Below are 1,153,433 nucleotides of genomic sequence, written 5' to 3' on the forward strand. Positions count from 1 at the left end.
ACTATTTTCATGGATATCGAGATGCGTGGGGTGCGCTAGTAAAATTAACGCTAGGGACCCACTGATGTTTAGTATGTGTTTGTATGTTTTTTCAACGCATTTGTGTCAACATTTCAGACTCAAACTGTGTTTGCGTGATTTTTCATTATTATCATACATGCAGCCTGTATCTAAGTGTAGATAGGATGGTATGGTCTGCAGTGTGTGTTATAGTGTTTGTCCACATGTGGTAGACCATGCAACCGCGGCCCACATTTATACTATCTTTTTTTTCTGATGCAAAAGCAGCGCACAGTTAGGAAATTCTATTGAAATTTGTAAGTTTGCGCTGATTTTGTGTCAATAAATGATGGCAATGCTGCGCTACAAAAGTATAAATCATGGCATGTGTGTTTTTGTGTGAATTGACTGTTACAACTATATGTGTGCTTCTGATGGAACCGCATGCAATAAATTTGGCATAATGGTCATGTATGAATGTGTTACAAATGGATATCAACATCATGTGACAATCAATGATGTACAACAGTCATGATATGTGTCTGTAATATGTGTCCATTCATTTGATGAGTGTAGTTGTTTGACTTTGGGGACATTACATTTCCCACCACAAACAATACACAGGGAAGCTCGAGGATGGCTGATGAGGGCTGTGTTGGATATGTTACCCCTCACATGTCATTAATTGTTGGCTACGACTTCAACGTGACTTGTGTGTAAACTACCCATATTTTGGGCATTTGTACATGTTTGTTAGGTACGGTGTTTACGACACTGGGCCTAATTTCCAATCATAAAATTGTTACGTACACGTCAGTTTGACTAATGTAAATTACCTATCTTCCTCCTGTGGCTGCGGTGGACCAGCAGCCCAGGCTGCATGTGATCACATATTTTCAGAGGTGCATTGCACAAAAGTGTCCAGTTCTTGTGGGTGGGCATGTGTACCCTGTGTCAGTATTGGGTTCCATGGTGTTACGGTTTCGTGCAGGTCCAGTCAGAAGTCTGTTGGGGCAACCTTTGAGTTCACAGAGTATCTTGCAAGGCAGATTTGTCCTAAGGCAGAAGATCAGTGTTGGAAATGGCCCTTCTGTAGGGTTATCCCCAGACTTTCTGCCTTCCTCCTTCTCTCTTTCTGACCTCATTTTTGCTGGCTTTTAGACGCTGCACACTTTACCACTGCTAACCAGTGCTAAAGTGCATATGCTCTCTCCTTTAAACATGGTAACATTGGATTATACCCAGTTGGACTATTTAATTTACCTAGAAGTCCCTAGTAATGTGCACTGTATGTGCCCAGGGCCTGTAGATTAAATGCTACTAGTGGGCCTGCAGCACTGGTTGTGCCACCCACTTAAGTAGCCCCTTAACCTTGTCTCAGGCCTGCCATTGCAAGGCCTGTGTGTGCAGTTTCACTGCCACCTCGACTTGGCATTTAAAAGTACTTGCCAAGCCTAAAACTCCCCTTTTTCTACATATAAGTCACCTCTGATGTGTGCCCTAGGTAACCCCTAGAGCAGGGTGCTGTGTGGGTAAAAGGCAGGACATGTACCTGTGTAGTTTACATGTCCTGGTAGTGTAAAACTCCTTAATTCGTTTTTACACTACTGTGAGGCCTGCTCCCTTCATAGGCTAACATTGGGGCTGCCCTCATACAGTATTGAAGTGGTAGCTGCTGATCTGAAAGGAGTAGGAAGGTCCTATTTAGTATGGCCAGAATGGTCATACAAAATCCTGCTGACTGGTGAAGTTGGATTTAATATTACTATTCTAGAAATGCCACTTTTAGAAAGTGAGCATTTCTTTGCACTTAAATCTTTCTGTGCCTTACAATCCACGTCTGGCTGGGTTTAGTTGACAGCTCCTTGTGCATTCACTCAGACACACCCCAAACACAGGATACTCAGACTCACTTGCATACATCTGCATTTTGAATGGGTCTTCCTGGGCTGGGAGGGTGGAGGGCCTGCTCTGACACAAAGACTGCCACACCCCCTACTGGGACCCTGGCAGACAGGATTGAATTGAAAGGGGATTTGGTGCACTTCTAAGCCACTCTTTGAAGTCTCCCCCACTTCAAAGGCACATTTGGGTATAAAACAGGGCCTCTGCCCTACCACATCAGACACTTGCTGGAGAAGAAACCTGAACCAGAGCCTGCATCCTGCCAAGAAGAACTGCCTGGCTGCCTAAAGGACTCACCTGACTGCTTTCTACAAAGGACTGCTGCCTTGCAGTTGCCCTGCTGCCTTGCTGAACTCTTGCCTTGCTGCTGAAGTGCTCTCTAAGGGCTTGGATAGAGCTTGCCTCCTGTTCCCTGAAGTCTCAGGACCAAAAAGACTTCTCTTTTTCATTTGGATGCCTTGTGCGCTGAAAAATTCGAAGCACAGCTTGCTCCGCGGTGAAGAATTCACTGCACGCCGATCCGGAAAGACGCCGCTCGACGCAACGCCTGCGGTGCGACCAGAACTTCGACGCACGCCCTCGCCTGGACAACACCGCCCGACTTCAGAGAGGAAATCGATGCGACGCCTGCCGTGAGGGAGAAGATTCCACGCACAGCCCACCAGAACAATGCGCAGCCTGAAAACAAGCCTAGGAATCCACGCACAGACCCTGGGCCATCTGGTAATCCTGCGATCCATAGAAGGAGACGGTCCGCGTGCCGGAAAATAACGCACGTCTTCCCCGAGTGAAAAATACTGACGCAAGTCCGTGTGTGAAGGGGCGCAACCGACGCACACACTATTTTTCCTTCCGTAGAACGACGCACGTCTCCCCGCGTGAAAAATAACGACGCAAGTCCGTGTGTGAAGGGGCGTATCCGACGCACACACCATTTTTCCATGCATCTCCTCTTCTGCGGCCCTCTGTGGAGATTTTCCACTCCAAACCAGGTACTTTGTGCTTGAAAGAGACTTTGTTTGCTTTTTAAAGACTTAAGACACTTCATATCACTTTTTAGTGATATCTTTACAAATTCATATTACATCTTTGATTGTTTTGACCTGCAAATACCCAGATAAATAGTATATATTTTTCTAAACACTGTGTAGTGTATTTTTGTGGTGCTATATTGTGTTATTGTATGATTTATTGCACAAACGCTTTACACATTGCCTTCTACGTTAAGCCTGACTGCTCGTGCCAAGCTACCAGAGGGTGGGCACAGGATAATTTGGATTGTGTGTGACTTACCCTGACTAGAGTGAGGGTTCTTGCTTGGATAGAGGGTAACCTGACTGCCAACCAAAAACCCAATTTCTAACAATCAGCTAAAGGTATACAAGGGTATAGCACAGCTATGGTACAGCAGATAATACAAAAGAGTGAATACAGAGCAACCTTAGTGTGGACAAATATGTTACGGGTCAGTAATGGACAAACATGCAGGGCTCATCACTACGTTTGTACACAGCGTAGGGATCAGAACTTCCCACAGCAACAGAGAACGTCAGTGCCTCTGTGCAGATTAACTTCACAGCCAGTCACCATGCAAGCCCCATCAAAAGGTGGCGGCAGAAGTGAATATGTGTCTGGACCCTCAGGGCACAAACATCGATTGTCCTTACATACACGAGACTAGCCCTTGTTTGTCGGGCTAGAGACACAGTAACAAATCCTGGAATACACCCATAGCACACTGTCACTGTTAGGCACTAATGAATACATGCAAAACAAGACAAAGGATGGGGGCTGGATTAGCCTCCTGGAAACCAAGTGCCAGAACAAATACAAAATTAAACAATTCTATAGAGTTGAAGACTGATAGTACACATACCAGACACAATACCCCAAGAGGAAACAGAGGGCAAGTGAACCAACTTGGAGACAAATGCAGGCACAGGGAACTGGTGCTGGTTGACGCAAAGACTGGAACAGGTCTGGGTAACAGAAAGCAGGCTCTGTCAGGAACAAACATGAACAAGGCTGTAAAACAGGGAGCAGAGTTTGACTGGAACAAGCAGGAACAGCACTGTGTAAACAGAGAGCAGTTTCAGGCATAATCAGGGCTGTAACACAATCTAACAAGGGGTCTGGTACACAGATAAATTGTACTCGAATGCACGATGTGGAGCTTCAGGGAATGGCAGCTTCTAAGCAGTTCCAGGCAGCAGCAAGGCCAGGGCAGAGTCATATGGCTGGGCTGCACGAGAGAGCTCACAGGTGTGTGCAGTTGCAGTCTCTCACAAGTCCTGGTGGAGAGAATCCAGTATAAGGGGACAACTGGACTTTTCCCATTGGAAGCTATGGACAGAAGAATACAGGTCTCACTGACTACCAGGCAGTGCATTATGGGACCTGAAGCCCATGCAGGCTAATGCAATTGTTCTGTAGCATGCCATATAGCAAAGGGAAGCAAACAGGAGTCAGAATGGGAGTCTGGGTGAGTGTTAATGATGATTCCCAGGGTGCAGATAGTCCATTTACTGCACACCCCTAGAGAAGGGAGGGCAGAGACTTAACACATGGCAGTGGCAGGACTTATTACCAGGGATGGACTGTGCAGGACATGTGTTGTGACCATTGCTTGTCATATCTGGGACACTCATGCTATCCATTTTCATGATTGATGCACCTCTTATCACACAAGCCCCTTGCAGACATGGCAAATGTCACACTTATTAATGTCCGGGGTCTGTTCATACATTCCTGTTACCAATGCTATTTCCCTGCCACTCCCTCATGTGTAATGCGCTTATTTACCTTATGATTGAAGATGACATAGTTGGGTGTCATGTGCTACAGTAGACCATATTGGCAACGTGGATGTCTGTCATATGCTGTGGTCCCATGATTACATCCTTCATATGTGAAATTGAAATGATGTTTTTTTAAAAACTGTGTGTGATGTTTGCTGTACAATCATACACATCACATGTGATGTTGCATCAGAAGTAGTCAGATTTGTCTTTGTGACATGCTCCCTGAGGTAATACTCACATTCCTAAACAACATGTGATGCAGAAATAAGTAACCAGAGCAGGAATGAGTGATGAAGTGAGGTGTTTAATTACATATCGTTACAATGTGTGTATAGTGAGTATTGTTGTAAAAAGTTTTGAACTATCTGCTGTCTGCGATGCATTCCTGCATCTGTGTTTGGATGTTCCCCCTCATTTTGCCTGGCACCATCCACCTCCTCCTCCTCCTCAGGCAGTTCTTGTTCGGGTTCACATAGGGGGATGGTCCTCCTAACACAAATGTTGTGCAGGATGGCACAATTCAATATGATCTTGCAGAGCATTTCTGGGAAATATATAGGAGGCTGCCTCCGGTGATGTCCAGGCACCTGAATCTGGACTTCAGGATGCCAAAGGTCCTTACCCCAATGGTGCGTGTCCTCCGATGTGCCTCATTAGAAGGCACGCTCTGCTTCTGTGCTTGGGTTGGGGAATGGGATCATGATCCATGGGTGGATCCCATAACACTGATCAGCTGAAAAAGAAAATAGGAGTAATTATTTTGTTGGTGCTTGCACCAGGAATGTCATGTAGCATGGCGGTTAATATCTTGTGTCGTCTGTGACTCATATGTGTTTGTGGCATTGTGTGAGATCCTGAGCTTCTGTGAGGTTCTTTCTGCATTGGGTTGTTTGACTTGACAACTTGTGTTTGGCCCATTGACCTGATATCTATGGTTTAGTTTCCAAACTGCAGTTCAGTATGTATGTACCATGCATTGTGTAGTGAGCAACATGTTTTAGTGTGCTTTCACTGGAGGGGACATGATATTTCCACACACACAATAGATTCCAATGTGGTGGTAACATGGTTGTACTACATGGCCTGGACATCCCATCTACTTAAACATATGTCATTGCAGATGAGAACCAGAAGTGACGCCCTTTGATTAGGTTTGGTGACACATCTCCCAGAATTGGCAGCACGGAGGTGTTCAGTATTGACAATGCACAATTGTCCCATGTGTGACTTGGTTCTATGTAGACCTTTGTGGTTCCCTCTGCCAGTGGCTCATGTGCAACTATGCACCAACACTACCAAACTTGCTCCAGGTAACCTGGCTAACTGCCTTGTGGAGGCGGATGTATCTGTGCAGGAAGGGCCATCTCCCTGTACATCTGTTATTTTGATGGACAATTGGCTCTTTCATTGTGTGCAATTTGCATTAGTGGCACATCAATATGTGCTCACAGCACAGTCCACTTCCCTATTGCTACCTGGCAACGTCACCCCAGGAGTGATGTGTGATGTTGGGACTGCCTCAGTATTTCCATGTCACCTACATGTGAGTCAGCATCATCATGCTATGTGTCTCATGGTGTTTGACCTGCAGCAACACACATTGCACACCCCTTCCACAGTACTTATTGCTTGGGACGTTGTGGGATTGACTATGTGGCCTAATGTAATAGTATATGGTCCATCTTCCAAATTGTACTTCCAGGGCAGGCCATGTCATTGTCACTGTGTGCTTTGACATTGGTCCCTTGTAGCTCTAGAGTGGCATCTATTGTTATTGGCAGCCGTAATTTGTCCATAGGTGTGTATCCCATTGTGTCCAACATAACTACCTGTGTCACACCTCAGTGTCTTCCTGCCCGAGTGTCAATGTAGTGGTGTATGTATTGTGTGTCCTACAGGGTTGCTGTGGTGTGTGTATATTGCTAGGTTTATGGACTTACCAACAAGAAGGCCATTGCCATATCATCTGTCCTGGAAGTGCAGATTGATAGTGCTGTGGAGGAAGATGAAGGAATCATGTACACTCCCAGGATACAAGATGTTGGTAAACAATCCCTGGTGGTCAACTACGGCTTGCCCATTTATGGAGTGGGTGTGCTTTCGGCTCCGGTATAGATGCTTGGTTGCAGCAGGTGGTACAATCCGGACATGGGTGCAGTCAATAGCACCAAGCACATGCGGGAAGCCATGTATTTGGTAAAACCCCTGTTTGGTCTCCTGCTGCTTCTGGTGTGTGTTGGGGAAGCTGATGTGCCGGGGTATGAGGGAGATGATGGCATCAAGGACCTTGGGAAGGAAGGCAGAAAATGAGGGCTGTGATATCCCAGCAACCAGGGTACCCATTGTTTGGAATGAGCCACATGCCAACATGTGCAGGACAGCTAGCAGCTTGGTCACTGGTGGAATATTGTGTTGGGTCTGATGGCTGGCTGTTATCTGTGGCTCAATCTGGCGCAGCAGCTGCTGTATGGCTTGCCAGTTGAGTCTGTACCTCCGGATGATATCCGGTTCCCTGAGGCCCAGGAGGGTTGTCCTGGTCCTGAAGACCCTCTCCTGCCTTCGGCGTTGCCTTTGAGGTCCATGTTAGTGTGTTGGTAGCTGCTGCTGCTGGTCCTGTGCTCTGTGTCGTCTGCAATGCTGCTTAAGTAGCACCTCCATGTTGTCCTTCTTGAGCAATGATGTTGCTTGTGTGTGTTTTCCTCAAGTAGTGGTGTGTTTGCCCCATTTTAATGCCTGCCCTGACCCGGGTGTTAAAATTTGACTCAAATCGGGCTTTGCGTAATTTTTTTGAATCAGCATCCCACCCGTCCGTCATTTTTGCCCAGGTGGAGAAATATGGCGCGCGGGTGTTTGAGTCAGTTTTTGGACGGGAACACCTACCTTGCATGTCATTGATGCAAGGCGGTTTCACGCATCCAAAAAATGATGCAAACTCAGGTATTTTGACGCTAGACAGATCTAGTGTCAAAATATAAATGTGGAGTTAAGTTTGCGCCAGATTTGCGTAAAAAAAATGATGCTAATCCAGCGCAAACAGAGTATAAATATGCCCCTAAAGGTCCCAGAATGAAACATGCTGTTGGTTGAAATCCAGGATTCACTGAAGGTGCTGCACGTTTGTTTGAGCTTGAGCATTTCATGATTTTTACATGTAGGCTAAACTAATATTAAACAGTTATGTGAAGAAGGGCAAACTAATATCTCTTTGAAACATTTAGAGACTTTAAGGGCCAGATGTAGGAAGCAGTTTGCACATCGCAAACAGCGAATTTCGCTGTTTGCGACGTGCAAACTGCACTTTGCAATGCACAAAACCCGTTTTGTGATTCGGTGATCTAGTTACCGAATCGCAAAACGGGTCTGCGAGTCGCAATTAGGAAGGGGTGTCACCTTCCTAATTGTGAGTCGCAGTGCAATGCAGGATTGCTTTGTGACAGCGTACCCATGGGACCCCTTCCCCTTTGTGAATGACATTAAAAACATTTTTCCAGAGCAGGCTGTGGTCCTATGGACCACTGCCTGCTCTGAAAAAATGAAACAAAAATGTTTAATTTTTTAGTTTTGTAATGCATCTCGTTTTACTTTAAGGAAACGAGCTGCATTAAAAAAAAAAAGTGCTTTATTTAAAAGCAGTCACAGACATGGTGGTCTGCTGTCTCCAGCAGGCCACCATCCCTGTGAGTGCCGCGAGTCTCAAGGGGGTCGCAAATTGCGACCCGCCTCATGAATATTCATGAGGTCGGCATTTGCGACCCCTTGCGAGTCGCAAACAGTGTCAGGGACACTGTTGTGCATAAGGTTTTGCGACTCGCAAATTGAGAGTCGCTCTGACTCGCAATTTGCGACTCGCAAAACCCAACATACCTACATCTGGCCCTAAGAAACTCTTGAAGAACACAATGTGAGCCTAGATGGGGGTTCCGTCCTAGGATTTAACCCCGCCTGCTACATCCACCTGCCCCTAGAGAGGGGCAAGTTTACAAATTAATAGGGAGAGCAAGGGTCTGGCTCCGATCTTAGAGCCCGTTCACGAGCCGAGCCCTGAAAATGGTTGCAGGTCCTCAAAGCATTTACCCCACTTTCATAATTCTGTCACTGGTAATAACGCCGCCTTCAGGATGTAAGATTATGGATCACGAATATACCATGCAGTGGACCTAATTGAGCCTTATTTGACCTTGAGACTGCCTTGGAATCTAAGGTTTCTCGTTAGCATTTTCTTTCGTCTGTGGCTGTGTGCCCTACACTAAAGGTGAATGTAGCATTTTAGAAGTGTTTTCCTTCCCCCAGCCGAGTATTTATTTAATGATATTAATGTCATCACTGTAAATTGCTAACCTCTTAGCAGTAAACAACCTCAGGAGCTCTAAATGGCATCTTGGACCAAGGAACAGAGTCCGATTGCAGACACCAGAGCAGCATATTTAGGTTATCTCACCCCATCTAAGAGTCTTGGCTCGGATGTCCCTCCTGCAGGAGCCAAAGCTGCTTCTGTGCTTTGTAGGTGTTGTATTTTCGGTCAAGTGGTTAGGGCATTAAGACACGCATGAAAGAGAGAGATGCTGTGCTCAAAGACCCTAATGTATGCACCTTCAAAGTGTGTGATTTGGCCTGCGCAAAATATGTGAATTTTGCCCAGGTGTGGTCTTGAGTGATTTCTTGCTTCTGTATCATCTCTTTCAGTGTTGACTATTCACACATGAAAAGGTGGATTCACGAGGGCCTGGCAGCTGATAAACTATTTTGTGCTAAAGTATGGTGTTTTTGACCAGTCTTTCTTCCAAACACGGTAGAATCTGAGAGGAAAATATGAAAGCACGCTAATAAATTGAAATGCCTATAACTGCCGATCATCCATAAACATTGCCTGTGCCGAATGAAAGTGCAAAAGAGGAATTATAAACGTTTTGCTTTGAACTTTTGATAATAATATTCTTGGCTAAGGTCATCTGGCACAGCAACACCAATTCTTGAATAAGCTCTTTCCACGTTCTAAAATAGAAATAGAAATATTTTGGTGCATTTTAAATATGTGTTAATTCCTTACATATTAGGCCTTCTCTTCAGATGTTTTTGACTATTCTATGTAGTGATAAGTGAGTTGTCTATTTGAACACAACAGTGAATAACTGTGTTCAAATAAAATGTTCAAGATACTGGATTACTATAGAAGCTATACACAAAATATGTAATGATAGATAATTGATATTTTCACTGGGGTTGTTTTCCACTGAGATGTTCCGTGTGATCAAATAAACAAAATGAGCAAAGCTATGATATGAGCTGGGAAACCCCATGTTAGTAACAGCTACCCATCTACATTTTTATGTTATATGTGTGTTAGACCTGGCATCTGTGGCGTGGTCCCCCCTGACTTTTTGCCGTCTGACCTCCTGTTTCTGCTGACTTTGTTTTTGCTGGTCCTAGGATTCTGCACACTTCACTTCTGCTGATCAGTGCTAAAGTGCTTGCGCTCTTCACCTAAAAACTAGGTTATGTTGACTCTTATTCCCAGTTGGCATAATCAATTTACTTATTAGTCCCTAATAAAGCGCACTCCATGTGCCCAGGTCATGTACATTAAATGCTACTAGGGGACCTGAAGTACTGGTTGTTCCACCCCCTGGAGTAACTCCTTAAACATGTCTCAGGCCCGTCATTGCAGAGCCTGTGTGTGACAAAGTAAGTCTTCTGCTAGGCCACACCTTCTTTTTTAATAGAAATAAATCACGCCTAAGATAGGCCCTAGGCAGCGCCAATAGGGGAGGATGCAGTGCAGTTGCAATTTATAAGTGGAGGGGCTGAAAAGTAATCATTTGTACCTACTGACAGGCACCGTGTAAAATCAGCTATGCTGTTAGAGTCAATGCCAAAGCAGTCAATCATGGCTCATTATAAACAGTGTTTATAATCAACCATAAGATTTTCTCACAGTGCCTGTCGGTGGGCCATAACCATAAAATTAAAAATAAAATGATTACCTACCTACTGGCTCACCACCTCAGGTCCTCAGTGTGCTTCCAGGCTGTGGGAGCTGCTGGCTTCAGAACTAACTCCCCTCTACCAGTCCAGACACATCTGTTATACAGCTGATAATGCTCAGCAGCATGAGAGAAGTGCCTGGATTGACTGGAGCATGCTGGCTCGTGCTCCCTCAGGCACTTGGGGCCCGCTCTCCACCCAGATATCTAAGACAGCTTGGGTTGGAGAGGATTAAAGTGCACATGTCAGGTTGGCCGTCACAAGTTATGTGGACTTTAAACAGGACTGGCCACCTCTCTTCTCCTGCTGCCAATCAGAAGCAAAGGCCCTGCCCCACTCTGCCTCTCGGCTCCAGCTAGGAGCAGTGAAAATTAAAAATAGTAATACATTTTTTTTATTACTATTTTATTTTTCACCTTTACAGTGATTTCAGCAGTGGGGCGACTCTCCTCCACCCTCATAAAGGAGCCTCGGCTGGTGCAGTGTATTTAAAAATGGGACATATATTGCATTGCAGTTGTACCACACATCTCAAAACCAATGCACTGCTTTCAGAACTAACATAGCAATATTTTCTCAGTGCAAGATCATTGCATCCCTGTCAACAGCAGCCTTGACAATTATGCCAAACCTGGGCATCATAGCCTTCTGCCCAAAGCATCCTTGACGTTGGTGCATTGGGGATTTACACTGCAGCCTCACTGCATCTCAGAACTAACACATTGGCCCTCATTATGACTTTGGCGGTCTCTAAGTGAGACTGCCAAAGCCATGGGTGCCAGAAGACCGACAAGTGCTGGCAGTCTTCCGCCCGCCATATAGTGGGTACTGCTGGATTTCCACCACACTTTGGGCGGAAGTCCGGCAGTAGTCATGCTGGTGAAAGGTGGTGCACTGGCATTGCTACCACCTTTACCACCCCGCCAAAAGGACACCGAAAATCATATTAAGACCATTAATATGGCCTGGCGGTGTCCTGCTGGCGGGGTGCTGCCTGTGGTAGCAGCATCCCTTCCCGTTCCCTGCCAGATGACCTCCTCGCCGGACAAGGTTAGTCGGGCGTCCAACAGGGTGGGGGAGTTGGAGGGTGGGGGGTGTTGTGTGTGAGTGTGAGGTGTCTGCTTGTGTGTATGAATGTGTGTGTGCGTGTGTGAATGCAACTGTGAGTGCTGTGGTGTATTTGTGGTCCTATGCGTGACAGGAAATGCGTGTGTGAATGTTGAAGTGAGTGTGTGTCTGCATGTCAGTGTGTAGGCCTGTGAGGATGCATGTTTCGATGTTTGTGTGTACGCATGCCTGAATGCGTGTATGTGTGAGTGAATGTGTGTATGGATGAGTGTGAGTGTAAGTGAATGGGTGTGTGTGTGGTGCATGTGGGTGTATATGTGCATGTGTGCGGGGATAGGGGTGGAGGCATCATGTCAGTAGGGGGATGAGGGATGTCATGTAATGGGGGCACTATGTGTGTAGGGGGTCAGGAGCTTGCTGAGTGGTGGGGGAGCCATCTACCGGTGACAGGAAAGGAATTGCCTGTCACTGGTAGCCCTACCCGCTACCACCGCGGAAACCATGGAGGTAGACCGGCTCATAATGCCGCCACCGGTCTTCTGTGGACCGCCAGATCGTAGATGTACTTCTCTGGCCCGGCGATTCATACCGGCATGGCGGTATGAGTGGAGATGTTGCGGGTTGGCAGCAGCCTACCTGCCACACTCATAATGTGGCAGTATACACTGCCAGCCTGTTGGCGGTGACACTGCCACATTAACCCTGGCGGCCAAAAGACCGCCAGGGTCTTAATGAGGGCCATTGTCTTGACTGCCCAGTGCATCCTCGATATCAACGCACCAGGAACTCATACCACAGCCTCACCGCATCTCGGAACCAAAGCATCACTGCTTTTGCATGGACAAAAGCAACACATCCTCTCTGCTGCATGGGTCAGAACCAATCCATTGTTCTGCAACTTGGGTTTTTGTTCAGTGGGCCCCACTGGTTTCCTGTAGCTGTCCTGCACTCCATTGCTTTTGGCCTGAAATTTTAACATTGTCCCGGTCCAGCATGACGAGATATCCCCGGTGGGCTCTTTTGGCTTTTAATGGCTGTTTTACAGTTTTTTTATTTTTATTCTTAGCTCAAGATATACTTATTGGATTTTTGTCATTTTGGTCTTCTTTTATTTATTAAATTGAGTTATATTTTTACAAACCCAGTGTGGGATCGTTTTGTGTGGAATTTTCACAGTTTTACTATTTGAAATGTTATACAAATACTCTACACCTTGCCTTCAAGTTAAACCTGACTGTGTGTGCCAAGCTATCAGAGTGAGCACAGGGTAAATTGGGGCTTGTTCATGCCTTACCCTGACAAAAAGTATGGTTGCTGCTCACAACCCCAGTCAACCAACCACCCAGGGTCTCACATTATGCCACTGAAATCCTTCTTGTTTGCTGTGATCATCTTTGAAAAGTAAGGGGAAGCCTTGCAAAACACAGTATCAGCTGCCTCAACCCCCCTATTGAGACACAGTGGGTGACTTGGCAAAATAGGAGCAGGGAAAACCGTGACTCCACCTTTCCAATGGGTACTGCCACAACATGCTGATTGGCTGGAAGTTTGTTGGAATGCGGGTTAGGCCAGGCAGAACAACTGCTGCCTATGAGTCTGGAGTCTTGCCCACAACAGGTAGTGGCAGATAAAATGTCCAAAAGAGCTCCCATAAAATCAACACTTTTTTATCCTTCACCTAATTTGATGGTTGGAACACCCTACTTCTAAAAGTCAGGTAGAGTCCTGTTCAGACATGGCAGTCAAACAGGGACCTGTGAGAATCTTGATTCATGTCCAAGCTAGCCAGTGGCAGATAGACTGTCCCACAGAGCCAATATTGGTTTTATTTCCAATTAATTGAGGTCAGCACTGTGCTCCTCTCTTTCCTGACTTTTAAGTCCAGTCCTGAGATAATAGCAGGACAGGAAGCCAGGTGGGGGCAGTAGCAGGCCAGATCTCCAATGAGGTACATCACCTATGAGAATTTGAAACTGCACCCATGCAAGCCAATCACCGTTAGAATATACAGGCTGTGGCCAATGTTTATGGTTGAAGGAGCTGTCTCTTTTATCTGAAAGAGCAAAGTGTATGAAGCTATGCACACATTGTTTGTATATTGGCAGGTTTCTTGTTACCTTGAACAGATTCCTATATCTTCTGTTTGTGTTGTCTTTTGACTTGACCACCAGCATACTTCCATATGGATTCACAATGAAAGCAGTGTAATTTTTTGGATCACAATTATATGACCATGATGTTCTAGGCGATGCCAGTTGAGCTTACTGCTGGTCTACCAAATTGAGCATTAAGTGCTTGAAGTAAATTGAGACTGACAGGAATTCATTGAGTCCTCAGGTAAGTATTGTACCATTGTCCTAATTATAATCAACGATACAGACTAATGGTGTGTGGATGGCTTGGACTGGCTAAGTGTGTTCAGGTCTCTAATAGGAACATGGAACGCTATGATACCAAGGAATGAGTTGACTGAAGTGATCAGTTACCCAGACTGGTAGACTGTGGAGCATTTGATCCAGCTTTGATGGCAGAGAGGTAACCTGCTGCAGGATGTAGCTGAATGGAGGACCCCTTCTCTATTTATATATAGATTGATTTGAGCAGTCTGCCAGGTTGCAGAGGTTGCTTTCTTCCTTGAAGGATGAAGTAGGACCTACTTTTTCACTGTTTGAGAAGGATGGCTCAGCAGCCCATGTCGTTAACACCAATTTTGTTGTCAGTGGCTTGATGAGGTGGAGGCTAGGTACTCTATCATGTGAGTGTCTGCGTTACTTAGCCGTCTAGGTTTTGTTGTGTACCCTATCTCCCATGTGTGACTGGAAGTCCTACATTTCTTCTGTCTTCTAATTAGACATATGCTCTATTACTGTCACTAGTGATGTGGCCAAGGATTACAGAACTGTCTCCACTTGGTCCACGTTTCGAAGTATTGCCTATCGTACTGCAGCTTGTAATGAGACTGGTATATCATTTTGATTATTTTGACTAGCAATAGCATCTGATGATCTTTGAAAGAGATATGGGGTGTAACAGTTGCCCTCAATCGAATTTTAATAGATTATGGAAATGAGACAATTCAGGAAAAATGGGTATAATGGTGCATTTTTAAGCCAAATTTTTGACAAAGTTGCTAAAAGACTAAAGGCTCGAAAATGCACCTCATTAAATATTCTATGTATGTCTATGGCAGTTTCCCCAGAAATTGACCCTTTTTTTTTTTAAACTATGCAAGGGGTACCTCTCCATATGTAGGCCTTAATTATTTTACCGGCTGCTACAGCCCTATGTTCGAGGTGTTTGGGTTGAAATCCCTTTTTGTAATGTAAAACAGTCTTGTCCTCATGTATTGTTTGCATTGGTTGATGTTGCGGACTACGATGTGCATCTAGAGGGATTATTTAATTCTAGTACATTTGTATACTGAAATGATATAATTGAATGGTGTATGAATGCTCATTCTTCCATGTAGAATAGAATTATACTCATTATCATTAGCTCTTGCTGCCGATTTTTTGAAGCAATGATTTAAGTTTGTGCACTGGTGTGTGTGTTAAAGGAAATGGAGCTTGGTGAACATGTGTGCTATTTGTGGTGGAGAGGCACACAACAAAGTACTGTTTATGTCCTTCTCTGAAAATGTATAATACATGTATACTGATGTAATCAATTATGTCATTTAACATGTCATGAGTAATGTAGTATGTGTGACCATAAACTGTGAATGACGGGGTGCAGGATATGATTATCTGGTGAATTGGAGTGGATTTCAGGTTTTGTTTTGTAACCCTAGGTGCATTTTAACTGTTTGTTTCAGTGAAATTCAAAGTCTTTTTTTTTAACATATGTTACGGTGTAATCAAAAGTCTGATAATACCTTCACCCCAGCCTTGGATTTTTGTAGTCAATAAATCAATAGGTTTTTTGGTAACACATGGGAAGTGGGTTAATCTGATGAAGGTTGGAGGTAAGGAAGGCATAGGTTTGAGGGAGGAGGCGGTCACCGATTCTGATGTTTGACTAATACAGTGCTTAGCACTTTTAGTGAAAGGAAGGGTTTGTCTACACTGCTAAAGAGACGTAAGTTTCGTGCAAAGTGTTCCTGTAGCAATCAAGTCATTTTTGTCGAAGCTGCTTTTTCTTTTTCTTGCCCCCTAGTGTCATCTAGTTATTCACACTGCACTGTCAACGTACAGCTAATGCGTAAATTAATGCTTCTCGCAGCAGGAAGAAATGGACCAGTGCTTAATTTGTGCTTGTTGTTTCCGGTGCTGAGAACCGGCACTTATTTTGGAGGGCCGGCGCTTAATCTTCTGCCCCAAGCATTTATTGCACATATGGGAAAGATGGAGGAAATGAAAAACGAAAAAGCGTCACAATGGGAGAAAGCAGAAAGCTGCAAAAGTGAGCTGAAGGGGCAGGGAGTGGCTTTGAATGGATTCAAGAGGCCCGAGATGGCTTCAGGATTAGGCTGCCACAGAATTCTGTCCTCGCACATTTAATTGCAGCATCCGCGTGTTTAAGAGGAGGTCTCTGAGCACCGGCACGTTTTTATTTACAAATTAAGTACTGCAATGGACTGTCTCCAGTCTGGACTAACCACAATAAAAGCACAATGAAGTGTGAGATCCCTGCACATGGCTTTCATCTACCTTCTTGTATCAGCAATAAGAGACACAACAGGACAGGCCCTGCCTAGGAACTTTCTCATATTGAACAATATAAATTGTTGTCCCACTCCTCGCGCTTACCATCTACTGAAACTGCTGTGCTTGGGAAAAACAACTACTCACCAGCCCGTTCCTAACAAGGAACACCTTGAATTTCTAAGTGGAGAACTGTCTCAATTCTTCCTCACCTGAATGCCTAGTCTCTACCCTCATGCTGCAGGTATGGAGGCAAACCACTTCCACTGTCTGGGGTCTGGGCTGTCCTCATCCCATCCTGCACCATGCTAAACCAGGGCATCCAAAATGGATCCCCATTTTCTTTTCTAATTTATGCAGTGACCAACATGTTGAATATCTTAAAAAATCCCATTTAGGATTTGCTGAATTTCCTTTTTCGATGTAGTATAATATGCTACCATGTATTTATTCTCTTGTTTATATGGTCATGAGGTTACTGCTTCTACACACTCTGGATAGTTTCCTTAAAAGTGTGACTAGTAATTACTTTACACTGAGCACATCAGCTGTACCTGTTGAAGCAATGATCTAACAGTAGCCTAGCTCTGGACAGATTGCTATTCTGGTTCTATTGCCTATCAGAAGTGCCTAATTGAGCACTATCTCACTATCTCACATGCTAATAGTGTTGATTCATTCTCTAGTTTTGCATCCTCAGATTGCATGCTTTCTCAAAACGCCTCCACAATATTTTTAGAAATCCTTCATGAAAATCGACATCCAATTGTCATTTTTTTCTGCAAATGACCCTCTCCTTCCTTCTCAGCCTTTGCATATATAAGAAAGAAATGCCTGGAACACTTCCAACACTGGCTGCACCTACGAGGGTGAAACACTTTTATATTTTTCTCTGCTGAAGAAAGGATTGACCTAGAAACACGTGTCCAGAGATGATTTTATAACCTAAGGCCTGGAATAATGAAACTGCTTAAAGAATTCACTGTGAGTTGCTGGCTTTGCTTTTTCTTCCTGTTTATATAACCTGTTGGGAGTGCGCTTTCACATGAGGACAACTTCGTTTCTGATAATTAACCGGCCTGTCCAGCCGGGAAAGCAGCACCACTGCACATCGAAGCAGGTCTGTGTGACTAAAAATGGATTGTCACATAAGAGCAATCAGGGTGGGATATTCACAGCAAATCTGACAATTTTACTTTGGATTCGCCTACAAAGGTTTTGCACTTTGGTTCATTATTTCGTTTGGCTCCAGCAACCCACTTGGGGCAAAATGAAAAAATTGCAGGACCACCACAACCAGCATGCACTGTTACTCACTTGAGAGGCCCACTGGGGCGGACTGGTATTTAAAGAGACTAATCAGGTGCCTGTAATTAGACAAGCTGAAGCCATGCCGGTCTTTTCAGTAAGAAAGAAATGCCTGGAACACTTCCAGCACTGGCTGCACCTACGAGGGTGAAACACTTTTATATTTTTCTCTGCTGAAGAAAGGATTGACCTAGAAACAGAGATGATTTTATAACCTAAGGCCTGGGATAATGAAACTGCTTAAAGAATTCACTGTGAGTTGCTGGCTTTGCTTTTTCTTCCCGTTTATATAACCTGTTGGGAGTGCGCTTTCACATGAGGACAACTTTGTTTCTGATATATATATATATATATATATATATATATATATTTCTATGTATACATATATATATATGTATTCCAAAAATAACCTCCGAAAAAGGGAGCCCCCGACTCTGCAGAGTGGCCTCATCATATGGGTACGGAGCAACCTATAAATCCAAGAACAAAAGAACAGAGATTATGAAGCCCAACTCCAGTGCTGCATAGCATTTTATTCCATCATGTTTAAGCAGCATTCTCTGTATCCTTTTATCAAACAGCACGTTTCATTTCCAATCTTATTTTCTTATTTCCTGACGCGTTTCAGCTCCGTAGAGCCTTGTTCACAGGTGATTCTATTTTTATAAAGTGATTGCGTGCTGGTAACCAAACTGTCACGTGATAGTAATATCAAAGCATACATCTCCCATAGTGCACTGCCAAGCATAATCCGATATACCTTTGAAGGCAGAATAGATTTTAAATACAACATGATTGCGTTTCAACATCCTGCATGATGTAAAAGTTTCATATTGTTCAGTGCACCAATATGTGGTAGCTGCATCTCGTGATTTCATAAATAAACAGTCCGGTTAAAACATTTTCTCAGTCTATTAGGTAAAATGCTGCAAATGTAATATCTCGGAATGCTAGCAGCCTGGAAAAATCGAAAAGAGAATATTCTCCTCTCGTTTCCTTTCTCACCTCCACGCTATCAATCACAGGGTAAATCCTTTTCACTGCTTGAAGGCAAGCGAGTCATGCTCCCAAAGTTAATTCCAAAAATAACCTCCGAAAAAGGGAGCCCCCAACTCTGCAGGGCGGCCTCATCATATGGGTACGGAGCAACCCATAAATCCAAGAACAAAAGAACAGAGATTATGAAGCCCAACTCCAGTGCTGCATAGCATTTTATTCCATCATGTTTAAGCAGCATTCTCTGTATCCTTTTATCAAACAGCACGTTTAATTTCCAATCTTATTTTCTTATTTCCTGACGCGTTTCAGCTCCGTAGAGCCTTGTTCACAGGTGATTCTATTTTTATAAAGTGATTGCGTGCTGGTAACCAAACTGTCACGTGATAGTAATATCAAAGCATACATCTCCCATAGTGCACTGCCAAGCATAATCCGATATACCTTTGAAGGCAGAATAGATTTTAAATACAGCATGATTGCGTTTCAACATCCTGCATGATGTAAAAGTTTCATATTGTTCAGTGCACCAATATGTGGTAGCTGCATCTCGTGATTTCATAAATAAACAGTCCGGTTAAAACATTTTCTCAGTCTATTAGGTAAAATGCTGCAAATGTAATATCTCGGAATGCTAGCAGCCTGGAAAAGTCGAAAAGAGAATTTTCTCCTCTCGTTCCCTTTCTCACCTCCACGCTATCAATCACAGGGTAAATCATTTTCACTGCGTGAAGGCAAGCGAGTCATGCTCCCAAAGTTAATTCCAAAAATAACCTCCTATATCTTTTCCACCATTTGACGAATCTTCATAAATTTTCCAATCAAAGTGCCCTGGTGATTCTTGTTGTGCACAGAAAGCTCTGGGGTGATCTGTCAGACGGGGTGGGGGGGAGTTGTGTTTCCCATGTTAATTCCTATAGGAACTTTACACATGACTACAGCCCGAACCACTGGATGGAATTAAATCAAATTTGGCAGAAAACTAGCGTTTAGTACACCGATTGTGCTTTTGCTTATTTGGTGTAAATCTGTTCAGAAGTTTTGGAAATATTAAAGTGAAAACAAATTTGTATATCTCTGGCTGCGACAACTGAGAGAAAAAAGAGGAGTTTGTGCAGGGAAATGTACAGCTCTGATTGACTGCCAACACTTCAAACCTGGAAGTGTTGGCAGCCATCTTGAGCCCAGTCCTACTAAAAAAGTAAAAAAGTAAAAAACAAAAACAAGGGGCCATGGTAGAGTCACCCTAACCCCTTAGCTCTGGTACTGGGGTCCCAAAGGGACACCCACCGAGCTAAAAAGCATTTTTAAAAATGTTTTCACTGCGATTCATCGCGGATCCGGTCAAAATAATAAAAATATAAATAAGTGCGGGCTCCGGTGCTTGTTCTCTATAGAGCCCCTGGGTGGGCCAGGTCCTGGGGCCTTGATTTATATATGCAACCGGGCACCCACCCCATCCCACAGCCCTGGGGACCATCACTTACCAGGGACACTTTTAACGTTGCAGGTGAGCAGTGCAGCCCCTCCTTCAGTCCTGGGGATTACCACCTCCCCGGGGCACTTTTTACATTGAGTGAGGGGGCGGTACAGCCCCCCCCCCCCACAGCCCTGCGGATCACCACCTCCCCAGAGCAGTTTATTTCAGGGGGGGCATGTGGCCCAACTGAGCCCCAGGGACCACCCCCTCCCGGGGATATTCATTGAATGGGGGCCTTGTAGCCCCCTCCAGCAGCCAGTGATGCTCTGGGGACCACCACCCCCCAGGGTCAGCTCCTGCTATGTCCCAGGATGCCGACCCCTGGGACATAGCTGTTTGCTGTGACTTGGCTGCAGCTTTGACAGCTGCCACCAGGTCACAGCAAACACTCTGCTCACAGCGAGGAAGAGCTGTCAAACATATATATACTTTCCAGTAAGTAGTTATAATTAGGATCTAGTTTCCATAGGAAAAGTGTTTTTTTGGTTTGCTTTGGCACCAAAAAAGTGCCCTCTACATGGAAAGTTTCAGGGTGATCTGTCAAGTGGGGGGCGAAAAAAAGAAGAGTAAAAAAATGTGTGTTTGTCATTTTATTTCATATACAGATTTAAGACCTGACTATAGCCCTTACCTCTGAACGGAATTATACCAAATTTAGCAGGTCCAGAAAGATCTCTTTTTGTGACTTGGTGTAAATCTGTTCATTATTTTCAGAGATATTGAAGGTAAAAGAAATGTAGATATCTAGGGATGTGGATCCTCTGCAGATCGGACCCAGCAGAGACCCAAGAAAATAGTTTTTAAAAAAAACAAAAGTGGGCAAGGTAGGCCTGGTGGTGGGGTCCACAGGGACCCTACCTGGGGCCAAAAATGATTTTTCTTCTAATTTATGAAGCAAAATTGCAGTGGATCCACAAATCCGCTGCAATAGTCCCAGCTCTCCCCATGTTGCTGCATTGCTCTTGCTCCTGCCTTTTTGTTGCGGTTTCCCCTGTTTTTTTGAGTGCCTTCTTGCTTTTCTCTCATTCTCACTGCTTGTTCCTTGCTTTTTCTCCTGTTATTTGTGTGCCCTCTCCTTGCTTTTTCCTCATTTTCAGTGCTTCCTCCTTGCTTTTCTCCCCATTTTTTGTGTGCCTTCTGCTTGCTTTTTCCTCATTTTCATGGCTTTCTACTTGCTCTCCTCCCATTTTTTGTGTGTCTTCTCCTTGTTTTTTTCTAGTTTTCACTGCTTGCTTTTGCCTCGTGGCAGGGGGTTGGATGCACACAGGGTTTGGCCACAGGGCCTGGCCTCAGGCCAAGTCCAGTGGGCAACTCCCTGCTTTGTTAAAAAAACATAGAAATTCACTGGAAAAACGAAGGATACAGGGACATTATAGTTAGGAGTTGGCATTTTAAAAAACCTTAGAAATTCATTAAAAAAACACAAAGGTTACAGGGACGTTATAGTTAGGGTCAGAATATGCACCCACAAAATCATACACAATTTAGCTGGTATAGTTAGAGGTATTTTAAGTAACTTTAACCTGTGCCCTAAGGTAACTATAACTTGTGCCCTTGCCATGCACTGCTAGTTACCTATGTATTACATCAGTAATTGCATCTTCTATGAAATCATTGATAATATCATTGCAACATTTGCAGTAAAATTATTGATCTGAATACTGTGCATGGCGGGGGCATGAGTCAAAGGTTGGATGGAGCATGGTCCGGCTACAGGGACTCATTTAGGCCAGCACCTAATCTAAGGTTGCAGAGTGGTATGTGGATTCGGGTCGAAGATGCATTGTGCAGCAGAGGCCATATGCTGGTTCTGAGATGCAACTAGGCTGTGGTACAGACCTTGATGCATTGATGTCAAGGATCTTGTTGGCGGGTCTTGCAATGCAACAACCGATGTTGAGGATGTGTTGTGGGGTTGAGAAGATACAACAGCTCTGATGAAGGGTGGATCTACGATGCAGAGTTTCAACATTGTCACCGAGGCTGCCGTCAATAGAGATGCATGAACCCTGCTCTGGGACAAACTGTCTTGCAGTGGTGGTTCTGAAGGCCATGCGTGAGATCCAATCCATGCTACAGTGATGATGCTCCGGTTCTGCTGGTAGATGTGCCGCTCAGCTAAGGTAATGCATCAGTTCAGCAGAGGATACGTCAGTTTCGCTGGAGCAAAAACCTTAGGCCCACTTTCAAGGGTAAATGACTTGGGAAGCACAACTTAGTGAGGCAGACTCGCAGAGGGCAGAGTCCAGATGTAGACGTAGGGTGGTTGGAAGGCTTTTATGTACCTGAGACTTCAGCTCAGGAGACCAGCTAGTTAGCCATTGGAGTCACTCTGCATTCAAGCGGTGCAGGTTTAGTCCTTTACACCCAGGCAGGGGAACAGTAGGGCACAGGGTACAGGGCAGATGTCCAGCAAAGCAGCAGTCCAGAAAAGTGGCAGTCCTTCAGCAGCATAGCAGTCCTTTTTCTTGGCATAGTATTTACAGGTCTGGAAGTGTACTGTAGTGGTGGTGTCAGAGGTCTAGCACTTATGCCCAGTTGAACCTTTGAAGTGGGGGAGACTTCGAAGATAGGCTTTGGAAGTGCACAGAGGTCCTGCCCCTTCTGCCCTGGCTCTGGACTCATTACAGGGGCTTATGCAGCCCTTTGTGTGTGGACAGGACAGAGTCTATTCAGGTATTAATGAGGCTGTGCCCATGTCTTTCAAGTCACACCTAAGTTCCCTTTGTTTGTGGCACTCTAGGGTAAAATAAACAAAGTCCAGCTGTCATCAGCCCCAGACATGTGATCAGAGACAGGCAGCAGGCACCAAATGGCAAATGTAAGAAAATTACAACCTTCTAAAAGTTGTATTTTCAGAACTGCAGTTTGAAATCCAACTTCACCATAAGTTGTGATTTAAAATTGTGATTTCAGACTATGGAACTGTCTATAGTACACTTATAAAATGTAATAAGTTAATCCCAATGTTATCCTATGGGACAGATAGACCTTGCTGTAGTGAAAAATGACATTGGTAGTTTTTCAATCAATCAATAAATCAATCATAGCATTTATAAGGGCAGCACTATCACCCCTAAGGGTATCTGGGTACTGAGGATGCTGTGTCTCCATCAAAAAGTCACATCTTGAGTCTCCTTCTGAAGTCTGCCAGGAAGGGAGCTGTTCGGAGGTAGAGGGGCAGGCTGTTCCAGCACTTGGCTGCTGTGTAGGAGTAGGAGTGGCCTCTGGGCAGTTGCGATTAATGTGGGGTGTTTGTGCAAGGTTTAGCGAGGTGGAGTGGAGTTGTCTTGATGGGACGTAGGAGCTTAGTTGAAGGTTGATGTAGAATGGCACTAGGTTGTGGAGAGCCTTGAATGTGAAGATTTTGAATTGGCATCTCTTCTGGATGGGGAGTCAGTGGAGGTTCTTGGGATGTGGGTGATGCTTGAGACCTTGGAGAGGTCAAGGATAAGTCTGGCTGCGGTGTTCTGTAGAGTCAGGAGTCTTTTAAGTAGCTGGGAGGACACTTCGGTGTAGAGAGGGTTGCCACAGTCGAGGCGGCTGGTGACCAGGTTGTACATGACTGTCATTCTGGTGCTGGTAGGGATTCATTTGAAGATTTGGCAGAACACACAGAGGCAACTGAGTTTACCTGTAAGTCATGACTATAGATGGCAGTCGAGGATGATGCCAAGGTTTTGTGCTTGGTCTGATGGAGAGGACATTGGTTAGAGTTCTTCTGGCCTCCAGCTGTGGCACACACAGAGGTGTTGTTCCCAGAGATCAGGACTTCCTTTTTGTCATGTTTAGTTTGACGCAGCTGTTTTTTGTCAACATTGCTATGTTGCTCATTGTGTTGTAGAAGCTGGCTTTGGCGTTGTGGGAGTCTTCAGTGAGTTAGAGGATTCATTGAGTGTCGTTGGCGTAGGGGACTATATTAAGTCTGTATGATCTGATGATTTCTGCGAGGGGGTCATGGAGACATTGAACAGGGACGCGCCCTCACCATGCGCTGCTAATTATCCCACAAATTATGGCACAAGTGATATCTTTGAGAACATAACTGATAATATCAATGTAATATTTGCAGTACAATTTTTGACAAAAAAACTCTGCATTATGTGAGATAACTATAACTATAACAGGTGAACTTCAATGGTTGTGTATGTTTAAAATGTGAGCCTAAGCCTAACTATAATGTCCCTGTAACCTTTGTTTTTTCAGTGAAGATACATATATATAATATATATATATATATACATATATATATATATATATATATATATATATATGATAATCTCGTTTAATCGCTTGATTCCAGCCACTTATTAGCGCCAAGCCAGTGGTAGGGTAGCGAACCCTAACAAATCAATATATGTATATATATATTGTAGAGTACGTCTTGCCAAACAAAGACAGTACACATGCACTCAAGGATAATCCAATTCCAGTTTTTTGAAGAGATTCCTGCCCCTGTGATGCGTTTCGGCACTAATCCTTGTACACGCACCATATATATATCTTCACTGAAGAAAACAAAGGTTAAAGTAACTTTATAGTTAGGTGAGTAAGCCAGTGGCAAAATTTACTTTTTGAAGTAAAAAAACACAGAAATTCACCAGCTATAATCAGCAGATCTAACTCTAACTTGCACCCCTGCCAGGCACTGCTTATGAACTCACATATTACATCTCTCATGACATGTTGTATGCCATCATTCATGACATCACTTTATACATCTCAAGTGGCATCAATGATGACACCACTGCTGGCATCATGAGTGTGTTAGTTTGTTTAATAGTTTACATAGTGGCGGGTAGCTACCTTATTACTTTTCTACTTAATTTTGTAAAGCCAGTGCCCAGCTTTTGAGTGTAAGTGTTTACAAAATGCACGTGCTACTAATGCATCATGGGTGTGCAGTGGTATTAAGCACTTTATAAACCTTTGCATTGAAGAGTACATCTGTGTGCAGATCACAGTTAACGACTAATGTCCAGTATGTTCAACCCCAGTTATTTCGTTCTCCAGAAAAGGTTTTTCAAAAGGGCACTGATTTCATACAGTAGATACTAAGGCGGTCATTCTGACCGCGGCGGGCGGCTACATGCGGTCCCCGCCATTTGGCCGCTCCGCGGTCAAAAGACCGCGGAGGCCATTCTGGCTTTCCCGCTGGGCCGGCGGGCGCCCACCAAAGGAGCGCCCGCCGGCCCAGCGGGAAAGGCCCTGCAACATAGAAGCCGGCTCCGAATGGAGCCGGCGGTGTTGCAGGGGTGCGACGGGTGCAGTTGCACCCGTCGCGATTTTCACTGTCTGCTATGCAGACAGTGAAAATCATGCTGGGGCCCTGTTAGGGGGCCCCTGCACTGTCCATGCCAGGGGCCCCACGACACCGGTTCCCGCCATCCTGTTCCTGGCAGTAAAAACCGCCAGAAACAGGGTGGCGGGAAGGGGGTCGGAATCTCCATGGCGGCGCTGCTTGCAGCGCCGCCATGGAGATTCAGCCCAGACAGGAGAAATCCGGCGGGAAACCGCCGGATCCCCTTTTCTGACCGCGGCTTTACCGCCGCGGTCAGAATGGGCAGGGAAGCACCGCCAGCCTGTTGGCGGTGCTTCCGTGGTCATCCACCCTGGCGGTCGATGACCGCCAGGGTTGGAATGACCCCCTAAGTATTGTAAACAGCCAAGAGTTATTAAACAGAATCGTCCTGTATGACAATTTCTATATAACATAGAAGACTGTGTTCATCGGGTGCTAACCCATGTACATGTGCTTGTTTAGCATCAAAAGGTGGACTATCTCTACCCTTTTCACCACAGTATAAAGGCTACAGGTAATATGATATTTTGCACCTTCAGGCTTTGGTAATTTTAAGAAGTAGTGTATTTTTACCAAGTAGGGAGTTTCACTGTCATCAAACAGGGTGGTACAAGGTAAACACTTCATAGATTAAACACAGTTTACAGTATACACTAGTCATTTTCCTACTCATATCAACTTGATTTCTCAATGTAGGTTCAGTGAACGTGAGGGGTCTAATACAGATAAAAGCTGTCTGGGGATTAATTTTGGAACAGACGTTGAGCATCTTGAGAAACATGGCTTTCTGTAAACAGTTGGATACATATTGAACACTGTGTACAATGATGGTTTCCCATATATCTGTGGTTGATGGTGAATGTAAACTAGGCTACCCGTGAAATGTATGGTATAGAGTCAATGTTGCACATAGCTCTAATGCCATACCTGTTTATAAAGCAATTTGTGCAAAAGAAGTTTGAATTATGTCATCAGTGATGTTATCAGTGATATCATCAGTGATGTCATTTGAGATATCATCAGTGATGTAGAAAATGATGTCATAGAACATGTCATGACTGAGGTCATAAGCAGTGTGTGGCATAGCACAGGCTATAGTTAGCTGTGCTAACTATAGCTGGTGATTTTTTGTGTTTTCTTTAGTTCAAAACATGAATGTTGTTACTGAAATATTCACCTAACGATAATGTTACCTTAACATTTGCATTTTTCAGTGAATTTCTATGTTTTTTTTTATACAAAAAAAAAGATTTTATTATACCTAACTATAAAGTTACTTTAACTGTTGTTTTTTTCAATGAATTTCTAGTTTTGTTTTCAATGTAAGGTATTATTTGATTACTAAACGTAAATATATATGTTAATTGAAAAAAAACTAAGGTTACAGGGATGTTATAGTTAGGAAACATAATTGAAAAAACTAAGTAATTCACTTAAAAAAATGAAAGTTACAGGGACGTTATAGCTAGGTTCTGAATTCACTCACCCAAAACCATAGAAATTCTGCAGTTATAGGTAGAGTTATTTCAAGTAACTATAACTCGCAGCCTAAGGTAACTATAACTCGTGCCCCTACCATGCTAAGTTGTTTCTTCAATAGGTCAACTGCTAATGTTTCATTGATATATTTATTGATGTTATAAAAGATGTCATGAGTGCTGTAATATCTGGGTTAATTAGCAGTGCATGCCAAGGATTTGCAGCAAAAATTAGAAAAAATGTACACCAGAGGTAAAGGTTGAGGGTGTCCCTACCCTGGCCCCTTTTCTTAGTTTTTAACCGTTGTCTGGGACTTGGCTGAAGTCAAGTCTCAAGATGGCTGCCAACACTTCCTGGTTGGAGTGTTAACAGCCAATCAGATCTCAGCACAAAATTGGGAGGGTTTGTGGAGCCTTCACATCCCTATATATACAAATGTGAATTTTATGTAACATCACAAAAAACTAATTAATGGATTTACACCAAATAACAAAAAGAGCTAGCTTTCTGCCAAATTTGGTGAAAATACGTCCATTTTTTCGGCCACCCTTCCTGTTCAAAATCCCTATGGGAATTAATATAGAGACAACACTTTTAGGCGCCCACCTCCCTTTTTCTTGGCACTCGCTTGACAGATCACCCTGAAACGTTCCAGACAGCAGCTGATGTGTGTGTCATATTTTTTGGGAACATTTTGTGAAGATTCGTCAATCGGTGCCAAAGATACAGGCAAGTAAAAAAAACACTTTTTCCATAGAAACTAGGTCCTAGCTATAACTACCTAGTGGTGACCACCACTTTACCTAACGGTGGTTGCCACTAGGTGGCTGTAGTTAGGACTTAGGGCCAGATGTATCAAGCTCCCGGTTTACATTTCTTAAATAGCGAATTTTAAGAAATCGCTATTTAAGAAATGCAAAATGAGATGTATCAAAATTGCGAGTCGGTAATAGCGATTTCTTAAAATTTGCAAACGCAATTTGCATTTAGCAAATACCGAATCGCAAATTAAATATCGATTCGATATTTGAAAATCTCAACTTGCGGAAACGGCAAACCAGAACAGCCTGATGACATCACAACCAGGAAGTGAGTCAGCCCATGCTGATTCCAGGAGCCACACCCACAGGAGCAGAAGGAGAGATACCGCCCAGCACCAGGGAGCCAGCTTTGTGAGCCAACCAGGACCAAACTGCCAATCAAAGGTCTAAGAACAAAACCCCAGTGGGAATGAAAACAAGGGGTAAAACAAAGGCACCATGAGTGTGGTAAACCTTTCTGATCATATTTTAACAGATGATGAAACTAATTTGTCAGATTGGTGACATTGAATTGTTACATACTTAATCGGCTCTGGAGGACAGCGATTCTCATCATGAGGATACTAATCTTAATTTACTTAATCTTGATATTGAACTGGGTATGAACTGCCCGAGCAATTTTCAGCCAAAATATACTTTTCTGCCTGTGATATCTTGTGATGCCATTAGTGTGTTTGAGAGCGGTGCAATCAAAGCCTTTAAAATCATGAGGTATACACACTCACACACACACAAAAAAACCTGACATGGAAACAATTTCAGGTAATGGAGGGGTTAAGATCTAATCCTGAGAAAGTGTTACGGGAATCAGATAAAGGTAGTAATATGATGGTCATGTCAAAATACATGTACTTGAAGGAGAGTAAAAAGCAATTGGCTGAAGAAACCTGCTTCAGTATCTCTAGTACGATGGAATTTAGGCAGGCAGAACTAACTTATATTGAACTACTGATGAATTGGAAAGACAAAGGGCTCCTAGAGTGGGAGGAATTTATTTTTCTTAAACCAGATAAATCTAAGATTACCATCTTGTATCTCCTCCCCAAATTGCATACTAATTCCAGAAATCCTGCAGGGAGACCGATTTTATCCTCTATAGGGTCCCCTCTAGAAAACAGATCCAGATGCATGGATCACTACCTTAGACCATTTGTCTTGGCATTGCCGGCCTTCTCGAAGGACACTAGACATTTTCTAACCACCATTGATGGCATACATTGGGAAAAATACTTTGTCCTTATGACACTGGACATTACCAGCCGTTATACTACCATAAAACATGACATAGGGCTCAGGGCTTGCAGTCACTCTTTACAAGCAAGATTTATGCACACTTTGTGCAATACAGAATATGGTGTATGTTGCTTAATGCGGCCCCCATTATGACATTCCCGCTGGGCCGGCGGGCGCAAACCAAGTTTGCGTCCGCCAGCCCAGCGGGAATGAGGCCACAACATAGGAGCCGGCTCCTAATGGAGCCGGCGGTGTTGCGGCCGTGCAACGGGTGCAGTTGCACCCGTCGCGCTTTTCACTGTCTGCTATGCAGACAGTGAAAAGCTGGCCGGGGCCCTGTTAGGGGGCCCCTGCACTGCCCATGCCCCCAGGGGCCCCAGGACACCCCTTACCGCAAGCCTCTTCCTTGCGGTGCAAACCGCCAGAAACAGGCTGGCGGTAAGGGGGTCGTAATCCCCAGGGCAGCGCTGCAAGCAGCGCTGCCCTGGCGAATTACATCCGCCGGGGCCATTGTGGCGGTAAACCGCCGGCCCCGGCGGTGCGACCGCGGCGTTACCGCCACGGTCAAAATACGCCGGGAGGCACCGCCAGCCTGTTGGCGGTGCTCCCGTCGTTTTGGCCCTGGCGGTCATAATACCGCCAGGGTCATAATGACCACCATTATGTTTCGGTATTTTTCATGTTTTTGTTTTAAGTGCCATCTCACATTATCTAGTCAGAATGATCATTGTTTATGTATTAGGAATGTATTATTCAATATGTTGTGTACATTATCTATTTTTTGACTAGCTGTCAGAGTCACCAGATCCTCGGGGTCTGTGCACGTTCCCAACACGTCCACCATAAGACAGCTCCAATACTCTGATTAGAATGTCACAGAGTCTAACAGAGTCCATGTGGGGAAAAGGGGATTAGGTAGGGAACAGCTGGGAAGGAGACCTGTAGGAAGCAAAAAGGTTAGAACACACAATATCAAGATTATATCATACTAATCATTACTAGGCTATGACTCTAAACATTGTCATACTGGAAACATGGATAATTTAAGCATGGACTTAAATAACAAGGCCTCAAAAATGTTTGAATACCTGTGAGGGAATCAAGAAAAATAATTACAACTTTCTAATGAACCACTCAATGAAATGTTCCACATGAATTAGAAACATCAGAATTTTCTAGAATTACGCTTTCAAATTCAAGCGTAGACTTTGGCATGAGGACAAGGAAATAATCTGAATGATTTCTATAACACCATATGAATTGTACTTGAAAGACTTGATATGCAGATACAATATAACATCTAGAATTTTAAAATACTTTTAGTTCTCTTAAACTGCAGGAACATGAATTGCTCACATTACAGATTTCCACAAAGGTTTGTAACTGCCATGAAATGATGGTGCACAAGGAGTAACATGAATTAGACACGAGAAATGAATTGCGTGTCTTGCCGATTCAAAGACCACCAAGTAAATGCCATGAAGTGGTAGCGCACAATGAACTTCGTGGTTTTAACACAAGAAATGAATTGCGCGTTCTGCCGTTTCGAATGTCACCACGGAAATGCCATGAAATGGTAACACACAATGAATATCATGAATTAAACACAAGAAATTAATCGCGCGTCTTGCCGATTCGAAGGCCACCATGTGAATCCCAAGAAATGGTAGCGCACATGGAATATCATGAACTGAGCACAAGAAATGAATTGCGCGTCTTTGCGATTCGAAGACCACCATGTGAATGACAAGAAATGGTAGCGCACACTGAATATCATGCATTTAGTACAAGAAATGAATTGCGTGTCTTGCCAATTCGAAGGCCACCATATGATTGCCAAGAAATGGTAGCGCACACTGAATATCATGAATTTAGTACAAGAAATGAATCACACGTCTTGCCGATTCAAAGGCCACCATGTGAATGCCAAGAAATGGTAGCGCACACTGAATATCATGAATTAAGCATGAGAAATGAATTGCGCGTCTTGCCGATTCGAATACCACCATATGAATGCCAAGAAATGGTAGCGTACAATGAATAACTTGAATTAAGCACGAGAAATGAATCACGCATCTTGCTGATTCGAATGCTACCTCGTAAATGCCATAAAATGGTAGCGCACAATGAATATCAAGATTTGTACTCGAGAAAAGAATTGCGCGTCTTGCCGATTCGAATGCCAGCATGTAAAATACCAATAAACATCAAGCGCACATTCACACGCACGAAAGCAAAATAGTTTTATCATGCTAATTAGGCCCAAGAACTCGAAATCCTTCGAAAACGGAATCGGGGGCCCAGCCCGACCTCCGTCTTACTGCCCTGATCAAGAATCACTGAGCAAAGTGAAAGGGCGAGGCCTGGAAGATCAAAGTAGGCCTCCGGAACAGGAGCTCAGGAAGTTGCTGCTGCTCTGCACTGGGACCTCTAAATAGTGAACATGTGGAGCTGGGCTGGCTCCCTTATATAGAGTCTTGGCCCAGCCCACAAACTACACCCAGGCATGCTGCAGGGAAAGCTTCTAGAAGACCCTGAAAAGGGACCACACCCTGACACACTCTGAAAGCCTGCAGCAGTACATTGCAAATGAACAGTATTTATATGCATCTTGAACATAAGTCTTCAGGATTAAACTCTGCAATGCAAAAGGTTAAACAACAGAATATCAGCACAATGCATGAATTACGTTATCTTGAGAGTGCTGGGTTTTTGCATTCTAGTCACCCGTAGAGAGCGCACTGCCCTGATGTTGACACTAGCATACAATCAAGATGAACCATACGGTGTATTTTATGTGACTCTAATGTATTTGTAACACTGCCCCAACATGGCAACCACAGTACTGGCACTTAATTCGTCCTTTCACTGTTTTTGTACACATATCTGTTCTGGTCACTTTACTCCTGTTACCTATAAGAAAGGTCAGGTGGGACCGAAACACATCGGGAGAGGCCAAAATTGCACCTACAGGATTGGCTTGAGGTTTTTTTGCTTTTTCATGCTTGCATGCCTGAATACCTAAATCATGTTGAATGCAAGGATACAAAGATACCACATCTATGGTCACCATGACATAACTGGATGCAAGCATATTTTTAGGGATAAGTCAATAAGGTTATATGAACATTCCAAACTACTTCTGAAAATGTTGTGATTTTGCTGGGAGAATAATTTTTTTCTGTTTGAGGATCAATGGTACAGACAGGTCACAGGGACTGCGATGGGAAGTTCCTTTGCTCCAAGTTATGCCTGTGATGTTGGACGAGAATGAAAAATGGTCTGAACACATTATTTTCACAACAAGGTATATTGATGATATCTTTGATATGGGATGGTCCCGAGGCAATGTTACATGATTTTTTGGTTCGGATATCCAATTATGAGTTTAATTTGAGTTTCACACACAAAACCCACAGGCAAACTGGAATTTTTGGACGTGTTGGTCACAGTGGAAAGAGGTACTCTTCAAACTAGTCTTTTCAGGAAAAGCACAGCAGGGAACAGTATCTTACATGCCCGCAGCCATCATCTACCTAAACTAAAGTGGAGTATCCCTTATGGGGAACTACTTAGAGGCAAAAGAAATTGTAGCTCGTCCCAGAGTTTCCAGCGGGAACACATGAATATGATTGGGAGATTCAAATACAGTTGATATCCAACAAAAGTTATTAAGGATGCCTGCCAGAAGGTGGCAATGGTACAAAGGGAGATTTTATTGGTCCCCAAAGGCAATAAGGGAAACAAGAACAATTTGAGATGTATTACTACTTATAGTGCCTATTCAGATCAAGTGAGAAATTTTTTAAAACAATATTGGCATCTAGTAAGAACAGATAGGGTGATTCGAAAAATTCTAAGTCCTTACTCGAGAATAACATACAGGAAAAGTAGCTCCCTGCGGGACATGTTGGTACACAGTTATTTGAACAAGAAAGAGACTTTTTTAGGTAGTCAACAGGGTTTTTACAAATGTGGCAGATGTAAGGCTTGCAAAAATAGTGTGAATTGCAAAACATATACGTTACCTATGGGGAAAGAAGTTAAGATCAATAAATTCTTAAATTGCATCTCTGATTTTCCTATATATGCAATTTGTTGCCTATGTGGGCTCCAATTTGTGGGGAGTAAAATCTTTCCAATGAAAAAACGAATTTTGGAACATTGGCAAGCAATTAGAAAGAATGATATGAACTATCCGGTGGCACGCCACTGTGGCCAGGTACATGGAGGGCAAATTGACAAAATGTTGTTTTTTGGAATCAACAGGGTGCTGCTGACCCCGAGAAGGGGGGATAGGGAACGTATCCTCAGCAAAATGGAATCAGAGTAAATAATTAGATTAAATAGTAAACATCTGTGGGGACTGAACCAGGATGAGGAACTTCATGTTCATATTGGATAAATTGGATAATTTTGCCAATATTGTCACAGTAACTTAATTATATTTAGTATTGGGGTTGCTGGAATCACATTATTACAGGTGGCTTGCATCAAAGTAGTTAGGTCGTACCCCCGAGAATATTGATAAAGTTAAGAGATTATTTTTAATGAAATGATTTTGTTAAATGAAATAATTTTGTTTATATTATGAAATGACATTACAACATTGATTGTTAGAAGTGATAATATATAATGAATGAATTATCAATTTTTATCATCATCATTATGGATTATATTATAGGATGGGATAATACAGTGCCACTTGGCATTTACTTTTTGAAATCAACAAGGGTATTTGAATTGATCCAATGCAAGGGTAATATCTATACTGCAACAATAGGATGGCACATAGCATTAATAGGTTAATTTGAATAGGAAATGGAGTAATGTAAAATCAGGTACAGCAACAAAATGAATTTGTTTATATTTGTTCATTTGTTTATATTCTGATTCAGTTATTTTGGTAAATTATAATGGATTGGCATAGTATTTCTTTGGCATTTAGATTTCTTTTATGTTTAGTAAACCAAAGAGTATATTTTCTAGGGGGGATGGGGCCTCTGTAAAAGAATTGGGCTAGAAAGAAGACTGTAATGGTTGAAACACGTAGCCATTGATGTAAGCTGAGACTTTGCTATTAAATAGCTATTAAAGAACTACTGCAGTCCTCTGGAGTGCTGGCATTCTATTTTCTACATGTTATAATATATATATATATATATAGATATACATATATATATATACATATATATATATGTATATCTATATATATATATATATATATATATGTAAATATATATTAATTGCAAAGATATCTCCTAGTCCAAGTGAAGAGATTGCCACTCCATCAGCGGTGTTAGAACGTAGAAAATGTTTAATAAGCTGAGGAACCGACCATGTCAGGAGTGCCACTCGCTTGTTTTCTTTTTTAAATATGCTACACCCATTGTGACAACCATTCTCCATGCTAATTAAAATAAAGGAAGGACAACACCACATTTACACAGTACTTCAGCCATCTTGGAGTGGTTTTTAGTTACTGCATAATCTTACTGGAATTATTAAATTGTGCTACCCCCAATACGCCTGAGCAGTTTCAATCATTTTTACTATTATTATTTTGTAACCTACAATGTAGTTGACTTTATTGTTCTTATTACAAACATATTATTCATGCCAACCCATTATAGTGTGCACTTTATTCAACAATTTGTAGTTCGCCCTTAGTTATCAATTCATACAACAATGACCCCTCTCCATATAATATAACAATTTCCACACTCCAAAAGGTGAATTCTGAAGATTACATAACTCCAACTTCATATTTATCTTCTCCAGTGGGTAATGTGTCTATCCTGTGCCTCGCCATTCCTAAAATGCTAAACACATTTTCTTTTTTTTGTGTTGTACTTTTTTTATTGTTTTCATAACTTTACATAATATACAAAGAACATTGTATACCATTCTTAGTCCTAATCTTAGCTCCTTTTGGTTTAATTGACATATAAATTCTGTGATCTGTTACAAACACATGTGTCAAATTACTAAGTAACTTGAGCAGATATTTACATTCCTAGCTTTCGATTGTCATCATCAATATTGTTTTGACAGTATAAAGGTAATTGTCGTAAAGTGATACAAGCGGGGTCTCAAACCGTGTCTTATTATAACAGATTTATAAAAGAAGAACCCGTTCGCTCTATGGTATTATTGTTGTGCAGCCTCATTGTACTGATAGTCGGGCTTAATAACAGTCAGATAATCTATTCACTACCCCATCCCGTATCTCCAGGGGTAATTAATGTACATGGTTTTCTTCCTTAATAGGGGATAATCCTCCCCCTGATGAAGAAAATAAATGTGGGGAGGGTGGATATAAACGTATGTTGTGGGAGAGCGACTGGTGAGAAGGGGAAAAAGGTAGCTTTGAGTGACCCCCGAGTGTGGTTAGAGGTTGAGGGCGAGGTAAGTTGATCCAACATAGCATGAGAGGGGATGGTGCCCTATTTATGATATAAGGGTGGTAGACCTTAGGGAAGACCTTGATGTAGCGATATGGGTATAAAAATCAAAGGTGTAACAAGAATGTTACTGCAAGTAATAGAGGTGTGTAACTCAAAGCCTCATATGGAGCAGATGTGAAATGAACAAGGGTGGGGGATGTATGATATCTAAAAAGGGGGGGAACTTTCAAATCAAATTAGGGGAAGGGGGAGGATAACGTTGTGGGCTAACTGAAGAGGATAAGAAAAGGGAGTGGAAGGGAAAGAATGAGGAATCAAAATAAAGAACAGAGGGGTAAGGAAGAACATGAATAGAAGCAGGTATGGGTGTAAAAATAAGATTGATGGTGATAGGGATGATAACAATATTAGCTGTAATGGTAGCAGTAATTGTAACAGTAGTGACCGAGGGGGGTAGGAAGAATCACACATAAGTAGAGAGGGAGATTGTGGTGATGGGGATAGAGTGGAGATGGTGGGGCAGACGGGGTGATAGCAGTGCAGGGAAGGGGATAGGGAAACTAATGGGAATGGGGATGAGGAAAGAGATGATGGAGTGAGTGGTGACTGACAGCTAAGGGTAAGAATGGGAGATCGATCTATCCGAGATAAACTGTATGACAGCATTCGGTCTGGGGTCGATATTGGATCATGGGGATACAATTCAATAGGGGCTGGCCGTGTATGTTTCGGTGTTGTGAGGGGTACGTTACAGCTGTATAGGTTGGTTGAAATTTCTCTGAAGAGGACTTACTCCGGTGGCCCGGAGAGAAAGGGTGACCAGGTCTGTAGGAACACTTCTGTTCTATCCTGTAAGCCGTAAATGAGTTGTTCGTGGGTGGCTGCTTGATACATTGCCACCAACCATTCTTCATGGGAGGGAGCGGCCGCTGCACGCCAGTGTCTAAGAATACATAATGTTGTTGTGGCCAGTGCAGTATGTAGTAGTTGACCTTGTGTTCGGGTAAGATTGTATAGCTCCCCAGTATCGTGCAGCAATAGGAGAGATGGGGTGAGGAGTGGTGGGAGGAGTAGGACTTCCCGAAGGGTGTTTCCTACTGACCGCCAAAAAGGTTGTACGGCCGGACAGTCATGTAGAATGTGGATTAGACTGCAGTGTGTGTGCGGGCATCTCTAGCAGGTTGCATGGGATAAAAGTCCTGCTGTGTGCAGTTTCTGTGGGGTCCAATATCAATCATGTAGGGTCTTAAAGAGACAGAACTTTAGGCAGGCCTCACGTGCTCCTTGGTCTCTGGCCTCGATCAAGTCAGCCCAGTCCTCTAGGTCATAGTCGGTCTGTAGGCGTGTCTGCCATTTATTCTTAAGGGAATTCAGGAGGGGAAGTGAAAAGAGGTGCCGGTTCAATAAAGCCTGCAGTCCAGATACGGCTCCCTTCAGTTGCCCCCAAGTTTCCAGGTAGTGTAATACTGGGGAGAGTTGGAGTCCTCGGGGGGAGGGCCCTAGCTGTTGTGTCAGACAATGTCGGAGTTGGAGATAGCGCCATGAGTAATGTTCCGGAAGATCGAATTCTGCCTGAAGCTCTCTGAATGTCATCCAGGTATCTCCCGATATGAGCTGGTCTACTCGCATGAAACCTCTTTGATGCCAGTCCCTCCAAACGATAGTCTTCCCCCAATCTGAAACCCCATATTGCCCCATAGTGAGGCTCTGTCATGTAGATGGGGGTCTATTTTAAGGGATCGGTGCGCCTGTCGCAAAGCTTTCCTCATGGCTCCTATCATGGGGTTGGTGGGTCGGTGGCCCATCTGACCTGTATCATAGAGCATCTGAAGGCCATAGGAGGCGCCTGTAAGTGTTCGTTCCACGTCCACCCAGAGTGGTGGGTCTCTTGCATTCGGGAGTAGGAAAACCAGTTGCGAGAGGTGTAGCGCGGAGGCATAGTGTTCAACCGAGGGGAGGTTCAGACCTCCACATTCATGTCGGGCTAGCAGTGTGGATCTGGGTAGTCGTGGGCGTATGGATCCCCAGGCGAAAGCGTGGATGCGGCGGTCTATCTCCTGTAGGATAGATAGGGGTACATGTAGGGTAGGGGGAGCATGCCTAGGACGTACAGAAATCTTGGTAAGGTCACCATTCACACCGCTTGCACTCTGCCCCACATAGAGAGACCCAACTGGTTCCACTTCTCAAAATCCCGCATCATATTACTGAGCAGTGGTTCTAAATTATCTGTCACTATGGGGCCAGATGTAGCAACCGTTTTGCATGACGCAAACTGTGAATGTCAGTACTGACTCGCAAAATGGGAAAGCGACTCTCAAATAGGAAGGGGTGTCCCCTTCCTATTTGCGATTTGCACCGCAATGCAGTATTGCTTTGTGACCGCGAACGCGGTCTCAAAGCAATTTGCAGTTAGCACCCATGTCAAGTGGGTGCTAACTCATTCGCAAAAGGGAAGGGGTCCCCATTGGACCCCTTCCCCTTTGTGAATGTTGCTAAAAATATTTTTTCAGAGCAGGCAGTGGTCCAATGGACCACTGCCTACTCTGAAAAAATGTAACCAAATGGTTGCATTTTTTCTTTTGTATTGCAACTCGTTTTCCTTTAAGGAAAACGGGCTGCAATACAAAAAAAAAACTGCTTTATTAATAAAGCAGTCACTGACATGGAGGTCTGCTGTCTCCAGCAGGCCACCATCCCTGTGAGTGCAGGGAATCGCAAGGGGGTCGCAAATTGCGGCCCACCTCATTAATATTAATGAGGTGGGTCTTTGTGACCCCCTTGCGATTCGCAGAAGGTGTCATGGACACCATTCTGCATATGATTTTTCGAATCACAAATTGCGAGTCGCACCTACTCGCAATTTCCGAGTCGCAAAATCATATCTTCCTACATCTGGCCCTATGTTATCCAACCCTGTGTTTATGTTGATGCCTAAGTAACGGAGACTGGATTGTTTCCATTTGACCAGAGTCCTTGTGCTGAGGTGCTGACTGTGACCGGGGATAGTGGTAGGGCTTCGCTTTTATCCCAGTTGATCCGATACCCCGAGAGCTGTTCGAATTCTGTTAGTATCTCTCTGAGGGCTGGGAGGGAGTTGGATAGATCTGTGAGGGTAAGTAGAATGTCATCTGCAAACAGATAGATGACGGAGTTTCCACCTGGGAGCGAGATTCCTGATACAAGATTGGAGCTATGGATAACCGCTGCTAAGGGTTCTACAGCTAGTAGTAATAGTAGGTGGGACAGCGGGCAGCCCTGACGTGTCCCTCTACGAATTGAGAAGGTGTCTGAGAGGAACCCTCCGCAGTTCACCTGGGCTGTCGGGGAATCATATAGTAGACGCACTTTATTGATGAAACTATCCCCTAACCCAAAACGTTTTAGGATTTCAAAAAGGTACCACCATTCTATTCGATCGAATGCCTTTTTGGCATCCAATGAGAGGGCTAGGGCTTCCTCTCGCTTATCTTGTGCTGTCCAGAGAGCATGAAAAAGTGTGTGGAGGTGATTCCTAAAGGAGCGGCCCGGTACAAAGCCTACTTGGGTGTGGTGAATTAGGGAGGGGATTACTTTTTTGAGACGTGAGGCCAATATCCCCGCCAATATCTTAACATCCCCATTGAGAAGGGAGATGGGGCGGTAGCTTCCGCTGAGAAGTGGGTCTTTTACAGGTTTTGGTAAGACTGTGATGGAGGCTTTATTAGAAAGGGGGTATAGAGAGCCCTCCTGGTCAGCCCCTTTGAATGCCTCGTATAAGACTTCCACTGTGTCGGTTCCCGTCCATTTATAGAATTCGGATGTAAACCCATCCTCTCCCGGTGCTTTGCGATGTGATAGGTTGGCTTCTAAAAGTGCCCTGCCGTCAGCCGAGAGACAGTGTATATGTGCTCTCTGCAGAAAAGCGTCTAGACGAGTAGTGTCCTCAACCATTTCTGGGGTATGTAGGGCTTGATAGTACCAGCCAAATTCATCCGCAATTGCCTAGAGGTGTGTGATAAGTGTGTTATCTTGGGTGCGTATTGCTGATATGGCTAGTGCTGCTTCTCGTTGGTGGAGTTGGGCTGCCAGCAGGCGACCAGCTTTCTCCCTGTGCTCATAGTGTCGGCCCTTCAACCTTTGTAATGCATATCCCGCTTGTGACGTATAGAGGGAGTTGAGCTCCATTGTGGCCTGTTCTAGATGGCAGCGGTTGGATGAGGTGGGGGTTCTCGTGTATTCCCTAGTGGCATGGGCTATTCTATCTTCTAGCGTGTTCTGTTGGTCCCTTCTATGGGCATTGGAAATGGCCGCGTCCCTCATTAGCTGCCCTCCAATAGTTGCCTTTGCCGCTGCCCAGAGAAGCTGGGGCTAGGGCACCGAGCCCTTGTTGTCTTTAAGGTATGTGGCTACGGGGAGTGATCTGCGGCCACAAGGATTTCTGCTGATCGAATCGATTGCACCATCCGGTGGTTGAGTAGGAAATAGTCGAGCCGTGATTGAGTCCTGTGGACCGAGGAGACAAAGGTGTATTCCTTATCGGAGGGGTGGGAAAGACCCCAGCAGTCTAGCAGGCCATGGTCTGAAAGGATATCTTGTAATAAGGCTCTGTCTGCGTTGTTGCCCGTATCAAGACCGCTTGAGCGGTCTAGGATAGCGTCTTGAACGATGTTCCAATCACCTCCTAGTATATATTGTGAGGTGCCAATCTGCGTTAGTAGGTGGTTGAGAGAGAGAAAGAAGGAGCGTTTGGAGCTGGTGGCTGGGGTATATAGAGCCTGTACAGATTGTGGAGGATCCTACCATAAGTTTGGTGAGGACGTAACGCCCTTCCGGATCGTGCCATGTCTTGAGTAACCGGAACTGTAGTGAGCGACGAAGAAGTATCGCCACCCCACATCTCCTTCCCGTTCCCTGTGTACCTTCCAGTATAAACGGTAGTCCGCTGAAAAGTACCTTGCCCACCCAGTCTCTACGGAGTTTTTCTGATTCTGACGAGGAAAGATGTGTTTCCTGTAATAAGGCAATGTCGGCATGTTTGGAGCGGAGATAAGACAGTACCTTTTGATGTTTAATATAGTGGGTCATACCGTGTACATTCCAGGAGAGGACTGTGAGTGGAGCCGTCGATCCCATGAGTGTGTGTAGTGGTTTGTGGTTTGTGGGATGTATAATATTCTGCGGTCAGTGATAAAGACCAAGAAGGGGGGGGGGAGAATAGAGGTGTAGGCGGGGAGAACCTTTGCCTGGGTGTGTGATGGGGAGGGAGTAAGAAAGGGGAAGAGGGTGAGAGTGATGAAAATAATACCCCTCGGTCACAGGGAGGGAAGGAGTCAGGTAAGTGGGAGGACCAGTCAGAGGGATAGATGATGTTGTAGGTAGAATGGTATGTAAAAGCAGTAGGGGGTGGGGGAGTGGAAAATAACACCCGGATGGTCGGGGAGTGACTGCTGCTCTAGTGGGCACAGGAATAGGGGTTGATAAAAAGGATCTGGGGATCAAAATAGGGAAGAAATAGGTGTAAATATAGGGAGGGGGATAAGAACCGTAGTGAGTAAACACTCGCTACTGGAGTCCTGCTAACCTGCGGGTCTTGGAACTCCAGTGGCGGCGAGAACTCTATACCAAAGTGGTCGATCAGAAGTGATCTGAGGAAGGCTTTGATGTCAGATCCTTCTTTTTGCTCCGGGACGCCAAAAAAGCATACATTGTCCCTGCGGCCCCGGTCTTCTAGGTCGGTGATCTTCGCTCAAAGTGTTCTTAGCTCCTCTTCTTGATCGGGTATTGCCGCTACTTGGTCTTCCACAGTGGTTAGGCGTTGATCCAGATTATGTACTGTCTCCTGGAAGCTGGCTATGTCAGCGCGGATGGAGGAGGAGGCCACAGTGAGATCTGTTATCTTTAGATCCATTACCTCTAGACGGCGTCCTACCGAGGTTATCTCTTGCAATGTGCGGTCTGTCGCGTCCAGCGGAGATGGGTCAGCTGAGGAAGGTGTGTGTCCGGGTGTGCCTCCTGTGTCGTCATGGTTTTTGGTTGTGCAATGGCTTCTGAGAACAGCAACTGATGGGAATGTTTGCCTGTAGCTTTTCTGTTTGGCATTTCCCCCACCGTATGAGAGTCTTACGAGAGGCGCATTCAATGAGTATATATATGTTGGGTCCAGGTCACGTTGCTCGTGTTTATTGGTTCAGTCACTCAGGTTTTTGGGGCTATAGCCGTAGTAGGGGGAGAGTTCGGTAGGTTGTGATTGTGTAGGTGGGGGGAGGAGGGATTTTACTTTTTTTCCCCCACCGGGGGTGAGTTGATCATTGAGTTGCATGATCTGTGGGTGATACTCCTACTTGGCCTTCTAGGCAGTCTGAACCATCGTAGGCCTCAGGTCCTGTATCATCTAAGGCATTCCATGATATATCGGAATCCGCTTCCGGGTTTCTACCAGGTGTTGAAGTAGATGATAAAAGAGGTGCGATCACTGGTAAGAGACCAGAGGAAGGGGAAGGTCTCTGCAGTTTCGGGCAAGCTCCGCTGTAGGCCAATGGAAGGTCTTTCCCCTATAGGCTGTCTCAAGGGGGTCGTCTGCCTCATCACCCGACGTGGGGTTCTCTGTAGGGACTGCTGTGGTAGGTGCCGGGTTAGCTCATGAAGAGGATTCTGGTTGGGGTTGTGTTACCCACTTTTTTCCTTTCTCTTTTTCTTTTTTCCCCTCCCACCTCGCTTCTTTTAGTTTTTTCCTTTTTCTTTTTTCCTTTTTTTTCCCCCTCCTCTCTCCTTCTCAAAAGGCCAGCGGTATGCTTAGGACCTCTTTTTCTTCCTCTTTCCCCCTTTCAAAAGTGAAGAACCAAAAGTCATGGTGTCTTTGGATTATAGGAGTTTTTCCTGATGTATTGGTGTGATGGCATCTAGATTCTAAATTCTCAGTGTCGTCTTACAGCTGGGCTGGGACTTGAGGCTTAATGGGTAGTCTTATTTATAATTATAGTGGAGTTCGTTTGTAGGGGTGGGGAGGCAGAAGGTATGCTCCTTGGCTTTCTTACTTGTGGGTTCTCCTGCAGCTTTTAAATTTGCGGTTCCGCTTGTTTGGCCTCGGGTGCTGGCATGGAGGGGACAGCGTCCCCAACCTCCCCTGTATGTGCCCCCACTCCTGGGTTTGCTCTGGATCGCAGCTCGGTCCACCTCCGTAGGTCGCCTCAGAGCCAATTCCCAGCAGCGCCGCAGGAACTGCTTTGGACCACGGCGCCCCGCTGCTCCCCGGGCCCGTGTCCTCCACGGCCCCGAGGGGATGCGCTGTGCGTTATTGGTGAGTGATGGCAGCGGGAGGGTTAACTCACTTGCTTGTGGTCTAAGTGATCTAGTGCGCGGCACTAGTGTCGCTGGGAGGGGCGGCGTTCTTTGTTTCCCTCTAACACGCTCTCACCCCTGGGTTTGCTTCATGCGTCAGTCCGCGGCTCCGTTGGTCTCGGTAGGCCGCGCCCGATCCAGTTTCCGTTGTTACGGCTGTTTTGGGCCGTGGAATCTCGCCTTTCTTCGGGCCCACCTCCTCTGCGGCACGGAGAGGTTGTAGGAGAGGTTGGAAGAAGGGGATAACTCCCCCGTTTCGTTTTTAAACCTGTCCGGCGCGTGGACCTTTCCTTTCAGGCGGCCCTTTTCTCTGGCGGCGAGACCACACCCCCGATAAACACATTTTCATTAAAACACAAAACAGACCTTCACACTTTTTAAATAATTTTTTGAGGGAATGACTGTCATTACATCTAAAAGGGAAACATGTGACTCTTCATCCACATTCAATCCATTAGGTACTTGGCTGTCCATCTCTTGAATGAGTTTCACTTCCAATTTCCGAAGAGTCAGTTCCCTATCTCCACCCCTAGTTGGTTTGGTACATGTATCAGCCCACAATAGTTTAGTAGTGGCTCATTCCCATCATGCCCTCTGGGAAAATGTTTCACCACTGCATAAGAGATGTCTGCACTCCTAATGGCCCTTAGATGTTGTAGAGTCCTTTTGTGTAGTGGAAGAATGGTACTGCCTATGTATTTGTTTTAAAACAAACAGAGTAACATATACAGCATAACTGGTCTTACATGTTATTCTCTCCTTTATAGGTATGTTGCATCTACACACTGTGTCATATTTCTCCATATTTACACCTTGCTTACATGCTTTGCACTGCATGCATTTCGTGAATCCCTTCTTGGGTTTTACCCAAGTTAAACCCTTGTTCTCCTCCCACACATCACTCCTCACCAAATTAACCCTCACTGATATGGCTCTTCTGTAGCTTACTAAGGGATGTTTGGATACTAAATATCCTATCACTGGGTCAGTCTGTGTTGCATGCCAATTCTTAATTAGGACAGCTCTCACTTCTCTGTGTTGCCTACTATAGGTAATAATAAATCTATGATCCAGCACATCATATCTCTCTTTCCCTTTACACCTTTTCATCTTCCTATCCCCAAACAAGGCATCTTCTCTTTTGCATGCTCTCATGCTCTAGCTCTCACAGAGGCTCGATGTAAGCTCTCTTTACTGTTTCCCTTTTGTTTGAACCTTGCAAGCATCTCTTTTTTGATTTTCTCATATTCCTTTTCTGTACTACATATCCACCCGCTCTGTACAGTTCCCCAAAATAAATATCCCTGATAAGAGGGCCTGGATGGAAACTGTGTGCATGAAGTGTACTGTTGCATGCTGTAGGTTTTCGGTAGACTGTTGTTATAACCTGATTATCCTCACTTTTCACACAGACATCTAAGAATTCCATTTCTATGTCACTTATTTTATGAGAGAATTCTAAATTTGGATCATTTGCATTAATTTCCCCCAAAAACTATTCAACAGATTCTACACTCCCCTTCCAGATGCAAAAGAGGTTGCCAATGTAACGCACCCATGACATTATGCTTTTAAACAATTTTTTAAACTGGGGACCCCCGATCACCTGCTTCTCCCACCAGCCCATATGCAAATTAGCATAGCTGGGGCAAAGCAGGTGCCCTTTGCCATCCCCCCATTTCTGCAGAAAGATTTCATTGTTAAACATTAAGATGTTACATCTCAGACAGTAATCAACCATGGACACTAGCATCTGATTATACTTAATATATGTGATCAGTTTCATTCTTAAAAAGTGCTGCACTGCTTTGCTACAATCCTCATGGTTTATACTAGTATATAGGAATGTTATATCCAATAGAACTAACAACAAGTCCTTATCCCACCCTATATCAAAGATTCTACGAAGGAAATCAGAAGTATCCTTCATAAAAGATGGCAGGCCACTTACAATTGGATTAACGGATTTGTCTGTATAGTTGGAAACATTCTCAAAGTTACTCCCTTGGGCAGAAATTATCGGCCTCCCAGGTGGATCCCTAATCTTGTTGTGAACCCTAGGAATAAGGTAAAATATAGGCGTTCTGGGGAAATCTCATTTCAGGAATTGTAGCTCATTAGCATTGATTAAACCTCTCTCATAACATTCTCTCAATAAGTCATCAAATCTGATCTTTATATCACAGAATTCTTCCATTGATGATCTTTGAAAACAGCTAGTATAATTTAAATGCCTGTATGCCACCTTGAAATACATTCTTTAGTCCATAATACTATGTTTTTCTGAAGACCTTATCACTAAAGTGTCTGACTTGCTCAATTTCTCAGTGGTATGCCTATACAACTGCATCTTGGCACTAGGCCTGGGTTTACTTTTGCACTTTCTAGGGCAAAAAAACATAAAGCCCTTAATAAGGATATCAGAGAAGGTATATTTATTATCATGTGGAGTTTGTGGAACAAACTTACATTTGAGTTTCCGTGTCTGTAGTTACCTTAGCTAGATATCTCCACACTAGTTCTGCAGATTCAGGTTGATCTCTTCCATATTCCAATTCCATCATATCTAGCATAAATTCAACATCAGATACCAACAAATTAGTTTCTGGTACATGCAATCAAATCATCAAATTTAAAATTAATTTTATGCTTGTTTTCTTCGAATACCTTCATTAATTCCAATTTCCTTATGAATTTATATAAATCCACTCTACTCTGGGCATAATCAAAATAAGATTCTGTGCAATAGGAGAGCCCCAAACTTAGAATCTGTAACTCTGCATTAGATTGATCCTCTGCAGATAAATTTACTACAGTTCTTACATCCATCATTGCTTTTTGCTGTTCCTCGTATTCCTCTTGTTCTGTCCTCCATGCTCTCCTTTTTCCTCCCCCCTTCTCTGATGCCTTCCTCTTTGTCTCTTTTCTCTATTTGCCTTGGTCTGTGGTTGGTCTTCTGATCTGTCCATAAAAAACGGAACTCATCTTTTACCAAGGTATGGGCCTCATCATAACCAAAACTTGACTTTCTTCCTGACTTATCTGATTCCAACTCTGAACCTGAACTCACATTACTTGTTGGTATATGCTTTTTGTTTTATTCCAATCTCCCATCCTCAGTTTTCTCAAGGTATCAAATCTTTTTGCAAAAGTGTAAATTTGACCCCTCTCGTATTCCAGCTGATCCTGCTGGAATTTCACAGCTTTCCTTGCCTTTCTGGAATCTTCATTTTATATAGTCTTTATTTCATCTCTCTTTTCTATTCATTCTATATTGAGTTTACTTATTTGTTGCAATAGGTCTTTCCTGTCCATTTCCGTATATTTTATCAAAATCTTAACCATTCTCACTGAACTGCTAACATTATGCTCTGCCCACTTTTTCAAGAGATCAGGGTGAGGGTATTCATAGCTGGACATAATCATTATACGCAGTCCTCTAGGGAACCCTCCTACTTCAATGTATTTCTCTAAAAAGGACAACTCCCACCACTTCAAAATCTCTCTTTTAGAAAGTCTTTCCAGTGTTTGCATTTTTACATTCCAATCTTGCTGTTGGCTAATCGTATCCATTCCACTCCTGGATCCCTTGGTCTGACTCTTAATACCACATTCTTCAGCCGCTCATTCCCTCACATGGCACTCATCCTCAGGAATAATGTCCTTACTTATTCACAATCGTCGCCTGGGTTGCTGTTGTCCACTTATATGTATTGAGCCTCTCTCTTCCCAGGTCCGACTCCCGACTGCTGGCTTTCCAAAATGCATACACTCGGGGAGGAACACTTCAGATCATAGAGCCCTCCGACTCCAATTGCCCTGCCTCTAACTTCTGTGTTGCTGTATCTCCGTATGGACGTAGTGTTGTCTAAGGGGGCACAATCAACAAATGAATTCCTGAGGTTTCTGAGGTACCAGTGTGCTCCTGAGCATTGGTGGTACTCGTAAATGCTCCGGACCATGCATATCACAATTCAAAAGAAAACTCTTACTCCAAATGAAGACATCCGCACTCAGGCAGCTGTCAGAATGTAGAAAATGTTCATTAAGCTGAGGAACCGACTACGCTTTTCAGCACAAGCTTTTATCCCGTCAGTAGTGCCACTTGCTTTTTTTCTTTTTTAAATACGCTACATCCATCATGACAACCATTCTCCATGCTCAATAAAGTAAAGGAAGGACAGCACCATATTTCCACAGTACTTCAGCCATCTTGGAGTGGTTTTTAGTTACTGCATAATCTTACTGAAATCATTAAATTGTATTATCCTCAATATGCATGGGCAGTTTCCGATCATTTTGACTATTAATATAACCCATAATGTATTTGACTTCATTGCTCCTATTACAAACACATTAGTCATACCAACCGATCAAGGTTTGCACCTTATTCAACAATTTGTAGTTCTCCCTTAGTTATCAATTCATACAACAATGACCACTCTTTATATAACAATTTCCACACTCCAAAAGGTAATTTCAGAAGATTCCATAACTCCATCTTTATATTTATCTTCCCCAGTAAGTAATGTGTCCATCCTGTACCTCACCATTTATAAAATGAAAATAATGTTTTAAATAAAATACAAAATCATTGAATTTTTGTGGGAAAGCTCTGAGCATGAGAAATTTAAAATTCACACCCAATGAAGGTCCCTTCGTGACTGGATATTGGTGACTTTCTGCGGTTTAACAAACTGAACCCATGTAGTCCACTTCTCAGTCCTGGGTGCACGTGGGAGCAGGTCCATCCCTTGGGGGGGGGGGGTCTTCTCACAGGTAAAACAGCAGGTGCTGTTCTTCTGTCTTCCATAACTCCAGAGGTGTTCTGAAGAGGATACTGGAGGTGCCACATTTCTGCCCAGGCCAAGCTTGTGAGTGGGGGAAAGTCCTGGCCACGTTTGCAGTAATTCTTGTGTGTTTTACTGTAAACAATGCCACAGTGTCCCTCTCTATCTAAAACCAACATGGTAGAATCTTTCTTCCTCTATGCGGTGCTCCCTGTGCCTACTCATAGGTCTGGGTATGATAATGTGAAAACCCTCCACTGTGGTCACTCAAAACCAGTTAGGGTGCAGTCCCTCTGCAACTGGGTTTGGTGCCTGGCTATCTAACAGAACAATGGAGGAGGTAGGCCCAAGCTTGAGCTACATCTGCCTGTGATAAGGTAAGCACCATTTAAAGATAATTAAGCCATGTAGTGAGGGAAAAACACCAACCCACACCCAACCCCTTTGCCCCTGGTCTGGGAGCAATACACATTTGACCATAGGGAAGTCATCAACAGTCAGATGACAGTGAACACTAACAGAAAGGCACATTTGGCTCACACAGTGAAATTACAATATTCTAAAAGCTTCATTTTCAACATAGTAATCTAAAATCTGACTTAACCATTAAGTTGGATTTAATATTGCCATTTAAGTCCTACAATAATTTTTCTAGCTATTCCAAAACTGAAACTATGCATTGTAAGGTCTTATAATGTAACCCAGTGGTTTTGTATGTGGAACATAGCAGCACCACAAAAAAAAATGATGGATGGAGTGTCGAAACTTTTCAAGCACTCACCCCGAGTCACAGATCTGAGTTTAATCTATTGTTATTGTGCTTGCCACGTCACCCCAGTTTGGACCCAGACATATGCAAATCAGTCTTGACCTTGCTCCCCATGGGAAAAGTCCAGCCTGAACAGCCAAGCCAGGTCCTTCCTGGACCGAAAACAAGCATCCTGGGACCAGTTTCGGGTATCACCCCCAATCAGCCGGGTTAGCTGGAATCCAGTGGTGCAGCGAGCCAGAGACCCATGTCTAGCCATAACCTAACCACTTAGGGTGCACATAGCAACACCACAAAATAAAATGATGGACAGAGTGTTGATACTTTTAAAACACTCACCTACTCCCATTCAGTTTAGTATGGGGGAGCCAGCTTTTCCATCATGAAGAATGGCTGTGAAGTTTTTTTACTGCCAGGACATGTCAAAACATAAATACCCATTCCCTACTTTTTAAACACCATGTTCCCACTCCTATGGCCATGTATGGCCTATTTTAGGGGTGCCTTGTATTAAAAAGAGATGATTAGGCCTGGCAAAAGGTTTAATTTTCCAAGTTGAATTGAAACTGGCAGTTTTACAACTGCCTATCCAGGCTACGGGGGCGGGCCTGGATCATTGCTTTGCATTGTCACTTTAGTGGTGACACTATATGTGTCACTGTCTTACCACTGATGGCTGAAGAACTTGAAGGAACACCCGGTCTTCTACTGGTTCTGGACTGGCCAAGATAGGGGCGACCCTTTCTAGTACCCACGGTACTGCTGACTGGAAAACATGCCAAGGCAGACCATACCCGCTCGAAGGAGTGCCAGAGGAAAAACTAAAAATGTTGGGAAAAAACCTCTATCACAGGAACTCCTGAAAAAGAGGAAAAAGAAACAATGAAAAAATAAAAAATTGAATAAATCTTGCAGGAAAAAACAGGAATGCGGAAAACACAGTAAAACTGGAGCGAGGATCACCACCAAGCGAAAGTGTTTGCAATGCAATGAAGAAAAGAACTGAAGTGCTTATATACCAGAAAACAGGAAGTGACACAACAGGAAGAAAGTGCAACACCATCTTGGACTGGGAAAGACCATATAGAAAAGAATAGGAAAAAAGACCAAGAAGAAAAGGAAAAGGAAAAAGGCATGCTGGGAAGAAGAACACCAAGGAGGAAGACAACATGGGTACCAAGAAAAAAGAAGAAACAAAGATGGAAGAAAAAAGAAGAAGAAAAAGGAGGAAAGAGAGGGAAAAACCAAAGGAGGTAAGTATAGGTGAATTCAGGGAGGCTGGCAGGGGCTGCAATGAGACCCAGAGCACGAAATGGGCCTCCTGGGCTGCACCGTGGAAACAGGTAGACAAAAAAAACCGGACCGTAGCAGTGTCGGTGTCCCGAAACTTGGACCGCTGGCCTCACCGCCGTTTGAGAAAGAGACACCGCGGTAGTGCGCGCCGACACAATATGTGCTGCAGTTCACTAGTGACATTTAAATTATAGGTCATGTGTACACTTTTGTTTCATCTACTAGAGACCTATAGGTAAGTTAGATATGCCAACCAAAGGTGCCCCAGTGGGTAAAGTCAACAATGACATCAGTACAGAAACCTTTGGGTTGACCACACAAAAAGTTGCATTTTCCTACCACTAGTATTCTTGGGAGAAGGACAAGGATCCAGTCCACTACGTGTACCAGCCATTGGATCGGCTCCATTACATTGACACAGCTTATACATCAATTACCACTACATCACAAGGTAAGTAACATATTTAAATTGTTAGAAAGGGTCCTTAAAAATAAACCACATTTAATTATGTAAATTGTTTAATGACCTTAAAATATAAATACGAATAAACAGGATTGGGCTGCTTCTCCTTGAGATATGTTGTTTACTGATTTTATTTTTTATTTAATTTAAAAGGATTTAAAATAATTAAGAAGTATGACTAGTAAGGATAAGAATCAATCAAAAACAAAAACACACTCAATAAAGATTGAATGATGAAATTTAAAAAATTGCAATAATTAAAATTAAGCTTAGTATTAGGGAAAAAGCACATTTAATAAAGTCAAATGAGTCATATAAGAAGAAATTAAGGGTTAGAGTTAGTATTAGGTTTAATAATAACTTGGATGTAGCCACAGAAGGGCTACTTAGATGTAGGCCTTGTGTGACTTTAAAGCACTGTATTATCTGCATTAATGGTACTTAATGTACTGACCTTCAAAAGTTTACAAGTCTGAGATGCCCTTCAAGGGAAATGAACTTGTGACAGGTCAATTGACATGTTATCCATTGGGAGAGTTTAACACTTCCCACCATCAAGCTGACTTTTAGAAACAAAATTAATTAATCTAATAGTAAAAGAAACAGAATGCATTTTAAATTTGTGTTAGGGATGGCATTTGAGTTAGGCTAAGGCCATTTATTATATTGCACAACTTTTAAAATACTTACGCTATTTTAAGGCAATGATTGTGCTATAGATAACAAATATAAGTAAATAGCACAAAAGAGAACATGCTTAGAATTAAAGTTAAGGAAGATGTAGAATTAATGATATATATTTTTTTTAAGTAATTTTAGATGTATGGTAGTGTTGATGTAGTGGGGTCAAAACACTGGAAAAATAAATTAAAAACTTGTATTTATGATGAAATGGTAGTAGGTGTAGTGGTAGCGACGTAGGTTGGTGTAATATTGGTCAGTGTTGTACCATGCAATCATGTTGGAAGTGGAGTTAGGTGTGGGACTATGATGGATTAGAAGGCCTATTAGATCAATGTAGTTAGCACTAATGAAAATCCTGAGGGCTGTCTGGACACTCCACAATCAATAATCTCCCACTATGAAAACAAAATAAACATCCAACTTCATGGTTAGGAAGAGGCAACAGGAGATGAAGTAGGTAAACAAAAATAGTGAAATCCTATTGGTTAGGATCAACCCACCTTCCAACTAATACAGCATAAACCATTTATTTCCCTCCCCTGACCCATTAATGACATGACAGAAGAGGACTTGTTCAGGCAGCATTAATAGCAATTATTAGCAAAGATGGTGACAAATCAGTATTTTGATCAGGTTAGGGGTAGTGCAACCCAGCTAGGGTGGGGGAGGGGATTTTAGCCTATAGCGGATGACATGAGTGGAGACCCAACAAGGCCCTCCTTATAGCAGAATATTACCAGTTTCAACAAACCTTGTTTTCAATATTATTAAAGCAGACTTCAAGTTTCTCAGGTACTTTCTATCATAAATAATTGTTGGTATCAAGTACCACGCTGGCTTCTAGATTGTAATTGATTAGTCTTTACAAATAAATTCACAGTTTAAAAAAGCAAAAGAGTGAATAGGCATGCAACTTCAAAGAAAAGGCTGATAATAAAAGTAAATGTAGTGTCTTCCCCAGCCCGGGAGCATATAATGACCACGCCACACAAGGAGCTCGTTAACAGATGGATTTATTCCTCAGCATAGGATTACACACTGCTCTTGGAATACGACCGTTAATAACCACACCTTAACACCTCTCAACAAGTTATACAATTCCTTTTGAGTCTGTCTAGACCCGCAAAGGTCCTAACACACAAAGTCTCACAATACTACAATAAACATCTCTATGAATAGGACGTTGACTGGAACATTGAAACTATTGTGACATTTGGTCTCCAGAAATCAAGTCCCATTCCAAATAAATGTTTTTGGCATCACGTTTCACACCTGCAATCAAGGCTTTCGAAAAAAAACTCCAATGCAGAACAGTCGCAAGGGGTGAAATAATGCAACATTTGGAGCATGCGATTTATATTATCCAATAAATCCATTAGATCTTCCTCCATCTGAAGAGTGCAGTAAGTGTTGATGCAGTGCCTCCGAGAGCACATTATTGACATTAAAAAGGCTGCACAGCCTTCTGTTCTACAGAACTTGAAGTTCAGCTTTCTCAGTCCCTCCAACTCCAAGCTACCTGAGTGACAGGGGCCCAAGTGAGCCCCCGCTCCCCATCCAGAGCCCCCATCAATGCCACCGCAGCTGTAGGTCAGGCTACGGCGAACAACAATATTTTTGTTTCAATAACTGTAACCCTTGTCAAACTAATATGTTAAGTGAAAGTAAAGAATGTTCATATTATGCTGCAGGTGGCATGGACTATGTATGTCAAGTCTTGAGACTAGGGTCAGGATTAAGGTTATAGTTTTATTGTGTAACAAGGTGTCAGAAAATATTCCACAAATAAACTGAATGTGACCAACTCAACACTTAGAATTTACAGAAAAGCTAAATTGGATTCCTAAGACAACAACAGCACTGCTCGCTTTTAGCCTGGAGTGAAAGCCAGGCTTCACTCTGAAGGAAGGCTCTCTCAAGCGCCAGGATCTTAAAAGGTAATTCAATCTGCTGTACTAACAGAAATATAACAGGCTGCTTATTGGGACATGTTTGAAGCGAGAACGTATAATGGTTTTCTGATCTCACTGATACATATTTCTACAAATAACACTCGAGACAAGTGAAACCTGTTTTGCGGTTCACCAGAAGTCAAACGAGCGAAACACGAGTTTCCAAGAGAGCTGTTCTACACATGCTCGAGTCCCAGCTGAATCTTAAAAAATAAACATATGTTTCCCCAATGACATCATATTCCTGTCATCTGCATTGTGCAGTGCTGTTACTTCTGAGGAAAACGAAGGTCGGGGGCGCTCCACGAATCTGACAGATTTCTTAATTAGGCGCTATACCCCTTTATTATATAAACAGTTAGTAGACGCTAACAATTAGTGAATATTAACAATTTAAACTTGCTTTTTTAAATAAAGTTGCAAGATGTGTGTGAAACATTCTAATTAAACAATAAGGTTAATAAAGGCCACGACAAATATTTTAAAAAAATAATAATAATTGGAATGACGTTGCGGTTTACAGTCCCACGAGGTATTTAGTAGCATTTTATACCAGATTTTGATAGGTATGCAATGCCATTTTATGCGCGGTTTGTATTTTAGTTATTTCTTTTATACACATTTCACATCTTACAAGTAGCAGAAAACTTGATAAGAAGGTGGGGAGCTCATCGGCGGCCCACTGGATGCAGTTGGATGAAGTGAAGTGATATTGTTTTGACAGGAGTGTAAAGGACTATGTTTCGAATATTCCTAGATGTATTGAAAGTTTATTTATTTTAGAGACAGTATGCAGAACTGACGAAGCAAGCAGGTTTCTTGAAGCCGGTCCTGGGCTAGGTATGGAAAGAGTTGGTCAATTTGCAGATGGGCTCAATGACGACTGCAGAGGTGGAAACCAGCAATGGAAAAGCCTCCAGCATTGACAAGCGTCTTTACATATATGTATAATAAAGTATACAAGTTCACTGAAAAAAATCAAAGGGATGTTCTAGTTAGGTTGGCGTTTTAACCATACGAAACTATAGAAATTCAGCAGTTATATTCTGCAGTTATATTTATACTTCTAGTTATACATATGTTAAGAAACTGTAACTCGAGCCTAAAGTTAGTGAAGGGCATGAGTTATAGTTTCTTCAGATAAGTATAACTATAAGTATAACTAGAACTGCTGAATTTCTCTGTTTTTGTGTGAATCCAATCCCTTCTGATAGATCAGAACTGGTAACACTGAGCACGAGGGTGCTGAATTGTTTTAGTGATCAGGCCTCTGGTTAAAGAAACTTTACAGCAACTTCTAAACCCTGACTGGCAGATTTAAGACAAGTGGCACTGCACCGAGTGCAGCGCCACTTCTCTTCCGCCCTTTAGTGCCCCCCTACCGCCAACATGTGTGCGTCGTAGTTAAAATACGGCGCACCATGGCGCAGGGTAGGGGGCAATAGCGTCAACATTTTTGATGCTATTAATGTATTGTTCAGGGTTGGCACCATAATGTTGGGGATAACCCTGAACAGTACATAGGGGCCCATTGTAACCAATGATGTGCCCCCTTTTAACGCCTGCTCTGAGCAAGCATTAAAAATGCTGAAAAAAATGGTAGAAAGAAATCTTTTAGATTTCTTTGCGCCATTTTTTTGGCCCCTCTTTGCATACATTATACTTGGAGCAGGCATAATGTGGCACAAGGGGTTACAAAGTGGTGCAATGCATGTATTGTGCCACTTTGTAAATCTGGTGCGGCAATTTTGGCCTCGGGCCACATTAGCATTAAAAAAAGTATGCTAATGTGGCGCAAAGAGGCGCTAGGGCCTCTTAAATCTGGGCCTTAGAATCTTGAAGTGAGATTCTCGATCAGGCAGACCTTCCAGCAGAAGTAGGTTGAAAAAGCACATGTGGATGAGATCAGGAAGCTGTCTCTTTTAGTTCTGAAAGTGCTGCTAAGAAAACAGGCACAAGCAACAGATAAGAACAAAATACTTGTATTGCCAACTTGGAAGGCAGTGGACTGTCTTCTTTCTGATGTGGAGGTGCTTCCTGCTTTTTCCATGTTCTAAGCTAGCTTGAAGCGCCAGTGTCTAGGCAAGCAAATTTAAAAGCAAGACTGACTTATCAGTAACCAGACATCACCTTCTACGTTAGAGTGCTGCAGTGTTTGTTCCTATTGACCCCACAATTCTCACAGGCTATTTTTTGTTCCAAAATTAAAGACGGCATGGAGCAAATCTAGTTTTAGGAGACCATCTGCACTACCCAGCACAACCCACCACCAAATAGGTCACGTTATTGGGATTACAGCACCATGTGCTATCACTAGCTCACTATCTCAGAACATCTTGCTGGGCAGCCATGTCGCTGGATCTAGTCAGCGCCCCCTCGGGACGAAGAAGGGGAATGACTTACTGTGTTCATTACAGATATCCAGGCAGTTCTCACAGTCACAAACACAATTGTTTGTTATCACCGCATTTGAAAAGATGCCTTGTACCCAGTGGATCTTACAATGCTGCGGTACACATCGAGAAGTACATAAGTGCAATAACATCACTCATGGGTGGTGTTTTATGATATACCGTTACGATTTTCAAAAAATAAACACAGCAGTTGGAAGCAAAATAAGCTGCAACAAATATAATCTCATATGGGTTTTGGTGCTGCTAACCTAATTTAAAAAATGACCAAGAAACTAAATGAAAATGAACAGTAACGTCGATGAAGCAACCAGTGCAAACTTTGATCTCAAGACTAACTTCTATTACAAGAGACAGTTGTGTCCATGATTTATATTACTCAGATTGCCATTAGGTATGTCATTATTGGTAGCAATACCAGGGCCATCGCTGTTGTTTTCCTGATACCATTACTTCACAAGTATCTATCACGTGCAATTATACTTTGTTAATTACAAACGCTATGCACTTCTAGGGAAATAAATATCCCTTCTGTTTATCACAATGTTCTACTGTGGCTATTTCGACTGCAATTGATCTACTAACGCAATTATGCTGCCAGCCAGCACTACTGGTGGCATGAACATATTTGAGTCGACTTCTCGGTAATCGATGCAGATATGACGAACAACTCATATTTCCACTAATATTTCAATGCACTATTGATCTTACCCAATATACCGATCTTTATATCTGGCATTGTAACTACTGTTATCAAAACAAAAGCTACCTTTACAGCCAAGAGTACAACTGAGTTCACTACCGTCACATGTGTCAACTCTCCTGCACCTGCGCCTGAAAATAACCAGTATTCACAGTGGTCATGTCTCAAGAATACAAATAAATCTGCGACAACAACCGAATGTGTATTAACGAGGTACAAAATACAGGCAAGCAATGTGGAGTGATAATTCATTAACAGGTGAAACCTGTCAAAGTTAATAGGTTGACGTAATGGCACAATAATGGGCCCCATGACAGACAATAGTAAAAAATCCACATCTGCTTGAGTGTGGTTGCAGGTGGAGGGGAGGCCATCACGTGTAGTCACTTTTATATCCTTTCTACATATGTGCACAAATGAGCCTTTGGTCTAGGCCTTCAATGGGGCCTCGCCAACATGGTAGTCTAATACATTCAAGATTGGTTTTACTTGGTGGCTTTGTTACATGCAGCCTACTGCAAAGTGCTACTACTGCTCGTAAGTGCTCCACGCAGTAGTGAAATGGAAATGACTGTTACGTGCTACTACTGCATCCTGTAATCTGCGCGGAATGCCTGTGCAAATGTGGCAACATGTAGCCATCTCTAAATCATTTACAAGAAACATAATGCACCAAATCCACTTAGTAGGAAGGTAACAGAACTAAACAATTTACGAGGAAGATAATACCACTCAACATCTCCTAGAAGGTGGTGCCACATCAATTCCTCAAATGCCACCATGCCAAGTAAATGAAACATATTGGTACCTGTGCCAGATATCACCCTCCAGATGCTCACTTTACTGTTTCTGCAGGATAAGTATTGTCCATGCTGCTGTCAGCAAGGCAACAACTATTACTACTATCACCACCACTGAGATTACAGAGACTACGAGGCTACTGCAGATATGCTCAGTCCTCCTATTTTCTTCCGGCATGGCACAATTGAAATAATTGCTGTTGTCAAGATCAGCCAACCAAACTCATGCAATGATTTTTTAACAAATCCAAGAAGTTACATTGATGATGCTATTTTCACGAAGTCTTGTGAAATTACCCTCATAGTCTGTAGAAAGGCCTAAACTGCAGGCTGGCATTGTAAAACGAACTCTGAAAAGGTTTCCTGCCTGCTCCATGCTCAGCTGCATTACAAGAGCATATTTAGGAGTGACCTTCTCAAATGACGTCAGTCTGCTATGAAGGAAAGAACGTCCTTAGGTTCTGCGGTGCTTATACCAACCAACACATTTATGGATGCTACCAATGGTTAATGCTTTATATAGGTGGCATTATGGACAGCCATTTCTACAGTGTGGTAACTTCTGAAGCGCACTTTGTGGTCTAGTATTCCAGTAAATATTGAAAGACACTCTCTTCTAAGAAGCATTACCAATGAATAACGTTTGTGTGGTCGAGGTATATAAGACGTTCACCTCCCTTCCCACAATCCAGCAGCTGCTCCGAGATCGCATCCGTGATAAAAAGGTGAATAAGGAGCGTAGCAGTGTGGTGGATGGCGCGGGTCTGGAAAGGACACCATCTCTAACCTGCGTTCCTCCAGCTTCTTATAATGCTCCTAAAATTGAAAGACTCGCGCTGCATTCATTGCAGCTACAATCTCAATTGCCCAGAACTGCCCCATTCTTACATTGTGAATTGATATTTTGCACTGGCAATTCCAAGCCAGTCCACACACTTGGACCAGTGACTTATCCTCAGGAGATAGACCATCGTGCTGCACATCTATTAATAAGAGAGAAACAACGCCAATTGCGGAGACATGCTTCAAAATAGATATTTTGTTTTATCCAAATTCTTAAACAATTGGGCTATATAGAATCCAGGCCAGATATTTCGTGTGAAATGGGTGGATTAATACTGTCTCGAAAGATGAAACAATTGAATGCTTGTCTGACTTGAAGACGTGCACTTTTAAGCCTGAGAATATTGAAAAAAAAGAAAAAAAAGCTCAGTTTGTATCTTCTCGACATATATGTCGAAAGAATGTTTATCTGGCCTGTACAACAGACGTAATAACCTTTACCGGTCGTGCACTTTTTATTAAGCAGTTTTTTATAAAGACTAATTACTTATTGCAGCATCTGCTTTTGTGAAAGTGTCCCATGTTTCAATGTAGGAACGCCGGTGCCAGTAAAAACATTCTAGGATATAGAGCTGTTTTCACCGTCATTTGAATCCGCATCTGTAAAGGTTATGGACGGGGTTTAGGAGCAGCCCCTTTGGAAGAAGATGCCTCAGCCTCCCTCTACTCTTCTTAGGCAATGATCACAGAAAAATGATAAAGTGTTGAAAGTGAAATTAATTAATTGAACAGAATTTAAAACACGTTAGAAACACCTGTGGTGCGTTTCTTCGTTGCCATAAGTAGATTTATAATATTCTTTATGTATTAGTTGAGGTCTGCCAACCTCTCCATCTTTCTGAGCTGGAAAATCGGCTGCCATGAAGTGTAAAGTCGATGTGCACAGCAGCATTTCATATTGTAGCACATAGAGAGGTTCATATTTCTGCTGCAAATTCTTGTTCACTTTGCAGGAACTTTGGAATATAAAGAGTCAATGCAGACTATATTACAGCTTGCATTGGTGATATAACTGTTTAGCTAACATCTCTCATAATTTAGGGGGTCATTCTGACCCTGGCGGTAAAATCCGCCAGGGCCAACGCCGCGGGAGCACCGCCAACAGGCTGGCGGTGCTCCCATGGGCATTCTGACCGCGGCGGTACAGCCGCGGTCAGAAACGGAAAACCGGCGGTGTACCGCCGGTTTCCCGCTGCCCTGGGGAATCCTCCATGGCGGCGCAGCTTGCTGCGCCGCCATGGGGATTCCGACCCCCATACCGCCATCCTGTTCCTGGCGGTTTTGGCCGCCAGGAACAGAATGGCAGTATGGGGTGTCGTGGGGCCCCTGGGGGCCTCTGCAGTGCCCATGCCAATGGCATGGGCACTGCAGGGGCCCCCATAACAGGGCCCCACAAAGATTTTCAGTGTCTGCCATGCAGACACTGAAAATCGCGACGGGTGCAACTGCACCCGTCGCACCCCTTCCACTCCGCCGGCTCCATTCGGAGCCGGCATCCTCATGGAAGGGTGTTTCCCGCTGGGCTGGCGGGCGGCCTTCTGGCGGTCGCCCACCAGCCCAGCGGGAAACCCAGAATACCCGCGGCGGTCTTTTGACCGCGCAGCGGTATTCTGGCGGTCCCAGCCAGGCCGGCGGCTTCCGCCGCCGGCCGGGGTCAGGATGACCCCCTTAGTCTTTAAGTGTTAGCACATGAACATTGGTATTCAAGATTAACGCAGCCAACTTTCATACTCTACTTTTGAAGTCCATCCTCCCTTTAAAACTCATCAGTGTCTCAGGCACCCCAACCTACTTATAGTTCAAACATCTTGGAAAGGTTGCAGTTCATAGCATTGCCTGATAGTAAACATAAGGCATGCATTATGATTTGATTGCAGCATGTACTTTGAAGAAGTCGGAGACAGAGGTGACAGTTAAGGGTAGAACAGGTACGGAGATTCTAGAAAGAGCACTCATCTAAACAGCCCGCAGTAGAGTGCAGAATGGTGACTAGAATGAGGAATAAAGAAGGGTATTGCCCATTTTTCTTGCAGATTTATGAATAAGGCACCATCAGTACATCCCGTCCACAACATTCAAATAAATCTAAGCTATCCAGAGAGTTGGAGCAGAATTTCTTTTTCGGGAGATCAGAATGAGGTATTAACCCCTTCGCTGCCAGGCCTTTTCCCCCTCCTGTGCCAGGCCTTTTTTTGGCTATTTGGGGCAGTATGCGCTTAGGCCCTCATAACTTTTTGTCCACATAAGCTAGCCAAGCCACATTTGCGTCCTTTTTTTCCAACATCCTAGGGATTCTAGAGGTACCCAGACTTTGTGGGTTCCCCTGAAGGAGGTCAAGAAATTAGCCAAAATACAGTCAAAAGTTCGTTTTTTTTTTAAAAATGGGAAAAAGTGGCTGCAGAAGAAGGCTTATGGGTTTTTCCCTGAAAATGGCATCAACAAAGGGTTTGCGGTGCTAAAATCACCAGTTTCCCAGCTTTCAGGAACAGGCAAACTTGAATCAGAAAACCCAATTTTTCAACACAAATTTGGCATTTTACTGGGACATACCCCATTTTTACAATTTTTTGTGCTTTCAGCCTCCTTCCAGTCAGTGACAGAAATGGGCGTGAAACCAATGCTGGATCAAAAAAACCTAAACATTTCTGAAAAGTAGACAAAATTTTGAATTCAGCAAGGGGTCATTTGTGTAGATCCTACACCAGTTTCCTACAGAAAATAACAACTGAAAAAAAGTAATATTGAAATTGAGGTGAAAAAAACAGCAATTTTTCTCTACGTTTTACTCTGTAACTTTTTCCTGCAATGTCAGATTTTTGAAAGCAATATACCGTTACGTCTGCTGGACTCCTCTGGTTGCAGGGATATTTAGGGCTTGTAGGTTTATCAAGAACCCTAGGTACCCAGAGCCAATAAATGATCTGCAACCTGCAGTGCATTTTCATTCTATACCGGGTATACAGCAATTCATTTGCTGAAATATAAACAGTGAAAAATAGCTATCAAGAAAACCTTTGTATTTCCAAAATGGGTACAAGATAAGGTGTTGAGGAGCAGTGGTTATTTGCACATCTCTGAATTCCGGGGTGACCATACTAGCATGTGAATTATAGGGCATTTCTTAAATAGATGTCTTTTTTACACACTCTCTTATATTTGGAAGGAAAAAATGTAGAAAAAGACAAGGGGCAATAACACTTGTTTTGCTAATCTATGTTCCCCCAAGTCTCCCGATAAAAATGATACCTCACTTGTGTGGGTAGGCCTAGCGCCCGTGACAGGAAACGCCCCAAAACGCAACGTGGACACATCACATTTTTTTAAAGAAAACAGAGGTGTTTTTTGCAAAGTGCCTACCTGTTGATTTTGGCCTCTAGCTCAGCCGGCACCTAGGGAAACCTACCAAACCTGTGCATTTTTTAAAACTAGAGACCTAGGGGAATCCAAGATGGGGTGACTTGTGGGGCTCTGACCAGGTTCTGTTACCCAGAATCCTTTGCAAACCTCAAAATTTGGCTAAAAAAACACATTTTCCTCAAATTTTGGTGACAGAAAGTTCTGGAATCAGAGAGGAGCCACAAATTTCCTTCCACCCAGCGTTCCCCCAAGTCTCCCGATAAAAATGATACCTCACTTGTGTGGGTAAGCCTAGCGCCCGCGACAGGAAATGCCCCAAAACGCAACGTGGACACATCACATTTTTTGAAAGAAAACAGAGGTGTTTTTTGCAAAGTGCCTACCTGTAGATTTTGGCCTCTAGCTCAGCCGGCACCTAGGGAAACCTACCAAACCTGTGCATGTTTGAAAACTAGAGACCTAGGGGAATCCAATATGGGGTGACTTGTGGGGCTCTGACCAGTTTCTGTTACCCAGCATCCTTTGCAAACCTCAAAATTTGGCTAAAAAAACAAATTTTCCTCACATTTCGGTGACAGAGAGTTCTGGAATCTGAGAGGAGCCACAAATTTGCTTCCACCCAGTGTTCCCCCATGTCTCCCGATAAAAATGATACCTCACTTGTGTGGGTAGGCCTAGCGCCCGCGACAGGAAATTCCCCAAAACACAATGTGGACACATCACAATTTTTGACAGAAAACAGAGGTGTTTTTTGCAAAGTGCCTACCTGTAGATTTTGGCCTCTAGCTCAGCCGGCACCTAGGGAAACCTACCAAACCTGTGCATGTTTGAAAACTAGAGACCTAGGGGAATCCAATATGGGGTGACTTGTGGGGCTCTGACCAGTTTCTGTTACCCAGCATCCTTTGCAAACCTCAAAATTTGGCTAAAAAAACAAATTTTCCTCACATTTCGGTGACAGAGAGTTCTGGAATCTGAGAGGAGCCACAAATTTGCTTCCACCCAGTGTTCCCCCATGTCTCCCGATAAAAATTATACCTCACTTGTGTGGGTAGGCCTAGCGCCCGCGACAGGAAATTCCCCAAAACACAATGTGGACACATCACAATTTTTGACAGAAAACAGAGGTGTTTTTTGCAAAGTGCCTACCTGTAGATTTTGGCCTCTAGCTCAGCCGGCACTTAGGGAAACCTACCAAACCTGTGCATTTTTGAAAACTAGAGACCTAGGGGAATCCAAGATGGGGTGACTTGTGGGGCTCTGACCAGGTTCTGTTACCCAGAATCCTTTGCAAACCTCAAAATTTGGCTAAAAAAAACACATTTTCCTCAAATTTTGGTGACAGAAAGTTCTGGAATCAGAGAGGAGCCACAAATTTCCTTCCACCCAGCGTTCCCCCAAGTCTCCCGATAAAAATGATACCTCACTTGTGTGGGTAAGCCTAGCGCCCGCGACAGGAAATGCCCCAAAACGCAACGTGGACACATCACATTTTTTGAAAGAAAACGGAGGTGTTTTTTGCAAAGTGCCTACCTGTTGATTTTGGCCTCTAGCTCAGCCGGCACCTAGAGAAACCTACCAAACCTGTGCATTTTTCAAAACTAGAGACCTAGGGGAATCCAAGATGGGGTGACGTGTGGGGCTCTGACCAGGTTCTGTTACCCAGAATTCTTTGCAAACCTCAAAATTTGGCTAAAAAAACACATTTTCCTCACATTTCGGTGACAGAAAGTTCTGGAATCTAAGAGGAGCCACAAATTTCCTTCCACCCAGTGTTCCCCCATGTCTCCCGATAAAAATGATACCTCACTTGTGTGGGTAGGCCTAGCGCCCGCGACAGGAAATTCCCCAAAACACAACGTGGACACATCACAATTTTTGACAGAAAACAGAGGTGTTTTTTGCAAAGTGCCTACCTGTAGATTTTGGCCTCTAGCTCAGCCGGCACCTAGGGAAACCTACCAAACCTGTGCATTTTTGAAAACTAGAGACCTAGGGGAATCCAAGATGGGGTGACTTGTGGGGCTCTGACCAGGTTCTGTTACCCAGAATCCTTTGCAAACTTCAAAATTTGGCTAAAATAACACATTTTCCTCTCATTTCGGTGACATAAAGTTGTGGAATCTGAGAGGAGCCACAAATTTCCTTCCACCCAGCGTTCCCCCAAGTCTCTTGATAAAAATGGTACCTCACTTGTGTGGGTAGGCCTAGCGCCCACAAAAGTAAATGGTCCAAAACACAACGTGGACACATCAAATTTTTTCACAGAAAACAGAGGTGTTTTTTGCAAAGTGCCTACCTGTGGATTTTGGCCTCTAGCTCAGCCGGCACCAGAGGGTGCAGAAATGGCCTAAAATAAATCCCCCCCCCTCCGGGAGCGACCCATGCCTACGGGGTTGCTCCCCCTGCGTGACATTGGCGCCAAAAAAAAATCCCCAGAGCCTAGTGGTTTCTGCCCCCTTCGGGGCAGATTGACCTAAAATCGGCCAATCTGCCCCCAAGGGAGGCAGAAATGGTCTAAATACAATTTGCCCCACAGGGGAGCGACCCTTGCCTAATGGGTCGCTCCCCATCTCTAAAAAAAAAAAAAAACCAAACAAAAAAAAAAAACACAAAAAAAGAATCTGCCCTGGCGCCTAGAGGTTTCTGCCCCCCCTGGGGCAGATCGGCCTAATAACAATAGGCCGATCTGCCCCCAGGGGGCAGAAATGGCCTAAAATAAATTCCCCCCCACACCCCCCCCAATTCCCCCCCTGGGAGCGACCCTTGCCTACGGGGTCGCTCCCCCTGCGTGACATTGGCGCCAAAAAAGAAATCCCCGGTGCCTAGTGCTTTCTGCCAGCCAATCTTCCCCCAAGGGGGGCCGAAATGGTCTAAATACAATTTGCCCCCCAGGGAAGCGAGCCTTGCCTAATGGGTCGCTCCCCAGCTCTAAAAAACGAACAAACAAAAAAATAATAATAATAATTGCCCTGGCGCCTAGAGGTTTCTGCCCCCCCTGGGGGCAGATCGGCCTAATAACAATAGGCCGATCTGCCCCCAGGGAGGGGAAGAAATGGCCTAAAATAAATTTACCCCCCCCCGGGAGCGACCCTTGCCTACGGGGTCGCGTCCCCTGCGTGACATTGGCGCCAAAAAAAAAATCCCCGGTGCCTAGTGGTTTGTGCCCCCTTCGGGGCAGATTGGCGTAGCAAAAATCGGCCGATCTGCCCCCAAAGGGGGCAGAAATGGCCTAAATACAATTTTCCCCTCCAGGGGAGCGACCCTTGTCCAAGGGGTCGCTCCCCATCTGTAAAACTAAAAAAAACAAAAAATCCCCAGTTCCTAGTGGTTTCTGCCCCCCTCGGGGGCAGATCGGCCAAATCAAAATAGGCTGATCTACCCCCCCCCCCAGGGGAGCGATCATTGCCTAAGGGGTCGCTCCCTTTGCGTGAAATTCACGAGAAAAAAAAAAACTCCCTGGTGTCTAGTGGTTTCTGCCCCCCTTGGGGGCAGATTGGCCTCATCAAAATAGGCCAATCTGCCCCCAAGGGGGGCAGAAATGGCCTAAATATAATTTGCCCCCAAGGGGAGCGACCCTTGCCTAAGGGGTCGCTCCCCACCTAAAAAAAAAACAAAAAAATGATCCCTGGTGCCTAGAGGTTTCTGCCCCAGGGGGGGCAGAAAAGGCCTTCCAAAAATATGCCCCCCCATTGGGAGCGACCCTTGGCCAAGGGGTCGCTCCCTTATGACCGTTTCAACAAAAAAAAAAATCCCTGGTGTCTAGTGGGCGTTTCAAAAGCCGGATTGCAAGCAATCCGTCTTTTGAAATGCTCTGAGAGACTTCAAAGGGAAGGAAATACATTTCCTTCCCTTTGAAGCCTCTCCGGGCCTCCCCCACGTGATCGAAAGAGAAATGCTGAGCATTTCTCTTTCGATCGCGCTGGAAGCTGAGCTTCCAGCACGATGGGGGAGGCCCTGTGACAAATCAGCGCGCGCTCACGCGCTGACGTCACAGGGGGGGTGGGGGGGTCGGGGGTGGAAGGGGAAGGGCTTCCCCTTCCATCCCTGCCTTGAGGGGGTGGGTGGGGTGCACCCGGGAACCGGTGCCTTGGACGAGGTGACCTCGTCCAAGGCACCCTAGTGGTTAAACATTATGGCCCTCCTTGGAGTAGGGCCACTGGAGACGATGTAAGATTCCCAACTTTTAAAATCTGATATCCTGGGGACCAGAATTAAAAAGGTGTCATCATTATCGCCTATCACAAATTGCACCTTTTAAAATGGGGTAAAACAGGCATGTTTTGGTGTGTTAGGCACCAAAGTTCACCTATACCAGTATTCACTGAGCATTTTCCCTCATACGTTTTAACTGGTTTGACCTGCTGATAGTTACTTGAGGTAAATTGCCAGGGAGTGGAAATTATCACAAACATTGTGATTCCAATACCAGGCCTTACAGCTTGATTACGAGTAGGCTGTGCCAGATGCAAGAATTATTGCGTCTGATAAAAATCATAACATGTTCCAGGGTTCTGGGGAACACAACACAGATTTTGATGCTTCCTGCACAACAATCCACACGTTCTGGGCCTTTCCCCTTTTTAAGTTCTGGCGTTTTTGACCAGTCAAAATTTAATGAGGGGTGCAATCTGTGTTGGACAAGTTGATTACCAGGTGATGAACTTGGCCCTTTTTGCAGGGTCATCCCCAAACTTTTTGCCTTTACCCTCCTGTTTTCTGAGCCCGTTTTTGTTGGCTTTTAGCACTCTGCCCTCTTAGCCACTGTTAACCTGTACTAAAGTGCTTGTATTCTCTCCTTTAAACATGATAAAATTGTCTTTCTCCAAATTGCCATATTTAATTTACTTGTAAGTCCCTAATAAGTGGTACTACCTTTACTCAGGGCCTGCAAATTAAAATGCTACTAGTGAGCCTGCAGCACTGATTGTGCCGCCCACTTTAGTAGCCCTTTAAACATGTTTCAGGCCTGTCATTGCTGCCTGTATGAACAGTTTTAAGCTGACATTTTGACCTGACAATTTGCAGGGCCTAAACCTGAGGGTATGGTGCTGTGTAATTTAAAATGTTGGACATGTCCTTTTAACCTTTACACATCCTGGTAGTGAAAAACCCTTAAATTCGTTTTTCACTACTGCAAGGCTTCCCTCTCCCATTGGATAGCATTGGGTTAACTTATTACATTTAATAAGTGATAACTTTCAAATGGGAGCAGGTAGGAATATCGAGCTTGGTGTGTAAACAGTTATAATTTAAAGCCCTCTTTAATGGTGAAGTTGGATGTCAAGTTGCAGTTTTGAAAATGCTACATTTAGAAAGTTGACCATTTTTTGCCCCAAACATTTGGTGCCTGCAGCCTGTTCCTGGGTACATGACTAGTTGTAGCTGGCAGTTGGTCCTTGTACATTGCTCTTAGACCATGAGACAAAATAAAGATAGGTCTTGGCAGGATGAGCCACTCTGACTTAATGAGGGGGCAAAGCTGTCACATAGTATACTTCCATATCACAAAAGCCCTGCCTGAACACACGCACAAAGGGTTTGTCACTAGTATTTTGTGTTCCCTGAGAAGCTGGGCCTAGAGCATGGACAAAGTGGATGCCTTAAACTTCAGGGGCATGGAAACCTCCAGAACCTTCTTGTACTTCAAAGTCGGCACCCGGCATAAAAATAAACCTTCATACCCTACTCTTCAGTACACATCTGGACCTGTGGCAGGCTTAAAAGGAGAGCTGCTGTACTGCTTTACTGCAAGAAGGACTGCCTTTTTGCTGCCCTCCTGTGCTACCTTCCTGCCTGAGTGAGAAGGACCTGCATCTTGGACCCGGGACCCCCAGAATGACTCCTGGGTCTAGTTGACTGGCCTCCCGATCAGAGCCTCAGGGACAGAACAGCTAAAACAACCTTGAACCCACCTCCTAGACCCTGCCAACTGTGAGTCCTGCCCTCTCAGGTTATGCCACTCCAGGCCTGGACCCTTGAAAATGGGTCTGAGGGTGCTCTGCAAGCTAAGCTGCAGTTCCAGCAGAACCGGCGCAGCGTGATGCATTACCTCACAAGACTCTGCATTGGAACCGCTGCAGGATGCATTCCTGATGTAGAACTTTGCACTGAAGCCCCGCAGCCCATCGGGACCACCACTGTGTGACACAGCTTCATTCAAGGACTTCACATTGCTCACCGCTGCTCCTCAGAACTGCTCTTGCATGCCTCATCTCAATGTAAGTACCTTGTATCTCCTCTGTTGTGCGATGCACCCTCAATACAGAGCTCCACAACCAGGACTTAAGGTGCTTTGTTCAGTGGGCCTCCATGAGTCACTGTAGCTGGCCTGCGAGCCATCACAGTCATCCTGAACTTGTGACTGTGTCCTGGCCTAGAGCGACCAGATAAACACAGTTGGCGCTTTGTACTTTTTGGCTCTATTTTCACTTAAATCTTTCAAATTGCATATTTCTGGTTCTACTGAATGGATGTTTGTCATTTTAGTCTCAGATTATTTATCACAAATTGCACTATTTGTCTAAATTGGTCTTGTGCTGTGTTCACTTTATTACTACTTGAATTGCTGCTGTGTTCACTTTATTACTACTTGAATTGCTGCATAAATACTTTACACATTGCCTCTAAATTAAGCCTGGCTGCTTAGTGCTAAGCTACCAGAGGGTTGGGAACAGGTTAATTTAGGTTTCACCGCCCTCAGCCAGTAACCCAATTTCTTACACAATGTGTGATAAATAACACTTATATTGCGATCCCTATGCAAATAAGTGTTTGCAAAAGAATCACAATTTAACAGGCCACTAGTAATCAAGCCCTTTGTGTTTGCCAATTATTTACTAGAAAAGTGAAGATTGGTAAACTAGGAATAAGATTTTTTCTGCTGCAACCTTGCTTATTTAGCCATTGCAAAGCTAAGCATGGCATCATTCAGAGCAGTATTACTGAGGTATAGTTGGCAAGCAGAACGTTTGTTGCATATAATGGAAGCTCTGTAAACATGACCTTTCAATAAATGCTTGGCATGTTCCTGTTCTGATATAGTGGGTCCTCCCATTTTACATGCCAACACGAATACTACTGTTAGACTGTCTTGATTCTAAAAAGGTACATCGACTTTGGAAGGGGTTTGGGCAGCATGTCAGGAACATTAGGAGACCAGTCTATGTACAAAGTCAAATTGGGATAATGTCCAACAAAAAATCAAATTGTTAAAAAAATACACAGTTACAAATTTCAAAAGTCCTAAACGAATATTAAATTGAAAACTAAAAGTCCAAAATAAATTTAAAGTCACTCAAACAAACTGGATGGATTGTCTGAAATGCTTTTTTGGGTTGATTATGACATTCCAGGCTGCATTTAAGAATCCTTTCCAATTTCATCTTTTATTAGATCACCACTACAGTACATGAACACAAAGCAGGTTAACATTAGAAATCCTAGAATGGTAGTTTGGAGAGCTTGACATTTCTGTGTGTGAGAATTAATTTCGCGGATGCCTTTAGCACAAAAAAGTAAGAGATGTGTACCCCTGACCTGAGTGCCAAATTCTACTGTTGTCTGGATTCCTAATTCATATTATTTGTCATAAGCAAACACGGATCATGATTGTGCACTATGACATACACCTGTCTCTCATATTGCTGTCATGCTGAATCAGGAGGGGCACCCAAAGCGCTACCCTCATAGTGGTGGAAGGCTACCATCTTCACCAAGAGTTAAGCAGCACAAGTGCAATGGTGGAAGCATACCATGAAGTGATTAGTAGTAGTGAGCAGGTCTTTGTTACCCTGTGCCATTGCAGTGAGGCCTACAGGAGCAATCACCTGTATAAAATTCTACTGCTGTGTGCTTAATTCATCCTTGATCTTCATCAGGTAGATGAGAAGTGCAGCACAGCACAGGAGTAGTGACTGTGCTGGATGTAAGTGTGCCTAGGAAGGATACAGTACAGGGATAGAACAGTACTGTGCAGTATATGTGTGGTTAGTGCATATACTTAGTGTATGTATGCCTGTGAGTAATATATTACATTAGAAATGTGGTGCTGTGTGGTGCGTCCACCTTGAAAGCATGTGCTGAGAGTATATTTGCTTGTGAGAAGTACAACACATGAAAGTTAAAGTGTTGTGCAGCACACACATGGTGAGTGTGTGTGCTGACAGGGTGTGTGCTTTTAGATAGCACATTCTGGTACAATACTGCTAAGCTACATCACTGAACAGTAAGCGCAGACTGTGTGTGCTAAATGTATGTGTGTCTGTAGTGGCATAATGCATGGAGGTAACTGCACTGGAGAGTATGTGTACTGTGAAAGTACACTGAATGCAAGAGTGCCTGAAATGGTACATTACATGGAGGACACTAAGGGCCATATGTACGAACACATTTTCCCATTGACACAGAATGGGAAAACCACTTGGTACATCTGGCCCTAAGTTCCATTTTGGAAAGCAAAGGTCTACCTGGTGAAGACACGAGGAGTAGAGGAATCCCTCCAGACAGATTTGGGTATTATTGCTTTCCTGTAACCTATGTGGGACACACTGGAGAATGAGAGAGAAAAAGACTCTTCCTTTACACTTCAAAAGGTTGCTCTTTGATTCAGTGCTAGATCACAAAGAAGGGGCTTGGACAAATCTCAGGACAAAGATGGGGCTGATAAGGGAATCATAACGAGCACTGCTGGGAGCCCAGGATTAGCCTTTTGATGCACATATCAATGTGGCTGGCATCCAGGTGTGAACTCTAGTCAATCCCATGGCCTGTTGTAGAAATTGGGTTTCTGGTTGGCAGAGGTATGCACCCTGTCCAAGCAGGAACCACAATCCTAGTCAGGGTAAGTGTGGCAGGATCCCCTATGAACACAACAAGAACTCCAAGATGGCAGACAAACTAGAATCACATGCACAAGGGAACGACACACTAGTTGTCAGTGGCACAAACTAATTGAGGGAGTCAAAGGCCGGAGGGAGGTGCAGCCCTGGGAAGGAGCATGCAGAACAACAGGAGATGAGGAGGAGGAGAGATGCAGATGATGCTGAGCCTGAGATGTGGATGGAGGGAGAGAAGAACAGAGACAGCACAGTGACCAAGACATGACCAGGAAAGAATGACAGAGAAGAAGAGAAAGCTGGGGAGGCAGCCATGACGGGAAGGAGCGCTGCCGGGTGGTAGGATGACGGTGTAGAGACCTGAGCATGGCATCGGGAAAGGAGCCCTGAGGACTTGACAGCCGTGGCTCGACCCTGGGGCCACAGCCTAAGGCAAGTCCTGCATTCCGTGTATTTGCATGTTTTGGGGGGTTGGTGAGGGTCAACAGGAGGGGAAGCGCAATGGGTGTTATTCCCCATGCTATGCCCTGGCTCCCTGGTAAAGACTGAAGAGATGCAGACACACCGCTTTAAGAGCACAAACCCTTGCTATATCATCGCGTGGATCCCAGAGGCGCTGGTGATGGGTTTATTTTCCACTGAGGTAGAACCTTAGATTCAGATTTATTTTTTCATTTTCCCAAGGGCCTTTCATTACAGTTCAAAGTGAGAAGAAGGCAGTTACAGCCCACAAGAGATGACAATCTGTCTGGAAGCATAATAACAGAGGACAACTCATTTTTTGCTTGGACACCATCCACACTAGTGCATAACTGTTATTGTTATGAAAATAAATGAAGATATATCTGAACTGCATCCTTCATGTCCTGTATTGTCTACCCAAACAAATCTACAGTAGGTTAGTTACACACCATAAATTAACCTGTTCTCAACTTCTGGTAGCTTGGCACGAAGCACACAGGCTTAACTTAAGAGGCAATGTGTAGAGTCTTTGTGCAATACTTAACACAGTAAAACAGTGAAAGCACCACATTGCATGATGCATGGATTTCAGAAGAAGAGAGCTGCAAAGCCAACATCCAAAGGTCCAGGAAAGGATTGGCATCACAGGGTAGAAATTACAGTTGACAGAGTCCAGAAGCTGTAGCAGCTTTGAATGAAGTATTTGATGTCCCTGAGACTTCAGAACAGGAGTCAAGTCAGCAAGCCCTTGGAGTCACTTTGGTTCCGGGGCTGTAGAATTGCAGGTACAGTCCTTCTCACTCCAAGCCGATGAGGGCAACAGGCAGTAGGGCAGGCACATAAAAGCAGGAGTCCAGAAGAGTTTCAGAAGAGCAACAGTCCCTTCAGCAGCACAGCAGTCCTTATTCCTGACAGAATGTCCTCAGGTCCAGAGTGTGCTGATTTGGTGGTGCCTGGGGTCCAATACTTTTATCCAGCTGTGTTGTTGAAGTGAGGGAGATGTAAAAGAGAGTCCTTTGAAGTACACAAAGCCTCTGCCCTTCCTTCTCTGACTCCAGGCACACTACAGGGGCCTATGTAACCCTTTGTGAGGGCTCAGGACCCAGCCTATTCAGGTATAACTGTCAGCTCCTCCCTCCTGTCCTGTCCAGGATGGCCCATCAAGATGTTAATGGCCCATCAGTATATGGTTGGCCTATCAGGCACACCTATGCTCCCTTTGTGTATGGCTGTCTAGAGGGAATGCACAAGAGCCCAGCTGTCACCCACCGCAGATGTGTGTATTCAGAGATCGGCTGAGGCACAGAACAGTTAAAGTAAGAAATTGCCAACCTTCTAAAAGTGTCAATTTCTCACTTGCAACTTAAAATCTGAGTTTACCATACTTTGAGATTTGAAATTGTGAGTCCAGAGACACCAAACTCAGAATATCTATCTTGTCTCAATTGGAAATTAGTTAAAGTGGGTTAACTTGCCAGGACGACATGGCAGTTAAAAACTGCACACACAGGTTCTGCAATAGTAGCCCTGAGAAATATTTAAAGGGCTGCTAAAGTAGTTGGCACAGTAGGTGGTGCAGGCCCACTAGTAACATTTAATTTATAGGGCCCCGGGCACATGCAGTGCACTTTATTAGTGGCTTATAAGTAAATTAAATATGTCAATTGTGGAGAGGCCAACGTTAGCATGTTTTAGGGTTGTGGGGTTATCAGCGTTGGAGTCTTTCTTGCTCTGACAGACAACCTTTCAAGAGGAAGGAAGAGAAAGTAAAGTGTATACTTCAAAAGAAGCAGAACCCCAACATAAAAATCCAAATATTTGAGTCCTAACTCACATCTGGAAATGGACTATAAGAAGGGGAGGTTGAGATCCAAAAATGTGTCATCTGCCAAGCAGCCATATGGGTTGTGTGAGTAGAGGAAGCTCTATAAGACTTCTGCCTGTGACCAGGACTCACGGCCAAGGCATGCTAGTCTCCCTGATGGGTGAGGAGACATCACCCAGGAACATCTAAACCACCTGCCCTGGAGTACCAGCACCAGCCTGCTGGCCAAGACAAGAGTCGCCGGTGAAGAAAGAGTTGGAGGGAGTGAGGTTCAGGGGGGAGTCCTAACATGACAACTCCCAGTGCAAGGTTTGAGGAGCTGGCTGTGCACCAATCAGGTCATTGTCCATGTGCAGGATTGTTTTGGTGACCCCTGTATGCCAGGAGAGCACCACCACGGAGTGAGCCATGTATTGAAAGCTGTGCAGGGAGCACCAAGAGTGGGCCACCATTGATTTAATTGTGTGATCCGCATGCCAGGATGCATGAATGTATTAACAGCAATCCTGTATGCCAGGAGTAGGCAATCTGGTGTAGGCTTGCACCATAGAAGTCTACGCTGTGTCTGGAAGTACTGTCACAACCGTGTATCCCTAGAGGGGATGCCAATACTATATTGCCAAAGGATTTAGGCCTTTGCCCTGGACTAGAGTGAGGCTGTGACCAGTGGGACAACAAGCTCTTTCCTGACTGACCCGCCCAAGGACTTTGGAGAGCACCAAGCAAAACAGATCAACCTTGGTTCCTCATCAGTGGGTGCCTTGGACCCACTAAAAAGACTGGTGACAGTTCTATAGTCTTTCTAGCCTTGGCACATGTCATCAACAATGAACCCCTAGGCCTTTTCCCACCTCAATCCATACAAACTGATTTATGTGCATTACTGATATGACTCCCTTGGCCTTTCCCACCTTGGCCCATATTGTATGTTCAGTAGAAGGAATCACAAAACAATAATCAGCCCGACATTCCATTGTGCTATTTGTAAGCCACATGCCCCGTCCCCATCCAAACTCACTTTCTCTCTCTGATTCCTGCTCCCAATGCCAAAATCTTGTGAACATTGCTTTTGCCCAGGGGATTTGGCGGCCATCTTGGGAGCGGTAGTATAAATACCCCCTCCATACACAAAGCCCCTGCTTGGCTTTGAATTTCCAACCCGAGAGGATCCAGTTCCTGCTACTTTCTTGACAAAACCACCTACCTCAGTAAGATTTGATTCCTCATATTCCTGGCTGGCTGTGGTGACTTTGCAGTCCCTCAGGATAGCTGACAGAACCTCTGCATCTCCTCCCCTGCAAAAAAATAAAAACAAGAACAAGCTCAACAGCTAACATGTAACCTTTTGGCTCCAATCTTTGAGCAAACGATTATATCTATAGACATTTGTTGTTTCTAAAGATGTTTGAACAAAGACCAATTCAAACAAAGGATCACATGAACACTTAGGTGCTCATCCGGCTTCGGCAGTCTTTTGCAATGACCGCTGTCGAAGCAGCATCAAAATACCACCAGTGTTGGCAATCCGAAGACCGCCATATCAGGAGTCACCTATGGATTTCCGCCCATAAACAGTCAGAAATCCGACACCATCGGCCTGACTGACGGCAGGTGAGAGGCAGTTCCACAGCCAGCACCGCCACGCCTCAGGGACTCCGCCCGCCATATTACGATCAGTAATCTGGCACAGTGGCCCTTGCATGGAAGGTGGTCCTTGGAACCGCCAACAGCCACCCCCTATCGGACAACCACCTCGATGTGGGTTGCTTTGTGGCCCAGACAGGTAGGTGGACCGACCAGACGGGGTGTGTGTGTGGTAGGTGTATGTGTGTGGTGTGTGTGTTTATGTGTGTGTGTGTTGGAATGGGTGTGCGTGCGTGTGTATGTGACTGTATGCATACACACCCCCACCCTGCGCATAGATATACACACACCCTTCACCCTCCTCATACATGCACACCCCAATCCCCACCCTCCACATCCTTGGCTGCCTGCTGTAAAGGAAAACGAAAAAAGATCATAAGTGCATAGGTCCACTACTTCATGTTAATCAATAGCTTTCAATATAATGGAAGCAAATGTGACAATGAATGACAATATCACATAAATCACTCACTTTTGATATATAAGACTACTTAATCATGTCACCACTTTTGACAGTGGGTGATTATGGTTATCAAAGATACAAAACAAGCAAATACTGTTTCATACTGTTTAAAAATAATTGTAGGTATGACCTCAGAAAAGAAATTTCACCTAAGCATATGAGTTGTACTAGGATATTACCATCTTATCATTAACTAATCAAAGCAAAAAGGAACTGCGGAGTGAAAAGAAAGCTGAAAACCTTGTATTGATTGTTATAGCATGCAAGTGTATTTTATGGCCATTCGACAGCTGCTAGCTGCTACTTATAACAGTATACTTTGGCATGCAATATGAGTAGTCTGTATGATTCCAATATGTGCATAATCTACTATCATCACATATATTGGAAATTTAAGTTATGCAGATTTCATTGCACCTGGTAAATAAGGATGCATTAAAATTTGCATCTTGAGATTACATTTCAGCCAGTCAAACCAGCTGATATATATGGGGGTAGCGTGTGGGTATATCTAGCTTTAGCTGTAGCAAAGACATGTTGCTTTATAGCAAATTACATTAAAAAGTTTTGTTATAATGTTATAACTTGGAGGATGAAGCACACAATCAATATATTCCTGCAATCACCCTTAGTGTTGTGGGTGTCTATTGTGATGGGGTGAAATTATGAGTGTGTTTGTGAGGTATTATGATTTGGTTTGTTGGTTGATGAGGGTGTGAGCCCGGTCAGGCAAAAGCCACAACTCGTTGCAGGGTGAACCACTAAAAGTCCCTAAATTAACCGGTGCTTAAACCTGGGTAGCTTGGCACAAAAACGAGTCAGGCTTAACTCAGAGGCATTGTATAAAATTTGTATACAGCACACAAACAGTAGTAAAGTAAAAACACAAGAAAATTCCCAAACCCATTTCGAAAAATAGATAAATTATTTGACACCAAAATCACAAACATCCACTCAGTAGAACTGGAGTTATGATTTTTAAAAGAGTTTAGTAAAAACAGTGCCAAAAAACACAAAGCGCCAACTACGGCTATCTGGTCCTCTGGACCATTGGGCTGACAGTGCTTCATGTTAAATTGCGGTGCAAGCCATGAGGTCTCAGTGTGAACAGGCCTGTTTGCGGTCATGAAGGACCCAAAAACATGAATATACCTCTTTGAGCCACACCAAGGGTCCAGGACCTAAGGGGCACAGCATGGAGATCAGGAACTCACTTCAGCTGGATCCAGGCCTGGTGCATGGTGTTGGGGAGCCTTTTATTTCCCTGAGGCTCAGATCAAGGGGCCAACGAACTAGCCATTGGGTTCACTCTGGTAGCCCTGGGTTCAAGATGAAGTTGAGGTCCAGTTCTCCTGCCTCAGGCAAGAGGACAGCAGGGCATAAAGGCAGCAATATAGCAAGGAAGCAGCAGATCGGCAGTCCACCAGAGAGGCAGTCCTTTCAGCAGCACAGCAGTCCTTCCTGACAAATTATCCACAGATCTAGAAATGCACTGAAGAGTTGGTGTCTGAGGCCCTTCTTTTATACCCTGATGCCCTGATTATTGAAGGTAGTAGAAGATTCTAGGCAGTGATTGTGAAGTGCATGGAATGTCCTGCCTCCCCTGCCCTGGCTCTAAGTGGGCTACAGTGACAATGTGAGATTGTTAGTACTTTCTCATGAAGGTAAAGCTATTCAGTTGTAAATGGGGCTGTGCTCAGCCCCCCCAACCTGCTAGCAGATGGCCTATTCAGGCCTATTCAGGTACACCTAATCCCGCTATTGTGTGATGGTCTGGGAGGAGTTCACACATTCTAACTGTCAGTTACACCCAGTCATGTGACCATCATGGCCAAGGCTCTAGGCAGAAAAGGACTACGGATAGAAAAATTGCACCTTTTTAAAAGTATACAAAAATGATGATGATGGAATGCCTGAAATAATTTCAGCCACTGGTAATCACTTCGGCAGCATCCCAATCCATCATTATTTTGCACACCATGCCACCTCAGTTTGGAGTCAGCTTTATGTAAATCAGCCTTGACCCTGCTCCTATAGGAAGAGTCTATCCCGAACTACTAAGTCAGGTCCTCCCTGTACAGGAACACAAACAATGCAGGACCGGATTTGCCATTGTTATGGGCTTATCAGCTGCCTATAGCTAGGTTCCAGTGACATAGTGTGCACCAGACCTACGTCTGGGCATACTCATTCCACTTCTGAAGTGCCATTTTTAAAATTGTAATAAAAACCCAACTTTACCATTATATGGTGTTTATCATTACAGTTCCAAGGACACCAAACATGCAATAGATATCAGTTCCCAATTGGAGATATAGCTTATTAAACGTAATAAGGAATCCTCAATGTTATCCTATGGGCGGGGTAGATCTCACAGTAGTGAAAAACACATTTGGGAGTTTTTAACTACCAGAACATGAAAAATGTAAAAGTGCATGGCCAGCCTTTTAATAAAACAGCACCTTGCTCTGTGGGCTACCTAGGGCCAACATTAGGGGTGACTTTTATGTTATAAAAGGGGAGTTTAAGGCTTCCCAAGGTGTTTTGAATGCCAAATCAACATGGCAGTTTAAAACTGTGGCAGTGGCAGACCTGGGACATGTTTGAAGGTGCTACTTAAGTGGATGACACAGTAAGTGCCCACTGGTAGAATTAAATTTACAGGACCCTGGGTATATGGTATACCAATCTACAAAGGACTTACAAGTAAATGAACTATGCCAAGCGGGTTATACACCAATTTAACTATGTTTTAGGGGAAGAAGCACAAGCACTTTAGCACTGGTTAGCAGTTGTAAAGTGCACTGATATCCAAGAAAAACACAGATAAGTGCAGAAAAATGGAGGAAGTGAGGCAAAATGTTTGTGGGAAGACTGACAGGTCTAACATGATGCCAATCCCGACATGTACATGCAGTGTCTGTGTGATTTGGTGAAACCTTCCTAGTAATGGCATCACTGAAATCCCCAGTAACCAATTGATGTGAAAACTGCTTAAAAAATCTTCGTGCAATGTGTTCATCCAGGAAAAGCTGTGTACACATCAGTGAAGTAGTCCGTGTTCTCGCAGACAGCTTACATGTTGATATGTTGATGGCATGCCATGAGTGTTTGTTGCAGAAATGGGTTTCCCTATGTTGAGGTGGCCTAAGTACTACCTGCATGTAATTGATAGCTCTTAATATACAGGAAGTGGGCAATGGCTTAAAATTCCTATTCCATTCATTGCCTTTCTGCCAGCGACTATTGCATTCAACTGATGATGTATCTGTGTACCTGTTGCAAGCAGTGTGATTTGCTTGCCTGTGAGATGCGTACCATGCTTCCACAAACGTTGACAGGAGGTCCACTGACCAGGAAATGGAGTGTAACCTGTATTTTGACATGTGAAAGGGTGGCCTGGGAGTGGGCAGTTGTTGCAGTGAGCTCCTGCTCCTTATCTGTAACCATGTCAAAGATCACATCTGGAAAGAAGAGGTATTGTGCAACGACTGATTTCCTGGTTATCCCAAATATGGTGTCCTCTGCCTGTAGATCCTAAGGGGGAAGGCAACAACGATTTTGATTGAGATGGTGAAAAATATTTTGTACCTGTGGCTTCCTTATTCATGTAAGCCAGCTCTTTCGGATTGATTGATGTTGTAATGACTTTCATCTGTTGATGGGTGCAGTTGTGTCCTGACTGTACACTCCCCCACTTACAGTAGCATATGCATATGCATTGAATGTGAATGAAGTCTTGCTGCAATATGTGCTCTCTAATTCATAATAATATATCTAATATTGTGTTACATTTTTTAAATCTAAATAATGAAATCAACATATAGGGGGTCATTCCGACCCTGGCGGTAAATACCGCCAGGGCCAGGGACCGTGGGAGCACCGCCAACAGGCTGGCGGTGCTCCCTAGGGCATTCTGACCGCGGCGGTTCGGCCGCGGTCAGAGCAGGAAAACCGGCGGTCTCCCGCCGGTTTTCCGCTGCCCTGGGAATCCCCCATGGCGGCGCAGCTTGCTGCGCCGCCATGGGGGATTCCGACCCCCTCACCGCCATCCTGTTCCTGGCGGTTCCGCCCGCCAGGAACAGGATGGCGGTGAGGGGTGTCGTGGGGCCCCTGGGGGCCCCTGCAGTGCCCATGCCAATGGCATGGGCACTGCAGGGGCCCCCGTAAGAGGGCCCCACTTTGTATTTCAGTGTCTGCATTGCAGACACTGAAATACGCGACGGGTGCCACTGCACCCGTCGCACATCCTCCACTCCGCCGGCTCCATTCGGAGCCGGCATCCTCATGGAGGGCTGTTTCCCACTGGGCTGGCGGGCGGCCTTTTGGCGGTCGCCCGCCAGCCCAGTGGGAAACCCTTGACCGCGGAACGGTCTTCTCGCGGTTCCCTCCAGGCGGGCGGCTCCCGCCGCCCGCCGGGGTCAGAATGACCCCCATAGTTTCAATGTAAACATTTCACTTTGTTTTCCTATCTCCCCGTATGTGTGTTAGTGGTACAAGTGATTGGCCATATGTTGAGGGTAATTTATTTCAGGTCCTAGCTGGAGTAGATCTAAATCGTTTAACTCAGTGGTACTACTGGAGTGAATTGGGGTTACATTTAGTGTATAGCAACTGGCTTGCCAGTTTGGGGGTGTGTTTTAGTATCTGGATGTTCCTCCCTGTACTTCTTGTTTATTTTCCCTTATTTCCCCTTATGTAGAAGGTGATATTCTCGATTTACATACCACTGACACTCAACTATCTCACATTTGCTCACATACACCTCCATGTGCAGAGGACTCCGCACTCTTGGCGGAGAGTTCTACACAGAAGTTATAGGGCAGGCATAGGTGGAGCTCTCCGCCCAGATGTTAGTGAATAGCGTGTGTGACTATGTAAGGAAGCACCATTTAAATACTACATTATGAGTCCAAAAATAATTTCATGAATAGATATTACGTTTACTCTTGAACTATAAAATACTACTTCCTTTTGATCTTTCACGGTCTTTTTTTGTTTCTGTTTTAATACTATGTTTTCCATTTTAGCATACTATACAAAAGAGCATCTAGCGGTTCAGAGGATAAACAGCAGTGTAACTTCCATAGTATTGAACTGAGTCATTGTTCTTGATTATTCTAACATAATTATAATATGGAAACTGAACCTAAAAGAGTTTAAAAGAGTTTTGATAACTCAGTGGAGTCATGAATAACGGTTCTCTGAAACACACTTTGTAGTTAACTTTCTTTAATTCTGCCTTTCATTAAGAGCAACAGCAACTGGTATTTGCATGAGAGTATTCCCGTCATGAAACCTGCACAGTTTTTCGGGAGGGGAGAGTCACACTCAGGAGACTTCCTAATTCCCCCATACACAACTTCTGCTTCTGTAGAATAAATAAAACTGACCAGTTGAATTGAAGTTACAGGGGTAACGGTGTGTTTATATTCAGATACGTCTCCTGAACCATCAGAATAAGTACATCCAAACCTCTGCATTATATAATATTTAGTATTTATTATGTGCTAATCAATGTGAATCATGTGAATATGAAAGGCATCATAATAGTACATAACTCGATACGAATATCATTGAAACAAATAAATGTCCCCAAACCAGTTACTCTAAAAATCATCATATCATTATGCAGTTTGTTGCTGCATTATGCAATATCAACGCATATCTGCTGGCAGGAAACTCCACTACACGTGAACCTAGTTCTGAAAATGATTTGTGTGGCCTGGGCCCATGACCCAGTTTTGACTATAAATTGGGTATCATTTCAGGCAGGGTGGGAGTGCATCCGGTATCTTCTTGTGAAAATGTAATCAACTGTATTCATTTTTTTAATTGCATTATTGGACAATGTTGTTGATTTCTTTGCTAAATATCCGCCTCTACCCACTTTGTGCACATGTTGCCCCTCTGCTCATACACTGCCCTCTATGTCCCAACCCCCTCTACTCATTAGTTGTGAGTGATATTTGTAAGATATAGGTAGCAAAATATGTCCTGAATTCCAGCAAGTGAGTGAAGTAAGCCAGATTTTAAGTTTTACCTACATTTGCAAAAGAACTATAGACTCTGAAAGGACACTCATGAAATATTGCAGTAATTTCATGGCATACCAAGGACGTCTGGCCTAGTCAGAAACTAATACAAATTTTTTCAAAATTTCTAATAGGTTCTCCCCATTTGTTAGAAATTACCTCCATTATACAAGGGTCAGAATTTTACCACTAGTGTCTCACATATGTTAAGAATTACTTCCAGTATGCCAGACCAACAATAATAATTTTGTAATGGTTCCCATACCAAATATGTCATGTGTGCCCACATGGCATGAATGCAAACATTATGCCAGTGCCACAATTTTGCAGTGCATCCTCTCATAAACCATGGTTGCCACTTATGTTAAAAACTGCCTCATAATGCAGGGTCCTAGTTTTTCCTCTGTGCCCTCTCCTATGCCAAGAATTTCCAAAAATATGTCAGCATCAGCATTGTGCCATTGTGTCACTGGTGTCCGCATTCATGCTATCAGTGCCATCTCCATAAGCCATGAATTACCTCTGGCATGTCAGTAGCATACTCTCACGCAGTATAACTCACACGTACAAACTCATAATGTCACATGCACTCACAGGCACTCAAACTACTGCTCATTCACATACACTCGCTCTCTCACAGTCACAGACTCATTCTCTTACACACACATTCAATCACACTCTCACCCATACAACCATGGACTCACATTCTCTTTCACACATACTGATATTTTCTCACATACACTCACTTTTATAATCTTCCACAGTAACAAACACACACTCTCACATGCTCGTCTCATCCTTCCAAACATACTCACAATGTCTCTCACTCTCTTACTCTCACAAGTTCCCTCATGCTCTCTGGCACACACTCATTTTCACATACACTCACATATACCTTCACTCTCACACACTTTGGGTCTGGTTATTACCTTGGCGGATGGGATACTCCGTCACAAATGTGATGGAAATCCCACATGCCATATTACAAGTTCCATTGTATCCTATAGAACTTGTAAAACAGTGGGCAGGATTTACCTCACGTTTGTGACAGAGTATCCCATCAGCCAAAGTTGTAATTAGGCTCTTTGTCAAACACTTTGTCAGCCACTCTCATTTTTCTGATCCGCTTAAGTTGTGTTAGAAACATTTTTACTGCTGCTGCCCGTGATGTACCCATCTTGCCTGTTAGGAAAGGTGGGTAAAAGCATTTTCTCCATACATTTTTTAAAAGCCAGAACAACTAACATTGTCCATGCTTGTTTCCATGTATGATGTGAATAAAATACTGCACTTCCATAAAATTGGTGAACAAGGTTTATATTTGGTTTTAAAAGTGGAACAAGACGAAACAGTTTGGAAATGGACTTGGCCACTTTGTATAATAGCGAACAAGTAATTTTATGTGATCCAATCCCTCTGACATTTAGCAAGCAACACTTCGTAGGTTGGTGTTTAGACAAAATGTTAAGTTCAAAATACTGGAACGCAGTAATATCAGAAAAAAATATTGAGATGCAAAAATATTGTGGTATGGAATATTGTCAAGAATATCCATTTTTGGATAAGTAACATTATTTTTAAAATACTGTATTTAAGATCGTGTTCAATAATATAGTTGTAAATATATCATCTTTTAATATTTAAATAGCTGTATTAGTTCTATGTGTTGCCATTGTTAGTATAATTGGTATTAATCTTTTTAAATATAGTTTGTAATTTTATGGGATTTAGGGTCTCATGAGTTTAGCAGTCCATGTACTGCCATGGCGGCGGCAGGGATCCATTCACCATCAGCTTGGTGGTTGGACCACTGTATTACGAAATTGGCAGTCCCAGAGAGTAAAGACTACCGCGGTCCCACCAGCACCGCCAAGCAGTGCAGACCGCGTGAGGCAGGACAAACAGGCCGGTAGAGCCAGTGTTTCCGTCTGACTCATTATGATGTTGCACACCGCCAATGTGACTGTGGCGGTCCAACCACCATGTCCCATCAGGCAGAAACAGAGGGGAGGGAGCAACTCACTGCAGGCTGGGTTACACATACTGTGCGACCATAGAGCCTATCACACATGTCCTGCTGTTGCTTATCGAAGGTGCCCAAAATCCATGCAACCATGGACGTAACTGACGGTAAGTACAGCAACAGATCGTCACACCGTCAGCCCCATGATATGAGATAATGCTATGGGCACGAAGTACATGTGTCATTGTGTCCACAGTCATAGTTATTCACAAAGAATGACACATTCATAGCTATTAAATGCCCCCTTTGGGCAGGTCACTGACACTGCACCGCAACTCTACACAAAAACACACATCTTCTCCTCTCAGGCACAGGGGCACTGAAGAGTACACAACATTGTGTCACACAAAAGCAACACCACAGCAACATCACATCTACCAATACAACTGACACTCTCACATTGCATACATGGCATGGGCTGTCATCAGATTGAACACACATATGTATGGATATGTCATAGAACACAAACACACCTCCCATGAACTATCCCTGCAATGGACCCACACATCACCCACATTGCAACACAATGGAAGGACAATTGGATGCACACTATTTTGAGAGACAAATATACAAAGTTCACTATGCAAACATTACCTGCATAGGAATGGGGACATCAGGAGCACTCATGGAAGGATTCTGCCCTGGGACACATTGCACTTTGCACATGCCCCTAAAACAACATTTACAGAGGAATTTACCCTTCAGTTCTCTCAGGGACAAACAATAGTAGAGCAAAGTGACATTTCTATCTGCATAATGTGGAAGTGCAAGTCAATAAAGCACTTACAAGAGCAACATCATGGGCCATACATCTAGATAAAGTAGTTACAAGGTACACACATCAAAATCAACACATATACATTTCAGTGCAATGGAAGACAGCACAATTTAACACCCTTCATGTCTGGACAAACAAACCTCAAGCTCCAACATATAAGACAAATGTACAATCCATATCAGGTGGAGGTCTAACAATACACATGCTGACATTGGACAACACAAGATGAAATACTTACAATACCAAACATAACACAATGCAATGACACCCCAAATGCATTAACACCTACACATCCATACAGACAACATCTACCCTTTTCTTGGGTGACAACAACACTGCCCACTAAGTCAGATATTGCAAACAACAGCAAATGAATCAGCAATCAGGCTGAAACACACACAACTGTAGGCATACCACACAAGTTACTCAGGAACAACATAAAGGTAGAAAAGGAATTGCAGGGCAAATCTGTACCCCACAGAACAACAGCGTGGGTTTACTAAAGGCAAAATAATGAGAATCAAAACCCATGGGCCAGTCCATTTGAAAGCCTCTGCACAGTACTGTGCCCACATTAGACTCCAATCACTGGCAGGGAATCCTCCACAGGAAGGGGCATCAAAATGGGCAGACAGGCACCTCAGGGATCATCCTTGGATGGGGTGGGTCATATTTGGGATGGGTGGGTTTGGGAGGGGGGTCTTTTTCTTTGGGGAGGTGGTCTTCTTCTTGTGGGAGGGGTATGGGTGCTTGCAGGGAAGGCAGGTGTGGGAGGGGAGGACTTGGATGTGGAAGGGATGGGTTGGGATGTGGTTGCAGGCCTCTTGGGTTTGGGAGGGAGGGTGGAGAGAGCAAAGGAAAGGGCAAGCTAAACAAATAAATTCTCCTTGGGAGACGGGGATGGCCTGCAGAAGAGGTTGGGGATTTGAAAGTTGAGGGAGTGGTTGCCTGGTGTTTGGGTGCATATGTCTAGGGTGGGTGCATGTGTGAGGTATGCTTCTGTTTGGCTGGTGTCTGTTGCATGTGTGAGTGTGGGCGTTTCTGTGTCTTCGAGGTGGAGGTGCCAGGTGATGGAGTAGTGAATGTGTGTATGTCTTTTGCGGTGGTGTCTGTGGGTATGTTGGATGTTGTGGATGCGTCTGTGTGTGTTGGGGTGGTGTCTGCAAGTATGCTGGATGTGGTGGATGTGTCTGTGGGTGTTGTGGTGGTGCCTGCTGGTATGGTGGGTGTGGTGATTGTATCTGTGTGTGTGTGTTATCAGTGTCTATGGGTATGGTGGGTGTGGTGGAGGTGTCACTGGCTGTTGTGGTGGTGACTGTGGGTATGCCTGATGTGGTGTGTGGGTCGGTGGGGGTGTCTTGTGAAGTGGTGGCTGATGTTGTGTTTGTGGGTGTATGTTGAGTGCATGAGTGTTGGTGTGTCTGATGGTCTTTCTGTCTATGTGTGCTGCTTGTGTGTTTTGAGGTGGGTGCGTGCAGATGTGTCTGTGTGCTTGGAGTGACAGGGGAACAGGGGTTTTGGATTGGGAAGAAGAAGGTGGAGAAGGGGAGAAATGTGCGGGTGACTGGATGCCATCATTGAAGAGGCCAGAGCCGCCTGAAAAGATCTCTGTAAGCTAGAAATGGCACTATGAATGTCTTCAAGGAAAGCATTAGTCTGCTGAAGCTGGGTGGCGAACCCCTGGATGGCATTCACAATGGCAGTCTGCCCCCCAGAGATGGTCCTCAGGAGGTCAATAGCCTCCTCGTCAGGGCAGCAGGGGTAATGGCTGCTGGGGCGCAAGTGCCTGCGGCAAAGGAGGTGCCCACCCTCTTGGGTGAGTGGGCATGGCAAACTGGGTGGGGAGCAAAAGGGGAGGGCGTGAGAGGACTTTGGAGTGGAAGGGATGGGTTGGGATGTGGGTGGGAGTGGTGGACATGGATGGAACAGGAGTACATCCTGCTGGATCTGCCACCACTAGGGAGTGTCCACTGGAGGCAGGATCTGATGATGAAGATGTTGATCCTGTCTTCTCTGTTGCACTCCCCTCACTCTCCCGGCCACTGGGTTCCTCCGTGTGGGTGGTGTCATGACTGGAGACACCATGGCCAGATGCTTCCCCACTTGGTTGTGCCCTGTCTCCTTCGCTTGCCTGGGCTGATGCTGCAGGCAGATACAAGGAGGAAAAGGGTCACCACATGTTCCTGAATGCACTTGAACAACAACTATGATTAGCAAAGTTTACCATGATGTCAAGTTTGCCCCAGCAACAAACTACATCAAAGCGCCTCCTATACCATGCCACATGCATGCCATCTGAACTGTAAACAGTTGCCCACAGGAAAATCAGGATCTCAGACAAGTACAGTTGCATAGCTGAAGTTGTGCACTCACAGTGACCATTGAACAAGTAGAAGACCTCATCACCTTCAATGCTTTGCCTCATGGAGCATGCCTCAGTTACCTGTTACAAGGTGGGCTCCTGGCCAGCGGGGATGATGGCGGTCTTCTCCGTCGTGCTGCTCTTCCCAGACCTGCTGACTTTCTTGTGGCCCTTCCCCAACTTGGAAGGTGTCGCAGCTGACTCCACACTCCCACCTGTACCTCTGGGAGCGGCTTTGGTGGCGGGAGTCTTCCCCCTCTCCCGCCGGGCACTGGCCAACTTTAGATACTTCACAGGTGGGGGACTGTCCATGCTGTGGCTCCGTGCCACACTGGCTGCCCTGGTGGCCGGTGCACTCCAGATTCCGGTGACTAAAGGCACCACTAGTCCCGGAGATGTTGTGGCTGAGGTGGTAGGTTGGGACCTGGAGAGTCGGGCCCTAGGAGGCAGACAGGGTGGGGGAGATGTGGGAAAGAGGTCAAAGTTGGACAGGAAAAGTTTTTGGGAAACAGTGGGACGGGTAGCTGGAGGGGGTTTGGGAGTGGAGGAAGAGGTTGTGGTTGTAGGAGGTGTTGGTTTGGTGACTTTGGGTGAAGGTGCATGCGCTGGAGGCTGTCGTGAGGTGGATGGCTGTTGGGTGGGTGTGTGCCTGCGTTTGTGTATCTTGGGAGGTGGCGTCACAGACACACTGGGAGAGGACACAGGGGACGTGTAAATGACAGTGGGGGTGGTGAGTGCACGTGAGCGGGGTGTGGTGGCGTGTGTGCTGGTGATAGCAGTAGTGGCTGTAGATGTAGTGCATGCAGGTGTGAGTGTAGACAAGACTGGGAGGGAGGAGGGAGACGAGGAGGAGGGGGACACAGTGGAGGCAGTGGATGTTGGTGTGTCTGCATGTGTGTGATGCTTGCGTGAGTGCCTGTGGGATGTGTGGTGCTTATGTTTGCCAGAGCTTCCATTGTGTGTTCACGTGTGTGCATGCTGGTCTGAAGGTGTGCTTGGGATAGGCTGAGGTACAGGGTATTGGGTCTGGGTGCAGGAAGTTGGAGGGGGAGGCTAGAGACAGGGACAATGGCTGCCATCAGTGCTGAGACCAGAGTCTGAAAAGCTCGCTGAAGGGCCGCCTGACCAGAATGAATGTCCTCCAGGAATGCATTGGTTTGTTGCAACTGCCTTTCTACACCCTGGATGGCATTCAAAATGGTAGATTGCCCAACAGTGAGGGACCTGAGGAGGTCAATGGCCTCCTCACTGAGGGCAGCAGGGGTGACTGGGGCAGGGCCTGAGGTGCTTGGGGCGAAGGTGATGCCCACCCTCCTGGGTGAGTGGGCACGGGGCAAAGGCTGAGGGGCTGCTGGGAGGGCGGTGCTGGTAGGGGGGGTGGCGGCTGTACCTGTAGATGCGGGGGGCACAGATGTTGCCGCCACCACAAGGGAGCTCCCATCAGAGGACAAGTCTGTGTCACTGGTTTCAGCTCCTGTCCCCGCCGTGGAGCTCCCCTCGCCCTCCGTCCAACTGGTGTACTCCGACTCCATTGTCTCGCCCTCCAGGGCCATGTGGGATGCAGCTCCCTCCTGCTCCGTTGCCACTGCTCCTCCGCCTGATGATGCTAATGCACACAAGAACAGGGAGACCACAAAAAGGGGGGGACGACAGAAGAAAGACATGTTGAGTGCATGCATTACCGCTACCGTTGGCGGACACAACAGACACAGAAGCCCCCTGCACTATGCCGCGCACTTGGCCTCCACTGTTCAATCCGTGGGACATGGCCTACAAGGCTATGGACGACATCTGCGCACATCGATTTCACAGGAGCCTGACTAGGTGTACTTGGTACTGTACACAAGTGGGGTGGGGTGCCACAGGCTCTGCCAGCACAAGGGGACCTTGCCTCCTAAACTCGCCCTGGCCTAGGGAAACCAACAGCCCACCTCCCAAACCCAGACACCTCCACTGCGCGCAAAATCAGCAGAATGAGAATGTACTCACCCCCTTGTGGCTGCTGTGATGCCCCCAAGCGCCCATCCAACTCCGGGTACGCCACCGCCAGGATCCTGAACATCAGGGGGGTCATGGTGCGAGGGGCCCCCCTTCCACGTTCGGAGGCCATCCCCAGCTGGGCCTCGGCCGTCTTCTTGCTCCAGCGGCGAATGTCCTCCCATCTTTTACGGCAGTGGGTGCTCCGTCTGTGGTAGACCCCCAGGGTCCGGACATCCTTGGCGATGGCACGCCAAATATCTTTTTTCTGGTGGGCGCTGACCTACATGAATTGTACAGGGGGAAAGAAAAGTTATTACCAACTGCACCGTCACAGTCATTGGCCACCATCCCTACCCTTGCCATGATGCACATGCACTCACCGTCATTTCATGCACGCCTCAATCCCCCCCCCCATCTTTCATCCACCACACTCCACACAGGCATAGCCCATACAGCATGCACCCAGTGTATTTACCTGTTTGTCTGGAGGACCGTAGAGTAGCGTGTACTGGGGGAGGACCCCGTCCACGAGTTTCTCCAACTCCTCCGATGTCTCCGCGATTTCCCCAGTCGCACAAGCCATTGTCTCTTCCAGACCGAGGTCACAGCATCACTTGCAGTGTAGGTCCTCTCCGATCGAAGATCAGGTATCGAGTGATTGAACAGATAGAAAATGGTGGTCACGTCCGCGGCGGTGCGTACCGTCTCCGCCGACGTACATCGTCATTCGCTCCTGGGACCCATAGGGTCTAATGTTAACCAATGCAGGATTGCGCCGCGGTCTTCGACCGCCTACCGCGACGGTGTACAACGCCAGCGCAGTTACCTCACATCCCATTGACCCACTTTACAGGTCAGACAGCTGCCATTTCAGGGGCCCACATGGCTTAATTTTTAACTGCGTCACAAATACCGAGGCCTAGCCTCAACACACATACAGGCCAAATATCGGATTATGATTCGTGTTCGGTGTAAGCCATGTTTACATACCTCTGAGTTGTTTGACTCTGTGCTCGCTGTTGTCCTTCATAGGCACCGTCCGCTGGGACATGTGAGGAGATGGCGGCATCCTCTGGTGTACAGATCGCTGGTGGACCTGTCGACAATGGAGGAAAGACATGTGATCATCACCTACAGGCTTGACCTTGCCACAATCCAGGAACTGTGTGCCCAGTTGGAGCCAGACCTGATGTCAGTTATCCGCCATCCCACAGGAATCCCCCCTCAAGTGCAGGTGCTGTCAGTACTCCATTTCCTTGCAAGTGTGTCATTTCAAACAACAGTGGCCATAGCATCAGGGATGTCCCAACCTATGTTTTCCAACGTGTTGTCCAGAGTGTTGTCTGCCCTGCTGAAACACATGCGGAGCTACATAGTTTTCCCTCAGGTGGAGGATTTGCCTACAGTGAAAGGAGACTTCTATGCCCTGGGACATATCCCCAACATCATAGGTGCCATTGATGGGACACATGAGGCTTTGGTCCCCCCGCAGGAGTGAACAGGTGTACAGAAACCGGAAGAGTTATCATTCCATTAATGTGCAGATGGTGTGTTTGGCTGACCAGTACATCTCCCATGTGAATGCCAAGTTCCCTGGCTCAGTGCATGACGCTTACATCCTGCGGAATAGCAGCATCCCTTATGTGATGGGTCAACTCCAGACGCACCGTGTGTGGCTATTAGGTGAGCACCTGGAAGCATGTCAGTGGGAATGGTTGTCTGGGTCTGGGGATATCACTCCAGGTTAGTGTGTATCTAACAGTTGTCCCTCGCCATTTGCAGGTGACTCTGGTTACCCCAACCTGTCATGGCTACTGACCCCAGTGAGGAATCCCAGGACATGGGCAGAGGAATGCTACAATGAGGCCCATGGGCGAACACGGCGGATAATAGAGTGGACCTTCGCCCTCCTGAAGGCCAGGTTCAGGTGCCTCCATATGACAGGTGGATCCCTATTCTACTCACCAAAGAAGGTGTGCCAGATCATCGTGGCCTGCTGTATGCTTCACAACTTAGCTTCGTGACGACAGGTGCCTTTTCTGCAGGAGGATGGTCCAGATGGCGGTGTTGTTGCAGCTGTGGAGCCTGTGGACAGTGAAGACGAGGAAGCAGAAGAAGAGGACATGGACAACAGGAACTCGGTGATCCTGCAATATTTCCAGTGAGACACAGGTAAGAATACAAACCTGCCTACTACATGTACTTTAACACTACTACCTCTCTACTGTCTGTCGTTTTCACCCAGTGTATGGTCACTGAGTTGTCACTTTCCCTTACGATTTCACAGATGTGGGTCCCACTGTGTGACATCTGCTTTGATTCCTCATGGACTAGAGCTGTGTGACAGAGGTATGTTGACATTACAATTGTAAGAGCATTTTGCCACAGTAATTGCTAATACACTATTGAGAAATCACAGACTGGCTCCAGATTGTTTTGTGCTTCAAGGGTGATTATTTAAGTGCTCAGTATTGGAGGGGGTTGCAAAATGGTGAGGGTTGATGGTGGAGGACTGTCCATGGCAGAGTGCAGTCTATTAGTCTCACAGGTGCATTGCTCAAATGGGCATAGGAAGTGGAGCTGGGGCAGGTTAAGGATGGACAGGATGACAAAGTGGGGCATAGGGATGACATTCAGGGGGGTCTCATTTCTTGGCGGGGGTCTTGGCATCATTCTCTGTCTTTGTCCTGGATCTCAGGGACCGTTTGGGGGGTGGTTCTCCCTCTGCAGGGGGTGGGGTGCTGGTGTGGTGGTCCTGTGGCGGTGCCTCCTGTCCATTAGCGCCGGCGGAGGTGGTGGGCAGTTCATCGTCCATGCTAGTGTCAGGGGCCCCTTGTAGTGCCACAGTGTCCCTCCTGGTGTTGAGTACTTCCTTCAGCACCCCTAAAATGGTGCCCAGGGTGGACTTGATGGTTCTGAGTTCCTCCCTGAACCCCAAATACAGTTCCTCCTGCAGGCGCTGGGTCTCCTGAAACTTGGCCGGTACCGTTGCCATCGTCTCCTGGGAGTGGTGGTAGGCTCCCATGATGGAGGCGAGGGCCTCGTGGAGAGTGGGTTCCCTGGGCCTGTCCTCCCCCTGTCGCACAGCAGCCCTCTCAGTTCCCCTGTGTTCCTGGGCCTCTGTCCCCTGGACCGTGTGCCCACTACCACTGCCCCCAGGTCCCTGTTGTTGTTGGGGTGGTGGGTTAGCCTGGGTTCCCTGTAGTGGTGGACACACTGCTGCTTGACGTGTCCTGGGGACAGAGGTATGGGCCCGCTGGGTGGGTGCTGTGCTGGTGTTTCCAGAGGGGGGAAGCTCTGTGGTGGCCTGTGACTGTGTCAGGGGAACCAACTGTCCCGAGGTCCCCGATGGGCCGGGCTGGTCATCTAGATCCAGTTGGGCAGAGCTGCTGTCATCACTGTGGGCCTCTTCTGTTGGTGGTGTGGACATGTGTGGACCCTCCTGTCCGGTGATGTTGGGTAGGGGTCCTGCAGGGGTATAAAAGGATGTTTATTACATCTGTGTGTGCCATGGTGTGCAGTGGGTGGGTGTCCATGTACCCCAGTGCTTGCATTCCTGTGTAGGACCTTGTGTGATGATGGTTTAGGGGGGTGTATGGGTATGTGCAGTGGCCATGCTTTGGTGATGGGTGTCCATGCTTTGTTGTTGCATGCAGGGCTTGGTGTTGGGATGCGTGGGTTGTGATAGTGGAACATTTGTGAGGAGTAGGAGTGATGGGGGTGAGGACGAGGGTGGGGGTATGTGATGGCAGGCAGGTAGGGTGGGGGATGTGATAGTTAAGATTTGACTTATCAGAGTCCATTCCTCCATGTACTCCTGCGAGGCCCTCAGGATGCAGAATCGCCAAGACCTACTCCTCCCATGTTGTTAGTTGTGGGGTAGGAGGTGGGGGTCCGCCGCCAGTCCGCTGAACCGCAATGTGGTGTCTTGCGACCACGGAACACACCTTCCCCTGTAGGTCGTTCCACCTCTTCCTGATGTCATCCCGATTTCTTGGGTGCTGTCCCACTGCGTTTACCCTGTCCACGATTCTTCGCCATAGCTCCATCTTCCTTGCAATGGAGGTGTGCTGCACCTGTGATCCGAATAGCTGTGGCTCTACCCAGACGATTTCCTCCACCATGACCCTGAGCTCCTCCTCCAAGAACCTGGGGTGTCTTTGCCGTGCCATGGGGTGGTGTGGGTGATGTGTGGGGTGGTGTGTGTGGTGATAGGTGGGGTGATATTTAGTGGTGTGTTGTGTGAGGTGCATGGAAGTTCTGTGGGTGATGGTATTGTGTGCCTGTGGATGCTTGTTAGTTGTTTGTGGTGTCATTTTCTGGCCTTCTTTCGTGATTTTTGGTCGTAGGGGTTTGTGGGTGATGTGGGTGTGTGTTTTATATTGTATTGAGTGTGTGGGAGTTGTGTGTGTATGTGTATCAGGTGTGTGTATTTCGAATTGTCCAATGTGGCTGTGTTTTGTATGTGTGTGTGTATTTTGAGCGCGGCGGTGTGTACCGCCAATGGAATATGGCAGTTGAAAGACCGCCGCGTGGATTCGTGTGTCGTGATAGTGCGGGATTATTTCTGTTGGCGTGACGGTGGAGGATTTGTTTTCACCAGTTTATCACTGACCTTTGGTGTGGCAGACTTGTGTGGGTGTCTGAATTTAGGCGGATTTTACCGCCAATGTTGTGTGTTAAAACTCTAAACCTACCCGTCATGTTCCTCATTGCTACTGCAATTCTACATGCCAAATGACATGCTTTGATGGGTGAGGGTATGTGTCAGCCACCAATCAATGGTGACATACTCCTGTCTGTTGCACCACATGAAATGTAGCCCCATTGCAAATGTCCTATTCCTATTCCAAACATATGTTGGCAAGCACATATATGTGAGGGAATACACACATTATCCCATGAACACAGGTAGACCATGCGTGAAACAATGCTGTACACAGTTTGTCAAAAGAGAAAGGGACATATGGTAACATGTAGGCACAAGGAGTGTTGGCAACAGCGATGGCACATAAACCATGTCAATGGACATTCCCCACTTACCATGGTGAACAATTTATGCTCTGTCACATGTATGATGACCATCTTCACATTACAGACAGTAGTGAGGTACCAGCACTTGTCACACACTGAAGACAAGAGGCCTCTGGGGGCAGATGCCAATTTACTCAGTTGACCAGACAGATGGCTGAGGACCCATCACTTCTTTTTCTTTGACCTTTAACATTGAAGAGTAGTGGTCTGTAGCGTGGAATTTACACCCACTATGACAACAAACATTACGTTATTGATCAGTGTACACAACCATTTCTTGTCCCTGGGGAGCAAATTGTTAGTGGATTGTACACAGTTGTGACCTAGGTTCCTAGGCCAATAGGCAAGGCACATCAGTATGTGCCACATTACGTATCCACACAGAGAGTTGCTCATTTACTGTGTCACACATGGTTCATCCCTAATCATCAGGGGTAGATGCCAGAACTTAAGACCTCAACTTAGGAATGTGACAGGCAGGAATATGCCCTGTACTCACCCCCTTGTGGCTGCTGTGCTCCCCTCAAATGCACATCAATGTCTGTGTATGCCACCACCAGAATGCTGGCTATTCTGGGGGTCATGGTCCACCGTGTGCTCCCCCCACATTAGGAGGACAGACCCAGCTGGACCTTCATGATCTTCCAGGCCCAGCGTCTCAGGCCCTCCCAACTCTTGTGAAAGTGGGCGCTCTGCTGGCCATATCTCCTTCTTGTAATGGGTGTTTACCTGTATGGGTGCAAGAGACAAATCAAGCAATTACAAACACAAGTTTTTGCCAAAATGGTTGTGCCACACACATGTCAGAAACACCAAGTAAAAACTGGTCAATTCGTCAACATACCACAAATGTAAAGCACATAAGCCAATCAGAACAGGGACATGACTACATACTTTTGTATCCATCTGCAGACTAACCCAATACTCTGCTCATGGCCTACAATAACTAAGCAAGCCTACTGACATTAGGCATCAGGCAGCCCAGGCTTCAGCAACATGTACTCTGATGTGAACCACAGTGAAACACTACATTAAGATTGACTCATTGCATATAGTCCCCACACTCAACTTCCATAGTTCAGAATTCAGCCTTGGCTGGAATGGTGGGTACAGAAAGTATCTTCCCTGTGCATGTGTGGACACGTAGCATACCAATATCAGGCTCATGCCACTCCCGGGGTGGGGGAGTGGGGGAAGGGTCTGTGGTAAGTACCTGTTCAACAGAACACTTCTTTGGACATATGTGTCTAAAGTGCAGAGATGGCATCCAACATACAAAGGTATATATTGTACAATTTCTGCTATTTGAACAAGCTACTGAGTCACATGTCATGGCCTCCCAGGAATCTATACACTGTCTGCACTGTGGGTCTGCCATTTGTGCAGTAAGCCAGTACAGGACAATTAAAAATAATGTCAAGGTGACAACAGAGCTGTGGGTGTATGGGACCTGTTATGAGTCACAGACACACATTGACAATGATGCTAAATGCACATATGAATTAGTTCAAAGATGTACCTCTGTACCCATTCCTGATCTAGTCAATGGACCGAGGCATACAGAATCTACTGGTGTACAGGGAGTGGTCACATGCCACAGTTGCATAGCCACAGTGACTCTCCCACAGCCTGGATTATGTTCCACACTAGGAGATACATTTGGCAGGCCCTGGTCTTTGCAGGCAGAGCATACAGAACCTACATGACACATTTCTATCACTTCCATGCATGACAGTACATCATGTGGCCATCATCAATGTGGTTTGTGGTTTGTGTGGCAACCTGAAGGGCACAGTGAGTCATGATATGACTTCCAGACAACAGTTTTGCAAGGTCAGATGTGCTGTAAAAGATCTGTGCTACTATATACATTACTTACAAGATCCTCAAATGACTCAGACAAGATGCATACACAGCTCCCATTGACATGCACATACATGTTGTCTAACATTTACAACCATCATAAACAAAGAAATGTCATTGTATGGCAGTAAAGTCTCCTTGCCTAGTTATGTACATCCAACATCCAACACTAGGAAGATCTAGGACCCATGAAACATCACACAGCACAATGTTAATGTCCACAACATACAGTCTGGCCACCAATACCCGAACCATGTACATCCCATTGAGGCCACACAGAGTGCAACAACAGGCACACAAGAAGTCCAACTGGCACAAGGGGCACATTGTAGCCTGTGAGGAGGGAAAGGATGGTGTTGAACAGAATCAATTGTGCACATGCGGTTCTGACCTGCTCTTCTGGTGAGCCATTGATATTTCCATACATTAGAAGGACTTCATATACAAGCCTATCCAGCTCCTCTGGATAGAAGTCAGGGGTCCTATCACCTGCTGGACGTGGCATGATTGCTCCCAGAGGCTGCACACAGTAGCTCAGGTAGTGGAAGTGCTGCTGGCAGCAGTGTCCGGTTGAAAAAAGTGAATTTGCATAACATGGTGGTCACGTACAACACGTGGATGGTCATCACCATCAAGGAACACTGCCATTGGGCCATGACCGCCAAAGGCAACGACGTTAGCCTATACCTGTGTTCACCACGGTTGGACCCACCTACCGCATGGACGACTTCTGCCAGCGGTCACAGGTGGTTCCTAATGTCCAGTGGAGTAGGTCAAGCATCTGCCATTTTGGCGGTTGAAGTACTGTTTATGGCTGTGTAAACTATGTCACACATACAATATATGTGTAGGATCATCACAAATTCTCTCATTCTGCCTTTTTATGTAGGTCCTACTACATAACCACCAGTGTAATGTGTTGCAGGGCACGGATGGTATATGACGGAGGTGGACAGGCCACCATCACCAACAGTAGTTTTTGGCAGTCGGAAAATACACTCACATTTCAAGGGGTAATTGTGTAGCAGATAGTTGGGTATCGCCCGAATCCATGTTGCGGATAGATGTGTGAACACCCATTGGGGTCAAATGTGACCCTCGTGTACGTGTCAGCTGGGATGTGTACTGTGTGTCATAACTATCAAGTCAGAAATGTTTTGTCACATGATATTGTTGTCATGCATCATGTATGTTTCTGTGGACACACTGACTAAATGTTACAAATCATGTCTTGCCACACATAGGTATCCTGGGAGAGGAAGGATGTAACAACCTCCTGTCTACCGTCCACTGCCACGATCTTCAGACCACGGAAGAACAACATATCATACAGTTCTACCATCTGAATAGGCAAACAATAGTAGACATGCTCTCAGTTGGAGCCAGATCTGATGCCAGCTAATAGTAATCCAACCTGCATACCACCCATTGTACAAGTCATGTCAGTATTGCACTTCCTGGCCACAGGGTCCTTACAGCATACAGTGTCCCTATCTTCTGCTATGTCCCAATCTATGTTCAGTCTTGTGTTGAAGGATTTCCTTTCTGCAGTGTTGAAACACTTTGACAGCTATATCAGGTTCCCCAACTTGAGGATTTAGTCAATGTGAAGGCGGACATTTATGGATTTGCCTGCTTCCGACATGTGATGGGGGCCATTAATGGCACACATGTTGGTTTGGTGCCACCGTAGGCCACTGAACAAGCCTATTGCAACAGAAAGAACTCCCATTCCATCAACATTCCAGTTATCAGTTTGGCAGACCTCTGCATCTCAAATGTGTGCGCCGGTTATCCTGGATCAGCCCATGATTCCTTCATAATGCGTAACAGCACCAAACACCAACTGATGGCACAACTGCACCCAAGGAAGGCCTGGCTGGTTGGTAAGTCACGCCTGTCCTGATTGTGTGTGAGCAATGTCAGGTGCTATAATCATGAAGTGAGTGACTCATTGTTGCACTTATGTCCCATTCCTTAACAGGAGACTCAGTATATCCAAACCGTCCTTGGTTGTTGACGGCGCTGAGGAATCCAACTATGCAGGGGAAGTCTGGTTCAATAATGCCCATGGAATAACATGTTGGCGAGTGGTGCATGCTTTTGGGCTCCTGAAGGCTAGATTTTGGTGCGTGAACCGGACCGGTGAAGCCCTCCTCTCCTGACCCAGGAAAGTGTGTCAGATCACTGTGGCATGCTGCACGCCCTACAACATTGCCCTGCGGAGGAATATCCCGTACATCCAAGAGGAGGGGGGACCTGCAGTGCTACCAGGTGAGATCCCTGAAATGCCAAGTGAGGATGACAGTGGTGAAGAGGGAGGAGCTGACTTGCAATAAGATTTCATCCACAGCTACTTCTCATGAGTGTAGGTAAGTCATGTTATGTCATGACTGTGATTGTACAATGAACTGTAGTTGTGAGAATGTGTGGAGTTGAGTGTTTTGGAAACTGCCAGGAATCTGATACTCTGCAATATTCAGCCAAAGGCTGCTTGACAAGATAGCTTTTGACACACACCCAACTTGATGATGTTGCTTTGTCAGTTTCCTTTCAATGTACTTTGTTTCCAGATGCTTGCTATGTAACTTGTGTCATATGTATGGTTTCCAGCGTATACTCCTTGTTTTGTTCTTTGTACAGGTACCTTCACCATGGCATTTTCATGTGGGCATTTTAGAGTTGTGACATTGGCAGGTATGTGATGCTGTTCAGATATATAAAGTGGACATAGATTGTTCCAGGTAATGTAGGTCATGGAGTTAGGGTGTATAAGACCTGTACCAACACAGTTTCCACAGTGTTTGGGTGGAGGTTCACGACAGCCCATTGCACTTATTTTGTGTGTTGTGGTGGGCCTGATGCATCATGTGTGTCATCATGTGGTCATCAAATATGTAGTCCTAGCTTGTGACCAAGTCATTTTCCATTTACATTGGCTAAACACTCCTTTTGTATTACCCGGATGTAGGTTTAGATGTGTTTAATCTGAAATATGTTTGTGTCATATCACCAGATGCATGCAAAAGTGGATTATGATGGCCCTGTGATCAGGAACTGTTGTAGTGCCATTTGCCTGTATCTTGGAGTATGTGATGTTGAATTACTTTGGTGTGGTATGTGATGAGGCTCAAGCTGCTGACATCAACCACATAAATGTTTGCCTATTCTGCAGGACAATGTCTGGCAAATCCCTTCCTTCTGTGGTAAGGGGGTCTGTACCTGTCCATATGTTCATTTACTCAGTATGAGTCAAAAGTTTTTGATTTCCAATCGTGCAGACATATTGACAGCAAATAAGCTGAACACTGTAATAAACATTTTTGTTTGAGCAGACCGATATGTATGTGTTTGTGTGGGAGTGTTGTAATCCTGAGCTGGACATTGTGTACATGCAACATATCTCATCTTGAACAAGTACCATGGATCATCATTGTATGGTTCACATGGTCTGACATATCTACATGGCTAAATAAGAAATCAAAACCAGCAGACAATGAGTCAGTAAAGGGTGATTGTATTGTGTAGCTATGAGTAATATAAAACATATGTGACATGACTCAACAAAACTTCAAATGTGAAGGAGTAAGTCCTGGTGAATAAAATCATTGGAGTAGATGACACACCACTGAAAGTCCAAGTCCAGAATACCTTCTCATTGGAGATGTTAGGTGGTTTAGGATCAGTCCACAGAGTGAATGTGTAACTCCCAATCTCCTTAAGGAAGAGGGTTCTTACGGGCAGTGGTGGGTGTCTTGTAATCTGTACCTCCAGGATTTCTTTGCTGGATGTCTGCGCTTGCATATGGGGTGATGTGCAGGTACAGAGGCAGGGGTGTTTGGGGCTTGTTGTTCCCCTGGCATGGCCTCCCTACCAGTGGCTGCAACCCATGTTGATGAGACTGCCATTGATGAACCAAAGGAAGGGGTGGACTGGTGTTGAAAAGCCCTGCTCAAGGTGATGTGTATGTTCCTCAACACCCCTGTTAGGGAGGCCACATTGCTATTGTCGGCCTCCATTTGTTCCCAAATGCCTCTATGCATGTCCCTCTTTAGCTGTTTGAGTTCGGGTCAACATCTGGCCCATCATGCCTTGGGACTCCTGATAGACCCCCAAGACGTGGTTGGTGGTGTCCTGGCCAAGAGCAGTCGCAGTGACCTCACCCCGCTGGCCCACAGCATTCCTCCCATGCACCCTACCCCTACAGGCCCGTGCCGTTGTCACAGGGTACCATCTCAAACTTGTTCCTGGACCCTCATTGTCCAAAATGTGGTTCTGCACCTGAGGATCCACAACTAGGGGACAGAATATGGTAGACACTGTGCTGGGGACACAGCTTAAGGGGCGAATGGTTGACGGGGATGTTGAGGCAACAGAGCTGGGAAGTGACGTTGTGGGCACAGTAAGACTCACTATTGCCCTCTGACCAGGTTGCCCAAATGGGCCAGAACCATCCTCCATGTCTAGACATCCAGGAGTGTTGTCGTCATTAAAGGCTTCATCCAGGGGGGTAGTGGCAGTCTGTTCCATGGCCTCTATGTGCCCAGATTCAGTTCCACCTGTTAATGTAAAAAGAACAAGGTTACTGGTTGTATTGTGACATATGCCTCAAATGGTTTAGAGATGCAGTAAGTAGAGACCTTGTACTAAGTACAGTTGTAGTTAATCCAGTTGCAGCATGTAACTGTGGTATTGGGTATATTGACATGCCATGTGTGAAGCATGCCAAATCATTCTGACTCAAGCTCCTGCTGAGCTGTGCAGATCAGTTGCACTAGGGAGGATGGCATGAAAATCCTCAGTCCTTGGGAGGATGAAGTACTCTGGGCACCAAGCACCCTCCAGAACCAGTGGAGAAAGGCATCCACTACCTCAGTCTTTGGCAGGATGAAGCACTCTGGGCACAAAGCCCCCTCCAGAACCAGTGGAGACTTATCCACTTGTGAGACTGTGGCTTTGCACTCCCCAGGATAAAGCAGTGGGCAAAGCACCCACTGACAAGACTTGAGAGACTGTGGCTTCGCACTCCCCAGGATAAAGCAGTGGGCAAACTACCCACTGAAAAGACTTGAGAGACTGTGGCTTTGCACTCCCCAAGATAAAGCAGTAGGCAAGCCACCCACTGAAAAGACTTGAGCGACTGTGGCTTTGCACTCCTCAGGATAAAGCAGTGGGCAAACCACCCACTGACAAGACTTGAGAAACTGTGGCTTTGCACTCACCAGGATAAAGCAGTGGGCAAACCACCCACTGACAAGACTTGAGAGACTGTGGCTTTGCCCTCTCCAGGATAAAGCAGTGGGCAAACCACCCACTGAAAGGACTTGAGAGACTGTGGCTTTGCACTCTCCAGGATACATCAATGGGCATGGAGCCCCCTCGTGGAGCAGTGGCGTTGTGCGTTCATCAGGCTGAGGTGCCCCCCTCCCCCGAGGTGTCTGTATATTTTCTATGTGATGCCCCTCCAGTGTTCTCTCTGTTTGGAGTCAGGTATCATATGTAGGCCTCGCCCATGCATTTTGGGCCCAGTGGTCCACGGACAATGATTGGTGCACTATCTGGACTTGTGTAGTTGGTGTACATAATTGTATATACTGGATTTTGACTTTTGAATAATGGATTTTTATTAATTACAATCGTTACAATCATTTTCTTTTGTCGTTGCGTTCTTCCAGGGGGGCTGGGGGGTGTATATGTTTTGTTGCAGCATGTATTTATGTGTATGGTGTTGTGGGTGGGGGTGGGGGTGTTGCATGTTGCATGTGTGTGTCACTCTCTTTTCCCTTCCTCCCTCCCCTGTGTTGTAGGTGCAGTACTCACCGTGGACGTCGTCGCCTTCGTTGGAGCTCCTGATAGAGGAGCAGGAAGCCCATCGCCAGCAGTATCTGCAATTCGGGCTCCATGGCGTCCTGCTTCCTCGTGGGGTGTGGAGAGGTGAGTGTTTTCCCTTCTGTGTACTGTTTCCGCCGTGTTTTTTTTCACGTTGGTTCCGCCCTGGAAAAGGTGGCGGATAGGCGTGTTGTGATAGGGTGGGCTGTACATTGTCTCCCGTCTGTCTGTTGGCGGTGTCCGCCGCGCTGTTCGTTTGTACCGCCGTGGCGGTCGGAGTGTTAAAGTGGCTGGCTATGATGTCGGTTTCCGCCACGGTTGTAATCCCATTTTTTTTCCGCCGGCCTGTTGGCAGTATTACTGCTGCTTTAACACCGACCGCCAGGGTTGTAATGAGGGCCTTTATGTTATTATATGTAATTTGATGTTTTACTTTTCATGTGTATATTAAATTATTATTGTTTTTAAACATATTTTATTCTTTTTCCAGAAAAACGAACAAAAAAGAAAAATTCAAGTCAGATAGTCAATGTACGATACAGTTGGAGTAACAGTGTACATGGGAAATAGCAGGAGGCAGTATCAAACATTATGCATATTATCCTATAGCAGGTATCCCATAAGGGTATATAAAAGAGTATCAGAGTGTAGGATTGTCTGCCACCATCTGCAATTGACATGACTATACAAATCTCTACAATGAACCATAGTAATTAACCATTGAACTATGAGCTAGACATCAGCAGATATTTGGTAGGGGAATTTCCATTTCACTGTCGGCAGTTATCATTTGCAGCATATAATACATCATGAACACAATTAACTATGTTAGTAAGAGGGACATACATATCAGCTCTGCACAGCTCTAATTATGGCAGTTTAGTGGTGATCACTAGTATCATTGTCTTCTTGTGTCCGGGACGAGAACACGTCTAGTAGCTCATCCCATTCCTGGGCTATGGGATAGGCCCTAACTCCTTTACTCTCCTCCCTTCTAAGGGCAGAACTCTCTGCCTTTCCCCAGTGCAATATATTTCCAGTACTCAGCAATATTAGGGCAGCTCCAAAACATATGTAAAAGCTGCTCTTCCTCCATTCTGCATCTGGGGCATGCCGAAGACAACCCTGGACACAAAATTGGAACCTGTGTGGAGTGAGGTATGCCCTGTGAAGTATAGCATATTGGATGAATTTAAATCTTGTATTGCGTGATATTTGGCTGGGGTACTTTAGTATACCGTTCCATTCCTCGTCTAGTAGCTCTCTCCCCATGTCTATTTCCCATTTAGTTTTGAGAGCTGTCAGAGGTCTGGGCAAGTGGGCTCTTATACTTTTATAAAGCCATTTGATCATGTGTGGGCCTTGACCTGTAGTGTATATAGCATGTACCAGTGAATGGGTAATGGGTTGAACGTTGTCCGGGGCCCAGTGCTTCCTAACATAGTGTACAATATTCGCGTGTAGGAGGAAGAGTGATGACGATAAGTTATGCTCCTGAATAAAGTCAGTGTATGTAGGTAAGTGCTGATCCTTAAACAAAGAATCAATAGAGTCAATCCCTTCATGAGCCCAGCTCCGCAGGTGTGTGCATGTTAATGTGCCTATCGTCACAGGCAGGCCCAGTAGTGGAACATTAGGAGAATAGGGAATCAAATTGGATGTGTATCGGAGCGCCAATTTCCAGTAATGCTATCCGTAATAGAAGGGAAACGGGCTCCGGAGATGGGGGTCTCGGCCAGAGCAGGGAATGCAGACCTCTCCTGTTCAGCATGTGCTGGGTATATTCTATATCTTGTAGGTTTCTCCCAGAGAGCCAGCATGCTAGCCATTGCAGTTGGCCCGCTATACAATAGGCTTTGAAATCCGGTGCACTCATGCCCCCCTGCTCCACTGGCATCTGTAGTTTAGCCAAGCTTATTCTGCGCATCCCTCATCCCCAAATAAGTTAAAGTAGCAGAGAATTAATCAGTTTGAAATAGAGTTCTGGTACTTTCACCGGAAAGTTTGTAAAATAATATAACAAATGGAGTAGCATTACCATCTTGGCCAGTGCTAGTCTGCCCGCAATCGAAATTGGCAACAATACCCAGAATTGGATTTGTGTCTTGAGTGCGGTGAGAGTTTTCTTTAAGTTACCTTCTAGTAGATCCGCAGTTTTGCGATAAACTTGGATACCAAGGTAGTGGAAGGTGTCAGCTGCTACTTGTAATTTGTGAACCCCAAATGGCATGGTGGTAGCATTAAGCTGTTCATAGAAGGAGAACGCTATAGACTTGTTAAAGTTTATGGCTAGACCGGATAAGGGCGTAAACTCCTCAAATATATGTGAAACTGTAACCCGGTTTTGTCTGAGATCACGTATGTATAATATGATATCGTCCGCATGTAGGGAAACTGCATGCGCAGTGTGGTCTATGTCAATTCCCCACATATTGCCCTCTTGCCTCAACAACTGTGCTAGGGGTTCTATCGCCAGGACAAACAGCAGGGGGAACAAGGTGCAGCCCTGCCTGGTGCCTCTATATATATGGTTCACATCAGATATATTTTGCCCTGTGCGTGCTCTGGCCGTTGGTGCTGTGTACAGTAGGCGGACCCACTGGATATAGGCCAGGGGGGCTCAAAACTTCGCTAAAACCATTATCATGTATTCCAAACTAAGGGAGTCAAAGGCCTGGCGGAGATCTAGCGAGAGGCATCCCGCATGTGGGAAGCGTATCCTCGCGGCGTCCATCACACGGTACAGTCTACGAATATTGAGGGAGGTGCTAAGATCTTCGCTAATATTTTATATTCTGTGTTTAGCAAAGACAACGGTCTGTACAATGACATATCCGTTGCATCGCTACCCGGTTTCAAAAGAGATGTGATTAATGCCTGCCTAGTAGTGTCCGGTAGGCGCCCCATGTTTAAGGAGGTCTGGTATAATTTTTCCAAGTGAGGAGCTAGTTGCAGACCATACAGCGAATAACATTCAGCTGGGAGACCGTCTAATCCCAGTGTTTTGTTGTGCGCCATTGTTTTAAGAATGTCACGTATTTGCCCTTGGGTGATCTGTGCGCCCAATTTCTGTCTAGCTTCGGGACACAATGTCGGCAGTGTGACCTTAGCCAAGAAGGAGGCAATTTGCTCCTTTGCCACCACGGGTGGCGCAGAGTATAGTATAGTGTAGTAATCTTTGAGGCAGTGTTAATGTCTAGTTGGGTATTTAGAACCACATGCTGTGGGGTGGTAATATGTAGGATAGGAGTAGGGGCCAATTCTTCACTTATAAGTCGTGCCAGAAGTGGACCTGCCTTGTCCTCCTCTTTATGTATCCTTTCTCGATATCGAGCATAGTCGAATTTCCGTAATCTTTCAACCAGCTGTGCATGTTCAGTTTGAGTTCTAGTAAAGCTTCCGCCTTAGAAGGGTGCAAGATAGCCTCCCTCTCCAGAGTACTCAATCTGTCTTCCGCCTGCGTAAGTTCCCTTACTAGTGTCTTTCGTACTCCTGATGCTGCACTCATTACTACTCCCCTTATCACTACCTTGAACGCCTCCCATTCTACCAATGGAGAGGACGCTGTACCTGCATTATTATGGAAGAAGTTTTTAATTACCTGAGTTAAATCTTCCTGTAAAACAGTGTCTTCTAAGATTGTGGGTTGCAATCGCCATGTGGGAATAGGTGTGGACGCCCTCCCCCATCTCACAGTTAGTTCCAGGGGGTTATGGTCTGACAACGTCATCCTCAGGTAGGTGGCCTTCGTCATTTGTGCCTGCAGCGATGCTGTACATACTATATGATCTAGCCTCATATGCACTTTGTGGGGGTATGAGTAGAAGGACTATTCTTTCATCCCTCTATTTTGGGCTCTCCAGATATCCGCCAGAGACCATCCCTGCAACCATCTCCGCAACGCATCAGCCTGTCTTCGTGCATTAGTAACCGACAGTGGTGGAGTGTTGCGGTCCACAGCCACGTCCAGCACCGCATTAAACTCCCCACCGATCACCCAGGGGATATGCGCCCACGGTAGTAATGCCCTTGATAGGCTCTCAAGGAAGACGCCCTGACCAGTGTTTGGGGCGTATATACTACCTAGTACTATAGATTTCCCATCTAAGTTGGCCTTAATTAAGACGAACCTTCCTTCATCATCAATTCTAGTGTCTGCTACTTCTAAGGGTACGCCAGCCCGGATCCTGATAGCTGCGCCTCGGGCAAATGCTGAATATGAGGTATGGATTATGCGGCCGCGCCATTTCCTTCGGAGTTTCGTTGCTTCGTGTGTGGTGAGGTGTGTTTCTTGGAGATAGGCAATGTGCGTTTTACGGCGATTTAGTTGAGATAAAATTCTGTGTCGTTTGTGAATCGACCCCATCCCCCTTACATTCCAGGTGATAATATTGTATTCACGTTGTGTAGACATGGTGGTATAAAATTAGAACTATCCGTAGTGTGCCCCATTTCAGCCAGCAGTTCCTACCATAAGGTGTAAGTGATATTAATGTAGATGTCTGACTCAAAAAAACAATAAACAATTCTAAACAATAATTGAAATACCAGGTAAAGCCTGAACCAGCTCTGCCAAACATTTATATAATATATACCCATCATGCTAGAACAAAAGCAAATGAATGTACAAACTAAAGGGGGCCTACGCAATGGGATTGTGGCCAATAGCTGTTAGCCCGCGGCTAGCGGGGCACCTATCTGTAATAAGAAAGAAAAGGTCTAGGTACAACAGGAAGCTCTACCGACCAAGCCAACCACATCATGGAAGGAGCGGAGGAAAACAATTATAGTAACAACGACAATGTGTAAACAAGCATTTTAGAAATACCTTGCGAGTTGTGGAGTTAGGGCAGGGAATAAAGCCAAGCTTCCCTCGGAGTCCGATGCCGCAGCGCTATCCATGGAAGAAGCGGCATCGCAAGGGGATGAGTTCACTTCCTGTATAGAATAGGCGGACTGGAGTGTGTCATTCTGACCTTCTAAGGCTTGCTGTGGTGTCGGGCCTGGTTTTTTCCACAGCAGTGAAGGTTTATTTTGCTTATCCCTGCGGGGTTGAGGATGTTGCCTCCTAGAAGAGACGTTATTTTGTTCACTAGTTTGCGAGTGTGGAAAATTTTCATCAAGCCACGTGCATACCTGTTTGGGTGTTTAAAAAAAAAGAGATTGTTGGTTGTGGGTGAGCTGGAGTTTTGCCGGGAACAGCAGGGCATATTGTATGCCTTCTGCACGTAGCCGTTGCTTTATTGATTGAAAAGATGCTCTATGTTTTTAGACTGCCAAGGTGTAATCAGGATATAATGAGATTCGGGCATTGTCTATTATAATAGGATCCATCTCTCTCGCCATCTGTAGAATAGCATCTCTATCTCTATAATTCAGTATCCGTGCTATCAAAGTTCGCGCCGGGGAACTCGGCACAGGTTTCCTGCCGGGGACACGATGGGCTCTTTCCACCGGAAAGTGCACCGATAGTCTGTCTGTAGCCAGGGTCTGTAGCCATGTCTCTGCATAACGTGTTGGGTCTCTTCCTTCTGTGCCCTCCGGAAGTCCAGGAATGCGGATATTATTGCGGCGTGATCACCCTTCCGCATCCTCAACCCTTTCTTGGAGAACTTCCACTTGCTGTTGCAGTTTTGCAATGGTAGCTTTGTGCGTGTTATGCATTGGGAGGATTTCTGTAATATCAGACTCCGTGTGCTTGATTCGTTCTGAGAGCTTCGCTTGATCATCCTTTAGGATATTCAGTTCTATTGTGATCGAGCTTGTTCTATTTTCCAAGGCTTGTCGGGAGTCTTTAATTTCTTGCAAAATAATGTCTAATTTGTCCACACTATCTTTTGCTGGCCGTCGGAGGACGTGGTCCTCGGGGGTCGGTAGGTCTCCACTCTCCATTTGTTTTCCTTTTGTGCGGCCCATGTCGCAGTTTCTATGCGTTGACCGCCCTCACAGCACAGAGGTCGTTGTTGCACAGTATTAGCAGGCAGGCTTTTGGGCCAAACGTGTGTGTTGAGCAGTAGTGGAGAGTGATTCAGAATACTTAGGTAATATATTATTGCACTGCTCTGTTTGCAGGACGAATTTGACTACCCACAGGGAGCCATGATGGGGAACCCAGTGTACATTTAGGAGGGGAGAGCCGTGTCAAACATTGGAGTGGGGAAGGGAAACCGCCAGTTCATACCACAGTGCGGTGCTTGACTATCAGAATACCGCCCATCAGAGTGTCTGTGAGTTAACAGCCCTCCTATCCATCTATGTCTGAGCAAACGTCGCTCACAAGGCATTTAGGGTGTACTGCGTGTTAGGACTGCTGTGCTGGGCCTTTCAGTAAACTGCGCAGTGTAGCCCACACCTCATCCCACTGCAGCGCCGTCGGCAGACCGGATGATTTATCGCTGCGCTGTGGACGTTACTTGCAGCATGAAAAGTCCCCACCTCTGCTCAAGGGTCGCCGATGTCTTCCTTCTCCATCCGTCGCTGTGCTGCGTGCTACCGCAAGCAGCCCGAGAGAGCCGCCCGCATTCGAGGGTGGTATCGGGTGCCCACGGCACTTCGTCGCCAGGAGGGAGTGAAGTGACAGGAGGGGGTCGGGAGCCAAGGCCCCACCGAGAGGCCTCACGAGACAGCTCCGGTCAGCCCACCGCAAACGTGCCGCCTCTGCGCCCCTGTCTACCGTCTTGCGGTCGGACCACAGCGCAGATCTCCTGCGTCATCTCTGGCCTGCTACCTCCTTGCTCAATGCGGACACACCGAGGGCACCTGAAAGGCGCGAAATCGCATATCACCGCCACTCATCGCTCCTAATTTCACGGTTGTCGTTCCAGGCGCATCCACATCCTAATTCTGAATTTCACTCTCGTGGTGAGCTCGGTCGGGAGCTCCGAGATTAAACGTCCGCCATGTTGGGCGGTTGGCCACGCCCCCCCTTAACTTGTTTTGTAATATTTATTAAATGTGTTTTATTTACTGCAATTTAGTTACATTGATATTACGATTTTCAAATGTTGTCTACATTAATAGGGTTAATCATACATGTAATGCTTTTGAAGTTAAATACTTTTGATACTGCTGCTTAGACTGGAATAGGATTAATAAATCTAACACCTTCATGGCCAACCTTTTAATCACATAGCACTCTGCCTTGTGGGCTTCCTAGGGCCTCCCTTAGGGATAACAGTTATGTAATAAAATGGGAGTTTAAGGCTTGGCATGGTGGTAGTCCAACACTTTTCATAATGTTGCTTAGAATGGGGTGGGAATAATACATCTAACCAATTCAAAGTCCAGCACTTTCTCTACTGTTGCTTAGAATGGAGTGGCAATAGTAATATTAACCCTCCAAAGGCCAACACTTTCACTACTAATGCTTAGTCTGGGGCAGGAATAGTAAATATAACTCCTCCAAAGTCAAGCACTTTCCCTACTGTTGATTAAACTGGAGTTGGAATAGTATATCTAACCCTTCTGAAGTGCAACACTTTCAATACTGTTGTTTTAACTGGAGTGGGAATAGTAAATCTAACCCCTCCAAAGTCCAACACTTTCTTTACTGTTGCATAGACTGGATTGGGAATAGAACATCTAGCCCCCTCCAAAGTCTAACACTTTTCCTAATGTTGCTTAGACTGGAGTAAGAATGGTACATTTTAAAACTCCCCAAAACAATGTTTTCCCTATTGTTGCATAGCATGGAGTGGGAATAGTAAATGTAACCCCTTCAAAGTCCAACACTTTCCCTACTCTTGGTTAAACTGGAGTGGGAATAGCATATGTTATATTATTGAAATAGAATGTATAATTTTTTTTTAAAATTATTGTTACAGCTTTCTATTATTTTAATGTTTATAATATTTTACCACATGCGTTTTTTTGGGTTCTAATATTTTAATACTTTATATATTGGTTACATTATTTAATATAATTGTTAATGATTTGTTTGTGTTTTTTTCTGTTGTTTTTACTTGCACAGACATGTGTGTGTGTTTATTTGCATTTATTAGTGGCTACGCCTTTTATAGTAGTAAATTGAAAATAAAATTGACATTAATATAATGTATAATAAATATTTATTATGTATGAAATTATACATATATATGTATATATATTGCATATTTAGGGCCTGATTACAACCTTGGTGGATGGGATGCTCATCACAAATGTGATGGATATCCCGCCCGCCGTTGTAATGGAACCTGTATTACAGCAGATGGGATATCCATCACGTTTGTGATGGAATATCTCATTCACCAAGGTTATAATCACGCCCATAATGTTTGTACAAACACACATACATATATATGTGGGTTTATATAAATATATATTTACATATGGTATTACAATATTAGTGGAATTTATTTTACATTATATTAATGTTATATATTAAAATGTTTACGATTTAGTATCACAAAAAATATATAAAATAAGGCATGCTAAAAAGATGCTGATGAGCAAATCCAGATACTTATCCCCATACATGGAATTTATTGATAAATTAGGTTACCAATAAGCATGTAAAAGTGTAAGTTATGGATGTGCATACATGGAAATACATATGTTTGCCAAGTTGTACAATGTTCGTGATCAAGCTTATCACAACTTGAGTTGCTGGTGTTCCTGTTCAGTGGGGCCGTGACCATGGACTGCTCATTTTGGGATGGGGCAAAGGCTGATTTACAGCGCCATGATACCCTCCTGAGTGATTGTTCACTCTACAAATCGGCATAACAATACATAGAATGTAATGTTCTGGAATAACAATGTTCCTCCTCTGCATTGGTACAAATAAGCAAACATTTAATGTAATGCTACACAGAAGAATTATGACTATGATGGGTTGAAGCATTTCTATCGATCATTTTTCTGCCACAATATTCAGTTAATCTAAAGTATAGCAAATAGAAAGCAAGACATGCACCTAGGAATATGCCATATCAGTGAAATTCAAAGAGATTGCACAAAGACAGCCAGTATATTCACAATGCACTTGTAGTCATGCAACATTAGAAATGTTTAGTGACGTGTTTAGTGACATCTGCAGGAGCTGAACTAATCTGAAATTAGAGGAACATATACATCTAAACAAATGACATGGGAATGTAGTGCTGCAGTAGAATTCTGCAGGCCATGAAACGAGAAGAGAAGTATTTTGGGTGCCACTTAAAATGTGCATTGATGAGCATGTGAAATAGTATTCCTGTAGTACTACTTCACATATTCATAAATGCATTTTTGATTTGGCCTCATAGTTTGGAATATAGACGTGTATGGAAAATGGTCTTCATATGTGCCAAAAGAGTGAGCATTAAAAAAAAGTAAGCCACCAAAACTGAAACATTAATTTAGAGTTAGTTTAAAGATTATGCGGCCAAGTAGTACCCCAGGGGGCCAGAACACATAAAGCAAGCATTGAGAGAGTTATGTTTAGACTCAGTTTCTGCCCAGTTTTGGCATGCCTGGTGTCCTAAGTAGTTGAAGAGAGGGAGCAGTGCTATTTTATTGCCTTAGACAGTGATGAATGGGTGCTTGCGTTCAGGATTTTAAAGTGACATGCTGCTTTTGACTGGAAATGTAGCAGAATTTGTTGATACATCTAAATGAAACAACAGAACATAACACATTAACATCCCCAAAGTAAAATAACGCTATTAGCAAACAGCAAGGCACTTGAAAATATAACAGAACAGAATGCAACAACCACAATAGAGAACAACAAAACAAACTCATATGACAATAATGCAGTAAAATAACACAGCAGCACAACAACATACAACAAAACACATTCCCACCAGAACAAAATTCCACAAAACAAGTATACCTATATGTACTTGTGAAACATTACCACCTTCAGAATTCTGTTTTCATAATACTGTGGTAACAGATGTATAGTGCAGACATTGCATTAACTTACCAAAAAGGACATGAAATGACACCAGTTAAAAATGTTTTGTGATCTGACCTTCCACGTTCTCATACATCATTTGTGAACTGGTCATATTGTGCCCAAATGCCCTCATCTGGGATTCCTGATTAAATGGTACTGCAAAAATGGCTCATATTTTCCCTACACATTATTAATAGTGAAGCACTTTCCTTGTCTTCTGAAGTTGCTTTCTAGAGTTGATTTACTACATCATGTGGGCTCTTTTACTGTGAGTTCCTGTAAAGTGCTAGAAGACTTGTGAGTTAGATTCACATATGTGGGGTAACCTGGTTAGTGCATGAATGCACATAGGCAATTACATTGCACACTTGTGAACAGTTTGTCATGCAGTACAGATTGCGAAATGGGGACAAGATTAAGAGGGCAACATATATATACATACAGTATATATATGCAGTGTTGAGAGCAGGAAAACTGCATTTGAACTGCCTTTGGCATTGTGAGGTTGCGTTCATGAAAGATAGGGCTGGCATCTTGCAACACACATGCTTGGTTGGTGGTAGGAGGAGAGTGGTGATTGGTCCGTTGAGAGTGGCAAATTACCAAATAGTTGGCTATGGTTCCATAAGAAAAGAGATGTAACAAGGCTGCAAGTCAAAGGTGCAGCATCAGGGTATTTTATTTGTTCTTAAGGCTCTACTTATTTATGGCATGTTTGTTTTAGTAGCTTATGGTATTACCTGGTACATGGGTCTTGAGCTGAGAAGGTGGACAGTCTGAATAGGTTTTATGTTGTTGAAGACCAACATGTTGCCATAGGTATCATTCTTGACACTGTTTTGGTTGCATGATAGTTTCATGTAAGTGTATTGTAAGTGCTGTTGGATTTGACATTTCATCTTAGCCAGAACTAGTGCAGATAATATGGCATTGGAGCTGCACTAATTGCACGAGAGTTTAGTGTTTTGTGTTTATACATCTAGCGTGTTCTGTTTAATTTGTTGATCACAGTTGGAGCATTGTATCTTGTCATATATATGTCAATTAGCACTGTGGTGATTCAATGAGATTATGGTGCTAGTGTGTCTATCAGGTCCAATTGTATTTGGTGAAGTAGGGTATAGATGTTTACCTAATATTTCAGTTGTGCATCATGTTTTAGCTAAAGCACAATCTGTAAATGGTTCCTATTATACCTTGTTTATAAATGAAACATTAAAATTGTGTTTGCTGGAGCCATTACATTTTAGGTCATCAATATGTTGCCACAAATGCTTTAAGTCAAATTAGCTACCGTACCTATATCTATGAATGATACTTTGCATCCAGTGACCATGTATATAATATGTAACTAGCACTGGTCATTGTTATAACAATATGTGGAAATATCCAGGGCAGACAGTAGTTAGTAAGCAGCATAGTGGAACAGTAAAACAAATTCGAACCGCTAAACTCCAGTTAAAGAATCAGAAATGTTTTTTGATATATGAACTAGCCTCTTAATATTTATGTGTAATTTATGGGTCTTGTTTGGTCTTAAGGGCATCTTTGAAAGATGCAGTGCAGGCTCCATTCTTTATTTGGGCCAACCACTGAAATTAAATGAGAAGTGATCATGGAGGCTTTCATCCAATGTCAAGAGCTGGGAAGGTGTCTTAAACTCAGAACTGGCCTCTTGTTTACATGCAAACGCTTTTTTTGGCACAATGACATCTCGCTATGATGCGCAACAGTCATTACTGTTCAATTAACCCAGTATTGAAATTCATTTTAAACAGCAAGTGAAACTTTCACCCTAGATTAGGAGTTTAGGAGTCAGAAGGTGGTTTAGAGTACGAATAGGACATTGGTGACAGGCACATGCTTTCTTTGGCACCAAAAGCCACATCACATTAAGATGGGCTGCATCCCTTGGTATACATTGAATCAGCTTCAGCTACACAAGTTAACCTAGATCCCAAAACATGATCTGGGATCAGCATTTCAGTACAATCTGTTTCTAGGTAGGAGCACAAACACTTTGAAAGGGTGTTTCCAGCTATGCAAATGTATCCACTTTCTTATAGGCCAGCTACGCTACAAGTACACTGGTTTGATACACTGCATTAGTATGCAGTATCACAATAAAGCACTTGCCCTAGCCCCAGACTCAGATACAGAAACTATTTAACAAAACAAGCAGGCAAATAGGTCAAGTGGCACCAGTTATGAGGGAGGCCCATCACAGCTAGAAGGCTTTAATGAAGTAATGCAATGAATTTGTCCATGCCATGCATCCATGCATGTCACGAATACCAATCTAACAGCTTCATACCCACAGTTGTTGTCTGAACCAGCAATCTGTATATTCATCAATTCACGGGCCATCATCTCCGAACAGCCAACTTTATTTGTGCAACACCCGCCTAGCTTAATCAAGGCCAACTTTCCATGAATAGCCAATTGCTGCTGTGTATGGCCTCTGACCATGCACAGCGTAACCTTGGTTATTGGGCCTGGCCTCTGGCCATCTCCTGAGCCCAACTCTCAAGGACAGCCAATACATGGCTTTCAACAGCACAAAGCCTGATTTGACCATGGGCCCTTGTCAATGTGTAGGCCCAGTGCCAAACACTCTGTAGGCAGCCAACCCCGATGTGCATGGCCATGTGCAGAGAGGTTTCCTGCACGGCCTGAACTCCAGCCCTTTGGCCCTGTGCTATGGGGTTTCCTGCACGGCCTGGTCTGTGGCCAGCTCCAGTGCTCAACTCTCTGCAGGTGGCCAGCGTCTGCAGGGCATGTCTTTGTAGAGAGCAAAGGTTGTTAGCCTCAGGGCCTTGCCTCCATTCAGATGCTGTGTTCTACACACTATTGGCAAGTAGCTTCCATTGTACACGGCATTTGGTAATGTGCAGCAGGGGATGGCCATTTGCCTCCACCTTTGACCAGCCCCTGCACACAAAACTTAAAAGAACCCTGCTTACAGCTTGGCTGCAGGTAAGCCCAACCCACTAGAGACTGCCAAGCCCTCCTGCTCCCACTGTTCGACCATGTGCAGCCGGGCTGGCTACAGTGCCTTGTCTTTTGCACGGGACAGTCCTTATGTGCCCAACTCCTACAGGCTGAAGGCCATGCACTTAGGGTGTTTGTTGCAGAACTTGGAATATAATGAGGCACTGTTCTCACACCATTGGATGCAGCTATTCTTTTGCTAGTTCAGAAGTCCTGCTCTGGATTCTCAAATCATGAGGTCCAGGTGAATCTGTGGGACCCAGAAAAGCATGGGGATCTGCAAATCAGCATAGAATTTCAAAATCCAGAGAATAAAAATAATATTAAATGTTTTTATTTTAACACCAGGGCTCCCTTCTGGCCCCCATGAAGGTCTGTGGGTCAGGGTATATCCACCTTACCTTCTTATGGCCATTTTATTTTTCCCAACACAATACTCAGTGAACCATGTTGGGAGATGGCTGACCCAACAGAAATGTTTCTGTGATGGCTAATCCATCCGATTGCAGACGATTCACAAATTCAGAGTTAATTTGAGAACACACAATGCAAAAAGGGAGAAAAATCTCTCTACTGCAATGGAGTGCCCCTATTTTCTTAAACGGTGTCAATAATCCTTTGTAGATCAGCAAATTAACATCCAGATATTTCTAAAACTGAACCTGTTCTTGTCCCACCAGAGCACCCTTTTAAACATTAAGGGCTAGATTTATACTCTTTGACACAAAACTGTGCTAATGCAGTTTTCAGTCAAAAATTTTAACGCTGACTAACGCCATTTCTGAACGCCACCTGTGCGTCAAATTTATACTTTGCCGCACAGTGGCGCTAAGAACAGGTTAGAGTCTTTTTTTTTTACGCCAACCATTGCGCCTTGTCGTAAGGCAAAATGACGTTAATGCAGGAAAAATTACTCTAATCCAGTTTGCGACATGGAAAACAACACTAAATGGATATGCGCAATTTTTCACAGCAATAGCATCAAAAAGCGACGCAAACGCAGAAAACAGTGCTAAGGAGCCCCAAAATGGATCTCAGAAGCCAGGAGAGACCCCAAGGAGACCTCAATCAACCAAGAACCAGCCAGTAGGACACAGACAAGACCCAGGGGAGAGACAAGATGAAGAGGAAGACTCGCTTTAGCACAGAGGAGCATGACATTCTGGTCAGAGAGGTGACAGAGCACCAGCATCAATTATTCATCACCTCAAAATTGCCAATTGGGAGGAGAGAGGCAAATTGGCAACAAATTGTGGACAAGATTAACAGTGTGGTAGAGGTCAGGAGAACTGTCACCGAGTGTAAGAAACACTGGCATGACTGCAAGCGAAGGACAAAGGTGAAAATGGCAGGGCACGGGAAGGCAGCACTGCAGACCGGAGGTGGGAGTCCAGCACCGCAAGAGGACCTGGACGAAATGGAGGAGATGGTTGCAGGCGTCATCCCGGAGGAGATCATCACAGAAATTGCAGGACAGCGCAGAGTACCAGGAAACAACACATAGACAGGGTAAGTTGCATGGGGGACATAAATGCCTAAATGTCAAGTGCAAGAAGGGGGAGGCACATACCTACTACACAATGCATGTCAGGCCTGAAAATCAAGCAGTGGAAAGGGCACAGGGGCACAGCACGGGTGCATGGGCTGTGCAGGGGCATCCAGGGACACAGCACCACACAACAACAACAAACTTTGCATGGGGGTACACCGCCATGCCAAGGCTGCTGGAAATGCAAAAGAAGATCAGGAGGGTAGGGAAGAACTTACAACCGGGCTGATGTCACAGGACAGCTGGTATTGTCAGAATGTAAGATAGGGGACAAAGCCCAGTCTCAGGCCATTGGCTCAAGCAGCATTAACCACTGGCAACACTAGTCACTACTACCTGTGCTGTGTGTGCTGGTCAAATAGGAAATGGCAGTTAGGTGCCCATGGCATAAACACACACAAAATGAGGGATCAGTATGACTACGTAGTCAATCCATATCAATCCATATCCAAGTGCAACTCCTGTCAACTGCTCATGTCCATAGACCCAATAAACATTAGCAATGTTACATACATTGTGAAGTACACAGCAGTAATCTCATACCCATGCTGTCCATTCCGGGGTCTACGCTTGTGCCTGTGCCACAATAGCTGCAATGCCACCAGGCAACATTTCAGGTGTCATAGTGCTTAGACAACTGCATTGAGGGGAGGACGTGTGTGTAGCTCAGAAAACACACCGGCATAGTCATAAGAGGAAAGGGAACTCTGCCATGGCCCATCAGTGCAATGTAACATAGCACACATATGCAAACATCAACTGTATTGTTTCATGGAAATGCAGTACATGGTATGGTGCTAGGTCTCAGCATTGTATAGGTGTATGTGAAAAATTAAAGATTGGGGCAGGGCCACATTTTTATGTGTGGTGCATGTGGCATCAGCATACCAACAAGCATTGCCAGGCCTCACCATGCTAATGGAAGCAGAGGGAGGGTTAGTTAGGACAAGAAGGTGGCAAGCCAGGAAAGCCTCCAAGATGTCCTGGGAACCCTCCAGATACCACCTCCAGTCGCAAGGAGGAGCACACATGTAGCAGGCATCCCAGAGGACACACCCACCACCCCAATTGTACGACCTGCCAGCTCAAACACTCCTGAGGACTCTGATGACACTGGGACCACCTTTGAGAGGACAGTTGTGGGAGTACAGCGGGAGATGGATACGGAGGTGCGGGTGGGGATGCAAACTATGGCAGCCAGGCTTGAGGGGATGCGCAAGTGCATGATGACATCCGCAGAACAGTCAGCAGCCATACAACTCACCCAATCACAACTGCAAGGAGTCCAACAGTGTGTGAGGGACCTCACTACTGTTGTGAGGGAGTTGCAACAACACCTGCCCTCCCAATAAGCTGGACTCCCTCAGGGCAGACATAGGTGCCTACCACAGAGATGTTGCTGCCATACTCAATAATTAGCAGCTCCTCCTTGCTGCAGTTATGCCATATCTAGTTATAAAGATGGCAGCTGCAGAGAATTTGGAGTTCACTTCACCACCACCACCATCAAGGGCAGAAGAGATGACACACACATCAGAGGATGAAGATGTGGAACAGATAACCTTCACCCGTAGGAGTACCCGGTAGCACCAGCCCATGTCACATGAGCACTGTTTTTCCTTTGTCCTGTGGTTGACAACATACCAGTGTTGGTACAGTTGGTGACATGCACTCTTCACCCACACACTGTTAACCTTACCACTACGGACTGCAATTGTCTCTCACTACCCAATTGGCAATTCATGTTCCTCTGCACTGAATGACACTTCATCTCAGCATGTCAAATGACATGTCTCTCAACCTTGCACTTGTGTTGCATCACAATAGAATGCTTTACACTAATGGGCTCACAAACCTGGACTATGTAAATTTTGCACTACAGCACTTTAAAATAAACAGTACCTACACAACCACTTTGTCTCTGTGTAATGTGATACATCTACTTTGCTGGAGATTTGTGATGCATGTATCATGTCAATGGTCACAGAGTGTCAATACCAGAGTGCAGAAATAATGTGGCGCAGATATTTATGCACAAGGGACAGGAGTTTTAAATCATCTGTGCTGCCTGTGCCTCATTTCTGAAGTAAAAGCAGCACAAACTTACAAAATATCATTGTAATTTGAAAGTTTGCGCTGCTGTTGGGTTAAAAAATGAGGCACATTCTGTGTAAAACTAGTATATTTCAGGACCAAGGTATCTACAAGATTAAACTCAGTGCTGGCCACATCCCCTACAAGACAACCATTGTGTATGTGACATTTGACTTAAAACATACATGCTATACCCGCAACATACAGCAGGAGCGGCTGGGTAAGAGTGTTTGGCCAATAACGTCAGCTGGGAGTACAATTAAAACCCATAGGCGTGAATTTTGTATACTTAACATCATCAGAAATTGACACCACTCATTTTATCAGGGTTCACATGAACATCAGCTACAGGCAGGTGTCCCACAGTGCCAAAAATTCCAACACAGGACCCAAACAATGATAGCTTTAAAATCACAGCTACCTGTGTAATACATGGGAACCATAGTCACCTTGAGTGGTGGGTACAGTGGATGGCAGATGCATGGAGATTTAGCTTTGTTGTAGCTGCCAATGTGACAGCTCAGTTGGAAGAGGAAATTAACATTGTCAAGAGTGGGATGTGGATGCAGGACGGAATACACAGGCGAACAGAAAATTGGCCATGTACACTCATGCAAAGACCCACATCCCCACTCATGTGAAACATGCCATAAAGGAGTACCTAAAACCTTAATAACTATGTATAAAAGAGAACTTAAAACTATGTCACACACATATCCTAACCTAACCTATCCTAACTATACATTACCCACAACTGGCCCTAACTACCCTATGCTAAACTTACTTACCACATTTAACTATACACTCTAAACATTTAACCCCTACCCTCCTTATATGATGGGACACATGTAGGACAATATATACTAACCAAACAGATTTGGTTACTAACTAATGTACTAACCTATGTAGATAACTAACCAATATATACTAACAAAAAGATACAAACTAATACTAAACAAATATATTTTTTTGTATTGTTTAAAATTGCTATATATATTGCTTTTTTATAACACACAAAAGCCCCAATGTCAACCCTCACCCACAAACTAACATGTAATAATATAACCCCCGCCCCCCCAAACCTAATTATCCAATCTAAACTACTAGCCTACTCTAACCTATCACTAAACCCCCTAAACCCACTAATAAACAGGATAAGGAAAGAGAAGGGAGGGGAAGGAATTAGGGGTGAGGCAATGCAGGACTTCATCGGTTTGCCCTCTTCAGAGTTTTTTTAATAGATCTTAGCCTCCGGCTATTCCTATCTACATCCCGCTGGAGGGAGTCAAGCTTCCTTAGGACCTTTCTCATGTCCCTCTGTACATGCTTGATTGCGCCCAGGTCCAAATCAGATGCTGTGGTGGTCTGTGTCCCTGATGTTGTCACTCCTGCAGGTGCTGTGGTCGGGGTGCTGGAAGTGAAGGTGCAGCAGGTGCTGTGGCTGTAGCTCCCGAAGTTGAGGGTGCAGCAGGTGGGGCTGATGTACTGGTAGCTACTGGCTGCAGTCATGCTGTGGCCAATGCCGGGCCTCCTTGGCTGAAAGCCCACCATGCTCCTGTGGCTCTCTCCCTACAATAGAGTCTTGCCATCATCCTGAACCTAGACTCCACTTCCAAGATTTGCCTGCATCTCACAGCCCGCCTCTGGAACTCCCTTATCTCAGCGGCATTCATGTTCACAGCTGTAAAAATGAAACAGGCAACTATTAGTGTCATCACTGTGTGATGCATTTACAGATGATAATCTAACACTCTCCCTCAACTTGCACATGCAGTCCAAATCACAGTACAGATGATACATTGTCCCTGAGGAATGACAATGCAACGCGACCTAACCATCAAGTATTTAACAGTACAGCAAAGCACAACAAGGTGTGTACCAAATAAACTGATCTATGCATTTATGTAGTGTAATGTGTCACAATGCAAACGCTGCAAGTACTTAATATGGGTCAGGCTGACTAATCCCTACAATCTGGATCAACTTCAAGGTACACAAGACCTGTGATTTGTATATGTAATTGGCAGGATAGGATGCCGTTGCTAATCGCAAGGGGTCAGTGTTGTTTGGGACACACACAAGCTTGAATTACATGTCTGTCATCTACACTGTGACCATCACACCTACCTACATATATGTTCTCCCCCTACCTCTGTGCCTCAGGGGGGATGAGAATGCAATACATCATCTCAACTGTCAAGGACAACCACAAAGCCATGTCCAGCAGTACATTGATTAGTGAGTGAAACACATGTGAGGAGGCCTGCCAACTAGGAGTGAGGTATCCATTGGTCAATCACATCTACATTCATGTTTCAATTTGTGGACAACCATCAACATCTGATCTACCAACACATTTCCCAAATCACCCACATTGATGCAAGCACACATCTGACCTTGACCTACATGCACGCCTGTAACATACTGCATAAGTGCCACGTAAATGGAGTACAACATTTGGGGCTAGATGCTGGGGGACAGTCACCCATAAAGTCCTACATGTACATTACAATACAGGGATGCACAATTTTGTGTGGAAAACATGCATCACTGTCTTGTGTAAATGAGGGTATGACTTGCTGTCAATATTCCGACACTGGACCACCTCCAAATCAAATGTGTGCCTACATGTGGCTAATAATCACCTTGTTCACATGCTGCTGCCTATTGCACAACACAAGACTCCCAAGATATGACTCTCTGCCTGTGAATGTCTAGCCCTTGCATGGAAAACTATGTCAAGCTCCAGTCAAGTTATATATCATATGACGTGCCAGCTCATCATATCTTGCAATGAGTGCAACACACAAGAGTCAATCACATAACAGCTGCAATCACAACACAGGACAGACATTTTCAAACTTACTGGATACATCTGGGTCCTCAAATTGAGCCACTTCCCCGATGGTATAGGGGGCCGGTCCACCTGTAAGACATGGAAAGGAGATATATGCTCAATGTCTGATCACTGTACAGATTTGGGGACAACATATCACAGTGTGTGACACTTTATATGAGTGAGCTGCAGATCAGGCATGTAGACACTCCAACAGACATACCACTGCAAACTTGCATTGACACTCACACTCCAGTGAATGATAGACACACATATGCACACATTTACTGGGCCTAACAATCATGTGGTGCTAAACCTGACTACAATGTTTTGTGGCTAATCCATTTCATATGGGACTCCATGTCATGATTTGTAATTGAGTGACAATTGCATTGGTACTTCTCTGATGCACTGCAATACAAGTGATTCAGGTATTGTGGCTTGTGCATCAAGGGACAATGATTAACTGTGTGATGGACATGTGAGTCGATTTTCAGTCAGCAATTATCGTGTATTCCGTGGTCCATAACAGATGTGGCATAGTAGGTAACAAGCGCCCATTGGCAGTGTCACCTAAGCCGTATATGTCCCCTAAGCCAACATGATGGCAGGGATCATGCGTGTGTAATGATGACAATGCAGCACTAAACATGGATAGCCCACTTTGCTGTCCAAAACTGAGAAATATGGTATACTGACAGTGTCTTAGCTGATCATCATTGACAGTATACATGGGCACAGATGTAGTAATTGCACCTGAAATGTGTCACTCAGGGCCATATGTACCTATATCAGGTTTTGTGATTCACACTTTGTGAGACTTAGCAATTAGCAAGTAGGATGATCAGAGGTAGAACACTCAAAATGACACTGTTTGCAATTCAAAAATGGTTTAGCAAATGACCAACCTCTTGAATAATGATGAGGTGGGTCTCATTTTGCAAACCCCTTGGGAATGGCGGCACTCACAGGGATGCTGGCCTGCTGGGCTCATATTGGGCTGTAAATATTCATTTAATTGTAGCCTTATTTCAGCAGGGGTGAACATAAAGTATTTTAAAAAACTATTTTATTACTGGTGATTTTTTCAGTCATTGGTCCATGGCACAACTTCTTCCTTGGAATTATTTTTGCCATGCATTCATAAAGAGGAAGGGATCCCATGGGGACCCCTCCCCTTTTGCAAATGGGTTATCACCAACTTGAAATGAATGGCAACTGCAATTGCTTAGTGCCAGCATTTGTGCCCAAGAAGAAAACAAATAGCCACCTGCGACTCGATAATAGGATACGAACGCCTATTCCTAAATGCCACTAGAAAACCCTGTTTTGTGATTGTGCATTGTGTTAGCAGAATGGCAAATTTTGGGTTGTGCATTTGAATGAATATTTGTCCTGACGTAAATACAAAAGTTCAGTAAACTATGCCGTTTGTGAAAATTATTAATAGCTTGGTACATATGGCCCTGAATAATAGTCGGACATGGCTCAACAAAACTATGGACTGCATTGTTAACTTGTATAAACATGTGTAATACATCTCAGTACTGGTACACTAACAGTTTTTTCAACTTGCATTCCACATGGCCACAAACATTGCATGCAGCACGTCAAGACATCTGCTACTGTCACTCAGGAGCATTCTACTGTTCATTTGTCAATGTGATACTCATCAACAGGGCCACTGATCACCACATCCAGGTGGCCCAGCAGGTCCTGTTCTTGTGCCACCAAGTCAACCCAGTGAAGCTTCAGCTGGTGCTCATTCCGGGAGGTGTTGAAGACTCGTTACAGGTGGAAGAGCACGATCCCCCAACACAGCCGCCTCCGTGTGATACCCCTGTATCACACGGCCCCCTGCCTCCAGCATTATTGGAAGAAAGTGGCACACCTGCCACACAAATGTCCCAAGCTCCTCCTCATCCATGCGGCTCAGCCTCGCCCTTCCTGACATGGTACAGTACAGTATTTTAACAAGAAAATGAAAAATAAAGGAAAAGAAATTTGAAAAAACAATACTTACAAACCCAAGTTACAGACCCCAACTAGCCCAACTAATCTAACCCCCAAACAGACACCCAGCTGTACAAATACAATTCAGACAACAATAACATACACAAAAACACTTACACAGGTACAATATACAATAAGGATACACCAAAAGACTAAATATAGACCACACAAGATACAATATACAGAATCCACAAGAGAGCAACACCAACACACAGCCACACAGTCAAGAAAAATCGCAGACTGCAAAGTGAAAGTGAAAGTGCACCCAGTGTACCATCTGTAAACAGGATTTCCTGTTACATCACTTCCTGTCCCCTTTGCGCCCCGTTTTCCATCTTGTGTGTATTTTTTGGATGCATACGTAGTTTGCGTGAATATATTTGATGCATAACCTACATGTGCGTCAAAATACCATGCATTACCGGGAAATTACTATTTTTATGGATATCTACAAGCGTGGGGTGTGCCCGTGGAATTAATGCTAGGGACCCATTGATGTTTAGTATGCATTTGCGTGTTTTTTTACACATTTGCGTCAACATTTCTAACTCAACTGTATTTGCGTGATTTTTAATTATTTAACATGCATGCAGCTCTTATCTAGACGAAGATAGAATGGTATGGCCTGCAGTGTGTGTTATAGTGTTTGGCCACACGTGGTATACCATGCAACTGTGGCCCACATTTCTACTATCTTTGTGCAGGATTTCCCATTTTTTTTATGACACAAAAGCAGCACAAAGTTATGAAATTGGAATGGAATTTGTAAGTTTGTGCTGATTTTGGGTCAATAGTTTACGGCAAGGGTGCACTACAAAAGTATAAATCATGGCCTACGTGTTTTGTGTGCGAATTGACTGTTACAACTATATGTGTGCTTCTGATGGAACGGCATGTAATACATTTGGCGTAATGTTCATGTATGAATCTGTTACAAATGGGTTCAACATTAGATGGATATCAATGATGTACAACAGTCATGATCTGTGTTTGCAATATGTGTCGACTCATTTGCTCTCTGTAGTTGTTTGACTTTGGGGACATTACATTTCTCACGATAAACAATACACAGGGAAGATCGAGTATGTCTGATGAGGGCTATGTCGGATATGTTACCCCTCACATGTCATTAATTGTTGGCTATAAAATTGTTATGTACACATCCATTTGACTAAGGTAAATTAACTATGTTCCTCCTGTGGCTGTGGTGGACCTGAAGCCCTGGCTGCATGTGTTCACATATTTTCAGAGGTGCATTGCACAAAGTGTTCAGTTCAAGTGTGTGGGCATGTGTACCCTGTGTCAGTATTGGGCTCCATGGTGTTACTGTTTCATGCAGGTCTAGTCAGGAGTCTGTTTGGGCAACCCTTGAGTTCACACAGTATCTTTCAAGGCAGGTTTGTCCTAAAGCAGAAAACCAGCTAAAGGCATTCAAGGGGGTAGGTCAGCTATGGTACGAAAGATAATACAGAAGAGTGAATACAGAGCAACCTTAGTGTGGACAAATTTGTAACGGGTCAGTAATGGACAAACACGCAGGGCTCATCACTACGTATGTACACAGGGTAGAGCTCAGAACTTTCCACAGCAACAGGTAAAGTCAGTGCCTCTGTGCAGATTAATCTCACAGCTAGTCACCACGCAAGCCCCATCGAAAGGTGGCGGCAGAAGTGAATCTGTGTCTGGATCCTCAGGGCACAAACATGAATTGTCCTTACATACATGAGACTAGCCCTGGTTTCTTGGGCTGGAGACACAGCAACAACTCCAGGAATACAGCCATAGCACACTGTCACTGTTAGGCACTAATGAATACATGCAAAACTAGACAAAGGATGGGGGGCTGGATTAGCCTCCTGGAAACCAGGTGGCAGAACAAATACAAAATTAAACAATTCTATGCAGTTGAGGACTGATAGTACACTTACCAGGCACAATACCCCAAGAGGAAACAGAGGGCAAGGGAACCAACTTGGAGGCAAATGCAGGCACAGGGAACAGGCTCTGGTTGACGCAAAGACTGGAACAGGTCTGGCTAACAGGAAGCAGGCTCTGTCAGGAATGAACATGAACAAAGCTGAAAAACAGGGAGCAGAGTCTGAGTGGAACAAGCAGGAACAGCACTGTGTAAACAGAAAGCAGTTTCAGGTGTAATCAGGACTGTAACACAATCCAACAAGAGCTCTGGTACACACATGAATTGTACTCCAATGTACGACGAGGAGCTTCAGGGAATGGCAGCTTCTAAGCAGTTCCAGGCAGCAGCAAGGCCAGGGAAGAGTCACATGGCTGGGCTGTACAATAGAAGTCACAGTTGTGTGCAGCTTCAGTCTCTCACAAGTCCTGGAGGAAGAATCCAGCATAAGGGGACAACCTGACTTTTCCCATAGGAAGCTGTGGACAGAAGATGACAGGTCTTACAGACTACCAGACAGTGCATTGTGGAACCTGAAGTCCAAGTAGGCTAATGTAGCTGTTCTATAGCATGCCAAATAGAAAAGGGAAGCATACAGGAGTCAGAATGGGAGTCTGGGTGAGTGTCAAAAATGATTCCCAGGGTACAGATAGTCCATTTACAGCGCCCCCTAGAGAAGGGAGGGCAGAAACTTAACACAAGGCAGTGGCAGGACTTATTACCAGGGATGGACTGGCCAGGGCATGTGTTGTGACCATTGCTTGTCATACCTGGGACACTCATGCTATCCATTTTCATGATTGATGCACCTCTTGTCACGCAAGCTCCTTGCAGAGATGGCAAATGTCACACTTACTGTCAGGGGTCTGTTCATACATTCCTTTTACCAAGGATATTTTACATTCACTGCCTCACATATGATGCGCTTATTTACCTTATGATTGAAGATGTCATAGTTGTGTGTCATGTGCTACAGTAGACCATGTTGGCAAGGTGGATGTCTGTCATATGCTGTGGTTTCACCCTTCATATGTGAAATTGAAAGATTTTTTTTTACAAACTGTGTGTGATGTTTGCTGTACAATCATTTGCATCATATGTGATGTTGCATCAGAAGTAGTCTGTTCGACAATGGTGCGTGTCCTCTGATGTGCCTCATTATAGGCACACTCTGCTGTTGTGCTTGGGTTGGGGAATGAGGTCATGATCCATGCCTGGATCCCGTAACCCTAATCAGCTGAAAAAGAAAATAGGAGTATTTTGTTGTTGCTTGCACCAGGAATGTCATGTAGTATGGCAGTTGATATCTTGTGTCGTCTCATATGTGTTTGTGGCATTGTGTGAGATCCTGGGCTTCTGTGAAGTTCTTTCTGCATTGGGTTATTTGACTTGACAACTTGTGTTAGGCTCATTGACCTGATATCTATGGTTTAGTTTCCAAACTGCAGTTCAGTGTGTATCTCCCAAGCATTGTATAGTGAGCTACATGTTTTAGTGTGCTTTCACTGGAGGGGACATGATACTTCCACACACACAATAGATTCCAATGTGGTGGTAACATGGTTGCACTACATGGCCTGGACATCCCATCCACTTAGACATATGTCATTGCAGATGAAAACCAAAGGTGAGGCCCTTTGATTATGCTTGGTGACAATGCCCAACACGTCTCCATAAGTTGGCATCACAGAGGTGTTCAGTATTGACAATACGCTGTTCCATGTGTGACTTGTTTCTGTGTAGACCTTTGTGGTTCCCTCTGCCAGTGTCTCATGCGCAACTGTGCACCTACATTACCGAACTTGCTCCAGGTAACCTGGCTAATTGCCTTGTGGAGGTGGATGGATCTGTGCAGGAAGGGCAGTCTCCCTGTACATCTGTTATTTTGATGGAGAATTGGCTCATTCAGTGTGTGGAGCAGTGTTCAGTTTGCATTAGTGGCACATCAATTTGTGTTCATAGCACAGTCCACTTCCTTATTTCTAGCTGGCAATGTCACCCCAGGAGTGATGTGTGATGTTGGGACTGTCTCTGTATTTCCATGTCACCTACATGTGAGTCACCATCATCATGCTATGTGTCTCATGGCGTTTGACCTGCAGAAACACACATTGCACACCCCTCCACAGTACTTATTGCTTGGGAGGGTGTGATATTGACCATGTGGCCTAATGTAATAGTAAATGGTTCATCTTCCAAGTTGTACTTCCAGTGCAGGGCATGTCATTGTCACTTTTTGCTTTGACATTGGTCCCTTGTAGCTCTAGAGTGGCATCTATTGATATTGGCAGCCGTCATTTGTCCAAAGGTGTGGATCCCATTTTGTCAGGGTGTCCGACATAACTACCTGTGTAACACCTCAGTGTCTTACTGCCCACGTGTCAATGTAGTGGTGTATGTATTGCGTGTCCTACAGGGTTGCTGTGGTGTGTGTATATTGCCAGGTTTATGGACTTACCGACAAGAAGGCCATTGTGTAGGAAGTTGGCTCTGTATGCACTATTTCAAAGTAAGGAATAGTATGCACAGAGTCCAAGGGTTCCCCTTAGAGGTAAGATAGTGGCAAAAAGAGATAATACTAATGCTCTATTTTGTGGTAGTGTGGTCGAGCAGTAGGCTTATCAAAGGAGTAGTGTTAAGCATTTGTTGTACATACACACAGGCAATAAATGAGGAACACACACTCAGAGACAAATCCAGCCAATAGGTTTTGTTATAGAAAAATATCTTTTCTTAGTTTATTTTAAGAACCACAGGTTCAAATTCTACATGTAATATCTCATTTGAAAGGTATTGCAGGTAAGTACTTTAGGAACTTTGAATAATCACAGTAGCATATATACTTTTTTCATAAAACACAATAAGCTGTTTTAAAAGTGGACACAGTGCAATTTTCACAGTTCCTGGGGGAGGTAAAGTATTGTTAGTTCTTGCAGGTAAGTAAACCACCTACGGGGTTAAGATTGGGGTCCAAGGTAGCCCACCGTTGGGGGTTCAGAGCAACCCCAAAGTCACCACACCAGCAGCTCAGGGCCGGTCAGGTGCAGAGTTCAAAGTGGTGCCCAAAACGCATAGGCTTCAATGGAGAGAAGGGGGTGCCCCGGTTCCAGTCTGCCAGCAGGTAAGTACCCGCGTCTTCGGAGGGCAGACCAGGGGGGTTTTGTAGGGCACCGGGGGGGACACAAGTCCACACAGAAAGTACACCCTCAGCAGCGCGGGGGTGGCCGGGTGCAGTGTGCAAACAAGCGTCGGGTTTGTAATAGGTTTCAATGGGAGACCAAGGGGTCTCTTCAGCGGTGCAGGCAGGCAAGGGGGGGGCTCCTCGGGGTAGCCACCACCTGGGCAAGGGAGAGGGCCTCCTGGGGGTCACTCCTGCACTGAAGTTCCGATTCTTCAGGTGCTGGGGGCTGCGGGTGCAGGGTCTTTTCTAGCCGTCGGGATTTTAGAGTCAGGCAGTCGCGGTCAGGGGGAGCCTCGGGATTCCCTCTGCAGGCGTCGCTGTGGGGGCTCAGGGGGGACAACTTTGGTTACTCACAGTCTCGGAGTCGCCGGAGGGTCCTCCCTGAGGGGTTGTTTCTCCACCAGTCGAGTCGGGGTCGCCGGGTGCAGTGTTGCAAGTCTCACACTTCTTGCGGGGATTGCAGGGGTCTTTAAATCTGCTCCTCTGAAACAAAGTTGCAGTCTTTTTGGAACAGGGCCGCTGTCCTCGGGAGTTTCTTGTTCCTTTTGAAGCAGGGCAGTCCTCTGAGGATTCAGAGGTCGCTGGTCCTGGAGAAAGCGTCGCTGGAGCAGGTTTCTTTAGAAGGCAGGAGACAGGCCGGTAGGACTGGGGCCAAAGCAGTTGGTGTCTTCTTTCTTCTTCTGCAGGGGTTTTCAGCTCAGAAGTCTTCTTCTTCGTTAAGTTGCAGGAATCTAAATTCTTAGGGTCAGGGAAGCCCTTAAATACTAAATTTAAGGGCGTGTTTAGGTCTGGGGGGTTAGTAGCCAATGGCTACTAGCCCTGAGGGTGGGTACACCCTCTTTGTGCCTCCTCCCAAGGGGAGGGGGTCACATTCCTATCCCTATTGGGGGAATCCTCCATCTGCAAGATGGAGGATTTCTAAAAGTTAGAGTCACTTCAGCTCAGGACACCTTAGGGGCTGTCCTGACTGGCCAGTGACTCCTCCTTGTTATTCTCATTATCTCCTCCGGCCTTGCCGCCAAAAGTGGGGCCGTGGCCGGAGGGGGCGGGCAACTCCACTAGCTGGAGTGCCCTGCGGTGCTGGAACAAAGGGGGTAAGCCTTTGAGGCTCACCGCCAGGTGTTACAGCTCCTGCCTGGGGGAGGTGATAGCATCTCCACCCAGTGCAGGCTTTGTTACAGGCCACAGAGTGACAAAGGCACTCTCCCCATGTGGCGAGCAACATGTCTCAAGTGTGGCAGGCTGCTAGAACCAGTCAGCCTACACGGGTAGTTGGATTAGGTTTCAGGGGGCACCTCTAAGGTGCCCTCTGGGGTGTATTTTGCAATAAAATGTACACTGGCATCAGTGTGCATTTATTGTGCTGAGAAGTTTGATACCAAACTTCCCAGTTTTCAGTGTAGCCATTATGGTGCTGTGGAGTCCGTGTTTGACCGACTCACAGACCATATACTCTTATGGCTACCGTGCACTTACAATGTCTAAGGTTTGGCTTAGACACTGTAGGGGCACAGTGCTCATGCACTGGTGCCCTCACCTATGGTATAGTGCCCCCTGCCTTAGAGCTGTAAGGCCTACTAGAGGGGTGACTTATCTATACTGCATAGGCAGTGTGAGGTTGGCATGGCACCCTGAGGGGAGTGCCATGTCGACTTACTCGTTTTGTTCTCACCAGCACACACAAGCTGGCAAGCAGTGTGTCTGTGCTGAGTGAGGGGTCCCCAGGGTGGCATAAGATATGCTGCAGCCCTTAGAGACCTTCCCTGGCATCAGGGCCCTTGGTAGCAGGGGTACCAGTTACAAGGGACTTACCTGGATGCCAGGGTGTGCCAATTGTGGAATCAAAAGTACAGGTTAGGGAAAGAACACTGGTGCTGGGGCCTGGTTGGCACACTTTCAATTCAAAACATAGCATCAGCAAAGGCAAAAAGTCAGGGGGTAACCATGCCAAGGAGGCATTTCCTTACACAACCCCCCCCCAAACGAAAGAGGATGAGACTAACCTTTCCCAAGAGAGTCTTCATTTTCTAAGTGGAAGAACCTGGAAAGGCCATCTGCATTGGCATGGGCAGTCCCAGGTCTGTGTTCCACTGTAAAGTCCATTCCCTGTAGGGAGATGGACCACCTCAACAGTTTTGGATTTTCACCTTTCATTTGCATCAGCCATCTGAGAGGTCTGTGGTCAGTCTGAACTAGGGAGTGAGTACCAAAGAGGTATGGTCTCAGATCTTCAGGGACCAAACCACAGCAAAGGCCTCCCTCTCAATGGCACTCCAACGCTGCTCCCTGGGGAGTAACCTCCTGCTAATGAAAGCAACAGGCTGGTCAAGGCCATCATCATTTGTTTGGGACAAAACTGCCCCTATCCCATGTTCAGAGGCATCTGTCTGCACAATGAACTGCTTGGAGTAATCTGGAGCTTTTAGAACTGGTGCTGTGCACATTGCTTGTTTCAGGGTGTCAAAGGCCTGTTGGCATTCTACAGTCCAGTTTACCTTCTTGGGCATTTTCTTGGAGGTGAGTTCTGTGAGGGCTGTCACAATGGATCCATATCCCTTCACAAACCTCCTATAGTACCTAGTCAAGCCAAGGAATGCCCTGACTTGAGTCTGGGTTTTTGGAGCTGCCCAGTCCAGAATAGTCTGGATCTTAGGCTGGAGTGGCTGAACTTGGCCTCCACCTACAAGGTGTCCCAAGTAAACCACAGTTCCCTGCCCTATCTGGCATTTGGATGCCTTGATAGAGAGCTCTGCAGATTGCAGAGCCTTCAAAACCTTCTTCAGGTGGACCAGGTGATCCTGCCAGTTGGAGCTAAAGACAGCAATATCGTCAAGATAAGCTGCACTAAAGGACTCCAAGCCAGCAAGGACTTGATTCACCAACCTTTGGAAGGTGGCAGGGGCATTCTTTAAACCAAAGGGCATAACAGTGAACTGATAATGCCCATCAGGTGTGGAGAATGCTGTCTTTTCTTTTGCTCCAGGTGCCATTTTGATTTGCCAGTACCCTGCTGTTAAGTCAAAAGTACTTAAGAATTTGGCAACACCTAATTTGTCTATCAGCTCATCAGCTCTAGGGATGGGATGGGCATCTGTCTTGGTGACAGAATTAAGTCCTCTGTAGTCCACACAAAACCTAATCTCTCTCTTTCCATCTTTGGTGTGAGGTTTGGGGACTAAGACCTCTGGGCTAGCCCAGGGGCTGTCAGAGTGCTCAATTACTCCCAATTCCAGCATCTTGTGGACTTCCACCTTGATGCTTTCCTTAACTTGATCAGACTGTCTGAATATTTTGTTTTTGACAGGCATGCTGTCCCCTGTGTCCACATCATGGGTACACAGGTGTGTCTGACCAGGGGTTAGGGAAAAGAGCTCAGCAAACTGTTGCAGGACTTTCCTACAGTCAGATTGCTGTTGGCCAGAGAGGGTGTCTGAATAGATCACTCCATCTACTGAGCCATCATTAGGGTTTGATGACAGAAGATCAGGGAGAGGCTCACTCTCAGCTTCCTGATCCTCATCTGTTACCATTAACAGATTCACATCAGCCCTGTCATGAAGTTAGAGTCACTTCAGCTCAGGACACCTTAGGGGCTGTCCTGACTGGCCAGTGACTCCTCCTTGTTATTCTGATTATCACCGCCGGCCTTGCCGCCAAAAGTGGGGCCGTGGCCGGAGGGGCGGGCAACTCCACTAGCTGGAGTGCCCTGCAGTGCTGGAACAAAGGGGGTAAGCCTTTGAGGCTCACCGCCAGGTGTTACAGCTCCTGCCTGGGGGAGGTGATAGCATCTCCACCCAGTGCAGGCTTTGTTACAGGCCACAGAGTGCCAGCAACATGTCTCGAGTGTGGCAGGCTGCTAGAACTAGTCAGCCTACACGGGTAGTTGGATTAGGTTTCAGGGGGCACCTCTAAGGTGCCCTCTGGGGTGTATTTTACAATAAAATTTACACTGGCATCAGTGTGCATTTATTGTGCTGAGAAGTTTGATACCAAACTTCCCAGTTTTCAGTGTAGCCATTATGGTGCTGTGGAGTCCGTGTTTTACCTACTCCCAGACCATATACTCTTATGGCTACCCTGCACTTACAATGTCTAAGGTTTGGCTTAGACACTGTAGGGGCACAGTGCTCATGCACTGGTGCCCTCACCTATGGCATAGTACACCCTGCCTTAGGGCTGTAAGGCCTACTAGAGGGGTGACTTATCTATACTGCATAGGCAGTGTGAGGTTGGCATGGCACCCTGAGGGGAGTGCCATGTCGACTTACTCGTTTTGTTCTCACCAGCACACACAAGCTGGCAAGCAGTGTGTCTGTGCTGAGTGAGGGGTCCCCAGGGTGGCATAAGATATGCTGCAGCCCTTAGAGACCTTCCCTGGCATCAGGGCCCTTGGTACCAGGGGTACCAGTTACAAGGGACTTACCTGGATGCCAGGGTGGGCCAATTGTGGAATCAAAAGTACAGGTTAGGAAAAGAACACTGGTGCTGGGGCCTGGTTGGCAGGCCTCAGCACACTTTCAATTCAAAACATAGCATCAGCAAAGGCAAAAAGTCAGGGGGTAACCATGCCAAGGAGGCATTTCCTTACACAATTGTCATAATGTTCATCCTGGAAGTGCTGATTGATGGTGCTGTGGCGAAAGATGAAGGAATCATGTACAGTCCCAGGATGCTTGGCCAATATGTTGGTAAACAACCCCTGGTGATCAACTATGGCCTACACATTTATGGAGTGGGTGTGCTTTCTGTTCCGGTATTGATGCTCTGTGCAGCAGGTGGTACAATCCAGACATGAGTGCAGGCGATAGCACCAAGCACATGTGGAAAGCCATGTATTTGGTAAAACCCTTGTTTGGTCTCCTGCTGCTTCTGCTGTGTGTTGGGGAAGCTGATGTGGTGGGGTGTGAGAGATGATGGCATCAAGGTCCTTGGGAAGAAAAGTGGAGAATGAGGGCTGTGATACCCCAGCAACCAGGGCACCAGTTGTTTGGAATGAGGCACTTGCCAACATATGCAGGACAGCTAGCAGCTTGGTCACCGGTGGAATATAGTGTACTGTCTGCAGGATGGCTGTTATCTGTGGCTCAGTTTGGCGCAACAGCTGCTGTGTGGCTTGAGTCTGTACCTCCTGATGATATTCTGTTCCCTGAGGCCCAGGAGGGTTGTGTGGTGATAGCTGCTGCTGTTGGTCCTGTGCTCTGCGTCATCTGGCATGCTGCATGAGTAGCACCTCCATGTCGTCCTTCTTCAGCAGTGATGTTGCTTGTGTGTGTTTTCCCTCAAGTAGTGGTGTGTTTGCCCCATTTTAACGCCTGCCCTGACCCAGGTGTTAAAATTTGACACAAATCGGGCTTTGCGTCATTTTTCGGGTCCGCATCCCAGCAGTGCGTCATTTTTGCCTGGGTGGATAAATATGACGCACTGGTGTTTGAGTCATTTTTTTGGACGGGAACTCCTACCTTGCATCTCATTGACGCAAGGATGTTTCACGCATCCTTAAAATGACGCAAACTTGAATATTTTGACGCTAGACGGGTCTAGTGTCATAATATAAATATGGAGTTATGTTTGCTCTGGATTTGTGTAAAAAAGAATTACACTAATCCAGCACAAACAGAGTATAAATGTGGACCTAATTCTTTAAAACCATCTGAATGTACGCAGCCCAAACCAACAAAAGCACCTGAAAGACAAATTTCAGTGTCATTCCTTTCAGCTTGTATCAAAGAGCAAAGAATCACATGAGAATAGATTGGAAATGGCACTTTTTGGAATCTTGCCCCTCACTCCCTTTTTATTGACCCCTGCTTGACGGATCTTCACAAAACGTCCCATGAACAACACAAAGTGAATGTAGTTTTATTGAAAAGATTCGTGGAGATTTGTGAAATGGTGACAAAGTTAAGAAAATAAAAAAATGCCTTTCTTTGCACCCCTTAGCACCCCCATACCACCACCATGTGTGTTCTGTACTTAAAATACCTTGCCTTATTACGACCTTGATGGAGGGATTTCCTTCACCGCAAATATGACGGATATCCCACCTGGTGTTTTACGATCTCTATTTAATAGAATGGGATGATAATACGGTGATGGAGGAAACCACAAAAATGCTGGCAGTTTTGCACCCAGTGACAGAAATCTCCATTTCTGTCACCGGCAGACACCCCCCCCCACATGACCACATACCTACATTCACACACCCCCACTCACCCACGCATTCACTTACATAAACCCCCACAAACTCGCACCCAAGCACGTACTCCGATACACCCATTTACTCGCACACACACACGAACACTCATTCATGTGCATGCATGCACACAGACACATACACTTGCATGCACGCACTAAAACAGAAACCTACGCTCGCATGCACACAGTTAAACTGACACCTCCTTCCCCCCTCCTCATTCACTCAAACATACACGCACCCACACACACAACACCCCCTCCTCCCCTCAGCATACACGCACTTACAAATGCACACACAGAAACCCCCTTCATTCATACACACACACAGGCACCACACACATTCACATAGCACCCCCTTCCCCCACCGATTTAGCACGATCAACTTGCCTGCTTCGGCGAGGTGGCCGTCCGGGAAGGGATGGGTCTCGGCGACTTCCATCTCCAGCACCGCACCGCCGGAAACTGCTGCACTGTATTATGGATTGTAATACAATGGGTGGTGTCCTGTTGGCGCATAGTGGTGCCAGCGGTGGAACCGCCAGGCCAGGCCAGGCCGACGGTGCCCGCGGCTTTAGCAGTCTTTCAAAAAGACCGCCGAAGTCGTAATGAGCCCATAAAACTGTGATGATGTGTGAGGCATTGTAGATGACCTGTATATTCATGGAATGGCTACAATTCCTATTTTTGTAGATAAACTCATTGTCAGATGGTGGACAGATTGCGACATTTGTCCGACCAATGTAGCCAATGATGTGTGGAAATTGGGTTACCTAATAGAATTTTTATTTTGCGAGCTGAAATTCCTGTGGGGTGTTGGGGAATTTGATGGGCTCACTGAGTTTAGATAACATTGCATTCAGGAATGCATGGAAGAAGCATGAGAGTGCACTTTGGTACACACCTTCAGCTGCTGTTTTTACCCCCTGATAGCTTCCTGAGGCTAAGAGGTGCAGGGAACATAACACCTGCACATGAGTGGATACCCCATTGGTTCATTGTGTGTGTGTGTGTGTGTGTGTTTGTTTGTGTGTGTGTGTGTGTGTGAAACTGCAGTTGTGGTTTCAAATCTGCTGTTAGGTCTAATATCATGGCAGAATTCAACTTATACCTCTCATAAATCTCCTCTCTTTGCTGAAAGAAAGTAAGGCACACTCAGAAAACGTGCTACTGTCTCCTCCTCCCTTTCCTCAAACCTGCCTGTATCCTTATCCTCCTCACCATGACGATGAGTGCAGCCATTCTTGAGTAGGGCTGATGCACTTTTGGGCCTCTTATATAGGTTGCACTGTTTACCACCTGATTTGAGTTAGTGGTAAATTGCACTTGCAAAATCCCCATTTTGCGACCATTCACAATTTGAAAATGGTTCATACATTGTTTTGGAGATTACCTATTTCAGATTCACAATTTGCGAATTGCAAAATGAGGTCGCAATTTTAGGGCATCACTGTTTTTGAGATTCTTTGAAATTGCCTTGCAAATGCCTTTCATACATTCAGAAAAGGTATGTTGCATTCACCAGGAGTGGCACTGGGCTTTCATAACTGGCCTCCAAGAGCTCCAGCCCAATAGGGACCGCAATAGCTTTGGTCGTTCAGCACCACATAACTTCCATTCGAAAGTACATGAAATGCTGATAGAATCAAAGGGACGGCAGTACCCTTCAGAAAACAGGCCAAGTTTGCGACCCCCGCATTGCAAAGGCCGTGAAGGGACACCTGCTTGCAGATCATTGAATGACTAACAGTAGTCTTACATTCGCTTCCGCTGATAAAGAACTATGTTTAGCCATTCTGACATTTGTATTCAATGGGCAACTGCCACTCTTTTTTAACATAGCTATCACCTAGCCGCTCGCACATGTCTACGGCAAGATGTTTCAGGCATTTCAAAAAAGGAAAAGTGGAAATGGGCAGATTAATAATGCCATGTAGGAGCCATACTGTTGATGGACTTTCTGCAACTATGAAAGGCAACTTCTCTAACTTCTCTATGTGAAGCATGATGAAACTGGCTTACCTTTTAGCCATTGTCTGCTGTTCCTTTGATAAACTAAAAGCAGTAAACAAGTCACTACAGTGAATGTACTTCCATGGAACGTGGCAATTTTTCAAAGTCTGTAATGTCCAACCTAACTGCATGATATAACGCAGCTGACTTTGCCCATGATATAAAAGGGACATGTCTGTCTGAATGATATCTATCGCAGATGTTACTATGTGTGTCAGGGAATAAATCCTGTTGGACAGAATGATCATACGGTAGTCGACAACAGCTAAAGCCGTTTCTAAATTGTTCTTGTCTATTTTCCTTAAACGTGCAGCAGCTTCTATCTGAGAAAGCTTCCAGATCTCATTATATATGGCATATATGAATCTTTTGGAGTGTGACTTTCTAGGACCGAACAAGAAGTCCTGCAAGGCTATATCTTCAGAAAGAGTGTTAAGATGTTCCCTAACTATGGCTAACATGCTAGTCTGTGCCCATTGTTGGCACAGTTTACCCACATTGTATGTTGTAACTATACCCGTGTGTTGACCCAAGACAAAGTGAGGGTCTGGAAACCCCCTAAAGAATTCACAAAACGTGCCTGACATCCATTGGTGACTATTGGCTAAATCAACCACCCGCCAGGACTGGAAAGTGAAGAGTTGTGGGTACCAGCCTGAACCTTTGCATCTAGTTCTTCCTCGGTGACATTCAGGAAGGATTGCCAATTATTAAACCTTGTTGGTGTGGGGATATTGGGCGTGTTCATTTCTTTCATTTTCACTAACCCCAGACAGGATGTCTGTTGAATGGTATCATTTAAAAGGATAATTTGCAGAGGAATCAAGCATGCTCTAGATAGAGCTTCCCTACCCTGTATTTGCCAATCTTGTGCTCCCCATACACTCTTTAAATCAATAGTGTTCTTCCAGTATTCATAACATTCAACTGCAAGACGGGAAACAAAGGCGTCTAAAAAAATCAGTTTTGTATCGGTTAGCAATACCTTCCTAATTTTATAATATGACTCTGGATGTTTTGTGTCATGCCCGGAATAATAAGTACATTTATCTGAATAACAGTTTCAGCTCCTCACAGGTGGTGTTGAACAGTGTTCCCACTGTGTGTAGTTAAATACTGATCTATGTCTAGTGGCATGGTGCAGGTAGTAATGTCCCCAGTTGTTATAGCAGAACATTTCCCCATAATTCTTTGTACTTGTGTATACATCATCACTTCCAAATACTGAATATTCGTTCATTTCAGTTAACATAGAATCAACTGTCTGGACATCCCAATCATCAGATACAACACCAGGTGTAATTATAGCAGTCGTAGAAATTTTTAAGACATATGGAATTTGAATGACCTCAGCAGGCCCGTATAAATCAAATGGAATGTTGTCCCACACAATCCATCAGGAATCGGTACAGCTGAAATGTTCACAAGGGACAATTCTCTGCTGACCTTACAGTATGTGAGGAATGATATGGAGGTAGGACTTCATCCATAGGCTCAACAGGGGAGCATTCAGGAAGGTAATGACCATTTATAAGTAAAAAGAAAACAGTCACGAAGCCAGTCCATAAAAATAATGCAAATAATGTCAAACAGATCCATAAATAGTTCCATGGGTGAATGAAATAGTTATTTTTAAGGCATAAATACAGCTCACTTGTCTTTGAAACATTTTCAATTACAGGCACGGATGAGTCTGAAGAAAAGTCATCAATGTCAATCAAGTAACCAGAAGCAGTCTCTGCAAATGCAGGAGCAGGTGCCTTACCGGTCGATGGATCCACTTCGGGTGGAGGCTCATAGTAGACAGTGTCATTAGTCTGTGTTGTGTTGATATAGAAAACAGCCAAATCTTGGAAAGGTGTTGTCATTGAAGTACTAACTGGAATCAGCAAGAGCTCATTTTCCACCCTCCCCGCAGTCAAGGAGGTATTTGTAGCATTGTTGGGCATGCTTGTGTATTTAGAAGTAGTGTTGTTATTTCTGCTTGGAAGAGGTATGTCCTGTTGGGTAGTGAGAGGGGACTGGTAACTACCCTAGGGACCTCTGGGTCTACTGTGCAGGATGGTAAAGTTTGATGTCATCAATGGAAACAAATCTATTTGCTTTGGAACCAAGCAGCTGTGGTTAGATTACAGTTCTGGTACCTTGTACTCACAGGACTGGGACCCGTGTTCTGAAGGATGGTCCGAATCCCTACTTCACAGTGATTTTCTCACAAACCAGATCACCGACTTTAGGAATCCAGCCAGTGGAGGTTGCTGGTAAATCCCTTATTCCGAAAGTGGCAGCACTGCTGGATGATTTATCATCACAACATTGCTGAAGCTCCTGTTAAACAGTGAGACGTTCATTTATGTCAAAAGGTGTGTCTGCTGCCACCAAACCAGGGCCATCAAGATCTGGGACATACATAGGTGTCCCAAAGAGAACCTCAAAAGGAGTGCATCCCCCCAAGGACCGTCTTGGCAGATTATTCAGTGCTCTCTGGACCCCGTATAGGTGAGGAAGCCAGCTGTGCCCAAAACCTAATACTCTACCTGTTAAGGACTGATTTAGATCACCATTCCTCCTCTCTATAACTGAATTTCCCTCTGGATGGTATGGTGAGGAGTAATGGAGTTCAACACCCATAGACCCTATGGTGTCCCTGAATGCCTTAGAGGCAAAGGCAAAGCCCTGGTCCGAGTGGAATGCTGCAACCGCATATGTACCAATAAAGATAAGCAAGTCTTTTATAACAGTTAGAGCATCAGCCGACTGCTGTTGCTATACCCACAGGAATCTAGAACAAGAATCTACAGTGACTAAGATGTATTTGTATGCATCATCAGATTGAAGGGGACCGCAATGGTCCAGGTACACACATTGTAGTGGCCTGCTGGACACTAAGAGGGATGTCGCGGTGAGCATTTGATGTTGGAGCCCTTAATTTGCTGGCAAATGTCACAACAGAGGACATACTGTTTTGTCTGTTTGTATAGACCTGACCACCTGAAGCGTTTCTGTAAGGGTGTTACTGTGGCCAAAATACCACCATGAGCAGAACTGACACCCTCATGCGCTGCTTTGATGAGATCTATTCTCTGGTCTTGGTTGGGGATCACTCGATCTCCAACCCCAGGAATTGTTCCATAAGCCACATTCTGTGCACTGATGTAGTAAGAATATTTTGTAGGGTATGCTTTTGGGAGAGACTTGCCTTCAGCCGAAGCTTTCATGGCAGTTAGAATTTAATTATCCAATCTCGTATGAAAACGAGTCACTGCAGCCACAGAAGCCAAGGCTACTGCAGATTTGGCTGTATCATCAGCCAAAGTGTTTCTGATAACGTGTACTCCTACACTTTGGTAGCCCAATGTATGTACTACATGGACACAAGGAAGCTTATCCTTAAGATCAGCCACCCTCTCCCACAGAGTTCTGTGTTTTATCGTGTTCCCTTTGGAGTCTCTAAGCCTGTTCGATTGCCAATGATTAAGATAATCATTGTAGGACTGGACGAAGTAGTATGAGTCACAGACAATTAACGTCAGCAATCCTAGCTCTGTGCGTTCTAGTGCTAAAATAAGGGCTTTGAGTTCAGCCAGCTGAGCTATGCAGTCCCCTGAGGTCTGTGTTTTGGTATTGTGAGGATGGAAGACTCCATCCTTCATCTCTCTGCTCAAGGCTGCGCAAGCAGCTATATATTTATGTTTGGTACCTACAGCTGGTTGTGCTGAACCATCAGTATAAATGACAGCATGGTATCTGTCAAGTGGCAAAATATCTAGAGGAGCTGGGTACTCCTGTTGATATTGGAGAAAGTCTTGTTTCTGAAGTTTTGGATCACAGATGTAATCAACATCGGTGGCAGTCAGGGAGGTTGCCCACAGGATCCAAGTGGATGTAATGCTTTAGTGTTAGGAACAATTGCTTTGGTGACAGCTTATAAGGCTGGCACCGGGGTAATGACAATGATGCATTTCCTTTAGGCAAGTGGCCTCTCCTTAATGACAGCCATCTGAACTGCAGTTAAAAAAATGTCTGTGGGTGCAAAACTTTGAAGTATACATACATTGGCGTATATTGTGATTTATATGCTATAGGCAACAGGTTGCCTTCTTTAAAGGTAACATAAGTGAACCCAATGGCACCAGCAATTATTCTGATGACCAAATTTGTTTTGTTGTCAAGGGTGTGCAAGTGTTTTGCTTCTAGCATGTCCTGTTGCAATTCCCTAATGATGAGTGTGTGTTCAACTGTCCAGTGTCTGCTAGAAAAATCAGGGCGTATTAAGTCATAAAGTGGCTTGATACGTTGTGCATAGTCAGGAATGTATGTTCTGCCAAAATTTAAAAAAACAAGTAAAGACTGTAGTTTCATGAGAGTGTTAGGTGAGTGGAGTTGAGCAATTTTTTCTAGAAAGTGCAGTGCCAAGCTTGTCCCTTCGTTTGATAGCTCATACCCCAGGAACAATACGCTGAGAAAGGCTATTTTAGTTTTTCTAAAATTAAATGTGTATCTAAGGGCTGCGAATCACAAAATTATCCGATCGACCATGGCAAGATGAATGTTGAGGTTGTCATATGTGAGATAGATGTCATCCATGTAAGACAATGCCTCAGGATCAATATCATGTAATATTGATGTCACACGAGCTGAGAACAGCCCTAGGCTGTTCTTGTAGCCTTGGGGCAAACGGCAAAACCGTGTTGTGAGCCAAATGAGAATGCACTCAGGTTCTGACTTTCGTGTGCTAAGTTCTGACAGAAAAAAACACTGGAAATATCCAAGGTTGTTTTGTATTTTTTGTGCACTATATTATTAATTAGTGCTGTGCTATGTGAATTTTGTATAGCGTATGTGCATGTATGACTGTTAAAGTGTCTGTAATTTAAGACTAGTCTGTAAGAACGGTCTGGTTTTGCAACAGGGAATAAAGGGTTATTCATTGCAGAGACACAGGGCTCAATTACTCCCTGGCACTCGAGCTGAGTGAGGATCTCCCTCACTGGAGCTTTTACTTCACGTTTAACAGGATATTGTGGCTGAGGTTGGTAGGTATTAAATGACAAGAAGAATCTCTGTCCCAACCTACATGATTGCGGCACAACGCAGGTGCCTGCGCTAAAGCCGAATTGACAGCGTAGGCTTGTTTTACCACCTCTGAAACAAGATCAGGGAAAGAAGGCAAAATTACATCTTACCCATGTGGAAGCTCACGGACGTTCTCGGGTGGCCAGTGCCTTTCGGCAAGTAGGATATCACAACTAAGTTCATCTCAGAATATCACACCAATGGTGCGCCCCATGTCACCCTCAATTTGGATATTTAAATCACAAGCCCTGTTCTGCGGGAGAACGTGCCCATCCGCAGTCTCAACTGCAATGGAATCGCTAGTTGCTGTCACATCCAGATGATCTTTCAGACTCTAGTGACATATCGTGACCTCTGCTGCGCTGTCTAACAGTGTCACTGTCCACGTCTTGTTCTTCAACAATGTTCTCAAGTGTACTGGCATTTATAATTGACAGTGCTATCACCTTTTTCTTTTTAAACTGTAGCTTTTGTTGTGGGGATTTGTCTTCTTTTTTGTCTGAAGACTGTGGTGAGTCTTTCTTCTAGTTCACATATTCTGGATGTTGATCAGGACGGCCCTCTCTCTCTCGCTACATCTATCCGGTGCATCCTGAAAGGAACGAGAGGGACTTGAATCAGCACATCTGTCAGGAGCTTTTATATTTTCTCTATTTCTGAGAGTATATCTCCTGTCGGAGTTCTCCGGGTGTGGAGAATCTGCTCTCTGAGTTTGTCTATCTTTAAATTGCTTTTGTTTAGCCCAGCACTTCTTCAAACTCTACTGTGCTTGTTTAGTACCTTCTTTCGGGGTGGTACTCTGTAGTTCAAGCTTGGCTCCCAAACTATCCCGTCCTAAACTGGTATAGGTGCCGGAAATAATTTTCAGTAGCTGTTTCTCCTGGTCCAAGTGTGGAATCTCCTAGAGGTGGTGGCGTATAGCCAGTGCTACCGCTTCCCCTTCAATATTACTGAGTATGATTGAGGAGACTGCGTTAAAATTATGCATTAATTTCAGCCCCAATTCTAGGGCTGGTGCAGCTCATGCTAATTTTTTATTTATTTTACCACTTCTGGTAAATTGGCAAGTGTCGAGGTACCATGTGTGGTAGAATAAATTGCAGCGAAGACTGTACCTGTGTGGCGCAGTCATCTACAGAGGGAACCATCCCGAACGGCAAGCACATTGTGAGAATTCTCTGTTTCTCCCTGGTCCCATATGGGGAAATACAGCTTCCAGCTGATTTGTTTTTTGGGCTATCCAGAACCGAATTTTCTCTCGTTCTGTGGGTACCTTACCAATGATAGTGTGTACTGTTTGCGGTTTAATCCTAGTAGCCAATTGGTATCCAGCAGGTGCTGGTGGTGCTGGACGTGCTGGTATAGTGTTCAGAGTTCACATTACGAACTGAACAAGTTGTCTGTAAAGTGCTACTAACTCAACGTATATGTTTTGCAGGTCTGCTGCCTGCGTGTTTTGTATAACTGGGTGGGGTGTGTATGTGGCAAACAGGCCACTTTGGTCCTTCATTACCTAAATGACCTAATCTCACAGGTTTTATTACGTGTGGTAGGGTGCCATTAAACCAGTTGTGATGCTCCTGATAGGTGAGCGGGATTTCATGATACTGGCATGCTTGGTACCATTGAGGTATGTTTGCAATTCTATATGTGTGGAATGTGAACTTAGTTTTGTCTTCCTCAGGAAAGTGAACCCAGGAATAAAATGTTTCTGTTTGATAAGCTTCACTAGCTTCTACTATGAATGTGACATCCCCACCGTCTTCTCTTAAACCATGAGCTCCTAAGTGTAGTGTTAATGCTTGCCTAGCATTCTCAGGAATGTCTATGGCGTTAGAAATATTAAAAATTGAGTAAAGAGATGAAACACCAAGTGGGGAGAAAAGTCCTTTTAATGGTTTGAACTCGAACAACCTACAGCCTAATTAGGTGCTCCCTATTCAGCTGAGAAGGATCTTCCCCAAGACCACGGACGTCTCCGTATAATGGTACTTAGGATACCTGTAGTATGTGAGACAGTGATGATCAGGGTATCCTTAAATTAGTGCCTAAACACCATTGTTGGTGGATCCATGTCATAGTTTGACTCTTGGTCTAGGCAAGACTGCTGGTTTAAGGATGACATTATTTATGTTTGTAGGTGACTATGCCAATCCTACAACAAATTGCAACTGTCGTCCCAACCCTCCTGGCTCACAAGCAGCACCTCACCAAAAACCCAAACAGCAAAAGGTGATTTGTGGGAGCCTTTACGCATGGACTCAAGAGTGTGACATCTCAGGGAATGTCGTGGTTAAACGGAGATTACCCCTTTCTCACAGGAACAATCCTGTTTCAATCAAACACAGGCAATGAAGAAGATGCAGTAAGGTTTCAATAGGTTTTATTTAACAGAACTGCAATCTACGATAAGTTGCATGGGCTGCAATGATTAGGATAATGAATAATGCAAGGAACAGAATGGTAAAGACAAGAGTGATTAAATTCAAAGACCCCCACCGTCTAGCAATGACATGAAATGACATGAGATATGAAATATGTCCTGGTACCCTAATAATGTGAACCTAATCTCTAACCTAAAGAGAGTTAGGTGTGTTAAACCTAATCTGCCAATGTCATGTCCATGAGAAGGGCCCCCAAACCTCGTTACCTTGGAATGAGGTCTCTAGCTCAGACTCCATAGGGACACGAAGACTGGGTCAGCTTCAAGGTGACGTGCAGCATCGATAGCAGCAATGGCATCTGGTCGAAATCCCTCTGACTATCTGTCTAAGTGAGGTACATTTATACAGATCTGCTCGGACCCCTGACGTAGGTCTGGTCCCAAAAAATAGATAACAAGACATGCTTGGGACGGCAATTTATGTAAACAATTCCCTCAAAGGGGTGAAGAGGGAAAGTACCTAATGTGAACACCTTCAGTTTGTTTATTTTTGTCGCTTGATATTGATGCCTTATCGCGGTGGCACTGATAACGTGAAACTAAAACATTGGCTTAACTAGAAACAAGGCAGCCATCTTAAAAGTTTAAAGATATAATTAAGTAAATGTGGTAAAACAGTGCAAACTAAGGGTAGGGTAAAAGCCTCTGGGTGACGGGGGCACGAGTCTGCAAGCCAAAGGCTGAGCTAACTCCTGTTTCCCATTAAAACAAGATAGGATTCACTACATGCCCAGTAGAATAAAAGGCCTGTCCAGCTCCAACTGCAGCAAGAGAAGACTTGCCACACCAGTGAGAGCTCCTGGTGATGAGTGGAAAAAAAGAGAGCATAGGGAGGAGGAAGCTTTCGGACTGGACACCTAATGTCAACAGGGGTAGAGGTAAAGTGAACAGAAGAAGTAAACAAATATTTATACTAAGAAAGAAATATTCTGAATATTCCGTTATTCTGTTCTAACTATTTCTATGCTTTGCTTTCTAGCACCAGAAAAAGTGAGAGCAGGAATATGAGAGAACTGCATTCTTCTGGGTGCGTGTCTTATTCTTTCCACAGAGTGACATTTGTGTCAGCTATCCTGTTTATCCTAAATTACAAGTGAAGTTAAGGTGGGTGAAAATCACACTGTTACCAACTGGAGGAGAAAAAACAACATGCTGCCTGTGAATGCAGGATTTCTTTATGATTAGTTTTATTTTTTTGCCTGTTTATAAATTGCACCATAACTATTATATGCTGTGCATCTTAAACTTGTATTACAAAGTACAAACGAAACCTACAACATGACATAGCTATACAAAATCAAGCATCCAAATAAGAACATATAATTATAAAACAATTAGCTCAGAATGCTGAAAAACTGAAAATGCACACAAATAGAATAATCAGCGCGGTTGTATGATGGAACCACACATGCATTTACCATGCATGCCTTTACAATACGGTCACTACAATGCATGCATCATTACTGCGTTTACAACTAAAGTTTTTACCACGCATATGCATTACCACGCAAATGTCATTGTATAGGCATGTTTGGTAAAAGCATGTGCGAGGTAAAAAGTAAAGTGGTAAGTATATCTCATATATGTAAATAAGGCAACTCTTTTGTTTCATTTGTAATGGGATGGTCATGTGACCCCTTTTAAATCACATTCACTAATGTACACTGTGGTTAGTAGAATGCCTGAGTGCTGAAACGCGTCACTGCGATTTGTCAGCACTTGCACTTTATAGAGATCTTGGTGAGATGAGATTGTAAAGACTGCACGTTTTCACTGACGTACATGGTTGTGCTGCCTTCTTTTCTCCATTGCCTGTTTACAAGGAGAAGCACAGTGGCATGGCGACCTGCTGGTTAACTGAATGCTGAGGCAGGACGAGAAGAGTTAACTTGTAGATATATATATATAATGACATTCTCAAAGATGTCATGAGTGGCATAATTTGTGGGGTAATTAGCAGTGGACGGTGAGGTCATGAGTTATAGTTACTTTAGGGCACAAGTAATAGTTACTTAAGATAACTCTAACTATAACTGTTGAATTTCTATAGTTTGGTACGTTTAAAATGTGAGCCTAACTATAACGTCCCTGTAACCTTTGGTCTTTGTAAGTGAATTTCTATGTTCTTTTTAACGTATAGTTATTTTCATTACTATACATTAATCTAACGACTGCCGCAATTGGCCGAAGTGATGGTTGGCCACAGTGAGTGGGTGCATGAGAGTGTCAGTGGGTCTGTGAGTGGATGTGTGAAAGTCTGCCGAGTGGATCTGTGAGTGGGTGTGTGAGTGCCTGAGTGGGTGTGTGAGTGGGTGCATGACGGTCTGTCTGGGGCTGGGAGTGGGTGCGTGAAGGTCTGACTGAGGCTGGGAGTGGGTGCAGAAGGGTCTGAGTGGCTGTGTGAGTGGGAGAAAGAGATTGAAAGGGAGAGGGAGAGAGATAGAGCGTTTTTTAGGCTTTGATGTGTGATATATTTAGAATGAGATATTTCTGCACACTTTGAAAAGAAAAATGTATTTGTGATTTAAAAATAGTAAGAACACCTTTCAGTATGAGCCTCAAACATTTGTAATTAAAATTAAATTAAAGGAGGGAAATGACTTCACCACTCCTCTAAATCTTTTTTTTAAATTTAGTTTTTCTTGCTCTTTACGAGCTATCTGGGATGATGGAAGTCGGACGGTGGGGAGCCTCAAGTCCTCCCCTGTGGTCACAGGTGATTTTTAAATTTATTCATTTGTAGCTCTTTACTGGCTATCTGGGACTGCGAGGGCAGCCTCAAGGCTTCCCCTGCGCGCCGAGCCAGCTCCCGACTCCGGCGAGAGGTGGCATTTTCTCCTGCAAGCAAGGAGCTGATTTAAGCAGCAGCTCTGTGGTTGCAGGAGCCATGCTTTCATCTCTATGTCCTGCATGCATATCTGCAAAACCTAAAAAACCCTTACCTCTTAAAACCCATATCCATCCTAAAATCAAAAAATGTCCCAACCACCCGAAAACCTATACCCACCCTAAAACCTGAAAATGCCCTTATCACCCAAAAACCTATACTCACCCTAAAACCTAAAAACCCCTTACCACGCAAAAGCCCATACCCACTCTAAAACCTAAAAACGCCCTTACCAACTAAAACCTAATAACTCTATATATAAAAATATATATTACCTATTGGCAGTCGCCACTAGGTAATTATAGTTGAGACCAAGTTTTTCTTGACTAACCTATATCTGTGACGAATTTTCATAAAACTTTCCCAAAAAAGTGCCCCGGTGATTCTTGTTGCACAAAGAAAGTTTCGGAGAGATCCATCAAGCAGGGCTCGAGAAAAAACGGGGTTAAAAAAAGTTGTGTTTCCCATGTTAATTCCCAGATGACCTTTAGACACGACTACAGCCTGAACCACTGGATGGAATTAAAAGCTAGCTTTCGATACGTAAATGTTGCTTTCGCTTATTTGGTGTAAATCTGTTCAGTAGATTTGGAGATATTAAAAGGAAACTATCTCTGGCCGAGAGAACTTCGCAAAAAAATACAAGCTTGTGCAGGGAACTGCACAGCTCTGACTGGCTGCCAACACTACAAATCAGGAAGCATTGGTAGCCGTCTTGGGACTTGGTTTCAGCCGAGTCCCACAAAAAAAATAAAAAAAAACAAGGGACCAGAATAGAAACACCCTGACCCCTTAGCTCTGGTCCCCCCCAGAACTAAAAAGCATTTAAAAAAAAAAAAAAATTGCAATGATTCGCAGCAGATATGTGAATACGGTGACATTTTTCAAAAATACAAGCACGGGCTCCTGCACTTGTTTTCTGAAGAGCCTCTGGGTGGGCCAGGTCCCTGGGGCATTGATTTATATATGCTACCTTCCCGGGACTTGGAAAAAATAAAATACTGGGGGCCGCCTCCCCAGGGCAAATTTAAAAACAAATTCTGTTTCAGACCCCCAGAAACCCTGGGGACTACCACCTCTGTGGAGCATTCATTACATTGTGTGCGGGGGGTGCGTGACCCACCCGCACTCCCAGGGGCCACCACCTCCCCGGGGTAGATTTTTTAAAAAGAGATTGGGGTTCGTTTCAGACCACCTGCATTCTCGGGACCACCACCGCCCCAGGGCTATGTATTGTGGAGGGAGGCCATGTGACCCCCCTCAAGGAGCCAAAGATGGCCCTGGGGACCGCCACCCTCTGGGTCGACTCCTACTGTGTCCCTGGACATATCTGTTTCCTGTGGCTTGGCAGCAGCTCAAACACTCCGGTCCGCTGAAGGGAGAGCTGTCAAACAGAACTCCCTTCATCGGAGCAGAGTTTCCTCTGTTTGCCTGCCCGCAGAGATGCAGACAGGCAGGCAGAGGAAACTGCTTTCTGCTTTAGCAGCTCCCTCTCTGTGACAGCAATACTGACTCCCATAGGAAGTCGGGAGCCAGCTGGGACCATGTGGGCCTTCAGGCTCCCCCCACGGTCAACAACATTGTGACTGGGTTCCTTGGGGGACACCCAGATCACATGGCCAAACACAGGGGTTGGGGTCCCCGGGGCCAAGATTGGCCTGGGTAGAGGCGCCACACAGACCTCACTCCACCCAAAAAATAATATTTAGGCCATACCCCGGGGGATGGGGACCTTAGGCCAAGATTGGCCTAGTGGGGGGACATAGTGCTCCCCTCCTGCCAAAACAAATTGTATAGGATGTGCCCCGGGGATGGGTTCACTGGGTCTGAGATCAGCCTGTGGGGGTAGGGGCTGCCCAGCACTCTCCCTCTCCAAATAAAATAAATGATGAGGCCACACCCTGGGGTATTGGGGTATTTGGGCCAAGATCTACCTGGGGGGGGCCACAAAAACATAAATGTTTAGGCTGGGTCCTAGGGGATGGTGTCCCCATGGCCAAGATTGGCCTGGGGAGAGGGGCTGTGCAGCCCTCTTCCCCCAAATAAATTAAATATTTAGGCTAAGCCCCTGGGTATGGGGTCCCCAGAGCTGAGATCGGTCAGGGGGGCACGTGGACTCCCTCCCCAAAAATTTAAATATTTAGGCTGGGCCCCAGGCGAAGGGGTCTCTGGTGCCGAGATTGGCCTGGGGAGGGGGGCTGCGCAGCCCTCACCTCACCAAAAAGATACATGATTAGGCCACACCCTGGGGTATTGGGGTCTCCAGGGCCAAGATAGTCTGGCGGGCATGGCCCCCCTCCCACAAAAATGAAATGTTTAGGCTGGGTCCCAGGGGATGGGATCCCTGTGGCTGAGATCAGCCTAGGGGTAAGGGCTGTGCAGCACCCCCTGCCCCTGAAAAAATGTAATATTTAGGGTGGGTGATGGGGTCCCTAGTGCTGACATCAGCCTGGAGAGGGAGGGGCCTTGCTGCCACCCACCCCAAAAAGAGAAAATAATTGTATAAGCTGAGCCCGGGTGATGGGGTCCACGGGGCGAAGATCGGCCTTGGGAGGGGGGCTGTGCAGCCCTCTACTCCCAAATAAATTAAATATTTAGGCTGAGCCCCAGGGGATGGGGTCCCCAGGGCTGAGATAGGGCGGGGGGCATGCGCCCCCCCAAAAAACTAAATATTTAGGCTGGGCCCCAGGGGAAGGGGCCCCTGGGGCCTAAATCGGCCTGAGGAGGGGGCCGTGTGGGGTTGGCCGCAGGGACTGGCTGCAGACCAGGCCCTGCGACCAACCTTTGCTGCAGTGGGACCCCACTGCCTAAGCTAAGGGGACAGGCTGTCCGTACCCTGGCCCCTTTTCTTATTTTTTACTTTTTTTGGGGACTCCGCTGATGCGGAGTCCCAACATGACTGCCAACACTTCCTTGATGAAGTATTTGCAGCCAATCAGATTGCTGCATGAGATCGGGAGAGGTCACAAATCCTTGGTGTCCCTATATATACTAATTTGGATTTTCTTTAATATGTCGAAAACTACTCAACAAATTTATACCAAACAACCAAAAGGGCTCTTTCTGGACCAGGAGCTTCCTTTCTGCCGAATTTGGTGTAATTCCGTCCTGTGGTTTTGGCGCTATCGCTGAACAAAATTTCTTATGGGATTTAATATTGGCAACACTCTAATTTTCACCCCCCTTCATCTCAGCCCCAGCTACACGCATCACCCTGAAACTTGCCAAACAGCGGGTCGTGTGACCGTCAAATGTTTTTAGAAAATTTTGTGAAGATTCGTCAAGCTGCACCCAAGATATAGGCAAGTAAAAACCAGCTTTTTCTAGAGAAATTAGGCCATGACTATAAGTATTTAGTAGCGACCTATATTTATATATAGCAACCCAGCACCCTCGAAATGTGCACATTCCGAGGGTGCTGAACAGGGGGACCCCCAGCAGTGGCTTACCACCAGCCTTTCCATGGTAGGATTCTTGTAATGGAAAGGCTGGCAGTAAGTAGGGCAGTGATCAGCATTGTGGTGCTTAGTTCAGTGCCACCGTGGCTGAGCACAACCCCGACTGGCGTCAATCCATCGGGAACCATGTTCCCGGCGGTGATGACGGTCACCTGGTGGTCCAATTGCAAGGGTCGTAATGTGGTGGTTGGACCACCTGGAGTGGGCTGTTACTGTCATCACTCGCAATGACCCCTTTAATGCTTACCTGTACTTACCTGCAAAACCTTTACCATGCATACACCTTTACTATTCATGTCTTTACAGAATTAAAAAAATAATACTTATCTTTAAAACCTTTACCACACATATGCTTTTACCATTCATGCCTTTAAAATGAAATTCGTTTTAAAAGGCATGCATAATAAAGGTATATTTGTGGTAATGGCATGTGTGGTAAACACATGCGTGGTAAAAGCATATGTGTGGTAATGACATCATGGTAACTGCACTGCGTTGTAATGGCATCACTGTAAATGATGATTCCCATCAGAAGGGTAGTTTCATGATTTTCACTTATTTGCATTTACACAATAGGTTAGGAGACTTTTTGGGTGCGTTACCACACCATAGAAGAGATGAGTGGTGCCACTTGGTGCGAGTTTTTGCATCTGCGAATGTGTCCACCACATAAAACACACAAGAGGAGTCGAGACAGACTACAAGCTCCTGGTTGCCATGGAACTCTCAAGAGATTTGCAATGGTGGCAGCTATCTTTCATTCATGATGAATAAGGGCTTCGAAGTTCAGAGCATTCTTTGCTAGGCACTCAAGATATTTTGTTGTTGTAGCCAGACCCTTGCTATGAGAGGTTTGGGACTCAAAGCACCACTTCTGATTTTATCAAAGGCTTACTGGACATACAGAGGTATTCTGAGATAGTACTTGAGTTGAAGGTTTACACTTTTGATATTTACACATTCTTACTGAAGTCATCCTTCGAAGGATGATAAGCTCTAGCTTGCACTTATTCTTTTATGACAGCAGTGAGAAAAATTCTCAAGGTTTGCAGACTTTATTTTTAGGTTGAGCATAGCAGCGTGCAAGCGCTGGTTTTCGGACTTGCTGTTATCTATTTGAGCTTGTAACCACGCCCACCTCACGCCCAACACCATCGCTTGTTTACGGGCTTGCCCTTCAAAAATTCTTTGTTATCATTGGTAAATGCATTACGTTTGTCCCTCCTTGGGGTGGTTTGGTTACCGCTTTGGCCATTGCCCCTGTTAGATGGCTAATTGCAGTTTTACTGATACGTTTATCTGCAAACAAACTTCTTTTTCTATTTGTGTGTCTCCTTCATGCTCATGGCGTGGCGCTTTGAATCGGCTCGCTTATGTGAAACTATTACTTTTCATTTTCAATTGGTATGGCAAGAAAAGTCTGGTAAGGAGTTTACAACGCTAAAAGCTCTAACTCGAGCAAATGCAAGACCCATTATATTGCAAATGCTTGCTTTAAATACTTATTGTACAAAGATATGGACGGTTGTGAGGGAAGTGATAATTTATTGTCAACAGTAAGAACACAATACTAAAGTGCTTTCATTATGTTACATCTGATTACCTTGTTACACTGTGAATCCTTCACAGCACATAATTAATATGAGTATTTCTAAAGAAGGCTATAGATATAGAAATGAGTATTAGGTTTCAGGTATTTCCTTGGATCTGGTATGGAGGTTTCATTTGCATTTCATCTCTAGGAAGTCAGAGTTTCAACCACCTATAGTCGGAAATACAGAGTTCCTCCCATTGTATGTCCTATGTCATGTTAGGGATCATGAACTAGAATTAAAATAATAAGAAATTAAGAGTAATTCCCTGTTTCAGATATCAATGCTTCTGCATTACAGGCTAAGAGAAGGTATCCAGTATCTCTATTTCTCTCTCTCGTCCCTCTCCCCTTTCCCGGTTCTACTGCTGACCAGCATATTGTCCTTTGCTTAGTTGTGCATGGGTTCACAGAAGTGAAGGGATTAGCATTGTTCCTATTATATCCCGATTACCAGGTTAGTGCAACCTTGCCATGGAGCTCCAAAGCAACACTCCTTCATCCTTCCTACATTTGTAACACATTCTAGATTTAAAATATTTAGACATCTGAAATTTAGAGTTTAATTTGAACCTTCAACAATCTCAGTCTTTGGGTTAACTCTCTCTAGTGGATATAGTAGACAAACTTGGTGAACTCATTCTTTGTTCAGCACAGGGCCAAGCGTCTGTATTTTTTCCAGTGAGCATCATAACCCTATTCTGAAGGAACTGCACCTTGCTAAAAACTTTGCCTAGGATTTTCAGGTTGATGGGCGTACAATGTTCTAGGAGAGATGAGGAATAAATGCCAGCTGTACCGAAAGGTAATGGGAGTTCACTGATTTTACCTGTGGTTAAAAAGACAAACTACTAATAAAAACAACAATCACAATTTATTCATGCAGCAGAGAAACTGCATCAGCCTCTGAAAATAGATATTCTGGAATGAGACTGACTCTGCCCAAGGCAGGATTTAGCATTATTTCCCATTAGATGCAATCGTTTTTTCTACATTCATAGCTGTCTCACTCACAAGCATTCCGTCAGTTCTCTTGTGCCTTTTGCATAATCATTTAGACTCAGGAAGATCTAAGTATCACTCCCATGTGATGGGCACCTCAGAACATGATCGCATAGCTATTACATCCAATTAATTTTGTTGATTCTACTTGGCGGATGTTAGAAATGGGGTCTCTGGTTGACAGTCAGGTTACCCCCTGTTCAAGCAAGGACCCTCACTCTAGTTAGGATAAAAGAGAATCACCCTCAGCTAACCCCTGCTTACCCCCTTGGTAGCTTGGCAGAGCAGTAGGCTTAACCTCAGAGTGCTGGGCGTAAAGTATTTGTACCAACACACACAGTAACTTAATGAAAACACTACAAAATGACACAACACCAGTTTAGAAAAATAGGAAATATTTATCTAGACAAAACAAGACCAAAACGACAAAAATCCAACATACACAAGTCAAGTTATAATTTTTTAAAGGTTTAAAATAAAAAGAGTCTTTAGGTAGTTGTAACACCACACTAGCGCTGCTAGCGTGAAAATGTACCTGGTTTGCGTCAAAAATAACCCCGCACGGGCGGTGTGCGTCGAAAATAACCCTGCACGGTTATATGCGTCGAAAACAACTCGGCACGGCGATGCGCGTCGAAAAAGCCAGCCACGCGACGGTCCGAAAGTCCCGCGGCGCAGGTTGCGATCTCTCAGCCTTCGTCAGCGATGCTGCGCGTCGTTTCTCCTGCTCCGGGCGTCGATTCTCCGGTCGCGTTTCCTGCGGTGTCGTTTCTCAGCTGCGGAGCCGGCGTCGCGTCGTTTTCTCAGCCGCGATCGGATTCGCGTCGATCTTTTCTCCGCACGGCGCTCGGTGCGTGTATTTTTGTCCTTAGGCTGCCAGCCTCTCCTTTCAGGGTCCCAGGAACTGGAAGGGCACCACAGAGCAGAGTAGGGGTCTCTCCAGAGACTCCAGGTGCTGGCAGGAAGAAGTCTTTGCTATCCCTGAGACTTCAATAACAGGAGGCAAGCTCTACATCAAGCCCTTGGAGATTTCTTCTTCAAGATGGAAGGCACACAAAGTCCAGTCTTTGCCCTCTTATTCTGGCAGAAGCAGCACTGCAGGAAAGCTCCACAAAGCAAAGTCACAGGCAGGGCAGCACGTTTTCCTCAGCTATCAGCTCTTCTCCAGGCAGAGGTTCCCCTTGGTTCCAGAAGTGTTTCTAAAGTTTGTAAGTTTGGGTGCCCTTCTTATACCCATTTTAGTCTTTGAAGTCACCTTCCTTCAAAGGGGACTCACACCTTCTTGTGAAATCCTGCCTTGCCCAGGCAAGGCCTCAGACACACACCAGGGGGCTGGAGACAGCATTGTCAGAGGCAGGCACAGTCCTTTCAGATGAGAGTGACCACTCCACCCCTCCCTCCTAGCAGAGATAGCTAATCAGGAAATGCAGATCACACCCCAGCTCCCTTTGTGTCACTGTCTGGTGTGAGGTGAAAAACAACCCAACTGTCAAACTGACCCAGACAGGGAATCCACAAACAAGGCAGAGTCACAGAATGGTTTAAGCAAGAAACTGCTCACTTTCTAAAAGTGGCATTTCCACACGCACAATCTTAAAATCAACTTTACTAAAAGATGTATTTTTAAATTGTGAGTTCAGGGATCCCAAACTCCACATGTCCATCTACTCTCTAGGGGAATCTACACTTTAATCATATTTAAAGGTAGCCCCCATATTATCCTATGAGAGAGAGACAGACCTTGCAACAGTGAAAACGAAATTGGCAGTATTTTCACTGTCAGGACATATAAACCACATTACTATATGTCCTACCTCATCCATACACTGCACCCTGCCCTTGGGGCTACCTAGGGCCTACCTTAGGGGTGCCTTACATGTAAGGAAAGGGAAGGTTTAGGCCTGGCAAGTGGGTACACTTGCCAAGTCGAATTTACAGTGTAAAAATACACATACAGACACTGCAGTGGCAGGTCTGAGACATGATTACAGAGCTACTTATGTGGGTGGCACAACCAGTGCTGCAGGCCCACTAGTAGCATTTGATTTACAGGCCCTGGCACCTCTAGTGCACCTTACTAGGGACTTACTAGTAATTCAAATATGCCAATCATGGATGAACCACTTACATACAATTTAAACAGGAGAGCATATGCACTTTAGCACTGGTTAGCAGTGGTAAAGTGCTCAGAGTTGAAAAGCCAACAGCAACAGGTCCGAAAAAATTAGGAGGCAGGAGGCAAAAAGACTGGGGATGACCCTGCATAAGCAAAAGTCCAACACGACCCCCTACCAGCCTAAAGCCAGGGGAGAACAATCAATACCTTGATGTACTTCCCTGATTGGGGCGATAGAACAAGGACCCAGGCCCACAACAGCAGGGGCATGTTCCAGTTCTACGCCTTCCTGACTCCAGTTGGATCCCTCTGTCCATACTCTCAGGGCCCACTAAGCTAACCCATGGGGAACCCTTCTCCACATCTACAGACACCATCTGTGCAGCACCTAACTTTACTTTGCTCACAGATGAATTGCAATGGGCAGATAGTACCACCAGGGCCAACACAGTGGTGTTGCCCACTCCACCCCCGGGGTGTGACTCTCGTCCTCCCCCCCCCAGGGGCAACTCTGTCCACCAGGACAGCAAGCCACAGTGGCCCCAGACAACTGTCAGGGATGAGAGCCCGACCTCAGGCCTCTCTAACCACTGTGACTGTGGAGAGTGGGGGGTGGTAGCCCCAGGTGCCTGGCACCCTTTGACCACTCTCTCTTCCACCAGGTCAGGGATGTTAACCTGACCCTGGTCCTCCCCTCTGGGGCTCTGTACCCTCCCTGCAGAAGCGGCACCCCCAGAGTCAAAAACTGTCAGGGTGCTTGTAGAAGCAGTCCTGCACAATTCTTCCATCAGTGCAGGGATGTTAACCTGCAACTGATCCTCCAACCTGGGGTCTGTACCTTCAGGTTGGACCAGGGCCAGGGGTGAGGCTTCCCTCCCCCTGCCCTCTCTTCTGGGGTCCTGAACCACCCAACTAGGAGTGGCCCCCCCAGAAGACAACATGGTAGGGGCACTGTTAGCAGTAGCCCCTTCCTCCAGGTCAGGGGGGACACCCTTAACCTGGCCTCCCAATCCAGGGTCTGTACCCACAGACTGGATCACTGCCTGGCAAACCAGGGCTTCCTGGGGGGCATACCTACCCCCCACCAGGTCAGAGTTTACCCTCTGAACCTGGTCATCCAACCCAGGGTCACCACCCTGCGGTTGAACCACTGCCTGGCACACCAGGACTTCCTTGGGAGCACACTTACCCCCCATCAGGTCAGAGTTTACCCCCTGAACCTGATTATTCAACCCAGAGTCACCACCCTGCGGTTGAACCATTGCCTGGCACACCAGGACTTCCAGGGGGGCACACTTACCCCCCTCAAGGGACACACTGTCCCGAAGGGCCACACAAGAGTCTGGCTGGCGCAGGTCTCCTGACCTCTGCCCATGTGACAGAGTCTGGATTCCCCCCAGCCCAGAAATGGTCTCACCAAGGTCATTCATGGGGGGCTCTGCTCTCAGAGCTGACCCCTGACCCTCCAGGTTCTCCACTGGGGTCCGCAACCCCCTCTCAACCCTCTGTCTGGACTTCTGCACCCCCTCACTAGGAGTGGTACTGCCAGACACCAGAACTGGTGGGACGCTGGCTACAGCCGCCCCCCCAAGTTCTCCTGACACTGTGGGGTCTCCCTCAACAGATGGCCCTATGGTACAGGCTAGGCTCCCCTCCTGGTGTTCCCGCAGGGAACCCTCCTGGACCTGGGACCGGATCTCGGGCACCTTGGGCCTCAACCCATCCCCATTCCCTCTCCTCTGAGACGGGACATGGGGTCCCTCACCCATCCCACTACACTGGGACCTACCTGGGACACTACAATCCTTCCCTACCTCACCTGGTTGGGAACTACCTAGACCACTCCTCTCAGGAGCACCCCCAAATGCCTCTTCAGACTCTCTGGTACTCACCCAGAAGTCTGCCTCCATTGTAAGCTCCCTGGGGTCAGAGAACTCACACTCCACCTGGTGTTGGCATAGCTCTGGAAAATAAGGACTAGACATATGCTCTCCAGCAATTACATCACTCAGCCCCTCACATGAATTAACCAAAGTACCCTTCACCCAACCATCCAGTGACTCTGCTTTGACAAAGCACCCCACATCACCCTCCTGAGACTGGTGAGACAGTACCTGACTGTCCCTGACACTCAACCCACACTCTTCTGGGATGTCTTCACACTCCATAACCAGGACTTCTACCTGGGGGGAACCCCTCTCCCTGTCACTCTCAACTAGAGTCAGTAGAGTGTCCCTCCCACCAGTAGGAATATGACTCCCCATGCCAGTTCCCCAATCCACCTCAGGGACCCTGTGCATCACTGGAGCTACCTCATACCCCTGAACCTCCTGGCGTGTGTTAACTCCCTCCTTCAAGTAGGGCACCACCTCTCTGGGCATGTGCACTTCTGCAGCATCACTGGATATACAATTGTTGCTGCCACCATTCCAGCTGGACTCAGCCCTCATGACTTCCAGCTCTTTCAATTTAAGCTCGTAAGCATAAATCATTTTTTTAATCTCTAAGTTCCTCCTCCTTTCTTCCAGCTCCCAATCGAGCTTTTTCAGCTCCCATTGGTACTCCCTCTCTGCCTGTCTGTCCTGTAACTCTTCAGGAGTCAGACCCTTGGGTGACACCCTGCCATCCCTCCTGGGGACCTTCCCCCCAGGCGTAACAGGTTCCTCCACTACACCACTGTGTATCCTCTGCACTTCCCCACCCATATTCTCCTCCTCTGTGTGCCCTCCAGCCTTCTTGATTGTCACCCAAGCCCTCTGTGCCTGTTGCAGCTCCCCCTCCCTGGTGGAGCTCTCAGTGGGACAGTCAAGATCTTTAAGGAACTGTTTCAATTGAGCAACTGGGTACTCCTTCAGTTTCTCCATTTCAAACACAGCTCCAGCTGTTGCATCTCCAGATTGAGACATGATGGTCACAAGTGCAAAGTTCCAAAAGGCAGAAAAAAAATAATTTCCCAATGAAGTAAAAAGAATCAGTCAAGGGATCAGCAAAATCATGGAAGTAGAATAAAAAGAGTCCTTAAGAGAAAAATCAAAAGATCACCAAACAAGTAGTATGTGGTCACGTAGTGGTCTGAGATCAAAACAGCAGTGTACACTTAATTACTGTATGTCAAGTACAAATACAAGTCCAATCCCGACCGCTGGTCACCAATGTTAGAAATGGGGTCTCTGGTTGACAGTCAGGTTACCCCCTGTTCAAGCAAGGACCCTCACTCTAGTTAGGATAAAAGAGAATCACCCTCAGCTAACCCCTGCTTACCCCCTTGGTAGCTTGGCAGAGCAGTAGGCTTAACCTCAGAGTGCTGGGCGTAAAGTATTTGTACCAACACACACAGTAACTTAATGAAAACACTACAAAATGACACAACACCAGTTTAGAAAAATAGGAAATATTTATCTAGACAAAACAAGACCAAAACGACAAAAATCCAACATACACAAGTCAAGTTATGATTTTTTAAAGGTTTAAAATAAAAAGAGTCTTTAGGTAGTTGTAACACCACACTAGCGCTGCTAGCGTGAAAATGTACCTGGTTTGCGTCAAAAATAACCCCGCACGGGCGGTGTGCGTCGAAAATAACCCTGCACGGTTATATGCGTCGAAAACAACTCGGCACGGCGATGCGCGTCGAAAAAGCCAGCCACGCGACGGTCCGAAAGTCCCGCGGCGCAGGTTGCGATCTCTCAGCCTTCGTCAGCGATGCTGCGCGTCGTTTCTCCTGCTCCGGGCGTCGATTCTCCGGTCGCGTTTCCTGCGGCGTCGTTTCTCAGCTGCGGAGCCGGCGTCGCGTCGTTTTCTCAGCCGCGATCGGATTCGCGTCGATCTTTTCTCCGCACGGCGCTCGGTGCGTGTATTTTTGTCCTTAGGCTGCCAGCCTCTCCTTTCAGGGTCCCAGGAACTGGAAGGGCACCACAGAGCAGAGTAGGGGTCTCTCCAGAGACTCCAGGTGCTGGCAGGAAGAAGTCTTTGCTATCCCTGAGACTTCAATAACAGGAGGCAAGCTCTACATCAAGCCCTTGGAGATTTCTTCTTCAAGATGGAAGGCACACAAAGTCCAGTCTTTGCCCTCTTATTCTGGCAGAAGCAGCACTGCAGGAAAGCTCCACAAAGCACAGTCACAGGCAGGGCAGCACGTTTTCCTCAGCTATCAGCTCTTCTCCAGGCAGAGGTTCCCCTTGGTTCCAGAAGTGTTTCTAAAGTTTGTAAGTTTGGGTGCCCTTCTTATACCCATTTTAGTCTTTGAAGTCACCTTCCTTCAAAGGGGACTCACACCTTCTTGTGAAATCCTGCCTTGCCCAGGCAAGGCCTCAGACACACACCAGGGGGCTGGAGACAGCATTGTCAGAGGCAGGCACAGTCCTTTCAGATGAGAGTGACCACTCCACCCCTCCCTCCTAGCAGAGATAGCTAATCAGGAAATGCAGATCACACCCCAGCTCCCTTTGTGTCACTGTCTGGTGTGAGGTGAAAAACAACCCAACTGTCAAACTGACCCAGACAGGGAATCCACAAACAAGGCAGAGTCACAGAATGGTTTAAGCAAGAAACTGCTCACTTTCTAAAAGTGGCATTTCCACACGCACAATCTTAAAATCAACTTTACTAAAAGATGTATTTTTAAATTGTGAGTTCAGGGATCCCAAACTCCACATGTCCATCTACTCTCTAGGGGAATCTACACTTTAATCATATTTAAAGGTAGCCCCCATATTATCCTATGAGAGAGAGACAGACCTTGCAACAGTGAAAACGAAATTGGCAGTATTTTCACTGTCAGGACATATAAACCACATTACTATATGTCCTACCTCATCCATACACTGCACCCTGCCCTTGGGGCTACCTAGGGCCTACCTTAGGGGTGCCTTACATGTAAGGAAAGGGAAGGTTTAGGCCTGGCAAGTGGGTACACTTGCCAAGTCGAATTTACAGTGTAAAAATACACATACAGACACTGCAGTGGCAGGTCTGAGACATGATTACAGAGCTACTTATGTGGGTGGCACAACCAGTGCTGCAGGCCCACTAGTAGCATTTGATTTACAGGCCCTGGCACCTCTAGTGCACCTTACTAGGGACTTACTAGTAATTCAAATATGCCAATCATGGATGAACCACTTACATACAATTTAAACAGGAGAGCATATGCACTTTAGCACTGGTTAGCAGTGGTAAAGTGCTCAGAGTTGAAAAGCCAACAGCAACAGGTCCGAAAAAATTAGGAGGCAGGAGGCAAAAAGACTGGGGATGACCCTGCATAAGCAAAAGTCCAACAGCGGAGTAGTAATTTTTCAAAGGCTCCTGAAAGCAGGTACTGTTTCATTGCCAACACAGCATATCCTTGATAAAACTTTCAGCGCTTCCTACAACATTATCATCTTGGGATAAAGGATTTCTTTATTCTACTACCTGAAGACTTTATAATCTACTACCTTAACACTTTGTCTGAAAATCAGATGAACACCAATGGTTATGTTTTATTCAATGAGCATTACGTTTTTCATGTCTCATCGGAGTCATGGAATTTACCACCAAATCTAACTTTGCCTTGACTTTATCTATGAAGACTGCTGGATATTTCTGAAGATACGCTCTAATGTGTGAATCACCATATTGTTAAAAGAATGTTCTGTAGAAGAATTAAAGTCATGCACCAAGCCATACCACTGCTTTGATTTTCTTACCTCCAGTCACTTACCTAAAACAGACAGCAAATAGCACACAACAGAACGATCATATTGTGAGATCAGAGCCCGTTTCAGATTTTCCAGGGTAATACTAAAGAATTAAATTAGGAAGATGGCTGCCTGATGTGTAGGGCCCTCGGATGTTGAAGGCTTCTAGAACACTCATGAAGTCCCTCTTATACTCATTAGTGAGATATAGCTTGATATCTCATGGGAAGTGATGTGAAAACAATGAGTCAGTAATAGTAAAATGTTTTGCCTAATCTTTTCCAGTTACAGGACTAGCATTTTTATTGCTCAATTCACATTTAAAAGTGGCATTGCCACATCAAAACAGGACGATCAGAGCTGCAATACGAATTATCACATCACAAAGAGGTTTTATTAACTAGACATCTGTCATACTCAATGGCTAGTTGTGAGCGTATATCCTTTTGCTCGCAAACAGTATCGAGACTGCCCTTCAGTTACATTAACTTCTTGTCAAAGTAATTTAAAAAGTAACGCTCTTCCTTCAGTAGGTTCTGATAATTATCCTCGTGTCATCCTCACCTCTTTTTCTTAAGGAAATGTGATTTCCGTTGCTCCAATCTCTGTATTTTGATCTCAGTGGAGCAGAACCCTTCTTTTGTGAGGCCTGCTGTTTCTTTTCTATTAGTTGATGTGGCATTTAGTACGAAATTACGCTAGAAGAATACTTTTCGTGTACTTTTGTGGTTTTCTAACTGTTGAGAAGATTTCTCTGCATTATATTTAGATTTCCAAATGCTATCTCATCCATTTTCGTCTAACTGATTTCTCAGTTGCTCCTAACCTTGGCCAGTCAGTAGCCAACATAGTTTCCAGTGGTAGTCAGCAGATCTCCCTTATGTCAGTTGCCTTAATTTATGCCGGAGGGGTGTGTGGACAAGGGACTGAACGACTCATGCAGACCTTGGCGGTCTAGCCCATTCCATACAATGCACCATATGCAAAGATCTCTACCTGCCTGGAGGATCCCTCTGCTTTCAAAGAAGCCACTATCTCAATGGCTTTTCTAAAATCACTGGAGGTTTGCTGAATGACCGCCAGGATGTATGCGACCGCTCAGTAGCACTTTTTGTTTTTCAAAAGCAATCTTCAAAAGTGGGAGTTTGTTTTTCTAAACAAAAACTATTGTCCCTTGCAGTTTTCTCCCAGAGCGTGGGGGTCGTTTTTCTTTTGGTCAGGAACGGCAGGCTTTTCCCGATCGTCCAGAACAGAAAAAGGTTAATCAGAACCTCTGCCCTAAGTAGGGTGAATGGTCCGAGGTACTTACCATAACTGCGCCTAGTCCTTTGGACATCGGTAAAAAGTTTCTGCGGGCCAAGCCAGCAAAGGCGTCACCGGCAGAAACATGACAGTCAACCCAAATCAAAAGAGTGTGCTCATCGTAATTTATATGGAAAAGATACTTCGCAATGTTTGGGGCGGAGTACAGGTCTGACAAACTTTATATTAGGGCATGAATTAAACAGAGGCAAATCTGAGATGTGGTATGCATAGAAGAGAAAGGTAATATAACTATTAATAATACAGAAAAACTTCTAGAAAGTCAGAGAACATAAAGGAAATCGTCTTAATATTATTTCTAAGCTCAAGAAGTTGAGTGCATTTTGTAGGTTTAGGCCATAGATTTAAGCCTCGATTGCGAGTTGCATCATTTTGCAAATTCTTCACCCATAATTGCCGGTACTGTGGGGTAACACCCCACTGGCACCACACAGTTATGAGTAAAACTCCACAGAATGGGTAGTCACTGTGATCACCCAATTTTGCCAGGTGGAAATGTGCACAGAATTCACAATTCTGTGGGGCTTAATGCTTCCATTTAGCACCTGTTTTTAGCTGAGATGGGGTGGAGAGGGAATCTGTAGCAGGTCACACTGTAGGCTGTCACGGGTGAGGAATCCTTGCTCCTTGTAGCACAGGAGGGGTATCTTGCAAGGGCCAGGTTGCATTTGTGATTTTGCTAGCCGGACATCCCAGCCAGTAAAATCAGGCCCAGTCTTCCCGCATCAAGTAAGTCTGGGTGCAAGAACCCTGAATCAGACTTGATCGGTTGGAGTATTATCTAGATAAGAGATACTTTTCCGACTGACTTGTTATCAGTGCCTTAGAGGTCAAAAGCTTTCTCAAATACTTTCAGAACATGGAAATCCATTGTATAGGGAACATGCCAAGTGCATTCTGTCTGACTATGATTTGTTCAAAGATTGGAACACTAACACTTGCTATTATCCCAAAAAGCAAACATCTACTCAAAACATATTGATTCTGGAAACATTACAACCACCCTGGCATAGTGTTGCTACGGACGCTGATGTGATCATCAGGAGAGGAGGGCAAGTTCAAAAGTTAGCACGGTGTCCAGCAAGGACTTGTTCAAGAAGGAAAGGTTTCAGCCATGTCTTATTTAAAATACTGACAAGCTGCATGGTCTTCCAGCTCCGCCATTGCCTGATCACATCTTATACAGACACTTGTGATGCCAGTAACTAATGTGCAGTTCTTTGCACTCTTGCCCTTTGAAGATTTTAAAAACAACACTATTACAGCTGTCACTGTCAACTAGACTGCAGTTTAAACATCACCCTTTGGCCTCTAGGTCATATTAGCTGGTGTTTTTTTATTCCTGCGCTGCTGTTGCGGACTTCAAAGTCAAACACGGTGACTCCTTGTGAAGGTACTGCTAGGAAATTCTACTATCGCAAAACTCAAAGCCAAAAAAACTCACCAGTTTGTGATGCACACAAAACAAAAGATTCCGTGATGCAGTTGTGCCCAAACAGTAAATAGGTGAGGATCAAGAAGTATTTGTGGGTGTTTTATGACTCTGTACTGCTGTTGAGAATTTCAGAACTTAATATGTCAAGCCTTATTTGGAGCACTAGAGGATACAGCCTACTCCGTCAGGACAGCAAAGAGAGTTGCTCTGCTTCCCTGCTGGACTATGGCACACCCTATGTTGAGATCTCCACTTGCCTGGCAGAGATCTTTGTGCCTTCACAGAAGCTGCCATCACAGAGACTCCACTGAAGACACTGTAGCTTTGCTTTCCCGGTGACAGGTTTAATGCCCTCCCCCAGCCCTCACAGCAATGCTTTCAGTTTGATATGAACAAACTTTGAAAGCAAATATTTTTGTAAAATATGAAACAGATGTCCCTGACATACTATAATTTTTCTTCCAGGGTGCTCACTCATGTGTTTTCCTGTTAGGGCATACCAGGCTTTTTTAGACTGTCCTCAGCAGGAAAAAAGTACACTGGGGCATCCACTCTCAGTAGGTCATGCAGTCTGAAATACTTTGACCAGTGGCGGAATGTCAGTCAAGCTGTCAGTCACAGGGTGCCACCAGTGGAGACAGTGAAGACTTTTTAAGGTAAATGAGCTTTATTAAAATCAAAATAGATATGGATCTCATTATAACAATATAAGTTATCTGTCACAACGATAATGAGATAAACTTGAAAGGAACAGTAAAAGCTGTTTAACATTTTAAAGTGTAAAATGGAGGAAAACAATAAAAAACTGAACAAGACCAATGAAAATAAGAATGATACAATGGGTATTTAAAAGCTAAAAAAAACAGTGATATTCAGTAAAGCATAAAATGAAGTAAAATTATATTCTATCAAAAACAGAGATAACAAACAATTCATGGCGGCTTACAATTCTCAGATAATGTACAATTAGTAGAACTGCAAGCAACAGCATTCAGATAATCAGTCAAAGGTAACCAGTACAGATCTCTATTTATGGAGGGGCAGCATAAATAGGTAAAATCAATGTCTAGTCTATGGTAGTGGCAGACATTATACCATCAAGCCTTGTAGGAAATGTTGGATGAATTTTTCCAATTAAGAGTAATTTGCTGAAAGGCTAAAGCTAACATGAGATCCAACAACTTTATATTATCATCATCTGAAACAATGTCAGCAGAGAGGATGCCTAGAAAAAGCACTGAGGGAGATAATTGGGATCGCAAATGAAAAATGGAGGTAAGCTGACGCCAAACTTTTCTCCAGAAGGAGGCAATGGGAGGACATTCAAAGAGGATATGCATAAGTTCTCCCTTTGGGCTATCGCAAGACCAACAATTTGAGGTTGATGATACAGAAAATGTAACTATATTAGAGGGGGTAAAATAAAGTCTGTGGTAAAGAAAAGTGACTGTGTGGTAGAAGCTGATCTAGATATTCTATAAGATCTATGCCATATCTTATTCCAGAAGGGAATAGTCCAGGAACATCCCAAATCCAATCCCCATTGAGATTCAATTTTAGATTTAGGCCATGTCAAAACAGGAGATTGAAAAAGTTTATAAATAATTGATGCCTTAGGAAATGAGGTAAGAAAGGAGGACAAAGAAAGGGGCAATTCTGAAAAAGAAGGAAGGGAAGGCAATGAAAAAAGTACATCAAGAATAACATTAATAAGACGAAGATATTTAGACATAAATGAATTAGGACAATGAAATAGAAGTTCGAATTGTGAAAATGAAAGAGGAGTATCATTGGAAAATAAATCTTTGACCCACGCTATACCTCTTTGTCGCCAGGATTTCCAAAATAAAGGTTTTTTATTGCTAGTGATGAGACGATTATGCCAAATAGGGGAATTCAGAAAAGAGGAATAAGTGACGGTTGGAGGTAAATAGTGAGAACGCAGAAGAGCACAAGTATGTTTAAGAAGCGGGGAGGAGATAAGCGAAATATTATAAGAAAAGGATACTGCCTCACAAGGAGAAAAAGGTAGAAGAAAGGAACATTCAATATCCAACCATAAGGGAGTAAACAGAGAGCTTGACAAGGAGATCCATCTAGAAGCTTGACGCAAACAAAAGGATTTATGATACAGTCTGAAATCAGGAAAATTGGTTCCCCCCTCCTGTTTAGAATGGCTGAGGTGACTAAGAGAAATTCTAGATTTCTTATTGTTCCAAAGGAATTTAGACAATCTGGAGTCCAGTTGTTTAAAAAAAGTAACAGGCAAAGGAATCGGAATCATGGATAGGATATATAAAATGTTGGGAGGACAGTGAAGTCTTAACCTATGGAACAAGCATTTGCGATGCAATGGGTCTCGCGTTTGCTCGAGTTAGAGCTATTAGCATTGTGAATTCCTAACTGAACTTTTCTCGCCACATACATTGAAAACGAAAAGTAAAACAGTTGACATAAGCAAGTCAATTCAAAGCACCACGGCAGTCATGAGCATGAGAGTTATTGGCTCCCTGCATGAATGTCTAGAAAGGATCACAGCAGGGATGAAAGGCAAAGCTAATCCAGAGGAGGAGCCCTCACACACTGTAACAGGAGGAAGCATGATGTAGTGTGATGGCCACCAAAAATGTTCGCTTAATGAAATTGCCTGGGAGGGAATTCAGCACACAAAGGAGGGACATTTCACAAAATGCATCAATAAAAATGAAGCATTTAACACAAGCACAACAAAGAATGAATAGCAGTAGTGGGCGTGGGTAAAAGCAGAGAGATTACAACAGGCCAGAGCTCTTGCGGCTCAACCCTAAAAATGACAGGTCACCCTACTCTTACTAGAGCAGACAAACCATGATTTTAAAGGACAAAGTACTCTACCACGTTTGTGGCAAAGTATCCTGTCTAATGCCAAACTCTTCATTGAAAAAACACTACCTCAAAATTCTGCAAAAGAAAAACTTAAAATACAAAAATGGTTTCCACTAAATAAATGATTCCTTCACAAAATATACCTCTTGCAGTCAAGCAGAAAAAGGGCAGTAATAGTCCCCTTGTTGAACAGCACAGAATAGATACCAGTCAAGCAGGAAGTACATTTGACTGCAATATAAAGGGATTACCCTCAACATGCTCACCTGCTGGTGAGAATCTGCTGCTTGTGTGATTCTGAAATCCTCATTTAGAGTAGGTTGGGACATGTGAAATGTCAGGATCAGCGCACATCTCTACTACAAATGCGCATTTCAAGAAAAGGTGCAACTACAGCTACATTTTGATGGCCTAATTTCCAAAGCCCTAGCAGCACACTGAGCCACTGTAGTGTCAATTTTTTATGCTCCCTGTGCCGCAGTGTGCTAGCCCATATTTACAAGTTCATGCAAAGCCACCTTGTGTGGCTTTTCATGGTCTTGTAAATATGGACCCTTCTGATGCATAACACTGCATGAAGGGGCATTCCATGGTTGTTGCTTGGGGTGTTCCCTCGCATCACTCATGGAACTGGGAAGAAGTTGACGCATTACTGGATTTACAAGTCTGGGAACGCATCAGATTCCTACACTACCTCAGGGTTGCCATAAGAATGGCAGCAGCATGAAGAAATATCTTTATTTCTCCCTGTTTTTTTCCTCTTTCTGTGTGCTGCATTCTGCAGCACACATAGAAAGAGGAAAACACCTTTTTTGATTGTTTTTGTGCAGGAAGGTTTCCCTTCCTGCACAAAAACAATCACCCCGACAATGCAAGCACCCTTGCACCCTGGAGAAGGGTGCCTGTGTTGGTGCTATGCAGCAATTTGTGCACCAGCACAGTGGGAAAGAACAGAAATGCATTATATCTTGTAGATACAGTGCATTTCTGCCCTTTCCTGGTGGTGAAGGACAGAGCAGCACAGCACTTGCTGCACCACCCTGTGCCAATGGCCTTATCAATGAGGCCCTGAGTGTCGAATCCACATGCTGTAAATCTTAGAAATTTACAGCCCCTTAAGTACCACTCGACTTCATGAAAACTGACAGTAACCACTCGTCTGATGAAAACTCGCTAAGGGGAAGGGCGCAAAACAAGTGCATGTACTTTGTGCCAGAATTTAACATTAATACCACAGCTGCTGTGTGTGAGCTAGAGGTTGTTAATATATGTGCTTCAGCCCTCTTGTCACTTGAGATGACCTCCATCCCAAAGCTAAATAATGCGGTACTTCATGCGGTAGTTGGGTGCAGGTCCCACCACATTAATGTAGCTCCTTCTGATGCAGGTCATGGCATTATGATCCTCACGTGCAGGAAACTAAGGGGCATATTTACAGGAAACTGGTGCATAAGTGCTGATGCACTGGTTTTCTTGTGTCACCCCTACCCCACCTAACAAAACCATGAGTGCCCTATATTTACAATATGGCACACCATGACACATGTTAGGCCAATAGCATCAACATTTTTGACGCTACTGTGGCGATTTGCTGCACTAGCGTCAAAACTTTTGATGCTAGTGCAGCAAAGTGCAAGAAGGTCCAATGATTAAAATGGGTGCATCACTTTAACACCTGCTTTCAGCAAACGTTAAAAATGACTCCAAAAATGACGCAGTGAAATCTTTTAAATTTCACTGCACCATTTTTGCGGGCCTTCTAACACCAGAACACTCCTTGCATACATTGCATGCATTGCGCCACTTTGTAAATATGGCACGGCGAAATTTGCCTCCTTGAGCCACAAGTATGGCCCAAGTAGGCGCAAGGCCCTTGTACATCTGGCCCTAAAAGTCACTTTGTGGTACTTTTGCTTGCAGTTTGTTTTAGGTCTGCATTTCGAATTGTCTAAAAATTGATGTCACTAGTTTGTTCATGGAAAACAATGACGATATAATACTCTCATACCAAGGTATCCGTATCAGTTGTACGTTCACTCTTCGAATGCTACAAGCTGTCAAAACTAATTACTGACATTAGTCTAATAGGCATGAATACTTTAGTAAATAGTGCGTAATTAGACTCAGGGCTACTCATATGGAAATTGGAACAAGCTGGCAAGTTTTTTAGACATTTGTGGAAACATAGCTGAAAGCAAAATTGCCTTAATACGACATATTGCCAGAACTAACTGCTTTGATTTCTTAAGACTAGATGATGTTTGTTTGATCATTTCATTAAATAAAATGTCCGAGGTGTCAAAGAGTTTCCTCATGTCTAAACAAGTGTTATTAACTTCAATTATAGCTGCCAGGTGAAGAACTGTGCACCTCTTTTTACCATGTTTGAAAATATTTCATTTAGAGCGTTTGGAAAAACATACATTCCTATTCATAACCTCGGTTACTGATTTATAAGTCCCCCTTCGCTGCAAATCACTCGCAAATTAAAATATTAAAACTTATGGCTCAAAGCTTATGTGGCAAATTGCCGGTGGCAGAGGCAACGGAATTTATTGTTCTGACTCAAAAATAAAAATACGTGCATGTTTTATGTGCGAACATGTATTTGATTTTGTATGTACATGTGCTCACACACAAATCTATACCTCTACATTTAAAATCATAGACTTAATAATGGCATAGCCGTCCTAAAAGACATATGCATAGATATTATTTCCGGCTATAGAGGTGCAGTAATGCATTCACTACAGGGATCTCTATTTAACACATAATACCACCCCCCACACACACACACAAACACACATCACCGGCTGTAATCATGATTATGGCGGATCCACGTAGCTTTTCTTGGTTCTGGAGTCGTACAAAACGGGTGCTACTGTGTTGGGTAATGCTTAACTCGATATCGAAGGTTGGCAAGTCTGGAACCGTTCCATTTCAACATTTTATATATTTTTTACAGAAATAGATCTTTTGTAAATAATTCTTAAATAATTCTTTACCCACCTATAAAAGAAGGGGGCCAGCTCAACTACTTGAACGTGTTCCCTCTGAAATGTGGGTGTCTGGTGCCCCAGGCACCTTATGGCTACCCTCCTGCTCCCTGCTCTCCTGCCTACCTGTTTCCCAGCGTTTCTGCGCTTGCTGTTCCTGATTTTCGCTGCTCCCTTTATTTTGTTTTTATTGTTTTTTTGTAACTTTATTATGCACTTTTGGTGTTGGGTGCTGCTCACACACCAAAGCGGCTTCCTGACATTTTCAATCCTGCCTCCAGAGCTCCACCCTCACTAGGACCAATTTAATGATGGCCGCAGTGGAACCACGCATCGCACCTGTGCATCGAGCATACTGCCCGCGCGCCTTTGTGCCTGGACCGCACCTAGCACCAGAAAACCTGGTTTCCCCACGACCCACACCTACTCCTCAGAATTCCATCTCCTGAACCCAGGACATAGATTTAAGCACTGCCTCCATGCCACAACCAACAACACAGTAGGGACTTTCTCATGCTCACACTGCCACTTCTCATCTCATCCACATTCCAGCCACCACCAGCCACCAGCCACCACGAGCACCCAGTTCCACTTCTGACCATCACACCCACACACCTAACATCCACCACCAACCATGGGCATGTATGCTACTCAATACCTACTCCCTTAACAAACATGCCATAGGGGTTTGAGACCTCGTCTATACACAAACACACACACACACACACACATACCTGACCTCACCTTCCTCATGGCAAGATAGTTCAACCTGTCATCCACCCCAGACATCGCCAACCCCATCCCAGCATGCTACAAATCCTGCACCAAGACTGAACTTCAAAACCTGAAGGAGGCAATTCAAAAATCCACAAAGACAATATAAAGTGCACCGCCACCAATGAACCGGAGACCACCTTCATTGAGTACCTCCACTTCAAGATCCAAATGGACAGCAATTCATGCACTGAGGGACTCTTCAGCCACAGACCACTGGGACCACAACAGAATTTCAGAAACTTCATCACTGACCTCATCACCCTGTTGCCCATCGCTCCAAGAACTTTTTCCTCTGCGGTGACCTCCATTTCCATCTGGACGATTCAACTAAACCCAACACCACCAACCTTCTGGACAGCCTCCTGAACATCAGCCTCAAGCAGCTTTGACTGTCCCCACACACTCAGCAGGCCACACCTTGAACTCCCTCTTCTACACTTGCAACACAGTCCCCTCATCATCCACTTCAACATCTTCACCCCTATAAGCACGCCAACAGCGACACCCTCCTTCCAGACACTGCAGAAGTGATGATCGGAAAGGAGAACTTTCCAGATCGTACCACCACAAGCTGATTGAGGCCAAGAAGAGGGACTTGTCCTAGAGCCTCGAAGCCAGGAGCAGCAACCCTAAATTGCTCTTCACAATCATCCAAGAATTGACTCATCCCTGAAGCCACATACCACTCCATCACTCCATCACAGGACCTCTGCAATTAACTTTCAGATTTCGTCCACAACAAAATCTCAAACATATACATGGACTTCAACCCTCCACCCCCTCCTACTACCCTCTGACATGCACCTCAGGCCCTCCTCTCAGGACCACCAAATCTCTCCAAATGGACACCGCTGACCACCGAAGAAACCATAAAGATCATGGCATCAACCTACTCAGGTACCCTTATGGATCCATGCCTGCACCACCTCTTTAACCTCAGCAACATCACATTAAGCCCCGTACTACAGCCCATCATCAACAAATCCATTGCTACAGACACTTTCCCAAAAGCCTGGAAACACACAGAGGTCACCACTCTCCTCAAGAAACCATCCACAGACCCAGAAGTCCTCAGTAACTATCGACCTATCATTCTGCATCTCAACCCTGGAAAAAAACATCAACTGACAGCTCTCCTGCTACATCAAACAGCACAAACTCCTTGACAGCTCACAATCGGGATATCACAACAACCATAGCACCAAATTGAACCTCATTCTGCAATGAATGGCATTTGCACCATCATGGACTGAGGACACTCCACAGCCCTAATTCTGCTTGACGTCTCCGCCTCTTTCAACATGATATCCTACCACACACTCCTCACCAGACTCTATGAAACAGGAATCCAAAGACCAACATTCCAATGTCCAGAAGAATGCAAAGTTTTAGGCTGCCGCCTTTCACCTCCATACTCAAATAAGTCATCTGCGGAGTCTAACATGGGTCATCCCTCAGCCACATCCCCTTCAACATTTACCTTATGACTCTTGCAAGATCACTCGCTCCCATGTGTAGTGTCTTGCAAGTTTTAGGATGGAACCTCTTTGGCTCCGATGGCCTCTAGCAGTGTGATGTAATTGTAGCTTGGTTTAATATGGGGAGTTCACAGGTACATGCAGAATAATAAAGACTTGTAATATTCAGCTTCATGTGTGGCGTAGTCAATGTCGGGTACCCAGGCTTAGGAGGGCACTACAGTTGGCAACAAGATAGGGGCTAAGTAACCTGAAGAATGCTTGTGCTCACCCATAGAGTTTGCCATAGACCAAGCAAACAGCTCATGCGTGCCACATGTACTTTCGTCAAAGTGCCAAACCGACTGCCAGTGCATGTGGAGTCAAAGCGCAACTCCAGCCAATGTAAAGCATTTGAAGATAAGGAAAGCTTTACTAAGAAGTCTACGCAACATTGGTCATGAAACTAAGAACAAGGCCATACATAAAGTTACTTTGCAAACAGGCAACATAAAATTATACATTGTATGGGGTGTTAACGCTGAAGGTAGATACAACCAGGTTTACAGAGTGCAGTCAAAGATAATCATAACTTGCCAAATGACGCTGAAAAAAGAAGTGCTGCAAGGCAGATATCAACGAGGTGTAAAAAAAAGAGACAAAACATGATCCATCATGTATATAAAAAGGTCATCTGCTTAACTGAACTAATTAAACAGAGTAATTATACTGCTGTAAGGGTGGCTCCAAGAGAAGTGCTTGGGGTTGTGTTGATGGAGATGTCCATAACTGCAGCAACAAGAAGTCTGGCAGAAAGCTGTTCTGTCGATGGAGCCCATCAAAGTTGACTCTGAGGCCAGGCTATTGTAGGGCCAGGCTTGGGGCATGAATGGAATAGATCCTGAATTCCAGGCAAGGAGAGCCGGGTAGAGCTCTAGTTGCAGCGTCAGCCAATCCTGGGAACAGTTACAACTATGCCACCTTCCTAAAACCACCACCACCTTTTGATCCCACCAAAAGCAAAATATTGGTAATAGCTGGACTGCTTGTATAGAGACATTTGATGATTTCATTCATGCATTTGAAGAGACTCATAACAGAAAGATTTTCAGGTACCTCAAAAATCTTGCTTGTGATGGTGTGAAAGAAGTCATTAAAAAATGCTGAGAACTGACGTTCATTCCAGTACCAAACATCAACTAAAAAAAGATACATTTTCAATCGAGAAAGCCAAAGAGTTTGTGCAACTATTGTTGGTGAGTTTTTGGAGAGACTAGATACACTCATAAATCACTGTAAGTTAAATGAATTTAAGGATAAAGAAGCAATGCTTCTTAGAGTTATTGATGGATGCCTGTCAGATTAATTCAGTCAACAAATGCTGATGAAACTTTTAGTCTGAGACAAGTGTTAATGGCTGCCAGAGCTGAAGAGCATGCTGAAAGACAAGTTCCTTACATGAATGCTAGAGGTCCCCAGATCAAATCAGTCATGAGTCTGAAAAGTAAGCCAAAGCAAAAAACTGAAGGACACAAAGTAATGTCATACATAAACAAGGAGTTATGTTTTAGATATGGATTTTTGTTTCCACATGAAAGTAAATGTCCTTCCATTGGACACATATATAAAGGATGTGTAAAAGAGACCCATTTTGTGATGGTGTGTAAAGTGAAGGGAAAAGTAAGTGTTTCACAGCGTGAAGACAAAATTATCAACAGAACATTCCAGAAGCAATGCTCAACACAAGCCCACAAGGCCAAGGGCCAACACCAGTTGAAGCAAATTGATACTAAACAAGTGAGATCATCATCGAAAGTCGTTGTCAAACAGTTCTTCTGCCTCAATATCAAGTGAAGGAGATGATTATGACATGTAGATGTTTACCTCAGAGAAACATGCACATTTTGGACAGACCGCGTGTGAAGAAAAATGTCAACTGAAGAGACATTGACGTGCCAAAGCAATTAAATCATACAAACACTGTCAAAAGATTACATTGAAAAAAAATGGTTGTTTGAAACCCTTCATTATCGAAGGGGTGCATAGACAATGAACTATCTCCCTTACAGCAGCATATGCCATTGAAAACCAAAGTGTAAACATGGGCTCCACTGAAGGCCATAAACAGGGCATGTCTGGCCTTAGCAGGCATCAGGCATTTCCCCATGAAGCTGGAAGGGTAGGGGCCGGTTTTGCAGTGGTGGGAGCTAGTTTTGTTACTAAGAATCAGTTTTGCAGCTCTTCTGGAATACTGGCCACCAGTAACAAAAGCAGAAGTTTTTTCACACTTGAAAACTAATTCTCCATCCCCCAACCCTGGGGCTGGTACGACAAAATTGCCAGGGCTGTTTTGCGCTCCCAGTCTGGCCCTGCCCATAAAAAGTCAAGGTTCATTTGTAGTGACAGCGAACGTAAGAAAACTAAGGTACAAACACCTATCAATGTGTTTCAGTGTACAGTGTCAAGTGCCTGTCTACTCAGGTTCAACACAGCTGCTGATATGGGACTGGTTTCTGTGAATTACAACATGAATACTCATCACAAAATAGAAAGTCAATTCCCTTTATTTTTTCATGGTTTAGGAAAGTGTAAGACTATGAAAGTAAAGCTGCATGTTAATGAGGAGTTCCATCCTGTTACTCAGAGACATAAACAAATTGTTTTCCATTACCAAGAGGCTGTTGAAAAAAACTTGAAATGTTACTTAAGCATGACATTATTGAGCGTTCCACTGGTCAAACTCCATGTGTTTCTCCCACAGTGGTAGTTCCCAAAAAGGACAGTGAAGGAGCTGTACACATCTGCGTTGACATGCATCAGGCAAACAAGACTACTGACCGAGAACAACATCCAGGTCAACACATTGCAGACATAACACAATTAAATGGTGCGAAGGCTTCTCTAGCCTTGATTTAAATAAAGGTTATCATCTGTTCGATGCTTAAGAAAACTGCAGGTACAATACAACCTTTTATGCACATCTTGGTCTGTTTCACTACAAAAGACTTAGGCCCTGATTTATACTTTTTCACGCAAAACTGCGCTAGTGCAGTTTTGTATGAAAAAGTATACTCCCGGCTAGCGCCATCCCAAGATGCCAGCTGAGTGTCATATTTATGGAATGACAGAAGCTGGCGGTAAGGCCCAGCTAGCATCATAAAAAAGGACGCTAGCTGGATGGGAAAGGTGTAGGGGGAACAGGAGGTTGTGCTTCAAAGGATGGCACTAGTATGGGCAGAGGCATAAAAATGCCTCTTACCAGACTAGTGTCATCATTTGACGCACAACCCCCATGGACATGACTCCTGTCTTAGTAAAGACAGGAGTCATACCCATCACCCCAACGGCCATGCCCATGGGACACATGTTCCCTTGGCATGGCCATTGGGCCCAGTGCCATGTAGAGGGACCCAAGTTAATCCCCCATGGCACTTTCTAATAAAAATACAAATACTTACCTGTACTTACCTTTCTCGCCAAAGGATGGGGTCCCCCCATCCTCTGGCATCCCTCTGGTGTGGTTGGGGGTGTCCCTAGGGCTAGGGAAGGGCACCTGTGGGCCCTTTCCATGGTCTCTGACCATGGAAATAGGCCGACAGGTCCCCTAATGCCTGCCCTGACCCAGATGTTAAATAATGGTGCTAAGGAAGCTAAGCGCCATTATTTAAGGCCCCCTTCCCCTGTGCTTCATTTTAGCATGGGAGGATAGATGTAGCGCTAAGACCAGATCACCATTTTTTGCCCGGGAACGCCTACCCTGCATTACATTGGTGCAAGATAGTTTGCCGCAAGCAAAAAATTACTTTAACTCCAAAACTTTGCCACTAGACTGGTCTTGTGCCAAAGTACAAATTTGGAGTACGGTTTGAACCAAATTTGCGTAAAAAAAAGACGCAAATTCTGCAAGTATAAATTGCGGCCTTATTACGAGTTTGGCGGTCTCAGGACCACCATTTTGGCGGTGTTGGTCACATCACCAACAAGCTGGCGGAGAAGACCGCCAAATTATGACCACGGTGGGATTCCCAAAGGAATACAGCCAAAACACCGCCGGCACCTCGACTGCGGAGAGAACGCAACGGATGATGGAAGCCACCTGTAGGCCAGTGGATACCCCGTCACCTCTGGACAGATTACGAGGCAGCACACCACCAGCGCTTCCGCTGCGGTTGCACTACCACAGCAAACCAGGTAGAAACAAACTGCATGAAAGGAGACACTCACCTTCAGGAAGCCATAGGAGTCCGGAGCCGCCATGGAACCAGAGCTACAGGTCATTCCTCTGCTCCTCAACAGAATCTTTGCTGACGAGGACGACACCACCATAAGTACACACACTTACATGTAACTGTTGTATATTGTCAATGTATTAACACACACACAATACAACATCTGGAAGGGGGTGGGAGGGCGACAACCACACCCTCCTACACGCTGACAAGGACACTCACATACAGCCATACTGACATACACAGTACACACACTACGGCCAACACACACACACACAGGTCAAAAACACACACTTACGCATGCAAACACAGCACAGGCCCCGTTACACACAATAACACACATACCACAACACGTTACAACAACACCACAACCATACCATTGTCAATATGTTGGCAAGCAGTCATTATAGACACTATCCAAGGACACTTCACAAATTCAACACAATTTACAATCCATAGGCAACGAACACACACAACAACACAACCGAACAACTGACCAATCGACAAACACATCACATACAGCACACTGTAACTCTCATACCATACACTAAACATGCACACGTTCACTGTCAAAATGCACAAAGCCACACAACACAGCAACAAACACATGTAAACACAGACACCACTCCATAGCATTACAACAAAAAGCATGAAAACATATGCCCATGACACAACACATACTATCACTGTGGGACACAAGCACAACACACAACCTCACATACTGCCCAAACAATACAGGTAGCACAAGCACCACACACGCACAAATAAAGACACACAACCAATGTCAGCCAGGAACAACTCCATACTAGGAAAAGAAATGCATGACAAAGGTGTAACCACAAAACCAACAACAAGTTAGTTGTAAATATATTAAAACATATCAAATTGGAAAGTCAAAGGACATAAGCCAGTCATGGACAGAATACAATGCACACAGTGCACATATGTGTGTCCCGAACTTGACTCCTGACTGCCATGTAACCTCACAGGTGGGGTATCAATGGGGTAGGCAGACACCTCAGGGCTTATTGTGGGGGTGCCAGAGAAGGGTTTAGGCTTAGGTTTGGGTGAGTGGGCCTTTGGGATGTTGCTTGGGAGGGGGCTTTAGGTTTAGGGGAGGGTTGGCTTTTTTTGGAGGTGTAGACTTCTTGGCAGGGGGAGGGGCATGGGTACTTGCAAGGGAGGCAGGGGAGGCCTCAGAAGGAGGAAGGAATTGAGGCAAAATGTTTAGGGGTTCTCACGGGGGAGAGGAGTAGGAAAAGGGCAAACTTTGAAAGGTAAGCTTTTTTAGACACAAAGGGACCGTCCTAGCAAAAGGGTTTGGTTGTGGAGGGAGAGGGAGCGGTTGTCTGAGGTGTTAGTGTGGATGTTTGTGGGAGGTGTGCTTGTGGGTGGTGGGTGTCTGTTGGGTGGGTGAGTGAAGGCATTTCTGTGTCTTGGGATGCAGAGTGGAAGTGCTGGGGGATGCCGTGGTGGGTGGGTAGGTGACTGTCTGTTGGGATGGTGACTGCAAGTATGGTGGATGTGCTGCATGTAGGAATCTCAGTGGTTGTGGTGTCTGTGGGTGTGGTGACTGGGGTGAACTGGGGTGAATGTATCTGCTGTGGTGCTGTCTGTGGGTAGGATATGTGTAATGGCTGGATTTGTGTGAATGTTAGTATGGTTTCTGCTGGTGTGTCAGGTATGCTGTTTGTGATGCTGGGGTGGTAGGGGTGTCAGGGCAGGTTGTGACTTTTGCTTGTGTGCATGCCAGTGGTGTGTCTTGTGGTGCTTATGCCTGCCTGACCTACACTTGGATATTAAGGTGGATCCATGGCTGTCTGTTTGTGAGCTTTGGCTGGGTCTGGAAAGATGAGTTTGGGATTGGGATGAAGAAAGTGAAGGGGCGATGGTAGACAAAGGGTGACTGGCTGCCGTCAGTGTGGAGGCCAGAGCCTGAAAGGATCTCTGTAGGCCAGCCAGTGCACTGTGAATTCCCTCCAGGAACCCATTACCCTGTTGGATTTGAGTTGCCAGTCCCTGGATGGCATTCACGATGGTCGAATGACCCACAGAGATTGACCTCAGGAGGTCAATAGACACCTCACTGAGGGCAGTAGGACTAACAGGGTCTGGGGCAGAGGTGCCTGAGGCAAAGGAGATGCCCACCCTCTTGGGTGAGTGGGCACAGTCAACTGGGTGGCGAGCTACAGGGAGGGCAGTGGTAGAAAGGAGGGTGGTGGACAGAGATGGTGCTGGGGTGGTCCCAGATGGGTCCGCTACCACCAGAGAGTGTCCACTGGGGGAGGATTCCGATGAAGAAGAACTGGATCCTGTCTCCCCATGGCACTCCCCTAACCCCCAAGGCCACTGGGTCCCTCGGTGACGGTTGTATCACGACTTGAGGTCTTGTGGCCAGCAGCTTCCCCACTCAGCTGTGCCCCGTCTCCCTCACCTGCAGAGGCTGATACTGGAAAACAGAAAGAGAAGTAGGGTCAGCATGCTCTTTACAAACACTTACATCACACTGTACACATAAATCACATTACCACCACTTGTACTACATCCCCCAGGTAGAACCAGACTAGTGCCATTATCATTTCACAACTAGATACCACCTACACCCCAACATTACAACAATGTCATACACCAGCTAAGCCACCTATCACACACCTATTATATCATCATATCTGTAGAGAACTCACAATAACCATTCCATGACAACCTGACTTGAAAACATTAATCTCAGTCCCTAACCACAGAAACATAGACAAACAACAACCAAGCAATGATATATGTTGCAAATATTCATTTCAACATATCACATACACAAAATCTAAACATACCTACATTTGTAGCTGAGGTCATGAACCTAGAAAAGAACCACATCATGTGCCAAACACCAGACAGCATGTGCATACAAGCCAAATCATTTCATTTCACTGAGTCCACAACCCTCACTAGTGACATATGCAAACATGCATCAACTATACCTGCCTTTCCAATAATTGGAGTATGATAGACACGTCAGCAACACATGGCCCAATAGTCATGTGGGAAAGATGATACACACTTTGTGGAGCTCATCTAAGTAATTCTCCACCTGTAAACAATGTCATGTACACTTATAAGGTCCAACGTAGCTCACAGGATTTACCCACAGACAAGGCCAGATACCATATTTCATTTTAAATACAAAGCACACCTGTCATGTGCATGAAGGCCACCTACGGTTCAACTAATCATGATGATTGCCATCATCAATAGCCCATTATTCAAGTGGCAAGATCACTATCCGCATTTCAGACATGAGCAATCTTACATCTGTACATGACCATAACAATGCCACAACACACTTCTGAGCTTAACATGACAGAGGCATACACCTAAAGGCAAGCCAAATGACTGGCTACACATGCCATTCCAACAACATGTGAAGATGAGGTACAACATCTTCAACATAATACAGTCAGTACTAACTATAGGATTCCATAACAAAAGCAATAAAAACATATCCACAATAGCAGAGGTAAGAATGTTGAAGTTGCATCGCAATGTTGATATATGTGTGAACCTAACAATGTACACATGGGGGGTTATTCTAACTTTGGAGGAGGTGTTAATCCGTCCCAAAAGTGACGGAAAAGTGACGGATTTACCACCAGCCGTATTACGAGTCCATTATATCCTATGGAACTCGTAATACGGCTGGTGGTATATCCGTCACTTTACCGTCACTTTTGGGACGGATTAACACTCCTCCAAAGTTAGAATAACCCCCATGATGTTGCCAAAAACCAGTTCAGATTGCACCAACTACCAAGATGTAGATTCCTATTTAGCATGCCCACAACACATTGGCATAGGAAATTGTTGTGTGGCCACTTATCATGCAAACTCTCATATCAGTTATATGAGTTGCACTAGGAGTCTAGTTATACCACCATGGATTAGTACATGCAGGATGTCCATTCTGAGGAAACATCACACATGCCAATGTATAGCCCTCACTCACCAACGGGGGCACCTCCTAACAAATTTGAGTATGTGCAGCAAGTGTGGAATGTGATATGTCATATTGAGATCACAGCCTCACAATAAGTTTACACTCATTGGAAACCTCAGGAATATTAGACATCAACTTGTCACACTCAATGTTGCACATGGAGGTGGATCAAGGGGCAACTAAATGGACAGAGGGTGTAGACAAGGACAACTTACCATCAGGATTTTCAGAGTATGGATCTGTAGATGGCAAGGAACAACCAGTAGGCTACTAAGAGCAGTATAGTGGTACACATATGACACAGTCACATCTGCATCCTCAATTGCTACTGTACAGGGGTGATGACATAGGTGAGTAATATGTCTCTATACACAATACATTGTGCACACCTCTGTGCCAATGTTGAGGACTCCACATATAGGTTTATATATATATATATATATATATATATATATATATATATATATATAGGTACATTTTGAACTTACCACATTGTCACAGCTTAGAGTCTTTCACATTATACATTGACCTTGCAGAGGCATGTAAATGAGTTTAGTCAGTACTCACCCCTTGTGGCTGCTGTGCTGCCCTCAAATGCCCATCCAACTCAGAGTAGGCCAACACCAATATACTGGACATTAGGGGGGTGAAGGTCCAATGGGCACCCATGGGAGGACATCTCCAGGTGGGCCTCAGCGGTGTTACGGGCCCAGCGTCTCAGGTCCTCCAACTGCTTTCGACAGTGGGTGCTCCGCCAGCTGTGGACCACAAGGGTCCACACTTTCTTAGCAATGGCATGCCAGATCCCCCTTTTATGTATAGACATTGACCTGCATGGATAACACATACAAGAGGTGAAAGTCATGTCCACAAGCTCCACTCTAAAACAAGTAGGGTGAAAAATCAAGTTTGTGGAAGTTGGCAAACATATCATTCCTCACACTTCAAACTCTTTTTCAAGTCACTTTCTGCAGTCAGGCCATATGTGAAGTGAAGTCAGGCATACAACATGCATACCCAGTACCAGTTTCTGGCAAGAAACATAGGACCAGACCACAAGTATGTGCTTAAAATAGTATCAGGAGTCAAGTGAGGGATTGTACAGGAGATGGTGGCCATGTCCACCACGTACAAGACCATCACTGCTGGAATACATCGCCATTGGCCCAAGTCCGCCAATAGAAGCAATGTGTTCCAATGGCAATGTCCACTGCGGTTGTAACCGCCTACCGCCATGACGACATCCGCCGGTGGAGTCAGATCACTTCCTGATGTCCAGTACAGTGGGTCAGACAGCTGCCATTTTAGGGCTCAAATATGTATGATGAAGTTATTAAATTTGTGTCATTTATTGAAACCTCATATCTATGACAATGTGTGAAGTGTAGGCCTACTGTTTCCAAGTATTTATGTACATGTCATTAGTAGAGGAAGTGAAATTAGTTTTTTTGGGTTTTGTACATGAAGATGGTAGAGGTGCGAAAAATATGTGTTACATTTCTACAGGGTTGATGTAACTGTCGCTGTCATGTGAGGGTTTAGGAGATTAGATTCCGGTATACTTTCATATTTTGGCTCGCTTTGTGCTGAATACCACATATTCACTGTTTCATGTGGCATGATTTCGATTTATGTGTGACGTTGTTGTGATCATACTTATGATGTGTGGATTGAGTCATTCATATACATTCTTGTGTTGTCCCACATAGTTACCCTGACCTGAGGAGAGCAAGGCAACCTTCAGTATACCGTCCACTACCAGATCTGCAGAGCATGGAGGCGCGACATGCAATCCAGATATAATGCCTTGATAGGCATGCCATTATGGATCTCTCTCGTCAGTTGGAGCCAGATCAGATACTTGCCATTCGCAGTCCCAATAGCACACCTCCCATCATTCAAGTCATGTCAGTGCTGCACTTCCTGGCCACTGGGTCCTTTCAGAATACAATGGCCCTAACTGCGGGGATTTCTCAGCCCATGTTCAGTCTGGTTTTAAACGCCATAGTTAAAACACCTGGACTGCTACATTAGATTTCCCCAATGTGGGGATCTGGCCCATGTGAAGACAGATTTCTATGCTTTGGGACACATTCCACATGTGGTTAGATCCATATATGGTTACCATGTTGCCTTGGTTCCCCCAAATGCAAATGTACAGGTATATAGGAACAGGAAAATCCTCCACTTCATAAACATCCAAGTGGTCTGTTCGACTGACCTCTACATATCACAAGTTTGTGCAAGGTATCCAAGATCAGTCCATGATTCCTTAATCACGTGGAACAGCAACATCCCACTGCTGCTGACACGACTATACAAAGAGAGGGCCTGGCTGGGAGGTAAGTCATGTATGTCATGTGTGTCAGTATCTTTTTCCCTGCTACCATAAATGTACCATGTTATAGTATGGATTGATTTACCTATACCTTTGAGAGAACTTTGGCTATGCAAACCATCCATGGTTATTGACACCAGTGAGGTACCCAACCATGTCAGGGCAAGTCCGCTTCAGTGAAGCCCACGGAAAAACAAGGCCATGTCATGGGGCGGACTTTCAGGATCCTGAAGGCAAGATTTCACTGCATAGACAAATCTGGAGGAGCCCTTTTCTACTCACCCTAAAAGGTATGTCAAATAATTGTTGCCTGCTGCCTGCTCCACAATATTGCTCTGAGATGTCAGATACCATTCATACTAGATGAGGGGGAGCCAGCAGATCCTGTGGGTGGAAATGCAGATATGCTAAGTGAGGATGAGCATGGTGAGGATGAAGCTGGAGACATCAGAGCAGATGTCGTCAATCAGTACTTCAACAGACTCAGGGTATGTGATGTGATGTTACAATAGAAATTCCATAGGGTATTGATGAGGTTATGCATGCCATGTAATGCTCTTTTTACCCCCATCAGTGCATGCTGAATGTTCCTTCAAGTTGTGTACAGAACTGTAATGTACATCGTTGATTGCTTACAAAATGCACAAAGTCACATTTGTAGTTAAGAATAGATAATGTGATGTTTGTGTTCCACTCTGGCCTATACCTTATCATTGTCACCCCCATTTGGCATTGTGAGATAGAGTCACAGGCAGATGGGAATTGCAGACTGGCATCAGTACTGGACATGGATTAGACCAGATACTGTTTTGCATGAGATTTGTGGTGTGTGAATTCTATGCCCAGACTGCCAGGACATTGGTTTGGAAGTGTCCTTTTTCAAACAATATAGATCTGTTTGGCATCCGAGGTAGCTCAAATGGTGGACACATGTGTCCATTTGTGTCTAATACATTTCATGATGTGGTGTGAAGACACTCTAACATCATTATGGTTTGTGTTGTATTTTACCTAACTGGTGCATAGCTGTCAGCATGTTTCTTCATTGCAGAGCAATGTGTATGTGTCTGATGACTGACAGGTGAGTGGCAAGCCTAAAGATACCTGGTCATGATAAGTGGAAGTTCCATGACTGGGGAGCTTAGTACCGACCACTGTCTGTTTCATGGAGTATGGCCATTTGGGAGGATAAGGTATTGGTATGTGATAAGGCTTTAGCTGATGATACAGTGACCCAATCTGTCTGCCTCATGGGATGGTGATAGACTGACATGTCCCTAATGTCTGCATTCTGTGGGTTGGCAGTGAATGACACCTAAGTGAAGTGCACAGCATGACTTCACAATGTGCTGTTTGCCATTCTCCAAATAAATATGTGAAGATGTACAATACAGGTAACTTGTGTAATGTGTATGTTACAATACCAATGCAATATGTCTCCTGGTTGACCAGTACATGTGGGGTGACCATAACAAATGTAAAAAATTGGAGAGGGACATTGTGGTGCAATGTCCCTTGTTAATGCTTGATACATCACACTTACAGAGGATTTGTGATTAAGTGGTATTTATCGGGGAGTGAACAACAAAATGAGTGAAGTGAAACAAAAATGAAATGAAATTAACTGTGAAGGGTTCAGTCATGGATGAAACCATCAGCATAGCTTCTACACCATTTGGAAAACACAAGTGCAGTGTCCTTGCACCATAGGATAATGGAGTTAGGTATCAGAAGAGTCAACAGGGTGTATCCGTCACACACAAGGGCAACCAATCAGGAGAGGTTCAGTTCTTGGCAGTGGGTTTGGTCTTGGCATCTGCTCCTCCTGCATGTCTGGATGGATGTCCACGTTTGGGGGTGTTCTTCTGCTACAGGGGGTGGGGTATCTGAGGCATTTCCATCACCTGGCAGGGCCTCAATTGCACTAGCAGCCACAGATGTCGAGGGGCCTCATGTCTCAGGGCTAGTGGAAGAGGGCTGATGCTGCATGCCAAAGCTACTTAAGGTAGAGTTGCTGTCCCTTAGCATCCCAGCAATGGAAGCCAGGATGGCATTTTGTGCCTACCACTGCTGCATGGTCTCCTGGAGGTTGTCTGCAGCTGTCTTATCTACCCCATCATGGTCAGTACCTGGCCTATCATGCCTTGGCAATTTTGGTAGGCTTCTAGGACTTGGGAGATGGTCTCCTGGTCAGTTGTGTCCCTTTTTAGCCCCCATCCTCTGGCCCACATCATACCTCCCATGCACCCTACCCCTATGTACCTGTGTCCTGGGCACACTGTGCCCACTCCCACTGGTGGCAGGGCCATCATTGTCAGGGGTGACATGAAGAGACTTAGGTACCTGTACTGGGGAGGAACACAATGGAAGAGACTGTCAGTGGGGCACAGGTTTGGGGGCAAATGGCTACCTGTGATGTAGTTGCAACAGGGCTGGGAGGAGTCATTGTGGTTTAGGGTGAGGCTGACAGTTGTTGACTGACCAGGTGTCCCTGATGGACCAGCTTCGTTCTCAGTGTTGAGACATCAAGAGCTGTTTTTCTCACTGGGGCCTTCATCCAGAGGGGCAGTGTTTGTCTCTGGTATCCTCTCAATGTTGGGGATGGCATGGTTACCTCTAGGAGAAGTGGAACACAGAGTTGTGGTAAGTGATGCAGCAAGTGTTGTATTAATTAGACAACTAAACATGGTATGTGAGATGCACATGCTGCCTTGACATGATCCCTTGACATTACAATGACAGCTGCTACCTAATCTGGGTTAGTGCAATGTGGGACATACAGATTTAGCAATTGCGTACAGCATGCTTCATGGTCTTGGAGTATGTTGGTGTTTAAATGGCTGTAAACACCCTCATATCTTGTCTGAGTGAAGACATGATAATATACATTTCTCTCCTAGTAAGGTGTATGGCATCTTTGAGCCAACTAGAAGCTGTACAATGCACAATGGAGCTAGCACATAAAATTGTTGTTACACTTTCCCCTGGGCCTCTGTCTGGTTGTATTGCAAGTGTGTGAAGTTTACCTTTTAGATGCCCACCCCAGGTGAGTATATGTCATTATTAGGGATGTATCCTCATAGTCCAGTTTGGTATGGGACACAGCTGTAGATGTTATTAGCTTGTAATGGTACTGGTAGTGGGAAGTAGCTGTCATTGCCATGAAGTGTTAAATGGTGGACCATTCAGGTTGGTTAACTTTAATTGTTAGTTTCACATGCAAACATTTCAAATTTGGTGCACAGTTTTGGCTTTGTTAATGTTGGAACAGTGGCTTCTGAGAGTTGTAGTGTTGTCAGTTGCCACGATTTCACATGCCCTTCCCAAACCATGTGGCCCAAGGTGAGTTTACTTGACATGTTGCATGGCAGTGCGGGGTATTTGGAGATTTGGACAGGGGGTGGTGAGTGGATTTGGTCATTGGAGTGGGGAAAGATGATGGGTGAGCATGCAAGACAAAACTGTTTGGTGACATGGATGTTGTTGTGACTTACACAAGTCCACTCCCCCCAGTATTCCTGTCAGGCCCTCAGGACGCAGGATGCCCTAGACCTTCTCTTCCCATGATGTGAACTGTGAGGGAAGAGGTGGGGGCCCACCACCAGTCTTGCGTACCGCCAGCTGATGCCTGGATGCCATGGAACAAACCTTCCTTCTGAGGTCGTTCCACCTCTTCCTGATGTCCTCCTTTGTGCATGGGTAACTGCTTCCTGCATTCACCCTGTTGACTATTCTTTGCCACAACTCCATTTTCCTGGCTATTGATGTTTGCTGTACCTGTGCTCTGAAGAAATGTGGCTCTACCATGACAATTTCATCCACCATGATCCTTAAATTATCATCAGTGAAACATGGGTGTTTTTGTGGGGACATGGTAGTGGTGGTAAAGATGGTGAGGTTGTGAATAAAAGGATGAATAATGTTTGCGATGAGGTGTGGGTGCTGTGATGTGAGTAGGTGACAGTTGCTGTGTATTGTGTGGTTTTGTAAATTGTGCGTTATGTATGTTGTGCAAATGTGGGATGTGTGCTGAGTGTTATGTGTAGGGGTGCCTATTGTCTGCTTGGCTGGTTATCTTGATTTTGGATAGTGTCTGGTTGTGAGGTTGCAAGGGATTCTGGGTTGTGAAGGGGTGTGTTTTATACTGCTGTGCATCAGGTGTGTGAATGTGTGCCAAGTGTGGGGTATTTGAACAATCCAAAGTGGTGTAGCACTCTGACTGATGTGAGTTCAGACCGTTGGGGTTTGCACCGCAAATGGTTTTCTTCCATGGAAGAACGACTCTTGTGATTTGTGGATTGTAGTTAGATCGGTTGAATTTTGTCAGGCTGGCAGTGCTGGTGGTCTGACCTTTTTTCCGTCTGCCAATGTCCTGGTAGTTTCGGAAAATTGGCTGTTTTTGGGCGGTCTGTGCGGTGTATCTCTTAATGCAGCGGTCAGAGGGCACCAAAGTTGTAATGAGGCCCTTTGTTTTGGTGTGTCATTGGCTGCAGAATTTTTCCAAGACATCATTTGACATATTATACAGCCTGGTGTGAATGTGCTTAATTATAGTGATGACATATTAGTTTTAAGAGCTACACAGAAGGAACACAATGTAGCTCTCATTCAAGTATGTCATTTACTTAGTGATGCAGGTTTGACTTTGAATGCAGACAACTTTGAGCTCAATAAGACAAAACTAAAATTCTTTGGCCATATTGTTTCTGATTGGGGCATGACACTCAATCCTGCAAAAGTACAAGCTCTGTCAAAAGATGTTTCTATAGTAGTGCTACGGTATACTATAGTTCATTTCTTAGCATGACCAGTTACTGTTAGAGGTACACACAGGACTTTGCCACTGTTAGTGTTGAATTTGGAGAGTTGATAAAGAAAAAGGTTTCATTTCAATGGTTCCAGAAATGTGAGAGAAGTTTCAAGAGAATCAAAAACACCATAAAAAATGTTACAGAACTGGCATACTTCAAACTGAAACTTCATACAGAGGTTTTTGTTGATGCTAGCCCAGTCGAGTGAGGTGCTATCCTTGCACAGCATTGTGGACACCAAAATTCTTGAAGGCATATTGTGGTCTATGCTAGTAGGAGTTTGTCCCATACAGAACGTGCTTACTCACAACCTGAGAAAGAAAGTTGTTAATGGCATGTAAAACTTTCCATGTATTCCTGTACGGAAAACTTTTTATGCTGTTAATTTAGCATCAAGCTTTACTGACCATCTTTGGCAATCCACAAGCCAAGGACTACGATTGCAAGAATACAATTATACAATTGTACATTGTCCAGGAAAGGATCAGAACCTTGCTGACTACTTTTCCTGAGTGCCTATACAATGTCATGGTACTCCATCAAAGACGGCTGAAGCCTGCATTAATTTAATTGTAAAACTAAATACATCAGCTGCTATCTTGTTAGCCCAGATTTATCACTGCCATGAGCCATGATAGTGACATGCTGACGTTAAAAGACATTGGGCCTGATTACAACTTTGGAGGAGGTGTTAATCCGTCACAAATGTGTCGGATATACCACCAGCCGTATTACAAGTTCCATAGGATATAATGGACTCGTAATACGGCTGGTTGTATATCCAGCACTTTACCGTCACTTTTGGGACAGATTAACACCTCCTCCAAAGTTGTAATCAGGCCCATAATTACACATCAGTCATGGAACCAACATGCTCGACCTCTGACCAATGATGGTGAATATCAAAAACACAGAAATTTCAAAGATTAATTATCCGTAACTCAGGAAGGAGTTATACTGTGAGGGGCAAGAATCCTGATTCCGGAGAGTCTGCAACAGAATTTTATTGAAGTGGTTCATGAAAGACATCATGGTATAGTTGCCACAAATACAAGCTCTCTTTTAGAAGAAAGGGTTGAAAAAGAACTCAAGGCCTGTTATATATGCTACTATCTTTCTATCAATGTTACTCACATACTCTGAATGGCAGAACTTCCTAAGCACGCAGGGGAGAAAATTGACTTCTTCATTCCGCACAATAATTGGCATCACCTGATGGTATCCGTAGATGAATACTCACATTTTCCTTTGGTTGAAGATCTCTTTCCACATCTCACAAATGAGTCATTGAAAAACTAGATGGCATCTTTGTGACTTGAGGAATTCCAGCTATTTTACAGTCTGATAATAGCCCCCCTTTTAACAGCCGAGAATTCAAAGTATTTCTAGGGCATCTGAACATAAGGCATCAAAAAAGTACACATTTATGGCTGCAGGCCAATGCACTTGGTGGGTGTTTTATGAGTATGCTGAAGAAAGCATTACATCATACAACACTTGAGAAGCTCAGTATGGAAACTGTATTAAAATTCTACTATACAAATTTATCGTTCAACACATTACTCGAACACAGGCGAAAGTCCTGCAACTTTAATGTTCAGTAGATCAATGACAACCAAGTTATCTCAATGAACCATGAAGACAGAGAACAGTGAGAACATAAATCATACGAGGGACTTGGATAACAAACAGAAAATGAAAGCTTATGCAGACAAGAGGTCACATGCAAAGAACATCACATTTAAGAGAGGAGATTTAGTTATCATCTGACAGATGTGCAGAAGGAAATCTGATGCTCCATATGATGCTGAACCTTTCCATGTGGTGTCTATCAAGGGACACTTGGTGACTGCCCAGCACCCTGGGAAGTTTATTACCAGAGACTCTTCTCACTTTAGGTCTTTGATTATTCAGTCTTCAAATCAAAATGGTGAAAGAGAGACTGAACCTGAAAACTCAGTGACTGTTGTTACCTCTTCACTGTCTTTAAAAATCTCTGGCACTGAATATAACAGCTCCAAGCTTCCTGTAACCAGATCATGTTGAATGATCAAAGTGCCAAAAAAGTTAATTGAAGAGATGTATGGTCTGATTTAGATGTTGACAGTGATGGTCCAGCCATCGACCTTTCAACTGAAAATCCGTCTGTCACTGTGATGGTCTGTCCATCTTATTTAGATGTTGGTGGTCCCATAGATGAAAGCCCACATTTGAACCACTGCCTCCATCAAGAAACACCGCCTGTGCTAATGGTGGGAAAGGGAAAAATAAATGCTGGTGCAACCCCTGCAATGCTTCCGGCCATGCCGATTTTGCCAAAAAAAAGCATTGATCTGACCTCCATGTCTATGTTGGCAAATTGGGGGGAGAAGAGGTGAAAACTCACCTTTTGTCCCATTCCACCCCTATCTTCAACAGTACATATCTGTACATCTGTACAACTCCTCCGCCAACCCGGGGGGAAACACGATCTCCCTGTTGCCAAGCTCGAAGGTAGGGATTCTGCATTGCCAGTGTATGTAGGGTGGGCACTACTTGGGTGGTAGGGACCACTGCAGGCATATACATTTTGTTGGAAATGGGGTCTCTTGTTGGCAGTCAAATTGCACTCTTTCCAAGCAGAGACCCTCACTCTAGTCAGGGTAAGGAAGTTTCACTCCTAAGACAACCCCTGCTCACCCCCTAAGCTTGTCACAAGCAATCAGGCTTATCTCAAATGCAATGTGTAATGTATTTGTACCAACACACATAGTAATACATTGAAAACACTACAAAATGGACACCACACCACTTAAATAGGCAATATTTATTCAAATCAAACAAGACCAGAACAACAAAAATCCAACATACACAAGTCAAGATATGAATTAAAAAAAAATTGCATTGATTCCTTACTTGCAAGCGAGGCTCTGCTTTATTTCTTCTCCAGTCAGGTAGGTGATGCTTCATTTTTCTCTCCCGTAAGAGAGCGATGCGTCGCTTTCTGGATGGGGCACCTTGGATCCGTGTGGGTTCACAATGACTTCGATGCCCAGCGACGATGCTTGAGAAATCCTGGTCGCACGGTGATGGTAAATCGCACTGAGAGTTTTGCGCCATTTTCACCAGCCACAAGCGGGTGTTGCATCATTTCTCTAGCCGCAATGCACGTGGTGCATCGATTTCAGCCACAAGGCAGGTGGCACATCCTTTTTACACCCGCTTTGCAGGTGATCCCTCAAACATTTCCCAGCACTGCTTCGAGTGCGTGGATTTTAGTCCTCTTTCTACCAGTTTCACCTTTAAAGGGCCCAGGTACTGGATAGAGCACCACTTGGCAGGGCAGGAGTCTCAGCATAGAGTCCAGGTGCTGGCAGAGGAGGTCTTTGATGGTCTTGAGACTTCAAAACAGGAGGCAAGCTCAGTCCAAGCCCTTGGAGATTTTACACAAACAGGAAAATACCATAAAATCCAGTCTTTGTCCTCTTTCAGGCAGAAGCAGAAACTGCAGGCCAACCAAGCAAAGCACAGTCACAGGCAAAGGGGCAGTACTCCTCCTCCAGCTCTTCAGCTCTTCTCCTTGGCAGAGGTTCCTCTTGGTTCCAGAAGTAATCTGAAAATCTGGGGTTTTGGGTACACTACTTATATACCTTCCTGCCTTTGAAGTAGGCAAACTTCAAAGGAAAGTCTCTGTTGGTCACAAGATCCTGCATTGCCCAGGCCTGCCCCCAGACACACACTAGGGGGTCGGAGACTGCATTATGTGAAGACAAGTACAGCCCATTCAGGTGTGAGTGTCAGCTGCTCCCTCTACTCTAGCCCAGATGATCCATCAGGACATGCAGGCTACACCCCAACTCCCTTTGTGTCACTGTCTAAAGGGGATTCACAAACAGCCCAACTGTCAGTCTGACCCAGACAGGGAATACACAAGCAGGCAGAGTCACAGAATGGTTTAAGCAAGAAAATGCCCATTTTCTGAAAGTGTCATTTTCAAACTGTCAATTTCAAAAACAACTTTACCAAAAGATGTATCTTTAAATGGTGAGTTCAAAGACTCCAAACTCCAAATGTGTATCTGCTCCTAAAGGGAACTTGCACTTAAAAGATATTCAAAGGCAGCCTCCATGTCAACATGTGAGAGGGATAGGCCTTGCAACAGTGAAAACCGAATTTGACAGTATTTCAATGTTAGGACATGTAAAACCCATCAGTACATGTTCCACCTTTAACATGCACTGCACCCTGCCCATGGGGCTACCTAGGGCCTACCTTAGGGGTACCTTACATGTAAAAAAGGCAAGGTTTGGGCCTGGCAAGTCGGTACAATTGCCAAGTCAAATTGGCGGGTTAACACTGCACATACAGACACTGCAGTGCTGATCTGAGCCATGTTTACAGGGCTACACATGTGGGTAGCACAATCAGTACTGCAGGCCCCCCTACTAGCTTGTGATTTACAGGCCCTGGGCACCTCTATTGCATCTTACTAGGGACTTACTAGTAAATCAGATATACCAATTATGGCACAGCCAATTACATACACAATTTACACAGTGATCACTAGCACTTTAGCACTGGTCAGCAGTAGTAAAGTGCCCAGAGTACCAAAAACAGAGTCCAGCACACTGTCAAAACATGGAAGCAGAGGCAAAAAGGACAGGGTAGACCATGCCAAGGATGCCAGGTTTAAAACATGTCACAATCATTTTTTTCAATTACTGTGAGATGCATATGTGGGGTAGACAATGGTGTCACATATAGCTGAGGACACACTGGCACAACACGCATATTGCACACAGACAAAACTGTGATTGTGGTGTCATCATTCATTGCCAAATGAATGCTGGCACCACAATGAAGGTACACTCACACTGGACAATAGTGTCCATGTGTGCGAATTGCAAGGGGACCAGTAAGGGTAGGTTTGTGCAATCTGTTATGTATGTGAGCCAGTACATGTATGTGTGTGGACCGGCTGGTTGAGGTGGAGGGAGCTGGAGTGGGTTGTGGGTTTGTGTCTGTATGTGTGTCACTTGCATGTGAGACAGATGAACTTGTGTATGTTGTGTTGCCATGTGACACATTCAGGTGAGTGTTGTTTTGTTACATGTCGTTGTTGTGATGTGTGTAGTTGTGTATGCATGTGAGTGTGTTTGTGTAGCCTTGTTGTTTGTGTCATGTGTGGGTGCAGTCAATGGTGTGTGTATGTTGTTTCATCGATGTATGTCACTGGGTGTTTTTGGTATGTATGGATTGTGTTGTTTTGGAATTGTAATGGATGTGTGTGTCTATGTGGTGTATTGTGTAGTAAAGAGAGATACCTTTGGCTAAGGGACACTGTGTGTGTGCATGTTTGTCACGTACCTCCTGCCATTGTACAAAGTCAATTGGGTCCTAATGCTATCTCCCTCCATCAGCAATCCGTCCACAGTCCTTCGCTTGCAGAGCTGTAACACCTAAATATGGCTGGCAGAACACCGTCAACTTGACGGTCTTCTCGGGTCCACCGTTGACGCGGTTTGGTGGTAACACCACCAAGATCTATATGAAGCCCATAGTTGTACATGTATATATATATATATATATATATATATATATATATATATATATATATATATATATATATAGATATACATATAAATACATATATATATATATATATATATATAATGTCATTAAAAATATAAACATTAGCAGTCAAACTATTGAAGTAAAAACTGTGCATGGCGGGGACATGAGTTATAGTCACCTTAGGGCACAAGTTATATTTACTTGAAAGAACTCTAACTATAACTGCTGAATTTCTATGGTTTTGTATGAGTAAATTCAGAATCTAACTATAACGTCCCTGTAACCTTTGAATGTATATGCTTTTTCAAATTCTATTTCCTAATTATAACATCCCTGTAACCTTTGTTTTTTTAGTGAATTTCTGTGGTTTTATTTGCGTATAGTCAGGCCAACTGTAGGAGGCTGGCCTGGCTTATAGTGGGTACCTTGTGGTACTTACACCTTGTGCCAGGTCCAGTTATCCCTTATTAGTAGAATAGAGGTGTTCTAGCAGCTTAGGCTGATAGAGGTAGCTATAGCAGTGCAGCTTAGGCTGAACTTGGAGACATGAAAAGCTCATACTCTACCACTTGTATCACTTAGCACTATACCATAAGAAAACACAATACTCAGAGTTACTAAAAAATAAAGGTGCTTTATTTTAGTGACAATATGCCAAAAGTATCTCAGAGGATATACTCCCTTAGGAGGTAAGTAATATACACAAATTATATGCACACAAACCAAAATCAGGTAAGTAACAGTTAGAAAAGTAGTGCAAACAATGTAGAACACAATAGAATGCAATAGGGAGAAATAGTCCTAGGGGCAACACAAACCATATACTCGAAAAGTGGAATGCGAACCACAAATGGACCCCAGGCCTAGTGTAGTGTGTAGAGGTTCACTGGGAGTGTAAGAAAACACTAAGGGTGTCCAAGATACCCCACCCCAAGACCCTGAAAAGTAGGAGTAAAGTTACCCTACTACCCCAGAAATAGAGCAAAGTCGAGATACGGGATTCTGCAAGGACAACAACTGACTGCAAAACACTGAAGACGGATTCCTGGACCTGAGGACCTGTGAAGGAAGGGGACCAAGTCCAAGAGTCACGCAAGTGTCCAGGTGGGGCAGGACCCACTAAACCCCGGAAGAAGGTGCAAAAGGGCTGCCTCCGGGTGGAAGAAACCAAAGATTCTGCAACAACAGAAGGTGCCAGGAACCTCTCCTTTGGTCAGAAGATGTCCCACGGCGTGCTGGAGGATGCAGAGTTGTTTCTACGCAGAAAGACCGCAAACAAGCCTTGCTAGCTGCAAGAGTCACGATTGAGGATTTTGGGTGCTGCCAGGGCCGAGGAAAGACCAGGAGGTCGCCCCTTGGAGGAAGAGACAGAGGGGGCGCTTAGCAACACAGAGAGCCCATGCAGAAGCAGGCAGCACCTGTAGAAGCACCTGAACAGGCACTTAGAAGATCTGAGGACAGCAGTTGACTCAGAGTCACAAAAGAGGGTCCCACAACGTCGGAGTCTAACTCAGCGAGTTAGGCAATGCAAGACAGAGTGCTGGGGACCTGGGCTATGCTGTGCATGAAGGAAGTCTTGCAAAAGTGCACAGAAGCCCGAGCAGCTGCAGTTCACGCAGTACACAGGATTACTGTCTGGGGTGGGGAGGCAAGGACTTACCTCCACCAAATTTAGAAAGAAGGGCCACTGAACAGTCGAAGACACTTGGACCCAGCTCCTGTGTTCCAGGGACCACGCTCATCAGGATGAGAGGGGACCCAGAGGACAGGTGATGCAGAAGTTTGGTGCCTGCGTTGGCAGGGGGAAGATTCCGTCGACCTACGGGAGATTTCTTCTTGGCTTCCAGTGCAGGGTGAAGGCAGACAGCCCTCAGAGCATGCGCCACCAGGAAACAGTTTAGAAAGCTGTCAGGATGAGGTGCTACAATGTTGCTGGTAGTCTTTTTGATACTTTGTTGTGGTTATGCAGTCATCCTGGAGCAGTCAGTGGTCGATCCTTGGCAGAAGTCAAAGAGGGAAGTGCAGAGGAACTCTGGTGAGCTCTTGCATTCGTTATCTGGTGAGATGCCCACAGGAGAGACCCTAAATAGCCCACAGAGGAGGATTGGCTACAGAGAAAGGTAAGCAACTATCAGGAGGGGTCTCTGACGTCACCTGCTGGCACTGGCCACTCAGAGCTGTCCATTGTGCCCTCACACCTCTGCATCCAAGATGGCAGAGGTCTGGGACACACTGGAGGAGCTCTGGGCACCTCCCCTGGGAGGTGCTGGTCAGGGGAGTGGTCACTCCCCTTTCCTTTGTCCAGTTTCACGCCAAAGCAGGGCAGGGGGATCCCTGAACTGGTGTAGACTGGCTTATGCAGAGGGGGCACCATCTGTACCCTTCAAAGCATTTCCAGAGGCCAGGGGAGGCTACTCCTCCCAGGCCCTTCACACCTATTTCCAAAAGGAGAGGGTGTAACACCCTCTCTCAGAGGTAATCCTTTGTTCTGCCTTCCTGGGACCAGGCTGCCCAGGCCCCAGGGGGGCAGAAACCTGTCTGAGGGGTTGGCAGCAGCAGTAGCTGCAGTGGAGACCCCGGAAAGTAAGTTTGGCAGTACCCGGGCTCTGTGCTGGAGACCCGGGGATGCATGGAATTGTCCCCCCAATACCAGAATGGTATTGGGGTGACAATTCCATGATCCTAGACATGTTACACGGCCATGTTCAGAGTTACCATTGTGACGCTACATATAGGTATTGACCTATATGTAGTGCACATGTGTAATGGTGTCCCCGCACTCACAAAGTCCGGCAAATTTGCCCTGAACAATGTGGGGGAACCTTGGCTAGTGCCAGGGTGCCAACACACTAAGTAACTTTGCACCTAACCTTCACCAAGTGAGGGTTATACATATAGGTGACTTATAAGTTACTTATGTGCAGTGTAAAATGGCTGTGAAATAACGTGGATGTTATTTCACTCAGGCTGAAGTGGCAGTCCTGTGTAAGAATTGTCTGAGCTCCCTATGGGTGGCAAAAGAAATGCTGCAGCCCATAGGGATCTCCTGGAACCTAGGTATCATATACAAGGGAATTACAAGGGTGTTCCAGTGTTCCAATGATAATTGGTCAAATTAGTCACTAGCCTGCAGTGACAATTTTAAAAGCAGAGAAGGCATAAACACTGATGGCCTGGTTAGCAGAGCCTCAGTGATACAGTTAGGCACCACACAGGAAACCCACACAGGGTATACTTTATGAGCACTGGGGTCCTGACTAGCAGGATCCCAGTGACACATATGCAAAAACAAACATACATACAGTAAAAATGGGGGTAACATGCCAGGCAAAATGGTACTTTCCTACACCAACCACCTATAAGCATTAAACTTTGTACCACACATGGCCTTCACCTCTGTGCATCAGAGGTTGCCTGCAAGACCTGGCCTACAGCCAGACCCTGAGGCCAATACCCCTAACCACCCAACACTTTTCTGCACACAGACCTTTGTCCGTGTGCTGCGGGAGTTGGCCAAGGCCTCTTTGGGTGTCATTAGAGGTGTGAGAGGCTTAGCTGGGGGTGAGAGTGGCAGTGAGAGTGTCTGTCTAGGTGTGAGTGTGTACATCAGTGTTTTAGTGGGTGTGTCAGTCTGTGAGCGGGTCTGTGAGTGGGTGCATCAGGGTGTCCGTGGCTAGGTGAGTCGGTTTGTGACAGTGGGTGTGTGAGTGGGTGCGTAACTGAGAGTGTGTCTGAGTGGGGACGTGAGGGTCTGATCAGGGATCTGAGTGAGTGCATGAGGGTCTGAGTGGGTCTGTGAGTGGGTGCATGAGTGTCTGAGTGGGTCTGTGAGTGAGTGCTTGAGTGTCTGAGATGGTCTTTAAGTGGGTGAGTAAGTGGGTGCATAAGTGATTGAGCGTGTGAGTGGGAGAATTGATTGAAAGAGTTAGAATGACCCATAAATTATGCAAAAAAGAAGAGAGAACTCTTTTAGGTGGAGAGCAGCTCCAGTAAGGAGCACCCTGCAACACCAGCGACACTCTACATTTGCTCACCTCAAATGTCTGAGACCTCTTTTAAAAAAAAAAAATCAGAAAAATCAGCAGATGGATCAACTGATTTTGCCAACGTTTTTGAAAAAAAAGCTTTTTAGCCAAGGCGTGGTTCTGCAGGGACCCTAGCACCAGAGCTAAGGGTGACTCTACTTTTGTTTTTTTTTGTCTTTTTTCTGGGACTCAGCTAAGGCTGAGTCCCAAGATGGCTGCCAACACTTCCTTGCTGAAGTGTTCTGAGCCAATCAGATATGAGCACAGGGACAGTTGGATCCGCGGAGAATGCGCATCCCTGTATATCTATATTTTTTGCCTTGAATTTCTCCAAATCTACTGAAATGATTCACTCCAAATCACAAAAAGTGTGACCTGTGGAACAGAATCTAGCTTTTTGCCAAATTTGGTGTAATTCCGTTTAGGGGTTCAAGCTGTGGGCGGGTCTAAAAGTCCTACAGAAAAATAAATGGGAAAATGCGTTTTGGTGCCCCCCTTTTATTCAGCCCCCACTTGACAAATAACCCTGAAACTTTCAAGACAGAAGTTGAACTTAGCAAAGTATAAGATTTAAAAATTTGGTGAAGATTTGTCAAGCAGTGGCAAAGTTATAGGCAAAACAAAAATGCTCTTTCTATAGAAACTAGATCCTACCTATAACTACGTTGTGGTGTCCGCCACTAGGTTATAGATATATATACATATATATAAATATATATATATATATATATATATATATATATATATATATATATATATGTATACAGATTTTGTAAAAACAAAATATTTTCAATTTAACAGAGGGGGAGATGTAGTGTCTTGCAAGTTGTATGATGGAACCCTTTTGGCTCCAAACGGTCTCCATAGCAATATGACATAATTGTTAGAGTGGAATGTAACGAAAGCTTAGTTTAGAATGAGAAGTTCACAGGCACCTTCAGAAGAATAAAGACATGTAATATTCAGCTCCGTGTGTGACATAGTTAGTCAGTCAAAACTCACTTTATTTGGTTGATTAAAATCATAAAGGAGTACCAAATAAAAACAATCTTAACATTAAAAACAATAATATAAAAGCAAATTACAGAAAGAATCACAAAAACATGCACAGTAAAAGACACTGCTTGGAAATAATGAATCCATCTTATCCAGGAGCAGATCAAACTTAAAACCATTATACCACTCTTACATACCACGCCTTTTCCTATTTCTAACTGCAGCAACTCAATAACGTTCAACATGAAAAGGCTCCAGAGAACTCTGTACCATCTGGAGATACATCAGCGCCAGTCTAGCTTGCGCAAAACCCTTCCCTTTTTATAATGACACAATAAAATGCTGTCTTAAAAACAATAGTGCTCACAGACTATCATGAAGTGCATTGTATTCCACAGGGAAAAGTTGTCACACGTGCAGGGGCCAAGATCCTCCACCTTGTGTTTTCCCTGGAGTACAGTGAGCAACCAGTGTGACAGATTAAATCTAAAACTAGTTAAAAGGAATGAATGGTAGGTTAACATGGTCCCAATTAAATAGGGCTCTATTGAGGGGCACATTTTTAATAAAATGTATGCCTTACAGTGGGCTTAATTCTCCACACACGTAATATACAAAAAATTTCTCCTAACCCAGTTTAGATCTCCTCTAGAGAGTTCATTAAGGGATGCAAACAGAGATGAGCATCCCAGTTTCTCCGCTAACATCTTAATTTGGCAAAGCCAAGGGATACTATTTGCTCTTTCTAAGGATAAACAGTCTTTGACTGTTTTCTGATTTAGGTCCAGGACGGGGTTAGTCTAGATCCTGATCCAGAGCAACAGAGGAGAGAGTGGCACCTGGTCTGAAATGTTCCCTATCCCCAATTCTTCATGAGCAATGTAAGAGGCTAAAGACTGATGGACTGAAAGCAAACTTTGAAAAAATGTGTTCTCCATTATTTGTAGGTCCACAGAGTCCTTATATTGACCAATACTCACTCCCATAACAGGCTATAAAGATGCATTTTACCTTATATGCTTTCAACAGGGCTTGCACTGGTTGGCTTCCAATCTTTTGGCAAAGTAATTAACTGCAGCTGCAGCTCTTGACATGCAATTTATTTTAGCTTTTCCTAGCATAGTCCATAAACCTCTCATCGAACATAGCTCCCAGGTAGGAAAGGCAGGATCCCCCAGTTATTTCAGCACCTTCTAATATATTGCCTTTTGTGAGTTCTGTTTCTCGGGCCCATTACGATAGTGTGAGACTGAGAAAAATTGGTGCTCAAATCCAGTGAATATAAAGGATTTCAACAAGCTTTGCAGCACAACTGCAGTCCTGGCCAGCAACGCAGCATTATCTATGTAAAGAAGCAGAAGGTAAAGCTGGGGATGACACTACACCACTCTGCACTCTGTATCATCTCGTACACCGATGACATGCAACTCATCCTGTTCGTCTCAGAAGACCCCATCAACATCAAAAATAATTTCAAACACTGCATGATGGAAGTGGCCACCTAGATGCACACCAACTGCCTGAAACTCAGTACCGAGGAAACAGATGTTCTGACCCATCGAACTGGGACCTACCCAACGCCCCCAACCGTGCCCAAAACCTGGGCATCATCCTGTAAAACAAACTCTCCATGAGACCCCAAATCAATGCTATCACTTCCATCTGCTTCAACATCCTCTGCATGCTCACAAAAATGTTCAAATGGCTCCCCCAGACAACAGAAAGACCATCACCTGGGCTTTGATCACAATCAGGTTAAAGTACGGCAATGCCCTCTACTATGGAATACCGACCCACTTTACCCAAAAAATCCAAACCATCCAAATTGCCATGGCAGGACTTGTGCTCAACTTTCCCCAACACACCTACATCATGTCTCACTTCAGGGAACTCCACTGGGTCCTAATCCAGCAACACTGCCACTTGAAGATACTCAACCTTGTGTGCAAAATGCTACTTCAAACGCCTACTATAACTGCTGCCAGCAATGCTACCGGCCAACCCACAACTTCCCATCGGCCTTGCTATCACTTGTACACATTCCCCCCATTTGCAGAAGCAAGGCAGTAGGCCTCTCATATACGTATATAACAGCTAAGACCTGGAATGCGTTCCCACAGGATATCACAACAGCCTCTATGCTCACACTATTCCACAGGAAACTGAAGACCTGGCTTTTTGTCTGATGCTCCAAATCTTATGCACATACTCAGATCATGAACACCTTCATGGGTGATTAGTCCATGCTCTGCAAATCCTTCTTACAATACATTACAAATGGTTCAGATACTAAAATGATGGAATGTAATCATTCAAAGAGGAAGTCCAAGAGTTCAAGTATTTCATTCATAACATCCTAACTTAAAGTTCATGGGCACATATTGTACTGCTGAAAGCAATGCTTATGTGAGCACTATTTATGTATGGTGTGCGTAGTCACATCCTGAAGTGATACTTAACCTTTCAAATTGTCTTTATCTTTTAATAACTCCAGGAAGCTAAAAGGTTGGTAGAACAAAAGGGGGCATTGTTCCTGATGTAAGGTACCTGAACAGTGAACTATAATAATCTGTCTTTGATTTTGTGTTTTGTATGGCATTTAATGAGAAAATATGTCCATCTTTACCTGCTCACCAACACAAAGTAACATAGAATGCAACAGGTGCAGCAGGAGACTCAGTAACATATACCATGTAAGACAGTTTGGAGAGAGAATCAGTGAATTAGATGAAAGAGAGATCTAAGGAACGAGTCAGTGAGAGAACTAGAAAGAAAGAGTCATAGTGGACGTGGGACAGAGAAGCAGAGGGAGCGAGAACTGATAACAGAACAAGAGAGAGAGAACTTAGGGAGAAAGAACTAGAGCCAAACACAAGAGAAATAACTAAAGAGAGATCTATAGAGAGGGTAAGAACTAGAAAAAGCTATAAGGAGAGATACAATTGGTATTAGAGAGAGAGAAAACTAAAAATGCAGAATTCAAGAGAAATAACCGAATAGAAAGAACATGAGAGAGGCCCAGAGAAAGAAGAAAATCGAAAAGAACTAGACAGAGAACTAGAGAATAAGAACTAGGAACAGAGAAGTAGATTAAGAGAAATAATAATATAATAAGAGGCTAGAGAGAGAGATAAGAAGGATGAGCACTAAAGAAAAGTAGAGTGAGGGGGAGAGAGAAAGAGGGAACGAGTCAGAGAGAAAGTGAACAATAGAGAGTGAACCAGAAAGAGAGAGAGAACTAGAGAGTCAGACAGAGGACTAGAGAAAAAGTTAGAAGGAGAGAGAACTAGGAAGGGAATTAAAAATAGACACTTATAGAGCAAGCCAGAGGGGCAAGAGGGAGTACTACAGAGAAGCAGAGAAGTGGCAAGAGGGTTATAGAAAGAAAGAAAACAGTGAAATGGGAAACCAAAAATAGTGAACTAAAAAGCAAGGATTAGAAGCAGAGAGAAATAGAGAAATATGACTTGAGAGAGTGGACTAGAGAGAGAAACACAACTGGAGAAAGAGGAAACTAAGGAGAGGTATCTGGAGAGAGAACTAGAAAAGGAAAGCTAGAGAGAACTAGACATAAAATTAACAAGAGACAGCTGGGGAGAGAATTATGAGTAGCACAAGAAATAGAGGGTACTAGAGAGAGAGAGAATGGACTGAGAAAGTGGTAAAAAGGGAGAACTAGATAGAAAGCAAGTGTAAACAAAGTAGTGGGAATGAGAGAGTCCTAGTAAGAGAGAATTAGAAAGAGAACTTGAGAAAAAGAACTAGAGGGAGAGAACTAGAGAGGACGTGAATATTAGAGACAGAGCAAAAGAGACCTAGACAGTCAGAATGCGATGTGGAAAGTGTTTACCTCCATTCTTCGGGCCTGCATGATGCACTACTCTAAAGCTCCTGAACTTGTACATCTTCAGGAGCAGAAGAGGATGGAAGCGGGCAGGTAATGTGGGTCACATCTGGACTAAAGACTAATTTCTCATAGTAATGCACTTGGTTAAGCACTTGAAGACAAGCAAGAAAGACTACATGTTCCTTGGAGGCACATGATCACATGAAACTTGCCAGTGGTGATAGACAGAGTATAAACTCCACAGAATCCTCCCTAAGCAGTTGTGATACTTAATTACAATAGCAGGCACTTCTTGCTGGAAATTAGAATTGTTCAAACCTGGTATCCTGAGAAGTAGCTGAAAGACGTCCTTGAATTCTCGTGTCAAACTTTGCACTTTATTTTTATCTTGAATCATCTCTTAGGATTTCAAAGTCTATCTTGAAAAATATTGTTTTCACCAGAAATCATTCCTTATGATTACAAACCTATTTCAGTAGATCTTTCTGCAAGGACTCATTCATTTTGATTACAAACTCTATCTTGCACTACATTATTTTTTAGAATAGTTATCTTTAACAAACAATATCTAGTAACTATGAGTGTTGTTCAGAGTGAAAAGTTAACTTTTAGGTTAACACTAGATCCATATTAACGTCTTCCAGCTGTTCAATCAGGCAGTAGGATGATCTACAGTGTCTCTATCTCTCTATTGTGTCTGATTACCTTTACCCAGGTCCACTGTTAGTAGTGTAAGGTTGGCTGTGCTATTGGTCAAGGGGGTAAACTCTCATTGCTTTGACTCAGGAATCCCATTTTAGAGAAGCTCCACTGGAAATAAATAGATCAGTTTATTTCTCTTAAAAATCAGCAGCAGACAGAGGTGTAACAGCATTTTCTATTAGAAACAATGTACCATGGGCCAACAGAGGATACCCAGACATTCTATTTGTGCTATTGTGAGATTTGGTGCACCACAGAAATCAACAACACAGCACCTATAGAACTGCTAACGCGTCCCTTTCTAGTTATTTTATGTACTCTGGGACTCGTTTTAGGCCAATGAATCATTTGACCCTGATTGAAGACACCTTAGGATGAGATAACTGATCAACATGTCAATCAATAAGTCAATGACGTCGTCAATAAGATTCAGAAACCACCATGACCTTTCAATCATGAATAACCACACCAGTTTAGTACGATTTTGTGATATTTATTCCCTATTGATTACAATTCTACTAGCAAGTTTATTAGTCTCAAAACCATGAAACACATTAGCATTGTCATAATATGGCAACTCGAATAAGATTTCATCAAAGCAAAGATCACAAACATTGGAACATAGCACGACGTCAACATGAATTAACCTTAGCAGAGTATCATTAGAGCATTATTCAACAAAGCATTGAACCAGTCATTTGTCTATTTGCGTCCGTTTCAGTGAACCCCTTAACTAACCTTGAATTAGCATTGGCATGTTGGGCTTCATGCAAAACAATTTGGTAACACGAATTTGGAAAACATCTAACTATGGTCTCTGTCAAAAGAAGCAGTTGGTACCTAGAAAGGAAAGGCAATCAGTCAATTACAATTTCATCATCATATAGTTACCCTCCGTAATGGGTCAGCATACAGATTCAGTCTTCGTCCTCAGGACATCAGTTGATTCGCCATCAGCCAGGGAATTCAGCAAGTCGGGTTAAGTAGGGACACTTACCTCATAAGGAGGAGAAGTATAGGACGGGCAAGATAAGGCAAGGATGGTTTGAAGAACCAAACAGCAAAGTCTCTGTGCAGAGTGACAAAGGGGGTCATTCCGACCCTGGCGGTCCAAGACCGCCAGGGCCGGGGACCACGGAAGCACCGCCAACAGGCTGGCGGTGCTTCCCAGCCCATTCTGACCGCGGCGGTAAAGCCGCGGTCAGAAAAGGGAATCCGGCGGTTTCCCGCCAGATTTCCCCTGCATGGGCTGAATCTCCATGGCGGCGCTGCAAGCAGCGCCGCCATGGAGATTCCGACCCCCTTCCCGCCACCCTGTTTCTGGCGGTTTTTACCGGCAGGAACAGGATGGCGGGAACGGGTGTCGCGGGGCCCCTGGGGGCCCCTGCACTGCCCATGCCACTGGCATGGGCAGTGCAGGGTCCCCCTAACAGGGCCCCATAAAGATTTTCACTGTCTGCATTGCAGACAGTGAAAATCGTGACGGGTGCAACAGCACCCGTCGCACCCCTGCAACTCCGCCGGCTCCATTCGGAGCCGGCTTCATTGTTGCAGGGCCTTTCCCGCTGGGCCGGCGGGCGCTCCTTTGGCGGGCGCCCGCCGGCCCAGCGGGAAAGCCAGAATGGCCGCCGCGGTCTTTTGACCGTGGAGCTGTCTTTCGGCGGCCTGATTTTGGCAGGCGGCGACCGCCGCCCGCCAAAGTCAGAATGAGGGCCAAAGTGTCTGGGTCATAACAAAAGTTTGCAATAGCATCTCCCTAATGGTTACTTGTGTCAAAGGTTTTTATCCCTTTTCTGTTGTACAGTCCCCTAATTCTTGATTGGTTAGGGTTGGCACCCCATTATCTCCATCCAATAAGTTTTCAATGATCTCATCAAAATTGTCACCCCATAACAGTTCTCACGTATTTTATTGGTTCTTATGATTGACGTCTCCAGCGGGCAGAATGTCCGGTATGATTTCATACTCTCGTGGTCCTCTCACATCTTCAGTCAGTAGGTCCATTGTCTGTACCGGTTCAGGCGACCTTGTACCTGTAACTAGTCTACAGTGTTGCATTCAGCAAAAATGTTTCTCTGAGCAAGTCGAATTTCATGAGAACGGATCTACTACGGTTACATTCATCCTTTAGCTTTGGAAAAATACGAGTACATGTCCTTCAGCAAGTCAGCACACTGCACGTTAGAAAAACCCATTTAATATGAAAACCGGGCAGCTAGGCCTCGACTCATGCTAACTAAGGTCTAATGATTTATTAGCAAAACCTTAACATATAACTCTTAATATTAGTGTAAAATCATACTTTAACACCTCATTTTCATTATTATTAGTCAGTTTCATTAGTCATTGTATACATTGGTGGCCACTCCCTGTGGGTACATTTCAAGCGCACGTTTAGCAAAAGCACATTAATACATTTGCTATGCGGCATTATTATGCATTAGTTCATAAACATTTCATGTTAATTTTGAGTAGAAGAGCTATGCTCTCTCACACCCAAACAACCACCACACAAGTCACACACACAACACACCACCCAAAACACAAGGGAGCTGAGGACCATGGTGTACGAAATACTCAGGGTCGAGCCACAGCTATTTGGGGCACAGGTGCAGCAGCCCTTGGTCAAGAAGATGGAACTATGGCAGAGGATTGTCACAAGGTCAATGCAGTGGGAATCCATCCACGCACAATGGATGACATCAGGAAAAGATGGAAGGACCTGCGGGGGAAGGTGCGTTTCATGGCATCACGACACAACATCTATCAATATATATGAAAGGATGATCTTAAGTGCATTCTGCTTCCAGGACAGAACAGAAAACAGCAGAGGTCCATCAAAACTCAAACCTATGAGGCTTTAAAATATCTTTAATAGAGATTAGGTATGATTGATCTATCTAAGAAAAATGATCCCTAATGCTCTAATTTCACTTACTTATACCAATTACCAAATATAATACTTAAGATTAAATTTGTTTCTTGTGTAACCAAACTCCCCGGTTGTTTTTCAGACCATGAAGCCTTTGTGCTACAATATATGTCACAAGGTTATGGATTAAAGCTCAAACATGGGTGTTGGATAAAGATCTATTACAAGATCCATATTTTCTTGTTAATATACATAGATATATACCACAGTTTGTTCTTTGTAATAATGACTCAGCCAAGATCCAGGTTGCTCGGTAAGCATTCAAGGTTACAATGCGAGAGAAGATTATTTCATATGTTCAGTGATGCATAGGGGAAATAGTCAATGCTTAGAAGAATTAAAATCTTCTTTATATTATCCTGAGCAAAAATATATTCAGTATTATAGTCAGGGGGAATAAGCACCGTAGGAAAAAGCCAAATGTGAACTGAAAGATCAATATATACAGCAAAATATTGTGAATGAGATTATAAAAAGGCAAACACTTTATGAAGAAGGGGGGTGACAAATAGTTACATTACTTGCCTGGATTGCAAAATCTACTCCATATAAACTTCTCAAGCATGTTGTGTTCAATCAATTATTGATTTATGTGGAATCCCAAACGTTTTTTGCACCCATCACAATCAGGTTTTAGGGCACGTGGTAGTGAGAAATCTATTTAATTGAGATTCTACATGACCTTAGAACAGGTGCTGATCAAAACATCCCAATGGCACTAATTCCCCTGAACTTATCAGTGGTATTCGACACCATGGCCCACCAGATTTGTTTAAACCCGATATAGCCTCTTGATGTTGCAGGTGTAGTGTTTAACTGGTTTCAAACGTGCCTGTCCAAGCGATCTGCTCAAGTGGAATTGAATGGGCAGCTTTGGATAAAAAAACAACTAGAGTGTGGCAGTCCACACAGATCCATCCTTTACCCCTTGGTATTTAGCTTATATATGATTCCACTGGCTAAAATGATTCAATCGTCAGGACTGTTGACAATTATCTATGTAGATGATACACAGATTCCTTTTAGAATTTGTGACAATCTAGGCCTGAGTGCGCATACTTTTAGGTTTTGCTCAGCTAATGTGCAAACTTGGATGACCTCTAACAGACTAAAGCTAATGAAGAGAAAACTGACATTCTCAAATTTGGGAGCACAACGATTGGCCATCTTCAATTAACAAACATCTTTTGCCCATCCAAAAACTAAAAACATTTTCTGGATTGTAATGGAATTCAAGTGAGAAGATCAATTACTGTCTTGGTGAGAAGCTGTTTTTCCCATTTTCTAACTTAGAAAATACGTTTTCATTTCATGCAAGTTAGCTCAGCTTAGCTGTTAATTCCTTCAAGAAATTGAAGCTAGTTCAGAATAATGTGATCAGATTAATTTTTAACATCAAAACAACATCAACATTTCACAATCTATTCCTTTATGCTTGGTCAAACCACTTTCACTGGCAGTTGCCCAAAGGGAAAAATGTAAAGCTTTATGCCCAGTCCATAGATCTGTATATAGAAGAATGCTGAGCCGTCAATATGGAAGATTATCTTTTCATGAACTGGTGGTACTAACTAAATATGAAAATGCCTGTTGGCTCAATGTCCTCAAGTTCAAATGAGTAACTTTTGATCCTTCCTTTTGACACAGTCAAGTTCTGGAATTCTCTTGCTCTTTCACTTAAAGGAGAATCAATATTACTGGAATTTAGAAGTGTTAAAAATGTGGCTGTTTTTCTACCCATAACTAATGTCGTGAAACGGATTTCCATCAGCAATTTGAATACCTCACTTGTGACCTCTTTAGCACCAAGCTATCCACAGGTGTATATGCATCTTAAAACTACCATAAACACATTAAAAAATCACTATACGATCTGCAGCGATCCTATTATACAATGCAGAGAAAGCTTTTAACTTTTTGTGGTGGGATAGTCTCTTTACCACCCTGAAAATTTTGGGCCTTCCATCCCTTCTGACAAGGTTATTAACACCACTCTATACAGGTTGACCTTCTTCAATTAGAGTAAACTCAGAGTTGCATGATCCATGTCAATCACTAGAGGTATGGAGCACGGGTGCTCTGTCTCGCTCACCAATTCATTTTGATAAGTTTTTATAGGTATTGTTGATAGCATTGTGAACATCTCAGAAGATAAAGCTACCAACTACATGGATGGCTAAATTTAATACTGTATGCTGATGATATGGTGCTATTTCTACAAATGGAGCTGGACAATATAAGCCAGGCTTTAGACTTAGGCCCTCATTATGAACTTGGCGGTAATCATTGTGGTGACGGTGAACAAAAGACAGACAGTGGTGGATGACTGCACACTGCCGAGTAAAGATGCCAAAACATATACCCCCAAAAAATTGTCAACTTCCACTCACCACCAGGGCCACTGATGGCAGAAAGGCAGGACGCAGCACCCCGCCACCGTCATTCCTACAAACCCCCTCCCACCAAATAATGATGCACAAATCAGCGCGTCGGACAGTGGATGATGAGCGACCATTGGCAGTAACAACCGCCGCGGACAGGATTGTCAACAAGGTCAACGCAGTGGGAATCCATCCACACACAATGGATGACATCAGGAAAAGTTGGAAGGACCTGCGGGGAATGGTGCTTTCCATGGCATCACAACACAACACAACACAACATCGCCATACAGAAGACAGGCCCCACCTCCTCCCGCCGAATACACCGACTGGGAGGAGAGGGTCTTGGCTATCCTGCAGCCAGAGGGCCTCACTAGACTCCCTGGAGGACTGGACTTGGGTAAGTCAACTACACCTGGAATGCATGTATCACCCCATCCCTCTCACTACCAACATGCCCCCATCCTCTACCCAGCCCACAACACCCAGACACTCATACCCATGTTCCCTGCATGCCCACAGCCACCCCCACAGATCACCATCCTGCCCCCTGTGCACTGTCACCAACCCATGCATGAAATAGCAGGAGCAATATGACACCCAGAATGCAACACCCCCCTCACTAAATGCATCCAAATGAACACCAAGAGACCCTGCATGCTACCACATGGGAATGGAACCACCAATGTAAGCAGTGCTGCAAGGGACGAGTAAGTGCAGGACACCCACATCTCTATTCTCTCACACACAGGCACCACCACCCATGCCACTCGGATGGAGACATCAAGGAGTGCCAGTACTCCACCTGAAGATGAAGGCCCTTCTTAGGAGAGTGCAGACGGATGTCTGGACACAGAGGAAATCTCTAGCCCATCCCGAAGCCCTGGAAAGTCACCCTTCAGAAGCCCCACCCAGGACACCACTGACACCCCTACCACTCAGCCACCACCATCATCTCTGGCCCAACGCCCCCACACCAATGTCTCCAGGCCACAGACTGGCTGCCCACATGTACAGATGTCTGAGTCTCCATCCACCACCAGGCAGGATGATGAAAGGCCCAGTGCAACTGGGACTGCCAGACCTGTGCAGGGGACACAGGTACAGGGCGCTAGGGCCAGTTGGTGGGGAGCAGTGGGTCAGGGGGTTGGCCCAAGGAGGGATGCTGCTGTCCAGGATGCCATTGCTGCTGTCCTGGAAGCATACCACCATTTCCAGACAGGATAGGCCAGATCCTGGCCACGCTGGAGGAGAATCAGAGGCTGTAGGTAGCACACCATCAGGAGGCCATGGAGCATTAGAAACAACTCAATTCTACCATGGCCACCATTGCAGGGCTGCTGCAGTGCCAGTACCACAGCCAGCCTGAGTCCTCCACCCACCTGCAGGCCCCTTCCTTTTGCCAGGACAATGTCCTGCCATCCACATCTGCTAGTTGACTGGTGGCACTTCCAGAGTGCACACAGGGCACCAGCACCTCTTCCACTGCAGCCCAGCTTCCCCCTCGCAAACATGGCCTCAAACCCAGACATCCCTGTGAAACATCAGCCAAAACCAAGACCACTGCCATGAAGTGACTCTGCCCTGAACTGTCTCCTTTGTGTGCCACTGAGCTACCTTGTCGACATGCCATTGCCATTTCACCATCTTCCAATGGGCCCATGGACTATGTCGCTGTGCTACCAACAGCTGTGGAAATGTACCTGAGTATATTGTTTGTGTCCACTCCCTTTCAGTGTCCCATCGCTCATGGATGTTTTGACTTTTAATGAATACACTAGTGCACTAAAAATATCTGTCCTTCATCAATATGAGCAATCAAATGTAAATATGGATATATTTGCCTGTTTCCATCATATTGCCATTTTTATGACATGAGGAGGTCTAACAGACTGAAGTATGTCACACTGTACATTCCATTGCTGTAACACATCTCCTTCTTCATTCATGAAGATTACACATCACTGGTAAAGGACACCACAGCACTTGTCACATAAGTCACCCTGAAACAATGCAGGAAACCCATCTTAGAACAGTACCTGAGAGTCACTGGAAGTATAGACGGATTAACTGGGTCCTGGAGTTGATGTCTTCACCCTCCTCTTCCCCATCACTCTCATCCATCCTCTGAGGTGACAGGGGTGGTTGGACAGCATCCTCCTCATCCAGTAGTGGGAGAGCTTTCCTCAAAGCCAAGTTGTGCAGCATGCAGCAGGCTACCACTACCTGACACACCTTGTCAGGGACATAGCACAGGGATCCTCCAGAGAAATGGAGGCAACAGAATCTTACCTTCAGGAGTCCTGTGGTCCTCTCTATCACCCTCCTAGTGCGACCATGTGCCTCATTATAATGGATCTCTGCATCTGTCCTGGGATTCCTTACAGGTGTCAGGAGCCATTGCATGTTTGGGTAGAAGAATACTCTGGAAAAGTGGGCGAAAGAGGGTTGAAACACACACTATCTATATGTATACAGGCTGCCTGTCAGCTATGAAACTGATCGAGTGTCATACACACTCACCTATGAGCCAAGCTCTTTTCCCCTGTAGTTGTCTCATCATGTGTGGCACACTGCTGTTTCTCAGGATGAAGGAGTCATGGACTGATCCTGGGAACCTTGCATTGACATGAGTAATGGACTGATCAGCAGTACACACCAATTGGACATTCATGGAGTGAAAGCTTTTACAATTTCTGAACACCTGTCCATTTACTCCTGGGTGTATGAGGGCTATGTGGGTACCATCAATGGCACCTATCACACGAGGATATTAGCAAACGCATAGAATCCAGATTGGATGGAGGTGAGATCAGCCCTTTTGGGGAAACTGGATATAACTTTGCAGGTGTTGCACGAAGGAACTGAGCAAATTAGACAGGATGTGGCTGAACATTGGCTGAGATACACCGGCTGCCATGTCCACTGTCACTTGGAATGAGCCTGTAGCCAGAAAATGTATCACAGATAGTACGTGCACAGTTGTATGGATGGCATGGGGATTCCCATTAGCTGGCATCAGAATAGGCTCCATTTGTGCACAGAGTCCCAGGATTGTGGCTCGATTCAGGCGGTAAGTGATGATGATGTGACATTCCTCCATGGTGGCCAGATCAACTAGGGGTCTGTAAACAGATGGGGCCCTCCCTCGTCACATGGATCTGTACCTATGGGGGTGGAAGAGGGACACATTGAGTTGCAACAAACATTTCAATTACAATATTCCACCATTCATCTTGTACATGCAGCACTATTGTCCCTCACACAGATGCAGAGAACTTGGTAATCCTGTCAGGCTAATGTCTGGTGAGGTGTGTATATTTTAGTGCATCACAGTGTAGCCACACTTCCCACTATGATTCCATGAGGAGGATCACTGATCATACCTGTACTCGACAAAGGACAGAGGGAATGGAGCCATGGATTAGAATCCCGTACCGACTATGAAGGTGTGGTGGATGCAAAATGGTAGCGCTCTGCCCTACAGGTAGTGTAGTGTAAGAAGTGACTTCATTTTGGTGGCGTTAGTCGTCATGTCAGTAGGCAGTGTTCACCGCAGTGCACCTCGTCAATGGATAACATTGGCTTCTATGAGGAAGCAGGGCCAATCACGATCAGCGCCGGAGGTGACAGTGCACACCGCTGCGGTAAGTACCGCCATTTTGCAATGCCCTTGCACTTGACTCCTGCACCTTGAGAAGGACAGAACCCCACTGCGTGAGCTGCTGTGTCCTGACTCTGGTCCTTAGGACAGCCTTCACTGCGGAGGAGTTGGAGAAGCAGGTGGACGGTGTCCTACCCCTGTGTGCGAAGCTGTATTGGTGACCAGAGGATCAGGTAACTTGCTATTTGACCTCAATTAATGTGTGAGGATGTGGCAGATGCCAGTAGGCATTTTTTGTTGGCTGTGTGGATGCTTACCCATGATGTGTCTGGCAGTTGTCTTGGCTATTGTCAAAATGTTTGTCTCCATGGGCCATGTTAGGTTGAACTGGTATGGCATTTGTATATGGGGCACCCACAGTGACATCTGTTTATTTACCCTGTGTGTCCCATGCAAGTCAGCGCCCATCAGAAGAAAGGATTGTGACAAGCCATCGCCAAGGAAGTGCGGGAAGTACGGACCCTGGGTGTCTACAACTGGCAGAGCACCCACTGCAGCACGCGGTGGAAGGACCTGCGGCGCTGGGCCCGGAAGACCGGAGAGGCCCAGCTGGGGACAGCCTCCCAACATTGGAGAGGGGCCCGTCGGACCCTGACCCCCCCCTAATAGCCCGCATTCTGGTGGTGGCCTATCCTGATTTGCATGGACACTTGAAGGCAGCACAGCAGCCACAAGGGGGTGAGTACTAACTCTATTGTAATGCTACTATTCTGAGTGTAGTTCGGTGCCATGGGGTGTATGCAGTGTAGTGCCATGCCCACAGACAGGTGTGTCCCTGCAGTCCTGCCCCCTCTACATCCTTAGGTAGATATGGCTGGGAATATAGGCCGTGAGGGGTCCTGTGTTTGGGCTATTGGTTTGGATGTAGCCTCATGAATTAGCAGATTTGTTGTCTTGGCATCGTCTCTCATTGTATCCCATTGCAAAGTGTATCAGAGTGGAGGGCCAGGATGGTCATGTAGTATACTGTGGGATCATGGCTAGCAGTCAGGGGCACATTCATGTGAAATATTGTGTCTGCTGGGGGTTAGTGCCTGAGATGGGTGGGTGTGTATGTGTGCCAACAGGTATGTTTGATATTGATTTGAAATACTTCTTTCCTGTTTTGTCCCCCCAAGCTCTTGTGTCCTTTTGTGCTTTAGCATCATCTGGTGAGGGAGCTGAGGCACCGGTGAGTGGGGATGCTGCAACCCACGGTTCCCAGGAGGCAGAGTCCACTGACGCCAAGGGGACCAGTTGGTTGGAGGGCGAGGGTAGTACCACAGGGGAGGCAACTACCACTGGAGGTAGTGACTACGACACCTCCTTTGATGGCAGCTCCCTAATGGTAGTGGAGCCTACTGGGCCCAGACATCTTACGCCACCCCCCTACCATCACCGCCCTCCCAGTGGCTCCCCATCGAGTAGCCCGATCCACTCACCTTGGAGGGTGGGCGTCTCCTTCGCCCCAGGCACCTCATCTCCTGCCCCTGTTACCACTGCTGCCCTCACTGAGGAGGCTATTGACCTCCTGAGAAGCATCTCTGTAGGTCAGACCACCATTGTGAATGCCATTCAGGGGCTGGCATCAGAGATGCAGCAATGCAATGCGTTCCTGGAAGGCATTCACAGTGCCATGTCTGGCCCAACAGAGATCTTTTCAGGCTCTGGCCTCCTCTTTGACGACAGCCAGTGTCCCTGGTTTTTCTTTCCCCCCTCCCACCACCCCTACCCCTTCCAGCACCCCACTCCCTTCTCCCATCCCAAGCACACATCCAGACAGCCATGCACCCAAATCAACACCCAAGTAGCAGGAAGACAAACACAACCACCACATGTCCCACCACATGCAGGCACACACCCAACATTCCAATCAGACACAGCAACAAACCACCTCCCCCACTGTGTACACCCACCTCCTCCCAGGACACAGACACACTCCCAGACATCCACTCCACACACATCCACCAAACATGGGCATTCTGTACAGCACCTGCATCCAAGCACAGCAGACCGACACCTCGTACCACCACTCCCTCAACCTCCACTCCCAAACCTGTCTCCAAGACCCCTCCAGCTGCTCCTTGAAAGCTTTTCCTCTCCTGTGTTGACCTGTTCAAACCTACTGGCCCACCATGTCTTGGACCTAAACATTCCCTTGGCCTCCAGAAACCCACTCCTTTCTCATCCCAGTCCTCCCCAGTCCGCCCTACCCATTCCTGTGCCCCTTCCCCAGAGAAGAAAAAGGCCTGTGTAACCCCTGGTCTCCCTGCCACCCTCCAGTCCAGGCCCACTCCTTCTCCTCCCAAGGGAAAGCCCAAACCTTCTCCACCTCCAGAGCCTATGCCCCAGACCCCCCACCTTCCAAACCTGAGTCCCCACCGCCGCCACCCACTTACCCTGAACCCCAACGTGCCTGGCTGCCCCATTGAAGCCAGTTCTCAGTGGAGTGTTCCTTTCCGTCGTGGGAGTCAAGTGTGGGCCATATTTGCCCTTGCAGGACCTGTAAATGGACTGGCAATGGCCTTTTTTGGACAGTTATGGATCACTTTAAAAAATAAATTGTGTTGCTCAGCAGACGCGTTGTTGATATTTTGTGCCATTGTGCAGTGTTTTACTGTGGGGATGTGGTGTGCACAGGTGTGTATTGGTGCAGGTATTTGTTGGCTTTTGTCTGGTAAGTACACTTTGTTAGGGTCTGTATGGCTTGGGGTGTTGGGAGGGGTTGGGTGTGCATTGCGTTGTGGGTCTGTAATTGTGCCCTTTCCTCCCTTGTGTGCTAGACTGCAGTACTTACTGTCACGTCTTCGTCAGCGGTCACGGTCCTGGAGAAATGTGGCAAGAAGAAGCACTGGCATTATTTCCAAGCCTCGCTCCATGTCGGCATTGGCGTGTTTTGTGTGCCTCTGGTGACTATTTCCCTTTATGTGTCTCATTTCCGCCAGGCTTTGAGTGGCTGTGGTTCCCGCCCCAAAACTGATGACGGTGTGGTGTTCATAATGTGGTGGTCAGGTTGGGCCTTTCCACCGGGGTGAGGATGGCCTCTGCCGTCTTCGGCTGTGCTTCCAAGATGGCGGTGGGTGGATGGGCGGCTGCCTCTTTCTCCTATACTTCATTACCTGGCGGTCTGCACCGCCGGCCTGGTGGCAGAAGTTACTGCTGCCGCCGGCGGTGCACTGATTACCACCAGGTTCATAATGACCACCTTAATTTCCAACTTCACTGATTTGAAGGGTTATCAATTAAATGCAAGTAAACTGAGGCCCTATTATACAATATTAAAGTTACTGTTCTTCCAGATACTCTACATTTGAGTTACATCAGACTCTCTAAAAATTATCTAGGAATGTAGCTACAGGTATATTTTTTATGAATTATATGAACATAATTTTCTTTCACTACTTAGAGAACAAATACACTAGAGGTCAAAAAGAAACATCTGCCATTATCTATGATCAGAAAAAAGCCCTTGCTGAAATATCCATTCTCCTATTTTTTATTTTCTACTTTACTGCACCACTTGCAAGCTAAATACCAACATACAAAACAGGATCAGCAGCTTTGTCTGGCCCTCTAAGAAGCCTGTTGTTGCATTAAACATTTATAGAGTTATAGAAAGGAGTGTGGGCTCACACTCCCAAGTCCTAGATGCTTATTATTAAGCTGCTTCAGCAACATAAAGCACCTATTGATTTTATTACTGGATAAACTCAACATTCTAGTTCTCTGCTTTCTCAAATACCCTCAGAATCTGAAAACATGTCAGATATAAGATTTTAATACATTCACTAGTACACAAAAGTTCATTTAAAATAATATAGCAATTTGCTACACTCTAAGATACATTTAAGAGAATGTTGTGATTCAGGCCTTCAAATAAATCAAAGGTACCTAACAGTTTTGGAAAATGCAGATATTGTATGAAATAATATTTCATACTATCTAATAAAATTATGGATTGGAGCTACATAAACAATATGGCCAAACAAATTGTTTGTTTTTTGTGTCCTTTTTTGTGAAGGAGAAAAAAGAATCTACTGAAGGTACTCAAGAAATCTTTCAAACAGGAGAATTTTTTTCTATGGACTGGACAATATGCTGATGACATTGCCACCAAAGACAATAACTTAAACAGGCTAAACCATTCCTCAACCCTATATATCCTGTCATCGCGTGTGAACAAAAGTTGCATTCTCTCAAAAGAGGACGCTGACCCACAGTGCCTTATACTTACTATTAGAACAATAATAATAATAATAATAATAATAATAATAATAATAATAACAATAATATCATTATAAGAGACTGGCAGACCGGAAATGTGATCCAAAAGTAGTCATGACAAAAAGAAGGACTGACAAAATTGAAGGTCTGCCAAGAAGTTTATTCCGAAGAACTGGACAAATGACAAAGGAAATGGTCACTACTTTTGGTAAACATAAAAGACTGACTCTTGCTGATCTATCTGAGGACAATCGGTCACGTGTACATTACAAAATGGATGTCCCACCCTTCCTTGCAGTCGCTGCCATTCTCTCACCAGCCAAATATTTTTTTACTGACTGGTGTGACGCAGTGGAGGACAGGGATCACACCCCCACTTCATCATGTGGCAGTTACCTCAGGGTAAGCCTGGTGAGACTGAGGGTTTATCTGGGCAAGGTGGGTAAGGGATTTAAGCAAGTTACAGTTTCCCTATACCATGCTTTTTATGTTTTCAAACTGAACCTACAGAAATATTTGAGATATATTTGCCATTTAAGTGTAAGCTATATATCAACTCAACCAAGATGGACTATATTTGGAAGATTTTATAATCTGGACTGCTCAACTTAATTTTAACTCAAGGCGAGACCTGGACAGAGGGGAGGGCACTGCTCTCTCCATTCTGGAATATTTGGAGGGGGAATAGTGAGGTCATAGTGATGCAGCATGCCTACATTACCTTAGAAACTGTCACGGTGAAGAGAGCAAAGAGGGTGGATGTGTCTGGCACTGCACCCATGTTGTCTGTATCATCTATGCTATCGCCACCCTCAGTGCTGGAAGTTGAAGCCACCCGCCCTACACTAAGGACAGTGGGCATTAAATAAGTTTGTGCTCCACAGGACAGAATTTATCGACCTTGTAGGTCTACAACAGCTGCCACATCAGTTGTTTCAGCTGCAGTAATAGCATGCACCACACCTCCCAAGCAGGGCAAAAGTGTGAATGCAGTTAATTTGCCATCTCCATTGGTAAGGGAGAGAGTAAGCAGTGCTTGTCCTTTGGGCAGGGTCTGTGGTCAGATCAAGGAGGCAGGTGGCAAAAGAAGACCAGGCAAAAGGGAAGATAGCCCACATAGTGTGGGAAAACAGGAAGAAATGTCCGCAACCCATAGCAAGGGTGGGAGGCTTGCATCTTTGGTGAAGAAGGGCACCCCCTACTTAGGATTGCAGAGGCAATAATACAAGTGGTGCCCGAGTGGAGGTAAAGGTAAATTGTCCCCTGGGTAGAGACAACGTGCCTCCAACTGGAAAGTTGGTGGGAAAGTATTGATGAGAGTTTAGGGCACTAGGGGTGGTGAGCCTCGACAAGAAGCATGAAACCCTATGAAGTTCACTGTCCTGCCTAAATATGCTCATAACTTTTCTTCTTTTGTGGGGGTCACTGATGCATGTGTCTTTTGAGATGTATGTGGTCGTACACTCAATGTGCTTCGTGGTACAGTCATTGTATGCCGTGGTGTCTCCATCTGAATCTGAGCTATTGTGAGGTCACTAAGGCAGGTGATTCTGCTGCACTGCTGGGGTCAGGGCTGCTTTGTGTGAGGATATCACCCTCTTCTTCCTCACCTTCCACCATGATTTGACCAGTTGTAGGTGATGTTTCCTGGCTCACCTTCATTACCGCAACCACCTGCAGCAATTGTTTTAAGGTGCTCCTTCCACTGGATTGCATGATGTTTTTTCATTTGGGTTGTCAGGCCTCCAGTACCATAGTGTGAACCAGGCTTACCTCAATGAGCACTTGCGTGGCAAGTGCTAATCATAAAAGAGTACCAAACTGGGGAGAAGTACTATCTTATTGGGCCAATGCCAATGCCTGAAGAAGACCTGGAGGTAGGAGGGTGTGTCGATTGCCTCTCTGCAGTGCATACTTCTACTGAGGTACGGGTTGGTGCAGGTCTCTGCTGAGGCCTTACAAATATGGGAGCTGGTGGTGGTGCCTGTGCCACATCCCTTGGAGCAGGTTGGATGGTAATGTCGGATTCCTATGTGCCAGCTTCCATAATGACTGGCTTGTCATCATCAACCCCTTCCATGATTCTAAGGCTTTCTGGAACTTTTCTTTCACTTACCTCTCCTGGAGTCTCGCGGACTCTGCTGCGGTCCACTCTATGTACCTATCATTGTTGTCAGAAGTGGAGCTTAGAGAAGAAGGTGGAGTAGTACCCTTTCTTTCTATTGCTGGAGATCTGAGAGCCATTGATTCTAAAAGAGGAGGTTCTTGTTCAGCAGGAAGCTCGACCTCCTGTTATGTTCCAACTTTGGGAAGATCTACTATTGTTGACTGTGGCTGCGGTCCACTTTGCTCTGTTTACTGTAACAGCTGGGTACTACTTTGCAGAGGGGACAAATCCAAATCAACATCACTCCTCGTTGGCGTTGCCATGATTGCAGTGGCTGCCTCACTGACAGGCGTGGTCTTGGGCTTAATTTGCGGTGGTGCTGTTGATGATGGAGCGCTGTTCCCAGGTTCCTCCCCAGGGGCTGGTGTGTCAGGCACACATCTCCCAAAAAAGGTTGTGGTTGACATCCACTTGTGGAAAGCTGTTTCTTCTCAATGGCCATGGCCACTTTCTTGAGAGCAACTTTCTTTGAGGCCTTCTTAAGCTTTATGTTGACAGTGGTACTAAGATGCACAAGCGGAATAGTTTGGAGGACTGAAGTAACTGTAAGGACTAAAATCAACCAAGCAAGAAAAACAAATAGTTAGGGAAATGTGGCATTGTTGCAGACTGAAATAGTACAGACAAATGCAATCTTAGTGCAGTTGGTCACTAATGTAATAAATACCAATTCAATCAAACATTGTAAAGTCAAACCACACCATAACATTTTATTTCAAATCAGGCAGCACAACACTAAGATTAGAGGCCAGATGTATGAAGCTTTTTTCTGTTCGCAAACGCCCAACTCAAAGAATCAGACCGTTTACGAACAGAAAAAAGCATTTTGGGATGCACAGATGCAAATTTGTGATTCGGTAAGCTATTATGGAATCACTAAAAAGGTTTGCAAGTTTGTATTAGGAAAGGGCATGTCAAGGCGGTCCCTTCCTTACAGTGAGTCACAGGGGGATGTAAGAATGTTTTGCGACCAGGAAGGCAGTCGCAAAATATTTGCAGATACCACTAATTTCAAGTTGGCTGGTAACCCATTTACAAAAGGGAAGGGTTTCCCAGGGGACCCCTTCCCCTTTGTGAATGTGGGTGCAAACATGGACCCTTGCCTCCTTTTAAAAAAAGAAAAGAAAAAAGTTCAGTTTTCTTTTTGTAATGCGTCCCATTTTCCTTTAAGGAAAACGGGCTGCATTACAAAACAAACTTCTTTATTAAAATAGCAACCACATGCATGGTGGTCTGCTGACCCCAGCAGGCCACCATCCCTGTGATTGTGGCCATTCCTAAATGGATCACAAATTGTGACCTTCCTCATGAATATTATTAAGGCAGGTCTCTTGCAACCCATTTCGGAATCGCAAACAGTGTTAAACACACTGTACTACATAGCAGTTTGCGATTTCCTAATAGCGAATAGCACATATTCACTATTAGGAAATCGCAAACCTACAGGTACATACATCTGGCCCATAGCTCTTTTTCCCCATCTGTTTCAAAGGGGACACCTGGGGTAGTCAGAGAGAGGTGCATGGGTATAGGAAATAATCTTTAAAAAAACCTATGGCCGCAAGGTAGTCCTTGGAAAATGGAAAAATCATAAAGAAATTAATTATGCTGCTGATTTGTCTGCAGTGCTCCGCAGCCAGGGAATCCAGGAGGAAATTGAATTATTATGCACCTAAAGAAACCAAATGCTGTAGCGTGGCTGTGCATCTTTGGTGGATGAATGGAAGAATGGATGTGGATGGATGGCTGAAGGCAAAATGCAGAATTAAATAAAATTAGAATTAAAAATTAAAACATATTAAAACAATGTAAAAACTAAACTAAGAATTTCAAAAAACAAGAAATTCAACAGTAAAATATAAAATAAAAATGAACACTTAAAATAAAAAATTCATATAAAAAACTAAAATGAAAATTAAAAAAAAGAATGGAATAAACAATTGAACTAAAACATAATACAATAAAAAAATTAAATTAAAAATTAAAATAGAAAATACAAGTAAAAATTAAAATTAGTTTTAAAACTAAGAATTTTAAAAAACAAGAAATTCAAAAAGTAAAATATAAAATGAAAATGACCACTTAAAAAAAAAAAATTATATAAAAAATAAAAATTAAAATTAAAATTAAAATTAAATAAACAATTGAACTAAAACATAATACAAGAAAAAAATAAATAAAAAATTAACATTGGAAATACAAGTAAAAATTAAAGTAGAAAAGTAAAATAAACAAATAATTAATTATGTTTGTATGTAAGCCTATTGCAAAGACTCACTGGCTGGATGCACAAATTGGCTGCCAGCCCCACGTTAAAACAACAAAAAGATCAAGGAGGCATGGCAAACAAAGAACACATGCAAGCATATGGCAAAGGGACTCCCACTGGATGAGCAAAATGGCTGTCAGCCACATGGTCAAACAACAACAAGAAGGAGCAAGGAGGCATGGGGAACAAAGAAAGAACACATACACGCCTATGGCAAAGGAACATCGGCTGCATGCACAAAATGGCTGCCAGCCACATGCTCAAACAACAACAAGGATGAAAAAGGTATGGGGAACAAAGATTACATGCAAGTGTATGGCAAAGGGACACTGGCTGGGTGCTCAAAAATGCTGCCAGCCACATGGTCAAACAATAACAACAAGGAGCAAGGAGCCATGGGGAACAAAGAAAAAACACATGGAAGCCTATGGCAGAGGAATACTGGCTGCCTGCCCAAATGGCTGCCAGCCACATGGTCAAACAAGAAGATGTGAGGAGGCATAGCAAACAAAGAACACATGCAAGAATATGGCAAAAGGACACTGGCTGGATGGAGAAAATGGCTACCAGCCACATAGTCTAAGAACAACAAGAAGGAGCAAGGAGGCATGGGGACCAGAGAATACATGCAAGCCTATGGCAAAGGGACACTGACTGGATTGGCAAAATGACTGCCAGTCACATGGTCAAACAACAACAAAGAACAAATAGCCATGGGGAATGAATAAAAGAACACATGCAAGCCTATGGCAAAGGTACAGTGGCTGTATGCACAAAATGGCTTCCAGCCACATGGTCAAACAACAACAACAAGGAGCAAGGAGGCATGGGGAAAAAAGAAAGAACACATGCAAGTCCATGGCAAATGAACACCGGATGCATGCACAAAATGGCTGCCAGCCACATGGTGAAACAATAGCAACAAGGAACAAGCAGAAGAAAGAAGAACACATGCAAGCCTATAACAAAGACACACTGGCTAGATGCACAAAATGGCTGTGAGCCACATGGTCAAACTACAACTGCGAACAAGGAGGCATGGAGAACAAAGAACACATGCAAGCCTCTTGACATAGACTACACAAAATACCCCCTCACCACACAGCATGGAGAACAAAGACAAATGGAGGACTATGACAAATACACACACATGCACTGACCATAAGGGGGCATAGTGATAACACTGGAGAAAACACTAACCTTAATTCAGCAATGCAAAGCACAAAAATTAACTGAGCTATAAAAAATTCACAACAGTAGACACTCTCTCCTGTGTCATCAAATATTACCACACAACATATACCCTTTTTGTAAAAAAAATGAAATGTAACAAATAGCTAACATTTGTAATTTAATTCAGTGCCATTCCTGCCCTAAATGAAGTTTTAAAAACTTCTACCACTGAAATATTTATTTCATGCACTGATGACTACTAGTAAAATAATATTGCGAATGTTATAAACATGTAGAAAAGGATATTGAGCTGGGCAACAATTTTGCTTTACAAAAGATGTAAACCAATGAAATGCAAAATAAATAATAACTAGGCCCCTACTTAAACTCCAGGCAACCCACCACTATCGAAAATGTTAAAATCAAATTAAAGTACAAAGGAATACTGGTGCATGCCCAAGATAACAAACACCACCCTTATTCAATAGTTTTTTAACTTACTTGTGTGATTTCACAAAAACAAATTCCTTAAATCCAAAGGTATACCCAGGAGACAAATAGAGTGATCCTTCTACCTTGAAATCCAAGTGAAAAGTGACCAGGACACGGACAAAGCACTAGGAGAAGCCTGCTGTACAGGAACAGGAAGTTGGAGTCTCTGCAGCACTTCCTTCCTGTTTGAAAAAAAGGCTTCTCAATCTAAAAAAACAACTTGAAGGGTCCAATAGAAAAAGAAATTCACTCCAAAAACACTTTTTGACTATATTTAGATATATCTGGAGTAGAAAATCTACTCCAAGTGCATTTGCGCTTGTGAGCGGGGCTATTTTGGCTGCTGTCACTGTCAGAAGCAGCATAAATAAATGCAAAGTCTTGTGAGTGTGGCCGGAAACAGAACGATTGAACGCAAAGATTTGTGGGTGCTCGCTAGCATCTCAGGAGTATTGTGACACTCACAAGAGAGAACCAAAACCCAACCACGCATGCGCAAGTGAACTCCGCTCCGTGACGGATTGCGGAATTCAGGAACTCCATGCTACTCTGCGTAGAGTGAAGTGCATGAATTCCACAAACTCCACCAGTGGAGCGGATTTCTATGCCTGGGCCTAGCACCAATGAAAATGGACACGTAGGCGGCAACTTTCAAAATCTATGCAAACATTAGATGAGAAAGAAGCCTGAAAAGAGTGTAGGATTATGGAAGTGCATGGATGTAATAAGAACAATGAGCACATGTTTTGAGGTCACACAGTTGTGGTATGACAAGGATTTTAGATCAAGATGTAGCTTTTGTAATGGCTCCAACTAATGACGCACACCAGACTCTTCCCCATGTTGCATACTGTGAGTTGCCTCCTACTCCCCCTACAAACGTCTGAAGGATGTTCCATCCCAGTGTGTTGGTCCAGCAGAAAAGGCATGGCAGATCGACATATACTGGAACTATAATAAGAAGGCCTGTTACAAGTACCCCTGAAAATTTCAACACACATGCCAAAAATTATCAAACATACACCCAATTGTTGAATGCAGGGGTGGGCATGGGGGCAGCAGGGGGGTAGAGAAAGGGGGATGGACAAATGGCAATTACACCAGTTAAGATAAAAGTACTGTGAACAATAGATTATCCGGAAAAGGGTTCCAGTGAGGGTTTTAGAACGCCCTACATGGGCCCGACAGCAGAACTGTGGGCGAACAATTTAAAATGCTTCTGGGGGAGGAGAACATGACATAGGAAACCTTTTTGAAAGAAGAGATGGGTAAATGGATGGAGGGACTGGTCCCGGACCCCCAAATGAATGACCCCATAGTATCACCAAAAGGACTGGCTCTGAAAAAGAAATCAGAAGTATTCTACCTAATTTACCATCTATTGTGGGTGGGGGACAGTGGGCAATAAATGACCATATTGCTGAAAGCAAACACGTGGTGATATAATTGAGCGTAGGTGAAGTGGGTGGGATGTTGAGGGAGCATGGAGGAGGGGCACAATAGCAAAATCTGACATAAAATTGGCATTTCAATTATTGCCAGTACATCAGAACATCATGTTCCTACTGGGTTTTCAATTAGACAACAGAATTTCTGTGAACATAGTAATGCCTAAGAGGTGTTCTGTTGCCTCTGTAGCATTTGAAAAATACAGCAGCTTTGTGAATGAGGGGAGTTGGTGACATCTGGGCAAGTGCTGCACTACCTCGATGATTTCTTGATAGTAGAGCAAATGGGTGGACAGATAAATTGCTAGGTTGTTGAAAACAATTCAAATAGTTTGTGAGTTCTGTGACATTCCCTTGGTGAAGAAAAAAGAAATGGAGGAACAGCAACATGCCGGAACGTCTTAGATGTGGAGCTAGCCTCGGTGGCCAGGGAATTCTGCCAGAAAGGAAAGGTGGCAACATTGCTTGATATTTTGAATGAGGCATTGAGCAAACACACATGTGAGAATTATGTTATGCAACTGTTGGAACATCTGAACTTTGCTTGCCAGGCAAGGGGGTTGTGGAGGAAAATGATTTGCAGATGTATGGCCAGTCATGTGGTATGACAGACGGTACTGCATAGCAGTATTGACATTTTTCCACTGGCGTGGTGGTATAGCGTGGGAGACAGAAAAGTGACATTAAGGCCCAAATATAAGGATGGCCTTGCGCCATCTAACAGCACATTAGTGTAATTTTTCTGACGCCAATGTGGAGTTAGATTGGCAAAAACGCTGTGCCATCTCTACAAGGTGGCACAATGCATGCATTGGGCCACTTTGAGACCCTTTGCACCACATCATGCATGCACCATGCATAATGTATGCAAAGGGGGCATTCTGGTCAAGGAGGCCTGTAAACATGGTGCAATGAAATTTACAAGATTTCATTGTGTCATTTTTACATCATTTTTAATGCCTGCTGAAAGCAGACTTTAAAAAGACGCACCCATTGGAATCAATGGGCCTCCTTGCACTTTGCTCTACTAACATCTGCCTTGTAAGACCACCTATTTAGGGTGGCATATGCCCTGGTATCTTATAGAGTTTTGAGGGTGGGATCTAAATATTTTGAGGGGTTGTGGTGTGAGGACATGAGGGTGGATGTACACAAATTGTGTAAATGTGTGTGTGACTCTGGAGGAGCAAAAGGGATTAAAGGAAGAGGGGTTGGGTTCTAAATGTGCAAGCATGACAAGGATCAGGATTCCTGCCTTGTGCCCGTGTGGGAAAGATGGATGTAAATGAGTGACAGGAGGCAAGGCCCCATGTTTTATCACGCATATGGAGTTTGGTGACTGCTTGAGATGACAATGCTCTGAATATGCTGGTAGTAGGATGGGATGCATACAAGGGACTTTGGCACTCATTCATTTTGCATTGGAGTGGCAAAAGAGATGTTTAGTAGAGGTTTGGGATATGGGTAGCTCCAAAGGTCCAGACAGTAGAAAATCAATTGTGTGTGGGTATATGTTGGGCTGTGAAGTGGGAGATTCAGGCATTGAAGGATTGTTTTTTACCTGACAGTGGGGATGCTTGGGTAAGGCATGAGAAAGGCATTTGGATCTGCAGCCTCTTGATCACTAAGTGAGCTGGAGTAGAAGAAGACAGGATGAGAGATGGTGCACAGCTGGGTTTGGACAGGGGCTAGATAGAGGTTTGCTGCTATGGGGGCAGTTGATGCTCACACTGTAGGAACTGAGAGCCAGGTGTTCACAGATGAGGAAAAAATTATGTGGTTCAAACAGGACTGCAGCTGATCAAAATGATGAAACATGACTTAGGCACAATAGAAGAGTTATGGCCAGGAAAAGAGGATTTTGTGGATCCAGTTACTACCTGGGAGAGTACAAAGTGGGCCTTAAAGCTTTTGGTGATCAATAGAAACAGGGAAGAAGTCATATTTGAGCTCGCTGGGTACAGCAGAGTGTATAGAATTGATGTCGTGAGGCATGTGTGCATAGTATAAGGATGCCCACAGATGTTCAGGCACAATGAGTTAATCGGTCACAGAAGAGGACCATGATGTACATGACAAAGTTGAAGACATCTCTGGACAAATGGCGGCATAAGGAGAAGGAGGACAGAATAGTATGGGAGGACAGTAGTACAACCCAGTGGGAAGGCATCTTCTGGTGGCAGCTCGAACAGTGCTAAGGAAAAGTGTTGGGGGTAACAGGAAAGACAGTAATGGTAAGTGAATGCAGAAGGAAGGAAGGTGTGCTTGGTCCATGGGTTGGCAACCCACTGAGGGGTAAAAGCATGGTGGGCAGGAAAAGGCCAGAGGGCATGAGTAAGATATAAACAGAAAACAGTTAAAGGTAAAGTTAAAAGGTTAATGGGGGACAGGAACAGCTTAGGGGTGAATGGATGTGTTAGTTGAATTGTCAGAATGCTGTGAACACATTTTAGCATGTGCAAGAAGAGGCAGAAGAATGTACTTATATGATTTCCCAGCCTGCATCCGAATAAAGTGGCCTTTTGACATAAAAGAGAATCTGTCATGATTTTCTTCCTAAGGGCAATGTGGATGGATAGGAGGGCACCACCGTCTCTGTCTAGGGAGATTTGGGAGGGAGTAGATTAAGGGCATGATGACAAGCTAGCCATGCAGCCACCATACTTACATCATCTCCCAAGCTCTCAGGGGTGAGCTAATTGCCTAAAGATAGTGAAGCCCACCTCCCTCTCCTGTAAGGCAATTCAGAATCAGGCTAAGAGGGCAACAGTTGGGTGGTAGAAAAAGGGAGGGTGGGGACAGGAGAAAGGTTTGGCACGGTGGATCAACAGCTCAAAAAGCTCAAAGGTTGAGAGCAGGGGAAACAAGGAAGAGAATAGTTGAAAGTGATGGCAGGAAGGAATGAAAGGACAGAGGGTTTGGTCAACGTGTGGGCATACCACTGGGAAGAAAAACAGATGCAGGCAGGAAAAGTCAAAGGGGCCTGAGTAAGTGTCATGGCCATCCTGAAAATTCCATCAGGGACCCTGCAATGGGGTGTCTTACCCACAGATTGGCTTTAAAATGCAAACAGACTACTTGATTACTTCCAACAGACCCTCATTAACTTACACAAAATAACCTGAGTCACGCATTCAATGATTGGTTTAACAAGGGAAGACATGGAGGAAGCGTTATCAGTAAAACAAGCCAAAACAATTATGTCTGTAGTATCAGAAAGATTAAACTCCCTATTTGAAACAAGGATCTGATAATTTAAAAGATACTAAACAGTATATTAATGGTAAATGACAGACACGCCAATGGACCAATGCCCTATGGTATCTGGGCAACTTTCTGAACTCGAACATTCCTCTAGAGGTTGTGTGGATTTCTAAATGTCATGGCCATCTTGGTGTCAAGACCCTATAAAAGGCACACCCTAACTGCCACACCCTGCTTGGCAGTCGCTGCTTCTGAAGAAAGAAGCAGCTGTATGCCATCCTGTATACCTTAATGGCGCTTAACCCACTCTGCTTTGAACTTGTCCTTCCTTCATCAGTGTTCTGCAAACGCAGATCCCGAAAAGAGATTCCTGAAAAAACACAAAAGAACAGAGGATTGGGACAACGTCTTATCAACCACAGATGAGTAAGACTAAAGCATACACCCATTGCTAATTGAACTTAACGAAAGTCCACTACCTTCCAGACCAGCAAACCCATCCTCTCCAGCAACCTTGAACAAGAGGCCGGCAATCTCTCTGAATGGATCATCAACAGTGCCAACAAAGTGACCCACACAAGGAACTCTGCCTCCAGAAGATCCAACAAGACCACAAGGTGGCTCACCATCGAACTACTCACACTCAAAAGAGAAAGCAAAAGGCTAGAAAAGATGGTGGTGAGGCAGCAAGGACCCCGCAGACTAGACCACCTTCAAAGTTGCGCTGAACAAATATCATCTCCGCCTCAAAGAACAAAAAAAGATTACCCTACTTTGCAGCATCGAGGAGAGCACCAACCGCCCAAAAGAAACTTGTCAGGATCATCAAAGAGTTATCTTGTCTATCAGCCACTGAAAACACTATCCAACCCACCCAGGCCCTCTGCGATTCTCTAGCCAGCTACTTCCATGACAAAATCACAACCATCTACAGTAACTTTCCACCATACCCCATCAGCATCGAACACTTTCTGACCCGTACGAGGACTCCCCCAGCCACCTCATCACAGGCAGGACCACTCCACTCCAGTAAACCAATGACCCTTTCCCACACTACATCTTGAACCTGGGCCAGAAGGAAATAAGCAGCATCCTCTCTCCCATCATCAACAGCAGGTCCTGAGGGGTCCATCACCACTAGGGAGTGGCCACTGGAGGTAGAATCAGAAGATGACGAAGTTGATCATGTGACCTCCATGACACTCCCTTAACACTCCGCTCTACTGGGTCCCTCCATGTCGGTGCTGTCATACCTGGAGGTACCATGGTCAGATGCTTCCCCACTTGGTTCCGCCCTTTCTTCTTCACTTGCCTGGGATGATGCTGTAATTACAAACAGAAATAAAGTCACTACATGGTCCTGATCACACATGAACAACAGCTTTGATTAGCAAGCATTACCATGACATACATTAGCCCTCAGCTACACTCTCCACCAAAGTGGCTCCCACACTTGCCACACCATATCCATGCATGCTACATGAACTGTCAACTATTGGACACAAGCAATTCAGAATCACCGACATCTCCTATTGCATGGGTGAAGTTGTGCATTCACAGTATTCATTGAACAAGTAGCTGACTTTATCACCTTCAATGGTTTGCCTCATGTAGCATTCCTCAGTGACCTATTGTCATACAATGGCAGGGCAATGTCAAGTTCATTTACACAGATCCCACATAAGGTCGTGCATCCAGCTAATCTTCACACAACCAATACCATATCATGAAGAAATTATCGGGGCCATTCTGACCGAGGCGGCCGGTGGCCGCCAGGGCCACCGACCACGGGAGCACCGCCAACAGGCTGGCGGTGCTCCCACGAGCATTCTGACCGCGGCGGTTCAGCCGCGGTCAGAAGCGGAAAGTCGGCGGTCTCCCGCCGACTTTCCGCTGCTCGGGGGAATCCTCCATGGCTGCGGAGCGCGCTCCGCAGCCATGGGGATTCTGACACCCCCTACCGCCATCCTGTTCCTGGCGGGTCTCCCGCCAGGAACAGGATGGCGGTAGGGGGTGCCGCGGGGCCCCTGGGGGCCCCTGCAGTGCCCATGCCATTGGCATGGGCACTGCAGGGGCCCCCGTAAGAGGGCCCCGCAAAGTATTTCAGTGTCTGCCATGCAGACACTGAAATATGCGACGGGTGCAACTGCACCCGTCGCACCCCTGCACTACTTCAATTCTGAGCCGGCATCCTCGTTGCAGGGGCATTTCCTCTGGGCCGGCGGGCGCTCTTTTGGAGAGCGCCCGCTGGCCCAGAGGAAATGTTAGAATGGCCGCTGCGGTCTTGTGACCGCGGTGCGGTCATTTGGCGGCGGAACCTTGGCGGACGGCCTCCGCCGTCCGCCAAGGTTAGAATCAGGCCCTATGTCTAAACTCCTGCCTTGTTGTTGACAGGAGTACAGTAGACTGAAGAAGGTGACATGGAAATACCCATGTCACACTGGAAACAAATTAACAATCCTCACTTCACTATGTGTAACTTGTCCTAATGGAGTGATGGAGGGTGTTCTAATGTTGCTCAGATAGATAACACATCTTGCACAGAAATGTACACTGGAGACAAATTGTGCAAAATGTCAGGGTGATGTCTCCACAATCCACAGCACAATGAATCAGCAAGCCCCAGTGATTACACCTCTCTTGATTGGTACCCCTGACAATAACATACTCTTACTGCAAGTACTTGTAGAAGGCCCTCTAAATGTTGCCCAGTGGGAAGCCATACCACTGTCTCCATTTTTGTCACGCAAACACAGATTCCCTTGGATGAATGGTTGCACAGAGCCACATGTGATTCCCACATAATTGCAAGTCACTCCATGATACATGCCAATACTTAGGTAATGAACCTTCACCATTTCACATGTGCAAAGCACTTTGCTACATGATTCCACATCAATGGCATTGAAATGCACATTGTGTGTAAAAACTGTAGTCCTACCTGACATGTACTTCATTGCTACTGTAATTGTACATGCCAAATAACATGCAATAACGGCTGAGGGTATTTCTGGGCCACCAATCAATGGTGACACACTCCTGTCTGTGGCACCATGTGAAATGTAGCCCCATGACATTGTTTAATTCCAAACACGTGTTGGCATGCACACATATGTGAGAGAATACAGACATCATCCCATGAAAACAAGTAAACTGTGCCTGAAAAAGCAGTGAAAATGATTTGACACAAGTGAAAGGTATATATGCTAACATGTAGGCACAATGAATGATAGCAACAGTGATGTCATTAATGTCAATGGACATTCCCCACTTACCAAAGGAAAGTATTGCTCTGTGACTGTACCTAAAGAGCCATATATGCTCTGTCACATGTATGATGGTTACCTTCACATGACAGACAGTAGTGAGGCACCATCGTTCGTGACACACTGAAGGCAAGTGGCCTCTGGGGGACAGATGCCAATATACTCACTTGAGCAGACACATAGCTGAGGACAGGGATATATTATCTCATGATGTTTGGGCTGTCACACCGAAGAGGATTGGACTGTTATATACAAATTACACCCACAAAAGCAAACAACGTGACCTGATTGATCACTGTATTCAGTCATGTGTTGGCCCTGGAGAGTAAATTTGGTTGTGGACTGTACTTGGTTGTGTTCTCCGTCACTGGACTAACAGGCAGGGCACATCGTCATGCACCAGCTTCCATACCTACACAAACAGTTACTGATCTTGTCTATCACACATAGCTCATCTCCAATCATCGGAGGGAGATGGTCAAACCTAACACATCAACTTGGCAATGTTACAGGCAGGAATATGCCCTGTAGTCACCCCCTTGTAGCTGCTGTGTTCCTCTCTAATGCCCATTAAGCTCCATTAGGGGGGCCAGGCTCCGATGTGTACCCCGCCCACATTGAGAGGACAGCCCCAGCTGGACCTCAGTGATCTCAAGGGCTCAGGTCATCCTACCTCTTGCAACAGTGATCGCTCTGTGGCTATGGAACCCCTGGGTCCGCACCTTCCAGGCGATGGCTTTCCAAATCCCCTAATTCTGATGGATGGTCACCTATATGGATGTAAGAGCTAAATCAAAAGGTAACAAACACACGTTTTTGCCCAAATTGTTTTGTCACACACATTAGAAACGCCAAGCACAAAATATTCAACTTTTCAGCACACCGCTAGTATAATGCACACATGCTGATAAGTACATGGAGATAACCACGTACTTTTGGAGTCATCTGCAGACCATTCCATTACCCTGTTCATGGCCTACACTAACTAAGCAAGGCTACTGACACAAGTAGTCCAGGCTCAAGCAACATGTACTGTGATGAGAGCCACAATGAAACACTACACACCATTGTGGCTTCTGAAGGGTAAACTCCTTGGGCCTGACCGGACGGATACATTTAAACTCTACAGAGTTGATTCAATGTATACAGACCCTACAGGCTACTACCATAGTACCGACTTTACCCTTTGACTTAAATGACAATGAAAGTGCTGCCATGGTAGGCATGGAAAGTCTCTTCCCTATGCATGTGTGGACATGTGGCCTACCCAGTGTAGACTCAGGCCACTTCAGGGTGGGTTTCTGTGGTATGTACCTGCACTATAGAACACACTTTTGAGCATATGTGGCAAACCTACAGAGATGGAATCCAACATACAAAGGTATGTTTCTTCTAATTTCTTCCATGTAAACAAGCTACTGAGTCACGTCATGGCCTCCCTCGAATCAATACACTATCTGCACCGTGAGTTTGTCAATTCTGCAATGCAATTGTACTGGGCAAATATGACTTACGTGATGGTGATAGTGACAACAGAGCTATGGGAGTAAGGGACCTATCATAAGTCAATGACACACATTGACAATGATGCAAAATGCACATATATACTAGTTCAGGGATTTACCTCAGTACCCATTCCTAATCTAGGCATTTGCACCACGTTTTGCCACTAGAGACTCATATTGGCCACATGCCAGGATCTGCAGGTCTACAGGGAGAGGGCACAGTGCCACAGTTGAACAGCCACGGTAACTCTACCCCAGTCTGGACTATGTTCCATATTGGGGGATACAATTGACAGTCCCTGGACTCTACAGGCTGAGCATACAGCACCTACATGACACACATTTCTATCACTTCCATGCATAACAATACATCATGTTGCCATCATCAATGTGGCTTTGGCTTTTGTAGCGCTCTGAAGGGCACAGTGAGTAATTATATGCCTCTCATACAACAGTTTGGCCATATGTGGGATTAATGATCTGTCCCACTATACACATTGCTTACAAGATCCTCAAATGACTCCAACAGTATGCCTAAACAGCTCATGCTGTCATGCACATAGATGTTGTTTAACATATCCATTGATGTGTCCTTGTATGGCTGTAAAGTCTCCTTGTCTAGATATATGAATGTAATAAAAAGGATGATCTAGGCCTCAAAATTCATAACACAATTCACAATGTGAATGAGCAATACCTGGAGTACCTTTCACCACTACCTGCACCATGTACATCCCATTGATGCCACAAAAAATGTATCAACAGCCAAACAAGAAGTCTGACTGGCACAAAGGAGCACATTGTAGCCTGTGATGAGGGAAACGGGTGGAGCAATCGGAGTCAAATGTGTCTGTGAGATTCTGGTGAGCCATTGATTTGACCATACAGTCAAATCATTCATGCTCATTCATGAGCTTCTCCAGCTCATATGGAGAGAAGGCAGGGACCCTTTCACCTGCTTGGCATGGCATGATTGCTCCAGGAGGTGGCACACAGCAGCTGAAGAGGTGGAGGTGTTCCTGGCAGCAGGGTCAGGAGTCAAGTGACAGATTTTGCAAAACACAGCACACACATACGCCATGTACGTGGTCGTCACCCCTGATGGGGACAGTCATTGGCCCGCGACTGAGACAGGCAACAACGATAACCTATGGCTGTGTCCGCAGCAGTTGGTTCTGCCAACTACGCAGATGACTTCTGTTGGTGGCTGTGGGCAGTTCCTAATGTCCAGTAAAGTAGGTCAGGCATCCACCATTTCGGCAGTTGGAAATTAAGTATTAGGCCCTGTTAAATGCATCACAACACCAATATATGTGTTGGAATATCTTGTTGTCTAGGATGTTCTACATAATCACCAGTGTAGTATGTTGCTGGGCACAGATGGCATATAACAGCAGTGCTCTGTACACCGCCGATGATGGTATTTTTGGCGGTCAGAAAAGACTGTTACATTTCAAAGGGCAACTGAGTAGCAGATAGTTGGGTGTTGCCCAAATTCATGTCATGGACCCATGTTTTGTCAACTATGAGGGTCACATTTGACAATGGTGTAGTTGACAGTCGTGATGTTTACTGAGGATAATGTATTTCCAGTCAGAAATGCTTTGTCATGTGATTCTGTTGGTATACATCATGTATGTTGGTGTGGACACAGTGACGAATGCTCCAACTCATGTATTTTCACACATAGCTACCATGAGAGAGGGAGGAGGTGAAAATCTTCAGTGTACCGTCCATTGCCAGACCTTCAAACCATGGAGGAATGCAACATCATAAAAATGTACCATCTGAGTATGCAAACAATAGTGGATTTATGTCATCTGTTGGAGCCAGATCTGATGCCAGCAAACAGTAATCCAACCTGCATTCCACCCATTGTTCATATCATGGTAGTATTGCACTTCCTGGCCACAGGGTCCTTCCAAAATACAGTGGCAATATCTGATGGTATGTTCCAACCTATGTTCAGTCTTGTGTTGAGCGATTTCCTATTAGCAATGATGAAACATTAACAGTTATATCAGGTTCCCCTGACGTGAGGATTTAGCCAATATGAAGGCTGACTTCTATTGTTTTGCTTACCTCCCACATGTGATGGGAGCCACTAAAGGCATACATGTTACCTTGGTGCCACTGCAGGCCAGTGAACAAGTCTATCACAGCAGGAAAAACTTCCATTGTATCAACATGCAAGTTGTCTGTTTGCTAGATCTCTACATCTCAAACTTATGTGTCTATTTCCCTGATTCTGCCCATGATTCATTTATAATGCTGAACAGCACCATACCTCAGCTAATGTCACAACTGCAACCAGAGAAAGCCTTGCTGGTTGGTAAGTCACCTCTGTCCTGATTGTGTGTGAGCAATGTAAGGTGCTACAATCATAAAGTGAGTGACTCATCTTTGCACTTTTGTCTCATTCCTAAACAGGAAACTCAGCATATCTAATTCATTCTTGGCTATTGATGCCCCTGAGGAATATAACTACGCCACGGGAAGTCTGCTTCTTTGAGGCCCATGGAAAAACACGTTGGGCAGTGGAGCAGGCTTTTGAACTCCTGAAGGTCAGATTTCGACTTCTGGACATGACTCGGGGAGCCCTCCTTTAATCACCTAGGAAAGGGTGTCAGATCACTGTGGCATGCTGGGTGCTCCACAACATTGCCATGGTGAGTAATATCCCTTACATTCGAGAGGAGGTGAAGCCTGCAGTGCCGGAGAATCCTGAAATGCCAAATGAAGATGACAGTGGTGAAGAGAAGGAAGCTGACTAGTGACAAGATCTCATCTACATCTTCTTCTCATGAGTGTAAGTATGTCATGTGATGTCATGATTTTGATTCTACAATGTACTGTAGTTGTGATGATGTGTGTAGTAAATGTTTAGAAATAGGGAGCTGACAATCAGCCAAAATCAGCCAAAGGCTGTTTGATGAGGTAGCTTTTGACTCATCCCCACCTTGATAATGTTGCTTTGTTTGTTTCAGATTTATTACAATGTATTTTGCTTTCCAGATACTTGCTATTTGACTTGTGCCATATGTAAGGTTTCATGCCTATAATCCTTGTTTGTTGTTTTTTCAGGTCAACTGGGCATTTCAAAGTTGTGACGTTGGCAGGTATGTGATGCTGTTCTGGCATATGAAGTAGACAATAATGGTTCCAGGAAACGAAGGTCAGCTTGCACAGTCATAGTATGGAAGTTTAGAAGACTCCATTGCACTTGTTGCGTGCCGTGAGGTGGCCCTTATGCATCATGAGCATCATCAGGTGGTCAGAAAATATGTATTTGTATGCCAAAATCATATTAGTTACCCTTCACATTGGCTAAACACTCTTCTTGCATGACCTGAGGTGTTTCATCATTGAAGGCCAAAGTGCCTGTGCCAAATCACTGACATTTGTTTGTGTCATACCACCAGATGAATAAGTAGTGAATTGTAATGATCCTGTGATCAGAAACGGTTGTACTGCCATCTGTCTGAGTCATGCATAATAGGATGTTAGATTACTTTGGTGTGGTAGGTGATATGGCTCCAGCTGATGACATCAACCACTTTAATGTTAGTCTATTCTACAGGACAATGTCTGACAAATCCCTTCCATCCAAGGTCTGGAGGTCTGTATATCCACATATACTCATTTATCCAGTATGACTCAATCATGCATGATTGACAGCCTAGGTGCTGAACGAAGTAATAACATTTCTTCTTTGACAAGACACTTCTATGTATGTGTTTGTGTTGAATGGCTGTAATACTGAGTTGGACACTGCACATGCAACGTATCCCATCTTGAACAAGTACCTTGGATCATCATCGTATGGTTCACATGCTCTGACATATCTAGATGACAAAATGTGAACTTAAAGACAGAGATAATGAGTTAGCGATGAGTTAATTTATTAGGGAGGTACAGCTAACAGAAAATATTTGTGACATAAATTAACAAAAATTGAAATGTAAAGGGGTCAGTCATGGTGAATGAACTCATTGGAGTAAATGCTACACTATTGGAAGTCCAAAGTCTATTGTACTCTTCCCATTGGAAATGGAAAGTGGTTCAGGATGTCATCAGAGTGAATGTGTGTCACACAAAGGAGTACATTAAGGAAGAAGATTATTGCTGGCAATGGTGGGCGTCTTGCCATCTGCACCTCTTGGATTCATCATGGACATCCCTGCTTGTGAGCTGGGATCAGCTGCTGCAGAGCCAGGGGGGTTGTGGCTGTTTGTGCCTCTGGCAGGGCCTTCTTGTCCTCTGTTTGCCACAGATGTAGTGTGGCATGATGTACTTGCCACACAGGAAGGTATAGATGATGAAAGTAAAGCCCTGTTCAGTGTGGTGTTAATTTCTCTCAGCACCCCTGCCCATTTCATTATTCTGGGCATTGATTTTGTCGATCATGACCCTCTGCAGCTGCGTAATGTCCCAGAGTTTAAACAACACCTCTCCCATCACGCCATGGGATTCCTCATAGACCCCCAAGATGTGGCTGAGGGTGTCCTGGCCAACAGCAGCCTCAGTGTCCTCACTCTGCTGGCCCACAGCATCACTCCCAAGCAACCTATCCCCACAAGCCTATGCCCTTTGCACGCGGTGCCCTCTAAAACTGGGTCCTGGACACTCAGGCCCTCATTATGACATTGACGGCAGGTGCCGCTTACCACCATGCTGATTGCCGCCACCATACCGCGGCGGTATACCGCTACTCGTATTATGACCCACACATAGAAATCTGCCAATATATGGCCACACACACAAGTCCGCCAGCCCAAAGGCCAGTGATAAACTGGCAGTACCAAAACCCACACTGTTACGCCAACAGAAATACGCCCACAGCATTATGACCCACGAATCACCGTGGCGGACATTCAACCGTGGTAAACCATTGGCGGTACATACCGCTGCGCTCAAAATACACACAACCTACAACAAAACTACATTGGACAATTCAAACTACACACACCTGACACGCAAAAACACACCACACCCTCATCAATATAGAACACACGCCCACATTACCCACAACCCCTTACAACTCAAGAAGAATGACAACTGAGGGAGAGACACGCCACGAGCACCCACAGAATCAGAGCCACTGAACACCATCACCCATACACCATCCACACACCTCACAGCACACACCCCAACACATCACCCTCACACACACCACTCACACTACACCCATGGCACCACAAAGACACCCCAGGTTCTCTGAGGAGGAGCTAAGGGTCATGGTGGAGGAAATCATAAGGGTAGAGCCACAGCTATTTGGATCACAGGTGCAGCAGACGTCCATTGCTAGGAAGATGGAGCTATGGCGGAGAGTCGTGGACAGGGTGAACGCCGTGGGAAAGCACCGCAGAACAAGGGATAACATCGGGAAGAGGTGGAACGACCGACGGGGAAGTTACGTTCCGTGGTTGAAAGACACCAGATAGCTGTACAGAGGACTGGCGGTGGACCTCCACCTCCTTCCCCACAACTAACAACATAGGAGGAGCAAGTCTTGGTGATCATGCATCCTGAGGGTCTGGCAGGAGTAGCAGGAGGCACAGGAAAACAGGGAAGCTAGGAGGACTGCTGTGCGACGGTTGGACAGGCCCAGGGAACCGACTCTCCACAAGGCACTTCCCAACATCCTGGGAGCAAACCACCATTCCCAGGAGACGATGGGCCAGATACTGGACAAGTTGCAGGAGACCCAGCGGCTGCAGGAGGGACAATACTTGGGGATCAGGGAGGACCTGAGGGACATCCACACCACCCTGGTCACCATTGCAAGGGTGCTGGAAGACATGGCTAACACCATGAGGGAGGCAGTGGCACACCAACGGGCCCCTGACACTAGCCACACTGATGAACAGGAATAGTTGTTCTGTTGTCCACATCCTCTTCTTCTGCCTCCTCTTCGTCACTGTCCGCAGGCTCCACCGCTTCCACACGACCATCTCCAGCCTCATCCTTCTGCAGAAAAGGCACCTGGCGTCTCAAGGCCAGGTTGTGCAACATGCAACATGCAACGATGATCTGGCACACCTTCTTGGGTGAGTAGCACAGGGATCCACCTGTCAGATGGAGGCACCGGAATCTGGCCTTCAGGAGGCCAAAGGTGCGCTCAATGATCCTCCTTGTACGCCCATGTGCCTCACTGTAACGTTTCTCTGGCATTCCTCACTGGGGTCAGTAGCCATGAGAGGTTGGGGTAACCAGAGTCACCTGTAAATGTCGAGGGATACCTGTTAGCCAGACACTCACCCTTAGGGCCAAACCCACACCCATATACCAACAGACACTGGGTGGGGACCATGAGATCACCTATTAGCCACACCCTGTGCCTCTGGAGTTGAGACATCACATATGGGATGCTGCTACTCCTAAAGATAAAGGCATCATGAACAGATACTTTGCATTGACATGGGAGATGTACTGGTCCAGGCACACTATCTGCACATTCAATGAGTGAAAGCTCTTTCATTTTCTGAACACCTGTTCATTTCTTCAGTGGGGGACAAAGGCAATATGTGTACCATCAATACCACCAATGATGTTAGGGATTTGTCCCAGTGCATAGAAGTCAGCCTTCACTGTGGCCAAATCCTCCACCTGGGGGAATACGATGTAGCTGTGCATGTGTTTCATCAGGGCAGACAACATCCTGGTCAGCACGTTTGAGAACATAGGCTGTAACATCCCTGCTTCCATGGCCACTCTCGCTTGGAAGGACCAACTTGCCAAGAAATGAAGCACTGACAGGACCTGAACAAGAGTGGGGATACCAGTGGGGTGGCAGATAGCTGAGATCCTTGTCTGGCTCCAATTATTCACACAGCTCATGGATTATGGCCCTATCAAGTCTGTAGGTTAGGATAATGTGCCTGTCCTCCATTCTTGACAGGTCCACCAGTTGTCTGTACATGGGGTTATGTCTCCATCTCCTATTCATCCTCACCGGTTGAACTCTAGGGTGAAAACGATGAGCAGATGGTCATATTCAAACATATACTTAGATTAATATGCCTTGCATTTTTTTACAGAAACAGTATGTGAACGTGTAGGTGCGTTGATGTGCCTATGTCTGCTGTCACACGGTTAGGTGCCATGGCCTGTTCCCCCCTGAAATGGCGGCCGTCTGACCTGTGAGGAGGGACAAATGGAAATTAGGTAATTCTGCTGACGTTGCATGCCGTTGCTGGAAGCGGTCAACGACCGCCAAGCAACACATCATTGGTTATCATTGGGGCCTATGGGTTCCAGGAGCCAATGGTGATGTACGCCGGCGGTGACGGTATGCACCGCCGCGGACGTGACCGCCATTTTCTATCTGTTCACTCACTTGCTACCTGACCTTCAACAGCAGAGGACCTACACTGCAAGTGCTGCTGTGACCTGTGTCTGGAACCGACCATGGCTCGAGTGTCTGGGGAAAGAGCCTCTGCCTTCACTTCTGAGGAGTTGTAGAGACTAGTGGATTGGGTCATACCCCAGTACCCGCTACTTTATGGTCTTCCAGACAAACTGGTGAGTGCACTGTGAGCACAATGCATGGGGCATGAATGCATGGAGTGCTGTGTGTGTAAGCCTCGTGTGGGGGGGATGAGGGGTCCAGGGCAGAGTGCTGCATGTTTGGTGGGCAATGTCTATGCGTAAGGGGATGGGAGGGATATGGTGGGCCATGAGTATAACAGTCCGGACGGTATAACTAATACCTTTTCTTATGTATCTTTTTCTGCAGGCCCATCAGAAAAAGGGTATTTGGCGTGCCATCGCCAAGGAGGTGCGGACCCTGGGGGTCTTTGAAAGGCAGAGCACCCACTGTCGAAAACGGTGGGAGGACCTGCGCCACTGGGCAAGGAAGACGGCGGAGACCCAGATGGGGATGGCCTCCCAACGAGGAAGATACCTCGATGCCTGTCGTACCCTGACCCCCCTGATGTTCCGCATCCTGGAGGTGGCCTATCCTGAGTTGGATGGGCGCTTGAAGGCATCACAGCAGCCACAAGGGGGTGAGTACGGATTCTGAATCATGAAGTTGCGTGTGTTAAGGTGTTACCTGGGTGGGGAATGTGGGTCTGTGGGTGCCCCTAAGCCAGTGCGAACATGGCAGGGTAGGTTCCATGATGGGCAAACTCAGGTGCACTCCAACCCCAATAATGCTAGTAGGCATCTACTACTGGGCAGGGTCCTGTGGGTTTCAGGTATGCAGCTAATGGCGTTAGGCATCGTACCCCATGGCCTGGTGACTAGCATTGTAACTGGTATTGTATGGCCTAATGCATAGGACTGTTCCTAGTGAGTTGTGTACACCAACGTTAGTGTTGTTGCTGGCACTGACCAAGTGTATCCTCTGTCTCTCCCCCCACCTTTTTGTTTTGTCACCCTGTCCTTGTGTGCATTAGCATAATCTGGTGGAGGAGCAGAGGCACCGGCGACAGAGGGAGCTGCATCCCACATGGGCCTGGAGGCCCAATCCACTGACGGTCAGGGCACCAGTGGGACAGAGGGCGAGGGGAGCACCACGACAGAGACAGGAGGGGACAGTTCTGACAGCAACATCTCCTCCAATTGAAGCTCCTTGGTGGTTGCGGACGCCTCTGTGGCCACCCCAACTACAGGTACAGCCGCCACCTACGTACCAGCACCACCCTCCCAGCAGCCAATCAACGAGTTTTCAGTGCCCGCTCACCAAGGAGGGTTGGCATCTCCTTCACCCCAGGCACCTCAGGCCCTCCCCAGTCAGCCCTGTTGCCCTCAGTGAGGAGGCTATTGACCTCCTGCGATCCCTCTCTGTTGGGCAGTCAACCATACTGAATGCCATCCAGGGTCTAGCAGGGCATTTGCAACAAACAAATGCATTCCTGGAGGGCATTCACTCTGGCATGGCAGCCCAACAGAGATCATTCCAGGCTCTGGCCAACTCACTGATGGCAGACATTGTCCCTGTCTCTAGCCTCCCCCTTCCAACTCCCTCTACCTAGTCCCATTCCCCTCAACCCCAGCCCATCCCAAGCACTCCTTCAGACCTGCATGCACCCAAATCAACACACAGAAGTGGCTCAGGCAAACACAAGCACCAAACTTCATCCCACAGGCAGTCACACAAGCACCATCCAGATGCAGACACACCAACATCCACTGACTCCACTGTGTCCCCCTTCTCCTCCTCATCATCTTCCCTCCCAGTTGCGTCTCCACTCACACCTGCATGTACTACATCCTCTTTCACTACCTCCATCACCAGCACGCCTATCACTACACACCCCTCACTGGCAGTCACCATCCCCACATCCATGCAGATGTCCCCTGTGACCTCTCCCACTGTGTCTGTGCCCCCCCTCCCAAACTACATAAATGCAAGCACTCAGACACCCAACAGCCATCCACCTCACGACAGCATCCAGCATGCACCTGCACCCCAACACAGCAGATAGACACCTCCTAAAACCACTCCCTCTTCATCCACTCCCAAACCTTCACCCTCTTCCAGCCCCAGTGTCCCTAAAAGGCTTTTCCTCTCCACCCTTGACCTATTCCCTGCCCTTGACCCCCTGTCCTTCACATCGGGCCAGGGTGGGCAGAGCCCAGGCCAGCACCTCAGCTACCCAGTCCACGGCCACTGTAGTTCTGCAGCTCCTGCATGTGTGAGAGGCTCCAAGGAGGCACCCGTCAGCACAGCCAGTGTGCCTGCACCACCTGCCATGGGCACGAAGGGGCCACCAGCTAGCAAGTGCAGGGAGGGAACACCAGCTAGCAAGGGGAGGATGCACCACCAGCCAGCAAGGGCAAGGATACACCACCAGCCAGCAAGAAGGCAACACCAGCTAGCAAGGGCAAGGAGGCACCACCAGCTAGCAAGGGCAGGAAGGGAACACCAACTGGCATAAGCAAGGAGGCACCACCAGCTGCTAAGGGCAGGAAGGGAACAACGCATGCAAGGCCAATCTAAAAGGAACAGATGCTACAGGCAGGATGGATCTTGTGTCTGGGTCTGGAGCAGCATCTGGGCAAACAACACCAGCCATGGCACTTTAGCCGTCCGAGGCTGCAGGGGAAGGGCTGGAGCCTCCTCCCACCACTGACAGCACTGCCACCTGCACCACTGCCAGCATCACCACTGCAGCAGCAGCCCCAGTGAGCAGCTGTCCGAGGCTGCAGGGGAAGGGCTTCAGCTTCCCCCCACCACTCACAGCACTGCCACCAGCACTGCCACCTGCACTGCCACCTGCACCGCCACCTGCACCACTGCCAGCAACAGCAGCCCCAGTGGGCAGCCGTCTGAGGCTGCAGGGGAAGGGCTGGAGCTTTCCCCCCACCACTGACAGCACTGCCGCCAGCACTGCCACCTGCTGGCGAGCAGTTGTAGTCATGCCTACATGGGCTGTAGTGCGTCCTGGCCCCTGAAGCAACTGTAGGTGTGACACCCAGGTGAGGGACTGTGACCTTGCACCATCCAGGATCTGCATCCCAGGACACAAGGCCCCCTCCAGAACCAGTGGACGAAGGCATCCACTCACCCCCTCCTTGCCAGGATGAAGCACAATGGGAACAAGGCCCCCTCCAGAACCAGTGGAAGAAGGCATACACTCACCCCCTTCTTGCCAGGATGAAGCACACTGGGCACAAGGCTCCCTCCAGAACCAGTGGAAGAAGGCACCCACTTGAGAGACTGTGGCTTTGCACTCCCCAGGACCAAGAAGTGGGCAAACCACCCACTAGAGAGACTGTGGCTTACCACTCCCCAGGACCAAGCATTGGGCAAACCACCCACTAGAGAGACTGTGGCTTTGCATTCCCCAGGACATCGCAGAGGGCATGTAGCTCCCTCCAGGAGCAGTGACATTGTACCATCTTCCGGCTGAGGTGCCCCCAGCTCCCCTTCCCCCTGAGGTGCCTGTGTATCTTCGACCTGATGCCCCAGCAGTGTTCTCTCCGTATTGAGGCAGGAGTCAAGTGTGGCCTTAGCCTAAGTGTTATGGCCCTGTGGGCCATGGACATTTTGGAGTGGGCATAGTCCCTCCATTTGTATATATTGTAGATACTGTTTTGTGCTTTAAGGACTTATTTATCTACATTTTTAATATTACACTCACTTTCATCAATTCCTTTTGTCCTTGCGTTATTCCTGAGGGTTACGGGGTGGATATGTAATGTTGTTGCATCTGTTTGTGTGTACGGTGTTGGGGCTGGGGATGTTGCATGTTGCGTGTGTGTGTCACTCTCTTTTTCCTCCCTCCTCCCTTGTGTGCTAGGTGCGGTACTCACCGTGGTCGTCTTCGCCGCCGTTCGTGTTCCTGGTGTAGGAGGAGGTAGACCAGCATTTTAAATATGTGCAACTTGGGCTCCATGGCATTGTGGTTCTTCCTTGAGTGTCGCAAGGTGAGTTGTTTCCCTTCTGTGTACTGTTTCCGCCGTGCTTTGGATGGCATTGGTACCACCCCGGAAAAGGTGGCGGACTGGCCTCTCATAATACAGTGGGCGGTACACTGTCTTCCGCCTGGCTGTTGGCAGTTACAGCTGCGGTGCTTGTTGCTACCACTGTGTCGGTCGGAGTGTTAAAGTGGCTGTCTGTGTTGGCGATTTCAGCCTGTTGCGGTATTACTGCCATTTTATCACCAACCACCAGGGTTGTAATGAGGGCCTCAGTGTCCAGAGTGTTGATTTGCACCTCAGGATCAAGGACTAGGGGGGGACAAGATGGTGGAAACTGTGCTAAGGTACACAGGTTGGAGGTGCATGGTTGCCTTTGACGTTGAAGCAACAGGGCTGCTGGGTGATGTGGCCACAGTGAGAATAACTGATGCCGTCTGACCAAGTTTCCCGGATGGGCTAGGACCTTCCTCCACATCCACAAGTCCAGGAGTGTTCTAATCAATGACAGCTTCATACAGGTAGGTAGTGGTAGTCTGTTCAGTGGCCTCCGACTGCCCATGGCAGCTTGACCTTTTGATGAAGGACATACATTGTTATTGGTTGAAGTGTAACATCTACCTCCAAAGGTTTTGTGCTGCAGCAAGCAGAGGCATTGGACATTCTTACATTGTAGGTTATCCTATTGTGCATGTTCCCATGGTACTGGGGTATTTAACATGACATGTGTGAAGTTTTTCTAAATTATTTGACTGAAGCAGCTCATGAGATGTGCAGATCAGTTGCAATTTGGATGATGGAATGAAGATTATATATTACCAACAGTGAAGCTAACACAGTTGAGAGGCAACATATGCCTTTGCCCAGTTGAGTGAAATACACTGCAAACACATGACATTGTTGTATATGTGACTGCAGCCATCATATGTGCTGTGGTGTATCAATGTGTTTGCTGCTGATGCCAATGTGGTGATGCAGCTTGGGGCCTTAGGAATATCTTTTGTACGCACTTGGTAAGGTGTCATTCCTGTCCTCAATAGTTTCATCTTGGGTTAGCAGGTCAAAATAGAGCTAGGTAGGCAGACATGTCTCTGGGTTGATCATGATCAGTAATTTGTTCACTCCCAGGTGAGTACACATCAATTGAGAGTTATTAAATAGGGGTGTATGGGCAAGTAAACACTGGGCTGGTGGTTGGAGCTGGCAAAATAGGGCCTACTGGGCTTTGCAGTCAGGTTATTCCCTCCACTTCCCAATACTTGACAAATGGTATCCTCACAGGTGAATAAACTTCATTAGAGAGTCAACAAACAGGGGTAAATGAGCAAGTGAACACTGGGCTGGTGGTTGGAATTACAGAAACAGGGCCTCCTGGGAGTTGTAGTCAGGTCACTCCCTCTACTTCCCAACACTTGACAAATGTCTGTAGGTAGACTGCATTTAGGTTTGAACATACATTTACATGTTGAGACAACCCATGATTCCTGGGATGACTTTTTGATATTGAATTACTTACAGACACCATTTTAACTTATGGCATGTGATAGACATCGGTAGATGTGCTGTTGGGTCCAACAGTATACACATTGACAATGTTATATCTCAGATACTCTGGGTACTGAATGTTGGTGAATTACATGAACAACACAGTGGTAAAAGCTCAGCTGTTGGCATGCAGGACCTTGCAATTTTGTGACAATACCTTCTCCTTCCATGGAATGAGTCTTAATGGGTCACTGGAAGGGCCACCACCAGTCTTGTTGGCCTCCATCTGTTTCCTGGAGGCCAGGGAATTGACCTTGCCCCTCAGGTCTTTCTACCTCTTCCTAAAGTGCACAGGGTGGTGCCTACAGCATTCCCTCTGTCCACGATCCTTTGCCACAGTTCCATTTTCCTTCTGAGAGGAGTATGTTGGGCTTGGGCCCCCAACAATTGTGGCTCTACTCTTATGATTTCCTACACCATGACTCTCAACTCATCTTTTGAAAAATGGGGATTTTTGGGATGTGACATGGTGGACAACTAAAGTGGGTGACAGAGACTTAATTAACAGGGGAAGTGCAATAGGGAGTGCATGGCCAAAAGTGCGTATCAGGTGTTTTATGGGATGGTGAAGAAAGGGGTGCCTACTATTTCAATAATAATAAGAAATGGTGGTTGGGGTTCTTTGGCTTTGGAAGTTGGACTGCCTAGATATGAGACCTCTGTGCCACTGGTGGTGGTCCTTTTTGCTTAGCGGGCGGAGGTTCTGCCTATTTGCATCTTAATACGTCAGGCTAGGGATTGTCAGCTCAGCGGTCTTTTGGGGACCTTACCATGGTGGTCTGACAGCCAGACTCAGCCTTAGGGCCTGATTACTAATTCAGCAGACAGGATGACCCGCCCGCCGAACATCTGAAGGGAAGGTTGCTGCCTTACTGGTTACCTCCCCGCTGGGCCCATTATGACTTTCTCGCTGGGCTGAGGTTTCCACCCATCAGGCCAGTGGGAAAGACTTGGCAACATTGTCACTGCCTCGTAATTGAGCCAGCAGCAATGCTGCCACCCGCAGGAGGCACCAGCACCCTTGTAAAGCACGCTGTCTTCACAGCACCACAGCACACCAAATCCCCTTTTTCTGTAGGACGTTGACCTGCATGGATGACATAGATAAAAATTATGTCATGTCCACATGTACCATACTACAACATGCAGGGTTAGCACTAGCTGGTACAACAAGCCAAACACAGACTGTCATTAACATCCCCTCCACTGATAGATGAGCATATGCAGTCAGGCCAGATGTGAGGTGGAAACAGGCAGACAACATGCATCTCTAGCACCAGCTGTCATGTCATCACATATGACCAGATAGCAAACATATTTGCAAGTATGCTATTTAAGGCGGATTCTGGTATACCAACTCCACTACCATTGTGCAAAATTTACAAGGTGGGTCAGGGAACATACATCAAACTCTCTCCACAATGTCTCAGGACCCACAATCTGTCACCAGACGTAAGTACATGACCAGGTACTCCTCCCATTCTATCACAGCTTTTGCACCCTACAGACATTAAGCACACATTCGGAAACGTGGCCTTTGCTTAGTTTCACAAAGTATAGTTGGGCTAAAGAAATATTTGTGCACATGGTGCACTTACCTGGTCCTCTGGTGCACCATAGAGCTGTTCATATAGAGGTAAGACCTCCTATACCAGCTTCTCAAGCTCCTCAGGTGAGAAGGCAGGGGCCCTATCACCTATAGAATGTGGCATGATTGCTCTCAGAGACAGGGCACAGCAGCTCAAGTTGAGGAGGTCTTGCTGGCAGCATTATCAGGAGTCAAGTGAGAGATGAAGTATGAAATGGCAGTCACATTCACCACATAAGATACTGTCAACAAAGGCGGACATCGTCATTGACCAAGACCGCCAAAGGCAGCAATATGTTTGAATGGCAATATCCACTGTGGTAGTATCCGCCTACCGCCATAATGACTTCCGCCGGTGGACTTAGGTCATTTACTGATGTCCAGTCCTGTAGGTCAGGCAGCTGCCATTTTAAGGACCTTAGATGGTTAGAAAAGCTAATACTGAGATGTGTCACGGGATCTCAAACATATTTAAACCATGTTTTTCAGTGTGGGCTATCAGCAACTTTGTTACTGAAATCCGAGTTTAATATATTTTGTGATATTCATGGGATGTGAGTAATGTATCATTTGTGGCATAGTCTGCACCCTCATGGTAATTGTTTAGGTTGTATTTGTGTCTAGAATAGGTGAAACATGGTAATAATGTGATTGCCACTGAAACTTTCATTGACATGCTTATGCATTTCCAAGTCACAATTGAGGAAAGGGGATGACACACAGCAATAAGCCATTATTTCCCTAGGTATCTATTGTGTGTCAGGTTCTTACTATTTCATAAAGTATGTCCAAACATCATGTGTGACATATGCATTTTCACACTTACAATGAACACAATGACTTATAAACACACCTCCTTATTCCCTTCATCTAGTTACCCTGGTATGAGAAGAGTCAGACAACCTCCAGTGTATGGTTTAATAGCAGACCTGCAGACCATGGAGGATCAGCATATCATCCAGATCTACTTCTGTGCAAGGCAGACAATCATGGATCTCTGTCGTTAGTTGGAGCCTGATCTGCTGCCTGCCATTCATCACCCCAATAGAAATCCACCCATTGTACAAGTCATGTCAGTGCTGCACTTCCTGTCCACAGGCTCCTTTCAAAATACTGTGGCCCTAAGTGCAGGGATGTCACAGCCTGTGTTCAGTTTGGTCTTGAAGGATGTCCTCTCAGCCCTGTGAAAACACCTGGACAGCTACATCCAATTTCCACAACGTGAGGATTTGGCAAATGTGAAGACAGATGTGTATGCTTTGGCACACATCCCATATGTGGCGGGAGCCACTGATGGTACCCATACTACCTTGTTTCCCCTAAGTGGCAATGAACAGGGGTATCGGAACATGAAGAACTTCCACTCCATAAATGTCCAAGTAGTCTTTTTTGCAGACCTCTATATTTCCCAAGTATATGCAAAGTGCCCGGGTTCAGTTCATGATGCCATCATCATGTTGAATAGCAATATCCCACAGGTGATGACATGACAGTACACACAGAGGGCCTGGCTGGTTGGTCAGTCACATAGGTTATAAGTGTCAGTATCTAATGTCTGCTGCCAAGTGTAGGATGCCTAATATTAATGTTTGCACACATGTAATGGTACCTTACAGGGGATTCTGGCTACCCAAAGTGTCCCTGTTTGTTGACACCAGTGAGGTACCCAACCACACCAGGGGAAGTTCGCTTCAGTGAGGCCCACGGAAGTACAAGGCATGTCTGGAGCGGACTTTCAGGCTCCTAAAGGCTAGATTTTGTTGCTTTGATAAGTCAGGTGGAGCTCTCCTCTACTCACCTGCCAAAGTATATCAAATCATTGTTGCCCGCTGCATGCTCCACAGCCTCGCTCTGAGATGTCAGAACGCATATATACCAGATGAGGGGAAGCCAGCAGTTCCAGCATGTGAGAATGCAGAATAACCAAGTGAGAATGACACTGATGAGGATGAAGGTGGAGACAGCCATGCAGAACTCATACATCAGTACTTCAACAGTCTGTAGGTATGCATTGTTCAGTAAGTTACTTGATTCAGTGGGTATTTGAGGGGCTTAGAGATGTTTGTGAAGGGTCTTTGAATGACCATCAGACAGCTCAATAGTTGCTTAGCAGTATAGTGCTCAGGTGTGCATGCAAAATTGTATATGAAGTTGTGACTATCGTGATGATCTCATTTGTTACTGTTTGTCACACAGCACACTCAGTGTAACTATTGTATATAGAACATGTACTTATGGGTCTGCATTACCTGCCTATACCTTTTGTATTACATTTGCACTTTTCAGATTTCTTCACAAGGGCATCCTCATGTGGTCAAATCTGATTTATGTTACAGGCAGGTGGGATTTGCAGATTTGATGTGTTGAGTGAACACAGATTGATCCATTTACTATATGGCATCATATTGGTGGTGTCTGAGTTCCATGCCCAGACTGTCAGGATAGTAGGATGGTAGTGTACCCTTCCACACAATAGAACTGTGTGTCATTTTGTCTGGGTCCAATGGTGTCATATGTATGGTCTTGTGTCTCTGACATGTCATCCTATGTACTCCATCACCTCAAACTTCTCAATGGTTTGATGATGATACTATTTGACTTGTATGTAGCTGTCATTGTGTTTCCTGATTGCAGGCCACTGACATAGGTGAGTAGCATGCCTACAGATACCTGACCATGGTAAGTGGAAGGTTCCATGACTGGGGACAGTAGTTCTGACCTCTGTCAGTAATATGGGGTATGGTAATTTGGGAGGTATGAAATAGGTATGTGATAAGGCTGTAGCTGATGAGACAATGAACCAATATGTTTACCTATTTGGATAGACAAACACTGACATGCATCTAACTTGGGTAGTCTGTCGGGTGCCTGTTATTCACACCTATGCTGAAGCTTTACATTATAAAGCTATACTGGCTTGTGTGAAATTTGACAAGTAATCAACCTATGTGCTGGAAAGTGCACTAAATGGAAAAAGGAGTGTGTCCATTTATACAATGATATATATATATATATCAGACCCACAGTACATATGAGATGGGACTTAACTGATTTGGAACATATGTGAATATCATGTGTTTTCAACATTTTTCATAGTTAACTGTTCAACATAGATAGGAAATGACTCTCAAGCATGATATGTGTTTTAATTGTGTTTATTCACAAGTGCACAGGTAAGTATAAGGATTGGGATGAAATAATAAAATGCTAACAGTGAACAGTGAAGGGTTATGTCATAGTGTATGTAATCATCAGGGTAGCTGCAACAACATTTGAAACCTCTAGTCCAGTGTCCTTGTGCCTTTGGAAAATGGAGAGTGGTTGAATAACAGTCAATAGGGTGTATCTGTCACATATAAGAGGAACCAATGAGTAGAGGATCACTTCATGGCAGCGGTTGAGGTCTTGGCATCTGCTCCTCCTGGATGTTTAAGTGGACATTCACGTTTGCGGGGGGTTCTTCAGCTATAGAGGCATGGGTGTCTAAGGCATGTTCTTTCCCTTGCAGAGCCTCCATTTCACTGGCTTTCACATATGTAGATAGGCCTGATGAAACATGGCAAATGGAAGGATTCTGCTGTAGGGGGCATAACCTACTCAAGGTGGTATTGATGTCTCTCAGCACCCCTGCTAGGGAGGCCATGTTGGCATTTTGGGCCTCCCACTTTTGCATGACTTCCTGGTAGTTGTCCCTCTGCATTTGCTTTATCTCCCCCATAATGGTAAGTACATGGCCCATCATGCCTTGTGACTGTTGGTAAGCTCCCAAGACTTGGGAGATTATGTCCTGCCCAGTTTGCTCACTCCAACTGGCGCCAGGTCCTTCATTGTCTGGGTTCTCTAGTGGTGACTCTTGTACCTGTACTGGAGGGGGGGAAACATGATGGTATTACCTGTCTTGGGACAGAGGTTTGGGGGTTAATGGTTGCCTGGGATATCAAAGCAACAGGGCTGGGAGGAGAAGTTGTGGGCAGGGTGAGGCTGACCGGTGTAGACTGATCAGGTATGCAAGATGGGCCAGAGTCGTCTTCAGTGTCCTCTCATCCAGGGGTATTGCCCTAACTGAGAGCTTCATCTACGGGGGAGATGGCTGCCTCAGGTGTCCTCTCCATGGTCACATGGGTTGATGACCTGTGCAAGAAGTGGAACAGACTGTTACAGATTGCAATGCAATATGTTATCATCCATTGACAGGTAGATATGTTTTGAGCCTTGTATAGAAAGGCTTTACTTGATCCCCTGACATGACAGTGACATCTGCTTTCAAATCTGGGGTACACCTATATGGGATACAGGGTATTCATATGTCATACAGCTTGCTACAGCATATCAATTCAGCTTGGCAGTTGAAGGGCTGTTGATAGAGTCATATCTTGTCTGCTGTGTAGCTTGATATTGTTCATGTTACCTCAAAGTTAGCAGTACTTCAGTATTGAGTCACCAGACAGCTGATGAATGTAATTGTACACTGACCTGTCCATCAGCTTTGGAGTGACCATTCTACCTGGCTATATGTATCTGGCTACATCTAGTACAGCACTCTGCCGATATGTGAGTTTGCTCCAGGTGAGTATCTGTCAGTGGGTGGTGGGAGGTAAAAAGGCCATTTTAGCAGAGGACACAGCAGTAGCAGTGTGTTGGTGGTATTGTACTGGCAGATGCCCATAGCATTGCTGTCATTGCCCTAGACTATGAAATTGTGGATCAATCAGGTGGGTTGACTGAATTGTGTACTTGACATACCAGACTACTTTCATTATGGTACACTGTTCTGGTTTTCTTAATAGTAGAACAGTGCCTGCTGGCAATTGCAGTGCTATCAGTCCATGTACTACGCATGCCATACACAGACACTGTGCCCCAGGTGAGTTTTGTTGACATGGTGTGGCAGAGCGGGCTATTTAGACAGTTGGACACAGGGATGGTGAGGGTGTTGGCTGTTAAGATGTCAAAAGGTGATCAGTGAGCATGCAAGACAGAACTTTAGGGTGACATTGCCAGTGTTGTGACTTACCCGACTCCACTTCCCATGAATTCCTGTCAAGTCCTCAGAATGCAGGATGTCCAAGACCTTCTCTTCTTATGATGTGAACGTTGGGGGAGGAGGTGGGAGCCCACCGCCAGTCTTGCGGATCACCAGCTGGTGCCTGGCAGCCATGAAATGTATCTTCCCCCTGAGGTCATTACACCTCTTCCTGATATCCTCCCTTGTATGTGGATAGCTCCCTACAGAATTCACCCTGTCAACAATGTTTTGCCATATCTCCATTTTCCTGGCAATTGTGGTTTGTTGCACTTGGGTTCCAAATAGGTGTGACTCTACTCTGATGATTTTATCCACCATGGCCCCAACTCGTCGTCTGTGAAGCGGGGATCTTTTTGTGGTGACATAGTAGTGGTGGATGACACAAAAAGGTATATTAACAGGCAATGAGATGTGTTGTGAGTGAGTGACAAGTGGGTTGTGATGTGTGGCGACGATCTGTGTGATATGTATGATGTGCAGGTGTGGGATGGGTGATATTTGGAGTGGTGAGAGGTACCTATTCTATGGTTCCTAAATTCGGTGTGTGTTCTCTGTCTAGCTTTGTATGGTGTTTTTTATGCAAAGGATTGTGGGGTGTTAAGGGGTGTGTTTTAAAGTCCAGTTTGTAGGTGTGTTGGTGTGTGGATGTGTGTCAAGTGTGTGGAATCCAAAATATCCAATGTGGTGTAGTGTATTACTCTGTAGACCGTTGTGGTTTGCACTGCCATTGGTTTTCCGCCATGTGAGTACTGCTATCGTGATTTGGGGGTCGTAATTGGTTGGGAGGATTTTTTATGGGCTGGTGGTGCTGGTGGGGAAAATGCAATTTTTCCTGCCCTCCAGTGACCTGGCGATGTCGAAATTTTGGTGGGGTTTTGGTGGTCCTTAATGTGTAACTCACAAGAATACGGTCTGGATGACTACTATCATGGAGTCTTTTGGCGGCCAAGACTGCAGCGGTCTTGTAACTGTTCACACACTCCAAACAGCCCATAAAAGTTCTCTGTACCTCAACATCTAAGCCTGGACACTTGAAATGTAACTTGAGTCACTCTTTTGTTTTACTAATACCAAATGACCTTGGTGTGCCAAGTTATTTAAAGAATCTCTCACAAAAACTGGAGGAATCAGTTTTGTGCTTCTCCACACTAGTTCTTTTTGCACATACAATTTGTTTCTTACTTTGAAATGTTTCTTACATCCAGGACTAACTACATGTTTGACCTTCCATCCATTATTAATTATACCAGAAATCTCTGATTCATTATATTCATCCAAATCCCATATATTGTCACAAGAATCATCCACTAATAGAGATTCGGAACTCGCTAACCTTGAAAGACAATCTGCAACACCACTCTTAGCACAAGGAATATACCTTACCTCAAAATCAAACCCTTGTAGGGATATGACACACTTTCAAATCGTACTTGAGACAACATCAATCCCTTTTTCTGTCGAATATGTCCTCAAGGGACTTGTGATCAGTTCTGACTGATCAATTACTACCCCACAAGGATTTTCTGAGCTTGTTAATGGCCCAGTGGATACTAAGACCCTCTCTCTAAATTATGAAACATCTTGTTTCAGGAGTTTTCAGACTATGTAAAGTAAGCATAATAGTTCTCACATCACCACTCTCACCTTATTTTAAAACAGCTCCTAATGCTGGCATCTGTAATGCGGATTGATTTTTCATTAGGGTCAAAATTCTGTAAAGTGGGAGCACTGGAAAGAGATTTCTTGATATCTTAGAATACTAAATCACAGACAAGAGACCACACAAAGGGACGTACCATTTTCAGAAGCCATCGCATACAAAACGTGTGACCGGGAAAACAGAGAACAAACTTGTTACAGTACTCAGCCATAATATGAAGTTTACCAATTAATCTCTGCTTTCTATCAAGATTATTGAAGGCATGCAGTTGGTATTCACCATCAAACTCATATCGTTCTGGTGAAATCGACTGATAATGCTGTCCCCTTTCCAAGAAACATCTATCTTACCTGCAGTTGCCCTGTCCTCATACTCTAAATCACCCAGAAACTAGCCAACCAGCTTGATTGGTTGGCCACCTTAAACTACAATTCTGATGTTTGGCTTCAACATCTTTAAGTCTATGTTCATAGAATGCTGTGGATCTAAGAGACATTTTGTAACCAGAATCAAATAGCATATTGCTTTTACACAATGATTTAACTTTATTTTAACTTTCCCTCCATATAACCATCAATTTCTATCTCTTTTGTATTGCTTTTCTTTCCATGCAATCTAAAACACCTCCATTAGTGTCCTCTTTTCCACAATTCTCACAAGTACCACTTCACACTGCATAGTTCTTATCATTTTCCATACAACCAACTGTGTCACCTCTGAAACAATACCAAATAATGTATTCTTAGTGGTGACAGAAGTAGCCACATTTTCTTCTATATGATATTTTGTTCCTTCTCCAATGTAGAACTTGAATCACCATATTTACATTAGATTACATCTTTTCACGCAAAAGAGTGTTAAATTTTTGTAGCATCATTTAAAACTTTGTCAAGATTGGGATCACCCTTTTGCCAAATTTCCTCCCTAACTTTCTCTATGTTACATCCCAACATATATTGATCTCTAATGCGTTCTTCAAAGGAACTTCCACATTCACATGTTCAGGCCAACTTGTGCAAATATGTAACATCATTTTTTGAATGTCTCGTGTGATCTCTGTACCCTCTTACCAAAGTGGTATCGCTCAAGAACGGTGCTGACCTTAGGGAAACAGTAAAGTGTTTAGCTAACTTTTTATGCAAACCTCAAATCCATTTGACCCTTCAGCTTCATCAACATTGAGATTCACAAGGTGATCAACTGACTCTTCCCTTTCTGGACTCAAACAATGAAGAAGTAAAGAGGTTTACCTCTCAGTGCTCAGTGATGTGCCACAAACTCTGACCTTTTGACATGTTGCCCACTGAATAACAGCAACACCAGGGGGCGTTAGAAACTATGGAGGTGCTTTACCATTCTGCATTTTGAAATAGTAGCAACCCTCTTTTTTTAACAACCTGTAACTGGATAAACAAATGTCACCAAACTGCATCCAGGGGGAGGATGGGCACAAAAGAATAAAAGCCCCCCCAACCCCTAAAAAAACCAACATAATATATATATATATTTAAACATCAAAAAAATAAAAAAGAATAGCAAATGTGAATATAAGAAATTACTACTATTTCTTAATATTATTCCATAAAAAGAAATAAAATCCTAATTCAAAATTAACAACCATACATAAAAAAAATATTTACAATTTCTTTTATTTTTTAATATTATAAAAAAAAAATATTGTTATAATTTTAAAACAATATAAGTGTACATTTTTTGTATTATTAAGACTTTTTTCAGAAAAAAATTCACATTTTGGAAAGTTTATATAAAAATGATTTCTAATAATCGTACTTAAAAAAAAAAAACAGGGCCTCATTCACAAAGGTAAACTTACATCAAAATTCTAAGGGCCTTATTACGAGCCTGACTCGCAGTGGTGGTCAGGACCGCCGCTGCTGTGTCAGTCCAACCACCACATTACATCCATGGTGGTCAGACCACCAGGGTTTCACCATTTCCGCAGGGATTGGTGATCCCGACAGGTTGACTGCGGGTGCAGATCACAATCAGCCAGGCAAGCACTGCATGCAGCCCTGCCCTGCTGATTACGACCTGGTTCTCCGCCATGAAAAGTCTGCAGGGGCAAGTGGCCACAGGGGGCCACGGGCAGTGCATGGGTCCCACTGCCCAGCACCCTCGTAATGCTCATTATCTGCTGTGTGAACAGTGTGCATTATGAGGGTGCTGGTGCCCTCTTTGGGCAGCAGCATTACAGCTGGCTCGATTACGAGCCAGCAACAATGCTGCCGCCACTTTCCTGCTGGGCTGACAGGCAGAAACCTTGATTTCCGTCTGTCAGCCCAGCAGGAAAGTCATAATAGGTCCGGTGGGGAAGTCGCCAGTACAGTGCCGGCCACTCTGTCAGGATTTCGGTGGATGGGTGTTTCTATCTGCCAAACTCATATTTAGACGCTAAGTTTAGACCAAAAGTTTAAGTTTAGACCTAAAGTCTAACTTTACTTGTAGTAAAGTTAGACTTTTGGCGTAATTTTAGACTGTTGGTATAAGTTTATGTGAATCAGGCCCATAGACCTTTAAATATTGTTTTTACATTTACTTTAGTCATGTACAGTTTTTCATACTTAACAATTTTTTTAATTTATTATCATTAATGGATGTGTTATTTAACCATAAGTTAACATTTATAAAAATGTTAAACTACAAAGAAAATGTAAAATCCGCTTTCAATTAAAAAATACTTTCTAGAACATATTTACATTTTGAAACTTCTATTTAAAAATAATTTCTAAATATTTTACATTTATTACAGTAATTTATGAATAATTGTTTTTAATTTAAAGATATGTACACTTAGTAGCATTAATATATATTTTAAGTAATACATTAAATTTAACTCAACAAATTGCATTTAAAAATTGCAAAATATTAATTAGCATATCATTAAAATTATTACCATAAATTTGACTTTAAAATATGCATTTTGTGAAAACCTCATCATCTTTATTTCCCTAAAAACTAATATCCTGCTACTAAAAAAAGTATAATACCATTATTTATATACATTAGTATAGCTAAAAACACAAATTACAATTTCAACACAAATAAACAATTAAGAAACATATGAACACACTACAATAGTTTACATACAAATTAACACTCACAAACAATAGTACATACAAATATTTTATACACTGATACTTGTTTACAATATTACAGAATTACAATATTTTTACATGTGGCGCTATTTCAGTAATCCCAATATTCTTGACACAATATTTTTGTATTACAATATTTTTTTCTGATATTTTGTCCAAATACCCTCCTTATTTTCAGTTTTTTTTGTTTTCTGCTTAATGCTAATATCTTTTTTGGTGCCACTCACTCAGATTATAAAGTTTTATTTTTTGATACAGTTGCAATAACCTCCCGTTGTGATTTAGTCATTATGGGCCTGATTACGACATTGGCAGTCTGAGGACTGCCTATGCAGCGGTGGAGGTCGGACCACCCGGGTTGCGGCAGTCTGACCACTACATTAAGAGGTTGGCGGCAGACCCGCCAATCTACTGCAGTTCCTGCCAGGATCTTCAATCCTGATGGGCTGATGCATGTCCAGGTTGTAATCACCCAGGGTGGAGCAAATGACAGCGCCACCCTGCTGATTATAACCTTGTTCCCCACCAGCCTTTTCATGGTGGTACCACTGCCATGAAAAAACTGGCAGAGAACAGTTGCAGGGGTCCTCCTACCCAGCACCCTCAAAATGTGCACTGTCTGCTTTGCACACAGTAAGCATTTAAAGGGTGCTGGAACCCCTGCGTGGGGCAGCATTGCATATGTCTCGATTACAAGCCGGTGATAATGCTGCCACCACTTTTTTACTTGGCTGGCCAGTGGAAACCTTGGTTTCTGCTGGTCAGCCCAGTGGGAAGGTCCTAATGGGGCTGGTGGGGAGGTCACCAGATCAGCGACGACCACCTTGTCAGGAGTTCCCTTCGCCAAACTCATAATCGGACCCTATGTCTAGAATTTGGGATAGAGTAGCACTAGAATCAACCACTAAGGTTTGTTGATAATATGGGCTACGTAATCTGTCTGAATGCACTAACCTGGAAGTAATTGGAGAACTACACAGTTCTGCACCTCACTGTATCCACCGCATATCACACACAGTAGGAATAGCACGGCTAGCTCTAGACCTGGGAAAGGGAAATGGGGTAAGAAAGAAAACAGAGAGGCTGGAAATAACCAGTCTAATTCTTCACTCTGATGCATGTTATCATAGTAATAGATCCAAAACCATGACTGCACATTCTAATCCTGTCTCTATAAATACTCATTTGTATCACTTTCTATGTATTTGATAAACCTCCTGTTGTCTTTGGAATTGATGAAACTCTTTTATTCCTAGAACTGAAGCATAAAACAAATTCCATGAGATTGCTGCAGCACCTGTCAGGTTGTTTCTCAAACTGAAACACAACCAAACATTTGTCAGGATGGTTTAGTTCATGGTTACAATTGTGAAATACTCTCAAGATATACTACTGACCTAAATACCAATATATGCATCCTGAAGCACCAATGTCCTCTAAATATGTTTTAGGAATTCATTTTTATTTCTCAAGTAGCTTTAGAATCCACAAAGGTACACAGAATTCATAATCCGTCAAGTTTTTCTCTGAAACGTACACTTAAAAAATTCAAGTTAGTTTTTCAAAAACACAAGTTTATTTCCTAGAATACTTCAGTATATTCAGCTATAAACTTTCTCTAGTGTGTCCAAGAGAAAAACAGTCTCCAAACCTTTCAAAACAGGATGTCTTTTAGCCAGCACCCTGGCTACAACACCATCATATACATTTCCTAGCCAGGACTCTCTGGACCACACAGATTTAGTCATTGATATTTTCAAAATGTCTATCTATATTGCCAAAGCACTTTGAGAGGCCTAGTAGTGCGTTCTCCAGAGACGCACAGCATCTCTCCAAGGGGTGCCAGACTTTTAATTGTCCCACCAAGATTACCTTTCCATGAATAAATGTAACACTTGTGGTTTCAGAATATTATGCTCACTCGTACGATAATACGGAAAGGTGAGTTGAACTTTTGCACCAAAGTTAAAATACAGCAGTAATATTAATTGAAGCTGCAGATATTAGTATGCATTAATGGCTTCTGACGCCGATAACACAAAAATATTCATGATCACCTGGTCAACAACAGATTCACATACACAAATCAATGAGGGATCAGCAGACACTTTACTATATGTGTTTGGTTGTAAGTACTCAAAAATCAGTACGTATCTTTGCATGAACTAATACAACACTGCAGACACTTTTATCAGAAGACATGCAGCCACATTATTAAATCACAGTTAGGGCCTCTTAATGAGGCTGGAGGGCTGACCACCTGCCCGCCAGCCCCATGGAGAGAAGACCACTGCTGAGCTGGCGGTCTCCCCCCAGCCCTATTACAATGTTTCCACTGGGCTTTTCGGTGGAAACCTCCATATTTGGAGGTTTTCCACTGGTCGGCCCAGTGGAAACAGTGCGGCGGCATTGGCCTTGGCCCACATAGAGCTGAGGCCACTCCTTTCATACAAAGGGGTCCTTCAGCACCCTCAGAATGTACATTATCTGCTGTTGCAAACAGTGTGCATTCTGAGGGTGCTGGGCAGGGGGGCCCCTGCACTGCTCACGACATAATCATGGGCAGAGCAGGGGCCACCATGTGGCCCCCAGCAAGGCTTTTCTGCCAGCCCTTTCATAGTGGGGAATTCAGCATTGCCGTGGCTGATCACAACTCCAACAACCGCTACCCCATCAGAAACCATGTTCCTGGAGTTGGTGGCAGTCCCCTGGTGGTCTGACCGCCAGGGTGGTAATATGGCGGTCAAACTGCTAGGAGTGCGGTGGTCCAACACCACAAGTCTGTTAGTCTTAAGACTGCGAGACTCATAATGAGGCCTTTAGTGTTAGAAACAGATTTAATGAATAAAAAATAGAATAAACACAGTATAACTATACAAACAATAACAAGGCTAAAAGACTCCATGGGCCTTATTACAAGTTTGGTGGCTGGCTTTGCCAAAGGCCAGACCCATGGTGAGGAGACCACAGTCGCAGTGGCGGACTCCCCAACAGCCCTATTATGACTTTCTCACTGGGCTGGTGGGTGGGAACCAAGGTTCCAGCCTGTCAGCCCAGTGGGAAAGGTGCAGCAGCACCCTCGAAATGCGCACTGCCTGCAAAGCAGACAGTGGGCATTTTGAGTGTGCTAGGAAGGTTGTAATCAGCAGGGTGACGCTGATCTCAGGTGCACCGCCGTCATTCCGTTGGGATCGGAGATCCGGGTGGAAACAGTGGTTGGTTGGCAGGTCTTCCCGTTAACCTCATAATGTAGAGGTCGGACTGCCACAACCATGGTGGTCTGACTGCCACCGCTAGTCTGGCACTCTGTTGACCTCTAGACTCATGATAAGTCCCTATATTTTTATGTTTTAGGCAAATGTATGGAATCAATCCATTAATCAAGAAACAAAAAACAGAACACATCATCACCATACACACAACCGTTCTTGTCACACCTTGCCAACTCCAAAATCCTTTTTACATTATATAGAGGGAAAAGATGTTTGTAGAAAGTACTGCCTTAAGTTACTAATCAATGCCATGAAAAAGTGCCAGTCAAAAATGTTTTGTGGTCCTGTCCCAGGTCTTCAAATGTTTAGGAAAAAGTCCAGCCAAAACAGTGGCATACATCTGTTTTAAATTTGCACTTCCAGTGTTCACTTATGGGCATATTTAAGAGCCCCTAGTGCCATTCTAATGCCACATTAGCATCATTTATTTATGCTAATGTGGTATTAGAAGGCCAAAAACACTGTGCAATATTTACAAAGTGATGCAATGCATGCATTGTGCCACTTTGTAAACCTTTGCATTACATCATGCCTGCGCCAGGCATAATGTATGCAAATGGGGCGTTCCCCCATTAGTGGGGGCCAAGAAAATAGCACAAAGAAATCTAACAGATTTCTTTGTGTCATTTTTTCCCAGTACTTTTAACTGCTGCTCAGAGCATACAATAAAAGGAGGCTTCCATTGGTTACAATGGGCCTCTGGGTGCTTTGCAGGTTAATTTATTCTCTCCACAGGAGAGCGATGCATCGATCCGGTCAGCACTCTCGGGTCCGGGCAGGCCTTGCATCGTTTTAACACACCCAGTGGTGTTTGCGTCAGAAATCCAGCCGCACGATGATCCGCAAACCATGCAGCGCAGGTTGCAATTTCACCAGCCTCCGTCAGCACTGCTGTGCATCGTTTCTCCAGCTGGGGGTGTCAATCTTTCGGTCGAGTTGCAGGCGAGCATCCATTTTCAGCCACGCAGCCACTGGCGTGTCAATTTTTCAGCCACAGATCGGAGTTGTGTCGATCTTTTCCCCGCACACCGGTCAGTGCGTCGATTTCTCACTCTTGGGCTGCCAGCTTCTCCTTTCACGGTCCAGGAACTGGATGGGCACCACTTGGCAGGATAGGAGTTTCAGCAGAGGCTCCAGGTGCTGGCAGAGAGAAGTCTTTGCTGTACCTGGAACTTCATGCAACAGGAGGCAAGCTCTAAATCAAGCTCTTGGAGAGTTATTCACAAGAAGGAAGGCAACACAAAGTTCAGTCTTTGTCCTCTAGCACAGGCAGAAGCAGCAACTGCAGGAGGGCTCCACAAAGCACAGTCACAGGCAGGGTAGCTCTTCTTCCTCAACTCTTCAGCTCTTGTCCAGGCAGAGGTTCCTCTTGCTTTCCAGAAGTATTCTAAAGTCTGTGGTTTGGGGTGCCCTTCTTATACCCATTTTGCCCTTTGAAGTAGGCCTGCTTCAAAGGAAAGCCTCTCTTATTTGTGAAATCCTGCCTTGCCCAGGCCAGGCACCAGACACACACCAGGGGGTTGAAGACTGCACTGTGTAAGGGCAGGCACAGCCCTTTTAGGTGTGAGTGACCACTCCTCCCCTCACTCCTAGCACAGGTGGCTCGTCAGGAAATTCAGACTACACCCCGGCTCCCTTTTTGTCACTGTCTAGTGAGAGGTGCAACCAGCCCAACTGTCAAACTGACCCAGACAGGCAGAGTCACAGAAATGGTTTAAGCAAGAAAACATTTACTTTCTAAAAGTGCCATTTTCAAACACACTTAAAATCATCTTTACTAAAAGATGTATTTTTAAATTGTGAGCTCAGAGACCCCACACTCCATATATCTATCTGCTCCCAAATGGAATCTACACTTTAATCATCTTTAAAGGTAGCCCCCATGTTAACCTATGAGAGGAACAGGCCTTGCAACAGTGAAAAATAAATTTAGCAGTATTTCACTGTCAGGACTTATAAAACACATTACTATGGTCCTCATTACAACCCTGGCGGTCGGTGATAAAGCAGCGGTAATACCCCCACCAAGCCAGCGGAAACAAAAATGGAATTATGACTACGGCGGTAACCGCCAACAGCCAGGCGGAAGACAAGGTACCACCCACCGTATTATAAGAGGCCTATCCGCCACCTTTTCGGGGCGGTACAAACGACAACAAAAGCACTGCGGAAACAGAACACAGAAGTCAAAGGACTCATCTCTGGACACTCAGGGAACAACCACAACGTCATGGAGCCCGAACTGCAGATCTTCCCCATGCTGGTCTACCTCCTCCTACACCAGGAATACCAACACCGGCTACGATGACCGCAGTGAGTACTGCCGCCTAGCACACAGGGGAGGGGGGTAAAAAAGAGTGACACACACACGCAACATGCAACACCCCCATCCCCATCACCATACACACAAACAGATGCAGTAACATTACATATTCACCCCCTACCCCTCTGGAATAATAAAGGACAAAGCAAAGTGATTAAATTAGTGTAATAAGATAAAAATACATAAATACGTCCTCAAAATTCAAAACAGTATTTACAGATATACAAATGGAGGGACACTGCCCAGTACATAATGTTGGTGGGCCACGGGGCCTCATCACATAGGCCAAGGCCCCATCTTACTCCTGCATCAACATGGAGAGAACACTGCTGGGGCATCAGGTTGAAAATCGACAGACACCTCAGGGGGACGCGGAATGGGGGGGCACTTCAGCCGGAAGATGGTACAATGCCACTTGTCCTGGAGGGGGCAACATGCCCACTGCTTGGTCCTGGGGAGTGCAAGGCCACAGTCTCTCTAGTGGTGGTTTGCCCACTGCTTGGTCCTGGGGAGTGCAAAGCCACAGTCTCTCTAATGGGTGATTTGCCCACTGCTTGGTCCTGTGGAGTGCAAAGCCACAGTCTCTCAAGTGGGTGGTTTGCCCACTACTTGGTCCTGGGGAGTGAAAAGCCACAGTCTCTCTAGTGGGTGGTTTGACCACTGGTTCTGGAGGGGGCCTTGTGCCCAGTGTGCTCATCCTGGCAAGGAGGGGGTGGGTGGATGCCTTCTTCCACTGGTTCTGGATGGCACCTTGTGCCCAGTGTGCTTCATCCTGGCAAGGATGCGGTGAGTGGATTTCTTCTTCCACTGGTTCTGGAGGGGGCCTTGTGCCCAGTGTACTTCATCCTGGCAAGGATGTGGTGAGTGGGTGCCTTCTTCCACTGGTTCTGGCGGGGGCTTGTGCCCTGTGATGCAGATCTTTGGGAGTGCAAGGTCACAGTCTCTCACACCCACAGGATTTGTAGGGGCCAGGGCGCACTACAGTCCATGGAGGCAGGACTACACACTGCCCACTACCCTGGGACAGCTGCCCACTGGGCCTGCTGGTGGTGGTAGCAGTGGTAGGGGGAGGCTCCTGCCCATCCCCTGCAGCCTTGGACGGCTGCCCACTGGGGCTGCTGCTGCTGGCAGTGGTGCTGGTGGCGGTTCAGGTGGCGTTGCTGATGGCAGTGCAGGTGGCGGTACTGATGGCGGTGCAGGTGGAGGTGTTGGCAGTGATGCAGGTGTCGGTGCTGCCAGTGATGGGGGGAGGCTCCAGCCCTTCCCCTGAAGCCTCCGACGGATGAAGCGCCATGGTTGGTTTTGTGGGCTCAGATTCTGTCACAGCACCAGGCCTCCTGTCCCTCCTGCCGGCAGGCCCTTTGCCCTTGCCGTGTGGTGGTGCCTCCTTGCCCTTGTCCGTATGGTGATGCCTCCTTGCCCTTGTCGTGTGGTGCTGCCTCCTTGTCCTGGCCCTGGCCGTGTGGTGGTGCCCCCTTGCCATCTGGTAGTGCGTCCTTGCCCTTGCCGTCTGGTGGTGCCACCTTGCCCTTCCCCTTGTAAGCTGGTGGTGCCTCCTTGCCCTTCCCCTTGGCAGCTGGTGCAGGCACACTGCCAGTGCTGATGGGTGTCTCCTTGGAGCCTCTCACACCTGCAGCAGCTGCTGTAACTACAGTGGCCGTGGACTGGGTGGCTGAGGTGCTGGCCTGGGTTCTGCCCACCCTGGCCCAACGTGAAGGACAGAGCGAGGGGTAGGGAAGAGGTCAACGGTAGAGAGGAAAAGCTTTTAGGGACACTGGGGTTGAAAGAGGGTGAAGGTTTGGGAGTGGATGAAGAGGGAGTGGTTGATAGGAGGTGTCTGTCTGCTGTGTTTGGGTGCAGGTGCATGGCTGGATGCTGTTGTGACGTGGATGGCTGTTGGGTGTCTGATTGCTTGCAGTTGTGTACTTTGGGAGGAGGGGGCACAGACACAGTGGGAGAGGACACAGGGGACGTGTGCATGGATGTGGGGGTGGTGACTGCCAGTGAGGGGCGTGTAGTGATAGGTGTGATGGTGATGGAGGCAGTGGGTGTGGATGTGGTGCATGCAGGTGTAAGTGGAGACCCTACTGGGAGGGAGGTGGACAAGGAGGAGAAGGGGGACACTGGAGACAGTGGATGTTGTCATGTCAGCATCTGGATGGTGTTTATGTGAGTGCCTGTGGGATGATGTGTGGTGCTTGTGTTTGCCTGAGCCACTCCTGTGTGTTGTCTTGGGTGCATGTTGGTATGAATGTGTGCTTGGGATAGGTTGGTGTTCAGGGGCATGGGACTGGGCAGAGGAAGTTGGAGGGGGAAACTAGAGACAGGAACAATGGCTGCCATCAGGGAGGAGGCCAGAGTATGGAAGGATCTCTGTTGGGCCGCCATGGCAGACTGAATGCTCAGCAGGAATGCATTTGTATGTTGCAAATGCCCTGCCAGGCCCTGGATGGCATTCACTATGGTTGACTGCCTAACAGAGATGGATCGCAGGAGGTCAATAGCCTCCTCACTCAGGGAAGCAGGGCTAACTGGGGCAGGGCCTAAGGTGCCTGGGTCAAAGGAGATGCCCACACTCCTGGCTGAGTGGGCATGGGAAACTCGCTGAGGGGCTGCTGGGAGGGCGGTGATGGTACGGGGGTTGGGGTTGGTGGCTGTACCTGTAGTTGGGGTGGCCACAGAGCTGACTGCCACCACTAGGGAGCATCAATCGGAGGAGGTATCACTTTTAGAACTGTCCCCTCCTGTCTCCGCCATGGTGCTCCCCTCGCCCACCGTCCGACTGGTGCCCTCACTGTCAGTGGATTCGGCCTCCTGGGCCCTGTGGGTTCAGCTCTCTCCCTTGCCGGTGCCTCTGCTCTTCTGCCAGATGATGCTAATGCACATAAGGACAGGATGACAAAACAAAAATGGGGGAAGAGACAGAGGATACACTTGGTCAATGGTAGCAACAACACCACCTTTGGCTTACACAGAACACAGGGGACAGCCCTACGCACTAGGCAATGCACTACCAGTCACAATGCTAGTCACCAGACCATGGACAGTAATACCTAACGCCAGTTGCAGCATACCTGAGACCCACAGAGCCTTGCCCAGTAGTGGATGCCCACTAGCTTGTTTGGAGGTGAAGTTCATCAGTCCCTGGCCAACATGGAACCTACCCTGCAATGTCCGGCCTGGCCTAGGGGCACCAACAGGTGCAAATCCCCCACTCAGAGACCACCCCACCATGTACAAGTAGTATATTAGGAAATGTACTCACCCCCTTGTGGCTGCTGTGATGCCCTCAAGCGTCCATCCAGCTCTGGATAGGCCACCGCCAGTATGCGGAACATCAGGGGGGGTCAGGGTTCGACTGGCACCCCTTCCTCATTGGGAGGCCATCCTCAGCTGGGCCTCCGCCATCTTCCTTGCCCAGCATCTCAGGTCCTCCCACCGTTTGCGGCAGTGGGTGCTCCGCCTGCCCGTAGACCCGCAGGGTCCGCACGTCCTTGACGATGGCACGCCATATACCCTTTTTCTGATGGGCATTGAACTGCAGAAAAATAAACATAGAAAAAGGAATCAGTCATACCATCCGGCCTGTTACACTCATGGCCCACCATAGCCCTCCCATCCCCTCACGCACTGACATTGCCCACCATACATGCAGCACGCTGCCCAGGACCCCTCAACCACCCCCCCTTATACGAGGCCCTCACATACGGCACTCCATGCATTCATGCCACATACATCGTGCTCACAGTGTACTTACCTGTTGGTGTGGAGGCCCATATAGCATTCGGTATTGGGGTAGGACCCCATCCACTAGTCTCTCCAACTCCGCAGTGGTGAAGGCAGGGGCCCTTTCCCCAGTGACACGAGCCAGGGTCGGTTCCAGACACAGGTCACAGCAGCACTTGCAGTGTAGGTCCTGTCCTGTTGAAGGTCAGGTAGCAAGTGAGTGAACAGATAGAAAATGGTGGTCACGTCCACGGTGGTGCGTACCGTCACCGCCGGCGTACATCACCATTGGCCACTATAACCCATAGGGCCCAATGTTAATCAATGAATAGTTGCATGGCGGTACTCGACCACCTCCCGCAACGGCACACAACGTCAGCGTCATTACCTCAATTTCCACCTGTCCATCCACACAGGACAGGCGGCCGCCATTTCCGGGTGGGGGGCAGGCCATTGCACCTAACTGTGTCCCAGCACACATAGGCACATTTTGGGGCTAAACATCAACATACTATTTCTGACACAACATGAAATGCACTGTACATTTAGGAAATGTTGAAAACTGACCAGATGCTCATCGTTTTGCCCCCTAGATTACAACCGCTGCGGATGAATAGGAGATGGAGGCATCCCCCCATATACAGGCCCCTGGTGGACTTGGCAACAATGGAGGACAGGCACATTATCCTCACCTACAGACTCGGTAGGGCCACAATCCAAGAGCTGTGTGCCCAATTGGAGTCAGACCTGATCTCAGTTATCCTTCACCCCACTGGGATACCCCTCTTGTGCAAGTCCTATTTGTGCTCCATTTCTTGGCAACTGGCTCCTTCCAAGTGACAGTGGGCTTGGTAGCAGGAATGTCACAGCCAATGTTCTCAAACGTGCTGGCCAGAGTGTTGTCTGCCCTGATGAAACACATGCGCACCTGCATTGTTTTTCCCCAGGTGAAGGATTTGGCCACAGTGAAAGCTGATTTCTATGCAATGGGACATATCCCCAACATAATTGGAGCAATAGATGGTACACATAATAACTTTGTCCCCCCCCCCGGAGAAATGAACATGTTTTCAGAAATCGAAAGAGCTTTCACTCTATGAATTTTCAGATAGTGTGCCTGGCGGACCAGTGCATCTCCCATGTGAATGTAAAGTATCCTGGGTCTGTGCATGATGCCTTTATCCTGGGGAACAGCAGCATCCCATATGTGATGGTTCAACTCCAGATTCACCGGGTGCGGCTAATAGGTGAGCCCATGGTCGCCACCCAGTGGATGTTGGTATATGGGTGTGGGGTTGGCCCTAAGGGTTAGTGTCTGGCTAACTGGTATCCCTCGATATTTGCAGGTGACTCTGGTTAACCCAACCTCTCATGGCTACTGACCCCAGTGCGAAATGCCAGGACAAGGGCAGAGGAAATTTACAATGAGGCACATGGGCGAACAAGAAGAATTATAGAACAAACCTTTGGTCTCCTGAAGGCCATGTTTCGGTGCCTCCATCTAACAGGTGGTTCTCTGTGCTACTCACCCAAGAAGGTGTGCCAGATCATTGTGGCATGCTGTATGTAGCATAACCTTGCCTTGAGACGCCAGGTGCCTTTTCTGCAGGAGGATGAGGCTGGAGATGGGCGTGTGGCAGCAATGGAGCATGTGGACAGTGACGAAGATGAGGCAGAGGATGTGGACAACAGAACAGCAATCATTCGACAGTGCTTCCAGTGACACACATGTAAGACACTGTAACTTCACCTACCATTGCAGTTTTATGTTGTAAGTTATCACTGGCAGGCTAATGTTCCCACTATATGGCCACTTACTGTACCCTTTGACATGTCTATTCACAGATATCTGGGCCCCACTCTGGCTTCTGGTGTACTGACTGCAGCAAACTACAGGTCATACCTAAGTATACATGACTGTACAGTTGAATTGCAATGTCTACAGACTGTGAAACGAATACATAGTTCAATCACTTGACAGACTCAATACTTTTATTTTTTACAAGAATGTTTATTCATGTGTTAATAAGTGGATGGGGTATTGCTATAGGCTGGTTGGGTGGTGGAGGAGAGTCCAGGATAGAGTCCAGTCTATTTGTATCACAGGTGCATTGTCCAAGGGGGTATAGGAAGTGGAGCAATGGCAGTTCAAGGTGGACATGGTGACAGAGTGGGACACCAGCGTGACAATCAGGAGGGTCTTATTTCCTGGCAGGGGTCTTAGCAATGTTCTCTGGCTTCTGCCAGGATTGCAGGGACCGTATGCATGGTGGTTCTCCTTCTGCAGGGGGTGGGGTGCTGGTAGCCTGTTGTTCCTATGGCAGGGCCTCCTGTCCACTAGCGTCAGCAGAGGTGGAGGGCCGTTCATTGGTGTGGCTAGCGTCATTGGCCTGTTGATGTGCCACTGCCTCCCTCATGGTGTTGGCCATGTCTGCCAGCACCCCTGCAATGGTGACCAGGGTGATGTAGATGTCCCTCAGGTCCTCCCTGATCCCCAGGTACTGTTCCTCCTGCAGCCGCTGGGTCTCCTGCAACTTTTCCAGTATCTGGTCCATCGTCTCCTAGGAATGGTGGTATGCTCCCAGGATGTTGGAAAGTGCCTCGTGGAAAGTCGGCTTCCTGGGCCTGTCCTCCCCTTGTCACACAGCAGTTCTCCCAGCTTCCCTGTTGTCCTGCGCCTCTGTCCCCAGAACCGTGTGCCCACTGCCACTGACCACAGGTCCCTGATCGTCCAGTGTTTGTGGGGTTGCCTGGGGCCACTGCTGAGTGACGTGTCCTGGGGACAGAGTTATGGGCTTGCTGGGTGGGTGCTGTGGTGATGTTTCCTGAGGGGGGAGGCTCTGTGGTGGTATGGGACTGTGCCTGGGTAACTGACTGTCCGGACGTCCCTGATGAGCCAGGTAGTTCATCTAGATCCAGGCGAGCAGAGCTGCTGTCATCACTGTGGGACTCTTCTGTGGGGGGACTGGAGGTTGCTGGCACCTCCTTTCCGGTGATGTTGGGTGTGGGAATGTAAATGCAGTGTTATTGTTTCTGTGTGTGTCATCTTGTGCATGGGTGTGTTGCCCTGTATGGTTGTGATAGCCCTGTCAGCTTTGCCTTGTGTGAGTAGTTTTTTTGTGGGCTGGGTGATTTGCTCTAATGTGCATGCTTTAGTAATGGGTGTCCATGCAGGGCTGTGAGTGACGTCCATGCATTGGTGGTTCATGCAGGGCTTGGTATTGGGATGGGTGGGGTGTATGTGAGGTGGTGGTGTGATGGGGTGAGGGTAAGGGTGGGGGTATGTGATGGCATGCAGGTAGGGGGGTGATAGTAATGGAGATTTGACTTACCAGTCCAGTCCTCCTGCTACTCCTGCCAGGCCCTCAGGATGCATGATTGCTAAGACTTGCTCCTCCCATGTTGTTAGTTGTGTGGGTCTACCGCCAGTCCTCTCTACTGCTATCTGGTGTCTTGCTACCACGGAACGTACCTTCCCCTGTAGGTCATTCCACTTCTTCCTGATGTCATCCCTTGTTCTTGGGTGCAGTCCCACTGTGTTGACGCTGTCCACGATTCTCCGCCATAGCTCCATCTTCCTAGCAATGGATATCTGCTGCACCTGTGATCCGAACAGCTGTGGCTCTACCCGGATGATTTCCTCCACCATGACCCTTAGCTCCTCCTCTGAGAACCTAGGGTGTCTTTGTGGTGCATGGGTGTAGTGTGAGTGGTGTGTGTGAGGGTGTGTGGGGTGATGTGTTGGGGTGTGTGCTGTGAGGTGCGTGGATAGTGTATGGGTGCTGGTGTTCTGTGGCTCTGGTTGTGTGGGTGCTCCTGCTGAATCTCTCTCTAGTGCCAATTTTTGTTAATCGTAAAGGCGGTATGTAGCACCAATGGTTTACCACCATTGAATGTCCGCCACGGTGATTCGTGGGTCATAATGCTGTGGGTGTAGTTCTGTTCGCTTAACAGTGTGGGTTTTGATACTGCCAGTTTATCACTGACCTTTGGGCTGGTGGACTTGTGTGTGTGGCTTTATAGTGACAGATTGCTATGTGTGTGTCATAATATGGGCAGCGGTATACTGCCGCGTCGCGGTATGTTGGCGGCAGTCGGCATTGCGGCAGTCGGCATGACGGTAAGTGGACTTACCCCCAATGTCATAATAAGGGCCTATTTGTCCTACCTCAACCATACACTGCACCCTCCCTTGGGGCTACCTAGGGCCTACCTTAGGGGTGTCTTACATGTAAGAAAAGGGAAGGTTTAGGCCTGGCAAGTGGGTACACTTGCCAAGTCGAATTGGCAGTTTAAAACTGCACACACAGACACTACATTGGCAGGTCAAAGACATGATTTCAGAGCTACTTAGGAGGGCGGGACCACCAGTGTTGCAGGCCAACTAGTAGCATTTGGTTTACAGGCTCTGGGCACCTCTAGTGTACTTTACTAGGGACCTACTAGTAAATCAAATATGCCAATCATGGATAAACCAAATTAGATACACATTTTGTATCGGAGCACTTGCACTTTAGCACTGGTTAGCAGTGGTAAAGTGCCCAGAGTAACAAAAACAGTAAAAACAGAGTCCAGCACACATCACCAACCTGGGAAACAGAGGCAAAAATTTAAGGGAGACCATGCCAAGGATGAAAAGTCTAACACGTGTCCCCCCCAGATGAAAGTGGGGAGAAACTACCCAACCTCATGGGAGGAACCTGAACAGACCATCAGCATTGGCGTGTTCTGTAACAGGACGGTGTTCCACCGTAAAGTCCAACCCCAGTAGGGAAATGGACCACCGCAACAGTTTTGAATTCTCACTCCTCATCTGCATTAACCATCTGAGGGGCCTGTGGTTGGTCTGAACCCGGAAGTGAGTCCCAAACTAGCAGGGTCTTAGCTTCTTCAGTGTCCAGACCACAGCAAATGCTTCACGTTCTATGGCACTCCACCTACATTCCCTGGGAAGTAACCTCCTGCTAATGACGGTTTGATCTAGGCACTCTTCATTAAGCTGTGAGAATACTGCTCCAATACCATGCTCTGAGGCATCTGTTTGCACAACAAACTTCTTGGAGTAGTCAGGTGCCCTCAGCACAGGTGCTGTGCACATGGCAGTCTTCAGGGCATCAAAAGCGGTCTGGCAAGCCTCTGTCCAGATCACCTTCCTGGATTGCTTCTTAGAAGTCAACTCAGTCAAGGGGGTAACAATGGTAGCATATTCCTTGCCAAACTTCCTGTAGTATCCTGTGAGGCCTAAGAAGGCTCTCACTTCAGTCTGGATCTTTGGAGGCTTCCAAGCCAGAATGGTATCAATCTTTGGCTGTAGGGGTGCCACCTGGCCTCCCCCCACCTGGTGTCTCAAGTACACCACAGAACCCTGCCCTATTTGGCGCTTGCTTGCCTTAATAGTGAGGTCTGCCTTCTACAGGGCCTCTAACACTTTCCAGAGGTGTGGCTGATGTTCCTCCCATGTGGAACTAAACACAGCAATATCATCCAGGTAGGTGGCACTGAACTCATCCAACCTGGTTGACCTCCCTTTGAAAGGTGGCAGGGGCATTCTTCATCCCAAATGGCATCACTTTAAATTCAAAGTGTCCATCTCGGGTAGAAACTGCTGACCTCTCCTAGGCCTCCTAAGTTAAGGCAATCTGCCAGTACCCAGACGTCAAGTCAGACGTGCTGAGGTACTTGGCAGCTCCCATCCGGTGTATGAGCTCATCAGCTCAGGGGATGGGGTGTGCGTCAGTCTTGCTGACTGCATTGAGTCCCCGGTAGTCCACACAGGACCTGAGTTCTGGAGTGGCATCAGGTACAGAAGCCTTTGGGGCCAATACCACTGGGCTGGCCCAGGGACTGCTGGAATGCTCAATAACCCCTAGGTTTAACATTTTGGATACTTCATCCTTAATGCAAGCCCTGACCCTGTCAGTCACCCTGTAAACCTTCTGTTTAATGGGTGGACTGTTCCCAGTTTCCACATCATGTGTGCACAAGTGTGTGATCCCTGGGATCAGGAAAAACAGTGAGGTGAACTGCCCCAACGCATGGCGACAGTCACTCTGCTGCTCTTCAGTCACGGAGGGGGAGAGGATCACTCCCTCCACAGACCCATCTTTCTCTCCTGCAGACAGAAAGTCAGGAAGAGGCCCACTCTCCTCCTCCACCCCATCATCTGTTGCAAGGAGATTGGACACGTCAGTCCGCTCAAAATGCGGCTTGAGGCTGTTGAAATGCAGGACCCTTAAAGGGTTCCTTGGAGACTACAAGTCCATCAGGTAGGTGACTTCACTCTTGGGCTCCACCACCTCAAATGGCCCAGTCCACTTGTCCTGGAGCACCCTAGGCTCCACTGGTGCCATCACCCACACTTTTTGTCCAGGTTAAGCCTTGACCAGAGTGGCATTCTAGTCATACCAGCGTTTCATGTCCTCCTAGCTTGCTTCCAGGTTCTCCTGTGCGAGACTCCTGAAGCGGGCAGTCTGGTTTCTCAGAGCCAGCATGTAACTGAATACATCCTGGGGGGTTTACTAAGAGCTTTTTCTAGAGCCTCCTTGACCAGGCTTAAATGTCCCCTCACAGGGTGGCCATAGATGAGCTCAAAGGGACTAAACCCAAATCCCTTTTGAGGCACCTCCTTGTAAGCGAACAGAAGGCATGGCAAGAGGATGTCCCACTTCTTCCTCAATGGCTCTAACAGTACCATGATCATGCCTTTCAGGGTGCGGTTGAATCTCTCAACCAGACCATTACCTTGGGGGTAGTAAGGGGCGGTGAACTTGTAGGTTATCCCACACTCCTTCCACAGAGACTTCATATATGTGGATATGAAGTTGGTACCCCTATCAGATACCACTTCCTTGGGGAACCCCATGCGGGTACCAAATCCCCATCACAGCACAACCCGCCCACAGGGGAAGTGATTGAAATCAGAGGAATGGCTTCTGGGTACCGGTTAGCATGGTCAACCAAGACTAAGATGAACCTGTTCCCAATGGCTGTCTTGGGATCCAGAGGCACCACAATGTCAATACCTATCCTTTCAAAGGGAGTACTGACAACAGGTAAAGGCTGGAGGCGAGTCTTACATTTCCCCCCACTCTCGCAACTTGACTGACAAGTCTGGCAAGACCTGCAATGTGCAGCCGAGTACCTGCGCATTAGGGGCCAGTAAAAGTTGGTGACAAGCCTCTCAAAGGTCTTGTCCTGCCCCAAATGTCCAGCTAAAGGCACATCATGAGCCTACCCTAGTAGGAAGGCCCTGAAGCACTGGGGTACCACCAGCACATGGGCTGACCCAGGCTCAGGAACCTTAGGCCCACTACACAGAAGGTCATCCTCCCAATGCATTAGGTTCAATCTTGGTTCCTTGCCAGCTGCCTGGTCTGCAGCCTACTGCCACATACCCTCCTGAGTAGGGCATGCCCTCTGTGCTGCACAGAATGCTTCCCTGGTGGCCCCCCTTCCTGCTGCCACTGCAACAGCTCAGGGAACTCACCCAGTTCAGCCACCTGCTCCGCTGTAGGCTCTGGAGTGTCACCCTCAGACTCTGCCTTTTCCGGGACCGTGGGAACTTCTGGGGCTGGTTTCCCATGCCCCCTACCCTTCCTCTTTTTGGCGGTACCCTGGGCCGCTGTTTCAGGCTTCAGGGGCTCTTGACCACTCTGATGGACTGCCATTGACCAGGTGGATACACATACCCACCCAGGCAGACCCAACAACTCCAAGTGAGACCTGTGTTCCACCTCCTTCCAAGGGAAATCCTCCAGGTCATTAAAAAGCAAACAATCTACAGGCATGGTTGGACTCACAGCTACCTTCAAGGAACCTGAGACCCCCTCATTCAAAGGGAACCTGCGCCACTCTGCAGAGGTGCTCTGGCTTGTCCACTGCAACTGCTTGGTGAAGCACCCGGGGATCAATCTGCTCTTCAGGCACCAGCTGACTCCTCACTGTAGTCACACTGGCTCCTGTGTCTCTCAGAGCCTCCACCCTCTGTCCATTGATCGTCACCCACTGCCTGTACTTTTAAGTGTTCTCAGGCACGAGGGTTCTCTGGACCATCTCTCTGTCCCCTAGTGAGACAACGGTCATCTCAGCTGGCTCCCACCTACCTGGAACCAACTCCTCCCCAAGCGCTACACTAGCCAAACCCTGGGACGGTGCACCAGTGGGTGCCGGTGTTCTCTTGGGGTATTTGGGGTCCCCCCTCAAATGACCCCCTGGTCCCATGCATAACACTTACATGGGGGTCCCCCTGCCACTGGCTTCCCTTTGGAGAACCATGGCTTCTTCTCATTGGGGGGTTGGGAATCATTACCCTGGGAATCAGTTTGGGGCCCATTAGAGAACTCCCCCTGTTTACCCTTACCCCCCTTCCTTCTGAGAGGGACCCTGCCACCCTTGGTGTGGTCTTTCCCATACCTCTTTTGGACCCTTGTGCTCTCCCAGCGGTCTGCTTCCTGCGCAAGCTTCCTGGGATCAGTCAGCTTGCTGTCAATCAGGTGCTGGCGCAGCTCTGGAAAATATAAACTGTACAAGTGCTCCCAAGCAATCAGATTGTAAAGCCCCTCATATGTAGTTACCTTACTGCCCTTCACCCAACCAACCAGTGACCTACAATAAGAATCAACACATTCCAACCATGTTTGGGATTCCTTCTTCTTATAGGACCTAAACTTATTCTTATACTGCTCATGGGTGAGACCATACCTTGTGAGCAGTGCATCCTTCATGATAGTGTAGGTGAGATTCTGAGCATCCCATAATGCTGTCAGTGTATCCCTCCCCTTTACCTCAAAGTGCTTCCACAGACCCACCACCGAATGAGCTTCGGGGACCAGATTCATGTGGAGAGCAGGCTCATACCCCTTGAACTACAGGTATATGTCATCCTCCCTCTTCTAATCCTTCACTAGGTCTTTTGGAATGTGTACCCTTCATTCAGGCTGCACTGTGCTGTTGCTGCCACCATCTCTACTGGACTGGCTCTTATGATCTAACTCCTTTAAGCTAAGCTCATGAGCCAGCAGTATCTTCCTTTCCTTAATGACCATCCTTCTCTCTTCCATCTCTAGACTGAGTTTCTTCAGCTCCAATTGGTATTCTCTCTCTGCCCTGTCTATCCTGTAACTCTTCAGGTGTCAGACCCTTGGAGGACACACTGCTACCTGCCTAGGAGACTCTCTCCCTAGACATAACAGTCCCACCCACAACATCATTGTGAGTGACTTGCACCTCTTCCTCTCCTTCCTGCTCAACATCTGTGTGCCCCTCAGCTTATTTGGCTGTCACCCAGGCCCTCAGCGCCTTTTGCAGGCCCTCCTTCTTGGATGAGCTGTTAATGGGACTGGCAAAATCCTTGCAGAATTGCTTCAACTGAGCCACTGTGTAGCTCTCCACTTTCTCTGTCAAAAGCAACTCCAGCTGATGCATCTCCAAATTGAGAAATTATGAAGATTAAAAAATTGCAAAGTTCGAAAGGCAGAAAAACAAGTTCCCAAATAAAGTTTTTTAAAAAAAGTCAATCAAGGGATCAGCAAGAAGTAGAACAAAAAGAAGTTCCAAAAAGAAAAGCAAAAATCACAAGACAAGCAGTATGTGGCAATGTAGTGGTCTGAACTCAAACAGTAGTGTACACTTAATCACTGCAAGTCAAGTACAAATACAAGTCCAATCCCAACTGCTGATCACCAATGTTAGAAATGGGGTCTTTGGTTGGCAGTCTGGTTATCCCCTATCCAAGCAAGGACCCTCACTCTAGCCAGGGTAAAAGAGAATCACCCTCAGCTAACCCCTGCTTACCCCCTTGGTAGCTTGGCACGAGCAGTAGGCTTAACTTCAGAGTGCTAGGTGTAAAGTATTTGTACCAACACACATAGTAATTCAATGAAAACACTACAAAATGACACAACACAGGTTTAGAAAAATAGAAACATATTTCTCTAAACAAAACAAGACCAAAATGACAAAAATCCACAATACACAAGTCAAATTATCAATAAAAATGCAAAAAGAGTCTTCATGTAATTTTAAACACAACGCTAACAATGTTAGCGTGAAAATGTACCTTGGGTGTGTCAAAAATAACCCTGCACGGGCGAGTGTGTGTCAAAAAGGGCTTGTGATGCGTCAATATCACTCACGAGCGAGGCCATGCGTCATTTCTCCTCCAGTCTGGTTGGCGTGTGTCGTTTCTTCTCTCCACAGGAGAGCGATGCGTCGATCCGGTCAGCACTCTCGGGTCCGGGCAGGCCTTGCATTATTTTTACATGCCCAGCGGTGTTTATGTCAGAAATCCAGCCGCACGATGATCCAAAAACTACGCAGCGTGGGTTGGGATCTCAACAGCCTCCGTCAGCGATGCTGTGCATCTTTTCTCCAACTCTGGGCGTCGATCTTCTGGTCGTGCTGCAGGCGAGCTTCGATTTTCAGCCGCAGATTGGAGTTGTGTCGATCCTTACCCGCACGGCGGTCGGTGTGTGGATTTCTCACTCTTGGGTTGCCAGCTTCTCCTTTCATGGTCCCAGGAACTGGATGGGCGCCACTTGGCAGGATAGAAGTCTCAGCAGAGGTTCAAGGTGCTGGCAAAGAGAAGTCTTTGCTGTTCCTGAGACTTCATGTAACAGGAGGGAAGCTCTAAATCAAGCCCTCGGAGAGTTCTTCACAAGAAGAAGGGCAACACAAAGTACAGTCTTTGTCCTCTAGCACAGGCAGAAGCAGCAATCGCAGGAGGGCTCCACAAAACACAGTCACAGGCAGGGCAGGGCAGCTGTTCTTCCTCAGCTCTTCAGCTCTTCTCTAGGCAGAGGTTCCTCTTGGTTTCCAGAAGTGTTCTGGTTTTCAGAAGTCTGTGGTTTTGGGTGCCCTTCTTATACCCATTTTATCCTTTGAAGTAGGCCTACTTCAAAGTAAAGTCTCTCTTGAATGTGAACTCCTGCCTTGCCCAGGCCAGGCCACAGTCACACACCAGGGGGTTGATGACTGCATTGTGTGAGGGCAGGCACAGTCCTTTCAGGTGCGAGTGACCACTCCTCCCCTCCCTCCTAGCGCAGATGGCTCATCAGGAAAAGCAGACTACATCCCAGCTCCCTTTGCGTCATTGTCTAGTGAGCGGTGCAACCAGCTCAACTGTCAAACTGACCCTGACAGGGAATCCACAAACAGGCAGAGTCACAGAAATGGTTTAAGCAAGAAAATGCTCACTTTCTAAAAGTGGCATTTTCAAACACACAATCTTAAAATCAACTTCACTAAAAGATGTATTTTTAAATTTTGAGCTCAGAGACCCCACACTCCACCTATCTATCCGCTCCCAAAGGGAATCTACACTTTAATCATCTTTAAAGGTAGCCCCCATGTTAACATGTGAGAGGGACCGGCCTTGCAACAGTGAAAAACGAATTTAGCACTTTTTCACTGTCAGGACATATAAAACACATTACTATGGCGGTCATTATGAACACGGTGGTAAACACTGCTGACCGCCGTGGCGACGGTGAACAGAAGACCGCCATTGGCAGTAAACAGAAACACATCATATAATGAACCAAAAATCTGATTCTGACAAAAATCACCAGTCAACCAGTCTCTGCCAGGACACTGTCAGTGGAAACGCTGGACCTCCCACCCCGCCACCCACATCCCGCCCTCCAAATAATGATGCACAAATCACCTTGGCGTTCAGTGGAAAACGAACGACCATTGGCAGTGCAGACTGCCACGGGCGACAAGTGGACCCAACAGTAAGAAGTGCACACATTAGATAAGTTAGAAACCCACACACCTGACACACATCCACAACACCATAAAACACTCACAGACACACCCCACAATCCTTTGAAACAAAAGTAGGCCAACGAAGGCAGAGATCACCAGAAGCAGACACCGAATGCCAAAATCCACAAGACTTACTCCCAATCACAGAAGAGCACCCTAACAGAGATTCCACCCCAGACTCCATTCACCTCACTCACCATGGCACCCCCCAAACACCCACGCTTCACAGAAAGGGAGCTAAGGACCATGGCTGGACGAGATCCTGAAGATCGAGCCACAACTATTCGGGGCTCAGGTGCAGAACACACCCATCACCAGGAAGATGGAGCTATGGCAGACCATTGTCAACAGGGTCAATGCAGTGGGACACCATCCACACACCAGGGACGACATCCACAAGAGATGGAACGACCTGTGGGGGAAGGTCAGGGCCATGGCATCCAGGCACCACATTGCAGTCCAGAAGACTGGGGGAGGACCTCCACCAACACCCCCCGACTACACTGACTGGGAGGAAAAGGTACTGGCCATCCTGCACCCTAAGGGCCTCACTGGACTCACTGGAGTAATGGACTTGGGTAAGTCGTCTACATTTTCCCCATATCCATCACACCTGTAATGCATGCACCACCCCACCCCTCCAACACCCACCAGGACCAACACCCCACCCAGCCCACAGGCACTGAATCCACCACCCCTGCATACTCACAAACCCACTAACAGGCCCACATCCCTTCCCCTGTGCACAGCCACCCACCCCTGCAAGGAAACACAATGGCCTATAACACCCACAATGCACCTCCACATACAAAGCTAAAAGCAATGATAACCCCACTAAAGCATCCTGCATGGCCCCAAAGTTTGTAAGCTGCACAAACCCGCCCAGGCCTCTGCACCTCATTCGACCACGCTAATGTAACAGACATGTCCCCCCCCCCCAACAGGCACCACCACCCATGCCACCCTGACGGACAGGAAAAGGAGTGGCAGTGTCCCCCAGGGAGACAGAGATACCTCATAGGACACTGGTGATGGAACCCTGGGCACTAATGAGCAGGCTGGCCCCTCACACAGTCCTGGACTGTCACCATCCAGCAGGATACCACTGACACCCCAACCACCCAGGCAATAACATCAGCCGGGGCAACCATCCACACACCTGTGTATTCAAGCCACAGACTGGTGGAACACAGGTACAGGGGCCACAGTCACCCCCTACCAACAGGCTGGAAGACAATGGCCCCAGTACAAGTGGCACCACCAGAACTGTCCGGGGGACACAGGCACAGGGGACTAGGCCCAGTGGGAGGGCATCACTGGCCCAGGGGGAGGTCACAGGATGGATGCTGCAGCCCAGGACGTGATCTCTGAGGTCCTGGGGGCCTACCACCCTACCCATGACAGATTGGCCCAGATAGTATCCACCCTGGAGCAGAGTCAGAGGATGCAGCAAGCACACCACCAAGAGGCCATGGAGAGTGGAAACTGCACAACGCCACAATGGCCAGCGTAGCAGGTGCGCTGCAGCAGCTTGTCCAAACCCAGCCTGAGGCCCACACAGTACAGGGAGCCCCCACTACAGCCCAGGAGACAGACCAGACAATAAGAGCTTCAGCAGCAACTTCACACAAACTACCCTCTGAGGAAACACCAGGGACCTCCATCTCATCCCCTACAGCCCAACAACGGGCACCCAAACGGACCCTCAGGCCAAGATATGGGACTGGAACACCTGCCAAGAACAAGGCCCTCTCAAAGAAGTGACTCTGCAAAAATCTGTCCACCAACTATCCCACTCAATCAACCACCAAACAGTGCTAACAATAATTAAGAACTCATGTAAGCAATGATGGACCTACCAATACTGACAACAATGCTGCCACCATGTTGGCATTTAGGATAACCACCACTGACCCACTGCCATCACTGTAATTTGCATGATTTAATCCCTGCTCCAAATAAAACACATATCACACCTGTAACAATGTTCCCTGTCATAATGTGTGAACAAAGTGAAGTATGGATGCAACTGGTTGATAACTACTTTATTTGTACCTGCGTAGCATGAAATGATCCACTCGCCTTACATGTTATTGTGCCTAAATATGTTAAGAAAAATAAACACTAAATTGTATTCTGTCCTATGCAGACCTGGAGACACTGGCAGTTAGTACATTCCACCCCCCCCCCCTAGATGACAAGGCACACTGACAGTATTATGCACAGACACAGTCTCAGCCCTTAGTTCCACATAGTTACTGGAAGTAGAGTTGTATCAGTTGGGTCCTGGAATTTACATCTTCCCCTTCCTCATCATCACCATCATTCTCGTCGCTCTCTGAGGAAGCTGGTCTGGATATACAGCACCCTCCACCTCCAAGAGGGGGATAGAATTCCACACAGCCACGTTGTGCAGGATGCAGCAGGCCACCACTATTCTACACACCTTTTCAGGCCCATAGGCCAGAGAACCACCAGAGATATGTAGACAACTAAATCTAGCCTCCAGGAGACCTATTGTGCGCTCTATCACCCTTCTAGTACATCCATGGGCCTCATTGTAATTCCTTTCTGCATCTGGTCCAGGATTCAGGAGCCAACGCAAGTTGGGATAGCCAGAATCACCTAGAAAGAGGTGCAAAACAGAACTTTCATTGACAAGCCTCCGAGGCAGACTGCTAGGTGGCAATAAGTGATGGAAACACCTATCTATGATCCACCCTTTGTCCTCTTGTAGTTGTTCCATCTTGTGTAGCACACTGCTGTTCCTCAGCACAAATTAATCATGGACTGAACCAGGGAACATGGCATTCACATGTGTGATGTACTGGTCTGCAGTACACACCAATCCAATGTTCATGGAGTGAAAGTTTTTCCAGTTTCTGTACACCTGTTCACTTACTCTTGAGGGGATTATAGGTATGTGGGTGCCATTGATGGCACCTATCACATGGGGTATGTTGGCAAAGGCATAGAAGTCCGACTTGATGGCAGGGAGGACAGTACTTTGGGGAAACCTCACATAGGACTGCAGGTGTCATACAAATGCATTCATGAATCTTGTCAGCATAATGCTAAACATTGGCTGTGAAATTTCAGCACCCATGCCCACTGTCACTTGAAATGAGCCTGTCACCAGGAAATGGAGTGCAGAGAGCACCTGCACTTCAGTAGGGATGGCATGCTGATCACGATTTGCCTGAGTCAGTGCAGGATCCAGTAATGCACAAAGTTCAAGAATAGTTGCACGGGTCAGTCGGTAATTGATAAAGATGTGACGCTCCACCATGGTCCACAAATCCACAAGTGGTCTGTACACCGATGGGGCCCTTCCTCACCACAAGGGTCGGTACCTAGGAGGAGTTGGAAACACGTGTGAGGAACACACATACATGGGCACACATTGTCAGTCATTGGGCACAGCTGACTTGATTGCAGTGACAGAAATGCGCAATGTTTGACATAACATCAACTTGACCACAATTATAGATCAGGGCTTGTCAGGTGAGGTAATGTTAATAGTCACATGCCTATGTGTGTTTGGGTAACATTAGGGCCTGCATTGTGCAGATGGCAGTTTTATAAATGCGGAGTTATTGCCAAAAAGTCTGACCCCTGTAATCCAGAACTGTTGTTGTAGAAGTGACCTCATGCTGCTAGCGGTTGACGTAACAGTGTAAGGCGGTGTTTACCGCCGTGCACAAAATCATTGGTTAACATGGATGTCAATGGAGAATCCTAGCGTATCATGAACGCCGCCAGCGGTGACAGTGCATATCGCTGCGGTGCATACACGAAGACATCACCCCAACTTCACTTGACTACCTGATCTCGTGCAAGCAGGTACTCCACTGTGTGTTCCTCTGTGTCCTGCCTCTGGTCATGGAAGTGGCTTGTGTTGCAGGGGAAAGGGCCCCGGCCTTCACCCAAGAGGAATTGGAGAGGCTCGTGGACCAGGTCCTGCCCCTGTACGCCAAGCTCTACGGACAGCCAGAGGTACAGGTGAGTTGGGGAATTGTGGGCCATGGTGGTGTGTAATGGATGGTGTTGGCAGCATATATGTGTGCACCTCTGACCCTGGATGGGCCGTGGTTCCTGACATGCTGCGTGTGTATGTGCTGTTAGTCCGTTTGTACTGTCCGTCCCATAGTGGACGTATAGCCAGCTGTATATGTTTGCCAAGTGCCTGACCTCTGTGTTACATTTCTGTGTGTCCCTTTTAGGTAAGCGCCCACCAGAAGAGGGCACTTTGGCATGCCATTGCTAAGGAGGTGCGGACCCTGGGGGTCTACAACCGGCAGAGCACCCACTGCAGGAAGAGATGGGAGGACCTGCGGCGCTGGGTGCGAAAAATCTGCGAGGCCCAGCTGGGGAAGTCCTCCCAACGGGAAGGGGTGCCCGTCGGGCACTCACCCCCCTTATGCTACACATCCTGCTGGTGGTGTACCCAGACCTGGATGGGCGCTTGAAGGCTGCACAGCAGTCACAAGGGGTGAGTACACATACCATATATTTGACCCTTGATGGATGTCTGTGTGTGCATTTGGGTTTATCTTGCTTAGTTGAAGGGACTCTGACTGATGTCCATCTACATGATGGCCCCCGTAGGGAGTAGGGGTGTTTTGGTTAGGTCTCCTACACGTCAGGTCCTTAAGTTGTTTAGGGAATGGCTGTAGAGCAGGGTTCTGGGCACTAGTCAGGGGCATAGCCATGGATATAGTGGAAGGTGCTGCCTGTTGGAGGGTCTTCTGGGTGGGTGTATGTATGAACCATATGTTCACTCCATTCAGCTATTTACAAGTGTCTCTACTGTTTTGTCTCCCCATCCCTGTTCTCTTGTGTTGTCTGTGTACATCAGCATCATCTGGCGAGGGATCTGAGGCACCGGCAAGTGGGGATGCAGTGGCCCACGGATCCTTGGAGGCAGAGTCGTTCGACGCCAAGGGGACCAGTAGGTTGGAGGGCGAGGGGAGTACCACAGGGGAAGCAACTACCACTGGAGGTAGTGACTCTGATACCTCCTCTGATGGGGGCTCCTGGCGGTGGCGGACCCCACCCCTACTGTGTCATCTTCCGCCACTCCCATGCCATCACCGCCCTCCCATTTGCTCCCCACCAAGTTGCCCGTGCCCGCTCACCCAGAAGGGTGGGCATCTCCTTTGCCCCAGGCACCTCTTCCCCTGCCCCAGTCAGCCATGCTGCCCTCACGGAGGAGGCTATTGACCTCCTGAGAACCATCTCAATGCCTTCCAGGGGCTAGCATCAGAGATGCAGCAGACCAATGCCTATCTGGATGGCATTCACGGTGCCGTGTCTGGCCTACAGAGATCTTTTCAGGCTCTTCTCTCCTCTTTGACAGCAGCCAGTTTCCCTGGTCATTCCGTCCCCCCTCCAACCTCCTCTAACCCTTCCAGCACCCCACTCCTTTCACCCGTCCAAAGCACACATTCTGACATGCAGAAACACACCTCAACACACAAGAAGCACACTTCTAAACACAAGCACCACACCTCCCACCACAAGCATTCACACAGCCAACATACACATGCACACACAGCAACATCCACTTCCCTCAGTGTGCCCACCTCTACTGCCTCCCTGTCTGTCCCCTCTACATGCACACCCCCAGGCACTGCACTTTCATTCACTGTTGCTGACACTATTCCTGCAGTCACCACAATAGCACACATCCATACATGCACCCCAGACACCACACCTGCACTCACCACAACTACTTTAGTTGACACATGCAACACACTCACCAGACTTGCAGACACCCAAATAACATACATTCACACTGGCAGCCTATCTTCTCCCACTGTGTCCACCCCCCCTCCTCCAAAAACACACAAACGCACCAAAACACCCACCCATCACACATCCACCACACTTCAGCATACTGTCCAGTCACCTGCACCCACAACATGCACACCTACACCACTTACGACCACACCCTCTACCTCCACTCCCACGCCCTCCTCCAGGTCCAACCCAATTGCTCCGAAGAAACTTTTCCTCTCCCATGAGGACCTATTCCAACCCACTGGCCCACCCCGTCTTGTCCCTAAACGTGCACACCTCCTTGCCCTTTCCACTTCTTCCACTTCACAGCCCGCCCCTGTCCGCCCTTCACATTCCCATGCCCCTTCCCCAGAGAGGAAGAAGACCTGTGCTGAGCCAATTCCATCTGGCTCTACCCGGTCCAAGCACACTCCCCCACCTTCCAAGGCCAAACCCCCTCCACCTCCCGAACGCAAATCCAAGGCCCAAACCCGTCATAAATCCCCACCCAGCCACCCCCACCACTCCCTGCCCCTGTTCCCTGAGGTGCCTGGATGCCCCATTGTTTCCCCTATAAGGTGGAGTACCGTAGCACTTGTGGGAGTCAGGTTGGGGCCATTGTAGCCCATGGGACTCATGACAGTATGGACTGGCCATTGGCCTTACTTACAAATCATTTGCTCAGAGAGCTGAATTAAACTTTTATGTGTGGCCTGTGTTTTGGGCGGCACACTCTGGATCCCTGGTCTCTCGTTTCATTGTTTGTGGGTGTGGGGCACATGCATGTACTAATGTCAGGTTGGATTTGCCTTGTGTCGGGTAAGTACCACTTGTTGTGGGGTGTATGGCTTGTGCTGCTGTGAAGGGTTGGGGGAGCGTTGCTGGGTGGGTGGAGTGGGTGGGTATGCAACTGTGCCGTTTCTTGCCCTATTTCATAGGTTGCGATACTTACCTTCATCGCCTTCGTCTGTGGTCTCGGTCGTGGAGGCATATAGCAAGGAGCAGGGCTGGCATGATCTGCAGCTCTCTATCCATGTCTGTTTTGGCATGTTGTGTTAGCCTCTGGTGAGCGTTTCCTTATATTTGGTTTGTTTCCGCCTGGCTTTGCATGGCAGTGGTTCCCGCCCCGGAACTTATGGCGGTCTAGTGGTTCATTATTTGATGGGCGGTTTGGTCCTTTCCGTCGGCCTGTGGGCGGGCTCTGCCGTTATTGTTGGCACTCCTCTTCTGGCGGTGTGTGGTTTTCAGGATGCCTGTGTTTCAGTTGCTTCATTATTTGGCGGTCCGGACCGCTCCTCTGTTGGCGGTTTTTACCGCTGGCAGTGCGGTGTTTACCACTGTGTTCATAATGACCGCCTATATGTCCTACCTGAAGCATACACTGCACCATGCCCTTGGGGCTACCTAGGGCCTACTTTAGGGGTGTCTTACATGTAAGAAAAGGGAAGGTTTAGTTGCCAAGTCGAATTGGCAGTTTAAAACTGCACACACAGACAATGCAGTGGCAGGTCTGAGACACGATTTCAGAGCTACTTAGGTGGGTGGCACAACCAGTGCTGCAGGCCCACTAGTAGCATTTGGTTTACAGGTCCTGGGCACCTCTAGTGTACTTTGCTAGGGACTTACTAATAAATCAAATATGCCAATCATGGATAAACCAATTACATAAGCCATTTGTAGAAAAGCACTTGCACTTTAGCACTGGTTAGCAGTGGTAAAGTGCCCAGAGTAACAAAAACAGTAATAACAGAGTCCAGCACACATCAACAACCTGGGAAACAAAGGCAAAAAGTTAAGGGAGACCACGCCAAGGATGAAAAGTCTAACGTGGAGCATATAGCTTTGACCCTATTGTTACCTCAATTACTGAGTGAGAAAGGAAGAAATTAGACGTTCTCCAATTTCAAGTGAGTAATCAGGTATAAATATATCAAATGCTGAACAGTGACTACCCAACCAGTTTCATCCATTTCTGCCAAAGGGGATATACATTTGCGACCAATCTATATCACAGGGGTTTGAGTCAGAAATCAATTTGAGTAAAGAAGACATTGCCTGCTACAAACTGCTTTTTCCACTGTTTTATAATAGATTTCTGGAGGTGGCAATGTGTAACCAGAATGTTTGTGCATAGTTGTTATCTTGTATTTATTTCGGTGTTAATATGCTGTGTTATTGTTATGCTGTTGTGCTTAGGTGCTGAATTAATTGTCTTTGTGTTGTGTTGCACTGTGGTTCTGGTGTATTATGTTTTGAGTTGTGCTATGTTATGTTTCTGCTTTGTTGGTATTGTTGTTTGTGCCATGTCATTGTGCTGTGTTCTGCTGTTTATTTTAGGTAGTTCCGGGGTCTGCAACCTTTTCTGAAGTAAGGGATAGTTATGCATCAATTAAAACCCTCCAGCGCTAGTAATTATTAGTATTGTAGTAGCTACCACATCATGCAAGGTTACATTAGTGGCCAGCATCTGCAAAGATTATCAACAGTGATAATTTCAGTGCATCAGGCAAGGCTTACAGTAATATATCTGTTTTTAACATATTCTAGAAGTTCAACAATTTTTCTCCAAACATCAGCTTATGAGTTTTGAAATTTCACCCAATTTTGTTTCTAATGTATGCTTTTCAATTTTGGTATACTTATATTAATTCAAACAAGCAAAAGCGTCTGGTTTAATAGGTTTGGCTGCGCACAGGAGCTATTCGTTGGAAAAGCCTGAGATAGATCAACACATCCTTCTAGACTTCCAAATACAACTGGCAGAGATCCATCTTAAATTATAAGCTTTCACTGCTCATTATATGTGATTTAGTGAAAATAGAACAAATGGATGTGGCGTGTGTTGGCAGTGGCGCACGTTTTCTATAATATAGCCACGAAGCTAAAATATTGGTGTTGCCGACTGAGAGTAGGTATTGCCAAAACCTTTCACCTGTACTTTGATTTTGGGGTGCAGGCTCTGGATGAAGGATAGTTTGTCTCAGTGTATTTACTTCCCATATCACAGATATGTGCGGTCACAAAAATGTAGAATACTGCTGGAAGCAACACCAGGGGAGAGCAGCCATCTTTTACAAGGGAATAGGATTTGTGAAAAGCAATATAAAAATAATACCAATTACTATTTTGCACAAGACTTTAATACTTATAAAAAAATACCCCCAAAGAGACCTTTAAAAAGCTTATGTCAAACTAATTGATTGTTTTTTTAATTAAAAAAAACGATGGAACATTGAATAAAAAGCAAGTGTGAAAAAAAATAATGATATCCTGAAACATACTTTTGAGGAACACATCTATACTTTCCACTAGGTTGGTAACAGAATGCAATGTGGGACTAATAACTGAGTGCACCTGTGCTTAAACTGAAATATGATTTAATTGGTTAACAGAGACTTAACAAAGCCAGGAAACAGGCTTGGATTGTAAAACACTGTCGGACCTACCTTTTATGGAAAAGGAGCTCTCAATTGGACACCAGAGATATGGCTACGTGGGAGAGTTAGGACATTAAGCAAGGACAGGAATGGTTTGTTTTAATTATGTGCGCAGTGTACTGCAGCACGCACAGACGGCACAGGGGTGAAACTGTGAGCACAGGAAGCTATTAAAAACCTACGAGGAATAGGGACAGCGCAGACCTCAAAATACTATTACAGACACGGCAAGCCCATGGGAAGCATTAAATGTAGTATTGGTCAAGAGGATATTAGTTACTGTTTAATTTACGTAGAAGAGCATTTGCTAAATCAATAACGACGTGTGTATGCCCAGAAGGTAATAGTGCTTCAGCGCTGTAAGCAGTTTAAGTTTTTTACATGAGTTCTGTATTCTGAACCAAACAGCCAAGCAATAAATAGAAAACAGTACAAATTGATACATGATTGCTTAAGTGCAAGAAAAGCACACCAGGCAATACTGTTGAGAATGTGTCAAAGCAAAAGGCAATAAAGTGTGAGTCAAAGCACTTTAGGACTTGAACGATGGATGAGCTGTTCAAGGGTCTTAACCAGACTCGACTGAAACCTGCAAACTTGGACAGGAGAGGGTAGTCATGTCACTAACAGTGTTGTTAGTGATTCTTCTACAAATGGCCTCATTACGAGTTTGGGAGGCCGTGCACTGCCATAGTGGCGGTTTGACTGCCATCGGCTGGGCGGTCGGACCTCTGTATTACGAGTTTGGTGGTCCCGTAGAGCAAAGACTGCCCTGGTCTTGCTGGCACCACCAGGCACAGCAGATCGCTGCAGTCACGAGGCAGCACAAACAAGTGGGCAGAACCTGTGTTTCCGCCGGACACTTTATGTGGTTGCACTCTGCCGATGTGACCATGGAGGTTCAACAACCACATCTCAGCGGGCGGATACGGAGAGTATAAAGGTAGCAACTCACCTGTAGGCAGCCTTACAAGTCCAGTGCCTCCATGGATCCCATCACATGCATCCTGCTGCTGCACATTGAAGGAGCCCAAAATCCATCCCACCATGGACGCAACCGACCGTAAGTCTTGTCTTGTCTATGCCTGTGTCTTTAACCTTAACAACAGATCATCGCGCTGTCATCCAAGTGATATGGGGGTCAGGTTACAGGCACCAAATACACATGTCAGTGTGTACACAGCTAGAGTCATTCACAAAAAAGGACACATTCACAGCCACAAAACGTCCCCTTTCGACAGGTCACTCACACTTCACCGCAAAACTATACAAAAACACACATCTGACCATCTCAGGCACAGGGACAGTGAACTGTACACAACATTGTGTCACAAAACACCAACAACACAGCAACATCACATCTACAAATACAACTGACACACTTACATTGCACACATGCCCTTGACTGCCGTCACATTCAACACACATATGTATGGATGCGTCATTTACCACAAACATCCCTCCCATTAAACAGCCCTGGTATGGACATGCACATCAACCTTATTGCAATACAATGGAAGGACAATGGGATGCACAACAGTCAGAGAGACAAACATACAAAGATCACTATGCAAACAATCCCTGCACAATAGGGATGGGGCATCAGGAGCACTCAGGGAAGGATGCTGCACTGTGACACATTACACTTTGCACATGCCCCTAAAACAAAATTTGCACAGAAACAGGGCCTTCAGGCATCTCTTGGACAAACAATACTAGAGCCAAATTACATGCTTATCTGCACAATGTGGAAGTGCAAGTCAAGAAAGCACATACAACTCAGACCTAGTCAGTGAACTGCTCTGCCACCTCGTAGCTCCACCGCAACTGAAGCCCTTCTGTTCCTCTAAACTTTGACCTCTGTCAAGAGTACGAGGCCCTCTCCCCCACCCGCAGGCTTCTGCCTGCACCTCACTCCTGGTGTCTAGTGGGAAATCTCTGCTCTTCTACTGGACTGCCCTAAGCCTCTTTTATCTTTTTTCCTCTTTTTCCTCTGTTTACTCTTTGTGTGCTTTTCCTTCCGAGTTCTGTTCCTTTTGTGTCTTTCGCTTTCTGCCTTTCACACTCTCCTCCTTGATCTCTCTCCCTCCCCTGCCTTTGCTGCCCTGCAGGCCAACCCCTCTCCTCTCTCTCACACTCTATCCCCACCGCTGCTGCCCCCGTGGCCCGCCCCCTTTTTTCACACCGTTTTCCGCTCTTGCTCCCTCCTCCCAGCTGTCCTCTCCTCCTCCCCTCCCTACTTAATGGCGGCCGCATGCAGCAGGCGCACCGCTAGTGCACCAAAAGCAAGCCCATATGTGCCCGCGACCAGCGCCAGGACCCCTGGTCCTGCCACCCGCCACCTCTACACAGCAGATGAACTCATCGCACTCAACCCAGGACGCAACAACAACTGGAAGCAAGCAGCTCCAGGCAACACACACAGTCCTATCAACTGCTTCCGCTGGCATCAAACCTGCACCACCACCAAGACCCGCGACCCAGCACAACCCACCTGCAACAACTCACCGAGCCCGAAACCCCTGAAGTGCATCCTCCTCAACGTCCGCTCCCTCCATAAACATGCCACTGAAATCTGGGACCTCCTCGACAGCTTCACCTGGGACATTGCATTCCTTACTGAGACCTGGACCAACAACACCTCAGGCCCAGACCTCAGCATCACCATCCCCCAGGGGTACAAGATCGCCCAGAAAGATCACCCCAGCTACCCTGGGGGGGAATCGTCATCGTCCACAGGTCCAACCTCCACCTGAACACACACTCTGAAGGCTCCAAAGAAGCCACTAACCTGATGGAATACCTCCACTTCAAGCTACACACCAGCCCGACATCCACCATCAGGGGAACTATCATCTACCGCCCTTCCAGACCCCGCACACCTTTCGCTGACTCCATCACGGTCTTCATCTCCGCAGAAGCCATCGCAGCCACCAACTACACCCTGGGAGACCTCCACTTCCACCTCAAGAAACCACAAGACCCCAACACTGCATCCCTCCTAGACAACCTCCACAACATAGGACTTCGACAGATCGTGACAGAGCCAACACAATCAGAAGGACACACCCTCAATCCTATCTTCACTACAGGAACCTCTGCTACTTTTAGCCACACCACAGAACTCCCATAGACAGATCACTGATGCATCCACTTCACCTTCAACTCACTGACCATCACCAGACCCCAACTCCAGCTATTGCATAGAAACTGGACCAGAATAACCAACGATCAGCTCACCGCCGCCCTTGCCATCGCCGCACCCACCATCAAGGAGTTTGCCCAACCCAACAGCGAGACAACGGACATCCCACCCTCACAGGATCTATGTGACAGACTCAACACCTACGTCCACCACAAAATCAAGACCATCTACAACAGTTTCAGGACAACCCCACATAGAACCCCCCCGTCCAACCACCGAGACCAAAAAACCCACAGTCTCCACCTGGACACCCCTCTCCACCGAAGATACATTGAAAATCATGAAGTCTATACACTCTGGGGTCCCCACAGACCCATGCCCCCATCACGTCTTCAACAGAGCTGCAGATGCCATCATCCCCAAGCTCCGCCTCACCATCAACTGGTCACTAGCTGCCGCCACCTTCCCCGACGACTGGAAACACGCCGAGATCAAGCCTCTCCTCAAGAAACCCTCGGCTAACCCCACTGACCTCAAAAACTTCAGGCCTATCTCCCTACTTCCATTTCCTACGAAAGTCATAGAAAAAGCAGTTAACAGCCAACTCATCACATTTTTGGAAAGCCACAACATCCTTGACATCTCCCAATCCAGATTCAGGTCAAACCACAGCACCGAAACGGCCCTTCTTTTCGCAACAGATGACATCCGCTCCCTAATGGACAAGGGAGAGATGGCGGCACTCATCCTACTTGACCTCTCTGCAGCATTCGACACAGTCTCACATCACACCCTGATAAGAAGACTCCACAAAGCCGGTATTAGAGACAAGGCCCTCAACTGGATCCAATCCTTCCTCTCCAGCAGAACACAATGAGTGAGACTCGCCCCCTTCCTCACAGAACCCACACCCACCACCTGCGAAATGCCCGAAGGATCCTCCCTCAGCCCCACGCTGTTCAACATCTACATGGCCCCGCTAGCCACCATCGTCAGAAGCTACGGAATGAACATCATCTCCTACGCCGACGACACCCAACTCATCCTCTCTCTCCAGTGAACCAGACAGGGCCAGACACAACTTCCACGAAGGCATGAAAGCAGCTGCCAACAGGATGAGTGATAGCTGCCTTCAACTCAACACAAACAAGACCGAGGTAATTATCCTGGGTCCTCAACCCAATGCATGGAGTGACTCCTGGTGGCCACCCACCCTCGTAAAACCACCCACCAACCCCCACCAGCCAAGCCCGCAACTTCGGAATCATCCTGGACCTGGACCTCAGCATGAACCATCAGATCAACTCAGTCACCTCCAGCTGCTTCCGCACCCTCCGCCTCCTACGCAAGACCTTCAAATAGACCCCCCTCAAGCATAGAAAGACTGCCACACACACCATCATCTCCAGCAGACTGCACTACGGCAATGCACTCTACACTGGAATCAACAAAAAACTCACCTGCAAAATGCAAAACATCCAGAACGCTGCCGCCAGATTGATCCTCGACCTACCCCGACACTGCCACATCTTACAACACACATGCGCACTGCACTGGCTCCCCATTGAGAAAAGAATCATTTTCAAAATCCTCAGCTACGCACACAAAGCCCTCACAACACCGGACCTGCCTACCTTAACCAGCAAATTAATTTCCACATACCCCACAGGACCCTACGCTCAGCCCAGCTCTCTCTCGCAGAAGTACCCTGCATCAGGAAAACCAGAACATGAGGACACTCCTTCTCCTACCTCGCCGCCACCACCTGGAACGCCCTACCCATCCACATCAGACAAACCACCTCCCTCCCCAGCTTCACGAAGGAACTGAAGACATGCCGTTTTTAATCCACCTATGGTACACGCTACACCCCCCCCAGCGCCTTGAGACCCTAACGGGTGAGTAGCTGCGCTTTATAAACTTTGATTGATTGATTAATTGAACTGCATGGGCCATGCATCGAGATGAAGTAGCTGCAAGGTACACACAGCAAAATGGACACATGCTCAGTCAAATGCAAACAAAGGTAGCACAATTGAACACCCTCCATATCTGCACAAAGAAAACTCAAGCTCCAAAACATGAGACAAATGTACAACCATATCAGGGAGACAAGTCTCACACCATATATGCCAATGGCTCCAATTTGACCAAACAAGATGAAATACTTATGATACCAAACAGAGCACAACTCAATGACACCCCAGTTGTATTAACACTCACATATCTATACATTCAACATCTACTTTTGTCTTGGGTTGCACCAGCTCTTGGGTGGCACCAGCACTGCCCACAAAGTCAGATATTACAAAAAACAGCAAATGGATCAGGAAGCAGACTCAAAAACACCCAACTGTAGTCAGGCAACACAGGTTACCCAGGAACAACATAAAGGTATGAAAGAAATTGCCGGACAAATGTGTACCCAAAATAACAACTGTTTGGGTTTATTAACAACCAAATGCAAAATGTCAAAGGCCATTGGCCAGTCCAGCAATGTACAGTATTGTGCCCACACTCAACTCCTATTTCAGCCAGGCAACTTCCTCAGGAGTGGGCATCAAGTTGGCAGGGAGGCATGTCAGGGATCGTCCTTGGGAGGGTTGGGGTTTGGATTCGGGATGGGTGGGTTTGGGAGAGGTGAACTGTTTCTTAGGAGGTGTAGGCTTGTTTTTGGGGAGAGGGGTATGGGTGCTTGCAGAGGGGCAGGTGTAACAGGGGAGGACTTGAAGGTGGAAGGGATTTGGGTCAGGGCCTCTTGGGCTTGATATTGGGGGTGAAAGGGGCAGGGGAAAGGGCAAGTTCAAACAAAAAACTTTTCTTGGGAATATGTGGACAGTCATCAGAAGTGAATGGGGATTTGGAGGTTGAGGGAGTGGTTATCTGGTAAGCCGGTGTGGATGTCTTGAGTGTGCACATGTGTGAGGTATGCTTATGTTTGGGTGGTGTCTGTTGTGATTGTGGGTGTTTGCATGTCATGGGGGCTGGGAGGTAGAAGTTCTAGGTGAAGTAGGAGTGGTGGATGTGTCTGTGTGTCTGTGCGGTAGTGTCTGTGGCTATGCTTGTAGTGATGGATGTGTGTGTCTGTTGAGGTTGTATCTACAGGTATGGTAGAAGTAGTTGATGTCTGGGTGTCTTTTTGGTTGGTGTTTGTAGGTATGGTGGGTGTGGTGGATGTCTGTGTGTCTGTTGGGGTGGTGTCTGTGGATATGGTGGGTTTGTTACTGCCTGTTGTTGTAGTGCCTGTGGGTATGCTGGATGTGGTGAGTGGGCCAGCGGGACTGGTGGGGGTGTCTGGGGAAGTAGTGGCTGATGTGTGTGTGGGTGTCTGTTGAGTGCTTGCATGCAGATGTGTCTTGTGGTTTTTGTGCTTATGTGTGCTGCTTTTGTGTGTTGAAGTGGGTGTGTCTGGATCTGTCTGTGGGCTTGGGATAGGTAGTGGAATCAGCAAGTCCCTGGGAAATCACCACTAATGTCTGGCACCGGTTGCAATTACATACTCTGATTGCGTCAGTAGACGCCATTGGTCCATTGGATGTCATTAGTTCAGAGATTTGCAAGTACTTGTAGATGGCCCTCAACATGTTGCCCAATGGGAAGCTACATCTTGGTCTCCATTTTGGTCATGCAAACTCAGATATCTGTAGATTAATGGGTGTATCCAAACATGTCATTTAAACATAACTACAAGTCATTTGATGGTGTATGCCAACAGTCAGGGTACAATCCTTCCCTATTACACATGTGGAGTGCAGTTTGCCAGAGGATGCCACATGAATGGCATGGAAATGCATATTGTGGCTAAATAATCTAGTCATACACATCTTGTCCCTCATTGCTGTATGTGGCACCACATGAAATGTAGCCCCATTGTACATGTCCTATTCCACATACAGGGTGGCATGCACAGATATGTGAGGGTATACAGAGATTATTTCATTAGCACAGGTATACCATGCATGAAACAGCAGCTTACAAATGGTTTCCAAAAGAGAAAGGGACACATGCTGACATGTAGGCACAAGGAATGTTAGCAACAGTGATGGCACATAAATCATGTCAATGGGCATTCCCAACTTAGCAAGGGAAAGTAGTGATCTGTAGCTGCTCCCCCTTAAAATGTATGGTTTGTCACATGCATGATGGCCATCTTCATATTACAGACAGTAGTGAGTCACCAGCAGCCACCACATGCTGAAGACAAGTAGTCTCTGGGTGGAAGATGCCAATATACTCATTTCACCAGACACATAGCTGAGGGCAGTGATCCATTACTACCTTTCCTTTGGCCTGCAACACTGTGGAGTAGTGATCTGTTGCAAAGAATATACACCCACTACAACAGCAAACAGTACTTGATTGATCAATGTACACAGCCATATGTTATCCCTGGAGAGCTAATTGTTTGTGGATTGTACACAGTTGTATCCTAGGGCCCTGGGCCAATAGGCAAAGCACATCAGTATGCACCACATGACATGTCTACACAAGCAATCACTCATCTACTGTGTTACACATGGCTCATCCCTAATCGTCAGGAGGAGCTGTCAGAATCTAACACATTCACTTGGCAAAGTGATAGGCTGGAGCATACCCTGTACTCACCCCCCTATGGCTGCTGTGCTATCCTCAAACGCTCATATAGGCCTGGGTAGGCGAAACCAGAATGCATGCCATTAAGCGGGTCATGGTACGATGCACGCCCCGCCCACGTTGGGAGGACAGCCCCAGCTGGACCTCTGCAGTCTTCTGGGGCCATCATTTCAGGTCCTCCCATCTGTTCCAAAAGTAGGTGCTCTGCCGGCTGTGTGGTCCACACCTTCTGGGCAATGGCTCTCCAGAACTCCTACTTCTGATGGGTGTTAACCTGTATGAATGCAAAAGACAAATCAAGAAATTACAATCACAAGCTTTTACCCAAATGGTTGAGTCACACACATGCCAGAAACACCAAGCTAGAACCTTTCAATTTGTTAACCCTCCACAAGTGTGAAACACACAAGCCAATAAGTACAGGGATATTACTACAGACATGTATATTTACATCTGCAGACTAACTTACTACACTGCTCATGGCCTACAATGACTAAGCAAGCTTACTGACCTCAGGTAGCCCATGCTCCAGCAACATGTACTGTGATTTGAGTCACCATTAAACACTACACATATATGTGGCTTCTGAAAGGTACACTCCTTAGCCCTGAATGGACCAACACATCCACACTCTGTGAGATTCATTCACTGCATACAGTCCCACAGGCAACTAACATAGTACAGACTTCACCATTACATTTGAGTGACAATGAAGCAGCTGGCATGGTGGGTACAGAAAGTGACTTCCTTGTCCATGTGTAGACATGTGGCCTACCACATGCAGACTCATGACACTTCAGGGGGTGGGTTCTGTGGTATGTACCTGTACCACAGAACACTCCTTTTGACATATGCGTCCATCCTACACATGTGACATACAACGTTATGCATTGTACAATTATTGCTGTGTGACCAAGCTAATGACTAGCATATCGTGGGCTCCTCTGGTAAGCCATAAAGCTGTTCATACAGGGGTAGGACCTCATAGACAAGCCTCTCCAGCTCCTTTGGAGAGAAGGCAGATGCCCTATCACCGGCTGGATGTGGCATTATTGCTTCCAGAGGCAGCACACAGCAGCTCAGGTCATGGAGGTGTCACTGGCAACAGTGTCTAGGGGCAAGTAAGTGAATCTGCAGTCACGTCCGCCACATATGCGGTCGTCACTGTTGGCCGACACAGCCATTCCTTATGTCCAGTGGAGTAGGTCAGGCATCTGCCATTTTGGTGTCCTGAAATGCTGTAATGGACTTTCTAAAATGCATCATACCTACAATATATGTTTTGTTGCATCACAAACATCCTTATCATGTCTTGTCATTTAGGTCTTTCTACTAAACCACCATTGTAGTGTGTTGCTGCAGGGATGGCATTTTACAGTGGTGCATGGTCTACCACAGCCGACAGTCATTTTGGCAGTCAGAATATACACTTACATTTTGAGAGGCAATTGTGAAGCACATCTATGAATTTTGTTCAAATCCATGTTTTGGGCACATATGTTGAAAATCACACATGTGACCCTGGTGCAGTTTGCAGCTGTGATGTGTACTGTGTGTCATGTCCATCTAGTCAGAAATGCTTTGTCAGATAATATTGTTGGTATTCATCATGTATGTTGCAGTGGACATACTGGCCCTCATTATGAATTTGGCGGTAATCACCGCCGACCATCGTGCTGATGGTGAACAAAAGACCACCAGTGCCGGTGGACTGCACACTGCTGAATAATGATGTTAAAAACACAGTCCACCCAAAAATTGACAACCTCCACTCACCGCCAGAGCCAACGACAGCTGAAAGGCAAGACACAGCACCCCACCACTAGCCATCCCCACAAACCCTCTGCCCACCAAATAATGATGCACAAATCAGCGTGGATGTCAAAATGGCCATTGGTGGTAATGACTGCCACGCTCAGAAATGGGAACCGCCAACAACAGAAGCACACATTGGCAAAATTGAAAACCACACACTCACACACAACCCACAATCCTTTGCAACGCCAACAGCACCACAGAAAACCGCACCACAACAAAAATACAAACAACCACTACACACATCACACACACAACACACCGCCCACAACACACACTATGACACTCCTGAGCACCCCTGATTCACCAACAGGGAGCTGAGGACGATGGTGGACGAAATACTCAGGGTTGAGCCGCAGCTATTTGGGGCACAGGTGCAGCAGACACCTATGGTAAAGAAGATGGAGTTATGGCAGAGGATAGTCAACAAGGTCAATGCAGTAGGAATCCATCCACACACAAGGGAAGACATCAGGAAGAGATGGAACGACCTGCGGGGGATAGTGCATTCCATGGCATCACGACACAACATCACCGTACAGAAGACAGGCGGTGGGCCCCCACTTCCTGCCCCTGAATACACTGACTGGGAGGAAAGGGTCATGGCTATCCTGCACCCAGAGGGCCTCACTGGACTTCCTGGAGGACTGGACTCGGGCAAGTCAACTAAACCTGCAATTAATGTATCACCTCATCACTCTCATTACCACCATGCCTCCATCCCCTACCCAGCACACAACACCCACATACTCCTACACATGCCCCCTGCATGCCCACAGCCCCCATACAAATCACTATCCAGCCCCCTGTGCACAGTCACCAACCCATGCATGAACAGGCAGGAGCACCACAACACCTAGAATGCACTACTCCCCCCTCACCAAATGCATCCAAAAGAACATCAAGGGACCTTGCATGCTACCACATGGGAATGGAACCACCAATAATTCCTAAGCAGTGCTGCAAGGGGCATGAAAGTGCAGGACACCCACATCTCTGTTCTCACACACACAGACACCACCACCCATTCCACCCAGACTGAGACATCAAGGAATGCCAGTATTCCACCTGAAGATGAAATCCCCACTCAGGAGAGTGCAGAGGGATATCTGGACACAGAGGAGAACCCTGAGATATAAAGTCCTAGGTATTGACCAAGTCATTTTACCTTCACATTTTCTAAACACTCTTTTTCCTCTGACCTCAGTATAGGTGTAGATGTGTGTCATCATTGCCACAGGGTGATTCAACACTGCTTAGAGGAAATCCTTCAACACCAAATTGAACTTAGGTTGGGACATACCAGCAGATAGGGCCACTGTATGTTGGAAGGACCCTGTGGATAGGTGTGAGAAAGTAGCCTCTTTCTAGCATGGTTACCCCCATTTCTGCCTGTTTGTCAGTGTGGTTTTACTGTCTGATTAGGATCATTCTAGCCAGGGCCCCAGTGCTCATAGTTTGTGGCCTATACGTCAGTATGTTTTACTGTGTTGTCAGTATGCTTAACTGTGTCACTGGAGTACTGCTAACCACAACTCCAGTGCTTATGTGCTCTCTGATTCCAAATTTGTTCTTACATACTGGTAACCCAGTATTCCACTCCAAATTGGCATACTGGACCCCCCTTATGAGTCCCTAGTATATGATACCTAAGTACCCAGGGCATTGGAGTTCCAGGAGATCCTTATGGGCTGCAGCATTTCTTTTGCCACCCATGAGGAGATCATACAACCACTTCTTCAGGACTGCCAGGGCAGCCTAATGAAATAGTGCAAGCACTATTTCCCAGCCATTTTCACCGCACCAGGTAACTTATAAGTCACCTATATGTCCAACCTTCAGCTCCTGAAGGCTAGGTGCAAAGTTGCTGTATGTGAGGGCACTCTGCACTAGCAGAGGTGCCCCCACATTGTCCATGACCAATTTCCTGGACTTCGTGAGTGTGGGGATGCCATAATAAGTGTGCGCTACATTTAGGTGAATACATATATGTGGCTTCACAATGGTAACCTGGAATATGGCCATGTGAGGTGTCTAAGATTGAGGAGTTGTACCCCCAATCTGATTCTGGCATTGGGGGGCCAATTCCATGCACCCTGGGGGCCCCACCATGGACCCCCAGGACTGCCAAACCAGCTCTCTGAGGTTTCCACTGCAGCCCCAGCAGCTGCCACCTCACAGACAGGCTTCAGCCCTCCTGTGGCTTGAGCAGCTCAATTCCAGGAAGGCAGAACAATGTATTCCCTTTAAGATAGGGGTGTTACACCCTCTCCCATTGGAAATAGGTGTTACATGCATGGGAGGGGTATCCTCCCAGAGCCCCATGAAATGCGTTGAAGGGCACAAACGGTGCTCTCCTTGCATATTCCAGTCTACACCAGTTCAGGGACCCCCAGTCTCTGCTCTGGGGCGAAACTGGACAAAGGTCTTAGGGAGTGACCACTCCCCCGTCCATCACCACCCCATGGGTGATGCCCAGAGTTCTTCCAGAGTGTCCCTTGGTTCTGCCATTTTGTTTTCAGGATGCTCAGGGAACTCTGGGAGCATCTGAGTGGCCAGTGCCAGCAGGTGACGTCAGAGACCCCTCCTGATAGGTGCTTACCTGGTTAGGTGACCAATTCCCCTCTCAGGGCTATTCAGGGTCTCTCCTCTGGGTGTTTCCTCAGATTCATTTTGCAAGATTCCAGCAGGACTCCTTTGCAACCTCTGCTTCACCTTCTACCATCGGATCAACCGCAGACCTGCTCCAGGAACTCTACAACTGCAACAAAGTGTCCAAGACGGCTACTGCAACTCTGTAATTCAGCTCCTGCCAGCAACTGCAACAGCTTCCAGGTTGTGCACGCTCCGAGGACTGCATGTCTTCAGCCTGCACCAGAAGGACCAAAGGAATCTCCTGTGAAGTGCCTTCCCTGCTTCAGCAGGCAACTCTCTGCAGCAACGACCGGTTCTTCTGGGTCCCTTCTCCTGACAATGAGCATGGATCCTGGAACCCAGGTGGTGGACTGAAGTGACCCAGACTATCCAAAGCTCCAACTGTCCAAATTTGGTGGAGTCAAGAGCTTGACTTCCCGAGCCAGACAGTACCCCTGTGCACTGCATGTTTTGCATCTCCTAGGGCTTCTGTGCACTTCTCTAAGCAATCCTTTGTGCACAGCAAAGCTCAGGTCCCCAGCACTGTATCCTGTGACGCTCAGCTCCCTGAGTTGTTCTCCGGAGGCGTGGGATCCCTTTGTGTAGTACTGCAATGACTGCGATTTGCAACTCCTTTGTCCCCATTTCCTGGGACTCCTGTGGGTGCTTCCAGGTCTTCTGAGGGCTCTCTGAAGTGCTGGGAGCCCCCTCTGTCTCCTCAGTGCAAGTTGAGACCCCCAGGTCCCTCCTGGGTCCAGGTAGCACCTTTTTCCACCAACCATGTCTTTTGCGTGAACCAAGGCTTGTTGGTGGATACAATGATGAAAAACAGCTTGCATTCTTCTACTCAACGTGGGACATCTCTTGCACCAAGCAGGAACCCACAGCTGTCTTCTTTGGTGCATCTCTGTCTTTTTCTTCTAACCAGAGAATCCACTTTTGCACCTTCATCCGGGTTAGCAGGGGCTCCTGTTCTTCCTAGACTCTTCATCTGTTCTTGGACTTGGTCTTCTCTCTTCACAGGTCTTCAGGTCCAGGAATCCATTGTTGGTGTCTTGCAGTCTTGCTTGTTTTTTTGCATAATCCTTCATCACGACTCCTAGTGTGTTCTGAGGAAACTTGCTAGACTTTACTCCTGTTTTCCTGGGCTTTGGGTTGGGGTACTTTACTTAGCTTTGGTGTTTTCTTACACTCCTAGCGCCCCTCTACACACTACTCTTGCCTTGGGGGGAACCAAGTTTCGCATTCCACTATTTTAGCATGTGGTTTGTGTTGCCCCTAGGCCCATTCCAGCCTATGGTGAATTTCACTATTTACACTATTTTATAACTGTGTACTTACCTGATTTTGGTTATTAGTGTATATTTTATGTGTATTACTTACCTCCTAAGGGAGTATAGCCTCTAAGATATTTTTGGCCGTGTGTCACTAAAATAAAGTTTCTTTATTTTTGGTAACACTGAGTATTGTCTTTCTTGTGTGTGAGAACTGTGTGACTACAGTGGTATTGCAAGAGCTTTGCATGTCTCCTAGTTCAGCCTTGGCTGCCCTGTCTACAGCTACCTCTAGACAGCCTGGCTTTTAGAGACTACCTACATTTCACTAATAAGGGATAACTGGACTTGGTATAAGGTGTAATTATCTTAGGTACCCACTACAAACCAGGCCAGCCTCCTACAATAGGAAGTGCAATATTGACATGATTTGTACAATGGGTGATATGCAGGTAGGATAAATAATAATTGGCATCGAATCTGGCTCCAACTGATGGCATAGGTTCACTATTGTTTGCCTATTCAGACGGCACAGCTGTATGATGTGGCATTCTTCCATTGTCTGAAGGCCTGGCTGGAGATGGTAGACAGGAGTTTGTTGCATCCTCCCTCTCCCAGCGTACCCATGTGTGACAAGACATAATTTGTAGCATTAGTCAGTGTGTTCACAGAAACATACATGATGCAAGCCAATATTATCATGTGGTGAAGCATTTCGGACTGGATAGCCATTACACCCAGCACACATCATAGCTGGCAACTATAGAAGGGTAACATGTGACTCCAATGGTTGTCACCACATGTGTCCACAACATGGATTTGGAAACAGCTCAAAGATGTGCTATACATTTGCCCCTCAAAATGTGACTGTATATTCTGACCGCCAAAAAGATCGTTGACAGTGGTGGATCACGCACCACCTTCAAATGCCATCTTGCCCTGCAACACATTACACTGGTTGTTGTATAGAAGGACCTACTCGACAAGACAGAATGAGGATGCTTGTGATGCTACAACACAAATATTGTGTGACACAGTTTACAGAGCCAAATACAGCATTTCAGGCTGCTGAAATGTTGGATGCCTGACCTATTCCACTGGACATTAGGAACTGCCTGCGACCACAGGCGGAAGTCATCAGGGGGGTAGGCAATTGCAAAGCGGCAGACACAGCCTTAGGCTAAAGTTGTTGCCTGTGGCAGTCGTGGCCCAATGGCTGTGTCTGCCAGCGGTGAAGACCAGGTGCATGGCAGACGTGACTGCCATGTTGTGCAGATTCACTCACTTGACTCCTGACACTGCTGCCAGCAACACCTCCATGACCTGAGCTGCTGTGTGCCACCTCTGGGAGCAATCATGCCATGTCCAGTAGGTGAAAGGGCTCCTGTCTTCTCTCCAGGTGAGCTGTAGAGGCTTGTTGATGAGGTCCTACCCCTGTATGAACAGCTCTATGGCACACCAGAATGCAAAATCTCATAGGCACAACTGATTCTGTTCAACACCATCCTTTCCCTTCCACAGGATAAAATGTGCCCCTGTGTGCCAGTTAGACTTTGTGTGTGACTGTGTGACATCAATGGTATGCTCATTTTGCAAGTGGCCACTACTATATGATAAGTTCAGTCACATTGTGTTGTGAGGTTTTTGGGGTCCTAGATTCTCTTTGTAGTGGATGCACATAACTAGATAAGGATACTTTATTGCCATCCAATGATATCTCTTTCTTGATTGTTGTAAATGTTGGACAATATGTATTTGCATGACAGCATGAGCTGTGTATGCATCTTGTATGAGACATTTCATGATGTTGTAAACAATGTGTATAGTACCACAGATCTCAACCCACATCTGACCTTGCCAAACTGTAGTCTGGAATCCATATCCTGAATCATACTGCCTTTCAGGTTGCCACACACACCAGATGCCAAATTGCTAATGGCCCCATGATGTACTGTCATAAATGGAAGTGATGGAAATGGAGTGTCATGTAGGTACTGTATGCTCAGCCTGCATAGACCAGAGCCTGTCAAATATATCTCCCAGTATGGAACATAGTCCAGGGTGGGGAAGAGTCACTGTGGCTGTTCAACTGTGGTACTGTGCCCTCTCCTTGTACACCAGTAGATCGTCATGTGGACAATATAATGCTTTAATGGCAAAACATTCCCTGAATGCCTAGGTGCAATCAATAAATTAGGAATGGGCACTGAGGTACATCCCAGAAGTAGTCCATATGTGCATTATGAATCATTGTCAATGTGTGAATTTGACTCATGACAGGTTTCTTACTCCCACAGCTCTGTTGTCAACTTCAAGTAAGTCATGTGTGTCCTGTACAGGGTTATTGCATATTGACAATACCATAGTGCAGATAGTGTGTTGATTCTTGGCAGGCCCGGATATGTGAGTCAGTACCTTGGTCACATAGCAGTAACTATCCAATGCATGTCTCTGTATGTTGGATGCCATCTCTGTAGGATAGGCACAAATGTCCAAAGGAGTGTTCTGTGGTACATACCACAGAACTCACTCCTTGAAGTGGCATGAGTCTGCATTTTGTAGGCCACATGTCCACATATGCACAAGGAAACACTTTCTGTATCCAGCATGCAATGGATACAAAGTCTGTAGTTATGTCCCTGCACGTATTGACCTGCGTGCTTTACACTTTTGGTGTGTTGACAAATTGAGCATTTCTAGCTAGGTGTTTCTGACTCAACCATTTGTGCCATAAGTTGTGATTGTAATCTCTTGCATCCATGCAGGTAAATGCCCATCAGAATAAGGAGCTATGGAGAGCTATCACCTGGAAGGTGCGGACCCCGGGGGCCCACAGCCGATGGAGTGCCCACTGTTGCAAGAGGTGAGAGGTCCTGAGATGCTTCCTCTGAAGATCGCGGAGGTGCAGCTGGGACTCTCCTTCCAAAGTGAGCAGGGCATACATCAGACCATGACCCCCCCCTAATGTCCCGCATCCTGGCAGTTGTGTACCTAGACATTGATGGGTGTTTGAGGGTTGAGGGAAGCAAAGCAGCCCCAAGGGGGTGAGTAAAGGACACATTTCCGCCTGTAACTTAGCCAAGTTAATGTGTTAGGTTTTGGCTTCTCCCCCTGAGGATTAGGTATGAGCCATGTGTGACACAGGGGATGAGTGACCTTATGTGTAGATAAGGCATGTGGTGCATATTGATGTGCCTTGCCTATTGGCCCAGGAACTTAGGACACAACCGTGTACAATCCACAAACAATTTGCTCTACAGGGACAGCACAATGCAGTGCACACTGATTCATCAAGTAATGTTTGTTGTTGTGGGTGTAAATTCTATGCAACAGACCACTGCTCCTCAGTGTTACAGGCCAAAGGTAAGAAAAGGATGGATCACTGCCCTAGCCATGTGTCTGGTCAAATAAGTATATGCCACCCAGAGGCCACTTGCCTTCACCGTGTGATGGGTGCTGGTGCCTCATTACTGTCTGTAATATGAAGATGGCTATCATACATGTAACAGAGCATACATTTTGTTGGTGGGGTGCAGCTACAGATCACTACTTTTCCTTGGTAAGTGGGGAACGTCCATTGACAGGATTTATGTGCCATCACTGTTGCCAACATTTCTTGTGCCTACATGTCAGCATGTGTCCCTTTCTCTCTTGGAAAACATTTGTTAGCTGCTGTTTCATGCATGGTCTTCCTGTGTTAATGGGATGATTTCTGTATTCATTCACATAGATGTGCATGCCAACCTGTGTTTGGAATATATGCAATGTCCCATTCCACACACAGGTTGGCATTTCATGTGGTGCCACAGACAGAAGTGTGTCACCATTGATTGTTGGCTGACACATGTACTCAACCCTCATTGCTTGTCATTTGGGATATACAACTGCAGCATCAATGACGGACAAGACATGTATGACTGGATTTATTATCCACAATGTGCATTTCCATGCCATTGATGTAGCATCATGTGGCAAAGTACACAGCACATGTGTAATGGGGAAGGTTTGCACCATGACTGTTGGCATGCATTCTGGAGTGACTTGCAGTTATGTGGAAATCACATGTGGCTGCGTTCAACCATTCATCCATAGACATCTTGGTTTGCAGGTCCAAAATGGAGGCAGTGATGTAGCTTCCCACTGGGCAACATGTTGAGGGCCTTCTACTAGAACTTGCAAATCTCTGAGCCTCTCCCCCATACAAAGGACTATTGATGGCTACTGATGCAATCAGAATATTTCACTGTAAGGGGTGCCATACAGTTGAGGTGTTTTCCGTGGAGCTTGTTAATTCATTGTGTTGTGGATTTTAGGAACATGTCTCACTTTCAATCTTCACATGATGTCTACAATGTACATTTCCATGCCAAATGTGTGGCATATCTGAGCAACATTAGTACTACCTCCATGACTCCATTTCACTTGGTGAAGTGTGCATTGTTGATATGTTTCAAGTCTGACATGGGTCATTCCATGTCACATTCTCCATGTCACTGTACTGTTGTCAGCAACATAGCATGTTCTGGGTGCATCATTTCTCATTGTTGTGTTATTATGTATGTGACAAATGAATGTGTGCATGACCTTATGTGGGATTTGTGGGAATGAAGTTGGCATTGAGCTACTATTGTATGGCAAAGAGAAAAAAAGGGTCACCGTATGTTCCTCATCATACTTGAAAAACAGCTATGATTAGCAAACATTACCACGACGTCAGGTACAGCCCAGCTACAACCCCCCACCAACGTGGCCCCTACATTTACCATACAATATGCATGCATGCCATCTGAATTGTTAACAGTTGTCCACACAAGGATCTCAGACAATCAGGATTTGAGACAACTATCATTGCATGGCTGAAGTTGTACAATCACAGTAACCACTGAACAAGTTGGAGACCACATCACCTTTGATGCTTTGCCTCATGGAGCATACCTCTGATACCTGTTCATAAATCTCAACAACAACTCTTCACGCCATCACCCTCATGATATGGGGGTCACACTACAGGCACCAAGTACACTTGTCATCGTGTACACAGTCAGAGTCATTAACAAAGAAGGACATACTTACAGCCACAAAATGCTCCCTTTGGGCAGGTTACTCAAACTACACTGCAACACTACACGAAAACACGTCTGCACATCTTAGGCACAGGGACAGTGAAGTATACACAACATTGTGTCACACAACACCATAAACACAGCAGCATCAGTCAATAACGGTCAGTTGCATCCATTGTAACGTGGATTTGAGCACCTTTGATGAGAAGCAGCAGTAGCAGGGCATGTGTGATGGGCTCAATGGTGGCACAAGATGGGTAAAGCTATCTGCAGGTGAGTTGCTCCCTTTATACTCTTTGTTTATGCCTCCTGAGATTTGGTGGTTGGACCACCACAATCACATTGGTGGGGTGCAACCTTATAATGTGTCCAGCAGAAACACTGTCTCCACAGGACTGTTTGTGCTGCCTTGTTACTGCAGTGGTCTGCGCTGCCTGGTAATGCCGGAGGGACTGTGGCAGTTTTTGCTCCATTGGCCCGCATGACTAATAATACTGTTGGACTGCCACCACCATCATGGTGGTGCACGGACAGCCAAACTCGTAATTAAGTCCTATCTTCTTCTCACCCAGAGACATTAGATTAGCCTCTGTACTCTCCCAATGCTAACTGGGATGACCTCTTTCCCCAGTTCTACACTAGCAATTCCTTGATTAGACCCACCAGTAGAGGGCTGCTACCTGTAGGTGCAGATGTCATCCCCTTTAAAGTGCCCATGCTGGTAACACTCAGGGCACTTACAGAGACAGAAGTAGCCTGGGGATTTTTTCCCATTAAATCCACCCTTCTTCTGCTCAGGACTGGACTAGGAATCAGCGGTACCTTCTTTGACACTCTGGTACTAATCAAGAGGGTAGCTTGCTTTGCAAGCTCTCTGTGTACAGTGAGCTTTGAATCAATCAGCTGTTGACGCAGCTCTGCAAATCAAATAACGAACATATGCTCTCTTAGATTTAGATTGTACATCCCATCAATGTCACTCACTTTGATGCTTTTCACCTAACTATTTAATGCCTTACAGAAGAAATTATTGAGTAAAAGAATGCAGCATTTGACAGGAAAGTGAGGTAAGCATTCGCAAGAATATAAGCAAAACAGGCAGCTTTGCAACCCCCCGTCTGGTTTTTCTCCTCTCATTGATAGCTCACGTTTCGAGACTCAAGTTCTAGATTCTCTATATATCACCATCAACCAAAAAGGCAGCCCACAGCCCACAAGAATACACAATGCACATTGCTTCCTTCAATTTGTAATGAGAAAAAAATAAGAAAACAATATAAACACATAAACAAAATGTGAAACATTTATATAAAGTGCTATTGCAAGTCAATACAAACTTGTACAACTTCATAATACAATAAATCATTTGACTGTTCTTCTTTCAGCAAACAAAAAAATAAAACAATAACTTCAAAAAAATACTAGAGATGATATATACTGCTACTACAAGATTACAAGTAAAACAATACCTGTTCATCCTAAAATAAAATAATTCTACTTGTCCGGATGTTTACTCTTCCTCTTACTGTGATCATTAACAGAATCATTGTCAGATGGTTCGATGACAACATTGTTAAATGTTGTTATCACTTGAACCACACACTGGCAATTCTACCATTGCCCATTAGGCAACTTGAGAGTACAAATATCATAACTAATACCTTCTAATCTGCAAAGTTGACTGAATCTTGGCTTCCCTTTCACTGCCTTAGACTCAGGTAACTTAACACGAACCCAATCAGGATCCACAAGTTCATTATGTGACATATCTTTTGTATATGTCATGAAAAATGTATTCAGTATATGTAATTTTCTTGAGAGAACTAAACCACACATGCCATAAAAGATCACACAAGTTCCCCCCCATCAAAGTTTTAAAGGGTGTAATCCCTATGGCAGTATGAGGTGTCATGATAAGACAACAACTTTGCTCAAATCGCATCACACACATCACCGCACTCTATTAGCCCTCCTCTGACACATTCAGTAATTACTCTGTTTGCTCTTTTCACTTGACCATTGGGTAGTGGTCATACAAACTACACTGCATTTGTTTTTATCTCTGCCTCCTCCAAGAATTTTTTCATGTCCATGGATGTGAAGTGCAAAGCATTATCAGACACAGGTTCTGATGGAAACCCTTCTCTGGCAAAAATATCAGTAAAAAAAATCTTGCACAAACTTAACTTCTAACCATTCTGACATACTATCAGTCATAACAATGGCAAAATGTTGAGTGGCTGGGAAAAGGTAGAAAGGACCAAGAAAATCATTATGCAACTTACCCCACACCCCTCACAGTGTCTAACGTTTCTGATAGTAGGATTGCACCACTTAATGCCGTTGTATTTTTGTGCACATATCCATTTCTGCACTCAATTCAGTTTGAACTTTGCTGTGCATTTGCAATTCTGTGGGAAGACTACCTTACTTAGGCCATCCTCTAATGGAATGGTCAATGATTTTCTTCAATATCACATCTTCTGTAAGGGCCTTCCGTTCACTCTCTTGTTACCAAAATTATACCAAAACACGCTTGGCACCAAACAATCAACATCTTGTTGTTCCTCAACTATTTTCTCCAAATCAGAATATGGTTGTTGGAGACAAGAAAGGATATTAGCCTGCTTGGTTTTGCACCAGGAATGAAAACTTTAAAATTATGTTCTAAAAGTTTTACCATCAATCTTACCAGATTAACAGTGGCTTTAGTTTGAGTGTATGTTAGTGCCTTTAAAAATTGTAACCAGGGGTTTGTGGTCAGTACGTAACAGAAATGTGGCACCCCACACATAAGCTTTAAAACACTCAAGAGCCCAAGTACAGGCAAGCATCTTTCACTCAATAACAGTGTATGACTGTTACTGTGCCTTAAGGGTACATAAAGAAAATGTCACAAAACACTCTGAGTAGCCTTTTCATGAACACTAATGCACACAATTCTACTAAGAGAGGGTGGACTGAAATGCAATGCACTAGGCTATTCTGCCTTAGCATGCTGAACGCTTGATCCTGTGCTTGATCCCCACATGAAATTCACTTTCTTTTTCAGCATCGAATGAAGTGGTTCAGCTTTTGTTGAAAATCTTTTTAATGAACTTCTAATTACACCTGATGCTGCTCATGAACCTTTGAGACTGACACCTCCGCTATAGCTTTCAACAACCTTGGATGTGGAGCAACACCTTTGCTTGAAACCACATGCCCCAGATATGCCATAATGCACTTTGTATACACACTTGTATTTTTCTAATTTCAGTCCCCTACGTCTCTGGTAGTTAGAACGCCATCTAATCTCTGTCTGTGTTCCAAGCAATCCTTGATATAATCAAGTATATCATTCTGGATAATTAGACCCTCAGAAAGACCCTTCAACACATCACTGATGACCCACTGAAATTGAAATACTCCATAGGGAGTGGCAAAAGTGGTGAGATGACTAGACTCTTTACCTAACTCCATTTGATGGTAAGTCGAATGCAAATCAAGTTTGGAAATTAAGCTTGTCCCTGTCATTTCATCAATGTTAGGAAAGGGATGACCATCTATCCAAATAGCCTAATTTAGGCTCCTGGGATCATTGCTCATCATTAATTCATTGTTCTTCTGTGCATCCAGAATTGGTGACAACTACAATAAAAATTCTGTGGGCTCAATGACACCCTCAGAGCACGATTGCTAAATACATTTCTCTAGCCCCCTCTTGATTCTCATGGGCACACACTCTGAAGTTTTCAGAGATGTTCACCAAAAACTTCAGTATTATTTTCTAAATTACTTTGCAAATCCGTTGACTACTTCATCACAATTACATTATCAAGCCACACAATCTGCGGAGCCCATCCAGGTTTAAGAGCTATAGCAAAACACCATTGATGATGCCAATCAAGGATGTCAGGACCAGAACAAGAAACATAGGCCCTCAATATGACTATGACGGTCCGAAGACGCCAGGGCCACAGTGGCGGTCTCACCGCCGATGGGCCGACAGTGAAGACTGACACATTATGAGTGTGACTGGTTGGCCTCTGACAACCCACCACATCCCTGACTGTACCGCCAGGGCTTTTGGACAGGGGTCCATTGAAGACTGCCAGCGGTATCATGAGTCGGCTTTCCACCAGGGTTTCCGCAGTGATAGCCCGGCACGAAAACCCTGGTAAAAAGGCTACCAGTGACAGGAAATCTCTTTCCAGTCACCAACAGATGACTCCCCGATCCACCTGCAATCCCAATACCCCCACGCTCCCTTCCATACCAGAAATCCCTCTCCCCACTCTCTTCAAGTACAGCACCCTTTCACCCCCCCACCCCCTTCCCCTCATACACACGTATATACACATTCACTCAAACATTCCAACACGCATTCACTCAAACATTTCAACAGTCACTCACTCCAACAATCATACATGCATTCAAACACCCATACACACACGCATTCAAACATGCATTCGGACACCCATACACACAGGCATACACACTTACATTCACACACGCAGACTACACCCACTCAGACACACACACAACACCCCTCACACTCCCACCCCTTGCCCTGTCGGACGATCGACTTACCCTGTCTGGCAAGGATGTCATCCGGCAGGGAACAGGTGCTTCCGCTGCCGGCAGCAGCCCGCCAGGCTGTATTACAGGTTGTAATACGGCTGGTGGCGTCCTTTTGGCAGGGCGGGCCGGTGGTAGTACCGCCCATGTGCCTCTGACCTCCAGCACAACTACTGGAGGATTTCTACCCAAATTGTGGTCGAAGTCCTTCATTACTCGTAATATGGTGGTTGGAAAAACACCAGCACTGGTGGTCTTCTGGCGCCCATGGCTTTGGCGGTCTTATGCAAAGACGGCCAAAGCTATAATGAGGGCCATAAACTTTTCCTAAAACTTCTTGCTTTTCGAATTTAACTGTAGTTTCAAAATACCATTCAAAGTCAATCCTTATACCATCATAACCTCAAGGACAAATGTTAGGAGAACATAACACTTTTTGCAAACCCTGTTGTTCAAAAGTGCTCCTGAATATAATGATAATATTTTACCAGAATGCATGAGAATCCACACATTGCCCAGAAGGAATTCAGGGTGGTAGGATATTTGTGTCCCCTTGCAGTTTACAGAACTTTCTGTCACAGAAATGTGAAGAAATGAGTGGTTTAAGCCAAAGTCTGAGGTTTTCAAGGGCTTCTTGGTTAGAATTACCTGGTGAGAGCCACGCCAGTCATGCCATCCTGGACTCTGCTCATGTCTAGTTTTCGGAAATGAGTAAGTATGGTAGGATTCTGTGGGTGCCAGCTGAGCTGTCACCCAAAATCCACAGTTACCCAAATTGCAAAACAAGGGTCAGTTTTCAGTGGAAAAAGGAGTCATGTCCCTGTTGCATTCTGGGCCCTTCCCTGTCACAAAGCTAGTCCCAACCACGCAAGTGAGGGACCACATATAATGGGAAACTTGGGGGAATTCTGAGTTGTAGGAAATATGGAGCTCTCCACAGATTCCAGAATTTTCCATCACAGAAATGTTAGGAAAATATGGGCCTCAGTTACAAGGTACCCTGCACCATTGGAGTGTTATTTTTTTTTTTCAATGCTTTGTTGGCGCAGTGTGCCATCCCACATAATTATAAGGCCATGCATAGCCATCCTGTGTCGCTTTTAATGGCCTTGTAAATATTGCCCCCTTTGAAGCATAATTCTGCATGAAAGGGGCATTCCATGGGTGTTGCTGTGGATGATCCCATGCAACTCCCATTGAATCTGATAGAATCTGATGCATTCCCAGTTTTACAATTCTCATCAGATTCCTACAACATCTCAGGGGTGGCGTTAAAGTTGCACAATGGGGACAAATACCATTATTTCTCCATGTTTTTCCTCTTTACGTATGTGCTGCATGCTTCAGCCCACATAGAAAGAGGAAAATGCCATTAATAATTATTAATGTGCAGGAAGGTATCCTTGGTGCAGATCAAAAGCTCACCCATGAGGGTCTCAAGGTGTCGAGGAGGGGAGGAGGGAGAAGGTGGGGGTGCTGCTACTGCTCGAACAGCCAGGTCTTGAGAAGTTTCCAGAAGGTATAGATGTCTTTGGTCTGGCGCAGGTGGGTGGGAAGAGTGTGCCACTTTTTGGCAGCGAGGTGCTAGAATGATCTACTTCCGGTTGTAATTCTGCGGACGCATGGGACGGTTGCGAGGGCGAGGTCGGCGGAGCAGAAATGCTGGATCGGGGTGTAGAAGGAGAGTCGTCTGTTGAGACATTCTGGTCAGGTGTTGTGCAGTGCTTCGTGAGCATGGGTGAGAAGTTTGAAGGTGATTCTCTTGTTGACTGGGAGCCAGTGCAGGTTTTTCAGGTGGTCTATGATGTGGCAGTGGGGAGGGATGTCCAGGATGAGGCATGTTGAGGCGTTCTGGATGCGTTGCAGCCTCTTCTGGAGTTTGGCCCTGGTTCCTGCATAGAGGGCATTGCCGTAGTCCAGCTTGCTGCTTACGAGGGCTTGGGTGACTGTTCTTCTGGTTTCGGTGGGTATCCTTTTGTAAATATTTCAGCGCATGTGGAGGGTGTTGAAGCAGGAGGAGGAGATGGAAATGACTTGCTGGGTCATAGATAGTGAGGAGTCCAAGATGAACCCTAGGTTGCGTGCGTGGTCGGTGGGAGTCAGAACGGTTCAGAGAGTGGCAGGCCACCAGGAGTCATCCCATGCGGGAGGAGTGGAGCCGAAAATGAGGACTTCCGACTACCTCTCTGTGTAAATTGTATGTGTTATCAGCTTTTTCATTATTGGCATCTTTGATTTACTAGTAAGTCCCTAATAAAGTGCACTTGAGGTGCCCAGGGCCTGAAAATCAAATGCTATTAGTGGGTCTGCAGCACTGATTGTGCCATCCAAATGAGTAGCCCTGTAAACATGCCTCAGACCTGCCACTGCAGTGTCTGTGTGTGTAGTTTTAAACTGCCAATTCGACCTGGCAAGTGTATCCACTTGCCAGGCCAGAACCTTTCCTTTTTGTACACGTAAGGCACCCCTAAGGTAGGCCCTAGGTAGCCCCATGGGCAGGGTACAGTGTATGTTAAAGATAGGACATGTACTGATGTGTTTTACATGTCCTGACAGTGATATACTGCCAAAATTGTTTTTCACTGTTGCAAGGCCTATCTCTCTCATAGGTTAACATGGGCATTTCCTTTAAATATCTTTTAAGTGTAGTTTGCCATTGGGAGCAGATAGAGATATACAGTTTGGGGCCTCTGAACTGACAATTTCAAAATACATCTTTTGGTAAAGGTGGTTTTGATATTGTCAGTTTGAAAATGCCACTTTTAGAAAGTGAGCATTTTCTTGCTTAGCCACTCTGTGCCTCTGTCTGCTTGTGGAATCCATGTCTGGGTCAGACTGTTAGTTGGGCTGGTTGTGAATTCCCTCTAGACAGTGACATAAAGGGAGCTGAAGAGTGGCATACTATGTAGTCTCCATGTCTGGGGCCAGGCCTGGGCAAGGCAGGATCCTGTGAACAACAGAGACTTTGCTTTGAAGTTTGCCTACTTCAAAGGCCAGAACTAGTATAAGTAGTGGACCCAAAACCCCAGACTTTTAGAACACCTCCGGATCAAGAGGAACCTCTGTCAAAGAGAAGAGCTGAAGAGCTGGAGGTGGAGTACTGCCCCTTTGCTGTGTGTGCTTTGCTGGGATGGCCTGCAGTTTCTGCTTCGGCCTTGGACTTTGCTGTGTATCCTCCATGTGAAGTTTCTCCAAGGGCTTGAAGTAGAGCTTGCCTCCTGTTGGAAGTCTCAGGGATATAAGAAAACTTCAGCTTCATCTGCCTACAGCACTGGGAACTGTGTGTTTTGTGCTGCAACAGAAGGAGAACCACTGTGACGCTGTCAACAACGCCGCTGACTGCACTGTGACTTGACGACGACGCACGGAGCTGTGCTTCGCATCGCACCACAACCCTGGTCACACCGACGCTGCCACCTGATGCCATCACGAACCGCTGCTTGCACCGTGACCCATGGGTCCCACACTCCACATCGCACTGCTCACACTGCAGCCTTCGCATACCCGATGACGATGCTCCACGCTGACATGGATGCTGCTGCCTGCTCCGTAGCCTGAGGACCCCACTTGTGAGGTACACGAAGCACTGTCCCACACCGCAGCCTCGGTCCACCGACGCTAACGCCATCGACTCCAGCATCGTCAACAGATGCCCCTGTCTGCACTATGACCCGTGGGTGCCTCACAGAGCCCGCCCTGTGCCGCACTGCCTTTTTGGGCCTACTGATGACAGCTCTACAGCAAGAACACCACTGCTGCCTGCACCATGACCTGGAAACACCGCACATCACACCGCCCCACTTTACACCGCAGCCCTGGTCTCACCGATGCTGTAGAATGCCTTCATCGAGCCACTGCCTGAACTGTATTTTTAAGTTAATCCTTGCAAAAATCATATCTTTAGTACTGTTTGTTGGATTTTTCCAATTTTGGTCTTGTTTTACATAGTTAGATATTGGTTATTTTTTCTAACACTGGTGTGGTGTCCTTTTACAGTGCTTTTACTGTATTACTGTGTGCTTTACACATTGCTTCTGAGATAAGCCTGACTGGTCTACTAAGCTATCAAGGGGGTGAACTGGGGTTATCTGAGTTGGGTATCTCCCTTGCCCTGACTAGAGTGAGGGTCCCTACTTGCACAGGGTGTGAACTGACTGATAACTAGAGACCCCATTTTTAACATAAACGTATCGTACAGCACAAATTGTGGTTTGGATGCAAAACTATAAACGCACCCAAAGATCAACACTACTTGGAAAAAAATCATTGCAGTGAGATGAAATGGACAGTACTGAGACAAGTTAAAGCAGGAAACCTTGAGCCCATCTTGTTGAGACTTGAAGCACAAATTAGGCTAAGTTCACGCTCCACAGAAAATTGACTAAACGAACTATCTGAGATAGGAATCTTTTTTGCACAATAGAAGTTTATTGCCATCAGGTTGTAGAGGTCGATTATTAAGATCAGCATAGGAACCTTGAGTAGATCCTACCTTAAGCACCTCACATGAGCCAGCTGAGCTATGGTTCAAAATCTAAAGCCACCCACATTATAAAAAAGGGCCAGTTTCCTGTAGAAAAATGCATTGTGCCCATGTTGCATTTTGGGCCATTTCCTGTCACGGGCACTAAGGGCTAGATGTATCAAAACTTTTTGCAGTTGCAAACGGTGTGAATCGCAAAATTCGACCGTTTACGAATGCAAAAAAGCCTTTCAAGATTTATGAAAGGCATTCACCGTGCAATTTTTAGGAATCACTAAAATAGCTTTTCCCTGAAATTGCGACTCCATTTAGGGAATCGCAAATTGTGATTCTCTAAATAGGATATCGCGAATAGGAAATTCCTTTTTGCGATTTCCAAAGCACATGTATCATGCATTCCCTAAATGTGAATTGGGCATTTAGGAAATGCAATTACCACCAAATCGAATTTGGTGGTGACCATGTGCAATTTTAAACAAGCATTAAAAATGCATTTTTAAAAATGACATGTAGCGCACACATGCCCCTATGGCATGTGTGCGCTTCACATGTCTACTGGTATTTTTTTGGGGTGCCTCAAAGGGGGCCTCAGGCCCCCAGCACCCTGGGATTTGCATTACCTGTTAGGAATTTGCAAATTCGGAAATGCAAAACCATTCGCACCTATGGGTCTACAGGCCCATAGGGATGAATGGAGTCCTATTCCACAATTGCGATTCGGTAATAGTGATTGCGTCTTTTAAGAAATCGCTATTAACGAATCGCAATTTTCATACATCCCATTTTGCATTTCTTAAAAGGCGATTTCTTAAATATCGCTATTTAGGAAATGCAAACCGGGATAATGATACATCTAGCCCTAAGTCTACCCACATAAATGAGGTACCATTTCTGTTGAGAGATTTGGGGGAATGCCGAGTGGAAGGATGTTTATGGCTCCCCACAGATTTTAGACCTTCCCATCACAGAAATGTGAGGAAAATGTGTTTCTTAGCCAGAGTTCTAGATTTGCAAGGGCCTCTGGGTAAACAAACCTGGGAGAGGCATGCAATACAGCCCACCCTGGTTACCCCTAGATGTATAGTTTTCAAAAAAGCGCAGGTTGGCTAGGTTTACCAATATGCTGGCTGAGCTAGGGTCCTAAATCTAGACCTATCGAGAAGTGTACATTATCGGTGGAAAAATACAATGCATCCATGTTGCACTTTGGGCCATTTCCTGCCATGTCCACTAGGTCTATCCACACAAGTGAGGTACCATTTTTATCGGGAGGCTTGTGGGAGCAAAGAAGTTTAGAACATTTGCTGCTGATTTTGCTACCTTTCAAATGTAAGCCAGTTTAGAAAAAAGATGAAAGTTAGAAAAATACCCTCTAAATCATTCGCTAGTATGGGTACCCACCAGTTCAGAGATGTACAAATAACCATTGCTCCTAAACTCCATATGTTGTGCCCATTTGAGAAATCATAGGTTTTCTTCATACCCATTTTTCACTCTGCCTATTTTGCTATATGAATTGGTCAATGCTCGGTATTCAATGATAAAACATTGTACTGTTCAGCTTAGTTATTTGCTCTGGGTACCTTGGGTTCTTGAACAGCCTACAAACCCTATATATCCCCACAACCAGAAGGGATTAGCAGACGTAATGGTATATTGCTTTTGTAAATCAGCCATCATGACAAAAAGTTACTGACTCATTTTCAATATTTCTATATTTTAATAGTTATTTGTGCTTGGGGAAAACCTTGAGGGATCTACACATATGACTCCTTGCTGAATTCAGACTTTTGTCTATTTTGTGGATAACCCATGGGTTTCACACTGCTTTTAAGGGGAAAAAACACTTTTATCTAGAGCACTTTTTCCCTATTTCAGTTAAAAACTCAACATTTTGCATATTTTGACTATTTTCTCTGTCCACTCCAGGGGAATCCACAACTCCTGGGCACCTTGAGAATCCCTAGGATGTTGGGAAAAAAAGACACAAATCTGGTGTGGATACCTTGTCTGGAAAAAAGGTATGGAGACCCTTACGCAAACTACCCAAATATAACCAAAAATGGGCTCAGCACTGGGGAAAGAGCCCAGCAGTTAAGGGGTTAATTATGCCAGTCACTCCTAAAGTTGGCCTCCTGAGCCCAGGATGCAACGTGCATTATATTAAACGTGTAGTGATATATGTGCACGTACATATGTCCCCACAGTAGCCTTTTCGATTACAGACTTGTTAGAAATAGGGTCTCTGGTCAGCTGTCAGTTTGCACTCTGTTCAAGCGGGGACCCTCACTCTAGTCAGGGTAATGGAGATACACAGCTCAGATAACCCCTGCTCACCCCCTTGGTAGCTTGGCGCAAGCAGCCAGGCTCATCTCAGAGGCAATGTGTAAAGTATTTGTACCAACACATACAGTAATACAGTGAAAACACTACAAAAGGGACACCATACCAGTTTAGACGAATAGCCAATATTTATCTAAATCAAACAAGACCAGAATGACAAAAATCCAACATACACAAGCAAACATATGAATTTTTAAAGTAAAAAGAGTCTTACTCCATAGAAATCAATGGATGCATTGCTTTTACACAAAGTACCTAGTATGGGTGAAAAATAAAGCCGCACGCGCAAGCATGCATCGGAAAAGTCAGTGATGGGTCGACTCTTTACTCGCAACTGAGGCTGTGAGTCGTTTCTTCTCCGGTCGGGTAGGCGATGTGTCATTTGTCTCTCCTGCAGAAGAGTGATGCATTGATTTCCGGATGGGCAACGTTGGGTCCGCGCAGGTTCACAGTGGTTTTGTCACCCAGCCATGATGCATATAAAATACTAGTACACAGTGGTGAAGAGCTGCTCTGCATGGGTGATGCATCAAATTTGGCAGCTGCTAGTGGGTGTTGTGGTGATTTTTTAGCTGTGATACAGGTGGTGCATCGATTTCTTTGCTGCAAAGCAGGTGCTGTGTTGATTTTTCTCCCGCTCAGCTCCTGTGCATGGATTTCAGTCTTGGTTCCATCAGCTTTTCCTTTCAAGAGCCCCGGGACTGGATTGGGCACTACTTGGCAGGGTAGGAATCTCAGCAAGAGAGTCCAGGTACGGGCAGAGGAAGTCTTTGATGGCCTTGGGACTTCGGAACAGGAGGCAAGCTGAGTCCAAACCCTTGGATACACCCAGACGTGTATTCCAAAGGCAGGCAGAGGCACAGAATGGTTAAGCAAGAAAATGCCCACTTTCTAAAAGTGGCATTTTCAAACAGACAATCTAAACAACAACTGTACCAAAACATCTATTTTTAAATTGTGAGTTCAGAGACCCCAAACTCTATTTCTTTATCTGCTCCCAATGGGAAACTGAAATTAAAAGATATTTAAAGGCAGTCCCCATTTTAACCTATGGGAGAGACAGGCCTTACAATAGTGAAAAATGAATTTGGCAGTATTTCAGGACATGTAAAACACACCAGTACATATCCCACCTTTTAAATATATTGCACCCTGCCCATGGGACTACTTAGGACCTACCTTAGGGGTGCCTTACATGTAGTAAAAGGGGGGTTTGGGCACTCGTGGGTACACTTGCGAGGTCGAATTGACAGTGCCAGACTGCACACACCGACACTGCGGTGGTAGGTCTGAGCCATGTTTACAGGGCTACTCATGTTGGTGGCACAATCAGTGCTGCAGGCCCACTAGGATCATTTAATTTACAGGCCCTGGGCACACATAGTGCATTTTACTAGGGACTTACTAGTAAATCAAATATACCAAATATAGAAAATGCACTAATACAATTTACACAGGGAACACTTGTACTTTAGCACTGATCAGCAGTGGTAAAATGTGCAGAGACAATAAACCAGCATACCAGAAGGCAAAAAGACAGGGGAAACACGCCAGAAGATGCCAGGTCTAGCAGTTTACATATCTCTTGGTTCGTTTTGAAAATATTTACTTTCTGACATGAGCATATGATACAAAAAAACAACATTCTTTGTTTTGAAATTAGTGAATTCTGTGTGTCTGATCCTAATCTGATTATACATGAGTTCTTCTCCTTCTATAGTATTTTCAAAAGAGTAACAGTTACTACACTTATGATGCCCATTCACCAGTGGCAGATTCAGTATAGTGCATAAGGAGGGAACTTGTGTTTTAAGGGTGGTACTTGATCTAACAAGGGTGTCTCGAATATTTTTGTTCCACTTGAGTGCAGGGGCATTTCCTTAAAAGGTTGCAAAGTATGCACAATTTTCCATTTCTTTTTGATTGAGGATTTCACCCAATTCATTGCCCCAGAGAAAGTTGCCACACATACCATCAAATTGCTCTGGGGTCTATTTCCTGGTTGCAGTAGGTATTCACATGGAATATACAAAGCACGCTTCATTGCACATCTTAGAAGCATCCTCTGGAAATTAGGTTGAATATTAGGACAGTCAAAGAGCATGTGTTTCAAATCAGCGCATGAGGAGTTGCAAGACCAACAAGATGGATTTCAGTCTGGGAAGAATCAGTGTACGGTGGCAGGAGTGAGCATTAACTGATGGTAAATGAAAAAAGGGATTGTAATGTATTGGCAGATCTGGTATATTTATGAATCGTAGTTCACATTTTGTCCAACGATCCAGTAAATCTGCTTTCCATGTTTGTTGAACTTTTGATGTAGATTTGTTGGTATAGGGGATTAGTGCTTTGTAGATTGTGGAGGCTTTGGGATTAGTAATGGAAGTAGTGAAACTGAAAATATTATGAGAGAAGGTTGCTGAGAGATGTTAGAGATGAGATGTATTAAGGATTTATGAAGTCACTCAGGTTGTTTCTTAAATGAGGAAGGTAGGAAGAAAGTAATTCTAACCTCTGAGAAGGATAGATGTTGACCATTTGCAAAACTTTGAATCTCCCAGTATATACCTTTGTTTCCAATAGGTGGAACAGTTATTAACTTGAATGTTATGATTGTGCCAGATAGAGTGGTGAAGAAGATTGGGAAGAGGTGTGTGAGTAAAAGAATGTAGGGATGACAAAACATGATGTGAGTGGGTGATGACAGGTGTGCACAATTGAGAAACGTGGGTTGTAAATTACAATATTTCTTGAAAATTAAAAAGTTCTATAAGGGATTTTCCAGCTGGATCCATAATGGAGTATGGGAGGAGTGAGAGGTATTAAGCCAATGGGCAGATTGTTCTAACGAAAAGGCATAATAATAGTGTTTGAAATTAGGGATATTGAGGCCTCATTCAGATTTGATTTTCTTTAAAGTGGATAATGCTAGTTGAGATTTCTTACCCTTCCATAAGAATTTGGAGGTCAAAGAGTATTGTTTTTAATATGACATTGAAATTTGAGTTGGAATTATTAAGATTGTGTAAAAAATAATGAGGAGTAATATTATCTTAATACAATCGAAACTACCACACCAAGAGAGAAATAATGGCTTCCACCTGGTCATGGTGTCATTGAAAGTTTTAGTGACACAATCATCATTTAATGTAATAGTGTATTTAATGCTACTTGTGAACCACAATTCCAAATTGTACAGAGCTGCCATGTGAAGTATTTTCGATTTGCCAGTATTCAACTTATATTCTGACACATAAAAGGAAGATGAAACCTGATTCCTGAATCTTGTCTGCATAAACGGATCATTTAATGTGGCTTTTATTGAGTTGAAGGCCGGAAATGAGGAGAGAGGTTGTTTTAATGTAACTAAAGCATTGTGTAGTAGTGAACTATCATTTACAGCCAGCACATTTTTCCAATAAAACATATGCACAGACATACAGTGTTACTGATAAAACGGTATTGATAATGTGTGCATCACCATGTAAAGTGTCTTGATTTACTTTGATTATATTAAAATATTTGTGGACATCACACTTGAGAAATACAAAATATTTGTGTCACTTTTGCAGTCCTAACTGCTGAATGTGTATAGTTCAAACTAAACAGGCATTTACATTTTGTTGTGTTACATAAAAAAGACATCCTACGGCCCCTCCTTTTACTCTCCCTGTACCCTAGCAAGATTGTCACATAATCGACTTTACTTTTAATTTTCTGACTGAAAAGTGAGAGAAGTTTGTAATTATCAATCCCCATGATAAAAAAGTAAGCAGCTATTTGTCAGAAGATATAGCCTAACATTCGACCTTCCTCCTTAAATCACAGCAAATGTGAGAAGATAAATACAGAATTTAAAAGCATTATTTACTTATTGCTTGGACTTCTGCAACCCACCAGAAATCAGCTGGTGACCCACCAGTAGGTTGCGACCCACAGTTTGGGAAATATAGATATGTACTGTTAGCTATTTCCATTGCCTCTTCAAAAGGATTTTTACATGTCGATAGTCTCTTCTTTTACCTATTTATTGAACCACATTGTATCTTACTGATCTGTAATTTGCTGATCAGTGAATTAATAAAATTCACATTTCATTGCCAAAACTGGTAGGGAGGGGACATAAATATTAATAGTTTCAGTGGCAGATTGTTCTCTTGAAAAAAGATACTTTTGCCTTCTGACCATCATATTGGATAGTTTAGAGAGGTGTTCTTCCAAATGATAAAAGCTTCATCATTTCATCAAGTTGTTCATCTTCATCCTCTGGAACATAGGCAGGTAAATGTTGAAACATTTTCTGACTTTCAGTGTCTGAAGTGTGTTCATGCAACCATCTTTTCCTGTCCAGTTTAAACTTGAAACCATGTATGGCACGTAGAAAAGCACTGAAGGCTATCAAGTGCGCCTTCAAAGGAATGGGCAGTTCTCCAGGTGATCCTAAAAAAAGGTGGGGGAGGATTGCTTGCATGATCAACACTGCAGAATAGTGAGGTAAGTATATATTTAAACATTGGAATGTTGGAAGCTCAATGAAAGCAATGAAGTGCTCCAGGCTTCTAATGGCTGGTAGAAGCCAGGAGCTCCAACATTCCAATGTTTTTGTTCACAGCTGTTGCTGTGAGCAAAGGCCTCATGGAGCCCTAGCGGATTTCAATACCCTCAGGCTCTCTGAGGCCTTTTTTATGTATTAGAACATTCTGCCCTCTAGTGGCAGAATGTTCTAATACCCTTATATAGCCCTCCATAGCTGAGCTATACTGGCATTAAAGTCCAGCTCCATTATTAAAGGCCCTCTCCTTTCGCTCAGGCCTTTAACGCTGGAGCTGGCCTTCAATTGCCGGTATAGCTGGCGGGCTATAAGGCAATATTTGTCTACACCTCTCACCCTGAATGTATTAATTAATGAAAATATACAAGTACAAATATATAATGTACAAACATGAATTATTTTGAAAAGTTAACCCAAAGTAATCTACTACTCGTCCAAATAAATAGATTATCTTCGTCTAAAAATCAGCCACAAGGATCAGTAATGAAACTGCAGAAAGTCAGGTACAAATTAATGTGACAAGATGGCTGCTGTTTTAACAAGACGACCAGGCACTGAAATCCTACTCAGACTGCAGACAGTCAGGTGTTTGCAGAAAATATGGCTCCAGGATGTATGCACACTGGCATGCATATGTGCAATGTTACATTGTTGGGAAAGATGGCAAATCAACTTCAGTGGTGGAACAGAATATAGCCACACTTGCCGTTAAAATCTCTGATGGTCTCTGATGGTCTAATGGGAGTCAATAGCTGCTCGTGTGCAAAATGTCATAGAGAATCTGGTTGAACTCACCTATTGAGTATGGTTGTGACACCTCCACCATTAGTAGATAAAGAAGGCTGCATTGGATAAATGAAGGTTGCAAACCAGCAGTACCACGGAAGTGAAATGGAGCTACGTTACACAAATTTTCTCCAGTGTTGGTGTGAAGAATATGGCAGGTAATTGAGTTAACTATTCATTCACAACAAGTAGATAAGTAACAGGCAGCTGTGTAACCACCTCTTGTCCATTCTTCCTCCTCTGGTTCATGGCTCACATCTCAAGACTCGTGCTCTAGAATCTTGAAACGTAAACATTAAACCAAAAGGCCGCCCACAGTCCAGCAAGAGTACACAACAGTAATCCATGAAATCAATTCAAGGCTGTTTAGACAGTTTCTGACTGCCCTTGAACTTTAAATGGTATCTCTCTGATGTAAGACCAAACTTGACACAAAAGGCTTCCTTAATGGGGGTCATACCTCAACTTGTTAGCTGATGCCGGGCCAGTAGGGTATCCCTTCGAGTGACTAGCATATGCTACCAATCCACCTCCAAGGTCTCAAACCATGTGTTTATGTCAACATCCAGTATTAAGCTACCTACCAGATCTTTAGGGATGAGGACCCTTTCACCACGTCTAGGCATTTCTGTGTTGCTGTTGCCATTTTCACTGGACTCTGTGAATCTCCTGGCTTTTTCTCTTCCTTCAGAACCAGCCTCTTTCCCTCCAAGGCTCTCTTAGGTTCTTCCTCTTTCTCCTCCAGGGCCCATTTGGCATCTGTCTCAACTTTCCTTTCTTCAAAGGACAGGGTGGACAGTTGTGGCCTCAGGGACCTCCCTGTTTGTTGGCTCTCTATCTGTTCTGGGGTCAGATTTCAAGAGGTCGCACTCCTTAATGCTCTGGACAAGGAGGGGACATCACTCCTGTGGGTACATCTCTCTCCTCTGGTGCCATTTTCAGGATGTTCTCTCCCGTCTCCACTACTTGATCCTCCTTCACTGAACCATCATTCTATTGCCCTTATGGTTCCCAGGCTCTGAGGGTTATCAGGTACTCCAGCTTCTTGTAGCTCTTATCTATCTTCAGACTTCCTATCCTTACACAACTTTTACAGCTGCGTGGTGAAGCTTTCAGTGTTGCTGAGATTCACCTCCATTCTTGCAAAAATAAATCACATGTGCAAAATATGAAGTTATGGGTGAAAAGTAGGGAAAAGGAAAACATGCCCAATTAAAAATAAAGGAGATTCTAATGACAGGTTATCACAAGGGATTTTTATGTGCAACTCTGAGTGACACAAGTCCTGAATCCCACAGCTGAAACCCAATGTGAGAATTAGATTATTTGTTGATAGGAGTGAATACCTAATTAAAAAAATAATCACAATCTTTGTCTAGGTGAAACACAAACATCACTACTATAAACCTGTGATTAACCCTCCGGCAGCTTGCCACAAATACAATTAGGCTTAACGTGGTGGCAATGTGTAAAGTATTTATGCAGCACTCAAACAGTAATAAAGTGAAAACACAACACAAGAAAATCTCCTAACCAATTTAGAAACATAAGGAATATATTAATAAATAAAATGACAGAAATGACAAAAATCCAATAAATAGAATTGGAGAATTGACGTTTTAAAATTTTAAAAGAGCACCAAAAAGCACAAAGGGCCAATCACAGATATCTGTCACACTAGACTGGGACAAAGTCAGAAATTAAGGCAGATGACAATGGAGCCCGAGTAAGACACACGGATTGGGTTCAAGAACTTCAGACTTTGAACATTTTATGGGGAAAAGTGGTCATCGATGAGTTGCTGATGGGGCAGGCTGTGAGATGGATCCAAAACAGGTCTCGACAATGGTGGGTTGCTGAAGAGTGTGGTCCCAGTGCGACCTTGATGAAGGTGTCAAAGCTCAGAGTGGGTTAATTCCAAACTCTGTGCCCAGGAAGGCCATGATGTGGATGGGCTGCTGCTCAGCATCGGTCCTGAAAAAGTCTTCAATATTCAGACCTAGAAACTTTTCTGGAAGTCAGATCTCCTTCAGGGCTGAAATCCGCCAAGGTTAATTTGACTGACAATTCAACTGTGAGGACTTTGATTCGATGATGGTCTCGGTCCCCCACTGGTTCTCTGAGGAAAACATTGACTAAAGGATCTAAGTTCGAGCTTTTACAGTTTGGGCATAAGAAGTACACTCTAACAGTAGCAAAGGGTTTAAAACTCGAGGGGAACTATTTGGAGGTTAGGACAGGGACAGTTGTAACTGGTCAGGTGGGCAGTACCAGGAAAAGGTCTCTAGAAGCTTGACCCTTTGAGTCAGTTCTGGGTTCAAGGTAAACAGGCCTATTCTTTCTTTAGGATTCGGACAGCAGGGTGGTTCTTCTTTTGATCTTCATAGTCCCAGGCGTGGTCTGAGAGGGATACTGAGGATCCCTCTTTTACTCCCAGTGACAGCCGGTGTGTGGGGGGGAACCCCTGTCTACTCCCTAACCAATTGGTAAACATTCTCAAGGGTGACACAATATCCTCTTACAGTACTTTCTGTGTGTTTTACTGTAATCTTCTTCACAGTGCCCTTATTTACCTAAATCCAGCATGGCAGAACACTTTTCCCTCAGGTTAGATCTCCCTGTGCCCAACTAGAGGTATGGCTGTGAGAATGGGCAAACCCTCCCTTGTGGTCACTCCAAAACAGTTCTGTGGCAGATCCCCATGACTGATTTTGGAGCCAAGCAGACTAGGAAGACAAAGGGAGGCAGACCTAGGTGCAAGCTACATCTGCCAGTGACAGGGTACGTACTCATTGAACTTCAGACAGGGGCTGGACATGCCCCCAACTATCCTGCTCAAGGAAGAAAATATCTCTCCACACCCAAGCATTTTGTCCACTGTTTAGGACCGATCTACATCTCAACACAGGAAGGTCATTCACAAGTCAGGTGACATTGTACTGGCAGAGAGGCATATTTGTCTTCAGCATGGAAACGTTCTAAAAGTATCACTTTAAAAAAAACTAGCTACTTCCAAACTGAAATTAAGCATTATACGGTGTTATAGTGCAACCCAGTGATTTCCTATGGGAGTGTTGCCCTGCTACAGTGAAGATTGGCTTTGGGGTTTTGTTGACTGCCAGGAAAGGTAAAGTTTTAAATACCTTTAAATAAAGCCATTTAAATACCATGCACCTGCCATATGGACATTTTAGGTCTACCCGAGGGCTGACCTATAAGTATAAAACAGGCAGGTTTGGGCCTGGCAACAGATTGGCTTTGCCAGGACAAAATGGGAGTTTTAAAACTGCACACCCAGGCTCCATTGACAGACATGTAGACATGTTTTAAAATGCTACTTTAGTGGCTGGTACAATGAGTGCTGCAGCCCACTAGCAGCTTTTAGTTTACAGTCCCTGGGCACATTTGTTTCCATATACTTGGGCCTTACAAGTAAATTAAGTCTGCCGATCAGGTAAGTGACAATTTTAACATGTGTAGAAGAGAAAAACACAAGAACTTTACCATGGGTTAATAAGAGTAAAGTCTTCAGAGTGCTATAGCCAACAAAACCAGTTTTAGCTGGAGAAGGCAAATAATTGGGGGAATGGCACGCATAGATGGTGATTTCCAAATTGGGGCTGAGGGAAATGTATTTCTATATATGGCTTCATTTGGAAAGTGATTTAATATTAAAATGTCTGCACCACTATTTTCGACTCCATGACTCTTCCCATGGGACAAAGGCTCAGAGAGCGAGAGGAAGTCCCTTAAGGGATTTAGGGGGTGATTCTAACCCTGGCGGTCGGTGATAAAGCGGCGGCCAACCCGCCAACAGGCTGGCGGTCCAAAAAATGGAATTCTGACCCTGGCGGGAACCGCCAACACAGCCCGCCACATTAACACTCCGCCCGCCACGGCGGTACAGACAAACAGCGCGGCGGTCACCGCCAACAGACAGGCGGCAGACAATGTACCGCCCACACTATCATAACTCACCAATCCGCCACCTTTTCCGGGGCGGGAGCACCGCCGATAAAAACACGGCGGAAACAGACCACGAACGGGAAAACGCTCACCTCTACGCACTCCACGAGGAAGGAGGACAGCATGGAACCCGAATTAAACATCCTACCTGCTCTCGTCTACCTGCTCATCTACCACGAGTACGAACGACGGCGCAGACGACAACGGTGAGTACTGCACCTACGACACAGGGGAGGGGGGAGGAGGAAAGGTTACGGTCACACACATATGCGACCCCCACCCCCCCAAACTATGTACACACCAATGCAGAGCAACAAGTCACAGTGACACCACCCAAACCCCCCTGAAAAATGCAAAGACATAATTAAATTGTGAATAAAAATTTATGTACAAAATAGGCTCTGAAAAGTATTGGTCAACTAGCCAAAAAATCAAAATAATTCTATATACAGTGCAATGGATAACCGAGGCAATTAGTCCTGCACATCAAAAGAAAATCGAAGTGTCCGTGGGCCAAAGTGTAACAACACAAGGGCAAAGCCCACACAGGAGACCTGAGTCCTTTGGAGAGAACACTGCAGGGGCATCTGATGAAAAAACTACAGCACCTCAGGGGGAAGGGAAGGGGGGGCACCACAGCCACATGAGTCCACGATGCCAGATCCACGAAGGGGCCACCATGCCTACTGTGCCATCCTGGGGAGTGCAAAGCCACAGTCTCTCAAGTCTCTACAGTAGGTGGGTTGCCCACTGTGCCATCCTGGGGAGTGCAAAGCCACAGTCTCTCAAGTCTCTACAGTAGGTGGGTTGCCCACTGTACCATCCTGGGGAGTGCAAAGCCACAGTCTCTCAAGTCTCTACAGTAGGTGGGTTGCCCACTGTACCATCCTGGGGAGTGCAAAGCCACAGTCTCTCAAGTCTCTACAGTAGGTGGGTTGCCCACTGTACCATCCTGGGGAGTGCAAAGCCACAGTCTCTCAAGTCTCTACAGTAGGTGGGTTGCCCACTGTACCATCCTGGGGAGTGCAAAGCCACAGTCTCTCAAGTCTCTACAGTAGGTGGGTTGCTCACTGTACCATCCTGGGGAGTGCAAAGCCACAGTCTCTCAAGTCTATACAGTTGGTGGGTTGCCCACTGTGCCATCCTGGGGAGTGCAAAGCCACAGTCCATCAGGTGGATTACAGTCTCCACTGGTCAAGGAGGAGGCATGGTGGGCACAGTGAACCGTTAACAGTGCTTGACAGGAAGGGCCCAGCGGAGGGGTGCTTGAGACGGCGGTGCCCAGCGGAGCGGTGCTTGACAGGAAGGGCCCAGCGGAGCGGTGCTTGAGACGGCGGGGCCCGGCGGGGCCCAGCGGAGCGGTGCTTGACAGGAAGGGCCCAGCGGAGCGGTGCTTGACAGGAAGGGCCCAGCGGAGCGGTGCTTGAGACGGCGGTGCCCAGCGGAGCGGTGCTTGAGACGCACGGCGGGGCCCTGTTCAGCGGTGCTCTTCTGCACGGCGGGGCCCTGTTCAGCGGTGCTCTTCTTCACGGCGGGGCCCTCTTCAGCGGTGCTCTTCTTCACGGCGGGGCCCTGTTCAGCGGTGCTCTTCTTCACGGCGGGGCCCTGTTCAGCGGTGCTCTTCTGCACGGCGGGGCCCTGTTCAGCGGTGCTCTTCTTCACGGCGGGGCCCTGCTCAGCGGTGCTCTTCTGCACGGCGGGGCCCTGTTCAGCGGTGCTCTTCTGCACGGCGGGGCCCTGTTCAGCGGTGCTCTTCTGCACGGCGGGGCCCTGTTCAGCGGTGCTCTTCTTTACGGCGGGGCCCTGTTCAGCGGTGCTCTTCTGCACGGCTGGGCCCTCTTCAGCGGTGCTCTTCTGCACGGCGGGGCCCTGTTCAGCGGTGCTCTTCTTCACGGCGGGGCCCTGTTCAGCGGTGCTCTTCTGCACGGCGGGCCCTGTTCAGCGGTGCTCTTCTGCACGGCGGGGCCCTGTTCAGCGATGCTCTTCTGCACGGCGGGGCCCTGTTCAGCGGTGCTCGTCCAGTAAGTCAAGGGAGCCAGACCTGGCCTGGACTCCCTGCTCAGTCGCCCTCCGACCGTGCTGTTGCTGGACCCTTCGGTGACGGAGTCCTGGGCCCTTTGGTGTCCTCCCTAACACCCGGGATGGGGCTTGTGGGGCCCACCTGCTCCGCGCTCCTGCTGGCTGACTTCTCCGCCCTGCTGCCCTTTCGCTCCTTAGATGGGGCTCTCGGGCCCTTGCCTCCCCTAGATGTTGTGGCTGGTGAAGTGGGCGTACTTTGCTCCTTGGGGGCAGCCGTGTCAGTCCTCTCACGGCGGCCCTTTAGTTTCCTGGTCCTCTTGCCTGGGGGGGAGGGCTGGCTGTCCCCTTGCTGCTGATTGAAGTGTCACTGCTGGCAAAGGGTGGACTCCAGAACCCATGCACCACAGTGACACTCGAAGCTGGGCTGGTGGTGGCTGAGGTGCTCTTGGGACTCTTTGCAGATGGAGGGGGTGGGTCATGGGAGGGAAAGAGGTTAAGATTAGCGAGGAAATGTTTTTTAGGACCAAGGTAAAGGGTAGGAGAAGTGGTAATGGGAGTGGAGGAAGAGGATGTGGTTGTAGGAGAGTCAGGTGTGCTGTCTTTGGGTGCAGGTGCTTGTGCTGGAGGCTGTCGTGAGGTGGATGGCTGTTGGGTGGGTGGCTGCCTGCGTTTGTGTGTCTTGGAAGAGGGGGTGACAGACACAGTGGGAGAGGACACAGGGGACGTGTAAATGGTAGTGGGGGTGGTGACTGCACGTGTGCGGACTGTACTGGAGGGTGTGCTGGTGATGGAAGCACTGGCTGATGGTGGTGTGCATGCAGGTGTGAGTGTAGAAGTCACAGCGAGGGAGGAGGGAGACGAGGAGGAGGGGGACACAGAGGTGGTAGTGACTGTTGGAATGTCTGCATCTGGGTGTTGCTTGGGTGAATGCTTGTGGGTTCTGTGGTGCTTGTGTCTGGATGAGCTGCCCTTGGGTGTTGAGGTGTGTGCAGGCTGGTCTGATGGTGTGGATGGGATAGGCTGAGGAACAGGAGACAGAGACAGGGTGGAGGCAGTCAGAAGAGGGAGGCTGGAAACAGGGACAATGGCTGCCGTCAGTGCTGAGGCCAGAGCATTGAACGATCGTTGATGGGCAGCCTGACCCGAATGAATGCCCTCCAGGTAGGCATTGCTCCGATGCACCTCCCTTTCTACCCCCTGGATGGCATTCAAAAGGGTAGTCTGCCCAACAATGATGGTCTGAAGGAGGTCAATGACCTCCTCACTGAGGGCAGCAGGGGTGACAGGGGCAGGGGCTGAGGTGCCTGGGGCGAAGGAGACGCCCGCCTTCCTGGGCGAGCGGGCACGGAGCGTAGGCTGAGGGGCTGCTGGGAGGGCGGGGCTGGTGCGCTGGGTGGCGGCTGTACCTGTAGAGGCGGGGGGCCCGGATGTTGCCGCCACCGCTAGGGAGCTCCCATCCGAGGACGTGTCGGTGTCGCTGGTGTCACCACCGGTCCCTGTTGTGGTGCTCCCCTCGCCCTCCGGATCACTGGTGCCCTCAGTGTCTGTTCCTGGGCCCACCGGGGCCTTGTGACTTGCAGCTCCCTCGTGCTCCGATGCCAATTCTCCTCCGCCTGATGATGCTAATGCACACATGCACAAGAAGATGAAGAAGAAGGGTGGGGGGAGAAAAACGAAGACCAGGTTGAGTGCATGCAATGTCAACACCGTTGGCGGAGAGGACAGACACAGGAGTCTCATGCACTAAGCCGCGCATTCGGGGTACACTACTCAGTACTTCAGACTAGGACAACAGGTCTAGAGACGACAAACGCGTACATGTGTGATGCTGGACCATCAATAGCTGTACTTGTCACCCTACAGATGTGGGGGCCGGGAGCACAGGGCCATGCCTAAAGGAGAGGACTACACTACAGAAAGCGCCCTGGCCTAATGTCACCCACAACCCTCCTCCCCCACCCAGACGCCTCCACTGCGCAGAAAGATGGCAGAATGTGCTGATACTCACCCCCTTGTGTCTGCTGTGATGTCCTCAAGCACCCATCCAAATCAGGGTAGGCCACCGCCAGGATCCGGGACATCAGGGGGGTCAGGGTACGACTGGCACGCCTCCTAGGTTGGGAGGCCATCCCCAGCAGTGACTCGGCGGTCTTCCTGGTCCCGCGGCGGATGTCCTCCCACCTCTTGCGGCAGTGGGTGCCCCGTCTGACGTGGACCCCCAGGGCCCGGACTTCCTTGGCCATGGCACGCCAAATGTCCACTTTCTGATGGGCGCTGACCTATTTGACATGTACAGGGTGGGAAGGAAAAATTCATCAATTTACTGCATCTTAGATGTGATTGGCCCCCCCTCCCCAACCTTGCCATATGGCACATGCTCTCATCTGTCGTGCGTTGCACTCCTCATTCGCCCCCCACCCCACCAACTTACATCCACCCCACTCCACACAGGCATAGCCCATTCAATGTGCACCCAGTGTACTTACCTGTTGGTCTGGAGGATACTGGGGGAGGACCCCATCCACGAGCTTCTCCAACTCTTCGGAACTGAAGGCAGGGGCCCTTTCCCCAGTCGCAGCAGCCATTGTCACTTCCAGACCGAGGTCACAGCAGCACTTGCAGTATAGGTCCTCTCCTGTGGATAATCAGGTCTCGAGTGATTAAGCAGATAGAAAATGGCGGTCACGCCCGCGGCGGTGCGTACCGCGGCGGTGCGTACTGCGACCGCCGGCGCACCTCGTCATTGGCTCCTGAAACCCATAGTCTTCAATGTTAACCAATGCGGCTTCGTATAGCGGTGTGCCACGCCAGCGCATTGATCTCACATCCCATTGTCCCACTTCACAGGTCAGGCAGCTGCCATTTCAAGGGCCCACATGGCATAATTTGTACTGCGTCACACAGGCCTAGGCCTTGCATTGACACACATACACGCCTTTCAATACATAGATAACCATGTGCTATGCAAGCTGTGGTGAACGTACCTGTGATTTGCTTGACTCTCTGCTCCATGTTGTCCTTCCTAGGCACCGTCCGCTGGGACTTGCGAGGAGAAGGATGAATCCTCGTGTGTACCGACCGCTGGTGGACCTGTCGACAATGGAAGAACGCCATATCATACTACGATACCGACTTGACCGTGCCACTATACATGAACTGTGTGCCCAGCTGGAGCCAGCCCTGATGTCCCCCATCCGCCAACCCACAGGAATTCCCCCTCTAGTGCAGTTTCTGTCAGTCCTCCATTTTTTGGCAAGTGGCTCATTCCAGACAACAGTGGCCATGTCATCTGGAATGTCTCAGCCTATGTTTTTAAAAATTTTGTCTAGAGTGTTGTCTGCCCTGACGAAACACATGCGGAGCTACATTGTATTCCCTGAGGAGGTTGATTTGGCCACTGTGAAGGGTGATTTTTATGCCCTTGGACATATCCCCAACATAATTGGTGCCATTGATGGGACCCATGTGGCTTTAGTACCCCCAAAAGATGATGAGCAGGTGTACAGAAACAGGAAAAATTACCATTCTATGAACGTCCAGGTGGTCTGTTTGGCTGACCAGTACATCTCCCATGTGAATGCCAAGTTCCCTGGGTCAGTGCATGATGCGTATGTGATGCGTAATAGCAGCATCCCTTATGTGATGGAACAGCTACAGAGACAACGTGTGTGGCTAATTGGTGACTCTGGTTAACCCAACCTGCCTTGGCTATTGACCCCAGTGAGGAATCCCCGGACCAGGGCAGAGGAACGGTACAATGAGGCCCATGGGCAAACTAGGAGGATCATAGAAAGAACCTTTGGCCTCCTGAAGGCCAGGTTTAGGTGCCTGCATATGACAGGGGGATCCCTGATGTACTCACCAAAGAAGGTGTGCCAGATCATCGTGGCCTGCTGTATGCTTCACAATCTGGCATTGCGACATCAGGTGCCTTTCCTGCAGGAGGATGGTCCAGATGGTGGTGTTGAAACAGCTGTGGAGCCTGCGGAGAGTGAAGAGGAGGAAGACGAAGAGGAGGACACAGACAACAGGGACAGAGTTATCCAACAGTATTTTCAGTAGCACACAGGTAAGAATCACCCACGCCATTTAACATTTACTGAAAGCCCCCTGCATCTTTACTTTGTGTATTTCCCCCCAGTTCTTTTAAACTGATGTTTGATTTTCCCTTCCCTTTTCAGTGCTGTATGACCCACTGCGTGACTTCTGCTTGGTTAGCCCATGGACTAATGCTTATTGACATCGGTATGTTGTCATCACAAAAATAACAGAACATTATTGATCAGTAATGTGTTATACATTTGTAAATAATACAGGCTGACTCCTGAATGATTTCAGTGCAATGAGTGATTTATTTTTAGTGCTAGATATTGGTACATGATATTAAAACGGTGATGGGTGAGGGTGGAGTTATGTCCATGGCAGAGCCCAGTTCTCAGTTTCACAGGTGCATTTTCCATATGCCTGTGGAAGGATGGAGCAGGGGCAGTTCAAGGTTGGACAGGGTGACACTGTGGGACAGTGGGATGACATCAGGGGGTATCTTATGCTGGCGGGGGTCTTGGCATCCTACTCTGTCTTCCTGTGAGATCTCAGGTTCCTCTTGCGGGGTGGTTGTTCTTCAGCAGGAGGTGGGGTTCTGGTGGGCCGTCGTTCTGTGGGGGCCTCCTGACCACTAGCGCCGGCGGAGGTGGTAGGCTGTTCCTGGCTAGTGTCAGGGGCCCTTTGTGGTGCCACATGGTCCCGCAATGTGGTTTCTATCCGGTTGAGGGCCTGGACTATGGTCCCCATAGCGGTAGCGATGTTCCTGAGTTCATTGCTGAACCCCATGTACCGTTCCTCCTGCTGTGCCTGGATCTCGGTGAACATGGCCAGTACCGTCGCCATCGTCTCCTGGGAGTGATGGTATGCTCCCATGATGGAGGTGAGGGCCTCTTGGAGAGTCGGTTCCCTGGGCCTGTCCTCCCCCCCTTGTCGCACAGCAGCCCTCCCAGTTGCCCTGTTTCCCCGGGCCTCTGTCCCCTGGACGGTGTGCCCACTACCACTGCCCCCAGGTCCCTGTTGTTGTTGGGGTGTTGGGTCAGCCTGGGTGCCCTGTAGTGGCGGACACACCGCTGCTTGACGCGTCCTGGAGACAGAGGCATGGGCCGCTGGGTGGGAGCTGTGCTGGGGTTCCCAGAGGGGGTTAGGTCTGCTGTGGCCTGTGTCTGTGTGTGGGGAACCGACTGTCCAGAGGTCCCCGATGGTCCGGGCTGGTCATCAGGTTCTAGGTCGACAGAGCTGCTGTCCTTGCTGGGGGCCTGTTCTGGGCGTGGGATGGACAAATCTGGACCCTCCGTGGCGGTGTGTTGGCGTTCGGGCCCTGCAGGGGTAAAGGAGTATGGTTATTGTTTTTGTGTGTGCCATGGCGTGCATTTTGAGTGCCCTTGTCCCCCAGTGCTGGCATTCCCTTGTGGGAGGTGTTGTGAGGGTGGGGGGGGGGGGGTGTATGGGTATGTGCAATGGTCATGATTTGGTGGTGGCTGTCTCTGGTTTGTGTTGGCATTCAGGGGTTGGTGTTGTTTAGGGTGGGTTGTGCTGGTGAGACATTGGCAGGGAGGTTGTGTGCTGGGGGGTTGAGATTGGGGGTGGGGGGGTTGGCATGCTGGTGGTTGGGGGGGGGTGAAGTAGTTGAGATTCAACTTACCAGAGTCCATTCCCCCGCCTACTCCAGCGAGGCCATCAGGATGCAGGATGTTTACTACCTCTTGCTCCCATGCTGTGAATTGGGGTGGAGTGGGTGGGGGTCAGCCGCCAGTCTTCTGCACAGCGATGTTGTGTCGCGACACCATCGAGCGCACCTTCCCCCGTAGGTCGTTCCATCGCTTTCTGATATCTTCCCGATTTCTGGGATGCTGTCCCACAGCGTTGACCCTGTCTACGATCCTTTGCCATAGCTCAGCCTTCCTTGCTATAGTGGTGTGCTGCACCTGTGTGCCGAAGAGCTGGGGCTCAACCCTTATAATTTCCTCCACCATGACCCTGAGTTCTTGGTCCGAGAACCTGGGGTGTCTTTGGGGTGCCATGGGGTGGTGTGGATGAGGTGTGGGGTGGTGTTTGTGGTGATGTGCGTGGTGATATGTGGTGATGTGTGCGTAAATGTGGTGTGGGTGATGAAGTTGGGTTCCTGTGTGTGTTGGGGTTTTCAATTGCTGTGCTCGCTCTCTCTATCTCTATCTCTATCGCCTTCTCTCCGATTTCCAACTAGTGGGGGTTTGTGGGTGATGTGGGTGTGTGTTTTATAGTTGATTGGATGTGTGGGAGTGTTGTTTGTATGTGTGTCAGGTGTGTGTATTTCAAATTGTCCAATGTGGCTGTGTTTTGTATATGTGCGTGGATTCGTGGGTCAGAATGGCATGGGCGTGTTTGTGTTGGCGTGGCGGTGGAGGTTTGGTCATCTCCAGTTTTCCGCGGCCCGCTGATGAGGCGGCCTTCCTTGAATGTCGGGTTTTTGGCGGTTTCACAGTTGGTGGTCAGAATGACCGTGGCGGTTTACCGCGGCCGCGGCGGTAGAATGGCAGACTTCTGACCGGCGGTATGGGCCTTTTACCGCCGAGGTCAGAATGAACCCCTTAGTGTGCAGTTTCTCTCACCTTGCACACAGCAGTACATTGGCCACTGCAGAGCAGTAAGAGAGCTAGAAGTACCTTATTCATGGGAAGAATGGTAAATGGGGGCCCACGCTGCAGGCTAGCAGACCACGGGAGAGGTGTGAGCCAGATTTGACTAGTCCAGACCTGCGGCTGCACTGCTGATGTTTTGCGGTCTTGACCCGCGATCACCATTGGTTGCCCATGGGCTGGCAGATTCGCCTGGTCACCCTGCAGGGGCAGTCGGGGGGTAAATACAGAGATAACTGTACTGGGGTCACCTCACCCCTGGGTTGCCCCCAACAGCCACTGACAGGGCCCCCCTTGCCTGCTGCCGCCAGGTCGCCTTGCCTTCTTTTCCCAATTGGATGTCTTCCTACCTTCTGCATCTTCTAGTCCCTTCTACATATTTCTGCTTTCAGCAGTGTGTTTGGAAGCAAAAGAACACCCTCCCTTCTCCACTGGGTTTGCGATGGCAGCAAGCACAGACCTTTTTAGAGCCTCATGTTGGGACCTCTATGGGCTGCTGACTGTTGTTGCCGGAACCTCCTGGGAAGAGGTTGGAAACCCGTTCGAACTGGAGGTAAGGTGGAGGTGAATGGTAGGTTGTCGTGCCCCGGGTGTTTTTTTACCCTAGCTGGTTGGCAGTGCAGGGAGGCATTTTGCAAGTGATGTTTAGGGCTGGGGCAAGAAATGACTGGGTACCTTCAGGAATTGTTGCTTGGGGTCCTCTATGTGTGCTGGGTACTTGGCAAATCCAAGCCCAGCTTAGATACATTTGGGGACTTCTATTCTATTTTGCTCTCCAGAATTTATATTGTGCATGACATCCCAACCAGCCTTCCAGATGCTCTCAAATGATGAATGTCTGCTTATCACTAGAATAGATCTCTCCTGTCTAATGTGCATAGGGAGCATGTTTAAAAATTTGGAGGCTAAAAATATTAAAGAGCTTCAGCCACCTCTTACTTTCTTGATGCTTGGGACAAGAAGAAGGTTATGACCTCGGATCTTATTCCATTCCATTTATTGACGTAGGAAGTTAACAGACATTTGATGAGCTGGGGTTCTTTTCTGTGTACAGCCTGATGAACTAGGAAGAGAGACTTACACTGTATTCTCTTCTGGATAGGCAGCCAAAGAAGTACTGCCAATGCAGTGGCTGCTAAAGTACCCTTGGGGAGTTTGAAAAGCATATGTGTTGCTGTGTTCTGGATTACCTGCAGTCGAATTGCTACATATTTGGGACTGCTTAGGTCAAAGGAGTTCCCATAATCAAAGCGAGAGCTGATAAGACCCTGTACTAATAGTCTAGGAAGATGAGCTGGGAGCCAACTTAGAAGTTTTCTTAGGCTGCAAAGAAGTTCAAAGTAGCATGCCACCAACTTCTTGGCCTGGACTTCCATGGATAGCCTATGACCTATCCAGAACCCTAAGCTTTTGACTTATTGAGCAGATGTTGGATGAGGTCCTAACTCAAGTGGCCAGTTAAGTTCTTTCCAGAGGGAGGGATGGTTTCCTATAACCAGAAACTCTGTCTATCTCTGTACAGTTTTAAATAACTGTCTGACATCAGTTTGTTACACACTTAAGGCATGCGTTCAGCTGATACCAGGTGCTTTTGGTGTCTGTGGAGAGCGAAATGACAAGCTGATTGTTGTCTTGGTAAGAGACAAGAGCAAATCCATGGGCTTGTGTTACTTCTACCAGCGGACGTACCTAGAGATCAAAAGACCTACGACTCGGGGAGGATCCCTGAGGTACCCCACAGCTTAATGCATAGATGTGGAGAGGGAGGAGTCCACCTGGATTTGAAAGCTTTTCTTTCTGCTCTAGGGAGCTGGTTAGCCATTTAAGGTCAATTCCATCTATTCCTGTCTCCTTTAGACTTTGAATGAGAACTGGGTAAGATACGGTGTCAAAGGCTGCGCTCGGGTCTAGCAAAATCATTACTGCTTAGCTGTCTTGATCCGGATTCACCCTTAGCTCTTCACTTGCCACTAGGAAGGCTGTCTCTGTACTACTACCTGGTCTAAACCCAGTTTAATTTGAATGCAAGATGGAGTGTGCTTCCAGGAAGGTGGATAGATGTTTATTCACATTTTTCAAGAGTTTTACTCACCCTAGGGAAAAGTGATATGGGGTGGTAGTTTTCCACCAATAAAAGATTGGTGGAGGACTTATTCAGGAGGAGTTTTATCACTGCATGTTTCCATGCCTGAGGTACTGTACAACTATCTAATGAATAGTTAAGGAGGTCTGTCAAATTGACTAGAATAGTGTTTCCTTCTTTTCTTAGAATATTTGAAGGGACTGAGTCAAGTGGTGAGCTTAATTTAATTGTCTTGAGGATCTCCTCGTTATCTCAGTACACAGCTTGGAAAATGTTGATAATGTAAATTTTACTGTTTCACCAATAATACTGATGGAGTGTTGAATAGTGTTTTCGGAAGGGTGAGCAAGATGTTATTTAACTTTCCTAGAAAGAAATTACCTAACGTTGCAACTGAGGATATGGGTCCATTTTGAGTCCTGGCTGACTTCTTAAGACCGTTTAACAGTTTAAACAATTCCTTTGAGGACTTTGGAGCATTCATTTTTTAGTGATGAAATACAATACCCTGTCTTCTGTTATGGCATACTGACATTTTTGTGTTGCTTTTTTGTATACTTGGCCCATCAAATTATGTTCTCTGTTGTCCTTCTACTTTTTTTGCTTCTTTGGCCGAGAACCAGGGGGCACGACCTGACAGATGGCATGGGCCTATTCATAGGGACCAAGGCATCCAAGGACCCTGTAAGTCAATTCTCACTTTTTTTATGTTTCTCCTCAAATTCTCCTTCCCTTTTTGGGATTAAATCTGCTAAGGTGTTTTCCCAGATTTTAGGGCCATATGTACGAACACTTTTTCCCAAAGACACAGAATGGGTAAAAACCTTTGCTACATCTGGCCCTTAGTGTCTTATTTAGATGAACAGCATTTTTGTTTCGTGGAGTGAGGCTGTTTTTCTGTTGTAAACTCCTCAATATCAGAGAAAATAGGATCTAATATATGGCCTAATTTGTGGGTAGGGTGTTTTACTATTTGAACCATTTGAATTGTTGCCATATCCTTCGGGAGACTTTTTATGCTTTCAATGCTGTCCTTTTCATAATGTATGTTGAGATCTCCTATTACTGTAAAGATGGACCTCTTTAAACTAAGTTCTGCTACTAGTTCAGGGGGAGCTGAACTAAATTCAGATGTGGGACCTGGAGAGCGATATACTGAAATCCCAGAGAAGGTGAAGGAAGTTGAGAGCTCCAGAGCAAACACCAGTCATTCACTTCCAGGAAGCTTTGTGGGGATGAACTGATTTTTTAGGTTCTCCTTAAAAACGATTTTTCCCCCTCCCCTCCTGTTTTCGTAGTTGCACCTTTTGATGATAACCTTGGGGAAGGGCCATGGCTACGTCATACATGGGTTCCTCACACAACAGGTCTCCGCAACAAAAATAGCATCTGGTTGTTTGTCTTCTAAGAAAATGAACAGTTCTATATTATGTCTAGGCATGGATTTGCAGTAAAGCAGCATTATACGTCACTCGTGAGAACTATGAGAACTGTTCTCAGAGAGGATTTCTTTGTGCTACTGGGTGCAGACTTAGGCCCATATTTAAACTTCTTTAGCTCCGCATTTGTGTCGCTTTTTGACACAAAAGCGGCGCAAACTTACAAAATACAATTGTATTTTCTAAGTTTGTGCCGCTTTTGTGTAAACAAATGACGCAAATGCAGCGCTAAAGAAGTATAGATATCGGCCCTTAGTGTTTCTTGCCTCCTATTTGGAATACTTGCACACGCAGTGAATCCCATCCAAGGACACAGGGGGCCTAATTACGAGTGTGGTGGTCCGACCGCTACATTAAGACTCAAAGATTCCGACTGGCTGATGGTGGGGCAGGTTGGAATCAGCCAGTCCCGCGCTTAACTCAGCACCACCCTGCTGATTACAACCTGGTTCTCCGCCAGCCTTTTCATGGCAATTTCACTGCCATGAAAAGGCTGGTAGAGAACAGATGGAGGGGCTGCAGGGGGGCCTATGGCATGGGCAGTGCAGGGTTATCCCTGCCCATTACCCTCATAATACACACTTTCTGCTATGCAGACTGTGTGTATTACGAGGTTGATGGTGCCCCCTGTGGGCTGCAGCCTTTCTGACTGCTCGATTATGAGCTGGCGACAATGCTTCCACCACTTTTCCACTGGGCTGACTGGCGGAAAACTTGTCAGCCCAGCTGGAAAGTCTTAATGGGGCCAGAGGAGAGGTAGCCAGCACAGTGGCAACCACTCCGTCTGGAGTTTGGCGGACAGGGGTTTCCATCTGCCAAACTCATAATCGGAGCCAGAGCTCTCCTATTGTTGACTTAAATGCTTGTAGTTGTGTGGGGCTGAAGATGATTCAGGCTGTCAGTGAACAGGCAGGGTTTCTAACCCCTGTCTGGGTGCGGACTACCTCAGGCGGGCTTGCCTTTGGCAAGCTTTCGGTGCGCTATCGGCGTGTCCACACCCTGGGCTCCATTAAATACTGGTGTAGTCTGTTAAAAAAATGAGTAGGCCGCCAACACGGCACACAGAAGAAATATTACAAGAGGTAAGAATGAATTAGTGGCCCACCCTCCCACTCATCAGATTCAATTCAGTAATAGTTTTTGTAGTTTTCAGTCAGAACAAAAGTACGATAATGTGAACAATAAAATGCAGTGATATGCAATGTTCAATTAAAACAATTCTGCCGTTCCATCAGTTTCTGCTTTCACTGGCTTTAAAATATCTATTTTGCTGATGTTAGTTTGAGGCGTGATACTAAGCAGGGACCGAGAGTTGGTCTTACCTTTGTGGTGTATTTGTGGGGTATTTTCTTTCTTTCCCTGGAAATTTCCATACCTTTACATGCTTCGGTTGGCATAGTGCACGGAGGGAAGAGGGCTATTCTCGATCACTTTCAATTCAACATATGGTTCATTTTAAACAAAGTCATGCCTTCTGGTGGCACTCCTGCTTCAGTTGTCATTAATACTGTTTCTAGTTTCCTTTAGGTTTGCTCCTGTTATTTATTTTTCACATTATTCCTTTCTTCATAGTACCTGTACTTGTGTTTTATTGTTACTTGGTATTAGTGGCTTGATTGTGTGTCCATCACTATCATACATTAATACACACCATTCATTTTGATTGTAGGGGCATATTTTTACATATCCACTGCTACAAAATCATTTTTGAGGGGCCATGCCACCAAAGCAGGTCAAACATAAATTGGATATTACTGCTATCATGTGATGGTTAGACGTCACAGACCAGGTCTTGACCTTATTGCAACCCACACTGTCCTCCTTGGTTCAAAAGGAGACAGTCACACAGCCGAGCCTCAGGGATGGGGAAGATGCAGTTAGTGGGGTAGTTACTAGGGAGTGCCCTAGAAGATCTGTGGTCCCCTAAGGGAACCATTTCCCCCTGTCAATAAGAGATCAAGGAAGGGGTGTGTGAAATCAAGTTAAAAGCCAAAGAAAGGGAGAAGTCCAGAGAGAAGGATGACAGAGTGAGGAAAGACAAGAGATCCAGAACACCTCCCAGAGGCTCTGGTTCTCGCAGGAGCTCTCGCAGCACTTGCAGGTTTGATATTTCCCCCCTAATGTTTTTGCTCAATTTATTAATACATTTAATCAATAGAGTATCTGCATAACCGTCATGTAATACAAATGTCCTTGGTGTTCATGGTAAATAGGATGGGTGTATGGATATGTATTGTAGTTTGTTCACACGTATGGAAATAGACAAAGGTGTACCATTTAATTCTTTTTGTGCTGGGGCAAGAAGTAGCCCTGGTGCTTGCACCATAGAGATTCCTTTTCTTGTGTTTCTGCGCGGGCCGATGGGGGAAGCTTCCTTAGCAGCCCATGCCTGTTGTTGTATTTTTGTCCTCTCCAGCGATGTGAACAGGTGGAAACTGAGACCATATGGTTTAAATTGTGCTCCATTGATCACTTAGTTCTTGTGTTAGGTAATAGGCTTAACCACACAATTGGGGTACTATTTTTTGGGAGAAGAATGGCAATTGAATTTCTCTCCATTCTGTGGCTTCCAAATTAAGCAGTTGTGCAAGAAACAGTACTTAAGCGGTGTGAATCTTCTTGATTTACATACTGTACATTTTACCGCGATCTAGTGATTGGGTCTAGAGCTCTCCTTTTGTAGTCACCTCTCTCTTCTCTTTTTTTCCAGCAAAAATTGTTGCCTCTGTTAAGTGCCTGGTCCATCCTTCTCCTGATGTCAGACTCCAACCCAGGAAGCACATGTGCGTCATCTTCAGTTGTTTTTTCCACCGCTGGATCTAGCAGCACATCTGACAATTCACTTAACACTGAGAAGGAAGAAGGAAAATAATGGTTTGTTGAAGAAAATTTAATTTTGCTCAGTAACACTGTAGGAGGCTGGCTCATTTATGGTGTACACCTATGGTGTGGTGCCCTTTACTCAGTCCAGGCAACCCTTAGTAATAGTGAATAGGTGTCCAGATAGCAAAATCTCACTAGAGGTAGCTGAGGCAGGTATCTGAAGCTTATCCAGGAGGAATGTAAAGCACTTGGAATACCACAGTTGTCGGACAGTAACTCACTCCAAAGAAAGAACCACACAAATGTTGCACAAATAAAGGATTATTTATTACAACACTACTACTAGACTAGGATTGGTATGTCTCCCTTTGGAAATATCTACACACAATATACACACAAGATAAGTTTTGATTTTTTAAATTTAGTTTTTGCCATGACTGTGTTAATTACCTTGCTAGTTTGTGGCACGTGACTTCCTAACTCCCCCCCCCCTTTTTCTAAGTAAAAATGCTACATACATCTTGCAGAGTGAGTTTTAGGAGACTGTTTTAATCTGTTTCTGTGATTTAAATTATGTTTAGAAACTGTCTGCTCCCCCTGTTTTTTGCCTTAAAAAAAGCCACTTTTCTGAGCGCGCGACCAGCAGTATGCCAGTGTTTGTTTTTTAAACAATCTCTCCCTTACCTGTAAAGTAGACTCTGCTAGCTTGGAAGTGTGGATTCAGCCTGTCTGTATCCAAGGAGATTCTGAATAGAGCAGCAGCTGCCTCCTCCCTGGCCACAGGGACTGGACTTCAGTTAACTTGCTCCTTATATACGTTCCTATTGGTTGTTGTATATGTTGTTGTGATAGGTTGTTGGGAGCTGGCCTTTCCATTGGTTGCTGACTCTAGGGCTGGGGCTGCGATTGGTGGATAGGGCTGAGAATGTGATTGGCTGTTGGTTCTAGGGCTGTGATTGGTGGATAGGGTTGAGAATGTGATTGGCTGTTGGTTCTAGGTCTGTGATTGGTGGATAGGGCTGAGAATCTGATTGGCTGTTGGTTCTAGGGCTGTGATTGGTGGATAGGGCTGGGAATGTGATTGGCTGTTGGTTCTAGGGCTGTGATTGGTGGATAGGGCTGAGAATCTGATTGGCTGCTGCTTCTAGGGCTGTGATTGGTGGATAGGGCTAAGAATATGATTGGATGTTGGTTCTAGGGCTGTGATTGGTAGATAGGGCTTGAAAGCCGATTGGTTGCTGGTTCTAGGGCTGGGGCTGTGATTGGTGGTCAGGATTAGGGGTATGATTGGTGATTAGGGCTGGGTCTCCCATTAGTTGTTTGAATCAGGGTTAGAAGTTGGATTGGTTAGGGTTAGGGCCAGGTTCCTATTGGCCAGTGGGGCTATTTAAGTCTAGGACTCATGGTGTCTCAGCCCGGGCGTCGAGGCGAAGGGCGGAGACGACAAGGGCAGTTGCCTGTTTGGGCCTGTTCGGGACAGCTAGGGACTACGGCCAGAAATGCTGCCCAATTCACTATGGACCAGGATTGATTTGAGTCCCTACACATCCATCAACATGCAAACACATTATCTGCAAAGACATACAACTCATGCATCACAAACTGACTGCAGACAGATTGGAATGTCCCATCATCCAAAACAATACCCATTATCCAACACATATACACATATCCTCCACAACTACAACAGTTAAACACCTGCATTCTCACAACAAACACTACTCTGTCCACTCCCACTAACACAACCTGCCATCACCCACACAACACAAAACCACACTATACATTTCTCTCAGTCTCAGCCTTCCAGATACACACTCCCTGTTCATACTAACCAACAACACTATCCTCTGTTTGTTCCACACAGACCACCTTTCATCATAACAATGCCCAAACCCAGCCTTCCAATACACCATCTACAAACAACCTTCCCCTCCCTTCACCAATTACACACAACCATACAATCCCCACACTTCACTCCACCACACATATGACCTCTTCCATTCATCACAACTAACACTAACTCCCCTGACACACATCCATCGCCTCTTACACACCTCGCACATTCATCCCCAAAACACATCAACACCCTATATAACACTCTAATTCCACTCACCAGCACTATCTCACATACAAATCCCTCACCAAAAACAACAACATATATCCCCTCTCACTATTCCACAAAAACAATACAGACCACACACATCAGCACATTAAATCAACACAAACTTTCATTACACTTATCATCACACCCACTCCCACCCTCAGGACTACATAAAGGATACAAGTCCCGTCCTATCTTTACCCCTACTTTCTCACTCTTCACAAACACCTACCACAAGTACCCCAACCCAGCAACTTTCATTCACTCGCCTCTCCTCCACTGCACAATTTAGAGCCTTACATCATGATCCACATGCTCCTCCACCACCCCTAATCCATACTCTATCCACACTAAACAGACGCAAATAAAATAAACAACATGCCACTCTGAACAACCTCTCATCCCCTTGTCTATTACATAATAAGACTACCCTACAAAAAACAGTACACTCTTCATGTCTCTCTCTGCCACCAAGTCCACCACCCACACACACAGACCCAACAAAATGCCTCCTTAACATGCTGGAAGAGGAACACTATATTGAAAAGCAAGACTATGGTGAGCCTCACACAGTTATCACAACTAACAACTTCAGCTTCAAGCTTATATAATACTACTTACCCTTCTCCTAAAAAAATAACACAACCACTAACACACCTTTTCTAAACTGCCAGCTCATAAATGCTCGATCACTCTAAAAAAACAACCACCACATCTACGACCTGCTCACAGACACACAACCTGACTTACCATTGGTAACGGAATCCTGGTTGGGAGATGACATGGCCCCAGTGTTGCACGAAGCCCTTCATGCGGGCTATCAAACCATCACACAAAACGGTATAGGCAAGAGAAGAGGTGGACTAGCTATTATATTCAAACAGGCAATAAACCTCAGAAAAACAGACAACATTAACATACAAGGTTGTGAAGCCCTCCTCACCAGATGCCACCCTACTCCAACTTCCTCCTGTAACTTTCTCCTCCTTTACAGGCCTCCACCTAACAACTCCACATTCCCACATGCTTTTCTAGATACAGTCTCAAACCATAACCATAACCCAGCGGCCGCCATATGAGGTAAGGGGGGGGGAGGGGTCAGGTGGGGGCGAATGGGAGCTGGGGGCGGGGGTGTGCAGGAGGTCGCGGCGGGAAAGCGCGAGGGGGTGGGACAGGTAGAGTGAGAAGAGCTGGGGGAGGGGGGTTTAAGGGTGGAGGGGGGTGAGTGTTAGGAGGTTTAGGAGATAGGGGAGAAAGATAGGAGTAGGGTTGAGAAGATAGGGGAGGGGGGGTTGTAGAGGTGGGTGAGGGTGAGAGGTAGAGTGAGAGGATAGGAAGATAGGTAATAGAGGAGGTGAGGGAGGGGGGGGAGATAGAGAAATAGATAGAGAAAATAGATAGGAAAATCGATAGATAGGGAAATAGATAGAGAGATAGGAAGATAGGAGGAGGTGGAGAGTGAGGGAGTTAGATAGTGGGATAGAGAGATAGGTAGATAGGAGGAGTGGGGGAGGTAGATAGTGAACGGGTTAGATAGGGGAGATAGAGAGGGGGATGCGAGTGGGGGAGGGGGATGAGGCAGGAGGGCAGGCGCGGGGAGAAGAGGACGGAGGAGGCAGAAGAGCCGAAGTCAGAAGACAAGAAGAACAGAAGACAAGAAGAACAGAAGAACAGAAGACCGGAAGGAGAGAAGAAAGGAAGATCAGAAGACCGGAAGGAGAGAAGAAAGGAAGACCGGAAGAACACAGAAGAACACAGAAGAAGATACAGAAGAAGATACAGAAAACGAAGAACAGAGGGCAGAAGACCACAGAAGAAGATGAGGAAGAAGAGAAGTAGAGTGAAGACGGGGGAAAGACGAGTACAGAAGAAGATTACAGACGAGGAGGAAGAACAGAAGAGCAGAGAAGAAGAAAAGAAGAAAAGAAGCAGGAGAGAGGGTGAGTAGCGCAGGGCAGAGCGAGGGTCTGGGAGGTGGGGGGTACTTACTGTGAGGTGGGTCTCAGGAACTCAGGAACCTGGAGTAGCTGCAGCGGCAGGGGGAGCGACCTACCCTTGGGTCAAGGGTCGCTACCACTGTCGCGCAGCGGCCGCCATATGAGGTAGGAGGGGGGGAGGGGTCAGGTGGGGGCGAATGGGAGCTGGGGGGCGGGGGCGTGCAGGAGGTCGCGGCGGGAAAGCGCGAGGGAGGGGGGGACAGGTAGAGTGAGAAGAGCTGGGGGAGGGGGGTTTAAGGGTGGAGGGGGGTGAGTGTTAGGAGGTTTAGGAGATAGGGGAGAAAGATAGGAGTAGGGTTGAGAAGATAGGGGAGGGGGGGTTGTAGAGGTGGGTGAGGGTGAGAGGTAGAGTGAGAGGATAGGATGATAGGTAATAGAGGGGGTGAGGGAGGGGGGGAGAGATAGAGAAATAGATAGAGAAAATAGATAGGGAAATCGATAGATAGGGAAATAGATAGAGAGATAGGAAGATAGGAGGAGGTGGAGAGTGAGGGAGTTAGATAGTGGGATTGAGAGATAGAGAGATAGGTAGATAGGAGGAGTGGGGGAGGTAGATAGTGAACGGGTTAGATAGGGGAGATAGAGAGGGGGATGCGAGTGGGGGAGGGGGATGAGGCAGGAGCAGGAGGGCAGGCGCGGGGAGAAGAGGACGGAGGAGGCAGAAGAGCCGAAGTCAGAAGACAAGAAGAACAGAAGACAAGAAGACAAGAAGAACAGAAGACAAGAAGAACAGAAGAACAGAAGAACAGAAGACCGGAAGGAGAGAAGAAAGGAAGATCAGAAGACCGGAAGGAGAGAAGAAAGGAAGACCGGAAGAACACAGAAGAACACAGAAGAACACAGAAGAAGATACAGAAGAAGATACAGAAGAAGATACAGAAAACGAAGAACAGAGGGCAGAAGACCACAGAAGAAGATGAGGAAGAAGAGAAGTAGAGTGAAGACGGGGGAAAGAAGAGTACAGAAGAAGATTACAGACGAGGAGCGAGGAGGAAGAACAGAAGAGCAGAGAAGAAGAAAAGAAGAAAAGAAGCAGGAGAGAGGGTGAGTAGCGCAGGGCAGAGCGAGGGGCTGGGAGGTGGGGGGTACTTACTGTGAGGTGGGTCTCAGGAACTCAGGAACCTGGAGGAGCTGCACCGGCAGGGGGAGCGACCTACCCTTGGGTCAAGGGTCGCTACCACTGTCGCGCAGCGGCCGCCATATGAGGTAGGAGGGGGGGGAGGGGTCAGGTGGGGGCGAATGGGAGCTGGGGGGCGGGGCGTGCAGGAGGTCGCGGCGGGAAAGCGCGAGGGAGGGGGGGACAGGTAGAGTGAGAAGAGCTGGGGGAGGGGGGTTTAAGGGTGGAGGGGGGTGAGTGTTAGGAGGTTTAGGAGATAGGGGAGAAAGATAGGAGTAGGGTTGAGAAGATAGGGGAGGGGGGGTTGTAGAGGTGGGTGAGGGTGAGAGGTAGAGTGAGAGGATAGGAAGATAGGTAATAGAGGGGGTGAGGGAGGGGGGAGAGATAGAGAAATAGATAGAGAAAATAGATAGGGAAATCGATAGATAGGGAAATAGATAGAGAGATAGGAAGATAGGAGGAGGTGGAGAGTGAGGGAGTTAGATAGTGGGATAGAGAGATAGAGAGATAGGTAGATAGGAGGAGTGGGGGAGGTAGATAGTGAACAGGTTAGATAGGGGAGATAGAGAGGGGGATGCGAGTGGGGGAGGGGGATGAGGCAGGAGCAGGAGGGCAGGCGCGGGGAGAAGAGGACGGAGGAGGCAGAAGAGCCGAAGTCAGAAGACAAGAAGAACAGAAGACAAGAAGAACAGAAGAACAGAAGACCGGAAGGAGAGAAGAAAGGAAGATCAGAAGACCGGAAGGAGAGAAGAAAGGAAGACCGGAAGAACACAGAAGAACACAGAAGAAGATACAGAAGAAGATACAGAAGAAGATACAGAAAACGAAGAACAGAGGGCAGAAGACCACAGAAGAAGATGAGGAAGAAGAGAAGTAGAGTGAAGACGGGGGAAAGAAGAGTACAGAAGAAGATTACAGACGAGGAGCGAGGAGGAAGAACAGAAGAGCAGAGAAGAAGAAAAGAAGAAAAGAAGCAGGAGCAGGAGAGAGGGTGAGTAGCGCAGGGCAGAGCGAGGGGCTGGGAGGTGGGGGGTACTTACTGTGAGGTGGGTCTCAGGAACTCAGGAACCTGGAGGAGCTGCAGCGGCAGGGGGAGCGACCTACCCTTGGAAACTGGATTCCGCCCAAGCAGAGGCACTGAATCGGCACTCATAGCAATCTGGGATGATCTTAAAAACACAGTCGACCGCAATGGAGTTGCTGCACTACTTCTCTTGGACCTCTCAGCTGCCTTTGATACGGTTGACCATGACACCCTAATTCAAAGACTCCACGAAGCCGGCATACAAGGGACTGCTCTCAACTGGATTACTTCCTATCTTCAAAAAAGATCTAATATCATCAACTCGCCCCCTTCTCGTCCAAACCTTACCTCACAAAAGCAGGGTAGCCCAAGAATCAATCATCTCACCTTTGCTTTTCTACATCTACATGATATCATTACCAGAACTGATCAATGATGTCCATCTCACATGCTACAACTATGCAGATGACACACAAATACTACTTAAATTAGAATGCCCTAAAACATTGAAAACTCAGAAATCTTCAGTTGCCTCAGAGCCGTTGATCAGTGGATGAACTGGAGCCATCTCAAACTAAATACCTCCAAAACAGAAATACTCATATGTGGTGACTGGAAAAGATATGACCCTCTGTGTGTCTGGCCTGATGATTTCAGACCACCTCCCCAATTATCCAAAGAAGTTAAAAACCTTGGAATAACCATGGATTTCAAGTCTACTATGAATGCCCAAGTGGACAAATTAGCACGAACAAGCTTCATCACCCTGTAGACTATACGATGCATCTTCCCCCACCTCGTATTTCCACACAAGGTGCAAGCTACTATCTCGCTTGTACTATCCAAACTGGATTATGCCAATGGCCTCTACCATGGATCATCTCTATCTATTATGAAAAAACGGCAACGTATTCAGAATCCGCAGCCAGGCTACTATTACATGTAAAGCCGCAAGCCCACATCTCCCCTGCCTTGAGAGCACTACACTGGTTACCCATTGCCAGAAGGTGCACTTTCAAGCTGCTTTGTATCACACACAAAGCTATACATGGAGCAGGACCACTTTTTATAAGAAACAAAATAACCAAATACATTCAACGAAGAAACCTCCGCTCAAGATTGGCACCCCGCCTTAGAACACCACCATACAAGAAAAAGACTAAAGGTGGTACATCCTTTTCCGTTCAAGCAGCCAACCTATGGAATTCATTACACCCAATTATAAGAGCCACAGATAACTTTCTTGTCTTCAGAAAACTACTCAAGAGTTGGCTCTTTCCTTCATAACCACCATATTCAAACAACTATGGACTGCATATGCCTATGTTGATAAATATTTTTTCTGATTATGTGTCTATTTCTAGTTAAGTATAGCTCTTTAGAAAATATGTATTGCTACTATGCCATAACAATAAAATACACACACACTCTTTAAACCTGTTTGACTAATTTTTTTTCCCCATGGTTCTAATTATGTATTTTATGTACATATATGTGTGCATATGTGTGTGCATTCATGTGTGTATGTATATGTGTGTGTGTATGTGTGTATGTGTATATATATATATATATGTTGTTCTGTGCTTGACATGTTCGTGGGTCATTACATGGCTCCTGAGTAGGTTGTCATACTAGATATCTATGAATCCCTGCTCTCATCTTATCACATTTATGTACCCATCATCATATGTCATGTCTCTATCAATCTATCTTCCAGTCCCACTCTGACTCATTCCAAATCCATTCTACTACTTTCATCTCCTAAATAACTCTGCCTAAGCTCTTCCCTCTGCTTCCACATCTAACTCACCAAACCTCACTCTACTACTATGACCTCCCAAACAACCCTACTAAAAAAAATTCTCCCTCATTCATCTCACCCTGCTACTATAAACTCCCTAACCCTTCCACAGACTCTTCCCTCCTCCATCCCCCTTTACTCATCCCAAGCCTTTGGGATGAGTAAATGAGGGATATACTCCCAATTAACACTTCTGGATTCTTTCCTCCTCCACCCCTCCATTACTCCAGTCAATCTAACTAACAAACTCTCATATCCGCGGCTCAAAAATACTAAAAGTGTACTCATATTTCACGATACTAATCCATCACTAATTCTTGTTGGATTCCAGAGTAGCGTGCTACTCGCCGAAAAGCGCTTTGACGCCTTGTCAGAGGTAGTAAGCGCTATATAAATACTATTACAATACAGCAAAGTCCCCAGCATCAACCCTCACACCTAGTCAGGAGCAGTCGGGAGTCATTACAGGGGAGGAGACCAGGGTACAGGAATGTATCTGCTTAATGTATTCTTTGAATGTATTATTTGCTTAACATGCAGTTGTTTTAAAAAATAATGTGAATATTCCCCTTACATTGCTCTATAATTCTCTAATGTTATGCTGAGATGGACAATGTTCTTGTGTCATGTTTACAATGGTTATGGCCTGAGAATGGCATGAATTCTCTAATGCACGAATGGTATAGTGTCTTGGCTTCTCGCTGTAACAAGAGGTTACAACTTATAGGTTGGTTTTCAATTGGAGGAGGGTGGGAGACCAGACTAGTCTTAACCAAGTCCCCCACCTGTGGGCTCACAACACAGGCTGGCAGGCCTTCGAGGACAGGTGCGGGCCAGATTTGACAAATCCAAACCTGTGGCCAGCCGTGGCCACACCTTTGATTTTTCACAGGGTTGACCTGCGACCACCATTGGTTGCCTGTGGGCTAACGGGGTCACATTGGCACCCGACAGTGGTGGTCAGTGGGGTTAAATACAGGGACAACCCTACTGGTGGTCACCTTGTTTCCTACACAGCCCTGACGGACACTGACACAGCCCGTCTCGTCTGCAGCAGCCAGGTCTCCCTGCGTTTACTCCAACCCACCCATTCCCTTAAGTCATCAAAATAGGCGGAGGGGGAGTTATGTTTGGCTACAAGACAGGTGGACAACCTTGGCATCAGGTATAAGTGCAGGCAAACCCAAGAGGGAATTGCGTTTAGCTGTTGCCCCAACGTGAGGCAGGGATACACAAACTCAAGGGAAGGGCTTGTGGCATCTGCTACAGCTAGTGCCCTTAGCCTTATATTACACTGCCACAGGGGATATTGCAGGGATTGGGAGGTTGAGGTATGGCCCATTCCAAATGGTGGCCAAGGGGATACCTTATTGAGTGACTCTGGCATGGTGATTTATGATGCTGGGGGACCAGTTTGATGCTAGCCCATGTTTCCTTCATCCTTAGGGAAGAGGTGGATTCACCTTGTCGGGACTAAAAATGTTGTAATGCCACAGAGAGTTGGACCTGAGGGGTGGTCAGATATGACTCTGCAAATGTATTTGTTTAAAGCTGTCTTTGAATATATCAGTTGCTGTTGTTTTTAAAAAAAACTATGTGAATATTCACCTTTCATTGCTCTCTAATTCTTTAATGTTACGTTGATGTGTACTGTCATTGTGTCATGCTTACGATGGTTAAGAAAAACAGTCTGAGAATGGCATGAACTCTCTAACACAAGAGTGACATAGTGTCTCAGCTTCTTTCAGTAACAAGATTGGAACGTTTAGAATGTGTAGGTTGGTGGGAGCGGCGAGTTTGGTAGACCAGACTGGTCTTATTCTTGTCCTCCACCTGTTTTTCGCTGTTCACTACGCAATGCAGATGTTTTCTCAGCTGTGTGAAGCTGAACCACTGGTACATCAGCGTATGCAAGGTGTGTAGTTTTGTTGTCTGTGAAAGCATGTACCTTTCACATTATCGATGAAATGTGCCAAGACAACAGGTTGTGACTGAAAAAACCAACAGAGTTATTTAGGGTTTTACCCTGCTCTATTTAGAGTTGGGGAAATGGTCGGCAACCGCTAGCGGAGTCTCCACTTGCTCTGCTGGCTGTAATCATTGATCCAGGGCCATCCCATCCAATTTAAAGTGGAATGATAATCACTCTTTTCCCTTACCCATGCCTGCATACTATGGTACATGTGGGCAGAGAAAAGGCCTAGTGCGCATTAGTGCCTAAACCATTCAATTTTTTAGGGTCGAGCGTGCAAAGCACTCTGTCCCTGTTGTAATCTCTCTATGGGCTTGTAACCACGTCCATGTCACACCCATCAGTTTGTGTGGTTCGTAGGCTTGCCTTTTAAACTTTTAAAATTTGCTTGATTTCATTAGTGAAAGGCATGCATATGCCATGCCTTTTCTGATGTTTAGCCCTCCCCGAGCGCACCGGCCAACTTCTGAAAACATGCGAGGCTCCATGTTTTCCATATGGTTTCTGGACTACTTTTTCTCTTTATTTTGTAGGCAGCGCAATCTCGCTGGGCAGTAGTCGAGCGCTTTGCATGACATCGACCCTGTTACATAGATAATTGCACTTTTGCCTGTCACAACAATAATGGCACTTTGGCAATACGTTTGACTGCAAGTAAACTTCTGTTTCCTTTTGTGTGTCTCCTTCGCGTACATGGCGGCCATCGACTCGTTATGTGAAACTGTTTTACTTTTCATTTTCAGTTTATGTGGAAGAGAAGTCCGGTTAGGAGTTTACAACGCTAATAGCACTATCGCTAGCAAATGCAAGACCCGTTGCATTGCAAATGCTTGTTTTTTTGTTTTCAAGAACAAACTCCCGATTCAAGAGTTTGTTTCTAAAAAATTAGAAATGTTTGGCACCAGTTCACAGCAATGATATGCCACCTAGACGGGGGTGATCTTAATATACCGGGGCCTCCACATGCCAGGTCGGCAAAGGCATGACATTTACCCCCGTAGAGGCATCCTCAAAGCCGTTAAGGGACAAATTAGGCCACAAATTCCTCCACTGCTCATCTATTTACCCTAGTGCACTAAACACCCAAGACATGAGACGGTGAATACATTCTTGAAGACACTGTGCTGCATATTTATGAGCCCCTAACACCACCGGAGTTTCATTTTTGTGACACTCCGGTGGCGCTATGCCCTGCGCCGTATTTGCAAGGTGGCGTTAAGCTTAACACCACCTTGTAAACATGACCCCTTCAAATGCAGCCCTTTGCATGGAAGGGGCGTGCAATGGGTGTTGCTGTGGGCATTCCACAGAAACCCCATTCCTTTTTAACGCTGCCTCAGATTTACATGTTTTCGTAAACCTGAGGCAGCGCCAAAATCTAACACCTCCCCAAAGGCGCAAAGAGGAGGAATACTTTTATTCCTCCTTCTTTTTTGCTTTTTCTATGTGTGCTCTATTCTCCAGCATGCATATAAAGAGCAAAATGCAAGACATGATTGTTTATGTGTGGGAAGGTGTCCCTTCCTGCACATAAACAATCATTTCAAAATGACGCTTTGGCACTTCTGTGTGAACTGCTGATTGTTTATGTGCAGGAAGGGACACCCTCCAACACATAAATAATCTAGCCCCTCAGTGCAGACATCCTTGCACGATGGTGCAAAGATGCCTGCATTGGCGCTAGGCACCCCAATTTAGCACCAGTGCAGGGGACAACACAGGGGTGCGTCCTATTCAATTTAATATGACCCATCCCTGCATTGTGAAAATGATGGAGCACTGCACTGTCACTTTTGGAGCAGCGTTGCTCTCCATCATTTTCCTTTAAATATGGGCCTGTGTGCCCTGATGTTTTGATTTTATTTGGTATGAAGTATATGCTAAAGCCTATATACAGTCAGTTTTGCAAGTGATGTTTAGGGCTGGGGCAAGAGATTGCTCGGTACCTTAAGCGATTGATGCTGGGGGTCCTCTAAGTGTGCGGGGTACTTGGCAAATCCAAGCCCAGCTTAGGTAAATTTGGGGATTTTTATTCTATTTTATTCTCCAGAATTTATATAGTGCATAGCAACCCAACTGGCCTCCCAGATGCTCTCAAATGCTGAATGTCTGCTAACCACTAGAAAAGGTCTCTCCTGTCTAATGTGCACAGGGAGCATGTTCCAAAATTAGGTGGCTAAAAATATAAAAGAGCTTCCGCCACCTCTTACTTTCTTGAAGCTTGGGACGAGAAGAAGGTTATGACCTCGGATCTTAGAGTCCATTTAGAGACGTAGGAAGTTAAGAGACATTGAATGAGGTGGGTTTCCTTTCTGTGTACAGCCTGATGAACTAGGAAGAGAGACTTACACTGTATTCTCTTCTGGATAGGCAGCCAATGAAGTGCTGCCAATGCAGTAGCTGCTGAAGTACGCTTGGGGAGGTTGAAAAGCGTATGTGTTGCTGCGTTCTGGATTACCTGCAGTCGACTTGCAACATATTAGGGACTGCCTAGATAAAAGGAGTTCCCATGATCAAGGCGAGAGCTGATAAAACCCTGTACTAATAGTCTAGGAAGATGAGCTGGGAGCCAACTTAGAAGTTTTCTTAGGGTGCAAAGAAGTCCAAAGTAGCATGCCACCAACTTCTTGGCCTGGACTTCCATGGATAGCCTAAGATCTATCCAGAACCCTAAGCTTTAGACTTATGGAGCAGGTGTTGGAAGAGGTCCTAATTTAAGTGGCCAGTTAAGTTCTTTCCAGAGGGAGGGATTTTTTCCTACAACCAGAACCTCTGTTTATCTCCATTCAGTTTTAGATAACTGTCTGACATCCAGTTTGTTACACGCTTAAGGCATGCGTTCAGCTGATACGAGGTGCTCTTGGTGTCTGTGGAGAGTGAGATGACAAGCTGACTGTCGTCTTGGTAAGAGACAAGAGCTTGTACTACTTCCACCAATGGACGTACATAGAGATCAAAAAACCTAGGACTTGGGGAGGATACCTGAGGTACCCCACAGCTTAATGCATAGGTTGTGGAATAGCCGAATAGCTGTGGCTCTACCCGGATAATTTCCTCCACCATGACCCTGAGCTCCTCCTCAGAAAACCTGGTGTATCTTTGAGGTGCCATGACAGGTGAGTGATGTGTGCTGTGATGTGTGGGGTGATGTTTTGGGGTGTGTGGTGTTTTGTGTATGGATGGTGTTGTGTACCTCTGGATGCTGGTGTGGTCTTTGCTTTTCTGTCTCTCTTCTTCTTCAAACTTTTTCATTGTAAGGGGTTATTGGTTATGTGGGTGTGGGTTTTATATTGGATTGGGTGTGTGGGTGTGGTGTTTGTCTGTGTATCAGGTGTTTGTATTTTGAATTGTCCAATGTGGTTGTGTTTTGTAAGTGTGTGTGTATTTTGAGCGCGTAGTGTGTACCGCCAATGGTTTACTGACTGGTTGAATGACCGCCGCGTTGATTCGTGGGTTGTGATAGTGTGGGCGTATTTCCTGTTGGCGTAACGGTGTGGGTTTTGTTACCGCCAATTTATCACTGACCTTTGGTGTGGCGGACTTTTGTGGGTATCTGTATTGTGGAGGATTTCGAACTGTGAGTCATAATACCCATAGCGGATTTCCAATGCAGACATGGTATGTTGGCGGCCATCGGCACGGCGGTCAGCGGACTTTACCATCAGGGTTGTAATGAGGGCCTAAGTCTACACCCAGTGGTACAACAAATTCCTCTCTGAGAAACAGTTCTCATGAGTGGTGTATGATGCGGCTTTACTGCAAATCCATGCCTAGACATAATTTAGAACTGTTCATTTTATTAGAAGACAAACAACCAGATGCTATTTTTGTTACGGAGACCTGTTGTGTGAGGAATCCATGCCTGACGTAGCAATGGCCCTTCCCCAAGGTTATCATCAAAAGGCTCAACTGCAAAAACAGAAGGGGAGGGGTAAAAATTATTTTCAAGGAGAACCTAAAAAATAAGTTCGTCCGCACAAAGCTTCTTAGAAGTGAATGATTGGTGTTTGCTCTGGAGCTCTCAACTTCCTTCACCTTCTCTGGGATTTCAGTATATCACTCCCCAGGTCCCATATCTGAATTCAGTTCAGCTCTCCCTGAACTAGTAGCAGAACTTAGTTTAAAGAGATCCATCTTTACAGTACTAGGAGATCTTAACATACATTGTGATAAGGACAGCATTGAAAACATAAAAAGTCTCAAGAAGGATATGGCAACAATTCAAATGGTTCAAATAGTAAAGCACCCTACCCACAAATTAGGCCATATATTAGATCCTATTTTCTCCAATATTGAGAAGCTTACAACAGATATCCCCACCCCCATGCAATAGTCTGACCATTAACTAATACCCGTTTCCCTTAACATTGTCAGGGACACAGAAAAACAGCCTCACTCCACAAAACTAAAACGCTGTTTATCTAAATAAGACACTAAAATCTGGGGAAACACCTTAGCAGATTTAATCCCAAAAAGGGAAGGAGAAGTTGAGGAGAGACCTAAAAAATGTGAGAATTGACTTACAGGGTCCTTGGATGCCTTGGTCCCCATGAATGGGCATATTCCGTCTGTCATGGCCTCAAGTTCTCGGCAAATGAAGCAAAAAAGTAGAAGGACAATGGAGAAAATCAATTGATGAGCCAAGTATACAAAAAAGCAACACAAAAATGCCAGTATGCCATAACAGAAGACAGGGTATTGTATTTCAGCACTAAGGGGGTCATTCTGACCCTGGCGGTCATTGACCGCCAGGGTCAACGACCGCAGGAGCACCGCCAACAGGCTGGCGGTGCTCCCAAGGGCATTCTGACCGCGGCGGTATGGCCGCGGTCAGAAACGGAAAACCGGCGGTCTCCCGCCGGTTTTCCGCTGCCCTGAGGAATCCTCCATGGCGGCGCAGCTTGCTGCGCCGCCATGGGGATTCCGACCCCCTCACCGCCATCCTGTTCCTGGCGGTTTTGACCGCCAGGAACAGGATGGCGGTGAGGGGTGTCGTGGGGCCCCTGGGGGCACCTGCAGTGCCCATGCCAATGGCATGGGCACTGCAGGGGCCCCCGTAAGAGGGCCCCTAAAAGATTTTCAGTGTCTGCCATGCAGACACTGAAAATCGCGACGGGTGCTACTGCACCCGTCGCACCCTTCCCACTCCGCCGGCTCCATTCGGAGCCGGCTTCCTCGTGGGAAGGGGTTTCCCGCTGGGCTGGCGGGCGGCCTTCTGGCGGTCGCCCGCCAGCCCAGCGAGAAACACAGAATAACCGCGGCGGTCTTCTGACCGCGTAGCGGTATTCTGTTGGGGGAACTTTGGCGGGCGGCCTCCGCCTCCCGCCAAAGTTAGAATCACCCCCTAAGTCTAAAGTCCTCAAAGGAATTGTTTAAAATGTTAAACAGTCTTATGAGGTTAGCCAGGACTCAAAATGGGCCCATACCCTCAGTTGAGCTGTGCAAAATTAGCTAATTTCTTTCTAGGAAATTTGAATAACATCTTGTTCACCCTTCCCAAAACACTATTCAATACTCTTGTGGTCATTACAACCCTGGCGGTCGGTGTTAAAGTGGCGGTAAAACCGCCAACAGGCCGGCGGAAAACAAATGGAATTACGACGTGGCAGAAACCGCCAACATAGACAGCCACTTTAACACTCCGACCGCCAAGGCGGTACAAACAAACACCGCAGCGGTAACCGCCAACAGACAGGCGGAGGACAATATACCGCCCACAGAATTACAACAGTCCAATCTGCCACCTTTTCCGGGGCGGATCCACCGCGAACAAAAACACAGCGGAAACAGGACTTGGAAGTGGAAACGCTCACCTCTACACACCCCACGAGGAACCAGGACGCCATGAACCCGAGCTCAAGATTCTTCCAGCCTTTATCTTCCTGCTCCTCTACCAGGAGCACGAATGCCGGCGGCGAAGACCACGGTGAGTACTGCACCTACGACACAGGGGAGGGAAAAAACAGTGACACACACACGCAACACGCAAAACCGCCACCCCCACCCTCACCCACGACAACACACTCACTAATACATCATGATACATTACAGTTAAACCCCCCAAGCCCCCCTGGAAGAATGCAAGGACCAAAGGAAATGAGTCCAATGATTGGAATATATTCAAATACAGTAATCAAAAATATATACATATATAAGATATGTACACTATAAACAAATATATACACCAAGAATACAAGTCCAAGGGATTCTACTATCATAGTCCGTTGACGACTGGGCCCAAAAGGCATGGGCGAGGCCCATACAAGATACCTGAACAAGACAGAGAGAACACTGCAGGGGCATCAGATAGAAAAAAAACAGGCACCTCAGGGGGAAGGGAAGGGGGGCACCTCAATGGATGAGTGCACAACGCCAGACACCACAAGGGGGCTCCATACCCACTGTTCAATCTTGGGGAGTGCAAAGACACAGTCTCTCAAGTCTCGACAGTGGGTGGTTTGCCCACTGTTCAATCCTGGGGAGTGCAAAGCCACAGTCTCTCAAGTGGATAACATTCTCCACTGGTTCTGGAGGGGGCTTTGTGCCCAGAGTGCTTCATCCTGCCAAGGACAGAGGTAGTGGATGCCATTCTCCACTGGTTCTGGAGGGGGCTTTGAGTCCAGAGTGCTTCATCCTGCCAAGGACAGAGGTAGTGGATGCCTTTCTCCACTGGTTCTGGAGGGGGCATTCTGCCCAGAGTGCTTCATCCTGTGAAGGACTGAGGTAGTGGAAGACTTTCTCCACTGGTTCTGGAGGGGGCTTTGTGCCCAGAGTGCTTCATCCTGCCAAGGACTGAGGTAGTGCATGCCTTTCTTCACTGGTTCTGGAGGAGGCTTTGTGCCCAGAGTGCTTCATCCTGCTCGTGGCGGCCTCAGTAGCGTCGGAATCTTTGGCGCTCACTGGCCTGCGGTGCTTGTTGCAGCGGTGTCCTGGGCAGGTGCGCTTCTTGCGGTGGTGTCCTGGGCAGCGGTGCTGGTGGCGGTGGTGTCCTGGGCAGCGGTGCTGGTGGCGGGGGTGTCCTGGGCAGTGGTGCTGGTGGCAGCAGTGTCCTGGGCAGCGGGGCTGGTGGCGGCGGTGTCCTGGGCAGCGTTGCTGGTGGCGTGGGTGTCCTGGGCAGCGGGGCTGGTCTTGTCCGCCGTGCAGATTTTCCCAGACTTGCTGGTTTTACTGTGCCCCTTCCCCACCTTTGATGGTGGCGCAGCTGTCTCCACACTCCCAACTGTACCCCTGGGAGCGACTTTCGTGGCTGATTTCTTTCCTCTCTCCCGCCGGCAGCTGGCCAACTTTTTGTGCTTTACAGGTGGGGGACTGTCCGTGCTCTGGCTCCTTGCCACACTGGCTGCCCTGCTGTCTGGCGCACTCCAGAAGCCGGTTACTACTGGCACCACTGGTCCTGCAGATGTTGTGGCTGAGGTGCTGGGTTGTGACGTGGAGAGGCAGGCCCTAGGAGACTGAAGGGGTGGGGGAGGTGAGGGGAAGAGGTGAAGGTTGGACAGGAAAAGTTTTTTCGGAACACTGGGACAGGTAGATGGAGGGGGTTTGGGAGTGGAGGAAGAGGTAGTGGTTGTAGGAGGTGCACGTTTGGTGACTTTGGGTGAAGGTGCATGGGCTGGAGGCTGTCGTGGGGTGGATGGCTGTTGGGTGGGTGTGTGGCTGTGTTTGTGTACCTTGGGAGGTGGGCTCACAGACACACTGGGAGAGGACACAGGGGATGTGTGAATGGTAGTGGGGGTGGTGACTGCACGTGAGCGGGGTATGGTGGTGGGTGTGCTGGTGATGGACATAGTGGCTGAGGATGTAGTGCATGCAGGTGTGAGTGGAGATGAGACAGGGAGGGAGGAGGGAGACGAGGAGGAGGGGGACACAGTGGAGGCAGTGGATGTAGGTGTGTCTGCATGTGTATGATGCTTGCGTGAGTGCCTGTGGGATGTGTGGTGCTTATGTTTGCCAGAGCTTCCCTTGTGTGTTGAGGTGTGTGCATGCTGGTCTGATGGTGTGCTTGGGATAGGCTGAGATACAGGGGTTTGGGTCTGGGTGGAGGAAGTTGGAGGGGGGAGGCTAGAGACAGGGACAATGGCTACCATCAGTGCTGAGGCCAGAGTCTGAAAAGCTCGCTGATGGGCTGCCTGACCAGAATGAATGCCCTCCAGGTATGCATTGGTTTGTTGCAACTGCCTCTCTAAACCCTGGATGGCATTCTAAATGGTAGACTGCCCAACAGTGAGGGACCTGAGGAGGTCAATGGCCTCCTCACTGAGGGCAGCAGGGGTGACAGGGGCAGGGGCTGAGGTGCCTGGGGTGAAAGAGATGCCCACCCTCCTGGGTGAGCGAGCACGGGACACATGCTGAGGGGCTGCTGGGAGGGAGGTGCTGGTAGGGGGGTGGCAGCTGTACTTGAAGATGCGGGGGCACAGATGGGCCCGCCACCGCAAAGGAGCCCCCATCAGAGGAGGAGTCCGTATCGCTGGTACAAACTCCAGACAAACAGGTGAGTACACTGTGAGCATGATGCCTGGGCCATGAATGTATGGAGTGGTGTGGATGGAAGATACATGTGTGGGGGGCTGAGGCCTGCATGTGAAGATGGTGAGTGTATGTGCGTCAGGCCATGGGTGGAAACTTGTGGGCAATGAGTATGACGGTCTGGACGGGAGAGTAATTTCCTTTCATCCTGTACCTTTCCTCTAGGTCAGCGCCCACCAGAAGAAGGGTATTTGGCGTGCCATCGTCAAGGAAGTGCGGACCCTGGGGGTCTATCATAGACGGAGCACCCACTGCCGCAAGAGATGGGAGGACCTGCACCGCTGGAGCAAGAGGACGGTCGAGGCCCAGCTGGGAGTGGCCTCCCAACGTGGAAGGGGTGCCCATCGCACCATGACCCCCCTGATGTTCCGGTTCTTGGTGGTGGCATATCTGGAGTTGGATGGGCGCTTGAGGGCTTCACAGCAGCCACAAGGGGGTGAGTACAGTCTCATTCAGCTGACTCTGCACGCTTTACGAGGTGTCTGGGTGGGGATGTGGGCTGTGGGTTCCGCTAGGCCAGGGCGAACTTGGTAGGGTAGGTCCCTTGTTAGGCAGGCTCTGAGGCACTCCAACCCCAATAGTGGTAGTGGACATTTACAACTAGTCAGGCTCCTGTGAGTTCTAGGTGTCCAGCAAATGGTATTAGGCATAGTCCCCCATGGGCAGGTGATTTTCCTACTAACTGCTAGTGCATGGCCTAATGCATAGGGCTGCTCCCTGTGTGTTGTGTCTGCCAACGGTAGTGGTGTTGCTGGCATTGACCTTGTGTCTCCTCTGTCTCCCCCCTTCTTGTTTTGTCACCCTGTCCGTGTGTGCATTAGCATCATCTGGTGGAGGAGCAGAGGCACCGGAGACGGAGGGAGCTGCATCCCACATGGCCCAGTAGGGTGAATCCATGGAGGGTGAAGGCACCAGTGGGACGGAGGGCGAGGGGAGCTCCACAACGGGGACAGGAAGGGACACCAGCGACAGCGACTCCTCCTCTGATGGGAGCTCCCTTGCAGTGGGGGGCACCTCTGTGCCTACAACAACAACAGGTACAGCCGCCATCCCCCATACCAGCACCGCCCTCCCAGCAGCCCCTCAGCGTGTTTCCCGTGCCCGTGCACCTCAGGCCCTGCCCCAGTCAGCCCTGCTGCCCTCAGTGAGGAGGCTATTGACCTCCTGAGATCCCTCACTGTTGGGCAGTCAACCATTCTGAATACCATACAGGGTGTCGAGAAGCATTTGCAGAAAACAAATGCATACCTGGAGGGCATTCATTCTGGCGTGACTACCCAACAGAGAGCATTTCAGGCTCTGGCCTCAGCACTGATGGCAGCCATTGTCCCTGTGTCCAGCCTCCCCCTGCAACTTCCACTACCCAGACCCAATCCCCTCTACCTCAGCCTATCCCAAGCACTCCATCAGACCAGCATGCACACACATCAACACACAAAAGTGGCTCAGGAAAACATAAGCACCACACATCCCACAGGCACTCAGACAATCACGATACCCATGCAGACACACCAACCTCCACTGCCTCCACTGTGTCCCCCTCCTCCACATCCTCCACCTACCTCCCAGTCTCATCTCCACTCACACCTGCATGCACTACATCCTCAGCCACTACCTCCATCACCAGCATGCCAATCACTACACACCACTCACGTGCAATCACCACCCCCACTACCATTCACACGTCCCCTGTGTCCTCTCCCAGTGTGTCTGTGAGCCCTCCTCCCAAAGTACACAGACACAGGCACACACCCACTCAACAGCCATCCACCTCACAACAGCCTCCAACCGATGCACCTTCACCCAAACTCAGCAGACGTACACCTCCTACAACCACTACCTCTTCCTCCATTCACAAACCCCCTCCATCTTCCCGTCCCAGTGTGTCCAAAAACATTTACCTTGCTAACCCGGAGCTCTTCCCTACACCTCCCCCCATCCTTCTCCTAGGGCCAGGATGTCTAGATCCCAGCCCAGCACCTCAGCCACCAAATCTGCATCCGCTGTGCTCCCTGCTACTCCAGTACGGTCAAAGGGGGCACTCGTCAGAGCTGCCAGTGTGCCACCGACAGAAAAGAAGGACCACCCCATTCCACCACCTGCAAAGCTCAAAAAGGGACCGGCTTCCAGCAGGGGACAGTCACACCACCCACCCAGCAAGGCCTCGCACAAACACAGAGTGGACAGTGCCAAGGTCCCTGCAGCGGCTGTCAAGATGGGGAAGGGCCACAAGCCAAAGGGCACATCATCTCTGGGCACAATTTCACCTGGGGAGGGGCTGGTGACCACCAAATCATCAGGGATCGCAGCCACATGCACCCCAGTCACCACTGCCGCTCCGACCGCCACCTGCACCGCCACCTGTACTGCCGCTGCCACAATGTCAGTCTATAGCATTCTCCCCAAGGATCAGCCATCGGAGGCTACTGGAGACGGTATGGTGTCTCCATCCACCCCAACAGTCACTTGCACCATGGCCAGCACTGGCAGCATCTCCGCCGCAGCCACCGCCGCCTGCACCACCATCAGCACCGCCACGTGCACAGTCGATCCCACTCTGTCAGACGTCAGCCCTATCCCCAGTGTGCAGCCGTCAGAGTCTGCAGGTGACGTCCTGGACCCTGGTCATGCCACTTGAGACACCACTTCCAGCACTGACACGAACCAGCAATTGGCAGCAATTGGCAGCCTAAGTCGCCGCAGGATGGGGTGTGGGTCTGCCTCCATGGAGTATCATGCTACCTGTTCCAGGTACATCGCATGGTTGTGACACCGAGGTGAGACGAAGTCAACATGCCACACCCCAGGTGTAGCATCACTGGGCACAAAGCCCCCTCTAGAACCAGTGGAGAAAAGCATCCACTAACACAGTCCTTGGCAGGATAAAGCACTCTGGGCACAAAGCTCCCTTCAGAGCCAGTGGAGAAAAGCATCCACTAACACAGTCCTTGGCAGGATGAAGCACTCTGGGCACAAAGCCCCCTCCAGAACCAGTGGAACATGTTACCGACTTGAGAGACTGTGGTGTTGCACTCCCCAGGAGCAAGCAGTGGACAAACCACCCACTTGAGAGACTAGAGAGACTGTGGCTTTGCACTCCCCAGGACCAAGCAGTGGACAGTGCACACACTTGAGAGACTTGAGAGACTTGAGAGACTGTAGCTTTGCACTCCCCAGGACAAAGCAGTGGGCTCAGCACCCACTTGGGAGACTGTGGCTTTGCACTCCCCAGGACCAAGCAGTGGGCATGCAGCCCCCTCGAGGAGCAGTGGCGCCGTACCATCATCCGGCTGAGGTGCCCTCCCTCCCCTTCCCCTTGAGGTGCCTGTTTTTTTATCACCCTAATGCCCCTGCAGTGTTCTCTCGGTTTTAAGGCAGGTGTCATGTGTGGGCTTCTCCCATGCTTTTTGGGACCACTGGTCCACGGACATTTGATGGGACAGTGTATGGACTTGTGTACTTGCTGTCATTATTTGTGTATACTGCTTATTTGCTGTTCTCTTGGGCTATCTGATTGATCGAATATTACACTAGTTAAACTTATTTCGTTTGGTCCTTGCGTTCTTCCAGGGGGTGACAGGGTGTATCTGTGATGTTATTGGATATGTGTGTGTGTGTGTGTGTCTTGTTGTGGGTGGGGGTGTTGCATTTTGCGTGTGTGTGTCACTCTCTTTTCCTTCCTCTCCTCCCCTGTGTGCTAGGTGCAGTACTCACCGTGGTTGTCGCCGCCGCCACCTTCTTTCCACTTCGTGGTGTATTAAGAGATACAGCAACATGGGCAGGACCTGAAGTTCGGGCTCCATGGCGTCCTGGTTCTTCGTTGAGTGTCGTGAGGTGAGTGATTTCCCTCCAAAGACTGTTTCTGCTGTGCTTTTGATGGCGTTGGTACCGCCCCAGAAAAGCTGGCGGATCGGTGCCTTGTAATAGTGTGGGTGGTACATAGCCTTCCGCCTGTCTGTTGGCGGTGTCCGCCGGGGTGTTTGTTGCTACCGCTGTGGCGGTCGGAGTCTTAAAGTGGCTGTCTGTGTTGGCAGTTTCCGCCATGGTCGTGATTCCATTTTTTGGACCGCCGGCCTGTTAGCGGTATTCCCGCGCTTTATCACCGACCGCCAGGGTTGTAATGAGGGCCTTAGGGTTTCTTGCCTCCTATTTGGAATACTTGCATGCCCAGTAAATCCCATCCAAGGACACAGAGGGCCTACGAGTGTGGTGGTCCGACCGCTACATTAAGACCTACTGCCGTCTCCACCGGGTTCAGAGATTCTGACAGGCTGATGGAGGCGCAGGATCGAATCAGCCAGTCCTGCGCTGAACTCAGCACCGCCCTACTGATAACAGCCTAGTTCTCCACCAGCCTTTTCATGGCAATTTCACTGCCATGAAAAGGCTGGCAGAGAACAGATGGAGTGGTCGCAGGGGGACCTGTGGCATGGGCATTGCAGGGTTCTTCCTGCCTATCACCCTCATGATGCATACTTACTGCTATGCAGACATTGCGGATTATGTGGGTGCTGGTGTCCCCGGAAGGCTGTAGCATTTCCGACGGCTTGATTATGAGCTGGCGACAATGCTTCTGCCGATTTTCCACTGGGCTGATTGGCGGAAAACTTGGTCAGCCCACCAGGAAAATCTTAATGGTGCAGGAGGAGAGGTAGCCAGCACGGTGGCAACCACTCCATCTGGAGTTTGGCAGACAGGGGTTTCCATCCGCCAAACTCATATTTGGGGCCAGAGCTCTCCTATCGTTGACTTAAATGCTTGTAGTTGTGTGGGGCTGAAGATGATTTGGGCTGACAGTGAACAATCAGGGGTTCTAGCCCCTAGCTGGCTGCGGTCTACCTCAGGCAGGCTTGCCTTTGGCAAGCTTTCAGTGCGCCAGCGGCGTGTCCACACCCTGGGCTCCATTAAATACTAGGGTAGACTATGAAAAAATGAGTAGACCGCCAACCAAAAATGGCAGTTTTAGTTTAGTAATGGCACTGAACACAGCAAACAGAAGAAATAATACAAGAGGTAAGAATTAATTAGTGGCCCACCCTCCCACTCATCAGATTCAATTCAGTAATAGTTTTTGTAGTTTTCAGTCAGGACAAAAGTACGATAGTGTGAACAATAAAATGTGGTGATGTGCAATGTTCAATTAAAACAATTCTGCCTTTCCATCAGTTTCTGCTTTCATTAGCTGTAAAAGCTCTATTTCGCTGATGTTAGTTTGAGGCATGATACTAAGCAGGGACCGAAAGTTGGTCTTACCATTGTGGAGTATTTGTGGGGTATTTTATTTCTTTCCCTGAGAAATGCCATACCTTTACATGCTTTGGTTGGCATAGTGCACGGAGGGGAGAGGGCAATTTTCGATGACTTTTAATTTGACGTATGGTTCATTTTATACAAAGTCATGTCTTCTGGTGGCACTCCTGCTTCAGTTGTCATTAATACTGTTTCTAATTTCCTTTAGGTTTGCTCCTGTTATTTATTTTTCACAATATTCCTTTCTTCATAGTACCTGTACTTCTGTTTTATTGTTACTTAGCATTAGTGGCTTGATTGTGTGTCCATCACTATCATACATTAATACACACCATTGATTTTGATTGTTGGGGCATTTTTTACATATCCAATGCTACAAAGCATTTTTGCGTGGCCATGCCACCAAAGCAGGTTAAACGTAAATTGGATATTACTGCTATTATGGGATGGTTAGAAGCCACAGACCAGGTCTTGACCTTATTGTAACCCACACTGTCCTTCTTGGCTCAAAAGGAGACAGTCTCACAGCCCAGCCCCAAGGATGGGCAGATGCAGGTAGTGGGGTAGTTACTGGGGAGTGCCCTAGAAGATCTGTGGTCCCCTAAGGGCACCATTTCCCCCTGTCAATAAGAGATTAAGGAAGGGGTGTGTGAAATCAAGTACAGCAAAGTCCCCAACACTAACCCTCACACCATCAGGAGCAGTCGGAAGTCATTACAGGGGAGGAGACCAAAGTACAGGAATGTATTTGTTTAATGTATTCTTTGAATATATTATTTGCTTAACATACTGTTGTTTTACAAAATAATGTGAATATTCCCCTTACATTGCTCTCCAATTCTCTAATGTTATGCTGAGATGTACAATGTTGTTGTGTCATGTTTACAATGGTTATGGCCTGAGAATGGCATGGATTCTCGAATGCACGAATGGCATAGTGTCTTGGCTTCTCTCCGTAACCAGAGGTTACAACGTATAGGTTGGTTTTCCATTGGAGGAGGGTAGGAGACCAGATTGGTCTTATCGCAGTCCCCCACCTGTGGTAAACGGGGGCACACAATACAGGCCAGCAGGCCTCAGGGACAGGTGCAGGCCAGATTTGACTAATCCAAACCTGTGGCCAGCTGTGGCCACACCTTTCAATTTTGACAGGGTTGACCTGAGATCGCCATTGGTTGCCTGTGGGCTGGCGGGGTCACATTGGCACGCAGCGGTGGTGGTGGTCAGCGGGGTTAAAAACAGGGACAACCCTGCGGGTGGTAACCTTGCTTCCTACACACCCCTGCCGTACACTGAAGCAGCCCGTCTCGTCTGCAGCAGCCAGGTCTCCCTGCCTTTTCTCCCACCCACCCATCCCCTTAAGTCATCAAAATAGGCGGAGGTGGAGTTACGTTTGGCTACAAGACAGGTGGACAACCTTGGCATCAGGCATAAGTGCAGGCAAACCCAAGAGGGAATTGGGTTTAGCTGCTGCCCCAACTTGAGGCAGGGATACCCGGACTCAAAGGAAGGGCTTGTGGCATCTGGTACAGCAAGTGCCCCTAGCCTTATATTACACTGCCACAGGGGATAGTGCATAGATTGGGAGGTTGAGGTATGGCCCATCCCAAATGGTGGCCAGGAGGATACCTTAGTGAGTGACTCTGGCATGGTGATCTATGATGCTGGGGGACCAGTTTGATGCTAGCCCATGTTTCCTTCATCCTCAGGGAAGAGTTGGACCCGAGGGGTGGTCAAACATGACTCTGCGAATGTATTTGTTTTAAGCATTCCTTGAATATATCAGTTGCTCACAATGCTGTTGTTTTGAAAAAAATTATGTGAATAGTCACCTTTCATTGCTCTCTAATTCTTTAATGTTACATTGATGTGTACTGTCATTGTGTCATGCTTACGATGGTTAATAAAAACCGTCTGAGAATGGCATGAACTCTCTCACACAAGAGTGACATAGTGCCTCAGCTTCTTTCAGTAACGAGATTAGAACGTCTAGAATGTGTAGGTTGATGGGGGTGGGAAGTCTGGTAGACCAGACTGGTCTTATTCTTGTCCTACACCTGTTTTTTGCTGTTCACTAGGTAATGTAGATGTTTTCTCAGCTGTGTGAAGCTGAACCACCGGTTCGTCAACGTATGCAAGGTGTGTAGTTTTGTTGTCTGTGAAAGGATGTGCCTTTCACATTATCCAGGAAGTGTGCCAAGACAACAGGTTGTGACTGAAAAGATCAAGGGAGTTATTTAGTGTTTTACCATGCTCTATTTAGAGTTTAGGAAATTGTCGGCAACCGCTAGCGGAGCCTCCTGTGCTGGCTGTAACCCTTGAGCCAGGGCCATCCCATCCTATTTAAAGTGGAATGATAATCACTCTTTTCCCCTACCCATGCCTGCATACTATGCATGGTATATGCGGGCAGGGAAAAGACCCAGTGTGAATTAGCACCAGAACCATTCATTTTTTAGGGTCGAGCGCGCAAAGCGCTCTGTCTCTGTTGTAATCTCTCTATGGGCTTGTAACCACGCCCATGTCACAGCCATCATGGTTTGTTTGGTTCGTGTGCTTGACTTTTAAACTTTTAAAATTTGCTTGATTTCATTAGTGAAAGGCATGCATACGTCATGCCTTTTCCGATGTTTTGCCCTCCCTGAGCGAACCCGCCAACTACTGAAAACATGCGAGGCTCCATGTTTTCCGTATGGTTTCTGGACTACTTTTTCTCTTATTTTGTAGGCAACGCAATCTTGCTGGGCAGTAGTCGAGCGCATTGCATGACAATGACCATGTTACATAGATAATTGCACTTTTGCCTGTTACAACAAAAATTGCACTTTTGCCGATACGTTTGACTGCAAATGAACTTGTGTGTCTCCTTTGCGCACATGACGGCCATCGGCTCATTATGTGAAACTGTTTAACTTTTCATTTTCAGTTCATGTGGCAAGAAAATTCCAGTTAGGAGTTTACAACACTAATAGCACTAACTCGAGCAAATGCAAGACACGTTGCATTGCAAATGCTTGTTTTTTTGTTTTCAAGAACAAACTCCTGTTTCAAGAGTTTGTTTCTAAAAATTTAGAAAAGTTTGCCAAGGGGACGATTTGGCACCAGTTCACAGCAATGATATGCCACCTAGGCAGGTGGGGGATCTTAATATATCGGGCGTCCACATGCCAGGTCAGCAAAGGCATGACATTTACCCCCAAAACGACATACTAAAAGCTGTTAAGGGCCAAATTAGGCCACATATTCCTCCACTGGTAATCTATTTACCCTAGTGAACTTAACACTCAAGAAATGGGACGTTGAATACATTCTTGAGGACACTTTAGTGCATATTTATGAGCCCCTAGTGCCACCAGCGCATCACTTTTTGTGACGCTCCGGTGGCACTATGCCCTGCGCCGTATTTACAAGGTGGCGTTAAGCTTAACACCACCTTGTAAACATGATCCCTTCATGCAGCCCTTTGCATGGCTGGGGCGTCCAATGGGTGTTGCTGTGATCATGCCACAGCAACCCCATTGCATTTTGACACTGCCTCAGATTTACGAGTTTTGGTACACCTGAGGCAGTGCCAAAATCCAACGCCACCCCAAGGCGCAACGAGGAGGAATACTTTTATTCCTCCTTGATTTATCTTTTTCTATGTGTGCTCCATTCTGCAGCACGCATATAAAGAGCAAAATGCGAGACATGATTGTTTATGTGTGGGAAGGTGTCCCTTCCTGCACATAAACAATCATTTCAAAATGACGCTTTGGCACTTCTGTGTGAACTGCTGATTGTTTATGTGCAGGAAGGAACACCTTCCCACAGATAAACAATCAAATCCATCAATGCAGACATCCTTGCACAATGGTACAAAGATGCCTGCGTTGGCGCTAGGTAGCTCAATTTAGCACCAGCACAGGGGACAACACAGGGGTGCGTTGTATTCAATTTATTATGACGCATCCCTGCATTGTGAAAATGACAGAGCACTGCACTGTCACTTTTGGCGCAGCGTCGTTCTCCATCATTTTCTTTAAATATGGGCCTGTGTGTCCTGATGTTTTGATTTTATTTGGTAAGAAGTATATGCTTAAACCTATATACAGTCAGGAAGGACCTACTTTTGCACTTGCTTCATGCAAGATTGCATAAAGAATGAGGCAACGGAAATTGACTTTGTAAGTAGTTATACTATGTTCGAAATATATACGTGTGTATGAATTACACACATTTACCTCTATGTCTACGTACAGTATAAACATATATAAATATATAAAACATATATACCAGAGTCGTAAGGACCCTCCCACTTTAGCAGCTCAGGCAGAGTCGTAAGCACCCTCCCACTTTAGCAGCTCAGGCAGGCGCTATCGGTAAGCCCGATGGTCTGGGGTTGTAGTTCACACTCAAACATTAATTAGTTGTTTACGAGCCTCTTCTGGATGCAGGCAAATGCTCATAAATAAGATTGTTAGGGAGTACCATAAAAGATGGTCTGGCACTTACAGTGAAAGAAACGGAAAAAGAGACATAATTAAAATGGATGAAAAGACGTGGGTGGACAAATAAAAAAATGAGCGGGAAAGAAGAAGGAGGGGTGAGAGAAAAAAGATGGATATTTAGAAAAGGCTGTAGGAACGCAGGAGGAAGGGAAGATGATAAGAAGCAATAAATATGAAAGAATTTTTTTAACAGTAAATAGCAAGATAAAAGAATGAATGGATGGAAAGGTGAACGGATAATGGATGTGAGGGTGAAATGTTGACTGCTGTAATAAAAGGTGAAGGGTGTTGGAAAGAAGGACACAAGGATGGATGAAAAAAGTACAACTGGAGAGGGATGGGTGGTAGGATAGAAAGATGAAAGGACGAAAACATGGGTGAACGAATAGATGCAAGGGTAAATGATCGATGGAAGGTGGATGAGAGAGGTAAGGGAAGTCTTCTAAATTGGAGCGAGTTTGCTTGCTTACATGCACGGTGTCATTAGTGGCATTTTTCAAGTGGCTAAGTTTTTACTTTTCTGTCTATTCACCTGGAATATACACATCTAAAAACGTACATTATACTAACTGGAGACAGTACACAGAGAAGGAAAAATATGGACTTTGGTATTGCCAGCAATCCCATTGCACTTTGTAATGTTTAAGTGGGTTTTTTCAGCATAAACATTTGGGGCATTTAAAGCATCAAACTCAAATAAAAATGACACGCAGATCACTTTCTTCTGAGGCTGCCTTGTGCTCGTTTAATGGAACACTCCATCCTTGTGGTTTTCCGAAATCTTATAAGTATATACTCCAGATTAAGCTTTCTATTTTCCTCCAGGTAGGGCTGCGTTTCCTCTCTCAATGGTTTGGTTTCTGCCGAAAGACGTGGTCCCTATCAGCGAAATCAAAGGCGATTACACAGCTCAGCAGTCATTTAGGATTTCTGCGGCTCAATTAAGCATGTATAGCATGCCACAGCCACTGAGACTCTGTTTATTCAGCCAAAGTGCTCTGTAATTTATTTAAAATAATCTATCTTTAACAAATAAAGAGGCCATTGAGAGCGCATTGCTGCAGGCGCCCATTTAAAGGCTGGCTCAGGGCGACATGTTTTTCTGGTTAAAATGAAACGCCTGACAAAAATGATCACATTTTTTTTTTAAATAAATGCAATTCGTGCATTTGCTGCTTGGTTTCTTTGACACCCGTAATCGATAAGAACGTGATTTGAATAGATTAGCCATTAAGAATGATTAATGTAGATCTAGTCTTTTGAGAGGTGCGCGTGTCATTGAGGGATACTCGCATTTGTGCCTGACGCTTTCCGAATTTGTGGTTGATTATGAATAGGAAAGCAGGCCCCGAAAGGATCCCTCTTTGCTAATTACTTATTTTCAGCATGGTGGATGAATTGGTAAACAAAAACAACTTTAAAGGTACCATATGAGGACTAAAACACTTTTGTTCAGTTTCTTCCTAGACTTCCTAGACACACATACAACTCGGTTTTGTTGGAAGTTTTAGCAAGAATCCACTTATTGAGGAGGGCAAGGAAGTACTGGTGCTTCTTAATTGGCTCTCTGGTGCAAACGGCCATCTCCAAACATCAAGAAATAACAGAGAACTCCCTTCTAAGTGCTGTTACTTATTTTGCTGGCATGCTGCCACGCTTAGAAGAAAGACTCGTTCTCCGATGAGGAGCAGCAATTAAAGTTCCTCCGGGGATAGAGAGGAATTGATAAAAACACTCTTTTTTTTTATACATTTGGAAATTTTCTACATAAATAAAGGGCCACCAATGTAATGCTTGAGGGGCGTAGGGGTGTGTGATCCTTATAGTCAAAGAAATGATGGTGACGAGCTCATTGATTTTCTATAATTGAGCAATTTGATTTTTTCAATGAGAGCTATCTACGGTTTTATAAAGGTGAAAATTGCTGCCACCTGGATCCTTCTGCATCCATTTCTGAAGAAGGCCTCTGGCCACATTACTAGGCCCCCCGGATGGGATTCATTGGGAACACAAGTATTCCAAATAGGAGGCAAGAAACACAAAGGGGCAGATTTAAGAGCCCCTACTGTCTCCTTGTGACACATTAGCGTAATTTTTTTTTACGCTAATGTGGCCCAACAAGGCCAAAATCTCTGCGCCAAATTTACAAAGTGGCCCAATGCATACTAGGAGTGTGTGCTGATCTTTGATCCACCAAAACCAGCCATCTGCATAATGATGGAGCATTCCCTTCTTGTGCCACGGAAACTTGATTGGTGGTTCAGTACTCCAGCAACATTCTGGTGTAATGGGGAATGATCTGACAATCATTATTCATGAATCATTCCCTGTGAATTTGTAAAAATTGATCTGCATGAGTGAGTGTCAAGTCCATAACAAACCAGTACCTGTGAAAAAGTAGCAGGTGCAATTTTACATCACTGCTAAACAATTGTTAGATATCATTGAAAACCAAAAAAATAGGGGTTTAATTAGAGAAATGATGTCCATAAACAGTTCCTCATACCCACCCCCTTGAATATTTGCCCCATCACAAATGATGACTTCTTCAGTGTGATAGCAGTAACACACAAGTGTGTTTAGATGTCAAAGCACAGTCTTCCTTTCATGACACAATTCGGAATGAGACTGGCCTACTCAGTGTCAACTACTACTGACTTTCCTCTCCTAAAGAACATGGTTGAAAGGAGAGGGAAGAAAAGATGAATGAAAACAAAGCAATATTCTAACGATCTGATTATTCCTGTTATTCAATCAAATAAACTAAACAAATGTCTCTATCAAACAGAGCAAATTACAAGGCTAGGAAACCTCTAAGCAGGCACATATCTTAATTTATCCAAAAGTTAGTTCAAGTCAATGTCCATCAACATTGAACTGGTGCTTCAAGAGCGAAATAACGGCCATCATAACACTCCACTATGGAATATTTCACAATTTTAAAGGGAACGCTGGAGCTTTTGAACAACAGTCCAAGAAAGGTCGACGTAGATACTCTTTTATTCCTTAATTTACATTATAGCCAACACATATTGTGTTTTTTACAAACTTCTTCAGGGGTAGAAATCATATAGGACAGAAAGCTATTTTAAAGTAATTTTTGTAGAACATAAATAAAATAATTTGTGTATATCAAACCACTTAATGAGAAATACACTAATAGTTTGAAACTTTCTCCTGAAATACATAGTTCAGGGGCTTAAAGGCAAGACTCACATGAACACAATATCCAATAAAGTGGCACAAGTAAATAAAAAAGGCTGATCCCATTTCAGACTTATTGCTACCACTAGTGACCTGGACACCAATAATAAACAGATGTAGTGAAAGGGAAAAAGCCATAACAAACAAAACCACAGTCTTATGCTCACCAAATGAAAAATCACTCTGTACTGTTTCAACTGAATGACAGTTGTTAAATGTAAAATTGTATCCGTAGATAAAAACAGGAAAAATCGGAGTCATTTATAGTGAATAGGTAAGACAGGACTAAACTGCATCTAGATATCCTCACTGTGTCTTCCCATTCACGTCATCAGCATGAGAACTTCCACATATACAAATACTTCATTGCCAAACACATCAATTAATGACAACTTACTAGGCAGAAGATATCCCTTATAGACAATGGCCATGATATGAGTTCTAATACTCATAATAGTAAAGAGACCCCTGTGGGTTTTGTTTCACCGATCCATTGGTAAAAAAAGATATAACTGTATATAAAAATAGGACTTTCTCAGAATTAGCCATGGTGCCTGATAGTAGAAATAAGGAATAATGAGCAGAGTCCCTCTCTTAAAATCATTCTCACTTGATGTTTAACAATTGTTGGCTTTATAGTACTAGAGATTGAAAACTTAAATGGGGAAAGAGTAAAGAGGAGTCAGCTATTTTTTATACACGAATATTGGAAAGGGATTACAAATCTGGCAATCTTTCAAAATCAAAGAGGAAGATAAAAGTTAGCTAAATCAGTCCTATAATTATAGTAGATACCATTCTTTCATTTTTTCCAGTTGATGTATTCTGTTCAATTGCAAAAAACAAATGTATTAATTTCCCTTTCGTTATTATCTCATTCCAATCTGCATCATTAGTGTGTTCAATGCCATTAACAGAGTTTCAAAACTGGATCCAAAAACATAAAAACATGTACCTGGGTACAGTGACATAACATATAAAGCAAAAAGCTAGTAGCCCCATACACCAGCAACAACCTTCTTATCAAGGACCATTAGATATGTGTAATAAAATAGGGGCTATAAAGAGCCTATATAGCAGAAAAACACATGTTTTTGTGAGAGAACTAGTTTCCCACCTTGAATGGATTTAGACTACATTTGATCCCCTACTGAGATAGTCCAGTTGATGTTTAAATCATGCTCCCACATTTTGCCAGGCATGCTTTGTCTCTAGAATGTTTCAGACAGAATATGTGTATAAATCATAGAAAGCCTAGGACTTATAGAAGTCTGAACCAATAACGTGTGAATATAATGAACTGGATTCATTGATAAATCATATCCATATTATCCATACAAGTAACCAATTTCAAAGAAATGTATCCAGTTCATTTAATTGAACAAATGTAACCATCTGTTATTGTCAAATTATTGATGGATCAAGAAAACACGCTTGGCTTTCCAGTTAGCCCAAAAATTCCTCCACTATTTCAATATGTTTATTGTTCCCAATTGAGATTCCCACAAGTTCTTTCCTCTTTGAATTCACATTTCAAAATTAGGGAAACAATTCTACATGTAATAGAAAAGGATTGTAGCAATGACAATTTAGGATTATGTAACATATACAAACTTTCTTTAAGGACAAAGAAGATACAAAAGATGTTTTTCAGCTCAGCCTTCATTGGAATACCCAGTAATTGTTTTCTATGTAATTAAATCAGTTGCACAGGGAAAGCCATATCATAGGAATAACAATCATGAATCCCCCCTCCTACTACTTTAAAAATATTTAATTTAGATGCTGCCATTCTATGTTTTGTGTGATGTCACAGACATTTAGATAAGTATATATCAACAAGCAAAAAGGAATATTCAGTTAAAACAACTGAACACATGTAAATACCACACTGGATATTTTGGGAGTCTGTGTCCAGTCTACCACTACCAGGTATGATTTAAAGAATACAACTTGGTTAACAAGTTATTTATCCCATGTTTAATGTATTCCTATTCTATTGATTTTCTGTTGTTTTCAGCTGATATAAATCGGCGACTGTCAGATTTTCAAGTTTTTAACAATTTTTTGTTTATGTGACAGTAATTTATTGATACTTTATTTTTGTGTCGGCCATCTCTCGACGATTCTACCCAAATCCTACTGGAAGTTGGGAGACAAAGCGGAATTTTGATGAAATGCGATCACGTTGAGAAATCACACTTACTGACTGGTCTGTTAAAAAAGTAGAGTTCTTTACCTGTATAAATGATGAGACAGACGCAGGAGAAATCGTTTGTTGTTCTGGGATCCTGTGTAAGTGAGTCGGGAAGTTACAAACAGTATCTACAGCCAGACACAAGCCCGCTAAATTGTTTGATTTTCAATGTTGCAAGACTCATAGAGACCTGCTAACTGCTCTTAAAACAGAGCTGAGGAGCATGGAAGTTCTCCCTTTACGTAGAAGGGATTATAAAAGGGCGATAGAAAGTAGATAAAAGGTTATAAGAGAAACAAGTGTTATTCATTATTAGCAGCTAGTTCCCAAAATAGCTGTTTGTATTGATAGGTGATAAATACACCATTTTGTTTGGGATGATGTGGTGTCTCGTCTTGATGCTGTTATTCTCCCTGCCCCAGAGAAGTGGGCATGCCCCAGAGAAGTGGGCATGCCATTTTATTGTGGTCTATCACAACCTATTGTTTAACAACGAAATACTCACAGTGACTAGAGAGCAGTTTATGACAGACCCTGCAAGTATAGTCTTGGAAAATACAAAAGCGGTGGAAGCCTTTGATAGGTGCCCCAACTGTAAGGCCCCTGGCATAGATGGGGTGCCAATAGACGTATTCAAAGATAATATATCATTATGGGCCCCCATTGATATATGCGCTGCAGACCTGTGCAAGTGTGGACTGCATCAGTCCTGGTCCCATTGGTTATAGTGCATATCTTTTAAGAAAAAACAACAAGGTGATGGATGGAATGCTTGAATTAATCTAAGACACTGGCAATTGCTCTGGGACACATCCAAATCCATCATTTTTGCCCACCATGCCATCTCAGTTTGGAACCAGCCCTAGGCAAATCAGTCTTGACCCAGCTCCAATGGAAAAAATCCAGCCCAAACTGCCCAGCCAGGACCTCCCAGAATTGGAATACTAGCAACGCCGGACGGTTTTCACCATGATAACGGCTCATCAGCCAGGTAAATATTTCAGTGGCACAATGCGCACAGGACCCATGTCTGGCATACCTGTTGCACTTACTGAGGCAGCATGGTGTGAAAAATAATGATGGAATGGGTTGTGGCCCTAGTAATTACCAGTGGTTGAGATTATTTCAAGCATTCCATCCATCACTTTTTGTATACTTTATTGTGTAGCCCAAGCGGGACAGGTATGCCCAGACATGGGTCCAATGCACAATGTGTCACTAGAACAATGCTGTACCCAGTTGATGACCCCACAATAAGGGCAAAACCAGTTCTGTTTTGCTTGTGTTCCAGTTCAGGGAGGATCTGCTTTGGCAGTTCAAGCTGAACTGTTCCCACTGGAGCAGTGTTATGACTGATCTGCATGTAGATGAGTCCAAACTGAGATGGCATGTTATGCAAAATAATGATGGATTGGGATGTGGCCCCAAGTAATTACCAGTGACTGAGAAGAATTCAAGCATTCCATCCAACACTTTTTGTATACTTTAGTGTATCTTTCAATATGGGTAGCAAAAGTGACCCAAACTGCCATCGCTCAATATTTCTCATCAATTGCACAGTGAAAATAGTGCACAGAGTTGTCTTTGATTGTTTGGAAGTCTGGGCCCAGGTTAATAATATCCTTTCAGATCTTCAATTTGGATTTTGGTAGGTGTTGGTACTCTAGATCCATGCCTTAACCTCTACCTATTGTTAAATGAGTGCACTGTCAACAAGCAGAGCAATACATACTTGGGATTTATGGCCTTAAATTTACTTTTCGATTTGGTAAGTCTGTCAAAATTGTGGAGCATTATGTCCAAGAAGGGGGTCAAGGATAACATCATTAGTTTCTTAAGGCATCATACAGCGATGTGACAGTCAGCGTAAGATGTAGCCGTCAGGTGAAACCACTGATCTATTCTAAATATCAAGAGGAGCAGGGCAAGGCTGTGTGTTTCCCCATGTTTCTTTTCGCTATATATCAACAAGCTCAAAAAACGTTTGGGGTCATATTTACATGCCCTTTGCACCGCCTGCTCAAGGAAGGCGTTAACATTTTGCGCCGCCTGCTCAAGGAAGGTGTTAAAATGACACACCCATTAAAATCAATGGGCCTTCCTGTGCTTTGCTGCACTAGCATCAGAATGTTTGATGCAAGTGCAGCAAAGCGTCCCAACAGTGTAAAAAATTCTGACACTGGTAATGACCGCTATGGTGCGCCACTTTCTCATGAATATGCCCCTTGGCCTGTTTGAACTTTGATCTTCCACATGTTAGGTCACATCCAATACCAGTGTTGCTCTGTGGTATTGATATGGTGCTTATAGCCATTTCTCCATTTTCCCTTCAGTGACTGTTTGGAATAGTTTTCGTGGTTATGGGTTTTGGGGGGTTATGTTGCGTTATTTAGGTGGAGACCGTTTGTACATGCAAGGTCCTCTGTCTTTGCTAGGCTCATCGAGGTGCTATAACTTTTGTCTCTAAATTGGGTATCAAACCACCCAAGGAATTGGTTGTGGTATATAAAATGAAAAGTCAATGGGGTCATGGCCAAGATGGTGATAGGCTGAGTCGCATCTGAGGCAAGCTCCCCTACATTACTCTTTTCATTCAGTATGTTGCAAGTGATCCCACTCTTGGCAGGGCTGACTCAGATCGACGAGCCCACAGCCCCCATAGGTGGAGGGGTCTCCATGGCAGATAGATGGTGTGCTTGTTGCCCCAGAGCCCTTCTCCCATATGCGTCACTTGCAAGCAGGGAGAGCCAAACCTGGACGTAATGCAGAGAGCTAGGGCAGGTTAGCCCGAGGACCAAGGGTGCCTCCACCTGTGATGCAGGGGGGCCCAAAAGGAAGGAACACTGCAAGATCAGGTATTGCACTCCAAAGCTAATCGGGAGAGCAGCATGTGAGCATCTTTGAGACTGCTGTCTTGAGTGGACAGAGCTGCGTGGGACTATGGCAGGCACTTCCAGGCAGAGACAGGGCCTATTATGGTGCTTCACCTTCTCCAACCGCTGGTGAATGGTTGCTGGGGCACCCTTTCTGGTGTCAAGGCTTTGAACGTATTGATGTGACAGGATCATTGCACACAGCTGGACCCCCTAACCTATCTGAAAGGAGTGCCATCCTAAAGATCTGGCAGAGTGGGTTGTTGAAGCATATTGGGAAAGTGAGGCGACCCAGTCATCATGCAAGTGGTGTAGAGGCCCTAGAAATCTACCTTGTACCTCAATGGACTCTGTTCTGTTAACTCAACATTAACCTAAATGATTGCACAGTTGTTTTGTTATGTTATGTGGATCTGTAGAGCAAGGCTAATCACCAGTGAGGGTATCCAGGTGCTGAGTAGTGTGGGCATGAGGGGGTATGAGGAGATAATTCCTGTTTCGTGTAGAAGAGCCATGCTTTGAGGTTCCTTCAGAAGTCCATGAGGGAAGGGGAGGTTCTGTGTTGTTGCAGTCATTCCAAGTGAGGTTGTTCCAAGTCTTACCTGCAAGGTATGCTAAGGAGAATCCTTTGCTTCAAATCTTAATGCAAGGGAAGTGTGCTCTTGCCTGGAATGAAGATCGGAGGTGTCTGGTGGGTTGGTAGAAGTTGAAGCAGTGGTTGAGGTGAGCTGGATCAGTGTTGTGGAGAGCTTTGTAGGCATGGATGAGTAGCTTGAACTTGCATCTTTTCTGAACTGGGGGCCAGTGGATATAGTTGAGGTGTGGATATCTGTGGTTGTTTTTTTCTGGATGTTCAGGATGAGTCCAGCAGCGGCATTCTGGATGGCTTGGAGTAGGTGTAGAACAATTCCAATGTAGAGGGTGTTTCCGTAGTCAAGTGTACTTGTGATAAGAACCTGGGTGACTGTTCGTCTGGTGTTCAGTGAAATCCACATGAAAATCTTGTGTAGCATTCACAGGATGTGAAAGCATGATGAAGCGATGGCATTGATCTATCTGCTCATGAAGAGGTTGGTGGCCAGGATGATCCTGAGGTTCTTGCCATGGTCTGCAGGGGTCGGTAAGGGGCCAAGTTCCGAGGGCCACCAAGAAGTGTCCCAGGGGAAGTAGTTGTTGCCAAAGATAAGGCCTTTGTTTTTTTCTGTTTTGAGCTGCAGGCAGTTTTTTAAATCCAAGCAGCGAAGTTACTCAAGCTGTTGGCAAAGTTTGAGTCGGCGGTGCTGGTTGAGTCACTAAGTGAGAGGATGCGCTGTGTGTCAATGGAGTAGGATATTATGTTGATGCCATGGGCTCTGACTATGTCTGTGAGGGGCATCATTTAGATGTTGAAGAGCATTGGACTGAGCAACGATCCTTGTGGAATGGATGAGTTTCTTGGGTTCTGAGGTGTAAGTGGGAGTCTAGCTCATTGAAGTCTGTGAGTGAAGAAGGAGGATATCCACTTGGGGGCTGGTCCACACATACTCAAGCTTCTTGATGAGTGAGTTGTGGGAGACTGTATCGGAAGCTGCAGAAAGGTTGAGGAGGATGAGTGCGGCCATTTCTCCTCAGTCAAGATGCTTTGAATGTCATTGGTGGACAAAATAAGGGCTGTTTCTGTGCTGTGGTTGGTGTGAAATCCAGATTAAGAGCTGTCTAGAACTTGATGGAGTTGTGGTTGGTATGCAAGTTTGGTATTGATGGCTTTCTCCATGATGTTAGCTGGAAAAGACAGGAGCAAGATGGGTCTGTAGCTGCTGGGGGTGTTGGGGTCAGCTATTGGTTTCTTCAATTGAGCTAACCTCTGCATTTTAGCAGCAAGACGGGAAGGTGGCATGGTTTTGGAGGTATCAGCAGATGTGGCTGTGTAAGAATGTTGCGCACTTCCAATATGTCTGCCAAAATAGATGGTTGAAGTTTATGCTGAGAAAGTCATTATTCGTGAGGAAGAGTGCTCCAGTGGTACCACACCCAGCCACAAGGTGTGAGGGTCGTTACCTATGTAGGTCACAGTCCATTTAAGTAAAACAGAAAACCACGGCACATCTCAAGGTCACAGTATAAGCCATTTATTCCTTGGTGATTGTAGCAAGAGAGTTGGTGACCTGATCCAACGAAGTACACTATATCAAGCGTTAGAAGGGAGTCCGGAGACCATGATACGTCTGTTGCCGGTCTCCCGTTGCCCCTGCTTATGGATCGCGTCGCATCTGATATACCACACATATCTGGTCTATATTCATGACCACTGGAGTATAATAACACATTCAATACCTCTAATCTGCGAAAGCCTTGAAAAAGTCCAGTGTGACGAAACACGTGTCGGCTGTTTTCTTTCAATCACAAAAAAAATCTGTATTGGACCAACAATTACTTGGTTGTTCTCTTATGAGTACGAAAAACTGTATTTGACCTAGAAATCACCTACGGTGTTGTTTTTTATTCATATCACACTGTTTTGCCTACTTCAGCACTGGAGTTCTTCATAACATATTCACTCTGTTCTTCAGTCAAGGATACAGTCTGGTACATTGCCGATAGACGTGCTAGACGCTGCAGATGCTGAACCAGATCACAGGCCTTTGCTCAGGTATGAGGGCTTATGTCTCCCCGGTGATTCGGAAAGGCAAGCTAGAAGCTTAACAAGCTGTGCTCTAAATAGACCAAGCAGAGGGAGAGTAGAAACTGTTAGGAAATATGATAGCTTTGTTCTTATGTTTTACTCTCCTGGTGACTATTTCAATCCTACTATGTTGTATTGTTCTGGTTATTGCGGCTCACGCCTTATTATCTAAAATACAGTCGTTTTATTAAAACATTATATAAAACCTATACTGTCTTTGTCATTTGTATATGAGACCATATTGTAAATGAGAGAGTTGGTTTGGATCTGAGTGACCACGACTTCCCTGAGAAGATCCAAAGATGTCATGCGCTCAGCTGCCTAATCATTTCTTCCCTGTGGGAGAAATGAGGCACTGCTAGTTAGCCGGAGCAAAAACCGGATTTAGGGTGACAGAGTTCCTTACACGTGGGTCAGACTCAGTCCCCCACACCGTTATCGATCCTGCTGCCTAGAAATCCAGTAGTCTCATTTAGGATAATGAGAGCCCACGCGACATGGCTTCGCCAACGATTGGTCTGGCTCTAATGTTTAGGTCTGACTGACTCTCTCGGTCTCATATATATTTTGACTCCTCGGTTCCGTACGTGGAGACGTCCGTGGGACTGAGGGTTTCCGCCACCACGGGATAGGTACGTCCTATTGCTTAGTGGTTGGTTGTTCAAGCTTGAACTTTGAAAGGAAAAACCCCGATATTGGTGTGCCTTCTCTGACCTAGAGCTATTTTTTGCAAATGGCGAATCCTAATGTAGTGAATATAGCAATCAATATGCGTCACCCGCTCACAGGACATCTGATAGCACATGGACTAACAGTCCAGGGGGGTCCAGTCACTTTTGTGGTGGACGCCCATGCAGACTATAGGACAGAACTTTTTTATTCTTGGGTCGCATTTCCAGCAGTTGATGGGGGTACAAATACTTTTCACGAATACAATGTTGCGAATGCCCCTGTAAAATACAGGGCTTACGCTTATTTAGAGATACCTCTATCTTATCAAGAACACCATAATTGGCTTGATGGCGCCCTCCCACATACAGTAGCACAAGTGAGGGTAGGTCCGTTGAGTAATGATGGTCCGACCTGGCCTTTATTGGCTACTTACACACCATATCCTGCGGTTGCAAATTTGGCAGTGGCTGATGTGCGTCGTTTATATATAGACTTAGCTACAACATACAGAAGACTGGTTCAGTTTGTGATGCAGACATTAAATACTAATGCAGCGCGTACTGCTCCGGCGCACCCACAAGCAGTGGTTCCGGGAATCAATCCGGCCGCTGTACACTCAGTTATGGGCAAGGTACCGGCTAAACGTGAGGAGACTCCATTTTGGCTGGCACAAAAAATTAATACGCTGGAAGCAGTATTTCCCCATACGGGATCTCAGGATAAACATAGAATTTTGACGATGTGTTTGCCGTATGGGATGGTTCCTCCGGTGGACCTTTGTAATACCTGGGGCACGTTGTTTGCCGCACTCTACACCGACTTTAGCTAATTTACCGGAAGTGCTTAAACAAATTCAAGATGAATATGGGGCTGCCCCTGCCTTAGATTTGGGCATGCAGTTAATGGGCAATTTTGCCACAGTTTCTTCTATTATTTTGAGTAATCTCAAGGGAGAGGCAGTAGCACTAGCCGTGCAAATGCGTCTTCGGGATGTTCCGCAGATTGATCAAGAGCGGGAACTTCCGCGAATAATAGCTGAGACATATTCAAGTATTGGTCGCAATAGCCTAGTGGCTAGACTGCAGAAACCCCAATTGCAGGGTAAAAATAATAAAGATAATGCTAAGCAACAGCAACCTGAGGGTACAAAAAAGCGCAGGGAAAAGAAACAGCAAACACCTAAAAAAGATGGGGGAAAGTCTCCGCAACCGGAGACCCCGCAGAATAGGTATAATCTCAGGAATAGGGATAATTTGAAGACGCCTGATAGATATCAATATACTGATACACGCCAATCTCGTTCCTTTCAGGACTCCTCAGAGAAGAGAAGTGAGAGAGGTGGGCGGTCAGAGCGGAGGACAGAGTACGTGAAACCGAGACAGGATTCACAACGTTCAGCGGAGGTTTCTGTTAAACAAGAAGAGAAACCGCTGCAACAAAAACAGCAATTTAAAAAGAAAAAAGTGGCAGCAGTCTCAGTTAGACATGCCGCTCAAGAAGAGAGTTCTCTTGACGAACAAGACATGGGCGTTAGCACTGTTAGACAGCGCGGAAGAGGTCACAATAGTTCGCCGGAGTCTTCTAGAGCATCTGGAGGTGAAAGGAACTGATGACTTCATACAAGTCGAAACGGCGGACATGCGAGTCTCTAAACCTGATAGAGTATATCAAGTGACTCTACGATTAGAAGGGGACATTGACCGCATTGTACACGCCATCTTTTGGGACCATGTGGTAAAATCATATGATGTTCTGTTGGCCGAACAGGATTGGCCACCTGACTTTGTTCGCAACTGTCCGGTTGGGGAGGATGTTATTGTACCTTCCTTCTCACCACTTGTTCCGAGAGAGCTAGCGGAGTCCTATGGTAAAACATGGGCTCTAGCACAGGCTCCTGCCCTATATAGACATAATGTGGGGTGGGATAGACAATCACCTTATCATGTAATTCCAATAAAGGGCACACCTCAGCCACAGCCGCAGTATCCTATCAAATTTGAGGCAAGGGCATCGGTTCGGAAAATTCTTACACAATTGGAGTACCAGGGTGTAATTGAGCCCTGTGTCTCGCCGATGAATAATCCCTTATTTCCGGTTGCTAAACCGGACCATTCATATAGGATAGTGGTGGATTACAGACATTTGAATAGTCACACACGCACATATGCAATACAGAATTCACATAGCGCAGCACTTATGAACAATATAGTGCGTAAGAAATACAAAACAACGTTGGATATCTCGAATGAATTTTTCTGCCAAAATATAGCGCCCGAAAGTCGGGACTATACCAGTTTCAGTGCGTTTGGCTCTCAGAATTTTTTTTGTCGTTTGCTCAGTGGTATAAAAATAGCCCAGGACTGTTTTCGGCTCGTGTGACTGAAATGCTGCACGAGTTGGACCCTGAAGCGTTATCATATGTTGATGACATATATCTGACAGACGATGAGATTCTGCAACATCTAAGGTGCGTATCGCGCATTGTTGTGGGGTTTTCTGATATTGGCTATAAGTTTAATTTTAAGAAATCAAAGATTGCCTTCCTCAGCGTCATTTTCCTGGGATATGAGTTGTCGAGTGAGGGCAAGAGCCTAGCGCCACATTTTTTGGAGAAATGTGCTTTATTACAGCCTCCTAATACGGTTCGGAAGCTCCAGTCATTGTTGGGGTTTCTGAATTTTTGCAGAACTTACATTCCTGATTATGCTACGCGTATAAAACCCTTATACGAACTGATTCGCCCGAATTTTTCGAGTAGATTTTGGACGATTGAGCATACACACATACTGCGAGAGTTACAGACTGATCTCTTAGCAGTTAAACACTTACACACACGGGCCAATAAGACACATTTAGTCATCAGGGTGATACCTGGGGCTGTTGGGTTTACGTATGTCACCTTTAATGAGGGTGAGACAGTCCCGATTGCATACAAGTCCCACTTGTATTCTGCTGCAGAACAACGATTTGCACAGACTGAGAAAATACTCACTGCAGTACAGATGGCTGTAATTAAAGAAAGACCGCTTGCCCAGGGCCAACGCATCATTGTCATTTCCCCGATTCCGGCCTTAGAGGCTGTTACAAAAGCGAGTGTTCCTAATTCGAAAGCTTTACACCTGCGATGGATACAATGGGCTACGTCTTTGACAGCCACTGATGTAGATTACATATTTGACCCTAAACTGCAGACTCAAGAATTTCTTCAATATGAAATAGAGTACCCAGTTCCTGCTGGCACATTGCCTATTGACCAATATCAAGTGGTCATGTATACCGATGGCTCTGCGCAACCAGCGGTTGGGACTAAACAACAGTATTCTGCTGCATGTGCGGTGGTGAGCGGCACTATGGAGGGGGAAGTGTTCTGCCCCGACATACTTATACTAAAACCTTGGGAGATTGCACGGCGCAACTGGCTGAGCTCAAAGCTCTATTGTTAGCGTTGGAGCACGCGGATCCGGCGATTTTGACCTTGCTGGTCTGTGACTCCAACTACTGTGTTCAGTCTTTCAATGAATATCTGCACTATTGGAAGTTGAATGGGTTCAGAGATTCTAAAGGCAATACCATTAAACATAAATTGTTGTGGGGTAAGGTTGCGGATCTGAAAGAAACGCTTCCTAAGGTCCATGTTGTGCATACACTTGGACACCAGTGAGTTGGAATACACGTTGCTGGGAATACTTTGGCTGATGAAGCCGCAAAGTCGGCAGTGGCTGTCGCCACTGTGGCCGCAGTGACTCGTTCGAGTTCCAAACCAGACACAGAGATTTCGGCTGCCATAAAAGCTACGGCTGATGGCATGCCGTTTCCTAAAGGATTTCCTTCTAAATATAGTTACTGCTTGAGTAGTGCGCTAAATGCTGTTGTTCATATTCTAGGCATTGGTGTACGTGAACTTCCCAATAGAATTGAGAGACCTCGATTAATTTCTGCAGCACATGAAGGGGTGGCATCTGCACATGCTGGTGTGGCTGCCACAATTTCACTTTTACAGGCTTGTTACTGGTGGCCTGGTCTCTATAAAGAGACGAAGCAGTATGTCCTTTGTTGTGACGTCTGTCAACAAATTAAAGCATCGTCGGCTAGACGCCCGCAGCAGACGCCCCTTCTGATTTCAAACAAACCGTTACAGTGTGTGTACTTGGACCATTGTGGTCCGCTGACACCAGATAGTGCATACAAATATATATTGGTTGCTGTAGATTCGTGCTCCAGATTTGTGTGGGTATGGCCTCAACGCTCGGCTGATGCTCGGACTGTTATTAAAGATTTGCGCATCTTTGTCGATACATTTGCAGTTGCGGCTTTTCATTCGGACCAGGGCCCTGCTTTCGCCTCTAAGGCATTCAGGGACACCATGGCTTCGTTGGGGGTCCAACTCCAATTCTCGTCTCCATTTCATCCTGAGGGAAATTCTGTCGTGGAGCGTTTAAATCGTGATTTAAAGCAATCCTTAACGGCCAGGATTATAGGTACGGGTCGTAGTTGGCTAGCCCACCTATATGGAGTACAGAGAGCACTTAATAACTTGCCTAGACGGTCACTGGGGGGTCGTACTTCATATGAGTGCCTGTTTGGAACACGAATGTATGTTCCTGATCTAGATGGTCCTGGTGTGGAGGCGGCAGTTACGCCCTTTGACATAAATGATTGTGTCACTGTTTTGCAGGATTTACAACAATTCCGTGAAGATAACTCTTCTGCAAGTGCTGCCTCCTCAGGAATTAAGGATGAGCCAGTAACACCTACTGGTTGGATACCCAGGATTGGGGATCTAGTGCGTGAAAAGGTCGCAGTAAAGAAAGAATTTGGTCCTTCTTATCGAGCACCTGTCCCTGTGTTAGGGGTGAGCGGCACGAGAACTGTGATTTTACCGCCGCTGCAAGGGGCCAAAGGAAATCGCTTTGTTTCTATTGATAATGTCAAGTTACAACATGTGGCCGATTCTGCACAGCAGACCAAGAGGGACACCCAGTAGTTCTGCCATCCCTCTCACTACTGGGGAAGAAGTCCCGCTGCAGGTGATTTACACCGACGCTGTTTCCTCTCCGAGCTTGGGGAGGGTGGAAGATGATCTTGCGATTGTTCCACAGACAACGATTAATATGGAATCTTTTGATCAAGTTGCTGTACGTTCTACTGATGTTTCTGAACATGTGGTTTATAGCGTGCCTAGGAGAGAGCCTCCATCTGCTTCTTTGTTCACAATTGCACCTTCTGCAAGAACTGCCTCTGGCTGCTTCAACGACGCTGATGAAGCAGTGTCCAGCTCCTCGTCCTCGATGTCTTCTGTCCGAGGTCCACGTAAGCTGCTGAGTTGGCTTAAACGCACATATTTTGTTTTTCCTTGGAACTATTTGTGGCTTTTTATGACTGTAATGACTCTTTTTTTATGGTTGGGATTTGTGGTTACTTTTTTTCTAGTAATACATGGTCATTTTCTTCCTGATCGATCTGACATTGAGCACGTGGAGACTGTGTTGAGACCACATTTTTCGTCTCATATGGTTCGAAGAGACTTGTCCAATGTGAACATTTCTGCAATACCAATTCCGGATGGGATTGTGTGGGATAAAGTAATGTTTGATATATATGGTCCCACTGAATTGATTCAAATACCGTATGTCCTCAAGTTATCAATGAATGATATTGTTATACCAGGCATTGTTTCTGATGATTGGGATGTGAAGACAGTAAATTCTATGCTAACAGATTTGCAATATTATACTGTCTATGACGATGAAGATGCTTACCAATTTAGAGATAATCATGGTGACATGTTTTGCTACAACTATTATGGACACCACTTTATTCATAAAGCTAGTAGCCCTAAGTCCATATTTAATTATGTGCAATGGGAACATTGCTCAACTCCTCCACAAGGGAGTTCGAAAACGTATTATGATAAATTTGCATATTTTTCTGGGCATGATCAGCGGAATGCTAAGTCTTACTATTTTAAAGTTGCACCGTATTCTAATAAGCAAATTTTATTGACGATACTAAATTACTATATTCAAATTTGTTTGTATCTAAACTTTTGGTCGAGGGATATGAATACTGGTTAAAGACTGTTGACTTGAAAAGTGTTTAGAGAACGAAAAATTGGCAAATGCAAGGCAGGGATACATTATTTAGAGCATGTCTTATCCCTGTGCAGATGATTTTCCTCAATGACACGGTACAACAGACTAGCTTTTTGGGCTTGGCGACGATTAGAGAGTTGACTTTGCCTAGTATACCTGTCCCTTCCAAATTAAACAACTGGCAGCACTATGTGAATGCTACTTTTAGTGAATTTATGCATTGGGTCCAGAATGGTACGCTTAACACTTCATCGTTACATCCGGGCGGGTGGTTATTATGGCCTGTAGACACTAATCAGTGTCATCAACGTTTTGTCACCTCTTCAGGGGGGTTCAGGACTAGTAGGGCAGACCCTCGTTACATTTCACCAGAACATGCTGATATTATAACTACGTACAGCGTACAGCGTGGGGAAGCTTTGTCAACAATGGTTGAAGTCATCCACGCTGGATGTAGTTAAGTCACATCTCAAGTTACTGTCTAATGGTACTGATTTACAAGATTTTTTGTCAGGTCCCAAGGTACCACGGAAGAAAAGGTTTTTATATGAAGTTTATAATGAGATTTGGAAACTTTCACAACAGGAGGCTGCAGCCCGGTTGAGGCAGATTGATCAGGAAAATCTGCTGCAGACTTTGTCTGTTGTTGATAATGGCATGCATACCCTTTCTGACCATGTTTACACGATTGACAGCATTGTTTCCTCTGCTATTGACATTATTAAATCGGACATGTCTTCTTTATATCATGGGCAGAGTCAGACGTGGTCCATCATGCAGCTGGGTTGGACTCTTCAGACCTTGAAGGCGGGTCACGTTCCATGGCAGCACATTCGTGCCAGAGAGATCTTTATCTCCTTTAATTTGACTCGTCAACAACAGTTGATGGCTAAAAAGGAAGCGACGTATGTTATGTTGAATATTGAGAAATTGGAGAAACTGCCTTTCACGGTGGCTGAGATTCCGTCAGCTGAGTGGTTGATTCATGGGGTTATTAATTTGCCTATCTCCACTCTGCAATTTACTTCTTGTTTGAAGCACATTCCGGTGGGTAGATATGAACTATTGGGAGACAGTTACATACACGAGGTGTGGGAGCTTCCCTTTCAATACAGATGTGTTAATGGTTTGAGGGAGGTTTTTCTTAGCGGTAGCGAATGCGAAGCTTCTGTCAGCCATTCCATGGTTTGTAAACAGCTGTCCTTGCACGGAGCGTGTAACGCTTCGATTGCTAACTTAGCTTGTTATTTAAAGGGTGTTCCAGTCCCGGTTATTAAAAACACTTTCCAGGTGCTTTCTAACGGCAGTTACGTTGTTCTTAACAGCGAACGCTGCTGCGTCATGCGTGCCGGAATAGTTTACGTTGTCGTTGTCAACAAGGCCGTTACGTGCTGCGGGAATGTGTTGTTTCCCCCCACTCAAATTAGGGAGGTAGCGGACATCTGGCCTCATATTGCTACTTCCAAGGTTGATTTCGACAAGTTGAGTCGGCTGAAAGCTTTATTGTTTCAAAAGCATGTGGCCCTTACATCTGCTAGCGAGACCTACGCACTTCAGGTGGCAAGGTCATCGGCGGAGATACAGTCCCTTTTGAATACTAACTTTCCAAGTCACTTCGGTGAACTTGTGGGACGTATATTTAATGCATCCAGCACTGCTGGTATTGCTCATTTTTTCAAAGCCGTTGGTGTTGGTTTCGCTCACACCTTCTCTTCCATATTCGGTTTGATACCTTCGGCTATACACTCTATTTTCGGAAGCATTTTTGGGGGTTTCCCGATTACTTTGGCTTTGTTGGCTGGAGTCTTGCTATTGTTGCTATTTTTTCGCAATGGCTGTCCCACCATGACGAGATCCTATATTGCTGCTCCCGTCAGCGCAGCTGTGTCGTGAACGCATGATGCAGCATTTTGGAGCTACACTCCTGGGCCATTTGGAGTGTGACTGGTCTCTGTCTTTCAGACCGGTTTTGGATTGTGTGCAACCCGTGTTTCGGTGCCTTTGGTGCTCATTTGAACATGCACTGGCTTTCTGTCTCTCACTGCAGCGCCCTCCAGTGGTCGATCCTGATCTGTTGATGTTCCCGATTAGGGCTCATTCCCAGACTTGTGCACTACGGTTGCGTTTGCTTCGTGAGGCGGTTTATGAGATTCCCTTCCTGGAGGAAGATGGTATTGTCTCTTTCATTGGCCCTGCACGGGGTGCCGCCCTGAATGGTTTTGGGGCTTTGGAACACACCTGCTCCATGGTACTTTGTGGCATGGATCTTCTGATATTAACATATATCGAAGTTGAGGAGCTCCTACGTTCTATTGCTTCTGTCTGACAATTGGATTTTTTTCTCTTCGGCAAAATTGACACTATATTGAATTTGGCCTTATCGTCACATGTTTCCTAAATTTATGACTTTATTGTCTTCTTACCTTGTCGAAATATATTGTTTATGTTTGGGGCATGTTTTTATGTTATTGGAACCACTTGCTACCGACAAGGGGAGGGTGTAGTGTGGTTAGTTTTACGTATACTTTGCGCATTAGCTTCAGGCTTTAGGCTTTTGTGCACTTTGCCCTGAATGTATTTTATTAATTTGCTGACAGCTTAGAGCCTCTGTGCACTTTGCTCTACATGCTTTTTATTAGGCTTCGTACTGTTATTTTTCAAATAGCCAGTTCTACGGTGTTGTTTTTTATTCATATCACACTGTTTTGCCTACTTCAGCACTGGAGTTCTTCATAACATATTCACTCTGTTCTTCAGTCAAGGATACAGTCTGGTACATTGCCGATAGACGTGGTAGGAGTTTAGATTTGGCATTCCTGCGTAGGGACATTTTGTGATCACGATGACATGTTAGTTATAAAATCACTTCCTTGTCCCAATACATGCAAGAGGGAGATTCCGACCAGAGACCCACAGCTAGACGCTGACTGCCTCGTTGCAGATGCTGAACCAGATCACAGGCCTTTGCTCAGGTATGAGGGCTTATGTCTCCCCGGTGATTCGGAAAGGCAAGCTAGAAGCTTAACATGCTGTGCTCTAAATAGAACAAGCAGTGGGAGAGTAGAAACTGTTAGGAAATATGATAGCTTTGTTCTTATGTTTTACTCTCCTGGTGACTATTTCAATCCTACTATGTTGTATTGTTCTGGTTATTGCGGCTCACGCCTTATTATCTAAAATTCAGTTGTTTTATTAAAACATTATATAAAACCTATACTGTCTTTGTCATTTGTATATGAGACCATATTGTAAATGAGAGAGTTGGTTTGGATCTGAGTGACCACGACTTCCCTGAGAAGTTCCAAAGATGTCATGCGCTCAGCTGCCTAATCATTTCTTCCCCGTGGGAGAAATGAGGCACTGCTAGTTAGCCGGAGCAAAAAACGGATTTAGGGTGACAGATTTCCTTACACGTGGGTCAGACTCAGTCCCCCACACCGTTTTTGATCCTGCTGCCTAGAAATCCAGTAGTCTCATTTAGGATAATGAGAGCCCACGCGACAGTTGAAAGCAGTGAATATGGGGGAGATGATGGTTCCTCTAAGGTTGTATATAAAGGGGCGGCCATAGGTCTGAGGGGGCTCCTGAGTGGATGGTATTTATCAGGACAATGGGATCTTCATTGAAAGGGGCTAAAAGTTGCTTAGCTGCTGTTTGGCAGTGAGGGAGGTGGGCCTGCTGGGCATTTGTATAGGTGCTTTAAGTTGAATGTGTTGTAGATCTTGGCAGTCTTCTGTTTGAAGAAGTTTGAGAGGTCATTGCAAAGTGCTTAAGATGGGATGATGCTGTTGTTAGTAGCTGTGGGGGTGCTGAAGAGTGCTTTGCCATTCTTGGAGCTGGCTTCAAGTCAGAAAGTAAGTTTTATTTTTGCATTCGTGGCAGACTTTGAGGGAGGCTTTTATGTGGAACTTGTGGTAGTGTTTTTGTAGTCTCCATTTTCTCGTTCGCTGGTTGAAGTAGCGCTTTGACTCCCTGAGGTAGTTTGTGACCAGCTGCGTTCTTTGTTGTGTTTGGATGTCTTGAGTCTGGTGGGATCAGTACAATGTGTTCAGTCAGTGATGCATGTATTGAAGAGGTCGGTGTTGACATTGAGGTTCCCAGTGTGGTTAGGTTGGTGCTCCTGGAGGTTATTGATCCAGTTTTGTTCAGATATTTCGCTCAGTGTCTTGATGGTGCTCTCAGTTTTTCTGCTGGGGTGGCTTGGTGAGTGGGTATCCTGAAATGTATGATGTAGTGGTCAGACTATGTGAGCAGGGTCGTGTGGGTGGTGGTGATCCTGTTGTTGGGACGAGGGTGTGGCCTGCTGTGTTTGTTGGATCTTGGATGAGCTGTGTGAGTCTGATGTTCCTGGGGCAGTTGAGCAAGGCCATCAAGTTGGGAGTCTGTGATGGATGTCTTCCAGCTAGAAATTAAAGTTCTGAGGAGGATGTAGTTGGTTAATCTGATGGAGTGGGGAGCGATAAAATCTTCAATATGGTTGCAAAATTCCCCTTGGGAACCTAGAGGATGGTAGGAGAGAGTTCCTTTCAGGGTGGGATTGTAGTTCTTTAGTATTTTAAAGTAGAGGTGTTCCATGAGGTTGGTGTCTGGGTCTCTGGAGGTTGTAAAGGCAATTGTGTTTTTGTAGATAATTGCCTGGTTTGTGGGTTTGGTCCTGGTGTATGATTTCGTAGGTGGGCGAGATGGCTGTGATGATGTCCGGGTTGGAGGCTGCATTGAGTCATGTTTCGGTCAGGAAGTGAAGGTTGGGTGTGTTGCTGTTGAGGAGGTCCCAGATTTTGGTGGAGTGTTTCCCAAGGGATCAGACATTGAGGAGCATAATGGATAGTTGGTGTGTGGTGGTGGCGTGCATTGGTTGTTTGGAGGTAGTGGTGTCAGCTCCTAAGGTGTAACATGTGAAAAAGCAAAGGGTGCAGGAGAAAGGTCCTATTGTAGTGCTGGGTGATGCACGACAGCAGTGTGTTCGCTGGTGTGTTTTGTTGAGGTCACATAGAATGGCGAAGGAGTAGTGGCAGCATTCATTGGCTCCTGTGGCAGCTGCAACTGTGGTTGTGTTGTTGAGTTGGATGGCCCTGGGGCCAGGATTCCTGTTTCTAGGCAGGATCTAGGCACAGACGGGTGCATTGATTTTTTACTTTGGCAAGCCTTTGGTGATCCAGCTGTGCACTCGCTAAGCGCATCACTGCATGGTGGCGCTGTACCCTGCATTAGGTAGGTCCTGGGGTGGGGAGGGCTTGTTGGTGGAATGAATGGTGAGCAGAAAAACCAAAACAGTTGGTGCTTGTTTTCTGTATGGGAATGTTAAGAGAATAAAGGCAGAGGGCGCTGTATGAGAACACCCTACTGAGCAGGGACATTCTTTATGTGATCGGGGAGCTGGGACATCCAGTGTGCTACAATAGTGAAACCAAATGTGAATAAGCTGGCAGCTGTGGAAGTGACAGAGGAGAATAAAGGCATTGAGGACAGTGAAATCATGGGCATCAATGAATTGATGGATCAGACACTTAGGGACATACTCGAAAATTTGATGAAATTCTGAGAGCAATACTCAACATTAAGGCTGCGTTGGAACTCAAAATACACGCCCTAAGGAAATATGTGGGATTTCTCAGAAATAATTACAAAAAGTTGAAAGATAGGGTGGCTGACACTGAACCCATGCAACCAGCAGTTAGACCCTCGCTGAAGGAGGCCCATTTAGAAATCGAAACATTATAGGATGAAGTGCAGTAGCTCAAATTTAAAGTGGATTATGCAGGAGGTTGCTTGTGCTGCAACACAGTTAGAAAGATGTGCCTACCAGAAGGTTTTGATGGGTTCAGCATGGAACTTCTTCTTGAGAATTGGTTATCATCAATTATGTTCACTCTGGAATGGGTCCATAGGGTATCTAGCAGAGGGCTGCCCCAGCGGTCCCTCTCATGGGATTAAAAGGCCCATGGCAATAGAGAAATTGCAGTTGAAACATATTCCCTGACTACACAGTGAAGGTTCAGTGGACGACGCCTTGTTCCTTGAGGTAAAGGCAAGGATTGAGAAAATGAAATGTCCAGTAATGTTCCCTGGTGAGTCCGGTGAGATCGGAGGATGGACAGCTGGGGGCCTCAGATGCATTAGATATTGAAGATTTTGAAAGGGAGCTCTAACACTGTCCAAATTAACCCCAATGACTGCAGAACTTAATATTTGAAAGCTGCCCTGTGGGTTCTACAAAAAATGATTATCTTGTTACATGTGAATGACCTGGAGGGGAAGTCCTAGTGGCGCTAACGAGCCCTGGGTGGGGAAGCACATGTGAAGTGTGCAGATGTGAGCGATGTAGTAAGGATCACAGCCATAGCAGGGTTGCCATACCAGGCGACACACAGTTGTCTGAGTGGACTGGAGAGGTTGCACAAAGATGCAATGATGTGTGACAGGCTGAGTTCAGTCTGGTTAGTTGGCCTCGATGAGGGAGTTGGAATACTCTTTGTTTTTCACAAGTTTTTTTTTTTTGTTGGAATGTTCAGTCTGAAAAGTCAAGCAGAATTTTGGTTTTAAAAATGGGGGGATGGGGAGCAGGAAGGGCACCAAATGCCGAAGCAGGGACACAGGTAGAGCCTCAACCATCTATAACATTTTTACCTAAAATGTCAGTGGAATGGCCCAACACATCCGATGAAATTACACCCATGCACACTAAGTGGTATATTATACACTGTGCTTGCATGCGGGAGACCCATCTCACACAGGAAGAATTGATGCAGCTCTGTAAATGCTGGAGAGCACAGTAGTTTGGGCTACATACTCTGGGGTTTGCTACAGACATGTTTGTTTGGGTTGCCCTACAGGTCCCCTTTACGAAACACACTAAGATGGTAGGAACGTAGTGGAGGAAGGGGAACCGGATGGGGAACCACTAACGTTAGCAGCAATATATGCTCAAGACACCAATCAAGGATCAGGCAATTCCTGCTGATGCCTTGTTTCAAAAAGCACAAGCCCCATGTATTTGGAGTGAAATGTGAACTGCATCTCAGGTGTGTCTGCAGATAGGTCCACACCACCTATACGGTGCGGGAGGGGGGCACATATATAATGTGGGTGATGAACCCAAGATTGAGGGAATTCTCATTTACTCAGGTTTGCTTACACTACACATCAGAAGTGAGCATTGCTACTTCTCGAAAGAAGGTGATGCAAGTGTAACAAATAATGAATACTTCGGTTGCACACTATCTGACCACAATCCCTTCGAAATGTGCAGGACTTGAGAGGTTGGAGGGCTATCATACCGGCCTGGCACTTTTGGGTGGAGGCTTTCAAAGACAGGCAGTTACAAATGACCATCGTTGAACACATAGGCCAGGAAGAACTTCCTGAAAGCCTTGAGCAGCACTAAACAGAAACAGGAGATCTTGGGAGCTAGGAAAATCCATGCAGCAACTGTCAAGTTGAGTAAAGCCCAACGGGAGGCAGATAGTTGGGAAGAGATAGTTTTGCAAGTAGTAAGGGAGTAATATTCATTTATTATATAAAGAAACCCTGCATCTGTGAAGAATTGGCTGTTATAGAGGTTTTGTCAATTTTTAGTCATAGTTTGTCCCACAAAGTAGAGGAGCAGCTAAGATCAATACCCTTCTCCCATTAGAGTTCTTATATTTTGGTATGAACAAAGGAGAAGAGGTGGGAGTACTATTCAAAGAATAAAGAGCATCTAGTGCTAAGTTTAATGAAAGGAAGAACTTAGATTGAAATGAGATACAGCAATAAAAATGTGACGCAAACTGAGAAAAGGAAAAGAATCGCTCTCTAGAAAGAGATCCAAAACACATATGGTCTCTCCATGCTTTCTAATATTAAATGTTCTGTTATGAAGTTTAAAAATGTTGTTGTACTAGGGCATCTGAAGAAAAGCTGCATGAGAAAGGGATTCAGAAGGAAAGTAGGAGGCTTAGAGCAAACATGTGAACACTGAGTGATGAACAATCCTGAGATTTCAAGAAAAAGAAAGGGAGTGAGTAACGTCCCTTCTTTGTTCAGCCACAAATGGGAAAAAACAGAAGTACCCTGTCGTAAACATAGAGAGGCCTGACTTTTGGAGAGTTGATTATTGATAAAGTCAGGTGAGTACCTACACTTAGCAATGGGCTACAAACCCCCACTAGGTCCAGTCAAGGTCTTAATAAATTTATCCTGTCTCAACCTTTGGTAGCTTGCCAACAAGCAGTTCGGCTTAACTTACACAGGTGTGTAAAGCATTAAATATCAACAAAGTAGTAAATACGTAAAACACAAAACACATAACACAATAAAAATCCAACAATTGATAAAAATAGACTATATTTTTATCTTTAAAATAACACTAAAATAGCAAACATCCAATAAAGAAAACCGAAGATATGAATTTCTAAATTTACATTTTTTTCTACCACTTAGAAATCAAAAGCGCTACTCTGGACACCTGGTAGTACTTGACCAAGACAAAGTCAAAAGTTGAGGCCAAACGGAATGGAGCCCTGCTTGGCTACACTGAGCGGGAGGCCTCGGTTAAAGTTTACCTTCACACTTCGTTGTTTTCTTTAAAAAAAATTCCTCAACCGGGACGAATGCACAAGTTAAGTCCGACTACATTGGAGTCCTCTTCGGATACGCTGCACAGGAGGCCTCAGTCAAGTTCTCTACATTCGGACTTAGAAAGGTTTTAGGGACAGAAACCTTTACTGGGACCAAGTTGAAAGTTGAAGCCAACCTCACTGGAGCCCTCTTCAGATACACATTGCGCTGGAAGCCCCAGTCAAACTTTTACCTTTGGACTTAGAAATGTTTCTGGAGCTTTTCTTTTCTGATGTTGTAGGACCCTCCTCAGAAAGCCGAGTTCCATGCAATGTCATCGGAATGCCTTTCCACAAGCCCCCTGTCAAATCCTGTAAGTCTGGGACTCTGGAGCTTTTTAGCAGGACAAACCTGCAAGTCAGGCCGGGTCACGCTTTATGTTGGCCGGCTTGACTCATGATGTCGGTCGGTCTGCTCATGGAGATTTTTTTCCAAAGTTGCTCCAAACTTCTCCAGATTTCTGGATCTTCTTCCAAAAGTACTTTTAACGTCCTTTGGGTATCCACAACTCACCCCAAGTTTCCAGAAGCTCTGAGTTGCTCCTTGGGGGTTAGGACTCCAAATCCCAGAATGCACCTAGTTCAAATCCTTAAATGACCACTGGACAGCTGGTTTATTTTTAAAGTGCTTGATGCAGGGGACTCTGATTGGCTCTTTTCTACCTGTAGCCTACAGGGAGTCCCTTCTTGGAGTAGTAGAAGCGAGGCAAAGTCATTTTCTTGGTGAAGCTCAAGTGTGCAGCTGGTGCAGTCCTTCTGAGCGCAGTATCCAGTTGCAGGTCAGGGGTGGGTCCAGCAGGGCAGTCATTCTTCTTCTTGTCTTGTTCCAGTATAGATCTGAAGTGTGGTGCAGCTCCGCCATATTTATCATTGCTCTTGGGGTGACAAGCCGAGGGGTGCTCCTGTCCAATCATGTGCAGGCCACCACCCTCTTGAGTGACTTCCTGGGAAAAATCAATCACAGGGAGCGCCATTCCTCCAAAATCCAAGATAGCAAAAATTCAATTTTAGAGTTTAGATTTGGCTGAGTCCACCCACTTTTGTGGCTGTTTCCCTGAACACACTCCTTTCTATCCCTCTCCTAATCTAATCAGGGGGCACCTGGTTGTCTAGGGCTACCGAAAATGGGGGAGGTCTAGTTGCTGTCCCAAATTTCTTTCCCTCCTTTCAAGTCCAGTTTGGCTGCTCTTCCCCAATCCTGTTCTACCATGTACTGAGGCAGATCTCCTCCCACCAAATGCTTCCATTGTTTCAGCCCAGGCCACTTCACACTTCATCAAGGCAGTCTGGGGAGGTCTAGTTGCTGTCCCAAATGTCTTTCCCTCCTTTGGAGTCCAGTTTGGCTGCTCTCCCCCCATCCTGTTCTACCATCTACTGAGGCAGATCTCCTCCCACCAGATGCTTCCGTTGTTTCAGCCGGACCGTGCGTGGTATAGGACTCCGGAATATTGAGTATTGTACAAGTCTATGAAACAATTGGTTGTTGTTGTTGTAATTTGTCTGTTTAGTTGGTCAATTCGGCGTGAATGACAAATAGTATTCTTAGACTGTGTGGTAAAGGGAGTGTTGGTTTGCCTGATATTGGTGATTCCTGAGTGCACAAGAAGGATCTAGTATTAGTCAAGGGTAGAATTTGCTGGTCGAATTTTACTTGTGAATCTGAGAAACCCAAAGTCGAACAAGTAGTTGTCAGAGCTTAAAGTTGAAAATTCCTTAAGGCTTCCGAAGTGATTGTGTTCCCTACCTGTAGTAGGCAGACAAGTTAGTGTGTTGATTTTTCTTTGGTGCTCACAATATTTTGCATTAGATTTTGTGAGAATTGAGTTTTGCAGGACAAGCTGCAAGACTTTGTCAGCCGGTGTGTGTATGTGACATCACTTAGGTCCATGCTGGGATAGGTCGATTGGCGAAAGGAACTGTGAACGGATTGGTGGACACCCTTGAAGGGCTATTGGTTGAGATAGGCAAGCTAAAAGGATCTTGTGATTGAATTACTTCCTGTATTGAATTTAAATTGTAGTTTTAAGCCCGATTGAAGTAAAAATGAAATTTGTCAAAGCGTTAAAGAGTGCGCTTAAGGGAGATGCTTTTATTCCAGTTAGTGTAGGAGAAATTGCCCCACCAGAAGGTACACCTGCATACATTGTGATTGAAGAGAAAGGTACCGCAGCATGTATTTGGTTAAAACAAAGGTGCAAAATTATAGAGAAGGAAGGGAGCTTAGCATTTCCAGCCTATGGAACTTTTAACATGAGAATTTTAGAAAATTTGAGAACAGTGCTGTATGAATTAAAACCTCCTCCAAGACGGTCACAATTGGAAAATTTTGTCATTTGGGAGTTAGTGGCCAGACAACAGGAGAAATCAAAATTTTAGATGAAAATGAGAAAAGACGAGAAGACATTATTATAGGCAAGATGTGACAATAGGCAAAAATGTTGGAGAACTTAAACTTTACAGGGCATTGGAATGTTTCCTGCTATCACACAAGAATAGGAGAGCAGTGTCAGACAAAAGAACAAGAAGAAGAATAAGGACTTTTCTGAAGATGAGTTGAAGTCAGGTGAAGCTAGGTAATCATTGGCTTATGATGATGACCCAGCTGATGATGAAGTTATAGTGCAGTTACTGAGAAGTCGCCCTTCATCATATGCAGCACAAGAGACAAGTCCAACTACTAGTACTGGTCCAAGTGTTCCAGTACCAGTTGTAGTACAGGTTGCAACTAGCGTACCTGCTTTCACAGTTAGTCAGACATTTGTGACTCAGGTTGAGTTACCTGTAGTCTATCCTTCAATTCCTGTTATAAGTTCTGCACAGAGCACGGCAGTACCAGTGGTGCAATCATCACAGATATCACAGGTTTACCAGAAACCAATGATGGTTAAGGTGGAGTCTACACCAAATTCAATGGCTCCAGTGCAGGTTCAGACTATGCCGAGATATACACCTGTAACAATATCAACGTCAAATTCTTCAATGTTGCGAACTCAGAATTCAGGGGTAATTAACTTGAGAAACCAGAATGTTCAATCAAGTCTAGAAACATTAACAGTAACCTGTTACTATTGGTCCTTTTGTACTATTGTTTGCCCAGGGAAGTAATGAGAGCAATGTACAAAATATTTGTAATTCAAATGCAGAGATGGAGAGACTCAAAGTTACTCTGAGTTATGTCTCCAATGAATCAGACTTTTGACAAGACAGGTCCACTGATTGATTTGAGTTACTCCAGGACTTCACAGAATTTGGGAAAGTCAGATTTGAATTCAATTTTTTTTCTGATGACTCCAGAGACTCCACTTATTACTCAACAGGGCATACCCAATGTAAATAATAATGTTTTATTACAAGGTTCGACAGCTCAACAGGTAACAGGCTGGTTAGAAAAAATGAGTGGAGTAAAAACAAATGCTGAAGGGGGAAAATAATCGAACCTGGCAAGACTTAAATTAGAATTAAATTAAATGATTGAGTGTACACTTGAGTTAAATAGGATTTCTCATAAAATGAGATCGAGCTATGCTTCATATCTAAACATGTTACAGAGCAGGATTGGTACACCAGAAAATAACAGGTCTTGCAGAGAAATATGAAATAGAAATTGAGAAATCAAATCCATTGAGAAGTTACAGATTAGAACTTGAGTCAAAAGATATTGAGAGCATGTGAATACCGGGAATGAAAATTCATGTTAAGGAATTAATTCATAATATTCAAACATGGGGAGCTTTAAACAAATGGGAAGGCAGAAGGTTAAAGAAAAGAGATCAGAAGAAAAGGGAGTCTTTGAACTCAAATGCTAATGTGCAGAAGACTCATAATACGGTAAAGATATTACCAATGAGAGAAATTCCTGGAGGGAATTATGTACATGTTTCTTGGAGTAGAAGTGATATTTTGTAATTTACAAATGACTACCCGAGATTAGGAGAGAAAACAGTGCAATGCTATCAGCAGACAGATAGGTTTGTGAAGCTTGCAAAATGCTTGTGGGAAGAATTGAATACCCTGTTAGAAATAGTGGTTCCAGCCGATTTGTGGGTTGAATGCAAGAGGAATGTTGACTGGCCAGCAAGAGAGCCCCCACGAGATCCAGTTACAGGTGCACCATCTCCTGATGTAATGAAGTACTATTACAAAGTGATTGAATTTTTGAAAATGAGAATTTCACCTAAAAATATTAATTGGCAGAGAATCGATAGGACAGCACAGGAAGCGAAGGAGTCAATACATGCATATTATGAGAGACTGTTAAAAGCAATTAATTATTACAGTGGTAAAGAAACAATTAAGCCCAAAGACATGATTCATTTTGTGTTCAGATTTGTTGAAGGGTTGAGACCTGAAATTATTCAGATGCTTAAGAGTTGTTTCATTTGCTGACAAGCAAAACCGGTTGATGAAGTATTACAGTTTGCTAAAAAATGTAGTGATGAGATTGAAATGAAACAGAAGAAACTGAAGGAAAAGGCAATGGTGATGCAGAGTCAAGTGGCACAATCAGGAATGCAGTAATTTGCTCCACAGCAGCAGGGAAACAATTGAATGTTGTTTCACAATCAGAATCAGGCAAGAGGTAGAGATCATGGCCGTAATGGAAATGGAAATGGAAATGGAAATTGTGGTATCGATTTGAATACTGTGGTTAACACAGGTGATATGCAGACAATGAAAAGGATGTTACCTTGTCACGCTTGCAAAAATGTAGGGAATTGGAAACAGGAGTGTCCAATGATGGTACAGGAAGGTGCTATTACACAGATGAATGAAAACAATCTTTTTCCAAATTTGAGAGGACCGAGAATGAGGGGTCCTAATTTAAATGTCCAGAACAATAATAATGAGATGCAGTTTCCTTAGCAACTGCAATTTCCCCAACCGATGCAACAGATAAAGGTGCCACTTGTTCAGGTACCACAGTCACAGCAAATACAGCCCCAAGTGCATATGATACCAAAACCACAAATGCAGATACCTCAAGCTCCAATAGTGCAGCAGCAGATGACGCTTCCTCAGCAGAACACAGGTCAAAAGTTAAATCACAGTAATCAAACAGTGCACTAATTCACACTCCATTGTGAGGATGAATCGAATGATGAAGTGATGGGTGAGAGTTTGGAGAAAGAAGAATGTGTGTTAGCAGCTTCATTAGAAGTGGATAAAAAAGGGTCCTTACATAAGTGGAAAAGGAATGGGTCATGATATTTCATTTCTAGTTGTTTCAGGAGCTATACGCTATACAGTGAGAACTGCAGACGTTCCCAATGTGTCACTTTCTGAGAAAACAGTGCAGATTGTAGGAGTTGCAAATCGGTTCCTGACAAACCTGATTACTGAACCGGTTCCTGTTAAAATTGGCAATTTTGAAGGAGTACATAAATTTGTAGTCTGTTACTCATGTCCAGTTTCCTTATTGTGAAGAGTTCTATTGTGCAAAACAACATGTTTGATTACCTGTACACATGCTGGAATTGCTATTCAGATGAATAGTGATGATGGTGATGATTCATTTATGGAAGCTGAATGTGATTCACTTAATGATGAATTTCCACTGATTCATTTCTATCCTGCATTTACAGTACAAGACCTGCTAACTGACTTACATAGCACAGTTACTTTAAAAGATCCCAAACAATTGTTCTGGGAAAGATATTGGTCTGATCAAAGGAGTTGAACCAGTTCAACTCATAGTCAAGCCCAATGTAGTTTTTCTGCAAATTCTGCAATATCATATGGCACCAGATGTAATTATAGGAGTTCCTCCTGTAATTGCAGATTTTGTGAAACAGGGAGTTCTAAAAGACATCCTGAGCAGTTCATATAATTTTATTTCTATTTTGCAAATGAATTCTCCAGTCACACATAGAGATGTCAGGATGTTTCTGGGAATGGTGAGTTACTGTCGCCAATGGAGTCCCAATTTTTAATCCTGTGCCCTTTGATGAAGCTTGTATGAAAGCTTTTACTGAGTTGAGAGAGAGTTTGTGCAGAATACTGGCTTTGGGAATGCCTGACTACACAAAACCATTTATGTTGTTTTGTCATTAACATGGTTTTTGTGCTCTTTCTGTTCTTAAACAGGTACATGGTGATGTAAATCGCCCTGTAGCATATTTTTCTGCTACTTTGGATCCAGTCGCAGCAGCTTTACCTGGCTGTTTGCGAGCTGTGGCAGCGGTTGGTTTGTCACTCGCCCAATGTGAAAGTATTATGATGGGACATTTTTTAATTCTTTTGGTCCCTCACTCACACTAGAAATCAAATTAATTTGTTTCAATGGGAAATGCTTAAGCAGATCAAGTAGCAAGGTTTTGCACACTGTACTGAATTTCTTTTAATAAGCAATGTAAAAAAATAAAATATAATGACGTAAATGCAAATTACATGTTAACTGTGATTGATACATGGGAGGAAATCAAACGTTTGCAAGAAAATGTTTTTGAGATGAAAAGAAATGTTGGATACAATTGAAATGTTTTCAAAGGGATGTTGATGAAATCTGGGTCACAAGTGACGGGCAGGTGGTGTTGGCAAACTGTCTACTGACGCAAATGGCAAAATATTACCATGGTCAAGCACACATTTGCAGAGCTGCAATGATTTGAACATTTAAACAGTCCTTGTTCAATCCAAAGTTTAGACAGGTTGCTGAAGCAATTTGGAACAGATGTGTTACCAGCCAACAAATGAATGTGGGGAAAAGAACAAGTGTCAATTTGAGACACATTGGAAGAACAGGAGGTCCATTTAACAGAATGCAAATGGATTTCATTGAGATGTCTATATGTGGTGGTCTGAGATATGTGCTGGTGTTTGTCTGTATTTTTAGTCACTGGATTGAAGCTTAACATACACATAGAAATGATAGTCTGACAGTAGCAAAGCTTTTACTTAGTGACTTAATACCTTGATTTGGGTTCCCGGCCTTTTTAGTATCAGATAGAGAAAGTCACTTCAATAACAAGGTGATAAAAGTATTATGTTCAGCTTTTAACATTGAGCAGAAGTTGCACTGTAGCTATCGTCCTGAAGCATCTGGATTAGCAGAGCAAATGAATGGTACTCTGAAGACACGACTTACAAAAATATGTGCATCTACGAATCTGAAATGGCCTGATGCATTGCCTGTGGTTTTGATGAGCATGAGAAATACACCTGATAGAAAGACTGGACTTAATCCCACAAAATCTTAATGGGTATAGCAATGAGGTTGGTAGCTGTTCCTGCAAATGGTCTTGTAAATATAAGAGATGATACGGTGCTGGATTACTGCAAGAGTCTGGCTGATGGAGTTTGCTCTTTCGCTCACCAGGTGAAATCTACTACCGTACAACCATCGCAAGACCAGTGTCATAGTCTGTGAGCTGGTGACTAGGTGGTCGTCAAGAAGCACGTGATGAAAACTTGTCTGGAACCTAGGTGGAAGGGACCTTCTCAGGTCGTACTGGCTATGACAACTGCTGTGAAGTGTGCTGGGATTCCTAACTGGATTCACGCCAGCCATACTCGAAAAGTGCCCTATCCTCTGGAAGATAAAGAAGAGTTGTTGAGAGTACCAACAACTATTCTACCGTCTCAAGGAGCAAAAAGAGAGACTGTGGAAACAGAAACAGAGACAGTGCAAATTGGTGAAGATATAGGTAATCCTGTAAGAGACGAGATAAACACACTTCTAAGAGATAAAATAAAGGTACCCGAAGTTGCTCAAGCATCAGCAAATGTAGCAGGAGAGTTAAGTCAGAGAACTCTCCCAGAAGTAGACGATTGGTAAGATCAGTTGAAACAAATTACATTTCCTGAAGCAGCTGAGGGCGGAGCTGTGTTGAATCAAAGTCATACAGATTTGACTCTTCCTTAGCTAGTGGTGCAGGTACATCAAGTCAAGATTAAAATCCTACTGAATCAAGAAGAGTTGTAAGTTCAGATTTGCAAACAACACTCTCAAAGGAGGCTGTAAAAAAAGACATGTGGTTTAAAGTGCAAACAAGAGAAAGGGTTCCAGATGTACTGTCAACCATAAATGAAGAGCCAGACACAACAATAAGAGCAGATACAGATGAAGATCTAAGTGAAGGAGAAATAGTAAATCGGAGATCAAAGAGAAAAAGAGTCGCAAGACGAAGATACTCAGATCCTGAATGGGTGTCTGTTACAATAGATGAGTGGCAACTTGAATTTTTGTCTTTTTGTTTTGATCGTGAATTTCCAGATCAATATTTTGGAACTTGGAAGTGTTTTTTAAATGAAATTGTAAACTACATTGCCAGCTGAACAAGAGAGACATTGCATGCTACAAGTGATAATCATTGTCCAATAGACTATGATCTACTGAAAGAAAGTTTGAAAACCTGATTTTTGACAAGTTGCTAACCGATTTAAGACAAAGTTCTGGAGAAAAGTCTGAAAGCTGTTCTAAATTATTGCAAAAGAAGACAGAAGATTATTTTTGTTTTTGATTTTTGCCTGCATAGTTAAATCATTTTCTTTTTCTTATACTTTTTGATTTTTTATTGGTCATGGATAACAATCACAATCACTTTAAAAACAATAGGTGGTGTAAGTGTATGTGTGTTGGTTTGGAAAGTGTATGTGTGATAGCATGTTCATTGTTGATTGTGAGTATGAGTATTCATACACCTGAAAATAGTTACATTAGTTCTTTAGAGACTACTACACTTTTGAAGTTAGTTAAGTTTAACAGGGATGAGAAATATCTACACTTAGACAACTCGCAAGGAGCTCTTTCCTCTAAAGTTTTTTATTGCTTGCTGTATGAATCTGTTGAGACGATGAATGTGTGAAAATGTTTGTTTGCATCAGTGCAAGAAGGAGTTACTTACCATAGCTTGCCAGTAACATATGGAATTAGTTGTAGTCATTTACTAGCAAAGCTTTATAACCAAGAGTGCATACAATATTTCTACTCTAACCCAGATGTTGTGTTTTCTATTGTTCCGATTAACCAACACTTGAGTAACATAGCTAAAGAGAGAAATATTGATATTGTATGAGGTTTCTTTGAGCCTATACTAACATTTGGTACGGCATATATAAACTGTAATAACCTTACATGCTTGCTTTCACCAGTAGAAAAATCTTTTCTAGATCAAACTGATGACAGGAGAAAAGCATTAAAGGAGAAAAGAGAGAATGGCTCAGTGAACAGGAATTTTAAAAATGTCTATATGCATTTAGTGAAACTAAAACATAAGGGAAGCTTGCTCTAAACTTTAAACATGTAGGAAAGCTATGTATTTTTCGACCTCAAGCCAGAACTGATACTAATTTTGTGGGAACAAGTGAGTGTAAGAATACATGGGAATTTATATTAAATGGACAGAATTCTGTGATTCCTGGGGTATATTACATCTGTAGAAAAAATGCTTAGTGTCATCTCCCAAGGGGCTGGTATGGGACTTGCTAGTTGGGAGTTGTATTCCCGAAGATTTATCATTTTGATAGTACAGATGACACACATAACTCAAATGAATTGCAGAGACCAAGATCAAAAAGATAAACTTATTCTGAAATAATTGGGGATATATTTGGAGCAATTGTTCATTCTGTATGAGTTGTCTACTATTGTGTATAACATGTTAACTTATTTTTCTGGAGCTATAATTTTAATGGATACTGAAATGGCTGCAGTCCATATAATATTTTTGCAGAACAGACTTGCATTAGACATCCTTTTAGCAAAGGAGGGCGGAGTCTGCCAAATACTGAAAACAAAATATTGTTGTACTTGTATTCCTGACAATAGTAAAGGAATGTGAAAATGTATTAAGAACCTGACAGATTCAAATTCAGACTTAAAATATCTGAAAGAGCTAGGGTTATGGGAAAATGTTGACAAAGGTCTTACAAAGGTGAAAAAGTGGCTGGGTAATCTTGGTAAGGGTATTGTGGGAAAAAAGATTGAAATCATTATTAATTGTAGTTGTATGTGTGATCTTTATGACTGGGTTTCATAAATTGTTCATACTGATTAAAAGACAAAAGATGAAAAATGAACCGAGGAGGGAAGAAATTAAACTAGAGTAAATGAGAAGCAGATATTTTCATGATTTGAGACAAACTGATAACTGGAGAAAACAAAAAAACAATAGATATTGTAGACAGACTCAATTTTGAACTGACATAAGTATTAACACAAGTATTAATAAGTATATTTTGTGATGACACATATAGTCGTCAGAGGAAGGATTGTTGGAGCGCAAACATTATTAACAAAAGTGTGTTACTAAAACAAAATGAAATAATGTGTTTAAAATGTGAAGTACAGAAAATGTGTGTTTTGGAGCACTCTGATGGCAGCCATAATCTAGTTCAACATATTAATAATAATAATAATAATAATAATAATAATAATAATAATAAAAAATAACTAATGACATGTGTTTTGTGTATTCATAATTAAATGTACTGAAAAAGAAATTTTAAAATGTACTAAAGGGATTAATGTTTAAATATTATGAAATGTTTAATGGTTCATGTTTTAGCATTCATTTTAAAAAGGGGTCATGTTAGAAAAATGCAGTAGCAATGTTTAAAATGCTAACACTTTGAATTGATTTTCTAAGCATTCTGTGTGACTTGCTCACTGTGGAAGGCTATGTTCTTATGTTGCAACATTTATTTGCCTTCCTGTGAGATAGTGTGTTTGCAAGAACAATAGTCTTATTGTTTTCAGTGCAGTCTGCAACAAATGTATTGTACTGCAGAAATGGTTGATGGCAGTGAGACAATATGAACCAATTATGAATGAAGAAAATGAAGAAAGGAGACTTGGGAAATGTGGAATAGATGCAATAGTTTAATGTAACAGAATTAGGTGATGTAAGTTCAGTTGCTCTTCTGTTCCTGTGTGCCTTGCAGCTCTCAGCCAGCTGTTTACAGATTTCTTTTATTTCTGCTGGTGTAATAATGTGTTGTGTTTTTAGCTTTCTGCCACTGACAGTAAAGCATGAAGTGGTTGTGCTTGGTTGCTAGGTGTGGGCCTGCTCTATATGAAAGCATTTAGGGCCTCATTTAGAAGGCTTGTGGCACATGGCGGTGCAGCAAGTGCCTTGCTGTGCCACCCTGCGCCACTGGGAACAGCAGAAATATTCTGTATCTACAAAATAGGGCACATTTCTGTCCTCTCCCCCTGCCCTGGTGCACAAATTGATGCCTAGCGTCAACAGAGGCACTCTTGCACCATGGTCAAGGATGCTTGCATTGTTGGAATGATTGTTTTTCACAAGAAGTGTTTTCCTCTTTCTATGTGTGCTGCAGAAAGTAGAATAAAGATATTTCTCCCCATTGCATCATTCTTATGCCACCTCCTTATGTCTAGAAATCTGGTTACAACATCGGTCAAGCTGAAATATGTTTGGAATTTGGCCTTCAAAGACAAATTTTAGTGAGGCGGGGATTGTTCTTGAAAAGCATGCATTCACTGTTCCTATCAGAAGCTGGCTCCCAAGCTAACAATTGCTGGCATGAAATAAACCATTCAGAATACGCTGGTGCTTGGAGATCCTACTTGGAGTGCTTTCAAATTTTTGATTTTCAGCCTGGGTTTCCTGATATGAGTAAGCTCTGTTTTAAACAGCTTTTAGACAGAAAAATAAAAGTTAATTTGTTCATTGCTGATAAGGATGCTTTAGCTGCAAAGAAGCATGCTTGGGCTGTGATAAATTTGTACAAGTACCTGTAAATTCAGCATTTTGACTTCTCATTTTCCATCACTTATGAGAGATAAATTGCTAAAATTGCGATTTGGTAGATAGCCTTCTAATGATGGCATTTTACAATGGATCCACCAATGGTAATCTAGTGCATGTAGAGTATGTGGGTACCCGCAAGAAGCCTTCTTGCATATCATATGTGTCTGCCCAAATTTGCTTACTGCTTGCCGCACATTGTTAAAGCCTTCATTTCTTGATGCTGAGGTGGTGCCCCAATACCACTGACTTGTCAGTTGATAACGTTTTTGACCACGGTAGAAAGAATGCTTGCATCCCTACCATCATGAAGTTTAATAGTCTAAGAATGTTTCTCCAACCTGGATTAATCCCATACAGCTAAAGTTTAAATGCATGTGGCACTTTGAAGTATTTGGTATGGTACTAGGTGGAATAAGGCAAATGTAGTACGTACAGTACTTTGATGGCAATTTTAATTCTAAAGTTTTTTTATGTATAAAGTACTCACAAGCACTTGGCACTTTTGTGGCAATTCAGGGGGATGTCTGAAGAATGTTTTTCTAACCCGGATGAATCTCATACAGCTAAAGTTTACAACATGTGGCACTTTGAAGTATTTAGTATGGTACTGGGTGGGATAAGATAAATGTAGTCCATACTGTACTTTATGGAAATTCTAATTTTGAAGCTCTTTTTTGGCAACTCGTGGAGCTGTCTGCAGCTATGGTTAAATACAACATTGTTTTTGTTTCTAATTTAGTTTGCCTTAAGTGTCTGATTGAACAGGATATTCAGATATAGCTTTTAACTTTGATTAATTTTATGTATATAATGTTTATACGCACTTGGCACTTTGAAGTAATCTATATGGCTTGTATGGGCTAAAAAAATGCAGGCTTTATGGTATTCTGATGGGCATTTTAAATCCAGAAGCCTTTATGTATACATTTTCCATTAGCATTTGGTGCTTCCAAAACAACCTGTTATCTGTGGGCCAAGACAAGTGTAGCTTTGTTATTAACCTTGATGAGTTTTATATGCATAGTTTTATTCAAAGTTGTCACAGATGCACCGGTTTTACAGAAAATGTAAAATAACCAATGGTTGAAAATGTATTGCACTGTATTTTTTGTGATGATTTTAATTAATCAAGCAATAAAGTTTCATTACTATTCTTAATTTAGCTTAATTCATGCTCTTACATTTGTGTATACTTTTTGCACATTTGTATAGATACCTACTTTTGTATAGATACCTACTTTCAAATTCTTCATACACGTTTCTGCCACTTTCCTACAGCCCCAGTATAAGATGAACACCACCCTTCCACAGTCTGTCCTTTTTTGTTCATGTCCATTAAATAAAGACCTCCTTCACACTATTTATCTGGTCACCAGTCAAATAGTACATAATCGGTGGTATTTAGCTGATGGTCAGATAAAAAGTGAAGTTTTAGCTATGTAGCTACCTGCTGTCTGAATAGAAAACAATATGTACTATTTTGCCAGCTACTGCATAATTAGTGATGATTATATTCTGTTTGACTGGTAGCCGGTACTCAGTCCCAATAGAACCAGTTCACAAACATATTACCATATAGTTCTAACTCAGTTGCTCAATTCATAGGAATTGCACGGCCTTGCTAGCAAATTGTGAATTGTTTATTAAATGTCAAAGACCCAACACACAGAGCGGTTAATACAATTTACCTAGTATTCATCACACACATTATGTAACTAACTTCAAAGTGTGAAGTTGCACTATGGTTTTAGGAGAAACTGTGTAGCAAACTGGGTCTTAATTTGTGGTCCAGAGACCACTGGGTATTTGTAAAGCCTACACCGGGGATCCACACCAGCTTACAAAATTGAATAATATTAACAGATTACTAAAGTATATATGAATAGAGAAGCAATATATTAAATTGGATGCTAAAATATAAGTTTGGTTCCTCAGATTGATTCATGGGAGCAGTGCATCAAACAAGATATAGGGCCTTATTACAACCTTGGTGGAAAGGATTACTCTGTCACAAACGTGACGGATATCTCGTCCACCATATTACAAGTTCCGATCTATCCTATGGAACTTGTAAAATGGCGGACGGGATATCAGTCATATTTGTGACAGAATAATCCCCTCCGCAAAGGTTGGAATTAGGCCCATAGTATGGATGATGAGTGGCCGCAAGTGGATTTGAAAAAGCTCCAACCTTAAAATTAAAAAATTATTTTTTAAATAAACATTTTTTGGATTAGGTAAAATATTCCATCATTTGTGTATCTGATGAATTATTGTTTATGTATGTTTGTGCTTTATTTTGCAGTTTAATAATCAAAAATGCTTAGGTCAGGATCCCGGCTTGCTGTAATGGTTCAGTGGTGGTCCCTGGATTCCGATAAGGATTCAGTGGTGGTCACTGGGTTTCAGTAGTGAATAAGTGGAGGGTCCACAGAAGTCAAAAAGTTAAGAACCACTAATATAGTGTGCTGGTCCAGTCAGATCATTCTCCCATTACCCTTTAGTTGTAAACATTTAATATCTCCTATGCCCCCAAACACAGCTCATTTGAGACTCCTAAAAAATCAAATGCTGTGAAATTCAATGAACTATTTAAAACGTTTACTGCAAATCCAGCAAGCACCTATGACTTTCTCAAGAGTTGCATGGAAGGGGGAAGCTTACCCATTCCATCTGCTTCCCCCACCGAGAAACCTTGCTCACTTGTTAACCAGCTGCAGCACAGTAACCGGGTCCCTTTCTCTACTAGATTGCCCATAAGGAAGCTACCAGGGATGCAGCAGAGGGGTCAGTAGTGGGATAATTAACACCAAGAACCCATTCTGATAGTGAGAAGTCCCTGGAACTAACAAAGAGTTATATGGAACCACCCCTGGCCTTGCATGCCCTGCAAGTGCCTCCAGCTCCAACTCCAACTAGACTCATTACTCAGTATTTCCACGTCTCACATGATTCAGTCACAGTGTGCAATAAAGTGCTGAATCCCTTATCAACAGTCTTAACAACACTTTGGCTCTGGGCCTCTATAGAACTTTAGAGGCAGAATTTGGTGCTCTCTGATACACTTACCAGCTACTCCATCCAGCATTCTTCACAAATCTGTTCCTAGAACTGACAAATTAGAAGGCTTAGGCAGTGGATGTAAGGAAGGTTTAACACCCATGACCAAGAATTATGCACATAACAGGAATAACACCACCAGAGAAATGAGCACAAGCCAATGATCTACAGCTTAGCAAGGAAGGGTAAAAGTCGCTCAGCTCCACTCTACCTCAAATACAGACAGTACTGCAGGTTTTAACCACAATCCAGGCAAGCTTTCAACAACATTTCTCAACAATAGTGAAACCCATATTGAAAAAACATTGGATCTCACCCCAAAGCCATTCAGAATATCGGAGGCAACAAAGCATGAATCTTTTAAGCCTTCTCAATCTGTAGATTTGTTCATGGTCTCCATTAGTGCCTCTCAAGATGTAATGGCCAGAGCATTGCTAAGACAGTCATCCAAAATGGAGCTTTAAATCGATTTACTGCAGTCATTGGCCCTCTGCCTAGCAGACTTGAACACCAAAGTGGATTTCATAGAAGCCAAAATCCAGGGCAAAGTGGAAGGAGGAACCTGTTTGTGTGCCCTTATCACTGATAAATTGAGATCACTCCCAGAAGTCTTATTGGATTTGGTTGGCACTGTCAAAGGTACAGCCAGAACATCCACAAGAAACAAGAACTCCAGGAGCTAACTTTGCATCTATGGAAGAGAGAGAAAAATCTGAGCCAAGCTCTAGCTTAATAATGGAGATATGGGAGGGCTCTCAAGAGTAATGGTGGGTAGATAGCCAGAAATCGCCCTTAAACCAGTCAGCCTTCTATACGTTCGGCAATGGAACACAGCATTCGTCCCAGGACAGTCGCAGCTGGAGTGCCACTCTGCCCCTTCTGGGTCAGTTCATTGTTTATTTAATCGAAGCAACAGTGTATTAGATGCACAGGCCTGACCCAATGATATGTTTAAGTATTATAAGCTGTCTCCGAATGGGCAATGCAAGCATTAGCATATTGTGAACTGTGTTCCTACCCTTAAACAGAATGTATTGATAATATGTTGAGAAAAGGCTAACTAAAAAAACAACTCATATTGGGCCAGATGTATCAAGATTTTTTGCATTCGCAAACGGTGCGAATGCCCGTTTGCGAATGCAAAAAGCCAGTTCAGAATGTATGAAAGACATTCTGAACGCAATTTTAAGGAATCACAAAAATAGCGATTCCTTAAAATTGCGACCCTGTTTAGAGAGTCGCAAATTGCGACTCTCTAAATAAGAAATCGCAAATAAGGATTCCTTATTTGCGATTTCTTAGCACATGTAAGAAGCCATTCCTAAATGCGATTTGGGCATTTAGGAATCGCTATTTACCACCAGGTTGAACCTGGTGGTAACCATGTGCAAAATGTAAAAATGCATTTAAAATGCATTTTTAAAATGTACATGTAAAACACACATACCCTTTTGGCATGTGTGCACCTTACATGTCCCAAAAGTTGGGACATGTAAGGCCTTAGGCCCCCAGCACCCTGAGGTTTTCCATTTCCAAAATTGCGATTTCTGGTTAAGAAATCACAATTTTGGAAATGCAAAAAATTCGCAGATATGGGCCAACAGGCCCATAGGTGCGAATGGGGACAGATTCTCTATTTGCGATTCGGTAATAGCATTTGCGATTTTTATGACCGAATCGCAAAAATCATACATACCTGTTTGCATTTCTGAAATAGCGATTTCTTAAAAATCGCTATTTGAGAATCGCAAATCGGTTGTATGATACATCTGGCCCATAATATATTCCTATAATAATATCATGCAAGAAAAGTGTCTAAAATGTCACCCTAAAAAGCCCTGCAGATAAAATGCATAAAATATGAAACTTAAAACAAGGCTAAAAATGGGGAACCAACGTAGGTTCAAGAAGGATTCAATACACAGCCAATTCATCCTGAAAGCAGCATAGACATTATCGTTCCACCAGTTGAGGGCAGCAACAAGGAGGTAGAACTCCCCCCAAATCAAAACACTCACCCACTTTCACAAAGAGAGAAATAAAATAAGGAAACAACTTAAAGAATAGCTCAACAGAGTAAAGGACGACACTAGGGCTAAATGCATGCAAACCCCTAAAACCCTCAGCCAAGTGTGAAGCCACTACCCTGTATCGAAAGTTTGGCCAAAAGGAGAGCCTAGAGTTCAAACAAGGAGTTTCTTCATCAAACCAAAAGCACAAGACTGATAACTCACTCACCTCTACCAAGGGAAAGGTGGACCCAAGCACTCAAGTTGAAACCAACAAGGAGCCAAGCACAGACTTCCCTGGGTCCACTGGGCCAGAAATAACATTATGCCTCCACCTCTAAATGGACAGCGACCCCTCCATACTAATGTCTTGTGAGCACCACCCGTGCACTAACTCAGGGACCCATAACATACAGCACCCCAATGGGACCCAGCACATGACCATCAAAAGAAAAGCTCACAGAGCCTCCAGCAGACATCTTTGAGCTAGTGTTAAACTCACATTTTTGCATAAGTGGCCATCAAGACGTACTTAAAAGGGGTAACATCCTACGCCTGCTAAAGTAAATTCCATCACTAGTCCACTTGCTTACTGAAGATCTCACCTGGGTCAGGATCCAAAGATGAACCGAAGATACTCACAGTGATTCAACTATTGTAGGACTGTGGCAAGAACTCCATTGGGACATAATGCTAGAGGAAGGGACCCTATTCACTGAATAGAGGATAGGAGTGAAGAAAAATCAACCTGAGAAATAGCTTTATGTGCTTACGACTCAGCATACAAAGAATGGGGGTTACACCATAAGAGGAACAAATAGTATTGAGCCGACCTACAAATACCAGCTAGGCCACAGCAAAGAAAAAACTCTAATGTGTCAACAAGCAGAGAGTGGTGCATTCTAAGGTAGCAGCAAGTGACTGGGCATGGTTGGCACGATGTTTAGCAAACCCAAAGCACCAGCACTCCTAGTGTTTGAAATAACCACAAGCCTTAACTCTCACTTCACAATAAGTTCATGGAACATCACTAGCCTAAAAAAAAAAGGAAGAAGAATCTGTATTAGCCTACTTAAACACAGAAAATATCTTATGTCCTGGGCCACAGGTTTGATTTTGTTTCCAGGATTTTATGAATTTCTGACTCCAGACATTAAATGTGCTGGCCAGCAAGCAGTCTCTCAATCTATATAAAGCACAAGTCACACTAGAAGTAATCCCAGTCAGTATCAACTTGCCCTCATTGCAAGCCTAACTCATCAAGGGCTTAAGATGTATTCAAAAACCACTCTCACTTCTTATACTATATTGCTATCTCAATGCTGGTCGGAAACAAAAGCGTCTGACCATGGAGAAATTGTGTGAGACAATTGAAGAACTGCTAAACCACTATCCAACCCAAGAGAACATCCTATTGGGCAAAATTAACATTCAGGACCTTGGCCATCTGATCTCAACTAGTTGTACGTTGCCAGACGGAGCCTTGCTCCAAAGTTTCATTAATACCTACAAGCTTGTTTCCGTGCAAAATCTCAAGGAAACAAGTGAGCCTCACTACATTTTTAGCCCAATATTTGGGGATGTTTTGACCATTGATTACATTTTTATCAGTGACACACTGACTCCAAGCCGTGGTTCTTTTGAAGTCAATGACTGAACGGAAATTGACCCTGGAGTATCTAAGCAATCTGCCCAACCACTTTCCCTGGGAGAACCACTGGGTGAAGAACTACATAAAGCCCTGCCAAGGATTAAATGGAATGAAAACTCATACATAAGGGTGAAGGACTGGATTATGAAAAACAGACTTCGCTATATTCGAAGCTCAAACCTTATCACAAAACTGGGATGAGATCATGGCAGACCTCCGTGTTACTCTCTGTGACAGGCCAGGGGCAGGCCCACAAATAAGGCAAATCGGCCAACCATAGGTCCCTTTGACAAACTCCAACAAACTAGTTGTCAGCAAGCGTCATGTCCGGTGAGCACTGGTGGCCCATAAATGAGCAAAAAGCCAAAGATCCACATTAACCACTAGCACAAACAGAGCACCTTCATAGAATGAAGGTATGGCAACTAAAATGAGAGGAAAGACAAGGAAGAATGTATTAAGATCTTTCACTGCTGCAACAGAGAAACCAATCATTTTTGGGTGTACTTAAACATTCTAAACAATTTCTCTCAGACCAGGGAAAAATGGAGTGGCAGAGAGGACCTAGATAGTTCACATAAAAAGATTATATACGGACGAAGAAGCAAGTGAGCAAAATACCAAGCTGTCTGAGATTGTCTCTGACCAATCAGATCAGTAAGTAGACTTCATTGCAAAAGTTGACACCATATCTGTAATAGGGAAAATGAAGAACAACGGCATACCCGGCTCTAGCAGCCTTGCCACAGCAGTATTCAAGTCTGGGTGAGATTTCTGAGCAAGGTTACTGGTTCCACTCTAATATTTCTCATTTACAAAAGCAACATCCCCTGACTCCTGGAGGATTTCCATACTCTTTCCAATACACAAAAAGGGAGACTGCTCAAACCCCATGAACTATCAGCTCATTGCCCTATTTGACATGGAAGCTAAGGCCTATGACTGAATACTGCATGAGGAATTAGAGACCTAGACAAAAGAGAATGGCATCTCCCCTTTTTTCAATCAGGGTTCAAGGCCACTGCTTCTAAAGCCAATAACATGATAGCGCTTGCCTATTTGACACATTACGGCACTAGAAAACACAGCCACTGCTGTTCTGTTGTTCTGTTCTTTGATTGATTATAGCACCACATTCAACAAGCTGGACAAAGGGATCCTGTGGACTACATTGCAGGCATGGGGCACCCCACCACTGCTTTTAAAGGAAATAATATGTTTACATCAGGGGACTTGTGTTTGCAGAAAAAATGGTCTCTCCACAACCACCTTTAAAGTTTCAACCAACAGCAACCTAAAACCGCGGTGTGTTTTGCCCCTCCTCCTTTTTAAATTGTACACAGCCAACCTCTGAAAATTCCTAGGATGTGCTAGCTTAATTACACTGCAGCTGGGAACATCAAGACTCCCCATCTGAGATAATGCAGATGACATTGTTATTGTGGACCACAGTACACCAGACCTACAGAGATCACTAAATGCAATCCATAGGCATAATGATGACAATAAACTTCAAGTAAATCAAGATAAGACAGAAGTCATCATCTTTGGCAAACATCAGCAAAAACATGCACATTGGCTTCTTGAGGAGATGCATATCACTACAACTGCAAAATATAACTACCTAGGTGTATGGTTTACAGGGGGGGCAAATCTATGGTAAATTCAAAGCATCTAAGATCTAAGGTAGGTGATGTAGCCTATGGTCTGAACATCTAAATGCCTGACTAATGAGCCCTACAGCTGAATCCAATTTAAGACATCATAACTAAAATACGGCCACCAGGCCTTACCAGGTGTGCTGGACCCATTGCTGGACTCCATCCAATGGGCAGCATATAAGAAAATGCTGCACATAGGTCAGCACATCCTAAGGATGCATAGAGTTAGGCCTCATGAGTCTAAAATTAGAATACCAAGGAGTATTCCTGAAAGATTACATCAGGATTATACATGCACTAGAGAACTCCCTTAAGGCCCATCTAAAACACTATTTGACACTGCCAACAACTTGCAGCATGATTATCTCGCTCAAGCTATTAAAAACCTACAAATTATAGCTAGTAACCCTGAGCACACTGAAACTTTATTTTCTGCATGGAAAAAAGAGTTAATGCACAGGCAAAAAACACTTTGGTGCATATTTAGGAAAAGTGATGCTGCACACAGTGCTGGCACTTTGCAGGATTAGCATAAAAAATATTACGCTAATTCTGCAAAGAACCCAGAGGCCCACTGTAACCATTGCTCTAAGCAAGCATTAAAAGTGAAGAAAAAACAAATCTTAGATTTCCTTGCGACATTTTTTCAGCTCCCCCTAACGCGGTAACACCCTCTTTACATACATTATGCTTAGCACAGGTATAATGTAGGGCAAAGGGGTAGAAAGTGGAGCAATGCATGCATTGTGCCACGTTGTAAATATGGCACTGAATTTTTGGCCTTCTAACGCCACATTAGCGTAAAAAAAAACAATGTTAATGTGGCGTTTGAATGGCACAAGGGTCTCTTAAATATGTCCCTTTATTTGAGCAACATTTGCATAACTTATGTAGCTCTATGGTAACGAAGGCATGTGGCCACTCCTTTACAGAAGAGCCCTACTTGTACCAAGCAATAGGTATCCAGCAAAATTTTGCACACGAGTTTCCTTCAGTGGAGGCTGGCGACTTAAGAAAGTAGAGGGGCTTAAGTCACCAGGCAAGCTGAACTTTATATAACTTCACATTATTTCAATGCTTTGTGATGATGGATTGTGCACATGCATAAACACCTACATTTCAAACCCAGTCAGTCGTCCAATTCACTGCGACAGAGCCTGTTCTTGTTGTTTGTTTTATATAGTGCAAACTCAACCTGAAGGCACAGGAGTGCTTTGCATGTGCACAAGTTACATTACAAAAGAGTGCATTAATTTTTTAGGTTAGAGCGATTAGAGTGATTTGCTTTTAATTACAAGATGTTGAGGCAATGCAGAGACTGCAGAAGCACAGAGCGCAATGCCAGAGATTCCACTGTTTAGTGCTACCCCATTGCATTCAGTGTTGCATTTCTCTGGGGAAAGAGAACCTGTTATGCCGGCCTGAACTGGATAACTGTCTTGGGCGGAGCACTGTCGTACAGATAGTTTAATGGATGTGCTTGAAGCGACCCCAGAGCAATCAAGCATTTGCAATGCAATAGGTCTCTCATTTGCTTGAGTTAGAGCTATTGGCATTGTAAATTCATAATTTGACTTTTCTTCCCACATAAATTGGGCAACCCTGCCTCATAACTGTGTCTTTTCCTGCCATATAATTCCATTGTCTCTGTATATAACTAAAACACTTCCATTTACCTACTTCTTCTATCTGCAGCAAAACATGAACATGTTATCATTTAGCATTCTAATTCAAAACTGCCATGCCAAATCCAATGGAATACCACTTTTACCACACAACCATCAGAGTTTGTGGCTGGCTAGCACAATTCCCCCAAAAAAGACACAAGACAGCCACAGAGAAGAATTAAACTAGAAGGGCCATCCAAACATGTCAAGAGTTTTGAAACAGTCATGGTGTAATAAGGATGTTAAGTTGGCTTGAATCCTTATGAAAACATATACAATTATCATATAAACCTTTATCAGAAATAAACGTTTAGCATTAGACTGTAATGTTCAAAACAGCCCCTAGAGGGTGCCATAACAACAATAACATTTGTAATAAACATGGTCATGTACCCATATTGTTAGCCCTTAGAGGGCATAACACCATGAAAAAAACAGGAAAAAGTAATGCAGTGTACCCATATACTTAGCCCATAAAGGGCATTTTTAGGGTTGGCAGGTCTACTGCAATGATATTACAAACAAGGTATTTAAAAAAAAACTTCTCCTAGTTGTAAAACAAAAGTTCTAGCCGTAAGAAAGCTTAAAAGACACTGACCTCACTGATGGGAGGGGTTATTATTTCGGGGTCCCCACTAACCTAGTGTGGGGACCCAGAGATGATGTAGCCAAAAATAACCTTTTGAAGGTGGTCCCATTGTCTTACAACCACCACAGGCTGAGTTATGAGCAAACGTGTTTTGTAAAAGTAATGCCCTGCAAAGCGGTATGGGGTGAGTTTTCGTGCTGCTAATATTTTAATATGTTGACTGCAATGCTCAGAAAAAGCCCTTATAGCACACTACAATAAATATAAGCATTTGGAGAAAACATGGCCATAGAACTATACAGTCTGCCCCTAGAAAGCATAACCACATGGAAAAATAGTGGGCGAAAGTAATGCAGTGTAACCATATATGTAACCCCCAGAGAATGTAGTGCATTATACATTTCAAGACTAGCAGGCCTATTGCAATGATATTGCAAATAAGACACAGAAAACATAACTTTTCCCAGCTATAAAAAAACAAAGGTTTCAGACATGAGAGAGCTTAAAAAGATAGGAATGGTGGTTGGGGGTTATTGGGGGCTTTTCTTTTGGAGTCCCTACTAACATAGTGTGGGGACCCATAGAAGATGTAGACAGAAAGAACACATCATGGTGAGTGTTATCCGGGTGGTCCCATTGTCCTTGAACCACCACAGGCTGATGTTTTGTATAAGTAATGCCCTGCAAAGCATTATGGGGCACGTTTCCGTGCCACAAGCATTTTAGTATGTTGATATGACTGTAATGCTTAAAACAGCCCCTAGAGGGCACCACAATAAAAATAGCATTTTTAAGAAACATTCTCATGTAACTATATAGCTAGTCCCTAGAGTGCATAATCAGACAAAAAATGGCAATAAATAATGCAGTGTAACCATGTATTTAGCCCTTAGAGAGCATAGTGCATTTCACATTTTCATGGGGTAACAGGCCTATAACAATGATATTAAAAACAAGGCCCTTAAAACACACACTTTTCCCAGCTGTAAAACAAAAGTTCCAGCCATTAGAGCACTTAAAAAGGCACTGAATGGTGGATAGGGTTATTATTTTTAGGTCCCCATTAGCCAAATGTGGGGCCCAGAGATGACCTAAACAGAAATAGTGCATTGTGCTGAACATTTTGGCGGTAGTCACATTGTCCTAGGACCACCAGTGGTTGAGTTATGATCACAAATGTTATGCAAAAGTAATGCCCTGCAAAGCATGATGATGAAAGGTTCCCGAGTACAGTGAGTATTGGCTCTCCTGCTGTGGCGGGAGAGCCACTTTTTCTTTAAGGATTTCTGTTTTACATAAAGCATTTACCTATTTGAAGGGCCTGATTTAAGGAAAGTGGCACTGCACCCAGGGCAGTGCCACTTTCCTTGCACCGCTTAGCTCCCCCCTAATGCCACCATGTAAGCGCCGTATCTAAGATATAGCATACCATGGCAGTTGTTAGGGAAACTAGCATCAACATTTTTTACGCTAGTTCGAAGCTTTGCAGGACTAGGGTAAAAATGCTGACACTAATCCTGCAAAGCCCATTGAGGCCCATTGTAAACAATGGTATGCCTCCTTTTAACACCTGCTCTGACTACGCATTAAAAGTGCCGAAATAATTGACACAAAGAAATCACTTACATTTCTTTGCACCATTTTTTTGTCCCCCGCTAATGAGGGAACGCCCCCTTTGAATACATTATGCCTGGCGCAGGCATAATGTAGCACAAAGGGTTACAAGGTGGCACAAAGCATGCATAGTGCCACTTTGCAAATCTGGCGTGGCGATTTTGGCCTTGTTGGGACACATTAGTGTAAAAAAATGATGTTATTATGTTACAAGGAGGTGCTAGGCCTCCTAAATCAACCCCCAAGTGTTTTAAGGGGAGAGCAACAAGAAATGACTAGGTAACTGTGAGCAATGTGACCAGCGCTCCAATACAGCAGAGTTCACGCTGTTATGTCTGTTCAAACTGTGAGCACCACAGCAGCCATGCAAAACGGAGGGGAGAGACAAAAGAAAAAAATTGTTTGCCCATGCTAAAGTATATCAGCAATTGTGCAATAATCCATGAACAGGGGTAGTCTGCAAGGTGTGACAAAAACAGCCTCAAGGCAGGACAAATGTAAAGCATTTACCAATGGCATCAAGTGATTTTTGAAACGGAAGCCCATGAACAAGTGAAAGTGATGGGTGTGAGATGGTCATGGTTAAAAGCCCACACTACTTACAACAGGTCAAACCGCATGCGCTCAACCTAAAAAGGTAATGGAGAGAAGGCCCTGCAAGACTTCTGTCCCTGAGAAGCGGCTGACCGAAGGGCCGTCCACAGCAGGGAGAGCAGACAGAGGAACACACCTACTGCAGCCCTGTTTAAAGTGAGAGCTGAGAGCCACGTACCAACACATGGGATGTCTAGGGAGGTGCTGTATGGGATGTGATGCTAAGAGGTAGCTTGGGCCTATAGAGTGGAGATGAGCACAAGGGTCTGGTTCTGGCTGAAATAATAACAGACAGGCCCAGAGGGAAAGGACTGCATCTGCATTGAAAGCTTTATTTCATGCCATAAAGAAGATGTGTTAGAAAGGAGTCTGGAAGCCTGTAAAGGAACGAGGGGTCTGGTTAAATATAAACAAACCAGCCTGTGGTTCTCCCCGCCCCTTTATTTCCTTTCTCAGCCCCCGGACACCACCTCTCCTCTTTAGAAGAAATATTGAGGCTTTCACAGCATACAACTGGGCCAAGTGGTGAATCAGGACAAGAGAACCAAACAGGAACTTCTGTCTTGCTGCAGAGAACATGGACCCTACATAGACTGGACTGCAATTGGGGCATTGGGAATACTGTAGAAGCTAGTGCCGTAGGAGGGCTGTGAATGTTTCAGGCTAAGATAAACTGCAGCAATCAGGGGGAGGGGTTCCAAAACAAAGTAGCTGGGGCTACCCAACAGGCAAGACCCTTATTAATCACTCTCTATATCAGGAAATGGTTATGAAGCAATACAGAGGGAATGGATAAACCGGACACTATTTTGCCGGCATTGCTTCTACAAGAGACTCCATAGGGAGTAAAATTGACAATATAGCGTAAGATCTGAAATTACAGCCAAAATCTAAAGAAAGCAGTTGAAAAAATGTTGAGCCACCGGAAAGCTAGGGGGCAGCAGAGGCAGCTGTGTGACAGTTGCTGTGGTGTGGTGCTCGGTTTCAGCTTGGCTGTGGCCGTGGAGGTACAGCTGTGGAGGTGCAGGAGCGAGGCAAGGAGCAAGGGAGCTGAGTCATTGCCACATAGAGACTCTCCCGAAGTCCCAGAAGCCAGGATCCTGGGAAGGGAACACAGAGGTACGCGGGGGCGTGACAAGAGACAAGAAGACAAGGACAAGGAGAACGGTAGGGGGAGAAGGTGGGCTGCCAAGCCATAGCCCTGAAGGGGTCTCAATTGCACTGCTGAGGCGCATATTTTACTTTACCTCTCCCTCTGTTTTAACTATCAGCCTCTTTAACTATCAGCCTCCTCACCTACCTGCCTACACCATCAACAGGCCTGCCTACTTACCTATCAGCCTGTCTATCAGCCTACTTGCCTGTTACTCCTTCTAGTGCAACCAGCTGTTCCATCCTCTATTTTCCATTCTCTGCTATGCTCCGTCCAGTCTGTTTTGCCGTTGAAAGCTGAGTTTATTGCCTTTAGTGGAGACCTCACCTCACGCAGCCTTGGTCTTTCATCATGTTGTATAAAATAGGGAGTAAAAACTGGCTCCTCAACTCTAGGACTCCTTACATCTCTCCTGTCCTTTTAGTGTATAGCCTCCAAGATTAAGAGTTCCCACTGGCACCCAGCTCACGTTACTAGTAACTAGTTAAAGGAGGAGGTCTAAATGAGTTTCAAAGGAGATCTAAGGTCTGTGGATATCCAATGACGAAAGGTGCAACAGCCCTTGTTGAAAGTTCCAACTGAGTAGCAGAGCGTCTTGTCCCCTTGGAGCTTGGGGCCTAGAGTCTGGGGCCTAGAGCTTCGTGTTCAGTGCACCTGTAGTGAGCGAGATGCACTAGACAGCAGGCAGCCTGTTAGGAGCTGAAGGGGCTGGCATTAGGCCAGTGCGGCTTGTCACGCTGGGCTGTCCTGCTCCGCTCAACCGGTACCTTGACGATCATAACCACTGGACTCAACACAGTGGAGCGATTTGGAAGTGCCCTGGAAGCACCCTGAAAGTATATTGTCTGTGGTTGTTCTGGTCAGTGAGTTAGTAAGAAGAAAACTGGGCGTACAGGTCCCTTAAGCCCCTACTGGAATTATTGTCTTCTAATAAGTGGGAGCACACGCCCTCTCACCTCTGCCACAATCTGGTTCCAGTGGTTCGTCAAAGGGGGAAATTGTGACCTTAAAGAAATTTCGTCCAGGGCATTTGCTCCCAGGAATGTGTAAAATCTAACCCACTTCAGAATAAGATCAATCCGGCCTTTCAGTTGAAAGGCCAGAATCAAATATTCTCTTTATTGGGAAAAGAAAAAAATTCTTATGATGAATCAAAGCGAGACCCCCCCTCTGGCATGACAGATGGTGCAGAGCTAAGTGGAACCTTTTCCAAAGAGGTCTCAAAAGAAGCCTACTTAGCAGAGAAAAGTCAAGGGGGGGGGGGAGTAGAGGAATTAGCTTTTCTGGAATCTCCTCTAGAAAACATAGAAAAAAATTGAATACCCAGAATATTCAGAGTACGTCCAGGACACAGTCTCTTCACCTTTCTACTTCCTTACCCCGCGTGTTAGTTAACTCCTACCCGCGAGGAGAGTCTATTGAATGCCATCTTAAGATGGCCAAAACGCCTCAAGAATCCTACGTCCATATGAGGATTACAGAGACGCCGGTTATCGACCCCCAAGACTTTACCTTGCATGATTTGGACCTAGATCTTTGTAGGAAATATGGGTATCTTGCTAAAGATCATCCTCCGCCCCCTGGGGAATTCATGCCTTTGCTTCCTCCCACAGGCCTCCACTTGTTTAATAGTACCCCATCTTTACAAGAATCTGTGTATTCTCATTTATCTGTGACTCCAGTCCAAGAAGTAAGTGGCACCCTGGCTAGTCAACCTCTGAACTAGAGAGACCTCTCTGAACAGTTTGTAAAATTTACTTTCATCAATTTTAAAACTTCTGGAGAAATTCGTAGGAGGATCTGACTGTATTCTTGACTGTGTGACCGCTATTTTAAAGGAATTGATCAAAGATAATAAAAACAGGAGTCTGATCCTAGGCCCTGCGGGGACACGGACCACTTCATCATTGTTATTAAAGTATCAGGTGACCCCCAGGGTATGCTCTGAAGCCAAGGTGAGCACTCAAGCTGGTAAACCTCAGTGTACCAAGATCTGAGATAAAAGGGCACCGCTGAACAGCCCAGTGGATTTTATTCAATTTATCTTTGACACCCCTCCGGTCAAACGTAATTGACTAGATAAGTTTAATCAGCCTGCACAGGAGGAATTCCAATTTTTCGAATCTTGTCTAATCAAAAGACTATCCCCATGGAGTTGCCTGCTCCCTTTCTATTAGTAGAAGAAACAAATAAGAAATATAAGAGGAAAAAATCTAAAAGTGCGAAAAGATCGAAAAGATCAACTTGAAGGATCAATAACAAAAGGCAGAAGAAAAGTACATTTTCCTGAGATGACAAATTCCACACAATTATGTCTGGAGTCTCCAATTTTGACTTCTCATCCTACCTTGATGCTACAGTCTATACCTGGGTCAATTGGTGTATTTTCTAAGAAGTCTGGAAGGGATCACAAGAGTGAGCTTCTCCCCACCTGTTCCCCTGGGTCGTCCCCAGCCTTGAACCCAACATCTCTGGTATTTTTGCCTCCCAGGCCATTGGGAGACTCTACCACCCTCCTACAATTGGAGGGCATTTCTATCATAGGATACAATGTTGATACTCATACAGTAGGCTTTATCCCACTCTTTGATGCAGATTTAATTCTGAACAGATCTATCTTGTTAAACTGCTTTTCAGATTCTAGTCTATTGAAGTCAATTAAAAATTATGACATTGTTTTGGTTTCTTTATTGGATTCAAATGTAGGTTTCAAGTCAAGGATCACATTTCGCTGTTAGCATTTGTCAAACCTGCTCCTTCAAAATGTTGACATCCTGCAATGTTGGGGTATTGATGTGGTTACTCTCTTGGGTTCTAATCAGGCCGGTGTGGGTGGTGAGAGGGGAGGGGAAAAGTTTACAGATTGTCAGACATTTTCGGAGCCCTCTAATTACACTGACCAGTATGAGCTTAGGCCTAGGATGGATTTGCAGGCACTTAAAGTTTCCCTAATAGGGAATGATAGGCAGGTACTATTGGGGGAGATACGATTTGCCCCTGAGCAAAAAAACATTAATGATTTGGATGGGTGGGGTTGACTTCTAAGTGCCCTAAACCAGGCGCAGGGGTCCAGATTCCTGTATCAGTTCTTCAACTAGCACAGGCCTAAAAATTATTTCATGGAATGTAGCAGGGGTGAAATATAGTAGGGAAAAATTATCCTCTCTTAATCCTTAAAATCCTGATTTGATTTATCTTCAGGAGACTTGGTCCGGTAGGGATCTATTGTGGGACGACTATTATGTTATTGACTGTAAGGCCACCCCTTCTAGATGGGGGCATGCCAAGGGGGGAGTTGCTTGTTTGTTGTCAACCAAACTTAAGTGGAATTATGATTGCTATAAAGACCCTAGCAACCTCTTTATGGCCCTATCTTTACAGATGCATAATAGTTCTTTGGTTTCCCCTGCTACTGGTTAATGTGTATATACCTTCTGAATCAATTTACGATGCCTTGTTACAAAAGGTCTTTGCTTATATAAAAACGCTCTAGATAATGAGTTCCCTCCCTTTATAGTATTGGTAGGTGACCTAAATTGTAAGGTATCCAACAATGCTTTGTTGCAAGTTTGCAAGGCTGAGTGAGAGGCAACCTTGCAAATTCCAGCCTGTGTCCCCCCCCCCATCGATAAGAACAAATAAAAGAGGGAATCTCCTGCTTAATCTTCTTAAGGAAAGTGATTGTATGATTGTGAATGGAAGGTCTCTAACCCGCCTCCTTTACGCATGTTTTTCCAGGGGGAAAGGCGATATTAGATTATTTGGTGCTATCAATCAATCTATCCAAAAAAGTTATTAAGCACACTACTCACCTGATAGGGTCTCAAGGTGCTGTGCGGGGGGAGAGGATTGCCGTTTACTGCTCAAAAAGCCATGTCTTGAGCTGCTTTCTGAAAGTTAGGAGGTCCTGGGTCTTGTGTAGGTTGGTGGGGAGGGAGTTCCAGGTCTTGGAGGCGAGGTGTGAGAAGGATCTGCAGTCAGAGGTGGTGCATTGGATGCGGGGGACTGTGGTGAGGGCGAGGTCAGCGGAGCGGAGAAGTCAAGTAGGTGCATGGAAGTTTACTCGTTCGTTGAGGTAGGCTGGTCCAGTGTTGTGGAGGGATTTGTGAGCGTGGATAAGGACTTTGAAGATGATCCTTTTGCTGATGGAGAGCCAGTGAAGGGATCTGAGGTGAGCAGAGATGTGTTCGTAGCGTGGGAGGTTGAGGATGAGACGTGCGGCTGCGTTCTGGATTCGCTGGAGTTTTTGCTGAAGTTTGGCTGTGGTACCAGCAAAGAGGGTGTTGCCGTATTCCAATCTGCTTCTGATGAGTGCATGGGTGACTGTTTTTTGGGTTTCCAAGGGAATCCATTTGAAGGTCTTCCATAGCATGCAAAGGGTGTTGAAACAGGAGGACAATATGGTGTTGATTTGCTGGGCCATGGAGAGAGATGAGTCTAAGATGATGCCGAGGTTGCGTGCGTGGGTGGAGGGTATTGGGGGTGGTCCTAGGGTGGTGGGCCACCAGGAGTCATCCCATACTGTCTTGTTGGGGCCGAAGATGATGATTTCGGTTTTGTTGGAATTGAGGCTGAGGTGGCTTGCTGTCATCCATTTGGCGATGTCGAGGAGTCCGGCGTGGAGGTTTGTCTTGCCGGTGGAAGGGTTCCTGGTGAGGGAGATGGTGAGCTGGGTGTCGTCTACTTACGATATGATGGTGATTCCGTGGGGGCGGAGGATGTTGGCGAGTGGGGCCATGTAAATGTTGAAGAGGGTAGGGCTGAGGGAGGATCCTTGTGGGACCTCGCAGATGATCTTGGTTGCTGGGTACTGGAAGGGAGGGAGGCGGAAGGATGTGAGCTAGTCTAGGGCCTTGTGTCCGATTCATGAGTCAAAAAGGCGTGCACAGAGAATTTGGTGGCATACAGTGTCGAAAGCTGCGGAGAGGTCCAGGAGGATGAGGGCTAAGGTCTCGCCCTTGTCCACTCTAGTTCTGCAGGCTGAGAGGGCGGTGTCAGTGCTGTGGTTCTTGTGGAATCCAGACTGGGAGGCGTCAAGTGTGTTGTTTTCATCTAGGAAGTGAGACAGTCGGGCTTTCACTGTCTTCTCAGCTGGTGCTAGGGTACACTGCCTAATTTCTGTTAGATGATTTAAAGATTTTAAATACTTCTCTTAGTGACCATCTCCCGCTCTTCTTCACTTTAGAAATTGACTTGTCAATAATGGGGTTTTGGGAATTGGGAAGGTCAATCCCGATCTTCGACAAAATGTCGCGCCGTGTACTGCAGCGCGAGCCGAACATTCGGCTCGGGCCGCACAACGCGTCTACAGGACGCGGCGCGCCCCCAGTCTGCTGTGTACCTTGCGAGGCACCAGATTGGGCATGGGGCCTCGCTCTGTTTATGTGCACTGTGTTTTTCGTTCCCCCTGACCCCTCTTACCTGTTCTTTCCTTTTCTGTTCTTTTCTTCTTTTTCTGGGACATCTGGTTGTACCTTCCTTTATGTTTTTTCCCCTTTCCCATGTTACCTTTTTCTTCCCAGCATTCCTTGTTCCCTATTCTCTATGGTTCCTAGTCTATTCTATTCTATGTACTTTTCCCTATCTAAGATGGTGTCCTTTAACTTCCTGTTGGTCGTTTCTTGTTTAGTGGTATTTAAGGGATGTGTTTTCTTTCTTTCCTTGCGCTGCTACACTTTCTGTTTTGATGGTGTCTTCGCTCCTGATTCTTAGCCTATCGGTTCTGGATCTCGTCAATTCTGTGTATTACTTATATTTTGCCTCTGTTGATTCCTGTTCTTTTGTTCCTGTTTCAGGAATCTGTCTGTTTGGAGTTTTTTTCCCCTTTTCAGGTTTTTTTTCCCTCTGGCGCTATTTCTGAAGGGCACGGTCTGTTCTTGGCGTTTCCATTGCCTACAGCACCGTGGCTACCAGAAAGAGTCGCCCCTTTCTGGGTCAAAGCCGAACATTCAAGACCCACGCCACTCGATCTGCGGATTACAGGCGTAAGCAGCACGTGAGTCGTGACAGATTGCAGCGCCAAATTCTCCCGACGTCCTCTAACACCATGGATGATACGGTGGCGGCTGCTGCAGATCCTGATCAATCTCTTCTGACAACTATTCAGCAACAAGCTCAGGAATTGCAACAAATACGCAATGAAAATGCTGCGTTACGACAGGCTTTGGCTTTCCGCAGTGGGGATGTTCCGACTATCTCCGCCTCTACTCCTCGTTTCTCCGGTGAAGCAACTAAACTACGTGAATTCCTTGATGCATTAACGGTGTATTTCGCCTTCCGACCTACCCAATTCTCCCATGACAGGACAAAGGTGGGTTATCTTATCAGTGCATTATCCGGTCCTGCCTTGGCCTGGGCAACCCCGATGGTATCATCCAACGACCCGGTATTGTCGGACTATTCCGCCTTTGTGAATCGCTTCAAACAAATGTTTAGTCATCCAGGATTGGAGGCCTCTGCGGAAGAAGCCTTATGTGACATCCAACAAGGCTCACAAGATGTCCTTCAATATATTACGCGTTTTCGTCAGCTAGCGGCAGAGACCACCTGGGTGGAACGTACTCTGGTGACTTTGTTTCGCAGAGGACTTAAAGAAGAAATAAAAGATGAGTTAGTACACTCCACCAGAGTTGAAGATCTTCGTCGTCTGATGGATCAAGAACTTTCCAACGAGTACCGTCTTCAAGATCGACGATTGGAGAAGAGAAAGAATAGAGGATCTTCCCAGCCAAGCACCTCACGGGTTTATCTGCATCGTTCTGAGGAACCTCGCCCTCCTGCTAGAGACATAGAGGGAGAACCCATGCAAGTGGATACTACTCGAGGCCCGCTCTCCGTTAGCGAGCGGGAAGACAGACGTAAGAAAGGATTGTGTCTGTACTGTGGTGCTGCTGGCCACATGCTTCGTACCTGCCCTGTACGTCCTCAAAGGCCATCGGGAAATGCCACTTCCCGTCCTCTGTAAGAAGGGAGGGGACGGGATCATCGGCTATACCTTCCATCAGTTCATTTAAGGACAATACCATGTCCTTGTTCATGTTACCTGTCATGTTACAGCTACCTGACGGCCGTCAAGAAGGAACTATGGCCTTACTAGATTGTGGTGCTAGTGGTATTTACATGGATAAGACTTGGGCCACTACTCAACAAATTCCAACACAACCCAAAGAAATTCCAGAACAAATGCACACAGTGGATGGATCCTTGATATCCTCTGGTCCAGTCGATACTACTACCCTGTCGTTAAGTTTACAGTATGGTAACCATCAAGAACACATCTCCTTTGATCTCATATCATCCCCCAACCATACCATCATTCTAGGAATTCCGTGGTTCATAAGACATAATCCGTATGTGAATTGGGAAACCCGGACTTTTTCCTTGTCTTCACAGTTTTGTCATGAGAACTGTTTTGCTTCCGACAAATATTGGTCACCTAAAAGATTGACACCTACTGAAAGTACTACCGGATATTCCATCAATACTGCCAAGGAGTCCCTGAACACTATTTAGAATTTCAAGATGTGTTCCAAAAACCATCCAGACCTGTGTTACCTCCACATCGAGATTACGATTGTGCTATTCCCTTGGAACCTGGAACTGTCGTTCCCTTTGGGAGGATGTATTCCCTCACGGAACCCGAAAAGGAAGTTCTCAAGGAGTATCTGGAAGAGAATTTACAGAGTGGTCTTATTGTTCCATCGTCTTCTCCGGCAGGGGCTCCCCTCTTTTTTGTACCCAAGAAGACAAAGGATCTTCGTCCTTGCCTGGATTTTCGAGGCCTGAATAAGATAACTATAAAGGATCGTTATCCTTTGCCTCTCATCAAGGATATTCTAGAGGCAGTCAGAGGGGCTCAACGTTTTACCAAACTGGATCTACGGGGAGCCTACCACCTTTTACGTATTAAAGAAGGAGACGAGTGGAAAACAGCTTTCAGGACCCCATTTGGTCACTTTGAGTACAAGGTTATGCCTTTTGGTCTCACTAATGCCCCCCCTATCTTCCAAAGATTTATGGACTCTGTGTTTTCTGACCTTTTGAACCAGACAGTTGTAATCTACTTAGACGATATTCTTATTTATTCTAGACGTCCCGAACTCCATTCTTCTCACGTGAAACAAGTCCTTCAAAGACTCCGGGAACATCAACTATCTTGCAAACCAGAAAAGTGTGAGTTTGACAAGACGGAAGTCAAATATCTGGGTTACCATTTAAGTCCCACCGGCATAGCTATGGACCAAGAAAAGGTACAAGCCATCCTAGATTGGCCTTCTCCTTCTTCTATTAAGGAAACACAATGTTTTCTAGGATTAGCAAATTTTTATCGGCAGTTTATCTTAGACTTTGCGAAACATACCAGCCACATAACCCACACTTTAAAGAAGGAAAATTTAACGAAAGGTTTTGTCTGGACTAAGGCGGCTGAAACAGCTTTTCAAGGTTTAAAGAAGGCTTTCACTCAAGCTCCCATCTTGAGACACCCAGATACCAACAAACAATTTATTGTAGTTACCGATGCTTCCGAAAGAGCCATCGGAGATGTCTTAGTCCAACAACAAGAAGATGATGGTCTTGAACATCCTGTTTTCTATTTGTCCCATGTACTCTCTACATCGGAACAACATTACTCAGTACTAGAAAGGGAGTTATTAGCTCTGAAAACAGCCTGCCTAGAATGGAGACAGTTTCTTATGGGTTCCAAGGAGCCTTTTGAGGTGAGAACAGACCATCGTAATCTACAATGTTTACGTAATTTTGTATGCCAGAATAGTCGCCAGGCTCGTTGGGCCTTTTTCTTCAGTCAGTATGATTTTTACATCACCTATATTCCTGGATCCCAAAACATTCTGGCTGATGCTCTGTCTCGCCGTTATCCAGATTGTACTCCTACCCCATCTCAGTATCTACTTGAACCTAGTAAGATCATCGGAGTAGCTCAGTCTTTCCTGGATGAGGTACAACTGGAATACTCCAGCCTGTCTGACCAAGAAGTAGAGAAACTAAAACCCCTTATATAAGCAAGGATATTATTATTATCAGAATCTGTTGTTCCTTCCTACTAACAGAGTTAGAGAAAAGGCATTACAAATGTGCCATGATTCGCCGGTTGCTGGTCATAGAGGCATCAAGGCCACACAAGAACTTCTCTCGTGATTTTTCTGGTGGCCTACCTGGAAATCGGATGTTGAAAGATACGTTCAGGCTTGTCCCATTTGTGCCCAAGTCAAGATTCCCCGTACCAGACCTGCAGGATTACTACAGCCATTGCCTGTTCCACCAGCTCCCTGGCACACCATTTCTACTGACTTCATGTGTTCGCTCCCTCCATCAGCAGGAAACAGGGTTATCATGGTCACTGTTAATTCCTTTACTAAGATGGCTCACTTTACTGCCCTGAAAAGATTACCTACGTCCCAAGAACCAAGCCAGATATTTATCTATCATATTTTCCGTCTCCATGGACTTCCACATACCATTGTCTCTGACAGAGGACGTCAGTACATTTCCCGGTTTTGGAAATATTTTTGTAGGATACTAAATATCAATATAGTACTGTCATTGGGTTTCCATCCTCAGACCAATGGACAGACCGAGCGTCTGAACCAAGGATTAGAGCAATACCTTTGTTGTTTTTGTAATTCTACCCAGAGCAACTGGAACACTTATCTCCCTATTGCTGAATTCTCCTACAATAATACTGTCCATAGTGCCTCCAAGGTCACTCCTTTTTTCTGTTCTTATGGCTATCATCCTACTTCTTTTCCTACTTCTCCTCAGTCTACCTCTCCTCTGCCTGCGGTTACTTCCCTTTCTAGACGACTTCTACAAATCCATAGACTAATTCGATCCAATTTGTTGAACACCAAGAGATATATGAAGAAAATAGCAGACAAGAAACGTAGGAACATTCCAGACTATCACCTTCAGGATAAAGTCTGGCTTTCATCCAATTTCTTGCCCTTACGCCTTTCTCAGAATAAGTTCACACCCCGCTACTACGGGCCTTTCCGTATCCTTCAGCTGATTAATCCTGTCACTGTCCGTCTTCACTTGCCTCGTACATGGAAAACTCATCCAGTCTTTCATGTTTCCCAGCTCAAACCTTATGTACCTGACCCTTACTCTAGTCAGTTTCCTTGTCGTCATCCTGTGTTAGTGGATGATGTACCGGAATATGAGGTACAAGAAATGTGTGACTCTCGTATTTTTCACAAACGTCTTCAGTATCTGATTCATTGGAAGGGTTATCCTCTCAGTGAATGCTCTTGGGAAGATGCATCTTCTGCTCACGCACCTCTTCTGATTCGTCGTTTTCACCGCTTATTTCCACACAAACCTGGTCCTTCGGGGGGGGACCTACTGTCGTGCCGCGTACTGCAGCGCGAGCCGAACATTCGGCTCGGGCCGCACAACGCATCTACAGGACGCGGCGCGCCCCCAGTCTGCTGTGTACCTTGCGAGGCCCCAGATTGGGCATGGGGCCTCGCTCTGTTTATGTGCACCTTGTTTTTCGTGCCCCCTGACCCCTCTTACCTGTTGTTTCCTTTTCTGTTCTTTTTTTTCTTTTTCTGGGACATCTGGTTGTACCTTCCTTTATGTTTTTTCCCCTTTCCCATGTTACCTTTTTCTTCCCAGCATTCCTTGTTCCCTATTCTCTATGGTTCCTAGTCTATTCTATTCCGTACTTTTCCCTATCTAAGATGGTGTCCTTTAACTTCCTGTTGGTCGTTTCCTGTTTAGTGGTATTTAAGGGATGTGTTTTCTTTCTTTCCTTGCGCTGCAACACTTTCTGTTTTGATGGTGTCTTCGCTCCTGATTCTTAGCCTATCGGTTCTGGATCTCGTCAATTCTGTGTATTACTTCTATTTTGCCTCTGTTGATTCCTGTTCTTTTGTTCCTGTTTCAGGAATCTGTCTGTTTGGAGGTTTTTTCCCCTTTTCAGGTTTTTTCTCCCTCTGGCGCTATTTCTGAAGGGCACGGTCTGTTCTTGGCGTTTCCATTGCCTACAGCACCGTGGCTACCAGAAAGAGTCGCCCCTTTCTGGGCCAAAGCCGAACATTCAAGACCCACGCCATTCGATCTGCGGATTCCAGGCGTAAGCAGCACGTGAGTCGTGAAACAAAAAGACAGAGAGGTCCCAGTGGATTTCAGGTGTCCTGGAGACTTTGGAGACCGCAGTCGCAGTTTTGGATACCTGGGAGGAATATGAAATTTATGAAGCAGCTGTTAATTGATTCTTCTTCCAGTGTTCCTAAAAGTAGTCAGAAGGCAATTCCTCACCCATTACTTGCTCTGAATAGGGAAATAAACAGCTTGGTTATGATCCAGTATTTAGACTAAGGAATTCCAGGGTGGCTTTATTAAAAAGGAGAAGGAAGCGCTTGAATGCCCGTATAGCAAGAGATTCCTGCGATAGGCTTTGGATCCTCCTTAAGGAAGAAGCGGTAACGGGTCAGTGTAGAAACTTTAGGGCATTGTTGGGTGAAGGCTGTGGGTCTAGAGTTCCATTGTCCCCCATTGTCATAACTGAATAGCTTGGTGGTCTGAATTTACCACTTCCCTGTATGCCTCAAATCGGGTAGAATTCTTTTGGCCATTGGAAAGAAATGAGATGCATTCCATTACCTACTCATCAGTAAAAGAGATAGAACTGGCCATTCGCTCTATGCATCTCTCTGCCGCAATGGGTCCTGACGAAGTTCCCATTTCTGTAATAAAACAAGATATCTGGAGTACGATCTTATTTGTGGTCTTCAGAAGGTGCTTCCTCACCAGAAACATCCCTCCCTCTTGGGTTGGCAGTATTATTGTGCCTTTATTTAAGAAGGGCGACTGCAACTGTCCTGCCAACTATCGGCAGATCGCCCTTCTAGTTGCAGTTGGGAAAATCTTTATTAAATGGCTGCTTTCCAGACTTATTGACTGGGCAGAGGAGAACAATATTATTCCAGTGGAGAAAGCTGGGTTTAGACATAATCATAGCACTTTGGATGATATTGCAGTGTTACAAGTTATTACTGAAAAGTATGTGAAACTAAGAGGTGGAGTGGTACACGCCGCTTTCATTGACTTTTCAATGGCGTTTGATAAAGTAGATAGAGATTTGTTGTAAAAAAAACTGGCTAATTTGGGTGTATCTTCTATGGTTCTTGAGTTAGTGATAGTTCTCCACTCCTCTCCTTGGTGTAAAATTCTTCTGGGGGGGATAAAGGCCTGTCACAAGAGATATCCATTTTGAATGGATTAAAGTAGGGAGGTCTTTTGGCACCTTTGCTTTTCTCCTTATACTTTTCAGATTTTCCCTCTTTTCTCTCTCGGGGGAAGGGTTTCTCCCCACAATTAGGCAGATACTCTGTTTGTTGTCTACTGTATGCTGATGACATCATTATCCGTGACGTAACCCCCAAAGACTTACAGAACCGTCTCCAGTCTTTGTTAAAGTACTGTGAGTCTCATTTTCTAAAGGTTAATGTAATGAAAAGCAAGATTCTATGTTTCCATGGTAACAGAAAAATGAAATTCCCTAATTTCCATTGGTCATTAGGTAATCAAAAATTGGAAATCATGAACTCGTATACCTTTTTAGGGAAAATAGTCTGCAGGAATCTTAGTGACATAGCCCATATTACTTCTAATAAATCTAAAGTCAGTAGTCAAGCAAGAGGCTCAGGGGCTCTGTATATGGCCACGGGAAAAAGGCATTTTGCACATCTGTTAGCGGTCTACCGAGCCAAAATCCCTGCATCCCTTATTTACGGCTTGGAATTCATTGACTCCTTTAAATGGGGGTTTCTGAATCTGTTGGAAGGTAAGATCCTTAGAAAGCTTTTGTCTGTTAATACAGATTTTCTGCCGGCGGTCTTAAGGTTTAAATAGGGCTTAAGAAGTGTGTTTATCCTAGGATTAGCTGGGGTTATACGTTGGGCCACCTCCCTCACAAGGGGCGAGGAAAATACCCTAAGGCAGTGTTCTGCAAAGTCGGTCCTGGAGAGCCGGGTCCATGCCAGGTTTTTCGCATATCCATATTGAGAAAAAAGATGATTCAGAAATCTGCATTTTTCTAAATGTGGATATGCTAAAAATCTGGCATGGACCCGGCTCTCTAGGACCGCCTTTGCAGAACACTGCCCTAAGGGCTTTGGTAAGGAAATACATTTTTGCGAATTACAATACATCAGGTATTCTTTTTGCAATAACCTTTCTTATGCACTAGAAATGCTAGATTCAGATTGTAATCAGGTCTTGGCTATATCCCCATTGCAATTGAAAACTGTCCTAAAACAGGCAACGTGGTCCTTAAACTTTTGACTGAACTTTGAGACTTGTACAAAAAAGAGATCCTTTTCGAATTTAGCTAATGCCATAGTAGTGAAAAAAGCACAACCTCATATTATATGGAATATACGATATGGGGTTAGGCATTTTTCGATGCCCCTTCACCAGGGATTGTTACCTTGGAATATGCTTTTGGTGAAATCGCATGGTTCAGCTAAAGAGTGTAATCTTTGCGTTGACGAAACCCAAGACTTAAACCATGTTTTATTTGTTTGTCTATCCGTTGCCCTACATCAGTGGAAATGGTTAAAAACCTATCTGTCTTCAGCTCTCTTTGCTGTTGGTACCCAAGTTTCTTCAAGCTCTGTATGATCCTCCAAATGAATTGTTCTGTTTTAGAATTTTTTGTTTTTGTAAATCTTTTTTAAATTTATTCTAAGGATAGGTACGCAAAGATGATGTGTTATTTTTAAGAAAATGTGGGCGGTCTCTTTGTAATGATGCACTCTATGATTATTGCACTTTATAGGCGGACGGGCAAAGATTTGTGTGTGCTTTTTACATCTCCAATTCTATGCCTTTATGAGCAGATGTGTAAAGTAGTTGACTTCTTATGTTTAAATTTAGTCTTTTTTTCTTTTATAGGAGGATCTCGCTCTGATGCTCTTTATTACAATGATGTTTAGTCGCTTAGGAAGAAGGTGGGTGGTTTTCTTACAATGATGCACTTTACTATATTTCCACTTTATGGGCAGACGGGCAAAGACATGTGAGTGCATTTTTATATTTTTAATCTTATGCTTTTATGGGTTGATGAGTAAAGTACTTGACTGCTATTTGTCTATATTTAGCCCTGTTCTCTTTCATAGGTGGATCTTGCTTTGACGCACTTTATTACAATGCACTTTATGGAGTGGAGGGGTTGGTATGGGAGGGCTTTCCTATATACTTGATACTATTTTTTTAATTATGATTAGGTAAAGTCTTTGTTTGTTTATGTGTATATTTTTTTGTCTTTTATATGTGGACCATGTTTTGAGTTCCTTATCATAAATAAATAAAACTGAAACTGACACGTAGAGAAAAAGCTTGCATAGGGGACGGTCGGGAATCTTTACAAAGTTAGCGCATTGGAAAACTTAAAGTCTACGCTAAACCACGCCAGTGTAAAAGAAACAAGTTAATTTTAATTTTTCGATTAGAGCACCCACGAGCAAAAACAAAAGAAAACATGAGAAGAAACTGAGAAAAAGAGGGCTTGGCACAATAAAATAAAGTTACCTTTAAAAAATAAAAACTTTGCAATTTTGTGCCTGCTGGGCACCTTTTTGCCAGTCACAAGCCTTCTGTTTGCGGGGCACTCGAAGTTAAAAACAACAAAAAGTACCTCAATCACATCGGGAGCAGTGGACAGGCACTAATTAAGTTGCACCAATTAGTGCTTGATCCCTGCTCTAAATAGAGAAACAGAAGTGATGCCAGGTGTGCCTTGGTGAGTTACGAGGCTGTAAAGAAGAGTGCCATGCAAACCAAAAAACGGTGAGAGTCAGGCGGGCTCCAAGCCCTGTAAGGAAACACAACAGAGTCTTGCAAGCGAGACACATGTGCAAGTGCATGTACTAGCAGGTTTGGCCCTCAAAAGGACTGGAGCAAGCAAGTTTAGAGCACTCACCGGGAACGAAGTGACTTTGCACTGCAGAATGACACGAAAGTATGAGAGTCATAGATTGACTTTCCTGTTGACTCCTCCCTCCTAACCCTTGATGAAAACGTAGGGATCGGAGGAGCCAATTACCAAAACCACCCACTCCTACCTGACTCAGCCTGTCCATCCTGCCCCAGCTCTTGAATCTTAATGGAGCCCTGGGCCAGATAAATGTGCACCTGAGGCAATTAAGATTCTATGTCAGGACTGGACAGGAGGATTATGCATTTCTTTCTTCACTTTAACAAAACAGCATTTTCAAATTAGTTAATAAAGAAAAAATACATAACAACGGCAGAACTACAAGTCCCATGAAGCCTAGGCATGTATGCATTCATAGTAACCAATAACAATGCAGTCTCAGGTATGTATAATCATGTGATATCCCTTTTTGTTCCTCTTTCTTCACTGCTCGTCAGTTAAGTAATTCCTTTATTAACTTCTCCTCACATCATTTATTCATACCTTTATTAAAATATTTTAACTGTTATAGTATTTATTCATTGCTTCCTGGGACTTGTATTTTTTTCCATTGCCCGGTAGGCTTTTCTGGCCCAGTGTGTATTTTCTCATATCACCCAAGGTCCTGAGGAGTGTTTTGTGCGCCGATATGGTCCTGTTGGTCGCGTCGCAGCTTGTACAGCAGCATTATTGTGCTCTGCTTGCCATGCTTGCGCATGTTGGGGAATTACTGTGAGGATTTCCCTTTGGGTTTTTCCTTCACAGTTTTTCCCTGCCAGCCCTCGCTCATACACCAATACAGTGGTTGTTGACATTTCTGGAATTCAAGGCTAGTTATATTTTTTCATTACTTTTTGCACCACCTTGTGGCCAAGACATTATTTTTCAATACAACTATATTTGTACTTGGTTGTGACCACCTGCAAGGGGGCTGCCCTTATTTGTTCTTGGGCATATTTTTATTGGTGCTACCACCCTCTTAGCCATGGATCAGTCTACTGATCATAAATATACATCCTTTCAGGATGCGAAAGAAGAATGGCCCCCCAAAATATTACCGGCAAGTGTAGATCAGGCACTTTCTTTGGCAATTTCCATGACATTAGTCCCCCTTAAAGGCTAGGTTGATGAGCTTGCCAAAAGCATTCAATTTTTTTTTCTCAACCTAATTCTTCTAAAAAAGGCCCTAGCACTTCTAGTAAAAGGGGAAAGAAGGCCTATAAGCGTTACGCGGGGCACCTGGACGTTTTCGATAAGTTATCAGAAAACTTCTGTAATAGTTTGCGCACATTTAAACACTCACTTTGCCAGGAGGATGTTAAACCTGGAGACAATAGCCATATACGAGTATGAGGTCCCCTTTAGGGGTGAGGGTGATTGAGATGGAGATGTTTTCTCTGATGACGATCAGGACCCTAAGAGACTATGGCGTCCTGGATCCACTTCTTCGGAATCCCCTGAATGGTGCATAATTCAATCAGACATGTTTGACCCATCCACTATATCTTACCCCCATTCTTCTGAGTGGATTCCTGACTGAAAAGTGGCTGACTATTTTTCCAGCAAATTATGACAACCTTTAGAAAAAGAGGTCATGGCTAGGCTTGGGGCACAATACCCCAGACTTTCTTTACAAGGGGAAATTGCGGTCATACCTGACATAGATCCAAAGGTATGTACTTTCTTTAATAAATATATGAGGGAGACCAAAAAAGGCATAGATCACTCCTGGGGGAATTGCCACGATAAACTACTTGATATTGTGGCCCTCTCACCCAGATATTTTAATTGGCCAAGCAATTTAAACAAACAGGCACTCCTTTAGCTCCTAAGATTATTACTGGTTGGGCACAAAGAGCTTTCTGCTTGCTAGGTAATGCAAATTGTGCACTGGCAACCGAACAAAGGAGATCCCTCTTCATAAAAGTTGACCCTAAATATGGGAAATTGGCATCTTCTGAGGCAGGATAGGTTGCACAGGGTTACCTATTGGGAGAAACCCCTTGCTAAGGAATTAGGAAGCTTGTGGCAACATTTTCCACCCTTTTACAAGGCGCAATACTCTATTAAGGAAATATTCCCTGAAAAGGTTTTTGCAGGGGCCGGAAGAGGCAGGGGCGTCTCCTCTGGCTGTTTCTCCCAACAAGGTCCCTCTAGAGCTCACTTTAAAAGGAACAATAGATGGAATGATGGAAGAGAGGGGACTTCTACCCCAGCAGAGGTTCAGGAAAAGGAAGAAACAACTGTGCTGCCAGAGCAGGCACTAACATACCTTGAGGAATTTACGGTAAGCAATACCCTTTTTTCCCCTCAAAAACTGGGAGGGAGAATTCAGAACTTTGCTCACAAAGGGGGGAAGATTACACTGGATCATTGGGTCTTTCAAACTGTTCAGGGTTTTCACATCAAATTTTATGGATCCCCAATCCATAAAATTCATCCGAGACCTCTAATGTTCTCCAGCAACGAATCAATCAATTGATTGAGAGGTGCAAGATCTATTACAGTAAGGAGCCATTTACTGGTCAGTACTTCACCTGCATAGGTTCTTAGGCAATATATTTCTGATACAAAAGAAGGACAAAGACTTCTGGCCTGTTATAAACTTAAAAGAATTCAATGAGTGGTTAATCTATCGCCATTTCAAAATGGAAAGTATACATCTCGGGAGAGACATTCTTCTGACAGGAGATTGGATGGTCAGGTTGGATCTCAAAGATGCTTACCTCACCTTTCCTATCTTCCCTCCTCACTGGAGATTTCTCCAGTTTTTATGGAAGGATCAGATGAACGAATTTCAAGCTCTCCCCCTCGGTCCATCCTCAGCTCCATGATGCTTTTCCAAGCTCCTAAAACCGGTGGTGGAGACTCTCTGCACAAGGGGGGTTCGGATGATCATCTATTTAGACGACATTCTTCTGATCGACCAATCCCCTCAACAACTCAAATCCAATTTTATGATTATTTCTCTCCTCTAGGACCTAGGTTTTATTATCAACAAACAGAAATCAGAACTCATTTCTGCTCAACAGAATACTTTCCTGGGATTCCTTTTCGAATCACTGAAATCTTCCCTGAGTATTTCTACATTGAAGGTCACAACAATTCAAAAAGAACTCCGGACATTCCTTCGGCAAGACAGAATACACCTACGTCAACTGGCCTTAATAGTGGGTCTTTTCTCATCGTCCATCCAGGACATCTTTCAGTGATCCCTACACTATTGAGCCCTTCAAAGGCTAAAAGTCACTCACTTACACAAGGGCCTAACATACTCACAACTGATCTCATTGACTTTGGCAGCCAGAAAGGAACTCCACTGTTGGATAGCCTGGAATGTAGGAGCGATCTTCAGGACAACCCTGGACATAGTCATAGGGTCAGATGCCAGTCGCCTGGGCTGGGAAACCACATGTGGGATCATTTCACTGGGAGGCAGATGGAAACGGAAGAATTTCAACTTCACATAAATTGCCTGGTACTCTTAGCCGAGTCTTTTGCAATAAAATCCCTCCCCAAGGACAAAGGGGGTCATTCTGACCCTGGTGGTCCATGACCGCCATGGCGGAGGGCGGCGGAAGCACCGCCAACAGGCTGGCGGTGCTTCCTGGGCTATTCTGACCGCGGCGGTAAAGCCGCGGTCAGAAAAGGGAAACCGGCGGTTTCCCGCCGGTTTTCCCCTGGCCCAGGGAATCCTCCATGGCGGCGCTGCTTGCAGCACTGCCATGGGGATTCCGACCCCCTTCCTGCCAGCCTGTTTCTGGCGGTGTCCACCGCCAGAACCAGGATGGCGGGAACGGGTGCCGTGGGGCCCCTGGGGGCCCCTGCACTGCCCATGCCACTGGCATGGGCAGTGCAGGGGCCCCCTAACAGGGCCCCACAAAGATTTTCACTGTCTGCTTTGCAGACAGTGAAAATCGCGACGGGTGCCACTGCACCCGTCGCACCCCTGCAACTCCGCCGGCTCCATTCGGAGCCGGCTTCCTCGTTGCAGGGGCTTTCCCGCTGGGCCGGCGGGCGGCCTTTTGGCGGTCGCCCGCCGGCCCAGCGGGAAAGTTGGAATGACCGACGCGGTCTTTTGACCGCGGTGCAGTCATTCAGCGGTAACCGCATGGCGGTCAGAATGACCGCCAAAGTGTCATGCAGTATCCTGTTGCGGATTGACAACATCTCGGCGATTCAATACACCAATCACCTGGGAGGACCTCAGTCAAAAATATTAGCAGACCCAACCAAGGATTTCAGTCATTATTGCCTACAGAAACAGATTTTGGTAATGGCGGAATATCTACCGTGGACCCAGAACACAACAGTGGACTGGAACTCCAGGAAAGTTTTGGACAGCAGTGGCTGGTAATTAAACCGGTCTGTTTTCCAAGCCCTCATGGAGAGGTGCGGTCCTTGCGATCTGGACTTTTTTGCCTCTCACGTGAATCATCAACTCCCTCAATATGTGATCTGGAGACCACACCTGGATGCTGCAGCAGTGGATGCTTTCCTTCAGGATTAGTGGAAAAATCACCCATATGCCTTCCCACCTTTTCTAATGATTCCCAGGGTGGCGGCTCAGGTCAGATGTCAAGCAGCATCTCTAGAACTAGTAATGCCGATCTGGAAATCACAAGCTTGGTTCCTGATGCTAATGGAACTCTCCTGGGATCTCCCACTAGAACTGCCCTTATTCCCTTCGATTCTTCCGGGTCACCTGGGTTGCTTGCACCCAATGGTCCTTCAAGATAATCTTTCTCGGATGGCATGGAGAATTTTCATGGACGTCGGAAAAACTAACAACTGTCAGCGGAAGCTGCTAACTTCATGGAACAAGCTTCGGCTTCGGGCACCACCAAGAGGTATTGATCGGCTTGGAGATGATGGAATGGTGGTGTGTGGAAAAACATCTGCAGTCCCTTGGGAGCAGAAGTTACTCATATAATACATTTCGTGGCAGAATTAGCCCAATCTGGATTAGCCTACTGTGCAATAAATCCCTCAGATCAGCTATTTCTTTAAGACATAATCCGGTTGACAACAACCTATTGGTGAGTATCCTTATAATTGTATATTAATGAGAGGTATTTGACTGGCTAGACCTCTTGAATCCAGATATTCTGGTTTATGGGATGTTAATATAGTATTACAATTTTAATTAAATTGGCAAGATAATCAATATTTATCTCAAAAGGAACTAACAGCTAAATTAGCCACCTTACTTTGTCTTATATCATGTAACAGAGTCTCTGATATACGAGCATTCATAATTTCTGCCAGAATTGTCACTCCCGAAGGGGTCAGGTTCACTATACCTAGACGAATTAAGACTTAATATAAGGTTGGTATCCTATCCAGTATTTCCTGATCAACCTAAATTAGGTGTGGCAAGATGAATTAAAGCATATGAAGACATGACAATGGGGTAAGGCCTTTAGGGGAAAAACAACTGCTAATTGCATTGCAGAAACCATTAAAGGCAGTTTCTTCATCCTTCAATTGCTAGATGGGTATGATGGATCATGGTGGAAGCCGGTGTTGATATTCATAAATTTAGTTTTCCAAGACTCTCCAGGTCCGTGGCAGATTGGAGGTAATCATTAATGCAGCAGATTGGTCATCAGAGTCAACTTTAAAAAAATTATATTTTAAACCTATCTCAGAAGCTGCATCTCTAGTCGTAAGTAAGCTTTGAACATGGACCTGCCATAGAATGAAAAACTTCCTAGCTAACAAGAAGAAAAGTTAAAATTCTATTAAGGACAAGGGACTATCAACCCTCATGCATCAAAACTTGATTCCCTCGCCTTCCCTATAACTGCGTAATCAGTAGGGTTCCTAATGAATATTATTCAATAATGTTTTTTCTTGCAAGATATACAGCTATACATGTATCCTATATTTATCAATATAGTTATGTAACATACTTTTCTTGGTGTGGCAATAAGTTGTTCTTCTACGATAGCTTTATAACATGAATATTTTTTTATTGCAGAGGGAATGATCAAAGGTTTGAATAGGATCGTAACTAAAGGCTGAACTTCCTCCAGTAAAGAAGAGGAACAGGAAGGGACATCACAAGATTAAATGCAAGAGACTATGGCCCTCATAATGACATTGGTAGTAAATCCTGCTTACCGTCACAATGACGGCCACCAACATACGGCGACGGTGGCAGATATCCATTCGCCATTTTATGACACACACACACCAAACCAACAGAATACAGCCACATACACAAATCCGCCAGCCCAAAGGTCAGTGGTCAACTGTCAGTACCGTTACACCAACAAAACAACGCCTACCACATCATGACTCACGACTCACCATGGCGGACATTCAACGGCGGTAAACCATTGGCGGGACACACCTTGAATAAAAATCATTGGCACCAGACAGATATCAAGACCACTGCGTCAACTACACATACACACCCATACATCCCTCACGCACTCCACTACACACACCCAATCACACTACCCAACACCCACATACTTATACACACCACACAACACCCCTGGCCCCACAAAGGCACCCCAGTTTCACAGATGGGGAGTTGCGGGTCATGGTGGAGGAAATAGTCAAGGTAGAGCCAGAGCTGTTTGGAGCACAGATACAGCAGATATCCATTGCAAGGAAGATGGAGCTATGGCGGAGAATCGTGGACAGGGTAAACGCCGTGGGACAGCACCCAAGAACAAGGAACAACATTAGGAAGAGGTGGAACGACCTACGGGGGAAGGTACGTCCTGTGGCAGCAAGGCACCAGCTTGCCATACAGAAGACTGGCAGTGGACCCCCACCTCCTCCCCCACAGCTCACAGCATGGGAGGAGTAAGTCTTGGCATTACTGCATCCTGAGGGACTCACTGGAGTAGCCGGAGGACTGGACACTGGTAAGTCAACATTTACCACTTATCACCCCTATACCTGCATGCCATCTCACCCCCTCACCCTCACCCCATCAATCCACTCCATCCCACACACTGCACCAACGCAGATAACAAACCCCAATGCCAAACCCTGCATGCTATACCAATGCATGAACAGCCCTCCCAGCCCTGATTGGACACCCATCACCAAAGCATGCACAGCATAGGGGTACTAACAATCCCACAATACATCACCATACACATTCAAAGGTGGCAGGGTAACAGCAATGATAGAGGAGAAGATAGGGATGTACAATATCTCACAGATATAAAGCATAATACATCACTCACATCCCCACAAGTGTTCCAGCCAATCTCAGTGGAGAGGAGGTGCCATGACTATCCAGTCCCCCAACAGAAGACGCCCCGAGTGATGACAGTAACTCTGGACTTCAGGATCTGGATCAACTACCTGGCCCATCAGGGACGACTGGTCAGTTGGTCACCCCGGCCCACTCATAGTCCACCACAGAGCCTCCCCATCAGTCTCCAACACCACAGCACCCACCCAGCGTACCCACACCTCTGTCCTCAGGACACATCAATCAGCAGTGTGCCCACCTGTACAGGGACCCCAGTCCACACCTCGCCCCCAAGATAATCAGGGACCTTGGGTCAGTGGCAGAGGGCACACCATTCAGGGGACAGTGGCACATGGCAACAGGGACACTGGGAGGACCGCTGTGCGCGAGGGAGAGGAGAGGCTCAGGCAACCAACATTCCGCGAGGCACTCACTAATGTCCTGGGGGCTTACCAACAATCCCAGGACACGATTGGCCAGATCCTGAACAACAGGCAAGAGAACAAGCGGCTGCAGGAGGAACACATCAGGCGATCAGGGAGGACTTGCAGGCCCTCAACACCACCATGATCTCCATAGCAGGGGTGCTGGCAGACATGGCCAATATCATGAGGGAATGGACTGCACAGCAGGGGCCCCTACCACTAGCCAGTCTATTGCTCAGCCCACCACATCCATTGCAGATAGTGGGCAGGAGACCCTGCCACAGGACCCACAGGCCACCAGCACCCCTCCCCCAGCAGAAGGTAAACCACCCCACAAATGTTCCCTGTGACCCAGACATACGCCAGAGACACTTGCCAAGACCAAGACCACCGTCAGGAAATTACAGTCTCCTGATTGTCCCCCTTGTGTCCCACCCTGTCACCTTCTCCACTTTGAACTGCCTTTGCTCCCCTTCCTATAGCCCCATGGACACTAGACCTGTGCTACAGAGAGACTGGAACAATACCCTGGACTTTCCTCCCCATCACCCCATCCTATTGCACTTTTCAGTATCTCATTTGCACTACAATAAACAGCCTTGAACACAATTTGAGTGACAGTTTTATGTTTTGAAAATGTGTATGTAATGGGTTCTTTATCCCGAAACAAATGAAAGGGATATTGGAATAAGGTGACAGGCGCAGAAGGTGAGGGTTTAGTTAATTTATTTGTGCTTCGGTTTTATGGGTGTCGCCTTTTATCCTATGTTCCTGGTTCACAAGGATAAAGCACCTGTAGTCCAAATGAAAATTAACAAAGTTCCCTTTTTCTTTTCTTTCAGGGTTGTGAGTGATAGTCCACAAGTGGCCGGGTCCAGCTTTGGGAAGGTCTCCGATCTTCCTCTACGTCAGTGGGCCAGGCTCTCCGAAACAAAAATAGAAGAAGGACAACAAAACAGGTAAGTGGGATATATATATTGTAAGGATATAAGGTTAGTAGGGTGGTGGGGGAATAGGCATAAGTGAAGGGAGGTGAGGATACACCAGTTCTCTAGTTTGTGGTTCTATTTATAGGTGTTCTCCGGCATTCCTTTCTGTCTAGAAGTCTTCTGGCTGTCGGTACCTTGGTGCGGTTAGGTTTACTTTTAGGATCTTCTGCTAGATGGTCTCCCCTTCCTTGCAGGATCTCCCTCTCTTTCCCTTGTCCCCCCCTGTTCCCAACAGCCACCCTCTCGTAATACCCCAGCTGTGGTACGAATGTACCTGAGTTGGCCACGCCCCTCCGGGGACGCGGCCGGCGCTTTCGCAGTCTCCCGGCTTCTCACTGACGGGGGCGGGAGGGCCCCTGAGGCTTTTCTTCTCCTTCCGATCCTCTGCTCTTTCGACGATTTCCTTCCTCTCGGTCTCCGGCGTCCGAGCGTCCTTTTCTCCTGGTCGCGTTCGGCGAGAGTCTTCTTCCGTCTTCTTTTCCCCGTTTCCTCTTGGTCCGTCTTTTCTTTCAGTTTCCGCCCAGACGCCGAAGGCGTCTGACGTCATAGGGTGGCGTCTCCCTCGAGTGTGTTGGGGGCCGTCAATCGCGGCCGTCGTGGTATTTTGTATATCGGCGTCCGGAACCGTCCGGTTACAGTGTATTTGTGGGAACAGTCACATCTAGTGCAAATGATTTGAACACTGAGCATACAAATAATGACCTGTATCTGTCTGTAGTGATAACATCAGGACATTGTTGTCATATCACCAACATCTGGAAAATGAGAAGCCATAGGTGACAGTAAGTTGAGATGCAAAGGAAGTGATTGCCATCATGCTACAGCCACACAGAAAACATCAATAGTCAGAGTAATGGTCAGTTCCACTGTCTCACCTGTGAGTCATTGGAAGTATTGATGTATAACTGATGGTCTGTTGTCCTCATCCTCATCCTTTGCCTCCTCATCCTCACTGTCCTCAGGGTCCACTGCTGCCACAGGGGCATCTCCGGTCTCCTCCTCCTTCAGAAAAGGCACACGTTGTCTGAGGGCCAGGTTGTTCAACATACAGAATGCCACTACTATCTGGCAGACCTTTCCGGGTGAGTAGCACAGGGATCCACCTGTCAGATGGAGACACCTGAACCTGGCCTTCAATAGCCCGAAGGTCCTCTTAAATATTCTTCTGGTCTGTCTATGTGCCTCATTATAACGGTCCTCAGCCCCTGTCCCGGCATTTCTCACAGGGGTCAGGAGCCATGATAGGTCTGAGTAGCCAGAGTCACCTGCAGGTAATGAGGGACAAGATTGAGCCTTACACAAAGCTATGGGATAACAGCTGAAGGCATACAATGACATACAGTGGGTGGGGGCTCTGGCTCACCTATTAGCCAAACCCTGTGCCTCTGTAGTTGGGCCATCACATTAGGGGTGCTGCTATTCCTCAGGACAAAGGCGTCATGCACCAACCTAGGATACTTGGCAGTGATGTGGGGGATGTACTGATCTGCCAGGCACACCATTTGCACATTCAGTGAGGGGAAACTCTTACGATTCCTGAACACCTATTCATTCTGGCAGGGGGGACAAATGCTATATGTGTACCATCAATCACCCCAATAATATTTGGGATATGCCCCATTGCATAGAATCCTGCCTTCACAGTGGCCAAATCAGCCACCTGGGGAAAAGCAATGTAGATGCACATATGTTTAACCAGAGCAGACGAAACCCTTGACAGCACGATTGAAAACATTGGCTGTGACATTCCTGCTGCCAAGCCCACTGTCACTTGGAAAGAACCAGTTGCCAGGAAATGGAGCACTGTTAGCACCTGCAAAAGACTGGGGAATCCCAGTGGGATGACGGATAGCTGATATCAAGTCAGGCTCCAATTGGGCACACAGTTCTGTGATCGTGGCCCTGTCCAGTCTATAAGTCAGTATAAGGTGTCTGTCCTCCAGTGTAGCTAAGTCCACAACGGGTCTGTACACAGGGGTTTGTCTTCTCCTCCCATTCATCCGTAGCGGTAGGTATCTAAGGAACACAAGAGTGAGTAGGCTGTCACAATTTGAACAATGGAACCCTCACCTCGGAGTACATAGTGCATTTATGTGATGGGACAGTGGGAATTGCAAGGTATGAGCAAATCTAGGCAGTGACACAGGTAAGGTTAATCTGATCGTTGTCCACCACCATAAAATGGCAACCACCTGTCCTGTATGTAGGGACAGGTGGAACTGAGGTAACTCCGCCGATGTTGGGAGTTGTTGCGAAAGGCAGTCTCACCGCCGTGCAATTCCTCATTGGATAATATGGAGCTCTATGAAGTACAGTTGCCAATGGGGATCAGCGCCGGAGGTGACAGTATACACCACTGCAGAAGCGACCACCATTTTCTATCTGATTCCTCACTTGTTTCCTGACCTTCAACAGGAGAACACCTACACTGCGAGTGCTGCTGTGATCTGTTTCTGGAACCTACCATGGCCCGTGTGACCAGGGAAAGGGCCCCTACCTTCACTGTGGAGGAGTTGGAGCGCTTGGTGGATAGGTCCTACCCAGTACAGACTGCTGTATGGGCCTCCTGACCAACAGGTAAGTACACCTTGGGCATGATGCATGTGTGAAGGATGCATGCAGATGTGTGTGCAAGCAATGTGTCATTGTGGGAGATGTCTAGTGGTGATGTACATGGTGTGCGCCGGGCGATATGTGTGCCAAGTGAGATGGAAACGGGATTGGTGGGCCATATGTGTTACAGGCTGGATTGTATGTGTAATGCTGTCTTCCCATCTGTATTGCCTCTGCAGGTCAGCGCCCATCAAAAGAAGAGATTATGGCGTGCCATTGGCAAGGATATGCGGACCCTGGGGGTCTATGGCAGGTAGAGCACCCACTTCTGGAAACGTTTAGAGGACCTGAGGCGCTAGGCACGGAAGACCGCGGAGGCCCAGCTCGGGATGGCCTCCCAATGAGGAAGGGGTGCCCGTCGGAACCTGACCCCCCTGATTGCCCGCATACTAGCGGTGGCCTACCCAGAGCTGGATGGGCGCTTGAGGGCATCACAGCAACCACAAGGGGGTGAGTACAGTGGCCATCACAACAATAATTTGCAGGTGACATGAGATCCGGGTGCTGGGTGTCAGTTAGTGGGTGCCTCTTTATGCCAGGCCAGACATTGCAGCGTGATCTAGCTCAAGGGAAATGGTTGAAAGGGAAAACAAGGTGACCTAGCTAGGTTACATTCCATGTCAGACAGGACTTAGTGGGTCGCGGGGGTGCAGTTGGCGGTGGTTGGCCCTCATCTTGCTGTGGCATCTAGTCAATTGTTTGGTAGTGCAATGCATAGTGCTCATTCCTTATCCCTGTCTGTGACGATACTGTGTATGCTTTCTGTCGTGTTGGTGCAGTAATTGACATAGTGCTCTATTTCTCTCTCTCCCCTTTTTTCTTCTGTAATCCTGTCCATGTGTGCATTATCATCATCTGGTGGAGGAGCAGGGGCACTGGTGACAGAGGGAGCTGCATCCCATAGGACTCAGGAGGCAGAGTCCACCGACACTGAGGGAACCAGTGGGACGGAGGGCGATGCGAGCACCACAGCAGAGACAGAAGGTGACAACACAGACTCAGAAACCTCCTCCGATGGAACCTCCCTGGTGGTGGCGGACACCTCTGTGACCACCCCAGCTGCAGGTACAGCTGCCACCCCCGTACCAGCACCGCCCTCCGAGTAGTAGCTCAGTGAGTTGCCCGTGCCTGCTCAGCCAGGAGGGTGGGCATCTCCTTCGCCCCAGGCACCTCAGGCCCTGCTGCCCTGAGTGAGGAGTCTATTGATCTCCTGAGATCCACCTCTGTAGGGCAGTCAACCATTGTGAATGCCATCCAAGAGCTGGAATCCAAGATGCAGCAATGCAATGCATTCCTGGAGGGCATCCACAGTGGATTGGCATCCCAACAGAGATCGATTCAGGCTCTCACCTCCTCTCTGATGGCAACCATTGTCCCTGTTCCTACCATCCCCCCTCCAAATACCACTTCTCAGTCCCAGTCTCCTGAACCCCAACCCATCCTAGGCACACATACAGACGAGCATGCACACAAGACATCACACAAGAGTGGCACAGTCAAACACAGGCACCACACTTCAGCCTACAAGCACTCATGCAAACACCAGACTGTTGCACATACAACCACATCCACTGCCTCCACTGTCTCCCCCTCCTCATCCTCCTCCACCTCCTTTACAGTCACATCCACACTCACCTGCATGCACTGCATCAACATCCACCACCAGCATCACCACACCCAGCAGCACACACACCTCACTAGCAGACAACTCCACAACATCCATCCACACGTCTCCTGTGTCCTCTCCCACCCTGTCTGTCCCCTCTCCTAAAGGACACAAACGCAAACACTCAGACACCCAACAGCCATCCACCTGACAAACACACTGCCCCATGCACCTGCACCCAAGTCCAGCAGACATACACCTACAACAACCACTCCCTCAACCTCCACTACCATACGTCCTCCCTCTTCCCACCCAACCGTCCCTAGGAAGCTTTCCTTGCCCAACTTGACCTCTTTCCTCCCCCCAGTCCTGCCCGTAAGAGCAGGGTCCCAAGGACCCAGCCCAGCACCTCAGCCAAACAGTCCACGCGGAGAGTGGAGGCACCTCCTAGTTGTGGAGGCAAGACAGTGAAGGATCCCACTCCACCAACCAGGAAGGGAAAGGATCCCACACCTCCTGCCATGAAGGGGAAGAAGCCCTTAACTCCTGCCCTGAAGGTGAAGGAGCCCACACCTCCTGCCATGAAGGGGAAGAAGCCCTGGACTCCTGCCATAAAGGGAAGAAGCCCTGGACTCCTGCCATGAAGGGGAAGAAGCCCTCGACTCCAGCAGAGGCTGGCAGGGTGACAACACCACCACCAGTGGTCACAGAGCCCTCATCTCCAGCTGTGGCAGTGCAGCCCACTCCTCCTGCACCTTCACCTCCTGAGACAGTGCAGCCCTCACCTCCAGCAGAGCCTTCCCAGGAGGCACTTTCACCTGCTCACACAGTGCAGCCTTTAACTCCAGCAGAGGCTGGCAGGGTGACACCACCACCACCACCACCACCAGTGGTCACGGAGCCCTCACCTCCAGCTGAGGCAGTGCAGCCCTCACCTCCAGCAGAGGCTGCCAGGAGGCACCTTCACCTGCTGACACAGTGCAGTCCTCACCTCCAGATGAGACAGTGCAGCCCTCACCTCCAGAACGAGTGGGCAAGTCACCCACCTGAGAGACTGCAACCTTGCTCTCCCCAGCACAGAGAAATGGGCATGGAGCCCCTCCACAACCAGTGCGCAATTCACCCACCTGAAAGACGGTGACCTTGCTCTCCCCAGCACAGAGAAATGGGCATGTAGCCCCCTCCAGAACCAGTGGGCAAGTCACCCACCTGAGAGACTGTGACCTTGCTCTCCTCAGCAACGGATAATGGGCATGGCAAGTAGTCAAGTTCCCGACTTCAGTGAGGTGCCCCACATCCCCTATCCCCCTGAGGTGTCTGCCCACTTGCAAACTGATGCCCTTGCAGAATTCTGTGCAGATGATGTTCCCTGTGGCCATGTGGGCCCTTTGTACTGTAGACTGGGCATTGGCCCTTTGTGGACATTTTTACATATCTCTTTTTTATCCAATTGGTTCATTTGGTGACTGTTCCTATTCAATACATTCTCATTATTGCCTTCTTGTTGTCCTTGCATTATTTTGCCGATGTGTCCTGTACCATTGTTTTTCGTCTGCAGCTTGTTGTGTGTATGGTGCGTGTGTCTGGTGTGTGTTGTGCATGTGCGTGGCACTCTCCTTTTCCTCCTTCCCTTCCTTGTGTGCTAGGCGGCTGTACTCACCATCGTCATCTTGGTCGGCATTAGTATTCCAGGTGGAGCATGGCGCTGAAGAGCATCGGGAAGACTTGCAGTTCCGGCTCCATGGTGGAGTTGTCCTTCTCTGTGTCACTGATGGTGTCTTTCGTCTTCTGTGCAGTGTTTCTGCCAGGCTTTTGATGGTGTTGGTTCTGCCCCGGAAATCTTGGCTGTGTGCTGTGTTGTGATATGGTGGGCGGTGCTTTGTCTTCCACCTGGCTGTTGATGGTGACCCGCCGGCGTGCGTGGTGTTAACGCCCTGGCGGTTGGTGTGGTACATTGGCTCTCTATGGGAGTTCTCACCGTCCTGGTCATAATTTGGCGGTAATTACCGCTGGCCTGTTGGCGGTATTTCCACCACTTTATCACTTACTGCCAATGTCATAATGAGGGCCTTGGTCTCTTGTGTTTAACCTTTAAAATGGAGTTTTGCTCGAGTTGCAATATTCTTTCTTTGCAGGTGCATTCGTGCAAATCTACAGTTAATGCCAGGCATGTTGTGCATTAGAGATAGTGAGGTCCAGGAGTATTCTTCGGCAGGGACAAGGAGCGCTAATGGAGTGAGAAGAAAAGACTTCTTCCTGTTTGTGTACCGGACAGTGAGAAAGATTCAAGGTCATCCTGGTGTTTAGTTTGTGAGATGAGAGTTTGAGTGGAGTTGTCAATTTCAACTGTGCAAGGAAGATGGAAAACTGCTTGTGTGGATGAATGGTTTTATAGAAGGTTCTGTACGTTTAATCCATATTCACCTAGTTAGATGAGAGCAGATTCCCTTGAGACTTGGAGGAGTACAGACCTCTCTACTTTTTATTCCTTTACGTGGCTTTATGCTATGCAACACCTCTCTATCAGAACTCCCCCTCCCCTCTCCTCCTGCCCCTCCCCTTGAGATTTGCGGCGGCGGCCGCTGAAGAGACAGGCATAGTTTGGGTGCCATTGACCCCTCACACCATTTGCCTAGGTTCCACTGCACCTGCTGCACCATTGAATAATGGCTAAATGTGTCTGAGTAGACATTTTTCACTGCAGACTTTGGGCCTGATTACAACTTTGGCGGAGGGGGTTAATCCACCCACAGTATTACGAGTTCCATAGGCTATAATGGACTCATAATTCGGCGGGTGGGATATCCATCATATTTAGGACGGATTAACCCCCTCTGCCAAAGTTGTAATCAGGCCCTCTGTGTTAAGCTTAATGTTTTTCAGGAAAAACAATATTTTCTCCAGTAAGTTAGATCTACTAGAAGACCTGAAAACTGTACTGTATTGTATTTTAGCATCTTTATAGCACTTTCCTACCCATGATGAGGCCCCAAACCTCCTTTGGGTGAACAAGTGAGAGACTATTATTTCTTAAGCCTGGTTTGTAGAGTCTATTTCTTTAGCGTGGCAATGTAGGAAGGATTTGGTAGCTAGAGATAAACAGGACATGTAGTAAAGAATTGTGTGTGAAACAGAGGTTATTTCTGGGTGCTTACTTACCATTATTAAGTTACAAAATCTACTGTTCGCTAGGGACTGTGTGGACAATGTTGAGGCCCAGGAGAACAAATCACCTCATGTATTTGGGACCATGATAGGAGCTCGTCAGGCAGTGAAGACACTACTCAATTAATTTCCCTGATATTAATGTAGAGGGTCTCTGGGGATCTCCCAGAAGTATTGAAGGCACAGCACCAGATACTACACTGTGTGTATGGGGGTCCACAAGAGATGTAGAGGCAGAACCCAAGGAAATGTCCTACCTTCAACCCCGTAGACAATGTGGCTCCTACATGTGATAGGCCAGAAAAAACTGCAGAACTAGAAGGGTCTTCATATGAACTCATAGTCATAATGTCTCAAAGAAATAGTTTTAGCTTGATTGTAACTTCTAACTTGACCGTGTGATATGTGACAAAGCTAAATACGTTTTGCAACTTCTCCAGTACCTATCGGGACTAGTTGAGATATTAACATTTAAAATAAATGAATAAAACAATTAAATAGAACAAGGCAAGTGAATAGACATACACTCTATGTGCATCTGAGAGGCTGCTATAAAGAAAAAGGAAATTACTGACCCAAAAGTTCAGAAAAAACATACTCTGTGGAATCCAGAAACACTGTAAAACTTGCAGTTTTTGTTGGAAAGAACCACACAGCTGCTCGTAGTTCTTCAATATGTAGTTTATTTAAGCACTGAGATCAAGCGTGACTCCTCTGCTTGACAACTCCTTACAACTGTTCAAGATTGGAATGTCAGTACACCAATGACAGTATAAGAACTTTCACGTTTTCGGAAGCCCCTCAAAGGAGCACATTACTGATGCATGACTACATTACTTATGCACGTCTTAATGATAATAATAACCCCATTCCAACATATCCTCCTCCTTTCACATAACAAGATAAACATATAAAGCATATACCAAGTTATTTATAAATTATTATAGTGAAAGAATAATCCTAAACAAATTAATTTGCAAAGAAAACTAATGGGTTATCACAGTATCTAAATTCAATCCTCCCCACCCACCAATCTTTTAACAAACCACAAATGATTACATTGACTTCAAACACCTGCCTTATCCTACATAATCCGGCAAATACATTGGAGAACTTTTACGTCTTTGAGCTCTTGTAAGCACACAAATTATATCTTTACTTTTTTTAATTATTTGAATTTCACCTTCACTCTCCTTAGGCGGAGAAGTTCCTTCATCTGACTGTGAAGCAGCAGTGGTCTGATTCTTTTCCTCCATCAACATGAACCTGCTGCACTTGTCTTCTTTCTCACCACTTTCAACCCTGCATTCATGCGATCCAAACTTTGCCATTGTCCTGCAGCTCCACTTTTCACCAATATCAAACATTATATGCCACCAATGTACTTTTTGGACTCAAAACAGTACAAAAAACGTACTAAACCCTTTGACTATCGGTCCTGTCTTTACTTTCACCCAGGTATAATCTTGCTTCTGTTGTTCACTTTTAGTTTGAGCGCGCAAGCGCTTTGACCAATTGTAAGTATTGTGGGCTTTTATCCACACCCACAGCACGCCCATCACTTTCACCTATTCGTGGGCTTGCCTTTCAAAAATGCTTTTTCATCAGTGGTAAATGCTTTAAGTTTATCCCTCCTTGGGGTGGTTTTGTTTCGCCTTGTAGACTGCCCCATTTACGTGGATAATTGCACAATTGATGATACGTTTGACTGTGACTGAACTTATTTTACCTGTTATGTATCTCCTTCGCGCTCATGGCGCTTTGAATTGTTTCACTCATGTCAACTATTTTACTTTTCATTTCAATTGATGTGGCAAGGAAAGTCCTGTTATCCTGTTTGGAATTTACAACGGTAAAAGCTCTAACTCGGGGAAATGCAATACCCATTGCATTGCAAATGCTTGTTCTGGTTGTGTCCTTTGCTCCTTCTGCAATACCATTTTCTTGTGGAGTCTTCTCACCCTTAATTAATTCCTTCAACCCGGATGGTATCAATTTGGTGCTGGGCTTCCTGCCCTGAATCAAAAAGAAAGTAAAGCATTTACTGTGGAATTTGTTGTGCAATGTGTCCAGACTAGGTCAGTAATTGCCCTTTTTTATGCTCAGTTTGTTCACTAACGACAATTGAATCACCCCTTTGACCATTCTGTCGGCCTTTACACGATTCCATTTGCTTGGGGATTGTACAGAGCAGTGAGTGAATGTTTTACTCCACATGACAACAAAAAATCTCTCATTTTATTTGAACTTACTTGTGTGCCATTGTCTGTTATCTGGCACTATGGAAATACCTCACCTTTGAAGATTGCTACTAAGACTCCTATTGTGGATTGTGAATTTCACAACCAACCACCTTGAATGCACATCCACCAAGACAAAGGCAAATCTGAACTCATGTCTAACCCCACACATGGGACCAAAAAAGTCTCCACACATAGTATGCAATATTTGACCCAGATCACGTATAGTATCAAAGTCCGTCTAATTCCCCACTTTCAACCTCTTTTCACTCTCCATACATACTTCACATTGCTCCACCCACTGCACCATGTCCTCATCTATTCTTGGCCACCAAAATTCTGGTCTAAGCCTTTTCTTAGTTAATGTTTGTCCAAGATATCCCTCTTGAGCTATGCCAAATAATTTCTTCCTAATTCCAACAGGTGGTATTATCTTTTCATCGCATACTAGAATATTGTCACCTACTAATGACAAGTCATCCAATATTTTTCCATGACTTAATGCTTTTGGCAACATACTTTCCCTTTGCCCACTTATAAATATCATTTTAACTACTCCTCTCATGACTTCAATGTGCAACATAGCGTCATTCCATTCTTCATTGCTCACTGCACCCAAGGTCCACTGCACTACGTCGTTCACACTTGCCACCGCACCTTAATTTTTACACCTGATTACTGTTTCCTTGTCCACGGATTCCCAATCCATTGGCAATTGTGAGAGACAGTCTGTTTGAACATTTCTTCCACCCTGGTATGTACTCAATCGTACAGTTAATCTTATAACCAGGCTGCCAAACTGGGTAGTCTGGCTGAACCTTTGCCAGCACCACCTGGAGACAAGATTTTCTCCAAAAGCTTGTGATCTGTATGAAGTTTGATTTGACATCCCCAAATGTATGTTCTGAAGTGCTCCCTTGCCCATGCTATTGCCAACACCTCCCTCTCTATAACTGGATAATGGTGTTCAGTAGAAGTCAAGGACCTTGATGCAAATGCTACAGTTTTCTATGTGGACCCCTTAAAATGAAATAGAACCGCTCCTATACCCCCTGTACTTGCATCCACCATGACCACAGACCTACTCCTGGTGTCAAATGAGACCAAAATACCTGTCTCACACACTTATTTTTTATGTTTTCAATACACTTTTTTTGTGGAGCATCCCAAGTAAAGTTTATAACTTTTCTTTGTAGACACAACATTTTTTACAAATTTAGAATAGTACTCAATGAAACTTAAGAAAGATCTTAATTGGTCCTTTTCTTTAGATGCTGGTGCCATCTTGATAGCAGCCAACAGATCTGTCTGCGGTTTGACCCCATCTGTCTACAAGGTGTGACCAAAATATTTAATTTCCTTAGCCATAGAAATGCATTTTCTTTCCTCAATGTCAAACTAGATTTTGAAATCCTATCTAGAACCTGCTTCAACATGAAATTGTGATTCTCTACCGGGTCTCCAAAAACCAATATGTCACCCTGAAAATAAATGACATTACTCATGCCTTTGAACACATCCATCCTAGCCTTTGGAAAACACTTGCCGCTGAACACAGCCCAGAAGGCAACCTTGTAAATTGGAAAGTACCCTCCATGGTTATGAATGCTGTTAAGGATTTGGAATCATCATGGAGCTTTACTTGGTGGCAGGCATCTTTTAAGTCCAAGCCAGACGCTTCCTCCTTTAAGCATTGACACAGCTCAGTAATATTGGGAAGTGGAAAACTGTCCATGATCACAGTTTGATTCAGACTTCTCAAGTCTACATAAAATCTGAGTTTGCCATCTGCTTTGAGCGTGATGACTACTGGAGAGATCCAGTTTGACACTCCCATAGGTATTAATTATCCCACTCTCCAACATGTCTTCTAATAATTTTTTCACTTCATCCTTGTCTATTATGGGTACTCTCCTAACCTTCTGGTGCACAGGATTTACCCTTAGTTTCAATCTAATCCTATGTGTTTAGCCTTTCAACTCTCCCATAGAATCACAAAATACATTCTCAGCACCCCTGATGATACCTTCTAGTGTTACTTCTTCAAACACCATAATTTTATTTGGGGTTTAAGTGTTCATTACAATATGCAAATCATAAACGTGGACCCACCCTAAAATTTGCAGGCCTGATTCTGCTACATACACCTTGTCCTTAATGCTTCTACCTTCAAAAGCAATGTCAGCAACCATATATCCTATAATGTCATTTCATCTCCCATGTGGCCATTCTGACATAAACATGTTTTAAGGAACAATAGTGTACAAGGACCCTGAATCAATCATCAATTCACTTTGTTTTCCTTCATGCTACAAATTCTGCTTTTAGCCTTTGTTTTCTGACAAGACAGCTTCCTCAACATATAGCACCCCATTTATCCCCACACTAATGGTCTCTAGAATCACCTGTCCTGACTACAAAGCTATTTTTCCATTTGCTGGGCCATAACACATTTGGGCACAATGCACCTTCTGCCCACATTTTCTGCACTCTTTCCCTATAGCAAAACAATGTTTTGCCTCTGAAGTATGTTTGTAACTACCACACCTCCTATACATCCTACTTGAAGATTTGCAATTTGACAGCCCTTTCCCTGGCTTGAAGTTGGTGCGCCCTACTTTGGCCATTAATGCTATCTCATTTGTTGGTGTCGCCTGCTGATACTTCCCCTTTCACTTCCCGTTTATCCATTTTTTCCTGCAGTATTCAGATTCCTCTACTCTCTTTGCTATTTTTACAGCATCCTTCAATGTTGGATTTTTCATAACTCAAAGTCTCGCTTGCATTTTCCTGCTTCTGCTCTGTACTATAGATTGATCTGGAATCATCTCATCTGTCACGGGCCCAAATTGACATTTTATTGACAACTCCCTTAGCCTGGAAATAAAGTTAGCAATGTTGAGGTTGGGTATAAAATGCATGCTGCTTCATTACCACATTTATAACCTTTGCAAATCTCAGCTCTAGTTTCCTTTGTGTTTCACTGTTAACATCAGTGTCAGGCTGACCCTCCTGAATTGGCAACACTGGTAAGTACTTAAATATATGGTGCCCTTCTTTCCCTAAGGCATTCAGCAAAATTGCCCTTTTCCTATTAGGGCAAAAATCCTGATCATCGAATGCATCAAGACAGCTATCAAATACATTTAACCATTCCTCCCATTCAATAAGTGCATCTCCCAGGTGAGTCAAAAATTGAGGTGATGGTTTTATTGAAGTGACATCCATTGTGAGTTGTGAACACAAAATGTGAAAGCTGATCCCATCCTGTACTAACAGTACTGCTAATATTGTGACTAAAGAGTTAATCACTTTCTTTATATACTGTAGTAATCCTAAGGATCTTTCCATTAATAAATTTCCTTTGACCTGGAAGTTTTTTTCCCAAACCCTTGGGAAATGTGAAAGTCTTCACTTTATTTTCTCTATTGACCCAGAAGTGTTTCCACAAACGGTCTATCCTCTAACTTAATAGTGAACAGCCACACTCCTAAACAGACAACAACAGCTCACACTAGGCTTTCTTCATGTGAGTGATCCTATATCCTTTATTGAATAACTCCTTCAGTAAATTACCAGGCTTATTCCCTGGGTTTTAATATCAATGTATGTGCAGTCAGGTACGCATGTTCAGACTCAGTTCTAGTCAAACATTTTGTTGTGTCACTTGTGCTGCCTCACTTACGCTTTGTATGAGGTTGAGACTTCATTTGCCACTCTGATCCTGAAAGCAACGTTTCTTCTGCACGGCAGAGCACGAGGTTTCATTATCCCCTTAGCTGCTGAGCCTTTCCGCCCCGTGCCGGGCCCTTTTTTGGCTATTTGGGGTAGTTTGCCCTTAGGCTTTCATAACTTTTTGTCCACATAAGCTATCCATGCTATTTTGTGTCCTTTTTTCCAACATCCTAGGGATTCTAAAGGTACTGTTCCCCTGGAGGAGACCAAGAAATTAGCTAAAATACAGCTAAAAGGTTTTTTTTTTCAAACAAATGGGAAACAAGGGCTGCAGAAGAAAGCACATGGTTTCTTCCCTAAAAATGGCATCAACAAAGGGTTTGCAGTGCTAAAATCACCATCTTCCCAGCTTTCAGGGACAGGCAGAACTGAATCAGAAAACCACATTTTTCAACACAATTTTGGCATTTTACTGGGACATACCCAATTTTTACTATTTTTGTGCTTTTAGCCTCAATCCAGTTAGTGACAGAAATGGGTGTGAAACCAATGCTAGATCCAGGGCTGCTAACATTTCTGAAAAGTAGACAAAATTATAAAATCAGCAAGGGGTCATTTGTGTAGACCCTACAAGGTTTTTCTACAGAAAATAACAGCTGAGATGAAAAATTATTGAAATTGAGGTGAAAAAAAAACAGCAATTTTTCTCCACGTTTTACTCTGTAACTTTTTCCTGAGATGCCATATTTTCAAAAGTAATATACCGTTATGTCTGCTGGACTCTTCTTGTTGCGGGGATATATAGGGCTTATAGGTTCATCAAGAATTCTAGGTACCCAGAGCCAATAAATGAGCTACACCTTGCAATGGGTTTTCATTGTATACAGAGTGTACAACAATTTATTTGGTGAAATATAAAGAGTGAAAAATAGGTATCAAGGAAACCTTTGTACTTCCAAAATGGGCCCAAGATAAGGTGTGGAGAAGCAGTGGTTATTTACACATTTCTGCATTCTGTGGTGCCCATACTAGCATGTGAATTATAGGCCATATCTCAAATAGATGTATTTTTTACACACTGTCTTACATTTGGAAGGAGAAAATGTAGAGAAAGACAAGGGGTAATAACACTTGTTCTGCTATTCTGTATTCCCCCAAGTCTTCCGATAAAAATGGTACCTCACTTGCGAGGGTAGGCCTAATGCCCGTGACAGGAAAAGCAACATGGACACTTCACATTCTTACATTGAAATCTGACATGTTTTTTGGAAAGTGCTGAGCTGTGGATTTTGGCCTCTAGGTCAGCCGGCACCTAGGGAAACCTACCAAACCTGTGCATTTTTAAAAACTAGACACGTAGAGGAACCCAGGATGGGGTTACTTGTGGCACTCTCAACAGGTTCTGTTACCCAGAATCCTTTGCAAACCTCAATATTTGGCAAAAAAAAAAAAATTCTCACATTTTGGTGATAGAAAGTTCTGAAATCTGAGAGGAGCCACAAATTTCCTTCCACCTAACATTTCCCCAAATCTCCTGATAAAAATGGTACCTCACTTGTGTGGGTAGGCCTAGTGCCCGCAACAGGAATAGATCACACAACGGTCAATGTTGGTCCTTACATGAGGGCAACTGTTGACCCTGGGGTGATCCATTCCTGACGCAGGCACTAGGTAAAGGCACTCAACTGGTGTAGTGTTTTTATCAGGACAGGTGGGAAAACACTGGGTGGTAGGAATTCTGTAGATCCCGGCATATTCATGTAGTTTGTGTGACAGAAATGCAAGAAAAAACTGAGTTTTTATTCAACATTTGACATTTGCAGAGTATTCTGGGTAAGAAAACTTTGAGGAATCCACACAAGTCACACCTCTGTGGACTCCCCGGATGTCTAGTTTCTAGAAATGTCTGGGTTTGGTAGGCTTCCCTATAAGGCCGCCGAGCCCAGGACCAAAAACCCAGGTGCCTGCCTTACAAAAACCATTTTTGTTTTTGTGATAGATAATTTTAATGTCTCCACAATACGATTTGGGCAGAGGAATATGGGGCTGAACTAAATTGGAGAGCTCCCAAGAGAGCACTCTCTCTGTGCTTGCCGCCGCATGCACCTGTTCTCTGGGTTGGGCTAACCCGCTATTGTCCCGCTGCACAGACTGTGCTTGCGAAGGAACAGCAGGACTGTCCTCATCACCTACCTGGTAATCAATGGGACTCCTCCGACTGAAAAATCACTCCCAGAGTCTGCTCCATTGTACTATCCCTCAGATGCTGTCTCAGTATCTGCTGTCTCGAATCCTACGTCAGAGCTGTCCTCTATAACCCGAGTGAGGGCTTGAGCAGCAGTCATCCAACGAGATGCCATCTCTGCTACTAGCTAAACTGTTGCTCTAAAACACTAGCCTACATAGTCAGTCACAAAATTGCTGGTGTGTGTGTGTGTGATACGTGCAACAGTAGAAGTCACCTTACCTTCGCTTCTTCCCTCAATCACAACGTTCTTTCAAGACACTCAAAAAAAGACACACTGGTACTTCACCTTGTCACATACCAATCGACACAGTCTTTAGCACCTCTAGCGCCCAGTTCAACAATCATTATTGGTGCTCCCACTCCCATGACCTCCTCCTTGGATTCCCTCACTACCACCCAGCAAAAGTGCCCTTCATCTCTTTATAGCCCCCCTGCACATACATTTAATTTGTATTACAGCGCAGGTAATGGCTGACTTTACTAATGTACTCAGCTATTTACATAAAATACAGATTTGATGTTTGCAGTAGGAATATAAACCTTCTGCGCTACTTTACGGCATAAAAACTGCCACTAGACAAAAGCCTGATCCTTTTGTAGCAGAAACATAGGGCCAGATGTAGGAAGCCTTTTGCGCCTCGCAAACGGTGAAAAATGCAGTTTGCGAGGCGCAAATGGACTTGCGCAACGCAGAGTCACATTTTGCGAGTCGGTACCGACTCGCAAAATGTGATTCCGACTCGCAAATAGGAAGGGGTGTTCCCTTCCTATCTGAGACCGCATCGTGATGTTGAGTTGCTTTGTGACCGCGAAAGCGGTCGCAAACCAACTCTCAGTTACCATCCAACTCATTCGCAAAAGGGAAGGGGTCCCCATGGGACCCCTTCCCTTTGTGAATGCCACAAAAAATATTTTTCAGAGCAGGCAGTGGTCCTACGGACCACAGCCTACACTGAAAAAACTAAATGGTTTCGGTATTTTTTCTTTTTGCAGCTCGTTTTCCTTTAAGGAAAACGGACTGCAAAAAGAAAAAAAAAACCTGCTTTATTTAAAAGCAGTCACAGACATGGTGGTCTGCTGTCTCCAGCAGGCCACCATCCCTGTGAGTGCCTAGACTCGTTATGGGGTCGCAAACTGCGACCCACCTCATAAATATTCATGAGGTGGGTCTTTGCGACCCCATAGCGAGTCGCAGAAGGTGTCTGAGACACCTTTCTGCATTTGATATTGCGAGTTGCAATTTGCGAGTCGCTATGACTCGCAAATTGCAAGTCGCAATATGAAACCTACCTACATCTGGCCCATAATCACAAGACTTACTTGACTTTTTTATTGCTGCCTAAAAGCTCCAGTTGAAACATGTCAGCCTAAGTATGTACATTGCTTTGAAGACGCAAGCTGCAATTTCAAGACAACTGGTGGCGAATATATATATGGATCATTTTTATATGTGGGTGTGGTTTTCCTGGGGGCCGATCGCAGCCCCCAGGGAAACCACACACTCGTAGACAAAAGTGATCGCTATACCATATATAAATATATCTATATCTATATCTCTATCTATATCTCTAGCTATCTCTATCTCTGTTTCTCTCTGTCTCTGTCTCTCTCTCTTTATATATATATATATATATATAATATATATATATATATATATCTATCTACATAGATAGATATATCTATCTATCTACATATATATATATATATATATATATATATATATATATATATATATATATATATATATTTTTTTTTTTATCTCTGTATGGTTTCCTTGGGGACCATAGTGGCCCCCAGGGATACCATACAACTATTAAAAAAATGATTGACCCCCTGTCAATTTCATTTTTTTTTTTAATTTTTTTTTAAAAACAAGTTTTAAATCCCTGGGGGGCGCGATCGGGCAGGATCGTGCCCCCCAGGGGTAATCCTACCTTGTTAAAAAAAAAAGAAAATATGCCCCCAGGTGAGAGGGGGGCGTTTGCCGAGGGGGATAACCCCCCAAGTGAAATCCCTGGTGTCTAATGGGGTTTTCTGGCCCTCAATCACAGGAACTGGTTCAGGAAGGCCTAATTTGCAAGGGAAAGTCTCCCCTTCCAAATGAGGCCTTCCCGAATGTCGGGAAGGCCATTTGGAGCTGTTTTCCCCACCAGAGCAGGAAGCAGCAACAAGGCCACTTCCTGCTCCAATGGAGAAAACAGATAGTGACGTGCTGACGCCACAAAGGGGTGGGTGGGGGAGCGGGAGGAAACACGGAAGACCTTCTGTGTGTCTTTCGGGGTATTTTTAACAAAAAAACAACAAAATCCTTGGGTGCAATGTACCTGAGGATTTTTTAACCCCCTCCCTGGTGTCGGCCACTGGTCGTGACCCACACCACAGAGGTAGTGTGGGCGTTGGCCAGTGGCCGATGCCTGCACTGTAGGGGTTAATGCGAGCAGAGAGCAAGGCTTCTCTGTTGCCAAATGATTGCTAGGCACACAAGGCTTCTTTAGCATGTGCAGGGCACGAGCATGTGCACATGGCTTTGAACAATGCTTCAGCATGAGTGGAGCATGAACAGATGGAGCATGAGCTGAGCGCATGGCTTTGAAGCAACTGTCACTTATGCATGTTATACATTAATTAACTTTTAATGTGTTGCTATGTTTGTATATGTGTAGCTTCCTATTTGTATAAATGTACCTTCCTACAATATTGTCCAATGTTTCTGTGGCTGCTTTTACGAGATGCACTTAGTCATTAACTTTATATATATATATATAAACAGAGTAAACGGGGGGCAACAGAGAACATATGTTGAGGATAAAGGAGTCATGCTACACCATAGACTTTGAGACATTGGACCCTATGGGGCTGAATTCTAATGAGGAATTAAGCACACATTTGGGATGAACAATCTATGTTGTAGGTGTATTTAATTTAATTTTGAAATTTTGATGTGGGTTGAGTTTTATTTCTTTCTCTTTATATTGTTTTCAGTTTCTTGGTTCGTACAAGATGAGGACTATATTAGATCTGAGAATAAGAGGAAGGCTAATATTGTGCATGAATCATTAGGTACAGAACAGTAGCATGGTAAAGTAATCCTGCCCACTTGGGTAGCACTATATCGTTGGTATGTGTGTATGTTTATATAGGTCTTGTATGTAATAAACATAAGTTTGATGCAACGGGAGAAGTATTATGTAGGAGATTGCCAGCAAGTGAAAGATTTTTTATAATAATTTTGTTGAAAACGATCAAACTATAAAGATACAGTGTATAAATGAAGCTGCTATGTAGGTAAACATAGGCACATCAAGATGGCCGCCACTGATATGGACCAAGTTAGTCCTTCTTTTATGTTATTGTATTATGATATTTAAATGAGATGAGGAAATTATGCTCTATCCGTGATCAAGGCTGAGTGGCGAAACGTGTTGGATTTGTTTGATTTGCTGTGAATAAACTCTGGAAAGTGCATACGGAGATGTCCTGGTTCTCTTTGGAACAAGGAAAGAGTGTTGGCAATATATGTCTGGGTGTCCCTGAGCCCGACCAGGACCGCTGTGATGTAGCGGCTGCATTACAGGGGCAATCTGTGTTGAACTATATATATATATATATATATACACACATTTATATACCATTGACTGTGTATACAGTATATATTTTTTTCAACTAAGCTGATTGGAACAGTCCGTTCCCATTAACAAAGTTGTCTGCTAATAGAATCTTCCTGCACGGGCTCAGTTGAGTTTGCAGAGCTGATCAGATCCCAACCTTTCAGACTATTGACAAAATGCTTTTACTGCTTTCTTGTGGGCACCTCACTTGTGCAGCACTTAACTTCTTTTCTTTGTTACAGCTTCATAACAGAATTTGTAACAGCGCACTACACCAGATCATGTTTTCTTACCAAGAATGTTCATAATAAATGCTCTGGGCTATAGCCTTTTTGGGGCCTTGGCCAGTGCTGCTCACTTCACTCTGTCTCCGTCTCCGTCTCCTTCACTGAAGTTGATTTTGAGTATCATGCTTTGACCTCTCTGTTGTAGGAAAGAGCTTACACCTCATCCCCCAAAAAACATGTTGTGAAGATATAGTATAAAAGCAGTTGATATGTAAGTAAGTGTTTAGGGGCATATTTATAAACCCCTAGCGCCACCTTGCACCACATTAACATCATTGTTTTATATGATAATGTGGCCCAACTAGGCCAAAATCCTCGCGCTATATTTATAAAGTAAGTGGTGCAATGCATGCATTGCGTCACTTTGTAACCCCTTGCGTTACATTATGGCTGTGCCAGCCATAATGTGTGCAAAGGGGACATTCCCCCATTATGGGGGAAGGGGTGACAAAATGGTGCAAGGAAACCTAACATATTTCCTTTTGCCATTTTTTAACAGCACTTTTAATGCCTGCTCAAAGTAGGTATTAAAAGGGGGCTTCCATTAATCACAATGGACCCCTATGTACTCTGCAGGAGTAACATAAATATTTTGGCGGTACACCAGCAGAGTACATCAATAGCATAACTAAAAATGACGCTATTGTCCCCTACCCTGCACCAAAGTGCACTGTATCTTAGAGAGCGCAAACATGGTGGCAGTAGGGGGGCACTAAAGGGTGCAAGGAAAGTGGGGCTGCACTAGGTGCAGCGCCCCTTTACGTAAATTTCCCCCTTATTGTATTGTACTTCTTTCTATGTTCTATAGCACTATTATGTGATTGGAACCTTGTGTTTGGAACAATCAGTGAGTTCTTGGAATTGCAAAAGGCAGTTACTTGATGCCCCTGGAACTGACCAGATGCTCCCCTGTCATGGATTCAATGTTTCTTTGAAACAAAAAATAAAGAAACATCTACAGAAGAGTGTAACAGTGGATTATTTCATGTCATTATCACACACTTCATCTGGTACCAGGAGTGGGGCGATCTGCCAGTGAACTCACTGAGAAAGCCAAGCAGCACTGAGAAACATATGTTCTATTTGGGTTTTTACCTTTCTTCTGTTGGCGACACCACATGGTGAGACTCTTTGGCCCTCATTACAACCTTGGCGGTAAATGCCGCCTACCACCTTGCTGACGGCTGCCAACATACCGTGACCGGGCGGTATACCGCTACAGGTATTATGACCCACACATAGAAATCCGCCACTGTACAGACACCCACACAAGTCCGCCAGACCAAAGGTCAGTGATAAACTGGCGGTATCAAAACCCACACCGTTACGCCAACAGGAATACGCCTTGGTATCAGGACCCACGAATCACCGTGGCGGTCTTTCAACCGCGGTAAACCATTGGCGGTACACACCACCGTGCTCAAAATACACACACACTAACAAAACTCCGCCACATTGGACAATTCAAATTACACACACCTGACACACATACACACACCACACGCACAAACTCTCACCACTATAAAACACACACCCACATTACCCACAACCCTTTCAATAAAAAAAAGATTACCAACAAAGAGAGAGACAAGCCCGGAGCACTCATTCAATCTGAGCCACAGACCACCATCACCCATACACCATCATGTACCTCACAGCACACACCACAACACATCACCCCACACATCCTCACACATACCACTCACACCACATCCATGGCACCTGAAAGACACCCCAGGTTTTCAGAGGAGGAGCTAAGGGTCATGGTGGAGGAAATCATCCGGGTAGAGCCACAGCTATTCGGATCACAGGTGCAGCAGACGTCCATTGCAAGGAAGATGGAGCTATGGCGGAGAGTCATGGACAGGGTCAACGCCGTGGGACAGCACCCCAGAACAAGGGATGACATCAGGAAGAGGTGGAACGATCTATGGGGGAAGGTGCATTCCGTGGTTGCAAGACAAAAGGTAGCCATACAGAGGACTGGCAGTGGACTCCCACCTCCTCCCCCACAACTAACAACATGGGAGGAGCAAGTCTTGGCAATAATACATCCTGAGGGCCTAGCAGGAGTAGCAGGAGGACTAGACACTTGTAAGTCAAATCTTTACTACTATATCCCCCAACCTACCTGCATGCCATCACAAACTCCTACCCTTACCCTCACCCCCATCACTCCACCACCTCACAAATACCCCACTATCACAACCCACCCATCCCAATACCAAGCCCTGCATGCAACACTTATGCATGGACACCCATCACAGACTTGCATGGACACCCATCACTTAAGCATGCCCATCATAGAGAATCACCTAGCCCACAAAATCACCACGCACACAAGGCAAAGCCGACAGGGCTATCACAACCATACACAGAAACACACCCATGTGCAAGATGGCACATGCAGATACAATAACACTGCATTTTCATCCCCACAGGACCCCCACTCAACGTCTCCAGAGACGAGGTGCCACCAACATCCAGTCCTCCCACAGAAGAGGCCCACAGTGATGACAGCAGCTCTGCACGCCTGGATCACGATGACCAACCTGGCCCATCAGGGACCTCTGGACATTCGGTTACCCTGCCAAAGTCCCATACCACCACAGAGCCTCCCACCTCAGGAAACACCAGCACAGCACCCACCCAGAGGGCCCATACTACTGTCCCCAGGACATGTCAATCAGCAGTGTGTCCACCACTACAGGGCAACCCCACAAACCCAAGAAAATCAGGGACCTGGGGTCAGTGGCAGTGGGCACACGGTTTAGGGGACAGAGCCACAGGACAACATGGAAGCTGAGAGGACTGCTTGCGACAGGGGGAGGACAGGCCCAGGGAACCCACTCTTCACAAGGCACTTGCAGGGATTTTACCCTTATCCCCATGCTTATCCTGAGAATTCTCACCATCTTTCTTCTTGCCATCCTTGTCACCCCCTTTATGAACTTTTCTGTTCACTCTTGTTCTGAACCATTTGTTTGCCTTCTTTCCCAATTCTTGGGGAGAGGTCAGATCTGAGTCCACTAGATATTGGTGTAACAAATCAGACACACAGTTATTCAGAATATGCTCTCTCAGAATTAGATTTTACAGGCTTTCATAGTCAGAAACTTTACTGCCATGTAACCACCCCTCCAAGGCCTTCACTGAATAGTCAACAAAGTCTACCCAGTCTTGTGAGGACTCTTTTCCGGTTTCTCTGAACTTAATCCTGTATTGTTCAGTGGTTAAGCCAAAACCATCCAAGAGTGCATCCTTCAAAACTGTAACATTATTGGCATCACTTTCTCTAACAGTAAGGAGCCTATCCCTACCCTTTCCACTGAAAGATAGCCATAGGATAGCAGCCCACTGCCTTTGAGGGACCCCCTGTACCATACAGGCCCTCTCAAGTGCAGCAAACCTCTTGTTAATGTCATCCCCCTCCTTGTAAGGGGGAACTATCTTGTGCAGATTCCTGGAATCATGCTCTCTCACAGGATTGCTATCAGGAATATTGCTGCTGCCACCATGGGGTCCAAACCCCAACCTCTGTCTCACCTTCTCTAAGTCTAGGGATTCCCTGTCTAGAGCCAGCTGTTGCTGTTTAAGCTTCAGCCTGGTCTCTTCCACTCTCAACTTATTGAGTTCCCTTTCTAACATTTTGTCTTGAGGGTGGGTGGGTTGGGAATGCTTGGACACAGAAGAAATATTGGATTCAACAGAGGGAGACCTGCCCCTAACAGCCTGCACTCTAACAACCTGGCCTTCAGGAACAAAACCCTCCCTACTATGATGGGAGCTTCTATTACTACCAGCAATGCTAGGTGGTCTGCTTAGGGGCAGATTAGGAAGGGAACCCTGTACCACTCTCTCAAGTGGCTCCCCTGAGTCAGAGTGTGAGCTATCTCCTAACTTCTCAATTGAACTGCCAGCAAGGCCTTATCATTCTCAATGAGCATGTTAGACAGTAATTCTCTAGAAGGGTTCTTTCCTACCACTAAACCTCTATCAATGCAGAGACTCCTTAGGCTCTTAAAGTTAAGATTGTGATATGTTGTATTGACCAAATTAAGAGGAGTTCCTACACCAGACATGATAGAAGAAGGTTTAGAGACAGATAAAAGAGAGAACAAGTTTCAGGACTTTTTAAAGAACAGGAAAAAAAACTTTTTGAAACTTTTTGAAAGTTTAGGAGTACTCTTCAGCACTTAGCAGAAAGTGTAAGAGAAGAAAAGCAAAACTTTTTGGTTAGGTGTACATACACTGAACTTGTTTTGTATATTTTTCTCTTATGAAAAGTACAAAATGACAAAGTGGTAAGTAGTTGCAAGTACTTATCCCACTGCTGCCACCAATGTAGGAGGCTGGCCTGGCTTGTAGTGGGTACCAAGGGGTACTTACACTCTGTACCAGGTCCAGTTATCCCTTATTAGTGTAGAATGGGTTTTTCTAGCAGCTTAGGCTGATAGAAGGTAGCTATAGCAGAGCAGCTTAGGCTGAACTAGGAGACATGCAAAGCTCCTACTATACCACTGGTGTCATATGCACAATATCATAAGAAAACACAATACACAGATATACTAAAAATAAAGGTACTTTATTTTTATGACAATATGCCAAAAGTATCTCAGTGAGTATCCTCAGTATGAGGATGCCAAATATACACAAGATATATGTACACAATACCAAAAATATGCGGTAATAGCAAAAGGAAGTAATGCAAGCAGTGTAAAGTTACAATAGATTGCAATAGGAGCACATAGGTATAGGGGCAACACAAACCATATACTCCAAAAGTGGAATGCGAACCACGAATGGACCCTAAACCTATGTGAGCTTGTAGAGGGTGGCTGGGACTGTAAGAAAACAGTGAGGGTTAGAAAAATAGCCCACCCCAAGCCCCTGAAAAGTAGGTGTAAAGTGCACCTATAACCCCCAGAGAACACAGAAGTCGTGATAGGGGGATTCTGCAAGGAAGACCAACACCAGCAATGCAACAACAGTGGATTTCCGGACCTGAGTACCTGTGAAACAAGGGGACCAAGTCCAAGAGTCGCGACAATGTCGAGATAGGGCAGATGCCCAGGAAATGCCAGCTGAGGGTGCAAAGAAGCTGTCACCGGATGGTAGAAGCTGTGGATTCTGCAAGAACGAAGAGGGCTAGAAACTTCCCCTTTGGAGGATGGATGTCCCACATCGTGAAGAAGCTTTCCACACAGAAAAACCGCAAACAAGCCTTGCTAGCTGCAAGGGTCGCGGTTAGGGTTTTTGGATGCTGCTGTGGCCCAGGAGGGACCAGGATGTCGCCACTTGGATGAGGAGACAGAGGGGACGCCCAGCAAGTCAGGGATCCCTCACAGAAGCAGGCAGCACCCGCAGAAGTACCAGAACAGGCACTTAGAAGAGGAGTGAACCGGAGTCCACCCGAAGTCAGAAAAGGGAGTCCCACGACGCCGGAGGACAACTCAGAAGGTTGTGCACTGCAGGTTAGAGTGCCGGGGACCCAGGCTTGGCTGTGCTTGAAGGAAATCCTGGAAGAGTGCACAGGAGCCGGAGCAGCTGCAAATCACGCGGTACCCAGCAATGCAGTCTAGCGTGGGGAGGCAAGGACTTACCTCCTCCAAACTTGGACTGAAGAGTCACTGGACTGTGGGAGTCACTTGGACAGAGTTGCTGAGTTCCAGGGACCACGCTCGTCATTCTGAGAGGGGACCCAGAGGACCGGTGATGCAGTCTTTTGTTGCCTGCGGTTGCAGGGGGAAGATTCCGTCGACCCACAGGAGATTTCTTCAGAGCTCCTGGTGCAAGAAGGAGGCAGGCTACCCCCAGAGCATGCACCACCAGGAAACAGTCGAGAAAGCCAGCAGGATGAAGCGATACAAGGTTGCAGTAGTCGTCTTTGCTACTTTGTTGCGGTTTTGCAGGCGTCCTGAGCAGTCAGCAGTCGATCCTTTGGCAGAAGGTGAAGAGAGAAGTGCAGAGGAACTCTGGTGAGCTCTTGCATTCGGTATCTGAAGAATTCCCCAAAGCAGAGACCCTAAATAGCCAGAAAAGGAGGTTTGGCTACCTAGGAAGGAGGATAGGCTAGTAAGAAAGGTAGGAGCCTATCAGAAGGAGTCTCTGATGTCACCTGCTGGCCCTGGCCACTCAAAGCAGTCCAGTGTGCCAGCACACCTCTAAATCCAAGATGGCAGAGGTCTGGGGCACGCTGGAGGAGCTCTGGGCACCTCCCCTGGGAGGTGCTGGTCAGGGGAGTGGTCACTCCCCTTTCCTTTGTCCAGTTTCGCGCCAGAGCAGAGCTGGGGGATCCCTGAACCGGTGTAGACTGGCTTATGCAGAGATAGGCACCATCTGTGCCCATCAAAGCATTTCCAGAGGCTGGGGGAGGCTACTCCTCCCCAGCCCTGACACCTTTTTCCAAAGGGAGAGAGTGTAACACCCTCTCTCTGAGGAAGTCCTTTGTTCTGCCTTCCTGGGCCAGGCCTGGCTGGACCCCAGGAGGGCAGAAACCTGTCTGAGGGGTTGGCAGCAGCTGCAGTGAAACCCCGGGAAAGGGAGTTTGGCAGTACCCGGGTCTGTGCTACGGACTCAGGGGATCATGGAATTGTCTCCCCAATGCCTGAATGGCATTGGGGTGACAATTCCATGATCTTAGACATGTAACATGGCCATGTTCGGAGTTACCATTGTGACGCTATACATAGGTAGTGACCTATGTATAATGCACGCGTGAAATGGTGTCCCCGCACTCACAAAGTCCGGGGAATTTGCCCTGAACGATGTGGGGGCACCTTGGCTAGTGCCAGGGTGCCCACACACTAAGTAACTTTGCACCCAACCTTCACCAGGTGAAGGTTAGACATATAGGTGACTTATAAGTTACTTATGTGCAGTGTAAAGTGGCTGTGAAATAATGTGGGCATTATTTCACGCAAGCTGCAGTGGCAGGCCTGTGTAAGAATTGTCAGAGCTCCCTATGGGTGGCAAAAGAAATGCTGCAGCCCATAGGGATCTCCTGGAACCCCAATACCCTGGGTACCTCAGTACCATATACTAGGGAATTATATGGGTGTACCAGTATGCCAATGTGAATTGGTAAAATTGGTCACTAGCCTGTTAGTGACAATTTGTAAAGCAGAGAGAGCATATCCACTGAGGTTCTGGTTAGCAGAGCCTCAGTGAGACAGTTAGGCATCACACAGGGAACACATACATATAGGCCACAAACATATGAGCACTGGGGTCCTGGTTAGCAGGATCCCAGTGACACATAACAACCACACTTACAACATAGGGTTTTCACTATGAGCACTAGGCCCTGGCTAGCAGGATCCCAGTGAGACAGTGAAAACACCCTGACATATACTCACAAACAGGCCAAAAGTGGGGAAACAAGGCTAGAAAGAGGCTACATTCTCACAAGGTGCCCCCCACTTTCCCATCCCCCAGAGGTGCCTGTGTGTTTTTGACCTGATGCCCCTGCAGTGTTCTCTCCGTTTTGAGGCAGGAGTCAAGTGTGGGCTTGGCCTATGTGTTATGGCCCAGTGGGCCACGGACTATTTTTGTGTGGACATTGTCCCTCATGTTGTATATATTGTACATATTGTACATACTGTTTATTTATTTATGAATGTATTTCTCTAAAATTCTAATATTACACTGTTGGAAAATGGGTTATTGGTAGGGCAGGTAGGTACCTACACCTAGCAACAAGCCACAAACCTCCACAAAAGTACAGTTAGGTCTCAGTAAATTAATCCCAGCTCTACCCTTGGTAGCTTGGCATCGAGCGTCAAGGCTTAACTTAGGAGACAAAGTGTAAAGCATTCAAATATCACACAACAGTAATTAAATAAAACACAGGAAACAGTTTAAAAATCCAAAACCAATTTATAAAAATAGCTTATATTTTTATCTTTAAAATGACACAAAAACGATTAAAATCGGTTCAGGGGAACCGGAGATATGAATTTTTAAAGTATTATTATTTTCTAGCGCATAGAAACAAAAAGCGCCAATCGGGTCATCTGGTTGCACCAGGACCGGGACAAAGTCAAACTTTCAGGCCGACCGCGATGGAGCCCTGCTCGGATACAGGTCGCGGGAAGCCTCGGTTAAAAAGTTACCTTCTGACTTAGTCTTTATTTTGAAGTTTTTCTTCACCGGGACGAACCTGCCAGTTGGATCCGACCTCCTGGAGCCCTTGTCCGGATACGCGAAGTCGGTTTCCTCGGTGGTGATTTCTACCTTCGGACTTAGTCGTTTTTTCGAGATGAAAATCCTTCGACCGGGGTAAACCTGGATCTTGATCCGACGTCCGTGGAGCCCTTCTCGGATACGATGGCTGGAAGGTCCCGGTCAACTTTTTACGTTCGGACTTAGTCTTTTTTTCGGATGTTTTTCTTTACCGGGACGAACCACGAAGTCAGGCCGGGTCGCGGTTGAGGCAAGCCGGCTAGAATTTCCGCGTCGGGTCGGTCACTTTATGGAGCTTTTTTTCCAAAATTTCTCCAATCTTTTCCAAACTTCTGGGGCTTCACCCAGATGTTCTTTTAAGGTTCTTTTGGGGTCCACAGCTCACCCCAAGGGTCCAGAAGTTCTGTGATGGTCCTTGGGAAGTGCGGACTTCAACTCCCAGAGTGCACCTGGCGCAAACTCCTTTTTGCCCACTGGGCAGTGGTCAGCTGGTCACTTTTTCAGGAGTTGATGCAAGGGACTCTGGTTAGCAATTTTTCACCTGTAGCAAACAGGGAGTCCCTCCTTGAACCAGTGGAAGCCAGGCAAAGTCCTTCTTGTGGTGAAGCCCAAGTGTGCAGCTGGTGCAGTCTTTCTGAGTGCAGGGTCCAGGTGCAGGCCAGGGGTCCAGCAGGGCAGTCCTTCTTCTCCTTGTAGTTCTTTCTTCTTGAAATTTGGTGGGGATCTGAGGCGTGGGTGCAGGTCTGCCAGTTTTATCCTTGCTCCTGGGTGAAAAGCAGGGGGGCCCTGATTCTCCAATCAGGGACAGGGTCGTCCCCCTGTGATGACCACTTCCTGGGAAGTGTGGCAAAAATCCATCCCAGAAGGCAACAGTCTCTAAAAATCCAAAATGGATGAATCTGATTTTTGGAGGAGAGATCTGGCTGAGCCCACCCACTGGTGTGGCTAAAAATCATAAACACACCCCTCTCCTGCCCTCTCCTAATCTAATCAAGGGGGCACCTAGCTGTCTGGGGTTGCAGGATGTGGGGGTGTTGCTGGGTGCTCCAGATGTCCTTCTCTGCCTTTGAAGACCAGTTTGGCAGCCCTCCCCCTTCCTGCTTCCCCATCTACTGAGGGGAGATTCTCTCCCCCAAGCACATTCCTTTGTGTAAAGCCAGGCCACTTCACACCTCATTAAAGTGGCCTGGCAGAAGCTGCTGCAGGCTGGCCAATCAGAGCACAGCAGCAAAAACAATGCAGAGCTGAAATTGGCAACTTTTTAGGTAAAGTCTAAACTTTTTACCTGCATTAGTTATATTAAATCCAACAACTGGAAGTTGTGGGATTTATTATAACAATCAATTTGATACCAAATTCTTGGTATGTAACATTTAAGGAGACTTTAAAATTTAAAATAAAGTCTGCCCATTCTAGCCTATGAAGGCCATTTACTTCAATGAGGGAAAAACGAATTTGGCTGTTTTTACCTCACCAGGGCTTATAAATCTATTTTTATAAAGTCCCTGCTTATAGTTACATGGCACCCAGCCCTAGGGGCACATAGGGCACACCTTAGGGGTGACTTATATGTAAAAATAAGGTAGTTTAAAACTTTGGAAGTACCTTTAATTCCAAAGTCGAATTTGCATATAACTTTAATTTAAAAGCAGCCAGCAAGGCAGGCTTGCTTTTAAAATGACACTGGGCACCTCAGCAATGCACCTAGGTGTGCACCACCTATGCTGTGGTCCCTAAACCTACATGCCCTACCATATACTAGGGACTTATAGGTAGGTTAACTTAGCCAATTATAATTAGCCTAATTTGCATATCCATTTTACACAGAGCACAGGCCCTGGGACTGGTTAGCAGTACCCAGGGCACCATCAGAGTCAGGAAAACACCAGCATAAAGTGGAAAATGGGGGCAAAAAGTTAGGGGGCCTCTGCAATCAGCCCCAGTTTCTCACACAACCCCCCCCCAGCCCACACGCCCAGGAGACTCAGCCCAACCCTGGGAGAGTCTTCCTGGCTTGTTAGGCGAGGAAGACAGTGAAGAAAACTGGCTGTCCCTTTGCAGGGCCTACTCTGCTTTATATCCTCCGGTCAGGGTCACTCCCTCTGGGTAGTGAAGCCATCCCAACAGTAAAAGGACCCAACCCAAACTGAAACTTCCCTCTAGGGGGGTCTTCCTCCTCTCTCTCTGCCAACTTGGGTAGTGAGGTGCCCACCTCCCCTACTCCTAACTTTGCTAGGGCAACACCTAGCTTACCCAAAGAGGTCACCCAACACTTGAGCAACCCCACCATGACCAACAGGGTCAGGGGGCCTACTTTGCTATTGGCCTTGGGGTCTGCCTCCCAGGCCAAGTACAGTGCTGCCAGGAAGGCTAGCACCCAGCAGAGGCTACTGACAGCTGTCAGTACCCAGAACCACACCCTAAGCTCTCCACTGACAGGTGGCTGAGCTGCTTTAGGGGCATCTTTGGGGTCCTGGCACCCCTCTTGCTGTCTAGAGTGGGGGGCTACCACCTCCTGTGGCAGACACCCTCCTTCCACTCTCCCTTCTGTCAGTGCAGGGGCAACACCTTGCATCTGGACAGCTGCCTGACTACTCAGGACTTCCTTGGGGTCAGGTGAGGCCTCACCAGTGCCAACTCTGGGCTCCCCCCTTACTGGGGCAGAAGGCCTTTGGCTCCCTGGAACTCTCTTTAAGAGTGGCCTACCCTTCCTTTTCTTCTTTCCTTTTCTTGGGGACCCCTGTCTCCTAACTGTGGGGACTGACTCCCCAGGACTTTGGGTTGGGGGGGCGCCCTGGGCGACCACCCCATCTGTGTCCAGACTCACCTCTGGGAGGTCATTGCCCAGGATACAATCTAGGGGAAGGTCAGCACTGACTACCACCCTAATCCAGTCAAGGATACCCTCCCTCTCTAAGGGCACTATGGCTACAGGTTTGGAGGTGACCTCCCCTGTGGCTATCCTGACTTTCTTTGTCTTTCCTGGGACATACATGTCTGGGGTCACTAACCGGTCACTCACTACAGTGTGACTGGCACAGGTGTCTCTCAGGCCAGTGGTAGGGATCCCATTCACTTGAATGTGGTGGAAGTGCCTACTCCCACCCTCAGGGATCACCAGCTTACCATCTGGTCCTGTCTCCCAGCACAATGCTAGGAGGACTTCATCATCTGAGGAATCCTCCTCTATGGCTACACTGGACAGCCCAGTGCTAACCACCTTCTTTGGACAGGCTGCATCTCCTCTGAAGTGACCTGTCTGCTGACAGTCAAAGCAAGCCCTACTGTCCAAGAGCTTTTTTAACACTGGGTCTCCCTGTCTCTGCATGTCAGAGTGGGAGTGGGATTTACTCTCCTCCTTCTTAGGGTTCTGGGGTACAGAGGGAGTCTCTGTGGTGGGCTTACCACCTCCCTCCTTAGGTTTTTGGGGACCTGTCCCCCCCTTCTTGGAGTCTCCCCCCTGGGACTTGACAACCACCCTGGTTCTCAACCACTCATCAGCTGCCTCCCCTAGCTCTCTAGGGTTGGTCTGCTTAGAGTCCACTAGATGCTGGCGTAACCTTTCTTGGATACAATTGGTCAAGATGTGCTCTCTCATGATCAGATTGTATAACCCCTCATAAGTATTAACTTTGTTGCCAATAATCCAGCCCTCCAGTGCCTTTAGTGAGGTGTCCACAAAGTCAACCCAAGACTGGGTACTGACCTTCTGGGTGTCCCTGAACTTCATTCTATATTGCTCTGGGGTCAGACCAAACTTCTTGACTAAGCACCTCTTCATACTAGGGTATGAATCTGCCTCCTCCCCCCTTAAGGTCAGAAGCCTATCCCTCCCTGAGTTGGGGACCAACTCCCACAAAAGGGAACCCCAGTATTGAGGCTTAACCCTTCTCATTTGGAGTGCCCTCTCAAAGGCCCCTAGCCACTTATCTATGTCATCCCCCTCTACATAAGCAGGAACCACCCCCTTGGGTAATCTGGGGCAAACTCCCCCACCCATGGACACCTCAGCTTCTTTATCGCTGCTTCCATCTCTTTTCTCTTTGTATGCCCACTTTTTCTTTTCTAGGGCCAGCTTCTCTGCTTCCAAAGCTATGTAGGCTAGCTGGGCTTCCAGCTCTCTTTCCCTGATGGATGGGTTCTCTCCTCCTGAAAGGACCCTCTTCCTACCACTAGCTTTGGGTCTGCCCCTAGTGACTGTATTTACTGAGGACCGTTCTTCCTCATCCTCACTTGGGCTCAGATGCCTTCCCTCCCCTGAGTGGTTAGAGCTAGCATCCTCCCTTCTTTCTCCCTCCTCTGGAGCTTCTTCTGACTCTACCTCTTGGGCCTCAGCCCATGCTGTCAGGGATGTGATCAGGATTTGCTTCCTGAGGTCTGTGGTTGCAGGCAACCCTCTTTCAGTACACAACCCCCTAAGCTGGACTACTGTCAGTGTGGGTAGGCTAGCCAGATCAAGCTCCATGGTTCCCTAGTTTTGTGTCACAAAAACTTTTTGCAAAAATTGGAAACAATAATTTAGAAAAATTACAAAAATTCAATAATTGAAATTAATCCAAATTTAAAAATTAAAAACAATTTTTGCACTAGGACAATTTAAAGGATTTTTAATTTGTTTTACCTAAAACTGTAACGTGATATTGAACACAAGTACAGGATCCCGTCGCTGCTTCCAATTATGTTGGAAAATGGGTTATTGGTAGGGCAGGTAGGTACCTACACCTAGCAACAAGCCACAAACCTCCACAAAAGTACAGTTAGGTCTCAGTAAATTAATCCCAGCTCTACCCTTGGTAGCTTGGCATCGAGCGTCAAGGCTTAACTTAGGAGACAAAGTGTAAAGCATTCAAATATCACACAACAGTAATTAAATAAAACACAGGAAACAGTTTAAAAATCCAAAACCAATTTATAAAAATAGATTATATTTGTATCTTTAAAATGACACAAAAACGATTAAAATCGGTTCAGGGGAACCGGAGATATGAATTTTTAAAGTATTATTATTTTCTAGCGTATAGAAACAAAAAGCGCCAATCGGGTCATCTGGTTGCACCAGGACCGGGACAAAGTCAAACTTTCAGGCCGACCGCAATGGAGCCCTGCTCGGATACAGGTCGCGGGAAGCCTCGGTTAAAAAGTTACCTTCTGACTTAGTCTTTATTTTGAAGTTTTTCTTCACCGGGACGAACCTGCCAGTTGGATCCGACCTCCTGGAGCCCTTGTCCGGATACGCGAAGTCGGTTTCCTCGGTGGTGATTTCTACCTTCGGACTTAGTCGTTTTTTCGAGATGAAAATCCTTCGACCGGGGTAAACCTGGATCTTGATCCGACGTCCGTGGAGCCCTTCTCAGATACGATGGCTGGAAGGTCCCGGTCAACTTTTTACGTTCGGACTTAGTCTTTTTTTCGGATGTTTTTCTTTACCGGGACGAACCACGAAGTCAGGCCGGGTCGCGGTTGAGGCAAGCCGGCTAGAATTTCCGCGTCGGGTCGGTCACTTTATGGAGCTTTTTTTCCAAAATTTCTCCAATCTTTTCCAAACTTCTGGGGCTTCACCCAGATGTTCTTTTAAGGTTCTTTTGGGGTCCACAGCTCACCCCAAGGGTCCAGAAGTTCTGTGATGGTCCTTGGGAAGTGCGGACTTCAACTCCCAGAGTGCACCTGGCGCAAACTCCTTTTTGGCCACTGGGCAGTGGTCAGCTGGTCACTTTTTCAGGAGTTGATGCAGGGGACTCTGGTTAGCAATTTTTCACCTGTAGCAAACAGGGAGTCCCTCCTTGAACCAGTGGAAGCCAGGCAAAGTCCTTCTTGTGGTGAAGCCCAAGTGTGCAGCTGGTGCAGTCTTTCTGAGTGCAGGGTCCAGGTGCAGGCCAGGGGTCCAGCAGGGCAGTCCTTCTTCTCCTTGTAGTTCTTTCTTCTTGAAATTTGGTGGGGATCTGAGGCGTGGGTGCAGGTCTGCCAGTTTTATCCTTGCTCCTGGGTGAAAAGCAGGGGGGCCCTGATTCTCCAATCAGGGACAGGGTCGTCCCCCTGTGATGACCACTTCCTGGGAAGTGTGGCAAAAATCCATCCCAGAAGGCAACAGTCTCTAAAAATCCAAAATGGATGAATCTGATTTTTGGAGGAGAGATCTGGCTGAGCCCACCCACTGGTGTGGCTAAAAATCATAAACACACCCCTCTCCTGCCCTCTCCTAATCTAATCAAGGGGGCACCTAGCTGTCTGGGGTTGCAGGATGTGGGGGTGTTGCTGGGTGCTCCAGATGTCCTTCTCTGCCTTTGAAGACCAGTTTGGCAGCCCTCCCCCTTCCTGCTTCCCCATCTGCTGAGGGGAGATTCTCTCCCCCAAGCACATTCCTTTGTGTAAAGCCAGGCCACTTCACACCTCATTAAAGTGGCCTGGCAGAAGCTGCTGCAGGCTGGCCAATCAGAGCACAGCAGCAAAAACAATGCAGAGCTGAAATTGGCAACTTTTTAGGTAAAGTCTAAACTTTTTACCTGCACTAGTTATATTAAATCCAACAACTGGAAGTTGTGGGATTTATTATAACAATCAATTTGATACCAAATTCTTGGTATGTAACATTTAAGGAGACTTTAAAATTTAAAATAAAGTCTGCCCATTCTAGCCTATGAAGGCCATTTACTTCAATGAGGGAAAAACGAATTTGGCTGTTTTTACCTCACCAGGGCTTATAAATCTATTTTTATAAAGTCCCTGCTTATAGTTACATGGCACCCAGCCCTAGGGGCACATAGGGCACACCTTAGGGGTGACTTATATGTAAAAATAAGGTAGTTTAAAACTTTGGAAGTACCTTTAATTCCAAAGTCGAATTTGCATATAACTTTAATTTAAAAGCAGCCAGCAAGGCAGGCTTGCTTTTAAAATGACACTGGGCACCTCAGCAATGCACCTAGGTGTGCACCACCTATGCTGTGGTCCCTAAACCTACATGCCCTACCATATACTAGGGACTTATAGGTAGGTTAACTTAGCCAATTATAATTAGCCTAATTTGCATATCCATTTTACACAGAGCACAGGCCCTGGGACTGGTTAGCAGTACCCAGGGCACCATCAGAGTCAGGAAAACACCAGCATAAAGTGGAAAATGGGGGCAAAAAGTTAGGGGGCCTCTGCAATCAGCCCCAGTTTCTCACATACACTAATTTGACTCAATTCCTTTTGTCCTTGCGTTATTCCAGAGGATTACGGGGTGTATATGTAATGTTGTTGGATGTGTTTGTGTGTATGGTGTTGGGGGTGAGGGTGGGGGTGGGGATGTTGCGTGTTGCGTGTGTGTGTCACTCTCTTTTTCCTACCCCCCTCCCCTGTCTACTAGGTGCTGTAAACACCGTGGTCGTCGCCGCCGCCGTTGGTACTCTTGATATATGAGAAGATACACCTGCATGGTCAGGACGTGCAGCTCGGGCTTCATGGTGTCCTGGTTCTTCCTTGAGTGTTGAGAGGTGAGTGGTTTCCCTTCCAAGTACTGTTTCCGCCGTGCTTTTGATGGCGTTAGTACTGCCCCAGAAAAGCTGGTGGATGGGTGGGTTTTAATGGGGTGGGTGGTACATTGTCTTCCGCCTGGCTGTTGGCAGTTACCGCCACGGTGTTTGTTGCTACCGCCGTGGCGGTCGGAGTGTTAAAGTGGCTGTATGTGTTGGCGGTTTCCGCCATGGTCGTGATTCCATTTTTTTTACCGCCGGCCTGTTGGCGGTATTACCGCCGCTTTGACACCGACCGCCAGGGTTGTAATGAGGCCTTTATCTCTTGTGTAGCTTTTACTTCACCACATCATCCCTGTGCATTTTTTAAGCTGCTGACGTGTTTTGGGGTGACTTGTTGACGTTTAAGTGGCACACCTCACCCACAGAAACTGTTGTTCTGTTTCCTGAGGAGGGCTCCTGTAAGCTTGTTCTCTGACGTGTCTGACATCAGAAAGTGTGCCTTCATCCTGCAGTGGAGCACGTCTTCCTGGTTCCATTGACCTCTATGTTCTTCATCTACATTCAGCGGCCATTTTGGATCAGGATAATTACAGTGTAAACACAGGTGCTTTTAAGTGCACTGTGATTCTGTGTACTTCAACACTCCGTCTTAGTGCCCAACATCACCATAACTGAAAATTAAAGAAAAAATAAGGAAAAAAATATATCTACTAAAAGCTGTTGGTCCATTTATCTGCACAACTTCAAAAACCTGGTAAACCCAAATTAAATGGAAGGAATGGCTACCCATATTTTAGAACCATATTACTGCCATTGATGCAATTGATTATTCACCGGTCAGGAAGATGACACTACTGTTTAATCATTTAGGCATTGATGGTCAGAAAGTTTTGGGCAATCTATCACTGATACCTGTATCTTATGCTGAAATTACACCAGGAACATCTACCTAGAAGCAGAAGAACGCATGCACTGGAAGTACTCGGAAGAACCAAGGCCTGTATTTATAGGCCCCTAGCACCACAGGAGCGTGTCACGGTTTCGGGCGGGTCTGATCAGGACTTTGGTTGGGACACCCCTTGAGGTCACTGAATATCCTAAAGAGGTAGTACACTGGGGCAGAGGAGCAGCTAAAGGCATACACGGAAAGGACAGCTATGGATAGGCACAGGAAACAGGAAAGTAAAAGCAGAGCAACCCTTGTGTGAACAAACGGATTACCAGTGGACAAACACGCTGGGGTTGTACACAGAGTAAGGCGCAGAACCTCCCACAGTGACAGGGAATCTCAATGCCTCTGTGCAGTTTGCTCTTACAGATAGTCACCCTGCCAGCCCCATAGAAAGGAGGCAGCAGAAGTGATTCTGCCTCTGGACCCTAGAGCACAAACAAGGATAGTACTTACATACACAGGACACGCTCTTGTGGGTCCAGCTGGAAACACAGTGGCGATTCCTGAGAAAACAGCAATAGCACACTGTCACTGTTAGGCACGAAATACAACGTATAACACTGGACAAGGATGGTGGCTGGAATTGCCTCCTGGAAACCAGGAGCCAACCCCAGTACACAGGAGGACACGTATACACTGGTGAAGACTGACAGAACACTTACCAGACACAAAGAACCAAGAAGAAACAGAAACAGAAGGGAACAAACAAAGAGGCAGAGGCAAGAACTAGGAACAGGCTCAGGCTGAAGCAAAGGCGGATCTAGGACTTGAAAACAGGGCGCAAACTTCTGGCTGGGACAGACAGAGACAGGACTGGGAAACTGAGAACAGGCTCTGGCTGGAACAGGCAAGGACAGGACTGGAATACAGGGAGTAGGAAATGAGCAGTAAACAGGACTGGGAAACAGAGAGAAGGTTCAGGCTGAAACGAGGCAGGAGCAGGGCAGAGAAACAGGGAGCAGGCTTTGGAAGAAACAAACAGGTACAAGGCTAAGAAGTAGGGAGCAGACTCTGGCTGGAACAATCAGGAGCAGGGCAGAGAAACAGGAAACAGGATCAGGCTGGAACAGAAAAGGAACAAAACTAGAACACCATCCGACAAGGGGTCTGTAACACAAAGGAATTGAAGTCCGATGCACAACGGGGAGCTTGAGGAAATGGCTGCTTATAAGCAGTTCCAAGCTGGGCTGCACAGGAGAGGTTTCAGGTGTGTGTGGTTTCGGACACTTGCAAGTCCTGGAGGAGAGGATCCAGTGAAAAGGAGCAACTGGACTTCTCCCATTGAAAACAATGGGAAACAGAATCTGGGTTTTCCTGACTACCAAGCTGTGCATTATGGGATTTGCAGTCCCAAGAAGCAAATGTAGTCCTACACAAGAGTACCATGGAGAAAAGAGAAACAAACAGGAGTCAACAAGGGACTCTAGATAGGTGTTCAAGGTGATTCCCAGGCTTCTGACAGTCCCCTTACAGCGCCCCCTGGAAATGGGACGACCGAGTCGTAACAGTATACCCCCTCCCACCAGTCTGCTCAAGAAGAGAAGGCGATCCTTTGGCTGAAAAAAGTTGAAGAGGAAAAGCCAAAGCAAGAAAATCCAACACAAACCTTGGTTGATAAGTTTACAGTCCTGCCACAGATGAATCATCCAATGAGCAAAGCATGTATTAATACCCATATGGGCTCCGATGTCTTTCCTCTTTATTGCTCGAGTGATACGGGAGGAGTGCATGGAGTTGATTTCTGGTGAAGTGGATTCAGGAGCAAGGAGATCTGGAATGGCATTATGGGCGGTATTCTTTAGGACTTTAGTTTCCTGTTCAGTACTGTCTTCTTTAGAGGAGATAATTGGCGTGTTAGTGACTGTAAGGTCTGTAACTCCTTCCAACAAGCAGGATATGTCTGTTTCTGCAGCAATATTTGCATTGATTGTGGTCTGAGGCTTGCAAAGCATAGAGACTTGGGAGACATGGGTAACTGGTGTTCTCAAGGTAAACATGAAAAAGCCAGAATTGTCTTTCATCTTGGATGACATTGGAGTATCAAATTCAGGAGCAACAGGGGTTTTCATGTCTTTAGAGACTGGATTAACATATGAAAATGTAGAAGTTCCACAAACTAATTCTTTAGGGTGATCTTCAGACAAGACTGGGATTTCTTCATTGCAAGTGCTCTGTGGTGTGTTCGTGGTATCAGAAATGGTTTCTTTGCAAAGCGTTTCTACTACAGGTAGTTGATCTTCAACTCTGTTAACACTGAAAGGTTGTTCTTTGGATTGAAATAGAACTGGAGTCTCTTCAGAAATCACCTTTACACTGTTACCTAAATTTTCAGCTCTAGCCTTTGAATTGATGATGGTTTCTTGCAATAAAACACTAAGAACAGTACTTATCATCAGATCTTCGAATACAAGATTCAAATTCAAGTCTTTAGTTTTAGTGGGAAATATTACATCTTTCAGCACTTGAGCTTCGGTTTCAGATTGCTGGTTTTCAGGAGTCTTTAGTTTCAGGGACACAGCAGGTGATGTTGGTGTGGCTGATTTTACATCAAGATCAGATACCGGTAGCTCAGAGATCTTGTCTTCACTAATCGTGGAGCTGGAAACAGGATACACATTGGCAGGGATCAGCAGGTCAGGATCAGTGGTTGAGGCTGCAACTGTGTCCAGTTCTAGGAGAAGGCTCTCATTTCTTATGACTGTCTGTTTAGTTTCAGATTGCTGGCTTTCTTCCTTTTCTGAAATCTCCATGGTTTGCTTTGACACAGAAGAGATTTTTAATCTTTCTGAGAAGTCCATTACATTCTTAGTAATTGTGGGTATTTCTTCACGGTCAGAAAAATCCATTAGTTCATTTGAAACATGAACTGTCTCTTCATTATCTGAAAATTCTATGATATTGTTTGAAAGGTCAGGAGTATCCCCACAATCTGAAAATTCTGGTGTGTGCGCCATTTGAACAGCACTATCTGCAGGTTTGTTTAAGGCAAGGCAGGAACCACTGTCATCACTAGATTCAGATTCTTCAACACTATGGCACCAATTGCCATTAATCTCCAGAAAAGTCATATCTTGGTTTCTTAAGGTGCAGCTATTGGAGTCTGTATCATGACTCTCTTCTTCCTTTGGCTTTATTTGTTCTGATAGAGGGGCTGAGACACTTCCTTCTGAAGACTCTGATCCATCCTTTGAATCAAGAGGTGTCAAATCTCTCAGAGATGTCAGAGATTCAGTCAACTGCACAGGGATATTCTCTGGAAAACTACAAGCTGAGAGAGAGTCTGAAGAAGAGGCTGATATATTTATAACTGGAGCAGTCTTTTGACATTCATTCATAGCAGGGAAAATCTGCTTTATAGCAGTCTTTGGAGAGGCACATGAGGTAGCATACTGTTCTTTAAGCGAAAGCTGGTGATCATTTTCTTTTTTCAGGTTTTCAAATTGCCTTGCAGTAGTTTCCATCAGCTGCTCTGTTACTTCTTCTACCTTACAGATAAACAGAATGTCTGGTTCTGCCAACAGTGAAATATGCATTGATGAAAAGAGCCCATGTGCAAGATTTCTTGTGTATGTTACAACATATTCATCATAGAAGTCTGATATCTGCCTTTTAATCTGCCAAAACTGCTCTTTTAGTGTGTGTATGTCCATGTTGTTATCAAACCCACTCAGAATAGAAAAGGGTTTAGCAGAGCTTTTAGGGATTGAGACTGGTATATTATCATCCAGTTTGGGAAGAGCACAAGCTTTTTGAATTGAACTAAGGAATCCCACAGTCTTTACTGATCCATTTGACACAGGTTCTATCCTACTGACTTGAAAGCACTGAGTGACTGGTAGAGCTTTACAAGAGTCAGCACAACACTTGAAATTCTGAGAAACTGGGTTAGATGGGCTGAAGCACTCAACAGAAAACAAGGGAATCCCTAGTGTGGCTTCTTGGACAGTATCAGATTTCTTTGTTGTGGCAGAGTCCTGGAAGTGAACTTGGGATGCACTAGCATGAGGTGAGGAATTAACCGTCTTTTCTTGAGAGTAAATGTCTTGTGCAGAGGTAGCAAGAGCGCTTCCACGGTTATGAACATTCTTACTGGCTTCAGCTAATAGATACTGCAAAAACTCATTACGTCCTTGTAATTCTTCTACAGACAGGGACTGGGGGTCATAGTCACAAATAACATAATAGTCTATCATTGAAAGATTAGCAAGCCACTCAGTATAGTACTGAACTTGCAAGTTATGGTTTTCTTTAACAAGTCTATCCTTTAAACTAAGGTCTTTTTTAGAGGATTTCAGAGAATGTATAGGCTTAGAAAGGGGTGTCTTAACATGATAGGAAAGCCCTTTAGGTTTGTGTGTGCCTTTACTGCCAGGGGAGCTTGAAATGTTTGGTTCGTGCATTCTGTCACGGTTTCGGGCGGGTCTGATCAGGACTTTGGTTGGGACACCCCTTGAGGTCACTGAATATCCTAAAGAGGTAGTACACTGGGGCAGAGGAGCAGCTAAAGGCATACACGGAAAGGACAGCTATGGATAGGCACAGGAAATAGGAAAGTAAAAGCAGAGCAACCCTTGTGTGAACAAACGGATTACCAGTGGACAAACACGCTGGGGTTGTACACAGAGTAAGGCGCAGAACCTCCCACAGTGACAGGGAATCTCAATGCCTCTGTGCAGTTTGCTCTTACAGATAGTCACCCTGCCAGCCCCATAGAAAGGAGGCAGCAGAAGTGATTCTGCCTCTGGACCCTAGAGCACAAACAAGGATAGTACTTACATACACAGGACACGCTCTTGTGGGTCCAGCTGGAAACACAGTGGCGATTCCTGAGAAAACAGCAATAGCACACTGTCACTGTTAGGCACGAAATACAACGTATAACACTGGACAAGGATGGGGGCTGGAATTGCCTCCTGGAAACCAGGAGCCAACCCCAGTACACAGGAGGACACGTATACACTGGTGAAGACTGATAGAACACTTACCAGACACAAAGAACCAAGAAGAAACAGAAACAGAAGGGAACAAACAAAGAGGCAGAGGCAAGAACTAGGAACAGGCTCAGGCTGAAGCAAAGGCGGATCTAGGACTTGAAAACAGGGCGCAAACTTCTGGCTGGGACAGACAGAGACAGGACTGGGAAACTGAGAACAGGCTCTGGCTGGAACAGGCAAGGACAGGACTGGAATACAGGGAGTAGGAAATGAGCAGTAAACAGGACTGGGAAACAGAGAGAAGGTTCAGGCTGAAACAAGGCAGGACCTGGGCAGAGAAACAGGGAGCAGGCTTTGGAAGAAACAAACAGGTACAAGGCTAAGAAGTAGGGAGCAGACTCTGGCTGGAACAATCAGGAGCAGGGCAGAGAAACAGGAAACAGGATCAGGCTGGAACAGAACAGAAACAAAACTAGAACACCATCCGACAAGGGGTCTGTAACACAAAGGAATTGAAGTCCGATGCACAACGGGGAGCTTGAGGAAATGGCTGCTTATAAGCAGTTCCAAGCTGGGCTGCACAGGAGAGGTTTCAGGTGTGTGTGGTTTCGGACACTTGCAAGTCCTGGAGGAGAGGATCCAGTGAAAAGGAGCAACTGGACTTCTCCCATTGAAAATAATGGGAAACAGAATCCGGGTTTTCCTGACTACCAAGCTGTGCATTATGGGATTTGCAGTCCCAAGAAGCAAATGTAGTCCTACACAAGTGTACCATGGAGAAAAGAGAAACAAACAGGAGTCAACAAGGGACTCTAGATAGGTGTTCAAGGTGATTCCCAGGCTTCTGAAAGTCCCCTTACAGCGCCCCCTGGAAATGGGACGACCGAGTCGTAACAGAGCGTCACTTTTAGTGATGCTCCTGTGGTGCTAAGCACAGCGCTGTACTTGCAAGGTGGCGTAAAGCCACTTTTTGTGGCTTAACGCCACCTTGTAAATACGGCACCTTCCCACACAGCACTGTGCTTGGAAGCGGTGTGCAATGGGTGTTGCTGCGGGTGTGCCACACCAACACCCATTGCATTTTGACGGTGCCTTAGATTTACAAAATCTCATAAACCTGAGGCAGCAACAAAATCTAGCGCCACCCCCAGTGGTGGCATTAGCAGGGCACAATGAGGAGGAATACTTTTATTCCTCCTCGTTTTTTGCTTTTTCTATGCATGCTGCATTCTGCCGCACGCATAGAAAAAACAAAATGCTAGAAATTATTGTTTATGTGCGGAAAGGTTTCCCTTCCTGCACATAAACAGTCATTTGAAAATTACGCTTTGGCACTTGGCTGCATTGTGCAGCACACACAGAAGTGCCAAAGCGCCATTAGTGATTGTTTATGTGCAGGAAGGGACACCTTGCCACACATAAACAATCACACCCCTCAACACAGACATCCTTGCACGATGGTGCAAGGATGCCTGCATTGGCGCTGGCAGCTAAATTTAGCGCCAGCGCAGGGGGAAATGCAGGGGTGCGCCATATTCCCTTAAATAAGGTGCATCCCTGTGTTTCTAAAGTGATACAGTACGGTGCTGCCAATTTTGGCTCAGCATCGCACTGCGCCACTTTCCTTTAAATCTGGCCCCAAGTGTTCTTCTGGAGAGAGACAACTTCTTTAAATGCAAACAATCTAATGATGAGATTGTTTAGGAGCGCATTGCAACATTGAGACTCTTAGGCCCTCATTACAACCCTGGCGGTAAATCCTGCTTACCGCTGTGCTGAAGGCCGCCAACATACCGTGGCGGCGGCAGAATTCCGCTACAGGTATTACGACCCACATCTCGTAATCCGGCACAATACAGACACCCACACAAGTCCGCCACACCAAAGGTCAGTGATAAACTGGCAATACCAAAACCTACACCGTCATGCCAACAAGAATATGCCCACACTATCACGACCCACGAATCAACGCGGCGGTCTTTCAACAGCGGTAATCCATTGGCGGTACACACCGCCGCGTTCAAAATACACACACAATTACAAAACACAACCACATTGGACAATTTGAAATACACACACCTGATACACATACACACACCACACCCACACACTCACAACACTATAAAACACACACCCACATTACCCACAAACCCTTACAACAATTTTTTTTTGAAAAAGCTGATAGAGAGAATAGCAAACACAACACCAGCATCCACAGGCACACAGCACCATCACTCATACAACATCCACGCACCTCAAACAACACACCCCAACACAACACATCACACAGCACAACATACAGCACCTCACACATCACCCCCACAACATCATGGCACCTCAAAGCCACCCCAGGTTTTCAGAGGAGGAGCTCAGGGTCATGGTGGAGGAAATCATCCGGTTGGAGCCACAACTTTTCAGATCACAGGTGCAGCACACCTCCATTGCTAGGAAGATGGTGCTATGGCGGAGAATCGTCAACAGGGTCAATGCAGTGGGACAGCATCCAAGAACACGGGATGACATCAGGAAGAGGGGGAACAACATACGGAGGAGGGTGTGTTCAGTGGTATCCAGACACCAGATTGCTGTACGGAGGACTGGCGGTGGACCCCCAACTCCTCCCCCACAACTAACAACATGGGAGGAGCAAGTCTTGGCAATAATGCATCCTGAGGGCCTCACAGGAGTAGCAGGAGGACTGGACTCTGGTAAGTCAGATCTTATTTACCATATCCCCCCACCCCACCTGCATGCCATCACATACCCCCACCCTTACCCACATCACTCCAATTCCTCACAGATGCCCCACTATCATTATCCAGCCATCCCAATACCAAGGCCCTGCATGCAACACATATGCATGGACCCCCATCACCAAAGCATGTCCAGTACAGATACCCACACCCGCCCCAAACCAACTATCACAAAAGGGCAAACACAAGAATGCAAGCACAGGAGTAGAGGGTACCTCACCCAATGCAGAAGAAGGCACACACAGATATTAAAACTATCCATTTATACTCCAACAGGACCCATACCCAACATCACCGGACAGGAAGTGCCAGACATATCCAGTCCCCCACAGAAGAGGCCCACAGTGATGACAGCAGCTCTGCACGCCTGGATCAAGATGACCAGCCCGGCCCATCAGGGACCTCTGGACAGTCGGTTCCCCTGCCACTCTCACAAGCCACCACAGACCCTCCCCCCTCAGGAAACACCACCACCGCACCCACCCAGCGGGCCCATGCCACTGTCCCCAGGACACGTCAATCAGCAGTGTGTCCACCACTACAGGGACCCCAGGCAAACCCACCAACCCAAGACAATCAGGGACCTGGGGTCAGTGGCAGTGGGCACACGATTCAGGGGACAGAGGCACAGGACAACAGGGAAGATGGGGGACTGTTCTGCGACAGGGGGAAGACAAGCTCAGGGAACCCACTCTCCACAAGGCACTCTCCAACATTCATGGGAGCATATCACCATTCCCAGGAGACCATGGAGGACTTGAAGTCCATTAGCACCACCCTGGTCACCATTGCAGGGGTGATGGCAGACCTGGCCAACAGCATGCGGGACACAGTGGGACACAAACGGGCCCCTGACACTAGCCTGGAGGATAAACAGCCCTCCACCTCCGCCGGTGCTAGTGGACAGGAGGCACCGTCACAGGAACAACAGGCCACCAGCACCCCACCCCCTGCAGAAGGAGAACCACCCTGCAAACGGTCCCTGGGATCCATGAACAAGACAGAGAACATTGCAAGACCCCCGCCAGGAAATAAGACCCTCCTGAATGTCACCCTTCTGTCCCACTTTGTCATCCTGTCCACCTTAAACTGCCATTTCTCCACTTCCTATGCCCCCATGGACAATGCACCTGTGAGACCAAGAGACTGAACTCCACCATGGACATTCCTCCACCATCACCCCATTGAACACCCCCCTCCACTTATTAGTACAGATATAAACACCCTTTAATCACAAATCAATCTGAAGTCAGTCTGTACTTTCACAAATGTGTTTGCAACCTCTCAGAAATATAGCAATGTCAATGTACATGTTCACATGCCAATGTTACACAGTTGTTGGCCAGCAGTAAACATAGCAGAGGGCACAAAATGGGACCCAGATCTGTGAAATGGAAAGCCAAAGTGACATGTCCGGGTCCATACATAGAGCTAAAAAGGCAGATTCATGCTAGGTCCTACAATAGTATGAGATGTGGGAAGCAGTTCCATCCTCTTACCTGTGTCTCACTGGAAGTATTGCATGATGATGTTGTTACGGTTGTCTACATCTTCTTCTTCTGCCTCCTCTTCTTCACTGTCCACAGGCTCCACAGCTGCCACAAGACCAGCATCAGGCCCATCTCCTGCAGAAAAGGCACACGGCGTTGCAAAGCCAGGTTGTGCAACATCCAGCATGCCACGATTATCTGGCACACCTTCTTCGGTGAATAGTATAGGGAGCCACCTGTCAGATGGAGGCACCGGAATCTGGCCTTCAGGAGGCCGAAGGTGCGCTCTATTATCCACCTAGTTCGCTCATGTGCCTCATTGTAGCGTTCCTCTGCCCTTGTCCTGGGATTCCTGACTGGGGTCAGTAGCCATGACAGGTTGGGGCAACCAGAGTCACCTTCAAATTTCGAGGGCCAACTGTTAGACATCCTCCAAACATTAGGGAATCTCCCATACCCAGACACCTAATTAAACTGTGTGGGGACCTTGGGCTCACCTATTAGCCACACAGTTCCTCTGGATTTGCCCCATCACATAAGGGATGCTGCTATTCCTCAAAATGTAAGCGTCATGCACAGAGCCTGGATACTTGGCATTCACGTGGGAGATGTACTGGTCAGCCAAACACACCATCTGCACATTCATTGAATGGCATCTTTTCTGGTTTCTGTACACCTGTTCATTCCTGCGGGGGGGTCAAATGCCACATGTGTACCATCAATGGCACCAATGATGTTGGGGATATGTCCCAGGGCATAGAAGTCAGCTTTCACTGTGGGCAAATCCTCCACCTGAGGGAAAACGATGTAGCTGTGCATGTGTTTCAGCAGGGCAGATAACACTCTGGACAACACGTTAGAGAACATTGGCTGTGACATCCCTGATGCCATGGCTACTGTTGTTTGAAAAGACCCACTGGCCAGGAAATGTAGTACAGACAGGACCTGCACTAAAGGGGGTATTCCTGTGGGATGGTGGATAGCTGACATCAGGACAGGCTCCAACTGGGCACACAGTTCCTGGATTGTTGCACGATCAAGTCTGTAAGTGATAATTATGTGTATGTCTTCCATGGTCGACAGGTCCACCAGGGGTCTGTACACCAGAGGATGCCGCCGTCTCATCACCTGCCCTATCAGACATTAGAGAACATTGGCTGTGACATCCCTGATGCCATGGCTAATGTTGTTTGAAAAGACCCACTTGCCAGGAAATGGAGCACTGACAGGACCTGCACTAGAGGGGGGATTCTGGTGGGATGGCGGATAGCTGACATCAGGTCTGGCTCCAACTGGGGACAGAGTTCCTGGATTGTTGCACGATCAAGTCTGTAAGTGATAATGATGTGTCTGTCTTCCATTGTCGACAGGTCCACCAGGGGTCTGTACACCGGAGGATGCCGCCATCTCATCACCTGCCCCAGCGGACGTGCCCTATGGAGGAGAACGGTGAGCAGAGGGTCATACACCACATAGGTTGCACAAGGCAGCATAGCCCAATCCTTAAATTATCTCCATGTGCCTTTGTCTGTCCGTGTTCCTGGCCTAAATAGGTGTGACGCAGTTAGTTGGCCTACCATGTGTCCCCCTGAAATGGCAGCTGCCTGACCTGTAAGGTGGGACAAGGGGAAATAGGGTAACTGCGCTGGCGTTGTGCAGCGTCGCAGTAGGCGGTCAAAGACTGCTGTGCAATTCAGCATTGGTTATCAATGGGCCCTAGGGTTCCAGGAGCCAATGACGACGTACGCCGGCGGTAACGGTACGCACCGCCATGGACGTGACCGCCATTTTCTATCAGTTCCCTCACTTGATACCTGACCTTCAACAGGAGAGGACCTACACTGCAAGTGCTGCTGTGACCTGGGTCTGGAAGCGACAATGGCTACAGTGTCTGGGGAAAGGGCCCCTGCCTTCACTGCGGAGGAGTTGGAGAAACTGGTGGATGGGGTCTTCCCCCAGTACACGCTACTCTTCGGTCCTCCAGACAAACAGGTGAGTGAGCTGTGTGCATGGTGGATGGGACATGATTGTATGGAGTGTCATGGATGGAAGAGATGGGGGGTGACAGGCCAACATGTGAGGATGGTGAGTGTATGTTTTTATGGGACAGGATGGGAGGTTTGTGTCCAATGTGTGAGAAGAACTGTACGGGAAAGTAACATCCTTTTTAACTGCACTATTCCTCTAGGTCAGCGCCCACCAGAAGAAGGGTATTTGGCGTGCCATCGCCAAGGGAGTGCGGACCCTGGGGGTTTACCATAGACGGAGCACCCACTGCCAGAAAAGATGGGAGGACCTGCACCGCTGGACAAAGAAGACAGCGGAGGCCCAGCCGGAGATGGCCTCCCAATGTGGAAGGGGTGCCCATCACACTATGACCCCCCTGATGTACCGGATCCTAGCAGTGGCATATCCTGAGTTGGATGGGCGCTTGAGGGCATCACAGCAGCCACAAGGGGGTGAGTACACTCTCATTCAGTTGACTCTGCGCGCTTGACGAGGTGTCTCAGTGGGGGAGGTGGGCTGTGGGTTTCCCTAGGCCAGGACGAACTTGGTAGGGTAGGTCCCTTGTTAGGCAGGCTCTGTGGTACTCCAAACCCCAATAGTGGTAGTGACCATCTACAACATTGATTTGCAGGCTCATTCCCACTCCAACCCCAAAGGTGGTATTTGCCCTCTACACCTAGTCAGGCTCCCATAGGTTCCAGCTGTGCATGAAATGGGTCTAGACAGAGTCCCCCATTGGCATGTGCTTTTCCCCTGACCTGTTAGTGCATGGCTTAGTGAATAGGGCTGTTCCCTCTGTGTTCTGTCCGCCAACGGTAGTGGTGTTGCCGGCATTGACCATGTGTCTCCTCTGTCTTTCCCCCCCTTTTTGTTTTGTCACCCTGTCCTTGTGTGCATTTGCATCATTTGGTGGAGGAGCAGTGGCACTGAAGCAGAAGGGAGCTACATCCCACATGGCCCTGGAGGGTGAAGTGACGGAGTCAGAAGGCACCAGTGGGACGGAGGGCGAGGGGAGCTCCACGACGGGGACAGAAGGAGACACCAACGACAACGACTCCTCCTCTGATGGGAGCTCCCTTGTGGTGGCGGGCACCTCTGTGCCCTGTGCATCAACAGGTACAGCAGCCACCCCTCTACCAGCACCGCCCTCCCATCAGCCCCTCATTGAGATTCCGGTGCCAGCTCACCCAGGAGGGTGGGCATCTCCTTCGCCCCAGGCACCTCAGGCCCTGCCCCAGTCAGCCCTGCTGCCCTCAGTGAGGAGGCTATTGACCTCCTGAGATCCTTCACTGTTGGGCAATCAACCATTTTGAATGCCATCCAGGGTGTTGAGAGGCATTTGCAGCAAACAACTGCATACCTGGAGGGCATTCATTCTGGCGTGGCGGCCCAAGAGAGAGTATTTCAGGCTCTGGCCTCAGCACTGATGGCAGCCATTGTCCCTGTGTCCAGCCTCCCCCCTCCAACTTCCTCTACCCAGACCCAATCCCCTGAACCTCAACCTGTCCCAAGCACACCATCAGACCAGCATGCACACTCATCAACACACAAGAGTGGACATGGCAAACATAAGCACCACACATCCCACAGGCACTCACACAAGCACAATCCCCATGCAGAAACACCAACATCTACTGCCTCCACTGTCTCCCCCTCTTCCACATCCTCCACCTCCCTCCCTGTCTCGTCTCCACTCACACCTGCATGCACTACATCTTCAGCCACTACCTCCATCACCAGCACTCCCATCACCACACACTGCTCACGTGCAATCACCACCCCCACTACCATTCACACATCCCCTTTGTCCTTTCCCAGTGTGTCTTTGAGCCTTCCTCCCAAACTACACAAACGCAGGCAAACACCCACCCAACAGCCATCCACCTCACAACAGCCTCCGGCCCATGCACCTTCACCCAAATTCAGCAGAGGTATACCTCCTACAACCACTACCTCTTCCTCCACTCCCAAACCCCCTCCATCTTCCTGTCCCAGTGTGTCTAAGAAACTCTTCCTGGCCAACATTGACCTCTTCCCTACACCCGCCCCCCTCCTTCTCCTAGGGTCAGGCGGTCCTGGTCCCAGCCCAGTACCTCAGCCACCAAATCATCCAGCACAGTGGTCTCAGCAAGTCTGGTCAGATTGCGGGGGGCCCCCATCAGGGCTGCCAGTGTGCCACCTAGCGAGGCCAAGGATCAGCCCATTCCGCCACCTGCCAAGGTGAAGAAGGTGGCCACATGCCGGAGGGAGAAGCCGCACCAACCACCAAGCAAGGGCTCCTCTAAGCCAAAAGGGGACAGTGCCAAGGGACCAGCAGTGACATCAAAGGTGGGGAAGGGACACAAGGCGAAGAGCAATTCAGGACAGGGCACGGAGGCTCCGGCAGAGGGACCAGAGTCACCCCTTCTGTCAACCAGAACATCAACTTGTATGGTGGTGGACACCGCCACCTGCACCGTCAACTGCACCGCCACCTGCACCGCCACCTGCACGTCTGCTGCCTCAGCAACAGTCCCCAGCGTCATCCCCAGTGGGCAGCCGTTCGAGGCTGCAGGAGACGTCCTGCTGTGTCCCTCCACAGGTGCTGACACATGCACCACCGCTAGCACCTCTGCCACAGACACCGCCGCAACCACCTCCACCAGCCCCGTGACGTGCTCAGACAGTGCCACCATAGCTGACATGGCTATCATCGCCAGTGGGCAGCCGTCCGAGGCTGCAGGAGACGTCCTGGACCCTGCACACACTACATGAGGCAACACAACCAGCACTGGCAGTACCAGCAGTTGGCAGGCGAAGTCGCAGCAGGGTGGAATGTGTCTCTGCCTCCATGGAGTATCATGCTACCTGTTCACAGGCAATCTCGTGGCACGCACACCCAGGTGAGGGAATGGGACCTGCCACACTGCATGTGAAGCACTCTGGGCACAAAGCTCCCTCCAGAACCAGTGGAGAATCACATCCACTACCTCAGTCCTTGGCAGGATGAAGCACTCTGGGCACAATGCCCCCTCCAGAACCACTGGAGAATCACATCCACTACCTCAGTCCTTGGCAGGATGAAGCACTCTGGGCACAAAGCCCCCTCCAGAACCAGTGGAGAATCACATCCACTATATCAGTCCTTGGCAGGATAAAGCACTTGGGGCACAAAGCCCCCTCCAGAACCAGTGGAGAATCACATCCACTACCTCAGTCCTTGGCAGGATGAAGCACTCTGGGCACAATGCCCCCTCCAGAACCAGTGGAGAATCACATCCACTACCTCAGTCCTTGGCAGTATGAAGCACTCTGGGCACAAAGCCCCCTCCAGAACCAGTGGAGAATCACATACACTACCTCAGTCCTTGGCAGTATGAAGCACTCGGAACAAAGCCCCCTCCAGAACCAGTGGAGAATCACATCCACTTGAGAGACTGTGGCTTTGCACTCCCCAGGATAAAGCAGTGGGCAAACCACCCACTTGAGAGACTTGAGAGACTGTGGCTTAGCACTCCCCAGGACCAAACTGTGGGCATGGAGCCCCCTCGTGGAGCAGTGGCGTCATCCGTTCATCCGTCTGAGATGCCCCCCCTCCCCCTCCCCTTTAGGTGCCTGTTTATTTACAATCTGATGCCCCTGCAGTGTTCTCTCCATTTCGAGTCAGGTATCTTGTTTGGGCTTCGCCCATGCATTTTGGGACCACTGGTCCACGGACAATGATTTCATTACTATCCGGACTTGTGTAGTTGGTGTACATATTTGTATATACTGATATTTTAATTTGGCCTATCTGATTTTTCAGTTATTACACTTGTTACAATCATTTAATTTGGTCCTTGCGTTCTTCAAGGGGGTTACAGGGTGTATATGTAATGTTGCTGCATGCATTTGTGCGTATGGTGTTGTGGGTGAGGGTGGGGGTGATGAATGTTGCGTGTTGCGTGTGTGTGTCACTCTCTTTCCCCCCTCCCCTGTGTGCTAGGTGCAGTACTCACCGTGGTTGTCACCGGCGTCTTTCCTGCTCCTGATACAAGAGGAGGTAAAGCAACATGGGCAGGACCTGTAACTCGGGCTCTATGGTGTCCTGGTTCCTCATTGGGTATTGAAAGGTGAGTGGTTTCCGTTCCAAGTACTGTTTCCGCCGTGCTTTTGATGGAGTTGGTACCGCCCCGGAAAAGGTGGCAGATAGGCCTCTTGTAATACAGTGGGCGGAACCTGGTCTTCCGCCTGTCTGTTGGCGGTGACTGCCGCGGTGTTTGTTTCTACCGTCGTGGCGGTCGGAGTGTTAAAGTGGCTGTCTATGTTGGCGGTTTCGGCCATGGTCGTGATGTCATTTTTTTTACCGCCGGCCTGTTGGCGATATTACTGCCGCTTTAACACTGACCGCCAGGGTTGTAATGAGGGCCTTAGTTTCTAAGTGTAAATTTGAGAACAATGTAGATAGCTACCTAAGAGATCAATTTGTTTTTAATTGCCACTCTAAAAATAAATAAAAGAAAGACTCCTAACAGACAGAAATCCCTCACTATCAAAGACCATAGACATAGCCAGATGTACAGTATAGAGAGGTCTATTGTTACCACACAAGTGATGTCAAACTATGGGGGGGATCATAATTTTAGTCAAGTGGGTTTGCCACCTGTTAATTATGTTTCTGATGAGTCTTCTATCTGTGCCTTTAGTAAAGTGAACAAGTCCTGAAAAAACAATGGTAGTTCTTACAGATGTGGATCTAAGAATCACATTGGAAATTATTTGTCATATCCAGCGCTAGGGAAAAGGTGCAAACAATGCCGTAAGATTGGTTATTTTCAAATTGTAGATAGGGTGTCTGCTGGACTTCCAGGGCTTATAAACAGAATGAAGATCAACAATGTCTGTGTAACTGATGAGGAAGGGGAATTGCAAGAGTGTGTGAACAGGTTTACTGATGTATTACTGACAATAGATGCAGAGGAGGATCATTTGTTAAATGTTGCTGAAGGTAAAAATATTATGGGACCTGATTGTCAAGGAATACTTGATGGTAAAGCTGTAACTGTGATGGCAGATTTAGGTGTGCCAGACACAATTTTAGTAGATAGTATTTTTTACAAAATGTGGCCATAGGATACTGAATTGATATCTGCTGATATTAACCCCAAAGCATTCAGAGAACAAGATGCAGATTTGCTAGGATTTTTCACGTCTTCCCTTGGATGTCTTGGTAAGAAAACACATACGTAAATGTATGTTGCTGTTAAAGGATGGGACATTGTGGGATGGAAGGATTTAGCAAAGTTAGGTGTATACCTGCATCTCGGGCACAATGTACCAATTGTGCTTGGAGAAATTCTGAACCTAAACACTAATGGCAATTTGAAGGAATTGATGTCACAGAAATTTCCTAGAGTGTTCACCAATGCTATGTGGAAGGTGAAAGGGTTTGAACATAGCATAAAACTAAGAAATTAAGCTATCCCTATCGTACATAAAGTGAGACCCGTGCCCATGAGTGTGAGAGATTATTTGAAGTTACTCCTTCAAAAACTCACATCTGAAGATTTGATTGCGATCACATATTCTTCTGAATGGGTATCACTGATTGTTCTAACTAAGAAAAGGTTTTGCAATTTGAGGCCTTATGTGGATCTTAAATTGTGAAATTAAAACATAGTAGTGCATTGTCATCCTCTGCCATGCATTCAAGAAATGGTAGCAAATATTGGAGATGCTTAATTCTTCACTACCATCGATTTATCCACTTAGCCTACCACCAAATTGCACTTAGCCCTGAGTCGCAGTCTCTGGCAACATTTGAAACACCTTTTGATGCATACAAATATCTCAGGCTATCTTTTGGCCTTACCTCAGCTGCAAGTGTCTTTCAAAAACTAATGGACTAATTGTTTAGAAATGAAACACAAGTACAAGCTTTCCAAGATGATATTCTGGTTTTCTCCAGACCTAAAGAAGAACAAATCATCATTTTGGAAAGGGTTTTCAAAATATTGGAGCAGTATGGAATGACAGTGAAGACAGATAAATGCAACTTCTTGGCTAAACAAGTAGACTATTTAGGGAATACAATTTCTGGATCTGGGATAAAATCTAAAGCTTCTAAAGTTAAAGCCATAGTTCCTGGTCCCCCACCTACAGATAAGAACTCACTTAAGTCATTTCTGGGTCTTTGTGAATATTCTGCAAGACTTTTTCCCAGTTACACCTTATTGGCGCAACCATTATGCTCTCTCCTCAAGAAAGAATCAAAATTTGTTTGGTCTGAGCAGACTGACCAAGCTTTCAAGGAAATTAAGAAATTAGTCATATCTGCTCCTCCATTACAGCCATATGAACCAGGAAGTAAGGGCCTGAATCTGAGTTTGGCAGGCCGACCATTGGCCATCGCAGAGCTGGCAGGCACACCCGGCCCTATTGCAAGGTTTCCATTGGGATGACCGGCAGAAACTTCTGAATCAAGAGGTTTCCGTCGGTCATATATTTAATATAGGGACCTCTGCTATGAACAATGGCTCCTAGACAGGGAAAGCATGTTATGGCTCAAACAGAGATGCTTTTAATCACAAAAACTGTATTATTACACAGAAAATATGTAAGGAATCTATATGAAACCTCTTTCAGCTACAATATCATAAATATCAAAACTTCAAACCAAATCACAATACATTCCACAATCGCTACTACAACCATACCATCAAACATTAAATTTTTCATCTTAACCAACATTCATCACTAAAACAGGTAAAGTTTTCAATGTTTTTGACATTACACTGATGTGTTTGCAGCTTCTATTGAGAATAATACACAGTAATGATTTATATCGGGCATATGTTCCAGTCCATCATATTCTATACATAACACTTAATTACATTCCTACAGGAGACCTACTTTTGTATCAAAGACACTCTGGGAAACTGTTATAACATCCGTCAATATATAGTCATGATTTTTAATCTTCAATACAATGACTGGAACAGATTTACTTTCCATCCTTAATATTGTGGCTTATGCATTCTTCTACGTGGGTTTCAGCTTGTTCAGCCTTCCTCAGGAAAGCAACTTCACAGAATGTGTTGAATCTGGTCACTCTACAATAGAAAAATATATTCTGCTGAGCCACAACAAATAGCTTTGCTGAATACAAATATATAGAGTCAAGACTACCACTAAAAGCACTGTGCACTTCCCAAAAGGGACCTTTCATTACAACCGTGAAAGTTCCATGCATTATATATTTGTGGTGATCCCATGCTTCTACATGTCAGTAATTCATCTTAAGTTGTCATAGATGGTGGAATGTTAATAATTGGCCATCCGCACCATCAACCCTCTGAACTAAAGTGGAAACCAGTGTACACCATATATGTTTTCTTAGCTAATCCTTTATCACGGGCTGCTGTCGGTCAGCCAGTGGAAAATGTGCAGCAGCATTGGCCTTAGCTTCTCAGAGAGCGGAATCCAATGATATAGCAGACAGTGCGCATTACAAGAGTGTTGGGCAGGGGGGGCCCTGCACTGTCCACGACATGATGGTGGGCAGATCAGGGGCCCCCATGTGGCCACCAGCAATTTCTTTTTGCCAGCTTTTCCATGGCGGGGACCCTGCCATGAAAAGGCTGGCAACAAGTGGTTACGTGATCAGCATGGTGGCTGATCATGACTATGACCACCCCAACCAGTCAGGATCCCTGATCCTGGCGGTGGCGGCGGTCCTCTGGTGTAATATGGTGGTCGGACCGCCAGGAGTGGTGGGGGCCGACCACCATCCGTGGGTATGGCGGTCCTCAGACTGCCGTACTCGTAATGAGGCCCTAAGTCTTTTGTTATTGTGGATGCTAGTTTGAAGGGCATAGGTGCAGTCTTTGAACAATGGGTACGACAAAAAGAAAGCACCATAACCTTTGCTATAAGAACCTTTACAGAAGAAGAGGCAAATTGTAGCACCATAAAAGCACTATAAAAGCCCTGGCCTGTGTCTGGGCAGTGGAGAAATTTAAAACATACATTTGAGAAACACCATTTGAACCACACACTGATCCCAAGCCACTGGTATACCTCTTGAGTGGTAATGGTCTTGGCGACGCTTCTGCATGTTTGATTAGATGACTAGCCCAACTTCAAGAATACAATTTTGTCATCAAATTATTATGCAGATTGCTTGTCCAGGTTGCCTCTATCTGAGTCTGATGAGATGAAAAACGATGATAAAGAGTGTGCGGTAGCAGTAATGGATGTAATTGCAGTGTGAAATTGTGCCATTTCTGAAAATTAATGATTGTCGGCCATGCAAAAAGATGATACTTCACATAAGGTCTTTTATTATCTTAAAACTGGGTGGCCATCCACTAAGTCATTGTCAAGGGATTTGAGATACTTTGCACAAGTTTCTGTGGAAGTATCATGTGAGAAGCAAATATGCACATGCAATAATATACCACCTACTGCTTTACCTGAAAGCATTACAGAGATAGCACATGTTGGGCACTCAGGCATTTCAGCTACATCTAAAAAACTTAAACAGTATTTGTGGTGGCTGGGTTTGGACAAATCTGTGTCAGTATTAATAAAAAAATGTCCACAATGCATTGCTATAGACAAGTATTGGAAAGCTATTTACAAACCTGTTTCCCACTAGTCCATGGATTAAAGTAGCAATGGACTTCTCAGGTCCTTTCCATTTTTAGTTGAATATTTTTCAAAATGGATATATTATAAGTGTGTTGAATCACTGTGCACTAAATCAGCCATTGACTTTCATGAGAGAATATTTTTGATTGAAGGGAGTCCACAATTTATTGTTACTGACAATACAACAAATTTTGTATCTGAAGAAATGAACAATTGTATGACCAAGCATGAAATTACTCACTTGCAGGTAGCACTATATAGCCCATCTTCCAATGGACTAGTTGAGAGGGCAATGTTGATGTGAATGATTTTCGGAAAGAAAAGATATGGGCATATCTCACAACACCACATACGATGACTGAGGTAACTCCCTTTCATAGTTTACGAGTTAGAAAAGCCAGAACAAGACTTACAGCTGGGTGGTTATAAAAAACTCAGGATCAAATGTTCAGCGATACCAGGGTATTCCTAATGGGAGCATATTCAGAGACAATGTATTGTCAAATCAAATTAAACAAACAAAATATTATCATTCTAAACACAGAGCACACAATGTTCAAATACAAGTTAATGATCAGATTCTGATTAAGAAATCCAATAGGGCTTTGAGGGGAGAATCCACATTTACTTTACCTGTACCAGTGATTAAAACAAGAAAAGCTTCAGTACTTCTAGATAATAAAGGATGGTGGAATAGAGACATTGTCATACCAATTTCTAAAACACAAGCTGAAATCTATTAAAAAATGTATTAATAATAGCAAGAATGATTCTATGTCGTTCACTGATACGATACGGGGTAACCTACACATTTTAAAAAGGAAGATTTGGCACCTACAAAAGGTTTATTTTTACAGGTCGAAATGGCAGTTTAAAACTGCACAACATGCTTTAGGGGCAGGCCTGAGACATGCTTTAAAGTGTTACCTTAGTGGATGGAATGTCAAGTGCTGCAGGACCACTAGTAGCACTTAATTTACAGGTCCTGGGTTTATGTGGTATCATTTGTAAAGGACTTACAAGTAGGGCTCCCAGTTTTTAATTTTTACTGATTTTTACAGATGCAAATGTAGAAAAAATCAAAGTGTTTTTGGTATATATATATTTATTTTTCAATATAGAAAAATATTTTTAAAAAAGGTCTTCTTTGGATGTCTCACTACTGTTGATCACTAATAGCATGTCAGTAGGTGTGCAGATTGACAGGTAGGGAAGTCAAAAAAATTAAGGGCCTCATTATGAGTTTGCCGGTCCACAGACTGCCATGGTGGTGAGGGAGGTCAGACCGCTGTCGGGAAGGCAGTTGAACCTCTGTTAGAAAGGCAGACCACCACATTACAAGTCATGCTGGTTTATGGAGGAAAGAGTGATGCGGTTCTGCCGGCACTGCCAGGCAGCATAGACCACCACGGTCACGGGCCAGCACAAACAGGCCGGTGGAGCCTGTGTTGCCGCCTGACACATTACAAGTTTGCATACCGCCAATGTTACTGTGGCAGGTCAATCACCACATTTCAGCAGGCGAAAACGGACAGTGTAAAGGGAGACACTCACCTGCAGGCAGTCTCACTCATCCAATGCCACCATGGTGCCCATCACACATGTCTTGCTGCTGCTATGGTCCTCAAAGCTGCACAAAACCATTGCTGCCGTTGGTGCCACCGACTGTAACTACACACACACCTACCTGTATCAGAATGCTCAATAACAGATGGTATTACCATTGTAAACATCATAGAAAGGACACCCCACAGGCACTAAGTATATGTCAGATTCCATACACAGTCTGAAACATACACCAAGATGGACATGTCCACAGTCACAGAACACCGCCTTTGGGCAACTCAATCACACTGCACTGTCAAACTACACACAAATACACAGCAACACAACTCTGCAACAGGGACAGTGAAGTCTACACAACATTCACCCACACATCACCAAAAACACACAAACATCACATATACAAAAACAACCCAGACTCTCACATTCCACACAGGCCAGAGACTGTTGTTACATACTACACACAAATGTATCAATGTGTCATGAAACACAAACAACACCACTGTTAAACAGCCCAACAATGGATACACACATCACAGCACAACTGAAGCACAATGGTACACACAATATACAGAGAGACAAATAGATGAAGAGCACCATGCACACAATACTTGCCCAATTAGGATGGGGGTACCAAGAACACTCAGGGAAGGAGGCTGCATGGGACACATATCACCATGCAACTGCCCATAAAACAATACCTGCACAGAAAAGGGACCTACATGTGTCTGAAGGACAAACAGTACTAGACACAAATCTCACGTCCATCTGCACAACGTGTTGCAAGTGCACACCAACAAGGACAAACAAATCCAACTGCATAGGACATACCTCCACAGGAACTAGCTGCAAGGGACACACAGTTGAATGGACACATGCACAGTCAACTGCAAACAAAGCTAACACAACTGACAACACTCCATGTCTGCACTAACAAATCTCAAGCTGACACACATAAGATGTATACATAAGCCATATCAGGGGACATGTCTGACACCTTATATGCTCACATTGGACACACACAAGATGAAATACTTACCATGACAAACAGTATACAATGCCATGATTCCACAATTGTATTCATGCCCACATATACAAACATTTCAACACATATCCTTGTCTTGGGGGACACCAGCACTGCCCGCAAAGTCAGATATTGCAAACAACAGTAGATGGAGCAACAAGCAGGCCCAAACACATGGAACTCTAGGCAGCCAACACAAGTCACTCAGTAACAACATACAGGTAGAAAAGGGATTGCAGGACAAATGTATACCAAAAGCAAAAAAACAACTTGGGCTTATTATATGTAAAATTGTGAGAGTCCAAAGACCTCAACTTGACTCCCAACTACTATGTAACTTCCACAGGAAGGGACATCAAGAGGCAGGCAGGCACCTCAGGGATTATCTGGGCGGAGGAGGGGTGGGTCGAATTTGGGAGGGGAGTTTGGGCTAGGGATTGGGAGGGGTGGTCACCTTCTTTGGAGAGCAAGGCTTCTTCTTGGAATGGTTGGACTTCTACTTAGGGGGTACAGGTATAGGTGCTTGTAGGGTGGCTGGTGAGACCTTAGAGGTGAAGGGGACAGACTCGGGAGGGGGGTAGAGACCTCTTGGGTTTGTTGCCGGGGGTGGAGGCAACAGGGAAAAGGTCAAAGTCTAACACTAGCATAAAAAGTATTTTAGGGACATGGGGATGATCCTCAGAAGGGGGTCGGGATTAGGAGGCCAAGAGAGAGGTCGTAGGCTGTGTCGGTGTGGATGTTGTTGGTGCGTGCTCAAGTCTGCTTATTTTTGGTGGGTGTCTGTTGGGTGGGTGAGTGTGGGTGCTTGTGTGTCTTGTTTGGCTGGGAGGTGGAGGGGCTGGGGGATGCATTGGTGGGTGGGTGTGTAGCTGTTGGGGTGGTGACTGCAGGTATAGTGGATGTAGTGAATGTCTGTGTGTATGTAGTTGTGGTGTCTGCGGGTGTGGTGCTTGTGGTAGATGTCTAAGGGTCTTCTGGGGTTGTGTCTGTGGGTTTTATGGATGTGGTGGGTGTGTCAGTGACTGTTGGTGTGGTGCCTGTGGATATGCTAGATGTGATGTCTGTGATGCTGGGGGTAGTGGTAGTGTCAAGGTAAGTTGTGGCTGTTGCAGTGTCTGGGTGGGTATTGTTTGAGTGCATGCTGGTGTGCCTTTGTGCTTCTTGTGTTTCTGTGTGCTCCTCTAGGATGTTGCCGTGGATGTCTGCGGATTGATCTGTGTGCTTTGGGTATGTAGGGGAAGGGAGGATTTGGAGTGGGAAGAGGAAGGTGGAGGGGGGACGGAAGGTGGGGAGTGACTGGCTGCCATCTGTGAGGAGGCCAGAGCATGAAAAGATCTCTGTAGACCAGCCATTGCACCATAAATGCCATCCAGGAATGCATTGGTTTGCTGGAGTTGTGATGCCAATCCCTGGGTTGCATTCAGAATTGCTGTCTGACCCACAGCGTTACTTCTCAGGAGATCAATAGCCTCCTCACTGAGGGCAGAAGGGCTAGAAGGGGCTGAGGTGCCTGCTGTGAAGGAGAGGCCAGCCCTCTTGGGTGAGTGTGCACAGCCAACGTGCTGGGTAGCAACAGTGTGGGAGGTGATAGAACCTGTGTGGCAGACAAGGATGGTACAGAGGGATGACCTGATGGGTCCGCGACCCCTAAGGAGTGGCACTGGAGGAGGAATCCGATGACAAGGTTGTTACAGTCTTACCCGTGGCATTTCCCTTGCCCTCCGGGCCACTGTGTCCCTCTGTGTCCATGGAATCTTGACCCAAGGTCCCATGGCCAGATACTTCCCCACTTGGCTCAGCCCTGTTTACTTTGCTTGCCGGTGCTGATGCTGCACATACAAAGAGAAATAGGATCATCAGATGTCCATAAACACATTTGAACAACAGCTCTGATTAGCAAACATTATCATGATGTCAAGTAGGCCCCAGCAAGAAACTCCACCTAAGTGGACCATACATGTGTAGTAACAAATGCATGCATACCATCTGAACTGGCAACAGGTGCCCACAGGAAAATCAGGATCTCACAACACTACAATTGTATGGCTGAAGTTGTGCAATCACTATGACCAGTCAAACATTTGGAGACAACATCACCCACAAAGCGCTGGCCCATGGAGCAGACCAAAGTCACCTGCTGGCATACAAATGTAGAACAGTGCAAAGTCCACCCCCACAGATCTCACACAAGGCCATACACACATCCATTTGTCACATACATCATGACCTAACAATAAGAAATGATGGTCCAAACTTAGACATGTTGATGGCAAAAGTACAGTAGCAGGAGGTGACATGGAAATATATATGTCACACTGGTAAACTATCGACATTTTACACCTCACCAAGTGATAGTTGTCCCAATAGAGACAAGGAGGTAGTATCAATGTTGTACAGATAGGCCACACATGTGGCACGTAAATGAACATTGCGCACATCATGTCCAATATGTCAGGGAGAGATGTCCCCAAAATGCACAACACAATGAATCAGCAAGCCCCAGGGTCATAACCACTAATGTGTGGCACCCCTTACAATTACATACTCTGAGTGCTTCAGTAGAAGCCATCAGTCCTTTGCATATTGGAGAGACACAGAAGTAGCACAGACTTCTAGGAGGCCCACAACATATTGCCAAATGGGAAGCCTCATCACCATCCCCATCATGGTCATGCAAACCAAGATGTCTGTTTGTTGATGTATGCCAGTACCCAAACAAGTGTCTAAAACATAACTGCAAGTCACTTCATGATGCATGCCAACAGTAAGGACTCATACCTTATCCTTCAGACATGTGCAGTACATTTGTAAAGATGATGCCACATCAAGCTCAGAGATATTCACATTGTGGCTCTGAACTCCAGGCCTACCTGCCATGTCCCTCATTGCTTCAGGAGCCCCACATGCTAAATAACATTCTATGACACATGAGGGGAGTTGCCAGCCAATGACCAGTGGTGACACACTCCTGTATGCGGCAAAACATTAAATGTAACCCCCTTGAAATGTACTATTACAGAAACAGTTTGACATGCACATATAATTAAGAGACTACAGACATCAACCCTTTAACATAGGTACACCATCCATGAAACCTCAGCTTACAAATGTCTCCTAAAGAGAAATGGACACATTCTGACATGTTGGCACAAGGAATGTTGGCAACAGTGATGGCACATAAATCATGTCTATGGACATTCCTCACTTACCAAGGGAAAGTAGTGAACCATAGCTGCATCCAAAGAACAATGTAAGCCTTGTCACATGTATGTTGGAAACCTCCACATTACAGACTGCATTGAGGCACCAACAACCTTCATACACTGAGAAAACAAGATTCTGGGTGGTGGATGCCAACCTATACATTTATGCAAACACATGGCCGAGGGCAGTGATCCACCACCTACTTACCTGTGGATTGGAACACTGAGGAGTGGTAGTCTGTTGCTTAGAAATTACACACACTACAACAAGAATCAGTACTTGATTGATCAATGTACACAGCCATATGTGTTCTTTACATAGTAAGTGGTGTGAGGATTCCACCTACAATTTTTCCTACTTCATGTTCCAATAGGCAAGGTGCAGCAGTATAAAATACATGATATGTCAACACAAACAATCTCTCCTCCACTGTGTGGCACATGACTCATCCATAATAGTCAGGGGAAGCAGTCCGAACCTCATTATGTCCTGTACTCACCCACTTGTGGCTGCTCTGCTGCACTCAAATGCCCATCAAGCTCCAGATAGGCCACCGCCAGAATATGGGCCATTAGGGGGATCATTGTATGACAGACACCGTCACCCATGTTGGCAGGACAGCCACAGCTGGGCCTCCATGATCTTCCGGGCTCAGCGTCTCAGGTCCTCCCACTTATTTCTGCATTGGGCGCTCCGCCGACTGTGGACCTTCAGGCTTTGCACTTTCTTGGTGATGGCTCTCAATATCCCTTTCTTTTGATGAGCGTTGACCTGCATGGATGCAAAAGACAAATAAAGGGATCATGATCACAAGTCTCATCACAAATGGTTCAGTCAGCTACTTGTCAGTTACATCAAGATATAACTTTCCCACAACATCAGCACTCCCCAGTTGTGACACATACAAACCAAAAAGTACATGGACATGACTCAAGGCATACAATTCCCAATCTGCAGATTAACACTACCCTGTTCATGCCCTACAATGGATAGGCAGGCTTAATGAAATTTTGTGGGACGTGCCCTAGCAACCTGACTGAGTTGTGAGCCACTATGAGACACATCACACCTCTGTGGCTACTGCAAGGTAGACTCATTAGGCATGAATGAACCAACACATTCACATTCTGTGATGATGACTCTCTGCATACCGTCCCTGCAGGCTACTGTCAGAATACACACTCCAAAATCGGAAATAGGGAACAATGAAAGGACTGGCCTGGTGGGCACAGAAAGTGTTTATCTTGTTTATGTATGGACATTAGCAATAAACAATGCGACTAATGCCTCTTCAGGGGGTGGGGTTCTGTGGTACGTACCTGTACCACAGAACATGCTTTTGGACATTTGTGTCTATCCTACTGTGATGACATGCAAATAACTAAGGCATGCATTGACCAGCTTCTGCTATGTGACCAAGCTACTGCATCCCACATTATGGTTTCCCTGGAATCAACACACTGGGGGTGATTCTGAGACTGGCGGGCGGCGGAGGCCGCCCGCCAGTCTTCCCCCGACAAAATACCGCTCCGCGGTCGCAAGACCGCTGAGGGTATTTTGAGATTTGCCTTGGGCTGGCGGGCGGCCACCAAAAGGCCGCCCACCAGCCCAGGGCAAATCTACCTTCCCACGAGGACGCCGGCTACGAATGGAGCCGGCGTAGTGGGAAAGTGCGACGGGTGCTTTTGCACCCGTCGCGTATTTCAGTGTCTGCTTTGCAGACACTGAAATACTTTGTGGGGCCCCCAGGGGCCCCGCGGCACCCTCTACCGCCATCCTGTTCCTGGCGGGAGACCCACCAGGAACAGGATGGCGGTAGGGGGTGTCAGAATCCCCATGGCGGCGGAGCGGGCTCCGCCGCCAAGGAGGATTCTCCCGAGCAGTGGAAAGTCGGCGGGAGACCGCAGACTTTCCGTTTCTGACCGCGGCTGAACTGCCGCGGTCAGAATGCTCGACGGAGCACCGCCAGCCTGTTGGCGGTGCTCCCGTGGTCGGTGACCCTGGCGGTCACCGACCGCCAGGGTCAGAATGACCCCCACTGTCTGCACTGTGGGGCTGTCATTTGTTCTATGAGCCTGCACAGGACAGATGTGACCTGTATGAAGGAGACAACAGGGATATGGGAGTAAGGGATCTGTCACAAGTCCGAGTCAGGGACACATATTGACAATGATACCAAGTGCACATGTGGACTAGATCAGTAACTTACCTCTGCACCCATTCCCAACCTGAACAAAGGAATGAGGCATTTTTGACAGCATTTAACCATAGAGCCTCATATTTGCAATATCACAGGAGCCGCTGGTGTACAGGGAGTGGGCACAGTGCTACAGTTGCATAGCCACAGAGTCCTCCACCCCAGCCTACATTATGGCTCATGCTGAAAGATACATGCAACAGGGCCTGGCCTCTGCAGGCTGAACATGCATGACATCCGATTTCCATCACCTCCATACATAACAGTACATCATGTAGGCACCAGCAAATTGGCATTTAGGGGGTGATTCTAACCCTGGCGGTCGGTGATAAAGCGGCGGCCAACCCGCCAACAGGCCGGCGGTCCAAAAAATGGAATTCTGACCCTGGCGGCAACCGCCAACACAGCCCGCCACATTAACACTCCGACCGCCACCGCGGTACAGACAAACAGCGCGGCGGTCACCGCCAACAGGCAGGCGGCAGACAATGTACCGCCCACAGTATTACAACTCACCAATCCGCCACCTTTTCCGGGGCGGGAGCCCCGCCGATAAAAACACGGCGGAAACAGACTACGGACGGGAAAACGCTCACCAAAACACACTCCACGAGTACGGAGGACAGCATGGAACCCGAATTAAACATCCTACCTGCACTCGTCTACCTGCACATCTACCACGAGTACGAACTCCGGCGCAGACGATAACGGTGAGTACTGCACCTACGACACACGGGAGGGGGGAGGAGGAAAGGTTACGGGCACACACATATGCGACCCCCACCCCCCCAAACTATGTACACACCAATGCAGAGCAACAATGCACAGTGACACCACCCAAACCCCCCTGAAAAATGCAAAGACATAATTAAATTGTGAACCAAAATTTTATATAAAAAATAGACTCTGATATGTATCGGCAACTATGCAAAATATCCATAACAAAATAATACTATACACACTGCCATGGAGAACCGAGGCAATTAGTCCGCTACATCAAAGTCAAATGGAACAGTCCGTGGGCTGCAGTGTAGCGACACAAGGGCAAAGCCCACACAGGAGACCTGAGTCCTTTGGAGAGAACACTGCAGGGGCATCTGATGAAAATACTACAGGCACCTCAGGGGGAAGGGAAGGGGGGGGCACCACAGCCACATGAGTCCACGACGCAAGATCCACGAAGGGGCCTCCATGCCCACTGTGCCATACTGGGGAGTGCAAAGCCACAGTCTCTCAAGTCTCTACAGTGGGTGGGTTGCCCACTCTGCCATCCTGGGGAGTGCAAAGCCACAGTCTCTCAAGTCTCTACAGTGGGTGGGTTGCCCACTCTGCCATCCTGGGGAGTGCAAAGCCACAGTCTCTCAAGTCTCTACAGTGGGTGGGTTGCCCACTGTACCATCCTGGGGAGTGCAAAGCCACAGTCTCTCAAGTCTCTACAGTGAGTGGGTTGCCCACTGTGCCATCCTGGGGAGTGCAAAGCCACAGTCTCTCAAGTGGATAACAGTCTCCACTGGTCAAGGAGGAGGCATGGTGGGCACAGTGAACCATAAACAGTGCTTGAGATGAAGGGGCCCAGCGGAGCGGTGCTTGACAGGAAGGGCCCAGCGGAGCGGTGCTTGAGACGGCGGGGCCCAGCGGAGCGGTGCTTGACAGGAAGGGCCCAGCGGAGCGGTGCTTGAGACGGCGGGGCCCAGCGGAGCGGGGCTTGAGATGGCGGGGCCCAGCGGAGCGGTGCTTGAGACGGCGGGGCCCAGCGGAGCGGGGCTTGAGATGGCGGGGCCCAGCGGAGCGGTGCTTGAGACGGCGGGGCCCAGCGGAGCGGTGCTTGACAGGAAGGGCCCAGCGGAGCGATGCTTGAGACGGCAGGGCCCAGCGGAGCGGTGCTTGAGATGAAGGGGCCCAGCGGAGCGGTGCTTGAGACGGCGGGGCCCAGCGGAGCGGTGCTTCAGACGGCGGGGCCCAGCGGAGCGGTGCTTGACAGGAAGGGCCCAGCGGAGCAGTGCTTGAGACGGCGGGGCCCAGCTGAGCGGTGCTTGAGATGAAGGGGCCCAGAGGAGCGGTGCTTGAAACGGCGGGGCCCAGCGGAGCGGTGCTTGACAGGAAGGGCCCAGCGGAGCGGTGCTTGACAGGAAGGGCCCAGCGGAGCGGTGCTTGAGACGGCGGGGACCAGCGGAGCGGTGCTTGAGACGGCGGGGCCCAGCGGAGCAGTGCTTGACAGGAAGGGCCCAGCGGAGCGGTGCTTGACAGGAAGGGCCCAGCGGAGCGGTGCTTGAGACGGCGGGGCCCAGCGGAGCGGTGCTTGAGACGGCGGGGCTCAGCGGAGCGGTGCTTGAGATGAAGGGGCCCAGCCGAGCGGTGCTTGAGACGGCGGGGCCCAGCGGAGCGGTGCTTGAGACGGCGGGGCCCAGCGGAGCGGTGCTTGACAGGAAGGGCCCAGCGGAGCAGTGCTTGACAGGAAGGGCCCAGCGGAGCGGTGCTTGAGACGGCGGGGCCCAGCGGAGCGGTGCTTGAGATGAAGGGGCCCAGCGGAGCGGTGCTTGAGACGGCGGGGCCCAGCGGAGCGGTGCTTGACAGGAAGGGCCCAGCGGAGCAGTGCTTGAGACGGCGGGACCCAGCGGAGCGGTGCTTGAGATGAAGGGGCCCAGCGGAGCGGTGCTTGAGACGGCGGGGCCCAGCGGAGCGGTGCTTGACAGGAAGGGCCCAGCAGAGCGGTGCTTGAGACGGCGGGGCCCAGCGGAGCGGTGCTTGACAGGAAGGGCCCAGCGGAGCGGTGCTCTTCTGCACGGCGGGCCCTGTTCAGCGGTGCTCTTCTGCACGGCGGGCACTGTCCAGCGGTGCTCTTCTGCACGGCGGGCCCTGTTCAGCGGTGCTCCTCTTCACGGCGGGCCCTGTTCAGCGGTGCCTATCTTCACGGCGGGGCCTGTTCAGCGGTGCTCTTCTGCACGGCAGGCCCTGTTCAGCGGTGCTCTTCTGCACGGCGGGCCCTGTTCAGCGGTGCTCTTCTGCACGGCGGGCCCTGTTCAGCGGTGCCTATCTTCACGGCGGGCCCTGTTCAGCGGTGCCTATCTTCACGGCGGGCCCTGTTCAGCGGTGCTCTTCTGCACGGCGGGCCCTGTTCAGCGGTGCCTATCTTTACGGCGGGCCCTGTTCAGCGGTGCTCTTCTGCACGGCGGGCCCTGTTCAGCGGTGCCTATCTTCACGGCGGGCCCTGTTCAGCGGTGCTCTTCTGCACGGCGGGCCCTGTTCAGCGGTGCCTATCTTCACGGCGGGCCCTGTTCAGCGGTGCTCTTCTGCACGGCGGGCCCTGTTCAGCGGTGCCTATCTTCACGGCGGGCCCTGTTCAGCGGTGCTCTTCTGCACTGCGGGCCCTGTTCAGCGGTGCTCATCTTCACGGCGGGCCCTGTTCAGCGGTGCCTATCTTCACGGCGGGGCCTGTTCAGCGGTGCTCTTCTGCACAGCGGGCCCTGTTCAGCGGTGCACATCCAGTAGGTTCAAGGGAGCCAGACCTGGCCTGGACTCCGTGCTCAGACGCCCTCCGACCGTGATGTTCCTGGGCCCTTCGGTGACGGAGTCCTGGGCCCTTTGGTGTCCTCCTTTACAGCTGGGATGTGGCATGTGGGGCCCACCTGCTCCGCGCTCCTGCTGGCTGACGTCTCTGCCCTGCTGCCCTTACGCTCCTTAGATGGGGCTCTCGGGCCCTTGCCTCCCCTAGACGTTGTGGATGGTGAAGTGGGCGAACTCTGCTCCTTGGGGGCAGCCGTGTCAGTCTTCGCACGGCGGCCCTTGTGTTTCCTGGTCCTCTTGCCGGGGGGGGGCTGGATGTGTCCTTGCTGCTGATGGAGGTGTCACTGCTGGCAAAGGGTGGACTCCAGAACCCATGCACAACAGTGACACCCGAAGTTGGGCTGGTGGTGGCTGTGGTGCTCTTGGGACTCTTTGCAGATGGAGGGGGTAGGTCATCGGAGGGGAAGAGGTCAAGATTAGCCAGGAAAACTTTTTTAGGGCCAAGATAAAAGGTAGGAGAAGTGGAGATGGAAGTGGAGGAAGAGGATGTGGTTGTAGGAGAGTCAGGTGTGCTGTCATTGGGTGAAGGTGCAGGTGCTGTAGGCTGTTGTGAGGTGGATGTCTGTTGGGTGGGTGTCTGCCTGCGTTTGTGTGTCTTGGAAGGGGTGGTGACAGACACAGTGGGAGAGGACACAGGGGACGTGTAAATGGCAGTGGGGGTGGTGACTGCACGCGTGCGGACTGTACAGGAGGGTGTGGTGGTGATGGAAGCACTGGCTGATGTTGGTGTGCATGCAGGTGTGAGTGGAGACGTCACAGGGAGGGAGGAGGGAGACGAGGAGGAGGGAGACACAGGGGTGGTAGTGACTGTTGGGATGTCTGCATCTGTGTGTTGCTTGGGTGAGTTTTTGTGGGATCTGTGGTGCTTGTGTCTGGATGAGCTGCCCTTGGGTGTTGAGGTGTGTGCAGGCTGGTCAGATGGTGTGGATGGGATAGGCTGAGGAACAGGAGACAGAGACAGGGTGGAGGCAGTCAGAAGAGGGAGGCTGGAAACAGGGACAATGGCTGCCGTCAGTGCTGAGGCCAGAGCATTGAACGATCGTTGATGGGCAGCCTGACCCGAATGAATGCCCTCCAGGTAGGCATTGCTCCGATGCACCTCCCTTTCTACCCCCTGGATGGCATTCAAAAGGGTAGTCTGCCCAACAATAAGTGTCCTGAGGAGATCAATGACCTCCTCACTGAGGGCAGCAGGGGTACAGGGGCAGGGGCTGAGGTGCCTGGGGCGAAGGAGACGTCCGCCTTCCTGGGTGAGCGGGCACGGAGCGTAGGCTGAGGGGCTGCTGGGAGGGCGGGGCTGGTGCGCTGGGTGGCGGCTGTACCTGTAGAGGCGGGGGGCCCGGATGTTGCCGCCACCGCTAGGGAGCTCCCATCCGAGGACGTGTCGCTGTCGCTGCTCTCACCAGCGGTCCCCGTCGTGGTGCTCCCCTCGCCCTCCGGCTCACTTGGGCCCTCGGTGTCTGTTCCTGTGCCCACCGGGGCCTTGTGGCTTGCAGCTCCCTCGTGCTCCGATGCCAAATCTCCTCCGCCTGATGATGCTAATGCACACATGCACAAGAAGATGAAGAAGAAGGGTGGGGGGAGAAAGAGAAGACCTGGTTGAGTGCATGCAATGTCAACACCGTTGGCGGAGAGGACAGACACAGGAGCCGCATGCACTAAGCCGCGCATTCGGGGCACACTACTCAGTACTTCTGACTCGGACAACAGGTCAGGAGACGACAAACGCGCACATGTGTGAGGCTGGACCATCAATAGCTGGACTTGTCACCCTACGGAGGTGGGGGCCGGGAGCACAGGGCCATGCCTAAGGGAGAGGACTACACTACAGAAAGCGCCCTGGCCTAATGTCACCCCCAACCCTCCTCCCCCACCCAGACGCCACCACTGCACAGAAAGATAGCTGAATGTGCTGATACTCACCCCCTTGTGTCTGCTGTGATGCTCTCAAGCGCCCATCCAAATCAGGGTAGGCCACCGCCAGGATCCGGGACATCAGGGGGGTCAGGGTACGACTGGCACCCCTCCTAGGTTGGGAGGCCATCCCCAGCAGTGACTCAGCGGTCTTCCTGGTTCCGCGGCGGATGTCCTCCCACCTCTTGCGGCAGTGGGTGCCCCGTCTGACGTGGACCCCCAGGGCCCGGACTTCCTTGGCGATGGCACGCCAAATCCCGACTTTCTGATGGGCGCTGATCTATGTGACATGTACAGGGTGGGAAGGAAACATTCATCAACTTACTGCATGTTAGATGTGATTGGCCCCCCCTCCCCAACCTTGCAATATAGCACATGCTCTCATCTGTCGTGCGTTGCACTCCTCATTCGCCCCCCACCCCACCAACTTACATCCACCCCACTCCACACAGGCATCGCCCATTCCATGTGCACCCGGTGTACTCACCTGTTGGTCTGGAGGACCGTAGAGTAACGCATACTGGGGGAGGACCCCATCCACGAGCTTCTCCAACTCTTCAGACGTGAAGGCAGGGGCCCTTTCCCCAGTCGCAGCAGCCATTGTCACTTCCAGACCGAGTTCACAGCAGCACTTGCAGTATAGGTCCTCTCCTGTGGATGATCAGGTCTCGAGTGATTAAGCAGATAGAAAATGGCGGTCACGCCCGCGGCGGTGCATACCGCGGCGGTGCGTACCGCGACCGCCGGCGCACATCGTCATTGGCTCCTGAAACCCATAGGCTTCAATGTTATCCAATGCGGCTCCGTATAGCGGTCTTCCACCGCGTACCGCCACGGTGTGCTTCGCCAGCGCAGTGACCTCACATCCCATTGTCCCACTTCACAGGTCAGGCAGCCGCCATTTCAAGGGCCCACATGGCATAATCTCTACTGCGACACACAGGCCTAGGCCTGGCATTGCCACACATACACGCCTTTCAATACCTAGATAACCGTGTGCCATGCAAGCAGTGGTGAACATACCAGTGATTATCTTGACTCTGTGCTCCATGTTGTCCTTCCTAGGCACCGTCCGCTGGGATTTGCGAGGAGAAGGATGAATCCTCACGTGTACCGACCGCTGGTGGACCTGTCGACAATGGAAGAACGCCACATCATACTACGATACCGACTTGACCGTGCCACTATCCATGAACTGTGTGCCCAGCTGGAGCCAGCCCTGATGTCCCCCATCCGCCAACCCACAGGAATTCCCCCTCTGGTGCAGGTGCTGTCAGTCCTCCATTTTCTTGCAAGTGGCTCATTCCAGACAACAGTGGCCATGTCATCTGGAATGTCTCAGCCAATGTTTTCTAAGGTTTTGTCTAGAGTGTTGTCTGCCCTGACGAAACACATGCGGAGTTACATTATATTCCCTGAGGAGGTTGATTTGCCCACTGTGAAGGGTGATTTTTATGTCCTTGGACATATTCCCAACATAATTGGTGCCATTGATGGGACCCATGTAGCCTTAGTCCCCCCAAAAGACGATGAGCAGGTGTACAGAAACAGGAAGAGTTACCATTCTATGAAGGTCCAGGTGGTCTGTTTGGCTGACCAGTACATCTCCCATGTGAATGCAATGTTCCCTGGTTCAGTGCATGACGCGTATGTGATGCGTAATAGCAGCATCCCTTATGTGATGGAACAGCTACAGAGACAACGTGTGTGGCTAATAGGTGACTCTGGTTACCCCAACCTGCCTTGGCTATTGACCCCAGTGAGGAATCCCCGGACCAGGGCTGAGGAACGGTACAATGAGGCCCATGGGCGAACTAGGAGGATCATAGAAAGGACCTTTGGGGTTCTGAAGGCCAGGTTTAGGTGTCTGCGTATGACAGGGGGATCCCTGATGTACTCACCAAAGAAGGTGTGCCAAATCATCGTGGCCTGCTGTATGCTTCACAATCTGGCATTGCGACGTCAGGTGCCTTTCCTGCAGGAGGATGGTCCAGATGGTGGTGTTGAAGCAGCTGTGGAGCCTGTGGAGAGTGAAGAGGAGGAAGACTCAGAGGACGACCCAGACAACAGGGACAGAGTTATCCAACAGTATTTTCAGTAGCACACAGGTAAGAATCACACACGCCATTTTAATTTTCCTGAATGCCTCGTGCTTCTCAACTTTGTCTATGACCCCACAGTTATTTGAAACTGATGTTTGATTCTCCCTTCCCTTTTCAGTGCTGTATGACCCACTCCGTGACTTCTGCTTGGTTAGCCCATGGACTAATGCTTATTGATCTCGGTATGTGTTCAGCACAAAGTTTACAGAACATAATTGATCGGTAATGTGTTTTACATTTGTAAATAATACAGCCTGACTCCAGCATGATTTCAGTGCATTGCGTGATTTATTTTTGGTGCTAGATGATGGTACATGATATTCACACGGTGATGGGTGGGGGTGGAGTAATGTCCATGGCAGAGTCCAGTTCTCAGTCTCACAGGTGCATTGTCCATATGCCTGTGGAAGGATGGAGCAGGGGCAGTTCAAGGTTGGACAGGGTGGCAATGTGGGACAGTGGGATGACTTCAGGGGGTATCTCATGCTGGCGGAGGTCTTGACATCCTACTCTGTCATTTTTTTGGATCTCAGGCTCCTCTTGCAGGGTGGTTGTTCTTCAGCAGGAGGTGGGGTTCTGGTGGCCTGTCGTTGTGGTGGGGCCTCCTGTCCACTAGCGCCGGCGGAGGTGGTAGGCTGTTCCTGGTCCGGGCTAGTGACAGGGGCCCTGTGTGGTGCCACATGGTCCCGCAACGTGTCTTCTATCCGGTGGAGGGCCTGGACTATGCTCCCCATGGCGGTAGAGATGTTGGTGAGATGATTGTTGAACCCCATGTAGCGTTCCTCCTGCTGTACCTGGATCTCCTGGAACCTGGCCAGTACCGTCGCCATCGTCTCTCGTGAGCGGTGGTAGGCTGTCATGATGGTGGTGAGGGCCTCTTGGAGAGTCGGTTCCCTGGGCCTCTCCTCCCCCCCCTGTTGCACAGCAGCCCTCCGAGTTGCCCTGTTTCCCCCGGACTCTGTCCCCTGGACGGTGTGCCCACTACCACTGCCCCCAGGTCCCTGTTGTTGTTGGGGTGGTGGGTTAGCCTGGGGGCCCTGTAGTGGCAGACCCACCGCTGATTGACCTGTCCTAGAGACAGAGCAATGGGCCCGCTGGGTGGGAGCTGTGCTGTTGTTCCCAGAGGGGGTTGGGTCTGCTGTGGCCTGTGTGTGGGGAACCGACTGTCCAGAGGTCCCCGATGGTCCGGGCTGGTCATCAGGTTCCAGGTCGACAGAGCTGCTGTCATCACTGGGTGCCTCTTCCGGGGGGGGGATGGACATTTCTGGACCCTCCTGGCCGGTGTGTAGGCGTTCGGGTCCTGCATGGGGTAAGAGAGTATGGTTATTGTTTCTGTGTGTGCTATTGTGTGCGATTTATGGATGCCCTTGTCCCCCAGTGCTGTCATTCCCTTGGGGGAGGTGTTGTGGGGGTGTTTGGGGGGGGGTATGTGCAGTGGTCATGCTTAGGTGATGGGTGTCCATAGTTTGTGGTGGCATGCAGGGGTTGGTGTTGGGTGGGTTGTGCTGGGGAGACATTCTCAGGGAGGATGTGTGATGGGGGGTTGGGGGTGAGGGTGGTGGTGGGGGTTGGCATGCTGGGGGGGGGTGAAGTAGTTGAGATTGTACTTACCAGAGTCCATTCCTCCGTGTACTCCAGCGAGGCCATCAGGATGCAGGATGTTTAGTACCTCTTGCTCCCATGCTGTGAATTCGGGTGGTGTGGGTGGGGGTCCCCCGCCAGTCTTCTGCACTGCGATGTTGTGTCGCGAGACCATCGAGCGCACCTTTCCCCGTAAGTCGTTCCAACGTTTGCGGATGTCCTCTCGATTTCTGGGATGCTGTCCCACCGCGTTTACCCTGTCCACGATCCGCTGCCATAGCTCCGCCTTCCTGGCTATAGTGGTGTGCTGCACCTGTGAGCCGAAGAGCTGGGGTTCGACTCTTATGATCTCCTCCACCATGACCCGGAGTTCTTGGTCCGAAAAGCGTGGGTGCCTTTGGGGTGCCATGGGGTGGTGTGGATGAGGTGTGGGGTGGTGTGTATGGTGAAGAGTGTGTTGGTGTGTGGTGCTTTGTGCTTCTATGTGGTGTGTGTGATGGTGTAGTGTGCCTCTGTGTGATGTAGCTCTCTATTCTGTGATGTGTCTCTCTCTCCTTCGTCTATGATCTTCGGTCGTAGGGGTTTGTGGGTGATGTGGGTGTGTGTTTTATAGTTGGTTGGATGTGTGGGAGTGTTGTTTGTATGTGTGTCAGGTGTGTGTATTTCAAATTGTCCAATGTGGCTGTGTTTTGGAGCTGTGTGTGTATTTTGAGCGCGGCGGTGTCCCGCCAATGGAATACCGCGGTTGAAAGACCGCCGCGTGGATTCGTGGGTCAGAATGGCATGGGCGTGTTTGTGTTGGCGTGACGGTGGAGGTTTGGTCATCTCCAGTTTTCCGCGGCCCGCTGATGAGGCGGCCTTCCTTGGATGTCGGGATTTTGGCGGTTTCGCCGTTGTGGGTCAGAATGACCGTGGCGGTTTACCGCGGCCGCGGCGGTAGAATGGTGGTCTTCTGACCGGCGGTAAGGGCCTTTTACCGCCGAGGTCAGAATGACCCCCTTAGTGTGTATGGCAACTGGAGGGCAGATACAGCGTTGACATGACTTACAATCAAGAGTCTGGCAAGAGCAGATGTGCTAAGAAATCTCTGTTGCAAAATACTCATAGCTCACATTACTCACAACAGACACATACAAGATGCATACTCAGCTCATGCTGTCATACACATACATGTAGACTCATATGAAACAGGAAAGAGATGTCAGTGGATGGCTGTGATGCCACCTCAAGTAGTTATGTGCATCCAACACAAATTGGATCATGGAACACAATGAACACAAAGACTACATTGTGACTGAAGTCAGCATGTGGAACTGGCCACCAACACATACACATTGACTCTCCCACTGATGGCACACAGACCGCTCCTACAGGTGCATGAGTACATGCCTTGCCATACATGGGCACATTCTAGCCTATGAGGAGGGAAAGGTTGGTTTGGTACATTGTAAACTGTGCACAGGTGACACTTACCTGCTCTTCTGGTGCACCATAGAGCTGTTCATACAGGGGTAGGATCTCAGTCACCAGCTTCTCCAACTCCTCTTGTGATAAGGCAGGGGCCATATTATCTGCTGGATGTGGTATGTTTGCTCCCAGAGGTGGTACACAGCAGCTCGGTAGTGGAGGTCTTGCTGTTAGCAGTGTCAGAAGTCAAGTGAGGGATTTTGTCGAACATGGACATCAAGTCCACCACGTACGGAGTCGTCACCACCGGTGGACACAGCCATTGGCCCGCAACTGCCATTGGCAACAATGTTAGCCTATGCTGTGTCAGCGCCTTGAGACCCTCACGGGTGAGTAGTGCACTTTACAAATCCCTGATAGATTGATTGTGTCCACTGCGGTTGCAACCGCAACTGGCATTGGGAACAACGTTAGCCTATGCTGTGTCTGCTGTGGTTACAACCGCTTATCGCCATGACAACTTCTGCTGGTGGTCGGGGGCAGTCCCTAATGTCCAGTAGAGTAGGTCAGGCAGCCGCAATTTTAGAGGCCTGAAATGTGGGATTGGGACATTAACACTGCATCACACATCTGAAATCCCATTTCTTTGCACAAATACCTGCTCATCTTGTCTTGTCATGTAGGTCCTACTACTCAGACACCATTGTTGTATGTTGTAGGGCATAGATGTAAGTTCACAGTGGGGCACAATCTACCCCTGTTAATGGTCATTTATGTGCTCGGTACATTCCGAAACACACCAAGGGACATGTCTAATGCACATTTTGGTATTATGTACACTTGCATGTGGTCTACACGTGTGGAAAAGCAAAGGCCTAACATATGAACCTTGTGTCATTGACAGCTGTGATGTGTACTGTTTTCCATGACCATCCCTAATAATTTTTCATGTCAGTGTTGCACTTCCTAGCCACAGAGTCCTTCTAACATACAGTGGCCCAAACTGGTGGTATGTCCCAAACTATGTGCAGTGTGTTATTGAGGGATGTCCTCTCAGCAATGTTGAAACACCTGTAGAGCTACATCTACTTTCCCCAATGTCAGAATTTAGCCCATGTGAAGGCTGACTTTTAAGATTTTGCATGTATCCCACATGTGGTGGGGGCTATTGATGGAACACGTTGCCTTGATTGCACCACATGCCAATGAACAAGTACAGGGAGTGCAGAATTATTAGGCAAGTTGTATTTTTGAGGATTAATTTTATTATTGAACAACAACCATGTTCTCAATGAACCCAAAAAACTCATTAATATCAAAGCTGAATATTTTTGGAAGTAGTTTTTAGTTTGTTTTTAGTTTTAGCTATGTTAGGGGGATATCTGTGTGTGCAGGTGACTATTACTGTGCATAATTATTAGGCAACTTAACAAAAAAAAATATATACCCATTTCAATTATTTATAATTACCAGTGAAACCAATATAACATCTCAACATTCACAAATATAAATTTCTGACATTCAAAAACAAAACAAAAACAAATCAGTGACCAATATAGCCACCTTTCTTTGCAAGGACACTCAAAAGCCTGCCATCCATGGATTCTGTCAGTGTTTTGATCTGTTCACCATCAACATTGCGTGCAGCAGCAACCACAGCCTCCCAGACACTGTTCAGAGAGGTGTACTGTTTTCCCTCCTTGTAAACCTCACATTTGATGATGGACCACAGGTTCTCAATGGGGTTCAGATCAGGTGAACAAGGAGGCCATGTCATTAGATTTCCTTTTTTTATACCCTTTCTTGCCAGCCACGCTGTGGAGTACTTGGACGCGTGTGATGGAGCATTGTCCTGCATGAAAATCATGTTTTTCTTGAAGGATGCAGACTTCTTCCTGTACCACTGCTTGAAGAAGGTGTCTTCCAGGAACTGGCAGTAGGACTGGGAGTTGAGCTTGACCCCATCCTCAACCCGAAAAGGCCCCACAAGCTCATCTTTGATGATACCAGCCCAAACCAGTACTCCACCTCCACCTTGCTGGCGTCTGAGTCGGACTGGAGCTCTCTGCCCTTTACCAATCCAGCCACGGGCCCATCCATCTGGCCCATCAAGACTCACTCTCATTTCATCAGTCCATAAAACCTTAGAAAAATCAGTCTTGAGATATTTCTTGGCCCAGTCTTGACGTTTCAGCTTGTGTGTCTTGTTCAGTGGTGGTCGTCTTTCAGCCTTTCTAACCTTGGCCATGTCTCTGAGTATTGCACACCTTGTGTTTTTGGGCACTCCAGTGATGTTGCAGCTCTGAAATATGGCCAAACTGGTGGCAAGTGGCATCGTGGCAGCTGCACGCTTGACTTTTCTCAGTTCAAGGGCAGTTATTTTGCGCCTTGGTTTTTCCACACGCTTCTTGCGACCCTGATGACTATTTTGAATGAAACGCTTGATTGTTCGATGATCACGCTTCAGAAGCTTTGCAATTTTAAGAGTGCTGCATCCCTCTGCAAGATATCTCACTATTTTTGACTTTTCTGAGCCTGTCAAGTCCTTCTTTTGACCCATTTTGCCAAAGGAAAGGAAGTTGCCTAATAATTATGCACACCTGATATAGGGTGTTGATGTCATTAGACCACACCCCTTCTCATTACAGAGATGCACATCACCTAATATGCTTAATTGGTAGTAGGCTTTCGAGCCTATACAGCTTGGAGTAAGACAACATGCATAAAGAGGATGATGTGGTCAAAATACTCATTTGCCTAATAATTCTGCACTCCCTGTATACCATAACTGAAAGAATTTCCATTCCATCAACGCCCAAATTGAATGTTTGGCGGACCTCTACATCTCACATGCCTGTGCCCAGTCCCCATGTTCCGTCCATGATGCCTTCATTTTGCGAAACAGCACAATCCACCAGCTGATGTCACAACTGTACCCAGGGAGGGCATGGCTGGTTGGGAAGTAACATCTCTAATGTTCATGTGTATGCAATGTCTGCTGAGGATTTACTGATATGACTGACTCATAGTTGCACATATGTCCCATTCCTTAACAGGAGACTCAGCATATCTAAACCATCATTTGGCTATTGATGCTGCTGAGGAATTCAACAACACTAGGGGAAGTCCGCTTCAATGAGGCCCATGTAGGAACAAGATGGGTAGTTTTAGCAGGTTCTTCGGCTCTTGAAGGCCATATTTAGGTGTCTGGACCAGACTTGTGGAGCCCCCCCTCTACTCACCCCGATAAGTGTGTAAGATCATTGTGGCCTGCTGCATGCTCCACAACACAGTCCTGAGGAGGACCATCCCATACAAACCAAAGGAGGGGGACCCTGCAGTGGGGTTAGCCTCCTGAAAAGCCAAGTGAGGATGAAAGTGGTGAAGAGGAAGGAGTAGACTTGAGCAGGATCTCACTAATAACTACTTCTCATGAGCGTAAGTATGCCTGTATGCAGGACTGTAATTGTCTGAATGTGTCAAGTTGAGTGTCTTGCCATTACACTTTGATGTTCAGCAATACTGAGCTAATAGGCGCTTGAAAAGTTAGTCTCTGACATATCTCCACCATAATGATGTTGCTTTGTTTGTGTCAATCTCATTGCATTGTCACTTCATGTCCAGATGCTTGCTATATGATTTGTGTAATAGTTATGTTTCCAAAACTATGCCCCTTTTTGATGTATTTGTGCAGGTACCTTCACTCTCACATCCTCATGTGGGCATTATAGAGTTGCAACATTGGCAGGTATCTGATGCCGTTCTGACATAGGAAGTTGACATGGATTGTTCCAGGTAATGTGGGTCACAGATCTGGGATGTAAGAGACCTGTGCCAAATTGGACAGTGTGTGGGTGGAAAGATTGAAGTGCACATTGTACTTGTCTAGTGTGCTGTGGGGGTCCCATTGCTACATGTGTGTGAACATATGGCCATGAAATATGCTGCCTGCAAGTGCACGCCAGGCATTTACCCTTTTCACAGGCTAAACACTATTCTTGCATGACCTGTATGTGGCCGTAGATGTGTTTCATCATTGCAGGCCAGATTGCCTGTGCCACAACTCTGACATATGTCTGTATCATGCCACTATATGCATGGTCATTGGATGATGGGGGACTTGTGATCAGGGACTGTTGTACTGCCATCTCTCTGTATCTTGGATTATGTGACGTTGGATTATTTGGTTTTGGTATGTTATAAGGCTCAAGGAGGTGACACCATTCACATCTCTGTTTGCCTATTCAACAGGACAATGTTTGACAAGGCTCTTCCTGTCTGTGTTCTGGGGTACTGTACCTCCATATATCTACCTCGACCCAATATGAGTCAGCCCTTCTTGGATCTGACAGTCCAGACATATGGACAGCCTATGTGCTGTATCGTGCAATAAAATGTTTGGTGTGACTAGACACTTATAGCAATGTGTTTGTGTGTATTGGTAATAATTCTGAGCAGGACACTGTACCTGTGACACATCCCTCCTTGCACTATTATCTTGTGTCTTCATCATTTGCTTCACATGCTCTCACATCTCTATACAGCAACTATTGGTACAGTAGCAAACAGACACAAACTTTGTGATAGGTGGCTTTATTGAACATTTGTGCATAAACTGACATTGGGGCATGATGGAAAAGGAAACTGAAGGGTTCAGTCATGGTTGATGAAGTCATTGGAGTAGATGCCATGGTACTGTAAGTTCAAAGTCCAGTTCACTGCTCCCATAGAAAATGGAAGATGGTTGAAGAACAGTCACCAGAGTGAGAAATATGGCACACAAAGGAGTTCCTTCAGGAAGAGTTCACTTGTTGGCAGTGGTTGGTGTCTGGCCATATGCACTTCCTGAATATTTTGCTGGACATCCCCGCTTGCATGGGGGTTGAGTCGTAGCTACTGAAACAGGGCTGTCTGTGGTGGGTTCTTCCCCTGACAGGGCCTCACTTCCAGTGTGTTTCACCAATGACAAAAGGCCTGATGTTGCTGTGCCAAATGAAGGAGTAGATTGTGGCTGATGATCCCTGATCAGGGTACTGTTAATGTCTCTTGATACCCCTGTTAGGGAGGCCAGGTTGGCATTGGTGACCTCCCACTGTTGAAGCATATCCCTATGGATGTCCCTCTACAGCTGCTTGATCTTGGGAATCTAGATAGACCCCTAGGACTTGGCTGATGATGTCCTGGCCTGCAGAATCCCCAGTGGCCTCACCCTAGTTGCCAACAACATTCCTCCCACGCACCTTACCCCATGGGCCTGTGCCCATGCTACAGGGTTCCCCCTCCCACTGATTCCAGGACCATCATTTTCCAAGGTATTGGGCTGTAACTCTGACTCCTGAACTAGGGGGCACAAGATTGTGGGCACTGTCCTAGGGACACAGGTTGGGTGGCAAATGGTTGCCTGTTATGTCGGAGTAACGGCACTGGGAGGTCTTGATGTTGTGAGACTCACTGTTGGGGTCTGTCCAGGTTGCCCAGATGGGTCAGATCTATCCTCCACGTTTAGACGTTCAGGAGTGTCATGTTCATTGAGAGCTTCATCCGGGGGGATGGCGGCAGTCTAGTCTGCGGGTTCTGTCTGGCCAGTGGAAGGTCCACCTGTTGATGTGACAGATACAATGTTACTGGTGGTATTGTGACATCTATCTCCAAAAGTTAACAGGGACATTTTGCACAGCTGGTGTACATAGTTGATTTGCAGGTGATTTTATTGTGAAAGGTACTCATGTTATTGGTTGCAATGAGCTGACATTTGTGAAGCATTATGGCTTTGACAATTTTGAGGCCTAGTAGAATGTCATGCAGGCCGAAGCAAGAGTTTTTTGTATAGTGTCTAGAGTCATCTTGTGGTCAGTGCATTGTGAATGTGTCTGCACCCAATACTATTCAGGTGATACATCTTGAGGCCTAGTTGATCATTCATGTTACACACTGGGCAGGGTGTCCTTCCTGTCCTCAATAGTTTAATCTTGTCTTAGCATTTCAAGATGGAGCTAGGTGGCCAGCCACATGTCTACGTTGAGCATGATCTGTATCTTGTTCCCTCGCAGGTGAGTAAACTTCAATTGAGAGTTAGCAGGCAAGGGTTTCTGGACAAGTGAGCACTGTTGTGCTATTTGGAGTCACTTGAACAGTGCATGTTATTTGCAGTCAGGTCACTCCCTCTAATTCTCAACACTTGACAATTGGTATCCCCCCAAGTGAGTAAACCTCCTTTGGGAGTTCACTGACAGATGCATTGGGGCAGGTGTACACTGGGCTGGTGATTGGAGTTAGCAAAACAGGGCCCATTGGGCTTTACATTTCATTCAGGTCACTCCCCTAGTTCCCAATAACAGCCAAATATTATTCTCCCAGGTGAGTAAACTTCCTTGGTGAGTTAACAAACAGGGATAGTTGCACAAGAGTGCACTGGGGTTAGGCTTAGAATTTGTGATAGAGAGTTTCCTGGTCTTAGCAGTCGTATCACTCCTTCTACTTCATACACTTGAGACATGTCATTTGCCCAGGTGAGTACACTTAGGGCCTGATTACAACTTTGGAGGAGGTGTTAATCCGTCCCAAAAGTGACGGTAAAGTGACGGATATACCACCAGCCGTATTACGAGTCCATTATATCCTATGGAACTCGTAATACGGCTGGTGGTATATCCGTCACTTTACCGTCACTTTTGGAACGGATTAACACCTCCTCCAAAGTTGTAATAACCCCCTTAATGTGTGATTTCCCAAACAAAGGTCTTTGGAGAAGAGGACTCTGGACTGGTGGTAAAAGACCCAACTGTGGGTAACAGTTGTGTAGCTCCCTGTACAATACACACTGTACAAATGGTATCCTCACAGGTCGATTTCAATTGAGGGTTGATACACAGGGGTGCAACAGACACTGTATTGTTTTGTTTTCCAGAAACAGGGCCTCCTGGCATTAGCAGTCAGGTCACTTCCTGTACTAGACACACTTTACTAGTGCTTTCCTCCCAGGTGAGTAGAATTTAATGGAGAATTAAGAGGCAGGAGCCTTTTGAGGAGAGAATACTGGCCTAGTGTTGGGAGTTGGAGGAACAGTGCCTGCTGGGAGTTTTAGTCCTGCAACTCTCACTGCTCCCCATTACTTGACAAATGTTATCCCCCCAGGTGAGTTACCTACATTTGGGAATTGATAAGCAGTGGTCTTTTGAGAGGAGAACACTTTGCTTGTATATGAAGATACAGAAACAGGGCCTGCTGTGAGTTGCCATCATGTCACTCACTCTGGTACACAAACTTGACCAATGTTCTCCCTCTAGTGAGCATACTTCAATTGGGAGTTACCTAACAAATGCTTTTTGTGCAAGTGGTCACTGGCCTGGGTTTTAGAGTTACGGAAACAGTTCCTGCTGTGAGTTGTAGTCCTGTCAGTCCATGCACTACACCAACTGTACAAATGTTACCCCCCACCCCACCCCCAGCAGAGTTCACTTCAATTGGGAGTTGCCAAACAGGGGTCTTTGTTGCATGGGACACAGGGCTGGCTGAATGGAGTAACAGTGACAGAGTTGCCTTGCCTTGGCAGTCCTGCCAATCCCTGTAGTACACTCACTGTACAAATGTCATCCTCCAGGTGAGTACAAGTCCACAGAGAATAGAGACACATGAGCCTTTGGAGAAGAAGACACTGTGTTGGTGTTTGCTTTTCTAGAAACAGTGCCTTCTGTGAGTTGTAGTCCAGCCAATCCCTATACTACAACCACTGTACAAAAAGGTATCTCCCCAGATGAGTACGCTTCAATTGGGAGACAGACAGAGGTATTTCTTACAGGCAACACAGGCATGGCTGAGTGGAGTAACTGTGACAGAGCCCCTGGCCTTGGCAGTCCTGTCAGTCCCTGTACTACACCCACTGTACAAATGTTATCCCCCAGGTGGGTACATTTCCACAGACAGTTGAGACACAGGGGTCTTTGGACAAGAGGGCACTGTGTTGGTGTTTGGTTTTCTAGGAACATGCCTGCTGTGAGTTGCAGTCCTGTCAGTCCCTGTACTACGCCCACTGTACAAATGTTATCCCCCCCAGGTGAGTACACTTCAATTGGGAGCTGGCAAACAGTGGTCTTTGGGGCAGAGAGCACAGGGCTGGCTGAGTGGAGGGACAGTGAAGGTGGCACAAGGTGGGCAGTGTGCATGCATGACATTGCATGTTGGTGACATCTGTATTGTTGTGACTTACCAGACTCGACCCCCACAGGAATTCCCGTCAAGCCCTCATAATGCAGGATGGCCAAGACCTTCTCCTTTCAGGGAAAAAGTTGTAATGAGGCACTGGGAGGGTCACTAACAGTCTTCTTGGCCTGCAGATAGTGTTTGGAGACCAGGGTTCAGACTTAACCCCTGAAATCATTCCACCCCTTTCTGGTGTCCTCCCTTGTGTCCAGGGTGGTGCCTACAGCATTCACTCTGCCAACTATCCTGTCCCACATTTACATTTTCCTACTGAGAGTAGTGGGCTGCAGAGAGTTGTGGCTCTAATCTTATGATTTCATCCACCAAGACTCTTAACTCCTCATCTGTGAAACAGGGATTCTTTGATTGTGACATGGTGGGCAAAAAAGTGTTGAGTAGTGAAAGTGACTTACTATGTGGGGTAGTGCAAAAAGGTGTGACTGGACAAGTGTGTGCAGGGTGTTGTATGGAATGGTTAAAAAAATTGTGCCTAGTATCTGTGCAGTGTGAGAAAAGAGTTGCTCTGTCTTGCTGGGTCTTGCTGTGTAAATGAAAAGGATTGTGTTGTGTGAAGGGGTGTGTTTTATAGTGTGGTATGCAAGTGTGTTGAGTGTGGAAATGTGTGGCAGCTGTGTTGTTTTCAAATATGTCCAATGTTGTGTTGTGTATTAATTTGGTGACGGTGGGCCACTGTTTTTCAGACCGCCATTAGCTGACCACCATGTGTTCCCGCCACTGCGACTTAGGATTTGTAATACAGTCTGTGGTTGGTTGCAGGGCTGTCAGTGGTGAATGTCGGACCGCCTGTTTCCAGGCCTCTGTGCCGTTGCTTGTCTGGGTTTTTTGGTTGATGGTCGGCTGTCCGGCCTGTATAACTTGTAATCGGCAAGCCTACACCAATCCTCTGAAAACACCATTCTCTCATCAAGTTCAGTATCCTTGTCCCAGTCCACTGCACATACACCACCACTAGACCAGCCCACCGAAACCTGAACAGCATCATGAACAAGGACTGGAACACCACTCTTAACAACCACCAACTCAAACACCTTAACAACCTTCCCAAAGCAGTCAAGAATTTCAACCATTGGATCACCTCCTGCACCAACTCCCTGGCCCCCCTCAAATACAGAAATTCAAAATGCTAGGCCAGTTGGTACACAGAGGAACTCAAACTGGTGAAACACCACTGCATGCATCTGTAGCGTAAATGGACAATGAGCCAGGGCAAGGCAGACAGGAGAATATTCAAATCTGCCGTAAGATGCTACCACCAAATTATCTAGACCACCAAAACAACCCCTGTAGTGGACCACGTTGATGCCAGCACCAACAGGAGCAAATAAATATTTCCCATTGCAACAGATTTCACCTCCCCATTTGCCATTTCCAACTCAATTACCCCCTCGCAGGACCTCTACACAATCTCTCTCAATTCAACAGCAATCATTTCCTCACCATTTACAGCAACTTCAGCCCCACAACCACATCTGAACGACTTCACCAAGCATCTCACAATCTTATCCAAGGAGCCAATGCTAATCAAAGGGCCCGTCATCACCTCAGATGAAGCTGCCAACACCATAAAATCCATGCATTTAAGGGCCCTATTGAACCCTTGCCCCCACTATACTTACTCCAGAGGGCTGCAACCCATCAGTGCCATGCTCACACACATTCTGAGTGCCTCCACCACTTCTGCAACTTTCCCAGATGCTTGGAAACACACAACAGTCCTCTCACTATTGAACTCTGAAGAAACCCTCTGCAGACCTTCAACACTCACAGTCAACTACAAACCAATAACCCTGCTATCATTCTCAGCTGAGGTCTTACAGAAAATCATTAACAGACACCTCACCAAATACATCAATGACCGCCAACTCCTCAACACCACTCAGTCTGGTTTCAGACCGAAACAAAGCACCCACATGACTCTGGACAGAAATGACAAAGCAGCCTTTATCCTCTTGGACCTTTCTGCAGCATATGACATAGTCTTCCACCCCATTCTCACCCAATGCCTACATGACATTGGATCCCCGCCTGAGTGCGGACGTAAAGAAACTACTCGTACATTCCACATTAGGCAGTGGCCATTGGGAGGGTGCTGGGCAGGGGGACCCTACACTGCCCATGCCACGTGCATGGGCAGGGGAATCCCTTTGATCCCCTGCACCTGTTCTCCGCCAGCCTTTTCATAACAATGAATCTGCCATGAAAAGGCTGGCAGAGAACTAGGTCATAATCAGCACGACAGTGCTGCTTACAGCCCCTCACTGGCCGAGTGAGACCTGCACCCGCCGTCAACCCGTTGTGATCACAGGGTCATAATTCCGGAGTCAGACTGCCACTGTGAGCACATTACAGCTCATATGATAGAGACCTTTTATGCCACTGAAGCCATTACTGCAACACTGTACTGTGGCCTTAATTAATTAAAGGTTAGCCAAGCCAATTGTAATTAGCTACTCTGTTACCATGTCTATGGGCCAGTGTACATGCACTGGGTGACTGCATGGTCAAAAAATCCTGTAGTTCTATTCCGAAAAAACAGAAAACACTGTAGAGAGTGCACAAAAACCTAAATTCCTTACAGTGACCCTTACCCACAATTCTAGCATTGAGATACACTCATGGCATGATTGATGAAACAAAGAATTTAAGTGAAACTTCTGTGCATCTTCCATTAGATGTTTGGGAATTTCCCTGACCTACCTTAGCTCCGTATCCCTCTTACACCCTTTCAGAAATGAAAGAACTAGCTGCTCTATTCTGATTTGTTCAGGGAAGGTAATCTGGGTGATATCCAGAGAGAATACATTAAATAAATTCCCAAAGCATAGGCCAACCACTTAAGGACCAAAAGGTACTAAGCATTCAGAAAAGAGCTGAAATTATTTCTGGCCAACTGTAAACCCCTTCTAGCCATGGATTGGGCTGCTATGCCTTTCATGTTGGTTAGAATGGTTAAGCAAAGCCATACCTGGCAGCAGTTGGTGCCAAGTATTTTGTTAATTCAATCTAATGATAATAGTCACTCTGGTTTACCAAAATTCATTCTACCTTGTTCTGAGCCCTACAGAATATCCAAGCAACGCGATGACCCGGAGACTTTCTGAAATTGATGAGAAGTGATGTGTGAGCACAAAACAATGTTTGACATGTATAAATATTAGACATTATTTGCTAAAAGAACAGCTTAGACAGAAACTAATGGTGTTATATGGTATGTGAAATTAGCATATAAGTGATCCTCAGGTGAAGATTTAATAGAAATATTAATTTGGCAACGTTAACAAAGTAGTATTACTTGTAATGTATTGTGAGTTTTATGACGGAACTCTTTTGGCTCAGAATCGACTCTGGACCAGTGTGATGTAATCGTTATAGTTGAATGCAATAAAGGTTTGCTTTAAAATGTTGAGTTCACAGGTACACGCAGAAGAATAAAGACATGTAATATTCACCTCTGTATGTGGCATAATCATTGATGGGTACCCAGTCAGAGGAGGATTCTACAACTGGCGATGAAATAGCAGATGAGTAACCCGAAGAACGATCATGCTCTTCCACAGAGTTTGCTGTGGTCCAAGCAAACTGCTGGTGCATGCCACGTTTGTCGCTGTCAAAGTACAGAATCAGCACTTCATGCTCTGTAAAGATGCTGAAGATAAAAAAAAAAGCATTGCAAAGAATTTATGCATCGTTGCCTGAGAACCTTCTGGTCAGGCCATACATAGAGGTACCAGGCTGCCACACAAGATAAAATTGTACATTGTACAGAGTGTTAATGCTGAAGGTGGATACAACTATGTTTATAAAGCGCAGTCAAGGATAATAATAACTTGCAAATAACGCTGTGAACAGAGGTGTTGCAGGGCAAAGGTCAACCAGGTGTGGAAAGAGAGACTAGCAACACGGTCTCTGAAGTACATAAATGGGTTATCTGCTTAACTGAACTAATTAAACAGGATCATCATATTGTTGCTGAGGGTAGCTCCAAGAAAAATGCCTGGGGTTGTGTTTACAGAGCTGTCCCTATGCAGTTATGCCAATGGAGCCCATCAAAGATGCCCCTGAGGCCAGCCCATCAAAGAATCATGGTAGTGGCATGAATGAAACTGATCCTGATTTCCCGCAAGAAAAGCCAGAGAAAGATCCATTTGCAGTGTCAGCTAATCCTGTGGACAGTTACAATGTTGCCGCCTGAAACCACCATCACCTTTCAATACCACCAAAAAGAAAAATATTGGCGATACATGAACTGCTTGGTTATGGACATTTGATGATTTCATTGATGCACTTGAAGAGACTGGTAACAGAAAGATTATCAAGTACCTCAAAAATCTTGCTGGTGATGGTGTGAAAGAAGTAAAAAAGAGAGTGCTGAGAACTGACACAGATGTCACATACAGCCAGATTAAAGAAATGTTGAATCCCAAGTTCAATCCAGTACCAAACTTCGATTACAAAAGATACATGTTCAGTCAAAAACATGAAAAAGTTAGGTGAAACTATTGATGAGTTTGAGAGACTTTATGCTCTCCTCAAACACTGTAAATTCAATGAATGTAATGATTAAGAAGATATAGGCCAGATTTACAAGACACCGGTGCATCAGTACTGATACACCAGTTTTTTTGCATCGCCCCTGGCTCACCTCACTAGGGTCATCAATTTTGACGCTAGTGAAGCAAAGTGCAAGGAGGCCCATAGGGTAATATGAGTGCAATATTTTAACACCGGCGCTGAGTAAGCGTTAAAAATGACACCAAAAATGGTGAAGTGAAATCTTGTAGATTTCACTGCACCATTTTTGCAGGTCTCCTAATGCCGGAACGCCCCCCTTGCATACATCATGCCTGATGCAGACATAATGTGGCGCAAGGGGTCACAAAGTGGCACAATGCATACATTGCTCCACTTTGTAAATATGGCACAGCAAAAATTGCCTCCTTGAGCTACATTAACATAAAAAAATGATGTTAGTGTGGTGCAAGTACGCTCTAGGGTCTTGTAAACCTGGCCCTATGTGTCTTAGAGTTATTGATGAATGCTTGTCAGATTCATTCAGAAGACGAATGACCAGAGAAACCTTTAGCCTGGAGTTAGTGTTAATGGCTGCTAGAGCTGAAGAGCATGCTGAAAGACAAGTTGCTGACATGAAAACCAGAGGTGCCCATAGCGAATCAGTCATGCGTTTGAAAAGTAAGCCAAAGCAAAAGACTGAAGGATGCAAAGTGATGTCTAACCTTAAAAAGAAGCTATGTTTTAGGTGTGGATTTTTGTTTCCAAATAAAGGTAAATGTCCTGCCATTGGACAGATATGTAAAGGCTGTGGAAAAGAGAACCATTTTGTGAGTGCATGTAAAGGGAAGGAAAAAGTAAGTGAGTCACAGAGCAAAGACAAACTGGCCCCAGAATGTTCCAGAAGCAACACTCATCGCACGCCAACGAGGCCAATCAGCAAAATCAGGTGAAGCAAATTGACACTAAATAAAGTTGATTGTCATCAAAATCATCCTCTAACAGTTCTTCCGCCTCAATATCAAGTCAAAGTGCAGAAGGTGATTGTGCTATTTCAGTGTTTCCCTTGGAAAAGTGTGCATGTTGGACTGGCCACATGTGAAGAAAAATGTCAAAGAAAAGTCGACATGACAAAGCAATGAAATGACACAAACACTGTCCAAAGATTATATTTAAAATATATATATTTTTTTTATACCCTTACTTATTGAGAGTAGTGCATCGATGAACATATTGCCTGAAGAGAAATAAAATTAATTATCTCCTTTACCACAGCTTACGCCATCAAAATCCAAAGTGTATACATGGCTGCATTAATGCCCATAAAAAGTCAATGTTAATTTGTAGTGACAGTGAAACATAAGAAAACAAGAGTACAAGCACCTATCCATGTGCTTCAAGGCCCAGCGTGAAGTGCCTGTCTACTCAGTTTCAACACAGCTGCAAATATGGGACTCATTTCTGTGAATTACAATATGAATGCTCATCATGAAATAGTAAGTCAATTCCCTTAATTATTTCATGGTTTAGGAAAGCTTAAGACTATGAAAGTAAAACTGCATATTATTGAGGATGTCCATCATGGACAAATTGCTCTTTATTTGCAAGAAGCTGTTGAAAAAGAACTTGAATTGTTAGTTAAGCATGACATTGTTGAGCGTCTCACTGGTCCAACCCCATGGGTTTCTCCCATAGTGCGAGTCCCCAAAGAGGACAGTAAAGAAGCTGCATGCATCTGCATTGATATGCGTCAGACAAACAAGGCAATTGAAAGAGAACAACATCCAGTTCCCCACATTGCTGACATGATAACACAATTAAATGGTGCAAAAAGTATTTTCTCACCTTAATTTAAATAAAGGTTATCATCAGCTGGAAAATTTTAGAAAAATTACAACGTTTTCTAAACATGTTGGCCTCTTTCAACACAAAAGACGTAGGCCTATATTTTTACTCTGTTTGCGCTGAATTTGCTTAATTTTGTTTTTAACACAAATCCAGCATAAACTTACCTCCATATTTATATTTTGACGCTAGACGTGTCTAGCGCCAAAATATTGGAGTTAACGTAATTTCTTGCCTGCGGAAAACGACCTTGCATCAATAAGATGCAAGGTAGGCATTCCCGGGCAAAAAATGCCTCAAAGACGCTAGCACCTTATTTATCCTCTTGTGCAAAAATCACACATGGGAGGAGGGCCTTAAATAATGGCGTTAAGCCTGCATAGCGCCATTATTTAACGCCTGGGTATGGGCAGGTGTAAGGGGACCTTGAGGCAGACTTCCATGGCCAGAGACCATGGAAATTGCCCACAGGTGCCCTTCCCTGTCCCCAGGGACAACCCCACTCACCCCTACCCACATCAGGAGGTCACCCACAGATGGGGGACCCATCCGAAGGTAAGTCCGGGTAGGTATTTTTTTTTTCTGTCCAACGCCGCCCAGGGGCCCTGACTTGGGGGCCCCTGCACGGCGCTGGCCCCAATGGCCTTGCCCAGGGGACTTTTGTTCCCTGGTCATGGACATTGTGGTGGTGGGCATGGCTCCTGTCTTTACTAAGACAGGAGCCATGTCCATGGGGCTTGTGTGCCAGAAAATGTTGCTACACTGGTTAGAGGCAATTCTTTTGCCTCTAAACAGTGTAGCGCCATAAATTGGCACACAAGTCCCGGATCCCCCTATGCCTCCCAAGCCCTGCTAGCGTCCTTTCTAAGGACACTAACAGGGCCTTAGCGCCAGCTAGCGCCATTCCTTAATATGGCGCCTGGCCAACGTCTAGGAATGGCGCTAGCCGGCACTATACTTTTTACAGCAAATCTGTGCAAACGCAGATTTGCGGTAAAAAGTATAAATCTGCCCCTTAAGGCCTCATTACAAGTTTGGCAGTCGGACCGTGAGACCACCATGCTGGCGGTACAAAGAGGACCTCCATGATGGCGGTCTTTCAGACCACAATATTATGAGTTACACAGGCAGGACCGCTGACCACCAACTAAAAAAGGCAGACATGTAGTGGCGTGGAGGGCCAGAAATAGGCATTCCAACCTCTAGAACTGACAGCCCAGCGACCAACCACTGACTGTACTATAAGTCCAAAGTTGCAGTGGTGGACACCCATGGCGGTCGGAACCACTGCAGTTCACGGTCACCAAAGCAATATATAACACCACATTGGATGCAGTTTAATACAACACAGCTGACACACATTGCCACACTAGACACACCTGCAAAGGTCACTATAAAATACACCCCTCCACAGACCACACTCCTTTGCATCTACACTGCAACACACTGAAGCCAGAGCACATTTCAAAAAAAGAAAAACACAGAATAGGCACGGCTACATTTTTCAAATGACACATATCGCAACCTGCACTCACTTTTTCAAGTTACATACATGTGCACTTCCCCTGGTTAGTAAGATACTGTCACCTGTCACTGGTCTCAATTTTATTTTTTGGGATTACCACCATGTCACCTATGAAAAATCCACATTTCACTGATGATGAGTTAAGAGTCATGGTGGCTTAAATCATAAAAGTTGAGCCTCAATTGTCTGGTGCACAAGTCCAGCACACTTGTCTCAGTAGAAAAATGGAAATGTGGAAGAGGTTAATCGACAGAGTCAAATCTGTAGGCACCACCCTCCACACAAGGGTGGACATTAGGAAGAGGTGGAACAACCTCAGAGGTAAGTTATGTTCCATAGGCTCCAGGCACCATCTGCCAGCCAAGACGACTGGCAGTGGCCCTCCCAGTGATCTATTACAACTCCCTACCTGGGAGGAGAAGGTCTTGGCCATCCTACATCCTGAAGGCTCTACAGGAATACCTGGTGGAGTGGAGTCTGGTAAGTCATTAATGCTATGTGAAGAATTCTCCCTGCTTACCTTTTTCCACTTTTAGTGTGACTCCACTCACCAGTCCAGTGTCCACCAGTCCAAAGACCTCTATTGGCAATTCACATTTGAAGTGTACTCACTTGGGGAAATTACATTTATATAGTGTTAGAAATGGGGTCTTTGGTTGGCAGTCAGGTTACCCCCCGTCCAAGCAAGGACCCTCACTCTAGTCAGGGTAAGTCACACACAATCCAAATTATCCTGTGCCCACCCTCTGGTAGCTTGCACTGAGCAGTCAGGCTTAACTTAGAAGGCAAAGTATAAAGTATTTTTGCAATACATCATGCAATAACACAGTATAACACCACAAAAATACACCACCCAGTTTTTAGAAAAATATATAATATTTATCTGGTTAAATGCAGGTCAAAACGATCAAGTACACTTTAAGTTATCACTGTAGGAAATGATAAAAGAAGTCTTTAGTCTTTAAAAAGCACAAAGTACCTGGTTTGCGTTCAAATTCTCCACAGGGGGCCGCAGAGGGGGAGATGCGTGGAAAACAGGGGGGTGTGCTTTGATTTTTCTGGGACACACAGACGATGCATCAGTAAGTTTTCATGCAGGGCAGGCTTTGTGTTGATTTCCGGTGCATAGACCAGGATCCTCTTCTGGTTGTGGGGTTTTTGGATGCCCCCCGGACGATGCGTTGAAATCCTGGGCATGCAGGACGGAGTCAAAGTAGTTGCGTTGATCTGGTGAGAAATGCATGGAAATTTCTGCTGCAGGGGTGGGGCCTGCGTCGATTCCTCTCAGGAAGTCGGGCTGTGTCGTTCTGGCTTGGCTATGCGTCGATTCCGTTGGACATGCGTCGAAGTCCTGGTTGCAGCGTTGGCGCTGTGTTGATCTCCACTTCTGGGAGCCAGGCTGCATCATTCCGGTTCGGCGTGCAGTGATTTTCTCACAGCGATTCAGGCTGTGCATCGTTTCTTGCAGGCTGTGTGTTGAATTTTTGCCACACAAGGAGTTCCTTGCAGGATGAAATCTTTTTGGTCCTGAGACTTCAAGGAAGAGGAGGCAAGCTCTATCCAAGCCCTTGGAGAGCACTTCTCAGCAGAGCCAGAGGGCAGCAAGGCAGCAGGGCAACAGCAGGGCAGCAATCCTTTGCAGAAAAGCAGTCAGGTGAGTCCTTTGGGCAGCTAGGCAGTTCCTCTTGGCAGGTTGCAGGTTCTAGAACAGGGATTCTTCTCCAGTGATATCTTGTCCAGAAGTGTCTGAGTTGGTGGGGTCAGAGACCCTGCTTAAATACCCAAATGTGCCATTGAAGTGGGGGAGACTTCAAAGAGTAGCTTAGAACAAGGTCCCCTTTCAGTTCCATCCTGTCTGCCAGGGTCCCAGTCGGGGATGCAGCAGTTCTTTGTGTGAGGGCAGGCTACTGTCCTTTGACATGTAAGTGTCAGACCCTCCACCCTCCCAGCCCAGGAAGACCAGTTTAATATGCAGATGTGTGCAAGTGTGACTGAGCATCCTGTGTTTGGAGTTGTCTCAGTGAATGCACAATGGAGCTGTCAACTAAACCTAGCCAGACGTGGATTGTAAGGAACAGAAGGATGTAAGTGCAGAGAAATGCTCACTTTCTGAATGTGGCATTTCTTAAACAGTAATATTAAATCCAGCTTCACCAGTCAGCAGGATTTTGTATTAGCATTCTGGCCATACTAAATATTACCTTGTTACTCCTTTCAGATCAGAATCTACCACTCAAACAGTATAAGAGGGTAGCCCTAATGTGAGCCTATGAAAGAAGCAGGACTCACAGCAGAGTAAAACTAATTTAGAAGTTTTACACTACCAGGACAAATAAACTACATATGTACATGTCCAGCGTTTCATCTACATAGCACCCTGCCCTATGGGTTACCTAGGGCCTACCTCAGTGGTGAATTATATGCAGAAAAAGGGGAATTTAAGGCTTGGAAAGTACTTTTAAATGCCAAGTCGAAGTGACAGTGAAACTGCACACAGGCCTTGCAATGGCATGTCTGAGACATGGTTAAGGAGCTGCTTATGTGGGTGGCACAAGTAGTGCTGCAGGCCCACTAGTAGCATTTAATTTACAGGCCCGGGGCAAATGCAGTGCACTTTACTAGGGACTTACAAGTAAATTAAATATGCCAATTGGGTGTGCGCCAACGTCATCATGTTGTAAGGGAGAGAGCATATGCACTTTAGCACTGGTTAGCAGTGGTAAAGTGTGCAGAGTCCTAAAACCAGCAAAAACAGTGTCAAAAAGTGGAGGGAGGCAGTCAAAAATTTGAGGGTGACCACCCTAAGGCTGTCAGGTCTGACAATTATGCACATTGTATTCCACCTGTTCCAACTGTAGTTGCTGAAACGTGCTTTTCACAATGTGATCTGTATTGAACATGTGCCATAATCAGGCGGATAACTGCTCATTCCCTTAACAAGCAACCAACTGCCTTTCAAACTGTTCCAACTGTAACTGCCGAAACATGTGCTCTCCACAATGTGATTTGTGCTGAACATGTGGCACAATCAGGAGGATAATTGCTAATTTCCTTAACAAGCAATCAACGGCCAAAAGGCACATGTGCACATTTGCTTATTTAAGAATTCTTGTGAGCCTGAGGCCTTGCTTGGCTTTGTACCTATTGCTCTGTTCACTTGTTTTCAGTCAAGTCAGGCTCCTTGTACTCCAGTCTGCCTCCAATCGAGTTCCAGTGCAAGTCAAGTTCCTTGTTCTCCATCCTGCTTCCAGTCATGTTCTAGTGTTCCACGTTCTCCGACCACTTTCATTCAAGTTCCAGCATTTCTCATTCTTCGGACAGCCTCCACTTGAGTTATGGCGATCCTTGCCCTCCGTAGACTTCCTGTTGAGTCCCAGCTCTCCTCTTCTGTCTTCTACTGATGATCCTATACTTCTTGTAAAAGGGAGAAAAAAAGAAAGGTGAAAAATCCCAGTTTGGGTTATTCTGAAATTTTCAAGCAAGTAACTTCATTTCAAGGCAAAGATAGCTTAAGCACTTAAAAGAAAAAAAACAGAGCTCTGTCTTTTTAACAATTTATGATAATAAGAACTAGTGTGATTTATCGTTTGGGTGGGAATCCAAGATACCACAAAACAGACATGAAGGAAAGATGTATTTCCTGTAACAGGCACTCCCCTGAGAATTAGGAGATTGGAAATAGAGCAAGTTTATCAAAACTATTATTGGCAAAAGATTACTCCAGAACACAAAGAAGCCCTTTATTCAAGTTGATTGTTTTTGATTTTGGACATTGTTTCAGAGACTCTGAAAGTATTGTAAAAAGAGGAAGAGACTTGTTCAGCTCTGCAGCTACATATGCACAATGTGTCAATAATGTATAATTTTGCAGTAGTTAATGCAAGTTCAATGTATTAATGAAATAATTATTTTGCAGCTCAGAATCTTAAAAACCAAGAACTCAGTATTTTGAGAAATCAGAAGTCCTGACCACCAACACAACATTCAGCCCAGGGCCCAGCAGTCTGATTCTGCAGTCCACTAAGCAGAAACTGGTATTTTCTCTTTTTCCCTTCCCCTTGAGGACTTCCGAGAGGGCAATGTACTCATCATCACGGTCACATTAGTCTTCACTGGTATTGGGAAATTGTCATAACCCTAGCGGAATGCCCAGAATTCAGGTGAGTGACTTGCACAGAACAATGCACCCATATGTGCCAGAATGTACACTAATGTGCCTGTTGTTGCAGGCTGTGTGGCATCAATGGGAGAGTCAATGTGCAGGGACTGGTGGCCAGTGTCATATGGTAAGTCTGGTCACATTTTGTAGGTTCTGTGTACTGTGCTCCCTGAATCAACTTGGGTTGGGTGCGCATTGTTGAAGACTCCTTCAGAGCAGGAACAAAATCAGAGGCCAGCCAGCCCTTAGAGTATAACGAAAGACAATTCAATATGGGCAGGGGAACTGATGGCGTGAGAGGCCAAGTCCAAGCAGTCTGAATTGCAGAACTCCAATACAACCTTTTATGCATGAAGGCCACAAAAATGTGAAAATACATCATCTAATCAGAACAAACAGAGAGATAATTTCTTCATCAAGTATATGGTGTGATGTTGATAAAGTGATGCATGGTGTTACATATATATTAGGCATCTATCCAATCACAGTAGAACAGCATTTCATGATGGCAGCGTGATACAAGATGATCACAAGTGTGACCTGCACATTCTCAGACGGTTGGGACTTTCCAAGGTGTCATCAAACCAGTTTCTTCATAACCTCTCCTCAGACCTATGTGGACATTCAGATGCCTGTGTGTTGCTGGGTGAATGAAGCAATGTATGTTGTGTGAGGTGTCTCTTTGAAGCAAGCCTTGCATTCAAAGCTGTCTGTCAGGGTTAATTTAGTAAAGGTCATCCAACCTTTTGCATATGTTTTTCAGACCTGTTCAGCATTGATTATTACATGAGGAATTCAGGCTTGGAGAAATAATAAAATGGACTCATTAGCCAGTTTTGACAGCGTGACTAGGTAAGGTTACATCACAGCCTCCACTTACATCCATTTAATCAAGATTTTTTATATGTGAGACAATATATATGTGCATGTCAGCATCAGATGAGTATGAATATTGTATGAATTACCTGTGAGGAATGTGAGATATGTGTATGTTGCCACAAGATTACTTCAGACGTCTGCCCCTGCTAGTCATTTTTTGGAAGGTATGGCATTACTCTCTCTGCCCTTCTGGTTGCCACACACATCACATGCCAAATTGCTGTTGGCTACATGTTGTACTGTTATGCATGTAAGTGATGGGAATGTAGTGTCATGTAGGTTCAGTCTTCTCAGCCTGCAGGGACCAGGACTTGTCACATGTATCTCCCAGTATGTGTTCCAGTGGAGGTTAGGGTGTAATCAATGTGGCTACAAAACTTTGGCACAGTGTCCGCTTCCTGTACCACAGCAGACCTTGTCCTGTGACAAATTTGAGGCTATGTTTGGATATGGTGCACAGAATGTCTTATTCCTTTGATGAGATTTGTAATGTGTATAGGGTGGGTTACTGCTCTGTCACAGATGTGCCCTTACTATAATTGTCAATGTGTCTCTCTGCCTTCTAACAGGTCCCTTACTCCATAGCCCTGTTGTCACCTTCCCACAGGTCATATGTCTTGTGCAATCTCATTGCATGACTGACATTTCCACAGTGCAGAGAGTGTGTTGATTCCTGAGAGGCCATGAGATGTGACTCAGTAGCTTGGACACATAGTGGAAACTGCACAATACATGCCTTTGTTTGTAGGATGCCATCTCAGTAGGATCAACACATATGTCCAAAAGAGTGCTCTGTGGTACAGGTACATAGCACCGAACACCAACCCTGCTTAAGTGGCATGAGTCTCCAATTGTCATTGGGAGCCTCCACACAGGGACTGGCTATACACTTTTTGTACCCACCTTGGCAGTTCCCTCATTATTACCTCTGTGTGTTATATGACTCTGTACTCTGCCAGTGGCCTGTAGGAAATGTAATCCAAAAGTAATTCTCATAGTGTGTGTATGTGTAGTTCCTTTTATGTCTAAGGAGTTTACCTTTCAGAAACCACCAAGGTGTGAAGTGCCTCATGGTGGCTCACATCACACCCAGGTTGCTAGAGAATGCCCCTAAAGATGTCAGTAAGCATGCCTAGTCATTTTAGAGCCTGAGCATGGTGGTGGGTTGTCCTTCAGATTGGCAAATGTATCTCTGTAGTCATGGCCCAGTATTTACTGAATTGTATATTTCGCACTTGGGGAGTATATACAAAATGTATGTGACTCTGCCATTTGTGATGGGACAGGTGTACATTATCTTTTGATCTGTCTTTGGCATCCATACAGGTCAACGTCCATCAAAAGAAACGGATTTGGAGAGCCATCACCTTGAAAGAGAGGACCCTGGGGGTCCACAGCCGGTGGAGCACCCACTGCAGAAAAAGGTGGGAAGACCTGAAAAGATAGGCCTGGAAGATTGCAGAGACCCACTGTGGGATGTCCCCCCAACCTGGGTGGGGTGGCCATCGAATCATGATCCCACATATGGCCCTCATCCTGGTAGTGGACAATCCGGAGCTTGATGGGCATTTGAGGGCAGCTCAGCAGCCACAAGGGGGTGAGTACACAGCATATTCCTGCCTGTCGCATTGCCAAGTGAATGAATGAGGGTCTGATAGCTCCCCTGACATGTAGGGTTGGGCCATGTGTCACACAGTAGATGAGAGATTCTTTTTGTTGACATGTCATGTTTTTTATACTAATGAGCCTTGGCCTATTGAACCAGGGACCTAGAACTGCACTGGGTGGGAATCTCAAACCACTAGCTTTGACAGGACCACATATGGCTGTGTACAATTATCAATCATGTACTGCTTGCTGTAGTGGTGTGTGTATTTTCTGTGCAACAGACCACTACTCCTCAGTGTTCCAGGCCAAAGGTAAGTAGTTGATGGATCACTGTCTTTAGCCATATGTGTTCGGAAATGTGTATGTTGGCATCTGCCACTTAGAAGCTTATTTTCATCAGTGTCTGATGGGTTCTGGTACCTCACTGCAGCCTGAAATGTGAATTTATTCAACATACATGTGTCAGGGCATATATTTTAATTTGTATTGAGCTTTGGATTACTGTCCATTGACATGATTTATGTGCCATTCCTGTTGCCAACATTTCATGTGCCTACATGTCAGCACGTGTCGCTTTTTCTTCAGTGTACAACCGTGAGCTGCAGTTTTATGCATGGTGATAGTATATTGAAGGGATGATGTCTTTATTCCCACAAATATATAGGTGCATGGCAACCTGTATGTGGAATAAGCCATTTATAATGGGGTACATATCATGTTGTGCCACATACAGGATTGTGTCGTCATTTTATATTGGCTGAACCTCAAGCATCTTAGCATGTCATTTGGTATGCACAACCGCAGTAGCAATGAGGGACATGACAGGTAGGCCTAGAGTTTAGTGACACAATGTGATTATCTATTCCCTTGATGTGGCATCATGTGAATGAGTGAACTGCACATATGTCATGGTTAAGGTTTATACCGTGACTGTTAGCATGCATTATGGAGTGACTTGCAACTATGTCTCAGTCACATGTTTGGGTACATGCATTTATCCACACACAGACATCTGGGTTGGCATGAGCAAATTGGGGATAGTGGTGTAGCTTCCCATTGGGCAACCAGTTGAGGACCGTCTACAAGTCTTTACAACTTCTGTGTCTCTCCAACATGTCAAGGACTTTACTGAAGCACTCAGAGCATGCAATTGTAAGGAGTGCTAGACAATAGTTGCCATCACCCTGTGGCTTGTTAATTCATAGTTGTTAGAAATTGGGTCTTTGGTTGGCAGTCAGGTTACCCCCTGTCCAATCAAGGCCCCTAACTCTAGTCAGGGTAAAGGACAATCACCCTCATTTAACCCCCACACACCCACTTGGTAGCTTGGCATGATCAGGCAGGCTTAACTTAAGAAGCAATGTGTAAAGTATTTGTACCAACACACACAGTAAGCCAGTGAACCCACTACAAAATGACTCAAAACAGGTTTAGAAGTATAAGTAATATTTATCTCAACAAAGCAAGACCACAATGACAAAAATCCAACATGCACAAGTCAAGATATGAAATTTGGAAAGAATAAGAGTCTTAATCCTTAGAAAACAGTGAGAACGCTGTTATTGCACAAAATCACCTGGGTAGTGTCAAAATGAAGCAGCATGGGCAAGTGTGCATCAAAAAAGGCCAGGTATGTGTTGATTTCTTACTTTCAAGAAATACCGTGCGTCATTCCTCCTCTGGTCGGGTCGGCGTGTGTCATTTCCTCTCTCCCACAAGAGAGCGGTGCGACAATTCCAAATGGGCACCTCGGGTCCGGGCAAGCTTTGCATTGATTTTCCTCTCTCAGCAATGTTGCTTTGAAATCCGGTCACACGGTGTCAAGAAACCATGCTGTGTGGGGGCTTGCGTCATTAACAGAAGCTGCTGCGGGTGTTGCGCATTGTTTCTCCATGCATATTGAGTCGATATCCCAGCCGCAATGCAGGTGGAGCATCTATTTTAGCTGCGGGCCGGCAGAGCATCGTTTATCAGCCACGGGGCAGGTAGTGTGTAGAAAGTTTCCCCGCACAGCGGTCCTTGCGTGGATTTTTGTCCTTTTCCAACAGCTGCATCTTTCAAGGGCCCAGAGACAGGTTAGGGCACCACTTGGCGGGCAGGACTCTCGGCAGAAACCCAAGTGCTGGCAGAGAGAAGTCTTTGGTGTCCCTTATACTTCAACAACAGAAAGCAAGCTCAGTACAAGCCCTTGGAGATTCTTCACCAGTGGGAAGTCAGACAAAAGTCAGTCTTTGTCCTCTCTCAGGCAGAAACAGCTACTGCAGGCCACCTCAGCAAAGTCACAGTCCAAAGGGGCAGCATTCCTCCTCCGGCTTCTCCAGCTCTTCTCTTGAGCAGAGGTTCCTCTTGGCTCCAGAAGTAATCAGATTTTCATGGTTTTGGGTCCTCTTCTTATAACCTCTTTTGTCTTTAAAGTAGGCCTACTTCAAAGAGAAGTCTCTGTTGTTTTCAAGATCCTACCTTGCCCAGGCCAAGCCCCAGACACACACTAAAAACTAACTTCACTAAAAGATGTTTTTTTAAATTGTGGGTTCAATGGCCCTAAACTCCTTTTTCTATCTGCTTCCAAAGGGAATCTGCTCTTTAAGGATATTTAAAGGCAGCCCTCATGTAAACCTATGAGAGAGATAGGCCTTGCAACAGTGAAAACTGAATTTGGCAGTATTTCACTGTTAGGACATGTAAAACACATCAGAACATGTCTCACCATTAACATACACTGCACCCTACCCAGGGGCTACCTAGGACCTAACTTAGGGGTGCCTTACATGCATAAAAAGGGAAGGTGTAGGCCTGGTAAGTGGGTACACTTGCCAAGTCGAACTGACAGTTTAAACTGCTCACACAGACACTGCAGTGGCAAGTCTCGGATATGATTACAGGGTTGCTCATGTGGGTGGCACAAACAGTGCTGCAGGCCCACTAGCAGCATTTGATTTACAGGCCCTGGGCACTTCTAGTGTACTTTGCTAGGGACTTTCTAGTAAATCAAATATGCCAATCATGGATAAGCCAATGTACACATATAATTTGCATGGGTGTTGGAAAATGGGTTATTGGTAAGGGCAGGTAGGTACCTACACCTAGCAACAAGCCACTAACCTCCACTTAGGTCCAGTTAGGTCTCAGTAAATTAACCCCAGCTCAACCCTTGGTAGCTTGGCAACGAGCGTCAAGGCTTAACTTAGGAGACAGTGTGTAAAGCATTCAAATATCACAAAACAGTAATTAAATAAAACACAGGAAACAGTTTAAAAATCCAAAACCAATTTATAAAAATAGTTTATATTTTTATCTTTAAAATGACACCAAAGCGAATAAAATCGGAGAAAGGGAACCGGAGATATGAATTTTTAAAGAATTATTATTTTTCTAGCGCTGAGAAACAAAAAGCGCCAATCGGGTCATCTGGTTGCACCTCGACCGGGGCAAAGTCAAACTTTCAGGCCGACCGCGATGGAGCCCTGCTCGGCTACAGGTCGCGGGAGGCCTCGGTTAAAAAGTTACCTTCTGACTTAGTCTTTATTTTGAAGATTTTCTTCAGCGGGACGAACCTGCCAGTCCTATCCGACCTCCTGGAGTCCTTCTCCGGATACGCGATGCTGGATTCCTCGGTGGAGATTTTTACCTTCGAACTTAGTCGTTTTTTCGAAGTGAAAATCCTTCGACCTGGGTAAACATGGATCTTGATCCGACGTCCATGGAGCCCTTCTCGGAAACGATGGCTGGGCGGTCCCGGTCAACTTTTTACCTTCGGACTTAGTCTCTTTTTCGGAGATTTTTCTTTACCGGGACGAACCACCAAATCAGGCCGGGTCGCGGTTGAGGCAAGCCGGCTAGAATTTCCGCCGCGGGTTGGTCCCTCTATGTAGCTTTTTAAAAAAAATTCTCAAATCTTCTCCAAACTTCTGGGGCTTCACCCAGATGTTCTTTTAAGGTTCTTTTGGGGTCCACAGCTCACCCCAAGGGTCCAGAAGTTCTGAGATGGTCCTTGGGGGATGCGGACTTCAACTCCCAGAATGCACCTGGCGCAAACTCCTTTTTGGCCACTGGACAGTGGTCAGCTGGTCACTTTTCAGGAGTTGGTGCAGGGGGACTCTGGATAGCAATTTTTCACCTGTAGCAAACAGGGAGTCCCTCCTTGAACCAGTTGAAGCCAGGCAAAGTCCTTCTTGTGGTGAAGCCCAAGTGTGCAGCTGGTGCAGTCCTTCTGAGTGCAGGTTCCAGGTGCAGGCCAGTGGTCCGGCAGGGCAGTCCTTCTTCTCCTTTAGTTCTTTTCTTCTTGAAATCTGGCGGGGATCTGAGGTGTGGGTGCAGGTCTGCCAGTTTTATCCTTGCTCCTGGGTGAAAAGCAGGGGGGTCCTGGTTCTCCAATCAGGTACAGGGTCGTCCCCCTGTGATGACCACTTCCTGGGAAGTGTGGCAAAAATCCATCCCAGAAGGCAACATTCTCTAAATATCCAACATGGCTGAATCTGATTTTTGGAGGTTACATCTGGCTGAGCCCACCCACTGGTGTGGCTAAAAATCATAAACACACCCCTCTCCTGCCCTCTCCTAATCTAATCAAGGGGGCACCTACTTGTCTGGGGTTGCAGGATGTGGGGGTGTTGCTGGTTGCTCCAAATGTCTTTCTCTGCCTTTGAAGACCAGTTTGGCAGCCCTCCCCCTTCCTGCCTCACCATCTGCTGAGGGGAGATTCTCTCCCACAAGCACATTCCTTTGTGTGAAGCCAGGCCACTTCACACCTCATCAAGGCAGCTTGGCTAAGCTGCTGCAGGCTGGCCAATCAGAGCACAGCAGCAAAAACAATGCAGGGCTGAAATTGGCAACTTTTTAGGTAAAGTCTAAAACTTTTTACCTGAACAAGTTATATTAAATCCAACAACTGGAAGTTGTGGGATTTATTACAACAATTAATTTGATACCAAATTCTTGGCATGCATCTTTTAAGGAGACTTTAAAATTTAAAACAAAGTCTCCCCATTCTAGCCTATGAAGGCCATTTACTACAATGAGGGAAACACGAATTTGGCTGTTTTTACCTCACCAGGGCTTATAAAACTATTTTTATAAAGTCCCTGCTTATAGTTACATGGCACCCAGCCCTAGGGGCACATAGGGCACACCTTAGGGGTGACTTATATGTAACAATAAGGTAGTTTAAGACTTTGGAACTACTTTTAATTCCAAAGTCGAATTTGCATATAACTTTAATTTAAAAGCAGCCAGCAAGGCAGGCAGGCCTTTAAAATGACACTGGGCACCTCAGCAGTGCACCTATGGGTGCACTACCTATGCTGTGGTCCCTAAACCTACATGCCCTACCATATACTAGGGACTTATAGGTAGGTTAACTTAGCCAATTATAATTAGCCTAATTTGCATATTGATTTTACACAGAGCACAGGCCCTGGGACTGGTTAGCAGTACCCAGGGCACCATCAGAGTCAGGAAAACACCAGCATAAAGTGGAAAATGGGGGCAAAAAGTTAGGGGGCCTCTGCAATCAGCCCTGTTTTCTCACAATGGGAAACATGCACACTTTAGCACTGGTCAGCAGTGGTAAAGTGTCCAGAGCAAACAAAACAGCAAAAAGAGAGCCCAGCACACAAAACCAACCTGCGAAAGAGGAGGCAAAAAGTTTGGGGACACCACACCAAGGATGCCAAGTATAAAAATAGTGTTGTGTTCTTACTGGACACCTCTACCTGACATCTTGCACATGATGTCCATAGTATTGATTTCCATGCTTCCTGTGTAGCCTATCTGAGCAACATCAATGATACCTCCTTGACTCTATTGGGACAGATGTCACTTGTTGAAGTGTGCATAGTGGAGCTGCATCCAGTGTGACATGACTATTTTCTGTCACCTTCTACCAGGCTATTGTACTTTTGTCATCAACATTGCTGAATTTGCGAGCATCATTTCTTTCTTTTAAGTCCTGGTGTATGTGACAAATAGATGTGTGCATGCCCTTGTGTGGGAAATGTGGGGATACATTTGACATTGGCCTATTATTATGTGACAATAGGTAGCTAAGGTCTGCTACATGGGAAAAACATTGTGAATAAAGAGGTCTCCTACTAGTTCAATATTTACAATGATTGCAATCAATCAATCATATGTTTTAAAGTGCACTACTCACTCATAGGGTCTCAAGGCGCTGAGGGGTGTGTCCTCAGAGATCAGTTGAAGAGACAGGTCTTGAGGTCCTTCCTGGAGAGAATGGTAACTGTCTGAGATGAAGGGGTAAGGTTTTTCAACCTTCTGCTGCCAGGTATGTGAAAGATCTTCCTGCAGCCAAGGACTTCCTTATGCGGGGTACGTTGGCAAATGACTGCTGAGATGAACGTAGAGGTCTGGAAGGAGAGTACCAGGTGATGCAGTGGTTGAGGTAGCTGAGTCTGCTGTCATGGAGGGCTCTGTAGGCGTGCACAAGGAGTTTGACATTGATCCTCTTCTGGGTGGTGAGCAAGTGGAGGTTTTTCAGGTGTTCTGTGATGTGCTCACGATGGGGAATGTTTAGGATGAGTCTGGCTGCGGCATTCTGAATTTGTTGCAGCTTGCTCAGGTTCTTCTTGGCGGTTCCTGCATAGAGGGTGTTGCCGTAGTCAAGTCTACTCATGATTCATTAGTCTGTCACTGTTTTTCGGCAGACGGTTGGTATCCAGCTGAAGAGAGCTCGGAATCGGAGTAGGAGTTGGAGGTTGTGGAAGCAGGGGAGGCGACAGAGTTGACCTGTCTGGTCATGGTGAGCATTGAGTCAAGGATGATGCCGAGGTTACGTAGGTGGTCTGTGGGCTGGGGGAACCCACCAAGTGTTGAGGGCCACCAGGAGTCATCCCAGGCTGAGGAGGAAGGCCCCATGATGAGGATCTTAGTTTTGTTGGAGTTCAGCTTAAGGCATCTCTCCTTCATCCAAGGAGCGACTGCTTCCATCCCGTTCCTGAAATTCTTCTTGGCTGTTGAAGAGTTCTTGGACAGGGAGGTGATCAGCTGGGTGTTATCTGCATAGGAGACGATTTTCATGCCGTCTAGACGGTAAACAGCGTCGGACTCAGCAATGATCCTTGGGGCACTCCACAGCTGATGTCTGTAGGTTCTGATAGGTGTGGTGGTAGTCTGACTTTCTGTCTGTCAGGAAGGAGAGTATCTATCAAAGGGCCTTGCTGAGTATACCTGCTGTGTGGAGTCTAGCGCATAGGGTACAGTGGGATACTGTATCAAAGACGGCTGAATGATCAAGTAGGATGAAGACTGCTGTATGTCTGCGGTCGTGGAGGGAGCGGATGTCATCTGTGGTGCTGAGCAGGGCTGTTTCTGTGCTGTGGTTAGTTCTGAATCCTGATTGGGAGATGTCCAGGACGTTGTCAATGTTTTGTCATAGCTGAGTGTTGACTGCTTTCTCAGTGACCTTAGCTGGAAGGGCAGCAACGAGATGGGGCGGTAGTTTTTGAGATCCGTTGGGTCGGCTGTGGGTTTCTTCAGGAGTGGTCAGATCTCGGCGTGCTTCAAGTCTTCTGGGTAGGTTGCTGCCTCTAGGGAATAGTTGATGGTCTTGCAGAGTTCGAGTGTGATTGAGGTGCTGTCCTTGTTGAAGATGTAGTGGGGGTAGGGGTTGGAAGGGGCTCCAGAGTAGGTGCTACTCATAATAAGGGGTGTCCAGGTGTGCAGAAGTCTTTGGGGTTTGGAGGGTCTAGGCAGGGGTGTCTTTGGTGAGCTCAACAAGTCTTGGGGTTCGAAGCTGTTGTAGATGTCTTTGATCTTCTGATGGAAGAAGGTGGCAAGTCTGTCGTAGAGATCCTGAGACAGTGGGATGTTGGTAGTCTCAGCTTGTGGTTTGGCAAATTCTTTGATGACGTTAAAGAGTTCTTTAGTGTTGTGTGTTGTGGTGTTGATGCAGTCCAGTAGTGTGGTTTTCCTGGTGGACCTGATGAAAACATGGTGGGATCCATTGGGGCATTTGGACAGTGCAAGTTCCTCCAGGGATTTGCTGTTCCTCCACTTCTTCTCCAGCCTTCTGCATGAGGGCTTTGATTCCTGGAGTGAGGGGTAAATCTGCTGGCTTTCTTGGTGGAGTCTTTCCCTGTGGTCGTCCGGAGGGAAGCTAGGGTGTCAGTGTAGACGGTAATCGATTTGTGGAGGTTGCGTGCTGAGTGGTTGGCATCTGATGTAACGGGGTGGTGAGTTGGTGAGGCTGTTGATGAGTTGCTTCTCTAAGGTCTGGTTCCATTTTCAGTAGGAGGGGCGCATTGTGTGAGTGTGCGCTATGGGTTTGGAGATGGAGAAGTGGATGCAGTGGTGGTCGGTCCAGTGTAGCAGGGTTGAGTCAGCGATGATGACGTTGCAGCTGGCAGAAAAAATTGGGTTGAGGGTGTGTCCGGCAGTGTGCAATGCTGAGGTGACCAGTTGCTTGAGCTCGATTGTGTCCAAGTTCTCGAGTAGTGATATGGTGTTGTGGTCGCCAAGGTCATTGAAATGGAGTTTGAGGTCACTGAGGAGAATGTTGTTGCTGGAGGCGAGTGCATGGGGGGCTTTGATGTCGGTGATGGTGTCACTGAATGCTGGGAGTGGTCCCGGTGGTCTGTAGATGAGGGTACAGCGGGTGGTGGTCTTTGGAATGGTGTGCACCTGGAAGTGGAGGTGCTCCCTGAGGGGGTGAATTTCTGTGTGTTGATTGTCAGATGGTGGTCTTGTGCCCAATGGCTATGCCATCTCCTGGTCTGGATAGATGATCATTGCGGAGCAGCTTGTAGTCGCTGGAGATGGCAATGGCGATGTCTGATTCAGATGACGTGTTAGTCCATGTCTCGATGAGGAAAGTGATATCTGGGCGGGTGGTGTCTATCAGGTCCCAAATCTTCATGGCGTTTTTGTGTAGTCAGTCACCACCCATCTTCTGTCCCCCCTCCAACTCCTTCTTCCCATTACAAATCTCCTTTTTCTACCTACCCTAAGCACACAAACAGATCTGCAGACATCCACCTCAACAGACAAAAGGAACACACACAAACACAAGCACCACAAAACACACCAGTATGCACACCAATAACATCCACCCACAGACACATCAACACTCACAATTTTCAGGCACCCCAATAACACCCAGCATCACACACATGACATCAAGCATACCAATAGACACCACCACAACAGTCACTGATACATCCATCTCACCCATTCTACCTGCAGACACCACCCCAGTAGATCCCTAGACATGCACCAAAAGCACCAACAGACACCACAACTACAGACACACATACATCTACCTTATCAAGCATACCTGCAGTCATCACCCCAACAGACACCCACCCAACACCTTTACCCCCAGCCCAACACACATAAATGCCCTCACTCACTCACCCAATAGATACCAACCACACACAAACATACCTCCTAAAAGTACATACCCATGACATCTACACCTACATAGCTGACGACCACTCCTTCAACCTCCAAATCCTGACCCCCCTCCTGCTGACCATCCCTGTGGCCCTAAAAAATGTTTTTTATTTGACCTTGAACACCGCCCTGTTTCTTCCACCCCTGCTCCCTGCCTGTCTCTTCCACCTTCAAGGCCTCCCCTGAGCCCCCGCAAGCACCCATACCTCTCCCCCCACCAAAAAGAAGCCCACCCCTCCCAAGAAGAAAACCACCCCTCCCCAGCCCAAGCCCCTTCCTAAACCCAGCCCACCCCAAATTTACCAGATAATCCATTAGGTGCCTGCTTGCCCCATTGATGTCCCTTTCTGTGGAGGTTCCATGGTAGTTGGAAGTCAGGTTTGGCACAAAACTGTGCTACTTTAGTACTATATATATGAACTGGCCACCAGACGTTTTTTTGGGTATACATGTTTCCTGCAATTCCATTTCTACCTTAATGTTGTTCCTGAGTGACTTGTGTTGTCTGCCTACAGTTGTATGTGTTTGAGCCTGCTTGCTGCTCCATTTCCTATTGTTTGCAGTTTGTGACTTTGTGGACATTACTGGTGTCCCCCAAGGGAAGGGTATATGTTGAGTGTATGGATATTTGTGTGCAAATGCAATGGTGGTGTCATGGTGTTTGCCAAGCTCTCATTATTCTAATGAGACTACTGGATTTGAGCGGCAGAGTCGCCTGCGGTGGGAGACGAGTCTTAACCCACTACAGGTGACACCTGTCACCCCAATCCAGGTTTTGCCGCGGCTAACTAGCAGTGCCTCCTCTCTACCCAAGAGAAGGGATGATTGGGCAGCTCAGCGCATGACACAATTGACACCTCAGGGAAATTGTGGTCACTCAGATCTCATCCATTTCTCTCAGTTACATTAGTCTCACATATACAAGGACAGGGCAGAGACAGTATATATTTCAATAAGGTTTTAATGAAGCAACTGCATCTTAGACAATATAGCATGTACTGCAATAACCAGGACGATAAAGCTTGACAGGATTAAAATTGTGACAAGGAGAGTAAAGCATAGAAATAACGCTACCATATTATCACTGGAGTCAATAAACTAATTTCTACCTAGGCTATATTAGAGCACAGCATGTTAAGCTCTAGTTCTGCACTTCAGGTTCCCCTGGGAATACATCATCCCCATACCTGAGCACAGGCCTGAAGTCTGCATAAGCAGCTGTAGTGAAGCTTTCAGCAACCAGCATACAGTCATGGTCATCTGGCTGGAATCTCCCTCTAACGTATATGGGACAGGGAAGTGTTTTTACAATAAAACAGCTGATGTTCTGAGAAAATGGCCCTATGTAAGGATGTGTATGTTTCTATGAATACCAGAGACAAAACGTTACCACGTTTACCGGCAACCTATCTTACTGCAGCCTTGAGAGAAGCACAGAGTGAAAGAAATGTTTCATTTAAGAACACAGTGCTGGCCTAGGCAAAGAACAGCTAGACAGAGAGAAATAAAACAAGACCGCAAATGTGGCTATTGTTAAAATAATAAACAAAGCTGAAAAAATATTTCTACGTTAAAGTGCAAAGCAGCAGGCCTAGTGTGCTAAAATAACATGCATGGCACTATAACTAAAATGGCTTCACAACACTGGCATTGGAGTATTTCATCTTGTGTTGTCTATTGTGAACATGCATGGCGTTGGACGTGTCCCCCAGATATGGTTTAAATATTGATCTAATGTGTGTCAACTTGAGTTTTGTTAGTGCAGACATGGAGTGTGTTCAGTTGTGCTAGCTTTGCTTGTAGATTCCTGTGCATGTGTCCATTTCTCTGTGTGTCACGTGCAGCTAGTTCCTGTAGAGGTATGTCCCATGCAGTTGCAGCTATATGTGCTTTGTTAAGTTGCACTTTCACATTGTGCAGATGGGGATATCATTTGGGTCTAGTACTGTTTGTCCCTGACACACATGTAGGACCCCTTCTGGTGCACATGTTGTTTTAGGGGTGTGTGCAAAGTGATATGTGTCACAGTGCACCCTCCTTCCCTGGGTGTACCTGATGCCCCCCTCCCAATTGTGTAGGTATTGTGTTGATATTGCCCTTTGTCTATGTGTCTCTTTGTATTTTGTGCATGCCATTGTCCTTCCATTGTACTGTGATGTGTGTGTCTATTGCACGGTTGTTTGATGGTGTTGTTGTTTGTGTTTGATGCCACATTGATACATATGTGTGTTGTATGTAATGACAGTCCCCGGTCTGTGTGGAATTTTAGTGTGTGAGTTGTATTTATATGTGTGATGTTGGTGTGTTGTTGCTGATGTGTGAGGGAATGTTGTGTATCCTTTACTGTCCCTGTGCCTGAGATGTGGGGCAGTGTGTTTTTGTTTTGTATTGCAGTGCAGTGTGAAGGAGCTGCCTAAAGGGGGCATATTGTGATTGTGCATGTATCGGTCATGGCATGTGGTTCTGACACGGGACACAATTCCAAGTGTACTTGGTGCCCGTAGCACCCCCATGATGTGGCAGACGGCGCTACGATCTGTTATCAAGATGAATCTCACAGGTAGATGTATGTACTTACGGTCGGTGGGGCCACAACGACTGTGATTTGGGTTCCATGGCTGCTCCAGATGTGTGAATCTGCCTAGAGGTGAGTGCCTCCCTTCACAGTGTCCGTTTCCACCTTCTAAGATGTGGTGGTTTGCCTGCCATGGTAACATTGGCAGTGTGCAACCTTGTAATGTGTCCGGCGGAAACACTGCCTCCACCAGCCTGTTTGTACTGCCTCGTTACCATGGTGGTCTGTGTTTCTTGGTGGTGCCAGCTGAACTGTGGCGGTCTTTGCTCCATAGTCCAACATGACTCGTAATATGGCAGGTCGACCACCATCCTCACGGCGGTAGGACCACAACCATGTCAGTTGTAGGACATCAAACTCATAATGAGACCCTTAATTTTGGTGTGTCATCGGCTTCAGAACTTTTCCAAGATGTCATTTAACGTATCATATAGCCTGTTGTGAATGCTCTGAATTATAGCAATGTCATATTCATTTTTGGAGCTGCACAGAAGGAGCACAATAGAGCACTCACACAATTACGTTGTTTACTCAGTGATGCAGGTTTGACTTTGAAAGCAGACATGTGTTACCTCAACAAGACAAAACAAAAACTCTTTGACCATATCTTTTCTGATCAGGGTATGACACCTGGTTCTACAAAAGTACAAGCTCTGTCAAATGCTGATCCCCCACAAGATGTTTCTAAGGTATGTTCATTTCTTGACTTGGTTATACAAGACTTTGCCACTGTTAGGGCTCCATTATGAGAGTTGACAAAGAAAAATGCTTCATTTTAATAGTTACAAGAATGTAAGAGAAGTTTCAAGAGAATCACACAAGCCATTGAAAATGCTATTTCAATCCAAAACATCATACAGAAGCTGTTGTTGGTGCTAGTCCATTCGGATTAGGTGCTATCATTGCACACCACAGTGGACACTCAAATTCTAGCCTATGCTAGTAGACGCTTCTCCCAAACAGAATTTTCTTACTCACAACCTGAGAAAGAAAGCTTAGACGTGATATGGGCTTGCAAAAATTTCCATGTATTCCTGTTTATTTCTGTTCCTTGTATGTTGGTAACTCATCATCAAGCTTTACTGACCATCTAGGGCAATCCACAAACCAAGATGCCTCTTTGCATTAAACAATGGGGACTAAGATTGAAAGAATACGATTTTACCATTGTGCATCATCCAGTAAAGGACCAGAATCCTGCTAACTACTTTACCAGCTTACCTATACAAGGTCACGGTATTCCATTCAAGACGGCTAAAGTGTACATTAATTTCATTGTAAAAACAAATACAGCATCTGCTTTCTTGGTAGCCCAGATTATCACTGCCATGAGTCATTACAGTGACATGCTGAAGTTAAAATACATAATTACACATCAGTTGAGGAATCAACACACTTGATCTCTCACCAATAATGGTAAATATCAAAAATATAGAAATATCAAAGGTGATTTGTCCTTGCCTTAGGAAGGAGTTATACCGTAAGGGTCAAGATTCCTGATTCCAAAGAGTTGGGGACAGAAGGTAATTGAAGTAGCTCAAGAAGAACATTGAGGTATTGTTGCAACCAAAAGATTTCTACGAGACTGAATTTGGTTTTCATACTTGATAAAGGGTTAAAAAAGAAATCTAGCCCTGTCCTTGGTGTAAATGCCTTTTTACCAATGTTACTCCACATTCTCTGAACATGTCAGAACTCCCTAATCATTCATGCGAGACAGTAGCCATCAAGTCTATGGTCCACTCGTTAATGGACATCATCTGATGGTGATTGTAGATGAATATTCAAGTTTTCCTTTGATCGAAGATCTTTCATCCACTACTCATGAACGAGTCTTTAAAAAAACTAGATTGCGTCTTTGCGACATGGGGTATTCCAGCCATTTTGCAGACTGATAATGGCTCGCCTTTGAACAGTCAAGAATTCAGAGAATTCCCGGAACATCTGAACATAAAGCATCAAAAGAGTACACCTTTGTGGCTGCAGGCCAATGGACTTTTCCAGTATTTTGTGAGTACATTAATGAAAGCAGTACAGCGTGCAACCCCTGAAAAGGTCAGTTGAAACTGTACTAAATTCTAATCTACAAGCTTATTGTTCAACATCTCATTTGACCAAAGGCAAAAATCCTGTGTCTTTGATGTTCAGGGGAGCAATTACAACCAAGTTGCCTCAATGGACCACCAAGAGAAAAAAACGTGAGATCAGGATTCATGCAAGGGACTTGGGTAACAAGCAGAAAATGAAAGCTTATGCAGACAATCGGTGACACATTTAAGATAGGAGATTTAGTGATCGGCCAACAATGTGCAGAAGGAAATCTGATGCTCCATATGAACATTTCCTTTTGTATACCAAGGGGTACATGGTAACTGCACAGCACCCTGAGAAGTCTGTTACCGGAGACTCTTCTCACTTTAGGCCTTTGATTCATCTGTCTTCAAATCGAGATGGTGAAGGAAAGACTGAACCTGAAAATTCAATGATTGCTGTTACCTCTTCACTGTTTCTATGACAGCTCTTAGCTTCCAGTAACAAAGCGCCAAGAAGGTTGATCGAAGTATATACAAGTACATTTATAAGATATATATACAGTATATATTATTTAGTGGCGGTTGCCATAAAGTAGTTATAATTAGGACCAAGTTTCCATAGAAAAAATATTTTTTTTTGACTTGCCTATATCTTTGGCACCGTTTGCCGAAACTTAACTAAATGTTCCAAAAAAAAAGTGTCATAGTGATTCTTGTTGCGCATTGGAAAGTTTCGGGCTGGTCCGTCAAGCAGGGGCCGAGAAAAAGGGGGCTTAGAACAGGTTGCATTTGCCATGTTACAATCCATGGGATTTTTTAGACACAACTACAGGCCGAATCACTGGACAGAATTACACCAAATTTGGCAGAAAGCTAGTTGTCAGTACGCAGTTCTTGCTTTTGGTTATTTGGAGTAAATCTGTTCAGTAGTTTTTGAGAAATCTAGGGACACTCCAATTTGTATATCTCTGGCCACGAAGTATTTGTGAATAAAGACAAGCTCATACAGGGAAATGCACAGCCAGGACGTGTGGGCAGCCATCTTGGGACTCTGCTTGAGCCGAGTCCCAGAAAAAAGTAAAAATAAAATAAAAGTGGCCAGGGTAGAGACACCCTGACCTCTTAGCACTGGTGGGGAGGGGGGGGATCCCAGAGGATCATCCATTTAAAAATATCCATGGGAGCCCGTGGCCCCTTGCACTCCAGGGACCACCAAGTGTTGAAAAAAAGAAAGGAGGTCCCTATGGGACCCCTATGCCCGGTGACCACAAACCCCACCAGGCCGGCACCTGATATGTCTCGGGGAGTGTCAACCCCCAGGATATGCTGTGGCTTGGCTGCAGCTATGCAACAGCAAACACGTTGGGTTTTGACAACGGGACCTTTAAAGCAGGTCCCGCTGCCAAAAGCCGAAGCTTCATCTCCGTCCTCTGCACGTGTGCAGGGGACAGAGATGAAATGCTTCAGCAAGTAGGGATCTGCTTTCAAAGCAGCTCTGTGCTTGCTGAAGCACTGGCACTGCGATGTCATGAGTGATGTCACTGACCATGTCATGAGCGATGTTATATGTTAGGTCAAAAGCAGTGCATTACGGGAGTGCAAGTTATAGTTAGCTCAGATAACTATAACTGATGAATCTCTATGGTTTTGTACGAGTAAATTCGGAAACTATCTATAACGTCCATGTAGCCTTTGTTTTTTTGAGTTAATTTCTGAGGTTTTTTTATTCTATTTCCTAACTATAACATCCTTGCAACCTTAGGTTTTTCCAGTGAATTTCTAAGTTTTTTTTATTGTATTTGCTAACTATAAAGTCCCTGTAAACTTTGTTTTTTTCAGTGAATTTCTATATTTTTTTAACATATAGTAATTTTAATTTCTAAATGTTAATCTAACAACGCCACACATGGCCTTCCCCCGTGCGCGGCAGTGGTTGGCCACAGGGATGTTGAATTTCTATGGTTTTGCACAAGTAAATTCAGAACCTAACTATAACCTCCCTGTAACCTTTGTTTTTTTTCAGTGAATTTCCATGTTTTTTTAACATGGGGCCCAGCCCTTACAACTGCCCAAGCTTGTGCCTTTGGCCATGAGCAACGAAGGTTGGCCTGTCTCTGTCAATTGATCTGTGAGTGGGTGAGTAAGTGTCTGAGTGGGTCTGAAAGTGGGTCTGAAAGTGGGTGTGTGAGTCTATGAGTGGGGCTGACTGGGTGCATGAGAGTCTGAGTGGGTGTGTGAGTGGGCGCCTGAGTCTCTGAGTGCATGTATTAGTGAATGAATTAGTGTATGAATGAGTCTGTGGTCTTTCAATTTTTTTTCATATTCACAAATATTTTGTGAAATTTGTGAAAATGTGTGAATTTCATGAATACGCGCATGGCGTTGAAAAATTATTTCAAACCCATAATTGCACCTAAAACACACCTCCATCACAACCCTGGGGCCAGGCTTCCTTTACCATGATCCCTCACACCACTTTCAATATGGAATTTCATCCCCAAGGACTGTGTCCTGTGAAATTAAATATCAGCAGTAACTTTCTAGTCAGGTTGCAGTCAGCCAATTACAGTACTTCTTTTCGCATGCATATTTGCGAAAATTCCTGAATTTTTGCAAATTATTCGCAAAATAATTGCGAAGTCACCACAACCAGAGATATACACATTTAGATTTCCCTAAATTTCTCAAAAACTACTGAACTAAATAAGTGACAGCAAGATCTGCATACCAAAAGCTACTTTTCTGCCAAATTTGGTGTAATTCCCTTCAGTGATTCGTGAAACGGCGCCAATGATATAGGCAAGTCAAAAAATGCCTTTTCTATGGAAACGGGATCCTAATTATTACTGCCTGGTGGTGACCACAACTAGGTAATATATCTACATATATATATATATATATATATATATATATATATATATATATATATATATATTTATGTATATATATATACATATATATATATGCTTGTTCTGTAAAAACGTGTCATTTTGTTTTTAATAGAGGGGAGATGTAGGCCCTGATTTATACTTTTTTGTGCAAAACTGCACTAACACAGTTTTGCACCAAAAAGTTTAGCACCGGCTTGCACGATTTCTGTGCACCAGCCAGGCAACCTTTTTTATGGAATGGTGCAAGCCGGTGCAAAGGGTGGGCTAGCGGTAAAAAAATGATATTAGTCGCGTGGAGCTGGCGCTATGGAAGAAGGGGGGCTTGCACCACAAATTATGTTTTAGGCAGGTTAGAATAAAAAGAAATTACTCTAACCTGCCTAGAGTCATTTTCTTACACAAAACCATCCATACCTTAAAAAAGACAGGAGTCATGCCCACCACCCCAATGGCCATTTCAGGGCCCCCTTTGGCACTTTAAAAAATAAAATGCAATACTTACCTGTACTTACCTGGGATGGGGTCCGCCATCGTCCGCAGTCTCTCTGGTGTGGGGGGGTGTCCACACCAGAGAGACTCCCCAGGGCTTATAATTGACATGCAGAGGCTGCAAGCTTCCCTGTCCCTGGGGCCTGGGGAGGGCACCTGTGAGCTTATTCCTTGGTGTTCTACCATGGAAATAGGCCCACAGGCCCCCTAACGCCTGCCCTCACCCAGGCCTTAAAAAATGGGGCAAAGCAAGCTTTGCACCATTTTTGACCCCTCCTCCCTCCCGTGAACCATTTTTGCACAGGAGTGTAAATATGGCGTTAAGGCCATAGAGTAATTTTTTGCACGGGAACGCCTACCTTGCATCTCATTAAGGCAAGGTAGGTTTCCACTTCCAAAAAATGACTTTAACTCCATAAATTTGGTGCTAGACGGGTCTAGCGCCAAAGTATAACTATGGAGTTAGTTTTGCACTGAATTAGAGTAAAAACAAAATGACACTAATTCGGTGCAAACAGAGTATAAATATGCCCCATAGTGTCTTGTGAGTTTTATTACGGAACCTTCTTTTTGGTCCCGAACGGTACATTACCAAATCACTATTTTCAAAATACAAAACAATTATATATAAAATAACATATTTTTGAAGTGTCTGAGTGAGGAGATTCTGTTAAATCCTAAAAGTGTTTGTTTATAGCTAGCACAATCCTTTTCACGATTACATTTGTTCCGTAAATAAACGCACTAAACTGAAGTGTGAAACACCTTTTCAAATATGTCTCGTTGGCCTTTCTGGGTTGCATAACATGTAAACTGGCTCTAAACATAGAACTTCATTCATCACCACATAGGAGAAGGCTGCCAGAGGAAGTCTCCTCTTCCTGAGCTGAAAGTGGCAACACTCCAATAGTGGCAGAAATTAAATGAATCATTTCCTGCTTTTAGTTTTAGACAAATAATCAAGAAAATGTCTGGACTCTTACCCAAAATAATTTTTTCTTACATGAAATGAAACAGCCTACCATTAATAAAGATAAGCGAATACTAATGAAAAATGATAAGACCTGTTTTTCACACTCAAATGAAGTTTCTGAACAAATTCCGCTCAATCACAAGACATCAAAGGTGGGCACACCAAAGTACCTCCAGCACTCTATTCACATTCAGGAGCAAACATTAAAAGGTCACATTCCAGCATTGGGTGCAAACCTGAAATCACAGCAAAGCTATGCAGAAAAGCTGTGCATTACTCAGTAAAAGGGGCTGAAATGTTATACACAGGCCACCATTGTGTTGGTATACGTGTAGCATACACACATTAAAACAGAGGTACAGCATATAGAGTAATGGGTGACCATTACGTTATGAATGCAACGACAGAATACCGAGTAACCAAAAGTTCAAGAAAAAAATCAATAGGTTACCTGGATCACAAATGTTTTTCATGCTTCAGAAAAAAATCCACACTTTTTTGCACACCACTATTAGTTTAATATGAAAACTCACACAGATTGAGCTTAAGTCCGTTTTGTGCATATATATATATATATATATATATATATATATATATATATATATATATATATGTATATATATATATATATATATATATATATATATATATATATATATATATATATATATATATATATTACCTAGTTTGCCACTAGGTAGTTATAGTTAAGACCTAGTTTCTATATAAAAAGCGTTTTTTTACTTGCCTATATCTTTGGCAGCGCTTGACAATTGTTTATGAACCTTTCCCAAAAATCTTGCCAGTCCCATCAGCCGCTGCCTGGAAAGTATCGGGGTGATCCGTCCAGGGGGGCTGAGGAAAAGAGGAGATCCCTCATTTATCCATAGGGATTTCAAACAGTGATAGCTCAAAAACTACTGGACGGAATTACACCGAATTTGGCAGAAAGGTAGGTCCTGGTCCAGAAAGCGACCTTGACTGTTTTGGCATAATTCTGTTTAATGGTTTTAGAGAAATTAAGCTGAAGCGGAGTCCCAAAATAAAGTAAAAAGGAAAGGAAAGGGGTCAGGGTACGAACAACCTGACCCCTTAACTCTGGTGCTGGGGTCTCAGAGGGACCCCCTAGGGCTAAAAGGCATTTTTCTTTGATATTATAAATCAAGTTGCGGTGAATCCGTGACTCGGCCATTTAAAAACAAACAAAAAACAAAGCACAGGCTTCTGTGCTTCATTATCAAAAAGTCCCCTGGTGGGCCAAGTCCGGAGGGCAATTCTTTACAATTGCGGGGGGCTTCCTGGCCCCCCTCCTGCTGCCCGAGGACTGCCAACTCCCCGGGGCTTATAATTGATATGCAGGGGCCGCAAGCCCTCCCTGCCCTAGGGACCACCACCTACCCAGGGCTTTGATTAAATAAGTGGGGGGGGGTCACATGCCTCCAAGCTGCCCTGAAAGAGGGTCTCTTTGGGACCCCAAGCCCTGGATACCACCAACTTCTTGGGGCTATGTCCTCGTTGGAGGGGGGCCTCCATGAGGGTGCCCCACGGTCCCAGATACCCCATAAAGGGCTGGACAAAAAGTAAAAAATAGCTCAGTGTGAAGGTCGCTATACCTTCACACTGAGTAATCAAGGTTTGAGTCCAGCCAGGCTCACTTCCCTTCTTTGAAAAAAAAAAAAAAGTAGAAATTATTTTTATTTTTAAAAATGATATACATTTTGTATTTTAAATTGTAGATCAATATCTCATTCTGAGTATATCACTCTCTATCTCTCTCCCTCTCACATTTTTTCTCTCTCTCTGACTCTCTTTCAATCAATTTCTCCCACTCACGTATCCACTCAGACACTTACGCACCCACTCACGGACCCACTCAGACACTCACGCACCCACTCACAGATCCACTCAGACCTTCTTGCACCCACTCACAGCCCCGCTCGGACCCCTATGCACCCACCCAAAGACCCACTCAGACACTCATGCACCCACTCACAGACCCAATCAGACCCTCTTGCACCCACTCACAGCCCCACTCAGACCCCTACACACCCACTCACAGACCCATTCAGACAGTTACGCACCCACTCACAGACCCACTCAAATTCTCACACACCCACTCACAGATCCACTGACAGCCTAATGCACCCACTCACAGACCAGCGCACACCCTGACACACCCACTAAAACATTGATGAATGCACTCTCACACCTAATAAGACACTCTCCCAGCCACTCTGACCCCAAGATAACCCTCTCAAACCTATTCTGACACCCAGAGAGGCTGTGGCAAACTTCCGCTGTGCACGGCCAAAGGGCTATGTACAGCTTGGGGTTGGATGGTTAGGGGAGTTGGCTGCAGGGTCAGGCTGCAGGCCAGGTCTTGGAGGCAAACTCCATTGCGCACAGGCAAAGGCTGTGCATGGTGCAAAGTTGGGTGCGTACAGGGGGACTGGCCTCAGGGCCTGGCTGCAGGCCAGGCCCTGAGGACAACTGCTCTTGCGCACGTTGCTGAAACCTGTGCGGAGCAGACTTTGGATTAACATATAGTAGTGAAAATCACTATATACTTTTAAAAAAACACCGAAATTTACTGAAAAAACAAAGGTTACAAGGACGTTATAGTTAGCAAAAAGGATTTTAAAAAACCTAAAAATTCACTTAAAAAACAAAGGTTACAGGGACGTTATAGTTAGGCTCACATTTGAAATGTACAAAACCATGGAAATTCACCAGTTATAGTTAGTTACCTCAAACAACTATCACTCGTGCCCTAAGGTAACTATAATTACCTGACAAATTACAGCCCTCATTACATCTTTGATAACATAATTGATAAAGTCACTGTAACATCTGCAGTAAAATTATTAATCACATACCTGTGCATGGTGAGGGTGTGAGTTATAGTTACCTTAGGGCATTAATTATAGTTACTTGAGGTAACTCTAAAGGTAACTGTGAATTTCTTTGCTTTTCTACATTTAGATTGTGAGCCTAACTATAACGTCCCTGTAACCTTTGTTTTTTTTAAAGTGAATATATTTATATAAAACAACAGCAAAATGTATGGCGTGTTTTGTTTTGAAATTATTTGCATTTACAATGTAGCTATTAAGCAAGTAAATACCAGGAACAATTAACACTTTTTTTTTGCCTCAAACGTATTTTCTTTCTTTTTTTGGGTCAGATTTTAGAAAAGTGGTGCTGCACCCAGCGCAGCGCCACTTTTCTTGCACCCCTTAGCATCCCCCCAATGCCACAATGTGTGTGCCATATCTGAGATATGGTGCACCATGGCGGTAGTAAGGGGACTAGCGTGAAAAATGTTGACGTTAGTTCGGAGCATTGCAGGATTAGCATAAAAAAAAAATCCGCTAATTCTGCAAAGCCCATTTAGGCCAACAAAGCCCATTGAGGTAAACAATGGTGTGCCTCCTCTAAAATGCGGGCACTGAGCAGGTGCTAAAAGTGCTGAAAAAAATGACGTGAGAAAATATCCCCTTTGCATATGTTACGCCTGGTGCAGGCAAAATGTAGTGCAAAGGTTTGCAAAGTGGTGTAATGCATGCATTGAGCCACTTTGTAAATATGGCGCAGGGAAAAGGCCACCTTAGTGCCTCCATAGCTTCAAAACAATTTCACTGCTCCTTATTTTTAGGAACAAAGCAAAATATCACGCATTCAACCCTTTTTCAATGCATTTTCTCTGTGATTCTTACTGGCCAAATACCCACATTGTGAAGGCAGTAAAGTAGTGCTTAAGAGTGTGTGCACCATGTCTGCCCCATTTTAAGTATATGCCGCTTGTTTCACTATGATTGTGATGTCCATGAAATAGTTACGTTAAAATAGAAAAGTTTGGAGGCATGGGTGACGTCTCCAAACTAATATTTTGGAAATTTGAAAACAGTGGAGACTCAAATCTGTTTTTAGCACATATGTTAATTTGAAAGCCATCTAAATCGTGTACTACTTTTAAACTACTCAGCATCTGTTTTGAAATGCCACTTGCTGAGTAATATATTGGCACTCTATAATTCTGTCTAAGAAGAACCAAATAAATTATTTGTTAAGAAAATGGCACACTAAAGATAACAAGCAGAAGGACTAAGGGGCATATTTATACTCCGTCTGCGCCGATTGTGCGTCAAAAAGTTTGACGCACAATCAGCGCAAACGTTGCCCCGTATTCAAACTTTGACGCCCGAGCACGTGGACGACAAAATTCCGCCGTGTGAGTCATTTTTTGGATGTGGCAACCCGCCTTGCGTTACTTATATGCAAGGTAGGCGTTCCCGTCCAAAAAATGGCTTAAACACCCGTGCGTCGTATTCATGCTTTCATGCAAAAATAACGCACGGCTGGGAGGCGGAGCCAGAAAATGACGCACAGCCCGATTTGCGTCAAAAATTAACGCCTGGGTCAGGGCAGGCGTTAAAATGGGGCAAACACACTTGTATTTAATCAGAACACACAGAACAAATAGCAGAGCAGCAGAGCAGCAACAGGGAGCCATGGAGGTGATACTAATCCAGCGTGCACGCAGACGCAGAGCCCAGCAGCAACAACAGCAGCTACAACAACACCAGCAGGGACCCCAAAGGCAGCGCAGAAGGCTGGAGAGGATATTCCGCCCAAGAACCACCCTGCAGGGCCTCAGGGAACACGACATCATACAGAGGTACCGGTTGAACTGGCAGGCCATTCAGCAGCTGCTGCGCAACATTGAACAGCAGTTGGTCCCCACTTTGGTGACACCCCGCACCATCCCAACAGAAACAAAGCTGCTTGCTGTGCTTCATATGCTGGCAAGTGGCTCTTTCCAAACAACTGGTGCCTTGGTTGGCGGAATATCACAAACATCATTCTCTGCCTTTTTGCCCAAAGTACTGGATGCCATCATTGGACTGACACCCCGCCACATCTGCTTCCCTAGCACACTGCAGAAGCAGCAGGAAACAAAACAGGGGTTCTACCTCATCAGTGGCTTCCCACACGTCCTTGGTGCAATCGACTGCACACATGTGCGCCTTGTGCCACCTGCTGCAACTGAACACCTCTACCGCAACAAGAAGCACACACATTACATCAACGTGCAGGCCATAGTCGATCACCAGGGATTGATCACCAACATCGTGGCTAAATATTCTGGGAGTGTACATGACTCATACATCTTCCGTCACTGCACCATCAATGAACACTTCCAGGACGGACGGTATGGAAATGGACTACTTGTTGGTAAGTACAAAAACCTACTTATATACACACTGCACAGCAACCCTCTAGGACACACAACACATACACCACAACAGCAACATGTCAACAGGAACACACTGAGGTCATGACATCACCAGCCATGTTTCTTAAGTCACCATTGAACCTGTCACACATCGGAAATTACAGTACAGCCTAATGTTAAGACGTTAATGAGTGTGGTTGCCTAAATGTCACCTTGCAAATTGTAAGTGTCCCAATGACCTTTACATTAATACATTGCATAAGTTTCAAGGTATAAGATGTCCAGGGTACTTTGATATGAACGTGTTAATAACACTTTCAATTTTAACTGTGCCTGGAACTATCATCTCACCCCCAGTGAAGACACACAGACACCTGTATCACAAGTCACAATGCTAGGGAGGGCACACTGTACTGCAAATCCCAAAACATACAGCTGACAAACGGTTAGCAAACAGACACTCGTTCAGCCAAGGAAACAACACAATGCAGATGGTACAGCCTACAAGCATAGGATGCCACATTAGTACACAAAAGAGTCACAGACAACACAAGACAACTACTGCCATGAAAGGTCTTTTCAATAGTGCCAGCTACATCAACATGATCCCATTCATTTTCTCTTGCAGCTGATCAGGGGTATGGCATCCAGCCATGGATTATGACGCCATTTGGCAACCCAAGTACTGCTGCAGAGCGTGCATACAACGACGCCCATAGGAGGACACGCAGCATTGTCGAGCGGACCTTCGGCATCCTCAAGTCAAGGTACCGCTGCCTCGACATCACTGGTGGTAGCCTCCTATATTCCCCCGAGATGGTCTGTAGGATCATCCTCACATGTGCAATATTGCACAACATTTGTATCAAAAGAAACATTCCCCTCCTGCAACCAGAGCCACACATGCCTGAAGAGGAGGATGCTGGCCTGCAACAGGAGGGGGAACTACAGAACACGGCCGCTGGTATACGCAGGCAGCAACAGATTGTAAATAATTTCTTCTGAATATGATCACCTTCACCACTTTAGTTAACAAATTTAAATAAACACCTATTATAATCACCATATCATGGTCTGGCTATTCCTTTTTGCACACCTTCATCTCTACTATCAGAATAAGAGTGTTGCCTCATGGAGCATTGCTGAGATACTGAGTAGGACACGGAACATCCCAGAGCTAATGTGATGCCTAACATACAATGGTCACATACACACACACTCTTAATGACATATATCATGTACATATCTCCTTTGAAGGCCAATAGCAGAGGACCACAACTATTTCACACATACATGTTGAAAGCAAGGTCCAACCCAGCATATGGCACACAACTATGACACCATCACTCAATAAGGGGAAAACAAGCCTCATACATGAGGCAGTCAATGTGCTTTGGCATCAGTAACAGGAATGCCTGACCAGACCCTTGACAGCAGTTAGTCCAACTGCATCCAATATTTGCAAGGACTATCTGTGACTAGAGGTCCATAGAAGCAGAACATAGACAGCACAAGTTCCACACATATGACATGCATTGCGCACATGACATTCCATGTACATGTCAGGCCATTTCCTAACTCATTACACACCCATGCACCTGGTCACAACCCACCTGTCGGAAGACGTCCCTGGAATACTAAGATGTGTACCCTGATAATACCTCCTCTACACACACAGACCAACATTAGCAAACCAGTGTGCTACACCCTTTCCTATGGTATGCCATTGTCATAGAACATCTGACTGCAAGGACGTCAGGTCAATTTATACACTGTCTTCTAGTTTCAAAGTCCTGTTAGCACATGTAGATTGCTTCCCCTTGTGAAAATGTCTGTTGGCCCTTAGAATGCAAGTCTCACCTACAGGACTGGTGAGAAACAGATGGAGCCCACACCTATGATCACCTCCATGCACACCACACATTTCAAAAAGCACTGCCCCTGATGATGCCTGGAACAGCATAGGAGTTGCCATTATGTCAAATACACCGTCAAGCATTGATACTAATTAAGCCGTGTAACACAGCCACTGGGTTCATTTGTCACCTTCAAAAACACAGGACGTACACAGTTTGACATGTCAACTGTCTACTTTGTCCTCAAAACAGTCTCAGTCAGACCACTGATTACGTAACTTGTCAAGTAACTGGATCCTGAATCACCTTGCATTCTGTCAGCCTGACTGGCAACTGTCTGTGCGTCACACTAAAGTATCCCTGTGTCTACATATGTACCACACTTGCGTTAGCAAACCTGCCATTCATCAGGGGGCATTGGGCATGGGCTTCTTCCATGCATACCCAAATACATTGTATAGCATCATCTGCCTTTTAACTGTACCATTTGAGTTACATTCTCTTGGAAAAGCGAAATTCATGCCCATCCCTTGTCTGGGTTGCATTTATGCACGAATGACAAAGTGTGACAGTGTCCCAGGGCCGTAGGCAGGGATTGGGTACGGGGCTTTCAGCACAACCAGCAACCTCTGATAATGTCCATGAATAATACCCAAATGTCAGGACCATGACAGTTCACACACAGCATCACAGTGCGCACAACAGAGTGATGGGCCGTGTGTGGTGAATAGCTGCGAGAATAATCAGCACAGAGGCTATGATATTCCCAGATGCAGTGGGAAGTGCAGAGGCCAACCTGTGTACAAATGTTGTAATGACACCTGCCGGAACATGACACCTGAGACATTATCTCACTCAGCACACCAAGGTTGCCCTGTTGACTGTCTCATTACACGTCTTTAATGACAGGGTGGGACTATCCACATGTTGGTTCACATGTCCACATCTACTTTGCTCACATTGATCAACCAAGGATACTGAGTAGTTACAGGAATAGCTGCCACTGACTCATGATGAGTCCTGGACCGAACTGTGACAAATTACACCCCAAACAATCTACAGGATCATCATTGGACCACACACATGAACAAGACACCTATGTGCAATTGATCACTGGAAATATGTGGACACGTGCTGTCTTGTATGCTGGTCCACCACAGCCACTTGATAGTTGGGGCTCACTTCTATGGCCTCAACTGTGGTGTCATCATACAAATGAGATTCACCCTTGTCTGTCTGTGCAAACAACATGGTACCCACTTCCTCAATGCATGTGTATGACTCACTGTGGGATTCACCAACTAGTGCATAGGAAGCTCTTACCAATACTCTAGGACATAGGATGTAGAAAATGTTGACCATTGACATGAACAAGTGTCTGCCATCCATCTGGTGCATGCTATGTCACATGTGGTGTCTACGTGACCCTAAAACTTGGAAGTACACTATACGGGTGTTGTTACATGTATGACTAACACATGCCCTTGCTCATTTTCAATTTTACTTGCATCTAAGGATTGGACGAATGGACGTCACATTCATACAACCATATCTACAATTATGATTTATGTGATACACACACACTTGGTCAACCAACACATTACTTGTCAAAGCACACACTTTGAGCCAAAGGCATTTAGGTATTGTACATATGTGCGTCACATTGCTATCCTCTCGTTATGCCAAACATGCACAATTTGTGCAACACATATATGTAGGCCACACTTATGACCATCTATTGCGTCAGCCAACTGTAAAAATACTGTGAAGGGTGTAGTGGATGATGTTCCACTGCAGTATGATGTCACACATGTGAACATACACCATCAACACCATACTGTCTTCAATTAGCCAATCTCTGATGTGTTCCAAATGTAAAATAACCAAAAAACAAGTAAAAATGCCCCAAACCAGTTAATGCACTGTAATTTTGACGTCCCTAGCGGTGTGCGTCATTTTTTGTTTACCAAACCTGTATTTGTGTCATTTTTTTTGACGCACAGGAGTGAAATTTAGCCCGCATCCAGATATTTGTACAGTCCATGTACCTTTATGTGGATGCGGGTTAATATTCACGTCTGTGCGTCAAAAAAAATGACGCAAATACAGTTTTGGTAAACAAAAAATGACGCATAACGCGAAAAAGGCGGGACTTTTCATACAGGAAGTGATGTAATAGGATATCCTGTTTACAGATCATGTACAGTGGGTGTACTTTCACTTTCACTTTGCAGTCTATGATCCTATTAGACTGTGTGGCTGTGTAGAGAGTGTTTTCCAGAGATTTTGTGCTGTTTTTGTCCTGTGTGCTATCTGTAAAGTCCTTTTGTGAAATAAATATTGTTTGTGTATACTGTAGTACTGTGTTTTGTCTACATTTGTCCATTTATCTTGTGTTTTTCTTGTTAGTGGGAGTCTGTTGTTGGTAGTGTTAGTTTGGGGATAGTTGGGCTCTTTTAGTGTTTAGGTTTACTTTTTTTCTGTCTTTGTACCCCTACTTTCACCCTTTTCCCCTTTCTATTTCTTTTACCCCTATTCCTTATCATCACTTATAAGTATGTCTGGTAGGCCACGTCTTGGCAGGATGGGGGAAGAGGAGTTGGGGGGCTTCATCTGGCTGGTGATGCATTTCTTGCCACTCATGATCCAGGCAGGGGGCAGGGTCATACAGGGGTATCTGACAGAGGCGTGCAGAATCCGGTGGGGAAAGGTGCTGCATCACCTGCAGTGTGTGTATGCCAGCCAGAGGAGTGACCACCAGCTGAAGCACCGGTGGACTGACCTCATCACCAAGGAGCAGGATCTCTTGGACCACCTGGGAATCATGATTGGTGGCACTGTTGGTGAGTACGACTTATGTTAATGTGCACAATTAAATGCTCTGTAGTGACATCAGGGGATTAGTGCAATGTCTGCCAGCTAACTTGCTGACTGTGTGTAATGCTGGGGAAATATAAGGGGATCATTGATGCACTATGGCAAGGATCACAATTGCTAGCTGTCAGGTAGCACGTGCTCAGCAAACTTACAGGTTACTTTTCCATGAAGGAAATTGGTGCAGCCTTTTTGTCAGAACAGCTAACAAAATAGGAGCCAATCATGTCTATATAGGGTACTATTGACAGAGAAGTACAGATGTACCAACATTTAGGCCAAATATGTTGACGCAATTGCTAGACTGACTTTAGAATCACTACATGATGCAGAAAATGAGTGCTGCCTTCACGTCAATTGATAATAGCAAAGTGGCTCAGACATATGTCTCATGTGAGTCTGGTGAGTGTGGAAGGAAAGCGTTCACAGAAGTACTATGAATGTGTGGGATTATTGTGTTCCTTGGTCTTTTTGGATACATGTCAGTTCTTGATTTGAAAACATTGTGAAAAGGTGTAAGGTGCCCTCAGCTAACATCTTAAGATGTTTGTTGGAATTAGTTGAGCCACAATCCAAATATGGATGGCATTCCAAGTGTATGCACATGGCTTCACATCTCCATGGTTGGTGCAAATCACCATAGCTGGGCCACATCAATTGACTATACTGTAACAACAGGATGGCTTACAAAAGTCCCTGCCCCTCCCTCTGTACATTGGGCCTATGTGCAATAAATGTGTCATGGCCACAAGGCATGTTTGACTGGTAATGCAGTCCTCAAGTAACCAGGCTTTGGATGTCTCTCTTGGATGCACATGATGAGACAATTACACTCCATATTTCTTAGTGCTCACCAATTATGGGGCATGTTTGCAACCACATGATAGTTAGGGCCAATGTATGTGTGCAGATATGTGTGTAACTGTCACAGGAGACCCATGCTATGTACAAGTTGGCCGTGATATATCAGATCCAGTACCATCATGTCTGAATGGCTGCCATTTCATTATTAAGCCTACACATTGTAAATGTTTATGAAATTGTTGCACTGTGCACAGATTTTGAGCACATTTCTTCCTTCCATACCTTACAGGTGGACCGGCACCCTACACTGTGGGAGAGGTGGCGACATTTGAGGACCCCGACCACTCCAGTAAGTGTTGATATGTCTGTTATGTGTTGTGTTTGCTGGTTATGGACTCTTGTGAGTTGGACGCATAGCAAGGTGTGATGCGTTGGGCAAGCTTTTCACTTGTTCCATGAGTGGGAATGCAGTTCTCACATGTTTTGAGTTTGCCAATGCGTATCCAATGGTATCATGTAGGGATTGTAGGACATCCCTGTAGGCCTCACTGTGAGTACAGGGGATAGTCATGTGTATGACACTTGTATCACCAAGAGTCGCAATGGAAGTCAGCCCCAATTTAGTCAGCCTGTCAGACCCACATTCTCTAAGATTGGTAGAGCTAATAGCTTTCCAATAGACATCTGCTTCCCTATTTACCTATGTAAGTTTGAAACAGTAGATAGAACCTCCTAGCAGCATGTACTTCCACATGCAGTGCATCAAGTCTGTGGAACCTGAGTGCAATGGCCTAGGTGTGCATGCAATTCATGATCATGGGTGTTCTAGCAACTCTGTGTCTGATGTAAGTCAGGCCTCACTGGAAGTATATGTTGTGTACTAAGTTCTGCATTTCCTGACATGTCTGACCCTATGAGTGCTCTAGGGTTTGCTGACTCCTAATTGTAGATAGACCTTACCTGTGGTGTGTCTGTAGAGACAAACATGTGTGGAGTTTCCTATACACTCCTCGGTGTACATGTTGTTGGCAAATTATAGTTGTGTATCCACCGCCCCCTCTCAAACACGCCCATGGATTTGTGAATAGGGTACCTAGTACTGATGCTACCAGTATGTTACACATACATGTGAATAAGTGACGGTTTGGTTGCATACTAGTATACACACTCAGGTTTGGCACTTGGTACTATACTGGCAAGTCCAGTTACAACTTGCAGACCAAGTGGCTTTAGTTTTGCTTTCCGTACACTGACATTTGTAGCCTAGCTCTTGGCGGAGGATATGCAGCATGATTCTTAGATGATAACTGTCAGAACTCAGATTGCAAGTCAAAGCCAGTTATTACCCATCTTGTAGGTTATGGATGTGCTTTGTGTGATGTGACCTTTGTAGTCTGGCCTGCCATATACTTCCTCAGGGACATTCAATGCTCTGTATTGTGATATGAGCTGTTACAAGTCCAGTAGATGTAATGTCTGATTAACTTGCTGTGCTGTTTCACACAATGCAGTTACTAATGTAGCATATCTGCATTTGTCTTCACAGCTGCTAACATGACTCCAGACCAGGTCCGTGAATTTCAGCGCCGGGCCATGCGATACCAGCACATCCTGCTGGTGGAGTCGGGGTTCCGGAGGATGGCCCGGCAATATCGCTATGAATGGGCCTCCGGGGCATGGCGAGCCTTCCCACAGGGTGGGCCTACTTTGCCCACCACAGCCACCACCAGCACAACCACCAATCAGAGCCAGGTTGCCCCACCCACAGCTGCCACTGTTGGTCCAACATCTGCTGGACTTCCTGGCCCCAGCATTGCCACCGGTGCAGGACAGCCCACACAGACCTCCTCCACCGGTACCCAGACTGCCACTGCTCCATCTGTTGACCCTGCAGCCTTCAACAGAATGGAACAGAAGATGGACAAAGTGCTGCGCACGTTGAGCCACCTGAGCCGGGACGTGCGGCACATTAAACGGTGGGTCAAGGACATTAAGAGGACCCTCCGGAGGGCCAACCACTAGACACTTTTTTTGATGAACATGATTCCCTCCCCTCCCTCCTCTTTCCTTGTTCTTATAGTTAGTGGGTTTAGGGGGCTGTACGATTGGCAGCTAGCCCAGAGCTACCTTGCAAAGAGTCGACCCTTTGTTGCAACCACCAATCACAGTTAATATGGATCCCAATGTGTTTCTGTTGATAAGTGTGCTTTCAAAGTCACTAACAGTGCTTCCAGACTTGATATTGGGGAAACAGTTTTAGGTCTGACTGCAGTGTGATGATCATGCACACCCTTATAAGATGAGTTCTCATTGGCAATATTGTATTTCTTGTCTTCATGACCCTCATACATCATTTGTGACACAGTTCGGCATGATTATCTATTTGTATGTTAACTCAGACACCTTCATTTATGCAGTTTTTTTAGTGTTTACTTAGATTAGTGTGGCATGTTTATTGTGTTATTTTTGCATGTTGACAACATTTTGCTAACACTATTTGATGACTTAGTTATCCCCTGAGGAAGCATTCTTCTGTCCAACACAGCATGATGGTGCATGGTTTCTCACTTCATGAGATTTGTCCCTAAGGATGGGCAGAGTATGATGCAATCATGGGCACTGTGCAAATTTCTCTGACTACATATTATCAGGACAGTTGTATTGACAAGCTACGTAATTTGACAGTAGGCACATTTCAGTTATCTACTGCACAGTTGATATGTCACATTACCCAGAGACAGATTTGTTGTGTAAGTGCTATTTATTGAAAAGTGCTGTAGTGCTATCTGTACATTGTCCATGATTGTGAGTCCATTATAGTGACATCTTACATTGTGATCCAACACAAGGGTTTACCAAAATGCCTTGACATGCTGGGGTTGCTGTTTCAGACAGTGCAGAGGGACAGACTTAGCCAATGAGTAGGAGAGAGACAATTACTGGGCTGGGTTGCAAGATATACAGTGGTTTGCAGAACAGTGCTTGAGTACAGTTGTTTCAAGACTGGCAAGTTACAAAGCACAGGGCCTTGGTAATAGTTGGCCATGTGGCAGGGACTAGTGCTTCCGGGTCATTTTCCTTGTGAATGTGATCTGTTCCATGTCTTCTTCTGATGTGTGTGTTGCCTGCTTTGTCCTTGTTGTTGTTGGTTGTGAAGGGGCAACACACACTTCAGTGTTAGAAGACGTGGAGTCAGACATCCCGGTCGCTGCTACCTGCGAAGGTCTTAAGGGCAGTACTGCAGCAAGGAGGATCTGCTGGTTCTTGAGAATAGCAGCCACATCACGATGGTAGGCAGCCAGGTCGGTTCTGAGGGGTTCAATGTTGCATTCGTGCACGCGTTGACAGGATTGCTGTTGTAGGTGTTGGGTCAACTGTATTACAGCTGTGCTGATTTCCTTCTGGGTTTTCTGCAGTTCCTACAACATAGATGTTAGGGCTTGCATAGCTGCTGCCTGATCTGCAGATGACATCATGCACGAACGCATCCCCTCAAGGCTGGCTGCCTTATTTTGCATCCCCACCCACACCTCCTTGGCCAGCTCCCGCTGTACTCCAACTACAGTTCTCTCAAAGCTGGTGCCAGTGTCGTCTGAGTCCTCAGCTGTATTGGAGCTGGCAGGTCTTACAATTGGGGTGGTGGGTGGTTCCTCTGCGATGGCTGCTTGTTCTGTGCTCCTCCTTGTGACAGAAGGTGGGGTCTGGAGGGTTTCAAGGACCTTTTGGATGGTCTCCTGGGGAATGTTTATCGGCTCGTCATCCATGTCATCAGGGAAATCTGGGACAGGCATATCGGCAGGAGATCAATCTTCCTCTGCAATGAAACAGTGTACAATTAGTCTGTCTGTGTTGTGGCAATTTTTATATGACGTGCCTGCCTTTTGATGAATTCACTTTGTAATCTTGTTTTGTGTTAATTTCTCCAGTCCTTCAGATGGGCATTCTTCCAGGCCTATGGCCCACCTGTGTGTCACATGTATGTTATTGAGTTATCAGACTTGTCAGCCTCATCGCCTCTAGGTGTTGATTTATGCCAAATAGAGAATTGCCACCTTCTTTTCCTACTCGACCCTCCGTGTACATCCATTCTCATGGTGAGACCTTTCACTGGCTGTGGGTGTACTGATGGCCCTGGCAGCACACTTAACAATCTGGACCTGCCCCAATCTCTGATCTTTCACATCCACTTAAATGTCATTGACATGTGGCATATCCTATGCATGGCAATGTTATGATCCGATATGGATGTTGACATTGTGAATGTGTCCTGCTGATGTTGGGGAATGTGTGTTACATTGGATTGCCCTGATAGTCGTATCAGTGTCCTATTTCATCCTCTGACTGTGCAGGTGTATTTCAGTGACCAGTTACATGTGTCCCCTCCTCAATGCTGTTGTCTGAGCAGTATGACATTTGGGATGTTGCCTTGTTACCCAGACACAGGAAGGACCCTGACATATGCAGCATGGGTGTGTCCTTAGTGCTGTGTAGCTCCTATTGTTGTTTACATTGGCTGATGTTTGCGACAACTATGGGCATTGACATTTGAGAGTACTGGGGCCTTTGTCTTGTTTCTGGGGATTGTTGCAGTTGTCATTCTCACCCCCTAATTTAGGTGTGTATGATCCATGGGGAGGTTACTGCCATTGGCTACTTGAGCTGCACACAGAGCAGAGGTGGTAGTGGCAACTGTTGTCGCAGCTACATTGCAGTTGTCGGTATGGCTAGAGGATTGCTAATAGGGCCCTAGTTAATGTAGGGGGTATGTTGGCTGACGTGAGCCAGGATGTCAGTTTGACGTAGTGGCCTTCCCTCATGTTGTGGCTTTCCCTTTGCTCCATCGTTGGCATGACAGCATGCCCCCATGGGACTGTTGTTGGTGTTGTCTAATGGTGTGCCCCAGGTCTTCTCAGAACGGGCCATGCCCCCCTGCCGTGCCCCTTTACCCATGCCACTCCATGTATTAGATGACTTCCATGCATTTAGTAGTCGGTATCCCCCCCCGGTTGTAGATGGCATTATTGCATTTTAATTCCCCATGCGACTTACCCTGCATGTGCGTTGTCTCGTGGTAGTCTACGCTGTCCTGTCCTTGAATCCCTGTGACGATCTCCTCAGGGATGATGGCTGCGACCATCTCCTCCATGTGGTCCAGGGCCTCCTGGTGTGCTGGACTCCCACCTCCAGTCTGCAGTGCTGCCTTCCTGTTCCTGGCCATCTTTTCCTTGGTTCTGCGCTTGCAGTCATGCCAGCGTTTCTTGCACTCGATGACTGTTCTGCGTACTTCAGCCACACTGTTAATCTTGTCGACAATTTGTTGCCATATGGCCTCTCTCCTACTGATTGGCAACTTTGATGTGGCAAACAGTTGGTGCTGGTGTTCCGTCACCTCTTTAACAAGAATTTCCTGCTCCTCTGCACTAAAGCGACACTTTCTTTTCTTCTTAAATGTGTCCTGGTTCTTGTGTGGGTACTCCTGGCTAGTTCCTGGTCTGCTGTCATCTTCCTGGGGTCTGTAGTGGCATCTGGGATCCATTTTGGCTCTCCTCTGGTGAAATGGCTGTGTTCGCTGTTTTTTTTTACGTAAAAAAAAACAGCGCATATCCGGTTTGCGGTGTCGTAAATCGACCCACAGTCATTTCCGCAGCGTTAACGTCGTTTTCCTTTACGACTTGACACGGCGGTGTGCGTCAAAAATAATGACTCCCACCTGTTGTTTGCGCCGCCGTGCGTCAAAGTATAAATATGACGCCCGCACGGTGCACCAAAATGGCGTTAGCCGGCGGTAATATTTTTGACGCAAAACTGCGCAAAAAGTATAAATATGGGCCTAAGAGTCTACAGGCTAAAGTTATTAGTGCTAGTTTGCATTTTTCTTCAACACTCTTCCTTCAGTGAAAGGTGTGGGTGTAACATAAATGGAAACTACAGTACAATACAGGCAATTTTTCTGAATGCAGTATAGCAAAAAAGCTTTACCCGTGAGATCCCACATTGATTCTGGTATCCAAAACATGTTTGTAACTTGGCATTTTTAGGAATGGCTAGAGATAACGTTAGTTGGCTGCAAGAGCTCATGTCATCAACAGCAAAGTAGACAAAGAGGGCCTGTTCATCAGCCCACTTTAGCCATTGCTTATTTGTTAGTGTTGTTTGCATTTGCATGACAGCCAATTAGTGTTGGAAATGAAGTTTAGCTTCTTTATGGTAGCAGTCCATTGGACTTGGCCAGTAAGCTCATCTAGGAAAAGTTGCACTTTTTCCCTTACTGTTGTGTAGCAGCGTTACTTGGGTTTCTCAACCTGAGATGCCAATCCCGACACTGCTGCTGCACCCCACCACACAGAAGGAGTATTCTGTGGCATCCATTACCGCTTCACCCACCACCCATGCACTGCCAACACGCACCCAGCCTGCACACAACTTGGCACCAACTAGTGAACATGCACCCCAAGAAGTACTATCAATCATGCTCCTCAACACCCACTCGCTCAGCAAGCACAGCTGCCCTTTATGTCAGTACTCAATATCACCATGGCCATCCCTGTAGGATAAAAGATCAGACAGCGAGACCACAACAACAAGTCCGGAGGAGGAATCCCAATCATTTCCAAGGACACCATCAACAGCACCACAGTTACAGAGATCATGAACCCTTTCATGAACTACCTGCATTTCAAACTCTGAATCTAGGTTTACTTCACCCTGAATAGAACCTTGATCTACCAACCAGTCTGACCACAAGCAAACGTCACCAACAATATCCAGACTTTGCCGATCCCCTCACTAACTCCAAAGTCTATATCTACCAAGCTAACCCTAAACCAAATGTCCATCTGGAAGATCGAACAACCCCAACTCAGCTGCACTTCTTGAAAGCCTAGGAAAACCTGGATTGGTTTAACACATCATCAGACCTAAACACTCCACCGGACACACCCTCAACACCACCTTTGCCTCCTTCAACAGCATCATGGGTACCACAGCTACACCTCTCACACGGACTAACCACGCCATTGTCAACTTCCAGATCAACATCCTCCAAGTCTGGCCAGTCACAGGTGGAACAGCATCACAAAATCAGACTGGTTCCACACCCTACTCATGAAACAGCTCAAACCATACCATTCGATAAGTACATCGTAGGCAGCACTAACTCTCTGGTACCCTACAAACATAACCACCAGAATACAACCCAAAAGTAGGCCAGTTGGTACACAGATGAGCTGATGAATTCTGATTATCTAAGCCATACTGCAAACAGCTGGAACAGGAATAGAGAACCAGTCTAAAAGAAACTGACAAGACCATCTTGAAAGCAGCAAAAATATATTTTCCCAGCAAAAAATCAGAGAAACCATGAAGAAGATCGTAGCCGAATACATTGAGTGCAGCTCCAACAGTGGCAAAGAGATCTTTGTTATTGTCAAGGACTTCACTGTACTGGCATCCACCACCAACAGCATCATCCCTCCCAAGACCTATGTGACAACCTATCGGAATTTTTCAGCAGCAAATTCAAAACTTTCTACAACAAATTTGACTCTCAACCAATCCCCAGCACCCTCAAGCCTACCCACAGAAAGCTCAGGAAATGTCATGATTACTTGGAAAACAATCATCATGGAAGAAACAGCTAACATCATGAGAACATCCACTCAGGGGCTCTGCAGGACACTTATCCCCACCACATCTACAACACTGGTGCCTCCCTGATCAGTGAAGCACTCAACAGCATCCTGAACACATACACTACCACCTTCCAAGGAAGCCTGGAAACGTGCAGCAGTCAATGCACTACTTAAAAAACCTTTGGCAGACTTCCACACAGGTAGCAAAGTAACACCCGATCCTCCTACTACCACAACAACTGACTCACTGACCATCCTAACCTTTGCCATCAACTGAAAAAATGTTTTATTGAAATTGAGGTGAAAAAATCTGCAATTTTTCTCTACGTTTTACTCTGTAACTTTTTCCTGCAATGTCAGATTTTTTAAAGCAATATACCGTTACGTCTGCTGGACTCTTCTGGTTGCGGGGATATATAGGGCTTGTAGGTTCATCAAGAACTCAAAGTACCCAGAGCCAATAAATGACCTGCACCCTGCAGTGGGTTTTCATTCTATCCCGGGTATACAGCAATTAATTTGCTGAAATATAAAGAGTAAAAAATAGCTATCAAGAAAACCTTTGTATTTCCAAAATGGGCACAAGATAAGGTGTTGAGGAGCAGTGGTTATTTGCACATCTCTGAATTTCGGGGTGCCCATACTAGCATGTGAATTACAGGGCATTTCTCAAATAGACGTCTTTTTTACACACTCTCTTATATTTGGAAGGAAAAAATGTAGAGAAAGACAAGGAGCAATAACACTTGTTTTGCTATTCTATGTTCCCCCAAGTCTCCCGATAAAAATGATACCTCACTTGTGTGGGTAGGCCTAGCACCCGCGACAGGAAATGCCCCAAAACACAACTTGGACACATCCCATTTTTTTGACAGAAAACAGAGGTGTTTTTTGCAAAGTGCCTACCTGTAGATTTTGGCCCCTAGCTCAGCCGGCACCTAGGGAAACCCACCAAACCTGTGCAATTTTTGAAAACTAGAAACCTAGGGGAATCCAAGATGGGGTGACTTGTGGGGCTCTGACCAGGTTCTGTTACCCAGAATCCTTTGCAAACCTCAAAATGTGGCTAAAAAAACACATTTTCCTCACATTTCGGTGACAGAAAGTTTTGGAATCTGAGAGGAGCCACAAATTTCCTTCCACCCAACGTTCCCCCAAGTGTCCCGATAAAAATGGTACCTCACTTGTGCGGGTAGGCCTAGCGCCCACAAAAGGAAATGGCCCAAAACACAACGTGGACACATCCATTTTTTTTTACAGAAAACAGAGGTGTTTTTTGCAAAGTGCCTACCTGTAGATTTTGGCCCCTAGCTCAGCCGGCACCTAGGGAAACCTACCAAACCTGTGCATTTTTGAAAACTAGAGACCTAGGGGAATCCAAGATGGGGTGACTTGTAGGGCTCTGACCAGGTTCAGTTACCCAGAATCCTTTGCAAACCTCAAAATTTGGCTAAAAAAACACATTTTCCTCACATTTCGGTGACAGAAAGTTCTGGAATCTGAGAGGAGCCACAAATTTCCTTCCACCCAGCGTTCCCCCAAGTCTCCCAATAAAAATGGTACCTCACTTGTGTGGGTAGGCCTAGCGCCTACGAAAGGAAATGACCCAAAACACAACATGGACACATCACATTTTTTCACAGAAAACAAAGCCTACCTGTGGATTTTGGCCTCTAGCTCAGCCGGCACCTGGGGAAACCTAGCAAACCAGCACATTTCTGAAAACTAGACACCTATGGGAATCAAAGATGGGGTGACTTGTGGGGCTCTGACCAGGTTCTGTTACCCAGAATCCTTTGCAAACCTCAAAATGTGGCCAAAAAAACACTTTTTCCTCTCATTTCGGTGACAGAAAGTTCTGGAACCCTGGTGCCTAGAGGTTTCTGCCCCCAGGGGGGGGCAGAAAAGGCTTTAAAAAAAAATGCCCACCCTGGGAGCGACCCTTGCCCAAGGGGTCGCTCCCTTATGCCAGTTTCTTTTTTTCAAAAGACATCACTGGTGTCTACTGGGCGTTTTGACAGCCGGATTGCTTTCAATCCGGCTGCCAAAACGCAGAGAGAGACTTCAAAGGGAAGGAAATACATTTCCTTCCCTTTGAAGCCTCTTTCGGCCTCCCCCACGTGATCGGAAGAGAAATACAAAGCATTTCTCTTCCGATGCGATGGGGGAGGCTCTGTGATTGTCCGCTCGCGCGCTGACGTCACAGGGAGTGTGGGGGGGGTCGGGTGGAAGGGGAAGGGCTCCCTCTGGGCTGGGTGCCCAGGACGTAATGGTTATGTCCTGGGCACAGCAGCACTGTGCCACAGAACGTAACTATTACGTCCACGGCACAGAACCGGTTAAAGGGCTCCAAAGCAAAAAGATTGTAAGAAAATGAAACATAAAACTACATTCCACTGTAGAGATGTCATGGTAGTTTACAGTGGCATTGAATTGTTCCCCCTGTGATATCATTTTAGTTTTTAGTGTAACCGAAAAAAAATGCTAAAAACCTGACCTACACATAGGGTATTATTAAATGCAAGAACAACCCCAAAAGTATTTTTGATTGTGCTGCATTTTTTGAATGCAAAAGAACAGATGATGGCAGAATGCTAAACAATGCAAACATTCACCCCCAGTCACAAAGATCTGGGTTTAATCCATCGTTTTTTCACCCTCCATGCCACCCCATTTTGGCCCCAGCTTGAATCCAGTGGTGCAGTGAGAATGGGACCCATGTCTTGGCATAACCTTCCCACTTAGGGCGACAAAAGCAAAAAGAACAGATGATGGACTGCATTCACCCCCACATTCACAGAGCTCTCTGTTTCATCCAACATTTTTTTGCCCACTACGCCACCCCAGTTTGGACCCAGCCATTTGCAATCAGTCTTGAATCTGCTCCCCATGGGAACAGTCCAGCCGGGACTGCCATGCTGTGCTCCCTAGACCAGAAACAAGCATCCTTGGACCGGTTTCAGAGTACATCTCTCATCAGCCTGAGTAGCTTGAATCGGGTGGTGTAGTGAGCACCGGACCTACGTCTGGGCATACCCTTTCCACTTAGGGTGACAAAAGCACAAAAAGAATAGAGGATGGACAGAATGCTGAAGAATGCAACAATTCACCCCAGTCACAAAGATCTGGGTTTAATCCATCAACACCCCAGTTTGGACCCAGCCATATGCAAATCAGTCTTGATCCATGGTAACAGTCCAGCCCGAACTGCCAAGCCAGGTCCTCCCTTAACCAGAAACAAGCACCCTTGGGCCAGTTTCAGAATATCACCCCTCATCAGCCAGGCTAGCTTGAATTCAGTGGCACATTGAGCACGGGACCCACGTCTGGGCATACACTTCCCATATAGGGAAACAAAAGCAAAAAAAACAGAAGATGGACGGAATGCCGAACAACGCAAACATTCCCCCTAGTTACAAAGATCTGGGTTTAATCCAGGTTTTTTTTGCCTACCACACCACCTCAGTTTGGACCCAGCATTAAGCAAATCAATCTTGACCCTGCTCCCTATGGGGACAGTCTAGCTCGAACTGCCAAGCCAGGTCCTTCCTGGACCCGAAACAAGCACCCTGGGGCCGGTTTCAGGATATCACCCCTCATCAGCCAAGCTAGCTTGAATCCAGTGGCGTAGTGAGCACAGGACCTACGTCTGAGCATACACTTCCCACTTAGAGCAACAAAACCAAAAAGAACAGACGATGGACGGAATGCCAAACAACGCAAACATTCACCTCAGTCACAAAGATCTGGGTTTAATCCAGTTTTTTTTGCCCACCACACCACCTCAGTTTGGACCCAGCCATAAGCAAATCAGTCTTGACCCTGCTTCCCATGGGAACAGTCTAGCTCGAACTACCAAGCCAAGTATACCGTAGACCAAAAACAAGCATCCTGGGACCAGTTTCATGGAATTGCCCCTTATCAGCCTGGCTAGCTTGAATCCAGTGGTGCAGTGAGCACGGGACCTATGTCTGGGCATAACCTTCCCACTTAGGGTGACAAAAGCAAAAAGAACAGATGATGGACCGCATTCACCCCCAGTAACAGAGATCTGTGTTTCATTCATTACATTTCTGCCCCCATTCCACCTCAGTTTGGATCCGTCCATATGCAATCAGTCTTGACCCAGCTCCATATAGGAACAGTGCAGCACAAACTGCCAAGCCAGGTCCTCCCTGGACCAGAAACAAGCATCCTCGGACCAATTTCAGAGTATCACGCCTCATCAACCAAGCTATCTTGAATCCAGTGGTGCAGTGATGACGGGACCCACATCTAGGCACACCCTTCACACTTAGGGCAGCAAAAGCAATGATGAATGTAATGCTGAACGATGCAAACATTCACCACAGTCACAAAGATCTGGGTTTAATCTATTGCTTTTTTGACCACCACGCCACCCCTGTTTGGACGCAGCCATATGCAAATCAGTCTTGACCCTGCTCCCCATGGGATCAGTGTAACCCAAACTGTCAAAACAGGTCCTCCCTGGCCCAGAAACTAGCATCCTGGGACCAGTTTCAAGATATTACCACTCATCAGCCAGGATAACTTGAATGCATTGTCGCAGTGAGCACAGGACCCATGTCTGGGCCTACCCTTCCCAATTAAGGCAAGAAAAGCAAAAAAGAACAGATGATGGATGGAATGCTGAACAATGCAAACAATCGTCCCCAGTCTCAAAGATCTGGGTTTAATCCATCATTTTTTGTCCAACTGACTAGTTTGGACCCAGCCGGTTGCAATCACTGTTGGCCCTGCTCCCTTTGGGAACAGTGCAGCCCGAACTACCAAACCAGGTCCTCCCTGGGTCAGGAACAAGCTTCCTGAGACCAGTTTCAGAGTGTCACCCCTCATCAACCAAGCTAGCTTGAATCCAATGGCACAGTGATCACGGGACCGACATCTGGGCACACCCTTCACACTTAGGGTGGCAAAAGCAAAAAGAACAAATGATGAATGGAATGCTGAACAATGCAAACATTCACCCCCAGTCACAAAGGTCTGGGTTTAATCTATTGCTTTTTTGTCCACTACGCCACCCCTGCTTGGACGCAGCCATATGCAAATCAGTTTTGACCCTGCTCCCCATTGGATCAGTCCGTCCTGAACTGCCAACCCAAGTCCTCCCTGGACCAGAAACAAGCATCCTGGACAGGTTTCAAGGTATCACCACTCATCAACCAGGCTAACTTGAATGCATTGGCTCAGTGAGCACAGGACCCAAGTCTGGACATAACCTTTCTACTTACGATGATAAAAGCAAAAATAACAGATGATGGACGGAATGCTGAACAATGTAAACATTGATCATAAGTCACAGAGATCTCAATTAAATCCATTACTTTTTTGCCCACCACGGCACACCCAAGTTGAACCCAGCCATGTGCAAATCAGTCTTATCCCTGCTCCCCATAGGAACAGTGCAGCCCAAACTACCAAACCAAGTCCTCCCTGAACCAGAAGCTAGCATCCTGGGACCTATTTGAAGATATCACCACTCATCAGCCAGGCTAACTTGAATACATTGTTGCAGTAAGCACAGGACCCGTGTCCAGGCCTACCCTTCCCACTTAAGATGAGAATAGCAAAAAGAACAGATGATGGACAGAATGCTGAACAATGTAAACATTCACCCCCAGCCACAAAGCTCTAGGCTTAATCCATAATTTTTGTGCCCACAACGGCAACCCAGTTTGAACCCTGCCATACGCAAATTAGTCTTGACCCTGCTCCCCATGGGAACAGTGTAGCCTGAACTACCAAGACAGGTCCTCCCCGGATCAGAAACAATCATCCTGGGACCGGTTTCAAACTATCACCCCTCATCAGCCAAGCTACCTTGAATCCAGTGGCGCAGTGAGCATGGGACCCACAACTGGGAATACCCTACCCGTCCAAGTGGGCTTTGCAGCTGTTTTCTGATAAAACCAACACATCATCAAAACTGAAGTGATGCATCACCCTTCAACACCAAGGCTGCTCGACAACAGCAGATCTACTGCCTGTGTGACCCAACGATGACATACTGCGCAGCTCGATGACAACGCATTGCATTCATCTCAACAACGTGGATGCCGGACTTGACTGTGAGGCTTGATGATGACCGGACTGCATGGAAAGATCGACGTATCGCTTATGCATTTGCTCCTCGATGATGACGATTGTTCCATCCAGGGTACTGTTTCAGCAAACCCTGCATGGGTTCTGTAGCTGACCAACCATCGTGGTCAGCCTAAACTTTGGATTCGCACCAGTCCCTGGCTACCTCAAGTAACCTTTTGACTTCTAAGGTCTATTTTTAGTGTTATCTTTAAAAATTCATATCTCGACTTCTAATTTTTGAATTTTTTAAGCTTTGTTATTGATGAAGGAGAGTACTTTGGATAATGTTTATCAATTTAAAAAATATAACTTAAAGCTGAGGATGATAGAAACACTTACGAGAATTACTGAAGAAAGAAGTGGAATTTAGTTGACTAAAAAAACATATGGCAGTTGTTCAATAAATAAAGAAGAATACAACTAATTCAGATGATTTTAAAGTATTTGACCAAGAGAGTTTAGACAATTATTGTGCCAGACACTCGTCCACATGCCATATGGATTTGGATGGCTGCAGTGAGAAATCGAGAGGAATTAGTTATAGTTTTTGCATCATGGATATAAGGAGAAGTGGATAGCAGTGCAGTGATTGAAAAATAAAAAAAAACCTTTGCTGGAGCAGATTTCAACAGCTCCATATGTATACATAGGAAACTGAGTTTGACCTGAGAGAGAAGCATGTTTGCTAAGTGGTTATACAGAATATAAGAATATTGTTTTTTTCAGCAGTGTTCAAAGTTAATGCAGACTATTTAGCTTTGATGTCTGTTGGCAATAAGCTTGAAAAGACAATGAAGAAGGGTTGTTAAGTTGCATTATAATGAGTGGGATTGTGAATGTTTCAAGAAGAATAGTTAAAGGGATTGGAGCAATATGAGAAATTACTAGAGCTGAGGGAGTGAAATATAACTGGATGGACACGGAAGATGGAAATGGAAGTTGTTCTTAAGAATTAAAAGAATTAAAAGAGATGATTTGTTCAGAATTTTCAGAAGACACTGGTATAATTAGCATATTAGAGGGCATGATTTAGAGTTTGGCCAGTGGAGTGTAATCCACTGTGAAAGTGGAGGACTTTGCCTGAGTGACCTCCGCCTGCCAAATCTTGAGATGTCCACCAGTCCAAAAGACATATCTCTAAATTGACAAGAACCACCATTGTGGAGGTCCCTGCCAAAGCAGGAAAAGTTTTCTCCAAGGCTGCAGGGGTCATTTTATTTTTTTTCCCTGTCCCTCACAGACAGGTTTTTTTCTAAAGGTGATGGAAGGATATAAAAGGCAATACACCCTCCATACTAAATAGGGAAGATGGTCTTGCTTCAATGGCTCCTATTCCATTGGACTGTCAAAGGAAATATTCCATCAGGAGCTCCGGCAAGGAAATATTTATGGTCCGTCTGGTGACAGGCAGACCAAGGGTTCGGCAGACATGGTTCTCTGTTGCATTTGCAACAGAATACCCTGTCTGCCAAACTCTAAACAAGACCTAAAGTTATGTTACCAACGTCTCTGAAAACAAGTCTGCTTGCATTTCTAGATGGAGTTAGTGTATGAATCATGTGTATGAATGAGAACCAAATGTGTCTTCTGGTGCCCAGGTTTGGAACATGATTATGGAAAATATGTCTGGCCCTGCATTTTTTGTCAGATGAGTAATAAATCACATGTGATTTAGGAGTCACCTTTAAAACTAGTATTATTTCCCAAAGAGCCATACGACCCCAGTTTTTCGGAGGTGGATCCCAGTATGCAATAGTAAAGGTTGATCATTATTTGAAGTGGGTAGAGCATAAGTTGCATACATTTGCAAATGAGGTAAAGATAATGGATGAAAGATCTTTCCCTTTGGGATATATTTAAGAGAAAAGGATGTCTAAAAGGACAATGCTGTGAAATTAACATGAGACAATACGAGAATGTTTATGAAGAATTACGGTATTGTTCATTTACCACATGGCATTGTTCATGAGTTAGCTCTTATCCAAGAGCAAAAGGTTTAGTGGAGCACTTTAATGAATGAATAATTCCATTGTGAAGGAGTTGGCCCTCATCCTACTCTCCCGCTTGGAGACCTGGGCAGAGAAGAGTGGCTCTCTTTCGGATATTCAGTACTTGTTCAGGAGAGTGATAGGGACAAAAGACCAATGCACTAACCTCTGTTTCTTTCTGGGGAAACATAGAAACGTTAAGTGCAGTGCATCCCACTTGGTCTTCACAGGCCAGTCAAGTGCCTTCAGCCCCGTATACCACAAAACTGTGGGGCAACATGGAAGGTCTGGAGCTCGATAGATCAGTCATCAACACCATTAGGGAAATTTACTGTGACTCAAGTGCTGCTGTTCAGGATGGGTTGGAGTGCTCTGAAATGTTTAGGGTGCGCCGGGGCGTCAAGCAAGAGTTTGTCCTTGCACCTCTCTTATTCTCCCTCTATATTAACCACCTAGAGGGGGACTTAGTCTTAAGGTGGGGAAGCTTTCTCCAGATTGGAAAGTGGCCACTACCAGTCCTATTGTACGCTGACGATGCTTCATGATGTGTCATTCACTGGTAGCATTCACCTGGAGCACTGCAGTGTCTTTTGGATTCCTTTGCATCCTTCATGGAGGGGCTAGACATGAAGATCAACACCACTAAACCTTTTTAATGTCCTGTGGTTACAGGTTGGGCTGGTGACCTCTCTTTATTTCAGCTTCAGCCATGCCTGTTAAACACATGACTAACCTCTACTATTTGGGGTAACCTACAATTGCAGGGGATCCTGACACCCACAGGTAGACAATAGAAGCTTTCAGATACCAAGGAGTATCAACGCAATTATTTCCCCTGCCCTTAAACTGGACAAAAGGTTGCTTGGCCTCATGCTGGCTATTTATCATGCTAAATATGTAGGTTTGGCCACTTATGGTCAAAGGTTCATGGGCTCACAGGCGCCATCACCATTACAAATCACCGAAAACAAATTCACACATAGCCTATTGAGCTTACCACTGTCCATCACCCCTTTCATGACTCATAGGGAGCTAAGGCTTACCCATCTCGAGGATATGTTACAAACCCATCCACTACTGCTATGGTGAAGGATTTGGGTTAATGAGGCCCTCTCCTTAAACAGATTGTTAATCAAGGACTGCCTGTCCCTCTCACGGTCCCTAGATATTCCCTGAGTGGCGTATGGTACATGGCACCAGCCCCGGGCAGGTGGGACATATTTGAAGATCCGTCACGCTCTTTGCCCACAATGCCCAAAAAACACTTAAGGACACATGCCATACATTCTGGGAGGAAGAGCGATGGGCTAAGGTGTCTGCACTTCCTTCAGCCACCCGTTATTTATAGCTTAACCACCTTACGAGCATTCAGCCATTCCTAATGTATGATGCACAGCACTATCATCAATTTATCTTGTTCAGGTTTCATCCTAACATATTGTATGGACTGGTTACTTTTCCTCAGTGCAATGGCTGGTTGTGTAAACCTGTGCTTTGCCCATGTGATCCAATGTCAGCACAAAGCACTTTACATATAGGCCCTCATTACAACCCTGGTGTCGGTGTTAAAGCAGCAGTAATACCGCCAACAGGCCGGCAGAAAAAAAATTTAATCATGACCATGTCAGAAACCGCCAACATAGACAGCCACTTCAACACTCCGACTGCCACGGCAGTAGAAACAAACACTGCGACGGTAACTGCCAACAGGCAGGCAGAACACAAGGTTCCTCCCACTGTATTACAACACGCCTACACGACACCTTTTCCGGGGCGGTACCAATGCCATCAAAAGCACAGCAGAAACAGGACTTGGAACGGAAACCATTCACCTTTCGACACTTTACGAACAACCAGGACACCATGGAGCCCGAACTACAGGTCCTGCCCATGCTGGTCTACCTCCTCTTGTATCAGGAGCAGCAAAGACACCGGCGACAACCACAGTGGGTACTGCACCTAGCACACAGGGGAGTGGGGGGAGGGAAAAGAGAGTGACACACACATGCAACACGCAACACCACCACCCTCCACCCTCACCCACAACACCACACACACAAAAACATGCAGCAACATTACATATACACCCCATCACCCCCTGGAAGAACGTAAGGACAAAAGGAAATTATTGTAACAAGCGTAATCAATTAAATATCAGATAGGCCAAATTCAAAATTCAGTATATACAAATATGTACACCAACTACACAAGTCCGGATATTAATGAAATCATTGTCTGTGGATCAGTGTCCCAAAATGCATGGGCAAAGCCCACACAAGATACCTGACTCGAAACGGAGAGAACACTGCAGGGGAATCAGATGGAAAATAAACAGGCACCTCAGGGGTAGGGGGAGGGGGGGCACTTTAGCTGGATGAATGGATGATGCCACTGCTCCATGAGGGGGCTCCATGCCCACTGATTGGTCCTTGGGAGTGCAAAGCCACAGTCTCACAAGTCTCTCCAGTGGGTGGTTTGCCCACTGCTTTATCTTAGGGAGTGCAAAGCCACAGTCTCTTAAGTCTCTCCAGTGGGTGGGTTGCCCACTGTTTTATCCTGGGGAGTGCAAAGCCACAGTCTCTCAAGTCTCCAGTGGGTGGGTTGCCCACTGCTTTATCCTGGGGAGTGCAAAGCCACAGTCTCTCAAGTCTCTCCAGTAGATGGTTTGCCCACTGCTTTATCCTGGGGAGTGCAAAGCCACAGTCTCTCAAGTATCGCCAGTAGGTGGTTTGCCCACTGCTTTATCCTGGGGAGTGCAAAGCCACAGTCTCTCAAGTGGATACCAGTCTCCACTGGTTCTGGAGGGGGCATTGTGCCCAGAGTGCTTCAACCTGCCAAGGACTGAGGTAGTGGATGTGAATCTCCACTGGTTCTGAAGGGGGCTTTGTGCCCAGAGTGCTTCATCCTGCCAAGGACTGAGGTGGTGGATGTGAATCTCCACTGGTTCTGGAAGGGGCATTGTGCCCAGAGTGCTTCATCCTGCCAAGGACTGAGGTAGTGGGTGTGAATCTCCACTGGTTCTGGAGGGGGCATTGTGCCCAGAGTGCTTCATCCTGCCAAGGACTGAGGTAGTGGATGTGAATCTCCACTGGTTCTGGAGGGGGCATTGTGCCCAGAGTGCTTCATCCTGCCAAGGACTGAGGTAGTGGATGTGAATCGCCACTGGTTCTGGAGGGGGATTTGTGCCTAGAGTGCTTCACATGCAGTGTGGCAGGTCCCATTCCATCACCTGGGTGTGTGTGCCACGAGATTGCCTGGGAACAGGTAGCATGATACTCCATGGAGGCAGAGACACACTCCACCCTGCTGCGACTTCGCCTGGCACCTGCTGGTACAAACAGTGCTGGGAGTCATGCCTCATGTACGCTGGGCAGGGACCAGGACGTCTCCTGCAGCCTCGTACGGCTGCCCACTGGGGATGATTGCCATGTCAGCTGTGGTGACACTGTCTGAGCACATTGCGGGCTGGTGGCGGTGGTTGCAGCGGTGTCTGTGGCAGAGGTGCTAGCGGTGGTGCGTGTCTGCACCTGTTGAGGGACACAGCAGGATGTCTCCTGCAGCCTTGTACGGCTGCCCACTGGGGATGATGCTGGGGACTGTTGGTGAGGCAGCCCACGTGCAGGTGGTGGTGCTGGTGGCGGAGCTGGTGTCGGTGCAGGTGGCAGTGCAGGTGGCGGTGTCGACCGCCATAGAGGTTGGTGTTGTGGTTGACAGAAGGGGTCGATCTGGTCCCTCAGCCGGAGCCTCCGTGTCCTGACCTGCCCTTCGGCTTGTGTCCCTTCCCCACCTTTGAGGTCGCTTCTGGTGCCTTGCCGCTGTCCCCTTTTGGCTTGGAGGAGCCCTTGCTTGCTGGTAGGTGCGGCTTCTCCCTCTGGCATGTGGGCACCTTCTTCACCTTGGCAGGTGGCGGAATGGCCTGCTCCTTGGCCTCGCTAGGTGGCACACTGGCAGCCCTGATGGGTGGTGGCCACGATGTGACCGGACTTGCTGAGACCACTGTGCTGGAGGATTTGCTGGCTGAGGTGGTGGGCAGGGACTTGGACAGCCTGGCCCTAGGGGAAGTACGGGGGGGAGGTGTAGGGAAGCGGTCAATGTTAGCCAGGAAAGGTTTCTTAGACACACTGGGATGGGAAGATGGAGGGCGTTTGGGAGTGGAGGAAGAGGTGGTGGTTGTAGGAGGTGTACGTTTGCTGAATTTGGGTGAAGGTGCATGGGCCGGAGGCTGTTGTGAGGTGGATGGCTGTTGGGTGGGTGTATGCCTGAGTTTGTGTAGTTTGGGAGGAGGGCTCACAGACACACTGGGAGAGGACACAGGGGATGTGTGAATGGTAGTGGGGTGGTGAGTGCACATGAGCGGTGTGTGGTGATGGGCGTGATGGTGATGGAGGTAGTGGATGAACATGTAGTGCATGCAGGTGTGAGTGGAGACGAGACAGGGAGGGAGGAGGAGGACATGGAGGAGTGGGACACAGTGGAGGCAGTGGATGTTGGTGTGTCTGCATGGGGATGGTGCTTGTGTGAGTGCCTGTGGGATGTGTGGTGCTTATGTTTGCCATGTCCACTCTTGTGTGTTGATGAGTGTGCATGCTGGTCAGATGGTGTGCTTGGGATAGGCTGAGGTACAGGGGATTGGGTCTGGGTAGTGGAAGTTGGAGGAGGGAGTCTGGACATAGGGACAATGGTTGCCATCAGTGCTGAGGCCAGAGCCTGAAATGCTCTCTATTGGGCCACCACGCCAGAATGAATGCCCTCCAGGTATGCAGTTGTTTGCTGCAAATGCCTCTCAACACCCTGGATGGCATTCAAAATGGTAGATTGCTCAACAGTGAAGGATCTCAGGAGGTCATTAGCCTCCTCACTGAGAGCAGCAGGGCTGACTGGGGCAGGGGCTGAGGTGCCTGGTGCGAAGGAGATGCTAACCTACCTGGGTGTGCAGGCACGGAATTTCAATGAGGGGCTGCTGGGAGGGCGGTGCAGGTAGGGGGGGGTGGCGGCTGTACCTGTTGATGTGGTGGGCACAGAGGTGCCCACCACCGTAAGGGAGCTCCCATAGGAGGAGGAGTCACTGTCGCTGGTGTCTGCTCCTGTCCCCGTCGTGGAGCTCCCCTCGCCCTCTGTCCCACTGGTGCCTTCTGACTCCGTTACTGCACCCTCCAGGGCCATGTGGGATGCAGCTCCCTCCTGCTCCGGTGCCACTGCTCCTCCACCAGATGATGCTAATGCCCGCAAGGACAGGGTGGCAAAGCAAAAGGGGGGGAGACAGAGGAGACACATGGTCAATGCATGCAACACCACTACCATTGTCGGACACAACACACAGGGAGCAGCCCTATGCATTAAGCCATGCACTGACAGGGCAGGGGAAAAGCACATGCCCATAGGGGACTCTGTCAAGAACCATATTATGCACAGCTGGAAGCCATAGGAGCCTGACTAGGTGTAGAGGACAAATACTACCTTTGGGGTTGGACAGGGAATGAGGCTGCAATTCAATGGATCTACATTTGCACTTCTGCCCTTGCCTAGGGGAACCCAGAGCCCACCTCCCCCACCCAGACACCTCATAATGCACGCAGAGTCAGCTGAAATGAGAGTGCACTCACCCCCTTGTGGTTGCTGTGATGCTCTCAAGCACCCATCCAACTCCAGATATGCCACAGCCAGGATCCGGTACATCAGGGGGGTCATGGTGCGACGGGCACCCCTTACGCGTTGGGAGGCCATCCCCAGCTGGGCCTCCGCGGTCTTCTTGCTCCAGCGGCGCAGGTCCTCCCCTCTTTTCCGGCAGTGGGTGCTCCGTCTATGGTAGACCCCCAGGGTCCGCACTTCCTTGGCGATGGCATGCCAAATCCCCTTCTTCTGGTGGGCGCTGACCTAGAGGAAAAGTGAAGTTATAATAGATGTTACTCTCCCGAACAGTTCTTCTCACACATTGCACACAAACCTCCCACCCTGGCCCAGACATACATACACACACCATGACTCAACTGTTTGTCTGGAGGACTGTACATTTGCTTGTACTGGAGGAGAACCCCATCCACCAGTTTCTCCAACTCCTACGCAGTGAAGGCAGGGCTCATTCCCCAGACACTGTAGCCATTGTCGCTTCCAGACACAGGTCACAGCAGCAATTGCAGTGTAGGTCCCCTCCTGTTGAATGTCAGGTATCAAGTGAGGGAACTGATAGAAAATGGCGGTCACATCCCCGGCGGTGCGTACCGTCACCGCCGGCGTACATCGTCATTGGCTCCTGGAACCCATATGGCCCAATGATAACCAATGCTGAATGGCACAGCGGTCTTTGACCGCCTATCGCGACGGTGTACAACGCCAACGCAGTTACCTCATTTCCCCTTGTCCCACTTTACAGGTCAGGCAGCCGCCATTCAAGGGGGCCACATGGCAGGCCAAATAACTGTGTCACACCTATTTAGGCCAGGAATACAGACAGACAAAGGCGCATAGAGAAATGTTAACGTTTGTGCTAAACAGCCTTGTGAAACCTAAGTGTTGTATGACCCTCTGCTCACCGTTCTCCTCCATAGGGCATGTCTGGTAGGGCAGGTGATGAGACGGTGGCATCCTCCGGTGTACAGACCCCTGGTGGACCTGTCGACAATGGAAGACATACACATAATTATCAGTTACAGACTTGATCGTGCAACAATCCGGGAACTGTGTGCCCAGTTGGAGCCTGTCCTGATGTCAGCTATCCACCATCCCACAGGAATACCCCCTCTAGTGCAGGTCCTGTCTGTACTACATTTCCTGGCCAGTGGGTCTTTTCAAACAACAGTAGCCATGGCATCAGGGATGTCCCAGCCAATGTTCTCTAACGTGTTGTCCAGAGTGTTATCTGCCCTGCTGAAACACATGCACAGCTACATCGTTTTCCCTCAGGTGGAGGATTTGCCCACAGTGAAAGGTGACTTCTATGCCCTGGGACATATCCCCAACATCATTGGTGCTATTGATGGTACACATGTGGCATTTGTCCCCCCCGCAGGAATGAACAAGTGTACAGAAACCAGAAAAGGTACCATACTATGAATGTGCAGATGGTGTGTTTGGCAGACCAGTACCTCTCCCATGTGAATGCCAAGTATCCTGGCTCAGTGCATGATGCTTACATTTTGAGGAATAGCAGCATTCCTTATGTGATGGGGCAACTACAGAGTCACCTTGTGTGGCTAATAGGTGAGCCTAAAGTCCCCACACAGTTTCATTTGCTGTCTCGGTATGGGATATTCCCTAATGTTTAGAGGATGTCTAACTGTTGTCCCTCGATATTTGCAGGTGACTCTTGTTACCCCAACCTGTCATGGCTACTGACCCCAGTGAGGAATCCCAGGACAAGGGCAAAGGAACGCTACAATGAGGCTCATGGGCGAACAAGGAGGATAATAGATTGCACCTTCGGCCTCCTGAAGGCCAGATTCCGGTGCCTCCATCTGACAGGTGGCTCGCTATACTACTCACCGAAGAAAGTGTACCAGATAATCGTGGCCTGCTGTATGTTGCACAACCTGGTTTTGCGATGCCAGGTGCCTTTTCTGCAGGAGGATGGGCCTGATGGTGGTCTTGTGGCAGCTGTGGAGCCTGTGGACAGTGAAGAAGAGGAGGCAGGAGAAGAAGATGTAGACAACCGAAACATCATCATCGTGCAATACTTCCAGTGAGACACAGGTAAGAGGATGGAACTGCTTCCCACATCTCATACTACTGTAGGACCTAGCATAAGTCTGCATTTTAACTCTGTGTATGGACCCTGACTTGTCACTTTGGCCTTCCACTTCACAGATCTGGGTCCCAATTTGTACCCTCAGCTATGTTTACTCCTGGCCTACAGCTGTGTAACATTGGTATGTGAACAAGTACATTTACATTGCTATATTTGAGAGATGTTGTAATTACACATTTGTGAAAGCACAGACTGACTCCAGATTGTTTGGTGATTCAAGGGTGTTTATTTCTGTGCTATAAGTGGAGGGGGGTGTGAGATGGGCTAGTGTGATGGTGGAGGAATGTCCATGGCAGAGTCCAGTCTCTTGGTCTCACAGGTGCATTGTCCAATGAGGCATAGGAAGGGGAGCAAAGGCAGTTTAAGGTGGACAGGGTGACAAAGTGGGACAGAAGGGTGACATTCAGGAGGGTCTTATTGCCTGGCCGGGGTCTTGGCAATGTTCTCTGTCTTGCTCCTGGATCTCAGGGACCGTTCGCGGGGTGGTTCTCCTTCTGCAGGGGGTGGGGTGCTGGTGGCCTGTTGGTCCTGTGGCAGTACCTCCTGTCCACTAGCGCCGGTGTAGGTGGAGGGCTGTTCATCGTCCAGGCTAGTGTCAGGGGCCCGTTTGTGTCCCACTGTGTCCCTCATGGTGTTGACAACGTCTGCCAGCACCCCTGCAATGGTGACCAGGGTGGTGTTAATGGACTTCAAGTCCTCCCTGATCCCCAGGTACTGTTCCTCCTGCAGCTGCTGGGTCTCCTGAAACTTGGCCAGTGCCGTGCCCATGGTCTCCTGGGAATGGTGGTATGGTCCCATGATGTTGGAGAGTGCCTCGTGGAGTGTCGGTTCCCTGGGCCTGTCCTCCTCCTGTCTCACAGCAGTCCTCCCAGCTTCCCTGTTATCCTGTGCCTCTGTCCCCTGAACCCTGTGCCCACTGCCACTGACCCCAGGTCCCTGATTTTCTTGGGTTGGTGAGTTTGCCTGGGTTCCCTGTAGTGGTGGACACACTGCTGAATGACGTGTCCTGGGGACAGAGGGATGGGCCCGCTGGGTGGGTGCTGTGCTGGTGTTTCCTGAGGGGGGAGGGTCTGTGGTCACTAGTGACAGTGGCAGGGGAACCGACTGTTCAGAGGTCCCTGATGGGCCATGCTGGTCATCTTGATCCAGGCGTGCAGAGCTGCTGTCATCCCTGTGGGCCTCTTCTGTGGGGGGACTGGATATGTCTGGCACCTCCTGTCCGGTTACGTTGGGTATGGGTCCTGTTGGGGTGTCAATGCATAGTTTTAGTATCTGCATGTGCCATCTTGTGCATTGGGTTAGGTACCCTCTACTCCTTTGCTTGCATCATTGTGTTTACCCTTTTGTGGTAGTTGGTTTGGGGTCTGTGTTGGTATCGGTACTGGACATGCTTTGGTGACGGTGGTCCATGCATAGTGTGTGTTGTGATAGTGGCACATATGTGAGATGATGGAGTGATGGAGTGATGGGAGTGAGGGTAAGGGTGGGGGTATGTGATGGCATGCAGGTGGGGTGTAGGGGACATGGTAATAAAGATATGACTTACCAGAGTCCTGTCCTCCTGCTACTCCTGCGAGAGCCTCAGGATGCAGTGTTGCCAAGACTTGCTCCTCCCATGTTGTTAGTTGTGGGGGAGAAGGTGGGGGTCCACCGCCTGTCCTCTGTACAGCAATCTGGTGTCTTGAAACCACAGAACGCACCTTCCCCCGTAGGTCGTTCCACCTCTTTCTGATGTCATCCCGTGTTCTTGGATGCTGTCCCACTGCGTTGAACCTTCTCCGTCATAGCTCCATCTTCCTAGCAATGGAGGTGTGCTGCACCTGTGATCTGAAAAGCTGTGGCTCTACCCAGATGAATTCCTCCACCATGACCCTGAGCTCCTCCTCAGAAAAACTGGGGTGTCTTTGAGGTGCCATGATGTGGTGTGGGTGATGTGTGAGATGCTGTCTGTTGTGATGTGTTGGGGGATGTGTTGGTGTGTGTTGTTTGAGGTGCGTGGCTGTTGTATGGGTGATGGTGTTGTGTGTTTGTGGATGCTGGTGTTGTGTTTGCTAATCTCTCTCTCTGTGCTTCTTCCCAAAAATTTGTTGTAAGGGTTTGTGGGTAATGTGGGTGTGTGTTTTATAGTGTTGTGGGTGTGTGGGTGTGGTGTGTGTATGTGTATCAGGTGTGTGTATTTTGAATTGTGGGTCGTAATACCTGTAGCGGAATTCCGCCGCCGCAACAGTATGTTGGCAGTCTTCAGCACGGCGGAAAGCAGGATTTATCGCCAGGGTTGTAATGAGGGCCATAATGTTTTTCCATGTCTTTACTCTGTTCACAGATTCATGGTACTAAAACCTCTTTTAACTAAATACTCCCTGCGTCACTTTACAGGAGCGTTGCTCTGTTTAAAATCTCCGAGTTCAGAGGAGATTGTTCTTACTGTTTATGCTTTTTTGAGGCTGGTGCTCAATGCAAGGATATCACATGGGTAGTTCTATACATAAGGATGACACCTCTGTGCATCTTCGCCTCAGATCCATTTAATCCTATTTCCCATATTGATCAAATAATTTTTACTGTCGTGCTCTATTTTAATCTTTGTATCTCTAGCACTTTAATGGTAGATATTTTATCCTTGCCTTACTGCATCGTGTATTGAACTCAGTGGCTGCACCTTGTTTTGCACCTTGATTTTATCTATGTGGGTGCTGCTTGAATTCGCTATGTTTTATTTTGTTATGTATTGCTTCTAATATTTTACTTGTTTGATCTATTTTTTTAAAAAATAACCGAATAATAATGTTTTGACTTGATTTGATTGAGTGATTATCTTCTACTTGCCATCAGTAATATGCCGCTTTGAAAAGGGATGTGAAAGAGATGTTGTGGTGCTGTAGAACTGCACTTCCTTGTGCTCTGGTTGAAGTGCCTTTTGCTTTTTGGGAAGGATTCCATGTTCTGGGATGTATCCTTCTTAGATGGGTTAACTTTTGTGCAAGCATAAGCAAGGCATGTAATTTGGTAAACCTTTCTTTACAGCTAACATTACCATAACTCTCAGTATTCCAACCCCTGGGGCGCTCAGTTCTTCATAACAGTCAGTATGTAACATAGATCTCCAAAGAAAATAATGCATTACTCTACCTTTCAGAACACACATACAGAAATTCACGTATCCAATTTCGTTTCCTTGGGTCATTTGAATCTTAATAATGTGATATGACATGTGGAATACCACGCAATTCATCCTTATTGTGCCTTTTTCAATGTGGCTATCTTCCCTTGAGCACAGTTTCTCTCGCAGTATCAGTAATGAAGGAGCGGATATGTTAATTAAGGACATTTACTAATGATTAATGTGTGATTAATATTGAGAAAAACATGTAGAGAAATTAATATTAGAAAATAACACGAATAATCGAAAATGTGCCCACGTGGAGTGGTCACCATGTGTATTAACAGATGTTCAATAATGAGAAAATCTATATAAAACATATTAATATATCATAACTGGATGTATAACCTATGCTTTATGTTAATCCATGTTCTTAAATTAGCTCGACCAAAGGCCTGGTTTCTCTGGGCCCTGCTTGCTCATAAAGTGGAGACTTTGAAAAACCTTGCGAGGACTGGTTAATAAAAGCAAAATTAACTTTTGATTAGAATTGTAATCAATAGGGAATAAAAACTGTTAACCTTTTCTGTGAGTGATGGTTATTTTGACTAATGTGGTTTTTAATTGATTCTTTAAGTTGTTGATATTATCTTCTGATGTTGATTATTGGTTCAATAATCACTGCATGATTAGGATACTCCATGCGATTCAAAAGATTCATGACTATACGCATCCCCTTGTAAGTTTACTTACTAAGGACCAGGTACGCTATCAGTAAAAACCACAAATGCACCCTGAAAACACACAAATATACTTCCATTTGTACAGAACCAGATTAACATTACCACTTGTCTGACCCAAATTTTCCCTTGAAAGAAAGAGAAACGTCTTCTGTTTAAATGAAGCAAAAACAGAAGTCCTGATGTTGAGCGGAACAGACCCTAGCCAAACTCATCCATTATTGGTTTTGCACCATGCACCACACTGAAAGTATAAAACCTAGGGAGTGTCATATTTGGTTCCAAGATTGCCTGTATTCTCCTAATCAATGCAGTGGTTAAGAATATCTACCTACAGCTCATCCTACCACTTCTGCGCACCAGCCACTAGAACTAACAAAATCACCATCAATGGCATATCCTTACTACTGAAAAATCATCTACACCGGGCTCCAGACAAAGCCCATTAACAGTCTGAAAAGACTCATCATTCAGGGACCCATAATATGCTTGAGCTTGCACACATGCAACCATGTCAAACCATCCTTAAAAGTGCCAAAATGACTTCATGTGAACACGAGGATCAAGCTGAAAACCCTCCAACCTGTCCAAAGGCCCTACTGTGTAAACTCCAAGAAGGTGGATGAATGCTTGAAGTCCATGATCTTAGGAAGGAATGTGCTGAGTTCAAAGGTGAATACTGGCCTCTAATTATTGGACAACACTGTCCAGACTTTCATTCACCTGCAGTGTCCCGAAGGCAATGTGCAACACTATGTGAATCTGCAAAATATCTGAATTATAAAACATTTCACCAATCTTTTATGACTATAAAACAAAGCTCCAAAGTGTAAATAAGAATTATCCAATGCGGCATCATGTGTGTCATAACCATTAATTAGTTCCATGAACCTTTTCATAGTTAGTAGATCAAAAGGATAGACATTTACTCTCAGATCATAAAACCACTTAAGTGGCAATATGTTTTCTATGCTTTGCAAACAATCTTACCACTTTAAATAGTGGTCACCATATTTATTGGTTGATGTCTGTGTGGAACTATCCTTATTCACTTGGATTTGATTACTGTGTGGTTTAGGAGACCTTGCTTACATTTTCATACACTTAAATCTCTCCAAACAGCCTACTCAACTCAACTCAACGTGTAATCACTCACCGTACTGGACACAAAACATCTAACAGTATCCACTTCCACTGAAACATGAAGGGAGTCATTTTCTGGAGTTTGTTGGTACCATAACCCACAATAAATTAATTTTCGTTTTGGCAGTTAAGTCTGGGGATGTTGAGTGAACTGCAGCATTGTCTGTGTCAAATTTCAGCAGCACACGTGTCACAGAGACTTAAATGTTCTCCTGGACCTTTGAAGCTTTGTCCCCAACCGACCCCTTAGTATTCTTTCAGACAACACAACTGGACACAAATATGTCATTAACATTCTCTAGGAATACATGTCCAAACAAACACCACAGGTCTGCCATACTTTCCATTTTTCTTTTTTCTCTAGCTACTCCCCTAGATTTTGGCAGAGTTGTGGGGATCCTAAGAATACTGACCGTCTAAATGGCAAGTTGGTGACAGCCCTGGAGTGCTCTGGGAAAGGAGTTGCCTCAATTGGTCTTGTCTCCTTGTAGAGCCCAGAAGGTAGCACCCTCTTCATTATGACTGCACATACCCTGACTGATGGCAAATGATTATTAAAGGTTTTTGAGCGCACAGATGCACCCAGTAGCATTGCCTACTGGCCTTCCTGTGTGCTTTCTTAATTAATTTGCAAACTTGGGCCAGTGTTGTGCTTCAACTCACTAAACATCATTTGGAATTTGGCCCTCTAGTAGACCCATGCTATGTATTACTTTATTTGACCACAACCTTGCCTTCTGGTTAATTTAGAGTACTTATGATGAAACAGTATACATTACTGAAGAAGAAAGAAGGGAAAACTATGGTTCTTTATAGAAAAAGAACTATTGTCGTCTGATGGTTTTCAAAAGCACCCTCTGATTTTCCACAGTTTAATTAGAACTCAAGTCACAACTGTACCATTTTTAAATGATTCCTGAGCCACACATAGTTGGGTTCAAATGGTAGGTAAATCTGAGATCATTCCTCAGTCAGAAAGTTGGAGGCCTTGCACTCCTAGGAGTTTTATCTTTTTGAATGTCCAACAGTGGATCAGAGTGGTAATGCAGAGCAGAAGATTCTACCTGGTATATATGTTTAGGGTTAATGCCCCAGAAGTCTTTAAAGAAGGTATAGAGGATCTTGTATTTGATCCTAGTTTGTAATGGAAGTTAGTGGAAATATTTCATAGCAGGCTGATGTGGATGTGTATTCTGGCTGCCTTGTTCTAAAGCCTAACCTGCCAACGAGTTTCTTGGGGGGGCACGTTAGATTATGTTGTAATATTTCAGAGTGACATGACAATGATTCTTCTCAATTACACCCTGGGGCCAGTTTGCAATCCCTCTCCATTACAGAAAAGAAAGAAAGAAAAGAAAATGCATGTCAAACATGAGACCCCTGATCTGTCAGAAAAAGGGTAGACTGGTTGCAAAAGACTCATGAGGCATTCAAGTCCATTGGATACTATTGTGACGCCGCATGCTGTCCACTTCTTCATATCAAAAGAAAAAACAAACAAGAGGCACTTGTTAAATCAACAAAAAAGACAGTATTAGGTTGTGCTAAAAATTATTGCATATTTATCACATACGGTGTATCTAAATAACAAGTCCCAATAATGAAGTATCAGTATGCAAAAAGTAAGAGGCTAGGTAGTCACTATTGTACTCCAGAAAGATTTGAGTTTACTGGCAATATCTCCATCCAACAAAAAGGGGATCAGTTCGAACAAAAAGTTTGGTGCCAGGAGTAATATTCCACTTCGAACACCACAATCAGGTGTCAATGTCCAAATCCATTGCAATAGATTATTTTAGTTTCCGATAAGATAACCAAAGATGTTGAGCCAATCTGATTCTGCAGTCTAGATTCAAATCTTTGTGGAGTATTTTAGTGACTACCTCGCCTCTTACTTTTTGCATACTGATACTTCACTTATTGGGACTTGTTATTTAGATACACTGTATGTGATAAATTTGCAATAATTTTTAGCACAACCTAATACTGTCTTTTTTGTTGATTTAACGAGCTTTGTATTAATAATTGCCTTACTGTCTAGAGCGCCACTTTATCCCATAGTAACACCCACATAAGACATAAGCAACACTTCCTCATATCAGCATGTATATTTTGGGAACCTCCAGGTAACCGATTTTAATTATTTTTTCTAGTCAATGGTAGATGAGGCAAAACATAAATTAAATGTAAAAAGTTTCACTGCAATAAGCTATTACAACTATGAAATCTTAACCCTGTGTCAGGTCCAGCAGCAGGAACCACTGAGCTCAGGGAATAGGAAGAGAGGAGCTGTGCCCCTGCTAGTCAGTCTCGACAGACCAGACTGCAACAGAGTGCTTCGTGCCCTGGTTGACAATGCTGCTGTTAATTGAAATAAACTACATAGTGTGGATATGAGCCACGGTCCGTCGTCTAGTTTGCGTTTTATTTTCGCATGGAGGTGACGAACGAGTGTTGGATGTTTTGAAGGGTTCGCTACCCTGCTGTGAGCTCGCCGCGTTCAAGTGGCTGGGATACAGCAACGAGTTGTTCATTGTTTCATATATATATACATACATTACCTAGTGGTGGTCGCCACTACGTAGTTATATTTAGGACCTAATTTCTATAGAAAAAGCAGTTTTTTACATGCCTATATCTTTGGTGCCACTTGATGAATCTTCACAAAATATTCCCCACAAATTCGATAGTTATGTCAGTTGCTGTCTGGAAAATTTTCAGGTGGTCCATCAAGCAGTGGCCAAAAAAAAGGGGGGGTCAAAAAAGGAGCGTTTCGAATGTTAACTCCCATCTGGATTTTGAACAGTAATAGAGCCAGAACCACTGGACGGAATTACACCAAATTTTACAGAAAGGTAGCTATTGGTACAGAAAGCACCCTTTTTTAGGGTCGAGTCTGTGTTGCATGCGCTCACGCATGCGTATCGCTGCGAGGCGCTTTAGTTATCAGAAAAGGGCTCGGAGCCCTGTCGACGTCACGTCAGTGTGTTTCATTGGTTTGTGGGCTTGCCTAGTAAAATCTGCTTGCTTTCATTAGTTGAAGGCATGCACACGTCATGCCTTTCCAGGTGGTTAGCCCTCCTCGAGCGCAGTGACCAAGTACAGAAAACATGCGAGGCTCGCTGTTTTCTGTTCGATCATGGACTACTTTTTCTCTATTTTCCAAGCGCGATTTCGCTTGGCAGAAGTCGAGCGCTTTACACAGTTAATTTCACTTTTTCGGGTTAAGTACATAAAAACACTTTTGCAGATAGATGAAAAGTCGGGTTAGGAGTTTACAACACGATCAGCTCTAACATGAGCAAAGGCGAGACCCGTTGCATTGCAAATGCTTGTGTTATTTGGTGTAACTCCATTCAGTAGTTTTAGAGAAATTAAAATCCCAATTTTTATATATAGGAGTGAGAAGGATTTGCGACCCCTTCTCATCTTGAGCTGAGATCTGATTGGCTGCCAAAACTTCAACAAGGAAGTGTTGGCAGCCATGTTGGGACTTGGCTTCAGCCAAGTCCTACAAAAAAGTGTAAAAAATAAATAAAAGGGGCCAGGGTAGAGTCACCTTAACCCTTAGCTTGGTGCTGGGGTCACATAGAACAAAAAAGCTTTTTTTTTCACCATTATTTGTGGCAGATCTGGCAAAAACTAAAAAACGAAGCATGGACTCTCATGATGCATCATTCTCAAGCCCCTGGGTGGGCCAAGTCCTGGGGGCCTTGCGGTTTTAATGTGGAAGGGGCTGCCTTCCCCCCTCCACTACCCCAGGGACCACTACCTCCCAGGGGCTAAACATATTATGTGTGTGAGGGACCACCCAGCCCCCCTCACAGTCCTGGGGATCACCACCTTGCCAGGGCTACTATTAAATTCAATGTGGGGGACCATGTGGTCCACCCACAGCCCCGGGGACCACCACCTCCCTAGGACTTAAATGCAATTTAATATGGGGCAGACGTGTGCCCCCCCCCTGCAGTCCCAGGGACCACCACCTCCCTGGGTACTGATTATAAACAGCGTGGTGGGGCTGTCATGTACTGTTAATTACACTCATGACATCTTTTATAACATCATTGATAATATCAATGTAATATTTGCAGTAACATTTTTGATGAAATAACTGTGCATGGTGTAGGTGCGAGTTATAGTTACCTTAGGGCACAAGTTATAGTTACTTGAGATAGCTATAACTATAACAGGTGAATTTCTATGGTTTTGTACATTTAAAATATGACCCTGACTAAAACATCCCTGCACCATTTGTTTTTTTCAGTCTATCTGTCTATCTATCTATCTATCTATCTATCTATCTATCTATCTATCTATCTATCTATCTATCTATCTATCTATCTATTTATCTAAATACCCTACTGGCTATTGCCAGTAGGTTTAGTTAGGACCACTTTTCCATAGACAGAGTTTTTTTAATTTTGCCAATAACTTTGTCGCTGCTTGAAAAATATTCACCATATTCTCAAAACGAGTACTTTGGTCGGTCCAGCTGCTTTTTTAAAAGTTTTGGGTGATCCATCAAGGGGGAGCTGAGAAAAAAGCAGGGAACCTAAAACAGTTCTCTCCCATTCTATGTCAAAAGGATTTTTCAATTTTTTTTTAACACAACTATGGCCCGAACTATTGGACAGAATTACACCAAATTTGGCAGAATGGTTGCTGATGTTCCAGAGAGTGTGCTTTTTGTGATATGGTGTAAGTCTGTTCAGTGGGTTTAGAGATATTTAAGGAAAAAGATAGAGCTTTCTAGAGCCGCGGATCATCTGTGGATCCATGAGCCATAGGAGGATTTAATTGGTTGGCCGCAACCTGACAGGGAATTTGCAGTAAACATTTTTTTTCATCAGGGACTGGTCTCCGAGCCTGAAATATGGGCTGCAATTCACATAAAGGGGCCAGAGTAGAGGCCAGAGTGAAGGTTCTCTGACCCTAGGGGATCATGTAAATATGCCTGGAAATAAATAATTTATAAAAAAATGACCTACTTCATGAATATTCATGAGGTAGGTCGCAATTTGCGACCCCATTGGGAATGGCCGCCCTCACAGGGATGGTGGCCTGCTGGTGACAGCAGACCACCATGTCTGTGACTGCTTTTTAAATAAAGCATTTTTTTTTTAAATGCAGCCTGTTTTCCTGAAAGGAAAAGGAGATGCCTTTCAAAAACAAAAAATGAAAAGTTTTATTTTTATTTTTTCAGAGCAGGCAGTGGCCCATAGGACCACTGCCTGCCCTGAAAAAATATTTTTGCTGCCATTCACAAAGGAAAAGGGGTCCCCTGGGGACCCCTTCCCGTTTGCAAATGGGTTAGCACCAGTTTGAAACTGGTGCTAACTGTGAATGCGGTCTCAAACCTATCATACATGGGACTGTGACTCGCAATTAGGAAGGGAACACCCCTTCCTAATTGCGACTCACAAACCCTTTTTGCAATTCGGTAAATAGATTACAGAATCGCAAATACAGGTCTGTACACCCCAAATTGTATTTTGCATATCACAAACGGCCCGATTCGCCGTTTACGATGTGCAAAATGCTTCGTACACGTGGCCCTTAGATCTTGTTCTGCAGGCTGCGCTTTTTGCGATTTGGTGTAAATCCGTTCAGTAGTTTTTGAGAAATTAAGGGTCAGATATATTTGTATTTTTGGGCAGTTGGGCTCGCAAGAGTCCCACTGGTCTCCTGCGAGAGCATGAAATTCAAAAACTGAAGTCCTGTGATCGGTCGAGAGATCCATTTTTCTTGTGAGCCTTCACGCCTTTGCGGGAGCAAGAGGCACGTGCGAGGCTTGCAACAGTAGTGCTCTGATTGACTGCCTGTTGGAATGTTCAAATGAAATGGCTGCTATTACTGTTTACTGTGAAAGGTGTTGTGATAATGAAGTAAAAGAGCTATATAAGTGGGCAGCACAAAGGAATTATGTCCCCCTAGATTTAAAGAGGAGAAGAGGAGGTGTCTAAGGGATAACTACTGTGATAAAAAATTGACATTGTTTTTAACTAATCTTCATGATCTTGTAGTACTCTTGCAGGATAAGAGATCCTAATACACTCCCTTAGTAGGAACGCATATTGTGGTCATTGTTTTTGAGAGTCATTGTATAAGAGATAAATTCTGTGATGAGTAGATGGTTAATTCCTATTTTCCAAAGAAGTTACTATCTCATAAGACTCTTGCGGAACTGTGAACAATAGAGTGGAGTTGGTGATCTTTGAATACACTGTAATATGCACACTTGGCACTGTAGAAAGGAATATTACTGGAGGTGGTGTTTGTCATAGTGTACTATTTACCCTCATCATCTTTGTAAGAGTTGTGAGTAGGGTATAGTCTCTTCCCACACCTTACTATTCACATCCATTATCATAAAGAGGGGTGTTAGCAGGGAGAACAGTCCCTGGACAGAGCATACTATGCACACCTGTCATCCAAGAGAGGGGTCACAGCAGAGAGGCCAGTCTCTCTCCACTCACCCTACTAAGCACACCCGTCATATGGGAAAGATCTGTGACAGACAAGGTCACTTCATGTACTCGGCCTAATACGCACACCTGTCATCTGAAAGACATGTCTGACAGGAGAGGCTAGACCATGTACATTGCCTAATATGTACAGCCATCATCTGAGAAAGATAGCTGATAGAAGAGGCTAGTCCATGTATGGACCTTATTAGGCATTCTGTCACCTGAGATAGAGGTCCCACTGGAGAGTCCAGTCTTTCTCCACTCATCCTACTATGTACCCCCATCATCAGAGAGAGAGGTCTGGAAGGAGAGAGTAGTTAATGAACACACTCTGCTAGGCACAGCTATTGCCTGGGATAGAGGTCTGACAGGAGAGACCAGTCCATGTACACACCTTATTAGAAACCCATCATCTGAGAGACAGAACTTAGGTGAGATGTACTCTCTCTCCATGCACCCTACTATACAAAACTGTCATCTGAGAGAGGGTTCTGGAAGGAGCAAACAGTCCATGTACATACCTTTCTACGCAGTCCTTTTATCTGAGAAAGAGGTGTGAAATGTGAGGGCACCCTACTACACACCTTTTATGTAAGAGAGAGGTCTGACGGAAGAGGCCAGTCTCGTTCTCGCACCCTACTATGCACACCCTTCATCCAAGAGAGGGGTCTAATTGGAGAGTGCAGTCCCTCCATACACACTACTATGTACACCTGTCAGCTGAGACAAAGGTCTGTAAGGAGAGGCCAGTCTCTTCCTTCACCTTACTACACACCTGTCATGTAAGAGAGAGGTCTCAGTGGAGAGAATGCTCCAGCCACATATTACTATTTCCCTACAATGTTTTTTTGATTCCACAAAACTCTTGCGAGAGTAGCTTACAAGCTTCAGGGAGTGAAGCTTGCTGCATGGACACATGCAATCTCACGAGAGGTTAGTGAGACCTTAGGGGATATTACTGAGCCTGCCACAAGGTGTTTTACAATCATGCAGGCCTCTCCCGAGACCCGCATGGAAGATTACTTGGCCTGCCACAAAGTGTTTTTTACAATCCCTCAAGAGTCTCACAAGATCGTATGGTGTAAGTAAATTGCCTAAGCCCATGGCGTTGAGGGTGGATAGCTCTCAAATGTTGCCACAGCCTAGTTTGTTCCAGCTGCCCCTATTGAACTCTTCTTTGCATGCCTCACAAATTACATTTTTGGTAGATGCTTTTTTCCCACCAGGCCTCATCTGAGCACATTTTCAGATCAAGGGCTCTTTGGGGGGGATAAGGTGGCTGACTTGCAGGAACAGGAGTAGGGTTCTCGACTGAATCAGAGGTTGATATTCTAATCATAGAAAATCAGCAATCGGGTAGCCAAAAAGGTGTAATCACAGGACAGCCCAATAGGCAAATGATACAACATGGAAGTAAACTTTCTCTGCTAAATAAAGACATCCATATGTACCAATAACATTCCTTCCTAGGGATGTCTTTCCTCTACCGGATTCCTCATGTTTATCTCACGCAAGGCCTGTGAGATTGTAAAAAACAGAGAACATTCTTAATATCTGAAATGCAACAATACATCAAATGTTTTTCTACGTCAAGCAACACATCTCATGGGTTACTTTCTTCAGAACTGCAGAAATAAAGTGTTATGAACTTAGGGCCAGATGTAGCAAGCCGTTTGCATGTCGCAAACTGCGAAAAACGCAGTTTGCGCCATGCAAACGGCCTCCTGCGATGCTCATTCCCAAATTGCGAGTCGGTACCGACTCGCAATTTGGGAATGCGACTCGCAAATAGGTAGAGGCGTTCCCTTCATATTTGCGACTCGCATTGCAATTCAGACTTGCTTTGTGACCGCGAATGCGGTCGCAAAGCAACTCGCAGTTACCACCAGTGTCACACTGGTGGTAACTCATTCGCAAAAGGGAAGGGGTCCCCATGGGACCCCTTCCCCTTTGTGAATGTCGACAAAAATATTTTTTCAGAGCAGGCAGTGGTCCTATTTTTTTCATTTTGAAACTGGTTTTCCTTTAAGGAAAACAGGCTGCAAAATGAAAAAAAAAAAACTGCTTTATTTAAAAAGCTGTCACAGACATGGAGGTCTGCTGACTTCAGCAGGCCACCATCCCTGTGAGTGCAGGGACTCGCTATGGGGTCTCAAAAAGCGACCCACCTCATTAATATTAATGAGGTGGGTCTTTGCGACCCCATAGCGAGTCGCAGAAGGTGTCTGAGACACCATTCTGCACATGCTTTTGCGAGTCTGAAATTGCGAGTCGCACGACTCGCAATTTCAGACTCGCAAAAGCACATCTTGCTACATCTGGCCCTTAATTCCAAATGTACGATCTTGCGAGTGGATTGCAAGGGCCGGAGAGGAAGCACAGCCCCTTGTAGTCCATGTAGGGGATTGTGTGTTCAGCTCCCACAATCGTCTCGCGAAAGCTATGAGTTTGCAAAGAAAATAATTGATACAATATATATACTGTACAGACTTTGTTAATCAATATTAGGCCCCAATGATCAACTCTGCTCTGCTCGCAGAGCTTTTGGAATTTGGACACTTCCCACTACTCTGAGTAGCTCGAGGTTCCTGTATTCCACCAGTGAAGTTCTTTATTTCAGTTCGCCCAAGCAAGATTTGTTTTTGGGGCCCGCTTGCGAGCACCACAATATTCTCAGGCTGCTAGCGAGCGTGTGGAATATTTGGTGCCCGCTGGTGCCGCTTCCGGTCACAACGGCACCAATATAGTGCCACGCGTGAGTGCACCTCCAGATGCAGCTAAATCTACTTGAAAAGAGGTTTTTGAGTAGATTTTCTGATCCAATGGAGTGTTCAAGTTGGTTTTTAGGGAGAAAATACTTTTTTCTTACTTTTTGTCCAACAGGAAGCAAGTGCCCAAGAGACTCTAACTTCCTGTTCCTGTCCAACATCTCCTCCCAGGGCTTTGTCCATCTCCTGGTCACTCTTCCCTTGGATTTTGAGGTGGGAGGATCAATCTCTTCGTCTGCTTTGGATTAAGGACTTTGTTTTGTGATATTACACAAGTATGTTAAAAAATATTTTGTATTGTTTGTTTGATAGGGCATTTCTTTGCACTTTTATTCGATTTTTAAATGTCATTATGGTGGGTCGCCTAGAGTTTAAGTAGGAGCCTAGTTATTTTTTGCATTTCATTTTTTGCTTTTCTGCAAAGTAAAGTAAAAATGTTGCGCACTTCAGTACCTTTTTCTCCATGTTTGTTAAATGTGCATCATTTATTTTACTATGTGGCCTGATTTTACAATGGGCCACACTAAATTATATTGCCTTTGTCTGTTCTAATGCAAACTGCGACAATGCCACATTTCACTAAATATTTTTCTTGCTTGCTTGCTTTTAGGTGCACAAGAGAAGAAGAGACATCACCCACATTATTACCAAACATAAGGCCTGCACAGTGACGTCACTCCTCCAATCTTTTATGTTTGTACAGCTTAGTGCCACTGCCACCTGAGAGTTTTAAGGTGGCCCAAAGACAGTTGCTGTCAGGAAAGTGGCCAATGAGAAGAAGCAGCTTTCCACCACTGGCATGGCACAATCTTTTTCAGGAGATGTGTGCCTGCCAAACTGGCATCTAAGGAGGAACCTGGGAGCCTCACTCCCACATCAACAGCACCACCCCAACCGAAGCCCAAGCCCATGTCTGTCAGCAAGGCAATCACTGTAATCATGGCGACGCCAATGAGCAGTAATGTGGAATTTGATTTGTCCCTTTCGCAAAGTGCTATCCAATCATTTCAGGAAACAGAGAAAAGTAGACAGCAACCACAGCCAGCAATAGTAGATCTTCCTGAAGTTGGAGCAGAGCAGGAGGTTGAGCCTCCTGCTGATCAAGAATCTCCTCTTTTAGAATCATTGGCTTCCAGATCACCAGGAAGAAAATGGAAGTGTACTCGACCATCATCTCCAAGTACCACTTCTGATGATAGGGACATGCAGTGGACCCCTGCAGAGTCCAGGAGATGCCAGGAGAGGCAAGGGAAAAGAAAAGTTCCTGAAAACCTTAGAATTATGGAAAGGGATGATGAGGAGAATGACTACGGCAAGTCAGTAATTGTGGAATTTGGCACAGAGGAGTCCAACATTACTTCTATTCAACCTGCTCCGAGGGATATGTCAGAAGTAACACCACCAGGTCTGATATTTGTAAAGCCCCAGCTAAGACCTGTATCAACTCCTACCTCTGTAGAAGTATGCTCTGCAGAGAGGCAATCAATGACACATCCACCTACCTTTAGTTCCTTTTCAGCCATTGACACTGGCCCACTAAGAAAGTACTCCTGCCCAGTTTGGGAGCTTTTTACGCTTAGCAAACAGGAGGAGAAAATAGCAATATGCTCCATTTGCCACATAAATGTCCATCCAGGTAGACCTGCTTCACATTATGGAGGCCAAATGACCCAAATGAAAAAAACTTCATTTAATCCGGTGGGAGGAGCGTCATAAAAAACTGCTGGATGTGGTCGTGGTGAAGGTGAAGAGAGCTGGGATTAATCAGCTACAAGTCCAATCATGGTGGGAGGTCATGAGAAGAAGAGGGTGACATCTTTATGCAAAGCAACCCTGTCCCCAGCAGTGAACCAGAATCACCAGCCTCAGTGACTTCAAACTGTCACAAGACTCTGAGTCAGAAGGCGACACCAGGGCATACAGTAACTGCCCCATAACTCACAATAAGCCTACCATCACCTACTTTGCGAAACCTGCCTGCATCATTGGCCCTAGAAAAAAAGAAAATCCTGACTACTATTATGGACATGTTTAGACAGGAGGTGCTCTACGACCACAACCACCCAATGGCACTTTTGTACAATGGGAAGCTGACAAAATTGTTCAGTCTGGACCTCCTTGTGAGAGATCGGCCACTCACCTGAAAAGCAGGTCGTCTACAGGTGCGATGGCGGTTTCCAGTCTTCCAAGGACACCTCTCGGCACTGTCGATCTTAACACAGGAGTCCCAGCAGGTGTCCCCAGAGGAAGGGGGATTTGGATGACACAGAGAGAGAGAGAGAGAGAGAGATACTGCCACTGCTGGCTGGTCCAGCCGGGTCCCTACTCTTGAGGGTGCAGGTGGTCGGTGTCACTGCATTGTTGAGCAATCAGGTTCTATATGGGAAATGAACAGGTATGAATGACGTGCTGCCCACTAAGCAACTAAAGCTGGTGTACTCACTCAGACCCCCAAATAATCACCTGTCACTCAACTCGCTTCCTTGTACTTTCTCTCCACTCCATAGGGCTAGCAGGAATGCGCCACTATTGCCTGAGAGTGCTCTCTGTCTTATGTCATGTTAAGTCCTGACGTTGTTTTGCACACTAAACATGTCACTTAACTAAAACAAACAAAACAGGAATAGTTTCTTCCCACAAGCAAATATGCATAAGCTCTAGTTGAACAATAAAGTTCAGAAGACTTTCAAAACATGATTGCCCCATGTTCATTTTTGTGACAATCACTGACATTGAGTATGGATATTCGTTGAAAATGATTTGTAGGAATTTGAGATTTTGTTAGTAACAGGCGGCACACATACATTAATGAGGGTTATATTCTTAGAGCACGGTTTTAGGTGTGTCGCTTGCTTTCACAGGTCACAAGTTAAAGACAACAAGCGATTGGATAAGAGTAATAATAAAAATAATCAAGGCTAACTAGTCTTTCAGACATTCTTGCTAACTACCTTGAATGTCTCTCATTCTGAAATTAAAGTCACCAAAGTCTTTTTTTAAATAAACAAAGGATTAGTTCAAAAGCATTCAAAAGCATTCATACTACTGCCAGTGCCTTTTATTTTGTTACTTAACTTTACTGGAAGAAGTCCTGGATCCTGGTTGCCGAGCAACAGTGAGAAGGCCTTGGGGAATTCTCTTCTGGGATGGCTCTCAAACTCAACTTAAACCTTTCCCTAATTCCCTGGCAACAGTGAAGAAGCTTGAAAGAGCTGGCTGACCCTCTTGACCTCAGCTCTGCAGAAACAGGAAACAAAACCAAGCACTGCCTGACCTGTGTGAGGCTATTTATAGTCTTTCTTGGAAGAATTCACGTGTAGCACATGGCAAACAGAAGAGCAGGAGGGTGTTGCCTAGCATTTATTATTTAATGTAACATGATTGAGCCAGCACCCCTGGGGTAGCTGGCTGCACACAACACAAAAACTAGACCTAGACGAGGGAATCACAACACTCCTCCCTTTTTCTTTTGTGGAAGGAGTGAAATTTTTCAAATTTGTGGTAGCCATCTGCATGAAACAGAAGGATCCACTGTTCCAGCACTGCATCACAATGTGCTTCAATTGGTTGGACAAGCTTTGCAGCAAAGTGCTGTTCACACTATCCACTTGATAACAGACATGTGGACCAGTTGTCAGGTGACTGATTACACGTGCATCACTGAACACTGGATCTCTTTGTGGGGGTAAGGCAACAAAATCTACATCTCTTATCCCTGAGGAATGTTTTAAGAGTATTCGGCAGCATGTAACAGTAGCCTTGTCCACCATGTAGAAATTGCAGATTGGACAAATTTAACAGTGAGGTGTCTGAATGGCTGCAACCCAGAGGTCTCTGAATTGTATTTGTTACCACAGTGAATGGCAGTAATATAGTTAAGGCCATGTCAGATGATGGTTATTTCAGGGTCCTGTATTTGGTGCATTGCATCAACCTGGTTGTGCAAGACTTTCTAAAAAAGACTACACAGTCAGCAGTATGATGACCACTTGTAGAAGAATCTGCACTCATTTCAGACATTCTCTTTTAAAGCCGGGAAGCAGTTGTTGGTTATTCATCATGCTAATAGAATACCAGATAAAGCCCTGATACATGAGGTGCCACCAAGTTGGAACTCGACTTATAATATGTTGCAACATCTGTTTTTTACAGTACAGATAGCGGAGGGGTTGCAATTAGAAAATCTATACCTACAGATATGGACAAATGGGACCTAGTCAATTTCCTGACAGAGATGCTACTCCCTTTTGAGGTTTTCACACAGGAAGTTAGCAAGGAGGACAGTACGCTGGACCAAGCTATTCCATTGTTCAGAAGGTTTTGCAGTTGCAGGTGTGAATGAAAACCCAGAAGCACATGCCTTGGTTGAGAGCTTAATTCTTACTTGGCTTGTAATGAAAGGCTGCAAAATGACATCATCACACCCAAAGAGTACATCTGTGCCACAGTACTTCATCAACGATACAAAACAAATTCTGCCCACTTTCACTCCTTTTTCTTAAGGGAATGTAAAAAAATATAAGGGGTGGATTGTTGAGAAAGCCTGAGACCTGGAAGAAGAACATCTGGAGTTTAGAGTCCCACTCCACTGTTCTGGGGTGTCACCTTCAACTTCCAGAGAGGGTTGTCTTGGCTTATAGCAGCCAACACTAGCAACAAGAAGACCTGCAATAATAGCAACAGAAGAATCATACTCAGCCTCTGCATTGGCTTGTTTTCAAGTCGCAGGTCTTAAGTCCAGTGCAGAGGCAAAGGCAAAAGAGGTTGAGAAGTGGCAGCATCAATACCCATTCAGAGGACGTTCCAGGAGTATCTGGATGACCCAAAAGAGGTCTATGTGGACCAAAACCCATTGGTATATTGGCATGGGAAGATGCTCCAATGGCTACAGCTTAGCAGGCTGGCAATAAAGTATCCGTCTTGTCCTGTAGCCAGTCTGTCTGCTGAGCATGTGTTCAGTGCAGCTGGTGCAGTTGTCACAGTGAGAAGAATCAGTCTCTTGCCTCAAAAATGGAGAAATTAACCATATTCAAAATGAACCAAAATTTCACACCACTCGATTACACAGTTCCTGAAACAGCACAGGAAGACGAGGAGGATGCTTGGTCCGAATCAAGTATGTTATCTGACCAACCTCTCAGTGAACTTTAGTTCCCTGAGTATGCCAGTGCCACCACAGTACTTTCTAATTATTTATCCTTGATTTTCTTTCTTTGCATACCAAAGAAAAGATAGATTGTGGAACTTTATGATTGTGTCTAATGTATCCTGCCCCACCATATTTTAGTCACATGCATGACCAGATTGCAGTTGGACCAGTGTGCAGTGAAGAAGCCTCTGCAATTCCTTCATGACTTTGGACACAATGCCTGCCTCCCTCACATGCCTATCCATTTGTTGCATCACTTAGCAGCACTGCCCCAGAAGATCATTGATTCACAAGGCTGCCAATACCAAATTCCAATGTGTTGTTTGCATCAAGATACAATTGTTTACATGCAACAGTGTTTGGATTGGAAGAGGTAACTACAACTATTGCACCAATGAGTGAGTGATGATTGATGGTTTATGTAGTGGCAGACAGTGAGCGTTAGTGTTCAACTAATAGTAAGTGGTTGGCCTTTATAAATTAACTCAGCAAAAAATGTACCTGAAGGACCCACTCCTTTTTTCTGGTTCTTCAGAAACCATACCAGTCACTTTAGTTAACAAACATATACAAAATACTGCAATTCTGTTTCTTTACTTGATCTTCAACAGCAATGCACTACAGGTCCATCTTTCTCGGATTGGGACTGCGACGGAGTTACTCAGAGTCACGAGGAGGATGGAAGGGTGGGACTACCTCAACAGCTAAAAGAAGGAAATTATTGACTTCAAAAGGAAACCATGATAATGGGGACTCTGAGGCCTAGTACTCAGCTACGTGGAATGGAGACAGGTACATCGATTTGGGAAATACTGCTGAGTCTGTGTGTTACACTAGTGGCAAACATGAAAATCCTCTTGTTTTTGCTCTGCCTCTGGGTCTTCTTGGTATACTCCTCATGAAGCTTACCTTCGTTCTGTTCTTCTCCTTGATTCTACAATATGGTTTCTGTTTTACAATCTGCAGGCCTTCTCTCCTGTACAAATGAAAGGTGAAAGAGGAGCTCAACACTCCTGCTTACCTACTGGACCAGCTCTGACAGGCACCCAAGAGTGATGGACATTCCAGAGGAGAGGTGGGTTCAATTCACTCCTCCATAATTTTATTTTTTCAAACCTGGATGACAGAACATTTAGAGATCTAATTATGCGGTTCTATGGAGCAGATGCATTTACTGAACTGTGTCATAGTCATTACTTTGATTCCTTCCACAACAGTTGATGATTATGTGCTTTCCATCACTCTATTGAATACTGTTCTTGTGTTGTCTTTGCCTTTGTCACACGTTCCCCAAGTTCCTTTTCCAATCCATTCATCAAACCGATAACCCTCGTTCCCCAGGCTGTGTGTTTTTTTTGGAATGTTTCTTAATTTACACCAAATAGATCACACAGTTGGTGGTGCGGATGTGGTTAAATGCAACACTATCTCACTGTGGGATCTTATCTGAGCAATAGCCCACACCTGCCCCACTTACCCAACCTTGCATAACTAAGAAGAACATAATTCCTCAACATCGACATCATCATTCAGGGTTTTGTTATACCTAAATAAATTCTTAACCTTAGTGGCTATAGTGTACAGACGTTGAGCATACTTTTCCGTACTTGAGGATTTCATACCTTTGGTTTTTATTAAATTCCATGCTCACTATTCATCAGAATAATTTACTATTGCTAGTGCTTGAATCTTTGCTGCATCATGGTGGTAGTAGCCTGTCCTCAGTCTTTCTAAAGCTATAATATAAATGTACATGTATAGCTTACTAACTCTCTGTTTTTCTTTCAATTTAGTGGCCGGTGATGGATAATCCTTTTGATTAATCTTAAAGTTGGAGATCTCCTAGGTGGGAGTGGGACTTTGCTTGTTGTGATGCCTTCCCTGATAGGGCATACTACTATCATAAAGAAGGCACCTTAGGAAACCCTCAAGTAAGGAGTTTAGCTGGGTTTCTGTAGGGAATTACATCATATCCTCCTAACTGGCATACCCTTTGAGAAGTAGATTAAAAAGACAGGCAGCGCAAAAAGGCATCAGTGTAAAGTTAAAGTAAAACACAAAACAATTTCTTTTTACATAACGTTTAGAAGGTTTTTGCTTTACTAACTTAAAAAACTAAACCCACCCTCTCCACCCACAACAGGCCCACCCCTCCTCCACATCTCTCCTCATTCCCAACCAATGTCCAAAATAAATATAAATGTCAAAAACAACAATTGAACTGTCCAAATTCCCACCTTCCTCACCCACAAAAACTCCTTCACACCTTACAATATTTTAAACAATCTAGAAGAGGGCATTCTCAATGAGCGTTGAGGTGTTGCATCTGGGCCGAGCGCATGCCATCCTATGGCCCAGGTGTGCCAGCTTGCGCAGCACTCGGCAATGGTGTAGCAGGACTGAAGAGGAGGGCAGCAAAGGGTTATGGGTTCTAGGATAGGCAGCCCCAAGCTGCCGGTGACGCTGGCAAGGCCTGCAAGCTAGAGGTGTAGGCATTTGGCTGGTGGGACTGGGCCCTGGAGCAGGGGCATATGCCTTGCCCTCCTCATCCACCAGCTGCTGGGACTGGGTCCTGGTGGCCTCCAACATCTGCCATGTGTCAGGCCAATATTTCCTGCCACATAGTTGGTGGTGGACTAGCAGGAGTTGCTATATCAAGAAAGAAGAAAATGTAAAAAAACAAATTGTGAAGAATGCTCTGTGCAAACACTTGTTTTTTTAAATTATATAGTGCACAGTTTAAGTACATTTCTGGTTCTCTAGGGCCATTGGAATTTTGATGTGATTAGAAAAGTCACAGGGACATGATTTGACCAGCACTGACTGGTTGAAAGAAGGCAGCATAAGGTTAAAAAAAAACAGTGATGTTTTTGTCTTGTAAAGGATTTCCTAGGAAAAGTAAATGTCACAGACACTTGACTGCTCTTCTCCAAATGCCTTTCAATTCTACCCTAACTCCAAAGAGGCAGATGATTAATATGTCACACACATCTTATATAACATGTGAATAATAGATAGCCTGTAAGTAGACAGTGGGAAAAATGCTGCATTACAGCAATTGGAAACGAACAGGATTTATAGATTTTATTGGACGTGTTAGTCACAGAGTATCCCACCTACATAACACAAAATCACAGACACCATATCCACCTTTACTACCTGGCCTGGCACTCAAACACAAATTATTTCAATCAAACACATTCATTTGGCAATAAAGGAAGAAAACTAGACTTAAGTGGTCATTACAACCCTGGCCGTCGGTGTTAAAGCAGCGGTAAGACCGCCAACAGGTCGGCGGTAAACAAATTGCAATTACGACCGTGGCGGAAACCGCCAACAAAGAAAGCCACTTTAACACTCCGACCGCCACGGCGGTACAGACAAACAGCTTGGCGGTCACCGCCAACAGACAGGCGGAACACAAAGTAACGCCCACAGTATCACAACCTACCAATCCGCCACCTTTTCCGGGGCGGATTCACCAGGGATAAAAACGCAGCGGAAACGGGATTTAGAAGGGAAAACGCTCACCTCTACACACCCCACGAGGAACCAGGACACCATGGAGCCGGAACTCCAAATTCTCCCTGCGATAGTCTTCCTGCTCCTCTACCAGGAGCACGAACGCCGGCGGCGAAGACCACAGTGGGTACTGCACCTACGACACAGGGGAGGGGGGATGGAAAAAAACAGGGACACACACACACAACACCCCCGCCCCCACCCCCACTCTCACCCACTACAACACACTAATACATATTTATACATGATAGTTACACCCCCCAACCCTCCTGGAAGAATGCAAAGACAAAAGAAAATCAGTGTGACCATTGTAATATATTAAAATCAAGTAGGCAAAAATATATATATACACCATAAACAAAATATACACCAAGCTTAGTAGTCCAGGTAGTGCTCCAATGAAGTCCGTGGAACACTGGGCCCACACGGTATGGGCGAGGCCCACACAAGACCCCCGACCATGATGGAGAGAACACTGCAGGGGCATTAGGGAGCAAGAAAACAGGCACCTCAGGGGGAGGGAAAGGGGGGCACCTCAACCGGTTGAGTGCACGACTACAAATACACGAGAGGGCCACATGCCCACTGTTACATCCTGGGGAGTGCAAAGCCACAGTCTCTCAAGTCTCTACAGTGGGTGGGTTGCCCACTGTTCAATCCTGGGGAGTGCAAAGCCACAGTCTCTCAAGTCTCTACAGTGGGTGGGTTGCCCACTGTTCCATCCTGGGGAGTGCAAAGCCACAATCTCTCAAGTCTATACACTGGGTGGGTTGCCCACTGTTCAATCCTGGGGAGTGCAAAGCCACAGTCTCTCAAGTCTCTACAGTGGGTGGGTTGCCCACTGTTCAATCCTGGGGAGTGCAAAGCCACAGTCTCTCAGGTCTATACAGTGGGTGGGTTGCCCACTGTTCCATCCTGGGGAGTGCAAAGCCACAGTCTCTCAGGTCTCTACAGTGGGTGGGTTGCCCACTGTTCCATCCTGGGGAGTGCAAAGCCACAGTCTCTCAAGTGGATGACAGTCTCCACTGGTTCTGGAGGGGGCTCTGTGCCCAGAGTGCTTCATCCTGCTAAGGACAGAGGTAGTGGATGTATCTCTCCACTGGTTCTGGAGGGGGCGCTGTGCCCAGAGTGCTTCATCCTGCTAAGGACAGAGGTAGTGGATGTATCTCTCCACTGGTTCTGGAGGGGGCATGGTGCCCAGAGTGCTTCATCCTGCTAAGGACAGAGGTAGTGGATGTATCTCTCCACTGGTTCTGGAGGGGGCATGGTGCCCAGAGTGCTTCATCCTGCTTGTGACGGACTCAGTAGCGCCAGTGCTCTTGGCGCTCATGGGCCAGCGGTGCTTGAGGCGGTGGTGCCCTGTTCAGCGGTGCTTGGAGCGGTGGTGCCCTGTTCAGCGGTGCTTGAGGCGGCGGTGCCCTGTTCAGCGGTGCTTGATGCGGCGGTGCCCTGTTCAGCGGGGCTTGAGGCGGCAGTGCCCTGTTCAGCGGTTCTTGGAGCGGCGGTGCCCTGTTCAGCGGTGCTTGAGGCGGCGGTGCCCTGTTCAGCGGTGCTTGAGGCAGCGGTGCCCTGTTCAGTGGTGCTTGGAGCGGCGGTGCCCTGTTCAGCAGTGCTTGAGGCGGCGGTGCCCTGTTCAGCGGTGCTTGAGGCGGCGGGCTCCTTTGCAGTGACTCAGCTGCTGGCGGTCCTCTCTGTCCCAGCGGGCCTGTGCTGGCGGTCCTCTCTGTCCCAGCGGGGCTTGTGCTGGCGGTCCTCTCTAGCCCAGCGGGGCTCGTGCTGGTGGTCCTCTCTGTCCCAGCAGGGATGATGGCGGTGGCCTCCTGGCCAGCGGGGATGATGGCTGTGGCCTCCTGGGCAGCGGGGATGATGGCGGTCTCCTCAGCCGTGCTGCTCTTCCCAGACTTTCCTGGTTTCTTGTGGCCCTACACCACTTTGGAAGGTGTCGCAGCTGACTCCACACTCCCACCGGGACTCCTGGGAGCAGCTTTGGTGGCTGGAGTCTTCCCCCTCTCCCGCCGGGCACTGGCCAACTTTTGATGCTTCACAGCTGTGCTGTGGCTCCGTGCCACACTGGCTGTCCTGGTGGCTGGTGCACTCCAGATTCCGGTGACTACAGGCACCACTGGTCCCGGAGATGTTGTGGCTGAGGTGCTAGTTCGGGACCTAGGTGACGGACGGGGTGGGGGAGGCGTGGGAAAGAGGTCAAGGTTGGACAGGAAAAGTTTTTGGGAGACACTGGTACGGGTAGCTGGAGGGGGTTTGGGAGTGGAGGAAGAGGTTGTGGTTGTAGGAGGTGTTTGTTTGCTGACTTTGGGTGAAGGTGCATGGGCTGGAGGCTGTCGTGAGGTGGATGGCTGTTGGGTGGGTGTGTGCCTGCGTTTGTGTATCTTGGGAGGTGGCGTCACAGACACACTGGGAGAGGACACAGGGGACGTGTGAATGGTAGTGGGGGTGGTGACTGCACGTGAGCGGGGTGTGGTGGTGGGTGTGCTGGTGATGGCAGTGGTGACTGTAGATGTAGTGCATGCAGGTGTGAGTGTGGACGAGACTGGGAGGGAGGAGGGAGACGAGGAGAAGGGGGACACAGTGGAGGCAGTGGATGTTGGTATGTCTTCATGTGTCTGATGCTTGCGTGAGTGCCTGTGGGATGTGTGGTGCTTATGTTTGCCAGAGCTTCCCTTGTGTGTTGACGTGTGTGCATGCTGGTCTGTAGGTGTGCTTGTGATAGGCTGGGGTACAGGGGATTGGGTCTGGGTGGAGGAAGTTGGAGGGGGGAGGCTAGAGACAGGAACAATGGCTGCGATCAGTGCTGAGGCCAGAGTCTGAAAAGCTTGCTGAAGGGCCGCCTGACCAGAATGAATGCCCTCCAGGAATGCATTTGTTTGTTGCAACTGCCTTTCTATACCCTGGATGGCATTCAAAATGGTAGTCTTCCCAACAGTGAGGGACCTGAGGAGGTCAATGGCCTCCTCACTGAGGGCAGCAGGGGTGACTCTGGCAGGTCCTGAGGTGCCTGGGGCGAAGGTGATGCCCACCCTCCCGGGTGAGCGGGCACAGGGCAAAAGGCTGCGGGGCTGCTGGGAGGGCAGTGCTGGTAGGGGGGGGTGGTGGCTGTACCTGTAGATGGGGGGGGCACAGATGTTGCCACCACCACAAGGGAGCTCCCATCAGAGGACGAGTCCGTGTCGCTGGTCTCAGCTCCTGTCCCCGCCGTGGAGCTCCCCTCGCCCTCCGTCCCACTGGTGAAGTCCGAGTCCGTAGTGTGGCCCTCCATGGCCATGTGGGATGCAGCCCCCTCGTGCTCCGGTGCCACTGCTCCTCGGCCTGATAATGCTAATGCACACAAGAACTGGGAGAAAACAAAAAGGGGGAGGACGACAGAAGAAAGACATGTTGAGTGCATGCATTACCGCTACCGTTGGTGGACACGACAGACACAGAAGCTCCCTGCACTACGCCGCACTCTTGGGCTCCACTGTTCAATCCCTGGGAAATGGCCTACTAGGCTATTGACGACATCTGCACACATGGATGCCACAGTGGCATGACTAGGTGTATTTGGCACTCTACAGAGGTGGGGTGGGGTGCCACATGGCCTAGCTTACGGAGGGACTTTGTCTACAAAACTCGCCCTGGCCTAGGGAAACCCACAGCCCACCTCCCCCACCCAGACACCTTCACTGCGCACAAAATCAGCAGGATGAGAGTGTACTCACCCCCTTGTGGCTGCTGTGATGCCCTCAAGTGCCCATCCAACTCGGGGTACGCCACTGCCAGGATCCTGAACATCAGGGGGTTCATGGTGTGACGGGCACCCCACCCACATTGGGAGGCCAACCCCAGCTGAGCCTCCGCCGTCTTCTTGCTCCAGCGGCGAATATCCTCCCATCTTTTCTGGCAGTGGGTGCTCCGTCTGTGGTAGACCCCCAGGGTCCGGACGTCCTTGGCGATGGCACGCCAAATATATTTTTTCTGGTGGGCGCTGACCTACATGAATTGTACAGGGGGAAGAGAAAGTTATTACCAACTGCACCGTCACAGTCATTGGCCCCCATCCCTACCCTTGCCATGTGGCACATGCACTCACCATCGTTTCATGCACGCCGCAATCTCCCCCCCCTTCTTACATCCACCCCACTCCACACAGGCATACCCCATACAGCATGCTCCCAGTGTACTTACCTGGTTGTCTGGAGGACCGTAGAGTAGCGTATACTGGGGGAGGACCCTGTCCACTAGTTTCTCCAACTCCTCTGATGTGAAGGCACGGGCCCTTTCCCCAGACACTCGAACCATTGTCTTTTCCAGACCGAGGTCACAGCAGCTCTTGCATTGTAGGTCCTCTCCTGTCGAAGATCAGGTATCGAGTGATTGAACAGATAGAAAATGGCGGTCACGTCCGCGGCGGTGCGTACCGTCACCGCCGGCGTACATCGTCATTGGCTCATGGGACCCATAGGGTCCAATGTTAACCAATGCAGCATTGCACCGCGGTCTTCGACCGCCTACTGCGACGGTGTACAACGCCAGCGCAGTTACCTCACATCCCATTGTCCCACTTTAGAGGTCAGGCAGCTGCCATTTCAGGGGCCCACATGGCTTCATTTTTAACTGCGTCACACATACCTAGGCCTAGACTCAACACACATACAGGCCACTTTTTGGATTATGATTCGTGTTCTGTGTAAGCTGTGGGTATGTACCTCTGAGTTGGTTGAATCTGTGCTCGCTGTTGTCCTTCATAGGCACCGTCCGCTGGGAGATGTGAGGAGATGGCGGCATCCTCCGGTGTACTGACCGTTGGTGGACCTGTCGACAATGGAGGAAAGACATGTGATCATCACCTACAGGCTTGACCGTGCCACAATCCAGGAACTGTGTACCCAGCTGGAGCCAGACCTGATGTCAGCTATCCGCCATCCCACAGGAATCCCCCCTCAGGTGCAGGTGCTGTCAGTGCTCCATTTCCTTGCAAGTGGGTCATTTCAAACAACTGTGGCCATAGCATCAGGGATGTCCCAGCCTATGTTTTCCAACGTGTTGTCCAGAGTGTTGTCTGCCCTGCTGAAACACATGCGGAGCTACATCGTTTTCCCTCAGGTGGAGGATTTGCCTACAGTGAAAGGTGATTTCTATGTATGCCCTGGGACATATCCCCAACATCATAGGTGCCATTGATGGGACCCATGTGGCTTTGGTCCCCCCCGGAGTGAACAGGTGTACAGAAACCGGAAGATTTACCATTTCATGAATGTACAGATGGTATGTTTGGCAGACCAGTACATCTCCCATGTTAATGCCAAGTTCCCTGGCTCAGTGCATGACGCCTACATCCTGCGGAAAAGCAGCATTCCTTATGTGATGGCACCGTGTGTGGCTATTAGGCGAGCACCTGGAAGCAAGACAGTGGGAATGGTTGCCTGGGTCTGTGGATGTCCCTATGAGTTAGTGTGTGTCTAACAGTTGTCCCTCGCCATTTGCAGGTGACTCTGGTTACCCCAACCTGTCATGGCTACTGACCCCAGTGAGGAATCCCAGGACAAGGGCAGAGGAACGCTACAATGAGGCCCATGGGCGTACACAGCGGATAATCAAGCGGACCTTCGTCCTTCTGAAGGCCAGGTTTCAGTGCCTCCATATGACATGTGGATCCCTATTCTACTCACCAAAGAAGGTGTTCCAGATCATCGTGGCCTGCTGTATGCTTCACAACTTAGCTTTGCGACGACAGGTGCCTATTCTGCAGGAGGATGGTCCAGATGGCGGTGTTGTTGCAGCTGTGGAGCCTGTGGGCAGTGAAGATGAGGAAGCAGAAGAAGAAGACATGGACAACAGGGACTCAGTGATCCTGCAATATTTCCAGTGAAACACAGGTAAGAATACAAACCTGCCTACTACATGTACTTTAACACTACTACCTCTCTACTGTCTGTCGTTTTCACCCAGTGTATGGTCACTGAGTTGTCACTTTCCCTTACGATTTCACAGATCTGGGTCCCACAGTGTGACATCTGCTTTGATTCCTCATGGACTACAGCTGTGTGACATAGGTATGTTGACATTACAAATGAAAGAGCTTTTTGACACTGTAATTGCTAATACACTATTCCAAAATTACAGACTGACTCCAGATTGTTTTGTGCTTTAAGGGTGTTTATTTTAGTGCTCAATATTGGAGGGGGTAGCAAAATGGTGAGGGGTGATGGTGGAGGAATGTCCATGGCGGAATCCAGTCTATTAGTCTCACATGTGCATTGCCCAAATGGGCATAGGAAGTGGAGCTGGGGCAGTTTAAGGATGGACAGGGTGACAAAGTGGGACAGAAGGATGACATTCAGGAAGGTAGCATTTCTTGGCAGGGGTCTTGGTATCGTTCTCTGTCTTTGTCCTGGATCTCAGGGACCGTTTGCGAGGTGGTTCTCCCTCTGCGGGGGTGGGGTGCTGGTGTGGTAGTCCTGTGGTGGTGCCTCCTGTCCACTAGCGCCGGCGGAGGTGGTGGGCAGTTCATCGTCCAGGCTAGTGTCAGGGGCCCCTTGTAGTGCCACAGTGTCCCTCCTGGTGTTGAGTACTTCCTTCAGCACCCCTATGATGGTGCCCAGGGTGGAATTGATGGCTCTGAGTTCCTCCTTGAAGCCCAAATACTGTTCCTCCTGCAGGCGCTGGGTCTCCGGAAACTTGGCCAGTACCGTTGCCATCGTCTCCTGGGAGTGGTGGTAGGCTCCCATGATGTTGGAGAGGGCCTCGTGGAGAGTGGGTTCCCTTGGCCTGTCCCCCCCCTGTCGCACAGCAGCCCTCCCAGTTTCCCTGTGTTCCTGGGCCTCCGTCCCCTGGACCGTGTGCCCACTGCCACTGCCCCCAGGTCCCTGTTGCTGTTGGGGTGGTGGGTTAGCCTGGGTTCCCTGTAGTGGTGGACACACTGCTGATTGACGTGTCCTGGGGATGGAGGTATGGGCCTGCTGGGTGGGTGCTGTGCTGGTGTTTTCAGAGGGGGGAAGCTCTGTAGTGGCCTGTGACTGTGTGATGGGAACCGACTGTCCCAAGGTCCCCGATGGGCCGGGCTGGTCATCTAGATCGAGTTGGACAGAGGTGCTGTCATCACTGTGGGCCCCTTCTGTTGGTGGTGTGGACATGTGTGGAACCTCCTGTCCGGTGACGTTGGGTAGGGGTCCTTCAGGGGTATAAAAGGATGTTTATTACATCTGTGTGTGCCATGGTGTGCAATGGGTGGGTGACCGTGTACCCCAGTGCTTGCATTCCTGTGTGGGACCTTGTGTGATGATGGTTTAGGGGGGTGTATGGGTATGTGCAGTGGACATGCTTTAGTGATGGGTGTCCATGCTTTGTTGTTGCATGCAGGGCTTGGTGTTAGGATGTGTGGTTTGTGATGTTGGGACATTTGTGAGGAGTTAGAGTGAGGGGGGTGAGGGTGAGGGTGGGGGTATGTGATGGCAGGCAGGTAGGGTGGGGGATGTAATAGTTAAGATTTGACTTACCAGAGTCCATTCCTCCACCTACTCATGTGAGGCCCCCAGGATGCAGAATCGCCAAGACCTGCTCCTCCCATGTTGTTAGTTGTGGGGGAGGAGGTGGGGGTCCGCCGCCAGTCCGCTGAACCGCAAGGTGGTGTCTTGGGACCACGGAACGCACCTTCCCCCGTAGGTCGTTCCACCTCTTCCTGATGTCATCCCTATTTCTTGGGTGCTGTCCCGCTACATTGACCCTGTCCACTATTCTTCGCCATAGCTCCATCTTCCTTGCAATGGAGGTGTGCTGCACCTGTGATCCCAATAGCTGTGGCTCTACCCGGACGATTTCCTCCACCATGACCCTGAGCTCCTCCTCCGAGAACCTGGGGTGTCTTTGCCGTGCCATGGGGTGGTGTGGGTGACGTGTGGGGTGGTGTGTGGGGTGATAAGTGTGCTGATATGTAGTGGGGTGTTGTGTGAGGTGCATGGAAGTTATGTTTGTGATGGTGTTGTGTGCCTGTGGATGCTAGTATTGTTGATGGTGGTGTCTCTCTCTGTGCTTCTTTCTCAATTGTGGTTGTAGGTGTTTGTGGGTACTGTGGGTGTGTGTTTTATATTGTATTGGGTGTGTGGGAGTGGTGTGTGTATGTGTATCAATTGTGTGTATTTCGAATTGTCCAATGTGGCTGTGTTTTGTAAGTGTGTGTGTATTTTGAGCGTGGCGTTGTGTACCGCCAATGGAATACCGCGGTTGAAAGACCGCCGCGTGGATTTGTGTGTCGTGATAGTGTGGCCATATTTCTGTTGGCGTGACGGTGGAGGTTTTGTTTTCGCCAGTTTATCACTGACCTTTGGTGTGGCGGACTTGTGTGGGTGTCTGAATATTGGCGGATTCCGTGCTGTGGGTCATAATAGCTGTGGCGGAATTCCACGGCCGCGGCGGTGTGTTGGCGGTCTAATGCACAGCGGTAAGCGGCTTTTACCGCCAATGTTGTAATGACCGCCTTAGTCTACTGCAGCAGGGTAAGTTACAGGGAAAAGGCCAGGTAGGTACGGTAGATGTTTTTCTATAGAATAGCGGGGTCCCTGATGATGTGGCCAAAAAATTGTTCAGACATAAGTCCATTATGGAAGCCATGTGAACCACTTGCTCCGTAACGTGGCACATGCCAAAAAAAAATGTTCCAATGTTTTTGCAGGCTGGGACAGAACTTAGGAATGAATAAAGGAGTGCCATACTACTAGGTTGCTGAGGGGGCCCTGGGAGGGAAGGGAAATACACCTTGTTTTAGTTTTAGTTTGCAATTCACTGAATGTTTTGTATGCCATATCAACAGAAGGAGATACACATTGCACAGCCAACACTGTAGTGCCGAATCCCATCTTAAATATCACTTCAGGCATTTTGATGGTTGACAATGTTGGAAAAGCCAGTAGTCAAGCCAACCATAATGAAGTGACAGAGATATTATGATGACTGTGAGTCATTTGAATGGAATAAAGGGGTAGACTATATTGGTCAGTGTAGGACATATGGTTTTCGTTGAAAAATGTAATAAGGCCATCCTCATTCTACTTTCCAGCTATGCTGCACTGTCATCGAAACTGCTGGGATGCTGAATAATTAAAACGACATAACACAACAATGGGTGGCTCACCATAACTACAGCCACTCTCTCGGCATTTGAGCATGAGCAAGAAATAGAAAGCCTTCTCAACAAACAAGCATAGAACAGCTTGCTGGGCTCTACAAATTCTGGAATCTTTACAGTAGACTACCTAATCTATTGTCTTAGTCTTACAGTACCAGTCTGCAGGCTATATACGTTAGAGGAGAGGGATAGCTTAATAAACAAGCAGAAGAAAGCTTACACCACAGATTAGTACAGACAGGAGGAAGTCAGACACAGGAAAAGGAAATATCGAAAAACAAAAATGGAATGCAGGGAGGGATAACAAGAAAAAACATTTTTGATTTGAAAAAAGTCATAGTACAAGAGAAAGGAGAAATAATTATTCTAATGGGGAGGTGACTGTAAAAGAAATAAATAATATTAATGATCGATCAGCCACAGAGCTGGTGGTGGTACTTCCACTCGCCTCAATACTGGTTGTGGCATCCTCCACGTCCCGACCCTAATGCATTGTAATGAATTATCTTGACTTTGGAAATAGCAACCCCCTTTGATGGATCAATTCAGTCAGTTTCCGTTTTCAATGCCTACATGCATACTACACATCAATGGGAGATTGTTTGAGAATGTACGAGCTACATAAGAAAAAGACACAGAGGGGGTGATTCTGACCTTGGCGGTCTTTTCGCAAGACCGCCGAGTTACCGCCGCGGTAAAGACCGCCGACCGCGGCGGTATGCCGCGGCGCGTATTCCGACCGCTGGGAGTGTTCCACCGGAAAACCGCCAGCAGCCACACTGGCGGTCGGCGGGAAAGTGGAGACTGGTCAACCTCCACCGCCACGCCATCAGAACACCGCCCACAGAATTACGACCCACATTTCTGTGTGGCGGTCTTCTGTTGGCGGTCTTCTGTTGGCGGTCACGTCCCTATGGCTCCCGTCGCCTCCCGGAGGACCAACGCAAGGTAAGTTGATCGTCCGTGAGGGGAGGGGGTGGGGGGGGTGTTGTGTGATGTGTGCGTGCATGGGGGTGTGTAGAGGGGGTGTGTGAGTGCGTGCATGCAGGCGGGGGGTGCTGCTGTGCCTATGGGCAATGTGTGTAGTTCGGCGGGTGCGCATGTTGGCATGTATGTGTGCGGGTATGTGCCCCCGTTGTGTATGTGTGTGTGTAGGGGGTGTGCATATGTGCATGTTGGGGGTGCGTGCATGTCGGGGTGCGTGTATGTGCATGTCGGGGTGGGGGGGCAGGGGGTTTGTAACATCTCTGGGGGGTGGCAGGGGGTGGAGGGTGTGGGGGGGGACTCGTGGGGGGCAGTGGGGGGTGGGGGAGACCCCTATCAGTGCCAGGGATGGAATTCCCTGGCCCCGATAGTGCCTACCGCCATGGTTCGCATGGCGGTTCCCGACCGCCAAAAACCGCGGCGGTAAGCAGGGTCATGATGCGGTTGGCGGTCTTGGGTCGACCGCCGGGTCGGAGTGCGCAAACTCCAGCCCGTCGGTCATGACCGCCGTGGCGGTCGGAGTGGGAAAGTGGCGGTCGATCGCGGCGGTGACCGCCGCGGTCAGAATGCCATTTTTTGGACCGCCGGTCTGTTCGCGGTCCGACCGCCGCCTCTCCGCCGACCGCCGGGGTTAGAATCACCCCCAGAGATTGCTAACTCACTAATATTATATTACTACTACTACCACAGCACCACTATCTTAGTACCTACAGCAACGAGCAGAAGTAGGTAGCATCATGCACCTGGCTTGCTCAGATTGGATCACACAAAATTTGTAATGTTACGTCAACTAAACTTACGTCTGAGTATGAGCAGCATGGTATTTGAAAATAAAGTAGCATTGTAGGACAAAACAGAATGGTCACACGTGCGGGTGCTGCAGAGTTAGGCAGAGTTTTCAGAGTGTTCTTGCCACTCTGCGGAATTCCATCAACGGTCATAGCGGCAGAAGGTGCTAAGGTGGCACTGCTGCCAGCAGCAGTGCCAAGCCAGCAAAACACCGCCTACCGTATCATGTTCCATGATACGGCCTGGTGGTGTTTTGCTGGTGGATGCTGCTGCTGGCAGCAGCGCCGAGTCCCGTCTACTGCCGCAGGTCCCGCTCACAACAGGTAACTCGGGATCTCCGACAGGAGAGGTTGGTGGGGGGTGGTGTGTGCGTGTGTTATGTGTGTGGGGGGGTGTGTGTGTCTGTTATTGTATGCGTGCATGCGGGTGTGAGTCGCTTGGAATGCATGCATGAATGACTGAATGTGAGAGTACATGTGTGTTGTGTGTTGGGAATACATGTGTGCAACAATGTATGTTAGTGTGTGTTGCGGTGTCTGGGTATGTATGTGTGCATGCGTGGGTGAATGTGTGTATGCGTGTGTGTATGAGTGTGTATGTGTGAGCATGTGGGTGTGTAAATGTGCGGGCGGGAGAGGGAGTGGGAGGGTGGGGGAGGACTCTGGGGTAGGGTAGGGGAGGTGGGGGCATAGGAGATCCCTATCAGTGCCAAGGAAGGAATTCCACCAAAACCATGGCAGTTGGCGGGGTCACAAACCTGAGGGTGAGACTGTGACGACCACCTGGCTGGAGACCGAAGTCTCCAGCCCAGCAGCCATTACCACCCTGGAAGATGGAGTGGTACATTTGCGATTTGGCTTGAGCCAAACTGCCAATGTCATAATTTTGGAACAGGTACTGCCAGCCTGTTGGCAGTACCTTTCTCCAAATTACCACTGTCCGCCAGGGTCGTAATGACCCCCATAGTTTACAGTATATGAAAGACTGATCAATATCTTTTTGAAATTTAAATATGATAGTTATGTAAAGATAGATACAAAGATTATGAAAAGTATGTTAAGAATATTTATGATAAGAAGTTGATTATTCTCAGCAGAAACATTCTTGGAGTATTAGTATTTATAAATATATTTACATTTTAAAAAACCCTAGAAATCCACTAAAAAAAGGTTAAAGTAACTTTATAGTTAGGTGTAATAAAAATTTGACTTTTCATTTAAAAGCCTTAGAAATTCACTGAAAACCACCAAAGGCTAAAGTAAAGTTAAAGTTAGGTAAAATATCTCAGGGCCAATGTTAACTTTTCGAACTAAAAACAAAAAAACCACAGAAATTCACCAGTTATATTTGACAGCGCTAACTATAACTTGCGCCCCATCATGCACTGCTTTTCACCTCACATATGACATCACTCATGACATGCTCTATGACATAATGTATGACATCATTGATTAAATCTCAAACAACATAATTGATGACATCACTGATTACATCTTCTAAGCTTTGTTTTCCTGCATGTTGCTGTATACATTTCCATGGCTTTACACATAGTATAGTTCACAGTCACAATCAACCACAGATAAATGGAAAACCCTAATTGAATCTGGTGTCCAATCTGTATACAACTGTTCAGAGAAAGACAAAATAGTGAATGCATAGTTCCATAACAAATGCCCTACTACGGTCAGCTTTTATCTGTATCAAACCTCTGGCACACACCGAACCTGCATTAAAAAATTAGGATGATGTCAGTAGAGAACTGAGTACTATAGACAGCGTTTACTATATGGATAGAGTTCTCTCTAGACCACACTGCAAACAGTGAAACTCTCATGAGAAATACACCACAGAGTATTGAAAAGAATGTACTAAAAACAGTATACATTCTCAGGGACAACGTTAATGTTTAAAACAAAAAAAACACAGTATATATATATATATATATATATTACAGTTAGATGAAAATATCAGTTAAAACTTACTGTTATAAGTGACTGAAAGTCACCAGTTATAGCTTTTTCAAATAACTCTTGCCCTAAAGTAATGTTACAGTAATATTATCATTGATTTCATAGAACATGCATGTCATAGAAAATGTAATGAATTATGTAATATGTGAAGTATTAGCAGTGCATAGCGAGGGTGCGAGGTACAGTTATTTTAAGTCAAAATAGCAAAATATAAAAAGTAGGGAGCCTATTGACATTAATTAAGGGGTCCGCACATCAACAGAAACAAAGCAGACCTATTAGTTTTGCGAAACATTCACCAATACCTTTGATAAAATGTATATTTCATGACAAATTTTCAATAAAACATTTGAAATAAAAACATTAAACATGTTCTTATGTCTTTTTTCAAACATTGTTCAGGCCATGAAGTGCAGTACACCCATAGACCCGACCACAAGGAGTCCCTTCAATCCATCTGAAGAGCATGCAGTCCAGCTCCAGGTGCTTTTAAAAATATGGAAGCGCTCCTGGGTTCATGGATTTAATGACCAAGGTGACTTACTATGTTTTTTTGATATTGCTGAGAGGATGCTGTACTCCCTGCAACCCTCCAGAACATCACAAAAAGGTTAGTGGTTCCCATGCCCCTTCTAGGGGCACCTCCAGAATAGAAAAACTATGACAAAAAAAGTTCTTGCATGGCACTAAGAGGCCTCCTTGCTGGACCAGTGAATAATAAATAGGCAGGTACTGCTACTAATTTATTATTTGTTTATCCTTTTTTTTAAATTATTTTGGGTGTCCTGGGTCACTCAGGACACAGGTCGAACCACGAGGGAAGCCCCAAAGCACCCACATCCCCTGCCGGCTACCCAGCAGCACCATTTGTGGGTGCTGAAAGGTGCAGACATTGAACTCATGCTTTGGGTGCCCCAATGCCTTCCAAGGGGGATGCAACACATTTTTTTTATCAATGTGTACAAGTTGAGAGCCACAAGGCTGCTGTTTTATTACCGTGGGTGCCCTGGTGCCTACCAAGGTGACCCAGAATGTGCCTATCATTGGGGGCTGCAACAGAGCTCCTAGGCCTCTGGGACCCCTGCCATCTCCCTAGCCAGAAGCCTTTGTGGGTTCTGGTGGGACCTGGCTTCTTTCCTTTGCTTCCACCTGGGCAGAAGTGGAATTTCCTCTGCTCCTGTCCAGGTGGGAGCAAAGTAGTGGTCCCTGGCTCCTGGGCAGGGGGTGCCAGCACGCTCCTGGGCTTGATATTGTGTCCCGGGATATGGTCCCCTGGACACTGCTCGTTTCAGGCCTCAGGGGATGGTACCCCCAGAGCCAATGTAAGGCTCAGACTTGGAAGCCCAACAACAACTACCCTAACAAATACTGGCTATAGCTTGGGGTGCTGCTAAGGCTCCCCTTAATTTCAAAACAACCCTGGGGATAGGGGTTTGCAGGTTTACAAAAAGGCTTGGGGGCGGGGGGTTCCCTCACCCACTTCTAATGTTTAAAAAGTCCCTGGGGATTGGATCCCTGTGGTCTCATAAAGGCTCGAGGAGTGGGGATGAATGCTTCTCTCCACAAAAATGAAGGTGGTCATTATGACATTGGCGGTGAGTAATAAAGTGGTGGTAATACCGCCAACAGGCTGGCTGTAATTACCGCCAAATTATGACCATGAGGGTGATACCTCACATAGACAGCCAATGTACCACACCAACCACCAGGGTGTTAACACCACTGACCACGGCGGTAGCCATCAACAGCCAGGCGTAAGCCAAGGTACCGCCCACCATATTATGACATAGCAAACCACCAAGATTTCAGGGGCAGTACCAATGCCATCAAAAGCCTGGTGGAAACATAACACAGAAAATGAAAGACTCACCAACAAGTACACAGAGGCTCCGCCGCTGCCATGGGACTGGAATTTCAAGACTACCTGATGCTCTTCTATGCCATGGTCCTCCTAGAACACTAACGCCAATGAAGACGACGACTGTGAGTACAGCCACCGAGCACACAAGGGAGGGAGGGAGGAAAAGGAAAGTGATACACACACACACAACACACACCATTCACACACACACACCATACACAGAACCAGCTGCAGACTTAAACCAATGTCACAGGACACATGTTAAAACAAAACAAGGACCAGAATGAGAATCAACTAACACTGTCATTTGATGCCAACAGCCAGCATATTGTCCATTTGAATCCAAATGCAGGTGACAATGTCCAGAATGGGCCAATGGCCAGTCCAAAGTACAAAAGGGTCACATGGCCACAGGGCACAGTCCAAGGCCCAACTTGACTCCTTTCACAATTCAGAATCCACTGTTCAGGGGCATCATGTTGGAAATGGGCAGGCACCTCCTGGGGGGATGGGGTCACCTCAGCTCAAGTGGGGAACTTGCCCAATGGTTCTGGATGGGGCTCCATGCCCAATTGTCTTTGGTGGGGAGTGCAAGGCCACAGTCTCTAAAGTGGGGAACTTGCCCACTGGTTCTGGAGGGGGCTCCATGCCCAATTTGCCTATGGTGGGGAGTACAAGGCCACAGTCTCTGAAGTGGGGAACTTTCCCACTGGTTCTGGAGGGGGCTACTTGCACAACAGCCCCTGGAGGGTGGCCTACATACCCCCTGCTTGAGGTGGGGGCTCCTTGCCCTCTGCTGAAGGTGGGGGCTGCTGTTCCTTTACTGGAGGTGAGGGCTGCTGTGTCTGTGCTGGAGGTTAGGCCTCCTTGCTCTCTGCTGGAGGTGAGGGCTGCTGTGCCTGTGCTGGAGGTGAGGGCTGCTGTGCCTGTGTTTGAGGTGAGTGCTGCTGTGACTCTGCTGGAAGTGGAGGCTCCTTGCCCTCTGCTGGAGGTGAGGGCTGCTGTGCCTCTGCTGGAGGTGGGGGCTCCTTGCCCACTGATGGAGGTGGGGGCTGCTGTGCCTGTTCTGGAGGTGAGGGCAGCTGTGCTTTTGCTGGAGGTGGGGCTCCTTGCCCTCTGCTGGAGGTGAGGGCTGCTGTGCCTGTGCTGGAGGTGAGGACTGCTGTGCCTGTACTGGAGGTGAGGGCTGCCGTGTCTCTGCTGGAGATGGGGGCTCCTTGCCCTCTGCTGGAGGTGAGGGCTGCTGTGCCTGTGCTGAAGGTGAGGGCTGCTGTGCCTGTGCTGCAGGTGGGGGCTCCTTGCCCCCTGCTTGAGGTGAGGGCTGCTGTGCCTGTGCTTGTGACGGGTTCCCTTGGCCTTTTATATGTCACTTGTGTCCTTGCCTCTAGGACTAGGAGTTGCCTCCACTGTCCCCATCTCCTGTCCCTTGCTTTTCATCACCCTAGTCCTCCCTTTCTGAGCCAGAGGTGTGCTCTCAGTAGGAGTGGCAACCATCATACTCTGGGGCCCCTTTGTGCCAGCAGCTGATGATTTGATGGGAGCAGTGGCAGACTGTTTGGCTGAGGTGCTGGGCTGGGTCGTTAGGACCCTGCTCTTGGTGGCAGGACAGGGGTTGGAGGGGGAGGAAAGAGGTCAAGACATGCAAGGAAAAGCTTCTTAGGGGCGTTGGGGCCGGATGTTGGAGGAGTGATGGGAGTGTAGATTGAGGGAGTGGTTGTCGGAGGTGTACATCTGCTGGACTTGGGTGCAGGTGTCTGGACAGTGTGCGTGTGTGAGATGGAGGGCTGTTGGGTGTCTGAGTGCATGCGTTTGTGTCTCTTAGGAAGAGGGGGCAGACAGGGTGGGAGAGGACAAGGGGGTGCGTGGATGGATGTTGTGGAGGTGACTGCAAGTGAGGTGTGTGCTACTTGATGTGGGGATGGTGGTGGTGGCTGTTGATGCAGTGCATGCAGGTGTGAGTGCGGATTTGACTGTGAGGGGGGAGGAGGAGGAGGAGGAGGGGAGACAGTGGAAGCAATGGATGTTGTTGTGTGTGCAACTGTCTGTTGTTTGTGTGAGTTTTTGTGGCCTGAAGTGTGCTGCCTGTGTTGGACTGCGCTACTCTTGTGTGATGTTTTGTGTGCATGCTTGTCTGTATCTGTGCATGGGATGGGTTCGGGTTGAGGAGACTGGAACTGGGAAGTGGTAGTTAGAGGGGGGACGGTAGGAACAGGGGCACTGGCTGCCATCAGAGAGGAGGCCAGAGCCTGAAATGATCTCTGTAGGGCTGCCACCCCACCGTGGATGCCCTCCAGGTATGCATTGCATTTCTGCATCTGGGATGCCAACCCCTGGATGGCATTCACAATGGTTGACTGCCATACAGAGATGGATCTCAGGAGGTCAATAGCCTCTTCACTGAGGGCAGCAGAGATGACTGGGGCAGGGCCTGAGGTTCCTGGGGCAAAGAGATGCCCACCCTCCAGGGCAACTTGGTGGGGGGCTACTGGGAGGGCGGTCCTGGTACAGGGGGTGGCGGCTGTACCAGTAGCTAGGGTGGTTCCAGAGGTGTCCGCCACCACATATCGTAAGTGATTTAATATGCGAGAGCATATGCAGTGCATGGCCAGAGCTTGAGTAATAGTTACTTCACTTAACTACAACTGGTAAATTCAAGTGTTTTTTTCGATTTTAAAAATTAAACATTTTACATGACATTTTGTCCTAACTATAACATCACTTTAACCTTTGCTTTTTCAGTTACTTTCTAAGGTTTTTGTAACATAAGGTAATTACATAAGGAGTTGTAATTTTAAGTAAGGCAGACTTACAGACTTTGCCAAAGAGTCAGAGCGCCAAAATATTATAAAAGCTGGTCAGTACAGCAATCTTTAAAAAACTGATATATAAACTTTGTCAAAAAAGTAATCTCAATAATTTATCAATAACCATGTTCCAAATTAATCCTTATAAATAAACTTAAGACAAAAATATTTAAAACAAAGCATTTTTACACTAAACAACTATCAATGTGAGTTTGAGTCTTTCTTTCCCACTTTTCCGGCCGCACAGTGTAGCCATAGAACCAACCAAAAGGGGTCCTCATCCTCCAGCTGAAGAGCATGCAAGTCTAGCTTAAAGTGTTTTAAAATCAAATGGTAAGTTATCATCGGGGCATGCATTTAGTGAGCCTGGCGACTTACTATTTTAAAACAAAACTTTCGGGGAGGCTATTGAGTGCTTTTCAGACCCTCTACAACACATTTTACAATTGTAGGTGGTGCCCCTGTCCCTCTTTGGGGCACCATGATAACACAATTGTAACCAAAAACCCCAAGTAGGGAATTATAGGCTGCTCCTGAGAGGGACAGTGAAAATTTTGTTAGCAGCCTCACCTCTTCAATAATGAGGCTGCAAGGATGCTTTTCTTTTTTTTATATAAAAAATGCAGAGCAGGAAGCCCACTTCTGCCCCCCTCATGTCTTTTTTTTTATTTCCCACTTGGGGCATCCACAACATATGTGATAGTTGGGAGTAACAGCTTGCCCACCAGCTTCCCTGCCAGCACCCCTCCTTGATGACAGCAGGAGTTGGCTCTATTGCTTTGCAGCTTTTGTTTCTGATCATGCCAGGCAGAAGCAAATCTATGTTCCTTGCCCTGGAGACTGCGGTCTGGGAGTTAGATTTATATTTCTTGCCTGCACTCTCTCAAGTAGGAAACAAGGCAGAGTCCTTGGAGATGGGGACCCAAGGACTTTGTACCTCATCAGGCCCTGATGGATGGGTCCTGGAGTAGTTGTATGGCTGGGATGTTGAGCTCCACACCCTTTTCTCAAAAAATGATATTGATGCAAGGGGATGGGGTCCCCGGGCCTTAAAATGGCTTAGGGATGGGGGCACCCCCCATAAAAATAAATTAAACCCCAGGAGGATGGGGTCCTCGGACCTTCAAATGGCTCAGGGAGGGGGCTCACTTGCCTCAGCCCCCAAAAATACCCAGTGCTGTGAGCAGTTATCAACACCTTGTGCTGGCTATAGAGGAGCACAGCCACACCACAAGATGAAGACCATTCAATACTGCTGGCACTAGCAGGAGTGGAGGCTGAACATTCCAACTTGTTGTCTGCCATAATTTCTGTGGCCAATCCCCATTGCTCTACCAGGTACAGCATCATGCACACTGCTGGCTAAGAGCCTTTTCTACAGCCACTGATGGATCCAGGAAATACAGTGAAGATGTGGTCCAGCATCCCCAAGTTAAAGCTGTTCCCCGCCCCATAACCGTGATGGAGGCATAATAGAAATTAGGAGGCAAAATAGGTGATACAGGGGAACATGTGGGATGGTGACAATGCATGGCGATGGTCACATGAAAGTATGCGATGATGACATGAGAGGAGTGAGAAAATTATAGTGGACACACAGCTGGAGGGACCGTGAGTGGGTGAGAGAGAATGGCAATGCTCACACAGGGCAGATGAGCAGTAAGCAGTGAGGACCATGATGCTCTGAGAGAGCATGGCAGGGGTACACCACGAGAAATAAGCAGAAGGGCACAGAGAAAAAGAGAGAGCGTGAGAGAGCATGGCAGGTGAGGCATGTGACTCAAGTCAGAATGAGATGTTTGGTGCACAATGTACGGCAGTTAAGATCTTGAGTATGTGGAATGGAATGTTGTATGAATTGTGGAATATGTGCATTTGGTGGTTCCAGGATTGTGGAGTTGACTGCTTCCATTGGCATTAGAAAGAAGGTTGAAGAATATAAATGTGAAAATGTCCTTTTGGCTAGAGCAAGAAGCTCTCCACAAACAACAATGTAATAGACATTGAGAAGAACGGCTTGGTGACTGCTCTTCTAAAAAGGGAAAAGTGGGTACCTAGGAATTTCTCTATAATAATATCTGTCACTCATTTGGAAAACCTCATGAATCAGGTCAATAGGTAACATTTCTCCAGGATGGGTTTCCTTAAGTAATAATTTTTTCCAGACAAATGTACAACTGACATGCCTCTGGATGCTCACTGTTGATTCACTCTTATTGTTCACTTTCACAGTTTCTCTTTCTCAACTTCATGATGCTTACTTTTGCTGCTTTATTCTCGGCAAGGCTTTAGACCGACAACAAAATATGCTGGAACATAAGAAATAGCCATGGCACAATTAAATAGTATTTCAGCAGTCTAAGGGCCTAGTTAGGAGTCTGGTGGTCAAGAGACCTCCAGAGTTGTGGTGGCCGTCAGGCCGCTACAGTTGTGGCAGTCTGACTACCACATTACGAGGTTGGTGGGCAGACCTCACCAACCTACCACCATCTCAGATTCCAATGATATAACAGTGGTGCAGGTTGTAATCTGCTGGGGCAGCGCTGAAGTCAGTGCCACCCTGCTGATTACAACCTTATTCTCCACCCACCTTTTCATGGCCACCTTGTGGCCCCCTGCCCAGCACCCTCAAAATGCGCACTGTCTGCTGTACAGACAGTGCACATTTCAAGGGTGCTGGTGCCCCCTGCATGCAGCAGCATTGCTGCCGACTCTATTATGAACCTGCTAACAATACTGCTGCACCTTTCCCACTAGGCTTGGTTCCTACCTTGGTTCCCACCCGTCAGTGGGAAAGTCGTAATAGGGCTAGTGGAGAGACTGCCACCTCGCTGGCTGTCTCCTCACAAAACTCGTAATCAGGCCCTATGTGTTTCTAACATTCTATTTAGATCAAGAAATTGTGCTGATTTAAATGTTTATGGTATAAAGTGACTGCATGGGGAAAATGTATCCTTTTATTGCAAACCATCTAAATCTTGTTTACAGATCTATTGTGTTAGTTGTAAATGCTCATTGATTGCTGTTTGGTAGCCTTTGGAGATTTTGGCAAATGTAGGTGATGTATAGAAAGTTATGGTACATAGTTACTCATTGTCTATTAAACGCCATCTAATGTACCCGAGCCTTAATTCACTACATTTAAATAGTCTGATTGTACTTTTTGGAGAGGGACACATTTGCATACATGTCATTCTACAATTATGTATTTCTATATTAGCGCAGCTATTACTAACAAATGGTATCATAGTGCTAGGCCACTACATATACTAGCTAAAAACAGGCTGGCATAGAAAAAAAGGGTTCAAAGCTTTCTGAAAGCATTCAGAGATGAGATTAAGGTAAAGTGCAAGTACTTTGTATATTTGAGGTCCAATGCCCCTAAATACTCTACTTCCAATGCAGACTCTTGAAATGAGGAATCCTCATCAGATAATAAGATCCTGCACTCACAGCTCTCTTGGGGAAATAAATGACTAGGCCTGGGCAAAACTGTAAATACACTGGAATAATTGAAATAATTTTGGTAAATTTGGCATTACTCTCGACATGTAATGACAGAGAATTAGTTGTTCGTATAATTATGAGTAGTATGCCGCAACAATACTACAGCAGCAGCACAGGAAGAACAAACTTAGGCCCATATTTATACTTTTTTATGGCCGCATTTGCGCCGCTTTTTGACACATAAGCGGCGCAAACTTGCAAAATACAATTGTATTTTGTACATTTGCGCCACTTTTGCATCAAAAAGCAGCGCAAATGCGGTGCTAAAAAAGTATAAATATGGGCCTTGGTGGTGATCAGCTGCCACTGGCTGCTGCTGTTTGTGTTTTGTTGCATTTAGAGCTATTTTCTTCACGTAAAATGCTTCAGCAGGTACATTTTGGACACAAGGGTTCATTTTGTACTAAGAAAATAGTGCTAAATGATGAGTTACCCTCCGCACATAAATCCACATGATGTTGTGCAATTTTGCCGCAATTCGACATAATTACACTACAGAAAATTACACAAGTTATGCCCACCCATAGATTCAATACAGGATGGACACAGGCTTGAGCAGTGCTGTAATATGCCTACTGCACCTTAAAATTAAATAGGCTGCTGTATCAGCAGCAAGTGAAGGAAGTGGCATGCAATGGACATACAACCTTACTTGTGTAGCCCACATGCAAGAGAAAACACCATGTTTTTCACTCTCTGTGGCTTCCTTAATACACTATCTGGGAGAGCCATGCACACATCATTCCAGCAGTCAAGGCAGAATTGGATCATGGCCCCAGTAATTGAGGTTGGATGTCCATGTCCTTTTCAACAAGCATAACATCATGTAATGAGAATATCAGACTTTCTGAAACTGAAGGACAAAGTTCAGACCTTGATCGAACCATAGTCCCATGTTTTCAGCTTGGGAAAGTGGACTTGCAACCTTCCAAGAGCATTAGGCCAGAGCCTCTCAGTCCGGTCAAAGAAGTTTTCTGTGATGACCATTCAGCTTTATATCGTTCCAAGTCATCCAATCATGGAATACAGTGAAACACTCTTCACCATATGTAATGCCGTCAAAGCCTTAACATCAGGTGGGTATCACTGTAGTAGGAAGAAGCCTAAAAGCTGGAAGACTCAATAAACTCCCTCAGCCTTATTATATAGATGCAACATTTTATGGGAAAAGTGCTAATCCTCTCAGAATGTCAGTGCCACCAGACTTCCCAACAGATGAGACCGGGGAGAGCAATGTAACCTGGGCCATATTTTCAACAAGTACTGGCAAAGCTATAAGGTCTTACCTTTGTAAAGCTTTAGTCAAGTATTTGGTTGTGCCAATGCTGAACACCATTGGCAAAAAGACAAAAAAAGTCAAAAGGCTGTTGCTGACCAGCATTGGCAACAGTAAAATAAAATGACACCAGTGTGATGACATATGCATGCGTGTCTATCACCACACAAGCACATGACACTGCAGAGCAGATCTGTATTTTTTTAGTTCTAATTTATCATTTCAAAATGGTAGACACCAATCTTGGAGTCTTAAATTTAAGAAACAAAAAGTGTTTGAAAGCGCTTTACTGAGAAAGAGGGACTGGGTAGCAAATTACAACTGCTGGGTCCCCCAATAAACTAATCAAAAAAGAAAAAATGAGTAAGAAAGGGTGGGGGCAACGGAGGAGCAGGGAGTGTGAACTCCTCCATAAAGGCCGATTGGGATGGGTAGAAGCAGGTAAAGCAGCAGACTAGCTGAGTGGGGTGGTGGTGGTGAGGGAGCAACTCAAACAGCACGGGTGCCTGGATATGAAGAGGAAGAAACAGACAGGTGAGAGGGTAAGATAACATGTGCACTCGCATTGACTCCTCATAGAAAAATAAAAAGTTTTTTTCTGAATGCAAGCAGTGGACGGATACAGCTCATTCATTAAGAAGGATGGTAAGGGGAGGGACAAACACTAGAAGAGGAAAGCAAGTGGAAGAAAAAGTAGCAAGCAAAAGAGACCAATAAAATTACAGCAAAAAATAAGAAATAGGCTGACCCAAAGCCCACTGTTTTTGTTGATACTGTACACAATAGACGATTCAACAAGAAACAGCTAAAGCTATCTGCAGGCAAGACCTAAAAATTACCTGAAAGAATAAAATTTGAGTCCGCCCAAGCTAAATTAACCTCCTCAGTCCATCCGTATGGCATGATTCACTTAGTTAAGTGCAGCCAAGTGGTCAAATACCAGTAGACCTGCTGGGTTGCCCTGGTGCCATATATTCCTCAGTTCATCAAGTAGACCTCTAAACCCACTCCTGTGTTCTGCCTCGTCGAGACCTAACCTTTTAGTTGTCCAGAGTCCCTATACTATCCAGTGGAATGGATAACCACGTACCCACCTACTGCCCTTTGGAAATAATCTGTTATTTAAAATGGCTTCTTACAAAAAAGTAAACATTCTGACTACGCAGGCAAGATCGCATATTTCTCTTCTCCAGTATTATTTTTAATTAGTGAAGTGATGAGAAAAATAAATGTCTGGAGAAAATATTGTATGGCTTTATTTAATTGGCTTGGCAAATTGACAAATGTGTTCCTAAGTAGTGCTGGAAGAGGGAAAGGTATGTGCTCACAGATGTTTATTAGTTTTGGATTATAAGTGCTGTTCTGCAATTTCTTTTCCTGAATTCTAAAACTTAGAAAATAGAGACGAGTGGAGTGGAACTAAGGTCAGGCAGAAAGCCCATGACAAGAAAGAAGCCATTAAGTAATTGCGGAATAGACCCATCTGAGATTCGGAGCAGATATGTGCACAGCAATATATAAATAAATATTAGGAGGGTGCCAGGTTTTGAGCTAGGGAGTGATCAGTAAGTGGGTTTTGATTCAATCTTGTATTTTCAATACATTGCTGTGGTTACAAGCATTAGACCGGATTTAAGTGGAACTGGGGTAGGTGAATATGAAAAACTCTGAAAATATAAATGAACGGAGTTGATAATGGATTTGATTGTTGCCATAAATAAAGTAACTTTAACTAATGGCATGTTCTTTCTGTTAGAAAGGAAGTCTGTTCTTGTGTTCAGTCAGCGGCGCAATTGTGAAAACATCAGCAATGCAGAAGCCGATGATGAGGTGATGGGCAATAGTGACAGCAGCTCGGAGCCACCAATGCTAATTATAGGTTAGTTAGAAGTTCTCTCTTTTACGGCAGGCGCCATATCTTGCAGCATGGTGTCCATCCATTGATGGAGAAGTTAGACGTTGCCAAAAAGGACTAATGAAGGTTCATGAACAGAAGACAATAGTGAAGAATACAGGAAATACCTAAGGACACCTTCTTTAGCAAAGAGATGTAACTCAATCCACCAATGCATCTAGTAGCAAATGAAGAAATCCAAAAGACATTAGTCGTAGACTGAACTCGAAATTCAAAGGACCTTACCCATACACTAGTGTCGAAATCTAGAGGCCCTTACCCCTAGACTGGGCTCGAAATCTAGAGGATCTCACCCCTAAACTGGACTCAGAATGCTATACAAATGTTATATGCAAATTACCCTTTCTCATTCGAGACCTTGCTCTCAACTATATCTAGTTGATCAAAACTATTGGATTAAGTCTCACCAACATTTATAATGCTATTTATTGCTCGTATAGTCATAACCTGTGAGTCACCCTCATATACATTGTAAATAGGTTTGCAGAAGTTGATTCAAAGTGAAGTGACATGAAATACTTAAGAAGAACTGCCCAGGTCATAATTAGTGGTTGGTGTTTCAATTAGTGCTTCTCAAGTATGCCACAAAAAAATATGGGGCAGATCTGAGAAAAGTGGTACTGCATCCAATGCAGTGCCACTTTTCTTGTGCCCCTTAGCGCCCCCCTAATGCCACCATGCGTGAGCCGCATTAAAATATGACACACCATGGCAATAGTTAGGGAACTCGTGTCAAAATGTTTCACGGTTGTTTGATGCTTTGCAGGATTAGGGTCAAACATTTTGATGCTAATCCAGCAAAGCACAATGAGGCCCATTATAAAAAATGGTGTGCCTTTTTTTAATGCCTGCTCTGTGCAGGTGCTAAAACTGCTGCAAAAAAATGGGACAAAGAAATCTTTTAGAATTCTTTGTGCCATTTTTCCAGCCCCCCCCCCCCCAACGGGAAAACTCCTCCTCTGCATACATTATGCCTGGCACAGGCATAATGTGGTGCAAGGTGTTACAAAGTGCCGTAATGCATGCATTGCAGCACTTTTTAAATCTGACATGGCATTTTTGGCCTTGTTGGGCCACATTAACGTAAAGAAAATGACACTAATGTGGAGCAAGGAGACGCTAGGTCTCTTAAATCCGGGCCTATAACTGTCACAACATCAGCATTACAAGCAGTGGCGTAACAAAACTGGAAGGGGGGGGGCCTGCAAAACACAGATAGGGGGCCCTGTCTGGACTCACTCAGGCCGAGTGCTGTGCTGTGGGCCCCCCTGCACCACGGGGACTGCGTGGGCCTTTGTTACGCCACTGATTACAAGAGGAAGTATGTTTCCATCAAGGGACAGGTTAACCACTGTTAAAGTCGAACACAATGTGAAAGAAAGGGTCAGGACAAAACTGCTTCTGGTGTTGTTAGAAATTGCTAAATTGTCTCTTTCAATCATGTCAAAACCACGATTTGGAATCTCTACTTAGTAACACATTAGTGCTTCCGTTGCATAATCGACGTGCAACTTCAAATATAGCCAGTAATTTTACAAGAAGAAGTCCTATTAGCTAAAGTGCCCTGGTGTTTTGATACTACAGAAGGAGCTACTTGCATGGCTCCTTCTGTAATATAGATTGTGCCGGTGCACACATAGCCCTGGCACTTTCCTATAGGATCATTACCTAATCTGCATGGTGTGACAGCATGCAAATAGGAAGACACTTTGCCTCTTACTCTGAGCCTGCAACATATTATGGATACAGGAGCCTCTAGAAATCCTTTGCAGGCAGGTTCAGTTACTGTTCACTGTCTGCAGGATAGCTGTGAGTTTGCAGCTACATTGGGGCAGTGCATTATCTCTCATAGAGCACCCTGTCCCTGTTTTCACATAACACATCTAGTTATAGGTGCTCTGCAAACCAAACATAGACAGTGCTCTGTAGCAAAATGGGTTAAACTCATTTAGTCCAGTCAGATTTATTGTTTTTTGACACTGTGGTTTTAGACCTTTACCATGGGTGAGTCACCCTACTTGAGTCTCAACCACAGTAACTTCTCAGTCATTGGACTAAATGTGTTTATCTCCATTGTCTGCCTTTTAATTGCGGTGCAGCTAAGGTAAGGGGCACTGAGCTGGTTACACATGAACAAGCTGCACAAGTGAGACTGCAGTTGGTAATTGCCCACAGGTAGCCTGAAAGAAAAGAGAACCTGCCAGGGTAGGGGCTGACCTGGGGTAAGCCTTATGATATTAGTGGGCACTCATAGATTGAACAGTATGGTGTACTGGATTATATGTATTGTCACAGGTGACATAGGTGAAATCTGCCTTAAGGTATAGTTGTGCTCCACTTAGGCCTAAACAGTCCAGAAAGCTATGGGGTGAAACATGCATGCCAGGTCTTAAGATGCAGGTCCAAACAACCTGCCTTTTCATCCTATAGGGCACCCAAAATTGCCATATTTGAGTGGCTCAGCTCAGATTTAGATTCCATTCCTTTTGTTCCCTTGCTGGGCCAAGTTAATTACTCTGCTCTCCAGCAGAGGGAACAAAGGCTTCCCCACACAAAAGGAGCCATAGGCAGTGCTTGACTTAGTTCCTGATAAAAAAAGAGGTGGGGAGAAAAATCTGCATCTAATAATTAGCTATCACACTGCACCTGGGCTGGCACCTCGGGGAAAAAAGGAATTTGGAGCCAACACAGGAAGGTTTCCCCCTTTGAAGTTTTGTGGGTAGAGCTGAGGCCCTCAGTGAAGTTCTGCACATAGACAACTTGATGGTACCATATTGGAGTGTCCCAGAATGCTGTGGAGGTAGGTTGGGAAAGTGGTGGAGGGATAATGAGGCATCCTAAGATTAGCTCACAGTGCCCGGCAGCTAAGACTTTCCAGCCATGCCTAAAAACCCCTGCACAAGGCAAAGGAAATGTACAAGAACCTGGACCTGGACAGCGGTGAAAGGAATACCATAGAGAGCTGGGAAAATAAGCCAATTAATGCCCCTCAGGGAAAAAGGACTCTATAGACAATTCTTTTTAACAATTCTGCTACAAAACACAGAAAGAGAAGTAGTTCTGATAGAGACTTCTAGTCGCTGATTGGTCACCTTTTGAATATTCCCCAGGCATCATGCAGGACCTGGAAGATGTTTCAGCAGTACCTCAATGTGTTGATAGGTGGTGGCGTGCAGCTCCATTCTGACACCTGTTCCACTCCCGAAATGGCATGCATAGTCTGTATGTATAAGCCCTACCGCTGCCTGCTGATGTCAGTTTCTTTCTTTCCGTACTACAAAACATGGATCTGGAGCTCCTCTTCCCTCTGAGATTTACCTTCCTATTTCTTTAGAATGTCTCAGTCTGCAAAGGAGGTCAACTGCTAGAAGGACAGGTTTCAAGCCCAATAGGGACTGCTGTGAACAAATGCCTGTGACAGATCCCCAACAGGTGTGCCCGTGGTGCTTGGAGTTGAGCCACGACTCCAAGGCCTACGAAGAATGTGCATTGATGAGCCCCAAGCCCATCAGGAAAGAAAAGGCAAAACTCTTCTCCAATAACAAGAAACCTCATTGGAAATGCTCCAATTAACACTCTTTGTCCAAGGTTCATTCTCAGTCCTGTTTTTGTAGTCAACAAAGTTGCTCCATAGGTGAGGCTTCATCGAGCACCAAGTCTTCAGGTAAGCATAAAAAAATATAAGCAGTCCAAGTGGGGCTCCGCTCCTTCACACAACTCGTACTTGACTGATCAGGCATGGGGGAAGCACCTTCTTTCTTGACCTTACTCCTGAAGTTGGCCAACTTTAAAGACAATTCTTCAGCTTATTCCAGCACAACCCGAGTTTCCAGGTACGTCAGCCATGCTGACCCCGATGGAGAAGCTCCGTGTAGCCATGCTCTTGCTGTTGGGATCTCTGCTGACTTTCTATGGCCTGCCTTTGGGCCCTCAGGAACTGAGAGGTCATTCACTTGGGATACTGGTGGTGGGTTTGCCCTCAGTGCTAGTTGGAGCCGCTGAGGCCATCTTGCATCTCTCCCGACCTCACTTCCAGGCCCATGACCCACTCTAGTCCCAAGGATCTGGTTGTTCTTTCCAATGCTGAGTCGACGCTTGTCCGACCTTGTTCAAAGATGCGCCCAAATCCAGTCGAGGAGACACTCCCCCTTTGATCTTCATCCCCTTGAGCATCCCCAGGGTCGTCAACACTTTCCACATCCCCTTTTTAGAACCATTTGAGACAATGAGTATGAGCTAGGAGATCCGTTTTCTGAGCCCTATCAAGACGACCACTGATACCAAGACTTGCAAGAGAATAGTGTCCTTAATACCTCTCCAGAGACTGCACTATTCCCCAGCCACAGAAGAATCTGCTTCCTAGGTCATGGCAATGCATAGGGCAGAAAAAGTTTCTCGACCTGCAAAGTCCCCCTGTGGTCAAAACCAAAGTTTTAACCAAAGTTATCCATCATGGGCAGACATCCTCAGAATTTCTCCTGCCCTTTAATGGGGCGCTGACAGAGAGCTTATTAAATGTGTTCTGATCTGCTGGTCAAATGTCAGGCTGCCTGCTGCCATCACCTTGCTCCTGGCGACTCAGCTTTCCTTTCTCAGCACCCCTCAATGAACAACCTCATGGTGCAGGCCTCCGAAAGTCATTCCAATCCCAATACATTTTTGTCCACTCCCCCTGACAGGGAATTTAGGAGTTGAAATGTTCAGAAAACATGTCAACTCTTTTATTAGCATCAGCTGCTTGTTGGACCATTATCCCCAAGCCCTTTGGGACTCAGTAGCACAAGTCCTCTCTGGTGTGCCTGACAACCTTTGTACTAGCTTGTCTCAGCCTATTCAAGATCATGGGGAATCAGCCAAGTTCACAATTTGTTGTGGCTTGAACCCCACTGATTCCATTGGGTGGGTTATTGGCACCAGTGTTGTGCCATTTACCTCTAAGCATTAGTGTACTTACCTGGATTCTCCCATGATGCCCAGTCCCCCCTGATAGACAGGCCCTTTGATGGGACTCCTCTATATGGCGACAAGGCTGTCTCCACTCTTAAGCTGTTTTAGAAAAATAGAAATACAGCTTGCTCACTGGGCCTCTCTACCCCACCTCACCAACCTCAGCAGATGCACCATTAATTTTGTAGCTTTGGTCGAGGTGTCCCATACTGGCAGCCTGTCCAACCTGGCAGATTTGCAGTCAGGCCAAGTTTCCCATTGACTCCACAGCCAAGGTCAGCAGGCTGCCCAGTTGACTGCACCCCTGCAGTCCCACCTGCCAAGCCTTTTATCCTATTGTTCCAAGAGCACAGCAACCAGGTTAGAGGCAGAGTCCACCGATTCAACACAGGCTGGCAGGCCATCACCTCGAACATGTGGGTTCTGCAGATCATCTACAAAGGCTACACCCTTTATTTTCTCTCTTTCCTGCTGCATCTTCCACCATCCTCCCAGCAGGGGAACTGCACTTTTTTTGGCAAAAGGAGTTTTTTGGCCAAAGGCGTTATTGAGACTGTGCCAGCTCCAGAAGTGATTATTCCTACTACTTTCTGGTGCCCAAGAAGGACAGAGTCCTTTGTCCAATTTTAGACGTGTGCCCTCTCAATGACTTTCTCCAGAAGGAGATATTCAATACGCTCACCCGAGCCCAGGTCTTGCCTGCCCTCGACCCTAAAGGTTGGATGGTTGTGTTGGACCTGCAGGACACCTATTACCATACCCTTAGTGCAAAGGACATGCTCAGATTCAGGCCCCTTGTTCATTGTGCCATCAGATCCAAGCTTCACCTAACTAATAAGGTCTCAACAAGGTTGGAACTAGTCTGTGTTGCTTGTGTTCCCTTTGAGGAGAATTGTGGCCTTGCGGGGCAAGCTTGACTATTCCTACTGAAGCAAGACCAAGACTTGTTTACCTGTTTGCTGCCTGTCCAGAGTAGCACATTGACCAAAAGCTCCATGGACTGGATTGTGACCCTAAAGGATTGCAGTGGCGGAGACTTTTCCAAGCATTTCGCAATCATCTTTTCTATTTTTAACATCAATGGTCCAGACATAACATAGCTTTCCAGTTAACAAAACAACTACGTAGTAAACTTAAAAAACAAATACCCCATGTATTTTATTCCTTTAAAATCAAGGAAACTGGTGTTACTGTTGTTACTTTTCTTTTAAATACATAATCTGCTATATTTCCCATATTTTGAGTTTTTCTAATAAAGTAGACCTCTCATATGTGTGCTGATACCTGTTTTGTTCAATTAATATAACTAACTTTGTATCAATAAATCAACTATTTTTACCATATGTATATATGTTCGAGGTTTTAGCTTCCATTTTGATCATCTTAAAATGTATTCTCGCTCATTAATGCACACAGAGGAAAACCTAGGCATTTACGATTCCAATCAGATGTTAAACAAGAAGCCCATCCGTAGTAAGCAAGCTTCAGTTTTAACATTTTTAGAGCAGCTCTCTTGCAGTCTTTCAGTTGGAAAGGAGTTTCTTACAGTCTTTGAGCCTTGACCTTCATTCATATAACCCATTCAACATCATACCCCTTCATGTGTGTCTCAAAGGAGAATCGAGTTCATACTTCCTCCCAAGCCAAGCTGCACCGGTAGCCAAACAGGCGATAATATACCCTTGTACTTAGCATGAACTTCTCACGTTTGAAGATTGCATCATATAATCATATACACGTGCGTCTGCATTGTATTGCCCTCCTAGCCAAAGTACAAAAAGGGTTGCCAGCAGATTTTCAAGAATATTACATTGGGAAATGCATATTGCTTATGTGAATAGGACAAGTATCCTTGGAGCGGCAAAGGATTAACTCAGATAGGTACTTAGCAGCAGAAACGCTGAACTGTTATGTATTTTTGAACTTCCTGGTCAAGTCAATAGCTCCTTGAAGTCGTTTCATTACCCTATTCAGCGCTAGCGAGCAGGTGCAAGGGAGAGCCTTGCTCCTTCTTGAAAGGAAGTTACACTTTCTTTAACACATGCGCTATAGCACTATCTCCATCAGGTATGGGTCATATCATTAACTGCTGCGCTGGCTCAGCCAAAGGCGAGCACCACTTTTTATGCGTTTGCAGTGCCTAAAACTGCTTACATGTAGCATCCCATTTCTTTCACTTCATGCATGAACAGAGAGTGGCAATCATTACTCACTGTTTCCACGCTGCGCTGTCTATAGCGCATGTACTAACTTGGAAATATTCCTAGGTGAATGAATGCAGCACGTTAGTAAGTGCAAACACAAAAAGCAGACCCTTGACTCTAGGCTAACTAGGGGCAGCTGTTCATGGTCAGCACAGGTAGTGCCTACGTTCCACCCAGCTCAAACCGCAAAAACGCAGTAGTGCAGTGTTGAAGACAGGACACTTTCATGTAAGGCCGTATGTTTTTCATGTACCCGCAAGCGTAGATTCGGAGCATGATGCAGACAGAGGATAGATACCCCCTCACCGTACATCCTCTTCTGTCCACGATACAGTTGCTGTTGAAATTGTGATGCTGGCTTATTCACTGCTATGCAGTGCTTAATTTGTAAATAAAAACGTTCCCTTGCCGAAAGCTCTCCTCTGAAACAAGCAGCGGCTGAATTCTGAGGCAGCGTAATTCTGAAGCAAACTCGGGCCTCTTTAATCCATTTACGACCACTCCCTACCCCTGCAGCTCATTCTTGCTGCTTTCTCCTTTCTCCCTTTGTGGTGCTTTTTCGTTTTTCTCATCCTCCGTATTTCCATATGAGTGTTTTGCTCGCAGTAAATGCTCGAGGCAGAAAAATAAGCCCCGGCCCTCAAAAATAAGTGCTAGTGCTCTGCACTGGAATCAACAAACACAGATTAAGCACTGCCTGCTATGTATTAGAGTGGTAGTCCTTATGCTCTACAGTACACCTCATCTCCATCCTTATGAAGCATTACGAAATCATCTGCAGCGTACCCCAGGGTTCGTCCCTCAGCCCGACCCTCTTCAACATCTACATGGCCCGCTCGCTAACATTGCTCGATTCCACAACCTCAACATCATCTCATATGTTGACAACACCCAGCTGATCCTCTCACTCACCAAGGACTCCGCCAAGACCAACCTCCACAAAGGAATAAAGGCCATCGCCGAATGGATGAAGAGTAGCTGCCTCAAACTCAATTCCGGCAAGATGGAAGTCCTCATCTTTGGCTCCACCCCCTCCTCATGGGATGACTCCTGATGGCCTGCCATTCTCAGAGCCGCTCCGACTCCCACTAACCATGCACCAACCTAGGATTCATCTTGGACTCCTCTTTATCCATGACCCAGCAAGTCAACCTCATCTCTTCCTCCTGCTTCAACACCCTCTGCATGCTCTGTAAGATCTACAAATGGATACCCACTGAAACCAGAACAGTCACCCAAGCCCTTGTAAGCAGCAAACTGGACTACGGCACTGCCCTCTACGCAGGTACCACGGCCAAACTCCAGAATAGGCTGCAACATATCCAGAATGCCTTTGCACGCCTCATCCTAGACATCCCCCGCTACTGCCACATCACAGACCCCCTGAGAAACCTGCACTGGCTCCCAATCAACAAGAGAATCACCTTCAAACTCCTCACCCACGCTCACAAAGCATTGTACAACACCTGACCAGAATACCTCAACAGACGGCTCTCCTTCTACACCCCGACCCGGCATCTCCGCTCTGCCGACCTCGCCCTCGCAACCATCCCACGTGTCCACAGAACTACAACCGGCAGTAGATCATTCTCGCAACTTGCCGCTAAAACGTGGAACACTCTTCCCACCCACCTGCGCCAGACCAAAGACCTCCTTACCTTCAGGAAACTTCTCAAGACCTGGCTGTTTGAGCAGTAGCAGCACCTCCCCTTCCCTCCCTTCTCCCCCCCCTTCAGCACCTTATGACCCTCACGGGTGAGTAGCGCTTCACAAATTCCTGATTGATTGATTGATTGAGTGAAGCACATCCAGCGGCATGATTTATGTGCCAGCGTTTAACCTCTTTTGTACAGTACAATCGGTTTGTTGTTGACCCTCACTCCATTTACTAACCCATTCAGCCCGCTGCTGCAGCCTACATATATGTCCACTCTGAGCCTGTCCCTGATGAGGTCATTAAAGCCTTGTGCCTGCATTTACTTTTAATCTCCCTGACATTAAAACAAACATTGGCTGTAGCAAATTCAGATCTACGCAGTCTTCCTTACCTCATAAATTACTTGTACAGTGTGTCTTTAAGCTACCCAAATTTGGAAATATTGGCCATTGTTTGCTATCTAATTAATTAATGGGAGCCACGTTTAGTTTGTTGCCTGTGACTTATTTCTATCCCGGTGCGACTCTGATACCCAGTCAATAAAGAAAAAATCCTCCACAGTCTAATGCGTTCTTATTACCTCAGTTATTGTACAGCAGACTTTCTATTAAGGTAAATGGAATTCAAGGTTTCTTCTAGCCTTTGAAGATCTCTATTACAGGGGTCTGCTATGACCTATCCCTTCAAATGAGCAGGTGGCAAAACGTTTTGGGCTTATGTTTTTGTAAATATGAATTCTTTACAACTGGGTAACCAAAGCAATATAATTGATTTTTACAGTGACATGTGGAACATGTTATCTGCCTTTGATACTACTGTTTCTGGTAGAAAGTCTACCTTGCTGCAGATTCCTCACCTTTTGAATATTTCCCAGCCATCAGATTGGATCTGGGACAATTTTCAGCAGTACCTCAGCCCACTGATAGGTTGGCCTATGCAAATCCACACTAATGCCATTCCATTCCACAAATCACATGAGGAGCCCACATAGACACCACACGCTGGTGTCAGTAGGTTTCAAGCTGTCCACATCACCAGATTCAGAGCACAAAAAACAATACTGATCGAAAGCGTTGTGCAGATTCCTAAACTTGAGATCATATTACCATGTTGAGTCCCATCACAGAAAGTGGAGGGTGGAAGGGTCGGTGAGGAAGCTGTGGCTAGAAAGAGTCTCTACTAGAAAGAGTGTTACTGAAGGTAAGTAACTTGTTCTTCTGATAGACACTTCTAGCTGCAGATTCCTCACCCTTTGATAAAATGCCAAAACAGCACCTATTGGGAGGTGGGTCTGTGAGTCAATTCAAACCAGAAAGTCCTACAGGACCAAGTAGGGGAAATGCTTCGCCCGGAAAACCTGACAATCCAGAAAATAATGCTTCCTTACCATATGGAGGGGCACCCACAGAGCTTCCTGGTAGATTTCTAAGACAAGGACTCCACATGCCAATGCAGTTGTAGCAGCCTTGACCCTGGTGGAATGTGCATGTAGGCCTTCTAGAGGCTGCTTCTTGACCAATGTGTAGCAGATCTTAATGAAGAATCCAGCAGAAGATGGTTCTCTTCTGCACAGCCTTGCTTTTTTTTGCTCCAGCAAACCCTACAACAATCTGATCATTAACCCGGTGGTCTTTGGTACAATCAATGTAAAAACACAATGCTGTTTTGGCAACCAAGTGATGGAGCCAATCCTCCTCCTTAAAGGGGTTGGGTTGAGCACATAAGGTCAGCAGAGTGATGATTCAACAGACTTGAAATTGCATCACTACATTCAGCAGAATGGAGCCCCAAGTTCATAGAATCAGCTTATGTGTTAAGAAGGCGGAGTATAGCAGATTAACACAAGGTACACATTATTGATAGTAAAGAACTGTAAAGAAAAGCTATGAAGAGGCTCAAATGAAGTGCACATTGATAAGTCAGGGCCAATCAGGAATATGGTCACATTGAGGCATTACAACCTGAGAATGTGCCTCATGTGCTGCAGCCCTTTCAAAATTGCATGACAACTGGTGACTTAAACAATGAAGGCTGATTTGAGAATCGTAAGAAGACCACAAAGGCTGAACCGTGCCCAGAGCCAAACAATGCTGCTCAAGAGAAGGAACAAATAACTGAACAACAGATAACTAAACATTTAACTGGCAGGTGCTGCAACAAGTCACAAAACATGTTGGATGACCGGCATCTGCAGTTTTTTTCGAGGGACATCTGGCTGGCAAGATGACATCAACCATCTCTGGAAGAAGGTGTTCAACTGTTGCTGCTCAATCTCAACATACATAGGTGGCAATTATAAATGCCTGGGTGCAGACACATGCATTGTTTCTATGACAGGAGGTCTTTCAATAGGGAGAGCCTGATCAGAGGATATATGCTCAAGCCCATGGGATCTAGATACCATACTTTCCATGCCCAATTTGATCCACTAGGATCACTTGCACTCAGTCGTTCCTAATCTTCTTGGGAACTCAGGGCAGGAGTAGTATCAGAAGAAGGGCATTCAGGAGTCTCGAGTTCCACTCAATGGGGAACATGTTTCAGAGGGAGAGATGCCTTGTAAACTCCAACATGCAGTAGTGCTGACATTGCATGTTCTCAGTAGTGGCAAACAGATTGAGCAAAGGTTCTGTCCATTTGGGAAAGAGACCTTGCATCACCTCTGGCTGTAACTGCAATTGGTGATCCTCTAAATGTTTACGCATGAGCATGCCCGCCCTGACATTCAGGATCCTGCCAGGTGGTTCACCACCAGGAAAATTCCTTGGTGGTCCAACCATATCCAGAGGTGCAAGGCCTTCTGGCACAGGATCCATGACCCCACACACCATGTTTGTTGTAGTACCACATGACAGTGGTGTTGTCTGTGAGCACCTGTACCGGCTTCCCTTTGATGGATGGAAGGAAGACCAAGCGGATGGCCCTCAGCTCCAGAAGGTTGTTGTGGAGCTGTGAGTCTGCTGTAGTTGAGAGGCCTTTGATTTCCACCTGTCCCACATGGTCGCCCTAAACCAGAAGCTATGCATCAGTCACCTCTGTCAGCTCTGTATAAGGAAGGGAGAGGGGCCTGCAGATGACCCAACTGTGGTCCATCAACCACTACTGCAGATCTTTTGCAGTCTCCTCCAAAATGAGAATGTGGTTGGAGAAGTGAGCTTGATACTGCTCCCACTGGAACTTCAGATCCCACTGCACATGCTTCCTGGCATGCTCAATCGGCAAGAAGCAGGAGGCCATCAGTTCCAGAAGCTCTAAAATCCATGAATGAGGTTGAAATATTGGGATCATAGCCTGGATGTCCTAGGCTCTCTACCCTGGGGAAAAGGCACAGAAACTAACCATGTCCGGCATGGCCCAAATGAAGGGAAGTGTCTGAGTAGTCATCAAGTGTAACATTTGCATGCTGAGAGTAAAGCCCAAAGTTGCCAGTAGATTTGCATCAGTCTAGATGTGATAAAGGATTGCCTGGGGTGTGCCAGTCTTCAACAGCCAGTCATTGAGGTGGGGGAAGAATGGCACCCCTAACCACTAAAGGTGCACTGCTACCATCACCATCACTTTCATGAACTCCTGAGGGGCATTGGCAAGGGTAAAGGGAGCCCCTTGAACTGAAAATACTCCTATCCTCCCATGAACAGGTAGTGCAGATGGGCTTATAGAATGGAGTAACCCCAACCGCCAACCTCTAAATCAGACCCTAAGTCATCAAAGTCTCAAGCTCTGTATGTTCTCATGAAACTCAATAGAAATTCATGTATTGATCAAGAAAGGGTGGCAGGCTAAGTCTGCAGTGACAACATTAAAGGGAGTTAGTTTGAGTACCTCCCCTAAGGCCAAGAATTGTTATCCATTATATCATGTGCACGGTGGGCCAGTTTAGCTATATTGGTTTCCACATTCATTCCATCTGATTTAAAGGTATGGACAATTTTCATGGTACTGCACCCATTCTATGTAATTATTTTTCTGGTTAGTTGCATCCCAAGTAAGGTTCAGCTTCCTCAGTTCAGGTAGTACGGTGTGCATCCTGCAGAAGCTGTTGTAAAATGACCAACTGAAGTTCAACTTCAGTGCAGCACCTTACATCTTCAGTCTTTTAGCACAACAGAAACATAAATCATCATAGGGTGTCCTACATGGTATACAATAAAAAAAAAAACATTATGTGAACAATAAATACATAGGGGGTCATTCCAACCCTGGCGGTCGGTGATAAAGATGCGGCCAACCCGCCAACAGGCAGGCGGTCAAAAAAATGGAATTCTAACCCTGGCGGGAACCGCCAACACAGGCCGCCACTTTAACACTCCGACCTCCACGGCGGGACAGACAAACAGCGCAGCGGTCACCGCCAACAGGCAGGCGGCAGACAATGTACCGCCCACCCTATCACAACTCACCAATCCGCCACCTTTTCCGGGGCGGGAGCCCCGCCGATAAAAACACGGCGGAAACAGACTACGAACGGGAAAACGCTCACCTCTACACATTCCACGAGGAAGGAGGACAGCATGGAACCCGAATTAAACATCCTACCAGCTATTGTCTACCTGCTCATCTACCAGGAGTACGAACGCCGGCGCAGACAACAACGGTGAGTACTGCACCTACGACACAGGGGAGGGGGGAGGAGGAAAGCTTACGGGCACACACATGCGCCATACACCCACCCCCCACCCCAAATACCTACACCCCAATGCAGAGCAACAAGTCAGAGTGACACCCCACAAACCCACCGGAATAATGCAAAGACACAATTAAAATGATCTATAAAATATATGTATAAATAGCTCCATTGAAGGTATGGGAAATATGCAATATGAAAGATACAAAATAAGGAATGAACATAGTCAAAAATATATACATAGGCAATAAGTCCTGCCCATTCTGTCAAAGTTCCATAGTCCGTGGGCCAATGTGCACAAACACATGGGCAAAGCCCACACAGGAGACCAGATACCATTGGAGAGAACACTGCTGGGGCATCAGATGATAAAACTACAGGCACCTCAGGGGGAAGGGAAGGGGGGGCACCTCAGCCACATGAGTCCACGACGCCAGATCCACGAGGGGCCTCCATGCCCACTGTCCCATCCTGGGGAGTGCAAAGACACAGTCTCACGAGTCTCTACAGTGGGTGGCTTGCCCACTGTGCCATCCTGGGGAGTGCAAAGCCACAGTCTCACAAGTCTCTACAGTGGGTGGCTTGCCCACTGTGCCATCCTGGGGAGTGCAAAGCGACAGTCTCTCAAGTCTCTACAGTGTGTGGCTTGCCCACTGTTCCATCCTGGGAAGTGCCAAGCCACAGTCCATCAGATGGATTACCGACTCCACTGTTAATGGAGGAGGCATGGTGCCCAGAGTGCTTCGTGAAGCCCTGCTCGACACAGAACCGGCACTGTCAATGGGCCAGCGGTGCTTGAGACAGCGTTGCCCAGCGGAGCGGTGCTTGACAGGAAGGGCCCAGCGGAGCGGTGCTTAAGATGAAGGGCCCAGCGGAGCGGTGCTTGACAGGAAGGGCCCAGCGGAGCGGTGCAGAGACGGCGGTGGCCAGCGGAGCGGTGCTTGACAGGAAGGCCCCAGCGGAGCGGTGCTTGAGATGAAGGGCCCAGCGGAGCGGTGCTTGACAGGAAGGGCCCAGCGGTGCAGAGACGGCGGGGCCCAGCGGAGCGGTGCTTGAGATGAAGGGCCCAGCGGAGCGGTGCTTGAGATGAAGGGCCCAGCGGAGCGGTGCTTGAAAGGAAGGGCCCAGCGGAGCGGTGCTTGAGATGAAGGGCCCAGCGGAGCGGTGCTTGACAGGAAGGGCCCAGCGGAGCGGTGTTTGACAGGAAGGGCCCAGTGGAGCGGTGCTTGACAGGAAGGGCCCAGCGGAGCGGTGCAGAGACGGCGGTGGCCAGCGGAGCGGTGCTTAACAGGAAGGCCCCAGCGGAGCGGTGCTTGAGATGAAGGGCCCAGCGGAGTGGTGCTTGACAGGAGGGGCCCAGCGGAGCGGTGCAGAGACGGCGGGGCCCAGCGGAGCGGTGCTTGAAAGGAAGGGCCCAGCGGAGCGGTGCTTGAGATGAAGGGCCCAGCGAAGCGGTGCTTGACAGGAAGGGCCCAGCGGAGCGGTGCTCGAGATGAAGGGCCCAGCGGAGCAGTTCTTGTCACGGCGGGCCCCTGTTCAGCGGTGCTTCTCACGGCGGGGCCCTGTTCAGCGGTTCTTCTCATGGCGGGCCCCTGTTCAGCGGTGCTTCTCACGGCGGGGCCCTGTTCAGCGGTTCTTCTCACGACGGGCCCCTGTTCAGCGGTTCTTGTCACGGCGGGCCCTGTTCAGCGGTTCTTGTCACGGCGGGCCCCTGTTCAGCGGTTCTTGTCACGGCGGGCCCCTGTTCAGCGGTTCTTGTCACGGCGGGCCCCTGTTCAGCGGTTCTTGTCACGGCGGGCCCCTGTTCAGCGGTGCTTCTCACGGCGGGCCCCTGTTCAGCGGTTCTTGTCACGGCGGGCCCCTGTTCAGCGGTTCTTGTCACGGCGGGCCCCTGTTCAGCGGTGCTTCTCACGGCGGGCCCCTGTTCAGTGGTTCTTGTCACAGCGGGCCCCTGTTCAGCGGTTCTTGTCACAGCGGGCCCCTGTTCAGCAGTGATTCTCCCGGCGGGGCCCTGTTCAGCGGTGCTTCTCCCGGCGGGGCCCTGTTCAGCGGTGCTTCTCCCGGCGGGGCCCTGTTCAGCAGTGCTTCTCCGGGCGGGGCCCTGTTCAGCGGTGCTTCTCCCGGCGGGGCCCTGTTCAGCGGTGCTTGTCCTGTGTTTCTAGGGAGCCAGACCTGGCCAAGACTTCCCGCTCAGTCGCCATCCGACCTTGCGGTCGCGGGGCCCTCCTGTGATGGAGTCCTGGGCCCGTGGGTGTCGTCCGTCACAACCGGAATGGGGCTGGTGGGGCCCTCCTGGGCAGCTCGCCTGCTGCCTGACTTCTCCGCCCTGCTGCCCTTGCCCTCCTTCGCTGAAGCTCTGTGGCCCTTGCCTCCCTTTGATGATGTGGCAGGTGACGGGGCAAGGCTACTGTCCTTGGTGGCAGCAGTCTCAGGCTTGTCGCACCGGCCCTTATTTTTTTTCTACTCTTCCCAGGGGGTGGGCTGGCTGTCCCCTTGCTGCTGGCCGATGTTCCTGCCCTAGGAGCTGGTGGACTCCAATAGCCCTGCACTATGGTCACAGTAGATGCAGGGCTGGTGGTGGCTGAGGTGCTTTTTTTACTCTTACCAGATGGAGGGGGTGGGTCAGTGGTTGGAACGAGGTCAAGGTTGGAAAGGAAAAGCACTTTGGAAGGACAGGGACGGGTAGGTGTAGTGGGTATGGGAGTGGAGGAAGAGGATGTGGTTGTAGGAGAGTCAAGTGTGCTGTCTTTGGGTGCAGGTGCTTGTGACGGAGGCTGTCGTGAGGTGGATGGCTGTTGGGTGGGTGGCTGCCTGCGTTTGTGTGGTTTGGAAGAGGGGGTGACAGACACACTGGGAGAGGACACAGGGGACGTGTAAATGGCAGTGGGGGTGGTGACTGCACGTGTGCGGACTGTAATGGAGGGTGTGCTGGTGATGGAAGTACTGGCTGATGGTGGTGTGCATGCAGGTGTGAGTGGAGACGTCACAGGGAGGGAGGAGGGAGATGAGGAGGTGGGGGACACAGAGGTGGTAGTGATTGTTGGCATGTCTGCATCTGGATGTTGCTTGGGTGAATGCTTGTGGGATCTGTGGTGCTTATGTCTGGATGAGCTGCCCTTGGGTGTAGAGGTGTGTGCAGGCTGGTCTGATGGTGTGGATGCGATAGGCAGAGGAACAGGAGACTGGGACTGGGTGGAGGGAGTCAGAAGAGGGAGGCTGGAGACAGGGACAATGGCTGCCGTCAGTGCTGAGGCCAGAGCGTTGAACGATCGCTGATGGGCAGCCTGACCCGAATGAATGCCCACCAGGTATGCATTGCTCCGATGCACCTCCCTTTCTACACCCTGGATGGCATTCAAAAGGGTAGACTGCCTAACAATGAGTGTCCTGAGGAGGTCAATGACCTCCTCACTGAGGGTAGCAGGTGTAACTGGGGCAGGGGTAACTGGGGCAGGGCCTGAGGTGCCTGGGGCGAAGGAGATGGCCGCCTTCCTGGGCGAGCGGGCACGGAGCGAAGGCTGAGGGGCTGCTGGGAGGGCGGGGCTGGTGCGCTGAGTGGCGGCTGTACCTGTTGTGGCGGTGGGCACGGATGTTGCCGCCACCGCAAGGGAGCTCCCTTCCAAGGACGTGTCGGTGTCGCTGATGTCTCCACGGGTCCCCGTTGTGGAGCTCCACTCGCCCTCCGTCTCACTGGTGTACTCGGAGTCTGTTGCATGGCCCTCCGGGGCCATGTGAGATGCAGCTCCCTCGTGCGCCGATGCCACTTCTCCTCCGCCTGATGATGCTAATGCACACATGAACAGGAAGACAAAGAAAATGGGGGGGGGAGAAATGAAGACAGGTTGAGTGCATGCATTGGCAACACCGTTGTCGGAGAGGACAGACACAGAAGCCCCCTGCACTAGGCCGCGCAATCGGGGTACACTACTCAGTTATTGTGACTAGGCCTACAGGTCTATGGACAACAAATGCACACATGGGTGAGGCCGGACCATGGATAGCTGTACTTGGCACCCTACAGAGGTGGGGGGCGGGTGCACAGGGCCGTGTCTAACGGAGGGGCCTAGCCTACAGAATGCGCCCTGGCCTAGAGATAGCCACAGCCCTCCTCCCCCGCCCTTTCCCCAGTCGCAGCAGCCATTGTATCTCCCAGACCGAGGTCATAGCAGCACTTGCAGTATCGGTCCTCTCCTGTGGATGATCAGGTCTCGAGTGATTAATCAGATAGAAAATGGGGGTCATGCCTGCGGCGGTGCGTACCGCCGCGGTGCGTACCGCGACCGCAGGCGCCCATCCTCATTGGCTACTGAAACCCATAGGGTGCTATGTTAAACAATGCGGCTTAGCACCGCGGTCTTCGACCGCCTACCGCCACGGTGTGCCACGCCAGCGCAGTGACCTCACATCCCACTGTCACACTTCACAGGTCAGGCAGCCGCCATTTCAAGGGCCCACATGGCATAATTTCTACTGCGTCACACAGGCCTAGGCCTTGCATTGCCACTCATACAAGCCTTTCAATGCATAGCGATTCGTGTACTGTGCAAGCTGTGTGAACGAACCTGTGGGTTGCTTGACTCTGTGCTCCATGTTGTCCTTCCTAGGCACCGTCCGCTGGGACTTGCGAGGAGAAGGATGAATCCTCCTGTGTACCGACCGCTGGTGGACCTGTCGACAATGGAAGAACGACATATCATACTTACATACAGGCTTGACAGAGCAACTATACATGAACTATGTGCCCAGCTGGAGCCAGACCTGATGTCCCCCATCCGCCAACCCACAGGGATTCCCCCTCTGGTGCAGGTTCTGTCAGTACTCCATTTTTTGGCAAGTGGGTCTTTTCAGACAACAGTGGCCATATCATCTGGGATGTCTCAGCCTATGTTTTCTAAGGTTTTGTCCAGAGTGTTGTCTGCCCTGATGAAATACATGCGGAGCTACATTATTTTCCCTGAGGTGGGCGAATTGGCTACAGTGAAGGGTGATTTCTATGCCCTTGGACATATCCCCAACATCATTGGTGCCATTGATGGGACCCATGTGGCTTTGGTTCCCCCCAAAGAAAGTGAGCAGGTGTACAGAAACAGAAAAAGTTATCATTCGATGAATGTCCAGGTGGTCTGTTTGGCTGACCAGTACATCTCCCATGTAAATGCCAAGTTCCCTGGGTCAGTGCATGACGCGTATGTCATGCGAAATAGCAGCATCCCTTATGTGATGGAACAGCTACAGAGACACCGTGTGTGGCTAATTGGTGACTCTGGTTACCCCAACCTGTCGTGGCTACTGACCCCAGTGAGGAATCCCCGGACCAGGGCAGAGGAACGGTACAATGAGGCCCATGGGCGAACTAGGAGGATCATAGAAAGGACCTTCGGGGTCCTGAAGGCCAGGTTTAGGTGCCTGCATATGACAGAGGGATCCCTAATGTACTCACCAAAGAAGGTGTGCCATATCATCGTGGCCTGCTGTATGCTTCACAATCTTGCTTTGCGACGCCAGGTGCCTTTTCTGCAGGAGGAAGGTCCAGATGGTGGTGTTGTAGCAGCTGTGGAGCCTGTGGAGAGTGAAGAGGAGGAAGACAACGGGGACGACACGGACAACAGGGATACAGTCATACAACAATATTTTCAGTAGCACACAGGTAAGAATCACCCACGCCATTTTACATTTACTTAAGGCCTCATGCGTCTCCACTGTCTGTGTTTCCCCCCAGTTCCTGTTAACTGATTTGTGACTTTCCCTTCGCTTTTCAGAGCTGTATGACCCACTGCGTGACTTCTGCTTTGTTTGCCCATGGACTAAAGCTTATTGAAATTGGTATGTTGTCATCACAAAGTAACTGGACATTATTGCACCGTTATGTGTAATACATTTGTTAAGAATACAAGCAGACTCCTGTTATTTTAAGTGCAATAAGTGATTTATTTTAAGTGCTACATATAGGTACATGATTGTAAAACGGTGATGGGTGGGGGTGGAGTAATGTCCATGGCAGAGTCCAGTTCTCAGTCGCACAGGTGCATTGTCCATATGCCTGTGGAAGGATGGAGCAGGGGCAGTTAAAGGTTGGACAGGGTGACAATGTGGGACAGTGGGATGACATCAGAGGGTATCTTTGGCTGGCGGGGGTCTTGCAATCCTACTCTGTCTTCTTGTGAGATCTCAGGTTCCGCTTGCGGGGTGGTTCTTCTTCTGCAGGAGGTGGGGTTCTGGTGGCCTGTTGTTGTGTGGGGGCCTCCTGTCCACTAGCGCCGGCAGAGGTGGTAGGTTGTTCCTGGCCTGGTCTAGTGACAGGGGCCCTTTGGGGTGCCACATGGTCCTGCAATGTGGTGACTATCTGGGTAAGGGCCACGACGATGGTCCCCATTGCGGAACCGATGTTCCTCAGTTCCTCTCTGAACCCCATGTACCGTTCCTCCTGCAGTGCCTGGATCTCCTGGAACCGGGCCAGTACCGTCGCCATCGTCTCCTGGGAGTGGTGGTAAGCTCCCATGATGGAGGAGAGGGCCTCTTGGAGAGTCGGTTCCCTGGGCCTGTCCCCCCCCTGTCGCACAGCAGCCCTCCCAGTTCCCCTGTGTTCCTGGGCCTCTGTCCCCTGGACGGTGTGCCCACTACCACTGCCCCCAGGTCCCTGTTGTTGTTGGGGTGGTGGGTCAACCTGGGTGCCCTGTAGTGGTGGACACACCGCTGATTGACATGTCCTGGAGACAGAGGCATGGGCCCGCTGGGTGGGAGCTGTGCTGGTGTTCCCAGAGGGGGTTGGGTCTGGTGTAGCCTGTGGCTGTCTGTGGGGAACCGACTGCCCAGAGGTCCCCGATGGGCCGGGCTGGTCATCTGGGTCCAGGGAGACAGAGCTGCTGTCATCGCTGGGGGCCTCTTCTGGGGGTGGGATGGACATCTCTGGACCCTCCGTGGCGGTGTGGTGGCGTTCGGGTCCTGCAGGGGTATAAAGGTATGGTTATTGCTTCTGTGTGTGGCATTTCATGTGATGGGTGGGTGTCCGTGTACCCAAGTGCAGGCATTCGCTTGTGGGGGCTTTTGTGAGGGTGGCTTGTGGGGGTGATGTGTGTGTGCAGTGGGCATGCTTTGGTGATGGGTGTCCATGCTTTGTGGTCACATGCAGGGCTTGGTGTTGGGATGGGTGGGTTGTGATGGTGAGCCTTTTGCTAGGAGTTGGTGTGATGGGGGTGGGGGTGAGGGTGGGGGTATGATTTGGCATGCAGGTGGGGTGGGGGTGGGAAGCAGTAGTGAAGATTTGACTTACCAGAGTCCATTCCTCCGCCTTCTCCTGCGAGGCCCTCAGGATGCAGGATGTGCAAGACTTCCTCCTCCCATGCTGTAAATTCTGGGGGAGTAGGTGGGGGTCCGCCGCCAGTCTTCTGCACCGCAATGTTGTGCCTTGATACCATGGAACGCACCTTCCCCCGTAGGTCGTTCCAGCGCTTCCTTATGTCATCCCGATTGCGTGGATGCTGTCCCACCGCGTTGACCCTGTCCACTATCCTTTGCCATAGCTCCATCTTCCTGGCAATTGTGGTGTGCTGCACCTGTGCCCCGAAGAGCTGGGGCTCTACACGGACTATTTCCTCCACCATAACCCTGAGTTCTGCGTCAGTGATCCTGGGGTGTCTTTGGGGTGCCATGGGGTGGTGTGGATGAGGTGTGGGGTGGCGTTTGTGGTGATGAGTGTGGTGCGTGTGGTGGTGTGTGGTGTTTGCTGCGTGGATTCTGTGTGGGTGATGGTGTTGTGTGCCTCTGTGTTGTGGGATTGTCTATTCTGTGCTCTCTCTCTAGCCTTCGTCAATAATTTCGGGTCGTAGGGGTTTGTGGGTAATGTGGGTGTGTGTTTTATATTGTGTTGGGTGTGTGGGAGTGGTGTTAGTATGTGTATCAGGTGTGCGTGTTTCAAACTGACCAATGTGGCTGAGTTTTCTATGTGTGTGTGTATTTTGACCGCGGCAGTGTGTACCGCCAATGGAATACTGCGTTTGAAAGACCGCCGCGTGGATTTGTGGGTCGGAATGGTATGGGCGCATTTCTGTTGGCGTGACGGTGGAGGTTTGGTCATCGCCATTTTTTCGCTGACCTTTGGTGTGGCGGACTTTTGTGGATGTCGGGTTTTTGGCAGTTTGCAAGTTGCAGGTCAGAATGACCAAGGCGGTTTACTGCGGCCGCAGCGGTGTTATGGCGGTCTTCTGACCGGCAGTAAGCGCCTTTTACCGCCGAGGTCAGAATGACCCCCATAGTATTATTGAAGGAAAAAGAAGGAGTCTGACAAATTAAAACTTCTCCGATGCCCTCAAAGATCTAGATTTAGGGAAAAGGTCTACATTTAAATATTGCTCCAAATTGGCCAGGGTAAATTTTTTGTCAGCACCATCTTTGACAGTTGAAAGCAACTTTCTTGTTGTTGATTGAATGAGGAGCCCTCCTCCACTTCATTAGACTTTTCATATGGCTGGGTGAGGGGGTGAAGGGCCTCATGCAGGGTCCCTGTGACATACAGTTGGTTTTGCATTTCCACTACTTCAAGATTGTTTACCACAAGCTTCTAGTTGGTGTCCACTGATCTGAAGACTTTTCATCAGTTCTGAACATCCAGACAGTTCTTAGGTTTTGAGATCTAATCAGGCCATGGACAACTTTGACCTGGAGTTAGATCCTTGCTTTGATTTTTTTAGGGTGCCCGCAAATTCTCTTGACAGTTGCCAATATTGGCAATAATTGAGTAAACTTTCCTGTCTTCTTACAGTTCATTTCTGGCATCTCATGCATGTCATTTAATAGAGGACTTATTTTTTCAGTGCGTGAGCAACCCCTGATATTCGAATGTGGCCTGTTCATCTTTACGTAGGATTTTGCTTTAGAGATGATGGATTTCCCGATTGACTTGCAATAATTTTACACTTAGAGACCTGTTGCTCATTGGACTGGCCAAGGTGAGAGGTATCTCTGGTTCAACAGTTTTTTCTAATAATTTACATTGGCTGGATGCATGAACTACCACAGTTGAAGGACAAGTATTATCCTATTCAAAATGGGCTTTGGCTATTGTAAACATGAACTCCAGGAACTCATTTTCAAAATTTCCCGTATTGATGTTTACTTACTCAGAATATCAAAATTAATTTCTCCAAAGATCATTCCTGGTACTTGGTGGCCTGACTGAGTCATTTGTCTTAAGAATTATTATTTGCTTGCAGAGTGCCTGAGTCTTCATACCACTGATTTCCAAAGGTACCAGAGCACCTACAAGATTTTAAGTTGGCTTGTGGTTAGGCAGAAATTTATTTTTTATGTTACGTTTTGATACTAGTTGATCTCTCTTAGCTGAATTTATAATTAATTTGCTTGAGCATATCTTGCAAAATGTGAAAATGGGCCATCTGAAGGGCTCTACCTAGCCTTCATACAGCCAAGATCCATGGTAGACTGCATCATTTTCTCTCTGTATGGAAGCCTCAGTTCTGGTGAGAATTAATAAGTTCATAACTAGTGTTCACTACTTAAGTTTGCACTATCGGGATTAAAGACATTTTTCTTGTAGATGATCTTCATATCTGCTTTGATCTTGGCTGCACACAGGCATATTTCCGCCCTCCATTGTTTATTATAAGGAACATTTTAAAGCACTATCATAATTGTGTAATTGATACCTAAAGGTGTTTTGTGGATGAATGGATGCACTTTGAGATTTCTAAGTAATCTGCTTCATGGTCAGTGCTTCATACCTCTTTGAAAGATCACCTCCATTTTCTTTGGACTAGTGCTGCTATTGTTTTACTCTGTGCACTAGGACTCTGCTACCCAGGCCACACTGCATGTACTCTGATTCCTAAAGATGTTGAAAATGATTATACACCTAACTGGTATATTTAACTTACCCATAATTCTGTAGTATATGGTACAAGTATACCTAGCACTTTTATGATAAATGATAACCAGGGTCCACTGAACGTATGGGATTCTGCAGCCATGGCATTTTCCACATGATTATAAATTTACCAATACATTTCAGTAGGCGAGTAGACCCCCAATAGTACTAATTCTTATGCTCACACATGGTATTCATGAATCCCAGAACTTCAGCCACATCACCTAAAGTAACACACTTTGTGCAAAAGACACTGTTGGCACTCCATCAACATACAAGGCCTCTGCGATGCCAGGGTCTGCTTCTGTGATATGTATAACAGGGCACATACACGAACATGAGCAATAATTAAACATACATTTCGCAGTCCCAAGTCACATGTCTTGATCATATGAGAAAGGGATTTCCAGTACTCCCCAGAACATGTGTACAAGATTAATGTAGCCTGTTGCATATAGTAGAACATCGCCATGCAACAGGTTGTACATGTAGCACAACAACATCCAGGTTTCTGAGGTGGAATATAGAGCAGAGGTCAGGCTCTGCAGCTGTGTTCAGCTAGTGATCTCATTTACACCAGAGCTGCAAACAAGACAATCTCTTTGTGATGTTTCTGAAGTAACACATCACTTTCTCACTCATTCATTCACAAATTGCAAATTATGAATACAAACATTTCATACTATGTATATTCACATACTACAACATTGAGTGCATACTACATTGCTCTGCCTTTGCTGTATACATGAAAATGTCTGCCTATGGTAACACATAAAATGGCATTGAGGAACAGGAAGTAGGCAATTCCTTAGCCATCAATTCATCACAGCACAATCCTCCTCCATCAAGTTTCTGTTTTTGTTGAATGTTCCTCCAAAATGGCTGAGCATTAATGGCGTGCCCCCTGCATTGATTTTTGATGCAAAAATAAATGTATTTTTCAATAGGGTCTTCCAACATTATCTTCAGTTTTATGTGGGTCTTGACAACCAGCCCAGTAATGCAACATGGTCCCAGCTATGCAAGGACATTGCCATGCACAGCAATGCAGTGGGCTGGGGGAACCTCTGGTTCTGTGCATGCCATAAAGCAGATGATGTGCTGAGGGTATCCTCCCAGTCACGTTTGCGGCACCCCAGCATGAAAGTGCAGAGGAGGGCAGACTGACTCTCCATATTCCATGCTCATTTGGAGGCAATATAGCAGCAGAAAGGTGGTAAGTCAGATTTGTTATTACAAATCAAAGTACATATATGTTTTGAAAGTGTTTATTCATGTGCATTGTTCAGTTGTCTTTGTTTATATGACTATTGGCTTTAATATTCAACCCGTTGCCTTTATAATGTGTTGTGAAATTAATGTTCTTTACATTGTTTAATATTTGTTCTTTGAAGGACATGTTAATTATGTTATACTCAGATGCTGGCACACAGAATTATACTATGACAAAACTTTATTACTATGAGGTAATATTTAAGTAACACTTAACCAATGGTCTTCCTTGATAAGTTAAAACAATATTACAGGAAATTGGATTGTTGATTGATGGTGGGTGAAGGTCCTTCTCAAACAACAACCACAATCTTTGTCAGGGGAACCACAGAAGTTATTAAATTAACCTGTTCTTATCCAAACGGTAACTTGCCGCAAAAGTAGTGGGAATTATATCAGAGGAACTGTGTTAATTATTTATGGAGCACAAACAAATATAAAGTGAAAACACAACACAAGACAAATCCCACACCCATTTAGAAACATAGAGCAAATGTGAACAATGTGAACAAACAAAATGACCCCACAATAATTTAAATGCAATCAGTCTAACCAGAGTTATGAACTTTGAAAGTCATTAGTGAAAACTAGTGCTTGAACGATCAAAGGTCACACGAGAGCCGGGCAAAGTCAAAATTTAAGACTGACTGAGATGGAGTATGGTTCGGCCACCATGATGTATACTGGGCCCGGTGTTGGGTTACCATGGGATGGTGGAGAAAAGTTCCTGAGAAGGTAAAGTTCAGAGGCGTAAGGATGCTGTTGGTATCCGAGAAGGAGGTGAAACATACATTATGGAAGGGCCCCTCATTGCTTTTGCGGAGGGGAGCAGTTCAGCAGCAACAGCATTTTTCCATACACTAAAAGATCTCCTTAAAATTGTTCCATTATGTGCATTCTCTCAGCACATTGAAATAGAACTTTATGAATTTTGAACAGGCCATGTTCATTTTATTTATTACATGCTGTTTGTACTGATAAAATGACACCACTTCATTTTCGATACTTCAAGAGCTGCATGAATGATTTAAAATGTATTTTTGGTTAAAAAAAAAAGAACACCTCTCTTTTTCGTAAGGAATTTTGAATGAAGCCAAAGATTTGCCTATCAACAACAAAAGCAATTGAAATATATGTACTGACAACATTTAAACAGAATAATACTCGTGGGAACACTTATTTTGTCTGACTAAAATGTTTTTGTAGCATTCATAACACACAAAATCTATCAATGTCACAAAATAATCGAAAGCGAATCCCGGTGTATTTATATGTATTTATATTTTAAACTCCATAAACATAGATGTAAAAAATATTGTATATTGACTAAATACTTTGATACGACCATTTTAAGTGATTGGGGAATTTTGGAGGTACTTCAGCCAGCAGCAGAGTCTGAACCTGATTCAAACTTCTACTGACCAAGTGCTTTATGCTTTCAATTACCTGTACCCCTTCCTGATTTCACAGAACCAGAGATTCCAGTAACAGACTAATGGCTTTACCTGAAGCTCTCAGTGCAGGAACCGTATCTGAGTGTCTACCGAGACCCAAGAGCATGTAAGCTCTCTTGACCACTTACACACACCTTTCATGACCAGTCCATGGGGCAGACATTGCACTAAGAACTCCTGGCAGCGCTGCATTTTTTTCTTTTAACTCATTTTAACAATTCGCTTTTTTTAATCTGCCTGAATCTCTTTCACACCATTTCAGATTTGTGGTTGTCAAACGTGGTGTAATGGTTAATTTATTAGACTGGGCACTGTAAAATAATGATCTCATTCAGGAATCACATTTTAGTCTGTATTGTGTCACGATTCATCCTCTACTAAGCATGAGATGCACTAAAAGGCCAGATAGAGGATTATAATTTAGAACGAGGAGACATGCCCATCATATGTCAATTTAGTTCAAATAAAGTTAAGGAAAACCCAATGGTCAAGACTAATATGGGCAGTTATGCATCAACATTGTTACATTCAATTGCTCAAGTTTAGATAAATACCCTGAAAACACAGATGTACAACGAGATTTGTTGGTTGCAAATGTTGAAAATCACAATTTGGGACTGATCTTGTACAATGTACCATCCCTATTTTGTGAGTCGGTATCCAATTAATGACTTGCAAAATAGGGATTGTGACTAGCAATTAGGAAGGGCCATCCCGAGGGTGTCCCTTCCTAATTGTGACTCACAGGGGTTTGTTTGATTGTTTTGTGACCATGAATGGGTTCACAAAACAATCACAGTTAACACCTATTTTAAATTGGTGCTAACCCATTCACAAATGGGAAGGAGTCCCCTACCCCTTCCCCTTTGTGAATGGGAGCGAAAATGTTTTTTCAGAGCAGGTAGTGGTCCACTGACCACTGCCTATTCTGAAAAAATAAAAATAAAACTTTTCATTTTTATTTTTGCAATGCATCCCGTTTTCCTTTAAGAAAAACTGGCTGCATTTCCCAAAGAAAAAAATGCTTTATTGAGAAGCAGTCACAGACATGGTGGTCTGCTATCCCCAGCAGGCCACCATTCCTGTGAGTGTGGTCGTTCCCAAATGGGTCTCAAATTGCAACCTGTCTCATGAACATTCTTGAGACAGGTCCCTTGCAACCCATTTGGGAATCACAAACAGAGTGGTTAAGATTGTTGTACATTTTGTTTGCAACTCACAAATTGCGATTTGCCAACGAATCGCAAACTGCGAGTCTCAAAACAAAATGTCATACATCTGTCCCAGTATGTCTTACCACAGGCAGTTTCTGTGTCCAGTTTGGAGTTAACAAGTAGGGGATCATAAGTAATTTGCAGCACTGGTCTTTCTGACCAGATAAAAAACATGAAACTCTGTACTCCGTTCTAGCTGCACAAAATCCTGCAGGTAAGGAGGGACGTGCATGGTCAGTACCCACGGGCAAGGCAATTTGTACCGACTTGGATTTGAAATCATGTCAGATTGCAAATGTAGGGCTGCATTCAGAATGAGGCTGTCAATGTTTGCTCTCTCTTCTTCCTTTCGCATGATATACTCTGAAGGGTGAGCCTTAGGGTCTAACGTTTACCAGTTATCCATCCCTTGTCACATTGCGATGATGTTAGAATCTGTCAGAATCTATAATTGATTTCTATGATAACCAGGCATGCAGTCTGTTCTCAAAGCCAACCGAGCTATTGACAGTTAGAGCAATACGCTTGCTTTTCATTACCTCACGGTATGATTTGCTTTTCATGAATTTGCTTCCAAATTATAGAACTATTTTGTGCACATTTTATTACCCAGATGTTCTCAGTCAGACTGAAACATTTATACTAAACCTTAACAACTCAACAAAATAGAAATTGAGTTTTCCTTCTTGCCGTATAAACAAATTACTCCCATTTAGTGAGCATCTGTGAAATATGAAATTGATCTCGAAAGCTAGAAAAGCCTTCACAACTCTCTTGAGGCCTTGTCACACTTGAATTACGAGGTCTTCCTCAACCTTCTGGGATTAATCCCAAATCCCAAAGAAACCCATTATAGGTACACGTTTTTTTTTTTTATAAATGCACTACTCAAGGAAAGCTCCCATGAATCACGGAGTGGGTAAAAAATATATGTTATTTAAGCACGAGTGTTAATCTTCATCACAGCTGCAGACAGTTAAAACATTAGCTTTTTCCAATGTTTGAAAATAGACACTCGTTACTTATAATGAGTTTTTTTTCCATACATTACTTTCCATCATATGGTGCTCCTATACATATACATAGAGTAGCTAGGAGTACTCCTGGGAAGTTGTGCCTGCCAGAGTTTTCTCAGTTGTACTACTGAAATCGCTTTGTGAATTACATTTGCGAATGTGCGAATGTGAACACTTGCTTTTGCATAAGAGAAATGTTCCCCCATTGTGAACCCCATTATCCTAAACCTTCACCAATTTTGGAGGTGCTCAATTTCCATTCTTACCCTAATAACACAGATCCCCTTAGTAGGGGAAAATCTGTGACTGTTTCTAGGGCTGGATGGGTCAAGAAAACGTTTGTGAATCTCCACAAACTCACAAATTTGCAAGTGTGAATTACAAACGTGGTGTACATTTGTAAAAAAAAACCCATCCCTTTTCACCTGTAAGTTAACTTTGAACAAACATATTGCTTTATTACTGGAGTTTGTGCTTTTCTAAGGTATTCCTACTGTTTTGCCTTGAGGAGGGCAGCACATTCGCCAATGCAAAAATACTACTTTTTAATCGTTTCGAGTGTTGAAATTTCACCAAAACATTGGAAGAGTGGAGTCAACATATGAGATAAGCCTTCTGTACTATGTTGGAAAGAGTTTCACTTTCCCAAATATTCTACAACTGGAGTTAGGACAGTCAATTTGAACTACTAGTGTCCGACATCCCGACTGCCCCCCTCAGAGAGCCCCTCTTAAATTACACCAGTCGCTGTTTCATGGGAGTTTCACAGGAATGGCCATGAAAGTACTAACCCACTCAATATTACGTTCACGTTTATGCATTTTGGTTACTTTTTGTAACATTATGGTTACACATGGAAGACCCATGGATAATTGTTACTGAACGTGTGCGAAAGTGAACCAAGTTTTATAAAAGTCAGTGAATGAATGCAATAAGTTTAAATATCATTTGATAAATAAGTGGTTAAGAAGGTAAGCAAACTCTGTGACCATCTTGTAAATTGCCTATCTACGTTTGTGTAGAGTCAGGGTTAGGAAAATAGCTGTAGCTCAGTTTTTACCGTGGATCTCGTTCTCTTATGTTTGATCATCTTAAAACCCATACGTCCTGCATGTATAAATTGCAAAACCGCATAAACCAGCTTAAAACACTGAATCACCTCTATGCGCTGACATAACTTATGCATGTTGTAATTTGATCTTGTGAGCCATGCCCATTGATTTTCTTTTGTTCTGTGGACCTCTAATATTTTACAAATATGCAGAAGAAGAAGGCGCTTCGTCAGTGCTAACCAATAAAGCAGAACTGCAGAACATGGGTAATGAAAATATGGTCAATCTAGTCCCCAAGAAAGACGGAGGCCACCCACTTAGGTCGATCCAAAAGAGCATTACTTGTCAAACTATTTCACATGTGCATTTTTATAGAACAGAATTTGTTAAGGATTCACAGTCATTTCTTAGGAAATGCAAAAACATAAAGGACAGTACCCCTAATGCACACTTCATCACAGGGTGCCTTCACCAGCACCCTATTAGTGCATGATGGGCTCATCCTGGATTATTCATTGATAATTTTTTTAATGATTTCTGTCCAGAGGCTTAAGGTGCTAAAATTATATTAGTGCAAAATACTGTATTCAATTTTGTTTGGAATCCCTGCCCTACACAAAATTAAAAACAATAGGGACAACACAGAGATCCAACTCATCTCCCCATGAATGCACCACCACTGGGGCAGCGACTTGGACCTAACACTTGGCCACAGAGAAAGAAATCCTTAGCAGAGTTGAAAGGCAAACTGCTGAAATGGGCATCTGGCAGGACAGAAACATGAAAATTGAATACAGCCATGAAAAAGCTCAAGCCAGATAGTGCTAAGGGGCGAAACATGTGCTAGCATTACAATGAAAAAAATGACAAAGATCTAGAATAACTGCTAAATAAGCTACTATTCTACGTCACACTTAGCCCCTTCCTAACCAATAGGGTAAAAGTTCCCAAGGGTAACCTTGCCCACGTTTGCAGAATTTCCTGTGTGTCCTCCTGCAAATAATCCAACAGTGCCTCTCTATTCCTAAATCTAAGGTGTTGAAATTCTCCTTCCGTTGTACTGAGGCTATGAACCCACCCCAGAGAGGTGTGGTCAGGAAAAGGAGCAACCCTCTTTTGTGGTACCTTTAAATGAGTTATCTTCTGAGGACAGCTACCTACCCACTGGGATTGGTGCTTCCTGACTGTGGAACAAAGTAGGGGCCCTGTTCAGGTGTCATTTCACATCTGCCAGTGAAAGGGGAGGCCCTTGAAAGTAAACTGAGGTCCTGGGCACTTCCCAAGTGGTCATTCTTAATATGTATTAAACATCCGAATTGACCAGTGAACTGGGCTTTTCATACATATTACAAAGAGTCTGAGAATCCACGAAATAAAATTGTAGGTATTTTCTAGGCACAGATAGTGCATCCTATGTTTCTGTATGGAACAACCAGGATTCGTACAGTTAAAATAGGTTTTAGGTGCTTGTAAGGGGGTGGGATCTCATTAATACCAGACTACTAAGATACTTCTGTTTAATGAAGGTGAAGTTTATTTTTTTAAAGTAAAGTGTCTTAGGGGGTTATTCTAACTTTGGAGGAGTGTTAATCCGTCCCAAAAGTGACGGTAAAGTGACGGATATACCACCAGCCGTATTACGAGTTCCATAGGATATAATGGACTCGTAATACGGCTGGTGGTAAATCCGTCACTTTTCCGTCACTTTTGGGACGGATTAACACCTCCTCCAAAGTTAGAATAACCCCCTTAGTCTCTTGAATATGTATTATTGTCTCTCAGAGTCCAGTTTCTTCTTGTCTCTTTCTTTGTTTTCTTTTCTCGTCTACAGCTTGGCACACTGAAGCTCTAGGTTTCTACCCTGGATTATGGAGTCCTGTCCGGATCGGGTGGAGGTTCCTCAGGTTTAGAAAAACAAAAACAAAACAAAGGACAAATTCAGGTGAGTGAATCTTGGGGATTGGAGGGGGATTTGGACACCGGAGAGATGTAGGTGGAAGGCCAGTGAGGGTGGGGCAATTCACACTTCTCCCTTTTTCCAAAGGTATACACAAAAGAATAGACACAATGTTATGTGTGACTCATGCAGGGTGGGTGTATCATCTATACACTTTTCACCAGGGTTACCACTCATTCATCAGGAAGGGTCTTTTCATTTTCAATTACCCCAGCCTTCCCTTCTCTTAAGGGTTCCCTACTGTCTCTCTCCCTCCTATCCTTCCTCCCCTCTCCCCTTTACCATACTCCTGTCCCTCTTTGGAAATGAGCCCGTACCTTGTGAATCCATGTCCCTCCTGGAACGTGGCTGGGCTGTTCAGTGGATATCGGTAGAAGGTGGGGCTCAACGTGGCTCCTTGGCTTCTGTTCACCGGTTTGTTGGTTCTGCTTCCCTCTGACCGGCTGTTCCTGTTCAGATTCGGGTCCTGCGTCTTCCGCTCTCGAAGGGAGGCCCACTGGTTCCTTCTCTTTCATCGAGGGAGACACTCGTGTTTCCCTCCCCTCTGTCCCTGCCTCCAGCGTCCTTCACTTCCAATGAGGTTCACGCCAAGAGGTCGCAACCCAGGAAGTTATACGTGACGTTGTTGCTCTCTTCCGTGACCCCGGGGAACACCTTAGGAGTTCCATTCATAGACGTGCCCCCTGGGCACTTCTCAGTTGGATCCATAAGCGGGTCACGGTCCGGAATAAGGGCCAACCTGTGACAGTGCTAGACACTGTAAGGATACATTTAACATTAACTTTCTACATGTCGGGCTTTTAAATACCATGCATGCTGCCCAATTAACTTTAAGGCATAACATGGAGTGACATTAATATTTAAAAGGAAGTTTTAGACCTGTCGAAAAGGGTTTGGTTTGACAGGTCAAATTGCAGTTTAAAAAATACTTCAATCAGGTTAAAATGGTAAGCATTGAATCATGTTTATACTGCCACTAAAAGTGGATGGCACAGTAGGTGCTGTAGTCCACTAAGGTCATTTATATTATAGGCCCTGAGTACACCCTGTACAATATACTAGGGACTTATAGGTAAATTAATATGCCAATTGGGACTGTGCCAATTCTACCATGTTAAAAAAGGGGGAGCACAGGCATGTTACTGATAGCAGGTGCAAAGTGCACAGTATTTTACAGCCCGCAAGACATATAGGACAAAAAACTGGGGGTATACTAATCAAACAATGGTTATTTCTTATAGGAATGAGTAACATGTTCTTGGAGTGTGTGACTGCTACTTCTGTGACTCTAAAACACTACTCTCATAGTCAGGAGAGCAGACCTTTTATTAACCCAAAACTCTAAGAGGCTTCAGGATCTGTTAAAATGAAATCTGTCTGCTATTGAATGTAGACGATATGAGGAACAAAGATATCTCAATTCCGTGAATAGCAATCAGCAAGAATACCTAGAACAAGCTTTAGGCTATGGCTCTCACTTGAAGTGGGAAAAAAACCCTACTAGCTTAAATCCATCACCTCATGTCGAAGGAAGATTCCCAAGAAGTTTTATTTATAAAATCTGTTAATCCTGTCAGCCTTAGTATGGTCTTCCCCCAGACATTTTGCCTCCCCTCCTCCTGTTTTGCTGAATTCACACCAGGTCCTTGGGAATGTGGACCCTCCTTTTTCCAGTGGCCACTTGGGTATCACTGCCAACATTGCTGCTGGACTCTGATGCTTGCTTAGCTGTGAGGTCTAGCTCCTTCAGACTGATCCCATGAGCCATTCTCCTCTCTTTGAGGGACAGTTTCTTTTCCCTCAGGGCCTTCTGGACTGCTTGCCTCCAACATCGTGAGTTTGGCCAGCTACAACATGAGCTTTCTCTCAGCCTTCCAGTCTACCAACTCTTCATGAGAATGGCAGACACACTCCACTCTGGCTTGGCAGGGGACTGCTTACCGATGAATCCATAGTCCTTCTAATCCTCAAGCTACTGCAGCTCAGGGTCTGTCCCCAGGTACATGTCCTCCTCCAAGTCCAGCTTCTCATGCTCTGCCTGCACTGGAGCTGTTTCCTCGGTCTAGTGCACCTTCTCCCAAGCATTCAGGGCCTTCTGAAGCTCCTGCATCTCAAAGCCCTTGGTTACTCTCATCCCCCTCAATTCAGAATTCCTTGAGCTCAGCCACCGTGTGGTTCTCCAGATTGTTGAACACAAACTCCATCTTAGCAGCGGGTAGAGTCTCACAAAGGGAGGTGGAATGGGAGTGAATTTGGAAAAAGCAAAAAGAGTTCAATCAAGGAGAACTGAAAGAAATCAAATTGGTATCAAATTATTTAGAATGGGATTTTAGTGATACACAAATAAGTACTGAATCCCTGCGCTGAGCAGCAATATGAGAAATTGGGCTATTGGTTTAGTGGGTGAAACCTTTCTCAAGCAACAATCACAGTCCTTGTCAGGGTGAACAACAAAAAGTCACTAATTTAACCTGTGCTTAACCCTCTGATAGCTTGGCACCAAACTAATCAGGCGTAATTTAGGGGCAATGTGCACAGTATTTATGCTGCGCTCAAACAGTAAAAAAGTGAAAACATGACACAAGGAAAATCCCAAACAATCTGGAATAATCTTCAATAAATAAAATGATACCAGAATGAAAAAATATCCAATCAAAAGAACTAGAGATATGCAATTTCAAACTCCTAAGTGAAAATTGCACCAAAAAGCACCAGGTGCCAACTGTGGTTATCTGGTCATGCCAGATCGGGACAAAGTCCCAAGTTCAAGATGACTGCGATAGAGCATGGGCGGGGTATAGGACTCAGTTAAGCCCACTGGACAGTGTTCCTGGTGGCCTTTGGAGTGATATGTGAGGTCCTGCATCTTGCTGCATAAAGTTGCTTGAGTTCCGGTGGAGCCACCTATCAGAAGCTGCGAGGTGCTGCATCCAGTCGTATTATGCTGAATTGGTTCTGATGCGGGAGCTGATCAAGAGCCTTGGCATGCTGTGGTGTGAGGTCTTGCAGTGAGGTGCATCGCGCTGCATCAATTCAAATGAAGCTGCTGATCAGGAGCTTTGAGATGCTGTGATGAGAGTTTCTGTCTCACACTGCATTGGTTTCCTATGAGGCCCATAACCTGGAACTGCAAGGTGGTGCGATGCATGGTCCTCTGTCTCACTGCATTAAGTTGCGCCGTGCTGCGTCAGTGCTGAGGGAGCCCACATTTGGGCCAGGAGGAGTACACTCTGATGTCAGCCAAAGGTCCAGGACCTGGTAGCACCTCTTGGGGATCAGAACTCACTCCAGCAGAGGTTATCAGCAGGGCACAAGCAGGTCCAGTTGAGTTTCACAAGTGGGCAGATGAGGGACAGGTCTAGCTCTTGTGGACACTCAGGTGGTTATGGGTTCAAGGACCAGGTCTAGTCTTGCTTTTGCAGACTGCAGGGCAGTCCTTATTGCAGCAAGACAGCAAGGCAGTCCTTCCAGGGGCAGGGCAACAGAGCAATCCTTCTTCGTCCTTCATCGTACACCTGGTGCCAGCTTTGAAGTGGAAGAAGCTTCTAAAGTTTTTCCCACAGATGGCCCTGGAATTTCCTGCCTCCCTTCCCTGGTTCCAGAATGTCTGCCTTTGAAGAATGGCAGTGCCTTTGAAGTGCAAGTGGGGATGTGCACAGTTTCCACCCTCCATCCTGATAAGATGGCCCATCCTGCCAACACACAGTCCCCCTATTGTGTGGCTATCTGGGAGGAATACACAATGGCCAACTGCTGACTACACCTAGTCATGTGACCCAGGATACAGGCACCAAATAGTTAGGACAAGAAAATGCTACCTTTCTAAAAGTGGCATTTTCTGAATCCTGACTTAAAATACAAATTTACCATTATAGAGGATTTTAAATTACAACCTCTGAAACACTGAACATGACATTTCTACTTGTTCTCAAACAAAAGTTATGTAATAAGATAACCCAAAGTTATCCTATGGGAGAGGTAGGCCTCACAGTAGTGAATTTAGGAGTTTTTCACTACCAGGGCATGTAAAACTTTAAATTACATGTCACACTTTTCAAATAGACTGAACCCTGCTCTGTAGCCTGTATAAGGCCTACTCTTCATAGTGATATATATAATAGAAAATGAGTTTTATGCTTGGCAAATTGTTTGTTTTGCCAGATTGATTTGGCTGTTTAAAACCACAAACAAGCTGGTATATCAGGCCTGAGAAAAGTTTTGAGGGGCACAATTAGTGCTGCAGGTCCATTACCTGCATTTAAATACAAATATTGGGTATATGGTACACCATTTTACTAGGAACTTACAAGTACATTAGTTATGCCAATCAGTTGTAAGTCAAATGTACCATATTTTAGGGAGCGAGCACAGGCAATTTAGCACTGGTTGTCAGTGTTAAACAGCTCAGAGTCCTAAAGCCAACAGAAAGAACTCAGCCAACAAGAGAAGAAAGGGCAACAGGTTTGAGGAAAGACTACCATTAGGCTGACAGGTCTATCAGAATGTAACAACTTCTGAAGATTTTGACCTTTTCTTTCATTAAGTACATTTCATAACAGAACATTTGCTACATGTGAGTGGAACTGTGTTTTAAATGGATAGCGAGTTACTAGAAATCATTTACTTTTTGAGCAGGGAGTGGCGATGCTTCGTTCTAGTGTCAAAAATGAACGCAAAGCATGCCGCAGTTGCCTATTTTGAAAATCACCGCCCCGTCATTGATGCATTCAAACTAATACTTCCAAAGACTGCTTTTGATGCAACAAGTGTCCCAACTTGTCCTCCCACACTAGATTTAATTAATGTTTGTGTTATATAAATCAGCACTTTGTTTCCTTTTAAACTACATTGGTTTGGGGATTAAAATATTTATTTCTCAATGCTAATGTTATTAAGGTGTTCCAGTACATATTCTACATTGACCGCTTTTCTCCAAGGAAGACATTACTGTTCATGCCAAGCTATCGAAGATCACTTCAGGATTCCTCACAGCATCCTGCTGTATCTTTTACCACTAGATTGTTTTGACTGTGTAGAACTACAGCCACAGCTCATACCTAGAATGAGGGATCACTGTAGGAGGCTGGCCTGGCTTGTAGTGGGTACCAGAGGTACTTACACCTTGTGCCAGGTCCAGTTATCCCTTATTAGTGTAGAAGAGGTGTTTCTAGCAGCTTAGGCTGATAGAAGGTAGCTATGGCAAAGCAGCTTAGGCTGAACTAGGAGACATGTAAAGCTCCTCATATGTGCAATATCTTAAGAAAACACAATACACAGAAGTACTAAAAATAAAGGTACTATATGACAATATGCCAAAAGTATCTCAGTGAGTACCCTCAGTATGAGGATAAGTTATATACACAAGATATATGTACACAAACCAAACCATCTGTGCCCATCAAAGCATTTCCAGAGGCTGGGGGAGGCTACTCCTCCCCAGCCCTCACACCTATTTCCAAAGGGAGAGGGTGTTACACCCTCTCTCAGAGGAAGTCCTTTGTTCTGCCTTCCTGGGCCAGGACTGCCTGGACCCCAGGAGCGCAGAAACCTGTCTGAGGGTTTGGCAGCAGCAGCAGCTGCAGTGGAGACCCCGGAAAGGCAGTTTGGCAGTACCCGGGTACTATGCTAGTTGCCCCGGGGGATCATGGAATTGTCACCCCAATGCCAAAATGGCATTGGGGTGACAATTCCATGATCTTAGACATGTTACATGGCCATGTTCGGAGTTACCATTGTGACGCTATGCATAGGTAGTGACCTATGTATAGTGCACACGTGTAATGGTGTCCCCGCACTCACAAAGTCCGGGGAATTTGCCCTGAACGATGTGGAGGCACCTTGGCTAGTGCCAGGGTGCCCACACACTAAGTAACTTTGCACCCAACCTACACCATGTGAAGGTTAGACATATAGCTGACTCATAAGTTACTTAAGTGCAGTGGTAAATGCCAGTGAAATAACGTGGACGTTATTTCACGCAGGCTGCAGTGGCAGGCCTGTGTAAGAATTGTCAGAGCTCCCTATGGGTGGCAAAAGAAATGCTGCAGCCCATAGGGATCTCCTGGAACCCCAATACCCTGGGTACCTCAGTACCATATACTAGGGAATTATATGGGTGTACCAGTATGCCAATGTGAATTGGTAAATTTAGACACTAGCCTGTTAGTGACAAATTTGGAAAGCAGAGAGAGCATAACCACTGAGGTTCTGGTTAGCAGAGCCTCAGTGAGACAGTTAGGCATCACACAGGGAACACATATAGGCCACAAACTTATTAGCACTGGGGTCCTGGCTAGCAGGGTCCCAGTGACACATAACAAACATACTGACAACATAGGGTTTTCACTATGAACACTGGGCCCTGGCTAGCAGGGTCCCAGTGAGACAGTGAAAACACCCTGACATATACTCACAAACAGGCCAAAAGTGGGGGTAACAAGGCTAGAAAGAGGCTACTTTCTCACAATCACTCTTCCATATGTTAACTATCTAGTTTCCTTAATTGTTGATGAGGGGTGTAGATAAGGAATGGTTTGATCTATTCGCTGCTTACAAGGGTGTGGGATGCCTCATAGTTGTGCTCAACTTAACCACTGTGTTTGACACGGTGAACCATCAGATTTTGCTAAAAAATCTGTCCTCAGTTGTACATGCTAGTCCCATTGACATTAGATGTTTAGACTCTTTTTTAGATCTTGGAACAGATGGCTTTAGCTATATGGGACACCTCACGGCCTGCATACATTTAAAAAAGTGCAAAAAAAGAAGTATAGAGAGAATGGTCTTTGTTCCATGATGAGGACTTTGTGTTGTCAGAGTTAAGCTTGAGGCAGCTGCCCTTCATCCAGGTGGCAACTGCCTTCATTTGTCGTTCTTGGCAGTCTTGGGTTTGTTGGTGAGGGAGAGGATCAGCTGTGTGTCATGAGCATAAGAGACAATGTTCAGTATGTGTTCTCTGATAATGGTTGTGAGCGGGCCATGTAAATGTTGAAGAAGGTGTGGCTCAGGGAGGAGCCCTGCAGCACTCCACAGCTGATTTTGGTGGGATCTGACAGAAATGATGGCAGTCTGACACTTTGATTTCTGCTGTGAGAAAGGAGTTGATCCAGGCTAGGGCTTTGTTGTGGATGCCAGCGTTGTGCAGTCTTGCGCAGAGTGTGTGGTGGGAGACGGTGTTGAAAGCAGCCGAGTTGTCCAGGAGTATGAAGGCAGCGGTTTCTCCTTGGTCGAGTAGGGTGCAGATGTCATCTGTGACAGATAGGAGAGCAGTCTTGGTGCTAGGGTTGCTTCTGAATCCTGATTGGGAGGGGTCCAGAATGTGGTTTGTCTCAATAAATTCAGAGAGTTGCTAGTTGATGGCCTTCTCGATGACTTTTGCTGGGAAGGGGAGTAGTGAGATTGGCCTGTAGTTCTTGAGGTCCATAGGTTCTGCAAATGTTTTCTTCAACAGGGGATTCACTTCTGCGTGTTTCCAGTCTTTGGGCAGGGTGGCACACTGGATGAAACAGTTGATGGTGTGACAGAGTTCGGGTGCGATGGAGGCGCTTGCTCTATTGAAGATGTGGTGAGGGAAAGGATTCAAGGGGGCTCTGGAGTGGATGTTCTTCATGATCCTCAGGCTGTCATCCGTGGTGAGCGTGGTCCATTCATGCAGACTCTGCTGGGGTCTGGCGCGGTCGGGTTTGGTGGTTGTGGGTGGGAAGGGTGGGTCTTGGGTGGTGAAGCTGTCATAGATGTCCTTTATCTTGAGGTGAAAGAAGGTGACGAGCTGGTCACACAGATCCTGAGAGAGGGATGTCTGCTGACTTCGAGCTAGGTTTAGCAAATTCCTTGACTACTGCAAAGGGTTCTTTTGATGTTGTGTGCATTGGCGAGGTTCCTTTCCTGAATTGAGGTTCCCTTTGTTGATCTGATGAGGTGGTGGTGTATGGTGACTGCGGATTTGAAGGCTGTGTGATTGTCTGCGGTCTTGTTGTTCCTCCATCTTTTCTCTAGTTGTCTGCAGTAGCATCTGTTTTTTTTTTAGGGTGTGGGAGAACCAGCTGGCTTTCTTTATCAGTTGCTTCCTGGGTTGTTTCTTGAGTGGGGCCAGAGCATTGGCACAGTTGGAAATCCATTGGTGGAGGTTACGAGCTGAGGTGTTGGCATTCGTGGATGTTGCTGTGGGGCTGTTCCTGAAGGTGTTGGTGAGCTGATCATCGGTGCCCTTGTTCCAGCTTCTGTGATGGAGGTGGTGGGCGTGGTGGAGTGAGGTGGGTTTGGAGTAGTCAAAGTGGACGCATCGGTCGTCGGTCCATTGTAGCTTGGTGGTGGGGCTGATGACTTGTGGGGAAAACGGGGTTGAGTGTGTGTCCTGCTGCATGCATTGGAGAGGTGACCAATTGCATAAGTCCGATGGTGATAAGGTTCTCTAGGAGGGCTGTGGTGGTGATGTTGTTGGGGATGATGTATGCCGTGTATGTCTTATACGGACAGGGCAACAAATACTCTTTTAGGAGTTGCATATTATGCACTTTAATGTTGTTTTCATCTATGATATATGTATAGGATTGGGATCCTATGCTCAATACTTATGAGATGGGTTGTTGAGATGCACTTACAATATAAGAATCTTATTTGTATATAACTTTGTGGAGTCTCTTTTGTGGTGTATTTATTGTGTCACTGGTGTGAGTGTGTTATGCGAACGCTTTACACATGACCTCTGGGGATGCGCCTGACTGCTCTGTGCTAAGCTACCTAGGGGTGAGCACAGATAATTTTTTGTAGGAAACCGCCTTACCCTGACTGGAGTGGTAGGTTCTGCCTGGCTGAGGCGCATGCCCTTGTCAACTAGAAACCCCATTTCTAACAGTGACCATTAGAGTGAAACATATGAACAATTCCAACATAATCATGCGATCCAATAATTCCTACTTACTCCCTAATTGTCTAACATGAGAGTAAAGCAATGTTAGCCCTTCTGTTCGTCTGGGTCTATGGAAGGAGCCTAGACCCCATAACTGAAAGAAGGCAAGGGCCTGTCTATGGTTCTGCTGGCAGTCCTCTCTGTTGCTTAGAAAGACAAGGCCAAGATCAGCTAAGCTATCAACAAAGTGATGCACAGCGTAAAATGGCTGGCTGGAGTGTCCCCGCTACCCTTCCTTGGCCTATGTGGTGTTTACATTACAAAACATGTTGTGTTCTGAGAACAGACCTGACATGATAGTATGTCTATGGTTAGAAGGTTAACTCCATAAATCTTATCCCGGCAATACTCAGTAATCTATTGTATATAATTATGACAGCCTTGAGCAGGGCACAGAGTGAAATGTATGCAACGGACAGACAAATGACCATGAACAAGCATGTTTTCTAAGAAAGGCAGCTGATAAAATATACAACAAATAAGATAAAAGCTAGCTGTGCTTAATTGTAATAAAATGAATAAAAGTAAATAAAATGTGTATGCTTCTTAAAGGCACAGACTATGGGTCTAAGAGCAAAAATATGGCTGCCCAATATAAGCGCTAAAAGGAACACACAACAGTGCCTGCATTATGGGCATAAAACAATCTGTAGCAGCATTTTGCTCTTTCTATGCTTGTTGCAGAAAGGGCCTTTTTCTTGTCTTCAAAATCAGAAATCGAGGCTGTGAATTTAAAGAAGATGTGGCAATTAACTAGCAGGTTCAGATGGTCATAGTTATTGCATTTTCCTTTGGGCTGGTCTTCTTTCCATCTATTTTCGTAGGACTCAGAAGGCTACAAGCTATCACAATCTTACTTGAGTAAGTATCTCTATTTACACCAGTCTTCCAAAAATATAGGTGCCAAGATAATGTTTTTTTTTATCCCATGGATAAAACCTATGGATGGATGTGTATGAAAGTATTTGATATGGGACTGAGGCAGAGGAGAGGGGGTACTGCTTGTTTCAGTGCCAGCAACAAGGTCATTCCTGCTGTCCTAGTTGTTGTTGACGATCACAGCTGGGAATTTGGTGTGTTTAAAATAATTCCACCAAATACAGTTTTTAATGCAATAGCATCTGAAGGAAAGTGGGTTATTAGAAGGTAGGGGTATTCACCCTTAACTAGTAATTGCTAATAGGTCCAGTCAAGTCTCAGTAAATTAATCTTTGCTCAATCCTTGGTTGCTTGGAAAATGAGCAGTCAGGCCTATTTAGGAGATTTACACGTGTAAAATATTTAATACCACCGAAACAGTAAATAAGAAAAAAACACAACACAATAAAAAATCCAACATCAATTTATATTGGTATCTTTAAAATGACACCAAAACGACAAAAATTCATTGTAGGGAATCAGAGATACGCATTTCTAACCATTTATTAAAACATAGTGATAAAAGTTGCAAAGCGCCAACTGAGGGTATCTGGTTGTGCTGGACTGGGACAAAGTCACAAGTTCAGGCTGACCATGAAGGAGAGCAGGCCAGGCACAGGATGAAGTTAGATCTGCTGAATATTGTACTTTATGTCATTGGGGCCCGATCTGCGCGGTGTTGCTTTGAGAGGCTTCATGTAGTCCGGCGTTTCTTCTAATGAGCTGAAAGGGTTGCAATGTGAGGTCCTGTGTTGAGTTGCGTCATGCCGTGTTGGTTCTGATGAAGCTGTGTGGTGAAGCTTTGTGCAGCTTTGTATCAACTTGCATCGATTTGATGACGTTGGCAGGTGAGCAGCGAGGATTTGTGAGGCTTTGGTTCTAATCAAGTCGCTTCCAATGAGGCTACCACCTGTTTCTTGGTTCCTTTGACACCTACATCAGAATTATTTCATTTTTTATGTTATTTGTTTTAGTTTATTTTCATTTCATTTAATTTCATGACAAGACCTCATACAATGTCCACCTGCAGGACTACCAGTCTGGGTCTAAGCCATACTGCTATACAGAGATGGATACTTTCAGCTAACAGACTTCTATGTTCCAATCACATATAGTAGCTTCTCCTCCTATTTGACATTTCCCCAATCTCTGATGTCATGGATCCTCAAGCTATATCCACTACTCACACATCCTGAATTGACTTTGGTGGCATCAACTTCCAGTGAAGTGGTTCATACCTGAAGAACAAAGCCAAGTTGAGTTAGATGAATGGTAACATAATGGAGCCATCATAACATGTAGCATGCCCAAGGCTCCAAAACACTGCTGGTAAATTTTAGCTTGTTTATGAAGCCTTTGCTAAAAAAGTACATCGGAAATTCATCAGTAATGCAAATCACAACTTGCTTAATCTGAGGATGCCATCTGAAACAACATTTGTCTGTTGAAAGATTGCCCTATAAACATTCATACTGGATGTCCATGGGCTTATTTCAAACTGAGCTTATTCAAAACTGCGTTTATTCTAATCACCAATGTCAGCAAGCAAATAAGCTCCAGGAGAAGCTCTATGAGTACTATCTGGGTGTCATGTATCATAATGCTTTAAAAGTACAAAATCACTGTGCTTGTTTGTTGATATTAGTCTTAGCTTCAGGGTGCACAATGCATATAACCTTAAGGTTTCTGAGTGGCTTTACAAGATAGGAAGCTGCAACATTACCATACAGGAATCCAGAAAATGCAAGGAGAAAAAAATCAGATGCCAGACCGGGTCCAACCAAGGGTGTGGAGCTCCATCCTAATCAAAATGCGGCAGATATCATTATTCCTGCACTTTTTGTATTTTTGTCATTTTGGTGTCATTTTTCAGATAAAAATATGATGTTGGATTATGTTAGACGTGGCATCATTGGCATAGTCTCCCCTAGCTTTTTGCCTTTACCTCCCAGGTTGTTTCTGTGTGCTGGACTACATTTTTGCTGTTTTGTTTGCTCTGGACACTTTACCACTACTGACCAGTGCTAAAGTGTAAGTGTTCCTTGAATAAATTATGTGTGCACATTGGCTTATCCATAATTGGCATATTCGATTTGCTAGTAAGTCCCTAGTAAAGTGCACTAGAAGTACCCTGCGCCTGTAAATCAAATGCTACTAGTGGGCCTGCAGCACTGGTTGTGCCACCCACCTTAGTAGCCCTGTAACCATTCCTCAGATCTTCCACTGCAGTGTCTGTGAGTGCAGTTTTAAACTGCCAAATCGACTTGGCAAGTGTGCCCACTTGCCAGGCCTAACCCTTCCCTTTTTATGCATGTAAGGCACCCCTAAGGTAGACCCTACGTAGCCCAATGGGCAGGGTGCAGTGTATGTTAAAGGTGGGACATGTACTTATGTGTTTTACATGCCCTGACCGTCAAATACTTTTTCACTGTTGCAAGGCCTGTCTCTCTCATAGGTTATCATGGGGGCTGCCTTTAAATATTGTTAAAGCTTAGATTCCCTTTGGGAGCAGATAGACATATGGAGTTTGGGGTCTCTTAACTCACAATTTAAACATACATCTTTTAGTGAAGTTAGTTTTTAGATTGTGTGTTTGAAAATGCTACTTTTAGAAAGTAGGCATTTTCTTGCTTAAACTATTCTGTGACTCTGCTTGTTTGTGGATTCCCTGTCTTGGTCAGTTTGACAGTTGGGCTGTTTGCAACTCTCCTCAAGACAGTGACACAAAAAGAGCTGGGGGGTAGCTTGCATACCCTGATGGGCCATCTGGGCTGATGGGAGGGGAGGAGTGGTCACTTACACCTGAAAGAGCTGTGCCTGCCCTTACACAATGCAGTCTCCAACCCCCTGGTGTGTGTCTGGGGCCTGGCCTGGGCAAGGCAGGATCTTGAAAACAACAGAGACCTCTCTTTGGAGTAGGTCTACTTCAAAGGCAAAAGAGGGATAAGAAGAGCACCCAAACCCCTGAAAAGCAGATTACTTTTGGAACCAAGAGGAACCTCTGCCAAGGAGAAGAGCAGGAGAGCTGAAGAGCTGGAGGAGGATTACTGCCCCTTTTACTGTGACTGTGCTTTGTTGGGTTGGCCTGCAGTAGCTGCTTCTACCTGAGAGAGGACAAAGACTGATTTCTTTGTGTGACTTCCCATTGGTGAAGAATCTCCAAGGACTTGAACTGAGCTTGCCTCCTGTTGTTGAAGTCTCAGGGACAACAAAGACTTCCCTCTGCCAGCACTTGGGCTTTCTCCTGAGAGTCCTGTCTGCCAAATGGTCCCCTAACCTGTCTCTGGGCCCTTGAAAGGTGCAGCTGGTGGAAAAGGACAGAAATCCACGCAAAGACCGCCGTGCCGGGAAACTTTCAACGCACCACTGGCCTCGCAGCTCAAAAACGATGCGCCACAGGCCTCGTGGCTAAAATCGATGCTCCACCTGCATTGCGGCTAGAAGATTGAAGCAACGCAGCTGGAGAAACAATGTGCACCACCCACGGTAGCTGCTGTTAGCGACGCAAGATCCCATGCAGTGCAATTTCTGGACACTGTGTGACCGGATTTCGAAGCAACATCACTAGGGACAGAAAATCAACACAAAGCCTGCCTGGACCCGAGGTGCTTGTGCGATCGACGCATCGCTCTCTTGCAGGAGAGAAGAAACGACGCACGCCGACCCGCCTTGAGAAGGAACAACTCACGTTCTCGATTGCGGGTGAGAAATCGTCACATCGTTGGCCTTTTTTGGCACACACTCGCCAGTGCGGCTTTATACGCTAACAACGTTCTCACTGTTTTCTAACTGATTTAAGACTCTTTAGCTTTTTAAGTAGTTCATAACTTGGCTTGTTTATGTTGGATTTTTGCAGTTTTTGTCTTGTTTTGTTTAGATAAATATTATCTATTCTTCTAAACCTGTGTGGTGCAATTTTTTTGTGTTTTTACTGAGTTACTGTGTGTGTTGATACAAATACTTTACACCTTGCTTCAGAAGTTAAGCCTGCCTGCTCATGCCAAGTTACTAAGGGGGTGAACGGGGGTTAACTGAGGGCGATTCTCCTTTACCCTGACTAGAGTGAGGGTCCTTGCTTGTACAGGGGGTAACCTGACTGCCAACCAAAGACCCCATTTCTAACAAATTATTATTGGTTTTTTTTATGGGCGAGCGCACAGCGCTCCGTCCATTCTGTAATCTCTCTTTGGGCTTCAAACCACACCCATGTCACGTCAGTCACTTACATTGGTTCATGGGCTTGCCTTTTAAAATCCGCGTGCTTTCATTTGTGAAAGGCATGCACACGTCATGCCTTTTCTGGTGTTTAGCCCATCTACACAGCACCGGTAAACTACTAAAAACATACGAGGCTCGATGTTTTCAGCCTGGGATCCGGACTACTTTATCTGTTTATTTTCCACACAGCGAGATTGCGCTGCATTTTACATTTTTTTCTTTACAACGCTAATAGCTCTAACTCAAGCAAATGCGAGACCCGGTGCATTGAAAATGCTTGTTCTTATTTACTGTTTTTGTGGTATTGAATACTTTACACATGTAAATCTTCTAAACTGGGCCTGACTGCTCATTTGCCAAGCAACCAAAGATTGAGCAGGGATTAATTTACTGAGAAATAACCTACTGATTACCAGGCACTTTGAAAAAGTGTGCCTACATTGTAGACAGACCAATCCGCTTAGACCAGCTTGCTGTGTCCCAGCCAATGATTTTCTTGACCTAGCCCCTCTTTACCCCTACTATTACTAGCAACTCGTTGGTCCAGTCTCCTAACCTCCCTTGACACCCTGATTTCAGATACAGAGCTAAATGCTGTTTTGCTTCCAAGCTTCTATATGTGGCCAAAAAGGTTTCTGCAGGTTGGGTGGCGTTTACCCATGCATTAATGCATGTGCTATTAGGCCATTTAGAAATATGTAGCATGCACTGTTTGCCCACAAGTTTGCTGCATGAAATTCCTGTTTGCTCACACTTGATTGCACTTAGGGTGCAAAACTCCCTATTTTCACTCCCATGTGTGCAAAACCAGATATAGTGTTAATTGACAAAAAGATTCTCTCGAAGTGTTACCTGCCATAAATTTGCGATTAAATGCCACCATACTCTGGATCCTGTTTATGGTGCAAGTGGGGATTTGCACGTGAAGCAGAACTAGACTGTAGTAAGTAAGACCTCTATGTCCTGGTGCCTAGTAGAAAGATTTGCGCTAGAAAACGCAACGTACACAGACACACACATACATCGATAATGGATGGAATTATGAAAATGAATGACGTCCAGTCTTAATACCACATTGAGTTGTCACTTAAAGATTTATCCCACCAAAAAGTAAAAGGTGAGCAATATTCTAAAGCATAATTTTATGTGCGGTACAAGTAGATTTTTTGGTGGGTGTGATAGAGCGTTCCGTACTAATAATTTACCTGTATTTGGACGCTCTTTAGGCCGATGAATCTTTTGGCTAAGTGGGACTCTCCTTACTCTATATCGGTCAATTTAATCAAATCAATAATCAATAACGAACATAAGCAATACCCTGATCAACATAACACTTAACAATTAATCCAGAATACATTTCGGCGAACCCTGACCTTTCAGTCAGGAATAACCACACCAGTTTATTCAAAGTTAGTAAATTTATTTCCCTATATTAACAAAGCTAGCACAATATAGATGTGTCTCAACACCAGATGATAAACGTAAATGAACATTAATAGCTGTCCATAACGGCGAAACAGATGCAATCTATGCAGCATTTGAATAACAAGGCATTCGATAATAGCAATGCAAATCACTAAAACTATAATCTGTAATGAGCTAATTGCATACATTTAGTCAGCATAACAAGGTCTCAAATTGCATCGTGCAACAAAAGGAATCCTCATCTAACCTCAAATTAGCATCGGCATGTGGGACTTCATGCAAAACAATTTAGCAACATTCATTTAGAAAACTCCTAGCTAGGGCTCTTATCAAAAATCAGCAGTTGTTTACTTAAAAGAAACACAATGCAATTGTACAATTTCTTTTCATATTTACCAATTACAATCAGCATTCAAGGAAGTCTTCGTCTCACAGGTACCGTTTCTCGATCAGCATGGGTACCGTTTCGATCAGCATGGGACGGGGCAAAGGGGCAGGGGTGGACGGGGCAATTGCCTCACGGCGGCAAAATAAAACTACTACTTCATGTAAAGGGATCAAAGTTAAAGTCTCTAGGGCAAGAATCATTAAAGTCTCTTTCTCTCGATTAGAGAAAGCATCAAAGTCTCTTTCAAAATGGCGTCGCAGCAAGGTGGGCCATAATAGCTGCATTGTCCTGCAAAATGGCGGGTATCGAGCTGGTAATGGCAATAATGGCTGTAATGGCTACTTTCTTCTCGTGCACCTGGTTTAAATAGACAACAGTTCAAATCCAGTAGGGTCTTCCATTGGAGGGTTCATAGGTTGGCTTCAAATTGTCCAATCAAAAACAACAGTTCTCAGGCTTTTACTTAAGCATACATTATCCTTGGAGACGAGTACGCAAGTTGCAACATTTTATACCAATTAACTCACTTTCAGAGCTTCCATTGTCCGCACCTGCAGATTGACCTTGGAGTAAAGAGAGAAATATGCCAGGCTGGCACGAAACCTTAAGATAAGCATGTGAACGATCTCTTTGGAAAAGTACAGCTTCAAGCAAAAATACACGTTTAATAGCACATTGGAAAAACACGAGCATCTAAACCGTGAGACCAGGCAACTAGGCCAAAGCCTCCACTAAAGTTATGCTAAGCTAAAACATTTCAAGCAAGCAAATCGTAGCACACGTTTATGATTATGTCAGATTAGTGCAATTCTAATACATCACGTTATATAAAGCACGCTTATAAATGTTGGCGAACTACTCTAAGGGCACATTTTGTCCCCGTACAATCTTTATTAGTTCGGTTAAAGCCACACATGATTATTGCAGTACTACGTTTAAGCTCTAATAAATGTAAAACCTTCATTTCTGCGTCATCAATCCCTCCTCTGATGACTACTTGTCATCACACAAACTATTCCCACAAATTTTATTCCATTAAAATTCTGTCAGTTCTCTTTTCCTTTTAATTCCCCTAGTTTTCGCTTTGTATTCTTCTGCCATTCTTCTCATCATTTTCTCTTCCTTCCTTCTTTTAATCCTTGCCATAATCATTATTATTCCCCTTTTTATTCCCCAAATTCCAAATATGCAAATCAATACTATTAAAATTCCCTGTATTATTTTTAGTAATATTCCATTCCAAATTCCCCCAATCCAATTTCCCACTGAAGCAAGTCCTTTTCCAACCTTCTCCCACACTCCTGGTTCTTTCAATTCCTTCAAATCTGCACTCTCTTTTGTTAGATTAGCAAGCATAGTTTTAATTTTCACACTGTTGTCGGGAATATACGTACAACAGTGGCGCGCACCAAGCATTTTGCAAACGCCGCCATCCTTTGCTAAAAGAATGTCTAAAGCAAGCCTATTTTGAAGAGTCATAGCTCTTTCCGCTGCAAGTTCAGCATCTATCAGGATTATAGCACCTGAAAACTTTGTCAACATGTTATCCACTATAGTAGACAACTTTCTTATTTTGATGGAATTCAACACGACTCCCAATGAAGGAATCATGGCTCCAAATATATCTCCTACCACAGCAGCTGCGGTCTCTCTTTTCTGGATACGATGGGATCCAGATGTCTTTTGAATCATCGATAGGTCATCCAGTTGATAAACTTTTGGGAACACTATACCCAAATAACATCTCCCCCACCATCCCTTTGGAAGACGATAATAGGCATTATACCAACAAATGTAATATACACCTGGTATGACAGGGTCAAGTCCGTTCATCATGAATGTCCATTTGGCCTTAAAGATAAACTTATGTTTACACTCACTCGCTCCTACAAAAATGTTGTCATAATAAGATTCACCTCGATATATACAAAATTTCCCTACATGCCAAGCATCTAAAGCTATTCTCCCTTGTGTCTTTATTGCGGCAAAATCATAATTGTCTACTGAAGTCCTCTTATGTAGCTCTTTTTCTAATTTCGCCTTCATTTGTGCCCTTCTATCATCTGTGCGATCTAAAAAGCTTATTTCTACTGCAGAGAGCGAGCAGGTAAGGTTTTCCCTATGAGCGTGAGCCGTTTCAAAAGGTTGCATTGGCTCGAAAAATTCCCTCATTATTTTAGCATCCCAATCTTTAGCAATCTGGCTTAGCTGCGCTATTATAGGAACATATGCAAAGGTAACATCATCATTTGAGTAAAAATACTGTATGTTAGTTTGACCATAAAATCTAGACATTACTATACTACATGTAATCCCGTATGTAAGAGGCATGTGGTGATAAGTCACCCCTTCCTTTACTGATGTCGGTATCTGTGTACACACATAACAATCTTTCGCATCCATAGTCTCAACATATTCTGTTAGCAAGCGATAGAAAACGTTATACGAAAGCTCCTTCTTATCATGCAAGTGTCTCTCATCTAATTCTAGTCTTTTCAATGCGGTTAGTTCAGTGACAGTAACTGGAGCAAAAGTAGAAGCATCGATTTTCTCATTCTCACAATTTCCATGCATTGCAAGCACTATTGCCATTATTATTAGTACACATGCAATTATCAAGCCTATACACGCATATTTACAATATTTCTTTCTACTGTTTTGCGTCATGATCTGTATAGAATCAGAGAGCTAGAAGCACCTATAAGAAAACTATTTAGTAATTCAGTTACAAAGCTGAACGAGCGCAATGTTCACACAGTTTTCTTCAAGAGGCCAGTCACTTTTCGGTTAGCAGCATTTGTCTCAATTCGGCAATAACTCCCCCCAATTTTTTTTTTTTTTTTTTTTTCAGTTGGCACGTTGTCTCAAATCGTGTTTAAAAGTCAATCAGGTTTTCAAAAAGTCTTATCAGGTTAGCAAATGTCTCATCCGGTTTAGCAATGTCTTAACTAGTTGTTTGTATCACGTTAGATTGTAGCAAGCAATGTCATTTATTACCCTTTTAATCAACACTGTCCATAAAACTTTTCTTTTCTATTGGTATCTCTTCTTCTTCGTTCTCGAGGCTTAGAGATACAAATTCGTCAGTCCAATCGTCATGAACTACATATGCCCATTCAGGACCGGAATATCTTCTGTTCGGTATCCTTTTCCTTTTCAATTTTGCTTCTCTTTTCGATTCTGCTTCGCTGGTACTTTCCACTTTTGTCAAGTCTTTTTCTTCACTCGGGGATGGTACCACGACAGTTACTTCTTTTCTTTTCTCTTTCACTTTTGGCCTTTCTCCGTCGTTCAAACTTTCTTTAGTCCTTTGTTTTATTGGTGATATACTTAGTCTCCTCTTTGCACCATGTCCATTTGATGGACCTGCGATCTTTTCTGTGGAAGCTTGAACTGTTTCGTTCTGTTCTACCTTGTCCCCTCCTTCTGGGGAATCAATCACGTTCTCTTTTTCTTTTTCTGTGTCGTCTTCTTCTGGGAAAACCCTCCTCTGATCAGGCTCTCCTGCTTTTTCACTTCTTTCGAGCCCTTCATCACCTTTACTTTCGTCAGGCTCTTTATCACTTTCAGCTGCTTCAGGCTCTTTGTCACCTTCAGCTGCTTCAGGCTCTTTGCTACCCTCAGCTGCTTCAGGTTCTTTGTCACCTTCAGCTTCTTCGTCGCTGTCTGAACTTTCTCCTTGGTCTTCCCCAAGTGAGTTGGTCTCTTCGTCCTCAGAGAATGTCTCTCTCTCTTCCATTCCTGCCTGTTCACTTTCAGTTCGGTTTTGCTCTGTCTCAGCACTCAGCACTGTTTTATCAGGCACTGGCAGTTTCAGCGCTTCAACTTCCTCATCTGTGGGACACAACACTTTCTTTGTGTGACTGGCGTGAATCCAGTTGGGAACCCCCGCACACTTCACAGCGGTAGTGGTCGTCAGAATCACTTGGAAAGGACCTTTCCAACGGGGTTCCAGACACGACTTCCTCACGTGCTTCTTTACCACGACCCAGTCACCTCCTTTCAGTGCGTGTCCTGGACCTTGGATCGGTGGCAAGGTGGTTGCTTCCACCTGGTGAGAGAAAGAGCGAACCACGTCAGCCAGACCCTTGCAGTAGTCTAACACCATATCATCTGTAATATTCAAAAGCGCATTTGCGGGAACTGCAGGAAGTCTCATAGCCCTGCCCATGAGAATTTCGTGCGGAGACAATCCAGTCTTTCTATCAGGGGTGTTTCTCATTGACATTAGCACCAAGGGCAATGCGTCAGGCCATTTCAAATTTGTCGATGCACATATCTTCGCCATTCTTGATTTCAGTGTACCATTCATCTGCTCCACCAGTCCTGAGGCTTCAGGGCGATAGCTACAATGCAGTTTTTGCTCAATGTTCAGCGCTTCGCAAAGTAACTTTATCACCTCGTTATTGAAGTGACTTCCCCTATCTGATTCTAAAGAGATCGGGAATCCGAAACGTGGTATCAACTCCCTCAACAATAGTTTCGCAACTGTAAGGCTGTCATTTCTACGTGTGGGGTATGCCTCAATCCAGTGACTAAAAATGCACACAATCACCAACACATACTTTAGACCTCCATGCACAGGCATCTCAATGAAGTCCATCTGCATCCTACTAAATGGGCCACTGGCCCTGCCAATGTGGCTCGCGTTCACAACTGTTCCCTTTCCTGGGTTCATCTGCTGGCAAGTGACACATCGATGGCAAACTGCTTCTGCAGCTTGACGAAATCTGGGGTTAAACCAATCAGTTTTGAACAATCTTATCATGGCATCTCTCCCTAGGTGAGCCTGCCCATGATAGAACCGCGCAAGCTGCGATAAGAGACTATTTGGCAAAACAAATTTTCCCTCATTTGAAACCCATAACTCATCTGGTCTCTTTATACATTGTGATTTAATCCAGGAATCTCTTTCATCCTCCCTGACGTTATTCTGTAATGCTTTTAGTTCATCTATTGTATCTACGACCTTCAAGGCAAATGCTTCAGCTGGTTCGAGTTCTGGTTCACTTATCGAATTCCATTCATCCCTGAGTAATATACAGTTCAAGGCACAAAATCTTGCGACTTGATCCGCATATGCATTTCCCAGAGAGACATAGTCCTGTCCTTTTGTATGAGCACTACACTTTACCACTGCAACTTCGGCTGGCATTTGAATGGCGTGTAACAATTCCCTTATTCTCTCCCCGTTTTTCACTGGGGATCCTGAAGAAGTCAGGAAACCTCTCTGTGACCATAGTTGGCCAAAGTCATGCACAATTCCAAACCCGTACTGACTATCAGTGTAAATGGTGACTTTCATCAATGTAGACAGTTGACATGCTCTTGTAAGGGCTACAAGTTCTGCTACTTGTGCAGAATAGACTCCTTGGAGCCAGGCCGCTTCCAAGACACCTGTTACAGTACATACAGCATATCCTGCTTTCAAAATTCCCATCCCATCTCTTAGACAGGAACCATCTACGAAAACAATTTGGTCATTTTCATCAAGCTTAGTATCCTTAATGTCAGGTCGAGGTTTTGTGCAAAATTCAGTCACCTGAAGGCAGTCATGCTCGACGTCTTCAGCGTTCTCAATTTCAGCATTTTCACCAGGAAGCAAGGTTGCTGGATTCAACGTAGTGCACCTTTTCAGCTGCACATTCGGTGAGCCCAGAATTATCGTTTCATACCTTGTGAGTCTTGCTCCAGTCATGTGTTGCGTTCGGGAGCGGGTCAAAAGTATCTCAACTGAGTGAGGGACCATGACTGTTACTGGGTGTCCCATCACTATTCCTTCACTCTGGGTGAGGCTGATACCAACTGCTGCTACGGCGCGCAAACACCCTGGAAGTGCTGCTGCGACCGGATCCAAAGTTGCTGAAAAATACGCTACTGGTCTGTTTATGCCACCATGGGCTTGAGTCAAGACAGACAAAGAACATGCATCACGTTCATGACAAAACAATGTGAAAGGCTTTGTGTAATCAGGCATACCTAAAGCTGGAGCCCTACACATGCATTCTTTCAACTCAATGAAAGCATCCATCTCATCTCCTTTCAACTCAATTTGATCCAAGGCATCCTTCTGGGTCAGCTTCAGTAAAGGCTTTGCTAGAGTCGAGAAGTTGGGAATCCACTGGCGACAGTAGCCCACCATTCCCAAAAACTTCCTCACCTCCCTCCTTGTCTTTGGTGGACTCATTTGAAGTACACTCGTTATTCTTTCCTTCATTATTTTCCTTGACCCTTTCTCTATCTGGTGACCCAAGTATTTCACTTTCTTCTGACAGAACTGCAATTTGGAAGGAGACACCTTGTGCCCATTCCTTCCCAAATGGTTCAACAGAGCAATGGTGTCGGCTGTGCAGCCACTTTCTGTCTTTGATGCAATCAGTAAGTCATCAATGTACTGTACTAGGGTTGACTCGAATGGCAATTCTAATGCTTCCAAATCTTTCTTTAGAATCTGATTGAAAATTGACGGCGACTCAGAAAACCCTTGAGGAATTCGACACCAACTGTAAACTCTATCTAGGAATTTGAAACAAAAGAGAAATTGGCTGTCCTCATGAAGAGGCACAGAAAAGAATGCTTGTGACAAGTCGATGACTGAGAACCACTCGGCATCGCAAGGGACTTGAAACATTATCACAGCTGGATTCGGTACGACAGGGCAGCATTTAATTATGATGTCATTTATTTTCCTCAAGTCCTGTACAATTCGGACCTTTCCACTCGGCTTTATTAGTCCCATGATTGGTGAATTACATGGACTGCTTAACACTTCTTTCAGTACTCCCTGCTTTACAAATTCGTCAATGAGTTGGGCAACTTTCATGAGGGTGTCTTGTGCCATGTGGTATTGTGGGGTCTGGGGAAAGGTTGCATTGGGCTTTACAGTCACTTTCACTGGTTCCACTCCTTTCATCAATCCCACCTCTTTCCCTGTCATATCCCACACTTCCTTTCCGACTGTTTCCCGTAATTCGGCTGGAATATCTTCTTCAGTTATCATCGGGAAAAGACAAATCAAAGGATACTCTTCATCGACAGTTTCCATCTCATCCCCCTCTACACTGTCCTCTTCTTCCCCATCACTGCTCGTCTGAATTTTAATTCCCTCGTTCGAACACATAATCGAACATCCCAACTTGCACAATAGGTCTCTCCCTAACAGTGCTATCAGGCTTGAGTCACATACTACAAATTTATGTAACCCTTGATAGTTACCAATGCTGACTGGTACCGGATCTGTAATTGGGTTTGTCAGGTGCCTGTTTGCTACTCCCACCACTTGAACTGTCCTCCCCGAGAGTGACAAATTTGGTACTTCAATGCTCTTAACAGTTGAACGTGTGGCTCCTGTGTCAACCAAGAATGAAACACGATGACCCATTACTCTTCCCTCCACGTACGGACCCTTTTGATCAACTTCCAAGGATGCTGCAAGCACACAATCTCCTTCCTCTCCTGAACTTTCACTCTCCCATACATTGTTTATTCCACTCTCACTGCGTAATGGGAACTGTTGTACGGTGCCATTTGTATTCATTACCTGACCCGAGACCTGTGGAGGAACCATCACTTGCTGCTGACTCATTGGTGCCAAAGGTATTTGCATTTGCTGATTAGGTACCATGGGTAACTGCTGTTGCATTGGCTGCATTTGCGTCATCTGCATACGGGGCATCTGCATTTGCTGCGGCTGCATGGGCTGTAATCCCTGCAACTGATTTATGGTCTGAAAATTTGGGTTTGGACCTCTCGTTTTCGGTCCCCTCATTGTCTGAAATGCATTGACATCATTGTTTTGCTGACCAACACCTGCACCTTCCTGCACCACCATCGGGCACTCGCGTTTCCAATGTCCGACAATCCCGCTCACGTGACACGGCATCACCTTTTTCAATGCCTGCACACCATTCTGAGTCACAACGGTGTTCAAATCCGGACCATTATTCCCAAAACCTCCTCTGCCTCTGCCTCTGGCCTGTGGCTGAAACATCATATTTCCCTGCAACTGCGGCTGCGGTTGCGGTACCTGCTGTTGGAACCCTTGCAACCCTTGCAAACCTTGCAGACCTGTCTGAGCTGCTTTAAGTTGCATCATCATCACTTTCTCCTTCAACTTTTTCTGTTTCACTTCAATTTCGTCGCTACAGTATTTCGCATAATTCAACACCTCATCAATCGGTTTCGACTGCCAACAAATCAAATGCGACTTTATCATCTGACTTATCTCTGGTCTCAGCCCTTCCACAAATCTGAACACAAAATGAAGCATGTCCTTCGCCTCTATTGTTTCCGTGCCACTGTAGTTCTTGAACGCCTTCAACAACCTCTCATAGTAACTATGAATCGACTCTTTAGCCTCTTGGGCAGTTCGATCAATCTTCTGCCAATCCACATTTTTCGCGGCAACTTTCGTCTTCAAATGCTCAATCACCTTGTAGTACAAGCTCATCACCATAGGTGATGGTGCACCCGTATCCCTGTCTCTCTCTGGTTCACTTGTCGGCCAACCTACAGCTCTTTTGCAATCCTCCCACAAATCTGCCGGAACCACAATCTCAAAGAGAGTGTTCAGGTCTTCCCAGAGACATTTTGCAAGCTTCACAAACCTATCAGTCTGTTGATACCATTCAATCGGTTTCTCTCTTAGTTTGGGAAAATCATCTGTAAAAGACTGAATGTCGCTTCTGTGCCATGGTACATGTATTAATTTTCCCCCTGCTGTCTCCCTCATTGGTAACATGGTTACTGCATCACTACTCTGCCGTCTTTTCTCGTTGGGCTCTGAGACACTGTCTTTCCTCTTTTCCTTTCTCTTTACCCATCTGCTTTCCCATTTGTCTAAGCACCTCCACACTTGTGCACTCTGCAACAACTCTCTAAGGTGGGCCTTCATGCCTGCTGACCTCATGTGTTCAAAATCTGTGGTCCCGAAATCCAACCTATAGCTCCTGCTCAAGTGTTTTGTCTTGTCTATATCAACCCCGTTTTTGTCAGCTATTTCTTGCAAGCTTCTATGTACCTTGTTCACTTCTTTCGTAATCCTTGGACATAGATACCTCAACTCTTCTTCCGAGTAGGACTCTAACCTATTCACACCCATAGTCCCTTCCACCAATTCTTGTGCTTCCATGTTCAACCTGACCCTATTCAGATAGTCTTCTCCCTTCCCACTGGCTGAGCTTTGTGTGGAATTCAGACTGTTGAACCACTGTGTCAGCTGTTGCGCATTCAACCCCATCAGTGTAGCGTTCACATCGACTGCCATTGATGGTTGCGGCAACTTTTCAGTATTCGATGACAGCGGTATCACCAGTGGGGGACTTGACCTCACCAGTGTTGACTGAGCACATATGGGACTAAACTCCATCAAGGACCCAGATCCATTTGGCTGAGCCGCTTTAGGGGTTATCCCTGGAGTGTTTTCTATGCACCTCCTTTCGGTCCCATTCTGCAGCATTGATCCCTGACCGCTCATACCTAAGTTAGGCTGACTGTACAGAGGTACCGGTGGACCTACAGTAATGGGTAGCGATATCGCATCTGGGTTTTGTCTATTTCCCATGTTCTGAGGCATGTTCATTCCCACACTATGGGTCATCATTGCCGGCATGCCCATCTGACTCCCCATCATCTGAGCATGTGCTGTCCCCCCCTGCATCTGCTTTTGAGGCATCAAAAACTGGGTTGATTCGACTTGTGCCAATGTCGGGTTGTGACCATTCTGTTCTCCCCTTACGGTTGGATCTAGAATCATTCCTGCACTGTTGTCACTGCTGTAGTACCCTGGCATCTGCGGCTGATAATTTTCTGCTGGTTTCAACATGGGCACATCTGGATATATTCTCCTAACCTGCGGTATCTGCAGGGTGAACAGTAAACTCGGGTCCTTAGACCCCGATGATGCTCCTGAACTCTGAGTTTCACTGTTCTGTACCGGTGCCGGAGGGGCAGAACTGGTACTTGGACCTTGTCCACTCTCAGCATAAGGTGGTGGACGGTCGTTCAGCAATTGCATTATTAACTCCTCATCCTCTAACTCCTCTTCTCTTCTCAACTTTTCCTCGTCCTCTCTATCCTTGGAACACCTCCTGTTTGTCTTACAGGTAGCTTTCTTACCTGTCTCCTCTTCTTCCTTAGTAATTGCGGGAAACAATTTTATCCCCTGCAATACATCTGACCTCCACACCTTCTGTGCATTATCCCACCTAGCGTCCGCTAGTGTCTTTTCTACCTTCCTTATCCTGGTCTCGAACTTATTTTGCTGTTGCTGTCTAGCCATCAGTTCCCAAATCGCTAGAGCCTCAAACTGGGCTGGCCTTGGAGGCACCTTCATGTCGTACATCGCGAATCTCAAATTCTCTAGGATCCTTATATTGAATGTCCCGTGGATCGGGAATGCTACGCTCCCATGTTTCTCTGTCAGCTTGTGCCATTGCTTTAGCCAAAGGCACGGAGCTACCCCCTTTTCCTCCATTACAATGTAAGCTGGTGTACCTTCGGGCGGCGTCTCCTCTCCTACGCTCGCTTTAATGTAAGACTCCCCCTTCATCGCACTCCTTAATGCTTTAAAAAATTTCATTTTCTCGTCTTTTATTTCACAAAATATGTAATCAATAGGTGACTTTAATTCCCGGAATACTCTTCGCTTGCCTTTCCCCTTCCAATCGAGCCCCACGGACTGCGTCCAATCCGTGCGCGATCCTTCTCTGCAACCAACCTATCCCAGTGCGGCTCCCAGTGACGTCACACTCACACACACTGCGGCTGACAAAGCCTCGCGGCTAATCGTCCTTCACTCAGCTCCTCTCGTAACCACTTCTGGCATGTATCGCGAGCTACCAAAAATTATAAAACAGATCTGTCGGTTTACTACAGGAAGGGTAACACAATCGCTTCAGGACCTTAGGGATTTTTCACTAGCCTCGGCAGTTATTCCATCTTTCTCGGTCCCCACTTTCGCAAGCAAATCTGACCCGCAGACCTACTCTCAACTTGTCAATGATCTATTCTAGTGCACTTAGAATTTTTGTCAAAGCCCGAAGTCGAAGTTTCTTTCACTCCCTTAACACACGTACCGACTCGTTGACCACGCCCGATCAACCTACTAAACCGCCCAGACCACAACATAAAACAACATACTCCGGAGTCTCTTGACCTCGCAGGGCCCGTCTCAACAACAACAACCACGTGGACCTTTTTCTGCACAAAGCGCCACATACACGTGAAGTTCGACGACTTCCCTACTCTCACACTCGGAGTCGCACCTCCGCTATTTCTATGAAGTTCGACGACTTCCCTACTTCTACACCCGGAGTCGCACCTCCGCTATTCTCTAAAATCCTCGCAACCTTTTCACACAATCTGCGGCAATAAGCTGTGCAAGCGCAAAATCCTAACTTCACTCATACCGTCACTAGTACCACCAACGCCGATCTCACACCTCCATTCTCTCCATCCGCAAGCTCCGAGATCCCGGGAAAGTCGCGGTGGACCTAGCCCATCATCATTTTCTCAATCAGTTTTATCCAAGAAAATCTAATTCAACTTCTCGAGTGGGATCTCAAAGGGTGTAACCGTCAATTCAACACCATGTACTTTAAGAGTACGGGGTCCCAAAAGACGAAACCGTCCTCTGCTACCATCTACTGATAGAGCGTTCCGTACTAATAATTTACCTGTATTTGGACGCTCTTTAGGCCGATGAATCTTTTGGCTAAGTGGGACTCTCCTTACTCTATATCGGTCAATTTAATCAAATCAATAATCAATAACGAACATAAGCAATACCCTGATCAACATAACACTTAACAATTAATCCAGAATACATTTCGGTGAACCCTGACCTTTCAGTCAGGAATAACCACACCAGTTTATTCAAAGTTAGTAAATTTATTTCCCTATATTAACAAAGCTAGCACAATATAGATGTGTCTCAACACCAGATGATAAACGTAAATGAACATTAATAGCTGTCCATAACGGCGAAACAGATGCAATCTATGCAGCATTTGAATAACAAGGCATTCGATAATAGCAATGCAAATCACTAAAACTATAATCTGTAATGAGCTAATTGCATACATTTAGTCAGCATAACAAGGTCTCAAATTGCATCGTGCAACAAAAGGAATCCTCATCTAACCTCAAATTAGCATCGGCATGTGGGACTTCATGCAAAACAATTTAGCAACATTAATTTAGAAAACTCCTAGCTAGGGCTCTTATCAAAAATCAGCAGTTGGTTACCTAAAAAAAACACAATGCAATTGTACAATTTCCTTTCATATTTACCAATTACAATCAGCATTCAAGGAAGTCTTTGTCTCACAGGTACCGTTTCTCGATCAGCATGGGTACCGTTTCGATCAGCATGGGACGGGGCAAAGGGGCAGGGGTGGACGGGGCAATTGCCTCACGGCGGCAAAATAAAACTACTACTTCATGTAAAGGGATCAAAGTTAAAGTCTCTAGGGCAAGAATCATTAAAGTCTCTTTCTCTCAATTAGAGAAAGCATCAAAGTCTCTTTCAAAATGGCGTCGCAGCAAGGTGGGCCATAATAGCTGCAATGTCCTGCAAAATGGCGGGTATCGAGCTGGTAATGGCAATAATGGCTGTAATGGCTACTTTCTTCTCGTGCACCTGGTTTAAATAGACAACAGTTCAAATCCAGTAGGGTCTTCCATTGGAGGGTTCATAGGTTGGCTTCAAATTGTCCAATCAAAAACAACAGTTCTCAGGCTTTTACTTAAGCATACATTATCCTTGGAGACGAGTACGCAAGTTGCAACATTTTATACCAATTAACTCACTTTCAGAGCTTCCATTGTCCGCACCTGCAGATTGACCTTGGAGTAAAGAGAGAAATATGCCAGGCTGGCACGAAACCTTAAGATAAGCATGTGAACGATCTCAGTGGAAAAGTACAGCTTCAAGCAAAAATACACGTTTAATAGCACATTGGAAAAACACGAGCATCTAAACCGTGAGACCAGGCAACTAGGCCAAAGCCTCCACTAAAGTTATGCTAAGCTAAAACATTTCAAGCAAGCAAATCGTAGCACACGTTTATGATTATGTCGGATTAGTGCAATTCTAATACATCACGTTATATAAAGCACGCTTATAAATGTTGGCGAACTACTCTAAGGGCACATTTTGTCCCCGTACAATCTTTATTAGTTCGGTTAAAGCCACACATGATTATTGCAGTACTACGTTTAAGCGCTAATAAATGTAAAACCTTCATTTCTGCGTCATCAGGTGCCACTTACCAGAGATTTCCTGTGACAGCACTGAAGTTAAAGCATGGTGAACATGTGGTGTCATTGATGCATTTAGAAACATTTTCAGTCTGGCTCCTGTTAGTGTTAAATGAATGCAGTGATGAGGAAACATAAGCAAGCCTATGTAAGCAGCAGGAAGGAGAAAAGGTGAAGAGACTTAATCGAGAACGTAAATCAAGTTTTTTATGAGTGACCACCCAGGTGACAGAATGCAGGAGCAAGATGAGTTGTTGTGAGAAATAACAATGAAACGAGGACGCGTCATAGTCCAAACATCTTCCAGAGGAGAGAGAAAGAAAATCTCGAAGCGTCTTCTTATGTTACTCTGTGCCTGCGGAGCTCGCACTCCTCCCCCGTTATTTTAACAAGGCCCCCCTCTGGCCGCGATGGTGCAGTCCATCCCGTCGAACAACAAACCCCGATGCCCACGGTGGTCCTGTCAGCCTTGAATCTTTGTAAAATAACCAGTGACCCAAAACATTTTCTGGAAGTGAGTTCATGGCTCTGAAAACATCTTCTTTTGACAGGCGAACCCACTTTCCAAGTACGGCAAATTCTTTGCTGCTGCCCGTCCTGTTGAAAATAGCACTGGCCAAGTTCCAATAGACTAACAAATCAAACATCATACTTAGAGCTGCTTACATTTTGAGTATAACACTTCTCAACTGTTGAATATGCATGCATGGCAAACACTTGAATCCTGTGAGTTATCCAAACCTTATAAATTACGGGAACATATACATTTTGGACCATAGTGGTCTACGATTTTATAGACTTCATAAATCCAGCAAATACTTATTTGGACCGCTAGTCTCTTTCAATAAAAGCATGTTTTCATTGGGATTTCCACATTCATAATTATCCCCCTCATTTCTCCTCTGCGAAAAGACAAGTTGCTATTTCATTGCATTGGAGAAGTTAATAATATGGTGGGCAAACCGTCAGGAAAAATTATACTGAATGAAGCTATACAGGTCTTTGGGAAACACATGTTTCTGTTATAAAATGTTCTCATCGTAAATCGAGCAGTTTTCACTATACTCAGAAGTGACTGTCTGTTTCATGCACAGACCCTTAATGGATTTAATGGGAGTATGAAATGTAGGTTCTAACACCACCACAACGGGAACAGAATGCACATATTCAGGTTAAAAGGGAGACGAAGTGACATACAATGTCACTTCTGTTTCCCTGGGGTCCACTAGCCGCATAATTACCCACATATAGTGCAATGCTTAGTGGCTTGATTGAGTCAACTGACTTGACTATCGTACAAAAGTGGCACCTCGACTATCTGCCACAATAAAAAATTGTCATTTTCATTTTGTAAGTTGGCGAAATGTACGCTAGAATTGCACGTTTTTAAAACGGGTAATGTGTAGGGGCACAGTGAGCGTCTCTGCAGCCTCCCGGTTGCAAAGGATTAGGCGATTGGGAGGAGGGCTGCCGAGTAAGATTCACGAGAGCCCACTCTAGGGGGGTGCAAACCTGCAAAGAGTTTCTCTTGCAAACTTGCTGCAATTCTGTAAACAGATACTGAATTTACTACCGGGATTTCACGACATTTTCTCCATGCGAATTTCTACCTTAAAATCTTACCTATAAAGACTCAATCAAATACAAAGGGAACACATTTGCATTCTTCTTCTTTGACAGTATTATACAATTAGCGATTAATTCACCAATATCTTCCTCTTTATCGCCCCAAAGAGTTATGGCACGCCCTGCTCCCTCACTGATTCTTGCTGGAATCGTTTTCTCTCTTAACTGGCCTTCTTCCTGAATTTCTAAAAATAGGTCAAACCAATCCACTCTGAAAAAAACACACATGGACTCTAACTTGATTAATAACCACTGACCAATCTTAAAAGAGTGTCCCTTTCTTGGAAAATGAGTAACTTCACATCTGAAGGCCATGCCCATAATCATGACAAACTTTAACCACAGCAGTACGGTCATAGCATGGAAACCATCTCCCTACAGATAATTGACAAAGATTCCCTAGCTCGCTAATTCTGTTAGGTCCAATACTAGCTGTTCGTACCATAGATCTAAATGTTCAAGTTGACACATTGAAAAAACAAGGTGGGAATAGATGGGATTCTTCCCAAGTGGCTTAAATCTTACTTATTGAACAGATCTCAAAATGCAGAAATTGGAAGCTCTCTCTCTGACACAATTCATATGTCAAACGGCATTCCACAGAGGTTCTACCTTTCACCCTTACTTTTTCACCTGTATAATGAACCCCTGAGTGATGTAGGTGTGTGCATGTCGGGGAGGTGTAGGAAGGGTGAGGGGGAGAGGGAGGGTGGAGGAGAACTCTGGGAAGGGGGAGCGGGGCGGGGGAGACCCCTATCAGTGCCAGGGAAGGAATTCTCTGGCACTGATAGTGCCTACCGCCATGGTTTTCATGGCAGTAAAAAAGCCACGGAAACCATGGCGGTTGGCGGGGTCACATTACCGTGGGCGGCCTAGTGACGGCTGACGGGCTGGATACTGTAGTCTCCAGCCCGGCGGTTATTACCGCCGTAGCGGTCGGTGTGGTACATTGGCGGTTTGGCTTTTGCCAAACCACCAATGTCATAATATGGTGGTATGTACCACCAGCCTGTTGGCGGTACTCCCACCACTTTAACACCGACCGCCAGCAGTGGGCTCAGAAGTACAATTTTGTGCACTTGCCCTTAAATATATATATTTTGCTAGCAAGTTAACCGGTTCTGTGCCGCGGACGTAATGGTTACGTCCTGCGGCACAGTGCTGCTGTGCCGAGGACGTAACCATTACGTCCTCGGCACACAGCCCAGAGGGAGTGCTCTCGCTCCCTCTGTGTGCTTCCCCCCACCCCCCCAAAGGCAGGGATGGAAGGGGAAGCCCTTCCCCTTTCACCCCCGATCACCCCCCACCCCCCCTGTGACATCAGCGCGCGAGCGCACGCTGTTTGTCACAGAGCCTCCCCCATCGCGCTGGAAGCTCAGCTTCCAGCGCGATCGGAAGAGAAATGCTTTGCATTTCTTTTCCGATCACGTGGGGGAGGCCCGGAGAGGCTTCAAAGGGAAGGAAATGTATTTCCTTCTCTTTGAAGTCTCTCTCTGCGTTTTGGCAGCTGGATTGAAAGCAATCCGGCTGTCAAAACGCCCACTAGACACCAGGATTTTTTTTTAAACAAATGAAACTGGCATAAGGGAGCGACCCCTTGGGCAAGGGTCGCTCCCAGGGGGGGGCATTTTTTTGAAGGCCTTTTCTGCCCCCCCTGGGGGCAGATCGGACAATTGTTTTTTTTGTGTGTTTTTTTTTTTGTTTGTTTGTTTTTTTAGAGATGGGGAGTGACCCCTTGGGGGCAGATCAGCCGATTTTAGGTCAATCTGCCCCTAAGGGGTGCAGAAACCACTAGGCACCAGGGATCTTTTTTTTGCGCCGTCATGCAATGGGAGCGGCCTTGTAGGCAAGGGTTGCTCCCTGGGGGGTGTGGGGGGGCAAATGTATTTTAGGCCATTTCTGCCCATCTTGGATTCCCCTAGGTGTCTAGTTTTCAGAAATGTGCTGGTTTGCTAGGTTTCCCCAGGTGCCGGCTGAGCTAGAGGCCAAAATCCATAGGTAAGCACTTTGCAAAAAACACCTCTGTTTTCTGTGAAAAAATGTGATGTGTCCACGTTGTGTTTTGGGCCCTTTGGTTTTGTGGGCGCTAGGCCCACCCACACAAGTGAGGTACCATTTTTATCGGGAGACTTGGGGGAACGCTGGGTGGAAGGACATTTGTGGCTTCTCTCAGATTCCATAACTTTCTGTCACCGAAATGAGAGGAAAAAGTGTTTTTTTGGCCAAAGTTTGAGGTTTGCAAAGGATTGTGGGTAACAGAACCTGATCAGAGCCCCACAAGTCACCCCATCTTGGATTCCCCTAGGTGTCTAGTTTTCAGAAATGTGCTGGTTTGCTAGGTTTCCCCAGGTGCCGGCTGAGCTAGAGGCCAAAATCCACAGGTAGGCACTGTTTTCTGTGAACAAATGTGATGTGTCCATATTGTATTTTGGGCCATTTCCTTTTGTGGGCGCTAGGCCTACCCACACAAGTGAGGTACCATTTTTATTGGGAGACTTGGGAGAACACTGGGTGGAAGGAAATTTGTGGCTCCTCTCAGATTCCAAGACTTTCTGTCACCGAAATGTGAGGAAAATTTGTTTTTTTGGCCACATTTTGAGGTTTGCAAAGGATTCTGGGTAACAGAACCTGGTCAGAGCCCCACAAGTCACCCCATCTTGGATTCCCCTAGGTCCCTAGTTAAAAAAAATGCACAGGTTTGGTAGGTTTCCCTAGGTGCCGGCTGAGCTAGGGGCCAAAATCTACAGGTAGGCACTTTGCAAAAAACACCTCTGTTTTCTGTAAAAAAAATGGGATGTGTCCAAGTTGTGTTTCGGGCCATTTCCTTTTGTGGGCGCTAGACCTACCCAAACAAGTGAGGTACCATTTGTATCAGGAGACTTGGGGGAACGCTGGGTTGAAGGAAATTTGTGGCTCCTCTCAGATTCCAGAACTTTCTGTCACCGAAATGTGACGAAAATTGTTTTTTTTATCCAAATTTTGATGTTTGCAAAGGATTCTGGGAAACAGAACCTGGTCAGAGCCCCACAAGTCACCCCATCTTGGATTCCCCTAAGTCTCTAGTTTTAAAAAATGCACAGGTTTGGTAGGTTTCCCTAGGTCCCGCCTGAGCTAGGGGCCAAAATCTACAGGTAGGCACTTGCCAAAAAACACCTCTGTTTTCTGTAAAAAAATTGGGATGTGTCCACGTTTGGTATTTTGGGCCATTTCCTTTCGTGGTCGCTAGGCCTACCCACACAAGTGAGGTACCATTTTTATCGGGAGACTTGGGGGAACGCTGGGTGGAAGGAAATTTGTGGCTCCTCTCTGATTCCAGAACTTTCTGTCACCAAAATGTGTGGAAAATGTGTTTTTTTAGCCAAAGTTTGAGGTTTGCAAAGGATTCTGGGTAACAGAACCTGGTCGGAGCCCCACAAGTCACCCCATCTTGGATTCCCCTAGGTCTCTAGTTTTAAAAAATGCACAGGTTTGGTAGGTTTCCCTAGGTGCCGGCTGAGCTAGGGGCCAAAATCTACAGGTAGACACTTGGCAAAAAACACCTCTGTTTTCTGTCAAAAAATGGGATGTGTCCACGTTGTGTTTTGGGGCATTTTCTGTCGTGGGTGCTAGGCCTACCCACACAAGTGAGGTATCATTTTTATCGGGAGACTTGGGGGAACATAGAATAGCAAAACAATTGTTATTGCTCCTTGTTTTTCTCTACATTTTTTCCTTCCAAATATAAGAGAGTGTGTAAAAAAGACGTCTATTTGAGAAATGCCCTGTAATTCACATGCTAGTATGGGCACCCCGGAATTCAGAGATGTGCAAATAACCACTGCTCCTCAACACCTTAGCTTGTGCCCATTTTGGAAATACAAAGGTTTTCTTGATAGCTATTTTTTACTCTTTATATTTTAGCAAATTAATTGCTGTATACCCGGTATAGAATGAAAACCCACTGCAGGGTGCAGGTCATTTATTGGCTCTGGGTACCTAGAGTTCTTGATGAACCTACAAGCCCTATATATCCCCGCAACCAGCAGTCCAGAAGACGTAACAGTATATTGCTTTCAAAAATCTGACATTGCAGGAAAAAGTTACAGAGTAAAACGTAGAGAAAAATTGCAGATTTTTTCACCTCAATTTCCCCAAAAAAAATTCAGTTGTTATTTTCTGTAGGAAACCCTTGTAGGATCTACACAAATTACCCCTTGCTGAATTCAGAATTTTGTCTACTTTTCAGAAATGTTGCGGTTTCTGGGATCCAGCATTGGTTTCATGCCCATTTCTGTCACTGACTGGAAGGAGGCTGAAAGCACAAAAAATAGTAAAAATGAGGTATGTCCCAGTAAAATGCCACAATTGTGTTGAAAAATTGGGTTTTCTGATTCAAGTCTGCCTGTTCCTGAAAGCTGGGAAGCTGGTGATGTTAGCACCGCAAACCGTTTGTTGATGCCATTTTCAGGGAAAAACCACAAGCCTTCTTCTGCAGCCCCTTTTTCCCATTTATTTTAAAAAAAACTAAATTTTCACTGTATTTTGGCTAATTTCTTGGCCTCCTTCTGGAGAACCCACAAAATCTGGGTACCTCTAGAATCCCTATGATGTTGGGAAAAAAGGACGCAAATTTGGCATGGGTAGCTTATGTGAACAAAAAGTATGAGGGCCTAAGCGCGAACTGCCCCAAATAATCAAAAACAGGCTCGGCACAGGAGGGGGAAAAGGCCTGGCAGCGAAGGGGTTAAGCAGTGGATGACTGTGAGAAATTGTGTTACTTGTTGGGGGGTTTTGAAACCTTACTCAAGCAGCAACCATCATTCTCTTCAGGATGAAACACAAGCAACCCCCAAATTAACATGTGCTAAACCCTCTGGTAGCCTGGCACAAAAGAACTTAGAGGCAATATGTAAAATATGTATGCAGCACAGAAATAGCAATAAAGTAAAAACCCAACACAAGTAAGATTCCACACCAATTTAGAAAACTAAAGCAAAATATAATACATTATTTGACACCAAAACAACTAAAGTCCGTCAGTGAAACTGGAGATGTGCAATTTCAAAGGTTTAGGTAAAAATAGTGCTTAAAAGCACAAGGAGTCAACTGTGATTATCTTGTCACACTGAACCAGGGAAGAGACATATCATTTTGGTTGACAGGGATCATGGAGTGTGGGCCGTATACAGGGACCAATTTAGTTCAGCTGAGAAATGTACCCTAAATCCTGGTTGCAGAATACTGTGCTTCTCAGTAGTGATCCCGAGGATCACTGCGAGGTTTGCATTGAGTATGTGTCGTACAGTGGCAGTTCTGATGAGATGCAAGGAATTAAATGTGTACTTGTGTCGTGGCTGAATCGTGTTGCATTGATTCCAATGATCAGCTGTGAGGTCCGCATTAAGGATGCGTCACACAGCTATCGTTCTAATAAGGTGCGAGGGCTGCAGTGCAGGTCTGCACCGTAGCTGCATCACGCCTCTTCTGATGAAACTCTGCGAAGTTGTGTTCAGTTTGCATCATTCTGGTAGGGACCAGCTGGGCTGGCAGAGCACCTCTAGCCCCACTTTCAAGAGTCCAAAACTGCGGGGGCACCACTTAGGGGGATATCACTCATAGCAGGCAGATTCCAGGTGCAGAGGTCAACATGTTTGGAGCCTTTTCTGTCCCTGTGGCTCTGATCAGGAGGCCAGCCAACTGCCCCTTGTAATCAATCTGGTGGTCCTAGATTCAAGATGCGGATCCATTACTTCTCACTCAGGCAGCAAGACAGCAAGGCAGCAGAGTAGCCGAGCAGCAGGGAACCCTTCCTCCAGCAGGGCAGTACAGCAGCCCTTCTGAGTCTTCCATAGGCCCCGAAGTCTACCGAAAGTTGGGTCTGGGAGTCTATTACTTATACCTAGAGCCCACTTTGAAGTGGGAGAAGTTTCTAGAGTCCTCCCTTTAGAAAGATAACTAGAATGTCCTGCCTCTGTGTGCTAGCCCAAGGTTGTCAGGGGCACAAAAATCAAGTGAGAAACACTGTGAGTTTGCTAGGGCAGAACAAGAATTGTGAATTATGATCCGACTTAACCATTAACAATGGTTTAAATTACACCTCTTTTGACACCAAAGTCAACAGTCCTACCTGCTCCTCATTGAAAGCTATCACTTACTAAATGTAATAATGTAACCCAATGCTATCCTATGGCAGAGGTAGGTTTTGAAGTTGTGAAGAAGTGACATTAAGAGTTTAAAATTTAAAAGGTAAGTCCAACTTCATAACTACACTGCACCCTGTCCTATTAAGGCCTACCCAAAGGGTAACTTATATGTATTAAAATGGAAGATTTAGACCTGACAAAAGTTTTATTTTGCCAGGTCGAAAATGCCAATTTCAAACCTCACAAACAAGCTGCAATGGCAGGCCTAAGGCATGTTTAAAACGCCACTTAAGTGGGTGACACAATCAATGCTGCAGGCCCACTAGTAACATATCAATTAACAGGCCCTGGGTAGAGACGTACAAGTAACTTAAATGTGCCAGGAGGGCATAAGCCAATCTCACTATGTTTAAAGGAAAGAGAAGAATCACTTCCTAGGGTAAACAAATTGAGCAAAAACAGGAGGAGTAGACAAAACATTTGGAGGAGTAAAACAAAATGTTTGGAGGGAAGACCACCCTAAGGCTGGCAATTCTAACATATGACCCCTCAGCTAAAAGTGGGGAGAACTACCGAAGCTCTCATTACTAAGACAGAAGAACCTGGAGGGAACATCAGCATTGGCGACAGCGACCCAGGGCAGTGTTCCACTGTAAAGTCCATTCCCACCAAAACAGCCACCTGGGAGGGTTGTGGTCATGTTTGAACCTAAAAGTGAGTCCCAAACAAGTATGATCTCAGATTCTTCAGTGCCCAAACCACAGATAACACCTCCTTTTCACTATCACTCCATATCTGCTTCTGAGGAAATAACCGCCTACTACTGACAGCTGCAGATTGGTCTAGGCTCTCCCCAATTAACAATGCTAAGGCAGCCCCTCTGCCATGCTCTGAAGTGTCTGTCTGCATAAGAAATTCCTTGAAGAAGCCAGGAGCCTTGAGTACAAGTGCTGTACACATGGCCTCCCTGAGGACAGATATACCACAGTACTGTGCCCTATATGGCACTTCATGGCCTTGATAGTCAGGCCCCCCTGTGCAGTGCCTGAAGCTCCTCCCAGTTCGAACTGAAAACAGCTATGTCATCTAAGTAGGCAACATAGAATGCCCCCTTCCCAGCCAGGACCCTGTTCACTAACCTTTGGAAGGTGACAGGGGGTTTCTCTAGGCCATAAAGCATAACACAATATTGCAAGTGGCCCTGTAGGGTTGGGAATGCAGACCTCTCTTTTGGCCCCTTAGTCAGAACGAACTTCCAGTATCTTGAAGTAAGATCAAAAGTACTGACAAACTTTGTAGAATCAGCTTGCTGATAAACTCATCAGCTTGGGGGACGGCGTCGGCATCAGCCTTAGTGACTAAATTGAGTCCTCTGTAGTCCACACAGAATCTAAGTTCTGGAGTGGTATCTGGTGTGGCAGCCTTGGGCACTAGCACAAAACACTGAACCAGGAACTGTTGGTGGGCTTCATCAACCTTGATGTTAGAATCTTGGAGACTTCCTTCTTGATAATAGCATTCACCTTGTCCAATAATCTGTACATTTTGTTTTTAACAGGCATACAAGATTCCACAGTTTGCTCAAGTAGGAAAGCCAGGATCTTTCCTCCTCTCTCCCTTTACATTTTTTGTGACCTCAATTAATACAATAAGCAAAATAAATACAAGTATCAATCTGACATGCTATATGTATAAAATGTCAAACTACATTTTTTGAAAAAGTACACTAACTTTAAGATAAATGCAGGAGATGGTTTTCATGTTATTATGACTCACGTCCCCAGATTTAAACACGCTGTAAAACAGAGACAGTGACACCCTTTATATCGACTATCAAAACAAAGAGAACTCTTACATACTGCAGAGTTTGCTTTTTATTACAGGTCTTCAGTGAAAAACATGCAAATCGTAGCTCAGCTGACAAAAGGCACACGCACTCCAAAGAAGCACCCACTGTCCTGCGCGCAGATAATTTGACAGTTGATACTGTGTTAGAAAGGGAAAGGTGTAGTGTCTGAGATGTTTGGATCAACTCAAATTTTCTTCTACAGTTCCCACGTCAAAAGGACCAAGACAAAGTCAGGGGTACAGGCCCTCCCACATGCTTGGCTTGCCCACCTCTGCTCTACTTTGCTGTCAGGTCGACTCACAGATCTACAAAGGCCTTCACCAAGGAATAGGCTGCGATCTTTCAAAGGTTATTAGAAGTCTTGCATAGTGAGACATTATTTGCTTACTCATAGATTACGAAATGGGGTATGTTTCTTACGTTTCTACTGATGTAGTTTATCTCCACATACTAGCAATATTTCCTTATGAGAGGTTATTAGTGCTAAAATCGATGTGTAATTTTGTTGTGAATTAGCTTTAAAACGATTTCCTTATGTTAACACAGTATTTTTAATGAGTTTAATAATGAATATTTATGTATTTGAGTGTTGGATTTGCGTAGAAAATGTAATAACTTAGATAAAAAATAATGCATTCATTTGAAGGTGCGACTACGTGAGTGGCCGCCAATGTTCACAAAGTGTACTTATTAATGGCTTATTAATATGAAATGTTGAGCTTATGTTTGATTAATGTAGTAATATGTCATTTTAAGGGTTATGCATTATGTATTAGCTTTATTAATCGTAGGCCTTAACTTAGCGAGGGCCTAGTTGCACTGCCTCATGTCAAGCTGCATTTCTTAGGAATTTAATAAAATGCTTGCTTAGAGAATTAAATTGTGATTTTCCACTGTACTCTCCATGTGCTCATAGCTGAAGCTAGTTCTCATGAAAACTGCTTGCTAGAAGATGCTGTACTTGCTAATGCAACAATGTTTAATGAAGTATGTGTGAGACTGACTTTCCCAGGAGAAAACAATGTAGACTCTGACTGGAGTATGAGCTACAACAATATTGTTACCTGATGAGCCGAATGACGGGAGCGGGACAAGAGGAGCCAATCACTGACATCTGATCCATGAAATAGTAGAAATGTAGATTTGAAGTTTTAGTTTTATTGGACAAAGTGTGAACATGCAATCCCCTGACCAATTAGGATGTGGTAACTAGTTTTAGAAAATCTAACTTAACCAGACTGCACCAAGGGAAGATCTACTATTAGCTCTTGTCTTTTGAACTGTCCAGAAGCTATTTTCCTGTCTCTTCTTGAGAGACATGCCACTTCTTTCGAACTGCCCAAAGAGCCACGTTAGCCATTACTTTCTTGAACGTCATGAAAAGAGACATGCTTAACTTTACTGTTTCAAGACTTTGCTTTTTCTGAACTTTGATGCTGTATCCTGATGTTTTGCTGACCAGACTGATGTCCTGATGATGAAGACTGTCACAGCTTGCTGATCCTTACTGAGGAGAGGTATACTGATTATGATATTGTTTGCTATGCCTATTTGCTTTTGTTTCTAGGTACCAACCGCTATATTTTCATAGAGCCATAGCTAGATGTTTTTCCAAATTTGTGTTGACTAAATTGTTTTGCATGAAGTCCAAACATACTAATTCTAATCTGGTGTTAGTTAGGGTTCTCACTGATGAAGTTTGCTATATATAATAACAACTGATGTCTTTTCATTGCTGGATCTAAATGTATGTAATATCGTTTGTGCAGCTATTCTTGCTATTAATTTGTACTGTAACCTTGGAGTTTGTAGTTGCTTAAGCCTTGATTAGATTGAGATTCTTTCGCCACTTTAGACAGCCAGTATTGTTTCTGTATGTTTATCATTTGATTTTGAGATTAACCTATGTTACATTGGTGTTGTTGATATAAGGAAATAAATATTCTAACTTTCATACAAGGTGTGGTTATTCATGACTGCGAGGTCATGGTGTGTGACAATTATTGACTCCTATTGATTTCCTAATTTTATTGATTGTTATTGGTTATTGATCTGTGCATGTACGGGATATATGGTGGGCAAACCTCGAAGTGAGTCAAAAGGTTCATCAACCTATTCGCGTCTTCCTTGTAAGTTTACTTAATAAGGTCTGACAAGCTAACACTTGCAAATGTGAAAGTGGATAGAAATCGGATATCTTTTCTAGAACAACTACTTAAAAGTGCAGTAAAAATTCAGCCTTTTGTATTTAATAATTAACACGTTTACACACTTTATGAATCTGTTTTTATTGGGTAGCTAGGGAAGGGAGTTTTGGCTGCTAGGAAAGTACTTTTGAGTGCCTTTCTTTCTTTTTTTTATGCAATTAGGTGAAGAAGTAGATTTATTTTTCAGGTTCTCTCTTCTCTCCCTAGTTTCTTTCTACCTTGACTGAGATTGGGAGAAGCTATTTTGAGGACTTGATGAACTCTCAAAGGCAGACTCTCTTCTCTAAGGATAACGTCCAGCAACTCTCACCCCTTAACAGGCAGCCCTCCTTCCTACGGGCAGTCCAGTAGTGTAGAAAAGGGATGCTTTGGAGGTTGTAATGAAGGTTGGAAAGGATCATCGTACTGTAATGTGGACTTTAAGGGCAGCAGTATGGGACAATATTATTGTGGTCATTGTTGGTAGTGGTGAGGACAGTGGCAGGACGTGGAACTGTAGTGCATTGTTGTTGAGTGCCAGTGCCAGCTAGTGGGATTGAAGTGGCTGACCATATTGCTGTGCTGAAGATCTTCGCTAGATAATGGTGACTGTCCTGCTGTATTCCTTCATGCAAAGATGAAGGAATAGAGACTCTTCACATCGTTGCCTTTCCACTTTCAATCTTTGTTTTGTTTTACACCATAATTTTGTCCAAGATCAATCTTTTCTATTTTGCAATAGTCCTCTGAAATTAGCAGAAAAACAAAGAGGGCAGAACTGCAACATGAAGTCTAGCAAAGTTATACATTCTTTGAAGCCCAATAATTAATTTTGAATTCTCTTAAGTAATCAATCAAGTTGACTATTGGTCAAAACAGAATGCTTAATCTGTGTTATCTCTCAATTCTCTTCTCATCATCAGTATTTTCTAAGACAGCACATGAAGAAGCGTAATGGCATGGTTCATGATAGCATTCCCTTTTGCTGTTTAATTTATTTTAAAAAGTTGTGGGTGTCTGTAATGTCTGCATGGTTGGCGGCTAAGATATTGAGCTACATTGGATACGGGGTTATTTATCGTTTGGCAGATTCAAGACTTTCACTAAAAATTGACATTAATCCCATTCATGCATTTTAGACTGTAAAGCCATGTATATAGATAGAGTGACAGGACAGCTGGTTATTTTTGGAGGATGACAGATAAATACAAAACGCTAAGTAGCCCTCAAGGTCACCAATCACCTTTCTTTCTGCAAACAGGTGAAGGAGTGTATACAGGACAGCGATTCCAACATTCCAGGACATTATTCCCCCACAATGGCTCCTCTCTTACAGGCAATCAGCGTGTTAGGGGGACTATTGAAGGCAGGGAATTTAAAAATGTGTATTATGCACTTAAGCTCACATCAGTAGCAAAGAAGAGTTCACTCTACTTCTTTCCTCACCAAAGAAAAACGGACACTGAACATGTTCTAGTGAGTGTGACGAGGAGTTTAGAAACTGGACATAAGTAAACTGATCAGCATAGGCCAGTTTACAGATTGCATCTATTACCTATGCCACTAGCGGGGCCCCAACAGATATTCCAAGGCAGTGGCTGTTTACCTCCTTTAAGAATAGTTGGGGTAGGTAGGGCTATCATGACTCACAAGATAATTTAGCAATTTCAAAGAGAATGCATTCAAGGAGGTCAATATCAATGAAAGGTAACTAGATGGAACGTCATTGGTTCGGAAGGTGTGAGGGTGAATATGTTAAACAGACTTAAGAAACAGGTGGGATACATGGCCAGAGCAACATTCAGGAAAAAACGCCTGCATACAGTGGGCTTGGTTGCCAATGTTGTGGAGGGTGGCAGCATAGGAGGCGCTGTCGAGTAATAATCTAAACAGGTGGCCTTGAGATCCCTAAATTGTTAGAGGAACAGTCAGAGTCTTCGATATGTAAGAAACTATTGTGATGACATTCAGAAAGACATCGAACGTTCATACTCCCTTTTTGTGTGCCTTTTGAATTTCATACCTTGTTACTGTGATTCTCTTTTTTATTCAGAGAAGTCAGAATGTAGGAAGGTTTCTATAAGAACGTTTGTTATCACAGGCATTGCACTTCAAATATTAGAAAGGAGATGCTGCAAAAAAAAGAAAAACGGATTCCTGCAAGGTTTCATCCCTTATCCCACCCTTGTAATTCTTAATGCCCACAGTGTCAAGTATTCCAAATTAATAATCAATTAAATAATTATGAATAAATGTATAATTAAAAGTTAATGATCACTTGATTAACTTCCCACCCTTTACCCCTGCAAACTCAGAAGCCCACATCTAATATATAACTTAGCAAATATGATGATTACACAATTTACATAATTAAAAAATAAATAACTAATAATAATGCAATACTTAATTGTTAATTAATTATTACTTAATCAATTTCCAACCAAATAATCATACAAACCCAGCAGCCTGGGCCTAATAGAAAAATAAAAATATAATGATTGCACATTTAAAAAAAAATGAATAATCAATTAAAATAAATACTACATTAAGTATTCACTAATTAATTATTGCTTAGTTAACTTCCCACCTATACCCCTACAAACCCAACAGCCCATACCTAAAATATGACTTACTAAATATAATGATTGCATAATGTACATAATCAACAATCAAATAATAATTACTTGTGAATTCACTATTACTTTCCACCCTATATTCCTACAAACCCATCAACCCATTACAACACTATAAGTTACTATTAGCAAGTAAATTCAAATTGAATCACTTAAAATGACAAACTATTTTACAAATTATTTTTGACAATTATACAAACAATATAACTTGGAAAATGAATATATGAACTAAAACACTTAAAATAATTTAAAAACAATATGTGTTACCAATATATTATTGAAAACGATTTTAATATTCTTGTCAACGATATTACTTACCTAAAAAATCGATATTCTTGACAATGCTTCTGCTTTGCAATATTTATCAAGATATGTTTTTCTGATATTTCTGTGCCTCAATATTTAAAATGCAACATTTCGTCCAAACACCCCAAATTATAAACCCACTTGCAATGTGCGCCCATCTCTTTGATTGTGCTGTTTCCACAGCTTCTTCCAACATCTCTTGGTATCTTATCAGCTAAGGTATCCATACACAAATATGCCTATTGAATGATTTTCCAAAAGGTGACAATTGGTTAACATAATTTGACAGTATAGTAATGAAAAAAAATCATAAATAACATGGACCCTTTGATTCACAAGTCTTTATAGCCTCTTGTTTTTCAATTCAACCGTTGCGGAGCACATTAAACATTTATAATATAAGCCCAGTACAGTTTTGAGAAGTCATGAGCTTCGTTCTGCACGTAAAAAAGTGATGTCATTTCAAGAAAATAATAAATGTGTTTGTCCCTATTGTCAACTAAAGTACTTATGCTGTCCAGTGTAAAATGTATTGCAATACAGTCCATGTTATGTTATTACCAATTTTGCAGTATTGGTAATATAAAAGACTGCTTCGACAGTTAGTGATTGTTGCTTATCAGCATTTGCAGCGTTTTCAGAAAAAAAGGTCATAGAACTATCCAGGTAAGCCTGCAAGACACCTGATGACGCAGAAATTAAGGTTTTACATTTATTAGCGCATAAACGTAGTGTAGCAATAATCAAGTGTGACTTTAACCGAACTAATAAAGATTGTACGGGGACAAATGTGCCCTCAGAGTAGTTCGCCAACATTTATAAGCGTGCTTTATATAACGTGATGTATTAGAATTGTACGAATCTGACATAATCGTAAACGTGTGCCATGATTTGCTTGTTTGAAATGTTTTAGCTTAGCATAACTTTAGTGGAGGCTTCGGCCTAGTTGCCTTGTCTCACGGTTTAGATGCTCGTGTTTTTCTAATGTGCTAATAAAACGTGTATTCTTGCTTGAAGCTGTACTTTTCCAGTGAGATCGGTTCACATGCTTATCTTTAAGGTTTCGTGCCAGCCTGGCATCTTCTTCTTTGCTCCAAGGTCAATCTGCAGGTGCAGACAATGGAAGCTCTGAAAGTGAGTTAATTGGTAAAATATGTTGCAACTTACGTTCCCGACTCCAAGGATAATGTATGCCTAGGTAGAAGCTTGTGAACTGTAGTTTTTGATTGGACAATTTGAAGCCAACCTAAGAACTCTCCAATGGAAGACCCTACTGGATTTGAACTGTTGTCTATTTAAACCAGGTGCACAAGAAGAAAGCAGCCCATTACGAACTTCACCAGCCATTTGCCAGCCATTCAGCTATTATGGCCCATCTTGCTGCGACGCCATTTTGAAAGAGACTTTGATGCTTTCTCTAATCGAGAGAAAGAGACTTTAAGTAATTCTCGCCCTAGAGACTTTAACTTTGATTTGCCCCTTTGCATGAAGTAATAGTTTTGTCCTTTATCTTGCCGATGTGAGGCAATTGCCCCGTCCACCCTGCCCCTTTGCCCCTGTCCCATGCTGATGGAAACCGGTACCTGTGAGACGAAGACTTCCTTGAATGCTGATTGAATTTGGTAATTATGAAAGGAAATTGTACAATTGCATTGTGTTTCTTTTAGGTAACCAACTGCTGATTTTTGATAAGAGCCCTAGATAGGAGTTTTCCAAATTAATGTTGCTAAATTGTTTTTCTGCATGAAGTCCCACATGCAGATGCTAATTTGAGGTTAGATGAGGATTCATCTGTCGCACGATGCAATTTGAGACCTTGTTATGCTGACCAATGTATGCAATTAGCTCATTACAGATTATAGTTTTAGTGATTTGTATTGCTATTATCGAAGGCATTGTTATTCAAATGCTGCATAGATTGCATCTGTTTCGTCGTTATGGACAGCTATTAATGTTCATTTACATATATCATTTGGTGTTGAGACACGTTTATATCGTGCTAGCTTTGTTAATATAGGGAAATAAATTCATTAACTTTGAATAAACTGGTGTGGTTATTCATGGCCGAAAGGTCATGGTTCGCCGAAATGTTTTCTGGATTAATTGTGAAGTGTTATGTTGATCAGGGTATTGCTTATGTTCGTTATTGATTATTGATTTGATTAAATTGATTACTCTCGGGTGAAGAGTGCCCCACTTGGTCAAAAGATTCATCGACCCAAGAGCGTCCCAATACAGGTAATTTATTAGGTCGGAACGCTCTATCAGTAGATGGTAGCAGAGGACGGTTTCGCCCTTTGGGACCCCATTCGAGAGGTATATGGTGTTGAATTAACGGTTTCGCCCTTTGGGACCCCACTCGAGAAGTTGAATTCGATTTTTCTTGGGTAAAACAGATTGAGAGAATGATGATGGGCTAAGTCCCCCGCGACTTTCCCGGGATCTCGGAGCTTGCGAATGGAGGAAATGGAGGTGTGAGATCGGCGTTGGCGGTACTAGTGACGGTATGAGTGAAGTTAGAATTTTGCGCTTGCACAGCTTATTGCCGCAGATTGTTTGAAAAGGTTGCGAGGATTTTAGAGAATAGCGGAGGTGCGACTCCGAGTGTGAGAGTAGGGAAGTCGTCGAACTTCATGTGCATGTGGCGCTTTGTGCAGAAAAAGGTCCACGTGGTTGTTGTTGTTGAGACGGGCCCTGCGAGGTCAAGAGACTCCGGAGTATGTTGAAAAGTGTATGAGACACTTGTTTTATGTTGTGGTCTGGTCGGTTTAATAGGTTGACCGGGTGTGGTCAACGAGTCGGTACGTGCGTTAAGGGAGTGAAAGAAACTTCGACTTCGGGCTTTGACAAATTCTAAGTGCACTAGAATAGATCACTGACAAGTTGAGAGCAGAGTCTGCGGGTCAGATTTGCTTGCGAAAGTGGGGACCGAGAAAGATGGAATAACTGCAGAGGCTAGTGAAAAATCCCTAAGGTCCTGAAGCGATTGTGTTACCCTTCCTGTAGTAAACCGACAGATCTGTTTTATTATTATTTGGTTGCTCGCAATACATGCTAGAAGTTGTTACGAGAGGAGCTGAGTGAAGAAGGACTAGCCGCGAGGCTTTGTCAGCCGCAGAGTGTGTGAGTGTGACGTCACTAGGAGCCGCGCTGGGATAGGTTGGTTGCAGAGAAGGGTCGCGCACGGATTGGACGCAGTCCGTGGGGCTCGATTGGAAGGGGAAAGGCAAGCGAAGAGTATTCCGGGAATTAAAGTCACTTATTGATTACAAATTTTGTGAAATAAAAGACGAGAAAATGAAATTTTTGAAAGCATTAAAGAGTGCGATGAAGGGGGAGTCTTACATTAAAGCGAGTGTAGGAGAGGAGACGCCACCCGAAGGTACACCAGCTTACATTGTAATGGAGGAAAGGGGGGTAGCTCCGTGCCTTTGGCTAAAGCAATGGCACAAGCTGACAGAGAAACATGGGAGCGTAGCGTTCCCGATCCATGGGACATTCAATATAAGGATCCTAGAGAATTTGAGATTCGCGATGTACGACATGAAGGTACCTCCAAGGCCAGCACAGTTTGAGGCTCTAGCGATTTGGGAACTAATGGCTAGACAGCAACAGCAAAAGAAGTTCGAGACCAGGATAAGAAAGGCAGAAAAGACACTAGCGGACGCTAGGTGGGATAATGCACAGAAGGTGTGGAGGTCAGATATATTGCAGGGGATAAAATTGTTTCCCGCAATTGCTAAGGAAGAAGAGGCGACAGGCAAGAAAGCTACCTGTAAGACAAACAGGAGGTGTTCCAAAGATAGAGAAGACGAGTCAGATGATGAGGAGTTCATCATGCAATTGCTGAACGATTGTCCACCACCTTATGTAGAGAGTGAACAAGGTCCAAGTACCAGTTCTGCCCCTCCGGCACCGGTACAGAATAATGAAACTCTGAATTCAGAAACGCCATCGGGATCTAAGGACCCGAGTTTACTGTTCACCCCGCAGATACCGCGGGTTAGGAGAATATATCCAGATGTGCCTATATTGAAAACAGCAGAAAATTATCAGCCGCAGGTCCCAAGGTATTACAGCAGTGACAACGGTACGGGAATGATTCTAGATCCAACCGTAATGGGAGTACAGAATGGTCGCAACCTAACATTGGCACAGGCTGAATCAACCCAGTTTTTGATGCCTCAAAAGCAGATGCAGGGGGGAACCGCACATGCTCAGATGACGGGGAGTCAGACGGGCATGCCGGCAATGATGACCCATAGTGTAGGAATGAACATGCCTCAGAACCTGGGGAATGGACAGAACCCAGATGCGATATCCCTACCTATTACTGTAGGTCCACCGGTACCTTTGTACGTTCAGCCTAACTCAGGTATGAGCGGTCAGGGATTAATGGTGCAGAATGGGACGGAAAGGAGGTGCATAGAAAACACTCCAGAGACAACTCCGATAGTGGCTCAGCCAACTGGATCTGGGTCCTTGATGGAGTTTAGTCCCATATGTGCTCAGTCAACAGTGGTGAGGTCGAGTCCCCCACTGATGATACCGCTATCATCGAACACTGAAAAGTTGCCGCAACCATCAATGGCAGTCGATGTGAATGCTACACTGATGGGGTTGAATGCGCAACAGCTAACACAGTGGTTCAACAGTCTCAATTCCACACAAAGCTCAGCCAGTGGGAAGGAAGAAGAGGACTATCTGAATAGGGTCAGGTTGAACATGGAAGCAGAAGAATTGGTGGAAGGGACTATGGGTGTGAATAGGTTAGAGTCCTACTCGGAAGAAGAGCTGAGGTATCTATGTCCCAGGATTACGAGAGAAGTGAACAAGGTACATAGAAGCTTGCAAGAAATAGCTGACAAAAACGGGGTTGAGATAGACAAGACAAAACACTTGAGCAGGAGCTACAGATTGGATTTCAGGTCCACAGACTTTGAACACATGAGGTCAGCCGGCATGAAAACGCACCTTAGAGAATTGCTGCAGAGTGCACAAGTGTGGAGGTGCTTAGACAAATGGGAGAGCAGATGGGCAAAGAAAAAGGAAAAGAAGAAAGACAGTGTCCCAGAGCACAACGAGAAAAGACCACAGAGTAGTGATGCAATAACCATGTTACCAATGAGGGAGACAGCAGGGGGAAAATTAATACATGTACCGTGGCACAGAAGCGACATTCAGTCTTTTACGGATGATTTTCCCAAACTGAGAGAGAAACCGATTGAGTGGTATCAACAGACTGATAGGTTTGTGAAGCTTGCAAAATGTCTTTGGGAGGACCTGAACACCCTCTTTGAGATTGTGGTCCCGGCAGATTTGTGGGAAGACTGCAAAAGGGCTGTAGGTTGGCCGACAAGTGAACCAGAGAGAGACAGGGATACGGGTGCACCATCACCTATGGTAATGAGCTTGTACTATAAGGTGATTGAGCATTTGAAGACGAAGGTTGCCGCGAAAAATGTGGATTGGCAGAAGATTGATCGAACTGCCCAAGAGGCTAAAGAGTCGATTCATGGTTACTATGAGAGGTTGTTGAAGGCGTTCAAGAACTACAGTGGCACGGAAACAATAGAGGCGAAGGACATGCTTCATTTTGTGTTTAGATTTGTGGAAGGGCTGAGACCAGAGATAAGTCAGATGATAAAGACGCATTTGATTTGTTGGCAGTCGAAACCGATTGATGAGGTGTTGAATTATGCGAAATACTGTAGCGACGAAATTGAGGTGAAACAGAAAAGGTTGAAAGAGAAAGTGATGGTGATGCAACTTAAAGCAGCTCAGACAGGTCTGCAAGGGTTGCAAGGGTTGCAAGGGTTCCAACAGCAGATACCGCAGCCGCAGCCGCAGGGAAATATGGTGTTTCAGCCACAGGCGAGAGGCAGAGGAGGTTTTGGGAGTAATGGTCCGGATTTGAACACTGTTGCGATTCCGAATGGTGTGCAGGCAATGAAAAGGGTGATGCCGTTTCACGTGTGCGGAATCGTCGGACATTGGAAACGCGAGTGCCCGATGGTGGTGCAGGAAGGTGCAGGTGTTGGTCAGCAGAACAATGATGTCAATGCATTCCAGACAATGAGGGGACCGAAAATGAGAGGTCCAAACCCAAATTTTCAGACCATAAATCAGCTGCAAGGATTACAGCCCATGCAGCCGCAGCAGATGCAGATGCCCCGTATGCAGATGACGCAAATGCAGCCAATGCAACAGCAGTTACCCATGGTACCTAATCAGCAAATGCAAATACCCTTGGCACCAGTGAGTCAGCAGCAAGTGATGGTTCCTCGACAGGTCTCGGGTCAGGTGATGAGTACAAATGGCACAGTACAACAGTTCCCATTACACAGTGAGAATGGAATAAACAATGTATGGGAGAGTGAAAGTTCAGATGAGGAGGGAAATTGTGTGCTTGCAGCATCCTTGGAAGTTGATCAAAAGGGTCCATATGTGGAGGGAAGAGTCATGGGTCATCGTGTTTCATTCTTGGTTGACACAGGAGCCACACGTTCAACTGTTAGGAGCATTGAAGTACCAAATTTGCCACTCTCAGGGAGGACAGTTCAAGTAGTGGGAGTAGCAAACAGGCACCTGACGAACCCAATCACAGACCCAGTACCAGTCAGCATTGGTAACTATCAAGGGTTACATAATTTTGTGGTATGTGACTCAAGCCCGATAGCACTGTTAGGGAGAGACCTATTGTGCAAATTAGGATGTCCAATTATGTGTTCGCACGATGGAATTAGAATTCAGACGAGCAGTGATGGGGAAGAAGAGGACAGTGTAGAAGGGGATGAGATGGAAACTGTCGATGAAGAATATCCTCTGATTAACCTTTTTCCGATGATAACTGAAGAGGATATTCCAGCTGAATTACGGGAAACAGTCGGAAAGGAAGTGTGGGATATGACAGGAAAAGAGGTGGGATTGGTGAAAGGAGTGGAACCAGTGAAAGTGACCGTAAAACCCAATGTAACCTTTCCCCAGACCCCACAATACCACATGGCACACGACACCCTCATGAAAGTCGCCCAACTCATTGACGAGTTTGTAAAACAGGGAGTATTGAAAGAAGTGTTAAGCAGTCCATGTAATTCACCAATCATGGGACTAATAAAACCGAGTGGAAAGGTCCGAATTGTGCAGGACTTGAGAAAAATAAATGACATCGTAATTAAATGCTGCCCCGTAGTACCGAATCCAGCTGTGATAATGTTTCAAATTCCTTGCGATGCCGAGTGGTTCTCAGTCATCGACTTGTCACAAGCATTCTTTTCGGTGCCTCTTCACGAGGACAGCCAATTTCTCTTTTGTTTCAAATTCTTAGACAGAGTTTACAGTTGGTGTCGAATTCCTCAAGGGTTTTCGGAGTCACCGTCAATTTTCAATCAGATTCTAAAGAAAGACTTGGAAGCGTTAGAATTGCCATTCGAGTCAACCCTAGTACAGTACATTGATGACTTACTGATTGCATCTAAGACAGAAAGTGGCTGCACAGCCGACACCATTGCTCTGTTGAACCATTTGGGAGGGAATGGACACAAGGTGTCTCCTTCAAAGTTGCAGTTCTGTCAGAAGAAAGTGAAATACTTGGGTCATCAAATAGAGAAAGGGTCACGGAGAATAATGAAGGAAAGAATAACAAGTGTACTTCAAATGAGTCCACCAAAGACGAGGAGGGAGGTGAGGAAGTTTCTGGGGATGGTGAGCTACTGTCGCCAGTGGATTCCCAACTTCTCAACTCTAGCAAAGCCTTTACTGAAACTGACCCAGAAGGATGCCTTGGATGAAATTGAGCTGAAAGGAGATGAGATGGATGCTTTTATTGAATTGAAAGAATGCATGTGTAGGGCTCCAGCTTTAGGTATGCCTGATTACACAAAGCCTTTCACATTGTTTTGTCATGAACGTGATGCATGTTCTTTGTCTGTCTTGACTCAAGTCCATGGTGGCATAAACAGAGCAGTAGCGTATTTTTCAGCTACTTTGGATCCGGTCGCAGCAGCACTTCCTGGGTGTTTGCGCGCCGTAGCAGCAGTTGGTATCAGCCTCACTCAGAGTGAAGGAATAGTGATGGGACACCCATTAACAGTCATGGTCCCTCACTCAGTTGAGATACTTTTGACCCGCTCCCGAACGCAACACATGACTGGAGCAAGACTCACAAGGTATGAAACAATAATTCTGGGCTCACCGAATGTGCAGCTGAAAAGGTGCACTACGTTGAATCCAGCAACCTTGCTTCCCGGTGAAAACGCTGAAATTGAGAACGCTGAGGACGTCGAGCATGACTGCCTTCAGGTGACTGAATTTTGCACAAAACCTCGACCTGACATTAAGGATACTAAGCTTGATGAAAATGACCAAATTGTTTTTGTTGATGGGTCATGTTTAAGAGATGCATTGGGAATATTGAAAGCAGGATATGCTGTATGTACTGTAACAGGTGTCTTGGAAGCGTCCTGGCTTCAAGGAGTCTATTCCGCACAAGTAGCAGAGCTTGTAGCCCTTACAAGAGCATGCCAACTGTCTACATTGATGAAGGTTACCATTTACACTGATAGTCAGTACAGGTTTGGAATTGTGCACGACTTTGGGCAACTATGGTCACAGAGAGGTTTCCTGACCTCTTCAGGGTCCCCAGTGAAAAACGGGGAGAGGATAAGGGAATTGTTACATGCCATTCAGATGCCAGCCGAAATTGCAGTGGTAAAGTGTAGTGCTCATACAAAAGGACAGGACTATGTTTCCCTGGGAAATGCATATGCGGATCAAGTCGCAAGATTTTGTGCCTTGAACTGTATATTGCTCAGGGATGAATGGAATTCGATAAATGAGCCAGAGCTCGAACCAGCTGAAGCATTTGCCTTGAAGGTCGTGGATACAATGGATGAACTAAAAGCATTACAGAATAGCGTCAGGGAGGATGAAAGAGTTTCCTGGATTAAGGCACAATGTACAAAGAGACCAGATGAGTTATGGGTTTCAAATGAGGGAAAATTTGTCTTACCAAATTGTCTCTTATCGCAGCTAGCACGGTTCTATCATGGGCAGGCTCACCTAGGGAGAGATGCCATGATAAGATTGTTCAAAACTGATTGGTTTAACCCCAGATTCCGTCAAGTTGCAGAAGCAGTTTGCCATCAATGTGTCATTTGTCAGCAGATGAACCCAGGGAAGGGAACGGTTGTGAACGTGAGCCACATCGGTAGGGCAGGTGGCCCGTTCAGCCGAATGCAGATGGACTTTATTGAGATGCCTGTGCATGGAGGTCTAAAGTATGTGTTGGTGATTGTGTGCATTTTTAGTCACTGGATTGAAGCATACCCCACACGTAGAAATGACAGCCTTACAGTTGCAAAACTATTGTTGAGGGAGTTGATACCACGCTTCGGATTCCCGATCTCTTTAGAATCAGATAGGGGAAGTCACTTCAATAACGAGGTGATAAAGTTACTATGCGCAGCGCTGAACATTGAGCAAAAACTGCATTGTAGCTATCGCCCAGAAGCCTCAGGACTGGTGGAGCAAATGAATGGTACACTGAAATCAAGAATGGCGAAAATATGTGCATCGACAAATTTGAAATGGCCTGACGCATTGCCTTTGGTGTTAATGTCAATGAGAAACACCCCTGACAGAAAGACTGGATTGTCCCCGCACGAAATTCTCATGGGCAGGGCCATGAGACTTCCTGCAGTTCCCGCAAACGCGCTTTTGAATATTACAGATGATATGGTGTTAGACTACTGCAAAGGTCTGGCTGACGTAGTTCGCTCTTTCTCTCACCAGGTGAAAGCAACCACCTTGCCACCGATCCAAGGTCCAGGACACACACTGAAAGCAGGTGACTGGGTCGTGATAAAGAAGCACGTGAGGAAGTCGTGTTTGGAACCCCATTGGAAAGGCCCTTTCCAAGTGATCCTGACGACAACTACCGCTGTGAAGTGTGCGGGAGTTCCCAACTGGATTCACGCCAGTCATACAAAGAAAGTGTTGTGTCCCACAGATGAGGAAGTTGAAGCGCTGAAACTGCCAGTACCTGATAACAAAGTGCCAAGCGCTGAGACAGAGCAAAACAGAACTAGAAGCGAACAGGCAGAAATAGAAGAGAGAGAAATATTCTCTGAGGACGAAGCAACCGATTCACTTGGGGAAGACCAAGGAGAAACCTCAGACAGCGACGAAGCAGCTGAAGGCAACAAAGAGCCTGAAGCAGCTGAAAGTGACAAGGAGCCTGAAGAAAGTAACAGTGACAAAGGGCTCGAAAGAGGTGAAGAAGCAGGAGAGCCTGATCAGAGGAGGGCTTTCCCAGAAGCAGACGGTACAGAAAAAGAAAAGAAAAACCTGATTGACTCCTCAGAAGGAGGGGACAAGGCAGAACAGAACGAGACTGTTCAAACGTCTTCAGGAGAGATCGCAGGTCCATCAAATGGACACAGTGCAAAGAGAAGACCAAGTATATCACCAGAAAAACTAAGAACTAGAGAAAAGTTGAACGACGGTGAAGGGCCAAGAGTGAAAGAGAAAAGAAAGGAAGTGTCTGTCGTGGTACCAACATTAAGTGAATAAAAAGACTTTGCCAAAGAGGAAAGTACCAGTGAGGCAGAATCAAAGAGAGATGCAAAATTGAAAAGGAAAAGAATACCAAACAGGAGATACTCCGGTCCAGAATGGGCATATGTAGTCAATGACGATTGGACTGACGAATTTGTATCTCTTAGCCTCGAGAACGAAGAAGAAGAGATACCAATAGAAAAGAAAAGTTTTATGGACACTATTGACTGAAAAACTGATAAATGACATTGCTTGCTATAATCTAACGTGATACAACCAGCTGAGACATTGCTAAACCGGATGAGACATTTGCTAACTTGATAAGACTTTGAAAACCTGATTGACTCTTAAACACGAATTGAGACAACGTTGCTAACTGAAAAAAAAAAAAAAAAAAAGACTGAGTTATTGCCAAATTGAGACAAATGCTGCTAATCGATAAGTGACTGGGCTCCTGAAGAAAAAAACTGTGTGAACATTGCGCTCGTTCAGCTTTGTAACAAATTGCTAAATCGTTTTTTCTTTATAGGTGCTTCTAGCTCTCTGATTCTATACAGATCATGACACAAAACAGTAGAGTGAAATATTGTAAATATGCGTGTATAGGCTTGATAACTGCATGTGTAATAATAATAATGGCAATAGTGCTTGCAACGCGTGGTAAGGGTGAGAATGAGAAAATTGATGCTTCTACTTCTGCTATTGTTACTGTCACTGAACTAACCGCATTGAAAAGACTAGAATTAGATGAGAGACACTTGCATGATAAGAAGGAACTTTCGTATAATGTTTTCTATTGCTTGCTAACAGAATATGTTGAGACTATGGATGCGAAAGATTGTTATGTGTGTACACAGATACCGACATCGGTAACGGAAGGGGTGACTTATCACCACATGCCTCTTACATATGGGATTACATGTAGTTTAGTAACTTCTAGATTTTATGGTCAAACTCACATACAGTATTTTTACTCAAATTATGATGTTACTTTTGCATATGTTCCTATAATCACGCAGCTAAGCCAGATTGCTAAAGATTGGGATGCTAAAATAATGAGGGAATTTTTCGAGCCAATGCAACCTTTTGAAACAGCTCACGCACATAGGGAAAACCTTACTTGCTCCCTCTCTGCAGTAGAAATAAGCTTTTTAGATCGCACAGATGATAGAAGGGCACAAATGAATGCAAAATTAGAAAAAGAGCTAAGTAAGAGGACTTCAGTAGATCATTATGCTTTTGCCGCAATAAAAACACAAGGGAGGGAGAATAGCTTTAGATGCCTGGCATGTAGGGAAATTTTGTATATATCGTGGTGAATCTTATTATGATAACATTTTCGTAGGAGAGAGTGAATGTAAACATACGTTTATCTTTAAGGCCAAATGGACATTCATGCTGAACGGACTTGACCCTGTCATACCTGGTGGATATTACATTTGCGGGCATAATGCCTATTATCGTCTTCCAAAGGGATGGTGGGGGAGATGTTATTTGGGTATAGTGTTCCCAAAGGTTTATCAACTGGATGACCTATCGGTGATTCCAAAGACGTCTGGATCTCATCGTATCCAGAAAAGAGAGACCGCAGCTGCTGTGGTAGGAGATATATTTGGAGCCATGATTCCTTCATTGGGAGTTGTGTTGAATTCCATCAAAATAAGAAAGTTGTCTACTATAGTGGATAACATGTTGACAAAGTTTTCAGGTGCTATAATCCTGATGGATGCTGAACTTGCAGCAGAAAGAGCTATGACTCTTCAAAACAGGCTTGCCTTAGACATTCTTTTAGCAAAGGATGGCGGCGTTTGCAAAATGCTTGGTGCGCGTCACTGTTGCACGTATATTCCAGACAACAGTGTGAAGATTAAAACAATGCTTGCAAATCTAACAAAAGAGAGTGCAGACTTGAAGGAATTGAAAGAACCAGGAGTGTGGGAGAAGGTTGGAAAGGGAATTGCTTCAGTAGGAAATTGGCTTGGTGGCATTTGGAATGGAATATTACTAAAAATAATACAGGGAATACTAATAGTACTAATTTGCATCTTTGGGATTTGGGGAATAAAAAGAGGAATACTAATGATCATGGCAAGAATTAAAAGAAGGAAGGAAGAGAAAATGATGAAAAGAATGGCAGAAGAATACAAAGCAAGAACAAGGGGAACTAAAAGGCAAAGAGAACTGACAGAATTTTAATGGAGTAAAATTTGTGGGAATGGTTTTGTGTGATGACAAGTAGTCATCAGAGGAGGGATTGATGACGCAGAAATGAAGGTTTTACATTTATTAGCGCATAAACGTAGTGTAGCAATAATCAAGTGTGACTTTAACCGAACTAATAAAGATTGTACGGGGACAAATGTGCCCTCAGAGTAGTTCGCCAACATTTATAAGCGTGCTTTATATAACGTGATGTATTAGAATTGTACGAATCTGACATAATCGTAAACGTGTGCCATGATTTGCTTGTTTGAAATGTTTTAGCTTAGCATAACTTTAGTGGAGGCTTCGGCCTAGTTGCCTTGTCTCACGGTTTAGATGCTCGTGTTTTTCTAATGTGCTAATAAAACGTGTATTCTTGCTTGAAGCTGTACTTTTCCAGTGAGATCGGTTCACATGCTTATCTTTAAGGTTTCGTGCCAGCCTGGCATCTTCTTCTTTGCTCCTAGGTCAATCTGCAGGTGCAGACAATGGAAGCTCTGAAAGTGAGTTAATTGGTAAAATATGTTGCAACTTACGTTCCCGACTCCAAGGATAATGTATGCCTAGGTAGAAGCTTGTGAACTGTAGTTTTTGATTGGACAATTTGAAGCCAACCTATGAACTCTCCAATGGAAGACCCTACTGGATTTGAACTGTTGTCTATTTAAACCAGGTGCACAAGAAGAAAGCAGCCCATTACGAACTTCACCAGCCATTTGCCAGCCATTCAGCTATTATGGCCCATCTTGCTGCGACGCCATTTTGAAAGAGACTTTGATGCTTTCTCTAATCGAGAGAAAGAGACTTTAAGTAATTCTCGCCCTAGAGACTTTAACTTTGATTTGCCCCTTTGCATGAAGTAATAGTTTTGTCCTTTATCTTGCCGATGTGAGGCAATTGCCCCGTCCACCCTGCCCCTTTGCCCCTGTCCCATGCTGATGGAAACCGGTACCTGTGAGACGAAGACTTCCTTGAATGCTGATTGAATTTGGTAATTATGAAAGGAAATTGTACAATTGCATTGTGTTTCTTTTAGGTAACCAACTGCTGATTTTTGATAAGAGCCCTAGTTAGGAGTTTTCCAAATTAATGTTGCTAAATAGTTTTTCTGCATGAAGTCCCACATGCAGATGCTAATTTGAGGTTAGATGAGGATTCATCTGTCGCACGATGCAATTTGAGACCTTGTTATGCTGACCAATGTATGCAATTAGCTCATTACAGATTATAGTTTTAGTGATTTGTATTGCTATTATCGAAGGCATTGTTATTCAAATGCTGCATAGATTGCATCTGTTTCGTCGTTATGGACAGCTATTAATGTTCATTTACATATATCATTTGGTGTTGAGACACGTTTATATCGTGCTAGCTTTGTTAATATAGGGAAATAAATTCATTAACTTTGAATAAACTGGTGTGGTTATTCATGGCCGAAAGGTCATGGTTCGCCGAAATGTTTTCTGGATTAATTGTGAAGTGTTATGTTGATCAGGGTATTGCTTATGTTCGTTATTGATTATTGATTTGATTAAATTGATTACTCTCGGGTGAAGAGAGCCCCACTTGGTCAAAAGATTCATCGACCCAAGAGCGTCCCAATACAGGTAATTTATTAGGTCGGAACGCTCTATCACACCTAAAAACTATAAACATGTTAGTCAAAATCTGTGCTCTCTGTAAAGTTTTCATCATGTCATAAATGTCCCATCAAAACTATAAAAACAATAACATCCTAGACATATTGACGCATTGATGTATTCCCTAAGGCCTAAACCTTAGCAGAGGACGCCTGTCAGCTGGGATATCTATGATCAGGAATCCAGGCATCTGACCCAGGCAATGGCCAATAGCTCCTACTGTATTCTTCCCCTGTTTTCAGCTTCTGGATTTCACTTTCGTTGTGGCTACTCCACTTTGCACTGCAAAACTATGAGAGTTTGACCTTGGATTGACTCTGGATTCGTTTTGGGTATTTCCTCTGGTACCTCAAACTTGTACGTCTTTTAACTTTTCTAAGTATACTTCGATACTCTTCTCAGTCACATTTTGCCATGTGTTCAGACATTTAATATACGTTTGATTTTTCATCTAAGTGAGCCACAGCTCAGAACATTTTCTAAGTCACCTCTTCTTGGCAACTGTGCAGCACCTACTTTGTTGCCCCTACCTTGTTTTACTTAACAAATTAATTGGGCTCTGGATTCGTTTTATATATGAAACGAATGTTATTCTTGTATTCAGCCCAGCATACACAATTTTAATATTCCTGTCAGTAACCTGTGTGTTTTCCTTGCAGTTACAATGTCGTCCTACTTAGTGACTCTGCATCACCTTTCGGGGTTGAACTCAGGTTTGGAGCTTCCCTTGGATAGTTGGGGACTGTTTGTGGAGATGGTGTTGCAAACCACCTCCACGGAGTTTGTGGAGCCATCAGTTATTGCGCGCAGGCAGATCACAGAAGACAGTGGCATTGGTATATTTGTAAAAGCCATTGACGACCTTAGGACTGACGATTAAGCCTCCCATGCCTAGGCATAGTGGAGAAACGTTAGCCACAGCAGTCCCTGTGGTGCTGGGGGGGGGGGGGGGGGGGTGTTCGGAAGCTAAAGGGGACTCCCTCAGCACAGTACACTGAATTGGTCGGGTCCTCCGTGTACATTGCAGGGGGTCCCCTCAAGTTTCGTTACGGCACCGCATAGACAAATGTATTTGTGAGCACCGGCGATTCGTCATACATTCTGATATAGTGCAGTGGGGTCACACAATATGCCCTTGCTCATCCCATAGTACCACCAGTTCCTGCGGCACTGGCAGCATCAGTCACTTGTGCCCATTTCAAGTTAGCTCCCCAGGAGCAGCTTGAGAGTGACAAAAAGTATTATATGTTAATCTTTATATGTGTAAATTACATTTCCTTCGTTGCTATGCAGTCTATTCCAATGCACCCTTAAACCAGTGTTTGTACAGGAGGGGAGGTTGCTAAATAGACTATCCCCTTACTCGAAAGCAATGACTCATTATTATATCTTTTTCATTCCTTTTGAAAGAATGTGATCATATATTTTCGTTCACAGCTCTAAAAGCATATAATCAAATGAAAGGAAACTCGAGCAAAAGGTAATAGATTAATGTTTCCCTGCTTCCAAGATTAAGAAGTACAATTTATGCCTTCCAAGTTACACCCTTATGGAAGCCACCCAATCACCTTAGCAAATTAATTAGGTCAGTTGTTAATTGCCACCTAAGAAAGAAAAAGAAGATGGGAATCTTAACTAAAAAACGACTTTATTTTGAGGAAAGTATCCATTTCATTACACACTGTCCTCACTGCATCGCTTTCCTTTTCTAGAAAAGGGGGAAAACAATTAGCTGTTTATACTGAACTTATAATGTTACCAGGTGGTATTGCCACTCCTTTTGCAATTATGAAGTCATAACAGGGAATGACATGTGGAGCCCAGTATTACTCTTTTCAACATAATTTTCCGAATAACAGGTCCTTTTATGCTCATAAACTCTGCCTGCTCCAAGTAGGTGGGATCTGTGAGCAGAAAGTCAAGTAGGTACACCAGATCTGGTAATACCATCTGATAATAAAGCACCCTAACACTTGCAATCGTGTTGAAACCACGTGGAACAACCACTTGGCACTATTTGCAATAAGGGCTTATTTATGACCAATGTGATGCCAGCTCCTAATAGTTAACTATTACGATTCAGAGAGTGTTGGCTGATGTAAGCATATCATTTTAATGAAAGACAATGATCCAAATTCCAATAACGTGTTAGCATTAACAAACTCTGGCTGTTATTTGGAACTTCATTAATCTCTTGTATGCTGATAAGATACTCATACACATACTCCAGAAAGACACATTGGAGCCAGTCTGGTCTGTAGGTGGATCAGAAGTTGCACCAGGACCTACCTTACTCAGCACACTTTCTTTACAGCTTGTCTGTCAAAAGCAACATGCAGAAGATATTTAATCTGACCTCATTGACACCTTACACTTTGGATTGAGTGTGTTTAATTTGTCTAAAGCCCAACAGTCTCTATATTGAGTAGAGTGCTAATAATGTATTGTTTACAACAATTTGCTGTTATAACATGTTGCTTAGCACACTCCAAGATGGCACACAGCATGTCCATGTCTATTGTGTCAAGCCATGATGGTACATGAATATCACATAGGGAACTCTACACGGCCCTAGGGCTGGATCCACAGTCCAGGCAGACAAGGGAAAGGCACTCACCACCATGGTCATGGGCAGACACGCTGCAGGTAGTCCAGGCAAGGTGTCTCACATGCTATCGCGGGGCCACCGGGGCCCAAGGCAGAACACAACAAGCACCCGCTGACTGCGGGCCGGGAGTCACACACTCAGGTAGTTCGGTCAGGCAAGTCAGGAGCCCTCATGCTGGCAGTTCTGTTAGGTAGTGTCTCACTGCAAGTAGTCCTTGCCACTGCAAGGTACTCACATTAAGGTGCAAAGTGCTTGACACAGCGATCTAGCACCCACAATGAAAATCAGATGACATACACTGACTCTGTTATTGGTTGAACTGCTTCTCAGAGAGGTGCACTGACGGATAAATGGGGTGTGAGAACCAGCCAGTCCCAACGATTTACCTGGTCTTTTGTGCTCCTGAGACCACAGAGGAAAAACAGTGGTAGGCCAGCAAGCCTGTGAAGTCACTCTAGAAATGTCTTACAATTTCTTTTTGGCTGGGCAAAGGTCAGCAGGCAGCAAGGCAGCTCAGGCAGCAGTCCCTCAGGGCAGTCAGACTCAGCAAAGTGACCCTTGTTGGTCAAGAGGCCCAGTACTTACACAAGAAAGTGCCTTTAATGTGGGGTACGACTACAAAAGAATTCTTGTGAGGTGCACAAGTCCCCCTTTCAGGTCAGTCTCAGCTCCAGGCAGCCAGTGGGAGGTAATCAGCCCCTTTGTGTGAACTCTAGTCCTTACTCCTTGAAGTGTAAGTGTGAGCCCTTCCCAACCCCCTCACCTGTAAGACCCATTAGTATGCAGATGAACGCATGTGTGGCTGAGTATCCTGTGTTGTAGGTGTCTGAAGGGAAAGCACAAGTGTTGCTGTCACCTAGCCTAAGCCAGACGTGTATTGGAGACACACACGGCAGAGAGTGCAGAGAAATGTACACCTATAAAAGTGACATTTCTCAAATAGCAATAATAAATTTGACTTTACCAGTAAAGCTGTTTTATTATTAGCATTCCAGTGCATTCCAATGGAACTAAACATGATGCAGCTGCTCCTCTCAGATCAGGAATTACAGCTTAAAGATTTTGTAAAGAATTCCCAATGCTGGGCTATGAGAGGGGCAGGTCCCACAGTAATAAACAATGACATTAGGAGTTTTTCAATGCTAGGACTTGGAAAACGTAAAGGTACACGCCCTACCTTTTGCTTACATGGCACTCTGCCCTATGTGCTAACTAGGGCCTACCTTAGGCATGACTTATATGTAAGAAAATGGGCATTTTGGGCTTGGCAAGAGGTTTTAGATGATAAGTCAGGGTGTCAGTGAGACTGCACACACTTAAGAGAGTGTTACAATCAGTGCTGCAGGCCTACTTGCAGTATTTAATTTGCAGGTCCTGGTTATGTGGTATACCATTCTACAAGGGACTTACAGGTAAATGAAATATGCCAATTGTAGATACACCAATGTTACCATGTAAATTAACTTAAGGAAGTTCTGTAGCTTCTTCAGCAATACTGTCTATTGATTTGTTTCAAATACTAGAGATGTTATGGAAACTTGTTAGAGGTAACCACATCTGTTCTCTTTTTAGTGCTAAAGAAAGAGAAGTAATATACACTCTATCCAACCTATGGTTGAAATACACAGCATACTACCAAACTTTATAAGTATCATTCATAGAATTTTTCCAATGTGAGGTAATTTGATGAAAAGCTAAAGCAAGTAATTGATCTAGCAGTTTAGGGGGACAAGGCAAATAGTCCCAAACAAAAGAAAGAGGGCCTCATCAGGAGTTCGGCAGGCATTTTTCACCATCTGCCGAACTTCTGATGGAGAGGTTGCGGACACAGGCTACATCCCTGCTGGACTCATTAAGAGTTTCCCACTAGGCTGGCGGGCGTAAACTGAGGTTTCCGCCCACCAGCCTAGCGGAAAGCCGGTGGCAATGCTGTAACCAGCAGGGTGCACCAGCACCCTCGCAATGTTCACCGTCTGTAAAGCAGACAGTGAACATTGCAATGGTGCTGGGTGGGGGGGGCCCTGCACTGCCCATGCCAAGTGCATGGGCAGTGCAGGGCCCCCCCTGCACTTGTTCTCTGCCAGCCTTTTCATTGTGGTGTTACTGCCTTAAAAAGGCTAGAGGAGAATGAGCCCGTAATCCCCAGGGCAGTGCTGCTTGCAGTGCTGCCCTGGCAGATTAGGATCTCTGCCACCTCCAGACTGCCGGGATCCAAGAACCTGGCAGAGCTGATGGTTCCCTGGCAGTCCGAGCACCAGGGTTTTAATGTCACGGTCGTAAGACCACCACACTCGTAATGAGGGCCAGAGCACCCAAAAGTATATTAGATACTAAGGGCCTCATTACAAGTTTGGCAGTCTTTTGACTAGACCACTGTGGTGGTGGCTGCCAAAAGACTGCCATGTTGGCTATAATCCGACCGCTATATTGAGTCACAATGTGAAGTCCACCAAAAAACAGCCACATTTCCGAAATGGAGAGGACACTGACGGAAAAGAGGCGATCCCACCACCAGTACCACCAGCCCGAAAAAAATCCTCTCATCAGATTATGATCCACAAATCACAACAGCGGTTCTTTCATGGTGGAAAATCAGGGGCGGTGCGAACCGCGGCGGTCTCGACTCACACACACATTGGATAGTTTGAATGCCCCACACCTGACACACATCCACACACCCACACACCTACACACAGCCCTATAAAACACATCCCTGCACAACCCAGACTCCTTTGCAAACAGAATGCCACACACAGCCACAGACAACCAGTATTTTTGAGAGATACAAAAAGCAAGAATAGGCATCCATTTACATTTCACTTTCACACATCACACATCTGCACAACACACACAACACCCATTTTAGTATCACACACAATTTACAACAACCGTCTCTCACTTACATCACAGCACCTCACCTTTACCTTCTACTGTAGCCTTTTTCTTTGAACACTACCAAACTGTCTTCACCACCACTATCATGTCCCCACAAAAACACCCATGTTTCATGGATGATGAGTTGAGGGTCATGGTAGATTAATTTTCAGGGTAGAACCAAACCTGTTTGGAGCATAGGTCCATCAAACAACAACTGCCAGGAAGATGGAGTTATGGCAAAGAATAGTCGACAGGGTCAATTCTGCAGGCAACTATCCACGCACAAGGAAGGACATTAGGAAGAGGTGGAATGACCTCAGGAAGAATGTATATTCCATGGCATCCAGGCACGAGCTGGTGGTACGCAAGACTGGCAGTGGGCCCCCACCTCGTCCCCCTACTTTCACATCTTGAGAGGAGAAGGTCTTGGACATCCTGAGGGCCTGGCAGGAATACATAGGGGACTGGAGACAGGTAAGTTCCCACTAATTTCAAGTCACCCAACTTTCAGGTCCGGCATGCTCCCTCACCACCTAACCCACCCAAATTACAATACCACTCACTACACCTCAGTCCAAATGTTCCAATACTCCTCTTTGTCATGTCCCATGTCCACTAAACTCACATGGCTGCACAGCCCTTGGGAATGGAACGTGAAGTACAGGCAACTCATAGCACTACTAGTCCCAGAATGCAAGATCCCACCATTGTAAAAACCTGAACAGTGCACTAAATGTGAGATGTCATGCATGTGAAACTAACTACCAATATAACCCATTTTGGCCCACTCCCACTATCATCACAAGCAAAACACAGCTATAACTAAGTTCCCAATCCTAATGCCTTTAGAGTAAAGATTCCTAAGATTGAAATGTACTCACCTGGGGTGGAAATCTAGATGCCAAAGTGGATGGACATGCAGTACATCCAGTTACAGGTCAGTGTGTACTGCTTACTTCCACATTGTGTCCCTACTCTGACACTATTGTGCATTGTTCACCTCTTTTTGTGCCATGTAACATGTCAGACACTTCACTAGGCAACAAGATGAGCACCTGTGTCAATAATCAGACAACATAAGATGGTATCAGCAGTCCAATCACTACCAACGTTCAACAGCTTCAAACATGGTGTATGGTACTGAAGTTACAGAGTCTCATGTTGTACAAAGTGCAATTGTGCAGCAGCTGTCATTGTCATTTCTGGGGCTCATGTGAAGGCACTCTCTGTATCTCACACAACATTAATAATACCCTAGATGTAACAGAAACTCTGTGTTCCACTTCTCCCACAGGTAACCTTGCCAATGTCACAGTGGACAGGATACCAGAGACCGTCACTATCTCTCTGGATGAAGGCCCGGTGAGGACAACACCCCTGTATATGTAGACACTGAAGAGTAGCTGGCCCTTCAGGCAAACTTAGTCAGTCAACACCCCACCCACATCAACTCCCACCCTGTTGCATTTACATCACAGGCAACCATTGGTCCCCCAACATGTCTCATCCATTCTGTGCCCCACAGTGCAGGTACCTGAGTCTCCTCTTGGCACCCCTGACAATGATGGTCCTACCACCACTGGGAGTGGGCACACTGTGCCAGGGGCACAGGCATATGGGTGAGGGTGTGTGGGAGGGAAGGTGTGAGCCAGAGGATGAGGGCTCAAAGGAACAATACTGACCAGGAAACCATCTCCCAAGTCTTTGGGAGCCTAACAAAATTTCCAAGGCATGATGGGTCAGGTAATCACCATAGTGGGGGACATCTGACAGCTGCAGAGGGACAACCACCAGGAAGTCATGCAGCAGTGGCAAGCACAAAATGCAATCAATCTATCACGGTCTTGTCTAGCGCACTACTCACCCATAGGGTCTCAAGGCGCTGAGGAAGGCTTTGCAGGCATGTATGAGGAATTTGAAGTTGATCCTCTTCTCGATGGTAAGCCAGTGGAGGTTCTTCAGGTGTTCTCTGATGTGTTCTCAGCGGAGGAGATCTAGGGCGAGTCACACAGTGGCGTTCTGGATCTGTTGTAACTTGTTCAGGTTTTTCTTGGAGGTTCCAGCATAGAAGGTGACCAGTCTGTCGCAGAGCTCCTGAGATGGAGGGATATCGGTGGTCTCGGCTTGTGATTTGGCAAATTCTTTGATTACGTGGAAAAGTTCTTTAGTGTTGTGAGAGGTGAAGTTGATGCAGTCCTTCAGGGCATCCTTCCTGGTAGACCTGATCAGGCTGTGGTGGGTTCTTGTGGCAGCTTTAAAGGTTGCTAGGTCTTGAGGGGATTTGCTGTTTTTCCACTTCTTCTCCAGCCTCCTGCATGAGTGCTTTGATTGCTGGAGTGTGGGGGTGAACCAGCTGGCTTTTTTGGATGAGTGTTTCCCTGTGGTCGTTCGAAGAGGTGCCAGGGTGTCGGCGCAGTTGGTGATCCATTTGTGGAGGTTCTGGGCTGAAGTGTTGGCTTCTGTTCTGTCGGGGGGAGGAGAGTTGCTGAGGGTGCTGGTGATTTGCCCCTCTGATGTCTGGTTCAATTTTCTGTAGGGGAGGTGTGTTTTTTGGTGCGTGGAGATGGAAAAATTGATGCAGTGGTAGTCAGTTCAGAGAAGCGGGGTCGAGTCGGTGATGGTTTTGTTGCTGCTGGCAGACAAAATGGGGTCAAGAGTGTGTCCGGCGGAGTGTGTTAGTGTGGTAACCAGTTGCTTGAGCCCGATTGTGTCCAGGTTCTCGAGTAGTGTTGTGGTGTTGTGGTTGCTGTGATCGTTGACATGGAAATTATGGTTGCCTAGGAGAAGGTAGCTGCTGGAGACAAGAGCATGGGGGGCTATAAGGTCGATGAAGGCGTTGCTGGTTGTGGTCTGGTCTGTAGATGAGGGTGCCGCGGGTGGTGGTCTTTGGGGTGGTGTGCACTTGGAAGTGGAGGTGCTCCATGATGGGGGTGAATTCCTGTGTATTTATCGTCAGTCAGAGGATAGTCTTGTGGGCAATGGATATACCACCTCCTGGACTGGAAGGACGATCCTTACATAGCAGCTTGTAGTCTCTGGGGATTGCGATGTCAGGACCGGATGTTATGTTAGTCCATGTCTCGGTGAGGAAAGGAATGTCTGGGTGGGTGGTGTCTATTAGGTCCCAAATTTCCACAGTGTGTTTGTGCAGGGAGCGGACATTAAGAAGGATGCATTTGAGGTGGTCCGGAGATTGTTCTTGCTTTGTGAGGATTGGCGTTTGGCATGCGGAGAAAATGAGGCAGCATTGGAGGGAGGAGAAAGGTCTGTGAGTTTTCTTGGGGGAGGATGAGTGGCAGTTGTTCCATTGTCTGGGGTTCAGGGCGTGGAGTGCGAGATACAGGGTCCGTGGCGCTGGGCACGGTCCAGGCCCGGAAGGGCGTGGACAGGCACAGACGGGCAGCCACCCTTAAGAAGGGGGGATTAGTCAATTGGGAGGTGGGAGGGCGGTAAGCGCTACGAGGGAGGTGGTGGCCCTGGGGGCAGCAGTGGCAGGGAGCAAAAGGAGAGTGAAAGAGAGAAAAAGGAGAGTGAAACAGAGAAAAGAGAGACAGTGAGGAAAAAGAGGCAAAGTGAGGCATAAGAATGAAAAAGAGGGAAAACAGACCGACCTGACAGATGCCTAGAACACAGAGCCGGTAGGTTCTGTGAAGAGACAAGCAGCAGCAGCAGTGGCCACACAGGGGGAGCGACGGATGCTGGGCAAAAGGTTAGTTCAGTCACCCCTCACTGCGCAGAGACCACCCTTAAGAAGGTGAGGGGGGATTGGTCAGCTGGGAGGAGGGAGGGTGGGAAGCGGGCAGGGGCAGGGCCGCGGGGTCAGCAGCGAGGAGACCAAAAGGAGACTGAAGGAGAGAAAAAAGAGAGTGAAAGAGAGAAAAGAAAGACAACAAACAAATATAGGCAAAGTAAAGCAAAAGAATGAAAAAGAGGAAAAAGCAGACCGACCTGACAGATGCCTCGAACACAGAGCCGGCAGACTCTGTCAGGAGACAAGCAGCAGCAGTGGCTATGTAAAGGTCAGCTCAGTCGCCCCTCACTGCACAGCGGCCACCCTTAAGAAGGGGGATTGGTCAGCTGGGAGGGTTGGAAGCGCTACGAGGGGTGGGGGGGCCCCAGGGGCAGCAGAGGCAGGGAGCGAAAGGAGAGTGAAAGTGAGAAAAGGGAAAGTGAAACAGAGAAAAGAAAGACAATGAGGAAAAAAGGCAATGTAAGGCAAAAGAATGAAAAAGAGGAAAAACAGACCAACCTGAGAGATGCCTCGAACACAGAGCCAGCAGGTTCTGTGAGGAGACAAGCAGCAGAAGCAGTGGCCATCAACACTACCCTGAGTAGGTCTGCAACACAATATCAGTCTTCTTCCACTAGTAAAGACTCTTCAGGCCATGTCGTAGTTTGACTCTTGCTCTAGGCAAGATTGCTAGTTTAAGGATGGAAGTACTTATGTTTGTAGGTGACTATGCCAGTCCTACAACAAGTCGCAACTGTCGTCCCAACCCTCCGGGCTCACAAGCAGTAACTCACCAAAAACCCAAACAGTATAAGGTGATTTGTTGCAGCTTTTATGCATGGACTCAAGATTGTGACATCTCAGGGAGTGTTATGGTTAAACGGAGTTTACCCCTTTCTCACATGAACAACATGTCTCATTCAAACACAGGCAATGAAGAAGATGCAGTAAAGTTTTCAATAGATGTTATGAACAAGACTGCAATCTATGATAGGTTGCATGGGCTGCAGTGATAAGGATAATGAATAATGCAAGAAGCAGAATTGAGAATCATTAATACAAAGACCCCCCACCATCTTGCAATAACATGAAATGACATGAGATATGAAATATGTCCTAATACCCCAGCATGATGAACCTAACACCTAACCTAAAGAGAGCTAGGTGTGCTAAAACCTGATCTGCCAGTACCATGTCCATGAGAAGAGCCCCCCAACCTTTGTTACTTTGGAATTAGGTCTCTAGATCAGACTCGGGGGCATATTTATACTCTGCTTGCGCCGAGTGTGCGTCAAACATTTTGACGCACATTCGGCACAAACCCTGCCTCATATTTATACTTTGATGCCCGACCCCGCGGACGTCAAAATCCCACCATGTGCGTCATTTTTTGGAAGGGGGAACCTGCCTTGCGTTAATTGTATGCAAGGTAGGCGTTCCCTTCCAAAAAATGACATTAAGGCCTATGCGCCTTATTTATACTCTGACGTCATTTTGACGCACAGGAGGGGGCGGGCCTTAAAAAACGGCGCCCAGCCTGATGGGCGCCGTTTTTTAACGCCTGGGTCAGGGCAGGCGTTAAGGGACCTGTGGGCTCGGAAGGATCCCAGAGGTGCCCTCCCATGCCCCCAGGGACACCCCCTGCCACCCTTGCCCACCCCAGGAGGACACCCAAGGATGGAGGGACCCATCCCAGGGAAGGAAAGGTAAGTTCTGGTAAGTATATTTTTTTATTTTCTTTAAGTGGCATAGGGGGGCCTGATTTGGGCCCCCCTACATGCCACAATGCCCAATGACCATGCCCAGGGGACACAAGTCCCCTGGGCATGGCCATTGGGCAAGGGGGCATGACTACTGTCTTTGCTATGACAGGAGTCCTGTCAATGGGAATTGTGCGTCAAAACAAATGGCGCAAGTCAGGTGTGAGGCCTGATTTTTGCCTCAGACCTGACTTGCACCATTTTTTGGCGCACAACCCCCATTTTCCCATACGCCGGCGCTGCCTGGTGCAAGTGTTTTTTTTTTACGCGTACCAGTCCGCAGTGTGGACATGAAGACTGGTTCAGCATCAATGCAGCATGGATAGCGTCGATGGCATCTGGTAGGAATCCCTCTGACTATCTGTCAATGCAGATCTGCTCGGACCTGCAGGTCTGTTCCCAAACAATAGATAACAAGACATGCTTGGGACGGAAATTACATAAACAATTCCCTCGAAAGAACAAAGTGGGAAAATACCTAATGTGAATGCCTACATCTTATCTATCTCTGGCGTTGATAGTGACGCTTTAGCAGAGTGGCACTGATAGGATGAAACTAAATATTGTCCTAACTAAAAACAATGCAGCCATCTTGGAAAGATATAATTAAATAATTGTGCTAAAACAGAGCAAGCTAAGTAGGGTAAAAGTCAATGGGTGACAAGGGCACAGGTCTGCAAGCCAGAAGGCTTAGCTAACTCCTGCTTCCCATTAAAACAAGATAGGATTCACTACATCCCATAGCATAAAACTCTGCCTTCACATAGGGCAAATCCGCACGTTGGGGAAGCCTGATGTAGCTTTCCAGGTGTTTCAACAATGCACATAGTACATCCTTCAAAACCAGATTGAACATGGGCTGAGACATGCCTGAAATTCGAGCCACTGTATTCTGAAAGGACCCAGTGGCCAGGAAGTGTAGAGCTGACATGACTTGAATGATGGGAGTTATGCTATAGGGATTGCAAATGGCAGGCATCAGATCTGGCTCCAACTGATCACAAAGATCCAGGATTGTATGCCTATTCAGGCGATAATTCTGGATTGTATGTTTCTCCTCCATGGTGTGCAGGTCTACTAGTGGGCGGTACACTAGAGGTTGTCTTCCTCTCCTCATGCCAGGATAACTATGTGAAAACATATTAGTTTTGTATGTGACATGAACAAAGCACACATAATGAATATGTACATATACAACTCACACATATCTGTAGTCGAGGTCGGTTACTGCATTTGACGTCTACAGTACAGCATATTGCTATGCATTCTATGACACTCCCCTTGGTGCACATTTCCTCAATTTTCTAATGCACTATACATGAATATTTATCTGTGACTGTTGTGTTTGTTAGTCCAACCGACTTTACATGAGAAACACATTTTGTAGCACATTATCTACATTACCAACACACATAGGATGTTGAGAATAGGTGTACATTTCTATCACCACAACTCCCTCTGTAACACAGCTTTAACTACTCACACGCACAAATAGACTACTAAACCTGAAGGCAGCACTTACTGATATTTAGCACAATATAGGGATTTGTTAATGACGCAGATTCCAAAACGTTTCAATACGTGAAATGTGCTCTAAATGAAGCTGCCTGACCTAAAGTACCGGACATGTGGAAGTGACCTAACTCCACTGGTGTATGTCGTCATGGCAGTAGGGGGTCACAACCGTGGTGGAAATTGCCATTGGAACACATTACTGCCTTTGATGGACTTGGATCAATAGCGATGTCAGTGACGGTCCTGTATGTGGCAGACGTGACTGCCATCTTCTGTGGTATTGCTCACTTGACTATTGACACTGCTGTATGCAAGTCCTCTGCTACATGAGCTGATGTGTACTGCCTCTGGGAGCTATCATGCCATGTCTGACAAATGTGAAATGTAGAACCATAGACTCTACCATCACAATGGTTTCTGTTGTATGTAATCTACCTTGAACCTAGCTGTCAGTGTGTTCCTACTTTTCAGACCAATGTGCATGTATCTGTGTACTGACATAGGTGAGTGGCAAGACTACAGGCATGTGTCCAATGTAAGTGACAGGGCCCTAACCTTCACCCTGAAGAGCTGGACAAGCATGTGGAGGAGGTCATACCCCTGTATGGACAGCTATATAGTGAACCAGAGGAGCAGGTGAGTCCAATGGTGTACCATTGTGTGAAAGGTATGATGTATGATGGTGTACCTGAAATGTAAAATTGTGAAGGTGTTGATGCATGCAGATGCTTATTGTGCATGATTGTGAACTGAGATGATGAAAATGTTTGCCTGTGTACATGACTTTTTTATTTTTTGTCTGGGTCATCCATGCAGGTCAACCCCCATCAAGAAAAGGGAATCTGGTGTGCATCATCAAGCAGGTGTGGACCCTGGGGGTCCACATCTGGCTGAGCACCCACTAAAGGAACCAGTGGGAGGACCTGAGACGCTGGGCCTGGAAGACCGTAGAAGCCCAGCTGGGGATGTCCTCCCAGTGAGGGAGGGGTGCGGACCTTGACCCTCCTAATGTCCTGCATTTTGACGATGACCTTCCCTGAGGTGAATGGGCTTTTGAGGGCAGCACATGATGACACCTTTTTCTACTGTAAGATCGCAGACATCCATGACAGCTTCAATACCCAGACCCCCGTCAACCACTGACATCACAGACTCATCGCCCCCGAGCCACACTAACCTCCTGCTCTCCTGGACCCACGTCAACGACGACAACACCATCAAAATCATGAACACCATTCACTCCGGCTCACCATCCGGCCCCTGCCCTCGCCACATCTTCAACAAAGCACGCTACGTCATCGCACCCCAACTCCGCAAGATCATCAACAGCTCCTTCGAGACCGCCACCTTCCCGGAGAGCTGGGAACACGCCGAGATCAATGCCCTCCTCAAGAAACCCACAGCGGACCCAGAGGACCTCAAGAACTTCCGTCCCATCTCCCTGCTCCCCTTCCCAGCAAAAGTCATTGAAAAGATTGTCAACAGACAACTGACCCGCTTCCGCAAGGTGAATAACACTCTGGACTTGTCCCAATCCAGATTCTGCTGCAACCACAGCACCAAAACCGCCCTCATCACCCCCACAATGACATCAGGACCCTACTTGACAATGGCAAAACCGCAGCCCTCATCCTCCTGGACCTCTCACCCGCCTTTGACACCATCTTCCACCACACCTTACGCACACGCCTCAACGACGCAGGGATCCGTGACAGAGCCCTGGACTGGCTCGCCTCCTTCCTCACTGGCAGAACCCAGAGAGTTCGCATTCCTCCATTCCGCTCGAAAGCCACCAAGATCATCTGCGGCTTACCCCAAGGGTCATCCCTCATCCCGACCCTCTTTAACGTTTACATGACACCGCTCACAAACATCGTCCAATCACACAACCTCAAAATTGTCTGATACGCCAATGACACTCAGCTGATCCTCTCCATCACCAAGGACCCCGCCACCGCCAAAACCAACCTCCACAGAGGAATGAAGGCCATCGCGAATGGATGAAGAACAGCTGCCTGAAACTGAGCTCTGACAAGACTGAGGTCCTTATCCTCGGCTCCACCCCCAGGCTCAGATGACTCCTGGTGGCCTGCCACACTGGGATCCACACCGACATCCACCAACCATGCACGCAACCTTGGGTACATCCTGGACTCATCGCTATGAATGACCCAGCAATTCAACGCCATATCTTCCTCCTGTTTGAACACCCTCCGCATGTTTCAGAAAATCTACAGATGGATCCGCACCGGAACCAGAAGGACGGTCAACCAAGCCCTCGTAAGCAGTAGACTGGACTATGTGCAACGCCCTTTACACAGGAACCACGGCCAAGCTCCAGAAAAGACTGCAACGCATACAGAACGCCTCCACACGCCTCATCCTGGACATCCCCTGCCACAGCCACATCACAGGCCACCTCAGACACCTGCACTTGCTCCCCTTCAACAAGAGAATTACGTTCAAGCACCTCACCTCACCCACACTCACAAAGCACTGCACAACAGCGGACCAGAACACCTCAACAGAAGACTCACCTTCTACACCCGACCCGCCAGCTTCGCTCCATTGACCTTGCCCTCACCACCGTTCCACGCATCCATAGAAAGACCGCTGGTGGCAGATCGTTCTCCCACCTCGCCGCCAAGACGTGGAACACCCTTCCTATCCACCTGCGAAAGACACAGGACCTGTTAACCTTCAGGAGGCACCTCAAGACCTGGCTGTTCGAGCAGTAGCAGCATCCCCCGCGCCTTGAGACCCTCACAGGTGAGTAGAGCGCTTTACAAATGCTATGATTGATTGATTGATTGATAGATTCATGTAGGCTCTAAATGGTTCCTACCTGGGGCTTTCTAAGACATAGATGTGATGTTACTGTTGTATATGATGTAATGTATATGTATGTTAACAATGTGATGACCCTCCCTCTCTCTCTCTGTTTCTCTGTATCAGCATCAGCAGACAAAGGAGACTGGGCACAGCCGAGTGGTGAAGCTGCTGGCCGAGGGAACCGGAGTGCTGATACCACCCACACTGGGGGACCCAGTGGCCCAGAGGGCAATGGGAGTGCCATGGGGGAGACAGGATCCAGTTCGTCATCTTTGGTATCCTCCTCCAGTGGACACTCCCTGACAGTGGTGGACTCATCTGGGACCACCCCAGCATCATCTCAGTCTGCCATCCCCCTTAATGCCACCGCTCTCCCTGTAGCTCTCCATTGCCACAGGCACCTCTGCCCATGCCCTTGTCAGCCCTGCTGCCCTCAGTGAGGAGGCTATTGACCTCCTGAGGTCCATCTCTGTAGGTCAGTCGACCATCGTGAGTGCCATCCAGGCACTGGCAACTCAAGTCCAACAGAGTAATGTGTTCCTGGAGGGCATTCATAGTGCACTGGCTGGCCTACAGAGATGCTTTCAGGCTCTGGCCTCCACACTGATGGCAGCCAGTCATCCTTTGTCTCCCGTACCCCCTTGACCTTCCTCTTCCCAATCCCAAACCCCTCTTCCCCAACCCAGCGAAAGCACACAGACAGACAAACATACATCCACCTAAACATCCAAGGGTAGCTCAGACAAACATAAGCAACACAAGACACACCACCAGCATGCACACAAGCAACATACACCTGCACACACAGCAACAGTCACAACCTGCCCTGACACCCACACCAACTTCAGCATCACTGACAGCACACCTGACACACCTGCAGACACCACACCAACATTCACTGATCTAGCCCTACACCTATTCTACCCACAGACAGCACCGCATCAGACCCTCAGACATCAACCCCAGTCACCACACTCGCAGACACCACAACCACAGATATGTCTACATGCAGCACATCCACCTTACCTGCAGTCACCACCCCAACAGACACTCACCCACCATGGCATACCCAGCACCTCCCCACCCCTCCTCCCAAGACCCATAAACACCCTCACTTACCCACCCAACAGACACCCACAAATCTACCCCACACAAACATGCACCCAAGACATCCACACCAACACCTCAGACAACCACTCCCTCTCCCTCCACACCCAAACCCTATTGCTATGACCATCCCAATGTGTTTAAAAACAGATTTCATTTCAGAGTTTGCCCTTGTCCCTACTCCTCTCCCACCCCGTGATACCCCTAAACGGACTGTGTCCCTCCCCAAATCCATCCCTTCCACCTCCAAGAACCCTCTGCAAGTTCCCATGCCCCGCCCCCTGCCAAGAAGTCAACCCCTCCACCTTAAAGCCAAGCTTACCCTAAACCTAAGACCAAGCCCAAACCCCCCTCTCAAACCAAATCCTAAAGGCTCTCCTCCAAGACCTAAACCCAAACTCCCATCCACCCTCTGCCCAACCAGATAACCCCTGAGGTGCTTGCCTGCCTGCCCCGTAGATGCACTTACCTTTGGAGGTTACATGGCAGTCAGGAGTCAAGTTTGCGGCACATATAGGTGCACTGTGTGCATTGAGACTTTTATTGAAGGACTGACCTATGGCCATTGTTATTCCAATATTATGGTTATAATAATAATTTAAACCAACCAGTTGTTGGTTTCCTGGTTACATCTTTATCATGCATTTCTTTCCTTAGTATGGAGTTGTTCAGGGCTGACATTGTATATGTGTGTGTGTGTGTTCTGCTTGGGCTATGTGTGTTGTTTTGGCAGTATGGGAGGTTGTGTGCAGTACTGTTGTCTGAAAGTGTTAGTGTGATGGACATTTGTGTGTTCAAGAAGTTTTGTTGTGTTGGTATTATGTGTTGTTTGTGTTGAGATGTGTTGGTGTGCTGTGTGGCTTTGTGTGCTTTGACTGTGTGCATGTTATATGCATAAAATGTTAGATACAGTGTGCTTTGTAAGTCAATGGGTAAGTGGTATTTTTGTGTATTTGTATGTATTTTTTTCCTGTTGGTGTTACATTATGATGTATGTGTGATGTGTACCTGTGTAGTGTCCCCTGTGGGTTCCTGCCAAATAATTGGAGATAGTGCAGTTGTGTTGTATTGTGAGGTGTTGTGGTGTTCTGTGGTACTGTCTGAGTGTGAGCCTGTGCAGTGTTTCTGTGCATACCTTTGTGTGTGTTTGTGATGTGTGTGTGTGTGTGTGTGTGTTTGGTGGCCGTAGTGTGTTTGTTGTGTATATGTGAGTGTGTGTGTGGCTGCATGTGAGAATGCATGTTAATGTGCAGTTATGTGTGAGTGTCACCCTTGCACCCCCTTCCGAATGTCTGTTGTGTGATTGTACAAAATATGACAGTGACAGGTAAGAGTGTGTACTTCTGGTTGCTGTCGGCAACATCGCAGCAGATTCTGAAGTCTTTGGGCAAGCCTTAGCAGCAAGAAGACGTCTAGTTTTGGTTCCATGGTGGCTCGGGACGAGTTTGGCTTCCTGAAGGTGGGTGTCTCCTTTTATGCAGTTGGTTTCCGTCTGGGTTTCCGTGGTGATGTGAGCCCGGCATAAACCATGGTGGTGTGCAACCTCATAATCTGTCCGGTGGAAACATGGTCTCCGCTGGCCTGCAGATGGCAACCATTATCTGTGGCAGCCAGACCACAGTGGCAGTGCAGGCTGCGCTTTGGCTTTATTCTGTTGGGAAATACCACCATGGTCAAAATTTGAATGTCTTCTCCGCCAGCCTGTTGACGGTACGACTGCCACCGCCAACATGGAGGTCCTGAGACCGTCAAACTCATAATTAGGCCCTAAATTATGAATATTAAGTTTAAAAATGTTGGTGATTTGTTTCCAAATACATGATCAAAATATGTACATGAATTGCAATTTGAATAACATATACATTAAAGCACTATGTTGACTGCTGCATGGCCATCAATTATTTTGGGAGATAAACCCACATTTCATTAAAATAACAGAAGTTATTAGTATTCTATTATGGACAAAATGAAATGTTTGTGTGGTGCTTGTGGCCCTAGAACCTTTATGTATTTTGTTGCAAGCTATTGGATAATTCTTGTGTAAATCTTCTTCCCATTGTAATTCAATAGCAGGTTTTATTCTCTCATCAGAAGGTAAAGAAGATGATTGTATAACATGGCTGATTTTGAATGTTTTTTAACAGAGAAAGCATCTTCTGATCATGAAGGTTTGGTAGGATTTTGTCTTTTACTAATAAAAGAGATTTATTAATCTTCCGATTCATAAATTCTATCTATCCATATAGGAATTTGGCAGGTTAAAAAGTGATTGTGCCACAGAAAAGGATATAATTTCATTATTAAGTAAAGACTGGTCAACCAATATAAACCCTGTGTCTCATCAAAATTTCCCAAAAATTATTAGACTTTTTAACTTAATATTTTTTATTCTCCTACTAATAAGAATTCAATGTGCTTTGTGCAACGTTTGGAGAAAGAATGGGTCTCAAATATTTACAGGTACATGAAATGGCAGGTATATTGGGAGAAATTGATTTGATTGAAACAAAAAATAAAAAATTCTTCAAATGAGAAAGGTCAAATAAAAACATGTTCAGTAGTGAGCCATAAAAGCTTAGGTGAGTCAACTTCAGAAATTATCCTTTGAGCACCTTGTGTAAGCTAAAATGCTTTATGAAATTTCTGTATATTGGGAAAGTTTACACCACCATGTTGTTTGTTTCATTTTCAATGGGAGTGAGCTAATGTAGCTGGTTTATTATGTCAATCAAATCATACCAACACAGATTCTACCTGTTTACAAAAATAATTTTGTAGTTGTAGACAGATCATTGAGATTAAATACATTTCATCAAGGAGATAGCATCATTTAAATACTAGGATTAAATTAAATGATTCCATTTATAATATAAGTTCTCTAGTTTCTTCACTACCTCTTCAAATATATTTTAATGATCTCTTTATTTGGGGTTGTGAACCATAGTACAAAAATGATGATCTTCAGAGGATTCCAAGTAGAACCCAGATACCCAGATACTTGAAAATAATAATTGGTGCAAAATGTAGTAAGTGGTATTATTTCAGGCTTATCTGAATTTAATTTTATAACCTGAAATGTTGAATAGTGGTTGAATTTTGGCTAGGAAGGTAGAGATAGATTTATATGATGTTGGGAAGTACAGAAGAATATAATCAGAATATAAAATAGCTGCTTTGAGGGATATACAATAATGTAATTAGTTTCAAGATTTGAGGTCCAAAACCGAACCGTTTCAAGGATTTAAACATAAATTGCCAATCAATGTGACCAAGGCCCAGATGTATGAAAAAAAAACATTGTGAATCGCAAATAGCAATTTTTAAGAAATCGCTATTTCTGAGTCGCAAAATACAATGTAACAAAATTGCGATTCGGAAATAGCGATTTCTTAAAAATCGCTAATGCAATTTGCTTGGCCCAAATACCGAATCGCAAAAAAATTTGTGATTTGGTATTTGAAAATCGCAAATTGCGAAAACGCACACCTGGTACAGTCTGATGACATCACAAGCAGGAGGTGAGTCAGCCCAGGCTGTTTCCAGGTGCCACACCCAAAGGAGCAGTGAGAGAGACACAGCCAGCCCCAGGGAGCAAGTCTGTGAGCAATGCAGGACTTTACATCACCATGGCCAATGCTGCAAATGGGAAGGAGAAGGGAGAGAGGAAGAGAAAACTGAAGTTCAGTAAGCAGGAACTGGAGGTGCTCACTGAGGAGGTGGTGAAGAGCCATGACCGGCTGTTTGGGAAGAGCTCACTCTAGGTCCCAGAGAGTGAGAAGCGCAAACTCTGGGCGGACATACAGACCAAAATCTGCGCAGTGGGGGTTGCGCAGCGCTTCGTGGAGGAGATAAAAAAAAAGGTGGTACGACCTGCGTTCCCGTGCCAAGGAGAGGGTGGCCAGCAGACTACAGGAGTAAAGGAGCACAGGAGGCGGACCATCCACCTAGACACCCTCCACCCCCATGGAAGACCTGGTGGAGTCGACACTGCTCCCAGAAGCTGTCAGTGGGGTCACTGACATAGACACGTCTGGCATACCAAGCACCAGTAAAGGTAAGTGCAATAATGAAATGTAACCCCAAATGTGTATGTACAAATGCCCCTTAGGAATTAGCAAGTAGTGCAAAGCATTGTGATAAGTAGTCCACTCCACATCTTAGAAGTAGCACAACAATGCCTTATGGGAGTGGTAGTCCACAACCCAGAGCTGAAAGTAGCACATAGAATGTAATTAAGTAGAGCAACACCCAGAAGAACACTACACCCACTACATAGTGATACGATGTAAATGTACATTTATTAGCATTGTGCAACATTTGGTGATATATACATAACTGGCATGCTGGCCCAGCAGCAGCAGCATGTGCCATTGTGGGGGATGCTGAAACACAGCCTCCATCAGACTCAAACACCAGTGAGTCAGTGAGTATTGCGCCAATCAGACACAGGGCAAGGGTTGTACCTCTCCCCGATTTGAGCCAGGACTCGGATGACATGCAGGATGAAGGCCACACTCCATCCCCAGAAGCCAGATCCACAGTAAGGCAGCAGTCCCTGCCCCAGCGTCACTCAACACCCTGCAGGAGGTCTCAGGATGCAGGAGCACAGCACGTGGAAGTAGGTGAGGGCCCATCATTCTTCGGTGGACTGGAAACATCTATGCTTAAAGTGCAGCGCCTGCAAAACAAGAACATGAGGGCAATGCACAGGCAGATGCAGGGACACAATGCCAACATGGGGGGGGGGGCTGCATAAGCAGTTGGAGTGCCTTAATACAAACATTTGCAAGCTGCATGAGGGACAGCTTACAGCTGCGGAGAACACCAGGGAACTGACCAATGCAGTGATGGAACTATGTACAGAGATCAGGCATGAGAGAGTCAGCCACCACAGGCATGAAAGGCGATTCATGGGAATGTTAAGTGGATTTTGTAGATCTGTCAATCGCCTTGCCCTCATATCACGGTGTGCTGTGGCCGCACAGGTGGAGGCAGCCCACAGCAGTCGGGATGTAGCCCAGGGACTGGTCCAGATTACAAACGTTCTGGATGCTATGCTGGCTAATCGCAGTGCTACACCCAGTGAACGTGGACTAGGGGATACTGAGGAGTCATCTAGCCTCAGCAGCCTTGCAGTGCCCAGGACGGATCCTAGGCGTCGCAGTGCCAGGCACAGCACTGCCACTGAGGCAGATACAAGAGGTGCTGGCGAGGCCACTGCGCACTCAAGTGGCATGCGTGGCCGTAAAAAGTAACTTTGATGGCCACAGGGGACTGACTGCAAAAGTTGATTTACAGTAAACTATGAAGACAATAGTGAGACACTGTAAATGGCTCATTTATGACACGTGTTTTTCTTTTTCCTAGTGACACGTATGTTTCCTGAAGTTAAGGTAATAAAGGTGCTAACTACCAGAACACATGTCAGTGAGGTTCTGTTGTTATTACTTACATCTGAAATGGTTGTGCGCGATGTCAGCACACCTTTGCCTGCCCTCTGCTGCACTGGTCGTGTCTGCTGGCTGTAGGGGTGGTATGGGATCCTCATCCTCATCTGAGTCTGGATCTGATATTTCCACAGGTATGCCCTTGGTGGTAGCTATATTGTGCAGGATCGCACATGTGGCCACTACTCTACAGGTCGTGTCCGGGCTGTACTGTAGTGCCCCTCCACTTTTGTGGATGCACCGGAAGCGACTCTTCAGCAGGCCAAAGGTGCGCTCCACCACATTGCGGGTTGCCCTGTGTGCTGAATTGTATCTCCGTTCTGCTGGTGTTGTAGGATTTAGGTAGGGCGTCATCATTTAGGTGCGCACTGCTTAGGCACTGTCTTCTGGAAGAAACAGAGGATATAATGAGTAGTTGAGCCATCTGACGTCACACTGCCATCAATGCACCAGTGTACAGATGGAAAATACCTAGTAGATATCCTTCACCATACTCCCCAGCTAGCAGTCTTGTGTGAATTCCACTGTGGCGAAAGATGTACCAATCATGTGTGCTCCCTGGGTACCTGGCCACAAGGTCAGTTATGATGTAGAAGGCATTGCAAATCACCTGTATATTCATGGAATGTTGGTATTTACGGTTGAGGTACACATACTCTGTAGCCGATGGTGGACAGATTGCAACATGTGTCCCATATATGGCACCTAGGATGTGGGGGAACTGTGCTATCTGGTAAAAATCTGTTTTTGGCTGCTATATTTCCTGTGGGGTGTGGGGGAATCTGATGTACTGGTGTATCCTACTCAGCATGGCGTTTAGAACTGCATTAAAAATCTAGAGAGGGCACTCTGTGATACCCCTCCAGCTGCTGCTATGACCCCTTGATAGCTCCCTGAGGCAAGTAGGTGCAGGGAGCATAATACCTGCACATGGGTGAGTATGCTATTAGTCCTTTGTGTGGTGCGCTGCAGTATGGGTTGTAGCTCAGCTATCAGGTCAAGTATCATGGCTGAGTTCAACCTGTACTTCTCATATATTTCCTCCTCAGTCTGGTCAAAAAGGGTAATGGGCACTCTGAAAATGCGCTCCTGTCTCCTCCTCCCTTTCCTCAAATCTGCCAGGATTCTCATTCTCCTCGCCATGACGTAGAGTGCAGCCATTGTGGAAAAGAGTCTGAGGCATTCTGGGCCTCTTTATGTTGGTTGCACCTGTTTACCACCTGGTTTCACTCCGTGGTAATTTGCATGTGCAAAAGGCCATTCTGCGAAAATTCGCAATTTGCGAATTTTTGATGCATCGAATTACGACATGGTTTTGCGTGTCGCATTTTGCGTCTCACAATTTCGGACGTGAAATACTGAATCTGCGAGTCGCTATTCCGACTCGCAATTTGCAAAATGCTAATAGCGATTCGGTATTTCATGTCGCAAATTGCGAGACGCAAAAATCCACACGCAAAACCATGTCGCTTCGCAAAAAATCTCAAATTTAGCGATTCCTTGTTTTTGGCCTGCGAATGCCTTTCATGCATCGCAGACCACGTTTTTGCATTCGCAAACGGCCAAATTCTGCGATTCGCACCGTTTGCGAATGCAAAATGGTTTGATACATCTGGCCCCAAATACTTTCTCAGCATCCAAGGTAGTGGAGGACAAATTCTGGGATGGTTTTGAAGCTTTACTAATTACATTAGAAGGACATTTAGGCGGTCATTCTGACCGCGCCGCCCGCCATGCGGTCACCGCCGAATGACCGCCTCGCGGTCAAAAGACCGCGGCGGCCATTCCAACTTTCCCGCTGGGCCGGCGGGCGCCCTCCAAAAGAGCGCCCGCCGGCCCAGCGGGAAACCCCCTGCAACAATGAAGTCGGCTCCGAATGGAGCCGGCGGAGTTGCAGGGGTGCGACGGGTGCAGTGGCACCCGTCGCGATTTTCACTGTCTGCTAAGCAGACAGTGAAAATCTTTGTGGGGCCCTGTTAGGGGGCCCCTGCACTGCCCATGCCAGTGGCATGGGCAGTGCAGGGGCCCCCAGGGGCCCCACGACACCCGTTCCCGCCAGCCTGGTTCTGGCGGTGAAAACCGCCAGAAACAGGCTGGCGGGAAGGGGGTCGGAATCCCCATGGCGGCGCTGCAGCGCCGCCATGGAGGATTCCCTGGGCCAGGGGAAAACCGGCGGGAAACCGCCGGTTCCCCTTTTCTGACTGCAGCTTTACCACCGCGGTCAGAATAGCCCAGGAAGCACCGCCAGCCTGTTGGCGGTGCTTCCGCTGCCCTCCGCCCTGGCGGTCAGAGACCGCCAGGGTTGGAATGAGGGCCTTAGTATTGTCAGAAGAAATGAGACCTTCTCCAAACCAATTAATTTAGGAAGTATACCTTTAACAAAGATTTAATACACTACATTAACAAAAGAGATAGGTTGATCATATTTATGTAAATTTATGTTCTAATTCTCTTTACAAATTGAATAAATGATTGCCTCTTGAAAGGCATTAGATGCCAATTTAGAGTCAGCAAAAAAAGTGATAAGGCTCAAGAAGCAAAGGGAATAAAATGGAAGAAAATTGGAGTAAAATTAAGAAATAAGTCCACTGGGTCCTGGTACTTTGCCAATTGCTAGATTTGTTTTGCTGCTTCTACAGTATCTTATTGTGAGATATCACCTTCCAGTTGGGAAAAAGTAACAGTATCTAAATAGGTTTTTGAATACAGTTCAAATAATCAGTGATTTATGATAGAGGCGAAGTATGTTTGGGAATTTATAGGGAGATGGAAAAATTAAATTATTGTAAAATATTCTTATCTTTGTAAACAATATGGTTATTTGAATTCTTAATAGATCTCATTTTATTTCCTTCTTTTCTAACTGTTAGGTAATTGGCCAGAAGCTTCTCTGTTTTTTTTTTCGCTGTAGTGTCTAGCATTTTGTCATAAAAGTCTTAGTCAGCAGGAAAACAGTAAATACAGCACAGTTTGCAGTGACAAGATGAACCAGCCAGTCACAAAAAGGTTCTAGGTGACTGATGACATACGTCTGTTGAAAACATTGACCATTCCAGCAATCTGCAACAGGACTGAGGGCACTGAGGGCACAGACCACTAAAGCTTTGCATCCATCCCGTTCGGCCTTCAAGGAACACGCCATCATAGGCAAGTATTTATACAATAACACTCAGAATCTTCACCCATATCATAAGGAGACAGGCCAAGACCAGGTGTGAATATAGCACAGATCCATTAATGACACTACTTTAAAGTATTGTTATTTTTAACCGGTAATCAAGGTCATTCTATATTATTTGAGGAAAACCATAATCTGTAACTTCACTCAAGTGTGCAGATTCAACAAGAGCATACTTGAATTTTCTTTATTTTATGCCCGGTATGGTGTGTTCAAGAACTAAATATTGGCACTCAGGGTCTTATTACGAGTGTGTCAGCCAGACCGCTGCAGTCTGACTACCCAATTGTGACCCTGGAGGGCGGACCTGCCTGTGGCCGCCATCCCTGCCGGGAACATTGTTCTAGATGGGGTGACGGCGCTCTTAGTTGTAGTCAGCCAGGATGGTGCTGATCTCCACGCCGCCTGACTGGTTATAAACCTTGCTTTCCACCATGCTTTTCATGGCAGTTTCCCCACCAGAGAAGAAGTGCAGGGGCCACAGGGGCCTCCTGCACTGCCTATGCCTTTGGCATGGGCAGAGCAGGGGCCTCCCTGCCCCGCCCAGCACCATCAGAATGTGTACTGTTTGCTTTGTAGTTATCCTGGCGGAAACATTGTAATACACCCGGGGGGGACGCCACTGCCATGGTGGCGGCCTCCTCCCTGTGAGTTTGGTTGTCCCGTTGTAGAACTGACAAAACCCATAATTAGGGTGTCAGAATTTGTAAAGAAGTGCGTTCTGATCCTATAGATCAGTTCACGCACAAATACCTGAGTAACATGATTTATTTTCACTGTCCAGCCTTTGCTTTTCTCATGTTCTTTCTGTTTTACCACACATACAAGAAAACAGAACTTGGAAAACGATCTTCAATATCACCACAATTGAGCTTATATATCCTTTTGGTTCCTGCAATCTTATATGCTAAATTCATGTTAAGTGCTTAAGCAGCTTCATGGTCTTTGTATCTGCTCCTTCATTTACTTTTTTGTTCTGTAACAGTTTATTTTAATCTCCTATGTTCTGACTAGAATTCTTCCCTTGAGCTGGCATTTTCTGAATTTGCTACTGTGATGCATTCTCTTTGCATGAAATGCAGGCCCACTAGAATTGTGCGATTGTGCAGCGATTTTCACATAATTATAGATTTGCTGCATTTGCCACATAATGCAAAATTTCTTGCATAATCTGCGATTTTAACAAAAAAATAATTGTTTCTAGCTCAGGTTCAAATGTTTCTAAAAATGCAGCAGCATTGTTGCAGAGAGGTGGAAAACCCTTTGCAAAGGTTGACTAGTTACATTTTTGTTGCTTATTGCTATGTATGGGGGTTAAACTGGTACTAATGAGGAGCAACCAATTCCCAGACAGTGTTAAGTTTAAAAATAACAATATAAAGAAATAATACCATCACGAAATGTGTTTCACTATGCCACATAATTTGTCTTTCCTTGCCGCATAATTTACTGAACCCTGCTGCATAATTTGGTCCTCCCCTGCTGCATAATTCCAGTGGCCCTGATTAAATGGTATTGAACTTGATGTGCCCCTAGATTTCTTTATACGTTTATCTCGTGTAGTTTGAGCTTGGGAAACATATCACTTTATAGACCATACACTTTGGTCAGCCAGCTTTGGTTATTGTTTCGCCTATAACTCAACACATTATTTTTGCATTCCCTTCCACATCTAGGGGGTTATTCTAACTTTGGAGGAGTGTTAATCCGTCCCAAAAGTGACGGTAAAGTGACGGATATACCACCAGCCGTATTACGAGTTCCATAGGATATAATGGACTCGTAATACGGCTGGTGGTAAATCCGTCACTTTTCCATCACTTTTGGGACGGATTAACACCTCCTCCAAAGTTAGAATAACACCCCTAGTGTTAAATCAGAAATCATTGTCAAGTCAGATTTGTGCTTTTTTGCATTATGAGGCTTGCCGTTTTGGTTCAATAGTGCATATTTGTTAGTGAGCCTCATCAAGTAACAAAAGAGTGCAGAAAACAAAAGTCATCTGTTAGTAGCACTGATCTGCAAAATGGACAGCTTCATGGACAACTGGCACGGAGGAAGTAATACCACCTGACAAGGCAGTTAGTAAACTTTCAATGCTTTCCAACCAATAGAATGGTCACAGAGCACTGATAAATTTCTTTATGAATCAACAGAAAGTGAGAAAGTGCATTTGTTGATCCTTCTCCCGATTTGCACGGAATCACAATGTTGACAATGTGAATTGTAAATACACTTGCAAACTGCAGTTACAGTTCGACAAATTTGTTCTTTGTCATATATATAGTGCCTGCTAACTTGTGAAGTTAAGTTTTACAAAGGTCAAAACCTACTGATGCACAAGGACTATGTATACTGTACTACATCAAGGTACACGCTGCCAATTAGTGCTCATTGTGATGGCATACAGTTTTAAGTCAAGATTATCTTCAGTGTAGATGTATATCGAAGCTGAATGGTGCTTGTGCAAGTTGTGCAAGTTGTCAGTTTAATCTGAATGCTTCCTGCATTTGTTTTCATCTATGTACTCACTGTATTTGTGATTTTTATTAATAACATAACTATTTATCAGTCACTTTAAGGCACTTACTAGAAGGGAAGGGACTGGAAGGTCAGGATTCAGGATATCTTATGTTTCTCACATCAAGTGGATGGTCGCATGCAAGAACAAAATATGTGTAACATTAAGAAGTCTGTTGACACACATGAGTGCCTATTTTCTATACATTTTGAAAGATTTAGAAAGTGACTATCTTCAGAAGTGTTTCTGAAAAAAAAATTAGGGTCAATGTCACAAGTGACTCAAAGGTTGACAGTGGGGATGATCTTGCTCAGCAGCCTTCCAGCCATCGCCTTCTCTGAGGCCCATACTCTACAGAAGAGAGTTGATCAGCTAACCCGGCTGTAAGGTATTGTTCGACCATAATATTTTGGTGAAAATGTTGTGACTACAAAAATGATAAGGGACATAATATTGGAAATAAATATCTATTTTTTCAAATTTTGGCAATGATCTTCATGTGGAAATCATAAAATATAATTTTTTGTATTAGAAGTTACATGTATATGATGTATTCATTTTTAAAATAATTTTGTATACACATTTTTGTATGCATACTTATATTATGTTCATGTTTTTGTGATGTTATTTTGGGGGGCTGTTGCATGAATTCAGGGTATTGGGTGGGTAGCATTTTTGTTATGCATTTTTCTTTTTTTTCATTTTTAATAACTTTTTTGTTTGTTACATTTTCAACTTGTATTTTGATTCATTTCGACACTTTCTAATTATATACTTAATTTCTTTGTTTGGTTGTGCAGTTCAATGAGGAATTTGTGGTGAGGAACTGTAAGGAAATGCCTCCTTGGCATGGTTACCCCCTGACTTTTTGCCTTTGCTGATGCTATGTTTTGAATTGAAAGTGTGCTGAGGTCTGCTAACCAGGCCCCAGCACCAGTGTTCTTTCCCTAACCTGTACTTTTGATTCCACAATTGGCACACCCTGGCATCCAGGTAAGTCCCTTGTAACTGGTACCCCTGGTACCAAGGGCCCTGATGCCAGGGAAGGTCTCTAAGGGCTGCAGCATATCTTATGCCACCCTGGGGACCCCTCACTCAGCACAGACACACTGCTTGCCAGCTTGTGTGTGCTGGTGAGAACAAAACGAGTAAGTCGACATGGCACTCCCCTCAGGGTGCCATGCCAACCTCACACTGCCTATGCAGTATAGATAAGTCACCCCTCTAGTAGGCCTTACAGCCCTAAGGCAGGGTGCACTATACCATAGGTGAGGGCACCAGTGCATGAGTACTGTGCCCCTACAGTGTCTAAGCCAAACCTTGGACATTGTAAGTGCAGGGTAGCCATAAGAGTATATGGTCTGGGAGTCTGTCAAACACGGACTCCACAGCACCATAATGGCTACACTGAAAACTGGGAAGTTTGGTATCAAACTTCTCAGCACAATAAATGCACACTGATGCCAGTGTACATTTTATTGTGAAATACACCCCAGAGGGCACCTTAGAGGTGCCCCCTGAAACCTTAACCGACTATCTGTGTAGGCTGACTGGTTCCAGCAGCCTGCCACAACCGAGACATGTTGCTGGCCCCACGGGGAGAGTGCCTTTGTCACTCTGAGGCCAGTAACAAAGCCTGCACTGGGTGGAGATGCTATCACCTCCCCCAGGCAGGAGCTATAACACCTGGCGGTGAGCCTCAAAGGCTTACCCCCTTTGTTCCAGCACCGCAGGGCACTCCAGCTAGTGGAGTTGCCCGCCCCCTCCGGCCATGGCCCCACTTTTGGCGGCAAGACCGGAGGAGATAATGAGAATAACAAGGAGGAGTCACTGGCCAGTCAGGACAGCCCCTAAGGTGTCCTGAGCTGAAGTGACTCTAACTTTTAGAAATCCTCCATCTTGCAGATGGAGGATTCCCCAATAGGATTAGGGATGTGACCCCCTCTCCTTGGGAGGAGGCACAAAGAGGGTGTACCCACCCTCAGGGCTAGTAGCCATTGGCTTCTAACCCCCCAGACCTAAACACGCCCTTAAATTTTGTATTTAAGGGCTCCCCTGAACCTAAAGATTTAGATTCCTGAAACCTACAAGAAGAAGAAGACTGCTGAGCTGAAAAACCCCTGCAGAGGAAGAACAGAAGACACCAACTGCTTTGGCCCCAGTCCTACCGGTCTGTCTCCTGCCTTCCAAAGAACCCTGCTCCAGCGACGCTTTCCAAGGGACCAGCGACCTCTGAATCCTCTGAGGACTGCCCTGCTTCAAGAAAGACAAGAAACTCCTGAGGACAGCGGCACTGCTCCAAAAGAACTGCAACTTTGTTTCAAGGAGCAGATTTAAAGACCCCTGCAACTCCCCGCAAGAAGCGTGAGACTTGCAACACTGCACCCGGCGACCCCGACTCGACTGGTGGAGAACCAACACCTCAGGGAGGACCCTCCGGCGACTCCGAGACCGTGAGTAACCAAAGTTGTCCCCCCTGAGCCCCCACAGCGACGCCTGCAGAGGGAATCCCGAGGCTCCCCCTGACCGCGACTGCCTGAACTCCATTTCCCGACGGCTGGAAAAGACCCTGCACCCACAGCCCCCAGCACCTAAAGGAACGGAACTCCTGTGCAGGAGTGACCCCCAGGAGGCCCTCTCCCTTGCCCAGGTGGTGGCTACCCCGAGGAGCCCCCCCCTTGCCTGCCTGCACCGCTGAAGAGATCCCTTGGTCTCTCATTTGAAACCTACAGAGAACCCGACGCTTGTTTACCCACTGCACCCGGCCGCCCCAGCGCTGCTGAGGGTGTACTTTTTGTGCTGACTTGTGTCCCCCCCCCAGTGCCCTACAAAACCCCCCTGGTCTGCCCTCCGAAGACGCGGGTACTTACCTGCTGGCAGACCGGAACCGGGGCACCCCCTTCTCTCCATTGAAGCCTATGTGTTTTGGGCACCTCTTTGACCTCTGCACCTGACCGGCCCTGAGCTGGTGGTGTGGTAACTTTGGGGTTGCTCTGAACCCCCAACGGTGGGCTACCTTGGACCCAAACCAGAGACTTGTAAGTGATTTACTTACCTGACAAAACTAACAAAAACTTACCTCCCCCAGGAACTGTGAAAATTGCAGTGTCCACTTTTAAAACAGCTATTTGTGTTTTATATGAAAAATATATATGCTGCTGTAATTATTCAAAGTTCCTAAAGTACTTACCTGCAATACCTTTCAAATGAGATATTACATGTAGAATTTGAACCTGTGGTTCTTAAAATAAACTAAGAAAAGATATTTTTCTATAACAAAACCTATTGGCTGGATTTGTCTCTGAGTGTGTGTTCCTCATTTATTGCCTGTGTGTATGTACAACAAATGCTTAACACTACTCCTTTGATAAGCCTACTGCTCGACCACACTACCACAAAATAGAGCATTAGTATTAGCATTAGCATTAGTATTATCTCTTTTTGCCACTATCTTACCTCTCTGCATACTATTCCTTACTTTGAAATAGTGCATACAGAGCCAACTTCCTACAGGAACATTTTATTGTAAATATTTATAATTAATTTGGAATTAATAATTCTAAAATTAGATTTATTACTTAAATCTCAATCAAGTATTAAAGATTAATTTAATTTCTTTTAGAAAAATAAAATACAGTTTTGTGGTCTATTAACTTGTATATATATTACGTTTTTTACATTTTTATCAACAAGTAGCAGGTTTTATTGAGGGTTCTACGAGCAGTGTCTTATGTTTAGAGTGAATAATTTACATATAGATTAGGGGTTAAAGCTATGATAATGGGTTCATAAAATATTGTTCGTGGATTTTCTAAAATAATTAGTACAATTTCTAAATTAAATACAATATTTAAAAATGTAAACAATAAATACTTACTATGATTCCGATTATTTACTAATATTCCTGAGTATCTTTTACAATTAGGGTTCATATTTTAAGTTGTATTTCTCTATGAAGCCCAATAACAGATTAAAAACAGATATTGTAATAATATAATAAACATTTTTGTCGCATGCTCTAATTTGACTATATAACTTAAAACAATTGATGTATGTGTTTCAGTTATAAGTTCTATGCACTTTTCCTAATGTGCATGGAATGGTATTAAGACCAGTAAATCATAATTTATTTACACGTTCATCAATGTGCTTGGAATTGGAGCTAGAATATTACATTCTCACAATGCGCTAACTTATTATTCTAAATTCAGTGTTTGCTTCCACATTTCACTGAACCCACTATCATCCATTAACCTGACTCCAAGGTGGTTAGGAGCAGACTCAGGGAAAAAGGAACAGTAAAATAAAGAGATACTTTATATGATCACACTGCCATGTTGCACAGCTGGTTTTGCTCTGCCTAGCAGGAGCCTTGAAAAATTAAGACAAAAGGAGACTATCAGTATCACTATTATACTGACTACAGCACATTTTTGTTTAGTTTTTTTTTTTCCCTTGACAGGAAAATATTTTTCCACATGAAGAAACATCTTGTGCTACACATCTTCCAAATTTAAGGGTGTTTCATTCCCCTTCTCACTGTGAAAAGGGTATGTACGTCACTGTTGTGCTTGAGTAAAAATTGGAATGATAGAGGTTTGTGAATACCCTTAAACACATGGGGGGTCATTGCAAGTTTGACGGTCTCAGGACCACCATGTTGGCTGCGGCAGTTTTACAGCCAATGACCTGGCGGTGAAGACCCCCATATTATGACTATGGCAGTCTTCCCAACAGAACACAGCCAAATAACCGCCAGTGCGGACATGCCGCCACAGATGGCGGTACGCACCTTTAGGCTGGTGGGCACCATGTTTCTGCTGGACACATTACGAGGCTGCACACTGCCAAGGTTTCTGCCGCAGTCGCACCACCAAGGAAACCCTGGCAGAAACCAACTCTGTAAAAGTAGATACTTACATTCAGGAACACATACCTGACTGGAACAGCCATGGAACCTGAACTGGAAGTCCTCCCACTGCTCCTGCCTGCACAACAACTCCTATCTCACACTGAAGGGAAAACACAAAGTCCACATGCACACACAACATACACACCCTGGACGGCTGACAACGGCGACACACACATGTAACCACACACCTGCATGCATATACACACCAACACCACCATGCACACAGGCACACCCATGCTACACATATGCACACCCATACAACACACACCATGGCCAACACACACATGCTATACACACACCAACCCGCAGACACAGCACCGCCACTGTCTCACACAACGATCAACAGCAGGACCGATACACACTACGACAACACAACCACAACTACACAGATGCTACGCCAGAGGTCTTCAATCCGTGGGTGTGACCCTCAGAGGTGGTGTGGAGTCATGGGAAGGAGGTCACGCATTCCACAACCTTACTGCCAGCACAAAAAGGATTTATGAAAAACTGTTCTTTTTGTAAAACAACTGTCCTAGGATGGTTAATTCCAATATTGTAAATGCATCAGCTGACATGCCATTCAGGGAGTGTCCTGTACTGTGAAACCGAAGCTGGGCAGACAGATAAACAACTTCCTGCCAGGGTGCCTGCTGCCTGACAGAAATGCAAATGTACGCTAAGAGTTAGTCTGCAAATGTAAAAGGTAATCTGAAAATGTAAAGGATGCTTGGGAGCCAGTATTGGCTTTAATTGATTGAATCTTTGTGATAACAATGATTTATTATTTTTGAGTGATAGTGCAGTTAACAACTGAGCTGTGATGTGAGTGCTTTTAATTGTAATTGTATTTACATAGCACTTACTACTATGAGTAGGTGTTGAAGGGGCAGGTATGTAAAAAAAATTGCACTACACAGTTTGGGTATTGCTAAAATCAATATTTTTGAAACTTTGAATGCATTTTGTAACATTATATTTCATAGTGTGTGTAATACAAGCTTAAAATAATGACTTACATATTCACAGTGCTTGCTGTCACAGGTTTTGACCTGTAGCACTAAAAGTACACAAGTCACTTTTTCCACTGTACCACCCAATATTTAATCGTGTGGTTCTCTGGTTACATACAGACCACTGCAGTGCATTAACTAATAGAGGTTTCATAAGGTACTATTGTGCATTTTCCAATGAGTAAAAACTTTTTTAATTTAATTTTCTTTTAATCTGTGTGTTATTTTATATGCAGCTACCAGACTGTGAGAGACGTCCCCACACTCAATGACACCACCTCTATTGTATGCAGCATCACACTTCCCATACTTTTTTAATGCACTACGACAGCTGGTTGGCCTGGCTGCCCATGCCTGTGTGGATTGTTGGAGGTTGACAAGAATTGGAGCACTGCACTGCACACTGCACTGACGCCTCAGTAAGTACAGTTCACTTATCACAATATAGCTGGCACTGGTCGCGCTGACCTGGAGGCTCAGCTGCACTGGCTGTAGCAGCCTGATCACAGCTGAGGCTCACTCAGCTCGGGCGGCAAGCAGCAGTTATGTTTCTTTTTCACCCTGCTGACTGTGCCTCCAGTTTGGTGCATGCTTCATTGACAATGTGCAACCACTGACTTAATTTTGGGTTAAATTGAACCCTGAATATGTGTTATTTTAATGTGAGGGGCACATCACCTTTAAGTCGTGCAGACATGCACTGTCCTACACTACTGTGCTAGCTGCTGCCACAGCTGCTCTCCTGCCCAGACAGTGCCTGACTCAGCAAATGGCTGCAACTCTGCACGTAGGCCAGCTCTCACTCTCAGGCAGCAGCAGAGAAAGAAAACAGTGTGTCACAGGTGCACATAATAATTAAGCCGTATGGTGCATGGGGGCACAGCACAGGATGTTGTACCACTGGGTCGGGAAGTGCTATCACATGGTTCTCAGTGCTCAGACTCAAGGCCCTCCAGCCTCCCCCCAAACCTGACTGAGGCCAACAACAGCAGCAAACTAACATAATGAGGAGTCACCCACAAAAATTTGGTTTGCTAAACACTAGCTAATATGTTTTCTCTACTGTAAAAATTATTTGCTGTATGAACTGGGGACATTTATAGTTCGCGATGATAAGGAGTACCAGGTTCTAGACATTTTTGTAAGGAAGGGCTCCTTACCCCTTTAAAATATTGACCGGGGGTCTCAGCATCAAAAAGTTTGAAGACCTCTATGCTACACCAAGCAATGTCATTGCACATCACCAGATAATAACATGTACTGACAACAACACGTAACTACAACAGACAACCAATAAACACATTCATACTGCCAAACAACATGGCAAACGTTACAACACGCTAACACCACACACAATGCATGTGACATGGCCATCACCACATATACGGATGCACAGACTACAACCACACAAGGGCACACAACACCACCATTACACAACTCTACACAAACAATACACAATTCTGCTACATACATGCATGTAACAACACAATCATATCTTACACACATTACACAGCAATGACAGTAGGCCAAATGGCAAGGCCACACCCACACATGCAGCCCAGGCACAACAGGTGGCACAACCAACACTCATACATCACACACACACACACAATCCAAAGTCCACAAACACCAAACTGTTATGTAGAAAGAAAGGCAGGACAAGTATGTAAACATCGATTCCAACAACATGTTGGTCCAGGTGTATTAATAAATAACTCTGTGTACAAATAAAAGGCCAATGGCCAGTCCAAAGTGCCAAAGGTGCAAATGGCACCTTGTACAGCCCCAACTTGACTCCTGACTGCAAAATGACCTTCACATGGTAGGGGCATCAAGGGGGCAGACAGGCACCTCAAGGATTAGGGGTGGTAGGTGGAGGGGGAGGTTTGGGTTTTGGTTTGGGAGCGGGGTCTTTGGGTTTGGGTTTGGGAAGAGGGTCCTTGGGACTGTACTTGGGGGGTACACTTCTTGGCAGGGGGAGGAACATAGGCACTTCCAGGGGGAACAGAGGAGGACTTGGAGATGGAAGGGTCACACTTGGGGAAGGAGGAAGAACGTTTGGGGGTATCACAGGGTGGGAGAGGAATAGGGAACAAGGAAAACTCTGAGAGTAAATGTCTTTTTGACACACAGGGCGGTCATGGCAAAAAGGGTTTGGGAGTAGAGGGAGAGGGACTGATAGTAAGATGTGTTGGTTTGGATGTCTTTGGTGCAAGTGCATGCGTGGAATGCTTGTGAGTGCTGGCTGTCTGTTAGGGTGGGTAAGTGCAGGCATTTAGGTGTCTTGGGAGGATGGGGAGGAGGTGCAGGGAGTTTCTGTGCTGGATGGTTAACTGTCTGTTGGGGTGGTGTCTGCAGGTGTGGTACATGTGCTACATGTGGGAGTATTAGTGGTTGTGGTGGGTGCAGATGTGGTGACTGGGATGGATGTCTGCGGGTCTGATATTGTGCTGACTGTGGGTAAGACAGGTGTGGTGTCTGGATCCGCTAATGATGGTGTGATGGCTGCAAGCATGTCAGGTGGGGGAGTCAGTGTAGGTAGTGGATGTTGTTGTGTCTGCAGGTGAGGAGTGTCTGCATGCCAGTGGTGGGTCTTGTGGGCCTTGTGGTGCTTGTGCTTGACAGTGCTTGTCTGGTGAGGTGGATGCATGCCTGTGTGTATGTGTGTTTCAGATGGTTTTCGGGAGATGGGTTTGGGAAGAGATAGGTGGAGAGGGGACGGTAGACAAAAGGACACTGGCTGCCATTAGTGAGGAGGCCAGAGCCTGAAAGTGTCTCTGCAGGCCAGCCAGGCACTGTGAATACCTTCCAGGAACATATTGCTCTGTTGGACTTGAGCTGCCAGTCCCTGGATGGCATTTACGATGGTGGACTCACCCCCAGAGATGGACCTCAGGAGGTCAATAGCCTCCTCACTGAGGGCAGCAGGGCTGACTGGGGCAGGGGCAGAGGAGCCTGCTGCGAAGGAGATGCCCACCCTCCTGGGTAAGCAGGCACAGGCAACTGAGTGGGGAGCTACAGGGAGGGTGGTGGTAGTAAGGGGGGTGGTGGACAATGGTGGTGCTGGGGTGGTCCCAGATGGGTCCAGTAGAGGATGAGTGTCCAGTAGAGGATGATTCTGAAGAAGAGGTGGTAGATCTGGTCTCCCCCATGGCACTCCCATCGCCTTCTGTCCCACTGGGTCTTCGGCCTCACTGGTTCCAGCTTCCTGGCTCCTGTGGGCTGCTGCTTTCCCACTCACCTGTGGCCCTTCTCCTTCACCTGACGATGCAGATGCACACAAATAGAGAGACAGAGGGAGGGAGAGACAGAAAGAGAGATAGGGAGAAATGGGTTAACATATATCTCTCATGCACACTGGTTAACAAGCACATCTGTGACAATACTTATCCCGGCTAGGCCATAGCAGGTGCCATCATACATTACCTATATCATGTCAAAACATGTCCCTACTACCCATACCTATATCGCAACCCTCAATCCTACATCAATACCAAAGTGGGACAGCACAGCATGAGTCATCCGCTGTGAGACTACCAAAGCCATTTCTGCTGGCACAGCGTGCCCTGGATGCAGTATAGAATGTATGCCTGAATACACATCATACCTCTCCAAGCCCCTATCAGCCATTGTATGTACAGGTGACTGACCAAAAACTACTGGCCACTACTGTAACAACACATGATCAGACCATGCCCTCTAAAACAGATCCATAGCACTGAAGACAACTCAAATCACAGTCCACACTGCACCTGCCTGCCACATTAAATGCCAGACCAAACACTCAGTACAGTAATGCCAATATGGACATCAACCCAGATTTGGTCATTACAAGTCACACACCCAAACAGTTGACATCTGATGTGTAAAATGAGAGTCTGTGGTATAGCCATTAGAGCAGTCCGACCCAATCATAGAGCCAGATTAGCAGACACCAAACATATATATATTAACCTGACCATACTGCTAAGTGCATCTAAAAAGCCCAATATAGCACCTATGACACATCCATACTGAATCACTGAGTGAAGTGTCACACCAGATGTACTTCAGGAACACACATGTTATGTCATGATCCACTTACAATGCATCCACACATGCAGTCACACCTGTCATACCGCGCAGCAGGACAACTCCACCCTAACCCTCAAACACCAATCCAGTAATGGCAATACCTGTCACAGAGGTCAACCCACACACATCTCAAGCGGTAAATGCCAGGATGCATTAGGCACAAATGGACTAACACCACTGCATGTACACCAAATACACATCCCACTACTATATGAAGCAGCCAGGGGAGACTAAAAGCAATATTAGAATCACCTCTACATGCCATGTGACGTGCAATAGGTCAGTCTCTTCTATTCAGCCACTTCAGCTTCATCAAGGCAAACAGAAAAATCACAGCCCATCAGATGTGCCCCCAACTTACCATTAGGACATGATGTTGGCAGTAACTCTGCAATGTAGCACATCAATTGCTAGGCCATTGTCATACATCCCATATACAAACCATGCTGACATATATGAGACCTGCCGAGGCACCTACCACCTCTAGTACCATTCCACAGGTTTAAGTGTAAAATCCCCACAAGTATAGCACCTAGGAATGCATAATGTCTGCAACCAGACCTCATGATTTGTACATGTAACAGTTTCCCAGTTAGCCTACTTTCACATACCAAACAATCAGCAGATCCCCTATATATGACAATGCAGCTATTAAATCAATGGTCCAGCCCCATGAAGGGCATATCTGTGGTGTAACTTTGATGGCAGCCCCACATTCAGTCAAATATTTTGCCAGTACATGATGTATTCAATCCCACTGATTAAACTAGAGTCACACAGTAGCATATACAGATATGCTGCACTGATTGGAGTGGACTGACACCTCAGAGACACAAATGCAGATGGGTGGGGCTAGTCATACTCAATGCTTGCTAAGGCTGATACTAATACAGACATCCTTTGCATAGGTATGATGGTCTCCCACATGTGGCCTTGTCATATGAGCATCCCTATATTCCAGAAATGCAGAGGTATTTTATTGGGAGATGTACATCCACTTACAGTAATGCATGCCAACACATCTACTTTCTATACTCAGCCCGGGTGCATAATATCCATTCCCAATAGACGATACACAGGATGACAATACACACAATCCCTATTTAGGCCAGCCAAGTGCCAAGATCCAGTCTGTACTCACCCCCTTGTGGCTGCTGTGCTGCAATCAAATGCCCATCCACCTCAGGGTAGGTCACTGCTAAAATGCAGGCCATTAGGGGGGTCAGGGTCTGATGGGCACCCCTCTCTCGTTGGGAGGACGTCCCCAGCTGGGCCTCCGCGGTCTTCTGGGCCCAGCATCTCAGGTCCTCCCACCACTTTCTGCTGTGGGTGCTCTGCAGGCTGTGGACCACCCAGGTCCACATTTGCTTGGCGATGGCACCCCAGATCCCTTTCTTCTGATGGGCTTTCACCTGCATGGATGACACAGACAGAAGGAGAAATTCAGGTGCATATGCCCCATACCAACAGCAGTGGACAATACTCATTTGACTCACCAAGTGCCAACACATACTCTTGGCTCACATGCCTTTACTCCATTCGCCCTGCATGTATGTACTCCCTCCCCAGTACACTTACCCCTTACACCATCGCACACCCCTATCACACATGACTATGACATTGGGCTCACCTGTTCCTCTGGTGCCCCATTCAGCTGTCCATAAGGGGTAGGACCCTGTCCACAAGCTTCACCAACTCTTCTGGGGTGAAGACTGGGGCCCTATCACCTGCAGGATGTGGCGTTGCGGCTCCCAGAGACAGGGCACAGCAGCTCAGCTCGTGGAGGTCTTGCTTGCAGGAGTGTCAGGAGTCAAGTGAGCAAGACGGCAGAAAATGGCAGTCACGGCCGCCGCGTACAGGACCATCAATGCAGGCGGTGATTGCCAATGTCCCCAATCTCCCATAGGCAGCAATGTTATCCAATGAGAAGTGCACAGCAGTTGAAACCACCTAACACTGGCGGACCTAGGTTGTTCCAACTGTCCTGTGCAACAGGCCAGGCGGATACCATTTTGCGCATATATCATGCTTTGCAGTCCCTGTAAGTCCGTCATACACATTTATGTGCAAAGTGTGGAGTAGGCCTGTGTTATGCCATCATAGTTTAGTCAATACATGTGACATGCATGTCACTGTGACGCTTCAGCTTGCCTATAATGGTATGTGACAGCAGTACGACACAGGTCTACAGTGTTCGGTGTGTGCGATGACAACATGTACTGCTTACATGTGTGAAGTACTCATCACTCAGCACAGTTTCTACTCTCTATCCTACACACCCTGCCATGAGGAGATTGAGACATGCACCAGTGTATTGACCACTAGCTGACCTTGCTACCATGGAGGACAGGCATAGCATCCAGACCTATCGTCTGAATCGTCAGACCATCATAAATCCCTGTAGACAGTTGGAGCCTGATCTCTTACCTGCCATACACAATCCTTATGCCATCCCTCCCATACTACAAGTTCTGTCAGTGCCACACCTTCTTGCTACTGGTTTTTTTCAGAATACAGTGAGCTTGACAGCTGGGATGTCACAGACCATTGTCAGTCGTGTGTTGAAGGATGTACTGTGTGCCTTTTTGAAACACCTGGACAGCTATATCAGGTTTCCTCAATGTGGATATTTGGCCTATGTGAAGGCAGACTTCTATTATAAATCCCTCATGTGGTATGGGCAATAGATGGCATCCACATAGCTTTGGTCCCTCCCAGTGTCAATGAACAGGTGTATAGGAACATGAAGAACTACTACTCGATCAATGTCCATGTGGTGTGTCTGCCAGACCAGTACATCGCACAGGTGACAGCCAAGGTTCCAGGCTCTGTGCATGACTCCTACATTCTGAGGAACAGCAATGTCCCACATATGATGGCACAACTACACAAAGAGAGTGCTTGCCTCATTGGTATGTATGCATTTGGATGTGTGTCTCTGTTATGGTACCTGTCATCACATTATTCCCCGTGGCTGTACCTGCATTGTAACAGGACCTACCTTTATGCACACAGGTGACTCTGTCTATCCTAACTTTCCTTGGCTATTGACACCAGTGAGGTACCCTGCCATTGAAGGGGAGCTCCATTTCACTGAGGCCCACAGCAGGAAGAGGCGTGTAATTGAAAGGACATTTGGACTTTTGAAATCCAGGTTCAGGTGTCTGGAGGTTTCTGGGAGTGCCCTCCTCTACACTCCCCAAAAGGTATGCCAGATCATAGTTGCCTGCTGCAAGCTCCACAATCTTGCTCTGAAACATCAGAAACCATTGCTAGCTGATGATGAGGAGGCAGCTGGACAAGTGGCTGGTGCTGCAGATATGGAAAGTGATGAAGAGGCAGATGAGGATGGTGCAGCTGACTCTAAGACTGAGCTCTTCAATCAGTACCTCCAGTGACATACAGGCAGCATGCTGACTGTGTATTTGCAAGTGATGTGTATCCACATTGATTGCTGACAATGGTCCTTAATTTCATCAGTTGTGTTGTAATGTGTTCCTTTCCCTACGTGTGTGTTGGTGGAGGTGAGTGTTGAATGTAAGGTGCTGAGTTTACATGTGTACTCACTGCAGGTTGCTAGATTCAAATATCCTATTGCCAGACCTGTGTAGAGCTATGTGTCCTGCAGTCTCCTGTCTTCTTGTTATTCCACCCACTGACTGTGTTCTGCAAATCAATGCCTCTGCTACCTATGGCTTGTGGCATTCATGCTCATTAGCCATTGGTAACTCTATACAGAATGGGGGTTTGCATAGGACAGATGGCAGTCACAGTGTATTGTCATGTATTTCCTGTCACTGGGGATATAGAAATGTCATTTGTTTCGCCCTGCTTTGGTGGCTGGATAACTGTGTACAGTATATGTGCTTTATGTGGCATCATGCCTTCTATCCTGATGTAACTCTGCATCATGGTCTCTTTTGCAGGTTGAATGAGTGAATTCACTGTAGTGTGTGCCTCAACACGTAACTTCCTTACATCTGCCCTGGGACACATCTGTTGTACTGTGTCTCCTGCAGAGGATGTCTCCTTCTGCTGTCCATTACACTGCCTGTTGGTTTAGGGGAGCACACGCACATCAAATTTTTCTGACAAAACATTTGTACATGTTCAAATAAAGACACATATGCAGTTGCTGTGATCAATAGCGCTGATTGGACATACAGGGGATATGTGAACAAACAATCTATTGTTCATAAAGTAACAAATCAGTGATGAGTGGGGTCATGGTAGTTGTAACCATCAGAGTAGGTGGCACATCTGTAGGTAGCATAGGTTCAGTGTCCAAGGACCATAGGAAAATGTAGTAATTTCATTGAACAGTCAACAGGGTATCTCAGGGGCATGCACAGGAGAGAAATCAGGTGAATTCACTTCTTGGCAGTGGGTTTTGTCTTGGCATCTGCACCAGCTGGATGTCTGGATAGATGTCCATGTTTGTGGGGGTTCATCAGCTACAGAGGGAGGAGCGCCAGAGGCCTGTGGATCCCCTGGCAGGGTCCCCATTCCACTAGCTGCGGCAGATGTGGATGGCTCGGTTTTTATGTGGCTATTGGAAGGGTCCTGATGGGGGGGTGGAAGCACGCAAGCTGGTGGTGAGGTCCCTGAGCACCCCTACCATGGAGGCCATGGTGGCATTGTAGGTCAGCCACTGCTGCATGACCTCCTGGTGGTATTCCCTCTGGAGCTTTTGGTTTTCCCCCAACATGGTAAAGAGCTGGCCAATCTTGTCCTGTGATTGTTGGTATGCTCCCAGACTTGGGAGGTGGTTTCCTGGTCAGTTGAGTCCCTTGGGGGCCCCATCCTCTGGCCCACAGGTTCTTTCCCACACCCCCTGCTCCCTCTGTGCCCCTGGCATGGTGTGCCCACTCCCAATGTTACCAGGACCTTCATTATCTTGGGTGTGAGGGGTCGACTCAGGTTCCTGTACCTTGGGGCACACTATTGATTGAGCTGTCCTTGGGACACAGATTTAGGGACGAAGGATGGGCTGTGCTGTTTATGCCATAGGGTGGGGGTGGTTGATGTTGGCATGGTGAGGCAGGGAGTGGTGGACTGACCAGGTGTCCCAGATGGGTCTGGTAAGTCATCAATGTCCAGACATCCAGAGGTGTTGTACTCACGGGGTCTTCATCCTGAGGAGGGCTGTCTGTCTCTGGTATCCTCTCCATGGTGGCAGTGGCAGGGGCACCTATGGATGGAGTGAGAGAGTTACATAGTAGAGGTGTGACTGGCTGTCTCCTTGTCTGATACATACAGTGGCTTGATATGATTCTCAGCAATGACAATGGCAATGACAGATGCAACACTGCAAACATTGTGGATAGTGGATTGTGACATGTGTACCATGCTCCATTGAGGATTGGTTTCAATCTGGGCTGGTAACTTTTGTTGGGTGGGTGGGATCAGGCCCTATGTGATGGTTCACATGACAGGTGTGTCCTGTTTGCTCGTGGTAAATCAGGCCTGCTAGGTGTGAGTGGGAATGTTGCATGGTGTCCAAGTAGGAGAAGGGTATGTGTGTATGCATAGTAACTTGTCCTGTTGAAGTACTGGGTTTTTCAGAACCCAGTGGTGCCAGGGAACACACCCTAAGACTTCGAGTCCTTCCTGTTTCAGACTACAGAAACACAGAGTCTTCTTGGTGAAGTCAAAGATCTTGTTTATTGGCTGCAGCCAGTAACAGGTATCCTAGAAGTACAACACGGTGTATATTCTCAGGAGACTGCTCCTCTTGCAAAGCTAACCTTCTCTTTTATACAAAATATTATGCTTTGGGCAAACATTCCTTATTTTACAGTTGACCATTCACATATTTTCACTACAAAGAAATAGCAGGGTTATGATGACAAGCCCATATTTCAGTTTGTCCAGCCCTCAATCAATTGCCCGGCAAGGCTCAGTACTTTCATCAGATATCAACGGACCCCCAATATAAACAGGCACCTCCTCCTTGTAAAGCAAGTCATAAAGAAAGAAACAGGGACAGGTGTGTGTAAGATTAGGCATGGTTTGTGTGTGATGAAAGGTTTTATGATGTGTTGTGCCTTGATACTAATCTCATTCGGCCACTGGGGAAGAAACTGGCCCAACAGGTTTGGCTTCAGGCAGTGGAGTCAGCTTGCCCAGGTCACAGAGGAGTCAGCAAAGATGTACGTGTCCTTCAGACTCGTTTTCAGCATTAGACATTGGCCTATGTGAGGGCAATCACAAAATGGCTGTCGTTTAAATGGAACACGAGGGTTCAGGACGGAAACTCTGATATTCGGGTGATTTCGTCACCCGAATATGAATACAATGCTGGTGCATACTATTCTAATCATTCTCGGTCTGCTGATACCAAAATCGTTGTGATACGACGATGTTCATAACACGGGTCCAGAATTTTCAGTGCCACAGACCCTCCTTTTGCCCTTACATAGGCAATAACCTATACTCACGCTAATCTGAGTCCAGGTCTATATTCATAAAGTCGTTGAGATGTTGCTGTAGCATCATCCTATTACTTAGCTCGTCTTTTGATACAGGTTTCCTTACACACGATGTAGCACAGAGGCCACATATTGCAGGAGCACACTGTACACACAGACAGGACAGGAAAAGAATGGCTAAGATCATCCCAATGACTACCAGAGTCTTCCATCCCCAGGCGGATATCAGCTCCCTGAACCACCCCATCAATGACCAATCTCCTTTATCCATGTGAATAGACTCAGAGATCTTATGCAGTTTGGAAATGGCCTGGTAGACTGTTGGAGCGTTATCTGGGATGAAAACACAGCAAATTGATTGGATCACTTTACATACCCCACCTCGGTCTGCAAGTATGACGTCTAATGTGACCCTGTTCTGAAGAGTCATAAGGCGATCCGACTGGAGCTCAGCAGTCAAATTACCAAGGGCACCGGCGGTTTCAACTACCGTGGATTCAACCACCTTTGTCAATTGCCTTATGTTCCTGCTGTTAACCATAGGACCCCAAAACGGCAGAAAACCCTTTAAGAAATCTCCAAATTCTTGTCCTGTAGTGTCTTCTTTACTTATGACACCTCTAACTATCGTTGTCTTATGGTAATCTGCTGCGGCCGTGTAGGTGGGAGGTAACAGGAACGAAACAAAACATGTGCCTGAGAAGTCAGGGGGAACCATGTATAGGCTCTATTATGGCAGATGAAATAGGTACCCTTAGCTGCTAAGAACGAAGGAGAAGTCTGAGACGCAAAAACATATGTTTCAGTGCAGATACTTTTCCCTAACTGAGCTCTGGGATTCTTGCCATTACCTTGCAGACATAGGTGACCCTGATGGGGTACAATCCAAATCGGGGAGGATCTCTTTGCTCGCTGGTTCCCACTCAGAGTAACTCCATATCCTGTTATGTTCCATCCAATATATGCTAGTGTCTCATCTCTCGGGATAGTCTCATAGGAAATATCTTCCCTAATCATATCTACTATACCCTTAGCTAGAGCACTATTCTTAGGATTATCTTTCACAGAACGTAGGGGGTTGGCTTCATACGCGTATATGAACACCGTTCTATATGCCCACACAGAACCATTATGGCTGAAAGGCAGGACCAGATAAGGGATACCTTTATCAGCAGTATGAGGCATAAGACCACACACCCAACAGTTAGTTGTGTTCACTACTAATTGGTGTTGGTGTAGAAGCTGAATGAATGAATTGTTGACAAATTCTAATCTTCTGGCAGACTCGTGTTCAGGCAGGGGGTGAAAAGAATGCGAGGAAACAGTAGAAGGAGGTATGGGCTGTGTAATGGGTGCAAATGTCACTTGAAAAGAGAATAAAACATATCCTATTAAAAACGTCATTACACTAAGCAACATGAAAATACATAATATAAAAAATCGTTTCTTTGTCATTATTATACACATTCTGGCTTTAAAGTACATCTGTCTGGCAGGTCTCTCATTCTTGAAAAACTCCATCCTCTCTAATTGCTGCTCGTGGTGGTAGGGTGTTCTATGCTAGGGAATGCTTCTGTCAGTCCAGGGCAACTCCCTTAGACCGACCAGAACTGTCGACCTAACGTCTTCAGCTGCACTCCAAAGACTTGGGCAACCACGACCCTACAGCTGAACCCGGATGGCGGTTCGAAAAGAAAAAAACAAAAATAAGAAAGTTTCTCAGATGAGAGAGCCGCACTTTAAAAAAAAAAATAGCAAAGGAACTGGAAAAAATTATTTGTCCTTAGTTCTTGGTCTCAAATTATAACGGCTTTTCCCAGGTACTGTCTGGTTCAGGAACAAGAGTTCAGGCTCTGTAGTGTTCAATCGAATTGCCGGTGGCACAGCTTCTTGCAAATTATTGTCCCTTTCTCGTTCAGAAATTTTTCCTTTTACACGTGCATCACTAAATGGCAAAAAAACGAGGCACAGTCTCAGTCTCAGAGTCAGCGATCCCCTCCTTGTCCCACCGGTCGTACGGTAGAGGAAAAGGGACCCTCTTGCAGTGTACGCCGTGGATCCAGTTCTTTTTCCCTTGCACTCGAACAGCTGATCTTGTTGAGAGAAGGACGAGGTAGGGGCCGGTCCAACGGGGCTGGTCATTCTTTGTCCGCTGGAAGTTCTTGACCAGCACCCATGATCCAGGATCGATAAGATGTCCTGGAGCTTCAGAGACCTGAGTCAGAGTATTGTGAACCTGTTGGTGTAGAACACGCAATTTAGCCGTCAATTCATACAAATAATCAAGCAGTACAGGGTGTTCGATCTCACTGAATTTTGTTGGTCTTGGCACTCCCCATATGTTGGCCGGGCGGCCGAACACAATTCCATAGGGACTAAGTCCCACTCGCGAATGCACAGTCATTCTTGTTGATAGGAGTGCTAGAGGCAGAGCGTCAGGCCATTTAAGACCAGAGCTCGCTTGTATCTTTGCCAACTTCAGTTTTAGCGTGCCATTATAGCACTCTACTAGTCCAGCTGATTGGGGGTGATTTGCAGCGTGGAATTTTTGCTGGATACCTAGCCCCTCACATACGTTTTTCATCACTCGACCCACAAATTCACTCCCATTATCACTCCAGACCATTCTCGGCATTCCAAACCTAGGGAAGAATTCTTTGGCAAGGGCTTTAGCTGTGGATAAGGCAGTGTTGTCTTTTAAGGGATATGCTTCTACCCATCTTGAAAAAGCACAAACAACAACGAGTACGTATTTCAGATTGTTGCACCTTTCCATGTGGATGAAATCTAGCTGCAAAACCTCGAACGGATACGTTGGAGGCGCAAAATGACCAGCTGGAGTTGGGGTGCCCCTACCAGGATTGTATTTCAGACACACCATGCAATTCTTGATCACATTCTCTGCACATTTAGGAATTCCAGCATTTTGCCATACTGGAGCCAACAACTTACAAATCCCTTTCACACTGATATGGGCCATTCCATGAGCCATTGTCACCACTGCAAGCACATACGCATCGGGTAACAACCATCGCTGATGTTCTGACAAGTCAACCCAACAACCATTTTCATCCAATTTACCCGTACTTTCTTTCCACACATTCAACTCTTTCTCTGAAGCTTCAGCTTGAAGAGACTTCACACCCTCTATCGTATCTTCACATATTCCAACGTCACCAACCCATCTTGCGGGGCCTGCAACATACATTCGATTCATCACATCTTTTGCTGCTTCTTTTGCGATTTCGTCAGCAAATGCATTGCCACGACCGCCATCATCAGTAACCTTCTTGTGTGCACTGCATTTCACAATCGCAACTTGTAATGGCAAGGTCAGTGACTCAAGAAGCTCATTCACCAACTGACCATGCTGAATTTTACCTCCATGCGAAGTCAGGAACCCACGTTCTTTCCACAATCGTCCAAAACTATGGGCCACACCAAACGCATACTGGCTGTCGGTATATATGGTCACTTTCATTCCTTTTGATAACACACACACTCTCGTAAGTGCAATCAGCTCTGCTCTTGAGCTGAATTATGTTGTATACTTGCAGCTTCAACAATCGTATGCAAAGTTGTGACAGCATATGCTGCAGTCGTATCACCATTCGGAAGCTTGAAGCATGAACCATCCACCCATAAGGTACCATCACATTTTACAAGAGGAGTATCTTTAAGATCTACTCTCCCTTTCGTTTCTTCTTCTGTCCTAAGAAAACAATCATGTTGTTCAACATCATCTGTCTCTACTGAAATCGGCAATAACGTGGCTGGATTCAACGTATTGCACCTCTTTATGTGCACATGACTCGCTAACAGTGTCAACTCGTAACCTGACAATCGAGCACTAGTTAAATGCTGTGTCTTGGTCCTGTTTAACAACGTTTCCACTGCATGTGGAACCATCACAATCAACATATTATTCATCACTAACCCAGCAGACTGTCGAATAGAAACAGCTGCGGCCGCTGTGGCTCTCAAGCAACTCGGCAATGCTTTAGCTACCGGATCCAAAGTTGACGAAAAATATGCGCATGGGCGCTGCTTGTCTCCAAAAGACTGTCAGCACTGACAATGCACAACCCTCTTTCTCATGGACATACAGTGTAAAGGGCTTACTGTAGTCGGGGGTACCCAACACAGGAGCCGAACACAATGCATTACGCAATTCGGAAAAACTTTTCTGACAATCTTCAGACCACGGAACGGGGTTCGGTGTATCTTTATAGGTCAATGCTACCAAAGGTTTGGCCAGCAAAGAAAAATTCGGTATCCATTGTCTGCAGTATGATGTAATGCCCAAGAAAGCACGTACTTCTCTCTGTGTCCTTGGCACACTCAATTTTGCAATTGCCTGAATTCTTTCTGAGGTCAGTTTCCTTCCCTCCTTCGATAAGAGATGACCTAAGTAGGTCACTTCTTGTCGACAATATTGCAGTTTTGAAAGGGACACTTTGTGATGTAAATCAGATAAATGACGCAACAATGACAAGGTGGCTTCTTTACAAATCTCTTCAGTATCTGTAGCGACTAGCAAATCATCGACGTACTGAATAAGGGTAGCGCCGTCAGGTAAAACAATTGCATCAAGCTGTGTTTTTAAAGCCTGACTATATATTGATGGACTTTCACAGTAGCCTTGAGGAGCGCGTTTGAAGCGGAAACTGCGGCCTCCTAAACTGAAGCCAAAAATATCCCTGCTCTCCTCGGCAATCAGGATGCTGAAGAAAGCATTCTTTAAGTCAATCACCGAGAACCAGGTGGCGGAAGCTGGAATCATAGTCAATAGGGCAGTGATATCAGGAACAACTGGAAATTGTGGCACAACTATTTTATTTACCTCTCTAAGATCAATCACGAGCCTGTAAACAGGTGGCTTAGAGGGGTCAGTACGTTTCAAAACAGGCAGAACAGGACTATTACAAACGTTGCTTCTTGTCTCTTCAATTACATCTTTTTCAATTAAATCATAAATGATCGCTAGCAACGCCTTTTCACCTTCACTAGAGATCTTGTATTGTTGAATGCGTGGTAATTTAACATTGGCTTTCAATGTCACAACATAAGGCGGTATTTCCAAAAGACCCACGTCATTAGGACCAGTAGCCCAAATGGTATCAGGAAGGAACGACAATTCGGTCGGAAGTTTATCCTTTGACAAATACATTGGAGAGACCAATTTCCTACCCAGTGTAAGTTGTACTCCCGAAGGAGAACAATATAATGTCGCATACAATCTTTTCAACAAATCCAATCCTAACAAGTTTTCACCACAACCTGTTGTCAGAATAAGGGGTGCTTCCAATTCACAAGGTCCAAAAGAAAGGGACATAGGACTAGAAATCGGGTTCCTAACCCGGGCGCCAGAAAAACCTACTGAAACATTCATCTCGCCAGACAAAGGTGCGCCAGGGAGTTTTGAGTGCATAATAGAACTCTTTGTAGCACCAGTATCCAACAGAAAAGGCTCCAACACACCTGATGTAATCACCTTAACATAAGGTCCATTCTGATCCACTGGAACTAAAAAAACTCCCTCTCTTCGTCTATGGCTGTCCTAGCAATTATTACCTTCCAGATTCTCCTCTTCTGCTTAGTAGTCGTCAGCATAGTACTGAGCCGTCCTACCAGACGCGTTATGTTGCTGGTCAAAACTATTCATTGAGTTTTGAGACGGAAAGGAACGCGTGTTCTGGGGAAAACTTCCACGTCCTCTACCTCTAGGAGCTTGTTGAACACCTCGACCTCTTGCGCCAGAAGCACCATTCGTACGCTGTAACAAAATAGGGCAACTATACTTGAAATGACCCTCTTCTTTACAATATGAACACTGATTGGGACCTACAGGAACACGTGGTTGAGAAAACTCGAACCTTTGCGAGTTTCTCTGGAACTGTTGAGGTTGCTGATAGTTACTCTGACCACCACGTGGCGGATACGCCTGTTGTAAAAGAACCTTAGTTTTTAATTCTTTAGTTTTCTTGTCTGCTCTATCCTTCTCATCTTTATCCCTATTTTCGTAGTACTGTGCAGTAGCCAATATTTGTGCTGAAGAGGAAACGGCCCAAGAACTCTCTGAATCCTTCAATTTCTTACACAGCTCGGCAAGCAAATTGTGCACAAACTTGTCGACGAACAACCGTTGACCACCTTCTGTACTCATATCTTGACCACTGTGGTCGATAAACGTTTCCTCAAACCTGGTGAAGAAATCAGACACTGTTTCATCTTTCTTCTGCTTACACGCAGACAATTTATCCCAATTCACACGCATCGCAGGCATTAAATTCTTCATGTAAGTAATGATCCTAGCAGGCAGTTCTGCTACCAAAGGCTCAGGCTTGGCACCACCAACTTGTCTATCATTTGCAGCACTAATATTAGCCCATGAGTCACCTAACTCTTGCGCATGATCTGTATGGCGACTCAATCCCCACAAAGGCTGTGGAACAACATTCCCAAATAACATGTCATGTCGGCTAAATTCATAATGCATGAGTCTGCAGTCTGTGATAATTCCTTATAATACCCTGCAGGGTTTTTACGGGGATCAGGCAAAGTCTGCTTAAGGGCTAAAACTTCAGCTCGCTTCCACGGAACATGTACCCAAACACGCTGAAAATGAGCTGGGACAGCATCAATTTGATTAGCAACATCAGCCGCAACGGCGTCCTTCCATACCGGAGGGACTTCTCTCATTGGGTACTGTCGCACCTTTTTTTTAACAGAGGAGTCATGTTCGAACAATGACTGAGAAGGATCCTTATTCCTAAAGCACAAGAACGTCGCAACTGCTTTCTCAACATCGGGACCCACAATCGTGCCTTTTTCAAACTCAAACCGTACACGGCACAAATCAGGCGGATTTGTTTCCAAATCATTATCCTCCAATTCCTCACAAAGGAAAGCACACATTTTCTAAAAAACGTATCTTTGTTTCGGTGCTCCCCATTGACGGAAGACATCCATAACAGACTCTCCATCGTATCTTAAAGGGTAAACAACCCATTTACGCGCCATACGGTCAAACATTTCTCTCTCTTGAGAATTAGGCAGTTGACTACGCGACTGTTCACGCTCCGAATCTGGGGTCACACCAGACGACCCAAAGAGAGGAAATATAAGGCTGGCAACAGTATCTGTCATTCTCTGTCGGACAGAAGGAGAAGTTGATGAAAGAACAGGAGGAAAAACAGAGGGAGGCAAGGCAGACGCAGAAGCAGACGCAGAGGCAGTATCAGGAAGAAAACCAGAAGAGGCAGTCGATGTAGTACATAAAGTCGCAGGAGGTACAGATGAAGCAGGTAGCGAAGTCGGCGGCCCTTGAAGGGGCTGCGCCATAGTAGTAGGAGCCAACTGAAGAGGAGCTGGCAGCTGTGGAAGAACCTGAGGCACAATAACCGGAGGTTGCACAGCTAAAGGTTGCGGAGGTGCTGTAGCATTCTGCGCATAAGGGGGTGGCGAACTCAACAAGTGTGACATTAAAGGATCTTTCTCAAGTTCTTTTGCTGCATCTTGCTGAAGAAGCGGAAAAACTGGATAACATTTATCGGTCACCATTTTACGTTGCCTGTGCAACTGCTCATTCATCTGTTCTTCTTCATCATCTTTAAACTGCATGGCAGCTTGCATTATCGAGATACCCTCTTCCCTCTTATTTCTCTTTGCTAATTTAATTTCCTTCTGTTTGGCTTCCTTAAGCCATAGGCGGAAAGAGTCAAACATCGCTGGCCGGGCTTTCTTCTTAAAAAGTTTAACCTCCAGATTATTCAGAATCTCTGTGTCAAAACTACCATATTGGGGCCATTTTAAAACACCATCTTTCCTGGTGTATCGGATCCATACTTCATTATATGTGAGGGGGCCTATGCCATGTTTCACATATAGTTCATAGGTTGGAGTTCCAATCGGAGGAACCGGACACGAGTCCTCCAATCGGGAATCCCTATTATAACCAAGACAAAACAAATTTCCATGTCTGCTAAGACCAGGCATCTTCGCTCTCTAGTCTAGCGTCAAACTTCAAAGGATTATCGAATACGATAGTCTTGGGAATACACGAATCCCTCGGCTTTGGTACTTGCAAGTTCCAAATCAAAGATCCCAAGGGGATACCAAACTAAGAACCAAACTAAGGACTGGGAGAAGCTCCACTTATACTTAACTGAGGTATCGATGACGTCACCAGAAGACTCGTTTATCGTTTCGCTCTACCAAATCATCAAGGGTCCAAAACAGGGCGATAGTCAGGGCAGCAGTCCTTCGTAGCCATTGGGAAGCGTGGAACCTCGCAGCAAAGACTTATGGACCACGTCGACATACAGGGGTCGATGAAGTGGCGGCCTCCCTCCAGAATTTTCACACAAAGCTCCTCACAAACCTCTGGCTTGGACTGGTACCGCTGAAATCGCCCCACGTTGGGCGCCAACTGAAGTACTGGGTTTTTCAGAACCCAGTGGTGCCAGGGAACACACCCTAAGACTTCGAGTCCTTCCTGTTTCAGACTACAGAAACACAGAGTCTTCTTGGTGAAGTCAAAGATCTTGTTTATTGGCTGCAGCCAGTAACAGGTATCCTAGAAGTACAACACGGTGTATATTCTCAGGAGACTGCTCCTCTTGCAAAGCTAACCTTCTCTTTTATACAAAATATTATGCTTTGGGCAAACATTCCTTATTTTACAGTTGACCATTCACATATTTTCACTACAACGAAATAGCAGGGTTATGATGACAAGCCCATATTTCAGTTTGTCCAGCCCTCAATCAATTGCCCGGCAAGGCTCAGTACTTTCATCAGATATCAACGGACCCCCAATATAAACAGGCACCTCCTCCTTGTAAAGCAAGTCATAAAGAAAGAAACAGGGACAGGTGTGTGTAAGATTAGGCATGGTTTGTGTGTGATGAAAGGTTTTATGATGTGTTGTGCCTTGATACTAATCTCATTCGGCCACTGGGGAAGAAACTGGCCCAACAGGTTTGGCTTCAGGCAGTGGAGTCAGCTTGCCCAGGTCACAGAGGAGTCAGCAAAGATGTACGTGTCCTTCAGACTCGTTTTCAGCATTAGACATTGGCCTATGTGAGGGCAATCACAAAATGGCTGTCGTTTAAATGGAACACGAGGGTTCAGGACGGAAACTCTGATATTCGGGTGATTTTGTCACCCGAATATGAATACAATGCTTGTGCATACTATTCTAATCATTCTCGGTCTGCTGATACCAAAATCGTTGTGATACGACGATGTTCATAACACGGGTCCAGAATTTTCAGTACCACACTGTGTGTGCATTTGCTGCATGGGTTTCCCTTCCTACTTTCTAGCCCATGCTAAGTCCATTTGAGGGTTGCAGATCTGGATTGCTGGGCATTTGGTTTGGTGCAGGGCTGCGGCTGAGTTTGGCCTTGTTTGACAATGTGTGATGCTATTGCATTGCTGTGATTGCCATTTAGTAGTCCTCAGTCGAGCTGGTGTAGCTAGTGCATTAGTCATTCGTTGTGCTGTGAAGTGAACATTTTAGGTTTTGATGTAGCTGGGCTAGTGCATTGTGGGAGTCGTAGTGATTGCTATTGGGACTGCTACCTGTGCACTTGACAGGGATTATGTGGACATTGGGCCTGGGTGGTGGTGTGGCACGCAGGAGAGGGGCATTAGGTGATTAGGTGGAAGGTGTGGTGGGAGATGGAGTGATTTGGGGGGTGTTTAGGTGGTGAGGATGCATGCTGGACAGAAGAAATTTGTGCCAGGGAAATGGTAGTTACTTGCCAGAGTCCAGTCCTCCAGGTATTCCAGTCAGGCCCTCTGGTTGCAGGCTGTCCAAGACTTTCTCCTCCCATGATGTGAACTCTGAGGGAGGAGGTGGGGGTCAACCACTAGTCTTCTGAACGGCAATTTGCAATGTCATGGAACGACCTTCCCCTGTAGGTCATTACACCTCTTCCTGATGTCCTCCCTTGTGTGTGGATGGTTGCCTACTGAGTTGACCCTGTCGACAATTCTCTGCTATAACTCCATTTTTCTGGCAATGGATGTTTGCTGGATCTGTGCTCCAAGTAGTTGTGACTCTACCCTGACGATTTCATCAACCATGACCCTCAACTCATTGTCTGTGAGGAGTGGATGCATTTGACGGGACATGGTGGTAGTTGTGTTGTGGGTGGGGTTGGGTGGGTGGATGTTGTGTGTGTAAAGGTGCAGTGTAGTTGGGGGTTTGGTTGTGTGTGATGGTTGGTTGTGGTCTTTGTGTGTAATTGTGACATGTGTGTTGTTCGTGCAGCTGTGTGGTGTGTGCTGAGTGTGAAGTGCATATGTGTGTATGGTGTACAAGTGCAAGATCGTTATATTTTGGCTCCTCGGTGTCAGTGGGAGTCATTTTAGTGGCAAAGGATTGTGGGTTGTATTGGGGGGTGTTATATAGGGCAGTGAGTAGGTGTGTCTGGTGGGTGTATGTGTGTCAGGTGTGGGGTGTGGGGTGTTCAAACCATCCAATGTGGTGGTGTGTTCTGTCTAAAGTGAGTTTTTGGACGCAGTGGTTCACTCGGCCAATGGTTTTCCACTGGCGGTGCTGGTGGTGCAACCACCTTTTTCCCACCCTACTGTGTCCTGGTGGTCTCGGAATTTCAGCTGTATTTTGGCGGTCTTCACTTTGTGACTATTATTACGGCGGTCGGATGACCGCCACCATGGTGGTCTTTTGGTGGCCGCCAAACTCATAAGGAGGCACATGGTATTGTAGGAGTGCACAAACTTCGAAGGCTGAACACAGCTTGAACCACCAAGGAAGGCCCACATTCCCACCTGGAGTTGTATTTACACATTCAGAGAAATCCACACTTGTGACGTAGATGTCCATTCTCGTAAATGGGATTACATCCTTTTGTAAATTCCAGGCAATCATAAATTAGGTAATTTCAGTCACAAGCCTTTAAAGGCTGATGTGAATATCTAAAGCTAATGAGAATGAATGAATGTTTGGATGAATGAATGAATTTATTGCATAATTACTTAAAATCATTGCAGTCATTGCAGAAATTAAAAACAGTTTATAAAACCACAACTATAAAAAATGAAAAGAGTACATACAGTACCTAAAAATCAGTTGAGCCCCAGAAGAACCCCCCCTGACGGGTCAAGATAAAAAATGCTTTTGTAGGGGCACAGTGTCTAAAAATCATCATCTTGTTAAAGGCCGCCCCTTTCCTTCGAATGGGACTGCACTTGCAAATGAATAAATCTGTTCACAATCCATCCGCACAAGCTGCTGATTAATCTTTCTTCAAATACACTTGCACAAAGATAGGGTGGAATTTATTAAAACCCATTACAAGCATTACACAAGGTGAGTTCTCTACCTTGAGAGGTACTTATTTTCTATTAAAGGTCATATGACCAATTCACCCCAATCATAAAAATGCCTGTGCGTCTCAAGTTGGACCCACCCTTCCTCATAATAATCAAAATCATTACAGTCACTGCTTGGCCATAACATGTGCTTACGAAAGTGCTTATGCAAGTTTCAGGTTTATTATATCCCACAAATTAACCCCATTCATATAAAGTGAATGTGCCACTTATGTGCTGTAGCAAATTATGTCAACTCACTCTTCCCCCTAAGACATGAGATGCATATACAAGTGGTCAGGCAATTATCTCCCATAGGTCACGCACCATTCATTATGTGGTACTGACATTTAAAGTGCTCTTGCAGTTTTTAAAGTACAGTATCCCACTCCTCACTTGAAGGCAAGACCCCCGGTACTTCATGTTCTGCACCTTATTTATGGAGAGGGATGCTGGGCGGCTTAATTCAGTTCCGCCTGAGCCGCTGTCATGTACCTACTTAGCTAGCTCTGAAGCCTCTGTACAAGCAAAAAGCCATGAGACTTCCTCAGCACGTATCCTTATCCCATGCTTCAAGACCATTGGTGTTAAAAGAAGCCTATGTTGTTGGAGCAGAATCGGGCAGCAACAAACAAGATGAATCAGAGTTTCCTTGCTGAAGTCACGCAGCTGGCATTTAATTATTTCTTGTAAATTTTTCCATCCTAGATTCAACTGTTTGACAGGGAGTTGAACTACCCGAGCCCAGTGTATATCTTTCAAGCTTTTTTAACCCAGCCCACTTGTCAAAGAAGTCTGGGTTATGTTGACCTCATAGGAGGAGGTTAAACCGGATGGTTTCCCCCATTCTTTACATCTAATGAGATCCTTTTCCCTAGATAGCTTGAGAATTTGTTTGTTTAGCGCTTTCTTAATGGTCGGGTAATTTACTTCCTCCTATGCCCATTTGGATGTTACTAACTGAAGTTTGAGTACTGCAGTTTCCAAGTAACTATCCAGGGGTTTGATTTCCCCAAAAATATCACCTTGAGCACCGCCTTTAGAGTTCCTGTGTCTGCTTTGAGGATCTGGAAGTAGTACTTCACCAAGCTGCTAAGGCAGTCCTACTTTTGCTGGACCAGGCCAAACTCTAACTGAGTCAAGCTGTTGCTCGTAAATGTAGGTAGGCTGAAGATGCGCTTACAGCTCTGGCTTTGTTCTTTTTCCATTGTTAACACCATTTGCCCTGGAAACACCTGTTGCACGAAGCCCGCTACTGCTAGCAGTTTTGCTTTTGCTACACCCCTAATTGGTACTGTGATGGTACTTTTCAATTTTCTCTGTAGTTTACATAGCACAGATGTAGTTGCTTGTATTTTGGAGCTCAACTTGGTACGGAGCAATGTTGATTTGCCAGAGTCACTTAGCCATACCCCTAAATAATTGTAAGGCCACCGAGTTTCTGTTGTCTGCGGGCCCAATCTCCACCTTAAAATAGTTTTCCTGGCATATTTCCCAAAGAACACAAATTTTGTCTTACTTGTGTTGGCTGTTAGCCTGTTGGCCTTATTGTACAGATTCACGGCATCTACCCCTCTTTGGAGTCCAACTCTAGTGTGGTCAAAGGATACCAGGTTATTGGCGTACTGTAATAAATTAATTTTGTGCAGCCCTATTCTTGGGGTTACCATTGTGGCTCCTTGGAGGGCCTTCCCTAGGTCTGCCATGTATGAGTTAAATATAGTCTGTACAAGAACACAGCCTTGTTTTAATCCTCTATCCATGTACAACTTATGAGTGACTATGTCCCTGTCCAGTTCTATTCTCACCAAGTATTATTATACAGCAACATGATGGCCCTCAGAAGTTTATCGGGAATCTCTAAATTTTGTAATTTGTTCCATAATCATTTCCTGGACTCCCTTTCAAAGGCTGATGAATAATCCACAAAGGAAACAAACACCGGCAAACTGTTCTTGTTCGCTTGCTGTGCTGGATATGATAACACAACTATACTATCAACAGTTGCACAGCCTTTACAGAAACCCGTTTGGTAAAAGGGGAGTATGTTGTTGGCCTTCATCCATTCGCTTAACTCAGTCAGTAATGTGCTGGCATATGCTTTACCTTCTATGTCCAAAAGGGCGATTAATCTATAATTTTTTGGTTCCATTCTGTCACCCTTTTTATATATCGGCTGCAATAAAGAGCCTCGCCATGAGTCCGGGACATCATTCTGTGTCATGCATTTTTTGTACAGGCTGGATAAAGCATCAATCCAATATTCAAGTTGGTTTTTGAACAGACCACCCAGCAGTCCATAGGGCCCAGGTACCTTGTCTTCTCTTCTCATTTTTATTATTTTTGCCACCACCAGCGGGCTCTGCGCCTTGCACCCTTCCTCCTCATCGGGGCCGGTGCAAACTTTTATGCCGTATGGTACTCGTATCTCATGGCTCCATTCTCCAGGTACCCCAGACTCTGTATATATGCCAGCTACAGGTGCTTGCCATCCTTCTGCCATAACTGTGCTGCGCCTTCAGATTGATCGCTCTCCAGTTTGGCTACATATTCCAAAAATAGATTCAGTTTGTTATTCTGAAAAAGATTATATATTTTGATCCATTCTTTTTCCATATGTTTTCGTTTCAGACTCCAGGTGCAGTGTTTGTGATCTCTTAGTGTCGGACTTTTGGTGGAGCCTCCTTGCCCTTCTTAGCAACTTAGCGCTTTCCCTCAGGACCATGTTGCTGCGATAAGAGCCACTGACTTTCCTATCCCTCTGCAGAGTAGACATCCATGCGCTCCTAGGATAGGGCCATCCCCATGGTAGAGATCCAGGGTCCCCGATTTAGCATAAGGGAGGTCGGTTTTACTAAACTCTTTCTGCTGTATTGCTCCCCTAACCATTCCTTCAACTTCCCTGCATTGACTGGGTTCCACCTGATCCTTCTTAAAATTTCGTACTCCTCAATGCCCCTGGTTGGGCTGATGACCTCTACTTGGACCCTATGGTCTCTATTGAGAATCAGTTCTGAACTGAGCATGGCATGATCTGAAAACAGGTCAGTCTCTCTCTAATATCCTTGCTTAAAAAGGTATAGTTAATAGTTGTGCAATTGTTAAAAGATGGGATTCTATCAGTTTGAAGATGAATTGTGTTAGCCCAGCCTTCTACAGAAGTTTTGCTCCTATGATTTATCTCCTCAGTGCCCAAATGGTGCAAGTTGAAATCCCCTGTAAGCATGATGGCCACTGTTGAGTGTTCACACACTAGATCATTCAGGGCAGATACTGCCTTTACAGTTGTCTCTAGCTTTGAGGTTCCATGGCAATTTAAGTAGGCATTAATAATTACTATGTCTCTGGCACCTTTTCCATCATATATGGCTTTTAATAGCACACTCAGGAGGGTGTTAGAGATTCTCCTATGATCTTTAATGATGACTTGTAAATCATGTCGCACATGGATTGACTGGCCTCTCAATATTCTGTCATTGGTCTTTGCTGGCTTGTAACATTCTCAATTGCCCATTCACAATTGTCCATGCTTCTTGGACACATAGTATGTCCCCCTCTTGCAGTTATTTCCTTGCTGAACTACTATTGAGGGTTCTTCTGATTCCTGCCACATTCCATAAACAGATTTTAAGAGCGGCATTTTTTTGCCCTATACTCGACTCCTTTGGCTTGGTTTGATTGGGTTAAGGCCCCCACTCTAACTTCCCTTTTGCTAATGATAATTGGGGTTACCGCTCCATTGGGCGGTGAGCGAATGGTCCTCAGTTTCACTTGCTCTGGCTCCAGCTATCTCACATGCCTTGACAATTCTCCCAGATTGCCCCTTGGTTATTCTATATTCTATACTAAGATTAGTGAAGATTTTGCCAGTGGCGCCCTCCCTTAAGGGACTTTGTATACTTTCACCTTTGCTATTGGGGCTGTCCTGATGGCCTACTGGTTGGGCCAGCACATGTGGGTATTTTTCTACTGGTACATTCTGAACCTGAATGCCCCAGTCCTCAAAGTGTTGATTTTCTTGCAGTATCAGTTCTGCTATCCCAGCTGTTCGCTAGGAGGCTATGATATACTCTTTTGTGCTGGGAGGCTGCCCCCTCAAATTGAATGCTTAGTAGGTCTCTGCTATTTATATGAGCTGAGAGAGGGATATATTGGAACAGTGTCAAACTGTTGGCTGTATTGAAGATGTCATGCCTCCCTCAGGACTTGAAAAACAGGAGGAAAATTGTTTTCCACATCACCCTGTTTAGCCCATAGTGCAGCCATGTTGTTGGCTACTAATTGGTGGACTGTGCCACTTGACCAATTATCAATAGATCTAACAAGTTGTTGTCCCCTTAAGTCTTTATCACAGACGGCTGCTGTGGGGCAGAGCTTTTGTGTTCATTGTTGCTCAGGTAGTTCTGTTATCTGAGCTGGCTCACCTGGGTTTGTATATGGTGGGGTTTCAAGGTTTGGAGGCCCTGTGGTCGCAAAAGTGGATGGCTCCCTCAGGACAGTGTATTCAGGGGGTCAGCTGGGGCCTGGGTGGCCCAGTCTCTGTTCTTGAACCATTTGCCTTTGGGTGGGACTTGTTTGTGTCCTCCAGTTGTTCTGGAGTTGTTTGAGCAGCGTGTGCTCTTTCTCTCTGCTATTCCTTCGCTAGAGTTGTGCTTTAACTCTGGCAGGTAGGGCCTATATTGCAGTCCGTCGCCTTCTGGTCTTGCAGGATTTACGGACAGATGCTGCTCAAGCAGCTTAAGGATCTTAGATTCCCTGTTTAGGGTTCTGGGTTGTCTATTTCTATCCTGGTCTCTCATCAGCGTGGGCTTTTCCTGGGCATTACTTCTTCTTCTTCTTTGAATTCCGGTGCTTGGGCAGACCTTCCTCTCAGAGCATATCTCCACTGTTTCAGCTCCCTGGGAGCTGTTTTTGGGGGGTCTCCAGGGTGTTTTCCAGCTTGGAGTGTTGGGCAGCAGGCCTCCGAGTTTCTCCCTCCAAAGCCGTGTTCATGTCTAAGGGATACTGGTGCAGGTCTGGTGGTGGGTGGCCATTTTCAGCTGTTTCTTCAGTGTCTCCTTCAGACACTTGGTTTGGCATTATTCAGGCCAGCTATAGGTTGAAATTGGGGTATTCCTCTGTTCTCTCAAGGGCATTGGACTCCGTGGCCGCCCTTACGGCCGGGCCGTAGACCCTTCATCAGGGCCTTTTTTCTCTTTTTTGGATGCAGGTGTTAGTGGTGGTGCTCCCGCTGGAGCTCAGACAGGGGTTACACTCGCTTGTTTTTTGGGTGTACTTGGTCCTGGGGATCCTCCGCCTAGTTTGGATTTGGGTTTTGGATTGGAAGTTTTTCTGCAGTGTCTTTCGGGATAGGTCCATTGTGGCGGTTCATTTCTCTGGGGGTGTACAGCTTTTGCTCTGGAGCTCGGCGGCCTGTTTTCAGAGCATATCTCCACTGTTTCAGCTCCCTGGGAGGCTGTTTTTTGGGGGTCTCCAGGGTGTTTTCCAGCTTGCAGTGTTGGGCAGCAGACCTCCGAGTTTCTCCCTCCCAAGCTGTGTTCATGTCTAAGGGATACTGGTGCAGGTCTGGTGGTGGGAGGCCATTTTCAGCTGTTTCTTCAGTGTCTCCTTCAGACACTTGGTTTGGCATTATTCAGGCCAGCTATAGGTTGAAATTGGGGGATTCCTCTGTTCTCTCAGGGGCAATGGACTCCGTGGCCACCCTTACGGCCGGGCCGTAGACCCTTTATCAGGGCCTTCTTTCTCTTTTTTGGATGCAGGTGTTAGTGGTGGTGCTCCCTCTGGGGCTCGGACAGGGGTTACACTTGCTTGTTTTTTGGGTGTACTTGGTCCTGGGGATCCTCCGCCTAGTTTGGATTTGGGTTTTAGATTGGAAGTTTTTCCGCCATGTCTTTCGGGATGGGTCCATTGTGGCGGTTCATTTCTCTGGGGGTGTACAGCTTTTGCTCTGGATCTCGGTGGCCTGTTTTCATGTGCCTGTCCTTCCACTGTCACAGAGGTTTTTTTTTGTGCTCCTGTCTCTGTCGCACCCATTTTTGCTTGCAGTGTTGCCTTTGAGTCTCTGCCCTGCTCCAGGGGTGTTCACCATTTTGGAGACACCACTGGTGACATCTCTGCTTCTCCGCTGTTGTCATCTGCCTGTTTGCCTGGTTCCTGCATTTACCCTTGGTGAAGGTACTTTATGTGGGATTGTAGACGGGTGAGTGCTGCTCTTCCTTCCCATTGGTTTTTGCTCTATCAGTGGGTTCCCTCTCATGCTTTGCCTTCCTTAGGGCCTGTTTCCGCACAGATTGTGTGTGGGTGTTCTTGTACCCTCTCAAGGAAGTTCCTTGGAGTCCCTGGCTCTGTAATTCATGGGCAGCTGTGCTGTCCTGGTCCGCTTATGGCTTTGTCTTTTGGGCCTAGTGGTGGGTGCTGTATTCGCAGTGCCCTGGGTTTCGGTCCCCCTCAGGCTGTTGTGGACCCATCTCTTATCCTCCTGGGGTCCTTGTTCTGAGGGTTTCGTTCTACATTTACCAGTGTTCTGGTGGTGTTGGGGGGTGGCCTTGATGGTGGCACATGTTGGTCTTTCTCCTACGAGGGTTTCTTGCAGCTTGCCTCTCCTTGTTGTTTGGCCTTGGATGCCTGTTCCCTGAGGTGGGGGCTATATTTGGGGCTCTTTCTCTCTTGGCCAGATGATCTTTTCAGGAGGCTCACGGTTTCCCCATTGGGAGGGGGTTGTTGGTTTTCTGTCCGGCTGTCCTGAGGTTTCATCCTCTTCTGACAGGCCATCCTCTGGTGATATGATCAGGCTCCTGGTGAAGGTAGTTTCTGTCTCCGACCTGAGGGGATCTTCCTTCCCATACCCTGTTTGGGTTTTGTCCTCCTTTTTAAGAGCTATTTCACTAGGGGAATGTTTTTGGGCAGGGAGGAGTGGGGTTTGGTATTCCCTCCTGTATATATTTGCTTCGTGCATCAATGCTGCGGTTCCTGGGCTTATGGCTGCTTCCTACGGTGGGGGCTTGCGGAGGTGGGGGGATGTGTTGGTGCTTCCCTTGTCCAATCATCAGTGGTTTATTTTTTCTTTACCTAGCTTTTCTCCTGTTTGTGGGAGGACGCCCAGTTGGTGGTTGTGGTGGTTCCTTTTTGGAATTGGATGTCATGCTTTCCCACTTTCAAGGGGAGGGCTGTCCGAGCTCCTTGGTTGCTTCCCTCTTCACCATTTCCTCTCCAGTGCTTCATCTCTCTGGCTGCCAAATACGTCTCTACACTGACATTTCGAAGTGGCGGTGCAGCGTTTTCGGTAGACTGCTCTGATTCTGTTTTCTGTTGGGGTGCTTTCCAGGACTCGTTTGTGCCAGTCTGCCATGGTATGCTCTCTTCCCTTGTTTTTTTGGGTTGTTGGGAAGGGTTTGAGGTGAGCTGTGTCTACTTTGCACACTCCATGGACTGCGGTTAGGGCCTTCTGGTCTCCCTGGGGGGACTCTCCGGGGTGTGGTTCCTTGGTACTGTGGTTGCTGAGATGTCTCCTTGCAGCGTCCTGTACGGCAGCCTTGTTTTCTTTCTGGGTCTTGCCCTTGGTGTTCCAAGCCTTGGCTCCTTTTGGACAGTTGGGGGCTGTTGTGGTTGCCTTTTCAACTTCCACATGGTGTTTCTGGTGAGGGAGTAGTGTGTCCTCCTGGCATGTGTACCCTTTCTGTCTTCCTGGGGGATGTGGTTGTGTTGCAGTTGGGCTTTTCCTTGTCTTTACAGTTCCTTCCCAGTTCCATTCCTCTCAGGATATGATTCGCCCGCTTTGATGGCGGATGCGGGGGCTGCATCAGAGATATATAGATCTATGTTTGGAGGTGCTATGGGCCATACAGTTGTCTTTGGTCCATACACTGTCTTTTCAGACTTTGAGGTCTCACTTGGCATCTGTTCAGGGCTGCCCCTGCAGGGGCGGGCCTCTGGGATTTCTCTCAGTGATTTGCATCCGGCAAACTGTTCCTCTTCCTTCTGTGGTGTCTGGGATACCTCCTCCAGGGGAGCTCTGTGCAGGTCTCCTTGGGCGATGTCCGTTCAGGTTCTTCCTTCCTGGACATCTGTTTGTTCTTTTGTCCGACTTGATTGTTTGCAAATATTTTGCGTGCTGTGTCTGGTTTTGGCCAAATGTTATGAGGACGTTCTGTTCTTGGCCTATTGTGTATTTTTGGTTTTATTGTTTCCTCTGTTCCATGTATCACTATTGGGTTGTAGCATGGTTGGTGTGCACTCCCTTTTTGTGGTTTGGTTCATGGCCTGGCTTCGTTTTTCAGAAGGCAGGTGCAGTTGCCTTGGGTATGCTCCACTTTGTGATGAATGGGACAAGGACTAAAGGGACCTGGAGGTAATGCCTTGTTACTTACCGGTAATCTTAATTTCTCCTGGTCCTGTTGTCCTCGTCCCATTCATCACACCCCTCCCTCCCTCCAGGACTGCCGGCCTTCTGGGGTAACTTGGTAGTAGTTGAAATGCTGGGTAAGTACGTTTAACTACTACCTGGGCGGCGAGTTGGGCAGGGGATCCAACATTCCTCTGGTTCTTTTTTCTGTCCTGTGGATAGGTAATCTCCGCTTTGTGATGAATGGGACGAGGACAACAGGACCAGGAGTAATGAGGCTTACCAGTAAGTAATAGGGCATTATACACTGAGAAATTGACTGCTTGAAGCAGGCGAAATATCCGGGCGGAATACCACTTATCAGCAGTGTTTCAGTTGAACTTGTAATTCCCCTGTGCCACGTAACTTCTGATGTTGAACGCAACTTGAAATAACCTAATGAGAGCATAAAAACGAAAGCACCTCTTTATAACAATGAAACACAGTTAGATGTCGCTGTATGCTCCGGAGCTACTTAAATGCAGGAAATCGGATTCTGCTCGGCGTCTCATAAGTAGAGGCCACGCAATTGTTTTAACTGAAACACTATTTTTTCACTGAGGAATTGAGTTTGCTTGTTCTCTCTGTGTCCACTTCTTACTACTAGTCAACCCACTTAATAGCACGTTACAATAAACAACACCATTTGTTTTATGCTACAGAGTTTCATTTTCAACAGGCAATTAAAGAGTGATAACTTACTCGGCTACTTTTCAAACCTAGTTGCAGAACACAATCACTGGCAGGAAATGGAATGTTTACATGGATTTATTATACAAGGGCCTGGAAATGAGCTGTGGGAGTCTTACACCCCATAGCAACGGTATTACGACGTATTTACATCTTCATGTTGGCAGCTGCACAAACTCTTATGGAATAGGACAATCACTCCTCTGGGAGCAGCCATTATTGGCAAAGTTATAAATAGACGGAAAAGGGGGTACACGCGTTTGCCTTAGGCTGAAGAGGAGAGAAACCGCTCTGGCACATGCCCTGCATCTTTCTCATTACGAGTGTGTTAACTAATTAAACTTAACTTGTCAGACACAACCAGATGAATGGGCTGAAGGCCCCTCTGGCAGCCACAGGCTTCAAATCCGCACAGAGCAGAGTTGTTTTTACTGATGTCATGATCTGGAGGTTCCGAGTATGATATCACTTTTGACAGAATTAATAGAGAATTAATACCATATGTATGAGCATTAATAGTCATTGCCTTTGAACACCCAGCGATAACTCTGGTTTCCAAAGCAACAGTCTGAGTTTTTCCGTGCCGCGCGGATTAAATCCGCAATTACATTCGCTTCAGAAAGAGCTTTACGTACTCCCAAATGCAGATATAGACTTCTGATGGAACACATCATGTAACACTAATACAGCATAGCAGTCAGTGTAAGAACTAAGGGCCATATGTACGAACACATTTTCCCATAGACACACTATGGGTAAAACCCTTTTCTACATCTGGCCCTAAATGATTATTGACAACTTTATGCTTTTGTAGGTTGTGCTAGTATGCGTCTTTAAAATAATAATTAATCTCTCTTTCTTGTTAATGCCTTTATTGATTTAGGTGAGTTATTTAAAACGTAATATCTTTAGGGACATTCCCATTTGGGTGTGGATCCATTTCAACACGATGGAACTCAGTGTCATTTCATGCAGAGCGAGGGTGACCTACCCAATAGGCTTGCACCTCTATGGTGAAAGCTGGGCTCTTCCTCAGTATTACATTTACCTAATATCGCAATGTGCTTAAAGTTACTATTGTGGTGTGGCTTCCCCTGAAAGAGCCTTGACATTTCAGTGTTGACAGTTTAGAGGGGTGGCATGCCATCTCTGGCTGTGGGGGGCGTTGTCAGATAACGACGAGAGGGAAAATGTTTGATAACCTAATAGGTATCAGTTGTAGAATAAATCATTATTTTCTCCTTTTTGTCCATTTCTGGTGTGGTTAGTGTAAGAGAGCAAGTGGACCCCACATCTATTCATATTCATAATGCCTCCATGCAGAAGACGTGCAGAGACACACAAACCCGAAAACTGTAGCCACAGGAGACATTTATTGTATATTTTGGGATTTTTGATGAGACCCTGTGTTAGACCTGACAGCCTTAGAGTTGTCATCCCCCAACTTTTTGCCTGCCTCCCTCCATTTTTGTGAACCTGTGTTTGCTGATTGTAGGACTCTGAGCACTTTACTGACCAGTGCTCAAGTGCACAACCCTCTACCCTAAACATGGTAAAATTGGTTCCTACTCAATTAGCGTCTTTAATTTACCAGTAAGTCCCTAGTAAAGTGCACTACCTCTACCCATGGCTTGTAAATTAAGTGCTACTAGTGGGCCTGCAGCACTGATTGTGCCACCCACATAAGTAGCACCTTAACCATGCCTCAGGCCTGCCATTGCAAGGCCTGTGTGTGCAGTTTCACAGCCACTTCGGCTAGGCATTTAAAACTACTTGCCAAGCCTTAAACTCCCCTTTTTCTACATGCTAGTCACCCCTAAGGTAGGCCCTAGGTAAACCATAGGCAGGGTGATATGTAGGTAAAACCCAGGTACTTATGTGTTTTACATATCTTGGTAGTGAAGAACTCACCAATTCATTTTCCACTACTGTGAGGCCTGCTCCTCTCATAGACTAGCATTAGAACTGCCCACATACACTTTTAAGTGGCATATTCTGATCTGCAAGGAGTAGCCCTGTCATGTTTAGTATTGCCAGAATGGTAATAGAAAATCCTGCTTACTGGTTAAGTTGGATTTAATATTACTATTTTAGAAATGCCACTCTTTTAGAAAGTGGGCATTTCTCTGCATTTACTGTCATCTGTGCCTTACAGCTCTGTCTCCAATCAACGTCTGGTCTGTGCTGGTTGACAGCTCCCTTGTGCATTCCACCCAGACAGCCATAAAAACAGGATACTCAGTCACATCTGCATTCATCTGCATACTGAATGGGTCTGCCTGGGCAGGAAGGGTGGAGGGTCTCTCTCTTACACTTCAAAGGCCAGTGGCCTGCCTTCACACAAAGGACTGATAACCCCCCGCAGGGATCCTGGCAGACAGGACGTGGCTGAAAGGGGAACTTGTGCACTACAAAATCACTCTTTGAATTTTCCCCCACTTCAAAGTCATTTTTGGGTCTCTGACCCCACAAAATCACACACCTCTGGACCTAAGCTGGACTCTGTCAGAGAGAGTGTCTGGCTGCCCAAAGGATTCATCTGGAGTGCTTTGCTGAAGGACTACATTCCTGCTTGTTGCCATGCTGCCTGGTGCTCCTGACTCTGCTGTAAGGACTCTGCCTTCCTCCTAAAGTGCTCTCCAAGGGCTTTGATTGAGCTTGCCTCCTGTTTCTGAGGTCTCAAGGACAAGAAAGACTTCACCCCTTCAGGAAATCCTCATGAGTAAGAAAATCAACACAGTGCCTGCAGAAATCAACACAGCGCCTGCCTCATGGCTGAAATTTTGCAGCATTGCCTATCGGATCGATGCAATGCCTGCTCCTTCTATCAACGCGTCAAGGATTTTGAAACACATCATCCCTGAATGTCAAAATATTCCCACATCGCAGTGAGGAACCAAGGCTGAGCTCCTGGAAATTGACGCATCACCTTGCAGCATGGAAAGAAACAACGCATCATCTGTGCCACACCAGAAAATCCGACACAGCACCTTATTTTTTAACACATCTCCTCCTCTGCGGCCTCCGTGCATTGTTATTTTTGATGCATCCCAGATACTGGGTGTTACAAGGACACAACCACTGCTTCTTAAGGATTGAGACTCATTTAAACCTTTAAAAAGTTATATCTCAACTTGTGCATATTGGATTTATGTTGTTTTGATCTTATTTTATTCAGATAAATATTGTGTATTTTTCTAATCATGTGTTGTGTATTTTTGTGTTTTTTTCCACTGTGCAACTATAATATTTATTGCACAAATAATTTACACATTGCCTTCTAAGTTAAACCTACCTGCTCTGTGCCAAGCTACCAGAGGGTGAGCACAGGATACTTTGGGTTGCGTTGTGACTTACCTTGACTAGGATTGTGGTCCCTACTTAGACAGAGTGTATACCTCTGCGAAATAAAGACCCAATTTCTAACACCCTGGACATCTCTTTATTCTCTGTATACTCATTGAACTACTGCAATCAAGAAATTGCCATGCATGTTTGGAAGCATCCAAGCCAGACCGCTGGCTTCTAATATTTCTTCAAAGAAAATTGGTTCTAGCAAGGCTTTTTAAATTGCTGGCAAATTGTAGTATGCTTTTTAGGTCTTGCTTGACAACTTGCATTTTCCAGACTGAATGTCAGCACAAAAAAACAATAGAATAACAAAAATATACATAGGGAGCTTTTGGCCAGCCCCCTTCTCCAACTGGCTTGAATGGGTGTGCTTCATTTTGCCACTGCGTAGATGTTGCGTCAATCCCATTTTACTTATGTCAAAATCAAATCACCAGGCGCCTCACTGGCTGCTTCTCTTTGCCAATACTTGGCACTTACTGGCAAGCTTGCTGCTAGATTGTCCCCACTCTTTCAGATTACCCATTGCCTTCTCTGCTGCTCTTCATTTTACGTTAAGCACACCCAGTGGGTTGAGTATTTGCAAATAGCTGTAGCTTCATTGAAATGATAGCAAAGAAAAGTCATGGGAGAATGGTTTATTGTATGATTTCCATTAGGTCTCTGAGTGAAGACACTCTCTAAATGCTGTTCTCAGATGTGCTTGAGCTAGAGCACAATGCCAGCCTCTCCGAGCCACAGCGGTCATCCACTACTACTGTAATTGTTTTTTGCTGTCTACGTGTAGGAGGGCAGGGTGGGTGAAACATTCTGTTACGCTGGTGGTGTTCACAGAGGTTTGCCCACTCCGCCCTTTGCTTGGAGTGTGGGGTTCCGGTGAAACTCTGCCAACTGCTGTGTCAGAGTGTTTCCTTGTGCACAGCTCACCAACATTACGTTGGCAAGCGAAAGTGAGAATGTGCATCCTCTAGCGTGATTTTTGGGTTATTGAGTAGAAAATCCACTTGAGTGGCAGAAAGAAGCAGCAGCCTCTGGTGTGCAGCCTGATGCTGTTTGCTTTGTTTTTCCAGCACGAAACAAACTCTCGACACTAAAAATCAGTGCAAGCAGCGCGACATGTCCAAATTTCACCCGCTCGGGGAACACCACAGAATCTCAAGGAGTTTTTATGCAACTCTGCAGAATTCTGCAGAGTAAAACTCCGCACATTCCACAAAGGTCTAGAAAATATGATGCCTTGGAAGCGACACAGGAAGACGTTAGAACTAGCCACAGAGAGGCTGAGCTAGTGCTTTCAGAACTACAGTGTCCTATAGCTGTTACACCCTTGAGGCAAGATTGATAGGTAAGAGGCATGAGCACTAGGCTAGGAAGAAATATGACAATGGGGGTAAAGCTGCACCTGATGGTGAGAAGATGCAGTCCTGAAAAGTAACCCCCTCCCACTTTTACATGGCACAGTGTGAGCGCGGCCTATTACTGTCAGGGACAGTTGCTGTGCATGTGCTACGATTACATCTCCCCTACCTGGAGGATGGAACAAGTGGCACTGTTGTTCCTCTGAATCCTTGAATAAATTATGCAGCTTGGGTCTGCAGGTTTGAGCCTATCTTTTACATATTGGTACATTCCATGTCACAAAAAATAGACTATGGGGCATATTTATACTCTGTTTGCGCCGAATGTGCGTCAAAATTTTTGACGCACAATCGGCGCAAACCCTGCTCCATATTTATACTTTGACGTCCGACCCCGCGGGCGTCAAAGTTCCACCAAGTGCGTCATTTTTTGGAAGGGGGAACCAGCCTTGCGTTAATTATATGCAAGGTAGGCGTTCCCTTCCAAAAAATGACTTTAAGGCCTGTGCCCCATATTTATACTCTGACGTCATTTTGACGCACAGGAGGGGGCAGGCCTTAAAAAACGGCGCCCAGCCTGATGGCCTCCATGTCAATGGAGGTTGGGCGTAAAAAAAAATGGCGCAAATCGGGTTGAGGCCTGAATTTTGCCTCAGACCTGACTTGCCCCATTTTTTGAAGCCCAACCTCCATTTTCCCCTACGCCGGCGCTGCCTGGTGTGAGTCATTTCTTTTTACGCACACCAGTCCGCAGCGGCGGCTAACGTCATTCAATAAATAAGGCGCCCGCATTGCGCTTTGGAATGGTGTTAGCCGGCGGTAACATTTTTGACGCACAACTATTGTGCGTCAAAAAGTATAAATATGGGCCTATGTTTCAATGGTTTTCCTTTAAATGCTGGCTATATTGTACCCTTTCTTCAATTTCTTTTCTCACATTTTTTGACATGTATGTTTAAAAAAGCAGTTTTTTGCACGGAGTGGTGATTTCTAGCTCATTATTTTTAGTTTGATGCATTTTTTAATAAGTATTTCAAAGTAACAGAAAGAAATTACACTTGAAATGCGAGGTTCGTGCCAAGAATTAACCTTGAAATTACCTATGCAGTGCAAAAACGGCGTAAGTCGCAAAAAATATAATATTAAAGATTCCTAGAACATTTTTGTGTATGGAAAGAGTTAAACATAAAGGGGACGGTACAGGTGAGACTGATACTAATAATTAGCACATGGCATGCTAGATAAGCAAATACGCCGTCATCTGACTAATAAAATAATAGGTAAAGTGAATTGGTTAGAGGTTACACAGGACATTTAAGGGCCCAGAAATAGACTGTCATAAGAGTACTACATCTAAGATATTAACCTGTTTGTTTTATCATTGGGCAGGGTGGCAGAGCTGCTGCTAGCGTGACTTTGGTATTCCTTTACGAATCCTTCCAAGGCAGAACTAATAGAGAGTAAGTTGCCTATTCGCAGGAACTAAAGAAGGATCTGCGCTCCCCATTTCTGTTCAGGTCCCAGTCCATGTATATCGGAGCACACCAATCTGCATGAGAGCTCTGTGGAAATGTAACAATTCTTGTAACTATAAGTATCTTGCTGACCTGAGGTCAAGAGCTGAAGACACCTGCTGGTACTGTGTCTACAAAGTCTAGCTAGCCCTCATCATGTGCTGCACCTCAGACACCATGAGGAGTGGCTGAAAGAATGTACCTCTTGAATCAGCCCATCTCCCCAACCACCCATGCACTCTCTGCTCTGTGGATGATGTTTCCACTTGGTTTGTACTAAATGCCTTTTCCTGTGAGTTTGATAGACAATTGGATACTGCTCTAGGGGCCAGATATATCACAGTGCTGCATTGCCCTTGGATCACGTATGGTATTGCAAGGGTAGCACAATTCTCAAATGAGATTTACCAAGCAAAGTAAGCCTACCTTGCATGGCCTTGCATTGTCTGGTAAATCAGGAGTAACACCAGGAAGACCAAGTCGCTGCCTTGCATTACTCTTACCTGGAAGGGTATTCCATGGGTGGTGTATGCATGTTTATTTCTAAGAGTAGGAATCATAGAATGTTTATGATATTCTTATGTTCCAGTTCACAGATGTCAAGTAGAAACTATTTACATCTGCATAAAAGAGCATATAGTCACATACCTCAAGTTAGTTATTCTAATTTTCTAACTTAGGGATAGATAGATAGATAGATAAATAGATAGATAGATAGATAGATAGATAGATAGATAGATAGATAGATAGATAGATAGATAGATAGATATTCAATTAAAAAATGTTAAAGCAAAGATATATTTAGATAGGTATGAGATAGTCACTTTAACACAGTGAAAGTGAAGTTGAGGGCATTCCCTGCACCCAACTCTCCATGCACCATCAGCCAACCCCAGCAGCACACTGCCTACTTGAAATCTCTTCGACTTCAGACATTCAACGCCACAAATGCATCTTGCACATCATCGACACCTGGATGTCAAGAGCCTACCTGAAACTGAACTCAGCCAAGAAATACTTCACTAAAAGATCAAACAAGAAACAGTGCAGAGGTAGATGAATGATATGAGCCTTGACCTCATTGAAAACCAATTTTTATTGATTACCAAATCACTTATATTCACCCTGGAAACGAATGTCACCCAGAAAGTACACAATGTCAAAAACACAAGGATGGCCTGATACCAGCTGTTGTTCTAGAGAAAGTTAAACTGTTTCATCCAGAAATCAAGTTCAAAACCGCCGTCCAAGCCCTTGTATTATCGCATCTAGTTGCTGATCAAAACCCATTGTGTCTCCCTGCTGGCCCACAACATCTTCAAAAACAGCTGCATCATTTACAACATATAACAAGGCAATCACAACCAGCATCCCTGCTTATGTTGCAGAGAAACTAGCCCTTTCTGTGTATAATTGCAAGTCAAATTTTAAATTCAACGTGCCCTGCAAAGAAATTCAAAACACTCACTCTCATGTGTGCTTTTCTTATACAGCCTATTGCCAGTACAGAGGAGGTTTAACAAGACATACAATGAAGGAAACTACAGTGCATGGTGGGACAGTCTAACATTTACTGACAGGGTCGGCTTTCACACTGTCCATTTTCACAAATTATAGAGGATTTCTGAGTGAAGCGTGCATCAAGTTTGTTCTTTCTTTCTTTCTTTCTTTCTTTCTTTCTTTCTTTCTTTCTTTCTTTCCGACATTCTCTTTCTTCGATTCGTGCCTTCCTCTTTTTTTCTTTCTTTTTTTGTTCACATTGTTATGGCCCCTGCAGCTTGCGGAACAATACAGTTTTGCAAAAACCATGACAAACAAAACAATAATTGTCAAAAGACTGGTGGGCAATGCCAGACCTATTGCTATTGCCAACACTTATTTCTGATTCATCACTGTTAAATTCTTCCAATTCCTTACTTTCACTTATAATAATTCTTGTATGTCTTCAATACTGGTATATCCTTTATGATTATATTAACATCATATTTTGTAATATTAGTTGTCTGCTGTCCCTTTTTCCTTTTCAGGGTATGCTTTGTACTCATTGGAGCATGATCTTTCTCATAATTGTATAGACACAAATCCTTATTTCAGTAATTTTATGATTCTTTTCTGGGAATAAACACGGGCCTTTTCTACGGTGGCCATTTCATGTGAATTTAATTGTTTTTGAAAGATTAATTTGTTCTTCTCATCTGTGCTCTCTATCCAGAAGTTTTTCTTTGGGTCTTCCTTTTCCCACTTCTTGTCCTCCTTTGTATTTTTAATATTGTCTGTTTTAACTCAGAATTGTAATTTCTTCTGAAAAAAGACAGTTTGTAACTTGTTCGTCAGGCTTCTCCCCCTTCACTTGAATCAATATATTTTTTGTGCGCTTGCTCTTTGCCTCAAAGTGACAAATTTCCTGGTGACTATGTAAAGATGACCCCCCATAATCTGTTTTAGTGTGTTGAAATTTAGAGTGTTTTCGACATTGCTAGCGCGCCTGGTCCTTAGTAAGTAAACGTACAAGGGGACGCCTGTAGGCCGATGAACCTTTTGAATCGCATGGAGTATCCTAATCATGCAGTGATTACTAGATCTATAATTAGTCATCAATAACCAAGAAACATTGTGAAGAATCAACTACTCATGAATAAACAACTCGGAAAAGAGTTGACAATTTTTGTTTCTCTATTGATTACAACTCTAAATCATCTGTTAGTTCAATTGTTATTCAATCCGCTCAATTTATTAATTCATTAATAGAAAACATCATCACTTGAAGAAAACATATGTGTAAGGCAATTCCATAAACTAAGAATACTAGCATTAATAGCAAAGTTCTGCAAATAAGTTCGTCAGTCATTTGTCAAGGTCACCCTTAACAGCCTACCTAACCAAGATTAGCATCAGCATGTGGGACTTCATGCGAAAACAATTTAGAGAAGACATCAATTTGTAAAAATCTACCTAAAGAGAATTCTCTAATCAGCGTAGTTGGTACCTAGTAGAAAAGGCACAATTTGTCAGTCACATTTTCATAGCTACCTATCCAGGATGGATCAGCAACAAGTCAGTCTTCATCTTCAGGTCATCAATTAGTCAGCCACGGATCAGACTCACAACCCAACAACAGCACCTCGGACAGCGTCTCCTGACGTCATCAATTGTCCCCTCGCATCTCTAGTTTTAGCCCCTTGTAATGACTTTTTATTACGGTCTCCCAGTCCCTCCCCCCTAATTCCTAATTGGTCAGTCAGTCAGTCAGCAGATTTAACTTTAACCTATAGTATTTGTTTACTGAATCTATTAATTTTAATATCAGTTCGTTCACAAGATGTGTATTGGTTCACCATACGATGGTCTCATCATCCAGCTATTCAGGTATCGAAATCGTTGCATGTTCCTCTTAAGTCAGTGCCTCTACTGTTCAAGTCCTGGGAAAGTACATTTAGTCTACTCTACACATAATTGTATCAAATTGTCTTCATCATCTCCTCTCCGCCAGTACATTGCAGAAAATTCTAGCTAAGCAACTTTAACATCGAGTGGGTCAAGGCCGGGCTGTAGCAGCTCCTTTGCAAACGCAGTTATTGTTTCTGCCTTAAGTGTGCGAGGCCTAGGGAGACTAGGCCTTAAGTTCAGCTAATTTAGCACTACAAATTAATGCAAAACATACATCCCATTATGACATATTATTACATTTTTCTCATATATTTTCACTATTTCATACAGTTTGAGTTCTATTAGTACACATGGTGATCACACCCCGAGGGCACATTTTCAAACGTGCACATTATTTTCTCTATGATTAATTTCTCTACGCATTTCTCATTAATAAACACATAAACATCATTAATAATTTTCTTAATTAGCATTGCTGCTTCAACAACATTTATGTTCTCCTCATGTTTTTGTACTATGTTCCATCTCTTTTTTAATGTTTTCAATTTCTTTTTGCATTGTTTCAGTATTTAATGTTTCTTTCAGGCCCTGAATGTACTTTTTAAGGGCTTCAATATTCTTCAATGTACATTTGATTATTATTTCACTGTTCTTTTTAGAGCAGATAATACTGTCCTCATTCCATTCCTGCAAAAGTCTTATCCCCAGCAGGACTCTGCCCACTTCTGCGTATTTTAAAGGTTGTGATGGCCCACCATTTATCCAACTCTTTTTTATTCAGTTATTCCCATAAATACATATTTTGTTCAATGTCCTTCTTACGTATTTCTGTCATACATTTACCATTTCTCTGTATGGAATCTGTCTCTTTAAAAAGCTCACTCATTCGCTCCAACGTCTTGATTTTATGGGAGCTATTGTTTTAAGCAATTTGTTTAATCAAATATAATTTGTGACTTTTACTTCAATAGAAATTTGAAGATAGTTTTGTATTTACTCTTTTTCTAACATGTCCACACCCATGGCTTGTTTTGATCAATCCCAGTGATAATTCTTCTTTTTTGTTAGGCCATTACATGGTCATTTATATAACTTCAACATGTTCTTACTCAGTTACAGTCTCCCTCCCCGCCTGCTAAATTAATTCGCCTCTTAATTCCCAGGAGTGTGTGGGCTCCTCAGCACCCTCTAGTCCTGTTGTGCCGATGCTCTATTTGTGGGTAGACAATTCTCGTTTGGTTCACTTGTCACCTAGTTCAGAATCGAAGTATTGTACAACTTTTAACCACGATGTTGCAAGTAATGGATGGGTGATGTCGTTTTTGTTTATTTTGCTCATGCACTGGCAGGCAGTCGAAGGAGTGCTCAATTGCCTGTCTCGCGCTGCCATCTGTAAGTTGGCAAAACATTTTTTCAATTTAAAAGACGATAGCACTCAAGAAGGTAGGTGCACGTTTCAATTTATTGATGGTGTTACAACAAACCAATAAAAACCCAAGGTAGTTACACCTGTCCTGTGGTCTTGATCATAGACGAAATTAGTATTTTCTTTCTTTCTAGAATCTGGGAACCTGATGACCTTTGTATTTTTTAAAATGTTTACAATGCATTTTACTCATGTAGTTTCTCACCCTTATGTGTATAATTATGGCGTGCTATTGACAACCTTGATTCCATAAACTCATTGATTGTTAAAGTTCCACTTTTAACCTTTTACGAGGGCTATGATCAGTTTTCGCTCAATTTGCGTCACTCTCTTGTAAGTTCATTTTTAATTGATGTACCTGCTATTCAAGTTTGGAAGGAGAACACTGGTATTTGCAATTATACAACTAAATACACTGTAGTCTTTATAATTATAACGGTTGGTTTAATTTCACCATTATTCATGCAAGGAATGGTGAAGAACTTATGTTTCTCAAACATGAAAAATAGGTTTCAGAGGTAATCGCATACAAATTTAATTATGAGTAATATCTCATGCACTGCATGATAATGGGGGCGGGGAGGGTTCAGTATAGAAGATGAAGGCCGGGTACCGAAGTAATTAAAATTATGTGGCCACTGCCATCAGGCTTCGATGTAAAACAAGCATTGGTAAATACAATGATTTCGCCTATGTGATTAATAATAAGCTGGCAATCCTTATGAAACACTCCAATTATAAGGAGTCTGTCTGTAAATTAGCTCATAAAAGGGACACCATGAAGATCTTCCTCACAATTGACTTACAAATGCATGTGGTTAGATACCCAGAGCATACAGAAGGCGTTCTCCTGCTCCTTACTACAGCAGAGGTGAGGATTAAAGTTTAAGAGACCGATCACCTTTGCAGTAGTGGCCCGGGAGCACAGTGTGACTCAGCAGCTTACGAAGTGCACCGCAAAGTAAGAGAAACAGCAGCACTTTGCTCAAGCACTGTGCAGGAGAAACCTAAAAACAATTTGCTATATTTAAAACTGCATAAAGTCCCCTGCATCAGGTTGTCAGGCTCCGAACAATAGGATGGCAAGACAACATACTGCCTGACTGGCTGTCTGAATACAGAGAAAAATAAATGCATTCCTTGCAGTCATACTGTTCCAGAGACAATTAAATCTTATCGCAGCGTCAAAGCAAACAACTCGATTATATGAGAGATGCCTCCGTCCTTTTCACAATGGGGTATTCTGCCACAAAATGGCCTAGCTCGCTTCAGTGGCTGCATTTTAACAATGCACCCTGATGCTTCAGGCATCCTTTCGACTGCTCGCATGTGCAAGAGGTGGAGAAGTTCACGTTGCACCTGCAGACGCCTCGACGCATACATGAGACTTGGGCTTGCATCCAATGCCCGCAAATGGTAAACATGCCCTGCATGGAATTACTGAGGCAGCACAAGCTTCTCTGCTTGCCACAGATCACCAAGCCCCATCCGTGCAATGCTCAACCTGCACGTTTTACAATCGAAGACTCGCAGGCGGCTGACTTGTTGAACGATTGCACACAGGGCAAGCTTGTTTTATGTAGGTATTTCAGTTAACATAAAAGCGGCCATAGATGTAAGAAGTAGATCTATCATGGGGGCAGCAATGTTGTATGGAACGCTAGAGCTGTTGAAGATAAGTTAAAACAAGTGTCGCCTCACAACAAAGGGAGCACTAGAGTAGGTGTCTGCTTCAGTCCTAGGGGGACTGATCAGTGCGTGTTGCAACGGGGGGACTGGTGAGTGCTGAAACCAAAGCGGATGAACACAGTACTTGGGCTCTGGGATGCTGATAACAGCAAACACATGAGGAACCAGCATTGGCAAATTGAAGAAAATAGTTTGATAGTCATAGAAACAGAGTAAAGGTAAATGCCAAGCACAAGAACCTATGAAAGCAAAGGAAGCAAAGGGGTGGGCTCTAAACCCTTTTAAAAATGTGTATTAATACAATAGATTTCACAAACAAAGAGCAAGCACTGTGCAGGTGAAACCTAAATAGGAGGCTGGGCACAGGAATAAACAAAGCAACATGGCCGTGCACATCATTTTGTAAATAAAATGTCATAACATACTGCAGTGATACATTCGATCTTTCAGTAAATTACATTTTAGCATCAGAAATCTATGATTGTGTTGAGCCCAAATTATAGTTGTTTTAGAGTTGCTGAGGCTCCTGAGATTTCACCTTGTGAGTTTGTAGGGCAGCAGTGAGTGTGGCGGTCCCACACAAATGACTGTCTGTCAAAATGCATGGCCTGACTGCTGCTCGGAGTGGGCAATTGTGGCAAGCCAAGCTGTCAGAGAGCAGGGTTGGACTGGCCTAAAGGGCAATCAGGGAGTGCCCAATGGGCTGGTCTGACAGTTCAATGTGTGGGCCATTTTTTAGCAGTTTATGGGCCTAGTTTATGGCCAGATGGGCTGGTTTATACTTTCAGTTTCCTCATTTTCACACAAACATTGCCTATGTGAAAAACAAATCCATGAAGTTATCAATACTTTGCAAAACATCTATACAGCGTGTCTTTTGAAGTTCAAAACTGGTCTGATTTGCCAATGTGGGCCACATTTTTAGATATCTGGGGGCATATTTATACTCCGTCCGCGCCGATTATGCGTCAAAATATTTGACGCACAATCAGTGCAAACGTTGCCCCGTATTTAAACTTTGACGCCCGAGCAAGTGGATGACAAAATTCCACCGTGTGCGTAATTTTTTGGATGCGGCAACCCGCCTTGCGTTAATTATATGCAAGGTAGGCGTTCCAGTCCAAAAAATGGCTGAAAGGGCCGTGCATGGTATTTATACTTTCGGGCAAAAATGACGCACTGCCGGGAGGCGGAGCCAGAAAATGACGCACAGCCCGATTTGCGTCCGAAATTAACGCCTGGGCCAGGGCAGGCGTTAAAGTGGGGCAAACACACCTGTATTTAATCAGAACACACAGAACAAACAGCAGAGCAGCAGAGCAGCAACAGGGAGCCATGGAGGTGATTCTAATCCAGCATGCACGCAGACGCAGAGCCCAGCAGCAACAACAGCAGCTACAACAACACCAGCAGGGACCCCAAAGGCAGCGCAGAAGGCAGGAGAGGATATTCCGCCCAAGAACAACCCTTCAGGGCCTCAGGGAACACAACATCATACAGAGGTACCGGTTGAACTGGCAGTCCATTCAGCAGCTGCTGCGAAACATTGAACAGCAGTTGGCCCCCACTTTGGTGACACCCCGCACCATCCCAACAGAAACAAAGCTGCTTGCTGTACTTCACATGCTGGCAAGTGGCTCTTTTCAAACAACTGGTGCCCTGGTTGGCGGAATATCACAACCATCATTCTCCGCCTTTTTGCCCAAAGTACTGGACGCCATCATTCAACTGACACCCCGCCACATCTGCTTCTCTAACACACTGCAGAAGCAGCAGGAAACTAAACAGGGGTTCTACGCAATCAGTGGCTTCCCACACGTCCTTAGTGCAATCGACTGCACACATGTACACCTTGTGCCACCTGCTGCAACTGAACACCTCTACCGCAACAGGAAGCACACACATTCCATCAACGTGCAAGCCATTGTCGATCACTAATGATTGATCACCAACATCGTGGCTAAATATCCTGGGAGTGTACATGACTCATACATCTTCCTTCACTGCACCATCAATGAACACTTCCAGGATGGACAGTATGGCAATGGACTACTTGTTGGTAAGTACAAAAACCTGTTTATTTACACACTGCACAGTAACCCTCTAGGACACACAACACATACACCACAACAGCAACATGTCGACAGGAACACACTGAGGTCGTGACATCGCTAGCCATGTTTCTTAAGTCACCATTGAACCTGTCACACATCGGAATTTACTGTACAGCCTAATGTGAAGACGTCAATGAGTGTGGTTGCCTAAATGTCACCTTGTAAATTGTAAGTGTCCCAATGACCTTTACATTAGTACATTGCATAAGTCTAAAGGTATGGGATGTCCAGGGTACTTTCATATGAACGTGTTAACAACACTTTCAATTTTAAATCTGCATGGAACTATCATCTCACCCCCAGTGAAGACACACGGACACCTGTATCACAAGTCACAATGCTAGGGAGGGCACACTGTACTGAAAATCCCAAAACATACTGCTGACAAACGGTTAGCAGACAAACACTCGTTCAGCCAAGGAAACAACACAATGCAGATGGTACAGCCTACAAGCATAGGATGTCACATTAGTACACTAAAGAGTCACAGACAACACAAGACAACTACTGCCATCAAAGGTCTTTTCAATAGTGCCATCTACATCAACATGATCCCATTCATTTTCTCTTGCAGCTGATCAGGGGTATGGCATCCAGCCATGGATTATGACACCATCTGGCAACCCGAGTACAGCTGCAGAGCGTGCATACAACGAGGCCCATAGGAGGACACGCAGCATTGTCGAGCGCACCTTCGGCATCCTCAAGTCAAGGTTCCACTGTCTCGACATCACTGGTGGTAGCCTCCTTTATTACCCCGAGATGGTCTGTAGGATCATCCTTACATGTACAATATTGCACAACATTTGTATCAGAAGAAACATTCCCCTCCTGGAACCAGAGCCACACATGCCTGAAGAGGAGGAAGAGGAGGATGCTGGCCTGCAACAGGAGGGGGAACTACAGAACACAGCTGCTGGTATACGCAGGCGGCAACAGATTGTAAATAATTTCTTCTGAATATGATCACCTTCACCACTTTAGTTAACTAATGTAAATAAACACCTATTATAATCACCATATCATGGTCTGGCTATTCCTTTTTACACACCTTCATCTCTACTTATCAGAATAAGAGTGTTGCCTCATGGAGCATTGCTGAGATACTGAGTAGGACACGGAACATCCCAGAGCTTATGTGATGCCTAACATACAATGGTCACATACACACACACTCTTAATGACATATATCATGTACATTTCTCCTTTGAAGGCCTATAGCAGAGGACCACAACTATTTCACACATACATGTTGAAAGCAAGGTCCAACGCAGCATATGGCACACAACTATGACACCATTAATCAATAAGGGGAAAACAAGCCTCATACATGAGGATGTCAAGGTGCTTTGGAATCACTAACAGGAATGTCTGACAAGACCCTTGACAGCAGTTAGTCCAACTGCATCCAATATTTGCAAGGAATATCTGTGACTAGAGTTCCATAGAAGCAGAACATAGACAGCACAAGTGCCACACATATGACATGCATTGCGCACATTACATTCCATGTACATGTCAGCCCATTTCCTAACTCCTGACACACCCATGCACCTGGTCACAACCCACCTGTCAGAAGAGGTCCCTGGAATACTAAGATGTGTACCCTGATAATACCTCCTCTACAAACACAGACCAACATTAGCAAACCAGTGTGGTACACCCTTTCCTAAGGTATGCCATTGTCAAAGAACATCTGACTGCATGGACATCAGGTCAATTTATACACTGTCTTCTAGTTTCAAAGCCCTGTTAGAACATGTAGATTGCTTCCCCTTGTGAAAATGTCTGTTGGCCCTTAGAATGCAAGTCTCACCTACAGGACTGCTGAGAAACAGATGCAACCCACACCTGTGATCACCTCCATGCACACCACCCATTACAAAAAGCACTGCCCCTGATGATGCCTGGAACAGCATAGGAGTTGCCATTATGTCAAATACATCGTCAACCATTGATACTAATTAAGCTGTGTAACACAGCCCTTGGGTTCATTTGTCACCTTCAAAAACACAGGGCATACACAGATTGACATGTCAACTGTCTAGTTTGTCGTCCAAACAGTCTCATTCAGACCACTGATTATGTAACTTGTCCAGTAGCTGGCTCCTGAATCAACTTGCATTCTGTCAGCCTGACTGGCAACTGTCTGTGCGTCACACTAAAGTATCCCGGTGTCTACATATGTACCACACTTGCGTTAGCAAACCTGCCATTCATTAGGGGGCATTGGGCATGGGCTTCTACCATGCACACACAAATACATTGTATAGAATCATCTGCCTTTTAACTGTACAATTTGAGTTAAATCCTCTTGGAAATGCAAAATTCATGGCCCATCCCTTTTCTGGGTTGCATTTATGCATGTATGACAAAGTGTGACAGTGTCCCAGGGTCATAGGCAGGGCTTGGGTACGGGGCTTTCAGCACAACCAGCAACCTCTGATAATGTACATGACTAATACACAAATGTAAGAACCATGACAGTTCACACACAGCATCACAGTGCGCACAACATAGTGATGGGCCGTGTGTGGTGAATAGCTGCGAGAATAAACAGCACAGAGGCTATGATGTTCCCAGATGCAGTGGGAAGTGGAGAGGCCAACCTGTGTCCAAATGTTGTAATGACACCTGCCGGAACATGACAATTGAGACATTATCTCACTCAGCACACCAAGGTTGCCCTGTTGACTGTCTCATTAAACGTCTTTAGTGACAGGGTGGGACCATCCACATGTTGGTTCACATGTCCACATCTACTTTACTCACATTGATCAACAAAGGATATTCAGTAGTTACAGGAATAGCTGCCACTGACTCATGATGAGTCCTGGTCCGAACTGTGACAAATTACACCCCAAACAATCTACAGGATCATCATTGGACCACACACATGAACAAGACACCTATGTGCAATTGATCACTGGAAATATGTGGACACGTGCTGTCTTGTATGCTGGTCCACCACAGCCACTTGATAGTTGGGGCTTACTTCTATGGCTTCAACTGGGGTGTCATCATACATATGAGACTGACCCTTGTCTGTCTGTGCAAAAAACATGGTACCCACTTCCTCAATTCATGTGTATGACTCACTGTGGGATTCATCAACTAGTGCCTAGGAAGCTCTTACCAATACTCTAGGACATAGGATGTAGAAATTGTGGACCTTTGACATGAACATGTGTCTGCCATCCATTTGGTGCATGCTATGTCACATGTGGTGTCTACGTGACCCTAAAACTTGGAAGTATACTTTTCGGGTGTTGTTACATGTATGACTAACATATGCCCTTGCTCATTCCAATTTTCACTTGCATCTTAGGGTTGGACACATGGATGTCACATTCATACAACCAAATGTACAATAATGCTTCATGTGATGTACACACACACCTGGCCAACCAACATATTAGTTGTCAAAGCACACAATTTGAGCCAAAGGCAATTAGGTATTGTACATATCTGTGTCACATTGCTATCCTTTCCTTATGGCAAACATGCACAATTTGTGCCACACATATATGTAGGCCACACTTATGACCATCTATGACGTCAGCCAACTGTAAACACTGTGAAGGGTGTAGTGGATGATGTTCCGCTGCAGTATGATGTCACACATGTGAACATACACCATCAACACCATACTGTCTTCAATTAGCCAATCTCTGATGTGTTCCAAATGTAAAATAACCAAAAAAGAAGTAAAAATGCCCCAAACCAGTTAATGCACTGTAATTTTGACGTCCCTATCGGTGTGCGTAATTTTTTGTTTACCAAAACTGTATTTGCATCATTTCTTTTGACGCACAAGAGTGAAATATAGCCCGCATCCAGATATTTGTACAGTTAATGTATCATTATTTGGATGCGGGTTAATATTCACGTCTGTGCGTCAAAAAAAATGACGCAAATACAGTTTTGTGCAACAAAAAATTACGCATAACGCGAAAAAGGCGGGACTTTTCATTCAGGAAGTGATGTAATAGGATATCCTGTTTACAGATCATGTACAGTGGGTGTACTTTCACTTTCACTTTGCAGTCTATGATCCTTCTAGACTGTGTGGCTGTGTAGAGAGTGTTGTCCAGAGATTTTGTGCTGTATTTGTCCTGTGTGCTATCTGTAAAGTCCTTTTGTGTTTTGTCTACGTTTGTCCATTTATCTTGTGTATTTCTTGTTTGTGGGAGTCTGTTGTGGGTAGTGTTAATTTGGGGAGAGTTGGGCTCTTTTAGTGTTTAGGTTTACTTTTTTTCTGTCTTTTTACCCTTACTTTCACCCATTTCCCCTTTCTATTTCTTTTACCCCTATTCCTTCTCTTCAATTAGAAGTATGTCTGGTAGGCCACGTCTTGGCAGGATTGGTGAAGAGGAGTTGGGGGGCTTCATCTGGCTGGTGACACATTTCTTGCCGCTTATGATCCAGGCAGGGGGCAGGGTCATACAGGGGTACCCTACAGAGGCGCGCAGAATCCGGTGGGGAAAGATGCTGCGTCACCTGCAGCGTGTGTATGCCAGCCAGAGGAGTGACCACCAGCTGAAGCACCGGTGGGCTGACCTCATCACCAGGGAGCAGGAGCTCTTGGACCACCTGGGAATCATGATTGGTGGCACTGTTGGTGAGTACGACTATTGGTATTGTGCACAAATGAATGCTCTGTAGTGACATCAGTGGATTAGTGCAATGTCTGCCAGCTAACTTGATGACTGTGTGTAATTTTGGGGACATATAAGGGGATCATTGATGCACTATGGCAAGAATCACAATTGCTAGCTGTCAGGTAGCACGTGCTCAGCAAACGTACAGGTAACTTTACCATGAAGGAAATTGGTGCGGCCTTTCTGTCAGCACAGCTAACAAAATAGGAGACAATCATGTCTATATAGGGTACTATTGGCAGAGAAGTACAGATGTACCAACATTTAGGCCAACTATGTTGACGCAATTGCTAGACTGACTTTAGAATCACTACATGATGCTGAAAATGAGTGCTGCCTTCCCGACAATTTATTATAGCAAAGTGGCTCAAACAGTGGTCTCATGTGAGTCTGGTGAGTGTGGAAGGAAAGCGTTCACAGAAGTACTATGAATGTGTGGGATTATTGTGTTTCTTAATCTTTTTGGATAAATGTCAGTTCATGATTTGAATACATTGTGTAAAGGTGTAAGGTGCCCTCAGCTAACATCGTAAGATGTTTGTTGGAATCGGTTGAGCCACAATCCAAATATGGATGGCAGTCCAAGTGTATGCACATGGCTTTACATCTCCATGGTTGGTGCAAATCACCATAGCTGGGCCACATCAATTGACTATACTGTAACAACAGGATGGCTTACAGGAGTCCCTGCCCCTCCCTCTATACATTGGGCCTATGTGCACTAAATGTGTCATGGGCACAAGACATGTTTGACTGGTAATGTAGTCCTCAAGTAACCAGGCGTTGGATGTTTCTCTTGGATGCACATGATGAGACGATTACACTCCATATTTTTTAGTGCTCACCAATTATGGGGCAAGTTTGCAACCACATGATAGTTAGGGCCAATGTATGTGTGCAGATATGTGTGTAACTGTCACAGGAGACCCATTCTATGTACAAGTTGGCCGTGAAATATCAGATGCAGTACCATCATGTCTGAATGGCTGCCATTTACTTATTCAGTCGACACATTGTTAATGATACTGAAAATGTTGCACTGTGCACAGATTTTGAGCACATTTCTTCCTTCCATATCTTATAGGTGGACCGGCGCCCTACACTGTGGGAGAGGTGGCAACATTTGAGGACCCCGACCACTACAGTAAGTGTTGATATGTCTGTTATGTGTTGTGTTTGCTGGTTATGGACTTGTGTGAGTTGGACGCATAGCAAGGTGTGATGCTGTGGGCAAGTTTTTCACTTGTTCCATGAGTGGGAATGCAGTTTTCACATGTTTTGAGTTAGCCAATGCGTATCCAATGGTATCATGTAGGGATTGTAGGACATCCCTGTAGGCCCCACTGTGAGTACATGGGATAGTCATGTCTCTGACACTTGTATCACCAAGAGTCGCAATGGAAGTCAGCCCCTATTTAGTCAGCCTGTCAGACCCACATTCTCTAAGATTGGTGGAGCTAATAGCTTCCCAATAGACATCTGCTTCACTATTTACCTACGTAATTTTGAAACAGTTGGTAGAACCTCCTAGCATCATGTACTTCCACATGTAGTGCATCAAGTCTGTGGAACCTGAGTGTAATGGCCTAGGTGTGCATGCAATTCATGATCATGGGTGTTCTAGCAACTCTGTGTCTGATGTAGGTCAGGCCTCACTGGAAGTATATGTTGTGTACTAAGTTCTGATTTTCCTGACATGTCTGACCCTATGAGTGCTCTAGGGTTTGCTGACTCCAAAATGTAGATAGACCTTACCTGTGGTGTGTCTGTAGAGACAAACATGTGTGGATTAGACTATACACTCCTCGGTGTACATTTTGTTGGCAAATTATAGTTGTGTATCCACCGCCCCCCCTCAAACACGGCCATGGGTTTGTGAATGGGGTACCTAGTATTGATGCTACCAGTATGTTACACATACCTGTGAATAAGTGACGGTTTGGTTGCATACTAGTATACACACTCAGGTTTGGCACTTGGTACCATACTGTAAAGTCCAATTACAACTTGCAGACCATGTGGCTTTAGTTTTGCTTTCCGTACACTGACATTTGTAGCCCAGCTCTTGGTGGAGGATATGAAGCATGATTCTTAGATGTTAACTGTCAGAACTCAGATTGCAAGTCAAGGCCAGTTGTTACCCATCTTGTGGGTTATGAATGTGCTTTGTGTGATGTGACCTTTGTTGTCTGGCCTTCCATGTACTTCCTCAGGGACATTCGATGCTCTGTATTGTGATATGAGCTGTTAGAAGTACAGTAGATGTATTGTCTGATTAACTTGCTTTGCTGTTTCACACAATGCAGTTACTAATGTGGCATATCTGCATTTGTCTTCACAGCAGCTAACATGACTCCAGACCAGGTCTGTGAATTTCAGCGTCGGGCCATGCGATACCAGCACATCCTGCTGGTGGAGTTGGGGTTCCGGAGGATGGCCCGGCGATATCGCCATGAACGTGCCTCCGGGGCATGGCGATCCTTCCCACAGGGTGGGCCTACTGTGCCCACCACAGCCACCACAGAAACAACGACCAATCAGAGCCAGGTGGCCCCACCCACAGCTGCCTCTGTTGAATCTACATCTGCTGGACTTACTGACCCCAGCATTGCCACCGGTGCAGGACAGCCCACACAGACCTACTCCACCGGTACCCAGACTGCCACTGCTCCAGCTGTTGACCCTGCAGCCTTCAATAGACTTGAAAACAAGATGGACAAAGTGCTGCGCAAGGTGAGCCTCCTGAGCCGGGATGTGCGGCACATTAAACGGGGGGTCAAGGATATCAAGAGGACCCTCCGGAGGGCCAACCTCTAGACAGTTGAATAGATGGACATGATACCCTCCACTCCCTCCTCTTTCATTGTTCTTATACTTAGTGGGCTTAGGGGCCTTAGTGTTAGGTTAGTATAGGCTGTTAGTTTAGTCAGTGTTAGTGGGTGGGGGGTAGGGGACCCTGCTTCTTTCTTTTTTGACTTATTACATGTGTGGGTGGGTTGGTGGGGGGCTATGTTGGGGTTCTTGTGTGTAAAAAAAAACAAAAAACAAAAAAAGCAAAAAAACATTAAAAAAACATTTACCCAAAAAATATATATTTGTTTAGGATAGTATAGTATGTGTTTAGGTTAGTATGTGTTGTCTTCAATGTGTCCCGTGTCATAAGGGGGGCAAGGGGTAGATGTTTAGAACGTTTCGTTTCATGTGATAAGTAAGTGTAGCTTAGGTTAGTTAGGGACAGTTGTGGGTAATGAGTAGTCAGGGTAGATTAGGGTAGGTAAGATTTTTCCCTCAGTTTCCTCATCTATGGCTAGCTTCTAATAAATATTTGGTTACCCCTTAATAGTATGTGTTGAATGGTACTTGATCGTGGGTTTGGATTCCGTGTACATCTCTTTTGTACTATAACATCTGTGTCCACTGCTACACACAAATCCCAACTGAGCTGTACGATTGGCAGCTAACCCAGAGCTACCTTGCAAAGTGTCTACCCTTTGTTGCAACCACCAATCACAGTTAATATGGATGACAATGTGTTTCTGTTGATAAGTGTGTTTTCAAAGTCACTAACAGTGCTTCCAGACTTGATATTGGGGAAACAGTTTTAGGTCTGACTGCAGTGTGATGATCATGCACACCCTTATAAGATGATTTCTCATTGGCAATCTTGTATTCTTGTCTTCATGACCCTCATACATCATTTGTGACACAGTTCGGCATTATTACCTATTTGTATGTTAACTCAGACACCTTCATTTGTGCAGTTTTTTTAGTGTTTACTTAGATTAGTGTGCCATGTTTATTGTGTTATTTTTGCACGTTGACAACATTTAGCGGGCACTATTTGATGACTTAGTTATTCCCTGAGGAAGCATTCTTCTGTCCAACACAGCATGCTGGTGTATGGTTTCTCACTTCATCAGATTATTCCCTCAGGATGGGCAGAGTATGATGCAATCATGGTCACTGTGCAGATTTCTCTAACTACATAATTTCTGGACAGTTGTATTGACAAGCTACGTTATTTGACAGTAGGGACATTTCAATTATCTACTGCGCAGTTGATATGTCACATTACCCAGAGACAGATTTGTTGTGTAAGTGCTATTTATTGAAAAGTGCTGTAGTGCTATATGTACATTGTCCATGATTGTGAGTCCATTATGGTGATATCTTCCATTGTGATCCAACACAAGGGTTTACCAAAATGCTTTTGTCATGCTGGGGTTGCTGTTTCAGACAGTGCAGAGGGACAGACTTAGCCAATGAGTAGGAGAGAGACAATCACTGGGCTGGGTGACAAGTTATACAGTGGTTAGCAGAACAGTGCTGGAGTACAGTTGTTGTAAGACTGTCATGTTTCAAAACGCAGGATTTTGGTAATAGTTGGCTATGTGGCAGGGACTAGTGCTTCCGGGTACTTTTCCTTGTGAATGTGATCTGTTCCATGTCTTCTTCTTCTGATGTGTGTGTTGCCTGCTTTTGTCCTTGTTGTTGTTGTTTGTGAAGGGGCAACACACACCTCAGTGTTAGAAGACGTGGAGTCAGACATCCCGGTGGCTGCTCCCTGTGAAGGTCTTAAGGGCAGTACTGCTGCAAGGAGGGCCTGCTGGTTCTTGAGAATAGCAGCCACATCATGATGGTAGGCAGCCATGTCGGCCATGAGGGGTTCAATGTTGCATTCGTGCACGCGTTGACAGGATTGCTGTTGTAGGTGTTGGGTCAACTGTATTACAGCTGTGCTGATCTCCTTCTGGGTTTTCTGCAGTTCCTGCAAGATAGATGTTAGGGCTTGCATAGCTGCTGCCTGATCTGCAGATGACATCATGCACGAACGCACCCCCTCAAGGCTGGCGGCCATATTTTACATCCCCACCCGCACCTCCTTGGCCAGCTCCCGCTGTACTCCAACTACAGTTCTCTCAAAGCTGGTGCCTGTGTCGTCTGAGTCCTCAGATGTATTGGAGCTGGCAGGTCTTACAATTGGGGTGGTGGGTGGATCCTCTGCGATGGCTGCTTGTTCTGTGCTCCTCCTTGTGACTGAAGGTGGGGTCTGGAGGGTTTCAAGGACCTTTTGGATAGTCTCCTGGGGAATGTTTATCGGCTCGTCATCCATGTCATCAGGGAAATCTGCGACAGGCATATCGGCAGGAGATCCATCTTCCTCTGCAATGAAACAGGGTAAATTTAGTGTGTCTGTGTTGTGACAATTTTGACGTGACGTGCCTGCCTTTTGATGAATTCACTTTGTGATCTTGTTTTGTATTAAGATCTGCAGTCCTTCAGATGGGCATTGTTTCAGGCCTATGGCCCACCTGTGTGTCACATGTATGTTATTGAGTTATCAGACTTGTCAGCCTCATTGCCTCTAGGTGTTGCTTTATGCCAAATAGAGAATTGCCACCTTCTTTTCCTACTCGACCCTCCGTGTATATCCATTCTCATGGTGAGACCTTTCACTGGCTGTGGGTGTTCTGATGGCCCTGGCAGCACACTTAACTATCAGGACCTGCCCCAATCCCTGATCGTTCACATTGACTTCAATGTAATTGACATGTTGCATACCCTATGCATGGCATAGTTATGATCTGATATGGATTTTGACATTGTTAATGGGTCCTGATGATGTTGGGTAATGTGTGTTACATTGAATTGCCCTGATAGTCGTATCAGTGTCCTATTTTGTCCTCAGACTGTGCAGGTGTATTTCAGTGACCAGTTACATGTGTCCCCTCCTCAATGCTGTTGTCTGAGCAGTATGACATTTGTGATGTTTCCTTGTTACCCAGGCACAGGATGGACCCTGACATATGCAGCATGGGTGTGTCCTTAGTGCTGTGTTGCTCCTATTGTTGTTTACTTTGGCTGATGTTTGTGGCAACTATGGGCATTGACATTTGAGTGTACTGGGGCCTTTGTCTTTTTTCAGGAGATTGTTGCAGATGTCATCCTCACCCCCTAATTTAGGTATGTATGTTCCATGGGGAGGTTACTGCCATTGGCTACTTGAACTGCACACAGCTCAGAGGTGGTAGTGGCAACTGTTGTCGCAGTTACATTGCAGTTGTCGGTTTGGCTAGAGGATTGCTAATAGGGCCCTAGTTAATGTAGGAGGTATGTTGGCTGACGAGTGCCAGGATGTCAGTTTGACGTAATGGCCTTCCCTCCTGTCGTGGCTTTCCCTTTGCTCCATCGTTGGCATGACAGCATGCCCCCATGGGACTGTTGTTGGTGTTGTGTAATGGTGTGCCCCAGGTCTTCTCAGAATGGGCCATGCCCCCCTGCCGTGCCCCTTTACCCATGCCACTCCATGTATTAGATGACTTCCATGCAATGTGTAGTAGGTATTTCCCCCCCGGTTGCAGTTGACATTAGTGCATTTCAATTCCCCATGCGACTTACCCTGCATGTGCGTTGTGTCCTGGTAGTCTGCGCTGTCCTGTCCTTGAATCCCTGTGACGATCTCCTCAGGGATGACGGCTGCGACCATCTCCTCCATGTGGTCCAGGGCCTCCTGGTGTGCTGGACTCCCCCCTTCAGTCTGCAGTGCTGCCTTCCTGTTCCTGGCCATCTTTTCCTTGGTCCTGCGTTTGCAGTCATGCCAGCGTTTTTGCACTCGATGACTGTTCTGCGTACTTCAGCCACACTGTTAATCTTGTCGACAATTTGTTGCCATATAGCCTCTCTCCTACTGATTGGCAACTTTGATGTGACAAACAGTTGGTGCTGGTGTTGTGTCACCTCTTTAACCAGGATTTCCTGCTCCTCTGCACTGAAGTGACACTTTATTTTCTTCTTAAAAGTGTCCTGGTTCTTGTGTGGGTCCTCCTGTCTGGTTCCTGGTCTGCTGTCATCTTCCTGGGGTCTGTAGTGGCATCTGGGATCCATTTTGGCTCTCCTCTGGTGAAATGGCTGTGTTTGCTGTGTTTTTTGACGCTATTGCATAAAAAAAACGGCGCATATCCGGTTTGCGTTGTCATAAATCGACCCACAGTCATTTCCGCTGCGTTAACGTAGTTTTCCTTTACAACTTGACGCCGCGGTGTGCGTCAAAAATAATGACTCCCAACTGTTGTTTGCGCCGCCGTGCGTCAAAGTATAAATATGACGCTCGCACGGCGCACCAAAATGGCGTTAGCCAGCGGTAATATTTTTGACGCAAAACTGCGCCGGTGCAGTTTTGCGTCAAAAAGTATAAATATGGGCCCTGGTTCGCTAATGGGGGCCACTTTTATTTTGGGGCTCTGACCTATTTTTCTCCCCATCCAACTATTACATGCGGTGAAAGTTATGCAGAGGAATGGAAGTTAAGTAAACAAGATTGCCTGAATCCTTCCAAACCCCACGCCCGATGATGCTGTAAAGATACTAAAAACAGGGAGGGCTTAAATCAAAGATTCTGGATGTCCTGAAGTACAATGAAAGCCGCTTGCTTGGCCCTGAATGTCAAGGAAGGAATATTTAGACCAGATTATTGATATGTGATTATGTATAGATTTCTCTATCTCTACTTCAATACACTTTGATGATATATATCCTCAAGGTACCTAGAAGCGGTGCCATGAATAGTAAATCTATTCATTCCTCTGTGTTCTTACCTCTTTGATGTTTTGGTGTTTGATATTTTGGTCAAAATAATGTGGTCACTCAATATTCATTTAGCAATATTCCAGGATACAATATTCATAAAAGTTTGTTTATCTAATCCTGCCCTACCCGAGTAAAACTGAAAAAAATGCTCTTTCCCCTCTGGTCTCACTGAGGCCTGATAGCTAAGGGGTGGAGAGCAAGACAGACAGTGCAGGGGGAGAGGGACATGGATGTGAAGGGGAAAGAAGGACGAGGGAGAGAATAAAGAGGGAGAAAATAAAGAATACACATGCACTCCTGTGGAGTGAAGAAAGCAGTAGAAAAATGTAATTTGCTGAATGCAAGTGAGATCAACATTGGAAGGATGCAAGTCATCCAATCTGAACATCTGATTTTAGATGCTATATAAATTGAATGCTTAAGGTAACTGTAGACATGCAAAGTGAACAAAATAGTGTTACACCTAATTTAGAGGTCTGTATTGGGGGAAAAATTGGAAAAATAGCCAGCAATCGGATTATCTCAGGTCTCTACATTTAATGACACAGTATGGAACAATAATGACAGATTACTACCAAAAACGTGATGGTAACTCCCTCCAGATGAATTTAGATAAAACTTAATTGATGGTATTATGAAGTAATTGCACATTGCTGAGCAGCAAAATCTAATTCCAGAACCAAACTACTGCAGTAACTAATTGTGAAGCACTCACCTTGAGTTTCCGCGGGAGTGAGCTGAAGAGTGTATGGTAAGGACCCAATTCCCACAAGAGGCACCTGCCGCCAGACTATCTTACAACCTCTGCCCCGTGAGGGGAAAGGTAATGGATGAAAGAAAAAAGACACTGCTCTGGTTCCAAACTTAGTAATGGTCTATGGCAGGGTCTGTGCTCTTGTCTCCTGAAAGGAAGAAGGGAGAGAGGGGTTAGCCCTAAATAAAGGTAAAGTGTTTCCTCTAATTATCCCTGTGGTAGATAGCTACCTGTCGATTCCCACTTCCCTGTTTATAAAGGAATTTCTAGGGAATGTTCTTCAAAGAGAACTTCTGGGATTGCAAACAAGTTGATGAGACTCAAAGATAAATGTATATGTGTGTATATATATATATATCTATATATATATATCTATATATATATATATATATATATATATATATGTACATATATATGTAAAACTAAAGGTTACAGGATCGTTATAGTTAGGCTCACATTTTAAAAGTACAGAACCATAGAAATTCACCTGTTATTGTTAGGCCTGTCTCAAGTAACTATGGACCAGATGTATAAATGATCTCAATAGTGATTACCTAATTGTAGTTTTCTGCAAATCAAAATTAGATAATCACTATTTGAATGTATAAAACTCCAGGAGCGGCTCACAAATTGACCTACCTCATTAATATTCATGAGGTAGGTTGCAATTTGCGACCCATTGTGAATGACTACAATCACAGCGATGGTGGCCTGCTGGGCTCAGCAGACCACCATGTCTGTGATTGCTTTTAAATAAAGCAACCTTTTTTTAAATGCAGCCCAATTACCTCAAAGGAAAATGGGATGCATTTAAAAAAGAAAAATGATAAGTTTTCTTTTCATTTTTTCAGAGTAGGCAATGGTCTGTGGGACCACTGCCTGCTTTGGAATTTTTTTTTTTGCATGCATCCACAAAGAGGAAGTGGTCCCTTGGTGACCCCTTCCCGTTTGCGAATGGGTTATTACCTATTTGAAGTACATGGTAAAATGCGAATGTTTTGCAACCGCATTTCGGTCACAAAACATTCCTACATACCTCTGTGATTTGGTGTCAGGAAGGGACGCCCTTGACACGCCCCTTCCTAATACAGAATCGCTATGTAGTCGCAATTCCAATTTGCAATTCAGTGACAAGTTACTGAATCGCAAATTGGGATTCATACATACCAACCTGCATTTCGCAATCATAAAAATGCATGATACATATAATCCTATAACTTGTGCCTTAAGGTAACTTTAACTCGTGCCCCAGCCATGCACAGTTGTTTCATCAAAAACTTTACTGCAAGTATTACATTGAATTTTCAATGAAGTCATCATGAGGGCCATAATTTGTAAGGTAGTTAGCAGTGCATGGCTAGGGCGCTAGTTGTAGTTACCTTAGGGCACGGGTTATAGCTACTTGAGATTGTCCTAACTATAAATGGTGAATTTCCATGGTTTTGTACGTTTAAAATGTGAGCCTAACTATAACGTCCCTTTAACCTTTGGTTTAAGTGAATTTCTGTGTTTTTTTAAATTCTATTTCCTAACTATAATATCCCTGTAACCTTTGTTTTTTTCAGTGAATTTCTATGTTTTTTTTCAACTTAAAGTAATTTCATTATTTTATGTTAATCCAACCACTGCCGAGCATAAACTTTGCCTGTGTGTGGCACTGGTTGGCTGCAGGGCCTGGCCTGCGGCAATGCCCTGCAGCAAACCCCTATAACCACTCAACCCCATGCTGTGGACGGCGCTCGCTGTATGCAGCTGGGGTTGGCTGCAGGACCTGATCTGCAGCCAGATGCTACGGCTAACCTCCCAACCCCACATGGACACTGTACTTGGCATTTGTCCATACAGGAGTTGGCCACGGCCTGTCTCTCTGGGTGAGAGAATAGGTGTGACAGGGTGTATCTGGGTGTGAGAGTGGCTGTGAGAGTGTCTGTCTGGGTGTGAGAGTGGGTGCATCAGTGTTTTATTGGGTCTGTGAGTGGGTGCGTCAGTGTCTGTGTGGGTCTGAGAGTGGGTGTGAAAGGATTTCAGTGGGTCTGTGAGTATGTGTGTGAGAGTCTGTGTGGGTCTGTGAGTGGGTGCATCAGTGTCTGTGTGGGGCTGTGAGTGGGTACATGAGGGTTTCAATGCGTCTGTGAGCGGATGTGTTAGAGTCTGAGTGGGTCTGTGAGTGGGTGCATGAGGGTCTGAGTGCAGCTGTGACTGGGTGCACGATGGTCTGAGTGGTTCACTGAGTGGGTCTGTGAGTGGGTGCCTAAGGATCTGAGGGGGTGTCTGAGTGGGAGAAGGAGATTTATAGAGAGAGAGAAAGAGAGGGAGAGGGAGAGAGAGAGAGAATTTTTTAGACTTTGATGAAAGAGGTACTTAGAATGATATTTTTCTGGACACATTGAAATAGTAAGATTACCTTTCAGTATGAACCTTAAATATTTAAAGTTAAAAAGAAATTAAAGCAGGTAAATGATCTGAGGCACACCTAGATTGGAACCTTCAAACTTTGGTATGGGGTTTGAGATCTTAACCACTAGGCCACAGGAGAATCCATTTTTTGCTGCATCCAGACATTGACATTCAATCCAAAGAACCTGTTTGCAAAAGTAGATAAATGTCCCATCACATGGAATGTTTAAAACTAAAATCACTAGTAAATAAACAGAGACGCTACCACATAACACCAGGGCTTGAACCTTCAGCCTACTGTGTAGCTGTCCAAAATCTTTACCAGTGGGCCAGAAGAGACAATGTCCTGAAGTGCATCAAAATGTACTTATAACCTTTGTACCAAACATGTTGCTAGTTTAACTCTTTGAATCCATTGCATGGAAACACCATGCAATTACAATCTCTCCCTCGCTCTCCCATCGTATTATGAGATGGAACAGAGAGAGAGAGAGAGAGAGTAACAGGACAGTGGGGGAGTCTGAAGGCCCCCACAGTCCTAGCGGGCTCCCCACATCTTTTGGGAGCTGGCATTGCTCCCACAAGCAGGGAGCTGCTTTTAATAGCAGCTCGCTGCCTGCGGAAACAATGTTTTGATTTGTCTTCCCTGCATGCATGTTTGTGTGCAGGGAAGACAGATCAGAACTTCTCTTTCTACAAGGGAGAGATGTTTGACAGCTCTCACTTACAGAAAGTAAACAGCTATATCCTGAGGGTGGGCACCCCGGGACATAGCAGGAGCTGGCCCTGGGGGGTGGCAGTTTCCAGGACCATCTGTGTTTCCTCGAGGGGGGACACAAGGCCTCCCTCCAAATGTGAATTTGGTGGTCGCTCGAGCTGCGGGGGTCCAAAACAAATCCCCTTTTTTTTCATGGTTGCCCCAGGTAGGTGTCCCCGTGCTGTAGGGGAGGCGCATCGCCTCTGGATTCAAATAGAAGGTAGCCCTGGTGAGGTGGCGGACCCCAGGCCTGCGGGGGCCTGCGTGGCCCTCTACATTCAAATAGAAGGAATCTCCGGGGAGTTTGCAGTCCCTGGGGCTGCAGGGGGGGACTGTGCGGCATCCCCACATTAATATACAAGCAAGCCCCAGGGAGTAGGCAGTCCCCAGCGCTATGGGGTGGCAACTTGGTCTCCCCACATTAAATGCAAAATAAGTTGCTGGGAGGTGGCAGTCACTGGGGCACTGCAAAGCCCAGGAGGGCGCCCCATGTGCCCCTCTTTATTTTTTACTTTGCACCCGGGACCTGGCCCACCCGAGGTCTTTAAAAAAAACAATTGGGTACCCGTGCTACTTTTTTTTTTAAATGTTGCCTCAAATTCATCAATTTCAGAAATTCCCAGCAAACATTTAAAAAAAAATTTTTTTTTGCCCTGGTGGGGTCCCTCTGGGATGAAGTGTTGGCAGCTAATCAGAGCTGTGCCTTTCCCTGCAGGAATACGTCATTATTTGTGATGTCATTGTGGCCAGAGAGTTACAAATTTGGAGTTCCTTAAATTTCTCAAAAACTACTGAACAGATTTACATCAAATAAACAAAAGTCTGCTCTTCATATCGAAAGCTAGCTTTCAGCCAAATTTGGTGTAATTCCGTCCAGTGGTTTGGGCTGTAGTCGTGTCAAAAGTTCATATGGGAAATAACATAGGTAACACAACTTTTTTGACCCCCCCCCCTTTTTTCTCTGCTCCCACTTGACGGATCACAACGAACTTTCCGTGCGCCACAATAATTGGTGGAGCACTTTTTTTTGGAAACATATATATATATATATATATATATATATATATATATATATATATATAAATGTATATATATATATATATATAAATACCGCGCCCTCACCATCGCTGCTAATTACCCAAGATATTACATCGCTCATGACATCTTCTTTGACATCATTGATAATATCACTGTAACATTTGCAGTAACAATATTGATGAGAGAACTGTGCATGGTGATGGTGTGAGTTATAGTACCTCAGGGCATGACATGTAGTTACTTTAAATAACTAACTATAACAACTGAATTTCTCTGGTTTTGTGCATGTAATATCTACTATAGTGCCTGCTACTTCCTCAAGAAACATGGATTACTGAAAATCGCTTGCAAAAAATATTTTTACAATGCAATAATGATATGCTAAGTAAACCTAAGAAGCATCCTATTCTTAGTTTATTTATACATTCCCAGCCTGATCAAATAGTAATAGAACAGATGAAATATTTGCAAGTCCCAGAGTATGAAGTACTATGTGCCTGCTACTTACTCAAGGTCACTGATGTTCAGCCCATTGCATGGTTCGGTGGAAAGATCAAGCCCGAAGGATAATGTGCCATGTGTCTACCCATGACCCAATGCACGGTTCAGCGAATAGATCAGGTACTAAAGTATAAAGTGCTATATGCCAGCTAACTCCTTAAGGTCACCAGTGTTCAGCCCTCTACTCAGTGCATGGATCAATGAAGAGATCAGTCAGGAGCTGGCATTTTTCCAGGGGCGATGTTAAAATATCTCGAAACCTTGCATTCTAATTGCACAGAGTTTTCCCCCCCCCAGTAGGGTGATTACAGCTGGTGGGCAGGAACTCATTTTTAAGGCGCTTAAAGATGGCCTTAAAAATGTTCACCTGTGTATTAACTGGGCAAGCACTCCATTAATGGAGCAACGTTTTGTAGATATATCTTCAAAGCTGACACTCTGTGGTGGACCATGGCTGCATCCAAAAGGGCACAAGGCCTTTAGATGAAAACACACCCAGGGGTAGTCTCATTAAATCATGGGAGGCATAGTAACATTATGCCATGGGAGGATAGATATGGCTGGGGACCCCAGGCTCCATATGATGGAATGACCCCCAATGCATGACGTGACTGTAGTGGGTTCTTGTTCTACACGTGCTGGATATGTAAATGACTCTATAGGGCCAGGGCTTGGTTGCAATTTCCTTTTATTTGTGCTCTATTTCAGGGTCTTTCTTGTCTCTTTCCTTTGAAAGTCTCTTTTACCACTGTAGTGGGTTCTTGTTCTACACGTGCTGGATATGTAAATGACTCTATAGGCACAGGGCTTGGTTGCAATTTCCTTTTATTTGTGCTCTATTTCAGGGTCTTTCTTGTCTCTTTCCTTTGAAAGTCTATTTTATCCTTCTCTCCTTCTTTTATACCCTAAAGGTAATGAGGTGGATTTTTCTCCTTTAGGCCGTTCCGATGGGTGGTCAGTACCCCGTCTGCCTGATGGTCGGGAATGATCAGGAACTCGTTCCCAGAAGAGGTTAGCCGGTTTCTCCAAAAAGAAAGAACAGGAAAACAGGTAAGTGCAGATGTTGGTTTTAGGGAATTTATAGGGTTAGTAGGGTTGTGGAAGGATAGGGGTGCAGGGGTGTGTGGGGACTAGGTTTGAGTGCATTCACCTTTACGGTGCATATAATTTCTCTCTCTACTCCAGCTTTTGTATAGGAGGGTGTTTATCTTCACCACCTCTCCTGTGTACTCTAAGACCGTTTCCGCTATCCTTACTCTCCTGCCCCAATCCTCCCTCAGTTCCCTCAAGGTTTCTCCCACCCCTCATCCACTCGGGTAGGAGTTTTAATTTAAGGTACGATCGTACCTGAGGATGCCACGGCCCTTCTGGGACATGGCGGCTTTCTCCGTTTCTCCTCGGCGTCTCAGGTTGGATCTTCGGGTTCGTCCGCAGCTGTTTCTCGGTCTCTGTATTCCCACGGACGTCGTTCATGGTCTCACGCTCATCGGTTTCCCAGGTCCCGGTTCCTCCTTCTGTTCCAGGCATCACTCTCTCCTCTGTCTCCGTCCACAAGTCTTCTTCCGGCTTGTCGGCTACACACCGCTTTCGCTTCTCTCCTCTCCTTATTTCAGTCCTTGTGACCCGGATATCCGGGTCCGATGTCACTTCCTGTTCGTCTGTTCTCCCGGCCATACCCCCGGGGCATGATTCCATCGGCTCGGGGTTATGTCTCGTAACAGCGGCAATGGACGCCCAGGTTACATGTTCCTCCCCACGATTGGGGCTGTTCGAGTCCCAGAGCGACCGGATAACGAGATGAGTAGTCGGCCTGCCCCATTAGCTCTCCTGGAAGGTGGCATACCTGAAAGGAAAAAGGTTGGAGTTCCATAAACCATCTCAGAATACGGTCGTTGGTATCTCTGTGTCTCGATAGCCAGGTAAGAGGAGCGTGAGCCGTATATAGTAAAAAAGGTCGCCCCAGAAGATAATATTGTAGGCTTTCAATGGCCCACTTGATGGCCAAACACTCTCTTTCTATAATTGGGTACTGTTGTTCTCTTGCCAGGAGTTTACGGCTTATGAAAACAATGGGGTGACTTGTGTTCTCTTCATCTTTCTGAAACAAAACAGCACCTAACCCTACATCCGAGGCATCAGTTTGTAAGTGGAAGGGTTGGCTGAAATCAGGACAACACAATATTGGTTGAGTTGTGAGACACTGTTGTAGAGTTCTATAGCTATGGCGTTGGGACGGGTTTAGGCTAGTTATTTTTGTGGGCTGTCCCTTTTTTAAGAGGTCAGTTAAAGTCGCAGCCAGAGTAGAATAGTGGGGTATGAATCTCCGATAGTAACGTACCAGCCCTAGGAAGGAGCGTACTTCTTTTTTTGTAGTAGGGATTTTTATACAAGTAATGGCTTCTACTTTGTTCATCTGTGGTTTAATTACACCACCTCCAATGTGATATCCTAAATAGGAGATATCAGTGAAGGCTAGGCGACTTTTTGTGGGATTAGCAGTAAGTCCAGCTCGGTGTAAGACAGAAAATATGTTATGTAAATGGTGCAGATGGTCATCCCAGGTTTCGCTGTATATCACAATATCATCCAGAGAGGCAGCTGCATATCTGGTGTGGGGCCGTAACAGGGAATCCATAAGACGTTGGAAAGTGGCCGGGGCACCATGTAACCCAAAAGGGAGGACGTTAAAATGGTAAAGCCCGAGGATGTGGAGAAGGCGCTCTTTTCTTTGTCTGTTGTTGCTAACGGAATTTGCCAATAACCCTTTGTCAAATCAAGGGTGGACATATACTTGGCTTTCCCAAGTCTTTCTAGGAGTTCGTCTACCCTGGGAAAGGGATATGTGTCAAAACGAGATACAGCGTTGATTTGTCGGAAGTCAATGCAGAAACAAATTGATCCATCAGGTTTGGGAACTAATACCACGGGGAGCACCAGGGACTTTTTGATGGTTCTATGATTCCCATGTGTAACATTTTCTCTATCTCTTCCTCTACTAGAACTTTCCGGGCTTCGGGTATGCAATAGGTTCATAGTCGTATTATTTTTCCTGGTGGGGTTTAATATGGTGCAGTACTAAGGTAGTTTTTCCAGGATGAGTAGAAAATAATCTGTCATGACAGGCACGCAGTTGGGTTAACTGGTCTTGCTGATTTATTTGGAGGCAGGTATTTCTCTGCGGTTCTTCTGGTTTGGTGTCTCTATCAGTAGGACACCATCCAATATCTAGTTCCTTGATGGTATTAACCAAGTATCCAATTGTCTGAGACCTCATTGTTTCAGGTGGTTCTTCTCATTTCTTTAACAGGTTTATGTGAAATATCTGGGTTCTTTTTGGAGTACCTGTCAGTTCAATGGTGTAGGTGACTGGGGTCACGGCCCGTAAAACCTCATAAGGCCCTTGCCATTTGGCCAGGAGTTTATTTTCAGAGCTGGGTAAGAGGACAAGAACTTTGTCCCCCCTGTTTAAGGTCCTCATTTGGGTATTTCTATCATAATATTGTTTTTGTTTATTCTGAGCTTTTTCTAAGTTTTCCCTAACGTCTTCCCATACTGATTGAAGTTGGGATTTTAGGTCACTAGTGTATTCCAAAAGGGATTTCTTTCCTCCTTCCTCCTCTTCCCACATTTCTGCCGCCATGTCCAGTAAGGTTTGGGGTCGCCGTCCAAACACTAATTCAAAGGGACAGTGTCCCGTACAAGCTTGTTCATGGATCCGTATGGCATATAGCACTAGTGGCAACCTCCTATCCCAGTCCTTCCCTGACTCGGATACTGATTTTTAAAAAAGAGTTTTTAAGGTGCGGTTGTATCTTTCCACCAAACCGTCGGTTTGGGGATGATAAACCGCAGTCCTTAGTTGTTTAATTCCTAGAAGTTGAAATATTTGAGCCATTAAATTTGACTTGAACTGTGTTCCTTGGTCTGTTAGGATTTCTCTAGGAAAGCCTACTCGTGTAAAGAATCCTATCATAGCGTTAGCTACACTTTTGGTATTGATGCTTGTGAGGGGAATGGCTTCTGGATATCTGGTGGCATAGTCCACTAATACCAATACATATCTGTAACCCTTTGAGGAAGGTATGAGGGGTCATATGATGTCCATCCCTACACGGGAAAAGGGTACTTCGATAATAGGTAGGGGTTGGATGGGAGCTCTCTTTTTGGGTCCAGGATCAATAAACTGACACTTAGGACATTGCTGACAAAATTTCCTGATCTGGGAAAACACTCCAGGCCCTACATCTGAGGCATCAGTTTGTAAGTGGAAGGGTTGGCTGAAATCAGGACAGCACAATATTGGTTGAGTTGTGAGACACTGTTGTAGAGTTCTATAGCTATGGCGTTGGGACGGGTTTAGGCTAGTTATTTTTGTGGGCTGTCCCTTTTTTAAGAGGTCAGTTAAAGTCGCAGCCAGAGTAGAATAGTGGGGTATGAATCTCCGATAGTAACCTACCAGCCCTAGGAAGGAGCGTACTTCTTTTTTTGTAGTAGGGATTTTTATACAAGTGATGGCTTCTACTTTGTTCATCTGTGGTTTAATTACACCACCTCCAATGTGATATCCTAAATAGGAGATTTCAGTGAAGGCTAGACTTTTTGTGGGATTAGCAGTAAGTCCCGCTCGGTGTAAGACAGAAAATATGTTATGTAAATGGTGCAGATGGTCATCCCAGGTTTTGCTATATATCACAATATCATCCAGATAGGCAGCTGCATATCTGGTGTGGGGCCGTAACAGGGAATCCATAAGATGTTGGAAAGTGGCCGAGGCACCATGTAACCCAAAAGGGAGGACGTTAAAATGGTAAAGCCCGAGGATGTGGAGAAGGCCATCATTTCTTTGTCTGTTGCTGCTAACGGAATTTGCCAATAACCCTTTGTCAAATCAAGGGTGGACATATACTTGGCTTTCCCAAGTCTTTGTAGGAGTTCGTTTACCCTGGGAAAGGGATATGTGTCAAAATGAGATACAGCGTAGACTTGTCGGAAGTCAATGCAGAAACTAATTGATCCATCAGGTTTGGGAACTAATACCACCGGGGAGCACCAGGGACTTTTTGATGGTTCTATGATTCCCATGTCTAACATTTTCTCTATCTCTTCCTCTACTAGAACTTTCCGGGCTTCGGGTATGCGATAGGGTCATAGTCGTATTATTTTTCCCGGTTGAGTTTTAATATGGTGCTGTACTAAGGTAGTTTTTCCAGGCTGAGTGGAAAATAATCTGTCTTGACAGGCGAGCAGTTGGGTTAACTGGTCTTGCTGAGTTATTTGGAGGCAGGTATTTCTCTGCGGTTCTTCTGGTTTGGTGTCTCTATCAGTAGGACACCATCCAATATCTAGTTCCTTGATGGTATTAACCAAGTATCCGATTGCCTGAGACCTCATTGTTTCAGGTGGTTCTTCTCATTTCTTTAACAGGTTTATGTGAAATATCTGGGTTCTTTTTGGAGTACCTGTCAGTTCAATGGTGTAGGTGACTGGGGTCACGGCCCCTAAAACCTCATAAGGCCTTTGCCATTTGGCCAGGAGTATATTTTTTAGAGCTGGGTAAGAGGACAAGAACTTTGTCCCCCCTGTTTAAGGTCCTCATTTGGGTATTTCTATCATAATATTGTTTTTGTTTATTCTGAGCTTTTTCTAAGTTTTCCCTAACGTCTTCCCATACTGATTGAAGTTGGGATTTTAGGTCACTAGTGTATTCCAAAAGGGATTTCTTTCCTCCTTCCTCCTCTTCCCACATTTCTGCCGCCATGTCCAGTAAGGTTCGGGGTCGCCGTCCAAACACTAATTCAAAGGGACAGTGTCCCGTCCAAGCTTGTTCATGGGTCCGTTTGGCATATAGCACTAGTGGCAACCTCCTATCCCAGTACATCCCTGACTCGGATACTGATTTTTTAAAAGAGTTTTTAAGGTGCGGTTGTATCTTTCCACCAAACCGTCGGTTTGGGGATGATAAACCGCAGTACTTAGTTGTTTAATTCCTAGATGTTGAAATATTTGAGCCATTAAATTTGACTTGAACTGTGTTCCTTGGTCTGTTAGGATTTCTCTAGGAAAGCCTACTCGTGTAAAGAATCCTATCATAGCATTAGCTACACTTTTGGTATTGATGCTAGTGAGGGGAATGGCTTCTGGATATCTGGTGGCATAGTCCACCCACTAATACCAATACATATCTGTAACCCTTTGAGGAAGGTATGAGGGGTCCTATGATGTCCATCCCTACATGGGAAAAGGGTACTTCGATAATAGGTAGGGGTTGGAGGGGAGCTCTCTTTTTGGGTCCAGGATCAATAAACTGACACTTAGGACACTGCTGACAAAATTTCCTGATCTGGGAAAACACTCCAGGCCCTACATCTGAGGCATCAGTTTGTAAGTGGAAGGGTTGGCTGAAATCAGGACAACACAATATTGGTTGAGTTGTGAGACACTGTTGTAGAGTTCTATAGCTATGGCGTTGGGACGGGTTTAGGCTAGTTATTTTTGTGGGCTGTCCCTTTTTTAAGAGGTCAGTTAAAGTCGCAGCCAGATTAGAATAGTGGGGTATGAATCTCCGATAGTAACCTACCAGCCCTAGGAAGGAGCGTACTTCTCTTTTTGTAGTAGGGATTTTTATACAAGTAATGGCTTCTATTTTGTTCATCTGTGGTTTAATTACACCACCTCCAATGTGATATCCTAAATAGGAGATATCAGTGAAGGCTAGACTTTTTGTGGGATTAGCAGTAAGTCCCGCTCGGTGTAAGACAGAAAATATGTTATGTAAATGGTGCAGATGGTCATCCCAGGTTTCGCTATATATCACAATATCATCCAGATAGGCAGCTGCATATCTGGTGTGGGGCTGTAACAGGGAATCCATAAGACATTGGAAAGTGGCCGGGGCACCATGTAACCCAAAAGGGAGGACCTTAAAATGGTAAATCCCGAGGATGTGGAGAAGGCCGTCTTTTCTTTGTCTGTTGCTGCTAACGGAATTTGCCAGTAAACATTTGTCAAATCAAGGGTGGACATATACTTGGCTTTCCCAAGTCTTTCTAGGAGTTCGTCTACCCTGGGAAGGGGATATGTGTCAAAATTAGATACAGCGTTGACTTATCGGAAGTCAATGCAGAAACTATTTGATCCATCAGCTTTGGGAACTAATACCACCGGGGAGCACCAGGGACTTTTTGATGGTTCTATGATTCCCATGTCTAACATCTTCTCTATCTCTTCCTCTACTAGAACTTTCCGGGCTTCAGGTATGCGACAGGGTCATAGTCGTATTATTTTTCCCGGTTGTGTTATAATATGGTGCTGTACTAAGGTAGTTTTTCCAGGCTGAGTAGAAAATAATCTGTCATGACAGGCGAGCAGTTGGGTTAACTGGTCTTGCTGATTTATTTGGAGGCAGGTATTTCTCTGCGGTTCTTCTGGTTTGGTGTCTCTATCAGTAGGACACCATCCAATACCTAGTTCCTTGATGGTATTAACCAAGTATCCGATTGCCTGAGACCTCATTGTTTCAGGTGGTTCTTCCCATTTCTTTAACAGGTTTATGTGAAATATCTGGGTTCTTTTTGGAGCACCTGTCAGTTCAATGGTGTAGGTGACTGGGTCACGGCCCCTAAAACCTCATAAGGCCCTTGCCATTTGGCCAGGAGTTTATTTTCAGAGCTGGGTAAGAGGACAAGAACTTTGTCCCTCCTGTTTAAGGTCCTCATTTGGGTATTTCTATCATAATATTGTTTTTGTTTATTCTGAGCTTTTTCTAAGTTTTCTCTAACGTCTTCCCATACTGATTGAAGTTGGGATTTTAGGTCACTAGTGTATTCCAAAAGGGATTTCTCTCCTCTTTCCTCCTCTTCCCACATTTCAGCCGCCATGTCCAGTAAGGTTCGGGGTTGCCGTCCAAACACTAATTCAAAGGGACTGTGTCCCGTACAAGCTTGTTCATGGGTCCGTATGGCATATAGCACTAGTGGCAACCTCCTATCCCAATCCTTCCCTGACTCGGATACTGATTTAAAAAAAAGAGTTTTTAAGGTGTGGCGGTATCTTTCCACCAAACCGTTGGTTTAGTGATGATAAACCGCAGTCCTTAGTTGTTTAATTCCTAGAAGTTTACATATTTGAGCCATTAAATTTGACATGAACTGTGTTCCTTGGTCTGTTAGGATTTCCCTAGGAAAGCCTACTTGTGTAAAGAATCCTATCATAGCGTTAGCTACACTTTTGGTAGTGATGCTAGTGAGGGGAATGGCTTCTGGATATCTGGTGGCATAGTCCACGAATACCAATACATATCTGTAACCCTCTGAGGAAGGTATGAGGGGTTCTATGATGTCCATTCCTACACGGGAAAAGGGTACTTTGATAATAGGTAGGGGTTGGAGGGGAGCTCTCTTTTTGGGTCCAGGATCAATAAACTGACACTTAGGACACTGCTGACAAAATTTCCTGATCTGGGAAAACACACCAGGCCAATAAAATCTTCTTAACAGGTATTCTTCACTTTTCTCTCTACTATAGTGGCCCCCTCCAGGTTGACTATGGGCCAAATGTAATACCTGGAGTCTATAAGGTTTGGGGACAAACAGTTGTTTCTTTTCCTGACTATCAGAGTTAGTAATCCTATATAGCAGATTTTTAATTATGGAAAAAGAAGGGCTCTTATCTTCAAGGGTTCTGGGTCGGGCATTATTCCAAGCATTAAGGAGACTGGGATCCTTTCTCTGGCATGAGCGAAACGGGGGAAGACTATTGAGGGCGTGAACTCGTGTAATTACCCTGCTGGATTTCTTATCCTTAGGGCCATAGAGTCTTTTGGTTTCTCGTTTTTCATTCCTACTCGGTTTATAACGGGTAGCCTGGGCTGTACTGGTTCACTAGAAAAAGGTGCGTCCTTCCACCAGGAATCGTTTTCTTCGATGCTCCTCAATCTAAAAGAGTAGCAAAGTCCATATAGTCAGTTCCAATTATGGCTTCTTCTACCAGACATTCTACTACTCCCATCCTGATTTGAGTTTCGTTCCCCTCCCATGAAAGCATGACCCAGGTCATGGGATTTTCTCGAGTTTCTCCGTGAATACAACAGATAGGTACGGAAGCCCCGGGAGTAAGGGTATAGCCGTCTATCAAGTCAGCCCTGAAGACTGACTGACTACATCCTGAATCAATGAGTGCCAGAGTTGTTCGCCGGTTGAGCAGTAATTCTTTTTTATATTCTTTATCTTTGCCTCTGGTATAATAAACTCGTCCTCGAGTGATGCCTATTTCCATAGGTTCCGGTTTGTCGGTTTTAAGGGGCATACCCGGGCTATATGTCCCCACTCCCCGCAACTATAACATTGGGGTTGTTGAGGAAATGGTCTCTCCATTGCTCGGGTTTTTACAGTGTCTTCGAGCGGTCTTCTCCCCACGGAGGGGATCTGCTCCATGTTCTGACGAGATGGCGTAGGGGTCGTACGATGGGGAGGAGTTTTAAACTCCAGGGAGCGATGGAAAGCACACGCTAACTCAATGGCGGTATTAGTGTCTGGATTAGGGTGTTGCTTAATCCAGTTACGGGTAGTGACAGGTAGAACTTCTAGATATTGTTCCAACAATATAACTTCTATAATGTCTTCCCGGTTGGTCCCTATGGGTCCCAACCATTTGAGACCTAAGTCTCTTGGATTCTCGGAAGGTCCCTACTTGGCTTTCCTAAACCGTAGTCTGTAATGTTCTGTGTCGAACCCCACCCGCTCCAAAATACTTTTCTTAATATCTTGGTAGGGTGTGGTACCTCCAGGGTTCACGGCTTGATAAGCTGCCTGGAGGGTCCCGGTCAATAAAGGGGCAATTTACTGCCCCAACCGATCTTGGGGCCAGGTGGCTGATGTGGCAACTCTTTCAAAGTTTGTAAAAAAGGCGTCGGGGTCTTTCCTGGTACCGTTGTAACACCGAACTCGGCACATTGGGATGGACCCGGGTAGCCGCAATTGTGTCAGTCAAGGACTTTAGTGCATTGTCATGGACCAACTGGTTGTTGGCCATGATTGTTGCTTGGCTTTTTAGGGCATTTTGAAGGGCTTCTCTTTCTACTTTGGCTTCTTTCTGTTGCTCTTCCCACACGATCTGGAGATGCCTCTGTCCTTCTGCCAATTGTTGCATCATATCGGCTATGGTGGGAGTGCCTTCCATAGTGAAATTGTTCGTTCCATGGGTGTCTATGTTGTTTAAAGTCCCACTTCTGACACCACTGTAGTGGGTTCTTGTTCTACACATGCTGGATATGTAAATGACTCTATCGGCACAGGGCTTGGTTGCAATTTCCTTTTATTTGTGCTCTATTTCAGGGTCTTTCTTGTCTCTTTCCTTTGAAAGTCTCTTTTACCACTGTAGTGGGTTCTTGTTCTACACGAGCTGGATATGTAATGACTCTATAGGCACAGGGCTTGGTTGCAATTTCCTTTTATTTGTGCTCTATTTCAGGGTCTTTCTTGTCTCTTTCCTTTAAAAGTCTCTTTTATCCTTCTCTCCTTTTATACCCTAAAGGTAATGAGGTGGATTTTTCTCCTTTAGGCCGTTCCGATGGGTGGTCAGTACCCCGTCTGCCTGTTGGTCGGGAATGATCAGGAACTCGTCCCCAGAAGAGGTTGGCCGGTTTCCCCAAAAAGAAAGAACGGGAAAACAGGTAAGTGCAGATGTTGGTTTCAGGGAATTTATAGGGTTAGTAGGGTTGTGGAAGGATAAGGGTGCAGGGGTGTGTGGGGACTAGGTTTGTAGTGCATTCATCTTTACCGTGCATAGAATTTCTTTCTCTACTCTCTATTTTGCATAGGAGGGTGGTCATCTTCACCACCTCTCCTGGGTACTGTTAGACCGTTTCCCCTTTCCTTATTCTCCTGCCCCAATCCTCCCTCAGCTCCCTCAAGGTTTCTCCCACCCCTCATCCACTCGGGTAGGAGTTTTAATTTAAGGTACAATCGTACCTGAGTATGCCACGCCCCTCCTGGGACATGGTGGCTTTCTCCGTTTCTCCTTGGCGTCTCTGTGGGGGTCTTCGGGTCCGGCCGCAGCTGTTTCTTGGTCTCTGGATTCCCACGGACGTCGTTCGTGGTCTCGCACTCATCGGCTTCCCAGGTCCCGGTTCCTCTTTCTGTTCGGGGCGTCACTCTCTCCTCTGTCTCCGTCCACAAGTCTTCTTCCGGCTTGTCGGGTACACACCACTTTCGCTTCTCTCCTCTCAGTATTTCAGTCCTTGTGACCCGGATATACAGGTCCGATGTCACTTCCTGTTCGTCTGTTCTCCCGGCCGTACCCCTGGGGCATGATTCCATCGGCTCGGGGTTACGTCTCGTAACCGCGGCAATGGACGCCTGGTTAGAGTGACCTTGTCTATGATGAATAGTAAAAGTTTGGCTGCTTTGTTGGTAAGTCATTTGAAGACAGCATATTCAATGAGGGTATGCCAAGCTTCTTCTAGATGTAGTGCTGTAACTGAGTGCCTTGATGCTGGGAGCCCAGAGTTTTTATTGTGGGCCTGTCTTTCTATTTCCACCCAGCACTGGTGTCCGAGCGAGTCCACTTCAGCTGCCCTGGTCCTCTAACGGAATTTCATTAGTGCCCACTGCCTGGAAGGGCCCTGATGATGCAGGCCAAACTCAAGACTAATTTGGCCTTGTGAAACGTACTGAGGAATCGCATTTTTTTTTTTAAAGAGGCTCAATTGTAGTGTATGTAAGAATGCAGCATCTTTTCCTTTGAGCAGTTGAAAGCCATAATATATCGAAGGATAAATTTGGCCCCAACGACTTGGAGGAGATGATTAGTCGAGGTGTTTCAAGTCTTAGTTTTCAAGGTTTTATGTGCAAACAGCTAATTGTTGGCTATGGCTTGTCTCCTTTGTAAATGGAGTTTCTAGGTTAGGTGAGAGTCTAAATGGACTCCAAGGTATTCATATGTTTTAATTTATTCCAGGATGTTACTATGTGCCCCCCAGGAGAAATTAGCCTGTTTGTTGTTGTCTTGACTAATAAAGCAAAGAGCCTTAGTTTTGCTGTTGTTCAAGTCCAGTAGCAAATTGATGGTATTTCCCAGCAGTATATGAGTTAATGTCACTCACCTCAACTAAACAATATGAATAACCCAACTCTTTGGGTTGCATCAACCTTTAACATGCGCCAAAGACATTACACTCACAAATGTTTGATAGAAAGTCCCAGAGTAAAACTCCTTTTCTTGTTTGCTTTTGTTTTTCATGTTTAATCAGAGTTGAGGCATGCCTTATGCCAGGATTATGCAGAATGTGTTGAAAAAACACTGAGCAGGTAAGTATAACACGAGGCGAGCACGTGTGCTGTTACCATCTGTTAGGTGCTAAGACATCCCCGTTGTTCCTTGCAGGGATCCTGAAAACATCAAAGTGCCCACAGAGCCTAGGAGCAGCCTCTCAAGAAGACCAAAGGGAGGCAGAGGATGCCAGGAAACAAAGAACTCATGGACGAAGAATTGAAGCTGCACCGCCTGAGGACGCCGATAAGCAGGAAGTCAGGAAGTGGAAACACACTTGAAGGCTGGGAAGCTAGAATGCCAAGCGTTGTTTTACTACTGCTGTTATAGTAGCCCATTACACCTAACATGGCCGCTGCGCTCTCGAGAGACCACGTCTGCAGAAGCGCCACTAAGTCCTTGCTCCTCCTCCTTGGTCTCCAAACTGCACGAGACTATGGTGACCAAAGTGGCACTTCCCGTATCTGAGGTAAAACATGCCCAGCAGTAATAAGGATTTCTGGTACTTGAATCTTAAGCCACCCACCTATGTTTTTGAAATATAACAAAGATATCCCCCTCATACCTCTAAAGCGCCCTCACAGTTTCAAATTGACAATCACAGAAATTCTACAATATTAAGGAATTATGGTATTCTCTAAAATAGGAAGATATTGGGGCGTTTATTTAAAAGTCAATTTACAGATATCAAAAGTTGTTAAAATCTTTAATGAGATCTGCAAATTTGATAAACAGTGCCTAACAACGTTCTAATGTTGGAGTGACTGAGCTACAAATCAACATCTTTGAGAGTTTTAGGAAATAGTGTTTGTATTTCTGAAATATGAAATTTAGGCCCATATTTCTGGAAACTTTGTGTCACCCGAGCGCCATTTTGTTTGACGCTAAAGCGGTGCTAACTTAACTACATATTTTTATTTTGACGCTAGACCCATCTAGCGTCAAAATACATGAGTTAGCACCATTTTTAGGAAGCGCCAGCCCACCTTGAATCTCATTACGACAATGAGATGCAAGGAAGGCATTCCCTTCATAAAAATGAAGCTAGCCCCTGTGCCATATTTACCTCCCAACGCTGAAACGACGTGCACCTAGGAGACGGCTGTAAGGAATGGGGCTAAGCCAAAATGGGGCTAAGCGTCAAAATTTAACACCTGGTCAGACCAGGCGTTAAAGTGATGGTAGGTCCATTTCCATGGGGAAAAACCATGGAATTGGCACATACATGCTCACTCCAACCCTTGGAATCACCACCACCCACACAACAGGGACACTACTGGAGGAGGGAGCCCATCCCAGGTAAGTTTAAGTCTATGTGTGTTGTGAGCCATTGGGGCCCCCTTACATGGGGCCCCCTGGCTGGCACTCGGTGTGTTGGGGTTGTCCTGGGGACACTGGTCCCCTGTGGTTGGCTTCGGTGTTGTAGTAATGACTACTGTCCATATTTAGAGAGGAGTCATTTTTTGGCTGCTTGTGTGTCAAACAATGATGCTAGGCTGACTAGTTGCAGATATTTTGCAGCTAATCAGCCTCCTGTCAGTTTTGACCCACTAGTGCCATTTCCCCTAATATCATCCATAACCGGATAGTGTCTTATATTGAGACGGCAACCATCCTCTAGCATCATTGTGCGTCTTTTTTGTAAATATGGTGTACAGATGGTGTTAGGGTATGGCGTTAGTTAGCATTAAAAAAAATAACAACCAATTGCGCTAGCGTAGTTGTGCATCATTTTTCATAAATATGGGCCTAAGTGCTAAACTGTGTCTAAATTATGTTAAGGTATTTGTACAGTTAGATTTGTACAATTACAGTTGTGTCACCTTAATGCAGCTGAGGGTCAGTGTTATTTAAAAGGGAGTAAAATTGTAAATTCTTTTAACCAACTCAATGAAACATTACATTTGAAATTTGATATGAATCCCAAATGTTGCTATTTCTTGTACCACGTGTTGTTAGGACGAAATCCTCCTCGGTTTACTAGCAAATAAATATTAAACATACAGCTACCACAAGCGAATTAAAATCCCTTCAACCATACACTAGCAAATTATATTCATTCTCTGCGACCCCATTTATTCCAGATGGTTTTAACTGTAATCGACGGCGGTAATATTTTGTGGTTACCTACACCGCCCCACCCAGGTACCACCTACTCTGTTTTTTATGTGAGTCACTATCTAATTACATTTAGAGCGGATTAGAGAAACATTTCTGGTGTTTTACATTAAGCATGTGTTTGTTAACAGCTCGCTTGTGCTTTCTTTGTGTTTTTATTTGGCAATGCTGTCATTTTATTTCTGTTTGCAACTTATTCTGTAACTGCTCAGGGAAGCAAGGGGCATGGTAGGTACAGGTTCATTTATATACTTACTTTAAAGTAGGCACAGTTTCTGGACTGTTCAGGATGAGCCACCCACTGAGCTGCCGTGAGGCTTCCATGTTTCGCAGAACTTGAAATGCAAAGTAGAAACTAGATCCACTGACCGACCTTTACCACTAAACCGCATGTGCATAATCATACTACCCTCATTAGCAACAGCAGCATACAAAAGTCACCCCTTTCCAATCTGGACTCAGCTAATGGATATGCATTTATTTACTCTTCCAGATAGGAACATAACCAATGACATCTTAGTCAACATAAAATAAAGAACTGCCATTGGCAGATGGTGATAGCAAAATTGTAGAATTACAGCACACAGAATGAAAAGGCTCTAATTTCCTAAAGATTTCCTGTATTCACAAACTCATCACCACCAACTACAATAAATGACATTTTGTGCGCCCTGTTCTGTTCAGCTTTAGCAATATTCAAATAATTTCCACATTTGGTTCTATTGTTTCATACTATTAGTAAATGAATCATGAATTGTATTTTAAGTTTTTTAAGCACATTGAATTTTAAATGTGTTTATTGTAAGGAACTGTAATGAATGCATTATTACCTTGCACCATGTGACGAATGTTTATGTGGATGAAACGTCTAATAAACGATTGTTTAAATAAAGAAAAAGTATTAAGGCATTTTAAAGATCCATTGATGATAGTCTGATGATACAGAGCATGGGAAAACATGAACTAATATGTTATACCAGGTTCAGGAAAGAAGAACAGTTTAACGTATGAACCAGATGCACATTGAACAACTCCATATTTACTTTAAAGGCCAACATTCATGCAGTACCATGTGTCCCATCCCTCCATTTGTATTAGCTTTGCCCCATTAACTTTGACTCATTTTGTTGGGTTTCTAATACAAAGGTATCTCCCTGTGCAGATTTAGTGCACCTCCCTTTGGTAACTCCAGGGACATATGATACCCTAAACTGGTCTCTCCACCATCATAGGCTTAATGCAGTGCCCCCACCTCCACTTCAAAGATAAGGTATTGGATGATGGCAGCAATAATATCATTTTTAGCATTACTCTAGGGGTTCTTTAATAAATGGATCCATGGTTAATGCCCACTGCCTCTTTAAATGGTGTCAAGTGATCAGGTAACAGGAGATCTTTGGTTTTCATTATTACTTCCTTGTGCAAGATATAACATGGCTTCACACACAGAAATGACTAAGCTAGACCATTCCATTATTGTTCTTCTCGATGGACTGTTTGGGTATCAGAACAATTCTCTGAAGCTACCATTTTGCGTGGCGGCCTTTATCTGCATGATCAGAGTCAGACAAGCTTACTTTCGGTCAGAAAAGCAATTACCTGATACCATCTGAACAGAGGGCAATTCAAACTATGATCATACACTGAAGTTAATACAAATATACACTGGAGCTCCAGTCCAGGATAACAAGGATCCATGTTTATAATGACCAGTATAGATTCTGCAAATGTATAGATGAGTGTTGTTCGATTCCACACAGCTAACACTAATCCTGATACACTGCAGAAGCTATGCTGGCCTGCACTGCTGCTACAATTGCTGGTGTTAAAGCTCAAGCCAGCCTGAGAGTCAAGAAATACAGATTGAGTGCTTCAAAATGTAGAATATACAACCCACCAGAGAAGGACTTACCTAGATTGTGCTACAAGCATAAATCAGGTGAGTGGTGTCTAAACCTGACAGGCTGACTCTCTCCTGCGCCCATACTTATTACAACTTAGGGGCATATTTATACTCTGTTTGCACCGGAATTGCGTCGTTTTTTTTAACGCAAATCCGATGCAAAGCTAACTCCATATTTATACTTTGGTGTTAGACCCGTCTAGCGCCAAAGATCTTGGAGTTAGCGTCATTTTTTAGCGTGGACACCTACCTTGCGTTAATGATATGCAAGGTAGGCATTCCCGTCTAAAAAATGACTCCAAGGCATGTGCGCCTTATTTAAACTCCTGTGCAAAAATGGCGCACGGGATTGGGCGGGTCAAAAAAAATGACATCCAGCCGCTTTTGCGTAATTTTTTAGCGCCTGGTCAGGGCAGGCGTTAAGGGACCTGTGGGCTCGGAAGGAGCCCAGAGGTGCCCTCCCATGCCCCCAGGGACACCCCCTGCCACCCTTGCCCACCCCAGGAGGACGCCCAAGGATGGAGGGACCCATCCCAGGGAACTTAAGGTAAGTTCAGGTAAGTATATATATATTTTTTTTATTTGTGGCATAGGGGGGCCTGATTTGTGCCCCCCTACATGCCACTATGCCCAATGACCATGCCCAGGGGACAGAAGTCCCCTGGGCATGGCCATTGGGCAAGGGGGCATGACTCCTGTCTTTGCTAAGACAGGAGTCATGTCAATGGAGGGTGGGAGTCAATTTTTTTTTCGCAATTCGGGTTGAGGCAGATTTTTTGCCTCAGACCGACTTGCCCCATTTTTTGACGCCCAAGCTCCATTTTCCCCTATGCCGGCGCTGCCTGGTGTGGGTCATTTTTTTTGACGCACACCAGTCAGCTCCGCCGGCTAACGTCATTCCATAAATAAGGCGCCCGCATGGCGCTTTGGAATGGCGTTAGCCGGCGTTAAAATTTTTGACGCACAACTGCGTTGGCGCAGTTGTGCGTCAAAAAGTATAAATACGGGCCTTAGTGACTCTCTTCTTTCCTACTCATTTCTCTTGCAATTGGTATTCCATAGCCTCCACAAAATCTAACATTCAGCTGAAAGCCTCCATTTACCAGTCAATGTTATTAGACTACACATCGAACGATGTTAACCATTTTCTAGATTCCTAATGAAAGAGAGATCCACTGATCTTGTCAAAAATGTACCAGAAGGCAGACTGAAATACATAGGCACTTGACCACCTGCTCAAACTGTTCAACGAAAGAACAGTAAGTCCAAAAGCTTAACAGAGCATAAAGATCAACAGATATTAAATAGAATTAGAGAAGCAGGCCAAGATAGATAGGTTGGCAGAGGCTGAACTCCTCAAAAGGTAACACAGATACGAGCAGACATGGGCAAGGAAACAGAAAAGGAGACTCATTGTTTGAGACTTTCTCATAATGCCTGAGTAAGAAATGCCAGACAGAAATTGAGGGCATTATGATACTCAGCATTCAAGGTGTGTTAAGCAAGTGGAGTCAAAAGCAATCACTCCAACATATTGTAAAACATTACAGTGGGAAAGCTGGTACAAAAGTGTTAAATTAAACCTCAGATCATCAGCTGCTGGGAAAAGAAAACAGATCACCTCTGTTAGCTTCACCCCTCCTAATTTCTGAACTCATTTTAGGTGGCATTTAGCACTCTGTGCACTTTACCTCTGCCAACCAGCGCTAAAGTGCTTCTGCCCTCTCTCTTAAAAATGTTAAAATTGGCTTACACCCAATTGGCACAATTTATTTATTTTTAAGTTCCCAGTAAAGTAGTACTACATGTTACCAGGGCCTGTAAATTAAATGCTACTAGTGGGCCTGCAAAACTTACTGTGCAACCCCCTTAAGTAGTTCTTTTTTAAACATGATGCATGCCTGCCATTACAGCCTGTGTACAGTTTTAGACTGCTAATTTGGCTTGGCAAAGGAAACCTTTTACCAGCCCTAAAACTCCCTTTTAAATACATATATGCCATCTTAAAGGTGGGCCCTACACAGACAATAGGGCAGGTTGCAGTGCATTTAAAAATACAGACATTAATTTTTAAGTTTTACGTGTCCTGGTAGTGAAAAACTCACAAACTGTACAATTGAGTTTTATATGTCCTGCTAGTGAAAAACTCACAGATTTGTTTGTCACTACTGAGGCCTACATGTTCTATAAGATAACACTGGCTTTCCTTATGACATCTAGTAAGTGATAACTTTTGTTTGGGAACAGGTTGAAATGTCATGTTTGGTGTCTAAGAAGTTGTAATTTAAAAACCTCAATGGAAAAGTCAGCTTTTAAGTTACAGTTCTGAAAATGTCAGTTTTAGAAAGATTAGCATTTCCTTGTCCTAACTATTTGGTGCCATCAACATGCAGCACCAGCAATGACCGCTCACAGCACAGAAAAGTCACTGAAATGGCACAAAGAGGTGAAAACAGCAAGACAAACAGCACAGAAAAGTCAAACATAGAGGGAGAAAAATAAAAATAAAATGGCACAAAGAGGCAAAAAGAGTGAGCGAGATGCCACAGAAAAGTCAGAAATGGCACAAAGAGGTAAAAACAGTGAGAAACAGCACAGAAAAGTCACAATGGCAATGAGCAATGGCAATGAGAAGAATGAGAGAGAAGACACAAAGAGCAAGTAAAGCACAGAAAGTCATAGTAAGAGTGAGAGAATATTCAGAAATAGTGTGAGAAGTGTGAGAAGTGGTACAAATGTCACAGAGAGAGAGAGGGTGAAATGAGAGAGAGAGCAGAAGGGAAAGAGGCAAGGTGAGTATCTCAAGACGCTGAAGATGGGGACAATGGAGTCTCGAACCAGTCAGAAGATTCGTCTCAGGTAAGTCCATGGGGGCTGGGCCTATGCACTAGTTTAATATGGAGACTACCTAAATATTGTGGCCTACATATTGACAACCATGCTATTGTGAAAGTAAGTATAGATAGGTAAGCATAGGTTTACTTTAATTAACATATATGATTATGATAATTTGACATGTATAAATAAGTGGGGCTGGTGACATTGCACAGATCTTCATATCATGGAAAGAGAAAATAATCTATGCAGCAATGTTCCAAGAAAAAAACTACAATTCCCACCAGGCACAAGATTGTGAATTCTGGAGAGACAAAGGGCCATTGGGAATATCTGGATATAACTTCCCTTGTGGGCCATGATGCCTTTGCTGGGCAATCATTATATAATGCGGCTGCAGCCAGAACCTTGTAACATGTGTCTTGCATTCCCTTTCCAAGATTTATTAGTTCCAATTGCTTGTTAAACATTTGATAAACAACTCTCTCTCTCCTTCTCTCTCTCTCTCTCTCTCTCTCTCTCTCTATATATATATATATATATATATATATATATATATATGCATATACAAAATATGCAGTGCCACTTTTCTTCCGCCCATCGATGCCCCCTAATGCCACCATGTGTAAGCTGTACTAAACATACGGTGCACCATGGGGCAGGTTAGGGACAATAGCGTATTGCAGTACATTGCAGAATAAGCACCAAAATGTTGGCGCTAATCCTGCAAGGTACATTGGGGCCCATTGAGAATAATGGGGTGTCCCCTTTTAATGCCTGTTCTGTGCATGGGCCACTCACAGCTTTTTTATGCCATGGCAGCGCAGGGAGTCCACTCTTATTATAGCATCTCCCAAGACTGGGTACCCACTAATGACTACACCACACACAGAGCTATAAATCAAATGTCTTTATTCCTCTGCTAGTACCTGAGAACTCCAACATTCTAAACCAAGCTTTTATTGCAAATTCCTGTAACACTGAGTCCATTAAGAGCCAGAAAGATTCCACCCTAAAACATGCAAGACTCTACATCTACCCCTCTGTTAAATTTACATGTATGATATATATATAAACATGTACAACTATAACTCTTTGAATAATCTTTGTGGCACTTTGATTATAAAACTCGATCTGGTTACTGTAAGCTCTCATCTTTTGTGTCAGAGATTGCTGTAGTTAGTAAGGAGTCAGTGGTAGTCGGAAAATGATGAAACACAGCCCTAATGTGAGAACTGTCTCTTTTAACAGAATTCCCAAGGTGCTGGGCAGTCACCATGTGTCCCTTGGGGAACATCACTTGGAAAGGTTGAGCATCGTAGTGAGCAGCAGATTTTCTTTTGCACATCTGTCCTTTTCTAACTAAGATGTCCTTTGCATGTTGCCTGTTGTCTGCATAAGCTTTTATTTTGTGCTTGTAAACCAAGTCCTGTGTATTCACTTTTGTTTCTTTGGTGGTCCATTGAGGTAAATTGGTTGTCATTGCTCTCCCAAGCATCAAAGTCGAAGGACTTTCATCTGTGTCCATGTGGGGTGACGAATGAAAAGCTTGTAAAGTAGAATTTAAGACTGTTTTCAAATTGAGCTTCTCAAGAGATGCACGCTGTACTGCTTTCTTTAGTGTGCTCATAACATGCTCAATAAGTCCATTGGCCTGCAACTATAAATGTGTACTCCTGTGATGCTTGATATTCAGATGCTCCAAGAACTCTTTGAATTCCTTACTAATCAAGGGTGGCTGTTATCAGACTTTACAATGGCTGGGATGCACAAAGTCATGAATACAGCATCTAGTTTTTTAATAACTCGTTCATGAGTCATGGATGAGAGACGTTCAGCCAAAAGAAAACCTGAGTTTTCATCTACAATCACCATTAGGTGATGTCCACTATCAAGTGGACCAATGAAATCAATGGCTATTCTCTCCCATTTATGTCTAGAGAGTTCTAACATATTCAGAATATGTTGAGTAACATTGGAAGACAGGCAATTACATAGGTGACAGACTTTGAGTTCCTTTTCAACTCTTTCAGCTAGGTATGGAAACCAAATTCTGTCTCAAAGATCTCTCATTGTGGCAACGATACCACAGTGTCTTTCATGAGCCACTTCAATCACTTTGGGGGTCATTACAACATTGGCGGTAAAAGCCGCTTACCGCCGTGCAGAAGACCGCCAATACACCACCGCGGCCGTGGAATTCCGCCACAGCTATTATGATACACATCTCGGAATCCACCGAAATTCAGACACCCACACAAGTCCGCCACACCAAAGGTCAGTGTTAAACTGGCGAAAACAATTCCTCCACCGTCACGCCAACAGAAACACGCCCATGCTATCATGACCCACGAATCCACGCAGCGGTCTTTCAACCGCGGTATTCCATTGGCGGTACACACCGCTCAAAATACACACACATCTCCAAAACACCGCCACATTGGACAATTCCAAATATACACACCTGATACACATGCAAACACCACTCCCACACACCAAGCACAATATAAAACACACACCCACATCACCCACGAACCCCTACGACCAAAAACTGAAGACGAAGGTCAGAGAGACTGTACAGCATAGACAACCTCACCACACAGAGGCACACAACACCATCACCCACACAACATTCCACGCACAAAACACCACACACCACTACACATCACCACACACATCAACACATACACCACCCGACACATCACCCACACCACCCCATGTCACGCCAAAGACACCCCAGGTTTTCCGAGGAGGAGCTCAGGGTCATGGTGGAGGAAATCCTACAGGTAGAGCCACAGCTATTTGGCTCACAGGTGCAGCACACCTCCATAGCCAGGAAGATGGAGCTATGGCGCAGAATCATGGACAGGGTCAACGCTGTGGGACAGCATCCAAGAAATCGGGAGGACATCAGGAAGAGGTGGAACGACCTACGGGGGAAGGTGCGTTCAGTGGTCTCCAGGCACAACATCGCGGTACAGCGGACTGGCAGCGGACCCCCACCTCCTCCCCCACAACTAACAACATGGGAGGAGCAAGTCTTGACCATCATGCATCCAGAGGGCCTCGGAGGAGTCGGTGGAGGAATGGACACTGGTAAGTCAAATCTTAACTATCATATACCCCACCCTACCTGCATGCTATCACACACCCCCACCCTCACCCCCTCCACTATCACTACAACTCCTCACTAATGTACTAATAACACAAACCACCCATCCCAACACCAAGCCCTGCATGACACAAGTAAGCATGGTCACCCCTCACTAAAGCATGCTCACTGCACATACCCATAATAACCCCCTAAACCATCATCACACAAACCCCCACACAGGAATGCTTGCACTGGGGTACACGCACACCCACCCATTGCACACCATGACACACACACATGCAATAATCCTGCTCTTATACCCCTGCAGGACCACTACGGAACGTCACCACACAGGAGGGTCCAGACATCTCCACTCCACCCACAGAAGAGGCCCACAGTGGCGACAGCAGCTCTGGCCAACTGGATCCAGATGACCAGCCCGGACCATCGTGGGCCTCGGGACAGTCGGTTCCCCTTGCACAGGCACAGCCCAACACTGACCTTCCACCCTCTGGTAACACCAGCACAGCACCCACCCAGAGGGCCCATACCTCCGTACCCAGGACACGTCAATCAGCGGTGTGTCCACCACTACAGGGAACCCAGGATAACCCACCACCCCAACAACAACAGGGACCTGGGGGCAGTGGTAGTGGGCACACAGTCCAGGGGACGGAGGCACAGAAACACAGGGGAACTGGGAGGGCTGCTGTGCGACAGGGGGCGGACAGGCCAAGGGAACCCACTCTCCACGAGGCCCTCTCCTTCATCATGGGAGCATACCACCACTCCCAGGACACGATGGCGACGGTCCTGGCCAAGTTTAAGGAGACCCAGCGCATGAAGGCGGAGCAGTATTTGGGGTTCAGGGAGCAGCTCAGAACCATCAGCTCCGCCCTGGGCACCATCGTAGGGGTGCTGAAGGACATACAAAAGACCATGAGGGACACTGTGGCACTCCAAGGGGCCCCTGACACTAGCATGGACGATGAACTGCCCACCACCTCTGCCGGCGCTAGTGGACAGGATGCCCCGCCACAGGACCACCACACCAGCACCCCACCACCCTGCAGACGGACAACCACACCGCAAGCGGTCCCTGAGATCCAGGAACAAGACAGAGAAAGATGGCAAGACCCCCGCCAGGAAATGAGACCACCCTGATTGTCCTCCCACTGTCCCACTTTGTAACCCTGTCCATATTGGAACTGCCCCAGCTCCACTTCCTATGCCCATATGGGCAAAGCACCTGTGAGACGAATAGACTGGACTCTGCCATGGACATTCCTCCACCATCACCCATCACCATTTTACAACCCCCCTCCATTTTTGAGCACTTAAATAAACACCCTTGAAGCACAAAACAATCTGGAGTCACTCTGTGATTTGGTAGATTTGTATTATCAATGACAGTGTCAAAATGCATTTTCAATTGTAATGTCAACATACCTATGTCACACATCACAAGTCCATGAAGGATGCAAGCAGATGACACACGTTGGTAACCCCACCTGTGAAACCGTCATGGAAAGGTACAACTCAGTTACCATATACTGCTACTAAATGACAGACAGGATAGAGGTAGAAGTGTGAAAGTGAATGTAATAGCAAAACAAAATATTCTCACCTGTGTGTCACTGGAAATATTGCTGAATGACTGACTCCCTGTTGTCTATGCCTTCTTCCTCAGCTTCCTCCTCATCACTGTCCACAGGCTCCACATGCTCCACAGCTGCCACAACACCGCCATCTGGACCATCCTCCTGCAGAAAAGGCACCTGGCGTCGCAAAGCAAGATTGTGAAGCATCGAGCAGGCGATGATGATCTGGCACACCTTCTTTGGTGAGTAGAATAGGGAACCACCTGTCATATGGAGGCACTGAACCTGGCCTTCAGGAGGCCGAAGGTGCGTTCGATCACCCTCCTAGTAGCGTTCCTCTGCCCTGGTCCTGGGAGTCACTGGGGTCAATAGCCAGGACAGGTTGGGGTAACCAGAGTCCTCTAATAGTCACACACGGTGCCTCTGGAGTTGACCCATCACATACAGGATGCTGCTATTCCCCAGGATGTAGGTGTCATGCACTGAGCCAGGGAACATAGCATTAACCTGGGAGATGTACTGGTCTGCCAAACATACCATCTGTACATTCATCGAATGATAACTCTTCCAGTTCCTGTACACCTGTTCACTCCTGCGGGGGAACCAGAGCTACATGGGTCCCATCAATAGCACCTATGATGTTGGGGATATGTCCAAGGGCATAGAAGTCACCTTTCACTGTAGCCAAATCCTCCACCTGAGGGAAAACGATGTAGCTCCTTACGTGTTTCAGCAGGGCAGACAACACTCTGGACAACACGTTGGAAAACATAGGATGGGACATCCCTGATGCCATGGCCACTGTTGTTTGAAATGACCCACTTGCAAGGAAATGGAGCACTGATAGCACCTGCCCTTGAGGGGGGATTCCTGTGGGATGGCGGATTGGTGACATCAGGTCTGGCTCCAATTGGGTACACAGTTCCTGGATTGTGGCACGGTCAAACCTGTAGGTGATGATTAAATGTCGCTCCTCCATTGTCAACAGGTCCACCAGCGGTCGGTACACCGGAGGATTCGCCATCTCCTCACATGTCCCAGCTGACGGTGCCTAGGAAGGACAACAGCGACCACAGAGTCAACAAATTCCCAGGTATGTACCCACAGCTACACAGAACACGACACCAAATACAAAACTCTTCCTGTATGTGTGTTGAGTGTATGCCTAGGTATGTGTGACGCAGTACTAAATGAAGCCATGTGGGCCCCTGAAATGGCGGCTGCCTGACCTCTAAAGTGGGACATTGGGTTGTGAGGTATCTGCGCTGGCATTGTACACAGTCGCGGTAGGCGGTCGTAGACCGCGGCACAATGCTGCATTGGTTAACATTGGACCCTATGGGTCCCAGGAGCCAATGATGAAGTGCGCCGGCGTTGATGATACGCACCGCCGCGGACGTTACCGCCGTGGACGTGACCGCCATTTTCTATCTGTTCAATCACTCGATACCTGATCTTCGACAGGAGAGGACCTACACTGCAAGTGCTGCTGTGACCTCGGTCTGGAAGAGAAAATGGCTGCTGCGTCTGGGGAAAGGGCCCCTGCCTCCACTGCTCAGGAGTTGGAGAAGTTCGTGGACGGGGTCCTCCCCCAGTACACGCTACTCTACGGTCCTCCAGACCAACAGGTAAGTACACAGGGAGCACGTTGCATGGGCTATGCCTGGGTGGAGAGGGCTGGATGTCAGTAGGAACGGGGCAGAGTTCAGGGAACATGAATGTGAATGCATGTGCCACATGGCAAGGGTAGGGATGGGGGCCACCCACTTCGACTGTGCTGTTGTTAATGACTTCTCTTCTTCCCCTGTACATGTCATGTAGGTCAGCGCCCACCAGAAGAAGGACATTTGGCGTGCCATCGCCAAGGACGTCCGGACCCTGGGGGTCCACCAGAGATGGGGCACCCACTGCCGGAAAAGATGGAAGGACATTCGCCGCTGGAGCAAGAAGATGGCAGAGGCTCAGCTGGGGATGGCCTCCCAACGTGGGAGGGGTGCCCGTCACACCATGACCCCCCTGATGAGGGCATCACAGCAGACACAAGGGGGTGAGTACACTCTCATTCTGCAGACTTTGCGTGCAGTGGAGGGGTCTGGGTGGGGGAGGAGGGCTGTGGGTTTCCCTAGGCCAGGGCGACTTCCGTAGGCTAGGCCCCTCCGTAATGCAGGCCATGTGCCACTCCACCCCACCTCTGTAGAGTGCCAAGTACAGGTATACATGCCCCTGTGTCATCTATGTGTGCAGATGACCACCATAGCCATGTAGGCCAGATCCCAGGAATTGCATCTATAGAGGCCAAGAGCACGGCATAGTGCAGGGGGCTGCTGTGTCTGTATTGTCCGCCAACGGTAGCGGTAAGCCATGCACTCAACCTGTCTTTCTTCTGTCGCCCCCCCCCCTTTTTGCGCTCTCCCTGTTCTTGTGTGCATCAGCATCATCAGGCGGAGGTACATTGGCACCGGAGCACGAGGGAGCTGCATCCCACATGGCCATGGAGGGCCACACCACAGACTCTGAATACACCAGTGGGACGGAGGGCGAGGGGAGCTTCACGTCGGTCACCGGATCACCAAACAGCGACACAGACTCGTCCGCCGATGGGAGCTCCCTTGTGGTGGCGGCACCATCTGTGCCCCCCACTTCTACAGGTACAGCCGCCACCTCCCCTACCAGCACCGCTGTCCCAGCAGCCCCTCATCCATCGCCCCGTGCCCGCTCACCCAGGAGGGTGGGCATCACCTTCTCCCCAGGCACCTCAGCCCCTGCCCCTGTCACCCATGCTGCCCTCAGTGAGGAGGCCATTGACCTCCTCAGGTTACTCACTGTTGGGCAGTCTACCAATGTGAATGCCATCCAGGGTGTAGAAAGGGAGTTGCAACACGGTAATGCATTCCTGGAGGGCATTCATTCTGGTCAGGCTGCCCTTCATCGAACCCTGCAATCTCTGGCCTCAGCACTGATGGCAACCATTGTCCCTGTGTCTAGCCTCCCCCCTCCAAGTTCCTCCACCCAGACCCAGTCCCCTGTACCCCAGCCTATCCCAAGCACACCATCAGACAAGCATGCATACACCTCAACACACAAAAGTAGCTCAGGCAAACATAAGCACCACACAACCCACAGGCACTCAAAGAAGCATCACCCACATACAGACACAACAACATCCACTGCCTCCACTGTGTCCCCCTCCTCGTCGTCTCCCTCCTCCCTCCCAGTGTCGTCTACACTCTCACCTGCATGCACTACATCTACAGGCACTAGGAGTCGCACCAGAACACCCAGCACCACACCCCGCTCACCTGCACTCACCACCCCCACTACCATTTACATGTCCCCTGTGTCCACTCCCAGAGTGTCTGTAACGCCCCCTTCCAAAGTACACAAACACAGGCACACACACACCCAACATCCATCCACCTCACGACAGCCTCCAGTACCTGCACCTGCACCCAAATCACCTAAAGTTACACCTCCTACAACCACCTCTTCTTCCTCCACTCCCAGACCCCCTCCAGCTACCCATCCCAGTCTTCGTCAGCAACTCTTCCTCAGCAACGTTGACCTCTTTGCCACCACCCCCACCCCTCCAATTCATAGGTCCCGTAGTAGCACCTCAGCCAAAAAAAGTCCGGTACCAGTGGTGCGTGTTAAAGGTGTGTGGAGTGCACCGGCCACCAGGGCAGCCAGTGTGACACGGAGCCAAAGCACTGCCAGTCCACCCACTGTAAAGCACCTTAATTTGGAAAGTGGCCGACGGGACAGTGTGAAGATTCCTGGCGGCAAAACTGCTCACAAGGGTCCCAGGGGGAGTGCCGATTCAGCTGTGACTCCTCCAAAGGTGGTCAAGGGCCAGAAGAAGTCTGCACAGTCTGGGAAGAGCAGCACAGCGGAGAAGGGCGCCATCCTCCCCGGCGGCCGGGACGCCACCGCTAGCACTATCGTCACTGGTCAGAAGACCACCGCCAGAGTCATTGCCCAGGAGGGCAGCACAATCGTCACTGGCCAGGAGACCACCGCCAGAGTCAGTGCCCAGGAGGGCAGCACAATCGTCACTGGTCAGGAGACCACCGCCTGAGTCATTGCCCAGGAGGGCAGCACAATCGTCACTGGTCAGGAGACCACCGCCGGAGTCATTGCCCAGGAGGGCAGCACAATCGTCACTGGTCCGGAGACCACCGCTGGAGTCATTGCCCAGGAGGGCAGCACAATCGTCACTGGTCAGGAGACCAACGCCGGAGTCATTGCCCAGGAGGGCAGCACAATCGTCACTGGTCAGGAGACCACCGCCGGCGTCATTCGTCACTGGTCAGGAGACCACCGCCGGAGTCATTGCCCAGGAGGGCAGCACAATCGTCACTGGTCAGGAGACCACCGCCGGAGTCATTGCCCATGAGGGCAGCACAATCGTCACTGGTCAGGAGAGCACCACCAGCGTCAGTGCCCTGGAGGGCAGCACTGTAGTCACTGGTCCGGAGAGCACCGCCAGTGTCAGTGCCCTGGAGGGCCCGTCAGCCACAGCCCTGCTGGGCAATGAGGGACCGTCATGCCACACACCAATGCACAGGTCAGACAGCAAAGTCAAGCACCGCTGAACAGGGCACAGACCGCCATGGCAAAGCACCGCTGAACAGGGAAAAGACCGCCATGGTGAAGACCGCTGAACATGGCAAAGCACCGCTGAACAGGTCAGAAACTGCAAAGTCAAGCACCGCTGAACAGGGAAAAGACCGCCATGGTGAAGACCGCTGAACAGGGCAAAGCACCGCTGAACAGGTCAGAAACTGCAAAGTCAAGCACCGCTGAACAGGTCAGAAACTGCAAAGTCAAGCACTGCTGAACAGGGCACAGACCGCCATGGCAAAGCACCGCTGAACAGGGAAAAGACCGCCATGGTGAAGACCGCTGAACAGGGAAAAGCACAGCTGAACAGGTCAGAAACTGCAAAGTCAAGCACTGCTGAACAGGGAAAAGACCGCCATGGTGAAGACCGCTAAACAGGGCAAAGCACCGCTGAACAGGTCAGGAACTGCAAAGTCAAGCACCGCTGAACAGGGCACAGACCGCCATGGCAAAGCACCGCTGAACAGGGAAAAGACCGCCAAATCAAGCATCGTTAGCCCATGTGCAGCTGGGAGAGTGACGGAACAGGAACCATCACGGGGAGCCTGATGCAGTCTGGGCACCAGTCCCCCTCCAGAACCAGTGGAGACTGATATCCACTTGAGAGACTGTGGCTTTGCACTCCCCAGGACGGTCCAGTGGGCAACCCACCAACTGTAGAGACTTGAGAGACTGTGGCTTTGCACTCCCCAGGATATGGCAGTGCGCAACCCACCCACTGTAGAGACTTGAGAGACTGTGGCTTTGCACTCCCCAGGATGGTCCAGTGGGCAACCCACCCACTGTAGAGACTTGAGAGACTGTGGCTTTGCACTCCCCAGGATGGTAGTGGGCAACCCACCCACTGTAGAGACTTGAGAGACTGTGGCTTTGCACTCCCCAGGATATGGCAGTGGGCAACCCACCCACGGTAGAGACTTGAGAGACTGTGGCTTTGCACTCCCCAGGATTGTCCAGTGGGCAACCCACCCACTGTAGAGATTTGAGAGACTGTGGCTTTGCACTCCCCAGGATGGTACAGTGGGCAACCCACCCACTGTAGAGACTTGAGAGACTGTGGCTTTGCACTCCCCAGGATATGGCAGTGGGCAACCCACCCACTGTAGAGACTTGAGAGACTGTGGCTTTGCACTCCCCAGGATGGTCCAGTGGGCAACCTACCCACTGTAGAGACTTGAGAGACTGTGGCTTTGCACTCCCCAGGGTATGGCATTGGGCAACCCACCCACTGTAGAGACTTGAGAGACTGTGGCTTTGCACTCCCCAGGATGGTCCAGTGGGCAACCCACCCACTGTAGAGACTTGAGAAACTGTGGCTTAGCACTCCCCAGGATGGTCCAGTGTGCAACCCACCCACTGTAGAGACTTGAGAGACTGTGGCTTTGCACTCCCCAGGATGGTCCAGTGGGCAACCCACCCACTGTAGAGACTTGAGAGACTGTGGCTTTGCACTCCCCAGGATATGGCAGTGGGCAATCCACCCACTGTAGAGACTTGAGAGACTGTGGCTTTGCACTCCCCAGGATGGTCCAGTGGGCAACCCACCCACTGTAGAGACTTGAGAGACTGTGGCTTTGCACTCCCCAGGATGGTACAGTGGGCAACCCACCCACTGTAGAGACTTGAGAGACTGTGGATTTGCACTCCCAGGATACATCAATGGGCATGGAGCCCCGTCATGGATCTGGCGTGGTGCTGTAATCCGGCTGAGGTGCCCCCCCCTTCCCTTCCCCCTAAGGTGCCTGTTGTATTTCTATCTGATGCCCCTGCAGTGTTCTCTCCGTTTGTGGACAGGTATCTAGTGTGGGCTTCGCCCATGCATTTTGGGCCCAGTGGTGCACGGACATTGATATGTGCATACCTGCACTACTAATCGTCATGTATCAATTCTGGAATGTGTAAATATATCTGTATATATTAGCTTACTGTATTTTGATACATTACAATGTTTGACCTGATTTCCTTTTGTCTTTGCATTTTTCCGGGGGGGGTGGGTTGTTACTGTGCTGTTTGGAAATGCATTGGTGTGTGTGTTGTAGTGGGTGAGGGTCGGGGTGGGGTGGGGTGGGGGTGTTGCGTGTGTGTCCCCCTGACTTTTGCCTCCCCCCTCCCCTATGTCATAGGTGCAGTACTCACCGTTGTCTTCGGCACCTACGTAGATGGTGATCGTAGTGGAGCAGAAAGACAAGCACAGGGAGTATTTGTAGTTCGGGCTCCATGGTGGCCTCCTTTCTCGTGGAGTGTGTTAAGGTGAGCGTTTTCCCATTGCAAAAGCTGTTTCCGCTGTGTTTTTATCCACGGTGAATCCGCCCCGGAAAAGTTGGCGGATTGGTGGGTTGTGATACTGTGGGCGGTACTTTGTCTTCCGCCTGTCTGTTGGCGGTGACCGCCGCGCTGCTTGTCTGTACCGCCGTGGCGGTCGGAGTGTTAAAGTGGCTGTCTATGTTGGCAGTTTCCGCCACGGTCATAATTCCCATTTTTGTTCCGCTGGCCTGCTTGCGGTATTACAGCAGCTTTAACACAGTCCGCCAGGGTTGTAATGACCACCTTTGTGTTTCAGACTCAGGGTTCTTGTCCCTCGCAATATGATGCCTTCCAGAGTTATGGAGAATTCATCTTTGACATTTTTGCATTTTTGCTATTCACCACCATTACTGAGAGGTCGAATGTGTATTTTCCATGACTGATGTGTAATTATGGTGGTCATTACAACCCTGGCGGATGGTGTTAAAGCGGCGGTAAGACCGCCAACAGGCCGGCGGAATTTTTTTTTGCAATTACGACCATGGCGGAAACTGCCAACAAAGACAGCCACTTTAACACTCCAACCGCCACGGCGGTACAAACAAACAGCGCAGCGGTCACCGCCAACAGACAGGCGGAAGACAATGTACTGCCCACAGTATTATGACAGCCCAATTGGCCACCTTTTCCGGGGCGGATTCACCCCGGATAAAAACACGGCGGAAACAGGAATTTCGAAGGAAAAACGCTCACCTCTACACACTCCACGAGGAACGAGGACACCATGGACCCAGAACTCCAAATCCTACCTGCGATAGTCTTCCTGCTCCTGTACCAGGAGCACGAACGCCGGCGGTGAAGACCATGGTGAGTACTGCACCTATGACACAGGGGAGGCAAAAAACAGGGGGACACACACGCAACACCCCCACCCCCAACCTCACCCACTACAACACACACACTAATACATATCTATACATTATAGTTACACCCCCCAAACCCCTCCGAAAGAATGCAAAGACAAAAGGAAATGAGTGTAACCATTGTAATCTATTAAAATGCAGTACGCAAAAAATATACATATATACACTATTAACAAAATATACACCAAGCATAGTAGTCCAGGTATTGCACCATTTATAGTCCATGGACCACTGGGCCCAAAATGCATGGGCGAGACCCACGCTCGATACCAGATCAAAACAGAGAGAACACTGCAGGGGCATCAGATAGAAATACAACAGGCACCTCAGGGGGAAGGGAAGGGGGGCAACTCAGCCGGATGAGTGCACAACACCAGATCCACTGTTCAATCCTGGGGAGTGCAAAGCCACAGTCTCTCAAGTCTCTACAGTGGGTGGGTTGCCCACTGCATTATCCTGGGGAGTGCAAAGCCACAGTCTCTCAAGTTTCTCCAGTGGGTGGTTTGCCCACTGCATTATCCTGGAGAGTGCTAAGCCACAGTCTCTCAAGTCTCACCAGTGGGTGGTTTGCCCACTGCATTATCATGGGGAGTGCAAAGCCACAGTCTCTCAAGTGGATAACAGTCTCCACTGGTTCTGGAGGGGGGCTGGTGCCCAGAGCGCTACATCCTGTGCAGGACAGAGGTAGTGGATGCATGTCTCCACTGGTTCATGAGGGGGACTGGTGCCCAGAGTGCTTCATCCTGTGCAGGACAGAGGTAGTGGATGCATGTCTCCACTGGTTCTGGAGGGGGACTGGTGCCCAGAGTGCTACATCCTGTGCTGGACAGAGGTAGTGGATGCATGTCTCCACTGGTTCTGGAGGGGGACTGGTGCCCAGAGTGCTTCATCCTGTGAAGGACAGAGGTAGTGGATGCATGTCTCCACTGGTTCTGGAGGGGTACTGGTGCCCAGAGTGCTTCATCCTGTGCAGGACAGAGGTAGTGGATGCATGTCTCCACTGGTTCTAGAGGGGTACTGGTGCCCAGAGTGCTTCATCCTGTGCAGGACAGTGGTGCCCAGAGTGCTTCATCCTGTGAAGGACAGAGGTAGTGGATGCATGTCTCCACTGGTTCTGGAGGGGTACTGGTGCCCAGAGTGCTTCATCCTGTGCAGGACAGAGGTAGTGGATGCATGTCTCCACTGGTTCTGGAGGGGTACTGGTGCCCAGAGTGCTTCATCCTGTGCAGGACAGAGGTAGTGGATGCATGTCTCCACTGGTTCTGGAGGGGGACTGGTGCCCAGAGTGCTTCATCCTGTGCAGGACAGAGGTAGTTGATGCATGTCTCCACTGGTTCTGGAGGGGGACTGGTGCCCAGAGTGCTTCATCCTGTGCAGGACAGAGATAGTGGATGCATGTCTCCACTGGTTCTGGAGGGGGACTGGTGCCCAGAGTGCATCACTCACCCCGTGACGGTCCCAGTTGCGTCAGTGCCCCTGCCACTCATGGGCTAGCAGTGCTTGAGTTGGCAGTGCCCTGTTCAGCGGTGCTTGATTTGGCAGTGCCCTGTTCAGTGGTGCTTGCCCTGTTCAGCGGTGCTTGAGTTGGCGGTGCCCTGTTCAGCGGTGCTTGATTTGGCGGTGCCCTGTTCAGCGGTGCTTGAGTTGGCGGTGCCCTGTTCAGCGGTGCTTGATTTGGCAGTGCCCTATTCAGCGGTGCTTGAGTTGGCGGTGCCCTGTTCAGCGGTGCTTGATTTGGCGGGGCCCTGTTCAGCAGTGCTTGCCCTGTTCAGCGGTGCTTGTGCTGGTGGTCCTTCATGGCCCAGCGGTGCTTGAGTTGGCGGTCCTTCATGGCCCAGCGGGTCTTGTGCTGGCGGTCCTTCATGGCCCAGCTGGGCTGGGGCTGGCGGTCCTTCATGGCCCATCTGGGCTGGTGCTGGCGAGGCCCTCCGGGGCAGCTGGGCTGGGGCTGGGGGGGCCCTCCTGGGCAGCTGGGCTGGGGCTGGCGGTGGCCTCCTGGGCAGCGGGGATGGGGCTGGCGGGGCCCTCCTGGGCAGCTGGCCTGGGGCTAGCTGTGGCCTCCTGGGCAGCAGGGATGATGGCGGTCTTGTCCGCCGTGCTGCTCTTCCCAGACTTGCCGGGTTTCTTGTGGCCCTTCCCCACCTTGGGAGGTGTCACAGCTGAGTCCATACTCCCACCGGGACCCATGGGAGCAGCTTGGGTGGCTGGAGTCTTCCCCCTCTCCCGCCGGGCACTGGCCAACTTCTGATGCTTCACAGGTGGGGGACTAGCTGTGCTGTGGCTCCGTGCCACACTGGCTGTCCTGGTGGCCGGTGCACTCCTCATACCTGTGACTACAGGCACCACTGGTCCCGGAGATGTTGTGGCTGAGGTGCTCGTTCGGGACCTATGAGATGGACAGGGTGGGGGAGGTGTGGGAAAAATGTCATGGCTCGACAGGAAAAGTTTTTTGGACACACTGGGATGGGTAGCTGGAGGGGGTTTGGGAGTGGAGGAAGAGGTGGTGGTAGTAGGAGGTGTACGTTTGGTGACTTTGGGTGCAGGTGCATGCGCTGGAGGCTGTTGTGAGGTGGATGGCTGTTGGGTGGGTGTGTGCCTGTGTTTGTGTATCTTGGGAGGGGGCATCACAGACGCACTGGGAGAGGACACAGGGGACGTATGAATGGTAGTGGGGGTGGTGACTGCACGTGAGAGGGGTGTGCTGGTGAGGGACGTAGTGGCTGTAGAGGTAGTGCATGCAGGTGTCTGTGTAGACGAGACTGGGAGGGAGGAGGGAGACGACGAGGAGGGGGACAGAGTGGAGGCAGTGGATGTTGGTTTGTCTGCGTGTGTCTGATGCTTGCATGTGTGCCTGTGGGATGTGTGGTGCTTATGTTTGCCTGAGCTTCCCTTGTGTGGTGAGGTGTGTGCAGGCTGGTCTGATGGTGTGCTTGGGATAGGCAGAGGTACAGGGGATTGGGTCTGGGTGGAGGAAGTTGGAGGGGGGAGGCTAGACACAGGGACAATGGCTGCCATCAGTGCTGAGGCCAGAGTTTGAAAGGCTCGGTGAAGGGCCGCCTGACCAGAATGAATGCCCTCCAGGAATGCATTGGTTTGTTGCAACTGCCTTTCTACACCCTGGATGGCATTCAAAATGGTAGACTGCCCAACAGTGAGTGACCTGAGGAGGTCAATGGCCTCCTCACTGAGGGCAGCAGGGGTGACTGGGGCAGGGCCTGAAGTGCCTGGGGCGAAGGTGATGCCCACTCTCCTGGGTGAGCGGGCACAGGGCAAAGGCTGAGGGGCTGCTGGGAGGGCGGTGCTGGTAGGGGGGGTGCCGGCTGTACCTGTCGATGCGGGGGGCACAGATGTTGCCGCCACCACAAGGGAGCTCCCATCAGCGGACGAGTCCGTGTTGCTGGTGTCAGCTCCTTTCCCCGCCGTGGAGCTCCCCTCGCACTCCGTCCCAATGGTGAATTCTGAGTCCGTAGTGTGGCCCTCCATGGCAATGTGGGATGCAGCTCCCTCGTGCTCCGATGCTACTGCTCCTCCCCCTGATGATGCTAATGCACACAAAAACAGGGAAACCACAAAAAGGGGGGGGGGAACAGAGTAAAGACATGTTGAGTGCATGGATTACCGCTACCGTTGGCAGACAAGACAGACACAGAAGCCCCCTGCACTACTCCACGCTCTTGGGCTCTACAGTACAATTCCTGGGAAATGGCCTACAAGGCTATGGACAACATCTGCCCACATAGATGACACAGGGGCATGAATTGCTGTACTTGGCACTCTACAGAGGTGGGGTGGGGGGCCACAGGGCCATGCCTTACGGAGGGACCTAACCTACGGAACTCGCCCTGGCCTAGGGAAACCCACAGCCCTCCTCCCCACCCAGACAACTCCACTGTGCGCAAAGTCAGCTGAATGAGAGTGTACTCACCCCCTTGTGACTGCTGTGATGCCCTCAAGCGCCCATCCAACTCCGGGTAGGCCACCGCCAGGATCCTGAACATCAGGGGGGTCATGGTTCGATGGGCACCCCTCCCACTTTGGGAGGCCATCCCCAGCTGAGCCTCCGCCGTCTTCTTGCTTCAGCGGCGAATGTCCTCTCATCTGTTACGGCAGTGGGTGCTCCGTCTGTGGTAGACCCCCAGGGTCCGGACGTCCTTGCCGATGGCACGCCAAATATCTTTCTTCTGGTGGGCGCTGACCTACATGAAATGTACAGGGGAAGAAGAGAAGTCATTACCAACTGCACCGTCAAAGTGAGTGGTCCCCATCCCTACCCTTGCCATGTGGCACATGCACCCACCGTCTTTCATGCACGCAGAACTCTGCCCCCTTCCTTCTTACATCCAGCCCTCTCCACACAGGCACAGCCCATACAACATGCTCCCTGTGTACTTACCTGTTTGTCTGGAGGACCGTAGAGTAGCTTGTACTGGGGGGGGACCCCATCAACGAGCTTCTCCAACTCCTCCGATGTGAAGGCAGGGGCCCTTTCCCCAGACGCACAAGCCATTGTCTCTTACAGACTGAGGTCACAGCAGCACTTGCAGTGTAGGTCCTCTCCTGTCGAAGATCAGGTATCGAGTGATTGAACAGATAGAAAATGGCGGTCACGTCCGCAACGGTCACATCCGCAGCGGTGCGTACCATCACCGCCGGTGTACATCGTCATTGACTCCTGGGACCCATAGGGTCCAATGTTAACCAATGCAGCATTGCACCGTGTTTTCCGACCGCCTACCGCGACGGTGTACAACGCCAGTGCAGTTACCTCACATCCCATTCTCCCACTTTAGAGGTCAGGCAGCCGCCATTTCAGGGGCCCACATGCCCTCATTTCCAACTGCGTCACACATACCTAGGCCTAGTTTCAACACACATACAGTCCACCTATTGTGTATGATTGGTGTTCTGGGTAAACTGTGGGTACGTACCTCTGAGTTGTTTGACTCTGTGGTCGCTGTTTTCCTTCATAGGCACCGTCCGCTGGGACATGTGAGGAGATGGCAGAATCCTCCGGTGTACCGACTGCTGGTGGACCTGTCGACAATGGAGGAAAGAAATTTGATAATCACCTACAAGTTTGACCTCGCCACAATCCAGGAACTATGTACCCAGTTGGAGCCAGACCTGATGTCAGCAATCCGCCATCCCACAGGAATCCCCCCTCAAGTGCAAGTGCTATCAGTGCTCCATTTCCTTGCAAGTGGGTCATTTCAAACAACTGTGGCCATGGCATCAGGGATGTCCCAGCCTATGTTTTCCAACGTATTGTCCAGAGTGTTGTCTGCCCTGCTGAAACACATGCGGAGCTACATCGATTTCCCTCAGGTGGAGGATTTGCCAACAGTGAAAGGTGACTTCTATGCCCTTGGACATATCCCCAACATCATAGGTGCCATTGATGGGACCAACGTGGCTTTGGTCCCCCAACCCCCCCCACAGGAGTGAACAGGTGTACAGAAACCGGTAGCGTTATAATTCCATGAATGTACAGAGGGTATGTTTGGCAGACCAGTACATCTCCCATGTGAATGTCATGTTCCCTGGCTCAGTGCATGACGCCTACATCCTGCGGAATAGCAGCATCCCTTATGTGATGGGTCAACTCCAGAGGCACTGTGTGTGGCTATTAGATGAGCCCTTGGAAACAAGACAGTGGGAGTGGTTGTCTGGGGTTATCCCCACAGGTTAGTGTGTGTCTAACAGTTGTCCCTCGCCATTTGCAGGTGACTCTGGGTACCCCAACCTGTCATGGCTACTGACCCCAGTGAGGAATCCCAGGACCAGGGCAGAAGAACGCTACAATGAGGTCCATGGGCGAACTAGGAGGGTGATCGAGCGGACCTTCGGCCTCCTGAAGGTCAGGTTCAGGTGCCTGCCTATGACAGGTGGATCCCTATTCTGCTCACCAAAGAATGTGTGCCAGATCATCGTGGCCTGCTGTATGCTTCACAACTTGGCTTTGCGACGACAGGTGCCTTTTCTGCAGGAGGATGGTCCAGATGGCGGTGTTGTGGCAGCTGTGGAGCCTGGGGACAGTGATGAGGATGAAGAAGAGGAAGAAGACATGCAGAACAGGGACTCAGTGATCCAGCATTATTTCCAGTGAAACACAGGTGAGAATACATTTATGCCTACTACATGTACTTTTACACTACTACCTCTCTACTGTCTATGTATGGTCACTGAGTTGTCACTTTCCCTTACGGTTTCACAGATGTGGGTCCCAACGTGTGTTATCTGCTTAGATTCCTTATGGACTAGAGCTGTGTGACATAGGTATGTTGACATTACTATTTCAAGAACATTTTGTCACTGTAATTGCAAATACACTATTTTGAAATCACAGACAGAGTCCAGATCATTTTGTGCTTTAGGTGTGTTTATTTAAATGCAAAATATTGGAGGGGGAAGTTAAATGCTGAGGGGTTTTGGCGGAGGAGTGTCCATGGCAGAGTCCAGTCTATTAGTCTCACAGGTGCATTGCCCATATGGGCATAGGAAGTGGAGCTGGGGCAGTTTAATTATGGACAGGGTGACAAAGTGGGACAGTGGGATGACAATCAGGGTGGTCTAATTTCTTGGCGGGGTCTTGGCATCGTGCTCTGTCTTGTTCCTGGATCTCAGGGACCGTTTGCGGGGTGGTTCTCCCTCTGCAGGGGGTGAGGTCCTGGTGTCCTGTGGCGTCCTGTCCACTAGCGCCGGCGGAGGTGGTGGGCAGTTCATCGTCCATGCTAGTGTCAGGGGCCCCTTGGAGTGCCACAGTGTCCCTCCTGGTGTTAAGTAGTTCCTTCAGCACCCCTAGGATGGTGCCCAGGGTGGAGCTGATGGTTCTGAGTTCCTCCCTGAAGCCCATATACTGTTCCTCCTGCATGCGCTGGGTCTCCTGAAACTTGGCCAGTACCTCTGCCATTGTCTCCTGGGGGTGGTGGTATGCTCCCATGATGGAGGAGAGGGCCTCGTGGAGAGTGGGTTCCCTTGGCCTGTCCGCCCCAAGTCGCACAGCAGCCCTCCCAGTTCCCCTATGTTCCTGGGCCTCCGTCCCCTGGACCGTGTGCCCACTGCCACTGCCCTCAGGTCCCTGTTGTTGTTGGGGTGGTGGGTTATCCTGGGTTCCCTGTAGTGGTGGACACACAGCTGATTGACGTGTCCTGGGGACAGAGGTATGGGCCCGCTGGGTGGGTGCTGTGCTGGTGTTTCCAGAGGGGGGAAGGTCTGTGGTGGCCTGTGCCGGTGTGAGAGGGGAACCGACTGTCCCGAGGCCCCTGATGGTCCGGGCTGGTCATCTAGATCCAGTTGGACAGAGGTGCTGTCATCACTGTGGGCCTCTTCTGTGGGTGGAGTGGACATGTCTGGACCCTCCTGTCTGGTGACGTTGGGTAGTGGTCCTGCAGGGGTGGAAAGGCATGATTATTGCATCTGTGTGTGGCATGGTGTGCAATGGGTGGGTGACCATGTACCCCAGTGCTGGCATTCCTGTGAGTGAGCTTGTGTGATGGTGGTTTAGGGGGGTGTATGGGTATGTGCAGTGGGCATGCTTTAGTGATGGGTGTCATGCTTTGTTGTTGCATGCAGGGCTTGGTGTTGGGATGTGTGGTTTGTGATATTGGTACATTTGTCAGGAGTTGGAGTGATAGGGGTGAGGGCGAGGGTGGGGGTATGTGATAGCATGCAGGTAGGGTGGGGGATGTAATAGTTAAGATTTGACTTACCAGAGTCCATTCCTCCACCAACTCCTGCAAGGACCTCAGGACGCAGAATCGCCAAGACCTGCTCCTCCCATGTTGTTAGTTGTGGGTGAGGAGGTGGGGGTCCTCCGCCAGTGCGCTGAGACCACGGAACGCACCTTCCCCCGTAGGTCGTTCCACCTTTTCCTGATGTCCTCACAATTTCTTGGGTGTTGTCCCACTGCGTTGACCCTGTCCACTATTGTTCGCCATAGCTCCATCTTCCTTGCAATTGAGGTGTGCTGCACCTGTGATCCAAATAGCTGTGGCTCGACCCGGAGGATTTACTCCACCATGACCCTGAGCTCCTCCTCCGAGAACCTGGGGTGTCTTTGCCGTGCCATGGGGTGGTGTAGGTGATGTGTGGGGTGGTGTGTGTGGTGATAAGTGTGGTGATATGTAGTGATGTGTTGTGTGAGGTGCGTGGAAGTTGTGTGGGTGATGGTGTTATGTGCCTGTGGATGCTGTTGTACTTGCTGGTGGTGTCTCTCTCTGTGCTTCGTTCTCGATTTTTGGTCGTAGGGGTTTGTGGGTGATGTGGGTGTGTGTTTTATATTGTATTGGCTGTGTGGGAGTGGTGTGTATGTGTATCAGGTGTGTGTATTTCGAATTGTCCAATGTGGCTGTGTTTTGGAGATGTGTGTGTATTTTGAGCGCAGCGGTGTGTACCGCCAATGGAATACCGCGGTTGAAAGACCGCCGCGTGGATTAGTGTGTCGTGATAGTGTGGGCGTATTTCTGTTGGCGTGACGGTGTCGGTTTTGTTTTCGCCAGTTTATCACTGACCTTTGGTGTGGCAGACTTGTCTGGGTGTCTGAATTTTGGCGGGTACCGAGATGTCGGTCATAATAGCTGTTGCGGAATTCCTCAGCCGCGGCGGTGTGTTGGCGGTCTTCTGCACAGCGGTAAGCGGCTTTTACCGCCAATGTTGTAATGACCCCCTATGTCTTTTAACTTCAGCAGGTCACTGTTATGGCTCATGGCAGTGACAATCTAGGTTAACCATGTAGCAGCTAGTGTATGTGACTTGGTAATGAAATTAATGTAGGCCTCCACCGTCCTGGATCGTGTACCATGACCTTGTATAGGCACTCTCAAAAAGCCGTCAGCAGGATCCTGATCCTTTCCTAGCCAGTTCATAACAGTATAATTGTACTCTTGTAATTGTAGTCTACATTGTTCAATGAAAGGAGGCATCTTAGCTCTTGGATTGCCAAAGATGGTCAGCAAAGTCTGATAATCTGTATCCAGTGTAAGGGCCTTTCTGTAGGGAATACATGGATATGTTCACAAGCCTATACCACAGCCAAACTTTCTTTCTCTGCTTGTTCTGTTCAATGGGCCATATGTATGAAGAAATCGCTATTTCCGAGTCGCAATAGGCCATGTACCATAATTGCGTTTCGGAATTAGTGATTTCTTAAAAATCGCTATTTGTGGTTTGCGAGGCCCAATTACCGAATCGCAATTTGCATTTTCGCAAATTGCGATTCGGTAATTGAAAATCGCAAATTGCGAGAAATTTTGAGAAAGCACACCTGGAGGAGCCTGATGACATCACAAGCAGGAAGTGAGTCATCCCAGGCAGTTTCAGGTGCCACACCCAAACCAGCATCCAGCGACAGCAGCCCAGCCACACTGAGCAACACTCTGAAGGAGGCAGCACACCTGAGCAACCATGGACACCTCAGCCCAAGGAAATTAGAAGGGAGAAAGAAAGTGGAAGCTCAAATTTAGCGAGCAAGAGCTGGAGGTGCTGACAGAGGAGGTGGTCAGGAGCCATGACCGCCTCTTTGGTAAAAGCTCACTCCAGGTGCCGGAGAGTGAGAAAAGGGCAGACAAACAAAGTAAGATCTGCGCTATTGGAGTGGCACAGAACTCGGTCGACGAAATTAAGAAGAGGTGGTATGACCTGCGGTCCCGTGAGAAGGAGAGGGTGGCAAGAAGACTGCAGGAGGCCAGGAGCACAAGAGGCAGTCCACCCACAGAGGACCTAGTGGAGTCCAGACTCCTCCATGAAGCAGTGAGTGGGGTCAAAGAGATAGACACCTCCGGCACACCAAGTACCAGCAAAGGTAAGTGCAATATTGAATTGTAACCCCATATGTGTATGCACAAAAGCCCCTTAGGAATTAGCAAGTAATGTAAAACATTGTGAGAAGTAGTCCATCCCACATCTTAGAAGTAGCACAACAATGCATTATGGGAGAGGCAGTCCACAAACCATAGCTGAAAGTAGCACATACAATGTATTTAAGTAGAGCGAAACACCCAGAGGAACACAACACCCACAACAAAGTGAAGAGAAGTACCTGTACCTTTATTACCATTGTGTGACCTTCATTGTTGCAAACATAACTGACATGCTGCATATTGTCGTTGCAGGTGGGCCAGGCCTAGCAGCCACAGCATGTGCCAGCTTAGGGGAGACTGACACCCATCCAGCCTCAGACTCAAACACGAGTGAGTCTCTCACCATTGCGCCACTCCGACGCAGGCCCAGGGCACTGCCACTGCCAGAGCTCAGTCAGGACTCAGATGAGCAGCAGGAAGGGCCACATACACCATCCCCAACTGGCAGATGCAGGAGGCCAGTTTTCAGCAGACCACAGCACCCCGCAGGATGGCGACAAATGCCGGTGCACAGGCGTATGAAGCAGGTGAGGGAACCTCCTTCTTTAGTGGGCTGGAAGCAGCTATGTTGCAGCAGCAGCGCCTACAGAACAAAAAGATCACTGGTTTACAGAAACAAATGCAGCAACAGAATGCCAACATGGGGGGCCTGCATCGCCAGCTGGAGTGCCTGAATGAGAATATAGAACAGCTGCATGAGGGACAGGTGCAGGCATCGCAGGACACAAGGGAGCTCACTTCTGCTGTGCGGTAACTATGCCAGGAGCTGCGCCATGACAGGGTGAGCCACTGCAGGCAGGAGCGACGATTCATGAACATGTTCGGGGATTCTGTCGCTCTGTCAATAGGCTAGCTAATTCAACCTCACTGATTGCATGTCATGCAGTGGCTGCACAGGTGGAGGCAGCACACAGCAGCAGGGATGTGGCTCACAGACTTGTCCAAATCACAAATGTGATAGACAACATCATGGGACAGAGATCAGCCACACCTAGTGAGCTTGGACTGGGGGACACGGAGGAAACTTCCAGCCTCAGCAGCCTAGCTGTACCCGCAATGGACACCAGACGGCGCAGTGCCAGGCACAGCACTGCCACTGAGGCAGACAATTGAGGTGCCAGTGAGGCAACTGGGCACCCGAGTGGTGTGCGTGGCCGCAAGAAGTAACTGTAGTGGCCAGAGGGGTAATGAGTACACTGTGAAGTAATAGTGCATTACTCTGAACTTCTATTGTTTCCATTTTTTAACACACTTTTGTTGCTATTCGTTGGACTAACATTACCTGACATTAAGGTAATAAATGTACTTCACTACAGGTACATTTGTCAGTGCATTTGTCTTATTCCTACTTACATCTGAAATGGTTGTGTGTGATGTCAGCACGCCTTTGCCTTCCCTCTGCTGCAGTGGTCCTGTCTGCTGGCTGTAGGGGTGGTATGGGATCATCATCCTCATCCGATTCAGTATCACATATTTCTACAGGTATGCCCCTGGGGGTAGCTATATTGTGCAAAATTGCACAGGTAGCCACTATTCTACATGTGGTCTCTTGGCTGTACTGTAGTGCCCCTCCACTTTTGTGGAGGCACCAGAAGCGACTCTTCAGCAGTCCAAAGGTGCGCTCCACCACGTTGCGGGTCGCCCTGTGTGCTGCATTGTATCTCCGTTCAGCAGGTGTTGCAGGATTGAGGTAGGGCGTCATCATGTAGGTGTGCACTGCATAGGCACTGTCTCCTGGAAGGGACAGAGGGTATATTGAGTAACTGAGCCATCTGACATCAGCACGCCATCAATGCGCCATTGTACAGAGGGACAGTACCTAGTAGATATCCTTCTCCAAACTCCCCAGCTAGCAGTCTTGTGGGAATTCCGCTATAGCGAAAGATGTATGAATCATGTGTGCTCCCTGGGTACCTGGTCACGAGATCAGTGATGATGTCTGAGGCATTGCAAATCACCTGTATATTCATTGAATGTTGGTATTTAGGGTTGTGGTACACACACTCTGTGGCTGAATGTGGACAGATTGCAACATGTGTCCCATCTATGGCACCTAGGACGTGGGGGAACTGTGCTATCTGGTAAAAATCTATTTTTGTCTGCTGTGTATCCTGTGGGGTGTGGGGGAATCTGATGTACTGGTGTATCCTGCTCAGCATGGCGGTGATAAATGCATTGAAAAATCTAGAGAGGGTACTCTGTGAGACCCCTCCAGCTGCTGCTATGACCCTTTGATAGCTCCCTGAGGCGAGTAGGTGGAGGGAGCATAATACCTTCACATGGTGGGTATGCTGTGAGTCCTTTGTGTTCTGCGCTGCGGCATGGGTTGTAGCTCAACTATCAGATCAAGTATCATGGCTGAGTTCAACCTATACCTCTCAAATATTTCCTCCTCTGTCTGGTTAAAAAGTGTAATGCGCACTCTGAAAATGCGCTCCTGTCTCCTCCTCCCTCTCCTCAAACCTGCCAAGATCCTCATCCTCCTCGCCACGACGTAGAGTGCAGCCATTGTGGAAAAGAGTCTGAGGCATTCTGTATATAGGTTGCACCTGGTTACCACCTGGTTTCACTTAGTGGTATTTTGCATGTGCATGTGCAAAATGCCATTCTGCGAAAAATCAAAATTTTCAATTTTTTGATGCATTGAATTGCGACTTGGATTTTGCGAATCGCATTTTGTGCCTCGCAATTTCCTATTGGAAATACGGAATCGCTAAATGCGTCTTGCACAACCAGGTCGCAACATAAAAAATCACCATATTTGCGATTTCTGATTTTTGGTTTGCGAATGCCTTTCATGCAACGCAGACCACGTTTTTGCATGCGCAATCGGCCAAAATTTGCGATTCGCACCGTTTGCGAATGCAAAAAAACTTTTGACACATCTGGTCCAATATGCTGTCAAGCATTTTGGTGTCCACTCTGCTGTTTAAGGATAGAGCCTAGCCTGACTGGGCTAGCATCGACCACAACCTCTGTATGAATTTTAGGATTGAAGTATGCCATTTCAGTGGCATTTTCTATGGCATGTTTGATTCTCTGAAAACTTTGCTCAAAGTGACCATTGGGAAAAAAAACGTTTTTTCACCAACTCTTTTAGTGGTAAAGTCCTATATGTATCTTGAACAGTAACTGACTATGCCAAGAAAAGAATGAACCATTGAAACATCTTGTGGGGGATCAGCATTTTGCAGAGCTTGTACGTTTGTAGGATCAGGTGTCAGACCTCCATCAGAAAAGATATGGGCAAAGAATTCCAGTTTTGTCTTGTTGAACTCACACTGAATTTAAAGTCAGTCCTGCATAACTGAGTAGTTGGCATACTTGTGTGAGAGTTCAGTCATGCTCCTTCTGTGTAGTTCCAAAAATTAATGTATCATTGCAATAGTTTAATGTATTCACAAGAAGTCATATGACTCATTGAATGATGTCTTGGAAAAGTTCTGTAGCAGATGACACGCCAAAACTAAGGGCCAAATTAAGAGTTTGGCGGATGGGAAAGCCCTTTGTGTGGACCACCCAACCGGATTAATGAAGAGTTTCCAGCCCAGTGCCACTGACCCCAGGTCCCTGATTGTCTTGGGAGTGAGGTGTGGACTGCGGTCCCTGTACAGGTGGGCACACTGCTGATTGACGTGTCCTGGGGACAGAGGTGTGGGTACGCTGGTTGGGTGCTCTGGTGTTGGATACTGATGGGGGAGACTCTCCTGATTGTCCCCTTTGTGTCCCACACAGTCACCTTGTCCACTTTAAACTGCCTTTGCTCCCCTTCCTATGGCCCCTTGGACACTGGACCTGTGCAACAAACAGACTGGAACAATACCCTGGACTTTCCTCCATCATCACCCCATTCCATTGCACTTTTCCCTCAATTTCATAGCACTACAATAAACACCCTTGAACACAACTTGGATACTAGTATTTTATGTGTTGAAAATGTGCATTTATGGAAACAGTTACATCTTGTGCAAATTATCTGAACACTGTGAGAGTATAGAAATAAGGACCTGTAGCGGTATGTAGCCATCAGATCCCATCAGTACACAGTTGTTATCTCGCCAACACCTGTAAAATAAAAAAGCCATAGTTGACAGTAAGTTGAGATGCAATGGAAGTTAATGCTGTCATGCTACAGCCACACAGAAAACATCAATAGGAGCAATACCACTGACCTGGTCAGTGAACTGCTCTGCCTCCCATGGCTCCACCTGCTAAGTAGAGCCCTCGTTCCTCCTTCCTCAGAACTCTTGACCCCTGTCAGGAATTCGAGGCCCTCCTCCACCCACAGGCTTCTGCCTGCGCCTCCTCCCTGGTGTCTAGTGGGAGAGCTCTGCTTTCCTACTAGGCTGCCTCACTCCTCCTTTTCTCTGCTTCTCTCTGTGTGCTCTCCCTTCCATGTCTGCCCCCCTGTGCCCCTTTTTTCCGTTCACTCTCCTATGTGCTCTTTTTGACTCTTGCTTTACCTCTGCGCTTTCCCTTCAGTATCTGTCCCCCCGTGCCCCTTTTTGCTGTTCGCTCTCCTCTGTGCTCTTTTTGACTCTTGCTTTACCTCTGCGTTTTTCCCTCCTGTGTCTGCCCTCATGCCCTTTTTTCCGTTCGCTCTCCTCTGTGCTCTTTTTGACTCTTGCTTTACTTCTTTGCTTTTCGCTCTACTCTCTCTCTCTCATTCTCGCTCTTCCCCCTTTCTCCCCGTCACTGCTGCCCCTGCGGCCCCTACTATCCTCCTCTCTGTCACGCTGCAGGCCCGCCGCTGCTGCCCCCACAGCCCGCCCCCTTTTTTCACACCATTTTTCACCCCCGCTCCCGCCTCCCAGCTGCCCTCTCCTCCCCCTCCCTACCTAACTGCGGCCACTTTGCCTGTCGCGCCACTGGTGCACCAAAGGCGCACCAAAGGCAAGCCTGTCTGCGCCCATCTGCGCCTGGACCGCACCCAGTGCCGGAACCCCTGCCTCTCGCCCCCCACTGCGCGAAAACCATCTTTATTATGATGCCACCACCCTCCACGGCCCTCAACACCGGCCCCTCACCTGCCTGCCATCAAGCTACCCCACAGCTCACCCAGGGACCCTTCTCCTGCCGGAACTGCACCTTGAACAGCCTCCACGCCAAAGACCCACCCACCAAGACAGGATGCAACCATTTCAGAAGCATCCTACTCCATCACCGGCATCATCAGCATCACGCTCTCGCATCCACAGACTAAATACTCCTTGGGGACTTTAACTTCCACATCGAGAACACCAACGCTAACAACTCTACCACCCTGCTTGACAAACTCTCCAACCTCGGCTTCAAACAGCTCTTTACTACACCCTCCCACTCCGCAGGACACACGCTCAACCCAATTTTCTCTGCAAGCAAACACGTCTCCTTTAGCCACACCACCAAACTCCACTGGACAGACCACCGCTTTATCCACTTCTCCTTCGAGAATCCCACAACACACCCGCTATGGATTCTCCACTGCAGATGGAACAAGGTCACCAAAGACCAACTGATCACTACCCTCTCCCGGAACCCACCCATCGACATCACTGACACTGGTAAAGCTGCCCGCAACCTCAGGCAATGGATTAATGACTGTGCCAACACTCTCGCCCCAATCAAAAATCCTTCCAACAGACGCACCAACAGAAAGGCCTTCTGGTTCACTGCCGATCTCCAAGAATCTAAGCAAACATGCCAAAGACTCGAAAAGAAGTGGCGCCAAGATCAAACACTGGACAATCACACAGCCTTCAAAAACGCCATCTGCAGATACCACCAACTCATCCGAACCGCCAAGGGAATCTTCTTCAAAGAGCGCATCAACAACAACGCACACAGCCAAAAGGAACTCTTCAACATCGTGAAGGAGCTCTCCAACCCCAGCTCCACCGTCAATGACATCCCGCCATCACAGGACCTCGGCGACTCCCTAGCCAACTTCTTCCACCGCAAGATCGCAGACATCCATGACAGCTTCAGCACCCAGATCCCCCTGTCAACCACCGACACCACAGACTCACCACCTACCAGCCTCCTGCTCTCCTGGACCCACGTCAACGACAACGACACCACCGAAATAATGAACACCATCCACTCCGACTCACCATCCGACCCCTGCCCTCACCACATCTTCAACAAAGCAAGCTCCGTCATCGCACCCCAACTCCAAAAGATCATCAACAGTTCCTTCAAGTCCGCCACCTTCCCGGAGAGCTGTAAACACGCTGAGATCAACTCCCTCCTCAAGAAACCTAAGGTGGACCCAAAGGACTTCCGGCCCACCTCCCTGCTCCCCGTCCCAGCAAAAGTCATAGAGAAAATTGTCAACAAACAACTGACCCATTCCTCAAGGAGAACAGGACTCTGGAACCATCCCAATCCAGATTACGCAGCAATCACAGCACCCAAACTGCCCTCATCGCTGTCACCGACAACATCAGAACCATACTGCACAATGGAAAAACCACGGCCCTCATCCTCCTGGACCTCTCAGATGCGTTCGACACTATCTGCCACCATACCCTACGCACACGCCTCAGCAACACAGGAATCTGCGACATAGCCCTGGACTGGATCACCTCCTTTCTCACCGGCAGAACTCAGAGAGTCCGCCTCTCTCCATTCTGCTATGAAGCCACCAAAATCATCTGCGGCGTGCCCCAGGGTTCATCCCTCAGCCCGACCCTCTTCAACGTCTATATGGCTCCGCTCGCTAACATCGCCCAATCTCACAACCTCAACATTATCTCATACGCTAATGACACCCAGCTGATCCTCTCCCTCACCAAGGACACTGCCAAGACCAAGCTCCACAAAGGAATGAAGGCCATCGACGAATGAAGAACAGCTGCCTTAAACTGAATTCCGACAAGACTGAGGTCCTCATCTTCGGCTCCACCCCCTCCACATGGGACGACTCCCGGTGGCTTGCCACACTGGGAACCCCACCAACATCCACCGACCATGCACACAAAATGGGATTCATCCTGGACTCTTCACTATCCATGACCCAGCAAGTCAACGCCATCTCCTCCTCCTGCTTCAACACCCTCCACATGCCTCGGAAGATCTGAAAACGGATCCCCACTGAGACCAGAAGAACAGTCACCCAAGACCTCGTAAGCAGCAAACTGGACTACGGCAATGCCCTCTACGCAAGAAACACGGGCAAGCTCCAGAAAAGACTGCAACGCATCCAGAACGCCTACGCACGCCTCATCCTGAACATCCCCCACCATTGCCACATCACAGCCCACCTGAAAAACCTGCATTGGCTCCCTGTCAACAAGAGAATCACCTTCAAACTCCTCACCCATGCTCACAAGGCACTGCACAACACCAGACCGGAAAACCTCAACAGACGGCTCTCCTTCTTCACCCCGACAGCTTCGCTTCGCCAACCTTGCCCTCGCCACCGTCCCACACATCCCCAGAACAACCACCGGTGCAGATCATTCGCGCTTCTCTTCGCCAAGACGTGGAACTCTCTTCCCACCCACCTGCATCATACCAAGGACCTCCTTACCTTCAGGAGACATCTCAAGACTTGGCTGTTCGAGCAGTAGCAGCCCCCCCAGCGCCTTGAGACCCTCACGGGTGAGTAGTGCGCTTTACAAATTCCATGATTGATTGACTGATTGAATAGCCAGAGGAATGATCAGTTGCACTGTCTCACCTGTGTGTCATTGTAAGTATTGACGGATAACTGATGTTCTGTTGTTCTCATCCTCATCCTTAGCCTCCTCATCCTCACTGTCCTCAGGGTCCACTGCTGCAACAGGGGCATCTCCAGTCTCCTCCTCCTGCAGAAAGGGTAAATGCTATCTGAGGGCCAGGTTGTGCAACTTGCAGCATGCCGCTACTATCTGGCAGATCTTCCTGGGTGAGTAGCACAGGGATCCACATTTCAGATGGAGGTACCTGAACCTGGCCTTCAGTAGCCCGAAGGTCCTCTCAATGATCCTTCTGGCTCACCCATGTGCCTCATTATAGCGTTCCTCAGCCCCTGTCCTGGCATTCCTCACAGGGGTCAGCAGCCATGATAGGTTTGGGTAGCCAGAGTCACCTGTAAGTATCGAGGGACAACATTTAGCCTTACACAATGATTTGGGGATGACACCTGAAGGCATACAGTAACATACAGTGGGTGGGGACCATGGCTCCCCTATTAGCCACACCCTGTGCCTCTGTAGTTTGGCCATCACATTTGGAATGCTGCTATTCCTCAGAACAAAGGCATCATGCATCAACCCTGGATACTTAGGGGGTCATTCTGACCCTGGCGGTAGACTACCGCCAGGGCCAACGTCCACAGATGCACCGCCAACAGGCTGGCGGTGCATCCATGGGCATTCTGACCGCGGCGGTACCGCCGCGGTCAGAAACGGAAAACCGGCGGTGTCCCACCAGTTTCCCGCTGCCCTGGGGAATCCTCCATGGCGGCGCTGCAGGCAGCGCCGCCATGGGGATTCTGACCCCCTTACCGCCAGCCTGGCTCTGGCGGTTTTGACCGCCAGAACCTGGCTGGCGGTAACGGGTGTCGCGGGGCCCCCTAACAGGGCCCCACCAAGATTTTCAGTGTCTGCCAAGCAGACACTGAAAATCGCGACGGGTGCAACTGCACCCGTCGCACCCCTTCCACTCCGCCGGCTCCATTCGGAGCCGGCATCCTCATGGAAGGGGGTTTCCCGCTGGGCTGGCGGGCGGCCTTCTGGCGGTCGCCCGCCAGCCCAGCGGGAAACTCAGAATGACCGCCGCGGTCTTTCGACCGCGGTACGGTCTTTCAACCGCGGTACGGTCTTCTGGCGGTTCCCGCCAGGCGGGCGGCTTCTGCCGCCCGCGGAGGTCAGAATGACCCCCTTAGTATTGATGTGGGAGATGTACTGGGCCGCCAGGCACACCATTTGCACATTCAGGGGGTGGAAAATCTTCCAATTCCTGAACACCTGTTCATTCTGGCGGGGGGTATTAACACAATATATGTCCCGTCAATAGACCCAAGAATATTGGGTATATGTCCCATTGCATAGAATCCAGCCTTCACAGTGGCCAGATCTTCCACCTGAGAGGAAGCTATGTAGCTGCACATGTGTTTCACTAGGGCAGACAAAACTCTTGCCAGCACGATTGAGAACATTGGCTGTGACATTACTGCTGCCAAGCCCACTGTCACTTGGAAAGAACCAGTTGCCAGGAAATGGAGCACTGATAGCACTTGCACAAGAGAGGGGATCCCACTTGGATGACGGATAGCAGATATCAGGTCAGGCTCCAATTGGGCACACAGCTCTGTGATTGTGGCCCTGTCCAGTCTATAGATGAGTATAATATGCCTGTCCTCCAGTGTAGCCAAGTCCACAAGGGATCTGTACATGGGGGTATGTCTCTTCCTCCTATTTATCCATAGCAGTAGGTATCTAAGGGACACAAGAGTGAGTAGGCTGTCACAGTTTGAACAATGGAACCACAACCTCAGTGTACATAGTGCATTTATGTGATGGGACAGTGGGAATGGCGAGGTATGTGCTCATCTAGGATGTGATGCAGTTAAGGTTGATAAGTCAGTTGTCCGCCACCATGAAATGGCGACCACCTGTCCTGTCTATAGGGACAGGTGGAAGTGAGGTAACTCTGCCAACGTTGGGCGTTGTGGCAGAAGGCGGTCTTGCACCGCAGTGCAATTCTTCATTGGATAATATGGGGCTCTATGGAGTAGAGTGGCAAAAGGGGATTTGCGCCGGTGGTGACGGTGTACACCGCCGCAGACGTGACCGACAATTTCTATCTGATTCCTCTCTTGTTTCCTGACCTTCAACACAAGAACACCCACACTGCGGGTGCTGCTGTGACCTGTGTCTGGAACCTACCATGGCCTGTGTCACCGGGGAAAAGGCCTCTGCCTTCACTTCGGAAGAGTTGGATTGATTGGCAGATGGGGTCTTACCCCAGTATGGACTGCTGTATGGGCCTCCAGGCCAACAGGTGAGCAAACCTTGGGCACGATGCATGTGTGAATGATGCATGGAGATGTGTGTGCAAACATTGTGTCATCGGGGAGAATGTCTTGTGGTGGTGTACATGGTGTGAGACAGCCGATGTGTGTACCAATGATGACGGAAAAGGGATTGGCGGGCCATATGTGTGACAGGCTGGATTGTATGTTTAATGGTGTCCTCCTGTCTGTATTACATCTGCAGGTCAGCGCTCATCAAAAAAAGGCCATCGGCAAGGATGTGCAGACCCTGGTGGGCTATGGCAGGCGGAGCACCCTCTGTCAGAAACAGTGGGAGGACCTGAGACGCTGGCCACAGAAGACCGCAGAGACCCAGCTGCGGATGGCCTCCAGCGAGGAAGGGGTGCCCGTCGGAACTTGACCCCCCTGATGGCCTGCATACTGGCAGTGGCCTACCCAGAGTTGGATGGGTGTTTGAGGGAATCACAGCAGCCACAAGGGAGTGAGTGCAGTGGGCATTATTACAATAATTGGCAGGTGGCATAGGATCTGGGAGGTGGATGTGAGTTCGTGGGTGCCCCTAAGGCCAGGCCTGACATTGTTGCATGAGTCAGCTCAAGGTTAATGGGTGTATGGCAAATGCAGGTAACCTAGCTTGTTAGCATTCCATGTCAGTCAGTGCTTTGTGGGTACCAGGAGGCATGCATTTGGCAGTGTGTGGCCCTCATCTTGCCGTGGCATCTAGCCAAATCATTGGCAGTTCAATACATAGTTCTCAAGCCTGATCCCAGTGTGTGACGGTGCTGTGCATGCCAACGGTGGTGTTGGTGCAGTAATTGACCCAGTGTTTCCTTTTTCTCTCTCCCTCCCCTATTTTCTTCTGTCATCCTGTCCATGTGTGCATTAGCATCATCTGGCGGATGAGCAGAGGCACCGGCGACAGAGGGAGCTGCATCCCACAGGACCCAGGAGGCAGATTCCACCAACGCCAAGGGAACCAGTGGGACGGATGGGGAGGGGAGCACCATGATGGAGACAGGAGGTGACAACATAGACTCAGATACCTCCACCGATGGAAGCTCCCTGGTGGTGGCGAACAGCTCTGTGACCACCCCAGCTACAGGTACTGCCGCCACCACCGTACCAGCACCGCCCTCCAGGTAGCCCATCAGCAAGTTGCCTGTGCCCACTCAACAAGTAGGGTGGGCATCTCCTTCGTTCCTAGACATGTCAGCCTCTGCCCCAATGAGCCCTGTTGCCCTGAGTGAGAAGGCTATTGACCTCTTGAGATCCATCTCTGTAGGGCAGTTAACAATTGTGAATGCCATCCAGGAGCTGACATCCCAGATGCGGCAATGCAATGCATTCCTGGAGGGCATTCATGGTGGATTGGTGGACCAACAGAGATCGATTTAGGCTCTGGCTTCCTCTCTGATGGCAGCCATTGTCCCTGTCCCTACCATCCCCCCTCCAACTACTACTTCCCAGTCCCAGTCTCATCAACCCCAACCCATCCCATGCACACATACAGATGAGCACGCATATAAAACAACATACAAGAGTGGCACAGTGAAACACAGCCAGCACACTTCATCCCACAAGCACTCACGCAAACACCAGACAGTTGTAGACAACCACATCCACTGCCTCTACTGTCTCCCCCTCCCCCTCCTCCTCCTTCTCCACCTCCTTCTCAATCTCATCGACACTCACTCCTGCATGCACTGCATCAACATCCACCACCAGCATCACCACACCAAGCAGCACACACACCTCACTAGCAGACACCTCCACAACATCCATGCACGCGTCCCCTGTGTCCTCTCCCAGCCTGTCTGCTCCCCCTAAAAGACACAAACGGAAGCACTCACACACCCAGCAGTCATCCACCTCACATCAGCACACTGCCCATGCACCAGCACCCAAGTACAGCAGACATACACCTCCTACAACCACTCCCTCAATCTCCACTCCCATCCCTCCTCCCTCATCCTGCCCCCCCATCCCTAAGATGCTTTTCCTTGCCCAACTTGACCTCTTCCCTCCCCCACCCTCGTCCTGCCCATAAGAGCAGGGTCCCAATGACCCAGCCCAGCACCTCCACCAAACAGTCCATGCGGACAGTGGAGGCACCACCTAGTCGTGGTAGCAAGTCAGTGAAGGATCCCACTCCACCAGCCAGGAAGGTTAAGGATCCCACACCTCCTGCCATGAAGGGGAAGGAGCCCACACCTCCTGCAATGAAGGGGAAGAAGCCCTCGACTCCTGCCCGGAAGGCTAAGGAACATGCACAACCTGCCATGAAGGGGAAGAAGCCGTCAACCCCTGCCAGGAAGGGTAAGGATCTAACGCCTCATGCCATGAAGGGGAAGAAGCCCTTGACTCCAGCGGAGGCTGTCAGGGTGACACCACCTGCACCACCAGTGGTCACAGGGCCCCCACCGGCAGCTGAGGAAGTGCATCCCTCACCTACACCAGAGGCTGCACAGGAGACACCTCCACCTGCCACCACAGTTCAGCCCTCACCTCCAGCAGAGGCTGCCCAGGAGGCACCTCCACCTGCTGCCACAGTTCAGCCCTCACCTCCAGCAGAGGCTTCCCAGGAGGCACCTTCCCCTGCTGACACTGTGCAGCCCTAACCTCCAGATGACACAGTGCAGCCATCATCACCAGCGGAAGCCATGTAGTCCACCGTCCAGGGACTGCTGTACAAGGGGTGCCCTCCAGGAGCAGTGGGCAGGTTCCCCATCTGAGAGATTGCGGCCTTGTACTCTCCAGGACATAGAAATAGGCATGGAGCCCCCTTCAGAACCACTGGCAAAGTCACGTACTCCAGAGACTGTGGCCTTGCACTCCCCAGCACAAAGTAATTGTCATGGAGCCCCCTCCAGAACCAGTGGGAACATCACCCACTCCAGGGACTGTGACCTTCCACTCCCCAGGACAGAGTAATGGGGATGAAGGCCCCTCCAGAACTAGTGGGAAAGTCACCCACTCCAGAGACTGTTGCCTTGCACTCCCCAGGACAGAGATGTGGGCATGGAGCCTCCTCCAGAACCAGTGGGCTTGTTCCCATATTCGGCTGATGTGCCGCCCATCTCCAACCCCCTTGAGATGCCTGCCCACTTGCAAACTGATGCCCCTGCTGAGTTCTATCAGAATTAAGTCAGGATTCGAGTTGGGTCTTGGACTGTGCCCTGTGGCCATGTGGGCCATTAGTATATTGGACTGGGCATTTGCCCTTTGTGTACATTTGTACACATCTGTTTCTTGTACAATTGGTTTATTTGGTAGCTGTTTTAATCAATACATTCTCATTACTGCATTCTTGTTTTCCTTGCATTATTCTGCCATGTATCGTGTGCCATTGTTTTTCGTCTGCAGCTGGTTGTGTGTATAGTGTGTGTGTGTGTGTCGGGTGTGTGTTGCGAGTGTGTGTCACTCTTGTTTTCCTCCCTCCCTCCCTTGTGTGCTAGGCGTTGGTGTTCCAGGTGGAACATGACGTAGATGAGCAACGGGAAGACTTGTAGTTCCATTTCCATGACGGCGTTGTCCTTCCTTGTGTCTCCGATGGTGAGTCTTTGCTCTTTTGTGCAGTGTTTCCGCCATGCTTTTGATGGCATTGGTACCACCCCAGAAAATGTGGCAGATTGAAGGGTCAAAATATGGTGGGGGGTACTTTGTCTTCCGCCTAGCTGTTGTTGGCTACTACCATGGTGAGTGTTGTTTACGTCCTTGCGGTTGGTGTGGTACATTGGCTGTCTATGGGAGTTTTCTCTGCCATGGTCATAATTTGACGGTAATTACCGCCAGTCTGTTGGTGGTATGACCGCCACTTTATCACTCACCCCCATGGTGATAATGAGGGCCAGTCTTTAGCTTTCCTAAACCATGAAACAACTAAGGGAATTGAATTTGTATTTTCTCATGAGCATTCATGTTGTAATTCACACAAATTAGTCCCATATCAGCAGCTGTGTGGAAACTGAGCAAACATGCACTTAACACTGTACCTTGATGCACAAGGATACTGCTTGTACCTTTGTTTTCTTATGTTTTACTATTACTACAAATTAACCTTGACTCTTTCTGGGCGTCGATGCGGCTCAAGTATACACTTTGGTCTTTAACGTCATAAGCCGCGGTAACGGAAACAGTTCATTATATTTCTTTTTAGGCATTATCGATGCACCACTGTCCGTAATGAAAAGCATTGAACACCCATTTATTTTCAATGTAATCTTTGGACAGTGATAAGATGATTTGGCTGCTTTGGTATGCTGATTATTGCTTGACTGATATTTTTCTTCACATTCGACCATTCCGAAATGAGTACATTTCTCTGAGATAAACATCGACATGGCACAATCACTTTCTTCGCTTTCAGTTATAATTGAGACTGAAGAACTGTTTAACAATAATTGAGATGATGATTGACTTGTTTATTTAGTGTCCACTTTATTCAACTGATGCTGCCACGTGGACTAGTGGGCATGTGTGAATGTTGCTTCTGGAACATTCTAGTGGCCATTTTGTCTTTGTGCCGTGATGGACTTACTTTTCCCTTCACTTTACACACCATCACAAAATGGTTCTATTTCTCAGAGCCTTTATATATCTGTCCAATGTGGGACACCTTACTTCATGTAGAAATATAAATCTACATCTAAAACACAACTTCTTTTTGTGTAAAGAATCACTTTGTATCATTGAGTCTTTTGCTTTAAACCACCCTTCACATTCATGACTGATTCCCTCTGGGCACCTCAGGCCTCCATGTCAGCAACTTATCTCTCAGCAAGTTCCAGAGTTCTGGCATCCATCAACACACGCACAAGTCTAAGGGCCTTATTCGTTGGCGCTCGGATGACCACCAAAGCAGTGGGAAGGAGGCTGCTGTCATACCAGAAGCCTCCCCCATCATTTAATGATGTTTCCAGCAGGCTGACTGGTGGAAACATCATATTATGACATTTCTACTGGTCAGACCAGGAGAAACAGTGCCATGGCATTGGCCTCGGCTCCCTTAAGGGAGCCAAGGGCAATTCTGCGCCACAACAGCACCCTTGGAATGTGCACTTTCTACATAGCAGACAGTGTGCATTCCAAGGGTGCTGGCAGGGGGTCCCCTGCATTGCCCACTACATGGGCAGGGGAAGTGCAGGGGCCCCCCTCTGGGCCTCAGCACTAGCTTTCGACCAGCATTTTCATGACAGGACCCCATCATTGAAAGGCTGGCAGAAAGAGAGCTTGTGATCAGCACAGGAGTGCTTAACTCAGGGCTGCCATGGCTGACCACAGATTTGTCAGCCACTACCCATCCGGGATCCATGATCCTGGCAATGGCGGCAGTCCCTTGGCAGTCTGACCACTAGTTTCATAATCAGGTGGTTGGACCATCAAGAGTGCGGCTGTCTGACCACCACCACGAGTTTGGCAGTCCATGGACTTCCAAACACATAATGGGCCCCAAAGAGTTTCTCTCAGCATTCATTTCCGGCATTCTTGCGAATACACAAACTTAAACAAGCACGAAGAGGCTTGTTAAGGCCTCCACATCTATTATACTTCAGTTGTGGTAACTGCATACAGATCCTTATACAGACTAATTGCCAGCTGGCCCTTCTGGTTGAATATTACCTTACGGAGGAGATTAATTATCATGCCCAACTACTTATGGGCAACATGATTCATGCTAGATCTATATCCAAAGGAGCAATTTCATATTAATTTGGCCTTGAAAAAGTCATGATGACAAAACACGTCGGCTGTACAATCGTAATGGATGAATGGTCTAGGAGAATAAATCAGGAGTTTTTAATACAAGATGTGTTGGAGAGTTCTGTGTACCTGGAATACATGTCTTTATTGTGTGCCTTGGTGTTTTTTAATGAACAAACATTATTCAATACCTCTAAGACACATGGCTTCTTCATCATTAAATTAAGTGAACCTCCAGTGTTTGATGAGTACAACAAGACTTTCCACAAATTCATTGATTGTTTCACCAACTCTTTGACATTTTTGACTGAAAACAGAGTGTTCATAATCACATTTGTAACTGGATTAAACTTGAGATTCAAATCATTTTTAATCTGACAGTACGTGAGTTCTCCAACAGTTCTCGGCATTTTCATTATGACTTCTTTCACACCATCACCAGCAAGATTTTAAAAATATTTGATAATTTTCCTGTTATCAGTCTCTTCAGGTTCATTCATGAAATCTTCAAATGTCTCTATTGAAGCAGTCCATCTATCACCAATATTTAGCTTTTTGGCAGTATGGAAATGTGGCAGTGGTTTCAGGAAGGTAGCAGCATTGTAACTGTTCATTGGAGTGGCTAGCACTGAGGGTGGAGCTCAGTCAGATGCTCGCAGTTGTATCTGGAAGTCTGCATCATTACTGAGGCCCAAAAATGGTTCAGTCTCCGTGTCATCCGGGACAGTCTTTGAAGTTTTTACCTTCTTCTTGGTCTCCATCTGAGCCCCATCACTCGTGGAGACCTCTGGAGTTGCTCTGAGCCGCCACCTAGCAGCTTTGCTGGTGTGCCGCTTCAGGGATCGGAGAGCTTTGTAAGCATAACCTGAGTGCTTCTTGTGTCTCCATGCCCAGTGCTGAGGCCATAATGCTCTATTTTTCAAACTCTGGTACGTTTAATAATAATAATTATTTGCAATCGTATGTGGTAAGTTATTATTGTTTTTGACTGCTCTTTGTAATCCTGGTTGTGTTGCCTTCAGCGTTAATGCTGTACAACATATAGCTTTTTTTTTCATGGCAGCGCAGTACCTTTTAGTAAGGTCTAGGCCAATTATACATAGACTTCTTAGTAAAGATTTATTTCCATTCACATGCTTCAATTGGCTGGATTTACACTTTGACTCCACATATGACAATTGGCACTTCAACGAAGGCACGTGACACACTTGAGCAGTTTGCTTGGAGAATGGCAAATTTTCTAGAAGAGCACTTTTTTCTTCAATATACTTATCCCCTATCTTGTCCCAGGTTGTAGCATCTTCCCCAGCCTAGGTATCAAACAATTACTATACAACATACAGAGCTATAAATCATACATCTTTATTCCTCTGCATGTAACTGAGAATGCCAACATTCTAATCCATCTTTTATTACATTCTATTCTAGTGATTATGTCACACTGATACAGAGTCCATTAAGAGCCGAAAAGGGCTGGCCCTAAAACATAAATCACACTACACTTGTGATCTTTTTCCTTTTTAAAAATTCTTTATTTGGGTTGCTTAGTCTTCACTGGAACACAGAGAGGCTTTTGTTTTTTTAAAGCCTTCTCCCATGGTGCCACTCCAGCTCCCTGCCTGGCTAGGACATTGGCACACCCCCTTCCCAAATAGATTTATTTAAACTAAAATACACATCAGAAACAACCCTTGCCAACTTCACCCCAGGCCCTGGCCCATCCCCGGGGGGGTGCATTTTTTTTTTTAAAAAGAAAGGGCGGGAGCATGCCTTTTCTTTAAAACAAAATAATAACCACAGATCCTCCGTCTACACGTTTTAGAAATCAACATGGAATGGAGCGTTTTTAACATTTCTGTTGAAATTCAAATTCAAATGTTTTCAAAATGTATTTAAAATATATATTTTTGGTAGTTTGTAGTTTTTATAGATTTATGGTTGGTAGTGTAATATTTATGAAACAAATTATCAATATTTTTAAATAATATATATTGTAAATTGAATGTTTCGTATTTTTCAGTATCTAGATACTTGTTGAAGTTTTGTGTCAGAGTGTTTCAAAATAATGTTTTCTAATTTGTTGTCATGTAATACATTATTATATTAATATATTAACCTCAAATTATTTGAAAGTATTTTGGTTATTTTTTACAAAATGTTGGGGTTTTAGCAGTTTTGGTTGTATAGTGTTTTGAAATGTATACTTTTGTTATACTTTCTAGAAATATTTACATGTAGTGAAAGCATTTTATTTAGCAATATTTCTTCTTTTGGAAATTTTAAATTGTTTCATTCTGAATTGTTTCTTTTAAAACTATTATTATATCATTTAAAATGTCATGATTAAATTATTTTCATTGAATACATATTTTAAATAGTATACTTTTAACAATTTTTCTTATCTTTTTACTTTTTTAGGAATATATAATTTAGATTTTTGTAAGTTGAATACTTAACAAATGACTGATATTTTATTTTTATTTTATGTCTGTGTTTAAATACATTTTATTTTTATTTCTTTCATAAGTACATTTTATTTATTACGAGTGCCATCCAGTTCAACATATTCAGCAGTGACAAAGGGCTCTGAAACATGACAGTACATAAAATGATAATTTCACACCACAAAAAGCATCACATTGGTAGTCTGCTAAAGGCCCACCATTTCCCCCATATTTTGTTGTGTTTTGTTGTGTTTCCACGGTCACCCTTGTGCTTCGTAAATCGGTTTCTCTTGACGTGCACACCAGTCTACTATTCTGCACCATAATTGCAATGTAAGGGGAGAGGGGTTCTTCCACAACTGAGCAGCATCTCATTTGGCCACCATGCACTCTATCCCTTTAAAGGTCCTCTCCAAGCGAAGACCCAACAGCACCACCTTAGGGTCCAGGTCAATGAGACATCCTAGAACCACAGAGAGCTCACGACCATCCCCATCCCAGAAGGGGCATGATCCATGGAATTCCATGCCACATGTTATAAATCTGCAGTGGGTAGTGTGCAATGGGTGCAGGTCGGTGGGCAGATAGGGCCATTTGTGATATATGGCTGAATACGTCTTAAGAACAAGTAGTTGATTTGAACCATACGCAGGCAGGAAGAGATTGCCAGCTTCCGAGGGGCTAGGCAGGCATCCCTCCAGTCTTTGTCATCCAGTTTGACCACCCAACCCTCCCATTTCAGTTTCAGGGCCGGAAAGCCATCGGCAGCATTGATAATCAAGGAGCGATAGATCAAAGAGACCGATCCTTTGTCCAAGTGGCCGATAATGACTTTATGCTCCAGTGGACTAAAGTCAGGAAGCTGAGTTATTGAAGAAAGATGAATTTGTAAAGCATGATGCAGTTGAAGCAAACAGTAGAACTGTATATCTGATAGAGTGTATTGGTCCTGCAATTCCTGAAAGGACATCAAGCCCACCCCCCAAAATATGTCTCCCAGGTATGTGATCCCAATGTGGTACCAATGGATAAAGCCCTCAAGGCTAGACACCTGTTGAAGCCAGGTGCCCTGCCAAAGCGGCGTTAAAACTGTCAAATCATGGTTCCAGCAGATACACCTCAACGCCCCTCTCCAGCACAGCACAGCTTCGCAGGTGCACACATTGGATAGTCAAGGTAATTTGACCGCAGTAGAGCGGATTGAGGAGACCGTCAAAACCCATGAGATGGAGTTCTAGGCAGTATGCAGGATTGTCCCACCCCATGAAAACTACTTGTTTATTGGCACTAAGGGCCATATTGATACTTTTTGACGCAAAACTGCGCCACCGCAGTTTTGCGTCCAAAATTTTACCGCCGGCTAACGCCATTTCGTAGCGCTGTGCGGGCGTCAAATTTATACTTTGACGCACGGCGGCGCAATCAACAGGTGGGAGGCATTATTTTTTACGCACATCGCGGCATCAAGTCGTAAAGGAAAACGACGTTAACGCGGCGGAAATGACTGTGGGTCGATTTACGACACCGCAACCCGGATATGCGCTGTTTTTTTTGACGCAGTAGCGTCAAAAATACCTGCGAACACTGCCCTTTCAGCAGAGGAGAGCCAAAATGGATCCCAGATGCCACTACAGACCCCAGGAAGATGACAGCAGACCAGGAACCAGCCAGGATGATCCATACAAGAACCAGGACATATATAGAAAAAAACAGAAAGTGTCGCTTCAGTGCAGAGGAGCAGGAAATCCTGGTTAAAGATGTGACGGAACACCAGCACCAACTGTTCATCACCTCTAAGTTGCCAATCAGTAGGAGAGAGTCCATATGGCAACAAATTGTTGACAAGATCAACAGTGTGGCTGAAGTACGCAGAACAGTCACTGAGTGTAAGAAACACTGGCATGACTGCAAACGTAGGACAAAGGAAAAAATGGCCAGGAACAGGAAGGCAGCACTGCAGACTGGAGGTGGGAGTCCAGCACACCAGGAGGCCCTGGACCACATGGAGGAGATAGTCGCAGCCGTCATCCCCGAGGAGATCGTCACAGGGACTCAAGGACAGGACAGTGCAGACTACCACGAGACAACGCACATGCAGGGTAAGTCGCATGGGGATTTAAAATACAATAATGTTGACTGTAAGCAGGGGGGGAAATACCTACTGCACATTGCATGTAAGTCATCATATACATGGAGTGGCATGGGTAAAGGGGTATGGCATGGGGGCATGGCCTGCACATACAGAAGCTGGGGCACAACATAACACTACACCAACAACAGTCCCATGGGGGCATCCTGTCATCACCACAATGGAGCAAAGGGAAAGCCTCAACAGGAGGGAAGGCCACTACGTCAAACTTACATCCTGGCACTCGTCAGCCAAAATATCTCCTACATTAACTAGGGCCCTATCAGCAATTCTCTAGCCAAAACAACAACTGCAATGTAACTGCAACAACAGTTGACACTACCACCTCTGATCTCTGTGCAGCTATAGTAGCCAATTGCAGTAACCTCCCCGTGGAACATACATACCTAAATTAGGGGGTGAGGATGACATCTGCAACAATCCCCTGAAACAAGACAAAGGCCCCAGTACACTCATATGTCAATGCCCATAGTTGTCACATACATCAGCCAAACTAAACAGCAATAGGAGCGACACAGCACTAAGGACACACCCATGCTGCATATGTCAGGGTCCTTCCCGTGCCTGGCAAACAAGGCTACATCACAAATGTCATACTGCTCAGACAACAGCATTGAGGAGGGGACACATGCAACTGGTCACTGAAATACACCTGCACAGTCAGAGGACCAAATTGGACATTGATACGATAATCAGGGCAATCCAATGTAACACACATTACCCAACATCAGCAGGACACATTAACAATGTCTACATCCATATCATATCATAACCTTGCCATGCATAGGATATGCCACATGTCAATTACATTTAAGTCAATGTGAACAATCAGGGATTGGGGCAGGTCCTGAGAGGCAATTGTGCTGCCAGGACCATCAGAACACCCACAGCCAGTGAAAGGTCTCACCATGAGAATGGATATACACGGAGGGTCGAGTAGGACAAAAAGCTGGCTATTCTCTATTTGGTATAAAGCAACACCTAGAGGCAAGTAGGCAGACAAGTCTGATAACTCAATATCATACATGTGACACACAGGTGGGCCATAGGCCTATAACAATGCCCATATGAAGGACAGCAGATACCAATACCAAACAAGATCACAAAGTGAATTCATCAAAAGGCTGGCATGTTACGTCAAAATTGTCACAACACAGACACACTAATTGTACTCTGTTTCATTGCAGAGGAACATGGATCTCCTGCCGATATGCCTGTACCAGATTTCCCTGATGACATGGATGACGAGCCCATAAACATTCCCCAGGAGACCATCCAAAAGGTCCTTGAAACCCTCCAGACCCCACCTTCAGTCACAAGGAGGAGCACAGAACAAGAAGCCATCACAGAAGAACCACCCACCACCCCAATTGCAAGACCTGCCAGCTCCTACACAGCTGAGGACTCTGACGACACTGGCACCAGCTTTGAAAGAACTGTAGTTGGAGTACAGCGGGAGCTGGCCAAGGAGGTGCGGGTGGGGATACAAAATATGGCAGCCAGCCTTGAGGGGGTGCGCTCGTGCATGATGTCATCTGCAGATCAGGCAGCAGCTATGCAAGCCCTAACATCCATACTGCAAGGACTACAAGAAACTGTAAAGGAATTCACCACTGCAGTAAGGGAGTTGCCACAACACCTCGCACCCCAAACTTTCCACTGCATGCACGAATGCAATCATGACTCCCTCAGGGCTGACCTGGCTGCCTACCATCGTGATGTAGCTGCTATTCTCAAAAACCAGCAGGCCCTCCTTGCTGCAGTACTGCCCTTAAGACCTTCACAGGGAGCAGCCACCGGGATGTCTGACTCCACATCTTCTAACACTGAGGTGTGTGTTGCCCCTTCACAACCAACAACAACAAGGACAAAGCAGGCAACACACACATCAGAAGAAGAAGACATGGAACAGATCACATTCACATGGAAGAGTACCCGGAAGCACTAGTCCCTGCACCATGGCCTACTTTGACCAAGGTCCTACGTTTTGTCAATTGCCAGTCTCACTACAACTATACTCAATGACTGTTCTGCTAACCACTGTATGACTTGTCAGCATTGCCAGTGAATGTCTCTCTCCTACTAATTGGCAAATCCTGTCCCTCTGCACTGTCGGTAACATCACCCCAGCATGTCAGGAGCATCATCCACACCCCTTCTGTAGGATCACTATGTAAGATTGCACTAGAACGGACTCAGCAAACCTGGACAATGTACATATTGCACTACAGCACCTATCAATAAATAGCACTTGCACACCTAATATGTCTCTGTGTAATTTGACACATCAACTGTGCAGTAGATAACTCAAAAGTGCCTGTGTGACAACCATGTAGCTTGTCAATACAACTGTCCTGACATCATGTAGTCTGATACATCTGTGCAGTGGCCAGGATTGCATCATAGCCTGCCCATCCTGAGGAGAATAACTGATGAAGGGAGAAAACACACACAATCATGCTGTGTTGGACAGAATAATGCTCCATCAATAGAAATCAAAGTCAACTAATGGTGGCTGATAAATGTGGTCACCATGCAATACTAATACATTGAATTATGCAGTCTAATCTAAGCAAACACAACTAAACACAGCATCAATCAACCTTTCTGAGTAAACTTCCAAATAGGTACTCATGCGGATTTTTTGCACACATGACCTATGTCAGTAAGGAAGACAAGAAGACAAGAGTGTTAATTACACCTCATCTACAAAGATGTCCCTGAACATCACACTGCAGTCCGACCTAAAAAATTCCCCACAATACCAAGTCTGGAAGCACACTTTGTGATGTAGAAAACATGCTCATCAACACAAATCCTTTGTGATCCATGTAAACTCCAAATGGTGGTTCTATCAAATGGTGGATACTTACCAAGTTAGCACAGTGGTAGCTGCCATTTGAAACCTCTTTTTTCTTTGGTTTGTAGCATAGGACACAAATGTCATAGAACAACAATCACTACACTGATGGCAAGGCCATGATCAAGTAGCAGTTAACACATAATGCAAAGGGTTAACTATAGATTTATTCATAAGTAATCACACCAGAGGCAACTAAGGGAAAAGTCATACCTACACTAATCTAACCTAACTACTCCTAACCCAAAACTGTCCCTAACTAACCTAAGCTTACTCTACACATATAACGAATCGATCTAAACATCAACCCCCCACCCACCATTATGAGACAGGACACATGCAGGACAACACATACTAACCTACACACATACTATACTATCCTAAACAATCATACATTTTTTTGGTATTTTTTTTAATTATATATATATATATTTTTTTTTACTAAACAGACAGGAACCCCAACATTGTCCCCCACCCACCCACCCACACACTCAATAATGAAAAGTAGGAAGAATAAGGACCCCCCCACCCTCCTCCCTAACACTAACTAAGCTAACAACCTATACTAACCTAACACTAATCCCCCAAGCCCACTAATCATGATAAAAAGGAAAGAGGAGTGAGGGGAGGGATAAATTTAAATAGACCATATAAGTCCTAGAGGTTGGCCCTCCGTAGGGTCCGCCTGATGTACCTGACCCGCTTCTTTATGTAGGCCACATCCTGGCTCAGCTTGTCCACCTTCCTAATGAACTTGTCAATTTTGCGGGCCAAAGCCTGGAATGCCGCAGGGTCAATTGGAGGTGCTGCTGCTGTCTGTGTGCCCGCAGAGGTGCTCTGTGTGGGTGCAGAGCGTAGCCCACTGGACTGTCCTGCAGCTCTTATATTGCTGGGTCCTGGTCGTGCTGCAGAGGCAGGGACAACTGTCCAGCAGTTGCTGGGGCCACTTGGGGAGAACTGGTGGTTGTGGTGGTGGTGGCTGTAGTGGGCAGCGTTGGGCCACCCTGTGGTGAGGCCCACCATGCTCCGGAGGCCTGATCCGCCTGGTATTTTCGGGCCATCCGTCGGAAACCCGACTGCACCTGCAGGATGTGTCGGTACCTCATGGCCCGCCTCTCAAATTCATGCCTCTGTGCGGCACTCATGTTTGCAGCTGTGAAGAGAAAGGGCAACTATTTACCATAGGAAATGCATTGTGTGGAATAGCACAATGGGTCAATTGGAAATTACTTTTACTGTAGTTGTAACAGCTCATATCACCATATAGATCATTGAAAGTCCCAGAGGAAATACATGGGAAGCCTGCATACAAAGGACATCTCACACATAGCATATACAATTATCTACATGATGGGTGACATCAGCCTAAACTTCTCTTCATAAAAATTACAAATGCAGCCTACATTAATGCTGCACCTCCTCCGCCTATTGCCTGGACTCCATATGTCAGTGTATGTGATAACAATCACAACCCTCAATATCTGCAATTTGTAATTGGATTTGCTAGTATAGAACTCATGTGCCATAACCGAGTGTGTACACTAGGTTCAAAACAAAGTTTCAAATGGTCACAAGTATGTGTAACATACTGGTTGCTACAGTCCTAGGTACCCTATTCTCAAACACATGCTGACTTTGAGGGGGGGGTGGGCAGAACATCCAACAATCCCAAAATCGATGCACACCCAGGAGTGTATAGAAAGCTCAACATGTTTTTGCCTCCACACACACACCACCAGTGAAGGGATATCAACAAATCGGAGTCAGCTAAACCTTGTCCTATCCAAGGTCCACACATGTCAAAATGTACTGACCTAGGCCAACATCACATACTACCAGTCAGGCATATTTTTCTGCAGACACAGAGGAGCAAGAACACCCATGATCATGAATAGCATGTACACCTAGGCCGTTGCACTGTAGTCCCACACACTTCTAGTACAACTTGTGGAAGTACATGCCCCCGGAAGATTCAACCTACAGTGTACTCAGTACATCGTTTACTAGGGAAGCAGCAGATTTCAGACAAGCCATTTGCAGAAGCTATCTGGGAGAATGTCAGTCTGAAATGCAGACTCAGTCCGAGACGAGTCCCAGAGCAACTCTTACATTAACTAGTGTATTCCACATGACTCACCCCATTCCCCATAGCGGGCCCTACAGGAATGGCCTACAGACCCAAAATCAGACAAATGGATAAGCATAGGTCAACTCAAAATGAAGTGATAACTGAAATCCCAATAATGGAACAATACTAATGATTGGGCAGCGCATCAAACCTTGCAATCTGTTGAACACACAGTAGTCCATCATGCATCACCAGCAAACATAAAAAATACCACACATGCAACACTCACTGTAGGTGTCGGGGTCCTCAAAATGAGCCACCTCTCCCACTGTGTACGGTGCAGGTCCACCTGTAAAGCATGGAAGGAAGAATATACTCAGAATCCGTGCACTGACGAACAATTGCAAATACAAAGACAATGTGAGAATATGACATGAGTAATGAAACACTTTCACACATGCTCATACTGCATGGAATTATTCATGCGAAACATTTACATCGGATGAGTCTCCTGCTACAGTTACACACCCTACTACACACATGCAGTGGCCCGGACCGTCATGTGGTGGCAAAGATGCACCTCCATTAGTATGCACCAACAATATAGGTGTGCATTCATCTCATCATGTGCATCCAAGAGAGACATCCAAAAGCTGGTTACTTGAGGACTGCCTGACCTCTCAAACAGCCTATGTGGTCATGACACATATATGACTGATAGGTACATGGTACAGAGGGCCAGGTACTTTGGCAATACCGCATGTTCTTACAGTTTCATACATTGATGTGTCCAAACAATAGTGATTGGCACCAAACATAGATGTTTGTACCCTAGTCCATACCTTTGGACTGCCATCCCTATTCTGATTTGGGCACAAGTGACAATAAATATCTGTCTAAAATGTTAGCTGAGGGCACCTGAGTCCTTAACAAATATGGTTCATGCTCAGATCAGGCATGTAACAATTAAATGTGAAGGAGCACATTTATCACGACAAGGCATGGCACTTCCAAGAACATTTTCCCTACACACCAACCAGACACACATGTGACATATGTGTGGACAACATTGCTAACTTCAATTGACATGAAGGCAACACTCATTTTCAGCATCATGTAGGGTTTACAAATGTCAGTCTAGCTATGGCGTCTACATATGTAGGTATGATGTTTCAACATCCATTTTTCACTGGCTATTGTGACCTGTAGAGTCCTAATTGCGTCATTAATGTGTTGCTTGTCTGACACAAAGGCGGCACTACATTACATTCTGCTACAGGCAACCGGTATGTGTAGAAAACATGAGCTACCTGACTGCTAGCATTTGTCATCCTTCACATTGTGCATCAATTACCCAGTATGTTTCCCTAGCATTACACACAGTCAGCTACTTATCTAGCAGATTGGGTAACAATCATCACATGTCACTACACAGCTTTAAATTGTGCACATTTAATTGATCTGTACTCACCAACATGGCCACCAATCCTGATTCCCAGGTGGTCCAGCAGATCTTGCTCCCTGGAGATCAGATCAGCCCAGGTGTGCTTCAATTGATGGTCATTCCTTTGGGTACCATATAGACGCACCAAGTGATGGCGCACCTTCCCCCACCGGACTTTACGGGCCTCCGTGTGATACCCCTGTATCACCCTACCCCCAGCCTCCAGCATGAGTGGGAGGAAATGGCAAACAAGCCATATAAACCCCCCCAATTCCTCCTCAGCCATCCTGGGAAGCCGTGGCCTACCAGACATGTCAGCACTGAAAAAGGGGAAAAAGTAGTAGAAAAAGGAAAAGGGGGAAATGGGGAAAGGTAGAGTGGGGGAATACAAAGAAAACTTAAGAAGAAGAGCCCAACTATCCCCTATATTACAGTACCCACAACAGACTCCCACAAACAATAAATAAATCACTGGACTTGACAAATTAACACAACACAGACTCAGACAGTATTCTACAACAAGACAATGATGACAAAAGCACAATTGAGATGGCACACTGGACACAAAAGCACTAATACACAGGACAACACTTTGCACACAGCCACATAGTCTAGAATAACTGAGACTGCAAAGTGAAAGTGAAAGTACACCCACTGTACAGAGTCTGTAAACAGGATATCCTATTACATCACATCCTGCATAAAATGGCCGCCGTTTTTTTCCGCTAAGCGTCATATTTTCACGCATACAGCTTGTGCGTCATATTTTTTGACGCACAGGAGTGCAAATAATGCAGAGTCAAAAAAAAATTCATCATTGGTAGATTATATTTGTTTGAGGCATATTTTACAGTTTTAGAGTTGAAAATTAAGCCACAGCAAAATATGATATCTAATTATGAAAAATATTTTTGACTCTGCATTATATGCACTCATGTGCGTCAGAAATAATGACGCACAAGCTATATGTGTGGAAATATGACGCATAATGGAAAAAAACGAAGGTCATGTTATGCAGGATATTATGATATCTATTTATGAAATATATTTTTGACTCTGCATTATCTGCACTCCTGTGCGTCAAAAATTATGACGCACAAGCTGTATGCGTGGAAATATGACGCATTATGACAAATATGTCTTTCATTTGTCAAATTGAGAAATGAATTTTGTCATGACCAAACGGTGCTAAGTGATAAACTTTGGGGTTAGCTATAGCAAATGTCCCTTATAGGATGTATAGAAGGTATTCACAGTGCAATGGTAATGATTGGCCAGAATGGATATTACTCATAATTGTACACATATGTAGGTAATTGCTGATTGCTAATTTCAAAATATGAATGGGATACCAGGATGTATTCCTTAGCAAAATTGTGTCCACATGTATCAAGCTATTCAAAATTAAATAAAGGCCAATTAGGTAGTGCAATTGTCGGCTAAACTTTTTTTGGGGGTAACCATGTCCTATTTACGAGTAAATTTATCTAAAATGTGTTTCACTTTTAACATGTAGGGCACACATGCGCCTTATGCATGTGTGTGCTTCACATGTGCATAAAAAATGTATATTTGGGGGGTAGCAGAGGTGGACTTAGGCCTCCAGTACCCTAGGGTTTGCTCTTCCAGACTTGCAACTTCATCCAAGGGTTTCCCAAATTCAGTGCTGCTAAACCATCAGAAGCAGGCCCATGGAAGCAAATTGGGTATGATTCACTGTTTGCTAATCTGTAATCCCATTTGCCCATTTGACGTTTGCCCTATTGATTCTTTGGAGAATTCTGACATACCATTTTGCATTGATTTTTTTGCAAAATCTCAATGTTCCTTATGTCATGATAGCAAATAGGTTGTGGATGTATGTGGCCCTTTATGCATTACCTGGTTTAGAGGCATGTTTCATTCTTCCTGCTAGGTTACAACTGGGACACTACTGTGATCGGCTGCTTGAAACCATTTTGTTGATTGGATGGTACATGTACATGTGTGTGGTCCAATGTTGATCCAGTATCAACTGTCAAGGTGTATGTTGTCACTGTAACGTCCAGGTCTCCTCATGAGTTTGTGGCAGCTAATTGTGTATCTAATGAGAATCGTTTGTAACAAAATTTGAGATAAGTCATTGAGGACATGGTCACCTACACGTGGATGGTCCCACCCTGTCACTGAAGACGTGTAATGAGACTTTCAACTGGGCAACCTTGGTGTGCTGAGTGAGAGAATGTGCCAGGTGTCTGGATCTGGCATGTGTCATTGCAACATTTGTACTCCAGTTGGCCTCTGTGGATGGTAATGTATCAGGAAACATCATAGCCTCTGTGCAGAAGTAAATGGCTGGTATTCAGCACACACGACTCATCTTTATTATTTGAACAATGCAACTCTGCATGTGAACTGTCAGGGTCCTCATATGTGTTGACTTTTCATGGACATTATCTGAGGTTGCTGGTTCGGATGGAGGCCACTTACACCATCAAACGCTATGGTCCAGGTCCACTGTCACACTTTGTAGTTTAGGCATTAAAGAGGGCCAGACAACGTAAGGGCCATGATTTAGCTATTCAAGGGCACTGTCACAAATCTGATACAAATAACAGTCAGATGATGCAATACTATGTATTTGAGTACACATTGATGAGGCTAATGACAAATTAGTGTCTGAGATACAAGAGGTTTTGGACAGCACGTGTGGTCCATAGGTGGACCATAGGTATCTTTAGGGTGACCCACGGACAGGTGCCAGTCAGGCTGACAGGATGCTGGGTCAATCAGGAGCAAGTTCTTTCAGTAATTACATGATCAGTGTTCTGACTAGGACTGGTCAGAGGGAGCAGTAGACAGTTGACATGTCACACTGTGTATGTCCTGTGTTGTTTTGAAGGTGACACATGAAACCATATACAGTGTTACACGGCAACATTAGTAGCAATGCTTAATGATGTAATTGCCCAAATGCCAATATCTATGCTGTAGGAGGCATCAGCAGGGACAGGGCATGTACATTTGGGTGGTGTGCATGGAGGGGATAACTGGTGTGGCCTCCATCAGTGTCTCACTAGTCCTGTCAGATGAGATTTGCTGAAAATTTGCCTACAGTACCTTTCACAAGAGAATCAATCTACAGATGATACCAGGCCTTAAAAACTCCAAGCCAGTGTATTATATGAGCTGAGTTCCATGCAGTGAGATGGTACTATGACAATGGTAGTCATAGGACAGGGTGTGGCACACTGGATGACTCTTGTGAGTGTGTGTGTGTAGATGAGGGAATCTCAGTGTACACAAATCAGCATTCCAGGGACCTCTTCAGACAGGTGGGGTGTGACCAGCCGCAGGTGTGTGTAATGTTTTTAGAAAAGGGCTGACATGTAGATGGGTAGTAATGTGCTGGATGCTTGTCATAGGTGTAGCACTTGTGCTGTGTATGTTCTGCTTATGTGTAACTCTAGTGACAGATAGTCATTGCAAAGATAGTAAGTAGTTGGAATTACTGTTGCCAAGAGTCTGGTAATACATTCCTGTTCCTGAAGCATAAGCATGTGACCTGGCTGATGTATGAGGCCTGGTTTCCCCTAGTTGAGTGATGGTTTTTTAGTTGTGTGCCATCTGCTGCGATGATCCATGTTTCCTACATGTATGTGTGTCATATGTGTGGTCCTCAGCTATTGCCCTTCAAAGGTGAACTGTACAGGATGTCTGTCATGTACATTGTGTGTGTATGTGACCATTGTATGGTGGCCATTACATTTGTAGCGTATTTTTCTGTGTCCTGATTGTTATATCATTATTGCTCAATGAGACGACATTCTTCTTCTGATATTTCAAGCTAAATGTGGGCAGAAATGAATAGGCCAAACCATAATGTGGTGTTTGTTATCAGTGTTTATTTACAATAGTGCATTAAGTGGTGATGGTGATAATTATGAAAAGAAATTATTTACAATCTGTTGGCGCCTACGCACTCCAGCAGCCGTGTTTGGTTGTTCCCCCTCCTGTTGCAGGCCAGCATCCTCCTCTTCTTCGTCTTCAGGCATGTATGGGTCTGGTTCGAGGAGGGGAATGTTCCTTTTGACACAAATGTTGTGCAATATTGCACATGTAAGGATGATCCTACAGACCATCTCGGGGGAATATAGTAGGCTACCACCAGTGATGTCGAGGCAGCAGAACCTTGACTTGAGGATCCCGAAGGTCCGCTTGACAATGCTGCGTGTCCTCTTATGGGCGTCGTTGTATGCCCGCTCTGCAGCAGTACTCGGGTTCCCAAATGGTGTCATTAGCCATGGCTGGATGCCATACCCCTGATCAGCTGAAAGAAAAAAACTGAATGGGATCATGTTGATGTAGCTTGCATAATTGAAAAGACCGTCCATGGCAGTAGTTGTCTTGTGTTGTCTGTGACTCTTTTGTGTACTGATGTGACATCCTATACTTGTAGGCTATACCATCTGCATTGTGTTTTTACCTTGGCTGAGCACGTGTTTGTCTGCTAACCGTTTGTCATCAGTATTTTTGGTGATTTTCAGTGCAGTGTGCCCTCCCTAACATTGTGACTTGTGATACAGGTGTCCTTGTGTCTTCACTTGGGGTGAGTAGATAGTTCAATGTAGAGTTAAATTTATAAGTGTTGTTAGCACGTTCATATGGAAGTACCCTGGACATCCCATACCTTTAGACTTATGCAATGTATTAATGTAAAAGTCATTGTGAGACTTACAATTTGCAAGGTGACATTTCGGCAACCACACTAATTGACATCTTCACATTAGGCTGTACAGTAATTTCCGATGTGTGACAGGTTCAATGGTGAGTTAAGAAACATGGCTAGTGATGTCAGGACCTCAATGTGTTTCTGTTGACATGTTGCTGTTGTGGAGAATGTGTTGTGTGTCCTAGAGGGTTGCTGTGCAGTGTGTATATAAGTAAGTTTTTGTACTTACCAACAAGTAGTCCATTGCCATACCGTCCATCCTGGAAGTGTTGGTTGATAGTAGAGTGACGGAAGATTAATGAGTCATGTACACTCCCAGGATATTTAGCCACGATGTTGGTGATCAATCCCTGGTGATCGACTATGGCCTGCACGTTGATTGAATGTGTGTGCTTCCTGTTGCGGTAGAGGTGTTCAGTTGCAGCAGGTGGCACAAGGAGTACATGTATGCAGTCGATTGCACCAAGGATGTGTGGGAAGCCACTGATTGCATAGAACCCCTGTTTAGTTTCCTGATGCTTCTGCAGTGTGTTAGGGAAGCAGATGTGGCGGGGTGTCAGTTGAATGATGGCATCCAGTACTTTTGGCAGAAATGCGGAGAATGATGGTTGGGATATTCCGCCAACCAGGGCACCAGTTGTTTGAAATGAGCCACTTGCCAGCATGTGAAGTACGGCAAGCAGCTTTGTTTCTGTTGGTATGGTGCGGGGTGTCACCAAAGTGGGGGCCAACTGCTGTTCAATGTTTCGCAGCAGCTGCTGGATGGCCTGCCAGTTCAACCGGTACCTCTGTATGATGTCATGTTCCCTGAGGCCCTGAAGGGTTGTTCTTGGGCGGAATATCCTCTCCTGCCTTCTGCGCTGCCTTTGGGGTCCCTGCTGGTGTTGTTGTAGCTGCTGTTGTTGCTGCTGGGCTCCTTGTCTGCGTGCACGCTGGATAAGAATCACCTCCATGTCTCCCTGTTGCTGCTCTGCTGCTCTGCTGTTTGTTCTGTGTGTTCTGATTAAATACAGGTGTGTTTGCCCCATTTTAACGCCTGCCCTGACCCAGGCGTAAAATTTTGACGCAAATCGGGCTGTGCGTCATTTTCTGGCTCCGCCTCCTGGCCGAGCGTCATTTTTGCCCAGAAGCATAAATACGACGCAGGGCCGTTTGCATCGTTTTTTGGACGGGAACACCTACCCTGCATATCATTAACGCAGGGCGGGTTGCTGCATCCAAGAAATGACGCACATGGTGGAATTTTGTCATCCGCGGGCTCGGGCGTCAGAGTTTAAATATGGGGCAACGTTTGCGCAAACAGAGTATAAATATGCCCCTAAATGTGCCACCAAATAAGAAACATAGACATCCAACACACCCAGTCCACTTACAGGCTGAGTTGAACGCCACACAGTGGCATCCACCTGCCAATATGAAGAACAGTATTTTGGAGGTCTAGGCATGGAACCATCTGTGAGGTATATTTTTGTATTTCAAGTTTATGTTTATTGGAGGGGGAATAGTAAATGTTATCTGTCCTGAGTAAAACGCTCCCCTAAATGTATTGGGGATAGGAAATGCGAACCCTGATACAGCCCAACAATTTCACTAATGTTGATTTTTTGGAGAGCAGATGGTTAATCTGACCCCATGTCCAAAGTCTAAAACTTAGTTTGGAGGGGAAATAGTGTATCTCATCATCCAATGTTGTTTAGGGCCTGATGTAGAGTTTAGTGGATTAAGTAGAAAATAAATACCCAAAGTGGGAGTTTGGCTTTGAAAAACAAACAAGTAATGACTACCACACCCTTGGAGTTCTCTTCCCAGGGTTGGCGGTCATTATTGTTTTTTCTGTTTCTTATGGCCATTTTTTTTCCTGGCAGTGAAAGACAGGAAAAAGGCACTACCTCATTAACTCTAAATAAGGAGAACAGTGTAATGTTCATCCTCTGACAGCTCCTACTCCATCACGTTGTCTAAGGACAGCATCAGAAGGGACTCCATCCATGGAATACCAAAAGTCCGTCAGTTTTTATATGTGGTAGGCAGACTTAGGGTTTGCCAGGCAGGGGACTCGGTTGCATTTGCAATGGTATCTTCTATCTGCCACACTCTAAATCAGGCCCTTAGTTTGGAATGGAAATAGTAAACCTCATATTCCACCACATCCAACACTTTTCCCAGTGTAACTTAGTGTGGAATTGGTCTAGTAAATCTGACCCCTCCTGAGCACAAAACGTTATCCAATGTTTCTTAGTATAGATTGAGAATAGCACATCTGAGCCTCTCAGGGTACAACACTTTCCCTCATGTTGCTTCATTTGGAAAGGAATAATAAATGTCATCATCAAAGTCTTACACTTTACCCATTGTAGCTTAGTTTAGAGTGGGGATAATAATTCTTACACCTTTAGACTCCAACATATTCACCAATGTTGCTTAGTGAGGTGGGGAACAGTAAATCTGCTACCCTCTAAATAGCAATACTTCCCCCAATGATGCTTAGGGCTTTATTAGGAGTTTGGCATACAGCAGCCTTTTTTTGCCATCCAGTTTTTCACCTTACACACACTACTACTATTTTGTCATTTTTTGTCCAAAATATCACTTGTCTTGTTTAATTTGTCACTGTAACCCACTTTATTTTCAGTCATGATATGCACCAAAAATCCACGTTTTTCAGAGGATAAATTGGGAGTTATAATGGATGAAATCATAAGAGTAGATACACAATTGTTTGGAGCACCGGTCCAACTCACTCCTCTCAGTAGGACAATGGAACTGTGATAAAGGATCATGACAGAGTGAATAATGTATGCACCACTCTGCGCACAAAGGAAAACATTAGGAAGAAATGGAATGACCTGAGAGGCAAGGTGCATTCCCTGGCCTCCAGGCAAGAGATGGAGGCCAACAAGACTGGTGGTGGCCCTCCCAATGCCCCAATACAACACTTTTCTTGGGAGGAGAAGGCCTTGGGGAACATAGGCTGGTAAGTTATAACACAAACACCGTAGCTAAACTGCAATGTCATGCATGCGCACAGCTCACTCTTTTGCCACTCTGTTGATCATTGACTCTAACAACATTCAATACCCAGAGTATCTGAGATGTGAGACTCTCAATCTGTATTGTTGTACCTAACATCACAACAAACAAGGCCCATCGCATGCCATAAGATGGAATAGTGGCTGTAAGTGTTTCAATAACAAAAATGAATCCCATTACTCATGGTACGTCTCGACATGTAAATGTATGCTCCAACCTAAATGGAGTCTAGCAATAGATATGTAATTCTCACCATTTGTCAAGTGTTGGGAACTAGAGGAAGTGACCTGACTGCAAAGCCCAATAGACCCTGTTTCTGTAACTCCAGCCACCAGCCAAGTGTTCATTTGCTCAAATACATCTATTTGTGAACTCTCAATTGATTACTCACTTGGGAGTATACCATTTGTCAAGTGTTGGGAAGTAGAGGAAGTGACCTGACCATAACTCCCAGGAGGCCAGGTTCCTGTAACTCCAAACACCAGCCCAGTGTTCACTTTCCCAAAGACACCTTTGTATGCACTCTCAAAGGAAGTTAACTCACCTGATGTCCCAAATTGACAGGAGTGACACCTTACCAAGTTTGTACACCAAGTATTCCTAAGGCCTCAAACTAGAGTGTGAAGGAGAGGGATTGACCTGACTGCAAAGCCTGAAAGCCCCATTTCTCTAACTCAAAACACCAGCTCATTGTTCACTTGCCCACATATATATATATATCTGATAGTGAACTCACAAAATACGTTTCTTCACCTGGGCGTATAGCATTTGTCAAGTGTGGGGAAGATGAAGGATTGACCTGACTACAACTCCCAGGAGGCTCTGTTCCTGTAACTCCAAACACTAGCCCTGTGTTCACTTTCTCAAAGACACCTGTGTGTGTGTGTACTCTCAAATGAAGTTAACTCACCTGGTGGTATACCGGGTATCTAATGTGTGAAGAAAAGGGATTGCCCTGACTGCAAAGCCCAATATGCCCTGTTTGTCTAACTCCAACCACCAGCCCATTGTTCACTTGCCCAAATATATCTGTTAGTAAACTCTGAAATGAAGTTTGCTCACCTGGGAGTATACCATTTGTCAAGTGTTGGGAAGTAGCGGGAAGTAGGGACGCGCTCTTAGGCGGCAGCGGCAGCTGACAGGGCAGGAGCCCTTTAAATTCATCCCAGCGATCCCGGGCAGCTGACAGGGCAGTAGCCCTTTAAATTCATCCCAGCGCTCCCGCCTCGCGGGACGCACACGGGCGAAGCCCGGGCCAAGGGCGGGCCCGTCCTTCACCCGTCATCGACCAGAAGAGGCTCGGCTGGGCCCCCCCTCTAACGTTTCTTCCTCCCGTTCTGTGGTAAATTCTCCTGGAAGTTGTTAAAGGTGCTGTGGGAGATCATCATCTAAAATGGGGAAGAGAAAGATTAACTTGCAAAAGGGGGAAGGTGGGCCAGCTCTATCCAGTCCTCCAGTACTAGCTATTTATCCTCTGTGATGGGGGCCCTTGAATCTGAACTAGAGCAAGTAGAAAAAAGGATTGGGGCTGTCTGAAACACTGTTCAGCAGCCCCCGTTGGAACCTATTGTTCATATAAATACTAATTCAAGAACCGGGCCCTTACTACCGGCCCTGCCCTCTAGTATTATACAGTTGGGCCATGATATACTTCCTCTCACAGATTTAAACAATTCTTCTACCCCAATTGTTAATGCATCTCTGGAAAACTCTTGTTCTGAGGTTGATTCTCCTCCTCTGAAGAAGAGTTGAGCTGGGAAAAAGCCTAAAAATACAAAAAAGGCCTTGGGCCCTCAAAAGAGAACATCCACCCATTCGGATTTAAGTGCTAAAGATCCAGTTCCCCTGGTTTCCACTCCTGAATGTTTTTTGAGAAAGGATGCCCCTGAAGATTTTACAAGTGCTATAGATTCTATACTCAAATCTTTTTGTGCAACCTTAGAGGCAAAACTTATCATAATGATTTTTAGGAAGCTTGATTGTTTTTGTAATGATGTGACTAGTACTTTATCCCATTTACTTAAGCCAGGATTAGTAAGTACGGGAAAATCTCACAGCCAAGACCCGGTTCATCAAACCAACCCCTTATCTACTTTGTTACCTCAAGGAGCAAGTAACCCCTCGCCCAATTCACAGGCCGTTTCTGGCCAAGGAAACTTAGTTGACGATTCTGCACAGGGGTTGACCATGGAAGTTTGTTCCTCTAGGTTGCATGTTATGGGTCATAATAAATCTACAAATCATGTAGATTCTCTACATCTACCTCCAGATTGTAATCCGTATGGATTGGTTCTATCAAATGTTCCCCCTTTGGAGAGTTCTAAAATAGAAGACACCCAATCCCTAATCAGGAAAGCTGGTCATTGGTTGAAATCTAATATTAAACCTAATTTTCACCATAATGATAAGATTCTTATGGCCCGCAGAGTGAGGAGGGTTGGATATTCAAAGAAAATGGAGGAGGGAGATTATGCTGTTTTAAATTTTGCAAATTCTTGTTCAGTGGACTTTTTCCTGACTAACTCCGAACAATGTAATAGGTCATGTAATAGGATCCAAATACATCCTCTGTGTCAATTTTATGACCCTGTGCTCCTACCACATCGCTCCGCTACTAACCTAAGAACCCACACACCTGACCCAGTAAGGTCCCAATTACAGGTAAATGTACCCACTAGTAATCGCTTTTTGGCTCTCAATTACCTTGATGAGAACGATTGACTGACGGCCACGGTTTACCCCTGCCCTAATATGGCGAGATCAATAGCTGGGAAGGTTTACAATGAATGTACTCGGGACGCAGGAAAGTCTGTATTGGATTTGTCAACTCCTAAGAAATACTAGAGTTTTAACACCATGTCCTGGGTTTAGACCACTAACTCTGATTAGTTGGAATATAGCGGGGTTGCGGTCTAAAACTGACAACTCGGATTGGAGGAGCTTTATTTCTTCCTATGACATAATTTGTCTACAGGAGACTTGGTCTAAGGATACGCTCCTTCTGAACGGATTTACTTCTTTGTGTCAGCCAGCTATAACCTCCCCAATGGGGAGAGCACGTGGCGGCCTTTTAGTTCTCGTATCCTTACATCTCCCTCTATTGAACGTGTCCTTAATCTGGTCTTCCCCTCATTTTATGGTTGTTTTAGTATCTATTAGTGGACAGAAAGATATTTTGATTTTAAATTTTTACAATAATATCCCCTGGGGTCTCCTTATGGGATGCCTGGAGGTTGTAGCAGACTTCCTTGATTCATCAAATGTTTTACAGGTTAGTGATCTAATTATACTATGCGTGGGCGACTTCAACACTCCTTTGTGTAGAAAGGAACCTACAGAACTGTGTGTCTTCCCTGATGAGGGCAGAGAGTCATCAATCAATTTCACTCACACTGCTGAAGGAGATGCCCTAAACTATTTTATATGTAAGTTTGATTTGGTACACGTTACGGAGAAACTGGCTGCTGATGCCTGTAATATACCAACCTTCACAGGGAAACCGAAGGGGAGCATCATTGATTATATACTTATTGGCTCCTCTGATTATCATCTAATAAAAGAATTTAAGATCACACCTCACTGCGCCAGTGACCATAATCCCCTCAGCATTAATTTGGATTTAAATATTAATCAGGTTCCTAAGAATAAAAGTTTGAGAGCTAGTACTGTTTATAATTCAAATTGCGGTTTACGCTTAAAATGGGACAAAATAAATCCTAAATTATTTAATCAGGAAATTGTAAGAACTAGGTTTGACTCTATTAATACGTGTCTGTCTCAGCAGTTAGATCATGAATGTATAGTCCATGAATTTGAATTTTTAAGTACTGATATCTCGCAAGCCTTGGTGGCGGATAGACCCTTGAAGGGGCCAGTGGTCCATAGATGGTTTGATTCTGTGTGCTCTTCTGCTCATAAAAAAACTTAAAGATGCTCTTAAAGCAGTTCCCCCCTCCAGCCAACTAGTTAAACTAGCTAGAGCCGATTATAAGGCTGCTCTTGAAAAAAGGAAATCAGAAATTAGGTCTAAGGCTTGGGACGAACTTCTGGCTGCCTCTGAGCTGAAGGACACTTCTAAATTCTGGAAGGTGATAAATCACCCTTACTTTTCAGATAACAACACTAAGGCCGATGATTGTCTTATTGCAGAGGATATATGGGTGACTCATTTTAGGAAAGTATTTTGCCCAGGAAACGATGATAATGAGAACCTGTATATAGAGGATAATCTTACTGCATACTCTATTTCAGACTCTAATATCGAGGCCCTAGATATTACCTTTGATCTCTATGAGGTCTTAAGTGCCATTAATCAGCTAAGGCAGGGAAAGGCTCCTGGCCCTGACGGGGCCCCCGCTGATCTTTTTAAATCTGAAATTGTTCTCTGGGGTCCTTTAGTTACAAATGTGTTGAATAGCGCGGTAAATAGTAATTTACCTATTTCATGGAAATCGGCTATTATTGTTCCCATCTTCAAAAAAGGAAACAGACAAGATCCTTCCTGTTATAGACCAATTTCTCTTATTGATTCAACGTCAAAGATTTTAGGAAGTGTGATCTTATCCCGTTTAGAAGATTGGGTGACTGAGGCCCAGATTTTATCCCCAATTAAATTTGGTTTTAGACCTGGTGTAGGCACAGTTGAGCAAGTTTTAAATCTGCATCTGATACTTAGTAAATACGTGACAGCCAAAAAGGAGTCTATTCATATGGCATTTATTGATTTAACTAGTGCTTTTGATGTGGTCAATAGGTCGAAGTTATGGCAAATTTTGGGAGCTCTAGGTTGTGATACGTCCTTTTTGGTGCTTATTAAACGCCTACAGACAGATTTAACGGTTTCAGTCCAGACTGGTTTATATGGTCAGAGAACTTCTCCTATTCCGTCAATAAGGGGCGTAAGACAGGGATATATCCTAGCGCTTTTTCTTTTGTTGATATATATAAATGGGCTTTATGACTCGCTGGTAAAACATGGAAAGGATGTACCAAAGATGGGCCAGAGACCGCTCCCAGTTTTATTATATGCTGATGATGCCGTTTTAATTGCTCGTACCGCAAATGGATTTCAGGGACTCTTGGACCTATTTTACAAATTTATGTTGGACCTTGATCTGAAAGTAAACTACCCTAAGACTTTTGTTATGACATGCTGCCTACGTAATACAAAGTCCAAACAATTTATTATGGGAGGACATATTTTAAATAAGGTAAAAAAAAAATGTTATTTAGGTATGTATATGAGTTCCTCTTTGTCCTGGAAGTCTCACATTAATTTCAAGTTCCAACAGTTGACAAGGAATAATGAAGCGATTTTTCGCTTTACTAGTAAATTAGGTCACAGACCCCTTGCACAGATGAAAACACTTTATAACTGCAAGTGTGCTGCAGCAGTCTTATATGGGGCAGGAGTTTGGGTCTATAACAAAATACCCTCCCTCCAAAGTGCTGAAAATAAATTCCTGCGTATATTACTGACGGTTCCAAAGTGTATAGCAAACATCATCAGTCATGAGGAAATTGGTCAACGTTTTTTGGAGGACAGGGTTTCTATTGCTCCTTTACTGCTCTGGATTAGATGCTGGCTGAACCCTGCGGCAAAACTTGTTCAAGACTGCATTTCTGATTGCTTACAGTTGGACAACTCAAATAGGATTCCCTGGCTTGTGTTTCTGCGAAACTCCTTTGAGAAGCTAGGGCTCAGGTACATGTTTGAAGAACCCCAACTGTTAACCAAAAATTTTAGGTCTGTCTTGAAGTCAACTTATTTTGAGCACATATCAGAGTTGAGATTTTATAGCTCCCTGAAATTGAAATCTTTTGACCCCTAAATCCGGATTGTAACTGTCCCATGTCTTGAACCTTACTTGATCTGGTTTTCAAGTTCTAAAATAACCTCTCTTTTAACATTTTTTTAGATTTAATTTGATTCATTTTAAGGTAGCCTTTCCCAAACCATGTTTTTGGAAAAAAGATTTAACACCCTGCCCCTGTGATTCCAAATCAAAGCAGAGTACCTCACATTTTTTTCTCTTTTGTTCATTATATGCTGCTCCTAGAAAGGTCTTTATTTTACCCATTTTATATCATCTTAGACCTATCCATTATAAGGAAGCTCTATTATATTTTCAGAGACTGCCAGATATTCGTACTTGTCACCACGTACTAAATTATGTTACAGCTTCTTTAAGTATCAGGAAAATGTCTATTCCATTTTAATCTCTACATGTTTGTGAGAGATTTCTGTATAATATTACAAGATAGTTTCTATTCTGAGATAACATCTGCAAATCTTGTGTTTCTGCGATTCTCAATTATGTTCAGTATACTTATTTGTCATATGCAAAGGGGTTTTTAGATCGGATGTTTACATGGTGTTTTTAGAAATTGTTTTTACAGTATTTAATTGTGTTTTATACTATTTACAGATTCGTAATATGTGTCTTTGTATGCACTTTTATGGCAACTGCCAAATAAAGTTCTTTGACTGACTGACTGACTGACTTAACAACAACTCCCAGGAGGCCCTATTCCTGTAACTTCAACCACCAGCCCAGTGTTCACTTGCCAGAATACATCTGATAGTGAACTCTCAAATGAAGTCTGCTCACCTGGGAGTATACCAGCTGTCAAGTGTTGGGACCTAGAGGGAGTGACCTGACTGCAAAGCCTAAAAGGGCCTGTTTTTGTAACTCCAACCACAAGCCCAGTGTTCACTTGCCCAAATGCATGTGTTGGTGAACTTTCAAATAAAGTTTACTCACCTAAGAGTATACCATTTATTAAGTTTTGGGAAGTAGATGGAGTGACCTGAATACAACTCCTAGGAGGAGCTGTTCCTGTAACTCCAAACACCAGCCCATTGTTCACTTTCCCAAAGACACTTTCGTGTGTACTCTCAAATGAAGTTTACTAACCTGGGAGTGAGCAAAATGCAGATTATGCTCAATCCAGACATGTGCCCATCTAACTAGCTCAATCTTGATCTGGTATCCCAAAATTAAACTAGTGAGGACTAGAATTGTACCTTACCAAGTTTGTACACCAAGTACTTAAGCTGCTTCAGCAGATTGGTAACAGCTGCAGACACATTGACACGCCACTATATACATTATGACGGCAGATACAGATACAACAAAGTTGTGTGCTTGCCTGTATTACACTCAACTGGGCCTCCAAATGATCAAATGCAGATGGTGCCTCTCCACTGTGTTGGCATCACTGCTGGCAAGATGCCATTTTCATTAACTCATCCAAACTACAAATGACCATCACATCCACATGAGCTACTTGAGTCCAATAGGCTAGACAAGCTTCACACATGTCATGTCAAGTACTCCAATGCAATTGTAACATGGCACAATAGGCTAACCAACAACTTAAGAATGTTCAATGTCTCCACTTACTGTGACACAAAACCTTTGGAAGTAGATGGCACACTTCAACCAATAACAATGTATTCTCCTACCGAATAGGTCGAGCTGGCATATCCCCTGGACAGACCTCGTTCACTGACCAGAAAACTACTCCATCCCCCCCATGAAGCCCTCAATAATCAAAACACTCCTGGACTTGTGGACATGGAGGATGGTCCTGGCACATCTGGGCAACCTGGTCAGACAGCAAAAGTGAGTCACTGTGCCTACAACTACACCTCCCAGCCCTGTTGCATCAACATCACAGGCAGCAACACACCCCACAACCTGTGTACCTAGAACAGCTTCCACCATTTTGTGCTCCCCAGTCCTGGATCCTGAGGTCCAACCTAACACTCCTGACACTGAGGTTTCATGAATCACTTGTAGAGGGCACCCTGTGCCAACAGCTCAGGCTTGTGGGGGTAGGGTCTGTGGGAGGGATGCTGTGGGCCGGAAGAATGAGGTTGCTGGGGCCACTCATGACCAGGATACCATTAGCCAAGTCTTGGGGGCCTATCCGGAGTCCCAAGGCATGATGAGGCAGGTATTGACAGAACTCAGGAAAAGGAAGCAGCTGCAGACGGACATGCATAGGGACAAATGGAAGCCCACAATTCAAACATGGCCTCCCTAGCAGGGGTGCAGCAGTACATCCATACAACCCTGAGTAGGGCTTTTCCAACCCAATCTTTCCCTTTCTTTGTGCAACTATATCAGGCCCAAGTATATCCACAGCAGCCAGAGGAAGGGAGGCCCTGCCAGAGGCACAACTACCCATAGACACCCCTGCCTCTGTAGCAGCTGATCCCCCCTCACAAGTGGGGACACCCAGGCAAGAATCCATGAGGTGCAGATATCAAGACACCCACCACTGCCAGCAATAAACCTCTTCCTCAATGTCCTCCTTTGTGTGTCACACACACACTCTGTGGACTGATCTTGAACCAGATTCCATTTCCAATGGGAGGAGTACTCTGGACTTTGGACTTCCAATGGGGTGGCATCTACTTCAATGTTTTAATTCACCATGACTGACCCCTTCCCTGTACATTTATGTTTATTTCTGTCACAATTTTGTATGTAGTAGTATTGCAATAAATCCACCCATCACAAGCTCATGTCTGCTGTCTTAAAACTAACATTTAGCCATGTAGATATGTCAGACCATGCAAACCATACGATGAGGACCTAAGGTAAATGTGCAAGCAGGGATATATTTCATGTTCACAGTGTCCAGCTCAGGATTACAACCACTCCACACAAACACCTACATACAAGTGTCTTTTCAAATAAGAAATGTTATTACATTGTTCAGCAAATATGCTTTTGCAACATTTTTTAAATATAGCAAATCATACAGGATTGGATCATGCTGGGTAAATGATCAAATGTACAGGTGCAAACCTCCAGATAATAAAATGAATGGATTCATCAGACATTGTCCTGTAGAATAGGCAAACATTAAAGTTGGTGATGTCATCAACTGGAGCCATATCGCCTACCACACAAAAGTAATCCAACATCATATAATGCAAGACTCATACAGATGGCCGTGCAAGTTTCCGATCACAGGATCATTACAATCCAGTGCTTCAGCATCTGGTGGTATTACACAAACAAATGTCAGTGATGAGTCACAGGCAATTTGTCCGACAATGATGAAACACCTCAACAGCTACATACAGTTCATACAAAAATAGTGTTTTGCCGATGTAAAGGTAAATGAATCTGGCCTAGAACTACATATTTACTGACTACATGATAACACACCTGATGCATCAGGGCCACCACAAGATAAGGAACAAGTCCCATGGAGTCTTCCAAACCTCCATCCTATCATTGTGCAAGTTGTCTTCGCACAGGTCTTGTAGACCCAATGTCTGTCACCTACATTCCAAGGAACAATCCATGCCCACTTTGAATGTCCGAACAGCATAATATACCAGCCAATGTCACAACTCTGAAATGCCCACATGGAGATGTCATGATGAAGGTACCTGAAGAAAGAACAAAACAAGGAGTATAGTTATGAAACCAAACATATTACACCAGTCACATAGCAAGCATCTGTAGAACAAAGTACATTATAATAAATCTGACACAAACAAAGAAACACCATCAAGATGCCGATGTGTCAAAAGCTACCTCATCAAACACCGTTTTGCTGATTTTCCCTGAGTATCAGCTTCCTAACTATTTCCAATAATAAACTCCACACATTATCACAACTGCAATTCATTGTACAGTCAAAGTCATAACATCTCATGAAATACTTACAGTCATGAGAAAAAGCTGTTGATGAGATTGTGTCGCAAGTCAGCTCCTTCTGCTTCACCACTATCATCTTCATTTGGCATTTCCGGATTCTCACATAGTGGCACCACAGGCTCCCTCTCTTCTGGGATGTAAGGGATATTCCTCAGCAGGGCGATGTTTTAGAACATGCAGCATGCTACAGTGATCTGACTCACTTTTCGGGTAAATAGTGAAGGGCTCCCTCAGTCCTGTACAGACAGTGAATCTGACCTTCGGGAGCCTAGAAAGCCCGCTCCATTGCCCTCCATGTTCTTCCATGGGCCTCATTCAATCAAACTTCCCCATGCTTAGTTGAATTCCTTAGTGGCATCAGTAACCAAGAATGGTTTGGTTCTGCTGAGTCTCCTGTTTAGGAATGAGACATAAGTGCCACAATGAGTCCCTCACTTCATGATTGTAGCACCTGACATTGCACATGCAAAATCAGGACAGATGTGACTTACCAACCAGCCAGACCTTCTCTGGTTGCAGTTGTGACATCAGCTGGGATATGGTGCTGTTTTGCAGTGCAAAGGAATCATGAGCTAAACCTGGGAACCAGACACAGACGTTTGAGATGTAGAGATCTGACAAGCAGCCAGCTTGCATGTCTGTAAAATAGAAGTGCTTCCTGTAGTGATAGACTTGTTCACTGGCCTGCAGTGGCACAAAGGCAACAAGTGTGCCATTAATGGCTTCCACCACATGTGGGGGGTGAGCGAAACCACAGAAGTCATCCTTCCCATATGCTAAATCCTCACTTCTGGGGAACCTAATGTAGCTGTCAATGTGTTTCATCATTGCTGATAGGATGTCTCTTAACACACTACTGAACATAGGTTGGGACATACCACCAGATATGGCCACTGCAAATTGGAAGGACCCTGTGGCCAGGAAGTGTAATAGGGCAATGAGTTGAACAATGGGTGGTATGCATGTTGAATGTGTGTCTTCAGTCATCAGATCTGGCTCCAAATGACAACAAGAATCCACAATTGTTTGCCTACTCAGACAGTACTGTTTAATGATGGGACCTTCTTCCATGTTTTGAAGGTCTTGCAATGGATGGTACACTGGAGGTTGTTGCCTCCTCCCTCTCCCAGGGTACCTATTAGAGAAATTACATAAGTTGGAGCATTAATCACTGCGTCCACACCAACATACATGATGGATAGCCCCAACATCATGTGACAAAGCATTTCTGACTGGAAATACATTACAACCATTACACATCAAAACTGTCAACTACACAAGGGTCAAATGTGACCCCCATGGTTGTCTACATGTGTCCACAACATGGATTTGGCCAACACTCAACTGTCTGCTCCTCAAATGCCCGTGAAATTTTATAGTCTGTTCAAACCACCAAAAACACTGTCAGTGGTGGTTGACAGTGCAATGCTATAATATGCCATGTGTGCCCAGCAGCACACTACACTGGTGATTGTGTAGTAGAACCAACACAAACAAGGCTGCTTTAGAATGTTTGTGATGATCCAACTCATATATTGGTGTTGTAATGCATTTATCAAGGTCCAATACTGTATTTCCAACTGCCAAAATGCAGTTGCTTGACCTACTTCGCAGGACATTAGGAACTGCCCGCAGTCAGCAGCGGAAGTTGACCGCGTCACAGACACAGCCATAGAATAAGGTTGTTACCTATGATGGTCACATTTCCATCAGTGGCTGTGCCCATTGGCTGTCATGACCGTGTACGTGGCATACATGTATGCCACATTTTGCAAATTCACTCACTTGACTCCTGACACTACTGTCATCAACACCTCCACCACTTCAGCTGCTGTGTGCCACCTCTGGGAACAATCATGCAAGGCCAAGCAGGTGAAAGGGCCCTTGCCTTTTCTCCTGAGGAGCTGGAGAGGCTTGTTTAGGTGGTCCTTCCCCTGCATGGTCAGCTCTATGGCTCACCAGAGGAGCAGGTAAGAACCTCATAGGCAAATTTGTGTTTGTTCAATACCATCCTTTGTTCCGCATAGACTACAACTTGCCTCTGTGTGGCAGTTAGAATTTTTGGGTGCCTGTTGCCACATTTGTGTGCCGTACATGGGATGTACATGGTGCAGGTAGTGGAGAATAGTACTATATGTATTTCACATTAATATTGTGTTGTGTGATGTGTGATAAGGCCTATATCATCCTTGTGTTGCATTCATATATCTAGATAAGGAGACTCTACAGCCACACAATAACATATTTTTGGATACAATGGTTGTAAATTTCAAATGACATAGATGTGCATCTCAGCATGAACTGTGTATTTGAGTTGTTTTAGGGTCTTGTAAGCAATGTGTATAGTGCCACAGACCACTCAGCCCACATCTGGCCTGGCCAAAGTATTGTATGAGAACCATATACAACTCACTGTGCCCTTCAGAGTGCCACACAAGCCACAACTCACATAGAGGATGGGGACATGATGTACTGTCATGCATGGAAGTGATGGAAATGTGAGTGTAAGGTAGGTTCTGTATGCTCAGCCTTCAGAGTCCAGGACCTGTCAAATGTACTTCCCAGTATGGGACATAGTGCAGGGTGGGGTAGAGTTACTGAGACTATGCAACTGTAGCAGTGGGTCCATTCCCTGCAGACCTGCAGAACCTGGCATGTGGCCAACACGAATCTCCAATGGAAAGACTGGGCCTGAAGGCCTTTGTCCATTGACTACATTAGGAATGGATACTGAGGTAACTCCATTACCTAGTATATATGTGCATTTTGCCTCATTGTCAATGAGTGTCATTGATTTCTGACAGGTCCCTTACTCCCACAACTCTTTTGTCACCTTTACATAAGTTCTATTTGTTCAGTACAGGTGTACTGCACAAGTGACAAACTAACAGTGCAGATAGTTGGTTGACATGTGACACGTGACATGTTCTGTTGGATGCTATCTCTTTAGGATTGCAACATATGGTAAAACATGTGTTCTATGCTACAAGTACAATTCACACAAACCAACCCTAAAGTGGTATGAATTTACATTAGATAGCCCACATGTCCACACATGCACAGGGAAGAGACTTTCTGTGCCACGCATGGCAGGTCTTTCATTGTCACTCAAGTCTTAGGGTGGAGTCTGTACTATGGTAGTTGCCTGTAGGGATTGTATGCATTGAGTCAATGTGAATGGATGTACATGTGTCTGTCTAGCCAGGCCCACAGACTTTTCCCTTCAGAAGGCCACAATGGAGTGTTGTTTGTCGCTGTGGCTCACATTACAGTACATGTTGCTTGAGCCTGGGCTATCTGATATCAGTAGGCTTGCTTAGTCAGTACAGGCCACGAGCAGGGTAGTAGGTTAGCCTGAAGATGACTCGAAAAATGTGTAGTCATGTCCCTGTCCTCAGCATGTGTGCTTTACACTTGTGGTGTTTTGACAATAACAAACTTTTTGTGGTTGGTGTTTCTGAAATGTGTGTGACACAACCTTTTGGCCAAAACAATTGATTTGTAACCTTTTGATTTGTCTCTTGCATCAATAGAGATCAACGCCATTAGGAGAAAGGGATTTGGAGAGCCATCACCTGGAAGATGCAGATCCTGGGAGTTCATAGCCGGCAGAGGACCCACTGTCAAAAGAGGTGGAAGGACCTGAAATGCTGGACCTGGAAGATCGCAGAGGTCCAGCTGGGGCTGTCATCCCAAAGTAGGAGGGGCACACATCGGAGCCTGACCCCCATAATGGCCCGCATTCTGGTGGCAGCGTACTCCAACCTTGATGGGTGTTTGAGGGGAGCACAGCAGCTACAAGGGGATGAGGCTTGTGCAAATTCCTGCCTGTTACATTGCCAAGTTGATGTGTTAGAGTCTGCCATCTCCCCCTGAAGATTGGAAATAGGCCATGTGTGACACATGAGATGAGTAATTGTTTGTGTAGGTATGGTAGTTAGTACACTACCTGTTGGCCTAGTGACCAGAGTGCAGTCTAAAACCAATTAACTCTCCTGGGCCAACACATGACTGAGTACATTGATCAATCAGGCCATGTTGTTTGTTGATGTGGGTGTAAAGTGTACCCAACAGTCTACTTGTCTTTAGGTTGTCAGCCCAAACAACATGAAGTAATAGATCACTGTACTCAGCAATGGGTCTGCTCAAGTGAGTATAATGGCATCTGTCCCCCACAGGTGACTTGTCTTCAGTGCTTGTGCCTCACTACTGTCTGTCATGTGAAGATGTCTATCATGCATGTGACAGAGCATACATTGCTCTTTGGGTGCAGTCACAGATCAATACTTTCCCTCGTTAGGTAGTGAATGTCCAATGACATGATTTTGGTGGCATCACTGTTGCCATCATTCCTTGAGCCTACATGTTAGTATGTGTACATTTGCCATATCATTTTCACTTTTGTTTCCTGCTTCGTCTACCTGTGTTCATTGGAAGATATCTAATTCCCTCACATATGTGTGCATCCCAATGCGTTTTGAATTGGACATATGTGATAGGGCTATGTTAGAAACAAGGTCTTTGGTTGGCAGTCAGGTTACCCCCTATCCAAGCAAGGACTCCCACTCTAGTCAGGGTAAATGAGAATCACCCTTAGCTAACCCCTGCTTACCCCAGTGGAAGCTTGTCACGAGCAGTAGACTTAACTTTAGAGTGCTAGGTGTAAAGTATTTGTACCAACACACACAGTAACTTAATGAAAAAACTATAAAATGACACACACAGGTTTAGAAAAATAGACAATATTTATCTAAACAGAACAAGACCAAAACAACAAAAATCCACAAAACACAAGTCAAGTTATCAATTAAAAGGCAAAAAGAGTCTTCATGTATTTTAAACACACACTAACACTGTCAGCGTGAAAATGTACCTTGGGTGCGTCAAACATAAACCTGCACGGCCGAGTGTGCATCAAAAAGGGCTTGCGATGCATCGATTTCACTCATGAGCGAGATCTTGCGTCATTTCTCCTTTCAACCGGTCAGGGTACGTCATTTTTTCTCTCCGCAGGAGAGCGATGTGTCAATCCACATTCTCAGGTCCGGGGAGGTGTTGGGTTGTTTTTACACATCCAGCGGTGTTTGCGTCGGAAATCCAGCCGCACAATGATCCAAAAAACACGCAGCGTGGGTTGCAATCTCCCAGCCTCCATCAGCGATGCTGGGCTTCATTTCTCTAGCTTCATGAGTCGATTCTTCAGTCGCGTTACAGGCGAGCTTTGATTTTCAGCCGCGAAGCTGACTGCGCATCGATTTCCCAGCCGCAGTTCGGAGTTGCGTTGATCTTTTCCCCTCACGGCGTTCTGTGCGTGGATTTCTTCCTCTTAGGCTGCCAGCTTCTCATTTCAGGGTCTCAGGAACTGGATGGGCACCACAGGGCAGAGTAGGAGTCTCTCTAGAGGCTCCAGGTACTGGCAGAGAGAAGTCTTTCCTATCCCTGAGACTTCAAACAACAGGAGACACACTCTAAATCAAGCCGTTGGAGATCTTCACAAGATGGAAGGCATACAAAGTCCAGTTTTTGCTCTCTTACTCTGGCAGAAGCAGCAACTGCAGGATAGCTCCACAAAGCACAGTCACAGGCAGGGCAGCTCTTCTCCACGCAGAGGTTCCTTTTGATTTCCAGAAGTGCTCTAAAGCTGTGGTTTTGGGTGCCCTTCTTATACCCAATTTCTCCTTTAAAGTAGGCCTACTTCAAAGCAAAGTCTCTCTTGAATGTGAAATCCTGCCTTGCCCAGGCCAGACCCCAGACATTCATCAGGGGGTTGGAGACTGCATTGTGTGAGGGCAGGTACAGCCCTTTCAGGTGTGAGTGACCACTTCTCCCATCCCTCCTAGCAAAGATGGCTCATCAGGATATGCAGGCTACACCCCAGCTCCCTTTGGGTCACTGTCTACTGTGAGGTGCAATCAGCCCAACTGTCAAACTGATCCAGACAGGGAATCCACAAACGGGCAGAGTCACAGAAATGGTATAAGCCAGAAAATACTCACTTTCTAAAAGTGGCATTTTCAAACACACAATCTTAAAATCAACTTTACTAAAAGTTTTATTTTTAAATTGTGAGCTCAGGGTCCCCAAACTCCACATGTCCATCTGCTCCCAAAGGGAATCTACACATTAATCAGATTTAAACGTAGCCCCCATGTTAACTTTTGAGAGGGACAGGCCTTGCATCAGTGAAAAATTAATTTAGCAATATTTCACTGTCAGGACATTTAAAACATATTACTATATGTCCTACCTTAACCATACACTGCAACATGCCCTTGGGGCTACCTAGGGCCTACCTTAGGGGTGTCTTACATGTAAGAAAAGGGAAGGTTTAGGCCTGGCAAGTGGGTACACTTGCCAAGTCGAATTTACAGTTAAAAACTGCACACACAGACACTGCAGTGGCAGGTCTGAGACATGATTACAGAGCTACTTATGTGGGTGGCACAACCAGTGCTGCGAGCCCACTAGTAGCCTTTGATTTACAGGCCCTGTGCACCTCTGGTGCCCTGTACTAGGGACTTACTAATAAATCAAGTATGCCAATCATGGATAAGCCAATGACATACATATTGTAAGGGAGCACTTGCACTTTAGCACTGGTCAGCAGTGGTAAAATGCCCAGAGTAACAAAAACAGCAAAATCAGAGTCCAGCACACATCAGCAACCTGGGAAACAGAGGCAAATGTTAAGGGAGACCACGCCAGGGAAGAAAAGTCTAACAGGCTGCAATTCATGTGGTGCCACAGACAGGAGTGTCATCATTGATTGGTGACTCACACATACCCTCACCTGTCTTGACATGTAATTTGGCATGTAAAATTGCAGAAGCACTGAAGGACATAACAGGTAAGACTACAGTTTTTTGCTCTGAAAGGGCGTTTCCATGCTACTGAGCACATGTTAAATGGTGAAGGTTTATTGCCTAATTGTTGACTTGCATTAGGGAGTCACTTGCAGTAATGTGGGAATCATATGCGGATGTGTACATACATTCATCCAGGGGAACCTGTGTTTGCATGACAAAAAGGGACAGTGATGTGCTTTCCATTGAGCATTGAGCAACATGTTAAGGGCCTTCTACAGGCACCTGAGTATTCCTGGGCCTCTACAACATTCAAAGGACTATTGGCTTTTATTTATGCAACCTTAGTAGGGTATTTTCAGGAATACCAATCAAAAGAGGTGTTTTCCCGGCGGATAACTGATTCATTGTGGTGTGGATATTTGTAGACAAATCTCCCAGACATATTGCTCAATTTGTTTCTAGTGTACATTTCTGTGCAAGATGTGTAATCTATCTGAGCAACATTAGTACAACCTCCATGAGTCTATTTAGACATTGTACATATAGTGAAGTGACCAATGGGGATTTCTTCCAATGTGGCATGAGTGTTTCCATGTCACCTTCTTCCCGCTACTGTACTTCTTTCAGAAACATTATTTGGGCATCATTTCATTATGATATGGTATTGAGTATATGAAGATTAGCTAGATGCATGACCTTGTCTTGGATCTGTGAGACTGGACTTGACATTGCCATACTATTTAGTGACAAGAGGTTACTGAGGGATGCTACATAAGTCAAGCCTTTCAAGGTGAAAAGGTCTCCCACTTGTTCCATGTGTATTGTAATTGCACTGCTCCACCCATGCAAATATTAACAGCTTACTTGGCATGGAGAATTTCCGGGTGTAGAGTATACTCGGACTTAAGATGTTCTTACCTGTTGTTATTCAGGTTTGATTACCTGAATAATAACAGCTAAAACATCTTAAGTCCATGTATAATCTATGCATGGTAAGCTGTTGGTGCCACTTGCACACTTTTTATCACAACACCACATTAACCACCACCCGAAAATAATGTTTTCTCTGATAAAATTTTAGAACCTCACAAACAATGTTGAGGTAGTGAGTAAAACAGAGCTGGGGCCATGTGGTTAGAAACTTGCAGTTTGTTTCTTACACAGTATATCACTAGCTAAGTCATGATTTGCTAACACAACCATGCTTCCATCACCTCAGAGGTAGTATTAGTATTATTAATCTGATATGTTCACAGGGACCTTTCTTATATGGTACACTGTGTATTCATTTGCAGGACGATTTTCCCTGTAGAAGGACTACGGCCCGGAATGCACTGCGATGGATGTATTTGCCTTTCTTGTAGATGGGATCAATAACCCAACAGCATATAAGTATATGTGATCAAGTTATAGACATCAAATAAATATATGTACTACACATAATTACTGGATAAAAGTGGTGATTTATCAGTGAAGGACATACAGAGTTGTGGTTTAAACATATAATTAAATGAAAAGTCTCTAAAAAGAGACTTCAAAGTAGGGCACGCAGGGGACATTGCTCCTTACTGTAGCATTACAATCAGTATACTATATCCAAACTTTTGATCAGAAGTCGATACCTTGTGCACACAAGTGAGAGACAGGAGGATTATTTTGATCAGAGACACATTACATAAGGAGTACATCTTCTACCCACATTATATGGATGGTAACGTTACCATTATATTAGAATTTAGGCCCTCATTATGACATTGGCGGTAAGTGTCCCTTACTGCCATGCTGACTGCCGCCAACATACCCCGACCGTGGCGGTGTACTGCTACGTGTATTATGACACACACATAGAAATCTGCCACTATACAGACATACACACAAGTCTGCCAGACCAAAGGTCAGTGATAAACTGGAGGTACCAAAACCCACAGCGTTACGCCAACAGAAAAACGCCCACATCATTATGACCCACGAATCACCGCAGCGGACATTCAATGGCGCTAAACCATTGGCGGTACATGGCGCTGCACTCACAATCCACACACACACACAAAACAACGCCACATTGGACAATTCAAACTACACACACGAGACACCCATACACACACCACACCCACACACCCACACCACTATAAAACACACACCCACATTACCCACAACCCTTTAGACCTACAAACAATTTACAACTGAGAGAAAGACATGCCAGGAGCACCCACAGAACCAGAGCCACAGAACAACATCACCCATACACCATCCACGCACCTCACAGCACACACCCCAACACATCACCCCACACACCCTCACACACACCACTCACACTACCGCCATGGCACCAGAAAGACACCCCAGGTTCTCTGAGGAGAGGCTAAGGGTCATGGTGGAGGAAATCATCCAGGTAGAGCCACAGCTATTTGGATCACAGGTGCAGCAGATGTCCATTGCTAGGAAGATGGAGCTATGGCGGAGTGTCATGGACAGGGTCAACGCCGTGGGACAGCACCCCAGAACAAGGGATGACATCAGGAAGAGGTGGAACGATGTACGGGGGAAGGTGTGTTCCGTGGTTGCAAGACACCAGATAGCTGTACAGAGGAATGGCGGTGGACCCCCACCTCCTCCCCCACAACTAACAACATGGGAGGAGCAAGTGTTTGCACTCATGCATCCTGAGGGCCTGGCAGGAGTAGCAGGAGGACTGGACTCTGGTAAGTCAAATCTTCACTACTTTCACCCCCCCCACCTGCATGCCATCACAAACGCTCACCCCATCACCCTACCACGTCACATATACCCCACCATCACAACCCATCCATCCCAGTAATCAGCACTGCATGCACCACCAATGCATGGACACCACTCACAGCCCTGCATGGACACCCATCACCACTTCATGCACACTAGTGACAATCACTTAGCCAACCAACTCACAACTCACACAAGGCAATGCTGCCTTGGTAATAACAACCATAGGGGGAAACATACCCATGCACAAGATGTCACATGCAGTAACAATAACACTGCTTTCACATACCCACAGGGCTCCCACACAACGTCACCGGAGAGGAGGTGCCAACAACATCTAGCCCCCCCCCCAAAGAGGCCCACAGTCATGACAGCAGCTCTGCACGCCTTGATCAGGATGACCAACCTGGCCCATCAGGGACCTCTTGTCAGAGTCACCAGATCCTCGGGGTCTGTGCACGTTCCCAACACGTCCACCACTGAACAGCTCCAAGACTGTGATAGATAAATCACAGAGAGTTCAAGAGGGGAAGAGGGGATTAGGAAGGGAACAGCTGGGAAGGAGACCTGTAGTAAGAAAAAGGTTAGAACACACAATATGAATATTATATCTCCTGGAATCAATACTAGACTATGATTCTAAGCCTAGTCACTCTGACTAAATTTTAAACCAGTCATATAAATCCTGTTTTGAGAATGTATACTTGGACCATACAATATTGCATCTAGAAACTCTGGCCTTCTGTGTACTCTTAAAATGTTTCAACACAAATTGCGCATATTGCAGATATATACATATATATATATATTTGTTTACCCCAACACAACGCTTCTGACAATAAAGACATCATCTGTCAAGAACTTTGATGTGGACATCGATGTATTGTTTGTTTCATCTATCCAATGGAAACTAGACATGACTTGTTGTAACTAGACTTGTGTTATACCAAAATTTGACTGTGTGCGGTGTTCTATCCTTGTTTATATATATATATATATATATATATATATAGAGTAAACACCAGAAAAGGATTGTGCACCATGAATAACACAATATGGATTCAGGAAACAAATCACATAACTTGTCAACTCGAATATTGCATAATAAATATCTTAGAATAGTAGCATACAATAAACAACATGAATTAAACTCGAGGAGAGAATCTTGCGTCTTGCCAATTCGAGTGTTACCATGTAAAATAACAAGAAATGGTAGCACGCAATGAATATCAAAGTCAAATCATCATTAATCAAATCAAGCGTCTTGACGATTTGTAAAATACGATGTAAATGTCAAGGAATAACAGCTCACAATAAATAACAAGATCAAAGTACAATGAAACGAATCGCGCTTGTTTTGCCGACAAAGTTAAATGCTCATGAAACGAGTTGTGCGTCTTGCCAATTCGTAAAACATCATGTAAATGTCAAGAAATAATAGCGCGCAATGGACAACAATGTTTAAACACCATAAAACGAATCGCGCGTCTTGCCGATTCTTAAGCCACCATGTAAATGTCAAGAAATGGTAGAGCGCAATGAATAACAAAGTCAAACCTTTATGAATTAAATTGCGCGTCTTGTCTATTTGTTAACTACAATATAAATGTCAAGAAATGGTAGCGCGCAAGTAATCTGTTACTCATTTAAGAATTTAAATCAAGAATATGAAAATTCTAAATAACGGTGTCGGGACAGTCCAACCACCGTCTTACCGCCTGGAACTATGATCACCAATGAAGGATTAGGGCAGAAGACTGGAAGATCCAAATAGGCCGCCGGGACAGGAGCTCAGGAAGAAGCTGCTGCTCTGCACCGAGACCTCTGAATAGTGAGCACTGGGAGTTGGGCTGGCTCTCATTTATAGAGTCCTTGCCCAGCCCTGAACCACGCCCAGGCATGTTGCAGGGAAAGTCTCTGGAAGGCCCTGGAAAGGGGCCACACCCTAACACACTCTGAAAACCTGCAGCAATACATTGCAAAGGAACAGTATTTGTAAGCATATTAAAAATAAGTTTTCAGGATTGAACTCTGCAATGCAAAAGGTTAAACCACAACATATCAGCACAATGCATAAATTACTTTGTTTTGAGAGTGCTGGGTTTTTGCATTTTTGTCGCTAATAGAGCGCGTACTGCTCTGGTGTTGACACCTCTGGACAGTCGGTGACCCAGGCACAGACCGATACCACCACAGAGCCTCCCCCTCAGGAAACACCAGCACAGCACCCACCCAGCGGGCCCATACCTCTGTCCCCAGGACACGTCATTCAGCAGTGTGTCCACCACTACATGGACCAACTACATGGAGCAACACAGGATGATCAGGGACCTGGGGTCAGTGGCAGTAGGCAAACGGTTCAGGGGACAGAGGCACAGGACAACAGGGAAGCTGGGAGGACTGCTGTGCGACAGGCCAACAGCACCCCTCCCCCTGCAGAAGGGGAACCACTGCGCAAAAGGTCCCTGCGATCTAGGCAGAAGCCAGAGAACATTGCTGAGATCCCTGCCAGGAAATAAGACTCCCCTGAATGTCACCCCTGTGTCCCACTCAGTCACCCTGTCCACCTTGAACTGCCATTGCCCCACTCACTATGCCCCCTTGGACAAGGCACCTGTGATCTCAATAGACTGGACTCCATCGTGGACTTTCCTCCATCAGCAACCCATCCCATTGCAATACCCCCTACACTTATTAGCACAGAAATAAACACCCTTGGAACTAATACAAGTATGGAGTCTGTCAATTGATTGAAATATGTATTTGTTTAACAAGCTGTAAACATTGCAATTCAACTGTACAGTTATATATACAGAGGTATGACCTGTAGTGGGCAGCAGTAAACACACCAGGAGGCAGAGTGGGGCACAGATATGGGTACAGTAATTGGCCATAGAATTTGGAAAATCAGGCTGCCATGTACAATGTCCAACACAAAACTGCAAAGGAAGGTGAAGTTACAGTGTCTTACCTGTGTGTCACTGGAAGAACTGTTGAATTATACTTGTTCTGTTGTTCACATCCTCTTCCTCTGCCTCCTCTTCGTCACTGTCCACAGGCTCCACCACTGCCACACGACCATCTCCAGCCTCATCCTCCTGCGAAAAAGGCACCTGGCGTCTCAAGGCCAGGTTATGTAACATGCAACATTCAACGATGATTTGGCAGGACTTCTTGGGTGAGTCGCACAGGGTTCCACCTGTCAGATGGAGGCACCGGAATCTGGCCTTCAGGAGGCCAAAGCTGTACTCAAGGATCCTCTTTGTTCCCCCATGTGCCTCAATGTAACGTTACTCTGCCCTTGTCCTGGCATTCCTCACTGGGGTCAGTAGCCATGAGAGGTTGGGGTAACCAGAGTCACCTGTAAATATCGAGGGCTACCTGTTAGCAAGACACTCACCCTTAGGGCCAAACCCACACCCACTGGGTGGGTACCATGGACTCACCTATTAGCCACACCTTGTGCCTCTAGAGTTGAGAAATCACATATGGAATGCTGCTGCTCCTCAAAATAAAGGCATCATGCGCAGAACCAGGATACCTTGCATTGACATGGGAGATTTACTGGTCCGCCAGGCACACTATCTGCACATTCAGAGAGTGAAAGCTCTTTCAATTTCTGAACACCTGTTCATTTCTCCCAGTGGGGGGACAAAGGCAATATGTGTACCATCAATAGCACCAATGATGTTGGGGATATTTCACATTGCATAGAAGTCAGCCAAATCCTCCACCTGGGGGAATATGATGTAGCTGCGCATGTGTTTCATCAGGGCTGACAACACTCTGGTCAGCACTATTGAGAACATAGGCTGTCACATCCCTGCTGCCATGGCCACTGTTGCTTGGAAGGACCCACTTGCCAAGAAATGGAGCAGTGACAGGACCTGCACAAGAGGGGGGATACCAGTGGGGTGCCGGATAGCTGAGATCAGGTTAGGCTCCAATTGTGCACACAGCTTTTGGATTGGGGCCCTATCAAGTCTGTAGTCTAGGATAATGTGCCTGTCCTCCATTGGCGCAAGGTACACCAGGGGTCTGTACACGGGGTATGTCTCAATCTCTTATTCATCTTCAGCGGTTGAACTCTGGGATGAAAAACGGTGAGCAGATGGTCATATTCAAAGATATCCTCAGATAAAAATGTCTTGCATTTTTTTTACAGAAACAGTATGTGAACGTGTAGGTCCATTGATGTGCCTATGTCTGCTGTGACACAGTTAGGTGCCATGGCCTGTTCCCCCCTGAAATGGCGGCTGCCTGAATTGTGAGGAGGGACGAGTGGAAATGAGGTAATTCTGCTGAAGTTGTGCGCCGTTGCGGGAGGCGGTCGACAACCGCTGTGCGAAACCTCATTGGTTATCATTGGGGCCTACGGTGATGTACGCCGACGGTGATAGTACGCACCGCCGTAGACGTGACCACCATTTTCTATCTGTTCACTCGCTTGCTACCTGACCTTCAACAGGATAGGACCCACACTGCAAGTGCTGCTGTGACCTGTGTCTGGAAGCGACCATGGCTCGAGTGTCTGGGGAAAGGGCCTCTGCCTTCACTTCGGAGGACCGGGAAGGACTAGTTGATGGGGTCCTACCCCAGTACCCTTTACTTTATGGTCCTCCAGACCAAGAGGTGAGTACACTGTGAGCATGATGCGTGGGGCATGAATGTACAGAGTGCTGTGTGTGTAAGACTCGTGTAGGGGGGGCTGAGGGGTCCTGGGCAGAGTGCTGCAAGTTTGTTGGGCAATGTCTGTGCGTAAGGGGATGGGAGGGATATGGTGGGCCATGAGTGTAACAGGCTGGATGGTATGACTAATACCTTTTCTTATGTATCTTTTTCTGAAGGTCAGCACCCATCAGAAAAAGGGTATTTGGCTTGCCATCACCAAGGAGGTGCGGACCCTGGGGGACTTTGTCAGGTGGAGCACCAGTTGTCGCAAACGGTGGGAGGACCTGCGCCGCTGGGAAAGGAATACGGTAGAGGCCCAGCTGGGGATTGCCTACCAATGAGGAAGGGGTGCCCGTAGTACCCTGACCTCACTGATGTTCCGCATCCTGGTGGTGGCCTACCCGGAGTTGGATTGGCGCTTGAGAGCATCACAGCAGCCACAAGGGGGTGAGTACAGTTTCAAAATCATTAAATTGCACGCGTTGAGGTGTTATCTGGGTGGGGGATGTGGGTCTGTGGGTGCTCCTAGGCCAGGACAAACATGGCAGTGTAGTTTCTATGATGGGCAGACTCAGATGCACTCCAACCCCGATAATGCTAGTGAGCATCTACTACTGAGGAGGGTCCTGTGGGTTTCAGGTGTGTTGCTATTGGTGTTAGGCATTGTACCCCATGGCATGGTGACTAGCATTGTAACTGGTAGGGCTGTTCCTTGTGAGATGTGCTGGCAGAGTTGTGCGGTGGTGTTGTTGCTGGCATTGACCAAGTGTATCCTCTGTCTCTTCCCCACCCTTTTTGTTTTATCACCTTGTCATTTTGCGCATTAGCATCATCCGGCGGAGAAGGAGAGGCACCTCCGACTGAGGGAGCTGCATCCCACATAGCCCATGAGGCCGAATCCACTGACAGTGAGGGCACCAGTGGGATGGAGGGCGAAGGGAGCACCACGGCGGAGACTGGAGGGGACAGTTCGGACACCTCCTACAACGGAAACTCCCTTGCAGTGGCAGACACCTCTGTGCCCACACCAACTACAGGTACAGCTGCCACCCCCGTACCAGCACCGCCCTCCCAGCAGCGTGTTTCCCATGCCCACTCACCCAGGAGGGTGGGCATCTCCTTCGCCCCCAGGCACCTCAGGCTCTGCCCCAGTCAGCCCTGCTGCCCTCAGTGAGGAGGCTGTTGACCTCCTGCGATCCATCTCTGTTGGGCAGTCAACCATACTGAATGCCACCCAGGGTCTGGTAGGGCATTGGCAACAAACAAATGCATTCCTGGAGCGTCTCCTCTCACACCTGCATGCACTACATCCTCATCCACTACCTCCATCACCAGCACACCTACCACTACACGCCCCTCACTAGCAGTCACCAGCCCCACATCAATGCACACATCCCCTGTGTCCTCTCCCACTGTGTCTGTGGCCCCTCCTCACAAAGTACACAAACCCAAGCACTCAGACACCCAACAGCCATCCACCTCACAACAGCATCCAGCCCATGCACCTGCACCCAAACACAGCAGACAGACACCTCCTACACCCACTCCCTCTTCCTCCACTCCCAAACCGTCAACCTCTTCCAGCCCCAGTGTCCCTAAAAGGCTTTTCCTCCACCCTTGACCTATTCCCTGCCCCTCCCCCCCTTCACTTCGGGCCAGGGTGGGCAGAACCCAGGCCATCACCTCAGCCGCCCAGTCCACAGCCACTGTAGTATCTGCAGCTACTGCAGGTGTGAGAGGCTCCAAGGAGGCATCCGTCAGCACTGCCAGTGTGCCTGCACCAACTGCCAAGGGCAAGAAGGGGCCACCAGCTAGCAAGAGCAAGGAGGAACCACCAGCTAGCAAGGGCAAGGAGGCACCACCAGCTAGCAAGGAGGCACTACCAGCTAGCAAGGGCAAGGAGGCACCACCAGCTAGTGAGGCCGAGGAGGAACCACTAGCTAGCAAGGGCAAAAAGGGACCACCAGCTAGCAAGGGAAGGAAGAGAACATCAGCTGGCAGAAGCAAGGAGGCACCGCCAGCTGCCAAGGGCAGGAAGCGAACGCAAGCTGCCAAGGGCAATGTAAAAGGCACAGATGCCGCAGGCAGGATGGATCTGGTGCCTGGGGCTGGAGCAGCATCTGGGCAAACAACACCAGCCATGGCACTTCAGCCATCCGAGGATGCAGGGGAAGGGCTGGAGCCTCCACCCACCACTGACAACACAGCCACCTGCACCGCCGCCAGCAAAGCCACCTGCACTGCCACCTGCACCAATGCCAGCAGCCCCAGTGGGCAGCCGTCCGAGGCTGCAGGGGAAGGGCAGAGCCTCCCCCCACCACTGACAGCACCACCGCCAGCACCACCACATGCACCGCCACCTGCAGCAGTGCCAGCAGCAGCAGCCTCAGTGGTCAGCTGTCCGAGGCTGCAGGGGAAGATCTGGAGCCTCCCCACATCACTGACAGCACCACCACCTGCACCGCTGCCAGCACTGCCACCTGCACCACCACCTGCACCACGGACAGCAGCATCAGCCCCAGTGGGCAGCCATCCGAGGCTGCAGGGGACGGGCTGGAGCCTCCACCCACCACTGGCAGCATTGCCTCCAGCCCCTCAACTACCACCACTGAGCAGCCGTCACCGCTGGCGAGCAGTGTGTAGTCGGGCCTACATGGGCTGTAGTGTGTCCTGGCCCCTGCAACAACTGTAAGTGTGACACCCAGGGGAGGGACTGTGACCTTGCACCATCCAGGATCTGCATCTCTGGGCAGAAGACCCCCTCCAGAACCAGTGGAAGAAGGCATCCACTCACCCCCCCTTGCCAGGATGAAACCCACTGGGCACAAGGCCCCCTCCAGAACCAGTGGAGAAGCCATCCACTAGAGAGACTGTGGCCTTGCACTCCCCAGGACCAAGCAGTGGGCAAACCACCCACTAGAGAGACTGTGGCTTTGCACTCCCCAGGACCAAGCAGTGGGCAAACCACCCACTAGAGAGACTATGGCTTTGCACTCCCCAGGACCAAGCAGTTGGCAAACCACCCAGTAGAGAGACTGTGACTTTGCACTCCCCACGACCAAGCAGTGGGCAAAACACCCACTAGAGAGACTGTGGCCTTGCACTCCCCAGGACCAAGAAGTGGGCAAACTACCCACTTGAGAGACTGTGGCTTTGCACTACCCAGAACTTTGCAGAGGGCATGTAGCCCCCCCCCAGGAACAGTGACGTTGTACCCTCTTCTGGCTGAGGTGCCCCCATTCCCCTTCCCCTTGAGGTGCCTGTATATCTTCGACCTGATGGCCTATCAGTGTTCTCTCCGTATTGAGGCAGGAGTCAAGTGTGGCCTTTGCCTATGTGTCATGGCCCTGTGGGCCACGGAAATTTTGGACTGGGCATTGTCCCTCCATTTGTATATATTGTAGATACTGTTTTGTGCTTTAAGAACGTATTTATCTAAATTTATATTATTACACTGGCTTTACTCACATCCTTTTGTGCTTGCGTTATTCCTGAGGCTTACGGGGTGGATATGTAATGTTGTTGCATCTGTTTGTGTGTATGGTGTTGGGGGTGAGGGTGTTGCGTTTGTGTGTCACTCTCTTTTTCCTCCCTCCCTCCCTTGTGTACTAGGTGCGGTACTCACTGTGGTCGTCTTTGCCGCCGTTCGTGTTCCTGGTGTAGGAGGAGGTATATCAGCATGGGGAAGATCTGCAGTTCGGGCTCTATGGCTTTGTGGTTCTTCCTTGAGTGTCAAGAGGTGAGTCGTTTCCCTTCTGGCTGTTGGCGGTTACCGCTGCGGTGCTTGTTGCTACTGCTGTGGCGGTCGGTGTGTTAAAGTGGCTGTCTCGGTTGGCGGTTTCCGCCTTGGTCAAAATTCCATTTTTTTTACCGCAAGCCTGTTGGCGGTATTACCGCTGCTTCATCCCCGACCACCAGGGTTGTAATGAGGGCCTTAGTGTTTTTTTCAGTTTTAGTTTGCAGCCTCTACTCCAGTTTAAAGTTATTTCAGTGAAATAATAGTTTTTTCTATAATCTGTGAATGTGTTATAACGTAAGTTGATATAAATTCACTTTCACCTTACTTTTTTAAGTGACTATAAATATATTCATTGTGTAAGAAATTGGGTTACTGAGTTGAAAACTTACTCAAGCAGCACCTACAATCCTTGTCAGGGTGAAGTCACAAAAACAAATTAACCTGTGCTCAATCTTCTGGACGTTTGGCAAGGTGCAGTCAGGCTTAACTCAGAGGCAATGGGTAAAATATTTGTACAACACTTCTAACAGTACCACCGTGAAAACACACCACAAAAAAATCCCACACGAGATTAGGAAAATAGAGTCATTTTTAGCAAATAAAACAGGACCAAAAGGGCAAAAATCCAATCAATAGATGTGACCTTTGTGTCCTTTTGTCTTAATATGCTAATTTCAACACTCTGGGCAACATGAACATTCACATTGATGACCTTATCTAAAAACCCTTGAACTGCACCAATTAGTAAGATCACCAACACAAATAGAGGGTCATATTCTTGATCCTATCTTTTCCAATTTGCCCTCACTTATTGTTGATACACCGATACCTTTAACTTGGTTGGATCATCTTGCCATTCCTGTAGCTCTGTCTGCTTTGGTCGCAGTTGTGCCTAGTAAGATTTTCGCCACCTCCTTTGGACTATAGGCTACTCTTAAATCTATTATCTTATGTAATCATCTTCAGAACAATGCTTCTGGCTTGACAGGATCTATTTAAAGCTTGGCAAGGAAAGTGGACAACTGAATTATGTCAGTGGTAGATGTACTTATACCAGTGTTATCTGCCATTAAGAGGAATTTATGTTTACCTGCCCCGTGGTTCAGTCATGCATTTATAGTACAGAAGAAAAGTTGTAAACGCTTAGAGTGTGTTAGGCATATGCACTACAATCGGGAGGATAAAATTAAGTATAAAGAAGCTATTAACAAGTATGATAGAGCATGCAAAGATGCCCACTTACCCTTTAATGGTGAAAAAATTGACAGTGCTCACAATTTTTTGAAAGAGCTTTTCCAGATAGTTAAGTCATTGATGGATCCGTCCCACCTGATTCTGTGACCTCCTCTTTTACGTTGAATGTAAAGAGCTTGCTGATTTTTCTTGAGACAAGAAGCTGACATCTATGCCTACTTTGATGGTCTGAAGAAGGAGGATATGATTATTGCTTCAGTCACTTGTCTTAAGCCAACATTATTAATTTTTGCCTTATCGATGGAGCAAATTTTTAGACTCTTTCGATCACCACAAATTCTGTTTTTTCTTCAGATCCGGTGCCTCCATGGACACTTGAAAAGGGCAGTCCTAGCCTTTCTCCTATTTTTATTAAGATTTGGAACATATTCATCATGATTGCCCCTATCCCCTTAATGTGGAAACATGCTATGATTGTTCCTCTGCTTAAAAAGCCTTCTTTACATGCATCTCAGCTTGAATACTATCAACCAATATTTCTTCTACTTATACTAGCGAAGATTATTGAAAAGCACATCAACTTACAACCTTCAGAACATCTAGAACCTTGCACTCATTGTCTTGTGTCTCAGTCATGCTTCCGTCCAAGTCACAGTACAGAACCTATTCTCCTTGGGGCTACAGAGAATCTCAGAATGATCTTGGGCACAGGTCAGACAGCAGCTCTTATTCTTATGAATCTGAGCACCGCCTTTAATACTGTTTCCTACTTTGTGCTTCTTAGGAGAGTTGAGGAAAGCAGGATCCATGGTACAACCCTGCAATGGTTCTGCTTCTTTTTGCATGATCTGTCTTTTTAAGTTACTTTGAAACCACATTCCTCTAATGTATGGCAAAAGGCATTTGGAGTCCCACAAGGATCCTCTCTGTAATAAACACTTTTTAAAGTATAGGTATGCTGTTGGACCTGACATCCTTGGTGTGGTTTCCCATAATGTTTTGCTCTCAGACCTGTTTTTGCTGACTTTGTTTTTGCTGGCTTGATGATTCTGCACACTTAACCACTGCTAACCAGTGCTAACGTGTCTGTGCTCTTTTAACATTGGTTTAACTCCAATCGGCATATTTAATTTACTCATAAGTCCCTAGTAGAGTGCACTACATGTGCCAATGGTCTGTGAATTAAATGCTACTAATGGGCCTGCAGCCCTGATTGTGCCACCGACTTGTGTGTAGCTTTAAACTGCCAAGTCGACCTCACAAAGTAAACCTTTTGCCAGGTCCAAACCTTCCTTTTTAATAGATATAAGTCACCCCTAAGTTAGGCTCTGGAAGCCCCAAGGGCAATGTGCAGTGTATTTAAAAGTTTGGACATGTTTGTTTAAGTTTTACATTTCCTGGTGGTGAAAAACGAAGCAAGGCCTATCTCTTCCGTAGGTTAAAATTTGGGCTAACTTATTATTTCTTATAAGTGTCATTCACAATCTGGAAGAGAAAGACTTTTTGAATTTGGTGACTCTGAAATCACGATTGAAAATCTTAACTTATGGTGAAGTCAGGTTTTAAATTGCAATTCCAAAAATGCCACTTTTAGAAGGTTAAAACAATTAGGGGATGATGGAAGGCTTGATTAAATCTCAACCACTGGCAATTGCCCAGGCTACATCCAAATCCATTGTTTTTTTGCCAGCCATGCCATTCCGGTTTGGACCCAGTCATATGCAAATCAGTCTTGACCCTAATTCCCAAGGGAACAGCCCAGCCTTAACTGCCAGGATAGGTCCTCCCTGGACTAGAAACAAACACCATGGGATTGGTTTCAGGATATCGCTTCTCATCAGCCAGGCTACTTTGAATCCAGTGGCACAGTGAGCCCAAGCCCCCCGTCTGGGCATCTCCAGCACACATAGGGCAGCAAATGCAAAAATAAGGTGATGGATGGAATGATTGAATTAATCTCAGGCACTGGCAATCATTCAGGGCCGCATCAATGTTGTTGCACCAGGATCTCACACAGCGGCCTTGCAACATTGCCCAACTGCACGACACATCTGTGTTTCAGACCCATGTAACGTTCTGCAACTAAGAATTAAAATACTTTGGTACAGCAAGCCTAAGTGGGTCCCTGTAGTCGGCCCGCCCTCCATACCGATCGGTCTGAACTTTTGACCTTGTCCTGGTCCGATGCTACCAAATATCTCTGGTTGGAACTTCTATGTGCTATTTCACAGTTTATTATTTAAGAAATCATGGCTCAAGTTCTACATAAAGGAATTTTCTCATTGTGGTTCTGTTGTATTTCCTTAAATCTACTCTATCGTTCTAATCTGTTGTGGGATCCTTTTTACACATATCCTTCAAGGTAAGCCTGACTGCTCTGTGCTAAGCAGAGATATGGCTGGCTAGCAAGCTTCTGATGTACAATCAAATGAATAGGGTGTCAGCTATCTTCTTTGGGGTTCTCGGATGTCTGAGGAAGATACTTTTACTCCCCCACATTTCTTGAAAAGGTATGGTAATGTGCACTACTTAGGGGCTTCTAATTCATCTCTGAAGAGGCTTCAGAATTTTCAGAACACTGCAGCTCATCGCCTCTGTTTTGTTCTGAGGCATGTCTCTGTTTCTACCCTGCTTCAGAAAGTCCATTGATCCCACAAGACAGTTTGGTGAAACATGGAGGTCACTCTTTTAAATATCTTGGATCTAAACTCTGGAACTCTCTGCCCTCTTATTTAGGGTTTTTGTTAAGAATTTCTGAAAGCAGTTAAAGACCTGATTATTCTAATACTGCCATGTCTGCCTCGTTCTGTTGTGCTAGCCCCGAAGAAGACCTTTGGGGGAAGCAATGCACTTTATAAATCACAATAATATAACATTAAAAAAGACACACACATAAAATTGGAAGAAATCTTGATCTACTCATGTGTGATATTATCTTACTCATACATGAGAGCCAACCTATGCAATGCCAATGTCATGCTTCGCCTATATTAGGCTACCGAACATGATGGTGAGGGAAGTGAATCTGGATCTTAACTTTCTGAAGTCAAAGCATTTTGTGCACCAAAGTAGCTGTTAGATGGGAACAGATCTCGTGAGCTGTGAAGCTCGTTCCCAATTCCGTTCACATGTTGCCATCAAGGAGAGTCCTCTGCCAGGCACATTTGCACAAGACAAAATGTAATCCAATTTGTCAAATTCCAAAGCTGCTGTAACTTTCTCTTTATTGTCAGTCACAAAACCACTCTGTCAGGAGCGTGGATTAAGTCACTCCACTATCACAGACTGTTGCTGAGTTCTGACTTGTGGTCTTTGCTGTCAAATCTCTGCATGTGCTGACTTTCTTGCCAATGGAAAGTCTCTACAAGTTGTGATGCTTGGCTGGTGGCGGATGAATCACTGACAGATGGGAAGGACACATAGTGAGCAGTGAAAGTTAAACAATCCATATTTTATCCACTCGCCGACAAATCTGTCGTTAGGGAAATTTCAATGACTTCTGAGTTATAGGAACTCTTGTCCAATAACAATGGGGCTTATTCACTGAGATCCAGGGAAAATTGTGTAACTTGCTCCACATATAGGTACTTACTACACTTTTTTTAGTAAATCATTTTTAACGAACTCATAAACATTTCCTCACTTAAATGAGTCAATTACACCTGGTGTAATCAGCAAGAAACATGTAGGATTCTATGTATGAAAACTAGAGCATTTGTCGACAAACATGATGCAGAACCTGACCAGGGAGCTTGTACTAGGGGAAAGAAACTTTTTGGAATTATTATATTAGATTGTCATAAAACTGGATAATTTCTATTGTTGTCATTCAGAATAGATAAGGAAAGCATTGCCTATCTCTCGCATGCCCGCTGACAACCTGAAAATGTTCTTCCTGGCCATGGATCTAAAAATAATTTAAACAGATTTCAAGAGCACTGTTTTCCTTCTGTATTCTTAGTTGTTGACCTTCTCAAGCAAGTAAGAGTTTGCCAAGGGACTATGGGCAGAGCTTAATTTGTAAATAAAAACTTGCCAGTGCCCAAAGCTCTCCTGTTAAACACGGCTGCCGCAAGTAAATGTGCGAGTACGGAATACTGGGGCAGCGTAATCCTGAAGCCATTTCCGGCCTCTTTAATCCATTTAAAGCCTCTCTCTGTCCCTTCAGCTCACTCTAGCAGCTCCCTGCTTTCTACCTTTGTGATGCTTTTTAGTTTTTCTCTTCCTTCGTTTTTCCCATATGTGTCTTTTGCTCGCAACAAATGCTTGAGGCAGAAGACTGAGTGCGGGCCCTCAAAAATAATTGCCAGTGCTCAACATCGGAAGCACAAATTAAGCACTGACTAGGGGGCATATTTATAAGCTCCTTGTGCCACCTTGCGCCACATTAGCGTCTTTTTTTAACACTAATGTGGCGTTAGTTTGGCAAAAACGCTGTACCATATTTTTAAAGTGGCGTACTGCATGCATTGCGCCACTTTGTAAACACTTGCGCCACATCAGGCATAATGTATGCAAGCAAGTCGTTCTGGCATTAGGAGGCCCATAAAAATGGCGCAGTGGAATCTATGCGATTCCACAGCGCGATTCTTAGCATTATTTTTAATGCCTGCCTAAGGCAGGTGTTAAAATGACGCTCCCATTCTTTTTAATGGGCCTCCTTTCACTTTGGTCAACATTTTTGACACTAGTTCCCTAACGTGCACCATGGTGTGCCATATCATAAATACGGTGCACACACGTTGGTGTTAAGGGGCCACAATGGGGAACCAGAAAAGTGGTGCATCATGACATGACGCACCACTTTCATAATGCCCCTAAATGTGAGACACGAGGCTAACAGACTGGTGTTATGAAAGGTTTCACCTTTCCAGGTAAGCAATGAAAGAAGGTAAGTTTTGCTCCCCAGTGCCAAAGGTAAGCTCTTTAAAAGGAAAAATTAGTTTCGCTTAGGAAAAACATATCAAACAAGTCGAGCATTGCGTCCCAATCCCAAGAATAACTTATGTATGTCCAAGTACTCCCCTGTATGAAATAACAGTACTTTAAGACAAAGCATGACCTCATTCTAAACACACACACACACACCACTCATGGTCTTAGTAAAACACTTTTATTTCCTTTTGTTAGTGAGGGTTCATAATAATTCTCTATGTTGCTCATCAATAGTGGCTATGAGTATATTTGATCAAAAATTGTTTTAGTTGCAGATAGAATGCCATATTACTTGCTCCGAGGAGTTTAATAATTTACCCTAAAGAAAAAAAAACCTTATTGAAAACCTGTACATTGCATGAAATCTACTAATTGATGAAAGACAAAAAACAACGAACACTACATTTGTCCCGAAATCTGTACTTCATTTGATACACAGCCAAATGACCCCGTGTGTTTATCTGACTTCTTTCAAAGATCACAGTTACTGTTAATTACTTCATATTCATTTGCCTGGACACTTCTGAAATCATATTCAGAAAAAGGATGAAGTTGGTCATTTAGATTCTGACTTTTGGTCCACTGGACCACCAAGTCAAGGGAGGTTCTGGCCTCCACCCCCCTGGCGGAGGTTTGTTGTCATATTTAGAGATATCGGCCAGACAGGTGGGGATCTGTGCCTTCAGTGGAGCTGGATTTGTTAGGGCACCTCTGAAAGCACTATAGCTTTGCTGAGCAGGCAACTTGTTTGATGTGGTTGCTTCGCAAAAGCAGTTTTTTTGTTCATGAAAAAAAAAGAAGTTGACATACATGGAGTTTTCTCTGTATGAGCAGGGGCCGATGTGCATTTTCCTATCTCAGGGACCACCATGACACGCATTGTGTTGTTCTGTTGAGAAAATGAGCGAAAGTCTTATTAAACAGGGAGTAGGAGCCATCACTTTAAAGGTCAAAGGCTTATGCAGTGAAGACAGCACAGGTTCCACTGCTGTAAACACTGTGCTTCCCCAACTCACAGCAAAGTGTCAAACCAGGGTTTAATTGAGCGAAAGTACCACCAATTTACACCATGGATCCAACTCTCCAGAATTTTAAATGAGGCCTTAAGTTTCCTGCGTCATATCACTTTATCATACTTACTTCTGATTTTTTTCTAAACATATACCAACACAAAACATATACCAACACAAAAGTAACAACACAAACATCCTCACACATACATTGAAGCTGGCCATTAACCAAGTTTGTTTCATTACCTCATTTTAAAGCATGTTTAGAAGTCCTTGTTTTAAAACTCTAACAACTAGGTGTGAGAAAAGGTCTCTTTTGACATGCTTAGTCCCCACTTTTTGCCAGGTAAATGATGTAGCCTCAAAGTTGTTAGTGCCCAGTGCCCCTGATAACCAGGTTCCCTGGGTTGGATCTCTTTACCCAAAACTGTTGTGATGTATTGGCATAATTGGAGACACCTTTAGCTGCAGCTATAAGTCCCTAGTAAGTGGTACTTAGGCACCCAGGGCGTGGAGTACTAAGCGTGGGCCCCTGAGGGCAGCAGCAGGGATTGTGCCACCCTCTAGGGCCATGCATTCAGAGGCACCCAGCACTGCCAATGCAGGCTGAATGTCCAAAACAAAGTTGACATGGCACACTGCCTGTCAGCCATGTCCAGTACCCTCTGTATGCAGTATAGGCCTTCCAGCCCTAAGGCAGGGTGTACTACGCTGTATCTTAGGGCATAGCTGCATGAGCAATATGCTCCCACTGTGCTCTTGCCAAATCTGTGACATAGTGAGTGAACGGAGCAGCCATTTTTAGTGTATGTGCTAAACACTCGTCAATACGAGTTTCACAGCTACGTCGTGATGGCCACGGTTGTTTGGTATCAAACAACTCAGCATGATAAATCCAACCTGGCACCAGTAAGGGATTTATTGCAAAATGTCCCTAAGGGCCACCCTGGAGGTGCCTCCTGCAAACGCTAACTACCCTGGCATGGTTGCTGGCCGGTCACAAACAGTCTGCCACCACCAGACAAGAGTCTGAATCCCTGGGATGAGAGATCCTGCTCTCTGGAATTCAGAACAAAGCCCTTCCTGGGTGGAGGTGATGACACCCCCTCCTTTAGGAATGTGCATTGCCCTACTGACAAGCTTCAAAGGGCTTACCTCCCTTGAAACTTGACACCCAGGCCTGCTTCTGGCAGCAGATAGCCATTCCGTTACAAACCCTTACTTTTGGTGGGAGCAATGGCGAGAAACCAGACAAAGGACAGGAGGAGTGCTCTGTCCTGGCTTGCACCACCCCTAAGGTGCTCCATTTCACTTTCCTCCATCTTACATAGATGAAACATAGCCACTCAGGTGTAGATAAGTGACCTCTGCCCATAGGAAGTGGTCACTTAGTGGGTGTAGCCACTCTAACGTAGATGACCCATTGGTCACTACTGGTTCCCTCTAAAAGGCCCACCAAATACAGAATTTAGTGAGCATCCCTAGACCAAGAAATCAGATTCCAGGGACAAAGGAAGAGCAGCAACAAAGACCCAAGGCTCAAGAACTGAAATTCTGCTGCACCAAGAAAAGGTGCTTTGAGGGAACGCCTCCCTTGGCATGGTTACCCCATAACTTTTTGCCTTTTGTTGATGCTAGTTATGATTGAAAGTGTGCTGGGATCCAGCTAACCAGGTCCCAGCACCAGTGTTCTTTCCCTAAACTGTACCTTTGTTTCAACAATTGGCACAGCCCTGGCACACAGATAAGTCCCTTGCAACTGGTGATCCTGGTACTGAAGGACCTGTGGCCAGGGAAGGTCTCTAAGGGCTGCAGTATGTATTATGCCCCCTGGGGACCCTCACTCAGCACATGCACACTGCCTCACAGCTTGTGTGTGCTGGTGGGGAGAAAATGACTAAGTCAGCATGGCACTCCCCTCAGAATGCCATACCCTCAACCACTGCCTGTGGCATAGGTAAGTCACCCCTCTAGCAGGCCTTACAGCCCTAAGGCAGGGTGCACTATACCACAGGCGAGGGCATAGTTGCATGAGCACTATGCCCCTACAGTGTCTAAGCCCAACCTTAGACATTGTAAGTGCAAGGTAGCCATGAAGTGTATATGGTCTGGTAGTTTGTCAAACACGAACTCCACAGTTCCATAAAGGCTACACTGAAATCTGGGAAGTTTGGTATCAAACTTCTCAGCACAATAAATCCACACTGATTCCTGTGTGGGATTTATTGAAAAATGCCCAAAGAGGGCATCTTAGAGGTGCACCCTGTATTCCAGTCCAACTCTTAGTGTTAGGCTGACCAGTTCCTGTCAGCCTGCCACAACCAGATGACTTTCTGGCCACACCGGGTGAGTGCCTTTGTCACTCTGTGGCCAGGAACAAAGCCTGCACTGGGTGGAGGTACTTCTCACCTCCCGCTGCAGGAACCGTAACACCTGGCGGTGAGCCTCAAAGGCTCATGACTGTTGTTACAGCGCCCCAGGGCATCCTAGCTAGTGGAGATGCCCACCTCTCCGGACACAGCCCCCACTATTGGCAACAGGTCCGAAGGAGATAATGAGTAAAACAAGGAGGAGTCACCCACCAGTCAGGACAGCCCCTAAGGTGTCCTGATCGGAGGTGACCTCTGCTTTAAGAAATCCTCCATCTTGGTTTTGGAGGATTCCCTGAATAGGAATAGGGATGTGCCCCCACCCCTCAGGAAGGAGGCACATAGAGAGCGTAGACACCCTCCAGGACAGTAGCCATTGGCTACTGCCCCCAGACCTAAACACACCCCTAAATTGGGTATTTAGGGGCGACCTTGAACTCAGGAAATCAGATTCCTGCAACCTGAAGAAAGAAGAAGGACTGCTGACCTGAAAGCCCCGCAGAGACATCGGAGACAACAATTGACTTGTCCCAGCCCTACCGGCCTGTCTCCAGACTCAAAGAACCTGCACAGCGACGCATTCAACAGGACCAGTGACCTCTGAGGACTCAGAGGACTGACCTGCACATCAAGGACCAAGAACCTCATGAGGACACCGGATCTGTCCAGAAACAACAACCAAACAAGCAACTTTAAAGAGACTCCAACTTCCCACCAGAAGTATGAGTCTTCCCACTCTGCACACGATGACCCTGGCTTGAGTTCAGGACAACCAACACCGCACAGAGGACTCCCAGGCGACTTTAACGACGTGGACACCCTGATTCGACCTCCCGGCACCCTCACAGCACCCTCACAGCGACGCCTGCATAGAGGATCCAGAGGCTCCCCATGACCGCGACTGCCTGGTAACAAAGGAACCCGACGCCTGGACCAAGCACTGCACCCGCAGGCCCCAGAACCGAGAGGAACCTCCTACCAGTGCAGGAGTGACCAGCAGGCAGCCCTCATCCTAGCCCAGTCGGTGGCTGGCCCGAGAAGCCCCCTTGTGTCCCGCCTGCATAGCCAGAGTGACCCCCGGGTCCCTCCTTTGTTTTCAACAGCACACCTCACACCTACTTTGCACACTGCACCTGGCTGACCCTGAGAAACTAACCAATACTTACCTCCCCGAGGAACTGTTGATTTTTGTAGTGTCCACTTTTAAAATAGCTTATTGCAATTTTTCCCAAAACTGTGTACATTACTGTTTTAAATCAAAGTTCTATACTTACCAGTGTGAAGTACCTTACAATGTATGTACTTACCTACAATTTGAATCTTGTGATTCTAAAAATAAATTAAGAAAGTATATTTTTCTATATAAAAACCTATTGGCCTGGAGTTAAGTCTTTGCATGTGTGTTCTCATTTATTGGTTGTGTGTACAACAAATGCTTAACGCTACCCTCTGATAAGCCTACTGCTTGGCCACACTACCACAAAATAGAGCATTAGTATTATCTAATTTTGCCACTATCGACCTCTAAGGGGAACCCTTGGACTCTGTGTACACTATCTCTCACTTTGAGATAGTATATACAGAGCCAACTTCCTACAGGTGCCCAAAACTGCCTGCTACACCCAGGACTCGACAATCACCACTGAGGGGTTGCTTGAACATTGGACAGACTCTACAAACCCCCAGAGGACCACTACTCTTCAAAAAGTGCCAAAGATCTTGCTCCAGAGTGAAGGCATCACTCAACAACCCCAAGGAACCAAAGACCAAGTGAAGGCCACTTCAGAGGCTCGCTGCTGATCAAGGAACCAGATGCTGCAGCCAGAATAAACTTCACCCGTTTGACTGTGAGAATAAAACCTATCAGTGTGCCAAGTTTGGTGTCACTGTGACCTCCGGTGGTTAGACCGTGCAATAGCCCTAGGTATTGGTCACCTCACGTTGGACCCCCAGAAGGACAGTCCATTCCAGACTGAAAAAGGACCAGGAGAAAGCCCAAGTCAAGTTACTTCAGGAACTACCCGGACCTCCCACCAGCGTGCCCCTGCTGACCTATAAGTGACCAACCTCCTGCTTCCAAGGGTACCTTTGCGCACAGCTCATGGTTCACTGATTCGCTCTGTATCTGGTCACCCTGTGCCTGCATCGAAGATCCAGCTGTGCCCTAAGGTCCTACACTCATTGTAACCTTGACACCCCAAGGAGACCCAAAGGACGTACCTTTAAGTCCACCTGTGCAGTGCTTTTTGAATTGGTCTCCTGCAGTGGCCTTGCACCAGCTCCATTCAGTTTCTGCAGCGGCTCCCACTGGAACCGGGAGTTGTCCCAACTTCTCTAGCTGGTCCAGGGTACCAATCAAAAACCTTGACATACCTGCAAAAGACATTATTAACACATTGCCTGATTTACTGTGACGTATTTATCCATTGATTCCCATGGTGCGTAATTATTCACAAAAGGCTAACTTTATTAAAACTTTAAAAATTTGTAACTTAAAAAGTACTTACCCAATTTTGATGATCTTTGTCTTAAAACTTGATCTTGAGTTATTCTTTTGAGTGTGTGCCTTGTTTTTTTGTACGGTGAGGACAACAAATGCTTTGCACTTCTCCAAGATTGGCCTAACTGCTCGACCAAGCTACCATAAACATTTGAGCAATAGGTGTAGGAGGCTGGCCTGGCTTATAGTGGGTACCTTGTGGTACTTACACCTTGTGCCAGGTCCAGTTATCCCTTATTAGTAGATTAGAGGTGTTCTAGCAGCTTAGGCTGATATAGGTAGCTATAGCAGAGCAGTTTAGGTTGAACTAGGAGACATGCAAAGATCCTATTATACCACTTATATCACTTAGCACTACATCATAAGAAAACACAATACTCAGAGTTACTAAAAATAAAGGTACTTTATTTTAGTGACAATATACCAAAAGTGTCTCAGAGGATATACTCCCTTAGGAGGTAAGTAAAATACACAAAATATACACACAAACCAAAAGCAGGTAAGTAAACAGAAAAGTGGTGCAAACACTGTAGAACACAATAGAATGCAATAGAAGACAATAGGCCTAGGGGCATCACAAACCATATACTCCAAAAGTGAAATGCGAATCACGAATGGACCCCACGCCTAGTGTAGTATGTAGAGGGTGGCTGGGAGTGTAAGAAAACACTAAGGGTGTCCAAGGTACCCCACCCCAAGACCCTGAAAAGTAGGAGTAAAGTTACCCTACTACCCCAGAAAGACAGTAAAGTCGAGGTAGGGAATTCTGCAAAGACAACAACTGACTGCAAAGCACTGAAGACAGATTCCTGGACCTGAGGACCAGCAAAAGAAGGGGACCAAGTCCAAGAGTCACGCAAGTGTCCAGGGGGGGCAGGAGCCCAGTAAACTCCAGATGAAGGTGCAAAAGGGCTGCCTCTGGGTGGAAGAAGCCAAAGATTCTGCAACAACAGAAGGTGCCAGGAACTTCTCCTTTGGTCAGAAGATGCCCCATGGCGGCTGGAGGATGCAGAGTTGTTTCCATACAGAAAGACTGCAAACAAGCCTTGCTAGCTGCAAGAGTCATGGTTGAAGGTTTTGGGTGCTGCCAGGGCCCAGGAAGGACCAGGAGGTCGCCCCTTGGAGGAGGAGACAGAGGGGGCACTCAGCAACAGGGAGAGCCCACGCAGAAGCAGGCAGCACCCACAGAAGTACCTGAGCAGGCGTTCAGAAGACCTAAACACGGCAGTCATCTCAGCACAACAAAAGGGAGTCCCACGAAGTCGGAGTCTAATTCAGCGAGTTGGGAAATGCAGGACGGAGTGCTGGGGACCTGGGCTAGGCTGTGCATGAAGGAAGTCTTGCAAAAGTGCACAGAAACCCTAGCAGCTGCAGTTCATGCAGTACACAGGATTACTGTCTGGCGTAGGGAGGCAAGGACTTACGTCCGCCAAATTTGGACCAGAGGTGTCTATTGTGCCCTCACACCTCTGTATCCAAGATGGCAGAGGTCTGGGACATAGTGGAGGAGCTCTGGGCACCTCCCCTGGGAGGAGCTGATCAGGGGAGTGGTCACTCCCCTTTCCTTTGTCCATTTTCACACCAGAGCAGGGCTGAGGGGATCCCTGAACCGGTGTAGACTGGCTTATGCAAGGAGGGCACCACCTGTGCCCTTCAAAGCATTTCCAGAGGCCAGGAGAGGCTACTCCTCCCAGGCCCTTCACACCTATTTCCAAAGGAAGAGGGTGTAACACCATCTCTCAGAGGAAATCCTTTGTTCTGCCTTCCTGGGTCTCGGCTGCCCAGGCCCCAGGCGGCCAGAAACCTGTCTGAGGGTTGGCAGCAACGGTAGCTGCAGAGAAAATCCCAGAACGTTAGTTTGGCAGTACCTGGGCTCCATGCTGGAGACCCGGGGATGCATGGAATTGTCCCCCCAATACCAGAATGGTATTGGAGTGACAATTCCATGATCCTAGACATGTTACATGGTCATGTTCGGAGTTACCATGGTGACGCTACATACAGGTATTGACCTATATGTAGTGCACACGGGTAATGGTGTCCCCGCACTCACAAAGTCCGGGGAAATTGCCCTGAACAATGTGGGGGCACCTTGGCTAGTGCCAGGGTGCACTCACACTAAATAACTTTGCACCTAACCTTCACTAAGTGAGGGTTAGACATATAGGTGACTTATAAGTTACTTAAGTGCAGCGTAAAATGGCTGTGAAATAACGTGGACGCTATTTCACTCAGGCTGCAGTGGCAGTCCTGTGTAAGAATTGTCTAAGCTCCCTATGGGTGGCAAAAGAAATGCTGCAGCCCATAAGGATCTCCTGGAACCCCAATACCCTGGGTACCTAGGTACCATATACTACTGAATTACAAGGGTGTTCCAGTGTGCCAATCAGAATTGGTAAAATTAGTCACTAGCCTGCAGTGACAATTTTAAAAGCCGTTAGAGCATAAACACTGAGGTTCTGGTTAGCAGAGCCTCAGTGATACAGTTAGGCACCACACAGGGCACACTTTATGAACACTGGGGTCCTAGCTAGCAGGATCCCAGTGACACAGGCAAAACCAAACATATATACAGTAAAAATGGGGGTAACATGCCAAGCAAGATGGTACTTTCCTACAATAGGTAGTCTAGTTTTTTATCCTGTAAACTAACGTGTGATCGCCTGAAACTGCTGCACAGTGTGCCTAGCTTTGCACACTACATAGAGGGCCAGCCTCCTACATTAGGAATTGAGATAAAAAAGAACTAGAAAGACAGGGTCTCATTTACAAGAACTGACCCTTTGCTGTATTGTGGTATTGTTGCGTCAAAATAATTTACAATACAGCGCTCCATGGTGTAGGGTTTCAGGATGCATCAGCTATACTGACGCATCCAAGGGATGGATGCCGCAATGCAGAAACTCAAAAAGTGATGCTATGCTGAAGTTGGTGTCAGAACTGACGCAACTTCAGCAATGAGTCACTAATTGAGGCAACGCTTCAGTACAGATTTTAGCATGGAACCTAATGTGTCAGTACCAATGTAAAAGACTGTAAAATGGTGGGATCAAATCATTAACATCTATAAAGTGCGCTACTCACCTGTGCGGGTCTCAAGGCGCTAGGGGAAAGGGGGGGGGTTACTGCTGCTCGAAAAGCCAGGTTTTTAGGAGTCTCCGGAATGCGGAGTGGTCCTGGGTGGTCTTGAGGCTGGTGGGGAGGGAGTTCCAGGTCTTGGCTGCCAGGAAGGAGAAAGACCTCCCACCCGCCGTGGAGCGGCAGATGCGAGGAACGGCAGTGAGCGCGAGGCCAGAGGAACAGAGAAGGCGGTGGGGACGTAGAAGCTGAGGCGTCGGTTGAGGTATTCCGGTCCCTTGTTGGCTTTGTGTGCGTGGGTGAGAAGTCGAAAGGTGATCCTTTTGCTGAATGGGAGCCAATGCAAGTGTCTCAGGTGTGCGGAGATGTGGCTGTTGCGGGGTACGTCGAGGATGAGGCGGGCTGAGGCGTTTTGAATGCGTTGCAGGCGATTTTGGAGTTTGGTGGTGGTCCCAGCGTAGAGGGTGTTGCCGTAGTCCAGGCGGCTCGTGACGAGGGCGTGGGTCACGGTTTTTCTAGCGTCGGCGGGGATCCAGCGGAAGATCTTGCGGAGCATGCGGAGGGTGAGGAAGCAGGCGGAGGACACGGCGTTGACTTGCTTGGTCATGGTGAGAAGGGGGTCCAAGATGAAGCCGAGGTTGCGGGCGTGGTCTGTGGGAGTCGGTGCAGTGCCTAGAGCCGTGGGCCGCCAGGAGTCGTCCCAGGCGGACGGGGTGTTGCCAAGGATGAGGACTTCCGTTTTGTCAGAGTTCAGCTTTAGGCGGCTGAGCCTCATCCAATCTGCGACGTCCTTCATACCCTCTTGTAGGTTGGTCTTGGCGCTGACGGGGTCCTTGGTGAGGGAGAGTATAAGTTGGGTGTCGTCGGCGTAGGAGGTGATGATGATGTCGTGCTTGCGTACGATGTTGGCGAGGGGGCTCATGTAGACATTGAAGAGTGTCGGGCTGAGCGATGAGCCTTGAGGTACGCCGCAGATGATCTCGGTGGGGTCTGAGCGAAACGGAGGGAGGTAAACTCTTTGGGAACGGTTTGAGAGGAAGGAGGCGATCCAGTCCAGGGCCTGGCCTTGTATCCCGGTGGAGCGGAGGCGGGTGATTAGGGTGCGGTGACAGACGGTGTCGAAGGCCGCCGAGGGATCGAGGAGGATGAGGGCGACTGTTTCACCGTTGTCCATCAGGGTTCTGATGTCGTCTGTGACTGAGATGAGGGCGGTTTCCGTGCTGTGGTTGGTTCGGAATCCGGTTTGTGAAGGGTCGAGCAGGTTGTTGTTTTCCAGGAAGGTGGTCAGCTGTTTGTTGACGGTCTTCTCTATTACCTTGGCTGGGAAAGGCAGGAGAGAGATGGGGCGGAAGTTTTTCAGGTCGCTCGGGTCAGCCGTAGGTTTCTTTAGGAGGGCGTTGACTTCGGCGTGTTTCCAGCATTCGGGGAAGGTAGCAGAAGAAAAAGAAGAGTTGATGACGGCCTGGAGGTGCGGGGCGATGATGTCGTCGGATTTATTAAAGATGAAGTGAGGGCAGGGGTCCGAAGGGGCGCCGGAGTGGATAGAGTTCATGATGGATTTGGTTTCTTCAGTGTTGATGTGGGTCCAGTGGTTGAGGGTGAAGGCCGGGGGTGCGGGTTCGTTGATGTTAGGTTGGGTCTGGTGTCCGAAGCTGTCGTGGAGGTCACTGATCTTGCGGTGGAAGAATGTGGTGAGGGATTCGCACAAATCCTGTGAGGGCGTGACGGCGTTTGCGTTGGCGTTGGGGTTGGAGAACTCCTTGATGATGCTGAAAAGTTCTCTGCTGTTGTGGCTGTTTTTGTCCAGTCTGTCGGTGAAAAAGTTATTTTTGGCAGCGCGGATCAGGTGGTGGTGTTCGCGGGTAGCGTTCTTGAGGGCGGTCATGTTACCACCTTCTACACATTGGTCCTGGATGTAAGAAGTAATGTATGCAGTATAGCTAGGTGTCACATTTCAGTGGGCATAACCTACTTATTTGTATGTAGATACATGAGTATGTCTGACATAATGTGTGACAGTGTAATGTAAGTTAATATAAATATGTGTATGGAATGTGAAGTAGCAATACATGCATTACCTCCCCTATTTGTATACTTACCTGTTGTCCTTTGTGGTATGTAGGCCTGGACATGGGGACACCTTCCTCCATGGCGAAGTGACAATTCTGGCATGTCCCTTAAAAAATTACACAATGTCACATAGCCCAGCTGCAGTAGATGATGACCGCGTTGGTGCCATGGCCCCAGCTGGGTCGAGGGGGTCCTACAACCTGAGTTTCACATGGGTAGACCTACTAGAACTAGTGGGAAGACGAGAAACATACAACTTCCTGGGTGTGGAGTGGCTTCAGACAGCCAGACTCCTGTTTTAAAGCTAGGCCTTATGCTTGGGTTTTGGTGGTGTAGGAATTTTGACACATTCAAGGCTATACATGATGCATCTTGAAGAAGCATCAAATGAGGAAAATGTTGTAAATACCACTGTGTCAGTTCTAAGTGACTTTTTCTGACTGAATGCCCACTCTGCCTACATTAAATTCAAGGTGAAGCAGCCGGATCCCATGCAGGTTTTTTTTTATGCAGGACAAGGAAAAGTGACTTGTTTGGCCAAATGCATCACAATGTAAATATGGAGCTAGCACAGCGCCACTGAAGCAACAAAATAAAATTACAGCTGTAGTGCAAGCACCTTGTAAATACGCCCCACAATTTAAGAATAATAAAGTGACAAGGGTATGTTCCACATTTAAGGAAGTCAAAGAAAAGGGAATTTTAAGATTATTATATTTGCTTGGGCTAAGGCCCCTTTGGGGTAGTAAAGTCCAAGTAAATCACATTTTAAGTATAATTGGGCTTGCATTCTCAAGGAGCTAAGAGAGAGAGATGGAATTTGAGGAAAGAGTGCTGGCTGTGGAAAGGTTGTGCATTTGAATATTGGGAAAAGATGAAAGAGGTTTGGTTTCTGAAAGCTTCTTATCAAAAGGCATTTACCTCACTCCATCTCATTTTGGAGAATTATTTTTGCTCTACTCATTTTTGTTAATATGATGTTTTTTGACATTATAGTCTTCATTGGTATCTAATTATTTTCTCTAGACAGATCTAGTGCATATTATTGTTCTCACTTCAAGTAAAAGGTGTTACCCAGAATTTATATAAATGGCTCCCATTTTCAATATCAAATAGTGGGGTCAGTTTTATATTCCAAGACAACCCATACATGGCACAGTGAATGAAGAGATGTTGATTTTTTTCTTCTACACCTGAGATAAAAGAAAAGTATTTCTTATGTAGCATTCCATATTTTTGCCTACCTGCTGGTAAACAAAAAATTGACCTGAGCAAGGATGCTCTATCAAGGGGTTATTTCACGTCAGACAAGCAACACTATTGGAAGTATGACATGTAGAAAAAGTCCTTCCATTAAATGCATTCAATTTCTCCAATTTCCTGGGCCCATCAGGATTTTCCATCTTTGTGCTTATCTGCCACAAAATGTTTATATTACTTCTGATCTCCCCACCATCCTCTCTTGTTTGAAAGTGTAATTCTATTTTCAATCTTGACAAATTGCTTGGGGGTCCACTGGGCAGGGTTACTGTGCTTCAATGGTTGAGGCTGGTGGTTGAGGCTGTTTGGTACTGATGTCCCTGGGCTTGTCCTTCCATGGCTCTCCAAACTAAGACAATAATTTCCTTTCTGTCCTTGACTCTCAGGGTAGTGAGGGCAAGCAGTCACAGGTTCCCCAAGGAGGTAGTGTAGTGGTTTAAAAACTCAGCACTCAATAATAAAAAAAACTGAAACTATAGTATGAATGGCCAGCCCTTGTCTTTACAAGAAAAAAGTACTTAAATCACACAGTTGCACTGAGTACTACAGAATTCAATGATCGCACAAGGCAGTGTACACAAGTGTGATAATACTTTAGGCACTATACCTACACCACTCGCTCTCTTCTCCCTCCTGAAGCCTCCTTCTTCCTCTGGGTTCCCCTTCTAGTGAGTTCAAGCATGGCATGAATGAGGCTCAGTGGCAGTTCACAAATGCCACAGTCAAATGCAATTAGATTGTTTTGGTCTTACCACGTTTCATGGTAGGTGTCATTTTAGGCGTCCTCTCTAGCTACCTTGTCTTAAGGATGGTACCCCTGCTTACCCATCAGGGTTCTCAATTAACTGGCAAGTGGCTAGGGTATCAAAGCTAGACACAGACTGTTTTTAGCTGTGCACTCACCTAGCCTCGATCACAGAAGGCGTGATTCCAGGGCCAGTGCAGATGTGGGTCTTTTCGGGGATTAATGATATATTTAACTAAAGCAGCCTCACATGAGCCGCATAGGTACAGCTAACAGTTCAGATGTCAACAGTAGTGGAGACTGCAGTCCTGACTGTACCAAAGATAGGAGTATTCCCCCCAATTGTGCCTATGGCAATCACAGATTTGTAGCTCCAAGCTGAAAGAATGGAAGTAGGCCATTGTAGTCCACCTCTGAGTGTATGGCAGTCTGGCAGTTGTAGCCTTCGTCAAGGCCTATGGAGGTTATGCAGTTGAAGTCCTCATCCTGGTGTACAGCAATCACACAATTGCAGCTGTTGTCTTGACTGATCACAATCATGCACTTGGTGCCCCAACTGAGCGACAAGAAGCACAGTGCAGTGGTTCCTGCTAGCAATCAAGATGAGAGACTGAAGAGGCCACAGACACCATTGTTTGCTATTCTGGGATGTCCCAAAGCCACTGGTGATCCCCTGGGCCTCACTGTCCCTTGGATGTGCCTCCTCTCATTGAGCCAGAGAGGCAGATTGCTTTCCTCTGCCAACAGGCTGACATGCTTCTAGGAACTTCAGTGCAGCTGTCCACATCAACTCCAGCTGAGAGCTCATTCTTCAGGTTATGCCCCATCACCTCTTGGAAACTGCCTGTCAGGCAGTTCAACCCTGGATGTACAGCAGTCCTTTGCAGAGCACTGCCTCTATTGGTTCTAAAGGACTTGGAACTGGAACAGACTGGGTGTTTTGGGTCCCACTTGTAAACACACAAAAATATCATACAAACTTGTCAGACATCCTTCAGTGGGCTACCAGGGTGAGAAAGGGTCTTCTGGACCACAACTGTGGGGGTTAGGTTAATCTTCCTCTGGTATTATGCGTTCCATATTGCTATAAATTCGCAATGGGGCCAAGTGTATCCTTCCCACAATTCACTTCAGCCAATTTCTTTTCTTAGTGAACAGGCACCTACTTTAATAGTACAAGAAAATAAAATACTACATATAGTATTTGGGGTTCTGCTGCAGGACTCTTACCGATTCCTATAGTTCACACATCAGCAGCAGTTCCCACCCCACTACAGCATTCTAAGACAATGGCTGCAGTTGCTGCACTACTACAGTGACCTGTCAGTGAAGAAAAACTCATGGCTGAGAATGGACATAGGAGTAAATTCACTAATTGGCTTTTGCAGTCAATCGCTAAATGAAGAGACTCATAGGTCAGCTCAGTATGTATGTTGCAAAAATGTTCATACTGGCAATTGTTACGCCTTCTAATTGAACCTATATTTGTTTTATGCAAGACACAATCTATCAACATGGCGTTATGTTGATCTGTCTGTGAGAACATTGCTCTGTGCTGCACTTGTTTTTTGCAGTCAATCAGGGGGTGTCTCTGTCAGCGAGCAGAGGGTTGGGCAGTCATGCCTCTTGGATTCTCACCACTAAAGAAAGCAGCATAGTAGCCTTTGGAAATGGTTGGGTGTCTTCAGCACTTGCAGCCAGCAGGACGTTGGGGGGGAGACTCCTCTCCGGCATTGTTGATGTCCTCATCCACAGCATGTTGGGGCAGAAGCAGAACAGGTTGCTTTGATTGCTGTGGGGATACCAGGTGAAACACTACCATGCAGGGGGTTATTGCCCCTTCAAGTAGTTCACCACAAGAACTACTTAGGGGGGCTAGGAGACCCCTCACAGCTTGGGTCCACATCAGTCTCATTCCTGGTTACAAGTCTGATCTGCTGGGTGCTTCAGAAACCAGGTGCACTCGTAGGTACTTTTCTTCCTGAACAGTCTCTCCATCTGAAAGGCAAGGCACTACCCATCCTTCTCCAACCAGGCAGTCAGGCCTCTAGGCACTAGTCAGATACTCACTTATCCAACAAGTGTGCAGGCATGCAGTCTTCAGATGTTGTTCCTTCACTTCTAAACAAATGCCTGTCAGATTGTTAGAAATTGAGTCTCTAGTTGGAGGAGGTATGCACCCTGTCCAAGTTGCGACCACAATCTTGGTCAGGGTAAGTCAATTACACACCATAAGTTAAGCTGTGCTCATCCTTTCGTAGCTTGGCAACAGCAGGTGGGGGGAACTTAAGAGTAAATGTGTTAAGTCTTTGTGCATCACTTAATACAGTAGCACAGTGAAAACACCACACAAAACTATTTAATACCATATAGATTTTAATATAATGAGCAAAACAAGACCAAAACAACAAAAATCCAATCAGTAGAACTTGAGATTAGATTTTTTGAAAAATATCTGTAATTATAGTGCTGGGAAACTACCGGGCGTAGCTGGTCATGGTAAGCGGAGGTAAATCCAATTGTTCAAACAGACCACAATAGAGCATGGGCTGGCTACAGGAACCAACCTTGTCCCGCTGAAACAGTACCTTGTGTGGAGTGTTGCCTCGACATGAATGGTCTGATGCGATGAGCAGAGGAGACAATGCAAAGGCAATGCATTGGTTCTGATCCACACAGTTAGGAGATGCGTCATCATTGGGCCGTGCAGTCATCGATCCTCAAGCAGTTGTGCAGCATCAGACTCCCTTCACAAAGGCAATGCGCCATCATTGAGCCACTCAACCAGGTGATGTGAAGGTGGGGCATTGAGGCTGAAGGTGATGCGCTGGTTCTGAGCTGCACAGTTGGTGCTGCAAAATCTTTGTGCTCAGCAGCAGCAGGGATGTGTCACTGCCAGGAGATGACACAGCAGTTTTGATTGCGGGGATGTGTCACTGACACAGATGACACAGCAGTTTTGATTGCTGCAACAGCAGCGATTCAACAATGTCAAAAGTTGCAGCACAGCTGAACCCACTTCCAAGGGCCCAGGACTGGATTGACACCATTTGGCAGGGAAGGACTCACAGGTGGCAGAGTTCAGGTGCTTCTAGTAAGGCAAGTAGCCTTTGATTTCCCTGGGGCTGCAGAACAGGAGGTAAGCCAGTAAACCCTTGGAATCACTTGGGTCTGGGGATGCAGTGATTCAGCTCCAGTCCTTCTTATTCCCGTGCAAGGATGCAGGAGAGCAGGCACAGCAAAGCAGGAGTCCAGAAAAGTCCAGCAGAGTTCCAACAGAGTAACAGTACCTTCAGCACCACAGTCCTTCCTGGTACGGTATCTAGTATAGGTCTAAAGGTGTACTGACTTGATGGGGTGAGAAGTCCAGTTGTTATGCCCAGTGATGCCTTTGAAGAGGGGGTGACTTTAAAGAGGAGCTTTGCATAGCTCCAGACACACTAGAGGGGGTATGCAGCTCTTTATGTGGGGACAGGAACAGTCCTATTCAGGTGCAAGTGTCAGCTCCTCCTTCCCATTCTGACTACGATGGCCCATCAGCCTGGTGATGGCAATCAGGATGAGATTGGACCATCAGGCACACCCAAGTTCCCTTTAAATGTGACTCTTTAGAGGGTATGCACAAACCCCAGCAATCACCCAACCCAGGAGTATATTGGAGGCAGGTAGCAGGCACAGAGGGCTTGAGTAGAAACATGCCTACTTTCTATAAGTGGTAATTTTAAAGTTGCAATCGTTAATCCAACTTTACCATTAAGGAGGATTTATTATTAGTCCTCAGGTACCAAACACAACAGTCTTACTCCTTTTCAATCAGGAATTACACTTAATAAATGTATTAAGGAATCCCCAATGTTATCCTTTGAGAGATGCAGGCCTCACAGCAGTGGCTGCAATGCAGACAAAGACTTTGTGCAACATGATGGACCGTATAGAGGGTGATGGCTATGATGGCTCTAAGCAGGCATTTTACAAAAAATGAGAACAATGTAAAAAAAAGACTTTGCACTTGGGTTGGTTTTAGCCCCATCTTCATACTGGTTTTCCATACAGGGGCTGTTGATTCACAATCTACAGTTTTGGAACTGGTTTGGGGTTGCTGATTTCAAATTCAAATTCCAATTTGTGTCTGCAATACTGACAAAATCTTTGTGCAAGATGATAGATCTTAGAGCAGGTGATGACTATGCTGGCTGTAATCAGGCATTTCACGCAAAAATGATGTAGGAAAGTACCATCTTCCTTGGCATGTTAGCCCCATTTTTACCAATATGTTTTTGCCTGCCGCACTGGGATCCTGCTGGTCAGGACCCCAGTGCTCATAATTCATGGCCTAATGTGTATGCCTGTGTAGTGCCTAACTGTGCCACTGAGGCTCTGCTAACCAGAACTTCAGTGCTTATACTCTCTCTGCTTTTAAATTTGTCACTGTAGGCCAGTGACTTCATTTACAAATTTCAATTGGCGTAATGGACCCCCCTTATAAGTCCCTAGTATATGAAACCTAGGTACCCAGGGCATTGGGGTTCCAGGAGATCCATGTGGGCTGCAGCATTTCTTTTGACACCCATAGGGAGCTCAGACAAACCCTTGCACAGGCCTGCCATTGCAGCCTGTGTGAAATAACGCACACGTTATTTCACAGCCATTTTCACTGCACTTAAGTAACTTATAAGTCACCTATATGTCTAACCTTCACTTGCTGAAGGTTAGGTGCAAAGTTAGTAAGCGTGAGGGCACCCTTGCACTAGCAAAGGTGCCCTCACATAGTTCAGGGCCATTTCCCCGGACTTTGTGAGTGCGGGGACACCATTACATGCATGCACTAAATATAGGTCAATACATATATGTAGCTTCACAATGGTAACTCCGAATATGGCCATGTAACATGTCTAAGACCATGGAATTGTCCCCCATTCCAAATCTGGTATTGGGGAGCCAATTCCAGGCATCCTGGGGGCTCCACCATGGACACCCAGTACTGCCAAACCAGCTCTCTGAGGCTTACACTGCAACTACAGCTGCTGCCACCTCACAGACAGGGTTCTGCCCTCCTAAAGGGTCTGGGCAGCCCAGTCCCAGGAAGGCAGAACAAAGCATTTCCTCTGAGAGCAGGGTGTTACACCCTCTCCCTTTGGAAATAGGTGTTACAGGCTGGGGAGGGGTAGCCTCCCCCAGCCTGTGGAAATGCTTTGAAGGGCACAGATGGTGCCCTCCTTGCATAAACCAGTCTACACCGGTTCAGGGACCCCTTCTCCCCTGCTCTGGTGCAAAACTGGACAAAGGAAAGGGGAGTGATCACTCCCCAGTCTATCACCACCCGAGGGGTGCTGCCCAGAGCTCCTTTAGTGTATCCTAGACTTCGGCCATCTTGCTTTGCAAGGTGTGGCGGCACTCTGGAGGCCTCTCAGTGGCCAGTGCCAACAGGTGATGTCAGAGACCCCTCCTGATAGGCCCCCTCTCAGGGCTAATTAGGGTCTCTCCTGTAGGTTCTCTTCTGATTCTCTTCTGATTCTGCTTTCAAGTTTCCTTCAGGAATCCTCTGCAACAACTTCAAACTCTTCTGACCTCGGATCAACCGCAGCCTACTCCAAGAAACGCTGTAACTGCAACAAAGTGTCTACAAGAGACACTTTTTTTCAGCAACCTCAGCTCCAAGCCAGCAAATGCAACAGTTTCCATGGTGTGCCCACTCTGGGGACTCCCTGTCTTCATCCTGCACCAGAAGGACCAAAGAAATCTCCTGTGGAGTGACAGAGTCACTGCTCCAAGCAGGCACCTTCCAAGGCACCTTCCAAGACGATGACCGGTACCCTGGGACTCCTCTTACAGCGACGAGCGTGCTCCTAAGGACACAGAGGGTGGACATCATCGACATAGACTGTCCTGAGGTACTGATGACGCAATTTGGAGGAGGTAAGACCTTGCCTTCCCTGTGGCCCAACTGATGGTACCCCTGTGCACTACGTCTTCTTCACCTCCTGAGGCCTCTGTGCACGCTTTGCAAAATTCCTTTGTGCACAGCCTGGCCCAGGTCCCCAGCACTCCATCCTGTGACGCTCAACTTGCTGAGTTGTTCTCCGGGGGCGTGGGACCTTTCTTTGCTGTGCTGCATCAACTGTGTTTTGCACCTACTTCTGGCATCCTGAGGGCTCTTTAAAGTGCTGAGAGTCCCCTCTTCCTCCTCACACAGAGTTGAGGCCCCCAGGTCCCTCCTGGGTCTATTCAGCACCATTTTGACGCAAAACGCACTTTTGTCGCAGCCAAGATTCCACCACGAAATCACGTCTGCAACGATCTTTACGCCATGGGACATCTTTTGCATCATGCAGGAACCCACTGGCATCTTCCTAGGGTGCATTTCTGCAGTCTTCGACTAACAGTGGACACTTCTTTTGCACCCTATTCTGGGTTGGCAGGGGCTCCTGTCCTTCCTGGAACTTATTTTGACTTCTGGGCTTGGTCCCCTTGCAGGTCTTCAGGTCCAGGAATCCAGTAGTTATTCTTTGCAGACTTGGTTGGCTGCTGCAAAATCCCAATCATGAGGTTAGTGTGTCCTAAGGAAACTTGCAGTATTTACTCCTGCTTTTCTGGGCTCTGGGGTGGGGTAATTTACTTACCTTTATTGTATTCTTACTCTTCCAGCGATTCTGCACATACTACACTTGTCTAGGGGGAATTCTTGATTCGCATTCCACTTTCTTAGTATATGGTTTATGTTGGCCCTAGACCTATTTTCTCCCATTGCATTCTATCGGATTTCCTACTGTTTGCATTGTTCTATGACTATTTACTTGTCTAATTTTGGTGTCTAGTGTATATATTGTGTATAATACTTACCTCCAGAAGGAATATTGTCTCTAAGATATTTTTGGTACTGTGTCACCCAAATAAATACCTTTATTTTTGGTAACACTGAGTATTGTCTTTACTTGTGCATAAGTACTGTGTAACTATAAGTGGTATTGCAGGAGCTTTGCATGTCTCCTATTTCAGCCTAAGCTGCTCTGCTACAGCTACCTCTATCAGCCTAAGATGCTAGAACACTACTACATTTCACTAATGAGGGATAACTGGACCTGGTATAAGGTGTAAGTACTCAAGGTACCCACTACAAACCAGACCAGCCTCCTACAAATGAGCACAATGTAAAAAAAAGACTGTGCACCTATCTGTCATCAGCGTCTCTATAGTAGCACTCAAGGAAAGACAAAAGAGTTGGCCACGCCTAGAAACCTCTTTAACCTTAATAACTGATCAGTCCTATAACATCCATCAAATTGCATTGCTTAGGTGGGAGCAATCAGAAAACCCTTGCTAAAAGGACTTCATCTTCCCTTAGGCTCTAGAATGCAGGCAATACACTTCCACTATCCGGAGAAGCTATATCCGATCCTCACCTTGTGCCATATCAAACAAGGGGCAACCCAAAATGAATCCTGTTGGTCACAGTAACCATATTCTCACCACAACCCATAAACATATCGAGATTTATACCTCACACACATGCAGTCAATATGTACACAGCATGTTGGAATAAGAATCTGGACATTATATTCCAATCACAATTTTACACAGTTGGTGCCTGTGGTCACCCCCTTCCATGAACCAGAAAAAGATCTGTTCATTGTACCAGTCCACAAAAATAGTTATTGCCATCATCACTTCATGTCAACAACCCACAACAGTAGTCCCAAGTCACCGCTGAAGGCACACTTGCTGAGCCCTTCAAGATCACAGAACACTTTTTGGACCTTGGAATTATGATGACTAGGCCTCAGAGAATATGCTAGATATGCACGGTAACTTGACTAACAGAAAATGAGGCTAGCAATTTCAAAAGCATACGTTGCTCGAATGTGAATTTACCTTGAAAAAACAAAAGGCAAGGGGTATTTGGCAAAACAGGAACAGTTGGTTTAATTAAACTCTGTGGTCGGGAGAACAGTTACAGAAACGGGGACTGTCTTAAAGTACAATTAAGCTGAGCGGTGTTCTATACATTTTCTCTGGGGGGCATAAAACAATTTTGGCATTCCTTTTTATGTAAAGAATGTGGGCTGTTGTCTTGGAGTCGTAAATAAGGTCCCTGATAACAAATGCAGGTGGGCCTTGACCTGGCATGAACACAATGAGGGCCAGTGGGTACCGTGCCCAGATGTCCAACATGAGGGGCACATGATTGCAGCATGTTACTGTGCATATTATGTTCTGGTTGTCTAGTGCTCCTAACTTAATGTGGCATCTGACTTTATGATGTTTTGAGAACGTGCAGAACCCTCCAGCCATGTGTGCTCCATTGTGGCCAATTTCCTTGGACCACTGTGATGTCACTGCACCTATCTGTGGGATTTAGCTGAGTTTCTTGTTCACACGTTTGTGCCGGATACATGCAACCCCATGTGTGACCTGTCATTCAGTAACCTCAGCTCAAGGTCTCAGAGCCTGCCTGACAATGTATTTCTGAGTCGGGGTTGATGGCGAGTTCATGAAGGGTGAATTTGATAACAGTGATGAGATTTTGTTTTTATATGTGAACTTAACCTTGTACACATTGACATCAACTTTTTCAATATTAGCACATTCAGGTCACTCGGGAAGAGATACACACTGGTTCACCACGTTGGATACATTTCCGTCCTAACATGGCCCTTTTACGTTATGAAGGAAATGTTGACCAGTAATTATTGAATAGCCATCAAGGAACTAGTAGTTCCTGTGTGTGAGTTACTCAATAAACTGGTCAAAGTACAGTAGAATCCTATGGCAACTAGTCCCTGCCAGGCATACAATAAAGTATATATTTTATGTAATACAAATATTGCAATATGTAGCTAGGTGGCCAAGAATAATAACAAAGTGGAATCAAGTGTATAAACATTTGTAAACAACAGGGCAAGGAAATATGCATATCTCTCAGTTAAAGTTTGCTAGTGGCTTCTGAAGCAGCTGTTTTGCAGTGTGAGGGCCCTAACAACTCTTTGTCAATTAAATCTAGGCAAACAGAGTGTTTGCCAACAGTAATAGAGCAGCACAGGGTGTATTCGACATATGTGGATCCAGTGAGGTTTCACACCAACCAGGTACTAAACTTCTTCACTTCCGGACATGGGGCAGAAAGGTGTGTCTCTGAGACACAGCTCCCAGTATCCATTCACCACTTATGCTTGTGATATGCTTACAGTCACAGCTTGCCCCGTAGGGACATGTGGATATGTGATTGGACAATTGGTGGGTATCTCAGAAAGGGTGACAAAAAGCAACACGCAAACATTAGCACCAAGAGAAAGTTAGATTATCTGGAATTATGAAGGAGCTCACTGACACTTATACCTGGATCTTTCTTGGGCAACCTTATCCAGTCTCTGTTGAGGGGTAAAGAAGGCTTATAGGTGATCTGCAGCCATGCCTCTGGTCTTCCTAGGTTAACAGGGCTTCAATTCAGCAGCAGCAGAAGGGCCAGATACGGATACATGAACTTCTTAAAGTCCACTGGCTTAGTCTTAGCCTTGAGTGAGGAAAGCTAATCTTTAATGAACTACTATATCAAGGTATATGTCGGCCTGTGTCAACAAATTTTCAATAAACTGGAAAGGACCTCTGAGTTATATTCATAATACTTGGCACTTGACAGTAACCCATTTTCCATCAGTGCCAGTGATCTTACAACATCTGAGATCATAACAAAAACTAGTATCTATTTGAAAAAAGGATTGTGTGGGACAACTATCTACATAGGTAGACAAACATAGCATGAGCATAGGAGGAAAAATGGTTTTCCATTCAGTGTCACCACTTGTAGGAAACTGGCCCTTATAGAAGTCACAACCCCCATTTCTTGCCTGATATTTATGCTGACTTGACTGAGAGTGTGCTGGGATCCTGCTAACCAGGCCCCATCACCAGTGTTCTTTCCCTAAAAACGTACCATTGTTTCCATAATTGGCACACACCTGGCACGCAAATACGTCCCTGGTGAAAGGTACCAGTGGTACCAAGGGCCCTGTGACCAGGAAGGGTCCCTAATGGCTGCAGCATGGGTTACGCCACCTTAAGGGACCCCTCACCAAAGACATACACACTACCATTGCAGAATGTGTGTTGATAAGGAGAAAAAGGCAAAGTCAACATGGCATCCCTCTCAGGGTGCCATGCCCACAGAACACTGCCTGTGGCATAAGTACGTCACCCCTCCAGCAGGCATTATAGCCTTAAGGCAGGGTGCACTATACCACAGGTGAGGGCATAGCTGCATGAGCAATATGCCCCTACAGTGTTTAAGTCCATTCTTAGACATTGTACGTGCAGTGTGGCCAATTTAGGTATATATTCTGGGATTCTGTCATCACGAACTCCACAGCTCCATAAATGGCTTCACTGAATACTGGAAAGTTTGGTATCAAACTTCTCAGCACACTAAACCCACACCAATGCCAGTGTTGGATTTATTCTAAAAGCACACATATCTAAGATGCCCTCTGTATTTTACCCAGTTCTATAGTGTAGGACTGACTGATCTGTGCCAGCCTGCCACTAGCAAACAAGTTTCTGATCCCATGAGGTGAGGGCCTTTGTGCTCTCTGAGGCCAGATCAAAGCCTGCTCTGGGTGGAGGTGATTCACACCTCCCCCCTGCAAGAATTATAACACCTGGTGGTGAGCTTCAAAGGCTCAGGCCTCGTGTTACAGTGCCCCAGGGCACTCCAGCTAGTGGAGAGGCCTGCCCCCGGACAAAGCCCCACTTTTGGTGGCAAGTTTAGTGGGAAGCATAAGAAAAACAAAGAGGAGTGACCACTTCAGCTGGGACCAGAACAAAGGTGTCCATAGTTGAAGTGACCCCATCCCTGCAGAATCCTCCATCTTGGTTTAGAAGTCAGAGACCAATAGGGTCAGGCTTGTGGCCCCCTTCCAAAGGGAGTGGACACAAGAAGGGTGTAGCCAACCTCGGGGACAGTACTGCCATCTGAACCCTGAAATGCCCCTAAATCTTGTATTTAAGGGCTTCCCTAAACCCAGCCCACCAGATTCCTGGCGACCTCACAAGAAGAAGAAGGACTGCATAGCTGAAACCCCAGCAGAGAAAAAGGACAACACAAACTGACTTGGCCCCAGCCCTACTTGCCTCTCTCCTGCTTCAGAGAACCTGCACAAAGAAAGAGATGCATCCAGTGGGACCAGCAACCTCTACCAAGCTACAGGGAGCTGCCTGCATCACAGAGGACTGAGAACTCCCAAGGGCAGTGGCACTGTCCACAAAGAACTTTCCAACAAGGGACTCCAGAGCCTGCCCGGATCTGTGAGTCCTGACCACCCTGCACCCGACGCCCCTGAACCGTGTCCAGGTGGCTCAACCAGCTAGAGAGAGTCCCCAGGTGATTGCAAGCAAGTGCCCACCCTGGGTTGACCTCTCCTGCCCTCTACAACGACACCTGCAGTGGGAATCCCGAGAACTCCCCTAACTACGACAGCCCCGGATGAAGATATCTGACTCCTACAAAGACCACTGCACCTTCAGCCCCCAGGCCTTGGATAATCCACCCTCCGGTGCAGCTCCATTCAGCAGGTAGACCTCTTCATCACCCAGTCCGAACTGACCCCCTGAACCTCGTCTGCAGTGTCTGAGTGACCCCTGGGGTCCACTCATAAACTTGCATTGGGAGTCTTATGTCTTGTTTGCATCCTGCACCCAGCTGCCCCTTTGCCGCTGAGGGTGCGTGTTTGTTGCCTACTTGTGGCCCCCCCAGTGCTACTCTAATCCCCCAAGTCTACCTTCTGAGCCATGGGTAGTTGCCTGCAGGCAGGCTTGATTCCGAGTACCCCCTATCTCCATAGGAGCCCATGTTAAATTTGCTCCACTTTGACCTCTGCACCCGGCTGGCCCCATGTTGTTGGTGGTGGGTGTTTGAGGTTAACTTGAGCCCCGAACAGCTGACTTACTAGAAACCCAGAGACTAGAACTGTAGTGTTGTACTTACCTGAACATCGATCTAACTTTTCTTCCCTCCAGGAACTATTTCTGAAAATTGCACTGTGTCCATTTTTAAAACAGATAATTGACAATAATCAAAAACGGTATAACTGAAAAGTGCTATTGATACCTGCGTGAAATATGAAACTATTGAAGTACTTACCTGAAACTTGCATCTTGTGGTTCTAAAAATAAATTAAGAAAATATATTTTTGCTATATAAAAACCATTGGTCTGGAGTTAAGTCACTGAGTGTGTGCTTCTTCTATTGTGTGTGCTAAAGTGTGTATACAACAAATGCTTTGCACTACCCTCTGATAAGCCTAACTGCTCGACCACCCTACCACAAAAGACAGCATTAGCATTTTCTGCTTTAGCGTCTGGTGAGCCTCTGGGAAACGCTGGACTCCTTGCGCACTATATCTCACTTTGATATAGTATGTACAGAGCCATCTTCCTACACCACTTAACAAACCTGCACTTGTAGAAGGCCCTTGGCATCCATCCTGTGGTCTATAGTGATGAGTACAAGAGGTTTCTTGGTACTATGTGTCAATATCTTTGGATGATCTCAGTTCTTTCTAATGAGATCATGCCCAGGATGTCTGCTGATAGTGTTTGCTTTTCTGGGGGAGGGGCGGACACATGTAATTCTTTTTTCTTCCTTGTAGTGCCTGTGGCCCTCGGAGTGTCCTTGCAAGCTGGAGGGAGAATCTCTACTACTGTTGGCAATGTTTGCTCCCCAGGCAGCCCCCTTTTACTCCACCCCATCCCTACACACGTACACGCCACTACGATTGCCACCAGTTACATGTTTTCTTCTTACCATCGCCCGCTCTTATCTCGCTTCACTGCTCCTGACTGTTAAAAGAACCTCATTTAAAAAAAAGAAACTGAACTACCGAATTGTCCCCAAACACGCTGCAAACTCATTCCTAATATCTAGATTTTCTCTTGAACACTTTACATTTTCGCGTGTTCTGCTCACGTTGCATAAGATTTCCCGTAAAACAAGTGAATTCTGTATTGCACAGCAGCACTTCATTCCAACAGTGTATTCTTTTTGTCTTAATATGTGACTCGGGGCTGACAGGTCTTCTCAGACTCTGATTTAAAACTCCCCAGTCCTGTCTTACAGATAGGCAGGGGAGGTGGCGCATTTTCCATTTCACTAATCCCACAGTTTTGCTAGCTGCCGAAGAGACTATAAATATTTCACCCCCCATGAGTGATATCTCAAGTTGCAAAATCTTTGTTAGACGTTTGTGTTCTTTTGATAGAAGAAAAGCTTATTTAAATCCAGAGGGAGAGCTACAATGCCTTTCAACTTATTTATTTACTGTAAGGATGTCTTTCTACTTGCTTATTTACTATAAGCAATCTCTGTACTGCACTTGCTATGTTCAGAAAGGTACTCCGTCATGTTTACCTCATATGTTCTCTTGGTTAATTGTTACTTAGCGTCATGCCTTCTTGCACCCATATGAGTGTCTTTGGGAATAGTTGACTCCCTTTCCTCCTTGTAGATGCCATTGTACCTCCAGGGCAGTATTGTGAGTAGGTTAGTTAGACACGTGCCTAGTCAGATGTCAGCGTTATTCTGCCCTTGTTAGCATCGAGCCTACAAGTGATACTAGGGCATGCGAGACAGTGTTGTGTTCAGTGTTCAGGCTTGGAACCCCACGGTAGCTCACCATTTGTTGGTTTCCGTGTCACTCTTCTTTACAGACTCATCAACGCATGCCTGGCATCATTTCCGTTCCTCTGTGTGGAGGAGGGATCAAACACTAATTGATTTTAAATCAATTAGGGTCCGTCCGCACTCCTGACGTGATGGAGGTAGTATTTTCCTCTTTTTAACATCCAGTGCCCGCAAACAGAAGGCCGGTGACTGGCAAAAAACACACCCAGCTGGACAAACAAAACTGCTTTTTTTTATTTTTTAAAACTAACTTTTTTATTTTGTTAAGTCGTCTTTTTTCGGTTTCCACTAATGTTTCCTTTTTGTTTTTACTCGTGGGCGCTGTTGTCAAAAAATGACGACAATGTGATGAAGTGCTTTTTGGGCTATCCTATCGTTTTTGCATTTACAGTTACTTAAATTGCTAACCAGCACCTATTGCTAGCCGTCAAGTGCCAAGCTGAGCTTCTCTTTAATGAAGTACTTGTGCCCACATGCCTAGGGTGTTCAGTACACAGAAGTTTGCAGCTTAATGGTTTAGCTGTTCGCTGGAATCTATACTTTGTGGCTGATATCTGTTTCCAGACACTGTTTTGTTCACAGGGACTCTGCAATGTTTAAAGGGGCATGTACTGTTGAATTGAAGTTTTTATTTAAAAAAAAAAAAAAAAAAAAAAAACAGGTGTCAGTGAAAATGTTACTTTGCTAGCCAGGCCTCCTATCATTGCATTGGATCTTCCCCAGACCGTGTATTTTGAGATACTTATGTTAATCCTTCCACAGATGATTAATTTGAAGATGGATTATTAAGGCTGTGTTCCTGGACTGCAGGTCGGTGAATGTATTGCTTTAGTAACAAACACAGTAAAAGGCAGGAAAAGACAAAATTATGTGGCAGGGTTGACCAATTTATGTAACAAGAAATGTCCAGTTACACATTTACAGCGCCAATAGCCCTAACTCAAGCAAATGTGAGAGCTATTGCATTGCAAATGCTTGCTTTAAAGGCGAGCTCAAAGCACTCCGTCCCTCTTCTAATCCTTTTTTAGGGGGATTTTAACCACGCCCATGTTACGTCAGTCACTTTCATTGGTTCGTAGGCTTGCCTTGTAAAATCCACTTGTTTTCATTTGTCAAAGGCATGCATACCTCATGCCTTTTCCAGTGTTTACCCCTCCTCGAGAGTACCAGTAAACTACTGGAAACATAGGCGGCTCCATGTTTTTCGTATGGTTTCTGGACTACTTTTTCTCTTTATTTCGCAGCGCGATCGCGCTGTGTTTTACACAGCTTATTGCACTCGTTTTTTTTTTATTTTTTTTTTTATTTAATGTGGTAAGAAAAATCCGGTTAGGAGTTTACAACGCTAATAGCTCTAACTCGTTTTTTTCATTTAATGTGGCAAGAAAAGTCCGGTTAGGAGTTTACAACGCTAATAGCTCTAACTCGACCTTATGCGAGACCCGTTGCCTTGCAAATGCCTGTTTTTTTTGTTTTTTTTTTGCGAGGGGCCGGGGTAAGGTAGAGGCGTTCTCGGTGTAGGGAATGGGTGACTGAAAGAAATGAGGCCATTTATTCCAGTTCTATCAGTCTCTCGGACACAAAGATACCACTGTACTCTTTTCTTGAGGGTGTGCGAAAACGCACAAAATTAGAGGCAAAGTAATTACGTAGAATGTTGTGAAAATGATATGAAATTATGCATAATTACACAGAATGAAAATCCGACATTTAAAGCTGTATTTTAGTGTAAAATTGAAATTTCACCCGGTCATTCTGCAGTCAGACAGACTTACAAGCAATGTATATTTATTTGTAATTTTGTAGAATGATGAATAATGATACGTAAAACCAAGAGGAGTTCCAAAATGCACGTTGAGATAGAACAATATGGACCTGAAGGAACAGAAGCCTTTGCTGAAAAAAATTGTAGTCTTACTCCAGTGCGCTTGCACATTAAGAACCCATGGGATTTGAAAACAGCCCGCAATATGTTTTCTCAATCATGCGTTGGAATATAAAAATGAACATTGCTGTAACTATTGGCAAGTTCGGCGGGTCTAGCTTTTGGTAGCAGGTCTAATTTATTTCTCTCGAGTGTATCACATATATACTCCAAATGTGTCATAAAACCTGGATTACATTTGATTATATTCCACTCTGTCAGAAACAAAGGTGGGGCGTTAGCACCTGCTGTCTTTTGCTAGATATAACACCATAAATTCTTATTATATGATATTTCTCAGCTCGCAGTCCATTCAGTGCACTTTTACTGTGAGGCCCAGGCATCATGGAGACAGATTATTGCCTGCAACTGCCTCGGATATATTTCCATATTGCTCCCGTGGGACTTGTTCCGAGTCCATAACACGTTCCAGGCTGTTTTTTAACATGAACATTCAACAGAACATCACCTCGTAGAAGCTTTTACATAAGGATTAGAGGTACATGGCGCAACGCAGTTGTAAAGTTCATCAGGACTGGAGACCAAGAAGCCATGTTGAAACTGACACTAATGTGTGAATTGCCGAGATCTTGACACATAAATATAGTTTCCTCATGACTCCATTATTTCCAATGTCAGGTATGGTTATCCAGATTGACAATAATCAACAAGTTTGTGGTTCTATTTGTCCAAGGGTTTTTTCTTCCTTTATTATTCACCATCAATTTTTTGTGACCTCCCAGTGATGTTTCAATAAGTTAATTACGAAAATGCTGTATGTATAAAGTTTTACAAAAACTTGGATTATGCCGTGTTATGTCATCGGCATTTGCACAGAGCCTTCAACCGCTACTTTGGAACTTTCTATTTTGGACGTCATTTTTGTATGAATGTGAGATCTCAATTCATCTGGTATGTGCACTTGTTTGGACGTGTTTCATAGTTTATGGTTTGTACAGATTTGTTAAAAGCCCAGTATGGTAGTGGTTTATGTTAGTTAATGTAAAAGTGAAATGAGTGTGATCTTGCTAAATATCATTGTAGTGTGCAATATGTATGGATTGGTGAGCTAAAGGAAAATGACGTTTTTCGTTAAATTGGGCGGACGGTTGTCGATTGCTCGGTGATACAGATTGTTTTAAAGGCAACATCATTGGTCAGCTACATAGCTAGGATGCGATGCTGGGCTCTTGTGGGCATGACGTGGCTACTCTACTTTTATCAAAATGACTCTGTGATGCAAGTTGGTATGGTGTGAGAAATGTGGTTGAGTTAGCACTTTGCCAACTGTATGGCATGAGAGGGTCTGGGTATCTGCTTAAGATGTTGTGTTCGAGAAAGACTAGATAGAGGAATCATTGGATTTGTGTTATGTAGTGATATTTGTAGGCTGGACGTTGTAAGTATTGTTGGGCTGACAGAAAGCAGACCAAAGCCACGCACAGTGATCTGTGAGCTGGAAAAAGTGCACCTTTGCGGTGTAAGGTAAACCGGTTGCAGTCAATAATAGCTTGCACCAGCGAAAAACATTAGTACATCTGGGCCATCTTGGGATGAAGCTGGATCAGCTGAGGATGCTCCTGTTAACTGTGCATTGCCAGTGGCACTGGGGACCTCCTAGACTATATGTGCTCCCGGGACATTATTTAGGTGCAGCAAGTCTTTATTATCCCTTAGAGTAATGAAAACATAGTGATGCTGGCTTTTTATTCTATGGGTTTTTGCCAGTAGACAGGATCCTAAACGGATCTTTGTTTTCATATCCCAAGGCCGGGAGTCACATATAATGGAGTATATATTTCTAAGCTTGTGTGACGGAGACCACCTACTGACAGCTGGCCTCACAAGAAAAAATCAGGGTACAGAATGTGGACACAGAGATTACATTTTACTTGTTGAATTGGCTTAATCTGCATGCTTCCCTCTGACCACTCCTGGGAGAATACACCAAAGTTTGGTATAGACTCCGGAGGAAGGGATTTAACACCCTAGGATCATTGAAATTTAAACATTGTTCAACCCTGTACTATTCAGATCCAAAGTTTGGTATGTTGCCACTCAATTTCAATTCAATTTATTATTTTTGTTAATTAAAAACATAACAATGATGACCTTACAAATAACACAAAAAGCTAACGTAAAACACCATTAAAGTGTATCTGTGCTTAGTAAAACTTAATTGCAATCAATTATCCTTCTACTGTATCACTTGGAAAAGGTCAGCTCCAGAAAAATGCTGTTTTAGCTTGAGGACCGATCAATTCATCGGAACTAAAACATGTCTGTTAGGATTAATACTCAGTTAAATATATATTCCCTAATAATATGTTAAATACTATCTATCTATGTATAATGTTCTTTATAAAAGGCCCATTGATTCAGACAATGGTCAGGCCAGCTGAGCTGTGTACTTTCACCACCGTTGTCCCATTAAGACTGACCGTCCTCAGTTTATGTCCAGCGATGAAGTGTTAAGGTTAGTTTGACTATTGAAAGAGGGGGCCGCCAACAAGAATTACAACAATTTGCAGCTCAACTGAGGGCCTGTTGGGTTTAGACTCGCTATCATTGCTTCTCTGATCGTTTGAATACCTCTAATGTTAAAACAATTTTTTAGTAGACTGGTGCAAAGTTTGTAAAGATGAGGTCATATCCAGACCAGATGTAAGAAGTCCTTCTTTTTAGCACTGCAAAATCTACAAGTATTTGGGCTGCTTCATATCCAGTGCTGGCAATTGGCCGAAATGTAGGGCCATCAGTCTTCACTTGATATATGCAGTGGAGGCAATATTTAAATATGGAGAAGATTTCAAATCATCATAGTGATTGATCAGTATCCAGGAAGGAGGTCAAGATCTAAAGTTGTTTATCTTCCAGATGTGACTGCGCCTTTATCACCTTGTTCACCACGCACTTAAAGGCTGGAAAGGGTAAGTTCATGCCCCAAAGGTCTGTTAAGTGCAACAGTTTTAAAGGACTGTACAAGTACTTGTTGTTGGAAATGGGTTATTGGTAAGGGTAGGTAAGTACCTACACTTAGCAATAGGCCACTAACCTCCACTTAGGTCCAGTTAGGTCTCAATAAATTAAACCCAGCTCAACCCTGGGTATCTTGGCAACGAGCAACAAGGCTTAACTTAGGACACAAAGCGTAAAGCATTCAAATATCACAAAACAGTAATTAAATAAAACACCAGAAACAGTTTAAAGATCCAATTTCTAAAAATAGGAAATATTTGTAGCTTTAAAATGACACCAAAATGAATAAAATCCAATTTATAAAAATAGGAAATATTTATAGCTTTAAAATGACAACAAAATGAATAAAATCGGATAAAGGGAACCAGAGATACAAATTTTTAAAGAATTAATGCTTTCTAGCACTTATAAATGAATAGCGCCAATCTGGTCATCTGGTCGCACCTCGACCGGGGCAAAGTCAAAGTTTAAGGCTGACTGCGATGGCGCCCTGCTCGGCTACAGCCCGCAGGAGGCCTCGGTCAAAAGTTTACCATAGGACTTAGTCGTTCTTCTGGAGATTTTCTTCAGTGGGATCAAGTTGCCAGACCAATCCGACCTCCTGGAACTCTGCCTTGGATACATCACAGGAGGCCTCGGTGGAGATTTTTACCTTCAGACTTAGTCGTTTTTTCGAGATGAAAATCCTTCAACCGGGAGCCCTCTTCAGATACACTGCCTGGGAGGTCCCGGTCAACTTCCTACATTCGGACTTAGTCACTTTTTCGGAGATTTTATTCACCGGGACGAACCTGCAACTCAGGCTGGGTTGCGGCTGAGGCAAGGCGGCTAGAGTTGCTGCGGCAGGTCGGTCCCTTTATGGACCTTTTTTTACAAAAGTTCTCCAAACTTCTCCAAACTTCTGGATCTTCTGCCAGATGTTCCTTTGAGGTTCTTTTGAGGTCCACAACTCACCTCAAGGTTCCAGAAGATCTGAGATGCTGCTTCAGGGCACAGACTATAACCCCCAGAATGCCCTGGCGCATACTCCTTTTTGGTCACTGGACAGTGGTCAGCTGGTCAGTTTCTTCAGGAGATGGTGCAGGGGACTCTGGTTAGCAAGTTTTCACCTGTAGCAAACAGGGAGTCCCTCCTTGAACCAGTTGAAGCCAGACAAAGTCCTTCTTGTGGTGAAGCCCAAGTGTGCAGCTGGTGCAGTCTTCCAGAATGCAGGTCAGGGGTCAAGCAGGGCAGTCCTTCTTCTCCTGTAGTTCTTCCTGGTAGGGATCTGAGGTGTGGGCGTAGGTCTGCCAGTTTTATCCTTGTTCCTGGGTGAAAAACATTGGGGTCTTGGTTCTCCAAACAGGTGAAGGGTCCTTCCCCCTGTGATGACCACTTCCTGGGAAGTGTGCCAAAAATCAATCCCAGGGAGCAACATTCCTCGAAAATCCGTCATGGCTGAAAGTGTTTTTTGGAGGTTACACCTGGCTGGGCCCACCCACTGGTGTGGCTAAAAATCTTAAACATATCCTTCTCCTGCCCTCTCCTAATCTAATCAGGGAGGCACCTAATTGTCTGGGTGTGCAGAATGTGAAGCAGGTGCTGGGTTGCTCCAAATGTCCTTACCTGTCTTTGAAGACCAGTTTGGCAGCCCTCACCCTTCCTACTTCCCCATCGGCTGAGGGAGGATCTCCTCCCCCAGGCACATCTCTTTGTGTTGAGCTAGGCCACTTCACACCTCATCAAGACAGCCTGGCCAGGCTGCAAGAGGCTGGCCAACCGAGCAAAGCAGCAAAACACTGAAGGGCTGAAGTTGGCAATTTTTTAAGGTAAAGTTTTAAACTTTTTACCTAAACAAGTTATATTAAATCCAACAATTGGAAGTTGTGGGATTTATTATAACAATTAATTTGATACCAAACTTGGTGTATCTGTTACTTAAGGGTTTTTTATAAATTAAAATAAAGTATCCCCATTCTAGCCTATGAAGGCCATTCACTACAGTGAGGGAAAAACTAATTTGGCTGTTTTACCTCACCAGGGCTTATAAAACTATTTTATAAGGTCCCTGCTTATAGTTACATGGCACCCAGCCCAAGGGGCACATAGGGCACACCTTAGGGATGGATTATATGTAACAATAAGGTAATTTAAGAATTTGGATCTACTTTTGATTCCAAAGTCGAATTTGCATGTAACTTTAATTTAAAAGTACCCAGCAAGGCAGGCCTGCCTTTAAAATTACACTGGGCACCTCAGAAGTGCACCTATGGGTGCACCACTTATGCTAGGGTCCCTAAACCTACATGCCCTACCCTATATAGTAAGGACCTAGAGGTAGGTTGACTTAGCCAATTATAACTAGCCTAATTTGCATACTGATTTTACATAGAGCACAGGCCCTGAAACTGGTTAGCAGTACCCAAGGCACCATTAGAGTCAGGAAAACACCAGCAAATAGTGAAAAATGGGGGAAAAGAGTCAGGGGGCCTCTGCAAACAGCTCTGTTTTCTCACAATTGTAGTAAGCCGATTGTGGATAACTTTCCAGGGCATACCATAGTCATCTGTTAAATGGACTTTTGAGACCCTTCCGAATTTTGCACCTGTATTTTTGTTGTAGTGGACATTCATTCTGCCAAGTTCTCCTTTATGAGCCCAAACTCCAACTGTATTGGAGCTGGAGATTAATTTTGGGGGAGGGAGAAAGCCTGCCTAAAGGCACTGACCTGCAGCCTGTCCAAAAGGACTCTGTCCTAGTGTCTCATGGCTGAGCTGGTGTACATCACAGTCAAAAGTAATTTGGTGGAAATTACTGCTAGTAATGGCTGGAAAGAGGGGCCATTTAGCTTCTTTGCAGGGGTACTGAAGACATGAATGAAAGTGTTCCCTTTCTTTACCATATATTGCTTTTGGTGGTTAAAATTACTTCTGCTATCCAGGTACAACTCCAGGTATTTGTAGCTGCTGACCTCCTCCAGAACTACATCATCAAGGAGAATCTTAGGTTGCCACCCAAGACAGGTAGTGAAGGTCATGTTTTTTGTTGTTGTTGTGTTAATCTTGAGATTGTTACCTTTGACTTAAGATTTCAATATGTTAACTATTGTTTGGAACCCTCCTTTTGTCAAGCTGAACAGTAAGATGCCATCTGCATAGTATAGATAAGACAAAGAAAGAGGACCCAGATGAGGGGAATGCTAGTTTACCTGGTCTAACTCCAGTAACGGTCGTATGATGGAACCACGCATGGGGCAACCACGTATGCCTGAACAACGCAGTCAGAACGACTGCGTTGTTTCCAGGCATGCCTTTACCACGCATGCCTTTACACCAATTTTTGTTGTAAAGGCATGCCTAGTAAAGGCATGTGTGGAAACGGCATGCGTGGTTTTCGCATGCCACTCCCTGACCCTAAAAACAGAAGTACCCCGACCCCCCCCCCCTAAAAACTACCCTGATACCCCCACCCACCCTGAGCCCTAAAACCAACCCCCACCCCCAAAAATAAAACAACCCAACCCCTAAAAACAAAATTACCCCAACCCTCCCCACCCCGCCCCTAAAAACAGAAGTACCTCAACCCCCACCTTTAAGAACTACCCGATACACTCCATCCACCCTGAGCCCTAAAACTGACCCCCACCCCAAAAATAAAACCCAACCCCTGAAAACACAACTACCCCAACCCCCACCCCTAAAAACAGAAGTAACCCAATTAAAAAACTATCCTGATACCCCCACCCACCCTGAGCCCTGAAACAAACCCCCACCCCTGAAAATAAAACTACCCAACCCCTAAAAACAAAATTACACTGACCCCCCACCCTACCCCTAAAAACCCAAACACGCCTGCCCTGAATACAAAATTACCCCAACACCCCATGCCCCACCCCACCCCAAAAACCAGACCCCCTATCTGCCCTGAAAACAAAATTATCCCGACCCTCCCCATCCCGTCCCTAAAAACAGAAGAACCTCAACCCCCACCTTTAAAAACTACCCGATACCCTCCACCCACCCTGAGCCCTAAAACTGACCCACACCCCAAAAATAAAACTACCCAACCCCTAAAAACAAAATTACCCCAAACCTCCCCACCCCACCCCTAAAAACCTGACCCCACCTGCCCTGAATACAAAATTACCCCCACCTCACCAGAAAAACCCGACGCCCCACCTGCACTGAATACAAAATTATCCCAACCCACCACCCCGCCCCTAAAACCTCAACCCCCTCACCCACCCTAAATACAAAATTAGTCTGACCCCCACCCCTAAAAACCCACCCTAAATACAAAATTCCCCCGACTCCCACCCCTAAAAACCCACCCCCCACCTGCCCTAAAAACATAAGTACCCCAACCCTCAAATACAAAATTACCCTGACCCCCTCCATGCCCCTAAAAACCGACCCTCCTTTTATAAAAAATGACCCCAATATCCCTTAAAAACCCAACCCCCAATACAAAATTACCCCGAACCCACACCCCTAAAAACAAAATAACCCAGAGCCCCCACCTTACCCTAAAAACCTTAGTACCGACCCCCTAAACCCACCCCATAAAAAATAAAATAACCTAACCACCCCAACCTCTTCACGCCCGCCCCATCCCTAAAAACGAACCAAACCCTGCCCCACTTACCTGACCGTGTCCTCTCCCGATGGATCCTCCTTTTTCTCTGCCTTAACCACGCATGTGCATTGTTCAAGCATCATTCCACTATCGTGATCAACGCAGGCATGGTTCCGGACGCGTTGTTCCTGATCTTTTCTCCAGTGACAAGTCTGCCATTGTAGGAAGTTGGCTCTGTATGCACTATTTCAAAGTAAGGAATAGTATGCACAGAGTCCAAGGGTTCCCCTTAGAGGTAAGATAGTGGCAAAAAGAGATAATACTATTGCTCTATTTTGTGGTAGTGTGGTAGAGCAGTAGGCTTATCAAAGGAGTAGTGTTAAGCATTTGTTGTACACACACAGGCAATAAATGAGGAACACACACTCAGAGACAATTCCAGGCCAATAGGTTTTTGTATAGAAAAATATATTTTCTTAGTTTATTTTAAGAACCACATGTTCAAGATTTACATGTAATACTTCAAATGAAAGGTATTGCAGGTAGGTACTTTAGGAACTTTGAATTAACAAAATAGCATATACAGTTTTCACATAAATCACATATAGCTATTTTAAAACTAGACACTGAACTTTTCAACAGTTCCTGGGGGGAGTAAGAGTTTGTTAGTTTTTGCAGGTAAGTAAACCACCTACGGGGTTCAAGTTTGGGTCCAAGGTAGCCCACCGTTGGGGGTTCAGAGCAACCCCAAAATTACCACACCAGCAGTTCAGGCCGGTCAGGTGCAGAGGTCAAAGTGGTGCCCAAAATGCAGAGGATTCAATGGCGAAGGGGGTGCCCCGGTTCCAGTCTGCCAGCAGGTAAGTACCCGCGTCTTCGGAGGGCAGACCCGGGGGGTTTTGTAGGGCACCGGGGGGGACACAAGTCCGCACAGAAAGTACACCCTCAGCGGCACAGGGGCGGCCGGGTGCAGTGTGCAAACAAGCGTCGGGTTTGTGATAGATTTCACTGGGAGACCAAGGGGTCTCTTCAGCGATACAGGCAGGCAAGGGGGGGCTCCTCGGGGTAGCCACCACCTGGGCAAGGGAGAGGACCACCTGGGGGTCGCTCCTGCACTGGAGGTCAGATCCTTCAGGCCCTGGGGGCTGCGGGTGCAGAGTCTTTACCAGGCATCGGATCTTAGAAGCAGGCAGTCGCGGTCAGGGGGAGCCTCTGGATTCCCTCTGCAGGCGTCGCTGTGAGGGCTCAGGGGGGTCAACTCTGGCTACTCACAGACTCGCAGTCGCCGGGGAGTCCTCCCTGAAGTGTTTGTTCTCCACAAGTCGAGCCGGGGGCATCGGGTGCAGAGTGTCAAGTCTCACGCTTCCGGCGGGAAACGCAAGTTGTTGCAAAGTTGCTTCTTTGTTTCAAAGTTGCAGTCTTTGGTGAACAGAGCCACCGTCCTCTGGAGTTTGTGGTCCTTCTAGATGCAGGGCAGTCCTCTGAGGATTCAGAGGTCGCTGGTCCCTGTGGAAAGCGTCGCTGGAGCAGTGTCTTTAGAAGTGGGAAGACAGGCCGGTAGAGCTGGGGCCAAAGCAGTTGGTGTCTCTGTCTTCTCTGCAGGGTTTTTCAGCTCAGCTGTCCTCTTCTTCTTAGGTTGAAGGAATCTGAGTTCCTAGGTTCTGGGCAGCCCCTAAATACTGAATTTAGGGGTGTGTTTAGGTCTGGGGGTTAGTAGCCAATGGCTACTAGCCCTGAGGGTGGCTACACCCTCTTTGTGCCTCCTCCCTGAGGGGAGGGGGGCACATCCCTAATCCTATTGGGGGAATCCTCCATCTGCAAGATGGAGGATTTCTAAAAGTTAGAGTCACCTCAGCTCAGGACATCTCAGGGGCTGTCCTGACTGGCCAGTGACTCCTCCTTGTTTTTCTCATTATCTCCTCTGGCCTTGCCGCCAAAAGTGGGGCCGTGGCCGGAGGGGGCGGGCAACTCCACTAGCTGGAGTGCCCTGGGGTGCAGTAACAAAGGGGGTGAGCCTTTGAGGCTCACCGCCAGGTGTTACAGTTCCTGCTGGGGGAGGTGTGAAGCACCGCCACCCAGTACAGGCTTTGTTACTAGTCACAGAGTGACAAAGGCACTCTCCCCATGTGGCCAGCAACATGTCTGGTGTGTGGCAGGCTGCTAAAACTAGTCAGCCTACACGGATAGTCGGTTAAGGTTTCAGGGGGCACCTCTAAAGTGCCCTCTGGGGTGTATGTTACAATAAAATGTACACTGGCATCAGTGTGCATTTATTGTGCTGAGAAGTTTGATACCAAACTTCACAGTTTTCAGTGTAGCGATTATGGTGCTGTGGAGTTCGTGCATGACAGACTCCCAGACCATATACTCTTATGGCTACCCTGCACTTACAATGTCTAAGGTTTTGCTTAGACACTGTAGGGGCACAGTGCTCATGCACTTATGCCCTCACCTATGGTATAGTGCACCCTGCCTTACGGCTGTGAGGCCTGCTAGAGGGGTGACTTACCTATGCTGCATAGGCAGTGTGAGGTTGGCATGGCACCCTGAGGGGAGTGCCATGTCGACTTAGTCATTTTATCCCCACTAGCACACACAAGCTGGCAAGCAGTGTGTCTGTGCTGAGTGAGGGGTCCCCAGGGTGGCATAAGACATGCTGCAGCCCTTAGAGACCTTCCCTGGCATCAGAGCCCTTGGTACCAGGGGTACCAGTTACAAGGGACTTACCTGGATGCCAGGGTGTGCCAATTGTGGAAACAAAAGTACAGGTTAGGGAAAGAACACTGGTGCTGGGGCCTGGTTAGCAGGCCTCAGCACACTTTCAAATCAAAACTTATCATCAGCAAAGGCAAAAAGTCAGGGGGTAACCATGCCAAGGAGGCATTTCCTTACAGCCATGAATAGATGAAACAGGTATGGTGCCAACACACACCTCTGTTTGAGGCCTTGATGGGTTGGTATCCTCCTTCATACTCTTGTGCCACCAACAATTTTAATTTGGATCCAAGTTCCAGTGCATAGCTGTTAAATGGCTCACAGCAGCTTTTGAGGGATTCTCCATTTCATCATTGTGTTCCAGAGGATCCCACAGCCGTCACAGTCAAATGCTGTTTAAAGTATATAAAGCAGAGATGTAGTTTCTTCCTTGCTCTCTTACAGCTGTTGATTATGAAGGAAGCTGCCAAGATGTTTGTTGTGGTTACAGAGACCTCTAGTAAAGCCTGACAATTTTACATCTTTGACTTGTTCATGAGATCAGCCAGAAATAGAGAGGCCTAACATTCGGCCAGGAGCACTGTGAGTCTGTATTTGGCCGGGTTAGACCTATCTCCTCCTTTAAAGACTGGGTTGATGATGGATCCAAGCCAACTCTCTGGAATGGAGCCTGTTAGATGCACCTCTTTATATAGTGCTGATAGCATATTCATCCAGAACTGAGAGTCTTCTTTGGCAATGGCCTGTGGAATACCATTTAGCCCAGGTGCCCCATCATGGTGTCTACCATTTATGACTTTCATAAGTTCAGACGGAGGCCTCATGTTGCACACATCCACTAGGAGGTGCTGTTGGTTATTATCTACCATGCTGGATGCTTTTTTGGCTTCTGATAGAGTGAACGTGTCACACGCATATATGAGCAGATGTGATGGCTTGTCGTCTCCTGCTTTGGAGCAAGAAGTAGGCATGCTGTCATGTAGACTGGCTGTTTCATTATATTAGGACTTGCAGCTACTTTGGTTGTAATTCACGGTTCTAACTCCTGAGGGGCACTTGACTGTTGCAAATTTAGGGGCAAGGTGAGCCACCCATACTGCCTCTGGGATGTTTTAGTTATTGATGGCATGTACTGGTCTGCTAAGGTAATTAACTGTCTACCAGAACTTCCTAGAGTTAGTTAGTCTGCCTGGCGTTGTATATCAGTCTCGCCTAGAAGGTGGTTTGCTTGATCTCTTGTTTTGTATTGTTATAGACAATTGTTAGGTGTCTTTTGTGTGTCTCCTGAATGTTTATGTTCTTGTAAATACTTAGGGGGCTTTGATAAAGGGAGGAATTATTTTGAAGTGGGGTGTTTCTAGATTGGAATATCGTGGGGAATTTTAATGGTGTGCTTTATTGCATCATTGATAGATTGATAGTAAAGAAAAGTATATTTCTGTATCCCCTGTTTATCACTGGTCATTGAGAGTGCAAGAGGATGGTATAACAGGATTGCATGGTTATGGTGGTTGTATTGATGTGAAAATAGTGGTACATGTAATATGTAGAGCCAAGGGAATTTTGGTGTATTTTACAAAGTTTTTGCAGGCTTTTGGAGGGATACCATTCTGCAGCAAGATTTTCATCCCTGTGAAGTTCAAGGAAAGGAGGTGGAAAGCCTCTGTCACTGTTGGACTTTCTTCCTTATGCAGGGTCATCCCCAGTCTTTTTGCCTCCTGCCTCCTATTTTGTCTGACCTGCCGCTGTTGGATCTAGGACTCTGAGCACTTTATCACTGCTGACCAGTGTTAAAGTGCAGGTGCGCTCCCATCTAAAGTTGGTATGATTGGCTTATACCTAATTGGCATATTTAATTTATCTGTAAGTCCCTTGCACAGTGGTATCTCTATCCCCAGGGCCTGTAAATTAAATGCTACTAGTGGGCCTGCAGTGCTGCTTGCGCCACCCACTGAAGTAGACTTTCAAGCCTGTCTCATGCCTCCTAGCGCAGGGCCTGTGTGTGCAGATTTCTGCCACCGGGAACTGGCATCTAAATTTGATTGACAGGCTCAGAACGCCCATCTTACTACATGTAAGTCATCCCTAAGGTAACCCTAGCTAGCCCTATGGGCAGGGTGCCATATAGGTAGAAGGCAGGACATGTGCCAGGTTGCGTGGCCTGTCCTGGTAGTGACAAACAGCCCAACTTGTTGTCTCACTGTTGTGAGTGCTGCCTTCTCATAGGATTGCATTAGAATGCCCTGCCTTATATGTGAGGGGTATTGTCTGATTTATGAGGGGTAGCGTAGGCATGTTTGGTATGGTTGTGATCGTGACAATAAATGCTGCTTACTGGTGTAGGTGTATTTTTTGCTACTATTACAGAAATGCCACTTCTAGAAAGTGTGCATTACTCTGTGCTTGTGACTCTGGTGTTTTGCAGATTGACTCCAAACCACGTCTGGGCAGAGTGACAGTTGGGACTTTGTGAATACTTTTCAGACAGCCTGTACACAGGGAGGGCAGAGGGAGGGTGGAGGTGTCACAGAGGTGCATCTGCATACTGAATAGTCTTCCTGGGCTGAGAGAAGGGATAGGCAGGGCACACCTACATTTGTAAAGGGATGCCCTGGCCTCACAAAATAGGGTCGTTTACCCCCCCAACTGATGTTTGGAGCTTGTGCTGGAGGAGAGAGGGGGCACTCCCAAAACCAGTTGTAACTTGTTGGAACCTCCCCTCCCCTACCATTGTTAAACACTGTAAGTACTGAGTATAAATACAGGGGAGTTTTCTCCCCAATTTGGAGACTCTTGGATTCATTTTGGAACTGGACACAAAAGGCTGGAAGGACTCATCAGGAACTGCCATGGACTGCTGCTGCTGTGCTGACCTGTGACCGGCTTGGTCACCATAAGGTCTTGCTACCTGCATGCATCCTCAGTGTGCTGGCCTGTTGCTGGGCCCCCTCACCTGTGGGCCTGCTCCTTAATTTCTGCTCCCCAGGGTGCTGTGGCCCCTGACCCCTGCAACATCGTGAAGCACGAGGAGTGCTTCAATCCTTGGCCAGACCAAGTGCTTCATATTTTAGAGGCTTAGCACTGAAACAGAAAAGCGCTGCCTATTTTATTCGTTTAGCGCTCCAAAGGCTGCTGTGGAAAAGATCACCGCCGTGACCCGGGCCGTCTTGAATGCAGAGCCGGAGTTGCACTGTTTTCTCTGCCCCTGGGGCACGAAGAAGATTCCCAAAGTAATGAATGAAGCGAGCGCGCTCCTATCGTGCCCGCCGGAGTGAAGCTCGCTCCGTGGAGCACTCCCATACCACAATCAGGCACCTACCCTGGAGGGGCCCGTTCTTAAAATGGAGAGGTCGTGTGTCTCCCCCTCCTCCCTTAAACATCTTTCTGACTTTGGCCCCCCCTTGTGAGGGCCGGTGGAGGCCTGGGGGGCCCCCAGTGATCGCAGGCCCCAGGAGGGGCCTGTCCTGAAACCAGAGGGGTGCATATCGCCCCCCTCCTTTACCAAAAAGTAATCGCCGGCCTTGGCCCCCCCTCGTGAGGGCTGGTGGAGGCCCAGGGGGGCCCCCAGCGATCGCAGGCCCCCAGAGGAGCCCCTTTTGTAGTTCAGATGGGGTGCGTGCCTCAGAGCTCACAAGAGGCCCCCGTTTTGTGCAGAGGAGCACCGTGGACGCATTTTTTGTTCTTCAGGCTCTAGAGGTGCCTACATCAAAGCAGGTACTACCCAGTGACAATATATATATAACATAAGTTCTTTTTAAAGACTTTTTTGATTTATATGTTGCCTCTCTGTTTGATGAGGTTTTCATATGTGTATGCAAATGTTCCTTTTATGGGTATATCATGCTAATATCTTCTTCTGAATTTCCATATGTTTTATAATGTTCCTAATATGGGCGTTTATGATGCTCTTATGACAAGTGCTTTGGTGTAATAACGTGTTTCCTGACTACTGCTTATGTTGCAGAATACTGAGTAACCTGTGTGCTATATTTGACTTTTGCTAGTTTGCAGAGTAATGTGTAACGTTCTGACAACTGCTAAGGTAGCAGGATATTACTGATATGTGATGTTTGGTCTAATAATTGCTTTCTGTACAATACAGTATATTTTCTTATAACATGGTGTTGTGTTTCCTTTGTGGTGGGGATAATGCATCACGTGTGTTGTGTGTGTTGTGCAAACGCTTTCCGCATTGCCTCTGGGTTAGACCTGACTGTTCGTGCCAAGCTACCAAGGGGGTGAGCAGGGGTTATCTTGGACGTATAACTCCCTTGACCTGACTAGAGTGGGTGGATTCTGCCTGGCTTAGGTGCATACCATAGCCAACCAGAAACCCCATTTCTAACAGCCACCTTGCCAGTGTTTTTGGGAGACAAGTTCATGTTATGCTAGGGGCATTTAACACTGATGCAATCCAGTCCTATTGATGCTGGCTTGCATTGTTAGTCAGCTTTGATTGCGCTGTCATCTCTGATCCATGTGGCAAATTACTCCAAGCACCCTTAGGAATGAATAAACATGAACAGTTTCCAGTGTGTCAAGGCTTCTTGTGCTACACAGCAACTAAAGAGGGCAGCGAGGGACCATGTTGTTAGCAATTGTTATTTTACACATTTTAAAGGTGGTGGCAAACATTGAGCTCGGAGATGCTATTGCCTCTGTACCCCATGTTGTTAAGGTTAGTTCAGATTGTTTGGGGTTTTTGTTTGAAAGAAATTCCATGGATAATAGGTCTGATGAGGTTGTGTTTTTCAGTTTGGGAATCTCCACAAGGAGCCTAAAGATGTTGTCTTTGTTAAGGATACCCTGTGGGCCTTGTGTAGCGTATTCCAGCTTTAAAGAAGTTGGCAGCATTCTCTCTCCTGGCTCTGGGGAGAGTTGATATTATGAAAAGAATCTGGAGAGCTCCTTTGATGGAGATCTTTTGGCAGGTTCGTGACTGATTGTGTAATGATTGGGAGATGCCAATTTAGTTTTTGAGCTTATCTGTTATTTTTTTGTGGTTTCATATGATCGAGGGGTAATTATCTCTGTGTTTTCTCCTGTGGGCATGAACTGTTTTGCCCTTCCGATCATGACTATTACAGTTAAAGGACGTAATTTGAAGCTCCGTAATGTCCAGTGGCCCGAGTCTCATGTGCTCGTTTGCAGGTTGTGAGGCTATTACGGGGTGGTCCAGCACAGTAATTGAATTTTGGGCCAATGGACCTAGTTTAGGTCTTGTAACGCAGCTCTGGCTCATTCTAGTGCACAGTCTTTGTGATGCATTGCGTACCAAAATGAGAAGTAACTGGACTTGAGGTGGTGTGACGGTTGTTATTCTAGCTCTCTGCTAGGGGAATTATTGACCAGTTCATTCAAAAGTAACATAGGGCCTAATTTAGATCTTGAGATTTCGATCTTGATGGTATTACAGCCAGTCTGCTGTGGTGGTGGTGCCAAGTACTCCGTGAAGCTGACAGTGTTCTGACCACCATATTTAAATCTATGGCTGTTCAACTGCTGTCCGTGTTGATGGAGTGTACGCCATTGTGCTAGCTGTAAACTACATCTGATGCCATGTACTCCAGTGCTGGTGAGTATTACTCCATTGCCAATGGGACTGTGGCATTGCACTGACAACATTTAGATAACACAGTCCTGCTGGTGGTGTACCAGGAACAGTCCCATGACGACAGGAGTCCAACACACACCAGATGTATATTGAACAATTGTGAAAAGCTGCAAAACATGTTATAAAACACACTCCCTATTTAACGATGAACATAATGTATCGTCGTAAGATTACGTGTTGTTCTCCATGGATCACCCCTTGCATTTGCCTAGTCCCTCGCTTTATCTCAGCGTAGGTTGCTGTACTTCAAAAAACAGGTTCCAAACTCTATCCACATGCACATAAAAGTATAGTACTTGTAAGTGGTATCTTGACCTATTCACATTACACATATGTGTGTACACATTGTAATTGTGTGTTCATTTCACTGTTGTAATGCATATTGGTATGTGTTACTAACTCCTTCACAACTATTGGTAATAGTGGTAATAAATGACTACAACTACCATGATGCCCACTTTTCGCATTTCAAAACAGTAGTGCAATGTGATGTAGCTCAATCTCTTTTTCCTTCCACAATTGCTAAAAAAACACAATTTTATGTAAATGTAATTCACCATTTCATGGTATGTATTAAAATTTAATCTGCTGTGTTGATCTAGAATGTTGTCACATTCTTGTTACTCCATTGAATTGGTCTACTTGTTTGCATAGTTCATAGTTTGTTTAATCAACAGTTTCCAATCATGTTCTGTGGCGTTCTCATTATAAGTAATATTGATATACAATTTACTTTGCAGTTTTCCTATGATGACCAATGCCATTTAATCCAATAGGTTGTACCATGGTGTTGTATTCATCCTGTAATGAGATGCATTCTGGAATGGGGATCCATTCTGGAATGAAGAAGAGAGAATCCTGGGGTGGTGGAAGATGCGGCAGTAGAGGCGAGAGAGACCGGAGGAGAGACGGAGAAGGTGCTGCTGTGTGGATGGGTCGTCATTTGTAACTTCTGCTTACTTACATCTTATTTAAATAAAAGAGCGTTCTTGGAGAATACTGGAATCGTATTTTCTAACACTGGCGACGAGGATGGGATCTGAAGCAACTCCTGGCCCAACACACTCTGATGAGAACTTAATTTCCGTTTGGCGGCAACCTGGCTCCTCGAGCACCCATTGTTCTCTTTTGTGAGGGGTCCGAGTCAGCGCGTGCTGCCAGTTTCCCATACGCGAGCGCTCTGCCTCGAGGCAGCGGACTACCTCTTACGCCCGTGTGTGCACGTATGCGTCATTCTCCAATTGTTGCTAAGCAACAGCCCACGCTAGCTTTTCATCGCGCTGCGCCGCTTGGTGGTTTCCAGGCAACAACGTCTGCGGCTGTTGCCTGTGTGCTACCGGTGTGTACTTTTGTCGGAGCTTCCTATTGATTTAATTAATTTAAAGGACATGGCCTGCTTAATATACTTGTTTTACAATGTGTAAGTCCTCGACAATATTTCCTCATTGATTCCACCAGGTCAAAGAACACGGCTTGCTTAAAATTAAATTGTTTCCAACGTGAAGTCCTGGATAATATTCCCCTCTTCCTCAACAAGTTGGGGGACATCACCAATACCAAAGGGTCTATGTATCATTTTAATTCAAGTGTTTTATGCTGATACACACAGCTTTACCACCAGACTTGGTACCATCTAGTCCAGGACTCAATCTTAAGTTTGTATTAATAGACTTTAATAATGCAAAATGTAACTGCACCTCCGTTTTTTCTATCCTCTCCAGGAGAACCACACATTAAATGGTCAAAATGGAAAAGGGTTTTTGAGAGGTATGCCAAGGTCTGTGGCACCTCACTTAGTGCTGAACGACGCACGGCCTTATTGCTTCACTGTTTGGGTTCGGAAGGCCAAGAAGTTTTTGATTACCTCCCAGCTATTCCAGACAATGAAGCAATAAACCTAAATGAATTTGAAATTTGTATGCGCAAATTGGACATGCACTACCTTCCCAAAGTCAGTACCATACTAGAACGTTAATACTTTGGCAAAAGATTACAAATGGATGGTGAATCAATAGAAAATTACGTAACAGACCTTAGACGTCTTGCGTCTTCTTGCAAATTTGGGTTGCTCACTGATGAGAGGATAAGGGACCAATTCATGTTGGGTTGTAATCTTGGCAAAATTCAAGAGGAATTATGGCTTAAGGATGAACCTTCTTTGGAAGATGTATTGGTGGTTGCAAAGCGGATTGAACACTCGTTAAAATGTGTGGATGTAATTAAGAAAGTTGCCTCTACTTGTGATTCTCTGGGGGTGGTGTGTTCCAAAGCGGAGAATGGGAAAAAAATTGGCAATACGCACAGAAAAATGTTCGAAGTTTCATATGCAGTAAGAGACAAGCGGTGTTTTCGATGTGACAAAATAGGTCACCTTGCTAATGATAAAAAAATTCCAGCTTTCAAAGCAATCTGTTCTTACTGTAAAAAGAGGGGACATTTATTTTCTTTTTGTAGGGTACGCAAAGGTAAATCATCTGTAAATGAGGTCCACACTGATGATGGTGAAGATCCTGGTCTTTCTAATTTTGATTGTGGACAAATTGTCCTTCAGGTAGGGAATAATAAGGGGCCTGTTGAGATGATTATGGTTGAAGGTATGCAAACACAAGTTTTGTTTGACTCTGGGGCAAAAATAACCATAGTCTCCCGTGATTTCTTTTCTCGTTCCTTGAAAGAGAAGGTTACCCTGTGTAAACCTGATATAAAACCCTGTGCATATGGAGGGGAGGTAATACCCTTACTTGGCTATTTCATAGGTTTAATTGAATTCAGAGACCGTTTTTCTTCAGGAACAATTTATGTCTCAAAAAAGGGGGACAACATAATTAGCTGGTGGCATCAGAAAGACCTGGGAGTTATGTTAGACCCCAATAATACGGATCCAAAAGACATTTCCCAAGTTGAGGCAGTGCCCTCACAACAGGTTGATGTGGGCCTTCATCAGACATTATTTCAAGAATTCCAGATGGGGTTCAGAAGCGAGCTAGGTTGTTTAAAAGACTATTGCCATGACATTAAAATTGTTCCAGGCTCTGTTCCTTTTTGTAGCAAAGTTAGGAATGTTCCAGCAAATGCTAGAGAAGACATGTTGAATGAATTAAATAAATTGATATCACAAGGCATCATTGAGGAAGTAGAAGGCACCCCTTGGTTGGCCCCAGTAGTCATGGTTAGGAAGGCCAATGGATCTATCAGATTATGTGTGGATCTCAGACAGCTCAACAAATGTGTCATTGTAGACAGAGACCCGTTACTAAAAATTAGTCAATTGTTAATGATGATAGGAGATGCAAAAGTCTTTAGCACTATCAATCTGCCTTCGGCCTATCATCAAATCCGACTCACAAAAGCGTCCATGGACCTCACTGCTTTTATTACACCTTATGGCACGTTCAGATACACCAGATTGCCTTTTGGTCTAATCTCAGCGCCATCTGTTTTCCAGAGGGTCATAGAGAAAATTCTAAAGGATCTAGAAGGTGTCTGCGTATGTCAGGACGATTTACTGGTATATGGGAAAGATCATGCAGAACATAACTACAGAGTCAAGCAAGTGCTAAGGGGAATAGATGATCATAATCTGACGGTCAAGTTAGAGAAATGTAAATTTGGCACTAAAACAATTGAATATCTAGGGCACACCATTACAGGTGAAGGGGTATCTCCAAAGGCTGATTTGGTTAGCACAATTCAGACAATGGTGTCACCTTCTACAAAAGAAGAACTTTTGAGGTTCCTAGGTATGGTGGAATACTACCATAAGTTTATCAAACATTTTGCAGATATTACCCACAACATGAGAGGTTTGCTCAGAAAGGGTGTTGAATTTGTGTGGAATGAGATGTGTGAAAGAGAGTTCAAGGTGATCAAAGAAAAATTAACTTTGGCCCCAAGTCTTAAGAACTTTGATCCTAACAAAAGTTCCATTGTCACCACCGATGCCAGCTTAAAGGGTTTGGGTGCCGTATTACAACAGGGAGGATGTAGCCCCCAGAACACCATCATGTTTCTTTTGAGGAGTCTAAAAGGGGCGGTCTGCAAGTATTCTGTGATAGAGAGGGAGGCACTAGCAGTTCACTGGGCCTTGAAGAAATTGAGGAATTTATTGCAGGGATCCTCATTTGTGGTAAGAACAGACCATAAACCTTTATGCGAGGTATTCAATAAGAAAGGGGTTGATGTCATTTCTTCCAGGATATCTAGATTGGTGATTGACCTTCAAGAGTTCAATTTTGAGGTCAGGTATGTCCCTGGAGTTGAAAATGTCATCGCAGATACATTATCCAGGTTGGTCACAGAGGACTCCTCGGCTTCAGTTAAGGAGGACGAGGATACGTTAGATTTGGTTTGTGAGATTAACCAGGCAGCAATATCAGAGGAAAGATGGCGGCAAGCGCTAGCAGAAGATTCCACCTTGCAAAAGGTAATTAACCTAATCACAACTGGCTGGAAAGGTAAACAACAAGGTGGTGAGCTATGCAAGGATCATTGGTTAGTAAAAGACCAGTTAGCCACCAGGAATGGGCTATTACTACGAGGTACAAGACTGGTGCCCCCGACCAATTTGAGAAAAGAGCTGTTAGAAATTGCACATGAAGGACACTCAGGGATTTCTAAGACCAAAGAAAGGTTGAGGTCTAACTACTGGTGGCCCGGCTTAGACATCCAAGTTGAACGTACAGTGAGAGAGTGTGTGCAATGTTGTGTTAGTGAAAAGTGCAACAAACCACGAGTCCAGCCCATGTTAATGAGGAATCGACCAGAGAAACCATGGAAGGACATTGCATTAGACATACTTGGTCCTATACATGGCAGTGGCCATCAATGGTTTGTCATGGTTGTTATTGATATGTTCTCACAATGGCCAGAAATATATTTCTCTAGAGGGGTGGAAACTGCTTCCGTTATACACTTTCTCAAAGATTTATTTTTGAGGGAAGGCTTACCTGAAACACTGCTCATGGATAATGGCGTCGAATTAGTTTCCAAAGAAATGGAAGATTTCCTTAAGTTTTGTGGTATTAAGTACAAAAAATGTGCCTTGTATCATCCAGAGGCCAATGGGATGGTTGAAAGGTTCAATAGAACATTAAAAGAAACCATAACATTGGCCAAGAATGATAATAAGGATTGGAAGAAGGCAGTCATTAAGAGAGTTGGTATATATAGATTGACAACACACACAACCACAGGGGTATCTCCTTTTGCCTTGTTCCGAGGAAGATGTCCTAACTCCATTCTTGATCCTGGGTGGGTAAACCAATTCTTGGAGAGTACAATGAAGGGTAAGAAGGATGCTTATGAGAAGGTAAGAGAACTGTCCAAGGTTAGGAAGAGCAAGATTCAGTTTGATCGCATCACGCCGTTAAGGTGACTAACGTCAAGGTTGGAGATCTGGTTATGATAAAGCGTCCAGGGTTGTCCATTGCTGGCCGTAAGTTGTCTAAACCTTTGAGAGTTATTATGATCTTCACCAATGCTATCAAAACCTGTGATCATCGGATATGGATCTCAGCAGAGTGGTTCTATATAAAGGTAGTGCTGCACAGGAACATCAATGCAATGATGAGAAGGTGGGAGACAACATGGGGACTGGCAACATGACTAAAGAAGGAGACCAGGGAGATGGCAACAAGACACTACGGAGGAAATCCACTAGGAAGACTCAGAGTCCACCTTATCTTCAGGATTTTGTATAGTCTTTCTCCCTCATGCCAATATTTATGATGTTGGTATTTGTTATATCCATTATTTTACATTGGCTTAATTTTATTTTCTCGTTGCTTTATACTTATGCTTGTATTAGTGTTTATTATTGTGTTTTTTGGTAAAGGGGAAGATGTGTTGTATTGTATTCATCCTGGAATGAGATGCATTCTGGAATGGGGATCCATTCTGGAATGAAGAAGAGAGAATCTTGGGGTGGTGGAAGATGCGGCAGTTGAGGCGAGAGAGACCTGAGGAGGGACGGAGAAGGTGCTGCTGTGTGGATGGGTCGTCATTTGTAACTTCTGCTTACTTACATCTTATTTAAATAAAGGAGAGTTCTTGGAGAATACTGGAATCATACTTTCTAACACATGGTTTGTTTTTGAGTCTGCTGGGCCTTCAAATGGCTCACCTCTCAAATCTCTTCTCTACTGGGTTGAATTGCATGTCTAGTACATGTAATGTACACTTTATTAATAACATTTTACATTTCAAGACATCTCTCCATCAGTGTTACTGTAGTTTGCATCTATGTATATTAACCTGCATGTTTAAAAGTTAACACACACAAAGGCCTACACATCCCATTAATTACATTTTTTAGGTTGCTTCATTTGTAGCAAAAGACACATTTGAGGTACAATAGAGACCTTTCATGTATTTCTTTTTGTAATTCATATTAGGACAAACACCCAGGGTCAGTGGACCACTGTCTGCAACCAAAGACTCCTCCACTCCAGGCCAGGGTCAAGCCTTTAGTCTTCTGCAAGTCTGAATGAGGAGGGGATGTCTGGTCCATCTGGCCTGTCCGGGTAGACAGCCCCAGTGAGTCACATTTGGCCCACACCAAAAACTCCCACCACAGCTGCTCCAACAACTCACCCTATCTTATGCTCCCCAGTTCTGGCTACTAATTGAGCAACCACCACCACCTCCAGTTGTGCCAGGACAACTGCCACCTCCAGTTGTGCCAGTGGGATGGGCCACACTGCCTCAAGGGCACAGGATAGTGGAGTAGGGGTCATGACAGGGAATCAATGGGCCAGCGAAGTGAGGTCACGGGCATCATTGTCACCTAGACCACTATTAACCAAGTCTTGGGAGCACTACAGCAGTTTCAAGACATGATGGGCCAGGTTCTAACAGAGATCCAGGACCTTAAACAGGTGCAGAGGGAGCATATTATTCAGCCGCAGAGTTACAACTCCAATTTTTGCTCCTTGACTGGGATGGCGCTTGATATTTATCATCACATGTGCAGGGCTTTTCCTGTACCATCTTTCTGTGGTCCTTCAACATCAGGGCAAAATATACCTTCCTTAGCCACAGACAGAGAGGCCCTGCCACAATAGGAAAGTGATCCATCCATCCTAGAAACTGCATCTGTGTCCCACCCTCCCGGTAGGAACGTTCATCCAGACCACCAGGAGAGGATGGCATTCACACATTTACCTTTTTTGAGGACAGTTGTATTTTGTTAATTGAAGTCCAACCAATTTGTGGTAAAAATATAGTTTAATACACCATGATGGACTTTAGTTTTTTATTCTTATTTTTTTTCTTTCTGGTTTCAAACATATTCCTTTACTATGTCTCTGTACACCATCATTTCGTGAACTTGGCAAATTATTTGATTCTAAAACAAATAATAGATACCAACTTGGTAATGTGCTCTCATGTAAAAAAAGCTGAAAAAGTAACAATGAAATCACAATGCATTGTGTCATTCATTTGTAGGTAACAGGTCTGTGACAAAATCAAATATGCTTTTCACAAACCATGCAGAAGACAAACAGTCTGTGCCATTTAGAATGAGGCACTCCAGCACCTTGGCACCATGGAAGAAAGGGAATATTCCATTAAACCAAATTAAATAACCAAACTAGTAGTGATTCATGACCCCAGCTGGAGCTAGACATCCTGCCCTCTCGATAGAAATCCTAATCAATTACACCAATAGTCTAAATCATTGCAGTAACATAAATTGAGGCAAAATGGCCAATTTAGGCCCCTGTGTCAGTAACAGGTGCAATTTCACAACCACCATTCAGTGGTGTGCTAAAACAGTTTTCTCAGCTATGAGGAGACAGATCAACAGCTTCCTACACTGAACATAAATTAAAAAATTAACCAATGTGGAGGGAGACCAGTATGCTGTAGCTTGATATATATGTGGTTAGAGCAAGTTAAGCAGCACATATTGCCTTGGTGGCAACATCCAGCAGAAAACAGGTCTGATACAATCTCAAGAACTTCCATTCATTCACAGTGCAAGTTGTCTCTCTACAAGATCTGCCCATCCAAAGTGGGTGGCTGTCCCGGATCAACCCATGTTCCCTTTGTGCTTGCCGATAGCAACATATCACGCAAATGTCACAATATTGAAATGTCCAAAAGATAACATAGTGGAGGATCCGTAAACAGAATAACAAGGGAAAATTAATGATTTCACATATTGCATTTGACTCAAAAGATAAGTTAGGAGGAAACACATAGTTAGCACAAGCAAACTTAATCTTTGTCAATAAGCACAGTAGTCAATATAGGCAAACTATGGGTCAGATGTAGTAATCTCCAATTTTGTGACTTGCAAAATTGGATGCAGAAAGGTGTCTCAGACCCCTTCTGCGACTCGCTATGGAGTCGCAAAGACCCACCTCATCAATATTCATGAGGTGGGACCTCCATGTCTGTGACTGCTTTGTCAATAAAGCAGTATTTTTTTCATTTTGCAGTCCGTTTTCCTTAAAGGAAAACGAGCTGCAAAATGAAAACTAAACCGAAACCATTTGGTTTCGTTTTTTTCAGAGTAGGCAGTGGTCCATAGGACCACTGCCTGCTCTGAAAAAATATTTTTTTCGGCATTCACAAAGGGGAAGGGGTCCCATGGGGGCCCCTTCCTTTTTGCGAATGAGTTACCACCAGTGTGACACTGGTGGTAACTGCGAGTTGGTTTGCGACCGCATTCGCGGTCACAAAGCAATCCTGAGTGGCGATTCCATGGCAAATAGGAAGGTAACACCCCTTCCTATTTGCGAGTCGCATCCCCAAATTGCGAGTCGGTACCGACTCGCAATTTGGGGATGAGCATCGCGTTCGGCCTTTGCATGCCGCAAACTGTGTTTTTCGCAGTTTGCGACATGCAAAAGGCTTCGTACATCTGGCCCTAAGTTCCACAAACATGTTTGCCTTGGACTTTTCTGAATTGACCATTCCTACCAAGTTACCATCACAGACTGATATGGTCAGTATGTCACAAGCTCTTCTGACGTTGGATCATTCAATATGTAAGGGGACACTTAAACTCAAGTGAAGAAGAGGTTAATGGCATCCTGACATAGGTCAATTCCTTCCTCTTCACCACTGTCATCTTCATTGGACCTTTCACCACCTTCTGGGTCTCTGTCCTCTGTGATGATTGAGATGTTCTCTAGCATGGCCATGTTGTGCAGCATGCAATCATGATTTGGCACACATTAATGGGTGAGTAAAGGAGGGCTCCATCAGTCTTGTCCAGACACTAAAATCTGGCCTCAGGAGCCCAAAAGCCTGCTCCACTAGCCTCTGTGTTCTTTCATGGGCCTCACTGAAGCAGACTTTCCTTGGAGTTGTTGGATTTGTCAGTGGTGCCAATGACCATGGTCAGTTAGGACACACTGAGGCCCTCATTGGGCAGCGGAAGCACCGCCAACAGGCTGGCGGTGCTTCCTGGGCTATTCTGACTGCGGCGGTAAAGCCGCAGTCCCGCCGGTTTTCCCCTGGCCCAGGGAATCCTACTTGGCAGCGCTGCTTGCAGCGCCGCCATGGGGATTCCGACCCCCTTCCCGCCATCCTGATCCTGGCGTTTTTTACCGCCAGGAACAGGATGCCGGGAACGGGTGTCGTGGGGCCCCTGGGGGCCCCTGCACTGCCCATGCCACTGGCATGGGTAGTGCAGGGGCCCCCTAACAGGGCCCCACAAAGATTTTCACTGTCTGCTTAGCAGACAGTGAAAATCGCGACGGGTGCCACTGCACCCGTCGCACCCCTGCAACTCCGCCGGCTCCATTCGGAGCCGGCTTCATTGTTGCAGGGGCTTTCCCGCTGGGCCGCGGGCACTCTTTTGGAGGGCGCCCGCCGGGCCAGCAGAAAAGTTGGAATGGCCGCCGCGGTCTTTCGACCGCTGTGCGGTCATTCGGCGGTAACCGCATGGCGGGCGGCGACCGCCGCCCGCCGCGGTCAGAATGACCGCCTGAGTCTCCTACATAGAAGCAATCAATTGATAGATTAAAATCATATCAAGTCATTGTGTATTCCTAAACTAGGATTAAAGCAAATAATCCTTAAGTCATATTGTACTTACCAACAAGCCAAACCCTCTCAGGTTCAAGTTGTGACATTTTAAGGGGTATGGTACTGTCCCATGGTACAAAGGAATTATGAGTTGACCAAGGAAAGCGGGCACACACACTTGAGGTGTATATATCCGGTAACCAGCCAAATCACACATTGATGGAATGAAGGTTCTTCCCATTGCAGTAGACCTGTCCAGTGGTGTGTGGTGGCAATATGTGATAGTGGTGTGTGGTGGCAATATGTGTGCCATCAATTGCTCCAACCTCATGTGGTAGGCCACTAAAATCAAAAAATCCTCCATTCACATTGGATAAAACCTGAGCTCTTGGAAACTGGATGAAGCTGTTGAAGTGTTTCATCACTGAAGCAAGGACTTCTTGTAACACACCACTGCTGTGACATGCCTCCAGATACTGCCACAGTGTATTAAAAAGATCCAATTGCCACAAAATGAAGTATTGCCATGAGTTCCTCTATTGGTGTTATTGTTGTTGTATTCCTATTGTGAGGCCAGATGTTAGGCTCCAGATGCTGACACAAATCCAGTATACTTTGCCTATGTAATCACAACCTTTTTATTATGTCTTTTTCCCCCATGGTGGCAAATTCTTGAAACAGTCTTAGGACTTGAGGAAACCTTCTTCCACCTGTCTCTGGGTTCATATGTCTGCATGAAAGGAAAACAAACTATCACTTAAAATTGTCACGCAAAACTTGCACAATCAACCCACATCTTATGTCTTGGTTAGATTAGTGATCTTATAGTGTATTATATGTTCCAGAAACCGGTCCCAGGATGCATGTTTCTGATCCAGGGAGGACTTGTCCTGGCAGTTTAGGCTGGACTGTTCTCCTGGGGAGCAGGGACAAGACTAATTTGCACATGGCTGGGTCCACACTGGGGTGGCAGGGTGAGTAAAAGAACAATGGATTCAAACCAGATCTGTGACTGGGGGTGACTGTTTGAAAATTTTCAGCAATTCACCCATCATCCTTTTGTGTTGCTAAAGTCACCCTAAGTGGCCAGGGCATGCCCAGACGTGGGTCCCTTGTTTACTGTGGCGTTTGAGTCAAGCTAGCCTGGTTGATGAGTGGTGATAACCTGAAACTGGTCCAAGGATGCTTGTTTCTTGTCCAGGGAGGATCTGGTCTGGTAGTTCAGGCTGGACTGTTCCCACGGGGAGCAGGGTCAAGACTGATTTCCATATGGCTGAGTCCAAACTGGCATGGCATGGTGAGGAAAGAACAATGGATTTAACTCAGATCTGTGACTGGGGGTGAAAGGTTTCAGCACTCTATCCATCATACTTTTGTGTTAATATAAAGTCCCATAGTTTTGAAAAAATTTCACTACCTCAGATCCAAGGTTTTTTACATGACTGACATTTTTTTACAAATAATGTGTGAATAAAACATTTGAAATATATTATTTGCACATTTTTTTATTTTTTTTTAAATTACAGTCAACAGAAGTATAACATACACTGTGACTCTATCGATATCAAACACAGTAACGGTTCACTCTTTTTATCTGTCATATTTTGGCAAAAACAGTATTGTGTGAATCCAAGATTGGTATACAAAGCAGCCACCAATTTGAGTGCTGGTGGCGCACAAAAAATGTAAAAATACACAGCTTCATGTCCTAAAATTGCAGGTAAATGGCCTTTCCATCAGGACATTGGTTATCCAATGGCTGATGGCGGAAGTTGACCATGTAGTGGATGGATCAATCCAAAATGGACACTGCCATAGGCTAATGTGTGTGACGACTACACAAGAAAGCCAATGACTGTGTCCGTCTCCATTGCAGAGACCGTATGCAGTGTACTTGTATACTGCATCAGGGAAAAAAGCTCACTTGCCTCCCAACACTTAAGCCAACTACGCCTCCTGGTGGCCCCGAGTCACTCATTCCACAGCCTCTCCCTGGCGGTGTAAACTGCCAGAGAAAGGCTTGTGGAACCTGACTCATTATCCGGCGGGCAGCGCTGCTTGCAGCGCTGCCCTGTTGGATAGAAACTCCACCACCGCCAGGCTGCCTTGTTTATTATATGGCGGTCTGGACAGCCATGCCGGTGGCGGTAATTACCGCCATCGCCGGCATGGCGGCCCAGACCGCCATGTTCATGATGAGGGGCTATGTTTGTGGTCTGGATTGGTAACATGAAGGGACAGAAAATATTAAGGGCATTCAGCAGATCACTGCAAATTAGTATTTCCTAGGAAATTATATTGTTTGAAAGAAATCTGTACCAACTGCTTTGGGAATGCATATGATGCAACAAAGTTGTGTCACGTCACTACAGACAAAGAACCTCACTCAAAACCTCTTTTGTAGTTATTTTTTCTCATCCATACAGGTCATCAAAAGTGAGACATCTGAAAGGCCATCACCAAGAAGGTGCTGACACTAATGGATCATAAGCTGTGCAGCCTGAATTGCAGGGAGAGGTGGGAGGAACTTCAGTGCTGGACCAGAATGTCAGCAGAAGTCCAGCTCGGCCAGTCCTCCCAATCTGGCAAGAGCATACACCACACGCTTATGCCCCCTAATGCACAGCATCCTTGCGGTAGCTTACCAAGCTTAATGGGAAGTTGAGGGTCCAACAGCACTATCAGGGGGATGACTTAATGTATGTAGTTGTTTAACCTTTTTTAGTTACATCAGTGTTCTATGGCATTAACATAACGGTTGAAACACATTCAACGGACACAAGGGATTCTGGAGGTGTAAGTTTATCTGAAGGTGTCCAATGCTGTGTTTGCTGTATTTATTTGTGCTAAAGGTTGCCACTAGATTCCCTCATCAGAAGCCAAGTACTGTTTTGAGCAGACACATGGCTGCATGTGAAAAAAAGAGGTGCCTGCATTTTGTCCTCTTTTATGAGGAGCAGTTGTACCAACCATGCCCCATTTGAGATTTGGGTCAGGTCTGATGCTCAGTTACAAATGTGTATAGGTAATATAGGCCCCATGACTGGTGACATGGCATACTAAGCACTCATGATACAGTTGATGTTTCAGACTTTACACTGGCAAGCTGGTACAATAACCAAATCATAATGCGTATCTGGTCCAAAAGGACTGGAAACGTGTATAATGGGATGATTCCTTATCTGAAACTTATTATAAATATGTTTTCACAGCAAGATTTAAGTCAGTTTACTTAGACAGTGGCAGACTGGCATAAAGCCTTAGTCCTCCAGAAATGTGCTTGTAAGCCAGTCTGTGTCAACCAACCTGAACTTTTAAGCCAAACTGTATTGACTGAAACAGACAGCAATATGTCCACATTGGTGACACAGTTACACGTACCCCAAGCAACATTTTAGTTTCTTTAGTTATGCAAAGATGAGAACTCAATGATGGTGAGAAATTAGATACTTAAAGGGACATTTGCAGATTAAAGGTTACATCACACAGATGTTGAAGTATTTCAGCTTGTAAAGTCAGTACCAGGCCCCAAAAATGACTCTTTTGGAAAAATGAATATGTTTTTGCTCTGTAGTGAAGTGGGTTAGTAATGTATCAAGGCCTATGTATTTACTCATGCTGTCGAAGCAATTTGTCAGTCCAGGACAAAACAATTTAGTGAATATCTTCAACAGCATAGGTATGTTCTTAGTGCCTAATACATGGCTTAGCTAGTTCAGTACAGATTCCACATGATATGTGGTACAATTGAAATATACTTTAGTTGCTTGAGGTAATTGTTACCAATGTGAAATAGTTTGACAAAGGAAACATGCTTTCAGTTCACAGACATTTTGGTACAACATTGCTGTATTTGTGGACACACATTGATACCTATGTAACTTTTGGTGAATGTACATTATGCAGATTATTTAACCTTTTAAACACACTGTACAGATGTGAGTTTTTGGGGCATGAGTTCAGTGTTCTAAACAACAAAGCCCTAGCAATCAGAGGCATGGAACAGTTGATGCAGAAAAATAAAATTAGAGAAGAGACACAGACATAGATTATTTAGGAGTTAGCATGGGTAATTTCAAGACTGTGTGGAATTCTTCCCTACATGTATGAGATACTGATGATAATGCAGCCAAGTTTGGGAGTGTTGAAGCTGATTAAATATGTAGACTTGGCACACGTTTTGTGAGCAAAGTTCATGTTCTAATCTATTTGCAAAGATCCGCTCACACTGTTGTCTCTGTGTTTTCAGCATAATCTGGGCAAGGCAAAGGTGACATTGGCCACGTCAGTGGGGAAGACCCTGGGCACTGTGGTTCCGGTGCGGACACCACCAATACCTAGGGTCCCAATGCCATGTAGGGTGAGGAGACTGACATGAAGGCCACCAGTGATTTGTCATCATCTATGGAGGCCTCCACAGAAGACCAGTCCCTAGTGGTGGTGGACCCTACTGCAACATTACCACCTGCATTGTTGTCTGCCTCCCACATTCCCATCTCCACCCTCCCTCTTGCTCCCCTCCAGTTGGATATGCCACTTCCCCTAAAAGGGGTGGCATTACCTTGCTGCAGGCATCTCCACCAAGCCCTATGTCCCAGGCTGCGCTCAGTGTGTAGGCTATTGACCTATTGCGGACTATCTCAGTACTCCAGACTGCATTATTGAATGCCATCCAGGGGCTTAATGGACAGATGACACAAATGCTAGCTTACCTGGATGGCATTCACAGTGTTGTGTCTGACCTACAGAGGTCATTGCAAGGTCTAGCCTCCTCACTGACAGCAGCCTCCCACCCATCCCAACTTTGTGACCCAACTCCCATTCCTATTCCTAGCCCTATTCAAAGTACACTCACTCCTTTGCACACATCCACTCCAACACACACAAGCAGCACATCCTCACATACACACAAACGGATAACAAACACAGACAAATGCACAAACACACAGACCCTACACCCTTCACCACACCATCCACCACAAGGATACCCAAAGACACCACATACACCACCCCACCCACAAACACAGCCACCACCACCAAACCTGCAGACACCACAATCACCAGTACACAAACATGCACGACCACTTCCATCTCACCTGCAGACAAAACACCCAGCACCACGCAAACATCCACAACCACCATCACACACATACACCATCACAGCCGCAGGCACCACAACCACACATAGCACCTCCACAGCACACCCATCCACACAAACACATACATTGGGTATTACACACACTGTACACAAATGCCCACACACCTGAACAAAAGACACCAAATAAGAAACACACAAAAAAAAAAATTATACAACATACACCAGACCTACAAGCAACTGCACCAGCAACGCCCACACCAACATCACCCACTGCCACTCCCTCTACCTTCCAATCCAAACTCCCTGTCTACCACTTACCCATGTTCCCATGAAGGACCTTCTATTTAGCCTGACCCTAACCCCTACCACATCCCAACCCACCCCTCTCAAATGTAAACCCACTCCTGCCACACCCCATCTCACCCCTTGCACACCCCACACTACCCCACCCAAACCCCAACCCACCCCTCCAAAATCCAAACTCAGCCCCCCAAATCTAGCCCTTCTCCTCCCAAAACCAAGGCCACGCCTTCCAAACCCAAGGACCTGCTGCCTCCAAGAAAGTTCATTCAGGTGCCTGCTCTCTGCTGAATAGATACTCCTTCCTGAGGATGTTGTACCTGGCAGTGAAATTAGGAGTCAAGTTATGTGCCTGCAGCCCAGGAGTCAGCTAATAGACTATTTGGTAATTTGTTACAGACTTTAATTTCTATTTCTAAATATATGAGAGAACTATCTCATTGTTAGATTGAAATATCTTTTATTTTCAATACCTTTGTCCTGGCAATAATTTGTTATTATTAGCAATTATTTCTAATAACATTATTTCTGTTAATGTGTGTCACATGCACTGACTCCCATTTCTGACGTGACAAGCATAGGTGTTATTTTTGAGATATTTTTTATAAGCATACATTTGTGTTGCACATTTGTGATTGACATGTATTTTTGGTGCAAGCATTCATCATGTTGCTGGGTACTTACACCAAAGTTGTACACATTTTTCTTATTTTGCCTGGAGAATGCGTGTGTGTTTATTTTCACATGATGTTTTACTAAAATACACATATGTATGACACTTTACATTGAAAACAAATCTAATGTTTGACATAACTTACACATGCCAAGGGGACATGTGCCCCTCAAACATCTTTGACACATTTGGAGTTTCAAGCTAACATTGGTTGAACATTCTATGTACACTATGTTGTTCAAATTAGGTGTCCTGTTTATGTACAGGTTATGGTAGTTTTGGGTAAATTATTGAACACCCATGTATGGACACATTTCAATTTGGAATTAATATTACTTTTTGTGTATGTGTCCATTGTCATGAAGGCAGTTAGTACCAGACTGGTGGGTGTTATTAATATATCGAGGTGTGTTTTTTTATTTGTATCAAACAACATTACAGACATGTGCATTGTATATTATTGTACTATTGCTTGCAGATATGTTTAAAATATGCACAAGTCCAGTGCTAATGTACGCCAACAATTTCGAGGATGACAGATAATGCAGTGACTTACGTTCTGTACCAGCGACAATGGAGTCAGTTTTTGTCTTGTTTCAGGGGGCAGCACCAAGGGCAAGACTTGCATGCTGGGTTCATGGCAGCAGGAAATGAGAAAACTCGGAAAAAAGGTAAGTTTTGTCCTTTTATCCTTCTCAATCTGCCTAATCAGGTGTGGACTTTTAGCCACCACAGTTGTCTCAGCAGAAAGGCACATCAGAATTGATTCAGTAGTAAAAGTGGCTAGAGTTCCACCGCCGTTTGCCAGGCTATGGTGCCGTCAACGTGGGTGCAGATTCATGGCTGTGACAGCGGTTCGTCGGCGGTCTTTCATCTATGGACACACCAACATTTAATAGAGTAGGTAAACCACCAAAGCAACAGATGGGAAATCTGATGGAAAATCGATGGTGGGACCATAACCACCAAGACCCAAACCAGGGGCCAGATGTATCAAAGCTTTTTGCATTCACAAATGGTGCGAATGCCCGTTAGCAAATTCAAAAAGCCATTTCAGAATGTATCAAAGGCATTCTGAATGCAATTTTAAGGAAAATTGCGACCCTGTTTAGAGAGTCGCAAATTGCGACTCTCTAAATAAGAAATGGCAAATAAGGAATCCTTATTTGCAATTTCTAAAACACATGTAACAAGCAATTCCTTAATGCGAATTGGGCATTAAGGAATCGCTATTAACCACCAACTTGAACTTGGTGGTAACCATGTGCAAATTTTTAAAATGCATTTAAAATGCATTTTTTAAATTTACATGTAAAGCACACATGCCCTTTTGGCATATGTGCACCTTACATGTTGTAAAAAAATATTTTGGGGTGCAGCAGAGGGGGCCTGAGGCCCCCAGCACCCTGGACTTTCCAAAAATTGCGAATTCCAGTTAGGAATTCTCAATTTTGGAAATGCAAAAAATTTGCAAATATGGGCCTACAGGCCCATAGGTGCAAATGGGGGCCGGTATCGCAATTTGCGATTCGGTAATAGCATTTGCGATTTTTAAGAAATCGCTATTACCGAATCGCAAATGTGATACATTGCATTTTGCGAATCAGAAATAGCGATTTCTTAAAAATCGCTATTTCCGACTCGCAAAATGCATTCTTGATACATCTGCACCCAGACCCTTAGTCTCCACTGTGCGGACCGTAGCTGATACCGCCTCTGCTGGATAGTCTATTGAGCTTCTTGGAATGTTACCCTTACCCCTGTTCCAATCTAAGCCAAATATTGGGTTGACTCCTGTTTGCTTGAGGTTCTTGGACAGGTGGAGTTTGTGTCTTTTCTTCCTTGCACATTTCATTTGCCTTTTTGTTTGTTTGATGGCAGGAGACATTTGCACACTTACAGAGGTTGGTTGTGATAGCTGCAGGGTCTGAGGTTGTGCTCCTGCTATCTCCTGCCTGCTAGTGACTTTTGAAGGCTCGTCCTGCAAGGTGTTTGTCCGCTCTTGATCCAGTAGTTCGGATATTTTCTCTTGGTCCTGTGTTTATGACTTCCCCTTTCATGTGCCCTTTCAGTCAAAACTGATGGTTTCATATCCAAAAGATTTGTTACTGGGAGACTATTTAATTTGTCTATTATTGGGCTGCAGGAGCATTTTGCTGGAGATGGTGAATGAGTAGCTTGAGGCCTCATTTTTAGACTAGTGAAGTCTTCCAGCTTTGTCTTAATGCCAGAGATGTACAAAGCCATGGAGTTCACAAGATCAATCTGAACGTCCAACTTATTGAACTGAAGATGGAGAGCACTGATATAGCCTTGAAGAGGTGCTAGAAGATACTCTCACAAACCAGAGATGTTATCAGCAGATGTAATGGCATCTGGCCGGCTTCTGCTCTTTCTTTGCAACCAAACGTTATTGTTCTATTGCCTTCAGAGAATTCCGGCCAAGAATGCATGGAAGTCCTGGACTTTATATCAGTTTTGTGCCTAGGCAGGATACTTGAGTTTCTGGGTTAATCTTATATGTTGCATTGCACTCTAAGTCATTAGTGTTGTTTGCCAAGTTTATCATCCTCACTTCCATTGCCTGCGCTAGGTCCATATTATTGGAAATTGAAATCGAGCGCAATCAGGATTATCCTCCTCCTCAATACTGCCCATACTGCCCATCCCATTCTGTCCATACTGGCATTATGGATTTTTTCTTGATTAGCTTAGGATTCTTTGACTGGCTGTTTGAGAGGTGAACTGTAATTGATTAGTTTCATGAACCTTAGCTTTTACAGTGATAAGGGTGGGACTGAGATTTACTCCTAGGATGGGAACAGGTCCACAAATGTAGAAATTCTTGTGTGCCGGGCTTACTGGGGGAGCGACCACCAATACTGCGATGCCTCGAAGGCAAAGCTGGCCCGATTTGTCTGTGAGCTCCTTCTTTTGGGGAGTTAACAGATTTGGCAGACCTGCTAAGTCCTCTGAGGGTGAGTATATTACTGATATCAGGTCTTAGGACAAAGGTGAATTTGTGGTTTAAGTTTGGTTTACCACAAAATTTCAATATTGGAGATGCCAAGAGGCTGCTTCCATAAATAAACTGGGTATTGGGGATTTGTTTGCTTTATTTACTTGACTGTTTTTTTCCCCCTAATTTGGTGTTTCTGAGTTTTATGAGATGGTGGTTGCCTTATCTTCCCTGACCTCATTTTTGCTGGATGACTGAATAAAATACCACACCGGTAAAGAGAATCAGTCCTTTAGTTAGGGAACAAATGACCAAATGCCTATTAGGGTGGAGGAGTTTCCAGGGGGAGCAAGCAGCACTGGGACTTAGCCCAGCACTGCCACACCTACCTGGCTTAACCCTTGGGCTGCAGCTACTAATGCTGTAAACAACCTGGTAGTATCTGGTGAGAGTCTCAGGGGATAAGTTAAACCCCCAGTTTCAAAAGGAAACTTCTTTGTGCCTTCTTTGCAGTGCTTCTCAGTGAGCTGTTAACTTCTTTGTGCCTTCTATGTAGAGCTTCTTTGACAGACAGTAACCAGTAAGGGACCAGTGATGGAGTCTCTTTTATGCTTCTTTTGTGCTCCTTTGTTCTTCAGCTTGGAGGGCCGGTAGCCTCACCAGCCACCGCCTTCTCCCTGCTCAGCACTAAGCCCGGTCCTAAGGCAATGATCCACATGGCCTACAGCATGACTAAGTATCACCAACCATCTGGCTCAGGGTGACCTGAGAGGCCTACGACGGCATGAGCACAGATGACCACTTCCACGGCTTCTAGCACCTCACCTGGGATCGATGTCCATTCTGGCAATTGCTCATGGTGGGAAGCCAGACAGTAACCAGCACAGTTGCAGATACTGCTTATGCTGACTCAGAGGGCAGGAGTGGGAGCTGGGTGGCAGGCATCGGGAATTGGAGGCAAAAGTTGTGAGGCAGCTTTACTGTTTCTGACACTGCATCTCCACCAAGCTGGCCAGGCTGAGAGAAACAGGCCACTAAGTGCTGCGGAAAGAAGCAAAAATCTGCAGCAAGCTTTCTGTGTCACAGGCAGCTGGCGGTTCGACTGGCTCAAAGCCAGCTGACTTTCTCTTGGCCGATGCTGCACAGCACCAGTGAAAATGTTGTTTGCCTATGCTGTACAGCGTCACCAAAAGACAATGGGCCTCATTACAACATTGGCTACCACCGCCCGCCAAGCTGTAACCGCCGTGCGGCTGCCAATGCGGCCGCACTCCCGCAGTGCCCATTTGGACATCCCCGCTGGGCCGTGCGACGGGTGCAGTTGCACCCATCGCGCTTTGAACTGTCTGCACAGCAGACAGTGAAAAGCCGCATGGGGCCATGTCAGGGGGCCCCTGCACTGCCCATGCCAGTGGCATGGGCAGTGCAGGGGCCCCCAGGGGCCCCACGAATCCCCGTACCGCCAGCCTTTTCCTGGCGGTTCAGACCCCCAGAAAAAGGCTGGCAGTCGGGGACTCGTAATCCCCTGGGCAGCGCTGCAAGCAGCGCTGCCCTGGCGGATTACAACCGCCGGGGCCATTTAGGCGGAAAATCGTCGGCCCCTGCGGTGCAACCGCGGCGCTACCGCCGTGGTCAAAATACTCCGGGAGGCACCGCCAGCCTGTTGGCGGTGCTCCCGTCGTTTTGGCCCTGGCGTTGTAATACCGCCAGGGTCATAATGACCACCAATGTTTTTTATCCTTCCCACTCATTGAGACCTTAAATGGTCGGAAAAGTCCTACTAAAGATGCATCATGAGTTCAGAAATATTGCTCTGCCATAGTTGTCAGTGCTGGCTTTGAGCAACCATGTGTTTAAAATCCGATCTAATGTGAATGTTGTAAGATACATTATATGTGAGTCAGGTATCATTAGTGGCATGTTCTGCATCCTCATGGCAATGGGAAAGATGGTATTAGTGTCTATTATATGTGAATATAATTATCACAGAGAGTTTCAGTGACAAGTGTATCCACCTACTAGTCATAATTGAGGTAGGGGGATGACATTGCAGCAATAGGCCTTTATTTACCTAGGTATGTCCTGTGTACCATATTTAACTGTTTCATATGGCAAATCCACACATCATGTGTGACATATGTGCATTCACACTTACAATGGACACAATGACTGATCTACATACCTTCTTGTATTCCTTCATGTAGTTACCCTGGAATGAGAAGAGTCAGACAACCACCAGTGTACTGTCCACTAGCAGACCTGCAGAACATGGAGGATCGACATGTCATCCAGCTATACTGCCTGGATAGGAAATCATGGATCTGCATCGTCAGTTGGAGCCAGATCTGATGCCTGCCATTCATCTTTCAAATGGCATACTACCCATTGTGCAAGTCATGTCAGTGCTGCATTTCCTAGCCACAGGATCCTTTCAGAATACCATGGCTCTAACTGCAGGCATCTTCCAGCCTATGTTCCATCTGGTCCTGAAGAATGTACTCTCACCTTGACAGCTACATCGGTTTTCCACAAAGTCAGGATGTGGCCCATGTGAAGGCAGATTTTTATGCTTTGTGCACATCCCACATGTGATGTCAGCCATTGATGGAACCCATGTAGCTTTGGTTCCCCCAAAATGGCAATGAACAGGTGTATCGGAACGGGAAGAACTTACACTCCATTAGTGTGCAAGTAATATATTTCAGGAGAGGCTTGTGGGGCTTTGTTGGGGCTGGTCAGCGCAGGGGGAGGTGCGGGGAGCCAGGAGTGGGGGAATTATTAAAAAAATAAAATCACTTACCTGCTTCTCCGCCACATCTGCCGCACGGCTCCTCTCCTGCACTGCAGGCACAGGCTACCAGCCTGCCCTGCAGCCAACCCTGATGCTGCTCAAAGCAGCGTTTGAATTGGCTGGGAGTGCCCAGCCAGGGTGCTCCCAGGCAGACTGTGCCTGCTCTCTTCAGCCTGGCAACTGTGTTGCAGGGCTGGAGAGCGCCTAAAGCGAATGGCCGGCCAAACATACATGTGCACTGAGGGGGAGTGTGTTCTTGTCATCACTAATGCCCCGCACCTTTTACTACCAAGCGATAATGAAACTAGTTTATTATAATTTTCCAATAAAAGTTTTGCAGCTGCTGGCGGGGTGCGACGCTCCTCCGCCATAGCAGAGGAGCCGTACCTGGTCTGTTAGGCAGACCTCTACATTTCCCAAGTATGTGCAAAGTACCCTGGTTCAGTTCATGATACTTTCATCATGCAGAACAGCAATATCCCACTGTTAGACATGTTATCTAGGTCCAAGGGTGTAAAATGTATGATATTGATTTGCAACCTGAGAGCCTCTCCTTTGACATAATACAGCAGTCTATATGACCGCCAGCATTGCGGTCTATTGGCAGTCGTCACCACACTCGTAATGAGGCCCTAAGCGATTTGCCCAAAGTCACAGGATGTCGAGCTGATGCTGAAACTCAAACCTGGTTCCCCAATTGAAACGTCTACAGCTCTGGCCTTAACACCACATTCTCTCCCTTAAGTCTAACAAATAATCAAGTGATAAACTTGATAAATAGCAAAGATAGCAAATAATTTAAAAGTGCCTTGTGGCTACTTGAGAACTCAGAAAATATGTCCTCATTTTATTTTTTTCCACACTAACCATAGTTTGTATAGGAATAAGACCCTCTCATTTTTATAATTTCTAAAGGAAATGCTTTAGGTATTATAGGTTGGTTACATCAAGATGAGGTCAGATGGGCCACATGTTTGTAATAATTATAGAATGTTAACAATATAGTTGTTCATTAGAATACTATGAGGAGGCAGAGGTCAGGGGCACAGACTCAGATAATTGAGGGCAGGGAGGAGGGTGCAGAGGCAGCAAGTTGACCACGCTGGGCAGGCGGGAGAGGGAGTGGCAGCATAAAGGACCATGGAGGGTAGGCAAATGGGGGCAGGGCAACAAACCAGCAATATAGAACAGACAAGAGAGGCTGTGGCAATATGACAGACCTCTGATGGCAGATGAAAGAGACAGTGGCAGTACAACCACACATGCCGAAAGGCCCAATTTGGCATAAGGCTCTCGATCTTTTGTATCTGCCTCCTGCCTAAAATATTCTCTGTTTAAATGTAATTCAATGGGAAAAACCAATTACCCATGTTTTCTTTCAAAATCTTACCAAGCTCAAAGTTCTGGCAAGTATGGCACATTGGATCACTGAGGGAAGGAGAATTAGGGTAGGTGCCTGGAGCCAGATAACGGAGAACAGGAGGGAAATGGGTAGGGGCACAAAACTGACTTTAGAGGGCAAGCTTCAGGGTTTGCAGCAGCACAAAACACCACACAAGGCAAGCGGCATAACAGTGCAGCACGACGGACCATGGAATGCAATAGGAAGAGACAGAGCCATGCACATGGAAGACAGAGAGCAGATGAGAAAGAGGCAAGGGCAACAAGCTGACCACACTGGACAGACAGGAGGGAAAGTTGCAGCATTATGGTTGATGAAGGGCCAGAGGAAGAGGGGCAGTGGCAACACATTGGACCATGTAGGGCAGGAGGGAGGGAGCTGGTCCATGGAATCAGACAACAGAGGGTAAGGAGGAGGTGGATGTGGATGTGGCAGCAAGCTAACTGTTCAAGGCAGTCTGCTACTGCAGTGGCAGAACAACAGCCACATAGGGCTGTAATGAGGGAGCAGAGTCTTGGACCTGGAGAATGGATTGCAAAGAGGAGCAAGGGTAGGAGCAGCAAGCTGGGTTGGGGCCAGCACAATGCTAGGCCAGACCCTACATCCAACCCCCCACTGTGCATTGAGATGGGCATCTTAATGTTAAAAAACTCTAGAAATTCACTGAAAAAAACTAAGGTTACTAGGACGTTAAAATTATGAAATGGAATTATAAAAACATTAGACACTCACTGAAAAAAAACAAAGGTTACAGGAGTGTCACAGTTAGGTTCATATTTTACACACACAAAGCCATAGAAATTTAGCCTGTGAAGGGAATTTTCTTTAAAATAAATAAATAAATAAAAAAGGAGGGACCACGGGGAGCCCTTGTGGTCCCAGATAGCCTATAAAGGGCTTAAAACAGGAAAAAACCCATAGCTCAGTGTGAAGGTCTGTGACAAAGACCTTCACACTGAGCTATGGGGGTTTGAGTCCAAGTGGGCAAATTTCCTTTTTTTTTTTTAACACCCAAAAATTATTATACTTAAAAAAATGTATTTATCAACAAAAATATCTCATTCTAAGTATATGAGATACTAAAGCCTAAAAATACTCTTTCTTTCTGTCTTTCATTCAATTCTCCCACTCACCTACCCACTCAGACACTTACGCACCCACTCAGAGTCCCACTCAGATACTCACGCACCCACTTACAGACCCAATCAGACAATCACCCACCCACTCACAGACCCACTCATACCTTCATGCACTCACTCACAGCGACAGTCAGACCCACATTCACCCACTCAGACCCACTCAGACTGTACTGTGGTCAGTTTTACGTATCCTTTGCGCATTAGCTTCAGGCTTTAGGCCTTTGTGCATTTTGCCCTGGATGTATTTTATTCCTTTGCTTGCAGCTTAGAGCCTCTGTGCACTTTGCTCTAAATGCTTTTATTCGGCTTCGTACTGTTATTTTTCAAATAGCCAGTTTTATGGTCTTGTTTTATTTTTTATATCACACTGTTTAGCCTATTCAGAACTGGAGTTCTCCATAACACATTCCTGTTCACTCTGTGCTTCAGTCAAGGATACAGTCTGGTACATTGCCGATAGACGTGGTAGGAGTTTAGTCTTTGGCATTCTTGCGTAGGGACATTTTGTGATCACGCTGACATGTTAGTTATAAAAACACTTCCTTGTCCCAATACACGCAAGAGGGAGATTCCGACCAGGGAACCGCAACTAGACGCTGACTGCCTCGTTGCAGATGCTGAACCAGATCACAGGCCTTTGCTCAGGTATGAGGGCTGATGTCTCCCCGGGGATTCAGAAAGGCAAGTTAGAAGCTTAACATGCTGTGCCCGAAATAGAACTAGCTGAGAGAGAGTAGAAATTGTTAAACACCATGATAGCGTTATTCTTATCTTTCACTCTCCTCGTGACTATTTCAATCCTACTGTGTTGTATGGTTCTGGTTATTGCGGCTCACGCCTTAATATCTAAAATGCAGTCGTTTTATTAAAACATTATATAAAACTTATACTGCCTTTGTCATTTGTATATGAGATCATATTGTAAATGAGAGAGTTGGTTTGGATCTGAGTGACCACGACTTCCCTGAGAAGTTCCAAAGATGTAATGCGCTCGGCTGCCCAATCATCTCTTCCCTTTTAGAGAAATGAGGCACTGCTAGTTAGCCGGAGCAAAACCGGGTTTAGGGTGACAGAGGTCATTCCAAGTGGGTCCGACTCAGTCCCCCACACCGTGAACGATCCTGCTGCCTAGAAATCCAGTAGTCTCATTTAGGATAATGAGAGCCCACGCGACATGGCGCCGCCAACGTTTGGTCTGGCTCTAATTTTTGGGTCTGGCTGACTCTCTCGGTCTCATATATATATTGACTACTCGGTTCCGTAAGCGGAGACGTCCGTGGGGCTGAGGATTTCCGCCGTCACGGGATAGGTGCATCCTATTACTTAGTGGTCGGTTGTTCGAGCTTGAACTTTGAAAGGAAAACCCCGTTATTGGTGTGCCTTCTCTGCCCTAGTGCTATTTTTATAATGGCGAATCCTCAAGTAGTAAACATAGCGCTTAATATGCGCCAACCGCTCACGGGACATCTGATAGCACATGGACTGACGGTCCAGGGGGGTCCGGTCACATTTGTGGTGGATGGCCATGCAGCCTTATAGAACAGAACTTTTTTATTCTTGGGTCGTATTTCTGGCAGTTGATGTGGGGTACAAACACTTTTCACGATTACACTGTTGCGAATGTCCCTGGACAGTACAGTGCTTATGCATACTTAGAGATACCTTTATCTTATCAAGAACACCATAATTGGCTTGATGGCGCCCTCCCACACCCAGTAGCACAAGTTAGGTTAGGTCCACTGAGTAATGATGGTCCAACCTGGCCTTTATTGGCTACATACACACCATATCCTGCGGTTGCTAACTTGGCAGTGGCTGACGTTCGTCGTTTATATATAGACTTAGCAACTACGTACAGAAGACTGGTTCAGTTTGTAATGCAGACTTTAAATACTAATGCAGCGCGTGCTGCTCCGGCACACCCACAGGCAGTGGTTCCGGGTATCAATCCGGCCACTGTACACTCAGTTATGGGTAAGGTACCGGCTAAACATGAGGAGACTCCATTTTAGCTGGCGCAAAAGATTAATACGCTGGAAGCAGTATTTCCCCATACGGGTCCTCAGGATAAACATAGAATATTGACGATGTGTTTGCCGTATGGAATGGTTCCTCCTGTGGACCATTGTAATACCTGGGGCACGGTGTTTGCCGCGCTCTACACTACAGCACCCGGTACACCAACATTAGCTAATCTACCGGAAGTGATTAAACAAATTCAAGATGAATATGGGGCTGCCCCCACCTTAGATTTGGGCATGCAGCTGATGGGCAATTTTTGCCGCAGTTTCATTTATTATTTTGAGTAATCTCAAGGGAGAGGCAGTGGCGTTAGCCGTGCGTATGCGTCTTCGAGACGTTCCGCAACTTAATCAGGAGCGGGAACTCCCAAGAATAATAGCAGAAATATATTCCAATATTGGTCGTGATAGCCTAGGGGCTAGACCACAAAAACCCCAATTACAGGGTAAAAATAGTAAGGATAATGCTAAACAACAGCAACCTGAGGGTACTAAGAAGCGCTGGGAGAAAAAACAACAAACACCTAAGAAAGATGGGGGGCAGTCTCCGCAGCCAGAGACCCTGCAGAATAGGTATAATCTCAGGAATAGGTATAATTTGAAGACGCCTGATAGATATCAATATATTGATACGTGCCAATCTCGTTCCTTTCAGGACTCTTTGGACAAGAGAAGTGAGTGAGGTGGGCGATCAGAGCGGAAAACTGAGTACGTGAAACCGAGACAGGAATCACAACGCTCGACTGAGGTTTCTGTTAAACAGGAAGAGAAACAGCTCCAACAAAAGCAACAATTTAAAAAAAAGAAGGTGGCAGCAAGTCTCAGTTAGACATGCCGCTCAAGAAGAGAGTTCTCTTGACGAACAAGACATGGGCGTTAGTACTGTTAGACAGCGCGGCAGAGGTCACAATAGTTCGCCGGAGTCTTCAAGAGCATCTGGAGGTGAAAGCAACTGATGACTTCGTCCAGGTCGAAACAGCGGATATGCGTGTCTCTGATCCTGATAGAGTATATAAAGTAACTTTACAAATAGAAGGGGACATTGACTGCACTGTAAACGCCATCTTTTGGGACCATGTGGTAAAATTGTATGACGTTCTGCTGGCCGAACAAGATTGGCCGCCTGACTTTGTTCGCGACTGTCCAGTTGGGGAGGAGGTTATTACACCTTCATTCTCACCACTTGTTGCAGGAGAACTTGTCGAGTCCTATAGTGAATCATGGGCTCTGGCACAGGCCCCCGCCCTATATAGAAATCATGTGGGGTGGGATAGACAATCACCTTATCATGTAATTCCGATAAAAGGCAAACCTCAGCCGCAGCCGCAGTATCCTATAAAATTTGAGGCAAGGGCATCGGTGAGGAAAATTCTTACACAGTTGGAGTACCAGGGAGTAATTGAACCCTGTGTCTCGCCGATGAATAATCCCTTATTTCCAGTTGCTAAACCGGACCATTCATATAGGATAGTGGTGGATTACAGACATTTAAATGGACATACACGCACATATACAATACAAAATTCACACAGCGCAGCGCTCATGAATAATATTGTGCGTAAGAAATACAAAACAACATTAGATATCTCGAATGGATTCTTCTGCCAAAATATAGCGCCCGAAAGCAGGGACTATACGAGCTTTAGTGCGTTTGGCTCTCAAAAAAAGTTTTGTCGTCTGCCTCAGGAGTATAAGAATAGCCCAGGACTCTTTTCGGCTCGTGTAACTGAAATTCTGCAAGAGTTGGACCCTGAAGCTTTGTCATATGTTGATGATATCTATCTGACAGACGATGAGTTACTGCAACATTTAAGGCGCGTGGCGCGCATTGTTGTGGGATTTGCTGATATTGGCTACAAATTTAATTTTGAGAAATCAAAAATTGCCTTCCTCAGCGTCATTTTCCTGGGATATGAGTTGTCGAATGAGGGCAAGAGCTTAGCGCCGCACTTTTTGGAAAAATATGCTCACTTGCAACCTCCTAATACGATTCGGAAACTCCAGTCGTTATTAGGGTTTCTGAATTTTGGCAGAACTTACATTCCTGATTATGCTACACGTATAAAACCATTATACGAGTTGATTCGCCCGAATTTTTTTAGAAGATTTTGGACGATTGAGCATACACATATTCTTTGATATTTGCAAACTGATCTCTTAGCTGTTCAACATTTACAGACACGGGACAATAAAACGCATCTGGTCATGATGGTCATACCTGGTGCCGTTGGGTTTACATATGTCACCTTTAATGAGGGTGAGACAGTCGCGATAGCATACAAGTCAGACTTGTATTCTGCTGCAGAACATCGATTTGCACAAACTGAGAAAATACTCACTGCTGTACAGATGGCTGTGATTAAAGAAAGACCTCTTGCCCAGGGCCAACGCATCATTGTCGTTTCCCCAATTCCAGCCTTAGAGGCTGTTACAAAAGCGAGTGTTCCTAATTCGAAAGCTTTACACCCACAATGGATACAATGGGCAACGTCTTTCACAGCCACTGATGCAGATTACATATTTGACCATAAACTGCAGACTCAAGAATTTCTTCAATATGAAATGGAGTACCCAGTTCCCGCTGGCACGTTGCCTATTGACCAGTACAAGGTGGTCATGTATACAGATGGCTCTGCGCAGCCAGCGGTTGGGACTAAACAACAGTATTCTGCTGCATGTGCGGTGGTGAGCGGCATTATGGAGGGGGAAGTGTTCTGCCCCCAACATACTTATACACAGACCTTGGGAGATTGTACGGCACAGTTGGCTGAGCTTAAGGCTCTATTGTTAGCCTTAGAAAACGCGGATCCGGCGATACTTACCTTGCTGGTCCGTGACTCCTACTACTGTGTTCAGTCTTTCAATGAATATTTGCACTACTGGAGGTTGAATGGGTTCAGAGATTCCAAAGGCAACACCATTAAACACAAATTGCTGTGGGGGAAGGTTGCGGATCTGAAGGAAACGCTTCCTAAAGTCCATGTTGTGCATACACTTGGACACCAGCGCGTTGGAATACACGTTGCTGGGAATACTTTGGCTGATGAAGCTGCGAAATCGGCAGTGGCAGTTGCCACTGTGGCCGCAGTAACTCGTTCGAGTTCCAAACCAGACACAGAGGTATTGGCTGCTATAAAAGCTATGGCTGATGGCACGCCATTTCCTAAAGGATTCCCTTCTAAATATAGTTACTGTATGGGTGGTTTGCTAAACGCTGTAGTTGAAATACCAGGCGTTGGTGTACGTGAAATTCCCAATAAAATTGAGCGACCTCAATTAATTACTGCAGCACATGAGGGGGCTGCTTCTGCCCATGTAGGCGTGGCGGCCACAATTTCACTCTTACAGGCCCGTTACTGGTGGCCTGGTATCTATAAAGAGACAAAGCAGTATGTCCTTTGTTGTGACATCTGTCAACAAATTAAAGTTTCCACAGCTAAACGCCTGCAGCAGGCGCCCCTCCTCATATCAAATAGACCTTTACAGTGTGTGTACTTGGACCATTTTGGTCCGCTGACGCAAGATAGTGCATACAAATATATATTGGTTGCTGTAGATTCGTGATCCAGATTTGTGTGGGTCTGGCCACAGCGCTCAGCTGACGCTCTAACTTTTATTAAAGATTTGCGCATCTTTGTCGATACATATGCAGTTGCGGCTTTTCATTCAGACCAGGGCCCTGCCTTTGCCTCTAAGGCATTCAGGGACACCATGGCTTTGTTGGGGGTCCAGCTCCAGTTCTCGTCTCCATTTCATCCCGAGGGAAATTCTGTCGTGGAGCGTTTAAATCGCGATTTAAAGCAATCCTTAACGGCCAGAGTTATAGGTACGGGTCGTGGTTGGCTAGCCCACCTGTATGGAGTACAGAAAGCACTTAATAACTTGCCTAGAAGGTCCCTGGGGGGTCGTACTTCATATGAGTGCCTGTTTGGAGCACAAATGTATGTTCCTGATCTAGATGGTCCTGGTGTGGAGACGGCGGATACGCCCTTTGACATAAATGATCGTGTCACTGTTTTGCAGGATTTACAATTCCGTGAAGATAACTCTTCTGCCAGTGCTGCCTCCACAGAAATTAAGGACGAACCGGTAACGTCTACTGGTTGGATTCCCAAGATTGGGGATCTAGTGCGTGAAAAGGTTGCAGTGAAAAAAGAATTTGGTCCTTCTTATCGGGTGCCTGTCCCTGTGATAGGGATCAGCGGCACAAGAACTGTGATTTTGCCTCCGTTGCGAGGGGCCAAAGGAGATTGCTTTGTTTCCATTGATAATGTCAAGTTACAACATGTGGCCGATTCTGCACAGCAGACCAAGAGGAACACCTAGTAGTTCCGGAATCCCTCTCACTACTGGGGAAGAAGTTCCGCTGTAGGTGATTTGCACCAACGCTATTTCCTCACCGAGCTTGGGGAGGGTGGAAGCTGATCTTGCGATTGTTCCACAGACGGCGAATAATTTGGAATCTTTTGATCAAGTTGCTGTACGTTCTAATGATATTACTGAACATGTGGTTTATAGCGTGCCAAGGCGAGAGCCACCATTTGTTTCTTTGTTTTCAGTTGCACCTTTTGCAAGGACTGCCTCTGGCTGCTTTAACAACACTGATGATATTGTGTCAGACTCCACGTCCTCTTTATCTTCAGCCCGGGGTTCACGTAAGCTGCTGTGTTGGCTTAAAATCACATATTTTGTTTTTCCTTGAAACTATCTGTGGCTTTTTATGACTGTAATGACTCTTTTCTTGTGGTTGGGATTTGTGGTTACATTTTTTTTGGTAATACATGGTAATTTTCTTCCTGAACGATCTGACATTGAGCACGTGGAGACGGTGTTGAAACCACATTTTTTGTCTCATATGGTTCGAAGAGACTTGTCCTATGTGAACATTTCTGCAGTACCGATTCCGGATGGGATTGTGTGGGATAAAGTAATGTTTGATATATATGGTCCCACTGAATTGATTCATATTTTTATATTATTGGAACCACTTGCTACCGACAAGGGGAGGGTGTAGTGTGGTCAGTTTTACGTATCCTTTGCACATTAGCTTCAGGCTTTAGGCCTTTGTGCATTTTGCCCTGGATGTATTTTATTCCTTTGCTTGCAGCTTAGAGCCTCTGTGCACTTTGCTCTAAATGCTTTTATTCGGCTTCGTACTGTTATTTTTCAAATAGCCAGTTCTACGGTCTTGTTTTATTTTTTATATCACACTGTTTAGCCTACTTCAGCACTGGAGTTCTCCATAACACATTCCTGTTCACTCTGTGCTTCAGTCAAGGATACAGTCTGGTACATTGCCGAAAGACGTGGTAGGAGTTTAGTCTTTGGCATTCTTGCGTAGGGACATTTTGTGATCACGCTGACATGTTAGTTATAAAAACACTTCCTTGTCCCAATACACGCAAGAGGGAGATTCCGACCAGGGAACCACAACTAGACGCTGACTGCCTCGTTGCAGATGCTGAACCAGATCACAGGCCTTTGCTCAGGTATGAGGGCTGATGTCTCCCCGGGGATTCAGAAAAGCAAGTTAGAAGCTTAACATGCTGTGCTCGAAATAGAACTAGCTGAGAGAGAGTAGAAATTGTTAAACACCATGATAGCGTTATTCTTATGTTTCACTCTCCTCGTGACTATTTCAATCCTACTGTGTTGTATGGTTCTGGTTATTGCGGCTCACGCCTTAATATCTAAAATGCAGTCGTTTTATTAAAACATTATATAAAACTTATACTGCCTTTGTCATTTGTATATGAGATCATATTGTAAATGAGAGAGTTGGTTTGGATCTGAGTGACCACGACTTCCCTGAGAAGTTCCAAAGATGTCATGCGCTCTGCTGCCCAATTATCTCTTCCCTTTTGGAGAAATGAGGCACTGCTAGTTAGCCGGAGCAAAACCGGGTTTAGGGTGACAGAGGTCCTTCCAAGTGGGTCTGACTCAGTCCCCCACACCGTGAACGATCCTGCTGCCTAGAAATCTAGTAGTCTCATTTAGGATAATGAGAGCCCTCGCGACAAGACAGCTATGCGCCCACTCACACACCCACTCAGACTGTCACACACCCACTCACAGACCCACTGGCACTCTTATGCACCCACTCACAGACCCACATACTGAGGCACCCACTAAAACACTGATATATGCACTCTCACACCAAGACAGACACTCTGACAGCCACTATTACCCCCAGATACAGCCTCTCAGTACTATTCTCACACCCAGCAAGGCCATGGAAAACTTACGCAGTGCATGCTCAAGGGGCTGTGCAGAGCATCAGGTTGGGTAGTTAAGGGGGTTGGCAGGAGGGACTAGCTGCAGGCCAGCCCCTGTGGGCAACCTCTACTGTGCATGGGAGAAGTATGTACATGGTTGGGTGCTTATGGGGGGTTGGCCAGGCCCTGTGGCTAAGCATCGCCACACACACCCAAAGGCCATACGCGGCAGTGGTTGGCTTAATGTAAAGTAATGAAAATTACTATACCTTAAAAAAATATATAAATTTTACTGAAAAAAAAACAAAGTTTACAGGGACATTATAGTTAGGTTCTGAATTTACTCATACAAAACCATGGGAATTCAGTTGTTATAGTTAGAGTTCTTTTAAGTATCTATAACTCGCGCCCTAAGGTAACTATAACTTGCGCCTTCAACATGCACAGATAATTACTCCACATGTTATATCATTGATGACATCTTCTATCCCACCTTTCATATTATCTCTGCAACATTTGCAATATTGATCAGACAACTGTGCATGGTGAGGGCGCAAGTTATAGTTACCTTAGGGCTCGAGTTATAGTTACTTGAAAGAACCATAACTGCTGAATTTCCATGGTTTTGTATGCGTAAATTCAGAACCTAACTAGAACCTAACTATAACGTCCTTGTAACCTTTGTTTTTTTCAGTGAATATATATATATATATATATATTTCCATGTATGAAAAGAAGTCTAACATATACATTAAAAAAGAACTGAAAAATAAAATTTCATTAACTTCCTTAACTTAAAAAACAAGCAAAATTATCAAATCAATATTGATTAATTTAAGTTCAATTTATACCTAAAAACAAATAAAACCTAAGTAACAAATGTAATTTCACTAACACAATTTTATAAGCATATACCATTAAATAAATTAAACATTTTTAACAAAATAATAAACAGGAAAAAATTTAATTAATCACCAATTAATACATTACTTAGACTTACCAATTATAGAAAACATTACATATTTATTTTCTTACCAACCAACTCACCTAACAATATAACACAGCATTTAACATAGCTGGGTAATGAACACAAAATACTAAAATATATATGAAAGTAAATATAACAGTCCAAGAAAATACAATCATTATTAATTGAAGTAATTAATATAATTAGTAATTATTTGAAAAAAGCTACCATTAAATTAAATTTAATTTTATTTAATTTCCCATCCCATTCCTCCACATAACCAGTAATTCACAACTAAAATATGACATAAATAAATCAGTAATAAGTATTCAACTAACATAATTAAAAATTAATATAAATAATTAACATTAAAACAAATTAATATCAATATTAAATTATGTATTACCTAATTAGCTCCCCACCCCATGCCCCTACAAAACACAAAAATCCACTACTGAAATATCACTTTCTATTTTTAGTAAGTAAAATAAAATTAAAACATGAATTTGAAATACAAAATATAATATAATTTTTTTAAAATGACAGAAATAATCAATTAAAAGTGTCATCAACTATAGAAAATAAAGAAATATGAATGTCTCTAATTAAAAACCATCTCACCCTATTCCTTTATATCCCCAACAACATGCTACAACAGTATAAATTGCTAATGAAAATTTAAAAAAATCAATAAATCATTTAAAATTGCAAATTTCATTTGATACATTAATACAAATTTGACTAACATAAAATTATTATATTATCTAAAACACATTAAAAAAATAAAAAACAATACTGTTTACATCTATATTACTACAAACAAATATTCTTGAACATGATATTGTTTATAAAAAAACAATATTCATAACAGTGTTATTGTATACCAATTTCTTTTCTGAGATTTCTGTGCTCTGATATTTTTAATAGATCCCCATTCCAGCTCCCCTCGTTGTTGCTAACTCTGTGCTCCATGCTCTGTTGTTTCTCCCAATACCCTCCTCTGTTCTTGCTCCCCTTACCCTTTACTCTCGTCCTCCTGATGCCTGTATATTTCCGCTTTTGCCATTACTGGTGTTCTTTAGTTGCACGATTTAGTTCGTTTTGTCTGCTTGCTTGCCATTCTGTTTATTTTACCTATATCGCTGCCTGTTTCTGCCGGTTCTGTTCTGTTTACCTTGTCTACATTATTATCTATTTGCCAATCTGCCCCATTAGTTCATTATTGCTTGCCTGATTATGTTTATTCTGTCACTATTGTCGCCTGCTAACCCGCTGTTTTATGTTTTGGTGTGGGGCATTGTAAGTCTAGTCATTTGCTTTTACCGACACCTCTGCTCCTGCTTGCCACCTCCAAGTGCCCCCCCTCCCAGGACCTACTCAATGGAGGCCGCAGAGCAGCCACGCATCTGTGCAGCAGGTGCATCACTGGTGCATCTAAGGCATGACAAAGGCAACCCCATCTGCACCACATCTGCGCCTGGATGGGCCGAGTGCCTTGAACCCTGGTTATTCCACCCTGCTCAGCTACACCGCCTCAGAACTGTGAGGCCTGGATTCTGGGAGCATTGACAACAACTGCTGCTGCACATCCCCATGCACCACCATAGGACTGTTCTCTTGCCAGCACTGTCGCTTCACCTGCAACACCCAAGCAACCAACAATGCAGGAGACACTGCAAAGATGACTACATCCACCACACTGACCAAGACTAAGACAGCACAAATCCAAGGCATTTTGCTCAACGAACGACTGCTCAGCAAACATGGAGGTTTGGGACGCGATCTCCTTCCTCATCCCAGACATCACCGTTCTCACAGAGACCTGGCTGAACCCCACGTCTGTGCCTGACATCGCCATATGCACTCTCAAAGACTATAAAATTGCATACCAAGATCAAACTAACAAATATGGTGTTGGAATTGCAATTATCTATGGACACCGTCCACTGCATGACCTCCTCATCTGACTTCATCCCGATAATGGAGCACCTCGACTTCTAACTCCTCACAAGCGGGAGAAGCACCATCAGAGGCACCCTTGCCTACAGACCACCAGGACAATGCCCAAACTTCTGCAATGCCATCTGAGACTCATCATTCCTATTGCCATCAACTCCAAGCACTACATCATCATAGGGGATCTTCACATCCATCTTGATGCACCCTGTGACACCAACAAAACTGACCTGCTGGAAAGCATGAGCAACATCAGCTTCAAGCAAATTGTCAGCGGCCCTACCCACATCACAGGATGCATGACCAGTTCCATTTTCACATCCAGCAATAGAGTTAAGTACAACCACATCTCACAACTCACCTGGATTGACCACTACAGCTTCCACTTCACCATCTTAGGACCTACAAACATTGGCACCACGCCCCCTAGCTCCACGCGCAGAAACTTGAAAAAGAGATTAGGAGACCAGTGGAATAGGGCTCTCAGCTCCCACCTCCAAGACACTTGACTGTGAAGAACACCTTCTACTGGATCACAGAACACACTGACACCAAATGCAACTGTCGGCAACTAGAAAGGAAGTGCATAACACCAAAAAGACAGGAGACCATACCACCTTCAGAACAGCACTCAACCAGTACCACAACCTCCCGAAAGAAACATAGAAGCAGACTGAATAGAAGCCTGCAGAAACTACAGCAAGGAGCTCTTCACCATCAAGGAGGAGTTCTCCAACTCTGCAGCCGTTGAGAACATCGTCCACTACCAAGAATTGTGTGACACCCTGGTGGACTTCTTCCACAACAAGATCAGAGTCATCCATAAAACCTTCGCACCACAACCCCCTACCACCGACAGCATCATCATGCTCACACTGACTAATAAAAACCCTGAAGACCTGCTCACCCAATAGGACTTTCTCCGTACTCAGAAGCACCCACAAACCCCTTTCCCCACTACTTCTCCAACCTCTGGAGCAATATAATTGGCAATGAGCTCAAGAAAGTCCTGAACATCTTCCTCACCTGGGCCTCCTTCCCTGAGGACTGGAAACATGCTAAAGTGAGACGCCTCCTGAAGAAACTATCTGCTGACTCAGCAGAACAAAAGAACTACCAGTCTATCTCCCTGCTCCCCTTTCCAGCGAATGTCCTTGAGAAGGCCATTTACCAGCAACTCACCCAACTCCTGGAACACAACAACCTCCAGGCGACCCCCAATTCGGATTCTAAGCCAGCCGCAGCACTGGGACAGCCTTGAACACAGCCACAGATGACATCAGGGCCCTTCTGTACCACGTCAAAATGGCAGCCATCATCCTCTTGGGCCTTCGACAGCATCACCCATGCGATCTTGAGCAACAGACTACCACATCAGAATCCTGGAGATGCCCTCAAATGGATCCCCTCATACCTCGCCGATTGAACCCAGAGAATCTATCTCCCACTGCGCATCTCGGAAGCCAAGAAGATTATCTGTGGCATCCTCTAAGGATCATTCTTCAGCCCCAACCTCTTTAATAGGTTCATGACTCCCCTGGCCAACACTGACAGATCACACAGACTCAACATCATCTAAGACAATAACTCCCAGCTCATTCTCTCACTGTCAAAAGTCCCCTTCACCACCGAAGCAAACACAGTTGTATGATGAACGTCACCGACCGAATGAAGTACATCTATCTCAGGCTCAACACAGACAAAGCGGAAGTCCTCATCTTTGGGAACAACACCTCGCCATGAAATGACACATTGTGGCATGCTGAACTCAGCCCATCTCCCGCCCTGACAGACCTTGCCCCAACCTCAGCATCATCTTGGACAGCAAGCTATCTATCAACAAACAGATAAACGCAGTCTAATCTGCCTGCTTCCACACCCTACGCATGCTCTGCAAGATCTTCAGATGGCTCCCAGTCAACACCAGAAGGACCGTCACGCAGGCCCTCGACACCAGCACGCTGGACTACGGGAACACGCTCTACATAGGAATCACTGCATGCCTCCTGAAGAGACTACAAATACAAAACTCTGTGCCAAGACTCATCCTCAACCTCCCCAGACTGACCCATATCACACCCTGCCTCAAGAGGCTACACTAGCAAGCATACAAAGTTCTGCACAACGAAGGACCAGCATACATAAACAAATACATGACCTTCCACCAACTAACCAAACACCAACGGTCTTCCTCCCTTTTCCTCTCAGACACCTGCCGAACCTTCCTAAGAAACAGCAGAGGACGCTTCTTCTTAAACCTGCTGGCCAAAGCTTGGAATGACCTCTCCCTGCACCTCAGAACGATCTCATTGGTCCAGCAATTCAGAAAAGCACTGCAGACTTAGAAGTTCAAAAAAGAGATTACCATGAAGCAGTTAGCACCTCCTGCACCTTGAGACCCTCACAAGAGATTTGCCATACTTTATAAATTGCTGATTGATTAATTAATTGATATAACAATTTTTTTTTGTCCAAACAGCCAAATGTTTTCAAACAGTGCTACAGTGCAAATGGCTAAAAGGAACTGCACCAAGTTTGGCAGAAAGATAGATATTTACCCAGAAAGCATATTTTCTGGTTTGGTATAAATCTATTCAAAGGTTTTTGAGACATTACGGCTCAAAATGTATATATATCTGGATGGTTGGGTTTGCAATACTGTTACGGGAGTCCAGTGAATACACAACTTCAAATAATAGAGCAATCAGATTGACCAAAGGAGATTTTTTCCCATCAGCCATCTTGCTCCTGTGGCAGTGAGAAGCTCTTGGACTCTCACTTGAGCTCATGATCTGACTGGTTGGCTGCAACATGAAGAGAACTCTTGAGGATGCCATTGCAAGGCACAGGGACTTGGTCCTTATGTTCTGAAAATGAAAAATAAATAACCTATAATGGGGCTGGGTAGGTGTACCCTGAAACCCTGGACAATGTGGGGGGGCCCAGAAGGGCTCCCGGGGCTGAAGTTAATCAGCTAAAGTTATTTGTTTTTTGGCAAGGCAGTGATCTTGCAGGACTGTCGCAGGAGCCAGCAGTACCCTTTATTCCCATGGGAGTTCTGAATGAGCACAGGGGCCAGCACTTGCTCCTGCAGCAGTCCAGTGGAAAACCATTTTAAAAAAGGGTGCATCCATGTCTGTGGTGAATTGGCCACATATACGCAGCTGGCCCTGCTGCTAACTCACGCCATGCACAGTTAAAGTCCATATGTATCCCATATGTAGCAGAGTGTGACTACTCCCGGAGGGTTGGCTGCATGCTTGGTATTCAGTGCAGGGTCTGCGCCCAGTCCCAAGCTGTGCACAGCCAAAGTCCGTGCGTGGCAGGGGGTGGCTATGGTGAAGACTCTTGACAGGTTGAAACGCATTGGTGTTTGCTGTTCAAGTGATAAAACTTTGAATTTCAGATACACTAGAGTTCAATGGCGTTTCCTTGGTTTTCACATTTTATAGGAGGGTCAATCTCACTCCACCACTGGCTCTGGCAACTGAGTGCGTTGATATATATGTATGCTGCCCTCTCCCTGAACTTTCCTGAGACCCCAAGGAACTCAACCCTGGGGGTTAATATTTAAATAAAGAGGAAGCAGCATGATGCAGCCTCCCTTCCAACCTTCTTGAGGCCCCATTAACCCTATCCCCCGGGCTGATATATAAATTAAGGGGAAGAGGCATGGGGACCTCCTTCCTGAACCTCCTTGAGGCCCCAGGGACCTCGTACTGCAGGGCCAATAGACATATTTGGGAAAGGGGATAGTATGCCCTCCCCTCCCTGAGTCATACTATGCCCCAAAACCCCCATCTCCCGGTTTTGTCCATTTGCAGAACATTACTAAACACTGTACTTTAAGAATGGATTAAATATACATTTGATTATAATTACTGGTGATTTTTTGACAATAGGTCTTCTCTATTGTTGTAAAGCCCCTTTTTGGATGGTTATCCCCACTTTTTGCTGCTTGATGCTGTTGCTTTTGACCTGGAAGTGTACTGAGGCCTGCTAACCAGACCTCAGCACCAGTGTTCTTTCCCTTAAATTGTACTGAGAGTTTGCAAACCCTGTTGGCAAGGACTTTACCACCTCTGTAAGGCTCTAGTGAATGGTACCAGTGTTACCCAGGATGGGATGGTAAAGGGGTCGTCATGACTGCAGCACTGATTGTGCCACCCTGTTTGACCAAGTAAAAGTAAACCAGCAGAGCAGCTATGTCAGACTGTACAAGCAGCTTGTCTGCTCAAGTTCAACTCTGCCCACACCAAGGGAAAGCATTTCACTGACATAGCACAGGTCAGTCACTCCCTAAGGAAGGCCTCCTATAGCCCAGGAGGCAGGGTGCACTGTGTTAAGAGTGTGGACACATATGCATGAGCATATATGGCCCTGTGGCAGCATTCAAAACTCAATGCTACCTCAAGTGCCCGGGGATCCTTAAGATAACATGACCTGGGCCCAGGCAGACCCCACACATCCAGCTCCACGATGGCCCAACTGATTTTCCCCAGGTACCCTTGTAGCGTTCTCAGAGCATGCCCACCAGGAAACCAGCTTTCTCCTGCCTTGGTGGGCTCTCCTGAGCCATTTGCCACCAGGACAAGTTTGTCCTCCTGCTGGTTGTGCTAACACTTCCCCCAGAACAGAGACAAAGGACCTGGGCAGGAAGGAGGCCACACCTCTGCCCTCCCAGGATGGCTAGTGTTTACAGTGATCAAGGCAGTGAACCTCAAAAGCTTTCACCCCCTTGATATGTAATCTCATATCTTCCACTCAAGGAAAACACCCTTCCTGTCCTCTCCACGCTGATAGGTGGGCAAATTAGTTATTCAGGAGGTGTACACCTCTAAAAGGCTAACCACACATTGAGGATGGGCTAGGAGGTCTGTACGGAGCCTGCCGTGGACTCTCAGCCCTGGGACACCAAGGGCCTCAATTCTTCAAGAGTAGTGTGCATTTGTCGAGTGCTGCAACTTTGAGGTGGATTTCACTGAACTCACACCACAAGTGACCAATTGCACGCTGTGCTATCTTCCATTGACTCAAATGGTAAATGTTTGACAAATAAAAGTGCATCTACTTTTCAAAGCTTCTAAAATTCACAACTCTGCTTATCTGTAAGATACAAAGTTCATTTTAGTGTTTGAATTAAGATAAAAATCTGCTTTATGTTTCTAAATGGGTGTTGGATTTCTTTTGAGTTGTTTCATTTAGTTATCATCCATTTGGGTGTTGTGAAATGCTTTAAACATGTTTCTCTAAGTAGGCTGACTTCTCTTTGCCACTCTACCAGAACTGAGCTAAGGTTTCCTGGTGTGAATCCGAGGTACACTTCTGGGTAATGGGTTAGTGTTACATGGTAAGACCCCTCAGTCATACCACATAACACTGCCAGTTTGCTGCATCTCTATATGCTGATGTGCCAACCCCTTCATTAAGCCAATAAGCTCACTTTTTATATTTTGGTGCCAGTAGGTCAGCCTTACTTAAAATAACACACTTTATATTATAACATCATATAGTCAGTCTTGTGGTGGGTTTGGTCACCAGGTCCTGCTCCAAACCACCTGCTGGTCATTGGGTTTAGCACAGGGACTTGCCTGAAGGGGGTTTTGGTGCAAGGCTCTGTCTCCAACCTCCTACTTTGCATGGGGATTAGGTTCTAGGCCAGGCTGCAGGTCAGGCCCTTCGGCCAACCCCACACCACACATGGCTACAGGTTGTGCACACTGTTGGGGTTGGCTGCCCACTTGGGGTTGCAAACATGGCCTGGCGTTATATAGGGTAATAAAATATTACATTACATTAAAAAAAAACTAGAAATTAACTGAAGAAACACAAAGGTTAAAGTGACGTTCTAGTTAGGCATGGCAATTTCATACTTTGCAAAAACATAAGAAATTCACTGAAGAAACCAAGGGGTAAAGGGACATTATATTTAGGTGATAATCACAGTTAAAATATACCATGTTAAACAAACAAAACCACTGAAATTCAACTGTTATAGTTATCTCAAGAATCTATAATTTATGCCCAAAAGTAACTATAACTCCCGCCCTCAGCAGCCCTCACAATGTACTGCTTATGATCTCACATATTACATCACTCATGGTATGTTCGATTTGGTTTTGCTTGTTTAAAACTGTATGTTTTAACTGAGACATTCAGCTAACTATAACGTCCTTTTTCCGTGACTTTTTAAGTTTTTTTTAAAAGCAAAGTAAGATATTGTTATAATAGTTTAAAGAAGTTGAAATAAACAAATTTATATGTTATTTGCTATGAGATGTTAGTTGAAGACTCTGCCTCCATTATTGTCTGTGAGTGGGTGTTATAGCTCCATTGGTTGGCCATGTGTGGTGCTGGTCTTTCTCCAAGACAAAACAACAGTACATTTAATACTTATTAGGGCCCCTTTTGGCTGTAGTTACTTTAGAAGTGAAGTTTGTGAATCGTAATGAGTTCATTGTTTTGTGGGTGTGTACATGTCCATTCCTAAACCCCTCCCCTCCCTACCTTACTCCTCCCAACCCCCTGTCATTTAGTAGTAAGTATATCCCATATATAAAACCTTAATCTCAGTCACTGATAATTATTTGGGCTGCATCCTAATCCATCCTTATTTTACACAAAATGTTACATCAGTTTGAACCCATATATTTGCAAATCAGTCTAATGGATTGGGATGGGACACGGGCGATTGCCAGTGGCTGAGATGAATTCAAGCATTCCATCCTTCAACTTTTTGTTTTTATATTTGATGCCTTAAATGTGCTAGGTAATCCCAGAGGTGGGTCTCTGGCTCACTGTGCTACTGGAACCAAGCTATAACTAGTTGAAGAACCCATAATAAGGATAAATCCGTCCTGGGTTGCTTGTTTTCCGTTTCAGGGAGGATCTGGCCTGGCAGTTCTGACTGCACTGTTCCCATGTTGGACAGGGCCAAGACTAATTTGCATATGAATTGGTCCAAACTGAGGTGGAATGGTGGGTGAGAAATGATGGATTGGGATAAGGCCCCAGTGATGTCCAGTGAGCGGGATTAATTCAAGCATTCTATCCATCACCTTGTTGTTTCTGTAGGCCCACTAATAGCATTTAATTTACAAGCCCTGGGTACGTAGTATCACTTTACTAGGGACTTTGCAAGTAAATTAAATATTTTAATTGGATATAAGCCAAAATTCTGATGTTCAAAGGAGCAAGCACAAGCACCTTAGCACTGGTTAGCAGTGGTAAAGGGGGCAGAGTCCTAGAAGCCAACAACATTAGGTCCAGAAACAGGAGAGTGAAAGGAAACATTTTGTGATGACCCTGCAGGCAGGGCTAATTCCAACAGTCTAGCACTTGTTTACTCATCTCACGAGGCAGTAGAATTTTCTTATACTACAAAGCCAACTTTTTCTCCTCTAAAGCCCTGTCAGCCTCAGCCTTTTCTTTCTCCTAGGCCATCTGTGCAGCAACATCCTCCATTTTGAGCTTGGCCAGCTGTAGCTGGAACTCCCTTCCAGCTTTCCTATCCCCTGCTCCTAGGGGAGGAGGCTGTGGGAGGATACACTGCTCCCTGCCCTGGCACGAATCTTCACTCCTGTTAGCAAGTGGTTCTTTTCCTTCTGCTGGTGCAAGTCAGGGCTTGCGACCAGTCCATTTTCCTTGTCCTCAAAGTTTCCCTCCTCAGGAACATCCTCTTCCTGCTCCTCTGGGGTAGCCTGCATCCTTATGACTTCCTCAAAGTCTTGTAAGGCTACCTGGAGGTCTTCCTTGGTGGCCTTCTTTCCCGCATTCTTTTTTTCCTTGCAAAGCCTTTACAGTTCTACCTTGCTGAGCTCATCAGTGTTGACCAACTCCATGAACATTGTAGCAATACAAAATATAAGGCAAACTTAAATTTTGAATAAGAGAAAATAGCCAAATCAAACACTAAGGAGAATTTAGAAAAAAATGAATTTAATGTTAGATTATTTTAGAGGATTTGGTGTTACACAAACTCACTTAGTGGCCCTGCACAAACACAAGTACTGGATCACATCAATGAACACCATTGTAAGAAACTGGGTTATTGGTTGAGTGGTGGGTAACCTCAGGCAACAACCACCATCCTTGTCACAGTGACCCACAAAAAGTAACTAAATTAACTTGAGCTAAACCCTCTGGTATCTTAGCACAAAAGCAGTCAGGCTTAACTTAGAGGCAAAGTGAAAGGTATTTATGCAGCACACAAACTGTGATAAAGTGAAAACACAACACAAGAAAAGTTCCAAACGAAGTTAGAAAACTGAAGAAAATGTTAATGAATGAAATTACACTAAATCAAATTACATCCATTCAGTAGAACCAGAGATGTGATAATTTTTTTAAGCTTTTAAGTAAAAATAACACCAAGAAGCAGAAAGCACTAACTGTAGGTTTATGGTTGTGCAGGACCAAAACAAAGTCACAAGTTCAACCTGACCTCGATGGAGCTCAGAACTGGTACAGAACCAAGTTTGCCCTACTGAGAATTGCATGTTATGGGGGTCATTGTGACCCTGGCGGTCGGCGATAATGTGGCGGTAGTACCACCAACAGGCTGGCGGTACTTACCGCTACATTATTATATTGTCGGGTTGGCTGAAGTCAACCCGCTAATGTACCACTCCGACCACCATGGTGGTAGCAGCCGCTAGGCTGGAGATAAGAATCTCCAGCCTGGCGGCTGTTACTGTACCACCAGCAGTATCATGACCCTGCCTACCGCCATGGTTTTCGTGGCTTTCGTAATGCCACGAAAACCATGACGGTAGGCCCTATCAGTGACAGGGAATTCTTTCCCTGTCACTGATAAGAGGCCCTCCCCGCAGCAACACTCCCCAGACGCCACCACCCTCCTTCATCTATGCTCCCCCTCCCTTCCAACCTCCCCCATACACACACACAGAACCACACTCATTCAAACAGACATACACGCATGCATCCATTAATTCATGCACACATCCGCACACACATTCACACTGACACGCAGACAAGCATTCACATTTCCATGCACACACTCACACACACACAACACCCCTCACCCCCACCCCCTGTCGGAAATCCAACTTACCTGAGTCCAGGGGGTCTTCTGGCAGGGGACGGGATGGGGTGCTGCTACCGCCAGTAGCACCCACCAGCAGAACACAACCAGGCCATATTATTATTCATAATACGGCTAGTGGCAGTCTACTGGCGTGGCTCTGCTGGTGGTAGCGGCTCCACCTTACCACCGTCCGGCCAGTATGGCCACAGCCGTATTTCCACCCTTCTTGTGGCGGAAATCTGACTGGGCTCATGTTATGGCGGACGGATGGTAGCCTCGGCGACAGTCTTTTGGTGGCCGTCACCATGGCGGTAGGTGGTTTTTACTGCCAAAAATCTTAATGAGGGCCTATGTCCTTGATGCAACATCTGTGCAGTTGCCTTGCGAGGATTTGCATCATCAGAAAATCAATCCAGCAGAGGTCAGCAGGGCTCTGGCAGGTCCCCTTGTAGGTACAGGCAAGTAAAGTGCAGTAGATCAGCTGGGCAGTTGCAGGGAGGCCTCTGGGTCTTATTGTGTCCCTGTAGCTAGGAAGACGAGGTCAGCCAACAGACCCTTTTTGACTGTGATCAAGGGAGAAAATCTAGTCTTTCTTTTGACAAAGCAGGCAGGTCTCAAGCAGCAGGGTAGTCGTCTGGGGAACAAGGCAGGTGTCAAGCAGCAGGTCAGTCCTGTGGTGGCTGCAAGGAAGTGATCTGAGGAACAAGGAAGGTCTTAAGCAGCAGGGCAGTCATCTGGGCAACAAGGCAGTCCATCTTCTATAATGACCAGAGATCCAGGTGTGTACTGCATAATGTTCTGAGGCTCATATATTTATACCTGGAGCCAGCCTTTCAAGTTGGGTAAACTTCTAGTCTACCCCTGCATCTGGTTCTGGAAAGTTCTCCCCTTCACCTGAAAGACTCCAAGAAGTCCGAGGTGACAAAAGACTAGTGTAAGATTCCTTGTATATGTTCTACAGGCAGCATTTTCAAATGGAAGTTGAGAAGGGAAGAGCTGCACCACATCAATCCAGGCAGCATGTCTCATCTGCCTATACCCAGACCCCTTTGTCACACTGTCTGTCAAACCCCCAACAGCCATTCATAGACATAATACCCAGGAGACTGGCAGAGGCACAGAAATGGTTAGTGCAGGACAATATTAGCTTTTCAAAAGTGGCATTTTCAGAATTGTTACTTTACCATCAAAAGGGATTAAAAATTTCAATTAATTAGAGTCTTAACATGATATTTCTGCCTGTCCCAATCAAACCTTAGCACTTATGAGATGCAATAAGGTGACCCAATGTTATCCACTGGGAGAGGTAGGCATTATAGTAGTGAAAAAATAATTTATGATTTATTTTTACCACCAGGTCATATTAAATATGTAAAACACATCTTATTTTTTAAATACAATAAACCCTGCACAATGGACTTTTAGGGGCTGCCTTAGGGGGTGCCTCTTAAGAAATAAAAAGGAAGGTTTAGGCCTGGCAAAAGGTTTATTTTGCATGGTCAAATTGTCAGTGTAAAGGTGCACTACAGGCTGCAATGGCAGGCCCAAGACATGATTTAAAGTGCTACTTAAGTGGGTGGTACAATGAATGCTGCGAGCCTACTAATAGCATTTATTTTACAGGCCGGTGGTTACATGCAGTTCCACTTTACTAGGGGCTTAGAAGTAAATTAACTGTGCTACTCAGGTGGAGGCCAATGTTACCATGTTTTAGAAGACAAGCACTTTAGCACCAGTTTGCAGTAGTAAAGTGTACAGAGTCCTAATGTCAACAAGAATGAAACTAAAAAAACAGGAGGGCTGAAGGTGAAACATTTGGGGTGACCCTGCAACAACTAATGATGGTATCGATATCATCTGTTTTACATATTATGATACACGGAGAGGACACCCCTCTTTTCGATGATTTCTCGAGAGAAAGGGTGTGAAATTGCTGTGACACCATGTTCAAATTTATGATCCAAATCAGTGAATACTAAGTGACAAACAGATCTCTTCAGCAGGTTGATTAAAAAAACAAGCTATCCCATCAGCGAATTAGGATTTTGGACTTATTTAAAAAAAAAAATCATTTTAGGGAATATACATATATCTGTTTTAAAAAGTGCATCTTCTGTTTCATTATCCGTAAATCACCGTGAAAGTACATCTCACTCACTCATTTTTTCTGTATCTCTATCGCTCTATCTTCTAATTATTATTTTCCTCACCTTCTCTTTCATTCATTTATTTAATATTTCTCTAAATATATTTTGCTGTTATTCTCTTTCTCCCTCTTTTCATCTGCCTCAATCACCCTCTTCTCTTTCTCTTCACCTGTCAAGCTCTCCTTTTCCACTCTCACTTCTACTCAATTTTGTCTCTTTACCACTTTCTCACCATCTCCTTCTCTTTCGATCCTTTCAACCCTCTTCCTTTTCTCTCTATCTTTATCCCTCTCTCTCTCATGTCTTTTGATCTATCATCTCTGGATTACTCCTCCGTGGCGTTGCCTGAGAACTGTCTAAACTTCTTCCACTGGGTGTCCACCCAGTTAAAAAAGTACAGCTGGGCTGCCAAAGGCTGGAATTGTCCCGAAACTTATAAAAATACATTCAGACTACAGAATGTTACCGTTGACAGCCTCTATCTTGTATCCTCGTTGCACTATACCCATTATCGATCAGCCTTTCATCTTCCTCTTTGTATGTATCTCACTTATGGAGTTCAAACCTGTGAGGGGCTGGCAGTAGCCAATAGGTTTGGGTTATGACTGAAAATGCAAGCCAGATCATTGGCTATGCCAGTGCTTGTTGAAAATAGCTGCTTCAGCTGACCTCTGTTTACTCCTGCTTACCGAAATGCAGGACAGATTTGGTACTTTATATTTAATTGCCAGTATCCTGAAAATGACACTTTCAACACCACAGCTATTTTCTGGTCGTCATAAATCTCTAGCTGCTGTTTACTGGGTTGTCAGGAGGCATCCGCAGCCAAGCCATCGTTTGGTGCCACCCTAGTCAAAGGAAGGACTGTGCTGCTTTCTGCTTCTTGGCTAGGCACTCTATTCCCGTCCCTGACCCACTGACAGCTGCTGGCGTGGTACCCAGCCCTGGGGTAGCCTCCTGTTACCCCTTGATCTCACATCCTTGACAGCTGCTTGAATGTTCTTCCAAATTCTATTTTCTTTCACTAACCACCACTGGGTGCTTTCGCTGGCTGCTCATTTTCTGCAAGTCACAAACGGCCGCCTCCTCCCCGTCCCTCACCAGATAAAAGTCTACTCAAGCAGTCCTGGGTAGGCCCCTGGCCCATAGGCTTTGTTTGTTATTCATTCAAGCAAATTGCCATTTATATCTGTATATTTATTCACTTTGACTCACTCACGTGACTGCATGTCTCTAAAACAGAAAAAAGTTTTCCATTCACTGCCATCCTCTCTATTTATTAATGCTCACTAAAGGGGATAATTGCTCAGTGTCAAAACGTCTACAATTAAACGGAAACCGACCACTTAACAATTACGCAACTGTAAGTACGTGAGCGTGTTGGTAGGTTTGGGGAGAGGGCGAGGTGGGGTATATTTGTGTGGTTCTTTCAGTGGTTTATGAAGTACAAGAAAAACAATCTGAGGCAATGCCTTTTTCATTATAAGCACGTGCCAAAAAAGAAAAAAAAGAAAATATACTTCTGCCATTTGCTTGCAATGAACGTTTATCTTAAAAAATAATAATATAACCAATGCATATAATTTTAACAGAACAGAATGGGAGCTCGCTAGAAGATATATAGAAATCCATTTAATTGTGATGCACATCACAGGACATTAAGATTTTTACTGAGGCTTTGAATGGCTAGAAAATGAAATAGTTTAAACACTCAAAGAGGACTAATCAAATAAAGAAGGATAAAGAATGACATTTTTAAAAGAATTGGCAAATTAGGCACTTGCCCTCCAGTCCTGGCATTCAACTGCTCTTCTTTTTAGGTGTATGGGCACAAGTGCTCAGGTTGTAGGACTTCAGTTACACATACAAGGGAGTTAATGTTTGAAGTGGGCTGACCATTTGCTGCACCCTTTGTGGACAAAAGCACTATGTGAATGACACCATAAGGTACAAAGGGGCATATTTACAAGCCCCTTGCGTCACATTAGCATAATATTTTTTGCGTTAACGTGGCGTTAGGTAGGCATTTCCTACGTGCCATATTTACAAAGTGGTGCAATGCTTGCATTGCACCACTTTGTAACCCCTTGCACCACATTATGCCTGCGCCCGGCATAATGTATGCAAGGCAACGATCCGGCACTGGGAAGCCCGGAAAAATGGCGCAGTGAAATTTACAAGATTTCAGTGTGCCATTTTTTCGGTCATTTTTTAATGCCTGCTCAGAGCAGACGTTAATATGATGCCTCCATTATATTCAATGGCCTTCCCTGTGCTTTGCTGTACTACCGGAAAATTTTGGGACGCTAGTGTAGCAAAGAGCCACAATAGCATCCAGAATTTGGATGCTATTGTGCTAACAACCACCATGGTGCACAGTATTGTAAATACGGTGCAACAATGGTGTTGATAGGTGCTGATAGGGGGGTGCATGAAAAAGTGGTGCATCATCTATGATGAACCACTTTCTTGTAAATATGCCGCAAAATGCTAACACAAACCTCTATGCATGTGTGTCTGTATATATTTCTGATTACATGAAGGCGCAAGACAGATAAAGCTGTCTTCAAAATACAACTAAAAAAGCACCTTGAGAAGAGCTCACTATACAATAAGGAATGTGAAACGCATGCATTCACTATATTTGCTTTTACTACGAGTAGCGCTCTGAAACTCCCCGGTGCACTGCATTGCATTTAACACACCTGCAATCTCCTTTAGATGCTGCTTTTCCGAAAGGGCCCCCATAATAAAGTGTGGGGTTGAACTGCATTGATGATGCCGAAGCTGTAATTATTGATCATCCTCATGCTTCCACACCCTCCAACTCCTTCAAAGGATTTTCAAGTGGATTCCCTCGACACGAGGAAGACAGTCACCCAGGCACTCTTCACTAGCAAACTGGACTACGGCAACACACTCTAAGCTGACATCACCAAGACACTGCAATCAAGACTACAAAGAAATCAGAACGCAGCAGCCAGACTCATCCTGGACATCCCCCGACACAGCCACATCTCCTCCCACCTCAGAAACCTAGAGTGGCTTCCAGTCAACAAGCATATCACATACAAACTCCTGTTCCACTCCTACAAGGCATTTCATAATATCGGACCGGCATACCTCAACCACCGCCTCGCCTTCTACATACCCAACAGATATCTCCGCTCTTCCCAGCTCTCCTTCACTGCCGTTCCCAAGATCTGGAAAAGCACAGCAGGAGGAAGATCCTTTTCCCACCTCTCAGCCTGGACATGGAATACGCTACCCCTCAAACTCAGGCAGATCGCATCATAGAAGCAATTCAGGAAGGACCTCAAGACCTGGCTCCTCGATTGAGCAGCACACCCACAAACAGCACCTTGATTCCCTACAGGTGATTAGCAGCACCTTTAAAATCACTGAATAATTGATTAATACTGCAGGGTATGCTCATTCTTATTTAATGGGAAAATGATTTATTTACTTTTACACACCGTTTTAAGATTATCTTATACAGATGGGTAACTGTCGCACAAACCAGTGTGTGGACCTATTTCTAAATGCTCTTTTTTTCTAGAAAATTACACCTGCTTCACCATCCAAAATGTGTTTCAGGAAAAACTCTGAAGATGCCTGTTTCCCTACACCTTTGTAATTATCAATCTACATGTTACTCCAGCTATCAGTCAAACAGTGATTTTCTGTAATGTGTACCATTGAAGTAAAATGCTTCCATTGTGGCACCAGGACACCCTTTTTGAGTATCAGTGTGCTCTATAAATTCATTCATTTATTCATTTATGGAGACACATGGTACAATGGGACCACAGTTACAGTGTTCTTAAATGTTAACATATGGTGCCATTAGTCACACAGTGAATTGCATGACAAGTACAATGTAATATAACCATTCTGCACAAAGGCCACAAAGAGGCCCTGCTCTCTAATATTAATAAATGTTGAAAAAATGTAGCAAATTAGAAATTAGGTTTTAACCCGACGTATTTATATCTTCATAGCTGATATGTCGATGATTTTTATATACACAAAGTGAGCATAACTGAACTTTAGAAGTGAAAACAGTGAATAATTCCTAATTCTCACTACAGGTAATTTTACCAATAAACACATCAGCAGCACTAATCCACCCGCCTCGCGGTACAACTCCTTGACCAAATTGACCACATAGCCATCATCTTCTAACCTCTCCAATCTGGAGCAGGAAAAACAGGACAAGCAAGACTGCAAAAGCAACAATGTTCTCATTCACATCAACAGATTCTCCTGTGGCTTAATTGTTCTATCCAATATTTCTAACCCTGGTGGGAATTCCAGCTTCCTGGTAGGAAACCTCAAGCATACCTTCTAGACCATGGCTGAAGCCTACCTCTCTATTAGAACCCACTAATTTTAAGCAAATTGCCCAACAGTACATACATAAACATTCAGAGAAAAAGCAGCAAAAGCAATGGCAAACATCACTGATACAAGTATACATTGCAATGTTGAGGAACCAAATTCATCTTACAGCTTGCTTTACAAAAAAAAAAAAAACAGGTGACCCACAGCACCACTATTCTATTGAGATCGTGCACCAATAGGTAGGACTTCTTCAAACCAATCAAGCACTGTATAAATTCAATCCGACCTATCACATAATTTGAACAACAACTTCTTTTTAGAGAGGACTGACAGTTTTTACAGTTTATTGACTGAACATAAGTCCTACCTTGTATAGCCCCGGAAAATCGTGCATGAAATATACTTCAAAAATGTTGTGGCAAAAAATATCTACCAAATACATACATATGCCTTGATAATATATCTTCAGGGTACATAGATGTGAAGTTAGAAATAGTAAATACTTATCTCCACATACCGACCTTCACAATAGTTTGCTTCTCGAAATTTAGGGCACCATCGTTTTTAGGACAATATTTATGTCCTTGACATTCTTCCATACAAACTCTTCACACTCCTTAACTCACTGAAACCCACATCATAAGAAGAAATCATCATCCGAGCATCAGTAGTGTAGGCTATAACTGGCAATGCAATCTAACCACTCTGTAACATCACCTTCATCCTTCACTTGATGCATTATCTTTAATTCGCTCAAGACTAGTCAATTAATGTCGCTTCTTGAAGAAAACAAACCTACACCTTCAAAATGTCATCAAGCTCCAGCCCTTTGCACACCTACCATTGCCAATAAGATAACTGAAAATAAAGTAACCAATCAACTTTCTCATAAACCAAAGTACAACACTCTTCTCTAATACTGATGTGGGTCTACATCCCAATACAGCACTGCAACCGCAACCATCTGAAAAGATTATCTCACCATCTCCTTGACTGAGATGCCTAAATTACACTCGACCTGTTGAAGACATGGTTTGTGCTGAGGGCAGGAACAGGAAAAATATGAAAGAATTTCTCACAGCAATAAATCTTGACAGATTCATCCCAGAACTGGTCAGCTGTATCAGAGCTTTAGGGATCCATGCCAGTAACAAACTCAGCATCACAGCACACCTATAAAAAAGATACAAGCTCCCTATTACCAAATAATTATGTTTCTCAATATGAAACATCCTCTACCTACATTTTCTCTCTATTTCACCTGGAAATGACAACCCCCTGCTCTCTGTCATCACAGAGTCACACAAGAACCCCATACATAGCAACCATCATGCCACTGTCTTAATGACTAAAGGTATCAAGAAGCTAGCCAAAATCTCACCCACACAGGGAGCCCTTCTTTTAATCTCCCCAGCAGACCTTACCACCCTTAAGTTCTGCTGAATCACATGCAAGTGACTGAATGTAAGCATAATATCAGGGGGTTAACAAAGGCCCCCTCAACCCCTGCGAGGTGGCCCCCAAGCTCTAGGGGGCCCACTCACCATAGCACCTGGACTGAGTCTGGAGGTGGGCACCCTCCTTTTACTGTGCAGGAGGGCCCCCTTCAGTTTGGTTATGCCACTGCATAATATGTCTGTCAAGAAAGATCAGAATCACTCGTTAGCTATGTACCTTTCACAGCAGCAACTCTATCAACTTCAAAATAGAAACATAGGATGGAGAAGACAAAATGCCAGATCTATTCTAGCAATGCTCCTCGGATCTGGAATTTTTGTCTTTAAAACACTGAATTGTTAATTTGGGTTAAAGATCCAACCAAGTTAGTAATTAGGTGCCTTGTTAAGTTAAAGCAGACTTCTGTGTGAATCCTTTGTCTTACCCCGAGTAGCTTATAACGGAAAGACCTATGTAAGACGTTATGTAGTTCAACAAGACCACAGAAACTACCAGATATACAGATACCCTACCATTGCTCTGCTGATGTCCCTGCCCTTGACCAAGCAGAAACTGAGGAGGACTATTTCAGTGCTGGGGTGCCAGTGGTTAGAGGTGTTGATGAAGCAGGCAGATGGGTAGGGACAGGCAGCTAAAGGCAAACTAAGGTCGTGAGGAGCTCAAGTTGTACACAAGTGTGATGAAAAACATTTTTAGGGTTAAAAACTGATGGAAACAAACTGTTCTTGGATTGGAGTGGAAGCCAAAGTTTTAAATTGGGGTCCAATTCAATTTTTTTTTCTGTCGCTGAGCAGCAAAGAGAGATGGATGAGTCTCTCTTCTTTTTCAGTTTCCGTCATCACTTTCTAGATGTAAAAGGCTCTGGGTAGAACTCCAGCAGATTCTCCATTTGCACTATTGGAAAAGGTAGAATGAGAATATCCATGACCCCACAGTGAAAACCACTTATTAGGGAGTGGAGTAGGGGGGTCAGGAGAATTGGCAGATATGGCAATAAATTAAACTCCAGCAACCCTGATATTAAATTGTATGATGTTGATGTAGGCCATGCTCCAGGGGATTATAGAAACCCTCACAGACAACAACAAAATCAGAGAGCCTCCTTAGTACATTGTTAAACTGAACCAAACAATATAACTACCTCCTTAAATAAAGGCAACTAGTAAATGAACAAACCTACATCCCCAGGCCTATTCAGCCCTAGACTAAGGCCCTTGTAAAGAGTTTGGCGGTCCTCCCAGCCCTATTACAGTGTTCCCACCGGTCTAACCATTCAGACCGAAAGGGAACAGTGCTACGAGATAGCACTTGACTCCCTTAATGGAGCTGACTGCTATCTTGTAGCATAAAGGAGGCCAACCAGCACCCTCTGAATGTGCACAGTCTGAAAAGCAGACAGCACGTATTCCAAGGGTGCTGGCCAGGGGGGCCCCCAGCACACCCTTACCGCCAGCCTTTCCATGTCTCTCAGACCACATGGAATGGCTGGCAGTGAGGGGAGTTGTAAACAACCAGGCAGCACTGAGTTCAGCACTGCACTGGCTGAGTACAACTCTGACCACAGTTGGGAACCATCTTACCGGCAGGGACAGCGGTCCCCTGGTGGGTCCGCCCACCAGGGTTGTAATTGGTCGGTCTGACCACATGGAGTGTGGCGGTCCCCGGACCACCACACTCGTAATGAGGCCCTAAGTAGCAGGCTTGATAAAGCCAAAAAGCTGATTGACAAAAACTCTTGTTTTAATCTCATGGCATCCATATATAATTTTTAAAAGAGCGACATAAAGTAGAAAAGACTATGGGGGAGCATAATTCACTCAATTGCCTCTAGAGTAATTACCAAAAAATTATGCATAATTACTCGTAACTACAAAAAGTGTAATCCAGTAGTAAGTGCAATTTTCTGCAAAATGCACCCTTGTGACCAAAATATCCCGGGGGATGCATTTTGCACCAAATAAATAGCTCTAAATACATGTCATGAACAACAGGGGGCAACGGCCACTCGTGCTTTCTATTTTTGTTGTTCCTGTGCTCCAGCAGTAGGATATTTGTCCCAAATTAGCTTAATTATCCAGGCGCGGATTATTGCATAATTTCTGTAATTTTGCATCACAAGAGATTTGAAAAATTACCAAAACTACTTCAATTGCTCCGACATAATTAAATTTACTGCTCGGCCTCAAAAAAACTCTCATTATCTTGAGTGCAGTATCTGTGAGTCCCTATTAAGCAACAGAAATCTGTATAAGTGTCAGAGAACCCAATCAATATTGTCAAGGGTCCAGAGGAAAGTATTAGCATAAAACAAGCAAGCATTAGTTATTCCAATAGGTCTGGCTTTAAAGGAATATTGTATGGAAATCCGAAGCTTTACAACTAGCTAGCATGGGAATGGGTATGTGTAGAAGCAAGGAACTGTAGTACAATAACGATGAAGATTAAAATATGGAGTGAAAGTTGGACTGTCGAGCCAGACCCAAAATCCATGTAGGTTAATGACTTCCCTCCTCCCGTATGTGCTGCTGCCAAGAATAAAACAATAAATTATGAAATTATCTAAGACACTTTAATAGCATTGTGATGTCATGTATGTTGCCCTGAAAGTTCAAGCTCAGACAGCTGGATAAATAAACAGAATGGTCACAAAAGTGATGGATATCCCAACGCCATTTTAAACGTTCCATAGGATATAATTGAACTTATAATATAGAGGACAGGATATCTGTCATGTTTGTGTTGGAGTATCCCATCCACCAAGGTCGCAATTAGGCCTTTAGTCTCTTTTCTGGACTTCAAAGCATGTCAGCTTGATGAGGCAGGATGCAATACAATGGCTCCACATAGTAGGGCACACCTCAGTTTTGGATAAAAACATTCAGAGTGGTGTAAGTCTAAAATCATAGCTGCCAAAGTTATCTCTGAGGTTTGGTTTCGTGCCTTCATCTGTTCATGCTTTCTACCATTGGACGTTACAAATTTTGTTGATTTTTTTAGAGCTCAGTATCCACCAGAATGTTGGTGCTGAGTAGACCGAAATGGCTCCGTGAGAGTTGACACCATGATTTAGAGATTTTGTTGAAGCTTTGAATTGCCACCAAAATCCTATGAATGAGATGAACCAGGAAATCTAGAGCACCAAGAATGCATCACTCTCAGGTAGTCTTATCACTCCATCTTGATCTTGCTAGCGCAGGTGTATTAATAAAATTATTAATGAGTGTTCATGTATTCTGAATAAGGGATTTGTGTAGAAAATATAATAATTTAGAAAAATAATGCACGCTTTTGAAAATGTGATTACGAAGAGTGGCCGTCAATATTCACAAAGTGTACTTGCTAGTGGATTCATATTGTGAAATGTTGAATGTACGTTTGACTAATGTAGTAATAAGTCATATTAAAGGTTATGCGTTATGCTCTAGCTTTATTAATTGTAGGCCTTAACTTAGCGAAGGTCTTGGCCTAGTTGCCAGGCCTCATGTCAAAACTGTATTTCCTAACGTTTAATAAATGGCTGTCCCAGAGAGTTAAACTGTGATTTTCCCTTTTGCATTGTTTAAATGTGCTCGTAGCTGAGAATCCTTTCCCATGAGAACCAAATGCTAGAATATGCTGTTCTTGCTAATGTAACATTTTGTGTGTAATGTGTGTGAGACTGACTTTCTTAGATAGAGAACAATGGAGATACTGACTGGAGTGAAAACTGCAAAAATATTGTTACCTGACAAACCGGATGATGAGTACATTGCAGGACAAACCAATCAACAACATGTGAACGGAGTAATGGTAGAATTAATAGATTAGGAGTTTTAGTTTTATTGGACAAAATGTGTACATGCGATTGACTGACCAATGGGATTTGGGAAATAGTTTTACTATTTTTACTTTAACAGAACTGCACAGGAAAGGAATAGTTCATTCTTCCCTATTTTGAGTCTTGACAAGAGACATGCTTAACTTTAATGCTTAAAGACTTAGCGTTTTCACCACTTTGATGCTGAATCCTGATGCCTTGCTGATCGACTGATGTCCTGAGGACGAATCATCACTCTGCTTGCTGATTCACACTAAGGATGGGTATTATGAATTAGACTGTTGACTCTCATGCATATTTGTTTTCCCTTTCTAGGTACCAACTGCACTGTTTTGATAGAGCCACAGTCAAATGTTTTTCCTAATTTGTGTTACTAAACTGTTTTGCATTAATCCCAACATGCTGATGCTAATCTGGTGTTAGTTAAGGATCCTCACTAATTAAATTCTGCTAATAGGGAATAATGTGTGACAAATTTCTCTGCTGAACTCGAATGTACGTAATCACTTTGACGCAGTTGACTGGCTATTAATTTGCACTGTAACTTTAGAATGTGTTGTAGTTCAAGCTTTGATTAGATTACATTTCTTCCGCCACTTTGGACAGCCAGTATAGTTTCTGTATGTGTTTCATTTGATTTTTAGATTAATCTACATGACCTTAGCATTGTTAATATAGGGAAATAAATATTCTAACTTTTACTAAAAGGTGTGGTTATTCATGAGTGAAAGGTCATGGTGCGTGACAATTATTGATTCCATTGATTATTACTGTTATTGATTGTTGTTGATTATTGATATTGTGTATTGGTTATTGATTATGTACTGGAGCTATGGTAAGAACATCTTAATTGCGAGTCAAAAGGTTAATCGACCTATTTGCGTCCCCTTGTAAGTTTACTCATTATGGTCAGATGCGCTATCAATCTTTCTGGGAATCCCACTATTCTTGCCAGCAGAAGCTGCCCATCCTAATCACTCCTGAACCTCTCATATTGAAAGGGGCAAATTCTAGGGTGCCAGGAACAAACAGCAGTATAAGGCAAGCTCAACCACTCTCTTCGGTCAGCGCCTAGTCACAATCATGTGAAATGGTTAGTTGTTTCTTCCACCCTTTTTATTTGTAAGTGCCTGGACCAAAGGATGATAGTTTGTCTTACCCATGAGAAGCACTTTCAGTTCTTGGATACTAGGGATAGCAGGTCAGACCTCAGTTCTCTTTGCAAAGGCTCAAAGAGCGGGTTTGGGTCTAAAAATAGTTCACCATGTTTAATGGAAGATCCATCTTATTTGTTCTAATTCTGGCATTTGAGCAACAGCACACTGTAAATCACCATCAGTGCAATCACACAAGTTAAAAATCCATCATAAAAGGCAGGTGCAATTTCCTTTTACAGTGAGGAGTCTGAGAAGGTCTTCTCCCTATAATGCAAAACATAGGGCTTTTCCTATATGCAGCAGACCAGGTACACCTTCCAGCGGATTACCTTTGCACACAACTCTATAAATACCCTTCATACATGATTGGAAAATAAACAGAAGAAGACCTGTGAAATTAGATAATCTTCTCTGGGTAACATCCATTTTCTATCATTCAAACACTGTTTGCAAACAAACCTAATGGCAGGTGCATTGGCAATTTTTGCAAAGCCCCTAACATCCATACTGGTTCTAATGTTCAAGAAGGACCTGAGGGTTCCACTGCATGTAATGTTTATGAACATTACATTTACTCAAAAAATAATTCTAAGGCACCCAATTTGTCCCAAATTCTTGAACTTAATTATGTACCTCAAAAATTTACAAATGTGCTGTGGCTAGCTAGGGCTTGTGCAGAGGAGGGTAAAAGAGAGTATCACTTTTGGACTATTGGGTTGGAGACTAAAGTGTTGAGAAAATCAGGTGTCTGTTTCAGAAAATGAAGGAACTAATGACCCCCACGCCCTGGAATTTTTCACCCAGCGTGTTGGGGATTTTTTTTCTGTCCGTTGCCACAAGGATTTCCCTGGCAGTGAGATACAGGAAAGAAAGCATTCCACTGTCCACCTTAAATAGAGCAGGTGGTGTAATGTCCTTCGTCTGAAGGCCCCTAATCCTGGGGGTGATCAAAGGAGGTTTACTGTCAATAAGGGAGCTTCTTCAATGGAACCTTTAAGGTCTGCTGTTCTGCAGCAGAGTACCCTGTCTACCAAACTCTACAGTAGGTTCCGATTCTCTTGATTTTTATTGCTCATCTGATTTCCTATCTGCCATGGGCAGCCCAATGCTTCCTAGTATTCGGAGGAACTACACAATGTGAAACTTCATCATTAGTCCCTAGAGCACAAAGAGAGCAATTACTATTACTCGGATGAAAAGACTATTTAAATGTCATTTGTCGGTAAATACCGTGAGCCTGGCAGCAGACAATTCTCTGTCTGAAATTTTGAATATCATTAAAGGCATCAGCCAGAATGCATGGTACAGTTCCTTTGCAGAGTTTTGCAACACATATTCTGCTTCTTCCCCAGACAAAATGGCCAACATCCATATAAAGTTCAAGCACCAACTCCGTTTAAGGTCTAAAAAATGCTGGGAAATTGACTCTCAAGTTCAAAATTCAGCGTCCCTTTCAGTCTTTCTTCTGCTTTCATATTAGACACAAAGGCCATTCTCCTTGCAATTAAGTCTATCTCATCATTGTATCCTTGTCCCCCATGGATTTGCATGTGTTGTTGTGGTTCACTTACTGTTCTGTGCAATGCCTCCATTAGTTTGACAGTAGTCAATGAGGCCTTAAAAGACACTAGAATTCTTCCTCCATTGAAAAAACCTTCAGCGGATCGTGAAGTTGTGTGGAGCTATTGCCTGATCTCTTTACTAGGAAAGGCTAATAACAGAAAATTCTGTAGCTACTTAGAAGCTATCTCACCTTTTTGATGCTTCTCATTTGGCTTTCCATGACATCCACAGTATGGAAACTGCCTTGGTAGCCACCACTGGAAATCTGTGAATCACACTGGACCAGGATAGCTCACCAGCTCTGGTCCTTTTACATTGTCCCTGGCTTTTAATATAGGCTTCCCTTCAACGACAGCTGTTGAAAACTGGTGTCTGTCATCAGGCCTTCAAATGGCACTCATCGTTTCTGCTTGATATCAAGCAAGAAATATACCTAGCTCCCTTTTTCTTAGCAGCAGTATATATGGGGCAAGGGGTGATTCTGGGATGTTCTCTGTTTCACCCTGCTTAACGTTTATATGCTTCCCTTGGCAGAGCTGGTACGCTATTTCGGCTACGAGATATTATCTTACATGGATAACACCCAGATTAATGTCACCATTTCTAAGGATATTACTGCTACTCAGCTAAAATTCAAGCTTGTATGGATGCATTCAAGTTGTCTCAAGTTAAACTCTGATAAAACATAAGTTCTCTACTTGGAAGACGAATGCATCTTTGGACCAAGGAATGTTAGCCAGTGGAACTCGGAGCCGCTCCAGTACAGGAGCATGGGGCCAGATGTATGAAGCAGTTTTTGCAGTCGCAAACGGCCCATTGGGCCGTTTGCAACTGGTAAAAGGCTTCTTGCCATGGAACATCCTATTTTGAGAGTTAGTAACTTGTTATCGACTCGCAAAATAGGGGCTGTAAGTTGTTATTCTGAAGGGGCGTGCCAAGAGCGTCCCTTCCTAATAGCGAGTTGCAGGGCCATGTATGAATGTTTTGTGACTGTGAATATGGTCGCAAAACATTCTCAAAGTCCCAGGGACCACTGCCTGCTCTTAAAAAATTAAAAGAAAACTTTTCATTTTTCTTTTTCAAATGCATACTGTTTTCCTTTAAGGAAAACGAGCTGCACTTAAAAATCAAAAGATTGTTTTATTTAAAAGCAATCACAGACATGGTGGTCTGCTGCCCCCAGCAGGCCACTATCACTGTGATTGTGGCCATTCCCAATGGGGTCGCAAATTGCGACCTACCTCATAAATATTAATAAGGTGGTTCATTGGCGACCCCATTGTGAATTGTTTCATGCGTCTGAGACACATTTTTACATTTCCATTTGCTAGTCTCCAATTGCGACTCCCAGAAAGTTGCAATTAGGGACTCACAAATAGAATCAGAACTCATGACATCTAAGGACATAGTTTTCCCTGCTGGCCCAGCTATAGGTGGTCCAAAACCCGACTGCCAAGCTGGTTCTTAACCTTTGCAGAATTGTTCATATGTGACCTATTTAAGGGAATTGCATAGGCTTCAAGTTCGAAAAGGGGACCTTTTTAATGCCTCTGTGTTTAGTTCTTAGGATTTTTAATAGTCACTGCCTTAGGAATCTAGCTGGGATATTTTATTTGTATAGTCCCAGGCAGAACCTACATTCAGTGAACGCTTAATTAGTTGCCATACCTCCTATTTACTGTTGTACTTCTGGCGGCTGTGTCTCCTCTTTCTTGGAATCTAAAAATTGGAGCGAATTGCCCTCTTTCATTAGACAAAAAAAAAATATTCCTAATTTTAACAAAAAAAACTGATGGTCTGACTTTTTTAACAGCTTTAATACCTTAATATAATTTTCTGGGCTGCAGTGTGCTTAATAAATATTACAACATATCATATTACAACTATGTAAGTATTAGTTTGAAGTGATAAATCATAAAGATCGTTTTTATTGAATGTTCTATTTTGTTGTTTGCTGTTTAGCCTAACTGTTATTATTTTACAAGTGTAAGTTAAGTATTTCTATAATGCTCATGTTGAACAAGGTAAGGCAATCTCTGTCATTAAGGGGCTAATTAAGAGTTTGGCGGAAGGAAACACCCGTCTGCCAACTGGTCGCCGCCATGCCGTCGACTTCCCCTCTGGCCTCATTATGACTTTCCCAGTGAGCTGACTGCACGGTTTCTGTCAGTCAGCCCAGTGGGAAAAGAGCTGCAGCATTGTCAACGGCTCACAATTGAGCCGGCAGCAATGCTGCCAGACACAGGGGGCACCAGCACCCTCGAAATGCACACCGTCTGCACAGCAGAAATGCGCTTTTCAAGGGTGCTGGGTAGGGGGACCCCTGCATGCGACATGGGCAGTGCAGGGGCCCCACTGTGGCCCTCTGCACCTGTTCTCCTCCAGCCTTTTGATGGCGGTGGTACAACCATGAAAAAGCTGACAGAGAACAAGGTTGGAATCAGCATGACATCGCTGAATTCAGCGCTGCCCTGGCTGATTGCAGCCTGCACTGCCTTCAGCCTGTCAGGATCTGAGATCCTGGTGGGGATGGCAGGGGTTTGGTGGGCCTGTCAGCCAACCTTGTAATGTGGCTGTCAGATAGCCACGGCAATCCAACAGCCACGGCAATCCAACAGCCACCGCGAGGCTGGAGGACTTCAGACCTTCAGCCTCGTATTCTGGCCCTAAGTCTTTTAAAAAAGGCGTACTTTAAGTCTCAGACTCTTGCAGTGTTTGTATTTTATCTGCAATTGAAGTCCATTAAACTGTAACTTTACACTTATATTTACCTATACATACTGACATTCATGATATTTTGGTAGTCAATATTTTGCCCTAAAGATTTTGGTAGCATACCTCTTTCACTCCAAGCAGTGTCTCTTGCTATTAATTACCCTCAAGATGGTAAAGATTAAACCTCAGTAGCCGTTTTAACTCGCAATTGAGAAATGCTCAAATCTACCGTGGTTCACCTATAGGACGCAATTATGTGCTACCAGAACTTCTACTGGGGGTGAATCTATCATAGCACACCAGATAGAATATATTAGACCATGGACGTCATTTAGGGGTCACAGGTGCAACCCCTGTCTTGCCCTTTGTGACCCCTGGTATTGTCTTTGCGACCCCTGGCCTTAGAGGTGAAAAAATCAGTGCCAGGAACACAGTGCAGCTCATCGTTATGGACAGCGGGTAGGACTCCACTCTGTTTTCTCTCAACATTTTTATTACACTAAGTGTAAGATGGAGTACAATTAGCTGGAATACAGCCTTCCCAAGCAGCTGAGATAAGTAAAAAAAAGTGTTTTTAAATGTAAAGTTGTGTGCATGCTTGCCAGTGAGAGAGTGCTTATGTAAGAGGGCGTATGTGTGTAAGAGTAAATGTGTGTTTGTGTAAGAATACTTCTGAAATTAAAGGTCAAATGTCATGTCATGTCACTTCCACTACCCCTAGCATTTTGGTGAATTGACGTTCATGGATTCGACCCCACAAGCAGTTCGGTACATATGACCTGCCCTAGCAATCACAATCAACTAGGCAGCAATTGACGTTGTATTTCCACGGGTTGATTTTTAAGTGTAGGCAGCACTGACTGTTCTGATAACTCTGGAACCTGACATACATACACTGAAGAAATGGATGATGGCGCTCCAGCAGAGCATCACATACTTGGAGCCTAATTCACAAAGGTAAACTAACACCTTTGTTTACCAATGTTTGCTATTCACAACAGGATTTACGAGTAGTATCTTTACCAGTGTGGAGTCTCGGCACATAAAAAGACCTACATTTTTATGTGCTGAGACTTCACACTTGTAAAGATAGTACTCATAAATCCCTTTGTGAATAGCAAACAGTTGTAAACTTACATGAAAGTGTACATTTACCTTTGTGAATCAGGCCCCGGGTGTTCAAAGGTGAAGCTAAAACAACAAGTTGATTGATGAAATGCTTGAATTAATTTCAACCACTGGTAATGGCTCGGGCTGCATGCCAATCCATTGTTTTTTTCCCACCATGCAACCCCAGTTTGGATCCAGCCATATGTAAATCAGTCTTGTCCCTTCTCCCAATGGGAGGCCAGGTTCTCCCTGGACCAGAAACAAGCATCCTGGGACTAGGATTGGAGTATCATCCCTCACTAGCCAGGCTAGCTTGAATCCAGTGGCACAACATGCCCGGGACCCACATCTGGGCATACTTGGTGCGCATAGGGTGGCAAATGCAAAAACATCAAGGTGATGGATGGAATGCTTGAATTAATCTCAGCCACTGGCAATTGCTTGGGCCACATCCCAATCCATCATTCTTATGCCCACCGTGCCACTCCAGTTTGGACCCAGCTATATTTAAATTAATCTTGACCCTTGTCCCCAGGGGAACAGTCCAGCCCGAACTGCCAGGCCAGGACCTCCCTGGACCGGAAACAAGTATCCTGGGACCGGTGTAGGGTATCATCCTTCATCAGCCAGGCTAGCTTGAATCCAGTTCACAGTGAGCTCTGGCCCACCACTGGGTATACCTGGGGCACTTATGATGGCAAATGCAAAAACAACAAGGTGATGGATGGAATGCTTCAATTAATATCATCCACTGGCAATCACTCAGGCTGCATACCTAAGGTCAGTGTTGAAGCAACAACGTAGGGTGTTAGGGCTGCCTTTCTTCAGAGAGAATACAGAAAGTAGGGTGGGGTTCATGCCAAAATAAAAGAAGCAACATCTTATAAATATTAAAACCAAGAAAGCAGGGGTGGGTGGAATGTTTATTCCACTCATATCAGCAGAATTTGGTGAATCTGAGTTACACTTGTAACATGGAGCTCCGGTCAAATTCAGCCAATCGCCGTGCAGCAGAATATATTTCTTGTGGTAATCCAGAAATTTGAGCAAGATTTGCTCAGCAGTTTTCTAATACGGGCAGTTGTGGGAGGGAGGTAGTGAGCGGTCGGGGCCAGAGAACTGCTTGTCAAGTAGATTTGATGCCCCTTAAGTATATTTTCTATTCAAGCTCCAGCAAAACCAACTCAAATGGCTGCGCCCTCTTGCACACTGCATAGTGCAGTTTGCAATTATTTTTCAGTGCTGCTCGTGCCACCACCTGCGTGCCATGCATGTCTTATACCAATTGGTGGAACTGAGTGGAATCCCGCTGAGTTTTCATGTAACACCGCAGAGTTCCACCTACCCCTGCAAGAAAGTATACCTCTAGCATCTTGTCATACTACTAATACATGGCAACTATAATTTAAATCATTACTCCTCAGTAAAATAATCAGAACATTCCTTTAAAGTTCAAACATTGTCTTAGTGGGCCATTTTCCTTTCAGTTATGATGTTAACCAGTGGCATACGCTTTCACATTAAAAAATACGATCTAAAATTGAACATAAGCAATAAACAAAGTAGACCATATAAATCATCTGTGAAAAGAATGTGAATAATAGTGCTTCAGTGAAAGTTTCCTTATACAAGAACAACATTCAATCACAAATGCTTAATGCAAAAACACGAGTTGGCATGTGGTTAATGGAACAAGATATTTTAAAGCTGTTTAGGCCATTTTCATATGCTTTGCTTAGTGGGGGAAAGGGACTTATAGATTTTATGGGAGCACTGAAATAGTTAAAGGTTTGTGCAGTGCCCCACATGGTTCAAATAAAGCAGCCTTGTCCCCTGTGTGAAGTGATGACACGTTTCCAAACTTATTAGCTTTAGGGTATCCCCAGAACAGGGACTCGATGTCTCTTCTCTGGCTCTAACGGCATACATGTTGTAGTGTATGCAAAGTCAAAAAGAGGTAAAGTGCCACTCAAAAGTTCTTGAAAATATCAAATTCAAAGTTTATTGCAATACTTATTCCAACATTTTGCTTCCAAACATTCCAAGAAAGTCACTTCATTTCCTTATGCGAAAGCATTTCCTTTTTACAAAAGCAGCATCCAATCAAATGGCGCAAGAAGAGAGAAGGAAAAAGCCAAGCCAACACGTGTTTCGCACCCTCTGGCATTATAAGCCGGGGCTTTTTCAAGGCTGGAAAAGAAAAAGAAATCAACGCTTGTTGATGGTCTGGAGAAACATAAGAAAAAGAAAGAAAAAGAAAAAGAAAAAGAGGAAATTATCCATAGGCCTTAAAGAGCCCTTCAATTTATGTGCAAAAGAACGAGATGCTGTGCAAAGAATGTCACCGATATTGTGCAAAGAAGTCAGCGATGAAGGAAACGCTGTCTGTGATGAGTAGTTTTACACTAGAACATAAGTTACAGGATAATTGTACAAAAAGTAGTGATAGGGCATCTAGTGCTCAGGTCTAGACAAAGCTGTTCAATATCCCAAGAAAAGGTAGAAGTGAAAGTAAAAGTATGCACCCGTGCTAAAATAAATAATGAAAAGGAATACTATAGAGTCAGTTACATGAACAAGTAAGGAACAATTGATTTAAACTAAACGTGAGAATAAGTATGCATATTTAATGTAAATAACTAATTTTCGTTAACTAGATTACACAAATATTGCGGCATATTCTGATTTAAGGAAAAGAATACATCTGTAATATAAGACACTATCTGTTGTTAACTAAATTACACAAATATCAAGGCATATTCAAATTGAAAGAAAAGGAAAACATGTTATAGTATCGTTATGCCTGAAATTCACAAATGGTAATGAAAGATAATAGTGAGCATGCCTTCGAAATATGGCAGGTCCCATTACTCGGGAAGACCGTCTTATTAAGTGATTGTATTAATAAGTCTAAAGGAAAACATAATGTCAGATGGGCCGAGAATCTATGTGTAACAAGAAACATTCCTACATCTTACCTTCAAAGTTACATAAGTATCAAAAACGCCAACAATCAGGGCGAGGAGCCATTGCAGCGAGGAACGGACGCGCTGAGCGTCGCGCTTGCAATTAGGCAAGCTTTTATCAGGTAAGGAGTTTCTAGCGTCGTACGGTTTCGAAAGGAAACAGACGACGGACTATTGTTGTTACTAACTCGTGAGAAAAGGTAGAAAATGGCAGCTGCCATTTTATACAGTGTAAGCGATCGTAAAGACCAATCCAAGAACAATACATATTCATCCTTTTTGAGCACAGTTGTATTCGCTAAGGCATATAAAATAGTGGGCACAACACCTAATTAGATAAAGAGTAAGGAACAGAGTTGAAAAGAAAAAGAAAAAAGAAAAAAGATAAAAGGTTAAACAATAATAAGAGGGATGAGTGAAATTCAATCTTCGGTTGCTCAATAGGTAACCAGTAGGTCTAAATATACGCTTGTTTAATCAAATACCAAGAAATACTAAAATATTGGGGAGAGTAAAGACAGACGTAAAAAGAAGGTATTAAGACAAACAATAATCTATATAGAGCTTTCTTACAATAAAGTTAAAACAAAGACCTATTTCATGTACACATAATTGCAGAGAACATGAAATATAGCAGTGTGTAAATATAATGTGGAAGCCCTTTTTACAATAACCAGAAGTGCCATTCATAATCTTTGTTGAGACCCTTGTTAACTGTATCATATTTGATAATAAGACGACTTTCTTCTTGACGTAGTCGCAGAGACCTATTTCCACCTCGCAAAGAGGGTGAGATGCGTTGTAAACCACTGAAAGTGAAAGTACATTGTTGTGAATGAGAGTTATTGAAATGTTCAACCAGTGGTGCTTGAGTGTCTGATTTTTTTATGTTTCGAAAGTGTTCCTGAATTCTGATTTTTAAAGGACGAATCGTACTGCCTATATAGGTTAAGTTACAAGGACACCAAATGGCATAGATGACATAAGTACTGGCACAGTTAATAAAGTCAGAAATCCGATGTGTGTGATTATTGATGTTAACCAGTGTAGATTTAGAAAGGCCCAGTTTGCATACAGAGCATTTGCTACAGGTGAAAAATCCTTTTGGTTTTGAAGGTAAGAAAGTAGTGGAAGGTCTATGTTGAAAAAAGGAAGGACAAAGTTTATTCCGAAGGTTAGGTGCCCTCCTGAAGCCAATTTGGGGGTGATTAGTAATATATTGATTGATCGAGGGGTTGTTCGAAAGTAAGAACCCAACTTTGGAGTTTTGCCCATGTGGTAGTGTATGCCTGAAAATGAGTGAATGGGATTAAAATTATACATTTGATGCACTAATGTGATTTAAGCTATGGAGTTACCCGAGACTGGGCAAAATACCAGAGAATGTGTTCCATAGAAGGAGTCATTTGTAACCCCATGTGGGACACGGTGTTTAGAGCAGCTCTAACTGCAGGTGCAGAATCTTCTATATTCTGGTCAGGTTGAAGCTTGACTCTAGACCTTCCAATAGCAAAGACAATTGAGGATAAGCTGTAGTGGCAGTTGGCGCTGACTATATGTACCTTTGGTCAAAGAAGCAGTTGAGATATTCTGAATTCCTGACATCTGATTTAGTCCCTCATTTATCTTATCAAATTTTAGAAGAATCACTGTTTCTCTTTTCAAGCTCCTCTTGGGCTCCCCACAAGAACCTCTTGTACAGTCCCTCTCAGTTGGTTTTCTTTATGTTTAGGTTTTTCTTCTAAAATATGATTGACCAATGGGGCAGTGATCCTCTTAACGTGGGTCCATGATTTGTGCTGTCTGATACAATTTCAAACTTCTGGGTTTGTTTTACCAACATTAGGGTTGTACGAAGGACAGAGTATCCACCAATTAACATTCATAGTTTTAAAATTGGAAAGGTTCCTGTGTTTGACTACTAAACATTAGTTTACGTGGATGGCTCCCAGATTATTTTCACAATTCCAAAGGATGTCACTGATACTCAAGCCAATATTCAAACCTGCAAGCATGCATTCAAATTGTCTTAAGCTAAACTCTGATAAAACAGAAGTTCATCTGCTTGGAAGACAAACATACCTTTGAGCCAAGATGTAGTGGCTATTGGAACTCAGGGCTGCCCTAGTATATGTGCTTAGCATTAGAAACCTGGATGTCACTTTGTACTATAAATTGTCTCAGCATTCTTTCTGTCTCACTATTATACAGTGTACCTTCAAAATAGTGATAAAGTCAGTCATTTCCTGAATGGAGGATCTCACCATTTTGAGAACTGGTTTAAGGAATGTATATACATATTTGGGAACTAGTTTAGTGATTGAGTCACATCCGGAGACTATTGGTCTTCCTTGGGCCTTTCTATACCCTTGTGTATTTTAGGTAAGAGGACTAATACTGGATTATTTGGCCTAGTATTCTTCAAATAGTCCACTTCTTTTGGGGCCTTTGCATCCATAGTCAAATGCTTCACTTGGAAGATCCTTGATTTCTTCCTTAATTCATTTATGGGACTAGAGGGTATGGTTGTTAATATTGCTGCTCATCAAGCTAATAGAGAACTTTCTTTAGATACTCCTCCTTATTCATGATCACTATCTTCCAACACTTGCCTTCTTTGTCATTCTTTAGTTCAGAACTGGCTTTCAACTGTGGTCACAAGAGGTTGTGCTTAAATTATTTAGATTTTCTTGCATGTTCCCTTTCAAAGATAGCCATCAAGTTATTAAAACCAGGTACCTCACGCATATTTTGTAGGCTAAGCATTCTGCTGAGTTGGGGAGGTTGCAATGTCTTGACTTCCATCTATATCCAACTAGACAACATTGTGAGCTGAAGGTTGTCTCCAGTTTACTACAAGCATATTCCCAAGAACTGAACTAAATGCATTAAGATGAACAATTTAAATAAATATAACTTGGGAGATTCACATAAACAAGAGAACATGGTTTAATTTCCTAAGCCAGATGAGGACACTGTTGATATGATTCCCATATAGCTCCCTTACATGTTGAACCAGTATTACAAAATTCTCATAGTGACCAGACTCCTGACAGTGCTGCTATCCCTGAGGTACCTGAACAGATCAGCTTATTCAACTGCTCTATATAATGGCCAGTGCATCCACAGATGGACCATTATCATTGGTGGCCTCCATTGATATGAAGAGGTCCTTTGGACACTGAGGGTGGGAATAATTGTCCAAGTGGAGATAATGATATTGGTTCAGCAGCAGGTTTACATTAATAAATAATTTGCCCTTGGTATGGAGCTCTGGCCGTGCTTTATTCAAATTTGAAAATGTTAAAGGGATATTAATTTATTAGGTGCTCAACATCTTAGATATCTATTTGCCATGGATGTGCTGCTGTTTGCCCAGAATCCACCAGCGGCCATTTTGCTGGCGTAGGAGGCAGTAGACAACATCAGTTTACTCTTTTGTCTTCCTGTCATTTTGAACAAACTGAGCCTATTTTACAATGAGAGCAATGACGACTGAAGATTTGGGAGCTGTCTGTACGTAACCTCTTGAGGACACAACCCTCCTTTGAGTAACTCAGTTTGTGCAATTACCATACTGATGATTGAGGTAAATATATATTAGTTGATGGTAGCTGGAAGAGACTCTTGAATGTGATGAGGAGAGTGGATCTACGTAAGATGTGCAATCCAACTAGGTATGTAGTAGATATGTAGTACATGTGAAACATGTCAAACTACATCTTAAAATATTAAAAAATCAATAAACATTATTAAAAATTATAATGACTGCCACATCTCATTCAAGTGACGAGCACCAGGGGTGAAGTGACTAACCACCTAGGCCAACAACAGTGCATATGCTGAGACTGCTGGTTTATCACCACAAGTTTCTTATGTGGTTCAACAAGTACTGCATACCTAATTGTTTAGCCTTGGTTTTGCACTACTGGTTTAAGGCTATTCAAAGTTGTAGTTGTCATTTAATTCAATCAATCAGGGGATTTGTAAAGCGCACTACTCACCCGTGAGGGTCTCAAGGCACTGAAGAGGGGGGAGGTGCTGCTACTGCTCGAACAGCCAGGTCTTGGGAAGTTTCCTGAAGGTAAGGAGGTCTTTGGTCTGGCGCAGGTGGGTGGGAAGAGTGTTTCAAGTTTTGGCAACGAGGTGTGAAAATGATCTACTGCCGGTTGTAGTTCTGCAGACGCGTGGGACGGTTGTGAGGGTCGGGGCAGCAGAGTGGAGATGACGGGTGGGGGTGTAGAAGGAGAGTCATTTGTTGAGGTATTCTGGTCCGGTGTTGTGCAGTGCTTTGTGAGTGTGGGTGAGGAGTTTGAAGGTGATTCTCTTGTTGACTGGGAGCCAGTGCAGGTCTTTCAGGTGGTCTGTGATGTGGCAGTGGTGGGGAATGTCCAGGATGAGGCGTGCAGAGACGTTCTGGATTGATTTCAGCCTCTTCTGGAGTTTGGCTGTGGTTCCTGCATAGAGGGCATTGCCGTAGTCCAGTTTGCTGCTTAGGAGGGCTTGGGTGACTGTTCTTCTGGTTTCGGTTGGTGTCCATTTGTAGATCTTTCAGAGCATGTGGAGGGTGTTGAAGCAGGAAGAGGAGATGGCGTTGACTTGCTGGGTCATGGATAGTGAGGGGTCCAAGATGAATCCTAGGTTGCGTGCGTGGTCGGTGGGAGTTGGAGCGGTTCTGAGAGTGGCAGGCCACCAGGAGTCATCCGATTGGGAGGGGGTGGAGCCAAAGATAAGGACTTCCATCTTGTCTGAATTGAGTTTGAGGCAGCTGCTTTTCATCCATTTGGCGATGGCCTTCATTCCTTCATGGAGGTAGGTTTTGGCGGAGTCCTTGGTGAGGGAGAATATCAGCTGGGTGTTGTCAGTGTATGAGATGATGTTGAGGTTGTGGGATCGTGCAATGTTAGCGAGTGGGGCCAGGTAGACGTTCAAGAGCGTCGGGCTGAGGGACAAACCCTGGGGTATGCCGCAGATGATTTTGGTGGCCTCCGAGTGGAATGGGGGAGGCGGACTCTCTGGGTTCTGCCGGTGAGAAAGGAGGTGACCCATTCCAGGGCTCTGTCATGGATTCCAGCATTGCTGAGGCATGAGCATAGGGTGTGGTAGCAGATGGTGTCAAATGTGGCCGAGAAGTCCAGGAGGATGAGGGCCGTGGTTTCGCCGCTGTCCAGCATGGTTCTGATGTCGTTGGTGGCGGCGATAAGGGCAGTTTCGGTGCTGTGGTTGATGCAGAATCCGGATTGGGAAGGGTCCAGGATGCGGTTCTCCTCCAGGAAGCGGGTTAGTTGTCTATTGACGGCCTTCTTGATGACTTTTGCTGGGACGGGGAGCAGGGAGATAGGCCGGAAGTTCTTGAGGTCCTTTCGGTCTGCTTTGGGTTTTTTGAGGAGGGCGTTGATCTTGGCGTGTTTTCAGCTCTCCGGGAAGGTGGCAGACTCGAAGGAGCTGTTGATGATCTTCCTTAGTTGGGGTGTGATGACGGAGCTTGCTTTATGGAGGATGTGGTGAGGGCAGGGGTCAGATGGAGAGCTAGAGTGGATGCTGTTCATGATTCCGATGGTGTCATTGCTATTGACGGGGTCCAGGAGGTTGGTCGGAGGTGAATCTGTGGTGTTGGTGGTTGCCAGTGTGGTCTGGGTGCTAAAGCTATCGTGGATGTCTGCAATCTTGCAGTGGAAGTAGGAGGCTAGGGAGTCGCAGAGGTCTTGGGATGGTGGGATGTCGTTGACGTTGGAGCTGGGGTTGGAAAGTTCCTTCACGACTTTGAAGAGCTCTTGTGGCTGTGTGCGTTGTTGTGGATTGGGTCTTTGAAGGCGGTTCTTTTGGCGGCTCGGATGAGTTGGTGGTGTCTGCGGATGGTGTTTTTGTAGGCTGTGTGGTTGTCCAGAGTCTGATCTTGGTGCCACTTTCTTTCGAGTCTTCGGCAGCTTTGCTTAGATTCGTGGAGGCCGGCGTTAAACCAGAAGGCCTTTCTGTCGGTGCATCTATTGGTGGGATTTTTGATTGGAGTGATCTATTTGGTTCATAGATAGCATATTAACTTGTGGACCAAGGTGGGGTAGCTATCTTGGTATTATTGGATCTCTTAGCAGCATTAGATACCATCACTACTCAGTTGATGATGCAATGCCTGCATCAGGCAGGGGTGAGGGATGCTGCGCTTGGTATATTGCATTCCTTTCTGAGTGAGAGACCCACTATTGTGAGCTGTGGGGACTTTTGAGCTGCCCCGTTTGAACTCCCTTGGGGTGTCCCTCAGGGATCATCACTCAGTCCTACTCTGTTTAATTTGTATGTGGCGCCACTGGTGAAACTGGTCTGCTCCTTTGGTTTCCAGGTCTCTTCATACATGGATTATTATATCAATGGATAGGAACTGGGAAGAGGTGGCAGATAGGTTCCATAATTGTATGAAGTAGGTAAACAAGTGGATGAGCCAAAAGTGGCTGAAAATGAATGGGGAGAAAAACAAGATTTTAATCTTTGGCACAGATAGGTCACTATGGAGTACTTGCTGGTGGCCCCAATCCTGTGGGGCATTCCTATCTCCATTACCTATGGCCAAAAACTTAGGGATATTGTTTGGTAGCTCCTTGACTTTTGATTTACAGGTTAATCAAACCATTAAAATCTGTTTCTGGGTGACTAAAACCCTTAAGAAATTGTGACCCTTTCTCCCTAAGGATCTTGGGATTTCTGTTGATCTTGCTCTGGTTATGTCCAAACTTGACTATTGCAATGCATTATTGCTGAATATTAATCGAGGCGCTCTACATAAGTTACAACTCTTACAGAACACTGCAGCTTGCCTGGTGCTGGGTCTCCCAAGGGCAGCATCTGCTAGTGAGAGACTTAGACAGCTACATTGGCTGCCCATTGGAAAGCGTATTTCCTTTAAGGCACTTTGGGGCTCATTATGAACCCAGCGGTCCAGACCGCCATGCGGGCGGCAGCGGAAAAGACCGCCACTGGCATGGCGGTCTGAACTGCCATATAATAAACAAAGGAAGACCGCCACAGGCGGCTCTCCGCTATCGCCAGGCTACTGCCAACAGGCAGCCTGACAATGGCGGATATCATTATCCGACAGGGCAGCGCTGCAAGCAGCGCTGCCATCCGGATAATGAATCTGTTTCCCCCAGCCTTTCCCTGGCTGGTTCCCCCACCACAGAAAGGCTGGTGGAAGGGGTGTTCTGAGGCCCCTCTGGGGGCCCCTGCACTGCACATGTACTTGGCATGGGCAGTGCAGGGCCCCCGTGCAGTGCCCCGTCGCACTGGTCACTGCCTGATTTACGGGTAGTGATCTGCGTAACGGGTGCTGCTGCACCCGCCGCACTGAGGCATTGACGACGGCTCCATGTGGAGCCGTCAGCAATGTCCCGGCCCTGCATTCTGCTGGGCGGAACACTGTTGCCGCCCGCCGGCCCAGCAGAATGTTCGTAATGCGGCCGGTGGGGTCTCAAGGGGGCTGGCGGTCTATGAAAAGAACGCCAGTATGAACACTGTGGGGTTTCCCCCCATGTTCATAATTAGCCCCTTTGTATTATTTATAAGGCTTTGCATTCCCAGGGCTCTGGATATCTCCAGCCCACTCTAAGGTGGTATACGCCTAGCCACCATTTGAGATCAGCCGGCCCGTACCTGACTATTGTTCCCCACTGTAGGAAAACCAAATGGAGAGACAGGGCCTTTTCGGTTGAGGCAGCTAAGTTGTGGAATTCTCTTCCTCTACATATTTGGAAGCTTTTATGCCATTTCAGAAACAGCTTAAAACGTGTCTGTTTGCCCAATAATCTACCCCCGTTTGTTATCTCATTGCTCTAGTCTGTTCCTCTCACTGGTTAACGCTTTGATGCTGTGGCTGGAATGCGCTCTACAAATACAAAATACATACAAATACATACGTACTTCAATGTTCCTAAAGTCCTGAAGAGGCCTATGAATACTCTATGGCTGAAATGCATTGATAATATTGTTTGGAGAAGCTATTTGTATAAATCACCAAAAGTAAAAAACAATTATACAGATTCACAAACAATGGACAGGGCATAATAACCCATAAATGAGATGTTCCTTAGGAAACCTGAACCACCCTCCTTAGGATCACTCCCTAATGCCTCTTCACATACTCTGGTACTCATCCACAGGTCTGCCTCCTTTGCAAGCTCTCTGGGGTCAGAGAACTTACAATCAACCAGGTGTTGGCGTAGCCCTGAAAAAAAGTGACTGAACATGTGCTCTCTGGCAATCCAATTGTACAGCCCCTCAAAGTGTTTGCCATACTACCCTTCACACAACCATCCAGTGCCCTGCAAAAGTGTCCCACAAAATCCCCTCAGGACTGGTGAGGCAGTTTGCTACTGCCCCTGAATCTTAACCTGCACTCTTCTGGGGTGAAGCCTTATCTCTTGATAAGGGTCTCCTTCATGGTGGGATACCTCAACCTGTCTCTACCATCTAGGGCCAGAAGGGCATCACCCCCATTACCAGGTATATGCCTCCATAGGACAGCCACCCAATCCTCCTCAGGGATTCTGTGTGCTACTAGAGTGACCTTCTACACCTCAAACCACCTGTCTATGTCATCCCCCTCACTGAAGTCAGGTACCAAATATCTGGGTGTGTTGGCCTTTCCCTCAGCACTGGGCATAGTAGTTTTGCTGCCATCACTGGACTCTACTTGTTTTGCTTTTAGGTCCAGTTCCTTCAGATTTAGTTCATGAGCCAATAATATTTTTCTTTCTGCCAAAGCCCTTTCAGTCTCTGTTCTTCTCTTCTCCATCAGGACTTTGTCAGTCTCTGCCCTTCTCTCCTCTTCAGCCAGTTGAGCTAGCTGAAGTCTCAGGTCCCTCTCACCCTGTCTGTCCCTCAGTTCCTCAGGGGACAACGTGTAGGAGGAGACACTGCTTCCTGCATATGATCCAGCAGGGGACTCCCTCTCTGTGGGCTTCCCTCTCTCCTCTGGAGTCATTGTTAGTAATTCTCCTCCCCTCCTCATTATCCTTCTCAGGGCCATCACCCTTTTGGTCCTCTGTTGCCTCCATTAACCAACGTGCTGCCTCAAAAGCATAAAGGGAATCCTGTAGGCCCTGCTTGGTGGACCCCTTTTTCACAGCCAGCCCTCTATCCTTGTAGAACGTCCTCAAATAGCCTTATGAAGGGCTTCAATGGGGACAAGATCCATCCTATTGTTGGCTGCTGGGAAGTTGGACTCCATTTCCATTAGTTAAGGTATCACAGGAGAAACACAAAGTCACAAGTTTATGAAGGAGAGGTAGGATTCATATTTGGGAAAATAACCAATGGAGAGAAAAAAGGAGAAAACAACTCGTAATGGTCTTTAGATGTGTGTGGTAGTGTACACGAGTCACTGTAATGCACGGCACAATCACAAGTCTTATCCTCACTGCTGAACACCAGTGTTAGAATTTGGGTCTCTAGTTGGCAGTGTATACACCCTTGTCCAAGTAGGGACCACAATTCTAGTCAGGGTAAGTCACAACACAACACAATTATCCTGAGCTCACCCTCTGGTAGCTTGGCACAGAGCAGGCAGGCTTAACTTAGAAGGTAATGTGTAAATAATTTGTGCAATACCTCATGCACTAACATAGTGAAAACACCACAAAAACCACACAGGTTTATAAAAATAGATAATATTTATCTGAATAAAATAAGGTTGGAAAGATGAAAACCCGATGTGCACAAGCAAAGTTATGAAGTTTTAAAAATTAAATCCCACTAAAGTGCTTAGAAACTCAATAGCTCCAACTGGAGCTATCACGGTGTCATTGACAAAGTCATTCCCAATAATCTGACGCCACCGGTGCCAGTCATGGAATCACACGGAACCCCAGACACAGTACCTTTGGAAACAAAGACGTCGCATGGAGTCCTGGCGATGAAGCGTCGCCGGAGCCGGCGCAGCATCAGTCCCTTATGGCATCCGGGGAGGTGAGGTGTCAGTTTCATACTGTGAGGCAGGGGAGGCGAGGCGTTGGTTCCGTCTGATTGCAGAGGGAACTGGTGTAGCATCGGTGGTGAGGCGTCAGTTCCTTGTGCCCCAGTTTGGTTGATGAATCCAGTCGGTCAAGACATGATGTCACACTACATGACAGCAGAGGTGTCACGGCAACATTGGACTTGCATTGCAGGCCACGGTCGTTGCGTGCAGCGATTCCCACTGAGTGGGAGCAGGCTGCGGCGTTGGTGCTGGCATCGCTGAAATCGTTCCTGGCATCGCTGAAGTAGGAAAATGAGCTAAAAGCTAATAGATTACGTTTTTGCTGTCCCCGAGACTTCAGAACAAGAGGCTAGCTCAATTCAAGCCCTAAGAGAGCACTTTTGGGGAAGGCAGAGTCCTTCAGGCAAAGTCAGAGGCCAGCAGGCAGAAGGGCAGCAGTCCTTTTCAGCAAAGCATTCCAAATGAGTCCTTTGGGCAGCCAGACAGTTCCTCTGACAGAGTTCAGGTGTAAATCCAGAAGTGTCTCATTTGGCAGGGTCAGAGACACAGTTTATATATCCAACAATGCCTTTGAAGTGGGGGAAACTTCAATGAGTGGTTTTGAAGTGTGCAAGTTCCCCTTTCAGCCCAGCCTTGTCTGCCGGGATCCCTGTTGGGGGTTATCAGTCCATTGTGTGAGGCCAGGCCATTGGCTTTTGGAGTGTAAGAGAGAGCCCCTCCACCCTTCCTGCCCCAGTAGACCCATTCAGTATGCAGATGAATGCAGATGTGATTGAGTGTCCTCTGTTTATGGCTGTCTAGGTATAATGCACAAGGGGAGCTGTCAACCAGCACAGACTAGACGTGGATTAGAGACAGGCTGTAAGGCACAAATGGCAGTAAGTGCAGAGAAATGTCCACTTTCTAAAAATAAACAAACACAAATGATGGACGGAATATGGAACCAAACAAACATTCACCCCAAGTCACAGATCTGGGTTTAATCCATCAATTCTTTTGCTCACCATGCCACCCCAGTTTGTACCCAGCCATATGCAAATCAGTCTTGACCGTGTTGCCCATAGGAACAGTCCAGCCCAAACTGCCAGGCCAGGTATTCCCTGGACCGGAATCAAGCATCCCGGGACCAGTTTCAGGGATTCACCCTTCATCAGCCAGGCTAGCTTAAATCCAGTGGCACACTGAGCATGGAACCCACGTCTGGGCATACCTGGCTGGTGCAGTAACTTTCTAACTTACAGGTCCAGGGTACCCTGGGTACCATATACTACAGACTTACTGGGAAGTCAGCCTGTACCAAGGGGTCATAGCCAATGTAACATACACTTTTGAGGTCAGGGCACTGGCACTGAGGTTTGGGTAGCAGAGTTGAAAACCAGCAGAATCAGTCAAAAACCTGGGGGAGACCATACAAAAAGAGGTGTTTCCTTACAGTAGACAAGGAGGTACTTTTACTACAAGCACAAAAGAATCAGAAGCAGAAGAAAGATTAGGTCAGTTCATCTAAACATGCTAAGATTGGAACAAAACTAGGGCACCTGGACACACGATGTTTAATACAGAATGCAGACATAAAACTATTCATAGAAACATGGGTGAATCATATACTTTGTAGGAAAGTGCCTCATTTTGACATGCTATCCAGGTCTCCAGTACCAGATCTCTTTCCCTAAAACTGTGCAATTGTTCCCCTACTGGCAATACCTTTGGCATCCTTGTAATACCTTAGTAAAAAGTACCACTTGTACCTAGGGCATGGGTACCAAAAAGGGTGCCGAATGGCTGCAGCATGTATTGTGCCACCCACAGGGCCCCCTCACCTAGCATATGCAGACTGCCATTGCAGGTTGCATGTCTTGGTGTAGCTAAAAGTGAAAACAAGCTTGGCACACAGCGTGTGTGCCACATTTCCTACCACTGTGTGCAATATATATGTCACCCCTACAGCGGGTCATAAAGCCCTAAGGCAGGGTGCATTATAATATGTATGTGGACATAGCTGCAAGAGCAGATATGCCCCTGCTAAGTCTTTGTGGAATCTCAGACATAGTGAGTGAACAGGTAAGCCACTGTAAGCGCATATGCTTGACACTGGTTCCCCAGCTACCTGATGGCTTCACTGAAAATAGGGATGTTCGGTATCAAACATCTTGTAATAATAAACCCATACTGATTACAGTGATGGATTTATTATTACATGAACCCGCAGTGTCCCTCGGAGGTGTCCCCTGAAAATCCTACCAACTACTGTTGTACTGGTCAACTAGTTTTAGCCAGCCTGCCACAAACCCTCTTATTTTTGACCTCCATGGGCGAGAGCCTCTGCTCCCGGGTGGTCAGTAACAAAGCCTGCTGTGACAGGGGTGTTAACACTCCCCTGCCAACAGGATGCCCTGCAAATCTGCATTCCAAGGCAGGGGCTTCAAAGAAGCCCACCGCCATTGGTATGCAGATCTCGCTCCCCTCAGAAGGGAGATGCCGACCCCCCTGCCCAGGGCTCATTTGGCACCTGGACAGGCGGGAAAATCACTAATCAGGAAGGCGTGCCCACCCTCAGGTCGGTTCCACCCCTAAGGTGAGCTGCCTGATGTGGACACAAAATTTCAAAGTCTGTCATACTGCTATTTTGGTGATGGCAGAACTACGAACTCTGGGGCAGGGTTATGATCATTTCCCACAATAACTTGTCATATGGGGGGCAGTATTCCCCAAGGTAAGTAGCCCATTAGCTACAACCTTCACTTACCTAACACCCCTAAATTCAGTAATTAGGGGAGTCCCTGGCCCCCCTAAATCAGATCCTGCTGACCTGAAGAAAGAAAAAGGACTCTGCAGAAACGCAAAAGAAAGAACTGAAGACCATTGATGGACTCGGTGCCAACTCTGCAAGCCTGCCTGCTGACTGCAACCATTGTGCCAAAAACGCCTCATCCTGCAGCTGCTTGTGCCTCCAAAAACCCAAGAGAACTGCCAGCCTTCACCCAAGATCCAGGAACTCCTGTGGGTCAGACGAGCTGCTTACCTGTAGCTTGTAGGCATCCCAAGAGACATTTTGAGGACCCCAGCTGGCCAAATCCTGATGCTGGACAGCACCTAGCCTCTTAGCTCGAGTTACAGTCATCCAACAGTGTCAGCGCAGTCCCCAGTCCCTCCAGGGATGAAGTCCACCATGGGTCTTCCCACTGCAACCTTCAATTGGATGTCTGCAGACTCTTTCTGCAGGCCCCCATTCTACCGCGACTGCCTCTGGTGATGGAGACCCGATGATCCACTCCACCTCTGCACCTGGATGCCCCGGACTGAGGAGAAGAGGACCACTGGTGTTCCAACATCCCGAGCCTCAAGAGACCTGAGTGCACTTGTTGGTTTTGTTGGACTGGACCTCAGTCCACGCCTGCAGCCCCTTTCTGCAGGACTCTGCGACTGCCTCCGATTTGGTATACTATATCAAGAGCCAGCTTCCTACAGGGTCAAATTCTAAGAAGCATCTAAAAATGTCAAAAGCTAAAAATGCCAAAAGGAGAAGCTCCAGGGGCCTCCAACTTACATGTAAATTATGAAAAAAAATCAAAACTCCCACTTTAAATCTTCCATGGAAATGGGTGACCCGTAATTCAGGACACATCCCATCAAATTAATTAATACTGATGACCAACATTCAAAGTTGGGCTTATTTGACTACCTGCTGGTGAATTTAGACAAACTTCTGAATAGGTATGACCAATGTCAAAACAACCCCTACTTCAATGCTAAAATGGGTCCATAGCCAGGAGATGCTCTAAAGGAAACAAACCAGTGTGAACACTTTTACGTTCATCCATACATGTGACTAATGTGAGGACTAAATCACCAGCAGTGCTAAAAATGCCCCGTGGAAGGAGTCTGTGGCCAAATCCTAAATTCATGTCCAATGACACAAGACAATAAAGAACTCTTGGAATCTTTTGAGCCAAGGGGTCCTCCTTATGAAAGGATAAGTCATTCTTACCTAGCAATGTTGCACTGCAATGAAACATCAAAAGTGACCACAACCATATCCTGATTAGAATGGCCCAGAAAATGGTCAGAGAAATGGAGATTCATTGCTCTCTTCTGTTCTTGTCATATTTTAACAGAACTAACTTTAGATGAGAATGATCGAAAACTAAACAAGTTACGACAGTTAGGAAAACCAGTTCAATTTCTGTATCATTGCACAGATGTCTAAATAGGTTAATGAATAGTGCGGTTCAAGAAAATTTTACATCGCTAAAAAAGTATACTTAATGCTTGTCAAAATGAAAAAAGACCCTAGCGAGAAAATTGTATTAATTTGAAATAACAGAAAAATAAATATTTCTGGAATATTGTAGCCTTCGGATACACTCAAAATAACGAAGGGAAAATCTGTCTATCACGGAAGAGATGTAGGTGAATCAATATAAACCAATTTTCTACAGGTCTAGCAACTAAGTCTTCATGAACCGTATTGCAACTGTCCCGCCGAGGTTATATATCAGAATATCTTGCATAGAAATATCATGTGGCATAATTATTCTGCCTCAATTATTGTTCCCAAAATTATCGCTCCATTGTCAGTCAACAGAGCTATATTCGTAGATGTTACTAATATATACTCTACGACAGACGATATTCTTGCAATTATTACCTTGTAGCACGCCACCACATATCCCTCTTGCTCTCTCTTTGCTGGCACATTATGGAAAAATGATAGGTTAGAACGTTTAACTCCTGACAGATTAACAGATTAAGTATGTTACTCCTTCACTTTCACTGAATAAATAGTTTGAGCATTTGGCGGATGCCAGTGCTGCAAGAACCGTTCAGCAAAAGCACCAAAGACAACACATTCCAGAACTTTTGGCCTAGTTTTATCGTATACCCGCTCTGTAGGAAGAGGAAGAAGGATATTACCTGTTTATACTAAACATAAATTTAAGTATCACAGCAACACAAAATGCACATGTATTTCATATTGCACAACCTACATGACTGGACTGAAAAAGAAGAGAACATTGGTCCTGTTTCAAGGATGCATTTGTCCTGGGCACTAGCTCAAGCTTAGATTTTAAAATATCTGGTCACCAAGTATGCTAACATAAACAAGCATTTGCAATGCAACGGGCCACGCATTTGCTCGAGTTAGGGCTATTAGCATTGTAAACTCCTAATCGTACTTTTCTTGCCACATAAATTGAAAATGAAAAGCAATACAGTTTCACATAAGGGAGCCGATTCAAAGCGTCATGGCATCAGCAAGAAGCAGCACACAAAAGGAAAAAGAAGTGCGCTTGCAGTCAAATGTATCAGCAAAAGTGCAATTAGCTTTGTAACAGGGGCGATGTCCAAGGAGGTAACTAAAACGCCCCAAGAAGGGACAAACGTAAAGCATTTACCAATGAAAATAATTGATTTTTGAAGGGCAAGCCTATGAACGAGTGATAGTCATGGGCGTGCGGGGGGGCGTGGTTAAAAGCCCAGAAAAGAAGAGCTGCCATGCTCAGCCTAAAAAGGAGATATCGTTTGCACTCATTTAGACTACACGCTAGCTTTTGACCAAATAAATCAGCTTCCAGTAATTTTGCCACCATCTTTATAAAGCACCAATTACCACTATTCATTGAACAGGTGTACACGAGCTCCACCATGATAGATAAATATGGAACACAGGGCCAGCTAACGCAACATTTCAAAAGAACTACAGCAGTGTACCTAGGCTGTGTCCTGGTGACTTTCCTGTACACCAGTTATTCAGTGCTGATTTCACATGGAGCTATGCCCTACAAAAGCTATTAAACTGCAGTTTTATACTGGGTGAAGAAAAAAATACAAACTGAAAATTCAAAAAATATTGGCATGGGAAACTCTTCAAAAAGGGGAATACAAAGCAGTTCTAACTGGGTGCCAACAGGCTAGAAAGAGTTAAGCTCTTCTCTTACCTTGGTGAGTGATTTTTCATACCAATCAACTGAAAAGGACATGTGACCAGAATAAAGGAAAAGGCAGGGATAGTTGTCAAAGGAATAATAAAATTATCCAACAAGTTTGGCTCTTGCTCCTATAAGCATGTCTTAGCCATCTTAAGTCAAATGGGACCTCATTTGCATCTGAAGGCCTTTCTAATATGAATAGGAGCCTTCCGTAGGCAAACCTGGAAGCAAATACTACACCTGCCTTTGAAATTGCCCTCCATATTATAAAAATAACATTAAAATCGAGATGAGTCCTGAAATATGCTCCAAAAAGAAGCTCAGTTGAAACAAATACTCTCATTGACAATCACTGGAAGTAACCACATGCCCATTGTTAGAAATGAGGTCTTTGGTTGACAGTGAGGTTACCCCCTGTTCAAGCAAGGACCCTCACTCTAGTCAGGGTAAAAGAGAATCACCCTCAGCTAACACCTGCTTACCCCTTTGGTGGTTTGGCAGAGCAGTAGGCTTAACTTCAGAGTGCTAGGTGTAAAGTATTTGTACCAACACACACAGTAACTTAATGAAGACACTACAAAATTATACAACACAGGTTTGGAGAATTAGAACTTTTTACCTATACAAAACAAGACCAAAACAACACAAATCCACAATACACAAGTCAAGTTATCAATTAAAAAGCAAAAAGAGTCTTTATGTAGTTTAACACTGTTAGCATGAAAAAGTACCCTGGGTGTGTCACAAATAACCCCGCACGGGCGGTGTGCATCAAAAAGGGCTTGCGATGCGTCAATTTCACTCATGAGCGAGACCTTGCATCGTTTCTCCTTTCGTCGGGTCCGGGTGCATCGTTTCTTCTCTTTGCAGGAGAGCGATGCGTTGATCCAGTTAGCACTCTCGGGTCTGAGAAGGCCTTGCGTTGTTTTTACCCGCCCAGTGGTACTTGCGTTGAAAATCCAGCTGCACGATGTTCCGAAAACCACGCAGCGTGGGTTGTGATCTCCCAGCCTCTGTCAGCGATGCTGCTTGTCGTTTCTCCAGCTCCGTGCATCGATTCTTCGGTCGCGTTTCCGGCGATCGTCGATTATAGGAGTTGCATCGATCTTTTCCCCGCTCGGTGCTCTGTTCGTGGATTTCTTCCCCTTAAGCTGCCAGCTTCTCCTTTCAGGGTCCCAGGAAGTGGATGGGCACCACAGAGCAGAGTAGGAGTCTATCCAGAGACTCCAGGTGCTGACAGAGAGAGGTCTTTGCTGTCCCTGTGACTTCAAACAACAGGAGGCAAGCTCTAAATCAAGCCCTTGGAGATGTTCACAAGAAGGAAGGCAACACAAAGTCCAGTCTTTGTCCTCTATCACAGGCAGAAGCAGCAACTGCAGGATAGCTCCACAAAGCACAGGCAAGGCAGCTCTTCTTCCTCAGCTCTTCAGCTCTTCTCCAGGCAGAGGTACCTCTTGGTTTCCAGAAGTGTTCTAAAGTCTGTTGTTTTGGTTGCCCTTAGTATACCCAATTTCTCCTTTGAAGTAGGCCTACTTCAAAGTAAAGTCTCTTTTGAATGTGAAATCCTGCCTTGCCAAGGCCAGACCCCAGCCACACACCAGGGGGTTGGAGACTGAATTGTGTGAGGACAGACACAGCCCTTTCAGGTGTAAGTGACCACTCCTCCCCTCCCTCCTAGCACAGATGGCTCATCAGGAAATGCAGACTACACCCCAGCTCCCTTTCACTGTCACTGTCTAATGTGAAGTGCAACCAGCCCAACTGTCAAACTGACCCAGACAGGAAATCCACAAACAGGCAGAGTCACGGAAATGGTCTAAGCAAGAAAATGCCCACTTTCTAAAAGTGGCATTTTCAAAACACACAATCTTAAAATCAGCTTTACTAAAAGATGTATTTTTGAATTGTGAGCTCAGCTACCCCAAACTCCACATGTCCATCCGCTCCCAAAGGGAATCTACACTTTAATCAGATGTAAAGGTAGCCCCCATGTTAACCTATGAGAGGGACAGGCCTTGCAACAGTGAAAAATGAATTTAGCAATACTTCACGGTCAGGACATATAAAACACATTACTATATGTCCTACCTTAACCATACACTACATCCTGCCATTGGGGCTACCTACGGCCTACCTTAGGGGTGTCTGACATGTAGGAAGAGGGAAGGTTTAGGCCTGGTAAGTGGGTACACTTGGCAAGTCAAATTTACAGTTAAAACTGCACACACAGACACAGCAGTGGCAGGTCTGAGACATGATTACAGAGCTACTTATGTGGGTGGCACAACCAGTGCTGCAGGCCCACTAGTAGCATTTGATTTACAGGCCCTGGAACCTCTAGTGCACTTTACTAGGGACTTACTAGTAAATCAAATATGCCTATCATGGATAAACCAATCAACCATACAATTTACCCAGAGAGCATATGCACTTTAGCACTGGTTAGCAGTGGTAAAGTACTCAGAGTTCAAAAGCCAACAGCAACAGGTCAGAAAAAATAGGAGTCAGGAGGCAAAAAGATTGGGGATGACCCTGCATAAACTCAAAAGTCTATCACCCATCAAACACAAGACCTTCATAAAAGATATAGAAAAGTTAGGAATTCCAGATAAGATAGACATAAGCCACTATACGAAAAACTCAAAAAAGCAAACCATAATCACATCAACAAATGCCTGTGAAGAGTGGAAAAAAGAGGTAGGACACAATATAATAGCCGAAAGGAATCCAGGGAGAGAAAATATTTGATCCCCATCTCTCAACCCAGCCCTACTTTACCAGCTTCGAAATTCTAGAGATGAGATGCTGATATGACTAGGCAAAAGCCTATCTACTAAACATAAACTTGCGAGAAAATAGATGGGTCAAATCTGGCACTGGTAAGTGCCCCTGTCCAACTAGGAAAACTGAGATGTGCAAGACATTTTTCACTACTGTCACGGTTCCACAGAAATATTCTTATAAATAATTACAGCATCCATGAGGTGACAAAATACAAGTGGACGAGTTCACCTGTATCACACAGAACGTGGAATCCTCCCTATTAAATGTATCAAACATTAGACCAAGGGATGTGTGTTGTACATCTAGCCAATATCACCACAACAACATGAAATGAAACCAACATCTTAATCACCTCTGTAATGTGGCCCATGCGAGATTTCACCATGCTGAGCTTTACCCAGATCTACAGTTCGATGATACTGAAAATTATGCCTGCGCCATAGCCATTGAGAAGCAGTCACACCTGCGGCAATGAACTTTAGAGCCCCTCCCATTATTAACTAAAATGAATACCCACTGGGTATGTTTTACTTGCTGATTCTTCTTCCCCTCTCCATTTTTCTTATGTTGGTCTTATTGGTGTCTTTATTTTTTTTTCTTTTGCTCTTTCTTGTACCTCTTCAGATACGAACATATTTACACTTTTGTATGCCAAAGTTCGAAAATGCAAATAAAATGAATGAAAAAGTTCATTGAGCGCAGTGATTCATTGCCTTATGTTTTTAGAAAGCACTAGGACGTTTTACAGCTGTACGTTCACGTGTAACAAATAGACATCAGCAACAAAACATAAGAAATAAATAAGACAAAGAATACCACTGGCATTTTGATGTACTCGTGTATTAATTCAATGAGTTTGTCCTGCAGCCTAAACTCTTCTATGTATTATTGAGATGTCTATGCCATGAATATGCCAAAAATGACATACATGGCTTCCAATTTTGCATGGGTTATGGAAACTTTATATTTAAATTGGTGATCAATGTAAAATTAACACAGAAAATAATAATTGACCAGTACAAATGTAACATTCTGTGCCAGTCGGTCCTAGCAATTATTTTATTCATGATTTCCAGTAACAAACTGAAATACTCAGCCCCCTGACAATAGTTTCATGCTCCAGAGAGTTGGCGTTCAGCTGCTCGTTAAAGAACATCAAGAAAGGCAATACATTGAACAGCGGAGATAATTCAGAATCTTTGGAGTCCATCTTGAGAAAGGCCAAAATCTCGAGAAGTCAAAGAGTGAACTAATACAAGAAGAAAGGGAATCTGAACTGAGATTTCAAGTGAACTGAATAAATTGTAGTGCCCTCGCAATACTCGTTAGGGAGGTAGGCCCAGCCTCGGGCGCCTGCCCAGAGCGGCTGAACAAGTGGTCTATCAAGCTTTAATTCATACCTTTGGGCCGAGTCCAGCCCTCAGGGTGCATGTTTTCAACAATGTATTGTAGATCCCACCCAACCTTTGGCTTCTTGGTTGGGATTCAAAACAGGTAACAGAGTTATATTCATTATATGAAGTCTCCGAGTCTCTGGCTTGGTGTAGGATTAGGGCAGAAATTATACTTCTGATTGTGGGCTCCTCCACTTCTGGGATTGCCTGTCACCACACCGTCAGATGTAGGCACATGTGTAGGTATGGGGGCCCATGGCTGCTCATGGGCACAGACGCAGTGTCATTTGAACCAACAATTATGTCACCATAGGGTCCTTATACATCAGCTACCCTGGGGCCTACCTGGTCATCTGCATTTCTAGCCCTTCATCCTGGCTCCCTGGTGTTTCAGACCACTCGTCCGAAGAGTGTGTGATTCGTTTGAACCATGAAACCTTCTGTACCATGGTGGATTGACCTCTCTTTACTGTGATCATGGTCTCTTGTAATTCAATGATAATGGGGGCTGGTAGTGGTTCTCAGCTGGTGATTGTACAAAAATTGCAGTCTCTCATTTTTTCATTAACCAGTGCATCCATTCCGGGAAACCACACCTTGTTGCACAGCTGTGTCGTCGTTTCGCTACTCCTTGATGGCCTTGATGCACTAGGTCAACCGCTCTTCTCCACAGGCTGGGGGGCATCACTATTTACCACCCTTTCAACGGCAATCCATCACCGCTTGTACTCAGCTCATCTCTGGCTCTCCAAAATTGGGCCATTGTGGATTGACCTTCTGGGTTTAGCATCTTCGTTCCTTTCAAGAAGGTCTTCCACTGCTTCTCAGAGAATGTCTCCTTAGCTTTCCATAGCATTGAGTCCACCATGGTTGCTTCCATAACCTGTTTGAGTGACAACTCTCAAGGGTATGCATCATACACAATCATCTGCACAAACCCCTCAGTATCCTCATCCTCCTCACATGGACTGTCACTTGACTGCTCCTGAGAGTGACAAGACAAGTAGTCAGCCAGGTTGTTGACTTCAGGACGGTATTGTACATCAGAGGAGTAGGGCTGCAACTGTATTGCCCATCTCTCAATACAGGGTCGGGCATGACCAGAGGTCCCCATGAAGACAGAGACCAGTGCTTTACGGTTGGTGGCAATGTGCAATTGCTGGCCACACAGGCATAGGTGGAAATGGTGACATGCCCATCTAATGGCCAGTGTTTCATGCTCGATTTGGGCATGACGAGTTTCCGTATCCAAGAGTGCCCGGCTGGTATATGCAATGGGGACCCACGACCCAGTGCTCTTCTCCTGCAAGAAGACTGCACCAAGGTAACAGGGCAGGCATCGACAACTAGTTCTGTCTTGTGCCTACAATCAAAATATATAATTGTGGCATTGACCAGAAGTGCTTCCTTCACCCTTCGAAATGCCTTATCAGCCTCATCGGTCTAGTTGCAGATGGTGTCTGCCTTCATCAGGGCTCTTAAGGGCTCGGACAATGTGGCCAGCTTCGGGATGAGCTGGCTACAGTAAATCACAATTCCCAGAAAGTTCCTCTGTGGTATTCCAGTGGGCTTCTGTGTTTCTTATCATTCCCACTTTCTGGGGGTCGACATTCAGCCCTTCTCTGGAGTAGATGTATCCAAAGAAGTCTACAAGGTTCTGGTAGACGGAGCATTTCTTTGAGTGCAGCCTGAGACCACGCTTGGCAAGTCTCTCCAGGCTGACCTGAGTCACACATGGTGCTCTACCAGAGTTTCATTCATCACTTACATTTATGATGCCAATCAGGGCAGAGAGGACTTCAGAGATGGTGCTCTGGAACACCTCTGCTGCGGAAGACATGCTAAAGTTTATCCTGCAGTATCTTCTCTGGCCTGTGTGAGATGAAAATGTTCTGTATCGACTAGCTGGGTCTAATCAGTTGATGATAGCTAGCATTAAAGTCTAGCTTGGAGAACCACTGTGCTCTGTTGAGGTCTGCCACAATGTCATCCATCAACCAATCAATTATTTCATTTGTGGAGCACAGCGCTGACAGCCCTGGGGCTATCTGGCCCTGGGGGTGTGGTGCCTCTATTGAAGAGCCAGGTCTTGAGTCTCTTCCTGAAGTCTGCAAGCGTGGGTGCCATTCAGAGGGGGAGGGGCTGGTCATTCCAGGTCTTGGCAGCGATGTAGGAGATGTGTGCAAGGGGCAGTGAGGAGGAGCACAGGGACTGGCGGGTTGGTGGAAGCTTAATTGGTGGTTGATGTAGGCTGGTCCTGGGTTATGTAAGGCTTTGTAGCCATGTGTGAGGAGCTTGAACTGGCATCTCTTCTGGACAGAGAGCCAGTGGATTTCTCTTAGGTGGGGGAGATGCTGGTGCATTTAGAGAGGTCCAGGACAAGTCTGGCCACGGTTGGAAATATGTACTATTATCGTTTAACGGCTTTGTGCGAAGCTGCATGTCCACGCAAAGACAGCTGGCACCTGACTGCTTAGGCTTGGGTGCTATTACAAGGGGTGAGACCAATGGCATGGGCCCTGAGACCTTTTTGATTCTCTTGCTGCTCTAGACTCTTCCTCCACTTATGGTCTCAGGTGGAATGGAACCCTTCGGTGTAGAAGCACAGTGGGCTGTACTGTTTCATCAGTATGCAACTGCCCTTTGGTGTTCTTAAGGCACCCCAGTCCTTCAAACAGCTGTGAAGATTCTAGCATAATGGTAGCGGCGTGCAACATCTGGACTTGCCTTGCGAAGAACACTAATCCTAGATATTCCATGGTGTGTCAGCCAGGGAGGGTGCCAGTGCTGCCTTTGGTAACATGGAAACAAGCTCTTGTAGATCGGCCCTCGCTCACTACTGTGACTTTAATTACTCCTGGAAGAGGCAATGGCTCTGTTCCTCCATATGTGTATGTTCTAGCTCTCGTGAGGGATGTCTCTGGTCTAGGCACTATCTTTTCAAATTGGATGGAGTCATCACATTTACTTATGTTCCTGTGTTGATTAGAGCTGTTACGACAAAGTTTTTGACTTCCACTGTGCACATTGGTGGTGGACACTTGCAATTCCCTCTGTTCCCTGCAAAGGAGATGGCGAAGACCTTATTGTCATTGTTATCCTCCACCACAGGGCGAGTCCTTGAGTCGCTAGGCAGGGTGTTAGAAATTGAGTCTCTAATTGGCAGAGATATGCAGCCTGTCAAAGTAGGGACCACAATCCTAGTCGGAGTAGGACACAGCACAACCTAAATTACCCTGTGCTCACCCTCTGGTTGCTTGGCACAGAGTAGGCAGGTTTAAATTAGAAGGCAATAGTAAAGTATTTGTGCAATAACTCATACAGTAGCACAGTGAAAGCACCACAAAAAGTACTCCACACCAGTTTAGAAAAACAGATAATATTTATATGAATAAATCAAAACCAAATTGACAAGAAGTCAATATGCACATCAAGATATCACTTTTTAGAGGTTTAGCTAAGACTTAATCCATAGGAATCAGTGGTTGTATCTTTTTAGCAAAAAGTACCTGGGATGCGTCAAAAATAACAACACAGAAGACAGAGGAGGTGATGCATAGGAAAGTAAATTGATGAATCAATTTTTCCGGCTTCGTGGAGATGATGCATTGATTTTTTCCTTTCAGGCAAGATGATGCATCGATTTCTGAGTGCGCAGCCTTGGCTCCTTCGTGTGGTCCAGTTTTCCTTGCCTGCACCTGGGGCAGTGGCACCCTTGCTACATACTGACGGGTGTGCGAATTTGCTAACTTTTTTGTTTACAACCTCTGCAAGTTCTATGGAAAACTTTCCTTCTGTCACGCTTGCATGAAGCCTGTGACTTTTCCGACAATTTATGCAGAAAACGTTAACACACATAATGCATAGAGGACCTTTCCAAAAGGTAAACTTGCAGAGAAACAGTCTGCATATAGTTTCATTCTTGCCTTCGTTTGATTAGAATGAACAGTATTTGTTTTGTATAGCTGTTAATACGACGCTCGTTACATCTTTAACAACGGTCTGCACATCTTTTTACACAAACTGGGGTAGTAATGACGATTTTCAAAGCCTGGGAGCCCACATCTTTCCAGTTTATCCAGAGCGCCGTAAATCCTTGTCTTGTTCCTGCATGTTTAAAACTGAAATGTGGATGGAAGTTTTTAATGTTGATGTGGAGATCTTGCTTTATTGAGACCTTTTAATTTAAGAGCTAACACTTTGGGAGCATGCAGATAAAGCTATCCCCCCGAGAGGTTTATGTTAAATGCAGTCTACAATGAGATTATGGTCAGACTTCCACCTTCGTTGATGGATGATCAAAATTAAAGTCTTCATAAGCTAAATTGAGCTTTGTTTATACAGCGCTAAACCATGGCTACACAGTTTACTTCACAAAAAGCCCTACAGAACTGGAAGGTTTCTTTTAACACTGATTCCGACCCCGTATGCATCCCTCACTATCAGATTGGACGTCTACCTTAAACTAAAACCAGAAAAGTACAGTAGCAGTATTTACAAATATTGACTTCAGCTCAAGTGCTTGGAACGCGAAAGAGGGCTGATTTATTCCTCGGGATAATTGAAAGGGAGGCTTTCTTACTGCGGGGTCTGAGCATAGCATTCATCCAATGTGCTATCACGGTCGCCCCGCACAGAAATACTTTGCAAGTCTCAACACTGCGGCCAAATGGCACTGCTATTCGTCTTTTACAGGTCATATATTAGACGCTTTGCCATCTTGGAAGCAAACGGGTGAGAGTGTTGTCGATCATTGAGTTAAGATGTTTTCCAAACTGGTATACACCTTAAATTAAACAACATAGATCAGTTTACAGAGTTAATCGTTTTTACTAAGTCATATACATCGGGGCGCATTACAGACTCCGACCTTAATTTTAAATTAATGCGTTCCCTTTAATTTTAAACGTTTGTTCGAAAAAGTTTATATTTTGTAAGGGGCTATGTGGCTGAACCTTTGACTAGCACAATAAATATATAAGAATCTAGTGCAAACAGATAAACCTTTTTAGGCCTTATTAAATCTTTTGAAGATTAAATTGTTTGCTTCCCTCAACTGTAACACACTATTTTTTATTTTATTTTTGTTTTGTTAAAACGCTCACGTGGACGCTGATCTTGTATGTTTGTATTTTTGTAATCTTTTCAGTTTTTCATATACTTTGTCTCTCAGTAAAGTTCTCTGTTAACCAGGTGCGTACAATTGGTGCCACATAAAACTACTAGTAATTAACTAAAATATTGCCACGCTGGTTCATATCAACATTTTGCCATATTTTCTTCTCATTTCTGTTGCAAGTGTCCATCACGAACGGGATCTCTTTAAAGCAGTTCGTTCAATGATCTGACAGAACTAACGTTTATTGGTGAGCGCAAGAATCCTCTTATGATTCGAAGTAGACAGAAAACATTGGTAAGTAAAACAATGCATATCTTAACTGATTTGTTTTACTTGCGACTTGAAGCATTTCTATTACTCCTGGTATATTGTGCCAAATTGTAAATCTGTAAATTGCAACATTTTCCATCATAATAGCTTTCATGTGATGCATCAACCTCATAAAAGTAAATGCTCTTTTGCAGGTTCAGACGAATGTTTCTGGAAATAGCTCCTATGCACAGAATATGTGTGGAGATTGGCTGGATCATTTCACTGATTTCCAAAATGTCCTCAGTAAAGGATCACCACCATGACAGTATCTACATTGACCCCACTTTTTAAAGCGCCGTTGCACTATTTGCATTTCTGCCCAGTGTGACATACATATAATTGTCATCTCACTATCCTCAATAGATGCAACATAACTAGCATGCTGGGCCCAGCTTAAAAATAGCAACGTAGCAAAACAACCAAATTGCTGATTTGCCTCGCCTTATAGGGAGAGAAAAAAAATGTGCCATATCTACTGAGATGTGGTGTATTTTACCCTCTCTCTCAGTGGTGGAGCACTTTTGGTTGCCATGTGCCAATACACACACCCTTGCTCCATAGTGCAAGGGTGTGTGTGTTCTCTAAAGCCTAGGTTTTTACTGCAAGGGGACTTTTCTTGTAAAAAACTATTCTTCGATACTTTTCCCACGTTGTATGTGTGCTGAACAATGCAGCATACCTGCAAAGTTGGAAAAATAAGGAGAAATAAAACCATTTCTCCTAGTAACTCTTGCCTCGAGAATGTTTATGTTTTGATGCAAATCTCTCTTTACTAATGTTAGTACATGGGGATTTGCATCAAAACCCAAGAATGGTTGCATTGGAATGCCGATTTACCACCCATGGGGCTCCACTTTATGTAAAATAGCAGTGCGACTATGCATAACTTTGGGAAACTTCCAACCAAATTCTGGTTTGCGTTAGATAGCCAATCCCACCTGAATACTTTGTGCCGTTTTCATCATTTTTTTAAATGTAAATCAGTGCAAAGTGCTTGTGCATCTGGGCCCTCGGATAAACAATGCATCTGGGCCCTCGTATGCAAAACCCTTTGTCCCAAACCCTCCCCAAAAAACTTGATACTTGTCATTGTCAAGTGGTGAGTGTAGCAATTCAGCTATTCCCGGCTGCATTTTTAATAGTTGCAGAGACTTTCCTGATTTTTGACCTGCAGCTATGTGGGGATCTATGCTAGAGCTGCAAGTACCATGGGATAGATTTATCAAGGCTTTGCAGTAATGAAAAATAAAAAAGTAACAAAAATCAGAGCAGAATCTTGATAAACTATTTACTATCCAGCACAAATCTTGAGTTGTGCTGGAATCCATCAGTAAACTAACACTAAGTAGCTCTTTTACTGTATCATCATCCTTCTCTTTGACATATGTGTGATGGATTCTCAGTCCTCAACCTCCTTAGCATTAGCCGTTACTCAGCGTGGTTCCATGATGGTCTAAGGCTGCTGTTAGCACCATTCTGAAACAGTATTTCCTGTATCCTACCTAACTGACATAAAAGATATGAAAAGACAGTCCCCATGTTAACCTATGAGAGATATAGGCCTTGCAACAGTGAAAACCGAATTTGGAAGTATTTCCCTGTCAGGGCATATAAAACACATCAGTACATGTCCTACCTTTAACATACAGTGCACCCCGTCCATGGGGCTACCTAGGGTCTATGATAGGGGCGCCTTACATGTACAAAAAGGGAAGGTTTGGGCCTGGCAAGTGGGTAAACTTACCAGGTTGAATTGGCATTTCAAAACTGTACACACGGGCACTGCAGTGGCTGGTCTGAGCCATGTTTACAGAGCTACTCATGTGGGTGGCACAATCAGGCCCACTAATGGCATTTGCTTTACAGGCGCTGGGCACCTCTAGTGAACTTTGCTAGTGTTAGAAATGGGGTCTTTGGTTGGCAATCAGGTTACCCCCTGTCCAATCAAGGACCCTCACTCTAGTCAGGGTAATTCACCCACAATCCAAATTATCCTGTGCCCACCCTCTGGCAGCTTGGCACTGAGCAGTCAGGCTTAACTTAGAAGGCAATGTGTAAAGTATTTGTGCAATACATCATACAATAACACCATATAGTACCACAAAAATACACCACACAGTGTTTAGAAAAATATATAATATTTATCTGGATATTTGTAGGTCAAAGCGATCACAGTTGCAATTAGTAAATGTAGAGATATCACTGAAAAGTGATATAAAGTGTCTTAAGTCTTTTTAAAGCAAACAAAGTCTCTTTCAAACAAAAAGTACCTGGTTCGTGTGAAAAATCTCCGCAAAGGGCCGCAGAGGAGGAGAATGGTAATGAATTTCTCACCATGGGGCAGGCTGTGCGGCGAATTTCTCACCACAGGGCAGGCTGTGCGTCGGTTTTAGCAAGCTGTGTTCTGAGAAATTCACTGCACTGAGAACCGGACAACGCAGTGCGACATCATAAGGAGAAGATCGATGCAGAGCCTGCGTTGCGACCGGAACTTCGACGCACGGCCCACCGGATCGACACACAGCCAACCTGGGATGATGCAGCCCAACTTCCAGAGGGGAAATTGATGCAGCGCCTGCTGTGCGGGAGAAAATTCCATGCAACGCCCACTGGATCGACGCAACGATTGTGACTTCTCTCCGCAAGCCCAGGATTCCACGCATATACCCTGGGGTGTCTGAAAACCCCGCAACCCGAAGAGGATCCATGACAAGCGCCCGAAATCAATGCACAGCCGTCCTTGCACGGAAACTAAATGATGCATCGCCGTGTGTGGCCCGAGAAATCGACGCACACCCCTTTGCTTCCACGCTTCTCCTCATCTGCGGCCCTTTGCAGAGAGTTTACACATGAACCAGGTACTTTTTGCTTGAAGGGAGCAGGGAGGCAATCCAGCAAGGCAGCAGTCCTGCAAGGCAGTAGTACAGCAGTCCAGTAGAATTGCAGTCCTTTCAGCAGCAGAGTGCTTCTTTTTCCTGGCAGAGTCTCCACAGGTCCAGAAGTATACTGAAAAGTCGGTGTCTGAGGTCCAAAATTGATACCAGGTGCATCCTTTGGAGTGTAAAACGCTTCTAGAGGTTTCCCTTTGAAGTACCGAGATGTACTGCCTCCTCTGCCCTGGCTCTAGACCAACTACAGAGAATAGGTGTGAGAAAACTGGGCTGATGGAAGAAGCCCCCCAACTTTTTGCCACCATTTTTCACTTATTCTATTTTTTTCCTATCTCTGATAGTGCCCTGGGCACTGCTAAACAGTCCCAGAAGCTGTGCTCTGATTAAAATGACATATGAAAAGTATGCTAATGATAATTGGCTATGCCAACCTACCTATAAGTCCCCAGTATATGGTAGAGCATGTTGGTTTAGGGGCCCCAGCATAGGTAGTACCCCATAGGTGCGCTTCTGTGGTGCCCAGTGTCATTCTAAAGGCAGGCCTGCTTTGCTTGCTGCTTTTAAGTTAAAGTAACCAAAAATTCGACTATGGAATCCAAGGTCTTAAACTACCTCATTTTTACCTATGTCACCCCTAGTTTTGGGTGCAGTGTAATTATAAGCAGGGACTTTATAAAAGATGTTTCATAAGCCCTGGTGATGGAAAATTGATAAATTTGTTTCCCCCATTGCAGTGAATGGGCTCCCTAGGCTAACTTTATTTTTAATTAATAAAGTCTCAAAATGAGCTAGATATTTCAAGTTTGGTATCAAACCTATTGTTTTAATAAATCCAACAACTTGCCATTGTTGAATTTAATATAACTTGCACCTAGGAAGAGTTTTAGAACTCTTCCTAAAAGTTACCAGTTTCAGATCTTTAGTGCCCTTCTCTGATTGGCCAGCCTCTGGTGTGAAGGGACCTGGGCTGAACCCAAAGGAAGTGCCTGGGGGAGGAGATCTGCCTCAGCAGATGGCAGACCTGGATGGAGAGAGGGGAGAGCAGCACAGCTAATCTTCAAAGGAGGGAAGGTAATTTGGACCAGCAAGTGGACCTCCCCCATTTTCTACAAACTCAGACAGCCAGGTGCCCCCCTGATTAGATTAGGAGAGGTCTGGAGAGGGTTGTGTTAAGGGGACTTAGCCAGACCTGTGGGTGGACTCAGCCAAACGTAGCCTCCTAAATTGAATTTCTGCCATTTTAGATTTTTTTAGGAATGTTGCTCCCTGGGATTGATTTTTGCCACACTTCCCAGGAAGTGGTCATCTAAGAGGGTGGTGACTTGGCTGTGATTGGACAATTGCCCCCCCCCACTTTCAACCCTAGGAACAAGCATAAATATGACAGAGCTGCACTCACACCTCAGAGCCTTAACAGGAACAAGACAAGTAGAAGAAGGACTACCCTGCTGGACCCCTGACCTGCACCTGGACACTGCACTCTGAAGGACTGCACCAGCTGCATACTTGGCCTTCACCGCAAAAAGGACTTTGCCTGGCTTCAACTGGTTCAACAAGGGATTCCCTGTTTGCTACAGGCAGAAAATAGCTAATGAGAGTCCCCTGCATCAAAGCTTGAAGAAACTGACCAGCTGACCACTGTCCAGTGGACATTTTTATGTTTGAACCAGGTGCATTCTTAGAGTTGGAGTCCTAACCCTTAAGGAGCAACTCAGAGCTTCTGGAACCTTGGGATGAACTGTGGACTGCTAAAGGACCTTCAAAGACCTTCTGGAAGAAGATCCAGAAGTTTGGAAATGATTGGAGAACCTTTGGAAAAAAGCTCCATAAAGGGACTGACCCGATGTTGTGAGTCAAGCCGGCTTATGTCGACAGCGACCCGGCCTGACTTGCGAATTCATCCTGCTAAAAAGCTCCTGAGCCACAGACTTCCAGGATTTTACTGAGGACTCCTGGAAAGGCAATGCAATGGCATTGAATCAAAATCAGCTTGCTGTGGCGAGTCGTCCGACATCAGAGAGAAAAAGCTGCAAAAAAGTGGCAAAGTCTGAATGTAAAAAGTTGACCAAGACTTCCCGTCCAGCGTGTCTAAGGAGTGCTCTAGGGACGTCGGCTTCAATTTCATATTCATTCCCAGACAAAGTTTTCCGTCCTGAAAAATTGACTAAGTCTGAAGGAAGAATTCTTCACCGAGGTCTCCAGCAATGCATATCCAAAGAGGGCTCAAGGGAGGTTCGATCCGAATTCTGACTACGTCCCAGTGAAGAGAATCTTCAAGAAAAAGACTAAGACAGGAGTTAAAACTTTGACCGAGACCTCCTGCCGCTGTAGCCGAGCATGCTCCATTGCATTTGACCTAAAATTTTGACTTTGCCCCTGTCGAGTGAGACCAAATATCCAGATTGGCGTTTTAGTTTCTATCCACTAAAAAAACATTTAGAACTTGAGTACGACCTTGGTCGATGGGATTACTCCATCCCAAACGTGACGGATATCCCATCCGCCGTTTTACAAGTTCCATAGAATATAAGGGCCCTAATCTTTAATAAATCATACATCTGGTTCCCTTCATTAGATGTTTGTTGTTTTAAAGATATAAATATAATCTATTTTTATAAATTTGAGTTAGATTTTTATTGTGTTTTACTTGTTTACTGTCTTGTGATTTTTAAATGCTTTGCACTCCTGTCTCCTAAGGTAAGCCTTGTCGCCCGTTGCCAAGCTTCCAAGGATTGAGCTGGGATTAATTTATTGAGACCCGACTGGACCTAGTGGGGGGGGGTTAGTTGACTATTGCTAAGTGTAGGTACTTACCTACCCTTACCAATAATCCACTTTCCAATAATAGGCATACCTTTGTGTGGAGGCAGGATTAATACTGTTCAAGGGATAGTGGGGCTGTGTCCAGTTCAGCCAGCCCATCCTGGCCGTGAGGGAGCATTCTACTGTGTGTGACTGACTAGGAGGGAAAAACAGAAGCCCAACTACACTCAGTAACATGACACAGTGACAGGCTGCAGGCACTAAATGCCTAAGGCACTAAAAATATCTGCTTTTTAACAGTGGCACGTTCACAATTGTAATTTAATATTGAGCTTTGTCATAAGAGAGTATTTTTGATTACCATTCCAAAGAAACCAAACATTAATGTTTGCCTATTCCCATTTGGAAGTTACAGCTCATTAAATGTAATAGATAACTCCAAAGTTTCCCATAATAAAGGCAGGCCATGCAGTAGGGAAAAACAAATGTAAGAGTTTTACACTACCAGAATATGTAAAACTTGACACTATGGGCAAGATGTACAAAGCTTTTTGCACGTCGCAAACAGCGAATTTCGGGACCCCTTCCCCATTGAGAATGGTACTGTAAATATTTTTTCAGAGCAGGCCTATGGACCACTGCCTGCTCTGAAAAAATGAAACGAAAACGTTTAATTTTTCGTTTTTGTAATGCTTCTCATTTTCCTTTATGGAAAACGGGCTGCATTACAAAAACAAAAAAACTTCTTTATTAAAAAAATGAAAAAGCATTCACAGACATAGTGGTCTGCTGTCTGCAGCAGGCCATCATCCCTGTGAGGGCAGCCATTCGCAAGGGGGTCGCAATTTGCAGCCCACCACATGATTATTCATGAGGTAGGCCTTTGCGACCCCTTTGCAAGTCGCAGATGGTGTCAGGACACCATCCAACATTCGAAATTGCGACTTGCAAATTGTGAGTCCTCTGACTCGCAATTTGGGTGTCGCAATTCCGAATTTTGCTACATCTGGCCCTATATGCCCTACATTTTAAATACACTGCAACTTGCCCTGCCCTAGGGGTCACTTACAGGTATTAAAAAGGAAGATTAAAACAGGAAGGCCTGGCAAAAGGTTTATTGTGGCAGGTCGAAATGGCAGTTTAAATCTGTACAAGCAGGCTTCAATGGCAGGCTTGAGACCTGTTTGAAAGGGCTACTTAACTGGGCAGCACAATCAGTGCTGCATTTAATGTACAAGTACTGAGTGCACATAGTACTACTTTAACAGGGACTTACAAGCAAAACAAATATGCCAATTGGGGATAAGCCAATGGTACCATGTGTTAATCAATCAATCAATCAATCAGGTGCTTGTTAAGCGTAACTACTTACCCGCAAGGGTCTCAAAGCGCTGGGGGGGTGTTTAGCGTCCATCAGTGAGATGGTTCTTTACAAAGCCATGTCTTAAGTTGAGGAGGGGGGTAGTCCGTCTGAGGTGGAGCAGAAGGGTGTTCCAAGCTGTGGCTGAGAGGTGGGAGAAAGAGCGACCCCCTGTTCTAGTTTTCCTGATGTGGGGTACTTCTGCGAGAGAGAGCTGGGCTAAGCGTAGGGTTCTGTGGGGTGCGTGGAAACTGAGTCACCTGTTTAGGTAGTCTGGTCCGTTGTCATGGAGAGCTTTGTGTGCTTGGGTGAGGATCTTGAAGGTGATTCTTTTCTCTAAGGGAAGCCAGTGTAGTGTGTACAAGTGTTGAGAGATGTGGCAGTGCAGAGGCAGGTCGAGGACCAGTCTGGTGGCGGTGTTCTGTATGTTCTGTAGTTTGCGGATGAGTTTAATGTTGATCCCAGCGCAGATCGCGTGGCCATAGTCCAATCTGTTGGTAATGAGGGCGTGTGTGACGGACTTTCTGTGTTCGAGGGGGATCCACTTGAAGGTCTTGCATAGAAGGTGGAGGGTGGGAAGCTGATGAATGTGAATGAGTTGATTTGGTGGTCCATGTTGAGTTTGGAATCCAGGATGATCCCGAGGTTGTGGGCTTGGTTCGTGGGCATGGGCGGGCTTCTGAGGGTGGATGGCCACCTGGAGTCATTCCACGTGTCAGGTTGAGGACCTATGATGAGTACTTCTATCTTGTTTGCGTCAAGTTGAAGGCAGCTGTTTTTCATCTAGTTGAGGACTGCTCCCATGCCTTCGTTGAAGTTGTGTCTGGCTGTGTTGGGTTCGTTGGATAGGGACAGGATGAGGTGGGTGTCGTCGGTGTAGGAGATGATGTTGATGCCGTAACTTTTGACAATGGCAGCCAGCGGGGCTATGTGGATGTTAAACAGCATGGGGCTGAGGGAGGATCCCTGGGGAACTCCGCAGGTGGTAGGAGTGGGGCCCGAGAGGAAGGGAGCGAGTCTCACTCATTGAGTTCTGTCTGAGAGGAAGGATTGGATCCAGTTCAGGGCTTTGTCTCTGATGCCAGCTTCATGAAGTCTGCATATTAGGGTGTGGTGGGAGACTGTGTCAAAGTCCGCCAAGAGGTCTAGTAGGATGAGTGCTGCCATATCTCCCTTGTCTAGCAAGGTGCGGATGTTGTTTGTTGTAGCCAGGAGGGCTGTTTCAGTGCTATGTTTTTTTCTGAATCCGGATTGGGAGGCGTCGAGGATGTTGTGGTCTTCGATAAAAGTGGCGATTTGGCTATTGATGGCTTTCTCAATGACTTTTGCTGGGAATGGGAGCAGAGAGATGGGCCTGAAGTTCTTGAAGTCGGTGGGGTCAGCCAAAGGTCTTTTGAGGAGGGAGTTGATCTTGGAGTGTTTCCAGTTGTCGGGGAAGGAGGCATCAGCTAGGGAGCGGTTGTTGATGAGGCGGAGCTTGGGGGCGAAGGTTTCAACCGCTCTGTTAAAGATGTGGGGGGGGGCAAGGGTCCCTGGGGGCCCTGGACTGTATGGACTTCATTGTCTTCAGTGTGTCTTTGGTGGTAAGAGGGGTCCAGCTGGTGATCGTTGGTTTATTGGTGTTGGTGTTAAGAAGTGAGCAAACACAATTTAGCACTTATTAGCAGCGGTAAAGTGCACAGTCATAAGGCCAGAAAAAACAAGATCAGCAAAGACGGAGGGGGAAGACAAAAGGTCTGAGAGAAGATCACCCTAAGGCTGAGAAGACCAACAAAGGAATTTTAGTTTGTTTCTTTGTGGCTGGTATTTCATTTCCTGGTATAATTGTACATTGCTTGTTCATTTTGTTACGCTTGCAAGGGTTCATTTGAGGGTGAGTCTTAATTAAATGGTAACAAGGTAATGTGTGTATATTGACTGCTTTCATTAAGGGTGTTGCTGTTTCTGCGATGTGATTTCTTAATACTCACAACTAATGTTTTTAATTTGAGAAATGAGGTAAGGAAAAATAAGTCTATCCCTTGTTTGAGGGTTTCTTCGTTCTCCATATAGCTTTTAGTTCTGAGTTTTGCATAAAGCAGCTCATGCTGATTGAAAGTGTAAATTAAAAATACAAGGGCTCAGAAATGCGTGCTTGAATTATATCAAATGAACTTTCCAGTCTTTCAGATATCAGGGAAAGGAATCACCATGGATATTGAAAAGGCCAAATTGTGATGGAGTGACTATATCGCTCTAAAGTCAAGTAAATTCAGAGATTTTCAGGGTTTTCTCACATTTACAGATATTATCTTGTATTGTTTGGCCCAATATTTATTGCACTTGTTATGTTCTGACATCATAGGAATTCAAACTTATGGATGCAGTAAACAGTACCCATTTACAATTATTGTCCTCAAACTAGGATATCATGCAGATTTAGGGGCTTACTACACAAAATTGAATATGTCCCTTTATTTATTGGGCACATTTTCCCTCAGAGAATTTCAGGCACATTTGATCTGCTGAAAATTATGCATTGGGTGCGATACTTATCACACAACTCATAATATGGACATGTGCTGTTACAGGAATTATTGCACACATCACAATTAATCAGGCCAGCCATATCTGGTGCCTTAGTGTGGGTTTTCCCCTGGGTTAGGCATAACTTGCGTACTTTGTTGTATCATAAAATCACAACTTTACTGCAAAATATATGTGAGATTATAATTATATGAGGCATGAAACCCTGCACGTAGCACTACTTTCTAGTGCAAAATGCACCCTAGCCTCCAAAATGAACTCAAGGATGCATTTTGAGCTAAAGAAATGGTGCTAAAGTCAACAGAATAGAAATAGCAGCAGCCAGCAGCCATTCATGCTCTGTTTTTCTGCTCTTTGGTAGGATTTTTTTGCCCCAAATTACGTAAACAGGCATAATTGTGTCTTTCTCAATTTTGCGTCACAAAGGTAAAGTTGAATTACCAAAATTACTTTGATTACTTCAGTGTAATAAAAAATTCAGCCAGGCCTAGATTTAACTGAGGCAACATGATTACTGTGGTATATGAAATCTGGGAAACTGTAATTGTGTATTGTACACTATAACAGACTACATCGTCTATGACATCATTGATAATATCACTGCAAGATTTGTAATGAAATTATTGATGAGGAGACTGTGCATGGTTGGGACACAAGCTATGGTTTGTCATGGGGTCCTTTTAGCACTTTTCATGGCCACATTTATTTTTGCTCTAGACATGAGGCCTGTGCTTTTTTGCCTAGTTCATTTCAATTATTCCTTTTTATTAATTTAGCATGGCTTTATTGTAGAGTAGATGTTTTATTATTTTTGCCAGCTGTGCTTTCAGGAGAATTTTTTATTAGTTCTTTTGCACATGTCATTTTGTGCTCAGCCCAAAGCTGTACATGATAATTCGCCGAGTAATGACTGTCCAAGAGTACAATGTCTACCTTACCCAGAAAAGACCCATTATCATGTCAAGGCAGTGTCTATAATTATAAAACAACATGCTCCCATAAACTAAGTCAGAGGGGACATTCCAGCCTGCCATCTCATGCTGTACCATGTTTTCATAGCTCTGCTAATAGTGGCCTTGTCATGCCATCCACTTGGAAGGACTACCAGCAGATCAATGGGCACCCCCTGCTTATTACTCAGGTATGGGGTGGGGATTCCTTGCACAGACCAGTATGTGCAGATTAGGGCTAACATTGCTATCACTCTCGTGTAGATTTTTAGTAGTGCAGGTAGGGATTTTATATTCACTAGTGTGCCAGAACGTTGGGACTTTTAATTTGTTTCATTTTTCCGGTCAAAGTAATAATAGTGTTGTGTTTCATTGTCCTAATAATCACAATTCATGCTTATTTACATAGAACACTGTTGCTTCAATAAAATGTATTAAACCAAATCCTGCTTCTGTTTGTCTTTTCCATGTATGGGACTTGTGTAACAGAGAGAAAGGGGTAAGATCTGTTCGACCCCGACTTCCTTGAGAAGTCATAGAGTGTCATGCATCAGGCTGCCACAAATCACGGATACTTTTAGAATGTGGTGAGGTGCTGCTAGCTAGCCAAAGAAGTCAGGCCGACAGCTAGCAGTCAATGTTGGATAAGACTCAGTCTCACACAGGCGGTAGTGCTGCCCCCCAAAACCAGGAGTCTCATTCATATGACAAGAGTCCTATGACACGGCGACACCAACGTTGGTTAGGCACTAACTATACAGATCTCCAAAGTATCTGTGTCTCTTTACGTGCAAAAGGCACACTAATTACCTTATACAGAGACGTCTGTGTAATCAGGGAATATTCTCCTCAGATAAATAAATTGTATTTATTTTTGACTGCAGGTTGTTCAAGCTTCAATCTTAAAAAAGGATTTCCCCAAATTGGTGTTTCTATCTCTGAACTGACCATTTTACAATATGGCAGACCCTCAACGGGTTGCCATTGCAGCAAATATGAGAGAACCTCTCACGCAACATTTATTAAATCATGGAGAAACTGAGCAAAAGGAAGTTACATTCATAGTTGAGGCTCATGAACCGTACAGAACTGTTTTTTTTAATTCTAGGGTCACCTTTCCAGCAGCAGATAGGAAAACACACACATTTCATTACTGCACTGTAGCTAATGCACTTAAAGTACAGACCATGCATGTTTAGAAATACCACTATCTTATCAAGAACACCAAAATTGGCTTGATGGCGCCCTGCCACACATTCCACAAAAGGTTAGATTAGGTCCTTTAAGTAATGATGGTCCTATGTGGCCATAGTTCGCTGCCTACACACCACACCCTAATGCATGTACCATGGCAGTAGCAGAAATATGCCAATTCTTTAATAATTTAGGAGACATTTATAGACGCTTAATATAATTCATAATGCAAACCTTAAACACTGCTCTAGCAAGGGTTGCTCTAGCACAACCACGTGGCTACAGCGGGGATTATTCCCATGACTGTGCATTCAATAATGGGTAAGATACCCACCAAACGTGAATAAATTCTGTTTTGATTAGCACAAAAAATAAGCACTTTGGAACCCCCATAAGGGACCCCAAGATAAACATAGATTTTGTACAATAGGCTTGGAATTTGGGATGGTTTCCTCAGTGAACAACTGCGCCACATGGGCTACAGTGTTTGTTGCACACTACGCTACCACGCATGGTACACTAACACTTGCAGATCTTCCAAAAGTTGTAAACCAGAATCAAGACAAATATGGGGCTGCCCGGCCTTGGACTTGCCGAGTTTAAGGCTATAATTTTGGCACTGGGACACATGGATCCTAATTGCTTGTGATTCGTACTACTGTGTCAAGTCCTTCAATAAATACTTGCACTACTGCCACCAAAATGGGACACCAAAAGGGAACACCATCAAACACAAATTATTCTGGGGGAGCGTGGTATATCTTAAAGACAACCTACCAAAGGCCCATTTAGTTCATACATTGGGTCACCAATGTGTCAGAGTGTACGTTGTAGGTAACACTTTGGATGTTGAGGCAGCCAAATCAGCAGTAGCCACGCCTTCTGTTGCTGTGATTACTCATTCTCATTCTCATACGAGGTTGGATGATGAAATACTGTTGGCTGTAAAGGCTTTGCTGACAGCAAACCCTTACCAAAGGCATGTGCTGCCAAATAATCCTACCACTCAAATGCCCAAAACGCTCCAATTGCAACAATACCAGGGGTGGGTGATCGTGTGATCCCCAACAAAGATTAGAGACTAGATCTCATAAAAGCAGCGCCTGAGGAGATTGCGGCTACTATTTCATTATTTAAAAAAATGCTACTGGTGGCTAGGTCAATCCAAACAGACCAAAGAATATGTCATTTGTTGTGACATCTGCTAACAAATTATAGGTTCCACCATCAGGCGCCCACCTCAGACACCCCTCCTAATTTCCAACAAACCACTTCAGTGTGTACCTTGTCAGTTGTGGTCATTTGCAACCTAATGGTGCATACAAATATATTTTAGTCACTGATGATTCGTGCTCCAGATTTGTATGGGTCTGCCACAATGATCAAATGATGCTCAAACTGTTACTGTGCAATTCGTCGTCTGGACATATGCAATTGCAGCATTCCATGCCCCTGCCTTTGCCTCCAAAGCATACCCTGGTGATGATGGGTGTTCAACTCCAATTCTAGTCTCGATACCATCCTGAGGGAAACACGGTCGTGGAACATAAAAAACGAGATTTAAAGCAATACTTAATAGCAAGAGTATTAGGTGCAGGTCGTAGTTGGCTTAACTACCCGTATGGAGTCCAGAGAGCATTAAATCATCTGCCCAGAAGGTCTTTCGGAGGATGTACTCCTGTTCGTCATACCTATGTATGTCCCAGATTTTGCTGGCTCTTGGGCGGTGGTGGCAGAAACACATTTTTGACTTGAATGAACGTGTTACTGTCTTGCAGGAATTACAATAGTTCTGTGATGAAAATTCACCTGCACATGCCACCACCTTGGGAACGAGGGATTTGCCAACAACATCAACCGGTTGATTTCCAAAAGTTAGGGATCTAGTGCAAGGAAAGAATTTAGCCCATCATACAGAGCACCAGTTCCTGTCTTGGGGATACACTGTAGCAGAACTGTCATTCTACCACAGCTGCCTGGTTCTAAAGAAAACTGTTTTATTTCAATTGACAATGTCAAGCTAGACCATGTGGCCAGTTCTGCACAGCAGACCATCCAGACTTCTGGGTTGTTCCCATACCCCCTCACTGCCAATCAGGATGTATCTCTACAAACATTAAACAGCGATGAATGAAGATGCTTCCCTGAGCGTGGGGAGGGTGGGAAATGAATTTTCATTGGTTCCTATCCCCATATCAACAAAGACAAATGTCCAAAATGTTGATTTATATTGTTCAAATCCCACACAAACAGTTCAAATTGTTTACCATGAACCACCAAGGGGTACATCTGCCAGTTCTCCTTCACCTACATCAGCTTCAGAATTTGCACAAACTGCTTCTGGCTATTTTGCTGACATCAATGATTCATGTGCAAATTCTTCAGTTTCTGCAACACCTGTATAAGGAGCATGGAAGCTTTTCAACAGGCTTAAAAAAAACTATCTGATATCTTCCTGAACACTGTTCTGTTGAACTGGTAGATGAGGTTTTAAAACCTTACCTGTACTCACAGAAGGTCTGTTTCTGGGATAAAGTACTGTTCAATATCTTCAGTATTACAAACATTATTCAAATTCCATATGTATTCAAAGTATCTATGAATGGTGTTATGACAGCAGGGGGTGTTTCTGATGACTGGGGTGTAAAAGAAGTTGATTCAATGCTTCATGAGTTTGAATATTACACTTTTCTGTTGCCATCATTATGGACATTATTTTATGCATATAGTCAGCACCCCAAGAACTGTTTCTAATTAGAGACAATGGAAACATTGTCTGACTCCGCCAGTGGGGAGTTCCAAAACATACATAGAAAAGTCCTTGTATTTCACTGGGCATGATGTTAAAAATGCTGAGTCCTATTATTTTACACTGTCCCCTTCAAAACTGCAGAACATTTGGTCAACTGATACAAAATTGATTTATTCTGATTCCTTTGTTTCCCAGTCGGCTATGAATATTGGTTGAAGTCGATTGACTTACAAAGTGTGTGAGGAACTATAGATAGGCAAGTACAGGGTAAGGAAGCTTTGTTTAGAGCATGACTTATGCCACTAAAAATGATATTTCACAATTAAACCGTGCAACAAACCAGTTGTTTTGGCTTGCAAAAATTATGGAACTGAATGTGCCGAGTATTTCCTCACCAGTTACATTTGAAAAACGGCAAAAGAATTTAAATTGCACTGAAGAACAGCTCAATAGGTAGGTCCATAATGCCACCTTTAATTCAACACTTTCAGGTCCCAACTGGTGGTTATTGTGGCCAGTGGACACAAATGGTTGTCATCTGTGTTTTCTTAACTCCATGCGGTGTTTTGAAGCGAACCTACCTGACTCTCATGGCACAGCACTCTGATATCACCACATATAGGTGGTCATTCTGACCCTGGCGGTCTTTGACCGCCAGGGCGGAGGACCGCGGGAGCACCGCCGACAGGCCGGCGGTGCTCCAATGGGGATTCCGACCGCGGCGGTAAAGCCGCGGTCGGACCGGCACCACTGGCGGGGTCCCGCCAGTGTACCGCGGCCCCATTGAATCCTCCGCGGCGGCGCAGCTTGCTGCACCGCCGCGGGGATTCCGACCCCCCCTACCGCCATCCAGATCCCGGCGGTCGGACCGCCGAGATCCGGATGGCGGTAGGGGGGGGTCGCGGGGCCCCTGGGGGCCCCTGCAGTGCCCATGCCACTGGCATGGGCATTGCAGGGGCCCCCGTAAGAGGGCCCCTACATGTATTTCACTGTCTGCTGCGCAGACAGTGAAATACGCGACGGGTGCAACTGCACCCGTCGCACAGCTTCCACTCCGCCGGCTCGATTCCGAGCCGGCTTCATCGTGGAAGCCTCTTTCCCGCTGGGCTGGCTGGCGGTCTGAAGGCGACCGCCCGCCAGCCCAGCGGGAAAGTCAGAATTACCGCCGCGGTCTTTCGACCGCGGAACGGTAACCTGACGGCGGGACTTTGGCGGGCGGCCTCCGCCGCCCGCCAAGGTCAGAATGAGGGCCATAGTGTGGGCAAACTATGTCAACAATGGTTAAAATATTCCACACTAACAGCTGTTAAAGAACAACTTAGTCTCCTGTCAGAAGATATAGACTTAAAAGATTTCTTGTTAGGTCCTAGAAAACGATGTACAAAATGTTTCTTGTATATAATACATAATGACATTTGGAAGCTTTCCCAAAAGGAAGCCGCTGCCCTATTAAGGCTTATAGATCAGGAAAATTTGCAAAAGCTCTAGCCATTGTAAATAATGGTATGAACACATTTTACAATCGCATTTACCCACTAAACAACATTGTGTCATCTGCCATTGGCATGTAATTTTTACAAAATGATATGTCATTTTTACATCATGGACAGAGTCAACTTAGGTCCATTATGCAGTAAGGTTGGATGTTACAGCTTCTGAAAAGGGGTCGCGTGACCTGGCAATACATTAACTTAAAGGAGTTATTTGTCACATTTAATTTGACATGAAAACAACAGATAATGGCCAAGCGGCACCTTACATTATGCTTAACATTGAAAAGTTAGAAAAGCTGCCTTTTGCTGTGGCGGAAATTCCATCAGCAGTATGGTTAATACACTTTAACATTTCAGTTTTCCTCGTGCTTGAAACAGAATCCAGTAGGCAGATTTGAGTGTCTAGGAGATAGTTACATTCATGAGGTGTGGGAGCTACCCTTTATGTATAAATGCTTTAAGGGCATGAAAGAGGTCTTTCTCAGTGGCAGGGAATGAGAGAATTCTGTAAGTCATTCAAGGATTTGTAAACAGCTGTCCTTGCACGGAGCTTGCACTGCTTCAGTAGCAAACTTAGCTTGTTATCTGAAGTGTGCTCCTGTCCTTTTGATTCACCCAGCATTCCAGGTGCTCTTGAATGGGAGTTATGTGATGCTGAACAATGAAGGCTGTTGTCTTATGTAGGCTGAAATCGCCTACATGGTTTTGTCTCCCAGATTGTGACTTGTTACAGAAAATGTGCTTTATCCCACCACGCAAGAAATAAAAGTAGCAGACATATTGCCTCATGGTGCTACTTCTAACATACATTTTGACAAGCAGAGCAGACTGAAGGCTCTTTTGTTTCAAAACACATGATGCTTACATCTGCCTGCAAAACCTATAATCTTCAAGGAACAAGGTCTTCTGCAGTGATACAGTCCCTTTTAAATACCATCTTTCCAAAACATTTCAGTCCAACTGTATCGTCAAATGCCTGATGCAGTACTTTGGAGTACCACTTCCGGAGGAACTGGAGTTGAACTGTTCACTGTCTTCCCACGGTGTGGGATAAGCATTAGTCCCACACACACAGTGGTGCTGTCACCCGAAACCAGCAGTCCCATCCTCATGACAAGAGTCCCACTTCAAGTTGCTTTAGAACACAAGTTGTAGTTACTTGAGCTAACAATAACTGATAAATGTCTGTGTTTTATGGTTAAAAATGTTACATTGTCACTGAACATTAAACCACGTTATTTTAGCATTTCATTTTTTGATTGAATATATATATATTTTTGTTCTTATCCAGAAAAGACATAAACCGCACTCAGAGGTCACTCTGCTGGCATATATTTATTTGGAAAATTGCTCGTTCTGGCCGAGAAAGAGCTTTACGCATTTCAGTCTCACCGGCCTTGTTCACAAGCAATATATATATATATATATATATATATATATATATATATATATATATATATATATATATATATATATAACCTAAAACACTCCTTCCAATATCAGGAGAACCAGGACACCTCCAATATGAAAATTCAGTTTATTTCAGCACAAAATCCAACGCGTTTCGGCAACAGCCTTACTCATGGACATCACATAAATAAAGTGCTTCACATATATACAGCCCAAGTTGGTCATAGAAATAAAGATAAGAGTGAAAATAAAAATAAAAATAGAAATAAACAACAGACAAATCCTAATACACCCACAGAAGAACACGTATTTGTGGTGGCCATCTTTGAAATGCACATTCAGTCTTAATACCATGTAACAAATCAATAGTATACTGCTCCAAAGTGCCGTTATTGTTTCCTCCTTCCGCAAATGGTGAGTTTAATTCCAGATGCACAGGAGAGAAAACAAACGCTTGTCCATTGACAGCCCGCGATAAACACTAAAAGCGTAGCGCACGCCCCTCCGATGCTAGTAAACGGTTAATGCCGTCGCCCATGGGTTTCCGCTCCTTAATCTGTTTGCTTGGAAATTACTTCGGGGTGTAGACGAGCTGACGAGCACTTCCACTCCACTAAGCACAGTAAAATGTGCCGCGCAGCCACGCCACACCCTCCGGCTCCGAAAGCAAAAGGCAAAGCCTCACTCGTAAAGTTACTCCGACACCACACCGGTGCCGTCGTCTCGCACCGTCCCGCGTAGCCTTTCAACGACGTCTCTTCTAAAGCATAAATAATTTCAAATTGGCACTCACTCCATAATTTACACGACCTCACGTGTGAAATCAAATCTCCTGTTGTAGTTCCAATACAGGGGCTCCCGCATTTGCAAAAAATAATTCGTAACCAAGTCCCGGAATGCAGGTGCTCCACACAGCGGTCCTGGATGGGTTCCGAGAGACCCTAATATAACCTAAAACACTCCTTCCAATATCAGGAGAACCAGGACACCTCCAATATGAAAATTCAGTTTATTTCAGCACAAAATCCAACGCGTTTCGGCAACAGCCTTACTCATGGACATCACATAAATAAAGTGCTTCACATATATACAGCCCAAGTTGGTCATAGAAATAAAGATAAGAGTGAAAATAAAAATAAAAATAGAAATAAACAACAGACAAATCCTAATACACCCACAGAAGAACACGTATTTGTGGTGGCCATCTTTGAAATGCACATTCAGTCTTAATACCATGTAATAAATGTTAAATAATTTTTAAATAGTTTTTAGATCACACTGATATCCCTCATAAGATTTACATTATCAAAAGACTTATTAAAAGTTACTTCTCATGATGTTACTCTTCAAACAATTGGTAGAAAATATAACAAATAAATAAATATTTGATACACCATTACAAATTTATAAAATAATTCAATTTTTAAATATCTCAATTAAATATTACAATTAGGTATCAAATACTAAATATTAAATATTAAATATTTATTGAAATTTGTGGTCATTGATCAAGTCAAGATCAACAAAAGGGGCGGTAATAGAGTAAGGACGTTACGCACTTTGGAGTCTAAATACATAATTGAGTTTGAGACATTGGAACCTGTAGGGCTGAATTCGAGTGAGGAACTGAGTATCCATCTAGAGTAATTAATATATTTTGAAGATATGTGGTAGATTTGTAGTACAATGAGCATTTTTTATTACAATAGTATTTTGCAGTGTTGGTGTTATTTCAATGTATATTAAGATATGGAGAGGTGTTAGTTTTTTATTATGAATGAAATTTGTATGTCCACCCACTTGGGTTAAGAAGTCATGATGCACTAGTAGAACGAGGTCGTTTATGTATAACATCAGAAATGATATGTTATCCTCCAGGATAGTTACTTGTGAATGTATATGCCCACTTGGGCAGTACATGATACAATGGTAGTAATTGAGACATAGGTTTGAGTATTAAATATTTATATGAAATATTTTATAAAATATATTGGATTTTAACTTGATAAAATATATATGGATATTTCTACTCAAACGTCATGGAAATGAAATATTTAATATTTAATATTTAGTATTTGATACCTAATTGTAATATTTAATTGAGATATTTAAAAATTGAATTATTTTATAAATTTCTAATGGTGTATCAAATATTTATTTATTTGTTATATTTTCTACCAATTGTTTGAAGAGTAACATCATGAGAAGTAACTTTTAATAAGTCTTTTGATAATGTAAATCTTATGAGGGATATCAGTGTGATCTAAAAACTATTTAAAAATTATTTAACATTTATTACATGGTATTAAGACTGAATGTGCATTTCAAAGATGGCCACCACAAATACGTGTTCTTCTGTGGGTGTATTAGGATTTGTCTGTTGTTTATTTCTATTTTTATTTTTATTTTCACTCTTATCTTTATTTCTATGACCAACTTGGGCTGTATATATGTGAAGCACTTTATTTATGTGATGTCCATGAGTAAGGCTGTTGCCGAAACGCGTTGGATTTTGTGCTGAAATAAACTGAATTTTCATATTGGAGGTGTCCTGGTTCTCCTGATATTGGAAGGAGTGTTTTAGGTTATATTAGGGTCTCTCGGAACCCATCCAGGACCGCTGTGTGGAGCACCTGCATTCCGGGACTTGGTTACGAATATATATATATATATACATATATATATATATACATTTATTAAAAAATAAAGGTTACAGGGATGCTATAGTTAGGTTCAGATTATACATTCATAAATTCATAGAAATTCAGATGCTATAGTTAAAGTTACTTCAAGTAACTGTAACTCATGTGTAGTATTCTAGAACTATTCTAGAACTGGGGCTAGAACCTTGAGGGATGGATTCAGGGCTAGGAAACGGGTGAGGTCGGGGAGACAGAGATAGTCAGAAAAGGATCGTCCGTCAAGAGTTGTTCCTGAGAGGCACTTCGCGGATGGTTGGGCTGCAAATTAACTTGGGAACTAATAAAAGAAGAGACTCTACTAAACCCTTTGTGTGGTGTTACTTTTCAACACTGGTGACAAGTGGGCGAACAACAATTTCTGCAGCTCAACATCCTAGGACGATTGGATCATGGATGGTGAATTTATGACACTTTTCACATGGCCGCGCTTTAACACTTTTAAACTGTACATTCATCAAGGTACTGTACCGTTTTTCTTTATTTTGCTTGGCTGTGACAGTTGATTCTCGTGGAGCTCTCCTGTTATTGCTTGAAGAGTTCGCAAGGGAGTCACGAGAGCGCCAACGTCCTTTCCTTCATGACGCATGGACGTTCCTGTGTACGTCGACCTCCAGGGGCTGTTGCTATGTTTACATGGCAACATCTGCGGTAATTGACAGCACTTGGTGACGGCTGTCTCGTGCTCTGCTGCCTCCTTTGTATTTCAATGAATTTTGATCTTGGTGGTAACGAACAGATCTCCTGCCGCTTCTGTTGTGTTTCAAGGAGTTTTTACCTGGAACAGACCTCCTGGGTCAATGTCAACAGTCAGTTTGTTTGTCCCAATGGAGGTTTTGTAAGCAAGTTTATTGCTTATTACGTTTTATTACGCCAGTTTCAAACTTTTGCAGGACTTTTGTGTACATCACTGATGTACACAGCGTAAAGCCCGTGCATTTTGTTCTGTGAGTTGGGTGCACAACATCGGATTTCTTGTCTGCTTATTTGTACTGTTTATTTAATTGATTGGTGAATCGCTGATGTGCACAGCTTTTGAACTTTTATGTGTGCATCGCTCAGCATCTAAAATGGACGTGCAACGCTGATGTGCACAGCATGGTAACTCTCATGTGTACATTGCTCAACATGCAACGCTGATGTGCACAGCATAGTAACTCTTGTCTACTGATTAGTGCTAATAGTGAATTAGTAGTAAATATTTGTTTGGTGTTTGTGCAGTTTTGTGGGCATTGTGTGGTGTGTGTGTGGCTGAAGTAGCAAATTGCAAAATGTCACAGCGCCTCCATTTTTTCTTTCTTCTCCGGGTGAGCCTCCTATCAAATGGGCAAAATGGAAAAAGGTGTTTGAGCATTATGCTAAAGTGTGCGGGACCTCTTTGAGTGCTGAATGACGAACCGCCTTATTGCTCCACTGTTTGGGGTTGGAAGGTCAAGAAATATTTGATCATCTTCCCGATGTTCCACATGGTGAAGCAATAAATCTCAATGAGTTTGAAATTTGCATACAGAAATTAGACATTCACTATCTTCCTAAGGTGAACACTATTTTAGAACAGTATTACTTTGAGAAAAGGTTACAAAGGGAGGGTAAATCTATTGAAGACTATGGGGGTCATTTTGACCTCGGCGGTCTTTTTTGAAGACCGCTGAGGGACCGCCGTGCGGAAGACCGCCAGTGGTGACGGTTTGCCGCTCGGCCTATTATGACCATTGGCAGCTCTCCGTCCTTTTACGGACGGAGAGCCGCCAACAGCCATACTGGTGGGAGGCGGGGAAGTGGAGGTTGCTCCACCTCCACCTCCACCTCCACGCCAACAGAACACCGCCCAGCGAATCACGTCCTGTGATTCGCCGTGGCGGTGTTCTGTTAGCGGTGTGGTGTCGGCGGAGCTGCCCCCATGGATCCCACCCCCTCCCGGAGGATCGTCGGACCAGGTAAGTTGATCGTCCGTGAGGGGAGGGGGTGGGGGGGTGTTGTGTGTTGTGTGCTTGCATGGAGGTGTGCGTGTGAGTATGAAGAGGGGTTGTATGAGTGCGTGAATGCATGCGGGGGTGTAGTGTGTTCGGAAATGTGTGCGTGTCTGTCTGTATGTATGTCTGTATGGACGTGTTCGTGTATGTCTGTATGTGGGTGTCCGTGTATGACTGTGTGTGTGTCTGTAGGCATGTTTGTTGGTATGTGTGCGGGTATGTATGTTGGTGGTGTATGCATGCGTGTACGGTGTGTGTCTGTGTAGCAATGGGGGTAGGGGTGGGGAGGGGGGTCCTGCCACTTTTGGGGGGTGGCAGGAGGGTGGGGGGTGTGGGGCTGAGGTCTCGGGGGTGGGGGTGACGGGGTGACGGAGATTCCTATCAGTGCCAGGGAAGGAATTCCCTGGCACTGATAGTGCTTACCGCCATGGATTTCATGGCGGTTCCCAAACCCATGAAATCCATGGCAGTCAGCCAGGTCGTGATACCGCCAGCGGTCTTGTGACGGCCGCCGGGCTGGAGACCCAAGTCTCCAGCCCAGCGGTCGTCTCCGCCCTGGCAGTCGGAATGGAGAAGTGGCGGATGACCATGGTGGTAATTCCATTCTTTTTTTCCCGCCAGCCTGTTGACGGTAATACCGCCACTTCTCCACCGACCGCCAGGGTCATAATGAGGGCCTAAAGTTTTCTATCTATTCCCAATTGGAAATTGCACTTACAATATGTTCCTAGGTAACCCCAAAGTCAGCCTTGCAATAGTGAAAAACAAATTTAAGAGTTTTTCACTAGCTGGACATGTTAAAATTTAAAATGCATGTCCACCTTTTTAAATACACTGCACCATGCCCTTGGGGCTAATCAGGGCCTACCTTAGGGGTGGCTTCCATGTAATAAAAAAGAAGGTTTGAGCCTGACAAGTGGGTCCACATGCAAGGTCGAAATGTCAGTTTAAACTGCACACACAGGCTCTGCAATAGCAGGTCTAAGACATGCTTGAAAGGCTACTATAGTGGGTAGCACAACAGCGCTGCAGCGCTACTAGTAGCATTTGACTTACAGGCCCTGGGCACACATAGTGCACTTTACTAGGGACTTACTAGTAAATCAAATATACCAGTCATGGATGCGCCAATGTTACCATGTTTTAGACACAGAGCTTAATTATTGGATAGCAGTGGTAAAGTGCCCAGAGTCCTAAAGCCATCAAAAACAGGGTCTGAAAAAGAGGAGGAGGAAGGCAAAAGGTCTGGAGATGACCCTGAATAAATCAATGTATCACAGAAAATGTCATGGGTGATGTAACATCTGGGGTAATAAGCAGTGCATGGTGAGGGCAAGAGTTATAGTTACCTTAGGACACAAGTTACAGTTAGTTGAAATAATTCTAACTATAACAGCTGAATTTGTATGGTTTGTGCACGTAATATCTGAACATAACTATAATGTCCCTGTAACCTTTGTTTTTTAGTGAATTTCTATTATTTTTTAATTATGTTTCCTAGCTACAATGTCCCTGTCACCTTTGGTTTTTTTTTTCAATGAATTTCAAGAGTTTTTTAACATAAAGTAAGATGCACAGTGGGGTGGGGTTGGACGCAGGGCCTGGCCTGACATTCTGCTGCCCCACCCAAGCTTGCTGCTCCTGCCCCCCTCCTCCTTGCCATCCATTGTCCAAGTCCATGCACCTGCTCCCTCATTACAGTCAGGCATGGTCTTTTGTGTCACCACAGCCCCTCCCACCTCCCTTGTATAGTCAGCTTGTTACCCCTGACCCCCTCCCACCTTTCCTCTATCTTCTGTGTGTATCCCATTATAGTCTTACTGTTGCCCTCCATAGTGTGTTGTGTTTCCAGTGCCCATCGCTCCTGCATTCCATGGTCAGCTTGCTGCTCATGCCTCCTTGATACCTGCCCTCCATTTTCCATGTCCATTCCCCAATACCCTCCCTCTTGCATTGTCTGGTCCTTTGTTGTGCCCCTGCCCCTCCCTCCTGCCATTCGTGGTCCTTTATGCTGCAACTGTCACCTCTTGTCTGTCTTGTATGGTCAGCTTGCTGCCCTTGCCTCTTTCCCCTCTGCTATCTGTTGTCCACGTGCATGGCCCTTTCCCCTCCCTATTGCTTTCCATGGTCCGTTGTGCTGCACTTCTATCCTGCTTACCCTGTGTGGTGTATTGTGCTGCTATAACCCCTGTTTTGTTACCTGTAAGGTCAGCTTGATGCCCCTGCCCATCTCCCTCCCCATCTCCCTCCTGCCCTCTCTTATCCGAATCCATGTCCCTGCCCCATTCCTCCTGCCATCCGTTATCCAATATACAATACTTTTGAACATTTTGAATTTGGTAAGAGAAAGATTTTGAAACACAAACCTCAGGAATTGATTTTCCCCATTAGCTTACATTATAAAAGGAGGAGATGTTAGGCAAGAAGCAGATGCAATATAGCCCTTTTGGGCTTTAAAACATCAGGAGTCCCCTGCCTGAATCAGGTCTATTGGTATGTATGGTAGTGAGAGAGCATAGCTTATATAATCTATATTAACATGAAATGTTTTATGAATTAATGTGTGATTATGCCGTATAGAAACAAATGTAGTAATTTTGTTAAAACACGCACTTGAAATGTGACTACGGGGAGTGGCCGCCAATGTATACGTGGACTAATAATGATGACTAAAATGTTTATGAAATATTATATTGAATATGTTTAATACTAATTATTAATGATTACACTATTGAATTTGTGCTGAAATCCTTGTAGGCCTTAAGTTAGCATGAGCCGCAGCTTAGCTGCTTGGCTCTCATATTAAATGTATTTTTCCTATCTTACAGTGTGCTGACTCGCAAAAGGACATGACCTCTTGTTTTCTTCAAACTAGAAGCCAAATGTAACCATGCTAGATCTGTTCTCATGCATTCTTCATTACTTTTAGGGTGATATTAAAACAAAATGCAACAGTGTAGATTAATGTAATGTACAAGGTCATTCAAACCGGTGAAGACAATGGAGCTACTGACCAAAAGATGTGCAAAGAATTACAGAAAGATGAAATCATACCGGACGTGCCACCTCTGAAGACATCGAACAGGAGAACCAATGAGAGACGTGTAAAATAATATGGGGTGAAAGATAAATGACCTAATGTATTTTCTGATAGGCTAAAGATAGTGGGGTATAACAAATGTCCAATAGAATTTTGGGGGAATGTACAACGAAAAAGGGATAAAAACCCATGACACAGGGAGCCATAGAGGTGGGTTAGGGAATGCTATTGATTTTATCCAGAAACTTTGTCACTCTGTTCGGTGTCTTATTGGTTCGTTTAGAACCATCCTTGTCCATAGATTGTCCATATTACACTTTACCTCCTTATGAGGGAAGTGCCCCCTTTTTGCCCAGGAGCTGAGTTCTGACTGATGGCGATTTGACTGATGTCCTGAAGACAGAGACTGAACCTGTGCGCTGACCTAAACTTTGGAGGGTAATTATGACAATGCATTTGTAATTTGTCTGTTTGCTTTTCCTTTCTAGGTATCAACTGCTTACTTTTGACAGAGACAATAGATAGATGTTTTCCAAATTGGTGTTCTAAATTATTTTGCATGAAGCCCAACATGCCAATGCTAATTAGTGGTTAGGACAGGTGCTCACTAAACTGACGCAAATAGATGAACAACTGAAACTATGCTTTGTTGAACTGACGCGTTATTGACACTCTGCTAAACTGATCTATGTTCACGCCGTGTTATGTTTTGGTGTTTGTGATTCTCGCCTTAATGAAATCTTATCAAAGTTGCCATATTGTGACTATGCTATCATGTTTCTTGGTTTTGAGATTAACGCATCTGCTTTTAGAATTGTAACCAATAGGGAATAAAACTCATAAAATTCTACTAAACCGGTGTGGTTATTCATGACTGCAAGGTCATGGTAGTGGTTTTGAATTGATTAATGACTTTGACTAAAGTGAAAGGTATTGTTGTGATAAATATTGATGACATTATTGATGTATTGATTGAAGAATTGATTAGCTATCTCATCCTACGGTGTCTCTCAACTAGGTCAAAAGATTCATTGGCCTCAATGATGTGTAATAAATTATTATAAAGGGACGCGTTAACAGTTCTGGTAGCAGAGCAACGGTTTGGCCCTTTGGGGCCCTAGGACGGAGAATTATTGTTTAGGTTGTTTTTCTGAGATAATGCAAATTGGAGATATGATGTGTTTCTAAATTCACCATGACTTTCCTGGGATCTCGGAGCCTGCCTAAGTGAGTTGGGGATGTTCTCGGCGTTTTAGCATGTGTGGTGTAGGATTTGCGCTTGCTCAGCTTATGCTTTTTGCAGGTGATTTGTGAAGATTATGTGTGTGTAGGCCAGTTAATGTTGTTTTAGTAGGAGTGGGTGTACTCCGCAGTATGAGAGTAGGGAAGTCGGCGTACTTCATATGAGTGTGGCGCTTTGTGCTCAAAATTATCCATGTGGTTGGTTGTTAATGTACGGACCCGTCATGGTCTATGACTCCGGAGTATATTGACAAGTGTAGGAGACACTTGGGTTTATGTTGTAATTTGTGCGGTTTAATTAGGTCAATTGGGCGTGGTTGACAAGTCGAGTTTGAGTCAAATTGTATGTGTGAAACCTTCGATGGAGATTTGGCAAGTTCTAAAGTGCACTAGAGCAAACCATTGACAAGTCGAGAGTAGGATTTGCGGGTCGAAACCTGCTTGCGGGTGCGGGAACTGAGAAGGAGAGAGTAGCGGCCGAGGCTTCAAGTGAAATCTCTGTAAAGTTCTGAAGCGAGTGTGTACCCTTCCTGTAGTAAACCGGCAAATTTGTGTTGTTGTTGTTGTTAAAGGTGCTCGCAGTAATTTTGCATTAGTTTGGTATGAATCTAGTGAGGGGCGGACGAGCCGCAAGACTTTGTCAGCTGCAGTGTGTGTGAGTGTGACGTCAGTGGTGCCACGCTGAGATAGGTCAGTTGCCGAGGGGGTCGCGCACAGATTGGCTGCTGTCCGTGAAGGGCAATAGGTTGAGAAAGGTGGGTGAAGAGTGTCCTGGGAATTAAAGTCACTTTCTGATTAAATACAACAAAAGAAAAGACGCAAAGATTAATTTTATCAAAGCTTTTAAGAGCGCTCTAAAAGGAGACGCATACATTATGGCGAGTGAAGGAGAGCCTACACCGCCTGAGGGTACTCCAGCTTATATAGTCATGGAGGAAAAAGGTGTTGCGTCTTGCTTATGGATGAAACAGTGGCACAAATTGACAGAAAAGGAGGGATGTTTGGCGTTTCCGGAACACGGAACGTTCAATACAAGAGTTCTAGAGAATTTGAGGTGGATGTTAAGTGTACAGAAGCCACCTCCGAGGCCAGCTCAGTATGAGGCATTAGCAATTTGGGATTTAATGACTATTAACCACTCGGGTGCCTCTGACGAGGGCACCTCGTCCTACACCCGGGAACCGGGGGGAGCACTAGCGCTCCCCCCATGTGCAAAGGAAGGGATGGAAGGGAAAGCCCTTCCCCTTCCACCCCGATCTCCCCCACCCCGTGACGTCAGCGCGCATTGCGCGCTGACAAACACAGAGGGCCTCCTCCCATCGCGCTGAGCTTCCAGCGCGATCGAAAGAGAAATGCTTTGCATTTCTTTTTCGATCACGTGGGGTAGGCCCAGAGAGGCTTCCAAGAGAAGGAAAGGAATTTCCTTCCCTCTGAAGTCTCTCTGAGCGTTTCAAAAGCCGGATTGCTTGCAATCCGGCTTTTGAAACCCACTAGACACCAGAGATTTTTTTAGTTTTTTCCTGAAATTGGCATAAGGGAGCGACCCCTTCGGGGGCATTTTTTTGGAAGGCCTTTTCTGTCCCCCCTGGGGGCAGAAACCTCTAGGCACCAGGGATCATTTTTTTTTTTTAGTTTTTGTTTTACAGATGGGGAGCGACCCCTTGGGCAAGGGTCGCTCCCCTGGAGGGGAAAATTGTATTTAGGACATTTCTGCCCCCTTTGGGGGCAGCTCAGCCAATTTTTGCTACGCCAATCTGCCACTAGGCACCAGGGATTTTTTTTTGCGCCAATGTCACGCAGGGGGAGCGACCCCGTAGGCAAGTGTCGCTCCCGGAGGGGAATTGGGGGGGCAAAATTTATTTTAGGCCATTTCTGCCCCCCCGGGAGCAGATCGGTCTATTGTTATTAGGCCGATCAGCCCCCAGGGGGGGCAGAAACCTCTAGGCGCCAGGGCAAATTTTTTTGTGTTTTTTTTTTTTTTGTTTGTTTTTTTAGAGATGGGGAGCGACCCATTAGGCAAGGGTCGCTCCCCTGGGGGGCAAATTTTATTTAGACCATTTCTGCCCCCCTTGGGGGCAGATTGGCCGATTTTAGGTCAATGTGCCCCAAGGTGGCAGAAACCACTAGGCACGGGGATTTTTTTTTCCCGCCAATGTCACGCAGGAGGAGCGACCCCGTAGGCAAGGGTCGCTCCCGGGGGGGGGGGGGGTTGGGGGGCAAATTTATTTTAGGCCATTTCTGCCCCCCCGGGAGCAGATCGGTCTATTGTTTGTTTGTTTTTTTAGAGATGGGGAGCGACCCATTAGGCAAGAGTCGCTCCCCTGGGGGGCAAATTGTATTTAGACCATTTCTGCCCCCCTTGGGGGCAGATCGGCCGATTTTCGGGTGGAAGGAAATTTGTGGCTCCTCTCAGATTCCAGAACTTTCGATCACCGAAATGAGAGGAAATAGTGTTTTTTTGACCACATTTTGAGGTTTGCAAAGGATTCTGGGTAACAGAACCTGGACAGAGCACCACAAGTCACCCCATCTTGGCTTCCCCTAGGTTTCTAGTTTTCAAAAATGTGCTGGTTTGCTAGGTTTCCCTAGGTGCCGGCTGAGCTAGAGGCCAAAATCCACAGGTAGGCACTGTTTTCTGTGAGAAAATGTGATGTGTCCACGTTGTGTTTTGGCCCATTTCCGTTTGTGGGCGCTAGGCCTATCCACACAAGTGAGGTAATATTTTTATCGGGAGACTTGGGGGAACGCTGGGTGGAAGGAAATTATGAGGTTTGCAAAGGATTCTGGGTAACAGAACCTGATCAGAGCCCCACAAGTCACCCCATCTTGGATTCCCATAGGTCTCTAGTTTTCAAAAATGCACAGGTGTGGTAGGTTTCCCTAGGTGCCGGCTGATGTAGAGGCCAAAATCTACAGGTAGGCACTTTGCAAAAAACACCTCTGTTTTCTTTAAAAAAATGTGATGTGTCCACGTTGTGTTATGGGGCATTTCCTGTCGCGGGCGCTAGGCCTACCCACACAAGTGAGGTATCATTTTTATCGGGAGACTTGGGGGAACGCTAGGTGAAAGGAAATTTGTGGCTCCTCCCAGATTCCAGAACTTTCTGTCACCGAAACATAGAATAGCTAAACAAGTGTTATTGCCCCTTGTCTTTCCCTACATTTTGTCCTTCCAAATATAAGAGAGTGTGTTAAAAAGACGTCTATTTGAGAAATGCCCTGTAATTCACATACTAGTATGGTCACCCCGGAATTCAGAGTTGTGCAAATAACCACTGCTCCTCAACACCTTATCTTGTGCCCATTTTGGAAATACAAAGGTTTTCTTGATAGCTATTTTTCACTCTTTATATTTCAGCAAATGAATTGCTGTATACCCGGTATAGAATGCAAAGGGTTCTTGATGAACCTACAAGCCCTATATATCCCAGCAACCAGAAGAGTCCAGCAGACGTAACGGTATATTGCTTTAAAAAATCTGACATTCCAGGAAAAAGTTACAGAGTAAAACGTAGAGAAAAATTGCTGTTTTTTTCACCTCAATTTCAATATTTTTCTTTTTCAGTTGTTATTTTCTGTAGGAAACCCTTGTAGGATCTACACAAATGACCCCTTGCTGAATTTAGAATTTTGTCTACTTTTCAGAAGTGTTTAGGTTTCTGGGATCCAGCATTGGTTTCATGCCCATTTCTGTCACTGACTGGAAGGAGGCTGAAAGCACAAAAAATTGTAAAAATGGGGTATGTCCCAGTAAAATGCCAAATTTGTGTTGAAAAATTGAATTTTCTGATTCAAGTCTGCGTGTTCCTGAAAGCTGGGAAGCTGGTGATTTTGGCACCGCAAACCCTTTGTTGATGCCATTTTCAGGGAAAAAAACACAACCCTTCTTCTGCAGCCACTTTTTCCCATTTGTTTGAAAAAAATGAAATTTTCACTGTATTTTGGCTAATTTCTTGGCCTCCTTAGGGTAACCCACAAAGTCTGGGTACCTCTAGAATCCCTAGGATGTTGGAAAAAAAGGACGCAAATTTGGCTTGGCTAGCCTATGTGGACAAAAGGTTACGAGGGCCTAAGCGCGAACTGCCCCAAATAGCCCAAAAAAGGCCTGGCACAGGAGGGGGAAAAGGCCTGGCAGCGAAGGGGTTAAACAGAGACAAGAAAAATTCCAAAGGAGAATAAAAAGGACAGAGAAGACTTTAGCTGAAGCTAGATGGGATAATGAGAGCAAAATGTGGAGACGGCGAATAGTTGACGGACTCAAATTGTTCCCAGCAATAGCACAGGGAGACGAGACGCAGGGGAAGAAAGCCACCTGTAAGACAGACAAGAACTCTAATAAGCCTAAAGAGACCAAGAGATCTTGGATGGAAGAAGATGATTCAGACAACGAAGAATTTCTAAATCAGTTATTGCATGATCGCCCGCTACCTTCTGCGATAAGCGACAATGTCCCGAGCACTAGTACGGGTCCTGGGAACCAGACGCAGGAGAAGGGAGTTACTGATACAGCACAGACTAGTGATACAGGTTTGATACAGAATGGTGTCAGTGTACCCACTGGGCCAGCCATGCAGATACAGTTGCAACCTCCAACGCAGATGCAGAGAATCTATCCAGACGTCCTAGTACTAGAGACTACTACAAATCTGATAGTGCCGCCAGACCCGATATATACGAAATCCAGGTTAGTACAGATTGAGTCAACTCCACAATTACTGCCCCAGCCGCAGCAACAGCTGATACCAGGATATAATCCAGCAGCAGGACCTCCATTAGTACCTGCCCCAGCTTCAGAGAATCAAACTTTTGGAGTTGCTGCTCCACGGAGTTTTGGACCAGGTCAGACACCTGCTGCCATATAATTGCCAATTACCGTTGGTCCACCGGTGCCATTTTATGCACAAGGAAAGCCTGGCATGTGTGATCAGGGAGTCATGACACAAGATGCAATAAGAGGAGGGTCCATAGGAACTCCCCAGTTAATGGCCCCAGGAGAGCAAGCGGTCGAAAGACCGAGGTCTTTGCTAGACCTTAGCCCGGTTGAAGCACCATTGGAGGCAATGAGACAGGCAGGGCTAGGAGTACTAACCCCACAGACAATAAGTACGAATGCTTCACAGTCTCCAATGATGCATGCAGGGAATATTTCACTGCAAGGTTTTACGGTGCAACAAGTGAATGAATGGTTAGAAAAAACTTACGCTCCAAAAGCCGCAGTAACTGTAGAAAAGTTAGAAAGGTCTGAGAAAGATGATTACCTGAACTTTGTGAGATTGGGAGTGGAGGCTGCTGAATTGGTGGAAGGAACAATGGGGATAAAGATTAGAGTCATACACAGAAGCAGAATTGAGATATCTGTGCCCTAAAATCACTAAAGAAGTAGGTAAGGTACATCAGAGGTTGGCGACCCTGGCAGACGAATACAATATCGATATTGAGAATACTAAACATTTGAAAAGAAGCTACAGGTTAGACTTTGACTCAAAGGACTTTGAGCACATGAGGTCTGCCGGAATTAAAGCGCATCTAAAGGAAATACTGCAAAGTGCGCAGATTTGGAGAGCCTTAGAAAAGTGGGAAGGCAGATGGGGAAAGAAAAGAGATAAGGAGAAAATTGATAGTCCGGGATCAAGTCAGGCTAAAGCTTCACCAGATACGGAATCAGTAAAGATGTTACCCATGAGAGAAACAGGTGGTGGGGTTCTGATCCATGTACCGTGGACTAGGTGCGACATACTGTCATTCACGAATGATTATCCCAGGTTGAGGAAGAAGCCGATAGAGTGGTATCAGCAAACAGATAGGTTTGTGAAGCTTGCGAAGTATCTCTGGGAAGACTTGAATACCTTGTTTGAGATCATTGTTCCACCCGACTTATGGCTTGAGTGCAAGAGAGGTGTAGACTGACCGACACAGGAGCCGGCAGGGGATAAGGTGACCGGAGCACCCTCTGAGGAGGTGATGAAGTATTATCACAAAGTAATTGAGTTTTTGAAGCAGAAAGTGTCGCCGAAAGTGACTGATTGGTAGAAAATCGACCGGACCTCACAGGAGGTTAAAGAATCAATACATGCTTACTATGAGAGGTTGTTGAAGGCATTCAAACATTACAGTGGCACTGAGACCATTGAACCGAAAGACATGAACCATCTCGTGTTCAGATTTGTTGAAGGGTTGAGACCAGAGGTTAGCCAGATGATTAAGAATAATTTGATCTGTTGGCAAGCGAAGCCAATTGATGAGGTGTTGCAGTACGCAAAATACTGCAGTGGCGAGATTGAGCTAAAGCAGAGAAAACTGAAGGAGAAAGTGATGGTGATGCAGATAAGGGCAGCGCAGGAAGGTATGCAGGGAAATGGAATCCAGCAGAAGGTACAGCAACAACCGCAAGGGAATGTTGTGTTTCAGGCGCAACCGAGAGGCCGAGGTCGAGGTTTTGTGAATCGCGGTCCAGATTTGAATACTGTGGTGGTTCAAAATGATGCGCAAGGGATGAAAAAGATGGCACCATGTCACGCGTGCGGGGGCGTGGGGCATTGGAAGCGGGAATACCCAAATGTAGTGCAGGATGGTGTCATTCAACAAAGCACTAATGTTGGTACATTACAAAATGTGAGAGGTCCAAAATAGAGAAGTCAAAATCGGAACTTCCAAAACAACATGGTTCAGATGCAAGGACTACAGCCTATGCAGCAAATGCAAATGCTGCGTGTTCAACCAGCCCAAATGCAGCAAGTACAACACCAGGTTCCCACGGTACCTAGACAGCAAATGCAATTACCATTAGCTCCAATGGGACAGCAACAGCTGATGCTTCCTCAGCAGGTCACAGGTCAAGTAGTGAGTCAAAATAATACAGTGCAACAATTCCCATTGCGTGGTGAAGATGGGATGAATGAGGAATGGTCGGATGACAGATCAGACAGTGAAGAGTGCAGGCTTGCAGCGTCCCTAGAAGTAGATCAGAGGGCACCCTATGTAGAGGGAAAGGTAACGGGTCACAAGGTTTCATCCTCAGTTGATACCGGAGCTACACGCTCTACAGTCAGAAGTGCAGAGGTTCCGAAGTTTCCACTTTCAGGGCGTACCATAAGAGTGGTAGGAGTAGCAAACCAGTACTTGACAAATCCGATTACAGATCCGGTGCAAGATGAGATTGGCAACTTCCAGGGACTGCATAAGTTTGTAGTCTGCGATTCAAGTCCCGTGTCCCTACTGGGAAGAGACTTACTGTGCAAAACAAAATGTTTGATTACCTGTTCCAATGATGGAATTGAGGTGCAGACAAACAGTGATGATGAAGGGGAGGATGGTCAGTTCTCAGAGTTAGAGACAGAGACAGCAAATGAGGATTACCCTCTGATAACTTTATTCCCGATGCTTACAGTGACTGACTTACCAGCTGAGTTACAGGGAACGGTGACAGAGAAAGTGTGGGACTTGACAGGAAAGGAAGTGGGACTGATAAAAGGAGTGGAACCAGTTAAAGTACAAGTGAAACCAAATGCAGCGTTTCCCCAGGTGCCGCAGTATCACATGGCACAAGATGTCCTTATTCAGGTGTCGCAGATAATTGCGGACTTTGTAAAACAAGGAGTTCTGAAAGAGGTGCGGAGAAGCCCATGTAATTCACCAATTATGGGCCTGAAAAAGCCTTGTGGAAATGTTCGAATTGTGCAGGATTTGAGGAAAATAAACGAGATTGTGGTAAAATGTTGCCCCATAGTGCTGAACCCAGCAGTGATCATGTTTCAGGTTCCGTGTGATGCTGAATGGTTCATCGTTGTAGATTTGTCACAAGCCTTCTTTTCGGTGCCTCTTCATGAGGACAGCCAGTTTTTATTCCATTTCAAATTCCTGGACAAAGTGTACAGTTGGTGCAGAATTCCTCAAGGGTTTTCCGAGTTACCGTCCATCTTCAATCAGATATTGAAAAAGGACTTAGAATCCTTAGTACTGCCTTTCAGTTCGACTCTAGTGCAGTACATTGATGACTTGCTGATTGCGTCCAGGACAAAAGATGACTGTAGGTATGACACAATTGCCTTACTGAATCATTTGGGAAAGAACGGACATAAAGTGTCGCCAAAGAAGCTGCAGTATTGTCAGAAAGAGGTGAAGTACTTAGGACACTTGATTGAGAGAGGGTCCAGGAGAATATCAAAGGAAAGAGTGACAGCTATTTTGCAGATGAACCCCCCGACAACAAAGAGAGATGTTAGGATGTTATTGGGAATGGTGGGCTACTGTCGCCAGTGGATACCCAACTTCTCAATTATCTCTAAACCACTGATAAAGCTGACAGGCAAAGAAACTAAAGATGACCCGTGTACTATAACTCTGTCCAAGGAAGAACTTGAGTAATTCATGGAATTAAGAGAGTGCATGTGCAGGACACCAGCTTTGGGTATGCCTGATTACACGAAGCCTTTTCTACTGTTTTGTCATGAACGTGATGCTTGTTCTTTGTCTGTCTTGACACAGGTCCATGGAGGTGCAAACCGACCAGTGGCATTTTTTTCAGCTACCCTGGACCCCGTTGCCGCAGCCTTACCGGGTTGTTTGCGCGCAGTTGCAGCAGTTGGTCAAAACCTCACGCAGTGTGAAGGCATAGTGATGGAACATCCCTTAACAGTAATGGTTCCACATTCAGTTGAAATTCTGTTGACTCGAACTAAAACCCAGCACATGACAAATGCCCGACTTACCCGATATGAAACAATAATTTTGGGGTCGCCTAATGTCTCATTGAAGCGATGTACTGTATTGAACCCGGCAACTCTACTTCCTGTTGAGAGTACCGAGATTAATAATGAAGAGGAAGTGGAGCATGATTGTCTTGAGGTAACAGAACTATGTATCAAGCCCCAACCTGACATTCAAGATACGCAGTTAAAAGAAACTGACTGCATTATGTTTGTTGACGGATCCTGTTTGAGAGACTCAGTCGGAATGCTGAGAGCTGGTTATGCTGTGTGTACCATAGCCGGTATCATTGAAGTTTTTGGCTCGAGAGAGTGTATTCCGCACAAGTGGAAGAATTAATTGCCCTTACTAAGGCATGCCACGCAGCTGAAAATCTGAGAGTCACTATCTATACTGACAGCAGATATGGATTTGGAATTGTACATATTTTGGCCAATTGTGGTCACAGAGAGGTTTCATGACCTCTTCTGGTTCTCCCATGAAAAACTGCAAACATATTAAGGACTTGTTACATGTGATTCAGTTAGCTCTTGAAATTGCCGTGGTGACATGCAATGCTCATGTTAAGTCACAAGACTTTGTGTCCATGGGAAACGGTTATGCAGATCAAGTTGCATGGTTTTGCGCATTGAACTGTATATCATTCAAGGATCAGTGGGAATTGTTACCGCAAACTGAAAATGAAACATGCTTGAACTTTGCATTAAGGGTGGTTGATACACTAGATGAGCTAAAAACACTACAGGGTCGTGCTAGCAGAGAGGAGAAGCGCTCCTGGCAGAGAATGCAATGTGTACAAAGGGCTGATGATTTATGGGTCTCAGAGGAAGGGAAACTGGTTTTGCCAAACAGTCTTCTGTCACAATTTGCAAGACTTTATCATGGACAGGCACATCTTGGAAGAGATGCAATGATCAGGTCATTCAAGATTGACTGGTTTAACCCGAAATTCAGACAAGCCGCAGAGGTTACTTGTCACAGGTGCATCATCTGTCAACAGATGAATGCAGGAAAAGGGACTGTGGTAACTTTGAGCCACATAGGGAGAGCTGGCGGTCCATTTAGGAAGATGCAAATGGATTTCATTGAGATGCCTGTTTGTGGAGGATTGAAGTACGTGTTGGTGATTGTGTGTGTTTTCAGCCACTGGATTGAAACTTACCCCACACATAGAAATGACATTCTCACAGTTGCAAAGCTGCTGCTTAGAGAACTAATACCCAGGTTCAGTTTTCTGGTCTCTTTAGAATCAGATAGGGGCAGACACTTCGACAATGAGGTGATTAAGCTCTTGTGTGCTGCATTAGACATTGAACAGAAGCTGCATTGTAGCTACCGCCCTGAAGCATCAGGACTAGTAGAACAAATGAATGGTACCTTGAAGTCAAGAATGGCAAAGATGTGCGCAGCTACCAATATGAAATGGCCAGATGCATTGCCCTTAGTGCTGATGTCGATGAGGAACACCCCTGATAAGAAGACAGGACTATCACCCCATGAGATCCTCATGGGCAGAGCTATGAGGCTGCCCGCAGTACCTGCAAATGCTCTTCTGAATATCACGGATGATATGGTGTTGGACTACTGCAAAGGTTTGGCTGATGTGTTTAGCTTTTTTTCTCACCAGGTGGAAGCCAACACATTGCCACCGATCAGCGATCCAGGTCACACCCTGCAAACCGGTGACTGGGTGGTTGTCAAGAAGCACGTGAGAAAGTCATGTATGGAGCCGCGCTGGAAGGGGCCATATCAAGTAATATTGACAACAACCACTGCTGTGAAATGTGCAGGCGTTCCAAACTGGATACATGCCAGTCACACAAAGAAGGTAACGTGTACGACTGATGAGGAATTTGAAGTTTCCGATTCAGCAAGTCCAGAGAAGGAAGTCTCAGGGACAGAAAATAGCCAAGGGGGAACTGAGACTGTAGGAGAGCCCACTGAGAACAGCCTAGTCCCTCAAACAGTAAACGAGTTCGAGAGAGGTGACAGTGTGCCTATCTCAGTAGAGGCAGCAGGAGAACTAAATCAAGGAGAAGTTCTCCCAGAAGTAGACGGATACGGGTTAGAGCTTGAACCTATTACAGATCCAGAAGAAGAAGAAGGGGAAATAGTAGATCAAAGCACACCGGCATCCCCTGAGCCAGTTGCAGGTTCATCAAGAGAAAACACCATAGCACAAGAGGAGGGTGCTGTTCAGCGTCTTGAAAGGACAAGCAGGAAAAAGACGCATAAGGGAGATAACTGGCCAGAGAAGCAGGCTGTGAAAGAAAAGGTTGCACCAGGTGAAACAATAACAGAAGAAACTGATACATCCCGAGTAGAGGATCTAAGTGAAGGAGAATTGCAAGGCGAGCGCAGATTGAAAAGAAAAAGAACTGCAAATAGAAAGTACGCAGGTCCTGAATGGGCATATGCAACGACATCTGAATGGCAACAAGAATTCTTAGCATTCTGTTTTGATCGAGAAGTACCAGGCCAATATTACGGTACCTGAATTCAAACAGAGAAAGAGACTGTGCTAAACTTGAAATTGAAATTGAAAGCTGGAAAACTGACAAAGAGACGTATAAACTACCGGATGTGACACTGATAACCTGAATTGACTTTGAAACCCGATTATGACAAGCTGCTAACCTGATTTGACAAAAGGGTCCTTGAGTAAGTGAAAAGCTGTAAATACACACAGAGAGAAAGAGAGACTTTGCATCAAGAGAGAAAAAAAGAGCTTTTAAATTGTCCTCAAGTTGATTGTTTGCTTTGAGTTATTCTACTATGTGATTCTTTACAGACCATGGCTTATAATAGAGGTAGTAGCAAGAAAGGTAAAGTGTGTGGTTGGTTAAGTATTATATTAGGTATTGTGTGTGCGATAATAATTGTAGGTGTGATTGTGGGAATGCCCTGGTTGGATAAGAAAGCGACTAACAATGCTTCAAAACCTGAGACTACAACTAAAACACCATGGGAAAAGTTTGAGCAAGATACAAAACACTTGCATGAGGGAACTAACTCAAAAGGGGAACTTTCCACTAATGTCTTCTATCGCTTGCTAAATGAGTATGTTGAGACCATGGATGCGAGAAACTGTTATTTGTGCACAAAGATTCCTTGATCAGTACAAGAAGGGGTTACTTATCATAGCTTGCCATTAACCTATGGGATAAGTTGTAGTTTGCTATTAACAAGATTCTATAATCAAGAGCATGTGCAATACTTTTATTCAAATTTGGATGTGGTGTTTTCTTTTGTGCCAGTGACTGAGTTTCTGAACAAGTTAGCTAAGGAGCATAGTATAAAATTAGTTAGAGGTTTCTTTGAACCAACGCTTACATTTGGGACAGCTTATGCACATTGCAATAATCCAACTTGCTTATTGACACCTGTAGAGAAAAGCTTCTTAGATCACACTGATGATAGACGCAAAGCTTTGAAAGAGCGGCTAGAAAAGGGGCTAGAGAAACACACATATGCAAATGATTATGCTTACACTGCAATAAAGACGCAAGGCAAATTAGCTATAGATGCATTACATGTAGGAAGTCTTTGTATGTATAGGCCGAAATCTGAACATGACACTTTATTTGTGGGAAAGAGTGAATGCAGGCATGTGTTTTGTTTCAGAGTAAGTGGACACTCATGTTAAATGGACAGGACCCAGTGATCCCTGGGATCTATTATATCTGTGGACTTAATGCTTATTACCGACTCTCGACTCCCGATGGTATGGGACATGTTATTTGGGAATAGTTTTTGCAAAGCTTTACCAGATTGATGACTTAAAGCAAATACCTAAAAGGAATGAATTACAACATGCTAGACAAAAACGAGAGACAGCGGCTGCTGTCGTTGGTGACATATTTGGAGCCATAATTCCTTCAGTAGGGGTTATCTTAAACTCCATAAAGATTCAAAAGTTGTCTACTATTATGGATAACATGTTGACAAATTTTACAGGGGCTATACTCCTGATGGATACTGAACTTGCTGGGGAAAGAGCTATGACTCTTCAAAATCGGCTTCCTTTAGACATTCTTTTAGCAAAGAGCGGCGGAGTCTGCAAGATGCTCAACGAGCGTCATTGTTGCTCATATATACCCGATAATAGTAAAAAGATTAGAGGTATGCTTACTAACCTAACTCGAGATAGTGCAGATTTGAAGGATTTGAAGGAACCTGGAGTGTGGGAGAAAGTGGGAAAAGGAATTGCCAGAGTAGGGAGCTGGTTTAGCAACATCTGGAATGGGGTTCTTGCAAAAATATTAGGGGGTCTGTTAATTGTTCTGGCCTGTTTATTAGGTTTTTGGGGAACATGCAAAATGAATGACAAAATTAGAAGAAATTGGACAAAGAGGAATAAGAAGAATGAGGAAAGCGAAAAGGAGAAAATGATTAATGAAATTTGGGAGAGTTCACACAAGGGACAAGATGTTGAAATGCGCATTATGCGCAAGGTGAAAAATTCAGTGAAAAGTCAAAAGGGAAAGGTTTGTGTGATGACGAACGTCATCAGAGGAGGGACTGAGAGAGCGTAGCTTATATAATCTATATTAACATGAAATGTTTTATGAATTAATGTGTGATAATGCCTTATAGAAACAAATGTAGTAATTGTGCTTAAACACGCCCTTGAAATGTGACCACGGGGAGTGGCCGCCAATGTATACGTAGACTAATAATGATGACTAAAATGTTTATGAAATATTATATTGAACACGTTTTATACTAATTATTAATGATTACGCTATTGAATTTGTGCTGAAATCCTTGTAGGCCTGAAGTTAGCATGAGCCGAAGCTTAGCTGCTTGGCTCTCATATTAAATGTATTTTTCCTATCTTGCAGTGTGCTGACTCGCAAAAGGACATGACCTCTTGTTTTCTTCAAACTAGAAGCCGAATGTAACCATGCTAGATCCGTTCTCATGCATTCTTCATTGCTTGTAGGGTGATATTAAAACAAAATGCAACAGTGTAGATTAATGTAATGTACAAGGTCATTCAAACCGGTGAAGACAATGGAGCTACTGACCAAAAGATGTGCAAAGAATTACAGAAAGATGAAATCAGACCGGACGTGTCACCTCTGAAGACATCGAACAGGAGAACCAATGAGAGACGTGTAAAATAATATGGGGTGAAAGATAAATGACCTAATGTATTTTCTGATAGGTTAAATATAGTGGGGTATAACAAATGTCCAATAGAATTTTGGGGGAATGTACAAATAAAAAGGGATAAAAACCCATGACACGAGGAGCCATAGAGGTGGGTTAGGGAATGCTATTGATTTTATCCAGAAACGTTGCCACTCTGTTTGGTGACTTATTGGTTCGTTTAGAACCATCCTTGTCCATAGATTGTCCATATTACACTTTACCTCCTAATGAGGGAAGTGCCCCCTTTTTGCACCGGAGCTGAGTTCTGACTGATGGCGATTTGACTGATGTCCTGAAGACAAAGACTGAACCTGTGCGCTGACCTAAACTTTGGAGGGTAATTATGACAATGCATTTGTAATTTGTCTGTTTGCTTTTCCTTTCTAGGTACCAACTGCTTACTTTTGACAGACACCATAGATAGATGTTTTCCAAATTGGTGTTCTAAATTGTTTTGCATGAAGCCCAACATGCCAATGCTAATTAGTGGTTAGGACAGTTGCTCAATAAACTGACGCAAATAGACAAACGACTAAAACTATGCTTTGTTGAACTGACGCGTCATTGACACTCTGCTAAATTGATCTATGTTCACGCCGTGTTAGGTTTTGATGTTTGTGATTCTCGCCTTAATGAAATCTCATCAAAGTTGCCATATCATGACGATGCTATTATGTTTCTTACTTTTGAGATTAACGCATCTGCTTTTAGAATTGTAACCAATAGGGAATAAAACTCATAAAATTCTACTAAACCGGTGTGGTTATTCATGACTGCAAGGTCATGGTAGTGGTTTTGAATTGATTAATGACTTTGACTAAGGTGAAATTTATTGTTGTGATAAATATTGATAACATTATTGATGTATTGAATGACGTATTGATTAGCTATCTCATCCTACGTTGTCTCTCAACTGGGTAAAAAGATTCATTGGCCTAAAACGAGTCCTGATGTGCAATAAATTATTATAAAGGGAAGCGTTAACAGTAGTACTGCCTCTGCCTCTTCCTTCTGCCCTGAATGGTCATTTATTTTGCCACAGCCTCTCTTTCCTGTCCTGAATGGTTGATTTGTTCACCCTGCCCCCACATTCCCTGCCCTCCATGGTCTGTTGTGGTACCACTACTGCTCCCACCTTCCCAGCATGGTCAACTTTTTCCTCTTGCACCTTCCTCCCTGCCCTCAGTTATCCAAGTTGGTGCCCCTGACCTCTGCTAGATTGCTAACATTCTATATGTATTATAAAAGTATGGCACACCTGACATCATCTTGATATAATCAAAACTGTAATACCTTAAGCATTTCCTTTAGAAATTATAAAAATAGAGGGTCTTATTCCCATAAAACTTATTATTAATGCTCTAAAAAGCTAAAATGAGGAAATATTTTCTGAGTTCTCAAATAGCGACAAAGCACTTTTAAATTAGTTTTTATCTTTTTACTTGATTATTTGATATGTTTAGGGGAGAGGATGTGGTGTTATGGCCTTTGCTGTAGACTTTGCAACTGGGGAACCAGGTTCAAGTTTTGGTGTCATCTAGACACCCTGTGATTCTGGGCAAATCACCCCAATCCTAAAATCAAAATGAGTGTGCCCTTGTGCAACATTTGGGGTCTTATTTCACTGGTGGCATCTTGGAAAAGTTATTTGTTATGAAGCTCCCCAATTTCCTCATTAACTGCAGTATCCTCAGTAGAAAATGCTTTCAGTTTTCCACTTCAATTCTATCAAGATGATGTGCAATTTTGGCATAAATTGAGAATGTTAGCTCTCTATTTGCTCAATAAAACACTGTAGTTAAGCTACTGATCACCAGCGACTTTACTGGCAGTCTGCTGGTAGTGCTGAAAGTAAATGTTTCAGTCTGCATGTCAGACTGTTTTAATGAAATAGAAGAGGGAGATATTTGAGACCTCACTTAAAACATGTCCTAATTTTCCTTTATTCAACACTAACCATAATTTCTATGACAACATGAACCCCTCAATGAGTTCTTTCCTAAAATAAATGTTTTAGGTTTTAATTTGATGCAATCAAGATGGCTTCGGATGTACCACACATTTGTCATAAATAAGACTGTTAGCACTCTAGTTATTCTCTAGAACACTCTGGGAGGCTGCAGTAGAACGCAAGGGAATCAACTGACAGGCTGCTTCTGTTGAAAGTACACATTTTACTGAGAGTGTCAGATTTAATTCTCATAAGGCTGAGAAAGATGATGTACCTTTACAGAAAATATGGTCTCATTTTAGCTTCTGGAGCATCTTTCACATCCTCTATGTGAAAATCATGAGAAAACTGTTTTCTCTCAAACATGATTCATGAAATCACCACAGAAGGCTTTTTCACAGGGTAAAATCACCTTAGAAGACACCACAATTCCTGAAACTCATACTGTACCATCAACAAATGATTTAGATTGTAACTAAAATCTGTTATCACCCTTTATACATTCTCCTTTTTCTGACCCTCAAAACCTGCCATTTACTAGAATGCAGTTCAATGGGCTCCATGTTCCAGAGTCCTGTAACTGCTGCCACAGCATGTCAAATATACATATATATTCCTTAAAGTGCATTTTTCACTACATTTCAGCTTTAGTCCTTGTTTTTAGCTCTGTAGATCATTTAGAAGGTATTATCATGTATGTTGGTCACAGGATGGCTGCCAGCACTTCCTGATTGAAGTCTTGGCAGCCAATCGGATCTCACCAGGAGATCTGTGCTTATGCTCTGCCCAGAAATCTATATTTCTTTAATTACTCAGAGTCTACTGAACAGATTTACACCAAATAACAAAAGGTACTCTTTCTGGACCAAGAGCTACCTTTCTGCCAAATTTGGTGTAATTTCTTCCAGTGGTTCGGGCTGTAGTCGTGTTCAAACTCCCTATGGAAAGTGCATGAGGAAAACACATTTTGGGACCCTCCCTTTTTCTCAGCCCTTGTTTAATGACTCACCCTGAAACCTTCTAGACAGCAGCTGAAGTAAATGGTGAACTAGTTTAGAAAATTTCAAAAAGATTTGTCAAATAGCACCAAAGCTATTTGCAAAACAGAAGGACGCTTTTCCCCTGGAAACTAGGTCCTAAATATAACTACCTACTGATGACAGCAAGTATGTCATATATATTTATATATATCTATATCTATATATATATATGTATATATATAGAGCGAGAGAGAGAGATATACACACACACACACCGTAATTTCCCCATGCAATTTCCATATGGATTTCTAAACAGCGCTCAGCCCAAATGGCTAAATAGAATTGCACCAAATTTTGCAGTACGCTACATCTTTACCCACAAAGAGTGTTTTTATTGATTTGGTCTAAACTCATTCAATAGTTTTTGAGAAACTAAGGGTCAAACTGTATGCATATCTGGATGATTCTGTGTGCAGGAATCTTGCGAAAGCCCTTAAGGCAATCAGTGCCAAATAATAGAGTGGCCTGATTGGCTAAGAGACTTCTATTGTCATTTCCATCTCACTCCTATTGGAGAAGAAGCTTGATGGAACCAACAGATGAAAGGATAAGATCTGATTGGTTGCAACCACAGCAACAAATATGTGGTGGCAGCCATTTCAGGACTGAGGACTCTGGTCCCGGTCCTGCAAAAGAGTCAAAAAACATATGAGGGATACCCTGCCTCCCCAGGCTAAGTGGGAGGGTTCCCAGAGAGAGGGATTCTGGGGACAAATATTATTTTCTTATAAGTTTACAGTGAATTTGTAGTGGATTTGCAGATCTGCAGTAAAAAAAATTCCAACAAAAGTTTAAAAAACATCCCCTGGGGTGGGCCAGGGCTCAGGGAGCGGCATATTCAATTTTTTTTAGAGGGGGATTGGAACCTCCCCCCGAGCCCCGCCACTCCATGCCATTGGGGTGGGTGATATATAAATAAAGGGGAGTGGGGTGCACAGCCCCTCTCCATACGTGTTCATGAGGCTCCGGGACCACATTTCCATGGCTGATGTTTAATTAAATAGGAGGGGAGTGCACAGCCCATTTTCCAAGCCTCCCTGAGGGAACCCATCCTCTGGAACTGATACATATCTGCATCTATATAGATATATATGTGTACATATATATATTTTAAGACATATTTTAAGGGGAGGAGGAACGTGACCCCAAAGCCAATAATGGGCCCGGAGAGCTCATCCCCAGGCAGATATGTATATTAGGAAGTGGGTCTCATGACCCCCCTCCACGAGCCAACACTGGCTTAGGGGATTCCAAAACATGGGACACTAGTCTAATGTGGTCCCGCCCCCGGCAGGAACAGAAAGTTACCAAGTTGAAGCTATGCCAGCTCCCCCTGCACCGGGATGGATGCAGGCAGGGGTCCCAACAAAAACAATGGTGTTGTGTGACCTGGGTGGGCACTGGGACACCCCAGGTTATTTAACAAAACTACAGCCCATGGTGCCAGTTTCTGTGTGGCTCAGATCACATATAATCGAAACCAATAGTATCTTCCAACAAAAATATTTTGTCAAAAATATCAAGCACAAAAATATTGTTTACCTATACTTATAATGGTAGGTACAAAAATATGAGAGAAAATAGTGTTTCACACAAATATTTTTAAAAAACATACAAAAATATTGGGTTTTAATACATACATAGTTTAAAACAGTAAAGCCCAGCTATTTTAATACATAACATTAATATATTCTAAATTAAATATATTTAAGTAATATTCAATACTCTGTATAAATATATACTTATACAGACACACATACACCCACATATATGTGTGGGTATGTCTATATACACATACATATGATGTAACTATATTATTACAAATATATATTTGAAATTATATTACATTTTTTAGGTCTTTAATTTACTACTACTATGAAAAGACATGCTTGGAGGGGGTTGGCCTATGTCCACCCCTCTATAACCACCCAACCCCACGTTGCACAGCGCCTTTGGCCGGGTGTGGTGAGGTTTGGTTCTCAGCAGCAGTTGACAAGAAAGAACCCACTCATCACAATCACTGTAAAGGATACTGTGCTCGGAAAAGCAAGGATTCAAACACCTCCATCAGGGATTACGGATAACTTTTCAAGGAGGAATTGTATAGAAAATACACTTGCTTTGCATGACCAAGAACAAGAAATTTGGCACAAGAAATTAGAATGATTAGTATCTTACAAAAGTGGACCTTGAAATTGGGCATCTGCTTTGTTCATATATGAAAGTGCTGCCTGCTGAGGTATGATTTATCTCAAATAAGCATCATGCCAGAATGAATACTGCCCTGCATATTTATCCACAAAGAGGCCACCGTTTTGTACAGAATATCTACCAAACTGGAGTACTTGTACTTGGTAATTTGGAAGTGCTACCTCATTGGGTATGTGTATAGTGCATCTCCTATACCATAGCTGCTTAGAGTATGCTGTGGTAATGTCTCCAGTGACACTGTGTTCCTCATTATGAACACAGCGGGAAAGACCGCACCGCCAGCGGTGGCGGTAACTACCGCAAACAGGCTGGCGGTCTGGGCCACCAAATAATGAAGCACATGAAAAACAGGCAGCCTGCAAACCACTCACTGCCATCAGAGGAGTGTCGACAACGACAGAAGAGGCCACCCACAGGACGACGGAAAGGCCCAACCCGCCCAACAAATAATAAAGCACAAGACCGCCATTAGTTCCTGGGCGGGAACCACCCCCACTCAAAGACAGGCGGAAACAAACAAAATAGAAGGCAACACTCACCGGAGGCCCACACAACACGCAAAGCAGACATAGAGAGAGAGTTGGAAACAATGCCAGTGCCGCTCCTTGCCATATACCTCTGCGACCGTGACCGCCGACGAAGACGACGACAGTAAGTACCTCTACCTACTAAACAAGGGAAGAAAGGGCACAGTTACATACCCACCCACTCCACCCACCCCACAATGCACCCACAACCCCTCACAACATCACAAGCCAAACACACCTGAGCAAGAGGTACTTACCCGACACAAGCCCAAGACAACCTGCCCAAAGTACCCACATGTGCACAACACCCCCCCCCCCCAATGAAACGAGGAACCACGGATCCCGAGTGTGCCAACACCAACACTGGGCACACAAACTTTATTAAAGCTCCAGGAGCAACAGTTTGTCCAAATGAGGCCATTGGCCAGTCCATATCAAAAAGGCTGATGGGCCCAAATGGCCCAAACTTGACTCCCACATGTGCATACAGTACTCCGCCATAAAGGGGCATCAATGGGGCAGCCAGGCACCTCAGGGAACAGGGGCAGGGGGTGGCGGGGTGGGGACTTAAGTTTGGGAGGGGGCTTGGGCTTCCGTTTGGGAGGTGGAGGGGGCTTCGGTTTTGCTTTGGAAGGTTGGGGAGTGGGCTTGGACCAGGGGGTGGCAGATGGACCAGGGCCAGTACAGGGCCTCTTGCTCATTGGGGAAGGGGCACGGGAATGGGAAGGGAGGACAGGGGCAGACTTGGACGTGGAAGGAGTGGACAGGGCAAGGAGGTGTGCACGTTTAGGGACGAGATGGGTTGGGCCAGTGGGTTCAAAACGATCTACACAGGATAGGAAAAGTTTCTTAGGGGCAGTCAGTGTGGACCTGGAGGAAGGTTTGGGAGTAGAGGTAGAGGGAGTGGTTGTAGCAGGTGTAGGTGTGCGTGACGTGGATGCAGGTGCTTGTACAGTATGCTGAGGTGTGGTGGATGTGTGTGGGGTGGGTGTCTGGAATGTCTGAGTGTAATGGGAGGAGCAAGGGTGGACACAATGGGACAAGACAGGCTGCCAGTGTAAATGGATGTTGTCTGGGTGTCAGTAAGTTTGGTGAGTGTGCTGCAAGTGTTACTCAAAGTCATTGTGGTGAGTGCAGGTGTGGTGTCTGGGGTGCATTACAGGATGTCTGATGTTGTGGTGACTGCAAGAATGGAGTCAGCAACAGTGAATGTGGGTGCAGTGCTTGTGAGTGTGCATGTGGAGGTGACAGACGGAGGTGGAAGAGGTGGGCACAGTGGGGGAAGAGGATGTGTTGTGTGTGCCTTTGTATGTTGACTGTATGTATGCCTGTGGTGGGAAGTGTGGTGCTTGTGTTTCTGTGTGTGCTTCTTGCGTGTTGAGATGTGTGCATGGCTGTCTGAACGTGTGCTTGGGATGGGTGAAGGGAGTGGGGTGCTGGAAAGGGTAGAGGTGGTTGGAGGGGGGACCAAAAGATCAGGAACATTGGCTGCCGTCAAGGATGAGGCCAGAGCCTGAAAAGATCTCTGTAGGCCAGACATGGCATCGTGAATGCCTTCCAGGTATGCATTGTACTGCTGCATCTGGGATGCTAGCCCCTGGATGGCATTCACAATGGTTGTCTGCCCTAAAGAGACATCCTCAGGTGGTCAATAGCCTCCTCCGTGAGGGCAGCAGGGCTTACTAGGGCAGGGGATGTGGTGCCTGGAGTGAAGGAGACGCCCACCCTTCTGGGTCAGCGGGCATGGACAACTGGGTGGGGCGCAACTGGGAGGGCGGTGATTGTATGGGGAGTGTCAGAAGATGCCAAAGATTGGGTGGGCCCACTAGGGTCTGCCACCACCAGGGAGCTCCCAGCAGAAGAGGTATCAGAGTCACTACCTCCAGTGGTAGTTGCCTCCCCCGTGGTACTCCCCTCACCCTCCAACTCGCCTCCTTGGAACAGTGGGCCGCTGCATCGCAACTTCCCGGTGCCACTGCTCCCTCGCCAGATGATGCTGATGTACACAGACAATACAAGAGTACAGGGGTGGGGAGACAAAACAGGAGAGAGAATATTAACATCTGAATGGATGTACATATCTGGTTCACCCATACTCTCACCCAGCTAATACACGAACATGCAGCACCTACAGCTATACCCATGGCCATGCCCCTAACTACTGGCCACAACCCTAGCATACAACTATCTCCCACATTACAGAAGGACCTGAAGAACTGCAGACCTGCCCCTTATCATCTAACTGCCCATGGGGTCCATAATGCTAAATGACATCAGTCAGAGTCCCTGCCTCTACACAGCATACATACTACAGCACCCTCAGACATCCATCAAGGAAGCACTATATGGTCTTGGTACTCACCCCCTTGTGTCTGCTGTGCAGCCTTCAACTGCCCATCCAAGTCTGGATATGCCACCGCCAGAATGCGGTGCATTAGGGGGATCAGGGCCCGACGAGCACCCCTTTCTTGTTGGGAGGACATCCCAAGCTGGGCCTCGTAGGCCTTCTTTGCCCAGCGCCGCAGGTCCTCCCACCGCATCCTGCAGTGGGTGCTCCGCCGGCTGTAGCCTGCCAGAGTCCCCTCTTCTGATGGGGGCTGACCTGTAGGGGATACACAGAAAATAAACACTGAGGTCAGAAAAAGCACCTATGCTACCGCTGGCCATACGTCCCCTATGTGACAGACACTTCAAACAGCATTCCAGCACCTCACTCACGCTGAATGTCATGCATTAAACAACTGTGCAGTTAAAAATCGTGCACACATGCATACAGCCATCCACCACACATCCATGCACCCCATCCACCTACTCACCTGCACCTCTGGTCAACCATATAACTTCGCATTCAGGGGTAGGACCCCGTCCACCAGCTTCTCCAGCTCATCTATGGTGAAGGCCGGGGCCCTTTCCCCTGTGACCCGTGCCATTTCCAGGACCAGAGTCAGGACACAGCAGCCCACTCAAAGGAGTACTTGCATGCACGGAATCTGGTAGTCAAGTGAACCTGCGGTGATGAAATGGCGTATGCTTCGCAGCGGTGATCATGATAACCATGTTTACCAATGAATGGGTACACAGCGGTAAACACTGCCTTACGCCATTACGACGACCGCTAGCGGTATGAGGTCACTTCCACTGCTACATATCTGAATGAGGGGGGCTGACAATTTGCAAACTACTACGCAGTTATTATTTGGTGATGGGCCCCATGCAGGCCCTATGGACCCCAGCCCTCAAACGCATGCCCAAAAGACTATTTACTCACCACAACAGTCCAGATATATCAGTTGAGGCCATGTCACTCCAGTTTAACATCCTACAATGCTTATGTGTCACCTAAATGTTTGACAGCAGTGTTGAATACACAAAATATTTTGCTAATGGATTTGTGTCCCTCACATGTGTTCTCCACTCCTCCTAGGTACAGACCCACTTGTTGATTTGGAGACCATGGTGGATGTCACATCATTATCAATTACAGACTCACTTGTGTTACTAATCATGAACTTTGTGCATTACTGGATCCAGTAATGAGACCCGCTAATCGGAATCACAATTCCATCCCTACTGAAGTGCTGTCTTTACTCCATTTCCTGGCCATGGTCTCATTTCAGGTGACAGCGGGCATGGGTGCAGGGTTTTCACAGCCTATGTTCTGCCTTATCCTGTAGAAATTCCTGGATGCATTTGTACAACACCTGCAGTCATATGTGAGGTTTCCCCAAAGTGCTGAACTACCTGCCATCAAGTCAGACTTTTATGCCTTTGCCAACATTCCCCTTGTGATTGATGCCATCGATGGCACCCACATAGCTCTCATCCCCCCAAGAGTAAGTGAACAGGTGTACAGAAACAGGAAGAACTTCCACTCCATGAACATTCAATTGGTGTGTGCGGCAGACCAGTAAATCTCACATGTGAATGTCATGTTCCCTGTATCAGTCCATGATTCATTTGTGCTGAAGAACAGCAGTGTGCCACACACGATGGAACAACTACAAGTGGACAGAGGATGGATCATAGGTCAGTGTGTTTGACACTTTTTATGTACATAGCTGACAGCCTGTGTGTCTGCAACTGAGGGTAGTTAGTTACAGTAATGTTTTGCCCACTTTTGCAGGTGATTCTGGCTACCCAAACATGCATTAGCTCCTGACACCAGTGAGGAATCCTAGAATAGATGCTGAAGAAATTACAGTGAAGCCCATGGATGTACTAGGAGGGTGATTGAGCACACTGTAGGTCTCCTGAAGGCTAGATTCCGTTGCCTCCATCTCTCTGGGGGTTACCTGTGCTATGGCCCTGAGAAGGTGTGTAGAATAGTGGTGGCCTGCTGCATGCTGCACAACGTAGCTGTGAGGAAATCTATCCCCCTCTTGGTGGAGGAGGGTGCTGTCTATCCAGACCATCTTCTTCTGAGATGGGATTAGAGTGATGGTGATGATGAAGAGGGGGAAGATGTAAACTCCAGGAACCAACTGATCGAACTATACTTCAAGTGACTATGAGGTACGATTCGCTGATGATGTTATCTGTACTGCCTACTGTCAGTCTGACTTATTCTCTATGTGGGTGTGGGGTCTGTAGCCATTTACACTGTAACATGATTTTCAAGTGCCATGTGACATGATAAACAAATTGTTAGACATTTCTGTTTACTCCACACCATATTGTGCCCGGGGTGCAATTCCTGCAATAAAGGTCTGATTACTGAATATAACTGGCAAATGCATTCACACTTCAGTTTGATTCAACATGATGACAGGGGACATTGAAATTTGTGTAAATATGTTTCAATAGGTGTTAGGGATGCATTTATGCTCTTTACAGTGATTGGAGTGGACTGATGGTGGGTGTCCATACTGGCTACATGGTCTCAGTGATTGGTGGCAGTGGTCATATGTCCATCAGTACTTTACTAGTTGTTGAGTTGATATTGGCCGGTGAGGATGGTGGTTCAGTGGCACATTTGGGAGACAGTTTGTGTTAGAGTCACTTCTTTGACGGTGCCTTGGTCTTGGCAGGTGTACCAGTGCCATATCTGGGTCTGAGGGACCGTTTGAGTGTCTGGTGTTGGGCTGTACGGTTAGGGGTGCTGGTTTCCTGTGTGTACTTAGACAGTGGCACCAGTCCAGTTGCTGCTGCTGATGTTGTTGGCTGGTCTGTATTGTGGTCTGTGGAAGGGGCTTCCTGGTTTGTGGGGTTCTCAGGCTGGGTTGGGAAGTGGTGCAGCAGCGCCCCTGCAATAGTGGCCATGGTGGCATTGAGCTGTTTCCACTGCTCCATAACACTTGGTGGTGTGCTATCTGCAGCCTTTGATTCTGCTCCAGGGCATCCCTGATCTGGCCCATCCTGTCCTGGGCATGGTGGTATGCTCCCAAGACTTCTGAGATCACGTCCTGGGCTGCAGCATCTATCCTTTGGCATCTATCCTTTGGCATCTCCCCGGGCCACTGATGTCCTCCCACTGGGCCTAGACCCCTCTGCCTGTGTCCCCTGCACAGGTCTGGCGGTACCACGTGTACTGGGGCCATCATCATCCTGCCTGCTGGTAGGTGGAGACTGTGGTCTCTGTACTTGTGTTCTACCAATCTGTGGCCTGGATACATGGGTGTGGGGCCATTTGCCATGTGCTGATATTGGAGGCTGGGTGGTAGGGGTGTCAGTGGTGTCATGAGTGGGGCTGCTGGATGGTGACAGTCCAGGACTGTGTGATGGGCCAGGGTATTCCTCACTGTCCAGAGTTCCCTCCCCAGTGTCCTGAGTGGTGCCTCTGTCTCCATGTGGGGCGCTGACACTCCTTGGCTTTTCCATCAGGTTGGCGGGTGGCATGGGTGGTGGTGCCTGTGGGGAGGGTGTTGGGCCATGCAGGGTCCTTTTGTGAGGTTGCCATTGCATTTAGCATGGGATGTGGAGGTGCAGGTGGGTGGTGTAGTGCCATTATGATACCTTGTAGGGCTGGGTGGCTGTGCACAGGGGGAGGAATGTGGGCCTGTTGGTGGGTTTGTGGACATGCAAGGTGACCGGATGTAGTGATTGGGGCCAGGGTAAGGTATGGTCCTGGGGTAGTTGGAGGGGTGAGGTAGTGCATGCATTACAGGTGTGGTGGATATGAGGTAATTGTAGCTGACTTACCCGAGTCAATTCCTCCAGTTAGTCCAGTGAGGCAGTCAGGGTGCAGGATGGCCAGTTCCTTTTCCTCGTAGTCGGTGTAGTCAGGGGGTGTTGGTGGGGTCCTCCCCCAGTCTTCTGGACCACAATGTTGTATCTGGATGCCATCAACCTCACCTTCCTCGTGCAGGTCATTACATTTCTTGCGGTTGTCATCCCTTGTGCGTGGATGGTTTCCCACTGCGTTGACCTTGTTCACTATTGTCTGCCATAACTCCACCTTCCTGGTGATGAATGTGTGCTGGACCTGTGCACCGAATATTTGAGGCTCGACCTTGAGTATCTCATACACCATTGTTCCTAACTCTTTTTCTGTGAAGCGTGGGTGTTTAGATGGTGCCATGATGTGTGTTGTGGGGGTCAGGAATCCCCAAGGTGCCTCCTGCATTATCTGTCAACATCCACAGGGAATAGGGTTAAATCATATCTCTGTTCTTGGTTAAACCTTCATGTTTCTAAGTAAACATAATGTGCTGTGTTACACAATTAGTTTTTATCAATGCTTGTTTTACGAATGCTTGTTTGCTAATGTGAGCAGGTGTACACATGTGCTTCTAATTGGGTGTGGTGTAGACTTGTGCTTCTAATTGGGTGTGGTGACTCATTCACATGTGGAAACTCAACTGCTTTCCTGATTGCCTATAAATAGCAGAGTGAAGCATGCCTCCCTGCTTGGCTTTATTTTGCTTCCTGATCTCAACATCTGATTTGGCAGTCCAGCCCCTGCTGTCATTCTCGTATTCAGGTCTTTTGAGGCAATTCTTTTCTTCATTCCTGTACCAGCTGACACCAGGCATTCCTCCAGCACTCCGGAAAAGACTGCAGCTAAGTGACTAGTATTCTCCAGGGAGTTTGTTCTTTGAGTGCTACGCTTTCCTAGAACAGCTGGTGTAATTCAGACCTCGTATTTTGGCAGAGTGCTCATCTTGAAGAGACAAATGCATTTCTGAACATTCTACAGTTACTTGCCTAAATATGCTTCAGGAAATCTGCTTGAGCTCAAGTACTACAAAAGTGCAATTTTAAAAGAACATTTACGTGACTTTTCTTTCTCTTATAGCATAACTCTTGGATTTAAGTTGTGTCATTCATGCCTGTGTTTCAGATTTGAGGAATTTGCTTTTGAAGGGTTTTTCACACACACAGTGAAACCAGACCAAACCATGCCACCCTAACTGTTTAAACCCAGAGTGGACATTTGTATTTCTTGGATTGTTTTTGTTCCTTTTAGTTTAACCCTATGCATGCAGGAAAGATATATGTGATATAATGAATGCCCTTGTTTGTCTTTCTTTTGCATGATAAGTGCAACCACTGCCCTAGTGTTGCAGTACTTATTGTTATGGTACTCAGTTTGGATTTTTGGTAATGCAGTGTTAGTAATTGTGCCAACAGTTATTATTATCCACAAAAGGTGCTGGAGCATCCCGGTGTTCTTCTACCGCTCCCATGCCCATATCAGAAAGAGAGATTCAGTTTCAAGGAAGTTGAGTTCACTAACTCTACTATCACTCTGTCAACAACGACCTTCCCCCCGAAGAAACATGGGTGCCTGGCTGAACCAACAAGACGTGGCAGTGTTTTGTCTCTTTCTCTTCCACTCCCCCTTTCCTTTTGGAACACCTGCCGGGGTTTCTGTGTCCACCAGGAAGTGCTAACAGTGTTCCAGGAGGTCGGGGGGCATACCATCACCCCTGCAGACATCCTGCTTTTCAGGTGAGTGGACCCGTCTCAACAGTGGGTGGTGTGTTGTGTTGTGTGGATATTGGGGAGGGTGCTGTTGTGTGGTTGGGTGTGTGAGTTGTGTGTTGTTGCATTCATCGTCTGCTTGTAGTGTTGTCAGTCCAGCTTCTCCTGTTGGTGATGCAAAGGATTGTGGTGTGTGTCTGTGAGTGTTTTATAGTGTTGTGGATGTGTGTCAGGTGTGTGGGTTTCAAACTTGCCAGTGTGTGCATTTCTTGCTGTTGTGTCCCATTGCTGGCTGTGGAGGTCTGTACTGCCAATGGTCATTCGGCATCTACTAACCACTGTGGTGATTATTTGGAGGGCGGGGATTTGTGTACTTGGCGGTGGCAGGGTGGGATGTTCAGCCTTTCTGCCGACAAGGCCTTGGCGGTGGCTGGTGGTAACAAATATTTTGGTGGGTTCTGTTTTTGGCATCTTTATAAGGCAGGTTTCTGTTCACCGTCAATGGCGGTATTCTGTTCACCGTTGCCACGGCGGGCGACGATGTTTACCGCCATATTCATAATGACCCCCTGTGTGTCTGTAGGTTATATTTATCAGATAACTTTTCAGGGTGTAACTGCAGATCTGCAGTACCACCTTGAAAATATATTTTTTTGTTTTTAGTCTCGGGACCACAGGGGGAACCTCAGGGCCTCTGGGGTCCCAGCTGACTCCCATCTCCTTGGGGAGCTGGCATTGCTTCCACAAGCAGGGAGCTGCTTTAAATAGGAACTCCCATGCAGGAGCAATGTTTTCATCTTTTTCCTTGCAAGCATGTTAGCATGCAGAAAAAGAGATAACAACTCTGCTTTGAGCACGCAGGAGCTGTTTGAAAGCTCCTGCTTGCTGAAAGCAGAGTTATGTTTGCTTTAGCTGACAGCTCCCGCCAAGCAAAAGCAAATAGCCACCTCTCAAGGTAGCAGGAGTGGGCCCTGGAAGGTAACAGTCTCCAGGGCCATTTTTGGCTCCAGGAGGGGAGCCACACGGTCCCCTTCCTTCATTTCAGTTTGGCCCCAGGTAGGTGGTGGTTACTAAGGACCCCCTCTTGACTGAATATTGTAGACGTGGAGCAGTGGCGGTCACGGGGGGTTAGGGTGGTCCAGGTAGCCCCCATGTAATTCACTAAATTTGGACTTGGGGAGGTAGTGGTCCCCTGAGCTGTGGGGGGTCCGCACAACCCTGCACATAAAATAATTGTTGCTTCCGGAGGTGGTGGTCCCAAGGGCCTGCGGGGTCCGTGTTGCCCCCCCATTCATTGTCTACCATTTGTCCCGGGGAAGTGGTGGTCCCCGGGGCGTGGAGGGTTCCCATGCCCTTCCATAAGTTAGTACTGTAACCCCGGGAACTTGGTGGTCCCCGGGACTTTAATAAGTCTTAGGAGGGGGGGCCCTTGCACACGTCCTATATCTTGTAAATTGCCCTGTGACCTGGCCTACCCAGGGGGCTAAATGAAAAGCAAACATGGACCAAGGCTAGGGGATTAGAGTAACAGTACCCTGCCTCTTTATTTTTTAGTTTTTCTAGACTCAGCTGAAGCCGAGTCTCACAATGGCTGTCAAAACTTCCTTGTAGAAGTGTTGGCAGCCAATCAGATCTCTGTACGTGATTGACTGTATTCAAGATGTCGTCGCAACCCTATATATACAAAATTGTATTTCCTTTAATTTCTCCTCAACAAAAAAAAACTGATTTACACCAAATTTTTTAAAAGTGTAATCGGCAGGCCAAAAGCTACTTTTCTGCCAAATTTGGTGTAATTCCATCCAGCGTTTGGGCTGCAGGCGCGTCTAAAGTGTTCCATGGGAATTGACATGGGAAACAATCTCCCCCCCCCTTTTTCTCAGCCCCTGATTGATGGCTCATCCCAAAACAGTGCATGCACAACAAGACCCCAGATGGCTTTTTTTTGGGAAAACTTTCATGAAGATTCATCAAATGGTGCCAAAGATAAAGACAAATCAAAAAATGTTTTTTCTATGGAAACTAGGTCCTAACAATATCTATCTATCTATCTATCTATCTATCTATCTATCTATCTATCTATCTATCTATCTATCTATCTATCTATCTATCTATCTATCTATCTATCTATATATAATATATTGGCAGACTTTCTACAAACGAAAGACAGATTTGATTCATCCCAACAAGGGTTCCGCCGAGCCCATAGTACGGAATTCGCGCTGATATCCTCGGCGGATATAAACCGCAGAAGAGTTGATCAGGGGGATGGTACCATCCTTGTTCTACTTGATCTGTCCGCGGCCTTCAATACTATGGTGGTCATTCCCACTCTTGCGGGCGGCGATTGCCGCCCGCCAGACGGGAACCGTCATTTGGCCGCTACGCGGTCAGAAGACCGCTGCCGGCATTCTGACCTTCCCGCTGGGCCTGCGGGCGCTAACTATGTTAGCGTCCACCGGCCCAGCGGGAAGGAGGGCTGCAACACAGAAGCCGGCTCCGAATGGAGCCGGCGGTGTTGCGGCCGTGCGACGGGTGCAGTTGCACCCGTCGCGCTTTTCACTGTCTGCTATGCAGACAGTGAAAAGCCGGCCGTGGCCCTGTTAGGGGGCCCCAAGACACCCGTTCCCGCCAGCCTCTTCCTGGCGGTGACAACCGCCAGAAACAGGCTGGCGGGAAGGGGGCTTGCAGCGCTGCCATGGCGGATTAGCCCAGACGAGGCAAAATCGGCGGGAAACCGCCGGCCCCGGTTTTCTGACCGCGGCTTTACCACCGCGGTCAGAATGGGCTAGGAAGCACCGCCAGCCTGTTGGCGGTGCTTCCGTCATTCGTGGCCCTGGCGGTCTTAGACCGCCAGGGTCAGAATGACCCCCTGTATCTCCGCAATGCCTTATCCAGTGACTTTACCAGGCAGGTGTAAGAGACAAAGCACTTGATATTCTTAAGTCTTTCCTTACTAACAGATCTATTATAGTGGCCTGCGGGGATCATAGGGCAGCCCCCTTTCAATTACCTTGCGGGGTTCCCCAGGGGTCTTCCCTCAGCCCTAGTCTGTTCAATCTATATGTTGCCCCATTAGCCAGCCTGGTGCACTCTTTTAGCTTTCACATTGTGTCATACGCGGATGATATGCAGCTAATAGTCCCAGTCTCTCATAACTGGGAGGAAACCGCGGACAGATTCCAGCAATGTATGAGAGCGATTAATAGCTGGATGTGTAGCAATTGGCTCAAACTTAACGGAGATAAGACGGAAATCATTTTTTTTGGTTTAGATAGCAATCTTTGGAGTGCACGTTGGTGGCCGGAGTCTTGTAGCGAGTGCCTGATTCTGCGCACCTCGGCTAGAGATCTGGGCATTATATTTGATAGCTCCCTTTCATTTGATCAACAGGTTAATCAGACGGTCAAGGGTTGCTATTGGGCTCTTAGATCCCTAAAGTAAATCTTTCCTTTTTTTCATGAAAATTTGAAAGTGGTGGTGGTCCTGGTGCTGGTAATATCCAGACTGGTCTACTGTAACACTTTAATGCTTAATATTAGCAAATCCTCTCTTCATACTTGCAACTCATCCAGAACATGGTGGCCCGCCTGATCTTAGATCTACCGCATTCGGCATCGGCAAGCAGCTGTCTTTAACAGCTTCACTGGCTACCGGTAGATAAAAGGATTAAGTTTAAGTCTCTCTGTTTAACTTATAAGGCCCATCATTTAGAGGGCTGTGAATATCTGAGATCAGATCTTCAACTTTATCAACCATCTCAGACACTTAGATCATCTTCTAGACAACTTATTTTGGTACCCCGTTGTTTTAGGGTTAGGTGGGGGGACAAAGCCTTTTCTGTGGAGGCTGCCAGACTCTGGAACTCCCTACCTCTGATGATCAGACACACAGAGTCATATTTCGACTTCAGGAAGAAATTAAAAACCTGGCTTTCCTCCCATTAGGATGAGATTCCTGGTTGACTGTTTTTCTAGGTATGGTATTGCTTCCAATATAGCTCACTAGTACTAGTGCTTCGATGCTACTGCTGGAATGCGCTCTATAAAAGAGATCTACAATACAATATATATATATATATAAATTTATATATATATATATATATATATATATATATATATATATATATATATATATATATTCACTGAAAAGCCAAAGGTTACAGGGATGTTATAGTTAGGGATTAGAATTTAAAAAAGTAGGTATAACTGCCGCCCTAATGGTAACTATAATTCGTGCCCCGCCATGCACGATTATTTGATCAATATTTTTACTGCACAAGTTCCATAGACATTATCAATAATGTTATAAAAGATGTCATGAGCGCTGTAATTTGTGGGATAATTAGTGCACGGTGAGGGTGCAACTTATAGTTACCTTAGGGTGTGAGATACAGTTTCTTGAAATAACTCTAAATATAACAGCTGAATTTCTATGGTTTTGTTAGTTTAAAATGTGAACCTAACTATTGCATTTTTTAAATTATATTTCCTAGCTATCAACTCCCTGTGACCTTTGATTTTTTCTGTGAATTTCTGCTGTACATTGTTCCAACCACCACCAAGTATGGCTTGTGGTCAGGCCCTCATAACCACCCAACAACATTCTGTACATAGCCTTTGACTGTGAGCAGTGGGGTTTGACTGCAGGCCTGCATACCCCCCACACACCCTGGGGTTCGACCTAATTATTAACTTCTTTTTGGTGTGGGGGACATGTAGCCCTCATCCCTAGGGCTGATCTCAGCCCCAGGGACCCCATTACCCCGGGCCTGGCCTAATTATTAATCCTTTGGAGGGGAGGGTGGCTGCGTGGTCACCCTCCTTCTGGACGATCTTGGCCCCGGGGACCCCATCTCCCAGCCCCGGACCTAATTATTGATTTTTTAGGGGGAAGAAGGGTCATGTGGCACTGGGTGGATCTGTGCCCCAGGGATCCAGTTAACGGGGCCCTGGCATGTGACCTAGGTGCCCCCTAGGTCACCCAGTCACAATGTTGGGACTGCAGGGGGAGCCTAAAGGACCCTGTGGTCCCAACCGGCTCCCCACCTCCTGTTGTAGCTGCCATTGCTGTCACAGCGAGGGAGCGTCTCAAGCAGGAAGGTCAACATTTCCTCTGTTTCTCTCGCTGCATCTCATGGGCAGAGAAACAGAGGAAACCCCTGCTCGCAGTGAGGAAGAGCTGTTTGATAGCTCTCCTTCAATGAATGAGGAGTGTTTGCTGTGTCTTGGTTGGAGCTGTCAAAGCTCCTGCCAAGTCACAGCAAACAGCTATGTCCCATGGATGGGCACCTTGTGACGTAGCAGGAGCTGGCCCTGGGGTGTGGTTGTCCCCAGGGCCATCACTGGCTTCTTGAGAGGGGCAGCGCAGCCGCCCTCTAACATTAGTATCCTCAGGGAGGTGGTGGTCCCTGGGGCTCAAGGGTCCAGAAGGGACCCCCCTATGTCTTTTTAAATTAGCTACGGGGAGGTGGTGATCGCTTGGGCTGTAGGCAGGCCCCCACACAAATTAACAATATGAATACCCTGGCCCACCTGGGAGCTCCAGTGAAACAAGCAAGGGACCTGAACGCGGCGGTCTGAGCAGGGTTCTAGCAGCCCCTATGGAATTGCACACATTAGCTTTATGCTATAGATACGCTGAGACACCGCTGTGGGTTTTGCCAAAAATGTGTTTATTGCTGGCTTTTTCCAATGCGTTAAGGCCCGGCTGGGCCTTGGTCACAGGTTACAGGAGTTCAACATTTCCTCAGAGTAGAAAGACAAGGTAATGTACATAATGAAAGGGTTACCAGTTCTGCAGGCTGGAACATAATGATGTCTGCAGGCGCCATCTTAGAGTGGTCCTTAACCATAACATTAAAGTGATATATCCACGGAACGGCAACACTCACAAAGCCTCCTTCAACCATCAGCTCTACAAATAATCAAAAGAAATTCAAGATAAATTGAATACAGTGATGGAAAAGCATGGTCTGACTCTCCACCCCCTCCTAGAGATCAGCTCACTTGCTTACACCAGATACGTGATATTCCGCCAGTGCATAAACAATATAGAGGTTAGGGACAGCAATGTGTATATATTTATATATATATATATATATATATATATATATATATATATATATACCTCAAATGTCTGTTTTTCTAGCAAAGTTTTTAAGCATAGGATTGGCACAGTGCCATCCACACCAAGCTAGAAAGCGTATTTTGCCATTTGTACAGCAAAATCTTTAAGCATAGGATTGACCCAGTGTCATCCTTGCTGAGCTATAAAATGACAAAAGACTTTCATCACTCCAGGCACAGTATTACAGCTTTGGACTGGTAAAATACCCTCCAAGCCAACCTGGAATGAGCAAAAGCAACCCCTGACCTGTTTTTCAATGTCATTACAACTCTTAAGAGAGATTTAGCTTAGTACAGACATAAGGGACCACCCAGTATAAGTCAAAACAACACCCTTTCAGGGTTAGAGTGATGCATAAACTATGCAAACCAGAAGAGAGAAATCTCAGTAGTTCCCAAGGTTAGGTGGAGAGCAGCTCCAGTAAGGAGCACCCTGAACCACCAACGACATCCTAGATTTGCTCAAATGTCTGTTTTTCTAGCAAAGTTTTTAAGCATAGGATTGGCACAGTGCCATCCATGCCGAGCTAGAAAGCGACAAAGTCTTTTGCCATTTGTACAGCAAAATCTTTAAGCAGTCTGGACCACAGTCTGTGCAATAGTAGAGAAAGCATTTGACTTCAGAGTGTTACATTTACTATTCCCATACCAAGCTGTGCAACAGTAGGGAAAACTTTGGACTTTGGATGCCTAAGATTTCCTATTCCCTCTCCATCCTCTACCACATCAGGGAAAGTGTTGGACTTGAGAGGGATTAAATTTAACGATTCCCAGTCAAGTCTGTGCAACAGTAGGGAAAGCATTAGGTTTCAGAGGGGTTAAACTTACTATTCCCACTCCAGCCTGCTCAACAATAGGGAAAGCGTTGGACTTCAAAGGGATTAAACCTAATATTCCCACTCCCACCTGTGGAGCCGTAGGGAAAACATTGGACTTTGGAGGGATTCATTTTACTATTCCCACTCCAGTCTGTGCAACCATAGGGCAAGCGTTGGATTTCACAGGGGTAAAGACTTCAGAGGAGTAAAATTTAGGGGCATATTTAGGGGCTAGCACCAATCTAATGCCACATCAGCATAATTTTTAATGCAAATGTGGTGTTACAAGGTCAAAAACGCTGTGCCATATTCACAAAGTGGCGCAATGCATGCATTGCCCCACTTTGTAAACATTTGCGCTGTATTATGCCTGCGACCGGCATAATGTATGTAAAGGGGGCATTCCCTCATTAGGGGGCCGAAACAATGACACAAGGAAACCTAACAGAGCTCCTAGCATCATTTATTTTGGCACTTTTAAAGCCTGCTTAGAGCAGGCATTAAAAGGGAGCATGCCATTAAATACAGTGGGCCCTTAAGTACTCTGTAGGAGTAGCGCCACAATTTTGGCGCTACTCTTGCTGAGTACATCAATAACGTTTCAAAAATGACGCAATTGCCTCTTACCCTGCACCATGGTGCATCGTATTTTAAATATGGCGCACACGTGGTTGCAGTAGGGGGGGGGCTATAGGGCGCAAGAAAAGTGGTGCTCCACTGTGTGCAGCACCACTTTTCTTAAATATGCCCCTTAGTTTTCCCACGCCAGTCTGTGCAACACTAGGGAAAATGTTGGACTTTGGAGGGATTAACATTTTTATTATTGCAATTCACTAGTGAGTTTTTCAATGTTTCTATAGACATAGAGGATGGTGAAGTGGTGAGAAGTATCCATAGGAAGATCACATCCGCGAACAGTATGCTGCATGCTGCAAGTTGTCACCCTGACTGTTTAAAAAAAGTATCCCTTGTGGCAAACTATTAACAGCTACAAGGGTATGTAGTGAGGAGAGCAACTTTGAGACCACTAGTGCTGAGATGAAGGAAAGATTTAGACAGAGGAGCTATAGTGAGAATATTTTGAGGACACTTGCTAAGGAGTGATGTGACTGTTTCAGAAAAGATTCTGTGTAAGCCCCTGATATCATATAGGAGGGCAAGATCGTTGAGAGATAGACTAGTGTTTAATGATATACAAAGTAATAAGGATGTGTGTTTAAAGCCTAGGAATGGCAATAAATACAAAGCCTGTAGATATGGGAATGCATCACTGCAGTGCAAACACCTTTAGGGAACAAATTGAGATTATGAAACATCTCACATGTAAGAGCACCTAAGGGTGATTAGAAATGAAGATAACACCTACCCCATGGCCAGAAATGTTTGGAAGGAACATCAGCGGAATATTGAGCAGTTACAGTGTTCAGTGGTTGTCAGAAGCCCAGAGGGTCAGAATAGAGTGAAAATGTTGCGCAGATTGGAAGCGCAATAGATCCTGAGGCTTGATTCTTTGGAACCTAGAGGGTTGGATGTAGATACTGAATTGCATGTATTTGTATGACATTATACTGCTACTGCCTCTCCCACTTCTTTCTTTCAGTTTTGAATGATTTTAACATGTGTGTGTTTTTGTTTTAATTTTTCAATAATGGCAGACCAGAACATGATTTTACAGAGAGAAACTGCAATATGAGAATTATGTAGCCTAGATAAATCAAGTCACGGATCATATATCGCAAGTATATTTTGGACTTTATTTTTGTTTTTTGATGTGTAGAAAGCCCACTTAGGCAGAATGCAGATATTGTGTTATTATTATGACTATAGTTTTTATTTCTCCCCTCTGAAAGTGAGGAGTGGGACTACAACAAAGTTGTGAATTGTATTAAAATACACTAATAATTGAGTGGGTCCTGAAAATTATTGTTTCTAGATATATCTAAAGTCATGAGCTCCACATCACAAGAATTTTTTGGAATTTTATTTTTGGTTGTTGATGTGTTGAAAGTCCACTTGGGTGTAATTGAGATATTGTGGATATCACTATGATTATAATTGTTATTTGTCCTTTCTGAAGGTGATGGGTAGGACTACAATGGAGTTTTGAATTGTTGTAAAATGCACTAACAATAAAGGAAAATTACTACTATTTTTCTTTTTCAATTTTAGAAATTTTGTATTTGATTTAAGGAATGAGTAAAATCGATGTTTGAAACTATGTAAAAAAAATCTTCAATGAATTGTTAAAGTTATGTTTACTGATAAGCTTTAAAATTTAAAATTGAACTTTGTTAAGATGGCCACGATGATTTCATTACTTGTTTACAAAAATTGGTCTATCATCTGTGTTTGATATATTTAACATTGCTTAAATGTATTCGAGTAAAATGGCATTTACAACCATGACCAAGGTACCATGAGAATTGAAACACATTGGTTGTCTTCAGCTTCAATAAACCTGATTGAAACACACCAGCTGGGAGTGCCTGAGTGGGTCTGTGGGTGGTGCGTAAGGGTCTGAGAGGGTGTGTGAGTAGAAGAAAGAGATTAAAAAAGAGAAAATGAGAGAAAAAAAGAGTGAGAAAAGAGAGAGAGAGTGAGAGAGTGTGAGTTTTTTAGGCTTTGTTGAATGATATTTTCTAAGAATGAATTATTTTCAAACCAGGATTTCAACCTTCATCCCAGTGAATAACAGTCTAACAGCTTTACCAGTAGGTTAGAGCTGTCTCTGTATTGCTGTGCATAAAAACGTTTGCTGGTGTCACACTTTCAAGTCATTGCTTGAAGAGGACATTTCAATACAAGTCTTTCTTTCTCTCTCTTCCATCTCATTAAGGAATGGGAACAATGAGCAGTGCATGGTGAGCACGTAAGTTATAGTAGTTACCTTAGGGTGTGAGTTATAGTTGGTTGAAATAATTCTAACTATAACTGTATTCAGAGCCTAATTCAACCGCCAGTAAATTTTGTGTGGGTGTATATATTATCTACGGTCGCCAGTAGGTAGTTATAGTTAGGACCATGTTTCCATAAGAAAATAATTTTTGACTTGCCTATACCTTTGGTGCCGTTTGACGGATCTTCACAAAACCTTTTTAAAAAGATGGTGCCGGTAGTTCTTGATGTGCATGGGAAGTTTCAGGGTGATCTGTTAAGTGGGGGCTGATTAAAAGGGTGGGGGGGTCAAAAAAAGGTACATTTCCCATTTTATTTCCCATATGAATTTGAGAAATGACTACAGCCCGAACCACTGGACAGAATTACACCAAATGTGGCAGGAAGGTAGCTCTTGGTACATTAAAAGTGTTAGTTGTTCAGTAGTTTTTGAAATATTAAAAGAAAACTAAATATAGATCTCTTGAGATGCAAAGACTTTGTGAATACTCCCAATATTGTGCAGAGATCTGATTGGCTGCAAACACTTCAGCCAGAAACTGTTAGCAGCCATCTTGAGACTCAGCATTACAGAGCCCCCCCTCTTGGGCTTATTTATGCCCCAGTGATGACCACGTCCCTGTGCCTTAAATTAAATAGTATGTGGGGGCGGCACTGCAGCCGCACTGCACCCCAGGGACCCCCACCTCCTCAGGGAAAAATCTTTTAATTATAGTATGAGGGGTCCTGCGGACCCCCCAGGCCGCAGAGACTGCCACCTCCCCAGGGCTAACATTGTATTATATGAGGAGGTCACCACTTTCCTGGGCAGTTGTTTCAAAATAAGAGGGTCCGGTGGTCTGTTGCAGACCCCTGGCCCTAATGACTACCACCTCCCTGAGGCTAATTTAAATGTTGGGGGGGCAGCTTGGCCCCCTGTGGAGCCAATTATGGCCCTGGGAACCACTGAGGGCCAGCTCCTGAAAGAATGAAGGGGGTCTGTCCCCAAATTGAATGTTATAATAAATTCAACAACTTTCCAATATTGGATGTAATATAACTAGAACTCTTTCTAAACAGTTACCAAATTCAGTCCTGTAGTGCCCTTTCCTGATTGGTCAGCTTCTGGCAGCATGAGCCAGGCTGCCTTAATGAACTGTAAAGTAGCCTGGGCTACAAATAAAGCCTCTAGGGGTGGAGAACTGCTACAGCAGATGGCAGAGCAGGGTACGGGAAGAGTAGTCAAGATGGTCTTCAAAGTAGAGAAAGCCACTTGGGACAGAAACTGGACCTCCCCCATTTCCTACATCCCCAGACAGCTGGGAGGCCCTCTGATTAGATTAGAAGAGGGTCTGGAAGGGGTGTGTTAAAAGAAAATTAGCCACACCAGTGGGTGAACTCAGCCAGATCTAAACTCTAAGAATAAATTTTTGCCATCTGCGATTTTTGAAGAATATTGCTCCCTGGGATTGATTTTTACCACACTTCCCAGGAAGTGGTCACCTAAGAGGGTGGTGGCCTGCACTCTATTCGACAGGAGCCCTCCCCTGCTTCCCACCCCCAGGAGCTTGGATAAATATGGCAGAGCTGCCCCACAATTGAGATCCATGCTGAAAGAAGATACTTGAAGAAGAAGGACTGCCATGCTGGACCCCTGGTATGCACCTGGACACTGCACTCACAAGGACTGCACCAGCTGCACACTTTGGGCTTTAACCAGAAAAGGACTTTGCCTTGCTTCTGTAATTCCAGGATTGGACTCCTTGTAAGCTACAGGTACAATGGAGCTGCCCAGAGTCCCTTGCATCAAGTTATGCAAGAAGAGCCCACCAGACCAGTGTCCAATGGCCATTTCAGGATTCTGACGAGTTGCGTTCTAGGGACTGTAGTCCCACCTTCCAAGAAGCAACTCATATCTTCTGGAACATTAGATCAAGTTTGTGGACATTTTGAGGACTGAAAAAGTACTTCTGGAAGAAGATTCAGAAGTTCGAAGCAACTTTTCTAAAAAGCTTCATAAGGTGACCGACCTGTTGAGAGTCAAGCTGGTAACATCAAACCGTAACCTGGACTAAATATCAGGTTTGTTCCATTGACGCTCCGGAGCTTTTCCCCATCAACAAGATTGCCAGATGTTGACCGGGACCCCTTGCTGAAGCAAGCCTCTGTCATCGTACCACAGCCCGGCCTGAAGAGGACCCCTGCCCGACCATGAGAGAAAAAGCTCTATAAAAACCTCTAAGTGTGAAGGTAAAACTTTGACAGAGGCCTCTTGCTCAGTGTATCCGAGCAGGGTTCCATCGCGGTCAGCCTAAACTTTTGACTTTGCCCTGGGCAAGTGCAACCAGTTTGTGCTTTTTGTTTTTAGGTGCTAGAAAGCATTTTTTTTCATTTAATCTTTAGAAATTCATACCTCTGGTTCCCTGCATTGGATTTTTATTGTTTTGATTGTCATTTTAAAAATAAAAATATTTAGCATTTTTATAAATTGGTTTTGGATTTTTATTGTGTGTTGTGTTTTACTTATTTATTAATTTTTGTTGATATTAAAGTCTTTACACGCCTGCTTCCTAAGTTAAGCGTAACTGCTCATGCGCCAAGCTACCAGGGGATGAGCAAGAATTAATTTATTGAGACCTTGACTGGACCTAGTGGGGGGGTGGTCTATTGCTAAGCATAGGTACCTTCCTGCCCTTATCAATAACCCACTTGGCAACATTTTTGGTGGCAGCGGTGAGGTCCAGTACTTGTGTTTGATATCACAATACAGTTTTAAGTGAAGCAAATTAAAAATTCTCTAAATTGCCCTAGTGCAAAAATAGTTTTTAATTTTTAATTTGGACTAATTTCAATTAGTTACCTTTTGTGATTTTTCTAAATTCCTGATTACATTTTTGCAGTTTGTTTTTAAGTAACACAAAACCTAGGAATACCATGGAACTTGATCTGGCTAGCCTACCCACACTCACTGTAGTCTAGCTTAGGGAGTTGTGTACAGAATGGGGGTTGCCAGCAGCCACTAACATTAGGAAGGCTGAGATGGTTGAGTCCCTTAGGGCCTGGGCAAAAGCCCAGGAGGTAGGGACAGAGGAGACTCTAGTGGGAGAGGAGAGGTGGGATGCCAGTTACAACCTCTCAGGGGAGGGAGAACTTCTACACCTCTGTGATAAGGAGAAAGAGGGGGCATCCCTCCACATGGTAACCAGGACCCTGCCTAGAGTTACTTGGGGGAGAGGGGTCGCCTCAGAAGGAGCATACCTGTCCCACATATAAAGGCAGCTGGAAGCCAAGCTGGCCTATATAGCTCTAGGGGCAGAGAAGTTAGCCCTAGAAGACATGGGCAAGAGAAGAATGAAGAGATGGTTGCAGCGAAATAGAATTTGAGGTGTCCAGGGGTGGTGGCTTTTGCCCCAGACTACCCAAGGGGATTGTTTCTAGTTATCAAGAAAAGGGCGACATTGATAAGTGGCTGACAGCCTTTGTGAGGGCTCTCAAGATGAGGGAGGTTAGACCTCCGTACTGGGGCTAACTACTATGGGAGCAGATCCCAGTATCTGGGAGGATAGGCTCCTGACCCTAGAAGATTATGTGATAGAGTCCTATCCCAACATAAAGAAATGCCTCACCCAGAAGTTTGGTCTTACCCCAGTGGAATACAGGATGAAGTTTAGAGACACCAAGAAGGTCAGTACCCAGTCCTGGGTTGACTTTGTGGATACCCCAGTTAAGACACTAGAGGGCTAGATACAGGGTGACAAGGTAAGATGGAGAGAATGATCCATGAACAGATGCTGGACCTCCCTGAATGGGTATGGGTGCACTATCTATACTGGGGTCCCTAAACCTACACGCCCTAACATATACCAGGGGCTTACACATAGGTTTTAAGAGCCAATTATTATTAGGTCTTATTTGCATATACCATTTTACACAGAGCACTAGCCCTGGGACTGGTTAGCAGTGCCCAGGCATAGTCAGAGTCAGTAATCACCAGTGCCAGTCCAAAAGGTTTGGGGGATGATCAGGACAAAGAGGATGACTTTCCCACACTGCCCCCTTCAGGACAAAAGGTGATGGGTACTAACAAACACCCTGGTAGCCCTCATCACAGACCCACTTAGACACTCATGCACCCGCTCACAGATCCACTTTGACATTCAGGCACCCACTCACAAACCCACTTAAACATTCACAGAGCCACTCACAGACCCACTCAGACTGAAACACCCACTCACCGACCCATTCAGAGACTCTCACACCCACTCACAGACCACCTCACACATCCATTCACAGACACACTCAGAGTCTCACAGACCCACTTAGACACTCATGCACCCACTCACTGACCCATTCAAACAATCATGCACCCACTAACATACCCACTCAGACAGACACTCTCACATCACCTCTCACACCCACATAGACCATCTGACACTCACTCTCACACCCAGACACTGTCACACCCACTTTCACACCCAGAGATACCCTCTCACACCAATTCTCACACCCAGAGGGACAGGCCGTGCAGTCTACCCTCACCGCACACAGCCAAGGGCCGGATTGGGTGGATATAGACAGTTGGCTGCAGGATCTTCGGCCATTCGTGGTGGTAAGTGGATTAAAATATACTACATAAAATTACTTTATGTTATAAATAAGATAAAAATTCACTGAAAAAACCAAGGATCTCATTACGAGGCTGGCAGTCATGAGACCGCCTGCCTCGCTGTGACGGTCCTACCGATGTGGAGCCGGTGGTAAGGACCGCCACATTACGAGTTGAGGGATTGGCAGACACCAAGCCTCCACAACCCCGCCTGGCCCGCTGGTGTGGTCGCACCACCACTGCCAGCGGGGAGCACCTCCAAGCCGGTGGCAGGCCTCAGCCTGGCATCTGGATTACGAGGCTGCAAACCGCCAGGCTTTCCATGGCGGTCACCCTGCCACGAAAACCCTGGTGGTCATGCACCCGGCACACATGTCCCCACACATGCACATATCCCCCCCACCCATCCACACACTCACAGATACTCCCCCACCCCTTCACGCATACATTCATTAACACAGGCACCCCCACTCACTCACATTCATCCACACAGACACCCCCATACACGTGCACATACACGCACACACATTTACATTCACTCGCATACCCGCACGCATTCACTACCCCCCTCCACAGACACGCACACATGCACCCACACACTGGCACCCCCCCTTTTCGGACGTCCAATGACCTTCTTCATTGAGGAGCATGTCTGGGAAGGGATGGGTCCTGGCGGTCTTGTATCGCCAGCACCACCACACCAGCAGGACCCCGCCAAGCCATATTACGGTTTCTAATACGGCAGGCATGGGGGTGCTGGCGATGCACCCGCCTCTGCACCACAGCACGCCATCACGAATGCTGGTAAGTTTCCACCGCAGAGATGATGGACGGCTGCCAGCACTCGTAGTATGGTGGTCTGCAAACCACCAGCACTGGTGGTCTGGTGGCGGGTTTGGCTTTGGCAGCCAGAGAAACTGACCACCAAAGACAAAATGAGGGCCCAAATGTTACAAAGACATTTCAAGTAGGAAATAGAATTTTAAAAAACATAGAAATTCACTTAAAAAAACAAAGGATAGAGGGATGTTATAGTTCGGTTCTAAATATAATCGCAAAAAAGCAATTATAGTTCGAGTTTTTTCAAGTAAGTATAACTCGTGGCCTCAGATAACTATAACTCACGCCCTCGCCATGCACTGCTAATTGGCTCAGATATGACAGCACTCATGACAACTTTTATAATGTCATTAAAAATATCAACGAAACATTAGAAGTTAAATCATTGATAAAAAAAAACTGTATTTGGAAGGGGCACATGTTAAAGGGCCTGATTACAACGTTGGAGATCTGTCGACCGCCATAGTGGTGGCAGTCGGACTGCTGTCGGGTAGGTGGTTGGACCACCATATTATGATACATGCGGTTCCATTAAGAAAAACTGCTGCAGTCCTGCTGGCACCGCCAGGCAGCGCAGAAGGGTGCTCTGGCGAGATAGGCCAATGAGGCTGTGGGAGCTAGTGTCTCTGCTGGACACATTATGATGTCACCTTTCGCTGACCTGACTGTGGTGGTCCAACTACCACGTTCCAGCTGGTGGAAATAGAGACAATAAAGGAAGAATCTCACCAGCAGGCAGCGTCACACATTCTGGCTCTCATTATGACATTGGCGGTAAATCCCGCTTACCGCCGTGGTGACGGCTGCCAAAATACTGCGGCAGTGGCGAATATCCGTGTGCCATATTATGACACACACACACCAATCCGACAGAATACAGCCACACACACAAATCCGTCAGCCCAAAGGTCAGTGATAAAGAGGCGGTCCCAACACCCATACTGTTACGCCAACAGAACAACGCCCATCACATTATGACCCACGAATCACCACAGCGGACAGTCAACGGTGGTAGACCATTGGCGGTACATACCGCTGTGCTCAAAATGGATACCCACATACAAAACAACACCACATTGGCCAATATTAAATACACACACCTGATACTCATACACACACCACACCGACACACCCACACCATTATAAAACACACACCCACATCACCCGCAACTCTTTACAAACAACAATTACTGCCAGGAGATTGACACAAACAGCACATAGACAACTAGGCACACACATCACTTACATCCATACATCCTTCACACATCCCACATCACACACCCCACCACATTACTAAACAGACTCTCACCAACACACACCACACAACCCCATGTCCCCACAAAGGCATCCCTTTGAGGAGGAGTTAAGAGTCATGGCGGAGGGAATTGTCAGGGTAGATACACAGCTGTTTGGAGCACAGGTACAGCAGATATCCATTGCAAGGAAGATGGAGCTATGGCGGAGAATCGTGGACAGGGTGAACGCCGTGTGGCCACATCCAAAAACAAGGGACGACATCAGGAAGAGGTGGAATGACCTACAGTGGAAGGTACGTTCCATAGCAGCAAGGCACCAGCTTGCCATACAGAGGACTGGCGGTGGACCCCCTCCTCCTCCCCCACAGCTCACAGCATGGGAGGAGCAAGTCTTGGCATTACTACATCATGAGGGACTCACTGGAGTAGCTGCAGGACTGGACACTGGTAAGTCAACAATTACCACTTATCACCCCCCATGCCTGCATGCCATCTCACACCCTCACCATCACTTCCATCACTCCACTCCATCCTACACACTGCACCAATGCAGATGACTAACCCCAAGACCTGCATACTATACCAATGCATGGACACCCCTCCCAGCCCTGCATGGACACTCATCACCTAAGCATGCACAGCATAGGGGAACTAACAATCACACAATAGATCACCATACACAATCAAAAGGTGGCAGGGCAACACCAATGATAGAGGGGAAGCCAGGGATGTACAATATGTCACAGACATGAAGCATAATACATCACTTACATCCCCACAGGTACCCCAGCCAATGTCAGCGGAGAGGAGATGCCACGACTATCCAGTCCCCCAACAGAAGATGCCCCCAGTGATGACAGTAAGTCTGGACTTCTGAATCTGGATGACCTGCCTGGCTCATCAGGGACCACCGGACAGCCAGTCACCCAAGCCCACTCACAGTCTACCACAGAGCCTCCCCCATCAGGATTAAACACCACAGCACCCAACTAGCTTACCCACACCTCTGTCCCCAGGACACGTCAATCAGCAGTGTGCCCACCTGTACAGGGACCCCAGGCCACACTTCATATCCAAGACAATCAGGGACCTAGGGTCAGTGGCAGTGGGCACACCGTTCAGGGGACAGAGGCACAGGCCAACAGGGACACTTGGAGGCCTGCTGTGCGCAAGGAGGGAGGACAGGACCAGGGAACTGACTCTCCAGGAGGCACTCTCCGAGATCCTGGGAGCCTGACAACATTCCCAAGACACGATGGGCCAGATCCTTGACAACGTGCAGAAGAACAGGCGGCTGCAGGAAGGACAGTACCAGGGGAACAGGGAGGACTTGCAGGCCATTAACACCACCCTGAACTCCATAGCAGGGGTGCTGGCAGACATGGCCAACATCATGAGGGAGGCAACAGCACACCGGCGGGCCCCTACCACTAGCCAGTCCATTGACCAGCCCTCCACTTCTGCTGCAGCTAGTGGGCAGGAGGCCTGCCACAGGACCCACAGTCCACCAGCACCCCTCCCCCTGCAGAAGGTAAACCACCCCGCAAATGTTCCCTGTGAACCAGACAGAAGCCAGAGACACTTGCCAAGACCACCACCAGGAAATGAGACTCTCCTGATTGTCCCCCTTATGTCCCACTCAGTCACCTTTTTCACTTTGAACTGCCTTTGCTGCCCTTCCAATGGCCCCTTGGACACTGCACCTGTGCAGAAAACAGACTGGAACAATACCCTGGACTTTCCTATATCATCACCCCATTTGATTGCACTTTTCCCTCAATTACTGAGCACTACAGTAAACACCCTTGAACACAACTTGCCTTCTAGTGTTTTATGTATTGAAAATGTGTATTTATGGAAAAAGTCACATCTAGTGCAAATGAACTGTACACTGTGAGAGCATAGAAATAATGACCTCTAGCTTTCTGTAGTCAGCACATCAGTACACAGTTGTTATCTCACCAACATCTGTAAAATGACAAACCATAGGTGACAGTAAGTTGAGATGCAAAGGAAGTTAATGCCATCATGCTACAGCCACACAGAATATACCAATAGTCATAGGAATGTGCAGTTGCCCTGTCTCACCTGTGTGTCATTGGAAGTACTGACGGATAACTGATGTTCTGTTGTTATCATTCTCATCCTCAGCCTCTTCATCCTCACTTTCCTCAGGGTCTACTGCTGCCACAGTGGCATCTTCAGTCTCCTTCTCCTGCAGAAAAGGTACATGTCGTCTGAGGGCCAGGTTGTGCAACATGCAGCATGCCACTACTATCTAGCAGAACTTCTCGGGTGAGTAGCATAGGGATCCACCTGTCTGATGGAGGCACCTGAACCTGGCCTTCAGGAGGCCGAAGGTCCTCTTATGACCCATCTGGTTCGCCCATATGCCTCATTATAACGTACCTCAGCCCTTGTTCTGGCATTCCTCACAGGGGTCAGCAGCCATGATAGGTTTGGGTAGCCAGAGTCACAGTATTGAGGGACCACATTTAGCCATACACAATCCTATGGGGTTAACACCAGAAGGCATACATTAACATACAGTGGGTGGGTACAAAGGCTCACCTATTAGCCACTCCCTGTGCCTCTGTAGTTGGGCCATCACATTTGGGATGCTGCTATTCCTCAGAGCAAAGGCATTATGCACCGACCCAGGATACTTAGCATTGACGTAGGAGAGGTACTGGTCTGCCAGGCACACCAACTGCACATTCAGTGAGTGGAAACTCTTACGATTCCTGAAAACCTGTTCATTCTGGCGGGGGGACAAACGCAATATGTGTCCCGTCAATTACCCCAATAATATTGAGGATATGCCCCATTGCATAGAATCCGGACTTCACGGCGGCCAAATCTTCCACCTGGGGGAAAGAAATGTAGCTGCACTTGTGTCTCACCAGAGCATACAAGAATCTTGCCAGCACGATTGAGAACATTGGCTGTGACATTCTAGCTGCCAAGCCCACTGTCACTTGGAAAGAACCAGTTGCCAGGTAATGAATCACTGAAAGCACTTGCAAAGGAGGGGCCATCCCAGTGGGATGACGGATAACTGATATCAAGCCATGCTCCAATTGGGCACACAGCTCTGTGATTGTGGCCCTGTCCAGTCTATAGGTGAGGATAATGTGCCTGTCCTCCAGTGTAGCTAATTCCACAAGGGGTCTGTATATAGGGGTATGTCTCCACCTCCTATTCATCCACAGCGGTAGGTATACAAGAGTGAGTAGGCTGTCACAATTGGAACAATGGAACCACAACTTCAGTATACTTGGTGCACTAATGTAATGGGACAGTGTAAATGGCGAGGTATGTGGCAATCTAATCTGTGATGCAGTTAATGTCGATATGACTGTTCCCCCCCGAAATGGCACCCGCCTGTCCTGTATGTAGGGACAGGTGGAAATGAGGTAACTCCGCCGACGTTGGGTGTCATGGCGGAAGGCGGTCTTGCACCGCCGTGCAATTCCTTATTGGATAATATGGGGCTGTAGGCGGGTGTCGCTCACCTCGCCTACCGTCGCACAACACGGGCAGCTGCCGCACACTTCCTCCGGCACCAGTTCGCGTCATCAAGGAGATACGTGGGGGCGGAGACGACGATCGGCACCGGACTTCGGGGTCGCGCATCTTCACAAAAGGAAGACGCCGCAACCAAACGCCATGGAGCAGAGCTGGAGGAGCAGGAGAGAAGCCGCACAGCCGTATCCAGAGAGAGGAAGACGAACGAAGACGCCGAACGTGAGGAGACGGCCGCCGGCAGGTCGGAAAGACGTGCTGAGCTGACGTCCAGTCCCGGCACTGAAGACACGGAACCCCCGAGAGAAAGCGAGACAGCCTGCCTCAGCCCCGGAGGGTCGTGGCTGTACAAGGTACGTGCGCTCTTCAGAGGCAGCCACACAAAAGGGGAAAAAGGGGAGTTGGAGGGAGGAAGAGGAGAAGGGGGAGGGCAGGAGGAGGCTAAGAAAGGCTATTTAGGGAGCAGGGACTGGGGGAAATCACAGATCGTCTTCCCTCCTGATCCCTAGCCTGACAGAGCACTAGCACAACCTCCTCCCTTAAAAATTCATAAACCCGACTAAAACACCACCTTCTATAATTCGTACCCCCTCACACTTCCCCTGCACTAACCACTTAATTGAGAGAAAATACAATATCGTCCCACTTACCTGGCCTATCCTTTTTCTTCTGAGAAACCGCGAGACCCCGAAGAAACCACCTGAAGGTCGCCACCTAAGGAGAAGAAAAAGAAAGCTATTAAAGGACCCTTATAAACCCACCACCCACGTAGGAGAGAAAATCCACGAAGCAAAGAAGACCTACCATCCTTGTTATTTTCTCATCAGACTTCTAATACTAATAAACCACGTATCAGCCCTGTTAAGGGTTCTGAAATCCGAGTCTGTGTCCTCTGTACCCCTGAGCAACCCCATAGTGGTGTCAGAAGTGGGATGAGAGTTGGTCTCGACTGCATACTGGTGGTACAGAGGTATTACAACTATGGAGGAAAAAGCCAGTCTCGAGGATATGGTAAAAACAACTCGCGGAGGGTCAACGCCACCTCCAATTAGTGTGGGAGGCACAGCAAAGGGAGGCCAAAGAGGATAGGGAGGCTCTTCAGTCCGCCTTGAAGAGTCAGGCCACTATAATGGGCAATAATCAACTGGTTCATGAGACCGCTCTCCAAAAACTGACCAACACAATTGCTGCCAGCAATGTACATCCGAACGTGCCAAGTTCAGTACTACAAAAATACCAGGAGGGAGAAGATCCTGATTCTTTTTTCACAAACTTTGAAAGAGTAGCTTCCTCCGCTCAATGGCCTGAAAATAGGTGGGGCCAATACATCGCTCCCCTCTTGACAGGCACGCTTCAATCAGCTTATCAGGCTGCAAATCCGGGGGGCACCACCCCATATTCGGAGATAAAGAAAAGTATTTTAGAGCGAGTGGGACATGATACTGAGTATTACAGGACAAAATTTCGCAAGGTGAAATGGGGACCCAGCGAAGACCCACGTACCTATTATTATAGGGTGAAGGACCTAGGACTGAAATGGCTGGGACCCATAGGGACTGACCGTGAAGATGTTATTAAAGCCATCATCTTAGAACAGTACCTAGATTCCCTGCCTCCAAGCACCCGGAACTGGATAAGGCAGCACCCTAAAATAGATACCGAGACAGCCGTTGACCTGGCATGCGCCTACCACAGGTCAGTGGATGTGAAGCATCAAAACCCCAGACCCCTGGGTAAAATGGCTATAAATCCTCCCCAATTTACATCCAGACGAACCACGGAGGAACCCGGACCCTCCCGAAATACCGAGAGAAATCCTATGCAACAATCTCAGTGCTTCAGCTGTGGGGAGTGGGGCCACATCGCCCGTGGATGTCCAAAAAAACATGAGGGAGTAGAACCGATGAAAATAGGGGTTACTCGAGGGAGAGTCCTGTGCCTGGGGAAAAGTGATGCTTCCTTCAAACACCCCCTTCGGATAAATGGACAATCAGTCATGGCCTTGATTGACTCCGGATGTAGTCAGTCAGTGATACGTCGCGAGATAGTCAAATCTATCAACCCTAAGAACGATCACTGGGTGACGATATGTTGCATCCATGGGGACCCGGCTCATTATCCCCTTGCAGTGGTAGAAGTAGAATGGGACACTCACCATGACTTCCTCTCCATGGGGCTCATGGATAACCTAATAGAAGACTGCGTCATTGGAACTGATTACCAAAGATTTGATGAGATCTTGGATCAAACACGGAAGCACAATCCTATAGACGATTGGTGGGTTGCTGCTCCTTTTCGGGATGACCCTACCTATAGCCCCCCCGAACGGAAAAGGTTAACTCGAAAAGAAAAGAGGTTAGAGAAACAAAGATTTTCTACTAAACAAGGACAGAAGGAAGTAGGAAAATTAGTGGCCAATATAGACAGCGCCCCTATATCGTTTAGAATGAGCCAACGCGAAGATCCCACCCTAGGAAACGCCTGGAGGAGTGCCAAAAACGACTCTACCGGAGAGGTAGGTCCCTACTTTTTGGTGCACAAGGACTTGTTGCATAGAGTAACCACAACCGTGAATGGGGCAAAGAGACAACTAGTAGTCCCCGAACCTTACCGATCTCAGGTACTATTCCTAGCCCACAACCAGCCGGGGGGAGGTCATTGTGGCCGGGAGAAAACTGAGGAATACTTACTGAGACGGTTTTACTGGCCAGGGGTATATGCGCATATTCGAAGGTACTGTACTCACTGTCCAACATGTCAACTAGTGGAACCGGGAGCCATTAGAAGAGCCCCGTTACATCCATTACCTATTATCGATACCCCCTTCAAACGAGTAGGTATGGACTTAGTCGGACCACTTCTACCATCTAGTAAAGGACACACCCATATCCTCGTCCTGGTCGACTATGCGAGCAGGTATCCAGAGGCGATTCCCCTTACCAGTACTACCACTAAGGCGGTTGCACAAGCCATGATCACATTTTTTTCCCAGGTTGGGTTCCCCGAAGAGATTCTTACCGATCAGGGGACACCCTTCCAATCTGGACTTATGAAACAGATATGCAAATCCCTAGGCATTATACAGATAAAGACGTCCGTGTATCATCCACAAACGGATGGTTTAGTCGAGCGATATAATCGCACCATCAAAACCCTCTTGAGGAAAATGGTGAGCGACTCAGGAAAAGACTGGGACCAGAAACTTCCCCTAGTGATGTATGCAATAAGGACACATGAACAATCCTCCACCGGGCATAGCCCGTTTGAACTTGTATTTGGGAGACAACCCCGCAACTTGCTCGATATGGCAGCAGAATTGTGGGAAGAGGAGAACAACGAGGAGAGACCCATCCTAGAGTATATCCACAGACTAAAGACCCACCTCCAGTCAGTTTGGGAAGATGTAAGGCACCAATTAGAAAAAGCACAAGAAGCACAAAAAGGCTATTATGATCAGTGCACCAAACTGCGGGTACTACAGCCCAACGATAAGGTATTGATCCTACGACCCACCTCTGAACATAAGCTACTAGCTAAATGGCAAGGGCCATATCGGGTGGTAAAAGCAGTCACCCCTGTTACGTATTTGATTGAACTAAATAATCACCCGAAACGGACTCAAATTTACCACATCAATCTATTAAAAAAATGGGAGAATCCGGAAAACGATAACGACACTTCTGCGAGGGGGTGCCTGATCACCCCGACAAACCCACTAGGGTTAGAACTATGTCCCACGCCCCAACCAGACCAACAAAAAAATCCCAGTATCAATGAGTCCCTTTCTGAGTTGGAGAAACGACAATTATTCGAGCTAATCCAGAGTCATACAAACTTCTTTTCAGAACTTCCTGGGAGAACATCCCTAGTCCAACATCATATTCGAACACCTGAGGGACAAACTGTTTGTCTACGTCCCTATCGAATCCCCGAAGCTAGAAAGATCCTTATAGAGGAAGAGGTAACAAAGATGTTATCTCTAGGAGTCATTGAAACGTCCACAAGTCCATGGTGTTCCCCTGTCGTCTTAGTGCCTAAACCGGATGGTTCAGTACGATTCTGTATCGATTTCAGAAAACTTAATGAGGTATCACTCTTCGATACCTATCCCATTCCGCGAGTAGATGAGGTTTTAGAGAAAATCGGGCAGGCCCGTTTTATGTCCACTATTGATCTGACGAAGGGATATTGGCAGATTCCCTTAGCCCCACAAGACAAAGAGAAGACAGCGTTCGTAACCCCTTTGGGTTTATATCAATTTACCGTCCTCCCCTTTGGCCTTCACGGTGCCCCGGCGACATTCCAACGCCTGATGGACCGACTCCTAAGACCCTTCCAAGACTTTACGGTCGCCTATCTCGATGACATTGTCATTTTTAGTACCACATGGCCAGACCACCTCCTCCATCTAAAGAAAGTGTTCTCAGGGTTAGCAACCGCAGGTCTTACCGCCAATCCTACAAAATGTGTCCTGGGGCAGACTCAAATTTCTTATCTTGGGTATGTCATCGGTAGGGGAGTGTTGCGTCCTCAGAAAGATAAGGTAGAGACCATTAGGCGGATACCACTCCCCAAAACAAAGAAAGAACTCAGTTCATTTCTAGGGTTGGTAGGGTATTACTGACGGTTCATACCACAGTATTCTACCATTACTGCCCCCCTTACTGACCTGTTAAAAAAACAATATTCTAACACCCTTCCTTCTTTCTCTCCTTCACAACTCCAGGGTTTGAATGTCTGAAAGAAGCCCTTTCTACAGAACCTGTGTTAAGATGTCCTGATTTTTTCAGACCTTTTCACCTTTTTGCCGACGCTTCCAATGTCGGTTTGGGGGGCGTTTTGGCGCAGCCTGACGATCAGGGACACGAGCACCCCATTGTATATATCAGTCGTAAGTTATTACCTAGGGAAACAAACTATCCTACTATCGAGAAGGAATGTCTTGCCATAAAATGGGCAATAGAGTGTCTCCAATATTATCTCCTAGGTCGCCCTTTCGTCCTGTATACCGATCATGCGCCCTTGACCTGGTTGGCCTCCCATAAGGATACTAACTCCCGAGTGTTGCGCTGGATCCTTGAACTACAACCCTTTACCTTTCAGGTCCGTCACATTCCCGGGTCACGTCAATGTCCCGCTGACTTTCTCTCCCGCTGCCCGGACTCCACGGTACTCTACCAGTCCCGTTCATGGGATGGGGTATGTAGGCGGGTGTTGCTCACCTCGCCTACTGTCGCACAACAAGGGCAGCTGCCGCACACTTCCTCCGGCACCAGTTTGCGTCGTCAAGGAGACGCGTGGGGGCGGAGACGACGATCGGCACCGGACTTCCGGGTCGCCGCGTCTTCACAAAAGGAAGACGCTGCAACCAAACGCCGGGGAGCAGAGCTGGAGGAGCAGGAGAGAAGCCGCACAGCCGTATCCAGAGAGAGGAAGACGAACGAAGACGCCGAACGTGAGGAGACGGCCGCTGCCGGGTCGGAAAGACGTGCTGAGCCGATGTCCAGTCCCGGCACTGAAGACACGGAACCCCCGAGAGAAAGCGAGACAGCCTGCCACGGCCCCGGAGGGTCGTGGCTGTACAAGGTACGTGCGCTCTTCAGAGGCACCCACACAAAAGGGGAAAAAGGGGAGTTGGAGGGAGGAAGAGGAGAAGGGGGAGGGCAGGAGGAGGCTAAGAAAGGCTATTTAGGGAGCAGGGACTGGGGGAAATCACAGATCGTCTTCCCACCCGATCCCTAGCCTGACAGAGCACCAGCACAACCTCCTCCCTTAAAAATTCATAAACCCCGACTAAAACACCACCTTCTATAATTCGTACCCCCTCACACTTCCCCTGCACTAACCACTTAATTGAGAGAAAATACAATATCGTCCCACTTACCTGGCCTATCCTTTTTCTTCCGAGAAACCGCGAGACCCGGAAGAAGCCACCTGAAGGTCGCCACCTAAGGAGAAGAAAAAGAAAGCTATTAAAGGACCCTTATAAACCCACCACCCACGTAGGAGAGAAAATCCACGAAGCAAAGAAGACCTACCATCCTTGTTATTTTCTCATCAGACTTCTAATACTAATAAACCACGTATCAGCCCTGTTAAGGGTTCTGAAATCTGAGTCCGTGTCCTCTGTACCCCTGAGCAACCCCACAGGGGCTCTATGGAGTACAGTGGCCAATGGGGATCTGTCCTGGCGGTGACGGTGTACACCAGCGCGCACGTGACTGACATTTTTTGTCTGATTCCTCACTTGTTTCCTGACCTTCAACAGGAGAACACCTATACTCCGTGTGCTGCTGTGACCTGTGTCTGGAACCCACCATGGCCCGTGTCATGGAGAAAGGGCCCCTGCCTTCACTTTGGAGGAGTTGGAGCGACTGGTGGATGGGGTCCTATCCCAGTACGGACTGCTGTATGGGCCTCCAGACCAACAGGTGAGTACCCATTGGGCACGATGCATGTGGGAAGGATGCATGGAGATGTATGTGCAAGCATCATGTCATCAGGGGTGTGGGGGAGTGTCTCGTGGTTGTGTACATGGTGTGCGCCAAGCGATGTGTGTGCCAATGGTGATGGAAACGGGTATGGTGGGCCATTTGTGTGACAGGCTGGGCTGTTTGTTTAATGGTGTTCTCCTGTCTGTATTGCCTCTGCAGGACAGCGCCCATCAAAAGAAGGGAATATGGCGTGCCATCGCCAAGGACGTGCGGAACCTGGGGGTCTATCTGAGGCAGAGCACCCACTGTCGGAAACAGTGGGAGGACCTGAGACGCTGGGCACGGAAGACGACAGAGGCCCAGCTGGGGATGGCCTCCCAACGAGGCAGGGGTGCCCATCGGAACCTGACCCCCTGATGGCCCGCATACTGGCAGTGGCCTACCCTGAGCTGAATGGGCGCTTGAGGGAATCACAGCAGCCACAAGGGGGTGAGTACAGTGGGTATCATTCCAAAATTTGGCAGGTGGGGTGGGATTTGGGTAGTGGATATGAGTTAGTGGGTGCCTCTAAGGCCAGGCCAGACATTGCAGCGTGGGTCAACTCTAGAGTAATGGGTGAATATCAAATGCAGGTAACCTAGCATGTTAGCATTCCATTTCAGCCTGGGCTTCGTGGGTACCAGGCAGGTTGCAGCTGGCGGTGTGTGGCTCTCATCTTAGTATCTAGCCATATCACTGGCAGTGCAATGCATAGTGCTTAAGCCTGTACCCTGTGTGTGACGGTGCTGTGTATGCCAACTGTGGTGTTGGTGTAGTCATTGACCCAGTATTTCCTTGTTCTCGCTCCCCCCCTTTTTTGTTCTGTCATCCTGTCTTTGTGTGCATTAGCATCATCTGGCGGAGGAGCAGGGGCACCGGCGACAGAGGGAGCTGCATCCCACAGGACCTGGGAGGAAGAGTCCACCGACGCCGAGGGATCCAATGGGACGGAGGGCGAGTGGAACACCATGGTGGAGACAGGAAGTGACAACAGAGATTCTGATACCTCCTCCGATGGAAACTCCCTGGTGGTGGCAGACACCTCTGTGACCACCCCAGCTCGAGGTACAGCCACCAGCCCGGTACCAGCACCGCCCTCCCAGTAGCCCCTCAGCAAGTTGCCCTTGCCTGCTCACCCAGGAGGGTGGATATCTCTTTCACCCAGGCACCTCAGGCCCTGCCCCAGTCAGCTCTGCTGCCCTGAGTGAGGAGGCTATTGAACTCCTGAGATCCATCTCTGTAGGGCAATCAACCATTGTGAATGGAGATGCAGCAATGCAATGCATTCCTGGAGGGCATTCACGGTGGATTGGCCGCCCAACAGAGATCGATTCAGGCTCGGGCTCCTCTCTGATGGCAGCCATTGTCCCTGTTTCTACCATACCCCTTCCAACCACCACTTTCCATTCCCAGTCTCCTCAACAGCAACCCCGCCCAGGCACCCATAGTGACGAGCATGCACACAAGACAGCACCCAAGAGTGGCACAGGCAAACACAAGCACCAAGCATCCCACAAGGACTCACACAAACACCAGACAGTTGCAGAAACAACAACATTCACTGCCTCCACTGTCTCCCTTTCCTCCTCCTCCTCCTCCCTCCCAGTCACGTCCACACTCACACCTGCATGCACTACATCAACATCCACCACCAGCATCACCACACAAGCACAACACACATCTCACTAGCAGACACATCCACAACATCCTGCACGCGTCCCCTGTGTTCTCTCCCACTGTGTCTGTCCCCCCCCTCCTAAAGGACACAAATGCAAGCAGTCACACACCCAACAGACTCCCTCCTTCTGCCCCACCGTCCCTAAGAAGCTTTTCCTTGCCCAACTTGACCTCTTCCCTCCCCCCTGTCCTGCCTGTAAGAGCAGGGTCCCAATGACACAGCCCAGCACCTCAGACAAACAGTCCATGGGGACAGTGGTGGCACCACCTTGTAGTGGTGGGAAGGATAACACTCCTCCATCCAAAAAGGGGTAGGAGCCTGCATCTCCATCCAAGAAGGGGAAGGAGCCTGCTCCTCCAGCCAAGAAGGGGAAGGAGCCTGCACCTCCTGCTTTGAAGGGGAAGAAGCTCTTGACTCCTACCCGGAAGGCTAGGGAACACATACAACCTGTCATGAAGGGGAAGAAGCCATCAACCCCTGCCAGGAAGGGTAAGGATTCCACACCCCATGTCATAGAAGGGACAAAGCCCACTACTCCAGCAGAGGCTTTCAGGGTGACACCTCCACCACCACCAACCGTCACGGGCCTCCACTGCCAGCTGAGGAAGTGCATCCATCACCACCTGCGAAGGCTTCCCAGGAGGCACTTCCATCTACCACCACACTGCAGCCATCACCACCTACAGAGGCTGCCCAGGAGGCACCTCCATCTGCCACCACACTGCCGCCATCACCACTTGCAGAGGCTGCCCAGGAGGCACCATCTGCCACCACACTGCAACCATCACCACCCGCAGACGCCTAGTAGGCCACCTTCCAGGGGCTGCTGTATGAGGGCGCCCCTCCAGAACCAGTGGGAAAGTCACCCACTTGAGAGACTGTGGCCTTACACTCTCCGGGACAGAGTAATGGGCATGAAGCCCCCTCCAGAACCAGTGGGAAAGTCACTCACTCGAGAGACTGTGGCCTTGCACTCCCCAGGACAGAGTAATGGGAATGGAGCCCCCTCCAGAACCAGTGGAAAAGTCACCCACTCATGAGACTGTGGCCTTGCAGTCCCCAGGACAGTGAAATGGGCATGGAGCCCCCTCCAGAACCAATGGGAAAGTCACCCACTTGTGAGACTGTGGCCTTGCACTCCA

This window comes from Pleurodeles waltl, chromosome 1_2 (assembly GCF_031143425.1).
Source record: "Pleurodeles waltl isolate 20211129_DDA chromosome 1_2, aPleWal1.hap1.20221129, whole genome shotgun sequence".
Taxonomy (NCBI): domain Eukaryota; kingdom Metazoa; phylum Chordata; class Amphibia; order Caudata; family Salamandridae; genus Pleurodeles; species Pleurodeles waltl.